General features: G+C 38.4%; 1 protein-coding gene across 5 annotated transcripts; it reads left to right on the top strand.

Moving 5' to 3' along the window:
• The first annotated feature begins 109208 nt into the window (after positions 1-109208).
• ADAMTSL1 (ADAMTS like 1) lies at positions 109209-970260 on the top strand. Of its 5 annotated transcripts, XM_054689147.1 has the most exons (31): positions 112567-112640; positions 168964-169015; positions 360507-360626; positions 648369-648496; positions 668107-668152; positions 706048-706284; positions 741907-742033; positions 751408-751482; positions 754995-755152; positions 762971-763082; positions 766547-766685; positions 779396-779446; positions 783833-784037; positions 785259-785406; positions 787833-787917; positions 805899-806200; positions 810523-810652; positions 846062-846272; positions 861411-861590; positions 867024-867177; positions 868034-869159; positions 888201-888328; positions 905004-905132; positions 913618-913797; positions 919326-919460; positions 949478-949690; positions 951200-951380; positions 954203-954410; positions 964410-964519; positions 965208-965428; positions 967849-970260. In XM_054689147.1, the coding sequence occupies exons 2-31, from the start codon at positions 168983-168985 to the stop codon at positions 967953-967955; spliced, it is 5379 nt and encodes a 1792-aa protein (XP_054545122.1). In that variant the 5' UTR covers positions 112567-112640; positions 168964-168982; the 3' UTR covers positions 967956-970260. The 5 variants fall into 5 exon arrangements, with proteins under 5 accessions (XP_054545119.1, XP_054545120.1, XP_054545122.1 ...); XM_054689144.1 differs by lacking the exons at positions 112567-112640; positions 168964-169015 and adding an exon at positions 109209-109320; XM_054689145.1 differs by lacking the exons at positions 112567-112640; positions 168964-169015; positions 779396-779446 and adding an exon at positions 109209-109320.
• The last annotated feature ends 665 nt before the right edge of the window (positions 970261-970925 follow it).

The following is a 970925-nucleotide window of genomic DNA, read 5'->3' as shown; positions in this document are numbered from 1 at the left end:
CTTCAAGACATTAAGAGAAATCATCGATGCCAGTATCATTTGGAAGAATATAATGTTCAGAGTGGCAAATAAAATACATCATTCCAACCAGTTTCTTGTTGTCATTAATACTTGCAAAAAATATATAGATTTGGAAATAGATTGTCCAAAAGCCATCATTCATTGCTCTTGATAAGTATGTGTGGGCTGGGGACGAGTGAGTGGAAATAGGGGAGCAGGGCACACAAAATGTGTATTTTCTGAACCCCTGAGAAAACAAGTATGTTCTTTAAATACTTGGTTCTCTTTTGATATATCCTTCCATGCTAAAGCCAGTGATCCAAATGTTCTCATCTAACATATACTTCCCTTCTAATATACTGATTTTTATAGTGAAGCACTCTAACATGAAAATAATTTTGCTTGCTACATGAATTAGAATATTATATATCAATTCTTAAAATCAATTTTGAAAAGAATAATGATATCATGAATGGACAAAATCCAGAAAAAATAACACATGATGTCTTTAGTCAATAAGTGAATTTATAGTGACGATATAAAATCAATATTCAAAAATTATTTTACTTCTACTTATCAGTAACAATGTATAAGGCAATGTTGCTTCAATTAGAACATAATATAAAAAGGATTAAAACATATTTACAAAGGGATCAAAAAATCAAACCCATAGATAAAAAAAATCTTAAGAATTATAAAAGATTTTTAATTAGAAAATTTTAAAGCATGCTTGAGAAGAAATAAAGACCTTAGTAAATAAAAAAATAATTTTCCTGAAGATGATTATTTTCCCCTAGCTTCTCTTTGATTAAGTAGACAATTAAAATGACATAGGCAAGAATTGACATTTCCCTGCCTGTGTCTAATAAGTAGCCTATATTCTAGAACATGCCAAGTCCTTTTCTGCAGAGGCTTAGTAATGCCTTGGGAAATCAGGATTATCCTGAGGATTATCAGGCTCTATTTTTAAGACAACCTGTATTCTGGATGGGACTGTGAGGGCACTTTTAAGCTTACATTCCTAAAACCATCTATTAACTAGATTAAAAACTATGCAGACTGAGTTTCATTCCCTGGGGATGTTGCTGGTGACTTGATGCTGAAGGCAGAGGAAGACTGAAGCCTCCTTTTGGAACCCTCTCTGATGTTTAATGAAGACTTCCTGGGCTGCATGGAAGGGTAGCCACACCAGCAATATCTATGCCCACCGATTAGGGACCTGTTATCAAGCCCATATTAAAAGAGCTATCAAGGGAAAGAACAAAACCAGTGAATACTAATCACTTAAAAGGCGGGCCACTGAATGTCACTCAGCTATCATGCATGCATGCCTGCCTAGGCGGTGGCACTCTTCACTTGTGGCAGGAAAAGCTGTAATTCATAACAGAATTGGAGCAGGTTGTCTGTTTTAGAGGCATAAGAGTGGAGAACAGCATCTCAGTACCATTTTTTTCAAAGAGAAACCCCAAACCCCCTTGTGTACCACCCTATAGATTAGTTGCTACTAGTCACCCACAAATAGCAAGACTAAGATTTTGGGAAGTTCCTTCAGGTGAGAAATAACAAAGGGGTCCACATTAGTGAGGGAAAGAATAAAATTTTAATATCAAAAATTTTTTAAAAAGGTTTTATTTATTTATACAAGCACTGGGTACAGTCAGAAGCGTGGGAGGGTGAGAGAATTCACCAGAGCCAGAGCAGGGAGCAGGACAGGCAGACGATGAAATACACTGCTGAGGGGAGCAGCGGGCGCGGCAGGAGAGGTCCGTCGCACCATGTGGGACTCTCTCCGGAGACGGGAGATCAAACTGGCGCTGCAGAGGCTGCAGGCAGCTTCGCAGCCCAGTGCTCAACCGCTGCATCACCAGGGGAGGCCTAATATCAGAAATTTTTGAAGATATTTGGAGAGCTCTCTGTAATCTGGTTCTTTTTTCCCTTTCTGTGTATCATCTGAAAAAAAAAATTGCAGGATTCACTTAGTTTTCATTTCTTTATATTCAAAAGATGCAAAAGATAGATTTTACCTGGCAGAGTCTATCTTGATTACAGGCTTTTTATGGTCTTTAAGCAATAAAAATAGGTGTTTACAGCTGTGTTTCAATTTCCTATATCATTCTTTTCACACCAGGGAATCAAGACACATTGAACAGTTTTATAAGATGATGATTATAATTTATCAAGGTAAAATTGGGAACCAGAATTATTTATTGCCCTACATCAAGCACTTTTTAAAGCTCAATTTATGTGCTTTTTATTGAAGAGTAGCATATTAAACCTTAAACATTCAACTCTTTGGGGTTGATACAATGGAAGAAAAAGAGCATTGTAAGTGGGTTAATTATTTACCCAGTATAGTGGTATTTGGAGCTTAATAATGAAAAGGGGAATTTACCAACATGAAGTATCTTAACAAGACAAAGAAATAGCCTGTTGGATTGTGAAATAAAAGTACTAAAATGTCTTAGACTCACTTCATAAAATTTCAAAAGGTAAAAGTAACAGAAGTTATAAAAGCATTATTTTTCACACTTTTCCTCCTAGTATTTTGGTTTCCTTAAAATTGTTTCATGTAATTAGTAAGAGAAACATCACATGCCTTTATTTTTTTTAATTTTATTTTGTATATTTTACATCATTTTTTCATTTTTGTACAATATATGCACTTTCATCTTGGTTATAGTCCCCATACAATTCCCCCACCCTCTTATTTTGACCCTAATCCCTCCTACCTTTCCCCTCCCCATAATGTATCTCTGGCTTGTAGTTGCTTATTGATTTTAATTTTTTACTTTATTATAATTAGTCTTTTTCCTAGTCCCTTACAATGGAATATTATTCAGCAATCAAAAAAGATAAACTCATGCAATTTGCAGCAACATGGATGGAGCTGGAAGGGATCATGCTCAGCAAAATAAGCCAGAAAGAAAAAGAAAAATACCAGATGATCTCACTCATAGCAGGAATTTAGAAGACATCCCTTTATTTGTTAAAGCCAAGTTCAGTATGGTTACTGCCCTTAACTCCCATCTGAATTGGCGGGGAGGGGTGTCTGGTTTTTTGTCCTGATGATGTCACCTCCACATGTTTTCTTGCCCAAGAGCTTGTAGTCCACTAGAAAGTACAGCACCAGCCCTCTGTGCCTGAACTTAGTTGTGGATCTTTTCTGAAGATCCCAGCTATAGCAGCAGTATCCCTAAGCACAGAGTCCTCTTCAATGAAAAGTTAACTCTTCTTTTAAGTCACTGCAGGAAAACAAGACTAATTATTTATTACTCTACCAGCAATCCCAGACAGAGTGATTGACTAGAGAATCTGTGTTTTTAAAAAGCTCTACCAGTAATTCTTATCAGAAATCAGGGAGGCCCATAGGATCTTCTAAACTACCCGATGATCAGCATTACAGTGATACTTGCACAAATTGGACTTTTGGTTCTTGTTCCAGCTTCTCACGTTCATTTTTTCACAGAGGGGCTTAGGGATTTGCATTTCACATCAGGAAGGTTTAGGAAATAATCCACCATACTTCAAAACCTCAAACCTGCATCAAAATTACTTGAAAATTTTTACTTTTTGCTTTTCTTTTTTATTAAAGAGTTGTCTACAAGTCCTGAAACCATTAAAATCCTAGAAGGAAACACATTAAGCTCCTTGATATTAATCTTAGCTTTTTTTCTTTCTGATTCCAAAGGAAGCACAGCAAAAGTGAATATAAGCAAATGGGACTATATCAAACTAAAAGGTTTTTACACAGCCAAGGAAACCATCAGTAAAACCGAAAGACAGTTTACTGAGAGAAGATATATACAAATCTGTTGAAGAACTTATACAACTTGATAACAAAAAACAAGGAATTCAAGTGAAAAATATTGGATCTCAATAGACTTTTTTTTTTGCAAAGAAGACTTACAGATGGCTAACAGACACATTTAAGATGCTCAATATCACTGGTCAGAAAAATGCAAATAAAAATCACAATGACTCTCAATTCACATCTGTCAGAAAGGTAGTCATCAAAAAAGTAAGTATTAGTGAGGATGTGGATAAAGAGAACCCTAATGCACTGTTAGTGGGACTGTAGACTGGTGCAGCTCCTATGGAAATTAAATATAACTACCACTAATATAGCAGTTTCACTTCCGAGTATCTGAAGAAAATAAAAACATTCAAAAATACCTATGCACCTGGAGCTTTTTAAAACAGACGCCTGGGCCCCACATCCATACATTCTGATATAGTAGGCCTGGAATGAAGTCTGATATTTGCATTTCTAATAAATTCAATAATACATTTCCCAGTGAACCACATTTGGAGTAGATAAACAACTTAGGGAAAACAGCTTTCTGATATATAGACCCTGCATTTGGTTTTGAGAACAATGCCAAAACACAAATGCATTCATCAGTTATTTCCCCCAAGTAAATTGTAATTATTGCACACCTGCTGAGTAGAACTGTCTGTGGAGAATGATGACTTGGGGAAATCCAGATAGATGTGTATATATATATTTTTTTACAGACCTGAGAAGTACCAGTTCTGCCATGGTGGCTGCCCTGGATAGCCTGGCTCCCTGTTTTTAGCCATCTATCAAGCAATTCTGAGATTCAGGCAAGTTTAGGAAGTACTTATCCATATAATGATGTTTTAAGTAGTCAGCTCTTTGCCTGTATTATTTTCTATTTTGCTTTGATTTTTAAAGACATTCACATTGATTGATTTTTTTAATATTGGAAAAGCATTTCATTTCATTGTAGGCACTTGCACAGTCAGTCAAGTTGAGTAACAGGCCTGCTTGCAAAACAGGTCACACAAAATAGAAATGGTATAAAACTAATGATCAAGGACTAACTCTTGAGAGGAAAAAAAACTTATCCAGGATTAATTTCATTTTAAAAATAAATACAAGGTATTAATTCACCCTTCTCAACTGAACAGTCTACCTGTGGTATAACTGTCAGATGAAAACATTTATCTTTACAACTTGGTTGTCCCAAGTTTAAAAAAAAAAAATACATCCTAGAAAGGAAAGATAATATGCAACAGCTCAAGAAGTATACTAACATGAAACCAGGGATTCTGATCCAGTTGTTGAGAATGGAGCACAGAACCTGCAGGTTTATTACTTTTTTTTAAAGATTTATTTATGCATATAAGAACTGGGATACAGGCCATAGTGTGTGGGGTGGGGGTGTGGGTGAGAGGATTCACCAGAGACAGACTGGGGAACAGAACAGGTGGACCTACTGAAATACACTGCTGAGGGGAGCAGCTGGCAAGACAGGAAAAGTCTGCTGTACCATGTGGGTCACCTTCCTGGGCAGCCAGGAATTGAACTTATGCTGTGCTACAGTGGCTGCGGATTAACTTCACAGTGCTACCAAGTGGCAGGGAGGCCCAGAACCTGTAGGTTTAACAGGCATCCTGACCCGTCTCATAGGTTTATGTAAGCAGTCTTTACAATGCACTGAAAAACCCTGCCTCAGATGAGGGAGTATATTTGTGACTACAGCAAGAGGTCTGGTTAATAGATGAGCATCTCAGGAGTGGAGGGGAGGAAGCAGCTTCCTCTCACCTTGTCATACAAGTGCTTCCAATAAAAAAAAAAAAAAAAGACAGTTAAAAGAATTAGAGAAGACCCTGGCTAGGCTTGATGTTAGCAGTAACACAGCCCTTTTCTCTCACCTTGATTTTTCTTTTTAGAAGCAGAGGTTCTGAGTTTGTTACATAGGAACTAGCAATGGAAGGAGGTAAGTGAGTGGGCGGAGGAAAGTGGTTCATGACTGTGAGAAGCCCTGGACTGACATACTTAACATACCCAACCATCAAAATCTTGGTACCATCTTAGCCTTCCTTGCATGTTCTTTTCTGTTTTTGTTTTCTCTTCCCCTCCAGTAGTCTTATGGGATCTAGATTGCCCTCTGCTGGCCAAAAAAAAAAAATTTAATCAGTTAAAAATCTAACAAATCTCCCTGGTGATTTTATGATCATCGCAGTGTACAAGCAGAGATTAAATTCTCCCTCTTCTGTGGCATGATGCTTAAGCTACTGTTCCTTTAATCAGCTAGTCATTTTAACACATCTGGGTGTCAAAAATTCCTGCGCTTCTAATAAAAAGCACGATGTGGATCACGCAGCACAGTTACCTGCTGAGGACAGCAGAGACTGGTGGTTTAGGCTGCCTACTTGTTTGTAGTGTAGGAATTATTACACTGCAGCTCACTCCAACTTTCTGAAGCTAAGCTGGAAAGAACTTGTAAGTCACAGTATTTCACCTTGGACAGTAACCTCAAGAAATGCTGTCTTTTTAATCCCTTGAATCAAACAAGAAAAAAGAAAAAGAAATGCTTTCTTCGGAAACTCGAAGGAAAGTCACAAAGTATCAACAAGATTCTCACAGTAATTTTTAAAGCTACTTTACTGAGGCATAAATTATAGCATAAAATTTACCCATTTGAGATGTACAATTTTATGATTTTAGTAAATTTAGATTTGTACGTTTCACTTAAATCCAATTTTAGAACATTTCCATAACCCCAGAAAGACACTCTTCCCAACCTCGGCTTCCACTGCCACCTCCAGGAAATCCCTAACCTGTGACAAGTGTTGTTTTTAAAGTATAAAATTCCATGGTCTCCCTGGTAGTGCAGGGGTTAAAGTCTTAGCATTATGAAGCTATCCCCAGTCACTGCAGCATGAGTTAGATCCCTCGCTGCCCAGGAAGCTAACCCATATGGCACAACAGACCTCTCCTGTCTAGGCCTCTGCTACCCTCAGCAGTGCATTTCAGTAGATCTGCTTGTTCTGCTCCCCACTCTGTCTCTGGTGAATCCTCTTAGTCATCCCAACACCCCGCACCTCTGGCCTACACCCCAGTTTTTGTATGCATAAATAAATCTTAAAAAGTATAGAATATCAGGCATATTTGTTAAGTAAGGATGATAATAATTGTTTGTTTGTTTGTTTGTTTGTTTTTGTGGGGCCCTCACTGGTGGCCGGGGATCAAACTGGTGCTGCAGAGGCTGCGGTCAGCCTTGCAACCCAGCGCTTAACCGCTGTGCCACCAGGGGAGGCCCAGTAACGAAGATAATTGTTTATAGACCATTGGTATGATATGATTAACCACTGATTTAATTGATAATAATTAGATAAAAATTAGTATCAGCATAATTGGCTACAGCTAGGAAAATAGTGCCTCTAACATCTCACCTTCATAAATTTCCTCACCTCTTCTTTAAACACCATGCAAGACAGCTCTGGTAGCTCATTTATTGTAGGCCATCACCGTATCCTAGCTTCAGGGAGGTATTCCAGCAACATATTTAGGGGGGACTGTAGGTGTTCAAGGCTGAGTCACAAGAGAGTCCTCCCATGTCAACAAATGCTCTGGGCTAAATACAAGAGTGAGTTCCCAGGAATTGACACCCAAGGCAAGACTATCCAACTGCATCCATACAAAGCCACTGTATTCAAGGAATATTTACCTTCCACTTTGAGATCAGCCCCTTGCCTAGAGGAAGTGTATTATTGTTGGCTTCTGTTAAACCCCTGGGGCAGCTCATTAAGCATCAGCTTCTTCCTAAGAAGATTTTGCCCCTAATTTGGCTACTTCTGACAGCCCTTAAATGTTCTTGAGGTTGAGGATTGTATCTCTCTCCCAGTTTTACTCAAAATGTTATTACCTACATCACTATTGTTCACATGAGCCTTGTTTTTGTAGGACATCCTGGAGAACTGGCAGATTTCTTCCTTATGCTTTATACTGAAGTTCCCATTCTACTTCTTTTCATTACAAGGAGGTGGAAATAGCACATCGCTGAGTGAGAGAGAAGTCAGAAGTCCTCACTCTCCTGCATTGCTCTCCACACAGGTGTAAACACTATGCAGATACAATATGTGATTTTAATCCCTGTTGAAGGCAGGGCGTTTCAATTGTCTTCACAATCCTGACTCCAGAACCATGTGGCTCATCGGGTGATGGCCTGGGATATAGCGGGGCTTTGACTACACACACAACCAAGTGTCTGCAGTGGCCTCTAGGTGAGTATTCCCTGGAGGAGGGCGTATATGTTTTAACACATTTTATCAGGGTAGAAATTGCAGGCCCATGATGATATCTAATTGCAACGCTCTTACTTCATTTGTGGCAGATATCTCCCTGTGCTTTTATAGAAACATAAAATCAAGCAAGCATGGTTTCTAACCAAAGAGGGACCTTTAAACATTTTTTTCTTCTGCTGCTGCCTGTGAGTAGCCTATTTCCTAGGAAAGGAATCAAATGCATCAAGTATCTTGTTTAAAACTCCATGGCAATGATATATCAATCCCTCCTGGTTCACAGGAAGTTTCTTTCAGGGAGTTCTGATAGCTCCTGACATACATGATCTCATTTGATCTACACAACAAACTCAAGAGGAAGGTGATGTCAGTCACTTTTACATATGAAGCACCTGAGAGTCAGAATTCTAGCTCAAGTTTTCCTGACTCTAAAACCCATCTTATTCTATCATAGCACACTTCAGATAATTTGCATATTTTGTGGCTGAGGAACACAAGTCCCCAAGTTGAAAACACCTGACCCCCCATTTTCTAACTTTGTTGTATAGGGTTGATTGCTTAAGCTCTCTGTGCCTCAGTCTCTTTGTTTATACAATGAGATAAAATACCTACCTTATTATGGTAGGTTATTGAGGATTACATGCAATAACGGAAGTGAAATGTTTAAAATAGTGCATGACACAGAGTGGCATGCCACATGGTTTAATCAAAACAGAACAAGGTGTACAGATTCAGGATTAAAACTAGCCTCTTGTTATAGGGCAACCCCGATATAAAATAAAACGGGTTGCCTGGCTGTGGGTCCTAACCCATGCGCTTAAAAGGGACTTATTAATACTCCACTACAGGCACACACAAAAGGTTAATAAAAGGTTTATTTACAAGGGAAAGGGAATTAAGGAAATGTACAAGTCAGGGAAAAAATAGGGAAATAAAGTCTTTAATGCGTCCTACCCGATCCGCCGACCTGGAAACCCAAAGGCACTCTCAGAGCTGGCCGAATGGCTCTGAGCTGGCGGGGAGCCAAAATGGGGGATCCCCTCCAAAGCCCACGTGTCTGGCTTTATACCAACCTGGGTGCTTAACCCCACCCTCAGGTTCCAGCCACCTTCCCTTTGGTGGTGATGGGACTTGGAGTTCCTAGTGTCTTTTGGCTTTGGCCTCGGGTGGGAGTGGAGTCCACAAAGCCTGTATGGAATTAGCTTTAGGACATCCTTTCCCCCTAACACTCTGACTCCTGCTCCAAAGTCTTCCTCTATGAAACATTTATGAAACGGTAATTGAATTCAATGAGAAGCAAGTTATATTTACCAAATGCTCTTTGCACTCCTTTCAGCAAATTTTTATAACATTGAACAGTGACAATTTATGCCTTTGGTTATGTGGAGACTGCAGCCAGTGTAGAATAATTCAGATGTTTTCACTAAGAGACAGTTTACTGTTTGTGTCATGGAGAGAGCAAGAGCTTGTCAGGTTGGAGTCAGTGGGTTTTTGAAGGATAGAGGAGAGCATGGGAGAGACTGCTGAGCAGCAGGGCAAGCCATGTCCTGGTGATACCGGAATTGTCAGGCCTAGTCTCCCAGCCAGGAGCGGATCCCAGACTGCAGGGGCAGCGCTGAGTCCCAGCCACTAGACCACCACAGGCTGGTGTCTCATGAAGCCGCAGCAGGAACTTCGCAGACACTCAGGCAAGCAAGCGAGAAGAGGCAGGTTTGTTTAGAGAAAGAAAAAGCTTATTGAAGAGAAAAGGAACAGAAATAAAGTGGGACTCCCAGGCCAGGAAACAAGGCCAGGGAGGGGCAAGGAAGCCAAAGTGGAGTCGTATCTCAGGGAATATATACCTTCTTTCCCTCATTATTCTGAAGCTCCACCAGTCTCTTTGTGATTGGTTAGTTCTCGGCTGTCTCACTTAACCTGCTGCTAAGCTGGGGATCTTCACATTCCTTATCTAACAGGTTTGTCTTTCCCCATTTGTTGCATCTTCCCCCTTGTTTGATAGCTTTATCTTTATGACCCAGTCTCCCAAATGAGCACACCTGCATTTTAGGGAAGAGAAATTCAAACATCAGCTATTGAAGGAAAAAACAGGCTGGCGCCCACCGGTCTCAGTGCTGACCCCTTCTCATCTCCTCCTTGCATAAATGAGTCGGCTACCCTAATCAAACTATTCTCCGGTTCCCAAACTCCACCATCCTTTATCACCTGAAGCAAACCAAAGCCAGTATTAACACATTCCTCTTGCTGCCCTTATCTCTGATGCCTTCCTTAATTCTCCTGAGGTCCCCACCTGCACTGTCCTTGAGGCTGCCTAATTCTCCCTAACTTGCCCTCGGATTCACTGGGACACTTTGGAATGAATAGAGCACATGGCTTCTCCACATTATGCAGTGAAACTCTTGGTTGCAGGTGGCAGTAACCTAATGTGCACTAAAACAAACAAACAGAAAGGAATTTGTGTTACTGGTGTGTTCAAGGTTGGTACTCATTTCAGGCAAGACTGAATCCAGGATTCAAGTCATGTCATTGAGCTTACTTTTTTTTTTTTTAATCTCAGTTTATTTTTTTTTTTCACAGTCCTAGTGAGATGTTATCTTCATTGTCTCCTGCCACATATAATTCTTTGCACATCATGGGGAAAATTATTGCTGACAGACACTTCATCCTTACACAAAATGGGGACTTTTCAATGTCCAACTAGAAAACTATCATGGATAAACCTCATTTGCTCTGTTTGGATCTCTGTTTATCTCTGGACCAGTAATTATGGTTAGGTAGATAGGGGCCCAGGAGTGTCCCAAACTTGGTATCGCCCTCCTTTATGGAGGAGAGGAGGCAAGGCTTTGGGTTGGAGAAGAGAGAACTCTCCAATGGCAAAAGGACTGCTAGACTAAAGCCAATCAACATCCACCCTGTTCCTTATATCCTGTCTCAGGCTCTATCAATTGCTTTCTTCTTTACCTTCCAGTCTAGTTCCCAACTGATTCCAGGCTCTTGGTTTTATCTACCTTTTATAATTTCATATGCCCTTAGACTTAGTGTTAATATCTGATCCCTAACTTTTGTCTGAACCTCAAAGACCTCAAAGATTAGGGCTCAGACAAGCTTTGCTACTCTTTCTGCTTTGGACAACTACCTAGAGTAAGATTTCCTTCTTTGGCAAGTTCTGTAGAAACAGCTTCTAACATGAGTTTCATCCTTCCAACCACATTGAACTTCTGAACTAGACAAAGTGGGTATATGTAGGGTTTGTTTGACTTATGGTAATTTGTAAGACTTTGGTTTATATAAATGCACTAGTAGGAGTGAGGGGTACGTAGGACCTCAAAAACATGGGGGTAGGTGAGACCTGAGCATTCATGATCAGAGTAATTCATGATCAGGCTATTTGTTATAGCCCTGGTATGAGGAAAATGAGAGAACTTTGAGATTGAAGGGAGACAGGGTCATTCCAGAGTCAACAAGAAACATGGAGACATCAATATAGGTTCCTTTTATTTGGAGGAAGGGTAAATAGGGTCTTAAAAAAGCTTCCTCATCATATCTTTTACTTTCTCTTGCAATTTGTGAAGAATATTCGTTTTGTAGGGGTGTCCTCTGTGCTTCCAGTGGTTTGGTACCTGGCTCTAGAAAAGTGCCTTGAACAAGTTCAGGTTTGAGCTTTCAGCAAGGTTATCTCTTAGGTAGTGTGTTTTTCATCAAGAGCCATTTAACCTTTGACATTTATCTTTTTTGTGATTTTTAGCAACCGATAATTATTCCTTAGATACATTAAGAGGAATTGCAGGGCCTCCCCGGTGGCTCAGCAGTTGAGCTCTGGGTTGTGAAGCTGCCTGCAGCCTCTGCAGTGCTGGTTTGATCCCCGGCTGCTTCCCAGCCACAAGAGGAGGGTCCCACATGGCGTGCAGACCTCTCCTGCCGCCCTCTGCTCCCCTCAGCAGTGTACTTCGGTCCTTCTGCCTGCTCTGCTCCCCGCTCTGGCTCTGGTGAATTCTCTCACCCTCCTGCGCTTCTGACTGTATCCAGTGCTTGTATAAATAAATAAATAAATCTTAAAAAAAAAAAAAGAATCCAAGTGGTAGAATAACATTTAAAAAAAAAAAAAGAGGAATTGCAAAGTAACATTATTCTAATGTTTTCATTTTTCATTTATTTTCTAGAACAATTCTATAAAGGAAACTCATTTTTTCTACTTTTTAGTACATTATATGAAGGAAAGGCAGGATATATTCTTGCCTGTTTTTCTGTTTCAAAATAGTTAATTGATTAGCATCTCCAGTAATGACCAAAAATGTTTTGTAAGTATCATTATGAACTCATAAACTAAACATATTTAAATGTTTTAATCTATCAAAATTGCCCCTATTTTGGCCAGTGTTAAAAACTTTAGGTTGGCTTCTGAGTCTTTTTGATAACTTACTTTCTGTAAGGTGAGATGTACAGGCTCATCTGGTCAGTTTTTTGCCCCGAAAGTAGAATTGGTCATTTCTTCAAGGAACCCTGATACCTTTGATCAGGAGATAGAATCTCAATACCACAGATTATTTTATTTTCTGAATTAACAAGAGTGCTAAGTTACTTTATTAAGAGCCACATAAAAATAGAGTCTGAGAGTTACTAATTTCATGAGAATATTCTATACCTTTTCAGAAACTTGGAGTATTAAAGTTCTTCAGAGAAACAGAACCAATTGTGTGTGTGTGTGTGTGCATTTGTGTATTAATATAAATGTCAATAGATTATATAAAGGAGATTTATTGTGAGGTATTGGCTCATTCTACTGTGGAAGCTAAGAAGACCTAGTCTCTGCCATCCATTGCTGGTGTCCCAGCAAAGTCAGTGATGTAACTCTTGTTCAAGTTCAAAAGTTTGAAACCAGGGGAGCTCAACCAGGGCAGGGAACCAGGTGGAAATACTAGTTCAAAGGCAGGAGATGACTGAAATCCCAGCTCAAGCAGATAGGCCGAAAGGGAACAAATTCTCCCTTCCTATGCTTTTTGTTCCATTCAGGCCCTCAGTGGACAGGGTGATGCCCACCCACCTTGGGAAGGGCAATTTACTGTACTGTATCCACTGGTTCAGATGCCACTGTCATCTGGAAACCACTTCCAGACACACACAGAAATAATACTTGACCTACAACTGTGGCCACATATAAAATTAGCCATCACAAAAGGGTATGTTTAAATAGTTTTGTGGAATGCCCCCTAATTACCTCTGGATGATCCTCAAGGATTTCTTAAAGATGTAGACTATTATACTTAAGTGGGTTTGAAGTTAAGGTGTGATGACTGGCCACTGAGTTTGTTGATAGTGTGAGGTAGGATAAACGGACAGAGAAATCAAACTGTGGCTTCAGATAAAAGCCAAAAATCAAAGTCCGTGGACCAGATGCTTCAAATTTTAGGTTTTTGTTTGTGTGAACAAGCTGTTTCTCTCTTGAGCATCCCTATGTAATAGACCTCATGAAGTTTGGCAGCTAGGAATTATTTATTTAACGGTGGTTAAACATTAACCCAGGCAATGTGGGATGCCAGATGGTGTGAAAACTATCACATGGGATGAAAAGGCCAATTCATCCGATTTTCATGTTTTTTGTGCAGGTGAGCTATGCAGAAAGCTAAAGTTTAATCGTCGTGCTTAATCTGAGTTCAACTAGTTGTCGATCATAATGTTGAGCTTCTCCATGCTCTGATAGACTCATGCAAATATTTTTGCTGTGGGATTCCTGCCCGGAATTCTGGGGTGCACCTTTCCACTGGTCAAGTTCTCCTTGCATGGACATTGCTGAAAAGTTTTCAAGTTGTGTACAGAGCAAATCTCCCCTTTATAAATGTGCTCACACCACCACCGCACCTTTTTCTCATGCCATGTTGTAGCTTTTGATGCAGTTCAAGTAAAGTGTTCTGAAGTCTTTAGCTGGCAGAGTTCTAGGCCTTGCAGCCAACATTTGTTTAAGTGCATGAAGATTTTGAGTGGCCCCTGCCCACACTTCTGAAGAAGGTCATTGACTTTCCTGTACAAAAATGATTCACTTTGTTTTTCTGACCTGAAGATGGACACTGGAATCTTCAGAAGGAATGTCTGATTCACAGAACTGGCTGGCTTCTGGGTGAGAATGCAAATCACAGCTGCCTGTTGGGGGCTAGCATCAATGTCAGACTAAGGATTTGGAGTCACTAAATTTAATATGATGTCACCCTAACTGTCAGTTCCTTGGCATTTTACCTCCAATGAGTTAGCTTCCACACCACTACCACCACTCAGTGCATTATTATCCCAGAGATCATAAGCAGCAGTAGTCTTCTGTCTGTCTAAATTCCCAAGTCCCCTGTTTTCTAACCGATAGCCTTATCTCCTTTGCTCTGTTGTCTTTCTGCCATCCCATCCCACTGTAGTCTTGCATCCAACTGTAGTCTTCCTTCTTTTCTGCTCCAGAGCTGTCAAGCGTGCTGGCAAAAATCCCACAATAATGCAGATGTATGCCATAACAATGTGTGTTTTCTAATTTCAGCCAAGAGTTGAACATTGTTCAGCAATACTTCCCTGGCTTCTTCCTTACAACAGCTATTTCAGACTTGCACAAAAATCACCAGGTACCTGACACTTCACTATGTTATCTCTATCACTTTCAACAGATAACATTTCCATCAAGCTGGAAAATTCTTAAATTCCTTCTCTTCCTTTACTGCCAAATGCCAACTTAGTAATAACCCATAGAAGAGATTTTCTCATCTATGGATGATTCAAATCGCCCCCTGAATTTTGGATTCTAGCTTCTGTGACGGAACACTTTACTGTGACATTAGCTTGTGCTTGTCCTATGTTTCTCTCCCATCTCTACCCCCAGCACTTCTTGCCTCAGAGATGGTTTATAGTAAGAAGAAAAACAGAGGTTTCTGGAAGTCCTGTCTGTAAATAACAAAGCTTATTGAAGTGGGGGCAGGTGGAGAGGAATGACTTAATGTTCTTTAGTTTTCATTGCGGTAACATGGGTTTGCCACACGCTATGTGATTTAAGGAACTAGGTCACACCTCCTCAGGTATCTCTTACCACCCCACACCCACCAGCAGGTGTTCATAGTCCTTTACCCAGGACCACTATGTCCTCTTCTCCCTTTGTTCTCACCTCTAACTTCCCTCCCCCTCTTAAGTTTTTCAGGCATATTTCTAGGGATTGTTTTTTTTTGTTTTTTTCAGGTCCTTTGTTTCTCTGTAGTCCACATATGAGTGAAGTCATCTGGTATTTGTCTTTCTCTTGATTTATTTCACTTAGCATAATCCTGTCCAGTTTCATCTATGTTGTCACAAATAGCAACAGGTCATCATTTTTTTAAACAGCTGAGTAGTACTCCATTGTATATCTATACCACATATTTTTAATCTACTGCTCTGTCATTGGATACTTAGGATGTATCTATAATGTGGCTACTATAAATATTCCAATGAACATAACATGCATTTATAGCTTCAAATTAATGTTTTTGCATTTTTCAGGAATATACCCAAGAGTGGTATTGCTGGGTCACATGATATATCTTACTTTTTAACATTTGGGGAACTGCCATACTGTTTTCTATGGTGTCTGGACCAATCTATCTTTCCACCAACAGTGTAAAAGGGTTCATTTTTCTTCACACTCTCACCAACACTTGTTTTTGTGTGTATGTGTGTGTATAGATAGATATATAGATATAGATATAGATATAGATATAGATAATGTAAGAGGAAGGGAGAAGATATCCCAAACACACTAGGAGGAGCCTGGAATAAAAGGAGAGGGGACTTCCCACCAGTAATGGGGAATCATTGGTGGTGCCCTGGGGGTTCTGGGTGGTCTCTGTGATAAATCTAAGGATGCTGATGCCAGACCTACGGCCTCACCATTTCCTTCAAAGCAGATTGGGTCCTTGAAGAGTGTGGCACTTGAAGAACGAGCATCTCTATGCTAACCAATGTGGTTAAAAAGCAATGGGATGTCCATTCTGTGCTAGGACCCGCCGATGATCTTCAGGAGATGGGAGAGCCCAATATAGATAGGGATTGAATTTTCCACCAAAGAGTGAATTTGCTTTGGAAGGCACTGTGATATGATTTTGTTTGCAAGGCTCATGCCTTCAAACTCCCCCTGGAGCCTTAGGGGCCTCACCCTTTTGAGTACCACCTCTCCCACCCTATGCCCCACCTCCTCCGCTGGTTCTTTCTTCTCATTATATAAACACGTTCAAGTTTCCCACATCTTGAAAAGATACCCTTTGCTGATCCTTCCATTTCCTTCCTTTTCATAGGCACCTTCTTGAAAGAAAAGTATGCTTGGGCCACAGCTATGACATCTTTACCTTCACAAACTCTGGCTTCTTGACTTTATAGAATCACTTTGGTTAAGGTCACCAAGGGTGTCCTTTTTTTTTATTTTTAACTTTTTTCACTTATCTCCTATGAAGAAGGATATTTCTTTCTGGAAACTTTTTTTTTTTTTTTGCACTGGAGACCCGATTCTCTTTCCTTTCTCCCTTCGCTACTTCTGACTTTTCCTATCTGTCTCTTAATGTGACCATCAAGAAGGCTTGTTCCGACCTTATTCTCTTGTCTTTGTCACTCTATATCTACAAAAAGAGTGATCAGATCTAATTCCATCATTTCACTTACCATGTTATCGTGGAAATGTCAAAAGTCTTTATCTTAAATCCAGACTTACTGAGCTCCAGATATAAAATTCAGTTGCTCACTGGACTCTACTTGGTTCCTCAAACTCAGTGTGTCCCAAACAGCACTTATATCTATCCCATTCTCCACCTGCCCCTTCTCCTAAATTCTGTATATCAATGATAGCCCTATCCACCTACCTTATTATCCAACCCCCATACTCGGGATTCACTATTATCTACTCTCTTCATCTCATCTAGCTCTTCCCATGAATCACCAAACTTACTTTCCACGTAGTTTTAAAAAGTATCTCTCTTCTGTTCCATTCCTAACAGTTCAGAGTTCAGACCCTAATCTCTGTCTCCCTCATCCCATCCCTATTTCACTTTCATAAATTAGTTGGTTGCCTGGGCTCTTGTCTTGCCCTTGTCCATCCATTCTCTGCTTGTTCCCAGCCTGATTTTTCTGAAATGCAAATTTCATTGTCACAGCTCTTCCCTAAACCTCTGCCACTCCTCATATCTTATAGGATGTGACCAATTATCCACAAGCATGCTTTGATTATAAATAACAGAGCATGTAACTAAGAGTGGCTTAAGCTATGATGACTCTGCTTTCTCCCATAATAAAACACCCAGATATGGGTAGTCCCAGAGGTGGCTCAGCAACTCTGTCATGCCATCAAGGATAGCCCCCCACTGTGTGGGTGATGTCTTCATTCATAGCGCCCAAAGAGCTGCAACAGCCTTAAGTATCACATCTATACATGACAACTTCAATAAGCAGATTGAGAGCAGTTGGTTTCTTTACGGATATCTCCTCTTTTATCATGAAGGATATTATACCTCAGCCATGCCTCCAGCACATGATCCCTTAATGGTGAGATTATGTGGCCATATAACCATAAGAGCAGAGCAGTGAAGAAAATAAGTATCTGGTGCTTTCTATCACCAAGAAAACAGACCAGGGGCCTCCTGGGTGGCACAAGGGGTTAAGCACAGCACTATGAAGCTAACAGCAGCCTGTGCAGCACAAGTTAGATCCCCCGGCTGGCCAGGGAGCAACCCACATGGCGCAGCAGACTACTCCTGCCTTGCCTGCTATATTTCAGTCAGTTTGCCTGTTCTGTTCCCTACTTTGTCTCTGCTGAATTCACTCACCCCTCACCCCTCACACCTCTGGCCTGTACCCCAGTTCTTGTATGCATAAATAAATAAATCTTCAAAAAAAAAATCAGGCCAGCAAGGAAAAACAAATCAAGGAATATCTGGTGAATAGGCAACTAAATAATTGTCATAGGTTTCAACTCTTGCAGTCCTGTACATGTTCTCTCTCACCTTCAGCCCTGCATCTCTGGACTCTCTCTTCACCTGGATAACTCCCACCCTCTACAAACCTCAGCTCATGTATCATCCCACACCTTTGCATGATGCCTGGTAAGTCCACGTTGCATCATTATCCTACTTTGTTGTAATTCCAAATTTCTTTTCCTCATAGTAATCTTCAACTCCCTTGCAGACAGCGACTGAATCTTTTTCCCTGTGATAGCCACACACCATTGAAGGAACGGAAATATTTTCAATATACATTTATGGATTTAATATAAAGCTTCTTCCTCTGTGATTTTTTTCCCCTCATGGTTTTGTTAGCTGCCAATAGCCAGTAGAGGGCACTCTGGGTTTGGCTAGCATGTCTTTTTGATGTAGTTTGATTCCTTTAACATTAAGTTTGCTTTTTTTATTTTCCCCCAAAGAGGCACTGATTTTGAGTTTCTTAATCAAAAGACTGAAATCATGCATTAGTTATTTAAAGTTGTAGTTTGTTTGGTTTTGCATCGATGGAATATATAGAGGTCGTTCAGAGTTATGGCATACCTTTACTTAACCTCCTGAAGTTCACTGCTAAAATGATGCTCACTTTAAATGCCCCTTCTTAGGCAGAGTGATGCAGCTGTTGAGCTCTTGAAAGTAGCTGAAGAGGTCTGAAGAAGAGCATAAGTGGGTATCTTGAAAATGTACTTTTCGGTAGAGCCAAAGGCCTCTCTAAACCCTCACTTTATGGAAAATCACTGAGGCCTGGTTGGCCTTTGGTGGTTTTGATAAGTTGTGAGGGTAAAGGTGAGTGAAGGGGAAGTGAGTCTGGTTAAGAAATGAGGGTTGTGTATCATCCATTCAGCCTGTCATTCTTTCATGTATTTACTTGAGAATGTACTATGTGTCTGATGTTAGCAGCAAATGAAACAGATTAAATCCTTGGTTGTATAGAGCCTACATTCCATTGAGGAAGATAATCAGATAAATAATTATGTACTAAAATGTCAAGAAAAATCCTCTGGGGAAAAAATAAAGCCTGGGAATGGGTTTGAGAGGGGAAGAAAGTGTTTATTAGGTACATGCCACAGAGGAAAACTCATTCTAGACAAAGGGTCAGCAAATACTGAGAACCCAAAGCAGGAGAGTGCCAGCTGTGTACAAGGGATTGAAAAGAGGTTAAAAGAGCTGGAGCAAGAGAAAGACAGGAAGGTGGTGTGAGGTGAGGTTGAAGAGTAGCAGGGGTATGGCAGGGAGGGTCTGAGAATGCTGAATGTGATTTTCTTCTCACAGTGATGGACACGTTGGGAGAAGCAGGGGCTGATTTGATCTGACTTACTCTAAATGCAGAATCCTGAGTGCCTCTGTGTGTGTGTGTGTGTGTGTGTGTGTGTGTAGGAGAGTTGTCAGAAGTGGAAGCAGAAAGGCCAACCAGGAGGGGGGTACTGCAGAGTCCAGGTAGGAGGGACTAGTGGCTGGATCATGTGCCCACAGTGGAAGTGGCGTATAGTAGTCAAATTTAGCTGTATTTGGGGCCTCCCCTGGTGGCGCAGCAGTCCCACCACGGTCCCACAAAAATAAAAAAAAAATTTGCAGTATTTGAAAGATTTTAAAGATAGGTTTCCTGGGATTTGCAATGGATTGGTAATATGAAAGGTGTGAAAGTGACAGAGTTGCCAAATCCAGGATCTCCTTTTTTTTTTCCCTTTCTTTTCTGAGGATGCAATTTATTTTTTTTTTTAAAGATTTATTTATTTATGCGTACAAGAGCTGGGGTACAGGCCAGAGATGCGGGGGGTGAGAGGAATCAGCAGAGACAGAGTGGGGAACAGAACAGAAGACTGACTGAAATACACGAAATACACTGCTGAGGGGAGCAGCAGGCGCAAGAAGGAAGGTCTGCTGCACCATGTGGGCAGTGCCCTGGCTGGCTGGGGATCAAACTCCTGCTTCAGAGGCTTTGGATAGCCTATAGTGCTGTGCTTAACCCCTTGAGCCACCAGGGAGGCCCCTGAGGATGCAATTTAAACTGACACCAAACTCATCATCTCTCTTAAAATCTTTTACTCCTATCCCCAAGCCTAGCGCTGAACAGCAGAAATACTATTTTTTATACTGTTAATAACTAGGGTCTCTGATTTTAAATAATAAGACCACAGCATGGGGATTTCCTTCATTATTCTATGACTAACAGCAGTCTGTTGGGCAGTTTTGAATATCCACAGTGGAAGCTTTACCGTCAGGAGACACTGTTTTTCTCCAGCCTTTCTGCTCTTTTATCTGAAATACAGAATTTCATTTTGTTAACTGAAGCAAGCCACCTTTTAAAAATGTTCATTCTTAAAAAAAAAAAAAAGACTATTTATGCATACAAGAGTGGGGGTTTAGGCCAGAGGTGTGGGGTTGGGGGTGGGGATGAGAGGATTCACCAGAGACAGAATGGAAAGCAGAACAGGGGGATTGACTGAAATACACTGCTGAGGAGAGCTGCTGGTGAGACAGGAGAGGTCTGCTGCGCCATGTGGGTAGCTCCCTGGTGAGGGATCAAACTGGTGCTGCAGTGGCTATGGCTAACTTCATAGTGCTGAGACTTAACCCCTCGTGCCACCAGAGAGGCCCCTAAAATGTTCATTTCTATAACCCATGAAGAGACACTTCCTACCTACCTCTGACAAAGTGGGATGAAACCTCAGTGTGCCATTTGTCATTACCTCATGAAGGTTGGCAAAAAAAACATTCAGTCCGGCTTGATTTTATCCTACTTTTGGGCCCTGTGCCTGTTATTCATAGACATGCCGCCAGGTGGCGCCTGCAAAATCTAACAGGCTTGGCCTCTCCAGGCACAGGTAATATCTAGAAGGAATAGAGCTCAAAATCCCTTTTTGTTCCTTCAAATAAATTAGAGTTTATAGAAATTAATATCATTTAAAAACTATGCCCAACAACTTGACAAGATTCAAGAGTAATAATTCATAATGGAAAAGTCTTTCTTTAATATTTCCTGAGACTCTCAGCTTCTCTCCAGAGCATTGCCTGCTTGGGTCTCCTGTCCTTCCTGTCTTAGTCCTTCACTGGTGCCAGCAGCACATCCTCCTTTCTACCCTCCCTGCCTCCTTTTCTCACCATCATGATCTCTCTAAGTCACAAGTTTGAGCACATCACTCCACTCTCCTCTCATAAGTGTTATCCCCAATTTGTCTACAGAATATAGCCTGAACTTAAAGTCGGTTATGGTCTGGGCCCAGTTTGCATCTTCTCAACCCTATGTGCTTTTGCTACTAGTCACACTCAGGTTTCCCTGAGTAAGACTGACATTCAAGCCTTTTTATTTTTGCTCTGCGCTGTTCCTTGCCTGGAATGCTCTTTATTTTTCCCCAGGACTCTCCATCCTGATTTTCCAATGCTCAAGTCAAAGCACCTCCTCTGTAAGATTTTGCAAAGCTTCCCTACCTCAGGTCATCTCCCTGCAGCCACAACCATTTTTTTTTTTTAAAGATTTATTTACTTATGTGTACAAGAGCTAGGGTATAGGACAGAGGTGTGGAGGGGTGAGAGGATTCACCAGAGACAGAGTGGGGAACAGAACAGGCAGACTGACTGAACTACACTGCTGAGGGGAGCAGTGGGCAGGACAGGAGGGGTCTGCTGCGCCATGTGGGTTGCTCCCTGCATGGCCAGGGATTGAACTTGTGCTGCAGAGGCTGCGGATTGCTTCATAGTGCGGTGCTTAACCACTTGTGCCACAGCCACAGCAATTTTGTAAAGCCTCTTGTGTCTTTATCATGGTGCAGGAGCTAGTAATCCAGCTACAATTTGTTAAGGGCTTCCTGTGTGCCAGATATTCCTTGAGTTCCTTGCTGTTTACAATCCTGTGAATCTATGTCTCCCATTGGAGGCTACTTGAGAATCAAATTTTTGTTTACTGTCTGTAAACTTTCAGGGTTTGGTAATGTACCAGAGGCATAGTCGATTTTTATGAATTGACCATTGATTACAGACCCAAGGATTTTAATTTTGTTCTTTTTGGTATTTAAGAATTTCTTGATGATTATAAGAACTCCTGTAAGATTTCCTATAACAATTTATTTTTTTTAAGATTTATTTATTTATGCATACAAGAACTAGGGTACAGGCTAGAGATGCTGGAGGTGAGAGGACTCACCAGAGACAGAGTGGGGAACAGAACAGGTGGGCTGACTGAAATACACTGCTGAGGGGAGTAGCAGGGTGACAGGAGAGGTCTGCTGTGCCTTGTGGGTTAACTCCCTGGCCTGAGGCGGTTTGAACTCCATTGGCTGTGAATAGCTTCATGGTGCTGAGACTTAACCCCTTCTGCCACCAGTGAGTCCCTCCTTTAACAATTTAAAAAGACTGAAATAGGGCCTTCCTGGTGGCGCAGCAGTTGAGCGCTGGGCTGCGAAGCTGCTTGCAGCCTCTGCAGCGCCGGTTCACCGGTTCAATCCCTGGCCGCCAGGCGAGGGTCCCACATGGCGCGCAGACCTCTCCTGCAGCCCGCTGCTCCCCTCAGCAGTGCACTCCATCCGTCTGCCTGTTCTGTTCCCCGCTCTGGCTCTGGTGAATTCTCTCACCCTCCCGCGCTTCTGACTGTACCCAGTGCTTGTGTAAATAAATAAATAAATCTTTAAAAAAAAAATAAAAAGAGTAAAATATGCCATGTTTCACTGGAATGAGGTTTGGAGATGCCTCACATTATAAACAATGCTCATGCTTCAATTCCTCCCAGAGGAAAAACCAAGTCACTTCTCTCTCCTATTAAGACCTTTCCAACTTTCTGTAGGTTTAATGTGTTTTGGATAATAAGTTACCCAATATGTTCTGAGGTTCTAGTCCCATGTGTGCTAAGTAAATAATTCGATTATTGTGTTCTCTTCCCTCTCTCCCTTGTATAATTTTAAATGTTTTAGGAATTCTGGTGTAAAAATGCAAAACAAGTGAAAAAATTTTACCTTCACTTAGGAAAGTTCCCGAGTGACCAGGAATTTCTTTACAATTTATTATAATTAAAAATGTCACAAAATATAGGGAATTTTGTGGATTCATTTTTTCTATTCATGCTGCTTTGGACCCAGAATGATGGGGCATCTGCAAACATCTGCTTGTTCTTGTAGCTGTGTTAGGGGGTGTGTGTGCTTTGGAGGGAAAATGGAGCTTAGTAGCATTTCTTATACCTCTTGCTGTGCCATACTATGGTTCGTTGTTTATGTTTCTCTCTCTTGCTAGCCTGTGAACTATTTGTGAGAAATAAGCAAACATTATTCACTCTTGTACCTTTAGAACCTGGACTGCTGATTGATTGACAAATCCTGGTGAATGAGTGACTTTATGTACGAGTCAGTGGGTGAATGGATGAGGACATGGTTTGGCCTTCCCTCTGCCACTGAAGCCTGACTCCATAGTGAAGGATGAAAATGTTTACCACTAAAATCCAGTGCACTTAAAAGTTATGGATTGAAAACAATTGTTTTTCTACGCAGGACAGACTGGGAAGGACAGACTTATGGTAGACAGGCCCCCTCAGTGGACACAAGATGCATTGTTTTTTGACTTGTGCCTCCAGGTATTCTCTGCAGACTCAAACCACAGTTCGGATAGTAGACCAAGCACCACCCACTCTAATTCAATTCTTTTATCCAATAGTTCATATGATTTTTCAGGCTCTGGGCAGGGGTGTGCCAAAGAGAGCTGTGAAGGATGTATGTGCAGGAACCAGACACAGCTTCCAGTGTGGAAGCATAGGTGTCTATGTAAAATTCTCTACAGAGTAAGCAAGTTGCAAATTTTTTTTTTATTTTGTTTGTATGTTTTTCTTTGTTTTATATATGCTTCTCCTCATCCCCCTCACTCTCAGACCTGTGAGGGAAACAGGTTTCAAATAAGCAAGCCACAAATACATGCAGTCACATACAATACTCAAGAACTCAATTGATGGAGGCAGTTTACACTCTCAGACCTAATCTTTGTGTGGATGGAAACCAAATGAAGAGAGCTTGAGCATCTTTATATTTACATGAGAAACTTGGAGATAACTTATCCCTACAGCTGGGCTAAAGAGCACCCTGGACCAGAACTTCTGTTAGCAAAATAACAAAACAAAAACAAACAGAAAACACCCCCACTGTTTTTCTAGGATAATTACAAATGAGTTGACAAGTTTTTGTGATTCTGGAATGATGAGAACATTTTATCATGCTGGAGTTATTTTCACATGTAATAGGGTGGAATTATTTTAGTCCACAGCTGGTTTGAAGCAATTTACAATTACCCCACTATGCTCAATTGTTTTAAAAGTAATTAGATTTGAATGATTTAATTATAGTGATTGAAATTTCTATAAGACTGTGAGTCTCTAACATTTAAGTTTCTACAAGACATTGTAGCACCTTGCATATTACGGAGAGAGATTTACAGGTGGTTAGGTGACCTAGCAAGTTCAGAATTCACTTTGCTCCAGCCTCTAATAACTGTAACCTAAGAGAAAAGCAGAGGAGGATAGGCAGAAGACCTGCTGAGGCCTAACCTGGCCAGTTCATGCACTCAGAGGGTTTCTGTTACCTGGAGTGGGGTGGTGTAAAGTCTAGCTCCTCAGAAGAAAAGGAGACTTCCTGCTCTGTGTACCCTGAAATCTCAGGTTTTTGAAACTTACGCTAAAGAAGAAGAAGGATAAGCCCAAGGAAAAGTATTCCAAGAAATAGAAGGAACCAGATGCTGCAGGAAAACTTTCAAGCAAAAGATCCTCGTTCCCTGGAAGAATGCTATTGAGTCAACCACCATCTGGTAAGTCTATAGTCCTGCCAGGGCGATGGGAGCTAACAGTGACAAAACAGGAAGCAAAGCTCCCACCAGAGAACAAACTCCCCAAATTATGTCTTCATATTAGAGTTTTTAACAATCATGGTACATTGTCCCTGGGCCTTCTTTTCTGTACAGAAAAAATATTCATATTATCTAATCAATTTTATCCAAAGTTAAAGTTGTATTAATGGTAGACTTTGTAATCTTTGAACTCACCCTGCTTTTTAGGAATCAAAAAATTATATGAAAACAGCCAAGTGTTGTTTCATGATTACTGAAGCAGTGAACATGTGCTAAGCATGTCTCTTGCTATAGCTTCCCAAACCTGGCTATAGCTTTTGCTAAGTTTTTTCCCAAACTTTTGCTATAGCTTCCCAAACCTCATCACCGGGATACTTTCTGGTTGACCCTTAGAAAACTATTCTGCTAAGTTGTCATGTAGGTTTGATAACTACACTGAGCTCTGCCTTATTGCCTTAGAAAAAGGTTTTTTTTGTTTGTTTGTTTGTTTATGCTCATAATTTAAGTGCCCTTCTTTATGTTTTCCTTCTAAATCCCAACTATTTGGTAGGCCCATTTCATGTCTCTTATCTTTGGTGAGATGTTCTCTGAATAAATACCTAATAAAATCCTTTTTTTTTTTACTTGAATACTGACATAATGTGTTTCTTGCCTTATATATTTAGTCATCTTTTGACTGACTAGGGGAAGAGGGAGGCACAATCAAGTGTATAAATCTTTAAGATCCCCAAGAGATTATTGGTCACATAAAGAGATGGTCAATGTACACTTACAATTTTTTTTTTTTTTTACTCTTTTTTTTTTTTATATTAAATTTTATTTTTATATTCCCCCATACAATTGCAAACGCCCCATTCTGACCCCAATCCTTCCCCTCCCGCCCCCCACCCCCCAAAAAGTGTCTCTGGTTCTCTGGTTCATAGTTTTTTGTTGATTTTGATTTTCACTTTCTTATATTGATTTTCCTGGTCCCTTATTTAAGTTTTCTAGATTCCTGCTATGAGTGAGACCATCCGGTATTTTTCTTTTTCTTTTTGGCTTATTTCGCTGAGCATGATCCCTTCCAGTGCCATCCATGTTGCTGCAAATTGCATGTGTTTATCTTTTTTGAATGCTGAGTAATATTCCATGGTATATATGTACCACATCTTCTTGATCCAGTCATCTATTTTTGGGCATTTGGGCTGTTTCCAAAGCTTAGCTATTGTAAACAGTGCTGCTATAAACATAGGAGTGCAGGTGCTCTTTGGAATTGATGTTTCTGTGTCCTTTGGGTAAATACCTAGGAGTGGCTTCCATATGATCCAGCAATTCCACTCCTAGGTATTTACCCACTTACAATTTTTTAAAAACAATCGCAAACCTAAATTGGTTAATGTCCAACTATGAGCCTACTTTGAAATTTGTCTATTGCTAAAGAAAACATGAAAGTTCAATGAAGTTGATGGTCCATGTGGCAAATGATGGGGATTCCTTTACAAAAGGCACCCTCCAATTCTAAGACTTGATAACACTGACAGAGATTGTGGGCTTCTTGGTGCAGATCTCAAAGGTAAGCTGACCTTGGGATGACTAAGTAGATTAAGGAAGTGAATGAGAAGGTTCATATAAAGGGTCTTACATTACCACAAAGGCAGCCTTTCCTGCATGGCTCCAACATGCATCTATTTCAGCTATCAAAATGTAGGTAAATAGTACCAGTCCCCTAAAATGGTGATTCAGATTTTATTACTAAACTCTGCTCACTGTATTTATATAACATAAAAATTGCTGCTAGCTTTTCAGGCAAGAAATAATTATGTAAATAGCATATGCACACCAAATCAGTAAGCTATCATGTCATTTATTTCAAAGAATGCCAGTGACTGGCCAACACACAGATGTCTTTTAGTTCACAGAGTCAACAAAGCATGTAGTTGTGTTGCCTTCTTGTCTCCCAGTGATAAACCCACATCACATTTTATGAAGTGGATAATCAAAAGAGGAAATTAACCAACAAAGATGAAATTGCCACAAAGAAAAGTGATAACCCTAGAAGTACAATTTGAATCAAATGAAATGGAGTTATAGAAGAATTATTGACTGTGGGTATGTTGATACTGCCATTATTTGAGGGATTCTAGATATGCAGCTGGAGGAACTTGGGGAAGAGGAAGTGATGGATCTCAATTAAGGGATGTGCTTGTGACAAAAAGGATTAAGGTACTCCAGAGGAAGTGGGGATATCTGGCAAAGAATTTCACATTAAGGAAACTCCCAGGGCTATTTCACGACATTGAAAGTGAAAAGGATAGAATATTGGAAGTAGATCCTAATACAGAAAGGGGTATGGCAACTCATTCACACAGAAATAATGCTCACTCTATATAACAAATTGCATGATGAGGAGAAGGCAAACACTATTAAACTATGCTTGATGACTGTTTTTTATGAACAATAAAACATTTTCTTTTTCAAAGTTCCTAAAGTTTAAATTACAATGTACTAAATAAATATTAGTTTTACTGTTTTCCCCATGTTCCTTTCCATTTATAACCAACAGTAAGAGAGGTTTTGGAGTTTTGACAAAGTGCTTTAAAGGTCACAGAACAATTGTAACTTTTCTCATTGATTATTGAAATTGCACAGTTTCAGTTTACATGATAATTTTTACAATCCTGCACTACCATGCAGAGTTAAGACAGCTTGTACTAATTCAGAGTAGACTACTAAAAATAAAAATGTTCATGGCCATATCAAGAGTAAACAAACAATAAATGAACAGGTACACAACAAGATATTGCTAAAAGCTAATAGAGGAATTCAAGGAGATTACTTAAAATTATTTGATTGAACTAAAAAAAATAGGAAATCATCAATAGTGATACAAAAACCTTATTTTAGATGACAGCAAGATGATAAACTTACATTAAGTGTACATGTGCTAAACACTTTCATTAAAAGTAGAGATTGTTAGAATATATAAAAAAATCAATTTTCACCTGTATATTGATTACAAAAGAAAATTGAATGCAGACTCCAATAGGCAAAGGTGTTGATTCAAATATGAGTGTAAGAAAGGTGGTATGCTTTTTAATATCAAGTGAAATGGACTTTAAGGAAGAGATTTTTTTCAAAAATAATGAAGGGTATTTTGTAATGATGAAAAGATTAATTCATCAAGAAGACAGAACAACCATAAATGTGTATATATTCAATACTTTTAAAATACCTGAAATAGAAGCTGATGGAATCAAGGGAGAAATAAATAAATCAGCAATCACCATTAGAGATTTTAAGATCTCTTCCTCAATTGATCAAATAATTAGTCAAATTCAATAGAGGTAAAAGACTTGAGCAACACTTTGACCCAACATTGCTACCTACTACATTTACAGAATACACATTATCTTCCATCTCATATGGGACTCTGATGAAAATGGAACATATGCTGGAACACTATTTCAAAAGACTAAAATATTACACAGTACGTTCTCTAAATTCAATTAGAGATATGTAATAATCACTAATAACACATGAATAATACATAATAAAATTGCTAACTAATTCTTTTGCATTTTGAGGCAAATTTTTATTTCAGTTCATAAATCTTTTCCTATATATTCTTAGATCTGTCACAAATAGTCTCCACTTCAATGGTTTATTTTGAACGTTGTAAAGTGGCATCATTGGGCTCATAGGAGCTATGATACTAGAATTAAATCGAAGTGCACCTGGCTGTGCTTTGGTTTTGTTTATCCATATGGCATATAAAGAATTTTTAAAATTTCCCCTTTTTTTAATCCACTCTACCAACGTCTGTCTTTTAATTGATGTAGCTGACAATTTATAGCTACTGTTTGGCCTAAGTCCACCATTTATTTTTTGTTTTGTTTGTTCTTTTTTTGACTTCTCTGTTTTTTTTTTTCTAGCCTTCTTATAGGTTACTATAACAATTTTCAAAATCCTATTTTTATCATTTTTAAATTTTCTCTCCAGTGTTTTCAAATGTATTAATTTACATAGCTTTTGCATTAACTATTTTAGAGATTATGTTATCTTTATTATAATCTACCAGTGTCATCATTTTCCTAGTACAGTAGCCCCCCTTTACCTGCAGGAGATACCTTCCAAGACTCCCAATAATGCCTGAAATCCTGCATTTCTACATGTATTAAGTTTTTTCCTATACACATATGCCTACGCTGAAGTTTAATTTAGAAATTAGGCACAATAAGAAATTAACATAACAATAAAAGGAACAATAATAACAATATACTGTAATAGTTATGTTTCCTCTCCTAGCTCTCTAATTGTGAGAGCTATATATATATATACATATATAATTGTGTATATATATATCCATGCATATAATTATGTATATAATTTTGTGTAATATTTTCAGGTCATGGTTGACCACTGATAATTGAAACCTCAGAAAGTGAAAACAGTCTTCCATTTATATTATAATTATTTTAAATAAATATTAAAGTTTAAAAGTTCCCCTACGTATATTGAAAACTAAATCAGAGTGTTATAATTTTTGCTTCAGCTACAAGTCATAATTTAGGAAACTCAGAAGGAAAAAGTAAAGAGTTCTTTACTCATATTTTTGTATTTCCATTGTTCTTTTATCATTTCTTTCTGTTTGGGAAATTTTCTTTAGCCATTGTTTTAGGGTGGGATGTGCTGATGACAGATTCTCTTGGTTTTCCTTTAGCAGTGAATGTCTTGATTTTCCTTCATTTTTGGATGATATTTTTTAATAGACACGAATTTTTTGGCTCATGGCTCCCTTTTTTCAGTGCTTGAAAATTCTATTGCTTCTTCTGGACTGATTTTGATGAGAGGGGACTGCAATTGCATTTTCCCCTAGTTAGAATAGTGTTTCTCTCTCACTGCTTTGAAAAATTTTTGTTTGTTTCTAGTTTACATAGCTTGATTCTGATGTGTTTTGACTTGGAATTCTTTGAATTTATTCTGTTAGGGCTTGCATTCAGCACCTTGAAATTACCACTTTTGCCAAATTTGGGGAATTTTCTGCCATTATTCCTTTGAATACTTTTTTATTTCAGTTTTACCATCTTTCTCTGCTCTTTTTGTGACTCCAGCGATGTAAGTATTAGATCTTCTATTACAGTCCATAGGTCCACAAGTCTCTTTTCATCGTTTTTTCCCAGTTGTTTTCTCTCTGTTGTTCAGATTGGCTAATTTCTATTGTTCCACCTTCAAGTTTACTTATTTTCTCTGTCATCTTCTTTCTGCTGTTGAACCCATTTGTTGAATTTTTCATTTTAGTTATTCTATTTTGGGTTTTGAAATTTTTTTGATTTTTTTTATATGTTTTATTTCTTTGTGGGAGCTTTCTCTTTCTTTGCTGGAACTCTATGTTTTCATTTGTTTCAAGAGTGTTCTTAATTACTTGCTAAAACATTTTTAAAATTCTATTATTTTATTGAGGCAATACTGGTATACAACATTGTCTATGTCTCAGAGGTATAGATTCATACTTCTTCAATTGTATGTTTACCACATCATGCCCACCACCAAGGCACCCAACAAGATTTTTAGCTTATCTTAATAGAAGGAATAGGGAAAAGTATGTTAAATCCATCTTTGCAGATGTTGAACTCTTACAAAATATTTTTAAAGTAACGACAATGAACACATAACATACCAGAATTTCTAAGATAATAGATATTATTGAATAAGAAATATTTAACTCCAAAAATTTACATTAAAAAGTAAAAATGATTTACAATTGGTGATTTAAACCTTCAACATAGAAAGCTATAAATAGAATAGAAAATTAAACTCAAAGGACTAGAAAAAGGAAGAAATAAAGTTCAGCACATAATAAATGAATAGGAGAAAAGAAAAAAATAATCAAAACCAACATCTCTCTCTTTTTTAAGATTTATTTATTTATTTATACAAGAATTGGGTTATAGGCCAGAGGTCTGGGGGGGTGAGAGGATTCACCAGAGACAGAGTGGGGAGCAGGACAGGCAGATCTACTGAAATACACTGCTGAGGGGAGCAGTGGTAAGACAGGAGAGGTATGCTGTGCTATGTGGGTTAACTCCCTGGCCGAACTGAACTCGTGCTGCAGTGGCAGCAGATAGCTTCATAGTGCTGAGACTTGACCCTTGAGCCACCAGGGAGGTCCCAACCTCTTTTTTTTTTTTTTTTTGACAAATCAACAAAATGGATGTACCTCTAGGTAAACTGATTTTTCAAGGGAAAAAAGAGAAAAGACAAGTGCAAATTACCAATACAGTCTTCTAATCCAACACTTGTTTTGAAATACAAATTCTCCAAAGTGATTGATTTGCCAGGGAAAACTTGGGAGCATAATGCACTTTCATTTTTACTTATGTGTGATTCTTCTGTCCACAAGAAATACTAAGTAAATGCAGAAAACTGCATCCAGTTGAACTGAGCCACATAGGAATACACAAAATGCACACGTGCACATCGCAAACATTTACCAGCTACCTCATTTCAACATGTGTGATGAGTCCCACCCTTTCACATCTGGTGTTGGAACTTTCTGCCCAATTTTAACTTTTTTTCCATCACTTCATAATAACTCACAAGCTACGACCCTTGTGATGCCCCTTTCATAAACAAGCTTCAGAGTTTTGTTTTTTTTCTGGGTAAAGTGCTGTATTTCTTGTAGTATTTATATATTCTTTATTATTTCACTTGCGTAAACTGTTACTGCTTTAATACCTATCTTTTTTGTTGTTGTTGTTGTTATGTGTCACGAAGTTTTTGGATGTTATATACCCATCCTTGTTTTCCCCATAAACCTTGTGGATTTTCCTATGTAATTTTGTTGGGGACAGTGATTTTAAAGAATGTATGTGGCATTATAACAAAACTGACTGTGCTTCCCCAGGTAAAGGAATTTAGTGTTCCAACTAGTACAACCAGACATCATGTGCCCCCAGATATGTTGCAATAGGAATGATACAGCATCACTGCTGAAGACTTCATATTAAAATCCTTGCAAATGAAACTAATGACGTCTTCAGACCTAACTTTCAATGTACAGGAAAACAGGAGAGAGAAGTAAGGTAAATAACACAAGGAAACAAATGCAAAATATTAGTCATTCAGATAGTTGGCTTTGTCTGATTGAAACTGATTTTGAAGAAATCAACTATAATACACATTTTTATATCATTGGGATAATTTATTAGAGACAACATATTAGGTGGTATTTTTGGTATTGTTGTTAATTTTAAGAGCACTAATGTTATTGTTGTTGTTAAATCACAAAATGCCCTTATTTGGGGGAGATAAAAGTTTAACTCTTCAGAAGTATTCTGATGCCAGTAATTCCTTCAATATCTTCAGCAATTTATACATGTGCATACAGATACATACATACATGCATACATACTTGTATATGGAAATACATTTGGAAATATAAAAGGCAAATATGGTAAAATGTTAAAGGTGTTCAATATACTAGCATTCTTCATATATTTGGCATTTATATTTTATTTTTATAATTTTACAAAATTGACATGTAAGTAGAATTAAAATGTTTACCTACTTTTTAAAAAAAAATTATTAATTTTTTTACATCATTGTTCATTTTTAAACAATATTTGCTTCCCCCCACCTCCTCAGGTATAGTCCCCATAGAGTGTCCCTCACCAATGTACCCGTGCAACATCACCTCAGTCCCCTGTGCTTCTCCCTCCCTCCCTCTGATCCCTCTCCCTCCTCCACCCCTGCAGGATGTCTTTGATTTATAATTGTCTGTTTTTGCTTTGTTGTGTTACTTTTTAAAACAGAAATTTAATGGTTTTGTTGGTTCTGTTAGGTCTCAGGGTCAACTTACCCTGCTTGCACCAAGTGGACACAATTCATGATCTCATTGCTCTTGTGTGTTCTGTTATAAAAAGCACTCAGCCAGTTCTGTGCCCATCTTTGGGGATTCCTTGCATTCCTCCAGGGTACAAGACTTCTTTGTTTCCCTTGTATGCCTTCACAAGAAAATGTAGCATAGCTTTCTTTCTCATTCTTTTTTTTTTTTTTTTTTTTTTGAGTAAAGGAACAATCAAATCAGCAAAATCTGAAAAAGTTAATGACACTGGGAAAAAAGACAATGTTCTAGAAGTTTTGGATTTAGGAGAAAACACTTTTATGCCTTTTGCAAAGACTTTTGCATAAAGAAGCAGGAGATGTGGGGGGGGGTTGGAGGAAGGAAGAAGAACCTGGAGAATGAGTCTGAAATGTATATGTTCAAGTCCTGCATTCATGCAAAAGAGGGTATAGCTAGTTTGTCTCTCAAAACTCCTTGACACCTTAAAGCTGCTGAATCTGAGCCAGACCTGAAGCAAATAGATACCTGAGCATAACAGACACAGAGGGACAGCTCATGTGCATGCTGTTGCTGCGTTTACACAGAAATTTCAGGGATGAAGGGCACCGGGGCATGCATCCAAGGGAAGAGTTAGGTATTTTTTAGGTATGATTAGAGGACATTTTCTTTTTTTTTCCGTTTTGCATTTTTTTTTCACTTTAAGAGGTGATTAACTGTTTTGCATCCAAAAATAGTTTAAGCTAAACATAGCATATATGCAGAATTGTATAAAATAGAACTTGAGTGTGGGAATGTTGTCTCCTAGTTGTAATCTTTGACCTGGATTAAGCAAGATTTCAGTACTGTGAACTCAAACCAAGATTATCCCTGAGAACTGAGTACAGGAAAAATTTCATTTGCATGGATATGCAAACAATCTAAAGTTAGAGGAAATCTTCTTTAATATCATCATATTTTTCAGAAGTGGAAGAAACTACCTTTAAGATTTAGTTCAGACTTCCAATTTTATGGATGAGCACTGTAGTTATTTTACCCATGCTCACAGTGCTAGTTGGTGGTAGAGGTAAGAATCCTAAGTTCAGGACTCGTCTCATTATAGCATGTTTTCTCTCCATTTCTTGCCCCACTGGCTATGGTTAATTAAAAATGTACACAACTATAATATGATTAAAGCAAAAAAGAGATTATACCTAATCAAAATCTTGTAAAACTATAATTAGGTTTTTTTTTTTTTTTTAATTTTTTTATTTATTTATTTATTTATTTATTTATTTTTTTATAGAGGCATGCTTTATTTACTTGTTTGCTGGTTTGTTTGTTTGTTTTGTTTATACATGCACTGGGTACAGTCAGAAGCGCGGGAGGGTGAGAGAATTCACCAGAGCCAGAGCGGGGAGCAGAGCAGGCAGAAGGACCGAAGTACACTGCTGAGGGGAGCAGCGGGCGGCAGGAGAGGTCTGCGCGCCATGTGGGACCCTCCTCTGGTGGCCGGGGAGCAGCCGGGGATCGAACCGGCGCCGCAGAGGCCGCGCGCAGCTTCGCAACCCAGCGCTCAACCGCTGCGCCACCGGGGAGGCCCTATAATTAGGTTTTGGAGAAGCTGGAGAGACCCAATACAGAAAAAAAAAAAAAGACAAAAAAAAAAGAAACTAGTTAGAGAGTTAAAGTTAGGTGCTCTAGTCCCAAGGGTTGCTCAGAGATGGATCCCGGTGTATCTGAAGAGTTTCCTGGGCATTGAATGTGGTGGAGAACCAGTATGTCTTGTATGCATTATGGAATTAGACAAGAAACCATTAGGAAATAAGAAAATGACTCTGAACCCATTCTGGGTACATGTTGAAGAAATCACTTCTTGCCTCTAGCCTTATTCCAATCCAGCCTGCATAGGATTCTATGCCACATTTTTTTCTCTGCAGAAAGTCCTTAGTAAGGTCTATCACATATCTATCTAAACTTTTATTTTGAAATAATTTCAAACATTCAGGAAGGTCACAAAAATATTATATAGAATTCCCATATATCCTTCACCTAGATTATTAACAAGTAATTATTTTACCAATTTTATTTATCATTCTCTCTTTTGGAATCATTTGGAAGAACACTGAAGGTAGAATGCCTCGTCATGCCTAAATTTTTCAATATGTTTATCTTGAAACAAGATCATTCTTTTACATAACTACAGTACAGTTATCAAAACCAGGAAATTAGTATTCATGCAGCTATTATCTATAAACATTCACATTTCATTAACTGTCACACTGAACTACTTCATAATAAAAGAAAAATATGTATTTCCAGTGTAGGATCCAATCAAGTTCCACATGATACACTCAGTTGTCATGTATCTGTGGTCTCCTTTCTTCTTTTCCTGACCTAGATATTTTTGAAGATTACTGGCTAGTTAATTTTTAATATGTCTTTTTAAAATCTGATGTTTCCCCATGATTATAGTTAGGTTATACCTTTTTAAAAGTGACACCACAGAAATAATGATGTATTTTTTTCCCAGTACATCATCTTAAAAGGCAAATGTATCTGTTGCTTATAACAGGTTATATTAACTTTGAACACTTGGGTAAAGTCGTATCTGTATGATTCCTTGCTGTAAAATAAACTTTCCTCAATTTTTTAAATAATATTCTTGTGGGAGAAATTTCTAGGCTATATAAATATCTTGGTTCTTAGCAAACTTTCACCCATTGGATTTAGTATGAATTGGTGATCTGTGCCTAAAACAATTATTACTGTGGTTTGTTGCCAAATGGTGATTACTTTCATATCCCATTATTTCTTCCATATTTATTTCCATCACTTCTTATATATACATATATATACACACACGCACATATACATATGTGTATATATATGTATACATATACAGTTGCAAGGAAGAGAGTTCTTTTTATTTATATATACATATGTATACACACACATATACATATACATATGTGCGTGTGTGTGTATATATGTATATGTGTGTGTATATATATATACATATATAGTGGCAAAGAAGAGAGTTCTTTTTCTTTATTTGTTAGTTGGTTTGTTTACATAAATATGGACCAATGTATTCTTGTTACATTGTATGTATATAACCAGTACTATTATTTTGAGGCTCATATTGTCCTACATTGAGTTTCTTCAAGCAGGCTCCTTATCCATTTGAAACATATATTCCCTATTCTTTTAGCACATCTCTGCTTTGTCCCAACAGGATATTTTAGATTCATTTTGAACTTTCTCAGCCCTATCCTTGAAATCAGCTAATTTCTTCAAAGAACCATGTTTCCCTCAGTGGAAAATAGAATTTAGAATCCATGATCTAAGTGCTGAGTTTGCTTGTTTGTACTGGGATGTCCCAAATGACTCTTTTATAGGCACTGCTTTTATTATTGTATTTTATGAAAAATACTGAATCTTTCTGCTAGATAAGACTCAAGGTCCAATCCAGTCCAGTACCATTGCCTCCTGTCTTCCAAGAAGATGCTTCAGTCTGCTTGTTCTCAGTTTCATAGTGATATGTCTTTTCCCAGTGGCTACAAAGTTGGGGATAAACTTCCCAGGAGTCCTCTTTCCAACTAGTTCCTATGGCAACTATGTTTTCTGAACCTCAAAACTAAGGAATTGCAACATATCATATCCCAACCTTAAATGTACTTAAGGGTAGAATGGAAGAAGGTATTTGAAATCAGAGAAATCCTAGAAATTGTATCCTCGAAGTACAAAGACCTCACTCTTCTTTTAATGGGAGTATAGACATGAAGAAACAAACCTGGTAAATGTAGGTAGAGTTCAACCTTTGCAAACATTTTCCTGTACTTCCCAACCATTTTTCTGAGAAGGTTCAGGGAGGGTCTCTGTCTCTCATGTCTCTTTAATACCTGGAATTAAAGCTCACAAATTCTCTTTCGCTCTCATTCTGGATAACTCAGGACTGAATTAGGTCCTGGCCAAAGCACTTGCTCTTCACACAAATTCCCAAATGCTCTAAATATCAACTCTCCTAAAGAAGATCAAATACAATGAGTGATAGTGGACAGGAAATATAGCTAATGCAACATATACATTTCATTTTTTTAGTCTTGAAAGTTTTCCCTAGCCAAGTCTGCCTTTTTTTAAAATTATGTCTTAAAATTGTGCTTTGTTATAATTTTATTTGAAAACACATGTCTTTGTTTAAAAATGTGTGTTAATTGATGCCAGTTGTATATCCTAAAATGTCTTCCTGAGTGTAGTTTTCATAATTCTCTGTAACCATGACTTTTTCTGATACAGGGGAAGCAGAAGCACAAAGAGACTTGTGAGATGTGACTGTCAACCCAGGGCTTGATCTCAGTGTCATGCATCCCCACATACTGTTTGCAATGTTGCCTTTAGTCCATATGGTAACTTTGCACAGATTAGAAAAAGGTCTCAAACTCACAAATAATTAGTTGCTCACTTCCCCACACTATTCATTAGTCATGACTTCACCCAATCTCAAAGTGAGCAAGAAATGTAATTTGCCATCTATTCAGATACAGAGAGAACAGGAAATATTAGCCATCAAGACTAATGACAACTAAATCCCTTACAATTGGTTGTATCTTAGAATTAATCAGCAATATTTTACCTTATTAGTCATTGGTAAAATGTTGTTTCTTACAGTATGTGGCCTCTTAGTTTCTATGAAATATGGTAGCTTTCATGGACAGTAAGAAGCTATTCAAAGCGAGGAGGTGTTTCCTAACCTTATAGAAACAAAGGGGTAGAAATTAAAGTCTATGGTAATAAAAATACTTTAGGCAATAAAATAGTCCAGAACATACAGGATATCTTTGTGGGAGTTATGTGCCAAGGCTCTGCCATTTGCTGTGAATAAGGGGAGCTGTAGCCCTGGCTATCACTCTGTTGCACCTTCTCTTTGTCCTATATTTTTGCCCCATTTGTGGTCACTGTAATTGCAGCTTCAATGCCTGGCCCTAAAGTCTTTCTGAGTGAGTCCTGGTGGCTCTGTAACTCTTGACAGGATTATTGTTACTGCTGAGACCCTGACTGTCTTGCCATGTCCACTGGTTAATTAACCCTATTTCAGGTAGCAAATGCTTAGGCCCAAGGCTTGGGATCTGGATCCAACTGACTCTCATCAGCCTGAACCCTAACACTGCTCTGAGAAAACTTTTCTGGCTTTCTTCAGCCCAAACTGATGTGCATATCTGGGTCCAATGCTGTTAACACTGGCTAGATTGTCTCAGGGAAACCGTACTTTGACCACATAACCTGCTTTGTGGTGGCTGTAAATATCTTCACAAGCTGGTGCAGCCCATGAAGATGCTGTTTTTCTTGCTCCAGATTGTTAATGAATTTGACCTAGAAGATAAAGTCCAAATGAGATAAAGTCTGTCTCTCTTGCCTATATATTTGCATACATATATAATATATAGGTATACCTACATAGATTGCAATATCCAATATCTTTTTCCCTAACTGTAAACACTTAATTCAATAAGTAAAATGACCACAAGCACCAGCTTTCAAGAAAGGCCTATTTATTGTTCAACAGATAATTTATTTCTACAAAAGCAAAACAAAAAGGGAATTATATAAAAGTTAAAGTATAGTAAATTTCCTGTGAATTCATGGCCTGATTTCATGGTCCCACCCTACTTTGTTTCTGGCTTGGGGTGTACAGGTCCAGGTTGATTTCTCAGTCTCCTTTAATTATGTACTGCCTTCTTTCTGCTTCTCATCTCCAGGTTAGATCATAGCGCATAAAGTGGGGTACAAATCTATCTGCCACCTTGTGGTTGGAAACAGATTTTGCAGGTTAAGGTCCTTGAATCTGGAAAATTTGGAAAGCTTACATTTGACTATCTGGATAATAAAAGGCCTAATACTAATGCCTAATAGTAAGAATAGCTTCCATTTATTAAGCACTATATACCAAGAAGAATATGAAACCCTATGTATGTAGTAATCCTTTTACTTCTCAAAACAGCCTTATGGGACACATACAGTTATCTCCATTTCTTGATTAAGCACAGAGAGGTTAAGTTGAATGTTCAGGGTCATAAAAAATAAGTGGGTGAGACCCTCCCACAAGTCTGTCTAATGCTAGAACTGAGCCCTTAATGTAAGCATTGTACACCCTGCCTCTGAATCTATCTCATCCTAATTCAGTTTCATCCAGTGCTCAGTTCCCTCTGCCAAACTCATGTCAACAGACCATCCATCCTTACTGAGAGAGGGAACCCACTGTCACTGGGCACCCCATTCCACACTTGAGTGACTTTCTGAAACTTATACCTAGGATTTTTCCTGGAACTTCTATAAAATATGTTGAAATCCATGATTGCCTTTTGAATTTAGAAAAAAAGCATCATGTCACTTTTCCCCTTGAGTTCCCACTCCTGCCTCCCATAGTTCTTGAACAGCTCCCTGTGTCAGGGTTTTGCATTTCTTCTATACCAGTTTCTCTCCTTTGAATATGACCCAGGTTATCCCTCACTCCTTAAAATCTGGTCTTTGCAACTCATGGCAAAGAAAGGAACAGTAGCATCACTTTCCTCTTCCCAGATTCTGTATTTCCTTTAATGCTTGTAATCCTTGCATGGGTTTTGATGGTCACATTATTTGGTTAACTCCCTTGAAAGAGTTTCACCTTTACATGACTCAAATAGATTTAGAAACTGCAGTTGAATACATAGTTTGGGCTTCTAGACATTCTTGTTAAATGACTTCGTGTGTTTGTTTCATTTAATTTTAGATTAAGCAGTTGTCTATTTTTTCTCCTTGTATGCTTGCTGATGATCCTTGGCCTCATAACCTGAATTTGCTGAGAATTTTTGCTGGTCATATTTTTTAAAATGTCCTTCCTGCCTGAGAAAGAAGAAAGTTAGAGAGTCTTATTGTGAAGTGTCTGGCAGATTCATGTGGCTGAGCTGAACGGAATGCGTCCTCTGTGCTCGTTTCTCTCCTGAGTGATCACCAAGCTGCATATTTGACCACAGAAGATGCTGAGGAACTCTGCCTACTCCAAGTTTAGCCTTGTTCTTGTTGAGCAACAAAAATGTCTTTATGTCAATGACTAAAATAACCTAGTTAGGCTCTCTCCATTGTCTATCATCTGCTTATTTGTAGTGGGAAGAAATCATCTTCCTAAGTGGGCCAAAAGCAGATAGATTCAACTCTACCTCCTATTGAGGCATAATAATTTTCTAAATCTGCCTGGGGAATAAAATTAGTTCCGGATACTTTCCTGTCACTTGGGTGGAAGGTTTGTCCCCAGCATTAATATTGATGGAGATACAAGTTGTTGCTGCCTATCCAGTGCTTAACATTGAGTTTTAAAACCCCACACAGATTTTTTTTAAGCAATTTTTTTTTTTTTTTTTTTTTTGCCAATTTCAATTCTTGAAATTCTCCAGCAGTAGGATTCTCTGTGATGCCCTTAAGCCATAGGCACATTTCCCCAGCCAGTCCTTGTCCTGTAATTCTGCCTGAGGGCAACATCATCTATGTTTGAGATTGTTGCCTTCTTCCTACAGACTGATGCAGAAGGTGATTCACTGAGATGAAATCTGAGCAGGGCCCGGCATACCTGATTTTTAACACATTTCTGAAGCATGTATTTATCTGTAACTGAGAGATCTGACAGTTTGTGGGAGAGGTCCAAGGTACAAAGGACCAGAAGTGGGCAGTCCCAGTACACACCCACTTAGAGCATGCTGTGATCTGAGTTCCCGTATTCCCCAGAGTTAGGCATACCACTGTAATAAAAAAAAAGAACCCCATTTACAAGTCTCCAGAATAATCTACCACCATGGTTTTCTTTGGGGGACACTCTACAAGGACAGTGATTTAAGTAGAAACAAATATCCAAAACCAAGTTTGCTCATCAAAAGTGTATTTTCCCTTCTTGGGATAAAACAGTACAGGCACTGTTTGATTCTAGCCATTGCCAGAGATCCTGGAGCCAACAGGAATTCTTAACATTGGGATTTCTTATTTGTTCAGAAATGCTGCACCTGGGCTTAGCTCCTGAACTACTTCCCCACTAAGCAAGTACTAAACAGACATCCTCTAACACAAGGTATTGAATTTGGTTGTCTTACTCAGCCTTTACAAATATTCTACATGGTAGGCATTATCTCTCTTTTCTTTTTTTCAGATATGGGAAAAATGAAGCTCAGGTAGTATAAGGATCTGTTCCAAAATCACACGGCTAATAAGTCATACTGGTAGTAATTCACACAACTAGTAAGTCACAGGCTCACAAGTCACACAGCTAATAACAGGGACAAGAAACAAAGTGGCAAAACCACCAATAGAACCTCTAATGGTCTGGGCAAGGTCCTTTCCAATTCTTTACCTTTGCCAGAACCACTAAGGGAAAAAGACTCTAGCTTCATCACCCTAGGCCCCTGGGTGTCAGAGATGAGCTGACTTTGCTGCTAGCTAGTAATGAACGTGTAGTGTGCAAAAGAAAAGCAGGAAGTTTCTTAGATTTCAGGGCTGTTTGTTTCATTTTTTAATTTTTTTTAAAGATTTATTTATTTATGCACAAGAACTGGGGTACAGGTCAGAGGTGTCAGGGGTGAGAGGACTCACCAGAGACAGAGTGGGGAACAGAACAGGCAGACTGACTGAAATACACGGCTGAGGGGAGCAGTGGGCGAGTCAGGAGAGGTCTTCTGCGCCATGTGGGTTGCTCCCTGGCCGGGGATCGAAATTGTGCTGCAGTGGCTGCTAACAGCTTCATAGGTTGTGTCTTAACCCCTTGCTCCACCAGGGAGGCCCTGTTTGCTTTATTTTCCCATTTCTTTCGATGAGCCACTAGAGTCCAGGAATACTTACAGAGTGAGGGAGCAGAGTTCTTTCAAGCTCTCCCTGAAACATGCTGTTTTCTCTATATTTTCTCTATTCTGGCTGCCTATGTGACTGACACTCTGTGTGGTCCTTCCATTCCCTAAGCCTCTCTGGGCAGGTCCATCTGTTGGAGCAGCCAGTGCAGATTAGGGCCCAGACTCTGCCCCCTGATGTCTGGCCTTGCCCAAGCTAGAGGGGGTGATGCCTGTGCTGTGCCTTAGTCTGAACTTACCTGTGACATCCTGAGCAAGGGGGCTGCTGGGAAGGGGGTAGAAGTGAATGGGCATTTGTGAGCCTTTGAAGGTAAGTGAGGTGTATGGGCTCTCTCTTTTATGTCAGAGCTGCTGTGGAAGGCAGACGCCTGGTGTAAGCCCTGGCTGTGTGCTGGGCATCTGTGACTCCCCCAGTCCCCAAGTAGGAGCACCTGACCTCAGCTGTGGTCGGTCTCTGCTTCACTCTGCCAGCCCCTGAAGCTGCAATACCATCAACTGGTACTCCACCCTGTTGTTTAGAATGATTTTGTTCCCTCTTTTGTTTGCATTTTTGATGGTGGAAGGTTGGACACAGAACTGGTGAGAGAGCATCTGATCCATTGACAGTTTTTAACCTCTTTGCCCTTTAACACATCCTGTTTCCATCCCCATTGGATTTGACCTTGAGGAGTGAGGCACAGATCAGGCCCATCTTTGAACTCTCCTCTCTTAATCCTTTCCAAGTTTTCCTCTCAGCCAAGATCTCTCCTGTGTGATGGAATTACTTCTACATTATATCCTGCCTCCTTCTATGTTTCCCTCCTGCCACAATGACAGCTGATTTTATAGATCCGTGCTCTCTTCTTCCAAACCCGCCTTGTGTCTTCCAGCTCAAGCTTCTTCCTTTCAACAAGCTCAGTTCTTACAAATCAGAACACTCAGTCTTCAAACTTCATTAGGCAGAGCTTGGAGGACTCTTTTTTGAAACTGAAAGTTAAGCTTTTCCACTGAGGTTAGTGAGTATAGAAAGCCATCTTTACTGCCTGGCAGATAGAGTTAAAGAAATAGAAAAGATCTTTCTTTTTTTTTTTTTTAAAGATTTATTTATTTATTTATACATGCACTGGGTACAGTCAGAAGCGCAGAAAGGTGAGAGAATTCACTAGAGCCAGAGCGGGGAGCAGAACAGGCAGAAGGACCGAAGTACACTGCCGAGGGGAGCAGCGGGCGGCAGGAGAGGTCTGCACGCCATGTGGGACCCTCCTCCCGTGGCCGGGGAGCAGCCGGGGATCGAACCAGCACTGTAGAGGCTGCGGGCAGCTTCACAACCCAGCGTTCAACCACTGCGCCACGGGGGAGGCCCTAGAAAAGATCTTTCTAAAGATAAACCATCATTCAGTATTGCAGTCTCCTGCCCCTATATCTGTGTGTCCACACCCAGCCCTGTATCAGATGTCTGATCCTAGTCTGGTCTTGCCCCACACCCTCTCTCCATATCTGCAATCTCTCCCTCTTTAGTAGTTTTATACTTTCAACATCTAATCATTTTAATCTATTCCCTGTTAAATGAAGAAAACAAGGAAGCCATTAGACTTCTAATACCTTAGCAGCCTAAACCCGTGAAGTCTCAAGGTTAAGAAATCAAAACCTAAGGACGGCCTATCACAAACAGCCAAAGAGGCTTTCCCAAATAAGGCAAATGCTTCAGTTATAGCCAATCAAGTAATTTCCTTGCTTTGCTTCTGCTGTCTTCTCTAAAAAAGTGTTATCCCTAGATCCTGTAGGTAGAGTGCTACCAACTTACAGTTTGGCACTGCCCTATTCAAATTGACTTTAGCTCAAATAAACTTAATGTTTTTAATATATGTTTGTCTTCTAATATCCCAGTTAAAAAAACTTAAAAATAAACAACTAAGTAAAATTCCCTGTACTTCTTGCTATCTTCGTCAGTCTCTTAAAAAAATATACAGCATCAAACATAACCTCTATTATTTTATCTTTTGTATCCAGTGAACCCATTTTAGTCTCATCTCCTTTGACTTCTTAGCAAGATTTGTTCTCGTTGAACACTAGCTTCTCAAGAGTTCTTTTTCCCCTGGGCTTAGGCAATCCTGATTCCCCCCGCCCCCCAACCTCTACATAAACACATATACTTCTCTGGTCATTTCTCAGCTTTCCTACGAACTCTGGACATTCCTTTGAGATTGTTGTAGTGGGGTTCTCCCTATGACTCATTTTTTTCCCTTACATCCTCTCTAACAACTTAAAGACCCCTGGTTCCCTTTGTATCTGTCTTCCAGTTTTTTAGCTTCTCTTTGCTCCCCTGGGAACTCACCCCTAGGCAAGGGTCTCCTGAGCCTTCCGATGAAAGCACACCCTCTTTGCTCTTAAATGCTTCAAGGTTCTGCTGGCCTGGGTGTTCTCAGAGCTCTGAGAGGCCTATTTTGGCTTCTAAGCACACTTTAACCCTGCTTTTCCCAACCTGTTAGGGGGAAATGATGTCTGCTAACAACCTGTTGCTTCCAACAACTTGAGAGTTTGCCCATCCAACAAGCTGAAAGTGTTTTGCTCTCAGAGGTTTCAGGAATTTTTTTTTTTTTTTTTTTTTTTTTTTCAGAAAGAATCGTGGTATTTGCTGGATGGTGGTGGGGAAGTAGTGTAGACTATTGCCTCACTTTGGCATTGTCCCAGGAACACAACACTGCTTTCGCTACAGGCCAGGGAGAGGGGTACCTTAGAACCCCCAAACCTGCCTACTCTAAATAGGTTCTGCCATCTGCTGCATCAACACAAAGCATATAAGACTTTAATGGAAAGGAACTTTAATACAATTAGTAAACAATACAGAAAAGACAGAGAATATAGTTTCTAAATCAAGCACTCAAAGTTACCCATCCCCTCGTGGGTAAAAGTCCACCCAAATGGGATTGGCACAGAACAAGGCTCTGCCACAAGTGTCAAGCACCTTCTGGTGGGGACTCATAGAAAAGGATCAGAAACAGCCAGACAAGTTTGGGAGGAAAAGAGTTAAATCAAATTCAAGATAAAAGCTGCCATTGTTAACCTCTCCATGGTCTCTCACCAGCATCTATTTCAACTGGTCCAGGACCAAAAGGCAAGCGCAGTTTCTTCCCATGTCTCTCTGATCCATGTGCCTCCTCCAGGTCTCCTTCTGGCTCTCCATCCTGCTTCCTTCCTTCTCCAGTCTCCTCTCCAGCTTCTCTTCCCTGCTCAGCTCCACCCTCCTTTGGTGGGGCAGGGAACCTGGAACTTCCCCTTTTCCTGGGGACCACCCTGTTACACTTTCACAGGATGGCGGCCTCTGAGTGGGGTGAGGAGTCCAACAGCACCAGCCCTAGCCTCCAAGCTTTTGTTCTAGCAGTTTCCTCTACTCAATACACTCTCTCCCTTCTGTCCTCACTTCTCTAGGTCTCTGCTCAAGGGTCACTGTAGGGTAAAGAAAATGTCAGGCTTTTCTGCCTTCCCACCATCAGGATAGATGATGGATCCTTGAGGTCCTGAATGCATGCCTGATGGTGGGCACCTGGAATAGGGTGTGGGCATAGGTAGATGGGATTCACCTGGGCTAAGACCGTGCTTTTTTTTAAGGGCTGCGTCACAGGGACGCCAGCAGCAGCAGAAGCCAAAGAGAAGCCAAGATCACCGGAGAGCCCAAATAGAGTGAAGACTTGCGGGGGTAAATCCCAATAAAACACCAGCAGAAACCACTGAGGACTCTGACTCCTCCTTTACCAGGTCTGCATGGGATCAGAAAACCTGCACTGTGTCCATTCCCTCCTTACAGTCACCTTCTGTGGCCAGCTTATGTTTCTGAGCCCCTCCTCCTTCTCTCTCTAGTCCCTTATCTGGCTCCTCCCTGTCTATTATCTCAGCAGTTATCACCATTTGGCACCTTTAAATCTATTTGTCTGTTGTCCTCTCTCTACTGAATGTATCCTCTGTGAGGACAGGGCTTTTATAGTTGTTTTCAGAGCTGTATCCCTGGGGCCTCATGAACTCAGTGTATCTGTTGAATAGATGGATGGAGGAAGGAATTTTGGAATCATGATATACTATCACATGAAAATAGATAATTTAGGGCAGTAGAATTTAAACTTGCCCTCGGTAAACCAAGCAAGAAATACGGGAATCATCTTTGTCTCTTTCCTCTCCCCATCATTCAGTATCACTTAGAGTCCCCCTATAAGGTGTCTCTGCACCTTTGAATTTCTGCTTTCATTCCCAGGTCAGATGCACATCATCTTTCACCAAGTTGTAGCTGCAGCCTCTTGTCTGTTTTCCCTACTTTGGTTCCTCACCCTCCAAAGCATCCTTCTGAATGTAGCCAGAGGGTGTTGTCAATTTACAAAGCTGCTTTTGCCCCTCCCTGGATTAAGAGTTCAAAGTCTCCTCATTTCCTCCAGGGTAAACCCAATTTATTTGCATAGTCATACAGCTTTTAAGAGCTGGCTTAGACCTCACTCTGAAGTCTTATCTCTAGTGGCATTTTCCCTGGACTCATTGCTCCTCAGATCTCTTCACTGACCCCACCCTTCCACCTGATTCTTTAAGCAGACATTCTGGAGGGGACCTTGAACTGGGAGGGACCATTCTGACCAGAGACCCTTCCTAGAATTCAAAACAAGTACACCGGAAACACTCAGCTTCTGCTTCTTCCCACCCCATCCCCCTTCTCTATTCAAAGAGAATTCTGTGTTTCTCTTTGACAATTAGGTCATTATAGCACTTAATATTTAATCGTCTGCATATTAGTCGCTTTCACCCATCAACCTGTGAGTTCCTGTGGACGTGGTCTTCACATATAGCACTTGTGTACTCAAAGAGGGACTAGCACGTGAAGGGCACAGAGGAAATATCAGTTGAAAGATGGTGAGTGAATATAATTTTAACACATGTTAATTTCATTGACATAAATTGAAAGTAAGGTACAAAAATTATTTTTTTGAAAATGGGGGAGAAAACAAGTTATTTAAAAATAACCCATTGTCCTAATGAAACAATTTTGTATTTTTATATACTATCTTCTTCAGAATATGTGGTATTAGTGAAGGTATTATTTTGCATTTGTGGGCCTACCTGCCTTTATAAGTAAATGTTTCTAGTACAGAATGCAGGAAAATATAACTCACCATCCTGAAAGAAATCATCAACATAATGCATAGGCATTTAATTTTGGGGTTCTGAAAAGTGAAGTGTGTTTAGCCTGTTCTAGTGCAGGTGTGGGGCCAATGGGGCAGCCCTTTTTTGGGGCCACTTCCCCAGCATCCCTCCTTCCTGTTCCAAGGTTGACAGCACTTAGAAACGGAAGTGGTTGTAGAGTCTCCAAGGTCTATTTAATCTTTGGCCCAGTTATTGAATTTGCCAAAAAGGAGGCCAATTATTTCCAGGTGTGATGCTGGAGTCTCTGATGTGGAACTTCCCTATTGGGAAGTTGGCTCACACCTGCCTGCAAATGGCTGCAGCATCATTACCCAGCCCTTCTCTTGCCTATGGGCTGGGAAGGGAATTCTGTTCACTTGCTTTATTATTTCAAAGTCAGTGTCCCATATCTCCTTGAGAATCAAGTATGCATTTGGTAATGTTCCTTTCATAATGTGAGAATTTGGTGTTATTTAATTCATACAAGTTACAAGAAAAAAATGGCCCTATGAAAGATTTCAAGGTACACTTTTATTGAAAAAAAGAAAGGCTTTCCCTTTCACAAATTCCAACAGAAGATATGTGTTGATGAAGCCCTTCTTGCCCCTCATTCATCGAGTGGCTCTTTTTACCCAAATGGGTGATTTGTCCCTAGGGAGGATGATGTAACAGTTCTTTCTCCATGAAGCTGCATAAAGTAAAAACCATGCAGAATTCCATGTACTGAAAAACCCCTTGCTTAATGCTTTGCAATGTCAAATGCTCTCCTGCACACCCTTGTGTTATCCCCAAATATAATGTTCCTTTTTCCAGCCCCTGGGAAAACCAATTTTACTATTAATTGTACACACTTATGGGTCCATGGTAAATTCTCAGCAGATGATGTATACATGAGGAACTAACATTGTTCATTATTTGAAAAGTTCCCTGTAGTATCAAATGTAACTCAAAATTCACAGGCACAGGAAGGCAGCCCCAACTCCCTAAATGCCTGTGGCTCACTCCTTCCATGTCCCCAATTCCTGCCAGGTCCTTAGTCCCTGTGGTTTAAACAGAGGCCTGTGACCTCAGATTTGAACTTTGGGGAGATTGTCCCCACCCAGATATGAAGAGCCTGTATGAAGAGAACGTGAGGATTTGATTAGGAAGTGTATTCAGGAGGTTGACAAGCTGTGTACCAAGAAATACATCCTCATTCCTACATAGTGGATAAAACCAGTGAACACTTCAAGACTGATTAAGAAATATTGGAATTCTATAGCATAGGCTATAAAATTTTCAAAAAGGAAACAGGAAGCAAATTATTTGTACGATTATAGCTTAACTTGAAACTCAAGAGCATTTAAGAGCAAAATCAGATAAGTGTGTATTTTCTGCCCCATAAAGATCACAATTATAAACCATGTACCAATCTTTTAAAAATGTAAAAATGAACCTCAAAGACAATATTTCCATAGCACCAATAATGAACAATGTAACTACTAAACCACATTCTTATATTGTCTTGGGTATTTACTCTAGGCATCAAATATTCTAAAATTCCCTCCTATTAAGATAAAAAAATATATTTAGGAAAGTTAGCATATGGTGTTTTAAAAAGTTTAGATGACACTAGTCCTAAGTGATACAATAAATTTTTTTTTTGTCTACAAGGCACTGAGGGATTAAGGACATATGACATAGATTATCAATGTAGTTCTGAATCCACAGGATGTTCTATAAAGACAAAGATTGGAAATAATGGGGAACTACACACTAGTTCTTTCAAAGGAATTCAAAACTTCAACTATAACTCATTTCACTCTTCATACATGAAACCACTAACCATGTTCAGAAAGACTTAAAATCAATGGCAAGATACATTTTCACAGTTTTTGACGACAGCAATGCTTCATTTTAATTAGTAGTGATTAGCAGGGTAAATGATTTTGGAACAGACTCTTTGGTTATGAATATTACGGAAAAGAGTGAGAGCTGTATCACTGAAAGTCACCAGTATTTATGTACATGCATGAGATTCTTTTGGAATGAGGAGGAGCATAGACACAACTTATAATGAAATACTTAGGCATAATTGAGCAAAGATTTTTGTTTTAAACATAAAATTAGCTTTGGGAAAAATACTCCTCTCTGATTATGTTTCTACTTTTCTACTTATTTGTGGGCTTTGTTTACTTGTGCAATTTTTCTCCTAACAACCTTTCCTATTTTAGCTAAATTACAGACAACAAAAACATTAGTTGTTTGGGAAATGTGATATGCTATAATGATTCCCAGTAGGAATACAGAAAATGTGCCCAGTAGTTAATATGGAATATGTGTCATGTGGGGGATGTAAGCTCTCCATGGACAGTTTTGGATGCTCATGTATTTGAGCAGATGGTCTCTTCATTTAAGAGGTCCTATGATTAATGTACCAGGAGAAATCAAAGGTGTTTTCAAATTTTTATACACATTAGGTGAGTCATACTACATGTATCTTGCACATATACCTTCACATCTCAGTGAAAACCTGGAAATTATTTGATTTATCCTGCATTATATATACTTTTAGTCCAGAAGGAGATCCTCCAGTTAGGTTCAGATCTATAATTGCCTTTTTTTCTTCTTCCTTTTTATTTACGCATTTGCTTGTTGCTGTGTTTTTGCTTTTCTTTTCTTCCTTCAGCCTTTTCTCTAAAGAAGAGTCTGGCTCTAGTATTCCACTAGCCATAAATCCTCTTGTTGGCCTGCCTGAATATCCTGCTCTCTCTCCTTTCCAATATTTTAGACCCTTCCCCGGCATTCTTGGTCTGCAGAGCTCTTGTTGGAGAGAAAGACAAAGTGTGCTTCTCTTGGCTTTGGAGGTAAACTGAGAAGAGTTTGCCAGCAAATCACTTTCACTCTCAGCTTCTTCATTATCAGCTGTGAGCATCTGCTTCCCCAAAACAAAAATAATATTTCAGAACCTGGCAGGTATATGTTGTCTTTTAGGCTGAGATTACAGAATTTTTGAACTCAGCGTTAATATGGCAGAGCAATGTGTTTGAGTTGTTAACCAATGAGTTTTTTCCCCACCTTCCTTTAGGTGTCCCCCTCCATCCCTCACTCCCCTGTAACAAGCACCTCGTCTCAGAGAAGGGATGCACTAGGACTGAAAGCTTTCCTGGTTATGTATTCCAGCTACCTAAGCATACTAACAGGATTGTGCTATGTGTCTCTGAAAGCAAGAGGGAGAATCATTCAAGAGCCTCAGGTGACAACTTTACTAACAACTGCTTCAGTAAAAGAAACTGGCTACCTTCCTCACTGAGTCTCTAAGCTAGAAAATATTTCCAAGAATCAGAGTGGGGCTGGAGACAGAGGGATGCAATTGCAGAGCTTTGGCCTTTCCTGATCTGTGCTCAGGGCTGGGAGCACTTGGGAGCTCAGGTGTCACATTGTTGTTTCCCTGTGTTTACATGTCTCTATCAGGGCATCCTGGGGGTCTCCACAGGCTGATTGGCCTGGTTTCCTGCTTCTGCAGGGGAGTCCTAGATTGCTGTCAAGATACTAGGAAGGGAATGTTCTTTACTGCTCCTAAGCAGGTGATAGCATAGTCAGTCTCTCTGCCTTAAATGTGTGGTGAAAGAAGAGGGACCTTGTGGAGGGGAACACAGGCTATGGTAGAACACCTAGAACGGAGCTGACTCTGAACATTTTCTCTCTCCCCCTAACACAAAGTTTTCCCCTATTATGTCCCCTCGTCTGAAATTATGAGAAAGAAATAAAGTTCTGTTAAATAAAAAAGTTATAAAAAAATTCTTAGAACTTCTGAGTAGTAAATGAAATATGTACCTCACTACACTAATATGTTTGGCATTGTGTTGCAGTTTTTACAACAGTGACTGTATTTTATTTATGGAAATGATAAATCCTTACTATAAAATAATAAATGAAGAAAAAAAGTAACAAATCATACCAAATACCATTCCTAGAGATAACTTATAGAGGCAGTTGGTGATCCTCATTCTAGATATCTCTGTTGGTAATCACAGATAAAAGGATGGATGGATGGATGGATATATAAAAATAACTGTTAAAATGGGACAATAGTGGGCCTCCCTGGTGGCACAGCGTTTGAGTGCTGGGTTGTGAATCTGCCCTCAGCCTCTGCAGCGCCTGTTCGATCCTCGGCTGCTCCCCAGCCACCAGAGGAGGGTCCCACATGGCACGCAGACCTCTCCTGCCACCTGCTGCTCCCCTCAGCAGTGTACTTCGGTCCTTCTGCCTGCTCTGCTCCCTGTTCTGGCTCTGGTGAATTCTCTCACCCTCCCGCGCTTCTGACTGTACCCAGTGCTTGTATAAATAAATAAATAAATCTTTAAAAAAAAAAGGGACAATATTATATATATTTAAACGAGAAGGATTATACTTAATTTCTTGAATTTAATACAGAAAAAAATTAAAGGAATGTTGTATTTCACATAATTGTCTCTTTACTATAAGAAATACTACCACATGTATGATTCCTTGAAAATTGAGGAAAACAAAAAGGGTTATAATCATTGTTGTTTATAAATACACGTTGACTTTAAACATATCAATTGATTTCCTGATAGAAAAGATGAGATTAGTGTTTTTGCACTTTCTCTTGCTCTGAAATACACTACTGAGGGGAGCAGCAGGCAAGTCAGGAGAGGTCTGCTGCGCCAGGTGGGTAGCTCCCTGGCTGAGGATCAAACCTTCAGTGCAGTGGCTGTGGATAGCTTCATAGCTTGCATCTTAACCCCTTGCGCCACCGGGGAGGCCCTGACTTCAGATATTTTAAAAGTGTTTTATCTCAAAGCATTTCCAAGGGGTATCATTCTGTTTCTTGGGACAGATATTCTTTGAAACTACTTTCATCTATTTTTTTCCTAGAATATTCCGTTTCTTTTTTTTTTTTTTCAAGATTTATTTATTTATTTATACAAGAACCAGGGTACAGTCAGAAGCACAGGAGGGTGAGAGAATTCACCAGAGCCAGAACAGGGAGCAGAACAGGGAGACTGATGAAATACACTGCTGAGGGGAGCAGCGGGTGAGGCAGGAGAGGTCTGCACGCCATGTGGGACCCTCCCCAGTGGCCGGGGATTGAACCGGCTCTGCAGAGGCTGCGGACAGCTTCACAGCCCAGCGCTCAACCGCTGCGCCACTGGGGAGGCCCTTGTTTCTTTTCTTTTTTTCCCTTCTAGTATGTTAGCAGAGCCGTCATGCCATTTATTGCTTAAAGTCATTGTATAATGCAGGTGTCTCTAACTTGTTTTCTTTGGTCTGAGAGATTATGAGTTCATAAAAATTGGGACCCTCCTCCCATTTCTGAGTTTACTTTACTTTTCCTCCTGTCTGTTGCAGTTTGAGTGATACATGTAGATCTCTGTCCATTTTTCTGTAGCTTAAGGCATTAAGATGGGCCAGGTGGGAGAAATTACCTGGGTGTGCCAGATGCAATCTTTGGTAAAGAACCTGAATTCTATCGTTGTGAGAGTCCATTCAATGTTTAGCAGAGGGCCCATTTCTGCTGGAGGATGTGCACCTCCCATTGCTTTCTTCATTTTTCTGACAGTCAACTCAGATTGTAAACAGCACCTTTTGCCTGGGACATGGATCCTTCAGGTGTGCAAGAGCTTCTACCCTTTAAGACATTTCCCTGAGCTGCCTACTTGCTCTCACAATCTGCCTCTGTTCAAGTTGGAAAGTATTTTGTGATCATTTTTTAGTATAATTTCTGGAAGAGTGTGGTTAGAAAACAAGCCACAAAGGAATCTTTTATAGTCTTTCTCTGAGTGACAGTTTCTTAACATTCATATCATGAGGCTTCTTTTTCTTTTTTGTTGATTTTTATGTTCATCTACAATTTTATTATATTATTTTTTGATATATCATTGGCTTACACCACTATTTATTTTCAGTAGTACAACTTCACATCTCAACAAAGATCTAGTTACTGTCCACCATCATTCAATGGAACTGCTCTACCTATTCCACCTGTTGCCCACCCCTACCTACACTGGTAACCACTCTTCTCTTGTCAGAGTGGGTATTGTCTTTCTATTTCTGATTTATTTCCCTTAGAATAATCCCCACAAGTCCCAGCTATGGTTTTACAACATGGATGGAACTGATAAAAGATTTCATGTTTTTATAGCTGAATAGTGTTTTTATATACCACATCTTTCTCTAATATCTGTCGACGGGCATTTAGGTCATTTCCATATCTTAGCTATTGTGAATGGAGCTACAGTGAACATAGGAATGCATATATCTTCTTGAATTACGACCTCTCCACCAATGAATCATGAGAGGGTCCCGTCTTTTTCATTTCAAATGCTGACTTCTGTAACTTGGTGTGAATCTTGAGAGGGCCTTCCCATCCCCCCTACTCCCCACTGATATCTTGAAACCCCCTTTTACTTTCTACATGTCTATTGAAGGGGTGAGTTGAAGAGAAGGTGAGGTCAGGAGGAAATTTAACTTCATCAACGGAGAAGTTGAGGTAATTATTTCCCTGGCAGTGGAGTAGGAACCTGATTGGCAGGAAATGGGGCTGCGGAGGGAATGCAGTGGGCTACAGTTTGTGAGGGAGTAGGTGCAGGTTAGATTCCTTTGGGCCCATGTTCTGTTTTGGTTGCCTACTTGCCTTTTTTTCTCACATCTATATCTGCTTTTGGCGCCCCCTCCCCACCACCAAAGTATTCCAAACCCAGTCTCAAAAGGAGTTTTAACACAGTAGTGTGCACTGCAGAAATAGATCTCCACTGAACATCATTGCATCATTCCATTTCTATGTGAGTACAGTAAGTCCTCACTTTATGTAGATAGTTCTTAAAGTCTGACTTTAAGCCAAATGGCATATACTAAAACCAATTTTACCACGAAGGCCCAAAACACTTATAATATTGAAGAGTAATTTGTATTCAGTCATTTTCCAGCTTCTTACTCCAGCTCAGGTTCACTGGTGACATCAGCCCATCAGCCTGCAGCCCAGGCTGGAACCACCCAGGATGCCCTTCCATCTCAGGGTGCACTTGCACTCGCACTCACACCCAAACCCACATCCACTCACACTAGGACAATGTAGACATACTCTTGGACCTAATGTGCACATCTTTGAAACATGGGAGACCAGAGCTCTGGAGAAAACCCACACAATATGGGGAGAATGTGCAAACTCCACATGGACAGTGGTCTTGGGAATTGGCTACTTTTCCCCTCTTTATCAATGTTAAAACAATGCTGAATGGAATGTAATTTGTATATAATCATTTTTATCAATCATTTTAGCTGCTTGATAGGCCTTCTTAGTCTCTTAAGAGTCATGACGTTTGGATCTGTGTCATCTAAACAAGAAAATAAAGACAAGCCTTTGACTCAGCAAAGATCATTCACTTATAGCTAAAATATCACAAACACCAAAGGGCACTTAAAGTTTCAGTGATCCAGAAAGAAATGTTAAAATATCTGATATGCTGAAAAATCATACCATACCCAGGTGATCTAGTAAGTCTGACTTATCTCCCCCTGTGGGGTGATAAATAACAGAATTTTGAATATGTCGGCAAAGACTCAGAGTCCTCAAATTCACTTAGAGGCCTGGGAAAGGGAACAGCCCCAGGTCCCATGTGGCTTATCCAGCTGGCTGGTGCTGGCCAGGGTTGGCCATATTGGCGCCTATCTGATCTGCCTTCCAGATTACCTTTCAGAGTTCCCTTCATCACTTCACTTGACTGCGGTTGAGTCTTCACCCTGGATGAACTGGGTGACTGCACAGGCAATATTGGGCTAGTTTTTCCCCCTGAAGACTGATTCTGCCAAAAACTTGAATTTCAGTGGTATTCTTGCCTGTTTGTTTTAGGGGCCCTGAGGCCCCTGATTGGTGCTCAGGGCTAGTAGGAAAGTGTTTTTGGTTTTTGGCCACTCACCTGTTTACTCTTTTCAAGAATGCTCCTAGGCAGATCTGATGGACTGGTCAGGTTTGCGTGGATGACTTGGTCACACAACATGTTTTTGTATTGGAGTCTACTTTTTCTTGTGTTCTGCCAGGTTCCATCAGTAGAATCTTACCTCGAGTTAATGGTTCCTGAAGAAATTTCCGAACCCTCTTTGTTGCTCAGTAAATGAGTAGCTCCTCCCATCATGGATAGTGTTTTCAAAGAAATCTATTTTATTGAACAGGATGGAGCTGGCATAATGCCAAGACCTGCTGTCAGGACCCAATCTCCCTATGATTCTAATAATAATAACTACTATGGTAATAAAATAATCCAATGAGTAAGGTTGTATGCGGGTTAATTTAAAATGTAGGCAATGTGCAGAGCAGAATATCTGATACATAGTAATTGTTCAATAATAATAAACAAACAGGATTCTTGGAAATTCACTGTAATTAGTGCATATGTCTGTATGCACAATACCTTTATTAGTTATTTGGATGGCTTGAGCAAGTTAACCAACATTAAACCTATGTGAGGCCCTAGACCAATTAAGTAAGCTTGTATCTTTTATCAACTCATAGGAAATAGATAAAATAATATAATATCACATGTGGGCTAAAAAATATATTGCTGTATATCATAGTACATAATTATACTATTATATTCACATACTGAATAAAACAGATTTTATACACACAGACATAAAAACAAGACATAAATGATTTTAATAATCATTTAAAATACTATAGCTAGTTTATAGAACTCTATTCTTTTTTTTTTTTTGTTTTTTTTTTTTTTTTTTTTGTTTTTTTTTTAAAGATTTATTTATTTATTTATTTATACCAGCACTGGGTACAGTCAGAAGCGCGGGAGGGCGAGAGAATTCACCAGAGCCAGAGCGGGGAGCAGAGCAGGCAGAAGGACCGAAGTACACTGCTGAGGGGAGCAGCGGGCGGCAGGAGAGGTCTGCGCGCCATGTGGGACCCTCCTCCGGTGGCCGGGGAGCAGCCGGGGATTGAACCAGCACCGCAGAGGCCGCGGGCAGCTTCGCAAGCCAGCGCTCAACCGCTGCGCCACCAGGGAGGCCCTAGAACTCTATTCTTCATGCCAGGAATCACACAAAGAACTTAACAAATGTGAGCTCACTTTATCCAACATCAGTAGTAGGTGCTACTGTTTTTCCTGCTTATTTAGATGAGGCTGTGTGTGCACACACCTGTGTGTGTATGTGCACACACCTGTGTGTGTATGTGCACACACCTGTGTGTGTGTGTGTGTGTGTGTGTGTGTGGTATGGCATGGTTTCTTAAGTATCTTCTCTATATTCACAGGCTACTGGACATGCAAAGATATGAACTAAGTGTGTTGGGGTCAAAGCCAGTGCTCCGATTCTCTAAGTCCCACTGTCTCTCTCACTGGATTTTTGTTGGGTTATTGCCCAATCTTTAGCCAAAAGTTCTCCATCCCACCAGAGAGCTTTGATGTTGATGATCAACCTAAATACTTGTCTCCTTCATCTTATTTATTCCTATGATAACTCTGCAAGGTTACTACTAGATCTTCATTTTACAATCCAGGAAACAGGCCCAGGGAGATTAAATCACACAGTTTTTAAGTGGAGACCAGAACTGACCATAAGTCTAACGCCAAAGTTCCTCATCCTCTTGGCAATGTACCACAACCATGCCCATGTAACTGTCACCCACGCACCAACTTGGAAAGCTCTGACCTGTGTAGGCAGCAGGACAGAGACCTGGGTGAGGCCACCCAATAGCTCCAGCCTCCTGGTCATGCATGTGCTGGAGTCTAATTGAAGGGGAAGAGGAGCAACCAATGAGTCAGTGACTTGGCTCTCTTGGGAAGTTTGCCTTTGACCCTGTGCTCCAACCCAGCCCTACTGAGATTATGAGGCCTGACAGCCTCACAGCTGGAGGTGTGGTTGTCCTGCAGTGGTCTGATTGATGATATTTGTTACGGTTTTAGCACTGGGTGTTATTGTTTTAGCACTTCATCTCTTTCTCCTTAGATGGCTGGTGGTGAAGATTTTCATCGTTTTCTTTTGGTTAACCTCGAATAAAGAGGAAGTTAACAAGCACCAAACATGTTTGGAAGGGTTTCAACTCCAATTAAGTGTGTCCTGTAACATAATTTGATTTGTGGGAGAGGCATAATAAGGAATTCAGAATAAATCATATCTAACATGAAACCAGGGACTAAATTTAGATGCTTAACAACACAGAATATGTAGCTGCCCACCCAGGAACACAGCTATGCCTGCAAATTCTTACAGGCTGTTTGCACTGGCTGACACTCCAGATGTTAATCAACATCCTGATTTTTTTTTCCTAGTCAGCCATGAAAATGGGGATCACCATTTGGGTCCCCCTGCCTTTTTTTTCCCTAAAAGAATTGTTGTAAGATAGTGCTGTCTATTCCTTGATAAAAATGTGCTTTCTCAATGCAAAATAATCCCATTATTATGGTGTGCCTTCACCTCCATGTGCCCCAGCGAAACCTGAGACCCAGTGATGAGGGAGATGTGTGTCTACTTTAGTCATTCTGTTTACACACGAAGTTGTTTCCTTCTGTTCTCCCTCCCCAGTCATGAAGCTTTCATGTATAACATTTACTAGAAGGAAGTGGCAATGTTTTCTTCCAATCCATTCCACTGAGCAACCTAGCCTTTTTACAAAGGACATAGATGTGTCAACATTCTTTTATATGTCTTTATTGCACTTACGACAAATATCTATGGACTATTTTTTACCTGACACTGCCTTAAGTTATTTTAACTTTTAATTAGTGTCAACTTTTTAAAGATTTCTAGCACTGAAATGCAGTCATTGTTGACTGTCTTGATAGTCTCTGTCTTACCTACTTATCATTCATTTTTTTGCATTTGTTGGTTTATCACTTTAGTCAATTTTCAGTGAATGGTTTTTTTCCTCTATATCATTTTACTGAGGATGAGAAATGGCTTTCTAAAATTTCCCTCTGATTATTATAATGAACCACTTTTAAGTGTTGCGTCATCTTGTAAGGCTTTAGAGTAAATCCCTTTGCGTTGGTGTATTGTTTTTTTTTAATAGGCCTGATATTAGTATTTTTTCCTCTTTACTTATTTTCAAAGAAGAAGAGGTACAATATTTTCCAAAGACAAAATTTGTTGTTCATCTTTGCTCTCATTCTTCAAATCAGCAACTGACTGGCATATTAAAAATGCATAGCTTCTAGAATCATTCTCAAACTTCAGGAGGAGACATCTTAAATGCTCCTTTTAGACTGACATTTTATTGATGCCTCCCTGAAGACTCCTGAAATTAACCCTGACAGAAATCCAAAATGGCTGTCATTCCTAGTATGTACTGTGTCTGAGCCTGCCTGTAAGAAGCAGCCTTGATTATTGTGATTTATTTCAAATATTGCACCTCTTAGTCATTTTTTTTTGGAAATTCCACTTAGGATTATATATAGAAAAGAACTATGGGATGGGATCAAAGTTAGATGGAGGATGGTCTCAAAGAGCATGACTACAGTGAGATAGCCTCAGTTATAGAACTAGTATATATCTTGCATTTCTCAGCCAGAGACTTCTCGCCTCCCTTCTGTCTACTTTTAGGTTAGAAGGAAGATGCTAGCCCTATTTCTAGTGGTTTGAGCACAAAAAATCTTGGGTTGTGTGTTCAATTCCATTTTTCCAATCTTGCAGCTAATGGAAATTGATTCTAGATTCTGAAAAATACATTAATTACTTCCAGTCTTAGCAGTAGCATAGTTTGATTTTTTTTTCCACCTCTCTTTCCTTATAGGTATTTTTTTGAATCATTGGGAGTGGCTGAATAAGGGCCTTTAAACCAGATGCCATTTTAAACTCAACTTTTCTCGGTCTTCATTGCTTAAAAATAAATAAATAAATAAATAAATAAATAAAGCCCTTTAGTTCAAAATATGGTTATGTTGATATCCCTGTAGATAACACACCATGTACCTGGTGGGAAAGAAAGGTCTATTCAGCAGGGATGAGCTCTCTAAAGCAGGGAGACTTCTAATAGAGGAATAGTTTTCATGTAACAAAGTTTCTCATTGTCTGGGGAGACTGCATTGACAGAAAGACTACATTGATGAAACCATCTGATCTTTTAACCCATTCCCCTTATTTAGAGAGATTCTGTAAATTATAATGATCTAATAGCAGAGCTTAGAAACACCTGAATGAAAAAGCCACACAACCCTGAGAGCAGATTGTGTTCCCCCTGCTCTGGGGTCAGTTACTGTGGGATGTGGACCAATTTCCCTGTCTCTCCTGAGGATCAGCACTGCAGCTCATTTCAGCATGTGCACTCAGCCCTCATGACTTCATCACCAGGGGACACTTCCCACATGTGGGATGGGAGGAGGCGTCCCTTCCTCCAGTCACAGGGATGTTGACAGAGCTGAGTCTTTGCTGCATGGGAACAGCATGGGGACAAATGTTTGGCACTGGAACAGGGTTTGGGCTCCAACAGTTGAGCTGCTGAAGCCCAGCAAAGTCCTGAAGCCAAAACCGCAGAGTCCTAACAGCTTGCTTTACAAAACCTGAATTTAGCAAGTGTCAGTCTAGACTCCATTTGATGGACTGCCCTGCACACTGGAGATTCCACGTGAATGCCTCAGGATGCATTCACTTGGGTGGAATAAAAAGCTAATGTGTGAGTGTTTTTGCTCCTGTTGTCCTCTTCTCTCTCACCAGAACTCAAAGGTCAAACCTGGTCCTCCATAGTTTTAGGAACAGCATAGCTGAGAGGCAGGATTACATCAAAAGCATAAAATATCTTTGAAAGTCTTTTTGCTGACACCCCAGACCGATTCCTAAACACCCTACAGTAATTAGGTGTTGCAGTTATGCTAATGAGAAGCTGGTGGTCATTTATCTACTCACTGGTACTCCATCATCTGTACAACTCTCAGTAGAGAATTCCAAATGAGACAATGCTAATTAGACCTTGTCAGGGTTGGCATCGAACTTGCCATGGCCAATAACTGAAACAATGTTCTTAGAGAAATCAGTCGCAGCTGTGAGAATAGTAGTGAGAATGTTTGTTTGTTTCTGTATTTGTCAGTGGATTTTAAAAATACAGCATGGGCTCTGCTCTTCAGAATCTGGTTGTCAACTTTATGAACTGCCTAGAGCTTTTCATTTTCCTATATTTTCCTGTCTTACATCTACTTACCCCCCTCCTCTATATTGAGATTGAAGAGGAGAGAATTACTACAATCAATCATGTTCTTGAGTTTTATTTATTGATGACTGTATCACCAAGATCTCAGTCCTCAAATGAAAGTTGGTCCCCTACAACGTGCCTGGAAAAGAAAAGACCAACAATTTTGTCTTATCCATTAGTACCTGACTTGAGACAACCAGGTTACTTCAGGTTGGTTTTGGAATTTCCCCTGGTATTAGTTGAGTTTCTCTGGTGATACTTAAACTCTTGGTTGGTCTCCAAATCTTGAGACCATGCTTGACCAACTATCGAAAGTCAGAATTTTCGGTGGTAACAAATAACTGAAAAATCTTTTTTTTAAAAAAAGATTTATTTATTTATTTATTTATACAAGCACTGGGTACAGTCAGAAGCACAGGAGGGTGAGAGAATTCACCAGAGCCAGTGCAGGGAGCAGAACCGGCAGACTGATGAAGTACACTGCTGAGGGGAGAAGCGGGCAGCAGGAGAGGTCTGCGCACCATGTGGGACCCTCACCCAGCGGCCGGGGATCGAATTGGCACTTTAGAGGCTGCGGGCAGCTTCGTAACCCAGTGCTCAACCGCCACACCACTGGGGATGCCCATAACTGAAAAATCTTAACCACTTACCACAATAAACCTGACTTGTTATTAAAATTCTATGATTTAGCTACAACTCTGTTGGTTTTTGTGGGCTTAGATGGAATTGATTTCAAGCTATAGATTATGTTTATAAATGCCCCATGTATATTTTCATCCTGTGGTCCAGGCTGAAAGGGCAGCCACTGTCTGCTGGCTAGCTGTCCATATAAAGGAAGACAGAACAGAAGAGAGAAAACATCCCTCCTTGAAACCTCTGCTCCACATTGACCCACTGACAGTTCCACTCACAGTCGATAGGTCAAAGCAATTAATTCATATGAGCTAGTCCAAATCAGTGGGGTGGAGATGTATGCTCTATTTAGAAGTATGAGCAAGTCATGTGATAAAATGGGCATCATCACATACAGGGGCAAAATAGAGCTGAAAACAATAATCCAACTATATAATGGCCATGAAAAAATATTCGCCATAGGGCCTCCCCTGGTGGTGCAGCGGTTGAGCGCTGGGCTACGAGGCTGCCCACAGCCTCTACAGCACTGGTTCATTCCGCAGCCATCAGCGAGGGTCCCACAAAAAAAAAAAAAAATCCCCATAAAACATTTTTTATTACTAGATATCCTCAGTTCATAGGTAATATAATAATGGTAGAGCATCCATCTCAATCATGGCTTCATTTAATTTAATTTTCATAGAAAGTTAGAACAGAGTTCTACTGCTCCTCACCCCCAACCTCTCTGTCAGCTCATGTATGTATACTAGGAGACATATTCATTAGAGTATAGAAGATTTATTGTCTTTCCTTTTCAATAGTGTGAATAGGGGAAATAGCGTGGGATCTGTTTTCATACAGACATGAGTTTCAATCCAACTCAGGAACTAAATGGCTGAGAGTAATCTTGAGCAATTTATTAAATGTCCCCATTCTCCATTTCTCTAGCAGGAGGGACACAGTACCTTCTTTACTGAGTTGCTCTGTTGATTAGATGAGATGACATACAAATTACGATGTCTCTCATAAAGATTAATTCCCTTTCCTTTCTCCTAAATCTCATCCACCATCCAAGTAAATGTTAACTTCCAATACTTTCCTCAACCACCTTTTCTTTTCTTTTTCTTTCTTTTTTTTTTTTGCATTATATGAACTCTTCTCCTCTGAACTTCAATAGTTCTTAGGGGAGGCATCCATAAACTGCTCTTGCATTCATGAGTGGATTTTAGGAAGTTCATGGACCATCCCATTCCCCTTGGAATCAATGTGAAATTTTGTGTATAAGAACCGTGCACATATTTCTGGGGAGAGAAATTCAGCCTTTACCTGAATTTTAGAAGGGCTCTGAACCATTGATGCTAGATGAACTGGATAGCTTGATCCTTGTGTGTTGGGTTTTGCTTCATGCCATTAGCCCTCTCCCCATCTAATTATGAGCTTCCCAAAGGGAACAGACATGTCTTTTGTGGCTTATGTATTTTCAGTGTGTAGCACATGCTGAAAACTTGGCGAGAAAAATTCAAGAAATTGATTAGGAATTCACATAAGGCTTTAAAAATAACCACCACCACAACCACCAGAGTTAATCCAAATCAACAATGCCAAAAGCATGTAGAGAAAAAAAATCATTAAAAACAAAAATTTAAAACACCAGTGGTAGTAGCAAAAATTTAAAACACCAGTGGTAGTCTGCTTGTGCACTCATTCTGTCTTGTGAGGTGATTGCATCAGAGGTGATTCAAACCCAGTTTTAATGACTGATGCTCTTACTTCATTTTATAAAAGAAATGTGGAATATTTAAGTGATTTGGGGTATGACTATGGATTAGACCTTGGAAAGTGAGGCTATTGGAGAAGTGACATTTGAGAATATGTGAAATATAACAGATCTGATAGAGAACTCTTAGTGCCTTTTGCCAAGAGTGGCTCCTTCTAACCCATAGGATGGTGCTTGGTTTCAAATATATTTTGAAAAGAAAGGAAGAAAATAAGAAATGAAGGTCAATGAACTTGCTTGCATTATTTTATACTTGCCAGGGAAGTTAAACAAATATAGGGTTGAAACCATAACCGAGGACCATCAACACTATTACAAGATCTTCTTAAAAAAGTAAATTTGTAAACATTTAAGAACCCTTACCCCATTCAAATTATTGGGTACACTTGAAGGAGAAAGAATGGTCAGGAAACTTTGTGGAACATGAAAAGTCAAGGTGCTCTTACTGGCCCTATGGTTCCTTCCTATTGGTTATAGCTTCCAAATTTCAAGTCTTGGTTCCCCAAGACTTGCAAAAAGATTTCAGGGGACATCATTATCAAGTGTAGCATGGCCATAGAATTCACAAGGCATACTCTCTCCATAAAAACTCACAAGCACACACTTTTCACAAGTCAATCCTCCAACACTTCCAGAGGGCCAGGTTTTGTATGCCTAGCAACAATTCTATTTTTTGTGTGTTTTATCCTTTTTCTCAGCTTCCTTGCTAGGCTTTAGGGAATTAGCAGGAATTACCACCAATTGGATTGCAGAGATTTTTGGCCCACAATAAAGCTTGCTATCATCAGGTATGTAAAATCTTGCCCAGTATAGTCAGAAGTTTAAACCAAACCATCATAAACCTGCAGGACTTATGACCCTCAAAGCCCTGGGGGAGTTTCCTGGACCAGACCTCAATGGAACTTTGCCCAAAACCCCAAATGGGAAATATATATGAACTGATTCTGTGCAGTGTGAAGGCTGAGGCAGCAGCAGAATGCTTTTATAGACTGATACAATGATAGATTAGTTCACATTTAATCTTAGGCTGGGGGTTTAGAGGAGCCAGTCTTCCTCAGGTCCTCCTCTCTCTCTGTTAATAGTCCAGAGTGTGGGTTTAATGGTAATCGGCATTTTTCTTTTGTGACACAATTATTCTATATTTAAGCCAATTAGAAAGATTCCATAAAGGAAAAGAAGTGCTAATGGGACACCAGTGTGTAGTGTGCCTGGGATTTGTAATAAGATTGTAGAATTCTAGTTTAATTGGGGCTGGAGAAGAACAAGAGACCATGGGTAGCTTAATAGTTATTTGTGACAAAAATAGCTCATTACATTTTAAAATATATTGATATCACTAGTCTCCTTACCTACAAACATACAGAACCAATGAATTAGAAGCTGTTATTTATATTGCAGAATTTCTTTTCCACAAGGGTGACTTTCCTGGTTACATTTAATTCATATGTGATTTGCAAAATCCAAGGCATATACAACTTATTGTGAAAAGAAAGATACTTTTCAAAAGTACTAAAGTAAAAAGATACCATGTTGGAAAATAACTTAGGATATAAACATAACGTTTTTGGCCAGAGTTTTTTGAAGACAATAGGAATTGTAGATTGTCTTGAGACAAGCTGAAAGAAACAGACCCATGTAGCTGATATCTGATTTGTACATGTAATGAGGTATTTTGATCATGGAAATGATCCAGCTGCATACCCTAGACAGAAAATCCAGATGGCACCAAAAATGTAGGGTTTAGCTCTCTTTGTTAGGCTCCATATCAGATTCGACATTCCATTTTTTAAAATTGCAAGTCCCTGAAGGAGTATCAGAAATCGCCTTCAGATAAAGAATTTGTCTCTAAAGTAGAGATTTCTTTGCAGTTTGATATCTGTAAGACAGATAATACAGCCTTACCTTGACTTCTAGATACTATGTTATCTGACAATGTCAGAAATTAGAAAAAGAATTCTAGTTGAAGATTTTATATCCTTTTCCATTGCTAACAGAAAGTAGGAAGTAAATACATTTGCACAAATGGTGGTTCTTCCAGAAGAACTAGAAGCAAAGACGTTTTCTCCCCAGGCATTGAGAAAGTGATCAGTATTCTCTTAAATAGAGGAAAGTTGGCTGCCCTCAAAAACTACTATCTACCTGATTTTTGTCCTCTGGGATTTTTCTTCTCATCTCTGAGAAATGCTCTGGAAGACATTAAAAGTAGTGAGAGAAAAACAACAACAACTTGGATTTGGAACTCTGCTGTTAAGTGCCGATGAGAGTTCAGGGTGCTCTGTTTAGTGTTCAGACCAGATTTCAGCTGCTGCTGGCTGTGTCCAAGATCTCCAATTGTTTGTTAATACTTAGGTCCAATTGGTTTGAGCCCCATGTAATATACATGGTTTATCTGGTGTCTTTTCTAATTGATCTGGAGGTTCTTGGTGGCAATGATGATAAATGATGATGGTGGTAGTGGTGAGTAAGGGTGTGTCTTGGTGTAGTTGCGATAGTGACACTTTCTCCTAGTAAGTTCTGACTCTAAATTCATACATTCAATGGATTCTTTGGGCCCTCATCCATTTTTGCTCTTTTTCCTTTCCAGCACAGTATCAGCCTCTAGGCATGAGTCTAATCCATTCTAAAAACTCAAAATTGCACATGGCAGTCACCACTATAGGTTTGAAACTAGTGTTGCACAATATAAAAATCTAAAATGGAAATTTGACATCCTTCTGTTTAAAGTGTTGTGGCAAATCTTAAAACCAGGAATTTTGTTCTCTTGTTCTCCTGTGTTGTCTGTCTCCAACTCATTCATCATGCTTCCCACTCCTTTCTGGTTCATTTACTCCTCATTCCTGTTCCTTCAAATTCCTATTCATTTTTATATAGAGATCAGTTTCACACCCATTTTGTTTCACTTCATACCCACCTTAGTTTGCCCTTAACTGCATTCCCAGTTAAACCTATTAATCCAAGGCAAGATGGTTCTTTCTCTCAAAGGAATTCTCTTAGAAAGAGTTAAATATTTATGTTCAGTGAAGTCTAACTTCACTCCAGTAATTCAGTAGACACATATCACTTAGTAATAGTAGCTTTTGTGCACTTTAAACTCTTACTCACTCCCTCTGTGGGCCTTGCAAGCAGAGTAGCCCTTTTTCATTGACTCATATCAGCCTTAGGGGTAACATCATGGAGGCCCAGACAACTCCCTTCCCTTTTGTACTAAAAGGTAGACTCGGGAACAATACATATTCTTTTCAACTCATTTCTTAAAATCACCTTGTGGTTTTATTCTTCTCACTTAGAGCTCCCCATTCCCTCTGCCTCAGCTTTTCTAAAACTTGGTACCAAATACCTCCTCAGTTTGCTGAGAAGTGCCACTGTTCTCATTCTCATTGGAATTGATATCTCGCCTTACTGGACCGGCCCCAGTGACAACACGTCTATCAGAACACTGCAGAATAGCTTTAATCCATCCCAACTACCTCCACTTACACAAAGGTAGCTTGTATAGGCATGCGATTAGAAACATTTGTTCCTAAGTCTTTGATTAAAGGGTTAGACTTTAAATTTGGCATTTTTTTGGTATGTGTTGATATGTACATTGAAAGTGTTTTTGACTTAAAAAGGTAAATCAGTTTTACCCATTTTGAAATTCTATTTTAGCGTGACTGCCCTCCATTTATATCAGATTGCCTTACCTTACCTTAGACCTCTGCAAGTGATGTCAGAAATACCTGGGTAGCTATGGTAGTCACACTGACAGTATTATCTCACTCACTCTGATATTTTGCGGACTCAAGTCATCCTGGAGATAATGGGACCATCAGAAACACCGAGACAAGAAAGTTTCTACAGAAAATTTTCATATTTAACTTCTCCAACTACCTTCTAGCCGTCTTCTAATTAACATTAGACTAATAGGGTTTGGATGTTAAGGTTACTTCAGCACTCAAGGTTCCTTATCTCTTGCTGATTATTGTCCTTTTTTTTTAAGACCCAGAGGTTTTCACTTTATGTGATTTGCTCTTTGATCTTCAAAATAGCTCCTAAGGCTGAATGGCATTACATGAATCTCTGGACCTCCGTCATCTCTTTGCTTCTTTCAATTTTTTTGACATTTAACTTTTGTTTCCATTATTATAATCTTTTATTAATGGCACTTTCAAAGTTCTCAATACCTTTGTACTCCTCAAAAAATTGAGCACTTATCATAAATAACAGTGTGAGTTAACAAACCAAAGGATGGTTGAATCTAAAATGACCAAATGACCAATGACAGCACTTGTGGTAGCAGGCAGAGTTCATAATATTGTGCTTTGGAGTGTTACTTTGTTAATGATTTTGAAATTTTATAAGAAGATGATGTCTCTATATCTCTCTTGCCATTGAAGATTTCTTGCTAGGCTCCCCAGAGACAGGGTCACGGTGTAGTTTCACCCTGAAGTCCATAATTAGTATTCCTAGTGGAATCTCTATCTGAGGTTGACTCAGTACCTCAGTGAAGCTGGTTTATTTGCCAGGGACATCTCACTCAGAGACTAGCAAAGATTTACCTTGTCTTTCTTTGCTCAATAGCCTTTATCACTGTGGACCGAGTGGGGAGTGAGGCAAGAACGTAGGGGAGCATTATCAATATTTCTGCTCAAGTTTTTCCCCATCACTTTTCTTCCAGGAGATCTAGATGCACAATGAACACAGTTTTCCTGGTGGTCAAACTATTTCAGAGTTTTCACCAAAGATTTCCAAATTAAGTTCTTCATCAAAATTCTTGGTGAACAGATATAAAGTAATATCAGGACTTGCAAGCAAAATTTTCCTGCTATTCCTGTTCTTACTAGCCAGTCCCAAATGGTAAAATATATTCTGAAGATTCATGGAAACTTTTGCTATTCCACTGCCTCTCTATTCCAGGGGAATCACAGAGAGTAGAAGTAGAGGAGGTATACGTGGTCCAGAACCAAATCTTGACTTGGGCTGCTTGATGCACCCAAGGACCTCAAAAGAGCTGTTTCACTGACTTTATAGGATTTTGTCCTATAACTTAACCCAAAAGATGCCAAGACTTTACAATAATAAGTTACCCTGAAAACTCAGGGAAACCCAGAATAAACCCAAAGTATGAAACCATTGTTTAGAATGTCCCTGGCTTACTCTTTCTAATTCATAGTTAACACTTTTTGGGCAGGCTCCCTGTTGCTGAGGAGGAGGCCTGAGTCTGGACATGTCATAAAGAGATGTGGTGTCAAACTGCATTAGAGAGGACCCAAATGCTTGCTTTGAATTTCATCACAATGCCTCCTTTAGCTTGACTTTCATATCAAATAAAATGCAAATCTGCATACACTCTCAGTGTGATACTTACTGATAATCTTTGTTGTTCCTTTTTAAAGGTGTCACATGCCCATTTGTTATTTTTATTTTTACCTTTTTATTTTTTTTTTGGTTATGCAATATCTTGTGGTCTCAGTTCTTTTTTTAATTATTAATTTTTTCCCTTACATTGTTATAGTCCTCATAGTTCTCCCACCACCATATCATCCATGAACCATCACCATAGTCCCTGAATCACATACACATTTGTTAAATCCATTTTATTCCTGCAACTAACTGCTCTGTATCACCTCATATATAAAAAACAAAAAAGAAAAGCAAGAAGAAACAATAAGAAAGCTGGTTTCTGCCATGGGCATGATTAATGTCTTCATGGTATATCTTAGTGATACTTTTGCATTAAGTCTTACTTCCTTTTTGTAGACAACACATAGTTGTTCTTGTTTTCATTGATTATGAAAATCTCTACTTTTATTGTACTTTATGTTCTTTAGAATCAAGGTGATCATTGACCTGGTTGTGTTTAACTCAACTATCTTGCTTTACTTTTTTAAAATCAGAACTGTTCTTTACCCTTTGTTTTATCTGCCCCACCCCTTTTTTTGATTGAGAATTTTTCATGATTTCATTTTGTGACCACCATTGGTTTAAAAGCTTAATACCTACACATCATTGATTTTTAATGGTTAAAACTATACAGTACAGCTTTGTAGTATCCCTCTTTAGCTTTTCATATTCTCTTAAAATATATACCATTTCTTATGTAATGGAAGGAACTTGCAATCTATTTTCATTTCTCTCATCCTGTCTTGGCTATTGTCTTGGCTATCCTGTCTTGGCTATTGTATTCATACATATTATAAACCCCATAGTAAATTGTTATTATTTTTGCTTTATAAACTCGACAATACATTGTTACTAGTTTTATTTTATCTCTTATGTAAAACAAAAATGAAAAGTTTTAAATATTGGTCTATGTGCTTAGCATTGCTGGTAAGCTTCATTTCTTTGTAAAGATAGACATTTCTATCAGTTATCATTTTCCTTGCTCTGAGGAACTTCCTTTCACAAATCATGAAAAGCAGATGGCTGGAAATAAACTCTGCTTTTTTTTAATATTTTATTTTATATAATTCTTACACCATTTTTCATCTTTGCACTATGTATGCATTTTCATTATGGTTATATTCCCCATACAATTGTTTCTCAGAAATGGTCTTGATTTTTCCTTCATTTTTGAAATATATTTTTGTTGGATTTAGATTTTAGCTTGATAGGCATAAACCCCTTTCCCTGTCTTGCCTCTTTCAGTTTTGTAAAGATTTTTTTATAGTATTCTAACTTACGTAGTTACAGACAAGAAATCTATTTCTTTCCCCAATTTTACTTGAGTGACTTGCTTTCGTGGCACAAAGGGTTAAGACACAACCTATGAAGCTCACGGCAGCCACTGCAGTGCTAGTTCTGTGCTAGTTCAATCCCTGGCCATGGAGCTGCCCACAAGGCGCAGCAGACCTCTCCTGCCTTGCCTGCTACTCCCCTCAGCAGTGTATTTCAGTCAGTCTGCCTGTTCTGTTCCCCACTCTGTCTCTGGTGAGTCTTCTCACCCCCCAAGACTCTGGCCTGTACCCCAGTTCTTGTATGTATAAATAAATAAATCTCTTTTAGAAAAGGTACTTTATGATCTTATGCTTTGATGTAGCTTTTTTTTTTTTGTTTTTGTTATTGTTGTACACCTTTAAATTCAGCCACTATATCTTCTAGCATTTTTATTGTGTCATTTCTTTTCTCTCTTTCTGAGATTCTAAATATGGATACCAGTTTGCTATTTTCATAGGTCAGTGAGATACATTCATGTTTTAGTCTTTTCCCCATTTCTGTTTCATTTGAATAGTTTTTATTACTGTGTCTTCAATTTCACTAAGCTTTTTTTTTAGACTCTAATTTTTTCATTTTATTTTATTTATTAATTTTTTAAAGATTTATTTATTTATACATGCACTGGGTACAGTCAGAAGCGCAGAAGGGTGACAGAATTCACCAGAGCCAGAGCAGGGAGCAGAACAGGCAGACGGATGAAGTACACTGATGAGGGGAGCAGTGGGTGTCAGGAGAGGTCTGCGTGCCATGTGGGACCCTCGCCCTGCGGCCGGGGATGGAGCCGGTGCTGCCAAGGCTGCAGGCAGCTTTGCAACCCAGCGTTCAACTGCTGCGCCACTGGAGAGGCCCTAATTTTTTCATTTTAGATGTTGTGATTTTCATTTTAGAAGTTCCACTTAAATGTAGTTTAAAAGCTTTTTAAATATCTTTGTATTTGTCATCATCCTTATCATTTGTTGATCTGTTTCTATTGAAAATTAATTTTGGTATTATTTTTCCTGATATTGGTCACATTTTCCTGATTCTTGGAATATTTAATACTATTTGTTATATGCTAGATTTTGCAAATGCCATATTTTCAAGGATCTGGATTTTATTATCATCTTTTAAGGTGTTTGCTTTTTAATCTTCTAATGTGCATCCTTTTCTGGGGTTTCTGCTAATTGTCTTAAGTGATAAATAAGACATTGTCTTATCTGGTCAAAAATAGAGTACCTCCTAGCCTTGAATGAGGTCTGTGAACCATGTAGTCCATAACTTCTGAGGCATTGCTTGCCTAAATTCCTGAATTTTCATCCTGTTCATGCAGATTTTAGTAATCAGTGGAGACTAAGGGGGAGCCCCAGGAGAGCCCTGAAACTATTATTTGGCCTACAACTGCTCCCATTATTTGGCCTACAACTTCCAGTCAGCTCAGTCTCTCAGAAGTCTGATCGCTGTCTCCTTAACTTAGGAAATCTGCCATGCTTTGCTCAAATGCTTTTTTTTTTTTAAGATTTCCTTATTTATACATACAAGAATTGGGGTACAGGCCAGAGATGTGGGGAGTGAGAGGATTCACTAGAGACAGAGTGGGGAACAGAACAGGCGGATTGACTGAAATACGTTGCTGAGGGGAGCAGCAGGCGAGTCAGGAGAGGTCTGCTGTGCCATGTGGGTAGCTCCCTGAATGGGGATTGAACTCCTTGTGCTGCAGTGGCTGTGGATAACTTCATAGGTTGCATCTTAACCCCTTGCGCCACCAGGGAGGCCCACTGCTCAAATACTTTCTCCCCTTTCCTACTCTGCAATATGCATTCAGGCAGGAAGCAAGTATGATTCTAAGAATCATCTCTTTTATTACCCTTTTCTCAGGAATCAGAATCCTGCTGTATATATTGCTCAATGGCTGAAAATAGCTGTTTTATCCTCACCCCACCCTAGTATTCTTGTTATTTGGAAAAGTAAATCAAATCTTTGCTGATTCCCCATGACTAGAAATAAAACATCTTTTCAAATAAGATTTTTTTTTACAATTGGTTTGAACTAGGATCTAAAGAAAGTACATGTTATATTTGTTTTCCCTCTAAACATCTATTTTTGTTCTATAATTCATTCCCTCTCCTTTTTTTTTTTTAATTCCTCTGATTTCATAGCTAAGTTGGATAGTTATACTTTGAAATTCTGGATTTGATTGATTTCTTCCTTGTGTTGTCATTTAACTTGTCCCTCTGTTCCAGGAAAACTGCAGTTAAATATAGAAGTTCAATAGTTTAAGTGAAAGAATTTTCAGCAATAGCGTTTCAGAGGTGCTATGTATACTCCTAATGCATTAGATCATGAGTTAAACAATGTCTGGCTTTCTAACTTTTCATAGTTCTAAGATTGATTATTGAATTCAGGTACAACCAGTCCAATTGCAATTATAAATTCCACCAATCAAAAAGTTCCCATTTCATTGATAGTTTTGGCATTTATTCATGATATTTAACATTTTTTTCATTAGGACTATAAATCATAATTTTTATTTTTATCATTCATCCTGCATTTCATTAGCTTCTCAATGAAATTTCTAAACTTATTTTACCATATTAAGAACATAAAGTTGGAAGGGGAGTGTGTAGAAAAAGACATAATGGTGTTATATAAACTGTGAATTTTAATAACATTACAGAGTTAGAAAGGAATTGGAGCAGGTATATTCAAAGGAAAGATCTATTTTTTTCATTTATGCTTTCCATCACCTGTGATAACTTTAGCAACTCTGAGGATGACCCTGGCAGTAAAACAAACCCACGATTTTATGTTTTAAAAGGCTATTTAAAGGGAGAAAAGATAATGACTCCTTGAGCTGGATCATTCTATTTCTGATTCTCAGAGAATATCTACTCTATTCTTCTATTTGTATTGATGAGGCAAATGAAGCTTAGTCAGCAACATTGAATGAAGCAGAATGAAAGAGTGGCAGAAGAAAAGACTCTGAGATCATTACAGACCTGCATTTCTTTCTTGACTCCATAAATGAATACCTGTGTGATCTTTGTCAAGTTTTTTAATCTCTCAAATTTTTAGCTTTCTCATTTGGGTTATGGACTAAGGCATCAAAAGCAGTCTTGAAATATCTTAGACACCTATAATAACACATATTATTTAAGATGTATTTAAAAAACTTTTACTGAGTGTTTGATTTTGCTAAATGCTATGCTATATACTAGTGATATAATTTGTGTGATAGAAGAAAAATGCCCCTCTCCCCCAAAATACCTACATCCTAAACCTCAGAACTTGTGAACAAATACTGCAAAAGAGACTTTGCCCTTGTGATGGAGTTCAGGCTCTCGAAATGAGATTATTCTGGATTATCCTGGTGGGCTCAGTGTAAACCCAGGTGTCCTTTACAAGTGCAAAAGGGAGATAGGAAGTCCAGAGAGGGTGTTGTGATGGTAGAAGAAGGGGTTGCAGTGAAGCAGTCATGAGCAGAGGAATGCAAGTAGTGTCCCTGGAGCTGCGAAGGGCAAAGAACAGATTCTCCCATAGACTCTCCAGGAGGAACATATCTTTGCTGACTCTGTGATTTTAGCCCATGAGACCCACTTCTGATTTCTGTCCTCCAGTACTGTAAGGATAATAGACTGATGTTGACTTATGCCACTAAATGTGTGGTTATGTGGTAAGGCAGAAGTAAGAAACTAGTGCAATTTTAAAGAGGTCATAGTCCCACTGTCTTCAAGGACACTATTATTACTGCTTAATCATTCTCAATTGGCCTATGTTAAACATTCTGAATTCAGTGTTAAGGTGAATTAGTATGTTGCTACTAGTTTCAATCACTAAGCAAATGTTTATAAAAATCACAAGTTTGATAATTACATCCTTTTTGAATATTCATTAAGATATACCCATATCCACTAAAATTATTCTTCCAAAATCCAACTTCCTCTCCCCCAAATTCTTTTACAAACCATCAGTGATGCCCATCTGTATTTTGGAATGCCAAATATCATTCAGCATTTAGCAGGATTTTCCTCTCTTAACTTTATATGGAGGACCCTAGCTCACTTCAATGAGGCATGCATTAACCAGCATGACTACTAACTAGCATAGCAGCAATGATGGAAGGATGCCAGGAACTTGGTTCCTTGCTGATCTATGATGTTATTAGGCATCAGTATTTAATAAACTCTCCTGAGAGCTTGTAGATATGTGTAATTTGGAAAAGAATCATTATGCCTTGAACTGTTTTGAACACTCCCTTACTCAGCCAGCCCCTCTCAGTCACTGCTTGCTAATACTTTCTTGAATGAAGAACTTAAAACACACACACACACACACACACACACACACACACACACGCACTTCTTTTTAAAAAGAGATCTTATGTCAGCATTCAAACTCCTGGAATTTGGTGTTGATTTAGGTCAACTTGCCAAATTCTTGTATGTCCTAACTAAAACAATGAGCAAGGAACTAGGAAAGACACAGCTCACTAGAGCACATGATGTGAATCCTCTCCAAATTTTCTGCAGTTGTACGAATGAGTTGGAACAACAGGCAGAGGACTATAGATTGCAGCTTCAGCAATTACACAGCTGATCAGACCAGGCCTAACTGAATTTGGCATGGTGTTGTGGGTTGTGGTTTTCTTATTTTTTCCCCCTTCATATGGGGTAAGACATTCTCAGACAACCTCTCAACTGCATTTGCCACACTTATTTTTCCACCTTAAGAACACAGACCTCTTTTTTCCTCAACCCTAAGGTCATTTATGGAGAACACAGTGAGGAAGACAAGAGGTGTCCCCATTCTGACCTTCTTGATCTAGTTTAGCAGAAGGAAGATAAGAGGAATAAAATCTGAATTGCTTGGCTGCATACTTACTATGCCCCCTTAAACAAGACCCCAAACTTTTAGGAGTCCCTTTTTCCTTATCTGTAGCATGGCAAAATGATAACTTAAAATGTTTGTAGTGCAAATAAAATTATGCTAAAAGACAAATTTACATGAAAGCTATTTGTAAACTGTGAGGTGCTTTTTGTTATGCTGGTGTTGCCTTAAACCATATTGTCTCCTAACATCTCTCCAGAACAAAAGATTAAAGTAATTCCTTTACTCTCACAAATGTAGCCAAGTGTAGACAAATGTCATCAGAAGCTTTTTTCCTATCTTAAAACCCTTTTTAAAAAAAATTTATATATTTATGCATACAAGAGAGGGGGCACAGGCCAGAGATGTGGGGGGTGAGAGGATCCACCAGAGACAGAGTGGGGAACAGAATAGGCAGATAGACCGAAATACACTGCTGAGGGGAGCAGGGGGCAAGACAAGAGAGGTCCGCCTCGCTATGTGGGTTGCTCCCTGGCTGGCTGAGGATCGAACTCGTGCTGCAGAGGCTGTGGATTGCTTCATAGTGTTGTGCTTAACCCCTTGCGCCAGCAGAGAGGCCCAAAACTCTTAAAACAGTTTAAGTAGTTTCACATTTTTACTTGAAATCAATGTCATTTGGTCAGTCTTGCTCTTTTACTGTTTCTCTTTGACTCATACCTTTTGAGCCACACTGACTTCTGATTATTTCCTTGGATATGCAAGGTCATTTCGACTTTGTGGCCTTTTCAGGTTATGCTTGCTCTGCCTGGAGTTCCCTTTTTCCTGTGTAACTTGCTCCTTCACAGGACTGAGCTTATATCTCACCTTTTCGGGGACCTTCCTTCAACTGCTTTATCTAAACGAAGCCTCTTATTGCATATATATCTATTATTACCATGGTAACTTCTATATTTCCTTCATATAGCTAAGCTTAGACTAGTTTTTAGTCTGCATATGAAGTTGATGACTAGTTTATTGTCTGTTTTCAGTAAAATGTAAGTTCCATGATACAGGAAATAATTCTTCTTTGATGTTAAGAATAAAGCTCTACAAAACAGGCGTTCATTCTGGCAAAACCACATCGGTGCTTTGTTTAAGGCTCTGTGTGTGTGTGTGTGTGTTTGTGTTTTTGTTTGTGTGTGTTTATACAGGTCAGTTTAGTAAGAGATTTCAGTTGTCTTCTGTTTGGGAGGTGTTGTCCTTAAGGAAATGTAACTAATGTTTTATTCTTCTTCAACAACTTCAGCATCTCACAAAGAGCCTGACTCAGACCTAGGCCTTATATTTTGGTTCAGAAGGAATGAAACCTGCCTCTGGTTTCTTAGATGAACTGCTGGGTAAACAGACACCTGATCCCTTGATCAGCATCTCCTGTTGACTTCTCTACCCATCTCAGCAACTCAACCTTTGATAACATGACATTCCTGGAAATGCCTTCCTCTTCCCCTTACTCACCAGCTTGCATTGACTCCCCCTGAATCTGATGATAGGCAATAAGGAATTTCTAATTTCTTTTTTTTTTAATTTTTTAAAGATTTATTTATTTATGCATAACAGAGCTGGGGTATAGGCCAGAAGTGTGGAGGGTGAGAGGATTCACCAGAGACAGAGTGGGGAACAGAACAGGCAGATCAACTGAAATACACTGCTGAGGGGAGCAGTGGGTAAGTCAGGAGAGGTCTGCTGCACCACGTGGGTTGCTTCCTGGCTGGGGATTGAATTTATGCTGCAGAGGCTGCAGACAGCTTCATAGGTTGCGTCTTAACTTGTTGCGTCCCTAGGGAGGCCCTCTAATTTCTTTATTATGCTCTCTCAAGAGAATACTTAAGAGGACTTATTAAAAAATGAAAATAATAACAATAATAATAATGAGTTGCAACATAGAATATCTATAACCAGGCACTATTCTAAAAATTGTAATCTATTAGTGTTTGCATATCTACGCATTTATTCCTTACGATAACCCCATGAGGTATATTATGATTATTTCCTTCATTTGATTGTTAAGGAAACTGAGATGTTGAAAGGCCAAGGAACTTGTCAGTGATAGACCTGAGCTATGAGCCTGGTCAGCTTGTCTGGGGGGACTCTGTGCATAGTTCTTCAACTGTAAACATTGTAATCTTAAATACAGATTCTTTGGGCCTCCCTGGCCCAGATGGCATATTTGCCTGTAATTGAATGTTAAATGTTTATTGCATAAGAAATACATGAAATAAATTCTTCCTTAAAGCAATTAATACATTCACATAAAGCAAAAGCTCCCTGCTTTCATAACCCTGAACTCCCTCTCCCTTCTCTAGGGCTAGCCACTCTCCCCAACCTTGTGTATATGCTCCTAACTGTTTCCAAGCACTTCTATTCACTGTGAGTCAATAGAAAACACAAAATACCATTGTGGCTTCTTAATTCGATTGCACATGTAGAGTAATTTGTACAAGTAATTTTAATTGCATATATTAAATTCCTTCTCTGAAAATACACATTTAGATGGTGTTCTGTCAGTTGCAGACTGCTGTGTGCCTAGAATATAGTATGACTACCTATAGCTGAAATTCTGAAAAACTTCTGTATCATTTGGTAAATATTCCCTGCTGGTCTTTTAGCCCAGGGACTTATTCACTAAGTCCATTTGGTTGAGAGCCCAGGATACATTCAGGTAGTCACAAAATGTTTCAATTTTAATTTCTTTGAGAATCAGAAGAAAAAAATACAATAATGATGATCCTTCTTCAGATTTATTGAGGCATAATTGACACGTGACCCCATATAAGTTTAAGCATAATGATTTGACTTGCATGTATTATGAAATGATTATCATAGTAAGTTTAGTTAATAGCCATTAATCATACAGATTAAAAAGGAAGAAAACATTTTATTTTCCTTGTGATTATAACTTTTAGAATCTACTCTCTTAATAACTCATCTAGCCAAGATAGTCCCCTTTACCAATATAGACATAAAATATAATTTTTGATGTTTTATATAGGATGGGGTATGTAAAACATACCTTGATGTTTTATCAAGGATGCTGTCAGTCTCCCCACTGTGATGCAGCAAGAACAGGGTTGATACCTGGCAAAGGGGGTGCCCCCTTGAATCCCACACTTATGTTTAGGCTGGAGGCCATTAATACTGGTTGAGGTCATTCTGTGTCTATGGGTGACATTTTAAAAATATTCACAAATTCAGTGTATCCTGAATTGAAAGATGCACTGCCTTGTGCAAGGATATTTCTGATGCGACCATAGAATCTGTGTAAATGAACTTATGCAAAACTCAGTGTGCTTGGGAAGCTAAGGCAGATGGCTAGGCCACATGTAGGCCTGGAAAAGTATCAGAAAAGTTGCCAGAGACCCAAATGGCCTTCCTCTTCCTCATCAAACCATGGGCTCTCTCTCTTGCATCCCTCTTTATCTGTTTCCATCCTCTCTCTTTGAACGAGGTGTTTACTTCACCTCTCTAGCTCTGCCATTTAAGAGACTTAAAGTCCCATGTGAAACAATCAATTTGTCTGGCTCAGTTCAGATGCACATCGGTTGTTCAGTAAGCTATGACCAAAGGCCATGGAAACAGCAGCAGAACTGGTTCTGGTGTTATTTTCGTAGACATCTCAAAGATGTGGGTGTCATCTCAGCACTTGATTGTCCAACCAACATAAATTTCTGCCCACACATACAATGCTATTGATGTCCTTACCTAACGCGGACCAACCTTAACATACACAACTACAATTGTAATCTCTCCATTCCTAGGGAAGCAACTCATAATTCCTTCCCGTTAATGCATTCAGAGTTCATGTCATGGGGCGAGACTCTAGAAGTCCACTATCTCTTGATGATGTTTCTTCCTGAATCCTAATCAAATGTTTCACTCACAAATGATTAGAAAATGATCAATTTAACCACCATGTATGTTTATATGTATATAAAAAAGTGGAAATATTAAATATATAGTAAAATCTTTGAATACTTTACAGCAAACATACATGAATGTGGAGATTATAGACCTTGTTTCTCTAACAGGTATAAAGGCTTTGACTGGTATTTTTTTAATTGAGGTAACATTGGTTTATTATACTGTATATGATTCAGAGATATAAGATCATACTTCTTCGCATTTAGATTACTACATCTACATCTTTCTACCATGAAGGCACCCATAGTACTCCCCCACAGTTCTGGGCTCCCTCCTGCCTCTACTTGCCTCAATTTATATTCAAATTTCTTACCCTTTGTTTTGTTTCTCTATATTCTACATATGCGTAAAAATTCTGGTATTTGTCTTTTTCCTCTTGACTTATTTTGATTAGCATAATCATCTCCAGGTCCACTCATATTGTTGCAAATGACAAGAATTCATCTTTTTTATATCTGTATAGTATCCCATTATATATCTAAATATACAATATCTTAATCCATTCATCTGTCCTTGGGAACTTACGTTATTTCCATAACTTCGCTAATGTAAATAGTGCTGCAATGAACTTAGGAGAGCATATATGTATTTCCTTTGAAATAGTGTCTCTGCAGTCTTCAGATAGATACTGAGGAGTGGAATTGCTATATCAGATGGTAGTTATAGCTATATATTTTTTAAAAAGATTTATTGTATTGATGCATATAAGAATTGGGGACTAGGGCCTCCCTGGTGGCGCAGCGGTTGAGCGCTGGGTTGCGAAGCTGCCTGCAGCCTCTGCAGCACTGGTTCAATCCCCGGCTGCTCCCCAGCCACCAGAGGAGGGCTCCACATGGTGCGCAGACCTCTCCTGCTGCCCGCTGCTCCCCTCAGCAATGCACTTTGTCAGTCTGCCTGCTCTACTGTCCTCTCTGACTCTGGTGAATTCGCTCACCCTCACGTGCTTCTGACTGTACCCAATGCTTGTATAAAATAAATAAATAAATCTTAAAAAAAAAAAAAAAAGAACTGGGGACTAGGCCAGAGGTGCAGGGGCAGGTGAGAGGATTCACCAAAGACAGAGTAGGGAGCAGAACAGGTAGATGTACTGACATATACTGTTGAGGTGAGCGGCAGGAGAGACGGAGATCTGCTGTGCCTTGTGAGTAGCTCCCTAGCTGGGGATCAAATTCAAGCTGCAGTGACTGGTGATAATCTTAATAGCTCTGAGACTTTAACCCCTGAATCACCATAGAGGCCCTATAGTTTGAAATTTTTGAGGAAGTCCCATACTGTTTTCCACAGAGGTTGGACTAATCTACATTCCCACTACCAGTGTAGAAGGGTTCCTTTTTCTTTGTATTCTCACCAACACTGGTTGTTTCTGGTCTTTTTGATATGGGTCATTCTTACAGGTGTCAGATGGTATTTAATTGTGGTTTTGATTTGCATTTTCCTGATGAAGATTGATCATGAACATTTTTACATTTACCTGTTGGCCTGCCAGATGCTGTCTTTGGAGAAATGGTTGGTATTTTGAGTTTAAAAGAAATTATACAATAAATAACATTTTAAGCCCTTAGACATATTAGGGTTTCTAATGAAAATATTAAGGTATTTATTGCTTTCTCATAGGATTTTACTTTTTTTTTCAAAGTACTTTTACATATTCCTTGAAATGTACATGTTTTGCTTAGATTCTCTTGGAAAGTACTACAATTTGGATTCAAAAATCATCTTTTTTGTCTGGGTTAATAGCTTGAAGAGTCACCGATCTTTTTATGATTATAGGACCAAATCAATAAAACTGTTATAGGACAGGGAGAGGGGCAGCCCAAACCCCACAAACCTGCCTATTCTACATGGGTTCTGCCATCCGCCGCATCAACACAAAACATATGAGACTTTAATGGGAAGGAACTTTAATAAAACTAGGAAACAATACAGGAAAAGCAAATAATCTAGTTTTTAAATGAAACACCCAAAGTTACCCATCCCCTCGTGGGTAAAACTCCATCCAAATGGGATTGGCCCAGAACAAGGCCCCAAAGCCTGCCAAAAGTCTACAGCATCTTCCAGTGGGGACCCACAGAAAAGGGTCACAAACAACCAGACAAGCCCGGAAGGAAAAGAGCAAAATCAACATCAAGATAAAAGCTGCCATGGTCACCTCCCCACGGGTCTCACCCACATCTGTGTCACCCAGTCCACGACCAAAAGACAAGCGCAGTTTCTTCACGTGTCTCTAGGCTCCATGCGCCTGCTCCAGGTCTCCTTCTGGCTCCATCCTGCTTCCTTCCTCAGTCTCTTCTGCAGCTTCTCCTCTTCCTGCTCAGCTCCACCCTTCCTTGGGTGGGGCAGGGAAGCTGGAACCTCCCCCTTTCCTGGGGACCACCCTGTTACAAAACCTCTATGGTTGCTTCAGAGAATCTGTGATTTATTCTAGGCATCCACTTAGAAAGAAGGGAACTGACATGACATAGAAAAATTTTCTCCCCTGACATGTGGGTAGACCAAGAACTTGAGCTTAATATTTATATGGCTAATAAATCTAAGATGAGAATGGGATGAGCATGTGGTAAAAACAGAATGTACATGTTTAGAGGACTGTTTCTAACTCTAAATGAAACTTGGGAGAATGACTCAAGTTGACAATGATAAATAGATGAATGAAATTATTACATTAATTGCCTACAGATATTTGAATATGATACTATATATTTAATAAGGAATCTGTTTATAAGATAAAGCCTTGGATTTAGAACCTTTACAATCCAGCAATGTATGGGATCTGCAACTGAACCAAAAAGATGAAGATACCATTTGAATATAATTTTTAGACATTCACACAGATCATTTTCCATTCCAATAACAAACTGTTTATGTGTGTGTGTGTATTAACATGTTACAACAATCAAAAATACTCTGCAGTCTCCCCACAGAACATATGGTGCCACATAACTTTGTAATGAAGGGTAATGTAGGATAAAGTCTTGGTAGAAGTATTCTTGTTTGTTTTCCCATAAGGATGGGATGGCTGGATGTAACATTATTATAAGACCACATGTGCAGCAGTGACTTGGCTTAAGGCAGCTGGCTTACAGGTGCTTGGCAAGTTGCATTGGGATGGTTTCTTTCCTTTTGTGTTGCTAATATCATGTGCATGAAATTATCTTAATGTGTTTTTTTGTGCTGGGGTAGTTACTGCAGGCATCTCCTTTGGTTTTGAGCAGTTTGTCTCTGAATGTGGTTTCCGGAAACAGGTGACAGTCCTATTTCCTCTCTTAAGAGGATCCTTTGTTGTGGGCAGAGCCAGGGATTGTTAGCTGGAGCAGTTCTCTTTTTCTTTCCAACTAAATTGTGGAAAGGAAACCTAAGACAAAGTGGACCAAGAATTACCTTAGGAAAGACAGGTTCAGCAATGTAGTTCTGGTAAAATCACTCGCTAGGCAAGGGGGGCATAAAAAATGAGCAGAAACTTTTGCAAACAAAGAGACAATTATGACTTTTTTTTTAAAGTAAGGCAGGGAAGGCAAAAGGATTAATTTCAAGGTACACTTTGGTTATAGATCAGATTTTTAGTTCTATGGGTATAGGACATGGTTTTTAAATGAGCTGTTCTCAGTTCATTGATTCTCTCAGACTCAACTCAGACTTAAGCTGTCTTCTAGGAACCTGTGAGATAAGATAGTATGATAGCAATTTCTTTTTTTTTTTAAAATATTTATTTATTTATGCATACAAGAGCTGGGGTACAGGCCAGAGGTGCAGGGGGTGAGAGGATCCACCAGAGACAGAGTGGGGAACAGAACAGGCAGATTGACTGAAGTACACTGCTAAGGGGAGCAGCGGGCAAGTCAGGAGAGGTCCACTGTGCCATTTGGGTTGCTCCCTGGCTGGCCAGGGATTGAACTCATGCTGCAGAGGCTGCAGATAGCGTCACAGGTTGCGTCTTAACCCCTTGCACCACCAGAGAGACCCCTATAGTATGATTGCAATTTCTATGTGAATGAGGATACACCAGTGAGTTTTTAGGAGATTTTGGTAAATATTTATTGTTACTTTCAATAAAACCAATAGAAAAGTGTCAAAGATACTTTGATGGAAATATTACACATATTTCATACACTGTTCAGATATGAAAATGCAAAGAAATTATGGGATATTGGTTTTGATGACAAAATATAATTTCAAATCAAGACAGAAATTGAGGCATATTTCTTATAGTGATTGAAAAACTGTAATATACTCTTAAGAAATAATCAACATGTTGTATGGCCTAAAAATGGAGGATTGTATGCAATCCTCTTAACTACCAACTCTTGATAGGATAGATCTAGATCAAGGCTTTTTGACTTCTTGTGTTTCTTCCTTCTCTCCAATACCTTTGACATTTGACTGATCTCCAAAAATTAGACAGGGAAGGCAAAAGGATAAATTTCAAGATACCCTTTGATTATAGATCAGATTTTTAGCAGGTACCATGTATATATCATTATTATTGTTTATATATCAAACATATATATGTATATGTATTACAATACATATCATATTACAAGTTTGTTCCTATTAGTCCCATCAGTCTATTAGATCCTTAAATGACCTGCAATATGTTCAGCTTTCTGTTCCAAATACCTAGGAGATAATTTTTATATTATAAAAATTAATGTAGCATATGGTTTATGTTTATCCTTTTGCATGTGGATATCCTGTTATCCAAGTATTGTCTTCACATCTTGTGAATGTATCAATGAAAGCTGAATGGTATCAGAACCCAGTAAGACCTCAGTAATTCGGGTTACACTACACTCAAAACTAATGATAGGGCCTCCCTTGTGGTGCAAGGCATTAAGCACTGCACTCACTATGAAGCAATCCGCAGCCTCTGCAGCACGAGTTTGATCCCTGGCTGGCCAGGGAGAAACCCACATGGCGAGGCAGACCTCTCCTGTCTCGCCCGCTGCTCACCTCAGCAGTGTATTTCAGTCAGTCTGCCTGTTCTGCTCCCCACTCTGGCTCTGGTGGATCTTCTCACCCCCCACATCTCTGGCCTGTACCCCAGCTCTCGTGTGTATAAATAAACAAATCTTTAAAAAAAAAACCCAAAACTAATAATAACTTGGATATTGAATTTTTGTGTTAGCAGAAAGAAAATTATTAATAAATACAATTTCACAAAAGTTATTATACAAATTTATTAACTACTTCCATTTATTCTCAAATATTATTTATCACTTCATACTAGTTTATTCTGAAAATCATGAAGCACTTGCATTTAGCTGGGTTCTTTGAGTTTCAAAGAACATAAATGTTAATTATTAACCTTAACTTTAAGAAGTTAATGAAACGAAAGGTAAAACTATCAGAATCCAAGTCTGGAGTCCATATCCTTAAGATGTCTTTTTGTTTATTTCAAGTTTGAGAAAGAAGGGAGACTTCTTGGTACAAGAAGATCTACAAGTTATATCCACAGGTAACACCCCAGGGCAGAATGTCCTATTGTTCTTTAGCTAGCTCATCCTGAGACCAGAGTGCCATTTGACCTTTTCTTTCCATCCTCAGGAATTTTTATTCCCTTTCCCATGCAGCAATGGAAATAGACCACAGAGGATAAACAGAACGTATTGCTTAGACAGTATATGCTTCATGGGATAAATAAGTGATGAAAAGACCAAAGGCTATAGAGAGAGCCCATGGGAATTTTATGTGATTTCACTCCTATTATTATGTCACTAATCAGTTGACTTTGAGACAAACAAAAGGGAGATTATCTTGAGTGGTCTGACTTAATCAGTGAGCCTTTAAGCAAAGATGAAGCATGAGAGATGTGAAATGGCTGGCTTGGAAGAGAGCAAATAACTATGGTGTAAAATACCCATGGGAGCCACATGGCAAGGAACCGAGAGCAATCCTTGTCTGACAGCCAGCAAAAAAAGGGGACCTCAGTCGTACAGCTGCAAGGAAATGAATTCTGCCAGCAACCAGTAAGCTTGGAAGAGGATCCCAAGCCCTCAGATGAAAATCACAACCCTGGCTGACACCTTGTTATCATCCTGGGAGACCCTGAGCAAATGATACAACTAACCCGTACCTGGAATTCTGACCTCAGAAACTGAGAGATGATAAATGAATGTTATTTTAAGCTGTTAAGTGTGTGGAAATTTGTTACACAGTGATAGAAAATGCTTATACCGACTGCCAAGTTCACCTCTCTAAATCAATGTAGAGGAAGAATCTCACACTTTCAACATCCAAAAAGAACCCTCGATTTCTTTCCATTCTACAATTTTCTTTCCATCCTCAGTAAATTGCTTATGCCTAAAAACTAGAATGATCTGCTTCTTCCTCACACACCTAGAAATCAACAGCAAATACTGTAGGCTCTTTCATCAAAATATATCCTGCACCTGACCTTGTTCCCTGAGGCCTCCTTTGTCCAAGCTACCTCCATTTCTTGCTCAGTCTCCTGGAATAGCCTGCAATTGCTCTTCCCATTCCATTAATTTAATGCTCCTGGTTGATTGCAGTCACAGTGAGTATGAAAATCAGTTCATGGAATGCTTCTCATGATACTCAGAATAAAATCTAGACTCCATACCATGATCTCAAGATCCTGGACTCTTTGGTCTCTGGCTACTTTTCTGATCTCATTTCCCACCACTGTTATTTTCCTTCATTGTGCTCCAACTATACTAAACTTTCTGCTTTTCCATTATGATACCAAGTAACGTTGTATTACAGGACCTGTATATTTGCTTTTCTCTTTGTTTGGAATATTTCACCCCATATCATCCATGATTCCTTCCCTCGTGGTATTAAGGTTTTTGGCTAAATATTACCTCTTTTATCAGCTTTCCCTGATTGTCCTGCCTAAAAAATATTCAGCTCCCCACCCACCTTTGTCCATCACTACATATTTATATTCCTTGCAGGTAGCACCCTGGGCACTGCTATATGTGTGTATGTTCTCTCTGTTATCTTGTTGATTGTTAGACTATAAGTCCCATGAGGACAAGGACTTTAACTTGATTATCACTCAGTTCTCAGATCTTATAATCACAGTCTCCAGAATACATAAGTAGGCCTTTATTGAATTAAGAACATAGAGAAAAATTTGATAAGTTTATACTAAAAGCAAAATTGAAACTTCTGTGTTTTCCAAGAAAGTCCTGATCATGACACTTGGTAAATCAGGAATTTTGAAAGCATACTTGATTGAATTCAGAAATATTTGTGCTCTCAAAGAGAGCACACGTTTACTGCTATTAAAACAATGTTAATAATATTGTCGATGCTATTTTTGCTAATGTAAGGTTTTGAGGGTTGAACTCCAAGAGGTAATATTATCCCATGATGTCTCCCCCCCACCTTTTTTTTGGCAAGGAAGAAGTGATTTTGGAAATCCAAATGTTGAAATCTAAATTCTAGCCTTGATCAAGATAGACATGAAAATGGGGCTATGATGAGACCATGTCCTAGGTCAAATACAAGCTGCCTTATTAATCAGTGACAACAGAGCTAGAAACCATCCAAAACATGTGACATGGAAAATGGAGTTGTTTAGAGCTCAGCTCATATTTTAGATATCTGGATGGATCACAAGTTCAAAATTTCAGCACAATATATAGATGCCATTACAATGAAGTTTGAGATGTTGGAAAATTTTTCCTCATTTAAAAAAGGCTTAAATGATCCAAGATGTATCAGTTTTTAAGGCCAGTTTTCTAGGTTTACAATTATCAATTCACATGTTGAGACATAGTCATTCCCTTTCTTCCTTCTCACAATGGAGCTTATTTTTAAGGACTTTGGTATATAACCTTCACTGGCTAATAATAGTTTCCTTGCTATGTAGACTATGGTATATTGATTACAAAGAAAGTCAGTGCAATATGGTGTGCTCTTTTCCATCTGATAGCTTAGGCTTCTACTATTTCAAAACTTATCAGATCAGCTCAAAAAATGCACTTACTTCATCTCTTTGCCAGCCTAAGACTTTTTAAACAATGTAAATGTATCTTAATTTATGAAAGAAATGTTTCTTGCATTTTGGAATGGTTTAGTCCAGCAAATCAAATTCAACTTCCTTCTAAATTATCTCAAGAAAAAAAAAGTTACAATTTAATAATTTCTTTAACATATATATGCAAATATTTACTATTTACTGAAAGGAGCCTTTTTTGAATTATATTCAACTATGGATCTATGCTGTGAATTATAAATCTGATCTGATAAAATCTGATAAAATGGTCCTAATGAGATGGTCGTAAATCTTCTATAACACAAAGTTGTTTAACAATTTCAGAAAGCCAATGATTTGGGTATTAAAAACTCCTTCCCAGATTACGGTTAATGCCAATCCTGATGGAATAACTTAATAAGTATAATTTTTATCCCTTTTATAAGGTTATTGCTGTGTGGCTGTCACATCGCATGTCTGCCTCTGGCTTCTGGCTTTTTCCATTGTACCTTTGGATAGAAATCAGTCTGCTTCATGTAAAGGTGGGTTTAGTACAAGTTGGATAACATTATAAAAAAAGATTTCTTTTTAGTATATGTCAGTGTGTTACAGGGCAATCCCAATGTGAAAGGGGTTGGCCTGACTGTGGGTTCTCACCTGTATGCTTAAAAGGGACTTCTGATGAGACTCAACTGAAGGTACCCGCAGAAAGGGTAATTAAGGGTTTATTTACAAAAAGGGGGAAAATGAAGAAATAAATAACTCAGGGAGAAAGAGAGAGAGAAATAAATTGGTGAATGCATCCTACCAATTTCGCTGAGGTGGAACCCCAATAGCATGCTGAAAGCTGGCGTAAAACCCAGCAACACCAAGGCCCACATGTACCAAGCATGGCTGCTTAACTCCACCCTCAGTTCCCAGGAATCTTCCCTTTGGTAGTGATGACATTATGGGATTTGCAGTCCTTGGTGTCTTGGATCTCTTTGGTCTGGGGTGGGGGCAGGATCCACAAAACCTACTTGTAGGGTTTGTTCAGGACATCCTTTCCCGCCTTCCTTAAAAAATCCTAAATTTTATTTAGACTGAGATACAGCAATATTTTTTAAATATAATTTTATTGTTTACCATTGATTTACAAAATGATACATTTTAGGGTTACCTCTTCACCTCTATGTGTGTATAAGCCTCACTTTACCCACCACCAAAGTTCCACTATCAAGTTTGAAGCCCTCTACCCTTTCCTCCCTCTACTTTTCCTTCCTGTTTGGTAACCGCTATATTTTTCATAGTCTAAGAGTTACAACTCAACAACACAAACAACCCAATAAAACAATGGGCAGGGGCCTTCCTGGTGGTGCAGGGGTTTAAGTCTCAGTGCTATCAAGCTACCAGCTACTGCAGCAGGAGTTCAATCCTCCTTCCAGGGAACTATTCCCACATGGCACAGCAGACCTCTCCTGTCTTACCCGCTGCTCCCCTCAGCAGTGTATTTCAGTCAGTCTGCCTGTCCTGCTCCCTGCTCTGTCTCTGGTGAATCCTCTCACTCCCTGTACCTCTGGCCTACACCCCAGGTCTTGTATGCATAAGTAAAAATAAAAATAAATCTAAAAAAAAAAAAGCAAGCGAACAATGGGCAGTAAATTTGAATAAACACTTCTCTAAAGAAAATATGCAGATAGCTAACAGGCATGTGAAAAATGCTCAGTTATACTTATTGTTAGGGAAATACAAGTCAAAACCACAATGAGATCCCACTAACACCATTAAGAATAGCCTGTATAAAAAAATTGGAAACAATATGTGTTGGCAAGGGTGTAACAAAAACAGAACAATTGTTCACTGCTGGTGGGAATGTAAATTTGTGCAGCTCCTATGGAAAAAGTATGGGCATTCCTTAAAAATATAAAAATGGAAATACCACATGACCCAGTAGTACTTCTCAGAGGTAATTATCTAAAGAACATGAAAACCCTAATCAGAAATTATTTATGTACCACTATGTCCATTATTATTCACGAAAACTAAGATGTGGGAACTTTCTAAGAGCCCAACAGTGGTTAAAGAACAATATTTTTAAGATAAAAAAATCCATGTTGACCAGAAAGAGACTCAATTTAAATAATTAAAGCTTCATTAGTCATTTGGCAAGTAGAGATATCTAAGAGCTTCTATACTGCACTCATACCATACAACAGTAGTTGGTCCAGGAGACATGAAAATAATACAGACTTCCAAGAGATAATAGGATGGGACAAAATACTCACAGATAGACTGACGGAAGATTGCCTGTGATTCTCCACTCATCACCTTCCCACATCCACATAGTTCATGGATGAATTAAAAATTATTTGTCATACTATCTTGTTATTTGTAATAAAATATGCCTTATTTTGGTCACAGGTTACCCAGCAGGCTAATAACCATATTAAAATCTGTTTAGATATGATGGAATCCAACATTAGTAATCTACAATTCTCAAATAGAATTATTGTATTCAAATACCTCATATCCTCAGGGTGACCCTATTACTTTTCATTAATCTTTACACTACCCCTGTGAGGGGGTAGTGTTACAGGGCAGGGAGAGGGGCACCCCAGACCCCACAAACCTGTCTGTTTTAAATAGTTTCTGCCAACCGTCACATCAACACAAAACATATGAGACTTTAATTAAAAGGAACTTTAATACAATTAGTGAACAACACAGGAAAGGCAAAGAATATAGTTTCTAAATCAAGCACCCAAAGTTACCCATGCCCTCGTGGGTAAAAATCCACCCAAGCAGGACTGGCCCAGAGCAAGGCCCCAAAGCCTACCACAAGTCTAAAGCACCTTTCAGTGAGGACCACAGAAAAGGACCAGAAACAACCAGACAAGTTTGGGAGGAAAAGAGCAAAATCAAAATCAAGACAAAAACCGCCATTGTTACCTCTCCACTGGTCTCTCACCCACATCTGTTTCAAGCAGTCTGCCACCAAAAGGCCAGTGTAGTTTCTTCCCATGTCTCTCTGCTCCATGTGCCTCCTCCAGGTCTCCTTCTGGCTCTCCATCCAGCTTCCTTCCTTCCTCAGTCTCCTCTCCAGCTTCTTCTCTTCTCTTTAGCTCCACCCTCCTTTGGGTGGGGCAGGGAACCTGGAATCTCCCCCTTTCCTGGGAACCACCCTGTTACAATAGAAGCTATGATTTCTATTTAATAAATAAAGACATTGATGCAAGTAGAGAGCCAAAGATTTGCTACATGTCACACAAAATATCCATTTGGAAAATGGCAGCAAAATTTAGATTTAAAGACTCCCTAAATATTGCTAGGTCCATAATGGCACAATTTAATAAACTTCACATTTAAAAGTAAATATCTGTGCTTGTAGGATATACAGGAATACAAATAACAGTCACCCTGAGCTTATGTTGGTCTCTTGTATGAGGAGGATTTTTATTTTTTCTACTTTTTATATGGGACCTAGATGTCTTCCTTCCTTATATAATTTGCTTTTACATTATGTAAAATATCCATTTTTAGAATTAAAATGTGCACAGTTGGGTATCTTAATAGGCAAATTTCAATTGTCAAAATGTCAACCTAGGCACTTGTAATTTTCCAGACACACATGCTCACACACTGACCTCAGTACGAAGTCCTTATGGTTTCTCCAATAATTCCTTTTAAATTGTTTCTTGATATAAGGCTTTAGTGTAAAATGCCTAGTGTAATCTAATGAATTTGGCCAACAAGACTCTCAAGTAACTCTCCTTCACCACATTTCGATCTCATTCATTAGATGAATATTTGCTGATAATGCAAATATTCAATGAATATTCATTGCTATCCATGTATACCCAGTATATAAGCACTATTATTCAAAGTCATATAAACCATCATTTTTCATTCCTAGAGGAACTCACATTAGTAAAAGGGGACTAAACAAATATTTACAATATGAATAAATGAAATAATACGTAGAGTTTTAATTAGAGGACTCTGTCCATACAAAGAAAAAAAGTCAGGAAACTATCTTGAAGAAGAAATGTATTTAGAAAAAGATTTACATGTAGGGCTATTTGCTGCAGGCTGTTTTTTTTTTTATTAAATAATAAATTTTATTTTTATATTCCCCCATACAACTGCACATGCCCCATTCTGACCCCAATCCCTCCCCTCCCGGCCCCCACCCCCCAAAAAGTGTCTCTGGTTCATAGTTTTTTGTTGATTTTGATTTTCACTTTCTTATAGTTATTCATTTTCCTGATTCCTTATTTAAGTTTTCTAGATTCCCGCTATGAGTGACACCATCCGGTATTTTTCTTTTTCTTTTAGGCTTATTTCGTTGAGCATGATCCCTTCCAGCGCCATCCATGTTGCTGCAAATTGCATGTGTTTATCTTTTTTGAATGCTGAGTAATATTCCATGGTATATATGTACCACATCTTCTTGATCCAGTCATCTATTTTTGGGCATTTGGGCTGTTTCCAAAGCTTAGCTATTGTAAATAGTGCTGCTATAAACATAGGGGTGCAGGTGTTCTTTGGAATTGATGTTTCTGTGTCCTTTGGGTAAATACCTAGGAGTGGAATTGCTGGATCCTATGGAAGCTCTATGTTTAGTAGGTCAAGACATCTCCACACAGCTCTCCATAGTGGTTGGACCAGTTTGCACTCCCACCAACAGTGCAGGAGAGTTCCTTTTTCTCCACACCCTCGCCAACATTTGTTGTTGCTAGTTTTTTTAATATGTGCCATTCTCACTGGTGTAAGATGGTATCTCATGGTAGTTTTGATTTGCATTTCCCTGATGACAAGTGATGTTGAACATTTTTTCATATGTCTGTTGGCCATTTGCATTTCCTCTTCAGAGAAGTTTCTTTTTTTTTTTTTTTTAATTTTTTCTAGAGGCATGTTTATTTATTTATTTATTTGTTTGTTTTTGTTTATACATGCACTGGGTACAGTCAGAAGCGCGGGAGGGTGAGAGAATTCACCAGAGCCAGAGTGGGGAGCAGAGCAGGCAGAAGGACCGAAGCACACTGCTGAGGGGAGCAGCGGGCGGCAGGAGAGGTCTGCGCACCATGTGGGACCCTCCTCCGGTGGCCGGGGAGCAGCCGGGAATCGAACCGGCACCGCAGAGGCCGCGGGCAGCCTCGCAACCCAGCGCTCAACAGCTGCGCCACCGGGGAGGCCCTTCAGAGAAGTTTCTTTTTAGCTCTTCTGCCCATGTTTTGACTGGGTTATTTTCTTTGTTGTTGTTGAGTCTCATCAGCTCTTTGCAGATTTTTGTGATCAGTCCTTTATCATTAGTGTTGGGTGCAAAAATGTTCTCCCAGTTGGTGGGGTTTCTCTTTGTTTTTGTTATTGTCTCTTTTGCTGTGCAGAAGCTCTTTAATTTGATGTAGTCCCAGCTGTTTATCTTTGCCTTCACTATCACTGCTTTGGGTGATGTGTCTGTAAAGATGTCTTTGATATGCAAATCACGTAGTGTTTCACCTATATTTCCTTCTATGTATTTTATGGTTTCAGGTCTTATGTCTAGTTCTTTAATCCATTTTGAGTTGATTTTTGTGTATGGTGTGAGGTAGTGGTCAAGCTTCATTCTTTTGCATGTAGCGACCCAGTTTTCCCAGCACCATTTATTGAACAAACTTTCTTTGCTCCAATGCATAGTCTTTGCTCCTTTGTCAAAGATTAGTTGACCATAAATCTGTGGGTTTATTTCTGGATTTTCTATTCGATTCCATTGGTCTGTATGTCTGTTCTTGTTCCAATACCATGCAGTTTTGATGATTATGGCTTTGTAGTATAGTTTGAAGTCTGGGAGTGTGATGCCTCCATTTCCTTCTTTTTTTTTCAGGAGAGCTTTGGCTATTCGGGGTTTTTTGTGATTCCATATGAATTTCATCAATAATTGTTCTATTTCTTTGAAGAATGACATTGAAATTTTGATTGGAATAGCATTGAATCGGTATATTGCTTTTGGTAGGATGGCCATTTTAATAATGTTTATTCTTCCAATCCATGAGCAGGGGATGTCTTTCCATTTCTTTGTGTCTTCTTCTATTTCTTTTAACAGTGTTTTATAATTTTCTTTGTATAGGTCCTTTACCTCTTTTGTTAGATTTATTCCCAAATATTTGATTTTTTTTGTTTCGATAATAAAAGGGATGTTTTTTTTTATTTCTTCTTCTTCAGATTTATTGTTTGTGTATAGGAAGGCTACTGACTTTTGCGTGTTGATTTTGTATCCTGCCACTTTACTGAATTGATTGATAAGTTGAATTAGTTTTTCTGTGGAGTTTTTGGGGTTCTCTATGTATATTATCATATCATCTGCAAATAGTGATAGTTTGACTTCTTCTTTTCCTATTTGGATTCCTTGGATGTCTTTCTCTTGTCTAATACCAAGGACAACACAAAAAAGGAAAACTACAGGCCAATCTCCCTAATGAACACTGATGCAAAAATCCTCAATAAAATTTTAGCTATCAGAATCCAACAATGTATCCATAAGATAATTCACCACGACCAAGTAGGATTCATTCCAGGGACACAAGGATGGTTTAACATCAGAAAATCAATCAACGTTATCCAACACATCAACAAAAAGAAATATAAAAACCATATGATAATATCAATAGATGCTGAGAAAGCTTTCGATAAAGTGCAACACCCATTCATGATAAAAGCCCTTGAAATTCTTGGGATACAAGGAACATACCTCAACATCATAAAGGCCATCTATGACAAGCCAACAGCCAGTATCATCCTCAATGGTGAAAAGCTGAAAGCAATTCCATTAAGATCTGGAACAAGACAAGGATGTCCACTCTCACCACTGCTTTTCAATATAATACTGGAAGTCCTAGCTGCAGGCTGTTTATCATAGAAAAGATGATATTGTAATCAGTAATTCTTGAATGGGAAATAATTATGGAACAATTACAGATTGGAATATCAGGTAGTTTGAAGTGCAGCACTCCTAACCTGTTTACTTCTTCTCTAGGAGTGAGCTGGAATCTTTATCCCTGGGGACAGGTTCTCGCCAGGTGCAACACCTGAAGTGTGTAAGGACAGGTTTCTGTGGAGTTCTTCCTGGCCTTGCAGAACCTCTCACGAGCTCCTACTTTCTGCTTCCTATTCACTGCTTTCTGAGGGTTGAATCTTTGGTTGGCAGAGAGGTACTTAGGGGGAATTGAAGTCTTTTTTTTTTTGAGTTGTTGGGTTCGGAGTGTGGTGTCCTTGGGAAAAGTTTTACCAGAGTTCCCCTTTAACCAGCACTGGCAAGTTTCCCAGGCGACTTTCTCCACAACACAGAGAGGTGAGTTATATCCAAAAGGGCAGGTTTATTAAAGAGAGAGAAGAATAAAAGACACTTGCATAGACACAAGCAGGCAGAAAGGGCTGCCCCCAAAGGGACAGATTTGCAGAAAGAGACCTGCATGGTTGCAGGCAGGTGGCCTTGAGGAGAGCTCCTCTGTAGAGGGAGGTCAGTGCAGAGAAACCCCGGCATGGTACAGGTCACTGGCAGGCAGGAGGGCTGCTGCCCTGCAGAGGGAGAGAGCTGGCAAAAAGAAGCACCTCCATAGTCACAGGTGGGCAGAAGGACTGCTGGCAGTTGCCAGTGCAGAGATTGCACCAATATAGTCTTCTCTCTTTGGCAGGGGCTCTTCTCTTTGTGGAGTGTTCTGTTTGCTCTTGATTTTGGATAAATATGTAGATTTTGAAAGAGACCTGCGATTCTACAATGGCCCTTAATCCCCATATCTTTACCTCCTTTCAGTGTCCTGTGATACTTACCAGCATCTGACATTTTGCTTGGGTCTGTGCCTTGTCACCAAAGGACTTTTAGTTCCTATAGCTGGTTTAATGACTATGTTAATTACTTCTACCCTCACCTCCAGCTCCCAGCACTGTGTGAGTCCAGGTTTCTGGTCTTGTGGTGCCTCCTTTCTTATTCTCTATCCTTATCAGATTCCATCAGAATCAAATATGCACTATTTTCCCTCACACACAGTCACTTGTAATCAGGAGGAGTCTCAATGTTGTGTTTGGAATAGACTTGAAAACATAAAGAAGTTTCTGTCATAGGCTCCTAGGTGGTCATAGCATGGCTATTCTTCTGTCTAGCTCCATCAACTTTCTTGTAAGTGGAAATGTTTTTCAAATTTAGGCAATCGCTGACTGATAGTACCATTCTTCACCACAGATGTTGCTTTTCTTCATTTTTTTCCTTTCCTCTGAATAATTGTAGGGAAGTTTAGGAAAGTCGAATTAGGGACTCATGCCAGAAGTATTTAAGACCCACTATTTTATTTGGCTTGTACAATTTTTAAAAATTCCTTTAGGCTGGACATCACTTCTCCACTTTACCATAGTTTTTACCACTTCTTACTATCTTAAAGTGATTTACTTAAATTTCTTTCCTGGACATTGTAGCTTTCTGTGTTTGCCATCACTGTTTAATAGACATAGCAGAAATGGGGGTGGGGTGTAAAATCATGTGGGCAGGTATCATGCTAATGTCAGGGATTTCTAACATTTCCAAATTAGATATCAGTAGGGACTGTAAATAAATTTATATAGGGACTATATACATTTTCTATTGAGTCCTTGATATATGGAGGGAACCTCTTCAGTACATAAGTACTGAAGTCTGTGTTTTTAGTTCTTGAATGGGAAAAGGAATGTGAGGCCTTACAGAATTCATGTATAAAAGGACTAGAAAATGCAAAGTATAAGGAGTGACAAGTAATGGGAAGCTTGCCAAGTAATAAAACATTTGCCTTTCAAGCCAGGCACTGGGCCCAAATCAACTAGCTGACTCCTTCATGGTTCAGATCCTCTTCATTTTCTCTCTAATTCTCCATCTTGCTAGTCAACTCTAATGTTTTCCAAAAAATGTAGAAATTGGAATGTAATCCCAGAAAGTGAGGGATTTCCTCTGGGTGACTACCCTGATCTTGGATAGAAATAAGATTTCAGATTCCACACCCTCTTCCTGGAAAGCCCATTTCAGATTCCTTTCTGATAACCTAGGGGGATGCAGATGACACTGTGACCTAAACCTTCCCACTCTTCGGTGGCATTCCAGGCTATAAGCTCTGCTGCTCTCATTTGGGGGAATTTACATTGTGCTGTAATGTTTTAGGAAGCCTAGAAGAATCTATAATTGATATTGAGTAGATAATCCATCTTTATCTAAATCATTTATCCTTCTTTCAAAAATATTAAAATGTATAAGAGGGATTCTTAGGTGTTAAAAAAATGAAGGTTGGGGTTTATAAGTGTCAGATAATGTTACAGGGCAGGGAGAGGGGCACCCCAGACCCTGCAAACCTGCCTACTCTAAATAGGTCGTGCCATCCGCCATATCAACACAAAACATATAAGACTTTAATGAAATGGAAATTTAATACAATTAGTAAACAATACAGGAAAGGCAAAGAATATAGTTTCTAAATCAAGCACCCACAGTTACCCGTCCCCTTATGGGTAAAGATTCATCCAAGCAGGACTGGCCCAGAACAAGGCCCCAAAGCCTGCCACAAGTCTAAAGCATCTTCCAGTGGGGACCCACAGAAAATGATCAGAAACAACCAGACAAATCTGGAAGGAAAAAAGCAAAATCAAAATCAAGACAAAAACCGCCATTGTCACCTCCCCACGAGTCTCACCCACATCTGTGTCACCCAGTCTACAACCACAAGGCCAGTGCAGTTTCTTCATGTGTCTCTCTGCTCCATGTGCCTCCACCAGGTCTCCTTCTGGCTCCATCCTGCTTCCTTCCTTCCTCAGTCTCCTCTGCAGCTTCTTCTCTCTCTGCTCAGCTCCACCCTCGTTTTGGGTGGGGCAGGAAACCTGAAACCTCCCCCTTTCCTGGGGACCACCCTGTTACAATATACACAGATAGCAAGCACATCACGTGACTCTAAAGCAGATGGCCCAAGGATCACACCTTGAGAAGCACTAACACTAACTTATTCCACTGTGAACTATCAGTTATTTTGATTATGCGGTAACCAGATAATGTAAATCTCAAAAATCCAGACCTCTCATTTTAGCCATAGGATCCAACATTTTCTCAAACCACCACACCCTGACAGAACCAAGTCTTTACCTGAACAAGGAAGAGAAGCAAAAATCATTGATCATTCATCCATCAACAGGATAATTGATCCATTTTCACCACTGAGATCAAATAATAATTCCTTTTAGGCTGTTAAGTTTCAAAGTCAAAGGTGTGGTAACATATATCTGAAGAGGATTGAACCTATACCTCTAAATCATATGCAATGCTGTAAATAAATGTTACATCAATTAAAAAATACAATAAAAATAATATTAAAGTTTCAAGGGCGCACAGTCTTGCAGAGGAAAATATCAGTATATTGAAATATGACTTACAGAATTCAGAATTTTGTCAATGCAAAAAGAACACATCGAACAATTGGAATGTGAGTTTGTTATAAAATAAATAGAATATCAGCAAGAAATATATTACCTCTTTTAATACATACACTTCCGTGAAACTTTTATCAGTCCATGCTAAGTTAAACTGCATCCTAAATATTTATTTATTAAAATAATATAAACATTGTTTTTATCACAGTCAATGGGGCTGGAGTTTTTGAATATGCATGATGTTAATATGGCATGAATTATAATTAATAGGCATTTCTTTGGAAAGTTTGCTCAGTTTGTGTGTATATATATATATTAGTTTTGTTTGAGGTCTTAAGGACTAAGTTCAAGGGGAAAATGGATTCCTGTTAAACTGTATAAGGAAATATTTAGGAAAGTGCAAATATCTAAAAGAACAAATTCCTGAAATAATTCACAACTTTTACCCTTTCATAAGTACCCCTGTAAGCCTCATGCCTTGTTTTCTCAAATAAATCTAGAACTCACTCAAGATGACCGTTAGTAAGGAGCTTTGTAATCTCCGATAACACTGTTACAGACTTTGAAAAAGATTCCAAATATGGTTCCATCAACATCAATGAGTAAAGTAATGTGTCCTTGTTTGCACAGCCAGACCCGTAATTTACACATGTAGCACACTGAATACTTCCATACTTCCATGTTGTCTAAGTAGCAGTATCTGAGGCGCAAGGGCTTCAGGGGGTGCTGTTTGCTCTCTGTATTTGCCCACAGATTTCTTATTTTACCCTACTGAAAGAAAATAGAATCAGACATAATTAGCATTAACTCCCAAAGTAAAGTGTTTACATATCATAGTTAAATATCTCACTCATAGATATAAAATATAAAAACTTCTTTCCTCTCCATATATAAAAAAATACATTTTAAAATATTTGTTTTTATTTATTTATGCATATAAGAACTGGGATGTAAACCAGAGGTGAGGGTGTGAGAAGATTCATCAGAGACAGAGTGGGGAACAGAAAAGGCAGACTGACTGAACTACACTGCTGAGGGGAGCTGTGCCATATGGGTCAGCAACCTGGCTGGGGATCAAACTCAGGCCATCAAGGTGATAGTGCTGAGACAACCCCTACGCCACCAAGGAGGCCCTTAAAAAATATACTTATGCACAGATATGTAAATATAAAAGCTTAAAAGTAGAAAAGAAAATTTACTCTATCCTTTTCCTAGCATGGAGTCATTTAATTTAGGTTTATCACATTTCTGTGATTTACTTTCTAATTTGTTTCCTTATATAAATGACATAGTTAGCACTTATCTTTCAATGTTTAACAACTTTCTGAATTCTTGTGCTTCTCCTCTTTCCATTTCTCCCTCTCTCCTTCCCCTCATCTCATCCTTCAATGACTTTGAATAAGCACCCACTATGTGCTAAGCAGGCCACTGCTCTGAGTTTTGGGGGTACAGGTGTGAGAAGATACAGTTCTGCTCTCTTGGAGACTTAGAACCTAGTTAGGAATAAAAGTAAATGAACAACCACAGTTTAGTGTGTGATGGGCTCCATGATAGAGATTAGAAGGGAGGGGGCGAGTCAGTTGAATGAAACATCTGGGAAGCCAACTATTCTAGACCTGGGGAATGAGGGGCATGTCAAATAAAGTTTCTTGGAGAATCCCCCTTAGGCTCTTGTTAATTTAGGGCCATTTCAACCTATTAACTCTAAATGGAATCATCATCTTTTGCTCTTATACTTACAGTTTTCTGAAAGTTCCTTTTGTTGGGGAACTATTGGGGGAAAGGATGTCTTGAACAAACTCCATGTGTAGGTTTTATGGACCCCACACCCACACCAGACCAAAGAGATCCAAGACACCAGGGACTACAAATCCCATAATGTCATCATTACCAAAAGGTGAATTACTGGGAACTGAGAGTGGAGTTAAGCTGCCATGCTTGGTATATAACCAGACTTATGGGCCTTGGGGGTGCTTGTTTTTCCCTGGCTTTCAGTGTGCTGTTGGGATTCTAGCTCAGCAGAACTGGTAGGACACATTCACCAATTTATCTCTCTCTCTTTCTCACTGAGTTATTCATTTCTTCATTTTCTCTTTTTGTAAATAAACTTTTTTTTTAAATTACTCAATTTTTTTATAATAAATTTTATTTTTATATTCCCCATACAATTGCAACCCCCTTATTTTGACCCCAATCCCTCCCCTTCCCATCCCCCACCCCCCATAGACTGTCTCTGGTTCATAGTTTTTTGTTGATTTTGATTTTCACTTTCTTATAGTTATTCATTTTCCTGGTCCCTTATTTAAGTTTTCTAGATTCCTGCTATGAGTGAGACCATCCGGTATTTTTCTTTTTCTTTCTGGCTTATTTCGCTGAGCATGATCCCTTCTAGCGCCATCCATGTTGCTGCAAATTGCATGTGTTTATCTTTTTTTGAATGCTGAGTAATATTCCATGGTGTATATGTACCACATCTTCTTGATCCAGTCATCTATTTTTGGGCATTTGGGTTGTTTCCAAAGCTTAGCTATTGTAAACAGTGCTGCTATAAACATAGGGGTGCAGGTGCTCTTTGGAATTGATGTTTCTGTGTCCTTTGGGTAAATACCTAGGAGTGGAATTGCTGGATCCTATGGAAGCTCTATGTTTAGTAGGTCAAGACATCTCCACACAGCTCTCCATAGTGGTTGGACCAGTTTGCACTCCCACCAACAGTGCAGGAGAGTTCCTTTTTCTCCACACCCTCGCCAACATTTGTTGTTGCTAGTTTTTTTAATATGTGCCATTCTCACTGGTGTGAGATGGTATCTCATGGTAGTTTTGATTTGCATTTCCCTGATTACAAGTGATGTTGAACATTTTTTCATATGCCTGCTGGCCATTTGCGTTTCCTCTTCAGAGAAGTTTCTTTTTAGCTCTTCTGCCCATTTTTTAACTGGATTATTTTCTTTGTTGTTGTTGAGTCTCAACAGCTCTTTGCAGATTTTTGTGATCAGTCCTTTATCATTAGTGTTGTGTGCAAAAATGTTCTCTCAGTCGGTGGGATTTCTCTTTGTTTTTGTTATTGTCTCTTTTGCTGGGCAGAAGCTCTTTAATTTAATGTAGTCCCAGCTGTTTATCTTTGCCTTCACTATCACTGCTTTGGGTGATGTGTCTGTAAAGATGTCTTTGATGTGCATATCACGTAGTGTTTCGCCTATATTTCCTTCTATGTATTTTATGGTTTCAGGTCAATGTCTAGTTCTTTAATCCATTTTGAGTTGATTTTTGTGTATGGTGTGAGGTAGTGGTCAAGCTTCATTCTTTTGCATGTTGCCACCCAGTTTTCCCAACTTTTGATTGCCCTTTGTGTGTGTGCCTGCAGTTGAGTCTTATTAGAAGTCCATTTTAAGCTCGTGGGTGAGGGCCCACAGTCAGGCCAACCCATTTCACTTTTGGGTTGCCCTGTAACACTTTAACCAGGTGAAGGAATTTTTTCATATATTCTAGCTATCATATAATTGGTGAAAGTTTACCTATTTACTTTAAACAGCTATTGTGTTATGCCATTGAGATCTGGGGTTTTATGTATGGTAGTAGTGATCATAACCCATTCCTGCTTCAGGCCACCAGTTGTGGAATTCCCATAATGCCTCTCTGAGGCTGAACCCAGTGGAAATCCTTGATGAAGTCTGAGAAAATGCCTCTCCTTCCCTACCACTGCTGCCCATATGTCCCTCAACCAAGATAACAATTTCTTTTCTTATTTAACATACTTTATCCAAACTTTAATTTTAAATTTCTTCATATGTCTTTTTTTGGTCTTACCTTTGAAAAGCTTAAAAATGCAACTTAAAGAGAAAATACCTGTTTAAGAAATTTTGCTAAAGAGGTAGACACAAATCACTAGTTTTCTTTGTCAATTGTATTACTGTATTGCTTTCTGCTAATAACTATGTGCTAATAAATCTAAGGGCATATGTGATAAAATTAGATGAGGCATGGTAAACAACTATAAACTTGTCTCAATTTTGTCAAGGCCTGTGGTACTTCGTTCATGCAAGTAGTCTGATTTCCTTCCCCCACCCTTCAAAATCTGGGCACTGTAATTTATCAGTTTTCATGACTGCTTGAAAGTTGAGAGCCAAATCTGTGACTGTAGCTCTTTATGGAAGAATGTGCATTTGTATTAACTTCATCCCTGGCTCCATTTTAAAGCGATGGCCTTATTTTATTTCTCATTCAATTTTATTTCAAAATGGAAATAACTTTATTATTTTATTCAATTATAATTTCAATTCATGCTCCAAGTAACAATATCCAAACAATGTGGAAAAGTAAAGTAGAACCTGAAATATCCCAATAACCTCAGCTTGACTCTCATCCCCAGAGTACATTAGTGTTCTCACCTTCCTTTAATTAGCTATCTTGATGTATTTTTAAAATATATATCTTTATAAACTGCCTTAAATTCTTCTAGAACATATCAGTGTACCACTAAATAATGAATAAAAGTGCTTTAAGTAGTGACTCCTAGTTTACAGACTCCTAGTTTATAAGCTTTAGCTCATTTAGTCTCTAGGCGAAGAGAGCAACAGTACCTTCTAAAACATGTTCATTTTATTATTGCTAAATATCTCATTGATTTGGCTGAATTTCATTTTCTTGCCAATGCATTTTTTTTTTTTTTTGGCTAGTGTATCTAGTTCAGAAAAAAACTATGTCATGCTTCAAACTTTATCTCCACATTCTTCCCAATGGATAGTGAGATCATTAGTAGTTGCAACTTAGAATAGGAAGGACAACATATAAGAATACACAGAGCAGCATAATAGGTAAAAATATATCAGTTGTTGTTTGAGAAGCTGAAAGTAACAATTTCTTTCAAATTATGTTTTATATCACACTTTGTTTTCATTTTGATTCTATGAGGAATTGTTTTCATATGTTTTAATGAGAAGCAAGCAAAATCCTATGTTCCTGGGTGTTTATTTTTATTGGATGATTTTCCAGATCAGAGGTTTCCAATTTTTCTAGCAAAATTGAAGGGGATTTTGTCCACATATACACTGAAATTTCATTCAGAATGAATCAAATGGAGGTATAACTTTTACTACTGCCTCTAAGGAAACCAAGGATAACATAGTTCAAAAGAAAGCGGTCTGTTGTCCTTTTGTTTAAAAGCTGATTTCAGATAAGAAAAGCTGATTATAATAAGCAAAAATTCATAATATCCTTTCATAGGCAACTGAACAGTAGAGTCTTGCTCAACTACATAGATGGCACTCTTTTGCTTTTGTTGTGTTTGCTGAAATGATTCCATAAGACATGGCAACCCAGCTCCCTGGACTTATTTTGGAGGTCTTATGATTCAGGCAAGGACCTTTAGATGCTGAGCTTGGAGTAAGTACTGCACTTGGTCCACAGTTTTTCTAGTGTGCCTTCTGTGCCTGGAAGCAGATAAATCATGCAATGCTGTTGTGCAGATAATGTAAGAAGCAAAACATACCAGAGATACCAGCGTACACAGCATACTTGGGTTTCTAAGTGGCATTCTTTTACATGAGAACAAATCCCATTAACAAAATGTTGAGTTAGCTACTATACCACTAGAATTTCCTGTCTAATAGTTTAAGTTATATCTCAAAGCCTGCCTTATCAGCACTGTAGAACAGTAAGGATTCTGATTATTGAAATATTCTGACAGGAAGTTTAGGCAAATTGGCACAAGAACAGAATCAGTGCTTTCTCGTCACAGTGCTCATCAATGTGGTTGGTATGAAAATAAGTCTCCAATGCGGTTGATCAAACATCTATTGTGTGCCTGCTGTGTGATAGGTGAAAAGGATACACAACTCCCCTTTACAACATCCATTGTCATGCTTTCAAGGAGGTTGTGAAATAAGGGAGGATGAATATTTTAGAAAGTTTTCTTTCAGAGATGCATTTTATAATACTTAATTGTGCATTTTGAAAGAACAGGGATCATCTCTTTTATTTCTTTTACATATTTTCATAATGGCTAGTACAAAATGGAAACTGTATTATCCGTGACAGACTAACTGATTTATGGAAAAACTTTTGCCAAGTTCAGGTAAACGTTTCTGAGAGCTCCAGAGAAGATGAATGGAACTAATATGGCAGCTTCTAAATGTCATTTTTTGATTCCTTTATAATCTCAGCTGTCCTTTGCTGTATTATTTGGACCAATCATTCAACACATGGAGAAAGAATGACAATTTTTCGAGAAGGTTATTATTATATAAGATTTTCTGTGTGATAAAACCACACCCAATGGGCCTCACCCCGAGGAGCTTATATATGTTATTAGACTCAGGAATGTTAAGTGTGTTAGATTCGGTCCCTGTTGGGCAGTCATATGACGCAAACGGTGACTCTGAAATGAAGCCATAATATATGGTTTAACCTCTTAACAGTTTGTGATGTCATGTTTTATATGGTAAGAAAAACAAATGCTGTCACATTTTATATTTGAGACTCCCCGCAAGCCAACATCAAGAGATTAAGTATGCACATTACTAACACACTATCATGAATGCAGCTAGATAGATGCCAGGAAATCACTGTGACCTCAAACACTCCTCAGTAACTCAGTGTTACAGAAGGAAAAGATAACTCTGCTGATAAGTTATAACTCTCAGGGGACACTGCATTTTCCCCATAGAAGGAAGCAGAGGTAATTTTAAATATTTTGATCTGAATGTTAATTCATTTAACTGTGTTTAGCCAGTTATTGCTAATTTTTGTGTTTATAATTTGAAAATCCAGAAAATCCAGTAGCTAAAATTAGAGAAAAAATCTGTTCATGGAAAAGAAAATTTAGACCAGGGATTAAATAGGGCCAGAGAGAAAGTAAAACTTCTGGTTTCCAGTGTTTACTTTCTTGAAATATGGGTTTGAGTCATTTCTGTGAGATATAAACATACTACTTTATGTTTCCTATCATTTTTTATTATGCACATAATTTAACAGTTTGTAATAGTTGAAGCCACATGTCTCTATGGACTGGAATATTGTTGAAACAGTTTCACTCAAGTGAGGAGACTTTTAACTGTATAATTCAGGTATGTATATTTTCTTTGAACAAAGTGTGTGACATTCAACTTGTCAAAAATGAATGTTTTGCTTGACTGAACAGCTTTGCTCTGTGTTTTGCTTGTCTACCGAGGCAAATAAAGACTGACAAGAAGGGCATTTCCAACTGAAGACCAAGAAGGGAAGGAAGTGGGATTTGAGCCAGTTATCAGAAAATTCCTTTCTTGCTGAGCAATTTTATAATGTACACAATATACTAACTAGAATTAACTTAGATAAATCTTAACTCTGAGAAATAGAATGTGGACCTCACTTCCTACTGCTTCTATTTTAGTAATATGTCTAATCTGTATATATTTATTTAAATTATTTGATTTTTGTTTTTCCTTATTCGGGAAACTTTGGGGTGATAAGAAACATAATTGGCTTTGTACCAAACTTCAGTATATAGTTTTTGTAAGAGGGAAGTGTTGGAATGTTTTGTTACCTATTCAATAATTATAGATAGGCCAGTGGATTTCTACTTGGAGTTTGTCTAGGAATTTACTTTAGGCAATTTCTAATTGACTTAGTCTTTTTTTGTTCACTGACTTAGTCTTTTTTTTTTTTTTTGAATACTTACTATGTTCCAGGTCATTTCACTGAAAGATGTGAAGTGCTAACTCCTCCATTTATTAATTCAACACATTTGGATGACATGCTGGGCATTTGAACTGGGTAGGCACATATGAACCACAACACTGAAGTGCTCCTACAGAATTAACAACATAGTGGGAGGGTGAAGTATAAACGTTGGTCAATTAATCACATTAACACAAACATAATTACAAATTAGAATTAATTCTCTGAAGGAAAAAATACATCTACATGAGTGCATATAAATAAGAAACTCAACCCAGATGTGGGATTGACTCAGTAAGGAGTTAACTAGATAGGGGAATTGGGAGAGAAGAGGACAGCACATCTGAGTCATGTTCTTAGGAGCAGCATGCTAATAATTTAGTCTACAGAAAGGTCATGAAGGAAAGCATGATGGACTATGCCAAAAGGCCTTGTGAGCACAAGTAGGAAGAGGATTGACTACTGTGCATTGGAAACAACAGCATGGAGATAGCTGGTGACAGTTCTATTTCTGTAGGGTGATGGTGGTTGAATTCTGACTGGACTATTGTTGTGGCAGGAACTTTGTTGCTGCTTTGCCATGGGAACATGACAGGGGAATCAGCAGTCATGGAGCAGGTTTGCAAGGCAAGACTCTGCTACTTGAGCAGAAGTTCTTGTGCCATTTATTGAAAGCATATAGGCTAGTAAAAGCTGATCATGAGACAATGGTATGAGGAAGAAAGTCCGGAGGGTGGGATAGGAATTTGGGGCAAAGTTTTACGAGGACAGGGAAGGGGACATTGTGACCATATGTCAGGAGACATTTGCATCAGCAAAATATTTGATGTTATCACAGGCAGAGTTATCCCAAGACCACCATGGAGATAGTCAGATAATCAGATCAACAGAGGCCTAGGCATCCCTGGGCCTGCCTTATGATATGGGCTATACTACGTAGGTAGTTAAGGAATTCTCTGCTGTGATTTGTAGATAGCACGTAACTCACAGTTGCCCATGGATGGTCAGCTGGTAGCCAGCTCACAGGAAACCGTAGACTGTGTTGAGAATTATTAAATAGGGAGGGAGGAAGATAATAGGGAATGTGATAAAACCTTTAAGAAGTATGGTTGTGAAGGAAGATGATATGGGGTAGTTAGAGGAGGTTTAAGGAATTTCTTTATATATGGTAGTAGCTGAAGCATGTTTGAATACTGAAAGATAGAGTAGAATTTATAGATGGTTGTTGAATAAACAGTATAGAAAAGGGAAAATTTATAACCCATTTTCTTAGTGCTTACAGGCAAGGGGACACTTGATCCACACACCACTCTGGGGGCACTGGCTTCAGAGAAAACAGGGAAAGAGAGCATGGGCATGGATAGCAGTAAATTTGGAAGAAGGCAGTAGAAATTGTTCCCATTTGACTGATTTGGCTTTCTCTGAAAAGCTGGAATTCTGCATATCTCTTGAAAGAGAAATAGATGAACAATGGGCTAAGGTTTGCAGAAAGTAGAGACTTGAAGGCGTGAGAGTGAATGGATCAAGAGGACTGATGGTCAGTGTTGAGAGCACACCGGAGGTTAACGAAGAGAATACTGAGGTAACACTTACTCTGTCCTGTTCTGTGATTTTCCTCTGCAGTGTTAGGTTCCTGAAGGGTAGACACAGAACAAGCAGATAACTGAGTTTGTTCTGAAGTGTAAGTTCTGAAGGAATGACCAACGGAAAGCACTGATGGCACTGGGGAATGATTGAAATGATGGCACTGGGAAAAGAAAAGTAAAAATAAAGGGGTGGGAAACCAAAACAGGGCTTAGAAATAATTGGGACATGGTGAGCCGTCACTAGAGTAGAAGTGCCTCTGCAATTAACAGGTAGACCGAGTCAGTTCCAGAATCAATTATTCTGATGTTCTAATAGAATAATTCTTTCAGAGGTCTGACTAGTGATACCTAAATCCATCTGCTGCTACAAGTGTTGGATGAAAGGGCTTGTGATCTAGAGCAGAAAACTGGGATTAAATAGTTGGTGATTGGGGACCTCTGACGCCCCAATGGATTCTAGTATCTGTGAATTTTCTTGGTCCATAATGAAGTCATTAAACTGTTAAGATACCTGTTTTAAATCATCCATACTATATTTTATGCAATATCAAGAGCACTTGATCTTCAGTGGATAAAGAAAATATTTTCTTCCATCTCACTCAGTTATTTCTTAAGCTGTCAGTGATATATACTGATTGGAAAATAATTTAAGAACCTATAGATTTTTTTAATTTTTATTTTTTAAAAAGATTTATTTATTTATGCATATAAGACTGGGGTACAGGTCAGAGATGCAGTGTGTGTGAGAGGACTCACTGGAGACAGAGTGGGGAACAGAACAGGCAGACTGAAATACACTGCTGAGGGGATCAGCGGGCAAGACAGGAGAGGTCTGCTTTGCCATGTGGGTTTCTCCCTGGCCGGCTGGGGATCGAACACGTGCTGCAGAGGCTGTGGATTTCTTCATAGTGTGGTACTTAAACCCTTGTGTCACCAGGGAGGCCCATAGATTTTTTTTTTAATAGACAATGAGGAAGCAACAAAACTAGGCTCTTTCCAAACATTTGAGTCTGGGGTCAGACACCTGGAGTTGGACCTCTGGGATGGAGATACTCTAAGGGGCCATCATTTGTGGAACCAGTAACACTTTTCTCACCTGTCTGATTTTTCCAACACCGACTTTGTTCTCCTGTAGCTTGAGCACATCTTCAGTAAAGGAAGCTTTTATCACCTCACAAACTGGATGATGACAGCATCTTCTTAGTTGATTTCCCTCCTTTTGAACTTTAATCCCCCTTCTTACCCTACATTTAACTTCCCTATTAATTAACTTGAAACCCCTCTTTTCTACAGTTACTTCATTTCTAAAGGAATAGAAGCACACTCTTTCTTCATGACATTGAGGAAGGAGACATTTCATCAGCATCTTATGAGACATCATACAAATAATAACTTTTCTAGGCTTTAGTTTCTTCCACACTTAAATGTGAAAATGTGGCAACTGAACTAGATAGCTGTGTTCTTTAGGGTTTGGAGTATATGGTTGGGCTAGGACTCTTATCCAATCCTGAAATTCTGTTATTGTATTCTCTGAAGCTTGGTTCTAATCCTTGTAGTATAGCCACTGAGCTTCAGGATTATCATTTGTCAAATTGGCATAATCTGCACCTATCTTAAGGGTTATTTGAAAATTCAGTTATAATGTATAGCACTGATATCTGGCACATCAATATGGGTTCCTTTCTTTCTCCCAACTTGGTGCTTTAGATTCCTCAGCCCCACCGTTTTAGGACCACTGCACCACACCCATTGCTTTGCCTTTTGTTGCCAAACCTTGTGGCAACAAAGTCCTAGCAAGACTGCCATTTGTAGTCCCCTCTGGGGACACTTTCCTGTGGCCAGCCTCTGTGGTCTTTGTTCTTGTGTGTGTGTGTGTTTAAAATTTTACCTTTAAAAAATATTACAGGATAGTTTTAAAATCTTATTTTTTCCACTTTGCCAAGGGTCTAAAACCCCAAAAGGTCTCTAAATATTTTTTTAAAAAAGGACTCTCTATTTTCTGTTTTCTTTTTTTTAAGATTTATTTTTATTTATGCATACAAAACTGGGGTACAGGCCAGAGATGTTGGGGGGGGGTTATGGTGGTGGTGGTGGTGAAAGGATTCACCAGACAGTGGGGAACAGAACAGGCAGATTGACTGAAATACACTGCTGAGGGGAGCAGCGGGCAAGTCAGGAGAGGTCTGTTGTGCCATGTGGGTAGCACCCTGACTGGGGATCAAACTCATGTTGCATTGGCTGCAGATAGCTTCATAGGTTGTGTCTTAACTCCTTGCATCACCAGGGAGGCCCCAGGTCTCTAAAGATTTTGACTGTCAAGCTTTGTCTTTCTGGAATTCTAAGTGCAAGGGAGATTTTTTTTTCCACTTCAAGATTTTTTCTTGCATACCTTGGACACTCAATAAATATGCACATAATGAGTATATGGAGGAATTCTGAGAAGCAGCTCCTTTTATATATATAGGAGAATAAAATCCCCTTATTCCGAATACGAACACTGATGCTGGCACATAGAACATTCCTGTCCTATAGGCATCTCTGCTCTGGCTTTGCCTTTCAGTTTGTCAGCAGTTGTGTCTTGTTTGTAATTAAAAAGGGCGAGATTCGTGTCTGTCTAGGTCACTGATGGGCTACAACTTTTAAGTATAGCCCTTGGCTTTAGAAGTGTGTGTACTGAATGAATCGTTGCTACGCAGTCTTCATGTACGCTGGGCTCATACCAATGCGCGCACGTGGGAACTTCACAAAAGTTATTTCACCAACGCTGCGCTGAATCCCTTTATCGTACAGAGTTTACTGAAGTGGGGCCAGCTCCCCGCCTATGCTAGCTTCACTGCCAAGGTTCAAGAGGGGTGGAGTGGCCTGGAAGAAGGGTGGAGGATTTGCTTTCTTATAAAGATGCTTTGGGAAACTGGATCTGGAGCGCCAGGTTTTTAGAACGAAAGCAGTCTGAGTCCCAATGGCAAAGAATTTCAACACGGCATGGGTTGTTTTCGGTTACAGAGAAAGCCTGAAAGCCTCAAGCGTAATTAGTGAAAGCAAGGCCCACACCAGAGGAGGGGGCCTCCTGGCTTCCCCCAGAAACCCACTGGCCCGGGAGCAGGATAAGCGCACTTCCACTGAACCCATTTCTTGAGCCCCCTGTGCAAGACGCGGGCTCCTGGCTCACGGGGTCTCTCGGTAGCTGTCCTGCGCCCCCGCAGCAGCTCTCCACCACTCCCAGCCTCAGGTCCCAGACCCAGGTTACTTGGTTACTCTCTTCACGCCGAGAGGGAACGAGACCCCACAGATAAACACACCACGACGTTCAGTTCAGCTCCCGCTGTGTGTGTCCGCGCGTTTCTTCATCATCACCCCTCCACACACGCACACACTCTTCTCCACTCTCCCGAGGGCCCAGGCGCGACTCCCAGAGTGGCTGCCGAGCTCCGAGCTCCAAGAGAGTGCGCCCGGAATGGCCCAAGGGACTTGTTCCAGGGAAGCATTAGCATTAGGGTAAAGCCCTTCCTTCTCACCCTGCGCTCTCCAAGGGCATGCTGGGGGGCATCCAACCCTGAATAAGGCGTACTGCGTGCAACCCTCTTTTTAAAGAGAATACAGAGAAGCCAGCGCGCAGCCCCGCTGGAGTTTTCTGAAATGCGCACGGCAGTCCCGGCCCTGGCGGCTCAGTGTCAGAGCTCCCCGCCTGCGCCGGACGGACACGGGAGGGGAGGAGTAGGAGCCTAGGGGGTGCGGGGGGGGGTGGGGGGAGGTGAGGGGAGGGCGCGAACTATCCCGAGCCAAGACAAGCAGCACATTCACAAATAACGCCCCACCCCCAGCGCACGCGCTCCCATTCAAAGCTGCCTGGACCGGCGGCCGCACAGCCGCTCCGAGGACGCGCCGTGCGCGCCAGCTCAGCCCTGCCCAGCAGGCGCACGCCCGAGCCGGCCGGCCAGCCCCGCGGCCGCCGCCGTCGAGCCCCCGCAGCCCGCGCGGGAAGCCGCGACCGCTTCCCGGGAGGGGTCTCGCCCCGGACGCCCCTCCTTCCCGGCCGGAGAACCATGACTCGGCTGGCTGTGCCCTGGCGCCCGGGGGTCCTGGCCCGCATCCTCGGCGGTACCTGGTGCCTGCTCTACGTCACGGGACAGGTAGGGCCGTCCGCGTGTCCGTGACCCTCTGCCTTCTCGGACCCGTCCAGTCTTTGCTACGGTGGAAGCGCTACAGTGTGGGGCGCGCCGTCTCCTGCCCAGGGTTGTCCCGGGGCTGTGCTGTCACTCAGCGAGGACAGGTGGCGCGGGCTTGGGGTGAAGGCGGCCCCTCGCGGTGAGCCCCGGGCTGGCAGGGTCAAGCGCAGCGCTGAGCCTTCGCCCAGCTTGGGGGCCTGCCCCGACTGCCCATAGGCTCCAGGGCAATGCCGCAAGTGGGGCAGTTTGGGCGCAGAGGCTGCTGCTGAGCTTGGGAGCAGCCCCCGACTGACTGCCCACCCCTTCAGGACTGTCCTGAGCTAAACCTCTTCTCTGTGTCTTCACGGAGACTTGGGCAGTGCCTTTGGGCAGTGCCTTGGAGGATGGGGCACTCTGACACAACTCCTCAGTCGCGTCCTTCCCTGCAGCCAGTGGACTTTGGACATCTTCACCGTAGCCTCACGGGCATCAGATCGCTGGATGATGCCAGACCAGGTGGGCCCCCAGGTGTCATCAGGAAAAGGTGGTTCTGACAGTGCTCTAGGTCCTGATCAATACACCCCCCTCTGAATGCTTTGAGCCAGACGGGGTGTAGGAATTGGGGAGTTCTCCTGAGTGTGTAACTCAGGCTCCAAGGCGGTGCGAAAGGGTCCAGAGAGCATCTAATTCACAGTTGGCTTGGCTGTGTGGTTTATCACTGAAAGACCCTGGAGAGAGCTGCTTAGGAAAGGGCCGGGGTCATTGAAACCCTTGATGTATGTGTTGTCTTTGGCATTCATGCTTACCACAGTCAGGTAACTTTTGATTAAAACTCATGATTTAGGCAGTTTGTACATAATTTAGCCTACATAGACTTGCATTTCATAGGATTACTTGGGTAATTCTGGGAAAATGCCCAAACGCTCTTGGCCGGAATTATAGCCAGATAGCCTCCCTTTCCTCTGTTTTGCTTATGGAGACTTGTCCAAATCAGGGGATTTCTTTCTTCCCTTGCTTTTATTTAACATTTTGAAACTTGTTTTCAGATCTCTATTTTTAATGGGCATTTTGACTGCAGGGGTGCACTTTTAGAGAGAAGAGCAAAAATGATGGTATAGAAGACCCCACAACCAGCTAGAACTTGACCCAGGGACTAACTTAATAAGTGATGAAAATTTGCAGGAGGAAACACCTAATTTAATTGGCGGATTGTCCGTTGCAATAGCTTGTCTTAATTATCACAAGTTTCATCCCCTGTAAACTTTACCCCATTGTAGGGCTCCTCAGAGGTGGCTGCACATTAGGATTGCCTAGGGGAACTCTTGAAACTCCCTATTCAAGGGCCACACCCTGGCTGCTTTGCTTCAGAACCTGTAACACTCCCAGGTGATTCTGATGTGCAGCTGGATTGCATGCAAGCCATTGTAAAAATGATGGTGATTGGTACTTAGAGAATATTTGACCACCCCCGCGATCCCCCCACCCCCCAAGGGAAATCAAAGAGAACAGTAAGGAGGCCCCAGGAGACAGACTCAGGAGAGTCTTAACATGTAGCTTGCAATCCTGGCTGTGTCCCATTTAAATAGCTATGTCATTCTGGTCAAGGCCCTTAACCTTCCATTTCCTCATCTGTGAAATGAGGGTGTTGGCCTGTACTTTGGAAGGCACTGCCAGCTCCAACAACACCAGGCAGGTTGACATCTAATCCAAATCAAGCCAGAATGCCATCTATCTTTAAACATCCACAGCAGTAGAAATTCTCCCTTGAGACTTTGATAAAATATCTGCAAATACTTGAATGCAATAAAGATGCTAAAGAGGACCACAAATACTTTTAGATTTGTGGATGTTTATTTTTGTCTTGTACTTTATCCCTTCAGACCTGCTTAAAGTCATTTGTGCTTTCTTGACATCCAGAACAAACTCAGTTTCCCAGTATTACACACCTTTCTTTCTTACTCTGCTTCTGAACCAACTTTTTTTTTTTTTTTTTTTTTTTGGTGGTGGTGGTGGGGGAATGAAGATAATGAAATCAAATTTGAGCTGTGTGTTGGAATAGGTTTATTTAATTTCAAATGGCTTTTTCTTGTCCCATTAGGCAGGGCTGCTCTCCACATGTGAGGAGCCTGACTAAACTTGTTTTAGGGAAGGAACAGAAAAGAGTTTCAAGTGGTAAATGGGTTGTGAATCCTGGTGGAATGCAATATACTGGAGCGTTAACTCAGGTGTTTTTCAGGAGCAACTGATCTTGCAACACTGCCTCATGATCACTCTGTTTTTTAAAGCCAGGTGAGTATTGGGCCTCCCTGGTGGTACAGCGGATTGAGCACAGTGCTGTGAAGCTGTGCAGCCTCTGCAGCACAGATTTGATCCCGGCCCCCTGGGAGGTACCCACATGGCGTGGCTGACCTCTCCTGTCTCGCCCTGCTCCCCTCAGCAGTGTATTTCAGTCAGTCTACCTGTTCTGTTCCCCGCTCTGTCTCTGGTGAATCCTCTCATCCTCCTGCACATCTGGCCTGTACCCCATTCTTGTATGCATAAAATAAAATAAATCCTTTAAAAAAAGGCCAGGTGAATGTTGTATCTAATCAGTGAATTAGACCAGAAATTTGCAAACACAATGTCAAGCCAAGAAGTCATTCTATAACCAATAGCCAGTTCAAAATGATTGCACATTGAAATTTAAACATTCTTTAACCTTTTAAAATCAGTACCTGAAGGCATAGCTATCAGAGGTATCAGAACCTCCCTGGCTATGTTGTAGACATGGGCAAAGGAGGGTCCCTATTTAAACTAAACTATACCCGATGTTCATTCTCCAAGTATAAAGAACAATTGTAATGCAAATGGATCAGGAATTCCAACATTTTTATCCCTTCTTCACTGACTTTCTACTTGCAAAGGTTATTTCCCTCTCCTGTTGGTACTAAATTACCCTCCTGACTTACAAGAATCTTTTCTTTCCCTATATGACTTGACGGTAGCTCCCTTCTTAGGTTTTGATGAAACTTATTTTACTGATATTGTTAGGGGGAAAGGCTGTGCTGAGCAAACTCCATACAGGCTTTGTGGACTCTCCCCACTCCATCAAGACACTGGGAACTACAAATCCCATGATCACCAAAGGGAAGGTTGCAAGGACCTGAGGGTGGAGTTAAGCAATTAGGCTTAACTAGTTGGGTATTTAACAGGTCATGTGGCTGGGGTGTGTGTGTGTGTGTGGGGGGGGGTCCCTGGCTTCGCGCAAGGCATGCTAGGTTTTTGCCCGCTTGGTGTGTCATTGGAATTCCAGGTCAGCGGAACAGGTAGGACACATTTACGAACTCATCTCCCTCTTTTTCTCCCTGAGTTATTCATTTCCCATTCCCCTTTCCCCTGTAAGTAAACTTTTTATCAACCTTTTGCGTGTGTCTGCAGTTTAGCATTAAGTCCCCTTTCAGCGCATGGGTGAGGACCCACAGTCAGGCAACCCCATTTTATGTCGGGGTTTGCCCTGTAACACTATCTTTTCATTAGCTGAATCCAAATTGCTCCCAGATAAGAAAAGAGTAATTAATGGCTTTAACCACTAGGGGTTGTCGACTACTTAATGATTTCTATAACTGTAGCAATCCAGTGTGAAAATAAGTGAGGTTGGAGGACAGGGTGGTAGCTAGATCAGCACAAGTTTGTTACTATTGCTTAAAATGTCATTTTGTGGCAATTTGCATTATTTTGGTGGTATGTCCATGATATCTCCTTCAAACATCGATTGACTATGTTCATTTACTGTGTTATTTGTGTGCTTGTGAGGGAGGAATTCAGGATGGCTGGAAAGAATTCATGGCACCTGATTTTCAAATAAGGACTTTGAAAAAGAGTGTTCTGTCTCTGTTATCCTCTTGTATGTCCTTGTTTCACCTTTTTCATTTTTTACTGTGGTGATAATTGTAAATGGTTAAAAATATACTACTGTGAGCCAGCAAGGAAACACAGCCACTCCTTGTGCTTTGCTTTCTCCTAATTCCAGATCCTAGGGCCCAAAGACAAGCTTTCTGTTTGTTTTAAGTTATTTTGAAGTATAACTCCTTTATTGTTATTCTGTTGTGTAACCATCCCAGGCCCGGAAGGTTCAGAGTCGATTCAGGCAAATGGAAAAGAATTTTGGAGCCCTTGATAGATGTGACAGGCCTTTAGTGCTAAAGCAGGGGACTGGACACACGGGCAGACCAGTAGGCAGGGGGCAGGCAGCAACTGAGACTTGTAGCCCCCAAGATCTCCGTACCCTCGTTCTCCTCTCATCATTTGCCTTTCCGCCCAGCTGTCTGTATTTATATATAAGCATGTCCCGTGCTCTCTGTCCAGGTGTCTAGGATCACAAGTGCGCATGCCCCGTGTTCATGCTCCCAGTAACACCATATCATGTGGGTAGTAAACAAAAGCCACAGGTGGCGACCATCCAGGCTCACGGCAAAAAGTGAAAAAGAGGCTGCACCACTTTCCTGTTCCCTACACCTTCCTTGCACCCAGCATCACTAGGCAAACTGGGAGCTACTTTCTGTCATTATAGATTAGTTTGCATTTTCTAGTTTGAATTTCATGTATATAGAATATGGTAGGTATGGCGTTCCCCACCACCCCCCAAACTCAGCATTGTTATTTTGAGAATATTCATACTATAGCCTGCATCAATTTGTTCCTTTTACCTGAGAGTTACAAAGTAATTACCCTGAATTACAATGTAATTCTACTGCATGGATACACTGTAATACACTGTAGTTTTTACATGGTCAGTCTTAAAATAGAAGACAGTTTTGAATTAAATTCACCAGTCAACTAAATTCTCACAAATTCTCCTGCAAGTGAATGTGTCAAAGGCCAGGGAACTGCAATTCCTGCTTCTTTTCTCCACAAAATGCATGGTTTCCAGACTGCCACAGATGTGGTTTTGTGGGTGTCCACCCATGACTGGTGAGGCTACATCTCAAGTCTTTTCATGGTCTGAAAAGGAAAGAGGAAAATGAGGAATGGCAGGAAGACTTTATAAACCTACGTGAATTTAATTCAAAAACTGTCTTCTATTTTAAGATGATTTTCCTTGCCTTTTTTCCTGCTCATAATGTTCTTTTATAAAATCACAGCAATTTTGAAGGTACTTTGTTGTTTTTAATTACTTATTTGACCGAATGGAAAGTTGGCAACCCAGCATACTGCACGCCTAAATGTTCTTGGGAGGGGTGAAATGGTAAGAGTCTATGAAAGTCCCAGTCTGGGAAGCTCAAACTGAGACCAGCTCTTGAGATTTGGGCATTTTCTTTTCTCTTTTGGCTTCCTGCCTCTCACTGTAGTTCTCGTGTACCAACCTCACACACCCTCTATCTTTTCCTTCTATCTTTTCTTGGATGACTTTTTTTGTGGTTTTTTTGTCCATGCTTCTCTCTTCATAGGTTAATAAGTGAATGCATGAGTTCAGAAGCTGCAAATGTGGGTAGATGAGATATCATTTCTTTTTTTTTTTCTTTTTGTAGTGTTTAAGGATCCTATTTTCATCGTTTTTAGTAGATCATTAAGCCTGGGCCAGGACCCTGTCCAAATCAACATTGCAGAGAGTGTTCCTTGTTCTGGGTGAATAAGTAGTTCCTTGAACTTGGCTATCTTAGATGTGTGGAGTGGGAGGGATGCAGAAGGACCTCATTCCACCAGCACCCCTGTGTGGGGAGGTGGCCTGGCACAGTCTTACAAAGGTGTGGCAGGCATTCCCTCTCTCCACGAGAAGCTTCTTTAGGAGGCTCCCCTAGAGCAGGCTGGAAGGGTGATGCTGCTCTCCTGTGCAAACCTTTAAAGACACTGGGGTTTCTCATAAGGTGCAGTGCAGGCTGATCTCTGCAGAAGAGCACCACACCACCTCTAACTATTCTGATTTCATGGGTGTCGGTGTGGACCAGGCCAGAAAGGCTTTAGAGTGAAAGCAACTTCTAAACAATTTGTCCTTATGTGCCCAAACCTTCCAAAAATGCATCTCCAGATTAAACCACTCTCTTGTGTATTCCCAGGTCCTTAAATCCACTCATTTACTCAACGTTTCTACTGAACATCTCAAAGTCATTTGAAAGTCACCTAGCATTTGCAAGAGGGGATGGTCCAGACTTTATAGAACCTCTTCTTGATATCTCCAATTCCTGTGCCTAGAATTACCATGCACTCCATTCATGCTCAAGACAGGAACTGGAGTCAGCTTTCTTTTTCTCTCTCCCTTCTCATTTTCCTCATCCAGGTTGCAGTAAAATACATTTTAATGATTCTTAAACCTATCAAATCCCTGACTCATCCCAGCTACCATGATCTCTGGGTGGGTTTCTCATACTCGCCCATTTCCTCACACCTCGATGAGCCTTCTTCAATCCAGTCTCCCCACTGAAACCTCAGTGATCTTTTCAAAGTCCAGTATTTCTTCTGTGCCCCAACTCTGCTTAATGTCGAGCCCCAGGACTCTGTCCACCCCTCCGACTCCTTCCTGCCCTACACGCCCCATCATTTTCTGTGTCCCATGTACTTGCTGGGATCTCCCTAACTCCTCAAGAAGCTGTGCTTCTTCGTGCTACAGGGCCTTTGTGTCTGCCTCCCTCCTGCCTTGTCAGTGTCCATCTAGTCTTGGCATCTTTGTTCATGTCTCATGCCCTCAGGAAGTCTTTCCAGACCTCACATCTAGGTCAGCTTGCTATGTCCTCTGCTGCCATACAAATGTAGCCCCATTCCTTCAGAATGGTAAAAAGATCAGTGGCTTTCAGGATTGCGGGGGTTGTGGGCGGGGGGAGGCAATGGTGAGAGATGAACAGGCAGAGCACAAGTGGGTTTTTTTTTTAAGATTTATTTATTTATACAAGCACTGGGTACAGTCAGAAGTACAGGAGGGTGAGAGAATTCACCTGAGCCAGAGCGGAGAACAGAACAGGCAGACTGACGAAATACACTGCTAAGGGGATCGGCGGGCATGGCAGGAGAGGTCTGCATGCCATGTGGGACCCTCGCTGGAAGTCAGGGATCGAACTGGTGCTGCAGAGGCTGTAGGCAGCTTTGCAACCCAGCGCTCAACTGCTGCGCCACCAGGGGAGGCCCACAAGTGGTTTTTAGTACACTGAACTACTCTGTAATATATTATACTGGAAAATGCATCTCATTTTACATTTGTCAAAACACATGGAATCTGGACCCTGAAGTAAACTAACAACTTTGGGAAATAAGGATGTATCAGTGTAGGTTCATTTTGATTATAATTAATAATTAAATAAATAATTAAAGCCATCTGGTGGGGATATTGATAGGGAGGTTTTGAGTGTACTGACAAGAAGATCTATGGGAACTCTCTATTCTTTACTCAGTTTTTCTTTGTGTCCAAAAGTTCTCTAAAAACCAGATTTTATTAGTAAATTATAACCCATGGGGTTTTGAGCCATGAGAAGTGAGGAGACTCAGTGCTGTACATAGGAACATGCACACCCCTCCAACATCATTGACATCCCTCTCTAGGAAATCCTCATTTTTTGCTGTGCATTGGATTAATGAGAGGAACTTGGATAAAATGCAGGTGTCCAGGTCCACCCAAAAGGAATGGAATAAGAGCCCCCAGAAGGAACCCCAGGAGAGAAATTTATTTCTATATGGCTCCTAGTTGTGTTATATTCTAGAATGCCCTCATAATACTCATATTACATGATATCTTGAAACTCAGTGCCCTTGAATCTGAATCAAACAGAGGAATCATTTGTCTGTAATTCACATAAGCATTGCAGCACATGGTCTGTGCAGTAGAGTGAGCTTTCATGAACAGAGTGCCCACAGGAGTCTCCTGTGGTGCTTTGGTGGGGTTTCTACTTTTACCCAGGCATGGTGGTGTTATAGCTATTGACATGCTATATGTGGTTTTTTCTTTTTAAAGATTTGTTTATTTATACAAGAACTGGGGTACAGGCCAGATGCGCGGGAGGGTGAGAGGATTCACCAGAGACAGAGCCGGGAACAGAACAGGCAGTCATGACAAAATACACTGCTGAGGGGAGCAGCAGGCGAGACAGGAGAGGTCTGCTTGCCATGTGGGTTGCTCCAAGGCCAGAGGGGATCGAACCGGCACTGGAGAGGCTGCGGACAGCTTGACAGCACTGTGCTCAACTGCCTGTGCCACCAGGGAGGCCCTGACATGCTATATGTTTTACATTTGGCCTTCAGATATACCAGAATTAACCAAAAACATAATGTCACCATATTGGTTAAATTGGTAAAGCAACAGTATTAATTTGACTGTCCATAGTTGCATTTAAGTTTTGATAAACTCCATATTGTGTATATTTGTAAATAAGAGATCTATCTATCTATCTAAGTTGTTATAATTCTCTCTGGAAAAGTTTGAAATCTAGGGAGCCTTTACTTTGTGACCATATAGTTTATTGTACTTGAGCAACATTATGAATGAAAAGGGGAACTCTTGGTAATATGCCAGATACAAACCACACACCACCAAGCGTTCAGCATTCATGGCATGAGTGATCCACCTTTGCTGTTTTGACCCAGATAGAGGAGATAGGGTGCCTAGGGCAAGGTCAACTGACCTTAATTGCAAGGTGTCAAGGTGGGAATTCGTTCTTGCCATGCTCAGGTCATGGGCTAAAGAGTACTCTCTGGTTGCTGGGAGGAGATGGATTGGAGAAAGCATAGTGGAGTGGGCACAGTTGAGGGACATTCAAAAGTCACAGTGACCTTCCCAGAAGAATGGAGCTCAGAGAGAAAGGAGTTTGAAGAAATGCTTGATATGTTGGATGGAGAAGGTGAGGAAAAAGAACAGTTCAGGAGATAGCTTCACATATCTGGGTTGAAGTGAGTAAACACAGTTATTCTGGAGTTACTGTCCATGACTGCCTTCCCCAAGGGAGACTACGTCAACTCTTCATTATAGTTTTTGCTAATGATGGTGCCCTTAGGGCAAGATCATCATGGTAGATCGGAGTGAAAGAGTGGATAACTGGAAACTGATCAGCACACCTGCACAGGTTTACATCCATCAGTTGTGCCTGAGGATTTCCCCTTTCCATGAGTCTTCTAGAAATCTAATTGTACAAACTACTTCACTCACCCAGACCAGGCTACTTAGTACCCTTCCATTTTTGCACGCTCTCTTCCTCCAGTCAGAAATGCCCCTGCTTCCCTTAGTTCCCCAGTTGTCGTCATAATCACTGAATATCCTAGCATTTGCACTTCTGGTCCCAGAAAGAATGTCACTAGGGGTAGTGCAGGGGCTTCTGTCCTCTAAGACTGATAATTAGATTCTGCTTTATTACAAGATCTCCAAGTGATTCATATGCCACTTTAAGTTTGAAAAGCCCTGTAGGTAATGCCTACTTGTCCTTCAGCATTCAGCTAAGGGCCCACCTCCTCCAGAGAGCCTTTTCTGACTCCCACACCACCATAGCCAGCTCTGGGGAGAGTTAGAAACATGGCATTATCTTAGCATGAGGGTGCAGGTCACATCATGGGTATGTCCAGTCCATGTATTTTTTACAAAAACAAAATTGTTGGAGGTAAATTTACTTACTTCCACAGATTTATTATAATTGCCATACCATCCAAATTGTCTTTATTGTTTTCAATATATCTGTGTCAAACTTAGATGGTACTTTAAACAAAATTTAAATGAAACTATGATACTGTATATGTTTCTAAAAAGCCTCATGTTGAGGAAACCATGTATTCACAATAATTAATGAATCCATATCTAAAAAATATGCTCTACTAATAAGAGTACTTGTGGAATCAATTTACTAGTAGGTAAACTGAACAGCGATAAATCCAAATTACTGTAAGAGACAACAACATGCAGATGTTGTAACCTGGATGTGTTCAGGGCCCAGTTGTCATGGAAACTGAGTCAAATATGACCCCAGATGCATGACCTGCTCCTTCCTGGGACTGATGACCAAGAGATCCTAAATTCTCTCAGAACTCTGTAGGCTGGAGCGGGGCAGGAGAAGCAAAAGAGATTCCATGGGAAAGGCTGGCACTGGGATTCCACTTGACCAGCATTTGCCTGGTGCCATCACCTTCCTTTCTCAGCTCCTCCAGCTTTTTCTCTGTACACACAGCTGCCTCCCACTGTTCTTGAGCTCTCATCTCATATTAATAGGAGAGGACCTCCTCTTGATGGAAGTAAGCGGTTCTCTTCAATTCTCTCAGTGTGTTTTCAATTATTTTTTTTTTTAGAGGTTGCAAAACTGATATGTGAAGTACATGTTTTATACACTTTGAAAATTTTCTTCTCAATTCTAAGTAGTGCCTTACTCCTCAGCCCACCCTTTGGATCACCTGACCAGGAGACAGAGTAGTCACCATGGTCTGCTTCCCTCTTTTGTGGAACTTCCTGAGTTCCCAGGTGATCTCCACGGAGGGCAAGCAAACTGGTGCTCTGCAGCAGGTCTTCCGCCACTGAGACTGACAGATTTTTATCTTTCAGCATCTGCTCCATCTGTGCCTGGGAAAGCTCCAGCCTTTCTTCTCTTTGTCCTGTCCTCTCTGCTTTCCTCTGACAATTTCTTGGTTGAGTAGTCCTGGACCTTGTGAAAAAATGAGAGCTGTCATTCAGTCTTTATTTCTTTCTTCTGAGGTTGTCCTCCATCATTCTCTGGTAATTTTAAAATGGGCTTATCATCAGTGACTTGGGGAAGTTTAGGAATCTTGCTCTTCCAGACCTTTTCCAGAAAGTTCACATTGTCCTGAAATGACAGCTGCTCAGGTTTGTGTTTATTGCCAGTAAATGTAAGATTTATTTTTTTATTTTTATTTTTGTTAAAGATTTATTTATTTATGCATACAAGAGCTGGGGTAAAGGCCAAAGGTGTGGGGGGTGAGAGGATTCACCAGAGACAGAGTGGGGAGCAGAACAGGCAGACTGACTGAAATACACTGCTGAGAGGAGCAGCGGGCGAGTCAGGAGAGGTCTGCTGCACCATGTGGGTTTCTCCCTGGCCGGCCGGGGATCGAACTCATGCTGCAGAGGCTGCGGGTTGCTTCATAGTGCAGTGCTTAATCCCTTGCGCCACCAGGGAGGCCCAGTAAATGTAAGATTTAATGGTGGAAGGACTGGCCCTCCCTCCCAGGGGACTGGAGGATGTCAACGGCTTGTGTTGTTGATTCAGTATCCTCCCTGCATTGTCTGTAGTCTTTGCTGTGGGAAGAACACATGGCTTCACATGTTTCAGAGGGTGTCTTTTGGTTACCACCAGCTTCTGGATTTGCAAATCTAAGACTTGAAATTGGCACATACAGCATGTTCCAGGGAAACCAAGGGAAAACATGTATCAAGCTCAAAAATCACTGACAGAGCTGCCCATAGGTGCTCCAGGAACAGCTGGCACCTGGGCCAAGGGGGCAGGAAGCAGGTTGCCTGTAGCTGTGTGGGTCTCACAGCTGTGCTTCTGAGTGCCTTGTCTTATGGGCCACACTGGCAACTTAGAACCCTGTGGAGTGTCCTTCTCTAAGGTCAGCCAGGCAAATCAGTTGGTGGGGGAGGGGAACCCAACCAGGCACTAGAAAACAGATCCTACTGTGAAGAGGGTGTATAACTTTTCTTTTTGTTTTCTCTATAGTAACCAAGACCATGGTGAGTAAAAGCCATTGAAGTATAAGAAATGCAGTTTATAAGCAATTCTGGATTTTCAATTCTTCTTCACCCAATCATTTCCCCCCCCCTATAAAAATCCCTTAAACAATGACCCAGGAGGGTACAATTTGGAATGATATATGAGTTTAAGCTCCCAGATTTGCAAATTTAAGACTTGAAATAAATGCCATTGTTTTACTTATTTAGCTTCCTCAGGTTTTTCTCTGGTTGATACCATTGTGCTGTGAAATTGTAGTGTCTGCTTTATAGGCATTAGGGCAGATAGGGAAGGGCAGACCACAGCTTGGAGCCTGACATTTTTGGGTCCTACCTGACCCCAAGCAAACCTGGAGGGTCAGAGCTGGGCTCAGCCATGTCCCTTTCTGTGACTACAACAAGTCAGGGCACAGTGGGAGGGCCCCATCCTTGGAGAAGGCCCATTCTCCTGACTTAGTTGCCCTAGTCCTGCCACAAAGCTTCAGGGAACTTCCTCCTCTGAGGATCCTTCTCCTGTTGTATTTGGTCAGTAAGCACAGGCAGGAAACATGTGAAGGGTTTTTGCAAAGGTGTCAACTAAGAGATCAGACTTCTAATCCTGATAACGCTGGGGAAAACAACAGAAACAATCCAGTCTTAAAAAATTATGGATTCTGGAATATAAGTGTTCCCAGAGGGGGTGACTTTGCTTTGGGTTCACAATGACCTTGGTCCAATGCTTCTGTGGTCTCCATATTCAACCCTGCCTCCCAAGGTGGTCCAAGAAGGGTCTTCCATCCACTGACTCACGTTCAAAAGTAGCCTCAGGGGAGAGGGTGGGGTCTTCTCTCTCTTAATTAGCCACCACTTACTACATTAAATCACATCTCTTAGCTATCATCTTTTTGGCATGGCCAAGATTATAGTTTCTGTAGTTATTCGAGAGGGTGCAGGCTTTTTTTAGGGAAGGAAATCAATGTTTACTAACTGCCCACTCCTTGCCAAACATAATAATAGGTACTTTCTCAATTCTCATTTTTGTATTCTAGTCTTTAATCTTTCAATAACTGTCTTTTTTCCCAATTCATTCTAACCTATTTGCTCATAGATACAAGAAACAATTTAATAAGAAATAATTTATTGTTATAACAATTTTGTTGCAATAATTTATTGTTATAACAATTTTAACATATTTGGAAATAGTTTTATGAGAGAATGTGGAGTACCATGATGTAAAGGTCTGGCCTCCAAGTATCATTTGTGGTATTAAAATTTATTCTCTAAGGTGTGATTGAGGCTCATGCCTTTTTTTTTTTTTTTTGTGGTGGAAAATAGAGATGAAGTGAAATGAATGGGGAAAAAGTTTTGAATAGTTAGTAATACCATATCAGTTTTAATATGTTATTATGTTCTGGGATGATCTCTAGGTAGAGGATTTGGGAGGGGCTGGAGTGAGTGGTGCAGAAACAACATATTCCTTTTCAGCTTTATGCATGACTGTAGAACTATGTTGCCGCATCGGGCCTTAGAGATTCTTTTGTCTTATTGTCCACAAATGTCAAAGTGTATGTTAATTTGGCCTCATCACACAATTCCAAAGGTCACTGAAGATGGAGCTGTGCAAATAAAAGTTGAGAAGTTTTTAAATGCAGATTCCTTGGCCTCACTGAACTTCTGATCAAATGGGGAAAGTCTGGGTTCTCAGAATCTGCAGCTGTCCAATACTTCGTCCCTCACCACATCCCCCAAAAAGGATTGCACTAGAGACCACATTTGGGGAAACATTGATTTGATCTTTCTTCCTTATGGATGACAGAAAAGAGATCCTTGGAAAATCAAGCCCCATGTGCCGGTTTGCTAGCTGGAGAGGAGGGAGTGGACCACATGTCTCACAACTCTGGTGATTTTTCCCACCAGAGCTTACACTATTATTTTAGTGTCTGGTTACATCATGAGCTAAAGATATGAAGCACCAGTTTAAAGTATCTTTATTTGTCATAACCTCAGTTTTTAACAAATGGTTTCAGATGTTTGGGAATAGCTTCACCTCTCACTCACTCTGCCGGGAGCAGTGGAGTGATGGGGAAAGGGATAGGAAAGCTCTGATCCTTTACCCCCTCACAAAACCTGCTAGAAACTGGCTTCTGGGTATTTTTTCCTGCAGTCAGCGTGACCCTAGAAGATTAACAGATACTTATTTAGAAAACTACCCAGTGCATCCAGGAACTTGACACTTGATGAAAGGGGGCGTATGTGCTGCTGAACACCTTGTCTCCTCAATGCAATGTAGCGATTGTTGCTACATTCTTGGAGAAAAGGTTTCATGTGCCTATTATTTAGTATGTTTTCCTTATTTCTGTCACAAACCAGCCAAACAAAATACACATTCTCCACTGAGTCATTCACAGTCAGTGATGTAGTACTCTATGTGGCAAGGAAAGACGTTTTTCTCTACTGCTAATCGTCATTGCTAAACATCTTGTACATTTATGTAGAATGATTATGGTGAAGTTTCTTCAGAAAAATAAAAGGTCCTTTTTTAAACTATTATAGGATATTGAGGTAAGTTGAAATTCAGATGCTCACTTTTTAGTGTTCCCTTAAAAATTCTGTATTAGTCAGGGTGGACTAGAAGATGGTGTGGTAACAAACATGTCCCAAGTCCCAGTGGATTAACAAAAGAAAGATTTACTTCCCCAAGTGTGGATTCTCTGGAGGGCTTAACTCACGGTGTGCCCTCAGGAATATGTGCTGAGGGCAGCTCAGTCTCAAGCTATGCACTTCCAGAGCTCCCAGGCAGGGGAAACAGATCACTCCTCTGTCTTCCACTAGCAATTAAATGCTTCCACTCAAAGTGGCAGATAGAACACTTCTGCTCACATAGTATTCTCCAAATTAAATCCAAGAGGGTAGAAAATGTAATGTTACCCTGAACCTAAACCTAGAATATTCTTTCTTAGTTTGGTTTTAACCTCATTAGCTTTTCCAAATTTTCAGACTTCTAAGCTGTGATCTAATGTTTTTTTTTTTTTTTAAAGATTTATTTATTTATGCATAGAAGAGCTGGAGTACAGGCCAGAGATGTGGGGGTGGGGGGGAGAGTGAGAGGATCCACCAGAGACAGTGGGGAAGAGAACAAGCAGATTGACTGAAGTACACAGCTGAGGGGAGCAGCAGGCGAGTCAGGAGAGGTCTGCTGCGCCATGTGGGTTTCTCCCTGGCTGGCCGGGGATCGAACTCGTGCTGCAGAGGTTGCGGATTGCTTCATAGTACGATGCTTAACCCCTTGAGCCACCAGGGAGGCCCTGTGATCTAATGTTTTTATACTGTGTATATGTGAACAGAAGTTCCCTGACATTACTGTAAAAATCAATTAACATTATCATTGACTTATACACTATTTAAAAAATATTAATTATAATATATACATGATAAGTGAGTTGCTATCTTAAATGATTTAAAAGTATACAGTTCAGTAGTATTAAGTACATTTATATCGTTATGCAGCCAGTCTCTAGAGTGCTTTTCATCTGGCCAAACTGAAATACTACCTATTAAATAACAACTACCCCCCTCTTCCTCTCCAGGCAATTACTTTTTGTCTCTCTGAATTTAACTATTCTGAGTACCTCACATATATGGGGTCATGCTGTATTTATCTTTTTGGACTTATTTCACTTAGTATAATGTCTTCAAGATTCATTCATGTTGTAGCATGTGATAGGGATTCCTTCCTTTTTAAGGCTGAATAATATTCCATTATATATATTCACCATATTTTATTTCTCCACTCATCTGTCCATTGATACTTGTGTTGCTTTTGTCTTTTTGCCTTTGTGAATAATTCAGCAAAGTTTCCTTTTTTATTGCGGTAGCATTGATATACAATACTGTATGTGGTTAGGGAATCATTTCACACTTCTTCAGATGCATATCCCCATACCCACCACCAAAGTACCCGTAGTCCCTTAACCTAAACCAGTGGGCCCCTACCTCCTTTGTTCCCAGTCTCACCTTCCTTACCTCTTTAGCAGCTTCCATTTTGCAGCCATATTTCTAAGGTTTGTTTTGGTTTAGTTTTGTCAGTTCCTTTGTTTTATTTCTCTGTATTCCACATGAGTGAAATCATTCTGTATTTGTCTTTCTTCTATAGACTTACTTCACTTAGCATAATGCCCTCCAGTTCCACCATGTTGTTGCAATGGCAGATTTTTATCTTTTCTTCCAACTGGGTAGTATTACCACATCTTCTTATTTCATTCCTCTGTTGTTGGACACTTAGGTTGTTTCCATATGTTGGCTATTGTAAGTAGTGCTGCAGTGGACAAAGAAGTACATAGGTCTCCTCAAATTTGTGTTGACTTTGTAGCCTGCCACTTTACTTAGTTGTTGTTTCTAATAGTTTATAGTATAGTGTTAAGGGTTTCCTGTGTATATTTTGATGTCCTCTGCAAATTGTAATAGTTTTACTTCTTTCCCAATTTGGATTTCTTTTATATCCTCTTTACTAATTGTCCAACTTAGACTTCCAATCCTATTTTAAATACTGGTGGTAAAAGTATACATCCTTGTATTTGACCTTAGAGGGAAAGCTTTCAGTTTTTTGCCATTGAATATAATGTCAGCTGTGGATTTGGGACATGTCACCTTTATTGTGCTGACGTGTATTTCTTCTATCACCATTTTATTACATTTTTATCGTAAATGGATGTTGAATTTTGTCAAATGAACTTCTCTGCATCTCTTGATATAATCGCATGACTTTTATCTTTCCTTTTGTTAACATGGTGAATTACATTGATGATTTACATATGTTGAACCATCCTTGAATCCCTGGAATAAATCCCACATGGTCATGATGTATGATCCTTTAAAATATTGTTGAATTTGATTTGCTAAATCTTTGTTAAGGATTTTTTGAATGGGTGTTCTTTAGGGATATTGTTTTGTAGTTCTCTCTTTTTTTGTGATGTCTTTGTTTATTTTTTGGGGCATTCCTTATTCTCATTTTTTTTGAAAAGTTTGAGAAAGGCAGTTATTAGTTCATCTTTGAAGGTTTGGTAGAACTCATTGGTTAAACCATCTGATTCTGAACTCTTTTTGGGTAGACTTATTACTGTTTCAATTTCCTTCCTTGTAGTGGTCTGTTTAGGATTTCTGTTTTTTCCTGATTCAGTTGTGGAAGGTTGTTTGCTACTCAGAATTTGTCAGCATCGTCTGGATTTTCCAGTTTGTTGACATTAAGATGTTCATAGTATGGGGCCTCCCCGGTGGCGCCGTGGTTGAGTGCTGGGTTGTGAAGCTGCCCACAGCCACTGCAGCGCCAATTCAATCCCCAGCTGCATCCCCGGCCACTGGAGGAGGGTCCCGCATGGCGCGCAGACCTCTCCTGCCACCCGCTGCTCCCCTCAGCAGTGTACTTCGGTCCTTCTGCCTGCTCTGCTCCCCGCTCTGGCTCTGGTGAATTCTCTCACCCTCCCACGCTTCTGACTGTACCCAGTGCTTGTATAAATAAATAAATAGATCTTTAAAAAAAAATGTTCATAGTTGTCTCCTATGTTTCTCTATGTTTCTGAGGTGTCTGTTGTAACTTCTTTTTCATTTATGATTCTATTTATTAGCGTTTTCTTCCTTTTCTCTTGGTGAGTCTAGGTAGAGGTTTGTCTCTTTTTCAAAGAACAGTTTCTGGTTTCATTGCTCTTTTGAACTTCCTTTTGATTTCTATTTCATTTATTTCTACTCTAGTTTATTTCCTTCCTTCTACTGGATCTTTGTTACATTTTTTCTTGCAATACTTCCTTAAGGTGATAGGTTTGATTATTTATTTGAGATTTCTTTCATTTCTTGATGTAGGCTTGTGTGGCTGTACACTTCCTCCCTAGCGCTTTTCCTGCATCCCATCAGTTCTGAAAGTTGTCTTCATTTTTGTTTGTTTCCAACTGTTTTATAATTTCTTCTTTGATTTTCTCATTAACCCAATAATCATTCTGTAATGAGTGGTTCAATCTTCAGATATTAGAGGTTTTTCTGGCTTTTTGTGGTTGATTTCTAGTTTGATATCATTGTGGTCAAAGAAGATACTTGATATTATTTCTATCTTTGTGACTTTATTGACTTTTGTTTGTGACCCAACATATAATCTATCCCAGCGAATATTTTATGTGTGCTTGAGTGGAATGTGCTGAGATTTTTTGGTGTAGTGTTCTGCAAATATAAGTAGGTCCATCTATCCCTGTTCTTCATTAAGGCCATTATTTCCTAGTTTACTTTCTTCTGGTTGCTATGTCCTTTGATGTAGTTGGGGTGTTGAAGCCCTCTACCATTATTGTGTTGCAGTCAATATCTGTTTTTAGGTTTACTAATAGTTCTTATATATTTTGGTGTTCTTTATTTGGAGCATACATATATTTTTTAAGATTTATTTATTTATACAAGAACCAGGGTACAGGCCAGATTCACGGGAAGGTGAGAACATTCACCAGAGACAGAGTGGGGAACAGAACAGGCAGATTGACGAAACTGCTGAGGGGAGCAGCAGGCGAGACAGGAGAGGTCTGCTTGCCATGTGGGTTGCTCCGAGGCTGGCGGGGATCGAACCGGCACTGCAGAGGGTGCGGACAGCTTCACAGCACTGTGCTCAACCACCTGCGCCACCAGGGGAGGCCCTGGTGCCTATATTGATGAGTGTTATGCCTTTTTGATCCCTTAATCATTGCATAATGTCCAATCTGTCTCTTGTTACCTTTTTAAATTGGAAATCCATTTTATCTGATATATTGTTACCCCTGCTTCCTTCAGATTGGTATTCCATTTTGTTTTATGTGTGCCTTTTCAGTAGGAAAAAGAAGCAACACCTTCTTCTTTAGACTTCTGGTTAACTATTTGGGAAATCCAGAAAATGCTTATTTAGAAGTTAGATTGATAGGGAATCCCCTGCAAGTTGTTAAATATGAGTGATGCTACACACATTCAACCTTATCAACAGAATTTATGCATTCTTTTTTTTTTCTTGTATTTAGTCTTGTATTTGACCTAAAATTTGACATATTTCCCAGGCAGGTGACAATATGTGACTTAGACATACTTTTTCTTTAAAAACCCAGGAGAATGGCAAGAAGAGGTTATGTTGTATTCTTCATTTTTGTTCATATGACTCAAATACTATGTGATGGTCATATATGAAACAATATGTAAAATGTAGCCTTGAAAACTAATTGTATGCATCGTATACATGTGTGGGGAGGGAGGATAGAATTTTGGGAAGGATACTGAAAGGTTTGATTACTGAGAGAAAAGGCAGTATATCCAGATACAAACTCTTTATGCGACTTGCTAATTGCGTGATTCAGGATAGATTAGTTATGCAGACTTTGTTGAGGTTTTTCTTTATAATTTGTAGACTGAAGGACTTGTATTACGTGTTCTTTGTGAATTAAAACCAATTAACCATACATTCTAAAATTAACAAATGTTGCCATTTTTTAAAAATATTTATTTATGTATACAAGAACTGGGGTACAGGCCAGAGGTGTGGAGGGTGTGAATCCAGAGAGGATTCACCAGAGGCAGAGTGGGGAACAGAACAGGCAGATTGACTGAAATACACTGCTGAGGGGAGCAGCAGGTGAGACAGGAGAGGTCTGCTGCACCATGTGGGTAACTCCCTGGCCGGGGATTGAACATGTGCTGCAGTGGCTGCGGATAGCTTCATAGGTTGCATCTTCACCCCTTGGGCCACCAGGGAGGCCCAAAGTTGCCATTTTTAAATATGAAAACTTTTTAATACAGAAAAACTTAATAGCTATGTCTAATGAATTTTCTAGAAATGAGCCTCTGATCATAGCATTTACCTTCCTGTTGTTTTGTGACAAGTTTTCTGTCTTTTGTCAGTTTTCTGTCTTTTTGCCCAAAAAGCAATTTTAGACATTTTTCCTTTTGCAGCTCCATTCTCATGAAAGTTTATTTAAAGATTTATTTATTTATGCATACAAGAGCTGGAGTACAGGCCAGAGATGCAGTGGGGCGGGGGGGGCACTGAGAAGATTCACTAGAGACAGAGAGGGGAACAGAAAAGGCAGACTGACTGAAATATACTGCTGAGGGGAGCAGCGGGGCAAGACAGGAGAGGTCTGCTTTGCCATGTGGGTTGCTCTCTGGCTGGCCAGAGATCGAACTCGGGCTGCAGAGGCTGCGGATTGCTTCCTAGTGAGGTGCTTAACACCTTGTGCCACTGGGGAGGCCCTCTCATGAAAGTTTAGTACCATAAATTCTGTTTATATGTGCTGTGATCCTTTGATGGGGCATAAACCATTTTATTCTCTATGTAAGTCCTTTCCTTTCCCATTCCCAAGAACCGCTTTCCTACAACGGTGTTGATACATACTCAAAGGTGAGATTGAAAATCCTCATTGTGGACTTCAAACATGGCATCATCTGTCCCCTGCCTAGTTCTCCACATTGCTCATCTTCATCTCACTTACTACTGTGAGTCACAGTGGCCTCCTTCCAATTTCTTCAAGGTCATTATTTATGATTCTCAACCGAGTTCTAGAGTTCCAATGCATGCATGTGTGTTTGTGGTGTCTCCACACCATCAATCAATTCTCTGCATACAAACTGTGTGTCATATAATTAGGTCAATTCTGATACTATCTACTCTTAAGGTAGTATCAGATCCCATAGGTAAAGGGCTCAGTCACACAAGGCTGAATTCTACCAACCCCACAACTCCCCACTTCCCCACACACTTCAGATGCCACTTGAAACTTCACCTGTGTGTCTGACCAACAGGCTTTAGATTGGAGTTTCCAAAGACCTCCCTCCTAGGGTTTCATTAATTTGCTTGAGAGGTTCACAGAAATTTTACTTACTAAATTACAAGTTTATTACAAAAGGATGTAAATCAGGAATGGCACACCCACATGAAAGAGACACATAGGGCAAGTTATGGGGGAAGGACACAGAGGTCCCATGCTCTCTGAGTATGTCATATTCCTCAAACCTGCTTGTATTCACCAGTCCAGAAGCTTTCTGAACCCTACCCCTTTGGGATTTTATGGAAGATTCATTAATGATTCATTAAATCATTGACTGTTGGTAATAGATAATACCATCTCTCCTCCCTTCCCTAGAAATCAGGAGGTAGGACTGAAAGTTCCAACTCTCCAGTGACAGCTTTGGCTCTGCTGGCAGTAAGCCACCTTCCTAAGAGAACCTAGGGACATTCCAAAAGTCTCTTTTCTAATATAACAAAAGAAACATTGATCTTTCTCACACTTAGGGAAATTCCCAGGGTTTCAGGAGCTCCATGTTAGTAATGGAGTGGATGGAAAAATGTGTAATTCTTACTATAAATCACAATTATCACAGGTATCAGTTTTATACCTACTTCAGGGATTTTGCATAAATTGTTCTCTTTGATAGAGACAATTTTCCTTTGTGTTTAATTGAGCTTATACTCACCCATCCAAAGTCCAGCTCAAATATCACTTCTCCAGAAGAACCCGTCTCCATGACTCAGTCTACATTAGCTCTCCTGTCATTTTCTCTCACAAAGCCCAGATTCCTTCAAGCCCTTGTAATTTGTAATGATACTTATTTTTATTTTTATTATATGTCTGCTATCCTAATATAGCGTGAACTTGATGCCAGGGACTGACATATTTCCCTCTGTGTATGTCCCCTCTAACCCAGTGCCTGGAATTGTTGAAAAAAGAGTTAATGAAGTGTTTGTGAGAAAAATTTAGTGACAGGAGCTTCTCTGAACTTGTTGTTCCTTTTTAAATGACTGTATACATTTATATTAAGTGTTCTTATCAAAATTAAATCAAGTATAATAAAATCCATACATTGTTAAACACAGCAGCACCTGTATGCCTGTATTCCTAGACAGGATACTGTAACATCTTGAAATGATGGTGGTTTGAATAGGAGTTTATTTTGTGTTCACTGGTATAGGTGATCATTTAGAGACAGCGTTGTTGGAGGCTCTGCAGTCTTTAACATGTGACTTCCAAGGTCACCCTGGTGCCTGTGTCTGGATGACAGAGAGAGGAGAGAATGTTGAGAATTGCATGGGAGGTTTCCTTGGTGTAGTCTTGGGACTGGAATGCATCACTTCTGCCCACATCCATTTTTTGCGTTCCTGAACAGACTCAAATCTCCAGCACTGTCCCAATCCCTGTTATTCTACCACAAGAACACAGTCACATGGCCTTATCTCCTAGTCAGGGGCACTGGGAGGGCAGCTGTGAGTTCAGCAGTTTACGCAAGCTGGTGCCTATCATAGTATGCTTGGAAAGTCACACGTGTATGTGCAAGTGTGTAGTTGATGTCTAGATGGATATGGATTTCCAAGGCAGTTTCAATAACCTAGGAACACTTGGAGAGTGCAAGGCCCAGAGAACGGTAATCACTAAACAGATTATGTGAATTTTAATTTTGGAGTTTTTGTCTCCATCAATTTCAAGATTTGAAGGTGAGATATGGTAGCGTGGGTTGATGGGTTCGAAATACCCTGTATACATCTAACTATTCAAAGCAATTTATTTATATAACAACCAGTCTTCCCAGACTCTTCTTGTGTAGCTGTGTTCGTGATGGTGCAGATTAGGATCTTGTCAGCTGAATGTAAGTCCAGGTGGGGTTCTTGTTGGGCTGCAGGCAGCATTGTCCTCCATAAAATGAAGTCTTTTTAGCAGTGGGTTATTTTCAGTTCCCAGATCACTTGATAAGCCTTATTCTTTTGATGAACTACAAATAAAAACTAGTTTTCTATCCCATGAGGCTGTTAATCAAATAGTGTCTGTTTGTTTAAAGAAAAAAACACACCGATTGCATGTCTGGTTCATTATACCACAAGGTAATTGTAACTGATCTGTGAAATCATGATACTGTACCTTTATCTGGACCAAATCTTACCTGGCCCTCCTTCAGCTTTGCCATTCTTCCCTATGGCAGAAATATGAGCTTAGGCATTTCTTTGTGTGCAGTTTGTGAGTCTCTCTCAATACCTTTCCTTAGCAGGAGCAAAGAAAGAAGGAATTCAGATCTGGTGGGTTAGGTCGCCTGCTGTATTCTATTTCAATTGCATTGAGGAGCTTTTTAGACTCACATTTTCTTTTTTCTTCTATGATCCATTTCATTCTCTAACCTAGCTATCCCTTAGGAAAATGGAGGTGGCGGGGTAAGAGGAGCAGTTGGAGAAAAACTAGAACCTCTAAACCAAAAAATGTACATTTTAAATTCTAAAATTTCAAGCAAGTTAATTGGTAAATTGTATGTTTTTCACCATGTATAAACATTTTCCACCTCCTGCTCTTTCAGCTCTTTTTGTTTTTCCTTTTTGCAGAGGTGCAGCTTCAGGGCAGTGCTGTCCTGCTTTCTGTGCTTCTGATGAAGCTGAAAAGTGTTTCAACTTTCTGATTGCCATCAGAAGGCCATGACAGTTGTGAACTAACTCTAAAAAGCAGGTTGCTGAGGTCACATTGGCATTCCTCTCGGTGCCTTAGGATTAGGAAAGAGGTATAGGGCTGACGTCCCAGCCAGGGTCAGAGCTGGTCATGGGATCTCCCAAATCCAAGGATCGTCAGCTTGGCAAAACTTCACAGAGTTACAACAAGTTGGTGGATGATCATGTTCTCCTGCTCATTACGAAACACTATATTATGAAAAATGATCTTATTTATAGCAAGAGAGCACTGTAGAAGCTGGGGGAAGATGGTTTCCTGGACCCCTGTGACAGAGGGAGGATCTGAGTCACATTTAATTCTCATCCACCTGAGAAGGACTGTAGGTGTCTCTGTTGGGCAACATGCCATTTGCTGCCGGGTTCTGTGCTAGGTCATCTCCCAAGCAGAAGGTCGATGTGCAGACAAAGGCTTATTCAGGGGGGATTCGGGAGCCTGTCAGCCATCCATGAACTCCAGCATTTCTCCTTCCTCGCAGCTGCAGCTGTGCTGATCATGTTATTATCTTCCATGGTTCATGAGGCCAAAGCTGCATATGCCCAGAGCACAGCTGGCACTTCCCCGGCAACCTGCCACCTCTCCAGCGCTTACCCCAAGTGTGGAGCAGATAAAGCCGAATGTTGGGCTTGTATTTCTTTGAGGCTGTTTTTTGAGAGAGTCGTGGGGAATGATTGAATTTGACATGGAATGACTTGCCAGTTACAATTTATACTTCTTATGCTTTTTTGTGCCCCGTTCTTTTGTTTAAATCAGGTCTTGGTGCTAAACTCAGTTTGCTTCAAGACATGTTAGAGTTCTATCACTGAAATGTCAAAGTATCCTCCTATAGAGTCATTAACTTCTTGTTTAGTTTCTAAAGTCATCTTTGGAAAAGATGACAGGAAGTCTTTATACTAATTTATTTCATTCATTTTTTAAGTCTTGTCTGCATTGGGTGGCTCGCTCAGAAAATGTTTTTAGTTTGAATGCAGTGATCTAAGTAATCAGGTTATTGCTACAGAGTATTCCCCATGTTGTAATTTTTAAACAAATACAAGTAAAGTGCAATTTCCTTGAAATTTATTCCAGAATCCATAATTTGGATTATTCCTCTTGTATTGCGACCTGGTGAATGATCTGCCCTCCATATTTTAAGATACACGTCTTCAATTGACTATTTTATGGACTTTATTGTGTCTTTCAGATTAAAGTAGATAGTAAACTTTTCAAGGAAACAACTAAGGGGTCCTTCCAAAATGTCCAACGCAGCACTGCGCAAAGTGGACAATCCTTAGGTTAAGTTGTGTTTCTTATGGCTGCTGTAATAAATGACCACAAACTAGGTGGCTTACACAAGGGAAATTTATTCTCTCACAGTTCTAAAAAGCAGACATTAAAAAAGGTGTTGACAGGGAACGCTCCCTCCAGAGGCTCTGAGAATGTCATCCTTGCTTTTTCTAGCTTTGGATGACCACATTCCTTTGTGGTTCTTGGCTTGTGGCTCCATCATTTCAACTTCTGCTTCTGTTTTCCTATCACCTTTTCTGTGTGTGTCACACCTTTTGCTGTTTCTCACTTGTGTTTGTGACTAGGACTCAGATAAATTCAGGATGAGTCACCAGGATAATTGTCTCAAAGTCTATAACTTAATCACATCTTCAGAGACCCTTTCCCCAGACACTGGACATGACCTATTTGGGGAGCCATTATCGGTCCACCACACCCATATATGGATTCTGCATATCCTTGTGACCAGTCATTGGAGCGTCATGTAAAGCAAGTAACCTCAAGGGCATTTGCTTAATTTTTTATTGAACTATTTGCTTTACGTCACTACTGTTTTAATGTTCTTTTGTCATTTATTCATATGTCTTTAGGATATAAAAATGGTTTTCACTGTATTGGAGAAGCTTTGGTTTTGCAATCTGGGTCATGAATAATGAATTTTACCTGCTCTTTGAGGCTGAGGACAAGACGTTATTTCTATCACCATTAAAATTAATGAAGAGCTGTGTGTGGTGTCCAGAGCAGGTTTATTGTTTGTAGATTGGTCAAAGGCATCAAGTCTTATTGTTAACAATAAACATTTTGAACATTTTATCCTTTAAGCTTTGCTAATATCTTTCTAATTCATTTCTCTAGAATACTCAGCTCCATAGTTCTTTAGTTCTATGGGAAACTGCAAGCCTTTATTCCTATCTCCTTTTCACTGTACCTCATATGACTTCTCTCCTTGGCCAGTTTCAATGTTTTGGCCATTCATTATAACCACTCCCTCAACTTATTTCTTCCTCTCTCTTTAATGATCACTTGGCCAAGCCTTAACCTAAATTAGTCCCATATACACAGCTAAATGTGATAACTTTAAATTCATGACTGCTGTCCTCAAAGGGACCTTTAGCTGTTCCACAATCACACTGTATTTCTTTCTGTCCCCACTCATAGCTTCTTATATAATTAAGAAAATAGAATCTATCAGAAGATAGCTGATTTTTATCATTCTTTGTGTTCACAAAACTCTGTTAAAAACATTCAGCATTGTAGATATAGCCTACCATGATATAATTTATAATTGTCTGTCTTCTTCCAATATATGTTTTCAAAGGGTGAGGTCATATATTATTTATATCTTTATTCCCAGGGCTTAATAAGGTATGGGGATATGTTAGATGTTCAATACATGTGGTCTAATTAAGTAAATGAATGAATGATACAGAACATCAAATTACCAGTTGAAAAAAAAAAGAAATTCCAGCAAGATTCATTATAATCATCATAATCATCCTTTCATTGAATGAGGTAAAATTTGTTTGAGGCAGGCTTATGTATATCAACATCTCTACTTCATGTTACAAGTCAAGTATACATTATGCTTTAAAAAGACTCTTGAAGGTGTTTGATGAAATGAGGAGACATTGATGTGGTGGTGTTTTAGACATTGGAGATGGCATAGAGCATAATGCATGAGTAAGAGAGAAATAATGAAAGTGATCCAAGGGGAGACTAGTTTAATTAGAAACAAAGAAACCAATAGAAAACTAGATGGTGAATGCAGGAGTTTTTAAATTGTCTAATGGAGAAAGACTATACAAGGTCAAGTAATTTTAGACTATGCTAAAGGAAGTGGTTCACCAGTGAAAAGGGGAGCGATCAAGTAAGAAAGAAAATAAAAATGGTTTGGAGATGTGGGGTTTTCCAGAGATTACAGAAAAGTAAGGCAGTGCTTGTGAAACAAGATGACTAAGCCACACACAGAAGATACCAGGTTCTGCAAATGAAGAGTAAAAATGGGATCTGGCAAGATATTTGTGGAAAGATTTTATAGGTATTTGGTGTGAAGAGATCATAAGCACAGGAAGGACATTTTCCTAACCTCACAGAGTGGAGGCATCAGACAGAGAAGCTCTTTAAATGATTTGTCAGAATATAGGTTTTCTCCATGTCTAGCTTAAGATGATGACAAGACATCCAGCCAGAATTATCAAGGGAGGTATTGGGCCTTTTTGGAATATTAGCTTCATTGGAAAAAAAAAAAAGGGCCTCTCAAGTTATCGTCAGCCCCACAGTTCCTCAAAGATCCCACAACGAGGTAAGCCAGTCGATAATGTAGAACCTTATCAGAGGAAGATGATTGGGCATCTCTTCCCACTGTTTAGTTTTTGTTGCTCAGGGGGATTTCCTGATATCCCCATGACACCTTTTTATAGCTTTCCAGTTTACTGTAAAGCCAAAGTTAAGTCAAAGTTCATAGGAACACCTGCAGCTAGTGGAACAAATTATGGGGGATACTGGCTTCAAGTGAACCTGAAACAATGACGAAATAAACCAAAGGAGAATCATTGCGGCACAAAGTTGTGGAGATGATACTCCACCCTTGGCAGAAGGATAGAGAGTGAAGATGCCCAACACAGCACCTGGAGGTCTCCCTTTGAAACTGTTTCCACTTTCCCATACAAAGATTGAGGTAAACCTTATGAAATTTTCAAGAGTCAAATTACATGAAATTCATGTTACTCAATACCCAAGAACCCATGTGAAATGAGTTTGCACATAAGGCCCTTGTGCCTTATGTCATTTTACAGGACTGTTACGCCTCCCTGACAGCAGCTCCACAGAATAGTTTAAATGCTGGACTTAGGCACACACCCCATCTAAATTAGAGATGAGTGCACACAACTACTTGCTGGAACCTATGAAAATCTGAAATTATAATTCAAACATTTGGGCCTTAACAAAGAACATTTTTTTCCAAGCATATTTTCCCTTGGTTTTTAAACCCATGTGTATTTCAAGGGGAAAAAAAATCCATCTGTTTCTGATTCATTTATGCTTAACTCATCAGGATATCACTGGAGAAGAGTTATTGGGTGTCCACGTCACTTCCCCCCTCCTTAAACTTCTATTACTTCTCTTTTTAAAAGTAAGCAGGTGTGCCCTGTCTCAATTAAACAGCTGTGTACTGTGAAACACTATCATTTTGATGCAAACCTCAAGATCTATGCGCTTAAAAAGAAATGTCAGAATCAGCCCCTTCCTCTGATTTTGTATGTGATTTTGCTGTTAGAGGTGATGTTTGCTTTTTTCTTTTTTACAAGAGAAAGATGAGGAAAAATGATATGGCCAACAATATTGAGTATACCAATTCTTAACTTGCTGCAATTGTCCTCTTACTAGAGAAGATACCTGAGTGATAATCAAAAAATGGCACTTCAATCACCAAGGGAACCAAACCATGCTCCCAAACTACAAAGGTTAATAGAACCAAAGTTTGTTTACTTGAAAATAGAATTCTTTTCCCCCCCATAAAACCATGATCCAGAATTGAGATCTGGGTTTCTGATCACCCTATCAACTCTAACTAACCGTAGGGAATCTAAGACTCCATCAGCAAACAGCAAACAGCAGCACAGAGAGCAGGGTCTGTGGAGTCAGGACTGTCTGGGTTCCAGTTTAATTCAACTCTTTAGTGGTTGGTAATTATTGTCTAGGTCAATTTCATCATTTCTAACAGATAGACATAGCCTTCCCTTGGAGGGCTACCATGAGGACTAAAGAACCTGACCCATAGCCATGTGCTTTGTGGTTATCTCTCATGACTACCTGTAACATCATTTTAGGGAACATGTTTTCCAAGACCCAGTTCAACACATCTAAGCTGAGTAGTCTAAGACCCTCCTCAGCAGCAGTTTTCTGTGAAGCACAAAGACAGGCAGGAGTTACAGCTGCAGGGACATCAATCATGATGCGCCGGGGCTGTCAGAGGACCAGAAGGACAAGGAGCTCTCCTACCACAGTTCCTTGCATGGCCAGCAGGTGTAAACCATGTCCATGGGAAACCCATCAACATAACCCAACCGAACACACCGCTCTCAGGCCAAGAGTCACATGGAAAGCATCAAAAAATAATTATAAAACTCACTGCCAGTACCACTGGCAGCTTCTCACTCTTCAAGGGAGTACTTTAAAGTTTATTTGTGCAAGGGGACTGAAGCTGGCCAATTTCTAGTGAAAGCCCATCCATGCAGGCAGTGGCTAGGTTGGGGAGATATTTGGCATTCAACAAGGGTGGTACCTGCTTTAAGTCTTCTACCTCTGGTATTCCTACTTGGTGGAAAAGTTTAACAAGGAAAATGGCAAAGAGGAGGTAAAACAAGGGAGAAACCTCAATGTAATCCAGTAGGTACATATGGTCTGAGTGGTGTCCCTGCCACATTCACAGATTGCTAAGGGTAAAAAGGGCCTTGGAGGTCCACTGATTCAAACCCTTTCCCTTTACAGACTGGAAACAAAAGCTCACAGAGGTTATAGAATTTGCCTGAGGTCATACCGCCCACTATCCGATTGACCAGCGCCCAGCCCATATTCGTTGCTCACAGGCCTTGGATGAGAGACTTGGTCATAACCATGGCCCCTGTCATCGGGGATCTTCTCCTTCTGTTAGGAATACCTTCAACCTCTTCTGTGTTTCCAATGAGGATTAAGTATATATCCAATAGTGACAAATTTTAAAAAATCATACTTAAGAAATAAGCCACAACAGTTAAAAAAAATAAGGCAATGAAGATTTCAAAAGAGATAACAAGTCTATAAAAAAGCCACATGAGGTGCAAGGAGGCCCTTATATGTAAACTCATTTTACATTAGAAATACTTTGTATTTAGCAAATGGCAGGGACATTATGCTTAGAAAAAATATACACACACATATCAGGGCACTGGAAATGAGAGTAACTAAAGACATGTTATTATTTTGTTTTGTTTTTGTGAAGAGCTAACCACTAAATACAGTGCTTTGAGGTAGGACTAGGCCTGGCATGCTTGAGCAACAGCATGAGGACCAATGTGGCTGGAGCCAAGAAAGCAAGGGGGAGATGATCCGAGAGCTGGTCAGCTGTAAAGTGGGAAATCATGGCAGGGTATTAAGTAGAGGAGTACCAGGACTGACTTAGGTTAATAAGATTAAGGGGGTGCTGAGAAGAGCTACAGAAGGAGAAGAGCAGAAGTGGACCCCACAGGAGGGCACTTTTCCAGAAATCCAGGCAAGAGTTAGTTGCCAGAAATCCAGGCAAGATGGTGACACTCAAGATTTAAGAAGTAATTTTCTTCTGTGCTTATTGATGGAGTTCAGAAAACGAATGAATTAGGTGTGAGGTGAGATAGAAATAGAGAATTTAAGAACAACTGTTTTCATCCTTAGTAAGTGAAAAATTGAGTTTCTTTTCAATGAGGTGGGCACGTCTGTGGGAGAAGTAGCCTGTTTTATTTTGTTTTGGGGGTGTGGTATGAGCAACTCAGTTTTACTTTTTTTTTTAAAGATTTATTTATTTATGCATACAAGAACTGTGGTACAGACCAGAGGTGTGAGGGGTGAGAGGATTCACCAGAGACAGAGTGGGGAACAGAACAGGCAGACTGACTGAAATACACTGCTGAGGAGAGCAGCGGGCAAGATAGGAGAGTCTGCTGTGCCATGTGGGTTTCTCCCTGGCAGGTTGGGAACCAAACTTGTGCTGCAGTGGTTGTGGACCACCTCACAGTGCGGTGCTTAATCCCCTGTGCCACCAGAAAGGCCCTCAGTTTCACATTTTGTGTTGGAGAGTCCTATTGGCTGTCCATTCAGGATTGCTAAATGATGAATAGGTGGCACTGGAGTTTAGAAAAGCTCTGGGCTTCAGATAAACATCTGGTCATCAGAGACTAATTAGTATATAAAGCCATTATACTGAGTGAGATTACTGAGGAGTGAGTGTGATGAAAATTAAGAGCCCCAAAACTGATCCTTGGGGAGCAGGGAAACTGAAGAGGAAAAACCTGTAAAGCAGGAGGGAGAGTATAGATTTCTATAGCCAAGCAATGAAAGATTTTACAGGAAGAGGGAGTGATAATTTGTGTTAAGTGTTAATGTATGAATAAAGTAAAATGAGGACTGAGAATTTTCATTGGATTCAGTATCATGAAGGTTATTGACAACCTTGATAAAAAGAGTGTCAGAGGAATGATGGTGTGAAAACTTGACTACAGTGCCTTCAAGAGACAGCAAGAGAAGACCAGCTAGAGCAAATAAGCAACATTTTCAAGTAATTTTAGAGTTTTGTGAGTGGGGAAATGAAGCACTCAGTGATAGGACAAGTAGCATGAAGAGAATGCCTTTAACACGTCATAAATAACAGTGTGTGGGGGGGCTGATGGGAAAATTTCAGTAGGCAAATAAAAATGAACCAAAAAGAAAGAAATGGAATGAGTGTCACCAAGGAAGTGACACTGAATTTGAGTCTTAGCTGACTGGAGAAACGAAGAGGAGTAGGGTATTGGAAGAGGAAACCATTGCAGAGGCATAGTGGCATGAAGAAGAAAGATGTATTATAGGGGAGGTCGGAAGAAGAAAACAGTAAGTGTGGTTAAAAGGTTACATGTGCTACTGGGCTTCGAAGCTGTCCGCAGCCTCTGCAGCACCGGTTCAATCCCCAGCCACCGACGAGGATCCCACATGGCGCGCAGACCTCTCCTGCCATGCCCGCTGCTCCCCTCAGCAGTGTATTTCCTCAGTCTTTCTGTTCTGTTCCCTGCTCTGGCTCTGGTGAATTCTCTCACCCTCCCACACTTCTGACTGTACCCAGTGTTGGTATAAATAAATTAAAAAATTAAAAAAAAAAAGGTAACATGTGCTAGAGCCAGTCACATGACATAGGGCAGGGTGGTAGGTTAAACTAGACTTGTGAAAACTCTTCAAACTTTGATAAAGAATTTGGATATCAATCTAGAATCATTGTTTATTGGAGACAGAGAGAGAGTGTGTGTGTGTTTTAGCATAACAAAATGATCTAATTTGTTTTTAAGATTGTAACCCTTACTCCACTGTGGAAGATGGATTTGAGAAAAGAATCCAATGAGGGAGATGAGTTGGGGGAATTTTTTCCAAAGATCTGGTTTAGAGATAACGAGCACTTGGTCTGTGGTGGTAGGCTGGGAAGAGGGGCACACTTCTTGCAACAAAATTTGATAGCTGATTGATTTCAAAGGCTGAATAGAGAGGGAGAAGCTGCTGCTGACTGTGAGCTACGTGTGGATGGCAATGCAGTTTACAGAAGTAGAAATACAGGAAGAAAAGACAATTGGGGTGGGTAGAGAATGAATTTAGTTGTGTTTTTGTTGAGTTCAAAGTGTTTGGAAGACTAAAGCTTTAAGCTTTAACTAAAGCTGCCTGCTAGGCAGTTGGAAATGCCAAATGGGGTACAAAATAGGGAGGGTACATTAGAAACAGCAGCCTGTCATGCCTTTAGGCTTCCATGGCCAGAACAATTGGAACAATGGACACACACACACACACACACACACACACACATACATATACACATGCACAGAGTTCTTAGGCCAGTATTGCCTGCATTACTTTTTGGGCCATTTTCAAATTATCTGCACAAATTGTTCCATTAACATCTCTTCTGTGAGTACAGGCTTTGATGTTGATTCATGTTTTGGATTTTTTAACAGTTGTTATTTTTGGCCTCAACTTCAGACCTTTTTAAGAGATAATAATTTCATTTCTTTATGACAGCTTAAAGTTGCAGTTCTTTGACCAATTATGTTTTTGTCTGTATCTTAAAAGGGAGAAGCCAAGCATATTTCTCATGGTGTAGACATTTCAAGTAGGTGATTTCACTGCTGTTATCTCTTGGAAATCTGCCCATTCTTCTCTTTATCTCATTGGGCAAAATGGAAACTCCCAAGGTCCTGTTGTTTTCAATTTGTAGTTGTAGAAATTCATGGTTTGGTTTCCAAACAAAGCAGCCAGAGTTGTATTTAACTAGTGTTACTTGAAAGGGTTTCAAGCATTAAGCTAGTTTTAAATCCTTGTAATTTATTCCCTAGCTGAGGAGACTACTTTTAATAAAGTTTTTAGTATAAAATACATACATTTTCTTAGTTGAAAAAATTTCTTAGCCTACAAAATTTATTTCATCAATAGACAGAATGTCCTGTTATTATCAAAGATATGTCAGGTCTCATTTTTAGAAGATCAGAGTGTAATATTAGAAGTCAGGGGTAATATTAAATACTTAATAACTTGTATAACAATATGATAATGTTTGGTCATTTAAAAATATATTGCCTTAGAAATATTATGTAAGTCTATTCACCTAAGTGAGGTGTATGACGAGTAAATTCATAGAGACAGAAAGCAGAACAGATATTACAAAGAGCTGGAGGGTGGAACATTACTGTTTAATGGGCACTGACTTTCTGTTTGGGGTGAGAATCAGTTTCTGGAAATGAATAATGATGAGGGCTGTACAATATTGTGAACGTCCTTAATGTTGCTGGATTATACACGTAATGCACTGCCTTGTGCTCTCTCTATAAAATGTAAATATATATCATAAAATTCACTATTAAGTTATTCATCAAATTATTGTAATCATTTCCAAGTTATTTGCTGATACTTAGAAACTGTTGGTGTGATCCTCTGTTTGAAAAACGATGTTCAGTCTGAATATTGATATGACATATCCACCTTTGTCAAACTCATCAAAGTTCTCCACTAAATGGGTAGTTAATTAGGTCTCTGGCACTGTTGCTCTGTTACGATGATTGGCTGACGCTCACCAAGAAACCAATCCTTCCCATACTGTCTGGGAAGAGTCTGTCCTTTGGCCTCCACCCAAGCACCTCTGCTGACCTGCCTGTTGTATCCCCTCACACACATTGTGAAGCATACATGCCCTTGTGTATACCACTTAGATCATTTCAGCAGCCCCTGAAAGCGACTCACATCTGTGCTGGCAGCTTTCCAAGGTCTATTACCTATTTCCATGACTGCCACTAGGTGACATAATTAGGTAGCTTGTCGTTTCAATAAATATAGGATTTCTTTTTACCAACTGGTAGGGAGGTATTTTAGTATTTTTACCACCAGTATATATGATTTGATTGTCAACCATGGTTACTTACCACAATGTACTGCATTTAAGAGAGTTTAGGAGCACAATGTTCACTAAGAGGAGAGTACAATTGTTTGCTCCTTGGAGCTTAACATGTTATGATTGAAGTTGACCTAATTACATGCTGAAGTCTCAGATTTTGGGGGCATTCAGAGGAATTGCTGTTCATTTTGAGGTGGCATAAAAGATCATTCTTATCCATATCACAGGTTAATGTAGAGAGATATTTCTTTTTTACTTTCTAAATTGTTTTTTTTCTGAGTGTCATGTGAAGGTAGTAACAGGACCTTTGTTTAAATTATATTGTTTCATCTCGGACATAAGCACAAATATTTTTGCCTCTTTCTGCATGGGTAGGAGGCATGTTATGACTTAGAGCTGTTTTAGAAATATGAAAATGCTGTGAAAGCTCATCAAATCATTCCCTAGAGAACTTTTATTATTGTCCCCAAATATGAATTTTTATTTGTACCATTTTCCATTAAACATTATTGTCATCCTTTAGAAGCCTGTTTCTGCCACAGATAATTTTGTGGATGTTTATAATTCTTTGTACTGAAATACAAATTCATCCTGTGTTTGTGAAGGAGAATGAAATGAAAATGTGTCATTCATTTATTTATTACTTATTCAAATCAGCTGTGGTGACAGCCAAATCAACATGGTCCAGTTAATAAGAGTTAGCTACTGTTCACTGAGACAGATACTATGCTAATCTTTTTATATAAATTCTTATTATGATGATCTTAAAATTTAATATTCCAATGGTTGAACCTATGTGGGTAAAGTCGGCAGTAGAAAATGAAAATGATAGACTTTTCTGAAAAACATTAATCAATACATGGGTTTTTATTATATATAAAATAGTTATTTAAAAATTATTTTCCAAAAAATTCTAAGAAACAAAAATATTGCTGCATATTAAAGTTTATATTGATTCTCTGAATATTATAATCACAAAGACAATAATTCTTCTAACATATACATAATTTAATCAGTTGTATTGCATTTATATCTCTAAGAATATATCTATAGTATTCTGAAAATTACATTTTTCCTGTTTGATTTTACATTAAGAAGTATACATGCTTTCAATTTGCTTATTGATTAACAAATTTAAAACTATTGTCTCTTTCAAATGTCTTTTCTGTCGACCTTAATTTTTTTTAAGATTTATTTATGCATACAAGAACTGGGGTACAGACCAGAGTGTGGAGGGGTGAGAGGATTCACCAGAGACAGAGTGGGGAGCAAAACAGGCAGACTGACTGAAATACACTGCTAAGGGGAGCAGCGGGCGAGTCAGGAGAGGTCTGCTGCGCCATGTGGGTCACCTCCTTGACCCTGGATCCAACTCGTGCTGCAGTGGTTGCAGATTGCTTCATAGACCACCAGGGAGGCCCAACCTTAATATTTTTGATAAGAAAAGCCTTTTTCACTTGTACTCAGATACAAGTGAATGTTTAACTTGTTAAGCGTTCCCTAGAAACTCAGAGAATATTCTTACAAATAGAAAATATTCTCAGTTTCATGTTTTGCCATAATAAATGTATTATTATTTCAAAATCAGTGAGCTTACTGTCTTTGAGTCTCCAATTAGAAGATTTTTTTTTTTACAAATCTATTTACAAGCAAGACAAATGTGTCAAATAACTTGCCTTTATGATCCTTTTAAATATTTAGCTAAATTTAGTACTTAAAATTTCAATCTCAACTATTTCTCATTTTATCAAAATTAAACTTTGCAATTAAAGATATGAGTTCTGGGATTCCATTAATAGATTATTCCAACCAGTGGAGCTAATACAAAATGCATTTAGAAAATTCCAGATTAAATTTTGTATAATGAAAAACTCTAGTTATTTCAGTTGCTCCCTTGTTCTAGTTAGGATTAATATTAATGTTTTTCTTTTTGAAAACTTTCAATTTATAATTTCAATTTCTTTTTTTTTTTTTTAAAGATTTATTTATTTATTTATACAAGCACTGGGTACAGTCAGAAGCACGGGAGGGTGAGAGAATTCACCAGAGCCAGAGCAGGGAGCAGAGCAGGCAGAAGGACTGAAGTACACTGCTGAGGGGAGCAGCGGGCGGCAGGAGAGGTCTGCGCACCATGTGGGACACTCACCCAGTGGCTGGGGAGCAGCCAGGGATCGAACCGGTGCTGCAGAGGCTGCGGGCAGCTTCGCAACCCAGCGCTCCACTGCTGCGCCGCTGGGGAGGCCCTATAATTTCAATTTCTAAGACCTTCAAAAGCTTAAATGTTTTGGCATTAATTGGAACTTTGATTATTTCATATTAAATATTTCAAGTGGATTTCTACAATAAAATTTAGAGAATGTTTACAATAATAGGTCAATATACTATTGTAGGACTTTAGGGTTGATTTATGAAATAGTGCTATGAATTTTCTAAAATCTGATTGACCCTTAAGAGCAGAGAGAAGACACATTGTGCCATGTAGAAGTTTGTTAATCAGTATCAACTCCGACAAAATGAAGCATATGTGTGTGTGAATGCAGATTTATAGTTACTTAGCTATATTGAATTGATATATTTATAGTTACTTAGTAAATATATATTACATGTAAGTTAACTGTAATATATAATTTCTTAACTATATAACACATATCATATAGTTACATATACAAAATAACCAAAATATTTGTAAAACTACCTATATTTGTAAAACTACCTATGTTATTTATTACATATAAAGTAGCTAAAAATTGTGGGACATTGACCTTATAAAGCACACACACACTTATGCATATACTTAAATTGGTAATTTTGTAAACTACAGCTATTTTGATTTTTGAGCATCACATCATAGTGTTCAAATATTTTTCTGCTCTATAGGTTTCCAATTTTTTTAAAACATTGTTTTTACCAGGATGCTATGTTCTACTAGATTTGTGACATTTGTACATTCTACTGAATTTGTAACAGCCATCACAATATTGTCAGCTGTTTCATTTAAGACACTGAATTTGTTTCTTTTCCAGGAAATATGTGAGGAATCAAACAATTTGTGCCCTTCAATTAACTGATTCTCTTGGAAGCATCTGATGAAATCTGAGTTAAGCATTCAGTTAATAGTATTGTTTTATTTTCCTTATGTTAACAAGAAAGACCAGAATTGAAATAAGTAAAATTAGTTTAGAAGAACCACTGTTTTACTTGAATGAAACCATACTTCACAAAGTAATCCATAAACATATCTTCTGCAGCTACACCATCAGCTTCAAGCACCATCTTCTGAAAATATCAATTGTTGAAACAGATTTTAATAGTTCAGGGGCAAATTGGTATCTTCTGGTATTCATGTGGTCAGTGACTCACTGTGTCTCTGTGGTGGGTGGTAAATGTTAACAAACATTCTGTTCAAATTACATGTTAATCGTCAATTTTCTTTTTTGAAATGGAAATCTGTACTTAGTTTTTCACTAAATATGCATTTTCATTTTTGAGCACTTTGCTGTCAAGGGTTCATTGCAATATTACAAAGCATTACCAAAAAAACAAAATAAATAAATACATGCAGCTTTCCACCACAATAAATTATGAAACCACTGTAACAAGAGTGTGGAGGGTGTAGTCTGTATGTCTTCCAACAGGGCTGCTCAGACTTTATTTCCTATACACATTTCAAAAATACCAAATTCATACTTCTCTCCATTTGCCATCTCTCCAGTTGACTGGTCATTTGGAGGGTCGTCACTTTTGCAGGCTAAGGTTCGGTCCACTGTCAGCTGGAGTGTGCAGCAAGAACAACAGAATAGAGTACTCCCACCATTTGAGACCAGTGTCTCACTCAAGCTATTGGGTCAGAGTACCCCTTATTTTACTAAGGCCATATATAATGTCCTTGTAAGTCAAGTATTAATTTGCGTATCTGGAGGGCTCTGACAAGTGGCATCAGTTAAACACCATCTGTTTCTCACTTTAACTCCATGTTACAGTGAGAACTCTTGGATGTACAGGTATCTGACATACTACCAGATAAGACCAGAGCAGAAACTCAAAAGTACAACATATGTGGCTCATTGCAATATTAGGAGAAACTATAAAATAGTGTCGAACCATCCTGGTTTAGTTTAATGAAGATGTTAATAAAAATATTTAAAAAATTAAAACAACAATAAGATAAATGCTAAACTGAACAAGAATCCAGGACAATAGATGGCTGGATTGCTTGAAGGACTCCTGTGTCTAGCTGTTGTGGGATTCCTTGGTTCATTTCCACATGATATCCTTATTTTACATGACTTCTTTATTCATAAATCAGGGGTCTGAACTAGGTTAGTTGGAGGATCTTTGCCTTGCCAGGAATATATCTCCCCTTTCTACGTAAGTGCCATCTTCATGTGGAAAACCTGGGCTTCCTTTCAGCAGAGTATTCTTAGGGTAGTGAAACTTCTAGGCCAGCTGGTTTCTCCAAGAATGAGCATTCCAAGAGGTCTGGGTAAAAGCTACGAAAAGTTTCTTATCATCTGGTCCTGGAGGCTCCAGAACATATTTCAGCTATATTCTATTTATTGTTCATGCAAGTCACTAAGCTGAGCCCAGATTCACAGAATAGATGCTACCTGTCAATGGTGGAAAAGCAAAGAATTTTTCAGCCATCTTTAATGTAACAGATATGTAAAGAGTTTGTTAATAGTAATTGCCTCTGGGGTAGGACTCAGAGAGTCCGTGAAATTAGGGAGACTAATATTTCATTGGGTATTTTTCAGAGTGGGTTAATGTATGTATGACATTTTCAGTAAGGCAAAACAGCTCCCAAATCCAGTAATTGATAAAAATTTAAGGGGCGTGACATGGAATGATTTGTGGAACATGGCAAGGGGCTATGCTCAGTTGTTTAGACAGTCCCTCAGTGTACCTACATGAAGCATCTTCTCTCTTAAGCAAAATAAGAGGGTTAGATGTTGAGAATAAGGGAAGAAGTGGCCAGGGTCTAGTCCAAGTTAACAGCCTTAAGCTCTAGGAAGGGAAAAAAAGATAAATGCAGGTCTGTTTAGGGTTTTCACCTAAAATGGAAATCACTCTGTACAGGAAAGTTTCAGGTTTCCCCTAAACTTCTTAAATTCCCACTCCTTCCACTGTAGCCTTTTGATGATGCTGAACCTGGAGTCTGTCAAGTCTTAGGTGAACAGGTATAAGCAGCTCTTAAACTCCTAAGGCTTCTTAGGAAGTATAACAGTAGCATCCAGCTCACAAGAGAGAGAGGCGTTTGAAGTATGAATGTAGCTCCAGTTAAAAATAGTAAAGAATGGCCTCCCTGGTGGTGCAAGGGGTTAAACACCACACTATGAAGCAATCCAGAGCCTCTGCAGCATGAGTTCAATGCCCGGCTGGCCAAGGAGAAACCCACCTGGCGCAGCAGACCTCTCCTGTCTCACCCGCTGCTCCCCTCAGCAGTGTATTTCGTCATTCTGCCTGTTCTTTTCCCCACTCTGTCTCTGGTGGGTCCTCTCACCACCACCCCCCCGCCACATCTCTGTCCTGTACCCCAGCTCTTATATGCATAAAAAATAAATCTTTTAAAAAATAATGAAGAATAAGGTACATATACATGGGCACATTAGATGTGTATGTATTATATCCCACAAATGTATGTTGGATCATTTGTGCATCAAGTCATAGAAATAGTTAATCTGCCATCTCGTATCTATGTGTCATGACTTTCTCTTGATCCAGATGGGCCTGCCTCTCATGTGACTGGACTGCAATGCTTATTCCCTGTAGTTCCCAGATTCTTGACCGTCTTTCTGGCTTTGCATCACCAAGGGGTCTTTTCTTCCTGGGACCCAGCATAGGAGAATCTTTTGCCTCTACTGTCAACAAAGGAAAGGAGGGCTTTTCTTTTCTTAATTTGCTTGGTTTGCTGAGGCATGAGTCTTGAAAAATTCCACATTTTAGGATTGTGGTTCTGATGTGCTTTGGACTTCTAATTTTACGTTCCTTTATTCAATTTTTATTTTAGGAAAAAAATTTTTTTTAAGTCTGAAAGCTTTCAAAGAAGGAAAGAATTTACAAAGTATTTGCTGAAATTCTTATAAATGACAACCAAATACCATGGAAAAATCTGAATATTTCATTAAAAAATTCTTAATATGCACAGTTAACCATGAGACTAATATTATGTAAATCACATATATTTTACATAACAGAATTTTTCATGAATACATTTTACCTTGTAATACTTCTTGAAGAGGCATAAGACATTCTTTAGAGATACATGCCACTGATGTTTTGTGGAAAGAGGATCTAAGCTTCATAATTAATTATCTTACATATAAAAGTTGTTTGATCACTGATTTTTTTTTTAGTTTTTTAATTTTATATATTTTTTACATCATTTTTCATTTTTGCACAATGTATACATTTTTGTCATGGTTGTAGTCCCCATACAATTTCCACATGCCCTTTGTTTTCATCCTACTCCCTCTTCTCCCCCCACCCATTATTGTGTCTCTGGTTTATAGTTGCTTGTTGATTATGGTTTTTACTTTATTATAATTAGGCTTTTTTCTTTTTTAGGTTTTCTAAATTCCTGCTATGAATGAGACCATACGGTATTTTTCTTTTTTCTGGCTTATTTCACTGAGCATAATCCCTTCCAGTTCTATCCATGTTGCTGCAAATTGCATGAGTTTATCTTTTATGATTGCTGAGTAATATTCCATGGTGTATATGTACCACATCTTCTTGATCCAGTCATCTATTTTTGAGCATTTGGCTTGTTTCCATAGCTTGGCTATTGTAAATAGTGCTGCTATAAACATAGGGGTATAAGTGCCCATTTGAATTAATGTTTCTGTGAACACTGAATTTTCATTGTCTTTGGTTTGTTTGGCTATATGTCTTTGAAGACATTTTACTGATAGCAACTTTGATAGATTATTGATAGTCATTTTGATCCTTGATAACATTGATAGAGTTGACAGTGTTGTTGGGTATGAAATTTTCTTTTGACATAAAACAATTAGAAACTCTGAGATTTTATTTGGTTTTACATAAGACTTGGGGAAAGCAAACAAAGTTTCAGAGCAAACCACATTATGTCTGGGACACCTGGGTAATGTACCTCTTTTAGCAGGTTTAGGTGCTGGCAGGCCTGTGCATTTCTAGGATGACTATGTCCCTGGTCCCTCTCTGTTTTTCTTTTTTCTTTTTGATACAATTTTGACTTTTTCCCTTCTCTATTTGGACTACTGGAAACTTCTTTGTTGCCACAGTGGAACTCTTCCCCTTCCTCAATTTGAACATGGAAGTTAAATACTGAGTTCATGGCTGTTCTTTTTCTCATTCACTTACAACAATTAAAATCATCCTACTTTAATTCCTCTTAAGGTTACCCCTAATGAGCAAGCTAAACTTGTTTAGCTGTCAGATGATCCAGATGTGTATTTTATTTTCCTAGGTTTTCAGGAAAATGAAAATAAAGAATTAAAAAATGCTCCAGTGTTCTTAAGAAGAGTCATGTAAAAAAGATTGGTTGGAAGTTAAAGATGGATCATATAAAAACATGAAAATAAATGAAATATTCCAGAGGAACTCACAGAGCTATATACCCTCAGTCCGAGAAACCGTGCTAGACAATCAAAGTGTAGTTGATTCCCCTGTAAGCTCCTTAGAATTTTTGTCCTCTGTTCCCTTTCTGCCTTTCAGATACCATTGTTTCTTCCCTTCAAGCCCACACTTCTAAGGCAGGCTAATCAGCATGCCTTAGATATAATGGACTCTCACAGATACTGCCAGTAGGGTAAGCTGCCATCACTGGTTGTATAGCTTTGCGGTCTTCTGACTCTATTCTCAAGCTGTCTCATCATCTCTACTACTGGCACCAATTAAGTGCCAGTCTAATTGTTGCCTCTCTATGTCAATCTTCAATGATAAGGAGAGTGATAATTCAGTTACACCTTTTTTTCCCTTCTCTGTAATGGATTGAATGGTGTTCCCTTAAATTCATGTCCACCAAGAACCTCATAATGTGTCTTTATTTGGAAAAGGGGTCTTTCCAAATGTAAATTAAAGAAGAGATGACATTGACCTAGGCGATTCCTTAATCCAGAGAAGAGGAGAGGAGAAGAGGACTCAGAGAGACAGAGAAGATGGCCATTTGAAGAAGCTGCATATCTTGGAACACCAGGGATTGTCAGGATCCATCAGAAAAGAGGGAGCAGTAAGGATGGGTCCTCTTCAAATCCTTAAAAGGGAACATTGTCTTATCAACATCTTGACTTCACATTCTTGCCTCCAAGATTGTGAGAGGATAAATTTTTAAAAGTCACTCAGTTTGTGGAATTTGGATAGTCTGAGGAAACTCGCTCACCCACCTACCTTTGCCTTTTCTTCAGCTGCTTCCTTTTCTAGCCCTCCTTCAATAGTTCCTTCTATTGTGCCTCAGGTCAATTCACCTTTGTCTATTCAAATGCCACTATTCAATGAAGGGCTGTTTAAGTTTTAGCTATAGAATGTAAGCTATGCTCAAAACCTCCTTCCTATTAACAACCATGTAGATGAAAGAACCACAAGAAAAGGTGTTATGATAGTTTTTCCACCAGACGCTCAGATGAGATAATGGCAAAAAGAAGTAACTTGTAGAAACAATCCCCCCATCTCCCACCCCCATCTTGGGAAATACTTAGCAGTCTTGCTTGTTAAAGGCTCAACTTTTGTGAACAAGTTTATCACATTAATTTTTGTTAGGGACCTCCCTGGTGGTGCAAGGGTTTAACCACCGTACTGTGAAGCAATCTGCAGCCTCTGCAGCACAAGTTCAATCTCTGGCTAACCAGGGAGCAACCCACATGGCGCAGCAGACCTCTCCTGAACTGTCCCTTGCTCCACTCAGCAGTGTACTTTGGTCATTCTGCCTGTTCTGTTCCCCACTCTGTCTTTGGTGAATCCTCTCACGCCCCGCATCTCTGGCCTGTGCCCCAGCTCTTGTATGCATAAATAAATAAATCTTAAATAAAAAAAGTTTTTGTTTAGTGGACATTTTTCTCCCAAGTAAAATTCATGGATTGCTAACAATGTCTCAGGCTGAATCCTGAGCCAAAATTATTTGCTTATTACTGGATGAAGAATAGTTCATTAATTGGGACTTGTTCTTTTTCTCTGTTTGCCCTTCATTATATTAATTAGTTGCAATTTCTGTGACTTTGTATGCTTTGTTCATAACACATTCCAGGGCAGTTCAAGTAAGGTGATTTGAAAATTGGATTTGTATATCAAAACCAAAAACCAGACCAAAACTCACATTTCTTGCATGCCAATGAAAAGGAAAGCAAAGCTTAAAAAATTACATTTATGAACATGTGAGATCTTGCCTGATATAAACAGTATGTACTATTTAGAAAGATAACCCTATTAAATTGTGTGAGAAATTTGGGCTTGTCATAATTCCAAGCAGTAGTTAAGAAGAGAAAACCCTTATCAGTTTGTATTAACACTTAAATCCTATATATATATATATATATATATATATATATATATATATATATAAAATACTTTAAAATCAGGGCTAAACCAAAGTCTGACAGGACAGACGTTTAAATATTTTATTTTCTCAAGATCCTAAAAATATTGAGTTGGTTGCCTCACAAATATTTACAGATTTTAGAAGACTTTCTGAATCAGTGTTCTTTCTTATATTATTCTAAAATTATCTGCCTATGGGAATATTAACTTAAAGTAATAGCTATCATAATGCACTATCATATTTTCAAGTGCCAACAAAAATTTTGTACATAGTTTAAAATCTGAAAAGGAAACTTGAAAGGCTTTCTAAATATCTTGATTAGGTTACACTTAAATTCTCAAAGAAGATAAAGGGACATTTAAATTTATGGCCATGATTTTGCTGAATAGCATTTAGACATTTAGCTCTATAATTAACATCATTTTTCACTTGGTATATGACTTAATGCTATACTTGTTTCTTCTATAGTCTTCAAGTCTACAACTTTTGACTTTTCTGTAGGGTTAAGTATTTAATTGATGTTATAGAAATAAAGGATAATGATAATCCCTCTTTTACCACCCATAACTTGCTGAGTTTTTGAAATGCATTACAGTTATGGTTAATTTTTTTTACCTGACCTGTTTGTCTTTTCTGTCTTTTCTTCTTTCTTCTCCCCTAACCCCTCCAACCCATTCTTGATCATGACTTTCTCAGTTTGACTTTACAAGTGTGATTGGACAAATCTGAAATTGGGTCTTTGTGACTCTCTGCTAACAGTGGCTTGGGCACTGCTTACCTTTCAGGTCAATCATAGGACTTGCTGAGAGAGTAGCATATTAGGATTAATTTCAGCTGTGACAGAGAACCCAAAATTATAGTGCCTTAAACAAGATGTAAAAAAGAAAAGCTGTTCTTTCTCATCAAAAACTAGTGATCTAGGCTTTATGTCTGACCTATGACCCCTGACTTTCTCTTTTTGGGATACCTTTGAATTCTCTTCAACACTGAGTTTTCAGGTGTGATCCAAGATGGCTGTTCTAGCTCCACTCTCGTGACTATATTCCATCTAGCAGAATGGGACAAAGGGGTAAGGAGGGCATCGTCCTCCCATAGGACATTAGCTAGAAGCGGTGTATATCATAGCTGCTTGATCATATTGGTTGCTTCTGGTTCACTAGTAGAAGTCATTGTTAAATTAATGTCATTCTGGAAATTAACAGTTCAGCCAGGCTAGATCATGGGTTTAAAGTATACCTCACATGGTTTACTTTCCATGTATGCATTTTAGGTACTTTTGAAATTTAGAATTTACAGACAAATTAGCATTATGTAATAAAAGGGTCTTTTAGAATCTTTAGGTCCTAGATAAATACTTGGGGTCTGTCAATTTCTCACTCTGTGGACTTGGACATGTTTTCTGTTTCTGTGAGCCTCTGTTTCTCCATCTTTCAAGTGGGTATAGTAATTTCCTATATGTTGTCACTACTTATAGGAGTATAATGAAAGATGATAGTGAGCCACATTTGCAGTTTTGTTGCTGCTACTTTTTGTTCCAACAGGTTTTTATGGATAACATTGTCTTATTTGATTCCAGCTTCAAATGTATTTTATGCTAGTGCAGTACCGTTCGTAGTGGTAGGAGGCACCGAGGGTGGGAAGGAGCATGCTGTGGGAACTCTAAGTCCCTTTGTCAGTGACCCTTTAATCTAGATGCCATTCAGTTTCTGCCCAGTCTCAGGGAGATCTAGAGTGAAGCAGCATAGCTTAAGGTGTGGTTACAGACCTTGAGGCCATCCTAAGAACTATAGGAATCTGGGTTCATTTGCAGGGTTCCTTGGGAATAGAAAATTAGTCTCAGGTAGATTCCCATGCTTATTCTAGACACATGGTAACTTATTTTTATACAGAGCCCTACATATAAGCGCATGTATTCTCTTATAACAGGGAGAATGGTTACCTTCACGATATGGATAGCAAAATTGAGTTTTGTAGAAATTTAATGAGCTAGCCAAGGTCACAAAACAACTAGAGGCAGACCTGGCACTCAGGTGTCCTAATGCCACTCCTATTTTATTAGGCTTTGTCTTCATCTCCCCAAGACCAGGGTGGAAGTCAGAGCAAGGCAAGGTTTTGACCAGCCTTAGCTGCTACCTAAAAGGCTATGGTAAAACTATACTGTAGGGCAGGGAGGGCAAGGTAAGTTTTCTTTATGAATTTATGTCACGGTGCATTTCACAAGAAAATCTTCTGACACTTTGTCAATATTTTTACATTTTTTATCTTCTTGTTTTTTTTTAATAGACCTTGTTTTTTTTTCAATAGAAATAAGCCCTGGGCCTCCCCTGGTGGTGCAGCAGCTGAGCGCTGGGTTGCGAAGCTGCCCGCAGCCTCTGCAGCACCGGTTCGATCCCCAGCCACCAGGAGAGGGTCCCACATGGCGCGACAGACCTCTCCTGCCATGCCCGCTGCTCCCCTCAGCAGTGTATTTCATCAGTCTGCCTGCTCTGTACCCCGCTTTGGCTCTGGTGAATTCTCTCACCCTCCCACACTTCTGACTGTACCCAGTGCTTGTATAAATAAATAAATAAATAAATCTTAAAAAAAAAAAAAAAAAGAAATAAGCCCTGGCTAGGGTGGATTTCAGTATTATGCTTTTCCTTATATATCTAATCTTAGAGTAAAATACTAGCATCACTTTATATTTGTGAAGAAAACCTCTTATGGAGTATATTTTCTAATCAATTGATAGCTATAATTCTGTCATAGCAGAAAGAGATCTTAGTATAAGCAATGCCTTAATTTCAGAAATTCTGAATTCTGAATCTGCTTATGAACTGCTGTGTGGAGGTTCCTGGGACCAATTCTGCAATTTCCCCCTTACGATATTTTTAAAAATTATGATTCCTGATACAGTAGTATTTTTAATATATCAAGTGTGTTTTTTATCTATTTTTCTTAAGAAGTAGGTTCATTTGTTTTCTTTGAAGACAACCTTGCATAACGTAGTTATTTCGTGGGCTTAGCAGTGACGTCATACTCAAAGTATACAGCCTTGTTGCCAAGTTTCCTGGTGAAGTAATTGTGGGTTGGTATTTAAGAACCCACATCATCTGGAACTATTTCTCATGATGTCACCCTGTGTCAGGGCAGGGATCCAGAAGATAGGATTCCCTCTTGACCTTGAGGGCACAGAAACATTCAATTAGCTACCTTTTGGCAAAATGCCTTTGAGATAAATAAATGCAATTAAGTAACCCATTTGAATATTTCCATTCAAGTACTTTTTTATTTTTAATTTAGGGTAAATCTCTTATTTCTATTCAGCTCCTTTTCTGACAGTGAAGAGTTTTTTTCCCTTTTACTATGAAAAATGGCATAGAAAAGAGTTAAACATGGTAGATTGTTGTGAAAACCCATATCCCCCTGCCTAGATTCTATAAATGTTATATATTTATTTTTCTGTCCTTCTATGGATAAAAACTTTAAGCACCATTAGCTACTAAAGAAAGCTCCTATTAGTCTGTAAACTTGGGAATTTTATGGGAAAAATGAGAGCATGGCTACTATTTCTTTAGGAAGATACTTGTTAGATAAAGAATAATTGTACAAGTAATGTGAATTGGTAGTTTTGTTGAAACTAAGATTCAGGTGAAAAAAATCCATGTGAAAAATCGTAAAGAATCAGAAGTGAATTCATTTTTTAGAAAAGTCCTTATACTCTGCTGTATACATGTTGATTATAAAAAGATAGACATTCAGTGAAGGAAGTATCAGTTCTAGTGGCTTCCTATTTTTTAATATGAGTTACTTCATAGTAGGTAGCCCATTTGAGATATTAATTGAAGGACATTGAACTGTTTACCATCCTTGGTCCTTTACCCCTCTGGTCTAAGAGAATCTGTTAGTCAGTCCCTTCAATTTTATTGTTGAAAGATCCCCAGGAATAATAGAATTCTATACTCACTCTCCTCATTTTCCTATTTAAGAGCCAATTTTTTATGAAAGGAATCTACAATGATAGCCGAAATAGCCATGCTGACTCTAACTTTTTAATTCCCTTTAGTGATATTTAGTTCTGCCTTTGACATGCTAATAGATTTATGTACCACAAATTATTATTTTTTCAGTTTAGTGAGACATACAGCTTAAAAATTAGACAAAGTTTTACAAAGCACAGTAAAAAAGATTACAAAGAAAAATATGTTCCCTGGACCACTCTGATTCTTAGAGAATTAATCAAAAAGGTTTACAGGTATAATTATTAGTGATAATTTATGCATAGGAAAATAGTTCTTTCTGGGTAGTGAAAATATTTTGTTGATTGCTTATGTAACACCATGTGGACTTAGTTAAAAATGGCTGCTGTTTGGTTCATAAAATATATCATCCTTGTGTTGTCTTCCTTAGATTTTTGCCTGTGATTTTAGAACTTTTCTTAACTGAGACTACATATTCTCCCAACTCTAAAAGCAATATTCTCTAGTGTATGGCTCCATTTATACAATATACAAAGATATATATTTACATAATTTATATGATTGCAAATGGCAAATTTATATCGAGGGAGAATAGATTAGGTCATTGCTAGAGGTTAGGAAGAAGGGTAGGGTAACAGTGATGGAAGTACAACACAAATGATGCTTGGGTGGTGATGGACTCTTTTGTCCTGACTGATATGCTAGCTATGTGAACATACACACATGACAAAATCTTATACAATTAATATCTATGTATACATACATTCAAGGAGTGTAGGTAAAACTAGATGTCTGAATATGGTAGGTGGATTGTGTCAAAGTCAACATCCTGGCTAGAATATTGTCCTGTTGTTGTGTTAGATGTTACCTTAAGGTGAATTGAGTGAAGGTATATGAGTTATCTCTGTGTTTTTCATAAGATGGCTTATGAATCTACAATGATTTAAAAATAAATGCTAAAATTTTTTATTTGGTAATTTTCTTTTGGGGAAACAGTTCTCTTGGCTTAAAGTGGAATTTAGGCATTCAGTTCATCTATTTTATTTCATATAGCATTTTTTACCATATTGACATGCTGGACAATATTGAAATGATTTGGAATCAAGAGTAAAACTTAAAATTTTAAACCTCATGGTCATTTTTATTTCTTTTCTGCTATTTTCTGTAGGACAGTATGACAGTCCCAAATTTCCCCCTATAAACTTTTCAGGGGAGAAAATAAACTTTATACCAGAATAAAAGTGAACAATTAAATTTTTTTTTTTTTAAATGTTTTGACTTTTTTTTTTTTTTTTTTAAGATTTATTTATTTATTCATACAAGCATTGGGTACAGTCAGAAGCGCGGGAGGGTGAGAGAATTCACCAGAGCCAGAGCAGGGAGCAGAACAGGCAGAATGGCTGAAGTACACTGCTGAGGGGAGCAGCGGGCAGCAGAAGAGGTCTGCGCGCCATGGGGGACCCTCGCTGGCATGCAGGGATCGAACCCGCGCTGCAGAGGCTGTGGGCAGCTTCGCAGCCCAGCGCTCAACCACTGCGCCACCTGGGAGGCCCAACAATTAAATTTTTAAAAAATGAAGAAACATGATACAACTAAAATTTAGCATACTTTCTATTCCATGTCTTTAGAGAATATACTTACATTAAACAGCAATGAATTACTATAGTCCATGGATGCATGCAAATTAATTTCTCATTGATTAAATGCTGAACTGCTGGTATAGTGGATTAAAAAATATTCCATCAATGTTAATTACTAACTGATGTGTTCTATATTAACTGTTGTGTCTGTAGGGCCTAATTTTTTTTAAATAAAGCAATCATACAACATACTATTTTAAGTTTGTCTTTAGAGACAAACCAAATCAACTGAGTATTGGTAAAGATCGCCATAGTATCCTTAAAGAAAATTCCATTATAAAAAAAAAAAAAAATTCAAAGAACAAAAAAAAAAAAAGAAAATTCCATTATACATGAAAATAGGGGTCTTGGGATTATAACAGTTTGTACTACTAAAAGAAAATTATTTTAAGAATTTCAATCAATGGGACTTGGATAATTGATTGGGTAAGAATTGGAAGTCCCAAGGGCATGTGAATATCCATCCAAGTACATGTGGTTGACTGCATTTCCAGGCCCTGGGAATGCTAGATAGCTTGGGTCTGTTCAGAACTCTCTGATATCCCAGTCTTCTGGGTCAGCCCACCCTACATCCCAGAAGGAAAGCCAAGCAGTAAAGCTTTTTGCTGATGACTGCAAATCTACTAGCCAGGGACTGCTGCCTCTCCAACCATTGTGTTTCTGCTTTGTTCTTCTCCTGCCAAGTTTTGAACTAGTGAAAAGCAAATTAATCTCTTATTTGTAAGCACTATTGCAGTGGAATAAAAGCTGTTTTTATATTTATTGTAAATCTAGTTTAAAGTATACAAATGTTAGGAATGTAAAGACCCACCAAAAACCTGTAGGATAGAATGAGATTAAGAGGGGTTCAGGAGCACTGGCTACATGAAATAAACACCTTAAGGGACTTTTCTTGCTTTAAGGAAATAAGTCTATAGGAAAGATAGGAATAAATAATGATTATCAGTGCTATGTCAGAGTGTATGATGAAAAGAATTATGTTTATTATTTATTTTATGTTTTTATTATAAGGTGAAACACACATACAGAAAACCAAAGAAATCAAGTAAAGGTCTTAATGAAATGTAAGGTGGGCAGCACCCAAGTCAACAAGTAGAAATTTGCCATCTACTCAGTAGCTACTTTCATGTGGCACATTCTCATCGCAAAACCTTCCTTTCTTTAATGAGTAAACATTATTTTGCCTTTTAGAGTATGTTTTTCACTTACTTTTTTCCATTTTATAGTTTTGTGGTCGAAGTGTGATTGTGTAAAATGTGCATCCATAAATAATGTAATTTAGCCTTGTCCTTTAAAAAATAATGTCTTTTAATTATTATTTGTAAATTCTTCCATTTCTCTCTATCCCTTTCTTTTTCTTACAGTTTTCCATGATTACAAGGGTCATTTGACGGAAACTTTCCCACATCTGGCAATAATTGTCCATTGTTCACTCATGGTATAGTTCAACATGTACTGACATCTGTCCTTGGTATTTTCTACAAATTGGCCTCTGGACTCAGAGATTGGGTCTGATTCTGTCCACCTTTTTGGCAAGACTTTACCAATTGTAGCTTACAATCTCTTCTCTTTTTTTTTTGTTGCAATTTTGGCAAATACTGATACTTTTTTGCTTGTATCTTCATTTATTGAAAGTTGCATGTGGCACAACTTTCTAAATTCTAAATTTAGCATTTCTTTTATAGTGATTCGATTACATTTTAAAGAGAGTTTCCTTCCTCCTATTGTTTGATTACCTAGTGGTACAGTTCCTATAAGAAAAAAGAGTAAGTGCTTAATATTTACTTTTCATTTAGTATTTACCAAGTTAATGATAGTTTTCTGCCATTTTTTGAAAGTGACAATATATTTTATTATTATGAATTCATAGATTTAAAGTATTTGGGTTTCAATCCATTGAAATAATTTTTGAAAATTCAGCTATTCTCAAAAATCTGTGATTTTTAATTTTATTTTAACATTTATCTTTTTTTTTTTTTACATTTTTTAGACAATATTTGCTTCCCCCCTCTCAGATTAAGTCCCCACCGAATTTCCTTCCTCAAGGCACCCATGCACCATCACCACGGTCCCCTGTGCTCCTCCCTCCCTCCCTCTCATCCCTCTCCCTCCTCCTCCCCTGCAGGATGTCTCTGGTTTACAATTGTCCATTTTTGCTTTGTTGTGTTTTGTACTGTTGTTATTTTTTACACTGATGTCTTATTTGATTCCCCTATATTCCTGTTATAAGTGAAACCATCTGATAGTTTTCTTTTTCCTTCTGGCTTATTTCACTGAGCATAATTCCTTCTAGCTCCATCCATGTTGCTGCAAATGGCATGAGTTTATCTTTTTTGATTGTTGAATAATATTCCATTGTGTATATATAACACATCTTCTTGATGCAGTCATCTATTTTTGGGCATTTGGGTTGTTTCCAGGTTTTACCTATTGTAAATAGTGCTGCAATAAATATAAGTGTACAGGTGCTCTTTTGAATCACTGTTTTTGTGTCCTTTGGGTAGATCCCTAAGAGTGGAATTGCCAGGTCATTTGCTAGCTCCATTTTTAGTAGACTGAGGAACCTCCCGACAGCTTTCCACAGTGGTTGGCCCAGTTTGCACTCCCACCAGCAATGTAGGAGAGTTTCTTTTTCACTGCATCCTCGCCAACATTTGCTGTTGCTTGTTTTTTTGATATGTGCTATTCTTACTGGTGTAAGGTGAAAAGTCTGTGATTATTTTTAGTTAGAATATTTCAGGACCATAATATGGGTACTGAGGGAAGTTTATTGCTACTGGCTTAACTGTTGTCTTTAGAGATTTCAGTAGACTTACTCAAGTCAATAACAAAAGCACATGCTCATACTCATCTCTAGAACTGAAGTTTTGGGGAATTCCTGGTATATTCCATTTCAAGGATCCATATATTTTTGCCAAATTTCTTTCCAGACAGTTTATAGCAATTGGTATTCCTACTGCCATATTATATATAATTTTGTGGTTGACTAATTTAAATCTTTTGGCCAATCCAATTTGCCATGATTTGCTATTCTTATGTTCATAATTTAGATTTAACTCTAAGTTGCATAATATATATGTGATAGTTTAAAGATGAATAATAATGATAATAGCAACTAACATTATTAAGCAACTAATGTGAGTCAGGTACTCTACGTAGCATTTTGCACAAAGTCCTTGAAATCACCCAATTATTTAAACATATCATGTTGACTTCCTTTTCTTAATTAGAAAATTGACTATTTAGAAATTAATTTAAAACAAAAACAAAATAGAATAGCTATATAAGTTTATTACTTGATTATAGTTTGTAAGTATATGACAATGCATGCAATATAAAAACTATGCTATATAAAAGCATTTAAGAAGACCAAAACACATAGATATTTCATCAAAGTATATTTAGCAGTGGGATTACAACAGTCAAACTGATGATGTAAATAATGGTCTGATTATGTTTCCAATTTTTTTATGATATTAGCCAATTTTAACCTTCAATCACCTAGTATTTAAACAAACCCTTAAGAAACTATAAATAATAAAATATGGTGTCTACTACATGAAAAATCCAAAATTAATACCAAGTGATTGAGATTTAAAGCCACTGCAGTGCTGATTATACATCCCTAACATCTCTTTCTGGCTCATAGTTTCTCTTTTCCTTCATGTAACATTTTTTTTTTTAAATTGAGGTAACATTGGTGAACAATACTGTATATAATATAGGTTTATAGATTCATATCTCTTTGAATGTATGTTACCACACCATGTTCACAAACACAGCTCTCATAATTCTCCACCATAGACTATTGCAACCCCCCCAATTTATTTCTCACCACTTCCCCTCTAATAGCCTTAATTCTGCACTCATATTTCAAGGGTTTGTCTGTATGCTTTCTTTATAGTCTACATGAGTGAAATTACCCGGTATTTTACTTTCTCCCTCAGACTTATGTCATTTAGCATAAAACCCCCCAGTTCCATCTCTGTGGATGCAATTGACAAGATTTCATTATTTTTTTTAATGGTTGAGTAGTTTTCCATTATCTACATATACTATGATGTCTTTTTCTACATATCTAGCATTGGGCAGTTGTGTTATTTTCTTAACTTTTCTATTACAAATAGTGGCTGCAATATATAAAGAGTGCATATATTCCTTTGAATTAGTTTTTTTTTTTAGTTATTCAGACAGATACCAAGGAGTGGGACCTCATATCATCTGACAGATTATTCTTAATATATTGAGGAACCTCATACTGTTTTCCATAGACAGTAGAACAGTTTACATGCCTACCAGCAGTGTTTGAGGGCTCATTTTTCTCCATATCCTTACCAATACTTGTTTCTGGACATTTTGATATGGGTCATTCTCATTGGTATGAAGTGGTATCTCATCCTGGTTTTTATTTATATTTTATAAGTGATGATGAGCATTGTTACACATGCCTGTTAGTTGTTTTTATGGAGAAGTGTCTTATAGCTGTTTGCCCACTTTTTGATTGAGTTGCTTGTTTCTTTTCATTGAGTTGTACGAGTGCTTAACATTTTTTGGACATTAATCCCTTGTCAGATATATGATGTGCAAATATTTTCTCCTACTTAGTAAGGAATCTTTTTGATTTAATGATAATTTCTTTCACTATGTGGAAGTTTTTCAGTTTGCTCTATTTCCATTTGCTTATTTTTGCTTTTGTTACCCTTGCTGTTGGAGTTGAGTCCCCAAGGACATCCTTAGACTCAATGTTTTAGAGTTTTTTTCTTTTGTGTTCTTTTTTATATTTTACATCCAAGTCTTCAATCATATTGAATTATGTTTGTGTCTGATGTGATTAGTGATCCAGTTTCACTTTTATGCTGGTGACTTTTCCAGTTTCCCCAACACAATTCTTCAACAATTTGTTGATGAGACTTTCCTTTCTCCATTATATACTTCTTGTACTTTTGTTATAAATTAACTGTGTAAATAAGAGTGGGTATATTTCAAGGCCCTTAACTCTATTCTATTAGTCTATGTGTCTTTTTTTTTTTCCCCTAATTTCATAATGTTTTGATTGCTGTAGCTTTGTAGTACACTTTGAAGTCTGGGACTGTGAGCCCACCATTTTTGTGGTCAAAATTGCTTTGACTATTTGGGATCTTCTGTGGTTCCATGTAAATTTCAATAATATTTGGATAGAATTGGTATTGTTTCTGATCCAGGCTGTCGTCTTTTGCCTTTTGATTGGTGAGTTTTGTCCATTTACATTTAGAGTTTTTGTTGGTATGTGAGGAATTACTGCTGCCATTTTGTCTTTAGTGTTCTGGTTTTATCTATTTCTTGTTCACTTTTCACTGATTTTCTATTTTTTTTAAATAATAATTTATTCTTTTACATATGGTAACATTAGGGTTCTTCCCATCAGGTATTGCCACAATTTTCTTCTCTTTCATTTACACAGAAGAGCTTCAGTGTTTCTTGTAGGGGAGGTCTAGTGTTATCAAACTCCTTCAGCTCACTTTTGTTTGTCTAGGAAGATCTTTGTCCCTCATAATATCAAAGAGAGTCTTGTAGGATATATTCTTGGCTGGCAGTTTTCATTTTTTTGTATTTTGAATATATCATTCATTCTTCCCTTGACAGTAGAGTTTACTTTTAGAAGTCTAGTGAAAGCCTGATGGGAGTACCTGTATAAGTTACCTGCTCTTCCATCCACTCCTCAGTACCTCTAATTTTCTTACTTTGTTTTAAGAGCTTGATAGTTTCACTACTATGTATCTTGGTGTCAGGTCTCTTTGCATTTAGGTAATCAGGTGTGCATTTAGCTTCACTGAGTTGTATATTTAATTCCTTTCCCAGGTGTGGGAAGTTTTCCTTTATTCTTTGAATGAGCTCTTTATTCCCCTTTTTCTTTCTTCCCCTTCTGGGATACACATTATTGTTATGTTGCATTTCCTGGTGGAGTTGAAAAGTTCTCAAAGAGCTTCATCATTTCACATCAACTTTCTTGATGAAAATGAGGTTTAGGGGGTTTACGTACTTCCACTGTAGATTATAAATCCCTAAGTGGTTCTTTAGTTTACTTGTCATCCTTTTGTATTTGGTTTAGCTTACTTTTAAAAAATTCCTGCTTTGTATTTCTTGATAGATTTCTTTTCCTTACCCTTAGAGGTATTTTTGTGTCCTATAGACATTATCCAGTTTACTTAAATACTCTTTTGGCTCCTGTAGGAAATAATTTTTAAAAGTACACACATTCTACATCTTCTCCAAATGTTGTCTAATTTTTCTTGTTTTTCCCAAGAATTTTTTCTGTTTATTCACTCTGGGACAATGAAAAGTCTATCCAGACTTGGTATTTGCCAACAGACTGGGTGTGTTGCTTATGTTTGGCCTCACTCACTGACCACTTATGAACTGTCAGATCTCATTCTCTGTTACACAACTGGAGGGCAAGTTACACTTACTTCAATATTTGTTGATCAGACATTTATCTCATGTGGCTTTATTTGTTTGAGGAGGAATCTTCTCTTAGTCTCTTCCTGGTTCTTTGAAACTGAATTGATAGGTTGTGTTAAATACAACAAATCTTAGTATGTACTTCTATCAAGATTTTCAGATTTCACTATATCTTTGCCCTCTACCATCTCATAGTACTCTACATGTTGATTCTATTCTTCCCAGAATGCATATGGCACTAGCAGTCCCCACCCATTTCAAGGAGAACTGAAAATAGGGTATGAGAACAGAATGCTGGATACTTCACTTTTCTGGTTAGTCAAATGCTGTGTCTCCCAATGATAGGCAAAGTGGAGCACTTATGTATTACTAAGGGTGCTTTGTTTCAGCTGGAAAAGCAGACATTGGCTACTGATATTTAATTCTTAGTGGACCTCCATTAGTATTGTAGTGAATTTAATTATTTAATTCACTGCCTAGAATATTTTTCTTTACATGTATATTTTAAACCTGATTTTGATAATTGGCATTGATATCACTTCTCCATTAATATCAAAGAACACAAATAACAGAAACTGAGTTTTTACTACATCACCAGTTAAAATATAATTTCTTCTATTGGGGGGTAAGCTTTTGCAGGAAATATGAAGGAGAATACTAGAGAATGATATTTTTGGGAAATTTTTATCCTTCCTCAGCAGGGAGTATAACATGAAAATACTTCTTGGAATAGTAAAGGAGACTGAATTATGAGGAAGGAAGTTCTGAGAAAGAAGAGGCTGACTTCTGCTTTTATGAAATATCTAGTTTCAGACACATCATTCAGTCATACTCTAATAAACAAAAAGGAATTATAGTCAGTAAGTCTACATCCTTTGGAAGGATTTAAGGTCTTATGCAGTAATGCTCTTTCCTTTACACATATTATCTCTGCCAAACCTAAAGAAATGTACATGAAATTCTGTCAAGTACTAAATGCTGTTTATTGACTGTATAACGATATTGGAAGAAATATTTGAGTGGCTTTCTACCTTGGGTACACCTAGTTATGGATTAAAACCATACTTCTTATCTGCACATCATTAAGTTATTCTTAGAGAGTGTTTTTAATAAACTGAGTAAAGATAAGTTTTGAAGTCTAACATTGTTATTAATAGTAGCAAAGTGAAAAATAATTTTCTAAAGAAACTGTAAGTTTTGTTGGTGTTAAGAAACTTTATTACATGCTCTATTACAATTTTATAATGACATTCTTTACAAAATGGAAATGACACAAAGTATTGTGACTTTTCATTTTAGTGCTGTGCTGTATGTGTTATTTTCACTTTATAAAGAATTTCACTATAACATTTACATTACTTCATCTCTAAATTCAGATAATTTCAGATAAAACCCAAGCAGGGTCCTAATTTTGTTTATTGAATTAAAGGTACAATAACTTAAACTCTGTATGTGCACATTGGAAATGTAAAACAATATAACAGAATATTTTGTTATATTACACTATTATACATATTATATTTTCACTACTGCACTATAGTGCGCTATTATAAAGAACACATATTTATTTAAAATAGAAAATTGTTAGGTTTATTTTCATTAAATGCTCTTTCTAATGTTTTCTGATTATAATATTATATTAAAGACCTCCTTAGGGTATACATAGAATAAGTGTACACAATAAAAGAATATATACCTCTCTTACATAATTAAATAGAGGTTCAGGGGAACATGTGAAAGCAAAAAACATATAACTTGGATTTCATGTGGGCAGTGTGTGTCTAAGAATGTGTGTCTATACATAAATGACAACTGAGTAATTTGGGGTTGTCCTGTATATATGATACTGTACAAATACAATAAATGTTAGATCCTTTGTTTTCTTGGACAAAAGGAGGGATGTGTTAAAGAAAGACTTTTTTTTTTTTTTATCAGACTTCACCCGTATGTTCTAGAAATCATTTACATGCAGTGTCAGGGCCATGGCAAAATGTTTCTCAAGTAATCCAACCAGGATGTGTTTTTAGTTACTGACTGATGTCATTAGGTTTTAAGGCCCATTGGAATTTAACTTGATTTTGTTGTTAAATGTCCATGCATCTGCTGTTAGTACTCCTTTCTTTAAAAGTTTAAGTCCTTGCTTACTTTTACCTATGTACCTGCCTAGATTTAAAAAAAAAAAATGGGACAATCAGATCCCTGTAGTGACCTTACCAAATACGTTTGGACTGAAATCTTTCATCAGTCTTTAACTCTTCGAGTGATATTTTTAGATGCCTGTACTACATTTCCACTTGGGTTTTAAGGTTGTTTTTTCTTACTTGATGTGACCTCATTATCTTTCCCAAGCTCCCACTTTAGACCATCTGTGGATGTTACCTCAGTTCATAGTCTACCATGTGTCCAATTACTTTAACAAATATCATGAAAATCATCTTAATCCCTTCCTATATGGACACATTATATCTTGTCGAAAAGTCCTCCAAGCCTTTCCCTCCACTGTACCCTGACTGCCTTTTAGCTATTGATCACATGACAGTGTCTCCTTGGACAAATTATTCACCCATGCCATTTTCCTCTTTAAAACCCTTCAATGACTCACTGCCACCTTCAGGGTGAAATGAAAGTACTTGGATATGAAATATAAACCTCATGGTGACCTGAGCCTTCTGGACAGCCCGTTACCTTTCCATTATCACATTTACACTTCAGTGATTTGGAGCCCTGTAAAAGTTCGGGTTTGCTTGCTGACCTCTCTTTGGGCTGTTCTGTTCTGTTTCCTATGTACAGGATGACTCCCTGTTCTTTACCTAACTTACCCTTCTCTCCATTCTCCAGAATATTTTTCCCATTTCTATTCCCCTATGCCCCTTATATTGGAGTAGATGCTTATGTGCTGCACTGACATCCTTCGGATGCTTACTCCTCCTGTCTTTGCAATTTTCTAGGTGTAGCTGTGTAATCATATTGCAATACCTAAAATTATCTCCTTATGTGTCTCCCCCATGAATCTCCATTTTTTAAGGGATTGAAATCAAGTCCACTGTGTTTATTATAGTTCCTGGGGCATAGAAAATTATTAGCTGATTGAATTATATGTAAAAATTATAAAATGCAGCTTTAATTAGTAAATACTTCCCTAAATATTTTCATATATATTTGCTGTTTAATAAATTTGGTTATTGGCATGTGCATATTTGTTTGCACACATATATACATAAATAATTTGTTCATGTGTAAGGGCTTTGATTTTGAAATATGACCTTACCATTGTTTGTTTTGTGAAGGGCAGTGAGGTGTGCGAAAATGAAGTGTACCATCAAAACACTATTTTCTTTTTTTTTTTTTTTTTTAATAAATTAATTTTTTTTTTAATTTTTTATAGAGGCATGTTTTATTTATTTATTTGTTTGTTTGTTTTTTTGTTCATACATGCACTGGGTACAGTCAGAAGCGCGGGAGGGTGAGAGAATTCACCAGAGCCAGAGCGGGGAGCAGAGCAGGCAGAAGGACCGAAGTACACTGCTGAGGGGAGCAGCGGGCGGCAGGAGAGGTCTGCGCGCCATGTGGGACCCTCCTCTGGTGGCCGGGGAGCAGCCGGGGATCGAACCGGCGCCGCTGAGGCCGCAGGCTGCTTCGCAACCCAGCACTCAACCGCTGCGCCACCGGGGAGGCCCAAAACACTATTTTCTTCAGTTGATTTTTTGAAGAATGGGGTGAAAGTATAAAAAAATGTAGTCAAATAAACTGCCAAGTATTGTTTGAATATTAACACAATCTTCTGGAGTCAGCTATTGACTTTGAATAATAGTTCTCATCGTAGGATCTCCAAAGTAGTGAATAGTATTGTGACTTCAATCTGTTTTGGCTTTTTAACCTCCAAATGCCTGATAACTGTCAGTGCTTGTTTAACTCTGATTTTAAAGGGTTTTTAAATATAACGTCCACACAGTCACAACTAATGTGAAGTCTTAGGCATCTTAGAATTGGTCCATAATTAAACTGTGAAATTAAAAAAAGAAAAATCCTTAATCTATAGCATACATAATAATCCACTAGGTACATTTGTGCTGTTACTGGAAAGAAACATTTATATGACTTTATTAAAGTAACTTTTTTCCATGTCAACAGCTGTTTTTAAAAAAGTGTGGCCAAATTTAGTGGGCTCTACAAATTCAATGAAATGGGACTTTCATTCCATTTTATTTTATAAAATTTACTTATGTGAGGGGCCTCCCTGGTGGCGAAAGGGGTTGAGACTCGCTCTTAATGGCAGACTCGGTTAACATGTAACCCCCCTACATGACCACTCCATTGTAGAGAATAAAATATTTAAAGGGACTCGCTCACCTTTTGCATGTTTCATGAAGGACATTCAAATTCATGGTCAGCCCCAAAACACCATCAAAATTAAGATTGTCAGGTTATTACCACTTTCACTGAGATGGTTATGATGGTAGAATTATTTCTTTAAGGCAGAGATTCTCAGTCCTGGCTGTGAATTACCATTATTTGCATAGCTTTGGGGAAAAAAATCATCTTCAGAGATTCTGAGTTCTGGGTTGAATCGGGGTTAAGCCTTTTTCTTTCTTTTATTTCCCCTTTTCTTTAAAGAATCCTTGGTGATTTTAATATGCAGGCAGGACTGGAAACCTCTTCTTATTGGGTAAGTGTGTCTCTTAACCCTTAACAGTTTAGTGTTAGTATAAATATATGTTGTATCAAAATTTACATTGCATTTGAGAATAGTCTCTAGTATTAGGTTAGTATGTAAAGTTTCTGTTAATGTTGGAGAGATTTGATTTTGTTAATTCAGTTGACTAGCCTTGTGATTCCAATTTAAATTGTGTAATGAGTTTTAGAAATTGGTATTTTTTTAATTGAAATGTAATAAGGTAATTTTGCTAAATTTATACACAGAATTGTACTGTTAACAGAACTTGAGAGAGTGTATTTACATCTAATTGATTAGGTTTATTAGGAATAATAATCAAGGAATTTTTTTTGTTAGACATTTGAAGTTTTTAGAAAGAAAATCCCACATATTAAAATTTAAAATACTATTTGAAATATTTAGGGGGTTTATTGTCTAACAGTGAAGCTGAGATCCAAAGTTAATCAAATTCTCCCTTGAAGATTATTTAAAAATTGTATTACTCTGTTTATAATTATATAATAAGATTTAAAAGTTTAAGGGCTCAAGGAATACCAAAATTTTTTATTTTTAATTTTATTTAATTGAGTATTATTTTCAAAGTGGTCCTATGTGGTCTTTTGTGTTTATGAACCATTCTCTAGGATTTGTGTTTATGAACACAAATATTCTTTTATGTGATATTTTCCTTTCAGTTTGTAGATATAACACATAACTCAGAGTCCACAAAGATATAAGGAATGAAAAGAAACCCATAATCATAGTATGCTTATTGCAGTTGTCAGCAATTTTATATATCTCTAGAATGATTGGATGGCTGGCTAATGGATTTAAATGTTCTATGTATGTATCTTTATCTCTCTGTTAACATAATATTTGATTAACTAATGGGATGACATTACATTTGCCATTTTATAATCTATTCCTTTGATAGTCTCTATTGGACAATTGTTCTTACAAATTTTAACTACAAGTGTTGCATTGGATTACATTACAGGGTCTTGTAATTTATTTGTGCAGCATACCAGCTTATAAGCTATTTTCAGACTTTCTATTATGAACATAAATATGTGGAACATACTTGATTTTTTTCCTGACATTTTGGTACTTATGCCAGAGGATTCATTTCTAGAGGTGGGAGCTGCTCTATGAGTTCTGAATTTGGGGACCTTTTATCAAATTTTACTCCTGATGATCCCTAGGCTGAGAGATTCAGAGAAATACTTTTCTTTTGATGGCAGTTAGACATTTTCAGGTAATTTAAACCTTTACCTCCTTTGGAAATGAGAGGTGATTGTACTCTAGTTCTGATATTGGCTATGCTTAGTGGCAAGAGTTTGGAGGTCTGGATTCAAATTTTAGCTCTACCCCATCTACCTTTGTCACTTATGTTCTCAATTTTCTCATTTTTATAAAGTATAGATAATAGGTAATGATACTTAACATAAACCATTTTTTGTAAGAGGATAATTTTGTAAAAGTAGCTAGAATGGAAACAAACTCACAGGAAAAGTTCAGTGGGGAGATTATATATATATATATATATATGTAATTTTTTTTCCCCTACTTGAGATAGTGGAATTTAGGTCTTCCTGTTTCCTTTATACTCTTTTAGTTGTGTAAGCCTTTTAATTTAACTTAATTTTCCAGTTCTTGATTGAGACTTAACTCTGACGTCTTTTTTTTTTTTTTCTGAGTAGCTGATATTTAATATACGTTGGCTAAATGAAGTAATAACACTGTTTACTACAAAAACTTCTTGCATGTTTTTAATGACTGTGATATATTTTCCTAACATTAAAACTTCCTTTGAAAAGATAACCAGCAAGAACATTTAAAATAGTTTCAACAGTTTCTCTTCCAGCATATATTATAAAGTTTAAGTGGGAGGATTTAATCACAGGGAAAATAAAATCTTGGAAAACACTTTATAGTTGTGAGTATTGGGGTATTTGGGCTAAGATATAAAGAAAGAATTAGTTTGAAGTATATAAGGAGGAAATGGATTGATTGAATGCAGAAACATTTTACCTTATTGAATTTGAGTGGATGTAATTTAGTGGATACAATTTTTCCTCTGAGTGAGTAGCTTTGCATAATTTGCTTACTTGTACACAGAATCCTACAATCCCTAAATAGCAGGATAGAGATCATATAATTCAGTGTTTTCATTTTATAAGTGAGCAAAATGAGTCTTAGGGAGATTCTGAGATATGTCTGATGATTTCTTTAATAAGAAGCTCCTGGAGTTTTTGTTAGAATAAAGTGCAAAGAACCTCTTCATTTTATGCAAGAAGAAGCATACCTGAGAGTCTGAAGTGCTTTGGTAGTGATATACCTGACTCCAGTCATAGGACTCTTGTTCTAATAGTCCTCTGACACTGGTCTACATAACAGTGAATGGGCAAGATAATACATGTTTTTACTCATCAGCCTGATATTCTTCTACAGATGAGGGAATATTCAAAGTGTATAGGAAAGCACTGAGTCAGCAAAAAAGTTATTTTCACGTACTTTTATTTGATCTTTGGGTGTTTCGAGAAGGCTTTGAGTTCAGGAGTGAAAAGATTTCAGTGCCATAGTTTAAGTAATATTAAAATGCTAGTCCCATATTCTCTTATGACTCCTAACTGAAGTAAATTGGTTGTTAGAGGGCCTGCATTTCTGTAACTGTCAAACTGCAGTGACTCTAGACTATAGGGACTGCATCCTGCTCATTTCATTGTCCATGGAAAGGCTAACCCATCCATGCTGTCCAGTTGTCCCTGTGATGAAGTCCAGGCATTTTGGGGGAGATACCCTAAAGAGAGAGTTCTGATTAGGTACCCTGATAAAAAAGGTAGAAGTGGGAAACTCAATGTGAATAAACACAAAACCCAAGAATGACTGAGGGTTTTTTTGTTGTTTTGTTTACTCAATTGCCTTTTTTATATTCCACATGAGCGAAATCATCTCGTATTTATTTTTCTCTATATGATTATTTCACTTAGCATAATCTCCTTAATTTCCATCCATGTTGCACAAATGGGACCATTTCTTCTTTATTTTTATAGCTGAATAGTATTCCATTGAGTTTATATATCATATTATCTTCACCCAGGTATTTGCCAGTGGCATTTAGGTTGTTTTCATGTCTTGGCTATTGTGAACAGTGCTACAATGATGGTAGAGGTGCATATATCTTTTCAAATTAATGTTTTCATATTCTTCAGAAACATGAAAATAGAACTTGACAAGAAAAATGCTTAGACTCTAACAACAAAATGATGGTTACTAGAGGGGAAGAGGATGGAGGGGTAGGAAGGATGGATGGAGGGGCTCAATTTGATTGTGGTGAATGCTACTAGAACTTTGATGGTGGGTTCAGTGTGGTATATACATTTATAGTGTTGTGAACCAAGAGTATCTCCATTTTTTAAATATCTCAATTTTTTTTTAAATTTTTTTTAAAGATTTATTTTTTTATTTATACAAGCAGTGGGTACAGTCAGAAGCACAGGATGGTGAGAGAATTCACCAGAACCAGAGCGGGGAGCAGAGCAAGCAGAAGGACCAAAGTACACTGCTGAGGGGAGCAGCGGGTGCGGCAGGAGAGGTCTGCGCGCCATGTGGGATCCTCGCCCGGTGGCCGGGGATCGAACCGGCACTGCAGAGGCTGCGGACAGCTTCGCAGCCCAGCGCTCAACCACTGCGCCACTGGGGAGGCCCAAGTATCTTAATTTTTAAGAAAAGCAATGTGATCTTGCATTCATTATCATTGTACAAATATGTTTCTTAAGCTTTTCCATTATTCCTTTTGTCAAAACAATGATGTATGCCCAAGTCAAGACCTTGTTGGTTTTAAAGAGGTTAGCTGAAGAGAGCCGTTTGAAATCCTGCTCCTTCTGCCCTTGGAGCTTTGTGTTTTCAGGTCTGCTCTCACCCTTTGCCCAAGCTCCAAACCCTACCCGAGAGTGTGTATTACCACGGCACAGTAACTTACTTCAATCTCCAGGTGTGTATGCAGTACCAGTATTTGGCCTTAAAATTTTTTATTACAGATGTCTGGAATTGAAGACTGTTGACTAGGTGCAAACATTACCTCATACTCTATTTGACACTGGCACGGCTGGGGGGAGATTATAAAGGTAAATAAAAATGTGCTAAAATGTAAACGTGTGCTATTTCTTCAGCAAATTGAGTTTTCTTGTTATAGCCATTTCAGTGTTTTATGAGTTAGATAATAGAAATCCCGAAATTAGGTACAGATTTACAGCTTGTTAGGGAAATATTTCCCACTAATCCCTTGAATATTCTATACGGTCTCTTTCTTAGACTTGGTGAGAATAACTTCTTTTATGTCATGTCTCCTTTAGAGTTTTCAGACCCTATAAATTTTGGTGACAGACAAAAGATGGACTATCTTACATTGAGAGATCTAAAGCAGTGGCAGTAGAGGCCGCACTGGGGCATTAACACCGGCTGGTGTTTCCATCATTGGGTTCATATTGTCTTTCCTCGTCCTGGTGGTAGGTCCTCTGATGGTAAGCGCCATATTGCTGTTAGTTTGGTGGGGTCAAGGAGGCAAAGCACAGGAGAATTACTGATATTATTTTTGTTGATCATCAACAAAAAGTGACTGAAGGGAGCTAAATGCTACATCATTCTGACCTCATTGTCACAGGACATAGGTTGGAAATAACATGCAATTCTGATCTGTATGACTAAAGCAAAAAAGATTTACAAGAAGTATTTATGGATGAGGGAGGTGCTTGGAATATTTGGGTCATTTCGGACATGTAGACCTAGCATGTTTATAATAGGTTACTAAGCAGTCTTTTGAAAGGGTGGGGCAGGCTGAGCCAAGGAGACCACCTGAAATGTGTCTGGAAGCATCTGGTAATGAAATTGATTAACCATCAAATCCTTGTAAAAGTCAGTCAGCAGCCTGCTTACGATGGTCCCAAATGCCCTGTTTGTGCTTTGCAGCCACTGAAACCTTTTCCTATCTTTCTTCCAAAGGGCCGTAGAACTAAGTTCCCTAAATGTGTTGACTGTTGGAGCCAAGTTTTCCGAAGTTGAGACAAGTGGCTTTTGAAAGATCTGCTGTATTCTTGTTAAGCACTCAGGGTATGCATAACTGAGGATATACATCTATGTCTTCACTGAGGTTCCATCCCAGCATCCTAAGCTTATTTTTGTGTATTTCTTTCAGTTACATGGGGAGAGACAAATATGTTTTGGTGCACTAAAATAGTAATTACAAAAGTACACTCTTAATTCAGTTCTGTGAGTTTTGGATTTCTGCTTCCTGCGGCTGATAACCCATTTCCACTCTTCTGATAAGGGTGGCTGTTTTTCCTCTTGGAAACCACATACTATTGTAATGGGGCATTGACAGATGCAAGAAGAGAGTAAGTGAAGTTTCATTGGCATTGTTTGGTTTATCAATATTCCTTTCCCAGAAGGTGAAATAAGAAATACTGATTAAGTTGGGAGTACTAGTATGTGCAAACCTGTTAAAGGTGTGATCTGATTCAGTATTCATGTGCTACCCTTTATTGACATTGTTGCCATCACATTTAACATTGGGTGTCAAGTATAATTTTTTTCCCGTACCAAACAGTAACCAGTTAATACAGAATTAAACACCAAATGGTGGGGCCTCCCCTGGTGGCACAGCTGTTGAGCGCTGGGCTGCAAAGCTGCCCGCAGCCTCTGCAGCGCCGATTCTATCACTGGCCGCCTGCGAGGGTCCCACATGGCGCGCAGACCTCTCCTGCTGCCCGCTGCTCGGCTCAGCAGTGTATTTCATCGGTCTGCCTGTTCTGTTCCCCGCTCTGGCTCTGGTGAATTCTCTCACCCTCCTGTGCTTCTGACTGTACCCAGTGCTGCCTGTATAAATAAATAAATAAATAAATAAATAAATAAATAAATAAATAAATAAATAAATAAATAAATCTTTAAAAAAAAAAAAAACAACAAAAACCAAAACACCAAATGGTCCCTGAGTGAGAATGTGGTTACCTGTTGCCCTCAGGATTATTACACTGATGTGAAAAATCCTAAGAGTGCAAAGATTGTTACATAGGTTATTAGTTACATAAGACTTTTATATAAGATCCCTTGTCAGTATTTTCTAAAAATCAATTTATTGGAGGAGATGATCAAGAGTACCATCATTTTCAAGTAAAATATCTGACTCCACTTGTCAAGAGTAGCCATTATGTTATTAATGTCTGTTAATGATTTAACTTCTTTTGCTGAGGTCAGCATGAGTGTATTACTGCTTCACTTATCAGTGAGGTCTTTTTTCCGAGGAAGAGAATGTACATAAAAATGTTAGAATAATTGACTTTAGTTTTTATTATAAATTATGATTTTTATACTTACTGTGAAGAACAGTAATAGGATTTCTCTTGGTTTACTTGAAGGTTTCTCAAGCTTTTATCATTATTGCCCTCCAAGAGGCTGATTTGTAGATATTTTTTCCCTAATTGTTCTTTGCCCTCTGCTTGAAATGGAAGTATTAATAACATGGTTATTATTAAAAGATCTAATTTTCACCATCTTAAGAATAATATCTTTATTAAAAAATGCATGGTTTATTTGAAATGACTTTATGTGTAATACACCAATTTATGGTTTTTTGTTATTATAAATTATGTTCATTGCAAAATCAGAATATAAAACAAGGAGAGCACAAAACCACTCCTAAGTCATCTCACCCGAAGTTACTGATAACCTCTTAATTTGCATACCTCCAAATCCTCACCTTAGTCTGCTGTGTTTTTGGAATTTCAGACTAAAAGAAAAATAGATTTTACCATATCTAATGTTTTATACTTTATTTTATTAATTTAATATTCTGTGAACATCTCAGTCCAAAAATTAGACAGTACAATATAATTTTATTGACTGAATCTTTCATCACTTTATCATAATTTGTTTATACAATATCCTACTATTTGACTTTCAGGTTTTTTAAAGAAGCATCACATTGATTATAATTTACTTAAAAAGTCACTACCCTTTTCTTGTGGCTAAAACTCTTTGCATCAGTTCCTTAAAATAACAATTTTCAGAAGCATAATTAAAAGCGATCCCGCTTTAAAGTCTTTTTGCAAGACTCTCACACCAGTGTGTACTGGCACTAATTGAGAGCACCCATTCTCCTGCAGCTTTTCCAGCACAAAGTGTATTATTTATCACTGTTTCAGATATTTGCCATTTTGATAGGCCAAAAAAACTCATCTTAACAGGTATTCTTTTATTTCTAGAAAGACTGTTAATTTTTTAAGTTTCTTTGCAATTTATATTTTGTTTAGTCCATTTCTCACTTAAAAGATGAGTCTGATTCCTTTCGTTAGCATGCAAGTGTGTAAGGTTAATGCAAAAAGATGATGGGAGAATAAGTGGTTCTTGAATACATTTTCACATCTGTGCAAAACAGATACTTGTATTTAAGATATAGAATGAGAAAGAGGATTATTAAACACAACCTTCTTTGTGATAGGAGAGGATTGGGGTAAATTGTGGGGGTGACGATGCAATGCTGAATGATAGCTTTTGGCTTTTAGTGGTGAACTTCGTATAGTGCATGCACATGTTGATTCTCAACAACAAACACCTGAAACTTATATAATGTTATAATGCATTGTTTAATTCAAAAAATATAAACAAAAAAATGATCTTTACACTTAGGGTGTATTAAATGAGTGCTCTTTCTCAAAGGAGGAAGATGTTAACCTGGCATCTGTGTTCACATGGCACAGAGGAATTCTCTTCTATTAAATGCCTACTTACTTAAAAGTAAGTAAGCTTACTTTTTATGTGACAAGCTTGACGCTTTGATAAGTAAGCCAATAATTTTTCTGTTTGGGATTTTTTTTGTAGATGACCAATTATATTATTTAATCTACCTCACTGATCCTCAAAAGTTTACATTCTTTGTTTAGTAGGTCAAGAAATCTCCACACAGCTCTCCATAGTGGTTGGACCAGTTTGTACTCCCACCAACAGTGCAGAAGAGTTCCTTTTTCTCCACAACCTCGCCAACATTTGTTGTTGCTAGTTTTTTTAATATGTGCCATTCTCACTGGTGTAAGATGGTATCTCATGGTAGTTTTGATTTGCATTTCCCTGATTACAAGTGATGTTGAACATTTTTTCATATGCCTGTTGGCCATTTGCATTTCTTCTTCAGAGAAGTTTCTTTTTAGCTCTTCTGCCCATTTTTTGACTGGGTTATTTTCTTTGTTGTTGTTGAGCTTCCATATGATCCAGCAATTCCACTCCTGGGTATTTACCCAAAGGACACAGAAACATCAATTCCAAAGAGCACCTGCACCCCTATGTTTATAGCAGCACTGTTTACAATAGCTAAGCTTTGGAAACAACCCAAATGCCCAAAAATAGATGACTGGATCAAGATGTACATATACACCATGGAATATTACTCAGCATTCAAAAAAGATAAACACATGCAATTTGCAGCAACATGGATGGCGCTGGAAGGGATCATGCTCAGCGAAATAAGCCAAAAAGAAAAAGAAAAATACCGGATGGTCTCACTCATAGCAGGAATCTAGAAAACTTAAATAAGGGACCAGGAAAATGAATAACTATAAGAAAGTGAAAATCAAAATCAACAAAAAACTATGAACCAGAGACACTTTTTGGGGGGTGGGGGGCGGGAGGGGAGGGATTGGGGTCAGAATGGGGGGTTGCAATTGTATGGGGAATATAAAAATAAAATTATTAAAAAAAAGTTTACATTCTTTATCATTACATTCTTTGCTTAATTTATTGACTCAACGAATTAGTCCATTTATTGTCACAAAAATAATAACTGATTTATGCTAAGATTCTCATTGGCTGAATCTATTACTTTACAAGATGAGCTTCACGATCTATGATTTTCAAAATTTTTGTAGTAGCTTGTATATCAAAATTTTTCATTGCACATTTTATTGTCTTCACCTTGAACTGAACTCATTATACTTAACTTTCTGGTTGAAAGCATGTAATTATTGAGCCTTGTTTTCAACAACAAAAATAATTTAGGATGACAGATGATTTTTTAAATGAGATATTGAGACATGGTCATAGCCATTGATTATTTCTAAGCTGAGCTATGTCTCTAGACAGCTAAATGGCATGTTATCTATCAAGGCACAAATTATTGTACTATTTCTGTTTGAAACTATGACATCAGTTCTCTGCTCTTTGGCATATGAGATATTAGCTGCTACACCAATTTTAACTGCTAGGAAGGCTGTAGATAGAAATATGAGTCCTTTTTATCTGTGGTTAAAATCCTGTTAATAAAATCTCAGTAGCAATTTAGATAATATATTAACATGAAAGAAAATGATGTTTGACAGAAAAATCCCAAATACTTAGCTTATTAATAAACATTTTGCCAAGACTTGATTTTGGAATACAATAAAGGATATAGGCAAAGGGTATATTCTGTTATCATGTGAATGTCTGTTATCCTAGACACTGTGCTAGGAGTTAGTTGAGAACATTTAAATGGTGTTATGACCCCTATTTAAAATATAGGGGGACCTGAATAGAGAGTTAAGTTTAGTACCTTTCTAGCTCTAGCTATATTCTTTGTGACTTATCTGGAAGCCAAGTCAGGGTTATTGCAAAACTTTGCCCTTCCATGACCATCTATTGAACATACAAACATATATTATTTTATAAAGGCAATGATAAATGCTATATGGTTGTGTGTATGTATATATATACATATTGCCTAACATCATACATACACATACACATATAATACACATAGTTTATATGTGTACATTAATATATGTGATATATATGCTACATGTATGTTTGTGTCTTTATGTACATGCATGTAGGGGTCTCGTAAGTGCCTGATAGATTCTACACTGGCTAATTCAGGCACAATGAAGTGACCATCTCAGAAAACAGATAAACTATTGAGACACCAAATACCTTCATCTTTCACACATTGAAAAAAAAGTGTATCTTCTAAGGGTCAGATGGTTGTGGGATAGTTCTTAACTCTCAGATTCCCCCTTACATGAACCCTGTTTGAATGACTCCAATTTCCTACTGTATTGCCTGAGACCCTTAACGGAGAATATAAGGACAATCTATAAATCTTTGACTGTACTAGTACAGTTTCACTCTATGTGAAAGCTGCAAACATTCACTAGCCCCACCTGAGTTTTGCAGTTGTCTTTTTCCCCTCCATGCATGTAGCTATTTCTGTGACTTCTGCTACTTAGCTTTATACCATCTAACGCTGTTCCTGGGTGTATTGGAAGGGAAGAACACTTGACACTCCTTAAGTGCTTTTCCTCTGCCAGGTGCTTTCATGTTCAGGTAGTTCTTGTATCTCATAGTTAGGCTGTGTCACATTCATGTGTACTAGGACAACGACTTGCTTTGCCAAGTGAAATATCTTCTAATGAATGATTCAGACAACTCATGAATACTTCTTGCTTTCTCTGGGAGGTGCTTCCCCGGGAGCATGGCCAGATCTCTACATTCCCCAAGCCCTGCATTAGTTCATTGCTCCCCTGTACCCTGCCATTTCTCCCCTTTGGAATGGAGACTCCCAACCATCATGGGCTCTGTACTTGATCTCTTACCCTAAGAAGAGGTCTAGGACCAGGGTTCATGTTGTCTTTTCCTGCCCAGCTTCCATCTCACCTAATTGATGTTTGATCTTGTCCCTTTGATGACATGAGGTCCTGCTTGCTTACAGGACATACACAGCAGTTGTAGAAAGCAGTAAGAAAGGCCCCTTTTCCAGACCCCTGTTCCCAGCTATTGCCATGGCCCCTGTAAAGAGGTCTAGGAGAACACAGTGGTAGTTTCCTTTCTGAATCCCATAAAATTTCTCCTTACCCTATTGTGTTGTCTTCAATTCTCATTTGTTTTGCAAGTAGGTGCCTTCTAGTGTTTTGTTGCCTATAAAATATATTTAATGCTATTCATGTTGATTTTCAGCTCTTTTAAATAAGATTTGAAAATTTTACGAGTTTTTATTAACTTTGTTTCTTTTCAGGATAATACTTGCCCTCTTTAACCTGTAGGAAGTCCAGCTCTTATGATAAGAAGGCTGAGAGTTTATAAAATTAGTAAATAAGTTGTAAAGGCAAGATTAAAACCCAGATTTGTTTGATTCCAAAAGTCATTCTCCTTACATTGGCCATGCTGCCTTTCTCCATCCTACATGGCCCATTATTGATTTAAAAATCAAACTGAATGGAAAATTGCAAGTGTGACAAGAGGAGTATTCATCTTTTTGAATTTACATATGATACTAGGTTTTCTTTTTTTCTTTTTTTTGGTGGGACCCTCACCGGCGGCCAGGGAACGAACCGGCGCTGCAGAAGCTGCAGGTAGCCTCATAGCCCAGCGCTCAACTGCTATGCCACCAGGGGAGGCCCCAAGTTTTCTTTTTTTAAAAAAGATTTATTTATTCATTCATTTATTTATTTAAAGGGCTGGGGTACAGGCCAGAGGCATGGGGGGTAGGGGGGTGAGAGGATTCACCAGAGACAGAGTGGGGAGCAGAACAGGCAGATTGACCAAAGTAAACTGCTGAGGGGAGCAGCAGGTGAGTCAGGAGAGGTCTGCTGCGCCATGTGAGTTGCTCCCTGGCTGGCCTGGAATTGAACTTGTGCTGCAGTGGCTGTGGATAGCTTCATAGGTTGTGTCTTAACCTTTGCGCCACCAGGGGAGGCCCCTATGATACTAAGTTTTCTAATGTGAATTGCCAATTTATGGGATCTAAATAATATAGTAGATCCCAAAGCTTTATTCAGAGGATGATAGAGGTAAGTGATACTTTCTTACCACCGTGGGGATTTATATCTCTAAAGATTTACATAACAGTCCCCATGGAAAGGAAGAAAGATCATAAAAATGTTGGTAGGTTATCTCGTCGGGTGGAGTTGTAAGAATTATGAAATCATGCAGAAGGGTGTAGCACACATCTGGCCTTTTATAAAGTCCAGGGAAAGTATGATATTCATTCCTATTCAACATGTTAAGTCACATATTTGGTCATGAATTTTTCTCTTTCATTTAAATGATTTCTCACCACATGTGTTTTCTAAGAATAAATGGGGACCCTAATACACTGGTGGAAGTAATGACTGAAATTCATGCTTTTCAGATTCTCTATAAATAATATAATAGCCTTTCACAGATGACACAGTTTTACTCAAGTAGAAATTCTTTGGCTCTTGGAAATGTGCTTACAGTCTTGTCTGTGGATTGTACTTTTCCATCTTGGGCAACCAGTTCCAATCTAGTGAAAAATGACAGGATTCTGTCATTGTCAGCATTCTCAACTTGGTTACCATTAGCTTTTCTCTTATGTTTCTTGCAGGAATTAGTTATGCTAATAAATGGTGATCATTTTGGTGGGGGTGATCCCTGAAGTTTTTCTAAATAGCGGTGTTGTTTAGCTCATTAATTTTATTAATGAATTCAATATTTTATGGATGAATTTATGAATGAATTCATTAATTTAATTAACAAATTTTATTAATGAATTTAATATTTCATTATGCAAAATTATTTTTCTTTAGCACTTTCAAATATTTGTTTTCCAAAACTTCAAGACTAACATGTACAGGCTCATCTTGTGGTATTTAGATATACATTTGTTGAAGAATGGTCCAGTTCAAAATCTTCTTTAAAATCTGGATCTCCATATTATTAGGAATCATACTTCCTGCCTTCTTATTTACCTTTGTTTGTTTTTGAGAGAGCAGACAGGTCTTCAGAAACCAACTTACATTTGAATGAATACTTTAATTCATGTTTTTTTTTTTAAGTTTTTGTTTTCAGAACTACAGTGATAAATTGCTATGCTTCCCTTTGCTACAGATTTTTTTTTACCTTGGTAGAACTAGACTTTAAATTTTCTTTTTATTTCTTGTTATTCTACATTGTTGACAGAGTTGCTCTCACACTATCCCTGCACTGATTGATTCATCAAAGGCACGGACCAGTCTGAACCCGGCTACCAAGGGGCACTGACTATAAGCAGCTGGGATCTGAATGTGTCCATGCACAAGGGTTGAGTGGTTGCTGCTTGGAGATATTTGTGAAGCATCTGTCTCAAATAACTTGTCTGCTTTTTCCTTTTTTGCTACACAATCGGTATCATAGATCATAGAAAATGTTGACAGAGAAACCAGTGCAAGAGTAAATTAAAGTGACTGATGAAAGAGCAATTAGAAAATTGCTTCTACATTATGTTCATGTTGACCTTTAATAATTAAATGGTTCAATGCACTTCCAAAATGCATTTATTATATTTTTGGTTTATTCGGTTCCACTTTTTTCTTCTTTTTTCAGTGAATGCAACATACTTCACATGTATTAATGCCCAGCACTTGGTATGAGAGTTAAGTACACCCACATTGAAGATAAAGTTAACAAATCAGAGAGATTAAATCTAAATTTGTCCAGCCAGTGTTAATTTCAGGGTCAAGGTTTAAATGACACAGTTCATTTACAATCCTGATTTTTCACGTTCTTCTGAAGTCCAGGCATGGGCTCTTCTAGGTAGGCAGGAATGTTTATTGAAACATTTTACAGTGATTTATTAAAGTGGATGCATCAGTATTTTCTGCATGCATGTGAAATCCTTGAGAGATTACACAATTAAAAAGGAAATAGATGAGACCTCGCCCTTTATAGGACTAAAATTCTCTTTAGCTGAAAGCACCCTGGAAAAAGAGATTAACCATTTTTAAACAGCAATGTAATATGTTGATGTTTGTTTTTTTATACCAGAGGTTCTCATATACAGTCAGTTAATTGTCAGCTTTTCTTCCTCCATTTTTCTTATCTAACAGAGAAAGGGAGGTGGAAGTTAAGGGCCAGCAATATTGTTTCTCTCAGCTAAACTTTGCAATAGTCCTTGCATCTCCAATTTCTTAGGAAAGGTTTAGGACCGAGTTTCTTTCCGCCACCCTTCTGAAGGCCATGGAAATAGAAGATGAGAAAAACCCCGAGTATATCATTTTCTGCTAGGTCTGGTCAAGGTTCAGGCAATCATATTTCTGATACAAAATAGAAGATATTCTTTGAGTACATTTGAATGTCTGTCCTGACCAGATAGATGCTGCTAAGAAAAATGCTGTATTATTCCTGCTGGCAAAAGAAGGGCAGCTAGTGAATGCACAGCAGCACACTGGATGTGAGTGGTTATAATGAACCAAAAGACACAGTGAGGAGGAACTTGCATTTTTGGACAAAAGTTAGTGAAGTGATTGAATATTAATGTTACAAAGTTCTTTTGTTTTTTGAGTAATTTGAAGTAGTTTGGTCAGCAGGAATATAAAGACTGAATATAAAGTTGTAAGTAATTTCAGCTTTATTGCTGGAAAATTATGGTAATTTGTTTTAATTCTAATGATCGAGGTAATTTCTTGTCAAATTGTTTCTTCACAGAAGGCATTCAAGAAATGACTGGACAAAATTGCTTAGAAGAGATCCATTTATAATTAGTAGTGTTTATTATATGTAATAGGAGTTAGAGTGCTAAAATGTATACATATTATGTTGTGGGTGGTGTGGTGGATCATAGCTGATCCAAGTTTAAATCTTGGTTTAAACTTGAATCATCTGGACTTTGGACATTGACTTAACCTATCTCTGCCTCAGTTACCTCATCTCTAAAATAGCATGAGTAGCTCAATCACAGATGGGTTGAGGACTAAAGTAATGGAAATGCCTTAGAATAGTATCTCCCCAAGGCCAGAGCTCCATAAGTGGGAGGTGTTATTACTGAGTAAACATCAGTCTTATTATACTGATTTTCTTTTTAAAGATTTGTTTTTTAATACAAGAACCGGTGTACAGACCAGATGCATGGGAGGGTGAGAGGATTCACCAGAGTCAGAGTGGGGAACAGAACAGGCAGACTGATGAAATACACTGCTGAGGGGAGCAGCGGACAAGACAGGAGAGGTCTGCTGCACCATGAGGGAATATCACGGCTGGCCGGGATCGAACCCCTGCTGCAGAGGCTGCGGACAGCTTCACAGTGCGGCGCTCAACCGCCTGCACCACCAGGGAAGCCCTATACTGATATTTTTTATCACTCCCTTCTTCGTGGGTGAGCAGCAGTCTCATTTGTATTAAATGATCAGTGTCCAAAGAATATGTGGTTGGTTTGTGTTTTCAACGAAATCTTTGCAAGCTTCCCATTGTGTTGAGTCCCTCTCCTGTCCCCCACCCACCACAGCCCCCAACCTCCATTAAGGGAACAGTATTAATTATGACAAATACAGTCCTTGACTTGTTTTTCACTTGATGGTTTTTGTTTCTCTGGCCCGAGATGTTAGACAAGATGGGCTTGAGGATATCAAAGGCCCCTACAGCAGAAGGCGAAGATGACAATGTTATTTCCAGTCATGTTAGCTGCCTCTCTTATTCCTTGTTCAGAAGAGAAGGGAGGTGAAGATTAAACACAGGGATCACTGGGCAAAGTGGAATTAATTCTTGGAGAACTTTACAACACACTGCACCATAGTTTTGAAAGGTCATCACAGTGCTACTTAATATTCTAAATGTACTGGGTGTTTTCCATATTGAAGTGCTTTCAGCTGCTTGTAGCTGCCAACCCCTTTCACCCAGCATTTTCTATTCCTTTCTCTGCCTTTCTACACCCTCCCTCCTCATCTTCTCTGCTTTATCCTTCTAGATCTTTGAGTCCCACATCTCAATCCCCCTTCACCCTTCTTGCCACCACCCCCCTGATGCATTTTTTTAATGGTAAATAAAATAATTGTGTAGTGCAAGCCCACTGGGGCCACATAGCATTTGTTTTTGGATATTTTTGGATAACGTGCCAGGGAAGGATGGTGAATAGTCTCTTATTTACAAATGACATGCACATAATTCCACTTAACTGGAGATACCAGTTTAGGCTGGTTTAACCTTGCTATTTCAGAAAAAGGACCTACACAAGTTTTCATTTGATAGTGAGTATTTCAGGGCAGTTCTGCATTCCACTGGTGCCATTGGCCTTTAGTGTGCATGGCAAAGGGTAGCATCCAGAGTTGGATTTATCCCAACAAGTTGAGAGTCTAGCTGAAACTTGCACTGAGTATAAAAGAAAAAAAAAATTAAGTCACTCCTCCATTTGATTTTGAAGTTTATGGTTGAGGACCAGTCTTGCATTTTGATATTAACTTTAACAAACTAGGGTGTTGGTTATAATTTTATAGAGCCAATTATCTTGTTGATTAAAAAAATGGACCAACATTGGACGTGATGAAGAATTGTGTCATATAGATGGGTGAGGGAATACACATGTATCATATTATAAATGAGAACATTTGTCCCTCCTAAATATTCTAGCCAGGGAATTAATTCATTGGAAATGTTATTCACACATATGTTGGTAATATTTGTTACTTGTTAATTCTATGTAAATGGCTGTACTTTTACGAAAGACAAGTATCTATTTGAAAATACAAACATTTTTCAAGAGGGCCTCAAACCAGTGATGGCTGTTCACTGAACTTTATAAACAATTGTTGGCTCTTAAATTAGGACTGTTCTGCATGGAAAAAAAATACTGATACCCACTTGAAGAGTTCTTTTGGCACTCATACATGGTAAATGCTAGCATTTCATAAATGGATGTTAGTATTATTTTAAGAAAACATTTTCCATATAGACCAAGATCCATGGAAAAGTCACATCATTCATATTGCATCTCTTGTCTACAAGCTCTTGATGTTCCAAATTAGCTGCTGCCCCCAAGCACTGTCCCCCACTGAAAATGCTATGACCCCCATTGTGCCTGTTTCTGGAATGACTAAGATCACTGTATTCTCCTTTAGTAAAAATGAAAATTATATCCTCCATTAATGAAAATTGGAGCAATTAGGTCTCTCACAGAATCCTAGCCTTCCCATTCTTCACAAGCCAAAAAATAAAAAGCCACTTTAACCCTGAGGGATAAGTGCAGAGAGAGTTAGGTATTCACAGGAAAGGCTAAAGAAATCTGTGTGGCTTGCCAGCAAACTAACCCCAGGCTCCTGTTCCGAGGATACCAAGAACAGTGTAGAATAGAAATAAACTCACAGTTAAAGCTATACTAGGGACTCCATAGTGGCTCAAGGGGTTGAACACAGCACTATGGAGCTATCCACAGCCTCTGCAGCATGAGTTTGATCCCCGGCCAGCCAGGGAGCTACCCACATGGTGCAGCAGACCTCTCCTGCCTCGCCTGCTGCGCCCCTCAGCAATGTGTTTCAGTTAGTCTGCCAGTTGTGTTCCCTGCTCTGTCTCTGATGAATCCTCTCACCCCATTCAACCCTGGCCTATACCCCAGTTCTTATATGTATAAATAAATCTTTAAAAAAATAAAAAAAATAAAGCTATACTAGTCAAGAGGTCTTGAAACAAAGAAGAGTCTGCTGTTGTTTGTGAGGATCTCAGTAAGCTCAGGGGGTGTTCAGCTCTATCTTTTTTTCTTATAATAATCTGATATAAAATCATCCGGGGGAAGGTAAATATTTTAGTAAAGGAAGTGGTAATGAGGGGAAAGTCTTAGAGTCAGATTGTGGAATAGTTTGGTGGGTTCTTTATAAGTATTTAATTTCCTGTCTGGGTGGTAGATTTCTGGCTTTTTGTCTTACAAGTGAGGTGACCTATCAAGCTATTTGCTGTAATGTCTGCTGCCTTCCTGTCTGTTTTATCTCCTGGATGCCTAGAATAATCTGAGAGAAGACAACAGAGAACAAGCATATGTTCCTTACAAAGACCCCGTGAAATCTGCCGGCCTGCTGTGCATCAAGTCGATGTAATTCATTTATTTTTTTTTTAAAGCAGTGATGATACACTCTTTCCTCTGGATGACAAATTACAGAGCACATCTAAAAAGCCCTCTGTATGGGGAAAACATTCTTCCTCTTTTTTGTTCCCTGCATAGCATCTTTATTATGTATGATGAATAATGAAAGAAAAACAACATTGACTGCATAGTGCCAAAAAGAAAAAAAAAAAAGATAAAGGCAGTAGATTTGAATATGTGACTGTAATAACGTGCACAGTGATAATATACTATATATGCAGACTTATGCTAGGAGAAATTCTTTTTTTTAAGATTTATTTGTTTATGCATATAGGAACTGGGGTACAGACCAAAGGTGTGGGGGGATGAGAGGATTCACCAGAGACAGAGTGGAGAACAGAACAGGCAGACTGACTGAAACACACTACTGTGGGGAGCAGCGGGTGAAACAGGAGAGGTCTGCTGTGCCATGTGTGTTGCTCCCTGGCTGGCTGGGGATCAAAATCATCCTGCAGAGGCGGTGGATTGCTTCAGTGTGGTGCTTAACCCCTTGAGCCACAAGGGAGGCCCTCTTTCCACTGTTTTGTGACCAGAGACCTTAACCAGTGAAGTCTATTATTGTAGCAGGGGTCCCAGGGAAATTTTGTCTCTGCAGGATCTAGTAGGTGAGATGTAAATTGTGGTACCTCCCCAAGGGGGATACTTTCAAGATGCTATTACCAGAAGAGAGAAGAGGGTAAAAGTGAAGCCAAAACAATGACTAGCCACTCTTCCCTATAATATATCAGGCGGCCTCCTGTCATACAGGTGTCCCTGGCACCTTTACAATAAGAAGATGAACAAGGAAAAACTAGCACTTAATAAGAGAAATCAGTATCACAATAGTGGCAGAATTGAATGTGAACTTGTAAAAATGAACTGAAGATAAAGATACTGTGCTCACATCTTGAAATATATTAGAGAAATAGTCTCATTACTAAGATGAATGACGACAACTTCCAAAAGTGAATTTTGGCCCCATCACATCATCTTATCCCAATGAGTAGGTAAGAGAATGGCATGTGTCCAAGATGAATAGGACAGTACCTGCCTTCAGGGAGCTTACAGTCTGTGAGTTGTCTAGTGTAGGAACAGGTAATTTTAAGAAAATGTAGAAAGTCACTGATCGGGGCACCCTGAGAAGGTGCACCTAATTTTAGGATGGACTGATTCTGGGAAGGTTTCCAGGAATAAAAATTTCTTTCAGCTAAAATACAAGATTGTGGTGGATGGAAAGGGGCCATGGTTGGAAGGGCATTCTGGGAAGGAAAATAGTAGCAGGAGAGGCCAGCAGGTGAGGAGCTGTGTGTGTGTGTGTGTGTGTGTGTGTGTGTGTATGTAATAAGAACTGTGGGATTGAGGAGAAAGGGGTGCAGGGTGGAGGCTGGAGGGAGTAAGTACAAGTCACTGTTCAGCCAGAAGGGATCATAGTGGAAAGGGCCAGTCGGGTGAGGAGTGAAATGTGCCTGCGAATTTTGGCAGGTAGGAAGCTAGTGTGAGCTGAGAAAGAGCAGTTGGGGTAAAGCAGGGTGGGCACAACCAGATGTAGTGACCAGGGAGTGAATTGGACATGAGGTGGTTGACAGAAAATGGAGGCTACCCTGCAGGCAAATGTGGGTGAGAAGGAGCAGAAAAGGGGGCTTGTCTTATAGCTGGAGGGGATTGTGGAGTGAAGGCTGTATACACTCAAAGGATGATGTCAGTAGAGAGGAAGGGATTGAAGACACAGAGGGAGAGTGATTAACTTAAGATCAGAGAAAGGAAGCCATATTGGCCTTAAAGAGAAGAGATGGGTCATCCTCTGAGCCATCAGGAGGTAAGACTAGGTGTCAATACATGGACATCTGTGGGTAGGAGGACAAAGGCTTTGAAAGAAGCTGTTGTAGGTAGAGTACATAGGAGGCTAGACATTCTTTGGAATTAAAAGAAAATCTGGGTTCACATTCTAATTCCACAGCATAATGTTGGGGTGATTTTTGGTAAGTTACTTTACCACTCTGAGCTTAGCTTTCCTGTTTGTAAGTGAAGACAATACAGAACCTACATCACAGTGCTGTGATTCAATTAAACACTTGAGTAGTGTCCCTGATCCTTAGTGTCTTCGTGTCTCCACGTTCTGGCCACTTGGCAACACACTGTGTTAGTAAGTACTTAATAATGGTCTGTTATTGCAGCCATATATATATATTTGAACATACTATTTAAGAGTTGCTCTGTAGTATGATTTCATGTTTAGGAGGAGACTTGAGCTGCATTACATTTCCTTTGCCACTTATCATCTTGGAAGTCATAACTTTATCTACCTTATGGGATTTATTGTGAAGATTAAATAATTCATATAAAATATTCAGCGAGGAATCTGTAAATATTTAACTCTTACTAGCATTTTAATTTAGGAGTTCAAATAGCGCCCTTCAGGATATACTGTTGTCTCTATCTTAATAAGGGAGGACCTCAAAATGCAGAAGAGTTAAATGACTTATTCAGAGCCAGGTAACTGGCAGATGGCAGAGTTGGACTAAAACTCACATTCCTTGAGTCTCCACGTTCTGGCCACTTGGAGACGTACTGACCTTTGACTTGCTGCCTAGATTCATTAAATCCAGATCAAAACTCACTTATCATCACATACTGGGTGAGTTCACCTGGACTGTTAGCAGCGAGGCTCTTCCTTGAGCTCAGATAGTTATCTTTTCATTTTGCCTTTTTGACCTGCTACTACTAGTCCACATGTATATGGGGGAGTATGAGGGTGAATAGGAATTGGAGGGTGGCTTTACAAGTGCATGATGGAGGTCACAACCTCTTGAGAGAGAGGACACCACAGGGTCTACCCATAGCAAGTGTTGTATTTATTTCTGTGAATGTCGTGAAAGAAATCTGTGCAGCTCATTTCCAAAGCTGCAGCACATCTGTGTACGCTCTGCCTACACATGTCTGTGTCTCTTTCTCGTCAGCACGACCAATTGCTTTACTGCCACACAATTCAGCACTTTGGAAACATCCTAAGATTTACCATTTGGATTAGAGTATGGATACTTGATGATAAAAGTCTGACCCTGTTTTTGCTCTTGTAGCAAATCTGATGGGGATCCGGTTCCAAACCTTATATAACATCGTGACCTTTCTTTGATGTATTTTGGTGTGGCAGACAGATGTATTTAAGAATCAACATCCAAAGTATTTCAAACTACCCTTGTTCTTCACAACAGGATTAGGAGATAAATGGACCTTCTGTACAATCCAGCTTTACCATATGAAAGAAAACATATGTAAAAAAGCAGTTTCTGGGCCTCCCCTGGTGGCGCAGCAGTTGAGTGCTGGGCTGAGAAGCTGCCCGCAGCCTCTGCAGTGCCGGTTTGATCCCTGGCCGCTGGCGAGGGTCCCACATGGTGCGCAGACCTCTCCTGCTGTGCCCGCTGCTCCCCTCAGCAGTGTATTTCGTCAGTCTGCCTGTTCTGTTCCCCACTCTGGCTCTGGTGAATCTCTCACCCTCCCCTGCTTCTGACTATACCCAGTGCTTGTATAAATAAATAAATAAATCTTTTTTTTTTTTTTTTTTTTTTAAAAAGCAGTTTCTCTATATTTAGAAATGAGGTCTTTAGGGCCACGTTTTATTTAATTTACATGCACTTAGGTTTTACATTCAAACTGTTTTCCCACTTCAGGGGCTTAAAGAATCAAACATTGAAGATTGAAAGAATTCCAATAGTATTTTAAAACAATTAAGCGGCAGAATGTCAATATTTGGACACCTAAAAAGAAAATATTTCTTTTAATGAGTGTTAATGTAATCACTCATGTGCCAAAGAGAGAGTTCATGGGGACCCTTGAATTTAGTAATGTTGTAAAGAAAGTCCATTTTGATTCAATTGCTGGAAAAATGTTTTATTTCAGCTAGGAATAAAGAGGTTTCATATACAAATGAAATGATTTTACAAGATGGGGGAGATTTGGCAGTACTGAAAAACACCCTAAGGATCAGATTATTAAATAGATGTAAAGGAAAGGCAGGAATGAGCAGAGAAGAGGGTAGAGGTGTTTATCTGGGAGAGGGAAGGGGCTTGTTTTAAGCCTTTGGCTGTTGCCACAGGTGCAGATTGGAGGGTGCTTCTGTCAATGGTAAAGCAACTCATACACATGACCCAGGGCCAGCCTCACGTTGCAGTGAACCTCATGACACACAGAAAAGTGAAGGTACATGCAGGATGGGGAGAGGGGAACAGGGGGCCTGGCACCCACCAAGGGGAGAGCAGAGAGATTCACAGATGCTCCACACAGGTGCCACCTCAAAGGTATACTATTAATAGTCTGAAATCCACAGCATAAATGCCAATTTTAAGCTAAATGTACAAACTTTTAAATAATCCAAATGTCTCATAGTCAATATAGAGTATATGGTATAAGGCGCACAGTGACAGGAGTATACCACAAGTCAGTCTTTAGTTTCCTAGAATCTTCAGCATGTCACCTTACCTTTAGGGGAATTCATTAAATCCAGATCACAGCTTGCATCCGTTTAGCTGCCATGCAGAGTAGCTGCCAACTGTTTTCCTTGGGACTTTAGGACTTTTCTAGTCAGTTTTACAGATCTGTGCCTTCTATCGATAAATTATATGCAAATTCCTAGTCCCACTGCAAACAGTATGCTGCAGTAATGTACACCCCATAGATGTACACATGTATTAGTTGAACTGATAATGAGGTGGTAAATTTTTTTCATTGCTTTGAAGAAAATTGCTAATTTTAGAGATTGCCAGTTTCCATCCTGGTGGACTGTAGTTCAAGCTACCAATGTGATATTCCTGAGCATGGACTTGGCAAGGAGATGTGCCAGAATTTTCCATTATTTGATGTTTCTATCATATACATATATTAGCTGTAGAGATCCTCAGCAACACAGAAATGCAGCAAAACACCTAGGAAGTCCTGTGTGTTGCGAGCCCATTACCTTTAATTTTAATGTAATTTATTTAACTGCAATTTTATATTTTTAATTGTCTTTGCTTCATTACAAATTATATTTATAATTATGTTTTTGTTTGATCATTGGCTCACAAAATTCCCAAGGATCTAACAGTGGGCCTCTGAGATGGCAGCAGCTGGCTCCAGTAGAGCTCTGGGTCATGGATTTCTGACGCAGGATCTTCTTGTGTTCCTCTTTGCATTTCAAATTTCAAAATGTTTTGCATTTTGTGTTAATATTTGGTCTGGGGCTGAGGAGATGTTGGGTACACCAATAGTAAATGACAAAATGAACAAATACAAATTTAAAGCCAAGTTACTGCTGCATATGAAAATAGTCCGTAAATATATTGCAACTCTGCTGTTGACCTCAGTTTCCTCATTTGTATAGGAAAGGGTTTGGATGGTTTTGATTGATGGAAGGCTCACCACAAGTCTCACATTCTACATGTTCCAGTGACTAGAAGCAGATTGTGATTATGTCAGCTGTTTTCTTAGCTGTATGCTTATATAGTGATGACAACATTACAACTTCCTCATTTAGTACTTAAAAACTAAGTGAATGGAAATTCAGAACTTACTTATTTTGAATCAAAAGCAGACTACTTATTTTGCTTTGTTTTACTGTTGAACCATTAGAACATTTATACAGATTTGCTGCAAAGGGCTTGTGCATATATCCTGATACATTAAGATTTAATGGAAAAGAAAGACTACCTTAAAATGAGAGAAAAATAACAGAAATTCCATATTCAAATGTTTAATTAAAGCTTAATGCAACAGGGCCTCCCCGGTGGCACAGGGGTTAAAGTCTCAGTGCTATTAAGCTATTACCAGCCACTGGAGTGTAAGTTCAATCCCTGGACAGGAAGATCACCCACAGGGCACAGCAGACCTTTCCTGTCTCACCTGCTTCTCCCCTCAGCAGTGTATTTCAGTGGATCTGCCTGTTCTGCTTCCCACTCTGTCTCTGGTGAATCCTCTCACCTCCTGCATCTCTGACCTGTACCCCAGTTCTTGTATGCATAAATAAATAAAAATAAATCTTTGAAAAAAAGCTTAATGAAACATTTTGAGGCTATGAGATTAAGATTTATTTTTCCAAGCATTTGGAGAAGGAGATTGGAATAAACCCCAATGATAAAGTGTTTCACATAGTTTAAAACCATGTTCTTGAGGGCTTCCCCGGTGGTGCAGTGGTTGGCGCTGGGATGCGGAGCTGCCCGCAGCCTCTGCAGCGCCACCGTGCGAGGGTCCCACATGGCACAACAGACCTCTCCTGCCACGCCCGCTGCTCCCCTCAGCAGTGTATTTCATCAGTCTGCCTGTTCTGTTCCCTGCTCTGGCTCTGGTGAATTCTCTCACCCTCCCGTGCTTCTGACTGTACCCAGTGCTTGTATAAATAAATAAATAAATCTTTAAAAAACAAACAAACAAAAGAAAACCATGTTCTTGAAACTCATCTGATCCTAGAACGTCTCTTCCTTGCAAAATGTAGTAAACATTTAATGAGACAGTGATATTACATGGAACACAGTTTGGAAAATGCTGCTCTTGATGCTTTTCTCTGATAATTAGCCATGAAATGGACCAGAAATAAGTGGCTTTTCTATTTGTTTTTATGTGTTGAATAATACATGTTTTTGATATTTCATGTTTTCAGCTGATTTAAAATTCTTCCTTCATAGGTATCATTCTACCAAATCCATTACCCTAATCTGTAGTATAAAGCAAAGACAGATGGTCTGTTAGAATAACATCAGAGCAAATGTCAAAAGACATTTTCCTCTTTCCTGAAGATATCCAGTCTAATTTCCAGCCTCAGTCACTGTATTTATAAAATGAGGGAAGTGAATTAGATAAGCCACAGAGTCTATGATTTATACTTTTAGTTCATGTAATCACCTCAGAGGGAACTCTGCAGTGGGGCAAATTATGGTACTAAGACCTTACACACATTCACAGAAGTGAAGGGGTGGGGGCAGAGAGGAGCTTAATTAAGCGAAATGTTCTGATGTTTGAATGTTGACATATTCAACCATTCTTAGGTCCAAGAGTTTTTAAAATTTTTTCCCTTGGGAGAATAGACTTGATTTACATGGGACCTCTTTCATTAAATTCAGTGAAGCCTGAAACACTTGCTAATGAAGGAAAATTATGAAGTTGCTGGCTCAGTTGACTTGCTCTTTCCATAATAATTTGGCCTCAAACCATCTAATGCAGAATCAAAAGTAATCAGATTTCAAAGAAATTAGTCTCTCATTCTTCAGATTAAAATTCAAAGAACAATGTTTTGGTCTAATTAGTAAGACTAAGAAGATGTGATTAAACTGTATTAGTAATTTCACTTTATTATAAGATATTTAGGTTGTGTTAGATAGATGTGAGATTTTTAAGTATTTTTAGAATATTTTTGTGTGTCTCCATAGAGCTGTCCAGCTTTTCTGAGGCAAGTTACAGCTGTATCAACTCTCAGAAAATAGGTCAAAAAGAGATACTGAATCAGTGGATGAAATAGTTAAATCCTTGTTCGGGAATTTGACATTCTCACATTATGTCCTCCAATCCATTCTGTACTTTCCACTCAATATTAGCATTAACATGCAAATCTCATTAAAATTGCTTTGCATTGCATTGAAGCGGTCCTTCCTGGTGCTGTCATCATAAGAAACCCTGCGCGACACACCTTTTGTCTGTCATCCTCATCTTGAATAAATTAGGACAGGCTTTATTTTGGTTATTGATTATTCCATGGGGCCAATAACCCCAACTTTTTTTTTAAAGATTTATTTATGCATACAAGAGCTGGCGTACAGGCTAGAGGCATGTGGGGTGAGAGGATTCACCAGAGACAGAGTGGGGAGCAGAACAGACAGATTGACTGAAATGCACTGCTGAGGGGTGCAGTGGACAATCAGGTGAGGTCTGCTGCACCATGTGGGTAGTTCCCTGGCTGGGGATTGAAATCATGCTGCAGAGGCTGCGGACAGCTTCATAGGTTGTGTCTTAACCCCTTGTGCCACCAAGGAGGCCCAATAACCCCAACTCTTAGAAGTTTCACACAATATAGTTTATTCATGCACTAAGGGCAGCTCAGGCCAGCATTGGGGATTTGCTCATTGTAGTCTGTTGAGGAACTCAGGCTTCCTGAGTATCTCCACCTTGAATGTTGCTGGTGGTTCTACCAATGGGATAAAGAACTCTGGAGTGTCTCAACTCAGAAGCTGCATGTTTTGGCCTGGATATGACACTTTTGCTAACAGCCATCGCTAGTCAAATGACTAGCTAGGATATGACAGCTCTGCTGTGTGTCCAGAGGGAGAGAGTGACCTGGATGTCAGCAGGCAGTTCTGATGATTTTCCCAGGCTTCATATCTCTTGCTGTTTACAGATCTATGCTCCAGCTCTGTTTATGGTGTCATTGTACCATCACTTTGAGTACTCATGCCTTTAATCATGTCACTAGATCCTTTCACTGAGTCAGTTCACTCAGTTCTTTTGTTTATTCATCTTTCTAGTCTACCACTTGTCATTAATTCTCAGAATAAATTTTCTCTCTTGTTTCCCCTTCATTTCCCCTGGTCCTCTTTCCTCATAACATGGCTCTTCTGTCCTCTCATTCAGGAAGCTTCTCTACCTGCATCCTATAATGCTGCCTTATCAGTCCTTTTTCTGGTTGAATGTAAGCTTCATATACTGCATTGTTAATGTTGTATGTTCTGTCTGACTTTGTCTTACTGCAAAGTGTACGCTCATTGTCTCACTCACTGTTACGCATTGAGCACCTTGCATAGTACTTAGCAAAGAGTCAACTAATAATCATTTAGTGTTTGCTGTTTGAGTGAATTAGTAACAACAAATTCTTTATAGAGAAGAACCTAGGATATGAGAAATTCCTTTTATTCTGGTTTTCATATAGTAGTTAAAGATATCCAAGTATATGTCTGTTACTTTTATTTGATGAGAAAATTTCAAAAATGAATTTTAGATTTACAAATGGCTGAGAATATAACTAGCCTATGAGACTAGAGGTATAGGAAAGTGAAATGAGTAGCAACATGTAAGAGTGAGTTTAAGTTCAAAGAAAAATAGTCTAAATTAATGGCCCTTATGAGCAAAAGCAAACAGTCACCAAGCAATTGTTTGTTCTTAGCATCCAACCTTGCATATTTAGGTACTTAACATAAACTCCATTTTCTTTAAATATTCTTTTCGCTCCTCTGAATTTTTTAAAAAAAATAGAGGAAGTGATAATATAAGCATTTATTGCTCTTAACTTCATAATCTTAGAAAGAAACTTTTAACCTATGCATTAGTTATATGGGAAATTTAAACTCAAAGTAAGAATAATTCTTTTTCTCATTCCACAGTTGACACTGTGTGTGGTTAATTACCCAAGGGGGCACTCTAGAACACCAGTCACTGTACACTAGCTTGTTTTTCAAATTCTGTCTCGCAGTTTGCCAAGTTTCTCAGATGAAGCTCAAGCAGCTCTGAGAATTAACATAATTGTTAAGGCAGATTCTTAAAGTATAAGCACTAAGGATTAGTGTTAAGCCTTATGTAGAAAAATTGCCAGAAAACTAAGTGTATAATAACATATATGCAAAAAAAAAATCTTGACTATATACACGTTCATAATTATTTACATATACATTATGCTTTAAAGTCTGGACATCTTACTGGAACTATATTATAATGTTAAATACCCACGAGAATCCCTTTCTGGAAAAGGTACATATCCAAAGGGTTAAACAACAAATACTCTAATTCTGTCAAACACTTTACTCAAGCTGTGAGGATGTGTATGGGTTTCCCTCAGAGCCAGAGTTGGGAAAGATTAGTACTCTGGGAGAAATTAATGGTGATCTGTAGTGAGTGAGTTCTGAGGCCAAAATTTAACATCTGCTGAAGGATAGGTGTCAATTCCATGGGTCTTTGGGGAAGAGGTAACCCCTGGATACCTTTTGTGCGGCTTTTCTGCTTTCTCAACCTAGGAAATGCACACGAGCCCAACAGAGTGGGTGGAGAGCCAGCCAGCCAAATAGAATTCCCAGGTCTAGATCTGTTCTGTTTGGCCAGCATAATTCTAGACCTTAAGGTATTCTCTGCGTCACTACCAAATTCAAACACCACTTTGAAATGGAACAAAATATTTTCAACTTTATATATCATACAGGTAATGTATAGTTAACTTTGCTCATGAATTTTATGTGATCATTGTACCTTGATATATGTAGTAACTTTTGTGCACCACATTTATTTAAATTATTTTATAATTGTCTTCTGGTAAGTTTCTTGAAGACATGGAACATGTGTAATCAAAACTATAAACATTTTTTATAACATTGTGTCAGGTAGCTTATGGATGATGAATGTTTGCGGAAGAAAAGTGAGAAAAATACTTCAAAAAATGACATGAAAGTGCTGAAAAGGTCTCAAGACTTTATAGGTAGCTTAGAACTGATGCTTGATTTTGGGGTAAAACATGTGTAATTCAGGAAAGATTTTTCCCAACTATGAAATGAAGCTGGGGGTAATTTGAGAGCTGATAGTTACGAAAAGTCATAGCTAAATTTTGTTTGAATTATTGCCATACTATAATTACCCTCTCAGTCAAATATCGAAGGATTTCAACAGAAAAATGTTAAACGACTTAAATAAACTCTTACTGAACCAGGTAGTTGGACAGGCAAAAACTCTCCTACCCAACAGTCAGGAATGGTTTATTTATCCCCCTGAAAGTGGTAAAAGGAGATGATTCTTATGCCCACAAGAGAAGATTGGAGCTGGCAAACAGCTGCCCCCAGTGTGGGAACATTAGAGAAGGCAGGTCTAGATGAGTTTACTCTAGAAATACTCCTTCTCCATCTCTTGACTCTCTCACGAGATGGATCTTGCACTTGCCAGAGTCCAGGGCTTAGGAAACATACATGGCAAGTCTGTGAAATTTGTCATTTTAAAGCTCAAAGGAGTGGTGAAGTTCACTGAGCCTCTTTCATTTTAGAGATGGGAAATCTGAGGCCACAGGGGTTTCTGTGACTTGCCCAAGCTCATACAACAAGAGAGTAACACAAAGCCAGACTCTTGACTTCTAGCCCATTGTATTTTCCATGACACAATACAATACATGAGTCATCTGGAGAGAAGAGCTGAGAATTATGCGGGTGGGGCAGCAGTTGAAGAGGGATTTAGGTATGCAGCTTTGGCAGAGGACTCTTTATTAGACAAAGAGGACATTTTTTAGAAAATAGCCCCAGTGTTAGCACTCAGAAACCCAAAATATCCATGGGGATCTTTAGACATCAGGGTAAAAATGTTCCTTTCTAGAGAAAGAAGCTAGTTTGCCCTGGCAAGGGTCTAAGCATTGCAGGTGCTTTCGGTGGAACCACATTCACAAACACTTAGTTTGATTAGTTTGATATGGCTTGTCAGAGAGAACCCCAACATAGAACGGTCTCCCCCAGAACTCTGACCTGCAGGTCCTGTGGCTAGTAAGAAGTGTGATTTTGGGAAGGGTGGTGCCTCTAACAGATGGCTCCCATCTGACCACCAAGTCAGAACCAGGCTTTTGTGAAAGGCTGCTGCTTTCCAGGGTTTCTGGCATGTGCATTCCAAACAGGATCAAGAACATCTGGAGAACTTGGAACCAGACATGCACTTAGGTCATGGCCTCTAGGCAAGCGATCAGCAAACTGAGTCACCAGAATCTCTCTTTTATGAAGCATTAGCCTTAGGTCTGGAAGCTGCACTTAGGCAAGCCCATGTCTGTGGAGTCTACTTGCCTCTGCCCATTTCCTTGGGTTGGGCTCATACTGGAGCACAAGTCTCATGCGTGAGTGTTGCTTTCCAACTTAGGAATTTAAATTTCCTCAATTTCCCTTGAGGAAAGGGAATAGTCATGGCTTTGTGGCAGATGCTGAAACAGGTGGCAGAAGACCCAACCCTAGAGCCCTTAGATGTCTGCAGGGGGTATTAGGAGGGAAAGGGTAGGTGTGGGCTTCTTGAAAAGACATTGAGATTTCTGGAATATTTTGATATGCCATAGTTTCTCTCACCATTGAATGAATAAATACCATGGTATGGGGGTCTCTGTTTTCCTTGATTCTTCTGTATTTTATGTGCCTGAAGAAAAGAATGACAGGAAATTTAATGTGCATTCTATAAATTTTATTCCAAAATGATATTTGGAATACCTTTACAGTTAGGACTTGGAATCCAGGAGAGGGTGAACTTGGTTAAAACGCTTGGCCCAAATGTTGTCCATTTCTTGTTGTTAGTTGTGGGCGCCAATCAGCTGCAGCTCAGTGGTTGTGCAGGGCTCATGAACATCTCATGAGTGACTGTCTCATGGAGACTGTGCCCACAGCTCCAGTCTGACTCAGTCTGGTCTCAAAGTCTGTAAAGAGATAGCTCTGGAATGCACAGGCTGGGGGAAAAAATAGTGTAAAAACAAAACAAAACAAATAACAACAACAGAAAACCACTATGGGCCAAGGAAATTTATGGCAGCCTACAGTTAGATCTACTGAACCGCTTGTTTACCAGCCCTGTAAAAAACAGTGGAAGCAGCAATAGTTCTGTCCTCTTTTTTTCTCCTGGGACCATTCATGTCTCATTAGGACTCAACTGTAAAAGTTCCTCATATACAAAATGCTGAAGAATTAGAATCCAGGGTTTACAAGGCCACTTTCAACAGTTCATAACCATGGAAAAATAGAGAAACTGGAGGGTGTGTTCCTCAAGTGTTTGAACTCTTGCTCTCTAAAAGTTTTCTCATGCCATCTTCTATAGATTATCATTAGTCAAGGACATAGTTGAACACATTTGGTAAAATAGCATTGAAGATTATTTTCTGAAAATAATAGGTTTATTAGATTCACTTTTTTCACATCCTATTTATGCTGTTGCCTCTCCTCAACTCCAGGACCTGCGCCTATAGGCTTGTGTTATGCCACTGGAGAAACACTCAGAATCCCAATTCTGAGCAGGACCAGTGCTCCGTTGGCCAGATGAGGTGCTAGTAAGTCACATGGAAAACTTGAAATCCACTGTCATGTGGAACTTCAGCTTCCAAAACTTATGGAATGAACTTATAGTCACATCCAAAAATAATTTGGGAATGGAAGCCTTGGCTATTTAGGAAATGTGACCATAACTGTGGCTCATTTTCCCCTCACAGAATTTTCTAAATTCTGTGCTTATTTAAATCCTCTGGTGAGAACTCAGAACCTAGAATTATCCCAACAATAAAATGTTAAAATAGCCTAGTGAAAATGAATTCATGGAGGACTTGTATCTAATGCATTTTAAACTCAATTTTAATGTGATCTAGGTATGTGTGAAAGGTACAGAAAACCACAGGTTGAAATCTTAGTGAAGACATCTCTGCATAAAAAAAAAAATCTTTTTAACTGTTGGTTTCAAAGCAAAGCTGTTAATGCTGGAGTGTAGTGTTGGGTCAGTGGGAATTGCTTGCTGAGGAATAGCAGGAAGGCCAAGGCAGTGGAGTCTGATGACAGCCTGGGTTTGAATCTTCCAGAATAGTGTCAGTTGATACCCCCAAATATATCAGAACCATTTTCTATGATTTACAGTCGTTTCTAGGAGTATATGGAGCATGTGGAAAATCAATCACACTGTAGTGGAAAATCAATCATTCTGTAGTACCATCTCTTCTCTAAATATTTTTAATGAATCAAATTCAAGTACAATGAATGTCAAGAAATACCATAATAAAATTAATGTAGAGTGAGGATGTCAGGAACAGACTATAAAGGTAATAGAAATAATAGCTATACTAACATAAGTTGTATACATTGAATGTTTACTGCAGAAAGTATGCTGAAGTGTTTCATATATTCCTAACAGCATCCATATAGGGTCAGCAGTAATGTTCTGACTTTATAGAATTGAAGATTTGAGACTAGGAGAGAAGCAGCAGCCTGTCCTAGTACACGCCAATGAGCTAAGCAGTCATGGTTGGGACTCAGGTAGGACTGGGTTAATGGTCTCTTTTTGTTGGGAAGGGTTTAATCAAAAGATGGTGAATGGCCTAGGAAATACCTAGAGGGAAGTGGGAATTTGCATGGTAATTATGCTTTAATATGCTCATACATCGAATTACACGTTATAAAGATTTATTTATTTATGCATACAAGAACTGGGGTGTAAGCCAGAGGTGTTGGGGGGGGGGTGGGGGTGAGAGGATTCACCAGAGACAGAGTGGGGAACAGAACAGGCAGATTTACTGAAATACACTGCTGAGGGGAGCAGTGGGTGAGTCAGGAAAGGTCTGCTGCACCATGTGGGTTTCTCCCTGGCTGGCCTGGGATCCAACTTGTGCTGCAGTGGCTGGCGATAGTTTGATAGTGCTGTCTTTAACCCCTGCGCCACAGGGAGGCCCTGAATTGCATCTTAGTTTCTAGTTATTTAATAGTCCTCTTTTGTTCCAATTCCTGCCACTGCCTTGGGGTCACCCAAAGCTTAGAGATGAGTGGTGAAGCAGAGGCATTTTGATACCAGAGCACATTTAATTTAAAAGCAAGTGTTCCAAGCTGCTGGTGACACAAGGACAATGTCACCTTATAACATGCATTATTAGTGTGATCCTCACTGTGATGAGGCAAGATGGATCTTCACATTTTATGGTTGATGAAACACTCTCAGAACATTTAAGTAATAATTCTATTTTTACTGTCGTATAGTTAAGAAGGGATAGAATAGATAAGAACTGAGTGCTGCCTGACTCTGAGACTCTTCCTGCAGGACATGGCCTCTGCTATCACAAGGCTACTCATTGTGAACTCACCTGAAACACCAAAGATGCTGGGTTCCTCTCCAGACTAATCAAATCAGAATATCAGGTTTTGATATTGCCACGCTACAGTTTTTTCCAAAATCTCACAAGAGATGGTCAAGACTGAGGACTAACTACTTTAGTTTCCATGCCATGATTAAGTTATTTTGCTGGACATTAATCTTAGAAGCTTTTTTTCAAAGCACAGTGACTGTATGATTAGCTTCTTTTAGCTTCTATAACAGATCTAATACCTTATATATAATCTTTTTTTTAAAAGATCTTTTATTTATTTATTTATTTAAAGAGGCATGTATTATTTATTTGTTTGTTTGTTTATACATGCACTGGGTACAGTCAGAAGCACTGGAGGGTGAGAGAATTCACCAGAGCCAGAGTGGGGAGCAGAGCAGGCAGAAGGACCGAAGGACACTGCTGAGGGGAGCAGCGGGCGGCAGGAGAGGTCTGCGCGCCATGTGGGACCCTCCTCCTGTGGCCGGGGAGCAGCCGGGGATCGAACCGGTGCTGCGGAGGCCACAGGCAGCTTCGCAACCCAGCGCTCAACTGCTGCGCCACCGGGGAGGCCCCACCTTATATATAATCTTACATACCAGGTGAACAGTATCTGATCATTGACAAAATTTATTAAATATTTAAAGAATTTGAATAGGCAGAGATTTTCCTGGTGTGGGGTAGACTTAAGAGGGATAGTGAGAAAGGATATAGCAACTGTTCATCCATTCTGATGGCTGCTTCACTTTATAGTAATGGAGTTAATAGCCATTGAACTCAGAACTCACATCCCTACGAATAATTGAGTGTCTAGATTCCCAGTAAAGTTGACAAGAACCATAGAAAGTTCTTGTCATAGTCCTGACCTCTTATCAATGGGTCCCTACTCTTGATGTCAGTAGATGCAAGTAATTCTTGCCATAGTTTCCAATATCAGTCTTCTTTCCGCAAGATGGTAGTCTGCATGGCATGGCACTGTATGGTACACATTCTGTTCTGTTGTACTCATGTGTCTCATAGAGTGATGAAACAAAGGTTAAATAATTTCCTCCCCCCACCAACAATATTTGCAAGATAAATGACTACAGGGCATCTGATATATACAATACTACTTCTGTTCCTTTCTTCCTACCTACTCTTGACTCCCTTTCCAAATTTAGAAATGTAGTAAATAATTATGGAACAGAATAAAAATTCTGGTATAAAGATAGTTATTCCAGAATAAGGAGACTCAGTTGTGTTTTTAAAGATTTTCTAAGATGATAATCCCACATCCCATAAAGGTGCCATCTAAAAAATACTTAATGATTTATGTAGGTAATTACAATGTTAAATTTAACTTCAAATTGGTGGATGGCCAACAGATTGTGGTCTCTGACTTTAAATTATCAGTATTCTGTATCAAGCTTAAAATGAGTATTCTCTAACTTGGGAAGCTAGTTTTCTAGTGGAATTTGTGACTGAAATGAAAAAAAAAATCTGGGAATTTAAAATGATAGTATTGAGGAAATAATAACAATGTACATTTTCATGGTAGTCTGATGGCAGACATCTAGCATGTGCACCCTTACTCCATCCTTCCTTGCCCCTGAAGACATTACTTATTGATCATGTTGCTTTAGCTCATCTGTTGTTTATTTTTTTTAAAGATTTATTTATTTATGCATATAAGAACTGGGGTACACGGTGGCACAGCAGGTTGAGCACAGTGCTGTGAAGCTGGCTGCAGCCTCTGCAGTGTTGGTTTGATTCCCGGCTGGCCGGGGAGATTCCCACATGGTGCGGTAGACCTCTCTTGTCTCACCCGCTGCTCCCCTCAGCAGTGTGTTTCATCAGTCTGCTTGTTCTGTTCCCTGCTCTGTCTCTGGTGGATACTCTCATCCTCCCACACCTCTGGCCTGTACCCCAGCTCTTGTATAAATAGGAAATGAATCTTTAAAAAAAAGAACTGGGGTACAGGCCAGAGGTGCAGGGGTGAGAGGATTCCCCAGAGACAGAGTGGGGAAGAGAATAGGCAGATCTACTGAAATATAGAGCAGCAGGTGAGTCAGGAGAGGTCTGCTGCACCATGTGGGTAGCTCCCTGCCTGGGGATTGAACTTGTGCTGCAGTGGCAGCAGATAGACTCATAGATTGTGTCTTAACCCTGTGTGCCACCTGGGAGGCCCCTAATCTGTTGTTCAAACATAACATGGACTCTGAAACAGTTTCAACACCATGGCCTATAGAGTGACCACTCACTGATGAGGTTTGGCACAAAAGATAAAACCCATTTTCTATCTCTGTTATAGCAAGTTGCAGTTTACATTTATATTCATGGCCAATATCTTGTTAACAATTAAAAGCCCTATAAAATATAAAGTGGTACTTATTTAAAAGATGGCAGAGCTCCTGAAATTCACTTGGAATGATAGGTACTCAAGTACTTTTTTTGTTTTTGTTTTGAACATGATTCCTGTGTGTTTCTAAATCCAGCAGGGGGAGTATCCTACTTGCCTACATCTTGCTTTTAACACCTGCTTAGTTCCAGTGCTCATGGTTACTTTGCAATCCCTCCATATTGGAGGAACCAGTTGGTAGAAAATCAGATGCCGTGTAGGATAGACCATCAAGGAAATTAAAACTCAATTCCTCCACTAATTCATAGAGTCCCAGCAGAGACACTTCTTGGACTTCTTTTGGATTTGGCATGAAAGCCATAGAATGTGGGCTGCAAACATATTTGTTGAAAGTTCTGACTTTATTATTAAGCATGACATTATGATCACATTTTCTCTTTAGTTTAGCAGGTTGCTTCTGATTCTCTACCTTAACCCTCATTGGCCTGGCTAGGTTTCAACTTAGGTAATTATATCCAACTTCCCAAATTCCAATCTAGTTTATATGGGTCTGTTTCTTTACTTGCCCCCATTAAACTGTATTGGCAAGGAAAGATTGTGGCATTCCTTATAGGAACAGGCTGCTTATTGCTAGCATTCAAAGTAATGTCCCTTAGCTAAGTGGCACCATACCTGTCAGATCAGTGTACAGGTAATATAGTACAGGTAATATAGCCTGCTATATTACATAGGGAATACCTTTCTCTTTGCTGCCCTCAAAATTGTGCCTCAATATTAGGAATTAGCACACTGTGGGCTAAATATAGCCTGGATATATTCTTGTAAAGCTTTTGAGTTAAGAATTGGTTTAATGTTTTTGAAGCATTGTAAAAAAAGTTACAAAGAGGAATATGCACCAGAGACTCTTTGTGGTCTGAGAAACCCAATATGTTATTGACTGATCTTTTACAGAATAAGTTTGGTGAGCCCTGCTAAAGTCAGTGATAATCATCTTAATAGTATGAATAAAAGTCCATTTATGTGGTACTTACTCTATAATGTTTTAATCATTCTTCATGTTTTAGTTCAGTTATTCTTCATAGAGACTCTGAGAGACAGTGTAATAGGTAGTCCTTAAGAATTTCCTCAATGATCTCCACCTCATTCATTGCTTTTTGTGTTCTTTTACCCTCATGGCTTTTTAGGGATTCCCTTGTAATGAACAGAGGTCTCCTTCAAATTGAATATGGCATGAGATATAGAATATATTGAATATGATGATTTAGAAAATTATTTTTAACTGAGGTAATATTGGGGTATCCTCATCTGGTATTTCTTTTAATTACTGAAATTAGATTTTTTTTTAAAGATTTATTTATTTATTTATTTATTTATACAAGCACTGGGTACAGTCAGAAGCGCAGGAGGGTGAGAGAATTCACCAGAGCGGGGAGCAGAGCAGGCAGAAGGACCGAAGTACACTGCTGAGGGGAGCAGCGGGCGGCAGGAGAGGTCTGCGCACCATGTGGAACCCTCCTCCAGTGGCCGGGGAGCAGCCGGGGATTGAACCGGCACCGCAGAGGCCACGGGCAGCTTTGCAACCCAGCTCTCAACTGCTGGGCCACCCGGGGAGGCCCTGAAATTAGATTTTTTTAAAAACTGTCTTCCTTCTTGAATTTCCTCTCAGACTTGGAAGTCTTCTGCCTCTCCAACTACACCTGATTTTTTGATGATTTGTGCCATACAACAATGCTCATTTAGTAAGAGATTAAAGCCAGCCTATTGACCCCCTGTGTGAGCCAGGAAAATGATTTCTGCCTCCCTCACCTCAGTTGAAACTTCAGCTCAGAACTTGACAAAAACCCCAATAAAGAGCCATGAGTGAGAGGCAGTCAATTGGATAGCATCCAGATACCTGGAACTGGAATAATAAACCAAAGCTAAGAAAATGTTTGTTCAAAATCATAAGTTTTGGGATTCTGGTACCATAATATACATAAAATGTGGGAATGGTTTTGAAACCACATAATGCAGAGAAGTCAGTATGGATTTTGGGGAGAATGTTAATGAAATCTTAAAGTATTTTTTTTAAGATTTATTTTATACAAGAGCCGGGGTACAGGCCAGATGCATGGGAGGGTGAGAGGATTCACCAGAGACAGAGTGGGGAACAGAACAGGCAGATCTATTGAAATACACTGCTGAGGGGAGCAGCGGACGAGCTAGGAGAGGTCTGCTGTGCTATGTGGGTTGCTCCAAGGACGGTGGGGATAGAACTGGCACTGCAGAGCCTGTGGACAGCTTCACGGCACTGCGTTCAACCGCCTGTGCCACCAGGGAGGCCCAAAATCTTAAAATATTTTGAACACATCTTGCCTATTATCTGAATCTGTCCTTTTAATCACAAAGATCACACAGTGACTCAAGTAAAGTAGATGAGTGTTTTTATATTTGTTACACATACATGTGAGCGTACACATGGTCATAGATATATTCACTATGAACATTTTTCAAAAATAAGGATGATGCCTCCTAGGGACTCACTCACCCTGTTTCTTGTCATAAATTACATTGCACATATTTTTTAAATGGCCCTTTTCTTTCAACCAATAGCTATTGGAAGTTCAGTCTAGCATTCTGGGGACTTCTGAAACAGTTTCTGACCTTGGACACTTGAAATTAAGAGAGAATAGGTGGGATAAGTCCTAGGCCTGAGGTTCCCTCTTCGATAAGTATTCCCAATAGTGTATACATTTTGAGTAAGATGTGGATTTCAGACCATCAGCTGAAGTAACGTTTTGGCATATACAGAGAGGATGGATGCTTGCATAGAAAAGAAAGTCATTTACAATATTAATCACTGTTGTGCTTAAACCAATAGCTTTTAAAATTTTTATTAATAGGCTATGTTTTTAGGACCTCCCCTGTGGTACAGCAGGTTGAATGCAGTGCTGTGAAGCTGTCCGCAGCCTCTGCAATGCCGGTTCCATTCCTGGCCGGCCAGGGAGATACCCACATGGTGCGGCAGACTTTTCCTGCCTTGACCACTGCTCCCCTCAGCAGTGTTTTCAGTCTTTCTGCCTGTCCTGCTCCCTGCTCTGTCGCTGGTGAATCCTCTCACCCCCTGTGCCTCTGGCCTGTACTCTAGCTCTTGTATAAATAAATAAATCTTTAAAAAAAAACTAAAAAAAAAAATAGGCTCTCTTTTTAGAGCAGTTTTGGATTCATGGCAAAGTTTAACAGAAGTTACTGAAATTCCCTCATATCTCCCCTCTGTTTCCACCTAGCCTTCTATGAATAACATCTTTTGAAAATGAAGTTGAATTATCCTATTCTCACTAACAATCTCCAGTGGTACCATCACAAACAATTAATTTAGTCAGTTTATCACGTATTAATATACTAGGGACACATGTATTCTTTTTGGTTCCAGGACTACAATAAACTGCTAGGTGATAACTTCATTTTGAGGAATTTAGCAAGCCTCATTATTTTTATTTGCAAATTCTGTGTACTTCTCATTTCATACAAAATGCCACCATGAGACCAAGATTTTATAGACGCCATTCACTAAATAGGTACACAGTTCCCATTTGCCTAGCTTTTCTTCTCATAATGAGGTTCAGGTGGGGGTGGCAGGGTCCTGAGACATGGAGTAAGGGTGTGTATGACTTTCCACTATCGGAGGCTGTTGGCATCAGACCTCTGTGTTATATATTAAAGACATCTGTCACTAGCCAGAGTGTTTTCCTGGACTCCTTAAAGAAAGTGTTGACTGACATAGAAAGGGCATCTTCAAATGGGTTTCCACCTCTCTGTTGCTCCTGAGACTTTTTTATATATTCACCTCATTGTTGCTCTGAAGCATCTTTGTTTTCTTGATCATGTTTGATCTCTGGTAAAAGTGTAAGCAAAGCATTGGTGACTTCGCAATTCATTTGCATTGTTCTTTTTTCAAAGCCATGCTTATAACAAGACTGAAGAGACAGATGCTCTGGGGAGTGTAACTTTAACCCAGGTTCTCTTCTTGAAATGCTCAGTGATCAGTGCAGTACCACTCAGAAAGGTACTCTTATGTGTACACACAGTGTCCACATCACCTATGGGCACATTAAAACTACAAATAGCTGAGCCCCATCCAGGTGTAATGAATCAGGATCTCTGGAGTTGGGCCAAGCAAACTGTGCTTTAACGGGTGAGCCCTGTACACACCAAAGTTTGCAAAGCAAGCTTGTGAGACTGGCCTATAGGTTGGATTAACTTTGTCACCTTTTTCTGAAATCTGAAATACACAGTTGTAGCTCTTCTGGCAAGAGTTACTTTGTCCACAAAAATTCTTAACACCTCATATTTTTTCTCCTGAGAGTAGTGATATTTCAAATGTGGTTTGTGTGAAACCATTGAAAACAGGAAAAAAATTCTTAACAGAGCAGGCTGATGCTCTCATAACTCTATTCCCTCCCCATAGATGCTCCTGTACATTTTGGCGATCCAGAGATTAATTTTTCTTTTGATTTAAAAATGCTGTTAACTTGGGCCTCCCCGGTGGCGCAGCGGTTGAGCGCTGGGTTGCGAAGCTGCCCGCAGCCTCTGCAGCGCCGGTTCGATCCCCGGCTGCTCCCCGGCCACCGGAGGAGGGTCCCACATGGCGCGCAGACCTCTCCTGCCGCCCGCTGCTCCCCTCAGCAGTGTGCTTCGGTCCTTCTGCCTGCTCTGCTCCCCGCTCTGGCTCTGGTGAATTCTCTCACCCTCCCGCGCTTCTGACTGTACCCAGTGCATGTATAAACAAAACAAAGAAAGAAAGAAAGAAAGAAAACATGCCTCTCTATATAAAAAAAAAAAAAAAAAAAAAAAATGCTGTTAACTTTACTAATTGTGTCAGCTTCAAAATTGAATTTGTGCTTAGGAAAGAAATATCTATCCTTAAATCCCTTCTTTACAAAACAAATGATAGTTGTCATGGTTCCATGGGACAAGCATAAACTTTCAGTACTGTTAGAAAACAATTATTAGCAAGTTTCTAATAACTGTTTATCATAGACAAAAATGTTATTTAGTTATCTAACTTCTCAGATGATGCTCTTTAAAAGAATATGATTATCTCTTAATCTATGTGGGGGTTTTCTCATTAATTGTTGGTTGACTTCTGCCAAGAAATTATTCTACCATTTATATACTATTTTAAGCTTATTAAAGATGTAGATCCTCCTGTCAAGGCTGGAACATTCTTAATCTTTCCTGTCTCTTCCGAGCAAGAAGATAATAAACATTTCTGACAAACTGTAATCAGGAACTGGCCTCATAGTTAATGAGCAGGTCAGAGGTGGCCATCAGGGATGTTGCTGAAGAATGTTCATAATGAGCGCTCGTTGGTCCAGACTTACAGCTCCATAAAAGTGGTGATAAAAGCCATGGGGGGAGTTAAAGAAAATGGGATTCTACATGGACTCCAGGAGCCACCCTACATGCTCTTGTTTCATTTTGCTCTCCCGGTATTTCACTGGGGCTGGGATGTGTCTAAAGGACCCATTCTGCACCCATCACCAACTTGGAGAGATGGTTTGGCTCAATACCAGCAATAAAGACCATCATAAACTAGGAGGAGATAATTTGGGGTTGAATTTGCATTTGGGGACTACCTCTGCCTCAGAGTGACATTAGGGAAGTCAGATATCTGAGCAGCTGGCTGAAAGGGATAGGGGCCCTAGTATGACTCAAAAGCTTTTGTCTTGTGCCTTCTTTCCTCTCAGCAGCGCCATGACTGATTACCGATGCTCTGTTCTTTAACAGAGGCAGACGCCTCTACCACCTCCCCCTTCTACTGCCCCCAAATCCTACCTCCTAGCTGACTAAGGTGGGGAAGGGTCATAAATCCTACAGTAATTCTTTATCCTTCCCCCACTTTCTTTATCATGTCACAAATGAGATAATGGTATCTTATAAAGATGACTGTTTGTGTAAGTAAGGCTGAATATGTGCTGAATCTGACTTTTCCTTTTGTTAATACAAAGTTTGTGAATTTCAACTGTATTACATAGAAACACTAATTTCCTGAGGAATGCATTGGAACATAAGCAAGCAATCTTTTTTTTTTTAAATTTATTTATTTATACAAGAACCGTGGTACAGGCCTAATGTGTGGGAGGGTGAGAGGATTCACCAGAGACAGTGCAGGGAACAGAACAGGCAGACTGACGAAATGCACTGCTGAGGGGAGTAGCGGGAGAGACAGGAGAGGTCTGCTGTGCCATGTGGGTTTCTCCCTGGCCGGCTGGGATCGAACCCCAGCTACAGAGGCCGCGGACAGCTTCACAGCGCTGCACTCAACCTCCTGCACCACCAGGGAGGCCCAAGCAAGCAATCTTTATAACAAAACTATATACAACACATGATATATATATATATATATATATATATATATATATATATATATATATATATATATACTAGATTATTTAATTATCAACATAAGGCAGAACTGTCTCCTCTATTAATATTTTCTCTTAAAATATTTGTTGAGCACCTACCATGACCATTTTGGTTCTGGGTGTGATTTTATGCCTGCCATCTTGGTAAAGTGGAAATTAAAAAAGGTCACCAGCTCAGTGTCCCCGTCCCAGCCTCTTCTACTTTTCTCTGTCATAATTGTCTAATCTTCTTTCCCTTTTCCCTCTTCCTGTGTCCTTAACTTTTTTTTTTTTAATGTAACTTAATCATTCACTGATGTGACTTGTTTAGAAATTATTCTAAAGTGCAGTACTGCTTCCTAAAAGTATCTCTTACAATTCATGGATTTCTAGATCTCGATTTTGGGATAAATTACTGTGCATATTTAAATTAGCAATTCATTTGGGACAATGACTGTGAAATTGGGAGATGAATTAGTATCAACCAGTTTTGTAGGTCTTGGGGAGGCTCTCAAAGTTTTGTGTTTCTAGTAACTTTCTAGCTATTGCTGCTGGTCCTGGGCCCATACTTTGAACCATTGACTTAGGACATTGTCGTGTTGTGAGATAATTTAAGGAAAAAAAAAAAAACCTTTCGATACTTTCTGGGACTGAATAACCAGATGGGGTTAAAAGCCCCACGATCATCCGCTTTCCCTAGACTGCCTTTAGTCTCCAGGAAATGCCCCATATCTTGCTCATTAATACTTAAATTTACATTCCTGTTGATAGTGTGAGGGTGGCTATTGGCATTGGGTTTTTATTTTCATTGGGTGGGGATGGAGTAGTATTATGACATATCTCTCCAGGTTTCTTCTGTTGGCTGGACTGTGGCCATCTGTGCATAATATTCCAGATTAAGGCGCTTGTGTAATTTTTCTGCTTCTTTGTGTAAAAAATCTAAATAACTGCTCGTATATCTCTTCAAAGGCTACTTTAATCATTTGTAATGAGAGCAAACATAAAAGTGATGTGGATATTAAAATATGTAGTAATAGAGAGATTTTAGAAGAAAGAAGTTTGGTAAGATTTAATTGTTAAGAAATCGCAGCTTATTAAACTGCCATGTCGGAAAGAAAGATGAAAATACTTTTAAAATCATGAGACATTAAATAAAAATATATTACCTTATGTCTGTAGTCAAAGACTTTCTCTCCCTTCTATCTGTTTTAAGTTATCTTAAATTCAATATCTTAAATTGATAAGAAATTTTAATATTGTTTGCTGCTTTATTTTCTATTGGCAAAAATTAGTTGGTAGTGTTCTTTGTCTTAATAATTGAAAATGTTTTCTAATTTATATGGTCATTAAAACAAAGTGATTTTGTTAAAATTAAAACATACTATTTTATACCTGTGCTTTTTTTTTCTTTATACTTTACCCTAATAATCTGTGAAAAATAGATCTCTCCAATCTTCACTTGACCCCTCTAACAAGGACAAGCATTAAATATCTCTCAAAATTGGTGAATTATATGATTTTCAGATTGAGTCAGCTGGCTCTTCACATGAATAAGGCCATGATTTAGTAACAAGTTTGATTCATTCTATGGTCCACCTAATGATAAGAAATCACTTACTAAAGTTCACTAAGTATTTAAATGTGATTTGGCACTTTGTTTCCCCTTCCTTCCAAAGCTCCTGCTGTTGTTTAGATATTTGGCTTCAGACAGAGATACTCATCTATGGAGAAAAAAAGCAGCGGTTTTACAAAAGACCCTATCCTTGTCTGACACAAAACTAAAAATATTATTCTCAAGGCAACTACCTATTGAAACAGAATGGAAACAATCTCTCAACATGGTGTCCCAATTTTGAGTTTTGAGACAAGTTACTAATTTAGTCCACAATTAGCTCTTATTCATTATCCATTGGCCTTAGTCCCATCTTTGCACTTCGTACTGTAGTAATGATCTGCCATTTGCAACTCTGGAGTGTACAAATTAGCCTAAGTTACACTAAGGGGAGAGAGTCCTTTTTACATGTCTGATTGCTTCATGTAACAGAGCACAGTAGCTGCTGGCTATGATTGTATTGGTGTATTTTGTCTTTTCGCTTTAACATAGGTTATTATAAAGTCCTGTTCTCTAACTTGTGTTTGATTTGTGTTTTCATTCCTTGTATTTTCCTTCCTGCCTTTCCTCTCTCCGTGTAAGAGGATAGAAATCAAAACAAACAACTCTTATTCTCAGAATCTGATACTCTCTAGGAACTTACTCTTCTTCAACTACAACCTTTTGTTTTTTTTTATAAACATACTTTTCACTTTCCATACCATGAAACAATCACAGAAACATTTCTGTGACTCCCCAGTCCTTCGAGTTAATGGTCTTACTTCTTACCCCTTTTATTACCAGCTTTCTGGAGAAAATGACTTCCACTTTCTTTTCATGTGTCTATTTACTTCCCGAACTTCTTGCACTTTACCATCTGCCACATAGCACTGTTGAAACTACCCTTTTAAATATTCTTCACTTGATGATGCCCAGATTGGACTCTCTTACATCACATTCTGTCTCTCTTCAAATTCTCCTCTTTTTGCTTCTTTGACAAGTACCATCTTGCTTCTACTCCCATTTCTGTTGACCATTCCATCTCATCTTTGATTTCACTGGCACTTCCACTTTTTGTTATTTATATGAGGATACCCTTTAAGCCTCTGCTTCCCATTCATCTCTGCTATTTTTCCTACTCTCCTGTTCAGTCTTCGCTTTTATACCAATAATCCTACATCTTTATCTCAATTCTACAATTTTCTACCAAGTGTCTACCAAATATTTCTGTTTGATTCCCAGAAATATTCATTTGGGTTTGTCAACAGAATCTTAAGCATACATAATCATCAAAAAAATAATTTCCTCCTACCTTCAAACCAGTTTTCCTCTTGACTTTTACCCATCTGTGAGGAAAGAATCATGTCTTGAATGTCTTTAGCTTATAACTTTAGTACCATTTTTGATAATTTCCTATGCATCTTCATCCACATCTTCAAGCCCTGATCTCCATCCTGGTTTAGTCTCTTGTTAATTAATACTTGTACTGTTGCACCAAGATTGCATCAGTGGTTTTGTTTCTATATTTCTCTATTTTCTGCCCATTTTAGCCATTGAGAAGAATTTCTCCTAGTCTTATTTTTATAAAACCCATAAAAATTGTTACTCTTCGCTACTATGAAAATGTCATGCCCTGAAAATGTCATTCTCTCATGTCCTGGCAAGAAATTGTAAACTCACTTGTCTGTTAATGGGAATGTTCTAGTCTTAGCCTGTCCTGTGTATCTAGACATTATACTGTGTCTAACCATGTACCTGTGAAATGGCGTCAGATTTGATCCCAGTGAACTGTTGGTTCACCCAGACTTCGTAGGATGTTTCTTATAGGAAATTACTGTAATTGTAATAATAAATAATTATCTTTGATAAAAAGTTAATAGCTCTAATTGTTTAAGGATAAGTTGTGCTTTAGTTAGTGTGTTACTTAACCAAGAACTATGTAAGATGAGGGCTTAAAGCCAATTCTCCACTTTTTAAGGCTGTCAGCTTTGACAGGGAGCAGGAAAGTGATATGCTTCAGCTGAACTGGGTCTATCCTTTCCTCTTGGCAGCCGAGTGGAGTAGCAGAAAGGCCAGATTTTATCTTTTATTTTGGGGAGTAGTGGGGTGTGAGTTTGGGGATGAGATGGAGTAGAATAAGATATCCCAAGAAAAACAGTCCATTAATTTATCTGTATATTCAGTTATTGGTGTGGATTGCTCTCACATGGGGCTATCAACTCCTTGTCCAAATGGCTACCTTCTCAATGAGGCCTGCTGTGGTCATCTTATTTAAGACTGCAATCTCTTTTCCTCGAGCTATTCTATTCCCCTTTATCCTGCTCTATTTTGTTCTCTATAGTATTACCACCTTCTAACATTACTGCTGTTTGTTGTCCCTACTATTATTTAAATTTCATGAGAACAAGTTTCAATGTCTATATTTATGATGCACCTAGAAAGATGTCTCTGTCTGAGTTGGTACTCAGTAAATATTTTGTTGTGTAAAAGAAGAAATTTGACAGTTTTTTTCCCCACACTGAATACATGCAAAGAATTATGCTGTTTGTGTGTAGCTAGATTAGAAAAGGAAACAGACCAGGTCCTTGCCCTAGTTGATTTATAATCTCATCATGAAAACTTACATCAACATTACAATTAAATGAGTGTTTTCTCTGAGAAAGCTAAGCTGTGCAAGGGACCTTGTATAGGAAGTCAGTGAAGGCTTCCCTAAACAAATGATGCCCAAGCTGAGTCTTAGGATGATTAGGAGTTGTTTGAGTACCAAATGACATCAGAAGGAGGAGACATTTTCCAGGTGTAGTTTAAACCATTGCTGTTTCAAGGAGTAACAAGAAGTCAAATGGCTGGAGGATAGTAAGTAAAGACTGGTGGGGCCTCCCTGGTGGTGCAAGGGGTTAAGATGCAACCTGTGAAGCTCACCGCAGCCACTACAGCACAAGTTTGATCCCCAGGCAGGAAGGTGATCCACATGGTGCAGCGGACCTATTCTGACTTGCCCGCTGCTCCCCTCAGCAGTGTATGTCAGTTGTTCTGCCTGTTGTGTTCCCCACTCTGTCTCTGGTGAATGCTCTCACCCCCCCAAAACTCTGGTCTGTACCCTGGTCCTTGCATGTATAAATAAATAAATCTTAAAAAAAGAAAAAAAAAAGACTGGTGCTGTGAAGAGAAACAGGTAAAAATTTGGAGAGTTCTTTTTAAGTTCTAAAAAGTTTGCATTTTTATACAATGAGTAAGGGAAGTCTCTTCTACAAATGGTGCTGCTGTAAAAACTGTATAGATGTATGCAAAATAATAAACCCAGATCACTAGTTTCATCATCCATACACCATACACAAAAATTAGCTCAAGTGGATTAAAGACTTGGACACAAGACCTGAAACCATAAAATACATGGAAGGAAACATAGGCAAAACACTCTGAGACATTGACTTCAGTCTGTCTTTGGGACTGGACTATAAAGGCAAGAATAACAAAGCCAAAATAAATAAACAGAGTTACATCAAACTAGAAAACTTCAGCATGGTGAAAGAAGCTAGAATTAACATGTATCAAGAAAAACCCTATTGAGTGGAAGAAAATATTTGCTAATACCCCAAATCTACAAAGAACTGCTAACATTTAACAAAAAACAACTCAGAGTGGGCAGAAGGTCTAAATAGATGTATCTCTAAAGGATACATACATACGGCCAGCAGGAAAATGGAATAATGCTCATTATCATTTCTTATCAAGGAAATTCAAATCAAAACTGCAGTGAGACACCACCTTGCACCCGTGAGAGGACCCATATCTAGAACAAAACAAAACACTCAGAAACAACAAGCATTGAAGAGGGAGATAAAAATGAACACTCCTCCACCTTTGGTGGGAATGTAAACTGGTCCAGCCTAAATAGAAAACTGCTTGGAGTTTGCTCAAAATATTAAAAGTAGATTCTACCATATGATCCAATAATTCAACTCTTAGGTACCTATGTGAAGAATATAAAAATAGTAATTTGAAAGGATATGTGCACTCTTTGTTCCTTGCAGTCCTTACAATAACTAAGTTACAAAAATAATGTAGTGCCCAATGAGAGAGCAGTGGGTTAAGCATGTGTGATTTGTAGATACAATGGAATACTACTCAGCCATGAAAAAGGCGACCCCCCCCCATTTGCGATAGCATGGATAGAACTGGACACCTTTATGCCAAGCAACGTAAGACAGAAAGAGAAAGGCAAATAGCAGATGATTTTATTCATAGGTAGAATATAAAAAAGCAAAGCAGAGAAATAGAAAAAAAAACAAATCTACACAAACCTTTGGAACCTGACTGCAGAGCTAAGGCTGCCCAGAGGGAAGTAAGAACAAAAGGTATAAGAGGGATGGAATGGACTATAGTAAAGGGCTTGTGGTGTTTTGGTGATGAGTGTGGTGTGATAACATACGCTTAAATATTTGTGAACCTAGATCCCTAAACATATACTATAGAGCAAACCTACATCAATAAAGACAATTAAAGAAATGTGAAAAACAGAATGAAAGGATTTAAAGAGATATCTTAGAGGAAAAGAAGCTAAAATAAAATACGTATTTTTAGAAAAAAAAAAAAAGAATCCATGGTTTTCCCAAAGGTAAGTGGGCTCTTGGTATATACTTTATTACCCCTATGTAATTGGATACATTTCAGAGTATGACTATCTTTCCATTAGCTTTGATCTTCAATGCATTGGAAAAAATACTTTGTGAAGAAGCATGCACTTGGTCAAAGTAGTTTTAGGTTTAATACCACATTTTTATTTTTTAGCAGTCACAATTCTGACCATGGTATGTTTGGTTTGGCATAGGCCAACAGCTTGTTGTTTAAATAATATTCCCATCCTGCTTAAAACTACATAGCCACAATTTAATATTATCCTCCAGAATAATCAGATCAGTAACACATACAGGGAAAGCAAATAAAAGTAGTTTTAGGAAGTACCTAATATCTTTCTTGGTAAAAACCTATTGTGAAGCAGGTCTTCTCTAATTATTTGTGTATAAAATCCTGTTTTCAGTACTTAGGCCAAACCTTAGAGCCTATTATTGGTAAACGCTTGCTTTAAAATGTTCTCTTGATTATCCCCCTTCTGCCTTCCTCTTCCTCTAGAAGTCCTTCATGGACACCATCGTGTCCTTCTGCCACTTTTCATCTAGAGAGACACTGTGCCCCCATTATTGCATACCTCACAAATGTACCCTTTCTCAGTCCTGTGCATTTTGGGTCTTCCTAGGTGATTTGTTAATTAATATCTAATAATGTTAATTCTTCCTGATGTCCTTGTGATTACTACACCCCTTTTAAGAATTTTCATTTTAAGTGATGATGGATGTGTTAAATCTGTTTGTACACCTGAACTTCAGTGCAGCTGAGTTGGAGAAATCATATTTCTAAGAGAAAAATAAGAATCCAAGGTGGGACATGCAGCCCCTTTAATCTGATCCTTCCATATCGGATAATGGTTTGTTTCTAAGACCTGTCAGTTTCCATGGAACCTGACCTGGTAATGAAATGTCACAAGACTTTACTGTCTCCTGAGTGTGTATGACAGGCTGTCCTATTTTGGATGAAACTTCTTAGAAATTGAGAGGAAAACACTAGAGTTTAAGGTAGAGTAGTGCTGATTGCTGGTAGTTGCAGAAATTGATGTGCTGCTCAACTGCTTGGAAGCTGTTTTATTTTTCCTCCCTTTCTAAAATGCACTTCTTTCCACAGAGTATTAAGTAAGTATTAATGATTTTCAAAGTATTTCAAAACTATGAAGTCTATACAAATAGGAGGTAGTATTTAAATGCTTCCTTTTAGAATTCTAAAGACTTTATTTGTATAAGATTTAGGATGGCTGCTCAAATGAAGAATTCCAGCCAATTTCAACTCAAATACTGGTGTATATAATAGAAATTAAAAGGCTTATATTTTTATTTATTTAACCAGAACTCACGATATAACCTTTTGCTTGACTCAAGTAAAAATGTTCCATATAAGAGAACTATACCCTCTCCAAATAGAATGGGCAGAAATAGCACCTCAAGATTTATTTCAGAAACAAGACAGTGCACATTTAAAATAGGCATGTTTTCCTGGAAAAAAATGTCCTTAGTAAGGCCTCAAAACCCTGACTCCACTTTTGGATTTGTCTATTCTGGCATGTATACCAAGAATCTAAAGTATTTTAGAGTGATGCAGTCTTTTATTTTAGTGATCATGATATGTGAAAGCAAAGGACACTTGGGGGAATGTGATTCAAATCCTGGCCCAACAAGAGGCAGTATCCACGGGCAACAGTAACCTGAGCTGACCTAACTCCTAGGCGGCTGCCATCATGACTGCTGATCGTGCCTCTCCATCCCTGGAGAGCCAGCTATACCTCTGTCCCCAGGTAGACCATCTGATCATGCTGCTTGCCTTTGTGAGCCTTCCAGGGTGGCTATTAATGGGGCAGCAGCTTGGGGACATTTCAAAGTGGAATTTTTGGCTTTTGCCCTTTCCTGGGTCTCTGGAGAGCCTAGACTATTCCATTCTCCATGTACTCCAAAGCCAAAATCAAAATCAAAACCAAAACTATTCCTGCCAGCATTTCAATTAGGAAACCAAGAAGGCCCTAATCTTCCTGAAGGATCAATGTTTTTTACTTTAAATGTCTGATTTTAAAAGTATTAATTGGTATTCATAATAGTTCTCAACCTGATGGCAATTTAACATTTCATCTTACTCTGCAACTTTTATATCTCATGTATGTCCTACAGGATTTCAAAGGGGAATAGAGAACAAAAAATAGAGAAATCAGCCGAGGAGGAATCAGGGACTGCAGAAAGAACACTGGCTTGGAGTGTGTTTGACTTGAGTTTGAATCTAGTGCCACTCATTCCTAGCTCTCTGATTTTAAATAAGTTACCACTAACTTTTCTCATGGAGGTTTGAAAAGAATTAAATAATGAACATAAAAAAACAAATCTGTTAATGAAATGCCGAATGTGTATTAGTTCCACTTACCCACAGGACTAAAAATGTCATGGAGACACTATTGTCTAAAATTCACTGGTACCATCACGTCTCACATAACTGAAGGCCAGATTTCTCACAAAAATTACAGTGAGACAGTGGAACATAGAGTGGCTGGGTCACTTGCTATCAAACTCATGTACTACTTTTCAGAGGAATAACAAAAGTACTGATCCTAGAGCCTAACCAGGTATTTGTGAAAAGAAAATGTTATCCTAGGGCCTTAGGGATAATAGCAGTAAGAAGACACTAACACCAGCTAAGAAAAAGTTTGTGGACAAAGTATGACATTCAATTTTTTGGATCATTATTTTAGGAACAAGAGGTATTGCTAACTAATCTCAACAGAACAGCCGTTTAGTGCCATTAAGAATTATGTTTGATATATTTATTCTATAATAGCATGATGTGATTACAGTTTGGACACATAGTTGTCTTTATTAACCTGGAAAATGTCCCCATGTGGAACATTACATCAACAAATTAAAGGGATATTGCTATATTTTATTCTTTTAATGACAAATAATATCTTCCTACAGGTTACATTTAAAAAAAAAAATCCTTCTCAAATAATCATAGTAAGTAAAGAGAATTTTGCAGTAATTTTGGTAGGCTCATGAAATAATATGAGTATATTATTACATTATGAATTTTTTTTAGAAGTTATAGTATTTTATTTTATTTTATTTTTTACATCTACATTGCTAAAATCTAGAACAAATTTTGGTGTTACAGTGAGCATCTAAGAAAAGATGGAGTTTTGTTCTGTAGAACAAATGTTTCTCATAAGGAGCTTTTCTCCTCCCAATACATTGAGTTAACTGAGTTAGTTTCGAAGCTGTCACTGGTGGGAATTAAAAAAATTAGACTAGGAAAATTATCATGCTAACCCTATGAAGACACACACACACACACACTCTCTCTCTCTTTTTCTCTCTCAAAAACAAAATTGTTTCTTTCCATTTCTGTTAATGATACCCCTAGATGAAATGATAAGCCTTTTGTCTTGGCATTAGTCTGCTTTAGGATTATCCAGTGTTTTATTTTTAGGTAAGTGTTACACTTACTGATATATTAAAACAAACCTCAGGGGGCCAGCCTCATTTAGTAGTGTGTGTGTGATGTCTTTGCAGGAACAGAGTTCTCCCTTTAAATTGTGATTGCTTCTCATAGACCAGTATTGCTCTTCTTTTTCCTAACCCTTTCAGCCTGCTCTCTGATGAAAACAAATCCTCCTGTACCTGAGCATGCAGGGAATGCTAACTGCTTCTGGTTAGAGTAACAGTAAGAACAACTTATATATACTAAGTCAACTGATGATAAATATGAAGTAGAGTATAAAATATATAAAGAGGGAACAAAACTCTTTAGCATAGAGGTATATGTTTTTTCTTTATGTTGTCCACAAATCAAATTTTAGCCATGTTTGAAACTTTGAAGAGCCTCTTTGCTTATCACTTTTAGTCTCCTATGAGCATATTGGAATTTTTTTTTGTAATTAATACTCTAGACTTTGGTTACAATTTGTTCCAAATTGGGATGAAGTCTTTAATCAAATTGTTCAAAATGTCAAATGTTAAATATTTTAAAGCTTTTAGTGAATTGCAATTACTGAACAATAAACAACAGCAAATGCTTACAAGCAGTAAGAAATATAAAGTTATTTCTCCATAAACATGGAAGGTGACTGAACAAATTAAATCACAAACCTTAAATGATTTGCAATTTTTAAACCATAAAAATATCTTCAGTTCTTCTTCTGCACTGTTGGTGGGAGTGCAAACTGGTCCAACCACTGTGGAGAGCTGTGTGGAGATTTCTGGACCTACTAAACATAGAGCTTCCATATGATCCAGCAATTCCACTCCTAGGTATTTACCCAAAGGACACAGAAACATCAATTCCAAAGAACACCTGCACCCCTATGTTTATAGCAGCACTGTTTACAATAGCTAAGCTTTGGAAACAACCCAAATGCCCAAAAATAGATGACTGGATCAAGAAGATGTGGTACATATATACCATGGAATATTACTCAGCATTCAAAAAAGATAAACACATGCAATTTGCAGCAACATGGATGGCGCTGGAAGGGATCATGCTCAGCGAAATAAGCCAAAAAGAAAAAGAAAAATACCGGATGGTCTCACTCATAGCAGGAATCTAGAAAACTTAAATAAGGGACCAGGAAAATGAATAACTATAAGAAAGTGAAAATCAAAATCAACAAAAAACTATGAACCAGAGAAACTTTTAGGCGGCGGGGGCGGGAGGGGAGGGATTGGGGTCAGAATGGGGGGCTGCAATTGTATGGGGAATATAACAATAAAATTTATTAAAAAAAAAAAAAATATCTTCAGTTCATATGTAAAATGTCTCTCTTGATTTAGAGGAAAATTGCTTAAAATAGCAAATACTAAAGACAATAGGAAACATTTATTGAATGTTATATATATGTGATATATAATATTATTATATTAATATTACATATAATATTATATGATGTATATAAAACATGCCAGCAAGCAACTTCAATTATCTATCATAATTATTGAGGTAATGTTAGTTTATGTCATTGTATTTTGAGAGTAGGATTGTCCCCTTCAAGTAATTTTACTGCATTATGGTTACCACCATAGTCCATCCTGCTCCCTCCCCACTTTGTCCTTGCCCCACTTCTTCTGGATTCTTCAGTTCTATAGACAACAGGTCAGATGAAGCCAAACTTAAAAACTAATCCTTGAGGGCCTCCCCTGGTGGCGCAGCGGTTGAGCACTGGGCTGCAAAGCTGCCTGTAGCCTCTGCAGCACGGGTTCGATCCCCGGCTGCCGGCGAGGGTCCCACATGGCACGCAGACCTCTCCTGCCGCCCGCTGCTCCCCTCAGCAGTGTACATCATCAGTCTGCCTGTTCTGTTCCCCGCTCTGGCTCTGGTGAATTCTCTCACCCTGTCGTGCTTCTGACTGTACCCAGTGCTTGTATAAATAAATAAATCTTTAAAAAAAACCAAAAACGAATCCTTGAAAGCAAATTTTGTTTAACAAAGTAATGTATATAGATGTCAAATGATAATGCCAGCAGCTTTTCATGAACTATATCATTAAATTCTTATTTCAGCTCCCTGTTATGGGTCAAAATGACCTCTTTTCTAGTTGAGGATAGGAGGGGTTAAGAAGCCAAATCACTTATTCAAAATGATCACTGATATGTGGAATCTGAACCACACCTGCTTGGAAACAAAGGCCCCCTCTTCATGACTGTTCTCCACAGCTCCACTTAGTCAGAGTAGTCCAGTCTTCTGAGGACACGCTTAATACCTCAAAGTGTACTGCTACAGTCCTTATTACTGCTACAGTGTTTCTTTTTGGAAGTCAGGTGAAATGGAAAGTTATATTCTAGGAGATTAAACTCATAAAGTCCTGGATTTACACCTTCTACTCTGTTGTTAGAAGACTGTTTCTGATAAAATATGCTTACACTGAATGTTATATACATTTTGTAGCTCAGTATAAGTCACAACTGATATGTAGTACAGAGGGTTAAATTGTGAGGTGACATCCTTCCAAGTTTGTACTGGTCAAGATCTCTGAATGCTTTGAGATCTTCCAGCCAGGAAAAAACCCACAGGGGAATCAGTGGAAAGGCTTTGTGGTAAGGAGTGTTGATGCCAACATTCATGGCTGGGTAATTAACGAGGATTCCTTCTGCAAGGCAAAAATTAAGGGAAAAGAAAATCATGAAGCAGCAGCATTCACAATCTAGAGAACATGAGAGACTGAAACTGTGTGACATGGGCTAGCCTTTTTAAAACTTGTCATATTTTGAAACTACCTGTCATATTTTTTGAACACTTAAAATAGTGTTCTTCTGCCTCAGGGAGGAGGACAATATCTGGATTTCTGGCAGTGGGATCCATAAATGTTCTTTTTTTAAAGATTTGTTTATTTATTTATACAAGCACTGGGTACAGTCAGAAGTGCGGGAGGGTAAGAGAATTTACCAGAGCCAGAGTGGGGAGCAGAGCAGGCAGACTGACGAAATACACTGCTGAGGGGAGCAGCGGATCGTGGCAAGAGAGGTCTGTGTGCCATGTGGGACCCTCGCCAGTGGCTGGGGACCGAACCCGTGCTGCAGAGGCTGCGGGCAGCTTTGCAGCCCAGCTCTCAACCGCTGCGCCACCAGAGGAGGCCCCATATATGTTCTTAAAAGCCTCTAAGGAGATTTTTTGACCAGATGGGATTAGAAACTACAAAGCCAGAATCTTCGTAAGCATCAGGAAGCTTCTGCACTTTGGAAAATGGGAAAAATAAAATTGCCTTGGGGAAGTAGTTGCATTCCTTAAATGTCAAAATGAAACAAAACTGTATGTAGATTTTTAGAATATTTAGAACCAGAAAAACTTTATGATATAATTCAACATTATTTTACCTATTGTGCTAGAGGAAGCGATAGGATATGTAGTTCCAAATTCAGTGAATTATTGATTAATAAGGAAAGAATATAATTTGGGAGTGGTAAACAACTTATGGCACCAATGCAATAACCTGATGAATATTCTCTTCCTCCATTTTCTTTCACAAAGTGTCCAGTGAATTTCTACAATGGTATTCTGCCTATCCTCATGTTGGTACCCGCTATGACCCAGTAATTTACTATCTTTTCCTCCTTTTGTCACCCTTGGGAACCATTGTTATCGTCATGATCAACAACACGTATTATTTAGGCACCTGCTATGTGTAGACTATTTATTGCAACAAGTATAAAAATAGGACTGAGTCATTTCCTGTGGAGTGTGGACTTTGATCTAGTTTGGGACAGAGCATTCACCAAGACCAGAGCCAAGTGGCTAAGGACTGAACAGATGGTCAGAAAAAAAGAGATTGCAAAGGACTAAGCAGATGTGATATGGTGTGATATGGTGCACAAGTTGGGACTTGAAGGAACAATCAGGACTTAAACGGATAGAAATGAGAGAATATTCAGACATGAGCAAAGACCCAGAGGCAGGCAAGTTTATGGTTTCTCTATAAAAAACAAAAAGACCAGGGGCCTCCCTGGTGGCACAGTGGTTAAAGTCTCAGCACTATCAAGCTGTTGCCAGCCACTGCAGCATGAGTTCAATCCCCGGCCAGGAGCTAACTCACATGGTGCAGCAGACCTCTCCTGTCCCACTCACTGCTCCCTTCAGCAGTGTATTTCAGTAGATCTGCCTGTTCTGCTCCCCACTCTTTCTCTGGTTAATCCTTTCACCCCCATACCTTTGGCCTATTCCCCAGTTCTTGTATGCATAAATAAAAATAAATCTTAAACAAACAACAACAAAAAGACCAGTTGGTAGGATAGTTTGGTTGTTTTCTTAAAGGGGAAGAGGGTCTGAGCTTCATAGTTTTCAACCTTTGGTGCTTTGGTGTGGAAACTTTAAGGTGGAGGACAATATTCATTTATTCAGCAGACTGGATTGATTTTTTTATTTCTCTATCAATCACTCCTGTTAGCATCTTATTACCAAGTGGTGAGAAAATACAAAAAGACAGGGGAGACAATGACTATGGATAAATTTGAATTCAAGCTGCCAAGCCAATTTAAATTGTTCATTGATTTCTCAAATCTAGAATGATAGAATCAGAACATGGAGGGCACCTTTGAGAATTCAGACCCTTCATTTTTCATTTTCTTTACCTAAGTCACCCTAAGAATTTATTAGCAGAATCATGACTGGAATAGATAAGAACTGGTTCCCAATTCAGAGTTCTATCATCTGGGAAATGTGGCTTTCCTCAACTACATAATACTAGAAAGTTTCTATTTTCAGTTGTCACATTGGGATGAATTTGAAAGATTTCAACCCGTTTTTACCCAAAACTTTCATTCCTGAACTTGAAAGTAAGGCAGAAGAGAATAGAGGTAAGAGATCTGTGCGGCACTTGGGAAACTGGGTACTACTGCAGACCCTGATTTGTGCCCACTTACAGCATCTTAGGTAAATTCTGAGACTTCTGTGGACCTCATCAGTAAAGAATGGGAGTTATATTAGAAGTGCACTAAAGTACTGTGAGTCTTTATTTACTCTACATTTAATAATTTTTTCATGTGGGAAGTGTTGCTTGCCAGAAAATTTGACTGTCACAATTGAGTACATGTAGTTTGAGAACTGCAAGATTTATTCTTTTGCTAAATGTATACTGGAGTGGTGGGTTATTCTACTACTTGTCAAGTATTTCTTAAATCAGCAGTTGGAGTTGGCATTAGTGAATGGGCCACCAGCGAGTGTAGCTCTGAAGTCTTAGCACAAAGAAAGTGATTTTGCCTTTTTTGCTGACTCTAGACAAATTCAGTAAAAAAAAAAAATCAGCAGAGATGGTTTTGACTAAAACTTGGCATTTTGCTTTAAGTCTGTCCACAAAGATACCCATTCATGATCAATGAATGCTTATTAAATTAGATGAATGGGTAAGTCCCAGAGGGAATTTCATTGCCCAAATACAAAAGCATTGCCCTTCCATAGAAATTCTCACATATATTGGTAAGTCGTATCTTTCTGCGGTGAATTTATCTCTATTTTATTCTCATCCAGTATAGCCATTATTTTCCATGAATTAAGCTATCTGACTTTTTTTATTTTAAAGCCTTACATTGATTTCTTTAAGGCAATGTTACACCATCCTTTCTTACTGTATATTCTGATCCTCCTTTATTATCTGGATGCTGATCTGGCTTCTTTATTTTCAATGTGATACTGACATACGTAAGTTCAAATATGTTAACATTTCCATCTCAACCAGCAATTTGAGAGTAGAAAAAGTTCCTGGATTAAAGAGAAGAGAAAAAGGAAAAGCAGAGAGAGACGGAGATATTGGAAAAGCCATTTATAATTAACATATAAAGTACTAATATCTCAGGGGAAGAAATCTATTCATAGCCATTTTGGAGAGAATCATCTTTTTCCTGGATAATGATGACTGGATAATTCATTTTTAGCGTTCAAATCCATCAAAGCAAAACCACAGTGGATTTTTAAGGAAATGGCAAATTAAGGCTAAATAATAGGAGGTATATATAATAAAGGAACTATACTAGTTAAAATATAGTTTTTATTGCCATACTGAAGAGACTAAAAAACATTAGCGGCTTAAGTAAGACAGTGGTTTATGTTATATTTTACATTAGAGTTTGGCTAGATGGTTCTAGACTTCTGTGTTGGCTTCCCAATCTTATAGGACACAGACTTGTTCCAGTTTGTTGACTGGCCATCTTCAATAAGTAACTTCCAACTGCTAGTCTACGATGACCAGTCTGATTCTGGTAATCACATGCATACTTCAGTCAACAGAAAGAAGAAAAAGGAGGCAGACAAACTCTTTCGTGTTGAGGACATGATGCAAAAGTTGCGCTAGCACTTCTACTCTTGTCCAGTTAGCTGAAATCTATTTCAGCTAGTGACCTTGTGCTTACTGACCTTGTGCCCTATTCCAAAATTTTAATATATTAGACATTGTTAGTATGTTTTTGTTTGGTCTTTGTCACAGGTAATAAAATTTGTTGAATCCATTTTGTGCAGTTAGCTATTTTTATAAACACTAATGATGAAAACTATAATATTAGGATCTCCCTTTTATGGAATTACACCTACTTTATTGCCTCCATTATTCCTAGTCTTGCAACTAATCTAACTACAAGTTAAACAGTTATTTTACAGAGAAGAAAGTTGAGACTCAGAAAGGATTATTAACTTGCCCAAAGATATGTAAGCTTGTAAAAAGCATCTTTGGAACTGTAGATAAATTCTATGATTCCTGGATGTCTGAAGGCTAAGACAAAGATGTGGTTTCTTGTGTAGGATGTCAGCAACTGAATTGATGGAAACCCCATAAACCTCATTTGGGGACAAAATAGAATCTTATGTGGAGACATGAAATCAGGAAGATGGCTTGGGGGCTGGCTATATAGAATCATGAGGTCTTAAGTCAAACTGATGAAGATGAGAATAAAACTGAAGGACAGATGCAGATGTTGTTACTGGAGAACACTGTAGGGGACCAGCCAGGAGGCTGAGACCATGTCGGCTATTTGAACAAGAGCATTTCATATAGGATTTGTTGCTAGTGATAACTGCAAAACTATTAACTAGATAATGAAAAAAAGAATAGAAAGTCTAAGATAGTGGTCTTCAATCCAGGGTAATTTCTCCTTCTCCCCTCAGTGTCATTGCACAGTGTCTGGAGATATTCTCGGTTGCCATAACTTGTCAGGAGGAGTTATTGGCATGTAGTGGGTAGAGGACAGGGAATCTTTACACATTTTACATTACACAGAACAAGTCTTGTTAGCAAAGAAGTATCCAGCCTGAAAGGGCAGTAGTGCTGAGACTGGAAAGCCCTTTTGTGAGCTTTGAGATTTAGTGACTATGGCAAGCTTCTGCTGCCCCAAGCCTTCAGAAATAAAGGGAAGGTATTGGAATGATTAAATTTTGGGGGATTAAAGAAGGGACCTTATGGCGCTGATCTCTGAGGAGGAGGCACTGGGTAAGCTCGTGCTCCTGTCTGAAGGTGGAATGGTGAAACTGTTTGGCCAAGTGTTTGAGAAACAATAAACTGGATCTAGCTAAGCTGAGGAGACTCAAAATTGGCAGACTGGTATTAATCAGATGTGGATGCAGGCAGAGAGGAATGAAAAGTGACTTTGAGTTCTAATGCACAATATTACTAATAATAAGTGAAGTATTTCCCCAAATACTTGATTTGGGGAAAAAAGATGGATTTGGTTTTTAGATTATTTAAAAAAATATTTATGTATGCATACAAAGCTGGGGTACAGGCCAGAGATGCAGGGGGTGAGAGGATTCACCAGATACAGAGTGGGGAACAGAACAGGCAGATTGACCCAAAGTTCACTGCTGAGTGGTGCAGCGGATGAGTCAGGAGAGGTCTGCTGCGCATTGTGGGTTGCTCCCTGGCCAGCTGGGGATTGAACTCATGCTGCAGAGGCTGCGGATTGCTTCATAGTGCAGTGCTTAACCCCTTGTGCCACCAGGGAGGTCCGGTTTTTAGATTATTGAGCTACAAGTGAAGTCATCCAGCAGGTCATGGAGGACTGTGGAGGACAGGGAGAGATGATAAAGATATGTGCTCTCAACTGGACATCAAATGTGAAATCAGAAGTAGAGATGAGATCAGCAAGGATGAAACTGTGGCAAGAAGAAGAGTGTTGAACTTGTAATTGTCTGAATTGCCCCATTTAAGAACAGGAAATAAATACATCATGTTCCTAGCATCATTATTGGAAGAGATGTTGTTTTTTATTTAGAAAGGCTGCCTCTCTGATGAAGCATGGTTTCCATCTAGTATTTATCAGGTCATACAGCTCTTATCGTTGGGCTATTGTTTTTTACATCAACTTTTGATTTTTCATTTCCTATGCAGTCCTTTTGTGATCCCATTCTGCTGATGCTTCCTTTATAAAAAAAAAAAAAAAGTGAGGACACAGTTTTCCTGGTAATTTTTCTAATTCTTTTTCATTCAACAAAGATAAAAACAGGTGAAATTCCACTTGCTTTTATGCATACTGTCATACTGTGACCTTTGTATACTAGAACAAAAAATGCATTCGGTAAAAACTAAGGAATTATGAGTAAAATATGGACATAATCTAATAATAATTTATGGATATTGGTTCAGTAGTTGTAACACATATACCATACTAAAGTAAGATGTTTATAATACGGGGAATTCTACTTGGGGTATGTGGAACTCGCTATACTTCTTCAATTTTTTTCTGTAAATCTAAGACTATGCTAAAATACAGTTTATTTTTAGAAGATTTTACAAATAGCTGAAATTTGAAAAACAAGAAGATGTCTGCAACAGAATTCCTTACTTGCCTACCTCCTTCCTTACCAGTTTTGTTCATACATCTATTCTCTGCCCTGTTGCCACATTCTTAAGAAAGACTGGTTCAGTCCCAGAGGACAGGGTCTGCACATCAATTTTCTAGGGCTGCTGTATCAAAATATGTAATTTGGATGGCTGAAAATAACAGAAACATGCTCTTTGATAGTTCAAGAGGCCAGAAATCCAGATCAAGGTATCAGTGAGGTTGGTTCCTTCTTAAGGGGGAGATCATTCCATATTTCTTTTCTAGATTACAGGAGTTACTTACAATCCTTGGTGCTCCTTGAGTTGCAACTGCATCACCTCAAGCTCTGCCTCCATCTTCACTCACCTTCTTCTCTGTATGTCTGCTCTATCAATTCTGATACTGCTTTTAAAGCTGTGGGCCCACCCCAGATCCAGATGGTCCACCTGCTGCCAAAGAAAGTAAAACATATATTATCCATGTTTACATATTCCCCAAAAGAAGATTTAGTGGACTCAATAATCTAGTAGAAAATTTTAGTTTTATAAAATTTTAGTTTTCTCACAACTTAATGTTATGTAAAATAGAAGTTGGCTTATATGGAGTTAAAATCTCATTATTTAGAAAACATGCAATATCTTTCTTAGACAATTAAAATTAAAAATATGGTCTCAAGCCTTAACTAGTATATTTTGATATAGGACATCTTCTGTTTTATTGTTTAATTTTCTGATAAGTGGGTAATCTTGTATAAAAGCAAATATAGAGAGCAGTAGATCTCTTTATTTGAGTTTTCATATTTCTACATCAAATCATTGTATATTTGGGTTGGGAGTCAGTCGTCTATTACTTTCCTAGTGACTTTTTTTTTTAAGATTTATTTATTTATATATACAAGCACTGGGTGCAGTCAGAAGTGCGGAAGGGTGAGAGAATTCACCAGAGTGGGGAGCAGAGCAGGCAGACTGACGAAGTACACTGCTGAAGGGAGCAGCGGGGCGCTGCAGGAGAGGTCTGCGTGCCATGTGGGACCCTCACCAGTGGCCGGGGATCGAACTGTTGCTGCAGAGGCTGTGGGTAGCTTCGCAACCCAGTGCTTAACCGCTACACCACCAGGGAGGCCCTTTCCTAGTGACTTTTTAATAAGAGTTCCCATATAATAAGAATAAAAAATAATTTCATTATTATCTAAAGGATTGTAACTTCAATACAGATGCCAAGTCTTGAAATTGGTGTAGCTACTTCCACATTGAAAACATCTTGTTTTGTCAAAATTAGGCCTCTGTGAAATAATATTGAAATCAGAAATATGTTTTCTTTAAGTCAGAATGTTGTTTAAAAATGCCATGGGAAGTCTAAACTTTTGTAAATGTATTTAAATGCTTATTATCAAGCTCATTTTACTTTTACTTTGATTTCAGGCTGATTATATTTTACTATTGATTTCATTGATATTAACTGATTTTAGTTTTTTTTCTGGTATAATTGGTGTGCATTTTTTGTGATGTATCCATTTTATTGAGGCTATAGGAAAATACAAAGGGATATTGCCATGGGTGGCACAGTCCAGGAGCCCAGCTCACCTCCATGTTAGGGGAGAGTGAGAGGTGAGGGCTGTGTAACCATGGCAAATTTATTGGGTACCATGTTCCCATGTTAAAAAGCTTGTTCAGTAAAACAAGGAAATCATGTTGTAATCCTGGTATTGGTAATATGAATTTTGCACATCAACTGTGATGTGACATTCCTTTCTACATGCTGGAAACTTACACTAATACTTTTGAGAGTCAGTCTAATCAGAGAAATCAGTTAATCCTTAAAGTAACCAGACTACAAAGACTGCTCATCATTTATTGTGTTACTCTACACCAAAAATTGATGAGCTCAGTGAGATGCCTTTTTTTAAAGATTTATTTATGCATACAAGTACTGGGGTGCAGGCCAGAGGTGCCGGGGCAGAGGGGAGAGGATTTACCAGAGACAGAGTGGGGAACAGGACAGGTAGATCTATTGAAATGCACTGCTGAGGGGAGCTGCGGGTGAGTCAGGAGAGGTCTGCTGTGCCATGTGGGTTACCTCCCTGGCTGGGGATCCAACCCGTGCTGCATTGGCTGCTGATAGCTTTGTAGAGCTTAACCCCTTACGCCACCTGGGAGGCCCCCTCAGTGAGATAGATGTCTTTGATGAAGGATGAGTTGTGAATAACCAGAAGGACAGACCAGGGGGGATCCAAAGGGTCATTTCAGTGGTATGTGTCCATTGGGACTACCTGTCCTCAGTTCCAGAATATAGAGTTCTTCCTGGTGAATGAGAAAGATAGAAGGATTTAGACAACCTTTTAAAACTTTACACACACACACACAGAGGAAGGGAGGGAGAGAGAGAATCTCTGGATTAAATGGGCATTCTTTAAATTTAGTTATTTTTTATTTTGATTTTCTATTTAAATGACACATGCTTATCAAATCACTACCCATGTAGTATGCAGTCAATAAAATAGATGTGAAGAAGTTCTTGTTTTGAATCTTTGGAGAGCAGAATGGCCATCAGAATTTTGATCACATCTATATTGTAGTACAGCTATTCTATTTTTCTGTGGTGGTTTGTTTATTACACTTTATCAGTTTACACAGATGTTGGGTAGAAGTAAGCAACTTTCTCACACCTTGTTGTTTGTTTTGGTTGATACAGGGAAGCTTCCTGGAGCTGGATAATGAATTGCTATTTTTTTCTTTTAACCACCCCTTTCCCAAACATCTTAGGAGATAGTTCAAGATGTAAATGGATGAAGACAGAGTTTCCACTTTTAGAACAGGTTGAGTGCAAGTGTCAGTAGCCCTCCACCTCCATCTTTTGAAAATTTATTGTCACACTTATTAGTGTCAGCCAGGGAGTCCATCAACAAATATTTACTTAACAATTGCATTTGCAGACATGGCCTTTGTCCATCTGGAGCTTGTGGTCTACATCAGAAAGCAAATACATCAGCACACAGTGGGCACACACTGCACCCAAGGGCAGTGCCCTGAAGGGAAAGAGCAAGATGGCAATGGAGAGAACCAGCAGGTGTTCACTTCAGGCGTGTGGACAGATAGAGCTTTTCTGAAGCAGTGCCTTTAAGCTGACCTTCAAGGGTTGAATAAGAATTGGCTCAGTGGAGAGATGAGAGGTGGTCGTGTTCCACAGAGAGGGCCCAGAGTGTAAATTCTCTGTAGGCAGGGGAATTTGCGGGCATTAAGAGATTTGGAGTCAGAGAGGTCTGGCTGTTTGTGTGCTCAGCGGCTCTGTGACTCTGGTCAGGCTCCTGCCTTCCATGTGCCCGAGTTGCTCAGCTGAAACGTGAGACTAAGAGGACCTCCTTGCAGAGGATTAAGGATGATTACATAAATCATCATGTAGAGCAGGAACTGTATTAGCATCACCTTTATCATTTTTATCAGTTTACCTTTTGAAGAGTTTTTCTTTTCCTGTTATTTCCTGCTTAAGCTTGTGTTTTACATTGGAGGATGGGTTCCCTTTTTGGAAATCAGAGTAGGAAATCCTTGGTACATTTCGAAAACTATAGAATTAGCTCAAACCAGAGTAAAGTCATCTTTATAGCTCTGTTGTGACTACCATTTTATAGGTGCTCATGCTTTCAACTAGGGACTCTAATTGAGAGAGAGAGATTCTGTTTCCTCAGTTGTTATGGGTCCATTTTGTTACTTTAATCTTTTGCCTACACTTTAATGAAACATTGTTTCTTTGATTTTTGCCTAGGCATTACTTGGTCAAAATGAAAACCTGTACAGCTAAGGAAACACCAAGTATACCATCTGTTTGTGTACTTCTGTGAGGAGATGGGATCTCAGAACTCTTGCCCTAGCGTGCAGGTTCTGCTTCATGGAGAAGGGACTTGAGAGGGCTGTTGGACCAGGGGTCAGCACAGCTTGGCTGTGTACAGTCTGTTCTGTCATAGATCTTATAATGAGACCGAGAAGGCCGAGAAGAAGGGGGCATTTACTTTATTGATCCTTATATTGCACTTTTACTTTCTCAAATAATAGTCTTTTTGGTAATGAATAAAAAATCTTCGTGCTGTTTCACAGAAAGCAGGGACTCTTCACAGTGAAGAGATCAGTTTGTTTCTAGAAATGGTAAGAAAATTGGCTGAGTATGTTTCATATGTGATGCTGCTGTAATTGTTAATAATGGGACATTTTCTGATTTCATGAAAGGTTGTCTGTTGTGATAATCATGCAAGCTGTCACTTTTATTGTCCAGCACACTTGTCTCATTTGGAACATATTTCTTGAATATTCGCTTGCTCAAGTCTTTTTATTAACAAGAAAAACAAAACAGAAGCCACGGAAGCTAGTGTGATTATCCATCACTCCACGCTGCATTCATTTATTAGTTCTTTAAAGAAATATTTACTAAGCACTTACAGTGGACCAGGCCCTGAGCAGGTGTCAAGGATGAAACATGGGCAAGACTCTGTTTACTCTGGTCCATATCTTCTAAGCCCTAACAGTCCTAAGACAGTGTTTGTTGAATTGAAGGTGTCCCTTGTTCTATAACTTTTGGTTTTCCGCTTCCACTATTCAGACATTTTGGTCAATGTTCTGAGGTGTTAAAATTGTGGAATGATGGTGTATTATTCTTTTTCAGTGTTACAGTGGCCTATGCTGCACCAGACATGCAAGGACACAGATGCTCATTTATAATATAAGCTATTTATCCACATCTTTTCCATAGTATACATTTTCTGGTCATGTAAGATAGGTTCATGTAAACAGACACCCACATAGTCCATGGGTGCATAGACACACATTGTAGAAAACTGAGGAACTGAGGGGCGGAGCAACATGGCGGCGAGGAGACGCTGCGAGTAAGATCTCCCATTAAAAAAAGTTAATAGGGAGGAAAAGCGGCAGGTCCCAGTGAGAACTGGGACACGGAAGATAAACGGGTGACGCCAGCGAACTGCCCGAAGAAGAAACTGGCCATAAAAGAGGACTAGAAGGGAGGGAAGCGCAGAACCCTGCTCCCTTCCCCCGCCCACAGAGGCGGCACTCTCCGACCGGCAGAGAGGAGGAAACAACAAACCAAAACGGCCCACAAGAACAAACGACGCAGCAAGCGGGACTGTGAGTGGAAAGGAACTATTGCAGCCACCACACCCCGTGAACGGGAGCTGAGGCGAACCCTGCAGGATCCGCCTCGGCGGTGAGCGAACGGCTCCGGGCGCCATTAGAGAAGAACAAAGACCCCGGGAGATGCGCACACAGCCCGGGCTGCCGGTAAGCTTGCGCGGAGAGCGGTGCGCTTGGCGCACTTGAAAAGCAAGTGCAGACCGGAATCGCGGCTGCCCAGGTCCCCGCGCCTGCGACCTAGGCTTGCGGGGAGACGACCTAGGCTTGCGGGGAGACGCGCGGAGGTCCTCACTGAGGTGAAGGTCCCTCCCTGAGTGAGCAGGAACCAGGCGCCCAGGCACGGGAGCTGTGCAAAAGGCGCCATTCCCGCGCCACTGAACTGGGCTACAGCCCGCGGCCTGGAACTGAGGGCTTTGAACTGAGACCCGGGGCACGAAAATTCGGGGCGTGGTTTCTCCACGACGGTGGGGCACAAGGCAGACACAGCACCCCAAAGCTGTTGAGGTGTACCCTACCATTCCCGCTCTGTTCTCTGTCCCACGGGGTGGGGGGAGGCGAAAAACAGCCCCCCAAGGACAATAGGAGAGATCTCTGGCGCCACCTAGCGACCAGGGGAAAAAAAAAAGTCACTAACACCCTATAAAACAGGACATTTCTTAAGACTGCTTGAAAAGGGCAGAAGGTTTCTGGAGGACCCAGTGGCCAGCCGGGAAGTTATTCCACGCCAGGCCCCTTCCGACCAGCAGTCTGAGCCCACAGAGGGAGCAGGCACCCACGTCCGGGGCAGACCGGGTGCGCAGAAGAGTGTGCCTGAAACCGGAGGCGCAGGGACTGCATCCCGCTTCGCCATTTGAGAACAGGGACATTTCTTCAGTAAAAACTGCCTAAAACCAGCAGAAAGCTCCCCCAGAAGACAGAGATGGCTCCTGGAAGAGCCAGAGGGGAGCGGAGAAGTTCACCCAAGATGTCAGTCAGTCCGAGCAACACAGTGTCCCAACGCATACGACAAATTAGAAAACAGACAGTAGGGAGTAGAAGAACCACACGCAACCTAAAAACTCCTCAGGAAAGAAGCACACCACAAAAAGAAAACCACTCCCCAGATTGCAACGACAGCAACTTGGAAGAACTTCTGAGCCTTCCAGAAAGAGAATTTAAAATTGCCATGATTAAAAAAGTGATAGATCAGAAGAAGGAAATTGAGTCCCTAAAGAGGGAAGTAAGAGAAATGCAGGAGATCAAAGAATTAATGGAGGAACTAAAGAACTCTGGGAAAAGCAATGAAAGCAGAATAGATGAAATGGAAGAACGAATAAGTAATCTTGAAGACACAGAAATAAAAAGAACCAAAACAGAAAAGGAAAGAGAAGTACGAAGGAAAAAGAATGAAGAAAGACTTCGGGAACTATCTGACTCCATGAGGAAAGGAAATATAAGAGTTATAGGAATTCCAGAAGGAGAGGAGAGAGATGTAGGAACAGAGAAAATATTCATGGATATAATTGAAGAGAACTTCCCAAATGAGAAGAAGGAGCTGAAAATTGATATACAAGAAGCAAGAAGAACACCAAACTTCCACGACGAAAGGAAAAACACAGCAAGACACATAATAGTAAAGCTCCCAAGAATCCAGGACAAGGAAAAAATAATGAAGCTGACAAGAGGGAAGAAACAGATAACATTCAAAGGAAAACCAATCAGGCTGACATCAGACTTCTCTGAAGAAACACTACGGGCAAGGAGAGAGTGGAGGGACATAGTCAACAGACTCCAAGAAAACAGATGCCAACCAAGAATACTCTATCCCGCAAAGCTCTCTTTCCTCCATGAAGAAAGAATATGGACCTTCCCAGACAAAGAGAAACTCCGGAATTTCATTGCGACTAAACCCCCACTCCAAAAAATACTACAAGGAATCCTAAAGCCAGAACCTCAGAGGGACGAATAACAACGAAAGAAGACCAAAAAAAAAAAAGTTATTAAAAGAATAAATAAATAAAATCAAAGGAAAGACAAACATAATGGCAAATACAGATGCTAACATATCAATATTAACTCTAAATGTAAATGGACTAAACTCTTCAATAAAAAGACACAGAGTTGCAGCCTGGATTAAGAAACAAAACCCAACCTTTTGCTGTCTCCAGGAAACACATTTAGCTACAAAAGATAAAAATAGGCTCAAAGTCAAAGGATGGAAAACAATCCTACAAGCAAATGGGCCAAAAAAGAAAGCAGGAACAGCTATACTTATATCAGATAAAACAGACTTCAAACTCAAAAAAATAAAAAGAGACCCCAATGGTCACTACATTATGATTAAGGGGACAATACTTCAAGAAGAAATAACACTCATTAACATATATTCACCAAACGAAAGAGCACCAAAATATATCAGACAACTGTTGTCCTCTCTGAAAACAGACATCAGAGAAAACACATATGTAGTGGGAGACTTCAACACACCACTATCAACAATGGATAGATCAACAAGACAAAAAATAAGTAAAGAAACTAAAGCTCTAAATAAGGACCTAGAGCATTTGGGCTTAACAGACATCTATAGAACACTAAACCCAAAAAAAACGGAGTACACATTTTTCTCAAGCGCACATGGATCATTCTCCAGGATCGATCACATACTGGGGCACAAGACAAACATCAACAGATACACCAAGATTGACATCATACCAACCATCTTTTCTGACCACGAAGGCATCAAACTAGAAATAAATCATAAAAAGAAGGCAAGGAACTATCCTACCTCATGGAGATTAAAAGCCACACTACTGGAAGACCACTGGACTAACGAGGAGATCAAAGAAGAAATTAAAAAATTCTTTGAATTGAATGACAAGGAGGACACCAATATCCTAAATGTATGGGATGCAGCAAAAGCAGTAATAAGAGGAAAATATATAGCAATAGAAGCTCACATCAAAAAACAAGAAAGAACTCAAAGAAACAACCTAATCTCGAAGCTCAAAGATCTAGAAAAAGAACAACAAAAAAACCCCAGAACCAGTAGAAGAAAAGAAATAATAAAAACCAAAGCAGAAATAAATGAAATTGAAACTAAAAAAACAATCCAAAAGATCAATGAAACCAAGAGCTTGTTCTTTGAAAAAATCAATAAAATAGACAAACCCCTAGCCAGGCTCACAAAGGAAAAAAGGGAGAAAGCACAAATACACAGAATCATAAATGAAAGAGGAGAAATCACAACAGACACAGCAGAAATCAAAAGAATAATCAGTAACTACTATGAACAGTTATATGGAAACAAGTTCAACAATCTAGAGGAGATGGACAAATTCCTACAACTCTACAATCACCCAAAGCTAGATAAAGAAGAAATAGAACACCTAAACAGACCAATTACAATTAGCGAAATTGAAATGGTAATTAAAAACCTCCCCAAAAACAAAAGCCCAGGGCCTGATGGATTTACAAATGAATTCTACCAAACATTCAGAGACGAATTAGTGCCTATCCTTCACAAACTCTTCCAAAAAATTGAGAAGGAAGGGACAATACCAAACACGTTCTATGAAGCCAATATTACACTAATACCAAAACCGAATAAGGACAACACAAAAAAGGAAAACTATAGGCCAATCTCCCTAATGAACACTGATGCAAAAATCCTCAATAAAATTTTAGCTATCAGAATCCAACAATGTATCCATAAGATAATTCACCACGACCAAGTTGGATTCATTCCAGGGGCACAAGGATGGTTTAACATCCGAAAATCAATCAACGTTATCCAACACATCAACAAAAAGAAATATAAAAACCATATGATAATATCAATAGATGCTGAGAAAGCTTTCGACAAAGTGCAACACCCATTCATGATAAAAGCCCTTGAAATTCTTGGGATACAAGGAACATACCTCAACATCATAAAGGCCATCTATGAGAAGCCAACAGCCAGTATCATTCTCAATGGTGAAAAGCTGAAAGCAATTCCATTAAGATCTGGAACAAGACAAGGATGTCCACTCTCACCACTGCTTTTCAATATAATACTGGAAGTCCTAGCCAGAGCAATAAGACAAGAGAAAGACATCCAAGGAATCCAAATAGGAAAAGAAGAAGTCAAACTATCACTATTTGCAGATGATATGATAATATACATAGAGAACCCCAAAATCTCCACAGAAAAACTAATTCAACTCATCAATCAATTCAGTAAAGTGGCAGGATACAAAATCAACACGCAAAAGTCAGTAGCCTTCCTATACACAAACAATAAATCTGAAGAAGAAGAAATCAAAAAAACCACCCCTTTTATTATCGAAACAAAAAAAATCAAATATTTGGGAATAAATCTAACAAAAGAGGTAAAGGACCTATACAAAGAAAACTATAAAACACTGTTAAAAGAAATAGAAGAAGACACAAAGAAATGGAAAGACATCCCCTGCTCATGGATTGGAAGAATAAACATTATTAAAATGGCCATCCTACCAAAAGCAATATACAGATTCAATGCTATTCCAATCAAAATCTCAATGGCATTCTTCAAAGAAATAGAACAATTATTGATGAAATTCATATGGAATCACCAAAAACCCCGAATAGCCAAAGCTCTACTGAAAAAAAAAGAAGGAAATGGAGGCATCACACTCCCAGACTTCAAACTATACTACAAAGCCATAATCATCAAAACTGCATGGTATTGGAACAAGAACAGACATACAGACCAATGGAATCGAATAGAAAATCCAGAAATAAACCCACAGATTTATGGTCAACTAATCTTTGACAAAGGAGCGAAGACTATGCATTGGAGCAAAGAAAGTTTGTTCAATAAATGGTGCTGGGAAAACTGGGTCGCTACATGCAAAAGAATGAAGCTTGACCACCACCTCACACCATACACAAAAATCAACTCAAAATGGATTAAAGAACTAGACATAAGACCTGAAACCATAAAATACATAGAAGGAAATATAGGCGAAACATTACGGGATTTGCACATCAAAGACATCTTTACAGACACATCACCCAAAGCAGTGATAGTGAAGAGAAAGATAAACAGCTGGGACTACATCAAATTAAAGAGCTTCTGCACAGCAAAAGAGACAATAACAAAAACAAAGAGAAACCCCACCAACTGGGAGAACATTTTTGCACCCAACACTAATGATAAAGGACTGATCACAAAAATCTGCAAAGAGCTGATGAGACTCAGCAACAACAAAGAAAATAATCCAGTCAAAAAATGGGCAGAAGAGCTAAAAAGAAACTTCTCTGAAGAGGAAATGCAAATGGCCAACAGACATATGAAAAAATGTTCAACATCACTTGTAATCAGGGAAATGCAAATCAAAACTACCATGAGATACCATCTCACACCAGTGAGAATGGCACATATTAAAAAAACTAGCAACAACAAATGTTGGCGAGGATGTGGGAGAAAAAGGAACTCTTGTGCACTGTTGGTGGGAGTGCAAACTGGTCCAACCACTATGGAGAGCTGTGTGGAGATTTCTGGACCTACTAAACATAGAGCTTCCATATGATCCAGCAATTCCACTCCTAGGTATTTACCCAAAGGACACAGAAACATCAACTCCAAAGAGCACCTGCACTCCTATGTTTATAGCAGCACTGTTTACAATAGCTAAGCTTTGGAAACAGCCCAAATGCCAAAAATAGATGACTGGATCAAGAAGATGTGGTACATATATACCATGGAATATTACTCAGCATTCAAAAAAGATAAACACATGCAATTTGCAGCAACATGGATGGCACTGGAAGGGATCATGCTCAGTGAAATAAGCCAAAAAGAAAAAGAAAAATACCGGATGGTCTCACTCATAGCAGGAATCTAGAAAACTTAAATAAGGGACCAGGAAAATGAATATAAGAAAGTGAAAATCAAAGTCAACAAAAAACTATGAACCAGAGACACTTTTTGGGGGGCGGGGGAAAGGATTGGGGTCAGAAATTGGGCGTTTGCAATTGTATGGGGGAATATAAAAATAAAATTTAATATTTAAAAAAAAAAAAAAAAAAAAAAAAAAAAAAAAAAAAAAAAAAAAAGAAAACTGAGGAACTATGGACAAGCCCAAGAAATAAAATTACATGCAATCCTACCCCTATGAGTTACCTCTGTTAATATTATGGGTTATAGCGCCCCATGTTTTAGTTTATGCATATATGGTATATGTGTGTTAGGGAGTAGCACTAATATAAGAAAGCGCTGAGTCTTTCTTATATTCTAGAGGTTATTACACTATACATGTATTATGTACACACATTTTCAAATTGAATTGTTCCAACCACCCTGAGGGAGAAGAACATTTTTTTTTCAAGATTTATTTATTTTTATACAAGAGCTGGGGTGCAGGCTGGAGGCACAGGAGGGAGAGAGGATTCACCAGAGAGAGCGAGGAGCAGGACAGGCAGACAACTGAAATACACTGCTGAGGGGAGTAGCAGGCGTGACAGGAGAGGTCTGCCATGCCATGTGGGAATCTCCCTGACCGGCCGGGAATTGAACCCACACTGCAGAGGCTGAGGTCAGCTTCACAGCGCTGTGCTCAACCCACTGAGCCACCAGGGAGGCCCAGAAGAACAGCATCTTAACCAATTTAAGATACAGGGACTTTGACTTGTCCATGTGTCTTAGTTATTAAGTAAAAAATTTGTGGTCATTTGCCTAATGAAAAAAATTTTTTTTAAAAAAACCTATCAAGGCTATCTTTTTATAATGTATCTAGTTCCACATATCCAGATGCTTGGGATTTTGAGGATAAATTAGAAATTAATTTATGGATGTTGCTTTGTAATCAGTTTTTACCTTGCTACCTCTTACTTAAGAGATAATTAAAGACAAATACAAGCAAATCCCTCCATGCAAGAGGTTTCTAAATAGGTCCAGTGGTTTACTTGGAACTTCTTACATTTTGAAGGACATTTATTTTGACCTTAGGACATGTGGCTGGTCCCACCTGCCACTGTTGGGAAAGAGGGCATGGATTTCTGAGTTGAAGTGCCACTATCCCAGTGTGATGCAGTCATCATGGGGCGCATTCATCGTGGGGTGGCCCAGCTCTCCCTGTGCAAGCTCTCAATCTCAGCACTCTGTACCCCATACCAGGTGGAGGCACATACATGGTCTCTCCTGTGTGCTCGTCCTCAAAAGCAAAATAAAGTGACAGAATTCATTATCACAACAAAAACACTAAAGTAGTATCAGTGTTCTCTTTAGCACCTATTAATGGTCAGTTTAGTAAAAGCTGTTTCTGTTTTTCAAAACATTTGTTTAAAATCATCATACTGGTGTTACCATGCCTCCATCTGGTCAGTAGCCACACCTCAGTTGAAGGAAGTGTGTAAAAGCAGAAATAGTCTCGTTGGGTGTTTTCTCATGGAAACTATAAAGGCTCGTCTAAACACTATACTATAAATAAGTCCCTAAGACCACTTGGATTTCTTTACATGACATGTTTAATGTACGTGCAGACAAAAATGATTTTTGCTTTTCTAAGTTTCCTTTTTAAAATTCCACAATTATTATTTCAAGTTAAAACCACAAGGCATCCTAGATGCAGGCTTCATCTGTGTGTCACCTAATTGTTGGGGATTTGTATCTTAGAGCACGCCACACATAAAAGCACCCAATCCACACATGCCTCTGGCCTTTGAGAATATTTACGATAGAGAAGAAATAATGAGGTAAATGAGGATAGAGCTCTGGCCCTGGTTTTACATTTCCTAGATTTTACAAGTCCAAGTTATTCTTTTGCTATCCTGACAAGGCTTAACCTTTAAGATACGAGCTTGCAACCCTGTGAGGGTAATAAGATCTTAACTGTGTTTCATGTATAGTTCTTAAAGAGTTTAAAGGTACACTCATTAATTTGAATAGCTACTTTTGCAGTATATTTTTTGAAATTTTAATGACCTGAGCTATCAATGGAATAACTATGGAAAAAGCACGTTCTGAGATCAGCTGTGCAGGGTTTGAGAATCTGCTGTACATTTCATCCTCTGTGGGGGAAGGGGCCTTAGGAACTAGTGGGGAGCTAAGAGGGGTGACATTTTTTCCTGCTCAGTAACAGTGGTAGACTTTTCTTTTTGCCCTTCTGAAATATATCTATACATGAAGGCAGTCCTTTACACATAAAAAATAAAGCAAAACAAAACAAAACCCACCCCCCCAGCATTTTCAAAGTTCTGAAATGTTGATATGGAGGGTGGATTTTTTAGGAAGAAATTTGACTGCCTGCTCTTATGGATATGAAGGGCTGCTGGGTCACTGAATGTGTCAGGGCCTGGACAAGAGTGTATTTATTCCATTCAAGTCCCTGACTCTTGAGGGCTGGCTCCAGCAGGGCTGCCTATGGCGGTTAATATTACCCACAGCTCTGCTGCAGAAAGCAGATGAATGATTCCACCTTCCAAGGATGACCTGCTGGCACTTCCTCACACGCTCTCAGTTTAAATAACACAGGGAGCGGGTTATTTGTTGGCAAGCTATATTTTTGTGGGAGGTAAAGAGAAGAAGAAGAGGCAATAAAAAGAGACTTAGATAGTTGAAAAACACAAATCTTAACATGGCAAGCAGTTCAGAGCAGGGTAGCTGGCCAAGAGGAGGAATCTTAAGTGCACAAACATGCATTTAATCTGAGACCCTCCAGGTAGATCTACAGCAGGGAATTATCTTCCCGAATTTCACCTAGTGTGTTCTCTAGACCCTGCAGAGGAGTGCCTTCTGTGTTTCTGTTCCACCTTATGCCCTCACTGTGACTCTCTGCCCTTTCTCCATGTCCTCTTCTGTCGTCTTCATTTGTCTCCTTATTCCTACTTCTTTGAAGATTGAGGCCTAATTATACATAACATTACATTTTTGATATGTCTAATTCTCCCTTTCATCAGTTAGGATTCAGTCACTATGCAACTGCAAGGGGAGTGGAAATATACAACCAGACTTCAGATTGTCCTTGAACTTGCACAACTTTTAAAGCAGAGACACCCTCCCGCCACCCTAGTAGCTGGTACCCGGTGGTGGTAGTGTGGTTTCCAAAATGCTCTTTTTGAAAGCTATATAAATAGAGGCTTTGAATCCTACACATAAAGAATCACACTACATTTAATTTTCCTGTGTGTGAAACTTATGTGTAGTATTGAGTTGGATGATTTTTTTTTCCTTCCATAATGGAAACCTTCTAGAAATACAATAAAGGGAGACTTAATTACTTCTCTATCCAACTCAATTGTTGGAAATTGGTTATATGGTGCTAGTCTAAGGAATGATTTTACAATATCAGGCATGAAGAAGTAAGTATATCTTTTAAAATGCAAGGTAATCCCACTACGATGGCTAGAAGCATATTTATATAATGCCTGTGACATCCAGGGAAAATTGACTACTAGTAGATTCACAAATTTCCTTACTTCAGCTGAGGGCTGAAGTGCTCTTTGTGACTCAAAGTGCTAGAAATAACTTTCTCCCTAAAATCAAGGGAGAAATCATTCAAGCACATTCAGTACAGCGTTCCCTGACAGAGCAATTATATGCCAATAAATTTGATAACTTTGAAGAATGGATAAATTTCTAGATCAACATTATCTCCCAAGACTAACACATGAAGAAACATGTGAACTGAACAAACCCATCACAAATATGGAAATTGAAGCAGTAATAAAATCCCAAGACCAGATGGATTTGCAAATAAATTTTATCAAACTTTTAAAGAAGAACATATGTCCATCTTGCTCATTGTTTCTAAAAGTACAAGAAGAAGGGATCCTCCCTAATGCAGTTTGTGGTTCCAACATTATCTTAATTATGAAATCAAAGATCACAAAGAAAAGAAAATTATAGACCATTATTCTTGCTGAACATTGATGCAGAAATTCTCAAGCAAATACTAGCAAATCAAATTCAACAGTATTTCACAAGGATTATACACTATGATCTAGTGGGATTCACCCCAGGGATGCAAAGAAGATTTAATATACATAAATCAATGTAAAAAGTATATCAAAAAGTAATGATAAAAATATAATATCAATAGATGCAGAGAAATTCTAACAAGATGGGAATAAAAGGAAACTACCTCAATAAAATAAAGACCATACATCTCAAGAAGTCAGTATAATAATGTTGAAAAGCTGAAAATCTCCCCCACAAGATCTGGCACAAGACAGGGATGCCCATGGTTGTGCTTCTATTTAACTTAATATAGATTTTGGCCATAGCCACCTTACAAATGGAGGAAATAAATGGAATTCAAACAGGAAAAGAAGAATAAATTTTATCACTATTTTGAGATATCATTATCTATCTATCTATCTATCTATCTATCTATCTATCTATCTATCTAAGATTTTAGAGAGTCCATCAAAGAGTTATTAGAAATAAGTGCATACAGGAGAGTGGCAGGCTCTAAAATCAACATGCAAGAAAAAATTCATAGCTTTTTAATAGACAAACAACAAACAAGAAGCAAAGAAATTAAGAAAATACTTCCATTTATAATTCAAAAAGAATCAAATACCTCAAAATTAATATAACAGGAAAAGATAAAACTTTGCAACATGACTTAGAAGATGTTATTAAAGGACTTAGATGGTGACATAAGGAATGGAAGGATATCACATGCTCATGGATGGGGAGAATAAATATAATCAAAATAATTATTGCCTAAAATAATGTACAAATTAAATGCAATCCCCGTCAAAATGATTCAGTATACACCACATTGAATGGGAAAAATATTTAGACAATATCTAACATCTCCCACTTCACACCTGGGAGAAAGGCACATATCAAAAAGAGCACCAAAAACAAGTACTGGAGAGGATGTGGAGAAAGAGGATTCATATTACACTGTTGGTAGGAATGTGAACTTGAGAAACCAATATGGAAAACAATCTGGAGTTACCTTAAAATTAAAAACACTCATTCCGAATGACCTGGCAATTTCACTCTTCGGCATATATCCCCATAATGTGAAGCCATCGTCAATAACAACAATGAATCTGTATGTTCTGTATTATTCACAGCAGCATTATTTATAATAAGTAGGGAATGAAAAAGCCTAAATTTCCTTCAGTGGACAGATAGGTCAAAAAATGCTGATGAAGATGTGGAGAATAGGAACATTCCTAAACTGCTTGTCAGAATGCAAACTGGCTCAGCACTTATGGGAACCTATATGGAGGTGCCTCAAAACATTAAGAATGGATCTGCCATTCAACCCAATAATTCTACTCTTGGGCATTTACTCCCAAATTTCAAACACACTAATTTTAAAGGAAATGTGCACTCCCATGTTTATTGCAGCACTATTTTCTATAGCCAAGGCCCCCCAAACAGATGAGTGGATTAAGATGCGGCATACACAATGGAATATTACTCAGTGATCAAAAAGATAAACTCTTGCCATTGTGGCCACATGGATAGAGCTGGAAGGGATAATGCTAAGTGAAATGAGTCAGAAGATAAACAGATAAATACCGGATGGTGTCCCTACTATGTGGAATGTAAAGTAACTAAATTAAGAGTCAGATAAAAACAAACCCTTGGTAGCTGACTACAGAACTGAAACACCAAGAACGCGAGGGGTGAGACTAAAGAGGGAAGAAAGCACAAGGGACTGTGGTGGTGGAATATGGGTGAGTCAGTGGCGCATGCACTATGGTGATAAAACTTGATGATGGTATCCAAATATTACTTCAATTAAAAATAAAATAATTTTTTATAAAGATTTATTTATTTATTTATACAAGCACTGGGTACAGTCAGAAGCACAGGAGGGTGAGAGAATTAACCAGAGCCAGAGTGGAGAGTAGAACAGGCAGAGTGACGAAGTACACTGCTGAGGGGAGCAGCGGGCGGCAGGAGAGGTCTGTGCGCCCTGTGGGACCCTCGCCCAACGGCCAGGGATCGAACTGGAGCTGCAGAGGCTGCGGGCAGCTTCGCAACCCAGCGCTCAACCGCTGCGCCACCAGGGAGGCCCTAAAATAAAATTTTTTAAAAGAAATGGTACTTACATATCATGGGAAATTACATAGCCACAAGAAAGGATGCAATGCGGCCATTGTCAACAAAATGGAAGGGGTTTGAAAAAATTATAAGCAGCAGAGCAAGTTAGAATGATACAAACAAATATTGAACATTCATCTAACAGACAATTGAATGAATAGAACACTTTAGAAATCTATTTAACATCCACAAACATCCTGAGGACTCTGAGGCTACGGGAGGGAAGAGAGAAAGGAATAGGAAGACGTGGGATGGTGGTGGGGAATGAAAAAACAACAAACTTCATTTAAAAAATAAAACAAACTCTTAAGAATTATCAAGATACCTGTTGTGCATTTCCTAGGTTGTAGGTGTACCAGGCACTAGAAATCCTTTTGTATTGACATTGTCACTCCCTGGTCAAGAAAAAAACAGTAAGTGGTACAAAGCAACCAAAGTGGTTGAAGTGATAGAAGGTAAGGTAGTGAGCAGGTAGACCAACGCCACTGAGATAGGGTGGTCACAACAAATTTCTCTTTTTTTAATAATAACTATATTTTGGCAGAAATAAAAGACTATTTCTAATAAATATTCAAAACAAGCCTGCCTATACTCCTTTTTTTCATTTTTTTAAATTTTATATAATTCTTATATAATTTTTTCATTTTTGCACAATGTATGCATTTTCAGTTTGGTTATATTCCCCATATAATCCCCACCCCCCTTATTTTGGCCCTAATCCCTACTCTCCCCCCCCACCCCATAGTGTGTCTCTGGTTTATAGTTGCTTGTTGATTTTGATTTTTTCTTTATTATAATTAGTCTTTTTCCTCATCCTTTGTTTAGATTTTCTAAATTCCTGCTATGAGTGAGACCATCTGGTATTTTTCGCTTTCTTTCTGGCTTATTTCGCTGAGCATGATCCCTTCCAGCTCTATCCATGTTGCTGCAAATTGCATGAGTTTATCTTTTTTGATTGCTGAGTAATATTCCATTGTGTGCATATACAACAGATTTCTCTGATGAGGTGACATTGAAGCTTGGGATCTCAGAATTAAGGAGGAGAAAGACGTGTGCAGACAAAGGGGATTGTATGTGCAAAAACATGGTGATGGAAAACCTTGAAATGTTCGAGGGATTGAAGGAAGCCTTTGTGCTTGGAGTACTGTTTGATAGTAAAATAAATGCAAGGAGGCCAGAGAAGTAGCTCAGGGGTAGATGGTTCAGTGTTGTAAGCCACCAAGTCCATTCTCAATGCAGTTTAAAAAGAAAAGAATCTGATTGTGGCCTGACCATGCTCTGTGGATCCTGAAATATCGAGGCTCAGTCCACAGTCAATGTCTTGCCATCACCACTCATGTTTTCTGGGCTCCAGCTCTACCTGCTCACTTGCTGACATGTTTTTCTCTATCTAGGATTCTTAACACATGCAGTTCCTTCTGCCCCTGATTCTTTGCCTTCCCAACCAAGTTCTTCCTCATTCTTGTGGATTGAGTTTTTTTTTTTTTAGAGGCATGTTTTTATTTATTTATTTATTTGTTTGTTTTTGTTTTGTTTATACATGCACTGGGTACAGTCAGAAATGTGGGAGGGTGAGAGAATTCACCAGAGCGGGGAGCAGAGCAGGCAGAAGGACCGAAGTACACTGTTGAGGGGAGCAGCGGGTGGCAGGAGAGGTCTGCGCACCATGTGGGACCCTCCTCCTGTGGCCGGGGAGCAGCCGGGGATCGAACCGGCGCTGCAGAGGCTGCGGGCAGCTTTGCAACCCAGCGCTCAACCGCTGCGCCACCGGGGAGGCCCAAGGATTGAGTTTTAATATCACTGTTAATGGCCTGTTCAAGCAGTCGATCTATGAATCCTAGTTATATTTATAGTCCTATATTATCAATGTCAATTACTTATAGTATTTATACTCACATTCAACTGTGAATGTGTGGCTGTCTGAATGACTGTTTTTCATTGTCTCCCTGACAAGGAGATAAGTTATAAAGCTAGGAAAACATGCTTTCTTTGTCCATCATTGTGTCTTTTGTACCCAAAAGAATATGATATATGGAGGTATCTAAATAAATAGTTGCAGGGTGGATGGGTAGAAGAATGGATAGTAGGAAGAGCAGATGAATGAAAGAATAAAGAAAGAATACTGCATGATTGGAATAGAAATCCAGAATACTCTTTTTGTTAACAGTCTGATTCTGATTATCTTAAAGATCAGAAAATAAAGCCTCTTACCCCTAATGAGTGTTCTGGCAGGTGACTGCTGGGTACCTGCAAACAACATTTTTCATAAATAAAAGAGACCAAACAGTCATACTACCTTCCTGGGAATCTTTGCTAATATTTAATAGTTGGCTCTATTTATTTATCTAATCATAATACTAACCATTGAGAAGAAAATGCTATCTTTCATCATTGTGTATGTTATTTGTTACATTTCAGAATATGATGGTCTCATACTGTGAATATTCTCCTTTTTCATGACTATAACAATAAATGAAGACTTGGAGATGAATGAACTTCCACAAATATAAATACTGGCATTGCTCACATAAGGAAAACTCTATAAACTCCCACACCTTTGACCCCTGAAATGGATCTCCCTGTTCATCCCAAAACAGGGAACAAGCTTTGTCCTCATGTTGTTAATGCTCAGAGAGACTATATTAAAACATTTTTGCATGTACATCTATTGTACTTCGACACCAATTTATTTTATGAATAAGCCAAGGAAGAACGTTTGCCTCTCATAAATCTTTTACAAGAACAATTCCAGCAAAAGAAACCGCAGATGTAACTGCCAGTTTTAAATTTCTAACAAATTACTCTGCCAGCCCCACATGAGCTTCCAAGTGAAAAGCTTTCAATACTTGGAAATTTTATGAAGATTCCTGCATTTTAGTTTTGGAATGAACTTTGCCAATGATAAAATCACATTCCTTGTCAAAGCTAAGGAATAACAACATTTAATGTTTACTTGAGATTACCCTCTGCTACTTTACCCCTGTCCATTGTTTTGCCTTCTTTTTCTTCCTTTTCCAATGTCCCCATGTATCATTGAAAATTGTGCTTCACTGGCTTGGAGGGCATCACAAACACAAACTCCTGGTGACAAATACAACATTCATCACATCATGTCTCCTGAGCCAGTTAATTTTCTTTCAGACGGATAGGATGCTTGTCACTTCTGCATCACTCAGTGCTCGAAGAGTAAGGATGTTTTAAGGATGCTCAGTAAATATTGGTGCTACTAAATTAAACTGAGTACATTAAATCTTTACTGAAATGATCAATAGATCCTTGGAAACTACAACTTGAAGTGAAACAATGTATTACCAACTTTGCCATAGGTTAATTGATAGAAACAAGAGTTGAATTCCTATAACAAATTTCTAGTCACAAAAACATCAGCAAATTTCTCAGATTCCAAACACTTCTAATATTAAAAAAATAATTTGCATTCAGTCATTCATTTTCCACCCACTTATTCTCGGTCAGGGTTGCAGATGGCTAAGAGCTCCTGTCCCCGTAGCTCAGGGTTCAAAGCAGGAACCAACCCTGGAGATAAAGCCCTTCCATTACAGGGCACACTCAAAAAGACACACACTCACACTCATGTTGACTAGGACAATGCTGACACTCCAGTCAACCTAATGTGCACATCTTTGGGCTGTGCCAGGAAACTGGGTCACCCACAGAACACCCACACAGACATAGGGAGAACATGCAGACCCCATCAGATGTGGCCCTGGCTGGGAACTGGGTTTTTTCCCCTCATTAGTCTTAGAGCAAACCAATGAAATTCTGTTTTAGTTTTTGTTTAAAGATTTATTTATTTATGCACACAAGAACTGGGGTACAGGCCAGAGGCGTGGAGGGTGAGAGGATTCACCAGAGACAGAGTGGGGAACAGAACAGGCAGACTGAAGAAATATACTGCTGAGGGGAGCAGCGGGCGAGTCAGGAAAGGTCTGCTTCCCCATGTGTGCAACTCCCTGGCCAGGGATCGAACTCGTGCTACAATGGCTGTGGATAGCTTCATAGGTGGCGTGTTAACCCCCTGCACCACCAGGGAGGCCCCACCAATGAAATTCTGTTACTTGAAAACCTGCTAGTCACATTTATACTGAGTCATTGATGGTGCTAATTTTGTGTCATAACTTTTGTAAAATTTTGAAAGTGTATAAAATCACCACTTCAATATAATGGGAAAATGATGAGTTGGTTTTAGGCATTTCAATTCTGATAACATTTTGACATAAAGCACATCTATCACAATAAAACTTAGAGTACAATTTGTAAGCTTTACTGGAACATGGAACTTTTTCTCATGGATACAGATATAGAGTGGATAGTTTTATACACACACGATCACATACAAACATGCCATTATGCTCAAGGACCATATTAAAAGCAAGTACAAGGTCTATTCTTGAATGATTACTCTTGACCTTGTAAAATCTCGCCCATTAATGTTTGTGTATCCCATGTTTTTGTACTTTCTAAGCTGTAAAAGTAGATTTCTACCTCACCTCATTAAATTTTGAAACATTACAGTTTGGAATTAAGTAAAAATACAGAAATTGGCTTGATTCTTCAACCTGTATTATAAATCTTACTTTGGTGCCATTTTAAGTTCTCTTTATGGGCATTTTTCCCTTCCTAACTCCAAAGTCCTTAATAAACCTTTCTTTAAAAAAAAAAACTTCAGTTTTATTTATTGAATAGATAATTTATTACATAACATTTAAGATGTACAAAATAATATACAGTAATTCTCTTTTCCACTGTTGACTTCCAGCTGTCCAGTCTAGTCCCTTGGAATTAGTCACTATTGACTTGTGTTACATATCTATCCAGAACTGGTTTGTATTTACACATGCACACGCATATGCACACACACAAAAATATATGTGTGTGTGTGTATTTTTTAAAATGCAAATGGTAGCATACTGTATGTTATACTTTGTACTTATTTTCATCTTATATATTTAATCCTTTCTTTAACCTGGGTCAAATATTTATATTTACAATGGATTTCTATTTGAGAGTTCATGTGAATATCTGTTGCCAGTCTATTCAGTTACTGTTGTAAGAAACTCAGATAATCTGTAAGATGACCCTACAGGCTAAGTCACCTACAGTATTTTGTTTTCTTCATTTCAGAAATGAATAAGAATCTGGCTTCTGTCCATTGAGGGTCACAGTCTCTGTGATTATCCTTATTACCAGCTTCAGCTTCTGACATGCTGGGCAAGACTAAACACAAAACTACTTTAGTAAGCTGCCTATAGAAATTTGGCAAAGAAGCAAGAAATGCCTATCATTTATTTCTTATTACATTCTGCCTCTTTAAAAATATCTCCTTTTATTTTTGCTCTGACATGTCTACCCCACTGATTTTAGTCCAGTTAACTCATTAATTCTTCCCACCCTCCTAACCCAACTGTAAGAATTTCTCAGGTCCTTTGTTCATGTGCTTAAACTCTTGTTGCTGACTTTTCACACATATAATAAATATATACACATTACCTTGCTTATTAGCTTGTGGCTTGGCCTTGCTGGGTCAGAAAATATCAGTGATGGAAAAATCTGTTTTTCATTCTCCTTTTTATTATTTCTTTGCCACAGAAGTAAAACAGGTACTATGTTACTTGACTAAGAATGTGACTCAAACTAAATTTGAACAGAATTCTATCTGTTAATAATAATGAACATCTTCATTATCATCATTCTGTGACTAAAATCCTTTTGTGATGAGTGTATTAGTGTCATGGATCCCAAGAGTAGTTGTTTTCCATTTTTTTGGTTCAGAGAAAGAAATATATACCTCTAATGGCAGAGAGTGGGGTAATAGAGGAAATAGAAAAAGGAATGAAAGATTGCACAGAGTTTGTTCTATCAGAAAGTCTTGATCACATCTAAATAGTTGCACTTAACTAGCTGTGTGACATTAGACAAGTCACGCAGTGTCTCTGATGGTATCACTGAGCTTATGAGCAAAAGAGGCTTTTCAAATGTTAATGAAATGCTTTGGTGGTTAAGATTGAAGTAGGTTTTCTTTTACATAGCTATTTCTTGTTTCCCATCAATTTCTCCATTTTTCTAACTTTATGTTATATTGATTTATATTTGTTATATTTATTTGCTTGTACTGGAAATCATGGTTGCCTCAGTTTCTACTGCCATGTGAAGTGGCACTACCCTCACTTTCCCTATCATGTCACATAATTGTTGTGGAGATCAGAGGACAACATATGTCTGAGTGTCCCCATAAAATATCTGCAGATATGAAATATTAGCATGCTGGTTCCTTAGGTGTGGGCTGGACCGGACTCTGGGTACCCTGAGGGAAGCTGGCCTCTGCTTGTCATTGCCTTCAGTACTATTTGAAATGAGTTTGTCAAAGTTGGTGTCATATCATTTGCAGCCAAGTTCTAGTTTCCTGGCTCTTGGAAGTCATATATCTATCTATCTATATATATATATAGATATATATATCACAAAGATCAGTTTGTGGTCAGTCTGGTTGGGTGTATGATAGCTAAAATGCATTCACATAGTTCTAGAATCTTTGATAATAGAAATACTTTGAGATACAAATAGGTATTTTCAGTTTTCAATAGCAAAGTGACTGACCATTGGTGCACAGAATCTGAAGAGCAGAGAAAGGCTACACAGAATTTATTTCATCATTTACCAGGAGACAGGACTGAAAAGTACAATTACATGCTGTGAGCAGGGAAGTTTGATGCTATACTCAGAATCTGATTTACTGCTTTAGGGAAACTGTGCTCAATGGTGGATTTATAAAAATGATAAGAATGGACATTTTCTAAACACATAGTTTCCCTAATGAGATATGGCTAACGTAGGCCTGGAAAAAGCTACTAATTTAGAACTACATAAAATACTTCATCCCTATTTTCTAAATTTTTCAACCTGATACTCCACTTTGGGGACATTTCAGATTTATGACTTTTTTTCTGAGAGGAAAAGACCATCACTGACTTTAGTGTGAATGCCATGGAATAGGTTTATTTTACATGAATCTTGTCAGATAAAGACTAACCAAAGTTTAACACTGAGTCTAAATTATTGAGTTACTGCACATTAAAATAGCTTATGGAAGAACATTGCAGCATATATTGGAATGTTGCTGTAAATGTTACTGAATAATACTAACATATAATGCATAGAGCATAATCGAAAGAAAGGTGAATAAGGGAAGCTATGCAATCATCAATTATCCTTTCACTCAGCAAATATCTATGAAACATTTACCACTTACAAAGTATCTAATGTGTCTTAAGCCACCTTTAATTATAAATGAGTTCAGGAAGAAAATAAAAAAAATTATGAGAAGAAAAAGATGATTTTGGACATCTGTAAGAAGAATCACAGCATAAATATTTGAAATTAAGGGATTGCATAAGATTCTAAATTTTTTTAATGACTAACTGAATAATTTGCCTTTTATACATTCAATCTGGGGGATGTAGTGATGACAGTGAAAAGCAATTGTAATGCTTAGAAAATTCAACTTTAAAAAATATTTTTAAATTTTTTCTTGTGATTTATGGTCAGATACTTTGATAAAACCTTCCATCAATAGATACTTACTAACATCAAGGAAGTGGTTTTGCTAATTTCTTTAATTGCTAATTTCCTTTAAAAAGAAGCTATTTTGTTGCTTTTTGTTTATTTATATATATTTTACATCATTATTTTTGTACAATGTTTGCTTTTTCCTGTCAGATGTAGTCCCTGTAAAATTCCCACCACCAATTCACTGGTGCACCATCACCATAGTCCCTTGTGCCCTTCCCTCCTCTGTTTTGATTCCCCTACCTTCCCCTCCCCAGCAGAATGTCCCTGATTTATAGTTGTCTGTTAATTTTTTTTATTATAATTATTTTTTCCTGATCCTTTATTCAGTTCCCCTATATTCCTCTTATAAACGAAGCCATCCAATATTTTTTCTAAAATGAAACTGTTTTGCATTGTACATTATCCCAAGGAAATGTGACTCTTTTAAGTAAAGATAAATAATATATTCCTATTATATAAAATTATATGTTTAAAAGTAATTTGTGCAACCACTATTTTATTTTTGAAATAGTTAATTAAGGACAGCCTTTTGTAATTTAGAAGAAAATATTCTGAAATTAATATGTTTTCTCTTTTATCTAAACATGTTTGTGAAGGATTTGTTTTCAGTCCTGAAAGAGGGGTCTGAGTGATTTGGCTGTCAGAAAACACCCTTTTCTTGAGCTTCTGACTCTCTCTGTTGCTGACATTTGGCCCTGCCACTCCTTTATAAATGAGTGTTCTATACAAGAGTCAAGGCTCCAATTTTTATCCAAGTTCAGAATCAGCAATTGCAGGACTCACCTTTTCTCCCTCCATTTACAGAATCATGTATATTTCACCTATTCCTTCTCTTTTGCAAAATGAAATAAAATGGATAGGTAAACATAGATGTTCCTGTTGTAACTCCACATGGAAATCTGATTTCTAAATGAACAAACTGTGGAACTAAGAAGTCTCTCCTGGGAATATGCAACTGGATGGGATTCTTAATTCAGATGAGCAAAGGCGAAGGGTATGTGTGTTGGGGCACCAGACAGGCGGGGGCCACTGCATGCATTGGAATTGATCAGTGCAGTCTTAGGGATATGGAGGAAGAAATCTGCAAAATATTCATTTCCTGCACCCCAGATTTCCAGCATATCCTATTGTAAGTTTACAGTAGCATTCTTGAGACACTTGGAATTTGAGAAGTCAGGTTTAGATAAACTTTCTGGCTGTTACTTTTAACATTCATTCAGCAAGGCATCTTATTTCATCAGAATTATTTCCAAAAGACTATGTGTAGGACCATGAAGTCAAAGTCCTATCACTACCTCCTTGATCCATAATCTCTATATTCTCTTATAAGAATCTAATATATGAATATTATTAATATTAATCCAGTATATTGCAATAATACAGATATAAAGTCTTTGAGAATAGGCACTCTCTTTTCTTTTTATATGACTTATAATATGAACCTAATACTGTGAACATCTTGTGTGGGTACATGGGTCAATGAAGGAATTATTACATACGTTATTACATATGTTTGTGAGATTTCATTGGCTTCTTTGCTTGTTTTTTTTTTTTTAAAGAGTTATTTATTTATACAAGAACTGGGGTACAAGCCAGATGTGCAGGAGGGTGAGAGGATTCACCAGAGACAGAGCAGAGAACAGAACAGGCAGACTGATGAAATACACTGCTGATGGGAGCAGTGGGTGAGACAGGAGAGGTCTTCTGCACCATGTGGGTTTCTCCCCAGTCAGTTGGGATTGAACCGGTGCTGCAGAGGCTGCAGACAGTTTTATAGCATTGCACTCAACTGCCTGCACCACCAGGGAAGCCCGACATCTTTGCTTTTTTAATTAATAGATTAGATGCCCTTTTTGAGGCTTATAAATGCTTAATTTCAAAAATTTAATATGTTTTTTTCAAACTTTGTAGCTATTCAGTAAGCTAAATTCTGGAAACATCTCTGAATCGTGAAATACTGAATAGGATTATTGCTCATTCTCAACAGTATCATGGTGGTCTTCAACAATTGATTCATAGAAATGTTTACTATAAATTTTGTTTAGTGGTTGACAATAAATCTGGGGAAAAAGAGAATTGAAAAAATATGGATTTTTATCTTTGCCTTCACTATCACTGCTTTGGGTGGTGAGTCTTTAAAGATGTTGCTGAGGGCCTCTCTGGTGGCGCGGTGGTTGAGCGCTGGGCTGCAAAGCTGCACACAGCCTCTGCAGCGCCGGTTCGATCCCTGGCCTCTGGGTGAGGGCCCCACATGGCGCAACAGACCTCTTCTGCCATGCCCACTGCTCCCCTCAGCAGTGTACTTCGTCTGTCTGTCTGTTCTGTTCCCCACTCTGGTTCTGGTGAATTCTCTCACCCTCCCACGCCTCTGACTATACCCAGTGCTTGTATAAATAAATAAATAAATAAATAAATCTTTAAAAAAAATAAAATAAAGATGTTGCTGAGGTGTATGTCATGTAGTGTTTCGCCTATATTTCCGTCTATATATTTTATGGTTCGGGTCTTATGTCTAGTTCTTTAATCCATTTTGAGTTGGTTTTTGTGCATGGTGTAAGGTGGTAGTCAAGCTTCATTCTTCTGCAGGTAGCAACCCAATTTTCCCAGCACCATTTATTGAAAAAACTTTCTTTTCTCCGTTGCATATTCTTTGTTCCTTTGTCAAAGATTAGTTGACCATAAATCTGTGGTTTCATTTCTGGATTTTCTATTCAGTTCCATTGGTCCATATGTCTGTTCTTGTTCCAATACCATGCAATTTTGATTATAATGGCTTTGTAGTATAGTTTGAAACCTGGAAGTGTGATGCCTCCATTCCCTTCTTTGTTTTTTCAGGAGAGCTTTGGCTATTCAGGGTTTTTGGTGGCTCCATATGAATTTCATCAATATTTTTTCTATTTCTTTGAAGAATGTCATTGAAATTTTTATTGGAATAGCATTAAATCTGTAAATTGCTTTTGGTAGGATGGCCATTTTGATAATGTTAATTCTTCCAATCCATGAGCAGGGAATGTCTTTCCATTTCTTTCTATCTTCTTCTATTTCTTTTAACAGTGTTTTATAGTTTTCTTTGTATAGGTCCTTTACCTCTTTTGTTAGGTTTATTCCCAAGTATTTGATTTTTTTTTTGTTTCAATAATAAAAGATGGTTTTCTTCTTCTTCAGATTTATTGTTTGTGTATAGGAAGGCTACTGATTTTTGTGTGTTGATTTTGTATCCTGCTACTTTACTAAACTGATTAATTTAATTAGTTTTTCTGTGGGGTTTTTGGGGTTCTCTATGTATATTATCATATCATCTGTGAAGTGATAGTTTGACTTCTTTCCTCCCTGTTTGGATTCCTTGTATGTCTTTCTCTTGCCTTATTGCTCTGGCTCAGACTTCCAGTATTATGTTGAAAAGCAGTGGTGAGAGTGGACATCCTTGTCTTGTTCCAGATCTTAAGGGAAATGTTTTCAGCTTTTCACCATTGAGAATGATATTGGCTATGGGCTGGTCATATGTGGCCTTTATGATGTTGAGATATGTTCCTTGTATCTCAAGAATTTCAAGGGCCTTTATCATAAATGGGTGTCAGACAGCTGGGACTACATCAAATTAAAGAGCTTCTGTACAGCAAAAGAGACAGTAACCAAAACAAAGATACAGGGAGAAAATTTTTTCTCCCACCTACTGCGAGAAAATTTTTTCATACAACACTAATGATGTGTTGGACTAATCACAAAAATCTACAAAGAGCCGAAGAAACTCAACAAAAACAAAGTAAATAACCCAATCAAAAACTGGGCAAAAGAGCTAAAAAGGAACTTCTCCAAAGAGGAAATGCAAATGGCCAACAAGAATATGAAAAAATGTTCAGCATCCCTTGTAATCAGGGAAATGCTAATCAAAACTACAATGAGGTACCATCTTATACTAGTGAGAATGACACATATTAAAAAAACTAGCTACAACAAATGCTGGCAAGGATGTGGAGAAAAAGGAACTCTCCTGCACTGCTGGTGGGAGTGCAACCTGGTCCAATCACTATGGAAAGCTGTATAGAGATTCCTCAAGCTGCTAAAGATGGAGCTTCCATATGATCCAGCAAGTCCACGCCTAGGTATTTACCCAAAGGACACAGAATAATTAATTCAAAAGAGCACCTGCACCCCTCTGTTTATAGCAACACTGTTATATAGCTAAGCTATGGAAACAACCCAAATGCCCCAAAATAGATGACTGGATCAAGAAGATGTAGTACATATACACAATGGAATATTGCTCAGCAATCAAAAAACATAAACTCATGCAATTTGCAGCAACATGGAAAGGGTCATACTCAGCAAAATAAGCCAGAAAGAAAAAGAAAAATACTGAATGGTCTCACTCATAGCAGGAATTTAGAAAACCTAAATAAGGGACCAGGAAAAAGATTAATTATAATAAATTAAAAATCAAAATCAATAAGCAACTATAAACCAGAGACACACTACAGGGCGGGGTAGGGGAGGAAGGATTAGGGTCAAAATAAGGGGGGTGGGAATTGAATAGGGAATATAACCAAGATGAAAAAGCATACATTGTGCAAAAATAAAAAATGATGTTAAAAATATATAAAATAAAAAAGTGAATTTTTAATAAATAAGTTTGAAACAATTCAGCACCTTAGGGGAAAATAATTTTGAACTTCCTAGAACTTCTCTGAAGCTAGAAAAATAAATTCTTATAAAACCTTTTTCATGGCTAATGGTTAACTCCAATACATGAAGTTTGGCTCTGTACTCTGCACTGACTCATGTCTTACCCGGTGGGATGGGTTCCCATCTCTGTTGAGATATGCCCATAAGGATTTCCCACATACAGAGATGAAATAGTTATTGCCTTTGCTGGTAAATTCTAATCACAGAGTAAGGCAACTGCTTGACTTTACAGATTTAGGTTTTCATTTTTTAGTTATAGTGGATTAATCCATGGTGTTTCATAATTCCATTCTCCAAGTTCAGCATTTGTATGCCTGTTTTATAACTATTGCCATTTTCATGTACTATTACAATTCTGGTGTATTTCATTAATTCTGCATACAATTCATTAACTTAAAAGTAAATTTAATACTGCTACCATAAAATGAAAATCAGTGCCACAGACCACAGATCAAAGGTAATTGTAAAAATACACATGAAGAAAACAAAACAATGTCATTAAATTCTATGTACTGTTGTCTGTCCAAGTCTCTGTGCTTGAGGTCTGTTTACTATTTGTTAAATGGGAGATTATCAGGTGTTCAAGGGAAGTTAAAGAATAGTATTATCATGATAACCCATTCTTAATTAGAATGATTTAAAGAGATGAGAAAATAATTAAGCATATAACTATGTGGTGTTATTTAATAAAGTTATTTAATATGTTCTTTCAAGTCATCTTGTATAGTTCAAAAATAATTTATCTGTAATTCTGAGTACTGTTAGTAGTGAGCCATCCTGTGTCTTGGCAAATATTGCTCTATAATAAAGTAAGGATTTTAGCACTGAAAGTACCAGCAATAATGAAATTACTGGGATTTTAGGATCATCGGGTTATTAGTTTTGAGTTATCTAGGGAAAGATAGTTACAAATGTTCCTAAACTTAAGACTCAGAATTAGGAGGAGTATTTAAATCTGGATAACTTCAATGTGGCTTTAAAATATCTAAAACAACCATCTTGTTTTTATCTTATGCGTCTATACTCCATTCCTTTTGCACAAATGATACCTTTATTTTATGTGTGCCTCTCTATACAGATGCATGTTATTATTAGACTACTTGCTTCTTACTGAAATACTGTTCCAATGTTATACAGGTACTTCATGACTTTGATTCTCAATGGGTGCTTTGTTGAAATAATTTTTTGGTGTTTATTCAGTTAATTTCAAGAACAATTCCTGGGGAGTATCGTAAAATTATGGCTGAAAATTCCTAATAAGGATAATAGCAGTAGGTTTTAGTAAACAAACTTATTAGATTAGAAACCAAAGGGGTGAAAAATAAGTCTGAGTCTTTGGATTCCAGTCCTCAGTCAACCCTTTATTTTTACAAACCATGTAACTTTGCTTCAGTTCCTTAATCCTTTTTTGCTGATTTTTTTCCCATTGGTTACATGACAATAATGATAATAGTGTTTATCTCATTTGTTTTACTCAAAGGAAAAAAAAATACGTATAGTATGGAACAATACCTAGCTTGCAGTAAACATTCATAAACATTAGCTGATGTTGCTACTAATTCCTCTGCTACTATTCATTCTTTATGGTCTATTGCCATAATATGAGATGGAAATGTAAAATCAGGGCCTCCCTGATGGTACAAGGGATAAAGTGTCTTCACTATGAAGCTGCCCACAGCCACTGTAGCGCGAGTTTGATCCCCAGCCTGGGAGCTGAACTACATGGCATAGCAGACCTCTCCTGTCTCACCAGCTGCTCCCCTCAGCAGTGTATTTCAGTAGATCTGCCTGTTCTGCTGGTGAATCCTCTCAACACCCACCCCCCACCTCTGGCCTGCACCCCAGTTCTTGTATGCATAAATAAATACTTTAAAAAAAGAAATATGAAAACATAAAATCCCACACAATTACATTGGACAAACCATAATCATTGTCATTTCACTGTCATATTTTAGTGAGTATAAACAGTGGACAATTTTTGTTAAACATAAAATTTCCTGAGTTTTTGAAAATTATCATGCTAATTCAAGTTTTCTTGATCTCATCCTATAACGTGAAGGAGATATTATTCATAGGGAGGTTGGAGTAAAACTCAGCACAGAGAGCTGCCGGCAGTGCTAAGCTTTACAACAGCAGTAGGAGGTAGGAACTTGGGACTCCAGTCTGGAGGTGTGCCACCGTGGTGATTAAAAGCTTGTAAAACAAGATCTATGGAGGAAGGCTAAAGAAGTTTGGATTGTTTACCCTGGAGAAGAGAAGACTTAGGGGTGATTTAATGCTGTTATTGAAGCATAAGGGGGTTCATTTTTAGTCTCATGGTAAGCTCTTCTGTAACTCTCTTAAGATCTAAGCAGGAGGAGGTGGGCTGACAGTGTAGCACAAAGGATTTAAGGTAAGTAAGAGAAGCTTTTTAGCAGGCAGAATATTTAATAATTTGAAAGGGATTCTGTGTGAGTTTTCTTTAGAGATTTTAGTAATTACCTGAAGTGGTACACTTTGGTCCTGCCTGGAGACAGTGTTAGAGTCTGTGCCTGGAGAAAGCACCTTTTGCAAATCAGTAAGGGACTGACCCAGGTGATGCTCAGAAATAGTTACTGCATTAAAATAACAACTCTTTTCATCAATATGAACCTAAGTTTCCCCAAATAGTAAAGTCCAGAGGGAAAGGGCTGTAACCTAGGTTTATTAAATAGAAATACAAGCATGGCAGTCCTGGGGACCAAGACTCTTGATGTCAGCCATGACTATGTGTGTGTCCCCCTGGATCCTCCGTAAGTTTTCTATGTTGCTAATCTAGAAACTTTAATATACTTAACAAGTTTTGCCTAAATACCCTCTTTGTGGCAGTAATTGTGCTAACTTCCTCCTGTGGATATAAAATTAAGAGACATTCTTTGCCTTCAAGAAGCTCACAGTCAAACAAGGACCAATACCATGCAAAAGATCAGCAACAGTGTAGTACAGTTTTGCCTGAAGAGCATTTGGCTCTGGAATCCTAGTGAGAAGAGTTTAGGTTGATTTTGGTGGATCAGGGAAGTTTCCAGGTGATGTAGCCCTTGATGAAAATCTAAAGGGATGAGTATTTAACAAAAAGATTTAAAAGTAAAAGAATAAAATTGAAGCACATTCCAGGTATAGGGAACAGCGTGTGTAAAGACTTGAAGGTATAAGAAACAGTGGATTATTTTGGTAGTTAACTATGTGTTTAGAACTGCTCTGTTAACACAGTAGCCACTAACCACCTGTGGTTATTAACCACATTGAAACTTGGTGTCTGAGTTAAGATGTTGCTTTTAAATATAAATGTACAGGCAAGGTTTCAAAGTGGAAAAAAAAGAGTTTATCTCACTATTATTTTTATTTATTACATGTTTAAATGATAATCTAGATATGTTGAGTTAAAGAAATATTATTAAAACTTACTTCACCTATTTTGTCATACCTTTTAAAACTGTGGCTACTAGTAAAAAATTAAATTGTGTATATGGCTCACTTGGGTGGTTCACATTTATTTCTGTTGAACTTCCTTCCCTGGCCTAGAATATAAAGTGATGGAAGAAATGAGGCAAATGGTGAGAAATGAAACTGGAGAAGTGTTCATGGGTTAAATTACATAAAGTGGTAAATTTACAAATACCTTTTGTGATCCACAGTATAAAGTACATATAACACAACAACATATAAAATATTTATGTACACAGACATAGAAATATGCCAAACATGAACAAGTTCACAAGTTTACCCTTCTGATTTGCAGTACACTTTGGTATTGGCTATCCTATTTCATATTCTTTTAATGTTTGTTATAATCTATCCAACTGATTTCAGACTCCATAAGTGGGTCAAAATTTACAGTTTTGAAAACATAATTTTGTTGAATAATCTGGGTTTTATCCTATAGTTGTAGAAGTATTTCTTAAATCAATATGGTGGATTGGGTTTATCTTTAGAATCTGGTCATTTGAGTAGGCTGGATTGAAAGGAAATAAGGAAAAAAACAGAATGCAGGGCCTCCCCGGTGGCGCAGCGGTTGAGCGCTGGGTTGCGAAGCTGCCTGCAGCCTCTGCAGCCGGTTCGATCCCCGGCTGCTCCCCGGCCACCAGAGGAGGGTCCCACATGGTGCGCAGACCTCTCCTGCCGCCCGCTGCTCCCCTCAGCAGTGTACTTCGGTCCTTCTGCCTGCTCTGCTCCCCGCTCTGGCTCTGGTGAATTCTCTCACCCTCCCACGCTTCTGACTGTACCCAGTGCATGTATCAAACAAACAAACAATAAATAAATAAAATAAATAAGACATGCCTCTAGAAAATTAAAAAAAAAAAAAAAACCAGAATGCAGAAATGGAGTTGAAACTACCGTAATAAACCATGAGAAATGTCAGTAGGCTCTAAACTGTAGTCATGGCTTTGATGGTATAGAGGCAAGAGTAGAAAGGTGGTGAAGATAAAGGGAAAATCTATTTGAGGTGCTTGAATGGAATTTTGTGGGTGATTATACATGGAAGTGTAGAGACTAGAAGCCTATAGTTGAGTCTTTGGCTTCTCTTTGAGTGATGAGTTTGAAGCAGTGCCATTGGCAGGGATAAGGAATACAGACAGCACCAGTTTGGAGAAAGAAATTCAGGTTTAAATAAATTGATTGGAGCTGTCTCCATAACATCAAGAGTGAACCACAAGCAATGGTATCAATATTTAGCTTAGATATGAGGTGATAGATATAAATGGCATAACTCAAAGATGAGTGAAAAAAGACTAGGGAAAAGGACTGAGATCTGAGAGATATGAACATGTGAAAATCAGAAGAAGCACCAAAGGTATGTGGTTGTGAATGTAAGGAAGGAGAGAATTAAGAGTGGACAGCTTATCATTCAACAGAGAGCCCAGTTCTGGGAAAGACTAGTCTGATTTGGTCTAGGAAGCTTTTCCTAAGAGACACTTCTATAGATGCATAGCAGGGCATTTCCCTGAGTTGAAAAACTTGAAGAAATCAGAGATCATGGACTTGTACACAGTTCTTCAAGAATTTTGGCTGGGCAGGGAGTATAAGATAAAGGAAAGTAAAGAGAGAGGTAAGGAATAAGAATGCTTCCATAGCATGGTAGAAAATGGAGGGTGCAACATCCGAGTGTTTTGGGCATTCATTTTTCCTTTTAATTTTGAAAATAGGAAGATTTTTGTGTCCTTATAAACTGAGCTAAATGAGCTAGTGGAGAGGGAGAATTTGAAGACATAATCCTGGGAGAGGTTGATGAAACAAAGACCCTCTGGAGATAGTGGAGTCACATGAGGTGACAGGATTAGGAAGGGAGAATAGGAGAGAACAGGATGGTTGTTGGGGCTAGGTGGTGGGTTTCTGAGCACAATAGAAAGCCCCCACCCTGACCTGGGGAGTCAGACTCTAAGCATCTGGTGGCAAATTTACATGGGGCGTGTCCTTCTTCAGCAACACTTGTCAGCCTGCGCAGAGAAGAAATGTGGAGTTTTGACTGGGGATAGGAGTCATGCATGAGCCTAACCTGGACATGGCAAGAAGGAAAGGAAGCAAGAAGAGGAGGGAATCAAGTGACTAGGGACCTTAAAGAGGTCAAATGTCAATTGTTTGGCATACAAGAGGAAAAGAACAGAAGAGGAAATTGTAGTCAGGGTTTAAGGCTTTAAGGTCAGTTTTCTGAAATAGGTGCTCTGTGTAGAGCACCCCAAATATTATCATCAAGTTGATTATAATCCCATGAAAACAAGTGAGCAGCATGCAGAACTGCATTGATTTGTTATTGGATGTTTTTAGGCCTAAAATATTGAAAGTCTTAGTCACTGATGAGATTATCCTTCTGAATATCATGTGGGCACTTTGGAATTTGGATAACAAAATGTGTGTGTGTGTTCTTTGTGTCTGTCCATCTGCCCATCTGTCTGCCTGCTGTTTGCTCCTGTGCAGATACTTGGAATAACTGGAATTCCTGCCTTATACAAAAGGAGAAATAGTAAAGAGAACTGTAGTTCAGTATTCTGTTGAAAGAGTCATAAGTGCATGTTATTTTTACAAAGTATCAAATGTGACAAATACTTTGCAAATTAGAACAAGATAAAATGCAAGGAATGCTCACACAATTGGAGGGCAATATGATAAAAATAGTGACAGGCCAAAGTGAAGTGGCCTTTGTCAGTGCATTCTGCTTTTGTCCATATACCTAGCAAAGCATAGGTGAATATACAAGGGGTTTATCCTGCTGTGTGCGGGTTTCCTAAATTAGGGTGTTCTCGCATAAAAAAGCAGATAACTGTTGTCAACGTATGCCCATACCTTAGAGTGCTGGAAGTGAATTGTTTGATATACTGTGTGCTCCAGGATGACTCAATTTGGGGAGTGTGGATGTCAATTCTGGACTCTTGTGAAAGCTGCTAACTAATGAGATTCATCAGTTTTGCTTCCTATGTTCCCCTTGCTAGAATTTGATCCTCAGCTTCATCCCCATTTGAGAAAAAGGACTCTGAGTTCTATTTTAATATAGAACAAGCTGAAGAGTTCCAAGCCCTCGACAGTGCCAGAAACTTCCTAAGGCTCTTAGCTATTCTGGCAACTGTTAGAAGGAGAACATTGCCCTTCATTATGGCCAAGCTTGTATTTTCTGGGTGGTCCAAAAGCCATGGGCCTTGGGGATCCCACTTTTGGACTGTATTTGTCATTTTTTTCATGTTTTTCAGGGAAATGATAGTTACAAAAGCAAAAAATGGACTGATTGAAGGCCTCTCTGAGTATTTTTCATTACTTTCAGTGGCAACTGGTGGTTTTTATGCTTCTTCCTACTGTTATGCAAAGAAAGCATGATTTCATGCAAGTCACATTGCTGAATATGCAACAACTGGGGTGAAATAAATGTGACCCTCAAAAGCGAGTCACAGTTGAGCAGCCCTGGATTGGAGTATGTTGCAATGTCAGATCCTTTTGTACAACTTGTAAAGTTCCTAGATGTATATTTGGGGAGCTAAATCCTATAGATCTTGACCCCTTCTTTAAGACTGACAGTTTTGCTATTGCAGTATGTGAACTCATCTATAGGGTGTTTTGTTTTGATTTTTAGGGAATGTTATTTTAACCTTTCAAGGAACATGCTTGAAACATTCATAGTGCCAGATTGCTCATCAGCAGGTCTCTTAGGTTGCTCATGCAACCTTAGGTTCTTCTACATTGCTCATGTAAGAATAAACAATTTTTAGACCCCCTGTATTTTATTAAGCACATATTTGTGTAAGACCCACTTCTCTTTGAAGGGTTGGTAGCTATTAAGCTGACAATTCTGAGCCTATGGGACTGAGAAGGGTGATGGAGAGCTCTGTCCCAAGTTCACGCTCAGGAACTGATGTGCAAAACTGTCCTCTTTATCTTCATCAATGAAGTTATGATATTTATAAGACATACAGGACAGGTACATCATACTTAGCACAAGTTTTTCCTGTCTTCCAAATTCTAAGATTGCTTGAAATTCCTGGATTAAATTTACTCACTCTCAACTCCTCAGAGTAATTCCCAAAGTCCACAACATGCAGTAACTTACAGCTTGAATTGTGTGCACTGTAAGGGTGAGGCTATGTGGAGAGAAATGGATCAGTCCAGGTGACTACCCAGCCTGATAAACATCTGAATTTCAGCTAGTTTTGCTGCCTGCTACTTGGTTATATGATCTCTGGAGGGAGCTGCTTTATAAATCAGTCTAGGTGTAATTTGTAGAACTTTTAAGAATTGAAAAAGCTCACATGCATTTTCCTATATAACTTAGAAATTGGTAGAGGAAGTTACCTGCCAGACTTGTATTTACATTTGGAACACTGGTGAAGGCCTGTGGTTAGAGCCATTCTGCATGTCCAGAAGCAGCACAGTCCTGAAGAGTCACAGTGTTCTCCAGAGTAAAAAATAGGAATACTTTCACCCATAACAAAATCTTGCAGTTACATTTTAAAATCATGCACTCATGATTAACTATGGAGGTGAGAGGCAACACACTGTCTTTGAAGGAGCCCTGGCAAGAAATCAAAAATAGTAGGTTCTGATTTCTGCTATGTGGAGAAGTCTCCTAGCTTCTGGGGCCCTGGGTGTCATCATTTGGTAAATAAAGTCATCTTAGTTGTGACTGTAGATGTTCTTGGGGTCTAGGAAGTCTACATCAGAATCCTCATGGCATATTTAAGGGTAAGGCACTGAAAGATGGCTTTGCACAGGAGGTCTCCAGCCTGTTTTCTGCCTGGCTCATAAAACCCTGTGTTTCTTACATTAAAGAGATTATTTAATGTAAGAGGCTGCAGGATTGAGGCTCATTCTTTTTTTCAGAGAGTGGTGATTTCAGGTTTATTTTTTATTTCTTAGAGCATCTCTAAATTGTCTGAACTTTGAGCACTGAGAACAGTAGCTGAAAAACCATGCTTCTATGCTCTGGTATTATGTCCAAGGTGCCCACCAGCCAGTCCACCAGTCCATGCCATGTTTACTGTAATAACAGGCAACCCAGGCTTCCCTTCAACCTAACAAATGTCTTTTGGCACTTTTGCAATAATTTGCTTTTAGAAACTGCAAGCACAATACAGGAAGCCCCACCTGGGACATTCATGCCCTGCCAGAGGATGCTGTGCTTGGGAAGGCGATGCCTGCAAATGAGTATAATTTGAACAGAGAAACAAAGAGGGTGTTGTCTGTTCTCAGGTGGCCCAGGGGAGAGAACTCACTAGCAGTTTTAAGAGTGGGGTGAAGGGGTTTTTGGCCTTTCAGAGGCTGCATTCGTGTGCTGCATTTGATCTTGGACATGGAGCAAGATGGTGAGTTTGGAGGGTCCCCTGCTCTGCTGCTTGCATTGCGTGAAGCTCCAAAGTCCCTTGGGGTTCCCATGTGTCTCCTGTGTGTGTGTACAAGGCAGATTCAAGTATGGCAATAACTTCCTTCTGTAAACTTTTTGCTTTTCACTATATACATTATTTGGCAAATTCATTTCTTCACTTTATATTTTTCATCATTGAAGAGGGATGCTATTCTGCTAGGCAGAATCAATTTATTTGAAATAAATATGCTTTTTTTTTAATCTTCCAAGCTCCCTCCCTCCTTCATTCTCTCTCCCTTTTCTTCCTTTCTTACTTCCTGTCCCTGCTACTCCCATCCTTCAGTTCCTTGTTCCATTTCTTTTTTTTATAAAAGTTATGGGGGCTGGGAAGTGAATAAACTACTTTCCTCTGAGCCGTGACTATACTGGTAATTAGTGTTTGTTTCATTTTAAATTTATTTTTATAAACATTGAAGCTGTTATTAAACTTATTAATAAGGCCTATAATAAGGCTTGATATACTTGTATGCAATTTTAAAAACTAAGCACCTAATCTGAGGTCAATGTCCAAAAGTTTTATTTGAAGAAAAAAACCTTCAAAATCAAAAACCACGGTAGTTGAATTTATATGGGAACATTAAGGATTTAGGACATAGTCTACTCCATCACACCCATCTGAAGAAGTTTGATTAGTATTCAATAAATAGCTTTAATGTAATTTGAAGAACGTGGTCTCAATGTGAAGGTTTTATGAAAATCAATTTCATTATAGCACACCAAAATCATTTCGTTCTGGCCTATATCCTAACTCACTGCACTGACTAATCCAAGAAGGGAAAGAAACAGTTTTATTTCAAAAGGAAGAAAAGGAAATCATTATCAGAAAATGGATTAGGGGAAGAGAGTGACATTTTAGGAGGATTGTGTGACCCCATAGGAGGCCATAGTTCCTTAGTAGTGCTGACCCAGCCTTTGGAATATTTCCAAGCAAGAGCTTAAACAATATAGGGAAATTCTTGGGAGGGCAACATGTGCACATAACAGGTGCTGATGCACTATTCATTGATTAAATTGTTAATTAAATTCTAAGAGTCCCAAACTGGCATTTAATTCATCTGAATTTTTTTTTAAAGATTTATTTATTTATTTGTTTGTTTGTTTATTTATTTATACAAGCACTGGGTACAGTCAGAAGCGCGGGAGGGTGAGAGAATTCACCAGAGTCAGAGCAGAGAGCAGAGCAGGCAGAAGGACCGAAGTACACTGCTGAGGGGAGCAGCGGGCAGCAGGAGAGGTCTGTGCGCCATGTGGGACCCTCCTCTGGTGGCCGGGGAGCAGCCGGGGATCAAACCGGCCCTGCAGAGGCTGTGGGCAGCTTCGCAACCCAGCGCTCAACCGCTGCTCAACCGCTGCTCAACCACCAGGGAGGCCATAATTCATCTGAATTCTGAAAGGTAGTGGAGTATCTACACAAACTGACGTACAAAATGGGCAAAGAAAAATGTGCACAATTTACGGTAGATATCACCTCAAGCTGAATCCCCTATTGAAGAATGGAGATGTTAACTTTTCTCTTTTATTCAGTTCCTGTTGGATTTCCCTAAACAATGTGGCACATAACTTCCTCAAATTCTTTGAAATAGAGATCCATCCCTGGGTGTTGGCCTTATATTTTTTCCCCTTTGTTTTTCAGATAACTGAACCCTAATAAAAATAATTGCTCAACACAGGACATACCTGTAGTATTTTATGATCATGGCTGTATTTCTGTGCTAGCAGATTAATATGTGATTCTACATGTGTGACGGAAATCCTTCTGTAGGTCAGATATTGACCTTTTACTTTTTTATAATTTATTATTTTTATTTTCTTACATTGTTGTTGATTTTTGTACAATATTTGATTTCTCCTCTCAGGTATAGTTCCCATAGTTCTCCCACCACCCCACCACACATGAACCATCACCATGGCCCCTTATGCTCTTTCCTCCCCTATTTTAACCCCTCTACCTTATACCCTCCTCTGCTATATGTCTTGGATTTATGGTTTGCCTGAAAGTTTTGTCTTTTTCCTGATCCTTTGTTTGGTTTCCCTATAGTCCCCCATAAGTGAGACCAGCTATTGTCTTTCTTATTGTGCAGACACCAGAAAACAACACTGATATGGTTCTTTTCTTTAAGGAGTTTAAACTTTGTTGAAAAAGATAAGTAAGGAAGTACATGCATGATTATAATTGTTTTGCATGTTGAAACAGAACTGGAGATGACACAGTTGTAGAAGTACCTCAACGGGTCATCAGGAAAGGCCTCTATGAAGAATTAAACATTGAGAGTCTGGGGAAAGAGTCAGAAGCAGCCTGTATGTGGATATGAGTGCTTTGAAGTGTGTTCCAGTCAGAGGGAAATGAACATTGCAAGCCCTCTTAGAGGTGGTACAGAAAACTAAGGGTGACCAATGTGGCTGCATAAATGAGTAAGAATCTGGGGTTAATGCCTGGGAGGCAGAATTTTGTTGAGTTAGTTGAAGCTTTTATGTGTGTGATGATGAGTCAGATGATATGGATATTGTTAGAGTGTGTCACTTTTGACAATGTGTGAAACTTGGGTTGGTAGAGAATAGAAGAAAATAGGAGGGCAGTTAAGGGGTGGTTGCATTAGTTCAGGTGAGCCATATGTTGGAAGTAGAGCTGGAGATAAGTGGACTGATTCAAGATACACTTGAAATGATCGTTTGATAAGTGAGCTATGGGAGATAAGAAAGGGAGGAATAAGCAGTGACTCCCATGTATATAAAAGGTGGTGACAGATGCCATCAACATGGAAAGTGTGAAAGAGAAATAGTTTGGGATAAGGAAGAAGGTGGAGAATTTAATATGCTTTGGACAAGTGGAATTTCATATACACCTTAAATATCGAATGGAGGTAAAATGAGTGGTTAGATAGAAAATTTTGAACTTTACGGGATAAATTTGGGCTGGAAATATAAATGTGTCATTTCAAGTCACAGGAAAGCATGTTCACATGGAGTGAAGGGGCAGAGAACAAAGACATGAAGGTGCAGAAGCAAGCCCTGGACTTCCCTGCATTGAAAGGTCAAGCACAAGAAGAAGTTGTAAAGGACACTCAGAATCAGCAGCCAGATTAAGAAGAGAAACAAGGAGAAAGTGAAATCTCCTCTCTGGCACCAATAGGAGATTCTGAAGATTCCTTATGCTTCCTAGAAACTGTACAGTAACTTGTAACACACTCTAGATCCAGACATTGGAATGTTAGGTTGTACATATTTATCAGTATTTCAGCTTCAGATCTTCATCCCAAATTGGGAATCTTTTTTACCCTGCCCCTCCACCCCCTTGCTTCCCCTCTCTGTCCAGGCCTTGCTGACCTCGATTTTTATATTCAGCAGGGTTGGTGCTTAGGGAGAAGAGATATGGAAAGTTTCTACTCTGCTTGATAGATGGACTTGTAAGATGGAGAGTTATGAGATGGGGAGAGTATATAGGCATATTCTGAATACTTCTCCTCTCTCAGCAATTAATGCTCCACAATGTTCTCTATAGAACCCCACTACCCTCCCAGTTGATCCTCATACCTGCAAGCCAAAGACTTTAGGCTGGAGCTCTCCTCGGCTCATCTCTGGCCTCAGGAAATAGTAATGTTTCCTTGGCTCTGATAAGCGGTAGTGTAGTGGATTCCATTCAGTCGCCTCTTCTTTGTTCTAGATCAAGTTTACTAGCCCATCTTTCTTGGTCTCAAGGTTTCTAGGGCAGGGATCAGAACCTTTGGGCACAGAGCCCCACCCACAGGTGTGGTGTATGGAGCTCTGCATGGCTTCACAGGTACTGTCCTCACTAGCTTTGACGTGAGCAAGTGGGTATCCCCATATGCCTGCTCCTTTGGTGATGGGTGCTAAGTTCAGAATTCTAGCAGTTACCCCGTCCTCAACAAAATCCTTTTCTCAAAATGGATTATCAATCTTTCAGAACTATCCTTAGAAAGGAAGAGTTTTTAATTTGTATGAAATCATTTTCATGCTTTTTTTTGAAAACTACATTCCAATTAACTCTTTATATTGGGATTTCAGTTCTACCAGCACCTGAAGTCAAACTTCTCATTTAAGTTCCTTTTCACCCATTTGTATAATATTTTAAGCAAACCTTGGAACAAAACCTGAGGAACACCATGATGGAGAACATTCAGATTTACTTTTCTTACACAAGTACCTGTGAGTTGGATGTGTTCTCAAAGGGATGATTTTTTTTTTTGAAGGGTTTTAGAATTCCAGCTGGAAAATAAGCATAATGAAAAATTGGAGAGGACTGATGGATAGTGTGGAAGTAGGTGGATTGAAGGTCCCAAGGAAGTTGAAGAATGCTGTAGTAGAAGTATTTAGCCAGATGAACTGAACCAACAGGTACTGGCAAGGATCAAATATGATTACAGGAGAGCGCAGACGGTAGCCAATCAATGAGAAGATGATGACATGTGGTTTATCTGCAGGATGTTGTAGCAGTCTGTGTGATCACTGACTCAGGTGCGGACAGATGAAAGACTGAACCAGAAGTGAAAGCCCTTAGTGAAGAAAGGGTAGTCATCACAAAGTGGTAGAAATACCTGAGAGGTGGGATGAAGGCTAGAGAGTCTGGGTGGAGTGAGGTTTATTTATTTTTGTTAATAATTAACTTTTTTAAAATTTTTTTCCATCACTGTTCATTTTTAAACAATATTTGCTTCCCCTACCCCCTCAGGTGTAGTCCCATAGAGTTTCCTTCACCAAGGCACCCGTGCACCATCACCTCAGTTCCCTGGGCTCCTCCTTCCTTCTCTCTGATCCTTAAGTCTCCTCTGCTGCAGGATGTCTCTGGTTTATAATTGTTTTTGCTTCGTTGTGTTTGGTACTGTTATTATTTTTTTACACTGATGTCTTGCTGGGTTCCCCTATATTCCTGCTATAAGTGAAACCATCAAATATTTTTCATTTTCCTTCTGGCTTATTTCACTGAGCAAATTCCTTCCAGTTCCATCCACGATGCTGCAAATGGCATGAGTTTATCTTTTTTGATTGTGTGACCTGGAACAAGTCACTTAAACTTGAGTGCCAAAACAACACATTGAAAGAGCAGTTAACAAAGAATTTTCATCATCAAGTTATCTTATAGGGAGAACTATCCTATGTGTTAGACCTTATTTTCCCCCTTTCATAATTAGGAAACTAATTATAGAGGCATTAGGTGATTTACCCAAATAATAGGATTGCATTTTTGAGTGTGGCTCTTTTGATTCTGAGCTGTATGCCATCAGTTTCTACTCTATCATCATCTATTCTTCATTCTGGACACTGTAGTGTCCAGACTAGTGTCCAGACTAGTAAAACATGTATTTTTGGTAATAATAAAAATCTTTATGTCATTATAATATCAGCTCCACAAACATTTAAATTGTAGTTCAAAAACACTTATTACTATCTTATGTATTTGTGAGCTAACCTTTTCATATTAATGACCTATCAGGTGATAAAGTACCTAGCTGAAAAAAAAATGTATTTAGTTGTGCCTTTCACGTAAAGATTACCTGGTAACTTGAATTGATTGCTTTCCTTGAAAAAGAAGAAAAACACCGTGCAGCTTGTTAATACTTGTGAGTCGTGACAAACTTTGGGAAGTCTAGCTTATAAGAATGAATAGATGGAAATTTAATGCCATCCCAGAGAGGAAATCTGCTCTTTTAATTCTGAAGACTATTGAACATAAGCACTCAATGTAATGCTTAAGGCTGTATGTCCCCTGATGTATTTAATTACTATTTTCCCCAATTTAATCATTTAAAAAATATTATTTATTAATGTGTCAGTCATTTGCATATCTATTATTTTGGGGTTTTATACCTCCATAGCCACACATCACTCACCTTTCACCAAATCTCCTGTGCCTGTGTCCTGTTCCCTTCCTTCTCAGTCCTCTTCACACAGCTCCTTGTTTCCTCTGTTTTTTTTTTTTCCTCCAGAGTCTAAGAATTTTTTTTGCTGTGCTTTGCCAGAATATGTTCTTTGATTATTTATATTCTACAGAAAACTGAAACCATTCGGTAATGGTTTTTTACTTTCTGACTTATTTCACTAAACATAATCACTTCAAGCCCCATCCATTTTGTCCCAATAGATACTACTTTCTCTTTAAATTGCTAAGTAATACTCCTTTGAGTATATAGTCCACAACTTCCTTATCCAGGCATCTGTGCAGCTTTTATAGAAAACGGTATATAGATACCTTAAAAAACTAAAAATGGAATTCCACATGACCCAGCAATACTTCTGCTAGGTATTTACCCAAACAATATGAAAATACTAGTATAAAAAGTCTTATGTATGCCTAGGATTCGTAGGGTTGTCCACAGTTGCCAAATCATGGAACTAACCTAAGTGCCCTATGGCAGACAATTAGATCATCATTTTTTTTTGTGAAAGAGTATTTTTTTGAGCTGTAACACAAATAACTCTTTCCCAGTGTTTTTTCCTGCCTTATATTACATTCACTTTATAAAATGCTCCCAATCTATAAGAATAGTTAACCATCTCACAACTGACCTCGCATACAAGGGTACTCAGTAGTCCTATTAAACATTTAACAAGACCTCAGGAAAATTGTATGCAGGTGAATCGGAGCCAAACTCTTTAAAATGAGTATATCTGACTGACACATTTTTGCATATATATTTAGATCCAGTGCATTTGTCACTTGGTCAAGCTCATCTTCCTGAAAAATTAAAACAAGGAGCAGCATTTTAAAAATAAGGAAATGATTTATAGTCCCATTTTGTTCTTCTTCAAACCAAAATATAAAAGAAGAATCCCTGGTTTTGGTTTACTTGTACTTTTGATGTAATTTTAATAGTTTATTTTTTTAATTATGATATAAGAATAGATAAGTGGTGTCTGTGCTATTTTATTTTAACCAGTTGTTTTAATTCTAAGAAGAAAAGATATATGCTTGCAAATGCAAGAGTGTGCATGTGTGCACATGGGTAAGCTTTTAGATGTATAGTCTAAGTATAGATTCTACTTATATGATACAAGTTATAAGTTAATAACTTTATTATATGATTAATATTTTAAATTGGTTGTTTACTATATATTAATCTATTTTTACTTTCTTAAGATATAAGCACTCTTTTGGAATATATTCTGATGGAGTAACTTTTTTTATAAAAACGAAATATGAGTAAGCAAGCACATTTTTCAACTATAGTTATTTTTGATATAAATTAATTTCATAGTTTTTAGGCAGAGGGCTTGTGTAAGGGTGTAGCAATACCTTTATTTTGTCAAATAAGATATCGAGGATAAAGATGGTGAAATTAAATATGTGCCCATATTGTTTTAAAGGAGTAGAATTGTAAGCTAGGGTGATTTGCAATTTGATTATTTATGTTTAACTATCTTAAATCTCCAATTCTAGATTTAAGGGCACCTGGGGCACATACTTGCCCAGTGTTTAAGCCTCCCCTAACCAGATGAACCCTTAAAGCTGTCCACAAGTCCCTGCACCTCTCCCTGCTCTCTACAAGGTCCCTGATACAATCAATTGGTAAAAAAAAAAAAAAATTAATGAGTGTTGAATAAATGGAGAAATTAAACATGTCTTTAATGTAGTAGCACTATACACCAGAACAGGGAACATAAAACTTGAAACCAATGAAAAGGTTTCTTTTGGAGGATTTCATGCTGAATATGAAATATTCTATCTTTAGGTTTGACCACTATCAAGTTAATATTTTAGGATTTATTTGATTGATAATCTGAGGGACTATAGGAATTGGAAAGACCCTGGTACACACGTACTCAGGTACTTGAAAAGCAGGCTTTTCTTGTAAAATTTCAGGTCTTAATGTTAGAACTTTAGAACTTGAACACTGAAGTGATATCTCAAGATATTCACCTCACATTGACTAAAGACATCGAAGAAGAAAGTTATTGTGTTAGGAAATCTTTCAATGCCAGTGAGACGAGGCTTTTCTGAACAAAAATGCCCATGAGCTTGACTATGGCATACATCACCCAAGAAAAATCTGTCTGGTTTTAATGTTGATATTTAGCCTTTGGCTTGGTTCAAATGCTGTAGGTAATTTCAGGCTTAAACCCTCACTTGTGTAAAGCTCTGCAAATCTCAGAGCACTTAAGAGTTATATGAAAGACAGACCTGAAGTCATCTGGAATTCTAATTCTAAGTCTGGTGCAGCCAGGGCCCTTTATGAGGAACAATTTGCTGTTTTGTGCCTGCTATTCAGAATTGTGTGAATAACTTTGTCCATAGACATTCATTTTAAACGATGTTTCTGGATATTCTGTGTACCTTGTAAATATTATTCCTGATATTAAAGTTAGTTTATCTAGTTCTCACTCCTACACAACATTCTTGCTCTAACATTCATATTATTTATCCCTTATTTTCAGGGTTCACCACCTTACAGAGCCCTTTGCCCCAATTCTCATTTCTGTAGTTTAAGTCAGTAGTCCTGCTTTCTCTGTACTCAGAGATTACTGAATGGGTGTCAGTAAAGATAAAATAAAGCATTCTGAAAATTAAAGGGGTCTGATTAAAATATCCACCATGGGAAAATACTTGCTTATGATTCCTAAGAAGGAGACTTCTCCCATTTTCCATTGCAAATAAACTTCCCTCTATCCCTAAACATTTCACTGATGGAATTCCAAATCCTTTCTAGTCAAATCCCACACTCAGTCTTGGGGGCACTGCTCCCTGTAGTCAGATAAAGAGGTGGTGATGAAATTCTCCTAACTTCTCTGTAGTGTCCAATCCATAGTCACGCTGAAGCTGTGAACTAAGCAATCAATTACAGCATACAGCTCAGGCTGTCTCTCTCCCTCTGCCCCACCCCCTACCCTTAGCTTCTTTTCTTCCTTCCAAGTGCCAAACACTATTCTAGGTGTTGAAGACATGGAGTGAACAAAACGGAAACAAATTCTTACCTTTACATTACAGTGGGATGAGGCAGAAATATGTCGGGGTAAAATATAAATCTTGTCATGTGATGCTAAGAGTTAGGGATGAAAGCAAAGCTGGCAAGGGGATAAGGAATGAAGGGAAAAGAGAGTGTACTTTTAAGTAGGTTAGTTAATAAAGACTCTGCTAGTGAAACGATGTTTGAACAAATCATGTGCATATCTGGAGGAAGACTGTGTTCAAAGCTGAGGAAGCAGCAATTTGCCCACATGCTGAGCTGGGAGTTTGCTGTGTTTGAGAAAGAACTAACTGGTGGTGAGACTGGTGCAAGAGAGGAAATTAAAAGGAGACATGTTGAAAGAGGGCCAGGTTATATAGAATCTTGTAGACTTTGTTTTCATTCTGAGTAAGATGGGAACCCTCTGGAAACAATAGAGGAATTAATGCTCGCACTGCCTGGGTTTTAATCCCAACTTTGCTACTTATCAGCTGCGTGACCTCCTGTATAATACTTTACTCTTCTGGGCCTCAGTTGCCTCCTCTGTAAATAGGAATGAAAATAACACCTTCATAGGGATGAAAATATAAGGAAAGCACTTTGTACAGTGCCTGATAGAGAATAGTCATGTCTATGTTAAGCATGTATGTGTATTGATATGTGTTAACCAGCTGACCTTTGGAAGGTGCAAGCAGGCTTCTGTTTGGAAAGGACTACAGCCGGATGAAGGCTAGAAGCAGGGACAGTACTTAGGAGATCATTTGTGTAATGCAGGAAAGAAATGTAGAGTGGCTCAATCAGGGCAGAAAACGTGGAAGCGGTATGAATTGGTTAGGTTATAGATAATTTCAAAAGTAGAATCACTGAATAAAGCTATTTGGTTGGGTGAGATGAAGAGGAAAGTCAAGGAGGACTCTGTGAGTTTGGCCACAGCAAATTGTAATTTACCAAAAAGGAGGAAGGGTATGACACACTGGGAGTGGGGCTGGATCATGAAGTTTGATGTGCTCGTTGGTCCTCTCAGTGGAGTTGACACCATGAAAGATGCCTTTGTTATGGAGTGATGCAAACTTGAAACAGCAGAAGAGCAGACCTTCCCGGAGATCGAGCCCACCTTATAGAGAAGCAAAGCCTTGTAGCTTTTGGAAGTTGCAATTAGTTTGGAGTAATGAGAGCCTTACTTTATTTTTTTTTTCTTATTTTTTTTTTTTTAAGATTTATTTATTTATACAAGCACTGGGTACAGTCAGAAGCACGGGAGGGTGAGAGAATTCACCAGAGCCAGAGCAGGGAGCAGAGCAGGCAGAAGGACCGAGGTACACTGCTGAGGGGAGCAGCGGGTGGCAGGAGAGGTCTGCGCGCCATGTGGGACCCTCCTCCAGTGGCCGGGGAGCAGCCGGGGATCGAACCTGCGTCGCAGAGGCCGCGGGCAGCTTCACAACCCAGTGCTCAACCGCTGTGCCACCGGGGAGGCCCCGAGAGCCTTACTTTAAATAGAACAGAATGACCAATGATTTGCATTATACTGTGTTTGGTACAAAGGAATTTAAATGAATAAAAAACAGCAAGAATAAATTTCTGTGAGATTATTACATAATCCTCAATCTCCTTAAAATTTAGATCAGAATCTCTCTAGTGCTGCCTCTCTGAATTCCATGACTCTGATAAATACATTCGTCTACCTTCAATTTATACTTTGAAGATAAATGAGATACTAAGCATTACGAATTTGTACTGTACGCTCTGATATACACAGCATATTAAATGTAATGTTAAGTGTATGATAACTGTATTGATTTGGTTAATTGATTTAGGTGTGCTTTAGAAAATTTTTAAATGATTTTATTTGACAGGGATATGAAGTATAGTTGATTAATTTAAAATTACTGTAATAATCTGTATGAAGTTGAGAATTGACCTTGGATTAGGGATGACTAAATTATGTGTAATTTTTCACATGTGTTAATGTTATTTCTTTTTTATAATTTCAAGCACTTTGAATATAGTGACTGTTTATGTTTTCCACATTTAGAACTTAAAATTTTAATGATGCACCATTGCCGATTGCTTGCAATTTAAAAAAAATCAAACATTAGCCTATTTTATAATTCTATAATTACCTCTTTTTTGGTGAAATCATCCATTGCCCAATCAAAATTCTCATGGGATTGGGTTAATTTTGTTATTAGACATTTAATTCTTGCTTTGCTTGACTTGGGTTAGATAGTCACTTTGTTGTATAAACTTTAGTTTTTGCTTATTGTTTTAATTTATGTTAATCATAACTCTGTCTTTATCCTCTCCATCAATACTTTTAAAAGGGAGAGGGTTTCAGCCAGAAAATGTTCATGTTTAATTTCATACCAAACACTATCTTTTGGAAAGTGTTACTTAAAATATGCTTAGCAATGGGTACATTTTATAGAGGAAAATAAACTCCATTTTCAAGCAGTTATGTTCTGTGCATGGATAATTCTGTAATAGATGAAGAACTGATTGAGAATACCCATGTGTTTATTATTTAATAATTCACGTAAGGTAGAATAATATGAAGGTGGAGAGCTCTACAAGTTAGTCTGAACTCTCAATAATATCTCTATAAACATTTTCTTTTCAATAGATAGTCATGTTGCTATGTAGCTTTAGAATTGCATTTTATGATCAAAAATTTAATTTTATACTAATAGATATTTAAGTTTAGCAATTAGGGCATAATACAACAATTTAACATGTTATTTTGGGATAGGTGTGACATATATTTTTGTAACTTTCTTGGCAACACATTATGAATTATCTGTTAAGCGAGATATTCTAAATTTCACTTTTAATCAAAAGAAACAGCAATTTGTGTCAGTGTCATATCTGATAACTTGACATTCTTGCTCTTTTGCAATGGGAAACTAACATATAAATAGTGATGATCACAATCTGTCTTTCAGGAAGGAGTAGAAAGTGGTAGACCATTTTAGGGAGTTTTAATGAAATAAGAGACCATCTATACCTGTTATCTTTGGTCCCTTTTATTTATATAGCAAAATTAACTGATAGAAATTATAATTGATGACATATAGCTAAGTTTTTTTTTAAAAGATTTATTTTATTATGCATACAAGAACTGGGGTACAGGCCAGAGGTGTGTACCTCTGGGGTAAGAGGGGTGTGATGTTTCACCAGAGACAGAGTGGGGAACAGAACAGGTGGATCTATTGAAATACACTGCTAAGGGGAGCAGCGGGCAAGTCAGGAGAGGTCTGCTGTGCCATCTGTGTATCTCCCTGGTCGGGAATTGAACTCATGCTGCAGTGGCTGTGGATAGCTTCATAGGTTGCATCTTAACCCCTTGTGCCACCAGGGAGGCCTCTAGCTAAGTTTTTAATATGTGTTAGACCTTTGATCTTCAATGTGAGATCTTGGTCATTAGAAATTACAAGTTAACACCCATTAGAATGGCCATTATTAAAAAATAAATGTAACAACTGTTGGCAAGAATGTGGAAAATTTTAAACACTTTGAATTAATGATAAGAATGTAAAATGATGCAGCTGTTTTGGAGAATGGTAGAACTGTTCATAAGAAATATAAACATAGAATTAGTGTTGACCTAACTTATCCACTTCTGGATATATACCCAAAAGTATTGAAATTGGAGCATAAATAGACATATTTACAATCTTATTCATAGCAGCATTATTCAAAATAGACAAAATGTGTAATCAATTCAAGTATCCATTGATAGTTAGATAAACAAAATGTGGTATAAACATACAGTGGAATATTATACAACATTAAAAAGGAAGGAAATTCTGGTCCATGCTACAATGTAAATGAACTTTGAAGACTTCATGTTAAGTAAAATAAGCCAGTAACAAGAGAACACATATTGTATGATTCTACTTACATGAGGTACCTAAAAATACTAATCATAATCTTAAAGACAGAGAGTAGAATCATGGTTGCCAGTACTGGGAAAGAGGTGATGTCTTTTAGGGTTTGATGAGTATGACTTTTCCCTTGGGGAAAGTGATAAAAATTCTAAGTTTTATTTTGTTTATCACATATAGATCGCAATTTAAAAATAAATAATTGCAGTTAAAAAATAAATAAAAATAAAAAAATAATGGTAGAATAAAGTCTACTCCCTTTCTACACCAGTTTGACCTTTAATACCCTGTTTTACTTTGTCTCTATTCTCTTTATCTCATCCCTGGTCAATGAAGATGTTTTTCTGTTCATCATAAACACCTCATCTTTCTTCTCCATTGTCTATGCTGCATGTCATTTCTCCCTCTTTCCTGTTCTTCAAGGTTCTAATCAATGCCACCTTCTTCATTAATCCTTTCTCTCCAATTGGAGAGAATATTTTGTTATGTAAATGACACTTTCTGGGCCTCCCTAGTGGTGCAACCTATGAAGCAATACACAGCCTCTGCAGCACGAGTTTGATCCCCAGACAGCCAGGGAGAAACCCACATGATGCAGCAGATCTCTCCTGTCTTGCCCACTGTTCCCCTCATCAGTGTATTTCAGTCAGTCTGCCTGTTCTGTTCCCCACTCTATCTCTGGTGAGTCCTCTCACCCCGTGCATCTCTGGCCTGTACCCCAGCTCTTGTATGCCTGAATAAATAAATCTTTAAAAAATGACACTTTCTGTGTGTGTGTGTGTGTGTGTGTGTGTGTGTGTGTGTGTATAAAATATCAAAACAGCCAGTTAATTCAGTTAATTGTTAATATAGTGAGTTGTCAACATTTTTCTCCAATGGGCTGTTTTTATTTTTGATATCTTTGGTACCAGATTTTTCACTTTTAAGATGGTTGCTCCTGTATTCTTTAAATGGCATTCTACCTATCTTATTTTTGTTCATATTACCCATGTGCAGTAGGTTATACTACAATATCCTGATAATAACTTATCATTCATATTTTTAAAAAGAGCACTAAGGAGGCGAAGCTCTGAATTAATAAATTTATATAGAACTTTGAATTCTATTTCTACCATTGACTGTGTCTCTCTAAAGTCTTTTAGTGTGCCTTTTAACATTCTTCATCCCAAGTCTTTCTCTTTGTGAAGTCCAACTTTTCCTTATACTATGGAGAATAAGTTAGAACATCATCAGATAGTGTTTAAGTCTAAGTAAGACATAATGTCTAAGTAAGACATTAGAAAGTCAAAGATATTTGGGTAATTCCAGGTTTGTCTTTTATTAGTTGTGTGACCTTGTCCAAGCCACTTAATGCTCTTGATTTTCACTGTTCTCATTTGCAGATAAGGATAGTTGTCACAAAAATCTTATAGAACAACGTGGTTAACAGCAACATGCAAATGCAATGTGCTATAAATGTATTAAGGAGTACTGTCATTGTTTTAAATTGTGATAATATTGATTTACAAGGTCATTTGTGTTTTAGAGGTATAGGATCTTCTCCTTCAGGTGTTGTTACTGTAACACACCCTCCCTGAAAGCACCCACAGTCCATCCTCACAGTCCATTGTGCTCCCTCCTCATTGTGTCCTCACTCACTGCCCACCCACTCTGATGTCTCAGGTTGATAGCCAGCTTTTTAGGGTTTGTTGTTAGTTTGGGCTTTATCTGACCCTTATCATTATTAAAGCATGGCCCCCTCCATTTAGTATAGAGATTGTACTTGTGCCTAAAAGGATAAGTGATAAAGCAGCTCACAGATTACCGTGAATAGTTAGTTCTGGAGCAGTCAAAAGAAAATCATAAAGTCCAAGAAAAGATTTTCATTTTAAGGAGTCTCATGAAGTTCTCTCAGGATTGAATTCCCTGGGAATGGTGTGCATTAGTGTCTAATTCCAGTGGATATATCACCTGATATTTTTGTTCTATATATATTTCTGTGATGCCTCTTCCCCAGCCGGGTTGAGATTAACTAGAAAAGTAATCATTTGTAAAATATTTACTGAATATTGTCTATCACAAGGTTAGGCTTCAGGAAACACAAGATGAATGAGACCTTAGTTTTACCCCATTGGTGTCCCAGGATAGTTGGGGAAGATCAATTCATTAAGAGACAATCCTCATTGGAAATAGCACATGCCATTATACATGCAGGCACTTAAGGTTGTGAAAGAATAGAAGAAGGATTATCTCCCTGGGGAAGGCATGGAAAGCTTAACAGAGGAAATGACATTGGTATCAGGTTGTAAAGTGTGAGTGGACCTTCTCAGGCAGATGACAGTGGCAAGTCTTCTCAAGTAGGAAAAAAATAGCTTTGACCACAAAGTTGAGTGAAGGAATTGTGTAGGAGTGCATGCATGCCTATGTGTACATTTGTGCCAAAGTCAAACATCAGTCACCTGGGATTTATCTGCTGTCTTTGGAGTAGATAACTTTTTTTTCTTAATGTTGGAACTGGAGAAACAATTCTAATGACATTGGTGTTCTTAGATTAAGATTTTATCCCTGATGTTTGCACTTTGAATTTTCCCAGTCTTTCTGCAATGCTCATGGTCCAAGGTGCTCCAAGTAAGGAATTTTTCATTTGCTCTAGAATCCCCCAATTCCACCTCCCACAAAGATAGTCTGCTCAGGATACTTTGGGGCCACCAACAGAATAGCAAGTTGCCAAAATAAATGTTTTTCATCAAGATTTCACACTTGCACTTAATGAAATAGACATTTTCCAAACTGTTTCTTTAGAGCTAAGTTTTTCTTTAAGATTTGTAATGAAAATATTTCATGACCTGTTGACATATTCATATGGTGATTTTCAAAAGGCAGATTTCGTTTACAAAATGGAATTGGCAACAAGTAGGAATATCTGGGAAGTTGAACGAGGCTGTTGACAGGGAAAATTAGAGCTGAATCATAACTGACATTGTTTTGCAGATGTGCCATTTTTAAAGACTGACCAATGGGAGAGGGTTTATAGAGGCCTCATAGTAATAATGCCGAGATTGGCAGCTGATGACTATTCATAATGGAACTACCTAGGTAGTAGCTGACAAGAACAGAAAAAGTTCGTTCTTGTAACTGATTTTCCTTGGTAAATGCCAAAGGAGAAATGATGCCATTTAGAAGAAAGATAAAGGAGAAGAAATTCTGCAGTATTTTTTTAATGGAGCAGTTTAAAAATTAGAAAATGTTCTTTGTATTCTCTGTTCTATATTTTATCTTACATTATCTTATTTGGTTGGCTGTATTTTTGGTTGAACTAATTGACTAACAGATAACTAACTTAAGGTTATAGTTGCAATGCTGTTTTGAGTAGACTATTTTCTGTGTTCCCTCCAGTAGTTAAAGATTAAGAAGGATTGTTCAGATCTAGATACACAAGACAATGTTGGCAAAAGATCTAAAAATTAAAATCAGTTCCAACTATTCTTTTAGGTTTACAAAACTTTTATCTATCCTCATTTTTCTAAATTTCTGCTTCCCAAATCAGAAGTTAGAAGGATACCAGGGAAACATAAATATAGTTAGCCTTCCCTAATCAAATTCTTTAGGAACTGAGTGATAATCAGGCATGTCTGAAGTTTTAGTCATCCCTGGAAATGGTACCATAGGACTTTGCAAAAATTGTGGTGTATGAGCTTTGGTCTTGAAGGGGAAAGCAATAACTTTTCAGTGAGGAAGAGATCATAGAGGGCTTCTTGGAGAAGGTGGCATTTGAACTAGGCTTCACAAAGGGAGGGCAGGCTGTGATAGTGGGGTTTACTAGAGAGAGAAATATGGTAAGGTTGCTGTGTGCCTCAAGATGGGAAGAAAAAGAAGTAGTAATTATATTTTATTTTTTGTCCACTTGATTTTTTTCAACTTCATTGAGATATAATTGACATATAACATTTTGTAAGTTTAAGAGGTACAGGTGATGATTTGATACATGTATGTATTGTGAAATGATTAGTACAATAAGGCTAGTTAACAGCCCTGTCATCTCATATAATTGCCTTTTTTTAATAGTGTGGTAAAAGCATTTAAAATATACTTTTAACAAGTATATAATAGTTGCATATACACTACCATATAATGTTGACTATAGACACACTGTTGTACATTATATCGCCAGAGCTTATCCATTTTATAGCTGTAAGTTTGCCCCCTCCTTTGACTGATGTTTATATCTTCCTCATTCCCTAGCCCCTGGCAATGAAGATTCGATTCTGTTTCTGTGAGTTTAGCTTTTTTTTTTTTTTTTAGAACATGATGTTTGACTATCTTATATCACTCAGTATAATACCCTCAAGGTCAACTCTTGTTGTCACACATGGCAGAATTTCCTTATTACATGGTTGAAGAGTGTGTGTGTGTGTGTGTACCTCACATTTTCTTTATCCATTTATCCATACATGGACATTTAGGTTGTTCCCCTGTCTTGGCTAATGGGTGGAAAGAAAAGTGTGGAGGAGGCCCAGGGCTAATGGTGCCGCACTTGCTGGTGGATGTGATGACATCCATCTGAAGAGGTGTGGTCCTATACCTCTGAAATACATGCAGTGTTGTAAACCAATGTTATCTCAATTAAAACAAAAGTAATCCAAGATGAAAGAGACAAAACTGTACTGTAACTCTTAAAAAATAATGCTGTGATGAACTTGCTTGAAGGTGCAAATATCTCTTCAAGATAGGGAATAGGATATATACCCACCAATAGTGGGATTCCTGGATCATATGGTAGTTCTTTTTTTTTTTTTAGATTTATTTTATTTTATTTTATATATTTATTTATTCATACAAGCACTGGGTACAGTCAGCAGCGCGGGAGGGTGAGAGACTTCACCAGAGCCAGAGCGGGGAGCAGAGCAGGCAGAAGGACCGAAGTACACTGCTGAGGGGAGCAGCGGGCGGCAGGAGAGGTCTGCGCGCCATGTGGGACCCTCCTCCTGTGGCCGGGGAGCAGCCGGGGATCGAACCTGCGCTGCAGAGGCTGCGGGCAGCTTCGCAACCCATTATTTATTTATACAAGCACTGGGTACAGTCAGAAGCGCAGGAGGGTGAGAGGATTCACCAGAGACGGAGCAGGGAACAGAACAGACTGACAAAATACACTGCTGAGGGGAGCAGCGGGTGGGTGTGGCAGGAGAGGTCTGCCCCTGCAGAGGCTGGGGGCAGCTTTGCAGCCCAGCGCTCAACCGCTGCGCCACCAGGGGAGGCCCTAGCGTGGACAATTTAACAGTATACTTCTGATCTATTTACATGGAATATCATTCCATTTATTTGTGTTTGTCTTCTCTGATTTCTTTCATGCAGTGTATATCGTGTGATATACAGGTCTTTCCCATTCTTGGTTATACATACTTTTAGGTTTTTTATTCTCTATTGGTGCTATTGGAAATGGGATTGTTTACTTAATTTCTTTTTCGAATAGCTCCTTGTTGGTGTATAGAAATGCAACTGATTTTTGTATATTGATTTTGTATCCTGCAACTTTACTGAGTTGTTTGTTCTGATAGTTTATTTTTTGGTTTTAGTCTTTATGACTTTCTGTTTTTATTATGTCATCTGTAGATAGATATAGTTTTATTACTTTCATTTATGATGAAGTCTTTTATTTCATTTTCTTGCTTAATTTTTCTGTCTAGGACTTCCAGTAGTGTTTTGAATGAATATGTTGGCAGTGGATAGCCTTTTCTTGTTCCACGTACTGGAGGAAAATATTTTGTTCTTTCTCCATTGAGTGTGGTGGTAGCTGTGGGCTTGTTATATATGATCTTTATTATATTGGGCTACTTTCCTTCTATACCCAATTTGTCAACACTTTTTGATCATGAAAAGCTGATGGATTTTGTCAAATATTCTTTGTTATCCACTGAGATGAACTTGTGATTTTAATATTTTATTATATTAATGTATTGTATCACAGTGTGTATTGAATCATCTTTGCATTCTAGGGATAAATTCCACTTGATTATGTTATATGATCTTTTTCATGTACTGTTAAATTGAAGTTGTTAACATTTGTTGAGAATTGGTGCATGTATATTCATCAGGGATACTGGCCCATAATCTTCTTTTGGTGTCCTTATCTGACTTTGGTATCAAGGTATTGCCTCATAAAATGAGTTTGGGAGTGTTCCATCCTCTTTAATTTTTTGGAAGAGTTTGAGAAGGATTGGTGTTAATTCTTCTTTAAATGTTTAGTAAAGTTCATGAGTGAAACCATCTGGTCCTGAGCTTTTCTTTATTGGGAGGCTGTTGATTACTGACTCCATGTCCTTACTTGTTATTGATCTGTTCATATTTTCTATTTCTTTGTGCAAATATTGTTAGAGTGTATGTTTTTAGTAATTTATTCATTTCTTTTATATTATCAATTTATTTTGTAACTTTACAGTTATTATGATTCATTGCATTTCTGTTCTTTCTCTTTTCTATCATTTCTGATTTATTCTCTTGAGTCTTTTCTTTTTGCCCATGGGAGCAATCGTTCCTAAGGATTAAAAATAATTTTCTGAAGTATATTTTATATGAAACACACACATTTCAAATTCAGTTTAGTGGTTTTGATGAGTGTGGATATTATATAATCACCATTCCAAACCAGGTTAGAACATTTTTGTGATTCTAGAAATGTCCCAAGTATGCCTTGCCTGTTAATTCCTCCTCACCCTTTTCCAAATAACCAGATTTGATTTCTATAACTATAGATGAGTTTTATAAGTTCTAGAACTTTATGTAAATGAAATGCTATGGTACATACTCCTTTGGTAGATACTTATTTTGTGTCAACCTATTTTATTCACAATGTTTTTAAATCAACTTTTTGAGGAATGAAGTAGATTTAATATAGTAAATGGTGCCCAATTTAAGTATACATTTTGATGAATTTTGACAAAGGTGACCACCTGTGTATGAGATATCCTATCAAGAAATACATTTACATCTTCAAAAAAGATTCTTTTTCACCTATCTATGTAGTCACCTACACTTCTATCAAGCAAACACTGATGCATTGTGTCATTCTAAATTAGAACTGTGTTTTCTAGGTCTGAATTCTTTGGCTCAGCATGAAACTTTTGAACATTGTGCATCTCAGTATTACTGTGTAGCATTCTGTTCTAGGCACACATCACAACTTGTTGATTCATCATCTTTTGTTACAGATTTGTGTAGTTTCTAGTTTTTTTACTATTATGAGTAATGCTGTTGTGAACTTTAGCGTACTATATTTTGGCAGCCACATAGTTTCTTTTTTGGGGGTAAATACTTAAGAATATTATTGGCTAGGCTATATGATAACTGTGTATTTTAACTATGTAAGAAATTTCCAGAGGGTTTTCCAAAATGTTTGCAACATGTTATATTCCTACCAGAAATGTATAAAAGTTTGTTTGCTCCACTTCCTTGCTAACACTTTGTATGGTATTTCAGATTTCAGTAAATCTTAGTGGGTGTGTTTTATCTCATTGTGGTTTTAGTTTTAGTTGACATTTTTCTGATTAATAATGTTGAAATCTTTTTGTATTTGCCATTCATTTATCTTCTTGTGTGAACATTTTACATATTTTGAAAATATAGTTTTTGTCTTATTACTAAGTTTTAAGAGTTCTTTATATATTTTGGATGCAAATCCTTCATCAAATATAATTTTGCAGTATTTTTTTTTTCTTTAATGGTTAGTGGTTTTTGGTGTACTGAGAAATCTCTGCACACTCCCGGGTGGTAAAGAACTTCTATGCTTTCTTCAGAAGTTACACACACACACACACACACACACACACACACACACACACACACACGTGTGTGTGTGTGTGTGTGTCTATAATTCACTTTGAATTGTTTTTTGTATATAATATAGAGATCAAGGTTTATTTTTTTTCCTAATGATTGATGCCCATTTCTCACACCAACATTTATTTAAAAGATCATTCAGTCTCCCATTGAATTACTTTAGTGGTTTTTGTCAAAAATTAATAACCTGGGTCTTTTCTGGAAATTATTTTCTATTTATATATTTAATAGCACACGGACTTGATTAATAAAATCTTATAGTAAGTCTTAAAACCAGATAGCATAAGTTCTCTAACTTTGTTCTTCATTTTTCAAGATTATTTTGAATTTTCTAAGCATTTTCATATGACATTTAGAGTCAAGTTGTCATTTTATACCAAAGTTCCCCTGAAGTTGGAATTGGGATTGGGTAGAATCAATTGATCAATTTAGAAGAAAAATAATTCTAACACTTTTGGGTCTTATAATTCTTGCTTGCTATATGTGCCTTTTAATTTAGATCTTAAATTTCTTAAATTAGATCTTAATTTAGATCTTCAGATTTCTTAAATTGTAGATTTTAGTGTACAGAATTTAAATGACTTTTCCTAAATTTATTCTGGATCATTTTTCTTTTTAGACATTATTGTCAGTGGCAATGTGTTTTAAATGGAAATTTCCAGATGTTTCTAGAGACATACAGTTTATTTGTGTGTGTTGACCTTGTTTCATGTGACCTTGGTGAATTAGCTTATTAAATCTTATAGTTTATTTTTGTTGGTTTCTCTGTGTTATTTATGTAGATAAGGATGTTATCCTCAAACAGTGACAGTTTAGCAACTTCTTTTTCTGTATGTAAACTTTGTATTCTGTTTTTCCCAATTACATTGGTTAGTATCTTCAGAGTACAGTGTTGAATATTACTGTTGAGAGTAAATATTCTTGCTTTGTTCTTTATCTTAGGGGAAAACAGTTTATCAAAGCAGGTCTTTTTTTTTTGGGGGGGGGGTGTTGGCTTATTAAGCTATGGGAGTCTTTATGTACTCTTAATTTGTTGAGATACTTTATTCATAAATAGATATTGAATTTTGTTTTTTCCTCTTCAACTATTGAGGATATTCTTTTGTATTTTGATATAGTGTGGTGAATTATTTTAATCTACTTTATGCATTTGTGAGACAGATCCCATTTAGTCATGATGTATCATCCTTTCATTTATAGCTAGATTCATTTAATTTTTTTTGAGTTTTACATTCTTGCTCATGAGGGATATTATTCCATAATTTCATTTTTATTTTGTAATATCCCTTTTAGGTTTAGGTATAAGGACTTTGCTACTTTCATAAAATGAGTTATGATACAATCCCATTTCTATGTTTTCTGAAAGAGTTTATTTAAAAGCATTATTTGATCATATTCACCAGCGAATTAATCTGAGCCTGGAGCTTTTTTGGGGAAGCTCTTTGATTATGAATTTAGTTTCTTTAGCAGGCAGGGACCTTGATCTTTCTAAGTATTTTATGTTTTCTCTAATTCTTGATTAATGATGCTATAGTTCACAAATTTTGTGAATATTTTTAAATGATCTACTTTTATTTAGAAATTTTCTCCATTGTATTTCATTTCACTACATTCTTTTCTTCATTGTTTTTTCTTTATTTTTATATTGAGGTGATACTGGTTTACAACACTGTATATGATTCCAAGTATTTCTTATTTTGGTCATAATTTGCTCTCTAAATTTACTTTCTCACTTTATAAGAAAGAATCTTAAAAATAAACCTAGGAATTATTGATTTTAAACTTCCTTTCTTTCATAATATAACAATTTAGACCATTTTTTCCTATGCACTGCTTTTGCAATACCTCATAAGTGTTGATATTTCCTATTTTCATTAAGTTTGAAATTTTTTCAAATGTCTCTTGTGAATTCTCCTTTGGTTCATGGTAAAGCATGTTACTTAATTCCCAAAATGTTTTCTAAACATCTTATTATTATTTCTAATTTTGTTCTGCTGTGATCAGAGAATGTGTTAAGAGTTATTTTAGAACTCAGCATATGGCCTATCCTCATGTACTTTCCAGGCAGGTGTTATAAAGTCTCTTACATTCTAGCTTGAGGCCAAGAACTAAAGAGAGAACCCCAGACATTTATGCTTAGAATTCTAGGTACCTTCTTTGTATCTCTTTCTCCTCTCTGGTGTTTTGCCCTGCAGATTCTAGCCAATTCACTTACTTTGAACTCTCATCCATGTCTTCTAATCTCAGCAGACCTGCAGTGCTCAGCTGGAACATCAGGTCACTGATCTATAATAGGAGATTGAGAAATGTTCCTATGTATAGAGCCAGGTCAATGTGGAGGCCTGCCTTATGATTTTTCCTTCTCTCAGAGATCACAGTCTTGTGCTGTCCATTGATTAATGTCTAAAAAGAGTTACCTTTTATATTATGTTTAGTTTTATCATTTACCATTTATGGACTAATTCAATTATACCATCATACCTAAAAATGGAAGTCCATTCCATAAGTTCTTATATGTTAACAACAGTATGTGTGCGTATGTGTGTGTGTGTGTGTGTGTGTGTGTGAGAGAGAGAGAGAGAGAGAGAGAGAGAGAGAGAGAGAGAGAGAGAGAGAGAGAGAGAGAGAGAGAGAGAGAGAGAGAGTGTAAGAGAGAGAGAGATAGTGAGAGAGAGTGTCCTTTATATTTAGAAACCAGTTTTGCTGGATATGAAACCCTTGGCTCACATTCTTTGTCCTGGAGTATTTAAATATGTTACTGCATTTTATTTCAGCATAATATATTGCTCTTGAAAAAAAATCTGATGATACTGTAAGTTTCTTTCCCATATAAGTCACTGGCTGTTTTTATTCAATGTCACATGGAATCTTTTCAAATTTTGAGTTGTATAATTTTATTAGAATTGATCTTGGCATGGGTCACTCTCTAGATTGTCATTTTTTGTGATATAGGGTATTTCTTCTACTATGAAGTTTCTATTTTTCTCTTTCTTTCAGAAACTTTTTTTCCAGTGTAGTTATATTATTCTATTCTCTTGCTCTGCTTTTCTTCAGCAACTCATGTATTTACATTTTGTATTTTCTTTGCCTATCTACAATATTTATCACTCTTCTTGACTCTTTTTTATACTTTCTTTATTTCTCTTTAATTTTAAAGTTTCCCTGTCTTCATCTTCCATTTATCTGTTGCAATCATTCGTTTGCATATCTCTAATTGTTTCATTTCTGATATAGTTTTTCTTACATTTCCAATTCTGTTCTGATACAATTCTTTCATTTCTAAGTTATTTAAGATGATGGTTTTTGTTATCCTATGTGTATTGTATCATTTTCCTGATATGCTTTAACCTGTTAAATAGAATGCTGCAATTTTGAACCAATGTGTGGATATAGCACTCAGGCATATTCACTGTGTCTGTAAGAGTGTCATACAGTTCCTTGGTGTTTTTTGTTTCAGTAACTTTTCATGATCATGTTACCATTTTATATAAAAGGTGTTTCGGAACTTTTAGAAGGAACATAGGATAGTTTTTCTAACTCACAGAACTCTATCTTCTGCTATTTGTAATGCACTGTTAAAAACATGGCAAAAGTACAAGTGAAAGACTGGAATTTTTAGTGAGATATCAGGGCTAGTAAAAGTGATTTGGGAGTTTGTTTATTTTTTTTAGTGTAAAATTCATAACTAAAATGTTTGAAATGGATGAGCTCACCAAAGGAACAAGAACAAACTTCCAAAAATAGGAGGTACCAAAAATCCATACTTCTTTGACAAAGGAAAAAAAGTTTGAGATAGGAAGTAGTCATAGAGTTACAAGAAATCGGATGTGACTTGGGAATAAAGAGGAGACTGTGACTGAAAACAAATGGAAACAGGATTTAAAAGAACATAAAGCAGATTAGTAAATTTGGGGCTGAATGAATTCAGTCTAATCTTTGACTAGAAGAGGTGAGAGTAGCAGATGCAGAGCAATTCATTTGACCAGGGAAGGCAGGAGAAAACAAGGAAGGAGCTCACATAACCCAGTAGAGTTGAAGAAAGCCTTATTCCAAGAGAATTCCAATCTGATTATGTTTGAAAGTCAAGGGAAAGAAATTTGTGAAGATGGGAAGATTAAATATGCTGACTATAAAATATAATTGAGAAACAAAGGAAGCATGAAGAAATTTCTTGGGCATTTCTTCCTATGAAGTAGGAGGAAAGGAAGAAAAACATAAAAAGGCATAGAGTTGCAATGAAGAACAATACACATTGAAAGATGCTTCACCTAAAAAAAAAAAAAAAAAAAAAGATGATAGCTTGCTTTCTGAAAATCCTGACTCTATTCCTCTTCTGCCTTCTCTTTTGTATTTTCTCTTTACCTTTGTTTTCTGTTTTTGTTTTCCTTTTTTACCAGTGTGGGCCCTTCTGGGAAGGGAATCCATCCAAGGCTGCTTACTTTAGAATGGTCACTGGTGCCAGCTTACCCCATTGTTCCCCACCCTGCCCAAGGCTTACTAGGGGCCCCTGTGCACACATATTATTGGATTATTGGATTAGCCAAATGCTCCTCAGTTTAAGGTCTGTTCTGAAATCGGTTCACCATCTTTTCCAGTAAATACCTTTTGGCATCAATCCTGTTTTCTTCACCCTCTGTCTGCTACACAAACACTGATACCATTCCAGTTTTTTACTATTGATTTCTTTCCTCGCCTGCTTGTGATTGGAGATTCATGGACATATACCTCATCACCCAGATTTGTTGTAAATGCTTTCTATGGGGTTTCTTTTCTTCTCCTTCTCTCTCCTTCTGTCTCTTTCTTCCACTCTTAACTCCTTCTTATCTCTTCCCTCTCTGTGTTTTGTATTGTTTTTATTTCTGCTATCTAGATGTATTGTATTTTTAAGACTCCCATGAATTCATGCATGCTACTTTTTTTTTTAAATTGGATTCTAATTGAGATAAATATAGAGAAATGCATTAAACATGGACTACATTTCTTGAAAAGCTTGAAAAGCACTTGTTTTAGGTAGCTCAGACCCGCTAATTTATCTCCTGGTTGAGCCACACTTACCACTGGACCCACTTCTATTTTGGTGCAGCACAGGTCCTGTGAAGGAGAATCACTCTGGCCTGGGTAATTGGGGCAGACAAGGAGGTCTAAGAAGTAGAAAGATAAGGCAAGATTGGCAGGTTTTTTAAGTAGGAATGAATGAATGTGTTATGCTCAGTAAGAAAACATAATTGAGGCTATAACTGGTCAGAAAAAGAAAGGAAGATTCGTTTGGTCTTTAGATCTTGTGCTGATACAAATGGTTTATACTACCTGACTCTGGGTCATAAGGTGGGTTTCTTTGATTCACATTATTCCTATCTAGTAAGAAGTTTGGTTCTATGTATAGGCTATATTGTAGTGATGAGAGGTTAGAGGCACATAAGTGAAAAAGTGTATTTAGGGCAGGAGCATAAACTTTCATTTAATCTCAAAATATATGAGAGTGGTATTTTTATATTTCTCTTGCATTATTCACTGAGTACCTTCTGGGAAAGAGGTTACTTAATAATATTTACCATACATACACTGTTTTGAATACACCAGAGAAAGTCCTTAAAATGATGGCATTCTAAATCCTTGTGAATGTAGTTTGTTACCTGTAATTTTTTTTCACATATTCTGATTTGTTAAAGAATTTGTGTATATACATTGATTCAAAAGTCTTGAAATTCTTTTATTTTTAAAAGTATTTAACAAGTGCTTGACATAAAGACATGGTCTTTTCCCCATATCATAAAGAAATATAGCACATCATAAATTCCTCAACAAGTCTTCAGTGTGGGAAGGGGGATTAGCTCAGTCAGTTAGTGGTCACACTTACATGAAGGGAACAGAGGATTAATTAAAAAGTTCGATGAACAATGTCTTAGATGATGAATAAGATTTTGACCAATAGAATATGAAGGTGGGGAACGAAGAAAGAATAGATCATCCAAATGAGGGACTGGCTTGAACAAAGGTACCAAGGAGGAAAGCACAGGCAATGCCACATAGTGTGACTAGAATATGTGAGATATAAAGAGAAGTTGGGAAAATTAGCCCAGAAAGTTTATCAAAGAATGAATGGCAGGTGGAGGAATCTATGCTTAACTTTGAATAAGAGATCTATTAAGGGCCTCCTTCTTCCTGCTCTGCTCCCCGCTCCGGCTCTGGTGAATTCTCTCACCCTTCCCGCTTCTGACTGTATCCCAGTGCTTGTATAAATAAAAAATAAATCTTTAAAAAAAGAGAGATCTATTAAAATTTCTCAAATCATAGATTTATATGGTCAGGGGTCACAGATGATACTGTGTTGTGAGTGGGTCAGAGAGGAGGGATACAGAGGCAAGGACCCCAGGAGTAACAACTGTGGACTTTATAATGACAAAGCAGATTGTTTGTGTAAATTTGAACCGATGCCCCTTGATCAGTTTGTTATCCCTGTGCACTTGTACACATGTCACTTGGATGTCTATTGTCTGAAAATTTGACTGTTTAGTCAGAAATGTTTCTTCTATATTCCTGGGCCATCTAATAATAAGCAGAGATGCCAAAAATTTCCAGGATAAAGATCTTTAATGATATGTAACAAATTAGATTGTGAAAGGTCAGGAAAACACATTCTTTTTCATTGAAAATTAAAGACATCTGGACTTTTTGTTGTAAATTTTTTACAAGCTTAAGACTAGGCTCACTGATGATTTTAGGGACAATTTGCAGTAAAACATATGACTTTAAGCTCATTACATGCTACATATATTTTAAAAATCAGAGTTAGATACCTATATGTTCTCTCAAGAGATGAAAAATCTTTTTTTTTTTTTGAGGATTTTTATGATGTCAAGAACATGGATATATTTTAAGAAATAATCTATAGAAGATAATAGAGCTCTTCTTTCCCCTCAGCCAGCCAGCATTATGAATTTCTGAAAAATAGCCACAAGACTGCCTCAGATTATTATGGCAAGTTGGTGATAAAACATTATATTCTCTGCATGATCGACAACTTAAAAAGTGTGAGAATTGCATATTTTAGTCTATATTTATAGCTACAAAGTGTCTGTTATTATAGTAGCATTTGAGCACCAGCTATTAAAAGAACAGTGTTTTATGTGATGCGGGCAATGTTTTTGAAATGAAATTTATATCCTTTGACCTACATTCCAAGGAGCAATACACATTGAAGAATTTAGAATTGGAAGGGCCACTAGATGCTTCCATGGTCCATGTTCTGGATGTGTGCTCTGTGGAACACTAGTCCCATAGCTGGTTAGTAGAGAATTTCTGGAGGCATTGCTGCATACTGTTCACCTCACCTTGGAGATACAGTCTTACTCTAGAGTTACTGAAGGCTCTAGAATTTTCTTAGTGATGAAGCTAGACTTTTTATAACCCAGAGTTTCTGAAACTTTTTTGATTGTATGTGTGTGCATTCAATTAATATTAACATTCTATGGAACTAATGTTCCCTAGAATATGTTTTGGGAAACTAATTCAACCTATTCAATCTCCTTTTTTTTTTTTTTTTTTGAGATTTATTTTTATTTATTTATTTATACAAGCACTGGGCATAGTCAGAAGCGCGGGAGGGTGAGAGAATTCACCAGAGCCAGAGTGGGGAGCAGAGCAGGCAGAAGGACGGAAGTACACTGCTGAGGGGAGCAACAGGCCGCAGGAGAGTCTGCGCGCCATGTGGGACCCTCCTCCTGTGGCCTGGGAGCAGCCGGGGTTCGAACCGGCGCTGCAGAGGCTGCGGGCAGCTTCACAACCCAGTGCTCAACCGCTGAGCCACTGGGGAGGCCCTCAATCTCCTTTTTTTTTTAATGGGAAACATATCTAAGAAGATTTACTCACTCTTTGCAGATGACCCAACTCCCAATTTGCATATTGTCACTTCTCTTTTCAGTGAATCAATCAATCCGTTTGTGATGTAGCATTAACATAATTGTAGTTTCCTTTTTCCCTAATCACTATAAGCTCCCCTTCTACTGATAGGCTTTTCACATAAAAGAAGGATGAAATTTGGGATATGCAACTCTCTCCTAATTACAAAGCCTTTGGTTAATTCTGCAATACTTAGCAGTAAAGAATTCAAGTCCCCACCATCTCCATCTGTTTCTTTCCCAGGTCCACTCTCTTTTAATCACCTGCTGAGCTCCTTTTACTCTGCAGATAAATGTGATTGAGAAATTGGACTGCCTCTTTAATGCTGAAATGTAGTTATTCACACCTTGCATGTCTTATTTGTGAATCATCAGCACCCAATGCTTTCTTTATTCTCCTGGACTTGTTTGTCATTTTACCATTTGCACAATACTTCAAACTTAGGCCAAATGGGAGTAAAGTAAGATAAGTTAGACTTGAAAGGGTGCGTTCTGGTTTATTCCACAATTATGCTCATAAAAACATTGATTTTGAGAAAGGAAGTTAAGGCTGTATGTTAAAAAATGTAAATAAATAAAAATAAAATCTGAAAAAATAATTCATGGGAGAGCATGAAAAGAGTGAAGTAAACTGAGTCAGAAATCAGTTTCATTTTAGCCTCTCCCCCTTACTAGGCATGTACATTTGTTCAACACATTTTACTTCTCCAACCTTGGTTACCTCACCTGTAGAATGAACTGGAGCAAATGCTCCCTTACTTCCCTTCTAGTGCAAACTTTCTGTGAGTCAGTGATATGTGAGTATTAATTATCCATGACCTGACTGCTGTGGGTAATCAAGATTTGGCTGCATTTGTGCAGACTGACAGCATCTTGATGGAATGACCTGGAAAGAGAAGAAAAACACAATCTCTGCTCTTGTTTTCACAGCCTTCCAAGCTACGCATTTTGTAATGTCCTTTAATACTACAAAATTAAAATCACCGTATTGTTTGTGATGGGGTATTTTTAAGTCATTTTGTTAGACACTATCTTCTTAATTGGGGAGGACTCTGGCCTAGAGAACAGAATATGGTGCTGGAAAGAATATTACTGTACTGGAGAAATCACATAGCAACAAGAAAGCAGAAAGTAAACTGGCCTCCCAAATAGTTCTTTTGCAGACCTTACCCGTAATGCCAAATGCAATAAAGGACATGCGCTGTTTCCATGGGGAAGATGTTGTAGAAAGATACAACCCACTAGAATGTATACATAGACATAATTCTATTTAAGTCAGTAACATCTTATATGGCAAGCCTTTTTTCCCTTTAGGAAAACCATACTGACAAATTGGTCAAGTAATCCTCCCTGGAGAGTAGAACAAATAACACAGGCCCTCTGGACCATGTCAGGGTTCTAAAAGTCATAAAACAAATTGCCTGCAGAGTAGATTAAACTGTTGGAGTTGGATGCTCAGTTCTATCACCAAACTCATGCTGAATTCTGCAACATCTGTCAGGAGGTTCTGTGTTTATTCTCTATATAGGTATTTCTTATCGTGGAACTTCTAAGGTAACTCTCATTCTCTGATTTTTCCTCGGGAAACTTCTTGCAGTGATTTTTCAAAGACATCCATTCGATCACTAGGAAGCTTGAAGGAAAGTGGAATCGGCTGCTTCAGGTTAGCATCTTGCTTCAGCCCCCTTATGCCACAGCTTGTTCTCCCAGATCCTGAATAAGTGTGCCTCACTAGGAGAGAGAGGGAGGCTCACATGAATAGACATTTGTTTTCACATACAATACTAAACTGGGATTGCTGGCCCATGCTGTTTTGCATCAGCAGATGCTTTAAGAATGCTGTGAAAACATCTTATAAAGTAGAAAACCTATCATTTGTAAAGCTGCAAAGAGAGAGCTTTGTTTGCCCACACAGCATTTCTCAATGGAACCCCTGAGGCCACAAGTTTTTTAGGACAAGTTTCAACTCTGCTTAGTGCACATTTATTGTGCTAAGGAGAAAAGGCCCAAATACGCAGGGTGTACTATTGTGAATCTTGTAAAGACTGCAGGAGTTTAAGATCTGTGTGTCTCTGAACTGGAGCCAGTTCACAATTACCTGTGATCAAAAAGACAGAGTATAGACAAATTAAAATGGAATCCACAGAATCTTTTATAGGCGTTGAAAATGCTGCCCTTACCTTCACTTGTTTAGTTATTTCCAACAGAGCAGCTTGCAAGTAGCAGCAATTGTACATTCGAGTATTTGGATGAGATTCTAGCAAACAGGAAAAATGGACTCAGCCATGTGGGAATAGAATTTCATTTTTCTTCCCTATCCCCCCCCCTCCCTATTCTTCTGTCTTTTATTAACCCCACAGCTCTATCTGTAGCACCATGTCTATCCTAGGAGTTTGGAGAGGGGAATTAGATATTTGCTTGTTAGTCGCTCTTGTGATTTGGAGATAGAATTAATTCACATATAAGGTTAATTGCTTTCTTATCTTCCTTCATGATCTGTGATTTGGATGGATTATAATCCAGCAGTTTTACATTGAATGACCCCATGTATGTGAATTTACAGCTTCCAACATTCTAATGCAGATTTAAATTATATCACTACTAGAATTTACGTCTCTTTTATACAGTAGAACCATTTCCTCACATGCATGAAGCTGAAACAAAATTTCCTGGGTGGAAATCAGCATTGAGAGATGCTGTTAAATGAGAACAGTATTTTATCGTGATTCCAAGTAAGACGGTACTTTGAATAAAAAGGCACTAAAGCTCTAGATGAATAACATGATTTTTACAATCAAACTCTGGAACTTGAGATGGCTATAAATGCTAAACAAATGAGTGAGGAAATCAATAATGGAATGAGTAAATAATAATTTTGAACCTTGAAAATAACCTAATCAAGAAAAAAAACAAATATCCATTTTTTTTTGAGCTGCAGACCAGAGACACTCATGAGATTCAGACTGTTTCATGTGACATCTTAACCACCCCCCCAAACATTAACTCATCATTGTGACTATGGCATCAGCCATAGCCTTGAGGCATTAACTGGAAGGCAGGCCTATGACTTGGTGGGTTAGAAAATTACACCACCAGGTGTTAAATGCTGAGCAAGAGGTGAGTCTGGACTAGTCCAACTCTTCATGCCCATGATGCCGCACCTGTGGTGCAGTTAACTGCCACCAAGCCACTGCTGATTTCTGGTGGACAAATAGAATAAAATGACACCTGAAGAACTTTGTCGCTAAAACACATAAAGAGTGACTTCAGACTTAGTAGTTGTAAAAGGTAGGTCTTTATTAGAATAGAGAAAATAATCTCCAAAGCTGAAGCCTCTTTTAAAGAAAGAATCTGTGCTGTTTATACTACCCCACAATCTAAAAATCTTAAATTTGAGAGAAGTAGACCAGAAATATTCATGTTAACTCTTAAAAGCAAGAATTTTGAGAGGCGTGATCTTAAAGATTTTAGGAGTCTGGATCATGGAGAATGTTAAAATAAAATGTGATAGTTTGTGTTTAGTAAATGGTTACAAAGTTCCTGGAATTCTAACTTCTTGCATTTATTAATAAAACATTGTACACTCAACATCAAACATTTGGAGTCATTTTTTTTCCTTTACTCTTGGATTCTATTTGAACATTATTAAGAAAAACTCAGTTAGTGGGATGAATTATTTAATATCCCTAGTCACAGAATTTGGAATAGAGGGTTAATTAGATCATTATCTTTTTCATTGTATAATTATTTAGGTCTTGAAGTAAACCTCTTCTCATTATTAAAAAAATGTAAGAATGCATTTTGTATTTTAAATTCACTGCAGTTATGCATGAGCACATTTGCATGTACAAGGGTAAAGGATACATTTATTATTTTTCCCGACAGAGGTATAGAACTATTAAAAGTCTGAGGTCATAATTAATAGTTTTGCTCTCTCCTGCAGTCATTTCACAACCAACCATCAATTTCATAAAAGGACTTAAGAGGAAGTGTCATGATACACTATTCTCAACTACACATACTAAGAGTTTAGGATTTACTGAATACAAGATAATTTGGGGACAAATATCTTTCCCTCACGTAATTTGCAGTTTGGTATAAGAAATTATCATTCTAATCTTTGCTCGCTTGCATTCACACCTGTTGATTTCCTTATCCTGTACTGTCTTTCCTTTTCTTTTTCATTGTGAAAGGATCAGGATTATATTGATGCGTGATGACTATAGGGATGTCAGTGCTCTGTGGAGAACTGCCTAGAATCTCCATACACGGAGGGGACCTGTGCACATCACGCTGATGCACCCTTGACTGCAGTGCTTCTTTGGATCACGTGTGTGATCAGTTTGGGACATTGAAGAACACGGGTGCTCAGACAATGCATCACCCCACAAGTCATCTGTCATCCAGTTTCAGTTTTTCCTGTTTCCTCTTCCCTGAGGGCAAATTTGAGGAATAGTAGGTGTCTCTGCACCATGTACTTAAAATTCAAAGGGACTGAATAAAAAAGAAGACCTTACCTCAGAACGTAGAGTCCCTGGGACAAACAGATCCATGATAATAACAATAAAACATGCATCTGGATTTCATACTGGAAAAATCTTTTAGTCTCTTTTTTTAACCAAAATGTGTATCCTAATATGCAGGCAGTGTAAACACAGAGTTCCTCAGAACTTGTAGCATTTGGCAGCGTGGTGCCGCTCTTGCAGTCATACATTGCATGCTGTCATCTGACATCGATGTGGGAGTGATTTCTAATCTTATTCCTGCTGCCACTGGCTCCTGCTGGTAAAACCAAATTGCAGAGAGAGTGACAGACTGGAAACATATTTTCTCTCATTAGCAATATCACTTTTCACTGCTCTGTGCAAATTAATTTGGAATATGAATGGAGTAGCAAGTGATTTAGAAGACAGGAGGAGGATTCTAGGCAAGGCACGAGGTAAACTACTCCTTGTGCCTAGCCACCACAGGTAGACAATGAGCCCTGGCTTCCAGATGCCTTTTCCTTAGTTATGAGTACTTTTCTTTTCTCTTTCCCCAAATAGTACTTTCAATTCTTCAGTTTTTCTTGAATTTCATTCTCCCCATTGGTATCTGAGCGCTCCTGTTGTCTGATTATTTTCCATGGGCATCTGTTGTTTGTCTCTCACCTAGATCCAATGGCAACTGGCTATAGAATGTCTAGTTCTTAGCTTCCAGGCAACACATGGCTTATCCTTAACCAGTCTACATCAATTCATACCGTCTCCAGAGTGATCAGGAGATCCTCAAGAAGGAACTGCCTCTGAGAACTGTGGTCTGGGGAATGCTGTGGTAGGGAAGGTAGAGAGGGCTGATGGGAAATTTAGAGAGCTTCTGACAGTTCATACCATCAAGGTCAAGAACTCAGTTGAAGGGACGAAGCCTGTAGATGATTTGCTGAGATCATCTGCCTTTGTATTGTCCTGTGCAACAGTCACAAGCTTCAACTGGGCTATTCTGAACCAGAAATTTACCAGAGTCCAGATTCGAATCAATAATTTATTGTGTCTTTTTTGCAAGACAAGTGTTACTGGGATGGTATTGTGCCATCAGCCATGTATTTCATGGTGCCTACAGAGATTTGCTCAGGCTTGTGAATTCTCCAGGCTAAATGGAAATAGGTCCTTCATGCTTACCAGGAAAAGCTGCTTAGCTGGGCCCCAGAGTCAGTTTCTCTTTTGACCTCACTTTGTTATGCCTACTTGTAGGTGATCGTTAAAGAATGAAATGAATCTGACCCCATATGAATAGTAAGAGTTAACCCAAACCTTCCCTTTCATAATATGTATCAGTTAATTGGGGTGGAAATTAAAACTTAATTTCTGGTCAACTTGTATAACAAGCTTAAGTGAAGCAAATATCCTCTTCAGCTACCTGTGATTGGGTTTAGTTGTTATAAAAAAATGTGGCAACAATCTCAGTCTGTAAAATGATGCTCTTCACATGGATTCATTCTTCAGAGTAAAGGGAAGAAACATGTTTCTTTAAGCTTCTGCTAAAAATAGCAACAAGAAAACTGACCTTTTTTTTTTCCCTACTAAATGAGATTGAAGAATTTTCTCTATTCTGGGTTAGGGCTGAGTTCTCATAACTGTTTATCTATACTATCTTCCCTATCATCAGATGACAAACATTATTTTATAAATCAAGTGCTTTTACTCATGCTAGGCACATTAAATTGTAATTTATTTTAATATCCAAAACTAAAAATAATTTTTGTAGTGGGCAAAACCCCAGATGTGTTTTGTCAGTCTCTTTTTCACTTAATGTCTAAAGCTTTATGTATTTAAGGGAAATTTTATCCATGTGTTTTTCATTTATTTATACTTAACTCATCAGTATGTTTAGTATGACTTATTTGATGTCTAAGAAAGCTTTTTAACCATTTTATGTGCTTATTTTATGTGCCTCTGAAATGGGAAGTTATTTTATACCTCCCCCAAAGTAAACTGTACAGAACCTATTACCTTCACTGTAAACAAATATTTATGCTTCAAATTTTAAATTTTGTTTAAAAATCTGAACAGTAGTTTCTGAGTATGTTCTGGACAAACCAACATAAAACTTACATGTATTCTCTACAGATAGCTATGGGTGTGTTTTCAGGAGCTGTAATAGTCAAATACAGCCTTATGAGGAAAAGTATTTGGGTCAGAGTCTTCTTTAGGATATGTGTCAAGTGAGCCTGAAAGTCATTCACTGGCTCTTTCTACACAACTCTTTCCTGACATCATTGATGATTATACCCCTCGAGTATCATGGATGTTTGCAGATCTGCTTGTCTTAATCTGCTCAGCCTGCTTTAACAAAATATCATAGAGTGGGTGACTTAAACAAGAATTTACTCCTCACATTTCTGGAGGTGGGAAAGTCCAAGATCAAGGCCCAGCAAAGGAATAGATTTTACATCGTTTCCCAGAGAGATTTCAGAGGGGTTAGATTCGCTACCCATCACAGCCATCTGCTCATTAACGTACCCCACACCAGATTTATTCCCCTTTCTTATTCTTCAGCTGTGTTTCCTGAATCTCCCTCCAAATAAACTTCTTGCACCCATATTCTTCTCTCATTCTTTCCTAAAGTGCAGAAAACCAGGGGTTGCAACATAGTAATATGAACTATAACAGCAGTATGTACTGTAGGAGAGGGTAATCACAGAGTCAAGACTACTTATTTCTTTAAGTAAAGATTTGTGGGGTATTGACTACTTCAGAGTCAATAGTCCCTCTCCCCACTCCCGGCTACAATGTAAATCTTACTAAGACTGGGGTACCATCTGTTGGCTCAGCACAGGGTCTGGTATATAATAGCTTAACATGCTTTTATTGAATAGATAATCTTTTTTTGATAGAGGGAAAACTGAACTTTAGAAAGCTTGGCATTGTAAGATCAATCAATCAGTACTGGTGGAACTTTTTCTGAATCCCACATGTTCTAATGTTTAGCTCAAGACTTTTCCCTAACCAATTCTAAAAAGATAAGTACTTCACTAGAACATTGTGGGGATTAGAAAGTAGAAGGCTGAGTTCAGAGTAGTTAACGTGTTCTTTGGAAAACAAGAAAATCTTATTTGATGTGATTGGATAGTAAGTGAATGTTGGTGGAAAAGAGATAAACATAAGCTAAGCAAAAAGACAAAGTAGGCCATGTGAAGTTTTTTGGGTTCCCATTTGGTGGTAGCGCTGCTAGCACTTGCAGTAGGTGTCATGGAAGGGTTTTCATTGGGTGGCAATATCTGATTACATCTTAGAAAGAAACTCAAGTGTTTTCCTGTGCAGTGGGACAGATAGAATTGGGCAATGATTGGAGGAAGCAAGAGGATTCCAAATATATCTAGGAAAGTGAATTAACAGGACAAATGGTGAGATGCATAGGCTGAGTAGAAGGAATATCAAGGTCCATATCCTGGCATAGGCAACTGTAATAACTAAGAAGCTAGTTTTATGAGACCTGATAGAACTTGAGGTAGCTGTAGAGCATTGAGATGAGGCTATCTAATTTTAGAGAGATTGAGCTTGGGTGAAAATATAGGTCTGGAATGTCACCAGCACATTGGTGATAATGTGAAGCCATGAGTATTAATGAAAAAAATGAAAGGACCACTTAAATAGTGCTTACTATATGCCAGTTACGGTTCTGAGGACTTATTAACTATTCAGTATTCTTGTATTAAGACAGTCATACTAAGTAGCTCCACTTAACTGTTAAAATAGGAAATATTTGATATATAACTCGGCAACCTTATTATATACTTTTCTCCCACTTAGTGTAATGAGAAATTAAGTAACTTTCTTGAAGTCATTTAGCTAGTGAGTGATGGAGCTGGAATTAAGTTGAGTGAACAGAAAAAGAAGAGACCTGTCATAAGTACAAATAGGTGCTTGAGATTGATCAGACTAACACACAGCATCCAGAAATATCAGGAAAAGACTAGAATCTTTGAGATCAAAGAGGAGAGGTTTACATTTGGGTTATGCCACTGAGAGATCAAGTAACAAGAAGGCTGAAAGGTATTCACTGGATTTCACATTGAAAAAAGTCACTGGTGACAGCAATGTTAATGAAGTTGTACAGATTTGCTATTCACCTCAAACATTGTTCCAGGATCAGGAGAAACAGCTATGGGCAAAGCTATAAAAACCAAACAGCCTAAATAAACTCAAGGGATTGATTCTAGAGAATGATGTGACTTGAGGAATCAAGTTACAGGTATTGTTTGAGGAAATTTAAAATAGACCACATTTTCTGGAAACTGTAGCTACCCATTTTGATACCAGAATGGGCAAGACCTACGTAGCAATAATGCTAAAAAAAGAAGAAAGGGATGAGGAAGAACACCTTAGTGGAAAATATGCTAAAATATGATAATGGAAGAATTTCTCCCACCCCCCCCAAGAACATTTTCAAAACTTATTTTTGTGACCCAAAGTCTTTTCTTTTGATATTGTTCATGTATGAGGAAATAAATTTTACATCAGATTCTGGAGCTCAAAATATCAAGAATAAAAAAGAAGATTCATGTTAAATCCCTTGCCGATGGACATTGGCAACCCACAAGAAACATGTGGGAGAAAGTTCTCAAGCTTGAAGCACAAAGTGGAATGACTTTTGCACATGCGCGTAAAAGCATGTCCAAGACGGTGGTGCAGGCTGAAGGGAATGTGGACTTTAGGAATAAGTGTAGGCAGACCTGATGAGGTGGAGACAATTCTTTCCCTGGTCATGCTTTAAGATCAGTCAGTGGTGTTTGGACACAAGCTGCTGTGGTCACTTTTCTCTGTAAGGGACATTTGCTTCTACCTGCAGTGAATTCATTAGTTATCGATAATAATTGAATCAATCCAGGGTGTTTGCTGGGAAGAAACTCTGCTTTCCCTCTGATTTGCCAGGTTTTGAAAAAGTTTGAAATTGGTCAGCTGAAATTGGTTTATGAATTGTTGGAAATCCCTGGACAGATTTCCAACAATTCAAAACATCACAGACAATCCTGTATTTGCAGTGGGCTTTGAGTTATTCATGAAATCCTATTGAACATCTTTTTTGCATTAATTTAGTGATATTTCTCACTGACGTCAAGGTGATGAAAAATAACACTAAACCTTACTTGGCTGACTGTGGAGAACTTGGAACCCCACCAGGCATGCTGCAGGCAATTTCTGGAAGGCAGGCAGGGGAACCCGGCATGCCTCAGAAACTACCTCAGAGATGAGCTTTAAAGAAGAACAAGTCTACAATTATGGAAATAAAACTCAAAAATATTTAACTGCTGCCAGCGTTTTTGGAAAAGTTATAAAAAATATGAAAAACACTCACCAATGGCAGAATTGTGCAGGAGAAACACTTATTTATTTCAACTTGTTTTGTTTTTTTACTGAGTTAATATTGGTTTATGACTATGTGATTCAGAAGTATGTCGTCACACCACACCCACCACCAGGGCCCCCACAGTCCTCTACCACAGTACACTGTGCCCCCCTCTACACTTTGTTTTTCCTAGCCTATCTGGTACCCTCAATTCCACAGTTAGTTTTCTGGGATTTGTGTTTGGTTTTGTTTTCTTTGACCCTTTGTTTTCTCTATATTTCACTTATAAGTGAAATTTTAAAAGAGAGAAACTAGCACTTTAATTACTATGTTCCAGGTACCTTTCTAGTGATTTTATCAATATTAATTCATTTAACATTCTTGACAGCCCTTATAAGATCATCCTCATTTTACCAACAGTGATGCTATGTGGCACAGAGAGGTTAAGTGCATTGCTGATGGTCACACAGCTGGTACTGAATTGGGATTTAAACACAGGGAGGCTCACTCCAGAGTCCATGCTTATAGGCTATCAGGCATACTCCCTCTCATAAAGGAAAGCAAAACAAACAACATTCCTTTTAAGAGTCTAAACCTATTATTTCTAATAATAGCCAGAATGACTTTTCCACATAGCAACTTCTTGATTCTATTTTATTCTGTTGTGCTTTATAAAGCTGTTCCCGCCTGTTAAGGCTCTAGCCATCTACCACACCCAGCACCATATGACAGGGCAGAGACAAGGCACTAACTAGTGATCTTCCTGGAGAAGAAAGGGGTGTTGGTGTTCTCATCTGTGCACTGGAGATCTCGACTCCCACACATGTTGAAAGATTATGGATTGGAATGATTTCCATTGCATAGACTATAATCACAGACATGTACAGACAATTTATGGACTACATAGCTCTAACAGATTGCCTTCAGAGAATCAGTAGCTTCAGAATGTGTGGAGAAGCAGAAATTGAAAGGGGAAAACAATGGGTAAACAGCTTGTGCCCAGCATTTTTCTCCTGAGGCATACATGTTTTAGAACAAAATCATTGTGTTTGCATCAGTTGTGTTGATTATTTTGAACAAGATTTGTGTTTCTGACAGAAAGACTCAACGCTGACTATTTTTTGATTTTGTCTGTTTGTTTGTTTGTTTGTTTTGCACAAATACCTGCCCATGCAATTGATACATTGCTTGGAAATGAGGTTCTTTGGATGTTATTGTGGAGTTGGCCTAACAATACTGTCATCCAGCTGTAGTTACCCCAAGGGTTATATGGCTCATCATGTAAGAGACTTGCATTTCTCCCAGTAGATATCTAGTGGTCAAAAGAATAGGCCAGTTGTATTAAGCTCTCCTATCTCCAGTTCAGACTTCTTTCCACATATTCTGGTATCCAGCAGCCTATTTGATATTTTTTTTATTAATTTTATTTTTTTTTACATCATTGTTCATTTTTAAACAATATTTGCTTCCCCGAGCCCCTCATGTGTAGTCCCCATAGAGTTTCCTTCCCCAGTGCACCCGTGCACCATCACCACAGTCCCCTGTGCTCCTCTCTCCCTCCCTCTGATCCCTCTCCCTCCTCCTCCCTGCAGGATGTCTCTGATTTGTAATTGTCTGTTTTTGCTTTGTTGTGTTTGGTACTGTTATTATTTTTTTACACTGATTTCTTATTTGGTTCCCCTATATTCCTCCTTTAAGTGAAAACATCTGATATTTTTCTTTTTCCTTCTGGCTTATTTCACTGAGCATAATTCCTTCTAGCTCCATCCATGTTGCTGCGAATGGCATGAGTTTATCTTTCTTGATTGCTGAATAATATTCCATTGTGTATATATACCACATCTTCTTGATGCAGTCATCTATTTTTGGGCATTTGGGCTGTTTCCAGGTTTTACATATTGTACATAGTGCTGCAATAAACATAGTTGTACAGGTGCTCTTTTGAATCACTGTTTTTGTGTCCTTTGGGTAGATCCCTAGGAGTGGAATTGCCAGGTCATTTGGTAGCTCCATTTTTAGTAGACTGAAGAACCTCCACACAGTTTTCCACAGTGGTTGAACCAGTTTGCACTCCCACCAGCAGTGTATGGGAGTTCCTTTTCCACCACATCCTCACCAACAATTGTTGTTGCTTGTTTTTTTGATATGTGCCATTCTTATTGGTGTAAGGTGGTATCTCAGTGTTGCTTTTATTTGCATTTCCCTGATGATAAGGGATATTGAACATTTTTTCATATGCCTATTGGCCATTTGCATTTCCTCTTTGGAGAAATGTCTTTTAAGTTCTTCTGCCTATTTCTTAACTGGATTGTTTACTTTGTTGAGTTGAGTGCGTTCTTTGTATATCTTTGTGATCAGTCCCTTATCAGTTGAATGTAGTGCAAAGATATTTTCTTTTTTATCACATATTTTTTATATGATGGAAAAGAAGTCCAACTTGTCAAAACGTACATAAAAACCTATTTTTGTATACTCAACAGTTGTTTTATAATTTATTTTCTTACATCATTTTTCATTTTTGTATAGTATTTTGTTTCTCCAGTATTTGGAGTCCCTGTAAATCTCCCACCACCACAGCACCGATGAACCATCACCATCATTGCTTGTCCTCTTCCCTCCCCTGTTTTGACCCCTTTCCTTCCCAACCCCCTATCCCCTTCTGCATCCCTCAGATCTATTGTTTGTCTGCAAGTTTTGTCTTTTTCCGAACCTTTTGTTTAGTTTCCTATATTCCACCATCTGATATTTTTCTTTTGCCTTCTGACTTATTTCACTTAGCATAATTCCTTCCATCTCCATCCATGTTGCTGCAGATGGCATGAGTTTATCTTTTTTGATTGCTGAATAGTATTCCACTGTGTGTGTATACATACATACACACACATATATACACACATATATATATATATACACACACATATATACATACCCCATCTTCTTGTTCTTGATTGATTGTCTGGTTTGGAACATTTGGGTTGCTTCCATATCTTAGCTATTGTAAGTCTCTTTACTTGTACTTCTAGTTGATAGCTCAAAAAGGAGGCAAAAATGTCCATCCTTCTACATGTAGCTTTTCCCATTTTAATTGAAGGGGAGTTTATCCTTCAAATTTCTGAAGTCTAAAAATCAGAGGCATCTTGACACCTTTTTTTCCCTCACACCCTGAAATTCATCCAATACAGCAGAATCCTGGGTTTGCCTTCCCAGTGTATCCAAGATCCACTCAATCCTTAATCAATCTCATGCTGCCCCTGTGCTGAATCAACCAGCTAGGATAGCTGCCATCTCCTCCAAGAAGTCTCTGCTTCTCCTCTTATCTTGCTAAGGCAGCCAAAGTGAGCCAGTAAAAATATAAGTTGGGAAATACCACTATTCTGCTAAAAACCTTGCAGTCGGCTCTCCTTCAGAGTGAGGCCAGAGTCCTTTAAGTGCCTCCTTCCTTCCTTTCCACTGATTTTCCTTTTGCTTGTTTGCTCCAGCTTTGCTGCTTCACATAAGTCAGGCACATGCTGACTTGGTGTTCTCATTCACTGGAAAATTCTTCTCCCTGTGTCCCCCAACAGATGTTGTCACATCTTCTAAATCTTACCTGAAATGGCACTTTCTTATAATGAAGCACACCCTGGCTATCTTATTTAAAATGGGATTCACAGTATCCTTTCTTTTCTCACAGCACTTGTCACATAACAAATGGAAGACATTAATGATTACATTTAACATCTAGTGTCTGTCTTCCCTTAGTAGGAATTATGTTCCTCAGATTGTCTACTTTGTTCCCTGAAACTTCTTAAGTGTATAACACCTGACTCATGGAAGATAATCAATTAAATTATTCTGAACAAAGGAATAACTTTTAAAGTGTATGTTGCGTTGGGCCTGTCTAATGAAGCCATCTCTAGCTACCTTGCTTTTCCTGTCCCTCATGATTAGGCACCAGAGCATTGTACCTTTTTTTTTTATAGCTTCTTTATTTTTTTAAGATTTATTTATTTGTTTATACAAGCACTGGGTACAGTCAGAAGCGCGGGAGGGTGAGAGAATTCACCAGAACCAGAGCAGGGAGCAGAGCAGGCAGAAGGACTGAAGCACACTGCTGAGGGGAGCAGCGGGCGGCAGGAGAGGTCTGCGCGCCATGTGGGACCCTCCTCTGGTGGCCGGGGAGCAGCCGGGGATCGAACCGGCGCTGCAGAGGCTGCGGGCAGCTTCGCAGACCAGTGCTCAACCACTGTGCCACAGGGGAGGCCCATGCACCTTTTTTTCTAACCACACATTTTATTTTATTATTTAAAATTCACATTCTTATATTCAGGGGAGGCCTAGAAATGGCATCCACTATTTAATTAACTCCATCACAAATATATCATTATCTAAAACACAAAAATAAACTTCTAGAGAAACATCTGGCAGATAGAGTTGGAATGACTATAACTTTATGAGTTTCCTAAATTATCTCCCTATTTTGAGAGTCAAAATGGATCACTTCCCTTTGGATTAAAATTAAAAAGAGCTGTTACTTTTATTCAGGACTGGAGAAGATGGGCAACAATTTTGTTTCTGTCAATGACTCTTATTAAGGAACAGATTTGCTGCAAAAATTTTCCAGCCTTGTCTAAGGGGATGTGCACTGGAAACAGAGGACCCAGGATGAAATCCCTTCTATTTTGATTTAAGATGCTGAGCAATAAACAGTCCTTGAAGCTACCAGTATCCTAGGACACGGAGATAGTGTTTTCCACCTTGTTTGAATGTTCAGTTTAGGCAACACATGGCAGCTGGACTCAATCCTGTTGTCAGGAACATCCCTAAATGAAAGTGCCCAGTCCTTACTCACGATCCTCCAATCGGTGTGTGTAGAGATGTGGGCCAGCCAGCTTTCAACCTCACATTGCCTTTAATGGGGGAGAGGGAGAAAACAAAGATAAACATAGAAACAGCATGGCCAAGTGTTAAAATCACAAAATGCAGAGGGGATAATTTTATCTTCCTATGCTCAGCAGTTAGGATTAGGTGGGACTTAAAAAGCTGCAATGTGATCTGGGCTGTCAGTTTGACACAGAGTGGAGGCAATTGTTCATAAGTCCTACTGAACTCACATGCCTTCTCTCGAAATTAAAGTTAATTTGAAGGTACCACAATCCCAAGTGGTCTAGAATCCATGTATTCCTTTACTAGAAAGTGAATAGTGCAAATCATGTCACTCCTACTTTGCTAGTCCTGTGATTTTCAGATCAATACTATGTTACTATGGTAAGCATTTTTGTTCTTTATTATGGCCTTTATAGAGGCATTGATAACATGGGCTCTGGAGCCAGCTAGGCTGCCCCGTTACATAACTGGCTGTGTGTGACTTTGAGCAACTTACTTAACTTGCAGTTTCTTCATCTATGAATCACCACATGCCACACACCTGCTTGATGAATCTGTAAGGACTAGAGTTAATATCTAGAAAGTGTCAGTGTAGTATAAGTAAACAGCACATAAGCATGTGCAGTTATTCCAGTGAACACATTTATTTTCATCATGATGCTCTTTCTTTTAATGTTGGCTACAGTATTTTTTTTTACCTAAGAATTAGTACTTACCCTTCTTAATATCTTTAGCATAGTTTGTTTTCTTTCTTTGGCATAATATTTTCTGGATAAGGGAGAATATTGGTTCCTACTATTTTAAGTGACTGTTCAGTCTCTAGGAGAGTCCAGGCCAGGCTACTGACTTTAGAGAATGTGCTGTGATAATGTTGCAAGGTGTGGAGTTGTGGGTGGGTTTGCATGGGTTGGCTGACTTTGCTTTACCTTCTCTCAACACTACTATGAGTGATAGAGACATCCTAAACCATTATGTAGCATGTTCTTTTTGCCGTGGGAGATCTCAAAATCCTGTTAGAAAAATCTCATGAGTTCTGGAAACAAAATAATTTTCCATGGATTTATTACTATCTATTTTTCCCCATGTATTTGTTATCTATTATTATATGTGTATACCAAATCTAGATGTTTTAATACATTTTTTATGAAATCAGTTTCTAAGGTCAAGAATCTCCTTAGCAGGATGATTCTAGGACAGGTTCTTTGTAAGGTGGCAGCCAAGGTGGGGACTACGAACAGTAGTCATCTGAAAACTTGACTGAGCTGAAGGATCCTCTTCCAAGTTCACACACAGGCTATTATCAGGAGATCTCAGTTCTTGACCATGTGGGCCTCTTCTTTGGCATGCTGGCACCATCTGGCTTCCCCAAGAGTGAGTGATCTAGAGATACAGAAGAGCCAAAGATGAGAGCCAGTCTTTTATATCCTGATCTCAGAAGTGACAGTAAGCATAAAAGCACCTGATGAGGATATATTTTAAATGTTTTCAATCACAAAACCTAATCTATTCTGAAAATGAATGAAAGAACAAAGCTAACAATTAACTATTAAATTAATGTTTGATCCTAAAACCATCCTTCCTCTCCCCTCTTCCCTTAGCCTCAATTCTTTCCTACACAAACTCTACACAGAAACAAAGTCTGGCTTTCAGGACATGGAATTCAACCAAAGCTTTATTTCCCTCCTCATAAGAAAATAGGTGGAGTACTGCAATGACATTTCAAAAACCCATGTTTTGAGATAAGGTTTGTTTTTATTGATGGCAGATGGGAGTAGACTTCCAAAGGATACAGTTGGCTCTAGGAAAAAGAAATAGTTTTGAAAATCATCAACTGGTATTTGCAAAATGTCAGCAGGGACTTTCTTTCCCCTGGCCTGAAACAAACACTGACAATTCTACATAAAGAGAAGGACCTGTGTAAAAAATTCAGCCATGTGTTTGAAATGATTCCATTTTTATAAGACAGATTGAAGTACCATGATGTTTGTGCAGATGAAAAACTCAAGCTAATTTGTTTTGTGGTATCAATTAATTGTATTGGTCTTATTGGCATTGATATTAATACCCACCCACTATTTTATTACAGGGTCAGTCCCTAGGGAGGAAACCTTGAAGTAAAAGCAATTATACAACCTGCAACTTATTAAACAAACTGTTAAAATGTACTTTTCTCTGATTACAAAAGTAATACAAACTTATTGTAGAACATTGAAAAATACCGGAAAAAAAAAAACACCATAAGGAAAACAGGTTATTTGAAATCTCACTGAAAGGTAATTACTTAAAAAGAGATCATTTCTACTCATTTTCAGCCTCCCCCATTCTTTTTCTATGATATGCCTCATGTATGTGTAGGGTACATGGATGACACATAACATGTAAATGACATACACAAAGGTATTACACAAGAAGAAAATGTGTAAGACTCTGGCTATGAGGGATAAAAATTAAAGTGATAGAATATATTTTTCATATAAACAGAACTTCCAAAATTGTGGCCAGTTTCTGGATGACCATTTCCTACCACCTGTACACTGCCAAATTAATTTGCAGACATTGTCTGAATCATCACTCATCTCTGACACATTTTCATCACCTCAGAAAGAAACTCCATATCAATGAACAGACATTCCCCAATCCTTTCTTGCCTGGCTCCAAGTACCAATCCATTTCCTGTCTCTATGGATTTGCTTTTTCTAGACATTTCATATAAATAGAATCATTTGTTGGGCCTCCCTGGTGGTGCAGGGGTTAAGACGCAGCCTATGAAGCTATCTGCAACCACTGCAGCATGAGTTCAATTCCCCACCATCCAGGGAGCAACCCACATGGCGCAACAGACCTCTCCTGACTCACCCGCTGCTCCCCTCAGCAGTGCATTTTGTCAGCCTGCCTGTTCTGCTCCCTATTCTGTCTCTGGTGAATCCTCTTACCCCCTCCCCATTTCTGGCCTGTACCTCAGCTCTTGTATGCATAAATAAATAAGTCTTTAAAAAACAACCCAAATGCCCCAAAATAGATGACTGGATCAAGAAGATGTGGTACATATACACCATGGAATATTACTCAGCATTCAAAAAAGATAAACACATGCAATTTGCAGCAACATGGATGGAGCTGGAAGGGATCATGCTCAGCGAAATAAGCCAGAAAGAAAAAGAAAAATACTGGATGGTCTCACTCATAGCAGGAATCTAGAAAACCTAAATAAGGGACCAGGAAAAAGAATAACTATAAGAAAGAAAAAATCAAAATCAACAAACAGCTATGAACCAGAGACACACTGTGGGGGGTGGGGGGTGAGTAAAGGAGGTTTTGGGGTCAAAATAAGGGTGTTGCAATTGTATGGGGAATATAAAAATAAAAGTAAAAAAAAGAATCATATGCTATGTGGTCTTTGGTGTTTATTTCCTTTCACTTGGCATATTGTTGTCACGGTTCATCCACACTGTACCGTGAACCAATACTTCATTCCTTATTATGGCAGAATCCTCTGTCATTTATGGGTGTGCCACAGTTTGTGTGTGTATCCATTCACGAGTTCATGGACATCTGGGTTGTTTCTATTTCTTGGCTATTATAAATAATGCTGTGATCATGTGTGTACAAGTTTTAGTATGAACATAAATTTTTTTACTTCTTTGGGTTATATACCTAAAACTGTAATTAGCTTATCACGTTAAACTGCCTGTTTGAATACACTCCATATTAAACTTCATTTTTACCTTTTAAAAAACTGCTAAACTTCTTTCCAAAATGACTGCATGATTTTGCCTTCCTATCAGCAGTGTATAATCATCCCTATTTCTTCACATTTTTCCCAGGACTTGTCACTCATTGTCTTTTTGATTTTACTTGATGGGAAGTGAAATTTCATTGTGGATTTGATTGGCATTTTCCTAATGATTAATGATGTCTAGCATCTTTTTTATGTGCTTACTGCCCATTTATATGTATTTTTTAAAAATGTCTATTCACATCATTTGTCCAGTTGTATTTGCTTTTTAATTGTTGAGTCAAAATAATCTTTATATATTCTGGATACTAGGCCCTTATCAGGTATATAATTTGAAAATATTTTCTTCCATTCTGTGTGCTGTCTTTTTACTTTGTTCTTAGTGTCACTTGAATATTTTTAATTTTGATGAAGTCCAATTGAATATGCCTAATATGTATGACTGAGCCCATAAATACATAAATAACATATACACATGTACACAATATTAAGATCATTATTGGATAGACCTTTAAAAATAACTGTTTAAATGAAATTATTCAACATGCATTATTTCAATGAAAAAAATGCAAAACCATTTTAAAGCAAGGGGTAATTGACTCTTTTGCAATACAAAAGGAATTCAGTAAGTTCAAGTATATCCTAATGCCTTCAAAAATACTTTTTCAGCCCAAAGTTCTCTCTAAAGAAGCTCTTCTTTGAATTGATTGAGGGAAATCCCTAGTGTTTAATGCCAGTATCTCTGGCATTAAACTCAAGATGTGAAATGGTCTTCCTTCTCATACATTTCATACATCTCATGCAGTCATTCATCCCACATGGTATTATTAGAGGGGAAATTATTTCACATTCTTAGAGCAGGTTGTTTTAAAAAATCAATGTAAATGCAATTTATTATTTCTTTGATTGTGCTCACTTTGTCATATATAATCAATATAAAGTCATGAAGATTTCCACCTGTTTTCTTATAAAAGCTTTACAGTTTAGGTCTTTGATTCATTTTGATTTAAATTTTCTATGTGCTACGGCAGGTATCCAAGTTAATTCTTCTGCGCATAGATATCCAGTTGTACCTATGCCATTTCTTGCATAGACTGTTCTTACCCCCCATATAATTGTCTTTGCACCTTTGGTGAAAATCTGACTATTAATGTTAGGGACTCTTCTCAAGTGAATCTTTTCTCTATACTGTTGCAATGGTTGTTCTCAACTGTAGAATTGACGATGTTTTCTGCTATAGAAACATCTTCATTGCTGTCCATAGATTATAAGAAAAGGGCTAAATGTGGCCCTAGGCAGTAGGCTAGAGAGGGCAGGGACTGTGGAATAGACTTAGTTTTGAATATGGTTTTGCCTTTTATAAAAGTGTAACTTGGGAGAAATTAATCAATTGCAACTTCTCACACTGAGAAGCACTTAGCCTGCTTGCTCAGCGCAAAAGCCCAGAATCATCACAAAGCCTGACAAATCAAACAAGTTCAGATAATATCTGTTAAATGATGAATGAATCTCAGTTTGATCATCCACAAAATGGAGATTATAACTATTTCATAGGGTTCCGATCCATGTTAAATTACATTATAGACTTCACTGATCTTCATATAATTTTGTTCTTAAAAACGCATCCAGAAAAGTCTACAAATCCTAAGCATGATGAATTATAGTGAAGTGAAGACAGTTGTGTAACCACTACCTAGATTAAGCACCTCGGAGTCTCCCCCACAAACTCCTTATCATGGCTCCTGTCACTCCCAATAAGTAGCAAGGTCCTCTTATGATTTAGCTCTAGCATTACCTTACTCCTGGAAGGTCTTCTTGAGTTTTTCATTTGGGGTTCTGTGCCTTTTAGATGCTTCCAAATGTCCTTCAGCATAGTCTTTATCATACTGTATTATAGCCATCTGTTTCACTTGTCTGTCTCCCCTGTTTATTGTTGCATCCACCACCCATAGCAGAGTACCCATCACTTATAGTAGATATTCAATAAACACTTGGGGAATGAAATCACTTGATGTAATTCTGAGCCTGTGGAGAGAAAAGCTATTTTATTTCAAGCTACAATAATAACATTTTAGAGAACTGAAAGCAGCAGCAGTTTGGCAAAATAACATCAAAATGGAAGAACACAACTGTCTTCACTTCACTGTAATTCATCATGCTTAGGATTTATGGACTTTTCTGGATGCATTTTTAAGAACAAAATTCTATAAAGATCAATGGAGTCTATAATGTAATTTAACATGGATCAGAACCCTATGAAATAATTATAATCTCCATTTTGTAGATGATCAAGCTGAACACCATGATTTGTGTCAATCTATTATTAAGCATTTATCCAAACAAATCTATATAGGTTTTAATTAGTTATTGTTGAATCATTGAAAAATGTGTCTATGGCTATGTCTCTGGATGTGAAAGTCTGTTGAAAACCCAGATTGTGACAAATAGTTGCAGTGTGAGATGATAGAGACAGTGTCCTATCCAAGGTATTTCAGTTTATCGTCAGCAGTGTGCATGATGGCAACCAGTGTAACTTTTGCCAACCTGGGTGGAGAAGGAAAAGTGACAAGGGAGAGCTTCCTAGCTGTGTGTCCATCAAAATGCAGTACAACCAGTGGGAGAGTCCTCTAGAAGTTGTAAAGACACTATTTCAATGTGTAATCATGGCTCATTGTTAATAATGCGTGACACAGGGCACAGCTGGGTGGGTTTCATGCCAGGCAGGGTAAGATAGTGGGAAAGCATGTGAAGGCAATTCGCTAGACCTGAAGACAAGTCTTGCAGCTAGTACAAGGAAGACAGGTGGTAAAGCCAATTCCGTTGTAGCATGGAGATATCACTTTGTGATTAGCTATTTACCCTGCCAGATGGATTTTGCTGTATTCCAACTCTGAGACAGCATTTTCTGATGAAATGGTCATGTAACATGGGTGTGGTGTATGTGAGTAGAGTGGGAATGGATTGAGGGCAAAATTAAATGGAATTTTTAACTAATGGCAAGGGTGGATGTGTGTGTGGGGGGGAGGGTGTTTGCGTGGGTGGGCGCACATGCATGCACACTGTACTATAGAAGGAGAAAACATATATTCTCATCAGAGCCAAAATCTTCCCCCAGCTTGGTAGGCTTGAATAGTAATATGTCTAGTTTAGATGTCTGGCACGCTGCATATGGAAAGTTTTCACATTTTGTTATCTTTGTTTTAAGGAGTCTTTACTATCATTGCTAAGAAGGTTCATGACCTTAGGTATGGGTGGGGAGAAAGACGAGATGAATGTCAACTGGTTGTATACAGAGAGTAGGAAATGATCCCCAGGAAACTTGCCAATGCCTCAAAAGTGCTATTTAAAGCAAAGACTGCCAGCCCACCACTCTTTCACTTTCTTTGTTAGCATATGGCATGGCCTTACAAGTTTCTCTCAGACAGAGTAACAATAAGTATGTTAAGATTGGGCTTTTCCCCTTGTTTCTAGGAGGCATCCATTAATAGGTTAGGGCTTAAGTAAATGACCACTTTAGCTATTTTTCATTGAGGTGACAGTTTACCTGATGGTTGAGTTTCAAGTTTTGGTTGGATGACCATTTACTTAAAGGGGTCAAGTAGTTTGTGCCATTGGAGAGTTTTAGTTAGGTAGAAAGATATCTGGGCATTCAAAGTCTCACAGTTTAAATTTTAGGAGAATTCTACTACTTATGATTTTACTGGGTTAGGATCATGGAAAATCATGAAAATTGCTTTGTATTTCCTCTTCAGTTATCATTGGGCTCCCAGGGTAATACAACTTGCATTAATAAACACAACACCATCCATACTGTTGCTGACTCTCCTGTGTTAGAAACAGCCTCAAGTTGTACAATTTGAACTAAAATATTAAACATATGTGAATCCCTAATGAAACTGGGAATCACCGGAATTCCAGAAATTTACCAATTTTTATGAACAGGAATTAAGGGAGTTTGCTCCCCTCTCTTCGCTCACTTTCTTATGCCTGCTTCTCTACCCCCTGCCTCCCTTCATCCCATTCCTATTTTCCCTTTCCTATATTCCCCCAGCAAATAACTGAGAAAGTAGGTATTCAGGCTAGAAAATAACCCTAGCAAATAATAGCAGAAGGAAGATAAAGATCCAAACCTTTTGTGGACTTTATTAAAAAGAAAACCAAGGTATAAAATGATTTCCTATTATAAAGAAACTATATTTTGTATACATTACAACAAAAGCATAGAAATATGCTATAGTCTTCTATAAAATTGACCATGTAAACAATAAAATTATATGCACAGCCCCTATTTTTTTCCCAAACAATGTACAGAAATTTCTCATTTTAATAATGCATTATTTTGCCACTGGTATAATCTGTTTTATATCTATGTCCCGGGAAGAATAAACTCTGTTCAGCCTACCATAATATTATGATTAAAAGAGACAAAAGACCTACCTGCTAAATATATCTTTCTCTCTGGTGTTAAACTCTAAAATTCTAAGACTCCCCCTCCTCCGCCACACACACACACACACACACACACTCACACACACACACACACACTCACACACACACACACACACTCACACTTTGAGAGCAATGTGCTCCCTGGATGTTCAGATTATATGTGGAGTGAGGTTCAGAATCACACAGCTGGAGGAGAACTTGTAAGCATTTTGGCTCTGCACCATTTTTAAAAACTGAGAACACTGCGGTTCAGAGGAGAACACAGGCTCACCCAAGGCTACTTGGTTTCCACGTTCCCAAAAGCACTTGTGGCACCCACAGAGACCTCTCCTTACCTCATTTATTTCATTATCTTTCAAGTCTCATCCATTCCTGGAGGTGTAAATCTTTGGACTATATTGATTCATAGATGAGAGGTGGCCCATAAGCAATTAGACATAGGATGGACAAATTTTTTAAACTTTTACATTTGTATTTAATTATAGTTATAGTAAAATAAGAAAATATAAGCACTTGATAAACAAAAGCATTTGTCCTCTAGCTTTTAGCAAAGGAAGGCAGATGACAACTGAGTTCTTTTTCAACACCAAGATTCTATAATTCTGAGTCAAAATAGCAAAATGGCTGGAGTATGGGAACTAGTGTTTGCCTCACAGAAACCAACAAGAGGTGGTTTGATGTAGTAGTATGAGGTCAAGAAGTCTTTCCCGTTCCCATGGGGTTGGAGAAGGCTTCTCTCTCTCCATTCATCTTCATAATTTTCCATCATCCCTAACTGAAACTGTATATATTATTATTATTTTTTATTTTTTTTAAGATTTATTTATTTATGAATACAAGAGCTGGGGTACAGGCCAGAGATGTGGGTGGTGAGAGGACTCAACAGAGACAGAGTGGGGAACAGAACAGGCAGACTGACTGAAATACACTGCTTATTGGAGCAGCAGGCGAGATAGGAGAGGTCTGCTGCACCATGTGGATTTTTCCCTGGCCAGCCGGGGATAGAACTCGTGCTGCAGAGGCTGTGGATTTCTTCATAGTGCAGTGCTTAACCCCTTGTGCTGCCAGGGAGGCCCAACTCTGTATATATTAAACAGTATCTTCATGTGTACTCTTAGTCTCTCAGGATATCAGAACAAAATAGATTCTTCAAAGAGTACCTACCATAGCACAGATGAGTTAAGCCATGAACTTACCAGGCCTTCCTCCTCCTACTCCGATTACATCACTACTCTTAGTTGGCTCCTTCAACTTCCCATCTACCACATGTGTTACTTCAAATTGAATCTATTATTGCTCTCTATTTTCCTTTCACTCTTTCTCAGAGACTGGAAGATTCACAGCCACATCTTACCCAAATACCCAATCATTTCCTATCATTTTTTAAAAGATTTATTTATTTATTTGTTTGTTTGTTTGTTTGTTTATTTATACAAGCACTGGATACAGTCAGAAGCTCTGGAGAGTGAGAAAATTCACCAGAGCCAGAGCGGGGAACAAAACAGGCAGACTGACGAAATACACTGCTGAGGGGAGCAGTGGGCGGCAGGAGAGGTCTGCGCGCCATGTGGGACCCTCGCCTGGTGGCCAGGGATTGAACCAGCACTGCAGGGGCTGCAGGCAGCTTCACAACCCAGTGCTCAACCACTGCACCAAGGAGAGGCCCCCATTTCCTATCATTTTTGATGTGTGTCTTCTACTTTTGCCAGATTAGCTTCACCCTGTCCCCCCAACTTCCCCTGCCTTCCTCTTTAAAGATATACATTTTTTTTTTTGCAAGAATGGTTGTAACATTTATTTTCTGTCATTTTGAAATTCAGATAGATACAGAAACTTGCCCAGGTTTATAGAGCTAGGGTTCAGATTCTGTCCTAGAAAGCCCAAGTTAGGCTAGTACCAATGCTGGTGCAGGAGGTAATGACCAAGTTCAACTGGGAAAGGCACACAAATCAGCTTTGTTCTAGCACCACATGACTCGAGTCACTGTTGCCTTTCTATCTTCTGCCTTAACAATATAACTACCCATATTATTTAGTTGTGTGAGTCCAGGGTCTGGTTCAATCCCTTTCATTAAGTATTTCATTGAATTCTTATATTTATCTCCATTTTGCAAATCCAACAACTAAGTATTAGACTAGTGATTTTCAATCCTGGCCACAAATTAAAAGCACCTGGGGTGCTGTTAAAAATTGCTGCTGTTGAGTCCTCACCCCTTGAGGCTTTGATTGCTTTGTTCTGGGATGAGACCCAAGAGTATTGTAACTTGTTCAAGGTCATGCAGCCAGTAAAGGGTGGAAGCTGCATTTAAATCCAGGTAACTGACTTTAGAATCCAAGCTTTAAACCCAGTGTAGATTAGTACCTAGTTGTAGATTAGAACCATCTGAGGATTGTTTTATAGTAGGTAAGAAATACTGATACTATTAAAAAACAAGCAAATAGCAAAAACTGCTTTTTAGATGGTTCTCATGGTCAACAAGAACATGGTTCTAGCAACGATGTACCATCACATCTCTATGCATCTGATTCACCAAAGGCATGACTTCTTCATCTGCTAATAAAAAAGAATTTGTTGGCAGGGTGACATGTTGGAAAGAGCTGGGAGAAGGTGAAATAGCAGTAACAATATTGTATTATTGAATATTAAGGAATGAAAATGGGACATGTAATTCTTTAACCTACATTTGCAAGCCATTATTTGAAATAAACTCCCATTAAATCATATCTTTGCAAGTCTAATTTGGCACAGTGGAATCCTGATCATTTAATAGGAACTCCACATATGGAAATAAGTATCCACAGTGAAAGGAAATAGGACTGTGACCTGCAAGGTTTCAGTGTAAAGATTTTTGAGTGCTCAATGCAAGAACTGACAAAGTCGCTGAGTGTGCTGCTACTTGTTTGAACTTCTACAGAGACAGGTTTATTGTTGCTGCCTGTCCTGGGTACCACTTGGTTATTAGTATTACTAAGCTGATGTTTTGGGAGCATAGTCATTATCATATTTTGGCTTCAGATTCAATTCTGGCTATTGACAAAAGGTGGGCTGGGAGCAGAGATTAACTTGACTGCAAGAAAGAGGCCTTAAGAGTCCATTGTCTCTGAGACCCTGTAAAAAGTGCAGTTATATAATTTGTTGAGATTAGTTAAGTGGTAATCATCCTAATGTTTGACATTTACAAATTCTTCCCATAATACTAGACATCTAACTTAAGCTCCCATCTGACACTGAAGAAGTATTGTTCTATGTAATGTGTTCTAAAATTGCCAGTGGGTGTGGTGGTTTTTCCTTAAAGTAAACAAACAAGCTCAGATGTACCAAAGTCATTGTAGAATACAGGGAAATGAATGCACTAGAGAAAAGAAGTCCACATGTCTGAAATGACAATTTGATCTTCAAAATAGCAAACGAAAGGTAGGGTTTATTGTAGAGACAGACATCTCTTAAGCAGTGACAGCCAGGGCATCAGTAAAGATAGGAAGACTTGTTTGGGGTAACCAGGATGACTAAATATGATTCATCACACCCTTAAAACCTATAGGGAATAAGTATCTATATTTATTGATAGTAATTGATTTTTTTGCTATAGGGAAGGGCAGCATCAATATGAAATTCTACTAATATTCCTTCTATTTAATTGCACTGGTCTCTTCACTTAGGGGCATGGCCAGACAGGGGCACACTGCTAATTTTGCCTGTCCTGTCATATTGATATTACCTGGTTTTCACTGGCAATATGTTCTCTCTGTTTATTATCTGGTTAAATGAGATGTTTCAATATTGTTAATTATAAACATCTTACTTAGAGCTGCTTGCATGTACAACTCCATATATGGAATCTACCCTGGTTCAGTAAGGAAAATAAAACAGTGCAATGGGTCACAACGGAATTGTTACAACAGAGCACTTTATGGATTTTAGACACTTGGATCAAGTTTTCAAGGATAAACTTGAACACAAATATAGTGTCTGATAAGGTTAACGAGACTATGTGGAAAGCAACTGTTGTGGAATATAAGGCTAGAGATTTACAATGTAAAATGCCTTTGAAAAATTGATTCACTAGGATCTGTGTTGCTAGGAAGGCAGGCAGGCAGCTCTCAGTAGCTTCTCATTAAAGAAAATTAAAGATTCTTATTAAAGACTCTCTCACAAGATTCTTATTAAACCAAAGAGAATAATCAAATATTTGAAATCTGCTACCAGTGGCATGGTTGAAAATAACCTTAAAAGGGGGGGGCGGGAGGGGAGGGATTGGGGTCAGAATGGGGGGTTGCAATTGTATGGGGAATATAAAAATAAAATTTATTATTTAAAAAAAAAGGGGGGGGGCCTCCCCTGGTGGTGCAGTGGTTGAGCGCTGGGCTGCGAGGCTGCCCACAGCCTCTGCAGCACCGGTTCGTTTCCCGGCCTCCGGCGAGGGTCCCACAAAAAAAAAAAAAAAAAAAAAAGAACCTTAAAAAACAGAATAATCGATGTTTAGATAATGGACTAGAGTTGAAAGAATGTTTTGCTTATTAACAACATCCTCTGAGGAGCAAGGGAAGTACTTAAATCATTGCTACAAAAATTTAAGATACATTTCGCCTTCATCCAGGCTTTAAGTTGCAACTTGTCCCATGGACCCTCTGTAGGATATTAGTGTGGGTTAACTTGAGCCTTGATTTTTCTGCTGATGAGCAGTCTTGGAAGAGCTGTCTGTTTACACGCAGGGTTGGGCAGCTGGGAGAGGGTGACAGAATGGGCCTCCCTGCCCGGCTTGATGCCTCTCTCCTGACTCCTGTCCTGCGTCCTTCTCTCCCACCACCCTCATCCTTGCCGTTGTCCCTCCAGCTCTAGGATCGGGTAGCACTTTATTAGATTTTATGGAAAATGTTACAGACTAACACCATAAGGAAAGCAATTGTGGTGGATAGAAAATTAGAGACTGAAAATGTGAAATGATTGATTGGGAAAAAAATTATTTACTAAGACGTGTATTGTCACTAGCCAGACTCACACCAGACTGCTACCACTTAGGTCACACACAGGAATGTGGGCTATCTTTTTGAGAAAGAGAGAGAGGGGAGGGGAAGAGAAGGGGAGAGAGAGAGAGAGAGAGTCAGAGAGAGGAGAGAGGGTCAGAGAGAGAGAGGGAGAGAGAGAGGAGAGAGATCTGGCATATATATAGAACCAGCAGGAGACAAGCCACCTCACATGCCCAGTAGGAACAGGGCGCCTACTGACACCCCAAAGGAGGGCGGGTGGGCACACGTGGGGCTAAATTAACAGATTTCTAAAGGGTCATCTGCAGGGCCTCCCCGATGGCTCAGCGGTTGAGAGCTGGGTTGCAAAGCTGCCCGCAGCCTCCACAGTGCTGGTTCGATCCCCAGCTGCTCCCTGGCCACCGGAGGAGGGTCCCACATGGCGCACAGACCTCTCCTGCCGCCCGCTGCTCCCCTCAGTGGTGTACTTCGGTCCTTCTGCCTGCTCTGCTCCCCGCTCTGGCTCTGGTGAATTCTCTCACCCTCCCGTGCTTCTGACTGTACCCAGTGCTTGTATAAATAAATAAAAATAAATCTTTAAAAAAAAAATAAAGGGTCATCTGCAAAGTGTGGTGAAATCATATATCTGCAAGGGGTCACCATGTTTGTTAATTACAATGCTAAGGATTATTGTTTTGTTAGGACTTTTGCTCTGTCTCTGACTATGGACATGCAAGGCTGATTCACAGGAAGGGCCAATTTCATCATCATGGTCGCCACTGAGGCAGCGCCTTCTGTGTGCCAGATGCTACACTAGGGCTTCTATGCTCCCATCATCAGTCTTCTGGGAGACAGCATTTCTTTCCCTTGAAACAAGAAATCTCAGGTTAGTTCATTTATTTGCCCAGGATCACATAGCTAGAATGCACAAAGCCAAGATTCAAATTGTCTTACTCTATCGCCCTTGCCAACATTGTCTTTCACTCAGCCGTGTAATACTGAAAGTGGGAGAAAACCGTAAGAACATTTACAAGACTTAATAAGTGAAGTAAGTTGTACAATGGTTCCCAAATCCAACTGCACATCAGAATCACCTGGGAGGCTTATTAAAAACAAATATTTCCAAGGAATACTCTCAGAGAGTCTGATTAAGGAGGCCAGACGTACGTCATGTATGACTTTTATTATGCTAAGATATGTTCCATTTATTCACAATTTTTAAAGGGTTTTCATCATAAATAGATACTAAATATTATCAGCACTTTTCTCAGCATCTATTCATATGACTATAGTTTTTACATTTCTTTTTGTTGATGTTGTGAAATATGTTGATTGATTTTTGAAAGTTAACCATCCCTGTGTTTCTGGTATAAATCCTACTTAGTCATGTTCTATAATCCTTTTAATGCATTGTTGGATTAGGTTTGCTAAGATTTTATTTTGGATTTTTGCATTGTGTTCATTAGGGAGATTGGTCTGAAGTTTTCTTTTTTTGTGTTGTCTTTGTTTGGTTTTGGTATTAGTGTAATGTTGGCCTCATAAAATGTGTTTGGGAGTATTCCTTCTTTCTCATTTTTTGAAACAGTTTGAGCAGAATGCACATTAGTTCATCTTTGAAAGTTTGGTAGAACTCGCTTGTGAAGTCATCTGGTCCTGAACTTTTGTTTTCTGGGAGAGTTTGATTACTGTTTCTATTAATCTGGCTTGTGATTGGTTTGTTCAGGTTGTCAATTTTTTTTCTTCCCTATTCTTACATGAGTATTTAATTCTAAGAATCATTTTGTCTCATCTAGATTGTTGAATTTGTTCACATTTTTAAATGTTTATAGTAATCTCTTCTGAATTTCTGTAGTGTGTGTTGTAACACTCTTGTTTCTGATCCCATTTATTTGAGTTTTCTCCCTTTTTTTCTTAGTGAGCCTACATATGGGATTGTCAATTTAGTTCATTTTCTTCAAAGAACCATCTTTTGGCTCTGTTGATCTTTAGAACTTTCTTTCTGATTTCTAATTCATTTATTTGTGTTCTAGTTTTTTATTATTTCCTCCCTTCTACGACTTTTGGATTTTTGTTCTTTTTCTAGTTTCTCAAGATGAGAGACAAGATTGTTTATTTGAGTTCTTCCTATGTTCTTGATGTGTGCTTGTATTACTTCTCCCTTAGGGCTGCTTTTGCCGTGTCCATATGTTCTGGAAGGTTGTGTCCTTGTTGGCACTTAACTTGAGCTTTTGTTTTTTTTTTTGTTGTTGTTGTCACAGAGAGTTTTGTTTATTGGATTTTTTTTAGTTTTATTTTATATGTTTTTTACATCATTTTTCATTTTTGCACAATGTATGCATTTTCATCTTGGTTATAGTCCCCATACAATTCCCACCCCTCCTTGTTTTGATCCTACTCCCTTCTCCCCCCAACACCCCCCCCATAGTGTGTCTCTGGTTCATAGTTGCTTGTTGATTTTGATTTTTACTTTAGTATAATTAGTCTTTTTCCTGATCCCTAATTTAGATATTCTAAATTCCAGCTATGAGTGAGACCATCCGGTATTTTTATTTTCTTTCTGGCTTATTTTGCTGAGCATGATTCCCTCCATCTCTATCCATGTTGCTGCAAATTGCATGAGTTTGTCTTTTTTGATTGCCGAGGTATTTCTTAATTTCTTCTTTGATTTCCTCATTGATCCAGTGGTCTTTTAGTAGTGTGTTGTTCAGTGTCCATCTAGTGGAGATCTTCCATGCTTTCTTTTTGTAGTTGATTTCTAATTTGATACCTTTATGGTTTGAGAAGATACTTGGTATGATTTCAATCTTCATGAATTTATTGACATTTGTATTTTGGCCCAATATGTGGAGAATGTTTCATATGCACTTAAAAATGTATATTCTGTTTTTTGGAGGTGCAGGGTCCTATAGATGTCTATATGGTCAACTGGGTCTATTTCCTTGTTTCAAGCTATTATGTCCCTATTCATTTTTTGTTTCATTGATTCTTCCATTAGGTATTGAAGTCTCCTACCACAAATATGTTTTTTTCCAATGTTTGTTTTCTGGGTTGATTGTAGTAGCCTAATGTGTTCTGATGATCCTTCATTTAGTGAGTATATATTTATGAATGTTATGTCCTCCTTATGTATTGTTCTCCTTATGTAGTGTTGATCCCTGACTCTTGTTACCTTTTTAACTGGAAATCTATTTTATAATATGACAGTTCTAGTCTTCCTTTAGGTATCATTCACTTGTAGAATTGTTTTCCAATCCTTTACTTGGAGTCTATGTTTATATTTGGAGCTTAGGTGTATCTTGTGGAGACAGCAAAAGGTTGGATTCTCTTTCCTAATACAACCAAATATTTTGTGTGTTTTAATTGGGTAGTTTAGTCCATTAAAATTTAGACTGATAACCAGCATAAGAAAGTTTTGTGGTTGTATCTATTTTGTTCAGTTCTTTCTGTGTATCTCTCTATTTGGCTTAGATTCTAGAGCTCCTTTCAATATCTCTTGGGAGGGGGTTAGTTTTTGCAAATGCCTTCATTTTTTCTCTTTGTCTGAGAAGATCTTTTCCCTTATATCTAAAGGGTAGCCTTGCAGGATATAGTATTCTGGTTGGAAGGGCTTTTAATCACATTGCCCTATTCTCTCCTTGCCCACAGTATTTCTTCTGAGAAGTCTAATGTTAGCCTAATCTGTGTTCCTTTGTAGATTATCTGTTTTTCCCCCTTGCCAACTTCAATGTTCTTTCTATGTCTTGAACTCTTGAAAGTTTCAGCACTATGTGCCTTGGTGTTGATCTCTTTTTGTTTAGGTACCCTGGTATTCTTTTAGGTTCCTGGATTTGTATGTTAACTTCCTTTTCCAGATTTGAGAAGTTTTCTTCTATTTTTTCTTTAAACATGCTCTCTTTTTCTTATTTTGTCACTCTTTGCCTTCTGGGATACCCATTATTCCTATGTTGTCTTTCCTCATGGTGTTTGATTGCTCAACGAGAATGAAGTGTTTCTTCATTTGTTTTTTAACTTCACTTCTCATTTTCTTCTTCCATTTCACTTCTTTGTAAGTTCATATATTCAGGTTCACTGATTCACTCTCCTGCTTGGTTTATTCTACTCTGCTGCTTTCCGTAGTATTTTTCATCTCTTTTAATCCTTTTTTTTTTCAACATGCAATTCCTTTAATTCCATCTTTAGGGTTTAATTTTTTATGCTCCCTTCATTGATTTTGTTTCTGAGGTCATTCAGTTGTTTTCCTGATTTTTGTTATAAATCCTTACTGTTCTGTGTCTATACTGAGTTCTTCATATTTCTTTAGGATGACATGTTTGGATTCAGTGTCTGATAGGAGAAACAAATCTTCCATGTCTTCATGGTTGGGTTCTAGAGATATGTTCTCCATAAGTAGTGTTATATTACCCTTTGGATTCCTGCTGCATCCTGCTGTAATTCCATATTCTTACATTTTTTTTTTCATGACCTCATTGCTGTGGATTTTGCATCTGCTAGGTGTGTCTCCACCCCTCCCACACTGAGCTGGGGCATTGAACAGAGGGTAGCTGTAGGTTTTTGTTATTGGGCTGGGCCCTGTGTGGCCTGGAATGGAGTGTGCATTGGTTCCTGAGGTGTTGGTGGCTGAGCAGGGGGTCAAGGGAACCTCCCAAGTATTGGTGGGTGAGGCTCTCAGTGAAGGGCAGGTTTCTGCATGGCCTGAACTAGGGCCTGTGTCTGCTTTGAGGTGCCGGTGGCTGAGCTAGAGTTTAAGGGAACTTGGTACATTCATTTTAAATAAAAAATAAATTAATGTAACTTTGAAGATAAGTGAAAAAAATAAACAAAATTTTAATGGATATAATTATAAGATTTATAGTAGAAGTGTGATTTTTTAAAAAAATAATTTTATTCAGGCTAAATTAGGACTGGTTGAAGCCTTGGGCCTTCAATATTCATCTTTGAAAAACACATGGGAAATTAAAAAAAAAAAATTTAAATGTTTTGTGATAGGCTCATACTGAAAGCCCAGGCTCCACTAGTCCCAGTAGTCAAACTTAAATCTCTTAATGTGTAAGTCTTTCTATACTTGCTTTCCAGTAATAAAGTGGGTGATGGAATTTTTAAGAAAACACTTTATGGCTCTGCAATAGATGAATTTTTCCACAGGGGTTTATATAATGACTATGTAAAAGTTAAAAAACAATGTGTAAAATAAAACCCTGTGGAAGAAAAAATAATTATAAAGAATTCCCACCTGAAATGATGGAATGACTGTAGTTGTTGAGTTCTGTATTTTGTTGCACTATTTAGTAATTAAAGGGCCATTTTGGTAATCAGAAGTTCTATCACAAAGCACTTCAGTCTTCGGTGATAAGTACATTGGTGTTGAACGGTAAGTTTTTGCAAATGTAGGGAGAAAGAAACATTAAAATGAGAGTTGTCCTTGGCCCATGACTCAGTCAAGAGCATACTGTCAGGGAGATTGTTCTTGTTGGATAGATTTCTTGAGGTAGGATCACCTAGTGAATGCCTGAGCCAAGAATCAAGAGGTCCTGATATGAAAAACCCCTGGCATTGTGTTTTGACATTCTGTGGAGTTTGGGTCTCTGCTGTGCTATTTACTGGCTGCATATTCTTAAGTAACCAGTTTAAATTTTCTGAGCCTCATTTTATTTTCTTCCTCTGTAAGATAGGGGTGGTAAAACTAAATTGGAAAGATATATGATGTAATTATTATAGTTTAAAACCTTTCTTAACATAAAACCAAATTGTATATCTGTATCTTGCAAGTATTTCTTTTCTATTTAGAAATTACCCTGATTATTTTTTCTTCACCAATGCAGGCAAGCAGCTAACATTTTAAAGACAGGGCCTGCTAAGTTTAACACACCTGAAGGGGCTCTAGATTTGTGTTATTTGCATTTTAAAAATGAGTTATTTGCAAATTTTAATACAATTAGTAAACTTCAGTACTGTAGTATACAGAGAAGCTGGCATGCTACCATGAGGTCTAACTACTAATACAATCCATTTCTGCTCTTGTCCGCTACCTTTGGAAAACCATTTTATAAAATAAGTGTTCTCATATTATGAATTTTTCCCCAATACCTGGATGCAAAAGAAAACACAGTAGAGATGCAGCAAGCCAATTCTAGGAGTCATAGACTCAAAAGGAAGGGATGCTTGTGGGTGTGGGTTTTTTGTTTTTTTTTTTTTGTTTGTTTGTTTTTTTGCAGCATCTTCTAAATTCCTGCTGTAGTGCTAGCATTCCAGTAAGATTGTTTAAAGTATATATTGCCTTGGGTGTTGAAATTGCCAAGATACAGATCTAAAATTGCCTCCAATGGATAGTACCATAGCCATAGCCCTTATACATCCCATGTGTATGGTGTGTGACCAAAGTAAAAAGCAAAAAGGACTGAATCACAAGAGGCGCATAATGGAAGTAGCAAAAGTTTCTAAGAACGTAGAAAGGCTTTCTATCTTTTTGATGGATGTCCACAAGACCAAACTCAATGATTTGCTAGAAATCACAGGACTCGCCAGGTGGTCATACTCATGGTTATGATAGAAAATAAAATCAACGAAGGGAAAAGTCCAAATGAAAAAATCCAGAGAAAAGCAAAAGCAAGCTTCTAAAGTCCTCTCTCCCCATACAGTGATACAGGATAAGTTGAATTCCTCCAGCAACAAGTTGTGAAAATATATGAAAAATCTACCAGGAAGCCCAGTAGAGACTTAGCACCAAAGGTGCTTTGAACATACCAGAATTCCAGACTCCCTTAAGGAAAGCAGGTGTTCAGCATAAATTACATTGCTAGTATAAACAATTGAGGCACAGTAAACCAGTCTTTATCAGTTGTGGGAATGGTGGGAACACTCCTGAATTCCAAGTTTCCAGATGTCATTCAAGGAACAACCTATAAGCAGGCCATTTGATGGAAATCAATCTTTGGTCTGAAATATTAACTGTTTTCTGCATACCATGAAAAAATTATCACAACAAAAGTAACAGTGAAAAAATGACCCAAATAATTATAATTAATATATTAGGGTTGCCCAAAGTAAGGCTGTTTGGAATGCATTTGGAGGGAGGTAGAGTTCCATGTAACCATTTTGCTCATCTATTCAATTTTGTATCCATGTACTATACAGTGAGCCCAGCCTCTTCTTTTTATCGTGTCTGTGATGTCTCCCTCAGTCGATAACTCAATAAATCTGAAGAGGACTGTTTCTTCTGTTTCATGTTCCACACACATAGCCCACTGGATACTTAGGTCTTTGGATGCCAAAAATTGCCCATGCTCCTTTCCTGCATTACAATACCTTCAATTTCTTTCTGCCTTTGCCTTTGCTAACAAAGGACAAAGAAAAAGTCAGTGGATCAGGGAACAGTGAAAGTCAACCAGACTCTTTCCTCTTAATGGTATGTACTCTGATATGTACTCTAAAAATTAAAACATAACAATCCAGCTCTCTCATATCAAAGTCCTATTCACTCCCTTTTTATTAAGATTTATTTATTTATGCATAAAAGAACTGGGGTACAGGCCAGAGGTGTGGGGGGGTGAGAGGATTCACCAGAGACAGAGTGGAGAACAGAACAGGCAGAGTGACCAAAAAACACCACTGAGGGGAGCAGTGGGCAAGACAGTAGAGGTCTGCTGCACCATGTGGGTAGCTCCCTGGCAGGCCAGGCATTGAACTCACGCTGCAGAGGCTGTAGACCGCTTTATAGGTTGCATCCTAACCCCTTGCATCACCAGAGAGGCCCTACTCCCCCTCTTTTGATCTCTACAGAGGGTACATGTTCCAAGTCTCCACTGTAGAAACTGAGGGATACACTGATATGAGAGAGTTGAACCTCTGATCTCTCAGCTGAAGTTGGTTTGGACATCTTAGCCCGGCCTTTGGAATAGATCTCACTTACTGTGTGCTTCCTGAATTAGTACTATGGTGGAATCTGGGGTTGATAGCTTTGTAGGTTGTAACTCTTCTCCCTCTTCTATGCTGAAGCTATAATTAGGGTGTTCTCTTTTGATATGTTAGTCTCTTAGAATTGTTTTCAGCCACACTTGCTTGCCATCATAACCTATGTATCATGATCAGGGAAGTTAACTAATGGTGCACTCCTAGTTCATTTCCCTCTCAATGATTCTTTATAGACTTTGAGAAACAGGTTAGATGCTTAAGCATGCTTCTATGTGAGCATTCTTCATCACAATTGTTTGGTGGGAGGTCGGTGAGGAGAGAGCAAGTATTAAGTTAGAAAGTCAAATTGGCAATGTTTTGTGAGGCTTCATGAACTTTTATGTTGTCTATAATAAAAATAATAAACTGATATGAATTGCTTTTGGGTTATTCTGACTCAACAGGTATATTTTTATGTGAAATTATATTGTTTTCCCCATGATTTGAAGAGCGAATGACTTCTTAAACATAGCTGGGAATGCTGTCAAAAGAAAAGCATGACTCATGGAAAAGAGGAGTGGATTGAGGATTGGGAATTATGGGTTATGTTTAGTCTATTTGTTTAACCTCCAAGCAAGTTTCTTAACCTCTTGTTCTCAGGAACTCTTTCTTGCCTCTTGTATAATAATTCTTGACCAACAGATGTTTTAACAACAACATAAAAACCTGGCAAGATGATTGACTCCAAATTGATTGCTCAGAACCATCAGGCTTCAAGGCAGTCATGGCAGGACTAAAAGCTGATGTTGGTATTTTCTAACTTTCTCTATGAAATCCGTGCTTGTTTGCAGTGCATATGCTTCTTTCAAAAAAAAGAAATGAGGGGCCTCCCCAGTGACGCAGCAGTTGAGCGCTGGGTTTGCGAAGCTGCCCGCAGCCTCTGCAGCGCTGGTTCGATCCCCGGCTGCTCCCTGGCCACTGGAGGAGCGTCCCACATGGTGCGTAGACCTCTCTTGCTGCCCGCTGCTCCCCTCAGCAGTGTGCTTCAGTCCTTCTGCCTGCTCTGCTCCCTGCTCTGGCTCTGGTGAATTCTCTCACCCTCCTGCACTTCTGACTGTACCCAGTGCTTGTATAAATAAATAAATAAATCTTAAAAAAAAAAAAAAAGAGCCTCAGCAATGATTACGTGGATTTCGCTGTGACATGTCCTCCCATCTTCAACAGACTCCAAGAAGCAAATAATAAAAGAAAACAAAAACCTACTTCACATGTGCCTTCCACCTGCCATGTCCACCTCAAATTGCTTAACACTTAGTACTCCATTTCAACTTAGGAATATGCAGAAAATTGAGGTGCAGAATAATTTGCCAGTGTTCCTCAGGTAGCAAGAGGCAGAGCTAGGGTTTGAAACAAGGAAGTCTGATCCTAGAACATAAGCACTTTTCTGTGATATTTCACTGTGTCTCTTAAAGGGAGAATGGCCTTCAACGGGATGCCACCACAGGATCACATCACAAAATTATCTTCCTAACAATTGGCCAAGGTCATGTGCATGTATGAGAGTTTAAAAAAAAAAAAACCAAAAAACCCAAACTTGGGAAGGCATGAGTTCAGATCCTACCTCAGGCAGCATTTAATTCTAATCTTACTGAACATCAGTTTTCTAGTCTATAAAATCAGGTGAGTAATGTTTTCTTCTGGAATGATTTTGAAGATTAAAAGAGCTCAGGCACATGAAACCCCTAACTTGGACTCCAGAACCCAGCAGGGATATCAATAAACATTAGCTGAGTGGAGGACTCGAAGCCTGACGGGGCTGCACTGATCACAGAAAAAGAAGGATTGATGGTCCTTAACCAAGTCTGCAATCAGAAGGTTTAACCCGATCCATTCCCTGCTGTCATCTAGGAGAATGCAGCCCAAGCCACAAGGGCGCACTTTCTATTTTAGTGCTTGCAACTGGCTTGTTCCCTGTAAACGCTGTGCTCACGGGGAGCCTTTGGAGCCTCCGCAGCAAGTTTTCTTCTCCTTCATTTAGCAATTACTTATGAGCTCTAGTCAACTGGCTCTAATGGAAGGATTTTAAAAAGCATGTTTGCAGCTTCTTCCCACCCTCAGTATATCTTCGTTTCCCACAGTCAGTAACTTCCACTTCACTTTATTTTTAATGGTGGTGGGGGGTAGGGACTGGGGAAGCAGGTCAATGTTGCTTAGCAGCGAATCTCAGAGCTGCCATGTGCTTTTGTGTTTTTGCAAGACAGGGTTTTTGTCACTCTGTTAGAGAGAATCATACTGGCCTTCTCCCTTGTCAGAAACTCATGGGTCAAGTGTAGGCGTGTGCATGCTTTATAGATGGGTCCCTGTTCCTGCCTGGTGCCTGCTTAAGAGGATGGTTGCTGCTGGTTTTGTTTAACAGACACTTCATGCTGCAAATTCTCAAGTGCAAATCACCTTTTGTTTCTTTTATCCCTGGCAATAATGAAGGGCTGAACTGGAGCTTAAATAATTCTTTCAATGAATACATTAAACAGACTCTTTCATTATAGATGTTCGAGGAATGAAAATAATCTGCACAAAGCCACATTTCCTTCACAAAGTTTTAAGAGAAGTGAGGGAACTGCCATTGCGGGAACAATTAATTTTGTTTCTGTAGGAAAATGGGGAGGGGGAAGATGAAATATGTTTCAAGACTTTCGGAAAGATTTCTGGTGGGAACGCTTAACAACTGAGTAAAACATTCCCTGGGGAAAGACAGTGCTATTTGGATCTGTGTTTTTGTGGCAGTTTCTTATTATCTTCAGAACAGATGAAGAATAGAATTCCTCCTGCTTTTGAGAGTTAAAACAAATTTTGAGAATTATGTTTCTGTAAAGGTTATGGGAGCCACTTAACATGTCATAATATTGTATCTCTCTCTTTATGGCTGAACTTACATCAAGTTGGCCATTTAAAACACTCTTTCTCCTATTTCAATGCCCTTTTCATCTTTCCTACTGTTTTCATACTCCCCAGGTACTTCCTCATTATTTACTTTCATTTTTAGTTGAATTAAAACTAATTCTTGGAAATTTATAAGCTTTTTACAAGCAGAGAATTTGAAAACTTTATCTTAAATAAAAGAATTAAGGCTTACAGGAATGAAATGCCTGGCACAGTCACCCAGCTCAATAGCTTTCCTTCAGTTGATTCTCTTTCTAAGACACCATACAGAGAATATTTTCTGTGTTTAAAAATGTTAGGGCTGTGGTGGAATTTCAGGGAAGTTAATTCTTACAGTATGATGAAAATATTAGGAATTGTCAGGAGGTTAGCAGGCTGCCTTGTAAAGAAGCAAACCCATTGATAAAATAAATATTCCAACAGAGGCTGTAAGATCTGCTGTTTGAACTGAGGAAATATGAAATGGTCTCGTTCTAGTTATGTTATTTAGGTATAACCTGGTAATTCAAATAACTAAAGAGGTGAAATAACTCTCTGTAGTTGTATATATTAAAAGGAAACTGTTGAAGACAGGGAAGACATCAAAAGCCAAAAGAAAGAAACTGTAAGGGTGTATTAGTAACAAAAGAGTTGAGATTCTTGAAAAAATACTTCATAGGTAGTATATATTGTGTACAGTTGTTCCCATCATTTATTTTTAATTTTTTGACAATCATGTGGTGGTTGACTTCAGTAAATTTCTACATCTGGTGGCTTACATTAATGACTCCTCATGCTTTGCAAACTCAAAGGCAATTTAATCAGCATGTTTGTTTTATTAATAACCATGTATAATCTACGGTGATGCATTCAGTCTGCTGATAGTGATGACATTGGAGGATGATGAGGTATTGGAGCAGTTTGAGGTTTCATATGCAACAAAATGAACCTAGATACAGTCCCTATGTCTGTCACCAATGTGAGCTCAAAAAATGGGTCCTAAACCTAAAAATAAAATGAAAAACTAAAATTTGTAGACTAAAACATCCAAGAAAAACTGTGTGACCTTGTGTTTGGTAATTAGGTTTTACATAATACATGAAAAACATGAACCATGAAAGAAAAAAATTGATAAACTGATAAACTAGAGTTAATTAAAATTAAAATCTACTTTGCAATAGGCACTATTAAGGGAATGAAAAAAGAAGCCACAGACTGGGAGAAAATTTTGCAAAAACATCCATCTGATAATGGGCTTATATCTAAAATATACGAAGAGGGGCCTTCCTGGTGGCGCAAGGGGTTAAGAAGCAACCTATGAAGCAGTCCGCAGCCTCTGCAGGGAGCAACCCACATGGCGCAGCAGCCTTCTCCTGTCTGGCAGGCTGCTCCCCTCAGCAGGGTATTTCAGCCAGTCTGCCTGTTCTGTTCCCCACTCTGTCTCTGGTGAATCCTCTCAACCCCCACACCTCTAGCCTGTATCCCAGTTCTTGTATGCATAAATAAATAAATCTTAAAAAAATTAAAAAATAAAATATTTGAAGAGTACTTAAAATTCAGCAATCAGAAGAAAAGTGAATGGCTGAAAGCTTTAAATAGACACTTCACCAAAGAAGACAGAACTCACTCACACTCACAAAAACAAATCAATTTAAAAATAGGCCAACGACCTTAGCAGACATCGCATCAAATAAGATACAGAGATGGCAAGCATATGAAAAGATGCTCTGCATCATATATCATCTTTGCAATTTAAAAAAACAAGATATACTACATACCTATTTGAATGGCCAAAAACTAGAACACTAATAACACCTATTGTGAATGTGGAAAGCAAGAACTCTAATTCATTGCTGATATAAATGCAAAATACACAGTCACTTTGAAAGACAAATTAACAGTTTGTTACAAAACTAAAATATTCCTTAGAATCTGGGCAGCAAGTGCACTCCCAAGTATTTACCAAAAGGTGTTGAAAACTTAAGTCTGCATCCAAACCTGCATACAGCTATTTGTAGCAGCCTTATTTACAATTTTCAAAACTTGGTGGCAGCCAGGATGCCTTTTTTAGAAGGTGAATGGATAAACTGGTTGGCAGAAAATGGAATATTATTTAGTACTAAAAAGAAAAGAATTATCAAACATTGAAAAGAGGAGCAGAATCTTAAATGCATATTAGTAAGTAAAAGTAGTCAATCTGAAGAGTTACATACTGTATTATTCCAAATATATGACATGTGGCAAAATTATTGAGACAGTTAAAAGCTCAATTGCTTCCATGCAATTTGTATTTACAAATGCAAAGCAAATTCATTCTGTACCTCTTTTCTAAGTGCTTAACACCTCTTGCTTCCAACCCCCCCCCCCCACACACACACACCTGCCCCATGCCCATCCTTTCAAATTTTAACTCTTTGAGGGCAGGGATTTTGTTTTGGGGTTATTCACAACTTCTAGAATATTGTTTTCCATGAACTTAGGTGCTCAGGAATATATAAGCAAGTGAAAATTATGCACTAATTTCCAAGCAAACATAGTCCTGGATCAAAATTCCAGCTCTACTATCCTCAAGGAACCTAAATTATTACTATAAAATCAAAATAATAACACTAAATTTATGAGGATTTGAAAAGATCCAAATTGAAGAATACTAAACCAATTCCTGTTCAAGTTGGAAAGGTCATAAATAGCCTTGAAGGAAGTAATGACTACAGATTAATAGAAAGGGATGGCAAAGTCTTTCAATTACTCAGGAAAAAATAAAGTTCATAATCAGAATGATAAAATTATTGTGTGTTATGGTGAAGAGTTGATATGGTTCGGCCTTCAGTCTGTTGGACATGATCTCACGTCACGTCAGCCTATGCGTTGCTTGAGACTGTGTTATAACCAATGTATCCTATTGCTATAAAATGGGCATAACTATTGGGAATTTCCTCTTCATTGCTGCTTTTGTATTTATTGGTTAAGCTGTTCAAGAACAGCATGTATTTGACCTTTTAAAGATATTTTCATAAGTATCCAGCAAGCACTATTGAGCTTTACATAGAACTTTGCAACCAGTGCAGAGTCTCAGCTGATATATATTGTTTGATCCATCCCTAGATTATTTTGAAACCCCAAGGCAACCAAAGATTGTTACCTAGAGGCTGCTTTGTTCATGATTGGCCTTTAAGGATGCAATGAACATGAGTTCATTCTCAAAACACATGTCATTATCCATTGAGATAATGGATTATCCATTTAGAGATTATCCATGGAGATAATGGATTAGCCAGTGAGGAGAGAGTGCTCCCATTATCCATTGAGAGAGCACTCTATCTGGCTCTTTACTACAGAGCCAAGGCATGGAACTTATATCTCCACACATTGTCTAGTAGGAGAAAGAGTATATAGGTAACCACAGTAACTAGATATTTAGTGGTACTTCACTGGTTTTCATTTGTATTTTCCTAAGGTGTAATAGTAACAAATTCCCAAAATGTAAATGGGGACACACAAAGGCCAATCAGTGAATGGAGCAGCCTCCAGGTAATGATTTCTTTGGTGTTCTTGGTCTTTTGGAATGATCTTGCACAGTTATTACAACATAGTAGAAATTAATTAAACATTTGTTGAAAAAAATAAGGTAACAAAGGACCAAAATTTGCTGCATGAATGTAAAGTGGGCTTAAGAACCTTAGAAACATATTAATGTGTGACAGTAGAAAACCTGACAAATTTTAGAGTTTAAAAGGTATAGTTTGGGAAGAAAAGGGAGTGGGCTTTTTAAATGAAAGGAAAAGCACATTTATTTTTCATGCCTACATAGTATAAACAAATGGAACATCCTATTTTTAGTTTGTATTTGAAAAAGAATGTTTTTTTAGCATTGTCACCTACACTTCACTGACAGCAGAGAGAGAAGTGGGGAGAGAGAGAGGGAGTGAGAGAGAGAGATAGAGAAATATTAACATAGTACAGGAATGTATTTGGTGACAACTAAACAGAAATTGTTGCTTAAAGTAAGATCAGATACTAAAATTGAATAAAATGAGAATCTGCAAAAATGTAATTAAAATTTATAATATTTGTGAAAAGTGAGCAAAATATGGAGCACCCCTGAGTTTTCTCTAGGAAAGATAAGAAAGAGCAAATTATTCAGCTCTAGGGAATCTTACATTTAATAAATAAATAAATATTTATTCTTTTCACATCTAGTAGGTTCTACACAATAAAGCTATAAAAATTAATAAGCATGGAATTCAAATAGCATATTGAATTAAATTATACTTTAGCTAAATATTATCCATTTTGTAATAAGCAACACATAATGATTTTAGTAATATATTCAGGCACATTTAAATGAGTTTGGTGAAACAATTTGAAAAACATGAAAATATTTGTATTAGTGTTAAATGTGACTAAATTGTAGTTGGTTAAATATAAAATAGGGTCTAACTCTCCATGAAATATGTGTTTATATTATAGAACTTTTCCTTATCTATTCCCACTTCAGTATTTATTTTATCCTCTAAAAGGAAAATTTTTCTATACTTACCTCATTTTCACTTTCATTTTGTGATTATTAATCAACCCATTGTCCACTAGGAAGTATTTAAGGAGCAATTGGAATTTTTAAGGGGTTTATGCTGCAGAGAAATATAAATTCCCCCTGTGGTCCTAAAGTAGAACATTCCTAGTTGGTATGATTTGGTAGATTATATTTTGGATCAGGGAATGCTCAAAAAAAAATATTCCATTTAAAGTGATCATATCAGTGTTCCCAGACCCAAAAATAACAGGCAAAATCATACCAAGTAAGAACATGCTACTTTCAGATAGAAGGGAAAACTGAAGACCAAGTACCAATTCACGGAAATTTGGAGACTAGCTCCTTTGGATCAGGATACTCTGTTGGGTTTGGGATTCTGGACACCAACCAGACTCTTCTCTCGTGGAGATCATAGTCTACTGAGGAGTCAGAATTTTCAAGATGGAGTTGAGCTGAGTAAGCATTAACCCGTGGACCCCTATGGGTGATCATGCAAAGCAGATGTAACTGGAAGTGTATAGATTAGAATGTATGGCCACTACAAAGCATTCAGTGTTGTTGGAGTATTAAGAACAAATAAGTAAAAGGAGAAGAGGTGGTAGGGGACTAACAAAAATAGGCCTTGGGGGCCTTTGAAATGATGTTGGATTATATTTGTCAAAACTCCCTACTGAAAATGACTTGTTGGCCCACTGCATTGGCATTATCAGGGAGTATATGAGAAATGTAGAAGCTCATGCCCCAATCAATACCTAAATCAGAATCTACTTTATAATAAGACCCCACCCCACCTCCAACTGACTCACATATATATGAAAATTTACATTTTTCATATTATATTTTCCAACAAGCTAAGAATTGTTGAAGTATGTCATGCCAGAAAGAGACATGATTGAAAAGCTCACTCTAGAAGCAATGAGGATATTGGTTTGAAGAAGGAATCAGATTGGCAGCAGAGAGACTACTCTGTCTAGTAGCAGTGTGGTGGGCTAGAGGAGTGCTGTCCAATCCTGGAGATGGAGAGGACAAGCGGGAAAGACATACAGGAGGCAGTAGTGTCAGAATTTGGTAATCAATTTAATATAGAGAAAGAATAAAAGATCAATTCTAGACAGACTTGCTAGTTTGTGGCTTGGAACACATGGGAGGATGTGGTGCAGGAATAGACAGGGTCTACAGGAGGAGGGACGTATTCGGAAGGGGTGGACAAGAAGATGAATTATTTTTACAGTATTTGTTCACGGTACATGTGAGACATTTGGATGAAGATGCTTCATAGGTAGCTGAGTGCGTGTATCTGCAGTTTGGACTAGAGATGCACATATTTGAATATTTCGTCTTTCGGTGCTGTCTAAATCTGTGGTCATGGAAAAGATTTATGGAATAACTTGTGGAATAAGACACAAGTGGTAAGGATGGAGTACCAGAGAATACCAATATTTAAGGAACAGGGAGATGAATACCAAACCATGGGGAAGATTGAGGAGATTCTGAAGGATTTGATGTCATGGGAAATAAGCAGAAGATCCTTTCAATCAAAAGTTTAGTGACTAATTGGGTCATGATTCATGGGTGTAAGATGAAGACTGGAAAATACCCATAGATTTGATACCTGGGAATTTATTGATGAAATTTCAGTTGGAGGATGATATCAAGAGTCAGGGTGGCAGTTTCCTGAGCTTGTGGAACCATTAAATGTTGTGAAGACTTCCTTCTTAAAAACTGACCTTAGAGAAAGAAAAAATGTTAGATGGTAGATAGAGGAGCACAGTGTCAAAAAGAGTCAGTCTCTCTGTCTCTCTCTTGTGGGTATGTGTCTAAGTGTGTATGTGTGCATGTGTATATAAAGAAATGAACACAGAGAAACAAGAGTTAATTAGAGGTGTATAACGACAATATGCAGGGACAGTGGGAGGAGAGAGTAATAATTAATGGACACATTCCCTATTGGGGATATCAGTAGATGAAATTTGGAGCTGGCAGAAGAGTTCTGTGTTAGCCAGAGGAAAAACATGTTAATATGTGAGACCAAGGGACATATGTGATCTGTGGTATATAATTTGACAGGCAGTTGTTATAGAGTATTTATATCTAAGGGACTTATTTTTGTGTTTGAAATAGGAGACAATGACATTCACATAGAAGAGAAAGCAGTTAAGAGAAATGGGAGTCTCGGAGAAGAATAAATGAAAAAAACTGATGAGGAATGCAACTAGGAGCAGCATTTAAAATCACTCGACTCAGATTCTTTGAATCTAGAAAATATAGTATGGTAGTTAGTGTCCACCTTATCTAGCCCATCTACTTAATAAACAGATTCAAATTTGTGAATTACACATCATCTGTGATTCTAATAAATGATCAAAGAGGTCATCATTGATATGCCTAAGAACTAGAAACTGCCCCAGAAATGATGAACAAACAAACAAGACACACTTGTGTAGGGTGTGGTGTAGGAGAAGTAAATGTTGCTATCAGTTTCTTGAGGTCTATTCTCTGTGTACTATTATAGCAGAGGTGGGGAATGGCCATTGGAAATAAAACAATATTTTGACCAATTAATCCACATATTCTCAGAGACTCTTAAAATGCTTTCTTTAATTCCTGCATGAATGCTTCCAGTGCCAGAGTCTTCATTACCTACTAAAGAGCCAACTTATGCTCAAGACACAATATTTAATTATTTGGAAGGTCAATTTTATCAAAATGAGTTATGGCTGAATTCCACTTCCCTAAAATTAGATATTTCAATTTTTTTTTCAATTCAACAAATATTGTGCACATACTAAGTGGCCTTATAGTATGATCAATAGATTATGGTCCTTGACCTTGATACCTTTACATACTAGTAGAAGAGGTAAGATAAGTTCTTAAATGACCACAAGAGAGATGAAAATGCATGCCATTAGCGAAGTAATAGTATGCTGTACATTTTTGTTTAAAAATGAGGTGCCAAGACTCATATCTCAATAAATTATTACATGTGTCTCCTACACTCCCTCCCCAATCCTGTTTATATTGGAATGTCCACATGTTTTTCCAGCCAAGTGAGTCAGTCAAGATGAAAATATTAATATATTTGACTGGACCTACTCAGCTAGCTCATATTGTAAAAGAAAGAAGAAGAAAAAAACAACTCCCTGGTACTGTTGATTCTACTAGACTTTGCATAGATTTTACAGTTTACAGATTACTTTTCATAAGTTAACCAATGTTTTGCAACAGCTCTGTAAGGTAATTGGTACTGTTCTCCCCCAATTATACATGAAGGACCTAAAACTCTGTTTACTCAAACCATACAGCAAGGTAATACTAAGCTAAGACATCCGAGTACCAGAACTCTGGATCTTAAGTATAAGAGCAGTACCTCTGCAAATTCACCAGTAGAGAAATTATGGGTGCTGGTAGGATGCATAGAAGAAGCAGCCTTTCAGGATTGGTGGAACTGGATTTCAGCACAACAGGATGAAAGGAGACATGGCAGGCAGAGATATGGATGCAGGAAAGGGAGGACATGGGTATATAAGAGCCAGGGTGCTACATATAGGTTGCTGTGTCATTTGTCTAGAAGAGCTGGCTGACTATCTGAGAGTTAACAAGAGTCTCAGGGCAAGAAACAAAAGAGAGAAGTGGAGTGAGCTCTGGGATCAACTGTGGTTAGTGGGTGGAAGTTCAGAAAAAAACTTCAAATGAGAAAAAATAAGAATGGCCATGCAGGGGCCTCCCCTGGTGGCGCAGTGGTTGAGTGCTGGGCTGCGAAGCTGCCCGCAGCCTCTGCAGCGCCGATTCGATCTCCGGCTGCCGGCGAGGGTCCCACATGGCACACAGACCTCTCCTGCCACACCCACTGCTCCCCTCAGCAGTGTATTTTGTCAGTCTGCCTGTTCTGTTCCTTGCTCTGGCTCTGGTGAATTCTCTCACCCTCCGCGCTTCTGACTGTACCCAGTGCTTGTATCAATAAATAAATAAATCTTAAAAAAAAAAAAGAATGGCCATGCAATTATAATCTTCCCAATTATAGAAATCAAGGGTCAGAGACCTTCAAGGGAGACCATACACTATTAGGGAAGATGATAAAGGGAAGTAGGTGAAAGGGTAGCCTTGGTGAGTTTGTAGAGAACACAGCAGAAGAGATGGAAGTCAGAATGGAAGGACAAGTGACTAAGAAAGAAAGGAAGGTCAGGACTGTGGCAACTAAGTTTCCTCACTCAGCAGTAGTCTTTCAAGTACTTGAAGAGACCTCTCAAATCTCACTTCCCCTTGTCAGCAAAATGCCCTAATTAATTCAGAGGATTGTCATAGGCTTTCCAGATAATCACCATTTTCTTTCTTTAGGAATTGTTGGTTTGTCAGTTGTCCTTCTTAAAAATTGGCACCTGTAATTAGCTCTACACCCCATGTGTATAGTCTGTTGAGCATGAAGCAGATGAAAGCCATCATGCATTGTTTCTTGCACTGTGTTTCTAATAGCAGTCCACATTCAAATTAGCCGTGTTTCACTGTTGCTTCATTGAGCTTGAAGTCAGTTATGATTCCATGTCATCCACATTCTGTACTTGCCAAGTATTTGGGAAGACAACCCAAACAGGGGAGAAGGACCCTGGAGCCATGGGGTGGAGAGGGCACGGGACTGGCATCCAGAAGTCTCCATTTTAGTCTAGACTTTGACACTTATTAAATATATGCTCCTGGGAAAGTCAGCCTTCTCCCTAGGCTCCATTTGTAAGCCTCTTCTAAGTCTAAAAATTCTAAAATTAATAACTGATAAATTCTTTCATTAATTTACTACCCAGATATTTATAGAACACAACCCTATGCCAGGCTCAACTATGGTTTCAGGATATAGTGGTGAATAAGACAGGTTGTCCTGGAGCATGGGGCTTAAAGTCTCATAGTACCATTGGAGGTGGAAGGTTATCTGGTAAAATGCAGGGAAGAACAGGTAAAGAACACAGATCTACATCATGCCCTCAAACATTCTCTACCAAAAAGTATGTGGAAGGTCAATGTCTTGAGGATTTTCAAAGTACAGAATGACAAAGTCTCTGTGTTTGAATTAATCATAGCTATCACATGTGTGGAGTAACATGGCAAGCAAGAGAATAGAAGAATGTGGTACTAAAACTTTTTCCACGAACCTAGTATTTACAGGAACTACAGGCACTTAGATTAAGGAAGAGGATTTATTAACTATATGATCCATGATATGGCAATCCCATATTCTGATTTTAAGGTTATTTAACCCAAACATAAAATTAATGAAGCATACGAGAAAATTCTAACAGCTGTCACATTTGAAATTTATGAGACACAAAATCAGAAGGTCTACTAAAATCTCGTTAATAATCCCTCAGAGTGTCAACTAGAGACCGACACCTATGATAAAATTAAAATTCCATTTTCAACAGAGATGAGCAACCTAGAAAGAAACTGTTCATCTTCGTTGCTTCTAAAATTAATCATGGGCTATGAAGATGAATTCCTTCCTTTCCCTTTCAGACTAATACTGTGGTCTATCAGTTCTCCATTGCTATGTGGTAACTAACCCAAAATTTAGTGGTTAAAAACAATTGCTATGTTACTTATACTCATGATTTTTTGTTTTGACTGGGATCAACAGGATAATTCTTCTACTCCATAGGAGTAGAAGGAGTACTGGTCTGGGGTCTGAATTAGATTAGACTATCTAGCAGGATTTGAGTCCTATATCTGGCACATAGGCAGGGGAAGCTAAAAGGTTGGGCTCCTCTGGTACACTGGAGTATCTGAGTTTCTGTACATAAAGTCTTAGGATTTTTGCTATTCAATGTGGCCTCTCCACTTGGTTGCTTCTGTATAACCTCTTTAGCCAGGCTGGTACCTGTTTACCCAGGAACCCCCCAAAACACAAATGTGGAACCTGCCAGGCTTAACACTTAGACCCTGAACTGCCATGGCATTACTTCCACTTCAGGTATTGGTTAAAGAAGTCACAGATTCAGTGTGGGAGAGGACGGCCCAGTCATTAGTACCAGGAGGCAGGGTTCAATCAGGGCCATTTGGAGAGTAGTTAGCACATGTGGGTCACTTGTAAAGTACTAAAAATGGACATGAAGAACTAGACCGGGTTGAATATGACCTGAGTCCACTGACCTCATCTTCCATAAATAGGAAAAAAAAATTAAAAAAGTATTTGAATGCTGACTTTCTATCATAGCACAAACCCAAATATGTATTTTGAAAATTGGTGTATAAAATTCAACCTAAAATTGTTAAATGGTAAATTAAAAAAAATTAGCAGCATTTAAAAATTAACCTGTAAAAAATTAAATTCACCTTCATCTAACCACCTTGCCTCAAACCATATTGTAGCTGTCTTAGTAAAAGATTATTTTTAATAATGTCATGATCAAACAGAAAGGTAGCATGCATGTGGACATTTGTGTGTATTAAATTGGTGATACTCTCAAGGCTATTGGAGTCAATGATTCATAAAGGATTCACATTAATATTAGTAGCATGTATGACATTTATTTTTAAATTTTTTTTTAAAGATTTATCTATGCATACAAGAGCTGGGGTACAGGCCAGAGATGGGGGGTGGTGAGAGGATCCACCAGAGACAGAACGGGGAACAGAACAGGCAGATTGACTGAAATACACTGCTGAGGGGAGCAGCAGGAGAGACAGGAGAGGTCTGCCTTGCTCGCTTGCCATGTGGGTTTCTCCCTGGCCGGCCAGGGATTGAACTCATGTTGCAGAGGCTGTGGATTGCCTCATAGTGCAGTTCTTAACCTCTTGCACCACCAGGGAGGCTCAGCATGTATGACATTTATTACTTAAACCTTTGCCCTGTCTTTCATCGCAGATCTTTCAGAACCTTGTAAGTCCTTTTACTTTTTAGCTCCCTCCATGACCTGTACTTATGAACAAGTCCTGTTATATATCATGGAGAGGCCACTGTTTTCTTCCTGTTCTGTTCCAGCCCTTACTGTGTTATTCACCGTAAAGGCCTCTCTGCCTGAGAAGCATGGGGGAACCACCATGTCTCAGCCTGCAGTGCTCACAGCTAATCTACTTCCTGCCACGTCCCCTATTATGTCTGTCCTATTATGTCTGTCCGCTCTGCGGTGCCACCCTGTCCCTTTGTGTTGCAATTGCCTTTGATGGGCACACTTGCTCGGCCATGCCACTGATGCCCCAAGGCTTGAAGGTCCAGAGCTTCTACCTGGGGAAATGGGAAAACAGACTTTCTGCTCTGTCAAGGGGGTTTTTATTACCACACTATTTTCATTTCTTTTTTTTTAAGATTTATTTATTTATGCATGCAAGAACCGGGGCACAGGCCAGATGCACAGGAGGGTGAGAGGATTCACCAGAGACAGAGCAGGGAACAGAACAGGCACACTGACGAAATACACTGCTGAGGGGAGCAGCAGGTGAGACAGGGAGGCCTGAATGCCATGTGGGATCTTGCTCGCAGGCCGGGATCAAACCCGTGCTGCAGAGGCTGTGGACAGCTTCACAGCCCTGCACTCAACTCGCTGCGCCACTGGGGAGGCCCCATTTTCATTTTTTGCTGAAAGACTGCATTACTGGGTGAAATCTGAGTAATAATTGTTATGTTGAGTGTAGAATTGCTATTTTTTCCCTTTAATAGCCAAGACTCTGGGACTAGACTAAGGTGGGATAAATGCTCTCCCAAGAGGTTTCTACAACCTTGATTCAAAAAGACCCCTCATCTACCAGACATGCCTAGGTCTCATCAATGAGGTTTATAATGGAATTTCTGCCACACACATAAATATGTACTAAAGCACATATATTTATCAATAATACACATGCATACATATGTATCTGTAAACTGTTTTCATTTCTACACAAGCTCATGCTTCTATAATAGGAACAGAATAGTATTAATGTAAAAGAATGAAAAAACAATGATGCATAAATATATTCCGCAACCCACGTTTCTTTCCCCAAGAAATAGATGGGCTGAATTTCAGAAATAACTTGGAAGTTCAGAGACAAAAATGTTTTGAAGAAGCAGCTGCCATCTATGTGAAGTCCATTAAGGGTGACAGAAATGGGTGAGGGGCAAAGAGTGGACATTTAAGAATGTTTGCTGTGCATTAAGTATAAATTTCCCCATTCTTGGGCATTTTCTTAAGATACTGAGTAAATATTTGAAATTCCTTAAGTTACATATACAATTTAAATACTGATATACATTTATCCCAACATTTTGTGTTTACATTTTTTAGTGATTGGTCAGCGGTGTATGTGTGTGAGGGGGGACTCATATACACTGCAGTTCCACTACTGACAGTATGAAAACATTGTCCATAGAATTGTGCTTTGCATACTTTTTAAGGGGGAAATAAATTTGCATGTGTCCAAATTTTCATACTTTATTTTTCCCCTCTGAAATATTGGCACATGTTGCTGATATTTCTAGGCAGGAATAAAAGAAACTTCTACAGTTTATGAGGAACAATAAAAGCTATTTGCCCACAAAATGATCTAACTTATTACCATGACTCTTTTGCATGTAATTAAAGCCACTGTGCCAAATGAATACACTGAGTAGCTGGTGTTCATTGGCTTTTCAGTGTTCTTCATCTGTGGGTTCCTGTGAGCTGGCCACTCAGGGGCAACTGTGACCTATGTGCTATCTACAAATCACAGCAGAGAATTCCTTGACTACCTACAGAGTATAGCTCATATCATGTGGCAGGCTTGGAGATGCCTAGGCCGCTGTTGACCTGATAATGTGACTACCTCCATGGTGATCTCTGGATAACTTTGCCTGTGATAGCATCATACTTTTCTGATGCAAATGTCTCCTGATGCATGGTCACAATGTCCCCTTCCCTATTGCTTGGAAACTTTGCTCCCCATTCCTATCCTGCCCTCCAGACCCTATTCCTCATACCATCGTCTCATTACCAGCATTTACTAGCCTGTATGATTTCAATAAATGGCACAAGAACTTCTGCTCAAGTAGCAGAGTCTTGCCTTGCAAACCTGCTCCAGGACTGTTGTGTCCTTTCCTGTTGCAACGTTTATCCTAGGGAGAAGGGGGGAACTTGGAGCCAGGTGTCAGCTCTCTGGGTTATGATAATGGAGGCACAATCAGAACTTGCCCCTTGTTTACCAGCTCTGATCCCTATATTGCAAATTATTAACTGAGACTTCAATGCAGAGAGAGTAGAAAAAAATACTTAACATGTTCTTGCCATTTCTTTGGAGACTGGTGAGTTTTGGATATAAAGATGGTGAATTGGAAATACTAGGTCCAGTTAAACAAGTACTTCAGTCAAAAGTGGAAGAAAAACTCTTAGTTTAGGTCTTCCCCAAAGCAGATTCCATGACAGGATTAGGAATGCAAGAGATATAGTAGAAAAAGGGGGGTGAGGCAGAGTAGACCAGGAAAGCCTCTGGATTCAGCTGGTGCTGTTTAAAGTGAAGGAAAGAAGACAGACAGGTTGGAGAGCAGTGCAGTGCTAAGAAAGTTCGGGCCAGACTTAGGGTGACCTTGAGCAGTTCTTGCCCATCCGAGGAGCTCCCATTTGTTAGGAATGGATATGTTTTAGTATCTCTGTTGTGCTCAGTCTTTGGCTGGGAGCAGCCTGTGGGCAATAGGGGGTGGATTCAGAGCACACCTGGGCTGCCTGTCTGTTAAGGTCTCTTTAGCAGGACATCTCGATGGCAGGTCTTTTTAGCCCCCAAGGGGCTAATGTAAACTAAGCAGGAGTGAGGAAAGAAATTCCCACACTAATGAACCTGCATCTTGATTTAGAATATAAGAGATACTCTGACTTCCAACTTTCTTAGCAAGACACTTTAGAAAAACCTAGATAGTGTTGATCTGTCTAGACATTTGTAAAGTATAGAATCAGAAAAGGTTGCTTTCTATTACTGCATATAAACATAAATATCTTTATTACCTTTAATTCTTTCTCATCTTATGATTCTCTTCTGTTCAACTCTCTTAATTGTTGGCAGTAATAAATGTGTCGTTTTATATGTTAGATTTTTAAATTTTTAATCAAATTTTATTGAATTTACCATTGATTTACAAAACTGTATAATTCCAGGAGTAGAGTTTCATACTTATGCTTCACTCCCCCACTGCCAAAATCCCAGTGTCATCACTATCAAAATAATCCCTTCTACCCATTGATCTCCCTCCCCATTGCTTCCTCTGTGATAATCACAGTATTTTTTAGTGTCATGAAATGCCATGTTTAAAATTACCTTAGAATTAGTATTAGTAACTGTTAAGCTTCACAGATATGAACATCCAGAAAATTGTGGTGTTGAAGTATAGAATCTAATATTTTTCTGTGTGTGAGTAGAAACTATATGGAAAATAATACTTTAGTTCTCTAAACTCATTGTCTTTCTCACTCCCTTTCTGGTTAACATGCTATATTAGAGAATTAAGAATTTACTATAATGTAGACGGACTAATAGAATGAATTCCCTGCTATTACCTGGTGCCACAGAACCCCCATCAACTATGGATAATCTTATTCCATTTATTGCACATACCTTTTCATTTTGCAGCAAATCTCAATCATATAATTTATTCATAAATATTTCCCTGCGTATTTCAGGGCTACAGGGCTCTCCTTTTAAAATTATCATATTACTACATGCATAAAATGAAAATAAATTTTAATATCACCTATTTACATGTTAGATTTAAAGTGTGAGGACCTCATATGATTCTGTTTGTCCTCACCTGTGTTACCTGCTGCTCCTCTCAGCTGTGTATTTCCATTAATTCACCCGTTCTGCTCCCCACTCTTGTTTCTGGTGAATCCTCTCATCCTCCCTCACCCTCATATCTCTGGCTTACACCCCAGTTCTTCTATGCAAAATTAAATAAAATCTTTAAAAAAAAGAAAAAGATGTGACAGTAATGTGCCCATTTATCTAGGAAGAGGGCTCAGCAGATTATATATATGTTCTTTTGTCCTCTAAGTGTAAATCTGAATCACAGCTGTTGCCAGCTTTCTGAAGCCAAATGTCTTAGTATTCTGGAATTTTTATTCTGCTTCTCTTGATAGGAATGGCATCTAATGTGTCTTCAAATTGTTTGAGGAAGATAAATAAGAAGGGAATTGACTATAAATTTGGAAAAAGTTGCTGGCTTTGAGTTATTTGACTATTTGACTATTTTATGTATGTCAAGGGGTGTCACAAAATCCACATTTTCTCAAGTGATTGATAGTTTTCCTCATTTAAAAAGATAAGAGCTTGGAGGAAAAAGTCTCTAAGATTATTCATACCACTTTCATTTCAGTACCCATGTTGAAAACAAGTTATGGAAATGCCCCAGCTTATCTGCAGCTCAAGTCCACATTGTATACCAGTCATACATACCCTCAGACACGATTCCTTTTGCTATTTTGGCTACAGGTTTTATTAGTTTGTATTGTTTTATTTGAAAACCAATGACATCCCAATTAAAAAAATAAAGTATCCTTGTCTTGTCAAGGTAGATATTTACCTTAAAGATAAAGTAGATATTTCTTAAGCATAAATCCCCACCCCCAACCCCCATAAAGGTTATTTTGCTAAGGTACTGGAGTTTCTTTTCATTGACATTCTGGGACATATCTTTAAATTCGACTACATCTGGTCACCTTGCCTCAAACCATATTATAGCTGTTTCTCTAAATCAGACCTGAACTAAGCAGGAACATGTGTACCAAGAGTTATGAGGCCCAGCTGAACATTTTGGACCAGCATGTTCCATCTCACTTCCCTCTGCTCTAACCTTTTAGCAATTATCTTTACAATCCTTAGAAATGGTAATTAAATTTGGTAGAAGAACAAACAGAATACTGAAATGTTTTTAAACTCCAAACACCAGGTATATAAATGTCAGTGGCTTAAATATGGTTATAAGAATGTTTTTATTAACTCCCCCCACCGATCTTCTTGGGGATCATATTTAACCTTTCCTTCAGGGAGTATAACACTGCTAATCAGCTCACATAGTTGGCAGCCATTAGCTGGGGACACCTGAAGCTATTTCAAGAATATTTTTATTTCCTCAGACAAGCCTGCTATAGTGGTAGGTATGGACAGGTATATTAGCATTGCAGCCTCTCTTTATCTTAAAAGATAGTCACCCACCAACGAAACCAAAATTTCTTTGAAAGATAAGCAGATGGTTTTTCATCACTGAAGGGAGTTTATGCAGAGACACTGCCTCACTGAAGTGAATTTGTTTAGAGAATCCCCTGATTCTCATGGATGATAAGCTGATCAAGCTTCAGATTCGTGATTTTGAGTTTGAAAACATAAATATTACTATTATGACTTGTTCTCATCAACCTTTAAAATGTTTCTCCTGCATTTTAATGAGGAGTTTTCTTCACTAAGATTACAAGTGCATACTTATTTTTCTATTCTTTACAATTGAATTACTGCTTATTCATTTCCCCATCTCACTACATTAGAATATTCCAACCAGAATAAGATTATTGTAATTAACAGAAAGAGGGTCACTGAAAGTATTTAGTATTAGGAAAAATAGTATTAGGTCTATTAGAATAGCCCTCCCAGGAACAGGCTGTTAAAAGATTAAGTCCCTCCCAAAGTCACTGACCATTCTTTCTTACCAAGTAGAATTTATTAATTTTAGGCAAACTCAACAAATTACCAAATGTCAAAAATTATATTGTTAAAAAATCTAGGTTTTTCTTTAGAATCTGGTTCTTAAAATTAGATAATTTAAAAAACTTAATTCTATTCTCATTGGGGGCTCAGTACATCAGCATTGCAAGGACTCATGGAAGTGGTATTTTCATGTGTTGGCTTGGCTTCCTTCAAACCTGGAGTTACCTATAATTTCACAATTGGGATAGATTTTTCTCTGCCTTCCTTTAGTATCTAAGTCACTTTGATTTTTAGGATCAGATGGAAATGATATCGGGTAGCAGGGTTACCTTTGGGTTTATTATTTCCATGTGAGTTCTCATCATTTCTTCCTGCTACTTAGAAGCAATTGTGAGGACTGGAGCAAGAGATTTTTTGGCTGGCTCCTGAAAACTTTCTTTTCAGTTATTTATTCAATAAACACTTGAATGCCCTGCTCCTCAATGCCAAGAACTCTAACCTGACACCAATCATTTCACTACCTACTAGTATTTAAATATAGATATGTATTCAGATAACACAGTGGCCATTTATTTAAGTCATTTAAATTATTGTAATCTGATGAGAATTTATACCCTTAGTACCTTAATTATTAATAAACTATGAACCAAAATATAGGCACAATTATACTTGACAAAATCCTTCTAGTAGGAAAAAAAATTAACAGTGTGGTTTTCACTATTACATTCTGTAAGTAATATTGAAACCAAAATCATCCCCATGGGACATAAGTTTGGCTACATTTCACTTTACACAGAGATGTTAAATGAAGAAAGAAGTACAATAAACTGATAATTTGAGGGAAGTCCTTTTTCCCAGCCTGGAAGTAAATGGACACCTGTCCTGGAATTATAAGAATATTATAATTGCTTGAAAGCTCAAGTTCAACATTATAATTCTGTCAAAATTATGACTATTTCTTAATGATGGTAAAGATTTCAAACTGTGAAACAGTTGCCCTAGATTTTACGTTTCCCAATACCAGTCACAACTGTTAGAACTAACTTGGAAGAAATTAGAAAATCGGAGAGAAAATTTTTATGTTTTCTTTCATAAAACATGTTCATTGTGATCAGATAAATGAGTGTCCTAATCAGCATTCTGGAGCCCCTGGCAGTCAGGTCAAGCAGAGGACAGGGTGGTTCCAGGTTATGATGGAAGCAAGTGTGAAGTCGAAGACTAATAATGCCATGGACACAGTTTGGATCTCTGACTACATCCCAAAGCCAAAAGCAAAGGCTTTTGTTATTATTCCGTGATTTGGGTTTTAGTTTTAGATTACCTTCACTTCATTTTTCAATGGGATAGGAAACAGAGAGTCATTTGAAAGATTATCTCGTTCCTGTATGCACCTATGTCCCTCTCTAGAATCTCGATACGGTTGATCACTAGTCCCATTAGAGAGAACTTATACCACAACAATAAATTGTTTCGATGCCTTCTTGTATCTAATGAGATTTTATTCTGGGAACTGGTATTTCTACATTCCTAGGTTCTCTAAGGAGCATTTTCAGGTGCCAATAATCAGAAAAAGGAGTCACTTTGAAGCAGGAAATCATACTGCAATTGGAGAAGCAATCTTTATCACAGGGTAAAAATTCCAGCACATGGCAGTCTTTGTGCTTCCCAGGGAACAGTCCTTAGGAGTATAGAAATCCTATAAAAACAAGTAATTGTCTCAGTAATTATTCTTTTTCCTCACTCTTCTCCTGAAGATGAATAACTGGATTTGAATACAGCAGAGACTTGAGTTTTTAAGTGAACTTCTCTCTGGTCCCTAATCCTGACATAGCCACTGGATCTATATAAAATTCTTCCATTTTTTGTAGTCTGTTTTCCAACCTGCAAAACTACCACCACCAGATCATAAAGCATAATAGGAGGATTGCTTTTATTGCATTTATTTGATATGCTACCGACCTTATAAATGTAAGGTAACGTATCAAATAAATGTTAAGTAACTATATTTTCCAAACCATAATAGAGAAACCTGGTAGGACCATGGGAAGTAGAACCTTACTATCCTGGAAATTTTCAAGTTTAACATTTAGTTGACTTTGGTAATGCTATTTAAAATATATTTTCATAGAAAGCTAATAAAAAAGAACCTTAAAATGTATTTTCACAGAAAACTAATAAGAAGAATCCTAAAATAATGAAAATCAGTATAAATTTGGGTTCTCTTAATTAATATTTTCTGTTGACATAGCATACATGGGCCGTTAGAGATGAATCCCTGTTATAGATTATATATCAGTGCTCCCCAAGTTCTTAGCTCTCATGTCTTCTCATTCTTCATACTTGCCTTGGTAAGCTTGTTCATTCTAAGCATTGCCCATTCTCTACAGGAGGCCAGCAGTTATGTATCATCTCCAGACTAGTCTCGTTTTTGTGCATGAAACTTAGCTTTCTTTTCCTAAGGTAACTCAGATTCCACTTCCTTGCAATCAAACTCCTTATCAAACCCATATGCTTGCTTCTTTTCTACTTGGTCTATCCTATTTTGTTCAATATACTACTATCCACTCTGCTCTTCTACTCAAATCCAGGTAGAAACTGTAGATATAATCTGAGACAGATCCCCTGCTTCCATTTGGCTATCAAATCTTATTTTTTTCTTCCCCATCGGGCTCTCAGATCTTCATAAGTTGTTATCTGACTAATTGCAATCATCTAAAAATGAGTCACGTCATCTCTAGTCTTAGTAGCTCAGAGCCACCTAGAATATTCTTCCAAATTCACAAGTCCAAGCAAAACTCTGGCTGCTTTAGTCTTTCAATGACCATAATTCATCATCTAGTCCATTGCACAAATTCTGTTCCCATCACTTACATTTACATACCCCATGTTCCTGCCATGCTAGACCACTTAAAACACACCAAACCAAACAAAATGTTTCAAACCTCCATGCCTTTGTCATACTATTCCCTCTTTCTGGAACAAGAGTCTTCATTTCCTCCATTCCATTTCCTCCTGTGCTGCTGGTATATTCCCACTCTTCCTTTAACCAAATTTAACATTTTTAATAATCTTTCCAGGAAGAGGTCATTATCCTTTTTCTGTATTCTTGAAACATCCTGTCCTTTTCTAAAGTATTCATTGTATTATGTAAGGTAGGTTAACCATGGCAACGTACAGTCTCTAAAATGGATAATGTTTCAAACCCAGTTAAAAGTTATTTTTCAATTATGTTACAGTATTAGATTAGTGAGCAGGTAAAAGGGAGGTGTTCCTGCATGCAGTCATTCAGGAAGCCAGGCCAATGGAGCCTTTGCTACCTGCCAGTTGACTCCAACATTTTTTTGAGGCTGTATCCATTCCAAGCAGACCTAAGGGCAAAAGAGCTGGGAGGAGGAAATGTGGGAGATTTTCATAGACCAGTCCTGGTAACATCACCTGTGACTTCCACCATCTAAAATTCATTCCCAAATGAAAATGCATACATTGTGCAAAGATGAAAAAAGATGTAAGAATTATATAAAATAAAATATTTAAATTAAAAAAAAATAAAATTCATTCCCCATTGCCTATACTGCCAAAGAGTCAAGTTTATCTAGTATATACCAAAGGTGATGAGAAGATGCATCTAGTAGCTTCTGCCACATCTGTGCATTCACTAGAATGACTCTGTCCAGAAAGGAAAAAAATAAGTCCTATAGTAAAACTCATGGCGTGTCATAGTACTTAAATAAATGTGTATACATATGAATGAATGAATGAATAAAAGAAAGAAAGAAAGAAAGAAAGAATGACTAAGTACTACTTTTGGATTTAAGTAACAAAACTCAGCTGGAAATAGTAGTACAATATTTATATATTTTATGTAAATTGATATCTCTATTGTAGCTGTGTTTCTAAAACAATCAATATATAATTATTATTATCCATGGCTGATATATACAGCTATTCAAAACTTACTCAATATTGACCCAATTAATTTTGGTATTTAAAATTGCCTAATTAATAATAGTGCTCATGGATAGAAATTAAATTAGAAACTGATATGCACAAGATCTTTGTAGGGATAATGCGATTATAAATATATTCATTTATCTTGTATATTCTTATCTGTTCTCAGAATTAAATTTAGCTTAATTAAGAACTTCTGCCTTGGCATCACACAAAACTATTTGAAAAGTTGAGTATCTTGGTGAGAACTATGTCTTAAAAAATATCAATATTTTGGGGATAAAAAATAGGCAAGAGACTCAGACACAGAATCAAAGTATATACCAATTGGGCAAAATTTTTCCTCATTGCCCTTCATGTTTATGTGCATTAGTGAGTGTTCTCTCTTTATATTTGACATATCATGGTCTTTATTTGAAGCTATTGAGTCATTTTTATCTATTTCTTTAATCCAATTTTTAAATTATGTTTTCCACAGGCATAAAATAAAATTCACAGAAGTTCTTAGTCTTCACATCCTAGCTTTTAAGAATTCTGGCATCGATTGACTAAGGGTCACCACCATTTTGCATAATAGAGTTAAAATTCAAATTAGCCTTGGATTTTTAAAGAAAGGATTTCTAAAATGTGAGATTCTATAGTGACCAGATATTAGTTCTTTCAAAAACAATAGTTAAAACAAGAAGTCCTCATTCACTTTAAACTAGATTCTTAGTATTTTCAGAGAGTTGCACTAGTGTATTTATTCCTCAACTAAAGTGTGAGTGGTCTTGACTCTCAAGCCCATGAATTTCAAATATACCTAGTAAGTGCAGAATCTTTGAAATTTCTGAGCAGGGACATTACATGGTCAAAACAGGATTTGAAGTGTATCTAACTATAAGCCCAAAGAATGATTGACCATAATGAGAGAAGAACTAATAAAAAAATAATTTTAAATGTAAGAGGGATAAGTTTGATTAGCTAAATAGTTAATTTTCTGAAAATAATTTTTTGCAATTTCTACTTCTTATTTAGTACTGGTTCATTCTTAAGAAAATGTTGAGCATTTGGGTTGTTTCCAGGTTTTACCTATTGTAAATAGTGCTGCAATAAACATAGGTGTACAGGTGTTGTTTTGAATCACTGTTTTTGTGTCCTTTGGTAGATCCCTAGTAGTGGAATTGCGGGGTTGTATGGTAAGTCCATTTTTAGTAGGAACCTCCAGACAGCTTTCCACAGTGGTTGGACCAGTTTGCACTCCCACCAGCAATGTAGGAGAGTTTCTTTTTCACCGCATCATCGCCAGCATTTGTTGTTGCTTGCTTTTTTGATATGTGCCTTTCTCACTAGTGTAAGGTGGTATCTCAGTGTGGTTTTGATTTGCATTTCCCTGATTTTAAGGGATGTTGAACATTTTTTTCATATGCCTGTTGGCCATTTGCATTTCCTTTTTGGAGAAATGTCTTTTGAATTCTTCTGCCCATTTCTTGACTGGTTTGTTTTCAAGAAGATGTGGTATATAAACACAATGGAATATTATTCAGCACTCAAAAAAGATAAACTTATGCTGTTTGCAGCAACGTGGATGGAGCTAGAAGGAATTATGCTCAGTGAAATAAGCCAGAAGGAAAAAGATAAATATCGGATGGTTTCACTCATAACAGGAATATACGGGAACCAAAAAGACATCAGTGTAAAAAAAATATTAACAGCACAAAACACAACAAAGAAAAAACAGACAATTATAAACCAGAGACATACTGCAGTGGAGGAGTAGGGAAAGGGATCAGAGGGAGGGAGGGAGGAGCACAGGGGACTGTGGTGATGGTGCCTGGGTGCCTTGGGGAAGGAAATTCTATGGAGACTCAATCTGAGGGGATGGGGAAAGCAAATGTTGTCTAAAAAATTTCAAAAAATAATAAATGTTAAAATGAAAATAAATGAATAAATTTGAAAAAAAAGAAAATGTTGTTGAGAAGAAACAAGTTAACTTCTCATTTCATGCTGTCTCCTGATTATCTCAGTTTTCTACAGCTGCCACAACAAATTACTGCAGTTTGAATGACTTAATACAAATGCATCATCTCACAATTTCTGTAATTTGATAAGTCATGACTGGATTGTCTGCCCAGAACCTCACTGGGCTACAATCAAGGTATTGGCCAGAGATGAAGTTCTCATCTAGAGTCTGTGACCTCTTGCAGACTCACTCTTTGTTAGCAAAACTCATTTTCTTCTTCCAGTTCTCCTGTGACCCATTCCATCCTCAAGCTCACAGTGGCAGGCCAAGTCTTTGTCTCACTGAATCTCTCCTCTCCTGCCCTCAGCCTGGAGAAAGCACTCTTTGTAAGATTTTATGTGATTACAGTGGGCCCATCTGGAATACAGGATACTAAGCTTGTTTGAAGTCTATTAACAAGTAAACATATTTATGTCTGCAAAGTCCCTTTTGCTGTGTTAAGCAATATATTTCACATATGTGACACTAGGAAGTGAAGGTCATAGGACCACAGATTTTGTTTGCCACAGTGATAGCGGCTCGGTTATAACTTCAGAGACCATTCACATATAAATTAAAAAAATATATACTTGCTGAAAGACTTAGGGTTTAACATGACTTTATTATTAACTATTGAAGACATTCAAAAAGGCATACATCAATAATATGAGCACCTGTATGGTTCAATACCATAAAGTGTTGTGAAGTTCAAAATGTAAAAGTTATCTTTTTTTGATTGCAGAATAATATTCCACTGTGTATATGTACCACATCTTCTTGATTCAGTCATCTATTTTTGGGTATTTGGGTTGTTTCCAGGTTTTTTCTACTGTAAATAGTGCTGCAATAAACATAGGTGTACAGGTGCTCTTTTGGATCACTGTTTTTGCGTCCTTTGGGTAGATCCCTAGGAGTGGAATTGCTGGATCATATGGTAGCTCCATTTTTAGTAGACTGAGGAAGCTCCAGACAGCTTTCCATAGTGGCTGGGCCAGTTTGCACTCCCACCAGCAATGTAGGAGAGTTCCTTTTTCACCACATCCTTGCCAACATTTGTTGTTGCTTGCTTTTTTGATATGTGCCATTCTCACTGGTGTAAGGTGGTATCTCAATGTGGTTTTGATTTGCATTTCCCTGATTTTAAGGGATGTTGAACATTTTTTCATATGCCTGTTGGCCATTTGCATTTCCTCTTGGGAGAACTCCTGTCATTTGCAGCAACATGGATGGAGCTAGAAGGAATTATGCTCAGTGAAATAAGCCAGAAAGAAAAAGAAAAATATTGGATGGCTTCATTATAACAGGAATGTGGGGGAACCAAATAAGACATCAGTGTAGAAAAAATAACAGTAGCAAACACAACAAAGCAAAAACAGACAATTACAAATCAGAGACACCCTGCAGGGGAGGAGGAGGGAGAGGGATCTGAGGGAAGGAGGGAGGAGCACAGGGGACTGAGGTGATGGTGCACGGGTGCGTTGGGGAAGGAAATTCTATGGGGACTACACCTGAGGGGTGGGGGAAAGCAAATATTGTTTAAAAAAATAAAAAATTTGAAAAAATGTTGGATAAATGAAGAAAAAAAAAGTTGAAAAGCTAAAAACAAGAGGTAGACAATATAATACCCATTTGTAATGTCCAAAGAACTTCATGTATATTAAGAGCTTAGATTTGTTTACTTGTTCCTGCAGGAGAATGTACTTTTGATAATAGTAAAGGCTGTTATTTAGTGACTAGATGGGGCAGAGGAGAGATTCCCCCCTACTCCTAGAGTTCTTAGGCTGGCCACACAATCAAATTAGTAAGAGAGAGTTTGATAGGAGAAAAGACCTTTAATTCCTCATGTATGGAGAATCTAGATGGATGTAAATTCTAAAGTAAATGTAATGATCTGTAGGGTTTTTATTCTGAGTTTAGGAATGAGATCGGGTCCTGGGGCATCAAAGAGAGATTGGGGGGACTCAGATGATGAGGAGTGGGTGACCAATATACAAAAAAACAAGTGTTCTGTATTTAGCTGTTTGTGCTGCGGTATAGATAGGTTTCTCTGAGAGAGTTTATTTTGGAGGTAACCCTAAATCTCAGTAATACCACCATCTTCATTCTTTTCAGTCATTGAAGGAGTGGTAACAGTTTCTCTTGCGCCTTGGGACCTCTGTTCATCTTCACTCAAAATAACCCACATGCCAAAGAGACACATCTTGAGAAGGCCTGTTCTGGACATCTTGTGGAGGCCTGTGCCTCAAATGCTCACTATATGCACATACCTGCACCAAGTTCTCCCTTATGTTATCTCCTGTCTTCTCAGCAATCCCAAATGCTGACAGCATTTCTGTTTTAGGATGAGTAAACTATAGCTCAGAAAGGTAATGGGAGGTCTGGGAAAATGATTATTCCCAAATATATAGGAATTATTTAACAATTTCTCCCTTCATCAGAGGAGGCTTGAGAATCTCAGTAGCAATATGATTTCATGAAAAGAAAGTGTTTAGAATCAGACCTGTATTTGAGTACTGATTTCAGCACTTAGTAAATTCCTGAAACCTTTGTGACTCCAGCTCCTAATTTGTAAAGTGTGGTTAATAAGAAACACCTCCTGGGGCTGGTACAAGATAACATGTGCAAAGAACCTGGTATGTGACAAGCTCTAGATAAAAGTTCTTCAAAGTAGCCTCCCTCCAGAGTAGCTAAAATGCATCTGGTTCTAAAGCACTTGAATAACTCAGGAAGTAAGTTCTCGGCTCAGACCAGCTCCTCCTTATCTGATAGATATTTAATAGGACATCAGGAGATGTCCTAGGTGCTGAGATCTAAGGCACTGGGGATAAATTCCTGTGGTCCCAAGACCCCTCATGGCACATTCATGTGAATAGCCCAATGGTTGAGTCTAGGAGCCTGACCACTCAGGACCTGGTCTCAAAGATAACTTATAATCACCAAATTGGACATAATATAATAGTTAATTAAGAGGCACCAACTTAGCAAAGGACTTTCCTGGCATCTTTCCAAGAAGCCACATGCCACAAAGTTCTAGTGGCTCTTGCATTAATATGTATATGTGTGCATTGTTTTTGATTGCTCTAATCATACTTGAAATGAATCCAGGAGTTTTCTACAGCTCAGAGACATTAATTCCTCAGTGCCCTCTCCCTCCAGGCTCTGTCTGAAGGCTTAATTCTGCTATCTTATCTCTCTAGGTATGTGGAGACCAAAGCCAAGGGGCTGTTTTCCTGCGGGAATTTACACTGATTCGAAGAGAGAGCCTTCATGAGGATTTCCTGTCTGACCTCTTGAATAGTCACAAAGCTGAAGACTCGGTACAGTGTCTCTTCTATTTATTCTTAGAAACATAGAAATTCAGTTGCTAATCCTGAATTGTGGTCATTGGTTTTTGCAAATCTGAGAGATTTGGGAGGTATTTTCTTCTATCTATGAGAAGAGGGAAGCAGGGTGAGAAAGTAATAGGCACCCTGTACTGGCACCTTTCTAACTTTTCTTTGTCTGGCAAGTTTCAAATATTTTACTCAAGCATTTATTTGGATCAGCGTGTGGAGGGTTCTCATTTTAAAATAAGTGCTTTTTTTTTCTCCCAGCAAGTCTTAACATGAAATGGTTATAATTTAAATGAGTGAAGAAAAGAGGAGGTTTATATGTAAAACCCAAATTGTTTTATGGGTCAGTGGAAATTCTACCATCCCATAATCCTCGTTCATTTTGGATATTTTTACTTCAAAGTGTCTGTTGTATTTATTTTGTGAAAGTTTATTTCTCTTGTGGTTTTGGAAAAAAAAAATTAAGAAAGTGAGCTCTCAAATGGAAATAAGTGGAGTTGACTGATGATGTTGAGATGCAGGTCCCTCTCTACTTGCAGGTAAACTGTGGTTTTTGACTTGTACTTTGTTGTGAGATTGGGGTGGCTAACTTCTGAAAATTCTAAAAGTGACTGTCAGTGGCGATGACCTTGTGCTCAGAAGTATTCACATTATAATCTGAGGAGGCTGGATACTCATGCCAGTGGGCTTCTAGTCCAATAAAATAATTGTAGATCCCAGAAAGTAACCCCTTAGAATCACTCCAAAGCAAACACAAGTGACTTGCTTTCTATCTCCTCTACCCTACCTCCTGGCAGTCCTCACTCAAGAGCATTTTTTGCATATTTACCTCATAAACTGATCCAGATACTGAGTAAATTCACTCACTCAGTAGTCACCACAGGCCACCTCTTATTGCACTTGCTATTTCCAAGTGATGGATATTCACATCCTTCTCAAAGCTTGCCTCACAGCAAGGACTAGAGCATGGTGAAGCTTCCCAAGGGCACTAAAATTAATTTTCATGCAGTTCATATGTTTTGTTAAATCTCAGTAAACTCTGAAAATGCAAAGTGTGCCTTTTCAACTTTTATTATTTTCTCCAGCCTTTTTTTGATGATCGCCTAAGGTATACACACATTACCACCTACATTTTATTACTTCTAGTGGGTAATGTCTTGTATTTATATTTTGATATTGTCTCATTTGATGTTATGCAAAATCTGCAATATACTGTCTAATTTTGAATTGGTTTATGAAAAGTCCTGCTGCGTGAATATTATATGCAAACTCATAAACAAGATTATGTATTACATAACATATACCATAATGGCAATTGAGTGATATGAAATAATTATGAATGTAATGGAATTGTCATAGTGGCGCCACTAAAAATGACAATTTCTGTCACTTGGCAAGCACTGTTACTACATAGTATTACACTGATTTATATCATAATGAAAACTGTGAGTGCCATCAAATTTTATCAGACCTACTGAGGTCATAAGTAATTGAGTGGGTGCATGCATTTAACCTGAAAGAGGAATTACCTACAAACACAAATGGGTTGCACAAATAAACATGTGTGGGAAAAGAAAAGATCAAATCTTCCTAAATGCCAGAAGCGAATTCAACCTCCAGATCACTTTTGAGAAATTCTAAGTATTTCTCTGGAAGGTGTGTCTCTCTCTGAGGCCTTTACTTGGCCCACAGGATATAAAACTTTGAAAGTGTAACTTTAGTTTCTAAATAGGCATTAAAAGATGAATCACCATAATCCCTGTGTTTGTCTAAGGGGAAGAGTTCAAACATGAGTTCCTACTTGTATTAAAGCCAGAAAAGTGGAAATACTTTTTAGGTCCCTTATTTATGAGTTTCTGCTACATTGGAAGGAGGCCTTGCAGTAGAATGGGAGAACCATCAGCAAGAATACTTCCTGGAATAGGTCACCAAAAGCACTTCACAAAGGCAGGTGGGAGAGAGAAAAAAGGTTGAGCAACATAGTCTGTTTGTACAGTTCTATCTGCTTTTGGATAAATCCTCTCTAGTATCCCGCTAACAGACCTATACATACTTTACCTCCACTACCACATTAGTAGCTCTGTTTCTTGAAGTTCAAATCCATGTTGATTCTCACCTCCCAAGGATCTATCCCTGCACTTGCATTTGATAAATGCAGTTGTGTAAGTGTTTATTGATGGAGAAAACTCACCATGATTATTCTCTATTACCCTGTGGTTAGGATTTTAGATTGAAAACACTAAGATTCCATCACAGACTATGTACACAAAGGGCTTATAGATGTGACAATCTTGAATGCAAAATATTATTGTTAAAATGGCATAAATGACTTCAGTTTTTAATGAAGTGGTGAAATAGTATCTGTGGTTGTCTTCCATGATGTCCTTTCAAACCAGTGTATATGCAGTGCGTTGGATAGATGCCTAGTGGAAATTTATAATTGTGGAAGTAACGCATTTATCCAAAAAAATGTATAATGTTTTGGACAGAAGTATCATTAACTGTAGTAAACACCTTGTCATAATCTGGGATAAAATTATTGTTATCTTCTTTTTAGGTCTTTAATTTTTCTTTACTCACACCCTTTCTTTATTGTTTACATCATTTATAAAAGCCAGAAGAGCTTGACTTATCATATTCATGGAACTCTCACCATAATCTTAGTTTATTTTGGTCACTTTTGACCTGTAAGTGACATTTCTTCAACCCCTCCTCAGCTAGAGCCTTTTGGCACAAATTGACTTTTACATTACATTAGAAAAATCTTTCTCATTAGCTTCCTCTCAGAGGACTGATTCCATTCACCACATTTTGAAAAGCAGTCTAAGTGAGCCATTTGTCTAGAATCCACAGCAGGCAACTAAACTTCTAATCATTGCCTGAAACTCTGCATGTGTGTGATTTGCATTGTTTGCCGAAATAAGATGTTTGTCAAAGGCTGTTATTCATTACTGAAATATTCTAGAAACAGATCACGTTGATTTGTGTTGTCAGCTGGGTACAAAATCAGGATAATAATTAACGTGAAATTCATTATAGAATGGGATTTTCTTCAGGATCTACTTAGTGAAAACCTCATTTGCTGGTAGCTTTGTGGTTCACAAAGCAGTTTTTTGAACCATGATTATACCATGGTAGAAAAGAAGTTATTTAAATATTTATTCCATTTGTGGGTAGAGCATTCTTGTTAATGACTGTTAAAATGGAGTTGTCCTTTGCAGAATAAATATGAGCTTTTTAGGAGGGGATTCTCAAAAAAGACCTATCTTTAAATGACTGAAAAGAGACTGTTTTTCAGTCAAGTCAGTAATTCTCTGATGCTCAGCTAAAACACAAATGCAAGTTACTAAAATGGTTCTCTTTTAAATAAAATTATGTTTTCCCTGTTGTGAAATGTAGGAGGATAGGTGGGGGCAAATATTAGTTCTATGAACTGATAAATTAGTTCTACCAACACTTACATAAAATGGAATATCACTACTTTCATATGAACTCAAGTTGTTTACCAACCTTCTGTCTAATCCTGCCAAGGGAATGTAAACATTAGAATTTAACTGCTAACTTCTGACAGTATTAACGTAATTTGCTTAATTATACTTTTAAGCTGGCTACTATTTTTGAGTATTTAGTGGACATGAATACAAGGAAATAGCTATATGTCAAGAGCATTTCAGTTACTTAAAAATGACTCAGTTTGTTACTCTCCATTCAGCATCTTCCCAACCATATTTATTCAGCATGATCTTGACAAAATTACCTTTTCCCAAAACGAAAGTTTGATCTATTTGTTCACCAGAGGTATTGGTCAGACAAAGAGAAGAAGGAACTAACACTTAATTACAAATGCACACATGTATTTTTTTCTCACCTCATTTTGTGCCAATGAAAAATGTGAAAGGATCTTGAAGGAGCAAGATGTTTTAAAAGTAGAAATACACTCCAACCTTTGATTTTTGTGACGTGCTTATAGGCACCAAAATTTCTCCTTGGGAAAGCATTTAGCAATAAGAACACTAGAATTGGTTTATAGCACACTGATGACTTTGTGTTACATGATATGATATCACAAAGGAAAAATCAGGGTGCCTTATAAAGTGCAATATGTTGTCACATTTATGTTTTAAATATTATTTACCCTGTGTTTGCCAGACTTATTTAATGCATTATGACTGTCAGTTTTGAACTATTAAAAATAATTTAAGTTCAGCCTATATTTTATATAACTTTATACTTCTGCTTATTTTTTGCTACTCAAAACTAATATTCAACATCATTCCTACATTTATGTGGAAAATACAGAAGAAGGTTGCAGAAGTCCCAATGTAAACCAAGCCCTTTACTAAGGGATTTACATCTATTCTTCAAACAACTTGATAAAGACAATAGAAGATCCATTTTACAGTTGGAAGAACCAATTGGAAATGTAATATTTTCAAAGACACCACTCACAATTGTAATAAAATTATAAAAGCTACAAACATTATGAAAGAGTCACAAAACCTAAATGGTCAACAAATAACTAAAAAAATAACAGTTATTATCATGTTATTCAGCAGGTTTAGAATGTTGCCTACCCACTTGATAGAACAGGGGAACTGGATTGGGGATGTGTGCATAGTATACTTTAATCATATCTATAATATTCTACTTTTTTAAGGAATATGGTAAATTGTTAATATATGCCCCTATGGCTAACGGTTACAAAACAGTTTATTATTCACTGAACTTTTTATGATTAAAATATTTTCAAGTTATATGCATGATAAAAACCTTCATGATAATGTTTGGCAAATAATCAACACAAAATAAATGCTATTTTATTAGCAGTGGTTGAGCTAGCAAATCATTGAAGCACAAAATGACAAAGCTCAGTGCCCAAGATTTAATATATACACTATTCACATTTTTGTCTCATAGAATAATTAAGTAGTTAAATGTATGACAACAGAACAGAAGATCAGGGGGTTTCCTATCAGTTCATGAACTGCAACTTCAGTAAATAATGTCAGGATGATGAATCTCAGTATTTAAGAAAAGGGACAACTTTTTTACACTTGACCTTTAGAATTAACTGATAAAAGTATTATCTTTTAAGAAAAAAGAATATTTCTTTTCTTTATCAAGTTCTAATTTTCTTGTAGCTTATATAGGCCCTGTTGTTTACAAGATGTTCATTATTTGCTAAGATTCTGTCATTTACTCAAAACAGAAAATAGATATCAAGATTAATTATTTAAAAGACACTGGAAGCAGTAAAATGTGAAACATTCAAAATCCCAACTCTCATGCAAGCAGATTTTTAAGATCAAAAATAATCTCTTGAATAAAAAACATAATTGTGCTTAAAAAATTAACATCCACAAGAAGTACCTAAATAACATGTGAACTTTTAGCGTAGTTTCAAAATGTGAACTTTAAAATGTACTCTTTTTGAGTACATTTTTATATCTCACATTGTGAGGGTCTTCCCAAAGAGAACTTTGAAAGTAATGGTGAAATCGTAATATTCAATAAATTATTCTGGAGGCACAAACTTTAACTTTGTTCCTTTAAGCTAATATTCAAATTCCTGAGATAATCTCTACTTACAGTTATCTTAAAGTAAACTAGCATACTTCAAAATGAATGTCAAATATGTAATAAAAGTTATAAATGTGAGGAGCTGAGTATTTGCTGTTTATCTTTAGAACATTTCTAATAGGCATAAATGAAATCTATGGACTGTGATTTAAATTATACCTCAGAAAACCACTTGGAACACCAAAGAATAATTGTTTCCTTATACTAAATGTACTTAATATTAAGGGTTAAATTCATCTCATGGAGAGACAAGTATCTTTCTAAGTTCGTTAGTTGTTTAGAAGGTAGTGCTGAAGCTGTCAGCCATGTGAGGAGTTTAAATGCTTATCTTGCATGGGTCACTTATGACAGAGTTGTCATGGAGGCACTGTCCATCAACATTGCAGGCAGGTAGAGAGGATTGGGTGCAGATGCCCCTAGCAACTAGACAAGGTCATTTGGCACCCAGTGTCTGCAGAGCAAGGTGCTCAGTAGAATCTGAAAGGTGCGAGTACAACCTAGTAGAATTGTGTGATATAGAGTCCAAATTGTAACCCCTGAATTTGTGAAAATACGAGGATACTGTGGGTTGTGAGCAGCAGGAAAATAACTTGTTGACACAGAACAGCTTCTGAGAGTTTATATTTTCAACCTTCTAATATTCATAAACATGATTTTTAAGAGTAGCTGCTATATCAGAGCGGGTAGGAATTTAGACCTGTAAACAGATTATAATTCAGTTGACCAATAGAATCAAAACAGCAAATGTGCATTAACTAGTGTGATCGTTGAATAGGTGTAATCTCTCTAAATGTTGATTTAAAGATTGTGTATTTCATTTTACTTTAATGGTGACAATAAAATAAGAACTTTTAAAAAATAATAAATAAGGAGCTAATTCACATTTTTGTTCAATTTAAAAATAATAGCATTTGTTACTCAGTGGAAAATTGTGAAAGGAGAACATTTTAGCTTTCCCCTTGGTCACCTTATTAAATTTGATATGAACTTGACATTGACAAAAGGGGAAATGAATGCTAAAAAGAGAATATAGCTCATATCATTTAAATATACGGCAACCTGTGTGTTGAGAGAAAATACTTCCATGTACTCGTAAATTGTTTAGCCAAATGTAAAATGTGTAAAGGAATCATTCATAAAGCTTCAAACCTGAGGAGAGTTTCCTTTGTCTGGGAGATATTTTATTTCTAACTGTCTGTGAAACTGTAGGCAGGTCATAGAACTTTCTAGCCTTGTTTTCCTGACCTTGAAAATAAACATGTTTGGCAGGTATTGTAGTCCTAGAAGACCAAGTATCAAGTGAGAGAAAGACTAAACAGAAATTTTGAATTACTTACACTTGATGAATGGTGCTGTACTTGTTCGATTATTGCTCATTATTTGTCTTATGTCAGAACTAATTAGGTTTCTGGAGTCAGGTCTTCCTACATATAATAGACTGACCTTCCTTCCCAGTCTCCATAGATAACTATTGGCTTTCCATCATTATACATATACCTTCAACAACATACTATTCTGAAAGCCCCATATCAACCTCCATATAAGGGGATGTCAAAGCTGCATGTCAAAGCCGATTCTGTTTCAGAGATTCAAATTTCTCAAACACAATTTAACATCAGAAGGCCTTAGTCAGGCCTACTTAATTCTAAACTTGCTTGTGACAAGATCCAATTAGATCTTCTTCACTCCAGAATGCTGAGAAAGTGCTTTGTTCCCATATAAAGTTATCAGCTCAGTGCTTTGTTTATAAGGCCTCTTCTGCCTGGAATGTTGTTCTTCCCTCTTCCCGAGATCATTCTTTATAAAATCACGCAACATCTTGTCTGCTCCAGGAAGCTGCCCCTCAGGCTGATGATCCTCAAGTGGGTTGACCTCTCCAAACTGGTTAGCCCTCAAGGTCCTTGCTCATGGAATCAGCTAGTGCTCTGCCTTCTCAGGTTGCCCAAGAGACCCTACTCAGACCAGATGTGGAGAGCTCTTGGCCTCAGTCACAGGGCAGTCCATGACTAGGCTCTTAATCTGCAGGGGCTATGTGACAAAAAGGAGATTATTACTCCACTTCTTGGAGAGGGAGGAGGGAGCAGGAATGTTGCCGCCTCACAGGGTAGAATGTGGTAGAGGGACTAAAGAGGAAGGAGCAGGGGAAGGCAAGGAAGGTTTGACTACATGTGCAATGAGGCTCAAGACAGTTAAAAAATTCAGACAGCGATTTGTTTCTAATATTCCGATCCAAGAATGGTGTCCATTGTCCATTTGTTGTAACATCCCTCCTGCTTTGCATCTTATTTATATGTTCATATATATATATATATATATATACACACACACACAGACACATACACACACATATATATATATATGCACACATATATAAACACATACATATAAACGCACACATATGTGCCCTGTCAATCTTTTCAGCATGGACTATGTTTTACAATACTTTGTTTTCTCATCACATAGAATAGGATCTTAAGCTGAGTAAGAATAATAGCAACATGAGAATAGCAGCATTACATATATGAAAAATTACAGTAACAAGATAGCAACTGTCATTATTGAGTAGGTACTGTCTTAGGCACTTTGCATTCATATCCATTATCCTCTCTCCTAACAGACGAAGAGGTGAACAAGAAGTGTAATGTTTCCAAGGACACCAAACTAATGTGTTACTAAATGTTTAAAATGTTCCACATTTAGAGAATACCGATTTAATGCAACAACCATTTACTGAGCAAGCACCTACTAAGTTCAACAGAAGTAACTACTTTCGGGAGGTAGGAAGATGAGTGAATCAGCCCTTCTTCAGGAGTTTAGAAAAAAAACATTTTCACTCTAACTGTTGAAATGTTTTTGTTTTTGTGTCAGATCACCAGGGTAATGGCAGAGTGCTTAGATTATAACTAGTGTTTGAGGATACCTCATTCTTATAATAGAAACATCTTCAGAAATAGCACTTGATTTATTTAGTTTTTGTAAAGAGGTTGAATTTGCTTATATAGGAAGCAGGTTCAAAGGAGATGCTAAGCATACACAATTTCAGGTGAACTCTATTAGTTTGTAATTAGAGTCCTACAAAGTTATTGCTTTGCATATTTTATTGTCCTTTAATGGATTTGTTTGTGAGTATATGAATATTCAGATGGCTGCTTGTCTCTAATTTGAAAGTATGTAATAGATTGGTTTGAAACTATGACCAGTTGCCTTTCTTGGTTAGTGTTTCAAGTTTCTTTGTGGACAGTTGGTCTTGTGTTACATATGTCCCGAAGAATAAATGAATGCCTGTGTGGATAATATATGTTGGAAGTCAAGTTAAACAAGTGATGATCTGTTCTAAACTCCTGTTTGGCATAACTTTCATGAAGAGCATAAGAAATTGCCCTCAGCTTTTAAAGTATCCTACTCCACCCCCCTTTTTTTAAAAGATTTATTTATTTATTTATCCAAGCACTGGGTACAGTCAGAAGTGCGGGAGGGTGAGAGAATTCACCAGAGCCAGAGCGGGGAATAGAACAGACTGACTGACGAAATACACTGCTGAGGGGAGCAGCGGTTGTGGCAGGAGAGGTCTGTTGTGCCATGGGGGACCCTCACTGGTGTCCAGGGATCAAACTGGCGCTGCAGATACTGTGGGCAGCTTTGCAGTCCAGCGGTCAACCGCTACGCCACCAGGGGAGGCCCAGTATCCTACCTCTTGACAACTTAAAATGTATAATATTGATTGGAATATAGCTGAAAATTTCATCCTTTAATTTGAAATCTTCTGTAGATGGTGGAAGCCTCCCCACATAAGCTTATATACTTGTTAAATATTTGTTTTGTTCCTCTGTAAAATAAGTTTTCCAGAGAAAGAAATTTCAGGGCCTGTATAATCAAGGTGGCAGGGACTCAGCCTCATTTTAGTTTTCTCCTAAATTGTCCTAGCCTTTGATTTTCAATCTCAGACACTTTGTCATTCAAAATGACTGTCAGAGCTTCATTATACCCATATTTAGGCAATGGAATGGAGAAAGGGTCAAAGGATAAAGCCGGAAGTTGCCCCTTAATTCCTTTAGAATCTCACTGACAAATATTTGGCTGCATGGATATGCCTAAATGCAGGGGGATCTGGGTCATGCAGACTTTATCCTGTGTAGTTATATTTATAGTTCAAGGAAGAAGGGTGAATACATTGGAGTAGCTAACAATCTCCTCCACGGTGATAACAAGTGAAGCAACAATTTAATTAAATCCCTAGTTTCTATGCTAAAAAGAAAATTCATTTCTCAGGTGCATTAAGGTTTTTTGGTGTGATGATAATATTCTAGAATTAGTTTAATGGTTGCACATACTAAAGTATCCATATACAAACACACATTCATGTACATACCTATGATTATGTATGTGTATATATACATACTTTAGTGTATACTTTAAGAGGGTGAATTTTAATGAACCACATTTCAATTTTCATAAGCAACTGTATAGTCTATGAAGTTTCAATCTAAGAGCAGAGAATATCTTGCATCTTACTTTTCTCCTCTTAGAGAGAGGAGAAGACTTCAGAGTTTATGAACTCTAGATTTAAGCATTCTATTTTATTCTCCAGAATAAAAGAAGGGTAGCTCCAAGGAGAGCAGGAAGGCTATCTCAGTATGTCTCAGTGACTCTCCATTATATGAGGAGAAGTATCCCACCTCCAGTATGCTGTCTGATATTGGAATGTAAGGGAAATGCTGAATAACTGAACTTGGGGCAGGTGGTGGTGATAGTGGTAGTAATGAGTGCTACAACTATATTATCATCTCTCAGATACTGGCTAACTTTGTTTTACATATATATATAAAACTTTGTTATATGTATGTATACACACATACATACACACATATAAATGACATCTTTTTAATAAATTGAATTGAATTTGTTTGCAGTTTCCTGACCATTTAGTGTGTAGATATTTACTGCACTTCTATTGCTATAATTAAACAATAGATATGCATCTGAAAGGTTTCTTTTTCAAGGAAGTTCAAAGCTTGGGCATTCCTACCTTTCAGCAAAAATATTCTATTTCAAAGTGAATGTACATGGAGCTTTTCTGTGGGTACTCAGTGCACATGATATGTGCAACACACATCAAAACTTGGAGAGATTTGCACACTCATTGATGTGTAAATTTAACTGCGTTTACTCTTTAGGTAGATGATGGCTTATACATATCACATAGTTCAACCTCTCTGATTCTATACCTTTATTTTACTCATTCTGCAACACTGTTAGGACAAACATTAGGACAGTTGTCCAAATCTTAGAAATGCAAAGCCAAAAATCACACATAGGGACAGACATGAGATCTCAAGAGGTATAGTAAAAGGATGGTTTTACTGGGAAAAGAGCATAATCTTTACCTGGCTTGCTCCTTAAAATTTGATGAAAATTTTATTTCAAAGAAATAAAATTGGTTTTCATTCCCTAAACAGAATCTTTACAAAACTTCTATTTCCAAATTTATGGTTTTGGCTACTAAACACATATGTGGTAAGTATACCTATATACCATATATACTATAATCACACACTTAAATGTGGCAAAGAGTGACTTTGGTTCCTTTTGTCATCAACTTTGATTTCTGTTTTATGCTTCTTCCTATACCATTTGCCCTTATGCAGGAAATTAATTTAGTTCCTTCCAAGTCAGAGACTGGGGTAGAGAATCGCCTGTTGTATGTATGTTCTCCCCATTTCTGGGGAAGCATCTGTAAATGATGGCACAGAGAAGAGAGAAGAGGTCCTGACCCTAACCTGGCTTCTCACTTATTACTCGTGCCAGTGGTTCTTACATATGAGGTTGAAGGGGACTCAGAGGGAAATTTGATGGGGACGGAAGGCATTTGGACCTCCTGCCAGTGCTGACAGGGCACTGTATCCTTGCTCCTACCTACCTACCCAGCTGTATCCATCCACCTTGTCCATCAGGTCAAGCATTATCTGTGACGAACATTCTGGCAGACAAGCCACTAATTTCTTTTTCTCAGATTATCTCTGAGTTCCACTGGAACACATAGGATATTTTAAATACTTCTCTAGGGCCAACAGCAATCAGAGTTGAGTGTGTGGACCTGTGAGTTAGACATCTCTTTATGCCTATGTCTGTATGTCACACCACCATTTGTATTTTGGCCACCAAGGTGACATGAAGAACTTTTCTCTGAAGACTGGTATCCCCTTCCATTAAGATAAATATGAACAATGTCTATATATATATATATATATATATATATATATATATATATATATATATATATATATATAAGCACTGGGTACAGTCAGAAGCGCAGGAGGGTGAGAGAGTTCACCAGAGTCAGAGGAGGGAGCAGAACAAACTGACAAAATACACTGCTGAGGAGAGCAGCGGGTACGGCAGGAGAGGTCTGCAGCGCCATGTGGGACCCTCGCTGGAGGCCAGGGACCGAACCGGTGCTGCAGAGGCTGCAGGCAGACTTGCAGCCCAGCACTCAACCACTGCACCACCAGGGGAGGCCCAAACAATGTCTTTTTTTTTCTCTATCACCATCAACTTTAAAATTTAGAGTAGGTCTATGCACTGCCCTTTTTCCCAGGCAAGACTCTTTCTGGTGGGTGAGAAGACCATATAGTTTTGAGATGTATCTGGTTTTGAGACTGTATGGTTTTGAGGCATGTCTTGAATTCTGTCCACACTCTACCTCCTCCACTTCTATAGAAGTTTCCTATCAAGTGGAAGCAGTTAGGAGAAGGGTTCCTGGGGTAGGGGAATGGTATGCTAGATCACATTGACTATCACATACTTGATTCTTAACCTTAACTTTAGCATTTGAATATAGTACTCAGTAGTTCTACATCTTTCTCTGGTCTAGTCTAACACAGTCTCACTTGAGGTTAACAGTGACTCCCATCTATTATGGGGCAAATGAAAAAAGCAATATCTCAAATAATTATTCTGCCGCATTAACATATGTACAATAATTAAGTAAATTACAGAAAAGTGAATAAACCAATCCCTGTTTATGGGTAACTCTGGGCATAAGTTTTTGCTCCAGTTGTAGTTTTAAAGATTGCTGTGCTGCTAAATTTCCTATGATATTGAATTTGCACTATAGAATTAAATTCTACATAGTTGTAATAAGCACAACTACATAAATACTATGACTTGGAATAAAGTTTTAATTGCAATTTAAAATAAGAGATACTCTCTTTGGATTTGTTCATAGAGTTAATTTACCCTATTGCTATATTTCCCATTGCTGTCTTAAGAGGGAAAGATTATTTCATCAACCAACATATAATTCCTAAATGTAATAAATACTGACAGAAGTGACAAGCATTTGATTTTCTTTGAATGAATTCCAAACTTCATTCCATTTCTGCATGCATTTCTTTTTCTCCAAATAACCTCTCAAGAAAGAAATAAAATCTGATAGCAACTGTCGTCTAAAATAGTCACACACACTAAATATGATTCCTATGATCTTTACTTCATGGAACCAAGAATGGTGTAGAGAGTTGGCCTGAGAGGAAAAAAAAAAAAAAAACCAACTAAGTTCCAGCTAGTAGATATAGTAAGCAAATACCAATTTTATTCAAGTTTATATAGATTATTCAAATATTTTCCACATAGAACTTTTATAAAATAGTTTTTAGCTACAAATAAAAAATATTACATTTGCATTCAAAAAACCACTGAACTTAAGAGGATGTTTCCTGCTTTCTAGGAGTGAAAAGAGGAAGACTTTCACTTTTACTTTGCCTATTATTGTAGAAATTTCACCATAGTCAAATGCATAGTCCTGGCCTACTTGGGAGTATAGGCAGTCTTTAATAAACAACCTTTAATCAGAGACACCTCAACCTATTTAATAACAAACTGTTTTAATGTTGAAATGACAGTGAAATGACCAGTATTTTCACTACAAAGAAAAAAAAGAGGCAATGAGATTTCTTGAAGTCATGACCTCTGACTTGAAAACTCAGCTGTATCTAAAAATCATATAATTAGTAACCTGGACTATCCAGAATATGGGCAAGCATCAGAAAGTAATCAACATGGAAGTTACTGTAATAGTTGTAATAACACACAAAGACCTCTTGCTGTCTTGTACATTATCATTTTGCATCTGACTTTAAGTGGATTAATTGGCATGGCTGACAGATTCTACAATAACCCCATGTCCTCACCTTCCATTGTTTAAGTCTTGTATAATTCTTCCCCCTTAATTTTACAAAATAAAATTAAGGTAAGATCTGTGATTTGCTTCTAATGAGTAGACTATGGCAAAGGTGCTAGGATGTCATTCTGTTAGTGGGGAAAAGGATGTCCTAAGGCTAATTCCATACAGGTTTTGTGGACTCCACCCCCACCCCAGGCCAAAGCCAAAGACACTGGGAACTCCAAATCCCATCACCACCAAAGGGAAGGTGGCTGGGACCTGAGGGTGGGGTTAAGCAGCCAGGTTGGTATAAAGCCAGACACATGGGCTTTGGAGGGTCCCCCATTTTGGCTCTCCACCAGTGAGCAGCGTCCTGCCAGCTCTGAGAGTGTCTTTGGGTTTCCAGGTCGGCGGATCGGGTAGGACGCATTAAAGACTTTATTTCCCTATTTTCTCCCTGAGTTGTACATTTTCCTTATTTCCTTTTCCCTTGCAAATAAACCTTTTATTTTTTTTTTATTTTTTTTTTATTTTATTTTATAGAGGCATGTTTTATTTATTTATTTTGTTTGTTTGTTTGTTTTTGTTTATACATGCACTGGGTACAGTCAGAAGCACGGGAGGGTGAGAGAATTCACCAGAGCCAGAGCGGGGAGCAGAGCAGGCAGAAGGACCGAAGTACACTGCTGAGGGGAGCAGCGGGTGGCAGGAGAGGTCTGCGCACCATGTGGGATCCTCCGCCGGTGGCCGGGGAGCAGCCGGGGATCGAACCGGCGCTGCAGAGGCCGCGGGCAGCTTCGCAACCCAGGGCTCAACCGCTGCGCCACCGGGGAGGCCCGCAAATAAACCTTTTATTAACCTTTTGTGTGTGCCTGTAGTGGAGTATTAATAAGTCCCTTTTAAGCACGGGGGTGAGGACCCAGAGCCAGGCAACCCGTTCAATATCGGGGCTGCCCTGTAACAATTCCTGCAGTTACATTATGTCAAACTACGTCTTCTAGAGGACTCATTTGAGAGTCTTACTCTCCTTCCTGCTGCTTTGAAAACACAAGTCATTGAGAGTACTATAGACACAGGAAATTCTGTTAACAACCTATAAGCTCAGAAGTTACCCACCCCCCCACGAGCCACCAGATGAGAACACACTCCTAGCTGGTATTTGCAGACTTGAGGATCCAGCTATGCCTGATTCCTGACCTACAGAAATGGTGAGATAATAAATGCATGTTGTTTTTAGCCTTTAACTGTGGTAGTTTGTTTTGTAGCATAGAAATAGAACCAGTTTCTTAAACCATGAAAGAGAGGTAATACTACTAGAATCAGGTATTGATAACAATGAGAGAGACAACTAGCAAGTCAGGAGGCAAATATGTAATAAGAAGAAAAGATACAAGCTGAAAAACAGACAAAGCTGTTTCCACACACAGCTGTGTAAACTGATTCACATTGACTAGTAAGTAGCCTTGCAGAGCAGTATAATCTGTGAAAGTATAATTAAATAATAAATCATGTTCATTATTATGACAAGCAGTGGTTGTGGCATGGAATGTTCATTTTGTGAAGGAAGGTAGAGACCTATGTAATACAATTGTGACAACATTTTCATGTCACCCCATCTAATACTGGATGTGTTTGACCATCGATCTTGGAATTGAAAATTTAGTATCTATCCTAGGATTAATTCAGAGATTAAAAAATAACTAAGTACTTACAGTCAAAGACTTACTGATGCCTTTCTTATAATGTGATATGTTATAGTGTGTATAGAATCTGAAGTGAGATCTTTATGCTATAAATATTTAAGCTGAAAATTCAACTATCACTACTTCCATGCAGTCTTGAAAACAAACAAAAAAGACCTACTCACTCTAAGTTTTTTTTTTTCCAATTAATAATCATTGATCACAGCCTGTTTAGCAGGGATAGTAGTTAGTATTGCTATGAACTTCCTCTCCTCCATGTTAGAGTCTCTAATTGTGCTGTTATTGGCTACTGTGCCAGTGCCCTTCACATTCCTTCTCAACCCTAGACCCAGGCAGCAGTTAAGTATTGGTTGGCACTGGCACACAGTACCTGGCAGAAATTAAAATGTCTAATGAAATTGACATCTTCAGAATCATTCTATTTGGCTTGTCACTTGTGTTCTCTCGTTGTTATGTGAAAACATGAACTTTGATAGTTTTTATAGACATGAACTTTGATGAGAAGACATCTGGGCACTTGGTGTCTTTCAGCTAATGGCATTAAAGAAGAAGAATTTGCTTTCACTACATGAGAAAGGGGAAAAATTGGTTAAAATCAATGAAAAATAATTTTACAGAATTTTAAGGGAAAATTATGTAGCACTACCCATGAGGTAGTGAGTTCTTTACTGTTGAAGTTGTTCTCATGAATTCTGGCAACAAACTGCAAGGATATTGTAGGGAAGATTCAGGGTTAAACTTCTTTGGTACTTTCTATTTTTACATACCTTTTGTGGCTTATCTATTTCTTTGTTTTGATATTATTATTAGCTCTTTTCTTATCTATTACATGATGATGAATAATTTGTTAAAACCTGTGATGATCGAAGCAACCTTAAATGCTGTTGGCATATTTTTTTCACAGTAAGAGTATGAAAGAGAAATGATCCCTTTTGACAAATGAGGAAACTGAGTCACAAGAAGGTTTAAGTAACTTATGTCACTATGTTACCAACTATGTGCTATTTACCATTGTACAGTACAGCTTCCCAAGACAATTAGTGGCTGAGTGATGCTTGGATGAGAATGGTAATTGGCTTGAATAAGTGGGAAAAGCTGTCTCTTCAGTAAATCATTTATATTTCCCACAGCTAATTAGAGACAGGCGTTAAGAGGAAGAAATTAGTTCCACTCCACAGTTGCCAGGCTGAGCCATGTATTGCCTCCAATGGAGGTAGGGGGTGGAGGTCACAAGAACATTTTTCTAATTGAGATCATAGAGGAAATTGCTCTTGAAATGGCTGTGAATAGCCATATTGAAAATTTACTTGATGTAATTTTGTTAAATGACAAAGCATAACGATTGGGTAAATTTTGTCATTATATTTCACAAAGCTGCAGACTTCCCAATTGATCTGCTTTGCTCAGTGGTGGGCTATGTGATATCTACATGAAGTTTTTCTCAAGATAACTGCCAACCAAATACAAGTTTCTATATCAAGCCAGGTCCTGAAAACTTGAGAAATCTTTTTATACTCCAGAGGGCTATATTAAATCCTCTTATCCCAATTTTTTAAAAAAATCACTTTAAAAAGTTATGAGTATGACATAATTTGAAATATGTATGTCCTTCTCATCCCTGTGCACATAGCTCTCTGCAATGGTGAAGAGTGAGAGTCTGATATAAACCAATTTCTGTTGGGAATTAACTCCTTCCAACTTCTAACTTCTGGAATTATATGTGGCTTCTACTCTATTAAAATATTGTTGGACAAAATATGATTTAAAACAAAAATATATTTAAGTTTCTTTTTTTTTAAATGCAGACCAGTTGTGTGGACTTTTAAACTCTAAGAACTACCCTTGGAAAGGCTTTATACTCTCCCTCTCTGAGTATTATTCAATAAATCATTCTCAATAAGTAAGTCAAATAAGCAATATTAGTCTATGTGTTGCGTTTAAACGAACCGTTTAAACTAGCTGCATTTTGGCAGTTTGCCCAATTAAAGGTTGTCATAATGAATCTATCTGGAACAGGAAGGAACCCAGTCAGGTTTCAAATGAAATGTGTGTTTTTGTATAAATAACCTCGGAGGGGATCTCGTGCTTCAAACTGCTAAATATAATATAATCGTCACAGAAGCTCAGAAATTCAGGGGACTGAAGTGCAGCATAGTCTTCCAACTATGTCATCTATTAATCAAAATGGTTTAATGTCAGATTTTGCTTTCAAAATCCAGTGAACAAGAACGTAGCTTATTTTCATAAGGATATCGTGATGTGTATGTGTATTTTAAGTGGAATGTTATATGAATGAGTTACGCTTGTCCAACCAACTCCTTTTAATCCTTGACCATTTTAATGGAAAATCCATTTAAGCTGACTTAATTCCATGGAAGTCACTTTTCAGTGGGGGAGAGATTAGGATCTGTCATTATGGCCAGCATACACTTACACTTTAAACAGAAGGCTGTTATTATGCTTGTCTGAATTTTATCCTTCATTTTGTTAATTGGAATGGCTGTTTCAACCAGATTTCCAAGTCAGCATTTTATTGATTGTTCTGAAACAGGGAGATAATTCAGTTATTTACAAGAGAAGAATTAATTTTTGGCCCTGAGTCTAGTGACAGCTTTCTCTAAATTTGAACCCACTAAATAAATTATGGGGGTCCTGCTGAAGAATTACAATTGTTATTTGAAATTCAGCCAAAAGAATTTTTATTGCATCTTAATTTTTTAAACATTTACTTTATTCGATTTTCTCCAACCCATCTTTGTTTTAACAAACCTCTCCTTATCAGTTCATAAATTCTGTGGCCAAACCAGAAAGAACAGTTATGACCAACTACCACCAGATGGAGCTCTGTCTTTGCCATTCCAGATTAGTGGGCTGCAGTGGTCTAAAGCACCATAGGGCAAATGAGCCTACCTCTTGCTTATTAACCTGCATGCAGGTGTCAAAATAATCCAGATTTCCCCATGAAATCTGGGATGATGTTACCAATAAGCAGATGAAAATTATCCTCTTATAATTGTTTATACAGTGGTAAAGGGAACAGAAGATGACTCCAAAAGAAATATTTAGGTCATATATTTCTGCTGGAAGGTGCCAGTTCAAGACTGGGTCCCACGAAGAGTGCTCATGAACAGACCTTGATATTTTCCCTGGGTGGCTGCCATCCAAGCATTCATCTTGACAGATGCTGCGAAGGGGAGGGTGAAAGGAAAAAGTAATGAACTTGGGTTCTTGACCCTCTCTCCCAAGTGCACTCAGCAAATTGCTAGTAGAACTTATGTTGATATGCCTCATGATTCCGGAGTCTCAGCTCATACCAGTCCTTCTGTGGCCCTCAAGATTGAGGAGGTCAGCCACTACTTTGACTAGACAGCATGGCAGTCAAAGTTATTGTTGGCAGTAGACAGCACCTGTGTGAAGCACTGTATTCCTCAGTCTCCTCAGGGAGGGAGGCTGGCAGGTTCAGCCTGCAACCAAAAGGAAATGACCTGGGACAGGACAGAGGCTCTTAGCTGAGCATCAGAACCCTAAACTCAATAAAGTTCCTTAAAGTCTGCAGCCTTGGCAGAAAGGCGTCTTCGTCAAATCTAATAACTATCTTATAATGCAGTTGTCAGCATGAAGACCCAGCTTCCATGAATTTCCAGGCCTGCTTATTAAGATGTCACTTAAAACTGCAAATAATTGTGGTAACTGGCATCCTTTCTTAGAGTGCTGTGTGGAGGTTATTATTCCAGAGACTTGTCTTACTTTATTTCTTGAAATATTTTACTATGCCCTTATTTTCTCTCCATTTCTTGAAATTATAATACGACACTTGAAGGGAGCCTTTGAAAGAAGAGAGTAGTAAAAGGGATTCTTAGACTCTTGCCATGGAAACTTTATTATTTTAGTCAAAATTGCATAATTGGCCCTGTGATAAGTGCAATTAAGTCCTACTTGTGATCTCACTGGGTATTCGAATATGATGCTTAATGCTGTGATTTAGTCCTTCTTTAAAGGGATATATTCTTAATGTTCATTTTATTTTCTCATCTTGATGTCTTTATACTTAAAATTAATTGTCTGTTTAACATTTCTTATAGGAATACTTGGATTCTTGATTTCTTCCCTTTCTGCTTTTAACATTCTATTTTATTTAATCGCTCTGTGTTTTAATAAATCCATAATGGCATTGCTATTAGACCTGTTTCCTCAAACTTGACTTGTTATTGAAAATGCCACCACTTGGAGCATGTCAAGAAGGTGAAGTTCTAAATTGAGCTGCCCTCTGACCTGAGCAAGAACTGTTTATATTGAATTTTCTTCAAATGTACTAAAGAAATAACATCGAGTTGACTGAATTATGGTTATTAACAGATCAAATATAATACAGCTTGAACATATTGTGGGGGATGCTTGGAAATTCTTCCCTCCATATGTGTCTGATACTGAGTAGGCTATTAAGCGTGATGAACTCGTTCATTATTTAATTTTCAAAATGATATTTTTGGAGGAAAAGATATAAGATTTTGGAAGCTACGGTATTTCTCAGTGCTCTTCTATGGTGAATGATAGCGACCTATAGTTCTTGGAGAAGACATTTCTAAATTCCTTTCATTGTATGATTTGTGGATAACTTGACAAATGTTCAGTATTATATTTTTACTAGACTAAGGAAACATTTATAGTACTGAAGAAGTACTTTGAAGAAGAAATGATTTAGAAGGAAATACAAAAACAAATAATAATATTCACTGTAGAATTTGAAAGAAAGGAAGTCTCGACCAACTTAGAACACCTAAGTGGTTTTATTCACGATGCATTACTTGAGTAGCTCTTACCTCAAGCATTATACTAAACACAAATTTTAATAGTAGATTTCTTCCTCTAATTTGTATTTTAATTTTATATGTAACATGCAAGTAATTCTCTAGTTGCAGAAATAAAGGATTTAAAGAATATTTAGACAAAATGTACAAATAAATGGATGTAAAATCACGATTAATGGCCCCGGTGTCATGGTAGCAGATCTGGACCACCATTTCCAAAGGGTTTTATTGGGAAAAATAAATAAAGTTGCCATTGTTTTGGGATCACATTCCCAGTATTGCTATGGATAATAATGGCAGCAAAGATCATTATAACAGAAGAGGTATTGGATTTGGCAAGGAGAAACGGGATAGATAAACTAGTGAAAAGCATAGTTGGAGAGGTAGTGAAACTGTTAATTGGGGGAAAAATATGGTTTTATGATGTGGAGTATGTGGGAAGAAAAAGGCTTTCTCTTCATTCATTTGAAACTAGGTGCTGAAGTGATGACCTTAGATTCCAACTCAGGCTGAGGAATAAAGCAAAATAAACACTGAGGGAAAAGGAGTGACTGAGTTTGAATGTTTTTTAAACAAAAAGAGATTTGAACATATTTAAAGGCAAAAGGGAAAACACACTAGAGGAGAGATTTAATATATTACCAGAGTAGCAAGTAGCAGAAGATAAACAGAATAGAAATTTAACAAAAACAGCAAGTGTGCTCTCTAAGGCACTGTTTGCTGCCCCTTACCTTACACACCTTAGCCTACTTGGACCAGTGATAGTATTGACATGTCTTTCTTTTTCCCACTCCACTATCTCCTCCCCACAACCCAAGTGTAAGGGCCTGATGAAGGGGTGGGAAGCATTCTATGAAGGGAATCAGAACATCTGAGAGCAGTGATACTTTTTTCCAGGCTGCAGAGCTTACCCTTCCTCATCATCTTTCTTCAATGTTTTTCATCAGTCCTGGCTGTCTGCTTTCCTCATGACACCAAAGGTCAAGGGCTATGCAAATGGATGTTGGTAGAACCCCTGCAACTGGGTCAAAATGGGAATGGGAAAGCAGTGGTCCCCTGTCCTGCTTCTTCCTTCTTTTCTATGCTGCCCATTATACCTGAGTTGTAGGTCATTTATTCTCTGTCAAGTCCACATTTCCTTTGATTTTGTTACCAGGGGAGTCTTTTGATTAGAATATTTGGCACTGAGGAGTGTGTGACACTTAAGCTTTATTTTCTCAGGAGTAATTGGTTTCACCAAATGGCATTTCTACATATTCATAAATTCCAAGTTAAAAATGGAAGACTAGGGGCTTCCCTGGTGGCTGAAGGGGTAAGCGTCAGCACTATGAAGCTGTCTGCAGCTACTACAGCAGAAGTTTGATCCCTGGCCAGGGAGCTCACCCAAATGGCGCAACAGAGCTTTCCTGTTTTGCATGCCGCTCACCTCAACAGTGTATTTCAGTCAATTTGCCTGTTCTGCTCCCCACTCTGTCTCTGGTGAATCCTCTCACCCTCCCACACTTCTGGCCTGAATCCCAGTTCTCGTATGCATAAATAAATAAATCTTTAAAAAAATAGAACACTAGTGACAAGTTAATCCTTATTTAATAATAGTCCCTATGAGCGCAGAGCATTACATTAAATAATATATACAAATAACAAGGTGTCTGGCATTATAGTAAGTACTCAATAAAAGTTAGCTGCTATATTTATATTATTTTAGTTTTTGAAGGAAGGGATTACAGCCATCATGTTCATCAAGGAGCAAGAGATGTAGTCAGCACAATTGGCATCTTCAATTCTTCACCATTAAAGTGGTTTTTCTAGCCTGTGTCTAGTCCTTTCTGTGGTTGACATTGTAGTGTCCTATGGTGAACCCTCCATTGCTGCTCTTCGGTGTAGCCTTGCCTATGGTGGTGAGAATCAAGATTGCCTCTGGAAAGACCTTCCATTCACCACCTTCACTATCACAATTTCATTTCATCCTGACAATCTAAAAAAAGGTCATAAAAGCCCCATTTTAGGGATGAGGAGGTAGGGTCGTCAAAGGGATAAGTAACTTGCCGATAAGTGGCAGAACTGAGAACAAATACAAATTGTCTGACTCCAGCTCTCTTGCTGTTCCTAAGAACATGGTTGAAAGTTAAAAAAAAAAAAAAATGTCTTCAATAAGGAATGGTTTTCACAAAGACATTTCACTTAGTGATATTTTCTTTGGCCTTGTAATCTCAAAAGAGCTGGTACTTGTTGATCTTTCCGGATAGTTAAATCCATCATAAATAGTCCTGTAAATCAATTTGTATACAACTAAATGCCATAAGCCTTATTTGTAATGGACATAAGACATTAGTTTCACACTTAAAAACTTGTTTATTTCAATGTCCTTTTATATATCTCTGTTTTCTTTGCTAGAATGGAAGTCATATGTTCATTTGGTGTGATGTTTAACAGATTGTTAATTAGATATTCATGCAGAGCATTTTCTCCATACATTTATTTCTTTATTCTTGGAAACTATTTTGGGTGACCCACATTGTGCCAGAAAAAGTTAAAAACCACATTTTTTTGAATCTTAGGAGAACAGAAACAATTTATATACCACTTTCCTCTTCTACTTAGAACCATCAAATCAGTTTATGTATTTTAGAACACTGAACATAACATGCCCTGATGGATGTTTTGTAGCAAACTCAAATCCCAGGGAACTTGCCATTCACCCTAGCATGGGACGTCAGCTCAAATACATCTTGTATTAAGTTAGATTGTTTTATAGATTTTCATTCCTCTTTCCACCCTCCCACCCCTTCCAAGCCAACTGTTCTATGGTAAACCCAAATGTCTGGGAATAACATGATCTATCAATATGAACAACTTAAAATAGCATGAGTTTATTTGCACTTTAAGATGTATCTGTGTGTGTGTGTTGTTTTATTCTTTGCTTCAGCTCTAAAAGAAGAACACTAGAAGTTGGAGTTCTGGGAAATTTAGTTAATAGATATTAATGAAATAGAAATATTCAGGCACAATTTTAGAAACTTAGTCACGGATATCAACCAATCTGATGAATGTTCCTGGAGAGTCCTTGGTAAATTTTTAGAAAAAAGCAATCTAATAGGGTAGGAATATGGGAAATCTGAGATTATTGATAATATCTGGATGAATGATTCAGAGATACTTTTGCTAAATCTTTATTTTTCTGGAAATCTTTATTTTTTTTATTTAAAAAAAAAATCTTTATTTTTCCGGTATGATTATCTTTTCCCCACCATTACTATTTCTTTTATCTCTTTGGCTCTTTCTCCTACTTCTTCTATCTTAACCTCAGAAATCTCACTTCATTTATTAATGGCCGTTAGTTTTTGTGTGTACTTTGTTGAATTAGCTCCTATGTAAATGTTCAATGTTTGTCTTTGTTGTTGTGACTTGTTTTACTACATGTAGTTCTCTCAGACTTCTTCCATGTTACTGTAAATGGCTGTATTTCATTTTCCCTTTCAGCTGAATAGTATTCTGTAGTGTGGGTATATTACAGCTTTCTGGTCTAATCTTCTATCGAAGGGCATTTGGGTTGTTTCCTATTCTGGTAACTACAAGTAATTCTGCAAAACATTGTAGAGCATATAGTTTTTGAGTTGATGGTTTCATGTTCTTTGGATAGAAGCCCAGGAGTGAAATTTCTGGGACATCCAGTAGTTCCATTTTTGGTTTCTTAAGGTAAATCCTGATTACTTTCCAATTTTCACCAATAGTTTAAATTTCCACCAATAGTTGTAACAGGGTTCCTCTTTTTCTGCATTCTATCCAGCACTTGTTTTGTGTTTATTTATTTTTTTTTAATATGAGCCATTCAGGTGTAAGATGACATTTCTTTGTGATTTTAATCTGCCTCTCTTCTATAAAAAGTAATGACCATTTTCTACAGCTTATTGGCATTCTGGATAGCCTCTTTGGTAAATTGTTCATTCATTAGTTGAATTTTTTTTGTTGTTGTTGGTGGTGGTGTTGTTGAATTATTTTAGATTTTGTATGTTTAATCCCTTGTCAATTTTGTAGTGTGTTAATTATTTCTCCCGTTCAGTAGGATGTCTTTTTACCTTACCTATATTTTCCTTAGCTTTGTAAAAGCTTTTAAATTTAGGGTAATCCCACTTGCTTGTTATTTTTATTTCCTTGACCCTGGGGGTTGAATTTTTAAAAACATCTTTGTTATTCTTGTCATAGAGCATATGGCTAATGTTTTCTTCTACATATTTTATTGTTGCAGGTATTTAATCTAAGCCTTTCATTCCATTTGGACTTTGTTTTGGCATGGTATTAAAGTGATCTGACTTCATTTTTGTTTTTACATGTAAACTTTCAGTTTTCCCAGCATCATTTGTTAAAGAGACTCTTTTTTCTCGATTATATGACTGCTTTATCATAAATTTTGATGTGAATATGGATTTATTTGTGGCATTTGAATTCTGTTCCATTGATTCATGTGTCTATTTTGATGATACCATATTCTAATTACCGTTGTATCTTTTAAGATCAGGTAACATAATACCTCCATTTCTCCCCTTTTTTCTCAGGATTGATTTAACTATTGTGGCTTTTTATTGTTCCATATAAATTTCAATTTTTTTACACAATTTATTTGAATACTATTATTGGTATAGTGATGGCGATTATGTTAAATTACATATTTCTTTAGGTAAAAGGGTCATTTTGATTATATTCACTCTCCCTGTTTTCTTTCTTGATTTGACTATAATTTAACGTAGTGGCAGTAAACATGGGTTAACATCACTTGACTTCCAATGATATACTACAGCTATTAGTCATCAGGCAACATATTTTGCCTCTCAAGGTTTTGCTTTTCAGGAAAACATTGCAACATATGAATAAATGTTACTTAATAAAGTACTACTTCAAGACACATTTCTAAATAAGCTTTGCTTAAATTGAAAATGAATAGCTTTGGTGTACATATAAACATAGCCATATTTATCATGTTCCTCTTCTTCATGTGACCCTAACCATAGAAAAAGGTAAATAAAATAGAAGAGCCAATTAAGAAGGGACAGATTTCTTTCAATATACTTTTCTTATTTTCCAGAAATGAACACATTGGCCTTCAGATCCACATAATTAACATGAATAGAAACAAAATTCTGCCTCCTCAGATGCCGGAGTTCTAATCTTCACCTTTGTTGATCTTTTTCAACACTAAGAAACTTTATTAAGCTATGAAATACTCAATCTAGAAATAGTCCTGATGGTGTTCCTCTGAAAATTTAACTGTGTTGCTTAGTGTACTATAAATACTTAAGATTTCAGGATTTATTTTTTTTTCTTTTTTGTTAAAAGTATATCCAGTTTATCAAACAGTGTTCTGGAGTTTGAGAAAAGAAATTGATTTCCCACAGAGAGTGGGAATTTGGTCCAGCAATGAATTCAGCACATTGGCTTTGTCGAGGACATGCTTGAGTGTATCCCTTTGGGAATCTCCTTGAGCAATAAATTTGATGATATATCCATGTACCTTCCAGGATGTCTACTGTGTTGGATGTTGTTGAGTTATCTCTGATTAAGAGGAGCTTGCTTCGTTATGCTAAGTTACTTTCAACATTATTCATTTTTTAAGCCACTTTCATGCATTCTCTTGATAGTCTCTCATTAATGAGTCAACTTGGATTTTGCCAAGTATATTTTGGAAAGTTCCTAAGTACATTCCCCTTTTACTTTTTCTCTGCCCCACCTTCCCTACTACCAACTGTACTGTATAAAATCATGTCCTTAGAAGGACCCCAAAAAATTTCCTCATGTTTTATTGAGATAAGAATGGGAATTTAGGGGAATAAGGCAGGGCTTATAGGTATATATAAAACTAATAAATTTTTTTTCTTCTTTGGATGGTTTCACTTAGAGGACAAATCTAGGGGAACTAAATAAAGGATCAGGGAAAAAATAGTAACATAAACAAAATTTAACAGGCAACTATAAATCAGAGACACACTGTAGGGGAGAGGGAGGGAGAGGAATCAAAACAGGGGAGGGAAGACCACAAGGGACTACAGTGATGGTGCACAGGTGAATTGGTGGTGAGAATTCTGTGGGGACTACACCTGAGAGGAGAAAGCAAACATTGCACAAAAATGAACAATGATGTAATATATATATATATTTATACATAAATTATATATATAAAGACAAATTAACAAAATAATAGGGATATCATTTTGCTCGATATCAAGACTCTGCTCGAGTCTTGTTCTTGTAATGTGACATGTAAGAACATGAGGTTGGAATCTTGAAGATCTCAATTTGAACCCTGACTTTGCAAACTTATTGTCTTTATGCTTTTGTATATATGTTATCAAATCTACAAACTTTCAGTTCCTTTATTTGCAAAACAGCAATAATAATGATATCCACAGCATTGCTTTATTTTGGCAATTCATTGTGGAAAAAATAGACAAAAGACTCAACAATATCCGACAAGTATTAATTTAGCAAAAGTGGATTTTGTCTTCTTTTTAAATCTCATAAATTAACATGCTTCCTAAAATCACATTTTATAAGATAGCCATTCAATATGATTTGCTGTTACTGTACTACTCAGGATTGTGATTATGATTTCTGAGTAATTTATAGGGATTGTTATGATAGCTAAGAAACAAAGTAGATTACAAATAAATAATATACATTACTTCCCAGACAATTGAAGTTGCAGAGAAAAAAGAAAACCAAATGTACATTCAAATAGAACCCTTTTAAGATTCTGATTCTACCATATTAAAGCTATGTGACCAAGGAAAATTTAGTTAACAGGGTTTTTTCTTTTCTTTATTTTTTTGTGGGACCCTCGCCAGTGCTGCAGAGGCTGCGGGCAGCCTCACAGCCCAGCTCTCAACCGCTGTGCCACTAGGGGAGGCCCTATTTAACAGGGTTTTTTTTTTTTTCAATTTGAAAGAGCAAAAAAGTTGTGTGTGTGTGCATAAACTTAAAGAATTGTTTTGAAGATAAAAATGTTATATAACCATACTAGTATTTGGAACATCAGGTACAGAAAGTTAATGTTAATGCCTTTTTAATATCATACTCAGTCTTCAGTGAATATAGAATAAGTCCTGTAAATGATATCCCTGAAATATTTTACTTATCTTCCAGGTTGTTCCCCTCATTATACTTTATCCACTTCTATAAGTCTGTCTGCCCACTGGAATGATTCTGCCTTTCATGCCCATCCTGCAAATACTCCCCTTATCTGTCAAAAGCCAGACAGAGGTTTTCCTGTCCCACAGAGGAATGGATGACTCTTCCTCTCTGCCTGCTATGTACTCAGAGTATACCCCTATCCTAATACTTACAACACTTTTGTCCTCTTTTTTCTTTGCATGTATGCTTCCCTCTTCAGGGCTCAGTTTACTCCCTAGAGGCTAAGATCATGTCTTACTGTTTCTTTTCTCTCCAGGGCTTGGCACAGAGTAGACACTACATCTTTCATTGAGTGAGTTCAGTGGATGGAGGGATGAATGAATGAATGGATGAATGGATGGATAGATTGATAAAAGAAGTAAGTAAATTGTCAGATAAATGCCCTCTAGTGCTTTTCTATTTTCCTTAGAAATTAACTACATGGAAAAAGGGACACTACCTCCTAACACGAGTGGTTATACACACACTGAATTCATGAGACAGAAGGTTCTGTCTCCAGTTATGAGATAGCTCCTTTCTGAACTCTCCACTGAACAGGTTATATCCAAGCTCAGCCTTTGTTTCCAAATAGTCCATGAACCCCATAAGGCCATACCTATGCTAGAGATGCCCTTCTGAAGTCTAGCACTATATTGCATCTAGCTATGCCTCAGTCCTCTGATGCCTCTAATGGAATGCCAAGGATTCTTCCCAGGCATGAATTACAGACTGCACCAAGCGATGCTATTAGTATTCTTCTAATTACCTTCGAAGATAGACATGTGGTTTGATGAAGTTATACATAAGAAATCTATTTAATGATAGTTAAAGAATGCAGGTCTATGTAATGGAGGAGTTGGGTGATATAGAAAGGTGGGCAGATAACTGTACCAAGGAGACTAGGCTTAAAATAGGTATTGGAATGGAACAGGAAAATTTGAGTATTGAGAATCATAAAATGTAAGGTCCTAGAACTGGGTACACAAGAAAATAAAACATATTTGATTGAGTATATATATACTTTATACATATGTCAAATGACTTGAGGTAGCTCACAAATTCACATAAAATAGAAAAATATGAAATAATATAAAGTCAAAACCAGGGAAATATAGGCTATCCTGAAAGGTAAGTCTTGAAGAAATGACAATGAAACAAATCAGAGGTGGTGATTACAAGTGTGGCTTGGATTCGGCCTAAGCTTTATAAACAAACCATCAGTGAAAAAATTTGATAAAAAAGGGGACACTGCCCTACATTGTATGTTAGAAGCTGAGCTGAGAAGGAAAAGAAGACTTGCTAGTCCTCCATGTTTGCCACGTAGCAAAGAAACACTGAGAACTGATTTGAGGGGAGAGAAGGGGAAAGAGGAAGAGGTGACATAATTTACTGTACTGTCCTACACATGTAAACATGAGCAGGAGAATCTGAGCTCTTTCATCTGGAGTTAGGCATTAATAATACATCTGATTCTTTCAGTAAGAACATATAAAAATAACAAGAGCAATACATAGTGTCTACTACAAGCTAACTGTTCTTTGGAATTTACTCAGATTTTCTTAAATAATCCTGTGTGGCCAATGGAATACACTTGAGAAAATTGAGAAGTGCAGTGACTTATGACTAGCAAGAAGGTCTACACAGAGACCCATTGGGACATCTAAAGAATGATTTGCCAGAAGCCTTATATTGCTCAGCATTATGTGTTTGGGTTCATTCAGAAATTCTTAAAGGAAGAAAATCTATTGGCTCTTGTAAATCAAAGGGTATCTAAAGCCAGCAACTTGATGGCCCAGGACTGTAACCCTATCATTAGACTTGAGAGGTACCATCTGTTCAGATTTGTTTGTTCTGGAATAAACCTGTGAGAATATCTCTATTCATCTTTATCATGTCTTGTGGCACTTGTAAATAGTAAAAAGTGTGATTGGGTTAGTGTTACAATTGGGTATTAGAGTAGACAAAATGCCACAAGGACAGTTATACCCACATCATTTTTCATAAGGTTCCCAGAGGCTGTGGGGGTCCTCCACCATCATGGAGCCACTGAAGTGAGGTGTGCACACACTTTGCGTCTCCCCATGGGGCTCTCTTCCAAGGACAGATCAAGCTCAGCTCTGTTTTGTTAATAGGATCTGACAGAATTATCACCTGGGGTGGCATATAAACACTCATTTTACTCTTTTAGAGCAATTTAAAAACCATCAAAAGACTTTAAGCATCAGTTATAATTATATACACTGCAATGCTGTTAGAAACATGATTTACCAGTTTAATTGATCTCAGAACTAAGAAAGGTGAAAAATGAAAATACACAGTAATTTCTTAGGATATGATTTTATAGTTCTCTGAATTTGTATTTCCATAACACACTAGTCTTTTATTGTTATTATTTTAAAATAAATACAAAAATGGATTTACATCCTTCCTTTCTGTTTTGAATTAACCTCAAAAATGTTCTAGTGTCTCTTACATTTCATCTCTATTAGATGATTTACAGTTACTGAGCTTAATTCTGATGTGAACCTTGAGAAATCTGAGATACAGAAGGGTCAAGAAATATTGTCAAGGGCCCCCCAGGGGAAAATCAGACCCTGGTCTGTCTGATCCCAAAGCCTGTGTTCTCCCATACTCCATGCTCTTCTCTCCCGTGAATTCATTCACATTTTTTGGAGCAAGTAAATATGATCATTCTCTTCTGAAATTGTAGTCTCATGAGATTTAGGATCAAGAGGTTTCCTCATAAAAGCCAAGATCTCACATTTTACATGCAAACATCCCAGCACTAGTTGTATAATACCTTATTGTTCTCTAAGGATCATCTTTTCACTGCAAAAGCCAAAAGTTGGAACCTCTGGCCAGGAAGGTGTCCATTAGAAGCTGATATATTTTTGTCCTTGAATCGCTGACATCTTTGATTTGATGCATTTGCCAGGTACGCTTTCATGTGCTTTCTCAGAGCTGTGCAGGTGAGGGACATGGAGCTGAGGATGCTGGGTTCTTGGAGCATGTTTGCTAGCGAAGCGGCATATAGAGCCTGCTGTCCTCCACTTTCTCAATTTCCTTCCCTCCTTTTTCAAGCTGCTTCTCTTTAATGAAGCTCTCACTAAAAGCTTTCTTCTTTGTTCTCTTTTGAGTTCAAGTTGCATATTTTCTGATTTTTATGAATTGTTGCTCTTCATGCTCCTTAAACACTGGGATTACAGTCCTGTATTCACCATAGTGTTTCAAAATGATACGTTTCAGTGTCTCTCTGTAAACTGCTCTATCCATTCTCATATTCTCAGCATGTGGACCTTAAAAAATAGACTTATCTACTCTTTAAGAAGAATATGAATTAATTAAAAACAGAATCCATATTTACTTATTTTTCATTACAACTTTTCCTTAGATGATACTTGATTATATTAGAATTGATCCCTGTAATATCTAGAAATCTCTCTTCCTGGATGGAATTTTGACTAATCCTGTAGGTAACCACTTGGGAAGGGAAAGAAAAGAAAGGAGAAGGCAGAGGGTGGGAGGAGAATAGAGAAAGGGAATAGAGGTGAGAAAAGGAATAAGAAAATTTGGAAGACTAGAATTACAGTAACATTAAATATCAATAATTGAATTGTAATATTACCCATTATACAGTGCACTTTATAAAACTATATCTCATTCTAGCACATACAAGTGGGGAAAAAAAAAACAACTGAGTCTTAAATTTAGCAACTTGCCTAAAATCATCCAGCTAGTTAGTGACCAAACTGGGATTAGAACTTAGGTCTCTTTGGCTTATTTGTGGTGGGTTTTGAATAGTTCAATACCACTCAATTCAACAGGGATTGGTTTGTGCCTTGATATACAACAACAATACGCAGGGGCCCTGCATAATCTTAATATTGCATGGCCCTCCCATCAGAGAGGATCTAAACTTAACTCTTCAGTGCTGATGACAAGCTGAAGTCATAGCTGGATGCCAGTCATTCTACATCTCTTAGAGCATGTGCTTCAAAGGTTAACTTTTCATCTGGTCTCAGCTCTCATTTCTCTTTTCTGTTTTCCATCTCCTTAAAATATGTATTTAGTTTTTGTATCTGTATATGGAATCTCAGGTCCTTTTGATATAATATAAGGGATAAAAGTAGCATAAATTCAGGTTTGTTTTAGCATGAAACAAAATATGATAAATAAATATCACATGCCTTGGGCCTAGGACTAAGTGCTGTTTTATGTCACGAGCGTTGGTTTTGGAATCAGACAACGTGTGTGTTGAGTGCTGGATTTACAAACTGCTGTGTATCTTGAATAAACTAACTCCTCAGGATCTCGGCTGTAAAATGGAGGTATTGATGTGTACTTACAGTATGTACTCTGTGAAAGCAGTTGATCCAGGCAGTCAACCAGGCCCTCAAAAGTATTAGTATCCCCTGCTGTCCAAAAGCAGAGCCTTGCTATTTGGTATGATTCTTTAGGTGATTTTATTTTGTGGCTCTTTCTTTTAAATTGGTGTGTAGTTTGCAACACTATATAAGTTTCAGGAATATACCTTCACACCTTGATAAATGTATATACTATACCACACTCCCCATTCTAGTGCCATTTACCATTATCCAACTGACTTCCTATATACCTATCTTTTCCCTTCTATTTTGTGGTCAGAGTCTGAGTTTTTATTTTATTTGTACATTTGCTTGTTTCTTTATATTCCATATGAGTGAAATTGTGCAGGATTTCTCTTTCTCTTTCTGACTTATTTCACATAGCATAATCATCTTCAGTTTAATTTATGTTGCAAATGGCAAAATTTCATCATTAATAGCTGAGCAGTGTTCCATTATGTACATATGCCACATCTTCTTTATCTATCATCTATCAATGGATGCTTTTGTTGTTTCCATGTCATGAGCATTACGAATTATACTGCAGTGAACATAGGGGTGCATGTGTATTTTTGGATTAGTGTTTTCATATTCTTTAGGTGGTAGATACCTAGAAGGGGAATTGCTGGGTCATATGGTGGTTCAGTTTTTAATTTTGGGAGCAACCTCTGTACCGTTTTCCACTGAGACTATACAAGTTTACATTCCCACCTTATACGAAGGGTTATTTTCCTCTACACTCTCACAAACACTTACTATTTCTTGTCTTTTTTGAGATAAGCCATACTCACAGGTGTGATATCTGATGTGGCTCTGATTTGTATTTCCCTAATAATTAGTGATGAGAATTTTTCATGTGTCTGGTGGCTGTCTGTATTTCTTCTTTGGCGTTATCTGTTCAGATCTGCCTGTTTTTGGATTCGGGTTGTTTTATTTGTTGTTAAGTTTTATGGATTATTGTTATATTATGGATATTAATACTTAGTTGAATGTGTGGATTGCATTGAGCATTCCATCAGTAGGTTGAAACTTTATTTTTTGTTTTTTTTTTTTCCTACTGTGTTTATTTTAGTGTTTGTTTCCCTTTTTGCTGGAGTTGAACCTCTAAAGACATCTTAAAGGGTGATGTCGAGGAGTGTGTCACTTATATTTTTTTCTGAATAGTTTAAGATTGTGCATTTAAGCATTTAATCCATTTTGAATCTTTTTTGTTTATGCTGTGAGGGGAGTGATCCAGTTTAATCTTTTGCACATTACTATCCAGTTTTCCCAATACTGTTTGTTGCAGGGACTTCCTTGCCATATTATATGCTATTGGCTCCTTTGTTTCAAATTAATTGCATATATATATATGCATATATATATATATATATATGTAGGTTTATTTCTAGGCTCTTAGTTTTATTCCATTGATCTGTATGTCTGTTTTAGTTTCAATAGGTGGGTTATTTCAGGGGGGTCTGGGTATGTAAATTAATGGTAATACTTTTCCATTTAGTTATTTTTAGGGGATGGCAGAAGAAATTGGAAACAGAAGACCTTGGTTGATCTTTATTTTGCCTTTATTCATTTCTGTAGCCACAAGCCAAACTTCTGAACTCCAGTTCTTTATCTATAAGATGGGAATGATAACACATGGCCTTGCAGGATTGCTAGGGCAATGCTGTATTTGAAGATGTTTTGGGAATTATAACATGCTATGTAAAGGAAAGAATTACTGCTTATAATTTTTTTGTATTATGCCAAGATGTATGTGTATCTATATATGTTGCAAATTCAAGTCTGCATTGTAGAAAATTTTAGGAACTTTGTAAAAGTTCCTTTGGCTTGCCTTTTTGAAATGTTTGTTTTGTGTGCTTGCAGCTGAAAAAAACCTTTGAGATAAAAATGCATATATAATTCTTGCCAGACAGACTTGATTGTGATGACTGACAGAAACCACTTGGGTTTATTATTATGCATTATATCATCATTAGAATGTTCACTATTGTTCTGCTGAATACTGGCGCATTTATGCATTGAGTGTTACTGCTGGAATGTGTAGTATAATGCCTTTTTGTTATAGAATCTGTACTTGTTACTCAGAGTTATGTGAATACTCATTTGAGACCTATTATAGATATTTAGTCCATGGGACCAAAATCAAACTCCACTCAAACTTTGTGTCCAGATTTAATAAATGAAATTTAATTTTATACAGCTATAGCGATGTCCTGATTAATTTAATTCTTGAGTCTAAATTACTTGAATTTTAATTTTCTTAGCCATTCTATTAGGTAAGCGGTCTTTAAGAAATACAAGGGTTAGTTTTGCTGATTTTTCTCATTGAAAGATTTCCTTAATCATTTAAATACACCTCTTATTGCTCTTTGCTTAACAATACTAACCTTTTCTCCTTTGCTTCCTTTTTGCTGTATTGAGTGACCCATTAAAATGGATAATTAATTTTGTTATTTGGTGATTTTGATGGGAACTACAAAGGCCATGTGCCTGCTGACATGTAGACAGTTTGAATAACTCTCTCCTCTCAATCACTCTCCATGTGTCGGGTTCAAGGCTGTGGATCCTAAATGTGGAAGTTTCTTTTAGCATAGACTACATAGAAGAGACACATATTGGTTCCCACATGTTATCTTTTGTTTATGACTATATTTAAAACAAAGTCTGTTTTGTAAGAGTGTTTTATATGCTATCTCATTTTGGGTTTATACAATGGGCCTGCTTTCTGACACCATCTTTCTCTCCTTCCCATCAGCAGCAACTTTCTCTTAACATAATCACAACCGGCTCTCACTAGTCCTGAAGAATGGGCACTGTACTCTCCAGCTAGCTAATGCTCCATTTCCTTTCTTTCTCTTCCTTTACTACTTATTAGAGTATAATTTTTTAAGGTAAAATCATGACTCTCATGCCAAGTGAAATGAGCACACTTTATATAATATTAATTAATGAGAAGTACCTATAAAACATTTTAAAAAGAACTAAAAGAACATACATATTTCTGCAATCATGAATGCTGAGTGGAATTTGTTAATAAACTCTAAACTCAGAACTAGTTAACATCTTTTGAGTAATAACCAATTGTGTACTCCCCCAAATCCATTTGTATTTCTATGAATAACAACTGTTTACATTATTATCACTGTTCTACAATATACAAAGTTGAAAATAGAAAAACTGCTCAGATCACCCTGAATTGTGCACTAGACAGGAACCCCCCATTTTGTCCATCTTAATGTCACAATTTCCCAAATACTGTGTTCCTTAATGTGAATTGAGAACTTTGCCAGGCATGGTATGCCAATCAACAACAGAAGTAAAACCTGCTACCATCCTTTAAATATCTTATTTTTTTTTAAAGACTGATTTTTATTTATGCATACAAAAACTGGGATTTATGCCAGAGGTGTGGGGGTGAGAGGATTCACTGAGACAGAGCAGGAAGCAGAACAGGTAGATCCACTGAAATACACTGCTGAGGGAAGCAGCGGGTGAGACAGGAGAGGTCTGCTGTGCCATGTGGGTTAGCTCCCTGGCAGGGGATCGAACTCTTGCTGCAGTGGTTGGGGATAGCTGAATAGTGGTGAGACTTAACTTAATTAAAGGAACACAAATATATCATTATACATTGTGTTAAGTAATATGAAGGAAAAGGGAAAAGCAGAAGTAGAGATTATATCAGGGGATGAATGAAGGTTTAAAGGAGCAGCATTTAGTGGTTCTTAGGATGAGTCTTCCATGCTGGTGGGGCAGAAACAGACAGTCCAGCTTCAGAGACCAACAGGAGTTGATTTAATCTCTATACCCAGATCTAAACCCTGGGATACTATTTGATGGTCCCATAGCTTTAAACCTTCAATTCATCTATCTCCTTTCCTCCAAAGTAGTGCTATTTTCATGTCACCAGTTCCTCTTTATTCTTAAAATAACTTCAAATTTTTAACTCCATAATTCTTTTTGTTAACATTTAGGTCAGTATTTTTTTTTCAGGACTTTTATAACCATGACCACCCAAAAAGTAAGAAATACTTTACTCTCCACCCTCAGCATGCAAACTGAAAAATTTCATAAAATAACTCTTAGTACATGGGTATTCTCCTATTTTTTTCTATTCCATTTTCCCCTGTTCAATTTTATCCTCAAGAAGCCAGTTTTCAAGATACACAAAACTGATCTCCTAAACCAATTGAGCAGCCATTTAAAATTAAACAACCTGACTAAAATAAAAGCTTTATTTATTTACCTCGAGTATCTCTATCATAGAATGTCTTATTTTAAAATATGAAACAAAGCAAAAACCCCTCTAGGACACTATTCTGAATTCTGTCCTCTGGTTTAGGGATTGACTTGCTGACAGACCATATCCCCAAACTTAGTCATATTGACTGCCAGTGGATAAGCACCTAAGTGAACATCCCATGTGTTTTTGCTGTAGAAGTGAAATAATTGCCTTAAAATCCTTCTTTTACTATAGAATAGAATTCTGCCATCCCCACTACAACTGATGCTAAAAATACCTTTTGTATAATTTCACATTTGTCTTTCTTTTACAAACTTCAGACCTTACAAGTATAGCCTGAAATGTTTCTTTGAAAATCAAAGACTGAAACTTGAAAATATTTTTCCAAAGCAACAATGTTGGAGATGGTTTTCACATTCCAGGGCCAACTCTAAAGACCTAGCTGAACCATGAAACAGAGAACAAATTCAACTACACCAAACTGTTTTTGTCACAGTGTTTCTGCTGAAAGTGCATTTCAGTTTTGACTTAGGATGTCAGGAATAAATGTCTGTTTTGAGAACAAAAACCAGAACTTCCCTACAATTGTGTGAAAAACAGCTAAGAAAGGAAACAAGGTCACTAAGAGCATATTCAGACCACAGGGGGATTTCTGGAAACAAATCTGGACAAGGGATGTGTGTTGACACACACATACTTGAGTCTTGGGTCTGTTCCTGATCTTCCAGGCCCTGGAAACAAGGTACTAGGTCAAGGGTGTCCTCATTGGGAGAAGACAATCTTGACCCCACTGGGAGAAGACAGTCTTGGATTGTCTGAATAAAAAATTGCAAAAACTCTGTGGTAGGAGGAAAGCTGATGTATTTGAAGAAAGATAAAAAACTTACATTTGCCCAGCATTTTAGAGTTAACAGAGCTTGCCTAGTATATTTTATGTCTCTATAACTTTAGGTTAATATACTAGATATCATTTTCCCCAAATGTCAGTGAGAAAACTGAGACTCAGAGAGATTCAGTTGAAGCTAAAGTCTCAGAGCTGGTGAATGGCAGCTCAGAAACTGATTCCTGGTCTGAGAATTCCACAACTGGACCTCTTTCTTCTGTACGAGGCTCTCTCTGTATATTTCTGCTTCCCAGAGGTCTAAACTACAGATGAGGAAATTGGAAATAAGGAAGACTTGGAGTCATATAAATATTGGAATGGTGAAGAGATTGATGGAAAGCATTCCATGATCTCATCCATTTTTTGTAAATATCCAGCCTGGATTTCTAAACTGAACATTCAGGTGTGCAGCAGAGTTCTATACTGAGGGAGAAAGAAAAAAATCTAACCTTGATGCAGAAAAGACCCTCCTTTAACTGCATGCTGTGGCGTTCTTAATTCTCGGGTATTCCGTGTTTATTCAAATACCTGTGCATTTACACTTGCCCTCTTGGTCCCTGGGTCCTCTCTGCTTGTCATTTCGTTGAACAAATACTCCATCCTTCACATTCCAGCTCAGAGGAACTCTCCCAACAAGACTTAGAGTGCCCTCTCTGATGCTCGTTTTCAACTATAATATGGGCTTCAGAGCTGCCTTAATCTTGTACCCAAAATGTCTGCGGGCAAGGTATGTCTCTGACAAGAATTCAGGATTTGTGAGGGAAAGAATCAAATCTATCCCTATGATGGGAAAGTGAAGAAAGTCCCTTTGGTCCAGTTTACACTTGTTTAAAAGGTCTCAAATGATACCACCATCAACTACGAGGGTCTATACACAGCTTTAAAGATATGCTAAGGCAAATGAAAGGAGTTCCCCATATAATTGTAGATATGTGTCCTTTTACTAAGTCATATGACTTATAGGATGCTATACATTATTTTTAATTATTATTTTATATATTTTTGCATCATTTTTTATTCCTGTACGTCTTAATATATATAGTAATTATCCTAAAAATAGCAATGGTATTGCATATCATTTTTTTTACATTAAATCATTAATTTATGAAATGTAAACACTTAAGGGCCTCCCTGGTGGCTCAGCGGTTGAGCATTGGGCTCTGAAGCTGCCCGCAGCCTCTGCAGCGCCGGTTTGGTCCCCAGCCGCCAGGCGAGGGTCCCACATGGCGCGCAGACCTCTCCTGCCACGCCCACTGCTCCTCTCAGCAGTGTACTTCGTCAGTCTGCCTGTTCTGCTCCCTGCTCTGGTTCTGGTGAATTCTTTTATCCCCTCCCTCCCCCGTACTCTGACTGTACCCAGTGCTTGTATAAATAAATTAATTAATTAAAAAAAAAGAAATGTAAACACTTAAAATGTACCACAATTCTTATTTCTTCATTTTTGAAAATGGATCTGGGAACTTAGAAAAAAATACACATAACTTAGAAAAATACAAGTGACTGGCCACTGGCCATTCTTGATAAACTATGTTTTTGTCTTAGTTTTTGTGTCTCTAACACCTCACAGCATAACTGCAGATATTGTTCAGTGAATGAGTGAGTGGTTCATTCACTGACTGAACCAGTAAGATCTTGCACAGGAAGTATGGTGTAGGGCAAGAATAAAAAAAACATATCGTTGATAATAGTTAATTCCAAGTTTGCCCAAGATTTAAACTTTAAAAAAACATGGAAGAGATCGCATTTATCAAATGTATTTATGATTGACTTTTGTTGACAAACCAACCAAAAAAAACCTTCATAGATATAATATTTTATCTATTAATCTTGCTGGTGTTAAAGAAGAGTAGATTGGCCAGACTGAGGGGTAATTTTAAAAGTTGGTTTTGTAATCATCCAATGCAGTCTTCTCTTTGCAGTTTTATATGCAATTGTAAATACATAGGCAAATTGATGGTAGTCCATTCTGAAAAAATGTGTACCTATCAAAAGTGCAAGACATTACTAAATTGTACATTTTCTGCAATATGTAGTGAGAGATTGAGTTGTCTTCCATCTAAACACAAGACAACTCTGACTCTACAGTGAGTTTCACTTTGTGGTGTGAATGATACCCTTCAGGCAATGTTTCAACCAGGGGAGATGCTTCAACATCAAAAACAATAAAAAACTAAAAACAAACCAAAAAACAGTTTTCATATCCGTCATAACACTAAAAAGATTTGGGACAAAATGACTTCCTAAAGACATATTTCACCTTTTCCTTGTAAGTAAAATTTGCAGCTCACAGTGTAGATGCATTGCCTGCATTTTGAGATTCTATTACAATAGAATTGTACCTGCTAACAGTAGTTTGAAAAATCAACTCAACCTGACTTGACCATGTGCAAGCAAACATTGTTAAAGGTGAAAGAGGTTTTCTTAGCAGGAATCAATCTCTCTCTCTCTCTCTCTCACACACACACACACACACTCTCACTCACTCACTCACTCCACCAAAAAGTCATTAGTATACATGACTTGAAAGAAAGAAATTGTAAGCTACGCTGTCCCTACTGTTCCTTTTGCTCTCCTTACGATCTATTTAATACTTTGACCTGTTGGGATGATACCTTATTAGACTGCTAGAGACAGCAAGATTCTTCTCTCTTTTGCTGAGTTCAGGAAAAATACACATATAAGGTTAATGATCTTGCTTCATTGGAGTGGTGATGATAATGGGCATTTTCCAGGACTATATTGGAGTTGATCTGTCAGTTAAACACTGGACTGCCCTGGCTGAGACGCCTATAAGTTGCAAACTGGCAGCGCCCTCTAGTGTTTCTTTCTCTCAGAACCCTGAAGAAAGGCTTTTGCTTTTTGATGAGATGTTGAAAAGGAGATTAAGGCTGAAATTCTTTGAGTCAGTGATTTAACACTAAACAATAAGTAAGTGGGTATTTTTAGTTTCTACTTCTCAATATCTATAACTAAAAAGGAGGTATGTCTTTTTTTTTTTTTGAATTCTGGTGAGCACTGTAGCCTTCATTGTGTTTTACAGGGACTTAGAGGTTTTAAAGAATATATGGGAACACCAAGGTTAGAGAGAGGATGTTGTACACAAAGTCTGGATTCAAAGATATTTATTTGTAATTTAAAGACGTCATTATATTTAATGTATTTAGATAATGTTGTCAGACATATAATTTGCTCTTAGTGTTGTATAAACTTTGTGTCCATGATCCAGTTATTACCCCATATCACCTTCTCTTTCTAGCCATTATATTCTTCCACTCTTACCAGAAGGCAAATCAGAATCTTATTTACAAGATAGATTTAAATTTTTTAGATAAAAAATAATAGTATAGTTATACTACATGTTTTCAAAAAGATATTCCAAAATCCATTTGTACAATTTATTTTCAAGTTGCCTATTGAAATTACTTAGGGTATTTGTTATTAGGAAGCCTGATTCAGTGTGCTCATAGCAATGGCATTCTCTGGAACAATTCAGAGATTACATACCATGCTTGCTGCATCTACCCAAATATGGAACATCTTGATGAAACACATGTAAAAACTGACTCACAGCAACTTTCAGATACCTGATGACAATGCCACCTCAATATTATTAAAATATTTATATTACACTTAGAAAAGATATAATAGAATAGTTATGTGATATCACAAGAGCCACAAAAAAAGAGTGAATGAGTGCAGAAACTAATTTTGAATTTGTGTTCTCCATGACCATTTTGTATGAACTGTCGCTTGCTATTAATTATGTTTGCAAAAGTTTTTTTTTTCCATAAAATGCCAGAAATATCAATTTGGTTACTTAACTTGATAAAAGGCTTTAAAACACCTGTAAACATTTTAGAGGAAATGGTTTTACTAAATAAAAATAAACTGGGAAGCAAGGCAACAATAGTGGCTTTCCAATAAAATAGACAAACACTGTGTAGGGGAAAGTTTAAATTTACATAATCCTGTAACTAATCTCTATAGATATTCTTTTCTGGCTACCATAGAGCAAAGGAGCCTTGATTTAAAGAAAGTTTTAACAAATTGAGCACCATCCTGTTGGTTTTGGTTTCTTTATAATAACTCAGCCCTGAAAAATTTGAAAGAAGAAAATCTACATGTTTTATATATCTTGATATCACTTTAGAGAGGATGGAAGTTGAATGTGAGATGGTGATTTGAATTATGAAGTTAAAATATTGTTGTATTTTTTACAGAAATGAAAAATAATGTGATTCCATCACAGAGTTTTTGAATATTAAATTAATACACAAAACTAATTGGTCATTTTTAATTTGTTTGACTTTAAGAATTTCATTGACAGTTCCAATAGCTATTGGCTCTGCAAAGGGAGTTTATCTCAGTTAAAATTAATGAAAAAAGTTCTAAGAACTACAATTAGTCAGAAAGATAACCTAATTTAGCTTTACTGTCAATATAAGGCAATTGATGTGAAAATCTTATGTATAATAACATAATTATTTTACAACCAAGAAGAAAAATTATCTTTTGTGGAATAAGCATAAAATATCTATATATCATGTGTTTATATTATAACTCTTCTGAACATTGCTGACCTAGGAACAGAACTCCAAGACATACACAGTAATAATTAACATTCATACTCTTTGATGTCTTGCAAAAACATTCTTTATAAAACCATAAACATATATCTGTTCTCACTGTGTTGTCACAGAGGCTTATTTATCAAGGAACGACCAGTAGACTATTTTTAGTTAATAGTTTGTTAGCTTGACTTATATCCTTCTGTTTAAATATGTGGTGTGAGGTCCCCCATGTCTTCCCTTGTCTTTGCTGTTGCAATGCTGGGACTGGCCTGCAGAGTGAATTTCTGGGAGATAACTCGAGGCAGGAGTACCCGCACATGCTGTTCCCACAAAATTCTGAGGCATTATCTTCCTTATTGGTCAGCTGCTTTAAGATTGACACCCTGCAGATCAGTTTTATCAATTCACTGGCTGTTCAGGACTGTGAATAATTCTCTTCTTCCAAATTGAGAGTCAATCATGAGAATTGTTAGAATCTCAAACTTCAATATATTTCTGAGAAAGATTTTTTTTTAAGATTAATTTATTTATGCAAGCACTGGGTACAGTTAGAAGCGCAGGAGGGTGAGAGAATTCACCAGAGCCAGAGTGGGGAGCAGAGCAGGCAGAAGGACTGAAAACACTGCTGAGGGGAGCAGCGGGCGGCAGGAGAGGTCTGTCGCGCCATGTGGGACCCTCACCGATGGCCGGGGATCAAACTGGTGCTGCAGAGGCTGCGGGCAGCTTTGCAGCCCAGCGCTCAACTGCTGTGCCACCAGGGGAGGCCCAGAAAGATTCTTGATCATTCCTGTGATTACTCTTTTTATAACACCTTTAATCCAGGGAAAACATCCTCAATTATATTTAAATAATTTTTTCTCAAAGATTCCATTTATTACTTGAACCAAGATATGTGTCCCTGTAGTAACAGTATCCTCAACACAACTACATAAACAATTTAGCAGTGTTACAGGGCAGGATGAAGGGCACCCAGAACCCCCAAACCTGACTGCTCTAATTAGGTTCTGCCATTTGCCACATCAAGACAAAACATACTCTAGTGCCTAAGACCTTTAATGGAAAGGAACTTGAATACAATTAGTGTGCTATAAAGAGAAGAGAAGGGAAGGAATAGTTCTAAGTTAAGCACCCAAAGTTACCCATCCCATCCCCTCATGGGTAAATATCCAGGCAAACAAGTTTGACCCAAAGCAGGATGGCAGAGGCCCAAAAGCTTGCCACAAGTCCAAGACACCTTCTGGTGAGGACCCATAGGAAAGGGGCAGAAGGGGCCAGATAAGTCTGGATGGAAAAGAGCAAAATCAAAATCAAGATAATTACTGTCATTGTTAATCTCCCCGCGGGTTTCTCGCCCATGTCTGTTTCCAGTGTCTTCTTTCAGAGTCTGTCTTACAAGTCCAAGGCTGAGACACAAGCATAGATTTTTCACATGTCTCTCTGCTCTATGTGCCTCCTCCAGGTCTCTTTCTTGCTTTCCATCTTTCTTCATTACTTTTCAGTCTCCTTTCCAACTTCTCCTCCCTTCTCAGACCCACCCTTCTTTGGGTTGGGCAGGGGACCCGGGACCTCCCCTTTCCCTGGGGACCACCCTGTTACAGTAGGGTAGTGCTCAGTAAAAAATGAGATCCAACTTTTGGTATTCTTTTTGGGACTGCTTATATACCATCAGGTGTGTCCTGTTTTGGAGAAAAATGTAGACTGTAATCTCAGCTTGGAACAGAGCAGGAGGTATAATCACATACTATTTCATTTAAGCAATCTATAAGTGGGGCTGGAGGAAGAAACTGCTGGATTATAGCTGTTGGTTGGGTGACTTTCTTCATGGCTAATTCTTTTATACTTGCATCAAATACCTCTAAAAGAAACACATAAGAATATTGGCGGAAGAAGTTAGCACAGGCATGAGAAGAGCAAACACCTTGTCAGTTGGCAGCCATATCAAACTTCTGACAGGTAAGCCCTCCAGGCCAAGACAGGAAAACCAACACAAGCCAGCACTTCCCAGACCCATTCAGCACATCGCCCATGCCCTCAGTGAATGATGCTCCTGCTTGTCCTCCTTACAAATTTCTTTTGTATTTTGTTTCTCTCAAGAAGATAAGCCTTCCATAATCCTCTGCCTTTGTCCTTTACTCTCATTTTTCTCTGACATTTCCAACTGTAAAGAAAATAGAATGAGTCCTGTCATACAAAACTACCTTTCTCATTATCATGCAAATGATTTATCTGGTATCACTGTTGAAAGAGGCCTTCCATTTAAATTAATTTTAGAGAGTAAGTTCATGCTATTTAGTTATTTTTCTTGTAAACTATTTTTGTCACAAAGATAGTGCTCTCTCTCTCTCTCTCTCTCTCTTATCCCTCTCTGTGCCATTTTATCTTTTGTTGTGAAAGTTTTATTTGGGTTTTCCTCCTGTGTACATGAATCCATATTTAGGTACAGATTTGTTGTAATATGGGAAGAGTAGGCATCAGTACTCTCTATTCTGCCATCTTGGACCCCCGTGCAAGTTATATTCCTTATTCACTTTTATTGAACTGTTGGAAGCATTACCAACCCAGGACTCTTCTGTATTCATATTTTTTTAACCACATAGGTATTATTAATCCACACTCCAAAAAAATATGAATGAAAACCTGTAGTCATACTCTTCAAGTGTACAAATTAATTAAAATAAAAGTGAACTAAAACTTATGATTATACTTTTCAAGAACCAAGGCTGAATCTGGAACACAGTTCACCCATTTCTTGGGAGATTTTTTTTTTTTTACCTTGTTCATCTATTAAGCAAGTTACCCTTTGGATATCCTGGACTTAAGTATGGTTCTCCAGTTTATTTTCCTTGGGACTCTAGGTTGGCCTACTGTTACCAGAATGAATAACTCCAAAGCAAATAAAAACAAAAACATCCCCGCCACACACACAAGTGCTCTCATGTCTATTAGGACAGACTACATGGTAGACACGAGCTCCACAAATCACTCCTTTTAATTTGTGCTGTTAGAAGTTTTCTGTTACTGAAGAATTTCCTTCCTTATAATGATGTATATTATATATGTGTGTGTGTGTGTGTGCGTGTATGTATCTTTTTGTGTATCTAGAATATGTACATGCATAGATATATATTATTGAGGTAAAGTTGGTTTACTTCATTGTATTTTTTTTTAAGATTTATTTATTTATACAAGCACTGGGTACAGTCAGAAGCATGGGAGGGTAAGAGAATTCACCAGAGCCAGAGCGGGGAGCAGAGCAGGCAGAAGGACCGAAGTACACTGCTGAGGGGAGCTGCGGGTGCGGCAGGAGAGGTCTGTCGCGCCATGTGGTACCCTCGCTGGCGGCCAGGGATTGAACCGATCCTGCAGAGGCTGCGGGCAGCTTTGCAGCCCAGTGCTCAACTGCTGCGCCACTGGGGAGACCCATCATTGTATTTGTTTTAGAGGGTGTAGGTTTAAACCTTTATAAATCTGTTTTCACACCATGTCCAGTGTGGAGGTTTCTCAGGATATTAAAAGTAGATCTGCCATATGAAGCAGCAATTCTGCTAATATCTACCACAAGAATTAAAAGAAAAAAAAACTAATTCAAAGGGATATATATAGTCCTAGGTCCATTACAGAATTTTTCCTTTTTATAAAACTGCAATAGATCGACCAAACATTAAAAAAAGATACTTTTCATATGTATCTGCCTACTATTTTTAGGTGTTTTCTGAACATCATATTGGGAAAGAACTTGTTGACAAGAAAAAATTCCTGGCTCATAAATGTAACTGTCAAACACTGACCTTTTTTATGGAGTCAGTTATCAAAATTAATTGCAGTTATGCATTGAGTAAAGTACTGTAAGTCTCCAAGCACGTAGTAGGTACACAATAATGTTAGCTAACTGAGTAATGATAATCTCAGGACTTACTTATTTATACAAGGCTATGTTACCTACATTATATTGTCTTAGATTTCTATGATTTTTGATTTACATGAACAGCTGTCCATATTTTTGTGTACTTCTCAATTATCAAGCATCGTTTCTTGTATGTTGTTGTGTCTGTCTATAGGAGCACCCTATTCCCTCCCTGCAACATTTAACAACTTTTCTCCATGTATGTATTTAAAACAGTCTTTTATTGTATTAGTGAAAGTATCATATTTGGAAATAAAAGGAAATAGCTAGCCCAACACTAGAGTTAATTACCATTTTTGCCCTGAAGATTTTCTTAGCATTTTCATTGGCTTGTACTTTACACATATCACTGAATTTGTGGGTGGGAGTATGGGTAGCGCTCTCTCTACTCAGGCTAGGGACAACACTCGGTTCCTGCTAAGGGACATTGGGCACCAGGGAAGTGGTGTTTCTGCCTTTTATAGTCATGGCTCTTTGAGAGACAGTGTTGATGAAAGAACAAGGAGAACAATTCGAGTGGAACACCTGCATTACTGAACATTGTCCAAAGGGTTAACATTGGAAAGAAAATCTTTAAGTCAGGACTCCTAACCTGGCAGATTCAAAAGTACTTTTTTATCTTTAATTCAATTTCTCTAGCCTCATGACACCAATCTTTTTGTGTAGACTTCCTAGGGCACAGGTTGCCTCCATTGGTTGCCTTCTTGGCATCTGGAGCTTCTCACTATAATAGTATCATCCCAGGTAGGAATGGAGGGCACAGGTGGTCACGTTCTAGCTGGACACTGGATAGAGTTAGGATTTGACCACACTGACAATCTTTTAACCTACTCATTTAATAGCTTATGATGTAAGACTATTGCCATATAATTATTTTAGCAATTGCATAGCTTTTGTCACTTTGGTGTTCTGTAACTTATTTCCCAGTCTTTGTTTTTGGAACATTCCCCCAAGTTTTTACTACTGTAAACACCTCATTATGAACATCTTAATGCAGAAAGCTTTTTCTAAGTTTCCGATCTTTTTAAAGTGCATAAATCTGTTCCTATAAACTACTCATTTGCTGCTTCTAAACTGCCCTGGGATAGGAAACCTGATAAATTAGCTTTGTGGAAGTTAACCTCAGTTAAAAGTTAATAGGCTCTAAGGGAAGATTACATCCATGGGATTTGTGATATTTTGATGTCACAAAAGCCTTTTGTGTTTTTTTTTTTTTTTTAATTTTCCTTCCTGCTTTCAGGCTGGTCCAGATGGTAAGTGTGGCTTAATAAATGCTTTCCCCCCAAATGAGGCACTAAATTGCTGTAAACTTGGTTGAAAAGAAAAAAGATATTTTGCAGCACAGATTGTTAGTGTCGTTGAGAAGAAGCACAGACATGAAGTAAAACCTCAGTCATGGAGATTCCATTAGGTCATTATTTATATATCATCATGCTAGACAAAACTTTACCTTATCCTAACAAATGTCTCCATAATGGAAATATATAATGAGAGTAAGCATTTTTAAAGTAAGCATTTTTAAATAGGTAAAAAGTACACATTTATGCATTTGCAATATCTTTAATAAAAGCCCTCTAGTAGGCAATATCTTATTAACGTAATTTAAATTATTCTTTGTATTTGAAAAGCAACAAAGATTAAATTTTTTTAAATATTAAAAAGATGCTGAACTGTAACCCATTTAAATGATCCTCAGTTATTGTAATTACTGAGTTTCTATGACATTAGCTTGGTAGAAATATTGCTTTATTCAAAAACACTTTAGATAATGGCAGGCATAATTAATGCAGAAAAGAAAAAAAAATACATATTATTTGTGGGCAGTTAAATAGCACTTATGAAATAATTGTCTCATGTATTTTAAAACCCCCAGTTATTTACCTTGCTTTATTCCTGTCTGAGGTGTATATTAAGATAACAAAAGTCTTTGTGAATTAAAGACATATTTTTTGATTCTCTAGGGTCTGATTGATCTTCCTTCTTTCTTTTTCTTTTTCTTTCTGTGATTACTTGCTTCCTCAGATAAGTGGATGCTGATGTCATAGTAAAATTTATGTTTTGAGAGTAAAGGTTTATATATGGTGGGCACATAACTACGTTTTCTTTACTCATGCCTCGTGACACAAGCAGTAAGGGGTTAGAGAGCAAAGCAGCAGAGAGGGTTAGAGTGTCATTTTGATGCAACCTAAATTAATAGTTTTTCTGATCCTAGTAAAATACTTGCACCCTTCTTCCTAGCACACCATCCCTATCAAACCCACTCATCTTCTTGCCTTTCCTCTCCTATCCTTGCCATTCTTCTGGTCACCCAGATTTGAAATGATAATTGTTTTCTGGCCTTCCCCCTTTGTCTCTCCATTCAGACTGGTTGGAATTCGCACAGATTCTCTTTCCTTCCCAAATCTTCTGTTCATCTTCTTCACACTCTCTGCCAGTTAAAGGTCTTTTTATATCTTTCCTGGATGGTTACGCTCATACCCTAGTTAGACTTTTCCCATATCTTTTTAGATATGTTCATTTTTATCTCTTCTTCTCATGTTATTCCCCTATGTATAAGTATCACCTGTTCTTTTTACCTTAACATGGCTTTTGACACTCTTCTCATTCAACTTTAACCTGCCTGACCAAGAGTATCTCCTACTGCTCCCTTTATACACTGGGCCACATTACCTACTAGATGTGCTAGCACAGGGCCTAGGGCCCAGATTCTTTCAGGGGTTCATGAAAATGTCAATTTTACTGTATTTTGAAATTAGAAGGAAACCAGGTGTAATGATAATACTGAAGAATCATCACCAATCTGGCCTGGACATATTTAATTTAAAAACAACATAGTTGTTTAAGTATAGATTTTAATATGCTTTAATGGAGGAAGTGGCCCACCAATGTGCATGTGCTCGGGCCCATGAATGTGAGAATGCATTCCTGTTTGCATCGGTTACATTCTTGGGAAGGAGGAAATGATGGAGACCAGAGCGTCTTGTTTGCTTATACTCTCTGTCCTCTGTCCATGCCAAGGGTAAGTTCTGTAATCCTAAGTGAAACTTTCCGGAGATGGTGATGTCCCCCTAATTGTTCAGAATCACAGCTTGTAAGACTAGAAGGAAAGTGGAGAAAAATGTGAGTAAAGGTATGGATCAGGGCCCTCCCTGGTGGCGCAAGGAGTTAATGCAACCTGTGAAGCTGTCCGTCCACAGCCTCTGCAGCACGAGTTGGATCCCCCAGCTGGCCAGGGAGCTACCCGCATGGTACAGCAGTCCTCTCCTGACTCACCTGCTGCTCCCCTCAGCAGTGTACTTTGGTCAATCTGCATGTTCTGTTCCCCACTCTGTCTCTGGTGAATCTTCTCAACCCCCACACCTCTGGCCTTTACCCCAGCTCTTGTATGCATACGTAAATAAATCTTTAAAAAAAAAAAAAAGGTATGGACCACAGAGAGAGTGACTTACTTATAAAACTTCCCTCCTGTGTCTGGAACATAGAATCCAACAGAGAAAATGGAGATGGATAAGCCCTGGCACACAACAGGTGCTCAGTAAATATGAATGTATAATGATGAATATGTGAATAATTTATGGGACTGGAAAGAGAAGATGTACCATGAAATCCACCTTCATAAAATTTAGAGAGCAATTACTGCGAGAGGAAACCTTAAAGCCTTATACATACCACATGGTATCTATAGACTGGGGACATAATATAGAATGCCTCAAACAAATATGCATCAAGGATTTTTTTTCGCAAACAGTATTATGATTAACAAAACTCAAATTCCAATGAAACAATTACAGGACGCATAATTTTTAGGCTCTAAGTGTTAAAATTAATTCTATTCCCCCATAGGGACTGGGAATGCATTTTGTATTAATGAGAGCTAAAAGGCTAAAATTTACCAATTTACCATAGCTGCCCCAAATCACTAAATTTACTAATCTGTCAAGGTAATTTCCTTTTTGACCTGGGCCATTAAGAGTTTTTATCTTAAAAGGGTGTTGAATTGTGTCAAATGCTTTTCTGCATCATTTGAGATCATTTTGTGGTTTTTATCCTTCATTCTGTTAATGTGATCACATTCATTTGTTTTTGTATGTTGATGAAATTCAACAGCCTGAACATATTTATATCTAATACTTTCCTTCATTGGCCATTTTCCTATTCTTCTTTCAGATACCATCCCACCAAAACAGCCTTGTCAAGGTGGACAATGGTTTCCTTTTATTCTACCTGATGGCCAGTTTTAAGTCCACATCGACAACCTAGCAGTAGCATTTGGCCAGTTGACCAATAATCTCCACCTTAGAATCCTTTTGTTCTTGACTTTCAGAAAAACAGTTCTTGGGTTTTTTCCTATCACTCTGGCTGTTCCTTCTAATTTTCCTTTGCACATTTCTCCTCACCTATAGAGAACAGGTCTTGGATTATTTCTTTCCTCTGTTACATTTATGCCTTTGGAATTTCAAATATTCTCATGACTTTAAATGTGCTCAGTAAACCAAGACTCCTAAAATTTTGCTCTGCTCTGGGCCTATCCCTTCAGCTCCACACTGGCATGTCTGATCACTGCCTACCTGATGGTTCCACTTGGATGATGACCAAGGATCTCCAGTTGAAGTGAATAAACTCCTGACCTTCTCTCCAGAACAGTTTATAACTCTTCTCTCCTAGTAATTTAGGCCAAAAACTTTCAAGTCATCTTTGCATCCTCTTGGCCAGACTGCCAGCAAATCCTGTCAGATCTACTTTCAAAATACATCCTAAATCTTGCCACCCCAATCTAGTCACCATCTTTTCTGCCAGGAATCAATTGCCTCCTAACTGGTTTCCATGCTTCACCCTCACATTTCCCCTAAAGTTTTCTTTCAGTGTAGCAGCCAGACTATAACAAGAGAAAACCAAGTCAGACCATGTCTGATCAGATTTTTGTTTCACTGAAAAATAAAATGATAAGTTAGAATAATGGTTAAAGGGTTTCACAGAGCCAGTCTCCTGTTTCCTCCCTGACCTCTCTCCCCACTTGTTCTTTCCCTAGATTACCCTAATAGGCCTGCCAGGCTTTGTACTTGCCGATCCCTCTACTTAGACTGCTTTTCCCTAGAGAGTCACATGGTTTGCTCCCTCACCCCATTCAAATCACCTTTTTAGTGAGGTCCCTTCTGACCACCATGTAAACAGCAGCATCCTGTCGTGGGCTACAGCTCTCACCCCTTCTCTTGTGTTATATTTCTCCATTATGTGGGTCTCTATCATTCACTCATTTGCTTTTTCTGTGAAGCATTATGTTGTCCATCTTTTTAACTGCCCAGAGAAGTGCCTTGTGTATAGTTGAAACTCATTAATTGCTTGATATATGAATGAATGAATGAACTGGATGGGATGATACTTATAGTCAGACCTCTAAAGTTTGACTCATTCACGGTCCTTCAATTTTCACTCTGAATCATCTGCAAATAGAATGTTTGGGTCACTAAAGCTGTCTTTCTGAATATGCATGACAGCAGCGTCATTGTTATCCTAATGCTTTTTGGCATTTTTATTTACAGAAATAACATCCTGCTCAACTGTACAGAAGTAACTTATGGAAAATGTGCTCTGGTTACTGGAAAAAACAGATTTAATGTCTTAGTGTGCTATCTAGTTTATAAAAAATTGTGAATCATAGCTCCTTAATTTAATGTATAATAAAATTTCTTTCCTAGCATCCAGGGAATAATCATTCATGATAGAGAAATTTGAAAGTACAGAAGTATGAAAGCCACAATTAAAATCACCCTAGCTCAGTCAAAGGTAATAACCATAAACATTTTGGTCAGTTTTGTCTTTATTATTTAGATAGGCTTATCATGTGATTTATTTACATAAAAATTGGATCACTCTATGAATATGCATTTTTATGGTGCTTTTCAGGAGAATAGAAAGATACATTATTTACTAATTCATTCAATCATTTGTTCAGTAAATTGGGAACCTATTTGCCAGTCAGTTTTCAAGTACTGGGCTTATATAATGAATGAAAACACTCATCTTTTTCCATCTAGAAGCTAAAAAAATTATGAGATGAAAAAGCAAGTAAAGAGATAAAGCATTATAAAATGTAAAAACTGCATTGGAGACAGTGAACAGGGAATAACAACAGAGAAAGCCTGATTAGAAGGGATTGTGAAAGAATCCATCAGTCCCTAATGGTTATGGAGTAGCCAATTACAGGAGGTGCTCTGGAAGTAGTCCTCCCAATGGAGGCACTGTTCTGAGAGAAGAAGAAAGGTCTTGAGAGAGAAAGAGTAGTATTCCATGGTTCAGTGATGTGATGATTCCAAAAACTATGAGAAGTCCTTGATGTCGTTTAAGAATGGGAATAACACACCCTGATTTGCGTTTCTAAAGCTGCAACGCTGGCCAGTATGTGGAAAATTGATTGCAGAGGACAGAGTGGGAGGAGGAGACTTGTAATGGCACTGATTACTTGGAATAGGCGGTGGCAAGGCAGATGGAGAGCAGTGGAGAGATTTGAGAAATGTCTCACAGGTAGAGAGGACAAGAAGACTTGCTGAAGGATTGGAGGTGGAGATTGAGAGTGAGAAAAAGGAAGGACTCAGCAATGACTCCCACATTTCTGGAATGAGCAACTGGGTGTCTGGTGCCATTTTATGGAATTGGGGGAGTTTAGTAAAAAATGTGTTGGCAAAGGAAGGAGTGTGTGAAGGGGTGTAAGATGACTTGGGAATGTAATTTGAAAAATGTTAAATTTGAACTCTCTGGGAGACACACAGGCAGAGATGTCAGAGAGGCAGTTGGTTGTTAGCAGATGAAAATAGAAGTAGAAGGGGAAGAAACTGATATTTCTTGAACATCTGCAATGCTAGATACTGTGCATATATCGCTCAGTGCTTCTAGAAGCTTGAGAGATAAGTAAGCCTGTAGAAGAGAGAGAAACTAAAACTCAGAGGAGGCGAACTGACTTGTCCCCAGTGGTGATAATGTAAGTGCCAGGACTAAATCTTGAGTCCCAGTTTGCTTGGGTCCACAGTCTACTCTGTTTCTACCCCACCAAGATTGACAGTCCTCATTTGATTAATGTTTTGGGTTAGACTTGGCTAGATGGGCATTCAACTATATTTTAGAACTATTTAAAAATAGCGCAGTTGGGCCACCCTGGTGTGCAAGGGGTTAAGACGCAGCACTATGAAGCTAGTTGCAACCACTGCAACACGAGTTCGATCCCCGGCCAGGGAGCTACCCACATGGTGCAGCAGACCTTTCCTGTCTCGCCTGCTGCTCCCTTCAGCAGTGTATTTAAGTCAATTTGCCTGTTCTGTTCCCTACTCTGTCTCTGATGAATCCTCTCCTCCCCCCACCTCTGGCCTGCACCCCAGCTCTTGTATGCATAAATAAATAAATCTTAAAGAAAAAAGAATAGAGAAGTTAGGTGAAATGTCAGAAGACACATAACACGTGACTTCTCTCTTGTGGAATAGAAAGAAACAAAGAAAATGAACAAGAAAAGCAAAATAAAAACAATCTCTTAGATACATAGATATAATGGTGATTGCCAGAGAGGAAGGGGATTGGATTGGGAGTGGGTGAAATAGATAAAGGAGGTTAACTCTATGGTGTGGAAGGAAACAACTTTTGGTGGTACTCATGATGTCGTATATATAGATGTTGAATCATAACGCTGTACTCCTGAAGCCTTTAGTGTGATATACCACACTATTTTTTTTAAATTTAAAAATGAATATAGCAGTGTATTTATTCATTGAATACAGAAAATTATAAAATCCCTATGGATTATTTAGAAACAGATGTGTTCCTCAGGAAATCTCACCATTGTACTTCCCAGCCTATAGCAAATGTGTCAGATATGTTTCCATATAGGTGGAGTACCAAGTTTTCCATGGAGCCAATTTTAAAGAGGTCTTATTTTAGAATGGTTTTAGGCTTATGGAAATGTTGCAAAGTTAATACAGAGAGTTCTCATATATCCCACACTCAAATTTCCCTATGGTCAACATCTTACATTACTGTGGTACATTTATCACAAATAAGGACCCACCATTAGTCCATTATTATTAATTAAATTCTAACCATTATTTGGATACTAATTTCCCCCTAATAATTTTTCCTGTGGTCCAGAATTCCACCTAGGAGACCACAATATATTTATCATTATGTTTCTTTAGTCTGTTGGCTATGACAGGTCCTCAGACTTTCCTTGTTTTTATGACCTTAACAGTTTTGACAATTAGTCAGGTATTTTGTAGAATTTCTGCAATTTGGTTTTTCTGGTGCTTTTATCATGATCCACCTAGTTTTATGAGTTCTTGGAGGAACATGCCCTCCTCATCACAGGAAGGGTACTCACTGGCAACAAAGGCTTGTCCCTCATAATAACCTTGATCACTTGGCTAAAGGAGTGTCTGTCTAGTTCCTCAACTCTAAAATTCCCACAGCCCCTCCCAGGAGGCTTATTTTACTTGTCCTGGGTGTCCTTCATGTGTGTATGGAGCTGCCATGTTGTACCCACCTAAGTGAAGCTCTAGCAATATACAGAATAATGAGTATTTGTCAAGTACTATTCATGGGGCTGAGAGATTACCTTGAAATAACCCAAGATGTAGTATTGCTGTCTCCATGGTTGTGTGAGGGAACAAAACCCCACCCATGATGAGGGTTTACATACTTTGCCTAGAGCTACACACTCACATCCAGGCAGTGTGACTCTGTGTCCTCCCTTCCCCTCCATCCGTCCCCCTCTCTCAGTCCCTTCGTCCCTCCCTCTGTCCCTCCTTCCCGACCTTCTTTCCTTCCTTTCTAAAGAAGTAAATTGGTTTGCGGCACTGCATGTGTTAGGAGTATAGGATCATGTATGTGATCACACCCCACCCCACCAGCAGGACACCATAACTCTCCATCATAGTCCACTGGGCTGCTGCTTTCCTTTCCCCTGCCCTCTGGCAGTCTCAGTTCTGCTGTCAAATTTCTAGGATTTGTTTTTGTTCAGTTTTTTAAAATTGAGTTAGCATTGGTTTGCATTATAATTTGAGTTTTAGAGGTGTCAGAGCTCACCCTTTAGGTGCTGTTACTACATCATACTTACCACCAAGGCACCCACAATCCATCCCCATATTTCCTTGTGCTTCTTTGCCACTTTGTTCTCATACCTGCCTTTCTCTTTCTCCTCTGCTAGCTCCAGTTTTTTTTTATCATTTTTTTAAGGATTTGAAGATTTATTTATTTGTTTATTTATTTATTTATTTATGCAAGCACTGGGTATAGTCAGAAGTGCTGGAGGGTGATACAAGCACTGGGTACAGTCAGAAGCGCGGGAGGGTGAGAGAATTCACCAGAGCCAGAGCAGGGAGCAGAGCAGGCAGAAGGACCGAAGTACACTGCTGAGGGGAGCAGCGGGCAGCAGGAGAGGTCTGCGCGCCCTGTGGGACCCTCCTCCGGTGGCCGGGGAGCAGCCGGGGATCGAACGGGCACTGCAGAGGCTGCGGGCAGCTTTGCAACCCAGCGCTCAACCTCTGCGCCACCGGGGAGGCCCTGCTAGCTCCAGTTTTATAATCAGCTTTATTTTTCAGTTGTTTGGTATCTCTATATTCCACGTATCATTGGCATCATCCTGCCGCGGACCAGCACAGCAGTGAGCGATGAGGCTGTCTCAGGGTTGAGAGACTGCGCAGGGTGGTCAGGGATTCGGTTAAAGAAATAACAAACAGACACACTTCAAGAGTGAAAATCTGAGTGTAATTTTATTTGAGTTGGTGACCAGTATATATATGTTTTCTAAAAGCATAGGAATGGCGAACATCAGTGAAGAAATCAGCTTGCTTATAGGTTTAGCTTATCATTGACAGGGCAGTGATTTACATCTGGACCCAGGCGCATTCCTAAGTAGTTAGGCTATTAATTTTTCTTTTTGTTTTATATGATTACTTTTTGTTTTAACTACTCACTATTACTAATAATTAACACGGGTGAATTTTACTTTTCACAACGTAATATTTTTATCATTTAGATTAATACAAACAAGGCTAAGTATACAACGGAGAAATTATTAAGCTAGCAGTTCAATTAATACACAGAGTTTAGTAACGTTTCATTTGAATCAGCCTAGTTATTAGATTTCGTATGTTCTTTTTTAATCGGCAAACCAATGACCTTTTAAACAGAAAGAGAAAAGATTTTAGAGAGACAGTTGTATTAGAATAAAGTTTGTGGGTCTAGAGAAGGTGAGATAAGTTTCCGAGCGGACAGCATTCCTGTAGTGGCTTCTGGTGGTCGTTATCTTTCAACAGGCTTCTGTCTTATCTATGTCTTCAGGCGGTTTTTTGCTGTTCTCCTCCTGCGTGCTGGTTGCCCAGCCGGACCTAGGGATTCCTAGAGGTCACTGCAGGAGGAGGTGCAGCAAGTATATCTTCAGGGGGTTTTGCTGTTCTCCGCCTGCGCGCTGGTTGCCCAGCCGGACCTAGGGACCGTGGCGCAAGCCATTAGCCCTAAGGGTCACTGCAGGGGGAGGTGCAGCATCATCCAGGATTTGTCTTTCTCCTGCTGACTTATCTTGCATAGCATAATTCCCTGCAGTTCCATCAATGTTGCCTCAAATGGCAAGAGTTTACCGCTAGCTGAGTAGTATTCCATTGTGTATATATACCACAACTTCTTGATCCACTTGTCTGTATTTGGGCAGTTAGGGATATTTCCATAGTTTGGCTATTGTAAACAGTCCTGCAGTGAACATAGGCGTGCATGTTTTGTTTAGTTTTTTTTTTATTCCTTTGTTTTGTTTCTTTATATTCCACCTGCAAGTGAGATCATCTGGTATTTGTCTTTCTCCTTCTGATTTATTAGCATAAACCCCTTTCTCCTTCTTAGCATAAACCCCTCCAGTTCCATCCATATTGTAATGATGGCAACATTTCATCTTTTTTATAACTCAGTATTATTCCCTTGGGTGTAAATACCACATCTTCTTTATCCACTCATCTATCATTGGGCATTTAGGCTGTTTCCAAAACTTGGCTGTTGTGACTAGGGCTGCAGTGAACATAAGAGTGCATATATCCCTAGGAATTTGTGTTTTTGCATCCTTTGGGTGGATAACTAGGAGTGGAATTTATGTGCCCATCTTTCTGCTGTGGAACTGACCCCTCTCTCTGCCTCTTATGTTGATCTTGGCAAAGTCCAGGACAGCGTTGAAAGAACAAGCTAAAGGCCTTAAAGACCTTTCCATTCTCTTATTGGGAATTGCTCCATCTTTGGGGAAGTCGTTACACCTCAACATTTTGTTCCTTCTAGCATTTGTTGTTCATAAACACTGTGGCTAAAAACTAAGGGAAAATTACATTCATAGAAGAGATGGTATTTTTACCAGGTTCTACTCTTGGGGAAAAAAGTACAGGGTCTTTCATTTTTATCTCTTATGGATTATAATCTCTTTGGATCCAAAAATCTTTTGGAAGTGATTTTTTTTAAAGTACCCTATATTGATTGCTGTATTTCCATTTATAGTCTAAATAAGTAGGAGTCTCACCCCAAATTAATCAGTGGTGTTTTGACTGTACCACTCTCACACCATTGTATCTAGCTCCATCTGTATGTGTCAAATGCTAGGACCCAGTTAAGTAGCTGTGAATGAAAAGGCTCATATTGTTCACATCAAATGCTATTTCATCCTTAGTATGCAGACCTACTTCCCTTTCCTGTGATAATGATGGAAAATGTGTGTTTGCACTATTCATCAAAGTTGGGGAGAAATTTCATCCAATTGTTATTTTTAGGTTGCTAAAAGAGATAAGAAGCTATAAGTCTGTCTACTAAATTCAATACTTATTCATGCAGCCAAGATTAAATCTATAAAATTAATTTATTTCAGAAGCACAGGAATTAAAGGAAAGCTTTGATATATTTTTCAGGAGACTATGAAGAAAAATATACATTTCATCCATATATATTCTTTTGGAAAATACAAAATGCAATGCAATGTAAACTATCGATATTCTTGACATTCCTGTGCTATTCAATTTCCCATAATGTAATATATTTTTATCTTAAAGAGTCATAAAGGATATGGTTCAGAAAACTTCCAGATTTATGTGCATCTACAATTACAGAAGTAGTCACATATTGTTAAAATTTTTGTATTTTATTCTAATGTGAGGAGCAGAATCTTCACATAGATAATCTTTCTTCCAGAGGCTAACTTTGTTCTGTATGTTTTTAAATTGCCTAATAAATATTTAGTAACATTTTTGTGTCTCCAAGTGAAAGCAGATCCAGAGAACACATATCACTTTATGCTAATTTTTAATTTCATAGCCCTCACATTTCTAAAAAGATGTCAGAAGTTGTGTCTGCTCGGCAGACCATGAGCCCACTGGTGTGCGAGATGGATCAGCTGCCGGTGCCCATGGAATTAGTACATTTGCCCTGTGTCATCACATATCCAAGTGCAGAGATCTGGCTTGGCTTATCTATTTACTACCTCAGTAGTGACAACATGGTGGTGGTATTTATAGCTATTTAGGGCTCTGTGTGCAGAAAGGATCTACTTATTCCACATTGTTACTTTTAGATCTATTTGCATATATATTTTCTGGTATGTTCTTCCATCAGGAAAACATGACATGATTTTTTTCTTTAATTGAGGGAAGATTGGTTTACAACACTGTACATGATTCGAGGTATAGGGTCACACCTTTTCAGATATATGTAATCACACCACAACCATCACCCAGGTGCTCAGGGTCCTCCACCATAGTCTTCTGGACCCCCTCAATAGCCTGCTCCCCAGCTTCCTTCACCCGCTTTGGTAGCAGAGATCTACTTTCAGAATTTTAGGGTTTGTTAGTAATTTGGTTCTGTCTGACCCTTTGTTGTGTGTCTCTATATTCCACATATAAGTGAAGCCATCAGTGTTTGATGTATTTTGCTTAGCATTATCCCCTCCTGATGCAGTTTTAATACACCTAATCAGAGGAGCCACAAAAAAAACCCAAATAGCTGATTCATTTGCATTTCTATTCTCATATTATGGGCTTTACATAAAGCTAAAATGTCCTCAACTAGAAATCTATAATAACACAGATTTCAAATAGAAATCTTTACTAAATCTATAAGACATAATATATGTGTGTGTGTATACATACACTTCTAAATCATATAAATGAAACACGCATGTTTAGGAAATCTTAATTGTTCAACAGAAATCTTTTTGTTTTACCTTGCTGCATTGAAAAGATTTTGTAACCTTAATAAATTGCTCTATTTCACTTTACATAGGGCAGTCATATTTAATGGTATAGCACGTTTTTCTTCATTAATAAATCTCCTCTTCTGTAGCCAAACTCAATTACTTGTTCTTCCCCAAATATTCTCTACCCCAACCTACCTCCTCTTTTCCCAGAATATATGATCCTTCACTCTTCCACCTCAGCCTTCAAGAATGAACTCATTTATCATTTCTTTCTTGAGAGTTTTCCTGATCTCTCCACTTGTCTGTGTTTTCTCTCATTTCTAAATTACTCTGGTTTATTATAACCAGAGCAGTTTATTATGATGAATGGGGTGTTGTGTAAGAACCTGGTCACCCAGGGGAGTCATCGGTTCCTTGCTATTGAGTCACACCCTCATAGACCAGCTCACTCTAAGCTCATTATACTGCAGGTTCACTGCAGGGGGGAACTCCTCCTGTATGCTGCTGTGCTTCCTTGGTTTATTGGATGATGGCATTTGATTGTATTATCACAAGTAACTATTGTAAAGTAATATTTTCTGTTGATTTCTTATTTGCATTGCATTTAGATAATCTGAAATGGAGCTAATATCTGCCAAAAAAGAGGTGAAAAATTGAAGTCAGGTGAACTTGTACATGGTAGGGGTTATATCAGGAAGTTCCTACCCCAGTATCCCAGAAAAATAAACAGACTTAAGCTATATGGAAAACTGAAATCCAAAGCATAATATTGTCCAATGAAATATAATACAAGCCACATGTGTAATTTAAATTTTTCTAATTGATAAGCTTTTCAAAATAAAAAGAAACAGGTAAAATGAATTTTAATAGATTTTATTTAACATAGTATTTTAAACATACTATCATTTTGACATAAAATCAATATGAAAGTATAGAGAATCTTATATTCCTTTTGTCATAATAAGTCTTAGAAATCCAACATGTATTTTATGCTTATAGCACCTCTCAATGTGGACCAGCAACATTTCACATGCCCGACAGCCACAGGTGGTTTATGTCCCCCTGATTGGGCAATGCATGTCTAGATCATCACCCAACCAACGGGTAACAGAGTTTAACAGAGGAACTGGAGTTCAGAACCAGGAATCCAGGAGTTATGGGGGTGATAGAAAATGTGTCAAGTTATAACTGGACAGTCCCTGTTGGGAAGTCAAGGTGGGAGAGGGAGTTGAACTTCCTAGGCTCAGCCTTGGTATTTGTGTAAGGGTTTGCTCCATAATTGGTATAATGATCACTTAAGCAGCTCATTTAACTTTCAAGAGTCAAGGAAGAAAACCAACTCAAACACTAATTCCAAAGTTTCAAGTTCATAAGAGCTACCGCTTGCTGGAATGTTAAAGAAATTCTGTAAGTGGTAAGGGTTTTGAAGAACTTAAAACAAAGCATATTTATAAGGGAACTTGGCCAAATATTTGGTTGATTGGTTGAATTTTAAAGAGGGATCTATCTTCTCGATTATTTATTATTTATTTTTTGCAGATACATATTTATATATGATTATCAACCAGATTAAGGGAAAAGAAATCTCATCATGGGAAATAAAAAAACAAAACCTTCATTTTCTCTCATGTATACTCCTTTCTCCCATCCACCACCTCCTCTGCAGTGGATTGAACAGTTTAACCCTCATCAGGACAGAACATTCTGTTTTTTTTCCTCTACTGAGTTCCCAGGACCTATAATAATGTCAGTCACACAGAAAAAGAGCACAGCCTCAATTTACGTGTGTGTGTGTATACATAAATATGAAAAAGTAAAATTAACAAAGAGCAAAGGACTATGGTCTATAATTGTTGCTTAAAATACATTTTGATGCACTGCATAATTTACCACTTTGTGCTTTTAAACTTTAAATTGAACATCTATAAGCAAAATTCAATTACTTTCTTGTCCTTTGACATCAATTAGCCATCAAGTGAGAAACTCTAGTGTCACCATTTTATTTTTTTAATCTATACTAAAATCTTGAAATCTTTTTAGACAAATTTAAAATTTTTGTTCTGTAAAGAATGGCAAATTGTAATTATTACCATAAATTAAAATACATTTCACCCATGTGTCTTTCAGTTGGCTGCTGTGGGTAAGTGACAGACACAGATTAGACACAGATTTTGCCCTTGGGGAAACTATAAACAATCAAGGCATTTATTTTTTTTAATAACCATGTCACCCTAGAGCCATCTGGTGTATATTTAGAGTAATGTAATTTCTGCTCTTGCTTGATGATACTGATGTTATGCAGCAAATATATTACCATTTTGAAGAATAATTGGGTTAATTTCTGCATGTAATCCAACAGTGATTTAATCTTTCATTCTGTGTGAACTGTAATAAATTCTGAATTAGTTCCATTTTTAGAAAAGTTATAGAAAAAAGGCACTGAAAGGCCAATGTGTATTACCATATGGAAAATCAAAGTGATTTTTAAAATATGTTCATCTAGCAGGCTGGTCTAAGGATACCCAAATAAGAGGATGATGAGAATATCAGATAAAAGAAAAATGAGGGATAAGCAAAGAAAGTAACAGTTATCATGTATTGCATGTTAAATTTATGCCGGGGAGGCAGTGCCAAAGAGACTTCTTGCTTAATTTTTATAATAATGCCCTAAGGTAAATGCTATTTTCTGCTTTTTAAAGATAAAGAAAATGATATATTTCACACTGGTACTTTTAGATCTATTTGCACACTTTTTTTTTTGGATGTTCTTCAAACATCTCAGAGATGTTAAATTACTCTGAGAGAAATTAAATTACTTGCTGTAGTTTAACAGATGCAAAGTAACATAAACGACTTGCAAGACATGATGACCCTGCTACATTTTTAAATCTTTTAATATTTGAATTCTAGTGGGAAAACACACACACACACACACATATACATGAATAAACACCATCGCTATCATCATCAACCACAACTAAATTAAAATATATATGTCAGGAAAAGGAATGAGTAATCTAGTCCAATGCAACCTGTGGACAGGAGACTTTCTAACTGATAAATTTGCAAGACAATACAGTCATGGCTCCTTTCAAAAGTTTAATAACAACGGGGCCTCCTTGGTGGCCAAGGGCTTAGCACTGCACTATGAAGCAATCTGCAGCCTCTGCAGCATGAGTTCAATCTCCGGCCAGCCAGGGAGCAACACACATGGTGCAGCAGACCTCTCCTATCTTGCCCGCTGCTCCCCTCAGCAGTGTATTTCAGTCAGTCTGCCTGTTCTGTTCCCCACTCTGTCTCTGGTGAATCCTCTCACCCCCTGCATCTCTGGCCTGCACCCCAACTCTTGTATGCATAAATAAATAAATCTTAAAAAAAGTTTAATAACAAAAACTTTTTACCTAGGTTTTAGTTAGGTTTAGGATAGTTCATGAATCTACAAATTTCTAGAGCATATACACATGCATGTATTTACTTTTCTGGCTATAAAATCCAATATATTCTATCAGATTTAATCAGAGATAGAAGACAACAAAAAGTATAATAAGATGACATCTTAGGGGCCTCCATGGTGGCTCAAAGGGTTAAGCACCGCACTATGAAGCAATGCACAGCCTCTGCAGCATGAGTTCGAGCCCCCACCGGCCAGGGAGCTACCTACATGGCGCAGCAGACCTCTCCAGACTCGCCTGCTGCTCCCCTCAGCAGTGTACTTCGGTCAATCTGCCTGTTCTGTTTCCCACTCTGTCTCTGGTGGATCCTCTCACCCTCTGCCTCTCTGGCCTGTACCCATCTTAGCAGAGGCCTAAAGAAACTGAGGGAAGGAACCATAAGGAGGAGAAGCACAGCTGTGAAGTAGGCTGTGTGTCTGGGGTGAACTAGGGTGTCAGGGGTTGTGAATAAGGACATAACAGCCACCTGTGGAAGAGCAGAGCCTGCAGCCCTTGCAGACCAACAGAACAACAGATTTTATGCTCGGAGTAGAATCCAGTATGGGGTTTTGTGCAATAGGGTGACTTGATCTGTCAGACAAGTTGGCCGAAATTTACCCGTCAGTCCAGGATCCCTGTGGCAGTTTCCAAAGCACTATTCTATCTTACATTCAAAAAAATGTCTGAACATTATATAATGGCCTGAGTATCTAACTGCTGACCTTTAGTACAGGAAGGGGTTAGTGTCATTATATTCTTTAACATGAAAGATTCTTTAGGATGAAACTAAACTCTTCAGCGTAAAACTTTGAACCCTTTAGTATAAGAAAAGGAATTAGCATTAGTGGAATTACACTCTGTATGTAACAAAATGGAAAAGAAAGAATGTCACAGCAGAAGGTACTTTTCAAAGGTTCTGTTAGGTTCCTGAGCTGCAGCAAAAACATCTTCCATTAGGGGGTCTCATAACTCTACTTTGGTTATAAGATTATTACAAAGGAATACTTTCTCATTTTGTTTTTGCTAGTATTCTTGTCCTTCCTTCCTTCTCTCCTCTAGTTTTCTATCTCCCTCTGTCTCTTTTATTATCTCTCTCTCTCTCTCATTGAAAAGTAGGTAAGTTAACAATGTGTTATGTGTTTATATTTTTTTCCTACATGTTGTATAGCTCCCAATATTTAAACAAAGAAAAAAAAAGTGCTGTGTGACAGGCTTCTCAAGGAAAGATCTAGAATATGTCACTTTTATGTACATAGTGTACACATCTGAATAGTCATATTATTAGTTTTTTAATAGATTTCAATACATATTGAGAAATAGTGGGCTGTGAAGAGGGACCTTGGAAATTGTAAAGGATGGAGTTCCTGATCCCCTGGGCAGGCTGTTGTGGGAGAGGGTCTTTCTGTACCCATTTACCTTCAAACATGGAAAAAAGAAGGGGTTGCTTTATCATTCCTGAGGTAAAAAGAGTGACTCTTTGGGCCTCCCCTGGTGGCACAGCAGTTGAGCGCTGGGTTGCGAGGCTGCCCGCAGCATCTGGAGCGCCGGTTCGATCCCCGGCTGCCAGCGAGGGTCCCACAAAAAAAAAAAAAAAAAAAAAAAAAAACAACCCAAAACAAACAAACAAAAAAAACCAAAAAAGAGTCACTCCTCAGCAAACAAATAGAAATGATGGAATTTATGTAAGATACTGAAAAATACTCCCATTTTCTCAAATCACAAACACATTTAGACTTCCTGACTTGAAATTAATAGCTTTTAAATGCATTTTGAGTTGATCTTTGGCTTATTACCTTGGTCTTCAGAGAGTTGATTCTGTATAATAAAATTCTTGAATTTAATACAAAATACTTCAAACTTATAGACTAATACAGTGATGGGCTTTTAAAAACACCAATGTGTCCACCCCAGTGGTGAACAAATCTTAGCATCTTGCCATACTTGCTTTTAGGTTCTCTTTTAATAGGTCAGATTTTTAAAAAAGAATCTAGGCTACATTGGCCTACTGCTAATGTTTCATGCCTAGTTAGATGTTATATTTAGTGGAAATTCTTATGTGGTATTGCTAAGGCACTGTGAATTAAGGGAAATCAAACATGATATTTCTTGAAAACCCTTAGGACACATAGGTCCCCAGGCTCCTCATGTTACCCTTAACCAAAAGCCAAAATCTAAACATGTGCCACAGAAACTATTGGACTAAAATATACTTTGGGAGGAATGGTTCGGGGCAGACATGAGGGCCTGGACTCAGTGACTACGAGGATATGATTCACAACCAGGGAAGTGATGCAGAGGGGAAGTTGCTGTTTGCAATCCCTGCTGGAATCCCTGATGGAATCGTGCATTGTGAGGCTTCTCAACAATGTAGTTCCCCCTCGTCTACTCAGTTGTTCCACATGACCTAGGAAGGCCCAATTGGGTAATCCCTCAGGTGACTCCCACTGAAAGACAGAAGTCTTTCCAGGTCTTGCTGGTGGAAAGTGCAGCTGCCTGCCTTGGGGAGACAGTACTCTGTGCCCCCTAGAGGGCTGTCAGTTTATGAATGGATTCAATGGTGCATAGTAGTAGAAGGAGTTACCCTTCTTCCAGTCCTTGCTGGGTTGCTGTTGCTCAAGAGACTTTGACAACCTGAACTCTGTGAATGCTGAAGGGCACACACCCCTGTGCAGGAGGCAGTGACAGAGGATAGGTCCTCTTGTCAGGGAAACCTGGTGACCATCTAAATGCGTCAGACCTCAATGAAGTAGCACCAATAGCAGAATCTTAAGGAAAGAATTGGAACAAAGAAACAGCAGAAGAGAATTGTAAGGAAGATGTAATTAGGGAAGCAAAATGAAATTCTCAAACTAAAACTTAAAAAAAAAAAAAGTTTGTAATCGAAAGTTAGTAAACAACCTGATTAGGAGGATGTTTGCTGGTCAAAATTAAATTTGTGATGTAGAAGATCAAGAGACAGAAATACGCCAATTTTATAAATTTTGTAGCTTTTTATAATTTTAGTAACTTTCTAAACTCAAATAGCAGTGAATTAAAAAATCTTAAAATCTTCCAAACAGAAAAGTTACTAACCAAATATGTGTTCCTATATGGCAGGAGAGTTTTATTTTTTTAAAGATTTATTTATTTATACAAGAACTGGGGTACAGGCCAGATGTGCGGGAGGGTGACAGGATTCACCAGAGACACAGCGGGGAACAGAACAGGCAGACTGACCGAAGACACTGCTGAGGCGAGCAGCGGGTGAGACAGGAGAGGTCTGCTGTGCCATGTGGGATTCTAGCTGGCCAGCCTGGATCTAACCCACGCTGCAGAGGCTGCGAACAGCTTCACAGTGCGGCGCTCAACACCTGCACCACCAGGGAGGTCCATGGCAGGAGAGTTTTATAAGTGCTTATCCTTTAAAACTATTTTTAATTGAATTTATTTTTGATTAGAATACCAATTGGGTTTTTGTTATTTGTTTATAGGAAAGCAACAGACAAAATGATTTAAAGGGTCACATAGAAAAGAAAGGCTATGGGAAGAAAAGTGTGAGGGAACCGGCCTATTGACATCAAATGTTCCTATAAAGCAATGGAAAGCCAAGCAGAATAGAATTGGCACAGGTACAGAGAGAAACTTTTGTGCAACATACTAAATGTCCACAAATAGAGGTGAAATATGTGAGGAATGACAAATATGTCATTTCAGTTTAGTGGGAGAACTTTGGTTCAGCTAGACAAAATTGAATAGCATTGCTGAAATAATTGACTATCTGATATAGGGAACATCAAAGCTAAATGCCAGTCCACACTGCAAAGTGAACCCCAAGTCAATTAAAGGTGTAATTATAAAAGATGAAATAATAAGAATGTTAGAAAAAGCTTCCTAGCAAGACAAAAGACCATGAAGCCAAAAGGAAAAAAAATGCATAAAAGTATAAAATAACTTCAAATTTGTGGCAAAAGATATCAAAAGAAAAATGTGTGAGTGAGGGGGAAGCACATGAAAATCAAAGGATGATATTCTTAACAGTAGAGACTTTCTAATTTTTTTAAAAGGTTGAGTTTAGTAGGAAAAAAATGGGCAAAGAACATAGAAATAAGTACAAGAAATAAAAGTTAAATAAAAATTGAAATATTTCAAAAATCCATCGCACTGACAAAAATTTAGAGTCAAAGTGTCCATTACTGGTAAGAACATTAGGAAAGAGCAGGCTTACATATTGCCAGTTGGATATTCAGTTGTTACCATTTTTTAAACATCTTGCTATGCAAAATATAACTTAAATTTTATGTGTTTTAATCAAGTCATCTAACTTTGGAGAATTTCTGGAAAGCAAGCACTAGAAGGAGAGATCTATGTCGCAGATCAGTTGTCTCAGTGTGTTTGAATGCTGTAAAGTGGAAACAAAATCAATTTTCACCATCTGGGAAATAATAGAATTAGTTGTGGCCCATCCATTTTGAAATATTGTGTAACTATTTAAAAAGTGTATTTTATTGCTATCTGCATAGAAAGATATCCGCGATGTAGTGATGAGTGAGAGAACCAAGTTGCCAAACAATAATAGTATATTTCATTTTCAATAAATGAAGTGTTGCAAATATCTGTACATGAGTGTGTGTGTGTGTGTGCATGGGTGCAGAGAAAATAGTGGAAGGTTAGACATGGAATGTCAATGACAGTGATCTCAGGGAATGATGAGGACTTTGGGTGGCTACAGATGACTCACCTCTCCGTTACATATCTTTTGATGATTTTACTGGCAACGATGACCAGGTATTAGCTTTGTACTTAAAAAATAATAGTTAAGAAAGTCAAAGAAAGGAAATAAAACTTGTTATCTAAATGTATTAAAGATAATACAAAAATCTAGATCTGTAACTCTTTTCCAATTAGAACTAAAACACTCACTTTCTTCATAGTGATAGGAAGCACTGATTACTTTCTATATCCCAAGAACAGAAGTGGCTTTATTAAAAGAAATCAAGTGTATTCTGTGTGATCTGAGCTATATGTCCCTCTGGTAAATCTAGAGAGAAAAAGTGCCTGTTTCCAGGGACCATCAAGCCTCTCTGTTGGTGGGGTTTGGCTTCTCAACACAGATCCAGTTGGACCAGAACAACTGCTTAGGATTTTAATTTTTTTAAATCTTTTTTTTTAAAGATTTATTTATTTATTTATACAAGCACTGGGTACAGTCAGAAGCGCAGGAGGGTGAGAGAATTCACCAGAGTGGGGAGCAGACAACAGGCAGACTGATGAAATACACTGCTGAGGGGAGCAGTGGGCAGCAGGAGAGGTCTGCCCACCGTGTGGGACCCTCCTCCAGTGGCCGGGGAGCAGCCAAGGATTGAACTGGCGCTGCAGAGGCTGCGGGCAGCTTCACAGCCCAGCGCTCAACCACTGCGCCACAGGGGAGACCAGCTTAGGATTTTAATTTTAACCTGATTTTAATGCTTAAAAAATTCTACCTAGCAGGGAAATCTCTCACCCTCCTGTGCCTCTGACTGTACCCAGTGCTTGTATAAATAAATAAATAAGTCTTTAAAAAAAAAATTCTACCTAGCAGGAGGAAGCCCCAAAATTTCCAGTGAGATCTTCCCCATAAATAGCCACCCCCCTGGAATCTCAGCTGCAAGCAGAGCCTCACAGGAGAGATGGCATCTGAGGCTCACAGGTGGAGAATGAGAGGAGTGACCCTAAGCACCCAGGGCCTCCTCTCTTCTAACTCAGTGTTCATGCGCAACTTTTCACACACATGGACTTGCCCATTTTGGGTCCTTGGCAATAATTTTGTGTTAATTCATGTACTGACCCATCTGGGCACCTTTCCTCTGTAGACTGGGGATAGAATCTTTGCATATCCCATCACTGGTTTGTTAAGAGATAACCTCTATACAACCTCAATAGGCAATATGTTAGTCATCGCCACCATCAGCATTATTGATTGAGGCTAACATTCAGGGAGAGGTAGTCAGCTGTTTTTATTTTTAATTTTTTAAATTTTTTTACTAGCATCATAAACAACCTTATCAGTGGGCCTCCCCATGACATTCTGATCAACAGACTTGAGATGAGGAGGAAGCATTGGAAAAAATGTGAGAGCTGCATTTTCTAGTCTATCAGCATGCCACATTTTAAAAATAAAATCAAGCCACTTGGTAGTTACAATGGTGGTAACTATGTAACGAGAAGGCTTGGGAAAGCTTGATTTGCTTTGCTTTGATATACCCTTAAATAAACTTAAGTCCTATACATGAGTTGCGTAATTTATCACATTATCTAGTGCAAGAATTAAACAAGTGAATTCCTTTTACCCTGACCCAGGGATTCCACTCACTTTCACCTGGTCATATGTAGGTGTAGGGTGCTGTATTCCACGTATGACTTTAGTACTCTGACAAGTGGTATAGCATTGATGTTCACTGGTGGGTAGTAGATTGTTATTAAAATGTTGGAGCACTTATTATGCTTTTGACTTGTCTTCATTCTTCCTTTTAACTAAACTACTTATTGTTTTAAGTTTGTCTTGGCATTGTATACTCACAAATCTAAGCTTTTGGTGTTTTGGAGTTCTGACAGTCTGGGGAGAAAACTGAGGGCTTCAATTTGTGCATAGGTGGATTGTAACTTCACTCCTCAGGCGCTAGGAGGCGCTGCCACATCCTTTACCCAGAGAAGGACATGTCAGAGTTCACCAGCATCTTTAAGCTTAGCATGATGTGTGTATGCACATACTTAGACAAAAAGAATGAGGCTTTCAGAGTAAAAACAGATGAAACTCTCAGCAGGTTTCACATGTCAGTACTTAATTTCTGCAGAGTCAGAAAGAAGGCTTTGTTTTTAAGGCTGTACTCCTGTGACCAGCTACTTATGTTAACTTCTACTCCTAGAAAAGCTTTGAGCTTTTCTGTGAATCCCCAGTGCATTTAGCATTTCCTATGAAATAAGAAATAGACCTTTTAAATTACAGGATATGTATGAATAAAGGTGTGAAATATGAACCAATCATAAATACCATGGTTTCCTCTCCAAAGGAAATATCCATGTTTTCAAACCCAGAGACAGGTGAAAATAAGGACTTTGTCTTTTCATACTCTGTTATTATATCTTCTTTATTTAGATGCTATTCATCCTTCTGTCAAAATCCCACTGTCTCCCTGCCCACTCCTTTCCACTTCCCTGCCTCTTTCCGGATCTCCAGCAGGCTCTTGGTAAGCCTTACCATCTCCCTTGCTTGCCAGAAAATCTGTGGAGTCTTTGACAACAAAACTGAAGAGAGGAGATCATAATCTGTTTCTAAATCCGTTTGCGGTCTTGTTTCTCAGATGCCACTAACTTTCTCTTCTTCAAAGGGCCCTGTTTTTGATTTTTCACGTCTGGATGACTGTAACATTATCTTTGGCAGTCTTCCTTGTTCCCTGTTCTAGAACGCTCCTCCCACTAAGAAAATAAGTTTTCTCTTGCTCTTATCATGAGGTTCCATTTCTTTAGACTTCCCTATTCTTCCTATTCTCCACTACTCCTCTCTGAACATAGCATATATGCTGCAGCTTTGTACTGAAGGTGCTGTGCCCATCCAGTCTTCCCCAGTGTCAGTAACACTACAGAAATAGCTTGAGGATGGAATTTGTTATGCTGGGTTAAGGTCAAAGGGCATCAAGCACACTGGGAGTTTTAGTGGAACATGAGGAGTTTGATAAAGGCAGAAGATGCTAGGAAGGTAATAGATTAATTATAAAAACCTGGAACCCTGAGTTCCTGACAGGGTTTCTAGGAGATCCTCAGAGGTAGGATATGCATTCAGGAAAGGAGCTAAGTGCAAGATTTAATGGGCCCTAAAGTTGGAGTTTGCATAAGTACCTAAGGGAGCTTCCAAGAGCTAATAGTGGACCTCTGTGTACTATTCTACATATTGAGGGGTACATGAAAAAGGACTGGGTATAGAAATGAATAGAACATGGTACCTGACTTCCACAGAGCTAACAACCCACTAGGAAGACCAGGGAATCATTTCTCTAGGAGGAGAGAGACAGGCAGGGTTATGGCTAGGGCTGGAAGCTACTAGCCTCAGGCAATTTTGCTTGTAGTCCTAGGATTCATTGCTTACAAGAACACCAGATGCACAAGTGGTGTTGCCCAGCAACCATAGTAATATACTGCTCGGGTGCTGTGATAGTGACATCCCCCTTCAGCACAGCCTATTCCCTGGGAATATTTTCTTTGATTCATTTTCCTGAGAAATTTCATTAAGGCCTGTTCAAAGTAAAGGAGCTCACCCCCATCCCCACCCCACTGACTTTTAACCCTCTTCTGCTCTTTTGTTTTATCTGCTGGAGAAGTCCCAGAGACAGCTGTACCCTTACCTCAACCTTGTACATTTTATGAGTCTACATTTCTTATTCATTCAAAAAGTCATGTGTTGATATCTGCAACTAATTTTGAAATGTGCTCACAAAATAAACTTGATTGATAGATAGGTAATAGCATGAGTAGATGATGGATAGCTATGAGGTGAAGTATAAATATAAAACTTGAAGTATACAAGCTAAGTATCAGATATAGTGATATTCACAAAGTTTTTCTTTCAAATTTTCTGAATAAAAATTTTCACAATATCTTAGAAAATACAATCATTTCTTATTTCTTTCATTCATCAAGGGCAGCTTCAGTGAACTGAAGTGCATCCCTGAAGATAATGTAAATGACAAGGAACTCCACAAGGACAACTCAATTCAAAGAATAGGCAATGGATTTGACTAGACATTTCTCCAGATAAGACATGCAAATAATCATTAAGCATGTGGTTAATTGGTTCCACATCATTATATTATAAAAATGCAAATCAAAACCACAATGAGATATAACTTCATACCCATTGGGATGTCTCTTATCAATAATAGTAATAGTAATAATATTAATAGTAAAATATAACAGAAAATAACAGCGTTGGTGAAAATATATAGATATTGGAATTTTTATTCATTGCTGGTGGAATTGCTACTATGAAAAACCAATTTTTCAAAAAGTTAAACATAGAATAACCATACGATCCAGCTGTTCCCCTTCAAACTACATACCCAAAAGAATTGAAAGCAGGTCTTCTAAAAGATCCTTGTATATCCGTCTCAAAGCACCATTGTTCACAATAGGCAAGAGGCAGAAACAACCACATGTCTATCAACAGAGGTTGATAAATAAAATTGTGGTATATACATACAATGAAATATCATTTCACTATTAAAAAGAATCAAATTTTGATACATCCTACAAATAGGTGAATTTTTAAAACATGCTAAGTAAAATAAACCAGATCTAAAGAGAAATATTGCTTGATTCCACTTAAATGAAGCACCTAGATTTGGCCAAATTCATACATACAGAAGGTACAATCCAGGTTACCAGGACTGGTGGCAGGGAGAGGGGAAGTTTGTGCTTAAAGGATACGGAATTTGTATTTGAGGTAATGATTGCACAATACGGTGAATGAATACACTTAATATCACTGTATTGTACACTTAAAATGGTTGAATTTGTCAATTTTATGTATAGTTTGCTACACTAAAAGGAAAAAAGTTTGGGCTTCCCCGGTGGCGCAGCAGTTGAGCGCTGGGCTGCGAAGCTGCCCACAGCCTCTGCAGCACTGGTTCGATCCCCGGCCACCAGCGAGGGTCCCACATGGCACGCAGACCTCTCCTGTCTCGCCCACTGCTCCCCACAGCAGTGTACTTCATCAGTCTACCTGTTCTGCTCCCTGCTCTGGCTCTGGTGGATTCGCTCACCCTCCCATGCTTCTGACTGTATCCAGTGCTTGTATAAATAAATAAATAAATAAATAAATAAATCTTTAAAAAAAAAGAAGAAAAAGAAAAAAAGTTAAGGAGTTACATTCTCAAACAAAATGTATACCTGAGCAAAATTAAATGAGAAGGCAAGGCAGCTTACTGTTATGCAAAATGAGAGAAATGAGTAGTTATCTGAAAGAAGAGGAAGAAAATAAGCTGATCGCAACAAAAGAACTCTGTGGAGGAGGTGGGTCCTGAGCCAGATATCCAAGCAAAAGAAGGGGAGGGAAAAGCAGGGAGAAACTTGCCAAGTAAGCCTTTTCGTTTCCAGTTCTTCCCTGTTCTCTGTTCTGCCTTATTCTGCCCATCCTCCTCTCTTGTTATCCAACAGCGGAGGTCCCACCTGGCAAAGACAAAGTATTCTTGTGTGGCCTGGATCTCCGCATACCTTCCTTGGGACCTTGGACCACCAGTGATCCTGTCCCACGTCATCATTCTCTCCTTGGCTCTTAGATTCTCCCAGCAGCACTTAAGTGAGCTTAGACTGTTCTCTCAAATAAACAAACCAACCAACAAAGCCTGCAAATCTTTCCTGGTCCCCACCTACCAAGTTGTCTCTCCTATTTCTCCTCTTCTTCAAAACTAGGCGTCTTCACTTGCCATCTCTCCGCACTCCCTTTATTTTTTACTCAGTCCTTAACCTATTCTAATCTGGTTTCTCTCCTGATCATACAGTGGAATTACTGTTGCCTGGTCAGCAATGACCTTCATCTCACTAAGTCCAGTGACCACTTCTCATTCCTTATCAGATCTATCAAGAACATTTAGTACAACTGGTGACTCCCCCTTCTCAAAAGATTCTCTGTCCTTATATTCAATAAAGCTGTCTGCCTTTCACTCTGTCTTCATTGCTGGCTCTGTTTCCTGCACATACTTTCTGGCTCAGTATTATATTCTCTTCACTCCACATTTGCATCAATGGCAATTTCATCTACCATCGATAAACCTACCAAAGGCATAGTCCTAGCTCAATTTGAGATCCAATAGCCAAACTTCCTACTGCTCTCCTGTATTTAAATTCCTTGGCAACACAGATGCATTGCACTCAGCTCGTGCAACAGAGCTTAGAAGACTCTTAGTGAGCACAGCCCTGCTCTTTCTGCCCAACTCATTCTCCATTACATCTCACTGGGGTTTTGTCACTGTGCCTTTTCTGTTTCCCTAATCTTCCCAACTCCAGTTTTCTCTCTAAATGGAATCTAAGAACACCTGACCTATATAGTTTTGTAAGATGATAAAAAATCATATTAAAGTAGTGGGAAGCAGTGCAGTTATTTCATGACTATTATTATCTATGCTGCTCTATTCAGGTAAAGAAAGGAAAGCAGAATGATTAACTTATGCCCAGTTCATGAATATAGTTGTTTTCTAGCCTCTGAGAAAACAGGATACATTTGATAACTATGTGGCATTTTTATCTCACTCAAGTATTTGGAAGCAATTCATTATACTACTTGCTCTAGAAATCTTGGAAATTAGTGCTTATCCATTTTCCTTAAATTGAGAAAACAGTCCCAGCAGTTAGGCCATGAAAGGGATCAGCCATCTCAGGGCAAATAATCTCACAAGTGTGTATTGTTTAGCCTTGGGAACAGCTTTCTTCCATTTCAGTTTTCCAGCTAGCAATGCTGGCATTGTGTAGACACCACCATACATGCTAAAAATGGTGACTGGCCAGTGAGAGCCCCCTGCTGAGTCTTCCACCCACTAAACTAGATTCCTTACTCTTTCATGCAGCACAAAGCAAGAATGCTTCAAGGACCAAATCATTTGGCAGTCTTCAACAGCATGAAAAACAACTGTTTGTATAGCAAAATATTTTCCAGAAGTAGAAGCCCATAAAGATTATTGCCTTCTTTTAGTACACAGAAATATTCCACAAACATGACTCTCCCAGCTTTCTGCAGTATGGCACCCAGAAGAAGAAGACCTCTGTGGCATACTCCTCCTCTGTGGCATTCCCTGCTTTGTCATCCGCTCTAGGACTCCAGGGCCTGACCCTCCACGGTGCCTGATCACTCACTTCCCATCCTCCCAGTGAGCAGACTCACGCGTTGGTCATCCCAGCTTTAGGAGAAAAATCCAACTTGGCGAGTTTGGCCCCTCCCTGCTGATGCCGGGGCCTAGGCCTTGCTTTGGCTGCCAGTCTGGTTGCTTCCTTGTTGCCTTTGGAATCCTGCACTTTCTCTGTGGCTTTTGTGGTTGTTTCCATCCGCCAGTGTGGTCCCTCTCAGAGGCACTGGCGTGCCAGACCAGCCTATTTGAATTGGTGCCAGGCCACTTACTGGGGAGGTGAAGCCAAATCCCATATATTTAAAATTGTAATGCTTTGCTTGTCCACCTAGCTCCTGTCTCCTGAAGTCATTAGTTGTGGTTTTACTTTACTGTTAAAACACTCTTCTTTTTTTCCTTTCTCTCAGCTCTGGCTATTTTCAGCTCTATATATTTAGCAAGTTGTATGTAGGTAGAGATTCTGCTGTTGTACTTAAATCTCTCTCTCTCTCTCTCTCTCTCTCTCCCTCTCTCTTTGGTGTGTGCGTCCTAAGGAAAGAGAATGTGTTTCTTATTAAATGCGGGAGGAGGGAGCAGGAGATAGAGAGACCTGATATTTGACTAGAATAGAAAATGAGAGAACAGTGGCAGCCTGTCCAGTAAAAAATGGGAATAGGGAGAAGCCCATTTATATTGCCATAGGACAGATGTCATCCCTGATCTTGATTTCTACAGAAAAATAGGTCTTTGGTTGTTTGATTGAAGTCTTTTGTGCTTCATATTGCCTCACATATTTTAAGATCCCTCGAATGTCATGGGGATCCCTTTGCATCAAGCCATGTCTAAGGCTTTGCAGAGTTTGAGCATGATTGTACAACTTAAGGAAGATAAATAATAACATTTCTATTCTATGGCTGAACTTGGGAAGTTAAGTGATTTTCCTGAAATCCCTCAGGAAGCTAGAGCCACATCTAGGAACACAACATGAGAATTCTAAGTCTTGGACCTTTCACCTGTGGCCACATCTCCCTGTTTCTATTTACTCAAGAAGTCTGCACATATGTTTTTCAAGTAAATATTTGGTTCTGGGGAGACTTAAGGGGGAAATGCTTCCAACCTCTGCCTGTTGAAGGTGCTGGATTGACAGTGCTGTTGACCAAAGTCTGTGATTTATCAACATGTTGCTGCAGCTTGAATAGCAGCTGTCCTAGTGTCCCTGTGGATCGCCATGCTGCAGGCCGAGAGAACACATATTTACCAAAAGCAAAAAGAACTATTGTGGCTGGAACTCATATGTGTTTTCTGGAAGTACCCTAAATGAAATCAAGAATGGAACTCAAAGCATGGAAAAAACACCCTTCAAAGAGATAATAAAATAGCTTGCCAATGATGGGTAAATGTGAGTGTCCCATGAAAGAAACATGGATTTATGACTCTCCAACATAAAACCTATGAAATTCATCCTCTGAAAAATATGCGGATTTCCCATCTGGCTTGAAAGATGCAATTATGATTTATATTGTAGTTTTGGACATGCCAGAATTTGTAAAAAAGTGATTATTTGACCTAATGTGTTGAATGATAGTTATGGTTAAGCCAACCCTACAACTTCATTTTAGATGGGCCTTTCACAGTGAGAATCACAAATCCAAATATTTTAAGAGCTTGGTAAGAAATTCTTTGAGAATAATGACTGGTAGAATATAAAATTATGCATCAATTAAGGAGGGAGATACAGTTTGAGAAATGCATCTTTAGGTGATTTGTCATTTTGTCAACATGTATGTAATTATACAAACTTAGGCTTATACCGTTTAACCTATTGGAACTACCATTATATATGCTATCTGTAGATGACTGAAAAGTCAATTTATAGGACTGTAAAGAGCATTGGGCTGTATTTTAGGGAGTGGTGGAGACTGTGGCAAACTAGAGCACTTAAGAACTTTCTAAAGGGTAAAGTGCCCACAGTTATAATCAAATGCTTGTCAGATCAGATTACAGGCTTAGTGTGGTCCGTTTGTCTGATTTTTCAAGAAAACATGGACATCCAGATTTTTATGTAAAAATATTCCAAGTTTTAAATGTTAGGAACCATTTTTAAAAAATTTACAGCGCTATGTTTGCCAAAGAAAGCATATTCTACAGGACACATTCGAGATACATTGCCAGTAAGTTTCTTGAAGGCGACGATTTATGCGATGAAATACAGGAGCTTCTAGAGGGAGTTAGTAGAGAATCTCAGAACCACAGAGGAATGGGATGATTTGGTATAAGCCAGAGATACTCATATGATGCCTGCAAGAGCAGTGCATTGACTCATAAATAACAAGTCTATCAAAAATATTTCAAATAAGAGAAGAAGAAAGGAACTCAGGAGAGCTCACTGGGGTTATGTGTGCTCAAAAGAAAACAGGTTCTGGGCCTCCCCGGTGGCACAGCGGTTGAGCGCTGGGTTGAGAAGCTGCCCGCGGCCTCTGTGGCGCCGGTTCGATCCCCGGCTGCTTCCCGGCCACCGGAGGAGGGTCCCACATGGCGTGCAGACCTCTCCTGCCGCCCACTGCTCCCCTCAGCAGTGTACTTTGGTCCTTCTGCCTGCTCTGCTCCCCGCTCTGGCTCTGGTGAATTCTCTCACCCTCCCGCGCTTCTGACTGTACCCAGTGCATGTATAAACAAAACAAACAAACAAACCAGCAAACAAATAAATAAAGCATGCCTCTATAAAAAAAAAAAAGAAAACAGGTTCTGTTTGAGTTCTGCAGGTAAGCGTGTAAGATATTCTCTAGATTAAACAGGTGACTATAGAGTGTTCTCAACCTGGGTCCGCCTAGGGTCCACCTTGAAAGAATACTAATTTGAACTGGTTAAGAACAAAACTTGTAACCATGAAGTAATTAAGTAGCCATTGAGTAGCCTGTGGCACATTTGATAAACGAGTTAGACGGTGCCAGGAGAACTAAACCAAGGGTACTGGGTACAAATACTGTGCTAGTCAGCACAGTCCTTGTAGCTCAGAGCTTTCTGACATCATTAATTGTTTCACTAGTAAGATCTTTGAATCTTATATTTTTAATTTTTATAAATATATTTCTAATTTTCATCTTTTCCCTAACACAGTGGTTGGCACAAGAGAAACTCAGTGAGTGATTGCTCAGTGCAGAAACCAGAGCCACATGAGAGCACATGTTTACTGAAGGGGACACGGGTCATTAGTGATCCAATTAGTAATGAATTTGGTGGCTAGTTCTCACTGCACTTTGTGCTCAGAGAAAAACTTAATTACTGTTCAATCTCCTATCATCCTCTCCTTGAATTCTTAGTAGCCCTCATTCTTAATTATTACAATTATCTCTCTGTCCTTCACCTTTAATCTAATTCTCTCTGTGCTTCTTGAATATTGATGAGATAGATTCAGAGGCCCCGCGGAGAATAAAAGTGGCAGAAGAAAAATTACAGAAACATGTAAATTTATAGGTCCCATGTCTGTAGCAGGAGATGGCCAAAAATTACTTGATAAGAAGCGAGCAGGGGGCCTCCCCGGTGGCGCAGTGTTTGAGCGCTGGGTTGCAAAGCTGCCCGAAGCCCCCGCGGCGCCGGTTCGATCCCCGGCTGCTCCCCGGCCACCGGAGGAGGGTCCCACATGGCGTGCAGACCTCTCCTGCCACCCACTGCTCCCCTCAGCAGTGTACTTCGGTTCTTCTGCCTGCTCTGCTCCCCACTCTGGCTCTGGTGAATTCTCTCACCCTCCCACGCTTCTGGCTGTACCCAGTGCTTGTATAAATGAATGAATGAATGAATGGATGAATGAATGAATGAATGAATGAAGCGAGCAGGAAGGCGGGGGTTGACGGCCCTGCATTTTGGGCTGTGATTGTTAATCCCTAGTAAGCATCCAACATTTTTAGCTGCCTGTTTGTTACTCTTGTTAGCAAGTTATCTCCCCCACGTGTATTCAACAGATCAAGGCCCCTTAGCCAGCTATGTTTGGTATAAAAGTCCTTAGAAAGGAGCGTTTCAAGGGTACCTGTTTTCAGTCACTGCAGGGAGCCTTTCTACTTTCCTATCTGCTGAATAAACTCACTAAAACTCACTTCTCAAAGTCTATGGACTTAATTTTTGTGGCACAAGATAAGAACTTGCTGGCACCATGCAACATCAGTGTCCCCTGGAGGTGGAGAGCACTGCTTTTTCATGGTGTTCTTCAATAACGTCATCAACACATGTTGGTTCAGCTCTCTGACCTCAGGTTCCAAGACCAAATTTCCAGTTTCTGTTATGAACTGAGTGGTTATGCCCTCTGCCCCACCCCAGTTCATATGTGGAAGGTTTAACTTATGTGGCTGTATTGGAGATGGGGACCCTAAGGAAGTAATTAAGCTTAAATGAGGTCATGGGGGTGGTCCCCTGATCCTATCACATTCCTGTTCTTATGGAACAAGAGAGAATGCTCTAGAGAGTGCCCTCTCCTACCTCTTCCATGGAGAGCAATGCAGCCATGGAGGAAAGGTCATGTTAGCTCACAGTGAGATGGCAGCCACCTGAGTCACAAGAGGAAGAGAACTCTCAAGAACCAAATTTGTTGGGACTTGATCATGTACTTCTAACCCCAGAATTATGAGAAAAGTCTTATCAGTTATTTAAGTCTCTCCATATGTGTTATTTTTTTATAGCAGTCTGGGGCTCCCCATTTGTAGCTCAGAGTTTCATCATTTCTTGTTTAATATTTCTCTAAATTGATCTTTAAACTCTGTTTCTCCAGACTCAAATTCATCTTGTACCTTGCCCTCATAGTTATTGTTCTAAAACATCTCATCACACACCAGTTCTGATTAAAACGCTTTCATCTCCACTCAATTCTAAATTCTTTAGTTCAACATGGAGTCCTCCACTGAAGAGGGTGTCATCCAGAAGAAGATGGGAAGTGATCTTGTATTGTATATCCCTAAAATATTATTCATTGTTCTTAACTGAAACTATGCTGGTTGATTAGTAAATCCCCACTTCCCTCTGACCCCAGGCCCTGGAAATCACTTTTCTACCATTTGATTATATGAATTTGACTATTTTAAGTGACTCAAGTAAGTGGAATCATACAGCATTTTGGCATTTGTGATTTGCTAATTTCACTTAGCATAATGTCTTCAAAGTTCATTGATGTTATCAACTATTGCAGAATTTCTTTGTTGCTTAAGACCGAGTAATATTCCATTGCATGTAAATGGCACATTTTCTTTATCCATCACCTGTTGATGGACATTTGTCATAATGTTTATTACAGGTGATTTCCAGATGACTAGTGAACATATGCACCAAAATTGACCTTAACTCTAGAAATGATGGAAATAAGCAAAAAATATAATCTCACTCACTGAGCTATAGGACATTGCTTGTCGACTCAGGAGGAGGCTCTGCTTTCAGACTTCACCTCACACAATGTGGCCTTGGGCAAGTAACTTTAATTTGCCAAACCTTTGCCTCTCTGTTAAGTGTATAATAATAATAGTAATAATAATAACAATAATGATGATAATAGTTAAGTAATATTAACTTGCTTTACAAAGTTACCATAAGAGTTAAATAAGGTAAAGTGTTTACTTAGCACAGTGCCTGATGGTAGTAAGTACTAGGTAAATGTTTATGCTGATATTAGTGATAGCCGTGGTAGTCGTAAAGGTGCTTAGAACTCCAGGGCTCATAAACCCACTTTTGGAGAAACACTGACCTAAGCTCCAGGCAATCTGGCTTCCTCCAGCTTATTGAATGGACCAGGCACATCCTACCTTGGACCTTCCCTTTGTGATTCCCTCTTCCTCCTACTCTGCTGCCCGGCATCTGCACATTTTGCTCATCAGTTCATTCAGGCCACCTTATTGGGGAGGGCAGCCCTGACCATCTCATCTTCATTTCAACGCCCCCCTTCCAGTGCCAACACTTTATCTTCTTCTTACTGGTTTATTTCTCCTCATGATGCTTGTTACAAACTTACAGTTTAATAACCGTAACTCTAACCCTAACCCTAAACTTGTCCTTTAGTATCTCTTTCTCCAACTACATGAAGCATGGGATTATGGGATTTTTGCCTTTTATGTTCGCTAACACTTAAGGCTTCCCAATAAATATGTACTGAATGTCAGAATAAATACAGTAAGCAAGGTATTCAACCTAATATTGTACATACTGTAAACATGGTATGTTCCTTAATAATCTTCTTGAATTTTTCACTATTTATTTTAAAAAAGAAAAAAAAAAAGCCAGTTCTTGTATGTATAGAATCATTGAGAAAGTTTTACAAAATTCCTTACATAGGGCTCCCCTGGTGGTGCAGGTGGTTGAACACCATGCAGTGAAGCTGTCCACAGCCTCTGCAGCATCATTTTGATCCCAGTTGGTCGGCGAGGGTCCCACATGGTGAGCAGACCTCTCCTGTCTCATCCGCTGCTCCCCTCAGCAGTGTATTTCTTCAGTCTGCCTGTTCTGTGTCCGGCTCTGTCTCCGGTGAATCCTCTCACCCTCCCGCGAATATGGCCTGTACCCCAGCTCTTATATAAATAAATAAATAAATCTTTAAAAAAAAAAGATGTTTAGAAAACATTTAAAAAAAAAATCCCTTACATATACGGTATGTAATTCTAAAAAGCAGAAGGATACTAAAACCTTTAAGAAAATTAAATGATGGGAAAACTGGTTTAGATTGAAAATTATTAGTAGTATTTTTAAAAAGATTTATTTATTTATGCATACAAGTGGTGGGGTGTAGGCCAGAGTTGCAAAGAGGTGAGAGGATTCACCAGAGACAGAATGGGGAGTCGAACAGGTAGATCCACTGAAATAAACTGCAGAGGGGAGCAGCGGGATGCTTGTTTGTAACAAGCATCATGAGGAGAAATAAACCAGTAAGAAGGAGATAAAGTGTTGGCACTGGAAGGGGGGCGTTGAAATGAAGATGAGATGGTCAGGGCTGCCCTCCCCAAAGGAAAGGTCTGCTGCACCATGTGAATCATCTCCCTGGCCAGGGATAGAACTGGTGCTGCAGTGGCTGCAGATAGCTTCCTAGTGCTGAGACCACCACCATGGCGGTCCTAGATTGCAAATTATTATTATAAGTTTTCAGATCTGGCTCAGGAACAGCTATGTTATCTGAACCACCCATGTTGTGAAAGTTAGGCCTGGCTGCTGCTAACAAGGGAATGAGGGAGCTCACCGTTTTTAGAGTAGTATTTTTGACATAAAGATGAAACAAATTAGGTTTAAAATTTAAAGTAAAAATAAGATATTCTGTAATAATTTAAAAATATATTTAAATTTAAAAAATAATAGGCTGGCTGATACCACTGATTTTATTAGGCACTTATATCTCAGAAACAATTCACAATGGTGCATTTGTGGTATCTTGCCTTATGACTGGAAAACATTGATTATTTTCTTTGTTTTTAATTTTTCTTAATTTCTTTATTTAAGATTTATTTATGCATGTGATAACTGGGGTGTAGGTCAGAGGTGTGGTGGGTAACAGGATTCACCAGAGACAGAGCAGGGAGCAGAACAGGCAGATTTACTGAAATACACTGCTGATAGGAGCAGCCGGCAAGACAGGAGAGGTCTGCTCTGCCATGTCGGTCAGCTCCCTGGCAGAGGATCAAATTCATATCACAGTGGCTGGTGATAGTTTGATAGCACTGAGACTTTAACCCATGCACCACCAGGGAGGCCCCAAGGTGATTATTTTCTTATTTGTGTTTTCCCCACTAGTGTAATTTTTTCACATATATCGATTAAATTGTGATTTGGTGGGAAAGATACAGCATGGAGATAAATTTGGTTTGGGGGCCTATCACTTTAATGAAGTCACAATGGCCCAAAATAGGGTTTTCAGACCAAAAATAACTGTGCCAGGTGATTCAGAGTTGATTGTCTAAGAGAACTAACAAAATGAGACATACTAACTAAATAGTTTGGGTAGACAGAGATGATTATGGGTATTAATTCATCCTCAACATTTACTTTGTGTGAGTTCTTGGTGTTATACAAGCTGTCAAGTGAGGGACAGAAACTCTCTCCCAGTGGGTGAGCTCTGAAAAAAGCTGAAACCAGAATTAGAAGCTTTGGTTATTGAGTTTTCACAAACTCTACAGGTATCATTCAGGTGTCACCCAGGTCATCATCAAGGAAGGTGATTTGTATCCATCTTCTTCACTATGTTGACAGTCTGTCATCAAGGGAATAGGCCATGGCTGAGTGAATATGATCAATCTCTAGTTCTTTGGAATTGTTCCATTTAAATGATTCATTTTGTTCTTAAACATTTCTCTCAATACGTGCAATACAGTTGATCAGATTTGAGCTTGCCAAATTGCGAACACACTTCCAGGCCGAGACTCCTGGCGATGATTGTTCCTGGGCTCTCACCATTACAATGAATTGCCTGGAATCTCTTCAGCTCCTCACCTGCAGACGTTGTGCACGGCAGGAGCAAGCTTGCCCAAATAAAGGCTGGGTCTCGGGTAGCCATAGCTGTCCACTGCTTCATTTGATCTGGCTTCTGTGTGCTTTGCCTGAAGGATTACAATGATGTCTAGCTGGCCTACCCTGCAAGGCCTTGTGGACACCTTCTCCCAAGTGCATTGGAGTTATATTAAATCATGTCTGGGTTCTCAAGGCCAAGCTAGGTGCAGTGTCATTTGGGGACTATTTTCAGAGGCAATATAGTCAGTCATGCAGTGATTTCTTACCTCATAGTGTGGGTATCAGCCAAATACAGTTCCAGATGGTATTTAAAAAGTAGCATTTTGAGCTTTTTATCTTTTATAGTTCTTACAGGTGAGAGAACTGGTAAACATAGGACCAGAGTCTTGCAAGTGGTCAAACTGAATTCAGATTAGTTCATACTCAGAAATTGATCAGAAACATGTTTTTCTTGCCACCAGAAGAGAGGACAAATGGCAGGAAATATAAAATTTGTGCATTACCATGCTTCAGCACATGACTTGCAGGAATGAACCTGTCATTGTATTCAGGTCCACAGGAGTTCTTAAGGGACAAGCTTAAGAAAACTAAAGAATAGACAAATTATAACCTGTAAATGTTCTGGGTGTAAATAACCCAGTTCCCAAACCATCTTTATAAGTGTGTGTTTTTTACTTTAATTCTAAAAAAGTAGTAGGAAATTGTTATAAATTAAAAGAATTGTTATAAATTCTTCAGAGATCACTCAAAATGCTATCTACCCCTTTGAAAAAACTTAATCTTAGAAAAATAACAAACTGAGTCCAAAAGCCAACATATTTTCTTGTGGTACCTTTGATATATGCATTTCTGTTTGAAAAAAAACAAAAAAAAAACTTCCGGGCCTCCCTGGTGGCACAGCGGTTGAGCGCTGGGTTGTGAAGCTGCCCGCAGCCTCTGCAGTGCTGGTTCGATCCCCGGCTGCTCCCCGGCCACCAGAGGAGGGTCCCACATGGCACTGCCGCCTGCTGCTCCCCTTAGCAGTGTACCTCAGTCCTTCTCCCTGTTCTGCTCCCCGCTCTGGCTCTGGTGAATTCTGTCACCCTCCCACGCTTCTGACTGTACCCAGTGCTTGTATAAATAAATAAATAAATCTTTAAAAAAAAAAAAGCTTCCTTAGAAGACTTCTTACCCTAAATTTGAATTTTTCTTGCTCTCACTCATCTCTCTCAAAGTAAATGATGGAATAGATTTTATTGTTAAAAGTTTAGATCTCACAATTTCTATGGTGTATTTCTGTGTTGTAAATATTTTTAATTATAGAATACACAGATTTTCAAAAGTTAGGTATTGGTCTGAGAACAGAAGTTTATTTAAGTAGGAAAGAAATATACTTTAATTAAATTTTAAAAAAGCAGAAATATGTGAACCTCCTGTCCTTTTGTTAGTACAACTTGCCACATTCAATTATTTGTCTTTTAGTATAAGCTTTGAAAGCTGAATGTTAAGCTTGACATTGGAATGCAATGCCATTTAGTAGATGCCTTTGATCACTGTATTTATTTCAATATCAATATTCAAGAGTTTGAATTTGGAATCACTAGTACCTGCCTTGATTATAACAATATAACTTGTGAAAGAAACGAACTTACTTTTGGTATGTTTTCATCCCAAGATCATTGACTTTTTTCCTCCTCTTGCTAGTTTCTTTCTGCTTTGATTTAATCAATTTTAAATTACAAAGTCATAGCAGCTCTACAAAAATGCACATAACAAGATTTCAGAATTACACTTTTATGTCATTTGGTAAGATATAAGTCATTTAAAAATATTTAGGGGAAGGAGAATGAGGGGGCATTGACAAGAAAATTGTGATACACCATGAAGCAGTCCTGTCCTCTCTAGGCTGACAATGCTTCCATTCATTTATCCAGCACTAGGGAATATTGTCTTCCTTTCTTCTTGGAGTGTGAGTTGGCCAGAGAGAAAGAGGAAGAGAGAAGGGCAGCAGAATCCTCTCTAAATCGATGAATACCTTTTCAGCTGACAGACTGGCTCTCTGTCAGTGTGGATTTTGTGAAAAAGAAAACTGAAATAGGCTTTAAATTGTGACTCGTATTCCTTTGCTATTAAGATCTTTTGTCTGTTCTTAACATTGAAAATCATGGCAATTGGTTGATAATTCATTTGATATTTTCTTATATTCTTTTTCTACTCTGGCATGTAAAATTAAATTTCAAACTGCTTCAAAAGTGAACATATATCCCTCAATAAGCTAAATGTTCAATAACATTTAAAATTTCAAAGGACTCTATAGCATTAAAATTTTCCACCTACAAGGTGATACTTTTTATAATATAGTTCTGGGCCTCCCCTGGTGGCACAGCGGTTGAGCACTGGGCTGTGAAGCTGCCCGCAGCCTCTGCAGCGCTGGTTCGATCTCCAGCCACCAGGTGAGGGTCCCACATGGCGCACAGACTTCTGCCACCCGCTGCTCCCCTCAGCAGTTTACTTCGTCAGTCTGCCTGTTCTGTTCCTCGCTCTGGCTCTGGTGAATTCTCTCACCCTCCCATGCTTCTGACTGTATGTACCCAGTGCTTGTATAAAAATAAATAAATCTTAATAATAATAATAATAATAATATAGTTCTGTGACCATTCGCAGTCTATGTTATCACATAGCTATAAAAGAAAACCAGAATTTTATAAAAATATTTTTAATAAACTTATAATATAACCAATAATAATACTTTTGGATTAATTTTGGAAAATAGTCTGTAGAACAAGGTACTCTCTATCATGAGAACCCAATAAATACGGGCCAAATGATAGAGTAATACTGTAGGATCCCTCTGCATGGATTTCTTGAGACATTCTCTATGGAGTCTTCAAGTAACTTGAAATTTAGAGTTCTATGAAAGTAGATAAAATATTAAATAACAGTATCCAACATAGTGTGCCAGTAAAAAAAAAGGGGGGGGGGAAGTATATAATGGTTTTCTAAGAACAGATGAAAGTGGCATTGTTATTGCTAAATTAACAGTGCTCCTGTAGACCATAGAAATAATTATATCATATTTTTCTTGGTCACTAATTGATTTTGCAAAAGTGTCTTTTTTCATTTTATAACTGACTTACTAGAAAAAGTGGTGAACCATAAAGGGTCATTTCCTTGAAATAAAAAAAAAAAAGAGTACAAGTCCCTTGCAATTTTATTTGGGTACTAATCAAAGCCAAACCCTAAACCTTTCCCAGAACTTGAAACAAATATAAGTACTAACACAAACCAAAGCAGGAACTCAGGGGAGAGATTGTTCCTCTTAATTCTTTATATTTTTATTTGCATAGCCCAACTGCTCATTTAGATTTAACCTGCTTTTTTTTTCATGGATGTACTATTAGCCCTCTATTGTGAAATTTCAGGGACCAGCATGTTGAAAAAGCAATCCTGGAAGGCTCGTATTCTGGTCCTGTGTGCATAAGACCCCTTCCCACAGAGGCCAAATGGACTTCTAATGGTACAATCTAATAGTACGATGACGCTAAAATCCACAAAGACAGATTATATTATTATCCTTCTTGAGATCCAGAAAGTCTTTGCCAGGCTGCTAAATCACTGATAAGGTAAACTTTTTATTCATAGAATGATAATTGAATGAAGTGACTTCCAATTGAAAACTAAGAGTATCAATCTAAGAATGAGTGTTTCCTAGCTATGCCTTAGTAGGATTATTATCATAGTCCAGTTGTCCTATTGTCTTTTGAGCCTGTAATAAAAAAATACAAGATAATTTAGGCTTAGTGATTGAAAACAAGCATACCTTTAAAGGGGCAGCAGGGACAGGTGGCTGATGTCAGAGTTTCTGTTCCCCTTATTCAATATTGAATTGTCATTGGGAAGTGAGGCCAACTAGAGACCACATTTTCTAGCCTCTTGGCATCTAATTAGAACAGTAACTAGTTCTAGCAAAAGGAAATATGAATGGAAATGATATATGATATTCTGGGAACTGCTGAAAATCAGATGTATCTTCTCTAAGTTCTCCATAACTGTTCTGAGTGAGGCAGACTCCAAGACTCTACAAGAGGAAAGGAGACCTCAATGGAAGGAACACAGATTTCAGAATGACCCTGTGGTAGATGGGTGGAGGACAACAAAACTGGGACTCTCTATTAGCCTGGATCACGAAAAAGACAGAAATATTTACTGTTAACAGAATTTTCAGGTTTTATCTGTTCTAGCATCTAGTATCACTATGGTAAATATAGGAGGTAAGTCAAATATCCCCAAAAAGGTCACTGTAAAATGGAAGATTCATTCCTGATTCCTGATTATGCTAAAAGTTTAATATTTGTGCAAGTGAAGGTATCTTTTGAGAGTCATGTTAAGCCTGTCGGACATAACAGTTGGCGAAGATGCACACATTCCTTGAATGCTGGTCCATTCCTATCCACTCCTTCTCAGAAAAAAACAAAACAAAACTGTTTTTCTAGACATCTTAAGGTATTCCTAGGTATTCTAGACATCTTGATGTCATCCTAGGTATTTGACTCCTAGTCATCCTAGGTATCTGTCACCCTCCAATCTATTTTCCACATAATCCCCATCTCCTCCATGAAACTTTCTTTCCTTATGAATAAAGGAACCATGTCATTCTTTGAGCTCATAGAAATTGCCATCTGTGCAGTCTTTGTACTGCCTCATATACCACCTAGTAAGAGCACTCACAGCTTAAAATTATTTTTAATGAGTAAAAGCATTGTTTTTCCATATCGTAAGGTAATTGAGGGAAAGAGGAATAACATTTTTAAAACACAAGTAAATTAAAATGCTGGAAATAGGTGCATTTAGTCTTTTGTCTATGAGAAGATGACTATAGAGGGAGAGAAAGAATTCAGAACATATACTTCACTGGAATATTGACCTCCATGGTAGAAGGTATTTAGTGTTCCACTTCAGGAGGGATATAGTAGTCACTGAGTCTTTTACCTTCCCGCAAAAATTAAAAGATTTATTTATAAGCAGCAAAGTGGAAAATTGATCAGAGCAGAGCAGGCATCTCGGGTAACTTTGAGTATCGAGCCCCTGAGTTACAGTCATCTTCCAAATTTGAGAATATATTTTCAGCTAATTTAGTCCCTAGCATTAATCTTATTTTGCCAGAGAGTGTCAATTGCAGTACCATTAGGATGGCAAGTTTTATGTGTTAATCCCACCTGAAAGTTGAAACCAGATTCATTCCACCCACAGTGCCAGGCATGTGGTAAACCCCATCCAGCCCTTGGATGGGACCACATTTCAGTGGACAAAACGTAATGTGAAGGCTCCACATTCTATTACCCAATTCTGAGGGCTCGGTCCGCCATGGTTAAGTATCAAATATCTATATTTATCAAATCATATCTTAATCATTGTCAACTGTGCAGAAAGACCCTTAGAGATTTTTATATGCTCAGGAAATTCTCAGGTAAGCCTCTCTCAACAATGTAAGTCATGCCCCCTGTGTGCACATATACAAATAATAATTTGAAAGACCTATTTTTACATTCAGACTTAAATAATTTGGAGGGTGATTCCAAGATGAAACCATTGAAGAGAAACTTTGGATGAAGGCTTTAAGGCATCTCACACTTACATTGCCAAAGTAAGAGCTATGAATTTTCTTCCAGGCAGTTTAATTCAACTATTTTGAGTATATTTTGGAAAAGCTGAATTATTAACCCTATCTTTGCACATGTTTTCTTGGAGGCATTTTTAAAAATGTACATGATATCTGGTGTTCTTTCCTATAACACTGTAAGCTTCAAATTAACATGGGGCAATAATGCAGCATTGTTTAATTTTTCCAATTCTTCTTATTAGTGAAATACAGAGTACAAAAGCACATGTGCAAACTGAGTTAATATTTCTTTCCCCCAAATAAGTAAAATTTATTCATCTAGATTGCTTTCACTTACAAAAACTGATGTTATCTTCACTGAAGGAATTATTAGCTTAAAAATAATTCTGCCAAGTTTGAATCATTAATAAGACAACAGAAATTGGTGAAATGAAAAGGAAGTTTGTACTTGATGCAGTGTGTGTGTGTGTGTATGTATTATGCTGGTGTAGAGGGGAAAAGGTTTGAAAATTTTCAACATAGAGTTCAATTTTTACCATATAATTTAAAAAAGTTTGGAAAAGATGTGATTCTCATCTACTTTTTTTATCCTAATACTACAATAACAACAAAACCCAAAATGAGTTCAATTGTTGCAAAGGAAGGAGACTATCATAAGAGATAGTAAGTGTATTTACCCACCATTTATTATATCATCCTTTTGCAGCACTACATTTGAGATTGTGTCAGCACTTCCATTATAAGCCCGTACTTTGAGGAATTTGGAATGTGGCCAAAAAAAGATCATTCTGAACTAAAAGTTGGCACAGAAAGTTTCCTCCCATGAGCAAAAGTTGTTTTCATTATTTCTTCTTCATCTTCGTCTTTTTTCCCCTCTCTTTACAAAACTCCATAAAACTTCATCTGGTTGCTTTTAAACTTGGATATCTGAAAAGTCAAGAGAGCCAACCCAGTGGTTTGAAAACAATACATCTTTTATCCATCTGGGCAGAATTTGTATTTGGTATTTTATATGAAGGAACCAATATTATTCAATTGGGAGTATTTAGAGAAAGAATAAACTAATTTCAAAAGTCCTTTTAGTCATTGCTTCTAATGTTAAAAGCAATGAAATGAGTGATAGAGCTTAATCACTTATTCCCATTACCGTGTGTATTGCTTTATAGTTATTTATAAAAACTGTTCTCCATAGCTCTCCTGCATAGTTTAAGTTTTATTTATGTATAATTTACATATGATAAAATTAATCTGTTTTAAGTGTACAGTTCTAATAGTTTTGGTAAATGTATAAAGTCATCCAGTTACCACCAACCACAATCAAGTTTCAGAACAATTCCATCACCATAGAAAGTTCTCTTATTCCAATTAATGTGTTCTCACCACCAGCCCCAAACCAATCCTAGATAGCTGCTGATCTTTCTGTCACTTCAGATTTATTTGCCTTTTTGAAATTGAAGATAAATAGAATCAGATGATACGGAATTTCTTGTGTCTATGTCTGACTTCGTGACATAGCATCACATTTTTGAGGATCATCCATGTCCTTACATCTATCAATAAGCCATTCTTCTTTATTGCTGAGTAGTAGTCCATTGTTTGGATGTAACAGAATTTATTAACACATACATGTAGAATATAAGTAGTATATTTTTGGTTGATCTTCATCATTCTAAGAAATTCCTCTTTTTCTCTAGCAATATTATTTGTCTCAAAGTCTATGTTTTCTACTAATATTGGCTCTCTAGTTGTCTTGTGCTTTTACTCTACATGGAATATATACTTAGATATTAATATTATTAATATACTTAGATATTACTTTTTAAAAATATAGCCTGGTAGGGCCTCCCCGGTGGCGCAGCGGTTGAGCGCTGGGTTGCGAAGCTGCCCGCGGCCTCTGCGGCGCCGGTTCGATCCCCGGCTGCTCCCCAGCCACCGGAGGAGGGTCCCACATGGCGCGCAGATATCTCCTGCCGCCCGCTGCTCCCCTCAGCAGTGTACTTCAGCCCTTCTGCCTGCTCTGCTCCCGCTCTGGCTCTGGTGAATTCTCTCACCCTCCCGCGCTTCTGACTGTACCCAGTGCATGTATAAACAAAAAAAAAAAAAAAAAAAAAAATATAGCCTGGTAATCTCTATTTTTATTGGACTATTTAATCAATTCACATTTCAATGTTATTATTGTTATGAGTAAAGTCTAACATTTTGCTGTTCTCTTTTTGGCCCCTATGTTCCTCCTTTGTATCATTATTTTGTATTAACCAAATATGTTTAGGATGCCATTTTAACTATATTTCTTGATTTACTTTTTGTGATTACTCTAGAGATAGTAGCTCACACCTTCAAAATCTGCTTGAAATTAACTGACTGCCATTAAAATATAGGAGCTATCAGTATATTTCTCTCCCTTGCTTTGAGTAATTTTGTTATCCATTTTATATCTTTATAAGTGACAAACCTAACAATGTAGTGTTATGATGATTGAATATCAATATATCTCTTAAAGAAGTTAAATGCAAATATTATAATACACACACATATATAACCATACACATGTGTGTATATATGTATATTTGCATCTCTCAATTTCTTTAAAAGATATATCTATATATAGATAGATCTACACATACACAAACAACACATGTGAATGCGAGCATATACACACAAACACACACACATTTCTGGTGCTCCTTATTCCTGGCTGTGAAGTTATAACAGTCTGTTGTCATTTCCTTCCATTTTGAGAAATCCTTTTACAATACCACAGGTCTGCTAGTGACAAATTCTTTTATCTCACAGTGTCTGTAGTCTACCCTCTGCTTTCTAAGATAGATTCAATGGGTGCAGAATTCCTTGTTGACAGTTGTTTTGTTCATAAGCACTTTGAATATGTGTTAACACTGTCTTCTGGCCTCCATGTATATGATGTATTTTTATTGTTCTTCCCTTGATGCTTTTAAGAACTGTTTCTTAATTTTTGCTTTCAGTATTGTAACTGAACTGTCAAACTAAAATGTGTTTTTCTTTGAATTGTTCTACTGCGGTAACTATTGAGCATCTTAGGTAATATGAATTAACTCAGTCAATTAATAAGTTGGTTGATATTAATTTAGTTGACTTTCTATATTTAATCTTAGTTAATATATTTTTTTTAAGATTTATTTATTTTTATACAAAACTGGCGTATAGGCCAGAGGCGCGGGAGGGTGAGAGGATTCAGCAGATATAGAGTGGGGAGCAGAACAGGCAGATGGACCGAAATACACTGCTGAGGGGAGCAGCAGGCAAGACAGGAGAGGTCTGCACAACATGTGTGTTTCTCCCTGGCCGGCTGGGAATCAAACCCGTGCTGCAGAGATTGCAGACAGCTTCACAGTGCTGCGCTCAAGCTGCTGAGCCACCGGGGAGGCCCTTAGTTAATATTTTATAACACATTTGGTGAGTTTTAGATATTATTTCTTCTAATTTATTTCTGCCCCTTATAAATATGTCTTTGCCTTTTGGTATTTCTATGACATACATATTGAAATACCTCAGATACATAACTAGGTTAATATTTCTTCAATATTTTTTGTCTATGATCTTTAACTTGAATGCTTTCTGTCTTTAAGTTTACTAATGCTTATTCTCAAATTTCTTTTTAAGCACATTTTAGTTTAGGTTTCTATTAGATTGTTGTTATAATTTCTCTTTGTAGATACTCTGTATTTATTAGTAATACCATCTTTTTTCTTTGAAACGTTCTTAAGGTCTTTGAAGTTTTTGTTAAATCCAATAAAAGGGTCAACTTGTACTGGATTTCTACTGAGCTTTTTCTTCTTTCTATGAATATGAATCACACTTTATTTTTGTTTCTTTAAATATCTAGTTATTTTCGTTGATATGCAGACTTCTAAATGTGCTCATTTGTCTCTATACTAGGAAGGTGTTAGTGATTATTTTGCTTTGCTTTGTAGGTAACTAAGTTTCCTGGACTAAAATCTGTTCTCTGCCTCTTCCCTTTTTTTTTTTTTTTTTTTTTTTTTTGAAAGCATGATGTCCTAAGCACCTCCTTTATTCCTGTATAATTTAGCAGCAACCCACCCAATAATTGGGCATAAATTATGCCCAGAATCTCAGACCAGTAATGTTTCTATTCTGGTTATTAATCTGTGTGGGTGTTAAGGACACTCAAAGGCACAGCATATTCTTAAGTGTCCCTAGGCTTCAATTTTTGTCAGGCACACATAGCTGTTAGCTAGTGGTATGGAGAATTTTCTGTCAGAGCACTTTTAGTACTCTCTCAATTCTGAACTCCCCTCTCCTTTAAATTCTTAGTTGCTTTGCCACCTGCCCCAGCTCAATTCAAGTCCATCATCTCAGCTGGTAAAGTTGTGGATTTTTGCCATTCAAACTTGAGTAATAATAGTATCATACATTCTTATTATTAATCAAATACATAGTAGTTTACCATAAATAAACATTTATCAAACTGTTGCTAGCTTTTGCCTATTTCCAGCTTTTAAGATGACCACTTTGTGAGTAATTTCATCCAGTTTTATATTTGTTTTCCACTAAGAGAAATTGCACAGCTTTATTATACTGCTCATACCCAAAAACTAGACTTGTACCTATTTTATAAAGTGAAGTGAAAAAAATTGTCTGTTGTTTCTTTGTATAGATTGTCATTAGAAAAAAAAAGAAGAAGAAAGCAAAAACACCTATTGTTGAATTTGAATTAAAGTGAATAGGTGATTTTCTGAGGGCAATTTGGAGAGAGCCAAATCTTTTGATCCAATCTTTAAATTACAAATACCATTTAACCTAGCTATTCACTTCCAGGAATTAACCTAAAGAATAATTAGAAATGTGACCAAAATTAGCAGTATTTATAATGGTGGAAAATTGGAAGGAACCCATATTTCCAACAATGAGCTTTTCAGTAAATCTGTAAAATGTAGAAGTAGTGTTATGGGGTGGTGGATCTGTTTATTACTCTCTGAACAAAGCAAGGCACAAAGCAATATAGCAATATATTTCCAATACTTTTCCACTTGTAAAAGTTTGTATAGATAAATTATAAAATATCTATAAGGATGTATAACAAATCTGTAAGGATATATAATGAAAAGTGGCAGCATCACTAGTTCCATAACAAGCCCCATGGTTATGAAATCTCATTAAATAATTTACATAGACTGCTTGGTTTCCATATTGTGATTCATATGTAAAGAGAGAAAGCTAAGAAAGTGCTTATGTTACCAGATAAGGGTATTATTTTAAACACAAAGAGATACTTTCAGCAAATAATCTGACAGTTTATTTCTCCTCACTAACATCCTTAACCAGTTTCCCCCCTCAGTATTTTCATAACAGTCTACACCGGAGGTTTATAATATACTACATTATTGCAGAAAGAAATGGCTCTTTCTGTTTGAGACAAAAGTAATAAGACAATAGATTTTTTTTTAAAGATTTATTTTTATTTATTTATACAAGCACTGGGTACAGTCAGAAGTGCGGGAGGGTGAGAGAATTCACCAGAGCCAGAGCGGGGAGCAGAGCAGGCAAACTGAAGTACACTGCTGAGGGGAGCAGCAGGTGGCAGGAGAGGTCTGTGCACCATGTGGGACCCTCCTCCGGTGGCCGGGGAGCAGCCGGGGATTGAACCAGCGCTGCAGAGGCTGAGGGCAGCTTCACAACCTGGCGTTCAACCGCTGAGCCACCGGGGACGCCCAATAAGACAATAGATTTTTAAAAGGATAATTAGTATTTGTGAATAGTTCTCATTTATTTTCTATTGTTCTAACCTTAAATTGTATTGCATAAGAATTTTAAGAACATTAAAGGAAATTATTAAAAATAGAAGAATACATGATAATGCCATCACGGTTGCTTTCATTTTGCATTTCCATTCCATACTGACAGTAGCTGACAGGATTGCCAGGGCTCTAACCACTGCAGTTTATTTGATTGTGGTATTGTTCACCCTTTTAAATATATCTCTATTTTTTGGATACTCTTCATAGCTCAATGTTTGTGGCCCTCATTTTTCTCATTCAAAAAAGGATTGTACTAGCTGATTTTGAAAATAATTTAAGTGGTAAATTGTATGAGTCTAAGTTGGAGGGAGTAGTTTACGAAAACCCAAGGAAAGAGATAGTAGGAACCGAGATAGCAGGATAATGCAAAAGCCATATAATGATCATAGTGCAAAAACCATGTAATCAAAGCAGCAGAGTGGTATGCAGATTTTGTTGAAATAGTTTCCAAAGGACCCTGGGTCCCATTCTCAGGGTAGATTGCTCACTAAGTTGGGCTGAAGCTACAGTAAGCCAGAGAGGCAATTACCACAGAACTCAGTGACCTCACCTCTGGCCCTGGCAGAAGTCATAGTGGGGAGAAAAGACTGACTTACTGGTCCACCGTTGTCTCTGAGTTCCTTCTTCCATTTAAATTTCTCTCGTTTTGATTCCAGTGCTGGCCCACAGAGAGAGGTGGCACTAATTCTTCCTTAAATATTTTTGCCCAAGTGTGACATCTCTTTCCTTGATTTCCCAAAACAGGATGTAACTTTTGACAAAGTTTCTGCTTTATAATTCAAAGGGAAATAGCATGAAATAATACTATGGTTGCAAAGGTCATCAATATAATGAGTTGTTTTTTCTACTCTGTAAGAGTATTATAGCAAATAGAGATTGCATTCTTTTGAGAAGAAAATTTGTAAATTCTTCAGAACAGATTCAAACAAAGTAATTTCTTTTTTTTTAAGATTTATTTATTATTTATTTTCTAAGGTTTTTTTTACATTTATTTATTTATTTATTTATTTATACAAGCACTGGGTACAGTCAGAAGTGTGGGAGGGTGAGAGAATTCACCAGAGCCAGAGCGGGGAGCAGAGCAGGCAGAAGGACCGAAGTACACTGCTGAGGGGAGCAGCGGGCGGCAGGAGAAGTCTGCACACCATGTGGGACCTTCCTCCGGTGGCCGGGGAGCAGCTGGGAATCGAACCGGCGCTGCAGAGGCTGCGGGCAGCTTTGCAACCCAGTGCTCAACCTCTGCGCCACCGGGGAGGCCCAGATTTATTTATTTTTATACAAGAACTGGGGTACAGGCCAGATGCATGGGAGGGTGAGAGGATTCACCAGAGACAGAGTGGGGAACAGAACAGGCAGACTGACGAAATACACTGCTGAGGGGAGCAGTGGGAGAGACAGGAGAGGTCTGCCACGCCATGTAGGATTCTCGCTGGCCGGCTGGGATCGAACCCACACTGCAGAGGCTCTGGACAGCTTCACAGTGTGGTGCTCAACTGCCTGCGCCACCAGGGAGGCCCAAGAAAGTAATTTCTTAATAGGAATTTGCCCATTCCTTCCAGCACCAAGAAGACTGGACATAAAAAAAAAAAAAAGACTCAAAACAAATATCTTTAATGGACAGTTATAGCCTTGGTTCTCCAAGTTGCTTCATAAGAATCAAAAGTGTCTATAATGTATGCCCTTTTCACCACCCCCATTATGTCAGATAATAAAGTTGACTCTTCCTTGAAAGTTGCTTTGCCGGAGGACTGTCTTTTCCTGATGTTGTAGGGGAGTGAAGAAAGCAGCAAGAGCAAGATGACAAAAATTTGATAAATGACAGCCGAGATGAGACCTTCATTCCTACCATATGAAAGATGATTAGAATTAAACCGTCTTGCAAGAGTTCTTCCCCCCAAAAAGCTAATAACTATGATGAAAACTTGGGTTACAGTAAGGAAGGCATCAATCCTAGGATGAATCTCTTTTTGGGGACTATGAAGCAACAGGATCTTCCCGAAACCAATAAATGCACCCCACAAAAGAAATAGGATCTGAAACCAACCACACAGCCAGAACCTGTGCCACCCAGCACTAGACTTAGAAATTAAAACAACCGAGTCACCACAGGCAGTGTTCCCTTGTCTTCCTATTCCATTGTGGAGTATGAAGGACCCAGGAGTGAATGTTGATTTGTGAATTTGGTAAGAAATTAGATCTTACCCCAAGTCATCTATCTGGAGCAACAGAAGACTGAGGAAGAGAAGAACAAAGCTCAAAATTAAACATAAGGTTCAAGTTCTGAAGTGAGTGAGGCTCAATTCTTTTCTTTTATAAAAATCATCTTTTATGTGATCTATTATTCGTAGAAAAGCACAGTGAATTCATACATTGCTAAATATATATATATATATATATATATATATATATATATATGGTAATTGTGGTACAGAAATGGGAGTGGCTTCTTTTTTTTTTAAATCAAGCTATTGAACTGAGATGATGTAGGGGACCAGAAATTGTATGGGCTAAACAGTAAGACTTCAGTAGCAACAAACAGAAAATGCAATTTATTGGTTAGTATGGAGAAGAAAAGTGATAATTTGTCAAAGAAAGGAAAATAAAACAGAGAAGTTCTTAGTTCACACTCTAGCTGTACTTCATTCCCTGTCACTCCCTAACCCTGCTCTTGAGAACCAGAATGAAGCTCTGTACTCACAAATAGTAATTACTGGAAAATTAAAGCAGATTTCATATTTATATCTGAAAAAGCCAAGATCTTTCAATAGCAAGTGGTTCCTCAGGTAGTAGGACCCATTTTACAAAATAGACTCTTAAGCTGTCATTCATTCATTTTCTCAGCACATATTTACCGAGTATCTGCAGTATGATGGATGCTGTTCTAGGTGAAAATAAAGCAGCAAATATGACTCGTAGGGATTGTCCTTTCGACATGAAATTTTGAAGTATATAGTCTGTTGTCCAAGGAGTTTGAGACATTTCATAAACACCTTATGCGGACTCCGTTTTTCCTGTCTTTGTATTCACAACTGAAGATCTGTCTGCTGGATTCTTGCCACCATTACAATCAAGACCAAAAATTGACCTCCCCTATCCTCTGACACTCACTGATATGCAGACACTTCTGTCACTAAGGGAATCTCTTGAAGTTCTTTTTGTAGTCCAAAACACATAACCTCTAAGTACTATGAATGACTTTACCATTTAGGTAAGATTCTGCCCCTTTACTCAAAAATGTACTTTTACTTTTTCTAGCCAGTAAGTATCAATCATACAAAACTCTTATCTATATTTCAAGACTAACAGGCTTAAGGTAAAATGAATTGTGTGAAATAGGTTGTGGAGGCAAACAGAACTGAGACTTAGATGCAGGGCTTGGTCTGCCATAGATGGACCAGTCTGAATTAGGCCAGTGTCAAGTACTACAACATTACAGAAGGAAGGAACTAGTCATTTGGTAAATAAAATATGAATCCTAAGAAATACCTGGATTTGGACTCTCAGCCCCTAAAGGAAGCTTTAGGAAACTATCCAAGAACTATTAAAAATTTCAAACTAAGTTCAGATCCTGGGCAGGGATGGATCAGGTAAATAGCAAGTAATCCAAAGAGAGCCAACCCAGTTAGACATCTTGGGGTCTAGAATTCCTGGGGGAAAAGTAAGGTCAATAACAGTATGATTAAATAGTAAGGAAGTGTTAATAGTAAACTAGAGAAACAGGCAAGTTCTTAATCTTAGGGGTTTAAGGCTAGTCTTAGTTGTTGAGAAATTGAAGATGTCAGAATTAAGTAGAATCAGCTGGGAAAAGAAGAGAAGGTATATTTATTGAGGAACTGATAAGTACCAGACATTCCTCCGAACTTGTGTTTGTCTCTCAGAAACTCTGTAAAGAAGGTGGTATCTTCTTCCTCACATCCTCCTTCAAACATGTCACAATGATGTGCCAAGTACTTTCTTAGGGGTGAGCAAACTGAGCCCCAGAGAGTTAATAACAAGCCAATGATCACATGGCCAGGAAATTATAGAGCCTGCAATAGAATGCAGGTCTTTTTGACCCCCCTCTGAAGTCAATTTTTCCCACTTCATTTTGCAAAAAGATGAAAGCAGGAAATCATTATTTCATGTATTCTTAGTCTATGGGACGCAAATGGCATTCTGAAACTGGGACTGAATCATACTCATAGTGGCTGGAATTGCAGGACTGCATGGTTTTTATAGTCATCACACCAGCCATTGAGGATGCCTAAAGCGTCTACCACTAGACTCAATCCTTTGAGTTAGAATTTGGCACATGGTCCCCATATGTATTAATAAGTAGGATATGTTAATGAGGATAGAATCAGTTATTAAGCAACAAACTGCCAGATGACTAGGGTTTTATGCACCAAGTAGACAGAGAGGAATGGCTGTTGTTTAGATCAGGATTAACAATTCATTTTTTGGTAAAGGGTCAGAAAATATATATTTTAAGCCTTGTAGGCTATATGGTATCTGCCACAACTCCTCAACCCCACCACAGTATTCCAATGAGACTTTATAAAAAAATCTGAAAGTTGGATTTGATCCAAAGGTTGTAGTTTGCAGTCTCCTGGTCTAGCAACCTGTAGTCTCACACAGTGGAGATAAATACTTAATAACTACCTAGTAGTTAGAAGTTAACTTGAAAACTTATGCTAATGAAACTGATAGGCAGCCATTGTCTTTATTTTTAAAGATTTTATTTATGCATACAAGAACTAGGGTACAGGCCAGAGGTGTGGGGAGTGAGAGGATTCACCAGAGACAGAGTGGGGAACAAAACAGGCAGACTAACTGAAATATACTACTGAGGGGAGCAGCAGGCCAGACAGGAGAGGTCTGCTGTGCCACGTGGGTAACTCCCTGGCTGGCTGGGGATCGAACTCATGCTGCAGAGGCTTCAGATAGCTTCACAGTGCTTTGCTTAACCCCTTGTGTCACCAGGGAGGCCCAGCAATTGTCTTTAAATGAGGATAGCTTGGGCCAGGCCAGAACTGTGTGGCTCTGGTGACAAAAGCCCTGGGTACCTGGCTCTGAGGAAGACACTGAAAGGTGCCCTTGCAGGGCTCTGTGGCTCAGAAGATGAACTTTGCTGACCTCACAGTTTTTCTCAGACTGCCAAAATGAGAAGGTAAAAAAATCATGGAGAAAATAAGATATTCATGTGGCATTTGGGCTTTCTTCCCTTCTGCATGGTTGTAATAAGGGCCTTAGCCCTTATAGGAAGGAAAATAAACTTCTGCTTAACCAGTTATTGTCAAGATGCATTACCTTTAGCCTTGAGAGTAGGTCTGGGCTGTAGACAGTGTATGAGTTACATATATGAACTATACAACTGGAGGATTTGCAAGTACTAAATAAGGAATAGGGTTCTTCTAATCGGCCAAAAATGGGGTGGGGAGTAGCATGGAGGAGTAGGTGATATATTGTAATAGCCACATTAAACTGTTCTAAACCTAAAATAACGGGGGAAATATTTCCTTAAAGCTAATAGGAAAAATCAGTTACCAGACTCAGAACCGTGAGTCTAAGTTGTCATCCAGCTGCATGGGCTTAGGGGGAGAGTTCCTGTGCTGAGGTTTTCATTATGAAACACAGAGGCATTACTGGGGATAAATGAACCGACATGAATGAAATACCTGTAATTGCCAACCTGAACTTTCATGCCAAAAATCATCTGAATCCCAGGTTGATGTGGAGTGGTTTTTCTTAAGGTTCAAAAAGAATCCACTTTATTAGAGGAGCGGGATACTTAGCAGGAGTATGTTTATAGACTTGTATTCCTCAGGTTTCCTCTAAGATTGAAAACAGAAGGAAAGGGAAGTTCTTCCTTGAATTGCTTTTCCTGAATCTACTGATTGTGGTCTCTGGTTTGGTATGCTAAAAATAAAAGTAATGGTGCCCGGCCACCAGGATGAAGAGAGTCAAGGACCTGCCAGGTTCTGGTGGTCAAGTTGGGAGCCAGTGGTACTGCATCCACCCAGGGTAGGCACCTTTGTCCAGTCTCTGCCTAGATGTGTTGCCTTTTTTCACATTTGCAAAAGGAAACTCCTAGTCTAGTGATGACTCTGTCTGGTGATGACAGTCGGGAGACTGGGGCCATCCTAGATTGTTGGGAAGGGAGAAAACAGGGAATATTTGAGGACTTTCTAATGAAATTTCCCAGGAATGGTTAGGGGATTTGAACTAAGTGCTGCTCCCTCTAATCCTATACCCCAAGAGCAGAGCTCTGCAGAATGAAGTTATTTGATAAATATGATCCAATGAAAAAATAATCATAGGAAGAGGTTGATGAGTGAGTGTTTTCTGGGAATCCCCATGGGTTGTAAGTGGACATGGAAGGCCTGCCAGGCTGTCTCCCTTTCACTTAGATTAGACAAGCTTCTGTGCCATTCTCTTCCCCTCTTTGATGTTACCTCTCCCCACCCCACCCCCTTTCCCTCTTTATGCTTCCTCCTCTTATCAGTACCAAGATCAGCTTTCTACAACATTTGGCTGACTCTCTTCTTCCCTCCTCTCAGACACTTGCTCTCTGTAATTCCCCTTGCTACCTGTGTGTACCATGTACCTATTTCAATAACGCTTTTTAAATATATTTATAAAGCATTGACCTATATGCTGTAATAGATGTCATGGCCAGAATAAGAATGGGTCACACAGCTTTAGTGTCCAAATGTGAGGAGCACATTAAACATGGCAACTAGGACACATGGCAGTGTTATTGAGAGGTGTTTACCAGAATTAGGAGAGGCAAAATGAATGGTATTAAAATAGTATTCAAGGATGAAGATTCTGACATATAGCTTTTGTTCTTAGGCTTTTTTCCTTTTAAAAAAATATATTTTATATATATATTATTTTTTTATTAATGTTTTTTGGGTTTTTTTAAAAAGATTTATTTATTTATACAAGCACTGGGTACAGTCAGAAGTGCAGGAGGGTGAGAGAATTCACCAGAGCCAGAGCGGGGAACAGAACAGGCAGATTGACCATGCAGATTGACGAAGTACACTGCTGAGGGGAGCGGCGGGCGCAGCAGGAGAGGTCTGCGCACAATGTGGGACACTCGCCGGTGGCCGGGGATTGAACCGGCGCCACAGAAGCTGCAGGCAGCTTTGTAGCCCAGCACTCAACCGCTGCGCCACCAGGGGAGGCCCTATATATATATATTTTAGATTGTTGTTCATTTCAGTACAATGTTTGATTTCTCCTCTCAGGTGTGGTCCCCACAAAATTTCTACCACCAAGTCACCTGTGAACCATCACCAGGGTCTTTTGTGCTCTTTCCACCCTGTTTTGATGCCTCTCCTTCCCCCTCCCCTGCTGAATGTCTCTGATTTATAGTTTGCCTGCAAGTTTTCTCTCTTTTTTTTCTCCTGATCAATTGTTTGGTTCCTCTATATTCCTTCTATAAGTTAAACCAGCAAATATTTTTCTTTTTCCTTCTTTTTTTTTTTTTAAAGGTTTTATTTATTTATTTATACAAGCACTGGGCACAGTCAGAAATGTGGGAGGATGAGAGGATTCACTAGAGCCAGAGTGGGGAGCAGAACAGGCAGATGATGAAATACACTGCTGAGGGGAGAAGCGGGCATGGCAGGAGAGGTCTGTTGTGCCATGTGGGACCCTCGCTGGTGACCAGAGATCGAACGGGCTCTGCAGAGGCTGCAGGCAGCTTCGCAGCCCAGTGCTCAACTGCTGCGCCACCGAGGAGGCCTTTTCTTTTTCTTTCTGACTGGTTTCACTGAGCATAATCCCTTCTAGCTCCATACATGTTGCTGCAAAGGGCCTGAGTTTATCTTTGTTGATTGCTGAATAATATTCCATTGTATATATGGAATATACATCTTCTTGTTCCATTCATCTGTTTTTAGGCATTTAGGTTGTTTCCATATCTTATCTATTGTAAATAGTGCTGCAATAAACTGAGGAGTGCAGAGTTCTGTTCAGATTAATGTTTTTGTGTCCTTTGGGTAGATTTGTAGGAGTGGAATTGCTGGGTCAATTCCAGCAATTGGAAGATCCATTTTTAGTGGTTTGAGTGCCCTCCACACAGCTTTCCATAGTGGTTGGACCAGTTTGCACTCCCACCAGCAGTGTCAGAGGGTTGCTTTTTTCCTACATCCTCACCAGCATTTGCTGTTATTTTATTTTATTTTTTTTTTTTAATATGGGCCATTCTCACTGGTGTGAGATGGTATCTCATTGTGGTTTTGATTTGGGTTCCCTGTTTGTAAGTGATGTTGAGCATTTTTTTCATATACCTGCTGGCTATTTGCATCTCCTCTCTGGAGAAGTGTCTTTTTAGCTCTTCTGACCATTTTTTGATTGGATTGTTTGTTTATGCTGAGTCTTAGTCTCTTTCATGTCTTTATCCCCTTTGAAACTTATATATAAATTTCATCTTCCCTAGAATACAAACATTTATGTAATATTTTGCAGCAGCTTTAAAGAGTTCTTGTACATCCTCCAAGTTCATCCATGAATCTGAGTTTGAAAATTCTTGAGTAAGTTATTTCTGTAATTATACACAATTTATTGAGAATATTTTTTCATACTCAAAAGGGTATCCTTTCATTCAGATACAAACTTTTCTAGTGTAGTAGCAAAAAGAAAAGTATTTTACCTTGGGGAGATCTGTTATATATATCACCTTAATTAAATGATTAAATTTAGTATTACTAGTCATGGGCCAACATGGCATTTTATGTCTCATGAAAATGAGTGCATAATTGCTGACCAAAAAATGCTTCTCTTGCATTTAAATAAGTCTTTACCCTTAACTTCTAGTTGACAAAAAAAATAGGAAATAAAGAAATGATATTTATTTCAAGGAAACAATCAGACAAATTTAGAATATGAAACATTCCAAAAGACAACTAGTTTGATCTCTTGAGAAAGTCAAGATCTTTAAAAACTAACCAAACAATACAGCTATGAGGACTACTCTTGATTAAAAGAAAGTAAACAAACATTACAATCAAATTCAAAATGTGAGCTTTGGTTGGATTCTCCCTACAATAATTATGTTCCAGGAAAAACACAAATTTGGATAACAATTAAGGAAAATGTAATATGAGTGAGGTATTAGTTATTAGGAAATTAATGTTATTTTCCTTAGGTGTGATATTGCATGAATTTGTATACACATAAAGTGCGTGTGGCAAAACCTTGATATTATGCTAGCATCCTTTCAAACTGTCATTTTTTGAACTCTTTAAAATAAAAATATAAAAATGAGTTCAATGTAAACCTTTATACTTGGAAAAGCAATTCATAGACGTTATGGTTCTTAATTACCTGCTTTAGTAACTTAAAATGCTTTGCTGAGATAATTGGTTCTTAATAGTTCACAGAGCCAGGATTGAGTATTTTATGAAAAGTCTCCTTGATCAAAAATCACAGTGAAGCTCTCTCTTCCTCTCTCTCATTCATTCTAGAAGTAAATGTGATTAAGAATCTATGTCTTCATTCTAGAAGTAAATGTGATTAAGAATCTGCGCCTCCCCTGGTGGCGCAGCGGTTGATCGCTGGGCTGAGAAGCTGCCCGCAGCCTCTGCAGCGCTGGTTCCATCCTTGGTCGCCAGGCAAGGGTCCCACATGGTGCAGACCTCTCCTGTTGCACCCGCTGCTCCCCTCAGCAGTGTATTTTGTCATTCTGCCTGTTCTTCTCCCTGCTCTGACTCTGGTGAATTCTCTTACCCTCCTGTGCTTCTGACTGTACCCAGTGCTTGTATAAATAAATAAATCTTTAAAAATAAAAGAATCTATGTCTTGAATACTAGATACAGCATTGTTTTGTATCTCAGAGTCTTAAATAATACTTTCTGGCAAACACTAATGTTGAGTACTTTTTAAAAGAAAACATACCAGAACTGCCACTGGCCACCAGCTCCACCAGCCTCTTCTGATGTAATAAAAGGAGATACATAAAAGTTAAGGAAATATTGTCACCTGAGATCATATTTTCCAACTGGAATTCATTGAGAAATAACGACATTGGACTTACAGAGTCACGATTTGCCAGTATCCCCAAGTCTAATTAAGTCAATCCATATTATATCATGTCCTGTCCAGTGCAGTGCTGTGTAATGCTGCAGATTACTGGGGCTAGGCAAGGACTTACTGCATGGTATTAAATTGTGTAGATAATGGCTTTTGGCATTTTTGTTAGAAGGGACTGTTTTCAATATGCAGCAAGGCAACATCATTTTACTCTCAATAGTTCATCACTAGCTTTTCTCTTTTTTCAGGTTCTGAAAATAGCTTACCAAAGATTTGTCATTTCCTGCCTGGAGAAAGTTCTGGAGTATTTGTGTTTTTATAAATATCAGATGTGTAATCTCAGACATGAACTTATTATAACTAGCCCCAAGGCATCATGAGCTGCAAGTTACCACACGAAAATTAAAGGGGTCAAGTTCAAAAGGGATGTGTGTCAAAGGCTCTGGAAAGGGCATGAGCTCAATCAGCATCCCTCGGATGAACCTGTGATTGCTGCAGAACACGCCAGCTGTCTTTGGCTGTTGGTTAGACTCCCGAATACCTTTTATAGTCCCCCGGTAGTGAATAGAGTCCCCTGGGCTCAATTGGAAGAAAAATATATTAAGTTGGCTCCTCTTAACTGAACGAGAAGGGAGAAAAGTGTTTAAATGACTTACTATCTCTTGGGCTCTATTTACTCTGTTAAAAAATATTGTACCTAGTATTTAAAAAATGGGAACTCTTTGAACCTCAGTAAGAGTCTTTTGGGGGTCATTGGGTATCCTTTGGAGCAGAGGACTTGAAGCTATTGTTTTATGGGCAGCATTTATCATTTGGGCCCACTTCCTATTTTACCTTTTCTTTAACATGGGATGATAAAGTAGCATCATAAAAGCAGACCTGCAGGTTTGAATTAGTCTCCGTTCAGCTAACTTATTGTTTCTCAATTGGAGTCCAGGACAAGCAAGCACAGGAGATATCCCCAGCTGAGTGAAGAGAGAGCATTTAACAAGTGGGATGAGGGTGGTGATTAGAATAAAAAGTAAGCTTCCAGGAGAATAAAATTAAAGTAAGGGCATGGGGCACGGTAATTGCTTACATTCAGGAAAGGAGAAACCAAAAACCAAAAGTGTCAAAGACCAGTGCAGAGGTAAAATAAAGAAATAGGATACGTAAGTCATTGAGAGAAACACAGTCTTCTTTCATAATTGAAAGAGACACCAGAAAACAAAATCAAATGACAAAAGGGTTCTTACCCAAAATAAAAGGACAGGATGGCCTGCTTTGAATCCAGTAGCACAATCCAAAGCACAAGCCTGCTTTGAATCCAGTAGCACAGGACAATGATTTGGGACTTAGAAATACAGCTCCAACCAGGCAAATAAACTCAAACAGTTGACTAACGAGTGGATGTCTCTGTGTGTGTGTGCATGTGTGTGTGTGCGTTTAACCAACAACTTATAGTAAGTACTGTGTTTAAGTATGGAGCAAGTATTTTATGATCATTTAACTATTTGTTTTCAAAACCACCTCATGAGGCAAGCCCTTTAAGTATTCTCACCTTACGAATGAAAACAAGGCATGGGGCAAACAACTTGCTCAGTGCGTTAGTATAAGCAAAGACAGAGTAGTAGCTGCCATTTGTGCTAAGCAGTGTGTATACTTATATCATCTAGTCTTCATAACAACTACATGGTATAAATACTTTTGCCATCACCATTTTACACGTGGGGAAACTGAGGCTTTGTGGAATGAGAGAATCTTCACAAGATCCTCCAGATAGTGAATATGAGGAGAGCTAGCACATAAACCTGAGGATGATGACTGTAGGGCCCAGTCTCTGAGCTGCCACACTGTTCCTTTGCCCCTTTGTGTAGATTTTACTGAATAAATTTGAGTTTTTTCCCCCAATCCCAACTTCTATCTATATCTTTTCCACTAGTAGAGAAAATGTGTTATTGAAAAGCATTTGATACTATCTGTTTAAAATTAGTTGAAAATGAATGCCATAAAGAAAATACTACCATCATTTGAAATGGCATTGAATGTTACTGAGTAGAGAAAGCTATGAATAATCTTGTTGTTGGGAAGAGGGATCTCGGCCAGAACAGAAGGAAGGAGTTTGATTCTGACTTCTGCCATATTCTTCTCTAGGGAAGACAAATCATGGACCAGTTTACTCATTTACTGTTTTCAAACCAGGAATTCTTAGATTGCATCAAAATTAGTTGCCAAACCTGGAAGATGGGGCAGAACCTGATGTGGGAATCTCCTAAGGTCACAGATGACCTGAAATTGCAAAAACAGATCTGTGAGCCCAGAGCAGGCTAGTAAGAGTCAGGGCGTGAAAGAAACGTGAAACTGGTGAATGAAGAAATAGGTCCACACCAAAGAACACTATCTGGTGAGCTTTCAAAATATCAGGAAAATTGAGACAATCCTAAACTAATTCATAGAACTAGGAATTAAAATTATATCAATCTCTCAGTAACATTAGAAACTGAATGACAGTAGAACAAATGTATTCAAAATTCAAAATGAAAAGGATTCCTAAGGAAGCTATTAGTGGATATACTTTGCAAAAAGTAAGATATGAGATCCAGTGAGCAGATGACTTGCTACAGGAGAAAGGCAAAGAAATCCCAGGATGATGACTGATTCGAAAGCTTAGAGCACCTGAGTTTGGAAAATTCCAGGGGAGAAGCTTACCAAGAATAAGCCAAAGATTACCTGATAGTAACAAGCATTTTATAGGTGTTTGGAATGAATTAGCTGTGGGTTAAAAAAAAATTAAGCAAACAACAGTTTGACAATTATTTTAGTGGAAAGGAAATGTTAAAGAAATGTAATCACATCATTATTTAGTTCCCTAGTAAATATTATTTTTTGCTCATTATATTTTTATGACTTTAATAAAAAATTCATTAATCCAAGACACCTTTAATTGTAAGATGCACTATTATTTATCAGTAATAAAATAAAGTATGCTACACATTCATTACAATGTATCAATTTTAGATGTTAAAATGTATAAAAACAATCATCTTAGAAATGACAGAATAGAATTTATTAAAATAAAAAGGGGAAGTAAAAATAACTAAAACCTCATCATTCCCATGAGAGAAAATTCAATTAACAAGAGTTAATTGAACACACAGGAAAGACACATGGAAACACATGGAAAAAGACTCACTTTTGTCTTTTCCAGTCATCAAATATCTTCAAATATTAAGAAGGAGAGAGGACAGGAAGCCTCTATCATTGTCTGAGTAGTTACTAGGTGCTTCTTAGGAGAAAATACTGGAATAGATATTAAATAGCAGGCTTGACATTTAAAGGAAGCAGAACACAATCAAGGAGTGTCCATATGCAAAAGTAAAAAAAAAAAAAAAAACTGTAGATAAACTGCGAATTTCTTCTTTTGAGAGATGTGCCAAAATTCCAACCTCAAGTTGGATTGCACGCCTTGGACACCTTTCTCAACGCTTGCACTCCTCAGAGTCAGAGCTTCCCAGGTGCTCCCTCGGCCAGGGAGTGATAAAGGCCCTTTTCCTTAACAGGCCTCCCCTCTGTGCCCCCAGCCTCCCAGACTCAGGATGCTCCACAGTGACCTTGGAGCTTCCGCTGTTCCTTTTTGCAACCAGTGTTTCATCCCTTAGTCTGGAAGGTCACAGCGGGCATCTTCATCTACCACGAGGGTCAGCAGAGGGACTGTGAGTAGTTTTCATGTTTAAGCACCTCTCCATGCTAGCTAAAACCTCCAGCTGAGAGAGCAAGGAGGCCAGAAAGGAAAGGAACAGAAGAGTGTACTCCAGATAGGCAGTTCTGAGGGGGCAAAATAGCTGACATTGCTGAAACCAAAGGGAATAAAGAACAATCCTGTCTAATGAAGAGAAGGATGACATTTTTATGACCATTAATGGATTTAGCAGCAAGATTTCACTTTTAATAATCATGGAGTCCCTTTGCAATTCTGACCTGGACTTGGAATATCCTGCTTTCCTCTGCTACCCCCTGCTTAGCTGCCTTCCTTTCATCCAACAGCCTTTCAGTTTTTCCTTCCTCTGTGAGGCCTTCTTGGATGGGTCAGTGGGGGAGATGACAGTGCCCTTCCCATAGCTTTCTACCTATTGGTGTACTTTGCTGCACACCAATAAAATGTATTTAACCTTGGCCTGTGCCTGCAAGGCAGTGAGTAGGGGGAGGGCAGGGATGGGTTTATGTATAAATCTTTCCGAGTGTATTTATGTATTAGTTAAATATTTTTATTTTCCTGTCTAGGTGTCCTTAGGTGTCTGTCCCTGTTGTAAAACAGTGGCATTTTTCCCCCTGTTATGGAACGCTTTATTCAAACTCACTCTCTTATGGAACCCAATTTGTTTGTAAAGCAACATGAAGCTGGGGCTCTTTGAACTGATGGTGGGAAGAAGGGGGTCTGGAAATTAGCCCACTTCTCCCACTCCCACTGCTACCTCCACCAGGCCCTGAGGGGTCTCAAGAAGCAGAGTTTTGAAAGAGCTACTTTTTAGAAAAGGAAAGCTTTGTGAGCTCCTGAACACTGGAAGTGTCTATTTATTTTTTTTTGTACTATGATCAGGATTATTTGTCATATGATATTAAAATGGCAAAACCTCAATTGAAATTTGGAATCAATAGGCCTTCCCAAAGGGTCCAGTCTCCAATTAATCTTGTACTATTAGTGAAGCAAAGAATTTTCTCAAAAATCCCACGAATTTAAAAATAAGGGCAGCTCATTTACCTACATCGAGAGAATAAACTCCTTGCAAATACATTTGGTGCTGTTAAATGTAGATAGACCTAGCAACACAAGGGCCTAATTGGGTTTTTTGGGAGGACAGTTTAACATGCTAATTAGAAATCATTTCTTTTTTCTCTGATAAATAGTATGATTCCACAAAAATCTTTTTTCTCTTTGATAAATATGGATTTTAGGGATGTTCTATAATTCATTTTACTTTCATCAGAATGACTTTCTTATGACTCTATATTACTATCTTACTGTAAATTACTTTTATAAAATGATCCAGAATATGTTTCTCTTTCATACATAATAAAATACTTCTTATACTTAATCACACTTAAAGACATTATGCTCCAGAACAGTGTGGTTTTATTGCTGTCTTCTTTCAGATCTAGTGTATCAACTAGCACATCAGTATGTTTACCAATCCAGAGTAACAAATTACCTGAGGTAACGCATACGGTTGCTGTCACAGTGCTTGGAAATAGGATATGCTTTCAAAGTGGTAGCTCCTGGCCTACACCTCACTTCAGACTCACCCCAGCTCCCTCATGTTTGTTCAGTGTAGATATGTGCCCTCACTGTGTCTGCAGGTCCAAATTGCTGAGTGCCACAACCAGTTAATAATTGTCCTGAAGTCCTGGGAAGAACAGAGACCATGGATTCCCAGTGGGACCCCATGTCAGACTCATCCACAGAGGGTACCATATTTATAAAAAGTAGGTCCCTGGCATCAGGAGCCTCATAATCTAGTGGAGAGCATTAAAGGTGACCACACGATATAGACAAAGGCTGCAATAAAGTGCTTCCTCTGCCTCTGGTGCCTAGACCTGTGTCTTAACGACCAAGAAGGCACTTGCTAAGTGGAAAAATGAGTCCAGTACACCCCTGGGACAGCACTGAATGTGGAATGGCATGATACATTGCATATTTGCTGGATGTCCACAACATGCTGTTCTGGGCACTAAGACTAAAACAGCAATTAAAACCACATCCCTGGGAGCCTCCCTAGTGGTACAGGGGGTTAAGTGTCAACACTATGAAGTTATCCAGAGCCACTGCAGCAAGAGTTCGATCCCCAGCCAGGGAGCTGACCACATAGCACAGCAGAGCTCTCCTGTCTCACCCACTGCTCCCCTCAGCAGTATATTTCAGTGGATCTGCCTGTTCTGCTCCCCACTCTGTCTCTGGTGAATCCTCTCAAACCTCTCCACAACTCTGGCCTGCACCCCAGCTCTTGCATGCATAAATAAATAAATCTTTAAAGAAAAAAAAACACACATCCCTGAACCCACCCTATTAGAATGAATGTGCTGTGTTCCGGTAACAGCAGGCTAGTGTAAATGAGGAGAGGCAGAGGAGGCCGGTGATACACCTTAGCTCCCACCTGAAAGTTCTGGAAGAATAAGTCTAGGAATTTAAACTTTAACCTGTAAGTTGGTTCAGTGTGTGTTGACCATTTTAGCTTCTGGAAGGCTGAATTAATAGTGAGTTTCTGTGGAAGAAATGAAAACCACACAGTGTGTCTAAGAGCTCAACAGTGTTTACACTGGCATTTGCTTGAGCAAAAGTCCATGAGCCGATTTCAATGTTCTCTGTTGGGTGGCTATTAAAATGCCACCCCATTGCTTATAAGAGAATTTAAACAGGAGAAAAATTTAAATGAGAGCAGGAGTCATAGGAAAAACTGCAAACTGCTGACCTTGTGCACTGGCCTTGCACTTGAGAGTGAGTTCCTGTTGCTTGCCAGTGACTTGGAGTGTGCACATGGTTTCACCTGAAATCGCCAGATGGATAACAGCAAATGCTATGCCAAGATGTTCCCATGGGGGGCTTTTAACCTTCATGGAACAACACAAGGCTTCTGTGCAAAGCCTGAAATGTGTAATCTGGGAACCCATGTTTCACCCTCAGTTTGAAAACATGAATCAAATCTGTTGACTCTTGTCTGCCACTGCCACTGCAGCCTCTCATACTGTCTTAAAGTTCCTTGAAAAGTGCCCCATATACAACTTTCTGCAAAGATGATTGATTTTTTTTTATAGCAGTCACTCTAAGAGCTTAGCCCCTAGTAGAAAGAGTGGTTTTTATATGAACAGTGTGTTGCTTCTAGCCACCACCCACCAGCCCACCTTCCGTTCTTTAAAGTAGCAATAAGGGGCATTGATTCATTCACACAACCTTTGGCCAGAGGCCTGGATTAAATTTTCATAGCAACAGGCATAGTAAAGAAGCTGATTTTATGCAAATTGAACCCGTAACTTTGACCTGACATAGCTCTTTAACCAGTGGTTCTCAAATTCTTGGTCTACATAGAAATCACATGGGAATTTTAAAAATATAGATTGCTGGGATGCACTCCCAGAACATCTGACTCAGTGGCTCTGGAGTAGGGCCCCAAAATTTGCATTTTTAACAAGTTTTCAGGCAATGCTGATGTTGTTGGTCCCCTGAACTACACTCTAAGCACCATTCTTCTTGTACCACAAACTTACCTGACCTGCTGGATCAGGAACTTCAGGGGAAGGATGCTCAGATGCTGATTTTTCACACAACCCCCACCCCCACAAATACCCAAGTAATTCTGTGCAATTGTTTTCAAATTTGGATGCGTATTAGAATCACTGTAAGAGGTCTTTTAAAATGCTGATCTCTGGGTCATATTTGCAGAGATTCTGATTCAATTGGTGAAGTAAAGCCCAGACATCTGTATCATTTAAAAAGCCCCAAAGGTATTTCTCACACATAGCCAGGGTTTGGCTGAAAGCCTTTAGCTCCCTTCTTTAGCAGACTAATTACTTTAGCACCCAGCCTGTTCTCTTCCTCAGGAAGCCTTTCTTTCCTCTCCCAGGTGGGTGAAACTCTCTCTGCAGAATCAACAAATCCATAAAACCAGTTGGCACAACATTTGTAATCTTTGGGGACTTACCAGTTTTCCCCTGTGAGAAGGTAAACTTGAAGATAGACACCAGCTCTGAATGTGCCCTGAATCCCAGTGTCTGGAGAGTAAGATTCTGCCAGCCTTTAAAAGGAATGAGTTGACTTTTGTTTTTTTTTTTTTTTTTTCCATGATGACTACTAATAGAACAGAGGGCACACCTGCCAGTCCTGAACATTGGTCAAGTTATTTAGCCCCATTGAGCCTCTATTCCTTCTATGCAAAACAGATACTTCTTGGGGGTGTTATAAAGCACATCTCACTTGCAAAGCATGGAGTAAGGATTGGTCAGTGTTAGCTATTTTAATGTTATGTTCATGTGCCTTGAGTTCAGTTTATGTTCTTTGACAACATAATATATACATTTTTATCCTCAGTGATACACTCCTGAAACTTATATGACATTGCAGTGAATTCTACCTTAAATAAAACAAACAACAACCAAAACATCCCTGTCCTGTTCAGACTTGGTCTTAGTTCATCCATATGTAGTTCATCCAGTGCCTTTACACAGTGACCCTTAAGCCTGCTTTATGAATGGGCACATACCTGCTCTCTTTTCCACTTGTGAAATTTTAGAGTATTGATTCTCAAATATGTGGTCCCTATCTGGACCTGCAACATCAGCCTTACCTAGAAACCCATTAGCAATGAAAGTTATTGGTCTCTATGCCAAACCTACTGAACCAGAAACTAGGATTTAACTCTAGTCATTTGGTTCAACAAGCACTTGAAGTGATTTTGATATATCTGAAAGTTTGAGAAACATTGGTTTAGAGGAATCGCTGCCTTAAAAGTCCTCTTGGCAGCCTAAATTTATCTGAACCACAGGTTTCTGAGTAGTGGAGAGATGGAGGGCCTCTTTCTTGCAATGTTGTATCAGATCTCCAAGGGACATGTGATTTTCAAAAGTGATCCAGAGATTCTGATTGTCCAGACTTTCTCTATGGACCATGCTCCCTATAGTGCAAATGTTTAAAAAAAAACTTGGTTTTGGCTATAATTTTGCAAATAATATATATTCAGTCCACTTTTACTTAAAGGATATAATATGCCTCATTCTGTGGTAAATTCTTCTATAGATAGGATTTTATTTAATGCATGTATCTGTATCCATACCTTTATTATTGATACCTTACAAATAAAGAAACTGAAAAACAGGGAACGTAAGTAATACGCCTTGGTCCAACAGTTAATTATAGACCCATGATTTATGCTCATTGTATTCCTAATCATTGGAAACTTCCTTTTCAATTATATTTTTATTTTCTTATTATTTGTGTAGTCTTAGTCTACTGATCTTTGGAATGGATTTACAGTGGTCCTCAATAACATGGTTTCACTCAATGTTGTTTTGTTATATCTTCAGTATGCTGTTCTTACATCAAAACTCAACAAAACATACTCTAAAGTTGTGTGCATTTTTCCCATATGTAATTTTTTTACCTCAGAAAGAGAGGTGGGGAAGCAACAATTTGAGACTGATTGCTAAATAATTTAGAAAAATAAGGTTATAATGTGCTTGGATTTTACTGACTAATAAAATACATTTTAAAACATTGCCTTTCAGGGTGGTAACCTTGGGTGTGGGGTGGCAACCTTGGGTGTGGTGTGGAATGGAGAAAAAACAATTCAAAGTCCAACTAGAGAGAGAGAGAGACACCTAGAGGGACTCACGTATCTGGAGATGTAGTGCCTTCCCCATGCCACTCTCACATTTTATTTGGGGGTCAGATTCAGGAAAGGTGGGCAAGGACAAGGAGGAATGTGTGGAGGAATGTGTGTGGTAGGGATGTGTATTGGGGGTGCATAATAGTCTGGTACAAGCTAGGAGGGAAGTGAAGAACGGCTATTGCCTTGGGGGGGTACCATTATTGCTGCTGATCAAAATATCCTATCTCTAGTCCCTGTTTTCAATTAACTTACTGTCAAGGTGGTCTAGCTGATTATGATAATCTGGCCATGATTTCTGCCCACTGTCTTCAGCAGATATCCTCATACCAAGACTTGTCCTGGTGAGAGTCTCCCTGCCTGACTCTACATTTAGCTTAACCAGCAGCAACTTTGAGCATTAAGACTACATCCAAAGAACAAGGAGGCCTGGGGAGTCCACATTAAATATATTAGATATTTAATGTAAATTAAGAATTTTATGTATAATCAAAAATTGGCTTAGAAATAATAGAGTGTGAGCAATGACTCCCAAGAAATGAAAACCTTTTTTGCACATTGGCCCGTGTGGCTTCACATATCCCTCCACTTCAGCAAATGAATGAAGGTTATTGAGGCTGTTTTGAAGGTCAGAGCTCCATTTTCCACATACTTGACCTCTTTATAGCAGCTGATTATTTCATAGAATATATTTTTTCCTAAAGTGAAGCTTTTTTAGGAGAACATCTCTTCTACAGAACTACTTGCCATTATTTAAGTAAATTATGATTTGTTGCTTGGAGTTTGATTTAAATTCAAAGTCAGCTTTGAACAAAAATTGAGTCCAGTTAAATATTTTTTCAAAAATCCTATTTTTTCCAATACAAAGGGGGAAGAAAGCACCAGCCAAATTACATGTTTAGGATCTGTTTAGCAAACAAAGGTTGGGTATTTGGTTTGGATTGGAGAGAAAGAAAAGCTGATAAAAACTTCAAATTACTGGCCCTCCACTTATATTGAGTTTCACAGTAGGTCATTTTTAATTACATGCATCTTCTTTTTAAACAACAGTGACAATCCTGTTTCTGCAATGACTGATTAGGAAAAAACCTTTGCTTTTCTGCTATTGCATTTAACAAAATTATCTAAAACATGAATGGAATTAGATTCAAGGGTGTTTGTCCAGATATCATATTGTGGTTGTGTTTTTCTTGACCTAAATGACCTGTTCCAAAAGAATGAACTGAAAAGACCCCTTAATAACCCATGTACAGTCAGATCCTGTGATCATACTTTCTCTTTTTTATTTTGGGGATTTAGAAACTGACTCTCTAGCTCAAAGCAAGGGAATTTGGGCTCCTTAAGAGAATGAAAATCAGTCAGCCCATGTAAGATTTCCCCCTTATATAGGGAAATAATAATAGGTCATAAATTCTTTTCCCATTATATAGATGTACATAATAAGGATGGCAATGAAGGGTTTCCAAAGATACAGAATGGAGTGGAGATAGGGATCAATTACATTTCAGATCTTGCTCCAGTATCTTAATATCCATTTTCTTAGGCAAATGAATTATAGTCAATTGGTATGAGTGCCTTTGGGCAAACGTTAAAAATATTTTCAAAAGTCCTGACCCTAAGTTTAAAAGATTAGGAAAAAGAGGTACATTTTGAGGCCAAATAACTCAAGAGCAACCCAATTAGGAGAATGCATATTAGGAAGAAATACAACTTGCTTAGCAGTCTAATCATACTGACTTCTCATTCATTCATCCCACAAATGCCTACTATAACTCTTTCCACAATGGATTATGATCAGTTATTTTACTATTTTGCTCTCTACTCTGTAGCCCTAAGGACGTGAACTGTGACTTAACACTAACTAACTTTTGTTATGTCATTTTAAATTTCAAGTATTTTCCATGTAATTGCTTATTTAATCCACCTAATAACCAGATAACATAGGTATTATTCCTATGTTTGTAAGTGAGGAAGCTGAGGCAATGGAAACTTAAGAAACATATTCCAGAGGTTTATGGGACAGACCTGGAATATGGAAACAGACAGTCTGGCTCTGAAGCTCATGCCTTAATCCCTACACTGAATCACATCTTATCTCAGTATCATTTGTGCCCAAAATAATAAGTGACACGGTATCACTGGCAAGACTAGCAAAGGGACAATGAGCGCTTTTTATAATTGTAAATTTTCTGGAAAGGTATGTTAAGGAGCAACTCCAGAGTTACTTGACCCTAAAGAATAGTGGTCACAGAGAAACCTCTGAAATGGTAGTGTGTCCCCCAACTAAGGATGCCCTTGGACTTTAAGTGTACCCTCTGTTCTCTCCTGTAGCAGCAGCCTGCATTTCAGCATGAATGATTACCTATTCAACACTCCCTCCAGAAATAGAAACCCTTCAAATTCACCCAATTGTTAAGTTTATTAAGAGAAATCTCATGAAAGCAAAAGGAGAACAATTACTGAAGGAGCAGGGAAGAGAATGGGGAGAGGTCCAGGCAGCCCCCTAAAATGTGTCTGTTATAAGTATGTTATAGTTTTAAATGTTAAAATGTAATCATCTAAGGAACTTTTCTCAAATGAAGCTAAACCATACTCAAAATGAGGACAGTGGTTAAAACCCCTCACTGAAATAGGCAGATGCCTGTCTATCAGTAGCACCTGTCTAATCATGGCCCAAATCAAAGCTTTATGTTTTCCCTTTGAATGTCATTCCTTTCTTCATTCACTTATTCATTTCCTTGTCTATGCATTTCATTCATTCAGAAACCTTGTTCTTTGTTTCCTGTTTGCCAGGGTGGCACTGGGCAAGGGATGCAGTGGCGAGCAGACAGCTCAGGCCATGACCTTTTGGAGTTCATAGTTTAGTGTCTTAGTGGAAAAATGCCATATGTGTTTCTTAAGTACTTAATTACTGAGTGCTGTTTCTTCATCTGTATAACAGGGTTAAAAATGGGCCTGGTCTTTCCCATGTGATCAAGTGAGATTTAATGTACATGAAATTTCCCTTTTAAGTGTAAAAACTTAATTCAGAAATAGAATTAACAATTGACAGAAATGGACAATATTGGCAGCTGGAGCATCTGGCTGTCTCACAGGGTTTAGGAAGAAGCATGCCGTGTTGTAAGGAGCCAGATCTCCAAAAGCTAACTCTGAGTTTGAATTCAGACATCACCACATAGTAGCCTGTCCCCTTGAGCAAGTTACACACTTGCTTCAATGTTCTCATCTCCAAGAAAAGTGAAATCATGCCTGCCTTGTAGTATATTTTTGAAGATCAGACAGAGTTTATGTCACCTCACAGTTCAGTCTTCATAAAATGCTGACTGATATTTTCATAATTGTGAGCTATTCAGTAATCTGATGTTAGGACTCTTGGTTTTCCTACGTGTCCTTTTCTTTACCCCTCTCCTCACAATCCTGCCACTCCCTGAATCTACTTAAACTTCCCATGACCTTAAAGTCACCCCCTATAGCTCCACAGTTGAGGTGTGCCTTCTAAATTAGTATTCTACACCCTTTGAAATTCTTCTTGGTCACACAATGAAAACCAATGTCTCTTATCTCATCTCTTGGGCTCCTGACTTCTTTGTGCATATTAGAGGGCTGATGTTATCAACCCAGGAATAGATTCTACCTGGTCATTTGTTGAGTGCCAAGTATGCTCCAGGTATTTTATCCCTGTGCTATTTTTACAAGAAAAAATATTATTTGCATTGTATAGGTGGGATATTATCCCAAATTCACAATAGAAAATGGTGAAACTAGGATAAGAACTCTTTCTCCTAAACCCAACATCTTGTGACTCCTGACAAAGTAACTCCCAGATGCAAAGGAGTATAACCATAGGTATAGCACTAAGCAAGCAAATTGTTGGGGAATACACTTTAAGAAATATGTGGTCATCCTAGAAGGAAATTCATAAAATTGCTAATGAACCAATACTTCTAAGCCAGTGACTGCCCAAGATGTTCAGCATACAGAGATGGATAAACATAATTTTACTCAAAGAACTCACGTAGCTGGGGTCCGGGAAGTGGAGGGAGCAGTAAGGTGATTATGAACAGAAGGAAGAAATAATTAGTTCAGCCTGGAGAGGGGATAACTTAGTCAGGGCGCATTTTGCGTGAGGGTTTTGCTGGAGCATGATCACAGACAAAAGGAGGCAAGGGGTATCTGAGATAAACACCTGGAGATGTAACGTGCAGCGTGGTAACTACAGTTAACCATGCCATAGTGTATATTTGAAAGCTGCCTACAGGGTAGACTTAAAAGTTCTTCACAGGGCAAAAAATATATAATTGTATAATGATGAATGTTAACTAAATTCATTGTGGTCATCATTTTGTAATATGTAACTGTATAAATCATCATGTTGTATGCCTAAAGCTAAAGCAATGTGTTATATACAGATGTTGAATTAAAACAACAGATTCTGAGACCAAAATAGTGGTCACCCAAAGGGTTAGGGTGTAGGCAAATTGGATAAGGAGGTTCAGTTCTATGGTGGTGAATGGAAACTAGACTTTTTGGGTAGAATCACAATGTAGCATATAGAAATTATTATAATGCTACACACCTGAAGCCTATATAATGCTATAAACTAATATTACTTCAACAAAAACATTTTTAAAGCTAAAGTAAACAGCATGAAAATGTGTAAAATGTGTGAAAACACAGAATTATTTGAAGGGACTGCAAGGAAGTGACTAGACTGAACAAAATATTCATGGAGAGGAATGGAAGATTAGACTAAGAAAGTGTGCTGAGATGATAGAAATATCCTTAATGCTATCCTAAAACATTTGACCTTGGGCCAGTAACCAGTGAGTAGCCATAAAAAGTCCATGTTTAAAAGTAATGAATCTGGTGGTGAATGTGTTAACTAACCATATTGTGGTAATCATTTCATAATGTGTACATTTATAAATTCCTCATGTCGACACCTTAAACTTATACAATGTGTTATATTTGTGTTATATCTCAACAGTTAGAAAAAATAAAACAATGACTCTGTTAAGTATTATTTACCACGTTTTGTTGGCTTACAGTTTTTAAGATACCACTGTTCAAACTGTGCCCTTCTTCTTAGATCTTCTGTAAAGTAAAAGCTTGGTATCACCAAATTTGAATGAACAAAACTGAAATCTCAGCCATGGTTCGGAGAGCATACTGCATATGGCAATAAAGAATATGGCCACCATGAGCCCATAAACAATATGAATGAATAATTGAGGCCCCTATGCCAGTTTTATCAGTGATGAACAAGTTAGCTGTCCATTAAGGCAATTAAAAAAAAATCCAAAAAGTTACATTTGCCACATGATCCCTAATTTTCTCTCCCACTGCCATCTTTTCTTTCAATCATCAGTTCTATTTTAAGCTGTAACTTTCCTACATCAAATGCTAGATTTTTAGGAGCTAAGCATCAGTAGCTCTGGCATGACTTGGAGTCTTCCTCAACCCAGCAATGGAACTAAAATGAAAATAGAATTACAGAAAGGGCAGATGCAGTATCTTATATCACTTTTATTACATTATATTTTAGCAGCTGAGACAGGAGGGGAGAATATTATAGAATCAGCTTGCTGCAGTCTCGACTATAATTATATTTTTCCTTGATAAGGCATTGGCATGAAGCCCACCAAAATATTGATGCGAAACTTGATCTCCCAGTGCTATGGAATTTGTCCAGGTCTAAGATTGAGACTGAGAGGTTTTGGAATTGTTTGGCAGCTGTAGTAAATTCAGGAGCTGGAGGCAAGGAACAATTCCTCTAGCAAAAGCCCAAAGTCAATATATTATGTAACTACAAAAGGCACACTCCTCTCTGTATTTCTATACTCTTGGTTGGATTTTTTCCAGCCCCATGTATCTTACATAGGTGTAAACATACACTTTATGTAATATTTGGGGAGAAGGGCAGGAACCCCATAAAGTTTGCATGGTTTTATATTTAGGGGAGAGCATGTTACTGATAAAGATGCTGATTCTGAAGTTGTACAAAAACAAGTGACGGTAAAAGCTTAAAATTTCCCCACCTATCATATATTTTGAGTTTTGCTCTCTCTGGCTATCTTTTTTGTAAGTAGCAGTTCAGTTATTCTCTTTCAAAAAAATATTGGCTGCAGTATGGACATACAGTGTAAGTGGGGTTTGTTGAGGACTACACATTTATAAGTAATTTTCAATTACAGTCTATACGGTTATTCCCATAGGTCAAACTAAAAAGCATTACATGCTCTGGCCCCTTGAAATACCTGAGCTCAGTGTGAGTCTAACAGGAGGCTGCTGACAAAGTGAAGAGAGCATATGCTTAGGAGCCAGACAGAGCTGAATTTAAAGTCCCAATTCTGGCAACTATGCATTGCATTAATATTAGAGAACATCTGAGTCTCTTTCATCATCTGTGAGGATGTGAGGAATAAAATGGGATCATATACCTGAAGCCCCCAACTCTACTTGGCACCTAGCAGGAGCTCCAGAACATTCTTTCCTCTTCTTCCTTCCTCTTTTCCACCTAGATGTATTTGTTTGTAAACAGGATGCCAGGAAATTTACATCACAAATTATCTAGTAAGTAAGTGATCTGGTTACTAAGACTTTTAAATGGCTTCAGTTAGGATTTTTAATATTGCTTTCTATTTATACTATGCCACTTTCACAAAAATGACTTGAGACAGCTATCCAAGAGAGACAAATACAGTGAACTCAATTTGAAACAAAAGATAGGAGATAAAAGGTAAGGAAACAAGGACCAAATATACTGGTTTAGTTGCGGCAACTGAGTACAAGTATTTGTCCAAGGAAATTCCTTAAAAATTTTCTTTGTAATAACTGATGTTACAGGATAAAGGAGAGATGATAATTAATCTATGAGACAGAGTTTTTCTTGTTATTCAATTCTGTAGAAAAAAATTTATTTGGGCAATTTTGGGGGGACAATTTATAAACAGCTATTGATTTTAATATGATATGTGATAACTTTAATTAGTACTCTTGAAACTCTAGTACATTAGGCTAGACCAAAATGGCAAGAGGGGGGGACTATACAAATAAATTCTAGATTGGAGGCCTAAACTCTGAAAATCAACTAATTTATTACCAACCCATGGAGGATACTATGGTAGAGTAGAGATTTCCTAGGTTTTGAAATGAAATCATCTTAGGTTCAGATATTAAAAATGGATCTACATTACAATTCCACTCCTAGTTATCATCCCAAAGAATGCACATACACTAATTAGAAGGGATATATGCATGCCTATGTTAGCTGCAACACTATTTATAATAGGCAAGTTATGGAAGAAATCTTACTTGCCCAACAACAGATAAGTAGAAGAGGAAGATGTGGTATATATACACAGTAGAATACTACTCAGCTATAAAAAATGATGAATCCTTATACGTTATAACAACACAGATGAAACTGGAGGGGAATATTCCAAACAAAAAAAGTCAAAAGGAGAAAGACAAATATCAGATGGTTTCATTTATATGTGGAATATAAAGGAACAAAGCTAAAGGCCAGACAGAAGCAAACCAAAAACAGATCCTAGAAATCTGACTGTAGAAATAAGGCCACCAAAGTGGGTGGGGGCGGATGGCAAGCAGAGAATGGAGGGGACTTATTGGACTGTGGTGGAGGACAATGGGTGCTTTGGTAATTGCTGTAGTTCGATACCATACATATAAAGAACTTTGGTCCCATGCTTCTGAATCATAAACAGTGTTGCAAACAATGTTACCTCAATTAAAACCAAAAGCAAATACAGCTCTGCTACCACTATTTTTAAAGTCTTGAACAAGTTTGTTTAGTCTCTAAAATCATTGTAAAAGCAGGCTAGTAATGATTTTTGAGCATTAATGAGTATATAATAGGATGAGATCTATGGAAAGGGAAGAGAATGTTCCTAAATTCTATGCCTTTGGTACCAAAGTGCCCTGACATTCGTTTTCTAAGCACAATACTAATTTGTATTGTAAACCCCTGACTTGGACGGCAGACATTCTTCTGTGGGAGAGCCCACAGAGAGATGCTTGCTAGCTAGCCTCTCTGCAAAAAATGCTGGTGCAAGGCACCAATGTACACACGTGTGCATGTGAGATTGGTTCTTGTATAGTACTTCACATGTCATGAAAAAAATTATATCAAAAAAGTTACTTTTATCCTGTTTAAAGTGTTGCTGTTTCTACTTTAATTCTGATATTATATCCTACATTTTTGGCTGGCTTGTAAATTTGAAGTTTTTAGCCCTAATAGTGATGTTATTCAGTAAATGTTTTGATTGTTTTATCTTAAAGTATTTAGAACTTATTTTCTAAATCAATTCATCTAGCTAATTTCTCCATTTCTCCAAACTTCTCATTGTATCTTTAAAAAGAGTATCTGTTATCAATTTAGGTCACAACACTGAGGCTTGGAGAAAAAAACAGAAAACAAATAAAATTATAGAGCTTTTCTTTTGTCTTATTTTTATATATAGCTATTACCGCTAACTGTTCTCTAATTGTTTATTTAGAATATTTCCTATTCTTTTAATGAAGACAGATGTCACACAGAATTATCTGTAGTTCTTAAAGATTTATTTATATAAAACATGTAGTAAAAGTTTGTGACAATGTATCCCTTAATAACTTGAAGATTGTATAACACACTGTGAAAATGAGTCAACATCTCAGTGTAATGATAGCGATAATCAAAGAGATGATTGTCATAACAGACTTATGAAAAAGAAATACTCTTATCCATTTGGCTGCAATTCTAATGGGAAATTGGCTACAAAATTATTTGCATTAAATATATCCCTACAATTGTTGGATTAAGGTAGGCTACTCTGGGGCCTCCCTGGTGGGCCTCCCTGGGTTAGTCTCAGTGCTATCAAGCTATTGTCAGCCACTGTGGCATAAGTTCAATCCCCTGCCAGGGAGCTACCCACATGGCACAGCAAACCTCTCTTGTCTTGCAGTTGCTCCCCTCAGCAGTCTGTTTCAGTAGATCTATCTGTTCTGCTCCCCATTCTGTCTCTGGCAAATCCTTTCACACACCCCCACCTTTAGCCTGTACCCCAGTTCTTGTATGCATAAATAAAAATAAATCTTTAAAATAATAATAATAAGGTAGGCTACTGTAGCACAGTGAATATATCCTAAGAAGATTTTCAACTCATTTTGCTTTGGTTCTATATTTACTAACAAATCACTGACCACTGATTAGCACTAAACTGGAATAGCAGTGTATTCTCTCTTCATCATGAATTGCCACATGTGACCATTATCTATTCAGAGATGTTGTGCTAAGAATTTGGTTACTAACAACCAAATTTTCTGTGCATGGATCACCTATAATAAAGAAAACAGATTCCAGACCCCTCCTAGGCACCTTACACATTGTAAGACCCAATTAAGACAATCTTGCTAAGAGTCTATCACTATTAAATAACTTCAAGTTGTCCCCATTCTACAACAGAGATTCCAAAAACAAACCCTCAAAAACAAAAATCTGGCCTATTTATGCCATACCAATATGATATGGTGTTATAAATGTTAATGTTGCTAGATTTTAAAGTTTTGGGGGGTACTGCCATATTTAGATTTTTTATACCTTCAGAATTTCATGACAAACAGGATAAAGATTAGCAGTTTTGCCTAACCAGATTTGGGAACTTATATTAATTTTTCCTCAGAGAGAAAATTAATTTTTCATCCCCTGATTTTAGCATCTCTAGGAAAAGGTTTATTTTAAAATCTTAAAAGGGAGACTAATCAACCTAAAATTAAAGAAAGGGGCTCTGAAGCAAGCCTCCAAGGTGTAGGCTCCTATGAATGAACACGTTCAGGTTTTATTACATCATGTAAAGTGGAACTAACTGCAATTTAATGATTTGTCTAAATTTTATACCAAAACGTAGGCCATAGAGTTTAAATAAATTCTGGTGAGATGTCTACGGTAACTGGACCTATGAACAACTTTAAGGTTGCCATTAGGGAAGTATTGTTTTGTCTATAAGACAGACTGTAAAAATCTTAAGCAGCTTGTACTGTTTACTCATGATTTTTAAATATTTTGCTTTTATAAGATGTCAACTATTTTACCACAGGCATTAATTTTTCTACCCAAATAACTGTCAACTTTGAACATGTGAATAAATCTAAATTAAAATGGATAAATAATGATCAGGATATTTGGAGTTATTCAAGAAAGATACTTAGGTATTCAGCCCTTTTAAAAAAAAGGTAATAAAATTGCTCTAGAATCATTAGAGAAAATAGTACAATACTCAAGAAATGATCTGCAGGGTTAAATATTTAAAAGTGAAACCATGTGGTTTATATCAAATTCTGCAGATGTACATCTTTTACATTGCAGAAATTTTAATTTCTAATGTGACCGAGATGCATTTTCATAGATGAGTGAAGTGATTTGACCAGACATGCATGTTAATCCAAATGTTGGAATAGATTTTTGGTTTCTATCTTTGTCTGTTTGTAAATGAATATAAAATACTGTTTGTAGAGATTTTCATCTCATCACAAACGTGTAGGCTCAGAAGTTCTAATCATGTTATGGTAACATTACCATTTACCTAAACCTTGCCATGTGCCAGGCACCATTCCAAGGTCTTTATTTTTATGAAATCAAAGGTAATGCAGTAGGTTATTATCCCCATTATATCTTCCCTACCAGTGTCTTTATTTAGCAGGTGAGGAAATTGAGGCACATTCAGATTGGATAATTCAACCAAGTTCCCCCAACTAGTAAGTAGCAAATCAGAACCTAGACCAGTTAGGGAAATTCTACAGTTGGTTTCATTCTTCAGCACTACACTGTGCACCAGAATTTAGGGTATTTTCTTTATAGGATGAATGTATTTAAAAGATAGATATTTTAATATATAGCTTAATATTTTAATATTTTAATATATAGCTATCTCATTGTTGCAGTTCATATAATAATTTTCCTCTGGGCAACCACTGTAACTATCTTTAGAAAGGCATTTGAAAAGATAGTAACATAGAGAAGTAGAAGTTTGAATATATTGTTGAATCTTGGAAAGTGGTTAAATTCCTTCCAAGCCAAATGGGGTTCTAGAAACTCTGATAGGAGTAGGGGTGGGCCAGCCTACCAAGGTCTTGGGAATGAGCCAAGATGAAGGGGCACAAGAAGAAAGATTCTGTTGTTGTTGACCTCAATTGGGTCCTTAGTTCTACCTAGTCATTTTCCATGTTCCCTAGTTGACGTTATGTCCCTAGTGTTCTACAGTGATTTTTTTTTTTCCTGATCTGTCAAACCACAGACCCAATCTTCTACCTCACTCTTAGTAGAGAGAAAATAGCCATCAGCCTGAAACTCCTTTGTCTCTCACCACCAAGCCACATGTTTCCTGCATGATCATCCACCTTTGGCTCCTTTCCTGTCTAGTGGCTTCCCTCCTGTCAGCATTTGACATTCTGCTTCCACTCAAGATGCTACTCCTTTCTGCCTCCTCAAAGATCTCATGTAACTGATTATCCTCTTTTTCTTCTATTTTCAGCCTCTATTTCCTGCTGGTTCCTTCCTACCATCATTTAAAGGTTTTCCATTCGACCGTCTACCTCACTTCCTTCTCTGTATTCTGCCCCATATCTTCTGTCCATGATTGAAAATCTTCAAATAATTGTCCTCTCCTACTGTCTGTACTTCCCCAGTTTTTCTGTCATCTGACTTTCTCCCTCCCGCATTACTGAAATGCTCTCAGCTGAGTCAGCAGTCACCAGGATGATTAAACTCAGTGGACATTCCATACTGATGTTACCCTTCCCTTCATATTGTTGATTAGTTGCTTCTTGGGATATGTAAGTTGCCTTGGAAGAGAGACAACCAAACAAGAAGTTTTAGGCTTCTCCAATACCATGAATTTCTTGCCCTATTCTCATCTTGGTGATACCTTTTTCTTTGTCAATTTCTGGAATATCAACGTTTTTCAGATTCTGCACTAGCTGACTACCTTTTCTTCTCATTGTATACACTTTCTCTGGGCCAATTTTATGAAAGTTTTAATGATTATTGCTGTGTTTACATTATTGAAACTATATATTTAACCCAGATATTGATTCTGAATTTCAAATCTATATGTCCAACTGTCTCACATGGCAATATGTATGCCAAACTCACACATCCAAGCTGAACTCATACCCTCATCTTTTTAAGCTCATCTTCTTTCTGTATGTCATGTTATTTGAGGATTCACCAATTTTTATCAAGTCTACTTACCTCTTTGGAATTTGTTCACTCTTTCTTCATACTCATGGTCTTTGCTATCATTATCCCAGATCAGCCTCATACCATCTCTCACATTTCGTCCTACTACAGTCTCTTAACCAGTATAATGACACTGGAGACAGAATGATTTGTTTGAAACGCAAAATTGATCATTACAGTCTTTGTTCAAACACTGTAGCAGCTGCAATTGTCCTCTGGATTAAGACCAAATTCTTTACATGTTTGGCAAGATTTCTCATGACCCAGTCCTTGTTAATCTCCCCACTTTCATTCTCAATACCCCCCTCAGATTCTATTTACTTTCAGTCATACTGAAAAACTTTCCATCCTTGAAAGTTGCATATTGTACTTATCTGGGCTTTTGTTTATGCCATTCTTTTTGCCTATACAGGACTCTTCCTCACTCTCTTTTTCTTCCCAACTCTCCTCCCATCCCAAATAACTTCCCTTGTAGAATATTTTTTGGCTTTCCACATCCAGAAAAAATGCTTCTCCATAGGCCTTTTGAGTTCTTGTAGGCTAGAATTTACCATACTGTATTATAAATGTTGGCCTCATGCTCGAATGAATTATTCATAAGTTTTAATAAATACTTTGATAACATAATCTGAATGAATTTTATATTTTCTCTCATTATTTTAGAAATCTATCTGGTTAAACCTGTCCCCAACACCTCACAAACTAATCCTAAATCCATCATTGTCCTTTGTAACTTCATTCTGTAGCTCAGTGAAGCTTAATGAATGTTTCCCTGTTTATGTGCATACATAGGAAAGGCAGAAAGGGAGAAAAAGCTGCACTATGTGCATGAGATTACAATATTATTGATGATTTTTTTTAAAAGAGCACCAATAGGTATGAAAGGATGATTTCAGTAAAGTATACACTTGGTGCCATTTTGCTTCAGTTAATATTTATTGGGCATAAGATCATATGATGCTGGGTTCACTCTATAATGAACTCTTTAGCATGAAATACATATTGTACAACAAAATAATGAATTCGGTAGATTCCGTGCTGCCATACTTTCTCCCGTGTTGCTTAGGCCCACACATTCTCTCTTTCCTGTGGAAGGCTGCTTACCCAGTATCTGTGCATAGGCTAGTCCACTGTGTAAGGAAGAGAGACACTAAGGCACAGGATAGGAATATTAAAAGCTATTTACAACTTGGTAAAATGAGGATGTTTTCTTTGATCTTTCTTTGAGCAATTTTTATAACAGTGTAGGCAGTGGACAGATTGTTCCCTTTAATTCTTATCTCATGAATTCCATGTTAATTTAGTATCACCTCAAATGGTAAATGAGAATATTATTGCAAAAGGAACATGATGAGGGTCTATTACCTTTTGTAGCTCATTTAATTTTAGATGCACCCATCTTAGATTTTTATATTAGAAAATACCACCACTTTCTGGAGGGTGAGGAAAACATCCGCATATATAGAAGAACAAAAATGAAACCCCCCAAATTAAAATTAAAAAAAGAAAATACCACTATTTTTGACTTACTAATTTCCATATATACAGGTGCCTTAACTTTTCACCTTTATCTTTTTCCCTTTTGCCCCTTAATGAAACTGACTATGGTTTAATGAGATATTTTGTGGGGTTATGAGGTGGCAAACATGCCAGTTTTGCCCAACTGTGCTGTTCCCCAAGCAGTTGTACACATTTGGTGAAGTTGAAACCTTTGAAAATATAAGCACCAAATATTTTTTTTCTGAGCCTTCATTTGCTATAAGTTAAAGTACTTAAAATCTTCTCAAGCTTGACATAGAAAAATATCCAGAACTGAGAGAACCAGAGTTATGCAGAAGGTGCTGTTTGGCTTGATAATTTTCTACTCTCAGGACCATATCCAGCATCAACTGAGGGTTACACCTCTCCTTCTTGACTTTAAGAGCAATTGGACTCACATAGCTTGTATCCCAAGCCTCTGATCTCTTACTTTTTCTCTACCAAGAAGCCTCAGCATATCATATTCCTTACAATGTGGACACTGTTGCACAGATAACAAATTACACTTTCAATTTGATGGAAGTGAGTAAAATTTCACTAGACTGTACAATGCTTCTCGTTCTCTTCATACAATGTTTCTTCTTTAATGTACATCAGCAGGTTTGGATGGTTTTGTAGGTCTTAACAGTTTTTAGTTCTCTTTTAAAAAAGCTTTCTCAAAATGAAAAATGATGTAAGAATTATATAAAATAAAATAAAATTTAAAAAAATGAAAAAGCGTTCTCCATCCGGATTTTTAAAGAATGTTTCTTTCTCTTTCATTTTTTAAAATTGCTCCTAAGTCTGACATCTTTGCCTTCTTTTTCTCTTTTTCTCCTTCTCTCCTTTGCATGTTGATATTTAAAACTAAGGTTTCCTGTTCCTCCATCTGAATCCCAGCAGTGATCAATGAAGTCAGTATCAATTACAAGCACTCATCCAGCAGGAGCCAGTTTGGCTTAAAATCAACCTTCCTTGGTGAACCAAGAGAATATATAATACTGATTGATTACTCCCAGAGAATATATTTTGTGTCATTGGTAGTCAGTGCAATCGAACTAAGAGTTCTTAATTCTAAATCCTCCTTGGATTTTTACCTTCTCACATGCCACAGGTAAACAATTTGGGTAAAGAATGAGGAGATGAAAACTTATTTCAAAGCTTTGTACAGTAGTGGATAGGTAACACCATCTGAAATTCTTAAGCTTCTTAGACTTTGTCTTAAAACATGTAATAAATTGTGTTGCATTTGATCTGATCCAGAATCCCTGTTCATGTATGCTCAAAAAAATTCTACTTCTTGAGTCCTTGACTCTAATACAGATACACCAAACTCAATCTATTTTTAAAACAGTTTGACCTCTAAACACTGTGATAGGGTTTTTTGTTCTCTTGGAGAATAGGGTTCCTAATTCCTACCTGGAAGTCTCTGAGGTCCAATAGAATGTCTCTTGCTGGAATCCAACTTTATTTCTTCATCTTTAGTCCCAAACATTAACCCATCAGTTGTGCCTGAGATATGCTTTATCTATTTCAAGGAAACACTGAATAGTCTTAAAAGGTGCCTTTGCAGTCTGTATAATCTCCTTGTCCTAAGAGTGGAAAATGTCTTAGTCCCTAAAATAGTAATCTAATTCTTCCCAACTTGTGCTGTTTTGTAATATGTTTTTTAGATTTATTTATTTATGCATACGAGAACTGGGGTATAAGCCAGAGGTGGGGGAGCTGTGAGAGGATTCACCGGAGAGAATGGGGAGCAGAACAGGAGAATCCACTGAAATACACTGCTGAGGAGAGCAGCATGCAAGGCACGAGAGGTCTGCTGCACCATGTGGGTTGCTCCCTGCCAGCCTGGGATCAAACTCATGCTGCAGTCACTGGTGATAGCTTGATAGTGCTGTCTTCAACCCCTGCACCACCAGGGAGGCCCTTTGTAATATTTTAATTATGCCTATTGACTTTGGAACCATGTTTCTTTTAAATCTGGAAACTTAGGTACATAAGTTTGTGTATTTCTTTTAAATTTGGAATCTTTTAAGTACATGAGGAACATTTAAGATATCACAAATAGGATATGTTTGTGGTAATGAGAGACTAAATACATAAATGTCCACATTTCATGTGGAGGGAACCAATATTGAGTACTTGGGATAGTGAGGAGTGCAACATTGAACCCCTAAATTCCCTTTGGTCATTAACACTGATACAGAGTAGCAAGGCAAAAATCCTTTGGAGAACAGAAATGGATCCACAAGGCTAAGAAAATGAACAACAATGAGATAGGGATGGGAATTACATCAGTGGCAGCAGGCGCCAAGTCTGAGCATACCACATACCTGAAAACTAATATCCAAGACTTGATATGAATTCAGAGCCCATAAGAATTTGGAGGCAGCTCAACAGGGGTGAAGCTGTTTAGCAGAGATCTGCTTTTAAGGGTCCCTTTTGAAGGTCTGGTGGACATATCTCTACTGAACTCCTGGCGTATAGATGGACCTGGCAGGCATGATGATATTGACCAGGTCACTTGACTTCTGTTCTCTCATCTCTGGGGGCTTAGTCTGATCACCCAGTGACAGTGCTATACTTTTCTCACCTACAACTTCATCCTGACCCAAGCCCCTAAAAGGATCCAGGTCCCTGTCAAGGATATTCACATGTCAGACTACTGCCTAATTAAGTAGGACACACCAATTAAAAAGCACGTATCTTAAAGGTTAGAGGAGCTACTTCCTTTGGGTCTGACTTAGCTGGTCCCATTTTACTATTCAGAACCAGAACCCCAAGCTGTAGGTCCCTTACTATCCATTAACCCAAGGTGACACCCCACATCAGTGATAAGGAATGACGCTAGAAGACCTACCAAAGTGCTTCATGTTTAGCAAAGGAGTGAGGAGGAGGCAGAGTCAGGTACTTCAAGCTACTTGATGGCAGTCCACACTTTGCTCCTGTTGTACCTGTCTTGTCCCACGCCATTCCTGTATCCACCGAGTTCTCAGTGCTCTACAATATGTATTTTCCATTTGATCTTTAAGACGGCATACCCACTAGCCTTCTTTTTCTTGGATGTTCTTATTTATTCTAGCTTAACAAATATATCTATAGTTGCTACTTTGTACTATACTCTTATCTAAGTACTTTCCAAATACTGCTTCCTATCTTTAAAAAGTGACCCTCTTGTTGGCTCACTTTATAAATAAGTTTGTAATTTTGTTTCTTCATATTGCTGGACATTGTAAGTGGCCAGCCCATTGGATACCCAATGGTCAGCATCAGCATTATCAGTACCTTGTCAAACCTCCCTCAGAGAAGCGTTGGACAGTGGTCATTGTGTGGCAGCAAAAGGGCTTGAGCTTTTGGAGCTGGGCAATTCTACCATTTACTTGCTGAGTAACTCTAGCCATATTGGAATTTCCTCATCTGTAAATCATTTGTACTTTAGCAGGTGACAGGGATTTAGAAATGGGAAAATTCTAGTACAGTGCCTTAAACAGATAGCATGTAGGAAATGATCGCTTCTGTTATTCCCTCCCATTGCCCTAAGAGTATAGGAATGACACCCAGCACAAACTTTAGAAGTGAAAATGGCTTTCAATTTTGGCTATTTATATTTTCTCCATCTTGAAGGAGAAAACTGAAGTCTAGAAAGCTGTATATGTTCTTGAAGTCATTGATTAATAAGACAATAGTGAAAGAACCAAGTCTGCCTGATTCTTACCTGAATGCTTAACCACTACTATACCCTACTCTTGCAAAGGTATTTGAGGGACTCAGGCTGGTGCTAACAGAGCCCTAGACTGGATTTGATCTTCAGAATACAGGGGGTGGGAGGGGGTACCTGGGACATTCTTCTACTGCCATTCATCTTCCCGTAGAAGCAGCTCCTCATGTTAGATGCCTCCCTTCAGGTTCCTAGAATAAGAAAGTCATTGTTCAGAGGCAAACACACACACAGAACCCCCCTGCAGCAGCCTACTTTTCAGCACAGTGGTTTTTAACTCAATTTTGTAGAAGGCCATCTTTTTTTTTTTTTAACTAGAAATACACCCCAGTCCTTCTTTCTCCTCCTCCTAGCTTCCCCCCCCCCCACATTGATCTTAGTTGTAAGTGGGCCCTCTTCTCTTTTAGGAAAAGAGGAAAACATACTATTTTAACTTATATCACATTTATTCTCCTCTGATAATTAAGAGTTTGAAGTTTACTTCTTAGAGACAAGCAAATATTCCTGGGTTTGGGGCTGACATTGAACTATTTGATGTCCCTAGTAGCAGGAATTTGATTGTGGTAATATTGTTACCATATGGATGGACGCACAAGGATGGACGATTCGAATGAGAATTCCAGGGCATTTTACTGGGACCACCAAGATGATGAATGACACATTTGATTCTAAGGAACTAAAATGAAGAAGAATTTCTCATTTTAAATTGGAGTATCATGTCAACATGAAAACTTTCGTATAAATAAAAGCACGTATATGCATAGGAATAAAACCTTTTCAGCTCTGGGAAGGATCAACATGACACTGACATAGTTAGAAAGGTTCAGAATTATTTAAAAAAACAATGAATCAGCATAGCTGTCACCATCATTTATTCCTTTCTGCCTCTGTAACGTAGTGCTGCTCTTTTTCCTTCCCTAAATGAAAATGGGTTGGCTCTGCCTTGAAATATTGAACTGTTTGGAGTTTTCGGGTCTTTTTGTTCCTGATATTTATCATTGAGGCCACTGATTGGTGAGCTGGACACATAGGACTCTGAGTACCTTTTTGTTTCAAGCCCTGCTTTGTTTTAACTTAGGTGTTGAATGCAGCATCAAAGGTAGGCAAGCAGACATTCAGAGGCAGATGTGGGCGCACTCCCAAAAGTTCAGTGCCAAGGGCCTTGTGTTTCTTAACAGAGGTGACCTGGAAAGACTCCAAAAACAAGATGAAAAATACAAAGTTGAATTTAGTTAAAGGGAAGGAGAAAGGAAAGCATTGAAAGCTTGAATCCCGTTAACTTGAAAAGTTGAGTTCTGGCCTTTTAAAAGCTTCCTTCCAAAACAGACCTGTGTTAGTTTAATCTCTGGCCAATTGTAGATTTAAATTGAGCTTCTCACACTTATTAATCTTTTTAGGAATGAAAATGGCCATTATTGCTAATAGGGCCCTGATTTAGTATTTTTTGTTTATAATGGACTTTTACTTACTTGGATGGTTAAAACAGAGACCATTGTTATTATTTTATTAATGGGTCCCTAGTCGAACAGACTGGGAGTGGAACTCAGTGATTAGCTCCAGCACATGGAGTTAGCCAGACCCCAGCACAACTTTCAGCACTGCCACTTGGGATCATGATGGCAGGAAAGTTGCTGAGTATTTCCAAGCCTCACTGTCATCATCTACAAAATGGGAATTTTTCGTGAGACATTTAAATGAGCAAATGAATGTAAAAAAATTCTTGCTGCATATTAAGTAAAATTCTATCAGGAAAAAGACAAACATTGCACACTGATCATTTATCTGAGGCATACAGCAGGGGAGGGTGAGGGAGAGGTGCCAAAACAGGGAGGGAAGAGCACAAAGGACTGTGGTGATGGATCATGGGTGCTATGATGGTGGGAGAACTACAGGGACTACACTTGAGGGGAGAAATTAAATACTGTACAAAAATGAATGATGATGACAGAAAATTAAATAAATTTAATTATAAGACCTGGAAAAATATTTCTACATGTCATGGACACTTTAAGTTATATATCTTTTTTTTTAAGATTTATTTATTTATGCATACAAGAGCTGGGAATATAAAAATAAAATTTATTACTTAAAAATAAATAAATAAATAAATAAATAAATGAAGAGCTGGGAGTATAGGCCAGAGGTGCAGAGGTAAGAGGATTCACCAGAGACAGAGTGAGGAACAGAACAGACTGACTGAAATCCACTGTTGAGGGGAGCAGTGTGCGAGACAGGAGAGGTCTGCTGCACCATGTGTGTCACGTCCCTGGCCGGCTGGGGATCAAACTGGTGCTGCAAAGGCTGCGGATTGCTTCATTGTGCTGTGCTTAACCTCTTGTGCTGCCAGGGAGACCCCAAGTTGTATATCTTTAGAAAGATCTAGAAGTAGTATGAATTCCACCAGTTTTCTCAACTTCACACATGTAAAACTTGAGATACCTCACCCAATGTCATGTGGCCCATAGTTACAGTGTCAAGACCAAGATGTTTGGCTATTTTTCATTGAATAAACTCTGTATAAATGTATAAAGCTGTTCACATTCTTATAAAATAGTTGTTTCGTGGCTAAGTAAAATATGCAATATTAGAACTATAGAAAACATTAAAAATAATTACCATCTTATTAAGCAGGTATTGCTTGTAAGTCACTCTGCTGAATCTTTACATATATTGCACCTGTTTTTCATAGTTGAGGATAACTAAGCACCATTTAAACAATTTGCCAAAGTTATAGTTTTACCAGTGGCCAAGATGTGGTATAAAGGCAGGAAATCTGTCTCTGGAGTTAGCATTCTTAACCACCACAGACTATGCTTCATTAATTGTTCTAAGTAAACAAGACACAAAAGAATAGTCATTATTCTTCTTTCCATAGGCACCTTGAAAAGCAATGAGATCATATTGTAAAGAACAGTAAACATGGACAGATCTGTCTTGCTTGTCACAACTTAATGGATTTACTTAAATGGCTGTCCAGAGCATATCCTATAGCTCATAAGGAAAACCGTATGCATAGACATTCTATATTCAAATCCAGCCTCATTGTCTTTCTAGAAGGCAGAACCTGTGTCCTTTATTCTTGCTAATGTTTACTTACCCATTTAGTTAAATAAGTGTAACAACCCTCAAGGTATTACTGGGTAGATTTAAAAAGGTGTAAATGAAATCATCTGGTAGATTAGAGGTTGCACAGACATGGCTTCTGTCTTAGTGGAAAGTGCAGGAAAGAACTTTACTAGTTCTTTCTGTAAGTTTTAGAAAATTAAAACTAGCTATTAAACAAGGAATGTGAAAACTAGTACAGCAGAAGATTTGTGCACTCCTATGTTCATAGCAATATTATTCATAATAGCTCAGACATGGAACCAGCCTAAATACCCATTGACATATGACTGGATAAAGAAATTATGGAATAGATATCCAATGGAATACTACTCACTATTATAAGACATGAAATAGTGCCTTTTGGGACAAAATCGGTGGGTCTTCAGATGCTTATGCTGAGTAAAATAAATCAGAAGACGAATGACAATTACTGAATGGTTTCACTCATTTGCAGACTATGAGTAACCAAAGAAAACAGACTGGCCAAACAATCATTCTTGTTCCTGTGGGGGAAAAAAATGATACTGGTTACCAGAGGAGCTGTGGGGAGAGAGAAGAGGAAATTAGAAAGGGAGGATAATAGTGATATGGCCCTGGAGATTCGGTGGAGGACAGTGAGGCATGTGCTCATACGGAGGTGTGAAGTTGTGCTCCCCAAATTAAATCACTATGTAAATGAGTGGCAAATCAAAAAAATTGTGAAGAAAAAAGAAAATTAAGCTTAGCAACTCATTTATCCATTTCCATCTGGATATATTCATGGTACAATTTCCTTCTCCCTGGGTCAGCCTGCCTGGGGGCACAGCCCCTCCCCACAGATCTGCAGTCTCTGAGCCTCGCACTGGGTTGACTTTAAAAAGGAGAATTTTTCCCCATAACCTCCTGTGCACATTTAACTTTCAGAAGTACACTGGCCCCCAATTTAGTCTGAAAGCAGCTTTCTAAATTTCTTTCAGCCTAGACCTTGAAAACAAAAAAAAAGCACAATGTGGGGGTTAGCCTGTCGTAACCTGGTCCTCTGCACAAACATAAAGGGGAAAAGACCCTAAAGAGTATGAAGGGTGGGAGGAGATTTGGAAAGAGTTTTAACTAGTGTGGCAAATGGTCCGTCACACCCTCCTCTCTCCTAGTTTATTTTGATACATCCCCACCTGGTCCCCAGGTGTGTAAGAAGCACAGAATGCTGTTCATGCACTGCTGTGGACCAGACTGGTGCAGGGCAAGCTGGCTGTGCTCTGGAACAATGGCTTTATTCTTCCAGGTGCCTGAAGAGAGGTCTGAGTGTAGAAGGAGCTGCTTCTGCAAGGGCAAGGAAAGAAAGGAAGAAAGAAAGAAAAGAAATCATATACTTTGAGGAATTTGGCCCCAATAGAAAAAAAAAATCAGAAGTAATAAAAAAATCCCATTGGGAAAATCTGAAGGCAGTCCTTCCATCCTGTCCCCCCAACCTGCACCCCAAGCCTGAAATAAATGTCAAGGTGAATTGGCTGTATATTGAGAGGAGCAGAGAGAATTTTTTTTTCTTCGAAAACCCAAGCATTTAAGTCTAGAAATAGAAGACAGTTGCCAGAATGGAAAGTTGGGAGTGTCTTGAGTCCACATATGGATTTGTAGGAATAAAGAAAGCTCTGGAGAGTTTGTTTTGGCGTTAATTGTCTCACACTGGAAACCGTCATAACAGAATGATAAGTTCTGGAATTTCCGTTTCTCCTTCACCTGAAGAAGGCACACATTTTTTACTCTGATCAGAGACCTCACATTTTTAGAGACATTCATGAATTGGAAAGAATAGTTTTTCACTGCACTCTTCTATGGAATTGTGGAATTGGCAGGAAAACTACTCATCTCAAAGCAAAATGCAGTCTGTGATATTCTCAAATTTTTCTGTAAGAAAAAAGGGTGACAAGAACCTCATAAAATTGTGTTTGAGGAGAATTGGCAAAGAGAAAAAATGTGTGTGTGTGTTAGAGAGAGAGAGAGAGAGAGAGAATTAAGTTTTTTTTATATATGGCTTTTAACAATGGAGAAACAAGTTGTATTTCACATCCATGGGATGGGGCTTATTAGTCCATTCATTGGCTAAAAATAACTAAAATTGTGAAAAGATATTAAATAATCAGCAGTCTGCCTAAACACAGGTTTTCTTGTTTGAAACAAAAGCTCTGCATCTAGATTAATAAGGTGATGCAAGACACTACATCATCTGGCAGATGAAGATTTAAGTTAGGTCAGATTCCTTGGGAGGAGAGAAAAATAACTTTCAAGATTAAAGACTGAAAAAAAAATCTGTGTGTGGTCCAAACCTCTTTAAAAAAAAACAAAAACAATTTGCCAAAGGTGTTTAAGGTGCATGGCAATCATTTTTGTAAAGTTTTAATGATTCACTTACAAGGTGGGATTAGTCATATCTTTGACCAGATGAGGAACACATAAATAAGAACTTTCTTATCATGAGTGTTTGATTTTCAAGGGTATTGGGAAATGTTATGAGAGACAGTGCATTTAGTAATGCCTGTCCCCAAGTTGGGGTGGAGGTGTTGGCATGCACTAGCACGTTATCATTTTAAAATATAATTATACGTATTTAGTAAGGTTAGACCAAAAGGGGGGAAATGTCTGGCTGAAACAGAGGTCAGACCTCCCAGAAAGCTTAAATTTGATCTCCTTATCTGCTCCTTCTAGTTCTAGACCTGCAATGAGTACAGCGGACAAGACCTACTTAACCAGTAGCTTAATCAAAACTTCCGAAGAATATTTGCTATTTTGATTGTCCTTTAAAAATATGTGTGCTAATATTCCTGATACCACATTCTTCAAAGCAACCAGCATATCATATGGTAGCTTTATCCCAAGAAAATTAGATGATGGAAAGGAAGACATTTACATACATATTACATATTTCACTTGACAGTTGGGGGGTCATAGGCTATTTTAAGTAGTTGTTCATTTATAGCCCCATATATCTGTAGCTTCTTTGGGAATTGCTTGAGGAGTAATGGATGGAATTTCTTGGTCTAGCACCTGTGTACTTGTTAGGAATTAGCAACATTTCTTAGTTATTATTATGTTTAGAAGACTTAGCATGAGATCGATGTTCTTAACAAAATTTTGAGTATACAATATATTATAGTTTCTCTAGGTATAAAGTTTTACAGTTGATCCCTGGAGCTTACTCATCTTGCTTAACTGAAACTTAATGTCCATTGATTGATTAGTAACTCCTCACTCCTATGAGTACCTGGAAACCATCAGATTCTATGAATATACTCTGATTCTATGAATTTACTCTGATTATATGAAAGTGCTCTAATTCTATGAAATCTATGGAAATACTCTGACTCTATGAATTTGGATATTTTAAGTACCTCGTATAATTTGAATCAGGTAATATTTTTCATTCTATAAATGACTTACTTCACTTAGCATCATGTCCTCAAGATTCATCCATTCTGTTGCATATTGCAGAAGCTCCTCTTTTAAAAGCAAGGAATAAATTTTCTGTTGTATGTACATTCCATATTTTCTTTATGCATTGTCTGTTGTTGGATGTTCAGGTTGTTTTCCACACTTTGGCTCTTGTGAATAGTGCTCAGTGAACATGAGAGTGCTAATGTCTCTTTGAGATCTTGATTTAATCCCTGAAGTGGAATTGCTGGATCATATGGCATTTCTTTTAAGTCTTTTGAGGAAGCTCTGATGGTTTTCCACAGCAGCTGCACCATTTTTCACTCCTACCAATAGTGCACAAGGTTTCCAATTTCCCCACATCCTCTCCAACACTTGTTTTTTGTTCTCTTGATATTAGCCATCCTGACAGATGTGTGGTAACATCTAATTTTGGTTTTAATTTGCATTTCTGATGATTAATGACACTGAACATTTTTTTATGTAATTGTTTATCATTTGCATGTTTTTTTTGAGAAAGGTCTATTCAATTTTTGTTTATTTTTTTAACAGATTGTTTTTTCATTATTGAGTTATAAGAATTCCTTTTTGAACATTAATCTCTGTTGGATGTATGATTTGTATTTTTCCCATTGCATAGGTTGAATTTACATTCTGTTGATTATTTTCCTTGCTATGCAAAATCATTTTTAGTTGGATGTAATTTAACTTCTTTATTCTTGCTTTTATTTTTTGTGCTTTTGGTATCATATCCATGAAGTCATTGCCAAGATCCTTTTCCTGAAGCTTTCCCCATGTGTTTTTTTCCTAAAAGATGTACTGTCTCAGCTCTCACATTTAAGTGTTTAGTCTATTTTGACTTGACTTTGCACCTGGATATCTAGTTTTCCCATAATCATTTGTTGCAGAGACTAACCAATAATTACTTTAAATGTAAACAATTAAACTCTCTAAAGAAATTATATAGAGTAACTGAATGGATAAAAAGAAATAAAATCCAACAAACTTTTTAAAAAATCTCAAGTTCAAAATATATATAATGGATTCATTCTCCTTTTATCCTTATATTAAAATGATACATAAAGGGTCTCCCCTGGTGGCGCAGTGGTTGAGCGCTGGGTTGCGAAGCTGCCCGCAGCCTTTGCAGCGCCGGTTCGATCCCTGGCTGCTGGCGAGGGTCCCACATGGCGTGCAGACCTCTCCTGCTGCCCGTTGCTCCCCTCAGCAGTGTACTTTGTCAGTCTGCCTGTTCTGTTCCCTGCTCTGGCCCTGATGAATTTTCTCACCTTCCCATGCTTCTGACTGTACCCAGTGCTTGTATAAATAAATAAATAAATAAATAAATAAATAAATAAATAAATAAATAAATCTTTAAAATAAATAAATAAAAATGATACATAAATACTCTGTGTATAAGAATATTATCTATTTCTTCCTTTGGTTCATCCTCTATCTCCCGCCTAGCATTCTAGTGTAGACCCTGTCAGCTAGTACATAACTGTTTCAATGTCGGCCTGCCCTCTGGATTACCCATTTTTTTCAGATCAGGGATTATGTTTAAATTTTCTATATATCCCAGGATTTAACAATAATTTTATGTGTATGTGTTCATGTCCCTTTGCCTTTGTACTTTGGTAATGGTTTATTTGTCAACCGTATCTAAAAATGCACTCCATATTAAGCAGTTTTAATTTTTCTCTACAGGAGACCATCAAAAGATTTTGTTTTATTTTTGATCAGTAATAAATGCACAGGGTGCAAAAAATAAATAAATAAATAAAAGTTTTAAGAAGGTGTACAGTCAAAAATAAGTCAGTGTTCATCACAATCCTCAACCACCCATCTACCCTACAAAGATATGGCTACTGTGACTATCTTATTTTTGATAAGTATCTTCCAGAGATACACTATACATAAATAAGCAAACCCATATATTTGGTAGGCCATGGCCAAACACACCATATGCCTTAATACAGTGAGAAATAAAATACGACAAATTAGAAATAGTGGCATAGACCCTTGAGTATTACGATTATGGTTATAAGTATTATGAGTATTTATGAGTATTATAATGTGTTCACCAGGCACAATCAAAAACGCACGTTGCTCATTGTGGGTTCCTCTGATCTAGTGATATCTCACTTCATGTGGCCATTCTTGACCCCAGAATGTCAGACATGCCTATATACAGGAACACGGAGACACAATGAACTCAGCTCATTTATATTCTTATCTCATGGATATCCTTTATAGTATTTATAATTGAAGCAAAAATAATAGTAGTAGTAAAATGGTTAATATTGGCAGAGCACTTGCTGTATACCGAAAATGGCTTCAAGAATTTCCCTTTCCTTAAATCATTAAAACTAAAGTAAATCAACCTTCAACCTGGCAATGAGTGTTCTTTCTCTTTACTTAACTAAATTGGAATAAACCTGAAGGCTTAATGTAGCTATCTATGAGGAGTCTACCTCACGAGAACTGGGTAAATTGTTTTATGTAAGTTTTATGTAAATTCATGGATATCCATAGTTATTTATTGAGGGTAAGGGTAATTTTTTTTTTTGCTTAATCCACCAAACTAGAGGTTTAGTTAAAAATACGCAAGCATGTTCTCCATCATAAAGTTATCATTTATCTGATTTTTAATTCAACTGCTTCATTGGTTAAATTAAGCTAATAAGGACACCTTTTTAAATTCTTATGTTGCTCCACCAGGGGGCAATGAAAAGTCATACTCATAGCTTCTATTTCAGTTTAAGGCATAAACCAGCGATTGTCTTCTTTGTATATGTGTGCATATAAAATTCAATCTGTATTTCCTCCGAAATGAAAATACCCTTATTTTGTCATCTGATTAATAGAGTAACACATGCCTACTGCAGAAAAACCTTGATCTGGTCCAATATAGAGTAATGTAAAAACAAGTCATAGTCTACCAACAAAAAAAAAAAATGGAAATCACTGTTAACGTTTCACTGTGTATCCTTCCAGCCTTTTTTCTATACTTGTATATAACTTTAAATATTAATTTTCTTTTTCCTTTTTTTAATTGTTTTTGGCTACAGAAGGATCAGATCCTACATAATTTTTTCTTCTACAATGTAGTACATTATGTATATCTGATCTGTCCCTATTATAAATATTTATAATACCTTTTAAAATAGTTGTATAGCATTTCCTTGTATATACATATGATGATTTAATCATCTATTAATATACTTTTAAGATAAGAGGTTTTGACAATAAAATAGATATAGCTGTACATCATCTTTATCCACATTTCTGGTTGCTCTACATTCATTTGATTAAGTTAATGGACTCTTTAACAACTACTGGCCACAAAATCCACAGGTCAATTGATATCTTCCTGTGGAAAGATAGTTTGGAAAGTTACTGTGATGAATGGTCACTTCTTTGTATTTTAAATGAGAATTCATTCCTTCTGACACAATGAAATCTTTGCTGTATTATAATACTCAAGATTTTATTATTCCTCTCTCCATTTTTGAAGAGGAATATGGAAGATAAAAAGTGATGCTAGTATATATTAGTGCCTAGTCTATGATAAAACATCTCTGACTGTAAAATGGGGGGAATGCATTCTCTTTAATAAGTGATGCTGAGAAAATTATAAAGTCATACATGAAAGAATGAGGCTGGATACTTGCTACTATCATGTGCAAAAATAAATTCAAATGGATTAAGGATTTAGAAATAAGACATGTACCAATAAAATATATAGAAGTAGGGTCTTCCTGGTGGCGCAGGCGGTTGAGCACCGCACTGTGAAGCTGTCCGCAGCCTCTGCAGGTGGGTTCGATCCCAGCCCGCAGGCAAGAATCCCACATGGTGAAGCAGAGCTCTCCTGCCTTGCTCACTGCTCCCCTCAGCAGTGTATTTCGTTAGTCTGCCTGTTCGGTTCCCCTCTCTGTCTCTGGCGAATCCTATCACCCTCCCGCAAATCTGGCCTGTACCCAAGTTCTTGTATAAAAATAAATAAATCTTTTAAAAAAATGAAGTATATATAAGAAAAACATGGGTGGTGCATTTCACAATATTAACAATAAAGATAATTTTGTTGACTCCCTATGGGAAGGGAATTAAAAACAACAACAAAAAAAAATGATTGGGGTTATGTTAGGTTAAAAAGCTTTTGTACCGCAAAAGAAAATACGAGATGATTAAATAAACATCACACTGAATGTGGAAAAACATTTGTACAATAAGTAACTGATAAGGGATTACTAGCTAAGAAATATAAAGTTTTATACAATTCAAAAATAAGAAAAAAAGATGAAGTAACCCAATTAACAAATGAGCAGCAGGTATATAAAAACCATTCACTTAAGAGGCTATTCAGAAGGCCAAATACTAGAAAAAAAATTGTCACTCCTAATAAGAGAGTTGTATATTAAGACAACAATGAGATACCACTTCATACCTGTGAGAACAGCACACGTCAAGTAGACCTCTAACAACAAGTGCTGGAGAGGGTAGAAAGACTAGAGAGAGATTCCTCACTATCTGCACAAGGAGTCCTTTTCTCCCCACACACTTTCCAGTATCTGTTGTTTCTGGTGTTCTTTTCATGGGCCATTCTCATGGGTGTGAGGTGGTATTTTTTTCTTTTATTGTGGTTTTGATTTGCATTTCTCTGATGATAAGTGATGATGAACATTTTTTCATGTGCCTGTTAGCCATCTGAATGTCTTATTGGAGAATTATCTATTTAGATCTTCTACACATATATTTTTTAAAGATTTTTTTTTTATTTATGCATACAAGAACTTGGGTGTAGGCCAGAGGTATGGGGGGTGAGAGGTTTCACCAGAGACAGAGTGGGGAGCAGAACAGGCAGACGGACTGAAATACACTGCTGACTGAAATACACTGAAATATAGTGGGGAGACAGGAGAAGCCTGCTGTGACATGTGGGTTAACTCCCTGCCTGGGGATAGAACTCATGCTGCAGTGCCTGGTGATAGCTTGATAGCACTGAGACTTTTTTTTCCTTTTTTTTTTTTAAAGATTTATTTATTTATTTATACAAGAATCAGGGCACAGGCCAGATTGCAGGAGGGTGAGAGGATTCACCAGAGACAGAGCGGGAAACAGAACAGGCAGACTGATGAAATACACTGGTGAGGGGAGTAGCGGGTGAGACAGGAGAGGTCTGCCGCGCCATGTGGGACCCTCGCCAGGCAGCCGGGATCTAACCAGTGCTGCAAAGGCTGCAGACAGCTTCATAGAGTGGTGCTCAACCACCTGCGCCATCAGGGCAGGCCCAGCACTGAGACTTTAACTGCTGTGCTACCAGGGAGACCCCCGCTACCCATGTCTTAACTTGGTTATTTGTTTTCTTGTTGAGTTATATGAGTTCTTTGTAGATCTTGGATATTAATTGCATATAGGATATAAACAAATGAGATACAAATATTTTTTCCCAGTTGGTGGGATCTCTTATTCTAGTAATAGTTTCTTTTACTATGCAGAAGCTTTTTGGTTTGATGTAGTTCCATTTATGTACTTTTGATTTTCTATTCCTCGGTGTTGGAGTGGAGTCCCCAAAGACATCACTAAGGCCAATGTATCAGGGTACTTCACCTATATTTTCCCCTGTGTGTTGTATGGCTTCAGGTCTTTCATCCATCTGATTCTTTTCGAGTAAATTTTTGTGTATGGTGTGAGATAGTCTAGTTTCATTCTTTGCATGTGACTGTCCAGTTCTTCGAACTCTTCTTGACACTTTCCTTTTTCCAATGTATACTCTTGGCTTCTTTGTTATAAATTAACTGTCCATATATGTTTGAGTTTATGTTAGGGCTCTCAATTCTGTTCCAATAAACTGTGTCTATTTTTATTCCAATAGTACTGCTTTAACAACTGTAGCTTTACAATACTGTTTGACATCTGGGAGTGTGATACTGTTCTTCCTCATTTTTATCAGCATTTCTTTGGTTATTTAGGATCTTCTGTGGTTCCATAAAAATCTTAGTAATGTTTATTCTATTTGTTTGAAGAATGTCATTGAAACCTTAGTAGGGATTGCATTGAACCTGTATATTACTTTAGGTAAGAGGTTTTCTATTTCTTTTAACAATGTCTTTCAGTTTTCACTGTTTGCGTCTTTTCCCTCTATTATTAAGTCAGCATCCATTTTATGTTAGACTATCCTATGAATAGTCATATTCCATAGCTTATTCAATAAATGTTAAAATTTCCACTGTCAGCATAGCCTGTAGCATCAGACTTCGTGAAGGTTTTTGGGATCAAGCTTAGTTTCTTTTGACTTCCCCTAACCACACTAAGTAATAATTCCATTAAAAAAAATTACCTCTACTCTAAAAAGTTCATGCATCTATTGAATTAATCTTTTCTTTGAAAAAGAATCTGCTGAACTTCATTTTGCACTACTTCCCACACGGTCTTAAAATGAATCAATGAAACTGACACTTAGCAGTATTAGGAAGTTAAGGAAAAGCTCCATTGACAGAGATAGGTAGCAAGAAGGGATATAAGTGGATGAAAATTTTAGTACAAGCTACCAATTGATCTTATAGAGAAAGAACAATCTGTGGCCCATTAATCCATGTTCCAAAAAGCATAAAAATTTTCATTTACTACACACATTGCAGACATCTGTGCTAGAATAGCCTCTGTGTTTTAAAATCCACCATTCTGAGCACAACGTGCCCTGGTGATTTCTTCAACAATGTTTTGGTAATATTTACTTGGAGCTCTTTGGCTGTATCCTAAACACTATCAAATCTTAAAGGCCTTAAATTTGTCATTGCACCCATCTCACTAACCTCCCGACATATCAGTCTTACCAGGACAATTTCTTTCTAAATTAACAAAAAGATATTGGGTGTCTGAAATGTGTGATGCAATGTTTTTGTAATGGAAAAAACCCCAAGAGTATATGCCCTAATCAGAAACCTCCTTTGGAGGCTTTGCTTGAAAATATAAGTAGAGCCACCCAGAGCAAATTATATTTTTTTCAATTAATTCAGAAGAATCCTGTTGAGAAAACTGAAAGTTTTGATTAAGAAATTTAATTAAAAATATGTTGAGCTCCAATAGCTAGTAATCCCTTTGGTAGAAGTATTATTAACATATTCCATTTAACTTCCACAAAAGATTGAAAAAGGATAAGAGTTGAGTTGCTGTGCCCCATGAAGGGCAAGGAGTTCTAGATTGAATACTTTAACCAGAGAAAACCTCGAATGCTTCTTAGACTTCTTTGGAGTATTTCATGTCCAGAGATTAACTTTAAGTATTCCTTTGACAATCCTGGATTTTTTCACTGTTTCACATTTCCATAAATAATGACATTTCAGAATACAAATCTAATTCCTCTTTCTTTATCTAAATTTTATTCTTTACCTATGTATTTTCCCCTAATTATAGTCAAATATAATGTCAAAAAATTAATCTTAAGTATTGCCAGTTACAAAACAGAATGTGTATTTCACTTATTTTTCCATAATCTAGAATAGGAAAATTTGAGAATGAAAACTTACATTATAGTCTCGTAATCTTCATCTCTAAGTTTATTACTCTAGGAGAATGATAATGCTATCATTCAGACTTTGAACCCTCCTCATTCATCATCCCTCCTCCCTCTATAATGGGTTGGATGCCAAAGAATATATTTGACTTTATTGTGGCTCAATAAAGAACTCTCTTACTCTGTTTTCCAAGAAAGCCATACTAAATAGTGAATGAGTGTTAAATTTTGGGCTAAATAGACCTAAATGGCTGAGATTTTGACTGTCATTTGCTACATATGTGACTATGGTTAAATATATTTTCTCATTCACACAGTAAGGATTCCAAGTAACATAGTTAGGGTTGTGAGAATCAAGTAAAAAATGTATTACATTCATTACGGTGCCTGGCACAAGAAAAGCGTAATGAATGCTAGTTAAACCTCAGAACAATTCTTTCCACATATTCAAAAATAGAATATAAAAAATGACAGTTTCAATGGTTTTTCTATTCTTTGTTCCCTCTGTGGAAAAACTGGGACCATTAAGAAATTTTTTTGCATTTTTTTTGTAAAGATAAAATTCATATAACATAAAACTTATCATTTTAAAGTGTAAAATCAGTGTTTTTAGTATAGTCACAATGCTGTGTAGCCATCACCACTAAATCTAGAATGATTTCATCTCCACAGAGCCATGAAACAGTTAGTTTCAATTGCTACCCCTGCCCTATCTCCTAACAACCACTAATCTACTTGCTTCCTATTCTGAACTTTTCACATAAATGGAATCATACAATATGTGTCATTTTATGTCAGACTTCCTTCACTAGCATAATGATTTCAAGGTTCATCTATGTATAGCATATATAGTTCTTCATTCCTTTTTATGACTGAATAATATTCCAAAGCATGCATATCCCACATTTGATTTCCATTCAGTATTTGATGGATATTTGAGCTATTCCCATTTTTAGACCATTGTTAATAATGCTGCTATAAATATTTGTGTACAAGTTTTTGCGTGAGCCGTTGGGACCATTAAGAATTTACTTATCAATATTGTCTATGGAATAGTAGAAATTATTGTAATTATCTCAAGCAGACAATCAGAATCACGGGGGCTGGGGTTTAGTAAATTTCTGTGACTTCAAAAAGTTTACCCCATTGTCCCACTTTTTATAGTATGCGCCACAACCGGATTTACTGTTATACTCTTAATCAATAACATTTGGTAACATTCAATTCAATTACTGCTTGATTTCTATAACTATAAACTATTATATGGCATTCAAACAAACACATTCACATGTATACACTGAGCTGTAGTGATTTTTCCATTACAAAATTAAGTTGGTTTGGAACTGATTTATAAAGGAATGCTGTATATGAAGCAATCCCCTTCTCCTCATCTGGACCCTACCTGATTACTTCATTCCCCATATTTTCCTTCCTCTGTATCCAGAATCTGATGCTGCCCTCATATATTTGACCAACACCCTCCATAATTAATTTTTGAGGAAAAGTTACAGGATCAAATCATTTGCTAGTGATTTGTAGTTCATTCAAGTGTTCGTTTCCCCAGAAATATTTCCATATTAAAAGAGAAAAAAAGAGTAAAGATAATGTCTAACACAAAACACGGTTATTAAGGTATTTACTCATCAGAAAGATAATTGGGTCATGTTCTTGCCCAAGTTCACATGCTTCATTAAGCAGGCAACTGTACATTTGTGTTCTTATGCACCAAAATTGTGTTTTCTGGTCTTTTCCCATCTACTTTTGTGCTGTCAGTCATTTTAACCATGTATGATATGGATTAAATATATTTCATTCTATTTTTAACCTTTTTAAGGGTGTTCCACCTTCAAGTGTTGGTATTGTACAAAATGTCCCTGAACAATGGAGTTAATTGCCTTCTGCCTAACACACACACACACACATACACACACACACACACCATGCTCTGACACTTGATATACCTGGACTCAAGTCTTGTTATGTAACCTTCAAAAATTTACTTAACCTCACTGAGCTTCAGTTTCCTCAGCTCTAAAGCATCCATAATAATCATGTAAAACTGCCAGAACTGTTGTGACAATTAAAGAATACAGAATCTAGCAAAATATCTAGCCCTTAGTTTATGCTCAGTAAATAACTTTTAGTGCTGCCATTATTCTCAGTAAGGGGAAGCCAGAATGTTTGCTGAATCTTGCCTGTCCATCGATGTATCGTGTGCCTGGTGTGGCTTTCCTCGCATCTCCTCTGCTTTCCTGGGGTCCAAGCAGCTGCCCCTGTCTGCTTATCTCACTTATCTGACTTTATCTCCATTCTGAATTTGATTGAATTTAGAACAAAGTTGAAGTGATAGTAACTCGAAGTTGTTTAATCTAGGTGCCACACAAAGACCTCAAAACAAAATATACAGTTAAAAAAAAAATAATATCTTCATGTTGCTAGCTTAACTCATCTATCAATTATAACTGACACTGAGTTTCAAAATGAGTTTATTAAGCATTAATAAAGAGTTTATTGTTAGAGAGTCAAAATAAACAAATTATGGGGATGCCATTTAAAAAAATATTCTGATAAAAACATGTTGAAGGAAGGACACAGAAACATCAATTCCAAAGAGCACCTGCACCCCTATGTTTATAGCAGCACTATTTATAATAGCTAAGCTTTGGAAACAGCCCAAATGCCCAAAAATAGATGACTGGATCAAGAAGATGTGGTCCATATACACCATGGAATATTACTCAGCATTCAAAAAAGATAAACACATGCAATTTGCAGCAACATGGATGGTGCTGGAAAGGATCATGCTCAGCGAAATGAGCCAGGAAGAGAAAGAAAAATATTGGATGGTCTCACTCATAGCAGGAATCTAGAAAACTTAAATAAGGGACCAGGAATATGAATAACTATAAGAAAGTAAAAATCAAAACAAAAAACTATGAACCAGAGACACTTTTTGGGGGGTGGGGGGCAGGAGGGGAGGGATTGGGGTCAGAATGGTGGGGTTGCAATTGTATGGGGAATATAAAAATAAAATTTATTATTTAAAAAAAAAACATGTTGAAGGAATAGCTTACTTCAAAAGTCTTGTCATGGTCTCTATGCACTGAATTGTAGGAAGTCAGAAACCTGGGCTCCATTCTGACTTTGTCCTTCCTAGGGGTAAAAGTCTGAGCAAGATTTTTATTTTTTTTATTGAGGTGACATTGGTTTACAACCCTGTATATGATTTTGAGGCATAGGATCATAACCTTCCCATGTATGTTACCACACTCACCACCAGGTACCCATGGTGCTCCACTGTAGATCATTGGGGCCCCTCCACACTTTTGAGCAAGATTTTTAGACTCATTGGTCTTCAGTTCCCTCTTCTGTAAGAAGGAATTAATATTAAATGCATTATGGTTTGGAATAGTAAGTCAGATACTCTGTATTAATAATATGCCCCAAAGGTAGATAACTAAATTTGTGGAAAGACTGTGATTGTCCTAGTGACTAGAAGGAGGGTCTTACTGTCAGGTATCAGAACAAGGACACTTAACACTCTGCATTGTGGGCCAATCCCACTCAACAAATAGGTGACCCAGCCAGGACGCCAGTAGCTCACCTGTTAGGATACACTGCACCTTATGAATATATTTTGAAAACTCTTTAATCTCTAATATGAAAAGTTCCACTGATCACCATTGATTGATACATGGGTTTGTGTGGCAGTTTATGGGTTTCCAAACTTTCTGTTTTCTTTTAGGAAAATGGATTTAAAAAATAACAAAATTTAAATCTCCCCTCTACCACCTTCTGTGCGACCAGACAAATAAATCTTAATCTGAGTAATTCGTGGGAGTTAGCAATAAGTTAAAAAAAGTATCTCAGAGGGCCTCCCCTGGTGGCGCAGCAGTTGAGCAATGGGCTGCGAAGCTGCCCACAGCCTCTGCAGCGCCAGTTCTATCCCCTGCCACTGACGAGGGTCCCACATGGCATGACGCATCTCTCCTGTCGCACCCACTGCTCCCCTCAGCATTGTATTTCATCAGTCTGCCTGTTCTGTTTCCCACACTGGCTCTGGTGAATTCTCTCACCCTCTCGCGCTCTGACTGTACCCAGTGCTTGTATGAATAAATAAATAAATCTTTTTAAAAAAAAGTATCTCAGAGAAATAGTGATTGGAATTACAAAGTAGAGCTTCTAAATGTGTTTTGAGCTCTGGAATGCAAGAGCTTCAGAAAATACAAGATGGCATTATTTCTCCTTTGTTTTGGTTGCCTACCCAAGTCATACTGTCAACAGGTTTACATTTTATAGCAGTATGTGAATGGCATGAGAAGAAATGAAACCATCTGTAAAGTATATTGGGTTCTTTTCCAATAGATGTATTTTTTCTATTATAAAGACCATTAAAGTTGCCTTATAGAAAATTTAGAAAATAGAGAAAAAGAACAGAGACATTATCTATAATCATTCCACTTGAAAAATATCCACTATTTAAGTGTTGGTATATTTTCTTTTAGTGTTTTTTATTTGATATTCTCAATTTTTTTCAACTAGAGTTTTTTTTTTTTTTCACTAAACCTCAAGTCTAAAATTTATACAATTCCTTTTAAAAATAGAAGTTGTTTTCGATAAATGTCTTTGTAGCTACATGCTCTGGGGGGAGTATTGTAGGTTGTGCCATTTAAATGACTTTGAACTTTAAAATATGTTGTTCCTTGAAACAAATAATAAGGGAAATTTAATTTTTCAGCATCTAGAGTTGTTTGTGTTATACTCCAAAGCCACTTCCACTTTTTTTACCCCAACTTTCAATCCCCTTGAGTACTTCAAGGAACATTGCTCGGAATATCAACATCAAACTGATTTAGTTTTCGTGCAGAGAAAGTTTCTAGTGCTGAATTCAGATATTTTTTGTGAGCAAATAAAAGCTCCAGAGACTTTGTAGCTTAGCAAATAAAGGATTGGCCTCCAACCAAACCCAACTAAATGATTTTGGTGGTCTCAGCTGAGTTTCCAGCAAGCTTTAGCCTGCATTACAAATTCATCATGCACAATTATGTGCAATTTGGCACAATTTCCAATCCCTGCTTAGGAGAGGCTCTCTGTGCGGGTCTGAAAGGGAAAATAAAATACTTCTTGTGCCTAGAGGGAGCAGTTCTCTTAGGTCAAGATTTTGTTACATATGGAAAGGGATGGGCTAAAACTGCTACCAAGCATAAAGAATCTAGGGATAAGTGGGTACTGGGTATCTGCTGTGCTTATCTAGTAAATTTCTCACTCTCAGGGTCTTCATTCGAACAGAAGATGTTGATAGTCTCGAGGCTATTGGGCACATTGGTTCTCTCTTAGATATTATTAGCATAGGTGAGTTAGAATCCATGAAAAGGGACTCTCCTAACAATGAAACATAACGAAGGATGCAAAATCAGTGTAGCAGGTAGTTGGGAAAAAAATTCACAGTCTTGATGAGGTGCTTAATAAGTTGGAACAAATATATTATGAATCTCTAGAAATCTCAAATATTTCTAGCATTGCTGTAATACACAATAATTGTTTGATTGAACATAGGCCAACTCAGGAAATGAAAATTCTAGCAATTAACTTTTCTTTCCATGGTCCACTCCTCTTATATTCCATTTTCAACTTGGATTTGTTTTAATTATTTTGAGAGAAGTATGCTGAACAGCAAAGTTTTCTTGCTTTGTGTTCTAGTTCTTAAGGAGTTGGCATTTTATGGGCAAACTTACTAGTTATAAGGATAACTAATTAGATTCTTACAGGATTCACAATCACAGACTGGATTGTGGGAGACCATCCAAATGAGACAGACAAATGAGATCATCATTCGTCATGTCTGAGTGACAAAGTAAATCTGGCCTGGGAATTGTACTATCAATAAGTTGATACTTCCTTCTCTGAATGAGTCTTGCCTCCATGGCTTAATAAATTAACCAAAAAACTGGGACCAGAGTTTGTTGGTGGCTGGAAATAGCCTAAAATAGCCTTCTGGTCATTGCATTATCACTAATTAACACTTAAATAATAAAAACCAATAAACTGTTCCTTAATGTGAGTAAAGACATCAAGCCAAGTAGCCAAAGGAAAATAACCAACAAGCATAATATTGACATTTCAATTCTTATTCCAAGAAACTCTGGCATGGTTATTAAACAGATTGTCTAATAAATAACAAAAAGACTCAAGCTAACCAGAGGGGCGCAGGTTGATAACAGAAATTCTTCTCTTCAGCCTTACACCTTAAAGTGATACTAGAAACAAAGCAACTGATGATGGGACCAAGAATATGCCAAGGGAGTTGGTTGAGTGAGAACTGCAACCATCTTCCCCAGGAAAGTTAGCACCCTCCTGTCCTGCTGAGGACCAGCTCACCCATTAGGCATCCTGCCACAAATTGTTGGCAATAGCTACTGTGATTCTTCTTAGGTCTCTCCTACATAAACCACTATAAACTCTGCTGTGTAGGCAGTCCAATTTCATATTTGCCTGTTATAAGCTGACCAACATATACAGATATTAATTAATTCTTTGGGAAGCAACATCAAAAGAAGCTTGGCTTAGAAATCAGATTAACTTTCAGTTTGGATTTGCTACTTCCAAGCTATGTGACATCTAGTTAAAATAAGTTTTTGTGGTTTGGTTTATTCACCCATAGAACAGACAATTCCTCCTGCTTTTAGTAAAGAATGCAGATGAAGCAGTTAACATAGAACTTGACACACACCTGCTAGTACTACAGACTATGTTTAGAATCTTACCCTTATACTTGTGGTAAGTCTGTTATAGGAAATGTAATCCAAATTGAAGTTCTGATTAATGCTTGAGGAAGAAGAAAATCATTGCTGCCAACTCCTCCTCTCTAATATGTCACATCCCCAAGTGACACCTAGACATGTACGTTCAAAAGTAAATGAGAAAGGAAATTTAAAGAAGGAAGATACAAAGAAGTATAGATAGCAAGATAAAGAAAGAGTAGAGCTGTCTTCTGGATACCATCGATAAAGGAGAAGTAGAATTAAAACCATCAGAAACAGAAAAAGGAACATCATTTCTAGGAACCTGGTGGTATTATCATCCCAGATATAGGACACTGGTATGTACTGACTAAACTATTACAATCACATTTTTAAAGCATATCAGGGTTGGAAATTAAAAGAAATTCCCAGAGGCTAAAAATGAAGATAACATGAATTCAAAGAGGAGAGTGTGAACTCAAAGCATCTACCAAGCCCTGCTGGACATAAAGTTGCTGGGACAAGAGGCATCTGTATTTGTATCTATTTGCATCAGTTTTTCATGGCAGAACAACCAATTGTTCCTTCATCAGGGACTTACCTACACCCGACGACTGCAGTAAGTTCTCACCATGCTCCGCCGTTTAGTCACGTGCCTTTCTCAATCCCATTTTTGTTCCTTCTCCTCATGAGCCCCGTGTTCATGAGCCCCGTGTTCTGTGATCCTTGTTCTTATGCACATTTCTAAGTAGCACCATTTATGACTTCCTCATTTCTGAGATGGACAGGCTTTTCATATCATAGTTGTTCAGCAAGTGATACAGTACTCTTTCCTCAAAAAAAATTTTTTTTTGTTTTTAAATTGATGGTGTCTCAAATCAAAACAAATTAAAAGTGGGAATTATATAAAAGTCAATTTTTTTTTGAGGAAACATTTGTATACAGCATTGTCTGTGATTGGAGGTGTAGGCTCTCACCTATTCAGATGGCTGTTACCACACCACACCTGCCACCAAGGCACACAGAAGCTCAGTTTAAACTCATTCCTTTTATCTGATTCAAGTATAAGTAAATACATTTCCTCTCCCTGGACCCAGTGAATATTAAAATTGGGTAACATTTCCTTATGTATGCACACAAGGAAACTTTCCTCCTCAATCTCCTGTTCATTCCCCTCTATCAAGAAAATCTCTTTTTACTTACCAGAGCAAACTGCTGATTTAAAAGTTTCTATCAATGTCCAAAGACAATGCCCAAAGATAACAATTAAAAATTGACAAATGGGTTAGAACATACATAATTATAGGGTTTTGGTTAAAAGAGGCAGATTGAATATATAGTCCCCAGAAGTATATAAAACACAAATTTATAGATTTGTAAAGAACCATAATGATTTAGTTACTGTAATTAAAGTATTTTGGATAAGTGAAACATCAAGATAATAGAAAATGAGGTGTTTGGTTGTGTGTGTGTGTGTGTGTTTGTGTGTGTTTTCCAGAGATGTGACATTACATTATGGAAAGAAAAGGGATTTGGCATGATAAAAACTACCAGGGTCCAAGCCATTTAGTAGATGTGAAACTCTAAGATAGTCATAGTATCTGAGTCTGCTTATTAATTCTAATAATAAAACTTCCAGACATTAATAATTTAATGCATAGTTATAAGGTGCCAATCACCATGGTTCTAAAAACTTTACACTTTACATATATTAACTCTTAACCCTCAAAATAACCCTGTCATCCAGGCAATATTTTTATCCTCATTTTGAACAGAGGCAGAAAAAGAGCAAATAGGGCCTCCCTGGTGGCGCAGAGGTTGAGCTCTGGGTTGCGAAGCTGCGTGCAGCCTCTGCTGCGCCGGTTCAATCCCCGGCTGCTCCCCGGCCACCGGAGGAGGGTCCCACATGGCGCGCAGACCTCTCTTGCCACCCGCTGCTGCCCTCAGCAGTGTGCTTCAGTCCTTCTGCCTGCTCTGCTCCCCGCTCTGGCTCTAGTGAATTCTCTCACCCTCCCGCACTTCTGACTGTACCTAGTGCTTGTATAAATAAAATAAATAAATCTTTAAAAAAAAAAAAAAGAAAAAGAGCAAATAACTTTCACAGGCACAATGTTGCATATTTAGTAAGAAGTAGACTTTGAATTCAGGCAAGAGATGATGGATTCAGGCTTGCTGCATGATAGGAAGACTGGCTGACAAACTGGGTAGTGGGCAGGGAGGCAGATGTACAAATAAAGATGAGACAGTCTTTCTGAAATATATGAAGCATATTCCTGCCTAATATACATGAAACATCCACTATTTTTCTTGAAATCACAGGACTGTCGGTGTAAATGCATGTGACTGAACACTGCTCAGTCATAGTGATGCTCTTGGGGGTAGCAAGATAGGAAGGGTGTCTTCCTGCTCCTGTCCTGTCTGCTAAGGTACTGGTGCTTGTAGTTGTAGAGTCTGGCAGCCCATGACCCAGTGAAAGGACAATAGAACGCTTTTGTTACACCAGCATGGTAAGTCTGGTAGTGTGACTGCTTTTCTACAGATATTTGGAGTTCATCGTCACCATTTTCTACAATAGGAAATTGAGACCAAGAGTCTAAGACTTGCCCAGCGCCTCGCAACTCTTAGGTGGTGAAGGCTGATGGTGTGAAGAAAAAATTGTCTCCAAACTGTGCACTCTTCACGCACATGTGCTGCCTTCTGTGGTGTGGCCAGGACCGTGAATGGAAGGAGACATCCTAGATGATGAATGTGTTTGGTTCTAATAGAAGTCTGTGGCTAAGCCCATAATACAACTGGAAAACTTCAAGTTGGATGAAAAAAATATTGAGACTTTAGGATACAACTGTTTAGTCCAAGATTTTGTAGGTGAATACAAAATGAAGTATTTCACTTATAGTTCAAACTATGTGTTCTTTGCTTTAAAAAATGTTTTGTTTTATTTATTTATGCATGCAAGAACTGGGGTGTGGGTCAAAGGTGTGGGCATGAGAAGATTCACAAGAGACAGAGTGGGGAGCAAAACAGGCAGATCTACTGAAATATGCTGCTGAGGGTGCAGTAGGCGAGACAGGAGAGGTCTCCTGCACCATGTGGGCTAGCTCCCTGGCTGGAGATCAAACTCAAGTCTGCAGTGGCTGGCAATAGCTTAATGGCACAGGCTTAATCCCTGTGCCACCAGAGAGGCCCCAAACTATATGTTATCTGTACTTTGCCTCTTGATTAACTTTGTTTATACCAAAACCAAGGATTCCATTGTAGAGTTACTATTCTTCAGTTGGAAAAAAAATCTAAAGAGATAGTGAGAGGAACTGGAACTGTGCATTGTCACAGGATACTTTATAAATGTATCAAGTAAACTATAGTTTGCATAGAAAAGGGTTTTGCTCTATTCAGTGTCTGTTAAAGAAGAGTTCATGTATTAAGAAATGTTTGTATTCTGTTCATGAAGAAGTAGCTTGGGTTCCTGAATCAGACAGAGTCTGATTGAACTCTGGATTCCACCACTAATATTTTTGAGATTTTTGAATAAGGTAATTAGTCTCACTAAGCCTTAATTTTCTCATCTTAAAATAGATACAATAATTGTATCTCTGGCATAGGGTTGTCCTTTTGAATGATAAAACCCATATAAAGCACTTAGCAAGGTACCTTGTACATATCAAGAGCTCAATAAACGATAGTTCATATTTGCATTGATAAGGTGAATTACAGATATTACTATAGCTTTCAATTTATCATTGCTATATATGTAAGCAATTTTTCCTCTTTGAGGCTATGTGTGTGTATGTGTATTTCAAACATAACTGAAGGGTTTATAGAGCATCTTTATTTAAGAGAGCACAGCATTTTCACAGTGGATTCAGGAATGCCAATCTAGCCAAGCTATAGATGCAGACAAAAGATAATTGCTCTTTTGTCAGATGAAGAAATCTGAGGAGTATAATCTGTAGTAATTTTTTCAAGTCATCAAATTAGCATATGAGTTGAGGGAAATATTTACATGCAAATATTTTAGATTTTAATGGATTGGCCTGTGTGTGCTCTGGTTGGTACAGATGCTCTGTTGAAAACCATTGCTTAAGAGAATAAGAAATTCTTTTTTCTAATAGAAATTCTTGTTTGAATTTTATATCTGATTATTTTATTTGCTATATTTGGGGAACATTCTATCGAAAATTAGAAAGTAGTTTCTTGCTTAAAGCAATTCATGTCTCAGATAGAATAAGGTCCTTGGCTGTTCAGTGCTCATAAAATTTTTTTCATGTTCTGATACTTTGTATTTTGACACATATATGTATATATGTATTATCCACTCTGACCTTGTTAAAGGATCTCAATTTAGGTTTGCTTTTTGATATAAAATTTAGCATAGCTATCGTGCATTCCATCATTAGAATAATACTTTATGATTATGCACCAAATGTCTTTCTCCTGCGGTTGGTATTTTAATAAGGGTGGAGTGCATCTGAAATTTATATCACATTGCACACTGCATATATTGCCAAGCCTTAAAAACACACTAGGCACATGAGAGAGGTTTTTCTTCTTAGTGGAATCTGATATTATCTGAGTCTTTGGTTTACTGGGTATTTTTATTTGCTTTTGAATCTATATTTGCTAAAGCATAATAGTTGTATTATTATGATAGGTATATGTAGTTCTTTGAACACATATTGTTAAACACAAAAATATAGCAAAGTAATATTAAATCATGAAATACATGACTCTATAAAACTTATCAGCAGTGTTTAGTATGAGGTCCTGAATTTTTAGAAAATGTATTTCACATTCACAAGTACATTTAGCCATTAGAATGTAAGGAGGCAAATCTTATTCTACTTCAGTCTCACTCTGGAGCCAGATGTGGTTTTGATGAAACCCAGAACTTGACTGGTAAATATGTTAGATAAATAAAGCTAAGCTTCTTCCCTGCAAGGGCTCTGGGCTCAGCTCTGATATTAGATGTCTGATCATGCATGACCTATCCTCACCATCAAGTACCTTGATGAGAATGAGGTTCCAAGTATTTCTAAGATAGGCAAAATTATCTATACATTACTGACAACAGGAATTTTTTAATCAATGTAAGAATAAGCCTGGACAACAAAGCAAGTTCAAAGTTTATAGGGGACTCTTTAACTGCATTTCTTCAATGACTGATCTAAAGAGCAAAAAGCTGGGACCTCAGAAGTAGCAAAATAAGATTTGTCTGTGATATAATATCTAAACCAAGAGGGAATGCATAATAAAATCTACTGGAGACCACATTAGAAATGACAGCTCTCTGGGTTACGTATTGCCAACAAGAAAATTACTACATGTCAGCATCACTGTTTAGAAATGAGAGTCTTTTTAAAAAAAGACTAATGAATAATTAGAAGGATAGATAGTAACCATAGCTTAACTCTTGTGGAATAGTATTAATCCTTGTGTGAATAGTGTGGCTTACAGAGCCCTTTAAGTATCTCATTTGATTACCATGATCATCTTACAAAAGGTAGAAGGATCATCTGAATTTTATAGCTGAGAATAAAGGGAGAAAGGGATGATATAGACTAATCCAAGGTCTTGTTAGTGGACTTGGACTGAAGTCTTCAGACCGCTTATCAGGGCCCTTGCCATTACCCCACACCTCCCCACCCTCAAATTTCACAAGCCTCATTTTCCTATATTTAATGTATGTTCACAACACTATAAAAGCACATCACCACTAACCTCTATCATCAAGGTCTTTGGGTTTGGTTCTTAATTGAAGGCTTGATCCCATCTATTATAGATATAAAAGAGTATAGAAGGGTTTGGTTATGTATGGGACTCTGTAAAATATATGCTTTCTCTTACATACAACCACTTCCTGATTCCAGGTTGAAATATGGGGCAAATCATAATAATAAAATTATAACCATAGGAAAAAAATTAGGACAAAGCAGCAAACTATGGAGACATCTCATTTGCTTATTCACAGTACATGGGCTGGGGGTACATCATAAATAAGATCTTACCCCAGCCATGTGTGGCCCACCTAGTGTTGTGGCACCAGGGTTCTGATGGTCAGGAAAGGGGCTAACTGCATGATCTTCTTGGAATCCTTTATTTTATGGAACTTGGTGCTTTGATTTCTAAAATTACAGGTTTAATTGAAATATTTCTAGAGTCACTTCCCATCCAACTCTAGGATTCAATTAACTTTAGTTGAGCCTCCCAGTCTTAAAAAAAAAAGTCATTAATCATTATGTCATAAAGTGATTTCTGAATTAACTGTCTTAACTGCCATGTGTTGAGAATTTCCATGAGGCTCAGCACTGGCTGAAAAGCTTTCCATTTTACTGTGAGCTCTGGAATTTTACCTAATATATACATACAAAGAAAAGATATCATCGTTTTATAAAATAATTTCATCTTGATAAGTCCCCTGCTCTGCTGGAAAGACAGTGGGGTGTGGGGTGTGAGTCTTGCTCTTAAGTTACTGTATTCTAATCATTCCCTTTCAGCTTACAACATTCCTTTCACATAGTCTCTTTCTTTTCTTCCCAAGATGGCATTTGAGTATATGGTGGTTTAGCTCTGCCTTTCAGGCATAAGAAATCTGCAAGCTGCTTCCCAGACTCCCATTGTTCTCTAGGACCATCTTCTGTTAGTCACCTCCATGGTGCCAAGAGGGGATCTTCTACAATCAAAGAAGTCAGAGATCTAAGTTTAACACCCTCCCAAATCCATTTAATACCAAGGTGTGTAGAAACACTCCAGGCAGGAATTCCATACCACTGCCCATGAATTGAAGTGGACAAGGTATTTCTTAAGTTCTGAAGGCTCCTGAGTGTACCTCCCACCTGCATTCTGGCTCTCAACCTGCACTGAACCCCCTAACTGGTGAGAGTCTGCTTCATCTCTGGTAGAAAGTATCTTCTTTCTTCCCTTTCTTTCTTTTCTGAGCAAAAGAGGGTTGGGAAGAGGCAATAAAGATTGCTTTTGTTTACTTCTATCTGCTGGCTCTGTAATACTTGTGGAAAGCCAGTGAATTAAAAGAAACCTGCTTTTACTTCTGCATTTGGCCTAGCCAATAAGTCTTTAACCAAATTAAAATGCAAGGATTGTTATCTGAGGACTAAAGGAAATAATATATATGAAGCTCAGGTGTCTGGCACATAGTAAACACTCAATAAATGGGAACTATTTTGTGCCATGTTTTAAAAGGTATAATGAGAGTGAGCAAGTAGAGACCTTGAATAAAGAAATCTTTCAAGAATCTTGGCAATATAACCAGAGAGGAATGTAGGATGGAGGAGGTTTTTAAAATTTTGCTCATTTGTTTTTGCTTTTATTTTAAAGATGGAAAGATATAAGCTATAACTTTAGTGAGCCACATCACACACAGAGGTAATTTTCTTGTTTTGCGTCACAGTAAAAAAGCACATCCAAACAGAAAAACGTGTTTTTACTGACATCCCTTCCACCATGCTAAAGTAGATCCAATTCAATGCCCTGGCCCTGCCCCATTTCTTACAAATCCTCTTTGGAACACACCTCCCTCCTTTACTTCCCATCCCCTTTATATTTATTCCTTTTCTTTCTTCAGTCCCTGGACCCCACACCCAAGTTCTTTATTTACTATGCATATTATCTTAATGTCTTATTCACTTATTCATTAAGTCCCACCCATCCCCTTCCTCTTTGGTATGTCATTGATAAAAGACAGTCATTGATCAAAGATAAACTGAGGCATATTAAATAACTAAGAGTGTTTATTTGGGCCTCACCGGTGGCGCAGCGGTTGAGCGCTGGGTTGCGAAGCTGCCCGCGGCCTCTGCAGCGCCGGTTCGATCCCCGGCTGCTCCCCGGCCACCAGAGGAGGGTCCCACATGGCGCGCAGACCTCTCCTGCCGCCCGCTGCTCCCCTCAGCAGTGTACTTCGGTCCTTCTGCCTGCTCTGCTCCCCGCTCTGGCTCTGGTGAATTCTCTCACCCTCCCGCGCTTCTGACTGTACCCAGTGCTTGTATAAATAAATAAATAAATCTTAAAAAATAAAATAAAAAATGTATAAAAAAATTTTTTTTTAAAAAAAAAGAGTGTTTATTTCATACAAATCAGGCAGTGCCAACCCAGAATGATTAGGTACATTCTGCCAACAAGCATAGGAGTTTAGACTTAAATAGAGAATGTGTGGAATCAAAAAAAAAAAAAAGGAAATAATTTGATTAGCTATAGATTAAAGCTGAGATGGATGTTTGTGGTTTGATGCCCTTAACTTTTTTTTTCCAAAGATTTATTTACTTATTTATTTATACAAGCACTGGGTACAGTAAGAAGTGCAGGAGGGTGAGAGAATCCACCAGAGCCAGAGGGGAGAGCAGAGCAGGCAGATGACGGAAGTACACTCTAAGGGAAGCAGCGGGCAGCAGGAGAGGTCTGCGTGCCATGTGAGACCCTCACTGGCAGCTGGGAATCGAACCAGTGCTGCAGAGGCTACGGGCAGCTTTGCAGCCCAGAGCTCAACCGTTGCGCCACTGGGGAGGCCCCTCATGCCTTTGACTTTTGATGTGCTAACCTTGAGGCACTTAGAGGCTTGAGTTTGGTTTGCCATCAATGGTTTGCTACCTCAGTCCAATGGTTCCTTTATTTAATTAGTGTAACATCATCTACTAACCAGACCTATATTATTCATTATTTATTTTGCCTTCACAAATGCTAGAGGAATCAAGACAGAGGCAGGAATAAAAGGAATTGATGGAGCAGGGCCCTTGGGAAGGATGAGATTGAAAGTTCAGGTAAAAGAATTATTTTGGGGTGGAAAGACCCAAAAACAGAGTTACTGTATGACCCAGAAGAATAACTTGGGGTCACAGTTGCTCAGGATGGGGCTGGGAATTTTGAGGGAGCACCTGACCAATGTCTCTAGATCTTTCATCTGTGACAAAAGAGATGAGGTCATCTCCTAAGAGTCAGGGTGTTGATCTCTGAAGTGAGGAGCCAAAGGGCTTGAGTGGAAATAATAGGACATAACAGGAAATAATGGGATGCCCATGGGCAGCATGTAAGAGGAAGTCTTGGGGCTGGTGAACAATGTACAGGCTGACTTGAAAGTTCAGGAATAGGAAAGGGGAAAAATAAAACTTATAAGGGATAAGAGGATAAGAACACAGAAAATAGTGAATATGTGATGAAGGCAAGAAAAACCCAACTATGTCATGGTACAGAAAAAAATGCCACAAGCACGACAAGGAGGTGTCAATGTGAATAAGGAAGTGGGGAAATGAGCAGCACTTCCCAGATTTGCATTCTTGGGCCATTTCCTTTTCTCCATGATTCCATGGGGGATTTAGTGCTTTCATTAAAGTCCCCCTTCCTGTTTGCCCTTCCATGACATAATGAAATAAAGTGCAGACTGAATGGGATCGCTAGCTTTAGGGAGTATCCAGGGACTGTTAAAATTGGAAATGTTGACTTTTTTCCTACATACCCATTTTTCTCATTCTTTATCCTGACTGTCTCCTTTGCCTTCTACATTCTTATTTCTTCATTCTGTTTTAAGATTTCTCACTATTTCTGCAATAGCCTTTCCACTGTTTATTTATTCCCTGAACCTTTCATTTTACTTGAACTTGTTAGTGTAAAAATTCAGAAAGAAGACTATGAGGAAGGAAATTACAAAGGACAGAAAATTATAAGGAATTGACTAAATCAGAAATTGAAAGTTTTTGAATGAATACACAATTTATAAAACAAAGTGAGTGTGAATCAGTGGTTGGGGGAGAGAAACAAAATGAATACAAGGGGTGAGATAAAGGTAGAAATAAAGAACTATAAAGGAAATAAAGAAATGAGAAAATTAAGCAACTTGTATAATGTAAACGGATACTATAAAGCAACTTTGGATTTTATTTCCTCTCCTCCATCCTCCACCAATAACCGTAATAGTTATTTTTGAGTTATAAATACTTTCTTTCTTGTTGACTTTACTCTTCTGGTCATCCCTTCTGGGAAAAGAACATAAAAATTGCTACTTTTTACATGAGGCAAAGAGCAGTTTAATGAAAAACTTGAGGAAGGAAGAAAGCGTACACTTTCATGAATAAACTTCCAAATGACTCAGCCAATCTGGAGAGTTCACATTTTATATATTAGTGCTTCTTTTTTTTTTTTTTAAAAAAAAAAGAATTTTCATGTTTTTCTCATTAAGGCTGAAGCCACCTCCATTTTCATCCATTCCCTTTCCTCACTTATTACAGAGCTTCAGGTGAACACATACCATAAACAAATGTAGCATGTGCCCTTACAAAATGGAGTGAGAGGACTTGGTCATTTCCACCAAGCCCCCTTTATTCTGTAAAGGCTGTAGACATCCCCTTAAACTTGATGCAAAACCCACATGGGTAGCATGTGGCTCCTACTTGCCCTGCTCCTTTGTTCCACAAGGTGTGCTAGCATATTTGAGTATTTATTTGGCTTTCTTTTGTGTTCTTTAGACCTTTCATTTCTCTTCCTAGATGAAATCATGGAAGTGGAATACATCTGAATGGGTGGAAATAATTTAAGTGAAATGATAATGCACATATGTGTGACTCAGATATTGAAAGGTTACACTGACCTTCAAGTGGTTGAACTTTGACCTTTAGATCATCTAAGGCAAAATTAATCCTCTTCATATGAGTCATTTTAATATGTGAAAAAGACAGAGAAGGTATTAAGGCTAATCAATACATTGTTATTTCGATTTATTCATTCATCTTTTCCTTAATGTTTTCAGGGAGCAATTGTATTAATAATAGGTACATTTATTGAGCACCTACTTTTTGCCAGCTAATAGTTGGACGTGTTATGTTAGTTTTACTGAGCAATTCTTTGAAGTAGATATTATTAGTTCTGTTTTATAAATTATGAAGTTGAGGTTTGGAAAAGTTAAGGTTCTTGCCCAAGGTCACATGCTATTTAAAGTAGAGCCCTATTTGAATCCAGGACACTGATTCCTTCTCCCTGAGCTGTCTTTCAATGGAATATGATCCTACATTGTGGGTGGTTAGGGGAGGGGAGGGCAGAAGGTTTTACCTGAAGGAAAAAGAATGCTCCTCTCTTTCACAGAGAGTAAGTTTCCTTTACTGAAATATATGCAGAAATCTGGAATTTATGCTTGAAGAATGACCATGGTGTCACTGGCTCTGTAAAAAGGAAGGAAAGAAAGCTGAGTCCAATAAAAAAAACACACAACTCTGTATGACTGAGAGCTTAGTTAGACCCTGGGAGGGGAAAATTGGACTTTGATTCTCTTGGCAAAGTATTTCACCATGATCAGTAAGGATCATTTTAAAGACAGTCAAAGGATGAAAAAAAAAATCTATGTTTGCACCTTTCATTTGAAGTAGAGTGGTTTTAGATGTTTGCTTTTTCTCTTCCATAGCTTGTAAAATACTGTTCGTAGACAGCTCCATGAAATATTTTTCCTGTACTATATCTTGGCTCCTTTCTGAGGGTTTCTGCTTTTCCAATGACTGCTGGTGTATGGGGTGATAAGCCAGATTCATGCAATGATTGTGTAGCTTCTCAGCATACCCCTGGAGAATTTTGACAGGTGGCAAGTAGTTTGCTCTTCCTTGCAAGGTGATATGGAAAGTGGCTGGCTTTTCAAACTAACTGCTTTCCTGATCATGTGTGTGCATTTCAGGCCAGTAAATACAAAAGAGTAGTATAGTAACTCAAGTTTAGAAATTATCTGAGTCTCTAAGAAGCATGTGAAGATGTGTCCCTGCTGTGAATGTCAGGGATACCCGGCATCCTGCCACATCTCTACCTACCACATGTGACTTTCCCATTCAGAATGGTTTGGAAATTTTAATTTTGCCATAATCCTGGCAGAAGAGATGACTCCAAAGCTCTTCTAAATTTAGCCATTTTCCTTTCAACTGTGGAAAGATGACTTTTTCTTTTTTTCTTTGGGAAGAGAGGAGGAATGTTTGTTTTGGAGAACCCCTGCAGGCACTTGGAATCCTGCAAGACAGAAAGGAAAGAAATAGAAATATCAGTATCTCCAAGGAAACAAAGGAGCCATAAAACCCAGAGTCTGTTTAGGGATATGGTAATGTTAATGACAGGAAGGAGACCCTTGCTTCCGGATAGATCCTAAATATGTGTGAGACAGGGTTGTGAACATTACAAACACTGCTTGCGGTTTCCTTGAAATTACCTCTCAGACTTACTGAATGCCTAGTGGAGAGATTCCCATTAACAAAGTTCTATGATGCTCATTATAACACAGCTATGGCAAATGGGCTCTTTTTATACAATGGATTTCTAAAAATCAGTCTGATGCCAAGTTGAAGGACTGCAGATACATGGAGTGAGCCATGAAGTCTGAAATAGCCACGCACTGAAACAGACCATCAGGTAATAGAATAGAGCTGAGGGTTAATATGGAGCATTAACCCTCAAGTTCTACCCTGAGACATTTCCTTAAGTGAGTTGCAAAATATAGTGGGCTATTTTAAAATATTAAAAATGTTGCTGTTCTCCCATACACTCTTATATTTGTTGTCTTTTCTTCACGCTTCAGATCTCTCTGTAGGCTCTGCTATTGGCTGCAGAGAGAAGGTAGTAAGAAAGTAAGGAGGACTCATGGAAAGGTATAGCAACATTAGAGTGGAGACTTCTATTTCTTCTACCTCAACTACTGTTTTAAGGCCTTGAAATTCTGACTTTGATTTGCAAGAGCTTGATCCAGGAAAGAAATGATCAGCCAAAACAGCCTAGACCAGAACCGCCCATATGATCCAGAGGATATTTAGAAATTTTAAAAAGTGATGGTTATTTTATTCCATTGCTTTTCAGGGGCCTTTGGTACCCAGCAATAAAATAGCAAATGCAAGACTTCTGAGGTGGCACAATGGCCCCAGTTGATGGTCCCAAGTGACGGAAGTTGAATCTTGAATTAACCAAATATTTGCTCCAGAAAGACTCATTTGAGGGCCTCCCCTGGTGGCACAGCAGCTGAGCGCTGGACTGTGAACCTCCCCACAGCCTCTGCAGTGCCAGTTCGATCCCCGGCTGCCAGCGAGTGTCCCATATTGTGCGCAGACCTCTCCTGCCCCGCCCGCTGCTCCCCTCAGCAGTGTATTTCGTCACTGCCTGTTCTGTTCCCCACTCTGGCTCTGGTGAATTCTCTCACCCTCCCACGCTTCTGACTGTACCCAGTGCTTGTATAAATAAATAAATCTTAAAAAAAAAAAAAGACTTATTTGAACTGAAAGACAAAAGTCCAGCTGAAAGGAACACATGTGAAGTAGTTTTTCTTTCCACCAGATAGAACTTGAGGGCTTGTGATGACATTGAGTTCAGGTGGGGCAGAATAAAGAAAATTACCCTCTTGTACTTGTAAATATGCTTTGTAGTAAGTTTAAAATGGGTGCTCCTCAAACTTTAGTACACATGTGAATGGCTTGGGGCATAGTTTAATTCAGATTCTGATTCAGTAGGTCTAGATCTCTAGGTCACACTCCAGATTTTGCATTTTAAACAATTTGTCAGCTGCTGCTGCTGCTGCTCTGTGGACCACACCTTCATTAGTAAGACTTACCTTACCAAATGCTTGTCACGTGATTCATGGTAAATAATATGCCCACATCTCTCTTGTTCATACTCCCAGGAAGTTTTATGTGAAGTGCTGTGACTCCAAAAACAGCCCCATGTCCATTAGGAGTGAGTTGCTCCCCTACTGTGACGTGTACTTCCTTGACGCCCTGTGGTCTCAGGAGCACATGTGGCAAGTACTGAACTATGCTTCAGTCTCTCTGTCTTTCTGGTCAAACCAATAGCATTTTCTTTTCTAGTTCTTCCTCTCCTTAACATTTCTGTTCCATTAGTCATGATTAGCCAACTCTTTACTCCTGAAATGTTCTCCTCTTGTTATTCTGCTTGTGGGTCTGATGAGTTGTGATTCTTCTTGTGGGTCTCCTGCACCACATTCATCTTTCCTCATCGCCACCATCTCTCATCTCTTCTTACACTCCTTGCAGACTTCTTGCAGAGTATCACTTCTTGTGCATCTTCTAAATCTATGCATTGAGGCTTTACTTCCCAACTTGTTTTCTACTCTGTAATAAACATTAATTTAACTCCTATTATGCGAATCTCCCTTGGAATATAGGCATAAATCTTGCCTTCCAGAAGCACACAGTTCAATGGGACCAGACTGTTGGCAAAATTTAGAGTGGAAAGGGCATTTCAATTTGGAGATTCTGGGCTATTTTCTCTTTACCTACTATAGAGACAATGACCCAACAAGTTTTCACCTACATCCTTAGAATTGACCTCCTGCCTGCATTTCTGAGATACTTCCCTAGAGCTCTAGCTTTATCATCTACCTAGATCCACACATCATCCTCCAAAATATAATGTTGCTAATTGGCAGATATTAGTTGAAGGCAGCAATAGTGTGAATGATTCTATAGCTAAATGAATCAAGTATATCCTTCGTGTAAGTAATGAAAATGTTACTTTTTATACAATTAAAAGATTTTGCTTCTACATTACTACTTGAATTTACTTTGAATAATACATTGGTTCTGATGAAATTTTAGCAAAAATGCTCATTTATTTACTTTTATTTTTATATCTAACAATAAAGAATAAAGCTTTTTTCTAGTTCTCCCTTTTACCATATATTTTCCATTCAAGAGTCCCTAAAGCTTTTAGTAATGTTAACTATAAAATGTACATTAATTTTTAACTGCAACTATGAGAAGAATAATTATCCACCTTTAAAAATTTAACCCTCATTTTGAAAAGCACAAAATTAATGTTTTAGTCCTGGATACCTGATGAATCGTGGTTTTCCTCCACTCCAGTCATATTTGGCTGACATTTCACTTTATGCTTGTCACATTTATAGTCCCAAACTAGCAACACATGGTGCAGGAAGAGAGTTATAGGCAATTGGTGGCAGGATTTGTTCTAAATGATGTGAGAATGTCGGTTACTCATTCTTGTTTCTCAAGTAGCTTTCCTTCCACCTGCATTCTCTCTAGTCCAAGCTAAAATGATAATAATAATTTTATAGCAGCACATAAATGCCAGTGAAGTCAAAGAATGTATAATAAAACAAGTATCCAAAGACATTAATTTGTAATATATGTGCTTAACTATTATTTTTCTTTAAATCCGCAAAACACTATTTTAGTTCTAACTGCTTTCTTCTTTGTGGTAGAAATGGCCTTCCTTTAGGATTCAATGTCCAAAATAGTTTGATAAAAAACATTAAAATTATTTTTAAAAAATTTGAATATATATTGTTGGTTTTTAGAAAATGATCACTAGTTCCACCATTTCAATATAATCCCAATGAAAAGACAAACCTTCGATTTGATATGAGTGTCAAACCTTCGATTTGATATGGTTCAGCATTTAAGCCCTGCGTGATTTCTCAACCATGATAGTTAGTGGTGAGGTAATTACTGGAGCCAGTCATAATTAGGGACCATATCACATTAAAGACACTCAGACTCTAGGGATCAGAGTTATTTGTTCCAAGGTAAAAATGTGCCTCTGTACAGATTTACTCTCAGGCTTCCTTGTGCAAAAATTTAAATCTCTCTCTTTTCAGAAAATATTTAGTTTTTATTTCTTTAATAAGGGTCCCTCTTTTCACTTTTCATTTGTATGCTTAATACATGTTTACCTAACCTAACTTAATCTAAAATTACCTTTAAAAATCATATGATTAGCAGGTATGAATCTGGATAGTATAATACAAATTAACATTTCTTCATCACTTTGTGTCATTTTACTTTGAATTACAATGTTCTATGTGCAATCATCTCCTTTTATATATTTTTTTCAAATTGTGGGACCCCTTGAACTGACTTAACAGGATTTTTTGCTTTGTCAAATTTCTTCTCAGCATTCTTTCTTCCTTAATTTCTTTAAAACAATATTCTTGATTTATAATTGCCCATTTTTGCTTTGTTGTGTTTTGTACTGTTATTTTTTACAATGATGTCTTATTTGGTTTCCCTATATTCCTGCTATAAGTGAAACCATCCAATATTTTCTTTTTCCTTCTGGCTTATTTCACTAGCATAATTCTTCTAGTTCCATCCACGTTGCTGAGAATGGCATGAGTTTATCTTTTTTGATTGCTGAATAATATTCCATTGTGTATATATGCCACATTTTCTTGATCCAGTCATCTATTTTTTGGGCATTTAGTTTGTTTCCAGGTTTTACCTATTGTAAATAGTACTGCAGTAAACACTGGTGTCCAGGTGTTCTTTTATTTTTTTATTTATTTTTTTTAATTAATAAATTTTATTTTTATATTCCCCATACAATTGCAATCCCCCCATTCTGACCCCAATCCCTCCCCTCCCGCCCCCCAACCCCCAAAAAGTGTCTCTGGTTCATAGTTTTTGTTGATTTTGATTGTCACTTTCTTATAGTTATTCATTTTCCTGGTCCCTTATTTAAGTTTTCTAGATTCCTGCTATGAGTGAGACCATCCAGTATTTTTCTTTTTCTTTTTGGCTTATTTCACTGAGCATGATCCCTTCCAGCGCCATCCATGTTGCTGCAAATTGCATGTGTTTATCTTTTTTGAATGCTGAGTAATATTCCATGGTATATATGTACCACAACTTCTTGATCCAGTCATCTATTTTTGGGCATTTGGGCTGTTTCCAAAGCTTAGCTATTGTAAACAGTGCTGCCATAAACATAGGGGTGCAGGTGTTCTTTGGAATGGATGTTTCTGTGTCCTTTGGGTAAATACCTAGGAGTGGAATTGCTGGATCCTGTGGAAGCTCTATGTTTAGTAGGTCCAGAAATCTCCACACAGCTCTCCATAGTGGTTGGACCAGTTTGCACTCCCACCAACAGTGCAGAAGAGTTCCTTTTTCTCCACAACCTCGCCAACACTTGTTGTTGCTAGTTTTTTTAATATGTGCCATTCTCACTGGTGTAAGATGGTATCTCATGGTAGTTTTGATTTGCATGAGCCATACTTCAGGGGAGGAGGAGGGAGAGGGATCAGAGGGAAGGAGGGAGGAGCACAGGGGACTGAGGCGATGGTGCATGGGTGCATTGGTGAAAGAAACTGTATGGGGACTACACCTGTGGGGGTGGGGGGAAGCAAATATTGTTTAAAAATGAATAATGATGTAAAAAATAAAAAAAATAATAAAAATAAATTTAAAAAAACCTTTTATGAATAACCTAAAAAAAAAAAACAACAATATTCTTGAGTACTTTTCTCCTAAAGCCCCAGATTTCTTCCTTGACTAGTGTATGCTTCTATGGACAAAAATCAAGATGTCCAAAGAGCAATTTGTCAATGTACATCCATGTTCTTATAACTGTTGTGAGAGATATGTTTTTATTAATGTAGAAAAGATGTCCAGTAAATATTACTGATGAAGAAATAATTTTATAAAATTAACATATATCTTGGAATTCCATTTTTATATACTTACATGACACATGTGAAATATTTCATATTTTCTATGTGACGTATAAAGAAAACCCTTTCAGGATAGGCCAATAAAAAATTTATTTGATTGTGAACTATTTTACACTTGTAAATTGTACAAAGGAAACATAATGTAAATCATAAGTAATGGCCACATATTTGTATGCCCACTGCCAAGTTTCTCCAGTCCTAATATTTTGTCATATTTGGTAAATATATTTTATATGCATCTAACTATATATTTATAATATGTATATAAATATTGTTTTTTTGATGACAGACTAGTTCATATCAGGAATGTGAGTGTGGCTTAATATTAGAAAGCTTGTTATGAAATTTATCATTGTAACAAATTTAAAATCATTTTAATGTATTTTGAATACATTCTTGATAAAAATCAACATTCATTTATTTGTGATCAAGCTTATTAATAAACTGAGAGTATTAGATTAATGGTATAAATCCAAAAACCAAAGCAAATATTTGTAATGATGATGTTGAAAATTTAGGATCACTTCATTAAAAATCAGAACCAATATGTAAATGCTTACTATTACTTTTCTATTCAACATTGTATCAAAGACCCTTGCCAATATAAACAGACTTTTAGTGGTGACCATAACATAGCGCATACAGATGTTGATTTACAATATGTACCTGAAACCTGTACAATGCTACAAACCAACATTATTCCATGTTGGGCAAATATTTTTTTCAAATATACAGCAATGATACCAATGATTCAGCTTTCTGGATGTTGTTCAGCTTTCTTTCTTGTTCAGCTTTCTTTCTTTTTTTTTTTTTACACTTTTTTAAAAAAGATTTTATTATTTATGCATAAGGGACTGGGGTACAGGCCACAGGTTTGGGGAGTGAGAGGATTCACCAGAGACAGAGCGGGGAACAGAACAGGCAGATTGACTGAAATACACTTCTGAGGGGAGCAGCTGGCAAGTCAGGAGAGGTCTGCTGCGCCATGTGGGTAGCTCCCTGGTGGGGGATCGAACTCACGCCACAGTAGCTGTGGATAGCTTCATAGGTTGCCTCTTAACCCCTTGTGCCACCAGGGAGGCCCCAAATACACTTCTAATAGGATTAAAGGAATCAAAGCCAATTTATACAAATCAGTGAGATTAAAGAAGGAATGTACAACCATATAAAATAATTTCTTAAAAATTTGATTAAAAATTTACATTTTAACTGTGTGGATTGTGTATGTAAGGCTATAGAATTCATTTGCCCTGTAAAAAAAAAAAGGTAACAGAAACATTCAAGGACTTTGCTCCAGATTAAAAATTATCTATGAAAAAAAAAATTATCCATGACCACTTTTCACTAGGGAATTCACTAAAGAATTAAAAAATTCACTTTTGAAAGTTGTATGCTTTCTTCTTACACTCCGATATATTATTAAAGCAGTGCTCCCCCAACTAAACTTACATAAACATCACCCAACAATCTTTAAAAATGGAGATTGTGATTTCTTGGTTGGTGATGGGATAAGATTTTATATCTCAAACAGGTTTTAAGGTGATACTTCTCTGCTTTTTGAGGATTACATTCCACAAAACAAGGTGCTAAGAGATTATCAATATTTTCCCTCTGAATGCTTTGCTCTATCTCTTTGTTATTCTCATCATGACTGCTTTTATCCATGTTCTGAAAACCCTAATTAAGATGGTTCAATTGTATGGCCAAAAAGCCTAAAATCAACTCTTCTCTAACATCTAATGTTGAAACAACCTTGAAACATATTCAGAATATGATGGCTTCTATTTTCTAGCAGAACTTCTAACAACAACATACGCTGACATATTGGTTGAAATCCTTTCAATTTCTTGCTGGATTATTAAGCATAGCTTCCTAACTGCCTCCATGCACATACCATTGCCCTTCAAAGAGTATTCTCAGTTTATGACTCTGTGTGATATTTCTTTTTTTTTTAATCTGTAAGTCTTATATTTCTTTTTTTAATTTTTTTCATTTTTGCATAGGTATTTTTTGTCTAATTTTTTTTTTATTTTTTACATCATTGCTCATTTTTATTTATTTATTTATTTATTATTTTACTTTTATATTCCCCAAACAATTGCAACCCCTTTATTTTGACCCCATCCCTCCCCCCCCGCCCCCCACCCTTCATAAAGTGTCTCTGGTTCATAGTTATTTGTTGATTATGATTTTCACTTTCTTATAGATATTCATTTTCCTGGTCCCTTATTTAAGTTTTCTAGATTCCTGCTATGAGTGAGATCATCCAATATTTTTCTTTCTCTTTCTGGCTTATTTCGCTGAGCATGATCCCTTCCAGCACCATCCATGTTGCTGCAAACTGCATGTGTTTATCTTTTTTGAATGCTGAGTAATATTCCATGGTGTATATGTACCACATCTTCTTGATCCAGTCATCTGTTTTTGGGCATTTGGGTTGTCTCCAAAGCTTAGCTATTGTAAACAGTGCTGCTATAAACATAGGGGTGCAGGTGCTCTTTGGAGTTGATGTTTCTGTGTCTTTTGGGTAAATACCTAGGAGTGGAATTGCTGGATCATATGGAAGCTCTATGTTTAGTAGGTCCAGAAATCTCCACACAGCTCTCCATAGTGGTTGGACCAGTTTGCACTCCCACCAACAGTGCAGAAGAGTTCCTTTTTCTCCACAACCTCGCCAACATTTGTTGTTGCTAGTTTTTTTAATATGTGCCATTCTCACTGGTGTAAGATGGTATCTCATGGTAGTTTTGATTTGCATTTCCCTGATTACGAGTGATGGTGAACATTTTTTCATATGCCTGTTGGCCATTTGCATTTCCTCTTCAGAGAAGTTTCTTTTTAGCTCTTCTGCCCATTTTTTGACAGGATTATATTCTTTGTTGTTGTTGAGTCTCATCAGCTCTTTGCAGATTTTTGTGATCAGTCCTTTATCATTAGTGTTGTGTGCAAAAATGTTCTCCCAGTTGGTGGGGTTTCTCTTAGTTTTTGTTATTGTCTCTTTTGCTGTGCAGAAGCTCTTTAATTTGATGTAGTCCCAGCTGTTGATCTTTGCCTTCACTATCACTGCTTTGGGTGATGTGTCTGTAAAGATGTCTTTGATGTGCATATCCCATAGTGTTTCGCCTATATTTCCTTCTATGTATTTTATGGTTTCAAGTCTTATGTCTAGTTCTTTAATCCATTTTGAGTTGATTTTTGTGTATGGTGTGAGGTAGTAGTCAAGCTTCATTCTTTTGCATGTAGCGACCCAGTTTTCCCAGCACCATTTATTGAACAAACTTTCTTTGCTCCAATGCATATTCTTTGCTCCTTTGTCAAAGATTGTTGACCATAAATCTGTGGGTTTATTTCTGGATTTTCTATTCGATTCCATTGGTCTGTGTGTCTGTTCTTGTTCCAATACTATGCAGTTTTGATCATTATGGCTTTGTGGTATAGTTGGAAATCTGGGAGTGTGATGCCTCCATTCCCTTCTTTTTTTTCAGGAGAGCTTTGGCTATTCGGGGTTTTTGGTGATTCCATATGAATTTCATCAATATTTGTTCTATTTCTTGGAAGAATAACATTGAAATTTTTATTGGAATAGCATTGAATCGGTATATTGCTTTTGGTAGGATGGCCATTTTAATAATGTTTATCTTCCAATCCATGAGCAGGGGATGTCTTTCCATTTCTTTGTATCTTCTTCTATTTCTTTTAGCAGTGTTTTATAGTTTTCTTTGTAAAGGTCCTTTACCTCTTTTGTTAGATTTATTCCCAAGTATTTGATTTTTTTTGTTTTGATAATAAAGGGGATGGTTTTTTTCATTTCTTCTTCTTCAGATTTATTGTTTTGTATAGGAAGGCTACTGACTTTTGATTGTTGATTTTGTATCCTGCCACTTTGCTGAACTGATTGATGAGTTTAATTAGTTTTTCTATGGAGTTTTTGGGCTTCCCTATGTAGATTATCATATCATCTGCAAATAGTGATATTTTGACTTCTTCTTTTCCTATTTGGATTCCTTGTATGTTTTTCTCTTGTCTTATTGCTCTGGCTAGGACTTCCAGTATTATATTGAAGAGCAGTGGTGAGAGGGATATCCTTGTCTTGTTCCAGATCTTAATGGAAATACTTTCAGCTTTTCACCATTGAGAATGATACTGGCTGTTGGCTTGTTCAGCTTTCTTATATCTCATTCTCCCTTCTTCCTCACCTGGACTATCATGATCCTGAAGATAATGTTCATCATTCTCATGCTTGTGCTTACATTATTACTCAACTTGTAGATATTTATATACCATATATAGTATTATACATTTTAAATTTTATTTAAATGATTTCACTTTGTATGACTTTTATCTCTTAAAATCAAATTTTAAGAATGATCCATGTTCATATATATAATTCTAGTTCATTATTTTAATTGTAATATAATAGTCTAGTGTAATATATTCTAATGAATATCCAGTCATGATTTATCAATTATTCCATTTATGAGCATTTTAGTTGTTTCCGGTATTTTTGTTGGTTGTATCAATACTAATCAAATAAACTTAATTAAATATAAAAATTTTTAATTTTCCGTGCATATTAGTATTTTTTTATTACTTTAGTTTTCATTGCATTGTAGTCTGAGAACATTATCTCTGTGATAATGATTTTTAGATTTTCTTTGAGTCTTATTTCATAGTCATTTTTTCATAACTATTCAATAAAGAGTTTGTTCACAGTTTAGGTAGACACACAGGAGTTAACTTTCAGGGAGTACTTTACAAATACAGGTACAGAAGAGCACCATATTATTATCGAAATAAAAAATGCCATAAGCAGGAGAGTAATTGGAATTATCATCTTACATGAAATAGTTGTTGAGAGTGTACATCTAGAAACAGATACAGCTGACAAATCCCAGTAAAGCACAAATGGCTTCTTGATAGCAATAACTCTGACCTTATATGTTTACATATAGTATGCATTGCTACATAAAGGGTTTTCCTTTGGAGAAGTGTCTTTTTATTTCTTCTGCCCATTCTTTAACTGTGTTGTTTGCTTAGTTTTTGTTGAGTTGTATAAGCTCTTTTTAGATCTTTGAGATCACTACTTCATCCATTGTATGGTGTGCAAATATTTTGTCCCAATCAGTAGGATGACTCTTTGTTTTGCTTACTGTTGCTTTTGCTGTTCAGAAGATTTTTAGTTTGATAAAGTCCCACCTATTTATCTTTTGTTTTCCTTGCTTCTAAACAAGAGTCAACAAAGATGTTTCTGAGGTTTGTATAGCAGAACTATGGAGTCTACAGTTGAGGGGAGAAGCCACTTGCTATACAAAATGAACAATAAGAAAAATTAAAAAAATTTAAATAACTAAAAAACTGGATGGTTATCCAGGTGAGGGTACAGGATTCAGACAACACCTGTGATCATTTCTGTGAGGTGCACTTGTTTAAGTTTCAGTATTTGCCTTTGAAAAATCTTTGAATTGGTATTTTGAATATATAAACATGTATGTGAGTCAAAGTAAAAATGTTTTTAAAAGATTTTTAAAAAGTGGGCCTCCCTGGTGGCGCAGTGGTTGAGCGCTGGGTTGTGAAGCTGCCCGCAGCCTCTGTAGCACTGGTTCTATCCTCGGCCACCGGGTGAGGGTCCCACGTGGTGTGCAGATCTCTCCTGCCGCCTGCTGCTCCCCTCAGCAGTATATTTCGTCAGTCTGCCTGTTCTGCTCTCCGCTCTGGCTCTGGTGAATTCTCTCACCCTCCATCGCTTCTGACTATACCCAGTGCTTGTATAAATAAATAAATCAATCTTTTTTAAAAAAAAGTTTATAAAAAGATTTTAAAAAGTATATAAAGATACACATGCAGTGAGAAAAAATGTACTAGGTAAGAATTTTAGGTAAGTTAAAAATTACAATAATATTTGATATTAGCAAAATATCTACCACAAGGACCTGTATAGTTATGAAGGCAGGATACCAGTGTGGATCTGGACTTCTTAGAAGGAGTGGGCATCGTTGTATGATTCACAGCATTCACGAGACTGAAAAATAGTATGCTCAGGGAAAGCATACTATTTTTGGCACAGAGACCAGAAAGAAATCTTTCCTCTGGGTGATTATGAAACACTGAAATGTAGGGCACAATAATCTTTACAGCTAGCACAGGAAATTCTGCAATGGGATGCACAGGCATTTTCACTTGAGACAAGTGGGTTCATAAATCAACAAAGGCAGTCTGTGGCGCCAAGTTCAAAAGTGTTCTGGATTTGTTGAACTATCCTATAGGCAACCAAAGCTTCTTTTCTCCCAGTCATCCTCTCAGTATGAATATGAGATTGTTGAATCGTGGCAAGCATCTGGAGTGCAGCTAGTCCTCCCTGTTGTTGCTAGTGCAGAGCTACGTGCTGTGATTATCATCTGCACTGGGTCTGGCCAACATCCCTCAGAGTGTTGACAAACTCACTGTAAGAATGTCTTCCTCCCTTCCCATAGAAGAAAACAAAAATACCCATATTCCAGCCCAACACTTTCTCAGTATACAACTTGGGGCTCACTTCAGGACACTGATAAGTATCTGAAAACCTCAAAATAGCACAGAGAAGCACCCACAGAACTTTAACCTTACTGACATAAGCAAGGCTATTCAAGGGAGCTCTCCAAGACAAATTGCACTGCATAATGTATGCTGAGATACTTGGGGGCGTTTAATTAGCTTATAGTTGTTAATATAGACTAGATGCTGGGTCATCCAGTGAGTAATCTGCATGTACCCTTCTTCCTGGCATTCAGGAGGAGCTGGGTCTCTCCTCAGCCCACACTATTCTAATTACTAATAGCAAAACATGCCATTTCCCTGTAGGTAATGATCTCTCTTACTTTGTTGGGTCAGAAATATGGGTACTTTTGATATTTAGACTCATTTACTTATAACTATTCCTGTCAAAACTGTGATTTTTAAATTTACTTTCAGATTTTAAAATCTTTTTCAACATAATTCTTAAAGAACTAAAAGTGTTTTAAATGGTAAAATGTATTAAATATATTTTGCCACAATAAAAAAGTACAAAAAAATTATTGGGAATTAGCTCCTTGTTACCATAGTTTTCTACATTTTGTAAATTACATTGTGTCTATTTACTCGAGGATTTTATCATTGTTGGTTAAAATTATTAGTAGTAAGCAAGTCATTACAGAGTGTAGTTGGAATTTCTTTTTTCAGCAGAGATCCTGAATGTGGTTTTCTTAACTCTCTGCAAAAAATTATTTTTGTTCATTATTTTTGTGTGATTTAGTGTTAATGTTTCATTTATACTTGGATGAACAAAGTGGTTACTGGAGAACCTTTAACAAGATAGTTTATTCTTTCATATATCACTGTTAAATATAATGAAGTCCTAATTAAGCTACCCCCATAAAACAAATAGAAAGCACTTCTTGGGTGCATACTGGAACTGGTCACTGAAAATATTCAGTTTTCCTTGAAACTTTAACTTGATAGCTCTTCTTAGAGAGAGACACACAATCTCTTCAAGAAAGAAATGCAAAGCTCCAGCTCCATCTTTCTTCAGCAAAAGTGAAAATATTTTCTTAGAAATATTTTAATTCCTTCCCAAACTTAAATGCTAGCAGGATTTTACTCAAGTTTCCAGAGAGAAAATTCACCCTTTGGATGGCTTGGATGAGAATATATTTGGAAATTCCCAATATAAGCATGTTACAAAATCACATATAAGGAATTGAAATATGTTCTCTGGCCATCAGATTAACTTGCACAAGAGTAACTCAATTATTCACATGCTTAATACTTCATGCTTCTACCACAATCAGTATTTGGAAGTAAACTTCTGTCTTCAAAAAAACCAATTTTCTTTAATTCTTAAAATGACTTTTTAATTAGAAAGACAGTATGACTGAGCAGGACAGTGGCTAATGACTCATGATTTTGGCTCAAGTTCTGTATCAGTGGCTTCCTAACTTACCTTACACCTAAACTCTAGAATTATTAGTTTATTTGTTAAAAATATAACTAACAATACTAGATCCACTGCCTTGCACTGTTTGTTGCAAGGACCAAAATGAGGCAACATGGGTAAAAAGCATTCCAGCCACCTCAATATGTCACTGTTATAGTAGCATGCGGTTCATCAGGTGGCACTCAGCTCTACTTTGCAGTACTGAATAAGAGCTACTAGATGGTCTGCAAAACCTTCTGTGGTCCAGAAGTTAGCATTAAAACAATGACATCTTCATCATTATTATTGTATTATTTTTACTGAGGTAACAATGGTTAACAGCATTGTAGATGATATGGCATCTACTCTCAAGCAAACGTGACTTCACTTCACCCCCCACCTGACTTGGCCTAGTGTGCCCTGCAAAATCCCTCATCTCCCTCTCCTTGATTTTGGTATGCTGCAATAGTTTTCCATGCTGATAGTCCTTGTCTTTTTCTCTGCTAGTTTTGAAATTTCTATCATAGTTTTCTATATTCTGTATGTCTGTTCCACATTACTTATGTTTGCATGCTAAAACAAAGTTACAACCTGACCTCAAACAGGCTAATTGACATAAGCAATCTTGTTGCTTATAGCATGATACAAAACAATTTATGTTCATATTTTCTGACTTCAAAGGATACTCCAACTTAATATAAGAGATAATATAATCCTCTTAATTTTGAGTCAAAGTGAGAAAAAATGACCTTCTTTTCCTTTTTTCACTTGTCTTCACCTTAGTACCTGTCTGCTTCCTTTTTTCCATAGAAAATCACTGACAATATTTTTTCCAATAGCAAAAAAATCTTTTGTCTCTGCCAGTCTGACACTATTCCAGGGCTGTTTCTCATGCTGTTCAAGGCAAGAAGATATCTTACCTTTGCCTACATTTGTCTATTCAACTCAAGACAATAGTCACTGAGCACTTGTCACATTTAAGGCATAATTCTATATGTAAGGGTCACGAATATTCTCTTATAGTGCTTATGGTTTAACTGTAGAAGGGGCTTCTGCTTTGAGTGTTTGACTCATCTTTTGGAATGAATAGATGTAGAGGAGATTAAATAAGAAAACTGTAAGATTACTACAATCTACAAAGTCTGTCTGATATATCTGAAATAACTACTGTATTATAAAGGATTACATGTATGCTTTTTGTAGTATGTTTTTAATTTTTTACTAGAATTTTAATGTAGATATTAATAGTTGTCATTGCTTTTGGATCCCACTTAATGGCTTGTGAATGTATTACTTTCTGTACTTGTTCAGGAAAGAGCACAGTGGCTTGACCTGGTAGCATTAAAGGACAGATGGAGGAGGAGTAGTTTCACCAGCCAGTCCAGTTGTACCATAACTCACCCAGACTTAGCACTGAAAGTCCAACATGGGAAGCCCTTCATGGCTGATTCCTGTAGGGTATTGTCTGGGCCAATTTCTCCTCATATCTTGCATCATTCACACTTAGTAAAAATATTAGAGATGACACTGTAGTGGGCTCTGATGTTGATGCCCCAGATCTATCACACCCCAGTAATCTCTCACCCCTTTGTCAGTGTTGTTGAGAGATGGGATGTCTAAGCCAATTTGGGTCACTGAAATGTTGAGAAGTTTGTTTGCTAGAGTCTTCTATAAATGGCAATTTCTTTTATATATATATATTTTTTACATCATTGTTCATTTTTAAACAATATTTAATTCCCCCAACCCCCTCAGGTATAGTCCCCATAGAGTTTCCTTCACCAATGCACCTGTGCACCATCACCTCAGTCCCCTGTGCTCCTCCCTCCCTCCTTCTGATCCCTCTCCCTCCTCCTCCCCTGCAGTATGTCTCTGATTTATAATTGTTAATTTTTGCTTTGTTGTATATTGTACTGTTATTATTTTTTTTACACTGATGTCTTATTTGATTCCCCTATATTCCTGCTATAAGTGAAGCCATTTGATATTTTTCTTTTTCCTTCTGGCTTATTTCATTGAGCATAATTCCTTCTAGTTCCATCCATGTTGCTGTGAATAGCATGCATTTATCTTTTTTGATTGCTGAATAATATTCCATTGCTTATATAAGCCACATTTTCTTGATCCAGTCATCTATTTTGGGGCATTTCTCCAAAGAGGAAATGCAAATGGCCAACAGTCATATGAAAAAATGTTCAACATCCCTTATAATCAGGGAAATGCAAATTAAAACCACATTTAGATACCACCTTATACCAGTAAGAATGGCACATATCAAAAAAATAAGCAACAACAAATGTTGGTGAGGATGTGGTGAAAAAGGAATTCTACTACATTGCTGGTGGGAGTGCAAACTGTTCCAACCACTATGGAAAGCTGTCTGGAGGTTCCTGAGTCTGCTAAAAATGAAGCTACCATATGATCCGGCAATTCCACTCCTAGGGATCTACCCAAAGGACACAAAAACATTGATTCAAAAGAATACCTGAACACCTATGTTTATTGCAGCACTATTTACAACAGGCAAAACCTGGAAACAACCCAAATGCCTAGAAATGGCAATTTCTTACTTCAAAAAGAAATACTCAGGAAGCTAGCCTCTCTTTCATGTTGAATGCCCCATTCTTTCTGGCAGCCATCTTATAACTTTGAAAGGAACCAGGTTTGGAAGCAAGTCCACAAGGACCTGATGTCCTTGATGATATTGATAAGCTCTCAGATATACTAACTCTACAGCCACCCTACCTTTCTGTCACCTTATTAAGTAAATAAATAGCTTAATGTAAAAGCCAGCTTGAATTGGATTTCCTGGTTTGTTTTTTCCAGTTGAAGTAATTGCAGATGATGCTCATGGAAAGTTATAAAATCTTTAATATGAGGATGTGCTGATTAAATGGGTAAAAAACTTAGCCTAGTATAGGGAGATGTTTGCACAGGAGAGGCAGAGATATTAGAGGTGAGATTGCTTCAGCTGTAAGTGTACAGCTAGGACAAATAAGGTGTGGTTGTTGTTTTGGGTTTTTTTAAGGAGAAAAAGGTGAAACAATTGAATGAACCATTGACAAAAAATGAGTTGGGATTGCATTATTTAATATTCAAGTTGATTGATACAAAGAGTAAAATGTTTTCAAAGTGTGTGTTCTTGGAGTTAAGATTTCCTGACTCCCATAGCAGAATCTACCTATTTTTGTTCCCATATCTCAGTGAATCCCTTTCAGATGTTATTTGTTGAATGCACACAATATAGGGCTATCAGAAAAGTCATGCTATATTGGAAAAAAATGTGTCATGACTTTTCTGACAACACAATAGATAAGACCAGATCCAAAAGGATAAAAATATAAAAGAAGAAGCTCATTTTGAGAGAGGAGGGGAGTAAGTGAGTGACTGGGAGGACTTATAAACTACATTGCTTTATTTTTTTTTTTTCATTATTTTTCAGAGGGAAAAAACAGCAGTGGGAAACACAACACCCACTACCATCCATTATACCCACTCATAATTGCTCCCACCCCCCCACCTGCTTTACCTCTGCTAACCTCATTTCAGTTTTCAATTTCCACTAACTTATTTTGTTTTTTTCATGTATCCACATTATTTCCTTATATTGCACATATAGGTGAAACCATTCAATATTTATCTTTTTAACTAATTTTGCTTTGCATAATCTCAAGTTCCTTTCACTTCACATGATTGGGCTTTAATTTTATTGCAGAAAGTCCACTTTATATTCTCAAGCTACAAAGATAACAGGTTAAAATAATGACCCTGATATAACTCAAAGAAAGTTAATTAGGAATTCAACATGAATATAATTATTCATTCTCTATATATCTAGGTTATATTCATTATAAAGGCACACCAACCCAGAAAATAGTTACCATGTCTCCATTTTAGCCAATCTGAGGCAATCTGAATGTACCAGATTGGATGCTAAAGAAAGCATTCTTTGCATTACACTATTAAATGGAACACTTAATCAGCTTTTTTTGTCAAGAGAACCTCTTATTATGTTAAATTAATAATAGAACTATGGGAGGAATGTCTGCAAACTGCAAGGCTGTTGACCTCTCTCTGTTGACTTCGGTTGTTTCATAAAGTGTTAGAGTCACACTTGTCAGAGTAACTCAGAGACTTTTGGAAACCTCATTTTTAAGTAACTCTGTTTATCACTTAGAGTAAGGCTTGATGTACCACTTGATAAATAGTATATTTTTCAGGCCAAATCTGTCAGACAGTTTCCTCTTGCTCCTCCCCCTTCATTCCTTCTTTATCCTTAAGCTATTTCCAGGTGTGTGAGTATTATTTCAGCTTTCCTGCATTATGTCACAGAAAAGCAACAGTAAGATTTGTAAACTGCAATTTCAAAACAGTAATCACAAGAAGCCAGACTAAACTCACTTAGGTTTTAAAGAATGAGGTATATCTTCAACCAGCAGTGGCCTTAAATCCTGCCTTTTCCACTAGTGAAATGAAATGAAAATCACGAGTATTGGTTGTGTCTTAGGTGAATCATGACCTGCAGTATATAGCATTCAGGACATAATTAAATTCCCATGTTTTATTCGGAAATCTCACCCCTGAGATCACTTAGTAACAAGACTGTTACTAAATATCTGTTTCTCCCTAAAGGAAGACTTTGGAATTGGTATTTCAAGTGACATAACAGAAATGGACCCATTTTCTGACAGGGCATTTATTTAGAAAAATAAATTAATGGCTGGAGATTCAGTAAAGAATCAATTCTGGAGCTTCTGAAGCAGCCCTAGACCAAAATACATCAAGAATTGGATTTGTATGAAAAATGTTTCTCAACTGCAAGTGCACCAAGAACTCTGGGCCTGTGTATCTGCACTGCTGAAGGACAGGAAGGATAGTTTACTCTTGATTCAGCCCCATTGAAGTGGGACTCATTTAAGTCTTCGGGTCTGTGACACAGATGCCTGTTCAATGAATGGTATGCTAAAAGTTAAATTAAAATTTACAAATGGTCTATTTCTCTGTGGAGGTGACGTATACTTCAAAGAAGAAATACAAGATCCCAATATGCTGTCTTCTGCTTTCCAGATGTTCCTGAAGTGACTCTTTTCATTACTGGCCTTTCTCTAGAAGGAAACCTTTGATGCTAATCAGCATTTGAATTAGACCACTGAGACTGAGAATTCTGAAGGCTGGATTTTGCCTTTGAGGAGGTCTTTCCTAGGTCATCTACTCTAACCCAAGCAGGGTTCCTTCTGCCCACACTCCTGTCTTTTTCATGAAGTGTTTGGCCTTCTCAGGTGTGTCTGCCTTTGTACAGTTCCAGGTGATGCTATAACAGTTGTTATTCATGGCCATGGACATTTAAGTCAACATGGGAGTTGTCAGGAGGTTGACTGAGACTTGGAATGTCTGGGTTAGTTCCTGGACCAACCAAAATTAGCCCAACACAAAATTAGATTCTGGCTTAGATAGGGGACATTTGCTATTGCTCCTTTACCTACCCCTCTTTGTTGCAACTTTGCTGTTAGTTTTGTTAACATTGCTCAGTGCAAATAGAATATAAACCCTTATCTGCTTAAAATTGTGCCCTTCCACATAAAAATATTCCTTTGTTTTGCCATGATGATCTCACTAGGCAATGTGTAACCACTTTCTCAGTTTTCAAATGTTCTTTTGGTTTACTTTCTCATTTTTAAACAATAAGAATCAGAACTCAGCACATTCCCAAAGAGAATGAGAAATCCATGTATTGGTTCTGTATGTAACATGCCTAGTTGTATAACTTTTTTAAATGTTCTAACTACAATAAAGATCTTATTGATCACAATTTCTAAACACATAAAAATATATCAGTGTGTCCACTAATCAAAACTTTCAAAAGATCAAAGCTGGTGTTCTTCAAGCTGAGTTAAGGGCTTGTTTGACACTTCCTAACTTTTATATAATTTTTAAAACAATGTTATTGATTTATAATAATAAATGTAGGTGGTGCATTTATTACCTCGCAAATGATTTAACTCTTGTCATTAGTTTCTAGCAGAATCCCTAAGGATAAGTTTTATTCTCTTAACCATGCCATTCATTTTGATCCTGAGAAATCTTATTGTTCAACCCATATGCATAAATTAGATTGAATCACTAGGTTCAAATTTGTTTAGTTTTTTTATTTTCTCATTCTCTCCACTCTTTCTCTCTTACCCACAAGTGGTGATCTTGAATGATTTCCCAGTGGTCCATAGAGCTAAGTCATGAACTTAGCCTGAACTGGGAGCACCTGGCTTCCTTTCCAATATGATATTATCATCCCACAAGGAAATCCTGCATTTTGGTCTTACTTTTTCCAGGAGGAGAAAGGGGTAAATTCTCTGAGCTTTATCAGTACCTTGTTTTCTTAAGCCATGGTGCCTTGGTGAATGATATTTAAGAATGGCTGGGCCTCCCCTGGTGGCGCAGTGGTTGAGCACTGGGTTGCGAGGCTGCCTGCAGCCTCTGCAGCGCCAGTTCAATCCCCGGCCACTGGCGAGGGCCCCACAAAAAAAAATGGGTGAAGATGATTAAGAGAGTCTAATAATGTAAGAAAGCCTACTGTATATGAGGGCTACATCTTTACTATGGAAGTGAATGAAAAGACAAAGAAACCAAACCAACAGTTAGCAAAGGACAGAGAGAAAACTTGCATTTCTCAATATTAGCACTGACGGGAAGAAGGAAAAATATTCTCTCCTGATTACTTGAAGCAAAACCCAGTGCAAACACAGGTTTGCAGTCTGCATCTATCAAAATGATTGTAAGTCATTATTAGATATTAAGATATGTCACAAACTCAAAGATGTAGAAATATGTTTTTTTTTAAGGCTGTTTCAGTAAAAGGAATCAATTGAATTTTTTAGAGATTAGTGTTGTTTGTAAGTTTGCTGATATTTTCTTAAGTTCTGAAAGGTTTGAGTATCTTTACCTCATTGTTTTACTTCAAACTATACTTCCAGATGTCTTGAGGTCATTTATCACTGGATAAACCTCTCTGGGTTCATTTTGATGTTTTCTCCCACCCTCCATAGATGGAATATTTTAGAGGCTAATGCCCATAATGAGGTGTGTATGTTATAAAGAACCCTGGAGCAATACAATATTGTCTTGCTATGAGCAGTGTGCTTCAAGATGCAATTATGGGTGTAAAATGATACTGAAAATATATTCAGTCTAACAGCTGACTTTATGCTATTGGTTTTCAACACTCTCTATCAGATCTACAATAGACTATCGTCTGACTAAATTTCTCAAATTAAGTGGGATCGGACTACTCATTCACATCAAATGGCTGGCCCTCACCAGTACCCTGATGCTTCATGTAACATATGTGCGGTTGAATTACTTTGCTACTGACCCATATGTCCTCCTTGGTGTCAGAACAAAATAATGTTGTCATTACAGTAAAATAGAAGTATGGGATCATGTTGAGTTAAGGTAATATAAAATGTTCCTTTTTATACTTGGAATGAATGACCTGTAAATTTTTGTATTCATCACATACTAGCTATTTGCTGATATCTCTGTAGTTTGAAGTAGATCAGGGCCTTCTACTCTGGAAGAAGTATATGAACAACACTAATATATAACACAGGTATATAAACAACACTAAGACTTTTTCCTAAAGTCCAGTGATTAACATTAAATTTGAAAAATTTTGAACACACTGTTCCCCTCATAAAAAAAGGACATTGCACATGTGAATATAGAATGCTCTGAGAAGTCCTGCAGTAAGGAAAATTGGTCAACTTTTTCACAGGGATTTTTAACATGAAATCATATCTTTAATACACAGCCTATTCTCATTTTGCATTACACACTTTAAGATGCTGATCTAAATCGCAATCATTTATTTTAACTATTAACAATGATTGGAAAAATAGGAGAAAGACAGGTTGAGACTTAAAGGTTTTAATGGGAAACCACTGGATGATTTTAGTTAAGGGAATAATCTAATCTGCTTTGCATAAGAATAAGGAAATCAAATCCCCTTCATCAATAGAGTTCATTCCTTCATTTATTAATTCATTCAACAGATATTTTATGTATGTCTGTTAAATGCCTGACATTGTGTAAGATGCTAAAGAGTAAGAAGCAAGTGATAGAGCAGATGGTAAAATGTAAAGTAAGTTGATGGTCATCCCGGGGTCAGCAATCTTAAGATAAAATGTTAGAGAAGTTTCAAGATAGAGAAATTCAGTTTGCTACACATTCATTGCAGAACCACTTATGTGCTAGATGATTGTTCTTTGCTAGAGTTACAGAGATGGATCTAGTACATTCTCTGCTGCCAGAAAGCCTTAAACTTGTGGGTGTAGCCACATCTGTTTGGTGCCAAGTGTCAGAAACATTTGTAGAGTAAGAACTGAAGAAAACCGAGCAGTTGTTTCTTTGCCCTGAGACAATCCATAGCCATAGAGACTGAGGGAGGTTGTAAACTTCTCTAGTTCTACCATCTACCTACAGCAATTCATCTAGTATTTTTAAGTTCCAATTTTAGAATACACGATGACATAGCCTTAAAAATAGTGTACTCTATTTTCAAAGATTATAGAAAAATATTAAAAAGAATATTTAAACCTAGCCATGGGGCTGGATTGTACCATGACAGAGATACCAAGATTTTCTAAGGTTGTCTTGGTTCCTGATAGATTCCTAGTTTTGGTTCCAGTGCACATGGTTTCTTAATAAAAGCTCCCTATTATAGGTGGTAACTTGAGCAAGGGTCTCTGTTCATTCAATATCAACCACAACACAAGAACTATAAAAAACAGATTAGCACTACAAGTTAGTAGTGATTTGCCAGAAAGCTTGACTTGTGAATAAAATGTGGAAAAAATGTGCTTTGTTTAGCTACCAATGCTGAAGATGGTATCTTCCATTAAGTTTTGTGCCTGAGTCTACCCTAGCAACTCCCTCTTTTCAAAGTCTTTGAGTTACCACACATTTTTCCATGAAATAGAAATAGTGTTCTTTTCACTGATGTATTTCTATCAGACTTTTTCCTAAACTTGTGGGCTGTGTATTCTTTTTTCACGGTATTGTATTTCAGTGAGCTGGTAATAACATTTTTATTATTATAATCACAGACAAATTATTCATTCTTTCCTCTAGTATGGTTAATTAGAATAATTTTTATTGATTTTTTAGCATTTTTTCTAATTTCAAATCTCACTATTGGTAATGTCATATAAGCATTTAGAATTATTGTCTGTTTTGGAAAACATCAAATTTCTTTCATAATACGCTTCACCATATATGTGCTCTTTCTAATGCTGCTATAGATTTACGCCCTCTAGATACAGGGCTTAAAATAAACCCAATTTTACTTGCCGGAAAGATGTATGATGTATTTATAATTGTATATAGAATGTTTCTAACAGGAGTAAATTTCCATTTTGAGTTGGTATCAATGACTATCATATCCTTAGCTTTAAATTTTTGTACATCTAATGAATGGAAGTATTTTCTGCAGGTAGCTTCTGATTCTATACATTCCAAACCTTGTTTCTCCTCATCAAGCACAAAAATCTGGTGGTAAGTGCCCATTACATCTGAGTAAATCCCATTAGGTTCTCTGGTCCTGCCCTTCTATGTCCTGACATTGGGTGAATAAATACAGTGAGTAGTCAGAGTATTCTATAAACTATTCATACCCTATGACAGCTGTATAAGTGAACTGTAAACTTTATAAATATACCTCACTGTATATAAACTAAATTTACCCTAATTTCAACTTCCCCCAGCTCACTCTCAAAAATGCTCTTGATCACTTCAGTGAAACTTGACCATAGAGTAAGTATAATGAAGGAGAAATTGAAGTGGAGAGAGACAGCAGGCTTAAAGAGTTGTGGTTTAAATATTTTATTTCTGCAAATTTTTGGTAAAACTTTGTCTCATTTGAATACATTACTAGGGCCCCTCCCAGGATCTGGAAAGGGGCCCATGCAGTTCAGGAGCCTGAAATTTAAACTTCCTTAGCTTTTCACCTCTGAATTTCAGGTTTCTCCTGTTCCCACTAACTTGGGCTGTTTTCCTTTTGCATGGCTTCCTCTTACAGTTTTCTGTGGAGCCTAGTTCTGCCTTCTAATTTCTTTTACTACAAACTTTCAGCTTAATCTCTCACTACTTACTTCCTTTCCCTCCAAAAAGAGTTGCTTTCGATTTTACTACCAATCTGTGGTACTGGGATGGGGAAGAGTGAGGACAGGATCTCATTCTCTAAATAGGGATGTCAGGGTATCACCATGTTCTAGAAAAGTAACTCAAGTCTAGCTGGGGTGGTGAGATCTGCCCCACGCTTGATGGTGGAGATAACACACTTCTCTGCAAAATCAGTCTTTGCCTCACAGTGTGTCTGTTCCATCAGAATTTAGACATACTACCTATATATGACTACACCATTTGGGAAGAATATGTTTAAAGGGTGGAACCTCCTGCCCTGACCTTAATTGTGAGTCTGGGGGGTGTTCCTTTTAAAGAAAGCTACAGAAGAATCATTGTCACATAAAGGGGTTTGGAAGCAAGCATACTCCATGACTGGCATGTGTAGCACAAGTAATAAATAATAAATGTGCATATGTTATATAGGATAGCTCATTTTGCAGAGATGGTTATACCTAATTTAAAGCAGTATATTGTAGGCTGTCTGGTGATATGTGAAAGTCTATATTCTTGTCAATCTAGTCATTCCTGTGCATCATCTCCAAAATCGTTGGCTCCAGCTAGATGTTCTACCTTTTAACTTCCCATGAAAGAAAATAGTAGACCCCTTTTTTAAAGATTTATTTATGTATGCATACAAGTGCTGGGGTACAGGCCAGAGGTGGGGGGTGGTGAGACGATTCACCAGAGACAGAGTGGGGAACAGAACAGGCAGATCCATTGAAGTATACTGCTGAGGGGAGCAGAGGGCGAGTCAAGAGAAGTCTGCTGCACCATGTGTGTTGCTCCCTGGCCAGGGATCAAACTCGTGCTGCAGAGGCTGTGGATTGCTTCATAGTGTGGTGCTTAACCCCTTATGCCATCCAGGGAGGCCTAATAGAAGACCCCTTTGTCTGAAACTGAACATATTCAAGATCTGCTTTTGCTTCATTATTTTCACAGTGAATACTACCAATTTTCTGCCATACCAACTGTCCAAGACAAAAAAGAAACCTTTTAATATTGACTTGTAGAGTTGTCCTTGTCATTAATTGGTCAGAAAAATTTCAGTTCTGAGTTTGAATATCTCTCAAATCCATTCACTTCTCTCCATCTTGCTGTCCATATCACTGATGTGACCCTCATCACTTCATGATGAATTGAGGTATCAGTATCTTTTCCACCCATTTTACCTCCCTCATTTTCAGTCTAAATCTTTAAAATTACTACCTAAATCATCTCTCAAAATCACAATTCTCCTCTTGTCTTTACTCTACCTAGGGCTGCTCAGGGAATCCTAGAACACTTGGAGAAATTTTTAGTATCCCTTTCTCTTTTCAACCCTTGTTTAACAACGTTCTCCAGTCCATTAAGCATCCATCCTCTTTTTTGTCCCTGGATCTATGCATCTTTTAGCTAATTCCATCTTGAAATACTCTTCTGTCCTTCATTAATCAGGTCAGGTTCCAGCCTTTCCAGAAAATCTACTCTGACTTCATACCCCACTCAGCTGTCTGAATTAGAAAATCCCAATGTCTACCCTATTCTTACCTGTACCATGATTACTATTAGTCTATAATCACCAGCAGAATTATTGCTGCTGATGCCAATTATAATAAGGCATTTTCTGTTTACCAGTTTCCCTACTTGATATGCCTTCTTTCATTCAGTTCTCACAAAACATTATGACATTGACTTCATTAATTAACTCATTTTACAGGGGAGGAGCTGGGGCTTTATCCAAGAAATACTGCCAGTTTTGTTAGTGGCAAAAATGTGATTTCAAACAGGATTGATCTACTGGGCTGCAAAGCTAATGTTGTTAAACTCAGCATAACTCCTGTCCATTAATCATGATTTTTTATAAACAAAAATCTTTTAAAAATGTATAATAAACTTTGTTTATAAAGCAATTTAACAGAAAAAATTGAGGGGAAGTTATAGAGATTTCCCTTTTGCCTTCTGGTCCCACACATGCAAAGACACCTCCACTATCATCATCTCCTACAAGAGTGGTACTTTGGCTACAGTTGGTAAACCCATAGTTATACATCTTTATCACCCAAGTTCTACAGTTTTCCTTAGGGTTCATTCTTGGTGGTCTGCATTCTATGAATATGGACAGATGTGCAATGACATATATTCACCATTACACTACAATACAGAATAGTTTCACTCTATCTTTCTGCATCATTTTACTTTTAATCTATACATTTGTATGTAACTGTGTGTTCCTATTTAAATTGGGTTTCTTATAGACAATAAAACATTGAATCTTGTTTTTTTTTTTTCTGCTTGAACATCCTCTGTCTTTTAATTGGTATATGTAGACCACTGTAACTTAAAGTGATCAGTTATATAGTTGAATTCATATCTACTATATTGAATAGTGCTTTCCATCATGCCCATGTTCATTATTTCTTTCATTTTGTCTTCCATTCTTTCCCTGCCTTGTGTGGTTTTAATTGAACATTTTATTTGATTCCATTGTCTCTTCTTTCCAAGTATATCAGTGATTTTCTTTCACTTTTTTTAGTGGTTATCCTAGATTTTGCAATTTACATTTACAACTTTGAAATAACTTTTTAATAACATTGCAGGTATACCTCAAAGATATTGAATATTTGGTTCCAGAACACTGCAATAAAGCAAATATTGCAGTAAAGCAAATCATGTGAAGTTTTTGCTTTTCCAATGCCTATAAGTTAAATTCCCACTATGTTGTAGTTTATTAAGTATGCAACAGCGTTTGTCTAAAAAATGTGCTTATGGTAACTTTAAAATATTTTATTGCTAAAAAAATTCTAACCATCTTCTGAGCCTTCAGTGAGTTGTAATCTTTTTGCCATAAACCTTCAATTTATAAAAAAACACAGTATTTGTGAAGTGGAACAAAGTGAAGTGTACTAAAATGTATTTAATGTATTTAATGAGTTTAACAAGTAATTTATAACAAAAAAATCCTAATTTCTGTCTTCTGCAGCATACATATCATATACACACATATTTGACTATTGTTACTATTATTTTAAGCAAATTTATCTGTTAGATCAATTAAGACTAAGAAAAATATTTTAATTTTACTTTATTTTATTCTTTAGTGCTCTTCCTTTCTTTATGTAGATATAAATTTCTAAACTCAATCATTTTCCCTTAGAAGAACTGCAAATTCCTTCAATTTTTGTTTGTATGACAAACTCTTAACTTTCCTTCGTATTTGAAGTATAATTTTTGCAGGACAGAGTATTCTAGTTAGTACCTCTTTCTTTCAATATTTTTAAAATATTTTTATTTATATATTTTTTTACATCATTGTTCATTCTCAAACAATGTTTGTTTTCTCCCCACGCCAGGTGCAATCCCCACAGAACTTGTCCCACTTTCAATATTTTAAATATTTCACTTTCTTCTTCTCTGCATGGCTTGATGAGAAATGATCTACAACTTATAATTGCTCCCCTATTGGTACAATTTTTTTTCCTCTGTCTTCATTCTGAATTATTCCTTTATCTTTGATTTTCTGCAAATCTGTTTTTATTTAATAATTTGATTATTTAATATGATAGGTATAGTTTTGTTGTGGTTTTTAACACTTACCCTGCCTGGTGTTCTCTGAGCTTCCTGGATCTATGTTTTGATGTCTCACATTTATTTGTAAAAATTCTCAGTCATCATTACTTCAAATATCGCTCTGTTCCTCTCTCTGCTTTTCCTCCTCAGATTCCTATTACACCTGTATTACATTGTTCTTTTATAATTATCCCACAGCAAATACTCTGTTTCACTTTGTTTTTTTCTCTGCTTTTCAGTTTAGGCAGTTTGTATTGAGCTGCCTTAAGCTCAAAGATATTTATCTCAACTATGTCCAATCTACTAGTAAGTACATCTCAAGATATTTTTCATTTTGATTTTAGCATTTTTTCCCTAGAATTTTCATCTCTCTGCTAACAGTTTATTTGTTCTTTCATATGATCTACTTTTGTAGAAATTTTAGCATCTTCATTGTAGTTGTTTTAAAATCATAGATAATTCCAGCATCCCTGCTATAGCTGGTCTGGTTCTAATACTTGCTCTATCTCAAACTTTAGTTGAAAGATTGATATGATATGAGTAACAGGACTACTATAAGTAGATCATTAGTAATGTGGATGTAAGATAATGTAGGTGCAGAGGGTACATGCCATAGCCCTATAATTAGGTCTCAGTCTTTAGTGAGCCAGGGACATTAGACTGGAAAATTCACAAATGCTTCTCAATTTTTTTCTCTCTCTTTGTAGGATACGATGACTAGAGTAGTTACTTTCTTTTCTTCATCTCATTTATACTTTGATAAAACTTCAACAGATTAGATTTTGACTTAATAGTTTCTCCCCTTGACATCTGACTACAAAACTGGGGCAACCAAAAGGGGAGGGTGGCAGGGTGGAAGTGGGTGAGTAGGGGCCACAGTGGAGCATGGTGGAGGATTATTAGGACATTGGTGTTGGGTATAGTGTAAAAACATATATTTGTAGAGGTCCTAACCTATATTACCTAAAACAAATACAATGATATAAACCAGCTTTACCTCAATAAGGGTAGGAAAAAAATAGAAGTTTCTTCTGAAGGCAGAACTTAATGCTCTGGTGTATGTTAAGAACTTAATGCTCTGGTATATTTCAATATGGTTCCCTTGCTGCACCCCTGCCAGAGCATGAGGAGGTTTTTCTGTGCCATTCACTGTATGAAACTTATTGAGCTTCTAGATGTAAAACTCACAAAACTGTGGGGAACTCCCTGTGAGAAGGTTTGACTCTCAGAGTTGTTCACACAGAGCCCCCACCAATTCTCCAATTATGGTTTAGGTTTTCCTACCCTTACCCTGGTTTCCATGGAGGTTCCTACTTGTGGATTTCTGTCCCAGGAAGTTGTGAGTCTGTATATCTACCACCAGACTATACCTCCAATTTAGGGGTCTTGGTGAGAGGTGGGGGAGTAGCTCTTTGCTCTGAGAAATTTGCATTTCTCAAGAAGAGTTGTTGATTTTTCAGTTTGATTTAGTTCCTATTCATTAGGTATGGCAACTTCCAGACCTCATTGAGCTACCTCCTCAATAGAAGAGACTTTGTCTAATGTATCTCAGCTGCACTTAATTAATAAAGAGCCTAACACAGAAAACAATGACAAAATGTACTTACTGTTTGAGTGATGAATGTATGAATTAAGCATTTAGCATTCTAATGATTTATTATTTGACTTCAAGATCTGTGGTTTTTACTGTTAATCACTCCTTGCTATTCCATTCTTTCCCCTTATATTTCTGTGTCCTAGATGACTGATGCAATCTAGCCCTTGAGTTGCTTCTCACATTTCATTTTTTACCTGAATTTTAAGAACTTTTATTAAGTTACTCAAAAGATTTTTAATTAATATTTTTATTGTGCTTTTAAACATGTATTAACACTGAATAGTGGTTTATTTTTTTTTTTTGAGAGGGTGAGGAGAATAGTTGTAATACATGAGCCTTTCATGTAGAATAAACTTCCAAAGAATTTCTCAAATTCTTTGAGCTCCACATGAAAAGATCAATAGAAAGAAATAATGATGAGGTTACAGCCTCCTGTTCCATCCTTTTATAACTTATAATAAAATAATACCATATAATTTTCATATGGGTAAGATTATTTATTATCTTTTATCCTAGCAACTTCTTTCAAGAATACTATCCTACTCTGCCAAAAGTCTAGTTTTTCTAAATCTAATCAACTAACTTTTATTTTGAGTATCTAACATGAGTTCATGCTTTTTTTAAGTCATCATTTTATAGAAATATTTTATCCTTTTGCTTCATCCTTCAATTTACTTTTTAATTGGCATGATTAACTCTTGAATACTTCAAAGCCTTTTTCCTTCTGTACTACCAAACAATGAAGTGTAATCATGGCAATTAACAGTTGTGAAGCGTTTTATGAATGTTTGAATCTAAAAATGCTCATTCTCCCTGCAGCTTAAAGAATGCAGATTTAATGTATTGCTGACTGCTCTGAATCCGTAGTAACATAGGTGTAAATCATATGGAGTTTTGTTCACCAGATCATGTCAGTCTCTGAGGAGATGCCTTGTTTATCCTGCTCTCTTTCAGAATGGCCAAATGATGAATTCACCCAGACTTTTCTTTTCAGCTACATTTCTCTCAACTTACCTAAGTATCTTTCAGCAAATAGTCTGAGTATCTTAATTTTTCTTCTCTCTCACCTCTCGTGTTGGAACCTTGGCATCATGCCTACTTGAGGGGGGGAAAAAAAGTAAATTTCCAATTAAGTTCATCATCAGAGCGATTTCCATTAGATTTCTAGGTGCCACCACTGAGAATTACAAAGTCTCCCATTACAGAAGTTGAACAACTAGATGTTTTCAGCATCCCTGACTTGCTGGAATGGAAACCCATTCCTTACCAATTTATTCCATTTCCCCTCTTTCCAGATCATCTCTCTTTGCTCCCCATACCCCACTCTCAATATTCTTTGATCCATCTCATTCCCTCACTCCCTTTTTTTTGGTTTCTGGATTTCATCTGCCACCTGGCCAACAAGTTTCTTGACTAGACTTTCCTGGATTCACCCTTTTCCTTTATTTACAAAGCTCAGCTTCCCCTCCAGTCCCTAGGTAAATGCCTTACTCCAGCTTCCAGCCTGTGGGTTAAGGCTCAAGTCTCAACATACATGGTTGCATCTTTTTTATGATATTAGATAGTTGCAAATATTAATACATTCAAAAATGACCAAAAATATAACCTTTTTTCTGACATCAAAGAATCACTGGGCTTTCTAATCATGTCAGTGACAGCAAATATCATCTATTTGCTGCACTCCGGCTTCATTTCTCACCCTCACCACAGTTTCTATCTTTTCTCCATTTGCTTAGTTAGGTGGTTACTCAGCCATCTCCATTCCCAGAGTCTCAGGAAAAGATGGAAATGGAAGGTGATAATGATGACACAGGAAGGTCAGGCAGCAGATGGCAGGGCCATCTCTCCAAACCTCTATGAGCATTTCCAGTTGAAATTTCATAATTAACATGATAGGTCTGGCCTTGGACTGCCCTGAGTTTCCAGATTCCCATCAGGCCAAGCAAAACCTGAGGCAACGTTGATTGATTTTCGGATGTTAAACCATCCTTGTGCCCCTGGAATGAATCCTACTTGGTCGTGGTGAATTATCTTATGGATACATTGTTGGATTCTGATGGCTAAAATTTTATTGAGGATTTTTGCATCAGTGTTCATTAGGGAGATTGGCCTGTAGTTTTCCTTTTTAGTGTTGTCCTTGTTCGGTTTTGGTATTAGTGTAATGTTGGCTTCATAGAATGTGTTTGGTATTGTCCCTTCCTTCTCAATTTTTTGGAAGAGTTTGTGAAGGATAGGCACTAATTCGTCTCTGAATGTTTGGTAGAATTCATTTGTAAATCCATCAGGTCCTGGGCTTTTGTTTTTGGGGAGGTTTTTGATTACCATTTCAATTTCGCTAATTGTAATTGGTCTGTTTAGGTGTTCTATTTCTTCTTTATCTAGCTTTGGGTGATTGTAGAGTTGTAGGAATTTGTCCATCTCCTCTAGATTATTAAACTTATTTCCATATAACTGTTCATAGTAGTTACTGATTATTCTTTTGATTTCTGCTGTGTCCGTTGTGATTTCTCCTCTTTCATTGATGATCCTGTTTATTTGTGCTTTCTCCCTTTTTTCCTTTGTGAGCCTGGCTAGGGGTTTGTCTATTTTATTGATTTTTTCAAAGAACCAGCTCTTGGTTTCATTGATCTTTTGGATTGTTTTTTTAGTTTCAATTTCATTTATTTCTGCTTTGGTTTTTATTATTTCTTTTCTTCTACTGGTTCCCTTTTGTTATTGAAACAAAAAAAATCAAATATTTGGGAATAAATCTAACAAAAGAGATAAAGGACCTATACAAAGAAAACTATAAAACACTGTTAAAAGAAATAGAAGAAGACACAAAGAAATGGAGAGACATCCCCTGCTCGTGGATTGGAAGAATAAACATTATTAAAATGGCCATCCTCCCAAAAGCAATATACAGATTCAATGCCATTCCAATCAAAATTTCAATGTCATTCTTCAAAGAAATAGAACAATTATTGATGAAATTCATATGGAATCACAAAAAACCCCGAATAGCCAAAGCTCTCCTGAAAAAAAAAGAAGGGAATGGAGGCATTACACTCCCAGACTTCAAACTATACTACAAAGCCATAATCATCAAAACTGCATGGTATTGGAACAAGAACAGACATACAGACCAATGGAATCGAATAGAAAATCCAGAAATAAATCCACAGATTTATGGTCAACTAATCTTTGACAAAGGAGCAAAGACTATGCATTGGAGCAAAGAAAGTTTGTTCAATAAATGGTGCTGGGAAAACTGGGTCGCTACATGCAAAAGAATGAAGCTTGACCACTACCTCACACCATACACAAAAATCAACTCAAAATGGATTAAAGAACTAGACATAAGACCTGAAACCATAAAATATATAGAAGGAAATATAGGCAAAACACTACGTGATCTGCACATCAAAGACATCTTTACAGACACATCACCCAAAGCAGTGATAGTGAAGGCAAAGATAAACAGCTGGGACTACATCAAATTAAAGAGCTTCTGCACAGCAAAAGAGACAATAACAAAAACAAAGAGAAACCCCACCAACTGGGAGAACATTTTTGCACCCAACACTAATGATAAAGGACTGATCACAAAAATCTGCAAAGAGCTGATGAGACTCAGCAACAACAAAGTAAATAATCCAGTCAAAAAATGGGCACAAGAGCTAAAAAGAAACTTCTCTGAAGAGGAAATGCAAATGGCCAACAGGCATATGAAAAAATGTTCAACATCACTTGCCATCAGGAAAATGCAAATCAAAACTACCATGAGATACCATCTTACACCAGTGAGAATGGCACATATTAAAAAAACTAGCAACAACAAATGCTGGCGAGGGTGTGGAGAAAAAGGAACTCTTCTGCACTTTTGGTGGGAGTGCAAACTGGTCCAACCACTGTGGAGAGCTGTGTGGAGATTTCTGGACCTACTAAACATAGAGCTTCCATATGATCCAGCAATTCCACTCCTAGGTATTTACCCAAAGGACACAGAAACATCAATTCCAAAGAACACCTGCACCCCTATGTTTATAGCAGCACTGTTTACAATAGCAAAGCTTTGGAAACAACCCAAATGCCCAAAAATAGATGACTGGATCAAGAAGATGTGGTACATATATACCATGGAATATTACTCAGCATTCAAAAAAGATAAACACATGCAATTTGCAGCAACATGGATGGCGCTGGAAGGGATCATGCTCAGCGAAATAAGCCAAAAAGAAAAAGAAAAATACCGGATGGTCTCACTCATAGCAGGAATCTAGAAAACTTAAATAAGGGACCAGGAAAATGAATATAAGAAAGTGAAAATCAAAATCAACAAAAAACTATGAACCAGAGACAATTTTAGGGGGGCAGGGGCGGGAGGGGAGGGATTGGGGTCAGAATGGGGGGGCTGCAATTGTATGGGGAATATAACAATAAAATTTATAAAAAAAAAAAGAATGGAGAAAAAAAAAAAAAAAAAACCTGAGGCAAGAGGGAAAGATCCTTCTTTAGATGAGGGGAGAGGTCATGCCACACTCATGTTCCTACAAGTGTTCCCTTGGAGGGGAGAAAGGGAATATTGGGGGGGGGTGAATAGAGAAGAGTTACATATGGTTCAATTTTATTTAAAATTAGCATAATGACACCAGTTAATTTGAAGATCATTTCTAGCAGTGACTAAAATTTTATAAAGGAGTACATTATGTGCAGTAAAGGAGACTTTAAAAAAAGAAGGGAGGAAGAAAGAAAACGGACAAAATAAGACTCTTGTCAATTTATGTAATCATTTGGATAGTCCTTCTCAACTGGATAGCTTCGTTTGGATCTATTTCTTTTTTAAAAGCAATTAGATTTGGAAAATATTTCTACTGTTTCTAAAGGATTATAGGCAAAGAAAATCAGGGAAGTTTACCCAACTAATTTATCACAAATCTTTAAAACTGGTTGTTTAGCTCTTGTTAGAAATGTTGTCTTGAACAAATTATATGTCCATTATCAAATTGGCAAGATGTGCAGATTGAAAGCCATCCAATTATTATTTTTTTAAAGATTTATTTATTTATACAAGAATTGGGGTACGTGCCAGAGGTGCAGGAGGGTGAGAGAATTCACCAGAGACAGAGTAAAGAGTAAAACAGGCAGACGGACTGAAAACACTGCTGAGGGGAGCAGCGGGCGACGAAAGAGAGGTCTGCTGTGCCATGTGGGTAGCTCCCTGGCTGGCAGGGATAGAACCCGCACTGCAGAGGCTGTGGACAGCTTCACAGTGTGGTGTTCAACACGCTGTGCCACCAGGGAGGCCCCATCCAATTATATTTTAGATAGTCCCTCTCGCCCAGGCACATCTTTTCTTTGCCAACTCATGAAGGTTTAGTTTTCAAGAGCAATCCCATTTTCCATTCTGGAAGCATGACCTAGGAGAGAAACCATGCAGCCTTTGGTGAAGAGCTATTCAAAGAACTTTCTCATGAAAGTAAAAGTAAAATGATATGGCTTATTGTTATAATTTAGTTTCCTTTTACAGTGGAAAGCTACTCAAGTTTCTATAAGTTAATAACCTTTAACTGATTCAAATAAGGAAAAGTTGTTAACACTAGTATCTATTGTATCCTGTCCAAGCTGTTCAATTGTATTTTGCCCCAATGAGCCCTACGTTTCTATGCAGGAGACAGCTTTGGTTTTCCTCATTTATAAAAGAGGGGTAGGGCCTCCCAGGTGGTGCAGTGGTTGAGCTCTGGGTTGCAAAGCTGCCCGCAGCCTCTGCAGCGCTGGTTCGATCCCCGGCTGCCGGCAAGGGTCCCACATGGTGCATAGACCTCTCCTGCCACCCGCGGCTCCCCTCAGCAGTGTACTTCGGTCCTTCTGCCTGCTCTGCTCCCCGCTCTGGCTCTGGTGAATTCTCTCACCCTCCCGCGCTTCTGACTGTACCCAGTGCTTGTATAAATAAATAAATAAATGTTCCATTTGCATGTTATGCCGTCTTTAAATGTTAATCTGTAGATTATGGGATTAGGGATTATAAATTAGGGGTGATAATAATGATAATAGCCTTCACCCCATTATCCTCTCCCTATTCTCAGCCAAAGGGGAACAAACAATTACCCCTCCACACATATACACACACTCCTTTTTCTTTATTACACTGACTTGTTAGTGAAACTGGGTTATTAATTTATTGATTAATGTTTACTGAAACATGAAGATGTTTATGATATATTGTTATTTTTTATTACCAATTCTCTGCAATAGACCCAATCCAAGTATGTTTGTTATTTTCTTCGGCACTCTTTGTACCCATGGAAACCAGTTTTGGACTTTTCTAGGTAGACACATATATAATAAGACCTGTTGATTTCCAATTCTTGCGTCTTACTTCTTTTACTCTTTTCAAAATCAAATGGTGAGGACATACATTATAATAAAGTACTGGTAACAAATATCCCTGTCTTTTTTCTGAATTTAAATACAATAATCTTAATATTTGAATATTGAGTTTGATGGATAATGTACATTTTTGTAGATGACTTTTATTACATTAAACAATTAAATAAATTTCCTTCTCTCCCTATTTTAAGTATTTTATTATGAATAGCTTTTGAATTTATTAAATGATAATTCCTGGATCTACTGAAATATCAGCATCCTTTCATCTATTCATATATTGAATTACATGGGTAGATTTTCTAATGTTAAACAGACTTTAATATTTGTAAATCAATACAATCTTGACTGCAATATATTATCTTTTCATAATTGCTGGGTTTATTTTCAAAACACATACAAAAAGGGAGAAAATTATAAAATACACCCTGTTATCATCACCTTACTTCAAAAACTATCAACATTTTACTGTTCTTGTTCTGTCTCTCCCTCTCTTAAGCCCAGTTAGTTTTTATTCATTAGGGTGGATTATTCAAAAGCAAATCTTAGACATCATGTCATTTCACCCATAAATATTTCAATATGTATCATTACCTGATAAAGAATTGTTAAAATATACAACCAACCTATTATTATATCTGACATAATTAATTGGAATTCTGAATATAATCTAATACCTATTTTATATTCATATTGCCAGAAGAGTCTCAATGGTATGTTTTTATATTATTCTGTTCCTCTCCAAATCATTACATAAATAAGATACATACATTGCAAATTACATATAATAATTATGTCTCATGTCTTCATTCTCTGACATTCCCTCCTCCCCAACACACACACACACACACACACACACACACACACACTTTTCTTCAGGACATTGATTTGTTGGGGAAACTGGGTTATTTGTCATAAAGTGCTCTACACTCTGGATCCGGTTGATTGCTACTTCCCTACTTCCTGGCATAATTTCCATTTATTGTTTTAGCCCCACTTTTCCTATTAACTTCAGTTCAGTTCTAGAAGAATTATTGAGTTTAGATTAACTTTTTAGGCAGGAATAATTTTATTTTTTTAAAGATTTATTTATTTGTGCATACAAAATCTGGGATTTGGCCAGAGGTGTGGGGAGATGAGAGGATTCACTAGATAGAGAGTGGGGAGCAGAACAGACAGATCTACTGAAATAAACTGCTGAGGGGGGCAGCAGGCAAGACAGGCGAGGTGTGCTGTGTCCTGTGTGTCAGCTCCCTAGCCAGGAATCGAACTCATGCTGCAGTGGCTGCAGATTGCTTCATAGTGCTGAGACTTAAACCACTTGTGCCACCCTGGAGGCCCCCAGGAATAATTTTAGATGGCCCTGTATCATTTCAATTGTATCACATTGTGAGGTATAAAGTATCTGAATGTCACACACATAGTGATATGAAAATTGATCCGTGTACTCCAGTGGGGTCAACCTAATTCCTACATTATAGTTTCCCTTTATCTCTTACCTAACGCTAGTAGCATCTATCCATGATTATTGTCCACATGTATTATTTCACTAGGGTTTATAAAATGATGATGATATAATTCTTTTTTTTTTAAATAACAAATTTTATTTTTATATTCCCCCATACAATTGCAAACGCCCCATTCTGACCCCAATCCTTCCCCTCCCGCCCCCACCCCCAAAAAGTGTCTCTGGTTCATAGTTTTTTGGTGATTTTGATTTTCACTTTCTTATATTCATTTTCCTGGTCCCTTATTTAAGTTTTCTAGATTCCTGCTATGAGTGAGACCATCCGGTATTTTTCTTTTTCTTTTTGGCTTATTTCGCTGAGCATGATCCCTTCCAGCGCCATCCATGTTGCTGCAAATTGCATGTGTTTATCTTTTTTGAATGCTGAGTAATATTCCATGGTATATATGTACCACATCTTCTTGATCCAGTCATCTATTTTTGGGCATTTGGGTTGTTTCCAAAGCTTAGCTATTGTAAACAATGCTGCTATAAACATAGGGGTGCAAGTGTTCTTTGGAATTGATGTTTCTGTGTCCTTTGGGTAAATACCTAGGAGTGGAATTGCTGGATCATATGGAAGCTCTATGTTTAGTAGGTCCAGAAATCTCCACACAGCTCTCCATAGTGGTTGGACCAGTTTGCACTCCCACCAACACTGCAGAAGAGTTCCTTTTTCTCCACACCCTCGCCAACATTTGTTGTTTCTAGTTTTTTTAATATGTGCCATTCTCACTGGTGTGAGATGGTATCTCATGGTAGTTTTGATTTGCATTTCCCTGATGACAAGTGATGTTGAACATTTTTTCATATGTCTGTTGGCCATTTGCATTTCCTCTTCAGAGAAGTTTCTTTTTAGCTCTTCTGCCCATTTTTTGACTGGATTATTTTCTTTGTTGTTGCTGAGTCTCATCAGCTCTTTGCAGATTTTTGTGATCAGTCCTTTATCATTAGTGTTGGGTGCAAAAATGTTCTCCCAGTTGGTGGGGTTTCTCTTTGTTTTTGTTACTGTCTCTTTTGCTGTGCAGAAGCTCTTTAATTTGATGTAGTCCCAGCTGTTGATCTTTGCCTTCACTATCACTGCTTTGGGTGATGTGTCTGTAAAGATGTCTTTGATGTGCAAATCACGTAGTGTTTCGCCTATATTTCCTTCTATGTATTTTATGGTTTCAGGTCTTATGTCTAGTTCTTTAATCCATTTTGAGTTGATTTTTGTGTATGGTGTGAGGTAGTGGTCAAGCTTCATTCTTTTGCATGTAGCGACCCAGTTTTCCCAGCACCATTTATTGAACAAACTTTCTTTGCTCCAATGCATAGTCTTTGCTCCTTTGTCAAAGATTAGTTGACCATAAATCTGTGGGTTTATTTCTGGATTTTCTATTCGATTCCATTGGTCTGTATGTCTGTTCTTGTTCCAATACCATGCAGTTTTGATGATTATGGCTTTGTAGTAGAGTTTGAAGTCTGGGAGTGTGATGCCTCCATTCCCTTCTTTTTTTTTCAGGAGAGCTTTGGCTATTCGGGGTTTTTTGTGATTCCATATGAATTTCATCAATAATTGTTCTATTTCTTTGAAGAATGACATTGAAATTTTGATTGGAATAGCATTGAATCTGTATATTGCTTTTGGGAGGATGGCCATTTTAATAATGTTTATTCTTCCAATCCATGAGCAGGGGATGTCTTTCCATTTCTTTGTGTCTTCTTCTATTTCTTTTAACAGTGTTTTATAGTTTTCTTTGTATAGGTCCTTTACCTCTTTTGTTAGATTTATTCCCAAATATTTGATTTTTTTTGTTTCGATAATAAAAGGGATGTTTTTTTTGATTTCTTCTTCTTCAGATTTGTTGTTTGTGTATAGGAAGGCTACTGACTTTTGCGTGTTGATTTTGTATCCTGTCACTTTACTGAATTGATTGATGAGTTGAATTAGTTTTTCTGTGGAGATTTTGGGGTTCTCTATGTATATTATCATATCATCTGCAAATAGTGATAGTTTGACTTCTTCTTTTCCTATTTGGATTCCTTGGATGTCTTTCTCTTGTCTTATTGCTCTGGCTAGGACTTCCAGTATTATATTGAAAAGCAGTGGTGAGAGTGGACATCCTTGTCTTGTTCCAGATCTTAATGGAATTGCTTTCAGCTTTTCACCATTGAGAATGATACTGGCTGTTGGCTTGTCATAGATGGCCTTTATGATGTTGAGGTATGTTCCTTGTATCCCAAGAATTTCAAGGTCTTTTAGATGATGATATAATTCTAACATTAATTTTTCATTGGTTAACTAAATCCTTTAATTTTTTTTAAATTTATTTATTTATTTATACAAGCACTGGGTACAGTCAGAAGCATAGGAGGGTGAGAGAATCCACCAGAGCCAGAGCTGGGAGCAGAACAGGCAGAAGGACCGAAGTACACTGCTGAGGGGAGCAGCAAGCATGGCAGGAGAGGTCTGTGTGCCATGTGGGACCCTCACCGGGGTCGGGGATCAAACTGGCGCTGCAGAGGCTGTGGGCAGCTTCGCAGCCCAGCGCTCAACCTCTGCACCACCAGGGAGGCCCTAAATCCTTTTTCATAGAACTTTCTTTGATCAGACTTTAAGGTATAGTAAAATAGAGTTCATACAGGAAAATCTGGATAAATGCTATATTCCTTCCTTTATCAATTACAAGGCTGAGTTTTTGTCTTAACATCCCCTACTGATGACCAATGAAGTGGTTTTCATTTTGTTTTAGTATTTTTAGTGTCATTATAAGCTTCTGGATTTTATCATTTTGATGAGTTTTAATACATAGTTATTGTACTTATTTTCAAATTGTCCGTTAGTAGGCCAGTGGCAATCCCTTCATGTGCCATTTTGATGGTTCTATTTATCTTTAAAAGTCTTCTTGCTTTCTGAGACAATATAGCCAAGGCTAAATTTATTTATTTCCTTTACCAGATGTGAAATCTGCCATTTCTTCAGGAAGCTCTGGTTTTTTTTTTATTGGATATAATTTGGCAGCATTCTGAATATTATTTTTGCATCTATGTTCAAGAGTGACATTGGTCCTTTTCACACACACATACTGCTTTATCTTGTTTTGTTATAATTTTAGTAGTTTCACAGAAAATTTTAGGGGTGATTTCTCCTTTCCTTTACTTGGAAAGAACTTGAGTAGAATTACTCACTTTTTGAGTGTTTGGTTTATTTGCCTTGCAGACCTTTTCTCAAGGTAGTGTTTTTCTTCTGTGTGAAACATGTATATCCACTAGTTCTATTTCTTTAATAATTTAATAATTAGTTTGCCACCAACTGAAATGTGATTTAAAACAAAGAAGTATTTTTAAAATATTTTCCATAACAGTTTTAGCTGTTTCTATTGAGAGAGTTGTGTCAGCACATCTGGGGCAATATATTGACTCATGATTTTTTTTCTTAAGTGAAGGAAAGATGGAAGAAAATTTCAATTACCCCAGAGCCTAACTCATCATTCCCTTTTATTGTTGAATTGTTGTGGCTTCAGAGTATTGGTTTTAAAGTCGCTTTCCTCACACAACTTCCCGTCCCATTTTTCTTGCTTTCCATCATGGCAGAATTATTTAAGACATGTTTATGGGATTTCCAACCGAGTTTTAAAATAGAAGGTTGGACACAGTATGATATCCTGACTGTATTTTCTTTTTCTTAGATACTGATAAAATAAAATGGCATGATACTCTCTAAATTACTAAACCCTTTATAAAAATACAGAATCAGAATTGTGAGAGCATTACAATAAATGCCAAAAAAAAAAAAACAAAAGTAGTTACCAGTTGATCAGGGTAGTGAGATGTTGGGTTCAGTTGGTTTTTAATTGGGTCTATAAAAGATATTTTCTCTGCAGTTGACTATTCAAGTATGAGTGCAATAAAGTCTCTAAAGCTTGTATCATAAAATTCTGTCACTTCATCAATTTCAAATTCTAATTCTTCAAAAGAGTTTTATGCTTCAAAGAAACTAAGATGTCACATAAAATATGCTGATTAATGCATTTATCAACATCTGGAATATATAAAATGTCCTTCCTATTGATTGATTCTAAAGAGTTAACAGTAATCAGAACATTACCTTCAAAGAAAATGAGATATTCCTTCATTATATACATATAGTATGTTTATTTATGTATTTTTAACATAGCAGCTTTTATTAAGCGTTTTAACAAAGAAATAAGGGCTTCCACCTCTGGCCAAGAGGTAGTTTTCATAAAGCTGATTTAGTGTTGTGCCTAAAACAACTTAAAAACAGACAAAATATATAAAACAATTATCAAAACTGAATATCAGACAATGAAAGTAGTGACCTGCTAAGGGTGGTAAACAAGTTAGGTGAGCCCTATAATTGCTGCAGCTTACCTCCTGGAGAGTTTCTTTGCTGTGATTCTGGGAGAAGGAGTCTGGGAAAATCTGGCAAATTACCTCTGACTTGAGAAGATAACTTTTGAATTGGAAGGCCAAGACTGTCTTCCCAATGAGGAGATGCGGACAAACTGCTCAAAGAAACAACTCCAGAGACCTGCAGAGGATCCTCTTTGAGTACCTACCAGAGTAATGATTAATGAATTCATGTGAGAAAACTACTCACTGACAGAAAAATAACTTCCTAAAAAGATTACAGAGAATATCTAGCACTAATAGAGAGTTAAAAAATACCTGTTCCCACAAGCCAAATAATCCATTTTGCTTTGGGTAGAGAATTTAAAAAGTCATTCTGCACTAGTGGGGAATAATTAAACCTAGACTAAGCACAGCTATTGTTTTGACTAACAAATCTTAAAAGCAAGATCCAGAAGGATCAAACTGTTTCCAAGTAACTTAACCGCAACTCAGAACAAGGCTTAAGAATGTTTGCATAAGTACAAAAATCTTCTAGTATCCAACAAGGTAAAATGGACAGTGTTTGGCATCCAATCAAAAGTGAGCAGCTGCGGAAAAAAGAAGGAATATACAACCTATAAAAAAGAAGCAAAATCTGGGCCTCCCCGGTGGCGCAGTGGTTGAGTGCTGGGTTGCGAAGCTGCCCGCAGCCTCTGCAGCACCGGTTCGATCCCCGGCTGCTCCCCGGCCACCAGAGGAGGGTCCCACATGGCACGCAGACCTCTCCTGCCGCCTGCTGCTCCCCTCAGCAGTATATTCTTCATCAGTCTGCCTGCTCTGCTCCCCGCTCTGGCTCTGGTGAATTCTCTCATGCTCCTGCGTTTCTGACTGTACCCAGTGCTTGCATAAATAAATAATTAAATAAATAAATAAATAAATAAATCTTAAAAAAAAAGAAGTAAAAGCAATCGAAACCAATCCAAAATGTATACAGATGTTGTGATTAGAAGACAAACACTTTAAAATAATTTTAATAATTGTATTTCATGTTTTCAAAAAGTGAAATAGAGACATGAATATAATAAATATATGATAAAGAAGCCTATCAGACTTCTAGAGATAAAAACTATATGTCTAAGATAAAAGATACCCTGAAGGGATTAGTAACATATATCACAGTAGTAAAGATTAGTCAGTTTAAAGATATATTACTATATCTTTTATGAGGATCCAGAATGTAATGCAGAGAGACAAAGAATTTAAAAATTAAGAAAATATCAGTTAACTGTGAAACAACTTCACGTGGTCCAAAATACATGTGACTCAAGTTCTTGAGAAAGGGATACGTATAGAGAAAAATACTGTTTAAAGAAATTATCCAAATTTGAGAGACAAATGTTTGAAGAAATTCTCCAAATTTGAGTTACAGAGGAAATCCTGCAGATTCAAGAATTTTAACAAAACCCACACATGAAAACATGAAGCACAAAGGAAGCTACACCAAGGCCATCATAATGAAATCATTCAAAGTCAGTGATAGACAGAAAATCATTGTGAAGCGCATCCAGAAAAAAAGACATGCTTTGTACACAGGAACAAAGGTAAATATAGTAATAGATTTCTCATCCAAAGTAATACAAACAAGAATAAAATGGATTTTTGAAGTACTTAAATTTTTTAATGAGCCAATCTTTTTTTTTAAGATTTTTCATTTATTTATACAAGAGCTGGGTACAGGCCAGAGGTGCAGGAGGGTGAGATGACTCACCAGAAACAGAGCGGGGAGCAGAACAGGCAGACAGACCAAAAGCACTACTGAGGGGAGCAGCGGGTGAGACAGGAGAAGTCTGCCGCACCATGCGTGTATCTCCCTGGCTGGCCAGGAATTGAACCTGTGCTGCAGAGGCTGTGGAAATCTTCACAGTGCTGTGCTCAACCCCTTGCATCCCCAGGGTTGCCCCTAATGAGCCAATCTTGATCTCCATATCCAGTAGTATGTCTTTTATAAATGTAGATTAATTTTTTTTTTCAGATGCAAAATCTAGAAACCCATACTACAAGAAATGTTAAAGTAAATTAAGAATAAAAATTTTACTAAATGGAAATACAGAATTATGCAAAGGAATGAAGAGTACTACAAATAATAAACACATGGTTAAATCCTAATACTTTCTCTGATCATTTAAATATCTATAAAAGATAATCTGCCAAATAAAAACAGAGTAGTATGGAGGTTATAACATAAGTAAAAGTAAAATACTTGTCAATGATAGCACAAAAATTGAGCCTTTCTGGTGGTGCAGTGGGTTGATCTCAGTGCTGTGAAGCTGTCCACAGTCTCTGCAGCACGGGTTCGATTCCCGCCTGGCCAGCAAGATACCCACATGGCCCAGCAGACCTCTCCTGTCTCATCCGGTGCTCTCCTCAGCAGTGTATTTCAGTCATTCTGCCTGTTCTGTTCCCCACTCTGTCTCTGGTGAATCCTCTCACCCTCCCATGCCCCTGGCCTGTACTCCAGTTCTTGTATAAAAATAAATAAATCTTAAAAAAAAAAAAAAACCACAAAAATTAGCAAGAGACAAATTAAAGTAAACCTTAGATAGATAGTTACACTGCATGAGAACTAAAGTGTTATCACCTAAAGATAAACTCAAAAAGTTAAAGAAGTATATCTTAAACCCTAAAGCAATCATCAAAGTAATTAGAACTAGATGGAAACAAAGAACTGATGAGGCAAATGTAAAATAAATAGCAAGACTTCAGAATTTAATCTAACCATAATCATATTAAGTATAAACAGTCTAAACACAACAGTTAAAAGGCAGAGATTGTCATGTTTGATAAAAATCTGTAATCTAACCATATATACTGCCTTTAAAATGTACACTTTAAATGTAAAGACACAAATAGGTTTGTAGCAAAAGAACAGAAAAAGAGATACAATGCTAACACTAATCAAGAGAAAACTGAAGTACATGTTGTTAGAAAATATATTCCACAGGGCCTCCCCTGGTGGCGCAGCAGTTGAGCGCTGGGCTGCAAAGCTGCCCGCAGCTTCTACAGCACCAGTTTGATCCCCAGCCACCAGCGAGGATAACACATGGAGTGACAGACCACTCCTGCTGTGCCCACTGCTCCCCTCAGCAGTGTACTTCTTCATCAGTCTGCCTGTTCTGTTCCCTGCTCTGGCTCTGGTGAATTCTCTCACCCTCCCGTGCTTCTGACTGTACCCAGTGCTTGTATAAATAAATAAATAAACCTTTAAAAAATATGTATATATTCTACAATGAAGAATAATGGCAAGCATAAGGAATGTCATTTCTTAATGATAAAGGGTCAATTCATTAGGAGGAAATGACAATAATGCACTTAATTTTAAAAGAGCTTTAAAACAAGTAAAGCAAAAACTGGATAAAATTATAGGAGAAAAAGACAAATCTAAAATTATAGCCAGAATTTTAAATCCTCTTCCCTCAATAATTGATAGAACCAGTACAGAGAAAATCAGAAAGATACGGAAAACTTGAAAATCATAATCAACTAACTTCATCTAATTGACATTAATAGATCAATGTCAAAACTCTTGACATTTTGGGCCTCCTTGGTGGTGCAAGGGGTTGAGATGCAACCTATGAAGCTATCTGCAGCCACTGCAGCATGATTTGATTCCCGGCCAGGGAGTTACCCACATGGCACAGCAGACCTCCCTTGACTCGCCCACTGTTCCCCTCAGCAGTGTATTTCAGACAATCTGCCTGTTCTGTTCCCCACTCTGTCTCTGGTGAATCCTGTCACCCCCCACACCTCTGGCCTGTACCCCAGTTCTTGTATGCATATATAAATAAATCTTTTTAAAAAATAAAAGTAGTATTTGGATAGTGGTAGAATTGCAACAGTGATAATAGTGATTGTGTGGACACCTGGATGCTAACAAGGTCTTTCCTGAAACCTAGGTAGGAAAGACAGTATGCCTTTCCCAGAAACAGTTCTCAGTTGTTGGGTAGAGACCTCCAAAGTTTAGATAGGTAGGACTTCCAAAGTTTAGGCATGTCTCCTTAAGGTACTAGAGAATCACTGAGGAGTTACATCCACCCATCTGTGTTATTTGGTGTCTAGTCCTTTTATGTTCTTTGCTAATATCATTCATAGCAGTGAACTTGTTGAGTGGAAGAGGACTTGAGAGAATGTTGTTTTCAGTACTGATCATACAGAAATTTCTTTACAGTTTGCTCAAAAAATAGAGACTTGAAACCATTTTGAGTTACTTGTAATGTACACACAATAAGATGCTTCAAAAGAAAGGACAAGCTGCAGAAAAACAAGAAGCTCAAATGCCAATTCCAAGTGATAATGGCCGCCTGAATGTCTGGGTTGAGTGAAAATTTGAGATTGTGTCTAGCTTCTGTAAACGTACTGGACACGATCACCCATGACTACCTACACCAAGGGAGAGGTGTGAGAACAGGAAGATAAGCAGAGGTTGAGGAAGAGATCAGACTGGGACCTCATCAGCTGAGGTGAAAGCTGAACCTCACAAAAGGTTGAACACCTGGAAAAGGAAATACAGAAAAGGGTCACACATCCCTGGAATTTTTTTTTGCCTCATTACCCATTCCGAACCACTTTCAGTTGAGTTAGCTGCTTAGTGTGGCTGTAGCAGTTTTATTTAGATATATTTAATAACAATTAATTATTAAATTAATTATTAAATATAATTATATAGTTATGATTATATAATTATTAAATATAATTATTAAATATAAATACAACATTATTGAATATAATATTACATGAAATATAATCTATTATAATATTATATATTGTAATATTAAATATTAATATTATTATAATACTAATAATGTAGACTGCTGGTGATGACAAAAAGAGCACAAACTGTGCATGCCTAGGTTTGAATCTTGGCTCTACCACTTACTAGCTCTGATATTCGACAACTGTCTTAACCTTTCAGAGCTGGTTTTCTCACCTTTAAGAGTGGAATGATAATAACCTGTAAGAATTTTTCAATAATACAAATGAAGTGTGTAATAAAGTAGGTGTCCAGCAAATGGTAGTTTTTACAAGTACCACACAGTTACTCAAATGCAATACTATATTTGTCAATGAGGTATGACTTTATTATGGAAGTAGACTATTATAAACGGTCAAGGATTTAAGAATATAATATTTGCAAGATGTTTCTTCCATCAGAATTTGCCACATAGTATTTGCAGAGTAATTTTAGTATTAATTAGTTGAATGCTGGAAGCAGCCATGGCCCTGTGATGGGTAAGTATAAAATAGCAGTCATTTAAATGTTATACTGCCTGTATCTGTTAAACAATATAATAAAATTGACAACTTATAACTGTAGCTGGTTCATCTCCATTTCATTTCTCCCTGGTCTCCTATAAATTCTCCGTCATGATTTTCTTTAGTTAAAAGTACAGTGTATTCTGATTGTTGAATGAAATCTTATACAGACATAGGTAACCTTAACCTTTGGGAAGTATGTTTAGGATATTTGTCACTTTCTGAGTTTTAATGAGATCCCAAAAAATTTTGGTCACATCAAGATTCTCTTTGTGTCTCTTTGATCTCGTTATCTAACATTTCCTGTGAGTTCTTCACACACCTCACTGAATCCCTTTCTTCTAGTTTAGGAAATACACATTTTGACTTATCTCTGAGTAACAGTAAACAGTGTTTCTATGGCATTCAGATGCATCCTCTTTTGGTACTTGTGTGGTTACTTCATTGTTCCTCTTTTTAAATAATATAGACCATGCTGCTAGTCTTATCTCACATGCTGTGAGCCACCTTGTTCCTCTCTACAATTTCCCACTTTGCCCTCCCTGCAAAGACTATCTTTCTTTTCTGGACTTTGTAGAAAACTTGCCCTTTAAGACCCCACTGAGGCATCCCCTGGGAAGCCTGCTAGCTGTTCACAAAGGATGCATGCAGATCTTTCTCTGTGCCTGTAGCATCAAGCACACCTCTATCAGAGTCCTATCCTGTTGTTCCACACCACTTGTCTATTTTTTCCTTCCCTAAAGGTGATCTTTTTTTTTTTAAGATTTATTTATTTTTATACAAGAGCTGGGGTATAGGCCAGAGGCACAAGAGGGTGAGAGGATTCACCAAAGACAGAGTGGGGAGCAGAACAGGCAGACGACTGAAGACACTTTGTGGGGAGCAGTGGGTGAGACAGGAGAGGTCTGCCGCACCATGTGGGTTTCTCCTTGGCCGGCCGGGAATCGAACCCACGCTTGAGGCTGCGGACAGCTTCACAGTGCAGCGCTCAACCTGCTGCACCTCCAGGGAGACCCTTATGATCTTCTTATGAAGATCTTCTCATGAATCAATACTATCTTGCTTCTTTATGTATTCTCACACCTATGCCAGTGCCTTGCACAAAACAGATAACATAGTGGTATTGAAGGAACTGAACTTTCAAGGGTGACAATAGCACTGAGTTTTTAGTAGTGTTAATTGTAGAGTCCTCTAGAAGATTTCACTTGCATTACAGACTTTGATGTGTTCTGTGTGTACAAACTTTGTATAGGTTATAAAAAAAATCCTTCAGTCAGTGGTAGCCAATTTCTTTCTCCTTTCTGGAAATCTCTTTAATTAAATTTACCAAGTCCTTTTGCTAGTGACCTAAAGGCCCCCAAGGGATTAACCTGGCTTTATGCCTAAAACTGGTCTGTTACTTTAGAGAGAGAAATTACTTTCTGGACAATTTAAACTGGATTTTCTTTCTGTATATGTTTTAGATAATTATGGGGGGGAGGGAATCATAAATTAACCAGCACCTAGGAAAGAGAACTTCAAGCTTGCTGTATAGGATAGGTCACCTGTGCAGGAAATGTGCATTTTAAGAGATGCCAAGGAATAGATTTCCCTGTAGTCTCTGGTCCAATTGATACCCCCTAGATCCTCATCCAATTCCCATCAATAATTAAATATGTAAACGTATGCACTCATCTCCCTCTTTGACATTTCTCCAGAGAGAATTAACTTACATAAATTCATTGTGGTTTTTTTTTTATTCACAAAACTTTAGAACCTGTTGAAGGTAAAGCTCTGTACTAGGTACTTTGAGGGATGTAGTTCCTTGAGGGCAATATAGTGCCAATTAGCAAGATGACAAACCTCCATAAAACAAGATAAAAATGGCATTATGCCTTGTGAAAAGTACAGAGATGTATTTTGGAAGGTCAAAGGAAGGGAAAGGTACATTTGCATCAGCTGTATTTTTAGAATGTTAGATGTTTGAAAGCAAATCTTGCAAAATGAACAACAAATCCATGTCTTACTTGTAATACAAGGACAAAATAGGATAATTCCCATGACCTTTTAAAAAGAATTTAAAGATTTGAAATACATATATAGCTTCAATCCTAAATTTCATATCTTCATTTTTCCAGTAAAAGGCTAAGATAAACATATCCTTTAATAGCATTTATCCACCAAGTCTTTATCCCACAGACTAATGGGTATAATTTTGGTATGTGGATAATGCTTCTGCATAAAGGGCAGAAATGTAACTCAACGTGAGAACAGTTGAGCTACTTATTCAAAGATATGCTCAATTTAACCTCAAAGATATTATTACTTCATTGGTATCTCTGACTATCTTCTAAAACAAGATCAATTTCCCTCAGTCTGGGATGGTTTAGATATGACCTTACTTAATGGTGGGGGAGTGAATGAGGAACTGAACTGTTAATGTCCTTCCATTTCTAAGACTCTCTGATGACCCTCTCAGCCAATCAAAGTGCCAGCAAGTGAAGTTGAAAACTATTGCCCTGTTGAACTCATGCTATGAAAAAATTTGTGCAATGCCTAGTGACATATTCAGTGAATACTCTCTGTTAAGTGATCTTGTGCAGTCCCCATGAGAGTTCTCCAAGCCTAGTGGGGCTTCAGTTAGCACACATTACCGTAAATCAAGACATAACTTAATAAGCTCACAAAGAAAGTGAAACAATGACGATGGGTAGATAATTTCCCTGGGAAAATTTGCAAGAAATGATGGCATTTGGTAATTTGAAAATGAACCTCCCCACGTTGTCTTGTTTATTGGAAAGAACTAAGATGATTAACTCTCAGTCTGGAAAAAAAGGTGCTTTAACTGTCCTTGTAGATGGTGGTTTTCATTGAGCCATTTAGATGCACTTATCTAATTTCATGTATGGCTGTGTATTTTTGAGCAGAGTTTTAAGATTTTGTGAGGTATTCTTCCCTTCTGACCCACCATAATCTTTCTTTGCAAATTCCACTGTCTTGGTATTTGAAACTCCCTCTTTCAAAGATCATTCCTTGGTCTTTGGGTGACCTCTTATCCAAATATTCCCCTCAGAAAGTGTGCCTCTGACCACCTATGATTTGGATATTAGTTAGCAACTTCCTGAAAACTAGGCTGAACTATTAAGAGAAGAATTGGAACCTTGTGCCTTGGTGTTGGGTGTGATGTGGTAACATACATCTGAGGAGGTGTGAGCCTATACCTCAGAATCATATACAGTGTTGTAAGCTAGCGTTACCTCAATAAAAAATTAAAAATCCTAGTGAAAGTGCTAAGAGGTCATTTTGGGGCTAGAACAGGGAACTGATCCTATCTGTTTAACAGTTATGCTATTGGGGGTCCCGTGTGTGTTTGTTCACTATCTCCTACACTTAATTTACCTAAAAAAGGAATTATAAACAACTAGAGTTGTGAGAGTCCCATACTAGAGTGAAATAACCTGAGAAAGATAGGTATAGAATGTATACATTAAGGCCTTTTTGTTTTGTTTTGTTCTTTTTTATTAGCATTTTTTATTTTGAAATAAGCTTAGACACACAAGAAGTTACAAAAATTGTACAGCTATATCCTATATACCCTTTACCCAGCTTCCCCAATGATATACAATAGGACTATAGCACAATATAATATCAAAACCAGGAAAATTAGTGTCCTAACTGCCATCCCTTAACTAAATTTGCGACCCTATCTAACAGTTCTCCTTTGCCAACACCCCTCTCTAAATATACCCTTAGCCAAACGCCAGAAGTTTATTAATACCCAAATATTGCTAAAATATCCAAGAGGGACTCCCTAGTGGTGAAAGGAGTTAAGCACAGCGCTGTGAAGCTATCCGCAGCTTCTGCAGCACAAATTTGATCCCTGGCCAGCCAGGGAGCAACCCACATGGCTCAGCAGACCTCTCCTGTCTTGCCCGCTGCTCCCCTAAGCAGTGTGTTTCAGTCAGTCTGCCTGCTCTGTTACCCACTCTGTCTCTAGTGAATCCTCTCACCCCCCACACCGCTGGCCTATACCCCCGTTCTTGTATGCATAAATAAATAAATAAATCTTAAAAATAAAATAAAATATCCAAGGGAATGTACTATGCCTGAGAGAATTTGAAAAAACAAAGCTAATTTCTTTCTTCATTATGTCCCTGACACTGGTTGATTATAGTTCTTAGTTTTATAGCAGTATTTCTATGTGATTAAAACTTATCTTTATAGATTCTAAATAAAAATGTGGATGGAAGGAAAAGTTGTTATTATAGGAAGAAGTGATTATTAATGAAAAATTTCCCAGAAAAATTCTTACCCATTTGCACTAGCTCAAGCTATAGTGTCCAAACTGGGGTGTATGTGTGTGTTTTTCTCAGTTTATTCCCCCAAACGCATAATGACTAATTAGTCTTTGGTGGAGGGGCACTGATCCTTAAAGTTTAGAACCATACACAGACCAGATGAGACAGTCTATTTCATGGTACTATTGGGTTAAGAATCTGAATCAAGGGGTCAGTCCACCTGCTACCTGTGACACCTCCATGACCCGAGCCAGTAGAGAATTGGGGTAAAGGAAAACTTGTTAGCTAACAAATGTTTATTTCCCCTCCCTGCAGGAATACCTGCATTTTCAACTTCCTTTAATTTAGTTTCATAAGTAGACCATGGTCAAAAGGATAGAATAAACTCAGTATTTCTTTTGCATTTTGAACTCAGTTTCTTGCCTTCTGGATGGCAACCATAATGGTGAAATTATCAATTAATGGTAGCTACCATTTATTGATTGCTTTCTATGGGTAAGTTTTTCTAAGTATTTTAACTACATTTTCTGCTTCTGAGGTGAACTATATCAAATGATGAGAGTTTACGTAATCTGCCACACGTCACATAGTTTGTGCACATATGTTTCTTTGAGTCCATAAAACCACAACATCCTGCAAGGAAGTAGAGGCCCACAGATATTTCTACTTACCTGAGGCCCCTCAGCTAGCTAGGGTCATCCTCAGGCCTGAATTTAGGGCCCGGGAACTTCCTAAATTTCTGTAATGTTATTTTGAAAGCAGTAGTCCATGCCCCTAAGCAAGTGAAAAATAGGAAAGTGTTTATTTTTTCCAAAGAAGGTTATTCCTTAATGAATCAGGTCAGCATTACAAAGGATTTTATTTTCATATATGGAGAAGTCCACAGCCTTGGAACTTTTTTTTTCAATTGAAGTCTATATTTCTAATAAGCCTTGCTCTGAGATTATAGCTCTCTTGAAAGACTTTAAACAGAATGGTGATATTGGTGCTTATGTGATTATTGTTCCCAAGTGGCTTTTTCTTCCACCTTCTGGTCTCATCATCTAAGACATATTTCAGGGTAAATTTTTAAAAACTGGCATTAAATATATCTCACTAAATACACCCAGTACTGCAATTTGTAATTGCTTAAGAATAAATTTGGTAATTGTCAGCTTTGGTTAGTAATGTTTCATTTAGATTTGTATCAACTGAGTTGTGATTTGCTATTGAATAAGGATGTAGTCAGTTACCCATCCAAGGATCATTCTACAGACAATACCTGTATTAGAGGATGAAAGCAATTTGATAGGTAGCAAAAACATGTAATCTAGTTATTTTATAGATGGAAGTTATTAAAATATTATCAAAATTACTTTTGTATTAAGATACATGATAAACATTACCATAAACATATTAAATCATTAAAGTAAATAAGCTGATGAGCAGTATTTTTAAGTCTCTACCATTTTATGCCTGTTGTCTTATAAACCTGCTTTTTAGTACAATTTAACTGAAGGGCTCCCTTAAAATCTGAAGAGATATTCGTGCTCAGGCAGGAGCCCAAGACTGCTTTGAGGCTGGAAGCTTCAAGAGGTAAGCACAAAGCCCTCCAGGTTAAGTTTTCCAAAACCTTTCAATTAGCTAAAAAGTTTTGCTTAAGCTTGTGGCTAAGGGTTGGCTCTCCATTCTAAAGCAGGGCGGGGCCTGCCGTGCCATTCAACACGATTTCAGAGATGATGAAACCCACTCAGTCCCCATTCATTTCCCATGACTGTGTTCACGTTAATGTGGTTTGCACTCAGTATACAGCAGAGCATCAAATCCCCCATCCTCCTTCTGTGCTTAGTCCAGGTCTTTGATGTCTGATGTTGCAAAGTTCTGCAACATTAGGGCTGTCCGGCAGTTTGCCACTCTCTTCTCTACCTACCCTGCCCCCACAAACTACGTTATTTCTTGAGGGTTACCTTTTGTGTTCAACATCTTACAGTCATCCAAGCATGGTAAAGCAATTTTAGATCATTATATACTCTTTCCATAAAATTCAACAGGCTTTTATAAAGTTGGTTGTGTACCTGGCATTGTACTTTGCATTAAAAAGATTAAGAAGGCATGTGACAAGGGCCTTGCAAGGATCTGTCCTGTTTACAGAGGGGATATCATACACATTCAACAATCACAAAGCATCATAAGTCAGAAAACAATCAAACAGTAGCACGTGAATAGGAGAAGGTAAATTATGCTGTTCGTGTAAATGAGGCAATATACATGATTTTTCACAATTTCGACTGTATTTTTCTTTAATGTGCATAAATAAAAAGCCTCAGTTCTTTTGAATGCCTTCTTTCTTACTCATTCTGATCTTTAGTGTGTAATCCATAAAAGGCCATTGCTCCCTCCATAAATCTTCTTTAATTCAAAGCATAACTCTCAGAGTTCAAAAACTGAGCAGATTAGCTATTGCTGCTCCTCACTGAAATTGTCGGTATATAAACATCTCCCTTGGGTCACAACTACAGTCGGCATAAAAATAAATCAAAAGTGAGCTATAAGTTCCAATGATTTATCAATGAGTTTTTTAATGGTGTGTTTCTGAATTATAGCATTTTTGCAAACTCTGCCACCAATTGTTATTTTCATTAGTTCGTAATATTTTTAGAGTTTATGTAGGTATATAAGTATGCATACACACATATGTGTATTTGCATCTATAAATTTTGCATCTCATAATGGCATATTCTTTGCTACCAGATCAGCTGCACTATTTTTGGAAACATTACTTGGAAATCATAACCTCTTATTCAATCTAAATATGACTTCATAACTTTTATAGCTGTTACCCCATGCTTTTGCAAAACTTTACTGTGATTGCAAAAGAGCTCTGTGTGGTTAAGAAAAAAAAAGTGACTTCTCAAGACATACCCTAAAAAATGCTTTGGGTTTCTGTTTGGTGTTGGGATCCTGAGGTGACTGATGCATTTGTGTGCTGGTGTGTGAGTAGAAAATCTCAGAGGTTAAATAAAGGTGTGTTTTTAGGTTAAACTGAAAATTTGATTCTGTTCTTTACTTCAATCACTAATTAAATTAATGTCAAATCACCCAGAGCAGTGTTTTCAGGGGTCTCTTTACCCTAAAAAAGATTAACATTAATTTAAAATGCAGATCATCATTAATTTTATTCATTAGGCCTAAGTAATTCTCTAGCTAATTCATCATTCCCCTTTAGGGGGAAGGAGTTTAAAAGTTTAATTTCTGTTTAAAACACAAAGCTTTTTTTTTTTTTCCATGAAGTGAATTTTCATTTTAACTCTGTTGATCTGAATGTATTAAGTTTTAAAGCAGGACTTCTTAAAGTTTTGTATACCTAAGAATCTCCTAGCGATCTTATAGCACTATGCATACTGATTCAAAAGCTCTAGGTGTGTGTGTGTGTGTACAGACTTGAAAGATGTTCATGCTTCCAGCATACTTGAGATAGACCCAAATGGCCCTCTAATTTCCCCTGACCTCCAGGCTTCACAGAACTAAAAGCAGCTCTGTGAACTACTCTCAGCCAGGAATACTGAGACAAAGCCAACCATCCCCTTTCGGCTGCCTTGGACCCCAAAAGAGCATTTATACTAGGTGTATCCCCCCTACAGCTGGTAAGAAAATTGTGTACTTCAAAAATAGAAATAGATATTTGGTGAACAAATTTGAAAAAGAGGAGCAGGAAGTCAAGACTGTTTGCCCCACTACCTTACAAGCGCTTTTAGTTAGGGTGAGGAGTGGGTCAGAATGGTTAGCCCTTGCGTGAATTAGCAATGAATTATCTGTACAGACATCAGACATCGGGTTGAATGGGTCATGTGACATTTGCATATTTTAGGCTCCTGTAGACTTAGTGTGGAGATGGTGCCAAATTGTAAATGCACTAGACATAGAATGCTAGAGATTGTGTAGGCCAGAGAGGCTGAACAACTGTAACGTTGTTATAATTGTTGAAGATTCAAAGTGAAATCTTGAAGATTCAAAGCAGAATCATCTACTACCTGTGCACATGTACCACACCTGGGTAGCAGCCCCTGGTCATCTACTGGATGATATCAAAAAAAATTATTTCAATCAAGATAGGCTTAGGGGATGAGCTCAACTTCAGAAATGCCCAGAGGTGATTTTATTAGTTAAGATATTGAATTTCCAAGTCCAGGATACAAATGCAGGGGAGTTTGCTGCTTAGATGAGTTTCAAGAGTCTGGCACTGTCAGAGGCAAATCCCATAAAACATTCCAGTTGTGGAAGAAGCTAAAAGTGTATCTCTGTGGCTCATTATTCACAAGTCTCCTTTGGACTAAACTTGAGCATGTCCATTCAGAGACAATTACGAATATCCTCTGAGTTGTTTAAAGACCCAGATTCCTGAGATTTGGAACAAATTGCACTGGGTATAAAAATTTGTGTATAGGACACTGTACTGGAAACTCCAAATCTTATAGTTGGAGGCAGCATTAGAAATCATTAGTCCAAACTCCCACTCAAAGCCAGAATCTTCTCTGCTGCATTCCTTGGCAGAAGGTCATCCAGCCTCAGCCTGAACATTTCCAGGGATAAGAAGCACACCATTTTTTGAGACAACCTATTCCCTAATGACTGTTTCAAATGTTGAAACATTCTCTCTAACACAGAGCCCACATAGGCCCTTCTTAAATTTCTACCCCCTGGTCCCATTTCTGCTATGTGGAGCCTTAACGGATAAGTCTTTGCCTTCTTCCTCTTTGATGAAGAAAATCTCTCAGCTGCCTCAAAGTCTTCTCTCTTTCAGTTTCTCAGTCCCAGTTTTTCCATTTTTGTCTTCCCATTACCAACACTTACCCACTCAAATAAGCAGATATCAACATTGTGATACTATTAACAGATGACATACTACTAAGAGATGACAAAATCAATATTTATACAACAGGACTATTATCTTAATAAGTTGGAGTTTTCATTTAATTCATGTGAACAAAAAGTTGTAAACTTTTTCTACCAGCCTTGTGAGCCTGCAAGCTTTTACTGAGTTTATTGAAAGCTGAAAATCTGCAAAACTTGTACATGGACATTGAATGTAAACCCTGGTCTCTTCCCCTTTCCATATTGGATAATAGAGTTTTCTTTTTAATCTAAACTCAGACTCTAACATATATCTTTCTAAGGAGACCATATCATTAACTTTGGCCTGTCATTCTAGTTGAACAAGATAATTTTAGCTATATTTATCTCAGCTGGTGCTAACCACGGATTATATAAAAATATCTCCAGTCAAATCATTGATGAAAATGCCAAAGATGACTAGATCAAAGCTGAGTCTTTCACATCTCTCTTTATACTGGTATTGATTTATTAGTTTCACTAGTATTAGCAGAGAGCTGAGCACATAGTCATTGTTCAATAAATGTTTGTTGGAATAATGTACAGGGTTTCAACCACTTGTGTGCTTCAACAAGAACCTCAATAGCGATCTATTTTTTTCTACATGCTCACAAATGATCTTCACATATAATAATTCTGGATTAGGAGCTAGGTGTTTTTTTATCCTCAAGTCTCATTCTAATTTGAAAGCTTGTCTTCTTGTAAGTCTTCCACTGATTTCATTCCTAGGTTAAAAAAACAGATGATGAGACTGACAATAAACATGTGTATGAAATTGCTGAGTGGGAAGAGTGCCTTATTTTGCTGCTTTGCCAGTGCTCATCTTTTGTCACATCATTTTCTGCATCATGGTTCTTCTCTGAGTTAAAACTATGCCAGTAGCTTTCATTGTGGGTTTTGGTGTCTTCAAATATTAGAAGCTGTCCCTACCTTATCTGTTTCTAATTTTGACTTAGCTTTTGAAACTATCCTGAAAAGTTCAGTTTTTGTTTGCATTTACTCACACTGCTCAGTAGACAGTGGGATTCAAATGAAAACATTTTCATTTTTCTCATCTTCTCTGTGGACAAAAAAGCTTTTTAATCTTTAATTTTGACTACCCTTTCAAATCAGCAAATGTTACTTTTTTAAAAAAGGAAAGTACAAAGCATGCAAAATGAGAATAGTTGGGGAGAGTCTCACTGATCCTTATCATGCTAACAACAACTAAAAAACAAAAAGCAAAAGCTTCATTTATATGACTTCATCATTTAAAGGTGCAGACAATTTTAATGACCCAAAGTTAGTTCTTCATATAGACTTTGTTGAAGGCCCATAATGATCAAAATCATATCCATGTTTATATATTTCCCTAAAAGTATAAATATCTTTATGCATTGAAACATAGAAAAATTATTTCTTATCCCATCTGGCCTAGACTAGAGAATTTTAGCTATGAGTTTTAATATAAATTAGCGGAATTTCTCAGGGTTTGGAATGAATTGATTTCATTTAATGCTGCTATTTTTAAAAAGCATTTTGAACTTCCCGGATGGTGCTGAAATTTGAGAAACTGAATCACTTTTAATAGACCTGGCTGAAGTATGTAAAGATGTTGATTCATCTCACGAAAAAATTGGGCAACTACTCATACAGGTCAAATTAAAGGCACAATTTGAAAAGGAAGCCATGATTTTATAACCATTTTTATATTAATCCCAGAGATCTGAGAAAAAAATTCAGTTTATTCACAAAAGCTAATTAAGTCTATATACTGGCTAGAATCTAAACTACACACTTAACAGTAGACTTAGAGAACTTTCAAATAGTTCCACAAGTTTCAACAGAATAACTCATAAAACTATAACAGACCTATTTCATAATTGTGTATGTCCTAACTTACAGAATGTGGAATTTCCACTGGATTTAATACAGAATGCGTCCACATAATGCTTTGCTATTTAGGGGAACTATAACTGCAGTTCTCAAATCGTTCCACCAATTAAAGGAACTTTTAGAAACTGTAAATTTTAGTATTTCACAGAGGTTGGTTATGATAACAAGTTGTCTGGCAAGGAAATGTTGAAACTTTCTCTTACTTTTCCAATTCAGGAAAGGTAGTTGGTAGATCATAGCGTTAGCAGCTTAAAGAAGAACAGTAGAAGGGGAGGGCGTACACATTCATATTTAGTCCCACTTTTAGTTCCTTCAGGACAGAGCTATTAAGAGGTTTTCAAAATTCCCTTGTTTAAAAGAGTACAATGTCAAAGTTTTGGGCAAGTCCCCATAACCCATCTTGATGGAACCAGAAGGTCATGCTGAGTGGGTAAAGAAGAAATGACATTATTTCTAGAAGCTTAAGCACATGTCCCTTCTGTTTTCCTGTTCAACAAACAGAAATTACAATTCAGTTTTGATCAAATTTTATGGACACATACTAAGGTCAGGAACTTATGCAGACACAATCCTTGACCTTCATGGAGTGTAGAATTCTACAGGAGAAGGAAGGTGGTACAGATGAGGTAAAAACGAAAAGAAAATGTTCAATAATGATAGAAGTTTTGATGATAGTGACATGTGGGGATGTTTCGGAGGTGCTGGCTAGTTCCTATAGATTGAGAGAATGGTCAAATTGTTCTGTGAGGGGTATCTCATCACCAATCCATTCCTGCACCCTAAAAACAGAGTAATGTTTTAGAAATGGACTTGGTTAATGTCACCCTCATCTGACTCTATTGGCAATCCTTAACATGACCCGCCGCGCCCACAAGGTCTGGTCCGCCTGCCTCTCTATTCACGGCTGATGTCAGCACTCCAGTCAGCATTCTGCTCTGTGTGTCTTGACAGCAATGTCAGAGATGAACTTTTTCACTTCTGTTTGAATGACCCTTTGGTGTCTGGGTCCACTTACTAGACAGGGAATTTCATGAAAACAGGGGCCACACCAGGTTTTGCTCACCACTGTATCCCCGGCATTTCATACAACTTCTGGCATATAATAAATGTTAAATGCATGTTTTGGAATGTGAAAATGCATGAAAGAGTCAGGTAGGATCAAATATGATGACCAAGCAGTTTTCAATACCAGTCAGTCCAGTGATTCTGTAGTCTAATGGTCCTTATCTGGTATAATTTTAAAAATGTCAGTTTCTCATTCATCTGTAGTGTATTGAGTACCTGTTTGTACAGGAACCTGAACTAGACACTTTAGGAAATAAAAAGCTGAAAATGCATGTCCTCTGTCCTTATGGGATTTATGTCTTTCATAAGTGAGATAACCTTAAGGTAGACGGTAGCAAGTATTGATTTACTTATCCAACCAAAAAATGTGCCAAGCATTATTCCACACTGAATCCCTGACTTTATAAAGTTATGGTGTAATGGGGAAACCAGACTTGGTCAAATATTCACACAAATTCATAGTTGTCACCAGTATGTTACACAAGACTGTGATGTAAATGTCTAATAGGGCCTGGGAGTGAGGTTGCTTAGAGAATTGAAGTCCAGGGCAGGCTCTGAGGGAGAGTACTGGAGCAGATGTGGAAGGGACCTTCAACCTAAGAAGAGGTCGATACAACAGGATAGAGAGAACGGAGGAAAGGTTAGATAACATTGGATCTACTTTAAATAACAGGTAGAAATTTTTAAACAGATAACCCTGGCTAAATCCAAGGTAAGGTCAAGAACAATATTCAGTAATAATGAATGTCCCCACATCGGAGGAGTCGAAGTGGTCTGGATTGGTTTGAGAATTGCAAAGGTAATGGAGATTTGTGAGAAAAAAGCATAGAGAGAGGATGAAGAATATTCATTCTCTTAAATGCTAAGAGAGGTTTGGGGGTTTGATGTAGGAGATGGGGTGCAGCCACTCTTGCCTCTCCTACCCACCTCCTGGCAGCCAGTGTCAGAGAAAGACATGCCTCAGGTCACTGCCACTTACCCTCCCCATGTATATCACTACTTTAATGTTGTGTTCTTCCCCCAGGATTTTCCTCTTTTTGCCTTCAGCAACTTACTCCCAGCTCGGTTCTTTTCTGTACAGAGAGACCCCCATCTTATATCCTTGTTTAACTTCTATCACCCTTGCTGCTGACCTTTTCTCCACACAGTTCTTCAAACAGTCAGACGACTGATGCCACTGATGCCACTTCCTATTCGATTGTGAAAGCTTCAACCGATCAATAACCACCTTCTACACTGTTGCTTATATATGTATATATATAAAAAGCATTATAGAATATATATTATAGAATATATAATAGAATATAATATACAATATGTTATATATTATTATATATTATATGTGTATTATTCTATATACATTATATATGTAACATATATTGTATATATTATTCTATATATTCCATATATTCTATAATATATATTCTATTCTATATAATATATATTCTATGTTCTATATGCAATATTTATATTATAGAATATATTACATAATATATATTGCATCATTCTTCATTTTTGTGCAATGTATGCTTTCTCATCTCTTTTATAGTCCCCGTGAAATTCCCACCACCCATTCACCCAGGAACCATCACCATAGTCCCTATGCTCTTCCCTCCCCACTGTTGCTTCTTTAAACTGCTCTTGCCAACATTACTCCCAGTTTGCCTCTTGCTTGCTCAGCACACACTTCTCAACCCTTATTTTCCTAACCTCTCTGTGATAGGCCCCTGACCTTTGGCCCCTCTGCAGACTTCCTCTTCCATTATTTGTTAGGACTACAGCTTTTCTATCTTCCCAGCACTGAGTGTTCATGGGGTCCTTTTCCTCTAACCACATCCTCTGATGCTGTGTCCCCTGGAAACACGCTGAGTTTGGGAGTGGCTCACAGGTTTGTAGGGGAGCACCATTGAGAGGTACACCTCTAAAGAGGAGAGGGAGGCAGGAGTAGGAGAGGGAACAGCTCACTGGCCATAAGGCTATGGCTGAGCCCAAAGGGCATAACTTCAGGGTTATCTAAAATTGATACCAGAGGGCTGAGCCCTGGTATGTGGGCATCAGCCAGTCACTAGCCGTGCACCCACATCGGGAGAGCTGTGCCCTTGAGGAAGACAAGTCCCTTTGTCTGAGAGGGATTCCCACTGAGACACCAGCTGCACATCACAACTAATCTCTCTCCCTCCACTCCAATCTTCTGGCAAGGCTGCTTCTTAACTTCTCATCCCCCCAGCTGAATTGCTAGTCACAGAATCCTTCTTCTCCTTCTCCAACTAGTCACCATGTCCTTTAAATATAACCTCATTAAGCTCATGTCTTGTATCCATGCCTTACTCTCCATTTCTGCTGCTGCTGCTTTCAGACACCCATTTCTCTCTTCCATTACTCCCCAGGGGGCCTCTCTCCATCCCTGACTCAGGGCGGCCTGCAGTATATCACTCTGTTTTGTACACAGCTTAATATCTTTTAACCTTCTCACTACTACAGGGTCCAGTCTGTACCCCTTAATAACAGTAACAACAGATCGCAGAGGTCCTCTGCTGATTTGGTATCCCTTTATGAGTTCTCCTGGGATACTTGTTCTTAGCTAACTGCCTCTCCCGTATCTGACTTAGATGACTTGAGAGCTTAGGAAGGCAACCACAACACTAAATCACATTATATTTGGAAGTGATTTCTTCTTAGTCAGAAACCAAGTTGTTGGCCCTGAACAGTGATAAGCAAGGCATTTCATTAAATACCAGTATTAATCCCAGGGGGTCACATGACCTTTTGAGCTGCTCAGCCTTGGCAGGGAGACAGCACCCGCCTCCTCGCTGGGCTAATCTGAGACCAAATGTTGCCACTAAATCCTTATTGAGCATGACTTCCCCACCCAGCTGTTAACACTGATACACGCTCCATGCCAACACCAGGCGCCATTACCAAGCACTGACACAGCTCCGTTTGCTAACACTGATTGCATGCTGGGAAGGGAAGAAGAAGAACAAGGTCATCACATGTCAGGGAGGGTCAGGGGAGACTCATGCCACTGTATGTGTGCTGGTGGCCTGCTGTGTCTTATTTCTCTACCATGTCCGGCCAGATAATGTCAAGCAAAAAATGAATTCTATTCATTGGCATGGTGTGAGAGGAAAGCCCTCTGTATAGTTTTGGTCTTGATTATAGGAGAAGAAAAAAGAAAGGGACGAAGAGAGAGAGAGAGAGAGAGAGAGAGAGAGCGAGAGAGAGAGAGAGAGAGAGAGAGTTACAGAGTTAGAATAGGAATGATAGGAGAAATATAAAGAGAGACTTTTGCTCCAAACATTGCTTTAAAAATTACCTTTTGATGAAAACAGCCCCTCTGAAAAGTGCAGGCCAAGTTTTGCTTTAAAAGTAGCAAGCTCCCCTTTTGATCTTTTGCAAGGAACCCAACACCCACTGCCAGGGCAGCCACCCCCAGGGACAGCTGAACTCAGCTTCCCAGCCCCTAGGGTGGTGAGGGATGTTTTTGCTTTGGTGTCAGCAGGACCTAAAGGCAGTAATTTGGAACCATGACTGGCTTCCTCCTTCACTCCCCCAGCCCCATCCCCTCACTCGGGTTTCAAGCCTGTCCCTTTCGAGCTGCCCTCTTGCATTTGCTTTCTTCTTGAGCTCCTGAATGTTACCCTAGGGGGGGCTGCAGCACCGCAGGCTTCCCCTCACCGCCACCATTTGCTATTGTTGGCTGCAAATCCAGTGCCTCGAGCCAGCTTCTCGGCAGCTAGCAAGGACCTAGCGCTCAGCTTACCCAAACAGACAAGCTGGCTCGGAGAGTCTGTACACGCCAGGCAGCCCCTTTCTCCGACCCCTGCCCCTGCTTCTGCCTCCAGAACCTGAGATGTTCATTTCACCGAGTGTGCATGGCGCACTACATGCAGGCAGACACACTCACGATTTACACCAGCTTAGCTCCTTTCCAGAGTGCTGTGCCCCGACCTCCGCCCCTGCACCAGGGAGGAGAAGCAAGCAGGTCTTTTTCTTCTTTTTAAATGAATTCACATTGGTTTTCTGCAAAGTTCCTCTGAAAGCTCCCTAAGTATTGCATTCCAAAACAGCATCTTAAGAAACAGTGTCATTCAAAAAGAAAAAGAAAGAAGCACAGTGTCTCCTTTGCTAGGTTATGACCAGACCGCCCAGCCAGGGCCATGCACATTCTGCATTGACAAATCCCTTGTCCTTTGGGCAACATAGTCACCCCTGGTGCTTTTGTCTTCATTTCCCTGTAATTCTGTGTCCCAGCAAAGTAGTAAAGAATATGTAACTTCTTAACTCTACTGAATTTGCTGATTGTTCTTCCTTACTGAAGAGAGTCAGTTGTTAGAAATATGTGGTGGATATAAGTAAATGAAAATACCATGATGATAGCTAACATTTAAACAAAGAAAAAAGAAAGAAAGCATTATACTTTGTTCACAGCTATAGGTCCTCAGACTTTTGAGAAGTACCTGGCTCTCAGAGCTCAAGTGGTATTTTCTGAGTGAATCTAAGGCCATGTGTTAAGCACGTTATTATCTCATTTCATCTTCATACAACCCTATCATTGATTGATAGTGAAATGGAGGCAAAGAGAAGATAATTCGTGTGCCCAAGTTTGTATAATATAAATGTGTGGTTTGAGCATAGCTTCTTAGATATTGCAGAACTCTATACTGTCCAGTGATTTGCAATTTGTATTCATTTTAAATCTTTGCCCAAATCCTGAGCATTGGCTAGCTAACCCCTGCAGATCATAGTTAGAATTTTCTTGTTTATGATATTCTCAAATAACCTTCCTCCCTTTTACTTGTTATTATGTTTTCACACATACAGGCAACAGAGCACTAGGCTTTTCTGAAAAAAAACTTGCATCCTGGGAAGCATGCACTGCAACAGGATTTATGAGAAAATTAGATCAGATTGGGCCACCCAATACCCAATGGAAATTTGTGAGCAGATCACCCACAAAAATAATAACAAACCTGTAAAAACATTACCAGAGTTTAAAAGGTGTGTGAGATTTCTAACAAATTCAACTATAAATATAGGACTTTACCTTTAAAACAAAATATAAAAGAAGCTTAATGGAAGGGGTGATAAGAAGTGTTGAGGCTGTTGATTAGTGGATAAATCCACAAACCTAAGGCGAGCAATCATTTCTAATGGCAAATTAGTTAGGAAATTGTTGGAATATCTTCCAGCCCTAAAAAAGAAGAAGGTACTGATTGTGCTACGACATGGATGAATGCTGAACACATTAGCTGACAAGTCAGACATGAAAGGCAACATAGTCTATGATTCTGTTTCTATTTATTGTCCAAAATTGGCAAATTCATAGAGAAAAAATAGATTTAATGGAAGTCCAGGACTGGGCACTGGGAGGAAAGAATGATGGTGGAGATAGTCTAAGCTACCAAACTGTATACCATAAAAGAATAAATTTTAGAGTATGTACATTATATCTCAATTTTTAAAAAAGCAAATGCAGAGACAACTCATTCTTCTAATCTGAAGCTCCCTGGAGAAAAAGAGACTAGTGAGAGATTTGTGTGGGCTGGCAATTATTAGTTCTTAGTCAAAAGCTGTTGTGCATGTCTTACTTCTAATCAGTTTTAAAATAAGACAGGATTTCAGGTCCAGTGTTTTCCTCCTGTTGGGGATAAAAAAGAAGATCTAGGGAATTCACAGTGGACTAGAATGGGAGGTAAAGAATTCACTAAAGAAAATACAAACAAAGCTATAGCCTCATGTGTAATGTCAGAAAATGAAGAATGGCATGATGCCGCTTCAAAGACCTGCTGAGTTTGTAAAAGGAATCCATTTTTTTTTCTATAATAGAAGATGCTAAGAAGACAAAAACTTTAGATATGTGTGTCCCAGGAGACTTAGAATGTAATGATCTCAGCCTAGGAGGGATAACATTTTGAAATACAGTTTCTCCAAATGGTTGAACATAAAGTTTTGAGCTATGTTACCTAGAACAAAAGGTCCTCAGTTCAGTTTTTAACTAAGTTTTGGGTGCTGCACAAGTACACAAATATTTAAAAGGCAAAATATATGTAATAGTAAATTTTGATGCCAAATAAAAATTAAATCAGTAAATTGCAAGTTGGAATGCCCAATAATGGGTATTATGCTAATATATACACCAATTGTGAATAAAGTTTTTCTGTCTTTTCATTATGACCTCAGGTATTAAAAGTGTCCCCTTCTTTAACATCCTTCATGCATAAGACTCAAAATATCTTCTAAAGACATGAGCTAGAGCCGTATTCTAAAAGAACCATTGTATCCAAGAGCTTGGTTTAAATTTTACAGGGAATGTTAAACCTGTTAGGATGTATAATAAATGTGTATTTTTACCCACATAAGAGACTTCAATCTTCTTGTAGTAAGATTTCCAGCGTCTGAGGAAAATATGAGAAAGAGAGAGAGAGAGAGAGAGAGAGAGAGAGAGAGAGAGAACACAAGTATAATTTGTTTTCCTAACAGTTGATATTTTACCATGTGTTTTTCAAAGATTTGCATTCTATCTTCTATGGAGATTTTCAAGGGGAAGTATTAAAATTTAAAGTTGGGAGACACTGTCTTTTCAAATGACTCCAGACATTGAGCAACTTAGTTAAATGTATGTTTTATACTCATCCCAAAAGAAGAAAAATCAAAAACCTGTATCCTCAAATTAGTTTTCTTTCTCCTTAGTATTTATTAAATATTTCCAACACTTGGTAATACTTGATTTTATAATCTCAGAGAAGGAGCTTAAGTACAGGATTCTAAAATGGGTTTAATAATTTATCCCTTGCTGCTGTGATAAGGAAAAGAACCTGCTATTTTATACCTTTCCTTTTAAGCTTTTTAATAAAATGGAACTCCTGACAGGTGGCTTTGCCATCATCTATGAACTTGATAGTACAAGAGAGCGCCACCTAGTGGTGTGCCAATCACTGGCTCTGGGCTGTTCAGGGGAATGCAGCTAAGAAAAATCACACAGGAGTGGAGTTGAGTCGAGAGCTTCCATCAGCCTTCTGTTACCTGACACAAGCCAGCACGGTGCTGAGTTTTACAGAACTGAATGGCCGTTCCAGCTCCCTCCATACCAGCCTCGTCAGGGCTGGTGTTAAACAGTGTGTTTACAAGCCTATGCTTGCAATTTCTAACCTTGCTGTTGCCACTGCCATCTGCTTAAAATGAAGGCTTTGGAGGCCTGACTATACCTCTCTCCAAATGGCCGGCCATACGGGGCTTTGAAAATCTGGCCTTTGATGTGTTTTATAGGAATAAGGAAACATATATTAAAGTCGGCTCTGCTCTAGGCCACATAACTGAGTCAGTACTAAAGTTGTAATTTCATCTTCAGTTTTTGAGGAGCTTAACTGTTTTAGCTTTCCTGTTGCTGATGACATCATAGGAAGTCACTGATGAGCTGACAACATTTTATGATCTAGTTGAGGATACATTACTTTTGTCTTTCTCCTTCAGTCTATAATGAATACCAGCATTTAAATGAATGTTAAAGAATTATCTGCAAAAGAAAGCTGAACTTTCTAAGTAAATTGCAAGGCAAAGTTAGTGAGGTATTCTCTCCAGGGTTTTATCTTTTGCTCCTTAATCAACCATGGAAGTTACAGGCGTAGAACTCTGAAAGAGTTGCAAGTTAGAGTGGAGGGAGTTTTTGTAAGCAGATGAAGACTGGAGCTCATAGAGAAGAAAATGGCTTCATAAATCAGTTTGGGGTGAATCAAAGGTCTGCTTCATTTGCAGTTCTTTTTCTTTCTAGGTGTTTACTTATTTTTGGTTTGAGAAAGAGTATGGAGAGAGCTGCTCTATACTTGTGAATTTAGTGTGTCTGGCTTACAACACCATCTCATTAAAGGAGGGAAACTTCTCTTACAGGAGAAAAGCTAGGGCTGCCACTGCATATAGATTCTCAAATACTGACTAGATTGTCTATATATGTCACAAACAGAAAGGGCTCCAAAGTATGAAAGTAATAAACTCTTTTTTTCATTCATTGATTGTGGAGGAAAAATAAATGGTTGTGAAAGGGTGGTCATTTTGTCTTCTAATGACAGACTTGTAAGTTATTTTCAAATTTAAAACAGTTGTGTGACCTCTAGTACAGAAATGAGATTATCCTTGCAGGATTATATTTACACATTTTACTTGGAGGAGAAAATAGACTGAAGAAAGTTGGCCACATTTGCTATGGTATCAAGGAAACATGAGAATGGCTTCATGGATTTAAAGAGCTCTTAAAATCTTCATATTCTTAGTTTCTATAGAAATGACTGAATGTTCTTAGTTTCTTCAGAAATGACTGAAAGCCTATAAGGGTCAGGCACTGTCCTGGGCACTTTGCAAATGTCATTTCATTTAATCTTCATCTTTTGAGTTAACAGGTAATGTTTTCATTTTATACATGAGGCAAATGAACTTGCTCAAATTCATGCAGCTTCTAATGGCAGAGATGAAATTTAAACTTTGGTTTATTTTGATTATAAAATCCATATTCCTTCAAGATTGACTTAAATATGAACAAAAGAGAAAGTGTGTAATAGGTCGAAATAAAATTCTACCAGTCTGCACTACTTGAATTTTAGCCTTAAAGGATGAAAAAAAAAAAAAAAAAACCCAAACAGACTTTGGGATCATCCTTCATTCAGAGCCCTTATTTCACCTATGTACCTTTTCTCTGTTGTAAGATTATTCACTCCTCTCTTCAGGACATGGTTATGTCTTTTGCTTGATCCTAAATAACAAATAGACAGAGAATAGATGCAGGTGATAATGGTGGCATGAGTGAGGAGCAAATGACATACACAGATTTGCGGATAGACAAACATCAAATTTTTTGTGTAATATATGCCATATTTAATGTCTTTTCTCCTACCAATTTAAAAAAAAAATTGAATTGTATCAATGAACTAGTAATATCAGTAACCATTAGTAGTGCTGAGCACTTATTTTGTCAGGCACTTTCTACATCTATTAATGTCTGATTTTATTTTCTCACAACTGTCTAGTAGGGTAGGTACTATGAATCACCTCATTTTAAAGGAGTAAACTGGAATTCTGGGAGTTTAGATAACTTGTCTAAGGTCAAATAGATTTTTCTGGATCCAGGATTTAAAGCTAGTTACTTGGACTCCAAAGCTCAATTTCTCAAACACTATGCTATTCCTGGCAGGGATGGTTCCTTTAGTCTAAATTCTTATGGGATTGTCCTTATAGCAAGAACCAGATTTTTTCTTTACTATTCAGTTTGGTCTTTCCTAAAAAGCATGAACTTTCATTCAGGGGCACACACATCCATTACTGCCTTATCCACAAAATATATGTCTATCCTCAGAGGAAAAAATACTAAGATCCCTGGTGAGGACTGCTTTGACCGTGTTTCTCTAATGTGCAAAAATTTTTGAACATCGAGCTTGATAAGATAAAATGTTCATAATTCAGGGCCTCTCTGGTGGTGCAAAGGTTAAGACTCAACCTAGGAAGCTATCCGCAGCCTCTGCAGCACAAGTTCAATCCCTGGCCAGGGAGATACCCACATGGCGCAGCAGACCTCTCCTGACTCGCCCGCTACTCCCCTCAGCAGTGTATTTTAGTCAGTCTGCCTGTTCTGTTCCCTACTCTGTCTCTGGTGAATCCTCTCACTCCCCACACCTCTGGTCTGTACCCCAGGTGTATACATATAAATAAATCTTTTTTAAAAAGTTCATATTTCATCTACTTTCCTAAATATAAAAACAAGGGCCTATGTTGTTTTTAAATCACAGTACATGTAGCATTGGTCTTCATCAGTTCTTCATCTGCTCTTCATCTGCATCAGTTACAAACTGGGCAGCTAATAGTGATCTTTGATATTTGCTAAATTCTAAGGTTTCAAAATTTTTGTCATTCTATTTTATTGATATGAAACTAAAGTCTCTAAAAAGGTGCTATAACCAAGAGTTTACCAAATGATACCAAAGATCAAATATTAGCCAAGACTCAAATACAAAATACTATAAGTATTTGACACCTTGCTTAGAGATATCTTAAATTTTTGGCATCACTTGAATTTTTACAAAATATATTTGATCTTCATTTGAGTGTTTGCAGAGAGCCTTTTTTTCCCACCTGCATTTAATTCTTGTCATGAAAAAAATATTCCTATAAAAATTATCAGAAAAATGTCCTAAGAATAATAAGGAAACAATACTTACTATATACATATTACTGTGTCAAGTGCTTTTTAGAAATTAACACATTCATAGTAACCTTATAAGTATTAATTTCTTTATTTTATTATTTTATGGAAGAAAACTGGGGTTCAGGAATATTAGCAATTTGTTCAACATCATATAACTGGGAGTGATAGAACTCGGGTTTGATTCCAGATCTGACCCCAAAACCTAAGATATTTCCTTTTTCATCACACAGTTTTCACAATACCCACTTGTGTGTGTAAGCACTTCTAGCAGAATGCATGTTTTATAAATGTCCTATAGAATAGAAAAGGCAAAGAACAACTCGAAAGTGATCTGTTAGTATTGAAGTTTCAGAAACTCTCGATGTGGCTTCAATATAAAACAGACACTAAATCTCACTTCCAAATTCTCAGTGGGAATTTATGACCAAGAAGGGGGAGAAATGTTGACATAAATATTAGTCTGGATGGCATACATGATATTCTCAAGCATATAAAGATGTGAACTAAAAATATGCTATACTCTAAATTTATCTTTCCTTAAAATGCAAAAATAAACTGGTAGAGGACTTCTCATTAAGGGATTAAATCAGTCAAATGTCTGCCAACTTATAAAAAGTATTATTCACAAAATGTCAAAGACCAAGGATGTAGATGCAGTTTGAACTGACTTGTTTATTGTCAGGTGAAAATGTAGAAACTAGACCACACAAAAGGCAAAATGGGTCCATTTCAATGCTGGACAATCTTTGAAAGCCAATTGAGGTATACAAGGTAACTTGGTTCTGGAACTAAATGGATTTAGCAAAGCCAGTAGCAAATATTACAATATAGATAAAATATACCAGGGGGCACACAAACATTTCCAACAACACATGTTCTTATTTATGTTTTTTTTTTTTAAAAATAGCACTCTTGATGTTTGGGGTAATACTGTTTTTCTTACAGCAGAATTAGGCTTCAGGTTGGACCATATCAAAGAGAAATTTTCATTCCCAAGTTGTCTTAAAAAGAGCTTAGGGTGAGAAGACTTCCCATAAAAGTAACAACCAGAATGGACTAAAGACAGTGCTGAGGGGCAAAAGTGACTTTAAAATTGCCATGGACATTTGGGGAAAAAAAAATGTTCCTTTTCCTGGGAGGGGTGTGAGGCAATCACAAGACCTGGGCCACACAATCTCCATACTGATTGTTGACATTGTTTTTGACTAGCTTGGAACAATGATAGTAGAGAGTGTTTTGAATTCTGTTTACAACAAGTAACAAAAATCAAAATAAATATTCAGTTGGCTTCATAACGAAGCGAATATTTTCTGTATTATGTAGTAATAAAAGTCAGTGTGCACTGTAAATAAAGTTTGCTCAAGGGCTCTATGAAAAAGAGCCAAATGCCAAATGACAGCCAGAATTCTACTACGAGCAGAGAGAGTTTAGAAATTAGTCACAATCCCTGAAGCCTCATGTTGCAGTATGTTTGGTTTGGTGCCTTTTTATTTTGTAGAAAGTGGAAAGTGGCGGTAGGATTGGCTTAATGCCCTTGGTGTCATTACTCATTGAAATAACGGGGGAAATGAATGCCAAATCTATGGGGGGTAAAGGGAGGGAGATGTCACAAAGATTTCAGTTTGGTATTTAAAAGAAGGTGAGAAAAATAGAACCAGTGAAAAAAAGAAGAGCAATGATATTATCCTAAGGATCATAAATAGGAGATTCAGGCAGTTTGTTCACCTGATGCAAAACAGAATGTCCCCCAAATTGAAGTTTGTGTTTGGGGACTTAGTAAGACAGGGGGAGATGTGCCCTCCTGGAGCTCTTTGCTAGAACCTCTCTGAATGTCTCTCTCATCACTCTTTCTTGAAATAGAGTACCTTCCCCCAAAGATCTAACATACCTAGCTGCCAAATGAGATTGTTTTCCTTTCTCTACAGGCATGCCCCCTAGGTTTGATGACAGGAACGCTATGAATGCAAAAGAATCCAAATTTTGATGTATAAAAAATTGCAGGTGTCAAGTGCACATGATTGTGCATTTGTGGGATGTACACAATTCAATTTGGCTTATGCATTTCAATCCAAAGCTTTGCAAGCTTTGGAAAACAACAGTGCAAGAGATTTTAAGTGCATTCTCTCTCCCCTCCCATTCTCTCTCCTTTTCTCTTGCACAAAGTGTTTGACCAGAAAACAAGAGAGAACAAAAATCAACTAATAAACAAAACCCTAAGTCTCAATAATAAATCTTTTATAAATTTCTGAATACCCAGTTAAGAATCACTCCGGGTATTTTGTTCTTTTATGAAGCTTTTGTTGAGTGTCTCAAGAAGAATGTCAAGACTGAGCCCTGGAGAAAGAAGTTTGGCATGGACAGCTAAGGCTCTCCTGCCAGCCAATGTGGGAAGGACACAGGACTCTGGATGAGCTAGTCATCCACTTGGTGTCCAGGGAAAATTATTGCTATTGTAATCACAATCTGAGCAGCTTGAAAACTAGAACAATGAGATCAGGGCCAAATGTCACAACTGCCAGGGAGAAAAGAGAAAGAATTATAAAGGTCATGACCTACCTTTCAAATTTTTTATATTCAAACTCCCTAAAAGAATTTAGATAAAATATCTACCAGATACACAATTTTAAGTGAACATTTAAAATGTGTCATATAAATTAAAATAATTGCAAAGTATGTAATATTAAGAGAACTATAAATATTGACAATTGTAGATATTTCTACTGAAATCATTACTGTATCAAGACATTCATAATTATTCATTAAAATTATATTAAATATTTTATTATCTTTTCTCTTTAAATTTGTATTCTAATGTAATATGTTTGTTGATAGAAATTTCCCCTTTCTACAAAATAAAAAAAAAAATATCTTCTGCAAAGAAAGAAATATGTTTATAAAATGAACAAGCAATGTTTGTTAAATCTTCTGTTTATAAAACTTTAAGGTTTGAAAAACCTCCTTCTGGGTGTTGATAGTCTTTCAGTTATTATCAGTATTCAGGTAATAGCATAAATAATACAAATTTTGACAAATTACATGCTTTATTGAAAATATTTCTCTAAATAAAATATTAGGGGAGGGCCTCCCCGGTGGCGCAGCTGGTTGAGCACCGCACTGTGACGCTGTCCGCGGCCTCTGCAGTACCGGTTGGATTCCCAGCCCGCCAGGGAGAAACCCACATGGCACAGCAGACCTCTCCTGTCTCACCCGCTGCTCCTCTCAGCAGTGTCTTCAGTCTGTCTGCCTGTTCTGCTCCCCGCTGTCTCTGGTGAAGTCTCTCACCCTCCTGCACCTCTAACTGTACTTGTATAAATAAATAAATCTTAAAAAAAAAACAAAATATTAGGGGAGTTCATCTTTCCCAAGTAATCCATCAGTCACTGGATTAATACTATTTATTGACAGAATGAGATGTTACTTGCAAATCCTATATCTAATGTTTACATTTAGTCACATATTTGCTAAACAACATTGATTAAATAAATGGACTAGATTTAATGGCTAAATGAAGGAACTTTAAAACAGTGTAATTCAATTCTTTGAATGCCTTCTGAATTATATAGCAAAGCTCACTTAGCAATTAGCCAATAAAAATTTTATTTAATAGTTTATCAACTAACAATTCTATTATTTCATTTAAAAGCAAAAAATTATAAATGACATAGCCAGCAAAATGATTAGTAATACAGTCATTAAAGCCATTTACCTTCTCATTTTCTGTTTTAACAAGACTTAGCAAGTGACTATTTACTCGTTTCTATTTCTCTGGGAGTTAACTTGTTTAACTTAATATATATTCAGGAAAATAGAAATAAAGTTACCATTCCTCTTCCAATATAATGTATTTTGATAAAATGGTACTATCACATCCCATGCTTTAAATATACTTTTGTTAATATACCTTGTTATTGCAAAACGCGTACCTGATGAAGGACTTGTGTCCATGATATATATGGACCATTCTCAACTCAGTAGTAAGAAAACAAAAAAACAAATTAAAAAAATGGACAAATATCTAAACTGACACATTGCCAGAAAAAAGATACTGGTAGCAAATTGGCATGTGATAAGATGTTTAGCCATTATTAGAGAAATACATGTTAAAGCCATAGTTACACACTACTTCATAGCCAGTATCATGGCTAACATTTCAAAAACTGACAATATCAAGTGCTGAAAAGAATGCAGAGAAACTGGAACTCTCTTAAATTGTGGTAGGAATGCAAAGTGGAATAACCAGTTTGGAAAAGAGCAAGTTGCTCATATTAAGTTAAACATATATTTATCATAAAATCTAGCAGTCCCATTCCTAGGTATTTACCAAAGAGAAATAAAAATATATAAATAGGTAATTTTATGTACATACAGGAATATTTATAGGAAAATAAACAAAATGTCCATCAACCAGTGAACGGACAATTTAGTGTGTACACATACAATGGAAAAAGTGGGGAGGTGATTAGTTACAAAGGGACATTACAAAGGGACACAAGGACACTTCAGGGAATAATAAAAATATTTCTGAATTTTGAGTATTATGGTGGTTACACAATTATAGATTTGTCAAAACCCATAGAACTGCAGATCTAAAATACACAGATTTGGCTGCACACATAGTATATATACATCAATAAACCTGATGTTTAAAAATTAAAAAAAAATTGCAGCTGCAAATTTAACTCTTTCAATTAATGGAAAAATATTTTTCATATAATAATCAGCAAAATCAGGAAAAAAGCCTGACTTGATTTTTTAATGTAAGTTTTTTATTAAAATAACATTGTTTTACAACACTATATATGATTCAGAAATATAGGGTCCCATCTCTTCTCATATGTGTTACCACTCCACACCCTGCACCAAGAGACCACAGTCCCCATCCATAGTCCATTAAGGACCCTCCATACTCAGCCACTCAGTCTTCTTCTCCTCCGCGGTATTATTAGCTTACAGAAACTACGTTACCTTTTCATTCTAAAAGTACAAATTTATATACACACATATATTCATTTTTACAGAATACATATGTGTTATAAAGAACTTCTGGATATGTTGATAAAATAAGTTGATAATCCTATAATATTCTTTAGCAAGTTCTCTTTGTTTTGTTTGCTCTCCCTCCATGCCCTCAGAAGTGATTCATTCTTTGACAATAGCTGGCAATCAGAAGAGGCAATGTGGTTAAGTGAAAATTATCATCATTCCCATTGCACACTGCATTATATCTGGATTCCGATTAGCTTTCCATAGCTTTCCATGTTTCTAAAGCCATGCTTTGTCTTTACAGAAAATTATACAAAACAGGGAAAGACAGCAACTGGAGTATGGTTTTATGATGTATTAATTAAAGGAAGCTTATCTGAAACTAATATTTTTTATGAATTATTTCATTTTATATAATTCTTACATCATTTTTCATTTTGGCATAATGTATGCATTTTCATTTTGGTTATATTCCCCATATTATTCCCACACCCTTTTTCTGACCCTAATCCCTCTTCTCCTCCCCCCGCCCCCCACTGTAGTATGTCTCTGGTCTATTGTTGCTTGTTGATTTTGATTTTTACTATATTAGTCTTTTTCCTGGTCCCTTATTTAGGTTTTCTAAATTTCTGCTATGAGTGAGACCATCCGATATTTTTCTTTTTCTTTCTGGCTTATTTCGCTGAGCATGATCCCTTCCAACAACATTCATGTTGCTGCAAATTGCATGAGTTTATCTTTTTTGATTGCTGAGTAATATTCCATTGTGTCTATGTGCCACATCTTCTTGATCCAGTCATCTATTTTTGGGCATTTGGGTTGTTTCTGTAGCTTAGCTATTGCAAATAGTGCTGCTATAAACATAGGGGTGCAGGTGCCCTTTTGAATTAAGGTGAAACTAATATTATGAATCATTCTTTTCTTTGATGCCCTATGCCTTGGAGTAATCCACCTATGTAAGTTGCAAGTACTTCTGAAAAGTCAAAGAAACATACTTTTGAGGAGGAACTGGAATAGGAGTCCAGAACACTGCAGTTCAGTTTTAGGGAAAATTACATATGAAGTTGGGTCTATGAAAATTCTCCCTCTAAGTATAGTCATGTTTATATATGAAAAGGAATATCTCCCTCAATATGAAAATCATACTTGTGCATCAATTTTGATGGTAAGAGAACCACATGTGATAACCTGCTGTCATTTCATATGTATTTTTTTAACCTAGTTCATCTTAAGTTCGGTGCTGATTTAATGTCTGTGATTTCCATTTGATTTCACACCTGCAAAATGAAATACAGTTCTACCTGTCTAAATGAGGTTCTTTGTGTGTACCTGTGTAATGGTGATATGAATGGGTGGAAAGGAATTAGATTCTTGAAACCACGATTTGAGCAAAATCCAGAAAACCTATTGACACATAAGTATTAGCGTAAAATTTGTATGACTCAAACAACTCTTGTGTAAATATTTGTTTATCTAGCTTGCCGGAAATGAAACTTGAAAAGCTCAACTCCATGTGTTACTAATTTACTGTATCTGAACTCGGGTATGTTTCATTGTATGCAATTCTTCTCCAAGTCTGAAAAGGATGGAGACAAATGAATTGATGCAAATGTCTTAAGTATGTTACAGAAACATCCACCTATACCCCTCAGCTGTTATTCTCTCCACTCAGGCTTGTATGTTGGCTACCAGGCCAGGAGTCCAGAACAAAGTTATAATCTCATATTATCTCTCCTAATTTCTGCTTCTTGGTTTTTCTATTTATTTGTACCGTTCACCTTCCTTCCTATTAATGGAACCAGAACATTTGAGAATTTAAGATTTAATAATGAAAGAATTGTTTTGTACCAAAAAATGGCAAAATGATTTCTAATGTGCAAATAAGAAAAAGGATTCTAAACTTAAGCCAAATTCACCATATTTATTTCCAAGACACATAGGCACTTTTTAAGTCTTGCAAACTTTCTTTTATTATTGCTTCAAACATCAAGACACGAACAAAATAGATATTTTATTTCATCCATTTCACTAATGCCACAGTTTTTCCCTTTTGCACAATTCCTAAGGAGTGAATGTGAATAGTTATTATCTATATGCCCGATTGATTAGGATTTTTATTCCATCACTTCCTGTGGATCTCTGAAATTTATACTATATTGAAAGCTGTTTAATCCATCAAGTTAAAATTACTGTTCATTGCAAAGTAAGCTTTAGGTATGAGAAATTTAATATGGAACCTGATAGCCTCCTACTTATTAACATTATGATTTCTTTCAGTGTTTTACTACTTGCTTATAAATACATTTTTGTTAAAACAGAATAGTGCATTCATAGTCACAATTGTATACAGGTATAAGTTGTTCACTTTTCTCAAACATTTGGAAGAAATACAAACAAAAACCATATGTTTTAAATATTCCACAGAATACCTTTCTCCCATTTGCTCATATGTTGCAAATGTTTTTTAAGCTGGTACTATTCCTGAGGAGTACCACTTACCCTCCAGTTTTATGACAATTATCCCTGTATATATTCATAAATGCATTTTCACTGAAATGTAATGTTTTAAAACCTAACATTAAATTCTTAATCTTTCCCTATTTTTAATTTTTAGAGCAGTCATACATGCAGGTCTCCAAGTCTCCAAAGTAGCTTATAAGATTCTGGGCAAATGTAAAAGAGCATCTAGTCCACTCTCTTTCAAACCAAAGTGAGCTTCAACTGATCCAAACACATGAGAATATAAACTTTTTTAAGCAGTGACTTTTTAGCGTTTTTAGGAATGGACTCAATGTAAAAAAAAGTTGTCAGTTCTATTCTCAGAAAAATGAAAAGTACATGTGATACATATACCCACAAAATTTCTTGTTGAACTTGGCAATGATCACCAAACTCATCCATAAGGAAGAGGTGGAAAGGTCTTATGTTAATCGTTCCTGTTTTAAAGTTTAAAGAAAGACACCCAAAATGCTTGCTAGATAACTCATTTTGTTGTGGATACTTTATAATCCAAAAATTCTTATCTCTAAGTAAAAACCCTCCCATTACAACTTATCCCCTTAATAAAGGTCACACAGCGCTGTTAGTCACCATTACCTTTCATATTCTTGAAGGCCGTAGTAAACCACACCTTGGATGTGTCCTCACCAAGATAAATAATCCCAGCTAAAGAATTCCATTTTGGCTATACCTTTTCTCAGAGGTCCCATTATTCAATTCTTAATCATCTTTGTTGACTTCCTCTGAATAGGCTTCCAGTTTTCCATACTCCTCTGAGAATACTGATCCTAAATTATTCCTCATACTGTAGCAAAGATCTACCTCAGTAGCCTTGGTGCTTAGCAAGCCTTGCATCATCCACTGGCCTGAGCATGGTGGGTGTGTCCTTTCTCTATCATACTGGAATTCCTGAGCTAACGATTTGCTGTGGGCTTCATCAGTGGTACTCTTGATTGCCTAGTCTACTGGATTTTCCTTTTGGGATACATGTTCTCTCTTAATCCAGCCACCAAAGTTGTGAGATGTGTTCTTCAGACACACCATTCCCAGAACTGCAGGGGAATCGTCCAGCCTGCGCAAGGATAAGGGAAGGCACTTTTCTTACTATCTAATGGAAACATTTAAAATGAACTATGGAAAATGTTGACTATCTTTATTTTCTTCAACTAAATATCCTGTTTTCACTTTTTCTTCAGAGATTTTTTAATTAGAACTAATTAGATACCTGAGCCTATGCTTTCTCACTCATTTAATCTCCCTTGAAAGCTTGGCTGCTACCGTCTTGTTCACTGAGATATCAGTTCAGAATTAACCCCCTTGGTGACTATCCCAATTTCAATTTGCACCCCCACTTTATTTTGCTTTCTCTTTGTCATAGAGCTTACCACTGTCTGATCCTATCTTGTTTATTTGTTTAATTTTTTCCATGCTTTTCCCTCTGACTAGAGTAAGCACCACAAAACTAGGGATCTTATCTAGTTGTCTCATTCATTCCAATAGTATCTAGAACAGTCCTGGACATATGCTAATCCCCTCATAAATGTACATATTATGTATGTATGCTTTGAAAGAAACTGTCTCATTCCCCAGTTACCATACTTCAAAACACTTAAACTCTATACCCTTGTGAAAACATTTTATTTTTTCATGTACTCTATGTATATCATCACTTGTTAGAGTACTGTGGACTGTCCATTTCTTGAGCTAAGTTTGAGGTTTTACTTTAAAAAATCACCAAAACGTCTTGATAAATAAAAGGGTAGGGGAATACTGACTCATCGGTTAAAGTAAAATCAAATGACTGAATAAAAAATGTTTTATAGACATACACATCAAAAAAAAAAAAGGAATTTCTCTAGGGGATGTCTCCACTGCTAGAATATTCCTCCCTCTCCTCCAGAAGCCACTATGGATTCTGAAAAATCCTTTAGACAGAAATATAGAATGCCAAAGGAGAAAGCAGTTGGAGAAAGCTACAGTGCTTTTCTCTCCCATGAAGATGGGAAAAGAATTCTAGTTGTGTTTTTCTGTAAAGCATATCATGCTTTAGTAAAAACAGTTTTTTAAAAAATCCTGGGTTGGCGTATAATCTCTCTTAGATCACACACAATCACAATCACTCTTAGGCGTAGCTGATATCCACCCTCCACTGGGGAAAGGACAGGGGATGGGTCTCTGTCTCCAATCAAATTCATTAGCTGGAAGAGGCTGGTTTAGTGTTCTTGGCTTCTGGTATTCAACATCAATGGCAAGTTTGGTGCTTCTTTCTTTTGAAGAAAGAAATTTTTCCATACACATTCTTACACTTTTCTGCAATTGTACAGGACACCCAAGACATTATTAGGATTTCATAAAAATAATTATAGAGGTTGAAGGGACTTTGAAAGTCTTTTATTATCTAAACCAATAGCTTTCAAGCTTTTAAAAATGTATTTCATCAGAAAAAAAAAAAACAGCATTGTACATGGTACCTTGTATATCTATACCCAAACTGAAATTTACACCTACATATACACATACACATGCATACTTCTGAAATAGAGGTTTCATCAAGCAATATTTACCTTTACTATGTGAGGTGCACTCAATATTTATACTCTACTCTGAACTATTTCTTCTTTCCTTTTATTTTTAATGCTGGTTGTTTACATACTAAATTGATTTCATGACCTATTAGAGGATCATTACCCACAGTTGAAAAATAATGATTTAATCATTCTGCAAGTGGGTGAAACTGATATCTGCGTACTTAACTTAGTTTTATCATAACCTTCCATGCCATTTATTGTCTTTCCTGTTTTGGTTATCAATTCCCAAATTCAATTGTGGTTCATGAATATCCTTAAAATAAAAAAGCTTTATCAAGGCTTTTTTTTCCCTTACACTGTGAATAAGACTTGAGCCAGAATATGCTGAGTCAGTGAGATGCTTCTATCCAATGATAATGAAAATTCTGAGTGAGTTACAAAGACACTATTTTCCCATGGGCATTTTTTTTTTAAGTCAGAGTTATAAAATTTTAGAGCTAGAAGGGACTTCTGCAAATCTAGTCCAGCCCTTTGATTTTATGACAAAAATACTCTCATACATGCTCTGAAAAGTTCAGAGCATGTCTTGTTCCCTTATCAACAATATTTTTAAAAACAGCATTTGCTGCCATGACCAGATACATTTTAAATAAACAGAACTTTTGTGTTTTAAGAAATAACAGAAGACTAAAGTGTTTTAGTATTGTAGAAATTCTAGAAATGTTATTTCTAGCATTTAAAAGGTGGGACATTTGGTATCTTAACTCTATCTTTTTACAAGTTGCCATAATAATGGAACAGTAGAAGTCTTGTACTCATAATCCATACATCAGCTTGTGTCAATAGTTCTATAGGCATGGATATTCCACTATTTAGACATTCAACAAATATTTGAGAACTTAGTATCCTCTCTCAAGCATCTTATAGTGGAATACAAAATTCTTGTTTTTTTATATATAAATTATATTATCTTAGAAACAACATATCATAAACAGTGTATCTTTTGCATTTCATTGGTCAGATTTTTTTTTAAAGATTTATTTATTGATGCATACAAGAGCTGGGGTACAGGCCAGAGATGCGGGGGGTGAGAGATCTCACCAGAGACAGAGTGGGGAACAGAACAGGCAGACTGACTGAAATACACTGCTGAGGGGAGCAGCAGGCAAGTCAGGAGAGGTCTGCTGCACCATGGGGGTTGCTCCCTGGCCGGCTGGGAATTGAACTCGTGCTGCAGAGGCTTCAGATTGTTTCATAGATGGTGCTTAACCCCTTGCACCACCAGGGAGGCCCTCATTGGTCAGATTTTATTGGTATTTATTAGATATGTTTAATTTATAATCTGGATCCTAGTTTCTTGGAATGGACATAGGCCTTTTGATTTCAAGTCTTCTGTTGTACTTGGGACCCTACCTCACTAGCTATTTTACTCATTCATTCAATAAATATTTCTTAATAACCTCAGACCTATCAAAAATACTGGAGCTACAAAAGGAAACAAAAACAAAGTCTGGGCCTCCCTGGTAGCCTAAGGGTTAAGTCTCAGCTCTACCACTACAATGGCCCACCACAATAGTCTGAGTTCAACTCCGGCCAGGGAACTAACCCACACATGGCGCAGCAGACCTCTCCTGTCTCATCCACTGTTCCCCTTGCAGTATATTTCAGTAAATCCACCTGCTCTGCTCCCCACTCTGTTTGGTGAATACTCTCACCCTTCCCCCTCTGGTCTACACCCCAGCTCTTCTATGCAAAAATAAAAAAATAGCTTAAAAAAAAAGCCTCTACACACAGGGAACTTACACCAGCAGAGTCCATCATGAATAGGGAAACCCCTCATCTGGCTTAGTTAATCAAACATTCTGGAAAGGTATTGAACCAGTCAAGTTATACAAAAAAGAATTTCCAAAGCTCTTTTGGCAATAAGGAGACAGTATTTAAAGATTTAGGCTCATTAGGATACTTTAAATTTGTTAACCCATTAGCCCACATTGTTCGTTAGTCTGAAGTACAATCCCATATGATTTCTTCCCATGTGATTTTGCCCTCCACGGGAAGGTGATTCTTCCCATATGATTTTAACCTCCACAAGAAAAATGATGTTATTAACCAATAATAATTAAGAAATGGAGGGGGGAGAAAAGGATAGAAGAAATGTGGGAGGCAGGCTGCAGGGGAGGAAGGTAGTCTCAGAATGGAGTAGCAAGTCGAAAAGTCAAGATTGCAGAGAATATTTGTGGAATCGTGATTAGACATAGTAATGAGAATACTTACAAAGACTCCCAGCTCAAGTAGAGTTGACTCTAGAAGAAGAAGCGGGAAAATTATTGGCACTCTCCTTCCTGAATTGCATTGTTTTGATGTTCTGACTCAAGTCGAAAGCATGACATTTCATGATCAGCTAAGCCATGGAGCAACCACACCCTATTCTTGGCAAAAATATATATCATATTACATTACCAAGGAGAGCACAATGGAAAGTTTTTAAAAATCATAAACACCATATCTTATTTATAAATCTTGTCAAGATTTCCAAGGACTTGCCTAGCTCCATGCGAAACCCCTGTTTGTTTGCTGTATAAGATGAAACATGTACAGTAACTGCCTGAACATCAAGCTCCTTTGCAATTTTAAATTCTTCAATCCTAACTGAGGGGGAACTTTCCTCTTTAGTGGTAAAAGTAGATCCAGGTTTTATGGCTGGAGAGAGTCCAGGGCACTCAAAATGGAGCAGACGGTTGTGAAGAATTATTTATGGCAGATTTTGTGATGCCTGTGTCTTACTCTGATTTTATAGGGGGGAAAATGAAATCTGAAGCAGAGTGAATTCAATTTCCAAATTTTACTAGGTGTACATGCAGGTTTTACACCAAGGTATGATCACTACCCTCAGCTTCTTTTCATGGCTTTCATTCTTTGCAAAAATCAGTTCTTCCTTGAATAGACTTGTGGAAATACTGCATTGGGTCATCTACAAGAATTCTCCAGGATAACCCTTTTGAAGTTTATGCAGCAGAACTATCCTACTGTGACACATACAGTGGTGACATCCCTGTTTATAATGAGCAGCAAACTCACTTCCAATGGAAATCACCCCTTCCAAAGAAGGGAAGATGCTTATAGAATCCTAAAGCAAATGTCAGCATAGACGGCTTTCGCTGACTCTTCTTAAAATCATGACATTGACTGTGAGCCATAATGCTGGTCTTTTAAAAATACCAAAATATTGTCTTTTTCAAGGAAAATTAAAACCATGTCCAATCTAATCTTTAGTAAATGTAACTTTAAAAACAAGTTTTATTTTCTCACACCTCATCTTAAAAGGGAATATTATGAATCAAAGAAAGTTGCATAGCGAAGAATAAGCAAAATAAATCTTAATTCAGAAACATAGCTAAATGTACAGATTTAAATACCAGTTTCAAATTTTATTATATATCAGATTTTAATGCATGTCAAAATTATTGATAAGAATATTTCCTCTGCATCTTCTTTTCCTCTGGGCAGATTATATCATTATAATTCTTATAGCATTAAACAACAGACAGTTTCAGCATATTGTTTTTGTTTATATAGGTAGTTATAAATAAATTTTCCTTTTTATTATTTAATCTACCCAACCTCACTTTTTATTAAACTGGTGTTCCAGAATAAAATTTAAAGAAGAAATAAAATTGCATTCACTTGCAAAGCAATGAAGGATTTGCTTTTACCTTATAGAGAGGTTTCTTATAGTGACCTCAGAGTGAGAAAAGGAAGAAGTAGAACTAAACATTGAACCACAATAATGACCTTTGAGGAAGCACTTGGAAAAGGGAGAAAATAGTATTTGACATACTTGGTCTTTTGATTAAGAGTTGGGAAATATGTATAAAATTATATATGTTAAATAAGTATATATATAGATATGCATCAACATGTCTATTTTTAAATATACATAATTGCAAATTATGTAAAGTATATATTATATATAAATATGTGTGTGTAAAATATTTTTTTAAATAACAAAATGCCCAGTTTCATTTACCCAGCTTAAGAAATTGGATATTACCAACCTCTTTGAAGATTTCTGCTTAAAAATGAATTTATTCATTCAAAAAGTATTTCTTCCTTCAGCAAATATTTATTGAGCATTTATTGTGTTTGGCCCTGTGCTAGATACAAGGACATCGTAGTTAAACAGAACTGGAAAGATTCCTTCCCTTATGGAACTTATAGTCTAATGAAGGAGTGAAATATCAAATATCTAATCCCACAAATAAATATAAATACAAATAATTGTAACTATGAACTCTGACAGGTCCTGTTCAAGAAAGCAATGAAAATAGACAACTAGAAAGACCAGTTTAGATTACCTGACCTAGGAAAACCTCTCTGGGGAACTTTTAAGCTGAGAAGTGAGAAACCATTAGAGTATAATCAATAGAAGAGTGAGAACATTCCAGGCAGCAGGAAGAGTGAGCTGAGCATGAAGGCCCTTGGAGCACAGTCTTAGTCACATCTGAAAAATCCAATCTAACCTACATATGTAAAAACTTAGTCCAGAGACCTACTTCTCCAGTATTTGCTTTCCTATTGAGTGAGGGTGGCATTGTTAAGTTAGCATTGGTAAAAACTTATACGTGCTTTATTCATATTTTATTTGTAAGAAATTTAGTAATCTGACAGAGTTCATCCTATCAATTTTCACACTGAATTCCAGTTATTCTGCACCAGGATTGAGATTCACATCAGGGGATTTCATTGCAATGACTTTTACATAGGTACAGAGGTACATTTTTTTAAATTTTTTTTCTTTTCTTTAAATTTTTTATTAAAAATATATAAAATTTAGCATTTTAACCATTGTAACAGTTCTGTATCACTGAGTCCATTCAAATTATTATGCAGTCATCACAAACATCCATTTTTCAAATTTTTATCTTCCCCACCTGAAACTCTGTATGCATTATACATTAAGTCTTCATTCTCCCCTCCCCCCAACTCCTGGCAATGACCATTCTATTTTGTCTCCATGAATTTGACTACACTAGATTCCTCACATAAATGGAATCACACATGTCTTCAAGGTCATCCTCTTAGCATATGTCAGAATTTCCTTCTGTTTCAATGCTGAATAATATGTGTGGCTATGTGTGTATGTGTGTGTTTGTGTGTGTGTGTGTACATCACGTTCCATTTACTCATTTATCCAGGAACACTTTCAGCTATTATGAATAATGCTACTGTGAAAAAATGGGTATATGAATATCTACTTCATTCTGTTTTTATTTTTTATAGGTATATATCCAGAATTAGACTTGCTGGATCATATGTTAATGCTATTTGTGTTTTTTAAATTCTACATTTAACCACCATTTATTAGACTCCTGCTAATAAATGTGGTAGGTAACCATGTCAAAGTTGGGAATACTGCCTTCAAGGTTTACAGTCTAACAGTTGAGTAGTTGTTGCTATTCCTTTGATGGTGGAAATGATTTACAGTTGATTCATTAACTCTTTTAACTGGGTTTTTGAGATCAGTAATATATGTGTACAATATATGAAACAAGTTTCCTCATGACTCTGTGCTTCAGAGCCAGATGGAAAAAGCCCTACATCTCAGGTTACTGAGAATATCACTGACCTACCTCCTCAAATGTCATCTATAATAGTAGATTGAAAAGAAAATCATTTCAGATAAATCAGAAATTTGATTAATAGAAAGTGTACAAATGAAATTGTATAGTTTTATGTGAATTCTAATTTGATTAGTGAGGAATTACTTTTCCCATTTGAATCGCATGTTACCAATGGAAGTAACATATAAGAAAGAATAATCGAGGGCCTACCCTGGTGGCGCAGCAGTTGAGCGCTGGGCTGCGAGGCTGACCGCAGCCTCTGCAATGCCAGTTCGATCCCCGGCCACCAGCAAGGGTCCCAAATGGCACACAGACCTCTCCTGCTGTGCCCACTACTCCCCTTAGCAGTGTATTTCATCCGTCTGCCTGTTCTGTTCCCGGCTCTGTCTCTGTTGAATTCTCTCACCCTCCCATGCTTCTTACTGTACCCAGTGCTTGTATAAATAAATCGTTTGAATAAGTTCTCTTAAATAACTTTAAATTTTCTGCAGATAACTAAAATAACAAATATATAAACCTTAAAAAGTTTAGGATAAACTTGGAAAACTTAATAAATCATAAATGCAAAGATAAAGCTTAGTCACCACCAGGATTAAGAAAAACAGTGTTTTCATCAGCATGAAATCACTCTTATTTCCCCATCTCCTTTGGAATTACTCATAGCAAGCTCCCTTTTTGCAATTACAGTGTTTTACTTTTGTATGTTTATATTCCACCTTCTTCCAACACATTGAAAGACTGTTGAGAGTACAATTATAGAGAGTGAGAGTGAGGGGGGGAGAGAGAGAGAGAGAGAGAGAGAGAGAAAGAAAGCACTTGAACCACTTTCATGAAATAAAATTTAAATATCAATATTGACGGGATTTTTTTTAAAGATTTATTTATTCATACAAGCACTGGGTACAGTCAGAATCACGGGAGGGTGAGAGAATTCACCAGAGCCAGAGTCGGGAACAGAGCAGGAAGACTGACGAAATACACTGCTGAGGGGAGCAGCGGGCGCGGTAGGAGAGGTCTGCGCACTATGTGGGACCCTTGCTGGTGGCCAGGGATCAAACTGGCGCTGCAGAGGCTGTGGGCAGCTTCGCAGCCCAGCGCTGTTGCAACCGCTGCACCAACAGGGGAGGCACCAGGATTTTTTTTTTTAACAAACTTCTTTTCTAAGCTCCTAGTAGCCAAAGCAAAGATGGAAACTCAAAGTATTATGGCTATTGTTATCTAAAAATTGAGACATACTAGTCTTTTTAAAACATGCTTTTTATATTTGACCATTATGCTCTAGAATTTGCCATTAAGAGTTTTACAAAATTGAGCTACATAAGCAAAACTATTCTAGGTAGTTTTGCAAGATCTCAGTGGTGTTCCAGATAAACATTTTTTGTTCAGCTATTAGTCAAGTCCAAGTTTATAAAGTTCATTGATAAATCAGTATGGAAGTTCACATGGCCAGTATGAAATGGGTCAGGTTTGCAGTGTCCCAATAGTATAAGCTGACAGAGGAACATATTGTTTGTACTATGTAGTTAATATTTTGCAATATCCTACCATCCATATTTATATTAAAACATGCATGTTGTATTAAATACATTTCTTTGTGTTGTAAAAGTCTGAAGGGGAAGCTGTTCTAGGGGCATTACAATTTTCCAGAGTATAAAGCCATCAGGGCTCTCTTTCTGGCACACTATCTACTTCAGCATTACCTCATGGTCCATCCTACACATCGTCATTCTAGCAACAAAAGGAGGAAAACATTAAGACATAAAATTCTCTTCAAGTACATTATTTGAAAGTGCACCTATTGTTTCCAGGTACATCTCCTTAGTAAGAACTTTGTCACATGGTCACACCTAGCTGCAAGAGAAGCTAGGAAATGTCTTCTGGGTGGCTATATATGTTTGTTACCAAAGCAGAAAAAGAATAGTAAACATTCGGAAGACAAGTAATATTTCTGTCACAGGTATCTTATGTAAAAGAATTTTTTCCCCTTAAAAAATGCAAGTTGTAGTTTAAAAACCGAGCTGTTGAGAACAAAGGTAAATGCAAATGATTACAGTACACTCTCTACTTAAAGAACATTCTGCAGCCAACATGAGCATTTCTATCCCAAACCAAGTGATAGAAAAGTGAGAGGACACAGAGGAGAGGGAGTGGAGAGCAGAGAAGACATGTATATCAATACCAACAACCAAAGCTGGTGAGTGTGACCATCAGGACAAAGCTCTCTAGAGCAGACTGACAAAGCCATCAATGTCACATGCTTCAAAGCTTGTTGCTTCCTTATTTTCGCTCTCTCTCTCTCTCTCTCTCTCTCTCTCTCTCTCTCTTTTGCACAGTCCAAACATTTACCACCCACTAGTATCTCTCCTAGAAGAATGTGCATATGACGCATTGCAAACTTTCCTCCCTCATGAGCTGAACTTAAATTCAAGAAATCTCAAGGCCGAGACTTGTGTCCCATCTAGCTGCTCCCAAAGGCAATGGCTCCTGCCCTGCAATCATGTCTATTGAGGGTGGGTCTCCCCCTTTTTCTTGGATCCCTATACTTTCTATAACTACCAGTTTCAGGACTGGGAAACCAAACTGGATTTTAACTTCTAGGAAGTGCACATATGAAAATAGATAACTCTGGATTCTTATAGCTGTTCTCTCCATCACAACTCATATTTCCCCTCAGGATACCTACTTATTGGTAATGTTTTGTTGTTCCTGGCTTATATTCAGTTCTCTATGTTGCTATCTATATATTCTTCCTTTTTTGCCATATTATCAGCTTCCAAATTCTTCAAGGAAGTGTTTTCAAAAAAAGGCTCACCAGGGCCTCCCCAGTGGCACAGCGGTTAAGCGCTGGGTTGCGAAGCTGCCCGCAGCCTCTGCGGCGCCGGTTTGATCCCCAGTCGCTGGGTGAGAGTCCCACATGGAGTGCAGACCTCTCCTGCCACCTGCTGCTCCCCTCAGCAGTGTACTTCATCTACTCTCCACTCTGGCTCTGGTGAATTCTTTCACCTTCCCACGCCTCTGACTGTACCCAGTGCTTGTATAAATAAATAAATAAATAAATCATAAAAAAAAAAAAAGGCTCGCCACATTTTCAAATAAAAGAAGACAAAATATGGAATTTTGTCCACAAACCTTTTCAGAACTGGAGAACATAAACTATACATTACTTTTAGTTGTAGGTTATTTTTCAGTGTTTCATTATTTGACAGTTTTCAATATTTCTTTGACAGTATTTATAATTGTGAGGAGATAATTTTGTTAAGTTCACAGAGAAATCATTCATCTAGTTGGTGTTAACAAATATTATCAGCATGTAATAGGAATAAAATTGAAGACTATGCAATAATTTATTTTATGAGAAGAGTGCTCTGATTTTCCATGGTTTTATTGCTATTCTGAAATTCAAATTTTATTTAAATTTTAATCTTTATTTTCATCATTATCAGAGACTAACTTTTCTTTTGTCATTCTCATGTTTACTTTTTTTTCCCCTGTTGCATTTCTTTTGGCCCACCACCATATCTGTAGACATAGCATATGTTAATTAACTCACATGTTAATTTAACAAATATTTATCTAATGCAATTATGTAGAAGACTTCATGGAAGAATAATATTTATCTACACCTTAAGGTTAAAAGGATTTTAGCAAGCAAGGCACAGATGGAAGGAAGAGCCTTCCAGTTATAAAGGACAGAATGAACAGCCAGCCTGCCATGGAGGACTTGGAGTATTGGGGTAATGTCAAGTATTTCAGTTGGGCTGGTGTGTAATTTTCTGTTATCCTGGAAATGGAAGCAGATCATGGAGGTCCTTGAATGCCACACTGAGGAATTTGGCTTTTGCATTTTAATCCTGCTCTTTCTATATTGTCTATAAATCTGTTAACACCCCTTTACCTTATTGTCTGGCTCTGGTATAATTATTTTATCTGTGGAGGATGATGTCATGGAAATAGAACTGAACTAAGAATCAAGAGCCTTGGATTTATATATTACACTTGGGTTTAACATGTGAATATTACAACCATAATTCAGATTAAGTTGGTGTCTCTTTATGTCAAAACAGCTACAATAGACAGTTGATCTGTTGCCAGAACTTTCTATTAATTGTGTCTTACACACAGTAGGTGCTTAATAGGTCTTTGTTGACGCCAACTCAATAACAAGCCTCTGTGATCTATGGCATACCCCTAGACTGTAGAGAAAGGGGGAAAAAGAATTGTCCAACAATTCTATTGTATTAATGCAGTGCTTTGCTGTGTTTGTTTCGCTCAGGGGAAAGAAAGTCCTGGGATTAGAATCTAGATTTTGAAATGATTTTTTCCCCAGAATTCCGTTAGAATTTTGAAAAGTTGAAAGATATGTAGACAGCCAGGTTACATCTTCCTATCCCCAGCAATGCTTAATTCAGGGTGTCTAGTACTATTGGTACTTAGCATCTTGGCCCCAGCCAGTTACAGAGGGGTTCTGGAGGCTTCCTGAGGTGGTAGAAATAGCCCTAGTTTTGGTGCCAGACAGTTCAAATCCCTGCTAGTCACTTACTACCAGGAAGACTTTAAGGAAACAAATTGCTGAAAGTTTCTGAGCCCATTTTGTGTTTGTTTATATTGTTTGTGTTTTAAGCTGTTAAAAGATGAAAGTGTTGGTGTGAGAGTCTAGCTCAGGGCCTGACTCAAAGTCAGATGTCATAACATGTTACCACTGTAGATGGTGGATATATAGGTGAAACCATGGGACAAAGAATTCTCAAATAGATGTTTTCATCTTCAAGCAGCCTAAATAAGTGGACTGAGGTTTAAAATACTGGTTTCCTGCTTTCTCTTTCCTTATTTTGTTCTCCTCACCTGCAGTGCCTGCCCCCTCTTTTTACCTCCTATAAGTCTCTGTGTACAATATCTCCAGCTCTTTTTCAATTTCTGTTTCTTCCACTTGGGTATTCCTCACTGAGTTCTCAAACCAGCAGAAACGCCCATTGTCTCTGAACTCCTGTGGCCCATTGGACTAAAAAAAGTCAGAGTAGCATGGTGGTTAGAACCCAGAAGACCTCCCTTTCTCTGAGTGTGTGACCTTGGACAAGTTATTCAATTCTCTGTGCCTCTTTATTCTCTTCTGTTAAAGGGAATGCATTAGTCAAGAATATAATTTACACTTGCTAATTTCAGCCTAAAATATTGTAGTATGGGTTGTTAGTTAATTCACAGAAAATTGGAATTGCTAATGAAAAGAGACTCTCCTCTAAGCTTTCTGAAAATTCCCATGCTACTGTAGAGCAATATATATATGACCACAGTAGCTGCCACCTCTTCCATAACCAGTAAGTCACCTGCTGAATGAAAAATTGAATGCAAATGCCAGAGTTGCAAAAGTCATGCCCACTGATTGAGTGGATAAGCTGCATGCTCCAAGCCTGCCTCTTGGTACCCACAGAGGTAATGACTGCTTAAGCATGGTTGCAGATATACCACATTGCTCTGTGACCATTTTTACTAGCAGAGAGGGCAAAGTATGACCTCTGCCTCACTTTCCTCCTTCCAGAACTCTTGGGTATACATAGCCAAAGATGTTTCATCTAGTTCCCTAGCTGCAAGGGAATCTAGGAAATGTAGTTGAGATTTCAGTCTTCTGCGCTTGAGGAAGGCATTGATTGGGATGAATGTTGATAGTTAATCCCTCATAAATAACATTAATATGAGAAAAATATGTGTAACTACCCCAGAGGATTATTTTAAAGATTACATAAATTAGTAAGTAAGTAAATTTAAAGATTATATAAATTTACACAGTGCCTGGCACATGGGAAACTCTCAATAAATGTAGATATTTTTGATAATTTCTCAGAAAGTCCAGAGGAAAAATCAAAAGACCCTAGATATAGCTCCAATTTCCCACCTGCTAAATAAGTAATTTTAATGAGCCCACTTAACATAGAAAGCTATGGTTTCCTTACCTGAAATGGAGGATAATATTCACTGTCTGCCTTATAAAGTTTCTGCTCAGGTCAATTAGGTCATAGGTGAAAGTGATTTGAAAATTGTGGCAAACATGCTAATTACCTTGGTGTTAAGTGGGTGTTTGGTGAGTTAGGGAACTACAGACTCCTGCTTAAATTCCAGCTCTACCCTGATCACTGCTGCTGGCACTATTAGTTTTACCTATACACTATTTTGCCCTCTCTTTAATTTTCAGAATTAACCAGGGGAATCAGATAACTTCTACATATGCCTGTGAGGATAGTGAGGCTCAGGCACTGCCAGAACCACCTCCTTCAAGAGGGAAGATGAGCCCCTACCCTGCTCATCAAAGTCCCCTACCCCAAATTCTTTACAGAAGCCCCTCCATACGAGTTCCTGCAACCGGAGGGCCAAACCAGGAGGCCCAGGCTCAGGAAGAGACAGGTGGCTCCGACGTGAACACTGTAACGCATTCTCCCCAGGGAGAGAAATTCTGAGCGTTTACCTCACTCTTTCCTGCCATAAAGCACACTGAATGTTAACAGCTTGCTCCTGTCCAAGCTGGTGTTTTTTAAATTAAGTATTGTTAAATCCATACCATTTGGAATGATGTTTCAGACAGCCCTGACACTCTTTCTTGCTTCTGCTTTCATTTCACCTAATATATTGTGCAGGGAGCTGGGAACCAGTATTACAGTGGCCTCACTGCTGCTGCTGCTCAGACACTGGCAGACGGCTTTAATTTAGATACCTGAAAAGGAAAAAAGGAACTTGGCCGACGCCCTGCTCAGATGCCATAAGGGGCCTTTCTCAAGATGCCTTTAGTATGGATCTAGACTACCTAGAGTTTGGGTTATTTTTTTCTTGGCACTGACAAAGGTTTTCAGAATGACAGAGTGGGGAGACAGAGAAGCTGTAGACTAAAAGCAGATACTTTCCATTGTCAGGTAACATATACCCATAGTAAAACCTGGGTAGTCTGTCTTCTGCTTCTGTCTTCACTATAATCCGTGCCCCAGCAGTGTGATACCACTGCAACACATGCATCCAAACACACGCATGTCATACATACAGACACATGCACATACATGCACGCACGCATGCGCACTTACATGAACTCATACATAAGTATATACACAGGTATATATGACATGAGAGTGGTTTAGAATCAAAAGACCCTGCTCAAAGGCCAACTCTAGCTAACGAGACCTGAGGCAGGTCACTTAACACCTCTGATCCTCAGTTTCCACCTGTGTGAAATGGGGTGAGTACTTAACCAAATTTACAGAGTAGTCATAAAGGTCAAATGAGACCGTGAGTGTAAAATCATTTTGTAAACTTTGAAGATACTTTAAAGGTTACTACATAAACTTTGGTAATGATCAAAAGTAGCTGATCCCATAAATTTTCCCCCATCACCCTCACCCCACTTGACTTTATTCTCTTTTTATCTGAAGTAACAGTAAGCTCAGTGCTAACCCTGCAGTGTATAATTCTTGACTGTGCAATTGCTTTTCCTCATTTCTCTGGGCATCCCTGACAGGAGAGGAAATACTGTGAGCAGAGGGACCGGAAGCCTGGGACACTGTGGTGAGTATCTTCTAGTCATTCAAAAAATGCATGAGGGCTTGAATTAAAAATACAGTAGTATTTGGTGACATCATCGAGGTGACTGTCTTGCTCTACACTGGCATGTTCATCAGACTCCAAGGCAGACTCAAAATGTCTAGACAGTATTTTGTCCAAAGCAGAAAGGCATCTAGACCAGCATAAAAGTAGCTACTAGTTATTCTCTAATCATGTGAATTTTTTTCCTATTTCTTTACAAATTGTAAAGAAATTACAGTTTGTAATTTCCGCCCAGTTTTCTCCTTGAATTTGTCTAAGAAGTGATTTTGCATATGATGAGGGAGAAATGGTGCTGGTTAATATATTCCATTGTAGAGAACTAGGTGGAACTTATTAGCTCATGACTCGGATTAGAATAACAACAACAACAAAAACCCTGTAACACAAAGCTCTAATGTTTAAAGAGAGATACATAGGCACACAGACCTCTCCTGCCGCCCGCCCGCTGCTCCCCTCAGCAGTGTATTTCATCAGTCTGCCTGCTCTGCTCTCCGCTCTGGTTAATTCTCTCACCCTCTGGCGATTCTGACTGTACCCAGTGCTTGTAAAAATAAATAAATAAATCTTTAAAAAAAAGAGAGAGAGATACATAACCTAACTTTATGAATGAGTTTATTTTAATCAATTATTTTTAATGTGATGAGGATTTCAGATAACACCAGTTAATCATTTTTACCTGTATGTATGAATACTCTAACTTATGAGCATTTGCTAGTTTTTGAGAGATTTGTAAAACAATTCTTCCTGAAAGAGAAAAGCTTATTTTAAGAAGAGGACTTCTTTATTAGGAATTCATACCACCCATATCTCCAGGGGAGAAAAAAAAGTGAATCCTTGTATGACCTGATTTCCCTAACAGGTTGAAAATGAGATTTTGAAACTCTTCCTTCTTAATTGATAATACCATATGAAGTAAGTAACCTGAAGTTGAACAACCTGCTTTTCCTCACCTTTTTGACAGCAACACTGCAAGTATGTGTATGTGCAAACCTGCCTGTATTCACATGCCTGTTATGATTCGATCAAGTTTTCCATATTTGTGTGTCTCAAGCCTTTTGTCAAGCCTATTTTTTATTAATGAAAGGAAAGAGCATTCGTTCAAAAATGTCTCCTACCTCCACCAAATATACTGCTGGGCTATCAGAAGATCTAGCAAAAAACCACTTTCTGGTGGCCTACCTACAGAAATGTAAGGCTAAGTTTACTGTTTCATTCTTTCAAAAATTCAATGATTTCCTTAGCAGATAAGAGGAGAGACATCCTTGTTTGACACTTGACACTTTTCCTAAATCTCTAATAAAATCCTTCTCTGGTAGAGCCATAGCTTGCATGCTGGTGGGTTACCCAGACTCCGAAGCTGCCTGACCTTCCCTATGCTGCCACTGGCCTTGTCATTTTGCTGCTCATTAGCACTTCCTCCATGGCTGGACTGGACCTCTCAGATCATCTCCTTAGTCCAGACCTCTCACAACAGTGGAAGGGAAGAGGAGGTAGAACTCAGTTCAACCTTTTTGCCTGCATTGTAGCAGCTCTGATAAAGGATGTGGATAAGGAAGAGGCTTAAACTGTTGGTTAAAAGGTTTGGGGATTAACTGAGGATTTAATCCATCCTTTCATTCCCTCCCCCTGCTAAAGCAGACAGTTGAGAGTTGGCAGTATGTCAAAACCAGGCTGTTCCTCAACCCCAAATTTCAGCCTCCCTCATCCCCTCATCCTGGAGTCTTTGTTATGTGTTTCTATTTAAACTAGAGGATCTAAATTTCTAATTGTGCCTTTAAAATTAGTAAACCTTGGATGTTTAATGTGTCACTTTACAAAGAAGCAACTTGCTTTTTTTTTTTTTTTTTTTTGCCAGATCAAGTCATTAATAGACCAAGTAACTTATGCCACTTTAGGCAGAGTGAGAAATGTTCAAAAAATGCATATAGTCTCTCTTTTTCAAGTCAAGGGGGAAAATAAAGAGGAATTTTATGGAAAAGGAATAAAGCAGTTGCACAGAACACATTTAAAAGGCACATTAAGTCAGTTTTTGTCTATGGTTCTTTTCCTTTATGGCATATGTTATATATTGACAGGGATTAAGTTTCTCTCCTGAATGGAACAATACAGAGTCACAGGGAGCTACTGTACTTTACAAAAAAAATCAGGCATCAGCATAAGCAAATGGCAAATAGAAATGCATCTCACAAAGAACTAACCAGGTTTGTTAAAAGCACAGGACTGGGCTTCATCTTTTGCGATTCTGCATCTGTTGCATTTCTTTTCTCGCTCTGCTACACGCTCTGCACAACTTTCTTTTTCGTCCTTTCCCCCCTTTTTCCGCTCCACTGTTACACTTTCTCTGTCCCCCTGGCTTTGTTATTCAGCATGTCTGATTAGCAGGAACCTGATTGGCTGGCTGCCTGCTCCAAGACAGATTCCATTCAGCTTACCCCCCACCCATCCACCCACCCACCCACCCCTCGGTCAGGAAATGTGAGCGGGGCTGATGGAAGCTGATAGGCAGGGCTGGAGTGTTAGCACCAGTACTGGATGTGACAGCAGGCAGAGGAGCACTTAGCAGCTTATTCAGTGTCCGATACGGACTCCGGCAAGGATCCAGGCATGGAATGCTGCCGTCGGGCAACTCCTGGCACACCGCTCTTCTTTCTGACTTTCCTGCTCCTGGTAAATGCCTTTTCATTTCAATATGTTGCTATTTGCCATTTAGGTGCTGTTGGAGTAGTGGTGATGGTGGTGGTAGTGGTGGTGGTGGTGTGTCTCTGTGTGTGTGTGTCTTTATCTTCAAACGCCAGGTAAAATAATTTACGTGACGTATAAGAAAATAAAACTACTGATTTTAGAACTTTAGCACCATCTTCCCAAGCCAAATAAGCTCTGCAAGACTTTGCGGAGTTAGAGGTATCTGATAATACTGAGACATGAACTTTGGGAGATAGTGCATAGAGTTTGTGAGCTGAGGAGCCAGAATTAATGGTGATGTGTAGGCTTAGATTTGGGGTAACAGACATTCTGAAATCAACCACACTCACCGTGGTGTTCCTGGAATTTTTTGAAGGATGGTCTGTGAGGGACTTTCCCCTGCCTTTATGAATTTTTCTCTCTGTGTGCACATGTGCTACAGAACCAGGTACAGAGGCAGGGAGAGCCTCGTTGCTGCCAACCCAGATTAGAGCTCATAATTACTGCAAGTCATCTTTGGATGCAAGTTAATGCTAGTATTTATGAATTGAGGATTATGGTCTTTGATCTCAGATCTACTTTTGAAGAAGAAAATGATGACTTTTCGAACGGCTGCTTTCCACAGTCACAGTGATAAGATGCTCTGCTCTTGAACATCAGCACACACTGCATTTTTGACTCAAAGTAAATGTTCCGTTGTGACTCATACTTGGTTTTATGGGCAGAAAATGAACATTTACTGTCCAAAAAAAATCTACACTCAAAATATTAATAGCAATGCACATTTTTTTAAACCAGAGTGTTCTGGGCAGGCAGCTTAGTAAACCTCATCTGAAGGTTTGATTCCAAAATTTGCACACACTGATTCCAAACAAACGTGACTGTAACTCTCCCTGCCCCAAGTGTGGCATGCCAGAACTTCCTCAGAAGGTAACAAGGCGAGGAAGGAACAAGGTAAAAATGCAATGAATGCATATGATGCATTGAATCTTTGATGGTGAAGGAATGTTTTGTTCTGGTTAGGCTGACAAATTTGATCTGTGCTATAATTTTGAAGAAGAGAAGCAAAGTCATTTGGTATAAATGGGAAAACTCCAAGAAGATTCATCAGTTGGAATGATCAGACAGTGATTAGTTTACATATTTCTATTCCTTAATAATTTACATCCTTGTTGCCATGAAAACAAAGTTCTACATTGTAAATGCTGTAAATATAGAAATATATTTTCAAGTTTTAAAGACATAAAGAAACTTAAAGACAAACTGGGGTGTAAGCATGAATAAACTAAGTTTCAGCTATTCGGAGGAATAGAAAAAATGGAATGTTTAGGTGTGCATTATGACTACTGGAGCAAGCAATTATGAAAGGCATCTCATATTTTCCATTTGGGACATGTTACTTATATGCACACCATTAGTTTGCCTCGTCTTTCCCACTTTGTGACTCTTTTAAAAACTGTGCTCTTTTCCCATTACATTGCATCATAAAGCAAATTACCGGTACATTGCTTTTTTGGTATCTTCCTAAGAAAGTATGATCTCATTACACTTTGGAAAACCTTGCCCATTCAGTAATAGATTGTTTTGCTACGCATTTGGTAAATGTATTATACCCTCTTTGAGATCTTAAATCTTCATATGAGTATTTGGGCATATAGTTGGACTTGTGGGGATAAAAAGGAGCATTTGCTTATTTCAGAAGGACTTAAAATATATTTTGTTTTAAGTTACAATAGTTGTATTGTGAGGGTAAAATGAAATCAAACCCATTTGTTTTATGTCTTCATGTAAATGAATTGAGATTCTGAATATTATGCTAGAAAAGAAAGAGAACTTGAGCGCCCCCATACATCCCTCTACAGAGTAATAACATCACCAGTAATACCCCCATGAATTGTGTCTAACTGTGCCTACTACCAGTCCAGTATTTAAAAAGCATTACAACCTATCTTATCAATAACCTTACAAATAAGGTATTTTAAGCCCATTTTACAGATAAAAAAGCAGCTTACATGTGAACCCAGAGGTCAAATAATGGAGAGAATATAACTTGTTTACTTTATCCTGTGGTTGTAAAATGTTTAGCAATCATGGAAGCAATGGTATAGATTGATCTGCAATCATTGTTGGAGATATTTAGGCTTTTTGCATCTTCTTGGCCCTTAGAGATATGTACTTAACTGACCCTTTTAGCTTTGTAGCCAAAATTAAATTATTGATTTAAAACAAAGTGACCATTAGCCAGATCAGCTGCTGACTTAGAACCAGAAGTGTGATGTGTGTTCAACCCTGTCTGGCAGAGAAACTGAACTGGGAAGCTTGTTTTTCTTATACTTCTTTGACATTTTACAATAGGCTGTTTGCTCCTACAATTAATTTAAGTAACTTCAAAAGTTCCCTCTTACTTAAGTTAAAACATCCTGTTTGTTTAGTGGCAAACTCAGTTTCTGCCTCAAAGCAGCCTTCCTATCACTGACATCAGAATCATCTGTACCATGCCAGCGTTCTCGAATTGTATACAGATACTCAGTGTTGTTTACCCTCATTTTTGTCCAAGTCCTTTCCCCTTGGAACATTATTCCTGAAAGAATGAGATTCCTATATCTTTTTTTATCTTTTATACATTACCTCCCATATTTTCACACAACACTCATGCATGTATCACAAACTTCTCTTTTACTCTAGACACAATGGACAGTTGGTCTAATAAAGAGATTTCATCCTGAAGCTCAGGTCAAATTTTGCCACATAACCTAATCTTCCCCATCTTTCCCAAGGAGGACACTCTCCCTCCTTTGTCCCAATTGTTTAGTTCAAAAGAAATGTGGCAAAACCATGACCGGCCATTGACATATGTGTCCATCGAAACTTGAAGTCAAATCGCTTCTGGTCAGAAAGGCATTTAATCAAATTTGCATTTGCTTTTTGTTTCTTTTAAGTGGTTTTAAGCTCTTTCGCCTACTATTGTGGGAGCTGCAAGAACAACACTCGGAATTATAATAAAGTACATGTGTTTTTCTGTTGAATTTCTTTTGCTTCTCTGCACTAATTTATACATGGAAACTAGTCAAACACAATAGCCCATTCCCTTCAGTCGCTCTGGCACTCTCCTCCACTATTATCTAAGTGGATCTATCTTGGATGGCTAGAAGCACCATTAGCTTGTGCGATGAATGTTAAATCCCTTATTTACAGCAGACTGTGACCTGCCGTAAGATTGTGTGTAGGGAGGGAGGGGGTGTGTGCGTGTGTGTGTGTGTGTGTGTGTGTGTCCATGTTCATGCACAAATACCTCTCTGACTGTTTGTTCTACACTTATTTTGATTCGCATGCTTCATTTGACTAAATCAAGCCTAAGGATTTTTCGCAGAAATCTACAGAGCATAGTCATTTCTTTGAACATTCATTTCTTCATGGTTTTTTAAAGATTCTTGTCTAGACATGGTTAGTGACATTTTTGTTTTCTCAGTTTCCAGGATTTAGTGTTTCTATCTGGTCAGAACCACACTCTGACCCTGTTCTTATTCACATATGCATCAGTTCTGTGGCTTCCTATAAGCTGAGAGAAATATGTCCAATAGTGGTCACTAGTGAACTACAAAAGAATCCTGTTATACCGGGAAAGTTTCCCTTGAAAGGTTACATGGATATTGAAGACTTTAGAGACAGAGGGAATAAATGAATGTATTATTTGTGCCTTTACATGTGTGTTAATACACGTTGATTCCCCTTTATCAATATAGTAGAGCAGCCCTCTGCACACACTGGGGCAGGTTGTTACTACACTTTGTTAATGCAGAGAGCTCATTCTTCCATCCTAAAATAAAATTAAATTCAGAGTTTGTGTATTTTTAATCAGTAAACTGGGATTAACCCCTGTACCTTTTACTCATTTTTTAAAATGCAATTTATTCTGGTGAATTTTACATAGGAATTATGTTGGATGAGACGTGGCCTGGTGTTGGTTTTCTCCTTTATTATTACTTATTCAAATATAATTTTAAGCTCTTTCAAAAAATTACAGTGTACTGTAGACCTCTGAAGCTCCTGTAGAATGCTTTGTACATATGGGCATCATAACTAGGAACAAAATTAAGAGCAGAGAGGACATATAGGGGCTGGCAGATGGTTCTCTAATTCTCCACATATACAGTGTTCCCTGAATTTATGTAGGTAGTCCCGTGTCTTCAGTCAAGTGACATCTTTGCTTTTAATTTGCTATTTTCAGGTTCCAGGAATGACACTTTCTCATGTCTGATTATTCTGATATGTTTCATTCTCTCCTTTCCTCATTATGCCTATTCCACTATTTCTTGTGGCCACATGATCAGAATGACCCAGAAGTGACCCCTGCATGAGGACCACAGTCTGTTCTTGAAGTGAGAGCATTCCTTGAATCATCAGGAATAACCTACTGGTTAAGTGCATTGAGATAATCACAGGAAAATGTGTCTAATTGAAATTTTACAGTCTTGCCATTTTTACTAATTTTCTTCTTCTAGAGAGCTGGCTTGAAACTGTGTTTTCACCAGAATGAGACAAGTTCATGTCATTTTCTGTCTACATCATAAAAACCATACCATGTGGTTGAATTCGGGCTTGATTGGCAGTACTGGCTCACGAGCAGCTTAGGACTGGCATACCAGAGGTGATGTAAGTCCTAAAGGATCCTAATTGAAATAGGCCAGCACAGCTGTGCAGGGAGCCGGCCTGCTAACTGGGGTAAGCTGTTGCTATCAACCCCTTCTTTCCATGAGCTCAAAAATAAATGACTAAATCTCCCCAATTCCCGAACTTCAAGATTAAAACCTACATTGAATAAAGCTTAACTGTTCTGGTTTCCCCTGTTGGGGACCTTGTTGACTGGAGAGCCCACTCTGCTGAGAAGTTTGAAGTTTTCTGATCAAGTTAAGAAGATGTCCCAATGGTAGTTGGTTGTTACCTGAAAGCCAATAGTGACTGCTGACTTTTATTTGCTTTTTCCAGAGGTTCTGTGTTTTAAATCAGCTAGAATATTTCCCTATAGATACTAATGGCTTCTATTCCAGTCATAGACATATCTCTTATCTCAGTAACTTCTGTGACCTTGTTAGAATAAATATCCCAGTTTCTGGATTTGACCCTCCTCACCCCAAACACCACCTTGTATAGCTACCTGTATAGTCAGCATGTAGTAATTGTCCATTGTAGGCAGAAAGAATTAATTTAATCTTTACAATGTTTTAAAAATAATTTCTTCTAGTTCTGTTGTTTCTTCACATTTCTCTCTGTCATTAGACATCCATATTGCATTTTACATTTTGTCTGCTCCACAGAGTTGGGGTAACAACAGGAGTGACTTGTTCCTCCTACCTCTATCACAATGTCTGGTAAATAGATCCCAATAAATGTAGTTAGATGAATGACTAAATGAATGAATAAAAATAGCATAACAAAAATATGTAAAAAGAATTTAAAGTAGGAAAGGAAAATCTGCACCTCCTTTACACATATGAAGAATTCCATGAATTCTGGCTTTGGTAACTAAGTCAACACCCCTAAAAAACACAAAGAGTGTATTTTGTATCATATATACTATATATATGTGTGTGTGTACGTATTTTGTATCATATATATATACACATTCACTTAATGAACAACCATTGAACAACAATACCATTTTACTTTTGTTAATGAGAATGAATTTTGTATGTTTTGTATCATTTAAAATCCATTTAGTTCTCAAGTAGTTTTCCTTTGATTAAAAACATGTTCTCAGGGGAAAAAAAATGATTATATTAGTCACAGTTTTGTAAAACTGGAAAGTACTTATAAATTTTATTTTTTTTAAACTGTTTCTTTTTTCTTTTTTTAAAATGTATTCATGCATATAAGAACTGGGATATAGACCAGAGGTGCAGGAGGTGAGAGGATTCACCAGAGACAGAGTGGAGAACAGATCAGGCAGACTGACTGAAATACTCTGCTGAGGGGAGCAGCAGGCAAGAAGAGGAGAGGTCTGCTGCACCATGTGGGCCACCTCCCTGAGCAGGGATCAAACTCATGCTGTAGTGGCTGGCAGTAGCTTGATAGCGCTGAAACTTTAACCCCTGCACCACCAGGGAGGAGCAATACTAATAAATTTTCATATTAGCAGAGGTGAAGTTATGAATTCACCTACGCTCATTCATTCCTTTTACTTAGACACAAGCTGTATTTCCCAGGCTTCTGTGTGATTGAATGGTGGCATGTGATTTGCCAGAGATGTGGCCAATGAAAGTAATTGGGAGAGACATATGATATTTCTAGGCTTGATTGCTCCCACTTAATCCTGAAACCACCAAGTACTCTCTCTTTACCTGCCTTTGGGATGCAGGCAATACAGTAGAGAACTTCAAGACACTAGGGAGTTGCAAAGACACCAATGGGAAGGCCTCAGTCCCTCCATGACAACAGGGAGCAGAGGCCCACACTGTCACTTTCACAGAAATATATCTGTGAACATTAATTTAACTAAATATACCTTTCTAACACAAAAGCCTTTATAAACCAAATGCTACCAAAAAAAAAAAAATCATACTTTGTTATGTTAAAGCACTGAGATTTGGGAGAAAGTTGTTTGTTAAAATGAAATACGCTTCCAATTTAGATGCAATGCATGCTCACACTTACTTAGAAGTACTCATATTACTTTCATTTGTGTGGGAAAAGTGAAGGAAGAAGATGCCATGTTATCCTTAAAGGTGCTTTAATCCTTATAGTTTTGCAACTTACAATATACCTAGAGGGTACTAAATAATTGGGGGCTTGAGTCAGCCCTGCAGGAAAAATAGGTAAATGGTTCCATGTTCATTTTCAAACATAGCATTTAGGAGAGAATGAAGCAATAAGAAATGAGGAAAGAAACCAAATGAGGAAAGAAACCAAGAGAAGTAAGTCTGTGGTAAACAGTTGGAATCTTCTAGAACAGAACTACTTTAGCTTTTTGTCTCCTCATTCATGTACTGTTGTCCATTTTGCCTAAATTTCCAGAATGTGGTGAAAAGCAAATGCAGTCTTAGATGTAGAAGTGCTTTATAATCTCCAAAGTGATTACTTTCATTCCTGTGAAAATCATTTATCTATCACCAACTGCGTACCCAACACAACAAAGGTCCATGGAAAATTAAGATCCTGTACTGCAATAAGAAGTTTGGTGCTTTGGATATTTTATTGTTGAGGATTTTTGGCTTTTTTAATTTGTGACAAAGTTGTTTGGTTTTGTTTTTTTTTTTGTTTTTTTCCTAACTGAGGTAACATTGGTTTACAATGCCATATGTGTTTTCCGAGGTATAGGAATACACCTACTCAGGTGTACGTTACCACCCTTCACCAAGAGGGGAGAGAAAGGGTAAAGAGAAAGACATGGAGGGGATCCAATAGACTTGTGGTAGAGTTAATTTTAATTAAAAAAAAACTTCTGTAAGAAATACTTCTGTAGTGGGTATTATTACTACCTATCATTTATTTTCTCAAAGTGCAAGTTCTGAAATCCTTCTTGTCTCTTCATTGATTTTGTCAGTCTTCTTAATTTCGCTATGATCCTGCTGTCCTGCATTCAGTCATCCTTTAGCTTAGCTATTGTTTTATAACATAGGAGTGCAAAATCCAACATCTTTTCTTCATTGAGATCCAGTCCTTCAATTTAATCTATATTTCCCCCTCTGTCTGCATTCTTCCTTTTACTTACTTTTTAAAAAAATCATTTTCTTTAAATTGAGGTAACATTCATTTACAACACTATATGTTTTAGGACATTATTGTCTTGAATTGCCCCCAAGTTGATTCAACCTGGTAAGTAACTCTCTGTTCTTGTTTAGATAATGCTTTTTAACTGTCTTATCCACATATAATGTAAGTTAGGACTCCCCACAGATTGTTTATGTGTTATCTTCATGGATATCATCAGTCAGCATTTGACTCTGAACCACAAGTTTTCCCAGAGTCCATAATCATATGGACATCCCATAGTTTATTATCTCTAAACAATATGTAGCAAAACAAACTAAAACAGTCTCTTTGTTAATATGAATTCTTCAGGAAAAATTTTTTTTTCAAAGCAAATTCTTATCATTGTGAGAATTACCATAAATTATGCATATCCGCATCTAGGGAGCTTTCGTGGTAGACCCCACAGTTATTGGGACATAGAGCTGGCAGACCTCCATCTTCTGTATTTCTAGTATATTGTGCTTACTTTGCAATAAGCATAATCCATGCAAAAAACAAACATATTCCATTTGCAATGACATTTCTGACATTCATAGTAGGGTGCATCTCTTTTCCTCATTAGATTTTTCTCTAACATTCTTATTTAGATAAATTCATTATGATAACACCAAAAAGGCCTGTTGCATGGAAAAGGGAAGTAGTGGAGAGAAAGGGAATAGCAGAAAAATGCTTTGTGTGAGCATGTGCCATTTATAATACAGAAGATTTATTCCACTTCTGAGGCAAGAAATTGCAGGACTCTAATAGTTTCACCACCTGTGAATTATTTGGGTGCACCTCATAAGCGGGTTCTTTCTTCTATTTGTTTAAAGAAATAAGTAGTATGTTCGCCAATTCTACACTACATTAATTTTCACAGAGTTTCCATTTTCATCTTCATTGCTTTTTCAGATTTTTTTCCAAAGTTTCTGCCATTCTCTAACTAAAGCTTTGGGTATTTTCCCCTTCAATTTTTGTCCGGGGATTTGCTCTAAGTCAATTCAGTCTATTGGCATAAATATTGGGTCAAAGGAAGGAAGGAGTATGATAACCTAAGACACCCGGATGTAAATTCCACAAGCACTAAAGAAATGAGACAGGAAATTATGTGCAACATATAATAAATTCAAACAGTCCAATAAAATAAATATACTTGAATTTGTTCCCAGTGTCAGGTATGGTAGGGTGTCTGATTTCGTGGCCTACTTTGCTGGCTGTAATCTCACCATTTGAACTACAATATTGTTCAAATATTGTACTTCATCAGTAGAACCAGAAATAAAAATGGGTAATGGAAACAATAAGGTCTCCTACTGTTCGGGCGCTGAAGTGAGATTTGGAGGGAAAGGTTTTTTTAGAAATAGCCTGTTTCTTCATTATAGTTGTTATAACCACTTGTCATTGAGACCTAATATAATTTTCCTGTGTGCCACATGCTTTTACATTTTATTTGGGAGCTTGCAACTGATCCGAGATAACAAATATACTTTGAAATTACTGTTACAGAGTTAGTATAATGGCATTTGTATTCCCAGGGCATAGATTCATAGCATTTTTTGAACTAAACAATCTTTCAGATAGCATAAAATTTTGCCTCAATTGTCTGGGATCTCTTCGAAGGCAAGGGTTTGGTTTTATTCTCTCTTGGATATTTTTATAACTCTAGCACCAAGCAAAGAGTTTGGTATTCACAAAGTGTTTGATGTAAGTGCATTAATCACCTGTTCTAGCCCTTTCATTTTGCAAATAGCCAAATTTAAAATATAACTGTTTGCAAAGAGATTTAGGACATGTTTGCCAGAAATACCTAATAAGTAGGATCCAGATCCTGGAGTTCAGATCTCTTTCCTTTGAGTTCAAATTCTTTTGAGAAAGAGTTCATTTATTCTCTTCCTGTTATACTGTGTGGTCTAAGGGATATTAAATTAAAGCCAGTCAAGCTGGCCAAGTAGAACTTGAAATTTTAAAATGTCACATCAAGAATAAGCTAAGGACACTGTTGGAAATTATCTTGAGTTAGATTCAAGGATGACTGTTGGTTTATAAATTTTGGAGTGACCTGACAAGAGGACTGAAGTCTATAAAGTTTATCTTTCACCCTAGACCTGTGTCATACTTGTAAACTTCATTTCTCTTACTTTCCATATCAAGGAAAAGTATGAAAATTTTGGTGATACATATGTGAATATAACTTCTTGTGGGACTTTGTTCATAGTAGGTCTCCAAGAAATGTTGGCTTCCTTCCCTTCCCTTAGTGCTAAATAGCATATTCATGGTGAGTCCAATGTATTTTAGGCACTGTGCTTGGTACTGGATATACTCCATTTAGCAAACAGAGTTCTAAAGGTGGATCTTCCTGCATATAATATCAAAAGGGATTTGGGACGAAGGAAGACTTAATTTCTCGGTTCTTCCATTGGTTTTATGTTGCTGTCAGGACATTGTTTTCTTTAAACTGTATATTTAACTATTGCTGATGTAAGGAGGTCTCTGCCTAAAGAAATAGACACATTAATTCATTATTTATATGATTCAAGAAAGAATGTGTTAGAAAAACTCTAAAACTCTAAAGATTTATATTAAAGATCCTTTCTTTGCATTTTTTTTTTGCTGGACACTCCTATTTTAAGTAATACTGAAACCTAAGCATAATGAGTGTATTACTTTGTCTTTTTGTTTATGTGATGCATAAACACCTGTCTTTTCCATCTCAGAATTATGCTTAAGTAGTAAAATTTTTATACCAGCCCTTGACTCAAATGAATAAGACCAATCAGCAGCATATAGAATGCTGATGACAGTAGGGTTTTCCTCAAAAGGTTTAGCTTGTTCCATGGAACATTACAGATCTTTGAGCATCACCCTGGTGATCATTCCGCATGCTCTTAGCTCTCTGTTAGGAGGGATCCTGATTTTCCAACCTCTGTCATCTCCCTATTACCAACTCCAACCTGCCTTACTCCAAGGCAGGCATTCTTTCCTCTGATAGTTCCACTTTGCTGATTTCTGTTTATAGGGGTGCTAGGTCTCATGTCACTGGGACTGTTTTGACTCCAGATTCCAGGCTCTTATTTGAAGGATAAGAAACCCAGTCAGAGGATAATGACCATTTTAGAGTTCTATATTACTGGAAGCAGTGATTCCCAGACTTTTGGATTCCATAGATCATTAAAATTTTGTAAGTAAGTAAGATGGGTTTGTTGGTAGGCAGAAAGTTTGAAAAATAGATCCAAAGCTTTTAATATTTTATTATGTAAGGTTATTAATAAAATAATGTTCTAACACCATAGTTTCATAAATAAGTTAATAATATCTATAGTACTAAAGGAAGTGTTTGCTTCAATAGCAGATATACTTTGCATATGTTAAATTATGTGTATTAACGACATTGTGGAGTAATTACAATTATCATTTTCCATTTTACAGATGAGGAAACTGAGGAACAGAGAGGTTATATAACATTCTTCAAGTCACCCAGCTAGCAGTAGAGGTTGGAGACTGAGTTCATTCTTATCCCAATTCTTCTATTATGTTTCATCAGTGTGAGAAATGGTTAGGTTATTTGAATAATCTGCAAGTTCCAAGTGTGCCATTTAAGAAGAAACAATAGGTTAACACATTCAGTTTCATAGAAACTAACCAGTGCCTTTCATTACTCTTCCTTTCTCCCTTTTTTTTAAGATTTATTTATTTATGCATACAAGAGCTGGGGTGCAGGTTAGAGATGTGGTATGGGTGGTGGGGTGGGTGGATGAGAAGATTCACCAGAGACAGAGTGGGGAGCAGAACAGGCAGATCTACTTATATATGCTGCTAAGGGGAGCAGCGGGCGAATCAGGAGAGGCCTGCTGCACCATGTGCATAGCTCCCTGGCCAGAGAGCAAACTCAATCTGCAGTTGCTGCAGATAGCTTTGTAGTGTGGTATATTAATCCCTTGCACCACCAACAAGGCCCCCCCCATTTTCTATTTATATCAGTAAAAATTTGTCGTTGATTAGTCTGCTCGGTGCCAGACACTTTCCTTGGGACGTAAAAATGAGGAAAACATAGTTATCCTTCCAGGGAGCTCACAGATACTAAATGAAGTTTTAAAAGAGGAGAGAAGGAATTAGGGTCAAAATAAGGGGGGTGGGAATTGTATGGGGAATATAACCAAGATGAAAATGCATACATTGTGCAAAAATGAAAAATGATGTAAGAATTATATAAAATAAAATATATTAATTTAAAAAAAAAGATAACACAGACAGAGACCGAGTGGAGAGCTTAGGAATCACAGCAGCACAAAGAAAGAGGGCGAGAAGCTGGCACTTCTGTCCACATTGCCCAGGCTCTGTGCTAGGTAGAAATCAACCCAGCTTTGAGGGAGGGGTCCATGAGGGTGACACTAAAAAGGGGACCTGCTAATAGAGCCCTAAGAAGGGGGATAGAAGTTCACAAGCAGACAAGAGAGGGAAAAGGGCATTCCAGGTAGAGGCCTCTGCATCGACACAGGCTCAGAGGAAGAGAAAGGACTGTGAGCTCAGCGAGGAGGCATGAGTGATTCCCTGAGGCTGGGGTAGAGCCACATCACACAGGGTTTCACATGCCCTGTTCAGGATTTCTGAGCCAACTTTGCATTTTATAAAGACAAATGTCATGGCCATATGAGGTTGACAGATCTGGAGAATGGAGGCCTAAAGTCTGGTTAGAAGATTACTGCTTCTTCCTGGGGAGAGACCAGCCAGGGGGAAGGAGAAAGCATCTGGTTCCGTAGCTTCAGTTATTTGCACAATAAGCCTGTGTTTCCCTTCGCCTCGCATCAGAGGTTCTTAAAACTCCAATGTGTTTTGGACTTTTTGGGTCACACTGTGTGACATACAGCTTGTAGCCTATTGCTGAGCTGGCGCTCAACTATTGGCTAAATGAATGTGTGAAAGAGTGAATAATTTTATTGAAGCCCTCCCTGTTGAAAATTGAGAACTACAGTCAAGAATTCTTTTTCCCAAATTATGGAAAATCTTTCAGAGAAAAAAATATATCAGTATCCTAAAAAAAATTAAGAGCTCTCTTTGGCAAGAGTGAATTCAGGCCTAATCTTTCTGAAATGATTAACACACTGTTGTGACTTAAACCTTTATTCACTTTCAATGGACCTTTCAAAATAAATAGAAACTATTTCAAAGAGGCCCTCTGGCACTTTTTGATAGCTTTATGACCCTCACATAACACAAAGCCCATAACATGAAGTCACTGGGGTGATTATTGTAGGCAGAAACTACAGTATTTTCCCATGTGTGACTATTTATCTGTTTTCTCACCAAGAAGTACCCTATTCAACACTACATATTCATGCCATGGTTATGAATCTTTCCATGGGAAGCCGGCAAGTATCTCTGCCCTGATTCTTACAGCATTCCACATTATCTAATATGGACTACACATGTGGTATAGCCCCCTTTGCAAGCTGCTGAAAGTCCAGTGCAAGAGGCAGCATTAAAGGTCTAATTATAAGTTATCTGACCTGATTAAATATTAACTGTGGTCTTCGGGAAATAGCCAAACTATATCTGAAATTCATAAATTCATCCTTTTTATATATAATTTTTAAAAAAGATTATTTATTTATACAAGCACTGGGTACAGTCAGAAGCACGGGAGGGTGAGAGGATTCACCAGAGCCAGAGCGGGGAGCAGAACAGGCAGACTGACGAAGTACACTGCTGAGGGGAGCAGCGGGCGGCAGGAGAGGTCTGCACACCATGTGGGACCCTCGCCCAGCGGCCGGGGATCGAGTCGGCGCTGCAGAGGCCGCTGGCAGCTTTGCAGCCCAGTGCTCAACCTCTGTGCCACCGGGGAGGCCCTTCATCCTTTTATATTAAAAGCACAATGTCACTGAAGAAAACAGTCTACAATTATTATCAGAGAAAATATGAGTTAATGTCACATAAATTCTTATATCTTTTATGAAGCCAAATGCTAAGGAATCATATTTTAATCAGGCTTGGGAATTTTGTGGGTATATATAATTTCTCATTCTCCTAATTATGAATGAATTTTGAATTCTCCAATATGCACCTAGCTCTTTAATCAACATTAGTATCAAATTGGCTATGGCTTGCCTGCACCTCATAAGTAGATTTGCTTTGGAGCAGCATCAAACGGGTATTTATATTTTATTTTTATTTTTTAAATTTTATTTTATATACTTTTACATCATTCTTCATTTTTGTACAATGTGTGCTTTCTCATCTTGGTTATAATCCCCTTAAAATTCCCATCATCAGTTCACCCATGAACCATCATCATGGTCCCTTGTGCTCTTCCTTCCCTTGTTTTGATCCTACTCCCTTCTCCCCCACTGCAGAATGTCTCTGGTTTATAGTTGCCTCTTAATTTTGATTTTTACTTTATTATAAATCAAATGGTCCTTCTGACTGTCATTGTAATTGGAGGCATCTACTACTTTTACTTTCCTTCCTCCTCCCAACTCCGCCTCCAAAATGGACTACCAACAATGTAAATATCTCTTCAGATTTAGCAAAGGAGGGAAATGCAATTTTCAGTCTCCTACATGCCAACTGCTCTTTTCTGTTTTCTCAGTAAGCCTCACCACAGCCCATTTTACAGATAAGAAATGTAACTAAAACCTAAGGGTGGGGAGGGGTGGATGTATTCCTCTACATTTAGTGTATGTGCATTTAATTCCTATAGCAAACAAATCATGTTAAAATATGCAGTACAGATTATATTCCATGTTGTTGGAACACTGTTATTTGGACTCTGTCAGCAGGAGCCTCCCCAACTTGCTGAGTGATTTCCACAGTTTCAGAACCAAGTTCATTAGAGTTCACTGCTTGTACCGTATTTATTCGATTCCAAGATACACATTTTTTTTTTATTTTAGAAACTTGCTTACATCTTATAATTGATAACAGGTGACCATTTAATGAGTGATCATTTTTAAAGTCTTAATGGTACATAAAATAGTAATATGACTTTAATCTATGACATCTTGGATTTGATGGAATACTGCATCACAGTCTTTCCAATTTCTAGCTAATGGAAGCAAAGCTAGACTTGAGATTCAGATACAGAATATAATTATGGATCCCCCCCGCCCCCACACACACACACACTTCCTCTCATTCACTCTCTGCTGATATGGATAGTTCTTGTCTCTGCTTGTCAGTCTGAGACATTGAGTTTCTACACTGAGTTTATCTCACTTCGATCTGTCTTGTGCAAGGTCAATGCTCCCTTGCCCAAGGCCTCCTTATTCTTAATTTGTATGTGTCTCAGTTTTCTTATCTGTAGGTTATATAGTATAACATACTGTTGTCCTATCTTTGGTAAGTATTAGAATCAGCTGAGCACGTGTTAAAATGATGAAGGCCCAGGCTCCTCCTACTTCACCGAGCTGGGTCTTCAAGGTGTATTAACTTTCCAGGTGATTCTGATTTATACCAAATTTTGAGACCATGGGTATAGTTAAGAGCCGGAATTATTGAGCCAGCCTGCCAGTATGTAAATCCTGACTCACCAGTGTAGCCTTTCTATTTTCTGTGTCTCAGTTTCCTTGTCTGCAAAACAGGAATCCACAGTAGTGTCTACGTCAAAAGATTATTGTGAAGTTAAGTAAAGTGATTATACAACATCCTCAGCACAATACCTGACACATGTAGCAAGTGTCCAATAAACATCAGCAGTTATTACTACTCCCTCACTACAAGGCTGATGTTCCTTGCCTTTTCCTGTTTTCAAGGCAGATGATAATTTGGTAACTAAAGTCTGCTATGCAAAATCAAAAGGGACTGAGAAAACAACCCTAGAATTGCTTTTTAATTTGGCGGTGTGTGTGTGGGGGTGGATATTGAAATCAGGAGTCTAAAACAGAACAAAGATAAAGGTTGGTTCAAGAAAGCCCTCCTATGGTGTCACTTGCAGGTGGAATATAGAGAAACCAAACAAAATGTCAAAGACAAACTTTGAAATCTAACAATAGATGTGAGGCATCCAGGAGGGGAAGCAAAGGGGAGGGGTAAAAAAAAAAAAAGGCAGAGGAATAGCCCAAGGGGCTTTGATGATGGACTGTGGGTGCTTTGGTGGTTTAAGAACTACAGTGACCACACCTGAAATGGGAAATCACAAAGTGTCCAAAAACTAGCAACAATGTAAGAAAGAAAAATACTATTTTTTTTTAAAGCCATCCTAGAACTCATCTGTAAATACTGGTCTAATTTAGGGATCTAATTTTCCTCTACATTAAAAGCACCTGGAGAATTCACAACAAAAAAATTCCTCGGCAGCCACCAGCATCCCTCTCGCAAGAGAGTCAGATTCAGGTGGTCTGGAGGGGGCCCAGACATTGGCAGTAGCCTTGAGTTCCCAAGTAATTTGAACATGTAGTCAAAGTTGATAATCACTGATCTAACTGAAACTTTAAAACTCTAAACATCTCTCACCTAACAGGGAACTTGTCTCATCTTTAAAGACGTTTTATAGAACGTTCCCCCACTTGGAAAAAAAAAAGGAAAACCCAAACAACAAATAAAGCTTAGGAATTCCTTTTCCTCAGACAGGGATGCTACACACTTCAAATACTTCATGCAGCTGATGTGAATGTACTTTGTAAATTCTAAACATTTGTATATCTGAGAAGATTATGTGAAGATGAGTACTATGTTGCTTAGCATGCAGCTAGTAGCAGATAGTGTAATCTAAGGCATAATCTACCAGTTATATGCATGTATAAATTTTGTGTTTGAAAATAGGAACCATGCACGTTTGTACGAGGTAGAAATTAAAATCTTTCTGAACCTGGTTTGAAGAAACAAAGCAAAGCAAAACAAAACAGATACCCTGAGGTTATCCAGTCTTCTGAATATACTAGTCATTTAATCTGTTTTTTTTTTTTTTAATTTTCCTTTTCCCGGATGGTCATCATATTACATTAAATAGTTGGACTTAGTTCCCACAGTTTTGAGGCAACCACGTTTAATTCCAGTCCTGAAGGGGCCTCCCTGGTGGTGCAAGGGGTTAAGCACAGCACTATGAAGCAATCCGCAGCCTCTGCAGCATGAGTTCGATCCCTGGCCAGCCAGGGAGCAACCCACAAGGCACAGCAGACCTCTCCTGTCTCACCGGCTGCTCCCTTCAGCAGTGTATTTCAGTAGATCTGCCTTTCTGTTCCCCACTCTGTCTCTGGTGAATCCTCTCACACTCCCCACCACCACATCTCTGGCCAGTACCCCAGCTCTTGTATGCATAAATAAATAAATCTTAAAAAACAAATAATTCCAGTCCTGATAACTTACTTACTCTTACCCATACTTATCCCATTAACTACTTAGACATTACGTGTAGGGGAAGTGTTGGTAAGGTAGATTTCTTTTATTCTTTTTACTGCAACTCTCTATCCCCTGATCTTAGTAGGGCCTTTTTCCTAAAATGTTCCTAAACTTGCTATGCCTCCCAAGAATATTATGAGGATCTAATGAATATGCATGAGTACACAAACTGTAAAAACTCTGCTCATCTCATCATGCCCTGCTTCAAATCCTTCATTGGCTTCAGCTGTCGGCACCAAGGACCAATCCCTGAGCAGGAACTTGAGGGCAGCTCCCAGACTCCCAGACTACCTTTCGACCCTCATCTACAGTTGCTTTGCCGCACCTGTAGCGGTGCCACGCTGGCACTGACCTGGCCGGAGCTGGAAGCAAACAGGGATGCCAGTTTTGTATCATGTGGTTGACAGTAAAAAGAGTCTGATTTAGGGCACCAACAGATGGAATGGAAGAGGGAACAGAAAGGAGACAATTTGCAAGAGTGAAATCTAAGGTACAGGCAACTGTTTGTGGCGGAGGGGCTGTGGTACTGTGTGTGTGTGTGTGTGTGTGTGTGTGTGTATACACAGATTGGGGTGGGGTAAGTGGTGGAAGAAGCAGACGGAGGGAGGGAAAGTATTTTATAGAAAAGTTTATTTACTAAAGGAAGAACTGCTAAAGGATTGAGAACCCAAATTCTGAGTTTGGCTTTGATATGTTCAATTTAAGCAACAAACCAGCTTTTGGGTGAGTGGCAATAGAAACCCAGAGATTGGGTTCTAGATATTTTTGAACATCTAAGAAAAGACAGTTCAAGTGAGGGAGAGTGGGTAAGATCAAGGAGAGACTAATAAGCAGGGCCCCAAGCAGAGAAATTTGAAGATTGCAGTATTTTCCAGCTAGAATGAGTAAGAAAAAGCATGAAGGGAACAGACCAATAGTCACCAACAGAGAAGTCGGGGAAGTGCTTTCCACAGCATCGTCTGAGTGAGGGTCATAGGATGTGGTGAATTACATGATGCTGATGAATTTCAGAGAAGCCACATGAGTCATGTGGTAGGGCAGAAGCCAGATTGCAAAGCGTTAAGGAATTTGGGGGTACTGCAGAAGGGGGAACAGTGGCAGTCGATTAGCCTTCCAAAAAGTTTAGGAGTGAAAGGAAAGGAAGCAGGAGACAGTTTAACTTTCACCACTGACAAAGTGGAAAGCAAAGGCAGGAAAGCACAAATTGGAAGCCATGAGATAAAAGTGAGCTTGGTTTTAGTAAGAAAAAAAAAAGAGAAGTAGCTCCTCTTTGATAGCTCAAAGAATGCTGATAGCAGTCGTGTGTGAAATTGATTTTTGAGGCCCAGCACCAGACAGAGAGGCTGTGAGGCAAATGGGGTAGTAAACCATGATTTAGCACCTTCTCTTTCTCTGCTTATTACAAAACAGGCTTTAAAAAAGATGCCTGTGGTGCACCTCAGCAATCTTGATATTGTCTGTGGCCAAAATCCATTTTAATATATTCCTGAGGTATTTTAGTGATTATAACATTACTTTAGACATCAGTCTACTAAGTTTACACATTGCTAAATGTGGTAAATGCATATAAATATTCCTACCATTAAATAATATTGAATGATGCTAAAGGAAAAGAATTATTCTTGCTGAGAACAAAGAGATGACAGACTCAAAATGTCTGCACATGGCAAGCAAAAAATAAAATTTACAAATTCTTAGAGAAACAGTATTTGTTTCTACTTTATCAAGCACTGAGAATCAGAGAAATGCTCATAAAAATCACAAAACAGTGTGGTTTCATATGCTAGTCAACATTTAATAAATGGCTTCAGTAATGACTCCTTCAGTGTCATTTAATACAAATGACTAGAAGATTATATATTTTCCATGTATAATACTGAATATTTTTCAGTTATGATTTTAAGATAGAGTACAGGAAATTTAACCAGGTCAAAAATATAAATATGTTTGATGGACTTCACTGGGAGATAGGTTGAAATGATAGGTCCAGGTCTCAAATCACCATTACTATTTACATTTCAGTACAAATAAGGCTGTCCTATTTACAAATAATGGTGGCAAAATATACTTGACTGAAAAAGACAATTCTCTTTCTAGAAAATCTTTCTTGCAATGATTTGAAATAACTTATTCTACAGTGTACTTTGCACATAGGCTAGTTTGTGATGTCATTTAACTGGAGACTGGCCTGATGTAGTTACAACAAAAGCTATACCAAGATTATAGCAATTGACTCTCAGTTGTTACTGAGAAAGGATTTAGTATGTTTAAAATAAATCTGCAAATCTGAATATTAAAAAAACAGTTACAGTTTCTGTTGTGGCACACACAAATTATGGCATGAAAATTGATATAGCCATTAGCAGAAATATCATCCTCTAATACTTGGATAGGAAAAAAGTTGTGCAGAAACTGAAAAATCATCTTATAAAATGAATTTTTGTGCCATCATTTGGGAAAATTTTTCTTAGATGCATTTAACTGATTTTCAAAGAATTAAATAGTATGCATGAATTGATAGAAAGTACAGGGTATAATTTGGCATTTCTTTTATTATTCAGAATTCACTTTTAATTTGTCAGGGGCTCTGGATGCTGATAATTGCTTTAGTGAAGGAAAGCAGACCCCAATGGAAATTTTCTGTTTCAAGAATTACTTTTTAATAAAGAACTTCTTGTAACTGAAGCAATAAGATCATCTTTACCTGAATTTCACTTTTAATAGATCTGGAATCCATTATGGGAACACAGGAACACAGACTGGGGGGTCAGAACCTGACCACTGAGGTCCTTTAGGTCAATATCTCCTGTGTTTCAGGGTAGTCACTTCCTGAGGCTTTCTAAGACATTCCTAACCATTCTAGGCTGTGGAGCCACAGAGAGCCTTATGTCAGAGAGTCGACAGTTTAGGTCTGCATTCTAGAAAATAAATTGCAGCAGTGTGGAGGTCAAGCTAGTGGGAGGAAAATTCAGAGGTCAAATATTCAGAAGGGAAATCCGTTGCAAAATTTCGAGCACAAAATATTAGAACTAGAATTACGGCTGTGAAAGTAAGGGTGGAGAGGGTAGAAATTGAAAAGACCTGTTTTAGAGTTGGACTTGAAAAGACTTGATATCTGAATGTAGAGAATGTTGAGCCTTCAAATACTTTGTTTTGTTTTCCCCTCTAAAAAAGTGTTGCTGCACTAGGTTGGACTCAGGGGAGTTAAGTAGAAATAGAAACGTAAGTATTCAGGATTAGAATTTAACATTCATGAGAAAGCAACAAATCCCTCCACCAGCCATGAAGCAGAGGGCCTTGGATTAGTGAGCTCTGGGGCTGGTAGTTACTAGGAGACACTTGGAATCAAACAGAAGTTGTTGAACTTGGGAAACCTGGATGGGAGGCAGTTTTTTCCAGGTAGCAAATCAACTTATTGGTTTCCACCTGTGCCTCACATGCTTCCTGGCGCCACAGCACCTCGTGGGGTATAAACAATAAAAATCTGTTGACTCTCAGGAGTTTACACTAAGCAATTATGGTAGTTCTGGATTGCTGGGTTCCTTTTTTGGTTTCCTTTACGTTGATGATGGAAAGGTATTATCAGGACCATAATTAGACCTTCAAGATGATTTACTACCCAAACTGCAAAACTTGCAAAACCATGCCAATTATTGAAGCTGCTACCAATTATTGTAGTTGAGTTACAGCTAAAGATAGAGGAAAATGTTATCTATGGAAGATACAAAGATAAGATAATTGAAAGAGCTATTGCCTTTTAAAACATGCATCTGAGTTGCAGGTGCAGTGTATTTTGCTAGAATAATTTTCGCATGTGTTGGGAGTGGGGGATGAGGTAGTGGTGGTACATGTTTGAACTGGAGAAGAATGTTCCAGAACTTAAAACCACTTGATTAGATATTTCTCTTCTTCCTACCCCCTCCCTTCATGTTTATTCAATGCATTATGTATATTTTTGAGAAACAAATAACAAGTAAACAACTAAAGTTTAAAACAAAATATACTTCCAAAGCTTTCATCATCTATTAAATATTTGCCCAAAAGGCTTATATTTTGTTCTAAATGACATACAAAAATAATTATTGCAATAATTATTGCAAAACTAGATAACTCAAAAATAGAAAGTATAACCCCTGTCTTCAAAGTGTTTTCAAGGGATATTGAGATAATTGCTATGTAAAATGATAATCCTGAAGCATTAGAAAGTTTTGCTTTAAGTTTAATTTATTCTATACTAATTCTTGCAAATTGTAAGTGCACAGATAGAGTATCAAATAATTGTCAGTTATTTGGGTAGTAAGAGCTTATCCTACTTTCTCTGGGTAAAGAGAATTTGTTGTGAGGACATAGAAATAAGAAAGTAGAAAAAAAGAAAATACAATATTGAATCAGGGAGAATGAGCTTACACTTTCAAACATTCATTCCAAAGTATCTGAATGGCACTTTGAGAAAGCGCTGATTGTGAGTATAGGAATAGCACCTAAATTACACCCAGTCCTATGGAGCTTCATTCAGAACCATTACTCAAATTGTTTCCTTGGCTCACATGGCCTCATGGCAAAGGAAAAAGTAGTCAGAAACTTTCTACTACAGCCACACTTGATAGTAGCAATAAATTAACTGGCCATGTCTCCCTACTTCTCTGTTATCAAGAATCTGAGTTTTTGTTCATCCATCCTAAAACATTAATTTATTAGCTTTCCATTTTCCTCAAATCACAAAATGATTTTTCTGTTAGGAATTCTTTCCCCATGATTTTCAACCCCAACATATGCTTTCCAGAGCATCAGATGTTTTGTTAATTCTACAGATGTTTTGTAAATGCATTTCAGCAAAATTTGCCAGTGCTGTAGAAAGTATCTATTGCTGATTGGAGTTACAGTTTGGACAGAGCTGGAGTTAGGTTAGATGGAAATGGAAACTGAAACTTCTAACTGGCTCACCAGGAAGCCAGAAATTCACAAAAGTGCAGAGAAGGAATTTCATTTGAGGGGGTGTTCAAAACATGCCCCTTTTGGGGAGTGAAGGGGTGTGGAAGCCCCGGAGGTGTTTCTTCACTGTTTTCCTTGGTACTTGGCCTACATATTATTTTCTACTGGAGATTTTTTTCTTTTTAAGTATAGAAAAAAACAACCACCAGGAAGTATAGCTTTGGTTTTAGAACACCAGGTAAAATGGATTGTTTCACACGTGAGATGAAATAGTGTTAAGACTTCAAAATATGTCTACAAAGCAAAGGCTGAAAGGTGATATCTGTCAGCACAAACATGGGAATAAATGACTTTTTTAAAAATCACTGCAGTTTCTACAGAATACAACTCACATACTGCCCAATTTTTCTTTGTGAAATAAATGGCATTATTGGTTTCAACCTTCTGCTCCTAATTGAGCAGCCCCTAGGTTCAGGAATTTGGCTGTTATAATTATTATTATAAAGCAAATTATTATAATGGAAAAATAAAAACAGACCAACAGGATATTTCTAGTAGAAAGTCTCCTTAAATATTCCAGACTACATAGGTTATAATCACACATACGTATTTGTATATGTACATATGGTATACTTTATAAATACATGTGTGTATGTATGTCTGTTTTTCAATATTTCAATATTTGAATTTGAAATTACCTAGTTATATTAATCTATCACCACTACACCAGTACAGAGTATTTCTGCTTGCTAAATTTATGCTTTTAAAGTAATAGAACTGACAGTGATTTCTTGAGATAAGCTTACCTAATATATTCAATGACTGATTGCAAATTTCCTGAGTGCTAACCTAGCTCATATCATCAATTACTGAATTTAATTCAGCTGGGTGTAAAATTGTGCTCTGGTAGAGCTTTTTGTACCTTTTCAAAAGGCCCAGAGGTTTCTCAGCAGTTTCCTAGATAAACTGTAACCCAACCTTGTCCTTGGATTGAATACAAAAAAAAAAAAAAAATCAAGTTACCATAGTTCTGAAATGAAAATCTTACTGAAATATTTGACATTAAACAGAGTCAGGTTTTTGTTTCCTAAAAAGTAATGCAACTGTCTTAACTCCATCTCCAAGTTGATATTCCCAGATTGAGAAAGAATTCTGAGGACAAATTTTTTTTCACAGAAAAGCAACAACATTATTTCTTGTCATCCTATAATAAATCCATGTACTGATAAATGCTGTGCAAAATGGAAAAGGTTAAAATTTAAAACGAAATATCATAAGAGATGGTCAGATATGGGGATAAAGCTGGCTCTGCTAGGTATTAGCTGTCTGAATTGAGGGTGTGTGTATATCTTTGTGGAGAGATGAAAGGATTAACGTGAACATTGCCAGGACCAACACAAACGTTCTCTCAGCTAATCTGCACAATCCCCCCAGTAAAGGATGTATCAGTGTTCCATTTCACAGATGAAGAAACTGGCTCAAACAGACCTGACAGTGGGCCTGGGTCTAGTTTCCTGGCGCATGACTAGAAACAGCTGTCTGACTCCCAGGCCTATGCTCTTTCTCCTGCACCACAATGCCAGTTGTTGGACCAATCTGAGCCTCAATGTTCTTATTTGTTAAAAAGGAAAAAATTTTCCAACCTGACCTGGCTTGTCATGAGGACTAAATACAATAATTTGTGTAAATTCTGGCAAACTTTCTGGCACATAGGTACTTTAATACAGCCCAGCTTTTCCCCTCACGACCAACCCTCCAGGCTTAGGTGCAATTAAGAGTGCTAGCAAGAGTGTGACAGGGGTGCTGGTGTGCGTGCACAGCACAGTGAAAGGAAGACAGGTACCCCAAAGTTGTCCTGCGGCCTGGATAGCTTTTACACCCTGTTAGAGAATTGACTTTTCTCTCAGTAGCAAGGGACAGGCTTCACGCAGTGGCCTCTGAAAGACCATGCACTGTGTCACTGGCAGTTCATCATATCCCCCAGCAGTGCAGCTGTGATAAGAACCAGATGATCTGAATTTCCTAAGCAAAGCCCTCAGCAAATATCTGGGAAGGCGCATGCCTCAGTATCCACACACTCTGTGCTTTAAGAAAGTACATCAAAAAACAAATGGACTTTTACAAGAGCCCGGTTACTGCTTAATGTCTGTAAGCTCTCAGGAGCGGGGAACCACAGCCCCTACCTAGTGGGGTTGGAGGCAGAACCAGTATTCCAAGTTGTTGAAGAAGCCAAGGATTAGATAAGATTTATGGAGACCTGATGTGTGTAGGGGACTAAAAATGGAATTTGCAAATTTATTTTCAAAGCTTGGTACTTGGATGGCATGTTTCTGTATGTTGATGTCTCCACTCTGCATGGGCACACCATGGGAACAACGGTTCTCTCATCACTGGAGGAGCTGACCGGCTTTATTTTGAAGTGTGTAACATCCACTTTGCCCAGTGACATAGGCAGCTTCAGATGGCTTAAGCTAAATGCTGTTTGTCTGGGAGGAGAGGGAAACCAGAGATTCAGGCGCTTTCTTGCAGAGCTCAAAATGGCAACCACTCTTTGCCTTGTCCCATAACCCATGTTGCTACTTTTGAGGATCTGTGGATATCTGAAAAAATGCTTTGTCTATAATACAACTTCATCTGTTATGTGACTTCAGTTTTATAAAAATCTATCATCCATTTCCTCAGCACCTACTTTTGTTTTCACTTAGGTCTTTATAGCTTGACCTCTTGTTACAACATTGGGAAAAAGTCTTTTCCAAGTATTGGGGGGCGTGGGTGGGGGTGTCCAAATATCACCCCAGATCCTTTTTATTGCTAATTTGTGCTTCATCCTACATCATCTTTCATAAGTCCTTGATAACCTTCCAGGTTCCAGGGAAGGAGGTTTCCTGATAAAGTGGTATATAGAAGGTCATTCCAAGGTTAAGTGTCTATTGAGCAGTGAGATGCAGAATAACTGTAGTTCCATGTGCTAACTCACAGTGTTTCACTACAGTAGCTGTCAGGCTCCAAACTGTTCACCTGAGATTTGGTTGCTGCAATTGGCCCTGAAATCAACCACAAAACTATCAGATGAAAACCACATTTAGATAAACCAGTAATGGTGAGAAAGTGACACCATTCTGAGGTTGCTGGATCTAGAAAGTCTCTTCAAGCCCCCTGTTATTCTGAGGTGGTATAAAATGATCATTTGCCACAATATATATATCCATGAAGTTGGCTTTCACTGGGACATAGGGCTTCTTAACTGATCAGGAGCAATGGATGGAACAGGGGGTATTGACTGATCAGTTTTTAAACAAGAAAACAGTGGATTTAGGAGTCATCAGTGCTACATTCAAGCATCATTACGTGGCACCAAAGATCTGGAAGTAGCTAGACTTTTTCTAAATTAAATACCATAAGGAAAGTATTCAATTTTCATGCGATTGTAGAACAAAGACCTGGGCCTCTCTTCACTAGATTTCTGAAACACTGACTCCAAAGTAGTGCCAATTGTTTTTGCTAACCTTTACAATGACTAGAAAGCATGGGATTTATATTGGAATTTTCCCTCAAGTTCAATATTAGATATAGTTTGACCTGAAATCTCCTACTGGTAAAATAATGACTTTACACACAGAATACAGTGGTTGCTGTTTAGTTCTCTGTCAATTCATAAAGTCTATCATATCATCTGACACTGTTGCTGAAATTTCCAGCAGTAAAATCAGGAATATTTCTTGATCACTGTGTTTTTTATAACATCAATGACTTTATTTTGAAACATTGAGATTAAAATGTTACATTTATTTTATTGATCATTGATGGAAATCAAATTTGGTTTCAGAAGCAACCAGTATTGCTTTTAGGTGACCCATTATCCTTTATTTTTTTCCCTCTGCCTTATTTTCCCTTACTAAATTCAATTCAAAGTGTGCAATTTAAAATAATGTTGCTGTGTAAAGAAACACACATTCAGAAGAGAGAAATGAACACAAGTCCTACCTGAACCAGGTGCAAAAGTGGTATATATTGAAGGCCTTGTAATAAGTAAATACCTCTCTTTTTAAAATTCCTGAAAGCCATTCCTTAAATGTCATTTCTGCTATAAGATATAAAAATCTGGCTCAAAAGGAGGAAAATCACTTTACTTTCTTGAACATTAAACATGTATTCAATTGAAATGAATTGTTTGTTCCACTTTTTAAAAGGAAACTTGGAGTTTATTCCAGTTTGAGAAATAAGTCCATGACTTGCTTTTGTGGCACTTAATGTGTCTAGCTGTGCTGAGACTTGTAATGATGTGAGATGTTTGTCAGTGAAACCTCACTTTTAAGGCATTTTAGTGCCTCTTGAGACAAGGCATAGGAAAGATATCAAACAACTTTAACAGAGTTTGAAACAAATTGCCGCTCTAGAAAAACAAAATCTAAGCCATCCATCATTATTTCTTAAATGCATTATCCAGAAAATAACCAGAGAGAAACAGCCTAAGCTTTCTGCTGTTCTTATCACACATGAAAACAGAATTCACTTCATTTTAGCATTTGTGATGTTGGTTTTCTTCTCAGTCATACTTAATTTGAATAAAATAAAAGGAAATTGCTTTGTATAAATGTACCATTCTCACATAGTTACTGCATGAGGCAAATATTGCAGTGCTCTCAACAAAATCATCTTTCAGTGACACAGGACAAAGTAAAAGGAAGTCAGGAGATGCACAGTAAATCTGAGGAGTGAATTTAATGGGTGTGTAGACAAAACATTTGATGTGTCTACATCCATGTCAAAGTGTCTTTCTCCCTCACTATTAAGCCCCAGAAACTGGGTACTCCTATATTTCCATAATTAGAGAATGATTTTATTAATCTTAAAAAGCCAGACTTTGGAGCACAATAAATGCATCCTTTAGAAAGGACAGACTTTAGGGTAGCCAAGATGTTTCTGTTATCCATTCTGTTTCATCTTTTATAGGAACCTCAAATTACTGGCAGATCACATCTCTAATCAAAGGAAATGTGCCAAGTGGCTGGGAGATTCTGCTATGAGAACCTTAAGAGTGTAGTGTCTCAACCAAATTCAGCGGAAAAACTCACTGGTAACTTCCCAGTGATAATGTTAATAATAGAAAATGCTTTTGTTTTGTTTACTTATGTCCTATTCGCTTTTTAAAATGTGTATACGTATATAGTTTCATTGTGGTAAAATCTATATGACATAAAATTTACATTTTTTATCATTAAAGTGTACTGTTCAGTGGCATTGAATACAGACTGTTGTGCCACCATCACCATAATCTATTTCCAGAATATTTTTTTCATCTTCCTCTGCGAAACACTCTCTGTTAAGGATTAACTGCTCATTCCTCTTTTCCTCGGTGTCTGGCAACAAGCATGATTTGACTGTTCTCGGTGCCTCCTCTAAGGGGAATCATACAATAATCATACAGTAATCATAATCATACAAAAATACTTTTGTGGCCTAGCTTTATTTTAATTAGCATAATGTCCTCAAGGTTTGTCCATGTTGTAGCATCACAATTGTCTTCCTTTGGTAAGACTGAGTAATATTCCACGTATGTAAGGACCACATTTTGTTTATCCATTCATCCACCCTTGGTAATTGGGTTGTTCCACCTTATGTGTTTTTTATATAGTAACTATTTTTTTCCTATTTAAGATAGACATTTTATTTTTTTATTTTTTAATTTTATTTTTTTAATTTTATTTTTATATAGTAACTATTTTAATCCTCACAATGACTTACTGACCTAGATCTCTTTGATAAGAAACTGAAGCATAAAGAGGTTGTAGCTAGGAAACTATGAAGCCACTATTTCATCCCAGGCCATGTAGGTCTGCCACTACCTGCACTTAACCATGACCTCTCCTACTCCTTTGAAATGATTTAGGGATTTCGGAATCTTAATAAAGCATGCACCAGCACACAATCCTTGATATAATACTTGGAAGCTGGTCTTATGACTTGACTTGAACAGGCTTTAATAATTCCAATAAGTAGTCAGTTTAACAGCTGAGTCCTATACTAATTGATTCTTGTAATCCCATTACTGTAAAACAATTTTCTGGGGGCAGGAAGATGGTTGTTTCTTTCCCAGTGACCTGTCCTTCTTGGATGCTATAACCTTGACTATAACTAGGTTTATACTCTTAATAAGTTTCCATTTATAGATTCTACTATATGCTAATCACATTACTTATATCATCTCAAATTCTCACAATGTTTTATAAGAGGTTACCCACCCCCATTGCCTCCATATCCCATGCTCTCCCTATATTCCATCAAAGTGCCAATCCTGCTTAGCTTGTTAGAGTAGATGAGATGGGGCACTTTCAGATTGGCATGACCAAAGACTGCTCTCCAGAGAAAAATACCAAAGATGAAGTTACCAGAATGCCTCACATCTTTTTTTTAAAGATTTATTTATTTATTTATAAAATCACTGGGTACAGTCAGAAGTGCGAGAGAGTGAGAGAATTCACCAGAGCCAGAGAGGGGAACAGAACAGGCAGACTGACGAAGTACACTGCTGAGGGGAGCAGCAGGTATGGTAGGAGGGGTCTGCATGCCATGTGGGACCCTGGTCGGTGGCCAGGGATTGAACCGGCGCTGCAGAGGCTGTGGGCAGCTTTGCAGCCCAGTGGCTCAAGCGCTGTGCCACCAGGGAGGCCCCTCACATGATCTTTACAGTATCTTTTTCCAAATATAAATTGTTTTGAAGGCTAACTTTTGTCATGTATGTGTATTTGATTGACATAAGAAGATAGCACTGTTAATATTGAGATACCATTTTTAGTTTATTCAGTAAAATAATTTGGCTGTAAATCACCTTAGCTGTTTATAGAGTTTTTGCTGTGGACTGAATTGTGTCCTCCCCCCATTCATATATGAAATATTTGGAGGTGGACTTTGGGGAGATAATTAGATTTAGATGAGGTCATGAGGCTGTAGCCCTCATGATGGGATTAATGCCCTTTCTGGCTCTCTCCATGTTAACACAAAATGGAGGGCTCACAAAGTGAGCCTACAATGAGAAGGTTCTCACCTGAAATCCAAAGGGAAAGCTCTAATGAGGAGTTGACCATGCTAGCTAGCATCCTGGTCTCAGATTTTTAGACTCCAAAATTGTGAGAAAATAAATTTCTATTATTTAAGTCACCCAGTTTATGGTAATTTCATTATGGCAATTTGAGCAGTCTAATACAACTGTGTATATGCATATGTGACACAGTCTCAATTTTTATAATATGATTATCGGTAACATTTGTTAGTGTAGCTAATCTGCCTATAGTATATGTGTGTATATTGGTATGTTTGATATTTTCCCATTTTATAGAAAGGAAAACAGGAATCAAAAAGTCATACACTGCTTGTTCAAGGACACAGTTATTAAAAAATGGAATCTATATTCAAATGCTGGCCATTTGAAACAATAAAGCCTAGCCTGTTAACTATGGCACACATTTAATCTTTGACTCATCTATGTAAGAAATGAGAAGCACAACATGGAGACCTGTACATAGCAAATATCCTGCAATAAATGCAGATTTTATTAGGAAACCTGTCAATAACATGTACATTTGCTTGCTAAAACCAATTCCTACATTATTCAAGCTATTTCATGTAGGTTTTCTAATTAATGAATTTGAAAACTGGAAATGACATTGCTTCACAAAAAATATATCTAGTATAAAACGTTACATTTTGGAAAGTAGGACTGATATGCACATGTCAAGCATCTCAGAGTGGAAACATCTCTGAGAGCAGCAAATTCTGGGCAAAATTATAATTTCAGCGCAATTTCTCTTTAACCCAGATTTCTACTTCTGGAACCTTCCTCCATTTGCTCCCTTTGTGCAATCTCTTGTCACCTTCAGTTATAGTCCAGGGTCTTTAAATTCAAATATCCCTCTCCCAAATATATAGACATTACTAAATTGGAACAAATAGAAAATTGGAGTGTGCTTTCTCCCAGCAAAGGTGTGATGTACAGACACATAAACCAGCCATATTTTAGATCATATGTTTTGGGTCTGTGAGGACATGATGGTGACCATCCTCTCCTTTCTCCCAGAGCTCCAGGACAGCGCGCTCAGAGGAAGAACGGGACGGCCTATGGGATGCGTGGGGCACCTGGAGCGAGTGTTCACGCACCTGCGGTGGTGGCGCCTCCTACTCACTGAGACGCTGCCTCAGCAACAAGTAAGTCCTGCAAGCATGGAGGGTAGGTGTGAGGAGTGGTTTTGCTAATGCTGAAGCATACCCTTTGTGGTCAGGGTCATGCAAGTATAGAGATGCACATAAATCCATGTTGAGAAAGGAAATGGAAGAAATGTATGAAGAATTAAATGTGTTTTCTTCATCTTCTCTAGGTATTTATATAATCTTACCTGATAAGCAATATAGGATTTGGCCCATTGACCAAACAGATTTTATCTGTTTTTATATTGAAGCTGGAAGGAGGATTAAATGAATCTCTTATATACTGTCAATGGGTATGTAGATTGATTGACACCCATGGAAAACAGTATGGCAGTCCTCAAAATATTAAAAGTAGATATACCATATGATCCAGCAATTCCACTTCTAGGTATTAAAATAATACAAAAACACTAGCTTGAAGGGATGTATACACGCTTATGTTCATTGCAGCACTATTTACATTAACCAAGGTATGCAAACCTAAATGCCCAAGGAGAGATGAGTGGATTAAGAGTTGTATATATATACAATGGAAAACTACTTATTTTCAAAAATGATGAAATCTTGCCATTTTTGACAACATGAACAGAACTGAAGGGGATTAAGTAAAATAAGTCAGAAGGAGAAAGACAAATACAAGAGGGTTTCACTTATGTGGAATATAAAGAAACAAAGGAATTGGCTAAAGAAAGCCAAAACAGACCCTAGAAATATGAATGTGGGGAGTACTAGAAAAAGGGGCCAGTGACCTGTGGTGGAGGATTATAGGTGCCATGGTGGAGGGTGTGGTATGGTAACATACATCTCAGGAGGTGTAGCCCATTCCTATAAATCATATACAGTGTTGTAAATGAACATTACCTCAATAAAAAGTGATTCATTTTTTAAAAAGTGATACATTTTAAGAAAATTCAAAAACAAATGAGCCTAATATCTTTATATTTTAGTTTCATAATATAATTTTTGCATCATCCTAACAAGTATGGTGATAATATCAACAATATTAACATTAACCCCATGTTTAAAGAGTTTGTTGGATTCCAGTGTTACCAAGTATCTTGCAAATGAGTTCTATATTGGCTTAGTTTTTTTACAAGTTGTAATGACAAGAGTGTCATTAATGTCTTTCAGCTCAGTGAGTCCCTAATGTCTCACAAAGTCCCTAATGTCTTTCAGTTCAATGCGTGATGCATGTAGAGTATAAGGTGATTGGGAAGAATAGATCCTGCAGTGGGAATTGGGGCCTGAGTAGTGAGAGTGATGATGAAGGTGAAAGTGAGAGTGGCTAATGATTTCTAAGCTGAAAGGAAAAAGCCTGAGGTGTTAGAATGGAAAGTCTTTACTTAGAATAATAACAATTCAAAACTGCTTCTTGAGCTGTGTGGTCTATGACTAGATTTTTTTTCTCCAAACTATAAAATATGAAGTACCATGGTAATAATTTTTAATGAAAAATTTTATTTGACAGTGAAAGTGTTATATGTAGCAAGTAAAAGTTTAGATCAAAATTACCATATAAAACATGAAAAAGAAGAAGGAAAAATATGCATCTACTGAATCTTCTAGACTTTCTTATAAATAACAGAAAAGAGTGGGATGTAGGTTCAGGAAAATGTCAATGTATTCTAGTAAGAGTGGGAATTTCTTGAAACCAGGGATTAAACTTTACTTTGAAATAAAGACGCCGAATATTCTGAAATATTCAGAGCCAATAACCATTTCTGTTCTATACAGGTCCCAGTGGAAATGCTGCAGCCTATCTTGCAAAATATTAGATCAGTTTTTCCATTCTGGTATTTGGGTTTGCAGTGAAGGTGGGTCTGTTGGATTGTATTCAGTAGGAAGTTTTCCCTGCCTTCATCAGAGGTTAGCATCACATCCAACCAGATCCCTGAACTGATAGGAAAGAGTTCAGCTTTCACCTCTGATTCACCTGTTCTCTTAATCTTGAATATCAGAACCTTTTTAAATCTTCACTACATGATACTACATGGTGATAGCACTGATAATAAACCTATAGCAGCAAAGCCAAAGTGTACAAATTTGGAATGTAACTATTATGTCATTTTCCCAAATTAGCATGATGGAGTATTCTATGAGGATGAGCCAAAACATGTGTCTCACAAAGTATAAGAAATGGATGGGAACTTCCATCGTGGCTCAGTGATGAAAATGTTACATTGTGAGAACTTTTACTGAGTGGCTGAGAAGCAGTTGAAGGGACAAATTAAAATCACAGATAAAATTCTGTCATTTGGCAATCACTTACTTGGCAATCATCAAATACTGATGTTATGTGAAATTAAAAATGACTGTTTTGTTAAGTACATTTAGACTCCAGTTGTTAGGACTTCACTAAAATACTACAGGAGATAACATTTATTTTTCCACTTATGGTGAGTTAGAAAAATAGACTATAAATTATGATACTGTAAATGTATAAAAGAAATGTCCCCATTTGACTTTCAAATATTGGAAAAATACATTCAGTAAATTTATGCCAGGCTACCTAGGAAGCTAGAAAAAAGTGAGGAGAAGGGTGAACCACTCATTCTACAGGGATTTGAAGAAGAAAACAGCCTCCCAGCAGATGGCATTTCCATATCCAGCAAAAACATAAAGATGCACCAAAAAAACAAATTAAATGACTGAATCAATCTAAGTTTCATTTGTCTCAAGAGAACTGAAATCAGCTCACGTCTGGGTAAACTCACCTGACAATACAAACCCTATGGAAAAATGTGGTCAAAATATGCCCCAGGACATGATAAATAGTCCTATCAAGATTTAAAAAAAGAAATACACAATGGCCAAAATAAGGCACCTGCTCAGAATGGGAGAGCAGAATGGTGCAGGAAAGCATGGTCTTTTGAAGTTGGGATGGGGAGGGAAGCAGGGAGGGAAATGTAGACAAACATAAAATAGAAACTCCTTTATTCCCAACTGTCAGTGCTGGATGCTGAGGAAAAAGCTCTGACTAGGATGACACTGAGCAGAATCCTTCCTTTGCCTCCTCCCGTCCTTTTCCTAAGGTTCACAGAAAGCAAGCAGTGCTCCATTTTTCCAATTTCTGATATGGGAGCATTGTTCATTGTGTTTACTTATAACTCTGGTTGGTGAAATAAAGACAGGCCTACATGTAAACCTTTTTCTACAATATTCACTTATTTCTGCAAGGTTGTCATTGAGAAACTCCATTAATGCAACTGTTGGTAAACTTCTCTTACCAAATGGTATACAGTTATCTTCTTTTATTACTTTTTATTAGAAAAGAGACAACATTATTTGTAGTCTATGTTGGTCTTTTATTGCAAATGAATTAAATAATGTGCCAACTACTGTGAGAAACTATTTCTTCTCTCTCCAGTTCTTCATGCCTCCCATGAAATAATTTGAAATGATATTTTAATTGCATTTTTTAATTGAGATAGACATTGGTTTACAGCACTGTATAATTCAGGAGTATAGGTTTACACTTCTTCAAATATATGTTGCCACATCAACTTCACCACCAAAACATCTGTTACCCTCCACCTTAGCCCATTGAGCTCCCTCTCCCCTTTATTCATCACCCCCACTCTCCCCTTCTGGTAGCCTCAGTTCTGTGGTCAAAGTTCTAGGGTTTGTTTCAGTTTACTTTTGTCTGTTCCTTGGTTTTGTTTCTTTATACTCCACCTAAATGAAATCATGAGGTGTTTGTCTTTTTCCTTCTAACTTTGGTTGTGTTTTTTAGCAGAAACTACTTCAACCTAAATTAAGCATATATATTATTGAATTTCATACTAAAGATTTGTCTCTGAGAGCTCTAGGTTTGTCTTCACTCAGTTAATTTAGCTTTGCCCATAAGAAGTTCCAGATGGATAAGGCACTTAATGTCATATGTACCACTGTATTAAGTCTATGCCAAGAGCAAGTTCAAGGGGGAAATTGCAGCTTGTTTGAGATGGCAGTGGTTCAGATAGCTGGATGCTCTTACGTATGGTATCAATCTTTACTTTCAAGGCTGAAAAAATTTTAAAGGTCTTTACAACCTTTTTTTTTTTTACTTCTGAAATTTCAAATTAACCTGCACACTTATTAATATTACAAAAGAATAGATTAACACTATAGATTGGTAAATCATTAAGAGTATGTAAATTCTAGCTGACTACATGAAGGGCTTGTCAGCTTCAGATAACAGTGAGAGGGGAAAACAACAGCTTTTGTGAAGGTGGAAACAGCCATTAAAAGTTTATGAATTTTGAAGTGAATTTTGTGTTGAATAAAATTGTTAGATGAACAAGAGTTAAAATCATCACACTGTGAGGGTGCCTAAAAAAGTAAGATTATAATGTTATTCCAGAAGGATGTGGCTGCCTGAATGGTGTCAATATAAACACAGAAAAATTAAAATAAATAGCCACAAGGAGTCTTAGAGGAATGGGGATGATTGCTCCAACTTCTCAATACATAATAATTGTGCTGAGAAGACGTAGGCTAACTTCTCTGAACTTCTAGTGGAAAACACATTTTTTCTCCTATAAAGTAGTGATATACTAATATAAATTTTAGTTAGCTAATTTCTAAATTATGTATAATAATAAATATTAAGAGAAAATTTATTATGTTAAAATTTGCCTTCTTAAACAAATATTTTCAAGTCATCTCATCTCTATCATAACATCCAATTAAAGTTCACAGGACTTGTTTTAAGAGGTTTTAAAACTTTCAGCTCAAGTGAGCTCCAAAGCAAGATTTATCTATTATTCTTCATCTAGTGTTTTATGTTACCATACTTGTTTACCTTGGAAATGTTTGGAGTTTTGTTTGAAAGAAGGATATACAGTTCAGAGGGGGTCTGACTACTCATGTCACTTGCATGAGGTGGTCTTTCCTTTGTGTTAGAGGAGGGGGCACATTTGGGGATGTATGTTTAAGTTGAAGTTGCCTGCCTTTTGCTTTTTAGGTCAAAGCTTCATCTAAATATATTACCAAGACTTCTGAGATGCTAGGTATTTTATGTCAGGTGTTTTGTTCTAAGATCAGATCCCCTTTCAAGGAAGGAGTACACTAAGTCCATTGACTTGTTTGGGACAAACTGAATGTCCAGTTTATCCTAAAAATAAGTTTGTTGGTATTAGAAATGGTTAGAAATATTTGATGTTCATAACTTTTACCAACCTTGTTTGGAGTCTGTAACTTTTGTCCGTTTTTTTCTTTTGATTTAAAAATTTCTTATTCACTTAGTTTAAGAGCGTTCTCAAATTTTTATTTCTCCTCAGTTTTCTTGTTTAACAATTTTATAGAGATATCTTTGACTCATAAAAATTATATTAAGTGTGCAATATGATGTTTTTATGTAAGTATTCATTGTATAAAGATTACAGTCGAGCTGAATAACATATCCATCACCTCTGCATAGTTCTGTATTTGTGTGTGTGTTAAGGTTGATTAAAAATCTGTCCTCTTAGCATATTACAAGTCTATAATACAGTATTGTTACCTGCCATCACCCTACTCTGCATTAGAGCTGCAAAAATCATTCATCTTGCATAATTGAAACTTTGTACCACTTTTGACTGATTTCCCCATTCCCTTGACACCATGGTTCTACTCTCTGATTTTATGAATTTGACTATTCTGCAGCAAATGAGATAATGCAGTTTTTGTTTGTTTCACTTACCACTATGTCCTCCAGCTTGATTCATGTTGTCACAAATGGCATATTACCTTCCTTGTTATGTCTAAATGCTATTCCAGTGTATATCACATTTTCTGCATCCATTCATCTGTCAATGGGAATTGAGGTTGTTTCACTAAACTTGGCTAATATGAATACTGCTACAAGAAACATGAGTGCACCTGTCTCCTTGAGATCCAAGTTTCATTTCCTTGGATTACATGCCCAGATGTGACCATATAGTAGTTACATTTTTTATTTCTGAGGAGAGTCTGTACCATTTTCCACAATGGGTTTACCAGTTTGCATCCCCATAACAGTGTGCAAGAGTTCCCTTTTCTCTATGTCCTCATCAATGCTTATCTGTTGTCTTTTTGATGCTAACCATTCTAACAGACATGCGGTGTTATCTCATTGTGAAATTGTTTTGCATTCCCTTATGATTAATGATGTTGAACACATTTTCATGTACTTTTTGACCATTTACAAGTTTTGTTTTGGGAAATGATCTTCAGGTGCTTTGCCCATTATTGATCTTTTTTTCTATTAAGCTATATGAGTTTCTTATATTTTTGATTCTCAGCAACTTACCAGATCTATGGTTTGTAAATATGTACATTATGTAGAATGCATTTTCACTGTTGGTTGTCTCCTGTGCAGAAATACTTTAGTTTGATGCAACTCCACTTGTCTGTTTTTGCTTTTGTCACCTATCTTTTTGGTGTCATGTCCAAAAAATTATTGCCAAGATCACTGTTAACAAACTATATTCCTATGTTTTCTTCTAGTATTTTCATAATTTCAGGTCTCACATTTAAATCTTTCATCCGTTTTGATTTGATCTCTGTACTTAACATGAGATGAGAGTTCAACTTTGTTCTGCATGTGGACATCCAGGTTTTTAAAATCCATTTCTTAGAGACTATTCTTGCTCCATTGTGTGTTTCTGGCAACTTGCCAAAGATTAGTTGGTCTTATATGCTTGGGTATATTTCTAGGTTCTCTATTCTGCTACATTGATCTCTGCTTGTTTTTATACCAATATCATGCAGCCTTTATTGCTATACCCATGTAATAGAGTTTAAAATCAGGAAGTATGATGCCTCCTACTTTATTCTAAGAATTTCCCCCAGTTTTGTAAAGATAACATATCTGCAGCAGTAGTGCTCAACCTTAGCTTTACTTTCAGATTATCTGGAAAACTTTAAAAAGAAGCACAAGAATATGGGCCCCATTAAGCCAATTAAATTAGAATCTCTAGAGATGGAACCCTGTTATTAGTGATTTCTTAATATCTCAGCTTATGATTTTGATGAGTATCCAGCATTTAAAAGCATTTCTTTACTGGAGGAATAATAGTAAAAGGATGAGGTTTTTGTCTCCTCTGAGAACTTAGAGCTTTGGGTAATAAAGAAAAAGGATGAATTTTCCTATAAAGACATTTCTTTCTGTTTAAATGCCTCGTGGAAGTTCCTGTAGGATGATCCAGTCTGCAGTGTGGGAGGAAAGACGTGGGCACCAACATGCCAGGACATAAAGTAGTGATTGCCCTTCCATAGTGCAAGCCAAGAGAATGGCTTTTCTGAGTAGTTATACAGTTGTCTTGTCTTAGTCAAGATCAGCCTTGCCCAAGTGGTAAATGAACTGGAGTGATTTCTTAAATTTTCTTCCATTATGTGATTAAGCCCAGAAATATGACTCCAGGATGTTAATGAATGACTAAGTTAATACCCAGTGATTGGAGTAGTTTATGAAATTTTTCTGAGACCCACTGGTCTTCAAATTTATTAAACTTCTTATCCATGGACTGGCATTTAAATTTTCACCTTCAATTCAACATCTGTCATTACATGTCTTCACCTACCAAAAATGAAAGAGTTCCTAATAAGACAGAATTTCCTCTGATTGGGTCCAGTTTGTACAACAGAAAAGTTCATCTAACTGTTTCTTCTTTTGATTACCAAGGAGTAGGGAAAGGAGGTAGAGGGAGGAGTGGTAGAGCAGAGACAGAAACACAAAGAAATAGAGAGACAGAGTGAGAAATTAAAAAGGGACACCAAAAATTAAGGCAAGAAGAGAGGGATGCAAGATTGGGGAATGGATGCTTCACCTGGAGACAGAAAGAACAAGTGTAGAACACTAAGGAACATCATATTTAAGTGTGATCTTCGGTCAAAGCCTGTACCTACATATACCAGACCTAAAAGAGTCAATCCCTACCTCTGAGCTGAGATGGAACTGCCTCGTCAAGACAGAGAACCTTTTCTAGCAGAGAGCCACATGTGGGCCCCCAGTTCTCATAACAGTGTATTTCATTGCTCTGAGAGAATCTTTTTCCTATTTTTTGATTATCCCTTTCTTTTTTTTTTTTAATCAAGCCATGGATTTTGAATCTTGGCCCCACTATTTCCTGATTATGTGACATTGGACTGGCTGTTTACTTTCCCTGGGATTTAGTTTTCTCCTCGAGTGGCAGTGCCTGGAAGAGACTAGGTATTTAGTAAAGATTTATATTGAAAGAACATCTAAGATTCCCCTGAACTCTAAAATGGAATGCGTGACCCTGATAGAGGCTTTCTCTTCCACATAAGTAGTCAAAAACCATTTGGCTAGATAGGATGAAGGCAGAAAAGCTGAGCTTAATATAAATGGTTTTAAAGAAAAATGTTGTGATTCTCCAGGCCCCCATTTTGCAGTGGACATCTGGGTGAAATGGGCAGATTGAAGAACTTTTGTCTCTAGCCAAAATAATTCATAAATTCCCAGCTTCAGGGTTGTATTGGGTGAGGTTGTGAGAGTCCTAGAGTTTCATAATATACATTTTCCTCATGGGGAAGATGGAAAAGTTGGACTTGGTGTTGCTAAAACACATTTGTTTTTATTCTCATTCTTTGCCTCTTTTGGCTACTGAACAAATGTAAGATCATTTGCAAACCTTATGGCATGTGTGTATGTATTATAAAGTGCATGTCCTTCCTGCTAGTGGATCTCAAGCCAAAGGCAGCAACCCCCTGGCTCCCACCCTGCCATCTTTCAGGGAGCAAATGCATTACAGTGACAAACACAACTTAGAGTAAATATGTGAAAATAAACATGTCCTTTAAAAAGAGCCACACTTTCTTTCCTTTGGTAGCTATTTAGTTTCATTTTAAACTTTTCATCTTTGGTTTATTATAGGAAGACTTTAATCAGGTTTCAGGGTTCAAAAATTTGGAGCAATGATGAGACCAAAAGTTCTTCATGACCTGGAATTATCCTTACAACATTTCCTTCTATTGTACTCTCTCCTTTTGCCTGCCTAGCTTCGTCCCATCCCACCTGCTCTCTCTCCCTTCCTCCTTCCCTCTTTTTCCCTTTCCCTCTTTCCTTTCCTCAAGAAATGCTTTGGATCTTTTTTGATCAGCAATCAAAAAAGATAAACTCCTGCCATTCTCAGCAACGAGGATGGAGCTAGAAGGAACTATGCTCAGTGAAATAATCCAGAAGGAAAAAGAAAATTATTGGATGGCTACACATAGCAGGAATATAGGGGAACCAAATAAGACATCAGTGTAAAAAAAAATAACAATACAAAACACAACAAAGCAAAAATGGACAATTATAAATCAGAGACATCCTGCAGGGGTGGGGGTGGGAGGGAGGAGCACAGGGGACTGAGGTGATGGTGCACAGGTGCACTGGGGAAGGAAATTCTATGGGGACTACACCTGAGGGGGTGGGGGATCACAAATATTGTTGAAAAATGAACAATGCTGTAAAAAAATTTAAAAATGAAAAAAAAATGCTTTGGAGAGCTAACAGTGTACCAGGTACTTTGCTAGGCACTGGGTCTCAGGAATCAGACATACAGGCTGCAGAAGGGAATAGCAAACAAAGAAACAAAAATATCTTTTCTAGGGCCTCCCCTGGTGGAGCAGCAGTTCAGCACTGGGCTGTGAGGCTGCCTGCAGCCTCTGCAGCGCCTGTTCGATCACTGGCCGCCGGCGAGGGTCCCACCAAAAATAAAATCTTTTCTAAAAGTAAAGAGAGATTGGGTGGCTGCAGAATTGTTCTCTGTGCCTCTTCTAATGAACCCTCTATCTACAGTGCCTCTTGCTTCCCACATCCAGTTCTCGAATCCTAAATGTGATTTTAAGTTTCCTCCCCAGTGTCCATCAATGTCTCTTTGCTGTATTATAAGCCATTTTGTTGGACCACTTAAAGTCACTTTCTTGTAGTCTGACTTTTACAGTATTTGTGTGTCACTGCTCCCCGTTAGACATCAGTCCTATGGACAGAGCGTAATCTTGCTTTTCTTTATATCTTCTTGCCTTGTACACAGTAGGTGCATAGTCACTGTCAGGAAATTTGCTGAATTGAATCTTAAGGCCAGGAGCCTACTATGGTACTTTGTGAAGCAGAAATATGAAGCGAGGGCTGCTTCTTGAATCCCCTTTTCTCCCATCACACTCTTGTGGCTCAAAGACATCTCACCTCAGTAAGTACCTTCATTCCTTCCTTCTCATCAACCTCCCTTTTGTTACTCCTTCCATTCCTAGTGTCCAGATCAGGCCCAATAACTGTTGACTGTGTGTTACAGTTGACCTATGAGCAAGATTGGTATAAACTGCTCAGGTCGACTTAGATGTTTGATTTTTCTCTCCACAGGTTCCTCATTCATGGAGTCAACCAACTGTGAATGTCAGTTGATTGATTGCCTGCATGAGGAACTCCATGGACATGAAGAGCACACTGTAAATGATACAAGAATTTTTGATAGAGCAGGGATCAGCCAGTGTCCACCTGTGTTGTTCAAAGGTTAGCTGTGTAATTTTGTGTGTTCTATGTGGACTGATGTGGATTTTTTTTCCCTACTGAATTATAACTTTGATAAGGGTCAGGGAAATCATTTTTGTATCTTCCAGAATGCCTGGTTTAGTACTTGCTCAGCTTGGATGTGCAATAAATGCGTTAAGTGACTGTAAACAAGAGTGTTATATAAGAGTGTGTTAACCAGGAGGCCCTGTTCGTGGGCTTACTTCCACTTTCAGGCTGTTTACTGTGCTTGGTCTCTCTAGGCCTGAGCAGCCTGCAAAAGAGCGTCTGCTGTGTTGGAAGCTGGACGTGGTCATGACAGTTTATACTGCCGTTGTTCTTGCTTGCTCCTTTTTTGATTACCTGAGCACCCACCTCCTCCTAACCCCAGCCCATATTTGTGAGAACTCGATTCTTTGTTGTAGCATGTCTGTCTTTGAAGAACAGGCAGAGATATGTAAAATCATACTTGTTTGGGGGAAAAAAAACTGGCAGTCATTTTTCTAGTTGTAATTTAGAACACACCAAACACTCGTAATAGCAAATAAACCAGTTTGAAACTCATAGGATAAACTCCAAAATTCAATCTGTAATATCCTCATGCGGGCCTAAACTTTAATTTTAACAGCTCCACAGCCACGGAACTGCTGCTCAAGATTGTATAGAAGCACAGAACAGCTTGCCTTAATTCCCTATAGTCTGGAGAAGATCAAACAACCAGAGGGGATGGCTTCTTATAATGTTTTCCCCAAATCTACATCATTTCCATTTATATTGAATTTGGACTCCACATTAAGTTTTAGTAACCCTCTCTGTATACATAAATTAGGGTCTCCAGGCTGGCACAGATTCAGAGTGTTTTTATAATGAAAGATTAGTATAGAACAGAGTGTTGAATCATAAAACAAAGGTTACAAAAATATGTTACTGATGCCAAAGGAACACTTTTAAGTCTAGACCTCAACTTGGGGCACTGTTTCTTAAATCTGGGCCTCTGGTACCCCCACTCTGTTTAAAATGTCTTTGAATATGCAGTCTTCAGGTTGACTCTTCCTGGGCTCCTTAGGCTGTGTGAGAGCTGCTGGCAGATGGCACAGGGCTGATGTGACACCAGGGCCACATCTGTCCCTGTCAGCTCACCTACTGATGGAGAAGGCCTGGCAGCCTGCTTCCTTGTTGTTTGTTGTATCATTACAACAGAGACCATTTTCAAAACCTACATTTATCAAGTTGTCATGATAGTTTGGCTTGTATATCTATCTACACAGAAAAAAATAAATCTCTCCCTTAACACTCATCTATTTGAGCCACGTGATGCATTGCACACATAAGAGACAGTGAAAAACGGATAGGCATCCTGCGTGGGATTCAGGGACCTTGCAAGTAAATGCTGAAGGCAAAAAAGATTTTTTATGTATGCATTTAAAATCCCCAAACACCAGGGGCCCATAGCTCCTCCTTGTTTCAGAGGTACTTTTCCACTGCTGGTTGTGTAGGCTGTGGATGTGTTGTTGCTAGAATTCAGTGACTTTGTGTAATGAAGGAGATTTACCCTCAAATAGGAAAAAACTGTGAAGCTTAGCCACAGAGGAGGTCAAAAATGCCCTTTAATGTTTAAGATCTGCTTTCCATAGGCAAGTATAACCAGATTAAACATCAGTTATTATGGAGAATCTTATAATCAGATTTCTTCTTCTTTGACAAAAGTGGTTGCCTGAGAGCATTTATGATTGGGGAAGACAGCAGAGGGGATTTGAAGTCATAGTCCAGACTAACTATACATTCATTAAATATTTGTTCAAAAAAATCCAAATTTATGAATATCAAGGTAGAACTCACTGGGGATGCACACTAGAACACTTCCATTTATTTAAAGATATACCATGAAATGAAAAAACAATGTAAGTATGATTTTCTGTACATTTTAATAGAGATACAATTTATGACATAAAACTTTGTGTAAATTTAATGTATGTAACATGCTGATTTGACACATGTATATATTGCAATATGATTACTATCTTAGCACCAGCTAATACCTCTATCACATCACATAATTATTTCTTTTTTTGTGGTGGGAACAATTAACATCTAGTCTCTTAGCAAGTCTGAGGTTTATAACATAGTATTGTTGCATTAGTCTAGAATCACTGCACTGCGTATTAGATTTCCAGAACTTGCATAACTACTTGTTGGAGATCTATATCCTTAAACAACATCTCCCCAATTCCCCCACCCGCACCCCAGGTCCCAGCAACCACCATTCTACTTTTTTTAATGTAGATACTTTTGCAAGGAGGGTTAGTAATGAATTGAGACCAAGCACCACACAGATAGTTTCCATGTGAACAAAGCTCATTTTAATTCTCATGAAAGATGCTCTAAATTAAAATTAAACAACTGGTTTAAACATGGAGTCAAATGCAGAGCACTAAAGCATGACTTTTTAAAGCACTGGAGAAACATAGGGGGAGGGAAATATGAGAAGATGGCACTCATGACCCACGGGCTGGCCTGCTCCCCTCTGCAAGACAAAATCACCACGAGCCCTCTGTGATGCACAAACCCCAATTCTGCATCATTTTGAACCATAGGTGAGGACCGTGAGCATGTGAGCATAGCTTTACATGGGTCCCGGTTCTTATAGCTTCCTTTTTAATAGCCAAGTTGATTAGTATCAAGTGTTGTCTCCTGAAAGAACCTCTTACAATAATGTGTCTGTAGAGAATGAAAAGCATCCTGACAGTGCATTTGCACTTCATTCCCTCGGGTATTTCCAGCATTTGTTATTCCTTTTGAGGTCTTTGTTAGAAGCCCCAGAAATGTAGACTTGTAACTGGCTCCCTGGGGATGCTCTCTTCCTATGTAACTCCAGAGAGTCCTGAAATGCTCACTTGCACTTGATGGAAGGAAGGGAAACAGTCCTCCCATACTACTTGAAATCTTTGCTGTGGCTCAAAGTCTGCTTGTTCTGTGTAAACTGTTCTCATTGTAGGTCTCCCCATTTCAAAGGCCCAGGGTTATTCTGATCTGAATTGGTGACCTGTGTTCTTGTAGAGTTAATAGTTTCTTACTGGATGGAGGCAGGGACATGAAGGGTGAGGGGTGGAGAGAGAGAGAAATGCACTGCACTGTTTTTAAATTCTTAGTCCCAAGTCCAGGAGGAAAGGTAGGAGACAGAGAAATATCTGTTCTTACCTAGCAAGTCTCTGTGCCTTTTCGATTTTAAAGACAAAGTCTCGCGGGCTTAACACAATGCAGTTGTCCTTAAGGTCTTTGGAATTGTTTCTTTTTTAATTATATTCTTTGTTCAGAATCGTTGGCATTCAATAACATATATGAGTCAAAGATATAGGTTTACACTTCTTGGGATATGTTGCCACACCCACCACTAAGGTACCCATAGGCCTTTACCACAGCCCATTGGGCCCCCTTCCTATTTTGCTCCCAAATCACCTCCACATCTGGGAGCCTCAACTCTACAGTCAAATTTCTAGGGTTTGTTTTGATTTGGCTGGAGTTTTAAATACACAGTTATCAGATTTTCTTGAAACTTCACTGACTCCAGAGATGAGCCTGGCATATCACCAGGATCTGTTTTCTTAGAGAGGGGATGAGAAGAATTTTAAAGTAAAAATTGATGTATTTTATCAGATTTTAAAATTTTTAAAGAACAATAAAGCAAAGATACTTTCTTCCTCTTTTAAAGATTTAACTTTTAATTTATATAAGCAGAAGGGGGGAGGAACAGAGAAGGCAAGAAATTGTTAGAGCCTGGAAAGAGACCTTTCAGTTTTCCATAGCAATTCATCTCTTCTAAGGTTGTTAAATTATGATAATTGAAACTATGATAACATCAGGATTTTAAGAATTGGAACCGTTTGGGTAGGTTTGTTATGTGTTGATGAGAGACCAATAAAATATGCCTCTAGCCTGCACTAATCTTATTATAAGTGAATTAAAGTCTGAATAATTCACAAACAAAAGCTTATGATTGCGGTGGTTTTTCACTTTTGAGATAAAGAAGTCAAAATTAATAAGTGATTGGTGAGGAAAAAGCTGAAATAAATAAGTATGGAAATTTCTATACAGATTTGGGTTGGAAAACATTTTAATATTTACATTTGTTATTTCATTCTTGAACCAATTACTGAGTCCTTAATTGGTACAGTATTTATTTCTCTTAACGCAGTCCTGTAACTGTTGTATAGTTTGTGTCAAGAGGATGCATTTACTTAAATCCTGTTATCAGTGGTCTGTCACATTCATCGGAAACCATTTTGGGCTAAAATTTCTCATGTTGGTGTTCATTCCCAGAAGTGAATTTTATTTTGCTTAAATGTGAAGGAAACCTTTCAGCTGTTTTATATTAACAAACTATTTTTAAAAAAGAGAGAAGAAAATATTTTTTACTGCTAAATTCTCAGATGAGACTTCTGTGCCCAGATAAATGCCTTGGATGAGGAACTTCACACTTGGCAAGAATCAAATCCTTGTGGTGGAATAGTAACTTCATTACTTTAGTAGAATTTATATTCACATTTAATAAATTTGAACTTTAAAAAAATATAAACTTCTCTGCACTGAAGTGCTTTCACATTACATTTTACTGACAAGCGTGGTTCTCTTGGAGAAGTTCCAAATGTGCAATGTGTATCTAGGTATCTTTTACTGACTAGAAGTGGATTTACCAGAATTGAGAAGCAACTGATATATTGCTGTAATAAGAAGGTGCAGTTAACCCCCAGGCCAACTCCCTGCTCAGCTTCCTACATTTAACCTGGTGCTAGTATTTTGCACATTTTAAGTACTCGTGTTCATTTTCTAAAATTATTTTATATGCTATGCAGTTAGAAAACTTGGGTTCCAGTCATAGTTTCTCTCTGTGTGTATGATTTTAAGTTACCTAATCTTTCTCATTCTCCATTTTTTAATCTGAAGTGGGACTTACAAAGCCTTGTGGAGTTGTTGGAAGATTAGAGATGATCTACATAGAATACCTAATACTGGATCAGATACCCACAGAAGACTCTCAATTTATAATAAAGACTAGTATTACTATTATTATCCAAAATTTGATAGTTGTCTTTAAGTAATGAGAACCTTTACGATCTAAGACATTACCACTTTAATACCATACTTCTGTCAATTAAACAAGCTTTTGCTAAAAAGGAGTAATACAATATAGCAGAGAGAAGATTTAATTCAGGGACATAATTAAATATTTCCAAATCAATATTAGGTATTAAACAATTACAGGATATTTGGAAATAGTGGCAAATGTTTTTTGTTTTGGGTTTTTTGTTTTCGCTAAATATGCATTTAAGTCATCTTTTGCATGATATGCTTTTATCTCCGCCTAATACCAAAGATGCTTTGAAAACCATGTACGTATATACAGTTTAAAATACCTGCTAAAAGAGCTTATTTAAATGATCAAAGCAGGTATTTTTCTACTTTGTTAATTTTAGTAAATTACATCTCTAACCCCTTGGCATTTAAACAGAGCTTTTGGCAAGTTGAGGAATCTCCACACAGCTTCCATATGATCCTGTAATTCCATGCCTAGGTATTTCCCAAAGGACACAGAAACATTAATTCAAAAGGATAACTGCATCCCTATGTTTATAGCAGCACTATTTACAATCACCAAGCTATAGAAACAACCCAAATGCCCCAAAATAGATGACTGGATCAAGACATGGTACATATACACAATGGAATATTATTCAGCAATCAAAAAGATAAACTCATGCAATTTGCAGCAACATGGATGGAGCTGGAAGGGATCATGCTCGGAAAAAAATAAGAAAGAAAAAGAAAAATACCGGATGGTCTCACTCATAGCAGGAATTTAGAAAAACTAAATAAGGGACCAGGAAAAAGACTAATTACAATAAAGTAAAAATCAAAATCAACAAACAAGTATAAAACAGAGATGCACTGCAGGAGGGGAGGGGAGGAAGGAGTTGGATCAATACGGGGGAGAGGGGGGGTGGAAATAGTATGGGGAATATAACCAAGATGAAAATGCATACATTGTGCAAAAATGAAAAATGATGTAAAAAATATATAAAATTAAAAAAATAATAAAAGAAGAAAAAAATTTAAAAAATAAACAGAGCTTTTGTAAATTATCTCAGTTAATGATCTTAACTTTATGTACTGGTGTTTCCTGTATCCATTTGACAGTTGAGGAAACTTAAGACCTTGAAAAGATAAAAGACTTATACCAAAAAGAGCAAAGTCTCTAACCCAGCTCTTTAAACTCCTAATTCAGATTAAATCCATTACTCCTTTAGGGAGTTATGGTTAACAAAAGAAAATAAAATGAGGTGGAAAAGACAGTTTTCAGGTTTTAATGATTAACACCAGAATTCACTTTTTAAAAGCTGAAGTCATTGTATCTCCTGTGCTTTAAAACCTTCACTGGTTCCCCTTTGTTGCAAAGTTCAAAATTAGAAGGGATTTCTCTCATTTCCTGAAATTTCCCACATAAACCCAAAGTTTCAACCAAACAAAATCATTCGAAAATTTGTAAACATATGATATCTTTTCAAACCTCAGTGCCTTTGCCTGGTCTCCTCCACACATCCTTATGTAATTTTTACATTTGTTACACACTTGACTAAAAATTTATCAAATGCTTACATAATGCTCGCTGCGGGCTAGGAACTGTTAAGTGTTTCACAAATCTTAACTTGGTTAATCTTTATAACATCCCAGAAGATAGAGAATATCCTAACACACATCTTTAGACTCAGAAACCTGATATTTTTTAGCAATTATACCAAGAAGGGGTTTTTCTCTTGGAGGTATGCTTACAATGACTTGGCCCAGGAAATTAATGTTTTAAAATGGAATGCCATTTTATTAATTCACAATGAAAAATAGAACTGTGTATCCCATGAACCAAAATACCCATGTCAGCCTGCTCAGCACATTCTGCCTCTCAGCAATCATGAAAAAATCAGATCACCCTTGGCAAATTTCTTGGCCAACTGTGGCATCATGACAAGGGGTATTCCTGGGATGAGCAAAACAATCTTTGGCATCAGCTGGGTTAGCATGAGGCATCTATATCACGGCAGCAACTACCTTGCCATTGGCCCTTTGCCTGGGGCATTACTGGGCTGGGCACTGACAGCTATGCATCTCTGTTATTCTACTTTTTTACCATGATTCTGATGCCTGGCCAGCCCACCCTTTCTCTTGCTACATTCTGTTATTAATGCATATTCATGCGGTCAATATAGTTACAGTCAGGTCTTCAGACTTGAGACTTTTCTACCTCTTTAAGATAAATTTTGTGTGTGTTTGCAGATACCATTTTCTTTTGAATGGCATTCTCAAATACTATCAAGCTTATCTGTCCCTGAGTTACATGAGTGATTTTCCTAATAGCAAACAAGTCATATTCATTTTTCTTTGTAGCTTCATAAGTAAATGCATTGCCCAGCTTATAATAGGAACTTAATGGATAGTTGTTGAACAAAGACATGAATTAGAAGGCAGGTAATCATTGTGGTTCTGAATATAAGCTCTATAGTTAGCCAGATCACCTGGTTTCAAATGTCAGTGCTACTACTTAATAGTTGTCTTATTTTGGCAAATTACCTCATCTCCCTATGCTTCAGTTTTCTGAGTTGTATAATGGGTATTATGATAGTATCCTGTCTCCCAGGGTTTTTTGAGAAGATTTAATAAGTTAATACATATAAATAACAAGCTTAGAAAATTACCTATAATAGGATTCTGTAACTATTCAGTGTTAGTATAATCAATTAAATTTCATAAATAGAGCTTTATTTGCTTTTTACAAAGCATGACTGATTTTGAATAGAGCAGAAAACTTGTGTCATCATTGCATGTTTAATCAAAAATTGTTTTTGCTCACAAGAGTTCAGTAAAATGGAAACTCCCATGTGTTGCTGGTGGGAGTACATAATGGTACAATCTTAATGGAATGCAATTTGGCAATATTTACCAAGAGCCTTATAAAGCTCATTCCCTTTAGTCTTGTAATTCCCTTTTTAGAAATTTATCTATCGTAAAGATAGTCAGAAACTTGGATAAAATGTATGAATGAACATTGTTTATCACACTATATTTTATCAACTCCCAAATTTGGAAATTACTTCAGTGACCAGTAATGGAAAAAATGTTATACAAATTATGTTTTTTATGGAATATTATGTAGCTCTCAAAATGATATATTTACAGTTATCTTATGGTATGAGGAAATAGCTCCTCATTTTTTTCAGAGGAAAAAAATAAGGTATAAAACTGTATGTTTCTGAAAAGAAATTGGTTAAGTCAGAATGATAGTTTTGTTTTTAAATGAGATAACTACAGGGAACTTTTTTTCTACTTGGTAATCTTTCCCAAAACCTCTATACTGAGCAAGTATTTATTAGAAATGGACATAATTCTTTAATAATTGTGACTTCTCATATCCTTAGATCTATAATTTTAAAAAGAAATGTTGAGTATTAAGTGCAGTGCTTATCATATTCAAGATGTTTTTTTCCAATGAAATTCATCTTCAGTTTTATACCAGAAATAATTAAGATAGGATTCATTTTTTTAAATTTATTTATGCATACAAGACCTGGGGTACAGGCCAGAGGTGCCGGGGGCTGGGGGTGAGAGGATTCACCAGAGACAGAGTGGGGGGCAGAACAGACAGACTGACTGAAATACACTGCTGAGGGAAGCAGCGGGCAAGTCAGGAGAGGTCTGCTGTGCCATGTGGGTTGCTCCCTGGCCAGCCAGGGTTAGAACTCGTGCTGCAGAGGCTGTGGATTGCTTCATAGAGCTGTACTTAACCCCTTGTGCCACCAAGGAGGCCCCAAGATAGAATTCATTTAATATTAGTATTTTTCATAAATACTTGCTTTAATGTTTGTTTAAGCACTAGCAAAATGACTGCTTAGTTTCAGCTGCTATGGACAAATAAATTTATATGCACAACTACCTTAGGTCTGCTGAATTTAGTGTTTGATAGTAAATCCTTAAGAATACACACAGAACAAGAGAGGTTGTTATGATAGTATTAAGAGGAAATTAATGAGAGATGAGAACTTTTGTAAGGCAATAGCTCAAAGTTTGAGTCCTTTATAGATAGTAATGAGCTGTTTTTCTTTTTGTAACCTAGGAGCTGTGAAGGAAGAAATATCAGATATAGAACATGCAGTAATGTGGTAAGTATTGAGGTTCTGTGATTGTGATAATGTTTTTTAAGTGCTGAGTAATGCAGTTCTGTGTATCTTGAGCAAGAAATCAATCAACTAATATTTTACTAAGTTATTTATCTCATGAATCTTATGAAGCATTTAAAAATACAATTTTTTAATGTCCTTTCATTAAACTCTTAAGCATTTGTCCTATTTGAAACTAACTTGATTATTTCAAAACAGGGACTCTATATTTCCTCTCTAATTGCTGACTTTTCACTTCTAAGTCTCTTGAGAACAATTAACAGGGATGATAAGGGAAATCACTTGGAGGGTTGATGAATTAAAGATTAATCTGGGAGATTTGACAAGTCATTGATTCATCAAATACTATTCAGTGCCAACTATGTGTGAGGCACTGCACTAGTAGTATAGACAGCATGTGTCATTGTCAGAAGTGTCAAAACATCTGTAATATAGTAAGGAATGTAGAAAGAGAAGACAGATGTGTACCTAACCACACTCAAGGACAAAATATGTTGTATGTTGCAAGAAAGTGGTGGAATTCTTTGTGGATTAAAACAGATACAGCTGAGGGCCTCCCTGGTGGCGCAGCGGTTGAGTGCTGGGCTGCGAAGCTGCCCGCAGCCTCTGCAGCGCCAGTTCAATCCCTGGCCACTGGGCGAGGGTCCCACATGGCACACAGACCTCTCCTGCTGCCCGCTGCTCCCCTCAGCAGTGTACTTCATCAGTCTGCTGGCTCTGCTCTCCCCTCTGGCTCTGGTGAATTCTCTCACCCTCCAGTGCTTCTGACTGTACCCAGTGCTTGTATAAATAAATAAATAAATAAATCTTAAAAAAAAAAAAAAAAAAAAAACAGATACAGCTGAAAGGTCTTCATGGACAAGGTCATTAGAGGTAGGGCTAAGAGGACTAGGAGGGTTCTCACTGGCCCAGACTGGGTATGAGGGGTGACCATCAGTCCAAGTGGAGGAGACTAGACAACATTGGAACAGGGATGTTTAAGGTGTGTTCAAAACTAATTTGGGTAGGATTGTGTTCAGTACTCTGAAAGAAAATAATTTGAAGATATGTTTGAGTTATACCATAAGCAAATTTGAATGTTAGGTTTCCTATTTTATATTAGTCCAGTGAATGATGGAAGGGGTCACTACATATTTTAGAGAGTCTGGTAACATGGAGTGTCACTTCAGAAGACAAATACTATAGTGATATGAAGAATACACTAGAACAGAAAATAGATGGGGAACAAGAAGTAATGAGGGCTTAAATTGGGAGAAGATGATGCAAACGAGGTCCAAATTAAGATACCTGAAAAATTTAACAATTTGGAGTAATAGAATGAGGTGGGAGTAAAGAAAGACCCTTCTGTTACAATTCTTTTTTCAATATTTTATGACTGCTATTTTCCCTTTTCCTGTCTCAGGTCAAATGCTACCTCCTTAAAGAGGTTTTGGTGACCACTTTTTTTGATGCTTTTGTCCCACTGCCTAACCTCCTCCCTCACAAAGGTTCATAACACTTTGCTCTCATTGTAGCATTTAGAGCTACCAAAATTCATCTCATTTGATGAGTTGGATTTTTACCTCTGTTTCCCCACTCTAGTGTGCAAACGCTAAAGGATAGGAACTTCATCTTGTCCTGTGATTCCCAGAACTGGTGACTTATACATATTAAACACACAGTAGATTTCTTGAATATAAAATGGCATTTAAAAGAATAGGAATGTAAGTATAAGAACTTAGAAAGTTGGGAGATTTGGGAAAGGAAAATAGTAAATTTTATTTGGGAACAGTGTTAACTTTGACCTACAGGCTGGAATTGTAGATGGCATATTAAAGTAGGCAATGGGACTTAGATATTAAGAAAGAGATTAGGTCTCAAGTCATAGAAACACAAAGCAAAAAAAAAATAATTTTAAGATCTTTTAGCAGTTTGTTCGCTTGAGTTTATAAAATGATGAGAGAAGGGAACCTCCACAGTAGTGAATATCCGTATTCAGTAGAAAAAGAACACAGATAGAGATAAGCCATGAAAAGCACCCTGGGCCATATAGAAGAAGAAATAAGAAAATAATTCCTTAGATGTTAGGTAGGATAAATGTTACCAGGAGGTTGAAGTCTGAAACAAGGCCAATGGGGGAGCAGTTTCTATAGTATATTATATTAGTATATTATAAGATTTCAGGGGGTCAAGAGGTTTATTAATGATGGCATGGTATTAACAGAGTCACCCCATCATATGTGGAGTCACAGAAGGATAGACAGTGGTTTGCTTTCAATGAGAGATGCCTGAGAGATGAGTTTGACTTGAGGGAGAGATGAAGATATGTAAATATAAAGGTATACTTGATGCCACAAGGTCTCAAACAAAATAGTGGGTGACACAAAGAAGAGAACACTGGATGAACCAGAGAAACATACACTTCATTCTGAGAAGCAACTTGAGAAAGTATGGATGAGAATATAAAAAGATTTTAAAGAAGAGAAAAGTTGAATCTGCTCATGAAGAGGCTCAGGTTTCTCCATACAGAAGTTTTCTAGGTCATCTGCTGAAAGCAAAGGAAGTGTGGTGAACTTGGGAAAGTGAACATGAAGACCTTGAATAGCCATTGGGGAAAATGGGTGGAAGTTAGCAAAGCAGAATAAGAGAATGTTTGGGTAGTGAAGGTGGTTCACTGAAGCTAGAAAGCTTGATCTTACAGAGAACATGGTCCTCTGGGTGTTAGGACTTAGTCTGGCAATTCTGAGATGCACTGAAGCAGGAGCAGATAAAATAAAGATTGGGGAAACCCAGGGCAAGAATGCATATGAGATGAGAGAATCTAAATGAATAAAATGTATATTTTTTAAAATGCCTGACTAGGGAGATTAGAAGAAACTAGAAAGCATCATAATTGGGAGTAAGGGTAATTGTTCAATGGACAGTTTTTTCAAGTTCATTTCTCTATTTCCATCTAGGACACTAGGTACCACTTAAGCCCATTCATGTCATTGCCTTCTCCTCTACCACCACACACACACCCCTTACTCAACTTACATTGATTATTGACTGTTTTAGTAAATAGCATGAAAAAAATTTTTCAATGATAATATATTCTGATCATTTTTTCTTATTCTCCCTTTTATTACAATGGCATCTTATATATCAAGGGTTTTGTATGTTTACAATAATACACCCTGGCGTTGTTAAGGAATCTGCTTAATTTCCAATTCTTTTTTTCTAGCATTTAGAATAGTGGAAAGGGTTCAAACCATCTTAAGTAAGATAAATGCCTAAAGAATCACAAACATACGTCTGCCTACCCTTTCCTTAAAACTCTTCAGAAATAGTCCACAACTCCTCTGCTATCATTATGAGCATTTTTATGGACAGATGCAGCCGAAAACTCTGACTTAATATTACTTAAAACCCACTGTATTACATGAGCCAACTCTTTACAGATTGTAGAATCAAACTGACAGAGGTTTTTATGAGAACCTAGAGTCTTCAAATAATTTGAAGCTTTTTCCCCTGGCTTTTGACCATGACAGAAGCAACATTGTCAAAAAAATGAATATTAATTAAAAATATTGTAAGAAAAGATTTTTTCAAAATTACACTCCTGTTTTTTAAGCAAAGAAGTTCAGAATGATTCAGTTAAGTATTTCCCTTTCAGATACTAACTTTGGAAAAACTTGAGATTCTCTTGTTAGCTAAGACTACAGGGGTGCTCCTTAATCCTTAGACACCTAACTGGGGCTCTTGAACTTCTCCAAATAGTCACCCTTTTTTCTATTCTTTTGATGTGCTACATACAATGTTTCTTGTTCTTGAGGCTCAGGAATAGAAAAAACATCTCTTCAATTTCCTCATTTTTTTTGAAAAATCAAGAAAAGCCTACACTTTTATTTTTAAAATTTTTAAGGTTCCCTTGCTATCACTCCACTGACATATCAATATAAGAAATCCTACTGTAGACATCGTACCTTCTTATACTGTTTCTGTTGGTCAAAGCAGAATATTTTCATTCCTAAGGACATAGTTCATCTAACTCTTCCTATTTTATAGCCCCTCCTCCTCCCTAGGAAATTGGAAAGACACTCTCTTTGAAAAGAAAAATGAGGATACTGTTGAAAGAAATAATAGGTATAAACTAGCAAACCACTCAAATGGGTCATTTAGATCTAAGATCTTCCCTGATCACTTTGAAAAAGCTCTCCTTAAGTCACATCTTCATGTTTATTCAAATTCAACCTCAAATCTGAACCCTGTGATCTTAGACATTTTAAACTGACTTCCAAAGTGTTTAGACTAATGCTTGATTACTTGCAGACATCACTGTCTTCAGCTTCATCAGATTTTGAGACTTAGGAAACAGTGACCAAAATTAGCAGCCTAAAACGCTAGGGTGCCTATGAGGTACCTTGGTAGCTGGTGGCACTCTTAAGTTCTTTATTAAGATTGTAGTGCTCCACTGCAACATTTTATTGTTCTTTAAAATATCTGTGAGGTTAAAATTGGCAAACTACATTTCTGTTGTACTCAGTTCTTAGAGATCAGTCATGATGCCGGTGGGCAGAAATTTCCATCTTCTGAGGGATGATTGAAACAACTAAAAATGTCTTCAGAATACAGAAACAAAACAATATTCATTCTTTTCAAAAACAATAAGGGCAAGAATTGTTCTTGGTCCTGGGACACAATGAGGAGAAAGACCAAGACCACTTCTCCTGAAGCTTTCATTCTAATGAAGCAAGTTCAGTTGGAGACAAACATACAAATTATTTTTTTTAAGATTTATTTATTTATTTATACAAGCACTGGGTACAGTCAGAAGTGTGGGAGGGTGAGAGAATTCACCAGAGCCAGAGCAGGGAACAGAACAGGCAGACCGACAAAATACACTGCTAAGGGGAGCAGCGGGCAGCAGGAGAGGTCTGCGCGCCATGTGGGACTCTTGCCCTGCGGACGGGGATTGAACCAGCACTGTAGAGGCTGCGGGGATCTTCGCAACCCAGCGCTCAACCGCTGTGCCACTGGGGAGGCCCCATACAAATTATTTACAAGAAAAATGTAGGTAGCAACCAGTGCTCTGCAGAGAATTAAGTGGTCAGTAACCTATTCAGATTGAATGATCAAGGAGACCCATTTTAAAATTGATGTTTGAATCACAGGAAGGAACAAGCTCTGTGTCAGGAAAAGCAACCCAGATAGAATGAACAGTTAGTGCAAAAGCGATAAAGTGTGAAGCAACTTGGTGTGTTCAGAAAAAGACTAAAGACCAATACATCTTGAGTATAATGTGCAAAGGAGAGAGTGTTGGAAGATAAGAAAAAAAAAAAAGAGCCAAAATAAAACAAGAAGGCGCTAGATCATATGGGACAATATAGAGTGTTTAGATTATATTTTCAGTGCAAAGGGAACCTACTGGAAAATTGAAGGAGGGGAGACTAGAGTTGGATTTATGTTGTAAAAGGCAAGTTTGGCTGCAGGATCTCTTTGGAGATAAGAGTGCAAGCAGGAAGGGGAAGCGAAAATGCCAGCCGAGGACGTTGTTGCAATAGTTCAGATGAGCACTAATGCTTGGTTGGACTAGGGTGGCACTGGTGGGAAGATTCAAGACATGTTTAGAAGTAGAATGTCTTGTCCTAAGTCATTTTGCTTCATTCTCAATTTGGCACAATTCTCTTTTCTGGTCTCCAGCATTGTTGCCATGGAATGTCTTAGGTGCAACATTCCAACACGGGACAAAGGCAGCAGCTCTTATGGCCAGAAAGAACAAAATGACCTGGGAAATTTCCTAACTTTTTTAGGTCTTAGTTTCTGCACCCAAACAATGAGGGGGTTGAAACAAATTCCCAAAGGTCCCTTCCAGCTCTCCAATTCTATAATTCATCCAAACTATTTGGTCTGGCTTATACTGGATTTGGACCTGAATGCAGACTAATGAAGATATCTGTGTTGGTTTAGTGACTGGCAATACTGTAGTAAAAAGATTTACAGTCAGCAATAAAGTAGAGTTACAGGGAAGGGAGCCAATGTGGACCAGAGAAGCAAAGCTCTTGCCCTTGCTATAGACCTTGACCATCCATCTCAACCAGTAGTTCTCAGCAGCAAGGTTGTAAGCGTTCATGACTTTCACAGAGTCCTTCATGTGGTTATTAATGGTCAATATAAGGTAAATTCCCCTTTGAACCAAATGTCCATTTGTACCTTCATATAGCATAAAGTCAGGACACATTTGATGCTGTGTTGAGTCAAATAGTAACACATGGAAGCAATGAGTAGTCTTTCTTCTACAAGCCTTCCTGGGTCAAAATTAAAAAAAAAACTGCTAGAAAAACATTCAGATCAGGGAAATACCTTGGCGTCTAGACAGATGCTGTTGTAAATAATAACAGTTGCAAGACTCGGTCGGTGAGCCTGAATCCTAGGCCATTTTCCAGCCAACAGACACAGCTAAGGTAGGGAGGTTAACTTTCTCATAATCAAGTCCTTATTTCAGTAGCTGAAAAGACTTCATGCTACTTGTCAGGGTCATTCATTTGCTCACTTATTCTCTTGTTTGTTTTACTTAAATGAAAATTACTGAACAACCAACACTTACTCTGCATTAAGAATATTAGGAGTTGCTTATATTGATAAAAGGATGTGTGCCTGTCATTGGGAAAATCTGACATAGAAACACAATTCAAATGTGATAATCACAGAAGGTATGGAGGTAAGCCTCAAGTGCTTGGAGGTCACAGAGTCCACATCTGACCCTCATGCCTAGTACGAAGTGTCGCATGCTGTGCCTCTGAAACTGTATGTCATGGAACACAGTGGACAGCCAGGGTACCATGAGCTATTTTAAATATTCAGGGGATACACAGAAATACTTGATATTTGTTGGGCACTCTGAACACTCTGCTTTATTGCTTTCTCTGATGTCTTGTCTTGGCAAAGTTGGGTTTGATAAAAAGTAAGCACTATAAGAAAATCAATGTGGAACAGGAATTGAGGGCAGTACCATTCAATCTGATTTCAGACTTTGAGAGTTGTACAGTGCACAACGGGAACATCCATACCATTGGTTAAAAAAAATTATGAATGAAATAAAATAACATTATTTTCTTTTCAAGTTACAGGTACTGTTTTTTCAAATGGCCACTAAGTTGTTTGCACACAAATACCTAGTAAGTTGTTTGTACCTGGTTAATAGGTATTGTTGAGTATTCCTTTTGGCCTAGGAGTGCCATAAAAAATACTGAGACATTAAAAAGGCTGTGAGTAGATGAATTCTGGTAATTCCTAGCGCATGGTAGGCATTCAACAATATAATGGATCAGTGAATAGTAAATTAAGGTAACAACTGACCTGAGATTTTCAAGATGGTAAGAATTTTTCTAGGCTATGATAAGAGAGAATGTTAGGGGAAATGGTAGTAAGATTCATTCAGTAGTTTGCACTGTCACCTGCTTTGTACCAGGCACTTGTCTAGGCACTGGGGTATAATAGTGACACAGAAAGTTAAGTCTGTGTCAGAATAGAATAAGTCTATTCGTATGAAGCTTATATTCTAGTGGGAAAAGACAGATGATAAATAAGACAGTGAAAATTTCAGAAAGAAATGAAGCAGGATAATGGCATGAAGAGTGACTGGGGTGGGGAGGGGCAAGTTCTGCTCTATAAGGAGTAGTCAGGAAATTCTTTGTGAGGTGACATTGACACTGGATGTATGTGAGTGGTGAAGGTGAAATAGCCCAGCTTATTTTAGGCCCTGGAGGGTCATTTTATGATATATGGTATGAGAGGGTTATGGGGAAAGTGGCTTTTATCTATGCTGAAGAGTCTGAACTTACCCCCAAATGTTATTTTTCAAGGGCATTCTTTAACATCTCACTAGGAGTTACAGGCATTGTCTGAAAGAACAGCAGGCTGACAGAAAGCTAGGTTGCTTAAACTACCCCCTTCTGTGCATCTCTCCTCTTCCAGGCCCACAGCCAGTCAATCTCAGACTGAAATATATGTCAGGCAGTAGAGGGATTTCTTAACCTCAAGTAGCAAGTCTCTTAAGGGGGAAAAATTATGAGGAAAAGAATGTTGGTTTCTTTTTAATAAAAATTCAAAACCCCCATCTAGTACAGGGGGCTTCCAGAGGGCACCCTGGGCATCCTGGTGGTTCCCCTCAAGACTGACTCAACTCTCTCCAACAGTGGAACAAAGACATGGGATTCTGGCCAGATCCATCCATGTTTCCTCCTATTGACCCATCCAACTAAGAAACAGGAATTTTCCTTATATTGTAATCTTCACCAAGAAGGAGAGTGATCTCATCTTAAAGTCTGGTAGGACATGTCTTTTCCAAGTAACTTTATTAGGACTTCATTTATACATTAATATAACAAAATTGGGATCAGACTCACCTATCCTTTAGACTCCACATGCGTTTTGCATTTGGGCAGTCTGTGTGGGAGGAGGGAGCAGTGATTTAAAGGACACAGGTTTCCTTTTCCAATCCCGTGGACACCGAGGACTGAAAGCAGCATTGTATAGTGGAAAGGAAATAAACTTCTGAGCCCTGGGGCTGCTCCTTACTGATGATATGCTTTGGAACAATTCTTCAACCTCTGTCAGATTTCCTATAAAACTACCCTTCTTATATATGTACAGAGAATGTTAATACATTTTATATTGATGGTAGCTTAAAAATTAGAAACAAATGGAGGGGAGCTGGTCAAGTAAGTTGTGGTATGTCCATTTCAGGAACACTATACAATCATTAAAAAGAATAAGTAGAATCTATAGGTACAATCTGTAAAGTTCTTCTAATATACTGTATGGGAACAAACATCAAATTGTACAGTAATATCTTTAAGATGGTCTCAGTTTTTAAAAATTCCTAAACTTGCATGTATCTGGGAAATGTAACACATCACACATTTTGAAAGACACACATCCCACTGATTACAAGTCCTACACAATAGAGAGGTTTGTGAATAACTTATGAGGGCCTTTTTATTCTATTTACTCTTTTATTCTATTTACTTTTGTTTCATATTTTTTTAAAAAGAGAACATGTATTTTATTACTGGTGTAATTTTAAAACTTTTGAAAGAAAAATGAGGTTGGGTTAAATATTTTAAAATTCATTGAAAATGTATTTTTGAAATGCTGGGAAAAAGTACCACTCACAAGGTTTTTCTGAGGCGTTCATGAGAAAATAGCTAACAAGCACTCAGCCCAATGCCCGACTAGGTAATATTGGCTCTGTCTTTTCTTATTCCCATTCTTAAATTTGCCCCTTTCTGTGGCAGAGTACTCATTCCAGATGAATACACTGTATACAAAAGTGAAAATTAGATCTCTTTAAATTTCTGAAGATCAGCCTTAATGTGTGGCATCCTGGAGAACTTGTCCAGATTAATTTGCCATGTAACGGGTTGCAGGTGTTCTGGAACAAGAACATTAGGCCGCATCTCTGGCAGAACTGCAGACTTACTGTGCCCCTTCCTGTGGACAAAATGGAAAATCAGCCTTTCTCTACAATGCCCAGTGCTTCAGCTACACAGTTAGGTCTCTGGCAGCTATAAAGCGTGGCTTTCTGGCCAGACACATGCTAGGTTGGAATTGCTGTGTATTCTGAGAAACATACCCCAGGGGACCAATCTATATCCCTCATAATGAGCCTAACATCACAAAGCTAGAATGAACATAGAAGGGTGACCTAACTACTTGTAGGGCTTTGTGGTTTGTGTGTATGTTTCCTTTTCAGCATTAAGAAGAATTGCTTTTGCTGAAACAAAAGGACGTTCTTTAGGGAACACATTTTCAAAATCATCCTAATTTCCCTGGGCTGCAGTTCTTTCTATTTATGCTGAGATTAGATAATGAAGGAAGATAGTTTTTAGGAAGTAAGAAATGATAAATGACTCTTACTGTTTTTGTGAGAACAGAGTCCCTGTCCAAACTATGATAACATAAATGCTAAGCTTTGACTATCTTGCAAATGAATTCATCTCCAAATGCAAGTACACAGCATGCCATGTGGATAACTGGACGTTGATTTTGGTTCAAAACACATCATTTCTCTTTCAAACTTAAACACTGAGCATTTAAAATAATGGTTGAAAATATTTGCAGCAATTACTCTGGGAAAAAAAAAACCCTCATATTTTATGACTAGCTGTTTTATCATTTGTGGCATAAAGAAATAAACATTTTTTTAATGATTCACAGATTCCTTCATTTGGTGGATCTGGTGGATATAGATCTCTCTGCAGTGCTTGCTACCAGGCAGCTCGCCAAGTTTTGGGGGTTTTCCTCCCTAGTGGGTTGGGCCCTCCTGCTTTTCTTCTCCCTCAGGCCTTCTCCTGACTGCTGCACACATTCTCTTTGCTTTTTTAATGCTTTTTCTGACATGTCTTTATTGCACCCCTCCTAAGGTTCTCTATTTTTCCTTTCTTATTGATGCATTCTCAACTTATCCTCTGCCTCCACTTTCTATCCTAGAGAGGTACGCCGTGAGTATGAGTTTGTGAGCTCTGTTACTTTGTGGTCGGTGAGTTCCTCAAGGTCTCAGTCCCCTCAATCGTGAAGTGGAAATAAAACTAGTCCTCATCTTACAGTATTTCTTTACAGCATCTTGGCAATCATGTAAATACAGGAGGAGACAGTACATTTTTTAGTTCTTTCTGCTCCCCACCTCCAACTTTGGTAAAAAAAAAAAAAAAGCAAGGGATGGTTTTATAGAAGATAGAGCCTTGTGTGACAGTCGCTCACAGTATCCTAACAGCATGAAACAGTTTGTTTTTTTTCTAGAAGAGATAAATTCCCCAATTAAGGAGAGTTTCACTCTTTCCCATAAGTCAAGTTGATATGAAGAGCTACCATGGTGGGGGGAGATGTAAAAGGAAATCTATTGGTAAGTCTGACTCCTGGCAACATCATCCCATGGGGACTGTCAGTGAGTGCTGGCATACTTGTAAATGGCCTCTGAGTGATATGAGCTGGCATTCCTTAAATGAAGTCACATATTCCAGCTTAGGCATGTAATGCTGACTGATAAGAAATTAAAATATCTCATGTAACAGTTCTGTTCTGTTCCTGTAGACTGATCGCTGCTGTCAAGCAGCTGCTTTCCTAAGCCTGTTAGTATGAACAGGAATGCCTACTAGGCCAATTCTGAATTTGTTCCCTCAGTGTTGTCATGATCAGTTGCTGTATTGAAACTCTGAGGAAAGAGTTAAGCTCATACTTTAGCAGGTGTGTCGTATTATTCATACGTTGCTGGCTTCATAGTTTTGATTGGTTCTGTTTTTTCTTTAAGTTTATTTGAAATGAGGCAACATTGGTTTACAACACTGTATATGATTTAGGGTAGAAGTTCACACCTCTTCAGATGTCAGTTACCTCACCTCACCCACCACCAGAAGGCAAATAACCCCCCCCCAAGTCCATTGGGCCCCTCCTTCCTTTATCCCCCATCGCTGGCCTCCCTCTATAGTAGACTCAGTTCTGCAGTCAAGATCATAGGGTTTGCTTTGGTGCAGTTTTTATTTGTTCCTTAGTTTTGTTTCTTTGTATTCCACCTCCAAGCAAGCTGATAGATTTGTTAAGGAAATATCCTTCATCAACTCAACTGATGAAGTGGATAATAGGATGAATCCATCATTTTCTAGCGTGTTGGGGCTCATTAAGCTGGTAAGAGTCCCTTCTCACAGCTGATTTCATAACTGTAGGCAAATAACTTTGATCTCTATGTGCCACCATCCTCCTTATTGAAAATGACTAGAACAATGATCATATAACTGACAAGGGAATGTATAGAATATGAGAAAGGGACATTAGTACATTTTGTACATTTGCCATGTGACAGGCATATACTTGTGACTTTTTACTCCCTGATTCATTCAATTCTTTTACGCACCTTGAAAATACTGAGTATTACTCTGACTTTACAAATAAAGACATTTAAACATTCTGACTGATGAAATACTTCTCTAGGTCACACAGCTAAGTAGTAGTACTATTAGTACAGGAGCCCATGCTCATTTCACTATTATGTAAGAGGGGGTTTGGATGATCTAGACTAACTCATTTAACAAATAATGAAGCCGAAATACAGAAAAATATAAGGCTCAAACATTTTTTATGACATATGCTTTCATTTTAAGGAAAAGAGATATCCAAATAAGTTTGCTGTAGCAATTATAGTTCTCCAAGGCTAAAATTATATGAATTGCTGAGAAATTTTAATGTGCAAATTAAATACAGCAGAAAAGGCAAATCCAAGAATCCTGCCTGCAAACATCCCAAATTCCCTCCCCTTTAAGTTTCTCTGCCTGTCATGGGGATATAAATTTATTGAAGCAATACTCATCAAAATCTACTTTCCCAGGGCCTAGGTTCTGTGTTGGGTAAGATGTGTGTTGGCTTCTGGTGACTCAGATAGAAGTAGATAGACACTTGAAATGGAGATTTGACAGTGACTTAGAAGTGACTACTGCAGTTCTCTTGGCCAAGTGCCCTGTGGAATGAAACCAAACAAGCTGCCATGCATAGGTTACTAACATGCAAATACTTGTCTGAGGCTAACAGTGATAAGCAGCATCAAATCTTCCTATTAGCACCAAGATGTGTTGAAGCTCAAGCAACATAAACACTGACGTTTTCCCCTCTGAGAGATCATTCACAGGCCACTCTGCTGAGTCCTGTGAGCTGGGGTCATTATTTATTTGACTCACTTTCGTACTGTATACTTTATTTGTTTTTCTTTGCATTTGAAACCTTCTTTTCATTTTGAGAAAATTGAGAAATATCAAAGGTTATCATTGAGGTTGGACTACACCTTCTTTGTAATACTTCTGTAGTGGAAGCTCCACTTGCTTTTAGAGTGTATTTAGATTGGATTTCCAATTCAGTTTTGAGTTTTGAGCGAAATGTGGTCTTCACAGAAGAAATGGCAAAAGGCATTATTTAGGTTTCTTTTCCTTTGGAATTCCACCGAGCTATTAATATGCTTCAGAACTCATTCAATACCATCATCCTATAATGTTCCTTACTGTTTTTCCCAAGTGATATATTCATTACAAAAATTCCTTTCCCAACCACTTTATTTTCCAATGTGTTATTTATAACATGTTGATTTTTCTTTCTAATTCTTTAAAATATTGATGGGAATTACATACTGTGTTAGAAGTATATTAGACAAACTTCTCCATCCTTGTAGAATAGTAGCTTGAAAACCACTTTTCAAAGTACTTTCTTTGCAGCCAACCACCGTCATTGCTGGGTGATAAAGGCCAAGCAGGTTTCTAGGACCATCATCCCTATTTCATCTGTATTTCATACCCAACAGCTTTACTTTTTACCTGCCTTATTTATTAACATCCTGCATAAGATTCTTTGGGGAAAGAAATAAATGTACAACAAAAAGAGTTTGAAAGTCTCTACTTTAAAATGTTCCTCCTAAGAGGTCTTCTAGCTTCTGTTTGATTATTTCTAGGGAAGAAAATTCTCCAACTTTTGTACAATTCTAGTTGCCAGGAAGACATTACTTTCCTATTTCATTTAATTCAACCGATGCTGACTATACACAAGACATTGTCTTTTGAGAAAATGAAAAGGAATTTATATAATACAGGATACTGCTTTCAAGTGTCCTGTATTTGGAAGCAAGACAAAGGCAAAAATATAGACATTTATTATCCAATGCAGAATAAGATAAATTATTGAAAGAAAAGTGTAATGAGAGTGCTAAGAGGACATCTAATCAATCTGTTATTTCCTCTATTTCCAAATGAGCAGCAATGCCAGGTAAAATATAAATTGATAAAACCAATGACCTAGTCAGATTCTAAAGCAAGATCAAAATGTCCACAGACCCAAGATGGAGCATTAATGCAAGATGATGGGCAATACTGCTACCATAGCCCTTTTAGCTCACTCTTGGGAGGTAAGAAAAGATTAGCAATAGCTCAACTTCTGTGGGATCACCAGAGCTAACACTATTTTATTTATTTTATTATTTTATATATTTTTACATCAGTTTTCATTTTTGTACAATGTGTGCATTTTCATCTTGGTTATAGTCCCTGTAAAATTCCCAGCACCCTTGTTTTGATCCTACTCCCCCCATAGTATGTCTCTGGTTTATAGTTGCCCATTGATTTTGATTTTTATTTTATTATAATTAGTTTTTTTCCCCTGATCCCTTATTTGGGTCTTCTACATTCCTGCTATCAGTGAGACTATCCATATTTTTCTTTTTCTTTCTGCTTTATTTCACTAAGCATGATCCCTTCCAGCTCCATCCATGTTGCTGCAAATGCCATAAGTTTATCTTTTTTGATTGCTGAGTAATATTTCATTGTATATATGTACCACATCTTCTTGATGCAGTCATCTATTTTGGGGCATTTGAGTTGTTTCCATAGCTTACCTATTATAAATAGTGCTTCAATAAACATAGAGCTAACCCTATTTTATTATAGATGGGACTCTAAGCCAGGTAGATAGCTCAGCGTTAGGAGCTTGGAAAGAGGCCTTTCCTTATGGAAAGAAGCTGAAATAGTTTTGATAGTAATGACTGTTTGCCTGTGAGGAGTTCTTTCCTTGAAAATGAGTCTAGAGGGGCTGGTCAACATAGATAAACCATCATGCACTGAAATTCTGCCTGAATGGATCTTAGCTCTCTGAAAACTTGCAATTTCTTCATTATGGGTTAGAACCCAAAATATCAGTATAATATCTGATTCTGAACCAAGAGTTGTGCTATCCACGTAAAGAAAATCACAAAACCATCATGATAGTATATCAGCCCTGGAGCTGTAGTGGAGGTCAAATGAAGCATGTGCACTTGTTGAGATGTGACATTGAATGCCAAAGATTAAATAGTTTTATAAATGAATGACAAGTAATAAAAGTCAACTAAAAAGAATATAGTAATTGTAACAAAAATCGGTATAGATAAAGTAAATTCCAGACTGGACATACAGAGAGAATTAGTGATTTTGAAGAGAGAGGTTTAAAATGCCCAAAGTATACATCAAATTCCAGAGATACATGATATTAAAGATCCCTTGTATCTTAGATAATAAATCATTTCAACTACATGTAACAGGCTTTGCAAATGAGAAAATGGAAATGACATTTAGAATATTCCAGAAAAAAATTAGATTAATTGCAGGATCCTCTCAGTCTTAGTGGGATCCAGAAAATGAGTTAATATCTTCAAAGTGCTAATGGAAAATAGCTGTCAGTGTTTGGGACTCTCAACTATAAATCAAAAGTATCAAAGCTGTTATGATACACATAGACAAGAGTGTTTACTATACACAGACTTTCAGCAAAATTATTACAGGATGCATTTCAGAAGAAAAAGTTGGACTCTAGGAAAGGTTGGCATATAAGGAAGCAATGACGGGCCCAAGAAGCGTGAGAGTGTCTGTGTTGGCATTTGTGTTACATTGCTGCTCTTCAGCTCTCTCTTCCTAAGGAATGTTCAGAGATATTGAACTTCTCTAATTTTTGAAGTCAGCAGGCATCACCATATTGCCCCATCAGTACCTTTGGACTCCTTCACCCTAAAATGTAAGGTGATTCCATTCAGGCGAAATCCACTAGGGCCTATTTGATGGTCTCCATGCTCTTTCCTCACGGTAGTCGTCTAGGAGACTGTATTCTAAAACCTCACTTGTCAAAGTGTTCTGGGGACCAGCAGCATCAGGTGAGCTCATGTGAGAACTGGAGAATTTCCTCTTCCATCCTAGTCCTGCAGAATCTTCATCTGCTAGAATCTTCATCTTAGCAAGATTCCCCTGATGCCTCAACAGTACATGAACAGTTGAGAATCAATGTTGTATCAGACAGTTCATTCTCTCTCTGTCTGGGTCAGTTACCCTTTAGATAACAGCTGCTCTGGAGAATCAGACACTGCCTAAGTAACAAATAAATCTGTGTTAAGCCAAAGGGATTTTGGAGATTGCATCTTCAGAATCACCTAACCTAACCTGACAGCTACAGTCATAAGTGGTAGGCAGAGTGATCCCCCAAAGAACCCCATGCTAATCCCTGGATCTTGTGAATATATTTTATTACAAGGCAAAATGGAACTTGCCTGTGTAATTAAGGTTACAGACCTTAATTGTCTTAAGACAGGAAGAGTAGCCTGGATTATCCAGGGGTCTAACTAATCACATGAAGCCTTCAAAGCAGAGAACTTGTTGCATTAGAGGCAGAAAAGATGTGGTGAAAGTCAGAGACTTCAGACACAAGAAGACTTGTGCACTTTTACTGGCTTTGAGGTGAAGGCAACGGGTAGGGACCCCAAGTCTCTAAGAGCTTGATGCCCTCCAAATGGTAGCCAGCAAGACCAATGAAGGGAAATATCTGCCCTACACTACAAAAAACTGAATTTGGCCAGCAACCAAAATGAACTTGGAAGTGGATTCATCTCCTGACCTAGCCCTTTCAACACCTTGATTTTAACCTTGTGAAAGGAACACTAAGCAAATGACTCCATTGCGCCACATTGTACCTAGACTTCTGTGATGCAGACTTGTGAAATGATAAATTTGTGTTTTAAGACCTAAATTTACTATAATTTGTTAAGGGAACAATAACAAGCCAGTATAGTCAGCAAACAGCTATTGACTCTAACTTATTTTTTTTTAATCCTTGTGCATTAACATATCAGTATTTAGTGGCTACTAAGATCCTTTGCATTAGACAAAAGGACAGAAATAGAAAATTAGATTTCCAGAAAATTTGAGCAGAAACGCATTTAAAAAATTTTAAGTTCTCAAGCCTCCCCAGTGGCACAGCGGTTGAGTGCTGGGCTGCGAAGCTGCCTGCAGCCTCTGCGGCGCCGGTTCGATCCCCAGCTGCCAGCGAGGGTCCCACATGGCGCGCAGACCTCTCCTGCCGTGCACGCTGCTCCCCTCAGCAGTGTACTTCATCAGTCTGACTGTTCTATTCCCCGCTCTGGCTCTGGTGAATTCTCTCACCCTCCCGTGCTTCTGACTGTACCCAGTGCTTGTATAAATAAATAAGTCTTTAAAAAAAAAATTTAAGTTCTCATTAAAAGAATAGAAAAGCAGTCCATAGTTTCCAAACCAGCAAAGGAAATACTGGAAAATAAAGAGAATTTTACCAATTTAATAGGAGTTAGAGAAAAAAGAATCAAAGAAAAATGGCAGTAAACAGAAAATACGAAGACAAGATAATGCTTGTTCAAAGTTTACAAGGTAATGCCAAAGTTATCTACAGTGATTGTTTCAGTTCACACTTCCATCAGAATTATGGGTGTTGTCTTTGCTCGATATCCTTGCCAGTGCTTGATTTTATATGACTGTGATTTTTGTCTCATCTTGTGGGTACACTCCTGAAATATATCCAACTCAGTCTTATATATCTTGTGTGCGTATGTCTCATTTGGCTTGCTAATAATATTTTCCTTAGAACTTCTGCAGCTATGACTAATTTTCTTTCTTTATAGTCTTTCCTGGTTCTGATAGAATGAATTGGAAAGTGTTCTCTCTTTTTTCATTGGTAGAGTTTATTTTGCATTAAGATTGTGCCTTTCATGGTTAATAGATTATAAATCTTGAGGAATATTCTTTCTTTGTGCATTTTTAATTATTGATTGAATTTATTTAAAGCCTATATGAAATATAGTATAGTGGTCAAGAGAATGAACTTTGGAGGCAAACTAGTTAGGTTTCAGTATCAACTTTGTCTTAATTAGCTGTGTGAAAGTCATTTAACCTCACTGTGCCTCAGTTTTCCATCTGTAAAATGGGATAGCTTGTGAGCATTAAATGAGTTGATGTAGTGCCTCCCCAGTGGCACAGTGGTTGAGCATTGGGCTGCGAAGCTGCCCACAGCCTCTGCAGTGCCAGTTCAATCCCCGGCCTCCAGACAAGGGTCCCACACGGTGCACAGAGCGCCCGCTGCTCCCCTCAGCAGTATACTTCTTCATCAGTCTGCCTGTTCTGCTCCCCGCTCTGGTGAATTCTCTCACCCTCCCACACTTCTGACTGTACCCAGTGCTTGTATAAATAAATCTTTTTAAAAAAAAAGAGTTGATGTATTTGAAGTTTGTGGGACACTGCTTGGTAGTTAATAAATTCTATATACACATTTACATTAATTGTTATTTCTGTTTGTTCTTGAATAGCATTTTTAATAAACACAAGTAAATAATTAAAAAGCAAGTATTTTCCTAAGATTACATCTGCAAATTTATTGGTTTAAAACGACTGAAAATTTTCTGTTACTGTCATTTTATCTCTGGCTGTATCTACAATTGTCTCCCCTTTTGCATGCATATCAGTTTTTGTTTGCGATGTCATTTTTCTTAATATTATCATTTAAGAAAGTTTGTCAGAAGTTTATCTATTTTACTAGTCTTTTCAAGTAACCAAACTGACTTTGTTTTGTCTATGGTTTCTGTATTTTCTGTTTCATTCGTCTTTATATTCTTTCATCTACTTTCATTGAACTTACTTTGTTGTGCTTTTTCTAATCCTTAAGTTGGATGCTCATTTTATTAAGTCCCAGTCTTTCTTGTATTCACATATAATTGTTCAACTCAGTATTGTTTTGGTTGTTTCACATCGTATGATAAGGAAAATGTCATTATCACTCACTTTATCCTTTTATAATTCACATTATGATTTTTCCAAGTTATAATTTTCTAGTCTGCTTATTGTTAAAATTATCTTTCTTTCTTAATCTACCAATTGCATTGTGATTTTTAAAAACTGATCTTTTTGTTCTATTTCTTCAAAGTTTGTTGAGATTTGCTTTATGAACTAGTATCTCCTTTAAGTTTCATTTTTGTTTCTGTCTGGAATATAGCCTTTGGGTGAATGTTCTTTAGAAATAAGTGCTCTTGGCTGTTTTTGTTTGTATGAAATATCTTTAGTTACCCTAAATTTTTGTTTTGCTATAAATATAATTCTAGATTGACAATTATCTTCCCTCAATACTTCCCTCAACTGTCTAGGAACAAATGGACTTAATTATCCTGTTTTATTTTCATTTGACTGCCTGACTCTAGGGATTTATATTTTTAATTATTTCTGGAAAATAGTTTTCCCTGTAGAACCCATATTTATTATTCTGTTGTTCATGTTTTCTACATTTTTCTCTCTCTCTGCTTCATTTTTATAATTTCTTCAGTTTTTTTTTCCATTTAGCAATCTCTTTCCCCTCTAATTAATCAAAAATATTTTTATCCCACCTGTTTTGTTTCTAAAGGCATTTGCAATTTTTATTTACCCAAGTCTTATTTGGGTCTTTTAAAGGTAAACTTGAATACACATATTATTTGGTAACTCTTTGAACATCCTTTTAAAAATTTAAGTACATCACATTTCCTTATTCTGTTGTCTGTCTGATATTTTCAATATGTGAATTCTTTGTAAGTCTTATTTTCTAGTTTCTTTTTATTATGTTGTATTTTTATTGATAGCAATGTTGATTTACAACACATATTGATTTACAATATGATTTAGGATATAGGTTCACATTCCAACACCAGAGCCCCAATAACCTTCCACCATAGTCCCCTGGAACCCCTCCCCTTTCATGCCCATGCTTCCCTCTGGTAGCTTTAATTCTGCAGTCAGAGTTCTAGGGTTTATTTTGGTTATGTTTTGTCAATTCCTTTGTTCTGTTTCTTTATATTCCACATATGAGTGAAGCCATCCAGTATTTGTCTTTGTCCTGCCTTATTTCTCTTTGCAACTATTTTGTTTCCTCATATGCTGGGTGATATTTCCATGTGTTTCATTATTGTTAGGGTTCAAGAGAGAGTTCCTTGTAGCCTGAGTTAATATTTGTATTTTCTCAGAAAATTTGCTTTTGTGGGAGATGATGATGGGATGGTGTTCAATACTAATCAGCATCACTTTAAACAAAATTCTTGTGTGTGTGTGTGTGTGTGTGTGTGTGTGTGTGTGTGTGATCTTCCTGGTGGCTGGGGATCGTTGAACTGGCGCTGCAGAGGCTGCAGGCAGCCTCGCAACCCAGCGCTCAACCCCTGTGCCACCAGGGGAGGCCCCTAAACAAAATTCTTAACATAAGAATAACATAACTTAAACATAAGTCTCCACATTGTGTTCCAAACTTTCATGTGTCCCATTGTTAGGAATTTTGAAGAAGACTTCTGTCCCCACCTTCACCTATGGCCAAGCTGGGGCAGGAATATTTCCTTATTATTTCCTGTCTGCAAAGCTGAGTGGGTTGTTTTGTTGATATCATCCCATTTTATCTTCTTTTTTTTTTAAAGGTTAACAAAAGGTTTATTCACATGGGAAGGTGAATGAGGAAATGTGTAACTCAGGGAGAAAATAGGGAGATAAATTCTTAAATGTGTCCTACATATTCCGCTGACCTGGAATCCCAAATAACCTACCCAGATGAAACCTGCCTGGCCAAGAGCATGAGCCAAGTGTGCCTGACCCCACTTACATGGCTAGTTTTTATTTACAAACAGAAAATGGCTGCTTAACTCCGCCCTAGGTCCGCGCAACTTCCCTGTGGGGATCCTGGGATTTGTAGTTCCCAGTGTCTTCATGGGGTGGGCATGGCATCCACAAAGCCTGTATGGAATTAGCTCAAGACATCCTTTCCCCTAACAATTCCCTCCTTTCACTTTTTGCCACCATTTCTGGTGTTGAAAATCAAATGTATGGATGCTGGGGTATAGTCTCAGATTTGCTTTCCATTTTATCTTTGAAATAAATTTTATTTTTTACAAAAACTTCAGGTTCACCACAAAATTGAGCACAGCAGACAGAGATGTCCCCTGTGTCCCCTGCCCAACATGAACACCCTGCCACTATCAGCACCTACACTAGAGTGGTACAATTATATCAATGTACCTACTTGACACTCTATTATTATCCAAAATCTATAGTTTACATTAGGGTTTACTCTGGGTCCTGTGCATTCTGAGTTTAAACATATGCATAACTCATGATTATGGTATCCTACAGTTTCGCTGCCATAAAAATCCTCTGAGCCCCAACCTTTGTGTTCCATCTCTCCCTCCATAATCCAGAAACCATTCACCCATCTCTTTACTATATCTGTATTTTTTAGTTTTCTTCTTTTCTAGAAGTTGGGTGTTCTTTTCCTTGTTTTTCCAGTTTATGCTTCCTCTGAGGAGTTTTGCTTTAGGATCTTAGTATATGAGAGCTTGATGCTCTTCCACAAGTTCCAATTCATAGACATTATACCTTCTTTCCTGCTCTCATACATTATTAAAATGGAAAGTTCTAAACCACCAGGAAGCCACAGATCTCTTTAGGGCATCCATCAATTTCCTCTCTGGATTCATGCATTTTCATTGTTTTTCTCTGTGAGGAATCTTAATTGACAGTTCATCTGTGCATTTAATGAATTTTAAGTTTTATTTTTACTTAAATTTAGTGTTTCAGGTTGTCTGTAGTGGAAAGCTTACTCAAAGTATTTAGTGCTATATATTGTTGCCTACAGAAGTCCCTTAAGTTGATTCTTGACAGATATTTATTTAGAGTTGATTGTGTGCCAGGCTTGTGCTAGGCTCTTAGTAAATCAACAGTACAATACTGTGTGGTAAGTCCAAGGATAAAGTTATGTATGGGGTGCTATGGCATCTCAAAGGAAGTTGCCTCACTCAGGCTGAGGATAAAGAGTTGTTGCAGAAGGATGCCAGGAAGTATTACTTAAACTTTAAGGAGTGGAGTCAGCCAGGTTAATACAGGGAGGCCATATTGGATAATGTCAGCCAGAGGTGCAAAGCTTAGAGGGAACAGCAAATATTCTAAGGTAAAGTGTGGGGTGGATATAGGAGAAGCGGGAAGGTCTGAGGCTATTGAACAGGCAAAGCTAGGTCAGCTCCCTACAGAAACCTAAGGTATTTGTTGCATTGACACACCATGTGGAACACAGGAAAGCAGTCTGACATAGTGGTAAGTAATACTGATGAAATGTGAGTGAGAAACATTTTTGGCATCCTTTTCCTTACTACCTTGTCCAGACTCAGCCTTAAAGGACGATAAAATAAGAGAGGACTTTGCTTCTGTCCAAAAATTATCCTCCAGTTTTGAATTGGAAAGTTTTCTCTCTACTCACCACATGGTACTGCTACTCTTTCTATAAACCTGTCATTAGGATGAAAACTTGATGCATGGCCTCAACACCTATCCTCTTCCTTTCAGTTATGGGCATCATGAAAGGAGTATAACTGACTTTTCACTATAGCCTAGTGCTTGTTCTATGATTTTTGACCACATGCAATTAATGTTTATTATGAGTAAGTGCAAGGCATTGTGAGTCATCCAATGTTACATTAGATGAGTCTAATCAGTTTGCCTTTTTATTCTTACCTAAGTGAAGCCCTCTGAGGGAAATAGAAGTTTTATTGGGGGAGGAAAGAAGCATGAATCATGGTGCAAGGTGTTCTTCAGAATCAGGTCAGTGCTCAGAGGTTGTGCTTTAAGTTTCAAAAGACAACCTAAAAACAATGGGGTTTGAAATCAGAAAATATATTTCTCTAACTCTGTTTTTGGTTCCTTGAAATATGTCCATGATCCAAGATCAACAAACTAAGGAGTATGAGCACATACGAGCAAAGTTGAGTGTTGTCATCCATTAAACTTATAACCCAGTGAATTTGGCATATGATATTGTTTGATTAGACACATATGTTAAGACATTCGTATAGGCCACTTTAATTAAAATTATGTTTAAGCAACTAAATAAAATAGTTCTAGTGGTGTCAGAGCAATGGGGAAGAAAAAACTACATGAAGCAAGCACAGTCTCAGGTTCCTCTGCAGCTCACAGAGCTGTGTCACTCGTGAATACCTCTCCTCTCTGTGGTGTTGCTAAAAGTAGTAAGACCTTGCATTTAGTGAGTGTTTCCTATGTGCCAATACTGATGTCAACATTTTACTTGTATTAACTCATTTATGTCCTGTTTGTCCAGAAAGTGACCATATTACAGCACCAGTCACCTTTAGGCCACGGTGAATCCAGAGCCCCTAGGGAAGGGCTTGTTCTTTTGTTTAGGAGCTGACTCTTCTCACTGTGTTCTGATAACAGTGCCCGGCAGTCCAATTTATAGCGTGCTAGTTGGAAGCTGATGAGAAATGCATTAAAGGAGCAGTGATAGACCTAAGAGGAGATTTGGAATGTGGAAAGAGAAGGGAGAGATATAATTGCTGATTCCCATGTAGATTCTAGGCCATTAGCACAGGAGAAATTGGAAGAAGAAGAAAATTTGGAAAGGGACTGGGGACTAGGTAGCAAGTGATTTCTGCAGTTGACTGGAGTGAAAGAAAGGTGGATTCTTTCTCTGGCCAAGTAGGGAAATGTTTGCTCTTCCCTACAACAAACCTGTGGTGTCTCCCTTCCACCAAATTCACTGTCTTGACCTCATTGGAGAAGAAGCCCCCTGTCCTGCTGCCTTGTTTCACTTACAGCTTTGTTCTGAGTCTGTGGTTATCACATTTTTCTAAGATAGTTCTGCTCTCAACTGTTTTCCTAGTGTTGCCAGAGTATCCTCATATTTATCAAGCATGGGTTCTAATACTTGGTATGGAAAAAAAATCCCTATACTATGATGAAGCTTCCAGAAACATGAGGATACTTCTTTTTACAGGATCAATGTATTTAAGCTGTTAACCATGCCTTTCGGTTCTGGAATAAGAATTTTGATCTTCTAAGAAGTTAGAAAGGAATTAGGAAATGGAGATAGAAGTTGCAATTGAACTCTATCTTATCCATAGTAACCCTACCACGTTCCAATCATTCCAAGACCTATAATCTTCATGGGTTCCCTGGACAGTCTAAGAACATCTTTTTTCCTCTGCTTGGAAAATGCAACACAGAGAGCATCTTATTTCTGGCCAGGATGACTTGTGTTACTGGTCAGGGTTAAAGTCCACCAATCCAGAAGAGAAGAGACTATTCCATTCCATTGATTGAAGAAGACATGTCTTTTTCCTTTAGCCATGGGCCTGGAACCATCTGGCAGCACTTCTACCCCTAGTATCATCCTTCAATGAACAGACTGGTTACTGATTCAAACAGAAGCCTGGTCTCAGTTTTGTAGGAGCTGATCCAAGATAACCCAAAAATGTATACTACAAAAATCTCACCAAAAGAGTATCCAGAGGCATTTCCAGTCATTTCCAGCATTGCATGCCTCCAACAAAGAAGCATTGAGTAGATGCAGTGCCAAGAAAACAACAGCACTCAGGACTCAGAGATAACCAAGAAGTTAAACCTGCATACATCATATGGTTTATTACAGACTAGGGGGAGAGAAGGAGAAAGGATAATGCTCGGGGTTGTCCCTGAATTTCTTAATTGTCTACCATGGTATTCATCCTTAAATTGCTCTAGACAGGATCTTTTTCCATTTTTCTTTAAAGTGAGGGGTATAAGCACCATGTGTTTAGGACAACTTCAGTCTCCATAGCTGTGCCTTTGTAATATATCAAGCTTGATTACCTCACCCACTCTTATAAATGGAAAACTAATGAACTTGTTATGCAGCAGACCCAAGCCATAGTAACAGCTTCAGGATTTGCATGTTAAAATGTTTCCCTTACACTAGTACTTCCTCTAACCTGACCCTCTACCACAAATATTTTGTTAAATGCGATCTGGAAACAACAACAACAGCAACAACAACCAAAAAAATCCTGCAATTGTATGCTTATAAAATGAAATAGCATGCAATGTTCCAAAAGGATTACAAATTACTACTTCAAATATGCTAATTTGGGGGAGGGAAAAACATTTATTTGAGACTACAATAAAAAATAATAAAGTCAGAAATGCTGATTTAAGAAAAGATACTGCTAAATTGGAGCTAATTCAGAGAAAGGGACTAAAAATAATAAAAGCCCTCAAGGAATGAATATTTTCAAAATTGAGAGAATTTAAGAGTCTAACATGACAAACTACAACCAGTCCTACAAATTCCTCTGGGGAATTGGATTCCAAAGTCTGCATTGTTCAAAGGAGAAAAAATAAAAGCGCTGAAATGAAATCTACCCAAAGGAAAAAAAAAATGAACTTTTAAAACTAAATGTTTTAAATGTTTTTACTTAGATCAGCTCTCAGATGCCTGGAGACATTACAAACTCGCCTGGCAAAGCATTTGTTTTCAGATAACAAGCTCTAATTAAGTAGGGTGGGGTTAATGATTTGTTATTTCACAGATTTTGTATCTCTTGTGTCTGGACCTGAATAAACTTACTAGGGTGGTTTAGTACTGTGAAGTGTACCTGTAACCAGTGTTTGCTTCCTTAAGGCACAGAGCAAAGTATACCCAAAGCTTGAAGAAAATGCTTTCCATATTGTTTTACACAGTCACAAATCTGCAAAGATGTTTTATTGATTGTGGACCTGATTTACAGTAAGACATTCAAATAGTTAATGATTCATTTTCATGGATACCTATTTAAATACATGATTTGCAAGAGTAGTGATAGTCTGAAGAAAAATAAAGAAAATCGGTTAATCTTTTATACCAGAAAAAAAGAACAAATACTAAGATTTTTAAATATATCTTGTATACATGAAAATATAGTATCCCAAGGAAGTCTTGTTAGCATTTTACAAAAGAAGTAAGAATGAACCAAGTATCACCTTTACCTACCATGCACCTCCCTCTAAAATCAACCTCATTTTGTTCTTTGCACTCTTGGTGATGTGTTAGGGGTTTAAATATTATGCTCTTGAGATATTGTCTCCATACAGACTGTCTAGACAGGGCAGGGACTATGTCTGTTTCATTTCATTTTACATAGCAGCTACAAGTCTTGCACAAATAAGTGCTTTTGATGATGATATTGATGTTAGTATACACAGGTGGCCAAAACTGGAGGGATAAAGTTTGATACCTTACCATTAGTACTTTACAGTGCATGCATATAATAGCACTGATGTTATATAAAATTTACAAATGTCTGGCTATTTATTAAATAAATTATTTCAGCCCATTTTATGTTTCTTAGTATTGCCCTGTTAAATTTGTTTACATGGAAGAGAAAATATCAATCTGCCTATTCAGCAAGGAGGCAAGAATCTCCACTCAATTCTCCTAGTGTCTGAAATATACAAGTATTCTTATGAATATGTGTTTAAAAAAGTAGATATTCCATCAAGTTTTCCAAGATTGCTTGATTAGAAAGCTATCAAGATTTAGATTTCCTAGGAGATTTAGGAAAACAGAATTGGAATGAAAGCATGAACTCTGTTTTGTTAATTTGATATGATGACCTTTCTTTTTTCAAAGGCAAGTGTTTGAGTACTGGTATAAAACAAGGCTAGCAGTCAAAGATCACTGTAGAAGGAGACAAATAATATAAAATAAGCACAGTAAATTATATGGCAAACTTCAAGGTGGGTAGGTGGGATGGGAAAATGTTGACAGGATAGAAAGGAGTGTGCAGTGGGAGCGGGTGGTACAGTTTTGCACAGGGACGTTAGGGCAGGTCTCATTAAATGAGAGTTGATCAAATACTTGATAGAGGCAAAGTAATTAGTCACTTGAAATCTGAGCAAAAAAAAAAAAAAATTATAGGTGGGGGATAGATACCACACATATCCTAAAGAAAGAGTATTCCTTCTTTTGGTCAAGTGGTAGCTGGGAAAACCATCATGGCTGCAGCCAGGTGAATAAAGAAGAAAATTGGAAGTGATGGGGCCAGACTTTTACCTCTTCCTGAGATGAGGGCTTTGAACTTTAATCCATGTGAAGTGAGAAACCATTGCAGAGACATAGCAGAAAGGTGACACAATCTGCCTTTTGCTTTAATGTTCATTCTAGTTATGATCAGACTTTTGTATATAGAACCTACTTTTCCAATGAGCTGACTATGAGTCATGGTTATAAGGCAGTGGGTTCCAATGTCTGGTCTCCAAATCAGCAATATTAGCATCATCAGCAGACTGGTTAGAAGTATAAATTCTTGGACCTCACCCTAGATCTACTGAATTAGAAGTTCTAAAGTGAGGACCCCAGTTATCTTGTATTTAAAACAAGCCTTTCAGGTGAGTTTGATGCATGTTCAAGTCTGAGAACCAGTGATTTAAGATTTGGGGCCTGAAAAGTTGGAGTTGACATTAACTGGGGTGGTGAAGTTGGCAAAGGAAACAGATTTTGAAGAAGAAGGGGAGGATCAGGAGTTCAAGTTTGAACATGTTGAATTTATGATGTCTTGAAAAACTAGGTGGTAAGGCAGCAGTTGCCTATAGGTTTCTGGAGTTCAGGAGAAGTCTGGATTGAAAATAGAAACTGAAAATTATGGTTCTGATAACAAAATATCATGGTAGATTGATTACATTGGATTATTGGATATTTATTGTTTAGTATATAGTTTCATCCAACCTTTGAATAAAAGAAACAGGAAGTTGGGCCTCCCTGATGGTGCAAGCGGTTAAGTCTCAGCACTATGAAGTTATCTGCAGCCACTACAGCACCGAGTTCAGTCCCCAGCCAGGGAGCTACCCACATGGCGCATCAGACCTTTCCTGTCTTGCCCATTACTCCCGTCAACAGTGTATTTCAGTAGAGCTGCCTGTTCTGTTCCCCACTCTGTCTCTGATGAATCCTCACCCCCTGCCTGCACCTCTGGCCTGTACCCCAGTTCTTGTATGCATAAATAAATATTTTTTTTAAAAAAGAAAGGAAACAGAAGTCAAGCAATGAAGACCAAAACATATAAAAGAGGCAACCATCATCTACTTAATTATGCTAACTAGTTTTAGAACATTTGGGGGGGGGGTGGGTAATATTTTCCAGAGTCTCCATCCATTTATTGTAGAAGAACTTTTTATGGTAATCTTTTCCTATTTTACTATTAATATATTAAGGATTCTTAATATTTTGAAGGCAAAACTTAGAACTAACAAGAATTTCTAAAATCTAGTAGCTGATAAAGTTCCATGCGTGTTTTCTTCATGTGGTGTCAATCCAGAATTACTGGAGTGTCAAGTAGATGCCATATTAAGCAATTCTCTCTTTTTTTTTTCCTTATATAGGAACATTTTTGGAGGGTGAAGGGGAGATAGAGGATTTAGAAGAAAATTTGCAAGGTAGGGAAATTCATTAAGAAGGATAGATTTCTTCTGTTACTACTCTACATTTGGTCACCTAAATATAATTGCCAGTATTTTCTTGATAATCTCAGGCATAAATGTTGGTTCTATTAATAAAGCCATACATCAGAATATGGCATTTATACCTGGCACTCATATAACTTCAATGAAACAGCAAAATCACAAAAGAAAGGCAAACAGAATATTTAAGGACAGAGATAATGTGCAGAGATGGAAGGAAAATGTCTTTAAAGACAAGAATAACAAAGAAATCAGATTCCTCACCCTGAATCTATTGTCCATTTATTTCAAAGCCATTTTAAAGGTCTCTCAGTTGCTGCCACCTTAGCTGCTGAGATAATATCTTTTACATTTAAATTTCACCCACTTTAAGAAACTGGCCCTCTTTTCTCCCCAATGTAATCCAATCCACCTATCATCATCAGGGACATCTGGGATCCATCTTATCTCTCCCACTGGCTAGCTGATTAACCAGAAAATGTTTTGAATTTTGAATTGGAATCATATATGGCAAAATGCCACAGACTTTATGAATTATATTGGGAGCAAATAGAAGTTCAGATTTTATTTTTGTGCTTTTAAAGAACACTCTCTCTTGCTCTGCTTCTACTAGTTGATGTTACTGCAGACCTATGAGAGGCTGGAACTTGGGGGTCACCGGTCACTAGTCTAGTACATCCTACTCATACCATGTTTTTATCAGGTACTTGTTAGGGGATGTGTTTAGTTCAAATAGTTCAAATGACTAAAAGTTATTTTAAATGTCTTCATTTACCACCCATAGCCAAGTTCAGTGTATAGATATGTATAGAATTATTTATTTTCTTCTTTGTCTAATATTCCAATTAAAATCTTGTGAACCTTACCACTATGGTTTTTTTTTTTAATTTTATTTATATACTTTTTACATCATCATTCATTCTCCTCTCAGGTGTAATCCCCATAAAATTACCATCTCCAAGACATCCATGAACCAGCAACATAGTCTCTTTTGCACTTCCCTCACATGTTTGGATCCCTCCCTCTCCCCCCAGCTGAATGTCTCAGATTTATAGTTTGCCTGCAATTTTTGTCTTTTTTTCCTGATCCCTTATTTATTTTCCCTATATTCCTCCAATAAGCGAAACCATCCGATATTTTTCTTTTTCCTTCTGACTTGCTTCAGTGAACATAATCCCTTCAAACTCCATCCATGTTACTGCGAATGGCATGAGTTTATCTTTTTGATGGCTGAGTAGTATTCCATTGTGTGCATATACCACACCTTCTTGATATTGTCATCTGTTTTGGGGCACTAAGGTTGTTTCCATAACTTAGCTATTGTAAATAGTGCTGCAATAAAATAGGAGTGCAGGTTTCCTTTCTAATTAATGTTTTTGTGACTTTTGGGTAGATTCCTAGAAGAGGAATTGCTCATCATATTATAGCTCCATTTTTAGTAGTTTGAGCATCCTCCACACAGCTTCCCATAGTGGTTGGGCAATTTTGCATACCCACCAGCAGTGTAGGAGAGTACCTTTTTCTCTATTTCCTCGCCAGCATTTGTTTTTGCCATTTTTTTTTTTTTTAGTATGTACCTTTCAACTGGTATGAGGTGGTTATTCTCATTGTGGTTTTGATTTGCATTTCCCTGTTTATCAGTGATGTGAAACTTTTTCATATACCTGTTGGCCATTTGCAATTCCTCTTTGGCGAAGTGTCTTTTTAGCTCTTCTGCCCATTTTTTGACTAGATCGTTTACATTGTTTTTATTGAGTTTTGTGAGCTCTTTATATATCTTTGAAATCAGTCCCTTATTAGTTGTGTGGAGTGTAAATATTTTCTCCCAATTGGTAGGGTGTCTCTTTGTTTTGGTTATTGTCTCCTTTGCTAAAAAGAAGATTTTTAGTTTAATGTGACCTCAGCTGTTTATCTTTTCCTTCACTTTCTTTGCTTTGAGAGATGAGTCTTTAAAGATGTTTCTGAGATATATGTCATGAAGTGTTTTTCCTGTCTTTTGTTCCATGGTTCCAGGTCTTATATTCAAGTCTTTTATTCATTTTGAGTTGGTTTTGTGCATGGTGTGAGGTAGTAGTCTAGTTTCATTCTTTTGCATGTGGCAGTCCAGTTTTCCCAGCACCATTTATTGAACAGACGGTCCTTGTTCCATTGCATATTCTTTGCTCTTTTGTCATAGATTAGTTGTCCCTAGTGTAGGGCTTTATTTCTGGGTTTTCAGTCTGATTCCATTGGTCATATGTCTGTTTTTGTTCCAGTACTATACTGCTAATTATTATGGCTTTGTAGTATAGCTTGAAGTCTGGGTGTATGATACCTCTATTCTTCTTTTTAGTCAGGAGAGCTTTGGCTATTTGAGAATTTTTTGTGTATGAGTCCATGTGAATTTTAGTATTGCTTATTCTATTCTTCGAAGAATGCCCTTGAGATTTTTATCAGAATTGAATCTGTAAATTGCTTTTGGTAGGATGGCCATTTTAATAGTGTTAATTTTTCCAGTTCATGAGCAGGGGATGTCTTTCCATTTCTTTGTGTCTTTTATTTCTTTTAACAATGTTTTATAATTTCCTTTGTGTAGGTCTTTCACCTCCTTTGTTAGGTTTATTCCCAGATATTTAATTTTTTTTTGATATAGTTGTAAATGGGATGGGTTTTTTAAATTTCTTCTTCAGACTGATCGTTTGCATATAGGAAGCCTACTGATTTTTGTGTGTTGATTTTGTGTCTGCTACTTTGCTAAATTTGTTCATTGTTTTAATTAGTTTTTCTGAAGAGTTTTTAGGGTTCTCTATGTATATTGTCTGCAAATAATGATAGTTTTACTTCTTCTTTCTCTTTTTGAATTCCTTGTATGTTTTTCTCTTGCCTTATTACTCTGGCTAGGACTTCCAGTATCATATTAAAAAGGAGTGGTGAGAGAGGACAGCCTTGTCTTATTCCAGATCTTAAAGGGAAGCCTTTCAGCTTTTCACCACTGAGGCTGCTATTGGCTGTAGTTTTGTCATATATGGCTTTTATTATGTTAAGATATGTCTGTTCCTTCTACTCCAAGGATTTCAAGGACCTTCATCACAAATGGATGTTGAATTTTGTCAAATGCTTTCTCAGCATCTATTGATATGATCATATGGTTTTTATTTTTCTTTTTGTTGATGTGTTGCATTACATTGATTGATTTTCGGATGTTGTACCATCCTTGTGCCCCTGGAATGAATCTCATTTGGTCATGGTGTATTATCCTTTTGATGCATTGTTGGATTCTATTTGGTAGAATTTTATTAAGGATTTTTGCATCTGTGTTCATTAGGAAAATTGGCCTATTGTCTTTGTTTGGTTTTGGTATTAGTGTAATGTTGGCTTCATAAAAAGTATTTGGTAGTATTCTTCCTTTCTCAATTTTTTGAAAGAGCTTTTATAGGATAGGCACTAATTCATTTTTGAATGTTTGATATAGTTCATTTGTGAAACCATCTGGTCCTCGGCTTTTGTTTTGGGGAAGGGTTTTGATGACTGTTTCAATTTTGTTGCTTGTAATTGTTTTAAGTTTTCCTCCTTTATCCAGCTTTGGATGACTGTAAAGTTCTAGGAATTTGTCCATCTCTTCTAGATTATTGAACTTGTTTGCATATAAATGTTCATATTAATCTCTGATTAGTCTCTGGATTTCTGCTTTGTCTGTTGTCATTTCTCCTCTTTGATTTATGATCCTATTTGGGTTTTCTCCCATTTTTCCTTTGTGAGCCTGGCTAGAGGTTTGTCTATTTTGTTTATTTTTTTTGAAGAAACAGCTTTTGGTTTCATTGATCTTTTGTATTTTCTTTTTTATTTCTATTTCATTTATTTCTGCTTGAATTTTTATTTCCTTTTTTCTACCAACTTTCGGGGTATTTTTTTAATTGTTCTTTTTCTAGTTCTTTGAGATGGGAGATAAGGCTGCTTCTTTGGGATTTTTCTTGTTTCTTTATGTGATCCTGTATTGCTATATACTTTCCTCTTATTATTGCTTTTGCTGTGTCCCATACATTCTGGAAAGTTGTGTCTTCGTTTTCATTCATCTCAAAGTATTTTTTAATTTCTTCTTTGATGTCTACATTAATCCAGTGGTCTTCCTGTAGTTTGGGGTTCTATCTCCATAATATGGAAGGATCTGTTGCTTTCTTTTTCTACTTTACTTATAGTTTAATGCCTTCATGATTCGAGAGGATAGTTGGTATGATTTCGATCTTCACGTATCTGTTGATTGTCTTGCAGCCCAGTATGCCATCAGTCCTGGAGAATGATTCATGTGTGTTTGTCTTTTTTTGGGTGCAATTTCCTATGAATGTGTTAGGCCTATAAGGTTTAGGTCTTTATTTAGGGATATAGCATCCTTGCTTATTTTTTTTTTTTGTCTTGATCTGTCCATTTGTGAGAGTGGGGTCTTGAAGTTTCAACTACATATGTATATTCTCTAATGTCTGTTTTCAGAAATGATAATGTCTAATGTATTTTGGTGCTTCTTCATTTGTTGAAAATGTATTGATGATTGTTATATCTTCCTGGTGTATTGTCCCCTTGATCATAATGTAATGGCCATTTATGTCTCTTTTTACCTATTTTAGTTTGAAGTCTTTTACCTGATATGACTGTTTCTGCCTTCTTTTTGGATCCATTTGAGTGTGGAATTGTTTTCCAACCCTTTACTTTCAATCTATGTTTATCTTTTGCAGTTAGATATGTTTAACCTTCTGCTTTTTAATCCAGCTTTCTACTCTGTGTCTTTTTATTGATGAGTTTAGTCTATTTACAATTAGGGTTATTATTGATATATTGGAGTCTGTACTTGCCATTATGTTCATCATTTTGTGGTTCTATTCCTTACCTTATACTGTTCTTTCTATTCATTCCTCTGTTGGTTTTGGCTTTAGAGCTTCTTGTAATTTTTTTGGAGTGGGGGTTTAATGGTAGTGAATTTCTGAAGATTTTGTTTGCCCAAGAAGGTCCTTATTTTTCCCTCAAAGAGGAAGGAGAGTTTTTAGGGTAAAGTATTGGTTGGCATTTTTTGTCATAGAGTTTGTTGACTATGTCGCTCCATTCTCTTCTTGCCCTTAGGGTTTCTTCAAAGAAGTTCTGATGTCAGCCTAATTGGTTTTCCTTTATAGGTTATCTCTCTCTTCCCCCTCATCATTTTCATTATTGTTTCCTTGTCTTGGACTATTGAAACCTTTACTATTATGTGTTTTGCTGTAGTTTTTCTTTCATTGTGGTAATTTAGTGTTCTTCAAGCTTTTTAGTGCCTGGGCCACTGTGGCTGTGAAGTTGGCAGCCTGTGCCAAGGCTTTGGTTGCCCATCTGTGGGTATCTGGGGGTCGCAGATATCACAGGTGGGGTGCTGTGGGTTCCAAACTGGGCTCCAGCTGCACCTTACAATGTAGGCCAGCTTTGTGTGGGGGTGGGGGGGAGCTGTTGGATCAGTAGGGAGCTCTGGATCGGCCAGGAGCCAGAGATCCTGTTTTCCTCCCTTTCTTTGTCCTCTTATCGCTCTTCTGTCCCCTGGTGAATTGCCGGCATCCTCAAGCTGGCCCAAGCATCTGGCCCCACTAAGATCTCATTATTAGTCCTTTTTATTAGTTGTTTTTATGAGAGAAATTAATCCTAGCATCCCTTCACTGCCATGTTGATGATGTCACCACCACCAAGGTTTTAAGAGAGCAGAAATCATGTGTGTGTGTTCTGAATTCAGAAATTTAATGGAGATGGTTATATCCCAAGGAAACCATCCCTCAAGGTTAGCACTGATGACTTGTGAAATCACAAAGCATCCTACCAGAAGCTGATATCTTGAAGATGATGCCCTGTACTAGATTTTAAATATTTCTCAAAGCAGTTAGAGCATCAATTTCTAAATATGACATTTAAGGAGATCAGAAACTATAATGGCTTCATGGGCCCAAATTACAATTAAAAACTGAAGTTTGTACATTGTGAATTGTTGTACTAATAAGAATTATTCTGTTATTATGACGACTGTGGCCCAGAGACTAGGATGACTTTGCTGGAGTTTCCTCTCCTGCAGCTGTGTGATTCACAGATGCATCAGGGGTTCAGTACTGTCTTGAACTGTGCTTGAGATGTTTTGGGTTCAACAAAAGAAACTTTTGCCAAATCCTTCTTCCCTTAATTTTTAAGTATGTGTTTTTCCAGGGAAATTTGATTCATGTGTTTCTGATTCATTTACACTTAAATCATCTAACTGTTATTTTGTAGGAGTTATTTGATGTCCAAAAGGCTTTCTGAACCTGTTTTATAAGTCCTCTTAAGTTCTTTTTCTTAAAACAGGAAGTTGCATTTTGCCAAGTACAAATAAACTAAAGCATTAAATTCAAGTTCAGTTTCCAACTCTGAACTCCAGGTTTAAAGTGCATCCTCAATGTAGTAAAATATATTTTCCCACCCTTCAAAAATTTGGGCACAAAGAAAGTGGTGATGCAGGTAAAGGTATTCACTAGCATTATCATCGTCAGTGATTTCTTTGGTATGAAAGTCATGAAACCTGACAGATGTTTTTGAAGCTATTTGATACAGGTGAATTGCAAACAATAAAATCTGTCTTCGTGTTAACTCTGTGATGTGTCTACATAGGTTTACTGTTTTTCTAACAGAAAAAAGAAACACCTGAAATTCTTAACTTTTTAACTTTTTAGTGGTTTCCTATTTTATCACCTTTGAGTCTTATTTTTAGTAAATGTGGGAAGAACTAACACATTTTGTTGAAAAGAAAGCACTCATAAAATACCCTGTGTAGTACATTTGCACTAAGATGAGGAACAGCACCAGTTAAAAAAATGTAATTATCACTCTTAGAATTTATCTCTGGTTCACACATACAATTCATAAATACACTTATATATTTTATTAAGGTAATTATGAGAAGATTGGGCACCATTCTAACCGATTTCCTCAATATTCTACTTTGAGTCCTCTTCAGTGTTTCTGCTGTATTACTATATGATCAAGTGACTTCCAGGAGAACCTCTATTTAAGTGTTACTATTTGAACTCTCAGTTCACCTATAAAATCTTTCATCCTATAACCACCAGGGAAACTGATCGATCAAATAAAGCTGATTTATTAAACTTGATAAGCCAGGGAAAGCAGGAACTTAACTGTCTCTGAAGTGTCTCAAATTAGGGAATTTAAGGAAGAGAATTGTGAAGTGGGGCTGTGATTAGTTACAGGGTTATTTTAGGAGAGAAGCTAGTGAGGGTTAGGCAGGACTGATATGCTTTGTTAAGTGGGGAAGCTGGGGTCTTTGTAGTCCATGAAGAATTAATGCTCAGTCAGTTTGCTAAGCTAATCAATGCTAAGTTTGTGCTTTCACTTAGAACACAAAGTCTAAAAGAGCTGGTGTTAAAATATTTAAGTTAAATAAGTAATTATTTGTACCTCACTTGTCTAAAAAGAATTTGTGCAACCCAAATATTAGTTTTATGTGCTGCTTAATAGAATCTATAAAATTTGAAAAGTCAAGCTTTCCATTTTATAAAATAGAATAATGCTACTCTCCTAATTTTTTAACTTAAGGCAGTTTTCGTTGCCATCACACAATTTACTATGTATAATTTTCAGGTTGAGGTTTTGGTCTTATTTCTCACAACAAACAAATATCACAAGAAAAGTTTAACACAACAGGAAAAAATTATTATTAAAATTTTTGAATGTTAAGTTATAGTTTAAGAAATTAAAAAGTGAATATTTAAAGTTACTTTAGATTTGTTGGGTTTACTTCTGTATCTATGCTGATATATGAATTATTCTTTTCTTTTATTAACTCTGAAAATGTGTATATTACTAGCAATCAAACACTTCTGAGATTTTATGTTTTAAGCTATTTTAAGTTCATTAAATAAGTAATGATTTATACCTTACTTGTCTAAAATGAATTTGTGCACCCCAAATATTAGTTTTATGTGCTGCTTAATAGTACCAATAAAATTGGAAGAGTCAGGAGTTCCATTTTATAAAATAGAATGATGCTATTCTCATAGTTTGGGGTTTTTTTGTTTTTGTTTTTTTTGTTTTGTTTTGTTTTTTGGTGGGACCCTCGCTGGTGGCGGGGTATTGAACCTGCGCTGCAGAGGCTGCGGGCAGCCTCGCAACCCAGCGCTCAACTGCTGCGCCACCAGGGGAGGCCCTATTCTCATAGTTTTTTTTAAAATGTAAATACATTTTTCGAGAAAGAAGCCTTGCATTAGAGAACTCAAAGGTGATGATGTAGTAACCAAAAACTGCTGAGGGCCACATGCAAATCCATTATCTAAGATAAAATATTGTAATAAAGTCTCTCCACAGAGGGGTATTCAATAATCTTCCATTGTAAATCTTAATCTGAACACATGTAGACTAAAATAGGCATCAAAAATCCTTCACAAGGGATAAATGATACTATTTGCCTTTTAAAAGTTAAATCGGGGCCTCCCTGGTGGCACAGCTGGTTGAGCGCCGCTCTGTGGAGCTGCCTGCAGCTGGAGTACTGGTTCGATTCCCAGTTGACCAGGGAGATGACCACATAGCGCAGCAGACTTCTCCTGTCGCGCCTGCTGCTCCCCTCAGCAGTGTATTTCGGTCCATCTGCCTGCTCTGCTCCCTGCTCTGTCTCAGTTGAATTCTCTCGCCCTCCTGCGCCTCTGGCCTGAACCCCAGTGCTTGTATAAATGAATAAAAATCTTTAAAAAATAAATAAATAAAAGTTAAATCATACCTGCTTCCACTGAAGCTTATAATTTATTAGATAATGGCTGTTTTATATTTAAATATGCCTTTATACAGCATGTACACATGTTGATTCTCAACAGTGAACACCTAAAACTTTTATAATGTTATAATGCAATGTTACTTCAATAAAAAGGTTTTGAAAGAAAATAGAAGTGCCCTTTATAAAATATACATTTTAAATATTCTTGTTTTCCACTGGTCTCTGTTAAAAATCAAAAGCAGAGAATAACCCAATTCTTCAACTCTTTCTCTTCAGAAACTTCATTAAATAATCATCGCTATAGCTACTTTGTTCTGTCTTCCTTGTGCTGGTGTTTAGCCAACATCAGCACATAAAATTCTCACAGTGACCTTTAGAGCTAAGTATGATCATTGCCTCTATTTTAAACACAAGGAAACCTCAGCTCACAGACACCCACCAGGTTGCAGCCACATTGCCATCAGAGGACTCTATACCTTTCCACCCAGCCAAACCTTAAACTAAAGAAATTCACCGGTAACTTCTGCTTTCTTTTTTGTGTTCTAATGTTTAATTCACTGTTTTAGGAAGAATTAATAGATAACCCCATAAGATTATTTAATGGGATTATCAGAACTTTTGTTGCTAGTTGCTACAATAAAGCATGTCATAGCTTTCACTGTCAGAACTTAAAGCATCAGAGATGCTTTCAACTAACCTTCTGATTTACCAAGTTCTATTTAAGTCACAAGAAAATTAAAATATTACCATGTGGAGGAATCCCTGAACCACTAGACAACTTTGAAAAATTGTATTTCAAGGTAGTTCCTTTTCCAACTAATAAAGTGTGTCTATTTTGAGCCGGTTAATTCCTGCTTCTATCAGAAACTATATTTCAAGGTGATTACTTTTTCTTAGCTCTACAGTTCGAACTAAGTAATTGTGTGACTTCTCATGGGAAATGGGATGGTCCATCCGTAATGACCAGAACATTTATTTTGCTTTTGAAGACTTTGAGGGACTAGTTTGTGCTCCTGTTTTCTGTTTGGACTGTCCCCTTAGCCTGTGTGCCCATTTTTTTTTTTTTTTTGCAGGACTGTCCACCAGAAGCAGGTGATTTCCGAGCTCAACAATGCTCAGCTCATAATGATGTCAAGCACCATGGTCAGTTTTATGAGTGGCTTCCTGTGTCCAACGACCCCGACAACCCATGCTCTCTCAAGTGCCAGGCCAAAGGAACAGCCCTGGTTGTCGAGCTTGCACCTAAGGTCTTAGATGGGACTCGTTGCTACACAGAATCTTTGGATATGTGCATCAGTGGCTTATGCCAAGTAAGTGCTGACTTCTAATTCTATTTTTCTGGACGGCTTTAGCATCTCTGTATAAGTACCTTTTGCATAGTCTTGCTATTGGAAACATTCTGTTACTTTTCTAGAGTATATAATTAATGACAAGTTTGAAAATTGAGGCTTAATTTTAGTTAAGTCGACAATGTAGTGTTTTGTGTTAAAAAAAACTGGAATAGAACTTTTTTTATCTCACTTGATTATGGAAGAATAAAAATTCTTGAATAATGTGTCACTAGAATCTGAAAGAAATCCTAGATGCCGAAAGTGTTCTAGACTCTGAAATTTTCTCTACTCTAGTTATCCCCAAAATGTGTGTGGGGGGTGTGTGTTGAGGGGGGCGGTTTGGAGGCTTTGAGTTTCATTGAGTTAGTGCTTTAAAATCACTCAGGTGAGATTGACTAAAATCTCCAGTGAAACTATAGAAGAACTTGTTTCTTTATCGTAATTACAGTTTTGTTGAAAATTCAGCCAAAGTGTAAAAAAGGCATGGCAGTGTCGGCTCAGACAGATTTCAGCCAGGTTAATCTTTAAACAGAGCTAGCAAATGGTTTGATTTCTGGTATCAATTCATTAATGTCTGCTTTGGGTGGGGAGTTAGTCAAGTGAGGGAGAATTCCTATGTTTGCCATGTACTTGCCATCTTGATCTTAAAGTCTGCTTTTTGAATTATGATGACCTGCCTAGTTTTGAGAGCAAGTAGTTCTTACATCTTCTTTCTTGTGTGCCCTACTTGGCTGTATATACTTATATTTTGAAGTAAACATTTTAAGAATCTTTGCTTCTGTCAAGTTATTGGTTACTTTGATTCTCCAAAATCTCTAGCATGTATAAGAATAAACATAAAATATGTTTCAGTAATTTTTTTGTTTCAAATTTATACATTTATTAAAAACGTATTATCTATGCCAGATATAAATGGAATAACTGTAGTGTAAAGTGTGTAAGAGATAGGTGCAAGAGATATGAGATGTCCTGCAAAGTTTTTTGTATATGAGAGGCAAACAGACATATTAAACCTTTATAAGGTCTAGACTCACAGGGAGGGAAACTGTCATGTCCAAATGCTTCTCATATAGGAGAATGAAGATGACAAATATGTGTGTATATGTGTGTGTGTGTGTGTATATATATATATGAAGGTTTCTTTATATACAAGAGATATGTGAGTGTCAGATATAAATTTGAATATAAAATGCTACAATTTTAAATCTATGAAAGGCCTAAGAGAGTATCTCATCAACAACCTGAAAAGCAATATATTTGAACATCATTTGTGACATTTGGCACTTGCTTCTTTTTCGAAGATACTCAGTGGTGTTGCAATAGAATTACAGAATATGCAAAAGCTTTGGGAATAAGAGAATTATAAAACAAATAGAGAAAATGTGCTCTGTCTTAGGGAATGGCAAATAAAATAACAGTAATTTCTTCTGCATGCACATTAAGTAAAGCAAAACAGATTTCCATTTTGTAAATGAAAAAACTGAGAGCCAGAAAAGGGGTACAATTTTCTGAATGCTGTATGTATGGTTGGTCATGGGAGAAAAGAGTCCAAATTCCAGGTTACTAGATATCTAGCCCAAAGTTGTATGCACTATATTACACCGCTGAAATAACCAAAATAAACAAAATAGGTCAGCAAATTAGGTTCCTTTGGTTTCTGTGGCACGTTGTTCTTCTCCTCTACCAGCTGGGCTCATGTAGCTGGCAACTGAAAGGGAATCCTATTTCAACAGCGAAAGAGTAAATTTAATACTGAGTAAACATGGAGTGACAGTACAGGACTTTGAGTTGCGAGTACTATATGCCTCCTTAGATTCTTATGAGTGCAACTTTTTCAAGTTGGGGGCAAATGTAATTTGGAGAATAGAGAAAAAAGAATCCCATCTCATTCATAGAAGTTATGATCAATTAACATTAGTTTCTCCATTTATTTGTATTGTTAGAAGCATAGAATGATAAAGGAGAATGAAAAGCTCAGATTGCATTAAAGCACTAGCAGATGTTTAATTTGTCTGGAAAGCAAGGGACTCGTCCACAGGTACACAGTAAGAAGAGAGAGGTAGTTTGGGAGAAGATCATGGGAACTTGAATGGCAGATGGGACTATGGTAAATAGAAGGCATTTTAGTAGAAAAATCCATAATTAGCACTGCTTCAGAAAGATTAAGACGGCTGCATTTAAAGGACACTTAAATTGGAAGGCCCTGGAAGTAAAGAAACCATCTAAAAAGGAGACCTTTACAGTACCCAGGGTAATGCTTGAACATAGGCCTGCATCAGGGAACAGCAGGAGAAGCAGAAAGGAAACTAAGTTTAAAATCGGGAAGGATTTTTCATTTTGATTATAGTTAGGGCAGATGGCAGAAAGCAGTAAATCAAATTAATCTTGCTCGGGGATAAAATACTACAGCTTAATATGAATTTGAAAGGGATATAATTTTGATCCTTGCTACTGTTACCAAATAGTTTGTGGTTTCATGATTAAAACCTACTTCAATCACTGAATTTTAAATATTGAAAACACTGCATTTTGTGTAGTAGTATAGAAGATAGCAAGAAGATAGAGGAATAAAAATGGAATATTTAAAATGTAGTAGATATTTTTTCAGAAGAACAAGAATGAAATTAGTCACCAAAAGAAAGGGTGGAACACTCACTACTTAGTGAAAAAAGTTTACATAATATATTAAGAACGATTTAATATATAAATTGAATTCTAGTTGGAAGAAATGCATTTATATAGGTTGTATCTATAGACTGGGGTTGTTTTCAGGCTTTGGTAAGAGGCTTTAATAAATCCATATTTTCATAATTTTTAAAACTGTCAAAAGTATAACATAATAGTGCAGTTTTTACAAATAGATACAACTAGTTTCCTGAAAAAAAGTCATCTCCCCTGCCTTACTTTCCCTTCTCTTCTATATCTATCTCATTTCCCAATTATTGGGGATTCTTAACTCTCTGGTTTTATTTTTGTTTTAAGTTTTTTTGTATTTCTGGGGTTAGGTAGATATATGTTGTAAAGGAGTATTTAGCTTTGGACATAGTCCTTTGTTGATAGAAAATGACAAAACTACAGAGCTGTCATAAGTATCAGTTATTTCAGTTATGCCTTTTTAATACTTAACTGAAAACCACTTCCTCAAAACTGTTTAGGCCTATTAATGCTTAAATAAAGCTATAGATTCTTAGAGCCAAGAGACACCTTAGTGATTCACATATACTGTTATTTAATAGAGGTGAAAACTGACATCTGGTTACTATTTCAAGGTCATGAAATCTGTATTTGTTATGAATTTGTATCAGGAAAATTCTAGAATCATCACTATAAATTGATACTTTATTCTTACTCAGTAATATTAGAGCATTATACTAGGCAGTATATTCGAGTATAGTCGTGGTAGTGGTGATAATATAAGCAATAATATCTTCCATTTTTTTGACAATCATATCTAGGCACTTTACATAATTTTTTAACATATTAACAAATCTGCATATTAGGCAGCATTAGACTCAGGTAATAGATATAGAGAGAAGATAAAATAGTTCTACATAAAGAACTGAGGCTCAAATGGATTCTGTGACTTGTCTGGGACACCCAGTTCTGTCTGTCTCCAAAGCTTCTGTTCCTTCTGCTAAAGCCAGGGGCATAGAGGTGGGTAAACTTGGTGCATACCAGAATCACGTAGAGAGCTCTTCCAAGACAGAAGAACTCTTATTCCATCCCCCTGAAATTCATATTTACTAGTTCTTGGGTTGAGAACACTCTCTTTATGATTCTATTGCTTTACCATATTTATGAACCACTTAGTTTCAAAAGCACACACGTTTTAGAGTCAAAGACATAGATTACAATCTGTCTCTTTAATTATCTATGTTATCTTGATTAAATAAATTCACCTTCCTAAATTCCATTTTTTCAATCTGTGGAAAATAAGATTGTTTAATAGATGAGGACAACAATAGAAAGAATTCAAATGAAAAGGTTTAACAAGTTGTACAAAAAACTATGAACCAGAGACACTTTTAGGGGGGCGGGGGCGGGAGGGGAGGGATTGGGGTCAGAATGGGGGGGGCTGCAATTGTATGGGGAATATAAAAATAAAATTTATTATTTAAAAAAAAAAAGGTTTAACAAGTTGTAAATACTTGGAAGTAATGGGTCCCTGTGTTTGAGATTCATAACCCTATTAGTTCAAAAAAGTTTCTAGAATGAGCTCAGTAAGCAACTTGTTTGGCTAAGTAGGGCATTAAAAGAAAGCAAGCCCTTTTACCATGTATATTCATCACCATCATTTCATAATTGAAATATTAACAAGAAATGGTAGGAGGGCAATCTTTAAATTGAATATAATTTGCCTCATGAGACAGTTACTATCCTTTATTTTTCTTCAGTATACAGAAATTGTCACTGATAGTTTTTCACAGACCAGCAATTGGAAAGCTCTGCCTTTGAGATCATCTAGTCCTGCCCCAGGAAATATTGCTGCACTGGGTTTTGTGATTTTCCCAGGATTTTACAGCTAATTAAAGTCAGACTAGTGGTCAAGAATGTTAATGTTTATCAACATTTTTTAACTATTTGCCCCCCTGCTTTATTTCTTCAATTTCTCCCAACAGCCCAAATTTTGTCCAGCATTGGCCCTGCCATTTATATGTGAAAACAATAGGCTTAGGGAAAATATATTTTCAGACCACATTCTCCCCTTTCCCTCCCACCTAGAATCAGATCATTGTCCCCAGGGTGGGGTCATTGTGTTCGTGTCTCTTCACACCTTGCATCTCAGATTGAGAAACACTGAGATTTTTCTTAGTTTATCATTCTAGATTAGTTGAAGCTGGAGATAAGGCAGAACTGGAGAGGCAATTTGTCATAATATGAATAGCCAAGAGGAAAACTCTGGAATCACACTGCCTGGGTTGGAATCTAAGCTCCACCACTCATTGGTGTGTGACTTTGAGGACCTGAAGCCTCAGTTTCCTCATCTACCTAATGAGGATAATTTTATAACTACCTGATAGGCTTGCTGGGAGCATTAAGTAATCACATGCATTTAAATACTTACTATGTACATGGTAAATATTTTCTTGTAGTTGTAGTACCCAAATTCCTTCTTGTCTTTTGACTCTTTCCTCTCTATGACCTTTTTTAGTGCATGGATTAATGTGGTTATACATACAAAAGGGGATACACATTCCCAGTGAATGAACAGGCCTGATAATTCCCTGTTCCAACCTTCTTTTCTAATAGCTCCATGTTGTGCCATTATCAAGTCCTGGTCTAGAGCAGTGAATTGCATCCTGTACAGAGTTAATGAGCCATCACAAATAGGATCAGCCCTATTAGTACTGCTGTTATTCATTTATTTTCATTATACAAATTACCCCATTTATATTTGTTGTAAAGCACAAAGCCAGTTTCTGTTTTAAATATATTTTTTAAAGAGTACCATAAATGTACTGATAGAACAGTTGCTGCTGTTGAAAATAATTTTGAGGTTATTTTCAAGTCAAATACAGAAAAGATGTGTTTTATTTTTGTAATTAATGAGATTCATCAGTTGGTACCTAATATACATATATCAAAAGACAGTTATGAACCAGCTCTTTTATAATGAATCTGCATATTTATAATATTGCTTTTCGCTATTTGAGAAAATAAGGCACTGCGTAAAGGAAAAGAACTCCTTTTTAACTCTTACCTTATATAGTATTGTCTTTAAATGAATTATACAATAAAGAAATAAGCAATAAATTGGATCATGCAGTTTTGACTTCATACTCTGCAACGTTAAGATGAACCATATTTCTGACAAAGAAGTTCTTTCCACTTTTAATAATTCCTGTGGTGAATACTTTGAAATGAATTGAATGGAATGATTATTTCTCCATTGCTGTCTGTGACCTAAGTCACTAGTATCAAATATCTTCCAGTAATTCTAAAAGTGACGTCAGAAGTAAGGAGTTGGTCATTTTTCCTTCTGTATTGTGTAATGTAATTTCACATAAAAGCATGGAATTGCTTAAAGGATTTAATGCATAGTCTTTCTTTTTCTCCCCTTTACATTATAAGCATGAAATGCACAGACTAGCTACCTATTAGTTAAATTGTGGCAAATTACTTAGTTTCTGAATATCATTTATTTGTTCTGTTAACAATCTTCTACATGTTGGGTACTGAGGATACAAAGTTAAATAGATCTCCTGTCTGGAGGATGATACCTTTGTAGGGGTATTTTGAAAAATTCACTTAAAAAATTCATTTAGCAAATATTTGTTTATGATATAGGAGTGTGCTAGATACTGAAAACACACGAATGGACAGGAAAAAAAATACTACAGCCCCTCCTCTCCAACCCTTGAATCTACTTTTGGAAGGGAGATATAACAAATAGAGCAAAGTATGCTATCATCATGGAACATTCCCCTCGCTATATACCAAAAAGTACCCTGTAGTCCCTATACTATATATGTTCTCACCGTAAACAGGGTACCTTTCTAAAATACAGATTTTACTTTTCTCTGTGAATCATTTGACTGGCACTATTTTGTCTTCCAGGTTGAGAAAGCTCAAATTTCCTTGTACGGTGGCTTCCTTTATTGAGTGTCTTTAAACAACAGAAAGTTTCTCTCACAATTCTGGAAGCTAGAAGCCCAAATCAATATGCCGTCGAACTATTTTTCTTCAGAGATTCTGGGCAGAATTTTCCTTTGTCCTTCCTGGCTCCTGGTGGTGGCTGTCTATCTCTGCCTCCATCTTCACCTGACCACCTTCCCTGTCTTTGTGTCTCTGTGCCTTTACATTTCATTCTCCTTTCGGTGTCTGTTTCCTCTTTATAAGGACACTGGTGATAATTGAATTAGGACCCAGTCTTGTTGAGTATGGCCTCATCTAGATGACATCTGCAAAGACCCTATTTTCAAATAAGGTCACAAACACAGACACTAGGAGATTAGAAAAGCAACCTGTCTTTTGGGGACATGAGTCAACACACAATAACATACACCCCTGTTTACTTGCATATAGTACAAACATATGTACTTACACATACACACATAGATCATAGATGTATAGCATATTTTTGAATCTTGTGTAGGAGTCATAGTGAGAGACATTTAGGCTGTGGTAAGCAAGAGAGATGTTAAACTGAGATAGGGCATCAAGGAATAATCAGAGGGAGAAGCTGAAAAGACCTAAGTAGTGTCTACAGTTGGAGAAGGAGAGTGAAGACAGGGGCACTTGCGAGGTGTCAGGGCATAGGTCATGAGCTATGTAAGTTACATTAAGAAGGTTGGGGGCTTGTAATATTAAAGGCAAGAGTGCCATTAACATACTCCCAGCATTTGAAAGCTATGGTAAGATGTGTACTTTAGAAAGAGTAGTCTCTCTGCAATGAGGGCAAAAATCAGTTGTGGAATTCAAAGGAGAGATGTGAAAATAAATCAGAAGGTAAAATCCACGGACTTGGAGGTTCATTAAATATAATAAGGGAGAAAATTGGAGAGTTGAATATGATGCCTGGGTTTCTAGTTAAAGCAAAATATGGTGATGCTGTTCATTGGGATGTAGAATTTAGGAGTTTCGGAGTTGGTTTGGGGCAGTGGTGAGAGATGAGAAGATGATGTGTATCTATGCACTGTCGTCCATGGATATTCACTCAGTGAAGATGTCACCTCTTCCTCCCTCTTAACTCCAACTTTTTAATTGAAAGGTATATTTCCATCAAGTTTGTGTAGCCTCTGACCTACTTACTATGACTAAAAATGGGTTATTCTTTTCTGTGACCATGTACCCGTTAGATAACAGGTCAATTAAAGTGTTTCTCTCTTTTCAGAAAAACTGAAGTCAAATTAGTGTATAGTATTTTGAAGTTTCTTGAGATATTCTGTTTAACTAAGACACATAAAAAGTGACATTCCATAAGGATTCATTCATCTCATAATGTTTCCTTCCTGCTACCCCAGACACACCATATGCTTCTTGTGCTGATTCTTTGAGGTGTCTTTATTATTTCCATTTTATAAATGAGGAGATTGAAGCTCATAGGTCATATAGCTAGAAAAAGGCAAAGCTTTAATTCAAATGCTATTTTTATTATACACTTTTCTTTAAAAAAGATTTTTTTAATAAGTTTAGTATGAGTAAGCACACCTCACTGTTAATGTATATGTATAGTTCAGATAGGAAATTATGGCCTAGCAATTCTATGTTCTATTAAAGTAAAGCACTCCCAAAAAAAAAAAAAAAAAAATAAAGTAAAGCACTCCCAAGGTCCAGTGACTGTCTGGACTTGTTCCATGGTTCTTTGTTTCATGAGTGATAGTTTGGTCCACTTGTTTGCAGAAATAATGAATGTGCTAATTTTTGCCTAATGGTCTTTAAGAATATTTCAGCATTGCTAGTGACTACAAAGCTTGATATTCCTCAAGGCCAACTCATTTCTGACACCAACTACAAGCTTGGGATGTCCAAGAGCGCCTCACATTGGATAATTCACAAAGACTCACAGCTCACAGATAGCTGTTATACCTACAGTTACAGCTTATTACGGCAAAGGAATATTGATTAAATCAACCAAAGGAAAGGGATATAGAGCAGGCTCCCAGTGTGCACAGTGAAGATCTTCTAGTTCCCCTTTTGAGATAGAGTTCTATGAACTATGCTTGCTTCTCCCAGTAACAGTGTTTGACAATATCATGGAATATTGTCAATATCAGGGAAACTTGCCCATATCTTGCTATCTAGGGCTTGTATTGAGGCTACCTCAATAGCCAAAGGTGAGGTCACCTTTAAGTTGACCATCTACTTGGCTGACCTTGATCTCTAGACCTCTCCCCCACCCCCTCACCAAGGATAGAATTGGTACCATTTGTCCCAATTCCCTTACCATAAATGGCATTATTGATATACACTGTCTAGCATGGCCCAAGATCCCCCAAAGGAATGAAGACTTGCTTGTCAATCAGAAAAGTAGAGGAGCTTAGAGATAACCTCCCAGTAATCAATGGCAAAGGCCAGCCCTCTTTTTGAGAAAAATTTTCCTTCCTACATAAGTGAATTTTTGGAGCTATCCATTCATTCAATAAATATCTAATTCTTACTGTTAGAAGGCTACTTCTTGGGGTATGTTGCAGTTAACAAGGCTCAAGCCCGTGCTTTATGGAGCACATAACCTCAGCTTTCGGCAGTAGTCATAGATAAAGGGGGAAAATTCCTATCTTCCCTTGCCCATTTCCTGTTTCTAACTTTGGAGAATCATCTTATTATTTCTGAGAAGACTCTTAGAATGGCTTCAAAATGTATGCCAAATAGTTATTCTGTGTGTGTTTGTGTGTGTCTTAAAATATGGTGCAGCTGCTTTGGAAAATTGTCTGGCAGAGCCACAAAACATTGAACATAGATTTACCATCAATCAGCAGTTCCATTCCTGTATATATACCCAAGAGAAATGAAAGCATATAGGCACCATGCAAAACAAAAGACAAAAACAAAAAAACAAACTCTTGTACTCACATCTTCATAGCAGCATTATTCCCAATAGCCAAAAAGCAAAAACAACCCAAATATCCACAGCTGATGAATGGATTAATAAAAGGTAATCTATGCACACAGTGGAATATTATTCCACAATAAAAAGCTATGAAATACTGATACATATACTATCACATGAACAAACCTCTGAAATATTTGGTTAAGTGAGAGAAGTCAGTCACAAAAGGCCACATATTGTATTATTCAATTTATATGCAATGTCCAGTAGAGGCAATTTTATGGAGTCAAGGAATATAGTAGTAGTTGGGCTCGGGACTGGCAGAGACTGGGATATGACTGCTAATGAGGATGCACTTTCTTTTGGAGGTGAAAAATCTAAAGAGATTTTAGTGATTGTTATACAATTCTATGAGTATACTAAAACCACTGAATTGTGTAGGTGGGTGAATTTTTATGGTATGAAACTGTATCTCAAGAAAGATGTTTTTGAAATGTAGTACAAAGATTCATTAAGTCTTTGGACTATTTCTAAAGACTGTTAGCTGTAAGGTTCCAATTTTTTTTTTTAAGGTTGATTTATTTATGCATACAAGAACTGGGATACAGGCCAGATGTGTGGAAGGGTGAGAGGATTCACCAGAGACAGAGTGGGGAACAGAACAGACAGATTGACTGAAATACACTGCTGAGAGGAGCAGAGGGGCAAGACAAGAGAGGTCCTCTGCGCCATGTGGGTCACCTCACTGGTGTGGATAGCTTCATAGTTCTGTGTCTTAACCACTTGCGCCACCAGGGAGTCCCCAGTTTCCAAACTCTTTGACAGAGTTAATGGGCTAATTTAGCATTGGAAGGTTACTATCCCCTTTGTTATTTAGGGTCATTCCTGACCCTAAATATTTCTTGGTACTCAAACTGGTTTGTAAACTAGCACACAACAGTTATTTAATGAATATGTGCTAAATGAATGGGTGATAGGGCATTATGCTAATCAGTAGGAATGCATGCTAGTACGGTATGCAATAGGAGCAAGAGCAAGTAGGAAGACCACTACAAAGCAGTTATTAGGAGGTTAGAAGGCCCTCCTCTCCAGCCTCATCCTTTTCCCAGCACTTAATGGCTCTTCACTGCTACTTCCAAGGGGAAGTAACATTCATCACATCTCTTGTACCTCTCTCTTGTGTCCTTTGTCGTATATTAATTTTCATGACTATCTAGCCCTTGCTTGAGACCTCTTTCCTGGCAAAGACCATGTCTTACTCATCTTTTGACTTTTTATATTGAGTTGCTCAATAGAAGACTGTTGCATGAATGACTAATGGCATCAATACATTTCTCTGTTGACTATTTTTGTCTCTTGATAACTGAACCCTCTTTAATCATCATAATTTTTTTAATATATTCATTTATTTGGACCTTGTTCTCACTTCAGGTTGTGAAATAGATTCCATTTATATGAATTTAATTGATTTGTTTTATAATGCTAGGTTAGAAGCATTTGGAAATGGTCACTCCTTCTTTACTCTGGTGTAAGAGGTGGCCCAGGTCTACACAGAACCTTCTCCCTGTGTTTAGTATCAGCCACAATCCTGTTTGCATTAGAGCCTTTCTGGAATAAAACTCACAAAATGCATGGTTTCCAAAGCCTCTTCATATCAATCAGGAATCCAGTGTGGTGTAGTTTCTTTTCCAGCTATAAAGTAGAAAATGGATCTAGAGATTGTTTACTTCTACAGGATGTTGCATAGCTAAGTGCGATGATCTTCAGACATAATTTCAGTGAGTTCAGTTCTATCCGTGTTCTATCCGTAGTTAATATAATTATCAGGCTTTTGGCCATAATAAAATAATAACCTTCTCAGAAACTTGAAATGTAAGCTTTAAGTACATCAGAAATTTGAAAAATTTGAAACTTTGCCCTAGGTTTTTAGAATAAGAGGTCAAAACAGTATAGTAGAATGGAGAAAGTCTTTTTGAAATTGGGTTTCTTTAAAGCATTTCTTATAAATTTTTTAAATGTCAAGTTTAAAAATCAATCCCAAATATTAAAGTAATTATATATTGACTGGCAACTTTCCAAGGAAACATCAAGTTAGGTAAAGGGATCATTTTTAAAATGTCATAGGTACTTCATCAAAATCCTTCATAAAGACAATTTAAAGAATCAGGAACCTCCCAGGTTTTCAACCATGAACACAGTTTCACTCAAGTTTTAGCACACTCCTGGTTGCCAAAGACTCTCCTGGAACATTCATAGGAAGGGCCTTTTGCCAGCATCTGGGAAATCCACCCCAGCACCTAAAATTAGTGTAATAAACCTCACCTATCGTTTCTATGGCTGCTTTGGTTAAATTGCCATGACTTGCTCCAACCAAGAAGGAACAGAGTGTTTTTGCTGTGGGCTGACTACTCGTGATCCAAGAGAGCACTTAGAATCTGAGAAATTCAGGAGAGAAAGGCAAGAAATGATCTGCGTGGTTAATAGAGCACGGAGGCCAAAACAAATTCAGAGGGCTCAGGAGATATTTTGAACCTCTTTGCAAATTACAAAAGCAATGGTTTTGAAAGGGCTTTGGAGATTCCCAACTGATCCTCCTCTTTCTGTGTCTGAAGACAAGAGCCCAGGGGCAGGCATGAGATTCACACAGTGTCTGCAATTAGCAATTAAGTAGCAGAGCCAAGGACTCAAACCCAGGTCTTTATAGCTCCCAGTTCAGTGCTCTTTAATCTGGATTAAGTGCAAATGCTTTTCTTATGTATGCTTTCAAGAACCTGTAAGAGTTTAAAATATTTTCTTTTGATTTGGATTATTTTTTCATTCTATTAGTCTCTTTCACCATTACTATGCGGATTTCAATCCCTGAGCTAAATTTCCCTGCCTTGTGGCCAAATCATCACAGAACATTCCATTCACTGAAAAATAGTTGTACTATAAAAGAAAATACAAGTGGAAAACCTGGCCAACAATAAACATTCTAAAACAGCGTAATGCACACCACCTCCATTCCTGCAGAAATGCCAAGTGTGAACTTCTGACACCCGCATGCTCTATCGGCCACACGGTGGCCTGATGACTGACTGGTCCCACGTACCCTTAGGATTATAAATACATTGGAGTGGCAGTTTGGTATCTTAGTGCACATATCTAAATATATATATACATATATATTTTAAATAAAAGGTATGAGGAGAGGCTTAGGGAAGTTTGGAAATAAATGGTCAAAATGACATTAAGATGAAAGAAGATAGCCAGTATTTTGCTTTTCCCAAGTCCTCAACTCTGCTTGAGTACTGTCCTATCTCCTAAGGTTCTCCCGGTAGAGGATAAATTCTTCCCATTGGGTGACTCTTAGTCTCACATGTAGAAGCTTCGTTATTACTACTGGTTAACAGAGAGATCTGTTTATTATTGATTGATTCATCCATTGAGCAACAGGTTATAATGTCAGTGTAGTCGTTTCCACTTGGTGTTTTTATGTGACCTAGCTAAGGATGAAAGTTTTTGTTTCTTGAATCAGAGTAGCAAGGATTTATAAGTATTCCCTGCTATCTGAAAGAAAACCATTTTTATTTTGTATGATTGTGTGAGTTATTTCAGGGGCCTGTGAATGTTATTACCATTAATTTATATGGCAAAAATTTTGAGCATTCCCAAATCCCAAAGTAACCTACAAACATTGGGACAGTTGGAGAAGCCAGTACTTACCTTGGGGAAAATATATAATTTGGCTAGTTAAGGCAAAACATACTCAACATTGTGAAGTGGGTGTAGCTCCTCTGGCACTGCCTTTTCTTTCTTTCCTTTTTTTCTATGATTGAGGTAACATTGGTTTACGTCAGTGTATGGGATTCAGTGGAATAGTTTGACAACTCCTCAGATGTACACCACCATACCCCAACCACCCCAGAGCACCCATATCCCTTTGTCGTACACCATTGGACCTCCTCCTCATGTTCCCCTTGCTGAAGCCTCAACTCTGCAGTTATGTTTCTAAATTTTGCTTTAGTATACTTTGCCAGTTTCTTTGTTTTGTTTCTCTATAGTCCACAGGTGAGTAAAATTGTTCAGTCTTGTCTTTCTCCCTCTGACTTATTTCACTTAGCATATTTCCCTCCTATCCCATGCATGTGAGCCCTGGGACAGCAAGTGCAGAAGGGTGTGTGTGTAAAAAAGGAGTATGATCCTGCTGGGTCAAAAGACCATGTTCTTCATGCACAGGCTTTGTTTTTAATCCAGAAATATTTTAATAATCATTTAAATCATGATCTCTCAAGTGGTGTTTTGGTAGAATGGCTTGATCAAGGCCATGTATGATAGATTTAGTATCCTATTTTCCCAAATATTATCCAGGTTTTACTCTCCGATTCAGAGTATAGTTATTTAGGTTTCTCTCCAGATGATTTTCATGCCTCTAAAGCAGAGGTTGGGAACTAGCAATCCCCTAGCCAAATACATTCATCCCTCGGACAATTGTTTTTCAGTACACATAGTGTGGTTTTATAAAAATTTGAATTAGTTGCCAGTATTTAAAAATACTATTTCCAGTAAAAATCAAGATTCACAGCATAGCATTAAAAAAAAACCCACATTCACAGCATTCAGCTGTGCTCCAATATAACAACCATTTCTTAGAGATGAATAGTTGCTCTGGTCTTGAGATGACAGTCACACATTCAAGCCCCCTTTGTTACCTTCTCTGCCTGAGTTCAATACCTGTTTGCTGGGTATTTCTAAGGGGAAGGAGAAAAAGTAAAACTCATCATCCTGATAATGAGAATAAAATAACCCCCTGCATATACTGAGCCCAAACCATGCCCGACACCCCCACAAAGCCATTGCCATAACATGTGAACCTCACAGGAACATACTGCACAGATCTAGGGAAAGGTAACTTAGCTTCAAACATATTCTGTTTCTCTTTCCAGTCAGTTTTCAAATTCCCAAGGAAGAGAATCTAGCCTCCTCAAGGCATCTCTAATGTTTAACTGATTAGTCATGGCCAAGTGATGGAACAGTTAACACAGCCGTGGCCTCTAGCAACTTCTTAGGGATGCTGTAGGACAGTGGTTGTGGTGCCTGGTCTACAATATTTGGATTTCTTGTATATTGATTTCTAAATCAGAACTTCTATCTACATAAAAGCAGATTTTATTAAGGTTCTGTGGAATACAGTAAGATTGACAGAAGCTTCTTAGAATATATAGAAGTCCAGAATTGTAGTTGCTTAGAGATATAGCCTGAGAAATAGCCCATTTTTGTTTATAATAGGAAATAATTGATTAAGGTAATGGTTTTGCAAGTTGCATGAACATTTGCCATCTTAATGGGTATTAGTCATTGTAACAGAGCACTGCAATATAGGCTCATGCATAAAAAAAGTCTTAATAAATGGATATGACTTTGCTATTCCTGCTGCCCAGAAGAGACTATTGAGTCACTCTTCTCTTGTAGTGAGCAACATGATGCATCCCTTGGTGGGTGAACTTGATGGGCTGGAAATGCTCAGAATTTAATGCTGATAGACAAGACACGGACAACCTCTGTGTTGGTTCATACTAAAATCTTTTTGTACTAGGACAAGATGAACCTTCTGCTGCAAACATGAGCCTCCTCTCTTCTTCAGCCAAAAGTTCACCAGGGTTCAAACAATGTCTTAATGGATTCCAGTAAGATTTTGTGGGACTGTTAAGAAAGAAGTTTCTGGTTTGCAGTCTGAAGGAATGTGTCTAGTTCCAGCACTGGAATCAGGGCCCACCTGGATTCAAGCCCCAGACCAGGCTTCTAGTCTGCTTCCGATTTGGGGGGACTTGGCAGAATGCCTTTATTGTTCCAACATATTGCTGCCATTCTTTAATTCACAGCTCACATCTCACCTCCTTCATCAACCCTTCCCAGGCTGATGAGAAACCAGCTCCATCTGTACCCCCAAATTAGTACATAAAACCATTTATTCTCCCATACAGACAAATAAAGACAGACAATTCTCAGTTGTCTGTATTGATAAAGGAGTGTGTTCCTGTAGATAGAATGTTATTATCTTTCCTCTGTGGAGAACTTTCTTCCTTGTAGAGGGATGTAGGACACGTGGAGAGACTTTGGGTGGACACCGAGAACTGGCAAGACAGGAAGGCCAGCCTAGGGCTCAACAAAAATGTTCCTAATGGTGACTTTTGCCTGCATTTTGGTACCTGTTTTTTCAGTTATCCCTTTTCCATCCTCGTCTTTGATCAGTGGGCAACTTCTGAGAAAATTAAGTCCCTTAAATAATGAATAACAATTTTTGTATAAAATGAGAGTCCCGGTTTTGAGTTTTGAAGAACAGCAGAGAACAATTCATTCTTTTAAGATTTATTTATCCATACAAGAAGTGGGGTGTAGACCAGAGGTGTGAGGGCATGAGAGATTCACCAGAGGCAGAGTGGGGAGCAGAACAGGCAGACATACTGAAATATACAGCTGAGTGGAGCAGCTGGTGAGACAGGAGAGGTCTGCTGTGCCATGTGGATAGCTCCCTGGCTGGGGATCAAACTCATGCCCCAGTAGCTGGTGATAGCTTGATAGCACTGAGACTTTAACCCCTCCAACACCATGGAGGCCCCAGAAAACAATTTTTTAAAATATGTATTGGCATCTGCTTTCTTTCATTTTCCATTTCTCCTACTACCTTAATTGTATTTTGTTGTAATTATTATTATTAGTAGTAGTAGCTGCTCCTATTAGTAAACTCTAAGAGCTTCACATACTTACTATGAATCCTTGCAACAGTTTTGGTGGTGTGACTGGTACTATTGTACAGAAGAAGACACCAAAGCATCAAGAGATGGGGTATCATGGACAGCTTATGCAATGATTAAATTCAGGGTGCAATGGGAAGCCCTCAACCCCTCTGGAGTCCTCTAAGGTGGGAAAGATGAACAAATTAACCTCAGAGAGATTAGAAGGAGAAAAACCCTCAATTTAATAATGCCCATATAGCGAAATTAGATGGTAATAAATTCTAAAGAGCAATGGAGTAGTTCAGGACTACTATTTATCCTGTGTTCAGGTAGGGTGGGATTTTACATGCTAGACCAGAAAGGGTTACTTCATCCTTACTCTGAGAGTAAAAATGAGATCCTGAGAGAAGACATGTTCACTGATATGCCAACCACTAGATGAGACCCCCAAAGCACTTCCTTGTAGGTGATAAAAGGGGAAACGTTTGTCACTTCTCTGGATAGGAAAAAGGGCAGAGCTTAGGACATGATAATCCTGTCTTTGATAAGGGAAGGATGAAGGACTTATGCAAGAACAGAAGCTTTTTATCCTCAAGGAATGTTATTGCTGTTAGCTCAGAATACTCTGCTTGTAGTAAGATTAGGGCGTCCTGAGGAGACAAGTACTGAGAATCTTGGGGTCAACTGATTTGTACACCTTGCATATGGCAGAATTTCATCCCCTTTTGTTGCTGAATAATATTCTATTATGTGGCTTATTAAAAGATAACCTGTGGCATCTTAAAATTTTTAAGAGCCTGAGAATTTATTGATTCAAATTGGGCAGTGTTTAGGGGGGCTTTGCTGACAGAAGACAGGGAAAGTCCCATAAAGTGTGGCATCAAAGAAAGGAAATTATTTTATTGGCTATCATTTCAGTCCAGGTGGGTTGGTTGTGAGTGCTTGTTCTTAATGCTTTGATTTTGTGACCTTGAGGCATCTGCCTTCTCAAATTGAATTTTGTTTTCTTATGTAATTCACCACGATAATAAATATTAGGTCTAATGGCCTTCTTGTTTAATTTGACAGCATATACCACATTTTGTTTGTTTATCTGCTCTTGGGTTGTTTCTTCCTTTCCACTATTGTAGATTTTGCTGCAATGTACATAGGTATACAGATTTCTGTTCATATCCTTGTCTTTGATTCTTTGGGGTATATACCCTGAAGTGGAATTGCTGGATCATATGATAATTCTATGTTTACTTTTTGAGGAATGGCCATACTGCTTTCCACAGCAGCTATACTATTTTCATTCCCACCAGCTCTGCTTCCATCCTTCTAGCATGGAGAGCCCACCAAAGCAGGGCTGTGACTTTTCAGTTTTTTTTTTCCCTTTAGGAGCTAGTAAAATGCTAGTCCCACAAAAAGTGTTGAGTAAAGGACTTGCTCATTATGATGGAGATCATGGTAATGAGACTTCTTCAGCTTCTCTAGGCAATTTGCAAATGTTTGGGCATGGAATTCCTCTAAGTGTATTCTTTTCTGTACCCTTTCTCCCTTTGTTGCTCCCAAGCTCAGAGAATAACACTGAAAGTAGTGAGATGCTGTAGAAAGAAAAGAAATAAAAGTCGAACTGTGTCTATTTGCATACCAATGACTGTCTCGGAGAGCAGCAGCTGAAATGTAGGGATGGATTGATTTATGATAACAAATATACATTTGCCAGGCAGGAATTGGCATCTGCAATTTAAATGACAACCTACAAAATGGAGTCTTTTTTTTTTTAGTATCTAATTATACCCAATAGCTAGCCTTATAGTTGAGAGAGGTGTGACAACTCAAAGTTCTGATCCCATTATCCCATTGCAAAAGAAGTTATCACTTTTGGAACTATGAGATAGTACTTGATTCAGTGATGTAACCTGGGATGATACAAATTTTAAAGCAATAGGGTATTTGTACTCAGCAATGAATTCTGCCCTCACTTTAGGAAATTTGAACCAAAATGGATGTTTGCCTGAGACCTGGTAACAGGAGAATATGTGGATGTGAGTTTCTCATGTAACTCTCCCTATGGTAGCATTGCAACAGGGTGGTCCCCAGGAAAGGGGGAGGTCCCTCTCCCTGTCCTATAACAGCATCACCTCTGCTACTGTAATCTGGAACATTTTTGGAACCCAAACTTGAAATATTCCTCCTGTGTTTTAGAATTCTATGAGGTTCTCATAGAATTCATAGGTTCTCAGGCAATTCTGCAAATGCCTGACAGTACCTGTGACCCAGAGCAGGTGGGGGAAGCAGAGGCTGCCTTCCAGTCAGCATGCTGCAGATTTGACAGGGTGTCATTCTGGGTTGTCTCCTGCTTGACACTGTGTTATACAAATCAAAAGTTCACACTGAGGTCATAATTACTGGCCTTTGGCAGAGCTTATAAGGTCTCTGCCGGGTTAGGCCGGCCAGATGTGAGCTGTATTTGTGCTGAGTTCAGTTTGTTTCCATTCTCTCGCTCCTCTCTCCTTCCCTCGCTCTCCTCCTTCATCTTGCCAAGTGCTACCAGAGATGTTTTTCCCTCTATTTAAGGTAATACTGGAGTTAGTGCTGAAGGCAAGCTACAGGCGCGTGTTGAAAATAAATTTGCAGGGGACTTATCTTCATACCACTGGAAAAAGCCTTGGATTCTTTCATGGAAATTTTTGTCTCCCAATAAACTGCCCTTTGGAAGCAGCTAATCTCATATGTGCTTTGAGCTGGATGCTAAAAAACAAACTTGGTGGACATTATTGATATGCAGTGAACTAGGCTTTGAAGCAGAGTGGTGCAAATGTCCTTGCAAAAACCATTTCTTTCTTAAAGCAGCGTACTCTCCCATGCTAGCAGGTGTGCATATGATGCAGTCCTATTCTTTTTAATGCATACATTTATGTTAAAGTCCTCTAGTATATTAGGTGTTAGAAAGAGGTTCGAATCCCAATTTTGCAACTTTCCAGGTGGGTGTCATAGGATGTTCTTTGGTTTTGTCTTTGGCACAGAGTTTGTACACAGACTTATGAATTCTGCAAATGCCTGACAGTACCTGGCCCACAATAGGTGCTTTGTTTCCCCTTCACTGTTTTTTAAAAGATTTATTTATGCATACAAGACCTGGGGTGTAAGTGAGAAGTGAAGGGGGTGAGAGGATTCACCAGAGAGAGTGAGGAGCAGAACCGGCAGATCTGCTGAAATACACTGCTGAGGGGAGCAGCAGGGGAGCAGGAGAAGTCTGCAGCACCACATGGATTGCTCCCTGGCCAGCTGGCCTGGGATTGAACTCGTGTGACAGTGGCTGGTGATAGCTTGATAGCAGTGTCTTTAACCCTGGTGCCTCCAGGGATGCCCTTTACTTCACTTTTGTTGTCTGTTTTTGACATCAGAATTAATGAGAATTATTCATTGCCACAGTGTATAGATTACCAATATAATTTCATATCTATAGAATAATTGTTGCTGACAGTATTCCTTTCCTACTTTCCTACCCACTCAGGTAAAACTGCCATTCACTAGCCACAAAACAAGAGGCTGTGCAAAATTCAGCTGGGAAGGCCACACCTCCCTGGAACAAGCAAAGTTTTCTATATTATGGAAATCCATGCGTCTTTGCTCTTGACACAGTCATTAGAAAGAATTTAAAAATTGAAATTGAAAGTCATCAGAGAACTCAAAGTCCAGATATTCTGGGGAGCACCATTTTCTCAAAAGTCCTCATACTGATCATAGCAGATGTTTTCATCTACCCTGTGTTTTCTATCCCAAAGTGATACCTTTGGGCTATGCCTGTACCTACAAAAATATTTCATCTTATTAGTCAAATTTTAATGTTGAAAAATAAAATGAAGACTAGGTCAAAACCATGCAAAGAATCCATTTGAAATGACAAAGCTTGAAAACTTTAAATTCAATAATCTAGCAAATATGGCATTTGATATATCCAATCTTACAGAATGTAGGAACTTTTCTGTATAGCTGTATTGATAAGGACCAATGTATATTTTTAAACTATAAACCAATTATCTCAAATTACATACTTTATACATAATACATGCAGAAGAAATGTTACAAGATGCAGCATAGCCAAATTATGGTTGTTTCATGAATCATAAAAATTTGAAATCTGTTCTCAGCCGTGGCCCCCCAGGAAGCACCTTATGGTGAGTGCAGTGAAGCAGGTAATTTGGGTACCTTTAGAGAGGTTGAATGATGGCACATATCCAGTTGAAACTTGAATAACATGGGTTTGAACTGTGCGGGTCACTGAAATGTGGATTTTCTTGTAAACAGATGACATAAACTTATGGTTTCAATAAACTAAGTACATTATTCTTTATGATTTTCTTTTTTCTCCTTTTTTTTTTAAATTGAAGGAACATTTGGACAGCATTGCATATGATTCAGAGGTATAGGTATAGGTATAGGTAACATCCACCTCTCAGATGTATGTTACCACTGTTAATAACATTTTTCTTCCCTTTATCGTAAGATACCATATATAACACAACATAAAATATATGTTAATTGACTTTGTTACTGGTAAGGTTTCTTGTCGATAATAGGCTATTATAGTGAGTTTTCAGTGAGTCAGAAGTTATGCACAGATATTTGACAGCGTGAGAGGAAGGGGGCCAGTGTCTCAAACCCCCAGGTTGTTCAGGGGTCATCAACTATATAAGCACTCTGTAAGAATAGTTAATTTTTTTTTTAGAAAACTAAGTTATGCTGTAATAGAAACTTGAATTTTAAGACCTTTATTTAAATATGAAATTAATTTTACTCTCTAATGAGACATTACAGACATATGTTGACTGTTGAATTCTTTGAAATTTATAGTTTCAGCTGGTTTTAAACAAGGGCTATGATAGAGAAGAATAATTCATTCTGATGTATGTGAGTAGGTGGCTAGTGGTATTTTCTTATTCTTTCTGAATGGGAAAAATGTATGTAGTCATTTCTTTTTCTCTCAAGGCCTCTGAGTGAAATTGTTTTTTACTAAAATGAAAGAAGAAACAGCTCATTTTGCCAGTGTTTATATTGCAGTGATTCAGCAAAATGCAGCTGATTTTCCTAAACCCACAAGCCTGAAGTTTGCAAGGGTGGCCAAATTGATAACCTTCAGTCTTTTTCCAGTCCAACCCAGTCACCATATTTAGCAGCCCAGGAAACTTTTGGTCCATTCAATATGGCTGGCATACTCATATTTAGGATTTCTTCCCATTAAAACAAATAGATTTAGAATAGTCCTTATTCCAAGATGGATTTGTTAGGGTGTTCATTTCCTTCAGCTGTCATTATCAGCTGTTACATCAGCATGTCCATATGGGGTACATGTTCCCATAGGGAAAACAGGACCCCAAAACAGGTTCTTGCTTCAGTACCTGAAAATTTATCTTCCCACAGGCTGCAGATTTTAAAAGAATGATTTTCAGAAATCTCTGTTGTGTGTACTAATACATTTAGTGATTATTACTTACTGGTACATATTTGAAAGTGGTCCCGGAATTAACTCCAGATTAGTGGTCTAGAATTGGAGAGCCAAGGAAGGATATTTTAAGAATCCTAAGCATTCCTCTCTCATTTGAGTGGGCTGTAAGAAGGATGATTTTCTATCCCACAGCAATTCCAGAGAGATTTTTGTTTGGCTTTTTTTTTTTTTTTCCCCTAATAGAATCCTTAAAAACTCCTAGGGGTCATTTACCAGAGTCAACCAGGTTTGCTGCTATTTCATTGGCTACTTTCAAAGAACAGAGGGCTCTTAAAAACCCATTCTCCCATAAAGTTCCCTCTACTCTGCCCTCTAAAGGAGAATCTATTTTCTTCTTTGGGACTAGAATTGGTTGTAGTCTTCCTTCATGTTTGCTTTTGTCAAATCCAGAGGAATTGAAATGGCTCTGAGCTTTTGCACACTTGAGCCTATGCCTAGACCTGTAGGACAATGAGTGCACAGGTGCTAATCACTAAGATATCCTTCACAACTTCAGACACATACATATTAGGCTAATCCCTCCTGTGTATACAATGATCACATATTCCCCCAAAGTCATCAGCGCACATGCTCTGATAATTATGGGCACAATGAAATAGAAAATTTGAAAATAAAATTTTCCTGGAAATTTCAAGATAAATGATCAGAGTTGTTATGTGCTGACCCCTGTACTCCATCTTCTTATATAGAATTTTTAATATAAGTCAAATCCTTATAAGAGGCTTTATAACTCATGAGTAAACTGAATCACATAGTGAGAATATGTGATATATTCTGCACGTGGTAGTAAATCCCCCCCAGACTGTGTCATTTGTCCCCCTTATAATATCATGCTGCCTTTTCCATGGCTTCAGACTATACAGCATATAGATTCTTGATGTAGGTCATGAGGTTGCAGGATAAGAAGTGGCCAGGGACGTGACTATAGATAAAAGGCTGAGATAGGACACTATGGTCTGGTTTGTCTTAAGTGTAACTTTTTTTTAATTTTATGTATTTTTTTTACATAATTTTTCATTTTTGTACAATGTGTGCATTTTCATCTTGGTTATAGTCCCCATAACCCTTGTTTTGATCCTACTCCCTTCTCCCCGCCTGTAGTGTGTATATTCTCTGGTTTATAGTTACCTGTTGGTTTTGATTTTTACTTTATGATAATTAGTCTTTTTCCTGATCCCTTATTTGGGTTTTCTAAATTCCTGCTATGAGTGAGACCATCCAGTATTTTTCTTTTTCTTTCTGGCTTATTTTGCTGAGCATGATCCCTTCCAGCTCCATCCATGTTGCTGCAGATGGCATGAGTTTATCTTTTTTGATTGCTCAGTAATATTCCATTGTGTGTATGTACCACATCTTCTTGATCCAGTCATCTATTTTTGAGCATTTGGGTTGTTTCCATAGGTTGCCTATTGTAAATAGTGCTGCAATAAACATAGGGTGGGGGCGGTTATCCTTTTGAATTAATGTTTTTGTGTCCTTTGGGTAGATACTTAGGAGTGGAATTGCTGGATCCTATGGAAGCTCCATTATAGCAGATTGAGGAATCGTCACACAGCTCTCCATAGTGGTTGGATCAATTTTCACTCCCACCAGCAGTGTAGGAGAGTTCCTTTTTCTCCACATCCTTACCAACATTTGTGGTTGCTAGTTTTTTTAATATGTGCCATTCTTAAGTGTAACATTTCTTAAGGGAGGAAACTACTTGTAGCAATAGTAAGGTTCACAGTAGAGCTGAGCGGGCCATATCATGGGTCTACTTGTTCTGTGAGAGATTATTTTATATACATGAATAAAAATCTTTTTTTCTTTTGTAAGAAAATTTGCTATTCCATCTAAATTTTTCTGTGCTATGAGTTACTCCTCTGGAAATAAACTTGGATTAACAATCTTAGATTTCTCAGGTTGATCTAACAATTTTCTGCTGTGCAGACTTTAGAGACACATGGGACAGAAGTTTGGAGTTTGCAGATGGTATTTTTGCACACACTTTGTTTTGATCAATTCTCACAGGCTTTCCCTTAAGATCGAAACAACACTAGAGAACTCAGAAACAGAATACAAGATAAATGTATCAATTGAGGACATCTTTGACTGATTTTAAAGCAGAAAACTAAATTGCACAATCCAAAAAGCTTCAAATAAGTGTAAAGAAATATATTCTGGGAAGGAATCGTCTTGAGAGGCAAAGACCGGCACAAGCCCTCTTGCACTGCGGTTCTGAGATTCTTGAGCAATTATAATGGGAGGAGAAATGTTTGGGGAGATGGGCACATCCCTGTTTATCTTCCTTTTTCCTTCACCTCCTGTCTTGATACACACATCCAGCCAGCATACAGCTGCTTTTGAAATCCTGACTTCAGGTAACATAAGCAGACATGTAAATGAAAGCTTTGTTGTATGTAGAAATGTTGCTGAATTATGGCCCATATCTGGAATTTCGAACTATTCAGATGTAACTTTTCACAAAAATTTCCAGAACTCTGTGCGTGAATGAGTTCTAGCCATCCTAGCAGAATGGCTACTTTGTGGTGACTTCCTGAACAGATCCATTCCCGGTAAGATCCACATATGTACCCGGGCAGAAGACAGCTGCTATCCTTCCTTCTCAACAAAGGACTCTTGTGTTTGAACAAAAACTATGTACTGTATGCCCAGCAGCCGAAGGGAGTCTGAGCAGTGATGTCAAAGTATGCTGTGATGTCACCGCAATTCACAAAGAATTACAGCTAATGCCATGTGAAGTGAAGCCAAATTCAACACTTTCCCTCTTGGGTACTTCACAGTCTGAGAGACAGAAGCAAGGCCAGAGGTCAGGCCTTTGTATAATTTTGTTTCGCATTCTCCAGACACCCTAATTATGGAAGCAGGGCAGGGAAAAGACAGACTGTTAAAGAAAAGTCCCCTAACCATGTGCTGAGAATGAATTCTAGTGTCTGTCCGCACAAATGACTATATTGAGTTAATTCTTGGGATTTTTGCTGAGGACTGTTAGACAAACAAATTTAACTAAAAACAATATGCAAGAAAACAGATGTTTTTAGTAAAACTTTGGCCCTGACCCTACAGTAAAGAAGAGGAACAAAATAAACTGAAAGCACCTGAAAAGTTTAATGAATGTTGAAAATAAGCTCTAGTCATTCTCTTTTGCCCTCTTAAGGCGTTTATCCAGCAATTAGATGGATTAGATTCCTGATCTCAAGAAAGGCAGTACAGGAAAATCTCTTTAAAATGTTTACAGTCTCATAGATTGGTCCTTCTTTCAACAGTTTCATAGCCCTGTCATTGACATGTCCCTTTCTTCTATTTGCTTCATAATAAAAAGAGCAATGGAGATCCTCTGTGTCTCTTGAACGACAGGGTAAGCAAGCTAATAATAATTACAAGAAAATATCTCTAGCTCAAACAAACAAACAAAAATTTTAGAAATAGGACATTAGTTAAATAGCTTGTGACCAAATCTCAATCCTGGGAAAGGTTTAGACTTTAATGGCAGATGTTGTTAAAGTTCTACTCTTTGATGAGGGTCAGGCCAGGTGGGTTGAAGTTGAAGAATAACTGTACCTCTGGTTTGACCAGATGACCAGCCAGAGTGTTAGAGCTCACACAGATTAGGTAGAGTTTGGACAGAAACTGTTCATGGTTAAGTCCCTTAGAAAAAGTAAGAAGCAGGCACTGAGGAAATAAAGTACAAAGTGAATCTCCAGGTCCAGAGCTGGAATACAAAACCCAGAGCACTGTGTCTAGTGGAAAAGAGGTCAGAGGGAGATTCGCTCAGAAATACTAAGCATTTATACCCCCAAGGCAATTCTGGAGTAGTAGGTAAAGGACTAGAGACATAACAGGCAAAATGACAAGTGGAAATTAAACTCTCGGATTACAATGCTATTAAATACATTTGTAGAGGTCTTTTTCTTTCTGACAGAGAGCCTTTTTTTCGGTCTTCAGAACTAGTGGCAGAAAGTTTAAGTGGTGGAAGTTTTGTTCCAGTTTGGGACAAGGAGGAAAATTCTTTGAAAACATAATGTATGCCTGTCCCCTGTGGCCTTGTCTAATACTGAATTCATTCATTCAACAAATTTTTATTATTTGCTTGTTATATTATTATACCCTTTGACCTTGTGGTGTTATGTTCTAGGAGGTGATAGGAAATAAAAAACTTAATAGGAAAATTGTATTGTACTATAAAATAAGTGCTGTAGAATAAAAAATATGAGGCAGGGTAAAAGAACTTGGGTCTGAGGAGGGACAGAGCTTTAAATCGTCTGGTTACAGTAAGCCTTTTAAAAAGGTGAAAGTTTCCAACAGAAGCATAAAGGAGATAAGACAGCTGCTGTTGAAGTATTTAGGGAAGATTGTTCCAGTCAGAGGCAACAACTGATGTTGTTCTGAGATGAGAAAGTGCTTGGTGTGTTTGAATAGCATAAAGAATAAGCTGAAGAGAGATGAAGTCAGAGAAGTAACTCAGGTAATAGAAGACTTTGTGGGTAACCCTAAGGATTCTGTTGAGTTCAAGAGGAAATTGAGTAGTCTTACCAGCGACTAGTGAACCCCAGAACAGAAAACACGAATGGAGAGGATCCTTTTGGGAAGTCTTGGCCTGAAAGAAAGGGAGTTATATTGCTTCCATATACATTTTTTCCCCCCATAGTGGTGTGTTAGAGTGTAGGAGAGTTAAAGCTCATCTTTTAGCCTAATAGCCTATGAATGTTTCCCTGGTAGTTTCCTGTGGTATGTGCAGGACTGATTTTTTTTTTAATCAGTTCAATTGATTTTTCCTCAAAAGAAAGAAATCCTTCCCAATGAAGAGAGACTTTCAAACTACTGAATGCAGTGATCTCACTTATTTTTCCCTGGTGCTCAAATCTTTATACTTAGAGCTTCAGGCTGGTGTTGCTTTTGGCAACAAGATGTGGCTGACAAGCATGTTTCTCCTCCTCCACCCCATCTCTTCACTGCCCTTTTAGCCTCCAGGAAGAACATAGTAAGTACCCCACAGAATAGAAGGAGTACTCATTGATGGTGTGGTTCTACTCAACCTGGATTTCAAGTTTGGCAACACCAAATTTTAGTGATATGATCCTGGGCAAGATGTTGAAACTTCCTGAGTCTCAGCTTTGCTTTTGCAAACTATTAATCGATATGGTTTTAGCTAATTTTCAGGGATATTATAAAAGTTAAGTGTTAACTTGTCTTCTTATGGTTGTAATTTTGCAATAAATACAATTATCAAATCATTGTATTGTACATCTAAAGCTAATATGTCAATTATATATCAATTTCAAAAAATCAAGTGAGAAGATACATATTGTACCTAACTAAATATATCAATTGTTTGGCAAATACTCTTATTTTCCCCTCTCCTAGTGGCTTTCCTCTCTGTCTTTCTCCTCTTCTGTATCCCTAATTCCTTTCATCGTAGTGCTCTTACTCCCTGTCTGTTCTCACCTGCCTTGAGGAAATCATCTGATTAAACCCACTCACTGAGATTGGGACCATGGCTAGGGCTTTTGGGTATTCCCCACAGCACCATAACACCAGTGTATAATGCCTCGTGCTCAGCTGATTTGGTTTAATTTAAGTATAATCAACAAATTCATGTGTTACTCCTCCCAAGGGTACTTGAACAAGAAACAAAGGGCTATAGCAATGGTTCCCAATTTTTTAACACAAAGGAGTCTTTTGTTATTTTTTCCTATGGGTCTTGTGTTTTAGAAGTTTCCATCTACTGAAAACACTGCATATATTAAGTAATAATTTGTTTCCCACTTTATGACTTAATGACCCAAATACAATTTTAAAAATAAATGTAATAAAGATCAGGATTTAGCTTATTTGTATAATGAGATGATTGGTGTTTCGGTGACCTTAGTGTTTTTATTGCCGGTAAATATATTTCCATTAGGCTTTTGAAAATACTAAACATAGCTCATGGACCACTATTAGCACCTTTGCTAATAGGGACCCTATTTTCTCATTGGAATTCGTAGTTGAAAACAAAAGAAACAAATACATAAAGGAAGAAATTAGCGCACCCATAAGAAAGCATGAGAGGTGTAGGGTATGTAGGTTTGTGGGAGCAGGGAGGGCTGAGGAGGTGTAATGCACAGGTATAGATGGGGAGCAGTCCCTTCCCATTTACTTCCCCTACTGTTTTCATGACGCATGTTACAGACGAAGCTGCCTTTTCATTCCTGCGTGCAAGTCTGACTCCAGTGTTGATGATCCGGATGAGGTTATTTAACATTGTTATCCCCCTTCATCAGGCCCATAGTAAATGTTGTATAATGTTTGTTCACAGGCATCCTACTGTAACTTACAGTCAGGAGTCCCATGTTGGAATTTTGGTTTTGTTAGTTACCAGCTATGTAACCTTGACAAAGTTATTTATTTTCTCTGAATTTTGAATTTGTAACCTGTCTTTTCAATGATTCACTTCTTAGGGAATATTAGTCTTAGAAGCAGTATTTGTGGAAAATCATTGAAAAGATGATCAATTGATTCATTTTACTAACTCTGGAATGGTAAATCAGTTTAGTGTGCTTGTATGACAACCATGGTCTGTTGTATTTGGCTTCTAGAGAACAATGTTGTAGAGTTTCTGAGATCACATAAAATCTCGATGGCAGAGCCCTGCAATTGATTAGTAATGTCTGCCATGTGTTGTGCTAGGAAAACAACTGCATGTCTGCATATTTATGTCAGCCCAACCCTTAGCACTACAAGGTCTATCTTTATTTTTTATAAAGATTTATTTATTTTTATACAAGAGCTGGGGTACAGGCCAGAGGCACAGAAGGGTGAGAGGATTCCCCAGAGACAGAGCGGGGAACAGAACAGGCAGATGGACCGAAATACACTGCTGAGGGGAGCAGCGGGCGAGACAGGAGAGGTCTGCCGTGCCATGTGGGATTCTCGCCGGCGGCCGGGAATCGAACCTGCGCTGCAGAGGTTGCAGACAGCTTCACAGTGCTGCGCTCAACCCACTGTGCCACTGGGGAGGCCCTACAAGGTGTACCTTTAGATTAAATTGACCAACCATCATAGTGCTTGGTATGAAATTTTTAAAACATGCTTATACCAAATGTTCCCTGACAATCTGTGTTTAACAGGGTTATTGAAGAGCCAGTTCTTTAAAACTTCTCATCTTTAATTGCTCAAATGTTTTGGGGACATTGTTACATGGCATTATCTTTCAGAAAACTCACAGGATATATATATATAGGATTTTGGTATTTTGAGCAGTTATAATTCTCCTAATCCAGTTTATCATCATTCATTACACAAATATTTATTGTATCTAGCACAAGGAGTGCATTATCCTTTTTATTTTCTAAAAGATCCAGCAAATGCTGTGACCCTTAACTGCTCATGTTCTCCTGTTTTCTAGAAAGTTCAAGTCCACATTTGTGACCCACAGCTAGCAAATATATAGGATTCACAGTGCATTCTGTGTAGTTTTTTCCTTTCTGGCTTTAACCCATCTTTATTACCTTTGTTATTCTCTTTGCCCCATTTGTGTTTTGAAAATATTATTGTGTTGTATCATATGTATGTGCAATAAATCATTTTGTAAAAAGACAAAGCATAAACAAATTAATATCTAAATCTTTTCAGATTGAGGTTGGAGATATATTATCTTCCCTATTAACATAAATAGTAAATGAGTAAAAATGTATATAAAAGCACACTCTTTCCCATAAAGTTCTATATGAATTAAATAATTATAAATAAGAGCAGCTGTGCTCAGATTTTCGGAGTTTAGTTTTCCATATTTCTCTTTCTCAGTGCTGAAAATAAAGCGATTTAAAAGTTTCTTACCTCATGGTGTTGGATCAAGAAAAGCTTGACATCACTGACTCAGTATTTGATGCTAGAAGTTGAGGTCCTTATGGGAAACCATTTGAAGTGTGGCCAGAGTGAACCCATCTAAGCCTGTCAGTCTGGAGCATGGTATCTGCTCATGAATTGTCTTTATTTACATTCTCCGCATTATTCACACGGCGATCTTCTTTTTCCTGTGGCTTCTAGGAAAGACATTTTATGATACATATTTTAGTGTCTAGAGAATTTCAGTCTTGTGTTCTGCCTGTTCACTTGCTGTAAAGTAAAGGAAGAAACCCTTATCAGCATATATTGTAGGCCTGATGCCTAAAATCTGTTCAACATGCTAAAAGTCTATGAGCCAACTTGGATTAGATGTTATCATCCCAGTTTTTTGTTTAGGGAGGAGTTTCCCCCTCACTTTTATAACTCCTGCAAGAGAGTGAAGAAAAATCAGCATTTTTCTTCAAGTGTGTGTATTATCAAAAATAAGAGGAAGGACTGTGTGTCTGTGTGCATGCATATGCATGTGTATGCAAAGTATATACTCAAAACGTAAAAGCAAAAGTTGATGATTGGCTAATGGCATTTAAACAACAAAAGCATTTTGGAACTTCTCAGTATTTCTGTCTCAGTATTTTACCTGAGATAAAAACTTTCTTTAAAAAAAATAACTCTGTGGTCATTTTTGGTGGAGGAGAGGTGAGACCATTTAATTGAACTGACACCTAGTAACAGAATATTCGTAAGTTGCATTAGGTCAAATGTTCAGTTGGTTTTCCACCCTTTACAAAAAATTCCATGCAATTGCCAAAATCATGAGTGGTCATTATCTCGCTTTAATGATCTGTTCAGAATGGGGTGGGTCTGGGAACTCAGTGACCTGAACATTGCCTTCCATGACACTTCACTAATAATGTGTGTAGGTACTTTTGGGAAGTAGTCTTTTAAAAAGACTAGGCCTGCACAGTACATCTTGTTCATGCATTAGGACACAGGTTTATATTTGGTCTCTAGATATCATTTATAGTATATTTGTTTATCTGTGCATATAAAAACAAACACACATATGGGTCTCCCCGGTGGCGCAGCGGTTGAGCGCTGGGCTGCAAAGCTGCCCGCAGCCTCTGTAGCAGTGGTTTGATCCCTGGCCGCCGGCAAGGGTCCCACATGGCATGGCAGACCTCTCCTGCCACGCCCGCTGCTCCCCTCAGCAGTGTATTTCGTCAGTCTGCCTGTTCTGTTCCCCACTCTGGCTCTGGTGAATCCTCTCACCCTCCCACGCTTCTGACTGTACCCAGTGCTTGTATAAATAAATAAATAAATCCTTTTTTAAAAAAGTATCTTTCTAAAAAAAAAACACATAAACTGGGCCTCCCCAGTGGCCCAGTGGTTAAGCGCTGGGTTGCGAAGCTGCCCGCGGCCTCTGTGGTGCCAGTTCGATCCCCGGCTGCTCCCCAGCCACCAGAGGAGGGTCCCACATGGTGCGCAGACCTCTCCTGCCGCCCGCTGCTCCCCTCAGCAGTGTACTTCGGTCCTTCTGCCTGCTCTGCTCCCCGCTCTGGCGAATTCTCTCACCCTCCCGCGCTTCTGACTGTACCCAGTGCATGTATAAACAAAACAAACAAACAAACAAATAAATAAAACATGCCTCTATTAAAAAAAAAATTAAACACACATAAACAAATGTATACACTTATATGCACTTTTTTGTATACTTATATGTCATCAGTGACTGCAGTATAAGGTAGTTTATCTCTATCCCACATTGGAATTATTAGCAAACATCACGTGTTTAATTGACTTACCAATATTGACTATGCACCTCAAATATCAAATGGTACTAAGCAGAAGAAATATAAAGATTAATACATCAGTGGCTCTCAAATAGCTATGATCTGGTGTTAAGATAAACATATTAAGAGATTAAAGTTAATATGTTACACAACTATTTGAATTGGATCTTTATAAAAGAAACCCCCAAATAATAATAGTGAAGGCACTATTATTATTATTAGGGGTCTGGAGTTGGACCTGCTAAGTAAGTCCATTTCTGCTTTCCTATATATTTTTCTCTGTCATTAATGATAGTTCAATTTTTAATTAATCTAACAATTAATGTAAAATTTTAATTTTTAATCTAACATCTACTCAAGAGCAACAGATTGAGACTTGTCTACAATTTCCTGATCAAACTTCAAACTGTTTCCACTTGGGCCAAAATAAGAACATTTTATCTGCTGATAAAATACTCCACATTTTAAACATAATTGAGCGAGAATATTCTGGCATCTGAAAAAGGAATTGATACAGAGTGGGGGGAAAAAACAGTTGTGTCAGATATTTGTCTTTTCAATTCTGAAGTTGAAACATAGTCAGATCTGACTTGGTTCATGCCTGGGATCCATAAACCCACATAGTGAGCACTCACTCGGTGGTCTGGTCAGCTCAGCCCTAAAGCATGTCACCTTCTGTTAAGCTCTTCCTGATCGCACTGTTACTTTGGAGCTGGAAAGCTGTATTGTTCTTTTCTAAAATGGCTTTGGAACTGTAAGAAATCTTCAAAATCGGAGATATATTCATGATTATCTTCTTTTTGACTCCTTTAGAGACATCAAAACCCTTTAAAATTTTGCCAGAGAAACTTAAACTATGAGAAACCTGAAATTCCTTTAAGATGCAAACCTAGTCAAGTCTGAGACATCCAAGAGTGTGAATTCCCATGCCCTTGGTCCACCTGACCCTTCCACAGAGCTCAGTCTCTTATAAGGTCAGGGTGATTTCTCTTCTTTTTTTTTTTAAGATTTTTTTTTATATTCCCCATACAGTTGCACCCACCTTATTTTGATCCCAATCCCTCCTCTCCCCGCCCCCCCATAGTGTGTCTGTAGTTTATAGTTGCTTGTTGATTTTGATTTTTTCTTTATTATAGTTATTCTTTTTCCTGGTCCCTTATTTAGGTTTTCTAAATTCCTGCTATGAGTGAGACCATCCGGTATTTTTCTTTTTCTTTCTGGCTTATTTCACTGAGCATGATCTCTTCCAGCTCCATGTTGCTGCAAATGGCATGAGTTTATCTTTTTTGATTGCTGAATAATATTCCATTGTGTATATATAAGGGTGATCTCTTTTCTACCACAAACAACAGCAGTAGTCAGTGATCCTTTGGATACTGCATAAATGATTACTACATGTCTTCTCAAAGGTATCAGCTCTACCGAGGCAATCAGGTAGTTTGGTCTTCTCATATTTGGTGACTAATTTTTTTTTTTTTTTGCCAACTTTAGTTTTTGCTTACTTTATAATTAGCTAAGGCAGGAGGATAAGATGGAGTGGGCCCACGGCAGCACCTTCCCTTTGCCTGGTTTACTCTGTCTCCTCCTTATCTCAGCTTAAGAGTCTTCCCCAGGAAAAGCTTCTCTGACCTCTCTAATCAAGTCAGATTCCCCACATGGTATGCTATCAAAGCACTGCATGTCTGTGTTTTATACCTTTTATCCTGATTGCTATTTCACAATCACTGTATGATGATTGGAGCTGCTGCAACCAGGGTGGGCCTCTCTGGACTTAAACTCATAGAGGAGTTTTTACAGTCTGGCCCATAGCAGATCTTAAATTACTGTTGACTGAATGATTCAATAATTTTGTGAGTGGAGATGAGTTTCCTTCACACTCATTTCACACTGTGCTCAGAATCTGGTAATGAAAGAGTTGTTCAGTTCATGTGGGGGTTCATCTACACAGGGCAATTAAAAATAGGTCAATATTTTTATTTTTGTTAAAATGTATGGGATTTTTTGTTTTGTTTTTGCTTCCTTTGATGAAACTTTTTTTTTATTTTCTTACATTGTTCATTTTTGTACAATATTTGATTTCTCCACTAAGTTGTAATCCCCATAAATCTCCCACCACTGCATTATCTGTGAACCATCACCATAGTCCATTGTGCTCTTCCTGCTTCTATTCTGACCCATTCCCTCCCCTGCTGTATGTATTCTGCTCCTATTCCCTCCCCTGCTGTATGCCTCAAAACTATAGTTTCCTGCAAGTTTTGTCTTTTTTCTTTGATCCTTTGTTCAGTTTTGCTATATTCCTCCTATTTCCTGAGCATATCCCTTATAGCTCCGTCCATGTTGCTGCGAATGGCTTGAATTGATCATTTCTGATTGCTGAGTAGTATTCCATTTATACAGGACAATTTTTAAATGTTACAGTGACTACACCTGATGGGGGAGGGGTAGTTCTATATTTCTAAATGTCAACAATAATTTAAATCAACATTACCTTAATAAAAAAATAGTAATAATTGCACCACAGTTACATAGAGGCACATCAAGGAAGACTTTTTTTTTTTTTTTAAGATTTATTTATACAAGCATTGGGTACAGTCAGAAGCGTGGGAGGGTGAGAGGATTCACCAGAGCCAGAGCGGGGAACAGAACAGGCAGAACAATGAAATACACTGCTGAGGGGAGCAGCGGGCAGCAGGAGAGGTCTGCGCGCCATGTGGGACCCTTGCCCGGTTGCCGGAGATCAAACCAGCCCTGCAGAGGCTGTGGGCAGGTTCGCAGCCCAGCGCTCAACCCCTGTACCACCGGGGAGGCCCCATCAAGGAAGTCTTAAGCCAGTACTTGCTTGGCTCTGACTGCATGAAATGTGGCTGAATTCTGAAGTAGCCTCCCTGCAGCCTCCAAACATGTTGTGGGGAATTGCAGCTTGATTGCATTGAACTCCTAAAGACTGAGCTGACACAGGTTCGTTCCCAGGCTAAGACTTAGACACTCTAATTTCCTCATATCCTTGCACTTCAGAAAATGTGTAACTGTTGAAGGAGTCATTGTTTTTGTCATCTGTTTTAGAAAATGCTTGGATGCTTTTAGTGAAAACATGCACATTGCCACATTTAAAAAATACAGCACAGATATAATATTAAGTAGTTGTATTTTTCAAACCTTTGTCTGAACATATGTTTGCAATTATTAATTAAAGATTCGAAGAGGAAAACCAAACCTCAAAGATGTATATTAGCAACCATTTTTCTTGAAAGACAGGACAAATTTTGGGGACTTTGTGGAGACAGGCATGTTCAAATGTTCCTACAGTTTTATTTTACAGTTTTATTTTTTCAGTGACAGTGATTGAAATCATTTGGGAATGGAATAAATCTTTTGCTATTAGATGTAATTGGAACTGTGGCAGTACAACCTGGTACAATTTGGATTCTTTTTTTTTACTTGAACAATGGAAAGGAGAGATGAAAGGTACAAATAAGTTTATCCATACATTCATTTAATAGTCTTGTGACTTCAGGTCTGATTTAGAGTAAGAATAAATGTTTTATTAGCTGCATTCAGAACTCAGCTACTTATTAGCTAAGTGATCCTGGCAGGATTCATGTCCTTAGCTATGAAAATGGGGATATTGTACAGGATTGTTTTGAAAATTAATGAGATATTTGTACTGCACCTGGTACAGGGCAGGGCCAGGCAAACCATGGAGCCTCAATGTCAGTTATCTTTGTCACTCTCCATGCCAACACCCCTCTCCCACCTCACACATATACACAGACCTTGCTTCTGTTGGCTTATTCTGTTTCTCTTTTCTTGGTTGAAATGCTAGCTAGCTATTAAAGGAAGTGTTTTCATTATCATCCAGCAAATATTTATTGAGGGCTTACAATTCACCAAGCACTGTTCTGGTTGCTTGGAATACATCAGTGAACCCAAGATATAAAAGCTCTACCCTTCTGTTCCCTCCTACCCTTCTGTTCCCTCTTCCTCTTTACTCTATCACTCTTTCTCCTCATTCTTCTTATCTGTATTGGTTCCCTCCCTCTACTTTTCTCTCTTCTACCCTTCTTTCTGTGTGTTGATTTGAACCAAAAAAACATCTTTAGCCATGCTGTGTTTTCCTTCCATGGTTTGATTTCTATCCCAACTGAATTTAGTCCCCTTTTACGGGAAGCATATTTTATGCCTCCTGGAGGGTGGAGGAAGGGTCACTTGGTGGTGATGGACCTCGTGGTGGAGCCCTCCATCAGTGGGCACCTGGTTGAATCACACATCTCTCTTTCTTGTTAGATTGTTGGCTGCGATCATCAGCTGGGAAGCACTGTCAAGGAAGATAACTGTGGAGTCTGCAGTGGCGACGGGTCCACCTGCCGGCTGGTTCGAGGACAGTATAAGGCCCAGCTCTCAGCAACAAAATGTAAGATGCTACAGAGTTGGGGCAATCTCTGGGCTTGCTGACTTGTTACTGTTCTTTGCTCAGCTCTGGTCCCTCTCAGCAGCTCAGAATAACATCTCCACCAAAAGGAGGACAGATCTGAAAATGTACCACAGGGAGTTTTCTGTTTCTGCTTTGTGAATTACTTTAAGTGGAACAAGTCAGAACATAAGTTGCAGTTCCACAGAGAGAGCCTTTTCCTTTGAGAAGCAGTAGGAGTGAATTAAAATGGATTATACTATCCATGCAAATAGGAGCTTTGCTGCCCAACATGAGAACAGCTGGCAGCCCTAACCCCTATCTGACCTACTTTGGTACACCTAGTAGAATATGGCAGGGTAAGTGAGCACATCAGAACAAATGCACTCCTTCTACTGGGTAATCACATGGTCTTTATTTACAAAGTGACCTTTGATCTGTGCTGATGACAGTGTTTTCTGAGTTCATATTAGACAGTGATTGAGTCACACCATTTATTAGCATTTGTGTCCTAATCTCTCTACTCCAGCATGGTAAATTTCAGGCATTTGATATACATGAGTGTGATTGGGAATTTTATATGATCATTTCATTTAATCCGTTTAGTAACCTTATAGCCCAGTACTGTTTATCCCCATGTTATGAATGACATAACTGAAGCTTAGGCAGATTATGAACTTGTTCAGTCACACATCTATAAAGCAGGAGAGCCAGGATTTGAGCCCAGAATCTTATTCCAGATCCTAAACACTTACTCATTCTTTGGACAGTCCCACAACCCTGTTGGCTGTTTCAGTGGTAGGACATTTGTAAAGCAGATAGATGGATCAAGCAGAGCAGCTCAGATGTCTGCTCAGATGTCCTGCCTGCTAGTACATAGTCTACGTTCTTGTGATACCTAAACCAACCTGAATGACACAGCCATCCAGGACATTTTACAATACACTGTCTTCTGTTACAATTACTGTTCTAGATGCAACAGCAGAATTTTAGAATAATTTGATCTTGCTCAGATATTGTTTCTAGATTTTGCCATTATCCATAATTCTTTAATAGATCTGTGATTGCTTCTTTCAACATGTCCTCCTGGATTGGGAAGTGAGAATGAATATCTATTTTACATAGTGTCATTCTGTCCTCATCATTTGTTGACTAGCTGCAGAAAAACAATTGGCATATGGGAAATGAGGGCTGGGGCTTTAAATGGATCTGTAGGTCAAGAGGAAAGACAGTGTGTACTGATGAATTATTCTAAGAAGTCAGGGAAATGCAATTTGGCAAAAGGGCTAGACCCTCAGGAAGAGGAGGGGATGGGAAGAAAGAGGAGGGACTTTTAAAAAACAAAAAAAAGATGATGCATACAAGAGCTGGGGTACAGGCCAGAGATGAGGGGGGTGACAGGATTCACCAGAAACAGAGTGGGGAACAGGCTGACTGAAATACACTGCTGAGGGGAGCAGCAGGTGAGACAGGAGGGGTCTTCTTTGCCATGCGGGTTGCTCCCTGCCCAGCTGGGGATCAAACTCATGCTGCAGAGGTTGTGGATTGCTTCATAGTGCAATGTTTAACCCCTTGCGCCACCAGGGAGGCCCAAGACAAGGGACTTTTAAACATATGAAACGTTGGAGGTGCTAACTTAGGGTGCTCCCAACATCCTGACACCCCTCCAGTCAGTGAATGTGATTCTAAAAAAGGGGGAAAGAAAGGCTCTAGCAGAGAGAATGAAGGATGAGGCAAAGGTAGACATTGATATAGTACATTCCGGTAAGATATTAGTTGTCACATAGCTTCAGCGTAAGATGAAAAATTAAAGAAATTAGGAGATGGAAACCAGAGACGGAGGCATAATTCTTTTGTAAATCTCTAAATTCAGGGTGAGATTTTTTTAAAAAAGAAAGTTACATTTGAAAGATAACTTTAGTAAAACTCTTGAAGAAAAACTAAAAGAGTTAAAATCTTTCTAATTATTTGTGTCCATAGTCGAATGAGTGCCAGTTCCCTAGGAACCTAGGAATTTCTGTCGGGCTAAAAAAGAGATGGCATGCATTTGTGAAGTAGCTGTTATACAACATATGAGCGCAAGGTTTTCATGACAGGAATCCTTCCTTTATTCCTTCTAATGTCCCCTAACTCATAGAGGATCCTCAACATTCTGCTCAAATAGCTAGTCCTCTTACACTCATATTAGGGGCTGTCAGTGTCCTTTCAAGCCAGAATCACTGGAATATGATAGAGAAGCTCTGAAGGGACAGACAAGCAAATTGAGAGCCATAAGTCATCTCCAGGTCTGCCACTAGAGACCTCAATGAAATGTGCTCTATCAAGACTGATAGTAGGTAAATTATATGATACACAACCTGATGATTATCCGTAATGACAAAATGCAATTGATTCATTTACCTTAGCGCTGACGATGCCTCATGACAAAATGATTTATATCAGTGAAGCCCAGTAAATGCAGGTACCTCACCACAATCCATAGCAGATGCTGAACAAACTGCCCTATTTATGTTTTCTCCACCTCAGAGGAAACTTCCACCTTGTATTTACAGACTGTGAGGTGACCCACAGGCAGGGAAGATTAGGCTGCTTTGCAGGGTCCAGTATCCTGGCCAGGTGAGGTTCTCTCCACCCCTGAAGGCCTGGGGGAGTCCTGCCAGGCCTCCGAGCTCTGCCAAGAGCTCAGTAAGCCAGTCCCAGGCTCTTTTCGAACGCCTAGCACTCGGATTCCCCACATTGAACTCATTTTCTTTCTGAACTTATATCCAAGTTTTTTCCCTAATGTTATCAAGCCTCCGGGGAACAAAGGAAAAACAGGAGAGTGGAGAAAGACCATGGTGGAAAGTTCCAGAAAGACAAAAAAAAAGGAAAGGAACTTGTCAAATAAATGCCATTTGCTGGCAAATTAAAAAGCAACTGCCTTTGTATTAAAAGATGTTTCAGTTCCCCAATACAAATGCAGACCAGGGAAGCAGTGCTACATCAAAGAACCCTTTGCCCCTTTCATGAGGCAAAGGCATTGTGTGCCCTTTAGTGTTCTTTCTATTCTTATTACTAATTTTCTACTTCAGCCCATTGAAAGGAATCTAATAAAGTTAATAATCACTTGCTTTTGATTCTTTAAGGACTGATTTTCTCACAAATGTTATTACCTTATACCTTACTATGTATTTTTCAAGTGTACTCAGAATATACTTAGACCTAGAGCCAGTCTGTTTGCTATCAATTTGATATCTCCAGCTTTGCAAACCTTTCATATCTATCTGTATGTTTTAAAATCATCTAGTATCCTAAAATTCTCTCCTATCTGCCTTAAGTATCAAGGGCCAGATAAGCTAATCTGCAAAGATAAAATGAAGTTCCTAATAGCTGGCTGTGCTGCTGAGACTGCAGCTTATGCTGATTTATAATGACTGTGGGTAAATATATTATGGGACTATCATTCTGGCTCAGGGATTTCAAGGCAAAGTGTCTTAGAATAAATTACAGGACTATATGCTACAAAGTGAAACAGGAATTTTTTTAAGCACAGAACTTTAAAGAAACTTCTACCTTGTGCCTGACTTCAGGCTATATTCATAAGCCATTCATTCATTCATTCACACAGCCACATTCACCCATTCATTTACCCAACAAGAATTATTTCTTGGGTAACCGCTATGTGCTGAAGAACTGTTTTATGTGCTGGGAACACAGAAAACAGCAAAACGAACAAAATACATTTTTCTCATGGAGATCACATACAAGTATGAAGGAAAAACAGATAAACAGACAAAATGTAAAATTTCTACAGGTCATATGGTCATATTGCTCACAGAAAAATGTGAGTCAGGGAAGAAGAACAGGAAATGGAAATATGCCTCCTGCCAAAGGTATTGAAGGGGACTTGTAATTCACTTAGTGAGAGAAGGGCTCACCTATATGATGGCATTTAGCTAAGGGTCTTGGGGTATCACACAAAAGTCAGGGTAAAGAGAACTTCCAGCATAGAGAAAACCAAGCACAAAGTCCCTGAGGCAGATGTGTACTGACTTAGTTCGTAAAGCACAAAGAAACTAGTGTGATTGAAGTGAGCTTAAAGAAGACTGGGAAATGATGCAACCCAAATGCCAAAAAACAGATGGCTAGATCAAGAAGTTGTGGTATACATGCACAATGGAATACTATTCAGCAATCAAAAAAGATAAACTTGTGCCATTCACAGCAACTTGGATGGCACTCGAAGGGATTATGCTCAGTGAAATAAAGCCAGAAGGAAAAAGAAAAATATTAGATGGTTTCACATATAGGAGGAATATAGGAGAACAAAATAAGGGATCAGAAAAAAATAACAATAATACGTAAATCAATAAAATTAGCAGACACCTATAAATCAGAGACATTCTGCAAGGGAGGGGGAGGCATTAGGATCAAAACAGGGGATGGAAGAGCACAAGGGACTATGGTGATGGTTCACGAGTGAATTGGTGGGTATTTTATGGGGACTACACCTGAGAGGAGAAAGCATACATTGTACGCAAATGAACAAGGATGTAAAATATATCTATATAAATAAATAGTAAAAGAAAAATATATACACATATATAAAAAGTCTGGAAAATGATGAAAACAGAAATGTTGTGGGGGGTAAAGGATGGCACAAACATTGTAAGATTTTGTAAAGACTTTGACTTTTAGTCTGAATAAAATGAGAAGTCACTGGAAGATTTTGAGCAGAAAAAAGTCTTGATTTGGTTTATTTTTTAAATGGCTCACTATGTTGAGTAGATACTCCAGTGGATCCACCAATGGATAAGAAAAGCAGGGTTAGGGACAATGAAGGCTGAGACCCTGGTTGTAGAGCTTACAGATAATGAGAAGTGTCTGTATTCTGTATATACTGCATTTCTTTGAATCTAAGACATCGCTGAAAGATGTGTCATCATTTTAGGTACCACTAAGATAAGGAAAAAAGCTGCCATTGAAATTAAGAGACTATGACTCAAAGCCACCTGATAACTTTGGGATTTTATGTGATAGCTCTTAATAGATCTATTTAGATTCAGATTCTCTTTATTAGTTAATTCACAATACTCTTATGCATATTGAAAAGAAAACTAACACTTGATAATTAAACATTTTCTCCAATTTCAACTTCTTTTTGAACTCTGGATTTAGTCAATTTCCACATGTCATCAAGGTTCTTGTGATACTGCATTTTAAAAGAATCCACAAAAGAAACAAAATACATTGATACTGGGTTCTTTTTTCCAGCTTTATTGAGGTATACATAGCATACATGAAACTGGGTATTTAAAGAAACTGGATATTCAAATAGTTTTGAGATACACATCCACCTGTGAAACCACGGTTAAGATCATGAACACATTCATCATCCCAGATGTTTTATTCTGCTCTTTATAATCATACCCTCCTCCTTCCCACTGTCTGTGTCCCCTGACAACCCTGGTCATCTTTCTGTCACTATGGATTATATTGTAATTTATAGAATTATGAATAGAATTATGTAACTATAAAACCTTTTCCATCTGGTTTCTTCCAGTTATCATCATTATTTTGAGATTCGTTAATGCCAAAGCTTGTCCATTTGATGTTGTTATTTTTTGCTGAGTGGTAATTCCATTGTATGAAAATACCAGTTTGTTTATCCATTCACCTGCTGATGGCCACTGGCATTGCTTCCACTTTGGAGCTCTTGTAAATAAAGCTATATGCATGTATTTGTATAGTCATGCTTTCATTTCAATTGGGTGAATTCCTAAGAGAATTTGTGGTTCATAGGGGTGTGTGTGTATATGTGTGTGTGTGTGTGTATGTGTGTGTGTGTATCATCTTAAGAAAATGCCAGACTTTTCAGAGTGGCTTAATATTTTGCATGTCCACCATCCACATTTGAAAGTTTCACTTGCCCCACATTCTTGTCATCACTTGATATTGTATTTCTATTTTCGCCACTCAAACTGGTGTGTATATTAGCTCATCATTGTTTTAATTTGCATTTCCTTAATGGCTAGTAATGTTGAATAGCTTCTGATGTAATTGTTTCCAGTTGCTGCTGTAATAACTATGACACATTTAATGACTTAAAGTAACACAAACTTACTATTTTATACTTTCAGATGCTCAGAGGTCTGAAATAGGTCTTCCTAGGTTAAAATCAAGGTACAAGATGTGATCAGGTGCCTTCAGGGTAGTGCAGCCTTTTCAATTTGTAAACAATTTGTTTTATGCCAGCAAGAATGCCCAACACAATGCTGAACAAAAATTTTGAGAGTAGATATCCTCAACTTATTCCCAAACTTAAAGGGGAAATCATTCCCTGTCTCACCATTGAGTATGATGTTAGCTATAGGTTTCTTGCAGAATCTCTTAATCATATTGCGGAAGCTCTCTTCTGTCCCCAGTTGGTTGAATGTTACTGTCCTAAATAGACAGTGAATTTTGTCATGCTTTTTCTGCCCCAGTTGATTTGATCATGTGTTTTTTATTCCTTCGACTTTTACTGTGATGAATAACATTGCTTTTCAAATAATGAATCTGTCCTGCTTTTCCTTGGATAAAGTCTAGCTGATCAAGGTGTATTATTCTTCAAATAGATTACTGGATTTGATTTGCCAGTATTTTGTTTGAGGGCTTTCCATGTCTATGTTCATGAGTGATTGTTGTTGGTGTATCCTTTTCTTACACTGTCCTTGTGTGGTTTGGTATCAGCCCACCTCATTCAATAAGTTGGGATATGAGCCTTTCTCTTTTGTTTTCTGGAAGAAATTATATAGAATTGATATTACTTCTTTAAATGCTTGGTAGCTCTCACCAGACAAAGTTTCTTGGCCTAAAGATTTCTTTTTTGGCCCTTAACTTCTTGAACATACGGGATACAGTTACAGTGCTACTTTCATGTCTAGTCTGTGTTTTATTGATTATTTGATTTTTCCTTTCAGTGTAGCCTGTATTTTTTGGGTTTCTTGATGTCCCTGATAATTTTCTACGTAACTCTAGACATTACAGATTTTTTCATGATGGATACTAGATACAGTTGTATATCTATAAATATAATTGGCCCTTGAACAACACTAGGGTTAGGTGTACCAAACTCCAGTGCAGTAAAAAATTCCACATGTGGCTCTGACTTCCCCTCAAGCATAGCTGCAGTCATTCCTGGGTACCCACGGGGAATTGATTTCAGAAGCTCCCTCAAATACCTAAATCAGTGGGTACTCAAGTCTATTTTTGTAGACTTTCCACATCCACAGACTTACTTAAAATATATTCTGAGATGGAGCAGCTGACGTGACCTGATGACACTTCATAAGTTTCTCTGGGTAAACAGTGGCGAGATGCTGGGTTCAATAGAGTAGGATGGATTTCTTTGGTTCAGGGTTTCTAAGAAATGAATTAATATGTTTTGGGAATTTTCATAAGCAGGATAGAGGGTGGAATATTCTCCACAAATTCCTTCTTAGGTCTCATTTTCAAGAACTATCTTCTTGGACTGGTGCTTTGTTTATCTTTGTCATTAAATCTAACTTGGAGCCTGACACTAGGAGACATTCAAAAAATAATGGTGGGGCCTCCCCTGGTGGCACAGCGGTTGAGCGCTGGGCTACAAAGCTGCCCGCAGTCTCTGAAGCACCAGTTCGATCCCCAGCCACCGGCGAGGGTCCCACATGGTGCGCAGACCTCTCCTACCGCCCGCTGCTCCCCTCAGCCGTGTATTTCATCGGTCTGCCTGTTCTGTTCCCCGCTCTGGCTCTGGTGAATTCTCTCACCCTCCTGCTCTTCTGACTGTACCCAGTGCTTGTATAAATAAGTAAATAAATCTTCAAAATAAATAAATAAAAATTAAAAATATATATAAAAATTAAAAAAATAATGGTGAAGAAAGAAACTGTAGACTGCCCAATTTCCTGCCGATTATCTGTTAACCCTTTAGAGAACCATAGGTAAACAAGCTGTGACTTCTGCCTCTCTTGCTACACGCTGCTGACCAAGTCTGCAAAAGCCTGCACAAGCCTGAGATGCTCCATATTCTCTGACTGGGCAAGTGCAGAGGGGCAACTGGAGACGGTCCATTCTTGACTGGTCTACTCTCTCCATCCTGCCTCCCAACAAATTTTTGCTTCCTCCCCATCGTCCTAGGAGCTTATGAAGGTTGCTGCATCAGCCAGAAGCTAGGGAATTTGAGTCAGCAGCTCATGGCATTTGAGTCACTTCAGAACAAAAAGGAGGCTGCCTGAGCAATGTGTGAGGCAGGAGACAGCCACTAAGCACTGCAGGGCCAGACAGAAAGCTTCCCTTTTACTTGCACTTTACTTGACCCGTAGATAAACAATAAAGACTTTCTATTTCTAGAAATCCCATTGTTTTAACTGCTTTGAGTTTCTTTTGTAAACATAAAAATCCATCTCTTTATGCAAGGCATTTAAAGCTCTATGGCCAGTCTGAACTTTTTTTGTTCCTTTCCTATGTTCCCCTGCTGAATTGTGTTCTTATATGACACACATTCTTAGCTATCTGAAATTCAGCCTTTCCTCATTAATGGAAGACAGTGAGAAGGTTGTAGTGTGCATAGAATATTCAATATTGTTGAGAACTTGAGAAATCTAACCTTTTTAGAGAAGGAATTGAGAGCATATGATCCTTCTTTCACATTCAGCTGACTATGTGGTAGACACCTTGAAGCACTGAAAAGCAAACACTCGGGCCTCCCTGGTGGTGCAGCGGTTTAGTGCTGGGCTGCGAAGCTGCCCGCAGCCTCCACAGCACTGGTTCGATTCCCAGCCATCTGGTGAGGGTCCCACATAGTGCATCAGACCTCTCCTGCCACGCCCGTTGCTCCCCTCAGCAGTGTATTTCACCAGTCTGCCTGTTCTGCTCCCCACTCTGGCTCTGGTGAATTCTCTCACCCTCCCACGCTTCTGACTGTACCCAGTGCTTATATAAATAAATAAATAAAATCTTTAAAAAAAAAAGAAAAACAAACACTCTTTCAGTTTTGTCCTTAAAGAGATTTGGACTAAAGGGAAGGAAAGTAATATTTACAAAATACTTCCTGCTTACCAGGTATACATCTGCATATTAACATTTGTATTTATATCTTTTCATAACATTATTAAGAGATATAACAATTGCCATTTTACAAATGAGGAAACTAAGGATCAGAGAAGTTGGTGAACTTCTGAAATTCATTAATTGAAATTCAATTTTCCCAAAGACAGGATGCTAAGTTAAAATTCAGAGAAAGTGACTATCTTTTGGGAATCTCTTATTGAAACTAAATTCCTCCAATGTTAGGGTGATAAAGTATAAGAAAGATATGTATAAGTAATTTTGTATTGGATTATGTGCTTTTAATACTTTTCTTTGTTTTTCTCCAGTGGATGACACCGTGGTTGCTATTCCTTATGGCAGTAGACATATTCGCCTGGTCTTGAAAGGACCTGATCACTTATGTAAGTATAACTTGTTTTTCTTTAGGGGTAAGGGGTTTTAGACATTATTATTTATTTTTTTGTTCCCAGAAGAGCTAAACTACAGAAGTACAAATCTTTCTACTCTATCATAATATGATATTTTGAGTGCTTCTGTTTATCCTTTCCCTGATGAGATAGCACAAACCAGCACAGTAATTATCTCTAACCATAGTCATTTTTAAAAAATAAAAAACAAATGTTTCCAATGAGTTAAGAACATTTTATGCTTTTGAGAACATTATTTCTCATTCTCTCCATTCAATCTTTTTTTTTTTTGCCCTTTCCTCTTCTTGTTTAATTCTTCCTACCAACCCTGCCTTCCTCTCCATTTTTTTCTCTTTTTCTTCCTATTCTCATGTTCCATTATTTTATCAATTAGGGAAACATGGAAATACCAAACAAATTTACCCCCGTGGCATTTAAAGGAGGCCCTTTTGGTCTAATTAAGCACCCCATATATTAAGGATAATACAAGTCAACAATATCTTGAAGATAGCTATTTGGGATGTAGGATTGAAGGGTAATCATAACCTCAAAAATCAAATGGTAGCATGCCCCACAGAATTTGTGCAAGAATTGATCTTCAGTCATACCGAGGCAGCAGTATACAGCCCATCTTTTTCAGTATTTTTAAGGGCTATTTAGATGTAGACCTGTAAATTATAAGCATGAAATTATAGAATGGCAACCAGGGAAGGCAATAGGAGAGCGTAGGCTAGTATTCTCTAAAAAATTAAGTTTCACTAAAAGATTTCACTTCAGTTGGCCCCTTGAGCATCTTTGATCCCCACTCTGTGATTGCTCCTGGGTTCCTAAAGAGGTATCTATCATTTTCTGTTCTTTCTCCCCTCCCACACACATGCCTATGAAACCAGTTTAAGTAGCTAGCATTATCTCTGGGCAATTAGATTATGAGTGAAATCATTTTAGAAAGACAAACAAGAAGACAAATTGAAGTCACGTAACTAAACGTTCACATAGCCTACTGTAGTGTTTCTAAACGTAAAAATACATTTCATTGGAGAGGTGGGATTTGAAGGGTCATGTGAAGTAAAGGATTAAGTAAGGCACAGCTCATGCAAAGCCAAAATACTCCCAATTCACCTTATATGGATCCAAGTTCTTTTCAAACCATAAACAACAACCCTCCAAAATACAGTGTTCACATGCCAAAAAATGATATATGTGTGTACACTATTACCATTCAAATGATTTGTTTATCCCCTTGAGAATTTGACATAGGTAACTGCCAGTATAATAACCCCTCTCAGAAACAGTATTTTTCTGAATTGTGACAGGCTAAAACATAACATTCAAGCCAAGATCATTACCAAGTGGGGAACTGACTCATTATTAAAGAAAAAAAAAACTGAACAAATAAACTTAAGAGGAAATAGATTTGTATAAATGTAGAAACCTCCCAGATTTAGGTGATCATGAAAAAGCTGAAAGTTGGCATTGTTTAATTATCTCAAGAAGTTGATAGGCAGAGCTGCAAATGATATTCGGAAATGTCAAAAAGCAAAATTGAATCTGCTGTTTTCCCCCAACAGACATATTGTTCATAACATGTTATTTGTTTGTATTTGGAATATAACTCAGCAATGAATGTGTGAATAAATGCTGTCCTGTTTCTCTTGCACTCCTTTTGCCCTTCATTCCAGAAACTGGTTCAATATGGAACCAACTTTAAATATTTAGGGCACAAGAGAACAAGGAGAAGCAATCCGGGCGAGCCTCAGCTCATCTTTAATTAGATGTGTATAACTTAAGAAGGACAGCTGGGAGACCTGGTGATAAAATTGAATCAGATGCTCAGAGCATGCTTAGCACCCCAGGATTTTTCTAAAACTAAGTTATTTTATGTCCTGGAAAGACTTCCACAAATTAGTACAAATGCATAAAAGACAGCTCAAGGAGTGAAGACTAACGCAAGACAACATAGGCTTTTTATTCTGATGTCAACAACTGTTATTTCCCCGCTTCCATATTCCCTTGATGGGCCATACAAGATTCTACAAAGTTCTCTCTGCACTAGGATGGGAGAGGGAAGTTAGCCTCTTCCCAAAGAAGTTTCTACACAGACTCCATCTGAGGGTCAAGGGCATATAAATGGACATTAACATTTCACAACTGTTCATATTCCTGGGCTAGAGAACTTGGAATAAATTATATTTTTAATAATTTAGAACAAATGTTTAGGTACTGAGTACCCCCAGTGTCCATACATTTGTCCTTAATCCATATCACAGGGGAGTCATTCTGATTGAATTTGGGTTTGGAGTCGAAGAACCCAACCCAAGCACCCCATCTCTCTGCTAAAGAACTAATGACAAAACAAGGGTGCTCATGCAAGTTCTGAAAACTTGTTAAACTTTTTCTATCTGCCTTCATGCAGAGGGCAGTTATTCTAAATTCACCTCCCCATCACTTAAAAACATAATCTTCTCTGAACTACACATCATAATTACCATCATCCCCAGCTTGCTGTAATTTCCTACAACAAAAGTTGCCTGATAGCTTCTGATATTGACCAAATTCAGATTGGAATGTTCTAGTAATGAAACCATTCTTTCTATCTTAAGTATTTTAAGAAATATGTGTACACAATGCTTAGTTAAGTACCAAAAATGATTTTTAAAAGAAAGCAAGCTGAAAAAAGTGTTCTTAGTTCTCTGTCCTTAGGTCCCTATAGCTTCTTTATTGTGAGCAAGAGTATATATATGCAATGAAGAACATAAATTATAAGTAATCACAGCGTAATGCACGAATAAAAAGTCACATTGATGCTAAAGGAATTCAGAGGTGCACCCTGGATCTCATAGAACATAAAGAAAAACCAGAGGATATCTAAACTGAGGTCCCTCAAAATATATATGGGAGATGGTTTATTAAGGGGAATAAGATTGTAGAAAGTGGCACCCCACTTTAACCAGATGCCCTCGTTAAGTCATTTGAGAGTCAAGATTTTTCTCACAGGCAAGCTTTAAACTTGGCTAATAGGTTTTATTTATTTTTTAGATTTATTTATTTATACAAGCACTGGGTACAGTCAGAAATGCGGGAGGGTGAGAGAATTCACCAGAGCCAAAGCAGAGAGCAGAACAGGCAGACTGACAAAATACACTGCTTAAGGGGAGCAGCGGGTGTGGCAGGAGAGGTCTGTTGCGCCATGTGGGACCTGAACCGGCGGCCGGGGATCAAACCGGCACTGCAGAGGCTGCAGGCAACTTCACAGCCCAGTGCTCAAACACTGCGCCACCAGGGGAGGCCCGCTAATAGGTTTTAAAAGCAATTTCATTTGCAGGAGAAACTCCTATGTAATGCAGAATATGTATATTTTGTTTCTATCACAATTTCAATTTTGTCAGGCATGTAAAAAATGATGCTTTAAGCTCTATGTGCCTCTCAACTATTCATTGCATTAAATGTGCTTGCTTGTGGTCTGTGGAGGCCTGAGAAACATCTCTCTCTCTGTTCTTCTTACATAGATCTGGAAACCAAAACCCTCCAGGGGGCAAAAGGTGAAAACAGTCTCAGCTCCACAGGCACCTTTCTTGTGGACAATTCTAGTGTGGACTTCCAGAAATTTCCTGACAAAGAGATACTGAGAATGGCTGGACCACTCACAGCAGATTTCATTGTCAAGGTGAGTACATTACAGTACCTGTTTTCAAGTCACATCCAAACTGGTATTACATACTATCTCTTGAAGAGAGAAAAAACTTCAATTTTTGACATAGATTTGGAAACCTTGCTATTCCTTTAAATGTTTAATTGAAGGGTGTGGAGCTTGATATAAAATATATTTGTGGAGGTGTTCTCTTATGCCCCTAAAATATATACAGTGTTGTAAAGTAATGTCACCTCAATAAACATAATTTTTTAAAAGGGCCTTGCGCTGCATTCTGGAATCCACAAGAACATGTGATATTTTTAAGGTCCTAGGAAGTACATGTATATGTGTACATATATATTTAGTATTTTAATAAGAGATACCCTGCTCAAAAAGTCAACATGTAAGTATTAGGGGATATAAACTATTTTTTTTAAACAAGCTAGGATGCTGTTGTTGACTTTTATAAGGGGTTCTTAGTTTAAAAAAGACAAACTGAAGATCTGTAGGCTTGGTCATGCTTCCTATCACAAGTTCTGTTTTCTCTTGTTCTGGCAACAAGACTAAGATGTTTCCTTCTATCGTAGCTTTCCTACTCTTCAAGGTAATATAAAACACATTGCTGGAAGCAACATACGTATTCTTTAGGAAAAATGTACATACTAGAAGAACATTTGGGAATCACAATAAAATAAAACATACTTTTTCCTTCAGTAGGTCAGAAGGACATGAAGGATTTCAGCTGTAAAGCTGTAAAACTTGTAATGTGTCCAGGACTCCATAAATTTTTCATCATGGGACCTGGAGCCAGAGGACATTTGATTTAAACTAAGGCTTGATGACCCCATGGCGGCTGGAAGTACAAATGCACGTAGGAAAATGTGATAGGTTGGATGGAAGAAGGGTTCCAGAATGCTGTCCTTTCTCCATCTACTTGGTAGCTCTTTTTAATCCAGACCAGACGCCAGCCACATGAATATGAGCAGTAAATGACAATCGGATATCTCATATTGAATTGAGTCAATAGGTAACTAAATAATTTCATTTAAACAAGCAAATGCATTTTAAAAATTGAGAAGTCTTTTTTTTTTAAACCCTTAGACTACTATTAAATAAACCATTTAAACTAATTTCCTTAGTGGACTTGCAAGAGTTAATACACATTCTGGGCCTTCCCGATGGCGCAGCAGGTTGAGCGCAGCGCTGTGAAGCTGTCCGCAGCCTCTGTAGCGCAGGTTCGATTCCCAGCCGTCCAGGGAGATTCCCACATCGCATGGCAGACCTCTCCTGTCTCGCCCGCTGCTCCCTCAGCAGTGCTTTCAGTCCGTCTGCCTGTTCTGCTCCCTGCTGTGTCTCTGGTGAATCCTCTCACCCTCCTGTGCCTCTGACCTGCACCCCGGTTCTTGTATAAAAATAAATCTTTAAAAAAAAAGACTTAATACACATTCTGAAAATACAGAACTGGATTCAAGTAGTAGTATTCACATTTGAACAGTTCACAGCATCATCGAATGTTATTTCATATATTCAGTTGCTTTCTGCACATTACCACTTGGAAGCTGTAAGCTAAATTTGCCTAGCCCCAGAAACTGCCTTGATCTTTTTTTCTTATCTGGTAGTGTAATACACTATCCTCCCAACCAAGTCAGAAACCTTTGTGTCAACCTGATGCCTTTCCTACATGCCCTGAAGCAGACATTAAACTTGGCTAGTTCCCCTCCATATCATCTCTCACGACTGTTCTTTCTTCTCCATCCTTGCTGCCACTGTGTTAGTATAGGTCTTTGTATTTTCTCGCTTAAACTGTTACCATGGACTCAGAATTAGTTTTGTAGCTTCAGATTCATTCTCTATATTGCCTTTAGGGTGAGTTTTCAAAAAGTACAACCCCCCTCGGTAATTTTGCATTGGCCCTCAACTCGTTGCTTTGCAGTTAAAATGCAAGTCTATAGCATAGCACCTTACTCTTGATGATCTGGATTCTCTTTACCTTTCTGATCTTGTTTTTCACTTTCCCCTCCTGTTTCAGTCAAATGAATGGTTTGCAGGTCTCCTAACATCTTGCCCCACCATAGCTCATTAACTTTGCATAATGCAACATCCTCTGTTTGCAGTGCTTTCATCATTACTTCCTGCATTCTTTTCTCTAATTCATGCTTGTTCTTCAGGATTTCCTTCTTCCAGAAGCATTTTGTGACTTGACCCCAAATTCCTGTTTATATTACATTTTCCAATGTGTGTTCCTTGTGGGCAGGGAGAGAATCTTATTTGTCTTCACAGCTCCAAAAAAGAAGCCAATAAGTACTAATAACTGCTGGCTGAATGCAGGATTTGTATATGTGGCAATTGCTCAAGTATAATAGATGCTGACATTTTCATTTTACCTCTGAGGAAACAGCCACCAGGGAGCTGGGAGACAGGCTCAAGCTCACATAGAAAAATCAGGACCAAAAAAAAAAAAATCTCTGGTTCTGACCCAGAATTCTTTGAAGTATGCGGTGTTTCTAAGGATTTCATTTTATGTATGACTATACATGTATAAGGAAATTAGAGTTTAAAAGAGTTTTGATACTGCCTAGATCCCTAGCATTCATAAATATCATCCCTCAACAATGGGCTGAGCTGTCATGTTAGTGTTGGCTGCATTAGATATCCTGTTTGATGACCTAGCTTTAGGTGGCAAAACAAAGTCAGGGTTTTATTAGAAAACATCATGAATCAAGTAAATGTAAAGTTATCCTATGGTAGAGTTTATAATTTTTAAAACTAGTTTATTAAACTTGAAAATAAGCCAGGTAATTTAATAATGTATAGGAAAAAAAAGAAAACATTTTCCAGTGAATCTGTTTTTTTATTTTTCCCAGGAAATAGCTGAAAATTAAGGATCACTGATTATTTGTCATCTTTTGTGACTTACGGGATTAGAAATTATATAGTTTGTAATGTTGTTTTCAGTATTGTTCAAAGTATAATCTCTTTTGCATTACACATTAATTTAAGCAATAGCTTCCATTATGAAGGAGATATACTGGAATCAGAATGGTCATTTGTCCATATTGCCATAGCAATTTATTGCCAAAATATAATTTTTGTTTATTTAAGAGGAAAAAGACATTTTTTTGCACCAAAGGAAGATTTTTCTCACAAAATAAAGTTTAGAAACAAACGTAAAAGGAAGGTTGAAATTGATCCTGGATGAGGGTTGTTTTGTAATAAACACTGTCTCTTTTTTATGAATTTTATCAGCATTTTGTAGAAATGATCAGTCATGATATCAACAAGAAAACTAGCTGGTATAAATGACAACTCTTGCAAGAATTTGTCATGAACTATGGTTTGCAATTCCAAAAGTACTTCAAAGGCCCATGATCAGCACATAATTTATTTGTTGTTCCTTCATGCACTCATTTACTCAGCAAGTGTCTGGACTCCTACTGTGTGTCAAACATTGTCTGTGATGCTGAAGTGTGGTGAGCAAAATAAATGGTACTTGTTTTCATGGATTTATGGAAGGCAAAGGCAATAAATAACATCTATATCAATGAACACATATACTAAAATATGTTTATAATTTCTTGAGATTCTCAAGATGTTGATGAATTATATCACCATCAACCCCCAGAACAGCCCACAATCGAGCATAATGGACTAAGTCACTTAATCAACAGATCCACCTGTTTTCCATTTTATTCCCTACCTAGCAGGGAAAGTGACTTATTTCTACCTCTTCTCTGTCCTCCAACATCATCCGCATATTATATCCCTAGCTGCCCTGAAAGTGTCTGACCTCCTGGAATATCACTGTGGGTCCTGGCACAGAGGCTCACAGTGGAGGGTCTCCACAACTCCATTTTGTCCACCTCTTCTCAGGCCAGATCAATAACTCATCTGAAGCTGGGGGGTATCTGGGGGTGGAGGGGGGAAGGGTACTCTTACTACCAGCCCTCTGCCTGTCTGTCTGTGGCAAAAGGTTCTACAACATCAGTTAGTGAAAGGTCTTGATAGAGAATGTCCCCAAGTTCACAAATTAGTCCTTTCCCAGCTGAAAGGAAATTTCACAGTACTTTGGGAGAGCCTTTGTGTACTTGAGGATATCTTTTGTGTGTTTGAAATGTCTCCTTGATTCCTTTGATTTTACACGGATTTAGAGCTAAACCTTTACCACATACACACTATACCACCCTGCAGCTTTGTCGTCGAGTTTGCTCAGTGGCAGTGGAAAATGACATTTTTTTGTCATCTTCTTTACTTTCAGTGTGAAAGATTTATATTAGAAACAGTGAACGGCTATAATTATAGGAAGAAAACCTTGGTTTAGAACATTCTTTTTATTAAGACAAAATTACTTATATCAGTTATATTTAGCTTGCTAGAATAAAATTCTAAGGTATCAAACTGAAGTTTTTAGCATACTCTTAAGAACTAGAACCTGATGCTTGAGGATTTAGGGTTTATGAAGCTTTAGAGCTAGTGATAATAAAGGCTTGAGCAGGCTGGAATTCTTCAAATCAGAAAAAAAGGAATATGGCAGTTCATCTCTAAGCAACAATTAGGCCATCAGAAATGTTGCCCTTTGCAACATCATGTAGTGACCCGGAGGCATCAAGTTAAGTGAGATAAGTCAGGAAGGGAAATACAAGTACCATATGATCTCATATGTGGATTCCAAAACAAAAATCAAAAACAAATCTAAAAGAGAAAAACCAGTCTCATCGATACAGAAAATAGGTTGGTATTGTCACAGATGAAGGGTAGGCAAAATGGGTAAAAAGGAGGTCAAAAAGCGTTAAGTCACCAGTTATGTCATAGCAAGGTAACACAGCATGGTGGCTGCAATTAATAATACTGTATTACACATCTGAAAATCCATTTAAAATCAGAAATAACAAGCTATTTTAACTAGGCATCAGGTTAGCTTTTAATTTTAAATGTTGTTTTTGACTTTAAAATGATGATTTTAAAAGATACTGTGAAGCCAGTTACAAGTATACTGCTTCAGATAAATGTCTGTATGTTTACTAGTAGGGAAATTGTGTGGTATCATAAAAAGAATGGCAACTTTAGAGCCACGCAGACCTAAATTCAACTCCTTGCTCTGCTGTTCCCTAGCTGGGTATCATCGAGCAAATCACTTCTCTGAACCTCATTTTTCTAGTTGTCATGTATATGTGGGAATAACAGTAGTTTCAATATTAGATTAATATAAGTAGATGTGGCCTGCAAATAATAGGAATGGTGGTAGTCATTGCTGGGACTACAACAGGGAAGTGATTATAGAGAAAGGAGAAAGCAGCAGGAATGTTAACGTGGAAGATTAGGTGATCGAAGATCGGGATCCCTTCTGCCTGGCTTTATCTACCTGGTATAATGATACCTCTGTCTGTTTCCAGGCTCTTGTCAAATCTGTGTGGTCTCAGCATTCATGTCTTTATGTATCATTTTCATTGAATATACTTTCTAAGCAATTTGTTTTCTTCAATGTGGTATTTACATGCTCTCCCTATTAACATCAAAACTTTTGTCATGAGGTGCTTCTCTTGTTAACTTCCAGGGAGCTTTAAAAAAGGGCCTATGCCATCTTTTTGCCTCTTTAACTAGGCCAAAAGATAAACCCAGACACTCTGGAGATACTCTAGAACAAGCTTTCTCTGAAGTATTTTGATAGTCTATCTCTTTTGATTTTCTCCTTTCTTAGGACTCCATTTCTAGCATCCCCAAAAGAACCCCCACAAACCAGCCCAATTCTCTGGGTCTATATAGTGGCTCTCCTCTTTTTATTGTCTCTTGGCGCATATGTTCAAATGAGAGTCCTCTTCTAATAGCTTTCCATAATGATACCCACACATCCACGGGAGCTCAGGCTTTTGTGAGCTTAAAAAAAGAGGGAGAGCTTTCCAAAGAATGTGATTAATACTACATCTCTAAGCAAGCAATTAATATCCTATATCTGACACATAGGACTAAAAAATATTGATCTGTATGCCATGTTCCCCTTTTGTGAAAGACACAGTATTACTTCAACTGTTTTTGCTTTAGAGTAAAGAACTGTGTCACTATTCATACAAAAGACCTAGATGCTTCATGGGTCAGAACTGCAGCAATCCAGGAGATATTCTGTAGTTTTTCTCTTTCTTCTTCCCAGCTTTTCTAGGCTTTCTGTATAACATTTCTACATTTCTTGTAAACTGCACAAACTCATCTAGTGCTTAGCACCTAGTCTCTGTTCCCTTAGTGTTCCTATTTTCTTCTGTACCCCATGTGTTTAATCTATCTGTTAAACTCAATGACAGAAAATTAGGGCTGTCTCTTTAAAAACTGAAGGCCATATCCATCAATTTATTCTTGATCAAGTGTATTTGGGAGAGTGAAGGCCTGAAAACATAAGTAAAAACTAAAGGCACATGATGGAGCTGACTGCTGCCTCTCCTGCTGTTGCCAGGCAATTGGTGTAAGAGGTGGTCTTCTCAGCATCCATGGAACTTCCCTTAGTGTAATAAATAATCCAAGCCTTGCCTACCCATGTAAATGTTGTTTGGCATGTCATTCTGTCTTCATGAAGTGGTAGGGATGGAGAAGAAATTTCCCCCTACCCCTCTGAGTTCTTTCATCCTGGCTTGATCAAACAAATTAACATCAGACAGATTCATAGGGAAAAAAATTTAATTAGATACATTTGGAGAATCTGCATGTTTGCAAATTCTGGAATACATAGAGCAAACCAACCATTTTTATCATGAGCTAGTGAACAACTTAGAAGTGTAGGGCATCAATGAGAGAAGAAACAGACTCGTAAGACAAACAAGATGCTCTGAAACAGGATGTTTGCCCTGCCATATACATAGGTTTGTTCTGTATAGGAGAAAGCTTATTTCTGGAGATAACCCTACATTTGGGTAATATATCCCTAATTTTCATTCTTCTAGATATTTAAGGGAGGGTTAATAGTTTTTCTTGGCACCCACAGAGCCTCTATCAACCTTAGCTCAAAATGACCCACATGTCTTAGAAGGCCTATTCTGGACATCTTGGGGAACATATCCTATCCTTCAGTATCAAGGAACTGTTTCTGTTAGGTATTTTTTCCTTCTCTTTAAATTTGAGTATGTTTTCTCAACCTTGTACTTTTAAAAACCATTAAATAATTACTGCCTCACATCTTCTCTTTTAAAAAAGCAAAGGACTTATATAAGCACGTGTTTTATTTGAAGTAATTGATTTTATAATATAAATTGGTATATTTCAAAGTTTGGTTCTTGAACCATATAAATGCCTGGATTTGAAACCAAAATGCCTGTCTCTCTGGACATGGGCCCAGGAATTTGCATTTTAGCAAGCTTTTTCACTTGGTAACATTTCACATTAAAATATATGAATCACTAAAATACCAGGAACTTCATGTATTTTTGAGTGGGAAGAGCTACTTACTTCTTTAACTCTTTTTTTTCCTTAATCAAACATTTTTATTTTTTTCTCAGGAATTTATCCTTTTCTTCGAACAAATTGTCCATTTCTAAACCTATGTTTTTTAATTTTATCAGAAAGATTGCAAGCAAAGAAGGAAGAGGTACTGTAATATATGTGACTTGGGTTAAAATCCTACTGAAATCAAAAAGCTATCCCTTGTTCTATAGAAGCAGAATTGAGAAGGGGTGATGATAATGGTATATGCGGGGACCATTTCCTGGCCAAATGATAAAAAAATCTGACATTACCATTGCCACTTGTCCCCCAAATTAGTCCCTCAAGCAGCCTGGGCCTGCAGTACTATCTTCCATCCTTGTTGAAAGTTGCAAGGGACTTAGAAAGCACTGCTCTGTCACACTAGTTTCTCTGCTCTGCTATCTCCTGCAGATTCACAACTTGGGACCCGCTGACAGTACAGTCCAGTTTATCTTCTATCAGCCTATCATTCACCGATGGCGGGAGACGGATTTCTTTCCTTGCTCAGCAACCTGTGGAGGAGGTAATGGTGTTCACTTAGCCTAGGTACTGTTGGCTTCTGCAACGGAAGACTTGGCTATTATGAGTCACTTCCGCATGGAAGAAATTCAGTGCTGTGATGTATCTGATCCTTCCTTCTGAATGGGGCCAAATTTTGAAGCTCTCCTGGAAGGCTAGGTATCTACCTCAGTTTACATGCACCATCGGACATTTTTTTTTGTAGAGTCCTGTTAGGGAAAAAAATGTCTGTGACTTCTTTCCCTGATGCTATAGAAAGCAAGGATGAAAAGGATGGAATTACCTCAAGACATAGCATAGTGTATTGAGGTAATTCCATCCATTTGAGAATAAGTTACACATGTGGTTGAAACTGAATTTATTTAATCTGAAATCCCAGCGATCCAAAAAGATAAATTCAATAAAAGGAATTAGTTTATTATCAGGAAGAAAAAAAGCACCACTTTGGTGTTTTAGGGTCAATTGCTTTTTGACTGTATTTCATCATCCATGCATTTAAAGGAATTCCACCTGACACTTTGTTCATTAAAACTTTTCTCACCAAATAATTTACTTTCTGCTCTATCATATCCGTATATAGATAGCACTTAGTATTACTAGAATAGGTTTCTTCCTCCCATTTTCTGCTCTTCATAATTTTAATAGTTATGTAATTGCCTTTGAATTATTTCATAAGAATTTATTTAGCCATATCCCTATAGAAATCATTTAGTTCATTTAGACTTTCTTATTATAATGTAATGAATAACTTAATACCTAAGTATTTTTCTCCTTTCAAATTATTTCCTTGAAATAAATTTTTAACAGTGAGTTTTAGAATTGTTGTGGCTGTTGGCATACATTACCAAAATTCTCTCCAGAAGGGTAATAAATAGTATTTGAATATTTTAGTATTGCCAACTGAGTCAGTATTTGTGGATTATCTTTTTTTTTTGGATTTTGTTAATTTAACAGATATAAAATTGGATGTATATTTCTTTAAGAACTAGGGCATAAAATAAATTCTATCTCCAGCTTCATGGAAACCTGTTAGTTGGATGACTTAAGAGTAGCTGATCCACATAGGCATAAACAAATTATTTTGACTATAATGGTACCTCAAAATAAAGACAAGTGATTATCCATTAATTTTTGTAAAACATAAGAACGTGTTATACAAATCTTTCGTTGTGTCATCTGTCAACATAATGAGAACAAATCATCAAAAATGAGATTTTATAGAGCAACATTGGATTTTAGCTTGGAATCGGTCAAAAATCTCATCAAGTCCTTTACTTAATGTTAAATAACTACTAATACATTTTAAACATTTCAGTAAAATAGTGTTTCCAGTTGTTGTATGTATCCTGAATAGAAAATTACTTAAAAAATAAACTTCCAATCACTTTGATTTTTTTGTGTGAACATTTTTTGATATACATACTCATAACTAGCACAGGAACCAGTTTCAAAGAAAGAAATCCAAGGAAATATTTTTTCTTCCTTTTTAAATGAAAACCATTCTTTGTGAGAAGTAGCCAATCAATAATATACCCACTATGTGAGTTTTGCATACCTGCTTCTGGAGTGTAATTTCAGTAATCTTGACAATGGTCTGCTTTATTCTAAGGCAATTAATGTTACATTCATATATATCCAACCCCTTTGGGTTTTCCTTGCATCTAAATGAAGAAGTAAACCATCAGTAGTTTTCAAATGTTTTGAGTTATCAAATATCAAGTATTCAAAGGAAATCTTACTAGAGTGCCAGATAAATGGAATGCTGCTCTGTAGAGATGTGAGTGATCTGGGAACCAGACTTCATGCATCACAGTTTGAAAATGACTGAAGAAATAAGTCTAAGTTCCTTTCACATTTTTGGTTCCAGAGTCAACTGGTTGACCATTAGGGTAAGTGTAAAGAATCACTACTCCCAATAACTTTTGAAATGTTAGGGGGGCTAGGGAGTACCCTACACTTGTATAATGGGAACAACTATATAAACCAATATTAACTCAAAAACTGTTTTTTAAAAAGAATTTAGAAAACACAATTATCTGACTAATTCAGTCACTTCATTTTTGTTCCAAACTTCCACACATTCTAAAATAGCATCAAAGCAATCTCTTAAGGTGATAAATTATAGTTTTTATAAATAATTCTCAGATTTATAATTTGGTTATTGATTGCGCCACATTTTACTGCATTATAAACAATTATAAATTGTTATATGGAAAGTTTTTAAATGATTAGTTCATCATAAAATTATCTGTTTTAGAGTATAATGCAATTGAAAAATGAAAGTATATTTACTTAAATAAAATAGTATTTTACTCTTTGATTTTCCTAATAAGACAAGAAATTAAATGGAACACATGTTCTTACCCAGTACTTTCCATGCTTTTCATCTTTATAGTAAAATTGTTAAAAGCTCTTTTTCTGGTCTTTAATGAACAATTAATTTTTGTGGGTGGTCTGAGAAAATAGCCTATAGCCAGGAAATCTGGTTTGTAAACCTCCTTCTATTTCCTAAAATCTTTTGCAAGATTTTGACTTTCTAACCTATGTTTAACAATAATAATATTCAACCACCTGCCTGGGACGATATATTTTGGAGATTGGGTAGGGTTAAAAAGATACCAAAAGCCTATTTTTAGGAAATTCTCTATGCATATTTACTTTTTACCACAAGAATGTAAGTCCTCATCACTGCTACCCCTAAAATTCTACAGGACAAGAAACAGGTAGGAACAATAAAACATAGTGTGAGTGGCATTAACTCAACAGCACTATTTTTTTTTTTAAGAGAATTCTCTAAGCAATAGAATTTTGTGCATGGGAACTTCAGAAATATTAGCTAGAGACTTAAGAGAACTGAGAAAAGATTTTGGGTGAAGCAAAAATTAAATAGTAGGACTTTTTTTTTTTCCTATGTGGAAACTCAGCCTAATACATTCAGGTTGGATTTAAGCAAAAATAATGTTCCCAGGCAGCTGACAAGACCTGATCCAGTGTGTATGTCATTGTCCCCTACTGGCAAAGGGGAGATGTGTTAGGGCTTATTATTTTGGGTGTTGACTGACCCTGCTACCCCAGGTACAAGGGAAGCAAATTGGTGTCTTTGCATGAGACAGTTGATTAATAAATATGTTGATCTTTTTTGGAAACAGAATCCTCATTTAGGTTTTTAGATATGATAAAATAAATAAGGATAGTTCTTACCACAAAGTGTTCTAATCTAGCTATGCCTTTCCATAGTGCAAGCCCTATGGTAATAATTTATTAAAAATTTTAGTGGATTACTAGCAAAAGGCACAGTATTTAAGGCCTGCAAACATGAGTGAGCCTTCCATTTATCTGTCTTTTGTCCTGGAAATGACTGGAGCACTGGGGAAGGATTTGCATTAATGTGAAGTAGTAAAAAGGCAGAAAGAAATATATTGGATTGACATGTGCATATGAACTTGCCTGGATGGTTTGGCATTGCAGGTTACCAGCTGACATCAGCAGAGTGTTATGATCTCCGGAGCAACCGTGTGGTTGCTGATCAGTACTGTCACTATTACCCAGAGAACATCAAACCCAAACCCAAGCTTCAGGAGTGCAACCTGGATCCTTGTCCCGCCAGGTCAGTCCAATTTACTAGTTTGTTTATGATAAACATAAATCAGGTTCTAAATAAGCTTCTTAAATTTTTTAAATTAAAAATAAATGTTGCTGTCCAGTGCCCATCCCTAACTACCTGTTATTAGTACCCATGCCCTTTGTTCTTGTTGCATTATCAATGCTATTTGGGGGGTCAACAGACTTTCCATTTGTAAAATTACAAATGAAGCACTCTTTAGAGTCATTTTCTCTTCCGATTTCCTTTCATTCTGATTACTTATTTATCTCCAGAACAAGGCCCAGGTCAATGGACCTTAACAAATGGGATGGCACAATATTCTCAGGATTCTTTCCATCTTAACTCTGTCACCTGGTCAGTGACATAATCAGAACAGATCATAATCCAGGGTCACAGTTGGCCCATTTGAGACTCGAGTGGTCCTCACTGAGTAACCAGAATCAAAACCAGTCCTAGAACAGCTTCTGCAGTTGAATAAGTTCAGTTTTTGCTAGAGAAAGAACTTACTTCTATTCAATTTTTTAAGCTATTTTAATTAAAGGTATTAAAGAGACACTTGACATTTTCTCCTATCTTTGCTTTTGAAAGCCAGTTAGTCCTCAAATTATTTGCAAGATCAAGAATTAGATTAACAATGGAAATATCTCAGGTGACAAGGAGTCATAAAAGTACAGGTCAACAATCTTTTCATTAGCGTAACCTTTACCTTTTTATTACACTTCCTTGTAATTCTCCTTATTAATTAGCTTGCGCATTCTAAATACATGAGAAAGAATAGAGGAAAACCTACCCCACAAACCTAATTAGGAAGACCAAAAGATAGACTCCTTTCTCAAGATCCTTGGAGTTCTGAGAAACACTTCAATTTAATTTTTTAAATTATAATTTAATTATGCATGTGATACTCATATATGCATAAAACAAAGTGTTGAATAAAACTATCTGAGCAATATGGATGAAAAGCATTCTACCTTTGAATTATAGGCAATGCAATTCTGGTTTTTATTTTTTCCTGTCAGTTTTTTTAAAGTTCATTTTCTTATAGTCTTTCTGCCTTCCATTCATGAATTCTAAATTCTACATGTAATGTGAAATTGCAATAGTTAATTAGCTTATAGGAACCATATTTCTTAGCTCATAAAAGTGAACTCAGAATAACAGGTTTTCATTAAAGGAAAAGAAAGAATAGATATTTTGTAATTATAAAACTTAGGTGAAGTTTAGCTTAGCTTCATATTACACCAGAAATTTACGTCTGAAAAATTGGATCTAGTATAAAAGCTAAATGAGGTGTTAAAATTTTGCTTGGACTTTTTTATTTTGGAAATATTAAGAATATGAAGTCTGTTTAGCCAAGATAATTACAACTCATGCAATTCAATCTCATTTTAAAATTATATTGCTTATTATACATTTTACTCCTATCTCTACCACAAAGACCAGTGAGTGAAAAAGCAAGTCTGCTTAGCTTTGGGATAATGTGAAAGTTTTATACGCACGTCTATGAAAACGTGTGTATTTCCAGGAGAAATGAGGGATTTGATTACTATAATTGCATAAAGCTTTTCCCCACTCAGAAAAAGCTTCAATGAGGAAATGATCATGGAAGACAATTGTGAAAAACATTTTGTTAACAATTTTAAGAAAATGCTTATAGTCAGAAAAAATGACTAACTCATTTTTTCTGGCATTTGATTTTTACCTTTCTTTTCAGTTTGAGTAATATTTTTGGCCTATTTCTTATTATCCAAAAGCAAAAGGCCATTCTATATTCAAAGGACTTCCCTCTGCAATGTATGTTTTTTCTGTGTCCTGTGTTATTTTAAAGCATCTAATAGAGTACATGTATAAATGTTAGGACAGGTGGCTATTTAAAAAGAGAAAAGTGAGAGAAGGAGAAATTTAAAATAAGCTAGAGGCAAATGTCAGGAAGCTTTTTAAAAAATTTTTATTACAGAGGTAATTAGAGAAAGCTGTAAAAATTAAGACTTAACCAGTAGGAGAGATTTAAAAGGAAACTGCTTTAGGAAATGTAGAAATGCTACTCTGAGGTTATGATTCTCAGGCATTGCTGTGAAATTCATTCAACTCATTTGCATACCTGAGATGAAAGCAACATTTCTGAACTTTATGGAAAAAAATAAGAGGCAATGGTCTAAGAAAAGAAGATAAAGAGATTCCATCCTCTCATGAGATGGAGCAGAATCAAGTCTTCAAGGAAGTTTTTCATAACTATAGATTTAATTGTCTAAAATCAAGAGCAACACAGTGACAGTAAATCAGTGCCTTTGTGTCCAAAATTAGAAATCCCACGAAGCATAAACATTGATGTTTTTAGTACAAAGCTACATATTTTTTAATTTAAAAAAAATTATTCTAGCCATGGAGGGATCTGTTCAATTTTATTAGACTAGGATTCTTGGCCTAGTTGCTATTATTTGAAAAACAAAATTCCATTCTCATAGCTAAGTATATTAACTGTCAAGACTGGGAAGGACCATGGACAGCAAAAAGGGCATTAAATAATTAAGTCTGCAACCCTAGGTTTATTACTTTAGCCTTCTGGGCCTCACTTTTCTCACCCACAAGATGGGGGTGAGCAGGTTCTTCTTTGCCTTGAATTAGTGATTTTCAATCAGTTGTTCACTAAATGCCATTTTACATATATATGTATATATATAATAGTATTTTTACACAATAACTCAAAAGTATATTTGTACATGTTTAATTTTAATTCATTCAAGTTAAATTGGAGAAATTGTGTAACAAATCCTAAAAATTTTTACTACCAAAGTGAAAACTTTTGTGGTCATAATTCAGTTCTCCCATATGTCTATTTAATTGAAAAAATTGAGTATCCTAAGATAGCAAGTTGATCTATAGAAACAGTTACCATTATCAACTACATCTCTCTGATAATAAAAATTTTCTCATTACTATACATCTAAAGTCAAAACAAACCTGAAATAGATTGATATGCAGCCATTAGCCATCATCCTTGAGATCTAATTTTTCTGTTTAGCAAAAGAGCCTCATTGTTCTCATTATTTTGTTATATAAAAAGGAAATATATATTAGAACTAATGCATGATGAAACATCACTCATTTCACTGACCAACAACATCTACTGACTTCCATGCTTGTGGATTGGCTCATCTAGTGATTCTTGGGGCTAAAGAGAGTGTTGACATCTACCCTATACTTTTCAAAATAATTCTTATATTTTTATAATTTTTTATTCTAAAGGCTAACTAATGTTGATGAGTTATAAGGCTACAGTAAAAACAATAAAACTCACTGATAATCTCCTTCGTCCACAAGAAACCACTGTTAATGCTTTTGCTTTACTTCTTTCCAGTCTGTAGTTCATAACATAACTCATACTATGTATGTACAGTAGACACTTGAAAGTTAATGATTTAGTATTCTTGGTTTCCACTCTTCTAAAGCAAACCTGAATACCCATGACATGCAAAACATGACATTTGGCTGAGACTAGAATTTGAGTATCTTGCTCTACAAGACCAACAATTGAGCCCAGCTTACTGCCCAGCATTTCTGTCCCTAGAGGGCTGTGTTGCTCTCTGCTGGTGTCATTCATGCAGCCATTTTTATGAAGTGATAAAATACTGTTTCCTAGCCTAAAGGGCCTCAGAGAGGAGGCCAAAATGTAATGCCTATTGAACTAAGGGATGGAAGGGAAGAGAAGTTAGGTTAAAATTTTAAAAATTTTTAAGTAAATGTTTTTCATTGGTGACTCACAGCTGTGACATCACTGGCTCCATTATATGGTTGCTGCCTAGTAGAGTGTGTTGTGATTACAGTCCCAACATGACACTCCCAGAAGTCCAGAGGCATGTCATTTCATTTTCTCATGACCTGCTCCATGTTTCACTTATTTTCTGCTTCATCCATTGAACACTCTGGTGTGAACCTTTTCCAATGTAGATAAGACACTTAGGATCTATACAAACGTGCAGTCCTCTCTTGTGTCTGTCATGCTGTAGTTATAGCTTCTGTCTTCCACCAGGAAGAACTATTTTTTAATGCAGCACCTTTGTGCAATTGTCTGTGTCATCTTTGTTTCTCAAGACCAGAAAGTCTCAAAATGTATGTCTGTGGTTCAGCACCAACTGAACCACAAAAGGCTTAGTTTTAGTTCAGCTAATAAGCACCTTATGTTTTCAGAGTACTTTTAAACGCAAAATATGCGACATTTGGCCTTGCATATCAGTCTGTAAGACTGGTAAGGCTGTTAAGGCTGTCTGGGGAAAATTGTGCAAGACATTGTTTGTGAGAAGATCAGAGAACCACCTTTTCAGATTTTTTTTGGCACAGAACTCTAGTTTTCCCTCCAAGGCAGTAATGAAGGGGGCTTAAATTGGCAAGAGTTGGACAAGTGTAAAAAGTTCTCACTCATCACACTATCATGGTCACAGTCATTAGCAAACAAGTCTGTTTCTAGCTGAAACCGCATCCAGATTCCCCCTTCCCTCAAGGAATTCAGAGCAATGAGCAATGGTCCTAAGCAGATGCCCAAACTTGTATGCCCCAACTAGCAGGTCTTGGTGAGTCCAAGGGACTTTGTCCAGTACCATTTAATTTGACAGCCTGGTGGGTAGGAGGAAAGATCACTCGTGAAACAACCTGGCTTGGGATCCCAACTCTACCTATTTACTGATTGAATAGCCCTATTCTCACTAAGCCTAGTTTTTTCATCCTATGAAGGATACTAACAATATCTGACCTCAGAGAGTTGTCATGAGGAATGAATGAATGGTGCTCTAGCTTTAAAGAACTTAACAGAGTGCCTGACACCCGATAAGCACTCGATAAATGTTAGTTGCTGCAGCTCTCGTGACTCAGGTTATAGTTATGGTGACTTTAACATTATCTCAGAGAAACTCCTCAACCCTGCAGAAATCAGCTTTCTAATCCATGGAAGGAAAAGTTAGGACTCTAGAATTCTGTTTTAGTATAGAAACTTCTCTGTTGTTTCAACAGCAGGAAACACAAATTCCTAGGAAATATATTCATGAAAGTATATCACACTTATCAGATTTTTTTAAAATATAATGACATGAGAAGTTAATATAATTAGCAACCTCTGAAATCCCAATCCCCAATTGCCTTAGTAACCCCCCACTTAAATAGCTGTGAGACATTGCCTTTTAATTTACATGGGATTTATGCCAAAAAAAGAAGAGCTCACTGTAAGAACTAGAAAATGGTTGCCTTTTTAGCAATTGAAGTATAATGTTTTCCTTAATTACAAGGTCTTTTTGTTTTTTTCAATGGGTAAATGATTTAGAAAAGTAACAACTTCCTTGCTCTTTAAATGATCAACCTCATTTAAATATACTGCTTTGTACAGTTAATGAGTAAGAAAGATCACCATAAAATCCACTTTCATGCATTATTTGTAATGAGATAAATGCATCAGAGTTCTGGTGCTTGTTAGAATGCATAGTCATAGCCACCCCAACTGTATAGATACCCCACACCACAAGACAATCAGTTAAAGAGGCCTTTCACTTCTAACAAGGCAGCTTATCACAAATAATAACAATCATGTATTATATTACACTTAAACTTTTTTAAAGTATAATTATTTATGAAATTCTTTTACTTGTGAGTTAATAGACCAGGTATCAGCACTGTCATTTTAAACCTCAACCTATCAGTTTACCTGCTAAGTGACTTCTTAACTTCATGAGGTTAGAGTGATCCTATGTAGACAATGAGTAGAATATTCCAGTCAGAGAACAGTCATAAGAACTAAATGAAATAATGACTGTTCTGTACTCAGCAAGTGGCCAAGCACTCACCAAAAGTCAGCTCTCATTATTAAATTCAGAGCCAAATGTGTGAAATGACTTGTCCAACATTCTATCTGTCTGAAGTTTATAATGCTTTTATATCCATTATCACAGGTCAGTTTTACAAACTCTAAAATCTCATGGAATAGATTATCAAATATATGTACAGCTTAAAAAAAAAATTTTGAATGCAAAGAAATTAAGTGACCTGCACCAAGTTAAGGTAGACCCAGGAAAGTTAGATCTTGGGCTCTAAGTGCTTTGAGCACTAGAGTCTCTCCTTTACTACCCGGCTTGTTTTCATCCATATGAATTATATTTCCAATATTTCTGTCTTATATCTTCTTAGACTCCCTGTGTAGCATTCATGTCACCAGATCCCACAAGTACCCTCAATCTATAATATACCTTCAGTTACCCATGAGATTTGGTATAAACCTCACATAGCTAGCCATGGCCTGCACAGAACTCCAGCCTTCTCAGTGCAGAGTTTGGCACCCTGGGTCTTTGAATTAACCACATACCCAGACTAAGCAAGCCTCTTTCATATAAGTATAAATACTGATGTTTACTTAGACCAAACAATGAACAAATCACTTAGGACTGTACAGGAAAAGATGGACAAAGCCTAAGGAAACATTAGTCCCACTTATTTAAAAGCAGTTCAGAAATTGCACTCATTAAATCAAGAATGTTTAACCACAGAAATGTAGACGTGAGGAAATGTTAATATTTGAGGTTAAATGATCCAAAAATCCAATAGCTGATTTTATAGCAGAAAATGAATATGTGCCATAAAATGTTTTTAAATCCTGGATGATGAAGCAGAGGCTTTTTTTGGCCTGGTTCCAAAAGATAAAGGAATGTGTTGCCTAGTAGGTACGAGGGTTTAAAAAACTTATAACTTATTTACAGAACATGTTCTCATTTTCTGCATCCCAACATCCCTCTTTGAACAATAGGGTAACCTTATGTGTTTAATGAAGTCACCAAATGTTAGAGCAGGACATATTTTGAGATGATCCCTAGTTTGGTGGTTTTCAACCTGTGGTCCACCAAGCTCCAAATCCTGCCCTCAGCAGCCCTGGGAAGGGGACACAGAGGCTAGAACTAGGTGAGTGGGTTTCTAGATACCCATTCTTACTGCATCTTAAAACTTCTGATCTCAATCAGTACATACATGGATATTTGCTTATGTCTAAAGTAATGCACTTACGGTCACACAGAAAGAAAGGATCAGAGAGTAGACCTTCCATCTCCCAATGCCTCAGGGGATGCTTTTCCTTATCATGCCGTGCTCCATTGTGCTCTGCCACTCATGAGGGAGCAAGTGCTCTTCCACATTTTAAGTCTCTCTCCTGCCCCATTCTAAAGTGTTGCTTAGGAAGAGAATGGCTTCTGTTACCCTGGAGTAGTCTACGGAAGATGAATTGCCATTTTCTGTGCCAGAACTCTCTACCACCCACAATTTCATTCATTTTTTTTTTATTAAGTACCTATATGTGCCAACTTCTGTGCTTAGTACCATGACAAAGGCAAAGAGTCAACAAAGGCCTGATCCAACTGCCTGGAGGGAGTTGGTTGGACAGTTACAAACCAGTGAAATACCTGAAAAGCTCATGAGACAGAAGAGATTTTTAAAAAGCTGTCATGGCTCTCTCTGGAGATACCCAGTAGAAGAAATAGATGCAGAGTCTAAGACAAGCAGGCTGGAAGCACAGTTGCCATGAAACTGTCCTTTCCCTGCCTCACATCATCTGGTCAGCTCCGCCTGCCAGCCCTGACTTCCTAACTGCTGAACTACCCTCCAAAACGGTCTGCCCTGTCACAAAGGTGGCAGACTAGTGAAAGGCAAGGAGTGGGGCTACAGACATCACAGTGATGAGAGGCAGTGTGGAAGTTTGTTTCGCCTTACTTTTGTTTGTTTGCTTTCAATCTGAACGGTTGTTTTATGGCTTGTGTCTACACACCAACCTTATAATTTCATTTGATGACTATTTACTAATTGCCTCTGTGCAGGGTACTGTGCTAAGAGACACAGTAAAGAACCATTAGGGATGCTGTCCCATAGTGTAAAACTAAAAGGAACTTACAGCCAGAAGTAGCTACACAGTTAACAGTGATAAGAGGAGTTAGTGCTGTGTGTGTTGGGAAGAAGAAAGAAGAATTTCTGAATAGATGTTAAGAGAGAAAATAAGGACAGGCTTTAGAGGAGGTCACCCCTGACTAAGAAATGGCTTTGAGCATTGTAATTATGGGGCCACTTAAGGTTTCTGAGTTAGAAAGTGAAATATCCGTTGCTATGACAGCATTGGACAGGCTGGATTGGAGGAGGCAATGCTTGCCGACAGAAAGATCTGTTGGGAGACTACTATAAACTCAGGAGGAGCTGTGCTTGGCAGACATCACAAGTGTGTGCTTGTAGTACACACAAGACAGAGAAGTAGAGACATATCTTGGTCCCTAGCTGTATGGGATATATATGTATATATGAGATATATATATACATATATATATATATATAGAGAGAGAGAGAGAGAGAAACAGAATAAGAGAGAGAGAGAGAGCACTGAGAGGAGGTGCTTAGCAGTCAGGGATCACAAGTGAAGAAGCAGTTTGCAGGGGAAGGTAAAGTATTACCTGATTGTTGAACTTCATCCAGAGCACATCGAGCTGTCAGGAAGTCAGAAATGAAGCTGCGCAGCTCAGAAGAACAGGAATAGGGCCTCCCCGGTGGCGCAGCGGTTGAGCGCTGGGTTGCGAAGCTGCCCGCAGCCTCTGCAGCGCCGGTTCGATCCCCGGCTGCTCCCGGGCCACCGGAGGAGGGTCCCATGTGGCACGCAGACCTCTCCTGCCGCCCGCTGACCTCTCCTGCCACCCGCTGCTCCCCTCAGCAGTGTACTTCGGTCCTTCTGCCTGCTCTGCTCCCTGCTCTGGCTCTGGTGAATTCTCTCACCCTCCCGCACTTCTGACTGTACCCAGTGCTTGTATAAATAAATAAATAAAAATAAATCTTTAAAAAAAGAAAAAAAAAAACAGGAATAATTGAAATCATGACAAGGACTCCCTTTGGTTCATTTTATTATAAAAAGAACCCAGAACTCTGCAATTTAGGTACCTGCCCATGGAGTTAGTAATACCAGGATTTTTCTTGGAGAGAGAGATGTATCACACCATGTAAATCCCACCAGTGAGTAGTTTGAACCTTATTATGGCTTGATTTTTAAAGTCAGAGACACTATTGTAATGTTGCCTCTATAAAGATTTCAGGACAGAGTGTCAATTTTTATTTTTAATGGCACATGAAATTTAAGATGATGGCCATGTTTTATCATTTGTATTATATTTCCAATTATTTCTGCCTTATACCTTCTTAAGCTTCAATTTCATCTTAAAGACTCTAGTTGCTATGTTTGTAAAAAGAAGTACATTATAGAAAACTTGGAAAACAAAAACATTTAAAAAAAGAAAAATAGCACTCATAATCAAACAGCAAGAACTAGGAACTGTTCTTTGGTCTTTATGTAATATACTTGTATATGCACATACACATATATAAAGACTTCATGAAAATAATTGTATAAATGATGCACGAACATCTGTATTTTCTTAGTATTTTGTATCCATTGTACATTTCACTTTGTATTTGATTTTTTTCAATTGGCATTTTCTCTGATTCTAATTTGAGCATTTCACATGTCACAAAACTGTTTTAAAGAGCTTCATGATTTGGTACTGATTTATATTTCATTGCATGAGGCTGTCATAACATTGAAGAATTCTCTTGTCATTGGACAGTTCAGCAAGGTGTGTGCTTACAAAGGATCAGGTGTGATAATCTATTTTCTACTTATACCATAGAAGCCCAGAATAACCACGTCCTCATCCGCACTCTCTCCTCAGGCCCCCGAGGATGGGGATTTTAGATGGGGCAGGTGATTGCACAGTAAAAGTATATGAGAGATGAGATTAGCTAAGGCAACAGAGGCTAAACAGTCTTACCCCAAACCAACTGTCTTATATCTTCATTTGTGATCAATTTTTTTAAAAAATCATTTTTGCCTCCTTACATTTTCAGATGCCTGTCCAAATGTATGCACGACTCTGCACATGCACCTACCCATGAAACCTAAATATGGAAAGAACTTTTTAAAGTCCCCAAATGTTATGCTTTTTCCTCTTTCCTCAGCATATACTCTCTGCCTTGGAACAAAAGCTGTCTTAATGGGAAGCGATAGGAAGTTAAGTTGAGGCAGGAGCGTGTGCCTTTCTGTGACAGTGTGGTGAAAGACCAGGGCCATGGCATGAACCCCAGGAGAGAGCAGAGGCCAGGCACGCGAATATGCATTAACAGGACTGGACAGAGCACCATTGTTTTGATCTTTCTGTTTTCACAGGTGCCATAGAGTCATTTTATGAGTCTTCACCATGACCCATGCCATAGAAAGACAAATATAGCTATAGCTTTGCTGAATCCAGGTTTAAAGCCCCTTGTTCAAAAAAAATAATAATTTCTAAATCAGGCCAAAGCAAAGCCCAACATCTTGAATTCTATACACTCCCCCTTTTAACCTTGTTCTTCTCTTCTAGTCTGTCTCCTTTAACATCATTGCCTCCATTTTAAATATCATCAGCTGATAAATCAACTGGCAGAGATCTGCAACAGTTCATTCTAATATTAAAAAAGACAAATCACAGCTATAAATTTTTTCAGGAGAGAAGGCAATGATATGCATTTTTGCATTTAGAAGTGATATAGCCATGTGTAAAGATAGTAAGGGTAGGAAAGATATTGTGTATCATATTGTATATTCTACTTTCTATTCAATTTTTTCAATTGACATTTTTCATCATTCCAATTTGAGCATTTTCCATGTCACAAATGTGGCAAAGTCGATTTTATTTATTCCTTTAGTAACTACTGTTAGTGTATACCACAATATATGTAGAAATTATCAGGAGAATCTTGTAATGTTGGCACTCTTTAAATATATTTCTTTTAGAAAGAAACTGTCCTTAATAGACAGGATGTACTGGAAAGAAATCAAATCATTCTAATAAGAGGCAGGATTAATCTTTCACCTCCAATTTCTTGTCTGTCAGAAGAAGATGGACAAATAGCAAATTTCTCAAACTCGATAAAAACAGGGAGAAAATTTGAAAGTTAATATTTATTGTCTGTTTCACTGTTTTACTGGAGCTGTAGGCTCCAAAGGCAGCATGCATTTTGGTGAGCATTGTTACTTGAGGATGATACACACCCATACACAATGAAAATTTGGTCATACAAATGAAGACAACAAAAACTTGGTCAAACAAATAAACACAGAAAATGTAGCCATGTAAGATAAATTAGCACTGCAGTGGTTTTCCACTGGGACTAGGAGTCTTTTTTTTTTTCATCCCTTTGTTTCCATTTTCTTTCCAACAGATGTAATTCCTTGCAGACATTCCCTTGCCTTTCAGTAGGTTCTTCAGGAACTACCCTCCTTATCATTTATTCTTTCCTCATTTCTCATGATCTCTAGTCCGAGCTGGTTTGTTGTTGTTTTTTTTTTTTTATCATTCTGGCCCATAGTATGCCCAGCTTACTCTTTCTACTCGAAAGCATATGTGTGCTAGCCATGTAAATAGAACACATCATATCATCCCATGTCAGAGGATGGGATAAAATGTAAAGTATTGATTTGCTTAAATATAAATATCTACATTTATATTGAATATGAATATATAGAGACCCTTCCAGTCATCCCAAGGATACACATAGAATAGCTGAATTCATTCACTATTCAAAAGGGTTCCAAAATAAGTATTCTCTGCTCATGCCTAGCATAGTCTGCCCCAGCTGCCATCTATTGAGTTCGCTCTCTATCCCCTTTCTAGATGAAGGCTCTGTTGCACTAGCCCTTTTATTCAAGACCCAGGAGTTATAAATCTTCCACAAGCTGGGGGTCTCAATGAGAAGAAAGTTTTACCAGTTGGAGGCTATAATTGAAATTAGTGAGGCTAGTTAGTGCAATTTACTGGAGTCCTTAAAGTCTCTGGGGACTTCCACACTGCCTACCATGTCATTCCTTGTGGATCCATTAGCCACACAGTCTATAATGTCATTTCATATGGCTCCTTTAGTCTCGTTATAATTCTCACAAGTTTCCTAGGGCACCAGATATAGTAACAGCCCTGACAGTCACCACCACCATATTAGTAGTTAACACTGTATTACATTTTAGAGACTACACAAAAAAATCTTTTATATTTATTATATCACTTCAACTGCCCAGAACCTGCTTTTGTTGACAGTTGGCTATGATGTTCAGTAGTTCACCTTCCTTTTATAAAATAACCAGATGGTTGCTTTCCAGATATTACTAAAACCCTTAGGTTGCCAAGAGAAGAAACCTATTTGCTAGTGCACATTACATAGTATTGACAATCTTCAGGTACATACTCCTGTGCTTAGCGAGCTCCCTCTTTCATCAGAAATAAGATAGTGATCATAATTGCTTGGTTAGCATCTGGAAGTAACGTTAATAATGATGATAATAATGACCTCATAGGATGTATAATTTGTGGGATTAAAGAACATTTACAAGCTTATTGTGTCATAGTTAATGATGAGGTGTCAAGTTTTCTTGCCACCACCCTTTCCAGTGATATTTCCTGCTTGGATCAGAGAACTAATTCTAGTAAACGGTGCCCTGTCAAAGAACTTACTCCATCTTAAAGCATAAAGTTATAGTATAAAAATATTGAACTGTTTTAGCATTGGTTTTCAGAGACAATTTATTAATGTTATTGTGCATTTGTCTAAAAAATTGTATAATGTAATCATTTAGTGTTTATTTTATTGTGTGTACCTTCTACTCAGAGGGTTGGCATTATTGTTCCTAACAGTGACGGATACAAGCAGATCATGCCTTATGACCTCTACCATCCCCTTCCTCGGTACGTAAATCAATCATCCTGATGCTAGAATTAGTAAATCAGTCTTCTGCTTCTTTTATATACATAGAGATGTAGATTTTGTTTTTCTATAAAAATAAAATGGCAGATAATATATTTTGCAATCCATCCTGGGCTCTGCTTTTGAATAATAATTGACCCCCTCAGACTATAAGCTTGTCATTCAAAAACCATTTTAAGATAGGATAATATTACATTAGAGTGGACACAGTAATTCTCTCAGATTAGATACAGTGTATAGGTTTATGTTATGTCTTTCTTTCACTCCCTTTGTCCTAGTCTATGTTTCCTCTGCAATAGAACCCTAGTCATTAAAGTGCTATTGCTAACTGTTAAATAAACACTGCCTTAAGTATTATCACAATACCACAAATGTGGAATTCCAGATGTGATATACTCTGCATAGGGACTCTAAATATTCTCCTTTTACTCTGAAGAAATTAAGTAGAAAAAGGCAGATTTTTTATATCCTTATTGTTTAGAAAATTTGGAGGGGCTTTAAAAAATAACAACATACAATTCCATTCATTGTGTTGCTTTTTAAAAGTGCAGTATTTCTCCAAACTAGAAAAAATAAAGTGATTCAGGCACTTAAAAAAAAAAAAACCTGTTCTCTTTATTAATATATTCATAAGAAAACTGGAGAAGCTGAAAAATACACTAGCTACTGGGGTATCACCTGCCACCTTGGAAACAGCTCCCTAGAGAGCAGAATTAGCATTGGGTTTGAAGAAACCACTCATTGAGATCTTTGCTCTATTCTCTCTACACGTTTGTCCTTCAGGGTGTCAGCTACTATTTAGAACTCTGATTTCAAATCAGATTGCAAAAGTTGGAAATAATCCAAGGTAATTTTCTCAATATCAAACTAAACAAACCCCAGGAAAAAAAATTTATTCTGAACTGCAAAATAAAGCAAAGTTTAATAGAAAATCTCCAACTACTTAATGAATTGGGATACAAACTGGGATCCTGAGGTCACCTAGTCCAGCTCCCCCGGTGATGCTTCATTCTCTCCTTCCCCCAACACCCAACATTCATACCCATACACCACACATGTGCATATCTGTATACCTAAGGAATATGTATTTACATGTACATACACGTATATATTAATATGCTGCAGGTATTCTGACCACTACTTAAATATATCTAGCTATAGGCAAGGAAGTCACCTTGCAACACTGTAATGGTAGCATTTTAATGTATACTACATGTGGTTGTTTGGGTTTCTTTTATTACATTCTTCTATGAAAGGATTGCTTCATTGGTCAGCTCTCCTATTTCCCTATGGCTATATTGATAAATCTGATGAATTATTACAGAATGTTGTTGATGTATCATTGTGTTGGTTTGATCTAGAACCAAACCTAAGGTGAATTCTTTTTGGGAAAAAAATGAAAATATAAAAATATTAATTGAACCAAAATTGCATTTGACTTCCCTTTTGGTATCTGTGCAATAAGAATCTGAGGGACACATGTTTCTGTGTGAGACCATAGACTTCAAGATAAAGGCAAAGTTGGGTGTCTCGGGCAAGCAACCTCAGGTTTATGTTTTTCCCCTTGTATTGGCACACTCCTATGTTTTTTTCATGTCTATGATCTCTCTTGTTTTTAATTCTCTGGTATGACTAATGCCTATCTTAGGTTAGGCATTTTTGATTTCTTATGTATTTGGATTTTCTGCAAATGCCTTACATCCAGTGTTCTCAATGGTGGGTTGAAATGAACCCCCAAATGTTTGTTTGTACCCAGTCCTGTGGATCCAGTGGCCTCTCTGTGCATCCCAATAGGAAGAGACAAATAAATAGACTGCATTTCTTACCCCTTGTACTGCTGTAACTGAACTAGTTTGGAAGTTAGATATTCTGCTTTATTAATAAAATCTTAGTAAGTGGAAGCTATTTCTACAAATATGTTTTCATTTCATAAAAACAACTAATGCTCAAAATGGTTCTCAGATGGCAGCTACCCACTAATCAAGTCAGAAGGCTTTACTTATTTAAATGGGTTTAATACCAGAAGTGTAGCTACAAAACACAAGCAGTTTTTTATTGTTCTTTCTTGATTTCCTCCTTTGTAACACATACCTGAATATAATAGTGTATTCTAATGAATTATTTTTTTAATTTTTAGTTAATATATGCAACTTCTCCATATCATTCTTAATTTTGAGAATTTCTGCATCGAGGCACACTCTGTATAAAAAATTAAAAGCCAAAGAAGTTAAACTGTCATTCTTCTACGCTTTAAAATATGCACTTTATTTCCTCTAAGCACTTACCTGGCCCATGGTTTAAGAAAGCCAAACTTATATCCTTTCTCAGCTTTTGTTATACTTCCTTTAATATGCCCATACATGTTTTTCTTTGAGATTCCACATAACCCTATTATTATACAGGAATTTACATAATTTTTCACATATAAAGCTATAGTTGTATACTGGAGCCATACTATAAATTCTTAGAATAATATTAGCATCATTTGTCTTTCTGTGATAACTGACACTGAAAAAGATACTTATTAGGGTTTATGATACTACATTATGGGTCAGGTCCAAGTGTTGAAACAGAAATTAATCACTGTCTCTTTAGAAGGGTCAAATTTAAGGAGTTTAAAGTACCAAATAGAAAATGTCCTTTTCCTATGGCATCTTAATGCTCTAAAAGATTAAATGTACATTCAAAAATATATTCCCAGTTCACTGTCAGATCAAATCCAATGTGAATAAGTACTTAATATTCAGCTCAAGGTTCAGGCTAAATCAGATCTGCTGTCCAGCTCCAGAGGAATGCTCTCCAGAGATTACATGGAGACAAATGAATTGGTCTTACCCTTTTGGAAGAGAAACTTTCCGCAAAGCTACTTCATTCTCTTGAAAGGTATCTGAAAGACTCCTAAGCGCTAAACAGAGGGCCTCAGTTTCCCCATAATAACATTTTCTTAGGTGTCTCCTGGGGAAATATGCTTAGGAAAATATTGTATTTGGCAGCATGTTTAGGCTGTTGGCAGTGAAGGTAATAGTTGTTGCCTATACTTGAACAGTGCAGAGAAAATGTGGAGGAAAATTCTCTAACTGGGAAACACACATTATTCCAGCTCACACAGTAGCGAAATCAGACTGACGATATCGAGGAAATCTTACTCTAGAGTAGAGTAAGATGGTATGATTGTGCAACATTTTTTAATATAACTATACAGTGAATAAACTTGGTGACATTTTGTTTTTCTCTAATTAAAATTATATCTAACATAATTTTAAGAGAAATCTTAGAGTTCCTTAGCAGTCCTCATCAACAAGTACAATACCCATAAACAAGACAAGCTTAGTCCCGATGTTTCTGTCTTTTTAAATTCCTCATTCTTTAAATCCACAGGAGGAGAGAAGAGAATCAGGCAAAGATAACCTCGCTATACCTGATCTGAAATGCTTCAGAGCTCTGTAATGCTCTGAGAAATAAATGGAATTCTAGTAAATTTTACTGACAATCTTATTTTCTCTCACTTAATTGTATCTCTAGATTCTGATGCCATCAGCCTCCCAACCAAAAATAAACCTCTTCCAGGAGTTTTTTTTTTTTTTTTCCACTTGGGGAAAGCTAACAGCCAAGATCTCTCAACAGATAGGGAACATATAGATCCTGCTTATGTTAACATATTTGCCCCTCAGCTTAATGGTAACATCTTTTGAACATCAGAATGTGCTGAATCCATGTAGAAGCAAAGGAGAAAAGATGTTCGATTTACCTTGATTTTGATAAGCTTCTTATTTAAAAGTATCCAAAAGCTAAGTAATAAAGCACTGCATTGAAAATGTACATACCAGCCCAGGTGCAATCTGTTAGAGTTAACTCATGAGCCAATTTCAGCCTCAGTATGGGTACTTGATGAGATTTAGTACAAATATATATATATATATGTGTGTGTGTGCGTGTATATATGTATATATACACACATATAGGCATATATAGTATCATGTGTGCAGAATATTTGAAATGTATTATAGGATATAAAATAACATAAATGTACATACAGAGACACAGAAAATATATTAAGACTCTAAGTAGAAGGACTGACAATCCTATTTTGAACAGGTTACAGGCAGCACAAGCATCCTTGTTCACAGCTCTCCAAACAGTCCCTTCTCACACGTGTGTAGGTTCGAGGCTTACAGAGCACTTTTCCCAACATTGAATCCTTCTGTCTTGCTCATCGGATTCCAGACAATAGGTAGCTTTTGTTCTCTGGACCATAGTCTCTCAGAACCCAAGTGCCCCCTAGGCCCTGGGAACGGGGTGGCGGCAAGGTCACTGAGGAGGTTTGGCAATGTGCATGTCTGCCCTGATGACTCCCCTTGCTTCTGTAGGTGGGAGGCCACTCCATGGACCGCGTGCTCCTCCTCGTGTGGGGGGGGCATCCAGAGCCGGGCAGTTTCCTGTGTGGAGGAGGACATCCAGGGGCATGTCACCTCAGTGGAAGAGTGGAAATGCATGTACACCCCTAAGATGCCCATCGTGCAGCCCTGCAACATTTTTGACTGCCCTAAATGGCTGGCACAGGAGTGGTCTCCGGTAACTGTGCCTTCTTTCTTTGTTCATTAGGAGAGTAAGTCCACTCTTCCCTCTCGTCACTATGACCCCACTGGCTACCAGTGCAGCTACCCGCTTTCTCGAAGTGTCTAGAAGCCCACCAGTTTAGTTCCTGGAGTTGGCATGCCCCAAATCCAGAATTAAATGAGTAAAAAACATGTAGAGTACATATAAATGTGTATTTTTCAAGTTAGGCCAGAAAGCCTCTGTCACTCCTTATCATATCCTCCCAGGCAGCAAGGGGAGGCAAAGGCCCATCAAGTAGAATCGGGGTCAGATGATTGAGACCGAGTCTGTGAAAGCTGCTTTGATGATAGATCTCAGTAGCGCAAAAGTTTGGTTTCATTTTTATTTCTTATACTCTGTCTATATCCAAAAAGGGCCCAAATGGATTTGAATTAAATTATATCTTATAGCTCAATGAAAAAAGGATGAAATGAAAAGGCCAAAATAAGAAAGATGGAGCCAAAGTAAGATAAGTAAAACAAAAAACTTCTAACGGTTAAGGAAGCTATTTTAGCAGCTTAAAATGTTTTGAATTTCCTAGATGCTAATGCAAAAAGATTCGAATGGCAAAGGTGATAGAAAGATGAGATAAACCATTTTGCCCTTAGCTCCAGAGATGGTTAAAAGCTCTTTACTTACCCATGTGGTTTCTGGCATCAGGTCAAAGCTGATGTTTCCCTCTATCTAGAGTTGCTTCCAAGCATATGTCACTGAATCACTGAAGATGCTGTCTACATCTCGCCATTGAATCAGTTTCTTTAAACGTCTTTTATGTCAATGCAATCAATTGGATCAGTCACACAGTAATACAACAGAGCTAAGATGAAAGTTGAAAAAAATTAGTGTAGGAGCCAAGCACTTCCCGTAGTTTGGACATAACAGCCACTAGCAAAGTGACTACATAAAATTAAAATGCAGTGTTGGTGATCAAAATTGAGCATACCCTACAGTTTCTTCTTTTTGCTGCTTGGTTTGAGACTTTGCACACAGTGGGGGCTTAAGTATTGCTGACTAAGAACTTGAAAGTGATTTAATTTTCAGTCAGCTTCATCCCAAATAAAACAGTGATCCTATGACTGGTAAGAAGGGATATCAATCCTGATATAAAGCAGTCCTTTAAACAGTCTTAGGTAACAGTGAAGGAACGTGAACAAGGCTTCAGCTATGAGTCTCCTCTCTCTTGCGTTCTCCCTCCAGTGCACTGTGACGTGTGGCCAGGGCCTCAGGTACAGAGTGGTCCTCTGCATTGATCATCGAGGAATGCACACAGGAGGCTGTAGCCCGAAAACCAAGCCCCACATAAAAGAGGAATGCATCATACCCACCCCCTGCTATAAACCCAAAGGTAACAACAGGTCCTGCTGCCTGTCTTCTCATTGTTATATGTATTCAGGTGCTGTTTTAAACTCCCTGGAACATTTTTAAGTATCCCAATTGTTCTCAATAACCATTCTTTAGAACTAAGATCTACTAAATGGACTTAATTTCTTTTTCAAATCTCATAACTAGATGTGCTTGCAAATTGTTATTAAGCACATATAGACTTATATGTAGGTGATAAAGCTGAAGGCTGTAGCTGACAAGTTTTATATGTATATGTTTGAAAGAAGAGATCATAGAAATATATGATTTACTGTCCAGATTTCTTGCTGTTGAAATCACTGCACTCAGTCCACATGTCTACTTTGCTAAGTGTGAAATACATTAGGGAGACTTATACTTCAAATTGATGAAACAGAAAGCTGCCTTTTTTTATGTTGAAAGTTAAAACATTAATAAAAAATGGGGTCCAAAACCATGATTTGAGATTTAAAAAATTGGAATGAATCAGAATTTAAGATACTACAAATAATTTATAAAAAGTGAATTTTTGAAAAGTGCTAAGTGAGCAAGTTTATTATAATTCCACTGTGCCTTTGAGTTAGTTGTGAAATGATGCACATATAGGTACAGTTTTGCTGTGTTTAAATACTTACCTGACTTCTGTACTAACGTTGTTATGAAATATAAAATTCCAAAGACACATACCATTCAGAAATGGAGGTCTCCTTATTATAAGCTTCCTCCTATTTTCAACATTAAATGATTCCCATTTGTCTCTTATTTATTTAAACCATTAAATTTCTCTGAAAATCAACCACAATGTAGCTCTTTATTTTACTCTAGGCTACCCTTGCTAGGAGTGAAAGCATTATGAAATTGAAATTAATGATTAAAATAAAAACAAAAACATACCAGAGACAGTGATTAATTTTAAAAAACACTCCTCTCTCTAAGCCTGCACCTCCTCCTCTATAAAATGGTAATGATAATAACACCATCTAAGACAGCAAGTGAGGATTTGATGACAATGCAAACAGGGCGCTTAGCCTCCAGCCTGGCATGTAGTCAGTTTTGCACAAATGTCATTTTCAACTCTTAATTCTCATTAGCATCCCCAAATATGGCAGGAAGTGGCTACTGGTGTATATAAATACAAGTAGTCAAGTATTGCAAGTCTGCTGTTAGTGCCAAGCTGAATATGTCATTATTATGTCAATAATGAATGTCATCATTAAAGAGATGACTTGCACTGTCAAAGATGGCGTCCTCGACTGAGTTGTTTAGTTGGCTGGAAAATGATGGCTGGCTGTCTAGATAACTTTGTTGCCGTGTTTACCATGTTAACAAGTCTTTTTGACTCTGGCAGTTTTATATGTCTCACTCACTTTGTTTTCTAATTATAAGTCATTGCAGCACATAGAGGATGAGACATAGTGCTCCTAACTTAAAATAGTCAATTATTTATTACCTCTGTCTTTACTAAGCCACTTCAGAGAAAGAAAAGCAGTGTGTGGTTAACAATCAAGAATCAAATCTGGATTTTCATAACTAAGTAGTGAGTCTGGCTCTCTAAACATCATTAAAATGCCATATAATTTTGTGCTGTTTGCATATATGGAGATATTTCTTTCATCTTTACAATTATATGTTATGAAATGGTGATTGAGCTTCACTGGCTCACACTATAAAGGCAAATGTGTCTATAAATGACCCTAATAAATATGTCAGAATCGGAATCATGGCAGTTACTTCTATAGGAGCAGTTATAACCTCCCTCTTTTTTCTTTTAGTCAGTTTTTCCAGGAAGTACTTCGAAGCTTGTTCTAAATTGTTTCACCAAAGCTAGATAAATAGGTGAAACATATCAAATTATGGGTTGTGGACTCTAAGTTGATTATATTCCAATTGTCAGTGAGCCTTGGGGTGGGATGGGGTGAGTCGATATCTAAAGAAAAGTTTTGTGAATTTCAGAGTGGCAGAATTTGGTTTGGTTTTGACAGTATGGCATGGAGAACATTTAGCCAAAAGGCAGAAGCAAAACAAGTTAGAATTATGAAATTGTCATCATATAACTTATATTATGTTCTGGGTTTTTTTTAAAGCAAATATTTCTCTGTCTTTTCAACAGAAAATAGGGAAAAGATAACTTTGATAATACATATTGGGCTAGTGCTCCCAGGGTTATGACCTTCATAATAAAGACTTCCCTTCGCTCTTGATGACAAAGGGAAGCATAGATAAGAGACTAATATTATTAAACATTCTGAAGTTTGATATTTTGGGGGGATATAATTATCAACAGGGGCAGAAACTTACTATTTGCCATTATCAACATAGTAAATTCTGGGTAGTACAAAATGAAGAACTGGTGAGGACAAAAGGGAATTTCCCTGAAACTTTAATTGGTTCTAACCTTTCCTTTTTTATGTGCATACACTTAATTCTCAGAGAAACTTCCAGTGGAAGCCAAGCTGCCATGGTTCAAACAAGCTCAAGAGCTTGAAGAGGGAGCTGCTGTTTCAGAAGAACCCTCGTAAGTTTTAAAACCATAGTTGTTTTGGTTTGAAGGTGATTGGTTTAAATGAGTACTGTCTCCCTGGTTGTAATCTTCCTGAATTTTGAACTAAGTATAATCATCTTACCAGGGGCAAAGTAAGGTTTTGGGGCTGTGAAATAGGAAATTTATCAAAGTGTTTCTTAAATTTCTGATTGTTCTCTAAATACTTTTCAGTATTTAAAGTAATAAATTAAGGTATAGCACCCACCCTCTTCTCCAAAATCTGACCTCCTTTCTCTTGCAAAGAGGTCAAAGGTGAGAAGGCCTGGGTTCATCTGATGATATAAGATAGATTTGATAAGCAATTCTGGGGACCTTTCCACTTTTCACATTGCCTTAACCATTGAGCCAGAACTGCCAACCCACTGAGCAGCTTTTCACATTCCTTATCTTTCAGATTTCTAAAATTGTCACTCACAAAAATTAAAATACTTATGAAGCAGTTTATTAGCTTTTCTTCCTTTATTGGCTGGTTTTGATTATCAGTAGGATGCCAGGTTTCTGCCTTACTTGATTATGGGCCCAATACCTGCTCAGTGTTACCATTTTTTATTGATAAAACAATGCAATTTATAAGACCATCAGGCAGAAATTTTCTCGATGCTTCAGCAGAGAAAACAAGGAAGACAAAACAAGAGTAGATTGACAGCTATATATTGATTTCACTACAAAAACAGCAGATATACCTATTGAAGTGTTTTTACAGATAGGGAAGACATTTTATTGATGAATTTCATCTATCACCAAAGGAAGTCCTCAGATATTTTTTTCCAGATTAAGTCATTTAATACAAGATAGATTCCGTGCTATATTTTGGTACATAAGACATGTTTACCCACCCCCCAGGAGCTCACAGTATAGCATGTAGGATATGAAATGGTTTCCAAATTCAACCTATGGTTTGAAAATGACTAGAGATATAAATTTACACTGTCATGTGCATGTTCAAAAGCAATTGAGAATTTTCCCATATTCATCTTGTTTGAATCTAAATCTGACATGGTTTGCCAGGACACAAATTGTGTTGCTGAATCACACCCCACACAGCAAATGATTGAAGAAGCAACCCAAAATGAAGATTGCTATGATGACCAAAGTTCATCTGTAAAGGAATGAAATCCAGTCACGTGGTTGACTGGATACCATTCACAAAATGGTGTACCTTCCATAATACAAACTCACCAAAAAATATATGTACATTAGGTAATGCTTTTCTTATTTAAAAGGATAAGACAACAAGTGTGTCTGTACCATAAAGTTACTCTAGCACCTTTTTCTATTTCTTTAAGAAAAAGCAACTAATCATTGCAGAACTTTGAAGGAAAGGCAGTGGTTAAAGATCACAAAGCAACCTTTGCATGAATATATGAAGACTTAAAACATTTTCTCTCTCTCCTGCCAGTACCTGGCTTGCAGAGCTTCTTGCTGCTAGAGAGGAAGTAAGCAGTTCATTTAGAGGGGTATAAACTCTCTAATCCACTAAGGTCCTATTTCTGTGTCTGTATTAAGAAACAGAACATTGCCATGTAATTAGAGCTAGTTATTCCCTGTATGTATTCTTAGGTTTAGTATGTTTAAAACCACATATGTAGTTTAACTAAATAAACACTCTACTCCCTGGTATACTACATTTTGTTATTTTATCTAAATCATAATCTTATACATTATATTGCATTATGACTGATGAAATTAAATCAGAATATCTTACATCAATAATTAAACATCTTTCCTATTATTAGATACTTCTCAAATGAAAGCTGTTAGTAGAGTTTAATGCTTTATGCAGGAGCATTACAGAGACTTGGTCAACCATATTTTGTAATGAGTGCTTTCCACTAAAGGTCTGATTAGCATGCATTATGCTTAACTTTTAATCTTAATAAAATCCCTAAAGTAGTTAAACACATAGTTTAGCCATTGAAACTATAGCCATATATAATAGATTATTAAATTTTACTCTCAGTGTAATAGAATTGCCATGTTGGCATGATTAATCTGAATTGAAGTAGATTGTAATTGGAGTGCTGGTGCCAGGTAAAGGAAATGTATACTATTCTGCTCAGAACAATAATTACTTTTATACCAAAGTGAAATAAATGACAGCTGTAGAGTAATGTAATGAAACGTATATGGTTTCCACATTTTAATATACTTTTCGTGTTTAGTGCACTGAACCTAGGGAAAGTGCTACGTGTCACATTATTTTTTCTACTGAATTTGAATTTAAAAAATACAATTTTGCATGGTCTTAATTCATTCTTTTTAAAAACCACATAGACTGGTTCTAAATGTATGTAGCAACCTATAATTACTCTCCGTAGCCTAATGAAAAGATGATGTACTGTCAGCAAGTTGCTCCTTCTCCCGACCAAAGAGACTCACATTGCTTAAATTAAATGGTCATGTTTAGAAGCTGTGGCTGTCACTTCTAAACTGCTGCAGAGAAGTAGAACAGTGGTCCAGAACTATTATCACTGACTTTGGCTCCAGCTAACATGGAGAGTTGTAGAGTAAAAGTGAAAATATCATTTATTTCTCCTTATATAAAATGAAAATATTATCACCAGCCTGTCTCATTAAATAATATAAGAAAATAATTGCCTTAAACCCTTTCACATATGAAGCACATGAAGATAGTCTTGTTGAATATTAGGTACTTTTGATAATGCCAAAATGAAAAAAATAGTTGGCTAGCACTCTGGAATTATAGAGGGATGCAGATTTATTCAAATAATAAGATTCTTAAGAGGTACATTCTTCTAAGTAAGAGCAGTGGCACTCTAACACTTGAAAGGTGGGAAAAGGAATATGAGGGGATTTTCTTCTGCTTGCTATTCTGTGTTTCTGAAGTTGCCTTCAGCTGATAAAATTATTGTTAGGTTTAGGACATGTCATTTAGATGCCAGACTGAACTCAGCTTATTGCTTCTCACTGCCAAATATATGGTAATAGCTTTCAGGTATTTTGAAAACCTTCAAAAGTTTACTTTTATTTGGTGAGAGAGCAGAACTACTAAGTACTACTACAGTGGGACAATTGCATGCATTCATCATGTAGAAGTTAGAGAAGTTTCTTATTTCGATATCCCGTCTCCTCTTTTTATACTTTACTTTCAGTCTTTGTTGAGAGGTATACATACACATCATAACCACCTCAAGCCATGTACACATTATGACCACTTTGACAACTTAATTTCTTGAGGAAAAATGATACTATGGTGATCTCTAGGCCTTGCAAAGACAGCTTGTCTACTGTTGCTATACAGGAAGTTATTCAGCTGGCCTTCTTTAAAAGTCTGATCTGACTTGGAATAGGAAGGAAATTGTTCATTTCCTTAACTCCTTCAGGCCACTGACATTCCAACAAATGCCCTAGAAGGTGTAATTTGTTAAGGGCAGCAGGCGTTAAAAAAAAGGTAAGGGCTGGATGCTCCCAGTGTTCTGCCTTTCTCTTTCTGCACTTTCTGCTCTCTGAATCAAGTTATCCCATGGAGGGGGAGGGAGAAACTAATGGGTCACATAGAGAAGCCAGTTTCTTCTCAGATCTGTTTCAGTTGTAAGGAGTTCTTTTTAGATGGCTTAGAATAAGCAATAGGGGATGGGTGATTCCTTTGGGCAACAGAAGGTCAATACAGTCTGTTTAACCAGCCATCCCTCCATCCAACCCTGGCACATACCGGGAGGAGAGCCTTAACTGTATTGTCCTCTTGAAGGTAGGATGGGTGGTCCTTTGTACCTTGATCTTATATTAAAAAAATCTTGAGTTTTTATACCACTTCACATCCATAAGAATAGCCTATAGCAACCAGACTGGGAACAAGTGCTGGTGAGGGTGTGGAGAAAAAGGAACTGTTGTTCACTGGTGATGGAAATGTGTACTGGCCCAGACCCTATGGAAGACAGCGTGGAGGTTTCTCAAAATATTACACATGGAACTACTAGATGATCCAGCAGTTCCACATCTAGGTATCTACCTGAAGATTACAAAAGCACTCTTACAAAGGGATGTGCACTCCTATGTTCACTGCAACACTATTTACAATAGTCAATTATGGAAACAGCCTAAGTGCCTAATAACAGATGAATTGATTAAGATTGATGTACATAGAATGCCAGACAGCAAGGGAAAAAAAGGAAATTTTTTGTCATTTGTGACAATATGGATAGAATGGGAGGGCATCATGCTAAGCAAAATGAGTCAGAAGAAGGAAGGCAAATACTGGATGGTTTCATTAATATGTGGAATATAAAGAAACAAAGGGGCAGACAACACTAAACCAAAGTGATTTTAGAAATGACTGTGAAGTTGAGACTACAGAAGGGGAGGATGGGGTGGAAAGGGAGCCCAGTGGACTATGGTGAATAACCCTGGGTGCCATGGTGGTGGGTGTGGTGTTGTAACAAGAGCTGAAGAAGTGTGACCCTCTACCTCTAAATCATACAGTATTGTAAGCCAATGGCACCTCCATAAAAAATAATACAGTTTTTGAAAATGTATCTTACTGGATTTTCAGGTCATAGACTTACTACATAGTTAGGAAAATATTTTTTGCTTCAACGAAAAACTCAGGCCTTAAATTTATTGCCATAAATAACCTTGGTGTGAGTCATTTAAAAAAAGGAAGAAGAAAGAGGAAAACAGGCAGGCAGAAGGCAGCAGTAGTATCTGGATGCCAGATGGCATCAGCTTAGTGATGGGGCTGATTCAGTAAGAAGCAAAGGGAAATTCCTGTCATGCATCTGTGTGAACAGAACCCACAAGGAATTAGATACAGAAAGACAGACCAGTGAGAGTCACCATGGTGATCCTGTAGTCATTAACTGTCTTGTTTACCTTGTTCAAAATAGTATTTAAATATGTAATATCTAAGCATAAGTTTACATTATTCCATATCCAACAAGTTGTCTGAGAATGTAGATGGCTAAACTTAGTGGGTAAGAATGTAAATTCATTTTTTTAAAATGAAATGTTAATGGAATGTAAAAGAAATGTTAATTGTGTGACATGTGTTTTTATGTGTTCCCCCAAAGAATATTTAGAGACTCAAACATCAGTAATGGATCCAGATAGTTTTGCTGTTCAAATCCTTAAGTACAAGATGTCTGAATTACATTATCGTCATGAATCTCAGACTACAGAAAATAAAAAGGAGTTATCTTGTATATACTTAAAAACAGATGTATTTCTTAAGAAATTGAGCCATCTCACCTCGGATCAAGAAATTTAAACACAATTTGCAAGTCATTAAACTAACCTAAAGGACGTTCAAGCAGAATCAGGTTGACATTAGAATCAGAAGCTTAAAAAAGCGTTTACTTTTGAGAATTGGTACATGACAGAGCTAAGGCCTCACTCAGTTCAGGCCAGACTGAATCTGCCCTAATTCCTGCCACAGTCCTGACCTCAGTCACTTCCAGCTTCTTCCTTTTGTCTTCTTCACCCCATCTACTCATTCTCATACCTTATATCATCCACAGCCACAGAATGCTTAATGTAAGTTCTCTGTCTGATTATGTACTTTAGATGACTTTAAAGAATCCCTGGGTCTGCTAAGTTTTCATACCTCCTAATAAAAGAAGCTAAATTTACTCCTAAGTCACTTGTTCTGTGCCATACTTGGTGCCAAGTATAGATATAGTAAAAATAAACCAAATAGTCTTTGCCCTTAAGAAATCTTGAGTGCCTTCTTATCAGGAATTATGGGATTTGGATCAAAGTGTTGAATATTACCCAATTGTGCACAGACTAAGCTGTTTTTTAAGATGTCATTTGATGTTTGGGTCTGCACAGCACAGCATGATAGTGTTATTCATTCGAAAAGGACTATAGGAGAATTATGTATTCAGTTCTCTCCCAAACTCTACTGCCAAGATTTTCTCTGAGCAAAATATCAGAAGAGTTAGGCTTGAACATGGCAATGTACAAACATTAGAAGTAAATTAGAGAAGAATGTAATAGGCTCTGAAAAGATGTCATGGGGGGAGCAGTGTTGTTGATGTGAAGTAATATTTGATGAGATATGATAGGACTTATGTGAATCTGATAGTGACTCCAATACTAGTACTTCAGGAAAGATTATTGGGTCTTTTTACATAGCACATAATAAGATATTTTGTATCAATATGTGTACCACAGTGATTCTAACCTATATGCAGGAAATAGGCTACAGAAGCCACAGAAAATTACTTAAAATTTTACTGTATTTTCAGTTACATCATGGTGCCAACTGTGTGAGTTGTTGAGAATGAGTCTGTGTATTTATACCCTCAAAGAAGGTACAAGCAGTGTCATTGTTGGTCACACCTCCTTGCAAAGCTGCTAAGAATATAGCGGTGACCGGTGTGGGCTCCAGAGACAGACTGCCCATGTGAAACTCTTGGTCCCCCACTAGCAACTGCAGACCTTGGGCAAGTCACTTACCTGAAAGTCTTCAATTTCCTCATGAAATTAGCATGATAAAAATGCCTACTTCCCAGGGTTATTGTGAGGATTGAGTTATTATATGTATAGTGCCTAGTATGCAGGAGGCTGTCTGTGTTCACTGTAGTTATATCATCCATCTTCCTGGAGAACTTTTTTTTATTTTGAAGATTTTATTTATTTATGCAAGCACTGGGTACAGTCAGAAGCTTGGGAGGGTGAGAGAATTCACCATAGTCAGGGGGGAGAACAGAGCAGACAGAATGATGAAGTACACTGCTGAGGGGAGCAGCGGGCGGCAGGAGAGGTCTGCGCGCCCTGTGGGACCCTCGCCCGGTGGCGGTGGATCGAACCAGTGCTGCAGAGGCTGCGGGCAGCTTCGCAACCCAGCGTTCAACCACTGCGCCACTGGGGAGGCCCATTCCTGGAGAACCTTTAAGGGAATAAAAATGTTTAATAATCACTCATGTACAAATGGAAAAACTGAGGTAGCTATTGTATTTTCCTCATACATGTTATATCTAAGAGCATGTGAATAAGAAACTTACTTTCACCCAGAATTCAGGTTGGGTTTCTGCAGCTGAGTCTCCTCACTGCCTGTCTTGTATACGTCTTGTATAAGCCTCTTTGAAGACAGTTATGAGCATCAGACTTTGAATTTAGCTCAGTGTATACTAAGGGAAAAAGATTAATTTATTTGAATAAAAAGCGATCTGTAAAGAATTGTAAAATTTAATGAGGAAAGTTTAGAAAATACTTAAGTAGAGAAGCATCCTCTCTTGACTTTGAGTTAGAGTTAATTCCCATAGATTTCTCCCAGCATGCACTGAGACAGAAAACTCAGTAACAAATTCAAGAGAGCAGACAGCTATTTTTATGTAGTCGTTTGTAAAGGCTTTATTGCAAACCATGAAGTTCTAAAATTTTCAGCCCTTTCTACAGTCTCTACTTATTGCACATTCTATAACTACTTTCAGAAAACTAAATCTGAACTACTGCTAGGCTGAGCCCTAGAGAGTGACAAAGACAAATTAGTAGGATCTTTGTGTGCCAGAATAAAGTATGGACACTGTCACCACAATATATGTTAAGTCCATTAAGGTCATTTTAGTGAACTGGACTTCTCATTGGAAGACTTGGCCAAACTTGTGGAATTAAGAGAAAGAATCTTTCACAAAATTGCAAGATAAATTAATTTCAACCCATATGAAGAAGAAATGGTTCAGGAAAAGTATTCTGTGTTTACAGTATTATAGATTTTTATAAAAGGGAAAATGATATGCTGAAAACTACAAATGCTATAATCACCTTATAAGCAATAAAGACACTTTAGTCCATGGGACATGGCTTTTTAAATAATCATACTGGCCTCAAGGAAAACCAAACTTTTATGTTCTGTTCACACCAATTAGAAAAGCAATTGGAGAGAGAGATGATCTGAAACAAGTGTCATACTCTCATTTTTCATTTGTGAGGAAAGTACTTTGACTCCATTTGTACCTGCCACATATAGTTAGTGGTCTGGTCTATTCTTTTCTTTTTCCCAAAATTTTGTGCTTGTTAAGTTTTTTGTTTTTTTAAAATATTTATTTATTTATTTATACAAGCACTGGGTACAGTCAGAAGCGCGGGAGGGTGAGAGGATTCGCCAGAGCAGAGAACAGAACAGACAGACCAACAAAATACACTGCTGAGGGGAGCAGCAGATGGCAGGAGAGGTCTGCGCGCTATGCGGGACCCACGCCCAGTGACCAGGGATCAAACCAGTGCTGCAGCGGCTGCGGGCAGCTTCACAACCCAGCGCTCAACCACTGCGCCACTGGGGAGGCCAGTGCTTGTTAAGTTTTAACATGCATGGGGTAGACAGAAAAATAGGAACTCTTCTTTGGGCCCCTGTAACCTCAAAACAACTTCAAAATGCTCCAGAGACTTCACTGCTGGGTAGCTGCTGGTCTGACGAGGCAGCGTTACACTGAAGTCTCAGATAAATTACTAAAGGCAGCCTTCGGCTAAAAGCTGCACAAAATCCTTTTCTTCCATAAAATTTCATTTTTATTGAGATTAAATTGACATATGATAGACAGAATTTCAACTTCCTGCAAGCTACGTGATAACCCAGCACCCTATCAAGATACAATGAGGCCAGCACATCGTGCCTAATGATAAATATAACAAATATTAATGAATACATCCATGATAGCTACTAAAAATTTGGGCACAAAAACAATCTAAAAGACCATAGAAAATTCTACAGCAGGAAAAGATTTTTGTTTCCTCATGCTAACGCTGAGAATTATAAATTCATTTCTTTGAGTTTTTAGGCAATTGCTTCTTTATCTAGTTTGGTTTCAGTCTTTGCATCCAAGGAGAAGCCAAGAAGTCATTCATAACATCAACTCTTTACCCATTTATCTGCCTTCTTACCCATTTACTTATTAATTTGAAAATAGTTGTTGAATACCTATTATGACATTCTGCTTCATAGAGGGTTGGTCTAGGGATGGAAGGAGTTATTATGTAAAGATTTGATTATCAAAGACTGAAAATTGCTATGAGAAAATGTAAAGGTGCTCTAAGAGGACTTAATGTGAACCCCAATATGGTCAGGGACATCCTCTAAAAGCTGAGACCTAAAGGGCAAGTGGGAGTATCCAAACTAAGAACCAGGAGACGAATCATCCAGAAGTGGCCTTCACAAGACAAAACCTTGAATCAGGACAAAATTACACACATTTAAGGTAGTATAAGGAGACTAGAATGGTCAGAGTCTAGTGTCTGGGCAGGCGGGGGCCAAGGGAGAATAGGAGATGAAGATGAAGAATGACATAATGTACTCTTAGTAAGGAGTTTAACTTTCTTTCAAGGTATAGTGGGAAACAATCAAAAGCTTTACATTTGAAGACTCCCCCCCCAGCTACTACATGAATAATGTATTGATGAATATGCAAATCAAAACCAAAATGAAATACCACCTTATACCAGTGAGAATGGCTCATATTAAAAAAACAGGAAACAACAAATGTTGGCAAGTATGTGGAGAAAAAGGAACTCTCCTACACCTCTGGTAGAAATGCAAACTGGCCCAACCACTATGGAAAGCTGTGGAGGTTCCTCAAACTACTAAAAATGGAGCTACCATATGACCCAGGAATTCCACTCCTAGGAATTTACCCAAGGAACACAAAAAAACACTAATTCAAAAGGATAACTTCACCCCTATGTTTATTGCAGCACTATTCCCAATAGGTCCAATATGGAAACAACACAAATGCCTAAAAATAGATGACTAAGAAGATGTGGTATATATATTGTGGTGTGTATATATATATTCCATTGGGTAAACCAGCCCCAGCAACATGGATGGAGCCAGAAGGGATTATGCTAAGTGAAATAAGCCAGAAGGAAAAAGAAAATTATTGGATGGTTTCACTTATAGGAGGAATATAGGAGAACCAAATAAATGATCAGGAGAAAAATAATTATAATAAAAAACAAAATTAGCAGGCAACTATAAATCAGAGAAACTCTGCAGGGGAGGAGTAGGGAGAGGGATCAAAACAGGGGAGGGAAGAGCACCAGGGACTATGGTGATGGTGCAGGGGTGAATTGGTGGTGGAACTTATACGGGGACTACACCTAAGAGGAGAAAGCATACATTGTATAAAATGGAAGAATGATGTAAAATATATGTAAAATTTTTTTTAAAAGACTGTATTGATAGGTAACAGAAAAAGAAAACAAACCAGTGGCTTTTATGGTTATTCAGGACTGAAAATTGCTTAGATGTGGTATAGATGTTAGCTTCAAAAATCTGAGTAGTTTAACTTTTGAAATTCCTAATTATATCACTTTGGAATTGGAATGAGAATAATACTATTTAAATATAATTTTCAAAGGGGCAGAATTATGACTTGTATAAATATAAAATGAGCACATGTCAAATTATTGAATTATTGAAAGAACCATTAAGATGTTAAAACTAATAGTTCAAATGAGAATTGGAATTAGACAAGTTAATATTTTTCTACAAGGTAAAATTCCATCACCATGGACACCAGCCCTCTACGAGGTAACTTCTATGGATGGTGTGGCAAACAGACTAGCAAGAGACAAAGACCCACGCTTCCATAATATTAGACAACCTCTGCAAGTTGCTGGGCTGTGCTAGCATTCCATTGAAAGGATTGTCAATAATCTGTGTCCCTTTTCACAATGTCAAAATGATAATGAGTTAATAAATAGAAAAGGTCTAAAACACATTAGTAAATATTAACTATTATTATTGTTATATCAAAGTAGTGGTAGACTAGATAGAGGTTTCTTTTGATGTTTATATCTAAACTTCTCTCCATAAGGGTTTATTCCAGGAAGATCTAATCCCCTTATTTCTTTTTGTTAATTGACCATTGGTTTACAATACTGTATAGAATTTAGAGTAATAAGTTTATATCTCTTTAGATCCATGTTACCATATCATGTCCACCACCAAAATACCCATTGGTCCTCCACCAGGGGCAAAGGCAGATCTACCTTTGTTTTCCCCAGTAAATGCCCTATCTGACTTTTCCTTTCTGACCCCCCTTGCTTATCTTAGTTAAACTGTTTACAATGGCATCTGGAGTTACTCTGTCATACTGTTGTTCCGTACATGCAAAACATATATTTGTTACTGTTCAACTTTTAGATGCCCTTTTCTCTTAAAAAACAAAATGGTGGTAGTGGAGATGAGGAGAAGTAAATTAATTTCAATTACAATTTTGAGGGAGAATTAATAGAATTTGGAATCATTTGGAAATGAGAAATCAATGAAATTGAGGTTGCAATAATAACTTGTAATTTTTTATGAGTAGTTGGATGGCTAGTGGAATAATTTGCTAAGATGGAGAAGATTGGAAGAGGAATAGGTTGCTGAGGAAGGAAATGAACAGTTCGATTTTTGACCTTTTAAGTTGGAGCTACCTTTGAAATACCAGAGTGGAAATGTCAAGCATGAGAGAGAACAATGTATGGTGGTCTAGAGCAGGAAACTTCACTGTGTTCCTTATACCCTAGTTTCCTCATCTATACATTAAAATAATAACTATTCTTTTCTCATGGTGTTGTTATGAATTAACAACTTCTATTTATAAAGCACTTAAATTAGTGCCTGACACATAAAAAGTACTATATAACTTTGATAGATTAAGTAAATTAATGTTTATTTCTTTGAAAAATAAAATGACTCCCTGTGCCATTTTATTTAGACAAGATAGTCTAGTCTAAAAATTGAATACTTGTAAGTTGCCTGTACTTGGATGGTATTGAACACTAAGAAGCATTGATGAGAGTGTCAACCAGCAGACCCAAACTCAGCCTTGAGACATTGCAGTGATTAGGGTGTGAGAAAAAGGAGAGGACCAAAAAAAGGTGAACTAAGAGGGAACTGATGAGGAGAAGTTGGTGCCATGTAAGAGGAAAAGTGTTTCAGGAAGAAAGCATGGTCAGTTGTGTGAGATGGCCACTGGGATGAAGATGGCTGGACTGAACTGTCTGGGAATAGCAGATGATGAAAACCAGTACTCTTAGAAATGGTCTATTAACTATCTCTCTACTGACTTTTTCTTTTACTGTTAAAGAATAAACACATTTAAGTGACAACAGGGCCCCTTCTGTAATAAGATTCCTTCTAATTTCTTGTCTGGAGCCGTATCAGAGAAATCTTGGTCAGAACTGCAAGATGAATTTAACAGAATATTCAAATAGATGAGGTCCCAGGCTTTGAAAGAGCCCAGTAGTCTCTGACTCCTTGGAACTTTGAGGGAACTCAAATCCCTTGCATAATTTCCTTGAGTATAAAGTCTCTTTGAAAGGAAAATGTGTTCTTTAATGAAGTCAGCCTTTCTTCCCCGACTTCTAGCACTGAGCATTTTCTACAGGAAAATCATTTAGGCATTCTTGCAGAGGCCAGCTGCCTCTCAGAAATTCCAAAAGGGCATCATTGTCATGAGAAAATGAAGTCTGCTACTTGGAAAATGCCCCTAAATATAGCTCTCCCCAGACTGCCTTAGTGTGAAATTGGCATCAGGTTCTCCCTTCACTTTAATACTGGTTAGCAGCACTAGATGGGGCAGTCACTGAATTTCTTTTTCACAGGTCAAAACTGGCATTTGTTTTGTCATTTTAATTTCTAAGATCATTCTACTTTTGGTAATATTTCTGGGTCACCTTACTTTGCTGAAGACCCTCACCGCCCCAGGCAAGAGGTGGTTCTATCAGGTGTTTGGTAGAGTGGTGTCCTGGACACGTTTGTTTGAAACCTTTTGCTTGGAGACTTCAATGTGAGTTACATAACTAGCATGAATTATTTGCAGCTCAGAGAGTTGTAAGCTGACAACAACAGTTAAGAAATATTTTCATAATTCCATATTCAGTTCAAGTATCCTTGAGTAAAGATCTTTCACAATAAGTTAGATTCTCATTTACTTGGAATGATTTAGGTGTGGTTCTAAGCAAATGGAGAGGCATATTTTAGATAAGTGTTCTCCCAAAACTTTGAAGTTCTAGCTATATTTTTAAATTATCGTTTTAAGTTTGTCTTGGTATTGTGGGTTTTAAAAGTAATTCTAAAATTCCTGAAGTGATTCAATTAAAGAGTTGCCTTCCCTTTGTAGTGTTCCAAAGTTTTTCTTTTCTTTGCTGACTTATTTTGGAGGTTTTCTTTAAGCATCCTACCTTGAATTTCATTTAAAGACCCTAAATATCTAAAGGGTTTTGCATGTAATATTTTGAATCATGTATAAGTAAAAAGTAAATGAATGAAAGTTTCCTTTTCTCTTTTCTAAATTTCTTCCCCAACCAGCAGCATTTATTTCATGCATCTATCTTATTCATATATCCATATATTTTTTATCCAAATGCCAAAATACCCAGCTTTAGTTTCAATAACTGCACCTTTTTCTGATTTTACTCCATTAATGTCTAAAGCATTGTGCAGAGTCAGGAAAAGACCGACTTTTCAGAACTAAAGAAAAGGATTGGGTTAAAAATAAAATGAAGTAATTTGGAATAACATCCTTACCAATAAAGTATGGGGATTTTTTTTTGCCCCCAAATGACGTGTTTATGTACAAGACTTTCTGGTTAATTTGGGGTAGAATTACTTATACAATATTTTATTTTTCCAATATACTATTTTCCAGATCCCTCTGTGGCCACTAGTTAAATGATAAAAATTTTAAAAGGGAAAAAACCATGATTCTCATGAAACGTAACAGAAACATCTGTCAAAGATTTTATTTACCTCATTAATTAATAAAGAAACAAGAAGATATTACAGCCAATTCAAGGGCATTTTTAAAGAACTGTACAGATTTAGGCAAATAAGAATGCTGAAATGAATTTTCAAGTAGGTACAGAGTGAGTATATCCACAGGACTTCAATCAGTTGCATTCTGCTGACAATGTGTATTTCAGTGGGCAAGAATTATTTGTATTATCAGTTTTGTGCAATTTATAGAATGGAAAAGCATTCACAGTCAATGACAGGCTCAGATAACTAATAAGGATGCACTTCACAGGGTATTCTGTAATCTTTTGGGTCCATCTTAAAGTCTTTTATTATCTTTTTCTACAGTACTCAGATTATTCTCTCCTCTGTCCTCACCCTGATAGCATGCCAACACTCATACACAAACACCAGAGGAGGGAAAAAAATCCACAACCACTGTCAACTTATAGCTCAAATGTAGTAAGATTGAAAATTAAACCAAAATCAAGTATTTCTAATGTGATTTCCAGCAAATTTCAATTTGGATTTTGAAACTAGAGAAGAAGATGAGGCCATTAACAACCTGAAAATAACACACGTATTAAGTCACTTATTTTGAATACCAATAACTTTTGAAACAAACATGTATGAGAAAGGAGAAGGGAAGAAAGTAAGAGGAGAAAAGTAAAAGTTAAGTTTCTTAGTTCACAGATCATGCATAATTAAAACTAGTCTACTTCTGGCTAATATCTACAGTGTCATGAGACTAAGTTACTAAGAGTAAATCATTCCTGTTTAATACTGTATTAATAAAGTGATTATTTCTATTATTCAGGCTATGCTTATGACTCTGTAATAGCCACTAATAAACTGAACCACTCTGGGATTTCACAAGTGAATTTGATTATAATGGTTTTCTCTTGCACTAAAGGATCTGTGGTGATAGCTCTAATTAAATGATAAGCTGTTTGTTAATGAAATGAAAATCAATCTTGTAATAGAAGAGCAGACAGAAGCATAAATTATTTGTCAGGGTTTTTTTTATCATCCTGGAGATGGTATGACTAAATTCAGAAATCATATTATTTATTTCTGAAGTTTTAAGCCATCCTTTAAAGAACTCGCTATCCAGCCATTCTTCATGCAGCTCACAATTGAGCTGCTGACAAACATTTTTAATTACCCAAATTAAATGTCAATAATAAAAACCCTTTCATTGTACATTTGTGCACCAGAATGGTTAGCATACTAAGTAAAAAAAAAAAAAAAATACTGGGATTCCACTTTAAAGGTCCCAATTTTAGCAAATCTTAGTCAAGATGAGTCTTTAAAACATTACAGTTAAGCCTCCTAAGTCCTTCGCCTGCCCTCCCACTGACCTTGCTTCCTCCCACTTGTGGCCAGAAAGCTCAAGATAGTAAATACAGAGCTGGGAGACCTAGGGACATGGGGGAAAGTTTCATGTGAAAAACAGTTATTATTCATTTGGCCATTTGCACTACTAGATATTTTTCTTTTGAAATACAATCTTCTGCCTTCAACAAGGAAGAATATATTATATCATACAGTGTATACACTAGAGAAATTAAAATGACTGCCAAAAGACAGCCCCACTTAAATACCAAATTGTTTTTAATTGGTGTGAACTTGATGAAGACCTAAGTATAGTGGGAGATAAGCCAGTAAGGCAATTGGACATTTGATAAGACTCTCACTTGGGAGACATAAAGCAGATGTTTATTGTTTTTGCTATTAACTCTAAACGTTCAGATAGTCAAAAATATACACACACGTGCACACTTTTCTTTTTTTCATTTAGATGCTGCCATTAAATAAGCATGTTTCAACCATTGCAACAAGTTCTTGTGGCTTTGGTAATATGCCCCTTCTACTTCGTGTGTTTTTGGTGTATCTTTCCTACCCCGGAAAGAGATTATGCAAAGAGATTCATTCACATTATGGGCAAGGAGGGTTGAGGAGTCTTTGTTTTTGATTTTTTGCTTTGTTTCATTTTGTTTTATGAAGCTAATATTGGTTTACAACATGGTGTATGATTCAAAGGCATATGTTATCACCCTTCAGATGTTACAACAGCACACTCACCAACTGAGGATTTAGTTCGAACATCATTCGTAGTATACATTTCATCTGGGACTTGCTTTGGAAAATAAAACACACAAAAAAATCAGTTTAGCTACTTGTCATTCTTATAAGCTTATAAGCATGGGGGAAAAAATGGAACCTTAGACCTAAAATAAGTTTGGAAATTACATATGGCTCTCAGTGAGTGTTCTGTAGCAGGGGTTGGAACACTCCAGCCCATAGGCCAAATTCAGACCCTTCTCTCATCCCCCACCTTTGTTGTTATATACAACAAAGACCCACAAACATGGCCCATAATGTCTAAAATATTTTCTATTTGGCCCTTTAAAGATCAAGTTCACTTGTCCTTGTTATCTTGAAAAGGTCACTTTAATAAGAGCATGCTCCTTATGAGGATACAATTTTTTTCGCGCTTGTCATCTTTTTATTTGAAAACAATATTCAGTACCACATGATTAAAGAAGCTTTATTCTTAACACCTTTGCCAAAATTGCAGGACTATTGTTTTATGTTTTTCTTATATACAAAATAGTGTTAGTTTAGCTTATATAGTATATAGTTTAGCATGTAAGAAAATAGTTTATGTCTACATCTGTGTTGTAAATGTCGGTGCTTGTACATTTGTCCTGATTCTTGTTCTTGAAGGCAGCAGGTAGATATGAATGCATGAGAAGAGAGTTAGAACTATTCAGATTTTATATTTCTAGAAAGTTCCTATACATGGTATTCTTTAATTTTTTTAGGCTACTATTTTCTCCAAGCCTCTTGAGATGTCAGAAGGTGGGGTTAAGAATTCAAAGTAAGAGAGAACTGAAATTGTGATAAGAATTTCTTGAGAATACTTCTGGGTGGCCATTTCTCCCTCATCTACCTTCCTGACAAGGTTGCATGTGCTCCTTGCTCTCTCTTAGGGAATGGTTCTTCAAAGGTGGCGGGACCAGAATCTTCTTGAAGGCTCTCCTTGCAGGCCTCAGACTGCATCTGGCCTCCTGGCCCACTCTACTAGGTCCACACACAGTCCCAGGAAATAGCTTTGTTGCGTTCCATCTAGTTTGAAACTTGGATTGGTTTCTTGTTAGAATTTCAATTTTCCTAAACTAGATAGGAACCATTTGCACTTGCTAGGATATAATGCTGTAACCTTCTTATCACTTCTTTCCTTTTGTGCCAAAGTCAAGCTTGAGGAGCCAGGTTTGCATGCCTCCTCAGCAGGACACCCTGTGAGAAAGTACTAGGATCATGTAAAAATAAAATTTTTATTCCAAAGATTATTCTTCAAATTACTGTACTGACTTTTTGGAAATCTTAGTTGTTCCCTCTGGGCTTTCTTCCCTAGGTCCCTCTCAAGGTCATTGCAATTATGGCCATAATTGATGATTGGGAGGAAAACAATCTTTTGGGAATTTGGACATTCTCCTGCATTTTAGAAAAACTTAGAGGAAAAACCCAGTTCTCACCAATGTAGTTTCTCTCGGGGATGGGGGAGTCGAGGTTGTTGAACAAACTTGTATGAATGTCTCATTTACTGTGGCATGCCTGGGGATTTAAATTTGTAGCACAGCTTTTCTCTATGATATAAAAAGAATTGTAGTCCAGACTAATTCAAAGAATGTGAGAGGAGCAAGACTGCTCCATTCTTGGAAACTTACACACACAAAAAATCCTCTTTATACATATAAATAAATCTTGGGAAGTACATTGAGCAGAAAAGCAAAGAAAGTTACAGAATATGAGATCCAGACAAAAAAAAAAAGTATTTCCTTAAATATCTCCCAGGGCTTATTTTGTTATAGTTTTTAGCATCAGTATTAGTCTGCTATAAGAATAGCCAGCATCTTGCAGGAGGCACAAGTGCTGGGATTTAGTGTGAGAGAGAAGAAACCACCAATTCCTCGCTCTGAAGAGCCACCACTGGGGGTGTAAGCAGGGAGAAAGCAGGTGGTCTGTGGCTGGAATGCTGCAGCTGGGAGTGCACATGATGCTCGTGAAGAAACCAATCCCGAAACAGTGGCAAATGAGCTCATAAACTAAACTGAAGCGCCCATCGCAGGGCAGGGTGGCAGAGCTCTGAGCCCATCCTGGGACGGTGCAGGGCAGTGGCGGCAGGTGGAATGCTGCCTCTCGCTCCCCCCTCGCTCTGCTGCCTAGGGCTTCTCATCCTGTCCTCTTGTTTGTTTGCCAACTGCAGGTTCATCCCAGAGGCCTGGTCAGCCTGCACCGTGACCTGTGGTGTGGGGACTCAGGTGAGAATAGTCCGGTGCCAGGTGCTCCTATCTTTCTCCCAGTCCGTGGCTGACCTGCCTGTGGACGAATGTGAAGGTCCCAAGCCAGCATCCCAGCGTGCCTGTTATGCAGGACCATGCAACGGGGACACCCCTGAGTTTAACCCAGAAGAGACTGATGGACTCTTCGGTGGCCTGCAGGATTTTGATGAGCTGTATGACTGGGAGTATGAGGGTTTCACCAAGTGCTCCGAGTCATGTGGAGGAGGTAAGAAGGGGGAACTCTGGCTCAGATCCCCGCTACCATCTTGTCTGTTGCTGTATCCCCTCTCCCTGCTTTGCAACCATGTCACGTGACTCCAGCTAGTCCAAGAATGATAAGCAGGGGGAGGAAGAAAAAGGCTTTCTAAATGTAAAGCATACTGAATGAAACACAGATGTATTTCTCCTTGGATCTGAGTGGCTCTCAGGCTGTCAGCTTCAAGTGGCCAACACAACTAATGCTTTTACTTTAAGTTGTCATTTCAATGTTTTGCAATCTATCCTAGCGCAGCTGACTGAGAAGCAAAGTTGACACTGACCTGGCAATGCTCTCAACATTGTTTTATTTATCTATGTCCTTGCCTCAGTGAATGTGATATGAACCGAGACCCAAGATGACAAAACACCCTGCTATTCCCAAGAACAGGTTACGATTTATTCAGCAGATTTCCCAAAATAATATCTATTTACAAAGGGCATGGGCGTATAAAGGGCGGTTAACACTGTGGTTGCCTAGAACTGGAAAGGAGTTTAAAGCTTAAAGTCTGACCCCATCACCATTCTACACGTGATAAAATTAAGATGTGAAGCAGCTGAATGATTTGTTCGAAATCACAAAGCTAGTGTGTGACAGCTAGAGCAAGACCAGCTATTTCTTTATTTCTCGGCCCACATTCTTCCTATCATTTCACATTTCTTCAAGCACTTAGAGATTTTCTGAAGCTTTCTTGTTAGGCATGTTAATTAACTAATGTTAAATGTTTCCGTGTGTACTGACCCAGTTCTGTCAGGTATGTTCCATGATGATAACGACAGATTCAGTGATTATTTCAGGTGTTCTGAATGGGTTTGTAGTGAGAGAGGAAAACATTTAATCAACAGTTAATTCTTCAAGATTACTATCTTTCTTGCAACTATAGAAAAGACATTAGCTTCATCTTGCCACTCACCCATATCTGCCCTCAAGAGAGAGATTTTAGGTGAGGAAATACTGACTGATTTCCTGCCCAACCCCTCTCACTGCCTATCAACCCATTTTGGAATGTTAAGGTTCTGCAATCCCAGAAAAGTTTCTTAACTGGTGTAAAAAATGTATTAAAATTATTTCCCAAAACTGTGTTCTAAGACATGACATCTTGGAAACGTTTTAAAAGGCATGGTCTGTTGTAATGAAGAAAATAAGAATATTTGTGCCCATATTATTCATATGTAGTTGAAAAGGATAAATAGTGAAATAAGAACTAGCAGACAATCAGTTTTCTCCATCAAGTCTTTTAATAAGCATTTAATAGGTTTGACCTTGAGGTTCTTGTTTTTTTCCAAGGCTTCCAATTTCAAACCATGAAATTCTGAAGTGTTTTAATGGAAAGCTCTATTATTTTAAAGCCTAAGTTCTTCCATCTGATTCTAGAAGACAGCTTCCTGGAGCTCAGCTTATCTGTGCTTATACGATGCTCATCTGCTCACTTTGAGGGCATCTTCTCTCAAGTTTAATGAGGGAGGGTATTTAATAAGTTTTGGTCAACTCTCAGCTCAGGCAGATGTTGAGAGGTCACCGGGAGGGATGAAACCAGTGCCACAGTTGCTTCTTTCCAAAATGACTCAGTGTTCACATGGTGCGTGTTCATCTCCAATTTCCGCGATCACCTGAACTGAATGATCATTATCGCTAGTCTAAAAAACGAATGTACTTTGAAAAAAATTATTTATGGTCTCTCTTAGTTACAGTTCTCGGTTACAAGTCAAGCCTGGAACTTTATGAGCAGATGGAAAAAATAGATGCAGTAATGGAATATATAAATAGCCAGATACCTTTATCTTTAAGATTCTAACCATTCTGCTGATCAACCAGGGGTATAAAATTCAAAGTGTAGAGAGGATGTGGAATGTTTTCAATTTAAAATATTTTCAGAAGATATTAATTTGGAAATAAGATTTGGATGTTTGTTAAACAGTTGGTCTCTGCCTGTGGGAACGGAGCATCTTTGTATAACAAAAATTGTACATGCTTTATATCCAAGGCAGGGTAAAGTTACTAAAATATCTTAAGTCTTTAACTGTCAACAATTGTGCACACTTACCTACAGCTATATCCCGTGCCAAGGTAATATATTTACGCCTGAAATGTTAGAGTTGAAAATTCCAAAGTGGTGAAAATATGCTTGAGTTATATGGTCCATATGATGCCCATACTCACTAAAAAGCTATTTCAGCATACAGGATATGTACATTTTGAAGTCATTGTTTGGCAGTAACATTTTATTGTATTATTAACTTTGATCTTCCACCAAAATCGAGCCCACAACTTTATATATTTTTTTAATCATTGTTGTTGCTGAAGCCAACCAAAAACATGCAGGATTAACAGATAGATGTTAAATCAATTTGGGGTTGTAAGGCCGGTCAAGCTAATTTCATTGTTTTTGCAATCTCAAGAGATGAAATTTGATAGACACAAAAATAACCTTTCACCTAGCAGAGGTAGCAACCAGAAGGATCGAGTTAGTAATTTAGGCTGTAGTTGGTGGCTGCATTTTCCCAAGCTGTCATCAAATATCATGTAACAATTATGCTATTCTCGGAGATATGAGCACTGAAAATCCCATTTTCTAGAAGATTGAAAGTGAGCCTAACTCCTTCAGACCTGTGCCCTGTATCCCACTATCATCTCCTTGTTATATTTTAATTTCCCATATGTGAATTAATAGGTGTGGTCAGGGAGAGCTGATCTGAATCTGAATAGCTTTATTAGGTTGAACGCCTTCATGGTCAAAACAACATTAAAATCTAGCCCAGAGAAGATTTAGCACTGACTCCAGCAGGAATAAAGACTTATGCCTTTTACTTATCGTTCTTTATGAGTCCTCTCTCCTTTTTTGCTTCTGTCAAGAAAGGAAAACTCAGAATCATAAAGTATAGTAAGTCCTAATTTAGCATCATCAAAAGTTTCTTGGACATTAAATGAAATGTCATATAATGAAACAAGGTCTACAAATAGTGTTATTTAGCTCACCATCTGCCAGGATATTTTTTTTTCTTGTCATCATTATGGCTAAATGATGAGGGAAACAGCATTATTCAAGGACAAGGACCTGCTGTACCATACTTGAACCTGTGATCTGTGTTGGTTCAAACAGCCTTCTAAGCACATTAGCCTTTTGGAAAGAGCACAAATGATAATTTTATGCTCAGTGAGCTAACTTATCACAGCCTGGCCTGATTCCCCTGGGACAAGTATACTGTGGACTCACAGGTGAAGCCCTGAGATTTCTTTCCTTCTCTAACTTCCCACACTCCCCAGCCTGTGGCAACTCCCTAGCTCAGCTCTAACTTCCTTCCTCCATGCACCCCCTAACTACCTCTCTTTAGCCTAAATTGCATGCTCAGCTTAGCATGCCCTGCCCTTTTGGCATTTCATTCATGCATGTGACAAAAATGCATGCATGTTGACCACATCACCAATCCCAGATGTTTCTCAATTATAACAGAGCTCTTTTTGATAGTTTCCCCCATCACCCTAAGCCCTACCTAAGGATATTGAATCAACTGGCCCGTGTGGCAATAGACATTTTAAAACAGTGTTGAAGAAGCCATCATTTTAACACTAGAATTTGGAATTCAGTAGCTCTACAATGCCTCTTAAACTTAGCACTAAACCCCTGAAGATGATTTTTATGTTCAGCTATGATTATTGGTTTGGGGTAATATAAATTTGTGTTCTACTTATCTAGGAGAGGAGTTTTCTGGTACCCTTGAAAACTTTAGCCCTTGTTCTCTTTCTTTCTTCCAACTTCCAAAGCTGCCCTTGGTCACCAAAGAAATGAACCGGAATCGAAAAGAAACCAGCAAAGGCTGAAGGCCTGGATGACCAGCCGCAGAGTCACAGCCGTTTACAGAATACTGGCTATTAAAGCATCACTCTAGACTTCCCTTCCAAACATAACAATCTCTTGATTAAAAGATAACACGTGAAGATCTTGGGACAGTTTATTTTTCTTTGTCACCCTGTTCTCCTGCATTAAGCAATCACATTTCAACTTTAGCAGTTATATAGCTTGGTGGCGTTTCTCAAAGCATTTTAGAGGTTCTGGTGGCATCCTGTCCCATTTGGGGCTTGCTCTCCTGGAGTGTTTGCAGAGGCTGCTTGCAAAGGCGCTGCTTTCTCCCAGATAAGAGTTTTGACAAGATGGACAGTGCCGGGCTTTGCACTGCTGTCTCTGACATGCGGTGAGAGTCCTACCAATCGCACGGACCTCCCACCAGCTGCCTTGTCTACACTTCATCACCCACACACGCCCACTCTGGCCTGACAGTGTGATTTGTACACAGGTGTCCAGGAGGCTGTGGTGAGCTGCCTGAACAAACAGACACGGGAGCCTGCTGCTGAGAACCTGTGCGTGACCAGCCGCCGGCCCCCACAGCTCCTCAAGTCCTGCAGTTTGGACCCGTGCCCAGCAAGGTAAGGGGTGTGTTGACTGCCCTGCTACCCAGGAGCGTGTTTCAGAAATGGGTGTGTCTGTCCTTGGGCAAGGCCAGAATGCTTATTGTTACCCAGTGTTTTGAAAACCAATTAGCATCAGTTCAAACTTTTAGTCAAATCCACTTAAATTTAATTGAAACCAGGGCTTTGGAATTCCAGCCCAGTGGTCACGCTCAGGGTCCAGAGGCTCCATATGCAGTGAGCCCCGTTGCATGGCCAGTGCACACACATGCTGCTTTCCCCTAAAGGAGCAAGAATTGACCACAAACGTCATGGTCATTGCCATTTTTTAACCTGTGTCCCCAGTCCTCACATCATAGTGGATTGCAGAGTATACGGAACTCAAGCTTCTGGGTGGTGTAATTGATGCACTATGAAATCTGTGTACACACAGCATTCACATTCATTATGGCATGCTCTGGGGTGTGTGTGTATATCATTCCGCACGCATAAAATCAATTAGAGCATTTCATTGTTCAGCCCTGCCTGGCTCTCATTATTGCCCAACCTTAAGTCTTAGTTAATCAATCCAATCACTGCTTCAGTCCACAGAATTTTATGGTGTCTTGAGAGACTTGCCTTCAGATACTTCTTTGGAGCAAGATTCTGTAGAAGCTAAACCATCTCTATGATTCTGGTTTCAAAGGGAGATATTTAAAGAACCAAAGCCAGATTTTCAAGCCTGCTGATGAGATGAAAAATGTTACTGGATAAGGTCATATCTTAGACATGAAGGGAATGCTGTTTCTGAAAGACAGCTCTGCTGTTTCTGCAAAGTATATCATGTGAGCAGCAGTGTGTTGCCTTGAGGAATGAACAGCAGTTTGCTGGTCAGGCTGGTGCTGCTTATGTGATTTTTCAGCCAACCAGATGTCTTGCTCAGGGACTTAGAAGCTAGAGATCACAGATCTTCTCAGGTCAGATCAGAGCACAAGCCCACAGTGACATTTGTGCCACTGGTCACAAGAATTGCTCCATATATCGATCAGAACAGTGGGCCTGGCTTCCTGCTTCAGTTGCAGGAATGAAAATGGTCACCAGTGCCAGATTTTAAGGCAACTTAAAAATCAGTCAACCATTGCTGGGAGCAGCACCCACCCATGAGAACAGCAGCAGGTAAAGTAAAATTAAGGGCTAGACCCAAAAAAGCACAGATGCTCTACATGGAGGCTGAGGAACCACCTTTTCTATCCATGTCCCACCTGAGCCAGCATCTCTGTGCTGGAGGCTCACTGCCTCCATTTGTGTAAGCCTGTCACCAAGCTGCATGGGCAAGATGTGCAAACACCTGCTACTTGACAGCAGTCTCCCCAGATAGGAAAAAGCAGAATGTATTCAGCATACACAGCCTGTAGGAACCTTTGCTAGCAGGTCAGAATGCCTGAGTTTTTCTCTAAGTTCTATCACCCACAAGCTGTGTGGCGTCTCTTTTGTATCTCCACATCTGCAAAACAAATCATCTATATTAGATGCTCTGGGGTCACCAAGGCCTGGCCAGCTGTCATGTGACTTTGCATTTCCCTGTAGGCAGAAGTACGAGACTGCTACCGTTGCTTCTTTGTGCTTGTAATTAATGACATTTCTGTTCTGCTTATTTACCATCACTTTAAAAACAAGCATAAGGGTTTTTCTACCACATTCCAGTGTTGTAATGACATCCAAATGCTGTGATGAGCTGTGGCAATGCTGAGGCATTCAGTACCTGGGACTAGCTGGAAATCTTCTGGGATTTATAGTTCTTCCGGGACAGCCAGAGAACTGGACACAAGGTGTTACTTCCCACCCTCAAAGTACTGACAGTGGTTAAAGTAGATAAGCTTGATTTACTCTATGCCCTTTGTACTAACTCCCAGACAAGGACTCTTATTGAGCTTAACATTATTTCACTAGTTCCAGATAAACTCAGTGCTTTGATTTTTCACCAGCCAATGTCAGAGTGACAGGCGTGACCTCTGACTGGGCACAACCAGGGGTTTCTTGGGCTAACCATACATAGCTAAGCATTTGTAGAATGACACTAATTAAAACAACAAAAGGGGCCCCAGTAAAGTGGTCTGATATGACTTGTTCTCTTCCTCTTCCATCCAAGAGGCAAAACAGGTTTTCAGCTTAAAAGTGAGAAATGTAGAGAGGCCCATCGCCTGTGGGATACCTCAGTATGATCTCATAGGGGAAAATAACCCTTCTGTAGGTTGGTAAAAGCTGTATCTGGAAGAGAAAGTATATTGGTAGGGGCACAATGCTGTCTTTTTTTCCCCCAGTAACTTCTGTTCACTTGGCAGTAATTTAAATCTTTAATTCACAACTCTTATATGTACATGGATCAGTGTTCACTGCTCCTTTGGGGGCATCCTCTGATAGGCCCCAAGTTGCTATAAATTGTCTTATGGAGTCTTTGTCCATGATGATATCTGTGTGTTCAAAAATATATAGCATTTTCTGGGGACATACAGATGATGTTTCAAGTATTGGTTACTGGACTTCTGTGTCTGAGTGGTGGCTGCTGGTTAAGATAAGCAGCTTTCTTAGGCAGCTCTTTGTTCTCTGGAACCTCAGTTGGGAAGCTGCTTTTTTTCTTGTCTGGCTAGAGTTGTCAGATCATATGGAGAATACCAGAGGCTCTAGAAGGCGTGCCCTTCCTGAATGATCTTTCTAAGATTGAATTTAGATTTTGCTGACTTGCTTTGTGTGGGTGGCAGAGTGGGTATCATAAGCACATGCCCAGCTTTTGCCAGGTTCAGGCAGATATATTCCCAGACCTAGCTATTCACAGCAGGCAGGTGTCTCCTCAAGCAGCAGGCATTACTTTTTTCTTATTTACTTAGTATTCTGATCATTTCATTTAGACTGGCTGTGTGTATAGACTGCCTGCATTTTTTACGGTACTTAAAAAAATAGTAGTATCCCGGGCCTCCCCGGTGGCGCAGCATTTAAGTGCTGCACTGTGAAGCTGTCCGCAGCCTCCACAGCACTGGTTTGATTCCCTGCTGGCCAGGGAGAAACCCACATGGTGCGGCAGACCTCCCCTGCCTCACCCGCTGCTCCCCTCAGCAGTGTCTTCAATCCGTCTACCTGTTCTGCTCCCCACTCTGTCTCTGGTAAATTCTCTCACCCCCCACACCTCTGGCCTGTACCCCAGTTCTTATATAAATAAATAAATCTTTAAAAAAAAATAGTAGTATCCCTCACCAACACTGCTTTCTGATCTTTTTGATATGGGTCATTCTCACAGACGTGAGGTGGTATCTGATTGTGGTTTTGATTTCCATTTCTCTGATAAGTGATGATGAGCATTTCTTTTAATGTGATTGTTGATCACCTCTGTGTCGTCCTTGGAAAAGTGTCTATTTAGCTCTGCTATCCATTTGTTGATTGGGTTATTTGTTTTCTTAAGGGGTGTGAGTTTTTTATAGCTCTTGATTATTAGCCACTTGTTGGTTATTTGATATGCAAGTATTTTCTCCCATTTGGTAGGATGTCTTTGTTTTAATGATAGCGTCACTGTTCAGAAGCTTTGTAGTTTGATATAGTTCCATTCATTTATTTTTGCTTTTGTTTCCCTTGTTGTTGGAGTCAACTTCAAAAAAATTCTGTAGCCAACATGCCATGTAGTGTTTTGCCTACAATTTCTTCTACATATTTTGTGGTTTCGGGTCATACATCTAAGTCTTCAATCCATTTTGAGGCAGTTTTTATATAGGGTGTGAGATAGTGGTCTAGTTTCATTCTTTTGCATGTGACTGTACAGGACAACTTGATTTTTCACTTATTATTTACGAAGACCTTTTACATCCTGATATCAACAAAACAAAAGCCAACCAATAGACTTGGACCCATGTTCAAATCCTCCTTGACACCATTAGTTATGCAAACTTTCAGGGGTCCTATATCTAAGGTTCTTCATCTCTAAAATAAAATCATAGTAGACACTAAGAAAAAGAATTCTCTTCTCCCTTCCTCTCATTTGTTGGTGAGAAGTACTTTTAGTTTGAAATAAAATGATTTTTTGTTATTCAGGACTAAAATTTGATTAGATTTTCCCTGTTATTCAACTAAACCTCAGCAATTAAGCTTTACCAACCATCTCCCTGGTTTATACTAGCAATGGCATTAGCAGCCTAAGGAAAGCCAAAAAGCACTAGCTTAAAAAAAAAAAAAAAGGAGTATGACTGTTATTAATTACAAGCATTTGATAGCTTGGCCAGTGTGTGTTGAAAAGATTTGGTAAACGTACGTGGAGGAGGGGAAAGAAGTAAGCAATGAAAGCCAGATGGCTGAAAATGAAGGAAATTCCAGGCAATTTCTGCAGCTTTGTTCTAACATACTTTTTAAACTAAACTTTTATTTCTGTGCAACAGAGAACAGCTGAGTGGTACAGAATAGATAAACAGTGAAGGGGGGGGGAATAGGCCCATAATTCCAGGAATAGTACTTGGTTTCTGCGCTCCCCCCACCCCAAGCCCCAATCTCTTTTCTCAAACCAGGGATGGTTTTTAAAACCAGCAAGACCTATAAAAGAAGTTTGGGGATCCTTATTTGAGATGAGAGAACCAAGAAAAATGGCTTAAAGGTCAGAGTCTCCTCTTAAAAGCATACTTCAGAATGCCTATTTTATTGTACACTAACAAAACCCATGCGTCCTAGCAGCAAATGATTTCCAATATCTAATTTTCTTTTATGTTAGCCTAAAAGGCGAGAGCAAAGGTGTTGCTTTTTTACACAAGCACATATTAATTTATTTGATGGAGCTTTTTGCAGGTACCTTGTCCTTTGGCAACTTGTTTTTTAAGAGTTACTATTTCAACCTGCTCTCTAAATACAGGTTTATCTTGTACTGTGTTCCTATAGTTTCCATATGCTGCCTTTTGGTTCTATCCACACTAACTTTTTAGTGCTTAAAGCACCAAAATGCACTGGCATGACAGAAATGGAGTGCAGGCTTGGAAGCCATGTTTAGGCACTTTCAGGGAACTAATGCTAAGACTGTAGTTCTCACCCTCAGTAAATTCAGATGCGTGTTACACCGCCTGTCTCTTTTTGCCGCTGATGGACAAGTTACAGTAGTGGAATCTGCCAGATCACTTTCTTAACTATTGGGCTCAGTTGGCCCAACAGCAGCCTCTGTTATTTCTCCACCCAGCCATGTGTTGGCCAGTGATTAGAATCCTCCCCAGTAGCACTGTGGCACTTTGACATCGACAAGGGAAAATGTCACATTTCTGTCTGCCTCAGGACTTAAATGTTCGTTTCACCTAGGAAAGCCCTATCCATGGCTACACATCACCTGTCATATCAACCTCAATCCTCTGTGAAATGAGCTTTGATAGTATTAGAAATCACTTTGTATGTATAGATTTAGTTGATTCATGATTCTAGGGAAAAAATCAAAGGATTGACTATACCTTCCTATCTTATCATCTGACAGCACACATGACTCTTTCCAAAAGACAGAAACATCAGCTTTAGGAAAATTCATTCAATTAAGTCCATCAGGAGAGCTTTTCTTGTTTCCTAGCTTCTATGTAGTTAGACAGCCTCTTAGACTGCATAATTCGGCCTGGACTCTGGAGAAAAATCTTATAACAGGCCATTCATTAAAGGCAGAGAGTGTTGTATATCTTTATGCAGTAAAAAATAAAAATATCCTGGACATTTTTGTGTATGACATGTAGCATCTACTTGTATCTGGTTCTTAGAAACTGCTGGAAGATGAAACCCTTTCCTAAAGAAGTTACCAGTTGATGGAGGAAGAAACTTTCAAAATAGAAATTACTATGTAAGAGGCAAGCACAGGTTTCTGTGGGAGTGTGAGGCTGAGGGGCACCTTCTTATAGGAAGCAATGCTAGTGCTAAATTGTAAGGCAAAAGTAGGAATTACCCAGGAGAAGGGAGATACTGCAGACAGAATAAAGAACATTAAAAAAAGGACAAGAAGTAGAAATCAGTGTTACAGGGTGGACAGGAGCCAGATCCAGAATAGCTCACTGTGCTAAGTTACAGTGATTTTACTTCATGTCCTGTACTTTATTGTCGTATTGGCAATGGAGAGCTGTTGAAGGGAGTTAAACAGGGGAGTAGAACAATCAGATTTGCTCAGCAAAAGACAATTCTGGCAGCTCATCCAAGAGCTAAAGTGGTAACAGTGGCTAGCTTTTATTGTGTCAACATCTGCACTTATTCTCACGAAGAGTCATAAGTAGCATGCACTGTGTGGTACACAAAGAAAGCAACACTACTTCTTATCCAAGATATGTTAGCATTCTCTTTGCCTTCACAGATAATCCAGTGTGGTGTGGACTCAGTCTGTCCACCTGGCAGGAGGGCAAAGCCCCAAGTAAGAGTGTCAGGAGGAAGTAAAGGGAGGTGCAGCTGGATGGTCCCTGAGGCCCTTCCAGCTCAAAAATTCTGGAATTCTTTGAGGTTAATGATAATTATCCAGCAAACTGAAACTTTCAGTTTAGTTTATTTCTTTTTAACCAAGGTAGTATTTGGATACCCCCATCAGGTATTACCACCATAGTGTGCCCACCACCAAAAGAATCAACACTTCTGGAAAAAAAGAAAAATTAATTGTATTAGGAAAATACCTTGAGTCAAATTATAAGTCCTGAAGACAAAGCGCCTCTATTGACAAAGAAGAGACTAAACTATAAGTGAAACAACCATGAAAACTCTACAAGGAACAAGACTTAATGTTTCCATTAAGAGAAACCTAGGCACGCATGTACAGGCAGCAACGATGGTGAAACATCAAAATGATTGTTTAGAATACCTTAATGATGCTTGTCATGCATCAGAGGACACGGAATAGTCTGTACCCCTTCATTTAGAATGTTATAGTGCCCTTTGAGATAACTAGTTTCTCTATCCTCTTTTGAATAAATACTTATTGAAATATTTATTGAATAAATATTGAATGTGCCAGGCATTGTACTTGGGATACAGTGCTGAACACCTCTGAGGCATTAAAGCCAATGTTTGGGGAACAGCCCTAGAGAAATCACTATAGTTTTCAAATGTTAAATAGGTTTAGTGCTCCCTTTGAATGATAGTCATTAAACTGAGTTATTAAACTGATTCCTTCACTGCTTCAAGAGTTGACATATATGTACCACGTATCTATCCCATTGCTCATAAGCCCCAGGGAATGGAAATACCATCACCAGATAGTTTCCTATCCTGGATATGGTGATGAAACAGAGTTTTACACTTCAAAACCTTCCAGCTTACAAATCAGTCGACAGAACTAGAGTGGAAACTCCCAAAGTAAATCTTTTCTACATTTTTTTTGCCTTATCCTATGATCCAGTTTTCTGAAGTCTTGAAGTAACAATTTAAGGGCAAGCAATGATTTGGCCAAAGCTTTGAAATGAGAATTATTAATGCCAAGATGTACCCAATGCTGTCTTTGGAAATTTTGGAAGAAGATTTCAAGTGCAATGTGAGATTAAGAGCTTTTCTCTTGGCCTTGGGGTTAGAAATCTGTTCTATTACTATATTCTTTAAACTTGGAAAACAGAAGACTTAAAGAGATAGAGGAAAAGAGATGATGATGCAACGTAAAAATGAGGTTGTGAAAAAGAAAATACTCTGATTCAGACCCAATATTCTGGGGGGTACAGTTCAGAAATAGTTCATCCATCTGAAAATATTAATCCTGTCATGGCACCACCCCAAGGTCAGGCTGTTCTCAGGTGATCGGCTGTGGTTACAGGAATGTCCGCTCCAGCCAACTGCTGCCTCTCCTGTGGTGAATCAGAGCTCTTCCTTCATTCGCCTCTTGCCATTTTTCCCTTCATCATTTTCCCTTCATCTGTACCAACACTGTAGTGAGTCCTGGTGTTTGCATTATAAACACGCGAAGCTAAGAAAAGAATGATTATCCTTGGATTAGCGCAGCTTCCAGATCCACCAGATGCTCACTACATTCTCATGGGGCCTCTAATTTCATTTGTGAAGTGACCATAAGGCCTAGACTGACTCAAACACAGGTCATTGGCTATAACGCTAGAACAGCTGAATGTTGTATGTCCTCTCTAACTAGTGCTGTTGATGCTAACTCCTGAGTGGGTACACAGAGCTCCTTTCTGACTGACCAGAGGAAGCTACAAAGAACTAAAATGGGCCCTCTACATAGGTGGCATTGACCTTGACATTTATTCCAGCACAGCTATCATGTTAAATATGGAAGTAAATGTGGTTTGCTTCGATGATCATGCATGTCTCTGAGAGAAGTAGTTCATTATCATCTTAGCATAATTTTTATGTCAGACTCCATATTTCTACTACGGGCAGTGCTTAAGAAATGGGAGACTTCAGAACAAGAACCTATAAGCAATATTGTAATTCCGAAGTTGACATTCCACATCAGGAATTGTGAGACATCCTAGAATGAGGGGGAAATCATGGGTTTTAGGTTAAGACAGTTGTGGATTCCCTCATTTACTTTGTGTTCTTAAGCCAGCTATTTTTTGCCTAAGACTCAGTTATCCTTAAAATGACCAAACCATAAGGTGAGGGGGGAATGGGTGTGTTATAAGGATAATCATAGGTAAATCAGCCAGTCCCCACCTTATACAGTAGATGCTCAAAAAATCAGGGCTCTTTCATCCCTCTTAGTTGCCTATAGGAAACTATATAAGACCTTCATAATTATTTCATAGTCATTGAAGTTTTGATTCACAAATTTTGTTAACTAGTATGGGGTAGAACCTAGCTTCAAGCCAGCTTTCTGTGCATCCCTTACCAGATATCTTAGGCAGTCCTTAGAATAGGAAGCAGGGCAGCTAGTTCTCAGGGGTCCATCAAGCCTGCAAAAAAGTGGTCATTGACTTTTAACACCTAATTAAATGAGGTATGTTTTTCAAGAACAGTAATGAGACAAAGAAGTGGGAGAAGAGGAGACAGGGTCCAAATATTCCTAGAAAGTTAATATGCTGTGGGACATGATCAAGAGAAGTCAGACATGGGTGTGTGAAGTGTATGTCCTGAAAATAAGCAACAATAGCTTGATGGTCAGGGAAGACTGTGATAAGTTACAAAGAAATCAGGAAGTTTCTATAAATCATGCTGTTCTTATACAGTTGTTTCCTCCAATACTTGTGGAAGTGAGAAAAGAAAGAAGGAAATACAAAAGAGAAGAAAGAAGTTAAGTCCAATGCATGTTACAGATGAGGTTCAGGGTGTCTTGCATAGTAGGGTTTCCCTAAAAGCTTCCATTTATAGGGAGCTTACCATCAGCCAGGCACTGTGCTCATCACAGTGTTTATAAAACATTATTTTGTCTAATCTTCCCCACAATTTTATGAGGATTTACCATTCCTATCCTAACTGTATAGCCAAGGAAATAGAATCTTTAGGGGGCTGAAGATACAATTTGGTGGCAGGTTTAGATTTGGAACAAGGTATGTTTCATTCCAAAGCATTACTAAACAGCTTGTGGTTCAGTCTTTCCCTCTGTTAATGATATTTATGCATCCCTCCACCCCTCCTTCGCTCTCTCCATCCCCTAGTCTAGCTAGGCATTGGAATTACCACTGTGACAAGACCCAGTCCTCTTACGCCCACAGTGACTTATAACCTAGTGATGAGCACAAATGGTTAAACAGACTCTTCTTCCTTTACCTCCCGCAGATAACCTTCATGCCATAATCTCAGCTGCCTAGAGTAGAATTCTTATTAAAGCCTAGTGCTTAAAGGGTAATCAAAACTTCATCAGAGCACACACGTCTCAGGGCACAGCCAAATATAAAGGAAATGAACCATGCTAACAGAGAAACCAAATAGACCTAAAGTGAATGTCTTAAAACCCAACACTGAGTCATTAAACAAAGGACTCAGTTCCTAAGAAAACATTTTTATAAAGAAATACTAAGTCATCCAGAGAGCGGTAACCTGGGATTATGAATCTGGAAGACATTGGGGGCCATCCTAGAATTTTGCATCTTTTTCTGCCATTACTAACAAACTTGCAATTCTGGGTCCTTTGCTCCTTTTCTGCATCATTCTATTTCCTAGCACCTCTTTCTTCTCACCCCAGAGACTTAGTCCTAATCACCTTGCCCTCTGATGACCCTAATTCCTAGCTGACCCTTCTCTACCACTTGTGCAGGACCCGAAGTCTTTCAACTCTCTTTCTCCTACACACTCCCATTCGTTCAGTTTAACTCAAGTAAGAATTAGGAAAATAAAACTACATAAGCTAATTCATGCTAAGAACTGATCCCAACCCTTTATTCTAGGCTTGCTTATCACGAAAGTCTGGAAAAATCAAGTTCATATGACTTACTCTTCTGTTAGCCTTTAGTGAGTGTTTATCTTCCTCTTTCACCCTTAGAGAATTATTGTGAAGATATTTATGTCAGTGTTTATTATAGTGCCTAGTACATATTAGTACTCAGTAAATAATAACAGGTATTGGATCTGTGTTTGTGTGTGTGTGTGTGTATCTTTGTAAGAACTTGCCCCTGGATTAAAGAAGGTAAATGATCTATTTGCATTTTAGGAAACTGAACTTCTCACCTTTTTAACTGAAGGAAGGAGAGACAAGCCTGTTACAGAGGAGAGGGACTCCCCAGTCTAACCAAAAATGCCTGATCATCTCCTATAAACTCTAGCCCCTGGGAAGTGGGTATTTTCTACAGGTTAGGGTAGAATTCAGCTCAGTTCAGTAAACATTTATGAAATTCCTACTCTTTTGTAAAATCAAACAATCTGTTGAAGGGAGGTCAGGACACAAGCAGATTGTTATACTGCACAGTTGTAGTGGCCTTATTAGAGATAGAAATGAGTGTCTTATGAGACCCCTGAGATGAGTCACTTAATTTGAATCAGGAAGGGGACCTAAAGAAGATCACCAATGAGCTGAGTCTCTTATTCTTAAAGATATCAGAATATATATAAACATAAAATTCTAATGAGACATGTTATTATTACACGATTTAAATATTCCACCCCGGGGAGTCCCAGTTTTTCAGTGACCCCAGGGGAAGCATTGTGTCTTCCTTCTGTGCCTTTACAGTTTTCCAAATGAGCCTAAAATTCTTGATTCCCTTGTATCCTAAGAGGATCTCCGGTTGTTGGAATTAATTACTGGAGACCTGATATGTTTATATCCCACAAGCATGTAACACAATAGAAATGAAGTTAGCTATTTAAGATGGGTCAGATTAACCTAAGGCCAATATTATGAGATCTGTGTCCTGATTGGTAGCACTGAAACGTAAAGCTAGATCACCTATCCGTAACTTCCATGTCCTCTCCAAGGTACCATGTTGCCCTCAGGTAGCTCTGACATCTCAGGAGACCTGGGGTGTGGGATGCTCTGTGTTCGTAGCATCTTCAGGAAGCAGTGGGGAACTGTGCCTCATAAACTTTTAGTCTCCCTCAGCTGCAAACTCAGAGGTAGAGCTCTGGGATTAGACAGTTTTGCAAAGTTTGCTAAGTTCTGTGAAAATGCAAAAAAAAAAAAAAAAAAAACCTGAATTATTACTCTCTTCTTTTAGCCACTGCTTTATTTTTCTTGCACTAGAAATGGGTTAGTTTTCAGGTCCCCATTCTCAATCAGTCCTCTGAATGCTCCTTTACTGCACAGTTGTTATTGGAAGATTTGCTTCACACACAGAGAAAGCAACATTACAGAGAAATCTCTGGAAACTGACATTCAAGTTGTTTTGAAGTTTAAGGAGTAAACAAAAAGTCAGGAAACAGATTCTGGCCTTAGAAAAGCCCCATATGTCAAATCTGGGTTCCTTCTTTATTGGGGTAAAAGTATATCTGGGAGTCCTCTGTAAATTATTGTTGAATATGTCCAAGATGCTATTTGATCATGTGTATGTGTTGCTTATATACCTCCTGGGAAATTTATGGCATTTTGAAAAGTTCTATTGTGGTAATCATCTCACTATGTAATTCAAATCAATATGCTGTATACCTTAAAGGTATATAGTTGTATGTCAATTATGTCTCAATAGAATTAGAAAAATATTATTTAATCTCTCTAGGTAGTTTATTGCCCATCCCACCAGTGCTATCTACTACACTTTTCTGCCTCAACTCCTTCCCCAAATTGGCAAGCCAGCAAAATCAGACTGCAATGTCCAGATCTTGTACAATTTTAAGCTTCATCGAACTATGGAAAATCACAGAAGGAAACTGTTATAAGCAAGGTATTTATTGATGTAAAATCCACCACAACTAGACAGATACCATTTATCAATGCTCTTTTTGTGAGCAAAATGAAGCCAGAATTCTGATGTGGGACGAGAGACTCATAGTGGAGCCAGATCTTCATAAGATGCACCCTACTGTCAAGTTTGACTTTGTGGTATTTTTTTGGCACTAGTGATGGGACATTTGTTTGCAACTGAGAAGAGACAGTAAAATGACAGTTAGGGAGCCAAGAAAGCTTCCATTTCTCTCCACTTTTTTATAGGTTACTTGCTAGGCAAGTAACAGGCCCGAAAAGCTCATCCCAGGCACTCCTAGAAACACTTTATGTGAAAATGGGCACATCATGCACTTTCTCTTTAATTTAATGGAAGTTGATGATTTAACTGACCCATAGTAGAACAAAGTGAAACCATATGTGGGCTGGATTGACCCACCCTTGATCTCGATAAGAAAAGTACTGTTTGGGCCTCCCTGGTGGCACAAGGTGTTAAGAACCGCACTATGAAGCGATTCCTGGCTGGCCAGGGAGCAACCCATATGGTGCAGCAGACCTCTCCTGTCTCGCCCGCTGCTCCCCTCAGCAGTGTATTTCAGTCAGTCTGCCTGTTCTGTTCCCCACTCTGTCTCTGGTGAATCCTCTCACCCCCCATATCTCTGGCCTATACCCCAGCTCTTGTATGCATAAATAAATAAATCTTAAAAAAAAAAAAAGTACTGTTCTCCAGCTTACCTTTGCATACATAATTCTTCCTAGGAAATGGTTCTTCGACACAAGGTTGGCAAGAGGTAGACTACTCTTCACAACACACAAGGGCTTGCTGCAGTCTAATATGCATATGGATTTAGAAAGTGGGTCCATGGGTACTATTCTTTTCTCTTGACATATAGAAAGGCAATATTTTGAAGTCTTACGTGCTTGCTCATGATGTCTTGCTATATCTTTTCATCCTCAAATGTGTTAAAGTCCCTTTCCTTTGTCTCTCTGAGCACAGGGTAAGCCCTAACTGTAAACCTATTCTGTTCCATAATTGTTTGTTTTCTTTTTTTGCCTATTTATCACATTTTGGGAGCCCTAGATCCTCCTCAATGGACAGATTAGTGCCTGAATGATAGGTTTTCTGAATATCAGATGTACCCATTTGTCCACAAAGAACTCTTTCTACCTGAAAATCTAATTAAAAGCGGAAGCACAAGATGGATTTCTATTCTAAATCCCCATGTCCAAGACAGATGCTGATGGATTGAGACATTGCTCTGTGAGCCTAAAGTCCTCAAGGAATGCTGGAAGCCATGTTTGTTGTAGGCAACAATTTTTCCAATTAATAACTAGAAGCTGGCTTCTTTCACTTCTAGGGATAGAAGAATCATGGTCTCTGAATAACCGAGTGGACATCAAATCTCATCACCTCGCAGTTGGCTCTATTAGCACAACTATTACTATCTATGCCAAAAGATCCTTGAACTTTGTTTTTATACTCTAGAAAGCCAGACAGTGACAAGGAGTTTGGCTGATGGACTTGTCTAGAATTTAAAATAGGACAAGTATGTCTCCCTCAATGTTGGAGTTATAGAATTCCAAAGGAAGGAACTTGACCAATTTCCTCATTTTCTCTGTGGGTATAGAGACTGAAGGTATTAAGTGACATGCCCAACACCAGCAGAGCTCAAATCCTGAAATTCATGTTTCCTAACTTCAAGCTCATTGTTTATCATAAAAAGGTGGACTGCAGAAACTTTATAGTGAATCAGAATGTAGGATCTAGAGCCAGACTTCTTGAGTTCAAATCCTGGCTTTGCCACTTAATAACTGTGTCTTCGAGCAAATCTCTTAAAGCCCCTGCCCCCATCCTTGATTCTCTATAAAATAAGGATGAAATAGTTCCTACCTCATGGGATTTCTGTGCAGATTGAGTTAATAATATATAAGGCACTTACTTGAGTGCCTGGTTATTTAAGAATAATCTCTCTAAGAACTGGAATCTAGTGATGGAATAGGGGGCCCAGATAGTCAAAGATGCTATATACTATTAGCGAGGATAAGAAAAGATCTTCTTACCAAACCGCTGAAAGTTTTTACTTTTTCTCTCATATTAATAACACTCTAGAGAGGAAATGAGTACTTTATGTGCAGATGAGATTACCAGTTAGCTAAGAGAGAAATCTTTTATCTTTTCTGATGATACGCATATCAATCAATGAAAAAAAAAAAGCATTCCTTAGTATATGAGAGTGAAGAGTAGAGCATGAGGGGTCAAGTGGAAAATGAGAGAAGGAAAGAAAGAAGCTGCATTCACAAAGCTTGGAGATTTTCTAGTAATTTATAATAAAGAATTGATAGTCAAGAATTAGGAATTTAGTTGACCTATAATTGACACTCTCCTGTTTTTTTGGAAAGTCATATGGATCCCAGTATTCCTTTTCAGAATTTTGTTACTGGGTTGCCTCACTGTTTCCATTTTCCTAACTAGAATAATGTATAATATGCTCTGAGGATCAGAGATAGCTAGAAAGTTCTCTGTGTCATTGATATGGTAGGGCTGCAATGTTGCAAAGCTAAACTTGGGAGGCTGAACTATTAGTTACCCTGTGTGTGGAATAAAGTAAGCGAAGTTTAATTTGGGTAATATCAGTAACTCCAAGGAATCACAACTAGGCCAAAAAAAGGAACCCCCAAAATTCATTTCTTCTCTTGATCCCTTGTGTATGAGAAATAATGGTAGCTGGTTTGGTGTCATTTCTTCCCTACACTGGTACAAGCTGTAGGCTAGTGGGTAAAAACATAGTTTAAGAAATCCAAAAGCAGAACATGTAGCATTGCATCCTGGCTCTCTTACTGACTTGTGGTGTGATCTTGTTCCTGCTACTTTAGTTTATCCACATATAAGTAGACATAATTATAGTACTAGTGCCTTAGATTGCCATGAGGATTATAAGTCAGTTAGTATATATAAGTTCTTATAGTTTGTGGTACATAACAAGCACCAATAACTATCAGAAACTTTTACAGACATGCCTCATTTTATTGTGCTTTGCTTCACTGTGCTTCACAGATACTTCTTTTTTCTTTTTTACAAATTGATGGCGTGTGGTGACCTTGCGTGCAGCAGGTCTGTTGGCACCAACAGTATGTGCTCAGTTCTATCTCTCTGTCACATTTAATTAAGTCATGTACATTGTTTTTTTTTAATACAATGCTATTGCACATTTAACACACTACAACATAGTGTAAACAGAATTTTTATGTGCATTCAGGAAACCAGAAAACATGTGGGTCTTGCTTTGTTACAGTGATCTAGCCCTAAACCCACACTATCTCTGAGGTGTGTGTGTGCTGTTGTTGTTAGTGTCTTGCTTTACAGATGAAGAGATTGACATTCAAAGTGGGTAACTTGCCCACAATTATAAAACACAAGTGAAAGTAGTTCCCACCCCGGTCTTTTGGAATCCAATGTTCTGGGTCAGTCTAATTCTTTGATGTCATGATCATATACCTCCTGCTTGATAAACATAACTCAGGGATTTGGGGCATCTCATCGGTGCTATTCAGATCCAAGTGTGTTTAAGCACAGTGCTCCAGGAATAGACGTCCCCCCAGTAAATGATCATCATGGATAATCAAAAACAAATGAGGGATCTAATAAGCCAATATAAATCCTAACATGAGAGTTCAAATTTATTCAGATGTTAGCCTGATAGTAATCCTTTAACTTACCCTGAGATAACAAAACATCAAAGAGTGAAACATACATTTTCCTTGAAGAGATCTTTGAACCAAACTTGAAAAATAGTTTTTGTGTGGTCTAGTATGAAAACATTTGTGAAAGACCTCACTCCTACTCCCCAAGTAAACACCCTTCAGGGCTGGAGAGTACATGTGCTGCTCTCTCTGTCCTGTGGGTTGAGCATCTGTGTGAAGAGAAACATTTCTGGTCTGCAAAGAGTGAGTGTGGGTGTGGGGGTGTGTGTGTCTGTGTCTGAAACACTGGAGACTGAGACAGGACAATCTCTCCTGTGGAAACAGTCCTATCTTTTGTATTCCTTTGCCAAGCCAGGTTCAGATTGAATTTATGGCGACTAAATAGAACGGAGTGCCTGTGTGAAGCACCACGTCACCCTGCCTCACAAGCCTTCTGGGCATCTCACTGAGACTGGTACCCGAGGGAGCTTGTCGGGCATTCAGCCCTCAGCTGATAAAGTGTGTGCTGTTCAGCAGGGCCTTAGGGCTTGTGAGTTTGAAGTGGAGTGAACTTGAGTCACCTCTGTTGTTGGGGCTTTGGCTGCCCACAATTTCTATCTCCCAGGTTCCTTTACCTACCCATAATCACATCAAGGAAAACAGACTTTTCCAAGGACTTACTGGACTTTCTATTCCTTCTCCATTCCAACTCCAAGCATGAAAATAAATTTGATTTCCCCAAATGTACCAAGCTTTCCTAAACTTTGTTCTACCTGGACTACTTCTCATTACTTCTGACCTCTTACCCTTTAAAACTCAGCCCAGATGTCATCAACTCCAGGAAGGCTTGCCTCTTGACTCCCAGTCTGTATTCTATGCTTCCCCAACCCTTCACGCTTCTCTGTGTCATAGACTAAATTGGGAGCCTCAGGAGAATAGGGTTTTCTTTTCATTCGGGTTTTGTCTGCTCTTCTGTCCTTTCACATAGAGTTTGGCCACAAAAGTGGCCAATAAGTATTGAATGAATAAATATCACTTATTGCAGGTCTTGCTGTCTCTGAAAGCCTTTAACAACAAGAATTTTTCTTTTAAATCTGTGTTTCCATCATTCGGCATAATACTAGATTTTCAACAAATGAACGCATGGCTGTGGGCACACATACACACGTTGAATGACCAAATACAGAATTGAAAGAAAATAACTGCATGCAGAACTGCAAAAAGCAATTATGGTGAAAAGAAAGGGGAGGCAGAATCTTCCATGAGTGACTAGAATCAGATCTGTATATCCTGATAGAAAGGACTGACCACCCAGGCATGAATATAAATACCCCAAAAGGTTTCTTCTTACAACATAAATGAACAGATTAGAAATGGCTCAAGAGAACTAACTCCAAGGAGTATATTCATTTGCAAGGGTGACTGTAGCAAATTACCACAAGCTAGGTGACTTACAATAGCAAAAACTTACTATTTCACAGTGCTTGAGACATAAAGCCTGAAATCAAGTTGTTGACAAGGCCATGCTCCCTCTGAAACCTGTACAGGAAGGATGCTTTCTTGTATCTTCCTAGTTCAGGGTGGTTATCAGCAATCTTTGCTGTTCATTGTCTTGTAGATGCTTCTCTCTAATCCTGTTTTCACAGGACTGTTTTCCTTCTCTGTGTCTCTGTAAATTTTCCCCTTTTTGTAAGGACTGAAGTCACATTAAATTAAGACTCATCCTAATGACCTCATTTTAACTTGATGACCTCTACGAAGACTCTGCTTCCAAATAAGATCACATTCTGTGGTATTGGGAATTAAAACTTCAACATGTTTGTTTGTTTGTTTGTTTGTTTTGGAAGAACATAATTTAATCCAGAAACTCTTAAACTGTATGGTTTTAGTGAGTATTGTCACCTGAAAGTCGATAAATAGGAGGCTTTGGCCTGATCTGATTAATGTCAAATAATTCCCTGAACTCCAAAATACTTGATCCCAAATAACAAAGCCTTATTTTGTACTTAGGATGATACTTAGAGGGGAAAAAAAATAAGACAAATAGAACTATGTCAAGCAAGATACTCTAGTCTTGGGTTAGAACAATTATGTAATAGTGTGTAGAATATAAGTGAGGGTATAATAATAGAAAATCCAACAGAATTACATGGAGGGTACAGATGGGATGGGTTGAGATGAGAGAAACCTTCCCCAAAAAAGAGTTTGAATCAGAACTTCAGGTAGGAACGTGGAAAGCGTTCCAAGGCAGAAAAGTTAGAAGCACATTCCCAAATGTGAAAAAATAAAGTGGTATATTGAGAAGTAAACAGATAGTTTAGCCTGGCAGAAACTCACTCTGTTTGAGGGAGATAATTATGGACCAGGAAAGCAATTCATTTAGAGGTAAACCCTCAGTGTGAGGATGCTAATCATTTAAGATAAAATAGATTGCAATAAAAACCAAAAGATGGTATTAGAGGAAAAGAATAATCGCCTTGTTCAACTTGTAACATGATCCAAGTAATTTCTTCTGTGATCTTGACCACAAGGAGAACAAACCTGCAACTATGTTTAATAAGAAATTTCCACCTAGAATTCTAGGCAAACCAATTAATATCTTGAACTTCTAAGGGAAAAATGCAAATTTTGCAAATCATCTACCCAACTAATATGTTTCTTGGGGAGCTCTCATGTCTGAATTATAACAACTACCAGAAATTCCTTCTCATTTTAATGTGCTATCACCTAGAAGACAGAGTGATCAGAGAAGGGAACCAGACACACAAGATAACTTTTGTCAGGGTGAGCAGGCTGTGAGTATTTCTTGGACAGTAGGATGTCAAAGAGAAATATTAAGGGGTGGGGAGGTGAAGGACTGATGAAGATACTCTATACAACTGGACCTACTTCTGTGTCATCCTGCAGTTTGACATGTTCTGTGAAGGAAGTAAGTTTAAAGTAAAAGGCATGGTCTTAATGAGATGATGTCTATCTGGTTTTTTGAGTTATTCATTGATTTTTTAGAAACAGCAAGGAAGACATGAGTCATTTGCAATCTTAGTAATCTTGATTGATTTTTTTTTTAGAAATTAGGAGAAAGAAACTTGTGTGGCTTCAAACCCCTTTGACCACACTCTTCTCCGATAGAAACAGGTGCTTCACAGTCATCCAACATCTGCAACTCCACCTCCTACCTCCTGAGCTGCACACTACTCTCTTATAACAACTCGCAGAATGAGACAGGCTTCACTCTCATGATGCGACTTATCCTGGATGTTTTGGTTCATTGTTGGTCTTCAAATTTGTTTTTCAGACATATTTTTACTCTCTATTATCTAACTTCTCCTATGATTGTTTCTTTCTTTTAGCACTTCAAGGAGTTTTCTAAAATGGAAATGTAGGTGAGAGGTAGCAAATCCATCTGCAATAGCTGAGTGTAACTGCTTTTCTAATCTAATTCTCTATCTCCTCTGCACTCTCTATGACTCATTCCACCATCCTTAGTGACTTAGCAAGATGGAAAGAGCAATGAGTTCCTTCCCCAACCTTGAAGAAATCAAATCTCTGAGCCTCTATTTGCTTATCTATAAAATGGGAATAACACTGCCTGCTTTTATTATATAAGTCAGGAGCATGGAGCAAGACAACATAGTTGAACAATCTTGGTGAACTCTAGTGTTCATATAAACGCAAGTGGTTCTGAACCCCACGCTTGTGTGAACCCCACACTGCCTGTCTTCCGAAATTCTGTGGTGCTTGTGATTTAGCCAAATAGTGAAGGACCTCATTGCCATTACCTAACATTGTCTGCTGTGTCTCCCAGGTGCTTATAAGTCCTCCCTATCTTTGTTGAAAGTATGGGGTTGAAGTTGGCGGACATGTTTCCTATTTCTGTATCTGTGTCAGTGTTTAGCAGTGAATGCTTGCATGATAGTTTAATGTGGGCTTGTCACAAATGCCTTTTCCCTCCATCTCCAGAAGCTATGAGCACTTTCCCTGACTTGCACCAAGAATTTTCACCCTACTCATTTCATCCCTTCCCTCAAAGTAATCATTCATGCATTCAACAAACACTGAGCACCATGAAATATCACTTCCTATTAGCTAATGATTATAGAACCTTTAATCTGCTTCAGGCACCGCGCTAAGCCCTATGCATTACATAAATGTACTCATTCGAACCTGATCACAACCCAGTGAAATGAGTATTACTCTTATTCCATTTGACATATGAATAAATTGTTATTTAACCCAGTTATGTAAGTAGAGTGTGGCAAAACACAGTTCATTGATCTTGGTCTTTTATAGCACGCCATATGCCACCCTGAGCATTGCTGGTGGACCTGGCACTGTAGTGGATGTAGGAGATACTAAGCTGAAAAAGACAGAGTCCTTGCTACTCTGGGAAGCTCATAGTCTAGTGAGAGAGACACAAACAAATAGACACCTACAGTGTAATGAAGGTCAACCTGCAGGAAGTAAAGAACGCTACTAGGAGGAAGAGCCAGCAGTGTGCTGAGGAGGGAAGTACTAGCCCTGCCTGGTTGTGGGGATCTCAGAAAAGTATCCAGAGAGGAGGGGGATACATAGGGTCCAACCTGAGAGGCAGCAGAGTTCACCAGGCAGGGAGAGTGGTGTAAAGCTGAGTATAGCGATGATCTGAGAATAAAACAGAAAGATACAATCAAAATCCTTTATTAAGCACATTATAAGCCAGTCAAGTATTTGAACTTTGGCCTGTAGGTAACAGGGAGCCAGTGGGTGATTTTGTTGTTGTTGTTGTTTTTACTGTAATTTTTATTTAGAAATAATTTCAGGTTAAAATAATGTTTCAAATAAACAGTACCCAGAACTCCCTTCTACCTGTCCTCTGAATCCTATGCTTATTAACATTTTGAACCATTTATAATATGGAAATGCTAACTTCCATAAGAGTGGACCCACTTCAACAACTCAAGCCAAATGCATGTAAACTTTATATGAAATTATTGGGGGGAATCTGAATTATAACAATATAAGCATAAAATTCAGTTGGCAGTAAAAGGGTGGGGGGACAAATATTAAGCTCTTGGTGAGGCACAAGAGACTGGCAGCACGGGTGGGTGGGATCCAAGTCAGGAGAGTTTCTGGCAGCCATTAGTTCATAAGGAGGGGGGAGCCACCTCTCAGAGCAGAAAGTAACTCTCCTTTCTGTTTGTAACTCTCCCCTGCTGCCTTTCACCAAAACCTGAGGGAGGATGCAGGACCCTGGGCATGAAGTCTTGAAAGTCTCATGTTGGCTTAATTCAGTGCCTATATTTATGCCACCTTTCAGAGGTATATTATGAGGACCATCAGTTAATTTTGATTTAGGTGGGTCCTCTGTTTGTGACAGATTTTTATCTGCCCTTGCCTTTTGTATGACTGTTTATCAGTATTTTCATAAACAAGTGGTTGCTTTTTTAATTGATAACTTAAGTGACTTAATCTCAGTCACCCTCCCCAATCAACCCTGGTCATTATAATTTGAATACATATGGCCTCCCAACCACTCATTCTTATATAAGACCATTTGAAAATAATGTCAGATGATATACCATTATAATATCTTAACACCTCATTGTTTATTACCTGACTGCAAGGGTGCTCTTCTAAGTAACAGCAATATAAACTATAAACAATTAAAATTAAGAAATGACATTAATTCAGTATCAACATCCCATCCACAGACGCTATTCAATTTTTGCCAATCGTCCTAACAATCCTTTATAGACCTTTGAGCCAATCCAGTGTCACATATTATATTTGGTTGTCATATGTTTTCAGGCTCCTCCAATCTGGAACAATCTTTTATTTTTTGTCATCTCCTTGATATTATTAAAGAGTACAGAGTAGTTATTTGTAAAATAATCCTCAGTTTGGGTTTTCTTGATGTTTCCTTGTGAGTTTTTCAATTTTGGAAAGAAATACCTCAAAGTATGCAATATTCTTAGTGCATCATATCAGGAGACAGTGAGTCATGTTATATTTCATTTGCTACTGGTGATGTTAACTCATTCTTAAGATGATATCACTGTAAAATTATTAAGAATGTTGAACTTATGAATAGTAACTAACAAGTATTTTTTTAAGTTTTATTTTTATTTATGCATGCAAGAACTAGGGTGCTGGCCAGAGGTGCGGAGGGTGAGAGGATTCACCAGAGACAGACTGGGAAGCAGAACAGGTTGATCAACTGAAATACACTGCTGAGGGGAGCAGCAGGCAAGACATTAGAGGCCTTCAGTGCCATGTGTGTCACCTCCTTGGCCAAGGATAGAACTCATGCCTTAGTGACTGGTGATAGCTTGATAATGCTGAGACTTTAACCCCTGCACCACCAGGGAGGCCCCCAGTAACAAGTATTTTATAGGGATATCGTCTAAGACTAATTATCTTTTCCTGATCAACCTTTCACTCACCAGTGTTAATTCATTTATGATTCTTGCCTTAATATTACAATGATTGACAAACTATCATTCTAAACATGCTTTCTCTTTTTATTATTTATTTAAGGAATTCTTCACTCAAGGGGTTAAAATCCATTGCTATCAAATTGTCCCAGACCTGGCCGGTGGGAGCCACTTTTAGCAGGCCTTGGTATCCTTTTGACACACAGCTCATCATTCTTTGAGCATGCCTCAGCTTTCTGGCACAGATGTTGCAGGATCATTTTTCACTTTCTCATTCCCTGCCCCAGAATCAGCCATTTCTACAGGAACTGGTTCCTTTTAATGGAGAATGGTATTTAGAACTGGGTGTTTGATGTGCTTGATGCTATCGGGCTACCATTGCTTCTAAGACTCTCATCAGGGAGTGCTAAGAAATACTGTAAACATATATGTTTATTTTATATAATCATCCTTATCATTATATCTATATTTGTCTAGAGAGCTATTAAAAATCAAGTTCACATTGTTTTCATTACTAACCCGATTCCACATTTATTCTAGTCTGCCCACTTTCTGTATTTGTAACTCTCCTCTCTGACAGTAAGAATTCTGTCTCCCATTCTCCTTCACATATTTATGTATTCAGTCCTCTGTGAAAGTTTGATTCTTAGCTACAATGGCCCCGAACTGAACCCTGTCACAAGCCAATGAACCTCTCTCTACCAAACCTCAGGCTAAAGTTTAGCCCCTACTAAAAGGAAAAAAGAAGGAAGAAGGAAAAGTTAGTTGGAAAGTTCAAGTTCTCTGCCCCACTGGACCAAAACTAAGCCCTGGACATACTAATCCCCACCCCCACTGAAAGTGCAGATCAGATTCCAAAGGAGGTTTTTAATCAGAGGAAGCGAAGTGAGCAGATTCTCATTTTAGAGTGACATTTTGGAAAGTGTGGGCTGTGGATGGATTGGGAGATGTGGAGATAAATCAGGAGCCAGTAGTAACAGTCCAGGAACCTTAAAATGGGACAGGGTCCTAGACTGTGTCCAGGTTGAAAAGAGAATTCTCATCACCCTGTGCTAAAAGCTTTTTAGAGCTGGTCACCCTTCACGGTATCTAATTTATTATTGTTGGATTATTCTTCATCTCCTGACTGCAGACACATTCTAAAGGAAACAGATATGGGGCGGTGGGGAACTTTTAAAAATCACAGGATAGACATATTGGGCAGAAATGTCACAAGTTTAAAGAATGCTTCTAAGGAACAACTGAAATTGACAACGCTGTTTTACCTCTCAACAAAAACTGCATTTTTAAAAATTTGAATAAAGATGTAAGTTCTACTTTGTCACGAAAGCCAAGGTAAGATTGAAAATATTACTTCCTTGGGGAGGAAGGTTCTGAGGGCATAAAAGCTTGGAGTGGGGAGGATCTGCCATTAGAAATTATGTGCATTTAGCCAGCAACAAAGAATGAATTGCTGGAGGCAACAAAGACCATTACCTTCTCTGAAAGAGTTGGGGGAGAAAAACCTTGGCAACTCACACAATGAACCCTTGTCCAAAAGGAAGGCGAAATTCCTCCTTTTGTACAGCTAATACAAACACAGGCTGCTAAGAAGCTCCAACCTCCTTGGTCCTTGATTGCTCACATTATCTCTGATGACCACCTTTACAAAAAACAAACATGTTTTTGGAGGGCTTGGGGGATCCACACTCTGTCTTTGCTCATTTGGCTGCCAAGCACCACTGCCGTTTTACTGAAACAACTGCAGGTGAATCCATGACCCTGGGTGGAATCTGTGGGTTTGTTTCCATTATTTTGTATAGATGTGTCATTTTATCATGTCGTTTTCTGATGTTCTAAGCTCCAAGGATCCTAGCATCTCTGATCTATTTTCTGCCTCTCTATTCATCATCCTGAACCTAGGAAGCAATATGTATAATAATTAAACATGCAGAAGCTTATCTGCCTGGGTTTTAATCCTGATTCTCTTGTTCATTAGCTGTGAGACTTTGGAAAAGTTACTTAACACCTCAGAGTCTCTGTTATGTCACCCTATAAGATGGGGGACTTACATTTTTCGGGTGGATATAAGTAATAAGTAAGCTCTCTCATATGTAACCCACACCTTGCTAGGAGCTCAGTGAAAGAAGGCTAGGATGATGCTAGGCCAGGCCTTATAAATCCAGTGATGGCCTCTAATAGGAGCAGCCCCATTTTCAGCACCCATGTGTCCAGTCTTGGTAGACTTGAATATGATGCAAGTGGTATTGTTGTCTATATGAGACTGTTAAAATGCAGGTAATAATAGTACCATGGAGAGGACTAAAGGAGGCATCTCGTTTAAAGTGACTTGCACAGTACCTGCTAATAGTATAAAAATATTAGTATCACTATAGTTTCTGGTGATAGTGCTTAATATTAGCTGGATTTCTAGCATATCATGGAGAGGAAGACTAGTTCCAATTTTGGGGATGAGAGGTAAGCCTGTCTCTGCCTGCCCTTGTTCAGGGGTCCATCTCACAGGGCCTGGGCAAGGACCAGCCCGAAGCCCCAGGGCCTCAGCTTTGATGGGTCAGCTCACAGAGCTTTCCCTGCAAGCAGATTTTCACACACACACACACACACACATACACACACACATACATGCGCATGCGCGCGTGCGTACACACACACAAACGATGGGAATATGGTGAAGAAAGGTTCAGAGGAAAGAAAGCAGTATAGAAAGAGAATGCTGGGGAATCCAGATTCCCTAACATTTGGTCAAATTTTGAACCAACAAGCTAAACACCTGAAACCTAGAAGCTGAAAAAAAATTAATAATGTTCACAGTTACCACTCTCCTTATACCAGGCCATGATCTTTTCACTGAAACCATTGGGGCAGATGTGTTTTAGAATTTGGAATTTTGAGTATTTTAGAAATATGTTAGGATTACTAAGACATAAATTGTATAAAACTCCTAGTAGGTTCTGGGGAAAAACATCATAATCCAACAGGCTATTTTTGTTGCAGTAAAATATGTAAATATTTACACCAAGTGAGATATCAAGGCATCATGTCAGTGTAGGTGCAGTTTCGTCACCGAACAAAATGCATAGCACCCTGGAAAACACTGGGGTTCAGATCTTTTAAGGCTTTGTCACTGGGTTGAGCAGATGTTGACAGGACACAGCTGACAGTTGCCTGGCTGACTGACTGAGCCGAAGGTGTACACAGATTGCAGGAGCTCTGCTCAGTCAGTCACCTCGCACTTGCTGAGCATCTGCCAAGATCCAGGCACCCTGCAAGGCACTGAGGTCCTAGAAGCATGTTGGTCTCCTGGGGCTACAGGAACATTACCACAAACCCCTTGGCTGAAAACAATGGAAATGTATCTCTTCACAGTTTAGGAGGTAAATTTCAAGTCCAAAATCAAGATGTTAACAGAGTCCTGTCCCCTCTGAAACCTACAAGATGGGAAAATTCTTTCTTGCCTCTTCTAGCTTCTAAATGTGCTGGCAATACTGGACATTCCTAGCCTTGTAGATACAGCACCACAGTCTCTGTCATTGCATCCATCTCCTGGGGTGTATCTCCCCCTTCTAAAAGCACACCAGTCAGGGACTCCCTGGTGGCGCAAGGGGTTAAGCACCGCACTATGAAGCAATCCACAGCCTCTGCAACACGAGTTTGATCCCCAGCCAGCCAGGAAGAAACTCACATGGTGAGGCAGACCTCTCCTGACTCTCCCGCTGCTCGCCTTAGCAGTGTGCTTCAGTCAGTCTGCCTGTTCTGTTTCCCGCTCTGTCTCTGGTGGATCCTCTCACCCCCCGCATCTCTGGCCTGTACCCCAGGTCTTGTATGCATAAATAAATCTTTTTTAAAAAATGAAATAAAAAAAATAAAAGCACATAGTCATATTGGCTCAAGGGGCACCTCTACTTCGGTATTGCAAGGACCCTGCTTCCAAATAAAGCTACCCTCTGAGGTATTAAGGGTTATGACTTCCAAGTATGTTTTCAGTATTACAATTTGACCCATAACAAGTTTTGAAAACCAAAATAGATAGCCCCATGCTCTCACGAACATAACCATCCAGAAGGAAAATCAGATTATAGGTGTATGGAGAGCAGCAGAAGAAACAACCAGCACAGTGAAAGGAAGCTATGGAATGGGAGAAAATAGTTGCAAACCTTTATATCTGATAAAGAATTCATCTCCAAACTATAAAAGGAAATCCTATAAGTCAATAGCAAAAAACACTGATACCCAGTTTAAAATTGGACTATAGACTTGAATAGATATTTCTCTAGAGAAGACATACGAAGAGCCAACAGTTGTATTAAAAAATGCTCAATGTTACTGATCATCAGGGAAATGCAAACCAAAACCACGAGATATTATCTCATACCTATCAGGATAAGTATAGTCAAAACAGCAAGAAACCAGAAGTGGAGGATGTGGAGAAGTTGGAACTCTCACACACTTTTGGTGGGAAAGCAAAATAAGAAGCCACTATGAAAAAACAGTAAAAATTAAACAGAAAACAGTAAAAATTTAAAAATGGGGGCCTCCCCTGGTGGCACAGTGGTTGAGTGCTGGGCTGCAAAGCTGCCTGCAGCCTCTGCAGCACTGGTTCGATCCCCGGCCGCCAGCGAGAGTCCCACATGGCGCGCAGACCTCTCCTGCCACGCCTGCTGCTCCCCTCAGCAGTGTGTTTCGTTGGTCTGCCTGTTCTGTTCCCTGCTCTGGCTCAGGTGACTTCTCTCACCCTCCCACGCTTCTGACTGTACCCAGTGCTTATATAAATAAATCTTTAAAAAAAATAAATCCACTAGTTTAAAAAAAAATTTAAAAATGGAGCTACCACATGATTCAGCAATTTCACTTAGGGATTTTATATGAAGGAATAGAATTGTTACAGGGCAGGGAGAGGGGCAGCCAAGACCCTTCAAACCTGCCTGCTCTAAATAGGTTCTGCCATCTGCCGCATCAACACAAAACATATGACACTTTAATGGGAAGGAACTTTAATACAATTAGGAAACAATACTGTAAAGGCAAAGAATCTCGTTTCTCAATCAAGCACCCAAAGTTACCCGTACCCTCATGGGTAAAAGTCCATCCAAATGGGATTGGCCCAGAGCAAGGGCCCAAAGCCTGCCACAAGTCTAAGGCATCTTCCAGTGGGGACCCACAGAAAAGGATCAGAAACAACCAGACAAGTGTTGAGGGAAAAGAGCAAAATCAAAATCAAGATAAAAACCACCATTGTCACCTCCCCACGGGTCTCACCCACATCTGTGTCACCCAGTCCATGACCGAAAGGCAAGCGCAGTTTCTTCACATGTCTCTAGACTCCATGTGCCTCCTCTAGGTCTCCTTCTGGCTCCATCCCGCTTCCTTCCTTCCTCAGTCTCCTCTGTAGCTTCTTCTCTCCCTGCTCAGCTCCACCCTCCCTTGGGTGGGCAGGAAACCTGGAACCCCCCCCTTTCCTGGGGACCACCCTGTTACAGAATCAGATTCTCAAAAATGTAACAGCAATCTCAAGTTCAGTGCAGCACTTGCTAATCTCAATAGCCAAGATGAAGAATGAATAAAGAAAATATACACAGACACACGTATATACATACACGCAGTGGAATATTATTCAGATTACAAAAGGAAGGAATTGTGCAATGTGTGACAACATGGGTGAAACTTAAGTGATGTTGAACATTTTTCATAAGCCTGTCGGTCCTCTGCATGTCTTCTTTAGAGATGTATCTATTGAGATCCTTTGTCCCTTTTTGCATTGGGTCATTCATTTCTTTGTTGGATTATGTAAGAAATTTGTAAATTTTAGTTAGTAACCCCCTGTCAGATGTACGGTATGTAAATATTTTTTTCCCAAATATTTTTGCCTTTTAGCTTTTGTGAGGGTTTCTTTTGAGGTACAAAAGCTTTTACATTTGATATAGTCTCACTTGTTTATTTTCGGTTTTGTTTCCCTTGCTGTTGGGGTTGTACTCCCACACAGCTTTGTGGTAGATGTCCAATAGTGTGTCCCCTGTATTTTCTTTCTAGTTCTTTATGGCTTCAGTCCTTATGTCCAAATCTTTAATCAATTTTTGAATTAATTTTGGTGTGTGGAGTTAAATATGGGTCTTGCTTTATTTTTTTGCAAATGGCTACCCATATTTCCCAGCACCATTTATTGAAGAGGCTCTCTGTGCTCCATTGTATGACCATGGCTCCTTTGTCAAAGATTAACTGTCCATACTTACAGGGATTTATCTCTGGATTTTCAATTCTATTCCACTAGTCTGGATTTCTTTTTTTGTTGTAGTACAATATTGTTTGATTACTATTGCTGTGTAGTATTGCTTGAAGTCAGGAAGTATGATGCCTCCATTTTTTCTTCCTTTCTCTTAGGATTGTTTTAGTTATTTAGGGTCTTTTGTCATTCCATATAATTTGACCTTGTTTGTTCTATTTCCTTTAAAAAGTCACTGGTATTTTGCATTAAATTTGTAAATTGTTCTGAGTAATACGGTCATTTCAATGATGTTAATTCTTCGGTGAACACAGGATATCTTTCCATTTCTTTGAATCTTTTATTTCCTTTAATAGAGTTTCATGTTTTCAATGTATAGATCCTTCATCTCCTTCATTAAGTTTATTCTTAGGTATTTCAATCCTTTTGGAGTATTGTTTGCATATACTACATTGTTTGCATATTCTACATCTGAGAGGAGAAAGCATACATTGTACAAAAAGGAAGAATGATATTATATATATATAAAATAAAAGGAAAATGCCACTGATTTTTGTGTGTTGACTTTGTATCCTGCTTCTTTCCTGTATTCATTTATTATTTTCAGAAGTTTTTTGTTAGAATGTTTTGGTTTCTCTAAGTATATTGCTATGTCATCTGTAAATAGTGACAGTTACACTTCTTTACCAATTTGCATTCTTTGTATGTCTTTTTTCTGGCCTATTTGCTTCAGTTAGGACTGCCAAAGCTATATTGAATAACAGTGGCAATAATGGACATCCATATAATAAGTACTTATAATATTTAAATACATTTATTTATTCCCATGTTTGCATAGTTTTTATCATAAATGGATATTGGATCTTTTCGAATGCTTTTTTAGCATCTTTTGAGACAATCATATAGTTTTTTCTTCCTTTTTGTTGATCTGGTAGATGACATTAATTGATTTGTATATATTGTGAATCAATGGAATGAAGGCTACTTGATCATTGTGGGTGATAATTGTGGGTGATTCTCTTCATATGTTGCTATACTGGGTTTGCTAGGATTTTTGGATTTATGTTCATTAGATATGTTGGTCTATAATTTTTTTTTTGTACTATCTTTGTTTGGTTTAGTGATCAGGATAATGTTGGCTTCATAGAATGTGTTGGGGAGTTTTTCCTCTGTTGTTTTGTTTGTTTGTTTGTTTGTTTGTTTTTTGAAGAGTTTGAGTAGGGTAGGTATTAGGTCTTCTTTATAGGTTTGGTAGAATTCACTGGTCCTGGGCATAGGGTGACTTTTTATTCCTCTTTAAATTTCAACACATTTTTTTAAAATAAATTTTATTTTTATATTCCCCATACAATTGCAACCCCCTTATTTTGAACCCAATCCCTCCCCTCCCCGCCCATCACCCCCCACAGAATGTCTCTGGTTCATTGTTTTTTGTTGATTTTGATTTTCACTTTCTTACAGTTATTCATTTTCCTGGTCCCTTATTTAAGCTTTCTAGATTCCTGCTATGAGTGAGACCATCCGGTATTTTTCTTTTTCTTTCTGGCTTATTTCGCTGAGCATGATCCCTTCCAGTGCCATCCATGTTGCTGCAAACTGCATGTGTTTATCTTTTTTGAATGCTGAGTAATATTCCACATCTTCTTGATTCAGTCATCTATTTTTGGGCATTTGGGTTGTTTCCAAAGCTTAGCTATTGTAAACAGTGCTGCTATAAACATAGGGGTGCAGGTATTCTTTGGAATTGATGTTTCTGTGTCCTTTGGGTAAATACCTAGGAGTGGAATTGCTGGATCATATGGAAGCTCTATGTTTAGTAGGTCCAGAAATCTCCACACAGATCTCCATAGTGGTTGGACCAGTTTGTACTCCCACCAACAGTGCAGGAGAGTTCCTTTTTCTCCACACCCTCGCCAACATTTGTTGTTGCTAGTTTTTTTTAATACCATGGTATCTCATGGTAGTTTTGATTTGCATTTCCCTGATTACAAGTGATGTTGAATATTTTTTCATATGCCTGTTGGCCATTTGCATTTCCTCTTCAGAGAAGTTTCTTTTTAGCTCTTCTGCCCATTTTTTGACTGGATTATTTTCTTTGTTGTTGTTGAGTCTCATCAGCTCTTTGCAGATTTTTGTGATCAGTCCTTTATCATTAGTGTTGTGTGCAAAAATGTTCTCCCAGTTGGTGGGGTTTCTCTTTGTTTTTGTTATTGTCTCTTTTGCTGTGCAGAAGCTCTTTAATTTGATGTAGTTCCAACTGTTGATCTTTGCCTTCATTATCACTGCATTGGGTGATGTGTCTGTAAAGATGTCTTTGATGTGCATATCACATAGTGTTTCGCCTATATTTCCTTCTATGTATTTTATGGTTTCAGGTCTTATGTCTAGATCTTTAATACATTTTGAGTTGATTTTTGTGTATGGTGTGAGGTAGTGGTCAAGCTTCATTCTTTTGCATGTAGCGACCCAGTTTTCCCAGCACCATTTATTGAACAAACTTTCTTTGCTCCAATGCATAGTCTTTGCTCCTTTGTCAAAGATTAGTTGACCATAAGTCTGTGGGTTTATTTCTGGATTTTCTATTCGATTCCATTGGTCTGTGTGTCTGTTCTTATTCCAATACCATGCAGTTTTGATGATTATGACTTTGTAGTATAGTTTGAAGTCTGGGAGTGTGATGCCTCCATTCCCCTTTTTTTTCAGGAGAACTTTGGCTATTCGGGGTTTTGGTGGTTCCATATGAATTTCATCAATAATTGTTCTATTTCTTTGAAGAATGACATTGAGATTTTTATTGGAATAGCATTGAATCTGTATATTGCTTTTGGTAGGATGGCCATTTTAATAATGTTTATTCTTCCAATCCATGATTGGACTATTTAAGCTGTATTTCATTCTGGTTCAATCTGGGAACTTTGGGAGGTTATATGAATTTAAAAATTTGTCTATTCTAGGTTCTCCAGTATGTTTGTGGCATATTTGTATATTTGTGTATTTCTGCAGTATCTGTTGAATTTTTCTTCTTTAACTTTTGATTCTATTAATTTGGGTTTTTCCTCTTCTTCCTAAACATAGCTGATGACTTGTTGATTTTGCTTATTTTTTCAGAAATAACATTTTTTAATATTTACTTATGCATACAAGAACTGGTACAGGCAGAGGTGTAGGGGTGAGAGGATTCACCAGAGACAGAGTGGGGAACAGAACAGGCAGATTGACTGAAATATACTGCTGAGGGGAGCACCGGGTGGGTCAGGAGAGATCTTCTGCGCCATGTGGGTAGCTCCCTGGCTGGCCACGGATCGAACTCATGCTGCGGTGGCTGCAGATAGCTTAGCAGGTTGTGTCTTAACCTCTTGTGCCACCAGGGAGGCCCTTCAGAGTAACATTTTTAATGAAGATGAAAAGATGAGTAAAAGACCCTGGGTAAAGTAGGGCAAGAGGCACTTGTGCCATCACCCTCTTATGACCAGACCAAAACTCCTGCCCTCCTCAACACTGAGTTCATGCAGAATCCAGACCACCAAATCCCAGGGAAGACCTGCAAGCTGCCAGCCACCGTCACTCTTGTCACCAGGCTGTCTCCTACCCTCAGAAACAGCCAAAGATCCAAAATGTAGCCAGGTCACTCAAAGCAGCCAGCCACAATCAAGACTCATAATTACAGTCTTTATGCGGGAGAGTATAGGGAGAAAGTCTCTGTTTTCCCTTCTTTGGCTTCAGTTGATTACAGTACCTTTGACCCAGAGTCAGCAGTGCTTAATATACAGTTAGTTTCTGCTGACCTCCTTCCTAGAGAATGCAATGTACTTTTATTAGGATTAGGGATATATCTGTCTTGCAAGTTTCTCCAAGCAGTACTCTCATGAACCTCATGGCTGCCCAGACACCTTGGCTATAAGGTCCCCTGGTGGAATTTCTGCCCAAAATGGAGGCAGTAGATGTGTAGAGCCTGTGTATACTTGACAAGTCTAACCTCAGGGTGGAATCCATTGTGTAGACAACCCCTTTGTGAGACACACATGAAATGGTCACCTCATTGGGCATGGTTGTTGGATTTTATCTTATATCCACAACCCTTTAATATTTCACTTAAAGATGAAAAATCACCCTTTTTTGAAGAATAATGAACAGAAAAAAGTGCTCAACTCCTACATGTATGGCTTGGTGATTTTTCACAGAGTGGACACAGATCCAGCACCAGACGAAGTAACATTCCAGAAACCCTCTTCTCCACCCCTCTTCTAGTTACTGCCCACCTTGGGTAACCACAGTTCTAGACTTCTAACACCATAAATTAGTTTTGGCTTTTTAGCTTTATAGAAATGAAATCACAGCCTGAGTTTTTACATTTTTTGTATTTGTAAGATTCATCCATGCTTGTTACTCTAGTTTATTTTTACTGTTTTGTATAGCATTGTTTCACTATATCATAATTACACAATTCAACTGTTGGTAGACATTGAGGTGTTCCTGCATTTGGTGATTATAAATAGTGTCACTTTGAATAGTCATTTGTGTGTCTTTGATAAGCAAATGCAAATTTGGGGAAGGGAGCATATATATTTGTATTAGTTGTCTATTGTTACATAGTAAATTTCCCCAAAACCTAGTAGTTCATAACAAAAATAAACATTAATTTTCAAAGTTTAATGAGTGAAGAATTTGGAAGGAACTTGCAATGGCAGATCTGGCTCAAGATCCTGGTTAAGGGTGTAATCATCTGAAGGCTAGAATGAGTCATCAGATCTGCTTCTAAGGCAGCTAACTCACATGACTGGCAAATTGGTACTGAGTGCTGGGGGGCGGGGGTGAGGAGCCTCAATTGCTTCATGTGGAAGTTGCCTAAGATTACCTGTGTGTCTTCATAACATGGCATCTGGCTTTTCCTGAAATGAGTGGTCAAAGAGAGCGAGCCAAGGTTGAAGCTACGTCCTTTTTTGTGACTTAGCTTTGTAAGTCATGAAGCCTCACTTCTACCTCATTCTACTCATTACAAGAAAGCCACTAAGCAGCCCATAACCCAGACTTCATCTTCAGAAGGGAGGAGAGGCAAAGAATGTGTGAACATAGTTTATAATCAATAACTCCACTGCACTTTAAAGCTTGAAATTAACCCATGCTACGGCGTTAAAAACAATAGGTTTATAGAAATAGACATCAGCATCTAAGAAAGACACTTTACCCAGCCTCTTCTATTTACTTAAAAGTTTATGTTCATAGAAAAGTTTTCAATGTGTTTCCTGGAGATGGCATGATATAATAGAAAGCACAAACTTTTAAGAATCAGACACCTCAAGTCTGAATCCTGAATTCACTACTTGGTAATTATGAGTAGTGAATTATGGCTATTTGGGCAAGAACTCCTCTTATTGTCTCAGATTTTATAGTGGGGAAAATCAGAAATGTTTGTCTCATGTTATCATGGAGGGGGATAATTAAATGGAATAATGTGTGTAAAGTGCCCACTATGATGGGAGGTTCCTTCTGTTTGTTTATTGATCAGAAGCTTATCTAGTAACCGTATGTTATCTAGAAGGTGCTGTGATGACCCCTGTGAGTGGTACAAAACTGACTCAGACACAGAGCTTGCCTTCAAGAAGCATATCCTGTTATAAGGTCATTGATAGGCAGGATAATTATAATACATTGAGAAAATGATTAGTGTCTGGACCAGGTATGGACACAATTCTTTAAATATGAATCAATTTTGAATATACAAAAATGGGAGAAATTTTGAGGGGCCAAAAAGTGTTCCAAATCAGCAGTAACAACTCAAGTAAAGACAACGCTAGAAAGCCAGGGGAGCTGAATTGAGAATGAATAACAAAGCAATTATTACAGTTAAGATGGAGACTTTAAGTCAGATCAGAGGAGGTAATGAAATAGAGGTTGAAATGGTAATTATGTATCAGAAGAGCAGGAAACAACTGAGAGAGTATATAGTTTTATAGTCTGACAAAAACATTAGGACAAAAGATTATTTTAAACAATTTTCAGAGCTGATTATGAGAGCTGGGCAGGCCCAGCTACTGAAGCATCTACTTGCCATGCTTTTCTTGGCTAACTCCTGTTTGCAAGATCTTTGAGCCTCACATTGTAAACAGAGCTTTCTAAAACTTATCATTAATGAACACTTCCGACAGCCCAAGCAACTGAGCTTTGCCCTTATCATTCCCATTTTGGAGGCTATATCAACAGGGAAAGAGAGTGGGAGTATTTTATAGGCCCTTAGCTTGTTGTAAATGTACTTCTCAAGACTTGGCCATTTGAAATGGCCGATTCATGTGTTCTGTGTGTATTTAACTTCTACTGCCAGATAATGAGCTATTCTTTCTCTTTATTCCCCCCCCCCCAAGAAGACTAATCTACTTAGAAACCTTCACATTTGTGACATTCTCCAGTCCCAGGCAGTGATGGTATTTATACATAAGACAGAGACATTTCTATGCTATGATAGAAGTTTGGAGGAAGTTGGAGTCAATGACCTTACACTTTGAAACCAAAGAAAAACAACCACAAATTTTTCTTTCAGTCTTGCTAAGAAGGTGGATAGATTAACAGAAAAAACTTCTTTTAGTCTCAATATGTGGTACCCTAAGCTTTTATGTGCTCAACCTATATCTTCTGTAGCAACTCCACACACAATTATTTTGACGAAGTCTATGTTCTATCAAATGGACACAATTCATTCTTGGTGCTTTTGTGGATACATATGGGATGTACCACATTATCCGCTTACAGATGAATTCTAGAGCATGAAAGGAGAGGATGGATTATGCTCTTGGGATAGAATTCTTAGTCAATCTCATGTTGCCTCATAGATGTTCATTCTGCATTAACACTGCACAAACAGGAAATGTTCTCTGCACAGATGCTTAGGGGCCTCTTCTTATCTGATTTCTCCCCAGGTGGGAAATCGGCAAGTGGAGTCCATGCAGTCTCACCTGTGGGGTTGGCTTGCAGACCAGAGATGTCTTCTGCTCCCACCTACTCTCCAGGGAGATGAATGAAACCGTAATCCTGGCTGATGAGCTGTGTCGCCAGCCCAAGCCCAGCACAGTGCAAGCTTGTAATCGCTTCAACTGCCCCCCAGCCTGGTACCCTGCACAGTGGCAGCCGGTGAGTTCTCAGAGCATGCTCAATATTGCAGTGACTCAGGATGGGTATTCTCTCCAAGTCATTTTGGCACATTGAAATGATGTCCAGGTCTGTTCATCTCTCCCTTCTTAGTACAACCCCAACCTTATTCAAATGCAGATATTTTAATTGTAAGTACTTTACTCTTTCTATTCTGCCTACCCAGTGTACTCCAGAAGCAATTTGTTGGGTTTTTTTAATAATTTTATTTATTTTATTTTATTTTTTAATTTATTTATTTATACAAGCACTGGGTACAGTCAGAAGCGTGGGAGGGTGAGAGAATTCACCAGAGCCAGAGCGGGGAGCAGAGCAGGCAGAAGGACCAAAGCACACTGCTGAGAGGAGCAGCAGGCGGCAGGAGAGGGATAGAACCAGCGCTGCAGAGGCTGCAGGCAACTTCGCAACCCAGCGCTCAACTGTTGCGCCACCAGGGAGGCCCCATCCAGAAGCAATTTGAATGATCCATTTGTTACCTGAACATACTCATGTCAAAATTTTCAGCAAACTTAGGGAAAGAAAATTTAAGTAAGGACAATGTAGTGGGTTTTCCAAAAAAGCTAAATCAGTTCTGAATTTGGGTACTTTCTAGTTTTCTGTTGCTGTTAAAAATTCTAAGAGATAAAGGTACGAGGCAATGCTTTTTCTTTCTTTTAAAAAAACCTAATTTTGCTTAGCAAAGAGAAAAGTAAGAAATCCTGAGTCAATTCTAGATTTTCAATATTTTTCTAGTCATATGAATTTTAAAGTCTGGAAACTTTTGCTTTAAAGTCCATGAACCAAATGCAGCCTGCAGGTAGTTATTGTAAACAAAGTTTTATTGGAACACAGCCAATAAAACACAGCCAATTTATGTGTTATCTACGGCTGCTTTGGCATAACCAGAGCAGAACCTTGTGACCGTGACAGAGATCGTCAGGGCCCCAAAACAAAAAATACCTACTCTGTCCTTTTTATAAAGTTTGCTGACCCCTCTCTAAAGCATGCATTATAATAGTAAAATCACAACTATCTTATGATAATACCTGAAATAAGTAATACCTAATGATTAAACTTAAATAATCTTTTTGTATGCTTCTAAATAACACAGGATTTGAAATTATATGGGTAGAATCATATTTTGCAGCTTCCTCCCCATCAGGATATCAGAAGTAGCATTAAAGTAACAACAAAGGTGACAAAAATATGCCAAAAAGAAAGGTGATGGAGACATACAGACAGTTTTATTGAAACAACCTTTCTCGAAGTGTCCCAAGTAGAATGATAAGCTATATGGGTATCCTACCTTGGAGGGGAGAGCAGAGCCTCCTCAGCCCCTCACCTTGGTGTGCAGACACTCGTCGTCCGTGCTGTTTCATACCACATCAGCAGAATCTGCCTTCCCCCTGCTGCTCTTGGGGTTGTGATTTAGTAAATTGCTCAAAGAATCAAGTAGTCATCAGTGAGCAAAACACTAAAATGTAAAGCATCTAGAAAAGATATTAATTATATTTTCTTTTAAAGCTTAAGTGCATTGACAAAGTTCATAATTCCATGCTGCTATATGATAGTTTGTGGAAATCAAGTTTATTCTGTACCTTGAACACCAGTGTAACCAGTGTTTTGTTAAGAAGTACATTATTAGTTAACCAAAAATAATACTCATGATTCAGTGAAATGCAGCTTTCATTATCTTCATTCTGGGTTTGAGAAAACTGAAGCTCACACAGCTAGCAAATTTAGGTTTCGCCATCTGCCAAGTTTCACGTGGTCCTTTCCACTGTACCCAATTATTGGAGACAGTTATTACTTGATGTGTCCTCCAAGATTATGTGCCTTACCCTGGGCAAGCTATATCCAGAACCCAGGTCTTCTGATTTTTAGTGCATTTATCCTGTTCACTTTAACTAGATGACCTTTCACTGCACCACTCACCCATGCCAACTCCAAGACCACAGATCAGCCCAAGTCAACCTCCAACTGCTTGAGGAACTTAATTCCTATAATATTAACTTTTGTTGCTACTATGTACATAGCAAGTTCAGAATAAAATGTTTACTGAAAAACAAAATGATTGAAAAGATAAAATATACCAGCCCACAAGTCCTGAAAATTCTGACTTTATAGTTTACTGATTTTTTTTTTAAAGATTTATTTATTTTTATACAAGAGCTGGGGTACAGGCCAGAGGTGTGGGAGGGTGAGAGGATTTACCAGAGACAGAGCAGGGAGCAGAACAGGCAGACAACAGAAACACACTGCTGAGGGGAGCAGCGGGTGAGACAGGAGAGGTCTGCGGCATCATGTGGGATTCTCGCCGGCCAGCCAGGATTGAACCTGCACTGCCAAGGCTGGGGACAGCTTCACAGCACGGTGCTCAACCCGCTGGGGCACCAGGGAGGCCCTACTGATGGATAAACTTCCTAGTACTGACTTAGCAGTGAAGTTCAATGAGACACCAGCCCCTCTTCATCAGCCACATGCAATGCTGAGTAATGGCAGTGAGCTCTGCTGTTCATTCAGTTTTTAAGCACATCCATATACATACCTGTTTTGTTCTATTGCCACCACCCACACACCCAGTGACAGTAACCCTGTTAGCAATCATAGTTTTCCATAGAGTCTGTGTATTCTTCTTTTTCCCATCTACCTTGGATTTGTTAAGCATTTGGAAAACTTTTCTCTTTCATTCCATTAGGGAGAAATCTTTAGGGGATGAGTCAAACTTAAGTCCTATCCTCATGCAACAAGCCACTGACCATACCTTATTAGGACCTTTAGAAAGTATCTTCTTTCATACCTAATACATAATAGTTGTGAAAAATATTCAAATGAAACAAGAAACAAAGAATATAGAAAGTGAATGCTACCACCAGTGATTCTGTCCTCCACAGAAAACCACCTGAAGCATGTGGTGCATAGAGTCTATTTAAAGAATCCTTGGTCACATTTATAAATCTCTCTAAACCTTGAGGAAACAATAGATGGTTATTCTTATATTTTTCCTAGAATCCTACATCTTTGGGTTGACTTCATTTGGCAAAATCAGTTATTACTGACCACTTGTTTAAGCAAGGCATGGCTTCTGCTATGTGGGAGAATTCAAGGGGAGCTTAGCTGTCCCTGAGTTAACTGGCTGTGCTCAGATACCACTTAGTGAAAATCCCAGCTGCTGACTGTACATTTGCCTGCTTAGCTTCCGGCTCCTTGGCAACCTGCTATGCTCTCACAGTTGTCTTTTCCACTGAGCTGCTTGTATCTGCCAGAAGAGAGTGCTGAGGTCTCTAATCCTTGAACTCCTAGTTTACAGTCCTTTTTCATATGAAAAAAAAAAAAAGGATATATGGGTCAAAGGCTTCATTTAAAGGCAGACATAACAACCTGATGGACATTGGGTTGTTTAAGAGGCCCCCCTCCACCTCCCCCCCACCCTTTGAATGGAGCTACCACTGACCTCATACATTTTTTTTCTTCCTGGAGGAAAAAATAACAAATTACATGAATTGTTTCTTGCCTATTTAGGAATACAACCTCTTTTGTCTTTTATAGAGTATTTGCATAACAAATGGCAAATTGCCAATAATATACATTCTTCAGGTCTGTAGGGGACCAGCATGAAGTCCAAGTATTTATGTAAAAATTTTATTTTATTTTACAAACAGTTGAGTAGTCATAAAGTAGAAATGTAATTCTAGCTTTGGCTTGTAGGGCCTTCACTTCTATCTCTTACACAATGCTGTACCCCCTGATTTTATCTCTGGCCTTATATGAAGGACTCATTTTATCAGTTTAGCTTTAAAATCTCTTTACAGGTTTAGCACATTAGTCTCCGGAATTATCTCTGCTTTACTCAGTATGCCCTCAGAATCATCGTCATCATTATCTTTGGTGTTGGCTATAGATTACTTATTACACACCCCACAAAAAGTCATTTCATGCTGGAGTGTTACAGTCCTGTGATTGAGAGCCAGTGTTATATGTGCCACAAGTCAGTCTAACACCTTGATCACGTCAGTCTTTTAGGATTTCTTTTGTCTGCAACCCTCCATTGACCTGGTCAGGACTTCATCCCTCTGCATGTCTCCCCTAGCCGTCTCCAGTTATGGATTTCCCATCCCAGGTTGTCCATTCCTATCTGCCCCCACTTCTCCCAGCCCACGTGTAGTTCCCTCACTCTCTGCCTGTCAGAACTGGGCAGACGCCCCACCTCTTCTGCTGGGATTCTGCTGTCCTTCTACCCTAACCACATGGCATTCATGGTCAGTGCTGCTCACCTAACAGTCACGCACCTCATGACTCGGACAGGAGCTTTCTCCTCACCTCTGAATTAGACCATCAGGTCAGTGATGGCAGAAGATGACCACGTGACCCTGGTACATGTGTGTCACAGAGACAGTGCTGAAGCCTCTATGATGCTGCCCTGGATGGAATTTACTACATTTACTTCATTGAGCATTTACTACATTTACTTCTCCATTTAATAAGAGCAGCACTTTGTTTAATAACAGTCACACACAGTTCTAGTCACTTTATGTATTTAACTCATTTAATTCTCACTATCCTGTGTGACCACCATTTACAGATGAGGAACCTGAGCATTGTGAGGTTAACATGAATTTAGACTTATATTGAACTCATTCCACTGCTCTTGCATTTTCTTCTTTTTTTTTTTTTAGATTTATTTATTTATTTATACAAGCACTGGGTACAGTCAGAAGCATGGGAGGGTGAGAGAATTCACCAGAGCAGGGAACACAACAGGCAGACTGATAAAATACACTGCTGAGGGGAGCAGCAGGCGCAGCAGGAGAGGTCTGTTGCGCCCTGTGGGACCCTCACCAGCGGCCGGGGATCGAACAGGCACTGCAGAGGCTGAGGGCAGCTTTGCAGCCCAGTGCTCAACTGCTGCACCACCAGGGGAGGCCCTGCATTTTCTCTTTTTACCCCCACAGCAAACTTGTGAAGAAACCAGACTCATAGAGCTGTAAATCACATAGTCAGTAAATGGAAGACGGGCCCTGTATGCTTCTGAACCCACTCTCTTTTCCTTCCCCTCTGCATGCAGCTTTCCCAAAACCATTTTATCATTTGCTCTGAAGTATTAAATTATGAGGAAATCTGATAGTGGTCTTAAAATCAGCAGTTTACAGAACACTCAGCATTTGTTGCCTTATCCAATCCAGGGCCATTAATCGGTGTATGTTTCTTATTGCTTCTATAAGAAATTACCACACACGTAGAGGCTTAAAACAACATGAATTTACTTGTTATAGCTCTGGAAGTCAGAAGTCTGTAATCAGTTTCACTTAGCTAACATCAAGGTGTCCGCAGGCTGCAATCCTTCTGGAGGCTCTAGGGGAGAATCTATTACTTGCCTCTACCAGCTTCTAGGTGCCACCTGCTTCCTTAGCACATGACCCCTTCCCCCACCTTCCACGTGCTTCATGCCAACTTCTGATTCTATCCATGCATCCTCTCTCTCTGACTCTGATCCTTGGGTCACCCTCTTATAAAGGCCATTGTGATTACATTAAACCCAGCTGGATAATCCCAGTAATCTCTCCATCTCAAGGCACTTAATTGAATCACATCTACAAAGTCCCCCTGACCGTGTAAGATTCCAGGGATTAGGATGTAGATATCCTGGGGTCATATTTAGCCATTGTAACCCGCTTTATTGTGAGCTAAGCTTGAGTTTCTGTTTGCACAGGGTCCTCAAGATTCAAAATCTGCCTTTTACTAACTCTCATCACTATAAATTGAGTATGCATCGATCTTCTTTCTTTACTTATTTTTATTCTCAAAAGTAAATTTAAAAGAGAAATGAGAAGAGGAAGGTAATAGAGGAGTTAAACGGAAATGGAGTCCACTCTCTGAAGCATAATTTATATTTCTTGATACTGCATTATATTTTATCACTGGGGTTGTATACTACCGACTGTACACACGCGCGTGCACACACACACACACACACACAGAGCATACATATGTGCAGAGATTGAAACAATCCCCAGAGACTCTTATCTTCCCCCTTCCTTAAAACTATGATTATGTGGTTATTTCCATATAAACCCTTTTTTAGAATCAGGGTTACAATTCAAAATGCCTAGGGTTCAAGTGTGCAGAAGTTATGAGAGAGAAGAACTCACTGTAATGTTCAGAAAAAGAGAATTTTAATGATAACTATAAATGCTTGGAAATTAAATTTTTCATTTTCTAGATTTAAGGACACATTAAAGTATGACTTTGGTCTGGATTAGGGGGCTGAATTCTGGCAGGAAGAGTCATTTTAGTCATCAGTTTCATTATGTTCCAGTGAATAAAATATAAATCCTCATAAGTTAGAGTCCACATTTATTTAAAATATTATATCCCAGGGAGGTAGAAAATTTATTAACATGTTTGTCATTTTTTAGTAGTGTATTTCATACAGAAGTAGATGCTGGATCCTACCTTTAGAAGCAACAATGCATGTATGCCAAACAGATCAGAAGTGAAGTTTACATGTGTAGCAGTTTTGTTTGTATTTATTGGCAGAAAGCTCTTTAGAAAATTGCTGTGAATTTTAGTGAGTCCCAACCCCATGCTTCACATAGTAACAGGGAAATTAAGCCTAGAAGATACTCCCTTTTTGTACTTCCAGAGTTAAGAAAGTTTAATTGCTATTAGATAAACAAGATAATACTAATTCACAAAATGGTTGGGGTAGAAATTCTGTTCTCTTTTTAATAATCTTGTTTAGTAAGTGAGATCCTGGTCCTCATTTTCTTTGTTTCTCTGAGCGCTAATTCAGTTTGGCTCATTTTTGGTTTCTGTTATATCCCAAGCACTGTCTCTGACTGCCTTTTGGGCTGCTCCACCTCAAATTCCAAAGATCTAAAACCAAACTCACTAACATACCTGTCAGCCACCTCCCTCAGCAGACCTAGGCTTTGTTCTTTGACCTTATGGTGTGGGTGACACCCCACCCAGCCTCTTCTCCACCTGTCAACTGGAACCATTTCAACCACATCTATCCTTCACACTCCATCAATACCCACTCCGTCAATACCACTCCGTCAGTATCAATACCACTCCGTCAACCACATCTGTCCTTCACACTCCGTCAATACCTCACAACTACCTAAATTATGACAGCCTTTTATTTGACCCCCGTGTTTGCCTCATTTAATTTTCATCCAGTGTTCCCCAACCTGGTATTGATAATTCTTTACTACAGACCCTCCGTCAATCCTTTAAAGTCTTAATACGTGCAGAAAACCATAGAAAGGTAAGTCATGCAAATAGGGGTAAGTCATGCTTGACCAGGAAACCCATTTTCCCTGGTATGCCCACTAATATCTCACAGGGCAATACTTTGTGGAACCCATTGGCTTTTGCTGCCTGAGTCATTCTCTACCAATTGGATTATGCTACCCCTACTTAAAAACTCTTTAGGGTATTTTATAGTCTTAAAATTGTGTGAAAATGAGATCTCCTCATCTGATTTCTAAGCATCTCCCAGCTATCCTTTCCTCTGAACCACATGCTCCATCTTCTTGGGACTCCTCAGAGCAGTTCAGACTTGTCATCCTCCTTCATACCCAGGTCCATGCACACAGAGCCTGACTCTGCCGGCACTGCTCATCTCCCTGGCCAACCCCACATGTCAGCACCTCTGTGGGCCCTTTGCTACTGTTTCCACAAGACTTAATGCACTCCCCTCTTTATTCTCTTTTTTTGTAAAACTGATGGCATTTTTATTCTTTCTTCCTTACCATTATCCCTTTTATATGGTGTTTCCTCCACCCTAGCCTCAGAATCCTCACGGTGTTTACTAATGCCCACTGTTTTTACTATTTTACCTTATCAAATTCTTTGCTATATCGATGTCCAGTATTTTTATTGTTCTGACTTGCTTTATGTACACAATTCTCTCAAACTCCTTCCATTTTGATGATTATGACTGCATTTCATCTTTCCATGTGGGTGAATAGTATTTCATAGTATGGCTATGCCACATCTTCTTGAGCTAATCACCTCTTGATGGCTATTTAGGCAGCTTCCATGTTCTAGGCATGGCAAATAATGCTGCCGTGAACAGTGTAGAACATATAGTTTTTTGTATTGATGGTTTAATTTCTTTGGATAGATGCCCAAGTGGGGTTCCTGGGTCATACAGTTTTTCTATTTTTTAGTTTTTTAAGATAATTCAGATTGCTTTTGGTAAAGACTGCACCAGTTTATATTCCTACCTGTAGAGTTTAAACAGATCACATTTTATAGTAATTTTCTTTCCTTCTTACTGGATTGCAAAAATACCTGAGACTTACTGGCATTTTTTTGTTCATCTTAAATCCCTAAAAACAGCACCTGTAAATGAGCAAGTAATTCAATGAGTGTTTGATAAAAGAATGAGGGAGTGAATGAAGAAGTGAGTGAAATGAGTTTGAACCTAAAAGCAGAGATATTAGCTTAAAATTGGAAAATCAACCTTAAAAACAGAATATATGTTTGTTGGCCTCAGTAATAAGACTTGAGAAACCAAAGAAATGAATTCAGTCTCAGTGAATTAAACTAGCATAATGAAATGTAAAGTGTCAATAAAAGCAAAATTATGTGCTCATCATGGGAAAATCTCAAAAAATATCGGTCAGTTGGGTCATTGCATTTTTTTGCTTAGAAACAACTTTTAAATATTTCCCCTACTGCATATTTCTTTTCTTATAAGACAAACAAATTCTTGACCTTGTATCGTGAAGCATGCATGGCAGCTAGAATAAGCTATATTAAATGTTCTTTTTGGTTATTTTTTCTGTTTTATGCATGTATTAAAAAAATACTCCATACTAGGAGAGCTAGCTCTTCATACCACAATATTATTTTAAATGATGATTCATAAAAGCAAAATTTTTTAATTTAGTTTTATTAAATTTCTCTTTAAAATTCCTTTTAAAATCTTTTCTCCTTTGCATTTTGCCTTTCACTCCAAAACTGGTCAGCCTCACCAGGTAACTTATTCACAAAGGCATCACAGACTTTGGAGCCTCTGTTAATTTGAAATTTCATCTTCTACAATTTTAAATTTCCAAAAATACCTGTTCCTCACTATAAACACACCATGGAAACTTTTTGAGCAAAGATGAAGCAAGCATTTGAGAGCAAATCCTAACTTTATTAACTCAGCTCGATGGCTGTCTCTCATACCTTGAGGCCCAGCACACCCAGCTCAGTGCAGGCTGCATTGGCTGAAAGCACTGCTGACTTACTTAGAAGCAGCTTCTGGCTAATGATAAAACAGCCTGATAAAAGGTAGATGTTCAGCCCATCATCTGGATATTTGTTTTACATCTTTAAAACATCTGGATTTGGGGCTCTTTCGTTCATCCAATCATCAATTCCACAAACTTTTATGAAGTACATGCTCTCTTCCCAGATGCTACATAAGGCACTGGGGAATAGAAAGATGAATATATTTCCTTTACTCAGAAGACACCTAATCCTGTGTGCGTGCATATAGGGAGGAGGAGGGAAATAGGAATAACCCCTGCAGGAGGAGTACCGTTCCAGGACAAGGTGGGGTGAGAGGTAACTCATTCACCTTGAGGTGTAAGGGGTAGAGAAGGTTTAAGTGAAGAAGTCCTTTGGACTCAGTCAAGGGCAGTCAAGGCTCAGTCAAGGACATCTGAGAAGTTTCTAGATGGACGAAGAGGTGGATGGCATTTCTCACTAAGTCAGCATTATGATTCTGCTGATCAGAGAAAGCATCTGTGGGTCCTGGGAAGGGAAAAACATAGCTAAAGCACTCACCTAAATCTTACTGGCAAGGAAAGTGGCTGGAAATTGCAACACAGGTCAGAGTGTGAGGACCCTCAGGATGTTTGGGAATCTGAACTTTATCTTCTGGGCACTGAGATTTTCCTTAAAACATGTGGAAATCAAACTTCAAAATAACAAATTGATTCTTTTGTTTTACTTTTCTTGCAACTGTTTTGTCATTATATTATCCCAGACTTGTGTACAGTGATGGATGTCAGCTGAGTGTCTGTATGATCAATCAGATCCTATCTGAAAACTGATAATCCTGTTATGTTGTGTTAAGTGAGTGGTGACACAGGATAGCACAATTTTATGGCATCTCCACTCTTGAAATAAGACCAGTTATTTTCATTATCTCCTGCCTTGATTTAATAGAGAAAATTAACCACATACCCTAAGAAACTTTAATGAACAGCTTGAAACTGAGAGCTGCTTATTTAGCTACTTATTTCTTTTTGGAGCATCAATTTGAATTGAATGGAAGCCCACATGCCTCATAAGATATTTAGAAAAAAGAAATTTCAGCCCTCAAACATTAAAGAGATCTGTACTCCTACAAATACGGTATTACTAATAAAATGCCTAAAATGTCAGTCACCAGGTAACAGAAGTTTCAAAAGTGCATTCTTTATACTGGACAAACTCAATAGGACACATGGGGAATTTGACTGTGAATTATAATCAAAAGATTCAAAGAAAAGTGTTTAGTCATTTTGAGGATTAGAAGATAGTGCTTTTATGAATCAACCATTACTTCTTTCAGAAAAATACACTGCACTTTCACTACAGTGTACCCATTTAGCTGTAGATCATACCAAATTGTCACATAACTTCAGCATCAAAATGTCACTGTACTATTCAGCTCATACCCTGTCCACCTTTTTATTGATGAAACCAAGAAATCATTAATTTCAAAAGAAAAGTGAAAAGATATAGAAGAAAGCAAGCTAGAGAGGGCTCCATCCAATCCTAAAGTCTCTCACTAAGGATATAACAATATCATATTTAAACACATTTCTCAAACACTAACATGAGCAATAAGAGAAACAAATTGTTGCCTTAATAGAGCTATAGTCTAATCAATTATATCTGAAAGGATGAGAGCTATTTTTTTTAAATATTTATTCATGCATACAAAAACTGGGGTACAGGCCAGATGCACGGGAGGGTGAGAGGATTCACCAGAGATGTGGGGAACAGAATAGGCAGACTGAAATACGCTGCTGAGGGGAGCAGTGGGCGAGACAGGAGAGGTCTGCTGCACCATGTGGGTTGCTCCGTGGCCAGCCAGGATCGAACCGGCGCTGCAGAGGCTGCAGACAGCTTCACAGTGCTGCGCTCAACTGCCTGTGCTACCAGGGGAGGCCCTGAGAGCTATTTTTAAAATAACATGAGGTTAATGGAATAGAGACTGCTTTGGTTACTGTAGGTGGAAGATTTGGGAGAGCCTCTCCAAACAGGTAAGAAAGGACTTGAACCTGAATGATTAGAAAAACTAAGCCATACCAAGTAAAAAACATTCCAAATAGTAGTGGAAGGGTAAAAGTGCCATAGGAGAAACAAATTTTAAATGTTTGAGGAACAAACAAAAAACAAATATGGTGGGAATATACAGGAAAAGAGTAGAATTACGTGAAATTAAATTGCAGAGGCATGTGAAAATTCTTCTGTTCACTGTCAAAATGTAGAACCTAGAACCGTGCTTTGTCCATGGTTGGTATTTAATAATGTTATATTGAATGAAGTTGGAAGATCTGAGTTAGATATTCTTGATAGTCCATCTGGGTAGGGGCCAGAAAATGTAGGACTTTGCAGAACAGCGTTAGATGAGTTTGAATTTTATCCTAATCACAAGGGAAATTCATTCAAACGTTTTTAGCATGGGAATTATCTGCTTTATACTTTGTTTTCAGTAGCACTCTTGCTACTGTACGGAGAGTAGACTATAGAGGAGTTGGACAATATGCTGAATGTCTTGTATTGCTCCTTAGATCTCTTCCCTTTTCCACCTCTGTGCCAGGAACATAGAAGCCCTCTGGCTTCTAATTGTATTCAACCAGTGGGATTTTTAGCAGACCTTGAGAAGCAGAGAGGCACTGTCTTTAAATGGGCCTTCTATCCCCTGCTAGGAGCTATGTGAGAAAACTAGAAACTAGTATACTGGTTAAGAAGCTTTGCAGTAGTATAGGCAAGAGATGATGGCATCCTAATTTACGGCTTATTGTGGAAGTAAAGCTTGTTTATTTTGGAGGTAAATATGAAAGTATTTGCTCATGGATTGGGTGTCAATGGAGAGGTAGTAACAAAAAAGGAAAACCTCAAGATCATTTCCTAAGTTTTGTTTTGGATGGCACCTTTAAATCAATGGGGGAAAACTGAAAGGGAAGCATTCTTAAAATGAGTTTAGAGGGGCAGAATCAAAAAATCTATTTTGGTCAAGATCCTATTTGCATTTAAATGGGCATTTTAAGTTGGCAGAGGGGAGAAGACAGAGTTTAAGGTTTAAACTTTTTACTCCCCGCATAATTTTTTCTTTCAATAAATTACAATTTCAGCAAAATTACATTGAGTTCATGGAAGAATTTTTATAATTCATAGAATGGAAAGAATTGTGGAGAACGCAGTCCTCAAATTTGGCAAATTCTTAGGAATCAGTAATCCACATGGTTAGTTGTCTAGTTATAAAAAAAATTCTGAAGAAAGTCTAAGCAATAAAATCTGATTATAGAATAACTGGTTAGAAGCAAGAATTCAAAAGAAATAAGAGAAAGCTGAATGTAAGAAATTATGAAAAAGATTATAAAACCAAGTTTTTAGCTTTAGTTATCCCTAGTAACAAGAAGAGCTATTCTAAGTAAACAGAATTCTTCACCACTAATTTAAATTTCCCCCAACCACCAACGTCAGTTCAGTTCCACAAATATTTATTGAGGATTTACATTTGCAGAAGATACTGTGCTAGGCTGTGTGGTTGCAATGCATTAAAGAAAAATATTCTTTAAATTTTATTTAACTGCTAAACATGAACTAAAATAAAATTTTGTTTCTCCTATAAATAAAAAGGCCAAGGAGTCACTAAAATGAGCTAGAGAAGCCAGAACCCTGGGCCACTCATAGCTTGAATCATTAGCTCTGGGGTCAGAGATTTTTCTTGAATCAAGATTAAATGGTACACTAGACCTGCTCTTGGAAAGAACTGTTTTAATCTGTGATGAAAAAAAATTGGCTGCAGAGGTGGTCGACCTATGCCCCCAGTTGTGTGGCAAAGCAAGAAGCTATGTTCACACGTAACCATTCAGCTTGGAAATCAGTGGGTCCAGGGAGAACATGTTCTCCAGGGCTACCACGGTGTAGATGAGCTATTTTAGAATGCTGATCCCCAACCTGGGTCATGCACCAGCTTCTGCAATTCAGGGAATGTCATACAGGGGAGACTGAGGATTGAACTCCAGAAGTGCCACCCCTAAGGTGCAGAGAGTAGAGTAAGGCCAGGCTCTTTTATGATAAGCTTGGTGCTTATGAGGTCCCAGCTCTCAGCATGAAGCAGCAGAGAGCCTTCCATTCTTTCTACAAGCAGAGTGGGATTCCTGTCAGCGCAGGAAAGATAAGCCTACCATTGACTTGCTCTCCAGCTGCATCCACACCTCAACCCAAAGCATCCGTCAGGAGGTACTCTGTGAATGTTGCACTGAATGGAAATAAAACAATCTTCGCCCCTCTGTCACCTGCATTGAGTTACTTCACCTCTCTCACCTCAGCTTATTTTTCTGGAAAGTGGAAATCAGACCTAACTCGTAGGTGGTAGCACCAGCCTTTAATTCAGTGTCTACTGGGATCCAGCCATAAGAAAATGTGTCTTTCTCCTGTGAGACTCAATTACGTTATTTTTTTTTTTTTAAACTTAAGGTTGTTCACTACTGGTTCGGATGGTTTGAAAGACTCCATGGTTAGAAGGCCTTAGTAGACAAAGTTGCTTGCTTTCCTAACTGCATTCTCCAGTGACCTCAAGCCACAACTTGAGCTTCAAGTTCACAACTGCATACAAAGGGAACATTTGCCCAGGTGGAGTCCAAACAGCCACTGGTTTTAACAGAGGCCTCTGTGGTGTTCAGGGTTTCCATTTACTTCATTCCCTTAGGGAATAGTAGAAGGGCATTGTTTGGAGAGAAGGTTTTCAGCCCTAGTTGAGCAAGGAGGTTTAAAAAAAATTCTTTTTAATTTAAAAACTGTTGCCCGGGACATGCCTCTGAAGTTTTTGTTTTAATGATGCTAAGATGGGGATTAGGCCTCAATATTAAGTTTCCAGGTGATTAAAGTACATCCAGGGTGTGGACCACTGAGTAGGAGTATGACAGCTGGGGCTCAGTGACATTCTGACTGTACCATGGGCACTGTCTCACCATCCTAACCATGACTGGGCACAAGTCCCCCTTGTGGTTCTCAGGAGAAGGGGAGAGGGGAGATGTCACACTCTCTTTATGGGTATTTCCCTGAAATTGTACATAACCCTTCCCACATGTCTCATTGGCCAGCACTTCATTACACAGCTGGGTTTCTCTTCAAAGAGGTTGACAAATATTGTCTGAATGCTGAAAAGTCCTGTGTCCAGCTAAAAATTAGGGCTACCTTTGCTATCAGAAGGGAAGGGACAAATACTTGAAATAGGAGCTAACAATTTGTGCCATTGAGGATGCCTCCCTTCCCCCACCCCACCACAGCTGGAATAGAACTATTAAGTTACATGAGAACAATGGGTGTGGCTCAAGTCCCACTGAAATATGCTTTTCTTTCTGCTCCCATCACCCTGAGAAATCACCAGTCCTACAAGAGAAGAATTCCAGGGGAGTTCTTCAGAAATCCAGGCCTCCAAATCTTTTGCCCCTCCAACATAGTGAAGTGGGTGTTAGCTTGTTGAGAAAGAGCAAGGGCTGCCTTCTCTGAAGATCAATTCTTCCAGATTTACACCAGTGTCAGGAGCTCTCTCATTTCATTCTGGAAGAAGCAGATTATTTTCACTGAATCGTAAATATGTTTAACACTCTATTATACTAACCTTTTAAACCAGTTGTCTTGGGTGGTTGCAAATCATAGCTCAGAAGCAACTTTCTAAGATTTAAAGGCCCTTGAAATACCTGGATCCTATAATTGTTCAAGATTAAGAGTGGAGGGTGTACACCTTGCTATAAAATTCATTTCAAGGAGAGAAAGCAAAATCCTTTGAGCTGGTTCCTGGTTTTTCTTATCTGTCTTTTTTCACTCCTTATTCAGCCAAGGCTTAAGTCAAAGAGGACAGTCAAAGACATTACTCTTCTACATGGGGTTGACACTCTCTTCCTTCCCCAGTGTTCCAGGACCTGTGGAGGGGGCATCCAGAAGCGTGAAGTTCTTTGCAAACAGCGCATGGCTGATGGCAGTTTCTTGGAGCTTCCTGAGACCTTCTGTTCAGCCTCAAAATTGGCCTCCCAGCAAGCCTGCAGGAAAGATGACTGTCCCAGCGAGTGGCTACTGTCTGACTGGACAGAGGTATGTGTGGTCCTCAAAAGGAGATAACGAAAAAGGTATAGGAACAACATGTAGGGTGGTGACATACATCTGAGGTGTGAATCTAGTCCCCTAAATTGTATACAATATTGCAAATCAGTGTTACCCCAAAAAAATCTTTAAAGAAGACACCCCAAAAATATACAGAGGGTAAGAACAGAACAAAATAATCCTCCTTACATTATGGAGCAGTATTTTTCTATGTAACCAACTTTTAAGTAGGCTGCTGGGACATGAGTTAAGCAGCCAGTCCTTACTCAACAATCAGTCATAAATGTTACCCGGGGAACAAAACCAGGCTTCGTTCATGTGGTTGGGGCCCCAGATCCTTCTCAGAACACTGGGTTATTATCCCTCTATCTCCATGTGTCCCCCCACCTCCTGACCTCCCTGTACCTCCTACTCCCAGATGTTTCTAGTCTGTACTCAGGAAGGGCACAGCCTCTTCAGTTCTTCTCTTCCAAGTACTGGACAATAAGCAGCATGATTTATTAGGAAAAGAAGGCCAAGGAAATCCTGCCTTTTTACTGTCAGTTTCCTGGCTGCAAAACTTCAACAACTTCCCAGCAAGAGAATTTGATTTCCCCTGTTGCTTTTGCATTTGGGGAGCTGATGCAGCATCACTCACCATTCCTGACTTTACCTCCAACTAATCTCCTTTGCCAAATAATCCTCCGGTAACATTAGCATAAATTAATCCATTTACATCCAGCATCAACTTACTTGTTTTCAGCCCCATCTCCTACTTGAACTCCCTACAACTCCCTCAGCTTTATAGACCCATGTATGTCCCATAAAGAAGTCTCTCCAAAATTGCCTCACACACAGATTTAGCCAAGAACACTAGGCCTGAAGTGAAGTGTCCAAACCAGATTCAAAGCCCGCCCCCCCACCTTTGTTGCATATGAGCATTTGAATTGGCCTTGCTGACCCCATTAGCTGCTTTGCACAATATTCAACTCCCAGGATGGAGTGGCTGCTGGTTGAAATATATCACAGGGCTACTTCCTTCCACAGAAAAGAAAGCTGCCTCTGAAAATTAAAATACCACCTTTTTCAACATAGGTTCTTAGAGTCCTCATCCTGCATTTGATCAACCCATACAGAGTCCCATCAGGTGGTACCTGCTGAGGACATTGCAGTTGAGCTAAACTATATTACTACAGGTCTTATATTTTGGCAGTAAGATAGCTTTCTGGTAGCCTCTCACACCAGATGTCCCAGAACAAAAAGAAGATTTTTTTCATCTACTAAAATTAATTTTATTTCATCATATTAAAGGATTGAAAGTATATGGAAAGAGCATGTGTGTGTGTGCCTATGGAATTTGTCAATTTTCCGATGGAATGGTGACTTAGGATTTGGTGGTCTAGATGAGCAAATCCTAACAAAAATAGCAGTGCGGGAGAGAACACTGAGGTGTTTCCTGGGTGATTGGTTCTGGCTGAGACCTGCTGAGGGCAGAGGGAGCTGGGGAGGAGGGTTTGTAAAAGGTATTGACTTGTTAAGCCTGGCAGGGATAGTCTGCCATGGGTAGGTTGCTAAGAACAAGGCTTGTCTGTGTCATAGTTGTCCTTCCATGTTCCTGGAGTTTGTGGCCTCTGAGCATGTGGGACACAGGGAATTTAAAACCTTTCTTTCAATCCACAGATTTGAAGAAGGGACCCTGGAGATTAAGCACTAAGGAAAGGAGACTGCTAAGCTGAGTCCTGTGGGCCCCATTAAGTAAAACAAATCTTTGGAATAGTATTATGGAGAGTTTAGGCTCAAAGACAGGCAAATTTAGGTTGTAATCTCGATTCTACCATTTTTGTGGGCTAATTAACTTTTATAGATCTGTTTGTTTACCTGAATAATGGAGATTATAATAGTGTCCACTTTTATGATTATTGGGAGACTTGAATTAAATGATGTATATCAAGTGTTTTAGGCCCAGTAAATTATAGTTACAATTCTCTTCCATCCCTGCTCATTGTCAGAAGAAGAATAAAAGAAAGCATTTACCTTCACTGGTTAGACCCAGGGTCATGGCCTAGACCTCCCGTGGTCTTTGCCCATCTTCCTAGGGAGGAGGAAGTTATGTTTTGGGAACTAGGAGTTGTGTGTTATTAGGTTTTGAGCTATCTGAGTTGATGAATGGAAATTCCAAACATTGGGGAGGGGCTGGGAATGGTGGGAAGTCATTCACTGGGATTAACTGGGGATGTTCCCAAAGGCTCCACATTGGCCCTGTCATCTCTACAGCCTTTCCCTTTGCTCTCTGGCTGAGATGAGATGTGCATTCCAAAACCCTCCCCCACCAAGAAAAACTCCCTTAGACAAAGGAAGACCTGGATGATCTATGGGTGTTTTTTATCCTCAACTATCTGGGCTCAATCTCATGGTTACTGCACAGAATCCCTCAGAGACAGAATTAAGCCAAAGTTTTAGACACTTCAAACAAAATTGCTTTCAGACTCTATTCTGAGAGTAAAACCTCTCAAAAGGCCTTTGCTTTTTTTCATTAAAAGAAGCCCTCTATCTCCTGAAAGACTTGGCTATTAAACATTTTTAAATCATAATTTGGGGAAAGTTGTTACCCCCAAATTACAGGAATGAAATGAAAATCAGGATAGTACATTTTAGTGCTAGAAGGAATTTAGATGATCCAATGGCCTGGATATTCCTTTCAAGATTAAAGCCACAGAGCCCTCTTTTTCCATTTCCCCAGTGAAATGTTACTATGAAGCCAAAAATCTAAGAGGTAAACTGAGCTGTTTTGGTTGAAGCCTGGGTAGAGTTCCCAGATCTCCAATAGATGGGTCTCCAGATCATCTGAGAGGTCCTTGAACCACTTTCCCCACAGTTAGAGAACACGGTTTGAAAATCCCTACTCTAACTTGGTTTCCTTATTTTAGAGATGTGGAAATTGAGCCTTGGAAAGAACTAGGCTTAACCAAAATCATAAACCCATCTTCTGACATGCAGTCTATTTTTCTGCATGGCAGCCCTAAAATAACCCTACTTTTAAAATTTCCAGGCTCTTTACCTCCATCCCACCTGATCCCTGGATTTGGCGCTGTCATTTACAATAAAATAAAGGATAGTTGGTGTCTGGAATCCACCATTGTCGGGGTACAAAAGCGATGGGTATTTTGCAGCTTAATCATCTTTCAGGGTGGTGTATATCACAGCACTTTGAATAGAGTAGTTCATTTCCATGGCTAACATATAAAACTTGAAAATATAAGATAATTTTCTTCGGTTTTTACTGTCATTTTTCAAGTTAACGTGGCACACTGCCATGACCCCAGTGCCGGCTTTTATCATCTGAAGCCTGAACTACTGTGGCAGCCTCTTAACTGACATACCTGCCTGCCATCTGTCTTCTCCCATCCCTCCCAAACACTGTTGCCAGATTAACCTTCTCAAAACACCTCTTTCATCATTTTACTCCTCCCTTCAATGGCTCCTCATTGCTTTATGGACCAATTCCAAAACTCCTGTCTGAAAATTTAGTCTCCAATGCCTTGCCCCAAACTACCTCTTAAGCGCCTAACACTCTCGATTTAGTCTCTCTGTCCAAACAGGTTAGTTCTGCCCCCAGGCCTGCCTTGGACCTTTCTTCTTTGTTTTTTCAATGTAACAAACTATTTTATTCTGTAAATTTACCCAATCTGGAGACAAACACAAATGAGGAATTCAAACATTGAAAACCACAAACAAAAACTAAAAAAATAACAACAAAAGAAACCTTAGTTACATGAGACTGTCCTAATAAAGTAAAATATTTTGGGTGTGAACCAACATTGCTCCAAGCTCTTTCCCTCACCTCCCATGGTTATTCTTGGTTCTCTACACCCACCCAGACGCTACCCATTTTCAACACCTAAGTCAGGAAATCACAAGCATTCCATAAGCCTTCAGCAATTGTTAGCACCAATTTTCTGTACCTCACTTGTCTTTTAGTTTTATATATTTTGCTAAATTCTGTTATTCCTATTTCTTTAAACTGCTTGATTGAGGTATAATTTACATACCATAAAATTGAATTTTGCATAATATTTTCTAGTTTAATCCAAGTTGTAGCACATAAAAGAACTATGTGCTACATATTTATGGTGGCATAATATTCCCTTACACAGTTATACCACATGTGGTTTACCCATTCACCACTTGATGGACATTTGAATTGTTTCCATATTTTGCTTATTATAAATAATGCTGCTGTGAATATTTGCACACAAGTCTTGGTGTGGATGTATGTTTTCATTTCTCGTGGGTAGAGACCAAAGAGTGAACTTTCTGGGTCATATGGTAAATTTATGTTTAACTTTTTGAAAAACTACCAAATTGTTTTCCAAGGTGGTTTAGTTGCACCAGTTCATATTCCCACCACCAACACATGAAGGCTCTAATTTTTCTACTTTGTTACTTTTTTTTTTTAAAGATTTATTTATTTATTTATACAAGCACTGGGTACAGTCAGAAGCGCAGAAGGGTGAGAGAATTCACCAGAGCCAGAGCTGGGAGCAGAGCAGGCAGAAGGACCGAAGTACACTACTGAGGGGAGCAGCGGGCGGCAGGAGAGGTCTGCGCGCCATGTGGGACCCTCCTCCGGTGGCCGGGGAGCAGCCAGGGATCGAACCGGCGCTGCAGAGGCTGTGGGCAGATTCACAATCCAGCGCTCAACCGCTGCGCCACCGGGGAGGCCCTCTACTTTGTCACTTTCAATAAACAACACTATTATTATCTCTTGATTATGGTCATGCTAGTGTATATGAAGTTGTATTTCACTGTGGTTTTTATTTCTACTTCCTAATACTGTTTCATCTTAGTGCATTTGAACTTTTCCTCTCATATGATGACAGCTCCTTGATTTTAGAAACCATCTCATACGTCTTTTTTCCAATAGCATCTAGCCCCCCACCTCAAGTGAATACATATCACTTAAATGATAGTTGGCTTTAAATATTATTTCTTTGTGATGGAAGAAGAAAGGAACTAGCATTAATTGTCATTTTAGTGTGTGACATTTCAAATATTTTATCTCATTTAATTCCCAACCTTGTAAAATAAGCATGAAAACTGGAAACAGACTCAGGGTTTAATTTGCCAACTAGTGAAACAGTAAGCTAGAATTTCAGCATAGGGCTTTATAAAACACAGAAACTCTAAATCCCAGAGCACATAAGTAAAAATAGGTAAAATGTCTATGGGGAACCTTAGAGAATATCTGAAAGGTGAATGTGGCTACAGTATGAACATGTCTTCCAGAAATGTTATATAATTAATATTTCTCTCTCACTCTCTCAGTGGCTGTTGCATTTCCAAGGAACTTTTCTCATGTTTTGGTGACTTTGGGAGCCCACACAAAAACCCATTAGCCTCTGCTTCCCTGTGTTTACATGCATTTGATCTTTCTTTTCCCGTCAGTGTTCCACAAGCTGTGGGGAGGGCACCCAGACTCGAAGTGCCATTTGCCAGAAGGTGCTGAAAACCGGCGTCACAGCCATTGTCAATTCCTCCCTGTGCCCACCTCTGCTGTTCTCATCATCCATCAGGCCCTGTATGCTGGCAACCTGTGCAAGTGAGTAGTCAGAGTTCTGTGGGGACAGGGAGATGAGCTCACATACAAGCAGCCATAGCCATGCCATAGCCTATCCTAAACCCAAGGCCAGTGGAAGATCTCGGGCAAAAAATCCTGTGGAGGGCAGCAGTCTGGAGAGCTCAGCTGGATTTGGAGCAGGAATCTTAATTACCAGTGGCCAGGCAGAATTCTCTTCTCTGCTGGAAAAACAGTTTGCAGGGGGTAGAGCAAAGATCATTTGCTGGCGTACGGAGATCTGGAAGCCGGAGGCAGCATAATACTAATGAAGTCTAATGTTATCCACTCTGGGGTTTTAAACTGCTCTAAACAGATTTGTTCTGTTTAATATTAATCCCTAGAGTTATAACACTTCTGGGCTCTCCTCCCCATGCGCATTAGGGCCCTGGTGCTCTGCTGGACCCAAAGGGTAAACACTGAAATGGAGACATTCCCCTTCACATTGTCCTCTGCCTCTTTTTATAATTCTGATTTTTTAAGTCCTTTTAATGAGAGGAACTGCCTTTCCCCTGGGTTCCTCCTCCCTCTAGAACTCTGCATCTCAGCTTCTAGGGGCAAAAAGACCCAGCAGGGTGATAGTGGGGTGCCCCACTGCACCTCATTAGTTCACTGTTTGATTGCGACAGGCAGCTTGATGGTCCACAGCTGGCAGTCAGTTCCTCCCATAAAACCTAAGATGGTAAATGAAGGCCCTGGCCAAAATAAATGCTGTAGGCCTTTCTTTCCTCTATGTCCTTCCTCTTCACCCTCTCCATTCCCTCTCTCCTGTCACTGAATCTTTGTCTTTTATCCTCTGCTGTTCCCTTACCTTTCTCCATCTCTCTGGTTCTCATTCCAGGGCCTGGACGGCCAGCCACTAAGCAGAGCCCTCATATTGCAGCCGAAAAGAAGGTCTACATCCAGACGCGCAGGCAGAGGAAGCTACACTTTGTGGTGGGGGGATTCGCCTACCTGCTCCCCAAGACTGTGGTGGTGCTACGGTGTCCCACACGGCGCTTCCGCAAGCCCCTCATCACCTGGGAAAAAGACGGCCAGCACCTCATCAGCTCTGCTCACGTCACCGTGGCTCCCTTTGGCTACCTGAAGATCCATCGCCTCAAGCCCTCTGATGCAGGCGTCTACACCTGCTCCGCTGGGCCGGCCCGGGAGCAGTTCGTGATCAAGCTCATTGGAGGCAACCGCAAGCTGGTGGCCCGGCCCCTGAGCCTGAGGAGCGAGGAAGAGGCCCTCATGGTGCGGAAGGTCCACCCAAAGGAGGCCCTGCAGACCCACAAGCACCAGAACGGAATCTTCTCTAATGGCAGCAAGGCTGAGAAGCGGGGCTTCACTGCTGACACAGGGAGCCGCTACGATGACCTTGTGTCGAGGCTGCTGGAGCAGGGGGGCTGGCCGGGAGAGCTCCTGGCCTCGTGGGATGGCCAGGACTCCACAGAAAAGAATACGTCCTCAGAGGAGGACCAGCACGCAGAGCAGGCCCTTCTGCACCTGCCTTTCACCCTGGTCACTGAACAGAAGCGCCTGGACGACATCCTTCGAAACCTCTCCCAGCAGCCCGAGGAGCTTCGTGACATCTACAGCAAGCACCTGGTGGCCCAGCTGGCCCAGGAGATCTTCCGCAGCCATCTGGAGCACCAGGACGTGCTCCTCAAGCCTTCTGAGCGGCGGCTTCCCCTTGTGGCCATTCCTCCTCATAAACACGTGTCTGGCTTCACCAGCTCCCTGCGGACCTCTTCCTCTGCAGAGGCTGGGGGCGGCTCTCGCAGGCCTCACCGCAAACCCACCATCTTGCGGAAGATCTCTGCTGCCCAGCAGCTGTCCGCCTCAGAGGTGGTCACCCACCTGGGACAGACTGTGGCCCTGGCCAGCGGGACTCTGAGTGTGCTTCTGCACTGTGAAGCCATAGGCAACCCAAGGCCTACCATCAGCTGGGCCAGGAACGGAGAAGAGATTCAATTCACTGACAGGTGAGCCTTGCAGCTACTGGGATTGGGGGGTGTGGGGGGAAGCAAGGGGCCACAGGTTGTCCAAGAGACCCTCTTCACACTTCCTTCAAGGTGTTTCCCGGGATAGCAGTTAGAGCACTAAGCCTCAGGGATCACATCTTGGATTCAAGCCTTCTCTCACCATTGGTAGACTAAGAGCAAAAACAGGGTGTTTACTTTCTCTAAACTCTGTGCTCTCATCTTTGTAAGATAATAGTGTCTATGCCCATCCACCCTAATCCCCAGAGGACCCCAAAGATGAATGAGATGCTCTCCTGATAGCTTTGAACTTCTGGCTGAAAAATAATCAGGCCAAGTCATTATTACATTACCACTTTGTGAGATGAGCCATTGAAAAGCTTCAAAACGGGGACACTGTCTCCATGTGTGTGGTAGGAAGAGAGGCTCCCCCAGGGCTGGGAAGAGAGTGCAGCCAGAAACTGCTGCACCCTCTGTGTGAGCCCTTCCTCTCTCTGGGCTGGACAGGGCTGTTTGTTCCAGAAAGATTTTATTTCCAGCCAGTCTTGTGATTAATTATCCTAGTATCTCTTAGTGTCTCTGTTTTGATATGCTTCTCCTGGAATGACAGCATGTATGACTTACTGATTTCCTTGGGCCATAGCCATTCATAATGTAAAATCAGTAGTGGCTGTAGAATTAATAAGCACAGAATTTTTTTTAACACTACATGGGTACCAACCACTATGCCATGCTTTATGAAACCATACTTTATAGTAGCCCTCAAAACAATGATTTCTGGTATTCAAAGAGCAGTGCTCTCTGATAGACAAGTGTTAACTCTTGGTGTATGTCATCTCTATGCATTCCAACAGCCCTGAAAAGTGGGTACCATTTTTACCCACACTTTACAGAAGAGGAAACAAAATCTAGGAACTTGATAAATATCGTATTTATTAGGTGGCAGAGCCAAAATATGTGACAAAAATCATCACTTGAATTATACAGTAACTGTGAGGGGAAAAAAACCTGTAAGGCCCTCCAACCCAGAGTCCTCACCCAGAATCCATGCCTGGTGCTCTTTTCATTAAATCTACTTCTAACAACTATTGTTAGGCTAATCCTCTTTTCTAGTTTACTAGTTTTGTGTAGGGAAGGAAATAAGTCAGGGTTTATTGTGCCAGGTGTGATGCCAGGTTTATTTATATGAAGCTGAACTTTTTATTCTAACAGTCAATCCACAAGTGTGACATCAACCTCCAGTTTTACATTAAAAAATAAGTTCAGCTCATCCAATATTACATTTTTAGTAATAACTGGATTGAGGACTCAATATCAAGTTTACTTGATTCCAAAGAGTAGTCCTGGCTGTGCTTCTAAAACTTGATAAACAATCTTTGTCCATCATTCCCACAACTTTAGTACCTTTAAAATGTCAATAATATTGCCTCAGCCTTAGTAAACCAATAGACCAAAGAACTTCAATAATAATACTAAGTATTTTTTTTCTGTGTGCTCTTATGATATACCAGACAATGTGCTTAGTGCTTTCAAAGCATTTTTTTTTTTTCATCTTCCCAGCAAACCTATAGGGTAAACACTACTGTTGTTACCACATCTTAGATAAGAAAGCCGAGGCACTGATGTTGCACCCACACCCAAATACAAGGCAGCATAAGAGTCTGAGTTGATAATATCTCTTCTTGTTTGTTTCTGGCTTCATTCCTTCCCAGCTTGAACTTTGCTTGATCTGCTTAGTTGCTATGATTTCTTCACTTCTTTCCTGATCTTTCATATTTATAGTAAATTGTTGCATCAGACCAAAGTTGTAGTAAATCCTTTTGAGGCCACAAGGTCACTGAGAATCAGGTCCTGTGTCAGGCCACCAAAATGGCAGGTGCCAGAGACAGTGGTGCCTGGCGCTCAGGTGGATGATGCCCTAGAACTCACTTCAGCCATTGTACCTGCCCCACCCACTGAGCCAAATCATGCAGTTATTCCCACCAATCAGTTAGTTCCTCAAGTGTGCTTCCATTTTATTCATATCTCCTTAGTCTTTGCCCAGGATTGGTGCTATTGAGATTTAAGGGTGCGGTATGGGGGGAAAGATGGAAATTAGAATTTCTTGACTAACTACATACACACTGCCCCCATGTCAGCAGTCATCACTTGACTCATAGACTAAATGTGAAAAAAGCCTTTAAAAACCTTTCATAGTCATCATCTCAATGTTCACTGCAAGGTGTAACATATGATCTGTGATCCCTACTTTAAAGATGAAGAGATTAAGATTCCCAGAAGTTGAAGGACTCAGCCAATGTTAAATAACTAGTAAAAGGCAGAATTGGCAAGGGCAGTTTCAAACTCCAGGCCATGCTTTTGGAGTGTATGCGTACCTCTCCCTGCTTCACCAGGGACACCTAGCTGCATCAAGACCTTTGTTGTTTTCCACCAATTCTTCTCAGGGTTCCTTCCTTTGAATAGTACCTACTTCCTCATGAAAAGCTGTAGAACAAGACAGATTGCTGGGTTTCTCTTCTCCATCATGGAGCTCCATGATGGAGAAGATAAACTTTTCATTAATATATATATAGTATCAAGCATCATGCCTGACACATTCTGAGTTCCCAAGAACTACTTGAATAAACAATATGAGAATTTAAGCAAAAGAAAAAACAGGCTGCTGGGAAGAGAGAAGGGATGATTAAAACTCTGCTGTGCCTGCAACTGCAAGGAGAATATTGAGGTCATGTCTTACCAAGACGTCCAAACAATGTCCTTGTGTGCTTTTATGAAGCCCAAGGCCACAGCCCACCTACATCACCTGGGAATACAGGAATGTTATGGGAGGAGCCAGATAAGGATTGAGGGCTTCTGTCTAATCTTGCCAATACCTTTCACATTTCATGGCCACCTTTGCTGCATTTCAAAAGTGAGGGGGTTGTGCCAGATCATTTCTGTGGTCTCTTCTACCACCTTGACTCATTTACAGAAGAACATAGAAGGTTAAAACTCATAGGTGATGGGGAGTGGAGAGAGCCTTGAGTGCAGTAACTTCAGAGTTTGTTGCACACGCTGTTACTGGGTGCGCCCCAAATGGGATTCAGTGAGCACATGAGTTTGGGATATGATCGCCTAAAACTAAACAGATGTATTTATTGCTGGACTTTACTTCTATATTTTTAATATTGTGCTTGGTTTTTTATTATAAAACTAATAAAGGGGCTATAAAACAATTCAAATAATACCTAAATCTATAAAGTAAAAATGCAAGTCTCCCTCATCCCCCAGTTCTATACCCCAGAGAATGTTACTCTTAATAATTTGGTATACATCCTTTTGGAATTTTTATATATTTTATTGTATTATATATAAAATACATATAAAGGCATAGCATTTGGATTTTTAATGGGATATTACTCATGTTTAGAAATTTGACTTGGTTTTATTCAACAGCATGTCTACATATCTAGGAGACGTTTTCATAAAAGTATGTAGAGCTCTATATCACCTTTTTAAGCAACTGATTACTGTTTCAGAATGCATTTAACTATCCCCCAATTGAAAATTTTCTGTTTTTTGCCTTTTTTTTAACTTTTTAAAGATTGCAATGTGTGTTGTGACTTTCCAAGTGGATGATATAGTATGCACTGTTTTCCAAGTACTTCTTTGATCAATGAACAATTTCTTGGCCCAGTAATCTCAGGAATACCAACAATTCTTGAGATACCACTTAGAAATCCTACTTTTGCCTTTTGGTTTTCACCTTACTGAGAATCTGATCCAAATAACTTTAAGATGAATAAGCAGACTCTTGCCAGAAAAAACAGAAAAACAGCAGGTTCTTGCCAGAAAAACAAATATGGCTGCTTGCACTGACAGTACTGAACATGCTAGTACTAGGACAGCAGGACTGGGTCCTCAGTCACTAGAATACTGGTGGGGGTGGAGGTGGGGAGCAGCATTAAAAGGCAAATCACCATGAAGGGTATGATAAAGCTGTTTTACAGTCCTTGTCACTATCAAAATTTCACTCTAGCTCTCTCCTTGACAGAGCTTTTTAATGCAAATTACAACTTGTGGTAGAGAAAAATAAGAGATTTCTGTTTCTGATCTTTGACGTCATAATTTTTCCATCTTACTTAGCTGGTTAGTAAGCCTTGTGGCGTGGTTTTCTATACAGTTTTCCAAGTACAATTTCAGAAGAAGTGAATGTATCTGCACAGAGCACACAGGCAGCATGGAGCTGCCATTGGGACCGCTTTGCTATGCACTGCTGGTGACCTCTTTGTGTTGGGTTTCATTGCTTGTCATCATTATTGTGTTCAGTAGTGGTTCAGAGACACTCATTTATTTTCAAACAGAGAAGTGCTGAAATGTCCAGTGTTATAGTGCAGTTAGTCTGGTTTTGCTTAGTACCCAAATCCATCTTTCTAAAAGAGTCTGAAAAAATGCAGCTGGCTATTGGTTGGTAGGACTTAGCAGTGTATTAAAGTATACTTGAAACAGCCTGCACCAGCAAGATAGGTCAAGGAGGAAGAAACTGAGAGAGGTGTATTATTTCTTTGGCTTTCCAATATGCCAAAGCTTGATTTGAAAGAAATTAGTTTTGTGAAAAAAGGACTATTCAGATACTAGTGCATCTTATCTTACATATAGTTTACTAGTTAAAATAAAGTCACATGTTTCTTAGAATATCAACTTCCGAAGCAATAGTCCCCAAATATAATTTAACAAACTGGTTCATCATGATCTATACTTCTTCCTTTGTTTCACAAACATCCCATGCTTACTCTGAACTAAAACTTACATTATATAATGGGTATGGAGGGAAGGAAGACTCATTCTCTGTCCATCAAATCTTGGTTTGGGAGTCAGGGAAGTAAGTATAGTATTTAAGTGATAAGAGATGACATCGTTTATTTATTCCTCCCGTAAGTGTTTATTAATCTATCCCTTTTTTTTCCCCCAAATACAAACCTATTCTCTAGGAATATTGTGCAAGAGAAACAAAAGTCTGTGTTCTCTTGCAGTTTACATGGATTTAGATTTCTGCTCATTCTATCTTAAAAAAAAAAGCACTCCTCATCATTCTCCATCCCTTTAAGTCTGCTGTTTTAGCCACAGATTTTATTGTTATTTGGCATATTGTTTATGTATTTGTTGATTGCTTGTCCATAAGGGTAGAGACTTTCTTAATTGCTGTATCCCCAGTGCTGGGAAAAGTACATAGGACCAAACAGGTACTGAGTTAATAGTGGATTAGTGAATGAATAGAATAAGACAATAAACAAAGAAAAAATTGCAAGAAAAATGTCAAGTGGTGATAAATGTTGGGCAGGAAATGAAAACAAGGATGTAATAAGGAATGGTTTGGTGACCAGTTTAGAAGGTACCCTGGAGAGGACATCTGCAAGCCAAGACTTGAGGATAACCAGTGTTCACCCTGTGACATAGAAGAAGAATATTCCTCTATGGGGAAAAGCAGTGCAAAACCCCAAAGTAAAAAATGAACTCAGGCCATTGAAGGAACCCAAAGGAAGATCATTTGACTGGAGTGTGGTAGTGGAATGGTATAGAATGAGACCAAGAGAAGGCTTAGGTTTTGTCTGACATTTGGAGAGCTATTAAGCTGGAAAGTGAAATGGTCTAATTTCCATGTTTACAGATTCAAACCGAACTCATACTTGTGGCAAGTGGATTTAGAGGTGCATGGGTAGAAATTGGGGGGAGGGGAGGTGGAGAGTTAGTACAGGGTACTTTGCAACTGTCCCTTTGGAATTTACAGATACCTGCTGACCTTAGATACAATGACAGATTCCAGCAAATCCATAAATAAGGCAAGCTCACTCTTCTCCAGAATCTAACAAACCCTGAAGCTCTGTTATAGGCTCAAGTAACCCAGACCACAAGTTTGCATTAAACTCCAACAGGCAAGAGACTTCTCTTTAAACTTCTAAACTTTAAAATATCAATACAGGAGGGGTTGTCACATTCCATATGCATAATAATTGTAAGGAACTCTCTAGAAATGTAGACTAGCAGATCCTACCCTGCTCCAGAAACTCTTTCTACAGTAGGGCCCCCTCTTTGCATTTTAACAAATACCACAGGCAGTTCTGAGGTCAGAGATTCAACGACCACCTTTAAATGCTGAGATAGAAAAGGGGAAGAAGGCAAACTTCAGGGTGAAATTCTGTGCCTGCTGTTAGTTCTGTTAAAAGGTTTGGTGAGGTAGACAAAACTCTGTTCTAAAAGGACATTTAAGGGCCTCCCCCGGTGGTGCAGTGGTTGAGTGCTGGGTTGCGAAGCTGCCCGCAGCTTCTGCAGCGCCGGTTCAATCCCCGGCTGCTCCCCAGCCACCGGATGAGGATCCCACATGGCGCGCAGACCTCTCCTGCCGCCCGCTGCTCCCCTCAGCAGTGTACTTCGGTCCTTCTGCCTGCTCTGCTCCCCGCTCTGGCTCTGGTGAATTCTCTCACCCTCCCGCGCTTCTGACTGTACCCAGTGCATGTATAAACAAAACAAACAAACAAATAAATAAATAAAAAACATGCCTCTATTTAAAAAAAAAAAAATAAAAAAAAATAAATAAAAGGACATTTAAGAATACCAAGCACTCTTCCATCCTCCTCAACTACCCTCCTGCCCTCCCCTTTACCTGCATGTGGATTAGATTGAGTTCATAGGGACATTGGGTTAGAGACCAGACTGAAAACAAGAGGACCTGTGTGAAGGGAGCAGATGTGCTGGGTGTTAACAGACCCCAAATCTGCCAGTTTGGAGGAAAAGTTCTGGACTGACCAGAAGGTTAAATGACCAAAGGTGGCCATCTGATTCAGTCTGGACTTTCTGGCACAGCCATTGAGAGCAAACTAGAAATTCCTTTCAGGGAGCTTGTGCCAGATGATTTAGAAAACAAGAGAACTTTGTCTCATTTTCTCTTTCATTACTAAATCCTGTGGTTTGTGTGAATCCATAATTGACTGGTTTCACTATATTGCTGTGCTCTGCCCTGCAAGGTCCATCAGAAAAGTATTTGTAGCCTCACTTCATGGGCCTGGTGCATTAATGGCACTTGGTACTTATTGTCCAGAAGTAGCCAACTTAACAGCCAAGAAATATTTTGCATATAGAAAGCCATCCTTGGTACCCCCAAGATTAATCATGAATTATATAAGGCCCTATATATTTCTACTTGATTTGGTATATTTATATAATTTATATAAGAGACAATTTACAATTGCTTTCTGTTTCTAAGGTAGCATGCAACATACACTTGGAAAAAGACCCCCACAAAAAAGTAATTTCTTGTTTCTTCAAAAAGGAGGCAGTTGGGCCTCCCCTGGTGGCGCAGGTGGTTGAGCACCATGCTGTGAATCTGTCCACAGCCTCTGCAGTGCCAGTTTGATCCCGGCCTGCCAGCGAGGGTCTCACATGGCGAGCAGACCTCTCCTGTCTCGCCCACTGCTCCCCTCAGCAGTGTATTTCATCAGTCTTCCTGTTCTGCTCCCCACTCTTTCTCCAGTGAATCCACTCATCCTCCCGCAAATCTGGCCTGCACCCCGGATCTTGTATAAATAAATAAATCTTTAAAAAAAATAAAAGAGACAGTTGTCTTATCTAATCAGACCTGTCAGTAGCATTCTAAACAAGCTAAACACTTCTTCCTAAACCTGCTTTCTTGCTACCTTAGAAATCACTCTCACTGGTTTGCTTTTCCTCAGTTTGTTCTTTATCATCTTTCTGAACTTCTCCTCTTCTACCCAGCTCTTATCAATCATCTTGGGAATCTTATTCCATCTGCACTAATAATTCTGTGACTCCAGCGTTCCCCTGTATGTCAGCTATCGTTATATCTATAGCCAGGCTAAATCTCTCTTCTTTTTCTTATGTACAAGTGTTTCCTGTCCATTCCTGCCCAGACACCTCACAAATAGGTTAGTTCTAAGTCTCTAAACTGCTGAATCCTGATCCCAGTAAAGTGCACCCCATCTATCTAGCTTCCCAAGCTAACATTTTTCTAGACTGTTCTAGTTCCTCAGTGGCTCTTTCATCTCCCAACTTTCTCTGTTCTCTCTCTCCTTTGGCTTACATTTGTCACCTTCAGATGACAGCAACAGCCTCCCCACTCTGTTTGCTTTCTCTGGATTAGTCAATCACTGCCAGTGGCTTTTACATTTCTAAAAGGGTTGTTAAAAGGCTGTTGAAATTGAATCTGGGTTGTTATGTTAACATGCTCAAGATCTCACACTTAGTCAGTAGTAAAACTGGGATTTGAACTCCAGCTGTTAAAAGGGTTATTTAAAGAATGGCTTTTATATTTTTTAAAGAGCTGTTAAAAACAAAGAAAAGGAATAAATAGTGGTGGCTGTGTGTGGCCCGCAAAGCCTAAAATATTAAGTATCTGTCTCTTTGCAGAAAAAGTTTACTGATTTACGCTCTAGATCATTCAACATGCTACTGCCAGAGCCTTTTTCTAGAAAACCTGTCCATGCCGGTGCCATGCTTAGAGTCCTTTTGCTGACATGCCATCACTTAAGGAGAAGTTACAAAGACCTTAATATTATATACAATATCTCTTACAATCTAACACCTGCTCCGTCTTTTACCATGCCCCCACCTCACTCACAGAGCCCTGCCCCCCAGCAGTACTCAGCTACCTCCTGTTTCTGAACTTACCTTGGGTCTCCTGACCCACTTTGTCTACCTAATCCTCCCTTTTCTTACAGGAAGTCCACCCATCAAATTTGGATCACCACTACTACCAACAAACTACCCTCTGCATAATACCCTATCTCAGCCCTACCACTGTAGATGAGATTTAGCTATTTGTTTTTCAGCATCACCTTCTGGATTATGTTCATCTTTCTTAAGGACATATGTCTTATTTTCTACACAATTCTAAGAATGTAATACATACTCAACAGATGATAAACTGATGAGCGAATGAGTATAGGACTAATGGACTCCACTGATTAGTAGGAAGATGTCCTAATTGCTGGAACCTGAGATCTGCATGGTTTTACATGATCTGAACATGAGTCTTTATATACAATTATGGCAGAGTTCCAGAATGATATCTGCTTCCAACTAAATGTCTCTGCCTTGCCAACATGTTCTCCACTAGAGAAGTTCCAGGAAATCCCAAGTTCAGGCAAAAGCTATGCTACACAACTGTACAATTTGAAAGGCACTGCTGTAGAGTCAGTACAGAGCATGATAGCTATGGTATCCAGTCTCCCACCACAGCCCAGCCAGTGCAGAAATCACATCATCTTTACCTCAACACTTATTGAGCATCTACGTTGAGCTCGGTATGGTTTCAGATATTCTCCACATGTTCATTTGTTCTTAACCCTTTGAGGTTATTTTTACAATTTTTAAAATGTTAAAATTGAAGCACAGGAATATTAGACTAACTTGCTCTTACACTAAATCAGTGGTTAAGCTGGCATTTGATCCCAAATCAATCTGGCTTCAGAGACTATGCCTTTATTGATTTCAACCTTTGCAGAATACATGGATTTGCCATTGTTTAGGAAAAAAAGGAGATATTAGGGTCAGGTTGGCTCAGAATAAATTAACGTTGAATCCTCTGATGAACTGACTTCCAGTCTATAAGACTTCTGCTCTTCTTTTGGCACATCTGTTTTAGGGAGGAGCTTTTCTTCTACTCCCGGGCATTCTACCTTTACATACACACACCCAGCTATAAATACTCACCATGCTAGGCACATAATAGACACTCAGTAAACATTATAATTGTTCCATCTGTGTTTGTGTCTCTTGCTGTGCATGTTTACAGTGTTGATGGCCTGTGCATGTGTGTGTTTAGAGACCTGGACCACAAGCAAGATGAAGCTAAACCATTCCATGCTTTTCAGTTACTCTGTATAAACACTGAACACTTATTGGTCCCTCCTAATCTTCACTACATATTGAATTAAGGTTCAGGCAAAAACTGATTTTCATTTGGGTAGGGTCCAACACTAGAAAGACCTTATAACTACCCAATAGCTAATACCAGGAGGTTCATGAAATATGTACAAATAAATGTTCAATATTTCTATATCTGAATCCAACTCTGAAAACAATATAAGGATATTGATGACTTCCTTATGGAAAAGTTAGATTCTCCAAAATTGGCACTGGAAGTTAACTTACCAAACGGGAGAGGAAGTTAGATGAAGATTGATGCTTTTCTCTGAGAAAGATCTAAATACTGCTGATAAGTAGTAGAGAAGTCCTTGTTTGTTATTCAACACTGTTGGCCCATAGTGAGCCAACATTACACATAGTGCAGCTAAAGGAAGCCTTAATGCACTTAAACATGACTTTCCTAAACGTTATGTGATTTTTTTCAAAAAGAATCCAGGTGAAGATAAAGAATAATATAAGGCTGGATTGCATGAATCAAATACCAACTCCTTCTTTAGGGTGGGGAAAAGACTCGTGGGTGATAGTCCATCAACATGCAACTAGGGAAAAGAGGAATGCCTGGGAGTTTTTGCCTTGTAATCTCTAAATCTAACCCTGTTTTCCACCTATGCTGATTCTGGTTGGGCCCTTCTCACTGTCTCCATCATCTTGGTCAAGAGGAGCAACCGGAAGGTACATCATTTAACACAGAGAGCAACCTACAGTGGTAGGAGGACAGAAACTCTAAAATCAGAGCAACTTAAGCTATACTTTCAATTATGCTTAGTATCCTGTGAGTCCACTTTAACCTCTCTGATCACTTTAACCTTGGCTTTCTCGTTAGTTAAATTAAAATCATCATACCTTCTCTGCAGAAAAGCCAAGGTATGAAGAACAGAAATATCCATGAAGTGCCTGGTTCATAATGGTTACTCATCTGTCAGTATCTGTAACAATCACCACTTAGATTAGGAGCCAGTGTATCACATCATCTTCCAGAACATCACCAAATAAGGAACTTTACTCCTCAAAATAAGGAATGCCTAGCAGTTGTTCAGAGTTGAGGTAGAAACATATCTAGGAAAACAGTGTGATGAAACATGATCAGCCCAAATTGAGGCAACAGGAGGGGATGTTTATAATCCACTGGCATTTCCTTGCTATTCCTATTTCTGATTTGATAAAAAGGAGAAATCTATGTGCTATAAATTCTTATACTTCACAAAAAGATTTGGACAATGTTGAATTGGAGACAGTGTTGAATAGGGGATAAATTAAAGAGAATGTGGAAGACTTTGTCTTGGGCAACAAATTGTATCCACAGATGGAAACTTCTCAAAATGAAAGAGAGACTCGGATGGAAAGTGCCTCCAGGGCAATTTCAGAACCATGGCTGTGAACAGTACTGTATGTAAGTTACCCATTTCAAGTTGGTAGATAATATGAAAACTGGAGTCAGGGCAGATAGGAAAGGAAGAAGAAACCAGTTGCAATTTGGTTTTGCTTGTTTCCTTTATAGAACTAAAGGAAATGGGATGACAAATGTTTTTCCCGGTTGAAAAATGTAAGACTAGAAGTCAGAGAAAAAGAAGCTGTTCCAGTAAATACATAAGCCTCAGCAAAATAAAATAAAAATAAAGTGTTTGGGAGAAGTTGTCATGCAAAGGTCCCAGAAATGACCAGCATGAGTCAGGCAGCAGAGAGCATGGGGGGCCATTAGCCATATCCCTGAACTAGATCTGTTTCCCTTGAAAGCTTTATATTTCTCATTTACAAGGTAACATAGAGGAAGCTTAGCATCAGAGACTATTCGTTTAGAGTCTGGGTTATCTTAAAAGAATGCCCTCAATTTATTATTCCCAGGAACATCTTAGAAAATGACAGGGTTTTTTCAAAGTAGTTAACATTTTTATGTAAATGAGGAAGACACTGAAGCAAAAACCAGAAGTGAAAATTCTTCTATGTTCTAGGTCAGCAACTTTTTATTTTTCCTTTTTAATTTTTTTTAATTGATCTACAACACTGGGTATAATTCAAAGGCAAAGGTCACTCCTCCTCCTGTGCATGTCCCCACACCATACCCACAAGGCACCCTTAGTCCTCCAGCAAACCTTTCTTACCAAGGGCCACATAGTAACCATTGTAGTTTTACAGACCATCCTTTCTCTGTCCCATCCACTCGACTTTGCCACTGTAGCAGAAAAGCAGCCATAGAAAGTATATAAACTGGTGTGGCGTCTTGCCAATAAAACTTTATTTACAAAAGCAGGTGGCAGCTGGCTGGAGTCTGGTGATTCCTAGTCTAGGTAAATAGAAAATCCAGTCAGTCTTTTCATGCAGAGTTTTGTAGTTTGAAATAAATTACCTAGCAAGCACATAAAACTACACATATTAGCAAATTCCAGATTTCATGAACTTCTGAAGAGAAGCTGCAGGGTTTGGTAAAAAGCATTAGGTGAGGGTTAAGAATGTGTGGTCAGGTGGCCTCTACCATTCCAAAAATATTTTCTGTGCTTCCACCTGGAGCAATCATGGCACGTCAGATATTAAATAACTTCAGTTTGCAATAACATTAAAAACAGCAAAGGTTTAAAAAATTTCCCTAGCCGAATGGTGAGATGAAACTCTTCATGAACATCAAATCTTTTGCCCAAAATATCTGTATGGAACCAAAATCTCCCTTGCGAGTCTCTGGCTACTATAATTTTTAGTTTCAGAAAAAAATTCTTGCTCGAGGGGGAGGTCTTCTCACAGCATTTTTTCTTTTCTTCCAGCTTCAAGCTATTTAAAATCTAGAATATTCTTGTCAGTGACTGTCCATTTCCCTGAGTAACTACAAACCTTGGCACAAATTATTGCTAACAAAAATGAGGCCAAACCACATGCGTTGCAGCTATTTAAAATCCAGAATATTCTTGTTAGTGATTGTCCATTTCCCTGAGTAACTGCACACGTTGGCACAAACTACCCTCCAGGAGAAAGGAAGCCAAACCACATGCCTTCCTATTAGGCCCCAGTGGATTCCTGGATATGGTCAATTTTTTAAAAGGTTAAAGGTCCCTCTCCATACCTAATTCTGCCATGCATTAGCTGAGCACATTATTTCCATTCTTGAGCATTTGCTTCCTCTCTCAAATGGGATAATGCTAATCTAGTAACATGATAAAATAAAATTACATAAAGCTGATACACTTGTCTAATAACTATTGGTTCCCCCTCTCTATGGCAGATCTGATTTTTCTAATATAAAAAAATCTCTAAACAGAAAAGAATTTTTTTTTATTTTGCATTTTGGGATAAGGAAGGCAAGTCTTCAACATCTCCTACAGCCTGGAGTGAATGTTCAAACACACCTCCTTTAGCTGTTTATTTACTTCTCAATCACTTTTTCCAATTCTCATTCTTTTGCTTCATTATTTATATACTTTTTTACAATTGCAGGATTCTGACTTTTCTTAAGTAGTCTAGGATTTCAGTATTTGGTTAATAGTGTTAAAGCATTTATGGAAATAATTGTCCTTATTCAGAGATTCCTGAGTCAAGAATAGAACTGAGGCAGCTGCCAACCTCATATGCCACGTGGCTTCATCTCAGCCCCTTTTCCATTTCCAGTTGCCACCACCCATGTATTCCCAGCCCCTTGCTCCCTCCCCATATTCCTTATGTCTTTTTTTCTATGAAAGTCCTACATTTCCCGGTCATTTTCCCATGCAAAGCAGCTTCTCACAACATCCAGAAGACACAGATGCGGGCCCTGAGAGTGATAATGGGGATGTCAATGACAACAAAATAACTGTGACCTGTACTTTCTTAGCATTTACTACATTTCAAACATTTTTCTGTGTTCTTTAAATACATGAATTCACGTCAAATATTCATAGCCACCCTAGATAGGCTGGGAGACGGGGTCACTAAGAAGCCAAGTAAATTGCCTGCCCAAGTTTGCAAAGCTTGTGGTGCAAAGTGGTGCAGCTGGGCTGGAACCCAGTCACTAGAGCTCTGGAATCTGTGCTTGTAACCACGATGCCACATCATCAGTTTGATCATCTGCAGCGTCACTGCTTTGGAAGTAATTAAATGGGCTTTTAGTGAGTGTGTCAACACTAAGCTGAAGAGGGAACCATGAAAGAAATTAAAGATTCCCAGCCCCAGTGATAGTTTTTAATCTACCTGAAGGAATGGGGCTTTGGGGGTGCAGGGTGCTTTGATACAGCTTAGGACAGCTCTGCATGGTCAGGGAAGGAAGGGGGTCTTGTGGACTATAATAGCACAAGGAGGTAAACTTTGAACCCATTCTTAGGGGGTAGGGAGAATTTGGGAGGGCAGGCAGGAGGAAGAAAAGCATGAATTCAGCTCCAAATTAATGACAAGGAAGGTCAAAGAGGCCCTCCTGACTGAAGCGGCCAGTTGGTGTGGAGAGGTGGGGCAGGTAAATTGGAAAAAAATGAGGAAGATGTTTATTATTGCCAGCTTCCTGTGCTGAGTCCTAAAATGGGTTTCAGAATGCTTCCTGCATGATACTTCATGGCCTACATAACAGCTGGGTATTTCTGTATCCAGAGCTTGCAAATTTCCTTTGACAACTGGAAATTCCAAGGAAAAATTCCAAAATGGTAACATAGGTTTAAAAAAATTACTAATTGATTAATGCATATGTTTAAGCTCATGCCAATTTACTTAGTGAAAAATAGAAATGAGTCTATATTTGTCTTTATTTGCTCCTCTAAGAACTCTCTGGAATCAGCATTATCCTCAATTTGCAGGAGAACTCAGGTTCACAGATTCGACAGCACACGACTCCACGTCTCTTGACTCCAAGTCAGGAAATCTTCTCCTCCTCCACACAGCAGCTCCCCATGCTTGATGATAGAGGCTCACCGAGCGCTGAGCCTGCAGACGACAGTGGCACTCACAGTTGCCCCAAGGCTTCAGATGGCATCATGGTGCCACCTATCACAGAATTGCTGGGGCTTCCCTTTAGATACCCAGAGCTGCCTCCTTTTCCAATAAGAGCACTTTCTCACTGTGTTTTTCTAAACACAGAGGAGACGGCTTCACCTCCAGGAGCTCGTACTTGATAGCACACGCCTACAAACACTTTGTCCATCTCCTACACATGGATGATGAGGATTTTATTTATGTAACTAAAACAATTATTTGTACTCTCTCAACTGCTCCTTGGCTTAATGGGTGGAATGCTTACACAGATCTGTGGTCACAAAGAAACTTACAAGTAAAGGCCACCATAAAGACAAAACTGTTCCTTCATTTTCTGGCTCAAATTATGGCCAGAGAAATAAAGCAGTAACTTTTAACCTAGAAAACCCAAAGGGAAGTGTGGTGTGGGTATGGGAAGAAAGCAGTGAGTATGAATATACCTAATATGACCACAGTATCATTTGCTATGTAGGTCTTAATTATGCCCTTGTCCCCTCATCCTCTGATTCCTTAAATTCCAAACAACCCCAGAGAAATCTTTCTGGTTTTGCTTGGAAAGCAGCACTATGTTTCTGTGCCTGTGCATTCTAAAATGGGCCTGTCAAATTTGAAACCTAAATACGAACTGACAGAAATCAGCTACTAACAAATTAAGTTAAATTAATAAAGTAGATGCCTGAAATACAAAGAAATGCTTTTTTCCAGGAATCTCTCTTCCTAAATGTCAGACTTGAGAAGCTAAAGCAAACCTCAGTCTCCACACTAAGCCTTTTCCTTTGCTTTGTCATGTTTCCTAGAGATCCCTGGATGGGAACCCTCTTCAGAATTTATTTTGCCTCCTAGTGGCAACCTCCAAACTCCCACCTACTAACTTTACAGGCATATTGATGACATAATAGATTGAAAAAATGCTGGACCAAGAATCCTATTTTAAATCCTATCTCTATGACCAAAAAACTATGTACCCCTTTGAGCTTAATTGTTCAGTTTTATGACAATAAGTAATTTGAGTATTTGCAATAAATGGCATTCAGATTTTTGTCCCATGTAGGTTTTGTCTTAAGATGATATTTAAAACTATTTTTATAAAGGCAAATATTTTAGATTCTTTACATTTGTAAACCCAGCTTGTGGAATGAAAGAATATATAATTGTAAAATCTCCATATCTAGATTCCTTCCCTTCCATTTTCTTATTCCCATCCTCATTCAGGCCCTTCCAGCTTTGTGCCTGGTGTGTTGGCTCTTTTCCCTTCCCATCTACCAACTTTTTTTTTATACAAGAGCTGGGGTACAGGCCATAGGCATGGGAGGGTGAGGGAATTCATCAGAGACAAAGTGGGAAACAGAACAGGCAGATGGACTGAAAACACTGCCGAAGGGAGCAGCGAGCGAGACAGGAGAGGTCTGCCGCGCCATGTGTGTATCTCCCTGGCTGGCTGGGAATCGAACCCGTGCTGCAGAGGCTGTGGACAGCTTCACAGGGCTGTGCTCAAGCTGCTGCACCAGGGGTAGCCCCCTCATCCTCCAACTTTTTTTCCAGCTTTCAGACTTCAGCAGAAAGCATGGTCACCACAGCACCAGTGCCTGGAAGAACTGATGTAGCTACAAAACTTACCCCCCTCAAAAAAAAAAAAAAATAGTTATAGTGTGGTTGTGGAGTTTATATCCTCTGCTTACAATCATGCAGTTGTGGTCGTTCTATGGGGAAAAAAATTATTTGACTATGGAGAGCTAATATATCGGGGGGTGGTATTATTGGCTAATATGTACCCCTCTCCCTTCTTCACAATCTTCTTGTCCCTTCTCCTTCCTTATACTTGACTCTTCATTCAGAATGTTTAGTTTTGTCAAATAGAAAGATCTCTGCAAATACCAAAGGATGGTCTGGAAATTCCTTATATTCCTCATTTTAGAAGTTATCTCTGCTGATAGGAAAACATACTTCAATTGTGTTTTGAGTTTGATAAGCTGAATGTGCGAAACCAATGCCTATTATAACAGGACCAAAATAATGTTGAGTCCTATCTTCTTGCCGCCTGCTCTGAATATTCTCTTCTGTAGGGAAGACAGAAATGGTGTCAGTTTTAGGGAGGCAGTAGTCCTAGTGAACTTAGAAATTAGCAAATTTTAATCCCTGCCTTTTGAATATGGTGAAATTGATCACCAAATGAAATCATCCTGGGAAGTCAGTTCTAGTGAAATTTTATTAGACCTTTATACCTGTTTGGAAATTGTTATGGAGGCATTCCTGGGACATCATAAAGATTTAAATCATAATGTCAGTGCTTATTTTTTTTTTTACTAAATAAGCCTGAACATTGAGGAGATTTAGCAATGATACTATGTCTCACTATTAAGATTCCTTTAGAAACAGTGACATTAATACCTAAACTGGGTGACCACTACAGATGAGTAAGTTGTATGGACATCATTCTCTTATTAGCTCATTTGAGATAAACTAAAAACTAACATGGAATTGTTTGCCTCTGAGAGAAAACACCTAACAGTTGAAGAATGAGTGAGTAAATAATAAAGTCTACCACAATCTGTCACCTTTCATGAAGTTTCAGCTCTAGCTTAGTACAGGAAATGCCTGGCTGTTCCCAGTCACAGCAGCAATGGTGTAGAATGGCAGTGAATCAAACACAAACCCAGAAATGTCCCTTGAGCTGAGGTTTCTATTTTCTTCTCCCTTTATACCAGAACTGTCCAGATTTCAGTTAAGTGAAGGTTGGTTGATGTAAACCTTGCTTTTCCTCTGACAGGAGGTGAGAATAAGCAATGCATTGGGCGCAAGGCCAAAAGCAGAGTTGAGGAGACATGATTCATTGCCGGGCTCATCACCCACCTCAGAATAAATAAGAGCTGACTAAAGTGGTGCCGTGCCGGCAGTACCATAGAGCCTGGGGAGGATCCAACAAGAGAAATAATGAAGAAAAAAAGACTTGTGTTGGGGGAGTATGTGTTGGTAGGGCTGGAGATCTGACTCTCAGTCTTAAGTTCACCACTGCGTCTTGTGAGCTTTCCTGATATTTTCATGATTTTTTCCCCTTTCTTAAAAAACAACCCCTATTACCTGCTTGGTTGCTAAGGATCAGTATTAGCAGGGTATTAGGTGACTAGTTCCTTGGGCCTTTTGGATCTAAGAAGGTGGAAACATCCATGAAGAGGGAAATAATTTATTTTGGGGTCTCAAAAATCACACTTTAACCATCTCTGTGCGGTAGAGTGATTTATCAACCTAAGGCCCTGCCAGGTCCAGACTCTGGATCTCTGACCTTTGCACCCATCTTCCCGATCTTCCTGGTGTCCCACCTCCACATATATTTTCAGTTATCATCAGCCTCACCAAGTCAACAAATCATAAGTCATTACTCTGATTAATTGCATGAGTAGATCTTAGAAATGGCATAAATCTAGATAAGAAAAAAATAGGAGACTGAGATTTAAATGGTTCTTTAAATTCTTTTCAGGAAAAGCTAGGTATCAGGAATAGAGGGTGGTTATTGTGGGATTATCATCCTTTATACTAAACATCAGACTTTGCTTTCTTTCTACTGGGTACCTTCTCTACAAAGGGCCCTCTCCCAAGAGTTGTAGGAAATAAAACAATAAATAGTCCATGTTTATGGACTGATGAAGGCAATAGATATATGGCACATAGAACTGAGAGGCAGTTACACATATAATCTCCTTCAAATATGTGCATTAAGATCCTCTTACCAATATGTGATTCTCTCCTACCACCAAGCCTTAACAGATGCCTTTCTCCATAACTAGAAGCTCTTCCTGCTTTCCAACATCCAACCAAGCCTCAATATTTTGTGACTTCATCTTTTCCTAAATAAGTTTTCCCCAAATTCATCTGCACCATTTGCTCTAACACCCCTCCCCCTTGATGTGTGTATTACATATATTCCATGCATCTATGCTGTCTGCTCCAACTGGTAGCATTTAGATCGAGGAATCAGCAAGCTGCATCAGCAATCAACAACCTCTGTATTTAGAATTGCTACTAGAATCACACCAACTAAAGTGGCAGGAGAGCTTGGGCTCCTGAGTTCTCACAATGGCTGTTCTTTCCCTGTTGTTAAAACAGGGTTCAGACTGTCCCCTGAGGTTCCTTCCTGCTTGACCAATTCAGAATGCCAAAAAAGGAGTCAACTGACCTGACCAGGTCTACATTTCTTTTCTGTTGCTCCAGGATTCTTCTACAGCCAGATGATTCCTTACAGATCCTGGCACCAGTGGAAGCTGATGTGGGTTTCTACACTTGTAATGCCACAAATGCCTTGGGATATGACTCTGTCTCCATTGCCGTCACTTTAGCAGGTAACATGAAAACCCTGGTTCAGTTCAATTAAGAAAATGTTAGTGAGTGGGTGCCTTCAATGTGCAAAGCAGGCCCAGGGATGCATAGATAGAAAAGACCCACACCCTGCCTCCAGGAAGCTCATATTAAGGCAGCTAATTAAATGGAGGTGATGTGTGATATGAGGTTGACTGAAATAAATGCTGTGTCTTAAGTGCTATAACATAAGTCAAAGGGTGTACAAGATATTTCATTCAATTTGACAGGTCTTGGAGTTAGGATGAGTAGAATTTGGATAAGCAGATGTAGAGGAAAGGCCAACAAATGACATGACAAAAGAGATGTGTGTAAGAAGTAGCATGTAGGGAGCTTGAATTCTGTGACCAGAGATCACTAAAAGCTCCTGTCATTTCTCCTTGTTCCACCTGTTGCCCAGAAGACTGGGACCCATGGGTATTTGGAAGTCTGTGGTCACACTTTGGAGCAGGAGTAATCTCGCTGATTCTGTTTTATTTCAACCTCTTACTTTAATTCACCTGCCAGCACTTTGCCTTTATCCATGGAGGTTAGGCAAAAATATCCTGCACACCATGACCTCAGAATGTCTCCCAAGGCTGTGGTCTTGGAATGACGTACTTTAAAAAAAAAAAAAAAAAAAACCTCTCTTACATAGGCCACATCCTAGCCTTTGAAACCAAAGGAGACCTTGGATACCAGCTGGATCAGAGCCCTCAATTCTGAGGCCAGCCCACCTGAGGTTATACCGCTGCTCAGCTAGCAGGGGAAAGAACAGAACTGAGATCTCATAACTCCCAGCTCATTGTTTCCTTCATATCCCTACTGACCCACCAAAATCGGGTCCTTTTCCCTCAGATCTGGGCCACGCAGTCTTTGTGGCGGTACATTGCATGTGTTTGTATTTATTCTTTTCAGTTGCTGCTTCCATCAGATGATTCAGTAGATGCTGGAAAAGCCAACATCACCCCACACTGACCTCATCGGTCCAGGCTGGGATTATGTTGTCACACTGTTCTCCAGTCACACATGCTACTCCCTTGCATATCTGTTTAGCAACAGTCTTTCTGCCCCCATGACCTCAGGCTGATCTGGGAAGGGACCTTTAGTAGGAGGCTTTGTAGGGAAGATGAAAGTCAACAATGAATAAGGCAAGCTAAGGGGCCCTGGGGTGGATTAGAGACTGATATTATTAATGCCTTTGTGTGTGTGAATAGAACGTTTGCTTTTCTCCTAATGTATTCCAGTCACAATCTTTATTCCCCCCTTTATGCAGAGTCCAGATGCTCAGCACCAATCTTGTTAAATCTCCTGCCTTCCACCCTCTGCCCTGCCATAACATGGGTGCTGCTGACGCCCTTCCAATTGCTGGCTAATGATGGCTCTTGGGGGATTATCTCTCTTATTTATATTTATCCAGATATGGTTTAACTCTGTCACAGATTAAATACCCTTTTTTCACCTGAATTTAATGCAATTAATAGAAACCTGTCTGGAATTAAGCAAGGCAATTGTAACATCAGGTTTGTCTTCAGCTCTTTGAAAAGGAGCTATTGGTGGCTGCCAACAGGTTCAAAGCCAGGGAAGGGAGACAGAGCAGCCAGTGGGGCACCTGGGAAAGGGAGGGAGGGGGCTGACCAGTTAAGTAAGATCACAAACACCATACCCAGGGCTTAGGGAACAACGTCTTTGTATTTAAGTGCCTGGGTTTGTTACGGTCTGCCGGCAAATCTATCAAACAGTCCCTCTAAAAGTTAAGACTCCAAATGTGAATGTTGTTAAGATTGTATTTCTGTCTTCACCTGGGATTATCATCTACCTCTGTGCCAAGGCCAAACTCAGGATTAAGAGGCTCACCAGCTACTGTTCTGAACACACCCTCTGCCAAGTATTGTTGACATGTAGCAGTCAATAAGATGTGAGTTTTGTGCTCCATGATCCATACAGACTATCAAAGGCAATAGATGTGTACAGTGCTACCTAGAATTGAGGTTGTCACCAAAAAAAAATTTTTTCAAATATATGCTTCGAGACCTTGTGTAGTGGCATATAAGATACTACTGAAATGCAACCTAAATTGGGGGGAATGGATATCAATCATTTCTAAATTGGATTACAAGAAAATAATTATACTGCTTATTTTCTATGTGATGTTAGACAAACTTATTGAGTCTTTGTCCTCTTCTGTAAAAATGAAATTAATATTTTACAAGATTGTTGTGATATTAAATAAGATTGCACATGTAGGAAAACACTTAGTTCAATGCCAGGTACATAGTTTACACTCAATTCACCCTCTCAGCTTTTCTAAAATGAAACCCATCCTGAAAATCATTCTAAAATTATAAAATATTAGTGCAAATTTGCTTCCGTATATTTTTTTACTATATGTCTTCACTCTGAAATTTTTCAAGGCTAGATTTAGGTGCTGATTCACTTGCAATGAAATCTTAGTGCCTCTGTCCTTTCAAAGTCATTGCAACGCTTATACCTTGACTTCAATATGAATGTAGGCCAAGGAGGGAAAGAAATTCTTTGAAGCTCAAGATATTTCACCATCCCCATGATTTTATAAGAAAAGTATCAACTTTGATCTTACCAAGTCCCATGAGTTGATCACATACAGGAAAATTTGTGCATAATAATTCATGAAAACAGACATGGTAAGCCTGCTGAGTGCCTCATGGTCTGGGTGTGAATCCTGCTTTTTCACTTCTTAGCTCTATACTCTCTGCCTTTATACTTTCATACTCAATTTCTTCATTTGTAAAAGGGTGATAATAATAGTGCTTGACTAAGGGGGTTCTTATTGAGATTAAATGCATTCATTCATATAAAATGCCTATAATTGTGCCTTGAATATAACAAGCATTCAATATTTATTAGCTATTATTGTTATTATTTATGAGGATAATGTATAAAACAAAAGCCACATTATTTTTACATTAGGAATGATTCCTTTTCAGAAATCAGAGTGCTCACAAACACTTTGCAGAACTCCTCTCTCTCCATACCTCAATGTCAACACAGAAAGCTGAATCATTCATCTGGAAAGTGGTTGCAGCATCTGGATTTAGTGCAAAGGCAGTGACTTGTGATGAGGGACACATAACATGGCCCTGGCCCACAGCTAAACCTCCAACAGTGAGCTACCCTAACTTCTGGGCTCAGTGTGTCTCCAATACTGCCTCTCAGATTCATTTTAGGTCCAGTGCACCTCTCTATACAATTTTTTTTTTAACATGAGAGCACCATTTCATTTTAGACATACTAATACACCAAATATTCCTTGCTCTGTCCTCTTTGGGGGCCTGTAAAAGATGATATTTAGCACCTTTTGCATCTCTCCAAACTCATCCATTATGCATTGATTTTATCTCTTACATCTTAACAACTTGAGAGTGTGCCTTACAAACATCTCTCACCATGGAGATGGCCATTGTTTTCCTGTCTACCTCCCTCATTCAGCCCAGGAAGCTCACAACCATGTAGACTCAGTGGCAAAAAATCCCCTTGCCTTAAATTTGCAATTAAGGCTTTTTCATTGTTCAGAGTGCAGATGAGAGTAGCATCTAGTAGAGAAGGAAATGGGGGCCAGGAATGTGACCAGATGTCACCTACTAACATTTTGAAGAACTGATTCCTTTGTATCCAGGAATTAGCAGGCGTGGGTAAGAAGAGTTTCTGGTGCGCACACAAAGTGACACACCATCAGGACCAGTTAGGCAGCGCTCGACCACGCTGCTCAGTAATCTTCCAGATCTAACTGGTATAGGCAGGGTTTTGAAGGAAAGCAGTAGTTTCCTAGAAAATTGCTTCAGTCTGGATCAGTGGGGTTTAGCTTTACTTACCAATGTAGATGAGGCCTGTCCAGGTGTAGACCATTGATGAGGTCATAGCCATAAGGGAAACGTTTTTGGTTGTCATTGATTTTATAAGATTACAAAGAGATACTGTAAGACCTGCCTGACATCATCAATAGAAAATGAGAAGAAGATGAGGGCTGAGGGATGAGCATATCTTTCATTGAAAGGAGAGAACACAGATGAGCTCATTTGAAGTTTTCACAGGAAGGGAGAGACAGAAAATATTTCTTCTTTCCTGGCATATTTTTCTGCTTTTTTATGAGTTGAATAGCTGACACATATTGTGTCTAATAAAGAGATCACAGAAACCTCACCAGGAAAATAAAAATAAAAAGCAGTTTTGTTTTTTTTTTTAAATTCTTCTTTCTCTACCCCCTGTCATGATTTAGTAGCTGCAATAAAAGACAAGCAGTTTGTAAGCTTTTCATAACATAAGTCAGTTCAAATTGGCATTTCTGAATTTTTCATCCAACTATTCTGTTAACCAGAAGAGGGTATTGCTTCATAGAGAATTAGCCTCAGAGAGCGCCTTGTCACGGGTGGGAAACACTGGCAATGGGAAGTTTGCTCCAATGTACTAAATCAGAGGGAAAGGCAAACAGACAATTTTGGCTTTGTTCCTGATGGTGCTCTGAACAGCAGGGTGTAATGGCCATTGAATCAGGCTGCCATCAAAGCGCCTCATTGTCTGATAGGACACTGAGTAACCAAGGCCCTGAAGTTTTCCTCAGAAAGTATGCATGTGCAGCATGCCCATTAAAGGCCGCTAGCATTTATAGAACTTAGAAAAATGGGTGCGTATAGAAGAATCTAGCTTACTCCGCTGACCAGTAGACTAGAGAAAACGTACAAGTACAAATGATCCAAACTAGCCCAACTCAAATCCTGGAAACCCTGTCCCACATGTATGCAATGGAATGATACATGGTTGGACAGGGAGGGAGAGATACCACAGTCATTTCTAGGAGAGACTGTAGCTTCGCATGGCTATGCTAGGTTTGGGGTCCCTCATTTAGGAGTTTGCAGGGAAACATGCAAAGAAGGTTTGGCAGTACCACTTGCTGTCTCCTGAAGAATCACTGACTTTAATTGAATAATTAGGAGAGGTCATGGCAGTAGCTGAGTAACTTAACACAGTGGCATTGGCAAAAAATATCTTTACAGATTGGTAATGGAAACAGAGGAGGAGAGGAAGCATGCAGCCTAGGAATGTTCACAAATGGGTAGTCTAAACCCTACTTCTTAGGTCTCTGGGACCCTGTAATATTTACACTAAGGTTACACCAACTAAAAAGAATCAAAAGGGCAACAAAATTTTAATTCCTTCTCATTTTTTGTGCAAGATAATTTGTTACTAGTGACAGTGTTGAAAAAGAAAGATTAAATTGGATTAAAGTTTCTTATTCAACATTTTGGGGTATAATTTATATACCATAAAGTTGACCCATTGTAAGTGTGTAATTGGGTCTTTTTTTTTTAAGCAAAGTTTTTATGAGATAATCACTACATTCTAAGGAGATTTTTTTTAATTTATTGAGATATAATTTACATTATGCATGCTTACAGTTTATAGTGCAATGGTTTTTGGTACATTCGGAGTTGTGTGTTATTACCACACTCTATTTTTTCTCTCTATATATTTTACATCATTCATTTTTTTACAGTTTGCTTTCTTCCCTCAGGTGTAGTCCCCATAAAATTCCCACCACCAAGTCACCCATGAACCATCACCATGGTCTCTTGTGCACTTCCTGGCCCTGTTTTAATCCTTTTCCCTCTCTCTCCCCTGCTGAATGTCTCTGATTTGTAGTTGCCTGTTATATTCCTCTTATAAGTGAAACCATCCAACATTTTTCTTTTTCTTTCTGACTTATTTCATTGAGCATAATCCCCTCCAGCTCCATCCATGCTGCTGCAAAAGACATGAGTTTATCATTTTTGATTGCTAAATAGTATTCCACTGTGTATATATACCACATCTTCTTGATCTAGTCAGCTGTTTAGGGGCATTTAGGTTGTTTCCATAGCTTGACTTCTGTAAATAATGCTGCAATTAACATAGGAGTGCAGATTTCTTCTCAAATTAATGTTTTTGTGTCCTTTGGGTAGATTCCTAGGAGTGGAATTACTGGAGCATATGATAGTTCCATTTTTAGTTGAGCATTTTTTCGTATACTTGTTGGCCATTTACATTTCCTCTTTGGAGAAGTGTCTTTTTAGCTCATCTGCCCATCTTTTGACTGGATTGTTTGCTTTGTTTTTGTTCAGTCAGGTGAACTCTTTGTAGACCTTTGAAATCAGTTAACCTTATCAGATAACCACACTCAATTTTAAAGCATTTTCATTATCCTAAAAATAAACTCCACACTCCTTACCATTGGTCAGTGATGTAAAGTGATAATTCATTATGATTTTAATCCCATTTCCCTCTCTGTTGTAGTGATAACTTTGGTGATAGAAACAGTATTAATTGACTGTGTATTCATTTCTTGTTGTTTTAACAAATTACCACAAACTTGGAGTCTTAAAACAACACCAACACATGATTTTACAGTTCTGTAGTCAGAAGTCTAGTACAATCAACCAGAATAACATCAAGATGTCAACAAGCTGTCCTTTCTGAAAACTCTAGGGGAGAATGCTTTTCTTGCTAATTCAAGTTTTAGCAAAATTTAGTCACCAGCTACCTAGAATTGTAAGCCTTATCTCCTTGCTGGCTGTAGACTGTGTTGTTTCAGCTTCTAGAGTGTCTTATATATTGGCTTTTGATCCTCTTCTTCCATTGTCAAGGGTGGAGATGGCGGATGGAGCCTTTCTCATATTACTGCTCTCTGACGAACTCTTCTGTCTCTCTCCTGAGTTTAAGAGTTCATGTGATTAGAGTAGGCCTTCCTTGATAATCTAAGATAATTTCCCTTTTTCAAGTTTAGGTAACTGGAAACTTGAATTCCATTACAGACCTAATTTCTTTTTGCCATGTAATATACCAGTCACAGATTCAAGGATTAGAATGTAGATATCTGGGGGATAGGAGGGTGGGCATTGTTCTGTCTACCACACCCTGTCTGAAGGGTATACTCATTTTCATCTAACTGTTGCCAATGGACAATGTAAATATAATGTTGATACACCTTCCAGTTCTTCCAGGTAAGCAAAGCCAAAACACACTCTTTCTCCCTCCCTTCCCCCTGCCACCACACCCCAACACACACACACACACACACACACACTAATTCAGATTTTTAAAAATTCTTTTCAGGCTGACCACATCCGTGCTTGAGCATACCCTAAACCCTATGGTTAAAGTTCATATTTTATTTTCTGTATTCTCTGATCATTTATTCTACCCCACTGCCCAGATATAGTGTTATTCACAATATAATGACACCTTATTAGATTAACACTAATTAAAATCACGTGATGATCTCCATGGGAGAGAAAATTTTCTTTTTAGTACTACTAAAAAGAAAACTTATTATAATAATAGAATACATTAAATTCTTGAGAAAGTATTTTCCACATTACAAAATATAATAGCATATTTAGAATTACCAAACTTTGTCTTTGTTGTAAATAGTAGTGTTTTAAATAGCTGCATGCTTGGGTGTCTTTTAGACCGAGGTGTTCTGTGAATCTCTTACACACCCACCACTACCAGTTAGAAACTCCCCTAACCTGGAATGCTAACATTTGTAAATTTACTTCCTTTATCTTCATACTAAAAAACTAAATGGAAAAGAAGTAAGCTTTTGCAATGACATCCTGGAAAGATAAGTGATGAGAAGAAAATTCTGAAGACTGGTGAGGAAAAAGGGTGCAGCACAGTTCATAGAAAGGTTACATGCTGATGCAGGAGGCAGGACTGAAAGAGACCTTGCAAGACACACAGCATGACAGGAAGGAGTTAAAATTTTCTGAGCTATAAAATGTGAAAGCCATTTGGAAGGAGAGCCAGACTAAGCAAAACATCATGCACTTGTATTTATTTTTGCATAGAACAACTGAGGTATAGGCCAGGGGGTGGTGGTGAGAGAATTCAACAGAGACGGTAGAGAGCAGAGCAGGAGGATTTACTGAAATACACTGCTGATGGGAGCAGCGGGCCAGACAGGAGAGGTCTGCTGTGGGTTTGCTCCCTGGCCAGAGCTCTAACTCAGGCTATAGCAGTGATAACACTGAGACTTAACCCCTAGGCTACCAGGGAGGCCCCCTATAAGATGTTAATGAGATTTATATGAACTTTTATAGGTTCATATTGACCGTGTTCCCTTAACACTTTTAAAATTGAAGTGTAGGGGCCTCCCTGGTGGCACAAGGGGTTAAGACGCAGCACTATGAAGTTATCTACAGTCATTGTAGCACAAGTTCAATCCCCAGCCAGGGAGCTACCCACATGGTGCAACAGACCTCTCCAGTCTAACCCTCAGCTCCACTCAGAAGTGTATTTCAGTTGATCTTGCCAGTTCTGCTCCCCACTCTATCTCTGCTGAATCCTCTTACCCCCTTCATACCTCTAGCCTGCACTTCAGCTCTTACATGCATAAATAAATAAAATAAATCTTTAAAAAAAGAAGTGTAATTGCTGTAGAACATTGTATTAGTTTTAAGTATAGGACATAATGATATTTGTATACATTGTAGAATGATCACAATAAATCTAGTTAATTTCATCATCATGCATAGTTAAGAATTTCCTTTCTGTGATGAGAACTTTTAAGGTGTTCTTTAGCAACTTTGAGGTATGTGATACAGTATTATAGCAACTTTGAGGTATGTGATACAGTATTATTAAACTTTATTTACTCTTGAGATCTTCAATTCTTCCACAAGGGAATTCTCATTCCAGGGAGTTTTCACCAATTTCACTCCAGTTGCTCCGGAGAGCCTGTGATAACTGCAAAGTAAACAGAGGCTGACAGTTCTTCGGCATCACATAATACTCTCACTTATTCCAAGGCCTCATGCACTGATTAAATCTGTTAAATGCAATTTTTTTAGATTTAGGTATTGAAAGCACATGAAATTTCTCTGTCCAGATACTGATGCTATTTTTAGGAGAACTCATCATATTTAAATTATTTTTTTCAATTTTCTTGAAACCCTCATAGTTCTTCAAAATAGAAGCAGTTTATTCTCACTAACAGATTTGTTCCCTCTTCTCTATTCTGATCTTTTTGCATTTTTTTTTAATTTTCACTCCTGTGTATGTTCTTAGTTTATCAGAAGTCCCCAACACAGTTTCTCATAGTTATAGAGAAATACTGTACTCTTCTTATGCTAGGGCATGATTCTAACAGTTTTATATGCATTAACATACTTACTCCTCTCAGCCACCACAAAAGTGGAAAACTAAGGCCCAAAGAAATCAATTGGCTAGCCTGAGGTCCTTAGGAAATGATGGAGTTGGGACACTGGGCAGGCAGCCTCCACTCCTAGTGTCCGTGCCCGCAGCAGGCCCCACTAACTGATAATTCATTCTGCTGCTCAGTCCTGGGAACATATCCCAGTTCCATATCTGAGAAGCTCGGGAAGACTCTTCCAATTGCTAGCTTAGGCATCACAGTATCAGACATAAATTTGCCACTTATGTATTCTTTCTAGAACTCTCAGGTGAACTCCAAACCTGCTTCTTGCAGTTCTTGTTTCTGTCATGACCCAGCATCCCAGTCATTTTCAGCAGGTCTTCAGAGCAGCACACATTGCCTCTAGCTGAATAGTAAGGATCTGAAGACTTGGAAGTACATTTGTTCTTGGTGACTGAGGAAGGTAATGAACTATTTTCACATGACATTTGTGGCTCATAATATTAGAAGAATTGGAAGAAAATCCACTATATTCATTCATTTAATGAATCAACAAATAGTCATTAAACTTGGGTTAATTAGCATTTTCTAACTACTGTAACCAACAAAACCATAAATATATAACGGCTAAAATATGAGACTATTCCTCGCTCACATAAAGTCCAAAGTGAAGAATTGCACAAGAGGGTTTTGTGATTTGGGTCAAGAAATGTCACACTTCTGCTCACACTTGATCTGCTAGAACTCAGTAGTACCTTGCCCACACCTACCTGCAGAGAGAAGGGGAAATGACCCAGCTGTGTCCCCAGGAAGAAGAATAGAATTTAGTTAATAGCAAATCAGTCACTGTCATGCTTTCAAACACGGGAGGCATCATGCTGATGAAAGCACACTTTCTATTAGCAGAGGCCTGGACTTCCGCCCTGAGAAAAGTTTCTTACAATGCTCTCTGTTCTTGGCCTCACTCAAAAATAAAAAACAAACCTTCCATCTCCTCTGGCTCCTCTTTCAATCACCTTCGTACTAGGCCAAAGATATTTTTAAGCGCATGTGTTCAGATTTTTTTTCCCTTTGGGTTTTGGTTTTATTGGGAGTCATACATGCACTAGAATGCTTGGTGAGCATTTGCTCATGGAGCTGCTCATATGTCCCTGCCTGTCCCTCTGAGCATTGTCTTTCAGAGTTGGGACAGTGACTGGTTGTCTGAGCACCTCTGCTGAGAAGCCATCATGAGGTGGCCTTCCTTCCCCAGTTGTCTTCAGACCCTTAGATACAGGGTCTAAGGCACATGTGTATAAGCTACACCCTTTGTTCAAGATCTGAGTTTGCTGAGCAGTGAAGCTGTAGTTCCCCTCCTATATTGCTTCAAACAGGAACATAGTCCAAAGGCTAAGGGATATGATGAGGCCTGAGCAAGAATGATTCTCGTAATGCCTTTTTCCATGTCTGACTCTCAGAGGGGCTTGATTCCCCATATGAGACTTTATCATTGAAAAACTTGGCTTTGTTTCTCTCTCTTGGTTTTTCTTAAAGGTGTATGGATGCAAAACTAGGTATAATCTCTTTCTGTATTTAGCTCTCATTCAGCTAAACACAGATTTACAGATTCAATGAGTTATCTGTAAACTCTGTGACCATAAACGAGCACTGATATCATCTGGCTGATCTGACTTGCAGGGACAGCACTGCTGCCTGGCTCAGCAAGGGGCTGTCCTGGTGCAGCTTGCATGGTGGGGACTCTGGTGCCGCTGGCCTCAGCACTTTTTTTCTGTTTTGCCTATGGTGAAAGCCTTCTTGGTGCAGCACACCATGACCTTTTTTTAGTATTCTCTTAGCAAAAACATATAATTTATCATTTTATTCCCTCTCTGCCTCCCTCATTTTTTCTTAGTTAATGTCCATAAAGTAATTCTGGTTACTATGAAAGTAATTGAGCACAAACATACCAGTTCCCAATGATTAGATGATTGCTCCCAAAAAGGTAGGCATGTTGCTATTGTTATTGTCTAGTTGACTGTTAAAATAAGAGCTCCAAGGTGAAATTTGCTAATGAAGAACTAGGGATCTCTCAAAAGAGGTTTCCCAATTCTCACTAGGAATCAGAAAAATCAGATCTAGAAATACTAAAGAAGAATATAACTCATTAATTATCAAATTTGGCTGTGTATCAGAATTACCCAGAAACTCATTAAAAATCGGAGGCCACAGCTTGCACCTCATCCCCCCAAGACTTAGGTCAAGTAGGTCTGGAGTAGGACTCCGTGCCCTGCCCTGACCCTGACACACAGTGGGTGCAGATCAGGCGGGGAAATAGGTGCAGCAACACAAGCAAATGCCCACAGCGCATTCCAGTGCAGAATGCATCTTTTTAGTAGATATAAAGGATAAATTGATCAAGAAACATTGTTTTCATTATAGATTACTATTGATTATAAACCCTTAGGTAGTTGTCCTTCAGTATCACAGAGGTAGTAGGACAATATAAGCAGTTCATGCTAATATCAGTGCCTCTAGTGACAGGACAAAAGGCCATTGCTTCTCAGAAAAAACTCAATATAATTAATTAAGGCCTGGATTTAATTCAGCGACATTTGAATTTTATAGCTATACACTTGCAGCTATAAAAACGACCTTTATTAAACATTCCTAAAGGAAAAATAACTTGATAATTGTGAGTCTTGTTAGGGAAAACTCTCTAGTCCCCAACCTGCTTTTCCCCATCTGCACTGTTGTTTTTATTACACAGTGAGGCAACTATTATATTATTGCAGGACAGATTATGTTTTTAACAAGTCCCCTGGGGGTTCTGAGAGAGCCAGTCCTCAAAGATTTGGGGCCCCCGGTAACAAGCTACTGGACTTTAGGTCAAAGTTCTAGGGTCTAGTTCAGCCATATTGCTTGCTTGCTCTGTGACTTTGGACAAAGTATGGTGCCTTACTGAGCCTTGGTTCCTTTCTATATAAAAAATTAAAATTGTTTACTTCTCTCAGAGTTGTTATAAAAATAAGAGGAAGTTCAGATAATGCTCAGAGAATACCATATGCACACATATAGTCATGTGCTACATATTTATTGAGGACCTATTATGTGTCAGGAGAAGATGACAGGAATAAAGAAAAAAAACAAGAGACATAATTCCTATTTTTGTGGAGGTGCAGGGCAGGGACAGAGAGGATGCAGAAATCACACACATGAAATCTGATAGTTCTGCTTGCAGAGAAAAAATTTACGTTAAGATACACAATGGCTGACAGGGGAGTAGAGGGGCACATGCTTTAGATGGGGTGGTTAAAAGTGACCCCACTAGGAGATGATATTTGCATGGACACATAAAGGAACAGAACGGAGCCATGCAGAAGTCTGTAGGTACAGGATGGCAAGGGAAGCAAGGCGCAAGACAGACTGATGTATTGGAGAAGGATGGAAGGCCAGTGTGGCTGGAGCACAGTGGCTGATGGAGCAGTGTGGCTGTAGTGAGGAAAGAGGGCGGACAGCTGTGCCTGAGTATGTAGGGGATGGTTGGTCATGAAAAGTAGTTTAAAATTTTCTTCTAATTTCACTGAAAAAAATAGGCACTGAAAATTTAAGCAGAGGAGTGATCTGACTTGTGTTTTAGGAAAAAAATTATTCTGGTTGTTCTAAGAGACAGTAGTAAAGGAAGAGAGGAAGTAGAGAGTCCCAGTTTTCTCAGGCCAGTCAGAGAAGATGGCAGCTTTGGAGTAAAGCAACAGCATGGTTATATTTAAAGTGTATTTATTAAAGTGTATCTGGAATTAAAGCTGAGGAGCTTTTTTATGGATAGGGAGATGAGATCAACATAGCAGGTCCTGAAACATCATTTCCTTCAACATTGTTTCCTTGTCACTTGATGAGAAACAAAATCAATTCCCATCCTATCCATGCTCAGTGTGGTGTTTGCATATTTCCCCCTTCTTTGGGTTTTCTTCAGGTTTTCTTCAGATGTGCACGTTAGGATTTTTTGGTGTGTCTGTGTTCTGGTCTAAGGGGAGTGGGGGTAAATGTGTGACTGCTTGAATGTATCTAGTCTAGAGTTGGGTCCTCCCTAGCTACTTGGCTAGGCTCCAGCCATTCATGACCCTGAGCTGGAATAAGTGGACTAGAAAATGAAGGAATGAATGAAGGCAACTTATTGTTTAATATTAGATGTGGTTAGGGTCCTTATTTAGAAGTTTTGTGACATTTCGTCACCAGAAATATGCTATAGTATTGTTACTGTTGTTTATATCAACTAGTCTATAGTAAAATAGCATGGTTCCATAATATGTTGTTTCACTAAAGATTGCAGTTTCCAAGAACTGCTCCCCATTCTGAGTAAGATTGTGACAATAGAATGGTATTTACCAGAGGCAAAGGGAGCAGGGGGAAAAGCTAGCTAAAACAGGTTTAAATAAGATCCAGAGTTTCATAATACAATATGAAATATCTGTGTCTCAGTTGAAAATCACTTGTCATTCCAAAAGCCCACTTTTTCCACTCTTATTCAACATAGTGCTGGAAGTTCAATCCAGTGAAATAATGCAAGAAAAGAAAATAAAAGGCCTGCAGATTAGAAAGGAAAAAATAAAATTTGTCCCTGTCACCAACTTAGAAAATACTAAGAACTCTAGCAAAAACATCCTAGAACTAATATGTGAGGGTAGCATGGTCACAGGATATATAAAAGAGAACTGTGTTTCTGTATAGTAGCAATGAATATCCTTCAAAAAATCCCCAAATAATTAGGTGTAAAGTCTACCAAAATGTGCACAGGACATGTATGTAGTTTACTACAAAATTCTGATAAAAGAAATGAAAAAGAAAGACAAGTGCTATATGATTTCACTCATATGGAATCTAAAAAAATAGCAAATGAACAAACAAACCAGAAATAAATGCTTAGATGTGACAGGGGTGGTTACCAGGAAGGAAGAGGTGGGCTAGGTAGAGCAGGTGTAGGGAAGTCAATTGTACGCTAGTGCATGGTGACCAGGCCTATATGGTGGGGCATAGTCTGGTATAGACATTTGTCAAGGTGTGACACTGTACTCCTTACAACTTATACAGTCTTGTGAACCATAGTTACCTCAATTTTAAAAAAAAAAATCAAATAGTCACACAGTATTGATACATTGGAAAATTCAACACAGTAAAGATCTCATTTCACCCCAAGTTGACATACGGGTTTTATGTAACTATCAAAATCCCAGAAAAAATTTTAAGTTTTTGACATTATTCTAAAATTTGTGTAGAGAGGCAAAGAATAGTAAAGTAGAAGGAATCAACCTAACCAATTTCAAAATTAATCATATGGTTACAATAATTAAGACTGCATTTATAGGTAGAGAGACGGACACATAAATCAGTGAAACAAAACAAAGCAAAAGAACCTAGAAAGAGATCCACAAAAATGTGCCCAACTTATTTTGACATATGTGCAAAAGTAATGAAGAGATAGCTTGTTCAATGAATGGTATTAGAGCAATTGAACATTTTTAATATTTTTTTACATAATTTTACATTTTTTGCACAATGTATGCATTTTCATCTTGGTTATAGTCTCCATACAATTCCCACCCCCCCTTGTTTTGCTCCTACTCCCTCCTCCCCCCACCATAGTGTGTCTCTGGTTTATAGTTGCTTATTGATTTTGATTTTTACTTTATAATTAGTCTTTTTCATAGGCAAAAAAACAAATGAACTTTGACCCAAGTGTCACACCTTATATTAGAATTAACTCAAAGCATATCGCAGACAAATATAAAACTTTTAGGGGACATAGCTTTAAGTTCTACATATAGGTAACCAGTTCTTGGACTTAGCATCAAAATGATCCATTAAGGAAAAACTTGATAAATTGGACTTCATCAAGATTAAAAACTTTTGTTTTGTGAAAGATCTTGTTAAGATAAAAAAAGAAGCTACTACAGGCTAGGGGAACATCTTTGCAAATCTCATATCTAACAAAGGTCTGGTATCTAGAATATAAAGAACTTCCAAAACTCAACAATGAAAAATAAAAGTCGAGGTGGGAACAGACAAAACCAAACCAATGCAAACCCTAGAAATTTGACTATAGAACTGAGGCTACCAGAAGGGGAACAAACAAAGAGGGGAGTGGCCCCATGGGCTGCAGTAGTAGAATATGGGTGCCTGTGTGGTAAATGCCATATGGTAACATACATCTGAAGAGGTGTGAATTGTATCTCTGAATCATATACAGAGTTGTAAGCCAATGTTCCCTCCATTAAAAAAATATAGTGCAAAGGAAAGAAAGGATATATATTCAAAGGACATGAAGAGACAGTTCACCAAAGATATAAATATGGGAAATAATCACCTAACAGGACATTCAGCATCATCAACCACTAGGGAAATGCAAATCAAAACCATTTTGAGATTGCCACACCTAAAAGAATAACTAAAATTAGAATTAGTGACAGCATGAAATAGTGGCAAGGACACAGAGAAACTAAATCACTCATACATTACTGGTGGGAATGTGAGAGGATTCAGCTACCATAGAAAACAATAGAGCCATTTCTTTAAAAACTAAACAGGCAACTACCACATGACCTAGCAATTGCACTCCTGGGCATTTATCCCAGAGAAATGAAACTTATGTTTACACAAAAAAACCTGTACAAGAATGTTTATAGCAGCTTTATTTATATAGCTCAAATCTGGTTACAGCCAGATGTCTGTCCAGGTGACTGGCTAAATAAACTGTGGTGTATCCAAACCATGGAATACTACTCAGCAATAAAAGGGAGCAAACTATGACATATAAAACTGTGGTACCACTTGAGACCTGGAAGAATCTCCAGAAAAGTATTTTAAGCAAAAAAATAAATAACCACTCAAAAAAGGTCACATACTATATGTGCTATTTATACAATGTTCTTGAAATGTCAAAATTAGAGAAATGGAGAACAGATTAATGGTTGCCAAGGGATGAAGGTAGGATTAGCAAAAGCAGAAAGATTCCTTGAACTGATAGTAATGCTTTTTAGTTTAACTTTATCAATGTCAAATTTCCTGCTATTACAATGTACTCTAGTTTTGTAAAATGTTACTTTGGGGAAAACTGGGCGGAGAAGGTACACCAGATTGTTCACTGTTGTTTCTTATGACTGCATGTCAATCCACAATTATCCCAAAGTTAAAAGTTTGATTTTTAAAAATAAGCCTTTAAAAATCTAATGTATAGACTCATTTGTTCATTTAATGATGAAATGTATAGACCAGCCCAACATTTGGAAATCATGCTCTATTCCTCAGATTCTTCAATCCTTTTTTTTTTTTTTCTCCTAATAATTCTTTGGTAGGTAGGTTGGTAGGTAGGTGTGTAGGTAGGTGGGTAGTGCAGTTACAAGTTTTTCAAAGTCAAACATGGTTAGGGATAAAATCCTGGGTCTGCCAGTTGTCCATTGTCAGTCATCCCATATTTCAAGGGTGTGTTCCAGGTCCACCGCCACCTTGTAGTAAAATTTCTTATTCCTTCTCCCCTTCAGGGAAGCCACTAGTAAAAGCATCGCGAATGACTGTGATCAACACTGAAGAACCTGCCATCACGGTGGATGTGGGTGGCATCATCAAAACAGTGCGGGGAGTGAACGTTACCATTAACTGCCAGGTTGCCGGTGAGAAATTTTTCATGTGTTAATTCATTTTTTCATATGATAATGGAGTCCTGTGCTAGCTTGGTGGTTGCAAACAAAAAGATAACGTGTTCTGGAGGATTCAAGGCCAGTAAGAAAGCCAAGGCATGAACCCCAGTTACTCTGAAAGTGGAAAGTGCTACAGAAGTTTAGGGAAGGTAGGATTAATTTTTACTAGGATAGATGTGGTAAAAGAGGTGGCTTTTAAAAATAAAAAATAAAATAAAACTATGTCAGGCTCGCCCTGACAGAATGTGAACACTCAAAGATGGTGGCAAAGGGTATTGTAACTGGATGAGAGTGTGAGGAAATTCATAGATGTAGCAAAGCATCAGGGAACAGTGTATAATTGAGTCTGGATGGAGCCCTAAGTACAGAAATGGTGTGAGGGGACTTTAAACTTCAGTCAGGTGGGTTACAACTTCTCCATGAAAGAGCTTGAATGCTTGGTCAGGCAGCTCAAAACAAAAGGCTGATATGGAGAGGGACATGAAGGACCCCTGCTTCCACAAGAGTGAGTCTCCAACAATGCATAAAATAGATCAAAGCAAGGCAGCTGGTTGAGAGAGGTCATTTCAGAAGTCACTATATATTTACCCGAAGGACACAGAAACATTAATTCAAAAGGGCACCTGCACCCCTATCTTTATAGCAGCACTATTTACAATAGCTAAGCTTTGGAAACAACCCAAATGCCCAAAAATAGATGACTGGATCAAGAAGATGTGGTACATATACACCATGGAATATTACTCAGCATTCAAAAAAGATAAACTCATGCAATTTGCAGCAACTTAGATGGAGCGAAATAAGCCAGAAAGAAAAAGAAAAATATCAGATGGTCTCACTCATAGCAGAAATTTAGAAAACCTGAATAAGGGACCAGGAAAAAGACTAATTATAATAAAGAAAAAATCAACAAGCAACTATAGATCAGAGACACACTATGGAGGGGTGGGGGGTAGGGGGAGGAGAGGAGGGATTAGGGTCAGAATGAGGGGGGTGGGAATTGTATGGGGAATATAACCAAAATGAAAATGCATACATTGTGCGAAAATGAAAAACTATGTAAGAATTATATAAAATAAATTATTTTTTAAAAAAAAAGAAATCACCATAGTAGTTTAGAGGAGTAAGTAGTAATTTAGATGGTAAATAATCATCTGAAAAGATTTTCAACATCATTAACCACTAGGGAAATGCAAAATAAAACCATCTGGAGATCTCTCTCCACACCTACCATAATGACTAAAATTAAAACTAGTGATTGCATTAAACAGTGGCAAGGACACAGAGAAACTAGGGAATGTGAAAGGATTCAACTAGGGTTGAAAACAATAGAGCCATTTCTTTAAAAACTAAACAGGCCACTACCATGTGAAAACTCAGGGCAGTGGTGGGAGAAAGGTGAGGAGTGAGTGAATGGTGGAGGTGAGAACCACAGGACCCAGGCCCCTGCCCACATCAGAAGTGGGTCAGAGCCATCAAGAAAAACTCGAGGACTGTTGGAGTTGTGACATAGACATTGTCTTCCCGTCAGCCTTGCAAAGGCAGGAGGGCCCTCCCTGGTGGCACAGCGGATTGAGCACTACCCTGTGTGGCTGTCTGCAGCCTCTGTAGCACGGGTTCGATTCCCAGCTGGCCAGGGAGAAACCCACATGGCACAGCAGACCTCTCCTGTCTCACCCCCTGCTCCCCTCAGCAGTGTCTTCAGTCCGTCTGCCTGTTCTGCTCCCTGCTCTGTCTCTGGTAGATCCTCTCACCCTCCCGTGTCTCTGACTATACCCCAGTTCTTTTATAAATAAGTAAATCTTTTAAAAAAATTTAAAAAAAGAAAGGCACAGGAAGTGGGGGAATGATGGACATTAGGAGGTGCTGGTAAGCTCTTTATAAAGATATTTACCATCCATTAAGAAAACAGAAAACACCAAATGTAGAGGCAAAAAGCCTAACTGCTAAGTCTCCCTTTCTGTGCACCAGACATTGTGATGTTGATCCTAAGGGTTTTCACTCGCACAATGGAAAGAAGGGAGGGTATCTTGTGCCAAGGTGCAGCCCTGGACTCTCTTGTGGTGCACCCAAACCAGGGCTCCCCTGTCACTCCCTGTCTGCAGGTGGGGAGACTGTGGCATCTCCTGTTCTGGGGCTTCTTCATCAGATCTCAGTCCATCATCAGAGGATCTATCTCCATGGAGATTTAAAGCCAGAGAACTCATCCTAAAATAAGTTGGAAGAAATTTAACCTAAAGTGTGTTGTTTGCAAAGAACAGTGAGGTCTGTTTTCTTTAAAATATTCTGGTAGCTCCAGAAAGCCAGAAATGTAAATCTATCTCTGTCATCACACATGAGTTTCTTCTTTGTAAATCTCCCCTACACTTGCGTGTCCAACTTCCTCAATGAAACCTAGACCCAAACCCCTGCAGCCCTGTATTCCCATCTGGGGAGTGAGAGAGAAATCCTGACCCCTGAACGTGCTGCCCCTCCCTGCAGGGACCAGAGTCTCGGGCAGAACCAGCACTTGCTCCCACCAGCTCACCGAGTGCCTGCGCGAGATGCACACTGACTGGATATAATGGGCCATTTGGGGTATGCTCTTGAGACTTGGGATTGGAAGGAGTAAAAGAATGGGGAGCCAAAGGCAGTAACATGAGGAATTGGGAATTTAAAGAAAGAACCAGATTCTGAGAGAACCAGAATCCAGGGAGAGCCATGGGGAGTCCCACGTACTACACCAGCTTTTGCCAACTCTCCTTGGGTGTCTGTCTCTCCAACTTCATCCAGAGACTCACTCTTGGCAACCTTGAAGTGAGATCTAGGCTGTTACGTCCAGTTTCTGCCTGGCCATGTACATTATAGTCCTTATTTTTATTTTTATGAATAGACTCATCTTTATTAATCATGGGTAATAAACTAAATCCACTCCATTGTCCTCGTTTAAAAATAAGATATTAATTCAATGTGTGTGGTAAAAGATCCTGATTTTGATTACGTAGTTTAACTGTGAGTCTCCAAAATACTGATAGCTCTAATGACAGAAGGAATTGCTTTACTTTGCTGCCACAAGTGCCTCTTTGGGCTCCCTTACTGGTTATAGAATAGGCTACTTTAAGAATATGACATAATTACAAAGAGTAACTTGTGTCCTTACATGTTTCCTTGTTAGCAGTTTTTCCTTAAATAACTTTTTGCACACGTATGCTTTCTACTTGTAAATGCAGCCTCACAGATTTTTTCCAACCCTTAAGCATACAAGGTATTAAGCTTTGAATATGACAGCTCTCTCTCGAAAAGCAATCCAGTCCACTGTCCAACTCCCACAGTTGTCTATTTGATAAGAGTTCAAAAAACTGAGTAAGAGATAAAGGGTTGCAGAAGGAGGGGATATTTCAGACCTGGGGAACAGGATGTGCAAAGGAAGTGAGAGAGGTAGCAAGAACACGTTCTATCTGAAGGAGTAAAATATGGCTGGTGTGGTTATAGTGCAGTGAGCAGAGAAAAAAGTGGCAGGGACATGGGGGGCAGTGGTCTTATATACTGTAAGGGCTTGGTCTTATATATTATAGTAGATCATTGTACAATTTGGGATGTATCCTAAGGGCAAGGGAAGCTTTTAAAGGACTAACTTTTGAGATAAAATTGTCAGGACTAATGATGTAGAAATAAATAACTAAAGAATAAATGATGCACAGCATATTAGCTAGGGTAGGGTAGACTCTTAGTTAGGTTGACCCCCAAATGTGTAGTGGGTCAAACACATTAGAATTTGCTACTGCTTACCTAAAAGCCCAGAATGTTCATGGTCAGCTGCCTCACATAGAATGTTGTAAAATGCTGGCTCTGTTCTGTTGCACACACGCCTTCCAGGGACTCCCTGGTGGTTATTTCTATGCTGTCAACCAGCTGAGGGAAAGAATAGTGTGGAAGATGGTTGGGAAGGTTTTTAAATACCACACCTGAAAAAAGGACACATTACTAGTTCTCACATTCCCTCTTAGTCACATGGTCAATTACAACTAAAAGGGAGGTACCCTACCTGGGTGCCCAGGAAAAAGAAGAAGACTGGTTTTGTGAACAACTACCAGTATCTGCCACAATCTATGTGGAAAAATGTAGAAGGCTGACATTTAAGTTAGTGTATCCATTCCTTTTCTTGCCTTAAGCCATCAAAGAAAATTCTAGAATTTATCTTGTCAAGATGCACCTTTCAGTGGATGCCCCACCTTGAGATGTTGACAAGCTGCCATAGAGCAAGCAGCCTTCCAAATAGAACAAGTGGTCTAGTTAAGAAGAATATCCTGTCTGGGATTAAAATAATAATGTAGCATCACCATACCTGGCAGCTCAGTGGAGATTAGAGGCACTAATCCTTTAATGATATCAACTTACAACCCATTATGCCCAGACTCATTTATTGATCCTTTCAAGCCACAGGGAGAGTATTGTGTTGTTGATAAGATATGCCACAAAGGGGGGGAAAGTAAGTCAGGTTTCTTTTCCTTCCCTTTTTTAGACACAAAGCATAGCAGGAGTCCAGAGCATGGAACCAGTCCAAGTCATTTGTCAACAGCATCGATTTGGACTTTGTTCTGTGGTAGAGTGTATTTTCTGTCATTTTTCAGACATTTCTTTCTGTAGAATGTGCTGTCACATCACAACAGGCTAGAAAAAAGCAATCTTCCACAGTCTAAGACTGAGCTTCTCAACAAGAAAAGAGCTAACACAGCCAGCGCACATGGGTTCTGGAAACCTCCCTCCTAACAATAATCTTGCTGTTACAATTACAACAGAAAGATTAATTCTGAAAGTAAAAAACACTTAAGGATTTCACAGTTCAGAAACAACTGTACAGTGACTCAGCTCTTCTCTAAAGAATTTGTCTGGTAGATGGCAGGTAGTGTTGTGTAGTTGCTAAGACAGCCTGCAGGGCATCAAGTGTGTGAGTTTGGATCCCCCCCTTGCTATGTGTAGGTCACTGATTGGCCACGGGGTGAGGAATATCAGGAAACAGAGACTTTATCCCCAGTAATCATTCAGGGACCCAAACTAATGTGACTTTAGGCAGATTTCTTAATCTCTTTTAGTGCTACTTTTCTCACTGGTGAAATGGAATTAATAATAGTGCCTTATAGGATTACTGTGAAAATGTGATTATATATCTATAAAATCCTTTGCTTATAGCACCCATTCAGTAAATGTTCTCCTCCCTTGAGCATAGTCAGGATATCTTTGCCTCTGTGTACTCCGGTGTTTGGGTATGCCATAGGTCACGTTAGGCAAATCTGCCTGGTACTTTTCTGAGGGACTCTGGCACACACAATGAATGGTGATGTTTTCTAGCCTGTCATTGTAATCGTGAGAGAAAAAGAAAAAAGACTTCTATGATGCCTCATTTATTTTTCCTCTTCCCTTGTTCTCACTCTGTTTGTAATATGTCAGAGCAAGTCATGGAAGGACTGAGAAGAATCCAATACATCTTTTTGGTGTCATTCTTTGCTTAAAGCCTACCAGTCCCACTTGCAGGAAGCCTCTAAAATGTGACACCATACTAAGTCCTCCATGGGCAGATGCGTGTTGCAGGCCCATGGGCCCGAGTGCCTCTGGGAGCGCTTCCCTAATAATATATGGAAGACCAGTTCCTACATAGTTTCTCTTCTCTTGGCGCTGCTGTCACTTCTATGGCTCTACTTTAACAAAGCTGGAGGTTACAGACCTGAGCTCACGGAGGCATGAATCAAAGAGTGATGACAGGACTGGAAGAAGCTGATAGCTACATCCTGGGAAAGCGGGAGATAGCTGCCAGGTCTCGCTCCTTCCCTGGTTTTCTCCCTCCCCCTTCCTCATCCTCCCCTTCCCACCTCATTTTCTCCTCCCTGTATCTCTTTGCAGACTGCCCTGCAGGAGCACAGACCCTGACAAGAGAAGGACACATGGCGAGCAGTGGGTTGCCTTGCTTCAGGATTGTCTGTGTTGCACACACACACACTGTACACTCCATCTGCATGTAGATGGACCACTCGCTCCCTTGTGCAGTTAGCCATCACCCTTTTGTCAGTGAAACTGAGGCTGTTTTAGTCCAGTTCCCTTGCTCTGCAACAGCCTTAGTTCCTACTGGGGACTACGTGCTTGCTACCCACAGCCCTTCCCCAAAGGCAGGTGCAGGAGACAAGGACTATGTGTTGCAAGGGAAATACTTGTAGAAATCTTATTGAAGCATTTGTAGAATCTCATTTTTCCTTGTGCTATTTCGGGGAGAAGTGACTGGGAATGTTTTCTTCAACTTATTTTCAGAGACTTTCTTCTGATGCTGTGGATTATGTTTGTTTGTTTGTTTCAGGTAAAAACTGAGGTTAGAGTCCAATGTCCAAACTGGCATGCCTGGGCATCATGATGCTCTTGCTCTCCCTAGTGGTGCTAGAGTGAAAAATTAACTTTTCTGCCTCTCACCTACATCTTTTTCTCCAGGTCAATTTAAAGACCCAACCAACCCTGCTCATGCACCTGAGCATCATTGTACAGGCTTCTCTGATGGAACAAGGATCCATATCCAATTCTCTGTTGCCTTCCTCTTCCAGCCAGTATGGTACTCCCTGGTGATTCACACTGAATTAAGGGTAATCTGAATATAAGAAAAGATCTGACAATCATTGAGGATAACAGGAAGAAAGGGCCTATAGATTGACCAGACACTTGGCAACCACTTTAGGCCACCATTTTAAGCCTGGGAAACTCTACCCCAGGTAGCCAAGCAGTCAGGACACTAGTAAATCGCACAAAGTAGCTCACTGTTAGTGAGGACACATGAGGCCATCTTCCCAGCCCAACCCCACTTCCTATCACTGGGAGCTCGGGAATAGCAGGTGCTTATGGACCATCATGAGGGCTGTTGAGCTGGGTATTACAGAGTAGACTGCAAGGTCATTTTGTTCATTAGATTGAAGGACAAGTAATAGGTACAGGGGCAATTCCCTGAAGGCATCTGTGTCCTCAATGGTAGGCTGTCTACTAAGGGCAGCACTGTCCATGCTGCCAAATGAAAAGGTCTCACTCTTTGACTGCTCCTGGCTTTGTCTCCTATCTACCAGGATTTAACATTCTAAACATGCCCTGGATGTGTGCTCAAGAGTTCATTGAGTAAGCTTTGTGAGCTGGGTCAGTGGTTAGGAGGTACAAGGGCTGGTGCTTTATGTTTCCCAGAGACTTGGATTAATCCCACAGACTTTTTGTTTCCTCACTCACTCAGAGCTCGACCTCCTATGCAGACCACCTTAGGAGACTTGTCCTAGCTGGGCTCTGCTTCACCATGTAAATCACAGGGAAATTTCCTAAGGAATTTGATTGCCTCCTTGTTTTGATCTACTTAGACTACTATAATAAAATACCATAGATTGGGTGATTTAAAAGAAGATTATTTCTCACAGTTCTGCAATCTGGGAATTCCAAGATGAAGTTGCCAGCCCATACATTCAGCTCCTGGTGAGCCTCTCTCTCTGCCTTAAGTCAGCTGTTTTCTTGCTGTTCCCTCATATGATAGAGAGCTAATTCTCTGCTCTCCTCCTGTAAGTGTACTAATGTCCTCATCACATAACCAGATCTGATCCTATATACTCACCTCCTACTACCACCTAACTGGGGTTAGGATTCCCACATATCAACTTGGGGATGGGGGAGAGCTTAAACCTTCAGTCCATAATACCCCTAGAGGACAGAGCCTGATTCCCAAAGACATACCATCCAATTCCCCAGTTCCTTCCCTCCCTCCCTCCCTCCCTCCCTCCCTCTCTCTCTCTCTCTCTCTCTCTCTCTCTCTCTCTCTCTCTCTCTCTCTCTCTCTCTCTCTTTCTCTCTCTCTCTTTCTCTCTCTCTTTCTCTCTCTCTCTCTCTCACAATAACTTGGATTGAGGAGGAAGCAGAGTACTTTCTTTCTATCTTTTTCTATGGTGCTATTGATACCATAGTCTTGTGTTCTCTTATTGTAAGAAAATGTATAGGTTTTATTTATAGATATAGATATAGATATAGATATATAGATATATAGATATATATATATATATATAGTGCCAACTCTGATAAGAACCTAGCAACTTGTGTCTGTCTGGTGTACCTGTGTGTGTATTAGCATTTTATAGCTTTTATCTTTTTATTGAAGTATAGTACTTCTACAGAAAATACATACATCATAAAGATACCAAATCAGCCCAGGCCAATAAATAGCATCACATCATGAGTGGCCAAGCCTCTTCCACCCGCTAAGAGGCCAAGCCTCTTCCACCGCCCTTCCTATTAACAGCATAGATTGATGTCCTAGTTATTTTTACTTATGGACATATCCAAGATATTAGTTTAGCCAAAGGATGGTAGAAGATTCCCAGGCAGATGTCTGCCAAGGGACTGCAAATGCCTCACTAGCAACCTCCGAATGTGTTTAGTCATGAGGTTTTTGTTTTGTTTTTTTTGTTTTTCTTCCTAGGTGTACCTGAAGCTGAAGTCACTTGGTTCAGGAATAAAAGCAAACTGGGATCCCCTCAACAGCTGCACGAGGGCTCCTTGCTGCTCACAGATGTGTCCTCCGCGGATCAGGGCCTGTACTCCTGCCGGGCAGCCAATCTGCATGGGGAGCTGACTGAGAACACCCAGCTACTGATCCTAGGTAAACATCTGGAGGTTGGCTGCCTCCTCTAGACCCAGTTGGGGGTGGCTGGGTAACCTACCCCCATCAAGTTAAGTTCATAAAGGTAAAATCAATAGCCTTTCACTTCTCTCCATCTTAGAGCTTCTGATAAAGCACAGGCTTTTGGTCCAGGAAGACATCAGATAATGCTGGCTCTACTGCTTACCCACCATGTGACCTTGGACAAGTTACTTAACTTTGCTAGACGCAGATGTTGGTCTGTATGCAGAAACCTGCAAAATAAGGATTATCCATATCAGGAGTGGGGGAGGGTCCTGTCAAAGAGAGCTAATAGAGTTAAAGCTATTATTTTTTACTCCTCCTACATTAGGTGCTTCTTTAAAAAAGCATATGGAAACTGTAGATTACCCCCTCTAGAAAAATTCATACATGTGAAATTTTTCATATAATTTCAGAAAGTTCGTGGTTTAATCCCCCTAAAGTTCACACATGTGCACCCATGCACACAAACACACACGGTCTTTGTCCATTCAGGCAGCTGTAACAAAATACCACAGACTGCTTAACTTATAAACAACGGAAATTTATTTCTCACACGTCTAGCAGCTGGAAGTCCAGGATCAGAGCACCAGTGTGATCTAGGGAGGACCTTCGTCCATGTTGCCTCTGCCGGCTTCCTGCAAGGTCCCCATATAACAGAAGGGATGGGCCAGCTCTCTGCACTCTCTTTTAGAAGAACTCTAATTCCATTTTAGGGGGGCTGTCCTCTGATCTAATCACCTCCTCAAAGTCTCACATCTGATAAATCACCCCATGGAATGATTAGGATTTCACCATGAATTTGGGAAGACACAAACATGTAAACCATAAGACCCCAAAACATAAAACCCCTGATTTAAGAGTGTAACACAATTCCTAGCATAAGTAAGTTACTTTAAAATGACAGCAATTACCGAGATACCATCTAACACTTGCCCTTGTCCAGTGCTAGACTCCGCCATGTTACGATCTGTAGACTTTTTTTTGTCCCATAAATTAGGGACCCTCTGCTTCTCTTCCCACTCAGTCTATGAGTTGATAGAAATAGAGTAAAAAACTTATGTTTTGTCTTTAAGAAAAGACAATTATTAGAGCACTTATGCTAACTTTCTCTTTTTTGAGACTTCTTTTTAATTTTGTTGATTTGCCAATCATTTACATAACTGTAATTTGGGGCACACACCTTCACCCTTCCATATGTTGTGCTAGTTTTCTCACCAGGAGAAAATTATCATTCCAAGGGGGAAAAAAAGGAAATATGACAAATGTAAACAGTTATGTACTACACATATATACACATACATATTTTATAGACTTCCTCAGAGGAAAATAATTAAACTTTACACATGTATTCTCACACACCAACTTAATGATATACCAAAGCGCAGGGTCTCTGGCCCTTGCACACTCAGGTTTCAGAGAGACCCAGATGGACTTTCTTTTTTTTCTTTTTTTTTTTTTTAAGATTTATTTATTTGTGCATACAAGAGCTGGGGTATAGGCCAGAGATGCAAGGGGGTGAGAGGATTCACCAGAGACAGAGTGGGGAACAGAACAGGCAGATTGACCGAAATACACTGCTGAGGGAAGCAGCAGGTGAGATAGGAGAGGTCTGATGCACCATGTGGGTTTCTCCCTGGCCGGACATCGAACTCATGCTGCAGAGGCTGCAGATAACTTCATAGTGCAGTGTTTAACCCCTTGCACCACCAGAGAGGCCCCCAGATGTACTTTCTTCTCACCAGTGGTTGCATAAACCCTCAGTCACTTTAGGAAGCCTCAGAAATCAGCTCAGTGAAGGATGTCATTTCTTTTGTGCTGGGTTTCATGCAGCTCAGCTGCCATTATGGAGCCCCAGGCCCAGAGACTGTTGCCCCACACTGAATTATAGTGCTTGCTGATGGTTTTCTCCTCCCTGAAGCCCTTCAGTGTCCTCTCTGCTAGCAGAGAGGAAAGGCTGGGCTGTGTGGCTGCTACTGTAGCCCCACCATTGAAGCATGTGTGTCCTACAAGCTTGTCTGACAGTGTTCTACTTTAATACAGTGTGACTGTGAACATGGATTTTGAAGAGTGTGTAACATCTTTCCATTTTATTCAGACTTGGTGGGGAAAGCCACTATTTTCACTCTTCAGTGTCAGACCTTGCTTGATAGCAGTCTTGATTACTAATCAAAGTTTATTTATATAGATAGTTTATGAGCATAGAAGTAATGTCTCCTCTTTAAAATAAGCCCTAAAGTGTCTTAATTTTTAAAGGGGGAGGGAAACTTTGTATAGAAAGCTGTTTCATATGGAGTTCTGGGACTTTACCTGTAAGTCTGGAGACTTAAATGCAATAAGACATTTATTCATATAGCCAGTGGATGAATAACTATTAAGTGTTACCTCTCAGACTGTACCCCAGCATCCATACATTGGATCTTCAACACCATGGAAATGGTTGCAAAAAGTGAAAGGGGGGAATTATTAGGGGGAGTGGATGTCCTGAGCTAATTCCATACAGGCTTTGTAGATGCCACCCCGACTCCATCAAGACACCGGGAACTACAAATCCCAAGATCCCCAAAGGGAAGTTGCGAGGACCTAAGGATGGAGTTAAGCAGCCATTTTCTCTGTTTGTAAATAAAAACCAGCCATGTTAGCGGGGTCGGGCACACTTGGCTCATGCTCTTGGCCAGGCAGGTTTGGTCTCATGGGTCATTTGGAATTCCAGGTCGGTGGAACAGATAGGACACATTTAAGAATTTATCTCCCTCCTTTCTCCCTGAGTTATACATTTCCTCATTCACCTTCCCTTGTAAAAAAAAAAAAAAACCTTTTGTTAACCTTTAAAAAAAATAATAAGTGTTACCTCTAAGTTCCATGTAGTGCTTAGGAGAAATACAGGAAGTGAGCTCTATCTTTGGAGAATTTATAGGAAGATCAAGTGGAGATGTATCCAAAAAACCCACATACAGAAGCTGTAAATTAGAAGGGGCCAATATTTAGACCAAAGACATCCAATGGTTTTGAAGATGGGATATAGCCTCCCCTTTTGACTCTTAGTAAACAAGCAAACACTCCTTGAATTTCAATATTCTTGAAGAAGTATTCAATTTCAGTATTTTTGAAGAAATTTGATTTCCCTCAATATTCAAAATTTAATTTCAGTAGTCTTAAGGGAATATTAAGAAGAGTAGGAGGAAGAATCTTGAATTGTATAAACTACCATCTGGGTACATGACTCTCAAAATAGGAACAAAGACATTTTCCTCATTCTATAAAAATGAACATTTCTTTTCACTCTCTTTTTAAATATGAAATTCTCCCCATATCTCCACCTCACCCCCATCTTCTCAACTTAAGTACATGAGGACTTTTGCTCTTCCTTGCCTCTATCTGTAGATATATATATAGTATTGGAAATATGAATGAAATCCTTTATATATAAATGAAGATTCTGGCTCAACACTAAAAATTTTGAAGTTATTTTAAACTATCCCAGTAATAATTTAATAATGTTACCCCATCCAAAACTTCCAACCATGAAAATATTTTTCAGTTATGTGATTTAGTCATGATATATGGTCTTGAAGCAATGATTATAACTGGCATACACAGAAATTCAACAAAATAGCCATAATGATATTTCAGATAACTAAGACCTTCCCTCTTGTTTTTTTTTTTTACTCATCACCCTCCCTTATCCCATTCTCTGTGTAGATGTCTAATATTTTTCTTTGTCATTCTGACTTGCTTTATTACACATAATGGCCCTCAAATTCCCACCATTTTTCTATAAATCACAGCATTTCATCTTTCTTTGTATTACAAAGTGTGAATATACCACATCTTCTTGATCCAAACATCTATCAAGTGCATTTAGTCTCCTTCCATGACCTAACTACTGTAAATAGTGTGGCAATAAGTACTATATAACATGTAGGTGTTTTGCACTTATGACGCATAGTCTTTAGATAAAGCCACCATAAACTTTTAAAATCAAAGTATTTCAGGTTTCTCATCAATTTATAAGATGAAGAAATTTATATTCAAATGGATCAAGTGACTAGCCCAAGTTAGTAGATGACAGAGCCACAGTTTGCACTGACCCTAAGCATGCTGTCTTTTCTCTCAACCATTTAAAGTGTTTATATATATATAATATAATATCTTTATACTTTTTGATTATTATAGTTACATGAAACATCTGAAGCTCATCATTATTTTCTTTAATGAAAGGCAGAGGAAACAGATAAGTTTTTAAAGTAGACACAGATGCCATCACGACTTATTTGTTATCTCTTATAACTACTTAATGAGGGGACAAGCACATAGTAGGTCCTCGCTAAGCCATGTTGTAATGACCATCCATCTCAAGAGCATTGCTCCTGCTTCGCTTTCCATTCCATCCAATTCTGTAGAAGAAAATGTGGGAGCTGGTCTTAGAGCATGAATTGCAGTGTGTTAAGAGATGCAGAAAGAGGGGGGGCAAAGGGATTCTGCTGCTTTTCCAGGAGAATAAAGGGTCATCCCACCACTAGGTTCAACAGGCTCTTGACTCTTATTCTCTAGTGGAAATGATAAGGAGGACACTCTGTGTCCCATTTTTTGTCACCTTGGGCTCTATTTAATTGTGACCCCTGATGGCTTCCTCCCTGACTCCTTATAAGATTTTGAATAACAAACAATCCCTGTCCTGCTTGTCTAGGTCCTACTTGGGCATTAAAAATTCAACCGCAGCTTCTCAGCTGGACCACTTTCTTCATGGAGATTCATTTTCATAGATTTATAGATTTCTTTTTAGTAATAAATTCCTGTGGTGTATTCCTATATGTGGGGACAATAACAAATTGCTTCCATATAAAGGATAAGAGTTACAGGGAAAAAATGAATAGGTATAACATGAATACTATAGCTTACACTGCTGTATGATATATAGGAAAATTAAGAGTTCTCATCACAAGGGGAAATTTTTTTTCTTCATTTCTTTTTTTCCTCTTTCTTTTTCATTGTGCCTACATGAGAAAATAGATGTTAACTGAAACTATTGTGGTAGTCATGTCACAATATATGTAAACCAAACCTTTATGCTATATGCCTTAAATTTGTACAGTGATGTATGTCAATTATTTTTAAAACAGCTGGGAAAAAAATGAAAACAATTCAGCATGGGGTTTGGCATACATTAAATGCTAAAGAAGTATTGGATATTTAAATGTGTTTTTATATATATGGTTTAATTTGCCTACACATTTATGGGGACCTGATGGGACACAGCAAGGAAGTCCTGAAGTCAGCATGCCTGATTCTTGCTACTGACCTCATTGTTTCAGGCAGCAAATATTAAGTCTGACATTCAGAATCACCTTGCTAGGCCCACCTTCTCTATAGGAAAGTGATAATAGAAGACAATGATATTAATGCCTGCCACATACACAGAGGCACTTCTTGCTGCCACCTTTCGCTCTCAAATGTGGCCTTCATGCTTTAACCTGCCTGACTTACCACCATGTGCCTTCTCACAGATCCCCCTCAAGTCCCTGCGCAGTTGGAAGACATCAAGGCCTTGCTCTCAGCCACTGGACCAAACCTTCCATCGGTGCTGATGTCTCCTCTGGGAACACAGCTGGTCCTGGATCCTGGGAATTCCGCTCTCCTTGGTGAGTCCAACCCTCTGGAACATTGGGCCAAAATCCAGGGCTGGACAGGATTTATGGATGGGTGACCGCTTGCAGGTGGGAGGGAGGCAGCAGTAGGGGGTGGCCAACAGGAAATCACTAAATTGCCTACAGAATCCAGACTCACCAGTGGAAACTTGGCTGGCTTTCCATATGAGGTGAGTGCAGTTCTTAGTCTGGAATCTAGCCTGTCTCGATTCCAACGTGGCTCCCTTCCGAATCCTCTTGGGCTGACGCCACAGTCCAGCTCCCCTCAATCAGATTGACTCACTGAACTTTAAGATACAGCAGTAAAGAATAGCTCCAGTGCCTCCTCCCCTTGCCAACACTATCCTAGTATTCTCCCATGACCTCCTCCCACCTGAACTAGGGCTATAATCAACTTTGAAGGAGAAAGCTGCCATGTCAACACCCCTCAAAAGGTAGACAGTCTGTTTAGGCCAGCCTTTTGAAAGTAGGGCCCAAAACCAACCCAGACAGATGCCACAAGGCAAGTGTTAACTTCATCAGGTGGGATTTCCTGGACATCTGTCACTAGGAACCCCCCACCAAGTTAATGCCCACGTGGCTGTCACTCTGGTGGCAGAGCTGTGTAGGTAATTGTGTATGTATCCACATCCTGAGCCCTCACACCGGGATCATGGAGATGTCAGAGGAACCTCTATGTCCCTGTCATAACCTCTGCAAATGGTCAAGTCCAAGAATTCGTCTGCTTTCAAAGGGCCCAAGGGAAAAAATAAAACAGGCCTATAAAATGGTCCCACTAACTCTATATGACCCCAGCTCTTGGTAATGGTAGCTGGAACTATTCTCTTGGCTCAAAGTTGAAAGTTTCTCTCTTCTCCCTACCAAGTAGCAAGAACAGGAGGCTAGTCATACTACAGATGACGTATCAACATGGTCACAGGGCCTGGTATCTTTAGAAATATAACACAGAAAGGTTATACAATTTTTATTGTCTTCTGAAATTAGCAAAGAGTGGTTCTAGCTTATGAGTATATGGAAAAAGCTCCTGATACTCCTATTTCTGGTTTCTGTGACAATAAGCAGAGTAACAAGTGGCTCTATTCTGTTTCCCATAACTTATACAAGCTTGGCATTGAGATTTTCCATGTCATGTTGATCAGAATTCATAGCAGTTTCAAATGGTATATTTTCTTAGACTTATGGATGGTAAACTTATTCCAAATTAAATATGTGTGTGATAAACTTTTTATTTTAGACGCGTTGCTCTGAGAAATTGTTATACTATTAGTCATAGTCCAGCCACTATAAGCTATACAGCAATTGTTCATTTTTCAAGTTCAATAACTCGTTGGGTCACTCAGGTACCTTTCAGCATGCTGGAAAAGTTAACCTGCTCATATTTTTCTATGATAGTTTTACTCTCTTTCTTACTCTGAAATAATGTTTTGTCTCATTTTAGCCATGAGCAATAAGAATTTATTGTGCCTTATGTTGCTGCATTCCATTGCTAGTTTATGGTGCTTTGTTACCTTAGACTGGTATTTAAATCTAACAGGTCATACTTGCCTCAGTATCCCAGCTCACATCTAGACTGCTGCATTTGAATGAGACAGCAAGTCAATATCTAAAAAGACCCTGAATGTCACTATCCAGGCCAACAGGACTGTAGTGATGAATGCCAACATGAGGAAAGATCCTATGTTAATTGTGGAGATGAATTAGGGACTGACATCAAGGATCAGAAAGTAGGTCACTGAGACAGACCAATCTTGCCAATGCTTTGGAGCTGAGTTCTGAAGCATGGGTGGGATTCAAATAGGCAGAAAGGAAGAGAAACAGGTAGTCAAGGTGATGAAGATGCCATAAGCTTAGAAATAAAAATGTCTGGTGTGTGTAGCAATTACCTGTTCAGAAACAGCTGTAAAATACCACTGCTTTTAAATTGATGATGGACCACTAAACTGGACTAGAAACTAGATCATCAAAAGGGGCAAGTCTCAGCCAGAGACTCTCTTTTGACTCAGACACTCATCACAAGCATTCTAATAGCCTCCTCCACCTTGAGCCTGCCACCTATTAAGTCATCCGTATCTGTCAGTACAGTTGCTCCCATTAGGACCTGCTTCTCCCATCTCTGGCTCCTATTTATTGGTGTTCCTCTCAGGTCACTGTGTGCTCTGGGTACATTAAAAGGGACAGGGAGACCAGAAAGGAGATTCTCTGCAGAGTTACTGGGCACTTAGAATAGTAAGTGTCATCAAATTATGAAGGGCCTTGGTTATTAGACTAAGGGAGTCAATTTACTATATACAAAATTGGGACAGCTCTTTAGAGCATTTTAAGTTGGAGAATGATGTTGTAAAAGTAACATTTGAGAGCATTAATCTGACATTCTTTAAAAGAAATCAATAGTGAGGAATTTTAATGAATAAACCCTATTTTGAGGCTAACAGATGTTCTAGATTAGGATGGAAATATATGTTGAACACACTGCCCACTGCCCAGCTATCCCTGATCAAACATGACATTCTTTTTCACTTAGCCCAGGTGCTGCCTTACAATTCATTTTAACATTCCCACCAAGCATGGTGGTGGTTGATATATAGGATGAAAGCCACTTGCCAACCCTGTTGTAGCCAGTTAATATAAGAATCCCATGTTTAATTTCTCCCATCTCTGAGAGTAGAAATGCAGCAGATTCAGAGGACTCCCCGGTTGTCTGGCACATGGACAATAACTCATGAACCTTGATTCAGATATTTTTGTAGAAGGAAGAGCAAACAGGAGATTTTGGATTTTAAAAGTCATAGGTAAAAGAGCTGACTCTTCTCCATTAAGGCTCAAGCACTGTGCTTCCTAGTAGGTGAGTCTATTCCAGAAATTATGGTGGAGCTATCAGACACTGGTGATGATCACATTTCAAACCACAGCTTCGACTTTCGAGATGTGACTGAGCAACACACATGTGAGTCCATCTAGACCCCACTTTCCATAGCAGAGAGATGAAGACCTGGGGCTAGTGAGCCCCTGTTGCTCTCATGCCCTTGAGTACATAACATAGACATGGAAATGCCCAGTAGAGGTTTGGCCATGCAGAGTAGACCCAGGCTGGCTAAGCAAGCCATGTGATCAAATTTTTTGCCCTGTTTTGTAGCTGTCCTCTGTGAAGTAGGCCTAGGCTGTGCCAAGTGTTCTGGGGGGCAGGCCAGTGCCCATGCTAACTCCTTTGGTGGTCTAGACCCAAGCAACACCCCCAAAGAGCTCCATTTTTAGATGAGTAGCATCTGATCTGTTATTTCTTTCATTTCTTTTTTTTACGTTTAATCCTTGTTTTTTTTTAATTGAGGTAATATTTGGATACACTTATCAGATATTACTACTGTATTGTACCCCCCACCAACTCACCCATAGTCCCCCAATATAGGCTATTGTGCTTCCTTGTCCCTTTGATCTTACCCCTCCTCCAGTGCTTCCCCTATTGGGCTTCAGTTCTGTAATCAGCTATCAAAGTTTAGTTTGTAAGCTAGTCTTTATCTGACTCTTAATTTAGTTACTTTGTATCCCACATGTAAGCAACATCATCCAGTACTTATCCTTTTTTTCTAACTTACTTAATTTAGCATTATCCCTTCCAGCTCCATCCTTGTTACCACAAATGATATGAGTTTATCTTTTTTGATAGCTGAGTAGTATTCCATTGTGTATGTATACCACATCTTCTTGATCCACTCGTCTGTTTTGGGGCACTTAGGTTGTTTCCATAATTTAGCTATAGTAAATACTACTGCAATAAATATGGGAATGCAAATTTTCTTTCAAATTAGTATTTTTGAATATTTGGGGTAGATGCCTAGGAATGGAATAGGTCAAAGGGCAGATCCATTTTTGATGTTGTGGAACATCTCTCTATTCCTCTCCATAGTGGTTGGACCAGTTTGCATTCCCACCAACAGTGTAGGAGTGTTCCTTTTTCTCTGTATCCTCACCAGCACTTGTTGTTTCTGATCTTTTCAGTATGGACCATTCCTAAGTGTATGAAATTATGGTCTTGATTTGCATTTCTCTAATCATGAGCAATGGTAAACATTTTTTTCACATGCCTGTTTGTAGTTACATGGACACTTTTAAGAAATAATGTCTCCTGGGGTTGGCAAATCATAGTTCATGGACCAAACCTAGCTCACCATTTGTTTTTTGTGATTAAAGTGTTTTTGGCACACAGCCACACCCACTCATTGTATATGCATTGTTTATGACTTCTTTCACACCATACTGGTAGGATTGCATGCTTGCAACAGAGACCATGATGGCCCCCAAGTCTAAAATATTTTCTATCTAGCCCTTTTACAGAAAATGTTTCCTGATCCCTGTTGTAGTCCATCCACCTCACGTGGAAAGGATGCTGAGGTCTAAGGTGGTGACCAGACATCTCCTATTTCTAAGCAGGACCATTGATAGTTCCACTGGATCACCCTGCCCTTGACCTGGTCACTGGGTTACGCTTTCTCCATGAAGTGAAAGAGCTTGAAACAAGCAAAAATAACAAAACTGATTGGAGTAGAAATCTTTCTCAGGGAGGTCAGAAAAGAGAGAAAATCTGTGTTATCAACTGTTTTTTAATATTTGGGGTAGATGCCTAGGAATGGAATAGGTCAAATGTCAGATCCATTTTTACTGTTGTGCAACACCTCTCTATTCCTCTCCATAGTGGTTGGACTGGTTTGCATTCCCACCGACAGTGTAGGAGAGTTCCTTTGTAGAATTTGATGACCTCAGGTACCTCTGGTAAAATGAGATGCGTAATTCTTCTATTGGATTACGAAAAGCTTAGTCCCTTTCCCTCGTATATCTCCTTTATGCCCAGTACCTTACAGAATATAGCCCTAAGGTTTGTCCATGTCCTATATTTAGTCACAAGCCCTCCTTTGTGAAGGAGCAAGCACCAGCTCCCCAGCCGGAGGGAGCCTTCGTGACATCTCTGCTAGAAACTCATGTCCTGTTAGCTCAAGCACAGCCTTTCCTCATGTCTTGTGATTTACCAAGAGGGCAGAGATGCAGTCATTAGAGGCTGAGTTTGCAGAGTAAAGAGTTTTTTTGAAAGAAGTCATTGTGCCTGGTCCCTCCTCCAGCCGGGCACTGGAGGGGTACAGCCAACACACACAGAGCCTGCAGCAGCATCTACAAACTCCCAGGGCAGCAGGCCCCTCAGCTCCAGGGCTTTGCTCTGGGAACAGCCCTGCTGACTCGGAGAGACGAGGCCCACATACCGCTGTCTTCTGACCTCCTGACACAGGATGCTTGTGTTTTCTTCTGTACTTGCTCACTGAAGAGCTGTGAATTGCAGAGTATGGCATGCGATATAGTTCCAAATGTTTCTGCTAAAAACAATGGTGCTCTCCTTGAAAAAGAACAAGATCTCATGCTAAAAGAGGAAAATTATTTCTTTATCCAACATGAAGTGGTGACTGGGCCATTCCTACATGTCATATTATGCTGGTGAGGGAGCAATATCTGGAAACTCCAAAGCCCAGAGCTGGAGTCTAAGGTGCAACTCATGATCTCTCAGAGTAGGACCATGCATCACAAAACAGTTGTATAAATATAAATGTTCAAATTTGAGAGCCCTGATAAAGGGCTTAAGAAGGCAATGTCTCAATCATAGATCCATTTACTCATTCAGTAAATATTTCTTGAATGCCTGCCATGGCACTGTGCTGGGGCCAGGAATACACAGTAAGGAAAACAGACAACCCTGGCCCTTATTCATTCCTTCAAGCGAAATTTGTGAGCATTTACTATGCACTGGCTACTTTCCTAGATACTAAGGTTACAGCAAATGAATAGGTGAGGATTAGCAAAACAGATAAACATACCCGCCTGGTGCAGTCTGAGTTCTGGGTATATGTGGGCGGGGGAGGGACTTGAGTCTGGTGGGGAAAGAAATTCAAGAGGACTGTGATAGAAGAGAAATTGCTGGGTACTTTTAGGGCATGTGACAGGACAGGTCTGCTAATCTGAGCACTTGGCAAGATTTCTCAAGGGAGGAGATACTTAGACTGAGATATTTGAATTGGAATATTAGGTGCAAATTATGCAAGTGAGGAGAGGACATCCCAGACACAGGAATTCCAGGGCCTCCAGGGCAAAGGAACCAGCTGTGGTTCAGAAGTAAGAAAACAAAAGCATTTGAGGAACCATCACATTAATGACTTGGGGAGCATGACCTCAGATGTGTCTTGGGGGCAGTCAGAGCACATTGCTGGCACACTGTGAGCCCCTCTGAGAATTCACACTTTGCCCTAAGTGCAATGGGAAGTCTTTGAAAGGTTGAAAAGCAGGAGAGAGGCATCCGCTAATGTGTTTTTAAAAGCCTGCTCTGGCTACTATAGAGAGGATGGATTGTCAGAAAAGAGACTAGAACAAGTACACCATTTAGGTAGTGCAGTGTTCCAGGTAAGCGTTAACCACAGCTTAGACAAGAAAGCTGGAGAAAATGGCAAGAAGTGAATGAACTCAGGGGTGTGGAAGAAGCAACATGGACAGAAGTTGGTAAATGCATTCATATGGGAAGAAAAAAGATAATCCAGATGATTAAGAAAGTCTCAATAACATCCTATTTTTTGCTTTCCTCATTGCCACTGAGGTCCCTTTTCATGTGGTCATGACACATTCTAGACTACTCAAGTCAAGATGTTGGAATACAAGGGAGAACTAGGCAGGCATGTGACTTTGGAAAGTCTGGTTACTAGGAGGAGAGTCCAAAGCTTTCATTGCTAAATCCTGGCTCATTTCCATAATACACGTAGTTGATCTCCACTAGATGCTAGGACCTGTGCACTTCTCTCAGCTTTGGAGGAGTTCAGAAGTAGTGTGAGGAATGGAAAAGCCAACAGTGCATGAGGAAAGCCCTAAAGAATTGCAAAGGAAGCCAACAGGAAAAGGGGACTCCTTCTTTTGTCAAAGGAGCAGTTGGGAGAGCTTAAGAGAGGAACTGTTCAAACTCAGTCCAGAAAGATGAGCAAAAGCTCTCTGAGCACTGATAGGATAGACACACACTCAGCGAGTTCCTTCTGCGTCTCATATCAGCAAAGACACGGGGTGTAGCAGAGAACAAAATAGATCAAAAGCCTTCCTCTCACAGAGCTTGAGTTATAGTAGAGGAAGTAGGAAATACACATAATGAAGTGACTCACATTGTATGTTAGAAGGTACTAAGTGCTATGGAGAAAAGTTACGCAGGGTAAGAAGAAGAGAGAGTGTGGCTGTGGGAAGGGGATGTCAGTTTAAATGAGATGGTCTGGAAAGGAAAGACTTGGATAAGAGCTGTGCAGCCTTGAGCATGTCTGGAGGGACAGAAGAGAGGAAAAGAACACATTGGACAAAAGAAGAACCAGGGTGGGGTCCTTGAGGCAGGGAGATGCCTGGTGTGTTCATGGAACCACAGAGGCCGGTGTCGTGTGGCAGAAGTGCTGTTGTTGGAATTGTGTATCAGAGAGAGACCGTCAGGGAAGTCAGGAGGCACACAGCAGATTGTATAAGGCCTTGTCAGTGGTCATGCAAAAATAACAGCGAGAAAAAAGTCTGTAAATGTCAATTTATAAACAGACTCAATATTGCACTAAGCATCAAGGACTTTACCAGGATCAGGCGAGGGCAGGCAGAAGTGATTTATTGGAAATCATGTGGCCAACTAAATGTTACATAGCTGACGCCAGTAAAACTGGTTTATCAGGCTGGCTCTGGTACAAACCAATATTGCTGACTTAATTTGACTCATATGTGCAGGGCACCTGCTGCATCTACCTGGCCCTGAGCTGGGCTTCTGTAGACATGTGGCTGGCCATTTCCTTCATCAAGGGATAGAGTCACCTGAGAAGTTTAAAAAAAAAATTCAAACAGATCAATCAAGACAGAATCTCTGGGGTTGGGACTAGGCATCAGTTTTTTTTTAAAGTTAATTCTCAGAACCAACATTAAATGTCCCCTGTATCCCTCACTCCCCATCTAAGGAGTGACATGGGAAAATGGTATCTTTTATATAGAGTATTTTTGCCTGACATTCAAGGCTCTTTGCTATTCAGACCTAACATCTATATCCATCCTTCCATTTTATTCCTGTCTCAAGTAATTCCTCCATTACAAACCTTTCCCTAGCAACCACCACGGCCTTGAGCCTTCCTTCTCTGGAATACCCTCTCCTGTCCCATCCTTTCTAACTAAATCCTAGAGATCTCCAGGGTGCAATTCAAACCCTTCTGTGAGGCCGCTTTGAAGTGCTCCAACCTGTTGTGACCTCTCCCTGCTCACCTCCTGAAGTTCCAACTCCAGACCAGGGCTGGACAGACTTTTCCTGTAAGAAGCTGGCTAGGGAATGCTTCAGCAATTGAGGGCCACAAAGTCTCCATTGCTGAGGCTCAACTCTGCAGCTGTAGACTAACGCGGCTTTGGACAATAAGTGAGCAAATGGGTGAGGCTGTGTGCCACCAAAACTGTATTTCCAGACACAGGCTGCATCTGGCCCTCTGCTCCTAGCTTGGCACCCCTGTGCTAGACCACTGATGTCACACCAGCCGAGCATGCCTTGTGTCATTAGAGATGGTGCCCATCTGTGAGGATGACCATCTCCCAGCTAACTTCTAGGGCCGGGGGAGAAAAGAGGATGCATAAATATTCTCAGGCGACTAACAACAGGACTAGGCACTGGAACTTTGGTGGAGAGTAAGTGAAGCAAGTACACATATGGAGGTGTGAGGTCATCCTCCCAAATATTATAGTTATGTAAATGATTGGCGAACCAGTAAAATTTGAGGACAAATAAATGATATATAAAACAGTCATATGTATGCACACATACATCTGTTCTTTTAAATCTCTGGAACACATTATTAAAAACAAAATCAGGACTAGGTAGCAGGCCCCTGGCTGAGATGTCCTCTGGCGTCATTTCCAGCTCTCATTTTTATTATAATTGCAACATTATCATCGGGCCCACATCCTTCCACCCTCACGGCACCCGGGACGCTTCCTGATTCTTTGGGTACAGACTGGACAGGACGCTTCCTGAACCCAGTGATGAGGACATCCACACCACAACAGGCAGTGAGTGCCCCAGGCCACATCTGTTGGGAAGCCACCTGTCATCGTGCTCATTGGGAATGCTCGAATCATCACTGCTTCCTCTCGAAAGATTGTTATGGGAACAGCATGTTCTGATGGTCAAAGGTTAGGTAAAAATTAATCCACAGTGGTGACCTGCCCCACCAGAAACTGCAGATGTGGCAAAGGAACCCTGAAGGGGGCAGCTGGCATATTTGATGAGGAGAGGGAAAGTGGAGACATATAGCCTGCCCTTTTCAAAGAGACATGAGTTGGCATCTGTTTCCTCATTTATATTGGAAGCCTGAGGTTTTATGTCACAAGGAAAATGCTTCTGATTTCCTATAGCTTTGCCCACAAAGAGCATATGCTTTGCTATAAAGAAGAAAGGTCAACATTTTGTGGTTGTTTGTGGCATGTCTTTATGCCCTTTTGAATTTTAAAGGACAAATCCAAAGAAGAGACTAGAGACCCCATAGGGACTGCAGGAAGCTCAACAGCACATATAATGTAAAACAAAAATCAGTATATCAGAGGGCATTTACGAGGAAGTCACAGGAAGGAGTACAGCAGTTCTTTGGATTGGTGCACATACCCATAAATTTAAAAAGACACCAGAGCATAAGTGACACTTAAAATAGTTGGATTCAGAAAGCAAGGCAGTAAATCTCCCTGCCTAGCCACTGTTCCAAGCCACAGCAAGCATCCAGGCCTGGGCTAATTTTAAGACTCCAAATAATCAGGAAAAAGGGACCTTGAGAAACTCACTCACACTTGCTCCTGCCCTTTCCTGGCACCAGGACACAATTCCCAGACCTGTCTGTCCTCCCCAGCACGGCTAACAGGAATGATCTAAATGAGTCCAAAGTCCTTAAAATAGACAGGTATTGAAAGTCCATCAGTGGGAAAATGAAGAACTCTACACTTTCCCTAATAAATCCTTCTTCCACCCTGAAGCAATGAACCCCAAACCAGTGAAAATATCTGCTCTGGTTTGGTGCCTCCTTGAGTCTAGGTGGTGCTAGAGGCAGCTTTATAGCAATCTCAGAGCCCGGAGGCAGACAGAAGGGAAGACATGATCAAGACTGCCTGCCTCAGTGTTCAGCTGACTTGGCAGAGAGAACGGGGGTACCTCAGTGAGTAGACCTATTTTGAAATCCTCAGCATCCTCACTTGAAAATAATGATCTTATTCCATTCAGAGTGCAATAACCACGTGTAAACAACAGAAATCCATTCTTGCCATTATGGAGCAGGAAGTAAAATCTATTAATCTCTTAAAGAACTTGTGATAGACCTCAGTGAAGAAAAGAATAAACTCTTTGGTTGAGTGATTCAACAGAAAAGCAAGGGAATCAGGCAAGAAATGAACACACATTATTTTCTACATTGTACCAAGCACTAAACTGAACACATCACAGAAGCCCACATCACAGAATGCCTAACTGAAGGACTCGATTCTATGCCAATTCTGGGTGGGAGCAGAACTGGGTGTGTCCCATTTAGATCCAGTACAGGGTGTGTCCCCTAACAGATAAAGACCGATGAGAAAGTAGTAAAAGTAGATGAGGAAGGAGAATAAAAAAGAGAGCTGAATGGCTACTCTGTGGGTTTAGTTTCAGTCCTCTCCTGGAAGTTCTGTTCCCATCTCTTCATCCACAGCCCATACTGTCTGTTCAGGTCCTTTTAGCACATTCGAGCTTGCATAGCATAGTGGTCGGGAGCCAGGATCTGGAGCCAGAATGCCTGGCTCTGCCACATGCTAACAGTTGCTTGACCTTGAGTGAGTTCTGGAAATTCTCTGCCTTTGACTGTAAAATGGAGTAATAACTACATATACCTCCAGGGTTTTTGCAAGGAGTAAATGAGGTAATATATGTAAAGCACTTAGAATGGTGCCTTGGCACACAGTAAGTGCTCAATTAATGTCAGTCATTATTATTTTGGCAGTACATGCTGTTGCCCTAGCCCTCCCATTCTTGAAGTGGAGGAGCCGGGAAACTTAAGAATACCCTTGGGATAATGTATTATGTACTTGAAAGACACTGAGAATAGATCTTAAATGTTCTCACCACAAAAAAGCAATGGTAATTATGTGATATGTGGTGGTGTTAGCTAACTGATGGCAATCATTTTGCAATATACATATAATCAACACATTGTATACCTTAAATGTAGGCTGTGTTATATGTCAATTATATCTCAATAAAGCTGGTGGGGGAAACAGTGCCCTTAGGGACGAGGCCTTGGAGGTGGGGATGAAGATACTGGATTTAGGCTTTAGTTAACCTACCTTTTTATTAACTTACCCATATTATTGCCATTTATACTTTCTTTATATTGCTAACTAATGAAAAATACAGTTTAGTTCGGTTCCTTGACCATTCCAACCTATCTCAGATAAATGAAGCAAGAAAAGTGAATGAGCTTTACCCACTTTGAAACAAAAGAAAGAAAGGAACTTGAATGTAGAATAGGAGTTGAACTATGATCAAGTCTCATAACCTTTATGAGTCTCCTTTAATCTTTATGAGTCTTCCTTTCACATCAGTAAAATGGGTTGATAATCTGCCTCTCTGGACTGATTTGAGAATCAAATGAAATTTAAAATGTAAAATCTTTTGTATATTCCAAAGCACCCCATAAAACTAGGTCATTGCCATATCCCTGGGGCTAGAAGCAAGGAGAGCAGCAAAAGTAGGATTTCTAGGACCTCAAGGAAAATACAGTCTCAGGGGAGATTCTGTACTTGTGAAGTCATTTTTTTTTCTAGCCAAAAGCAGTTCCCTTGGTTGTTCCTCTTTGCTACACTGGAATATAGATTGCATTGTTGTTTTATTAAGTACCTTGGGGGTGGGAGGGGGAGATGCTGATTGTCTCAGAGACATCAATCATAAAATCCAGAGAACTCACCACATCTGCATACACTTCATGGGGAAATAGGACCTGAGCAGCGCCATGCAGCATTCATAGACTCTGGCAGGCCAGGAAAGGAGCAGAGGTGCGAATTTTTAGATCTCCTTCATGGAGCGACAGTGAGGGATGGGAAGCAGACGACAAGGTCCTTCTGTTCTACATCCCACACTTTGTCTATGGAGTCCAGATGCCTGGACTCACTTGGGTATTTGTGCAAATAGAGGACTGTAGTGGAATCAAAACTCAATGACTTATTGTCACTTGTGAGTGTTTGCACTCTTTTACCTTTTCACGTCTTATTCCCTGCTAATGTTTTGGAAAAATAATGGAAAAGTTGAGTTTGGCAAATATTGTGGAAATCAAGTTTGTTGAACCATTTTCCATAATTAGTTTCTGTTTTTTCTATCTTTTGTGAAGTGGGAGAGTGAGTACCCGGATTCTGCTTTCTGGTATTTTTTTGTTGTTGTCGTTAATCACAAGTTGGATTTTATTTGTGCTCATCCATTCTCCACTGTGTGTGTGTGTGTGTGTGTGTGTATATGTGTGTGTGTGTGTAGCTTTTTTTTGTTTGTTTTTTATTTTGGATTCTGCTTTCTGATTCATTTTTGCCTTCTGGATCAGAGTTTTTGTGTGTTCTCTCTCTCTCTCTCTTTCTCTCTCTCTCTCACACACACACACACACACACACACACACCACCCCTTTAACTTCCTCCTCTTGTTCCCCAGGGATGTTGGCTTTGGCATTATAACAATTATAACTTTAGGGTACCTGGGACTCCCTTAGACCGTATAGCCCCAAAGTCCCAAAGGAGCACAGTTAATTGCACTTTGCTCTTGAAAGAAAAAAATAAACAGAGGCAGGTATATGGTTTTCATTTAGGTATCAGTTTGAATATCTTTTTTCTAATGTCAATACACAATACTAGGAACATTGACTGTAAGGAGAGGAACCATGTCACTGGAAAGGGGGGATGGCAAGAGGCAGGATTTTCACAACATTCCCTCTTGTTACTTTTTAAATTTGGATCAAGTGTAAGTTTTAACTGTGAGAATGAATGAATAAAACCTGGATTGGAAACCTAGTTCAATTCCACAGGAAGTTCATGAACATCCATCTGTGCCAAGGACTGCCTGATCCTTTGAGCATCACACAGCTCATTGTCTGAGTTCCCACCTGTTCCATACAAACTGGGTACCAGCTTGGGAAGGAAACACCCTCCACTGGCTGGTAGGCTGGAGGGCAGGGAGAGCAGGTCAGAATCACATCTCCACACCATTAAAATCCCAATAAGGGACACCACAGTAGAGTTGGGTTTTATTTTCGTTTCAATGTTTTCATGAGCATTCTGGGAGAGACATTTTGCCAGGATACCCCCACTGCTAGGACTGCAGGTAACATTCCTGAAAATAAAAAAGGATTTTCACTATCTCTGAAAAAGCAGTTGAAAAGGGATTTTGTTGACATCTGCTATTCCCTGTCCAAGATAGCCTACCAAAACAAAGCTTAGAAAGTAAATTGGGGCAGAGGTAGGTGAAGCCAAAGGAAAAGATGATGAGAATAATAACTATATTCTTATTCTAGAAACATAACCCAGTTGTATGTCTAAATCTGTTTAAAAACTTAAATTCTCTTTTATCCTTCACCTTTAATACTTTATCTCTGAAAGGCATGGAGAAAGACAAGTTTCTCTGCAAAAACATCATTCTGTCAAGAATCTTTTTATGTGAAAATCCATTATGATTATGGAATGCTCCATTTCTCTGTTGGCGATGCCTGCTCAAAAATAATGAGATCCCTGTACTTTTTACTGCCAAGAAGATAAGACCAAAAATTCATTCAGGGCTCTTTCTGGAACGTGGCAGGGACCTTTGTGTCTAATGTGGGACTCTTTGAAGTGGTATCGAGAGAGATAAGCTAGCACAAGCCCTTGTGTCTGTTGTCCTGCCAGCTTCCTGAGATCAGAAAAAGAATTTAGACCCAAAAGAAAATGACCATAGTGTTCCTGTGTGCAGTAAAAACTGCACCTCCTTTTAATTCTCCTCCTTGTAATCCTGCTGTTCTCAAATTTAATGAACTTTCATGGCATCTTAGATCCTTGCGGAAGCCATAGTTCAGAGGCTGAATCCTCACAGTCAGTGCAGAAATGCATAGCAGGGAGACAGAACTTTGAGATGTTGCTGAAGATTTTTCTAGGCACATTGAAATTATTCCTTAATGATGTGGCTGCAGAGAGAAAAAATATAAAAAGTTCAATGTAGGGAAAGTAAAGTAAAATAAGACTTGCTAAACTTTATAGTGCTGTTTTCAATTTTGAGAATCTGAATGTTTTATACAAAATTTGATTTGATTATGAAATGTTTTTGGCTTGTCAAAATGTAACAATTATTTAAACAATTATAATTTGGCTCATTAAACTTGATTTTAAAGAACCTCATTTTGCGACTAAGCACAGTCAGATGATAGGCTAACCTTGATAGATTGTTAGGTATTGCTAAAGATTTGAGAAGAAATTATCAGTATTAGGATAAAGGAAAGATATTGGGCCTCACTGATGGTGCAGGCAGTTGGGACGTGGCCTGTGGAGATGTCCGCGGCCTCTGTGGCATGAGTTTGATCCCCCAGCCGGCCAGAGAGCAACCCACATGGCGCAGCAGACCTCTGCTGCCACACCCGCTGCTCCCCTCAACAGTGTGTTTCAGTCAGTCTGCCTGTTCTGCTCCCCACTCTGTCTCTGGTGAATCTTCTCACCCCCATACCTCTAGCCTGTGCCCCAGTTCTTGTATGCATAGATGGATGGATCTTTAAAAAAAAAAAAAAAAAGAATAAAGCAAAGTTATTATATTATGAACATTGACTTTTATGGTTTTTTTAAGATTTATTTATTTATACAAGCACTGGGTACAGTCAGAAGTGCGGGAGGGTGAAAGGATTCACCAGAGCCAGAGCAGGGAACAGAACAGGCAGACTGACAAAATACACTGCTGAGGGGAGCAGCAGGTGAGACAGGAGAGGTCTGCGCGCCATGTGGGACCCTCGCCGGACAGCCGGGATCCAACCCATGCTGCAGAGGCTGAAGACAGCTTCACAGTGCAGCACTCAACCACCTGTGCCAGCAAGGAGGCCCAAAATGTCATTGCTTTCTGACACAGCAGAATAGTCCAGGCTCATCTTGAACTTTCCTGCCTCGGGCTTAGAAAATCAATTTAGAAACCAAGATCTCAGTGTCAGATCTGGAGAGTCATTATTCTAATGCTCTCAGTGAACAGAAGGAAAGTATGTAGGTAGATGCATGCATATACGTGGGCAAACACACTTGCTGTATTTGTATATTATGCATACTTTAGCACTTGTGAGTCCTTCCATATATACCCAATACATACCCAACACACAGGATTTATTCTAATCTTTGGCCTTTTGATATTTGTAATTCTCTGGCTCCCACTAACCATGATGTGTTTTCTCATTTAATTGAACCTTCTCTATACAACAGTCACCTATCATCTCTGTCTCTCTCCCCATGCAGATGTATCCTTGCCTTTCCCTGTTCTTTCTCTGGTGACAGCAGCCACAACATTCTTCAATTTCTCAGAAAGATCCATGACACAGAGACATTAACTATGTACTGTATGTCAAAAAAGATTTAATCTTACTGGTAATAAAAAAACAAACAATTGAGAATATTTGTTGTATGTGAGATTAGTAAAAATGAAAAAAATGAGATCTGTATTAGTTTCCTATTACTACTGTAATTTCTACAAATTCAGTGAAAACAACACAAACTTATTATCTTACAGTTACACAAATCAGAAGATAAGTGTGAGTCATACTCAGCTAAAGTCAAAGTTATCCAAGCTGTGTTCATACTGAAGTCTCTAAGGGAAATTCATTACTTTGCCCTTTCTAGCTTCTAGAAGCCACCATCATACTTTCACCCTTTTTCTATCTTCAATGTGGACAACAAGCATTCTTCACATCTCTCTCTGACTCTGACCCTCTACCATCCTCATTATAAGGACTCTTATGATTACCTTGGATAATCCAGGATCATTTCCCAACTCAAGATCCTTCCCTATGTCTGCAATATCTCCTTTGCCATGTAGTATGTAACAGATCCGTAAGTTTCAGGTGTTAGAAAATAGATTTATTTGGGGATCACTATTCTGCCTACCAACCACAATATCCAAGAATTGGCTAACATGCACTAGCATTCATTGTTACCCAAAACATAAATTGGCATAACATTTCTGGAAGGCAATTAGGCAACAGGTATCAACATTTTTCAGAAATATTTACTGAACCAGCAGTGCCACTTCAGTAATTTGACCTAACGGGGTATTTGGATACAGAAATACATACACTTAAAAAAAATCACCATAACACAGTCTTTATTAGTTAAAAAATTGGAAAAATATAAATGTTTACAGAGAATTAAAGTTTTGATGCACTAACCTATAGAAGTTTTAAGCAACAATTTTAAAGGCTATGGTAGATCTGTATTCACTGATGAGTACAAGATTTATCAGTCTACCCAGTGATACATGTGCATATGTGTGTAAACTAGAGAAAACCCTGTTTTCCATCTGTGTATCTCTTTGATAGATCACATCAAACACTTCTATTCACCAAATGCATGTGAGGTTTCCCCCACACTAACAAGCAATTCCTGACACCAACTTGGTGTTCCACAGTGTAATTCAGTTCTGATGCCATCCATTGTCCAGATGATGGTTAAAATAGACTGTCCCTACCCCACTTCAGATTTCAATTGCCAGTAGTAGTTCCCCAGGTTGGTAACAATTTTTGTCCAGTTTAGCTACAAAATAGACGTTCCGTAACCCCCTCCTCAGGTAGGATTAATTCACTAGAGCAACTTGCATAACTCAGGAACACTGTTTTACCAATTTATCAAAGGAGGTGATAAAGAATACAAATGAACAGCAGCTGAAAGGCTATATAGGGCAAGGGACTGAGGAGCCTTCTGTCCTGAGGCTTGGGGCAGGTCACCCTGCTGGTACCTGGCTATGTTCCCTCACCAGGAAGCTCGCCAAACCCCATACCATTGGGATCTTTATGGAGGCTTCAGCACAGGCTTGATCAATTATTTACTCCATTTCTAGCAACACACTGTCTCTGGAGGAGGGCTATAAATTCCAAGTTTCTAATTATGGCTTGGTCTTTCTGGTCATCAGCCCCCACCAAAAGCCATCCAGGTGCCCATTTAGAATCTCCAAAATCAAATAAAGGGTATTCCCAGTGCTCTCATCTCTTAGATAAGAACCCAATGCCAGCAACCAAGGTCAGAGACCAATATATTTGTATAATATGTTCTGTTATCTCACAGTGTGTTTGGAAGGAACAACATTCATAGTGGCTCCTGTTTTTCAATTTTTTATATTTTTCTGAACATAATCTATAATGAACAACTCATTGGTATTTTTTAAAGCAACAAATTGAGCCTATTAAGCAAAAAAGGTATTAAATTCATCTTATGAAAATGACAGTTGTCTATCTTTGGAGATAAAAATGCATTTTGCACAGGCCTTTAATGGTTGTACTATAATGTTTCTTTTCGGTGTGCAGAAACGCTAATGATCTCAGACCCTAACCCAGGAGTTGGACCCCAGGCCAACTCTAGACTAGTACCTGTTTGTAAAAGAGGTGTTACTCAGGCACAACTATGCCCATTTCTTTGATCTCCTCTCTATGGCTGTTTTAGGTTACAATGGCAAAGCTGAGTAATAATGTCAGAAACTAACTATACAGTCCTTTTAAATGTCTAAAATATTTACCTTGTGGCCTTTTCCCAAAAAATAAAAAACTTGCTGATACCTACTCTAGGTTTTCTCAACAACATTGACAAAAATCTTTCTGTTGCTTGGTTTTAGGACATAATTTTGACAGAGCAAAGAGATTGCAATATGTTAGTATCTTATAGTATACACTTTAATTCACGTATCTCCCCACCATTATCCAGAAGGGAGGGAGGGAACTTCATTAATATAGGGGAAAGTTGTCTTCCCTTCTCTATGGAATTCCGCAGGTGTAGTCTTTACAAAGTTCTGAGAGCAAAGTTGATGGAATGCTACTTCCACATTTGAAAGTGGAGCGTAGATATCCAGTGAGGTTCTGAATAACAGACATGACCTCTCTCCCATACTCCATACCTTGCTCTCCCCAAGCCCCGGCTTTAGACTCTCATATATCTCTGCTGTCCTAGCAATGCCTTTCAGAAGCTCAGTGGGAGCATTCACTCTCACTTCCCTCAGTTGTACAAAGACCAGGCAAGTGTCCCTTTTCCAAAATGCATTTGCCATTCTAGACCTCCTGCCTTCGCCTGATGAGAATGCAGTGGGGAATCTCAAAAGGAATAAATGTGATCAAGAAGTTGCCTCCTCCAGACCTAGACTGCCTGGAGTCTCAGGTTTCGTAAGGAGACTGCATTGGTGTTTAGGGCCTCTGAGTCCAGGCAATTCTTTCAAAGGTCCCAATTGTCCCCAGGGATCTGAACCTACCATCTCTCCCTTAAGCCTTGAGGGAGTGCACTAAATGTTCCATGGGAGTTTCTGGAACATATGGGGCCAGGACAGGTCTGGGAAGCTTGCTCAAAAAAGATTAGGATCCAAAACTAATCAGTGCGCATGATGCTGGGGAAAAAATAAAACAGGCATTTGGACAGCTGCTCTGTGCCCCTTAGATGCACATTAGATGGCGGCGGCAGCCTCTTCTTCATAGAACATCTCTATTTATGGGTCCTTTGCAGACCATACTCTCTTGGGGCTGAGCTGCTGAAGGTCAGACCTCACGGGCCATAATGTACTATTTTCCCAGCAGACGTTAGCTAGCAACCTCCTGCAAACACCCCCACGACCACCCCTCCTCACACCATGTGCCCTCTGCATGGCGCTCATCCCTACTTGAGCTCGCCTGCTTAACTCTCATTCACTTCACTCACATTGTTTATTATTTTCTTTACTTTGTTGAGAAGTTTCTGGAGCCGCAAGGCCCGAGAGACCTATACGGGGATAATAAATTCAGGAGAGGACCTCGTGCTTCCCCAACAGCCCCATCCCTACCGCTCGCTCTGGAATTCCAAGTCAGCAGTTGCTCCTTCCTGTGACTTTGTGCTGAACTCTGTGGCCTGCCCCAGTGAGGCCTCTCAGGATACCTGCTATGAATATTAGCCATTCTTCACATCCACTGCTGTTCTGTGGCTTTGGTTCAGCAGAAGAGAACTGAAATGGGGTGTGTACAGGGCTGTGAGCAAAGGCTCTTTTTTCACGTGTGTGGGTTTTTATTTCTTTTGCAAAAGCTCTGGCCCATAAACAGAGCCAAACCAAGGCTGAGTTCATGAAAGCACATTGGCTCCAAGCTGCTGCTGGCTTTTGTGTTTTCCCTAACCTAGCCTGGATATTTCTAGCTTGCCTCTCCATTGGCTGGGGCGAGGGGTGGGGAAGGCCCTCTTCCTCGAGGGAAAAGAACACGCATGGAGTCATGGCTTTTCCCCTGAAACTGTCATTTTCATCTCACAGCAGTAGCATCTTGATTATTACAGAGCGCTTCTCAAGAGTCCTCGGATAGTGTCCTATTGTGCACCAAATCTGAAACATCCGTCTGGCTGGCTGCCTGCAGATCTAGATTCAGGTAGAACCCATAAACATACCCCAAGAGGAGCTCTAACTTGGGGCGGTTGTCAAAAGGACGGTATGGCCCAAGTGTTATTCACATTCTTCAGGTTCATTAAAGGGCCAGGTCACCAGTGGTGTGAAATTCCTTCCTGGCTCCAGGCAGCCAGCAGTCAGTCTCCCCAGCCTTCTGTCCTGGGGGCAGAGCTCACCTGCCAGCAGCCTGAAGGTAGAGTCAACCAGGGACTTATAAACACAGAAACTTGAAATTTAAAAAAATACCGTTGTGTTTTTAAAGGTACATTTTGTGCCAAGAGACTACTGGTAGACAGAGACACATGGGAACCCTGTGTCTTATCCACTTGAGATAGCTTCCATCACAGTCAGAGCTACTGTGAACTTAAAGAAATTGGACCAATTTCCCAGACCTCTCCTTCCCCTCACCCCCAGGAGGCCCAGTCAACCTTGGGTAAGCATGGCATTCAGCACCACACGCCCAAACGCAGTGTGATCACTTCCACAGTCAAGACTGTGCACCTACAGACATTCTAAATGGCACCTCACCTTCTTTACCTGCAAGAGAATAACCAGATCCTAAAGGTATGGATGAGGACAGCAACCAAGCAATAACCAAATCATTTTGGAGACAGCAAGGCTTTAATCAAGTCATAAATCTGGATGGAGCTACTTCTCATGCTGAGAAATATATCAAGTTCTACCACCAGATGCCCAGGAGCATGGAGACATTAGCATACCCCCTGCCAATGGAAACCCAAAGCTTGCCCTCGGGGTAAAAAGACATTTTGGGAATGGAAAATGGGCTAGCATAGTTCCTTTTTCCAGGAATGTTTAAAAGTCCGTTTTCTTTGGGCAAATGTACATAGGAATCGTCTTGGCCTGGTTATTGGACCAGCTTGTTGGGAGGTCCCAGAAATCGGAGTGAAAATTGAAGTTGCTTGTCTTCTCCCACAGCCTTCTGGGGTCCAGCTGACAAATGGGGAGTAAGGAACTGAGTTTTTTTCCGATATGAATTAATCATGTCTCTTAGCCTGCTGCCTGGCGCCAGTTCCCACTCACTCTATGCTACTTTAGAGATCATCTCTGTCACCCAAGGGGTCCCCAAACCTGAATGGAGAAGGAGTCAGAAAATGCAGTGAGGCAGCTTCCCTGCTTTTGACGGGTTGCCCCGTGGCCTTAGAGTGAGGCCTGTGCATGCCACATACCATGTGCAGCATGGAGATCCCTCCATAAATTTTAAATGGCTGAGTGTTTTCCAGTTTTATAAAATTAAATTAAGGAAAGGACTCCCAGACTGACTACACCAAGTGCCAAGTTTCATCCCAGCACACATCATTTTTATAGTAAGTTTTAACTCCGTGAAAAATACAGGATTATAATGAAAACCCTGACAGGCCTGGAGCCAGCTCATGAAGTAATAATGCCACGTCTTTAATATTTTTACACAGCGTGTCCTAATCTGCCACAGCTTTCTTTTCTTTAGATAGCAGTTAAATATGTGAAAACCCCCAGAGCACTTTTTTCTCCTCTCCTTTCAGATTGTGTTATCCTCATTTTCAAACCATCCTTCCTTGTGAACGTTTTTCAGTCCATTTACATGTCTTGCTGTGTACAATTGGTTTGTCCAGCTCAGCTGCCTTTTTCCATGCTATTTGGCTGGAAAGGAAGGGAACTATGCCCTCTGAACTCTTGCCTTCTGCTCGTTAAAGCTAAGAACTCATGAAAAAGAACTGCAGATGAGGGGCTTACTCAAGTGATGGCCAGCTATTGAAAGCCTGGCTTGTCTTTATCTGTCCTAGAAAGAAGCCCTCAAGGCAAGCTACTTGCCTGTCTCTTACCTAACTAGAAATTCTGCTGATAGCCAGCCCCTTCAAATCAATAAAAAATATCTACTGAGTAATGACTGTCATGAATTCGGAGCTCCTTTCTAGAAAGTTGGCTCACAAGCAGTTCTGCCCCACAGCCTATAAGGTGAACCAGAGGGTGGAGAAAGCAGTGGCAGGGCTAAGCAGGTCACCCAGGGTTCTACTCCCGTGTCCTCCTCACCTCTTGAACTAGGGCTCTTTCCCTGTGTGGGATTATTTCCGCAACAAAAACCAGAGTGAAATAAGAGGCAAAAGTGAAGAAAGTTAGCGAGGTAAATTTGACTTAATCAGGGATGTCAACTAGTGGCAGGTTACAGCTAAACTGACTCCCATAGGATGCAATTTCATATATAATTTGACTTTTTACAATATACCTCCTCTTCCCCCTTGTAACTTTTACGCTCTCCAGTTAATGTGCTAAAAAAAAAAAGAAAAAGTGGGTGAGCCCAGGAGGGAAAACCCTCACACAGATGTGAATCACACCTGGCATTGGCTCAATTTAGAGTCACAGTGGACTTAGGAATGGAGGTCTAAAGGCAATATTTTCTTTCACTGGTTAAGAAGGGTTGATAGAGGCTTTCTTCTGCCAAAATGCTCATTAGCTAGGCAGCCTTCCCAAACAGTGCTCCCTCCTCAGCCACCTGACCATCTCAAGACCTTTATTCCTTGAGGTCTAAGAAGAGAGAACACTGTCATTCGCTGCTGGCTGACTGTTCCCTGGGGTCGGCGTTGAGATTGGGAGGATGGAAATGGCCGACAGAGATGCTAGTCCCTGGATTAAACACAGATACCATCCTCACTGGCGCAAAGGGTGTTGGGAGGAGCTCCAGAGGTGAGGTGTCCTTGTAAATGGCACCCCGAGAGATTGCTCACCTTCAAAAAATGATAGATACTTCTTTTACTTTTCCCTTAGAAAATAAGAAATGTCTATGGCAGAAAGTAACCCTTGTGGAAAGCCAGGTTTTCCCACTGGCAGTGAAACATGGATAATTACTCACTAGATACCTACACAGTGGGAATTCCCGTTAGATTCCTTATGTTGACTATTGCTGCTGGCGAGCCGCAGAGACCTCTGTGTACACGGGGAGACATGCACATAAATAGTTCATAAAAGCACAGGGCTGTACTGCATGTGTGCCGAGGAGGAGACCAATTTTGAGGACGAAGTAAATTTTTTTTTCTCTTTTTTTTTAATTTTATTTTTATATTCCCCATACAATTGCAACCCCCTTATTTTGACCCCAATCCCTCCCCACCCCGCTCCCCAGCACTCATAGAGTGTCTCTGATTCATAGTTGTTTGTTGATTATGATTTTCACTTATAGATACTCATTTTCCTGGTCCCTTATTTAAGTTTTCTAGATTCCTGCTATGAGTGAGACCATCCGGTATTTTTCTTTTTCTTTCTGGCTTATTTCGCTGAGCATGATCCCTTCCAGCGCCATCCATGTTGCTGCAAATTGCATGTGTTTATCTTTTTTGAATGCTGAGTAATATTCCATGGTGTATATGTACCACATCTTCTTGATCCAGTCATCTATTTTGGGGGCATTTGGGTTGATTCCAAAGCTTAGCTATTGTAAATAGTGCTGCTATAAACATAGGGGTGCAGGTGCTCTTTGGAGTTGATGTTTCTGTGTCATTTGGGTAAATACCTAGGAGTGGAATTGCTGGATCATATGGAAGCTCTATCTTTAGTAGAATAAGTTTTTTATGCAGTTTAAAGATAAGTGACAGGGGGAAAAAAAGAAAGGCTAGCACTTTTACTCATTCTTTAATTATAATTGGTTTACTTTGGTCTTTCTTTTTACCTCTGAAAACAAACTTTACTAAAAGCATTTTAAATCCCAAGATGAGTGTCACAATTTTCAGAAGTACATTCTCTGTGCTCACGGTCCAGAGGTGAAGAAAAATGCAATCACATACATAGTCGATGGATGCTGCCTTGTTAAGAAAAGAATATTTAGGATTGTCATACATTCAGGAATCTATTGTAGACACCCAAAATAATAGTCAACCAGGAAGGAATATATTCCCATCTCATGAAGCAGTCCAGAGCAAGACATTCCATGTCTGGTCTGTCCCATGCCAGCTAGGGACCCACGCAAATTTTTTTTAATCTCTTGTTTCTCTGACATCCTAGAATATTGCCCTTATCCACCTAGGCCAAAATCATTTGCTCCATATACACGTTACCAATAGCAGGCTGAAGGAAGGGGAAGAAAAGAAGCATTTTCTTTTAAAGACATGTCCCAGGAGGTAAACACACACCTTGCCCGCCTCATTTCACTGAATGTAATCTAACATGGCCCCCATCTTATTGCAACAGGGATGAAAAATTCCAGAAGGCTATGTCTCTATTAAAATTCGGAAGATCTTTTCCTCCAAGGAGAGGATGGATATTCGGAGAAAACTGCAAAACAAGGAAACCAAACTAAAGTTGTTGGAATCGAGGTGATAGTAGTACAGATGAAAGTGACCTATTAATCCTACCTAATGAATTTGTTATTTTATAAATAACAAATTCATTTCTAACAGCTCATTTGATTCTTTCTATAACTTCCATTTTCTTCCTCAGTATGTGCGTGTTTTCATTTAAATACTTTGTACTTTGATTTTTAATATCCTCTCCTGCTAATTCTATAATTTCATTGACTGACTTTTGCCTTGATTATTTTTATCAGATTTTCCTGCTTCTTCATTAATCATTTGATTGAATACTAGATGATGTAAGTTTTATATCATTGTGTCTAGATTTTGTTGTGTTCTTCTAGAGATTGTTAGATTTTCTTTGGTTAAGCAGTTCAGTTATTCTGAGTTTAATTTGATCTTTTGAGGCTTGTTTCAAACTTGATTAGGGCAGCTTGAGAGTAGCATTTACTCTGGGGCACTTCTGGGGTCTCTGCTGAATGTCCCAGATATCAGCAAGGATATTCCATTCAGGCTGTAGAATGTGGTCTTCCAGCCCACTTTGAGTTTCAGGAAATATTAAATTCACTGCTCCTTGGTTGGCCTTTGCTTGGTTTTAAAGAGTTTCACTTGTATCACATCTTCAGCTGGGTAAGGATTAGATCAATTTATGTCGCTTTCTGAGGCTCTTTTTCTAGGTAGCACCCTCATCCTCAAAATTTTCAACAAATCCCACCTGCCTCAGACTCATTGAACATTCCTCAATGCATCTAGACTGCTGTGTTCTACCTGGGACACTCCTCTGTTGTGAATTGTGTCCTTTCAAAAGATGCTGAATTTCCTAACCCTCACTACCTGTGAATGTGATCTTATTTGGAAACAGGGTCTTTGCAGATGTTCAAGTTCAGATGAAGTCATTAGAATGGGCACTAATCAGACTGGTGTCCTTACAAAAAGGAGAACTTTAGAGAGACATTCATTCTAGGGAAGATTCCATGTGAACATGAAAACAGAGATCAGAGTGAATCATCTACAAGCCAAGAAACTCCAAAAAATGACAACAATCAAAAGCTAGGAGAGGAAGACAGAACAAATGATGCCTCGTATCCTTCAGAAGGGAATAATATTCCCGACGCATTGATCTCTGATACCGAAACTGCAGAACTGTGAGAGTAAAATTCTGTTAAGCCACACAGTTTGTGGTACTTTGTTATGGCTGTCCTAGGAATCTAGCACAACCTCCATGCTTTGCAGTTCAGAATGTGCCTCTAGGCAGGAAGCCAGGGAATTCGTAGTGTTTACCCAGTCAATTTCCCTTTTATTCAAGGATCACAGTCCTCTCCTGTCTTGTCTAGTGTCTAAAAACAGTCACTTCAAGCCCAGTTTTCTAGCTATTTATAGCAAAAGAGTAAACCCAGTCCTTGTTACACCATCATGGCTTTTAAGATTTTTCTTTATCTGCTAATTTTAACAGCATGCCCTGGATGTGCCTATGTAATTTGTAAATCTTGGTTGTTTTTTTTTTTTTTTTTTTCCAAAATTTGGGGAGGTTTGTGGCTCCCCTCCCAGGCACCACTGCAGACTCCACATCAATTTGAAAACCATTGACTGATTAGAAAATTGAAGCCAGAGAATCCTATCAAAATCTAGAGTTCTCTTTGAGAGTCATGAATCGAAGTGCATGTATTTTCTTTTTTAAAAACAATGTCTACAAAACTGCTCCTCACCTTGATAGGTTTTAGAGTGAGGAACATTACTCAGAAGACAGACTCTGAAAATCATTGTAGGTGCTGCTCCCCAAGGGTCTTTCTCAAATGGAGTTTCAAGAACTCCACATGCATGGAAGCCCTCACACCTGCCCTTGGGACTCTGCCTCACTCCATCCCACCAGGATTACCGCATGGGAGCGCCTTGAGAACATGTCCAAGACCCAGACCCTCAAAAGAGGGGTCCTGGCTGTTTCCTATGGCTTCTGAATCCAACTGTTATGCAAATGTACCACTTAGGTAGCTGACTAGTATTTCTGGCTTCCAGAGAAGTAACTTTATCAGTCACAGAAAACAGACCGAGGCTGCCACCATTGCTTTCTCTGTCTAAATAGTTTCTCAGAAAATCAATTGTAACGAAGTTTAAAAAATGAAGATCAGGGATAAATATGAGAAGTTTCTTGGCCAAATATCTATTTCCTTGGGAATAGCAAGGTTTTGTTTATCAACTAGGAGTCTAATCGACCTCACTAGAGGTCTGTCCTCACTAACCAAACAGCATGATTCATGAAGCTTACATCTTAACAGGGTATAGTATCTTTCTTTTTTTCTTCAAATCAGATGTGATAAGGAGACAGCCTGTTTCCATCTATCTGAAAAGCTGCACTTGTTTCAAGGTTCATTGTTTATGCTGTTTGCCTAAATAAGCAGAGTTTTCCTGCCTTTTTATTAGAAAATGCAATCAACCTCTGACTCCAGACTGTTTGGGACTCTAGGGGAAGGGTGCTTCTGATCCCAGGAGGGCCCAATGTACTGATTTCTATACGCTTTACCCCAAGGCCATTGCCACGGGAATGTGATTGATATCACCCAGTAACTTGAGGAAGCACTTCAGCAACTAATAAGATGCAGGTCAGGCAAGCACAGGGTCAGCACACAGGTAGAAACTCTGACTGCCCTAGACCTTAGATCTATAAGCCAAGGAGTGGCACCTTCTATCTGTATCACACACACAACTGCATTGATAAAAATCTAAAACACTGTGGCTTAAAGTAAATATTAAAGTAAATAAGTTATTCTTATTTATCGTACTTAATTCAGTGGCTCTAAACTGAATTGGCTGGAATGACTTGACTATTTCACCATATTTCTCTCTTCCTCTGGGATCATCAGGCTAGTCCAGGCATGTTCTACTGGTGATGGCAAAGGCACAAGAACACAAGCAAAAGCTCAGTCTCTTGAGGTCTAGGTTTGGAAGTGGTTCACCAACAAGTCTGCCTCATTTCTTTTATTATGGAAAAACATACATAATGTACAATTTACTGTTTTAACCACTTTTAAATGTACACTGGTATCATTTACATTCACATTGTTGTACAACCATTATACTTTCCATCTCCAGAACGTTTTCATCAACCCAAACTGAAACTCTGCACTCATTAAGTAATAATTCTCCAGGCCTTCCTACCCCCAGTTCTGGGTAATGATGAGTCTACTTTCTGCTTCTGTGGATTTGACTACCCTAGGTACCTCATATGGTTGGAATCATACCATGTTTACCCTTTTGTGTCTGACTTAATCACTTAGCAAACTGTTTTCAAGGTCCATCCATGTTGCATATATCAGAATTTCATTCAAGAATAAATAACATGGGCCTCCCCTGGTGGCGCAGGCGGTTGAGTACAGAGTTGTGAAGCTGTCCGCAGCCTCTGCAGCGCGGGTTTGAGAATCCCACATGGTGCGGCAGACCTCTCCTGTCTCACCTGCTGCTCCCCTCAGCTGTGTATTTCAGTCAGTCTGCCTGTTCTGCTCCCTGCTCTGTCTCTAGTGAATCCTCTCACCCTCCCACACATCTGGCCTGTACCCCAGTTCTTGTATGCATGAATAAATAAATCTTTAAAAAAAAAGAATGAATAACATTCCTTCATACATGTCCACATTTTGTTCATCCATCCATCAATGGACTTTGGGATCTTTTCATCTTCTTAGTATTAATTCATCATGATTAATATTTCAGTTACTATTGATAATGCCTGTTTTAATACCCTGTTCTCAATTTTTGGACACATACTCACAAGCAGAATTGCTAGATCGTATCTATGTTTAATTCTGAGAACTCCCACACTGTTTTCTGCCAGCAATGCACCCTTTTACATCAGCAATGTACAGGTTTCTAATTTCCCTACCTCTTCACTAACACTTGTTATAAAAATGACAATAGAATAACAATCCTAATGAATATGAAGTCATATCTCATGTTTTTTATTTGAATTTCCATGACATCCATTCTTGATGCTGAGCATCTTTTCATGTGCTTATTGGTCATTTGTGTATGTTTGGAAAAATTCCTATTCAAGTTTTTCGCCTGGTTTTTAATTTGGTTGGTTGCAATTATTGTTGCATTGTGAGAGTTTTCTATATCTATTGGATATCTATTCCCATCGTATCTATGATTTTCGCATCTTTTCTCACATTCTGTGGTTGCCTTTTCACTCTCTTGACAGTGTCCTTTGCACAAAAGCTTTTAATTTTGATGGTGCCCAATTCCTCTCTTTTATTAATTGCCTGTGCTTTTAGGGGTATATCCAAATCATCATTGCCAAATCCAATATCTTGAAATTTGTCCCTTATTTTTTTCCTACGAGTTTTATACTTTTAGATCTTAACTCTAGGTCTTTGATCCTTTCTGAGTTGTTTTTATATGATGTAAGGTAAAGATTCAACTTTTTCTTACATGTTGATACCTACTTTTCCCAGCACCATTTGTTGAAAGATCACCTTTTCCTATTGACTGGTCTTGGCACTCAGGTGGAAAATCATTTGACCATATATGTAAAAGCTTATTTCTGGAGTGTCTATTCCATTGGTTTATATGTCTATCTTTATGCCAGTACTATACTGTTTCGATTTCTGTGACTTTATAGTAAGTGTTGAAATCAGAGAGTTGGAGACCTCCAACTTAGGCTTTCTTTTTCAACATTGTTTTGGGAATATTCATAATCCCTTGAATTTCCATAGAAATTTTAAGGTGGATTTTTCTGTTTCTGCAAAAGAATATCACTGGTTTTGGGCCTCCCCGGTGGCACAGCGGTTGAGCACTGGGTTGCGAAGCTGCCCGCGGCCTCTGCAGCGCCGGTTCGATCCCCGGCTAACCGGAGGAGGGTCCCACATGGCGCGCAGACCTCTCCTACCGCCCGCTGCTCCCCTCAGCAGTGTACTTCGGTCCTTCTGCCTGCTCTGCTCCCTGCTCTGACTCTGGTGAATTCTCTCACCCTCCCACGATTCTGACTGTACCCAGTGCTTGTATAAATAAATAAATAAATCTGAAAAAAAAAAAGAATATCACTGATTTTGAGAAGGATTGCATTGACTCTTTAGTTCACTTTGTGGGAGTAGTGACATCTAAACAATACAAAGTCTTCTAATCCATTAGCATGAACTGTTTTCACACTTATTTATATCTTAATTTCTTTTAGCAATGTTTGTAGTTTTCATTGTATAAGACTTTCACCACATTCATTTATTCTTAGGTATTCTTTCTGATGTTTTTTTTTTTTACATCATTGTTCACTTTTAAACAATATTTGCTTCCCCCCCACCCCACCTCAGGTATAGTCCCCATAGAATTTCCTCTACCAGTGCACCCGTGCACATCACCTTAGTCCCCTGTGCTCCTCCCTCCTTCCCTCTGATCCCTCTTCCTCCTCCTCCCCTGCAGGATGTCTCTGGTTTATAATTGTCTGTTTCTGTTTTGTATTGTTATTATTGTGATGCTATTCTTAATGGAGTTATTTTTCTTAATTTCCTTTTCAGATTGCTCATTGTTAGTATAAGATATGACTTATTTTATTGACCAAAGTGGTCATGTGGCCAAATCCCAAGTCGGGGTGGTGGGGGGCGGGAAAGCATAGCCAATGGACTATGGTGGAGGACAGTGGGTGCCCTGGTGTTGAGTTGATGTGGGGACAGACATCTAAAGAGGTGGGATCCTGTACCTCCTATATTTCTAAATCATACTTGGCATTATAACAAATGTTTCCTCAATTTAAAAAGTTAAATAAAATAGGTTTATTTGCGTCAGGCAGTTATCTTATTGTTTTATTCCCTTTTCTTCCTCCTAAGCACCTTTTAGTGTATATTATTGTTTTCAAGTCGTTAAAAAAAATAATAAGAATATAGAGATGGGTGCTTTGTGTTCTCTAAGAATTTTTACTTAATTAAATGAATAATAACCACCCTCTCAGAATCCTAGAGAATAAAACCGTCTCCTATAATGTAGCCTTACCCATGGCATTCCCAAACAAACAGGAAGTCATGGAAACACTAAAACAGCTCATCAGGAATGTGTTCTTAACGACTGGCTTAACAAATGGCTTCCATTCTCTTCTCTCCTCTCCTAGGCTGCCCCATCAAAGGCCACCCTACGCCCAATATCACCTGGTTCCATGGTGGGAAACCAGTTGCCACTGTCACTGGACTGACACATCACATCTTGGCAGCTGGACAGATTCTCCAGGTCGCAAATCTTAGTGGTGGATCTCAAGGGGAATTCAGCTGCCTTGCTCAGAACGAGGTGGGAACACTTGTGCAGAAGGCTTCCTTAGTGATCCAAGGTAAGAAACCCTCAGGCTGTGGGTGCCATGCTGATTCCTTGAACAAAGCTCCATCCCAGGGTCTAATTCTCCAGCAGAACAAAGTGATTTCTGATCTCATGTAGCTCTGAGAGAGTGGAAGCTGAACCATGTTTCCATAGCTTGGTGCTACCTATGACCTCTGTGTGACACTTTCAGGGAAAGCAATACTCTATTGCTTGTATTCTAAAGTAGAGAATTCTGTGGGAAGGACAAGCTTTGGTGGCAATATAACGCATAAGCAAGGAGATTTGTTTGAGCACGTGGGTTTTCCCTTCATTATCTTCCCCTGCCATTTGGCTTTCCAGACAGGAAAGTAAATATTCCATTTTCTTGCCTGCCAACCATTCTCTGTGGAAAACTAGAAACCAGTACCTATCTACAAGATTTGTAATAGGCAACCTTGCAAATAAACACTCAAAATTTACCAGCCCACAGTTATTTTTAACAGCTTTCATACCAGTGAGTCCCAGACCCCAAAGAGAAAATCAGAAGAAATTCCCTTTCTAACTGACATCGTTTATGACATAAATGAGTACTCTCCAGATAGGCTGTTTCTGTAACATTCAGAAAGTCTGACTTGATCTGTACTTTTAAATCTGATTATAAAGTATCTGATATTTTTATATCTCTGTGGAAAAAATCACTTTCTGGTGAACCAATAGAAAAAAATTAGAAAGTATATTAAAAATAACAAGAGTTATAGCCACTGATTAAGTATCTCTGTGTGCCAGGCAGTGGGCTAGGAGCTCTACTTTCATTATATCCGGTCCTCACATTTGATGAGGTGAAGGCCAATGTATTCATTTTATAGATGAGCCAACTGAGGGTGCTGGAGACCATGTCACATGTTTAGATAGATTGGGGTTAGCACCCACCAAGGAGCATAACAGCTCCTAGTTCCTACCGTCACCCTCCTGCCCACACTTCCTAGTCTCCTCCTCACTCCACACTGCCTAGCTCAGAGGGAATAAAGATTATCATCCTTTTATTTCAGGGCAACCCCAAAGGGAAATGGAATGGCCTGGGTATGAATCCTCACCTATGTGCTTAAAAAAACTCAGAACAAGACCTAAGGGCAGGCACACAGAGAAATGTTAATAAAAGGTTTATTTACAAGGGAAATAAAAATAGAGCGGCTCAAAAAGAGAAATAGATTAATTGCTCAATAGGCCCTATCAGTAACACTGTCTAAGCTAGGACCCCATTCCTACCCCACACCCCCAGTGCACACTGAAGGCAGATAAAACCAAGGAACACCCTGCAGGCCCACATACCAAGCATGGCTGCTTGACTCCACCCTTAGTTCCCAGTAATCCCCCTTTGAAGAAGTCAAGCATCATGGCAAACCCATGGCATTATGGGGGTGGTAGTCCTCAGCACCTGGGATCTCCTTGGCATGAAGGCAGAGTCCATAAAACAACAGGGGGTGGAGTTCATGCAGGACATGCTGTTCCCCCAATTTCACCTCTGATCCTCCTCCTGTGACAGATTACTGGTGGTCTGTGGACAGACTGGCAACCTGCTCAGCCTCCTGTGGTAACAGGGGTGTTCAACAGCCCCGCCTCAGGTGTCTACTGAATGGCACCGAAGTCAACCCAGATCACTGTGCAGGGAAGGTGCGTCCTGCTGTGCAGCCCATCGCCTGCAACCGGAGAGACTGCCCTGCCAGGTAAGTGTGACAGATGATGACTCAGGCCTCCCCACATGGAAGGCTGGACCTTGCCTTTGTCTAGCACTGTAAGGGGAAGGCTGGGTGCAGAGGAGGGGGTCTGCTATCAGGGCTGTCCTTTCCTGTAGGCACAAAATTTTCTGGCCCTTCCACCAAGCAGAAAATATCCCTCAGAATGAGTCTCCTCCCTCAACTGTTTGCTCACCACTCAGCCATCTAAGGGCTGCCCCAGTGCCTCAAAGTCATTTGGAGAGCAGGAGCAGCCAAGCCCTGGAAAGAGATCGCTCCCATCCTGCAATAATTAGCTGACTCTCTAGTTCGTAAGAAAAGAAATGTGTTGCCATTGAAATGTTGATGGGATAGGGATTACTGTCCTCTACCCCAATCCCTCCTCTTTCTTCTGAAAGACCTCTCCTAATCAGGACTCATTTAGTTGAGGCAATCTTATCCTTCTGTTTTCTACAAAGGGGTTCATCCTTCTAAAGTTGAAATCTTCATTTTCTATAGTTCCCTCAACATTGAATATATATTCTCTGCATTTGGATCTCTTTCCTAGTTCAGAATGACACCCACAGTTTCTGCCTCTTACATTGTCCTTGAGCTTTGAGAATCTGTGAGTCCTGCTGGGCACCCCCACCCCGATCTTCAGACAGAAGCTGAAGGGATAATGGATGGGCTTAGATTTGGTACCAGCATGGCGCCCTGAGCCTGCAGGGACTTGGCTGGACCCTGAAATGCCCCTTTACTACTTATCTGTGGGACTTTCACATACTATTTAGGCAACCACTTTGTGTTTTGCCAGCTGACTCATAAGGAGCAGCTGAAACCAGGAGAGACTCAATGAAATATGAAACATGCTCATTAATATCAGCAGTTTAACTTGCTGACGGGAAGGTTTCCACGGGAATGATTAATGTCCTTTAATACCCTTCCTGAACTGTAACATAGCCCAGACCTCTCCTTTCTCAAACCCCCACCCCAGCTCCTGAAAAATTGCTGAAATGTATATTTGGAAATAAAAGTTGATTGAAATGCAGGTCTGACATTCACCAGGGATATGAGAGGCTGGAAGACTGCCCTTGCCAAACTGTGAAATGAAGAAGAGGTCTTGGAAATGCCAGCCACTTTTTGATTTGCTGTAGTGATGGTCGGAGTCAATCAGCCTCATTTATGTCTGCAAATGAAATAATGGCTGCATGTGCTTAGGTTTCAGTGCTCCCAGGAGCTTTAACACACCTTGTGCCTGCTTCCTAAGTGGCTCTGCTCCTGTGGGTTGGAAATCTGCGCACAGTCCTCTCTCTCCAGGGCAAATGGAGCAGGAAGTTCCACCAAACTAAATAAGTCACAGATCCAGATGGGGAAGAAGTTTGCTCCCTGTCCCTACACTTGCTCTCCTAAGGGCCAGATGAGGCACCACTGAACTAGAAGTGGCCACAGGGTCATCACTGACTAGTTTCCCTGTCAGGCTTTTGGGCACTTTGGCACCCTTCTTTCATATAAACTAGTATCTCCCAGGTCATCTTTTTATATGTGCTGGCAAGTCCTGCTTTGACCTACTTAGATCTTTCACCATTTCTTTTAGATAAAACCTTCTCGGGCAGTGAAATCAAGGGTTTTGAATGACATGTCTGAAAATCATCAAGTCTTTTCTTGCTGTTTTTCCCCAAGCTGTGCTCCCTTCCTGTGTCTGTCCTCTTTGAGAATCATCCTAGGGTGCAAACATATAAAGAGAATCCCTATGTGTTTGTATAGGGACAAGGATTTCAGAGTGTTTCTCAGGTTATGGGCTTGACTTTGTGAGACAAGTTATTGTCACTGTCTTGGTCAGACTTGCTTCTGAGGATCCAAATTGTAGTTGGAAACTAATATTCTGAGAACTACTTTCTACCACATATGCAACCCTCTAAAAGTTGTAAGACTTGTGGATTGTGACCCACAGCAGTGGGAATTCAATCTCTAGCGCTGGAAGGTGTTTTGCATGTTATAGAGGGAGATACAGGTTAGAAGTCCAGTGCGCGCTAGCAGACGAAATGCTTTGGCTTCAGTGAGACCCAGATTGCCTCCTGGGTTAGGAGGTGACACACGTTTGGGTCTGACTTCCCTAGAAAATGGTCCTTTCTCTGGGCACCTTTTGGAAATACAAAAACCACAGTACAGAATAAGTAGCTAAAGGACTGTCTCCCCACAGGTTGCATCTGCAAGCTCACAGTTAAGCTGAGGGCAGTGTTAAGCTGAGGCTACAATCTTCAGATCATTCTTTCAGAAGAAACCTTTTTTAGTCATTTTCCCAAAGGGATTCATTTCCTGTGATGACTATAAGAAGTTACACAAACAGGGTGACTTAAAACAACAAAAATTTATTCTCTCACAGTTTTAGAGGTCAGAAGTCCAAAATCAGCAGGGCTGTACCCGCCACGGAAGGCTCCAGGGGAGGCTGGCTCCTCAACCCTTGTAGCTTGTGGTGGCTCCAGACTTGGCCACATCACTCCAATATCTGTTTTGGTGGCCAGACTGTCTCCTCCTCTTCTGTGTCTGCATCCAGTCTCCCCCCACCTTAAAAGGACACTGGTGACAGCATTTAGGGTCTAGCCAGATAATCTGGGAAAACAGCATCTCAAAATCTTAATTATATCTGCAAAGACTTTTTTCAAATAAGGTAACATTTCACAGGTTGCAGAAATTTGACAGGTATCTTTGGGGAGGGCATTTTCAGCTTACTACTCCAAGTAGATACTGTGAAAAGGGGAGTATTTGGGGTTCTTTCTGGAAGGGTGTGGCATCATGCCTTTCCCTAAGGCCTGACTCCTCTTCCTTTCTTCCAGGTGGATGGTGACCTCCTGGTCCGCCTGTACCCGGAGCTGTGGAGGAGGCGTCCAGACCCGCCGGGTGACCTGCCAGAAGCTGAAAGCCTCGGGGATCTCCACCCCTGTGTCCAATGATATGTGCACCCAGCTCGCCAAACGGCCAGTGGACACCCAAGCCTGTAACCAACAGCTGTGTGTGGAGTGGGCCTTCTCCAGCTGGGGCCAGGTAAGGCCAGAGAGGGTTTTATTTGAAAGGTAAATGTAAAGGTGTAGATGCTGCCTCAGTAGGAGGTAAAAATGCCAGCTTTGCCACATCCTTTGTGATGACCAAACATTCACATTCCTACCTGTCAATCCACAAACCTACCTAGTATCCTTCCTAAAGCCCGGAGCTTTTCGTAATTTTCTCACCCTAACCCTTCTCTGATACTTGCACTTTTCCTCTTGAATTCTCTCCACCTTGAGGTTTTCCTGTTCTCAGATCATCATCTGACCCTCTAAGAGCTCCCTTAGACTCAGTTTCTGTAAGATCATCCTCTCACTGGCAGTGCTGGGGCTGATGATTTAAAGTTCTGGCGACATCCACCTGGTACTGCAGTGCTTTTCTGGGTCACAGGTTCTCAGCTGGGTTGCACAGTTAGTTACCAGAGGAACTTCTTTAAAAGATCAATGAAAGGCTACACCCTCATCAGTTGTTGGTGTCAGTGGAGGTTGGATGCAGGCATAGGGCAACTTTTAGAAACTTCCCAGATGAAGTGGTTTCCATTAGAAACCACCATCCCCTTCCTCAATTCTCTGCCCAACATTAACCAAAAGAGGCCCGGATTAGCTTAATGGACAACAGAAACAGTGGTTCATCTGAGCCCAGTAAGGATGGGGCTTCTTCTGGATAGAGTATTAAAAATCAAAAGCGGGCCTCCCCTCACAGTAGTACAGCACTGTGAAGCTGTCCACAGACTCTGCAGCATGGGTTCGATTCCTGGCTGGCCAGGGAGATTCCCACCTGGTGAGGCAGCCTCTCCTATCACACCCGCTGCTCACCTCAGACAGCAGTGTATTTTGTCATTCTGCTTATTCTATTCCCAGCTCTGTCTCTGGTTAATTCTCTCACCCTCTCGTGCCTCTGGCCTATACCCCAGTTCTTGTATAAAAATAAAAACAAAAGCCAGTTGAATAAATTGTGAAGATCCTAAAGCTCAACAACTTGTGAATCTGGTAACATATATAGAAAACGAAAAGCTTTCATAGGTAGAAAAGGGTGGCAGGTAGCTTGTGGCAAGATCTCCTTTGAGGGGATGGCTGGGGTCTAGTGCTGAACAGGTAATTCCAGATTGACTGAGATTATGTTCCTGAGAGGGCCTAAAACAAGTTAGGTTTGTATTTAGTCTATGCTGGCAATGGGGGGCTTAACACACTTGACTCCATTTTAACCCTATTGTCTTTACTAACCATTCCCCCCACCTTTTTGATCACACATTAACCTTAACTAAGGATGTGATTAAAACTCAAGGTACTAGTGTCATTCCCTGACTTTCTGAAGTTCTTACATTATTCTGTTGATACCTTACCTCTGTGTGGCACTCATAAATTGTGACTTTCTTTGCATTCACTTTTTTAAAAACTTTTTTATTGAGGTAAGATTGGTTTACAATACTGTATGATTGATAATATAGGTTCATTCCACCACAGATGTGTGTTAGCACAAGATACCCATAGGCTTCCTCCCTCTTTCCCTCTGGTAACCTCAATTTTATAGTCAAATTTCTAAATTTGTTTTGGGTTTGATTTTGTCTTTCTATATTCCACATATCAGTGAAACCATCTGATCTTTCTCCTTTTGGTGTATCTTAGCATAATTCCTCCAGTTCCATCCGTATTGTTGCAAATGGTAAAAATTCATTTTTTATAGCTACATAGAATTCCACTGTGTGCATATATATATATATATAGGATTAAGAAGTATAATATAAATAACATATATACACATAGCCACTCATCTGTTGTTGGGCACTTAGCCTATTTCCATAACTTGGCTATTGTAAAAGTGCTGCAATGAACACAGGTGTGCATATATCCCTTTGAATTTGTGTTTTTGCATTTTTCATGTAAACATCTAGAAATGGGAATTGCTGAATCATATGGTAAATCAATTCTTACTATGTTGAGAAACTGCCACACTGCTTTCCATAGGGACTGGACCAATCTACATTCCTACCACCAGTATACAAGGGTTTCTTTTTCTCTACACCCTCACTATACTTATTGTTTCTGTTCTTTTTGATGTAGGCCATTCTCAGGTGTAAGGTAAGTATAACATTGTGGTTTTCATTTGCATTTCCCTGTTAAGTGAGGCAAAACATTTTTTTCATGTGTCTGTTGGGTATCTGTATGGCTTCTTTGGAGAAGTGTCTAGTAAGAGTTCTTTGTAGATCTTTTAAAGATAGTTTCTTTGCAGTGCAGAAGCTTTTTAGTTTGATGTAGTCCCCATGTTTATTTTTGCTATTGGAGTCGAGCCCCCAGTGACATCCCTTTAGCAATACCATGAGGTATATTGCCTTTGTTTACTTCTATGTGTTGAATAGTTTCATTTTATGTAGGGTGTGAGAATAGTATAGGTTAATTTCATGTAACTGTTCAGTTTTTTCAACACCATTTGTTTAAGAACCCTTCATCATAGAACCATTCTTCATAGACTCTTGGCTCCTTTGTCTTACCTATACAGGTAATCTAAGTGTAGGCTTATTTCTGGGCTCTTAATTCTATTCCATTAGCCTGTGTGTATACTGTCATAGTATAATGTGAAGTCTTGGAATGTGATGCCTCTCCTCTTTTTGTCAGGATTGCATTGTATAGGTATATTGATTTCAATAAAATGGCCATTTTCAACAATGTTGATACTCCCAGTTCATGAGCAGGGAATATATTTATCATTTTCTATTTTAACGATGTCTTACAGTGTTCACTGTATATGCCCTTCACCTCTTCTGTTAGTTTTACTCCTAGGTATTTAAACCTTTTGATACAATAGGAAATGGGATTGGTTTCTTTCTCCTTATTTTATTTGCATATAGTAACTATTTTGTAGCTTGCCACTTTACTGTAATAATTTGTTTCTAAGTTATTTTTAATGGAGTCCTTAGGGTTTTTTACATATATTATCATGTTACCTGGAAATAGTGCTAGTTTTATGTCTTCCTTCCATACCTTTCTCTTGCCTAGTTGCTCTACGGAGGACTTCCAATACTATGTTAGGTAGTAATGGTAAAAGTGACTTGTCTTGTACCTGATCTTAGCAAGAAACAATTTTTTTTTCTCTAGTACAGATCAGGATATTCACTCTCACCAATACTACTCAAAATTTTGTTGGAAGTCCTAAAAAGAGAAATTAGACCCAAAAAAAAAAGGACATCACAGTTATCCAAATTGGAAAGGAAAGAATAAAACCATCACTATTTGCAGATGATCCAATAATATACATGGAAAATCCCAAAGACTATGTTTATTCTAATACCTTTTATAGAAACAACAGATTTCTGCATGTTAATTTTATCGCTTATCACTTTAAAAATGATCTAGCTGAAAGAGAAATCAGGAAATAATCCCATTTTCAATCATATCAAAAAGAATTATGTATCACGGAATAAATTTAACCAAACAGGCAAAAGATTTGTACACTGAAACCTGTACAACATTGTTCATGGAACTAGAAAGGCATTCCACGCTCATGGACTGGAAGAGGCAACTTTGTTAAAAAATAGCTGTGTTACCTAAAGGAACATAGAAATTCAGTTCAATCCCAGCAGTATTTTTAACAGAAATAGAACCCCCAAAAAAGCATGAAATGTACTTGGAGCTACAAAAGCACTCCTGTGAAAAACAAAAATGGGGTTATCACACCCCCTGATGTCACAATATACTACAAAGCAAACAGATCAGGGGGATAGAAGTTAGAGCCCACAAATAAAACTACAAACATGAACATTTAATTCACAAAAAAGGAGCCAAGAACTTATAATGAAGCAGGAGAGTGTCTTCAATAAATAGTGTGGGAAAACTGGATAATCACATGAAAGTAGGTTTTATCACACCATTCAAAAAAATTTATTAAAAATGGATTAAAGATGCAGACAAGAAAACATAGGCATCACACTCTTTAACATCAACCTCAGAGGTGCTTATGGTGATTAGACTGCAAAGGTAAGAGAAAAAGGCTTGATACCCAAATATATAAAGAAGTCAAAACTAAACAACCCTATTTAAAAATGAACAGAGGATCTAAAAAAAACACTTCTCCAAAGAAGTCATACAGATGACCTACAAGCACATGAAAAGATATTTATCATCTTTTATTATTATGAAAATGGAAACCAAAACAATGATGATGAAACACCTCACAACTATCCAAAAAACAAGTGTTGGAGAGAATGTGGATAGAAGGTAACCTTAGTACTAGTATGCTGTTGGTGGGAAGTTAAATTGGTGCATCCACTTTGGAAAGCAAGATAGACATTTCTTAAAATGTTAGAAATTCCAATTGATCCAGTTATCTACTCTGGGTATTTACCAAAAAAAAAAAAAAAAAAACCCATTCAAAAAAAAGGTATATGCCCCACTCTGTTCACTGCAGCATTATGACAGTCGAGAGTTGGAAACAACCGAAGTATCCATCAACAAATGACTGGATAAAAGGTGGTTGTATATATACACAGTGAAATACTCTTCAGCTATAAAAAGGATTAAATCCTATTTACAACATGGATGAACTAGCGGTTATTATGATTAGTGAAATAAGTGAGTGAGAAAATTAAAGACAAAATGGAATAATTTTAGACTATTAGACCAGATTATAAATCAGTGGTTACCCAAAAGGAAAAAGGAATTAAGTAAAAGTTTTCAATTGTATACTGAAGGGCAGAATTTGACTTTTAGTGGTGAACTTGAGGCAGTATTTATAGATCCTGATTTACAATAATGCAATGGTACTTCAATTCAGAATGAAAAGGAACTTACCCACATCTTCTAGAAATAACAAGGTGGGAAACCCAAAGGGTTGGAAAGAACAATGACAGTGTTTCCTCTAGTCCCCAATGCTGTGAGAAGTTTCTTCAGATCCATTGCTACCACCAAATCTGTTGGAAAAGTTCAAGTGAGAATATTTTAAAGATTTTTAGTTTTATTCAACAATTCATTAACAGGGCAGCATCTCAACTAGCCACATAGAAAACTAAACTCTAAAGTTTATAGCTAAACTCTAAAGCTGTGCAAATTGAAGGGCTTTTATAGGCAAAAATGTGTGGGACAAGGAGAGATTAGGTGGTTTGTGGCAAGGTCACCTTTTAGGGGATATTATAAATCTAGTGCTGACAGGTAATTCCAGATTGACTAGTTTAAGAGTACACACCTGGCAGAGGAGGCAATGCTAATTAATCAATTTAGGTATTCAGTCTCAGGTAACATGGTGATACAAATAATTCCATTTTGTACTTGTCTCTTTAATAGGAAGATTTGTAATGACTATTTGGAGAGGAAATTTTGTTTTAGTACTTACTCAAAAGAAAGATCAGGGGCCTCCCCTGGTGTCGCAGGTGGTTGAGCGCTGCGCTGTGTCTGCAGCGCGGGTCCCACATGGCACAGCAGACCTCTCCTGTTTCACCTGCTGCTCCCCTCAGCAGTGTATTTCAGTCAGTCTGCCTGTTCTGTTCCCTGCTCTGTCTCTGGAGAATCCTCTCATCCTCCTACGAATCTGGCCTTTACCCCAGTTCTTGTATAATAAAATAAATCTTTAAAAAAAAAAAGATCAGCACAAACTGAATATTCTCCATGGAGAACAGCAAATTTTAACAATACCAGAGATCATGACAGGAGCTCATCATTTCTTGACCAAGTTTGATCAAGTTAGAAGTCTAGGTTTTCCCCAGTGTTGGTAGGTAAGGCAAAGAACCATTGTCCTACTCATGTGATCACCCCTTCTATTGTTTTGGGGAGGACAGCATTCAAAAAAATCCAGTGTGGCCAATAATAGTCATCTATACTCTTTCTCCCAAAATTTGCATTCAAAACCTGCTAGAGCTGATACTCGACTGGTACCCACCAACTATGTAGTAACAGCTATGGTTTGCTAGAAATTGGCACTAACAGGATTACCACTCTGATTGGTCAGAAATAGTTTCTAATTGACCCATATGTGGACCATACAATTAGGCTTGGATATCAGGGAAACTCCAAAACAACCACAGAGCTCTTAATTCTTTGTAGTACTGCATGAACTAATGTGACTGAAAGTTATTGGACAGTTAAGCAACTCAAAATGTGCTAGAACTAGCTGTCTTCATATTGCTGCATTCATAATCCTCCAAACTTCTTATTAAGTAAAAATATTGTGGCCACCTGTAGTGAAGAACAAATGTCACTTGGGAGAAATGTAGTCACAGAGTTCACTTGCAGTGCTTAAGTCATTTGTATCCCTGGTGCACAGAACTGATCGATGAGTACTCATTGATCGATTTCTGGCACCTCTTACAACCCCCCCACCCCTAATTTCCTTTGACATAATGTTTGTGTTCCATAAAAAGACATGAGCTCATTTTTCTTTTACCTGGAAAAGTCCACTTCTGATAGCTCTCATTCAGTGCATTGCCCTTAAGACCTGGCAGTGTGAAAAATTACCATTGGGAACAGATCTCTGCACACGTGAGTGATATTTCTCTACCATATTAGTGAGGTCATTCAAGCTTTAAGATGAATAACCAGCAGATCTTATGAAAAATGCAAATTCTTATATGACAGGTCTGGATAGCACTTTGCATGCTCAGTTTTCTAAAAATCTCAAACTATAGGGAACTGCTTGCTCTCCCAATCCTGTTCATATTGCTCTTCTGGTGATATTACTGAAATGCGTTTCAATCTGTAGATGCTCCCTGAACATCCACATTCCTGTGAGATTGGTAATGATTTCTGACAAAGAAATCCTTTTGGAACAGTGTTATGCAAATATCCACTCCTCCATCTGCCTACCTCTTTGAAATTTACAAAAAACATAATGATTATTGTCTAAGAACTAAAATCACTTTCTCAGTTCTAACAACCTGACTTCATGTAATAATTAAGCTTTCCTCTTTTAAGCCAAAATACATTTATGAGGCATCTGTCTTGGATGGGGGATGTGTTCCATAAAAATATATGTGAAGAAATGAAGGCAAAAGGAGCCCCAGAATGTTTTCAGGAAAGGTAAATAGAAATGTGAACTGGAAAACAGGTGTGAGATCATGAGGAGGATTGTATGTTGAATAAGGTGTGTGGCTAATATTATGAATCTCACGTTAGTTGTGACAGGTGGGTAGGAGCACCGAAAGTTTGTTAAGCAGGAGTGTCATGATCAGATTATTCTGTCAGCAGTATAGTTAAGTGAATTTGGGACTCTATTTTGTCCAGGACTGGACAAAGAGGAACAGTCCAGGTGATAAATTATACTGATTAGAATGAAGGCACTGGACAATGGAAATAAATAGGGTGACATTGATATCATTATAAAGATGTGATTCATATGGCTCCAGTGACCCTCTGGCTATCAGGAAGCTAACATGTCTTAGGTTTATGGATTGAATGACTGGATAGAAATGCAGAAAACAATCAGGGTGAATCAGGACAATAGGAAATTGTTTGGAAGATCTTTAGTATGATGTGTTTGTGAGGTAGACAGAAGTTGGATATATAGATCTGAAAGAAAACTGGCTAGATGTTATCAATTTGATAATCCTCAGTAGGCAAGTGGTGGCTAAGAGTCATGAGTAATGTCACCCTAGGGGAGGAAAAGCTTGACATGAGGAAAAGGTACAGGGCAGAGCCCTGGGGAACACTAATTAAATTGTGGTAAAGAGGAAAGAGAAGATAATGTCATGAGTAAGAAAAAATAGAGAAAGTATATTCACAGAAAAGTCATTCCAGAAGAAAGAGTCAAGGGCATTAAATAAAAAAAAATAGAGTAAGCATTGGCCATGGAACTAACCAATCACTCTCCCTGTGAAGAGCAGTTTCAGTATGATAATTGGCACTGAAACCAAACAAGCAATAGACAGTAACAAATGAGATTTGAGAAGATAGAGCTGCTGGAGACACATTATTCCTTCAAGAATTCTCACTTCTTGTCAAGAGCAAAATGTCAGACTAGAAACTCTAGGTCCTTATTCTACTATAGAAACATGAAAACACAACCAGAAACTGGCTGACTTATAAGAGCTCTGAAAAACAGTCAGATGTCTATAGCAGCCAAGGAAAAAAGCCAACATCAAAACAGTTCCCTACCGCCCGATCCAGCATGGCGCTGTCTTGGTCTGAAAGTGAGGGTAGCCCATTGCCTTCCATAAATCTGTTGAGAGAAAAGATGACCCTTTTAGCAGTGTTCTAACCTATCAGGGGACTACCTGAAGAAATGCTCTTCTTGCCTATTTTAGATATCAAATATGGAAAAGCAGCAACCATGACATGTGAAAGCTACAAGGGAAGTACAAACCTGCAGGCAAGAGATTACAGATGGAGACATACAATAGACCGGTGAAGGTCCTGAGGGTAACCTTGGGTGATCCCCTCTCAGAACAGAAGACATTCACATGTGCCAAGTGGATAGGGGAATTGAGAAAGTCAGATGCTGAGACAAGACATTTATAAAAGATCTGAGAAACCTTCAAGCTTTCACCTCAGGCTGATCCCTAGATTCAAAGCATGCCCAGGCATAGAAATGATATACAGGAGACTGTGAGGGATGTCTGTTTCCTTAAATACCTAATTTTTTAAAAAACAATGGCAAAGATCATCCCTGAAGAAATACAACCTCAGACATGTTTTAAAGAATAAGCTTTAAAACAACTGTCTTAAATATGCTCAAAGAGTTCAAGGAAAACATGGATAAATAACTAAACAATGTGAGTAAAATGTGATAGAAATAAGCCAAGCAGAAATGTAGGAGCTGAGAAATACGTATCTTGAATTGAGAGGAGTTCAAGAACAGATTTAAGCAGGCAAAACAGAAAACCTGAAAATATAACATTTAACCAAGTTTCAAGAATGAAACAGAAGAATTGTAGAGAAAAATTAGAAGAAGAAATAAGGGTGAAAACCTCCAAAGTTTGAGGAGAACAATGCCACTGGATCCTACACTTGATATAGTAAAGTGTTATGTATATTTTATTACAAATTTAAAAAAGAACTCCCACTTGTTGAAGTCAGGGGGCATTTTCCCCACCTCTGTCTTTGTGAACAACAGTGTCACACTGGACCTTTCAGAGCCTGGCCCTATCTTCCAAGTTCACATCTTTAGACGGCATCACTTGGTCAAAATATGAGGTTGACAAGACTTTGATTTACTAGACCATAGCAGAAGGAGCCATCACAGACTTTAGGCATAGTTGCCTGATTTAAGTGGGCTACTTTTACCTTAACTCCTTCTCCTTGGGTAGTTCTTAATCTTTGAGGTCCTTTGAGCATCTTCTGAAAGCTGGAGCTTCTTGCTAGAAAAAAATGTCAATGAGCACAACATTCCTGCTTATAATTTTAAAGGTTAATGGCCCACTGTGGACCCTAGGAGTCCAAAGACCCTCTCTATCCCTGCCCCCCAAGATAAGAGCCTTCAAGGAATGTTTGTCCTCTTACTCTTGACTCAGGGCCTGCTGCTTTTGTATTTTACAGACACCATTGTTGTTAAGTGTATTTCTTCTGATAGAACTTATTTTTTCTGGTTCTGCCATGGGGAAAGCTTAATCTCCAGGAGAACATAGCTAAAGAATATGAGCGGGGACACCCTATACATACCTATGTCTAGTTTTATTCAACCATCCTGGGTTTAACCTGGGGAAAATGAAGCCAAAGAAAGGAAAGAAATGATGGTCTCAGTTACTTGGATGAAATGAGACTTACTTAGAGGTCTTTAGCTCTAAAGTTTAGCAGCACATTTTGCCAAAAACACCTTTCCTGTAGTAAATCTGGGAAGGGGTTGGCAACCCCTAATTGATGAATGCCACCATTAGCCATTTGCTAGTAGAATGTTCGGTTCTCAGACCACAGGAGAGCTAGCCATCAACTGTGACACAAAGGCAGGAAAGCATGCTAGTGAATGACCTTTAGTTGGCCCAAAGAGGAGCAAAGTGGGTGAGCTGAGGGCCTCAAACAAGGTACAGCATCCTGCGTGCCATGCAGCCTCCCCTCACGTGTGCCACCTTTTTCTCTTTCCCAGTGCAATGGCCCATGCATCGGGCCTCGCCTAGCTGTGCAGCACAGACAAGTCTTCTGCCAGACACGGGATGGCATCACCTTACCGTCAGAGCAGTGCAGTGCCCTTCCGAGGTAAGAGAAAGCCATGGGCTCCTGTCCCCAGATCCTGTGTCAGCAGCACAGAAAGTAAATGTCCTCCACCAACCAACCCTTCCACCTCCATTTTCCCAAGGTCACCAGCCTCCCAGACTCCCAGTGGCTTTGTGCTTGCCAAATGGGTCAAGTTGGCCTTGTCTGTACTGGGGATGAAAGGTGCAAAAAGGTGCTGTTCCTGTGAGGGAGCACCACACCTGATGCCATAAGAGACTTGAATGAGCCCCTGATAGGCAGGAGGTGTGGTCTCCATAATGGCCACAACCCCTCAAGGGCCCCACCAGCCATATACCTCCCTCTAGAAATATGCTGAGATAAGACCCCTTGTCCATGGGCCTCAACCTGTTATTCCTCTCCAGCCCTATCATACCTCCTGTTGATGTCCCCCTGGGCTAAGGGTTCACTGCTCCCTCCAAAGGCCCCAATCCCTACGACCAGCTCCAGGCTCTGTTTGGTAGAGCTCATTCTCAGGTAACGCAGTGACATTGACACTGTAAAGAAAAAAAAAAAAAAAAAAAAGCGACCCGGTTAGAGGAAGTGGCCTTCTGAGTTCACATAGCTCTTCAGTAACAGCTACTCATCTTGGACTTGCAGCCTTATTTCACATCTGCCTCCCTGACCTTCCCCAATAGAGGCAGACCCTAACCCTGCCACTCTTTCCTTACAGGCCTGTGAGTACCCAGAACTGCTGGTCAGAGGCCTGCAGCGTACATTGGAGGGTGAGTCTGTGGACCCTGTGTACAGCAACCTGTGGCAACTACGGCTTCCAATCCCGGCGTGTGGAGTGCGTGCACGCCCGTACCAACAAGGCCGTGCCCGAGCACTTGTGCTCCTGGGGACCCCGGCCCGCCAACTGGCAGCGCTGCAACATCACTCCATGTGAAAACAGTACGTTCCAACCCCAAAGAACCTTCTGTAAATTTCCCAAGGGGCATCGGGTGCTGAGAGCAGTCCCTGAGACCCAGCCTGAGCAGAAAGCACTGGGTCAGGTTTCCCAAGGATTGTGAGTTGGGTTTTTTCAGAGGGGTGCATGCATGTGTGCACTAATTTGTATACTCATGCCTAGGCCACAAAAGATAGCTAGATCAGTCCAGCAGTTTGCTGGTGCCCAAGGGGACAACTAAACATGGATTCCTGAGGGCCAGCTTACTAGAAAAAACACTGCTCACAGTGAAGAAGCACACAGAGCACCTCCACCCAGGCGGCCCCACACCCACCACTGCTGGCTTCTAAGGGCCCTGCTGGCCCCCTCCCTCCCAGCCCCACAGGCACTCACCAGAACTGCAGGAGCTCATGCCCTCGGGACTTGATACTCATTCACAACCTCAATTCTGTGTCTTCCTCCATCCATCACCAGCATTTACATCCCAGTGAGTGGGGCTCTATTTGTTCTTCTTCTGGACCCCAAGTAAATTGGAGGTGCTTTCCTACAGGGAGGACCACAAAGAATGAGAAAATCAAGAAATGCTGCCGTGAAGCTTTGCCCCATTAGGGCCTTACTGAGCATCAGATTCCCAGTGCTGCTCCGTAACAGCCATTGCTTTCTCTGCAAGGGGGAGGGGGGGTGTCCTTACTCTCTTGTGAGGTGCTCATCCATCTCTGTCAGGAGCTCACCCCACTCAGTGTTCAGTGAGGGTAGTTCAGATACTCTATTAATCAGAGATGTTCACAGCCATCTAATCTGTGCCAATGCTGAACTACAACTCTGCAATGTTCTGCTAAGGCACAACAGTGGAAGGAGTAGAGAGAGGCTCAGGTGGAGAATACAAGAAAACAAAAGTTTGCAGGGAAAGAAGTCTCAGGTCTCTGGGCCTTCCTTGCAGGTACTTCAAAGGGGAGAAGTTAGGTCTCCTGGGAGCCATTTCGAGGGGACTTGCTTGCTAAACTACCATGGAGGGGGTGGCCCACCCAGACTCCCTCCCAACCACCAACAGCCCACAGCATACCTTAACCCCTGCAGCAGCTCCTGGCTTCTCTGGTTTTCTTGCCTGCTTGGCACCCCCTGGCCGGATCCTCGGTTCTTTGTACAGACCTTTTTGGGAAGCCGTGGGTGAGTGCACAGAGGCTGGGTCTCAGGGCTGCATAGCACAGGCCTGCTGAGTGGGACCCAGCCCAAAGCCCTGGAGCCCCTGCAGGGATTATGAAAGGGAGCTTCCTTCCAAGAAGGGAGAGACAGCAAGCTTTGGGGGGAGTGGGCGAGAACCTCCCCTGTGCAGCCCTACACTTTACCCCCTGTTTCTCAAGCTCAAGTCCATTAATCTTATGCAGATGTCTTTACCAGAGCTCAGATGGTGGACTGAACTTTTGTTAGTTACTTGATAGGCAAATATTTGGAAATGTATTTCCAGAAGGTAGACTTGTACGTCCAAGGCAGCGTTTAAGGTGCTGATGCATATCAGCACTGGGTTCTGCTCGTTCCCTGCAGGGGTGTGGGTGAAGGCTAAGAATATGGGGCCTTTGGGGTACCTGGCAATCCGTGTGAGTGCTGAGCAGGAAGGCTGTGGTCCTGGAACAGTGGTGTGGGTCCTGGAACAGGAAGGAGACTATCTCTGTGGAGTCGAATGCTTGGGGTCCCCGGGCTGCATGTTGTCATCATGGTCCTTTCTGCTTAACACCCTCACTGCCACGGTGCCCAGTTGTGCTTAGGGTCTAATCCAAAATCTCCCCTGTGCCCACCAGGCCTTACCTGACCCTCCACCACTATCTTGGGTTGTATATTAGTACCACAAAGCGGGTGACTTCACACAACAGAAAGGTATTGGCTAGAAGCCCCCCAATAAGCTGTGGGTAGGCTTGGCTCTTACCACGAACTCCCAGGGACAGGCGGCCAACCCATTCCTTCTGTACAGCTGCCAGCCTTCCTCAGCAATCATGGTCTGTAGATATAAATTTGATGCCTGTCAGCAGGGCCACATGGTGGTGTCCTGTGAGTCTTGGGTGTCTCCTCAAAATTAAAGGGGGAAAAAAGTCACCATGGAGTGAGACAAGCCTTCCTAAGGGCTGAAGTGGTCCCAACAGAGGCAAAAGATAAGTAGCATCAGGGAGGAAGCAACCGACCAGAAAGGCAGCAAGGGTGGGCCCAGGGCCAGCCAATCATTCAGCCACTAGCTACAGGCTGGTGGATCCCACTGTGGGCAGCCTGGGGGAAGTGGCTAAGCTCTGCCCAAGCAAGGCTAACCCCACAGGCTGGCTAAGCCCGCTGACCTCTAGCGATGGTCAGTGTCCGACAGACAGGCCCCAGGAAGCAGTGAGGAGCCACAGCTATTACCTGTTTCACATGTCCTGTCCTCATCCCTCTCCTTCCCCAGTGGAGTGCAGAGACACCACCAGGTACTGCGAGAAGGTGAAGCAGCTGAAACTCTGCCAGCTCAGCCAGTTCAAATCTCGCTGCTGTGGAACGTGTGGCAAAGCGTGAAGACAGGCCCGGGGAAGCGCTCTGTCCTGGCCACACCGAGGACTCACACAACCACCTTGGACAGAACTTAAGCTTTCTTCGTTTTATTTATTTATTTCCCCCTCCCCCCCACCCCCAAAACACACCTTCATCCCATTCCCCCCCCTTTTTATCCCCTCCCCCAGTCTTGAGGACCTCAGCATGTCTTTTTCAGTTAGCTGGAGGACAGTGTTGGGACGGGACAGGACAGAGGTCTAAAGGAGGTTGCAGAGCAGTTTGAGTCAGAGACAGCGGGCTCCCTCCCAAACCGGGGTCCTGCAGAGACCTAGGAGGAGGGTCACGGGCCTCGGGATAGGAGGGAGCCAGTGCTAACAGCAGATGAGAGACCGGAGGGCAGGGGCGCTGCAGGGATGGTAAAGCATCAGTGCAGACTTTGGCCAACCACCACCGGGTCGCTCCTGGCAGGGCACAGCTGAGGCAGGCGTGTGCCTCCTCCTCTGCCCCTCAGTGTGGGAAGGACCAGGGGGAAAAGCTGAAGCTGAGGCAGAACTCAGCTCTTCTGGGGACGGGCAAAGGACAAGGACACAAAGCAGACAAAGAGGGATAAAGGAGGAGACATCCAAGTAGGCCTGAAGTGCACGCTGATGCAGATAATGGAATAGGAGGGAAGGAAGGAGACAGAAGCAAAAAGAAAGCTGTGCAAGTTCCTCAGTGGGAGTGCAGTAGCCGGGCACCCTGAGGATTTGGTGGAGTGGGGAGGTGAGTGGGGCGGGCTGAGTGCCAAGTGTCCGTGCTACAAGTACATGCCCTCCACGGGGTGCAGGGGGTCCCCACACAGTGAGCTGTACACACAGCAAAGCCAGGGAGTCAGTGGGGCCCGACCACCTCTGGCTTCTTTATCTAAATTAAGAGTCCCCTGGTCTAGAACCAACTGCTGATGTGGGCCAGGGACATTTATAGCATAAATACCTGGGTTATCTGCCTGTATGACCTTTGCTGCTCCACTTCAGCACAAGGAACGGGGGGTCACATTGTGAAAAACAATGCATCACTTTGCTGCATCGGGTCAGAGTGGCCACCACGTTCCAGGACTCGGGGCGCGACAGCAGGCAGGTGCAGCCCTCCTGTCATACAGTGAGAACTGCCCTCCTGTTTATACCGCAGACTGGGGTGCACAAGGGGTGTGGTGGCAAAGCCAAAGGATAACTAAAGCTTCCATGACAGTCCTCCGAAGTTTTTCAGCCCATTCCTTGCACACAACAAACGCTATTATAGGAATATACACCGGTGTTGGCAAGTGGCTAATTCAGCGCAGCAGCTTTGGGGGAGCGAGGTTGGCCACTTCCCGGTGAATGGCCACTTGTAGTAGCCAGGACAGAAGGGCGGGGCAGCCAGCCAGCACCCCCTCAGATAAACAAATGTCCCCCTCACAAACACTCTTGTTAAATGCCACTTACCCAATGCCCACTGACATCAGGGCTGCATTTTTCAGCCAGCCTGGAAGTAAAAGGGGGGAGAGAGAAAATATTTAGCTGTGTCCTCCTCAGGTGAGCTATGATGACTAAAGTCGGGGGTGGGGGAGAGGGGTCTTTCTTCCTTACCACAAAAAAAAAAAAAAAATGGGCTCTAAAAAATCATGTTACTAAAATTCAGTGTCAAGTTTATTTAAAATAAAAGAGAATGTTTTCTATGTATATCTTTTGTGAATATTTATTAGGATTTCTTGTATAAAAAGTGCAATATTAATAATTGTACATTGTCATCCAGAAAACAAAATATTTGGGGGACTTTTTATTAACTTCCTGCAGTTGTGCTCCTGTAAACTCAGTAATGATATTGTCTTGTTCCTATTTTTTATAGAACCTGGTGTTTAACTCTGGACCCATTCACTGTGTACAGATTACTTTGTAAAAGCTAACATGGGATGATGGGGCAATAGAAGGGGCCTCATTTGTGACACAATAGTTATGCATGGAATGAAGATAGGTTCCATACTACTACTACTACTAATGTGATTGACTATTTCTAGTTCAATACCATTGAAAACCAGTGGCCAATATTCACATCTTCTAAATAGCAGGTGTCCTCCAGCACCACCACCCCCACCTGTTGGATTGCTACAGTTTGAGCTGGAGGACCTAGTATCGGGGTGGGAAGTAGCGTGCTCCTTGCATGAGATGAATGTACATTTACTGTTTGTTCTGTGAATTGTGACTCAGCAGCCCCACAAGATTATTAAGGTTGCTGAATAATGTGGAAGGAGGCATTTCCTCCTCTAAAACACAAAACTGTATTTATATTTTTTTTGTACAGATAATACAGCTTATTTATTTAAATCTTGTTGTTTGAGTCTCTATTAAGCTCAGCCTTCCCATCTTGTCTTGTGCAGGGTGGGAGGGTGTGAAGGTAATTCCCAGTCACTGATGTGTATTTGAGGTAAAAGAAATTGCTCTTCCCAGCTTTGCATAGGAAGCTGGGTGCCTATAACTGGAAGGGCCAGCTCTGTCAAGCAACCCAGAGGAACTGGGTTTGCTGAGAGACATATGTTCAGCCTTAGCTGCCCTGGACAGTCCTCTCATTTGTGGCCCTACATAGTGGCCAGATGGAGCCATAGTACCTTTCAAGAAGAAAAGCGAGCACAGCACCTCAGTGGGTAGTTGGGGACTTGGCTGCAAGGTAACCTCACTCCAGGGGAGGCTTCCTGCCAACAGAGGTAGGCACAGCAGGAAGCAGGTGTTCTGTGCAGAAATCCTGGAGGTGCACTATTAGCAGGGGCTAACATCTATAGAACATTACTGCATTCAATCGTGAGGTCAACCCTGTGATTTTCTCCAATTACCTATGGGGAGATAGAAGCCCAGCAAAGCCCAAGGAATGAGGTGGAACCACTGAGAGAAAGAGGATTAAAATCAAAGTAGTCTGCATTTTAGCCAGAGCCTCACACTTACCCACTATGCAACATCCAGCTCCCCTGTGTGAGCGTGGCTGTGA

The sequence above is a fragment of the Talpa occidentalis genome, unplaced genomic scaffold, assembly GCF_014898055.3.
Source record: "Talpa occidentalis isolate TD23 unplaced genomic scaffold, MPIMG_talOcc4v2.1 talOcc4.7, whole genome shotgun sequence".
NCBI classification, from domain to species: domain Eukaryota; kingdom Metazoa; phylum Chordata; class Mammalia; order Eulipotyphla; family Talpidae; genus Talpa; species Talpa occidentalis.
This window is presented reverse-complemented; position numbering and strand designations above follow the sequence as displayed.

Excerpts from the sequence above, each read along its gene's own strand:
- ADAMTSL1 (XM_054689144.1), top strand. The coding sequence starts at position 109,234 with ATGACTCGGCTGGCTGTGCCCTGGCGCCCGGGGGTCCTGGCCCGCATC. Across the intron at positions 706,285-741,906 it reads GCATCAGTGGCTTATGCCAA|ATTGTTGGCTGCGATCATCA; the intron begins GTAAGTGCTGAC and ends CTTTCTTGTTAG. Across the intron at positions 755,153-762,970 it reads CAGCAGATTTCATTGTCAAG|ATTCACAACTTGGGACCCGC; the intron begins GTGAGTACATTA and ends TATCTCCTGCAG.